Source organism: Oncorhynchus mykiss, chromosome 1 (genome assembly GCF_057628025.1).
Source record: "Oncorhynchus mykiss isolate SJ-2025 chromosome 1, ASM5762802v1, whole genome shotgun sequence".
Taxonomy (NCBI): Eukaryota; Metazoa; Chordata; class Actinopteri; order Salmoniformes; family Salmonidae; genus Oncorhynchus; species Oncorhynchus mykiss.
The window spans coordinates 51,095,802-52,249,234 of NC_143022.1; the positions used below are offsets into that span (position 1 = coordinate 51,095,802).

The following is a 1,153,433-nucleotide window of genomic DNA, read 5'->3' on the forward strand; positions in this document are numbered from 1 at the left end:
CCCCAGGAGAGGAGGGGCCGGTTCTGTGGCGGAGCTGCTGTTCCACCCGTGTGAAATAGAGTTTTTCGTCACATTAGCCTGCTAGCGACACTGGGTGTGCTAGCTATGTTGGCAACTGAATCGCACACACGTGCGCTCACAAGTACCCCGGTTACGTTCTAAATGGTATGTCGTTAACACCTGTGGGAGTGTTGACTGTTATGTCCTGTATGCCAGTATGAACCAAACAGGACTAATCATAGCAAAAATCTTTATTAGGTTGTAAGAGCGTGAGGAGAAAATATCATAAAGTGCTTTTCACTGAGCAAGAAACAAAAAGGAAAGCAAATGGCAAATGATTGAGAAGACAATATTATTATACAAAAAAAGACAGCAGGAAAGAAAGGAGGACGCAGGTCATTAGACACCACAGTAGAAAGAAAAGTACTTTCTCATTTCGTTGGTCCTCAAGAGTCGTCGTAATTTGAAGACGTTCTGTCGATCGCATAGATATGACATCACCTGCCTTCACATTTCAGTGATGTTTTCCATAAAAGTGTCACTTGTGAAAACCTGCGTTCCCCATGGGTACTCCAGGACTGTGTTGGAGAGAATCAGTCAGCCACTTGGCATAGTCAGATACTTATCCGCCTGTAACAACAATGAAGAGCTGCTTCTAGCGGAAAAGAAACACTGCAAACAAAGCATCATTTCTTGTAAGGTTATAGCTATTATACTGCTGCTTCGAGTTGGATGTCTGTAATCAGTCGTACATTCTAGAGAGAAAGCAACAGGCCGAATGATACGAGAACAACCCAAGGTAGTTACAGTGCCTTGCGAAAGTATTCGGCCCCCTTGAACTTTGCGACCTTTTGCCACATTTCAGGCTTCAAACATAAAGATATAAAACTGTATTTTTTTGTGAAGAATCAACAACAAGTGGGACACAATCATGAAGTGGAACGACATTTATTGGATATTTCAAACTTTTTTAACAAATCAAAAACTGAAAAATTGGGCGTCCAAAATTATTCAGCCCCTTTACTTTCAGTGCAGCAAACTCTCTCCAGAAGTTCAGTGAGGATCTCTGAATGATCCAATGTTGACCTAAATGACTAATGATGATAAATACAATCCACCTGTGTGTAATCAAGTCTCCGTATAAATGCACCTGCACTGTGATAGTCTCAGAGGTCCGTTAAAAGCGTAGAGAGCATCATGAAGAACAAGGAACACACCAGGCAGGTCCGAGATACTGTTGTGAAGAAGTTTAATGCCAGATTTGGATACAAAAAGATTTCCCAAGCTTTAAACATCCCAAGGAGCACTGTGCAAGCGATAATATTGAAATGGAAGGAGTATCAGACCACTGTAAATCTACCAAGACCTGGCCGTCCCTCTAAACTTTCAGCTCATACAAGGAGAAGACTGATCAGAGATGCAGCCAAGAGGCCCATGATCACTCTGGATGAACTGCAGAGATCTACAGCTGAGGTGGGAGACTCTGTCCATAGGACAACAATCAGTCGTATATTGCACAAATCTGGCCTTTATGGAAGAGTGGCAAGAAGAAAGCCATTTCTTAAAGATATCCATAAAAATTGTCGTTTAAAGTTTGCCACAAGCCACCTGGGAGACACACCAAACATGTGGAAGAAGGTGCTCTGGTCAGATGAAACCAAAATTGAACTTTTTGGCAACAATGCAAAACGTTATGTTTGGCGTAAAAGCAACACAGCCCATTACCCTGAACACACCATCCCCACTGTCAAACATGGTGGTGGCAGCATCATGGTTTGGGCCTGCTTTTCTTCAGCAGGGACAGGGAAGATGGTTAAAATTGATGGGAAGATGGATGGAGCCAAATACAGGACCATTCTGGAAGAACCTGATGGAGTCTGCAAAAGACCTGAGACTGGGACGGAGATTTGTCTTCCAACAAGACAATGATCCAAAACATAAAGCAAAATATACAATGGAATGGTTCAAAAATAAACATATCCAGGTGTTATCCAGACCTGTTATCCAAGTCAAAGTCCAGACCTGAATCCAATCGAGAATCTGTGTAAAGAACTGAAAACTGCTGTTCACAAATGCTCTCCATCCAACCTCACTGAGCTCGAGCTGTTTTGCAAGGAGGAATGGGAAAAAATGTCAGTCTCTCGATGTGCAAAACTGATAGAGACATACCCCAAGCGACTTACAGCTGTATTCGCTACAAAGTATTAACTTAAGGGGGCTGAATAATTTTGCACGCCCAATTTTTCAGTTTTTGATTTGTTAAAAAAGTTTGAAATATCCAATAAATGTCGTTCCACTTCATGATTGTGTCCCACTTGTTGTTGATTCTTCACAAAAAAATACAGTTTTATATCTTTATGTTTGAAGCCTGAAATGTGGCAAAAGGTCGCAAAGTTCAAGGGGGCCAAATACTTTCGCAAGGCACTGTATTTTGGTAGTAGACCGAGTCGTGAATCCAAAGCTGATTTACACTCGGATGAATAAGTGACTGAAAAAAAAAAGAAAGTGTGCTGAAACAAGACTTCAACAAAATGTATCTCAATAAAACTAGAGTAGTTTCATTGAGATGCAGTAGAACAAAACAGTTGCATGTCAAGTGAGAAACAGACAATATTGAGGTTATTCCCAACTGTTATTCAGATGATCGGTTGCTGTCTTGAGCGGAAATAAGCAGAGTGAAAACTAAAATTAGCTGAGTTCAGGACTGGGGTTGGTTGTCATCAGGAGCAGAGTTGATCTGAGCAAGAATCAGTTGCAGACTGAACCACCTTGTTTGAGGTCAAGGGAAATGACCATTGTTCGCATTCTAGACCAGACTTGAATAATTTTGTCATCAGGTTGAGCTGCTCTGGGCCATATAGTCTTCTCTAGGTCATGGTCTTCTTCTTGCACTCGACAGAGCAGAAGAGCATGCCCTGTATGGCCATGAAGCGCTCTCCAATGAGACACTTAGCACAGCAGGAGCACTGGAAGCACTGGGGCTCAGCGTGCCAGTAGAACTCCCCGTAGGAGACGCGCTGGGCCTCGGGCTCCACTGGGTTCTGACAGGCTGTACATACCTGTAGAGTGAGGAGAGAATGTGTTTAAATCACACACACATATTCAACGTAGACAAGAGTATGTAGCAGAGAGTTGTATCTCATGTATACAATATACATTGTACACATTTAATACAGGATATCATATCACACACACACACACACACACACACAATAGCCACAGCACTGCACAACGCCCTATCCCACCTGGAGAAGAGGAATACCTATTTGAGAATGCTGTTAGTCGACAACAGCTCGACTTTCAACACCATGGTGAGCCCAAGCTTATTACTAAGTTCAAGGCCCTGGGACTGAACCCCTCCCTGTGCAACTGGGTCCTAGACACAGAGGGTAGGCGACAACACCTACACCACGCTGATCCTCAACACAGGGGCCCACAGAGGTGTGCGCTTAGCCCCTTCCTGTACTCTCTGTTCACCCATGACTGTGTGGCTACGCACCAACTCCATCATCAAGCTGGCCTGATCACCAACAACGGTGAGACAGCCTACAGTGCCGGGGTGCCGGGGAAATAACCTCTCTCTCAATGTCAAAAACAAAGGAGCTGAATGGGACAACAGGAGACAGCATAGAGAGCACAAGCCCATCCACATCGATGGTGCCGCAGTGGAGGGGGTCAAACGCTTCAAGTTCCTTGGTGTTCACATCACCAAGGACCTGAAATAGTCCCACCACACCGACACCCAAGGTGAAGAAGGGCCAACAGCGCCTCTTCAACATCAGGAGGCTGAAGAAATTCAGCATGGCCCCCCGAGACCTTCACAAACTTTTACAGATGCACCATTGAGAGCATTCTGCTCGGACTGCATCCCCGCCTGGTAAGGCAACTGTACCACCCGCAACTGCATGGCTCTCCAGAGTTTGGTGCGGTCAGCCCAACGCATCACCGGGGGCACACTTCATAGGAAGGCCAAGAAGATGATCAAGGACCACCGAGCCATGGCCTGTTCCCCCTGCTACCATCTAGCAGACGGAGATAGTACAGGTGTAACAAAGCCGAGACAGAGAGACTGAAAAACAGCTTCTATTTCCAGGCTAACAGACTGTTGGTCAGCCATCACTAGCTGGCCAACGGCTGGTACTCTGCCTAGCACCTTAGACACTGTCCCTAGCCAGCTACCGCCAGGCAGCTTAGAGACTGCTGCCGCATGTATATAGAGACATAGAATACTGTTCATTTTAACAGTTTACAGACTATTTACCCACTTTATATGCAAATACTGTATTCTAGTCATGGCTTATCCTATACAGTATAACTACTGCTGTATACCTTTTCTATTCATATACTGTCCATGCTGTCAATACACACCATATACAGTTGAATTCGGAAGTTTACATACACCTTAGTCAAATACATTTAAACTCAGTTTTTTACAATTCCTGACATTTAATCCTAGTAAACATTCCCTGTCATAGGTCAGTTAGGATCACCACTTTGTTTAAAGACATGTCAGAATAATAGAGAATTATTTATTTCAGCTTTTATTTCTTTCATCACATTCCCAGTGGGTCAAGTAGTATTTGGTAGCATTGCCTTTAAATTGTTTAACTTACCCAAAACTTTTGACCCATTCCTTCTAACAGAGCTGGTGTAACTGAGTCAGGTTTGCAGGCCTCCTTGCTAGCACACGCATTTTCATTGCTGCCCACAAATTTTCTATAGGATTGAGGTCAGGGCTTTGTGATGGCCACTCCAATACCCTGACTTTGTTGTCCTTAATCAATTTTGCCACAACTTTGGAAGTATGCTTGGGGTCATTGTCCATTTGGAAGACCCATTTGCGACCAAGCTTTAACTTCCTGACTGATGTCTTGAGATGTTGTTTCAATATATCCAGATAATTTTCCTTCCTCATGTTGCCATCTATTTTGTGAAGTGCACCAGGCCCTCCTGCAGCAAAGAACCCCCACAACAGTATGCTGCCACCCCCAACCATCTCGGTTGGGATGGTGTTCTTTGGCTTGCAAGCATCCCCCTGTTTCCTCCAAACATGGCCATTTTTGTTTCATCAGACCAGAGAACATTTTTCCATTTCTCCCAATTTGCAGTTGCAAACCATAGTCTGGCTTTTTTATGGTGGTTTTGGAGCAGTGGCTTCTTCCTTGCTGAGCGGCCTTTCAGGTTATGTCGATATAGGACTCGTTTTTACTGTGAATAGAGATACCTTTGCACACGTTTCCTCCAGCATCTTCACATAGTCCTTTGCTGCTGTTCTGGAATTGACTTGCTCGTCTCCTTCATGAGCGGTATGACGGCTGCATGGTCCCATGGTGTTGATACTTGCGTACAGTTTTTTATACAGGTGAACATGGTACCTTCAAGCATTTGGAAATTGCTGCCAAGGATCAACCAGACATGTGGAGGTCTACATCTTGGCTGATTTCTTTTGATTTTCCCATGATATCAAACAAAGAGGTACTGAGTTTGAAGGTAGGCCTTGAAATATATCCACAGGTACATCTCCAATTGACTCAACTGATGTAAATTAGCCTATCAGAAGCTTCTACAGCCATGACATAATTTTCTTACATTTTCCGAGCTGTTTAAGGGCACAGATAACTTAGTGTATGTAAACTTCTGACCCACTGAAATTGTGATACAGTGAATTATAAGTGAAATAATCTGTCTGTAAACAATTGTTGGAAAAATGAATTGTGTCATGCACAAAGTAGATGTCCTAACCAACTTGCAAAAACTATAGATCGTTAACAAGATTACAACAATAATTTTTGGAGTGGTTGAAAAACAAGTTAATGACTCCAGCCTAAGTGTATGTAAACATCCAATTTCAACTGTATATCCGCCTGTAAATCACACACACACACAGCAGAAAAAGAAAGGTCCCCTTTTCAGGACCCTGTCTTTCAAAGACAATTCATAAATTTCCAAATAACTTCACAGATCTTCATTGTAAAGGGTTTAAACACCGTTTCCCATGCTTGTCCAATGAACCATAAACAATTAATGAACAAACAACTGTGGAACGGTTGTTAAGACACTAACAGCTTTGGTCTGAGACGGTGTGTCACAGCATCTTCGGACTGAGCTTGTTGTCATTGGAGGCAATCTCAACACTGTGCATTTCAGGGAAGACATCCTCCTCCCTCATGTGGTACCCTTCCTGCAGGCTCATCCTGACATGACCCTCCAGCATGATAATGCCACCAGCCATACTGCTCGTTCTGTGCATGATTTCCTGCAAGACAGGCATGTAAGTGTTCTGCCATGGCCAGCGAAGAGCCCGGATCTCAATCCCATTAAGCATGTCTGGGACCTGCTGGATCGGATGGTGAGGGCTAGGGCCATTCCCCCCAGAAATGTCCGGGAACTTGCAGGTGCCTTGGTGGAAGAGTGGGGTAACATCTCACAGCAAGAACTGGCAAATCTGGTGCAGTCTACGAGGAGGAGATGCACTGCAGTACTTAATGCAGCTGGTGGCCACACCAGATACTGACTGTTACTTTTGATTTTGACCCCCCCTTTGTTCAGGGGCACATTATTCCATTTCTGTTGTTCAGTTTATGTCTCAGTTGTTGAATCTTGTTATGTTCATACAAATATTTACACATGTTAAGTTTGCTGAAAATAAATGCAGTTGACTGAGGACGTTTATTTTTTTGCACAGACAGACAGACGGACAGACGGACGGACGGACGGACGGACGGACGGACAGACATTTTGGACACACCTACTCATTCAAAGGTTTTTCTTTATTTTTACTATTTTCCACATTGTAGAATAATAGTGAAGACATCAAAACTATGAAATTACACATATTTTGGTTAGACGCAGAGTAGGTGAATGGATGATCTGCATGTGTGGTTCTCACCATGAAGCATGGAGGATAAGGTGTGATGGTGTGGGGGTGCTTTGCCGGTGATACTGTCAGTGATTTATTTAGAATTCAAGGCACACTTAACCAGCATGGCTACCACAGCATTCTGCAGCGATACGCCATCCCATCTGGTTTGCAGTTAGTGGGACTATCATTTGTTTTTCAACAGGACAATGACCCAAAACACACCTCCAGGCTGTGTAATGACTATTTGACCAAGAAAACGAGTGATGGATTGCTGCATCAGATGACCTGGCCTCCACAATCACCCGACCTCAACCCAATTGAGATGGTTTGGGATGAGTTGGACCGCAGAGTGAAGGACAAGCAGCCAACAAGTGCTCAGCATTTGTCGGAACTCCTTCAAGACTGTTGGAAAAGCATTCCTCATGAAGCTGGTTGAGAGAATGCCAAGAGTGTGCATAGCTGTCTTCAAGGCAAAGGGTGGCTACTTTGAAGAATATATATATATATATATATATATATATATATATATATTTTTTGATTTGGTTAACACTTTTTTGGTTATGACATGATTCCATATGTGCTATATCATAGTTTTGATGTCTTCTACAATGCAGAAAATAGTAAAAATAAAGAAAAACCCAGGAATGGGTAGGTGTGTCCAAACTTTTGACTGGTACTGTATATATTTCACATATCCTGAGTATACCAACAATTAGGAACACCTTCCAGGCTTATCTCAAGGATTGAACATCCTTCTTTAACCTATCCCCTCCCATTCATCTACACTGATTGAAGTGTATTTAACAATTTACACCAATAAGGGATCATAACTTTCACCCTGAGTCACCTGGTTAGTCTATGTCATGGAAAGAGCATGTCTTCTTAATGTTTTGTATACTCTGTGTATATATTTATTCTCTGGATTCTGACATTGCTCGTTCTGATATTTTTCTACTCTTTGGATTATGTGTGTATTGTTATTGTATTGCTAGATATTACTACACTGTTGGAGCTAGAAACATAAGGTCTTCGCTGCATCTGCGATATTGTCTGCAAATCTGTGTGCGCGATCAATAAACTTTCATTTGATTTGACACACACTCTCCCTCTCTGTCCTTACTACTGCGTGGCTCTTCATGTAGCAGGGCTTGCAGACAGGCTTGTTGTTCTCCATAACATAGGTCTCTCCAGCCAGAACACAGTCACAGTCGAAGCAGCAGAAGTGTTTCAGGTGCCAGTTCTGGTCCTCGGCCTGTGTGTACTCATTACTGAAGATCAGCTGTAGAGACACACACACATCATGATACAGTTAATTCAACACATCGAAGCGCAATAAAGAAAACCAGAGAAATAGATTAGGGGAGAGCAAAGCAGGTTGAGCCATTTCTTTACATTCAGCATCACTCCGTGAAGGGAAATATAGTATTCTTTCAAACAAAGATATCTACATATATTTCAGGATGTTGTGTATCCCTGGAAATGAATCGGAATTCATGTAAACATTTAAAGTTTTGAAAACATAGCTTTTCCCGAAAAATGGGGTATGGGTTAGGTTAAGCCGCCTACACATTTCTGTACGGAATTAATTACCACTGCCTTTTTAAAACCACGTCAATCTTTATTTCCCAAACACAATTCAACAGAATCAAAATAGTTTGTCTTTTAATCATTTTAAGTATCTTTTATCACAGGCTTAACCCCTAACAAAGACTTTGTACTTTTTAAAAACACTTTTAACATAGACCAGGCCCTGTTATTACATCATATGCCAGCGATAATGCCGGTGAAGAAAACACTTAAATTTGCTCAACATGGTATTGGCTCAACCATTGGCTCAGCATACCCAAAGATAAACATTTTGACTATATTAGCCCATACAGCTACAAGGATGCACATTCACGCTAGGTTTAGAACCACATACTGAAGTTTATAGAGACGCCAATTGATGTATAGTACAATCTTTAAATGATCTACATTGGTTTAGATACAAGGATCATGCAACCTCAAACAATCCATTCATTTGACTTGGTGAAAATTTGTTTTCTTGTTTATTTTACCTAACTTGCTTACCATTTTTTCCATGTGGTTTCTAAATTCACAGACTCCATCAAACGATGACCTCTTCCTAAATATGTGGTCAAATTATGCATTTTGTGTATTGTTTCCTAGAAACAACGGTGGCTCAACTTACCACTTTGGTTCAATTACCCCACTCTTCCCTACAGTACATCTATTTTTGTTAGCGTTGCAGTTTTTTCCTCTCTACACACCTGAATCTACATAAAGTGTGTGAATAACAATCTTACTCTCCTGTTGACCTCTCTTCCTTTAACACCCCCATCTTCCCCATCCCTCCTCGCCTTGTCACACCTTCCCCCTTCTCACCGTCTCCGTAGTGACATCCGAGTGCAGCTGTCCCTTCGTCCCTCACCCCTCTTCTCCCTGCCTCCCCCCTCACCTCTCTCTTCCCCCTCAAATCCCTCACCTCGTCACAGCCTCCACAGCGGGGCTTCTCGCTGTCTCCGTAGTGGCGTCCGCAGTAGAGCTGTCCCTTCTTCCAGAAGTAGATCATGTCCACCAGGAGCTCTGAGCAGGTGCAGCACACGAAGCAGGCCGGGTGCCACAGCTTGTCGTAGCCAGCACGCTCTGCGTACACCGCAGGCTCGCCCTGACGCATGGGCAGTTGGCACTGGTGGCACGACTGGAGGACGGGCAGGGGGGGGGGGGGGGGTAAGAGGAACAGAGGGGAGGAAGGAGAGAGTGGGAAGGAAGGAGGAGAGGGAAGGAGAGGAGATAAAAAAAGGAGGAAGGAAGGGAGGCGACCTTCATTAGCAATGCCCTCACAAAAACAATGGCTCTGTAGCATAGACCCATCCTATTATTTTATGCCATTATACAATTAAATCATAGTCATTGTTATCATTAGGCTAAGACACTGCCTGACAACGCCCAAAAATCAAAATGTTCATTCAGTTTGAATAACTAATTGCATATGGGGAGAGACTGGTAAAGACAGACAGGGGTTTGCATGAGCCAAATCTCTGTTAGATGGAAAAATGGTACATTTAAACCACGATAAACAAATCACCATGCAAAAGTGTACAAAACTTTCCGGCAAAAAGGGATTGATATTTTTACTCCTGGCTCCATCTTGTGGCCTGTTGAATTTACGTTCTATATCTAAAATACCAGATACGATTCTCTGCTGGGAATTAAGCCTGTCGCATTCTTCCCAGTAGAAACGGTTAGCGTATATATTATGACGGGATTCTTCCATGAAGTGTTTGTTGTGATTCAATGGGAGACAACTATTTTTCATGCACATTTTTTCACTTGAGAAATACTTCACCAAACATAGATGTAAAATTGCGTAACTAAGACCTCCTTGGCAAAAAATGTAAAAAATAAATTACAGATTTCTTGATTGATCTTAGATTCATTTGGACTATTTTGAGGAAGTGCATACCGGCTCTTTGATTTAGTCCACTCCCTCATTCCACCATCATAGATTTAAAAGCATTGGATGGGGGAAAACAATCGTAGAAATTACCCCTCATTTATCAAATGGCTCGGGGGAGGGGCAGGGGGTAGGGCTGGGAGGTCTGGCCAAAATATCATATGACCATAGTGTTTACATTTTTGACGGTATGACAGTATTTGACGTTTTTGAATTATAAAAGTTCTAAAAGCTTTATGTAGTTCATTTCCCTAAGGTGACTACACAGAGTACCAGTCAAAAGTTTGGACACACCTACTCATTCAAGAGGTCCTCTTTATTTTTTAACATTGTAGAATAATGGTGAAGACATCAAAACTATGAAATAACACATATGGAATCACGTAGTAACCAAAAAAAGTGTTAGACAAATAAAAAAAAACATGTAATATTTTAGATTCTTCAAAGAAGCCACCCTTTGCCTTGATGACAACTGTGCACACTCTTGGCATTCTCTCAACCAGCTTCACCTGGAATGCTTTTCCAACAGTCTTGAAGGAATTCCCGACATATGCTGAGCACTTGTTGGCTGCTTCTCCTTCACTCTGCGGTCCAACTCATCCCAAACCATCTCAATTGGGTTGAGTTCAGGTGATTGTGGAGGTTAGGTCATCTGATGCAGCACTCCATCACTCTTATTTGTGGTCAAATAGCCATTACACAGCCTGGAGGTGTGTTGGGTCATTGTTCTGTTGAAAAATAAATGATAGTCCCACTGAGCGCAAACCAGATGGGATGGCGTATCGCGGCAGAATGCTGTGGTAGCCATACTGGTTAAGTGTGCCTTGAATTCTAAATAAATCACTGACAGTTTCACCAGCAAAGCACCCCCACACCATCACACCTCCTCCCTGCTTCACGGTGGGAACTACACATGCAGAGATGATCCGTCTGCATTTAAAAAATACACTGCAGTTGGAACCAAATTACAGATTTGCACTGGTCTAATGTCGATTTCTCGTGTTTCTTGGCCAAAGCAAGTCCCTTCTTATTATTGGTGTCCTTCAATAGGGGTTTCTTTGCAGCAATTCGACCATGAAGGCCTGATAAACGCAGTCTCCTCTGAACAGTTAATGTTGAGATGTGTCTGTTACTTGAACTCCGTGAAGCATTTATTTGGGCTGCAATTTCTGAGCCTGGTAACTCTAATGAACTTATCCTCTGCAGCAGAGGTAATTCTGGGTCTTTCTTTCCTGTGGTGGTACTCATGAGAGCCATTTTCATCATAGTGCTTGATGGTTTTTGTGACAGCACTTGAACAAGATTTCAAAGTTATTGACATTTTCCGCATTGACTGACCTTCATGTCTTAAAGTAATGATGGACTGTCATTTCTCTTTGCTTAATTGAGCTGTTCTTGCCATAATAGCAAATAGGGTTATCTTCTGTATACCACCCCTACCTTGTCACAACACATCTCAAACGCATGAAGAAAGAAATTCCACAAATTAACTTTTAAGAGAAATGCATTCCAGGTGACTACCTCATGAAGCTGGTTGAGAGAATGCCAAGAGTGTGCAAAGCTGTCATTAAGGCAAAGGGTGGCTACTTTGAAGAATCTCAAATATATTTTGATTTGTTTAACACTTTTTTGGTTACAACATTTTATATTTATTTATCCGTTATTTTACCAGGTAAGTTGACTGAGAACACGTCCTCATTTGCAGCAACGACCTGGGGAATAGTTACAGGGGAGAGGAGGGGGATTAACGAGCCAATTGTAAAATGTGTTATTTCATAGTTTTGATGACTTGAACAAAAATACAAAAATTACAAGTTTAGAGACACCTACTCATTCGTCTGGTACTGTACATTAATAATGATTTACTAACAACATGCTGATTTAGGACTACCCATATGGAAAAGTTATATATTGCAATATATACAACAAAAGTATGCGGAGACCTGCTTGTCGGACGTCTCATTCCCAAAAATGGAGTTGGTCCCTTTTGTTGATCTAACAGCCTTCAGTCTTCTGGGAAGGCTTTCCACTAAATGTTGGAACACTGCTGCGGGGACTTGCTACCAATCAGCCACAAGAGTATTAGAGGGGTCAGGCAATGATGTTGGACGATTAGGCCTGGCTCGCAGTCAGCGTTCCAATTCATCCCAAAGGTGTTTGATGGGGTTGAGGTCAGTGCTCTGTGCAGGCCAGTCAAGTTCTTCCACACTGATTTCGACAACAAATGTTGTATGGACCTCGCTTTGTGCACAGGGCCATTGTTATGCTGAAACATGAAAGGGCCTTCCCAAATCTAGAATGTCATTGTATGCTGCAGCGTTAAGATTTCCCTCCACTGGAACTAAGGGGCCTAGCCCAAACCATGAAAAACAACCCCAGACAATTATTCCTCCTCCGCCAAACTTTACAGTTGGCAATATGCATACGTGCAGGTAGCGTTCTCTTGGCATCTGTCAAACCCAGAATTGACTGCCGCATCGTGAAGCGTGATTCATCGCTCCAGAGAATGCGTTTCCGCTGCTCCAAAGTCCAATGGCGGCGAGCTTTACATCACTCCAGCTGAAGCTTGGCGTTGTGATCTTAGACTTGCGTACGGTTGCTTGGCCATGGAAACCCAAACCCATTTCCCGACGAACAGTTCTTGTGCTGACGTTGCTTCCAGAGGCAGTTAGGAACTCAGTAGTGAGTGGTGCATCCAAGGTCAGACCATTTTTACTCACTTCAGCGATCCCATTCTGTGAGCTTGTGTGGCCTACTACTTTGCAGCTGAGCCGTTGTTGCTCTTAGATGTTTCCACTTCTTTTTGGTTTTTGCCCTAGCACTACACAGCTGATTCAAATAATCAAAGCTCGATTATGAGTTAGTTATTTGAATCAACTGTGTAGTGCTAACTCATCATCGAGCTTTGATTATTTGAATCAGCTGTGTAGTGCTTTGGCAAAAAGTTTGGGGAAACCCTGATCTAAACCACACAAAAGTGCTCTTGCCATTGTAGTGGAACTGTTGGCCTGGTTGCATGGCTGCCCTCCAGACGTTTTTTTAGGACTGTAACGTTTGAGCCAAAACATGAATCTGCAAAACATGAATAATTCAGTCAAATGTTGTAAAAGACTAAGACGTATTGTAACATAATATATCCTCTGTATTTAAAAGTCATACTAGCTAATGCATTGACTTGTATTTAAAAATATACCTTCTCAGTATTTATCTTAATCTCATGTACTATGTTTCAACAAAAATTCCTTTAAATAGCTAAATGAACCTTAAACCAGTAGTCATCTCAATACTGAGCCAGCTAACGATAAGGATAGCGTTAGTGTATAGAGTTAAAACAAAAAAAATATAACTCTGTAATATATAACACTTGGATGGGGAGATGTCAGGGCCTAGACCATACAAACGAGTGGAAATCAAACTACAGTATTACCTCAGAGGAGCTAAAGCTAAATCAATAAATTCAAAACGGAATATTATCTGCCGCCATTTTTTCTTATGTTATTCTATAGGCTAGCCTTGTTATTCTATGGGCTAGCAACCACAAACCGTCATCTCTATGTCAAGATCGCTAACAGTTTTCCCTCAATCAATTTACAGATTTAAACTTTACAATTTCAACATAAAAAGGTAACGCTCACTCAGATAACCATTTTGACTAACATTTTCAGTAGACAATGTGCTTGTGTACACTACATACCTGTTTAAGAGAACAAATTTAAAAAAGAGTAGGAGAAACAGTAAAAGTTGTCACAGGCGTCTTCTTCAAGTGTTGTCGAGGGGAGTGGAGACGCAAATCGCTATGCTCCTCTCACCCCCTGCTGGTGGCAACAGGCAAAACAATTCCCAATGGAAATCCTTGGGAGGACTCAGCCCAAAATAATAGTGGATTACAACAATATACAGTCATTGATTACAACAATATCTAAACCACGTGTGATGAACACAATGTGATTCCATAACCTTATGGGTAGCCACAACTATAGTGAATGAAAATAAACATTATTTCTTCTAGGTTTCTGTGCGTTTTCAAAACGTGTACATCAGAAACTATAAACCTACAATAGTCTACACCATCTCAAACTAATCTCAAAATGAGGTGGCAACATTTACAGTATATACAAAGATACGACATATTAGTCACAAGGTTGCCTAACACTACAGTCATTCACAATTCTCTCTCACACTTACGTATTGTCCACAGGGACCAGCCTGGTGAGATCCAGGGGCTCCCGGAGTGCCCATTGACCCAGCGGTAGTGGTGGCAGCAGTACCCATGTCTTCTGGTGCACCCTTTCCAGCCCCAGGGTAACCCCCAGCCCCCGTCCCAGGCTGAACTGGTCCTGCTGGCCCAAGTGCACCCCCAGCCCCGGGTCTAGTCCGAAGACCAGGACCTACAGGCCCAAAGGCTCCCCCAGCTGTTGCCATCCCTGGGTGTTCTGCCATCCCTGGTCGTCCTTGTCCTGGTCCTCCCTGGCCTGGTGCTCCCATGCCTGGTGCTCCCATGCCTGGTGCTCCCATGCCTGGTGCTCCCATGCCTGGTGCTCTCTCCTGACCCAGACCCTGTCCCATCATCTCCTCGGGCAGCTTGATGTCTCCCACTCCCAGGGCCTCGTCCTTGTACTTGCGGACGAACTGCTGCATCTGTTTCACCTCTGCGGGGGTAAGCTCGTGGCACTTGGCCGGGTCCTGGTCATGCTCCGGTAGCTGCACTGCCATCTGTTGCCGGCGGTAGGCTGCACCCTCTGTGCCCGCTATGGGACGCCTCTCTGGGGGCAGGAGCTCAATGTAGCGGACAGCCTGATGAGGGCAAAGTGGAGAGGAGAGAGAGAGGATATCAGGACTTTGTAAAGAAGGGAGGAGAAGAGAAAGGGAGGGGAAGACAGGAGAAAATAGGGAGAGAGACAGGAGAAGAGAGGGAGAGAGACAGGAGAAGAGAGAGGGAGGGGAAGACAGGAGAAAATAGGGAGAGAGACAGGAGAAGAGACAATGAGAGGAGTGGCAGAAAGGACATAAAAAAGGAGGAAGGAAGAGTCATAGGCACAAATTGAGAGAGTGAAAACAAAAATTATAGAGATACAGAGAAAGAGGCAGAAAGGAACAGACTAAAATTAAACCGTGTTAATGAGCTGATGTAGTTAAGGGAGAATTGGGGAGAGGCTGCAAGCTATTAGAGGACAACTTACAACCTCTCCCTAAAGAACACTTATTTGCTTGTTGAGGGATACGAAGAGATCATGAGCACTGGTGGCACAGAACTTCAAGTCAGTGACCTCTAGTGGACAATATCTTCCATTACAACACACCAATGCCTTGTTTAGTGAACTGAACCAGACCAACTACAGACCCAAAAGTCTATTGCGACCTCAAGATTGTAATCATATTTCATTGTACAGCACATTATGATGACTTTGCTTCTGGAATGAATAGCATCATGCCAAGGGACCAGCACCAGATTATTTCAGATTCAGACCTGTGTTCAATACTCTTGGGATTCCTAGGTATTTTAAATCCTATGATACAGTAGTTATACCCTTACCATATACTGTTTGACCCCTGGTGGTGCCCACTCGTAGGTGACAGACTTCACAGCATCCTTCCTGACTGGCACGACATTGACTGACACAGCATTAGGTCTGATTGCCCCTGGTTTGGACATGGTAGTGGGCCCAGCACCGGCCCCAGCACTGGCCCCATAACCGGCACCAGCACCAGACCCAGGTACGGCCCCAGCCCCACCCTCAGCACCATAGCCAGCATTGGCTGGCACAGTGTGGGGACTGTATGGTACAGAGGTGGCTGACATGGGGCTGGGGGAGATGGAGAAGGTGACCTGGTTGCCCTTGTATGTGGGGGCGCCGTCTGTCTTGAGCTTGGCGACGAGACCCGTGTACTTGGTGTCCTCAAACAGCTTACCAACCTTCCGGTCATCCTCAGAGTTCATCTGAACATCGTGGTCCATCAGGCCACACTTACAGTTCCGGCAGATTTTTCTGTGGAGGGGAAAGTCAATAAGGAAAGGGAATGGGTTAGGTTAGAAAATATTTTTGGTTGTGCCTAAGCACTCTCAAATGTATAGGTTTCCTTTATGATCATCAGACCAGGAAAAACAGTAGGCCCTTTAGCAGCGTTTTCCAAACTTGGTCCTCAGGACAATGATAATCCCTCCATAAAAGCTTTGAAGATCATAGACAAATTCAGCTCCATCTCAAGTTATAAAATACATCTAACCAAATCTGCCCTACTGCTTCTCAAGACCCTGATAGAGGACTCCATCTCTAATTATGGAATCCCAATCGTTTCCCATTTTATATATATTGGAATAGATATCCTTCCTGAGACAAAACTATTGCCAGAAACTTTAACAGAACGCTCAAATCAATTCAACACAACCTCAGTAGATGGACTAATATCCCAGTTGCTTTAACTGACAGAATATTTGTCGTCAAAAGGAATATATTGCCACAGCTGAATTTCTGCTTCCTTTGTCTCCCCCTTCTGGCTACAGGGATAAAATCCATAGTGCGGTTTCAAAAAGTATATGGCAAGGTAACGCGAGACCGGATAAAATTAACAAACTTGCAAAGGGAAAGACATAGGACACTCTGTACCAAACTTTAAATGATATTACCAGGCATTAGCATTTCATCCCATACTACATTGGTTTAGACATGATACCATTAAACAATTCTCAGCCCCCTGGCTGAGTAGAGAGAGAAATATGGTGTCTCCCATTTCCCTGGAAGAGGTAGTCTTCACTGATGTATCCCTTAAACAACGAAAATTACACTTTGGTCCTATTATTGCTCACACTATTTCTATTTGGCACAAAATTGAAAAACAATGTAAATGGGAATCAAAATGGCATGCCCATATTCCATAACACATTTCGATCTGGAGGGCTGGCTGCCTTTTAGATGGAGACATGTTGGCTGGGTGGGAGGTCCACTTCTTTGTTTTCATTTCGTGTTGATATTGAATGTATTATCACTTAAAGATGCACTATGCAGAAATCGTGCCGCCATTTCCTGGTTGCTAAAATTCTAATAGTTAATAGAGACCTAATTTCAGTTTGTGTGACAAAACAAGCAAGTATAGTGTATAGCATCATTTGTATCAACTAAACCGCTGTGAAATATATTTCCCACAAGCAAAAATATTGTATTTTCAGCTGTTTGAAGCTGGTGTACAAAACCAAAAGTAAAAATACATAAAAATGAAAACATAAGAACGGGAAGCATAGAAATAGTGCACATAGAACAGATCTACTGTTTCTTAGACTTGCTTTCAATGAAAATGACAGATCGAAAACTCACATTTCTATGTGAATTTGGTCGGATCGCCCAAGAAGTTACATATTGCAGCTTTAAGCTCAGTATGTATTTCTTACATTTAATGTATTTGGTAGCAGCCTACATGTTTTCTAAACCTATACTTTGAAATGGATAGTGTACCTGTAACCCCCCCAAACAAAAAAATAAAAAAACTAATAAATCACATTGCATAACACAGAATAGCTTTCCAGTTCCGTTCTTATTGCCACAGACATGTCTGATCATGACCAAGAAAAGAAGACCCTTCCCATTGGACACATCAAGTCATTTCAATGTGGAAATTTGGGTAATATTTGGTTGAGGCATTGATCAATGAGATTTCAACCCTTATTCACCCACTCAAAAAGACACCCAGAAGTTTGTTGAATTCCCAAAATGTCATCACCATGCTCCAACAATCGAAAAGCACAATCAAATTCCAATGGAAAAACAATGTCTGACTATGTGTTATTGCGCATTCAAAAGAAAAGAGGCAAACTCTAGGAGCGCCGACGCAATAGCGGTCTTCATCAACCATTTAAAAGCACAACAAAGTTCACATGGGAATACAATGTCAGATATTTTGCATTTATACAAGAAACTTAATGTCTTGTCACTGCGCTTCTTTCTTGATATGCCACACCCGTCAGGTGGATGGATTATCTTGGCAAAGGAGAAATGCTCACAAACAGGGATGTATTTTGTGAACAACAAAATTTGAAAGAAATAAGCCTTTGTGATTAGGGAACATTTCTCTGGGATCTTTTATTTCAGCTCATGAAACATTGGACCAAGACTTTACATGTTGCGTTTATATTTTTGTTCAGTGTACATAGTGCAAGTGATTAATGCTGTTTGAGATTCTGCAGATTATTATAGCAAATGTGAAGTTCTCCCACAGACCTGTTAACTTTGCATGCTATCTTGAACATTTACGCTTTCTATGATTACATAAGACATTTGTAGTTACAGTAACATCTACGGCTGTGTATCTTTAAACACTGATTGTTTAAAGCAAAACTACCAAAACTATTGCTGATGGTGAACCTGAGTAATCAAAATAAAATCTATTTTAAGCCCTGTATAGCCAGATGAGAGGTGTGTTTCCGTTAGCTTATTTTTATTCCGGTAAAACACAATTTTCAACAATGCATAAAGTAGATAACAATAACCTAGCAAGTTACACAGGCTTCCATCAACGAATAAAGCCTAATATTGTTCAAGCCATTTGTCAAATCCTGACCATAGAAAGCCTCTATTTTCCATGGTGGAGTAGGTCAGGGTGTGACTGGGGGGTGTTCTAGTTTATTATTTTTTATGTGTAGTCTAGTTTTTGTATTTCTATGTTGGCCTGGTATGGTTCCCAATCAGGGGCAGCTGTCTATTGTTGTCTCTGATTGGGGATCATATTTAGGCAGGCTTTTCCCACTTGCTGTTCGTAGGATCTTGTTTTTGTATAGTTGCCTTGAGCACTGCAATACTGCACGTTTTGTTATATTCTTTGTTGTTTTGGTTGTAAGTTTCACTATTAAATATAATGTGGAACTCTACGCACGCTGCGCCTTGGTCCACTCACTTCAACGAATGTGACAACATTTTCGCATTTGAATGCTGAAGGTGCCGTGCAGATGTGCAAGATCAGGAACAGGCCGCCTTCCTCGCGTTGGTCAGCGCATGAAGCTGGGAACAGTGTGCCGTTTGGGGATGTTCGACATGCAAAATGCTTTGTAGATCAATGACTGTCAACACAGTTACATGCTTAGTTCCACACTGAAGGAGAGGACACATCAGTTGTCACAAAAGATGAGTTTTTTCTGGAAGATTGGGAAGAAAAAAAATTGTGGCAATTCGTAACGTTTGAATCGATTTTCTGACCAATGCTACATTTGGATCAGTTTGGGGTCCGCAGACCATGTTAAAAGATTTGAATCGGGGACCAATGTAACCTCAAATGTGGCCATGGATGTGTTACTCATTTAATGGTTGAATAAATACTGTTACATTAGTTTGTAAGTTTGTAAGATAACTTTAGGCTATGTATTGTATTACAAAAGTGTCAATGCTATCAAATGTCAACCAAAAATCTAAGTTAAAGAATAGAGCTAAATCAAATCAAACTTTAAATGCACTTTAAATAAAGTCTGATTTGATTTAGTCATATTCTTTATTTTTGTTGAGATGGAGACGTGAATCCAACATATCAATCATTCATTTGTAGACAAACTGGAATTAAAGCCAGACTAAGTCAGTGGCACAGATGGAACTATCCAAGCAGAAGTAACATCTCCTTCAAATTCAATATCACTAAATGTCCTTACATTTGAAATCAACCAGAGCTTGAACCTTAGGCCTATTATTGTATAGTGCATTTCAATTTTGATTTGATTATAGGCCTAGTCCTATTCTTTAACTTTGATTTTTGGTTGAGTTGGAGACATTAATAATTAATATGTTTGAGTCACTTGAAGATTATATTTGAAATCAACCAACGTTTGTATTCTCAATTTTTTGTTGAGCCCTGGGTTGATTTGAAACAATAGCTGTTGATGACTTCGCAAATGCTATGTAGACCTAAATATCAGCATTGATGATATATGACTTATAAAGTATGGTCACATTTCATTTGCTGTGTTAAACATATAATTTGGAATGACTTCAATAGCAACTGTAAATCTATTTACTTAATAAGAAATATCTCAATCATTCTCATGATAGCACATTGGTAGGTAGTCAGTGACAAATATCAAAGCTAAGCTGGGCTTGGTTAAAACCCTGGATGGGAGACCAAATGGATAGCTGTAGATAGTTGAATGTTCCAGTAGGATGTGCTAGTCAGCCTATGCATTTTTTATGATAGTGGATATAATGTTGAAGATCTGACGTTGTTTCAAATGGGTTATAATAATGACAACACAATCCTGTGTTGAAATTTAACCCTCAAAACAACTGTTTTTGCAAATTCTATGCATTATTCACGTAGATTTCACATCACAATACATTGATAAATTAAATTGAAACAATGTTGATTCAACCAGTTTGTGCCCAGTGGTCTGTGTGGCGGTTAGGTGTTGCCATAGCGACCGACCACTGTAGTAGGCATGAGGGCACCTGTTGTGATGTCTTCAGGAAAGCTAGCCGGGTGTGGATAATTGTCTGGGTAAACGGGAAACAGGAATGCTGGCTTAATTGGCGAGAGGGGACAGTGGGGGACACAACTATTTTAATGAGTCATTGGTCCAGATAATGACTGCATCGTAAGGTTGGAATCAGACAGGAAGTCAAAGGAATGTAGGCCACTTCAGTTCTACAGTAATCCAAACATAAAAGAGGACGGGAAACTGTACTAAACAACAAGGATCGGTGCTACATGCTTTGGGGGGCCTGTGGCTTTCCCTGTTGTGTAACAAAGAGAAAGTAAGCGTTGTTTTTTGCCAAATTGGGTCTGGTTCATATTGAATTTAATATATTGAAAAGTAAGAAAAAAACATTTTTGCATGTGCACCAAAAAACATGCAAAAAATGTTTTTACTTACTTTCCTCCTGTGTTGACCATGCTGGGTCAACAGAGTAGAGAGCAGTACAAACCTCCAGAAGTGCAGCTCGAACCCCTCGCATTTGTCCTTGCATTTCAGGCACGCGGCTCCGGCACCAATCTCGTGGCCCAGGGTCATCTGCCAACAGACATAGCACATCAATGAGATTAACATACTTATACTGTATAGGGAAATTATTTCATACAGTAGAAAGTTTCAGGCCAGGGTTTGATACACTATATATACATAAAAGTATGTGGACACCCCTTCAAATTAGTGGATTCCGATATTTCAGCCACACCCGTTGTGGACGGATGTATAAAATCGAGCACGCAGCCATGAAATCCCCATAGACAAACATTGGCAGCAGAATGGACATACTGAAGAGCTCAGTGACTTTCAACGTGGCACCGTCATAGGATGCCACCTTCCCAACAAGTAAGTTTACAAAAGTTTTGCCCTGCTAGAGCTGCCCCAGTCAACTGTAAGTGCTGTTATTGTGGAGTGGAAATGTCTAGGAGCAACAACGTCTCAGCCGCGAAGTGGTAGGCCACACAAGCTCACAGAACGGGACGATCATGACCTCGGTTGCAACACTCACTACAGAGTTCCAAATAACTGTTTATCAGGAGCTTCATGAAATGGGTTCCCATGGCCGAGCAGCCTCAAACAGCCTAAGTTCATCATGCGCAATGCCAAGCGTTGGCTGGAGTGGTGTAAAGCTTGGCACCATTGGACTCTGGAGCAGTGGAAAAGGGTTTTCTGGAGTGATGAATCACACTTCACCATCTGGCAGTCCGATGGACTAATCTGGGTTGGAGGATGCCAGGACAACGCTACCTGCCCCAATGCATAGTGCCAACTGTAAAGTTTGGTAGAGGAGGAGGAATAATGTGCTGTTTTTCATGGTTCGGTCTAGGCCCTTTTGTTCCAGTGAAGGGAAATCTTAACACTACATCATACAATGACATTCTAGACTATTCTGTGCTTCTAATTTTGTGGCAACAGTTTGGGAAGGCACTTCCCTGTTTCAGCATGACAATGCCCCTGTGCACGAAGTGAGGTCCATACAGAAATGATTTGTCGAGATCGGTGTGGAAGAACTTCAATGGCCTGCAAAGAGCCCTGACCGAATGCTGACCGTGAGCCTACAGTGGTTGCTCCACTAAAAGTTTTGCGATTATGCTGCGGGACGGTAATTTGTGGTTTAGTACAGTACCCTGCGTCACTACTTCATTGCTCCAGCACAGAGCAACACTAAGGGGCATTGCACTAATACTGGCGCTGACTAGGGAAATGTTCCCGCTGTTCTTAGTGCCAGTCTGCACGTTCAAACTATAACAATGTAACTAATAATGGCGTGAAAAATGTCCCTTAGATTAAATATTAAAGCACTACACCGCTCACTAAAGGCGTCAAGTTATACTTTAACGAAAAATGACATGAAAAGCACACATTTGTAAATCCCAAACTCTAAAAGTAATTGGAAAGGTAGATACAAATTTTGTGACATTGTGGTTACAATAAAGAATGTAAACAAGATGTAAATAAGATGCTATGTTTTATTTACAGTAGTGATCGACAGCTGGTGGAATTTTGAAAACAGGTTTTCAAACAATTGTAGCCAGATTAGTAGCATAATCAAAGTGAGGACAATCGGCGATATACTTATGGCCCATTGTAAGTTGAAAGTCACTCCTTTCCAGTACTCCTCACCCCGCCCCAAACTCTACCCTTAACACAGTTACCATTCAAAAACGAGCTGTTTATCTAAAAAAAAAAAATATGACATAGTGACCAAAGAGAACAGACTAAATGAACATCATTTTTAATCAAGCCAGCTTCTTTCTATAGTGCTACAATTCCAGGGTTAGGACCATAACCACGGGAGGACTTGAAAATGAGCCAGAGCTGAATGAGACAAAACTAAAAAGGCATTTTGGTTTCAGTGCATTTTCTTTAAAAAAAATGTATATAGCCTATCAATGTGTAGGCATATTGTTTAATAAAATCCATACTTAAAAGGTTAAATAAAACAAATACAAATAATCGTGTACTAAAAACATGAATGTATTGTTGCAGAGCATACAACCATGCCAACAAACATACGTGGAGATCGGTGGACAAAGGGCTGGACAAAGGTCCACACAGAAAAAAAACGTGGTTGGGGGCTCAGGTACCATTCTGATCATCTGATGAAGGTGCACATGGATCAGATTCAAACTTTCAAGACCGACAGAGTCCCTGAAGGCAGATCAGCAGAAAGAGAAACATTATCTGAGGGCAGAGATACGGGTGACAGCTGATGCATTGGTCCAGAACCAGGCGGAGAATGACACGTTGAAGAGGGCCAGGCACACCTGTGAGCTCTGGAACTCCACCTCTGACAGGCAGAGTCAACATACCTGGCGGGTTCATCAGGTCGTCGGTTCACCCTGACATTTCCATTCCTCTTCTGACAACAGAACTTGACCAACTGCTCAACAGGCACAGCAAGGGCCGTCCGGACCGTTATGTTCTTCTGCTGTTCCAAGGATGTGTAACCGAAGCGAGATACCACGAGTGGGCACAGAATACCAACTGAGATGGGTTACCATTAATACTGTGTCTCAGAAGTGTCTGTCCGTGACTGATACAACCCGAAAAAGCCTTAAAGACAGAATTAATGAGTACTTGAGGTCACAGAGAAAGTCTGGACATGGCCTGCTCTCCCTTATGTAAGGAATTAGGCACTTTCCCATGTTTACCTGTCAGACTGCACAGTAGCCTAACAAACAAATGCAAATGGCTTATATCTTCAAAATGCTTTGAATGCTTTATTATCCAAATGTAAAAGCATATACTGTACAGTACTGTATTTCTTCATCAGCATCTGTATGCTTTTGTTAATAAAATACTGTTAAAATACTCTTTCAAAATGCAGATGTTGATTTAGTTATGGATCCATAACGAATTACTATGGGAATAAATATCACTGAATTACAGAAATATTGGAACAAAGTTGTCTAATGAAGGTAAACAAATTGTTGCTTACTGGAAAATACTCTTTCAAACACACGGTCACATTGTACAGCGCCATTATGGCTATTAGCTGGACAATATAATTGCCTAAGAGGGTAGGGGGAGAATTCTATCGTCAAATGTATTTCTTAGTTAGGTTGGCTGTATCACAACCGGCCGTGATTGGTTGCAATTTCAGTTTAATCCACCAGAAAAGACTAAACAAATAATAGGACAAAAATTGATATTTTTATTATTATTATTATTATTATGTATCACACCCGACCGTGATTGGGATTCCCATAGGGCGGCGCACAACTGGCCCAGCGTTTCTCTCCCTCTAACAACAGAAATAAATGTTTTGACCTTTACAAATTCTATATCGACCTTTATTCATATTACAAATCGCTCACTTTTTTTTTATTTTTTAAACGAAATAACCTCCAAAATATCATTATATATTATCAAGTTGATGGCACGGTCATATAGCCCGGCACCTACATAAAGCTGAGTGACTCATGGATTTAGATCAAAATAAATAAGTACCAACATTCTTTCTGATAGTATTTAATAAAGACATTTTGATGATATCCTGACCTTGACACCATGTACAGTATTATAATATCCCATTATGGGCTGTTAGAAGGACAATATACCTTTACCAACACCTCTCTGTATTTTGATACTTTGTGGATGGGGCCTCCCGATTGGCAAAACAGTCTAAGACACTGCATCGCAGTAGGCCTACCGTAGGTGACATGAGTCTCACTAATGTTGAGTAATGTTCGGTTAAAAGTGGTGTAGATTTTATTTATTTAAAGAGCATTTTAGCAACTTTTCGCGCTGCTCTGAGACAAGCATGGGAACTGGTCTTGATACAGTGCCTTGCGAAAGTATTCGGCCCCCTTGAACTTTGCGACCTTTTGCCACATTTCAGGCTTCAAACATAAAGATATAAAACTGTATTTTTTTGTGAAGAATCAACAACAAGTGGGACACAATCATGAAGTGGAACAACATTTATTGGATATTTCAAACTTTTTTAACAAATCAAAAACGGAAAAATTGGGCGTGCAAAATTATTCAGCCCCTTTACTTTCAGTGCAGCAAACTCTCTCCAGAAGTTCAGTGAGGATCTCTGAATGATCCAATGTTGACCTAAATGACTAATGATGATAAATACAATCCACCTGTGTGTAATCAAGTCTCCGTATAAATGCACCTGCACTGTGATAGTCTCAGAGGTCCGTTAAAAGCGCAGAGAGCATCATGAAGAACAAGAAACACACCAGGCAGGTCCGAGATACTGTTGTGAAGAAGTTTAAAGCCGGATTTGGATACAAAAAGATTTCCCAAGCTTTAAACATCCCAAGGAGCACTGTGCAAGCGATAATATTGAAATGGAAGGAGTATCAGACCACTGCAAATCTACCAAGACCTGGCCGTCCCTCTAAACTTTCAGCTCATACAAGGAGAAGACTGATCAGAGATGCAGCCAAGAGGCCCATGATCACTCTGGATGAACTGCAGAGATCTACAGCTGAAGTGGGAGACTCTGTCCATAGGACAACAATCAGTCGTATATTGCACAAATCTGGCCTTTATGGAAGAGTGGCAAGAAGAAAGCCATTTCTTAAAGATATCCATAAAAAGTGTAGTTTAAAGTTTGCCACAAGCCACCTGGGAGACACACCAAACATGTGGAAGGTGGTGCTCTGGTCAGATGAAACCAAAATTGAACTTTTTAGCAACAATGCAAAACGTTATGTTTGGCGTAAAAGCAACACAGCTCATCACCCTGAACACACCATCTCCACTGTCAAACATGGTGGTGGCAGCATCATGGTTTGGGCCTGCTTTTCTTCAGCAGGGACAGGGAATATGGTTAAAATGGATGGGAAGATGGATGGAGCCAGATACAGGACCATTCTGGAAGAAAACCTGATGGAGTCTGCAAAAGACCTGAGACTGGGACGGAGATTTGTCTTCCAACAAGACAATGATCCAAAACATAAAGCAAAATCTACAATGGAATGGTTCAAAAATAAACATATCCAGGTGTTAGAATGGCCAAGTCAAAGTCCAGACCTGAATCCAATCGAGAATCTGTGGAAAGAACTGAAAACTGCTGTTCACAAATGCTCTCCATCCAACCTCACTGAGCTCGAGCTATTTTGCAAGGAGGAATGGGAAAAAATGTCAGTCTCTCGATGTGCAAAACTGATAGAGACATACCCCAAGCGACTTACAGCTGTAATCACAGCAAAAGGTGGCGCTACAAAGTATTAACTTAAGGGGGCTGAATAATTTTGCACGCCCAATTTTTCAGTTTTTGATTTGTTAAAAAAGTTTGAAATATCCAATAAATGTCGTTCCACTTCATGATTGTGTCCCACTTGTTGTTGATTCTTCACAAAAAAATACAGTTTTATATCTTTATGTTTGAAGCCTGAAATGTGGCAAAAGGTCGCAAAGTTCAAGGGGGCCGAATACTTTCGCAAGGCACTGTAAATCAATGAGATTTTTATTTTCACAGAATCGCCATTTGGGTTTTGTCTAGACTACAATTATACAATTAGGGTGTGGAAATGTTATGCTATTAGTACTGTAGCCTACTCCCGACCGTCACGTTGTACCGCTCCATATTTCCATTCCATCCTAACGGAAACCCTGAGGGTTTTTCATTTTTCTTGGAATAGAAACATAATATTAATCAAATTAATTAAGCCACTATTGAAGGTTATCAAATGCTTCTCAAAGATTCCCTCTGGTGGTCAAACTAGCACTAACTGGCTTTAATGGTTACAATGGCTGACACTTAAATAACGTGCCATAGAATTCTGCGGCACTATGCAAGCTGTATTGCAGTACGCTGCAGCTTTTGAAGGACGAACCACTGTAATCGCCCAACATCAGTGTCTGACCTCACTAATGCTCTTGTGGCTGAAATGAAGAAAGTCAACGAGGTGTCCACATACTTTTGGTCATGTAGTGTATTTACTGTAGTTCCTATGGTGGAGTCAGTACTTACTTAGGTCTAGTTGTTTTGGAGTGGCCTCTTCAAATACCCTAGTTAGCCAAATCTACAATGTTTTGTTAAGCTGGGTGTACACTACACAATTTTGGCCCCGATTTAGCTGTCCCAGACAGGTTTTTTTAGATCAGAGTCAAAATCCCCATGTCGTTTCCTCAGGGCGTGTGGCCGTCACCAGCATTTGTTAAATGTGAGCGGGTCAGAGATGCAATCTACCGATCCCGTCTTTGAGCAGTCCCAGACGTTCCAATATTTTCAAACATGTTTGATTTTATTGGCAGTGTGAGATGTGCAATGAAACATTTTGAGAAAGGTGATCAACAAAAGCCAATGAGAGCTCACCAGAGAAGAAGCCAGTGAGATGACGTGGTTTCGCATCACCCGGAATGTGTAGACGATCGAGCAGGAGCAATGACTACTGCTAGTATGCGTTTGTACTTGCCTTTCACCAAAGCCAAAGTGTCAAATCGTTACAGCTCTGAATTTCACAAGCAATGTTATTCAACACAAAATGTTGGCTAGATATTTAAACTCTTTATGGCAGGTGTGAATGTCTTCATGAAAACGTCTATGAGGCTGCTTTTTTCTAGCTACGTTAACAATCTAATCACATCATTGTTTTCACGAGACAGCGTGGTGGTATGGAGAATCCTAGTAGCGGGTGACACACCGTCTCTGCCACATTGTTTAGTGGGCATACCATTATGTTGGCAAGACAAACAACTACAGGAAAGATGGTTGTTTAATGCGAGAGGCTCAGAGATGTTAGGATTTTGAAAGTCGTGCCGTGTACAATCGGCATTACAGTACAGCTTGACATTTGCGTATAAACATGCCTAACAGAGATGTGAGAGGGAAAACAATATTTTACTAAATTCAAATGCACAATCTGATGTCCCATTAATCCCTAATCTCCTCCTCGGATATATTCCAGATTTCACGCTTCCAGCAACATAATTATATAGAGTTATTTTCTCAACCATCTGCATACATTCTCTTCTTCTGATTCCTTTACTTCAGTGCCTATTTTGGTCAAATATAAAAGCAGCTCTAAAGTTCTGTCTTGCCACCTTTTCGAATCAAACCAGACTCACTATACTAGGTCTGCATCTCAAAATGGCACCATACTCCCTATATAGTGTACAACTTTTGACCAGGGCCCACAGGGAATAGAGTGCCATTTGGGATGCACACTGAGGCTAATTCCAGAGTTTGTAGTCACAGCCCATACTGTGGCACTCTTTCCTCCCTCCCATTCGCATCATTCAGTCCTGCCTCACTTCTCAGACGTACTTCAAACACCAGTGTTGTCCGTCTTGCCCTGTCAAGGCTGTCCGCGCCCTTATATGGTCAATTATTCCACGATGCTGAGAGCCCCTCAGGACTCCAGCACACACTGCTGTTTGGAGAAGCTGTTTTTTGGCTTAGGAGGAGCACTCAGGGAATGTGCAGCCGGCCTGTACACGGAGGAACGCAAAACTAAAGCCAGACTAGAGCATGACTCAGTAAATAATATTTACGTTAACTATCAACTCCCTCTTCTTCACTTACCAACATTAGACGTGTTTCCAACTATATCTGTCTAGGTTTATAACGAATGGGGAGAATAGTCAGAGATGGTTTTCAATGTAACGGCTTTGGTCTAGATATTGGTCTGAGCCAGCCATGAGTCTCTCCAAAGTGTCCAGCTCATTGTTTCTGTATTCCACAGAATATCCAGCTGACGGTTCATCACTTCTGAAAATATAAATATTTGTGAATTGTTTCCTTAAACCACTTGGGAACACCATAGAATCCTTGCCATTTTGGGGTGGGTTGAGTCAGTGGCCATTTGTTTTGAAAAACTCCATCTCATGTGCACTTCAGAAATACTGCTGACCAAACAACAGTGCTAAGTGCCTGCTCAGTTGAACTAAAGGGTAACAAAAAAAATTCACGGACCTCAAAAGTGGTCTCCTGGTGTGGTTTAACACATTTTGTTATTTTTCTATTAAAGTGTTACTTTGAGAGCGAAAACCTGTGAATTTATTACTCAGCTGGCAATCTCATTTATCTATTTCAATAGTAGGCCTACTATTAGTCTACTTGCACAGTACAACTTGCAGTACAGCTTGGGCTGATCTGCAGGTGAAAGACCAATTTGAGATGGATCATTTTAGGTCATTCAAAGTGTGTGTCACTCTTTTTCATATACTTCACACAGGGCAACTTTCCTTCGCCCGGCGGGCCATTTGGGAAATGTTGGGCAAAATTTGAGTATGCCCACTTCTCCAGGCACTCAATTGAAGTTAAGGTTAGGTTTAAGGGTTAAGGTTAGGGACATGCCAAGGAACCTGGATTGCACTAACTGAGGCCAATCCCTTTGTGCAAGAGCTTGAACCTTGATGACAGCTGACAGACAGGGGCTGTCTGGAATCATAAAGCCCCCCTACACACTCCCCGCACCAGACTTGACAGCAGAAATTAATCCCCTTGGGTGGAGAAGAGCTCTGTTTGTCTTAACGACAGTTATCATAGTCGTGTTATTAAAATGAGGATGCATGTGAGTTACTCAGTGTGTGGATGTTGGTCTATTTCGTGTAAAAAATAAGCTGCATTGTTCTCTAATGGAGATTGTGGTATCGCTGCTGAATGAAAGCGAGTGGAAGACAGTAATTGGCATTCCGAGTCTTTTCGGTGAACCGGTTTATTTGGCTCCGTTCACTTAAGAGTCGGGTCATTTGGTTCCCAAACTGCTCTTCGATCAAAATGTTTAACAATCGACCTAGAACCATGATTTTTTTTTTATAACAACCTAGAACCAATTTCCAATGTAAATACAAAAAGTAAGCTACCATTATGTCAGATCATGAAATATGTGTTCAAATAAATGTTTACCTGGTCAAATTATTAGCTCACCTGCAAAAAAAAAAAAAAAAGTGTTTATTTTTAAGCAAGGAATGTAGGGCTCTCCCCACTAAGTATTGTTTCCGTAGTGAGGATTCAAGCTCTTAGAGAATTCGTTTGTAATTTATCTGCAGATAATCGTTGTTTTGAACGCAAAAAGCAGTAGTAGCGGTATGCAAATCAGGCAGCCAAATGAACGGCTCTTTCACCGATACAAAAGATCCGTTCAAAAAGAGCCGTTCGTTCGCGAACGACCCATCACTAGTGTGAGACAGGACGGAACGTCTGTCCTCCTTCAAACATGAAAATATTGTGAAAAAGGTACTCTACCAACGAAGCGAAAAATGTCAATGCATATTAAGACAACCCCGGGTTTGTTATTTTTGTATTTCATGACTAAAACAAAGATGTGAAAGGTTATATAGCTCATACTAATCTATTTTTTTAAGTATCAAAAGCAGTCTGCAGCTGGCTACACATTGACAGGACTAGGCAGGCACCTTCCTTGCTGACTTTACTACCTGGTAGGATAGACCTTTTAGGGCGTTGCCATGTCTCATCTGGAACTATACAAGCATGAAAATGTACCTTCTTTATTTCCTTTTCTACCTCCATTTTCAATTCCCCTCCGTATGTTGTTTGAGTCCCGCCGTAACTTGCAAATAAACACCAAAAACTTGGATTGACTTTACGTTGACACCAATCTTTAGAAACAAAACCGAGAGTTGATCGATTTTACTCGCCCATCACTTCTTCAAGCACCGCTGTCCCGTTCATTGCATTGGGAAAGATTCGTATAATCTGGCCCGGGTAGGCGTTTTTGCACCGGGTGAAAATTGATCACGTTCCTTTTGGAACAGGGCTGCAGTTGCAACCTGGTCTCATATAATTTCGTATTATTCTGTACATAACTCCGAATCACTCCATTTAGTATGATATGTTACGTTTGGTATGGTTAAATACAGCTCATTAGGAAGGTATTCAGACCACTTCCCTTTCCCACATTTTGTTACGTTACAGCCTTATTCAAAAATGAATTAAATAACAATACTCATCAATCTACACACAAAAACTATGTTTTTGCTAAATAGTTACATAAGTATTCAAACTCTTATCTATGAGACTCAGAATTGAGCTCAGGTTCATCCTGTTTCCGTTGATCATGCTTGAGAAGTTTCTACAACTTGATTGGAGTCCAGCTGTGGTAAATTCAATTGATTGGACATGATTCGGAACAGACCTGTCAATATAAAGGTCCCACAGTTGACAGTGCATGTCAGAGAAAAAACCAAGCCATGAGGTCGAAGGAATTGTCTGTAGAGCGCCGAGGCAGGATTGTGTCGAGGCACAGATATGGGGAAGGGTACCAAAAAATGTCTGCAGAATTGAAGGTCACCAAGAACACAGTGGCCTCCATCATTCTTAAGTGGAATAAGTTTGGAACCACCAAGACTCTTCCTAGAGCTGGCCGCCTGGCCAAACTGAGCAATCGGGGGAGAAGGGCCTTGGTCAGGGAGAGGACCAAGAACCCGATGGTCACTCTGACAGAGCTTCCTCTGTGGAGATGGGAGAACATTCCAGAAGGACAACCATCTCTGCAGCACTCCACCTATCAGTCCTTTGTTGTAGAATGGCCAGATGGAAGCCACTCCTAAATAAAATAAACATGACAGCCCGCTTGGAGTTTGCGAAAAGGCACCTAAAGGACTCTCAGACCATGAGAAACAAGATTCTCTGGTCTGATAAACAAGATTTAACTCTTTGGCCTGAATGCCAAGCGTCACATCTGGAGGAAACCTGGCACCATGTTTTTCAGTGGCAGGGACTGAGAGACTAGTCAGGATCGAGGGAAAGAAGAACTGCGCAAAGTACAGAGAGATCCTTGATGAAAACCTGTTCCAGAGCGCTTAGGACCTCAGACTGGGGTGAAGGTTCACCTTCCAGCAGAATAATGACCTGAAGCACACAGCCAATGCAAGAATTGAATGTCCTTGATTGGCGACGCCAGAGCCCGTACTTGAACCCTATCGAACATCTCTGGAGAGACCTGAAAATAGCTATGCAGCGACGCTACATATCCAACCTGACAGCGTTTGAGGATCTGCAGAGAAGAATAGAAGAAACTCCCCAAATACAGGCGTGCCAAGCTTTTTGTGTACGACCCAAGAACACCCGAGGCTGTAAATGCTGCCAAAGGTGCTATAACAAAGTACTGAGTAAAGGGTCTGAAAACTTATGTAAATGTGATATTTCCATTATTTCCAATAAGACTAATGTAACTAAATGTGGAAAGTCAATGGGTTTGAGTACTTCCCGACTGCACTGTAAGACCGATGGTTACTTGGCAAAAAAAAAAGATGGTGGTTTGTCAGGGTGGGTAGCTGGATGGGCATAACGCAAACATCTAAAAACACAAAGGTTGTGAGTTTGAATGTCGTCATGGGCAACTATCATTTTACCTAATTAGCAACAATGGACTACTTTTTAGCTACTTTGCAACTATTTAACATGTTAGCTAACCCTTCCTCTAACCTTAACCCTTTACCCTAACTCCTTACCCTAACCCCTAGCCCAGCTAACGTTAGAAAGCTAGATAACATTAGCCACCTAGCTAGAATGTGGCACATCATAAACATTTAGCAAATTCTTAACTTATTGTACGTTTTGAAAAATCTTAACATATAATACAATTTGTAACATACCATACGAAAAGAGTGGACATCCACAAATTAATACATACCATATGAAATGTAACATCATACTATTGAGTGTCTCAAATTTCAGTACAAAATAATACTAAATGCTCTGAGACCAGGTTGGCCTCCCAGGTGTGAGCCAGGTTCCCAGTTCAAATCCCGCTGCAAAGTTTGTTTAAAACAAGTGACACAATTAGTGGTGGAAAAAGTACCTAATTGTTATACTTGAGTAAAAGTAAAGATATTTTAATAGAAAATGACTCAAGTGAAAGTCACCCAGTAAAATACCACTTGAGTAAAAGTCTAAAAGTATTTGGTTTGAAATATACTTGTCATGATCGGTGTATAAATAATTAGACCAAGGCGCAGCGTGAGTAGAGTTCCACATTTTAATGATATTAGAACTTCCAAAAACAAGGCTATAACGGTCATGACACACATTGGCACTCAAACAAAGCAATATCCCACATCGCAGGTGGGGAAAAAGGACAAACTAAGTATGATCCCCAATTAGAGGCAACGATTATCAGCTGCCTCCAATTGGGAACCATACCCACACACCAACATAGAAACACAATATCTAGAACCCCCCCCCCCCTAGTCATGCCCTGACCAAAAACACCATAGAGAACCCCGAGGGCTCTCTATGGTCAGGTCGTGACAGTATTTAAGTATCAAAAGCAAATGTAATTGATCAAATGTACTTAACTAACAAAAGTAAAAGTATAAATAATTTCTAATTCCTTATATTAAGCAAACTAGACGTCACCATTTTCTTGTTTTTTAAATTTACAGATAGGCAGGGGCACACACTCCAACACATAATTTACAAATTAAGCATTTGTGTTTAGTAATTCTGCCAGATCAAAGGCAGTAGGATGACCAGGGATGTCTTGATAAGTGCATGAATTGGACCATTGTTCTGTCCTGCGAAGCATTCAAAATGTAACAAGTACTTTTAGGTGTCAGGGAAAATGTATGGAGTATATAGTACATTATTTTCTTTAGGAATGTAGTGAAGTAAAAGTAGTCAAAAATAAAAATAGTAAAATACAGATGCCAAACAAAACTACTTAATTAGTACTTGAAAGTATTTTTACTTTAGTACTTTGCACAATTAAGCAGGTGGAGTAATGAGTATGATTCTGTTTTCACATGCAAAAGTGAATATTGATAAAAATGCTTAATCTGCCTTCCTAATGAAAACTAGTTTGAAAATTAAATTAAATATTTTTTATGGAAACAAAATGTATGTTTCTGGACGATGCACCATGCTGCCTTGTTGACAAAATGACTGAGCGGTTCAGATTAGCCAACTGTTCGATTTGAGAAGTGCAGTTCTCCCTCACCACTCAGACCAGTGCAACACGGTTCAGCGTAATCAAATCTGCCCACTGTTACTATGAAATTCTTATTTACTATGACAGCCTACCCCAGCCAAACCCTAACCCTGATGACGCTGGGCCAATTGTGCGCCACCCTATGGGATTCCCAATCATGGCTGGTTGTGATATAGCCTTGAATCAAACTAGGGTCTGTAGTGATGCCTCCAGCACTGAGATGCAGTGCCTTAGGACTCTGCACCACTCGGGAGCCTACAGTTCCCCAACTCTGGATCAATAGGAATTGAGTGAGCAACCAATAAAGTACCGGACAGCCAATCACCATTTAGCAAAGGGGGCCTCCTCAAAAATGAAAATAAAATGAATGAACCTGTAAATTACAGTACACCGTTTAACATTGAGAACATTGCAATATTTTTTGTTGGCTGTGGCTGCATTATCTATGAGTTTCTGGTGTGGTGAAGCAAATATTATAGGCAGTTTTTTTGTGTGTTTACAGTCAATTTACATATGTTGAATCAAATGTCCTTTTATAGGCTTATATAAAAAGACAAAAAGATTAGACAATAAATATTGACGATAATATTCATATTTTGTATGGGATATCATCATATGCCAGAAAGAGGAGCAGCAAATTCTTGGCATATCAAATTGATTAAATGTATCTGTCATGTGCAACACATTTCACGTTTGTTATGGAGATGAACAATATGTCTGACACACAGCTGATTCATAGAGCCTCTTGGTCTGATTGGGTGAGTCTTGATGCAGTCATGTACAGCTGTATTTACTATATGTCCTCCGTTCCCTATCTAAAGCCCACACATACTGCAACTTGTTTTTATTATCATGCAGATGCAGGAAGCGTGTCGTAATAATGTGGTTCGAGACTTCCTGCCTGTGCATCTGCTTCGCTGTCCTTTTCAAGGGAAGCATTGGGTGTTTCACAAAACTTGTGACCTTGTGTGACTGTGTTACAGACAAACAGTAAGCGGGTAACTGTATCAAAAAACAGTTAACAGTAATCACCATTTGAGGATTATTAAGCTTATGACTTTGGTGAGTGAATTCAGTGATACATGTAGAATGTTGCAAATAGAGCAAACACAACATAGTAAAGTTTTGTGTTCTGTGCTGTAGATATGTGGTAGTAGAGTAGGGGCCTGAGAGCACCTTTTGCCTTTTGCTTGGGGAGCCATAATAAATACAAATACGACATAGAGTTGCAAATTCAGTTCTCTATTCTTCAAGACAGACTGTATATACTTTTATATCTGGAAAAAAATAACATTTTTCTTTACTCTGTCATTGTTGTTATCAGCTTGATTGCATAAGACAAACTGCTGTCACCCTTTTTTATAACATGCACCATGTAGACTGGAAGTACATACCAATTTAATTTCAAGTTACCTGGGGCCTCATTTATAACTGTTGCGTAAATGTCACTCTAAATATCTGCGTGCGCTATTTCTGAAGAGACTGCGCACTTACAAAAATATTGAGATTTATAAACTTAGCGTACGCCATACATACCCATGTGTCCCCTGTATAAATCAGATCCGTCCTGAAACTGTGCGAGTGTGAACGAGCATTAAAACTCACCCTGAGAAACACCCATCATTCACTTTTTACGGTGACAATAATGCCCTTATCTGCTGTATACTTTGGATGCATTCAAATTAGGCCGAGGCAGTGTTCTAAAGGAAATAGCAATAGCGAACCTGATCAAATGTCTTTGTAGGTGATGGCAGAATGTTAAACTTTTGCAGTGACATTTGCCGGAGGCCTAGGCTATCTGACAGACAAAATGTTTATTTAAAAAAGACAACAACAATTGCAAATTGCTGTGGACCTGTAAAAATACAGTTTGACTTTAAAGAGGGCTTTACTTTTTCTCGAACATATGCTGCACTGCCTGAATTCTGAAACATTGTCTACTTACAGTGATAGCCATACACTCTTCAATGCAAAAGGTAATATGTCTGTTCACCTAACTAGGAATGGCACAGTTTAGATCACACAAGATCAAGCACACACAAAGTAAATGTCCTGTTTTTTAAAATGTTTTCATGGACAAGCTATTAGTCAATTATTGATGAGAAGAGCTGGAAACACATCAGATGGCTTGTTACATCTGCTCCTGCCACGCCCTCGACTTCTCATCTTGTGTCTCCCTAACCCTCTACTTCTCATCTTGTGTCTCCCTAACCTACTGCCACTCCCCCATTGCTCTCTCTCTGTGTGTGCATGTGATTGTGTGAGTGGAGACAGGTGTGCTGGAGGCAGAGCAGATCCCCACCAGCTGCAACCTGTTCCACAATCAAGCACTCTACAAATCCTCAGCCCTGCCACTTCCACGCTGCCAGTTTGTAGCCTCTGCTCATTCCGTCCGCACTGATTCTGGTCCCTGTCTCCAGTCCCTTGTCTCGTCAGTCCTGCTTCCCTGCCCTGGACCCCGCTCTACTGCTTCCTTGGATTCTGCTCCAGACCTGCTTACCCTGCCGCTACACTTTTGTTTCAGTTCCTGGTTCCCTGCTACACGCCCGAGCTTCCTCTGGCCTGCACCACATTCCCCTCCCACACACTTTTCAATAAATACCCTAGTTACCTTATCCCGGTCTCCTCGTCTGGGTCTGCACTTGGGTACACCTGCTCCGCCCAGCGTAACAGTATGAACTGGCCGTAGATATGAACGCAGCAGACTTAGATCCTCTCCACCAGAACCCTCGCTGGCCAAGGCGCCCTGCTCGAGCAACATGACCAAGCCATGAAAACCCTTCTGGAGCACGTCAAGGAGTTTCATGGAGACTTTCTAACCTGCAGAGCCGAACCTTCGCCCAGAGCTTTCAACCAGCCCCTAGTGCTTGTCCTCCGCCCCGTGAGCCGTTTGTTCTGGCTCCCGACCGTTATGATAGTAACCTCGGAGCTTGCAGAACTTTTTTGGTACAATGTTCACTAGTATTCAAGTAACAGCCCTACTCTTATGCTAGCGAACGAGCCAAGATTTCCTTCCTGATTGCAGCGCTTTCCTGGGCCACAGTGTTTTGGAAGAAACAGTCCCCCATCTGCTTCTCCTACTCAATCTTCACAGAGGAGATTAAGAGAGTCTTCGACCACCCTGTCTGTGGTAAGGATGCAGCAAAATGACTCCTGTCCCTCCATCATGGCTCCCATAGTGTCGCTGAAATTGCGATCGAGTTTCGCAACCTCGCCGCTAAGAGCAACTGGAATGAGGAGGCTTTTCAGGGAGCATTCCAAAACGCTCTCACTGAGACCATCTAGGATTAGTTGGTGTGCAGGGATGAGCCTGATGGACTCGATGAGTTCATCTCTCTCGCCATCCTCATCGACGACCGTCTCCATGAGCGTTGGAGGGAGAGGGCAGGTAAGGTTGTATGCCCCATAACAACATCTGCTTCCTTGTCTTGTTCTCCTTCCCCGACTGCCTCCCTTCAAGTCTCTTCCTGAACCTGAACCCATGCAGCTCGACTGGGCCTATCTCTCTCCAGAGGAAAGTCATCAGTGAATCAGCACTGCCTATACTGTGGCCATGTTGGTCACTTTGTCTCCACTTGTTCCCTGCGTCCAGCAAAAGAGGTGGCTCAGCAGCAGTGGGGGATATACTGTGGATCCAAATCGCCTGCCCATCTCCCCCCAGACTCCTGCTTGACGGCAACCTCGTGTGGCAGAGCTCTCATCAACTTGGGCGCCGACGAGTGTTTCCTGGACTGTGGTGTCATTACCCAGTTGGTCCTGGACACTTTTCCACTCGATTCACCCCTCGATGCCAACGATCAGCTCCTCGCCCGTGTCTATTAGAGAACCGTCCCTGTCGTCCTGCGTCTCTCTGGTAACCACCAGGAAATAATCAGTTTCCTCATAATCGACTGCCCTCCCTCTCACCTGGTTCTTGGCCATCCATAGTTAAAGCTGCACAACCCACAGATCGACTGGACTGCCGTAAAGGTAACCACTTGGTGTTAATTTCCCTCAGATTGTCTACATTCTGCCCTTGCCCCTGCCTTGTCCCTTGCCCCTGCCTTGTCAGTTCCTCTCAAGTATCACGATCTAGCTCCTGTGTTCAGCAAGCCCCACGCCCTGTCTCTGCCGCCTGATAGGCAGTACGACTGCGCCACTGTCCTCCAGCCTGGAGCTCCTCTCCCCCGTAGCCAGTTGTATAACCTCTCTCGCACCTAGCACGAGGCTATGGAGGGGTACATCCAGGATTCCCTGGCCGCAGGACTTATTTGGCCTTCTTCCTCTCCACCAGTGGGTGCTGTTTTTTTCTTTGTGAATAAAAATGATGGGTCACTGAGGCCGTGCATAGACTTCCGCGGGCTGAAATATATCACAGTGAAGAACAAATGTCCCTTGCCATTCATTCATTCTGCTTTTGCCCGTGTTCACCAAACTCGACCTCCGGAATGCCTACCACCTTGTCCTTATCAGAGAGGGGGACGCGTGGAAAACTGCGATCCACCCACCACTTGGCCACTTTGAGTATTTGGTCATGCTTTTTGGTCTTACTAACGCCCCTGCTGTTTTCCAGAACCTAGTCGATGATGGGCTGAGGCATTTGACTGGACGCTTAGTTTTTGTCTATTTGGATGACATTAAAAAAATTTAAGGACCCTGAGGCTCACCAGCAACACATTCTCCAACAGCTTTGGGAGAATAAGCTTTTTGTTAAAGCTGAGAAATCTGAGTTTCATGCTTCCTCTGTCTTTCCTGGGTTATATTATTGCACGTTACGTATGTATCCCGCCAAAGTCATGGCAGTCACAGAGTTGGCTGCACCCTATAACCTGAAGCAGCTACAGTGTTTCCTGGGGTTTGCCAGTTTTTTTACAGATGTTTAATCCGCAACTACAGCCATCTGGCAGCACCTCTCACCACTCTCACCTCCACTCTGTTCCACTGGACCCCTGAGACTGAGGCAGTATTCCTGGAACTCAAGTGCCGCTTCACTTCCGGTCCTCACTCAGCCAGACTCAGAACTCAAGTTCTCCGTGGAGGTGGACGCCTCCGACACCAGGGTAGGTGCTGTTCTGTCTCAACATTCCCCCTCTGATCAGAAACTCCACCCATGTGCATTCTTTTCTCGTAAGCTCTCACCTGCAGAGAAAAATGTTGACATCGGAAACCGGAAACTCTTGGCAGTTAAGCTGGCTCTTGAGGAATGGTTTAACTGGCTGGGTGGTTTTGCAGAAATGTGGATCAAATTTAGCTCAAACACAGGCCAAATCAAAACTTTGCCTACTATGTAAGATGTTTGTTATTGAGTGAAAACAATGTATAAAATTAACTTCTTGACTTTCTGGGCTGTGAATCGATAATGTCATCGGCCAACAAATAACACATCCTTGTCATCTGTGGAGTTTTCACTTTCACCACATATCAACGTTGTTCAAGATTCATATAGTTTTCACTTCTCCACACTAACGGACCATGAGTCGCAGCCATCTTGAAATGGGCTCGTGGGAGTTACCTGCCCTTTTATGGCCGCATGCCCAGCTCATTTAATCCCTACCATTGAGTCGCTGAGTTGTCATAATGATTTAGCAAATGTACATCATCTAGGGCACATATGTCAGAGTCAAGGCCCGCGGGCCACATCCGGCCCGCAAGAAGGTTTTTTACGGCCCCTGGGATGATCTTGATTTATTATTAGAACCGGCCCGCAGCAAGCCGGCAGCCCGCAGATCTTTTACACGCACCAATACTACATTTCCCACAATGCAAAGGTGACGCACCGAGCAGTAGGCTGCTTCATTTCAATATTTATTGGCACAGCAGTCGTCAGCATCACAGTAAAATTAACTTTCAGATACCCATCAAAAATGGCAAAACGGAAGGTGGATACTGAGAACCGGGGGTTTCAAACAAGGTGGGAGTCGGAGTATATGTTCACGAAGGTAGCTGGAAAACCTGTGTGTCTTCTGTGTGGAGAAAGTGTGGCGGTACTGAAAGAGTATAATCTGAGACGACATTATGAAACGAAACACGCGGACAAAAACAAGAATATGGACATGGAACAAAGGCTACAAAAGGCAGAGGAATTAAAACGAGGCCTCAAATCTCGACAGGCTCTGTTCAAAAAAGCCAAATCACAAGGCCAGGCTGCTGTCAAGGCCAGTTTTATTTTGGCAGAAGAGATCGCTAAATCAGCCCGGCCATTTACGGAGGGGGATTTCATCAAAAACTGCATGATTAAAGTTTGTGACGAAGTTTGCCCAGAAAAAAGGCAACTCTTTTTAAATGTGAGTCTGAGCAGAAACACCATTGCCGAGAGAGTAGACCAGTTGTCCATCAATCTAAAAGAGCAGCTTGTGAAAAAGGGAAAAGATTTTATTGCATATTCCTTGGCTGTGGATGAGAGCACCGACATTTCTGACATTGCCCAGTTGTCAATTTTCATCCGCGGAGTGGACTCCAACCTAAGCGTGACAGAGGAGTTTTTGGCTTTACGTCCTATGCATGGCACAACTACGGGGCATGATTTGTATGAAGAGGTGTCAAGATGTGTAAATGAGATGGAGCTGCCTTGGGAAAAACTCGTGGGTTTGACAACCGACGGAGCACCTGCGATGTGTGGACACAGGAGCGGACTGGTGGCGAAGATACGGGAAAAGATGCAAGAGGAAAACGCGACAGGTGAGCTGACAGCTTATCATTGTATCATACACCAGGAAGCGTTGTGCGGTAAAGCCTTGAAAATGGAGCATGTAATGAGCATCATCACGCGCACAGTTAACTTTATCAGAGCCAAAGGTTTGAATCACCGCCAGTTCAAGGCATTTCTGACGGAGTTAGAAACGGAGCATGGTGATTTGCCTTATCACACAGAGGTGCGATGGCTAAGCCAGGGAAAGGTGCTTCAAAGATGTTTCGAGCTTCGTGAGGAGATTTGTCTGTTCTTGGACAGCAAAGGGAAAGACACAACACAACTCCGAGACGAAATGTTTCTGTGTGAAATGGCTTTTCTGTGTGACATTACGAGTCATCTGAATGCAATAAACTTGCAGCTGCAGGGTCGGGATCGTGTCATCTCTGATATGTACAGTACAGTGAAGGCATTTAAAACCAAACTGACTCTGTGGGAGACGCAGATGCGGAAAGAAAATTTGAGCCACTTTCCCAGCTGCCAGACCATGAAAGAGAAGCTCTCTACCAGTGCGTTCCCGAGCACACAGTTGGCTGATAAAATAGGTATGCTTGCCGCTGACTTTCGACGCCGATTTGCTGACTTTGAAGCACAAAAAAGCAGGTTGGAACTGCTCGGTAACCCATTTGCTGTTGACGTGGAAAGCTCACCACCAAACCTCCAAATGGAGTTGATTGACCTCCAATGCAATGATGCACTGAGGGCAAAATATGCGGCAGTGGGTGCTGCGGAGTTCGCCCGTTTCCTCCCCGGCACAATGCCCCAGCTGCGCATCCAGGCTGCTCAAACGTTGTCTATGTTTGGCAGCACATACCTGTGTGAACAACTGTTTTCTTTGATGAACCTGAACAAAACATCACACAGAAGTCGACTTACTGCTGAACACCTCCACTCAATTCTGAGGATTTCTTCAGCTCAGAGCCTTACCCCGAACATTGATGAACTTGTGGAAAAGATGGGACACCACCAAGTATCACCCTCAACCTCAAACAAGTGAACATTACTGTGCAATCACATATTTAGAGTTTTTACTCAGTTCAAGTTTAAAAGTTAAAATTTTATATTTGTTTTCACTGCATGTTACTTCTCCTTAAACAAAGTGTTGTTTTTGATTAATAGATTTTTGCACTTTATTTTTTTGTATTTCAATCCAATTATATTTTAAAAATATTTCAGTTGAGTGGATGATAGAAAATTGCTATTATTGTTTTTTCTTTGAAGTAAATTTAGCCCACTTTTGCTAAAATAGAAAATATAGTCTACTGATGGTGCCTTGAATACCGGTTTCTTTCATTTAATGTTCATGTTATGGGGATATTTATATAAAGGAAATTTGTCTTTTGTGTCTGTTGAAAATTAAAGATTACTGACAGAGCCATAAGAAAATATTGCTTTATTTATCTGATCATATTGTAATATATTTGTTAGGTTTTCAGTAGGTTCAATTAGGTTCACTAGACTATATGCGTCATTTAAAAATTTTTCAATGAACATTCGAACAGTCCGGCCCTCGTCTTGTAGCTGATTTTTTTATTTGGCCCTCCGTCCATTTGACTTTGACACCCCTGATCTAGGGGCACCGGAAAACACAATGTAAGTAACCTAATTTATGTCCCTCTTACTTCCCTGAATGCCTCTGCTGATCCTACAGCTATTGTATGCAGTAATCATGTGCCTATAAAACAGAGTTATACTGTTAGCACTTAGACATTGTGCCCTAGCAGGAAGTCCACCGTGTGCAGCTCACCCTGAACACACATAAATAACCGGAGCATGTCTACCTCTGTTTTTATTGCTTTACTGGGAGGCTAAGCAATCAGACATCACAGAAAAGTGCTAAAAAAATAGCCCATGTTAACATATGTAGCTTAATTAAGAAACAAGCTTCATTAAATCAATAATTTGCTAGTAACGGATGACATTCCTATTCTGACAATCTCTAAAACTCACTTAGATTATACCTTTGATGATACAATGGTAACAATACATGGTTACAAGATCTACAGAAAAGCTAAATGTGGAGGTGTGGCCGTTTTTATATTCAGAACCACATTCCCGTAAAGCTTAGAGAGGATCTCATGTTAATACTGCTGAAGTAATAGGGCTGCTGCTATAGACCACCAGGGGCTAAATGTCAGTAAATGGATAACGTGTGAAATGCTTGATAATGTATGCGATATCAACAGAGAGGTATATTTTCTGGGTGATTTAAATATTGACTGGCTTTCATCATGCTGCCCACTCAAGAGGAAGCTTCAAACTGTAACTAGTGCCTGCAACCTGGTTCAGGTTATCAATCAATCTACCAGGATAGTCCAAGAGGTAAAGAGTGGCAGACAGGCTCGATGTCATGGCAGGCAGAAGGGTCAGGCAGGCGGGTACGGAGTCCAGAAAAACAGGCAAGGGTCAAAACCAGGAAGAATAGAAAACAGGAGCACAGTAAAAACCACGCTGGTTGACTTGAAAACATACAAGACGAACTGGCACAGGGATAAATACACTGGGGAAAATAAGCGACACCTGGAGGGGGTGGAGACAATCACAAGAACATGTGAAACAGATCAGAGTGTGATGCCTGTCTGGTGGATAGGTTATCTTGGCAATAGAGAAATGCTCACTAACAGGGATGTAAACTAATTTGTGCACAACATCTGAGAGAAATGTTTTTTGTGCATATAGAACACTTCTGGGATCTTTCATATCAGCTCATGAAACATCAGACCAACACTTTTTAGCCCTGCATATCTCCTTTTAAAGACATTCATGTCAGAGATTATTTGCAGTTTCTCTAACAATCTAACTAATTCAAACCAACATACGTGTACATTAAACCAGGTGAAATGATCCAATGGGTTTATTACACCATTACCCCTCTAAACCACATGCCCAGGGTAACCTTGCTGAACCTCTTTAGACATGTGTTAGGCCACAAACCTTGAAGACAGAGAAACACCAAAACTGCTTTAGAAGCCACATCACTCCCTAGACATATTTGTCAGGTCCATATTGCCCACACCCACAGGGGACTTCTTTTCATTTTGAAGACATTTTAAAACAACATGTTTTTGCGTTTTCTTATGTTACTAAAGTCCTTTATTTTTGAGACACAAAGTTCAAATATGTTTTTTCATATACAGTTTGTACCTCTCCACGAGAGATTACTTCAACCATTACAACCTTTCTCTCTGCTTCATTTTGACATTACCTAAAGAGCTTGGCAAAGTGTTAAAGATGAAATAGACAAAATCAGGTATAACAGTTGACATTTATTGATCTCTTTCTGCCCTGGAAAGAACCATGGTAGACTTAATGGTACCTATAGGCTTTTCCTATATATGTACAACAGTACAATGACAGAGTGTCCTGTAGGTTGTCGTGGTGACCCATCTAGTTGGTGTTGTCCTTGGTATGCTCCATGATGGCCATCAGAGCCAGCCAAGTCTCCTTGGCAGTAGGAAGGATCTGATTAGCTGGCGGGATGAAACCATAGCAACCGGTGTCTCTTAGCTCAAAGGTGTAGGAGTACTTGATGCCCTGGTTGTAGGTCCAATCAATGGTACCACCACTAGCCGGATCTGGAATTGACCGGAAAAAAAGGAAATGTCCTGGTCAAGGCTCTACAGTGGTGATTATCATGTCATACACCTGGAGATATTCCATCTCAGACAGATCCTTCAGAAGAGTGAGCTGGGCCTCATCCCTCGCAGTGATACGAAGGACCCGGTCCCTACAAAGACAGGAGAACCACTCAGCTTTCAACAACTATGCTTGGAGTTGAGAAAGAGAGAAAAAAGTGACCCAACAAAGACTGTGGCTAAATGCCTGCTTACAGCATCACTTACAGTTTTTGTCAACATTAACCATAAGCTTTGCTTCCTCTTTAAAGTTGCTTCCTCTTTAAATCATTGAAGATATTGTCTGTCCTTTCCCCCCATGAGTAGTCATTTCTAATGATTCAGTTGAAGTGAGGATGGAAAAGTAAGAAACCCTGACTGTCGTTCAGTCAAAAGAAGCAACTCATGTCTCCAGAATCAAATCAAATCAAATGTATTTATATAGCCCTTCTTACATCAGCTGATATCTCAAAATGCTGTACATAAACCCAGCCTAAAACCCCAAACAGCAAGCAATGCAGGTGTAGAAGCACGGTGGCTAGGAAAAACTCCCTAGAAAGGCCAAAACCTAGGAAGAAACCTAGAGAGGAAACAGGCTATGAGAGGTGGCCCGGTCCTCTTCTGGCTGTGCCAGGTGGAGATTATAACAGAACATGGCCAAGATGTTCAAATGTTCATAAATGACCAGCATGGTCAAATAATAATAATCACAGTAGTTGTCGAGGGTGCAGCAAGTCAGCAACTCAGGAGTAAATGTCAGTTGGCTTTTCATAGCCGATCATTAAGAGTATCTCTACCACTCCTGTTGTCTCTAGAGAGTTGAAAACAGCAGGTCTGGGACAGGTAGCACGTCAGGTGAACAGCTCAAGATTCCATAGCCGCTGGCAGAAGAATCACGGGGGCAAGCATGACATATGGCATTATTACCCTTCCTATGGTTCCTCAATCTTTACATAGCAACTATTGGTGATATATTAAACATGACACCAAATAGAATTGGGCAGTTTTACAAACAATTTGTGCCATTGGTGTGTCCACTCACCCCTCAAAAGTCTCCTTGACGAAAACGGCCACAAACAGCGCAGTCAAAATGAGCAGCCCCTTCATCGTGTAGGCCACCAACTGCTAACAGTCAGTATCTGGATAACGTGTGAAATGCTTGACAATGTATGTGATATCAACAGAGAGATTTATCTTCTGGGTGATTTAAATATTGACTGACTTTCATCATGCTGCCCACTCAAGAGGAAGCTTCAAACTGTAACTAGTGCCTGCAACCTGGTTCAGGTAATCAATCAACCTACCAGGGTAGCTACAAACAGCACAGAAATGAAATCATCAACATGTATTGATCACATCTTTACTAATATTGATCACACCTTTACTAATGCTGCAGACAGGAGCTTGAAAGCAGTATCCAAATCCATTAGATGTAGTGATGACGATATAGTAGTCATATCTAGGAAAACCAAAGATCCAAAGGCTGGGCCTAATTAAACAACAGGTGCAGACTAACAGTGAAATGCTTACTTACGTGTCATTTTCCATCAAAGCAGAGTTAAAGATGAGGTAAAAAGAAATAGTAACACTAGGAATAAATACACAGTGAATAACTAATAAAAATACACATTTAAAATAATATGGCTATATACAGGGAGTACCTGTAACGAGTCGATGTGCAGGGGTACGAAGTTGAAGTCGGAAGTTTACATACACCTTAGTCAAATACATATTATCTCAGTTTTTCACAATTCCTGACATTTATTCCTAGTACACATTCCCTGTTTTAGGTCAGTTAGGATCACCACTTTATTGTAAGAATGTGAAATGTCAGAATAATCGTAGAGTGATTTCTTTCATCACATTTCCAGTGGGTTAGAGGTTTACATACACTCAATTAGTATTTGTTAGCATTGCTTTTAAATTGTTTAACTTGGGTCAAACATTTTGGGTAGCCTTCCACAAGCTTCCCACAATAAGTTGGGTGAATTTTGGCCTACTCCTCCTGACAGAGCTGGTGTAACCGAGTCAGGTTTGTAGGCCTCCTTGCAAGCACACGCTGTTTCAGTTCTGCCCACATATTTTCTATAGGATTGAGATCAGGGTTTTGTGATGGCCACTCCAATACCCTGACTTTCTGTCCTTAACCATTTTGCCACAACTTTGGAAGTATGTTTGGGGTCAATGTCCAATTTGAAGACCCATTAGCGACCAAGCTTTAACTTCCTGACTGATGTCTTCAAATGTTACTTCAAAATATCCACATATTTTTCCGACCTAATGATGCCATCTATTTTGTGATGTGCACCAGTCCCTCCTGCAGCAAAGCACACCCACAATATGATGCTGCCACCCCCGTGCTTCACGGTTGCGATGGTGTTCTTCGGCTTGCAAGCCTCCTCCTTTTTCCTCTGAACATAAAGATAGTCATTATGTCCCCATGTGCAGTTGCAAAACGTAGTCTGGCTTTTTTATGGCCTTTTAGTAGCAGTGGGTTCTTCCTTGCTGAGCGGCCTTTCCGCTTATGTCGATATAGGACACGTTTTACTGTGGATATAAATACTTTTGAAGCTGTTTCCTTCAGCATATTCACAATGTCCTTTGCTGTTGTTCTGGGATTGATTTGCACTTTTCACACCAAAGTACGTTCATCTCTAGGAGACAGAACGCGTCTCCTTCCTGAGTGGTATGGAAACTGCGTGGTCGCATGGTGTTTATACTTGCCTTTGTACAGATGAACGTGGTACCTTCAGGTGTTTAGAAATTACTCCCAAGGATGAACCAGACTTGTGGAGGTCTACAATTGTTTTTCTGGGGTCTTGGCTGATTTCTTTTGATTTTCCCATGATGTCAAGCAACGAGACACTGAGTTTGAAGGTGGGCCTTGAAATACATCCACAGGTACACCTCCAATTGACTCAAATGATGTCAATTAGCCTATCAGAAGCTTCTAAAGCCATGACATCATTTCTGGAATTTTCCAAGCTGTTTAAAGGCACAGTCAATTTAGTGTATGTAAACTTCTGACCCACTGGAATTGTGATACAGTGAATTTTAAGTGAAATGATCTGTCTGTAAACAATTGTTGGAAAAATTACTTGTGTCATGCACAAAGTAGATGTCCTAACCTTCTTGCCAAAACTATTGTTAGTTTAAAAAGACATTTGTGGAGTGGTTGAAAAATGTGTTTTAATGACTCCAACCTAAGTGTATGTAAACTTCCGACTTCAACTGAAGGTATGTACAACACATATAGGTAAGGGTAAAGTGACTAGGCAACAGGCTAGATAATAGTTGCAGCAGTGTGTGTGTGTGTGTGTGTGTGTGTGTGTGTGTGTGTGTGTGTGTGTGTGTGTGTGTGTGTGTGTGTGTGTGTGTGTGTGTGTGTGTGTGTGTGTGTGTATGTATATGTGTGTCCACACACATCCAGCTGGCATAGAAGAGAGGAGAGGAACATGCAGATCAACTCAAAGAAAAACAAGGGAAAGAGAAAATGGACTGAACATTTATTATGAGATGAGGAATAAGTGAACTCAATGACTTACATCGAAATGCATTTACATATTCTTTACCCCTTTACACTTGTGTGTATAAGGTCGTAGTTGTGGAATTGTTAAGTTAGATTACTCATTGGTTATTACTGCATTGTCGGAACTAGAAGCACAAGCATTTCGCTACACTCACATTAACATCTGCTAACCATGTGTATGTGACAAATAAAATGGCAATAGAGAAATGCTCACTAACAGGGATGTAAACTAATTTGTGCACAACATCTGAGAGAAATGTTTTTTGTGCATATAGAACACTTCTGGGATCTTTCATATCAGCTCATGAAACATCAGACCAACACTTTTTAGCCCTGCATATCTCCTTTTAAAGACATTCATGTCAGAGATTATTTGCAGTTTCTCTAACAATCTAACTAATTCAAACCAACATACGTGTACATTAAACCAGGTGAAATGATCCAATGGGTTTATTACACCATTACCCCTCTAAACCACATGCCCAGGGTAACCTTGCTGAACCTCTTTAGACATGTGTTAGGCCACAAACCTTGAAGACAGAGAAACACCAAAACTGCTTTAGAAGCCACATCACTCCCTAGACATATTTGTCAGGTCCATATTGCCCACACCCACAGGGGACTTCTTTTCATTTTGAAGACATTTTAAAACAACATGTTTTTGCGTTTTCTTATGTTACTAAAGTCCTTTATTTTTGAGACACAAAGTTCAAATATGTTTTTTCATATACAGTTTGTACCTCTCCACGAGAGATTACTTCAACCATTACAACCTTTCTCTCTGCTTCATTTTGACATTACCTAAAGAGCTTGGCAAAGTGTTAAAGATGAAATAGACAAAATCAGGTATAACAGTTGACATTTATTGATCTCTTTCTGCCCTGGAAAGAACCATGGTAGACTTAATGGTACCTATAGGCTTTTCCTATATATGTACAACAGTACAATGACAGAGTGTCCTGTAGGTTGTCGTGGTGACCCATCTAGTTGGTGTTGTCCTTGGTATGCTCCATGATGGCCATCAGAGCCAGCCAAGTCTCCTTGGCAGTAGGAAGGATCTGATTAGCTGGCGGGATGAAACCATAGCAACCGGTGTCTCTTAGCTCAAAGGTGTAGGAGTACTTGATGCCCTGGTTGTAGGTCCAATCAATGGTACCACCACTAGCCGGATCTGGAATTGACCGGAAAAAAAGGAAATGTCCTGGTCAAGGCTCTACAGTGGTGATTATCATGTCATACACCTGGAGATATTCCATCTCAGACAGATCCTTCAGAAGAGTGAGCTGGGCCTCATCCCTCGCAGTGATACGAAGGACCCGGTCCCTACAAAGACAGGAGAACCACTCAGCTTTCAACAACTATGCTTGGAGTTGAGAAAGAGAGAAAAAAGTGACCCAACAAAGACTGTGGCTAAATGCCTGCTTACAGCATCACTTACAGTTTTTGTCAACATTAACCATAAGCTTTGCTTCCTCTTTAAAGTTGCTTCCTCTTTAAATCATTGAAGATATTGTCTGTCCTTTCCCCCCATGAGTAGTCATTTCTAATGATTCAGTTGAAGTGAGGATGGAAAAGTAAGAAACCCTGACTGTCGTTCAGTCAAAAGAAGCAACTCATGTCTCCAGAATCAAATCAAATCAAATGTATTTATATAGCCCTTCTTACATCAGCTGATATCTCAAAATGCTGTACATAAACCCAGCCTAAAACCCCAAACAGCAAGCAATGCAGGTGTAGAAGCACGGTGGCTAGGAAAAACTCCCTAGAAAGGCCAAAACCTAGGAAGAAACCTAGAGAGGAAACAGGCTATGAGAGGTGGCCCGGTCCTCTTCTGGCTGTGCCAGGTGGAGATTATAACAGAACATGGCCAAGATGTTCAAATGTTCATAAATGACCAGCATGGTCAAATAATAATAATCACAGTAGTTGTCGAGGGTGCAGCAAGTCAGCAACTCAGGAGTAAATGTCAGTTGGCTTTTCATAGCCGATCATTAAGAGTATCTCTACCACTCCTGTTGTCTCTAGAGAGTTGAAAACAGCAGGTCTGGGACAGGTAGCACGTCAGGTGAACAGCTCAAGATTCCATAGCCGCTGGCAGAAGAATCACGGGGGCAAGCATGACATATGGCATTATTACCCTTCCTATGGTTCCTCAATCTTTACATAGCAACTATTGGTGATATATTAAACATGACACCAAATAGAATTGGGCAGTTTTACAAACAATTTGTGCCATTGGTGTGTCCACTCACCCCTCAAAAGTCTCCTTGACGAAAACGGCCACAAACAGCGCAGTCAAAATGAGCAGCCCCTTCATCGTGTAGGCCACCAACTGCTAACAGTCAGTATCTGGATAACGTGTGAAATGCTTGACAATGTATGTGATATCAACAGAGAGATTTATCTTCTGGGTGATTTAAATATTGACTGACTTTCATCATGCTGCCCACTCAAGAGGAAGCTTCAAACTGTAACTAGTGCCTGCAACCTGGTTCAGGTAATCAATCAACCTACCAGGGTAGCTACAAACAGCACAGAAATGAAATCATCAACATGTATTGATCACATCTTTACTAATATTGATCACACCTTTACTAATGCTGCAGACAGGAGCTTGAAAGCAGTATCCAAATCCATTAGATGTAGTGATGACGATATAGTAGTCATATCTAGGAAAACCAAAGATCCAAAGGCTGGGCCTAATTAAACAACAGGTGCAGACTAACAGTGAAATGCTTACTTACGTGTCATTTTCCATCAAAGCAGAGTTAAAGATGAGGTAAAAAGAAATAGTAACACTAGGAATAAATACACAGTGAATAACTAATAAAAATACACATTTAAAATAATATGGCTATATACAGGGAGTACCTGTAACGAGTCGATGTGCAGGGGTACGAAGTTGAAGTCGGAAGTTTACATACACCTTAGTCAAATACATATTATCTCAGTTTTTCACAATTCCTGACATTTATTCCTAGTACACATTCCCTGTTTTAGGTCAGTTAGGATCACCACTTTATTGTAAGAATGTGAAATGTCAGAATAATCGTAGAGTGATTTCTTTCATCACATTTCCAGTGGGTTAGAGGTTTACATACACTCAATTAGTATTTGTTAGCATTGCTTTTAAATTGTTTAACTTGGGTCAAACATTTTGGGTAGCCTTCCACAAGCTTCCCACAATAAGTTGGGTGAATTTTGGCCTACTCCTCCTGACAGAGCTGGTGTAACCGAGTCAGGTTTGTAGGCCTCCTGCCCACATATTTTCTATAGGATTGAGATCAGGGTTTTGTGATGGCCACTCCAATACCCTGACTTTCTGTCCTTAACCATTTTGCCACAACTTTGGAAGTATGTTTGGGGTCAATGTCCAATTTGAAGACCCATTAGCGACCAAGCTTTAACTTCCTGACTGATGTCTTCAAATGTTACTTCAAAATATCCACATATTTTTCCGACCTAATGATGCCATCTATTTTGTGATGTGCACCAGTCCCTCCTGCAGCAAAGCACACCCACAATATGATGCTGCCACCCCCGTGCTTCACGGTTGCGATGGTGTTCTTCGGCTTGCAAGCCTCCTCCTTTTTCCTCTGAACATAAAGATAGTCATTATGTCCCCATGTGCAGTTGCAAAACGTAGTCTGGCTTTTTTATGGCCTTTTAGTAGCAGTGGGTTCTTCCTTGCTGAGCGGCCTTTCCGCTTATGTCGATATAGGACACGTTTTACTGTGGATATAAATACTTTTGAAGCTGTTTCCTTCAGCATATTCACAATGTCCTTTGCTGTTGTTCTGGGATTGATTTGCACTTTTCACACCAAAGTACGTTCATCTCTAGGAGACAGAACGCGTCTCCTTCCTGAGTGGTATGGAAACTGCGTGGTCGCATGGTGTTTATACTTGCCTTTGTACAGATGAACGTGGTACCTTCAGGTGTTTAGAAATTACTCCCAAGGATGAACCAGACTTGTGGAGGTCTACAATTGTTTTTCTGGGGTCTTGGCTGATTTCTTTTGATTTTCCCATGATGTCAAGCAACGAGACACTGAGTTTGAAGGTGGGCCTTGAAATACATCCACAGGTACACCTCCAATTGACTCAAATGATGTCAATTAGCCTATCAGAAGCTTCTAAAGCCATGACATCATTTCTGGAATTTTCCAAGCTGTTTAAAGGCACAGTCAATTTAGTGTATGTAAACTTCTGACCCACTGGAATTGTGATACAGTGAATTTTAAGTGAAATGATCTGTCTGTAAACAATTGTTGGAAAAATTACTTGTGTCATGCACAAAGTAGATGTCCTAACCTTCTTGCCAAAACTATTGTTAGTTTAAAAAGACATTTGTGGAGTGGTTGAAAAATGTGTTTTAATGACTCCAACCTAAGTGTATGTAAACTTCCGACTTCAACTGAAGGTATGTACAACACATATAGGTAAGGGTAAAGTGACTAGGCAACAGGCTAGATAATAGTTGCAGCAGTGTGTGTGTGTGTGTGTGTGTGTGTGTGTGTGTGTGTGTGTGTGTGTGTGTGTGTGTGTGTGTGTGTGTGTGTGTGTGTGTGTGTGTGTGTGTGTGTATGTATATGTGTGTCCACACACATCCAGCTGGCATAGAAGAGAGGAGAGGAACATGCAGATCAACTCAAAGAAAAACAAGGGAAAGAGAAAATGGACTGAACATTTATTATGAGATGAGGAATAAGTGAACTCAATGACTTACATCGAAATGCATTTACATATTCTTTACCCCTTTACACTTGTGTGTATAAGGTCGTAGTTGTGGAATTGTTAAGTTAGATTACTCATTGGTTATTACTGCATTGTCGGAACTAGAAGCACAAGCATTTCGCTACACTCACATTAACATCTGCTAACCATGTGTATGTGACAAATAAAATTTGATTAGATTTGTTTTGGTTGATTGTGTTTATATACTGAACAAAAATATAAATGCAACATGCAACAATTTTCAAGATTTTACTGAGTTACAGTTCCTATAAGATAATCAGTCAATTTAAATAAATTAGGCCCAAATCTATGGATTTCACATGACTGGAAAGGCACAGCCTTGGAGGGCATAAGCCCACCCACTTGGGAGCCAGGTCCAGCCAATCAGAATGAGTTTTTCCCCACAAAAGGGCTTTATTACAGACAGAAATACTCTTGTTTCATCAGCTGTCCGGGTGGCTGGTTTCAGATGATCCTGCAGATGAAGAAGCCGGAAAAGGAAGTCCTTGGCTGTTGTGGTCTGCGGTTGTGAGGGCAGTTAGACATACTGCAAAATTCTCTAAAACGACTTTGGAGGTGGCTTATGGTAGAGAAATTAACATTAAATGATCTGCCAACAGCTTTGGTGGTCATTAGTCTAGTCAGCATATACATTTGACACTCCCTCAAAACTTGAGATATCAGTGGCATTGTGCTGTGTTATTGTCCCCAGCACAAGGTGCACCTGATCTGGCTGTTTAATCATCTTCTTGATATGCCACCCCTATAAGGGCACAAGGTTAGACCCAGATGCAGACACAGGAGGCAGATGGTTAGAGTCTTTGTTTATTAATGTCCAAAAGGAGTATGAAAGAGAAAGGTCGTGGACAGGCAAAAGGTCAAAACCAGATTCTTGGTCCAAGAGGTGAAGAGTGGCAGACAGGCTCGATGTCATGGCAGGCAGAAGGGTCAGGCAGGCGGGTACGGAGTCCAGAGAAACGGGCAAGGGTCAAAACCAGGAAGACTAGAAAAAAAATAATAGAAAACAGGAGCATGGTAAAAACCACGCTGGTTGACTTGAAAACATACAAGACGAACTGGCACAGGGATAAATACACTGGGGAAAATAAGCGACACCTGGAGGGGGTGGAGACAATCAAAAGAACAGGTGAAACAGATCAGAGCGTGACGCCTGTCTGGTGGATAGGTTATCTTGGCAATAGAGAAATGCTCACTAACAGGGATGTAAACTAATTTGTGCACAACATTTGAGAGAAATATGTTTTTTTGTGCATATAGAACACTTCTGGGATCTTTCATATCAGCTCATGAAACATCAGACCAACACTTTTTAGCCCTGCATATCTCCTTTTAAAGACATTCATGTCAGAGATTATTTGCAGTTTCTCTAACAATCTAACTAATTCAAACCAACATACGTGTACATTAAACCAGGTGAAATGATCCAATGGGTTTATCACACCCATTACCCCTCTAAACCACATGCCCAGGGTAACCTTGCTGAACCTCTTTAGACATGTGTTAGGCCACAAACCTTGAAGACAGAGAAACACCAAAACTGCTTTAGAAGCCACATCACTCCCTAGACATATTTGTCAGGTCCATATTGCCCACACCCACAGGGGACTTCTTTTCATTTTGAAGACATTTTAAAACAACATGTTTTTTTCTTATGTTACTAAAGTCCTTTATTTTTGACACACAAGTTCAAATATGTTTTTTCATATACAGTTTGTACCTCTCCACGAGAGATTACTCCAACCATTACAACCTTTATCTCTGCTTCATTTTGCCATCACCTAAAGAGCTTGGCAAAGTGTTAAAAATGAAATAGACAAAATCAGGTATAACAGTTGACATTTATTGATCTCTTTCTGGCCTGGAAATAACCATGGTAGACTTAATGGTACATCTAGGCTTTTCCTATATATGTACAACAGTACAATGACAGTGTCCTGTTGGTTGTCGTGGTGACCCATCTAGTTGGTGTTGTCCTTGGTATGCTCCATGATGGCCATCAGAGCCAGCCAAGTCTCCTTGGCAGTAGGAAGGATCTGATTAGCTGGCAGGATGAAACCATAGCGACCGGTGTCTCTCAGCTCAAAGGTGTAGGAGTACTTGATGCCCTGGTTGTAGGTCCAATCAATGGTACCACCACTAGCCTGATCTGGAATTGACAAGAAAAAAGGGAATTGACAATAGTTAATGTCACAGAGTATATAACAGCATTGTTTATATTATTCAGATGGAGTGTGCTCATGTTGATAGACCGTGGTGGACTAGAGTGTACTGGAATGGCACGCGATGGGATCCATTTAAAGCAATTAATAGGTTAAGCCAGTGTTTGACACTTACAGATGGTGTTGATTATGCTGCCGTATCTGTAGGAGGTTCCGTACAGGGAAGCCAGATCAGTGATAGCCTTCCTGGCCAGGTTGTGCTGTGGGCAGATAATAAAAGTAACCTAACTAGTACCCTGTTGGAGCCTCAATTCCCCTGGTGAGGCCACATGTAGTGGAGAATGCAGGCAGGGTGCCGCCTATAGGCACGGATGCCACAAGTTGTTACCAAACATGTCAAAGACAACTAGTTGATGGATGCTGAACTCACCAGTTCGCTCTCGTCCTTGCAGGGGGTCCTGGTGTAACCATAGGGATAGAGGAGCATCTGGGAATAGGAATGGATGGACACGAAAGCCTGCAGGTTGCCATGAGACTTGACAAAGTCCACGATGGACTTGACCTCAGACTCAGAGTGAGCCTTGGGTCCACGGTAAGTCTCAGAGCAGGGGCTGTCACTGGCACCGGGACCTACCAAAGATAACAGAGGAGATAGACAAAAGGACAAAAGTATAAAAGAGATTAGTGCCAGACTAAAAAATAACAATGCACATTTTCCACAGTAAAATACTGTCTCACCAGGTGCAAGGAGATACCTCTTTATTTGACAAAAAAATGTAGATTTGGTCTCTTATTGAGTTTGTGACATCTGAATCTTTTGTATTTGAGTGAACATTTAAGTGAACTGGAAAATATACCTCCAAAACCAGCATCCCAGTTTCTGTTGGGGTCAGTTCCAATGCAGGAAGAGCCAGGGTTGGGCTTCCTGGTCTTACGCCACATACGGTTCTGTGGAACATGAAAGGTTGATGAAGTCAGAGAGAAGTCAAATGACAAAACAGGATACAACACTGAGATTTGTGAAAATTAGATTTGATAGTTGATATTTGGTACAGATGTAAGATCTTAATTTGATCACCCTGCAGCAGGAGAACTTTTAAAATGTGCAGTGTATTTGAGGTTTGAAAAGACTTCTGAAGTTTAATTTCCACTTTGACATTTCAGATTTGATTTGCAACAAATGTATCGACCCTTACAAAATTGTCCATTAATTATAATCCACATTATAATTCAAATGTCCTGTTGCTACAGGATTATTTTCATGCTGTAGCAAACTGGCTCACATATGTACAAGAGATTCAGATCACACACACACGTGTAACATGGAGTTAATAATCAAAGAGGTGGAGCTATATAACGTGATGTAAACGCAATGTAACATTTAGTAATCATAGCGATCAAGTACGGAACATTAACCTAAAATGTACCGTAAATGACAAATTTTCTGTTGTGAGCGACTCACGCTAGTGTGGGTGTAGTAGTAGCCATCAGGGTTGGTCACAATCTCCAGGAAGATGTCCATCTTGTCCAGGATGGCGGTGAGGGCGGCGTCACGTCCGTAGTCGGTCACAATCTGGACATGGAAACAGAAAGATGATATCATAAATCTTACATGATGACTGCCCATACATAGTGAGTAATAGTGGGAATGATACAGTGGTTTGGTGAACAGATGCGTAGATGAAGAGAGGGGAAAGGTTTAAAGACTGTCAGTGAGTTAGCGCTGATGCACCTTCTTTGCGAACCAGGTGCCGCTAGCCTGTGTCACCCATTCCCTGGAGTGGATTCCAGTGTCAAGCCAGATACCAGGTTTGTTGGTTCCACCAGTGCTAAACTAGAAAATAGAGAAGGGGGGGGGGGGGGGGATGTAATGAACATCTACCGTAATTCTCAAATACTGTAAACTTGAGACATTTTACATACAACCAAGCACTTAATTAACATGTACCAAAAAATGGTCCAGGATCAGGATCAGGCAAAAACTAGGCTTGTATGTCTCTATTAGATTTATATTTCACGTGTAAAGAGTACTCGTTAGTTATATGACAAGGCCCACTGTGGTCAGGAACTTACCTTGAGCACATTCAGGGGGCGTCCCTGGTAGCTCTGGCCAATCACAATCTTGCTAACCAGGTTGGGATTCTCAGCCACCAGCATGTCCTGGAAAGCGTAGATCTGGAGAGAGAGAAAGAGAGATGTTACAGTCAACTCAAACAATATTCTAGGTATCATGTCAGACCATGTCACTGTCATGTCACTCTTATGTGGATCTTATGATAACAGTCTAAAAGTGTCTGCCTGAATGTGTGCTGCTCTGAGTGGTCATGCGAAATGGGCTGTCCCATTTCTCCTTGCCGCTTGCGTTTCGGGACACAGAACTTACGTCGGCTATGGTGTGGTAGTTGGAGTAGTCGTAGTCATCACTGGTTCTGGGGGCAGTGGCGCGGGCGGAACTCAGCATCTGCTCCTTCTCCTCATCCAGCATAACCTGTGGGCAAAAGGGAGGTCAAAAGTCACGACAAGGCTTATTCAACCATCGTATTTATTTACTGAAAGTCACGACATGGATTTACACATTTCAAGATCAGCCAAGACGAAGTAAGACGGAAGTAATCACCCTGACCTCAGTCACTTTCTCCCTGACACAGAAAGCAGTCCTACCTGCAGGTCCTTGATCATGATGAAGTACTCAATGTCCTCGGTCTCCAGGAAGGCCTTGACAGTCTGCAGGCTGGTGAAGGGAACTCTGATGTCCACAGAAGTGGGGAGGTCAGTGGTTTCCATCCACACATCCAACTGGGACAGAGAAGAGGAATGGCACTTTAGGTCAACAAACCAACACAATGGGCCGGTCTCCCAGACACAGATTAAGCCTAGTCCTGGACTAAAATGTTTGCCGATATAAGTGTTTTGAGCAGTTATAGTGAAAGGGAAATGGCCTGGTCAAGGCTCTACAGTGGTGATTATCATGTCACATACCTGGAGATATTCCATCTCAGACAGATCCTTCAGAAGAGTGAGCTGGACCTCATCTCTCGCAGTGATACGAAGGACCTGGTCCCTACAAAGACAGGAGAACCATTCAGCTTTCAACAACTATGCTTGGAGTTGAGAAAGGGAGAGAAAAAAGTGACCCAACAAAGACTGTGGCTAAATGCCTGCTTACAGCATCACTTACAGTTTTTGTCACCATTAACCATAAGCTTTGCTTCCTCTTTAAATCATTGAAGATATTATCTTTCCGTTCCCCCCATGAGTAGTCATTTCTAACGATTCAGTTGAAGTGAAGATTGAAAAGTAATAAAGTCTGACTGTCGTTCAGTCTAAAGAAGCATCTCATGTCTCCAGAATCACAGGGGCAAGCATGACATATGGCATTATTACCCTTCCTATGGTTCCTCAATCTTTACATAGCAACTACTGGTGATATATCCAATATGACATCAAATAGAAATTGGACAGTTTTACAAAAATGAGTACCATTGGTGTGTCCACTCACCCCTCAAAAGTCTCCTTGCCGAAAACGGCCACAAACAGCGCAGTCAAAATGAGCAGCCCCTTCATCGTTGCCTATGGAGTAGAGCCACAGGCAGTAGCCTCCACCTTTTATGCTACACGCCAGATCACATGACCAAACCACGACCTTGCTTAAGGGCACTTACGTGTTATGCCTGCTGCTTTGCTTCCCACGCTACCTCTGAGATATTTGGAAGTACCAGACGGCTGGTTTCTGCACCTTTTGCATCAGTTCTGCCAGCAGTTTTATGCATTTATACATGTCTTTATGAATAAATCTGAAACAAACATATATACACTGTAGTTTCAGGGCCGGTTCCAGACATAAGCAACATAAGCGATCACTTAGGGCCAATGACTCCCCCCCCCAAAAAATGTATATATACAGTGAGCTCCAAAAGTATTGGGAGAGTGACAACTGTTTTATTTATTTTGGCTCTGTACTCCAGATACAATGACAATGTGGTTTAAAGTGCACTGTCAGCTTTCATTTTAAGGTATTTTCATCCATATCATGTGAACAGTTTAGAAATTGCAGCACTTTTTATACATAGTCTCCACATTTTAGGGGAGCAAAAGTTTTGGGACAAATTTCCTTCTACTTAAGTTTTTTTTACTAGGCAAGTCAGTTAAAAACAAATTCTTATTTACATTGACAGCCTACCCCAGCGACACTGGGCCAATTGTGTGCCACCCTATAGGACTCCCAATCACAGCCAGTTGTAATGCAGTGTAACGACGTTCGTCTGTACGCGAGGCGGACCAAAGCGCAGCGTGGTTGTTTTGATTCATGTTTTAATAAATAACTTCACATGAACAAACTAACAAAAACAAGAAATGTGACAACGCAAAACAGTCCTATCCTGTGACAACAAACACAGTGACAGGAACAATCACCCACAAACACACAGTGAAACCCAGGCTACCTAAGTATGATTCTCAATCAGAGACAACTAATGACACCTGCCTCTGATTGAGAACCATACTAGGCCGAAAACATAGAAATGCCCCAAAACATAGAAAAACAAACAGACTGCCCACCCAACTCACGCCCTGACCATACTAAATAAATACAAAACAACGGAAAATCAAGGTCAGAACGTGACAGTACCCCCCCCCAAAGGTGCGGACTCCGGCCGCAAAACCTTGACCTATAGGGGAGGGTCTGGGTGGGCGTCTGTCCGCGGTGGCGGCTCTGGCGCGGGACGCGGACTCCACTTCATCATTGTCTTAGTCCGCCTTATTGTCCGCCTCCGTGGCTTTCTCACCATGGCCACCCCTCTCAATGACCCCACTGGACAGAGGGGCAGCTCGGGACAGAGGTGAAGCAGCTGCTCGGGACAGAGGGGCGGCAGCTGCTCGGGACAGAGGGGCAGCTGCTCGGGACAGAGGGGCGGCAGCAGCTTGGGACAGAGGGGCGATAGCAGCTCGGGACAGAGGGGCGGCAGCTGCACTGGACAGAGGGGCAGCTGCTCGGGCGGCCCCTGGCTGACTGGCGGCACTGGCGGCCCCTGGCTTACTGGCGGCACTGGCGGCCCCTGGCTTACTGGCGGTCCTTGGCTGACTGGCGACACTGGCGGCCCCTGGCTGACTGGCGGCACTGGCGGCCCCTGGCTGACTGGCGGCACTGGCGGCCCCTGGCTGACTGGCGGCACTGGCGGCCCCTGGCGGCACTGGCGGCCCCTGGCTGACTGGCGGCCCCTCGCTGATGGGCGGCACTGGTGGCCCCTGGCTGACTGGCGGCACTGGCGGCCCCTGGCGGCCCCTGGCTGACTGGCGGCCCCTCACTGACGGGCGGCACTGGTGGCCCCTGGCAGACGGGCGGCACTGGCGGCTCCTGGCAGACGGGCGGCACTGGCGGCTCCTGGCAGACGGGCGGCACTGGCGGCTCCTGGCAGACGGGCGGCACTGGCGGCGCTGGGCAGACGGGCGGCACTGGGCAGACGGGCGGCACTGGCGGCGCTGGGCAGACGGGCGGCACTGGCGGCGCTGGGCAGACGGGCGGCACTGGCGGCTCCTGGCAGACGGGCGGCACTGGCGGCGCTGGGCAGACGGGCGGCACTGGCGGCGCTGGGCAGACGGGCGGCACTGGCGGCGCTGAAGAGGAGGAAGGCTCTGGAAGCGCCGGACTGAGTAGCTCTCGTAGCGCCGAACAGGCGGGAGACTCCGGCAGCGCTGGAGAGGAGGAAGCCCTTGTAAGGATGGGCCGGAGAGACAGCCTGGTACAGCTGCCACCGGAGGCTGGTGCGTGGAGGTGGTGACGGATAGACCGGGCCGTGCAGGCGCACTGGAGCTCTTGAGCACCGAGCCTGCCCAACCTTACCCGGTTGAATGGTCCCGGTCGCCCTGCCAGTGCGGCGAGGTGGAATAGCCCGCACTGGGCTATGCAGGCGAACCGGGGACACCATGCGCAAGGCTGGTGCCATGTAAGCCGGCCCAAGGAGACGCACTGGAGACCAGATGCGTAGAGCCGGCTTCATGGCACTTGCCTCGATGCCCACTCTAGCCCGGCCGATACGCGGAGCTGGAATGTACCGCACCGGGCTGTGCACCCGCACTGGGGACACCGTGCGCTCCACAGCATAACACGGTGCCTGCCCGGTCTCTCTAGCCCGCCGGTAACCACAGGAAGTTGGCTCAGGTCTCCTACCTGGCGTAGCCATACTCCCTGTTAGCCCCCCCCCCAATAAATTTTTCCGGCTGCCTCTGCTCTCCTAGCTGCCTCCACCTGTACCCATGGGAGGCGATCCTTTCCCGCCAGGATCTCCTCCCATGTGTAGCAACCCTTGCCGTCCAACACATCGTCCCAAGTCCATTCCTCCTTGTGCCGCTGTTGCCCGTTACCACGCCGCTTGGTCCTTGGTTGGTGGGTGATTCTGTAACGACGTTCGTCTGTACGCGAGGCGGACCAAAGCGCAGCGTGGTTGTTTTGATTCATGTTTTAATAAATAACTTCACATGAACAAACTAACAAAAACAAGAAATGTGACAACGCAAAACAGTCCTATCCTGTGACAACAAACACAGTGACAGGAACAATCACCCACAAACACACAGTGAAACCCAGGCTACCTAAGTATGATTATCAATCAGAGACAACTAATGACACCTGCCTCTGATTGAGAACCATACTAGGCCGAAAACATAGAAATGCCCCAAAACATAGAAAAACAAACATAGACTGCCCACCCAACTCACGCCCTGACCATACTAAATAAATACAAAACAACGGAAAATCAAGGTCAGAACGTGACATGCAGCCTGGATTTGAACCAGGAACTGCTGTGACCTCTCTTACACTGAGATGCAGTGCCTTAGGTCGCTGCGCCACTCGGGAGCCAAACTGTGTACAGTATGTGTATTCATGTGTAGTATAAAGTAAAGTATGTGGGCCCATATTCATAGGACACAATGACCACAACAAGCTTGTGACTCCACAAACTTGTTGGATGCATTTTCTGTTTGTTTTTTGTTGTGTTTCAGATTATGTTGTGCCCAATACAAATGTATAATAAATAATGTATTGTGTCATTTTGAAGTCACTTTTATTGTAAATAAGAATAGAATATGTTTCTGAACACTTCTTCATTAATGTGGATGCTAACATGATTACCGATAATCCTGAATGAATCGTGAATAATGAGTGAGAAAGTTAGACACAGAAATATCATAACCCCCCAGGACAATACTAACCTCCCCTTTTATTTTTTTGTAATGGTGAACTTTAGCAAGTCTTCGATGCATGATATTTGTGTGTCTGTAATGAGAAGGGCAGGGCTTTAAGTTGATACTGCTGCTCTGATTGACACTGTCTCCGTCCCGATCACCTCTGAGCTCATGTTTCGGTCTGATCATATAAAATAACTCACCAACAGTAACTTTTGAACCCTTCAAGCTAGAGACACCAAACAAACTTTAACATGTTAAGGCTATACTAACGTCAAGTTCTTGAACATTTTTAGCAATTGTAAGTATACACATACATTTGCAAACATTTGCATAAAATAACTCAACAACAATAACTCTTGAACCGTTCAAGCTAGATATACCAAGCCAACTTTCAAATGTTCAGGTTATCCCAATTTCAAATTGTTTCAAACTTTTATAAACTATAGCAAAACAACTATTGTACAAAATACTAGGAACATCTTCCTAATATTGAGTTGCCCACACTTTAACTCTCAGAACAGCTTCAATTCATCGGGGCATGAACTCTATAAGGCGTCAAAAGCGTTCCACAGGGATTCTGGCTTATGTTGACTCCAGTGCTTCCCATAGTTGTGTCATGTTGGCTGGATGTCCTTTGGGTGGTGAACCATTTTTGATACACACGGGAAACTGTTGAGTGTGAAAAACCCAGCAGCTTTGCAGTTCTTGACGCACTCAAACAGGTGTGCTTGGGACCTACCACCATACCCCGTTCAAAGGCACTTAAATATTCTGTCTTGCCCATTCACCCACTGAACGGCACATATAAACAATCCATGTATTAGTTGTCTTAATTGAGGCTTGTTAAATCCACTTCAAATGTTACAGCTGTTTAAGTAACCGCATGAACAAAACGTTCTCTAACTTTATAAACAACTGACATTTGGACCACTTTCCCAACAAGTCAGACAAAAAGTTAGATTGTATGACATCTTCATCTACTTCTCTATTATTCAAATCTGAAGTTGGAAAAAAAATATGTCCTACCGATCAAACGTTACAGCTGTTTTATTAACTTCTTATGGCTGCAGAGGCAGTATTGAGTAGCTTGGATGAAAGGTTCCCAGAGGTGCCCAGAGTAAACGGCCTGCTCCTCAATCCCAGTTGCTAATATATGCATATTATTAGTAGTATTAGATAGAAACCACTCTGAAGTTGTTTCTAAAACTGTTTGAATGATGTCTGTGAGTTTAACAGAACTCATATGGTAGGCAAAAACCTGAGAAGAAATCCAAACAGGAAGTGGGAAATCTGAGGTTGGTCAATTTTCAACCCAGCCCCGATTGAATACACAGTGGGATATTGGTTATGTTGCACTTCCTAAGGCTTCCACTAGATGTCAACCGTCTTTAGAAACTTGTTTGAGGATTCTACTATGTAGTGGGGGCTCATAAGGGCTGTGCCAGGTGTCTCATAAGGGCTGAGCCAGGTGTCTAGCAGATTGCCACAGGCTCTGAGGCGCGGTCACGAGAGAGTTAGCTCTCGTTCCATTGCTTTTCTACAGACATAGGAATTCTCCGGTTGGAACATTATTGACGTTTTATGTTAAAAACAACCTAAAGATTGATTCCATACATCGTTTGACATGTTTCTACAGACAGTAACAGAACTTTTTGACATTTTGTCTGCAACTAGGGAACGCGCTTCATGACTTTGGATTTGTTTACCAAACGTGCTAACAAAAGTAGCTCTTTGGACATAAATGATGAACATCATCGAACTAAATCAAACATTTAATGTGGAACTGGGATTCCTGGGAGTGCATTCTGATGAAGATCATCAAAGGTAAGTGAATATTTATAATGCTATTTCTGACTTCTGTTGACTCCACAACATGGCGGGTATCTGCATGGCTTGTTTTGGCGCTGTACTCAGTTTATTGCATGGTGTGCTTTTTACGTAAAGCTTTTTTGATATCTGACACAGCCGTTGCATTAACCTCTTAGAGCTCTAGGGGCGCTATTTCATTTTTGGATAAAAAACGTTCCCGTTTTAAGCGCGATATTTTGTCACGAAAAGATGCTCGACTATGCATATTCTGACAGTTTTGGAAAGAAAACACTCTGAAGTTTCAGAATCTGCAAAGATTTTGTCTGTAAGTGCCCCAGAACTCATTCTACAGGCGAAACCAAGATGATGCATCACCCAGGAATTAGCAGAATTTCTGAAGCTCTGTTTTCCATTCTCTCCTTATATGGCTGTGATTGCGCAAGGAATGAGCCTACACTTTCTGTCGTTCGCCCAAGGTCTTAGCAGCATTGTGACGTATTTGTAGGCATATCATTGGAAGATTGGCCATAAGAGACTACATTTTCCAGAGGTCCGCCCGGTGTCCTTTGTCTAAATTTGTGCGTAATCTTCAGGTGCAGGCATTTTCTCCTGGGAGTCAGGAGAGAAAGCATGTTTCCAAGAACGATGTATCAATGAAGAGATATGTGAAAAACACCTTGAGGATTGATTCTAAACAACGTTTGCCATGTTTTCAGTCGATATTATGGAGTTAATTTGGAAAAAAGTTTGCGTTTTGAGGACTGAATTTATGGATTTTTTTTGGTAGCCAAATGTGATGTATAAAACGGAGCTATTTCTAATACACAAGGAATCTTTTTGGAAAAACTGAGCATCTGCTATCTAACTGAGAGTATCCTCATTGAAAACATCAGAAGTTCTTCAAAGGTAAATGATTTTATTTGAAGGCTTTTATGTTTTTGTTAATGTTGCGTGCTGGATGCTAACGCTAATGCTAACGCTAAATGCTAACGCGAAATGCTAACTCTAGCTAGCTACTTTTACACAAATGATTGTTTTCCTATGGTTGAGAAGCATATTTTGAAAATCTGAGATGACAGTGTTGTTTACAAAAGGCTAAGCTTGAGAGATGGCATATTTATTTCATTTCATTTGCGATTTTCATAAATAGTTAACGTTGTGTTATGCTAATGAGCTTGCTGATAGATTTACACAATCCTGGATACAGGGGTTTTTTCATAGCTAAACGTGACGCAGAAAACGGAGCGATTTGTCCTAAACAAATAATCTTTCAGGAAAAACTGAACATTTGCTATCTGAGAGTCTCCTCATTGAAAACATCTGAAGTTCTTCAAAGGTAAATGATTTTTTTGAATGCTTTTCTGTTTTTTTGTGTAAATGTTGCCAGCTGAATGCTAATGCTAAATGCTACGTTAGCCATCAATACTGTTACACAAATGCTTGTTTTGCAATGGTTGAGAAGCATATTTTGAAAATCTGAGATGACAGTGTTGTTAACAAAAGGCTAAGCTTGAGAGCTAGCATATTTATTTCATTTCATTTGCGATTTTCATGAATAGTTAACGTTGCGTTATGGTAATGAGCTTGAGTCTGTATTCACGAACCCGGATCCAGGATGGGGAGATCAGAAAGGTTAAGGGGAAGTATATCTTTAATTCCATGTATAACACTTGTATTTCATCAACATTTATGATGAGTATTTCTGTAAATGGATGTGGTTCTCTGCAAAATCACCAGATGTTTTGGAAGCAAAACATTACTGAACATAACGCGCCAATGTAAACTGAGATTTTTTAACAACAAGTTTATCTTTAAAATGGTGTATAATACTTGTATGTTTGAGGAATTTTAATTATGAGATTTCTGTTGTTTGGATTTGGCGCCCTGCACTTTCACTGGCTGTTGTCAAATCGATCCCGTTAACGGGATTTCAGCCGTAAGTAGTTTTAAGATATTAATACATTAACATGTGTGACATGAATTATCAACAGAATTGAGTAGCCAGCCAGGGGTTGGAACCGATTCAGGGAACAGAACCAAAAACCTGGAAAATAACATATTTCAAAGGAACAGAATCAGAACCGCAAATGAAAGTTATCTTTACTGTTCCGGAATATAACCGTTATTTTAAAAGCATGGGTACCGGTTAATAACGCTCTTTCTTTCCAGTTCCACAAAAGAAAACGCAACAAAGCGCCAATGCAAAGTGCTCACTCTGCCTGGCTGCCAGCTGAAAACCTGCCCCTCCCCCAAAGCATAGTCTATGGATTTGGCTAGTTTAGCTGCAACCGTTGCTAACAGGTGTATAAAATCGAGCACACAGCCATGCAATCTCCATAGACAAAAACATTGGCAGTAGAATGGCCACCTAGGATGCAACAAGTCAGTTCGTCAAATTTCTTCCCTGCTAGAGCTGCCCCGGTCAAATGTAAGTGCTGTTATTGTGAAGTGGAAATTTCTAGGAGCAACAATGGCTCAGCCACAAAGTGATAAGCCACACACGATCACTGGTCCGATGGACAAATCTAGGTTTGGCAGATGCCAGGAGAACGCCATCTGCCCAAATGCATAGTGCCAACTGTAAAGTTTGGTGGAAATGGACTAATGGTCTGAGGCTGTTTTTCATGGTTCGGGCTAAGCCCCTTAGTTCCAGTGAAGGGAAATCTTAACTCTACAGCACACAATGACATTCTAGACGATTCTTGCTTCCAACTTTGTGGCAACAGTTTGGGGAAGGCCTTTTCCTGTTTCAGCATGACAATGCCCCCGTGCACAAAGCGAGGTCCATTCAGAAAGGGTTTGTCGAGATCCGTGTGGAAGAATTTGACTGGTCTGCACAGAGTTCTGACCTCAACCCCATTGAAAATCTCTGGGATGAATTGGAACGCCAACTGCGAGCCAGGCCTAATTGTCCAACATCAGTGCTTGACTTCACTAATGCTCTTGTGGCTGAATGGAAGCAAGTCCCTGCAGAAATGTTACAACAACTAGTGGAAAGCCTTCCTAGAAGAGTGCGGGCTGTTATAGCTGCAAAGGGGGGACCAACTCTATATTAATGCCCATGATTTTGGAATGAGATATTCGACGAACAGGTGTCCATATACTTTTGGTCATGTAGTGAATTTTAAATTGTATGTCAAAACTAAAGGACTTTAGTAACATCACAAAATGCAAAAACATGTTGTTTTAAAATGTCTTCCAAATGAAAAGAAGTGCCCTGTGGGTGTGGGAAATATTAACATGGCAAATATTTCTAGGGAGTGATATGGCTTCTAAAGCAGTTTTGGTGTCTCTCTGTCTCCAAGGCTTTTGGCTTGACCTGGTTGAATGCACAGGTATGGTGATTTGAACGAGTTAGATTGTTAGATAAACTGCAAATAATCTCTGACAGATGAACGTCTTTAATGGAGACATATAGGACATGTGGGGCATGTAAAAATATAAACACAACAAAACACAATCATTCTTAAACAATACATAACAAAATTATGTTTGATGTAAGTCATTGATTTCACTTATTCCTTGTCTCTAATTTTTCAAATGTGAGTACCGTAATAGTCAAAAGGACTCTGAGTCAGTCCTCAAAAAGGGTTGCGACAACCCTTGGGGGCATATCTTTTACAGTACAGAATACAAACACAGGCAAACTAAGCAAATGGAACAGTAAGGGAAAAAACAGAAAATCTGGTCCATTCTCATTGTCCTTCTCGGTATCTGCTCCAGAAATACTCACCATTAGAGTTACATCAGAGTTGGTGTGGGAAACAGAACAGCAGGAGAAAACACCTGAAGAAGAAAACATCAACTTACTGTAACTAACCAAGGTCAAAGGTGGTGGGCAAGGTGTGTGGCTACACTCTTATTAATTACGATGAAAGGGGCTGCTCATCTTGACTATGCTGTTTGTGGACGTTATCGACAAGGAGACATTTGAGGCGTGAGTGATCATCATCAAGTACGGAAAATAAAGCACTTTGTGACAACTGCGGATGTAAGGGCTTTGATTGATTGATGAAATTATTATCACTTGTTTGCTACAGCAGTGGTAGCTGAGAAAAGGGTAATGACATATGGTGTTGATGGTCACCCTTTCTCTTTTTAGGTTTCCCCCATCTCTTTATTACAATTATTAGGGATGATGACATCATCGTTGTAATATCTGTACAGGCACCAGGTGCTTCAGATCACTTTGAAGGATGAGCTCCAGCACTCTCTCCTGAAGGACCTGGCTGAGATTAAAGATCTCCAGGTGGGGCATAATAACAGTGATCATAATATGATTATTATTCTTCTTATACAGATGTCGGATCTTAATTTGACCTGTATTGTCGCAGCAAAATAATCCTGCAGCAACAGAATGTCAATGTTTAGTCCATAATGTTGCTTGATCGGTGGCTAGGTTATTAGCTGGTCAAAACGAAGCTGCATGAAAAGTGGAATGCTGTTAATATATATCTGTATGTTCGTGCATGATTTCAGTGAATTTCTGTAAATCACTTAGCTCATCTGCAGCACATGAAAATGATCAGCAACAGAAAAGTGATCAAATGAAGATCTGTAAATAGGAATTTTAGAGGAAAACAATCAGAACAGAATTATCACAGCAGATCCCTTCTCATACTGTATAATGTACGATCAGTCCATTTTATCTTTCCCATGTGTTGATTTGTGAGTTCATCTACATGTTCCTCTCCTCTCTTCTTTCCCAGCCGGATGTGTGTGGATGGATCCCACTGACCTCTCCACTCCTGTGGACATCAGAGTGCCCGTCACCAGCCTGCAGACCTACAAGACCTTCCTGAGGACCGAGGACATCTCTTACTCTGTCACAGTAAAGATGGACAACTTTCTGAGCTGGGGAGGAAAGAGAGCTCATCTGCGTTTCTTACGCCATTCTTTAGTCATTGTTATTCTTCAAAAAGTAATAACTGTACAGACTATGACGCCACCAAAGTTATCCTCCTGACAATCGAATTATTCTTGAAAGAACCAAGGAGAGCGATCAGTGATATGAAACCTTTTGCCCCTTTTATCTTAGGTTATGTTGGATGAGGAGTGGAGCAGATGCTGAGTGCTTATGCCGCTGAGCCCAGAATACTGATTACTACACCAAATACCAGGTCAGTACCCAGTAACACAGCCGGGAAAGCCTCAGCATCTATTATAACATCTATCATAACATTGTCATAAGATTGCAAAATAAAACTGTCATAGGACTGCATAATAACTTTGCAGAAACTATCTCTCTTGCAACTGACTCTATGCACACACACTGGACTCTACCCATACACACATACTTACATTGACACCCCAACACACATACACACACACACTTTCACACTCATCACTTACGCTGCTGCAACTATTATCTATCCTGTTGCCTAGTCACTTTACCCGTACTTATATGTACAGTACATAGCTACCTCAATGACCTCGTACCCCTGCACATTGACTCGATACTCGTACTCCCTGTATATAACCATCTTATTTTCTATTCCCTGTATATAGCCATGTTATTTTTATTTGTTATTCACTGTGTATTTACTCCTAGTGCCACTATTTCTATTTTTCATGATTTATTTTATTTTATCTTTAACTCTGCGTAGTTGGAAAATGACCAGTAAATAAGCATTTCACTGTTAGTCTACACATGTTGTCTACGAAGCATGTGGCAAACAGCATTTAATTTAATTTGATAACTCTGTCATAAGACTGCATAATAACACTGTCATAAGATTGAATACCAACACTGTAATAACAATGTTATTAGGCCTGTGTTAAAACTCCAGTCCTCAGAGCTCTTTGATTCTAATGTGAGATTCTCTTACTAGCTCTATCGCAATAGATCTACAGTTTCCAGGACATGATGGCTAAGAACCCCAACCTGGTGAGCAAGATCGTGATTGGCCAGAGCTTTGAGGGCTGCCCTCTGAATGTACTCGAAGTCATGTCAGTTCTAAAATACTTTTTTGTGGTGTTTGAAGATCACCAGGATTTTATTTGCATCTGTATTAATGTAAATACTCCACTTCTGTCTCTCATAGTTCAGCACTGAAGGTACCAACCGTCCTGGCATATTGATCATAACTGGAATCCACTCCAGAGAATGGGTCACTCAGGTTAGCAGCACCTGGTTCGCCAAGAGGTGATTAACTTCTAGTCTCTTTCCTACCAGTCAGAGCCCCTGTTTTGAATTTCTCCACATGCTCATGAGTCACAATGCAAACTCCAGTTTGCTGCTAGGAATATAAAAAATACTATAATGAAGGCAACAAGGTCATTACAGTCTATTTGCTATGATAACATATTACTATTGTTATTGTTATTAAGGGAGTTAAGTCTCTTTGTAGTAAGGCAATTCCAGTTCTGAATACCCACAGGGACGTTCCGACACCCACAGATTGCCGCATTGATGTAAAAAGTGAGATGGTGCCCTCATGAGGCCAGGTTCTCTCTATTCAGTATGATAATGTGCATAAATCTTTCTGTTCAATGACCAACAGATTGTGACAGACTACATGCGTTTATTAGCCTACAAGAATCGCCTACAAAATTACGTTTGTGATAGGCCTTCAATTGAAAGGTTTAACTTGTTATAGCTTACAGTTCACAATAAAAGGAAAAAATACATTTAATCACTGAAATAAAATTAGGAGATGGTAAACTTTCAGGATGACACTTCGTTTAATCTTCGAAGTGTTGGCTAATGGTTTACTGAAAGATAAGGAAGCGATCCAATTTTCACGACCTAATTCTTTTGATAAGGCAAAGCAAAACATATTGATTTAAAAGCATCCTCGAGAAGGAGCGCTTGAGAGGGAGAACCATGCGTAATGGATGGATTTGGCGGATGGGTAGCAAAATAAATAATTGCATTGCGGTGATCAACTTGCTGTGGCAGTTTTCTAGCCTCATGCAGTAGGATCAGTAACAATAATAAACTACCTTAATATTCTGAGCAGGTTGATGCAGACCGATTAGGCTACTTCAAACACTTCAAGCTACCAGGAGTCAAAAGCCACCTGGGCAAACAATGGCTGAGGTGCACACAGATTATTTGGACAATAATATTGTGTGGAATCATTTTTATTAGGTTGAATTAAGTTTAACTAATGTCTAATTGTGTGGTCTTTGGTAGACAAAAGTGTCACAATACACAGCGGCATATTATTCAATTAGGGCATTTGAAGCCGAGCATAGATCTTCACGCCTTGTACAAACCTGGCCTGATATTGCAAAGAAGATTTGTCTGGCCCTTTTGGAGATTTAGATAATTAAACAGTATTTTAGGGACTGCAGATTACCGGCCTGTAGCTGTTTTTACACATCAGTAATCTGTGTTCTCTTTTGGTGAATTCACCATTGTGCATGCCCTCCTCACAGTCTGTTAAATAACAGCCAAAAGCTGTTTTAAGGGGTTTGTAGTGAGTCTCAGCCTCCTGGCAGAGGCAACCAGGTCTTTGGCTAAAATGTCCTGGTACTTGTGGCACATTAAATGTTTTTCAACCGGTGATTATCAAGCAAATAACTGCAGGTCTCACAGTAATTGACCGTTAATTAACATAAACACGTAGCAACTCCCGGCTTCCAGGCATAGCCTACCAGCCACTGATGAAGACCTTCGAACATCTACATTTTAAGTCTAAAAATCCATGTAATATAGCCGACACATCACAATAAATCCATTATTTATTTTAGACCGGTCTAAAGAAACGTGATACGGAGAAAATGTAATCTATTTCAGAAGAACAGAATAGCATACTCTGAGTTTTCATTATGTTAGGCTCTGATCTGGCTATGCCATATGGCTGTAGGCTACACTAGTTCATTTAGCAGACAAGATTTGCTTATAATTCTGTGGGTCTAATCCTGAATGCTGATTGGTTAAAACCGCATTCCGGCTGGTGTCTTTTCCACAATTTACCACCGGCTAACTCTATGACATTAAAATGCCTATTTACTGTGTTCCATCTGACTGTGCAATCCACTGTCTGGTGGAAGCCATAGGAATTGCAATCTTGGAGCTGGAATTACATGGAACCTTGGAGCTAAAAAAAAATACATTCCGGTTGGTATTTCTTTGAATTTTTGCCTGCCATATTAATTGTGTTATAGTCTCATACATTATTTTAACATTTCTACAAACCTCAAAGTATTTTCTATCCAATGCTACCAATATATGCATATCCTGGCATCTGGGCCTGTGCAACAGGCAATTTACTTTGGGCACTTCAGTCAGGCAGTAATTCAGTAAAATAGACCCTAGCCCTAAGAATTAAACACTTTTCCCGAGGTAATTATCATGCCAGCCAGGTAGGCTATACTCATGTTGTAAAGAAAAACAATGTGCTTAATTGTAGGAAAGTTAAGAAAAAAATATATTAGGCCTAGAAAACGGATGGGATCCCTCTCTTTTTAATAGTGGCCATCACTCTGTTTTCTCACGCAATTGCATAGCCTTTTGAAATGTTGCGCAACATGAGCTCATGGGCTCTCATTAAGTGTTTGATTTGATTTTGGATGACATTTGCATTCATGTCAGAGTGTTTAGAGAGACAATAGAGTGCTGAGTACCAGGCAGTTAGCAAGTTTGGTAGGCTACTAATGACCATCAGAAGCATCAGAGCTTGGAGAAGCCTAGTTACCGTGACCCTTGGAACTTGACTGCTGATGTGGCGGTAATATGGTCACCATAACAGCCCTGTTCATGATGCCTGAAGCAAAATAGGCCCACAACATCAAAGATCCACCACCATTTTTTACCGTAGGTATGAGTTACTTTTTTGCATATGCTTCTGTTTTTCAACGCCAAACCCACCACTGGTGTACGTGGCCAAAGAGCTCTATTTTCATGTAATTTGACCATAGCACTCGTTCCAATCCAAGTGCAAATGCCGTTTATCATACTCCAGGAGGTCCTATGGTCAGATGACATGAAAATAGAGCTCTTTGGCCGTAAGATGCCGTATGGAGGAATGGTCTAAGATCCCTCCCAATGTGTTCTCCAATCTCATACAACATTTTAGAAAAAGGCTGCGTTGTTATCCTTGCAAAGGGTAGGGTGCTGGAGTACTGAAAATAGGGGTATCAATAATGTTTAACCTTATCTTTTTATTTTTTTGGATTACTTGTTAACCAAATCTCTTTCTGTGAGAAACCATTTTTGAGCATGCAATATAGCTCAGTATTTGTATTATTTAATTTATATGGTATTTTTTTGCTCAACTTTTATCAAGGGTGTCAATACTTATGGACCTGACTGTACCTCTATGATACTGTCATGTGAATGTCTGCTAAACAAAGTTGTACTGTATGTCTGTCTGGCAAATATATGCAGTATCTAGCTCAAGCAAGTGATGATACCTACGTACAAGTCGACAAGAGTTCACTAACAATCACCTCTGTGAAAATGACCAATAGAAATGAGACCTAATTCGGTCATTTGTTGTGTAGTTCAATTAACTTTTTCAAGCGCTGACATTAAAAAGGCTCAACAAAATCACCAGTTCGCATCAGAATATACATTGTGCGTTTTATTTAACATTCAATTTCCACAAACTAATTGAGATCAGCCAGTTTAATCGAGGTAGAATACTGACAAAGTTAATCTATTCATGGTCAGGAGCTTTGAGTTGAAATGAAAGAATTCTTGTTTATGGTTCCAGCACTTCACACACATGCCAGACGTCAGCCTCAGAAAGGTTTTGCACCCATCAAAAGCCCACGTTTTACGTTAAATTAACTTTTTTAATATATTATCTTCATCTCAAGAACAGCCACCAATGATACCTTTAGACAACATTCTTCAAACGTGTAGGTCACACACTTCGTCATAAAGCACAAATATTACTTCACATTTTCACATGTATCGGACATACCAAGGTGCTCCTTTCTGAGTACCATGACTACCATCTCAGAATGCCCTCCTAAACCCCTATGATGATGCTTCATATTTCACCACTTGTACAGACCATCACAGTCGTGATAGCCAACACACCCAAACATGCAATGCATTTGAGACACTCACCTCATATAACACTACAATATTCTAAACAAGAAAAGGCAGTTCCCTTAGACAGAGAATCATATACATCTGTAGTTATATCATATAAAAATGTGCATATTATTTTACAAGTTAAAATGATGTGCTTCGTGCCAATCTGTTTAGATAATTTCAATATGTATATGTGTGTACAATTATTCAATGTGTATAATACATTATCCCATATTGTCACGCCTGCTCCCGCTCTTCCCCCCTGGCGCTCGAGGGCGCCGGGCTCCCCAGCATTATGCACACCTGCTTCCTTCGTTATGCGTATCAGCGATCATTTGGACTCACCTGGATTCAATCACCTGTGTTATTTCCATCCCTCTATCTGTCTGTCCCATAGCTCTGTTCCCTGCTTCCGCATTAATGCTCGTATGATGTTTTGTTACCCATGTGATGACGCTGTTCCTGTCTTGTTCCTTGTCTGTTCCTCATAAAAAGTTTGACTCCCCGTACCTGCTTCTCGACTCCAGCGTCGGTCCTTACACAAATAGTATTCAAATAATATTTTCAAATAATATTTAGGTCATCATTGGTGGTTATTTTGAAGAGCGTATCAGACTATCTTTAGGACCCTGGTATCAAGTGATATGAGGCTAAATGAGGAAGCTACATAACAGTAAATAATGGATAGAATGGCTGATCACTAAAAACAAATGACAGGCATCACATGCAGAGAGTGAACTAGCCACAAGTCATTTTAAGAAAGCAGCAAATACGAGTAAATAATAATTCAGTGCAAACTGCAAAGCAAATCAATCAATTCCTACTTCACGTTCCCGCATGACATCTTCCACATTCACTGTGCGATGATGAGATCTGGCTAAACTTGGAATATTGTTAATTATCAGGTATCCTATTGAAATATTGAGTGCTATAGTCTAAGCCTAGGGTCTACACCAGAAGTTAATGGTTACCTGTAGGAGGAATGTATGGTGGAGACAATTAAGCTCGGAATGTAATGAGTAAAGTAAGGGTAATCACATGTGGCATGCCCTGATAAGGATGGAGAGATGTGGTTTAGTGAGGAAGGGGGTCGAGGTCAGGTCATATTAAGGGAGAAGGAACATTTTATTGCCAGTGCCACTTAACTTCCTGCCTAGCAATAAAGATGTAATGTTTAGAGAGAAGGAGACTCCACCCAAATTGAGATATGTATACAGTTGAAGTCGGAAGTTTACATACACTTAGGTTGGAGTCATTAAAACTCGATTTTCAACCACTCCACAAATTTCTTGTTAACAAACTATAGTTTTGGTAAGTCGGTTAGGACATCTACTTTGTGCCCGACACAAGTAATTTTTCCCACAATTGTTTACAGACCGATTATTTCATTTATAATTCACTGTATCACAATTCCAGTGGGTCAGACGTTTACATACACTGAGTTGACTGTGACTTTAAACAGCTTGGAATATTCCAGAAAATGATGTCATGGCTTTAGAAGCTTCTGTTAGGCTAATTGACATAGTTTGAGTCAATTGGAGGTGTACCTGTGGATGTATTTCAAGGCCTACCTTCAAACTCAATGCCTTTTTGCTTGACATAATGGGAAAATCAAAAGAAATCAGCCAAGACCTCAGAAAATAAATTTACTTCCACCAGTCTGGTTCATCCTTGTGAGCAATTTCCAAACACTTGATGGTACCACGTTCATCTGTACAAACAATAGTACGCAAGTATAAACATCATGGGACGCATCCATCGTACCGCTCAGGAAGCAGACGCATTCTGTCTCCTAGAGATGAACGTACTTTGGTGCGAAAAGTGCAAATCAATCCCAAAATAACAGCAAAGGACCATGTGAACATGCTGGAGGAAACAGGTACAGGTATCTATATCCACAGTAAAAGGAGTCCTATCTCGACATAACCTGAAAGGCCGCTAAGCAAGGAAGAGGCCACTGCTCCAAAACAGCCATAAAATAGCCAGACTACGGTTTGCAACTGCACATGGGGACAAGATTGTACTTTTTGGAGAAATGTCCTCTGGTCTGATGAAACAAAAAAAGAACTGTTTGGCCCTAATGATCGTCGTTATGTTTGAAAGAAAAAGGGGGAGGCTTGCAAGCCAAAGAACACCATCGGAACCGTGAAGCACGATGGTGGCAGCATTATGTTGTGGCCGTGCTTTGCTGAAGGAGGGACTAGTGCACTTCAAAAAATTGATGGCATCATGAGGTAGGGCAATTATGTGGATATATTGAAGCAACATCTCAAGACATCAGTCAGGAAGATTAAGCTTGGTCGCAAAACGTGGCAAATGGGTCTTCCAAATGGACAATGACCCTAAGCATGCTTCCAAAGTTGTGGCAAAATGGCTTAAGGACAACAAAGTCAAGTTATTGGAGTGGCCATCACAAAGCCCTGACCTCAACCCTATAGAACATTTGTGGGCAGAACTGAAAAAGCAGTTGCCAGCAAGGAGGCCTACAAACCTGACTCAGTTACACCAGCTCTGTCAGGAAGAATGGGCCAAAATTCACCCAACTTATTGTGGGAAGCTACCTGAAACATTTGACCCAAGTTAAACAATTTAAAGGCAATGCTACCAAATACTAATTGAGTGTATGCAAACTTCTGACCTGCTGGGAATGTGATGAAATAAATAAAAGCTGAAATAAATAATTCTCTCTACTATTATTCTGACATTTCACGTTCTTATAATAAAGTGGTGATCCTAACTGACCTAAGACAGGGAATTTTTACTTGGATAAAATTTCAGGAATTGTGGAAAAACTGAGTTTAAATGTATTTGGCTAAGGTGTATGTAAACTTCTGACTTCAACTGTATACTACCACTTGTGAAAATGTGTTTGTCTGTTCAACTCTTCGATCCTTTGGGTGAATAAGCTTGGTTGGAGCTTTCATAGTGTCCATCAATTTCTTACTCTGATATTTAGAATCTAACAGCGACAAAGTCAAATCAACTAAAAAACAACTGATTGGTAGAAATTACATTAAAATCGACCTGCAAAAAAGCCATTCTACAGCAAAGCCTTTTACTGGCCCAACGGCAATGGACAAGGGTGAACAACTCTGTCCTTGGGGGGCCGAACTAGACCTGGGAGACTAGGTATGTGCACTGGGCTACTAAGGGCATTGTGTTGACGATCAATCAATCAATCAATGAGCAGGATTTGGGCCCTTGAAGACAGGAGTTGAGTATCCCTGGCATTAAGGGGTAGGTGGTTCCACCTTTCACAAAGCGGTACAGGGGCCATGGTAATGAAATAGGTTGACTTTAATGGAGTTGGGGGGTGAATAAGGCTGAGGGTTATCTCCATGGTCGGCTGCTCTGGGATCTGTCACTTTTAGAGCCGGCCAGGAATGATTCCTGTCGACTCGTCCGAGCACTGGATGCTTTGGAGTGGGCACTGCTGGTGGACATGCGGCTGCTGAATCGGCCTTTGAAAGAAAGAAACACACAATCTCACATCAATGATAAGTAACGTGCAGGATCCCTGCTCTGTTTGTTCTACATGTTATTTCCATCTACTGGTAAGTTGTTAGTTACTACACAATGCAACAGAAGGGCTAATTCTCCCCAGTTTTATCAACTTTTCTATATCCATCTACTCTCATCCTCATCATACACAATGATGTTCTTACCCAAGCCATTTTTCTGCACACGATTAGGGTTAAGGGATCCCATTAATTACATTACAGTGAGGCAAAAAAAATGATGATCAAACATGTCTGTGGATATTTTACTAGGGTATAGAATTCAGAGTTGATGTGAGTCAGGAAATAATACTATGATGTTAGTTGTTTCAGTGGAAGGATACATAATCCACGTCGTCAGTGAAAAATACTGTCCGCTGCAACTGTGATAAAGCCGGTATGTGTACAAGTGTATATTTTGCAGTTGTGAAATTATTTTGATGCGATATGAAAGTAAATTACTTTATGTTTATTCAATCCTATCACAATTGAGAATCTATGGAGTATTTGGATGTTTTGCCTGCCAGAGCCAGTTTACCTCTAAAAATAACATAAGGTCCTTGGACATAGCTAGCTATAGCTAACTGGTGCAACATCAACAGCCAGCAAGAACGAAATCCCTGGCATAGTTAACGTTACACACTCAGCAGAGGGTTTTTTACTAACGTTAGTGCTCAACAGAAACACGACTGACTTGGCAGTGTGACATCCAGCCTTGCCACCTGGGCTGTTAGGTAATTATATGTGTTATACATGAGCTGTTTAGATAGCTACATTTAAAACTCGATACTTTGAAGTAGCTAATCATGTTATATTTACCTCCATGTTGCCGATTCTCTTGGTCGACATGTTTTCAAATAGAACCAGAAGTTTAACCAACTTGGCGATATTGATCCAAGGGCAACCATTGCCCAATCAATGAAGCTGTTTTAACAATGTCGGTTTCATAGTTTGATGAAGTTGCTTAGCAGCAGACAACGATTCACGCTAGATATCCCTCTAGTGGCGTGGGGGCTGTGCTTTGGCAAAGTGGGTGGGGTTATATCCTTTGTGTTTGGCCCTGTCCGGGGGTATCATCGGATGGGGCCACAGTGTCTCCTGACCCCTCCTGTTTCAGCCTCCAGTATTTATGCTGCAGTAGTTTATGTGTCGGGGGGCTAGGGTCAGTTTGTTATATCTGGAGTACTTCGCCTGTCTTATCCGGTGTCCTGTGTGAATTTAAGTATGCTCTCTCTAATTCTCTCTTTCTTTCTCTCTCTCGGAGGACCTGAGCTCTAGGACCATGCCTCAGGACTACCTGGCATGATGACTCCTTGCTGTCCCCATTCCACCTGGCCGTGCTGCTGCTCCAGTTTCAACTGTTCTGCCTGCGGATATGGAATCCTGACCTGTTCACCGGAGGTGCTACCTGTCCCATACCTATTATTTGACCATGCTGGTCATCTATGAACATTTGAACATCTTGGCCATGTTCTGTTATAATCTCCACCCGGCACAGCCAGAAGAGGACTGGCTCCACGCAGCCTGGTTCCTCTCTAGGTTTCTTCCTAGGTTTTGGCCTTTCTGGGGAGTTTTTCCTAGCCAACGTGCTTCAACACCTGCATTGCTTGCTGTTTGGGGTTTTAGGCTGGGTTTCTGTAGAGCACTTTGAGATATCAGCTGATGTACGCAGGGCTATATAAATACATTTGATTTGATTAGCTTAACTTATCCCTATAGAATGCCGTTTGGGTTTTTGTGTGTCAAAAAAGATAGACGTCAATAACACTATTTAGCTTTTTATTTGACCAGCCAAATAACACAATTATATTATAGAATGTTTTGTGTGCTGAATTTGCACGTGCAAGCCAAGCGCCACCATTACCATCACTGTCAAAGCTGTACAATAATACCGCGTTGGTAGGGGTGAAATGGTACGCACTGTGAACCGAAAAATACATTAGTCATATACACTGCTCAAAAAAATAAAGGGAACACTAAAATAACACATCCTAGATCTGAATGAATGAAATATTCTTATTAAATACTTTTTTCTTTACATAGTTGAATGTGCTGACAACAAAATCACACAAAAATGATCAATGGAAATCAAATTTATCAACCCATGGAGGTCTGGATTTGGAGTCATATTCAAAATTAAAGTGGAAAACCACACTACAGGCGTGTGGCCTCCACGTGCCTGTATGACCTCCCTACAATGCCTGGGCATGCTCCTGATGAGGTGGCTGATGGTCTCCTGAGGGATCTCCTCCCAGACCTAGACTAAAGCATCCGCCAACTCCTGGACAGTCTGTGGTGCAACGTGGCGTTGGTGGATGGAGCGAGACATGATGTCCCAGATGTGCTCAATTGGATTCAGGTCTGGGGAACGGGCGGGCCAGTCCATAGCATCAATGCCTTCCTCTTGCAGGAACTGCTGACACACTCCAGCCACATGAGGTCTAGCATTGTCTTGCATTAGGAGGAACCCAGGGCCAACCGCACCAGCATATGGTCTCACAAGGTGTCTGAGGATCTCATCTCGGTACCTAATGGCAGTCAGGCTACCTCTGGCGAGCACATGGAGGGCTGTGCGGCACCCCAAAGAAATGCCACCCCACACCATGACTGACCCACCGCCAAACCGGTCATGCTGGAGGATGTTGCAGGCAGCAGAACGTTCTCCACGGCGTCTCCAGACTCTGTCACGTCTGTCACATGTGCTCAGTGTGAACCTGCTTTCATCTGTGAAGAGCACAGGGCGCCAGTGGTGAATTTGCCGATCTTGGTGTTCTCTGGCAAATGCCAAACGTCCTGCACGGTGTTGGGCTGTAAGCACAACCCCCACCTGTGGACGTCGGGACCTCATACCACCCTCATGGAGTCTGTTTCTGACCGTTTGAGCAGACACATGCACATTTGTGGCTTGCTGGAGGTCATTTTGCAGGGCTCTGGCAGTGCTCCTCCTGCTCCTCCTTGCACAAAGGCGGAGGTAGCGGTCCTGCTGCTGGGTTGTTGCCCTTCTACGGCCTCCTCCACGTCTCCTGATGTACTGGCCTGTCTCCTGGTAGCGCCTCCATGCTCTGGACACTACGCTGACAGACACAGCAAACCTTCTTGTGACAGCTCGCATTGATTTTCCATCCTGGATGAGCTGCACTACCTGAGCCACTTGTGTGGGTTGTAGACTCCGTCTCATGCTACCACTAGAGTGAAAGCACCGGCAGCATTCAAAAGTGACCAAAACATCAGCCAGGAAGCATAGGAACTGAGAAGTGGTCTGTGGTCACCACCTGCAGAACCACTCCTTATTGGGGGTGTCTTGCTAATTGCCTATAATTTCCACCTGTTGTCTATTCCATTTGCACAACAGCATGTGAAATTTATTGTCAATCAGTGTTGCTTCCTAAGTGGACAGTTTGATTTCCCAGAAGTGTGATTGACTTGGAGTTACATTGTGTTGTTTAAGTGTTCCCTTTATTTTTTGAGCAGTGTAGTATAGCTAAGAAAATATATATAAATTGTATTAAATAAACCGATGGCGTATAAATTATCGTGGGAAAAATATCCACATAGTAATAAAGTTGCCTTTAAAAATAAAAAGTTGTTTAGTCTCGTAGCTGTATGCAGCTCCGCTCATTAGTTATTTCACTCCAGCGAGAACAGAGCTGAGAGACTATCGTCCGAGGCAATTCGCTTTTTGAAGGAATTAGCAGTTAGCTAAATGTAAAGGAGCAACATGGCATGCATTGGCGAGCAAGAATTAGTAGCCTCCCCAGTATCATCTGGCGTCTGGGAACATTTTGGTTTCCCTTTAAACTATAATAATGGGGATTTCCAATGAGTGGTGGAGAAAACTTATGCAACATGTAGGCTCTGCTCATTGACGATAGCCTATTCGAGTGGCAATATGAGTAACTTGACTACCTCATTTGCGCCGATTGTTAGATTTGCGTCAATTCGAATCTGGTATCAGGATAAATATGACAATGAGTCACCGATTGTATACTATGTATTTTTTATTAGCTAAGCAATAAGTGGTAAATGCAATTTTCGTATATACGGGCTCTCTGTCCCACCTCGCAGGGCAAAACAGAGAACTGACTTGTTCTTGACAAAGATATTATAAATATACCCTGACAGAAAAAGTTCCTGCTTCCGAGCCGGCCTGTCAGAGTAGAGACTGGGCGTGGTTTAGACTCACCCAGCCTATCGTTGATTGTTGTCGTACGAGCTGGTACCAGCCCCCGGGCGCTCCAGTTGATGTAACTTGCTGTGTCGAGTATCTATGCGCTCATTCCCTAGATACCGTTATCACATATCTGGTTTCTGTTATTGTTAAGTTTGAGTTCTAACAAAAACAGTCCGTGGTTTGCTACACTACGTTCTGTATGTGTCCGTTTTTATGTTATTCTGTATTTTTCCATCACGAGAAAGGCCCATGGCCCTGAAACTGTTAACAATGTTTCAAGTCAGCTATTTTGCATAACACCTACATACATCCACACAAGCCAACAGCAGATAATATTCAATCACATATATGGTAACGGGCTATAGTGCATAACACAGAATCCTCATACGATATCACCCCAAAGTGCCAACTAGGCGAAAAAATGAAATGGCAACCACTTCTCCCCACAGCCTTCAGGCAACAATAAGCGGCTGACTCCGGTAGGGCTAAAGAAATCAACACAGCGATAGAAGAATTCATAGTGGCAATATGAGACCCTTCTCTGTGGTAGAGAATGGGGGGGTTCAGAAACATGTTTAAAGTGGTCGAGCCGCGCTTCACTATACCTTCCCGTACACATTTTTCCCAGACATTAATACCTGCCTTATACAAAATAACAACTTGAGAGCAAGTTGTCGGAAACGCGGTCTGTCGCTCTAACAGACAGTAGGATGTCTAGAGCTACTTAGAGCTACCTTACTGTAGAGGCTCATTTCTTTACGGCAGAGTGGGAGATAAAAAGCCATGTCCTTCAAACACGTCCCCTTGAGAGGAGTCACACCAGTGTAAACTTGGGGTAAGAGCTAAGGGAAGTAGTTGCAGTGTGGAAGTTGTGTAACGTAACGATTCCTGTGACCACTGACAATGCTAGAAATATTTTAAATGCAGTTGCACTAGCTGGATTGGGTCCACAGATAGGATGCATTGCTCACATCATTAATCAAGCATCTCAAAAAGCAATGTCAGTGAATCCAATCTCTCACCTAGCAAAGACCAGGAAGGTGGTATCCTTCTTTCATAAAAGCACAACTGCTGCACATGTTTTCAAGACAAAACAGGAGATGCTGGAGCTGCCAAACCACAAACTAATCCAAGACGTCCCTACTAGATGGAATTCAATCCATGACATGAGCAGAACGTTGCGGTGTATTCTGCACTGACTGATCAAGCTATGAGGAAGAAGGTCAAAGGTATTGTGACGTTGTCTGAAAATGACATAAGACTACCAGAGGAAGTTATCACAGTGTGCAAACCTCTCAAAACAGTCACAACACTGATATGCACTGTGCATTCCATCAAATCAAATTTATTTATATAGCCCTTCGTACATCAGCTGATATCTCAAAGTGCTGTACAGAAACCCAGCCTAAAACCCCAAACAGCAAGCAATGCAGGTGTAGAAGCACGGTGGCTAGGAAAAACTCCCTAGAAAGGCCAAAACCTAGGAAGAAACCTAGAGAGGAACCAGGCTATGTGGGGTGGCCAGTTCTCTTCTGGCTGTGCCGGGTGGAGATTATAACAGAACATGGCCAAGGTGTTCAAATGTTCATAAATGACCAGCATGGTCAAATAATAATAAGGCAGAACTGTTGAAACTGGAGCAGCAGCACGGTCAGGTGGACTGGGGACAGCAAGGAGTCATCATGTCAGGTAGTCCTGGGGCATGGTCCTAGGGCTCAGGTCCTCCGAGAGAGAGAAAGAAAGAGAGAAGGAGAGAATTAGAGAATGCACACATAGATTCACACAGGACACCGATTAGGACAGGAGAAGTACTCCAGACATAACAAACTGACCCTAGCCCCCCGACACATAAACTACTGCAGCATAAATACTGGAGGCTGAGACAGGAGGGGTCAGGAGAAACTGTGGCCCCATCCGAGGACACCCCCGGACAGGGCCAAACAGGAAGGATATAACCACACCCACTTTGCCAAAGCACAGCCCCCACACCACTAGAGGGATATCTTCAACCACCAACTTACCATCCTGAGACAAGGCTGAGTATAGCCCACAAAGATGTCCGCCATGGCACAACCCAAGGGGGGGGGGGGGGGGGCGCCAACCCAGACAGGATGACCACATCAGTGAATCAACCCACTCAGGTGACGCATCCCTTCCAGGGACGGCATGAGAGAGCCCCAGTAAGTCAGTGACTCAGCCCCTGTAATAGGGTTAGAGGCAGAGAATCCCAGTGGAAAGAGGGGAACCGGCCAGGCAGAGACAGCAAGGGTGGTTCGTTGCTCCAGAGCCTTTCCGTTCACCTTCCCACTCCTGGGCCAGACTACACTCAATCATATGACCCACTGAATAGATGAGTCTTCAGTAAAGACTTAAAGGTTGAGACCGAGTTTGCGTCTCTGACATGGGTAGGCAGACCGTTCCATAAAAATGGAGCTCTATTGGAGAAAGCCCTGCCTCCAGCTGTTTGCTTAGAAATTCTAGGGACAATTTCCATGGTCCTGCCTATGAAAACAATGATCCTGAAATCAATGGTGGCATTTGATGAAGATGAACCTGCAGTAAGGGATGTCAAGACGGCTATCAGAGTTAACCTGGAGCCTAGATATGCTGACCCTGGTGTCCAAGACTTCTTACACAAGAGCACTGCTTTGGACTCCCGGTTCAAGTCCCTGCTGCACCTGGCTGCTGCTGCTCGTCTGAGAGTCTACAATGAACTCACAGCAGAGATCGTGACCAATGTCATATATATATATGTAAACATTCAGACACATAGCTCATATATTATACAGCGCCAAGCCAAACCGCCTGACTCAAGTCATCTTACGTACCCTTGCTAAAACAGGAACTAGCTCACACAGCCAGCAATAAAACTACCCCCTACTAGTCGGGTGCCAAGAGCAAAGGACTTTTGCTGTGCACCAATGGGGCCCGCTCTGGCTAGAGCAAGGCCCGCCTCCAACCCTTTGTGACCAGTCAGAAGACCAAAACGAAAAGACTCCACCTACTTTATTCTATGTATAAAAATGAATGTAACCTTTGTATAAGGCCTCTTTTTCACCTGACTCCTAGCCGAGTTATATGAACTAGATCCGTGCACGTAAAACTGCGGGACAAGATATCTTTGACTCATTAAAACTGTCTTTTGTTACAACTGAAATCCACTCTGTCCAGCGTCCGTGATTTGGTCTCAACTCTCCAGTATTTAAACACTAACACCAATATACAACAGGTATTGTATTTATTTTGTTAATGTGACATTTATTATTTTATTAATTAGTGTTTTATCAATTCATTATAAAGTCATACTTGTAATTGTCATAATAGTGTCTGATATATATTTCTAACAACAAATCATATTTTTAAAGCCGCTTCAGAGAAAGGATTTTTCACCTAATTGAATTCTGCAGGGTCAAGCCACAGATACCACAGGAGCCAACCCCTCTCCAGAGACTGCAGACGACAGGGGTTCTCCTCCAGAAAATAAGTCTGTCATGGCTGAACTTTTTGGGGATTTGTTCATGACCCAGGAAAAGGGAACCAAGTCAAAGGTCAAGGTCATAGAGGAGTAGGTGACCTCATACAGGGAAGTGGACTGTATTCCCCTGGATGCTGATCCACTTACATGGTGGAAGACCAAAGAGTTAATAAACCTTCATGTTGCCATGTTAGCAAAGCGATACCTGGCTGTGCCTGGGACCTCTGTCCCTAGCGAGAGGGTATTCTCCACAGAGGCTGACATTGTCACAGCAAGCCGATCTGTGCTCACTGCAGATAATGTGGATAGACTAATCTTCTTAAAGAAAACCTTGAAAATCTGATAGAAATGTTTAATGGTCTTATTTTGTTTAAGGCATTGCTATGTGACTTAATTTTGATATATGCTTCTGGACTATGCACTCTTGTTTTAGTTCTGTTTCAAATTACTATTTTATTTCATGTTGTAAGGCTGGCACTGCTTGTTTTTGATGTCCCTTTGTTTCCATATGCTCCTGGGAATTCAAGCTACCCATGTTTACTATTATAATAAATGGAACATGTATTATTTGAAATAAGATCAGGATGAAACAAGCAGGATCAAAAATGTTTGCAAATATCAATGACAATTTCAATATTCTTAGCAATGATTTAGGAATCCATGTGTGTAAATATTAGCTAGGCAGCCACTTGTTAACCTATTTATATCGAACTTCAGTTCATGAAAATAACTAGCTAGCCAGTTGCTTAACCCTTTGCCCAAAGCTAAAGTTATAAGCAGCCAGCTAGTTTCATCTGACTAGTGAGGCTTGACCGGACTGAGTTATGTGTTGTGAAGCTAACCACATTACAGATTAGCCACGGTAGTGGAATTTGTGGTTTGCATTCAAAATAAAAGTCCCTCTTTGAAAGTGAAGCATAAGGCCATATTTAGAGTATATAATGTCAGACAAGGTTGGAGTGTTGGAATGTGGAGCAAAGAAATGGGGTATCAGTCTACTCGGTGACACCCACAGAATACAACTGTGAAAAGTTGTGTTCTAACACATCCACAGTGTGATTTCAACATATATTTGTTAAATGAACAAATTATTGCATTTGGTTGAATTTATATGACAACATTCCAACCTCATTTAGAATGATCTATTCCATTATGGCATGATTCCACTATTTGTATTAATTTGTATAACTTTCATTGAGATACTTTTATTTTGAAAGCAAACAGCAAATTCCACTATTGTGGCTAATCCTTATTGTGGCGGGCTTCACATAGGTTGGTCCGACCATCAATAATCAAATAAAAACCGTCTTATAAATAAGGGGTATTTTAGATGATGACTATAACTGCTGAAACATACTGTATGTTGTTTTGCTATGTTTTTGGGGAAGAACATTGCTTGCATCCATCGGCAAGCAAGCTTATTTTGTTTTACTAGCACTGTCCCAGAGTTTGGGGAAGTTTGTCTGCGCTCACCTGGCAGCGGCAGGTGCGAGAGACAAAACTTTACCAGCATCATAGCATACATATCGGTGAATCGCTGTAACGTGAAATACAAGTGATAGTCTAATGAATCGATGTGTAATAACTACGTAAACATTTTATGAACGCGTTTCATTATTATGTGGCGTGAATTCATATTCAGGTACTGATTGGTCAACAAACTTATTTGACGTGTCAGATAGTGTTATTTGACGCATCTTCTTTGACACCTAAAGACCCAAAAGGCCTTCTAAAGACGTGCTTTCTATTTTGGGACACCACAGTGTTGCCGACTTAGCGACTTTGTCGCTATATTTAGCGACTATTAAGACCCCTCTAGCGACACATTTTCAAAAAATTGACAAGCAACAAATCTAGCGACTTTTTCTGGTGTTATTGGAGACTCTGAGGTGAAAACACGTCTTGTTCTTACTCTTCTCAATGAGCAGCGGGTGCTGCCGTGGGCCCCACCCCTGTCCCAAAGCACTCACAGGGGGCCCAGTCCTTGCGCAGAAGTCCCTCCCAGCTGCAGTCAGAGCAGATGTTCACCCCTCCTCCTCCAGACTGCAAAGGAATCGCGCATGCGGGAGGCCGCCGCTGGCTGATCCCACCTTGGCTTACAATCAGGGCGGGATGTAAATGTAAAATATTCTTTGTCTAAAATAAATCACTGCATTTGACTCACACAGCCTCAGTCACTTACCTTACACTCACCTTGTCCACTGTATGTGTTCCTCTCTGTGACATAAGCTAAACATCTAGCTGGCTAGCTCATCATGTCTCAGTCTAAACTGTACACTCAAAAATACAGAAAGCAGTGGGAATCAAACCCTGAATTCAAAGGCTGGTTGAAGCAGTTTATTGGAGATGATACATGTGGCAAACGGCTTGTATTGTAAGGCTGATTTCTACGCCAAACTTAGTGATGTAAAAAAATAAATGACAACTCAAAAACATACTCAAAAGGCAAAAGCCTTATAACAGTTCCACCCAAAACAAGCTGCCATTTATGGTTAAAAAAAAATTACTCTGCAAAAAAGGCTGAGGCCACCATGGCATTAGCTATCTCTGAACACTGTTCCATGCTGACATGTGATCACATTGGAGAAGCATGTAGAGCTGCTTTCTCAGACTCCACGGCTGCTACCCACTTCAAAATGCACAGGACAAAGTGCACATAAATGATTAATGGTGTTCTAGCCCCATACTTTCTGAAAAAGTTGGTCGCAGATGTGGGTGACCAGCGTTTCAGCCTCCTCCTCGATGAGTCCACAGATGTAAGTGTTTCTAAGTACCTGGGGCTTGTGATAAGGTACTTTAGTGACACCAAGCGGACAATTGTATCAACATTTCTGGGGCTTGTTGAGTTGGAGGGAGGAGATGACAAATCCCATGCTGTTGTGGGTTTCCTCAAGAAGTGTTGTCTTGAAAAAGAGAAACTCCTGGGGATAGGGACTGACAATGCCTCTGTTATGACAGGGATTAACAATGGGGTCCATGAAGTGCTGAAGGAGGAGTATGGCCTCAAATATCTGGTTCTTATTCGCTGTGTAAGTCATGCTTCCAAACACACCATCCCCCGTAGTGTGGAGTACTTGGTACTAGAGACTTATAACAGGTGTTCAGTGTCTCCAAAGCACAGGGAGACAAGGCCATATATGAGACCATCAACTGGGGGGAGAAACCTTTACAGATATCCAAGGTGTGTGAAACCTGTGGTTTCACGCATTTTGGACCAGTGGGAGGAGCTTAGGCTACATTTCTCAGTCACCAAGTCCAGTGAACACTGCTACATGGCTGAGGTTTTATACTCCATGTACAGTGATCCTCAAAACTTATTGTATCTGACTTTTTTTAAGTCAGTGCTGGGTGAGGTACAGTTGGCCATCAAGGCTTTTGAGGGAGAGCAAGTAGATCCTCTTAAAACTTCTTATGGCTGCAGGGGCAGTATTGAGTAGCTTGGATGAAAGGTGCCCAGAGTAAACAACTTGCTCCTCAGTCTCAGTTGCTAATATATGCATATTATTATTAGTATTGGATAGAAAACACTCTGAAGTTTCTAAAACTGTTTGAATGATGTCTGTGAGTATAACATAACTCATATGGCAGGGAAAAACCTGAGAAGAAATCCAAACAGGAAGTGAGAAATCTGAGGTTGGTCGATTTTCAACTGAGGCCCTATTGAATTCACATTGGGATATGAATGAAATTGCCCTTCCTAGGGCTTCCACTAGATGTCAACTGTCTTTAGAAACTTGAATGAGGCTTCTACTGTGTTGTTGGACTGAATAAGAGCTGAATGAGTCAGGTTACTGGCAGAGAGCCATTTCCTGGTCACACGCATTCCACATCATATCGACTTGCGTTCCGTTGCTCCTGTAGACACAAAGGAATTCTCTGTTTGTAACTTTATTGAATATTTAGGATAAAAACATCCTAATGATTGATTCTATACTTAGTTTGAAATGTTTCTTCGACCTGTAATATAACTTTTAGAATTTTTTGTCCGAAGTAATGCACGTGCGTTTGGATACGTGTACCTAACGCTAACAAAAGTAGCTACTTGGACATAAATAACGGACATTATCGAACAAATCAAGCATTTATTGTGGAACTGCGATTCCTGGGAGTGGATTCTGATGAAGATCATCAATGGTAAGGGAATATTTATCATGTAATTTCTGGTTTCTGTTGACTCCAACATGGCAGCTAATTTGATAATTTTCTGAGCGCCGTCTCAGATTATTGCATGGTTTGCTTTTTCCGTAAAGTTTTTTTGAAATCTGACACAGCGGTTGCATTAAGGAGATGTATATCTATAATACCATGTGTATAACTTGCATTATCATCTACATTTATGATGAGTATTTCTGTTGAATCGATGTGGCTATGCAAAATCACTGGATGTTTTTGGAACTTGTGAATGTAACGCACCAATGTAAACTCAGATTTTTTTTATATAAATATGAACTTTATCAAACAAAACATACATGTATTGTGTAACATGAAGTCCTATGAGTGTCATCTGATGAAGATCATCAAAGGTTAGTGATTCATTTTATCTCTATTTGTGCTTTTTGTGACTCCTTTTTGTCTGGAAAAATGGCTGTGTTTTTCTGTGGCTTGGTGGTGACCTAACATAATCGTTTGTGGTGCTTTCCCTGTAAAGCATATTTGAAATCGGACACTGTGCTGGGATTAACAACAAGATTACCTTTAAAATGGTATAAGATACATGTATGTTTGAGGAATTTTAATTATGAGATTTCTGTTGTTTTGCGCCCTGCAATTTCACTGGCTGTTGTCATATCATCCCGTTAACGGGATTGCAGCCCTAAGAAGTTTTAAGCTACTTGACAGCTTGGTTAGCCTGATCAAGTCTGTGAGCAGCAGGGTGCTGAATCCACTGGCAAATGTTGATGTACTCAAAGGGCCAATAGATGGATACATCAGTCCCAAACCGTACCTTGGTTACCTTTTTGAGTCAAATGCAGCTGAGCTCCACCTTGCGCCTGAGGATGAAAACAATGTCCGAAAGCGGTGTGTAGCCTCACCATCTCCCTCACTAATGAGTTGAGGGTGAGACTGCCTGACAACATCAAAGCATTGCAGTACATGTCCGTTTTCAATGTGGAGGAAACTCTAAAGCACAATAAGAGCCCTGGAGAAATAGAAAAAATAACCAAGCTCCTTGCCTACTCCCCTGCAGAGTTAGACAAGATTGTCCAGCAATTGCGTGCCATCCATCTTAGTAAATGGAATGAGACAAAAAACACACTGGGCTTCTGGAGTGAAATTTGGAAATTCAGGGATGCAGCTGATTCAGGAACTTGCCATGGCTGCTGTGTCTGTGTTTTCCTTGCCACACTCGAATGCTGAAGTCGGAGAGTATTCAGTAAGATGAGTGTGGTAAAAAGCAAACTTAGAAATCGGATGTCCTTGCAGACCCTTAACTACATCCTGTACATTCGATATGGTCTTGAAGCTGTCAGGTGAGGCTTGCCATGAGCACCAGCTGCCTGATAATGTTTTGCAGCTTTTTGGCACATCAGCTACTTACTCATTTAAGTCAGCTCCCTCAGTTGCTGAAGCTGCCATAGACAGCCTTGACCAAAATGACGATGACCCACTCTCTCTGTGAGCCAGCACAGCCTGTGTGTGTGTGGAGGGGGGTATGGAAAAAACAAACAATTAACCTGAATTAGGGCCAGACTTGTTACCATAATTTTCTCACATTGCCATTGACAGTTTTTTCTATTCTCTCTTTTTTGGTCCATTTAGATTGTTAATGTAGATTGTATATGTCACATTCTGACATTAGTTATTTTGTTATGTCTTTGTTTTAGTATGGTCTGGGCGTGAGTTGGGTGGGTTGTCTATGTTAGTTTGTCTATGATTTGGTATTTCTGTGTTTGGCCTGGTATGGTTCTCAATCAGAGGCAGCTGTCAATCGTTGTCCCTGATTGAGAACCATACTTAAGGTAGCCTGTTTTTCACCCTTGAGTTATGGGTGATTGTTTTCTGTTTTGTGTCTACACCAGACAGGAATGTTTCATTTCGTTCATTCTCCTTTGTTATTTTGTTTAGTGTTCTCGTGATAATAAATTATCAGCATGGACACTTACCACGCTGTGCATTGGTCCTCACCTTCTTCCACCAACAACGGCCATTACAGAATCAACCACCACCAAAGGACCAAGCAGCGTGGTAACGGGCAGCAGCAGCAGCAGCAGCGATCTCCAGACTCCTGGACATGGGAGGAGATCTTGGATGGGGGGTGTACTGTCACGTTCCTTACTGAGGAGTTGGCAACACTGCACCCACACAACACAACTATGAAGAGTTCATGCAAATATTTGCAAGACAGATAATCTAATCCGCTAATCTTTCAAAAAGCTAATGCACTGCAAGTGTAAGGATTATCGAAGTCAATGCATTAAATTAATCTGTTATAGTAAATGTTCAGTTTACTTTGGGATTATATCAGTGACTCGAGCTTTAGCTAAAGCTTGACTGCCCTCCCATAAGCATGCTTGCTAACCTTAGCTAGCTAAATTAGCTGAAAGGTAGCTAATAGGATTTAACTAGCTAGCTAACTTGTAACATTAGATAGCCAATATTATCATGTCATCAGACAGTGTAGCTTATCAAATGTATTTATTATTTGAAGAAAGTTGCTTGGAATAGTTAATTTAGCAGTTAGTAACAAAACACTGATTGATTCGCTGTAGCGTAGTGCATAGCTAATTTAGTGACAAGTGAAACCACATTCAAAAGTAGTTTCCCAAAAGCATGCAAAACTGAAACTAACAAACTAGTTAGCTAACACAATTTAGTGATATGGCATGCAATGTTTTTGCATACTTGGCAACTTTGACATGACCCTTTGGTGAACTATCATTGTAGGAGGACCACCATACTTGAGCAATACTTCAAAGGCCTCAAAAATGCTGTCACCAGTGGAGACTTCAATCCCAACCACAACCAAAACACACCACAAATTCAAATGTTTGTTTCTGCTCTGTTGCCCTTATTTAATTGTTGGGTTCAGTACCATCCTGTGAAGTTCATAGGAGCACATTACATTTTGGTGTCAAATGAAAGCTAAGACTAAGAAATGTAGGCATATTTACATTTGTTAAGCATTTTCCATCCTCAAAATTGGGAATAAGCAAAGGCTTTGATTTCTGGTCAAACAGATGTAAAAGGGGGTTTAAAAAACATCTACCAAAACAATTCTTTATAAGGTATTAAAAATATATTAAAAGACAATAACACAATAATTGTCAAGGTTTTCTTCCGTCGAAGGAGAGGACCAAAATGCAGCGTGGTTATTATTAAACATCTTTAATAAAGATGATAAAAAAACAATAAATGTAACGTGAAAAACCAAAACAGCCTTATCTGGTGGAAACAAAGACAGGAACATTCACCCACGAAACACTCAAAGAATATGGCTGCCTAAATATGGTTCCCAATCAGAGACGACGATAAACACCTGCCTCTGATTGAGAACCACTCCAGGCAACCACAGACTTTTCTAGACAACTATACTACACCACAATCCCATAACCTACAAAAAAACCCTAGACAAAACACACCACATAAATAACCCATGTCACACCCTGGCCTGACCAAAATAATAAAGAAAACACAAAATACTAAGACCAGGGCGTGACAATAATGTTGAAGTTAAGACCCTTGCCAACTAATATCAACATTGATATTTAATTTTGCAGAAATTACTTGCCTTCTGTAAGTTAAATAAATACTGCCCTAGTGTCATTCTGTTGCAAAAACGCCACATATCTTTAAGATATTTTCCAATTTCTCTCCCTCATGAGGAGAGAGGATAATGAAAGTGCACAGAAGTAACACATAAAGGTAGACCTACCAATTAGTTATAGTGTTTTTACTGATAACAATTTTGTTGATGATTTACAGTGCCTTGCGAAAGTATTCGGCCCCCTTGAACTTTGCGACCTTTTGCCACATTTCAGGCTTCAAACATAAAGATATAAAACTGTATTTTTTTGTGAAGAATCAACAACAAGTGGGACACAATCATGAAGTGGAACGACATTTATTGGATATTTCAAACTTTTTTAACAAATCAAAAACTGAAAAATTGGGCGTGCAAAATTATTCAGCCCCTTTACTTTCAGTGCAGCAAACTCTCTCCAGAAGTTCAGTGAGGATCTCTGAATGATCCAATGTTGACCTAAATGACTAATGAGGATAAATACAATCCACCTGTGTGTAATCAAGTCTCCGTATAAATGCACCTGCACTGTGATAGTCTCAGAGGTCCGTTAAAAGCGCAGAGAGCATCATGAAGAACAAGGAACACACCAGGCAGGTCCGAGATACTGTTGTGAAGAAGTTTAAAGCCGGATTTGGATACAAAAATATTTCCCAAGCTTTAAACATCCCAAGGAGCACTGTGCAAGCGATAATATTGAAATGGAAGGAGTATCAGACCACTGCAAATCTACCAAGACCTGGCCGTCCCTCTAAACTTTCAGCTCATACAAGGAGAAGACTGATCAGAGATGCAGCCAAGAGGCCCATGATCACTCTGGATGAACTGCAGAGATCTACAGCTGAGGTGGGAGACTCTATCCATAGGACAACAATCAGTCGTATATTGCACAAATCTGGCCTTTATGGAAGAGTGGCAAGAAGAAAGCCATTTCTTAAAGATATCCATAAAAAGTGTTGTTTAAAGTTTGCCACAAGCCACCTGGGAGACACACCAAACATGTGGAAGAAGGTGCTCTGGTCAGATGAAACCAAAATTGAACTTTTTGGCAACAATGCAAAACGTTATGTTTGGCGTAAAAGCAACACAGCTGAACACACCATCCCCACTGTCAAACATGGTGGTGGCAGCATCATGGTTTGGGCCTGCTTTTCTTCAGCAGGGACAGGGAAGATGGTTAAAATTGATGGGAAGATGGATGGAGCCAAATACAGGACCATTCTGGAAGAACCTGATGGAGTCTGCAAAAGACCTGAGACTGGGACGAAGATTTGTCTTCCAACAAGACAAGGATCCAAAACATAAAGCAAAATCTACAATGGAATGGTTCAAAAATAAACATATCCATGTGTTAGAATGGCCAAGTCAAAGTCCAGACCTGAATCCAATCGAGAATCTGTGGAAAGAACTGAAAACTGCTGTTCACAAATGCTCTCCATCCAACCTCACTGAGCTCGAGCTGTTTTGCAAGGAGGAATGGGAAAAAATGTCAGTCTCTCGATGTGCAAAACTGATAGAGACATACCCCAAGCGACTTACAGCTGTAATCGCAGCAAAAGGTGGCGCTACAAAGTATTAACTTAAGGGGGCTGAATAATTTTGCACGTCCAATTTTTCAGTTTTTGATTTGTTAAAAAAGTTTGAAATATCCAATAAATGTCGTTCCACTTCATGATTGTGTCCCACTTGTTGTTGATTCTTCACAAACAAATACAGTTTTATATCTTTATGTTTGAAGCCTGAAATGTGGCAAAAGGTCTGTATTCAGTGTATTCAGTGATTAAAATGCATCATTCTCTTACGAATACTGTAACTGCATTTGAATTGGATAAAATGTGAAATGATAGTAGTAGTCACAAACTACAGTTGGGTCACCTGCTACTGTCCTCCCTTCTATTGTCATTATGTTCAGTTGATGATTGTGAAAACAGTCTGGACAACCCCTCTCTCTGTCTCTCTCCCTGTCGCTCTTCTCTCTACAGTTAAATGGAAAGAAAGGGAACGGGAAAGGGGGATACCTAGTCAGATATACAGCTGAATGCATTCAACTGAAATATGTCTTCTGCATTTAACCCAACCCCTCTGAATCAAAGAGGTGTGGGTAATCGACATCCACATCATCAGTGCCCGAGGAACAGTGCTTTGCTCAGAGGCAGAATGGCAGATTTTTTACCTTGTCAGCTCAGGGATTCGATCCAGCAACCTTTCAAGAGAGGGGGTTCATGGACAATGTTCCCCCAGGACTGTTGCTCAGAAAAAATACCAGCCTGAGTGTGCATGTTTGTGGTTTCAATCCTGCACTAGCATTAGCGAAAAAACTGGGCATTTTTGGAATAAGCTAGTTAGCATTGGTTTGCAAAACTACCTCTAACTTCCTTACATTAATTCTGTCATCTGTAACCTGTGTTGTAGCCCCACTGGGATATGAATTAGTAACCTTGTGGTCTCTAACGGTTTTGTCATTCAGGTTTTCACCTGATGGCCATCTGATTGCCTCTTGAGACGACCGCACAGTGTGACTGTGGGACACCTCCAGCAAACATGGCATCAACTGCTTCAGACTATGAAGAGTAAGAAAGAACCTCCCTTAACTTCTTTTAAATAGTTCTTGGTCATTTTCTGGGTGTATTTGATTTAGGCTCAATGTACGGACAAACAAACTGCTCCAGCATTACCAAGGTAACAAGCTTTTAGAAGGCTTAATTCTACTGAATGACAGCCTGCTTGCCAGATCTGTTTTTGTTTTAGCCAACAATGAGTTTACCGTATTAGAAACACCAGTATTAGAGAGCCTAGGTCTGATTTCTGCACACCTCAACCTCTGTCTATGGTATCAGTCCACAGCGCAGGGATCAATTGCTTTTCATTCCACCCATTGGGAGCTACAGTGCCATATTAAATGTATTTATTTTCTCACCCATATATACACAATACCACATAATGACAAAGTGAAAACATGTTTTTAGACATTTTTGCAAATTTATTGAAAAAGAAATACAGAAATATATTATTGACATAAGTATTCACACCCCAGAGTCAATACATTTTAGATTCACCTTTGGCAGCTTTCTGAGTAAGTCTCTAAAAAAAATAAAAAAAAATTGACCATTACTGACCTATGGCCATTCATTACTGTGGTAAAACTACACTGAGAACAAAGTGGAGATTCAGTCTATAAGCACTACAACATTACATGTATCACAGTAACAACAAGGCAAATTACCTGTTTTCCCTTCCGAAAGTACGGACAATGGATGCAACCATGTAATGGCTTAGGTTGGGTTGCACTAGCTGTCCAGCTTCTCTCATAGTCCTCCCATGTATGAGCACATGATGAACTAGGGTGGCACGGATTTCATCTGAGATTACTTTACTTGTCTTTGTTGTTGTTGTCATCCTCGTCCTTGTCCTCATCCTCATCCTCTCTGTTGTCTTGCAACTTTGGCATTGTTAGAATCCATTGTTCCAAAGCACATGGACATACCTCCAAGCCCTATTTATTGATCCTGCAACTCTGATTGGTGTGTTAACAATTTTGAGGTGTGTGTGTTTGCACCTAGAGAAAGGTGTGCTCTTTGAGGTTAGGTTGTGATGACTTTAATTAATTATATTGAGAGCATGTGTTTGCTGAATTCATATATCGTGCATTTAATTGTTTATTTGGCCACTTTTGTGTAAGGTTTTGCAGAAAGAGTTTTGAATATTGAAAGATGTGTGGAAACAGGTGAATAGTGTTTGTGGTTATGGGAAATGTGTGTGTGTTTTTGGGAGTGTGTAAGGGTATGGATTTTTGTGCTACAGGAACCAGTTTTTGTGTTTAAGCAAATGAGAAAAACTGTAATATGTTCATGTCGGTAGAGGTAAAGTGACTATGCATAGATAATAAACAGAGAGTAGCCACAACGTAAAAATGCGTGAGGGGGGTAAATTCAAATTGTCCGGATAGCCATTTGGGTAGCTGTTCAGGAGTCTTATGGCTTTGGGGTAGAAGCTCTTAAGAAGCCTTTTTGGACCTAGACATGGAGCTACTATACTGCTTGCCGTGCTGTAGCAGAGAGAACAGTCTATGACTAGGGTGGCTGGAATCTTTGGCCATTTTTATGTCCTTCCTCTGACACCGCCTGGTATTGCGGTCCTGGATGGCAGAAAGCTTGGCCCCAGTTATGTATTGGGCTGTACGCACTACCCTCTGTGGTGCCTTGCGATCGGAGGCCGAGCAGTTGCCATTCCAGGCGTTGATGCTCTCGATGGTGGAGCTGTAGAACTTTGAGGATCTGTCTGAGGAACCATGCCAAATCTTTTCAGTCTCTGGAGGGGGAATAGGCGTTGTCATGCCCTCTTCACGACTGCCTTGGTGTGCTTGGACCATGACAGTTTGTTGGTGATGTGGACACCAATGAACTTGAAGCTCTCATTCTGCTCCACTACAGCCCCATAGATGAGAATGGGGGCGTGCTCGACCATTATTTTCCTGTAGTCCACGATCATCTCCTTTGTCTTGATCACATTGAGGGAGCGCTTGAGATCCTGGCATAACACGGCTAGGACTCTGACCCCCTCCCTATAGGCTGTCTCATCATTATCGGTGATCAGGCCTACCACTTTTGTGTCGTCTGTAAACTTAATGATGGTGTTGGAGTCGTGCTTGGCCATGCAGTCATGGGTGAACAGGGAGTACAGGAGGGGACTGAGTATGCACCCTGGACGGGCCCCCGTGTTGAGGTTCAGCATCTCAGATGTGTTGTACCTACCCTTACCACCTGGGTGTGGCCCGTCAGGAAATCCAGGATCCAGTTCCAGAGGGATGTGTTTAGTCCCAGGGTCCTTAGCTTAGTGCTGAGCTTTGAGGGCACTATGGTGTTGAATGCTGATCTGTAGTCTTCTTTCGTCTAGGTGGGAAAGGGCAGTGGAGTGCAATAGAAATCGTGTCATTTGTGGATCTAGTGGACCTAGGGTTTCTGGGATAATGGTGATAATGTGAGCCATGACCAGCTTTTCAAAGCACTTCATGACTACAGACGTGAGTGCTACGGGTCGGTAGTCATTTAGGCAGGTTATCTTGGTGTTCTTGGTTACAGGGACTATTGTGGTCTGCTTGAAACATGTTGGTATTACAGACTCGGTAAGGGACAGATTGAAAATGTCAGTGAAGACACTTGCCAGTTGGTCAGCGTATGCTCAGAATACACATCTTGATAATCTGTCTGGCCCTGCGGCCTTGTGAATGTTGACCTGTTTAAAGGTCTTACTCACATCAACTACGTATAGCGTGATGACACAGTCGTCCAGAACAGCTGGTGCTCTCATGCATGCTTCAGTGTTGCTTGCCTTGAAGCATGCATAGAAGTAATTTAGCTCATCTGATAGGCTTGTGTCACTGGGCAGCTCACAGCTGTGCTTCCCTTTGTAGTCCGTAAATGTTTGAAAGCCCTGCCACATCCAAGAAGCGTCGTAGCCAATGTAGTAGGATTCAATCTTAGTCCTGTATTAATGCTTTGCCTGTTTGATGGTTCGTTGGAGGGCATAGCAGGATTTCTTGTAAGTCTCCGGGTTATAGTCCCGCTCCCTGAAAGCGGCAGCTCTACCCTTTAGATTAGTGCGGCTGTTGTCTGTAATCCATGGCTTCTGGTTGGGGTATGTACGTACGGTCACTGTGGTGATGCCATCATCGATGCACTTAATGATGAAGCCAGTGACTGATGTGGTGTACTCCTCAATGCCATCGGAAGAATCCCGGAACATATTCCAATCTGTGCCAGCAAAACAGTCCTGTAGCTTAGCATCTGCGTCATCTGACCACTTCCGTATTGAGCGGGTCACTGGTACTTCCTGCTTTAGTTGTTGCTTGTAAGCAGGAATCAGGAGTATAGCGTTATGATTTGTCAAATGGAGGGCAAATGGAGGGCGAGGGAGAGCTTTGTACGCATATCTGTGTGTGGAGTTAAGGTGGTCTAGAGGTTTTTTTTCCTCTGGTTGCACATGTAATTTTCCCTGCATTTAAAGTCCCCGGCCACTAGGAGCGTCACCTCTGGATTATCATTTTATTGTTTGCTGATGGCCTTCTACAGTTCGTTGAGTACCGTCGGTAACAGCATCGGTTTGTGGTGGTAAATAGACAGCTTCAAAAAATATAGATGAAAAATCTCTTGGTAAATAGTATAGTCTACACCTTATCATGAGATACTCTACCTTAGGTGAGCAAAACCTCAAGTCTTCATTTATATTAGATTTCGTGCACCGGCTGTTATTGACAGGCCACCACTCACCGGAGGCAGCTGTTCTATTTTGCCGATGCACGGAAAATTCAGCCAGCTCCATGTTATCCATGTTGTTGTTCAGCCACGACTTGGTGAAACATAAGATATTACAGTTTTTAATGTCCCGTTGGTCGGATAGTCTTGATCGGAGCTCATCCAGTTTATTATCCAATGATTTAACGTTAGCAAATAGGACTGATGGTAGAGGCGGGTTACCAACTCGCCGTCGGATTCCTACAACCCCTATAACTCCATCTCTTCTTCATGTGAATAACAGGGATTTGGGCCTTGTCCGTTGTCTGAAGTAAATCCTTCGCGTCCAACTCTTTAAAGAAAAAATCTTTGTCCAGTACGAGGGGAGTAATTGCTGTTCTGATATCCAGAAGCTATTTTTGGTCATAAGAGACGGTGGCAGAAACATAATGTACAAAATAAGTTACAAAAAACGTGAAAAAACACACACAATAGCAAAATTGGTTTGGAGCCCGTTAAACGGCAGCTATCTCCTCCGACGCCATTATAGGATGTCATGTGCCTTTTGCTGAAGAGTGGCTTCCATCTGGCAACTCTACCATAAAGGCCTGCTTGGTGGAGTGCTGCAGAGATGGTTGTCCTTCTGGAAGGTTCTCCCATCTCCACAGAGGAACTCTCCCTGACAAAGGCGCTTCTCTCCCGATTGCTCAGTTTGGCGCGCGGCCAGCTCTCAGCAGAGTCTTGATGGTTCCAAACTTCTTTCTTTAAAGAATGATGGAGCCCACTGTTCTACAATGCTGCAGGAATGTTTTGGTACCCTTCCCTAGATCTGTGCCTTGACAAAATCCTGTCTCAGAGCTCTACGGACAATTCCTCCGACCTAATTGCTTGGTTTTTGCTCTGACATGCACTGTCAACTGTGGGACCTTATATAGACAGGTGTGTGCCTTTCCAAATCATGTACAATCTGCCGTTTCCAGCTATAATAGTAATTTACAACATTAACAATGTCTACACTGTATTTCTGATCAATTTGATGTTATTTTAATGAGGAAAAAAATGTCATTTTCTTTCAAAAACAAGGCTATTTCTAAGTGACCCCGCACTTTTGAACTATAGTGTATGTAAGACTTGTAATAAGCAAACAACATCATGGCTCCTATTGTCAAGGTAAAAAGCATTTGCCTGTAAATGCATACACAATGCATTACACTCAGTTGGCTATTGTATTCATAATGCTTTATACCTTTGTGTGACCCTTGCTCTTCTCCCTCCCCACAGAGCCAGACCTTCTACACAGCCAGGGTAAGACCACCTCTACCCATCAGCACTCACAGCCAATTAACATATTAATTTGTCTGCTACATCAGGCTAAAACTGAGCTTGGTCGTGTTAGGTAGGCATAAAATGATAGAAAGCGGTCCGAAACTTGGAGGTGCTACATTTTTGCTACATTTTGCTACTTTGTGCCCTAATGAATATGTCTCTGGATTTACCCCCGAGCCCATTGACCACAGTATAGTCCATGTAATGATGTGCTGTTTGAGATTCACTGGTAGATTTCCAAGTGGCGCAGCGGTCTAAGGCACTTCATCTCAGTGCTGGAGGTGTCACTACAGACCCTTGTTTGATTCCAGGCTGTATCACAACCGGCCGTGATTGGGAGTCCCATAAGGCGGCACACAATTGGCCCAGCGCCGTCCGGGTTAGGGTTTGGCCGGGGTAGGCCATCATTGTAAATAAGAATTTGTTTTTAACTGACTTGCCTAGTTAAATAAAGGTTAAATAAATGATGGGCAACAGGGCAAACATTCACATGTAACATGTAAAGTCCACCAGGTGGCGACACATGCCTGTGTTTAAATGTATTATTGTGGCTACAGCGTTGTAAAGACACTGGGAAAATCTCAATTGCACACTCCTAGTGTCCTCTCTCCTCATCTCCTTCTCAAAACCCATTGGAGGAGAAGGTCAGAGGGGAGGGATCTCTGGCTTTCTCATCCAATCGGTTTCAAGAAGGAGATGAGAGAGGACACTAGGAGTGTGCAATTGAGATCTTCCCTGTGTGTTTTTTACATGTCGGTGCAAAGACCCACATGCACTCAATGGAGGTCACAATGACAGAGAGGTATTCTCCACTGACAAACAGCAACACTGTACTGTTTACAGTTTTGCCCCCATCCCCCTTGAGATTGATGGCTCAGCTGAATCATTCAAATTCCTGGGGACCATCTTCTCCCTCAAACTCAAGTGGAAAGAAGACAACGCAACACACACACACACACACACACACACACACACACACACACACACACACACATTATGTTAGCTAAATGAGGCTTGCATTGAATGAGTCTACTAGGGTGGTTCAGCCCAGTCCAGGATGCCCCTGGTCCTGCCCTGTCAGATCCCATTACCGGGGAGGCCAACAAGATATCCCGGAGGTTTGCTCATCCCTTTATCACCAACTCCACACAGTACTTCCCTTCCTGCCTTGGGTTAGTGCTTCCTCATAGTGCTTCGTTACCAAACGTAGGAAGGAGTGAGAGAGGGAGGGATGGAGGGAGAGAGATACAGAGGGGGCTGCATTTTGACTGGAGGGGGTCTTTTTCCACTGACAGTTGCTGACATCATCCCCTCTGATTGTGTCATTATTTCAGGGCAATTCCCTCTGTATCTTTGTAGTTGTGTGAGTGTATTATTTATATGTTATAGGCTGTTTGTGCATATGCATGGGTTAGTGTATGTTGGAGACTTTTGTGTAGGAGTGTGTGTGCATGCATGTGTGCATATGTATGCTTTTATAAATGTGTGTGACGGGGTATAGTACACCAATGAGGCTACATGCCGATATCATATGTTTGCGTGCGTCAATTAGTGTGTTAATGGATTGTGTGCAAGCATGTATGTGGTTGTTTCCCTGTGTACATTAACCGTAACACATCCAAGCCTTTTGATGTGTTGTCATTGGGTGAGAAGACAGTGATGCACTTTGTCAGTGTTTTCCACAAGTACGTAGAGTAGCCAGCCAAATAGAAAAAGTAGCTAGCCAGGCTCCCCCTGGCCCCCCTCGGGGGTTAATTTTTTGGGGCCGAAGGAGCTCTATTTTGACCTCTGGTACATTCTAATGCCTTGACTCCATCTGAACTACACAGCGAAATGATTGAACACTTTATTGAGTTTACCTCCCAGTTTGGACAAATGAGAAGTGGTATTGTGTAGAAAGACTTAACTTTTTTACAATTTAAATGACAGAACATTTATGAATTCCGTGAATTGTTAGTTGTTTTTTGGTGTAGTTAACCTTCAATTCAAGTGTGCACCTAGCAAAAGTCTATGGTGTTTTTGTACCGCACATGTGAAATGTAGAGTTTGCAAAACAAAATACCCACTGGATTGATGAAAATAATCATGATATCATTCTGCCAGGTAAGCATAGGCTACTTTGTAGTTAATAACATTTAATTGAGAATGTTTTTGGGAAAGCCTTTCCATCTATTAGTAGACTGTTTTCATTAGCATCATTGTGGTAGACGTGCTGCACACACAGACAAGGGGCGTTCTTGTTGCCTCTTCAGACAGTTGCAGGGAATACAAATCACTGATGCATTCTGTAAATGTCTTATGATAAACCTGGGCAAATGAATACATTTCGTTGTTTCTCTACTAAGGCGAATACATTTTTTATATTTTTGAATTCCGTTTGAATGTTTCCATGAGGGCCCTAATTATCATATTTGGACCAGAATGAGGCTCTCCGCTACCTATTCTTCATGCAGTGCTTCTACACCTGCATTGCTTGCTGTTTGGGGTTTTAGGCTGGGTTTCTGTACAGCACTTTGAGATATCAGCTGATGTACGAAGGGCTATATAAATAAATTTGATTTGATTGCTCACCATTTTCTATCGCGTGATTTCATAATTTACCTGCAGGTAATCGCCAAAAAGCCTAGGCCTACCAGTAGCTTATGCAAATTAGGGAGCCAAATGAACAGCACTCACAAAAATACAATTCAGTTGACTACCCTCACTAGGCAAAAAACTGTTGTGACATGTGTAATGGAAACGGCAGATATAGGAGATATTTCTAAAGATCAACAACATTTTTGCCTGTTCGACAGGTGGAATTTTATTTTGTTGAATTTTCATTATTGTGACAAATGATGGTGTTGGTGTTTTTCAAATAAATTATGGTGTTTTTCAAATAAGTGATGATTGCTAAATACTTTTAAAGGAATGCGGGGCTCGTGATTTAGGCTAATCACGTAATTATAAGTGCAAATTTACATTTAATTCTAAATGCTAAAGAAGTAGTTCTTGCAAAATCTTTTTTTTTAAACAACAAGTTATGTTTCTTTACAGGGCAATAATTGTCCTGACTTTTAAGAATAGGCAGGCGACAAGCTTAGGTCCAAAGTAAGCCCATAGAAATGTATTGGGCATATTTTTGAACAATTTTGGAGAGAGGGAAACCTCTTGCTTTACCTCTTCCTCTCTGCTGTCATCTGCTGTCAACCTGTCATCGCTCGCTTTGTGACTGACAGGTACCTATCCTATCAATAGATTTCTAGAAGATAAATAGTTAATTCTAGCAGGAGAGGGCTTGACAGACTAACGAATTGAAACGTTTAAATGAAAAGTAACCTAGTTAATATGTGGTGGAAAATGTAGCCGGCTGAAAATGTGTGTCTCGCGCTCTCTCTCTCTCTCGCATTATCCATTGTGCACAGCGGTGTGCTAGCAGCATTAGCAGGGCTCAGTGGTTCTGAATAGGGAGTTAGCAGCAGAGGCTATGTCATCACTCCACTGGAGCCTGCCTGCCTGAGCTAGCTAGATGGAGGGGGGATGCCCGCACCCTTCATACATTTTGTCTTACCCATTCACCCTCTGAATGGTGTAACAGTACAAATTTAGACCGTCCCCTCGCCCATACCCGGGCGCGAACTAGGGACCTTCTGCACACATCAACAACTGACGCCTACGAAGCGTCGTTACCCATCGATCCACAAAAGCCGCGGCCCTTGCAGAGCAAGGGGAACTACTACTTCAAGGTCTCAGAGCAAGTGACGTCACTGATTGAAACGCTATTTAGCGCCCACGCTAACTAAGCTAGCCGTTTCACATCCGTTACACTCACCCCCCTTTTGACCTTCCTCCTTTTTCCGCAGCAACCAGTAATCCGGGTCAACAGCATCAATGTAACAGTACAAATTTAGACCGTCCCCTCGCCCATACCCGGGCGCGAACTAGGGACCTTCTGCACACATCAACAGTCACCCTCGAAGCATCGTTACCCATCGCTCCACAAAAGCCGCGGCCCTTGCAGAGCAAGGGGAACTACTACTTCAAGGTCTCAGAGCAAGTGACGTCACTGATTGAAACGCTATTTAGCGCCCACGCTAACTAAACTAGCCGTTTCACATCTGTTACAATGGCACACACACAATCCATGCCTCAATTATCTCAAGGCCTAAAAATGATTTAACCTGTCTCCTCCCCTTCATCTACACTGATAAGTGACATCAATAAGGGATCCTACCTTTCACCTGGATAGTTGTCATGTTCCTAATGTTTTGTACACTCAGTGTATACAGTTGAACAGAAACACACAATGGTTTGAACACTTGTCCAAAGTGTACACTAGATAAGGAGGAGAACTGTAGCCTAAATACTAACAAGGGTAGGAGTGTATTATACTCCCACTTTTCACCTCTGCAGATTTGTGCTGACAGGGAAAGGGGATACCGAGTCAGTTGCACAACTGAATGCATTCAACTGAAATGTGTCTTCCACAGTTAATCAGAGAGGTGCAGGGGCCTTAATCGACAGGGCCTAGTTGTTGTTGGGGGTAACTGCCTTGCTCAAGGGTAGAGCGACATGTTTTCCCACCTCGCCGGCTCGGGGATTCAAACCAGTGACATTTCAGTTTATTGGCCCAATGCTCTTAACCGCTAGGCTACCTGCCACTAGGCTACTTGCAGAGACAGGATAGACGGCGACGGCGACAGCAGCGAAGGGAGAGGGTTAGAATGTCAAGGCTGCGTGTCTATGTATAGCTGCTGTGACGGGTCTATTACAGGTATTGGGGACAGCTCAAAGGCAAACGGGGCATTCATGTTTTCCTACTGCTCTGCTGTATCCCTGCCTGACTGTCTGTCATCTCACTCTGCCTGCCCCTCCTCTCTCTCGAGTGGAGTGGCTGAGAGGCATGAAAGGGAATGTACATCCGTGAGTGTCAAACCAAGTGCACTGAATTGAAATCACATCAAATGAAAACTACATGAAGTAGGCTGAAATTAGTCCATAGCAAATAGCAATGTGGTGTGTTGACCAGACTAGACCAGTTCAAACCTATCCACATGCGTTTGTCTCATCCTACACTGTGTGTGTGTGTGTGTGTAGAAGAACCTGCCAGTGCCAGAGCTTCCTTCCTTTGCTGTAGGAAAAAGGAAAGTACAGGATATTGGATGGCCCGGAGGTGTGGATACCAGATTTAAGTGCTGGGGAAAGAAGGACACGAGTTACAAGAAATGACGGAAGTGGCTAAAGATAGACACACACATACACAGCCCCCGGGGGAACAAGGTTCACTTACCACCAGGAGAGAGGAGAGCTCTTAGAGATGTCCTCCTAACTGTGTAAGAGTGAACACTACGCACAAAGAAATGGCACCCTATTCCCTATATAGTGCACTACTATAGACCCTGGTCAAAAGAATTGTGCATTAAATAGTGAATAGGGTGATTTGGCACACACTAGAGCTGTCAGAGATTTCCTCCTAACCGCCTGGGAGTGAACACAACGCTTAAAAAAAAAGACTCAATGTATTTCCCATGCAATTTGAATGCTATTATGCCATGACTGCCTTGAAAATGTATTTATCTCAGTTGATTATCTACCTAGATATTCATTCATTGATCATACCTCCTTTTGAGTACATAAAGGCCTGCAAAGGGTCCTTTATGCATTTATGTGATGGACTGTTTGTGGAGGTGGGGTTCCTGTAACTGAGATGCTTACGCAACATTTCCGTCTGGCGACAGAGGAGACGAAATGTAAAACGTCGCAAGACACTGTATACGTCCCCTGATCCTCTCTTTATCGTCCCTCATTCTCCCAGCAGCAGCCCTCGCCGCAGTCGCCACAGCGTTGGCATCATGTGGGTGGCCAAACATGATCTCACTCATCAAAGATATACGAGGGGGCAAGCCTTATCACTAATTCGGTAGGGTTCTCTCAGTCTCTCCTCCCCTCCCTCCGCCTCTTCCTCTCTCAGTTCAACTCAATTCAAGGGGCTTTATTGGCATGGGAAACATATGCTTACATTGCCAAAGCAAGTGAGATGGATAAACAAAAGTGAAATAAACAATAAGGAGTGAACAGTAAATATTACACTCACACAAGTTCCAAAAGAATTGAAACATTTCAAATGTCATTATGTCTATATACGGGTGTTGTAATGATGTGCAAATAGTTAAAGTACAAAAGAGAAAATAAATAAACATAAATATTGGTTGTATTTACAATGGTGTTTGATCTTTACTGGTTGACCTTTTCTTGTGGCAACAGGTCACAAATCTTACTGCTGTGATTGTACAGTGTGGTATTTCATCCAATAGAAAATGAAAATGGAGTTAATCGAAATGATCAAAATCGGATTTGTTTTTCAGATTCTTTGTGGGTCTGTGTAATCTGAGGGAAATGTGTGTCTCTATGGTCATACATTTGGCAGGAGGTTAGGAAGTGCAACTGTTTCCACCTCATTTTGTGGGCAGTGTGCCTACGTCAACCTTTCTCAATAGCAAGGCTATGCTCACTGAGTGTCCATAGCTTTCCTTAATTTTGGGTCAGTCACAGTGGACAAGTATTTTGTCACTGTGTACTACTCTCTGTTTAGGGCCAAATAGTATTCTAGTTTGCTGTTTTTTTGTTAATTATTTCCGATGTGACAAGTAATTATCTTTTTGTTTTCTCCTGATTTGGTTTAGTCTAATTGTGTTGCTGTCCAGAGGCTCTGTCGGGTGTGTTTGTGTTTGTGAACATAGGCCCCAGATCAGCTTGCTTAATTGACTCTTTTCCAGCTTCATCCCTCTGTAGGTAATGGCTTTGTTATGGAAGGTTTGGGAATCGCTTCCTTTTAGGTGGTTGTAGAATTTAATGTCTCTTTTCTGGATTTTGATCGGCCTCATTCTGCTCTACATGCATTATTTGGTGTTTTACGTTGTACACAGGATATTTTTGCAGAATTCTGCATGCAGTCTCAATTTTGTGTTTGTCCCATTTTGTGAATTCTTAGTTGGTGAGCGGACCCCAAACCTCACAACCATAAAGGGCAATGGGTTCTATAACTGATTTGAGTATTTTTCAACAGATCTTAATGGATATGTCAAATTTTACATTCCCTTTGATGCCATAGAAGACCCTTCTTGCCTTGTCTCTCAGATCATTCACAGCTTTGTTAAAGTTACCTGTGGCGCTGATGTTTAGGCTGAGGTACACTACCGTTCAAAAGTTTGGGGTCATTTACAAATATCCTTGTTTTTGAAAGAAAAACTATTTTTGGTCCATTAAAATAACATCAAATTGATCGGAAATACAGTGTAGACATTGTTAATGTTGTAAATGACTATTGTACGGAAATGGCAGATTTGCTGGAAATGGCAGATTTGTTTATGGAATATCTACATAGGCGTACAGAGGTTCATTATCAGCAACCATCACTCCTGTGCTCCAATGACATGTTGTGTTAGCTAACCCAAGTGTATGATTTTAAAAGGCGAATTTATCATTAGAAAACCCTTTTACAATTATGTTAGCAGAGCTGAAAACCGTTGTTCTGATTAAAGAAGCAATAAAACTGGCCTTCTTTGGACTAGTTGAGTATCTGGAGCATCATCATTTGTGGTTTGATTACAGGCTCAAAATGGCCAGAAACAAATACCTTTCTTCTGAAACGTATCAGTCTATTCTTCTTCTGAGAAATGAAGGCTATTCCATGTTAGAAATTGCCAATAAACTGAAGATCTGGTACAATGCTGTGTCCTACTCCCTTCACAGAACAGCGCAAAGTGGCTCTAACCATAATAGAAAGAGGAGTGGGAGAAACAACTGAGAAAGAGGACAAGTACATTAGAGTGTCTAGTTTGAGAAACAGATGCCTCACAAGTCCTCAACTGGCAGCCTCAGGTGGATCAGGACAATATTTAGCCCCCTGAACAGCTTTCACAAGTGCTGCAGAGGCTGCTGTGCAGGGGAGGTGCTCCCTTCTTTGAATGTGTGGGGTTACAAGTGCCTGTCCCAGCTGTTTCAGGAACAACCTCCTCTTGTTCCACTTATCAGGCATCCAGGTAAGGTTGATCTTGTTTCATATCACTAAGGCATTGTATGAGGACACATCAATGATGTTATGGAAGATGACCAGGGGCCAGGATGCAGTCATCCTCCTGGAGCTGTAAGTTCCAATCACCTTGTCCAGGTTGTCCTCACCTCCTTTGTTGTGGTTGTAGTCCAGGATGATGGCTGGCTTCCTGTCCTCTCGAGCACTGATCTCAGCCTTTTTGTGCAGTGTGCTCAGGAGGACCACATTCTTGTTCCTCTTTGGGAGATAAGAAACTAGAGTGGTGGTGGGGGTGAAGGCAAACTTTGATGAGAAGGCCTCTCTCCCCCTTGTTGCGATGAGTGCATGGGGGAGCTCAGACTTGTTATTTCTAACTGTGCCAACTATGGTGATCTTCCTCTTCAGGAGCTGCTGGCTGAGTTCAATCAGTTGCACACATAATCTCAGTGTGTGTGTGTGTGTGTGTGTTTGTGTGTGTGTGTGTGTGTGTGTGTGTGTGTGTGTGTGGGGGGGGGGGGATTTTTGTGATGTGTGAATGATTTTATAACTGCCCGGTCGAAAATGATCCTAAGGCAATCTTTGTACCCTGGTGGTGTACACCTTTCATGGAAATATGAACAAAGGCAATGTTTCAGTTTTTTCTAATGTTGGGGTCACTCTAGAAAAAGTAATTGAATTTCAAGTTGAGAAAATATAATTTCTGAGGTTTTCTCTGCTGTTAAACATAGTGGCATGTCATTTTTGACCCTTAAGACAACACAAGGGTTAATCAACTTCTTGATATGCTACCTGTCAGGTGGATGGATTATCTTGGCAAAGAAGAAATGCTCACTAACAGGGAGATTGTCACGTTGGTATGAAGAGATTCGGGAGACAGGCGGAGGAATGCGTAATAGGGCTTTTTTATTAAGCCCAAATTATGGCGTGACGTGTAAAGGCAAGGGGACGAAGACCAAACCAACACGTAACAAAACACAGGGTAGAAACCCAAAACAAAAGAGCGAGGAGTACCTCGAATAAATAACACAAGCGCACAATGATTAACACACGGGACAAGACCCTTAATGATCTGCGCAATCCACAATGACACGAAAGCCAAAACACACAGCACAGGTGCTCACACGCACCAACGGACATAGTAACAATATATTACCTTTACAATAATCGACAGCACCATGATGAACATAGGGTACATACAGTATATACAATCAGTGGGAATAGGGGCCAGGTGTGTGCAATGAAAGTTCCAGAGGGATCTGTGACAGAGGTAAACACATTTCTGCACACATTTTGAGAGAAGTAAGTTTTTTGTGCATATGGAACATTTCTAGGATCTCTTATTTCAGCTCATGAAACATGGGACCAATAATTTACATGTTGCATTCGTATTTCTGTTCAGTGTACATATAAAGTGGGTGAAACAATATGTAAACATTATTAAAGTGACCAGTGTTCAATGACTCTATGTACATAGGGCAGCAGTGTCTAAGGTGCAGGGTAGAGTACCGGTTGGTAGCCTGCTAGAACAGTGACTAAGGTTCAGGGCAGGGTACTGGGCGTAGGCCGGATAATGGTGACTGTTTAACAGTCTGTTGCCGGGATATAGAAGCTGTTTCCTCCTCGCTCTCTCTCTCTGCTGCTCTCTCAAGGATACAGGCTGTGTCCGGGCGGGGGGGGGGGGGGGGGGGCTCTGCTGAAATATGCTATGCTGACAGTAAGTCGACACAGGAGGGCTAAATATAGCCCCAAAGGGCTATTACAGGTATGCTATCGGCCGGGGACACCTCAAAGGCAATTGATCCCCCTCTTTGTTTTTTTACACACCCTCTCTCGGGTTGATTCTTATCTCTCACTACTCGGGTTAGACGATTTGAAAATAACTGGCGTCAGGACAGGAGTTGTAATAATTGATACATTTGAATGATGATACAGATTATATTGATTGTGAGGCTTTCCATGTAATGGAACCTGCTCACTGGCGTAGTGTTGCCATTCCCTATCGTTACTCTCTGAAGCACTGGCTGAAACCTCTTCTTTTCATTCCTTTTCCATCTCTTCTTTTTGTAATAATGTCTATAGCAGGATGAGAGAGCCTGCTTACAGCAGTCGTTCGTTGACTTCATGACCTTCTGTGAATAAAGTGCATCGTAAAGCAACACTGCCACAATGTATAGTCTGTGTGCTATTTGATTGTGTGTCTCTTTGTGCGTCACGTCTATGGACAGTAGCTCTGTGATTGTCCATGTATTCATCCAGCCACCTCTTAGCTGGCATTCGTAAATAATAATCCGTAAATGGCATCCGTATAGCTGGCATCCGTAAATAACACCAGGGCAAGGTCATATCACCGTGACCCCTCTCCTCAAAAAGAGAAGCACACCAAAAACTCAGGTTAGATTACCCATTTATTCCAACACTGCAGTTCACCGGTGGTTGGGATTTTCTTTTGCAAAGTATTTGTCCATTTCATTTGGTCAATGTTTTAATGCTGTTCTACAGTGCGGAACACCATAGGATAAAAGCCACCAATGCGCTGATTTCACATCCATCCAATTTATTCCTCTGTGAAAGCAGACTAGCTACTGTGCTATTTGTGAACAGCCAGTGTGGAGGTAGAGAAGCAGGGAGAGGATGTGGCCGGGTGAAGTGCGTGGGTAGATCAAACATAGCATCACTCTGCCATCGGCTCAAAGTGGGCTTTTTCCTGCATGGGGGGAAAACAGGCCAAGGTCAATGGGAATTGGGTTGCAGCGGTGTGTTTAATGCTTTTGGATAGAGGGAAATTGTTTTTGATTTCATTTTGTGGGTTTTGGGGTTGAAATTGGTTGTCTGTTGTTGTTTTGAAATGTGTATGTACAGTGGGGAGAACAAGTATTTGATACACTGCCGATTTTGCAGATTTTCCTACTTACAAAGCATGTAGAGGTCTGTTATTTTTATCGTAGGTACACTTCAACTGTGAGAGACGGAATCTAAAACAAAAATCCAGAAAATCACATGGTATGATTTTTAAGTAATTAATTTGCATTTTATTGCATGACATAAGTATTTGATACATCAGAAAAGCAGAACTTAGTATTTGGTACAGAAACCGTTGTTTGCAATTACAGAGATCATACGTTTCCTGTAGTTCTTGACCAGGTTTGCACACACTGCAGCAGGGACCTCCATACAGACCTTCTCCAGATCCTTCAGGTTTCGGGGCTGTCGCTGGGCAATACGGACTTTCAGCTCCCCCTAAAGATTTTCTATTGGGTTCAGGTCTGGAGACTGGCTAGGCTCCACCTCAGTCTTGGCCCACTTAGTTGGCGCCTCTGGAGCGGAGACCCTCGCAGCGGGCCCCGGACTGAAGAATCCTCGTAGAGGGCGCCACTGGACTGAGGGGCGCCTCTGGACTGAGGGGCTGCGGCTCTGGCAGCGCCGGACAGGCGGGAGGCCCTGGCAGCGCCGGGAGGCCCTGGCAGCGCCGGACAGGCGGGAGGCCCTGGCAGCGCCGGACAGGCGGGAGGCCCTGGCAGCTCCGGACAGGCGGGAGGCCCTGGCAGCTCCGGACAGGCGGGAGCACCTGGAGGGAGGAGACAGAGAGACAGCCTGGTGCGTGGGGCTGCCACCGGAAGCCTGGTGCGTGGGGCTGCTACCGGAGGTCTGGTGCGTAGTTAAAGCACCTAATACACAGGGCCGTGGAGGCGCACTGGCGGTCTCGAGCGCAGAGCTGGCCCCACCCGTTCTGGCTGGATGCCAGCTTCTCCCCGGCAAATGCGGGACGCTGGCACCGAGCATACCGGCCTGTGAATACTCCGCCTCGGTACTGTGCGCATCACTGGCCTGACCAGTCCCATGCTCGCCACGGTAAGCACGGGGAGTTGTCTCAGGTCTGCTTCCTGACTCTGCCACACTCCCCGTGTTCCCCCCCCCCAAAATAAATTTGGGGCTGCCTCTCGGGCTTCCTTGCCAGCCGTGTTCCCACATACCGCTTGTTCCTCTCTCTGGCTGCCTTTGCGCTCCTAGCTGCCTCCACCTGTTCCCATGGAAGGCGATCCCTTCCCGCCAGGATCTCCTCCCATGTGTAGACTCCCTTGCCATTCAGAACGTCCTCCCATGTCCAGGAGTCCACCTTACCATACTGCTTGGTCCGTTGGTGGTGGGAAGTTCTGTCACGGCTGGCTGAAGGACTGGACCAAGGTGCTGCATGTTAAGCATACAATTTTACTTTATTTAAAAATGACGCCGACAAAACTAAGAACACAAAACCAACCGTGAAGCTTTGGGCTATGTGCCGTGAACAACTACAAAGTTAACTTCCCACCAAACAGGTGGGGGAAAAGGGTACCTAAGTATGGTTCTCAATCAGAGACAACGATAGACAGCTGTCCCTGATTGAGAACCATACCAGGCCAATAGAAATACAAAACATAGAAAAAAGGACATGGAATGCCCACCCTAGTCACAACCTGGCCTAACCAAAATAGAGAATAAAAAGCCTCTCTATGGCCAGGGCGTGACAGCGTGACTGTGCGTGTTGTGTTTGTGCGCCTGAGGTGATTTTATCTAAATCCATTTCATGCAGAAACAGGAATAGAGTGGAATATCAAATATTTAAATCTACACCAAGTGGACAAAACTTCAAGAACACCGTCCTAAAAATATATTTATACTATTGAGTTCATGAGAAGGCCTTGTTGATGATGGGCCATGTTGACTCCAATGCTTCCCACAGTTGTGTCTAGTTGTCTGGATGTCCTTTGGGTGGTGGACCATTCTTGATACACACAGGAAACTGTTGAGTGTGAAAAACCCAGCAGTGTTGCAGTTCTTGACACAAACCGATGCGCCTGGCACCTACTACCATACCCTGTTCAAAGGCACTTAAATATTTTGTCTGGCCTCATTCACTCTCATAATATCACACACACAATCCATGTCTCAAAGCTTGTTACAAAGCTTAAAAATGGTTCTTTAACCTGTCTCCTCCCCTTCATCTACACTTACTGGAGTGGAGTTCACAAGTGACATCAATAAGCTTTCACCTGGATTCACCTGATCGGTCTATTTCATGTTTTTATTATGTTTTGTGCACTCAATGTATATCCACATCTACTTTCCTCACTAGTTTGTGTGTCTGTCATGTAGACCTACAGGTAACCGCCAAAATAAAGGAAACACTTGAGTAAATGAGGGATACAAAGTACATGTATCTGTGCAACTGTGTGTGTGTGTGCTTGAGAAAGAGAAGAGGATTACTGGTAAAGTGATAGGAAAACAAATTAGATTCCTATGAGGTGAGAAGGCCAGGGAGTCACAGGCTCCATCCGTTCCATCCGGAGGTATGGCCGAAACCTGACACTGATGCAGGTCCCAAGTTAAGCTCCCATCAGAGGGTTGAGGGGCAGCCAGCCCATGGCCCACCTGTTAGGAAGTCATTAATCTCTCTGTTCCACATTCACCCACCCACTTACTCAGCCAAGAGACAACCACCCTCCCCTCCTCCACCTGGCCCGCTCAACAGTGTTTGGCGTGTTTCATTGTTTGAAACACGCCAAACATACCTCTGTCTCTCCATTTTCTCTTGTTGCTTTTCTGCTTTTCACAATCTTGTTGGCCTCAATTCCTCTCGCTTCTTTACCCACTGCTCCCTGCTTTGTCCTGTGTTGTCCACGTCTTCCCACACCATAAGGTCTGAAAAGATCTACTGTTTCTATGGTGACTGCTGCCTTGATTCTACTACTGTATGCCAGGTTGCTGTATGATGCTCAGAAGCTCAGACTAGGTCCTATCCAGACTAAATAAGCAGTGTCTGACAGAGGATCCTCTAAGCTGAACTAGGCCTTATACATTACACAACATTCACTGTCTATATAAACCTGACCTCAGACCCTACAGGCTGTGTGCTTACTTATCACCTTCATAGGATATGAACTTGAACCATATTCCAATTAACTAGCCTATCACCTCATTCATAGGATACCTTTCCTAGCCTCATGCTAAACTTCATCCCATTTTTATAAGGGTATGACCTTTAACCTCTAACCTGACTGATTGAAATCTGAACTCTTACCTCAGTCATAGGATATGAATATAATGGAAAGATCACTTCACCTTCAAAGGCATGATAAAATCTCCATTGTTTTCCAATGGTGTTCTTATTGTTCTTTCTGACCTCTTGGAGTGGTCTGAGGTGAGCCTTTGAGACAAGTAGTCTGAGTCTGCATGGTGAGGCGACAGGAGAGGAAGCTAGGGGCCATGCAATGAGCGATTGAGTGAAAGAGCACTTCACAAGCCAGGCTCCACATTCCTCATTCCTCCCAGTCCCCACCTGTTTGATCCTGATCTCCTGGTGGCTAACGCTAACATGCTACACCTGTGACGTCCCTCTCAGAGACCCTCCAAACCCCTCAGCACTCAGAAGATCTAGGTCAGATCATCCATCCTCATACTATTTCCAGTAAGACTTGGAGGATTTGGTTCTGGGTGTGAGATCGTGACGAAGAGTGGTTGTTATCGTGGTATTTCTACTGGACTATTGACTCTTTTCTTTTCTTTATCTTCTAAAGGCATGTCTGAGACTTTTTGGCTGAAAGTATGAGGTTTCTGCCCCCAACGTTTTTATTTTTCTCAGAGAAGAAAGGTATTTTTCATACTAATGGCTTGTCCCCTTTGTTTTTGCATTTTTATTCGTCCTTTCTTCTGCTCAAGAATTGGCATCAAAGACGCTTAGGCCCCTAAGTGTTGGTTGCTGCGGGGTGGCTTTGAGCCCAGAATGTGTGGGAATCTAGGAAAGGTTGGCTTGCTTGGACTACTGGAGCATGGTCTGAGAGGGTTATTAGCTGGACTAGCCTAGCTAAGCGCTCCCATTGTTTTTCATTGGGGGCAATTAGCAATTAGTGCTAGGCTTACAAAATGAGTAGTGGGTTCCCACATGTGCTTTACAGTCTGTTTGGTATTAGCTCAAGGGCTAAAGCAGATTATGAGGCATTTGTTAGGTAATTTAACTTGGCTCAATTCAAATCCTGCATAGCGACTGCTTGGCAACTTCCGGTGTATTGATGCTTTTCTAAATATTTAGTCAATGTTCTTAGCAGAATTATTATACATATTTTTTTATTTTGTATATTATTATTATTTGATTTAACCATCAAAATACTTTTGGCCCCAAAAGTTTTTGTTTTGCCTAGAGAAGAAAGCCATTTTTCATACTAATGGCTTGTCCTTTTGTTTTTTGTCTTTTCATTCAATCTTTGTTGCAGTGAATGTGTGAATTTTTTTTTTTATTATTTTTTTTTTTTACTCGTCTACCTATCAAAGGCAAAATGAATGAATGAGGACTAGTCTAGACCAGATTCTGAGTGTTTCCTCTGTTTTGTTTGAAAGCTTTCAGCATGGTTTCTCACAGAGCTTTCTAGAATGTTTATATGTGATAGTGCATTTAAGAGCAAACATGATGTATTGGGTCACCTTTTGTACAATCCACCATTCCACAATCCACCATTCCATTTCATATCCAATGTTTAGATGCTGCATGGGCTCAAATATAATGTGCGGTGCACTGCGCCGTCCCATCAGGATATCCTTCCTGACTTGGCTAGTTAAATAAACCTTAAATAAAATTTTAAAAATTAAAGAATAATTTGACAGATAGCCTCCCCCCGAAGACCCAAGCTCTGCTTGACACCTTGGTTGGTGGGCAGAATCATAAAAAACATCTCTGCAGTTTGTTTTGAGATTTAGTCTACAGTGACGTGTTTTGTGAGAGGAAAAAAACTACAGTAAACATTCAAAAGATTCTTTCATTGAAGGATCCTCACAGAATGCCCATCATCCTGAACTTCTCTACTTTGACGCTCCATAGTTTTACCTCACCTATGTATTGTTGGCTGAGAGTTGTTGTCGTACACCAAACGTCCATAGTGAGCAAAGCACAAAGCTCCCTCCCTCTCTTTGTCCCCCCTCCCTTTTTCTCTCCCTCATTCCCTCCCTCCTATTGTTTACTCTAGCACAGGTTGGCTGTTGTTCTATGTTATGATGTAAAACCTGTGAGTCACACCTAAGCTTAACTGGCTGTCCAGATAACCCGTGACGATTAACCTCTCTCTGTCCTACACATACACGCTACACGCACACACACACTTAAACCTCCATATGGCCACCTACCTACCCTATGTTCTGTTCCTGTTCTTCCTCTCCTTCCGTCTATCCTTGTAACTGTCTAGTTGTGTCTCCATCTTGACAGTTGAGTGTGAGAGGGTATTAACCTACTGTACTGCTGTCTAATTGTTATACACTCCCCTACGCATTTGGACAGTAATGAAACATTTTGAAATTTGGCTCGATACTCCAGTATTTATGGTCATATGACACAAAAATAGAGGTATTTGGCCACACACACCAGCGGTGGGTTTGGCCTTCGAATGTACAGTACAATGTGTATCCAGAAAATTATGCATACTGTAAAATATGGATGGTGAATATTTGATGTTATGGGGCTACTTTGCTTCCATTGGTCCTGGGGCCCTTGGCATCATGAACTTTACCAAGTACAAGGACATTTTTGCTAAAAGTTGGTTGCCTCTGCCAGAAAGGAGGATGTGACTTGGCCATGAGGAGATCTTCCAACAAGAGTGTAACTCAAAGCACATACCAAAGAAATGGTTAAAGGCCAAATGCAGATGTTTTTATCTCAATATCAAATCATCTCTGGGTAACAATTAAGTACCTTACTATGATTGTTTTCAATAAAATGGTCAAAAAGAAACAAAAATAGCTTCTTAGCAAATACCAAGAATTATGCTAGGACTGTCTGGGTGGTCTGGCTCGGGAGAGGAAATCTGAAAACGACCTGTTATTGGAGATTTGGAACTCTATTTCTTATTGGTCTATTAATGCATTTAACGCCAGGTGAGATCACCCGGCACACCAAAACACCATCCCACCAAAACAGGTTGAAATTTCTGGCATTCTTTTCAAACAGCTCTTACACTAAAAGTGCATTACCATAATTTTCACAGTATTATTCCTATCAAATTTTATTGGTCACATACACATGGTTAGCAGATGTTAATAATGCGAGTGTAGCGAATTGGCTTGTGATTCTAGTGCCGACAGTGCAGTAATATATATATATATATTTTTTTCCCCTTTTTCTCCCCAATTTCGTAGTAGCTACTATCTTGTCTCATCGCTACAACTCCCGTACGGGCTCGGGAGAGACGAAGGTTGAAAGTCATGCGTCCTCCGATACACAACCCAACCAGCCGCACTGCTTCTTAACACAGAGCGCATCCAACCCGGAAGCCAGCCGCACCAATGTGTCGGAGGCTACACCGTGCACCTGGCAACCTTGGTTAGCGCGCACTGCGCCCGGCCCGCCACAGGAGTCGCTGGTGCGCGATGAGACAAGGACATCCCTACCGACCAAGCCCTCCCTAACCTGCATCGCCCCACGGACCTCCCGGTCGCGGCCGGTTACGACAGAGCCTGGGCCCAATTTTTCAGTTTTTGATTTGTTAAAAAAGTTTGAAATATCCAATAAATGTCGTTCCACTTCATGATTGTGTCCCACTTGTTGTTGATTCTTCACAAAAAAATACAGTTTTATATCTTTATGTTTGAAGCCTGAAATGTGGCAAAAGGTCGCAAAGTTCAAGGGGGCCGAATACTTTCGCAAGGCACTGTATATAATAAGCAATCTAACAATTCCCCAACAACTACCTAATACACACAAATCTAAATGGGTGAATGAGAATATGTACATATAAATATATGGATGAGCGATGGCCGAGCGGCATAGGCAAGGTGCAATAGATTGTATTAAATACAGTATATACATATGATATGAGAAATGTAAGACATGTAAACATTATTAAAGTGATCTAGTGATCCATTACTAGTGATCCATTTATTAAAGTGGCCAGTGATTGGGTCTCAATGTTGCTGTTTAGCAGTCTGATGGCCTTGAGATAGAAGCTGTTTTTCAGTCTCTCGGTCCCAGCTTTGATTCACCTGTACTGACTTTGCCTTCAGGATATTAACGGTGTGAACAGGCAGTGGCTCGGGTGGTTGTTGTCCTTGATTATCTTTTTGGCCTTCCTGTGACATCGGGTGATGTAGGTGTCATGGAGGTCAGGTAGTTTTCCCCCGGTGATGCGTTGTGCAGACCGCACCACCCTCTGGAGAGCCTTGCGGTTGAGGGCAGTGCAGTGTGATACAGCCTGACAGGATGCTATCGATTGTGCATCTGTAAAAGTTTGTCAGGGTTTTGGCTGACAAGCCACATTTCTTCAGCCTCCTGAGGTTGAAGAGGCGCAATACTTCACCACACTGTCTGTGTGGGTGGACCATTTCAGTTTGTCAGTGATGTACACTGCTGTCCCTTCAATGTGGATAGGGGGGTGCTCCCTCTGCTGTTTCCTGAAGTCCACGATCATCTCCTTTGTTTTGTTGACGTTGAGAGAGAAATTGTTTTTCTGACACCACACTCCGAGTGCCCTCACCTATACAGGTAACTGACAAAATAAAATAAACACTTGAGTAAATGAGTTATATAAAGTATATTGAAAGAAGGTGGTTCCACACAGGTGTGGTTCATTAGCTCTTCCTAAGCAAATAACATTGCATCATGCTTAGGGTTATGTATAAAAATGCTGGGCAGGCCCATTTGCCCATTATTTAAGCTACCATGGCTGCCCCCATTGGATGACAATGCCCTCCTCCACAGGGCACGAATGTCACTGAATGGTTTGATGAGCATGAAGACGATGGTAACAGTATGCCATGGCCATCTCAGTCACTAGATCTCAACCCTATTGAAAACATATGGGGCGGGGCCTAAGACACCGTTTTCCACCACCATCAACAAAACAACAATGATGGAATTTCTCGTGGAAGTATTGTGTCGCGTCCCTCCATGGAGTTCCAGACACATTTATAATTTATCAAGGGATCCAATAATTCTGGACCCTGCTGTATCTATTCTCCCCATTTGAAGATATGCACTACCATTCAAAAGTTTGGGGTCACTTAGAAATGTCCTTGTTTTTGAAAGAAAAGCACATTTTTTGTACATTAAAATAACAGCAAGGGTCCTCCCGGGCATCGCAGTGCTAGCTGTGCCACCAGAGACCCTGGGTTCGAGCCCAGGCTCTGTCGCAGCCGACCGGGAAGTCCATGGGGCGACTCACAATTGGCCTAGCGTCGTCCGGGTTAGGGAGGGTTTGGCTGTTAGGGATATCCTTGTCTCATCGCGCACTAGAGACTCCTGTGGCGGGCCAGGCGCAGTGCACACTGACCAGGTCGCTAGGTGCACTGTGTTTCCTCCAACACACTGGTGCGGCTGGCTTCCGGGTTGGATGTACGCTGTGTTAAGAAGCAGTGCGGCTTGGTTGGGTTGTGTTTCAGAGGACGCATGGCTCTCGACCTTCGTCTCTCCCGAGCCCGTACGTACGGGAGTTGTAGCGATGAGACAAGATAGTGACTACTAACAATTGGATACCACGAAAAAGAGGGTAAAATTAAAAAAAAAAAAATTACATCAAATGTATCAGACATACAGTGTAGACATTGTTTATGTTGTGAATGACAATTGTAGCTGGTAACGGCAGATTTTTTAATGGAATATCTACATAAGTGTACCAGTTTTATTGCTTGACAACAGTTTTCAGCTGTGCTAACATACTCATTTTTTAATGGAATATTTACATAGGCGTACAGAGGCCCATTATCAGCAACCATCAATCCTGTGTTCCAATGGCACGTTCTGTTAGCTAATCCAAGTTTATCTTAAAAGGCTAATTGATCATTAGAAAATCATTTTGTAATTATTTTAGCCCATCTGAAAACTGTTGTTCTGATTAAAGAAGCAATAAAACTGGCCTTCTTTAGACTAGTTGAGTATCTGTAGCATCGGTGTTTGTGAGTTTGAATACAGGCTCAAAATGGCCAGAAACAAAGAATTTTCTTCTGAAACTCGCCAGTCTCTTCTTGTTCTGAGAAATGAAGGCTATTCCATGCCAGAAATTGCCAAGAAACTGAAGATCTGGTACAACGCTGTGTACTACACCCTTCACAGAACAGTGCAAACTTGCTCTAACCAGAATAGAAAGAGGAGTGGGAGGCCCCGGTGCACAACTGAGCAAGAGGACAAGTATATTAGTTTGAGAAACAGATGCCTGACAAGTCCTCAACTGGTAGCATTAAATCATACCTGCAAAACACCAGTCTCAACGTCAACAGTGAAGAGGCGACTCCAGGACACTGGCCTTCTAGACAGAGTTGCAAAGAAAAAGCAATATCTCAGACCTGCCAATAAAAATAAAAGATTAAGATGGGCAAAAGAATAGACCCTGGACAGAGGAAGTGTGCCTAGAAGGCCAGCATCCCGGAGTCGCCTCTTCACTATTGACATTGAGACTGGTGTTTTGCAGGTATTATTTAATGCTACCAGTTGAGGACTTGTCAGGCGTCTGTTTCTCAAACTAATATAGTTGTCCTCTTGCTCAGTTGTGCACCGGGGCCTTGGTGGTAATGGTGAGAGGTTAGCATGCTTTGTAGCCTCTGTAACGTTTACACTCGTAATTATTTATGATTCATTCATAATTTTTCTTAATCACGACACTGTCAGGATTGATTTAGAAGTCTTCATTAAACCAATCCAAAACACAACCAAAACAAACTGCAAATGCATCCAACAAGTTGGTATAGCCACACGATTGATTTAGTCATTGCGTGCTAGGAATATGGGACCAAATACTAAACTTGTGACTACTTTCGTGGGGGGCGACTAGATGTATAAAGTACTTTAATTTCTAAATGGCAAGTCAGATAGGTAGGAAAATACCCTCAAATAAAAGGTGACATTCTATACTCCCTCATGCGAAACATCTCAAATCCAAAATGCTGGAGTATACAGTAGAGCCACATAAAAATGTTTGCATCACTGTTTACATGCACTGGTCAGCTGTTTGTTCACCCGCACCTGCCCTCAATTAATAATCCATCTGCAACCCTAACACAACTATGTGATAAAGTGAAAATCTGAGGCCCGCACCCGAACCTAACCCGCTAATATAGGAAATTCGCTGTAGACTACAGTCAAAGAATTATTTAGAGATTATTTAGGCAGAATTATTTATTTTTTGTATCTTTTTGCCTGATTTTAGATATGTTTTTACGTATAATTTCTGATGTTTTGGTAGGCGATTTGTCTGTCAACTTGTCTATAATTAGATACATGCAGCTTCTCCATTGTCATTATGTTGCCCTCTGAGACTAAATAAACCCTTGCTCAGCAGAATTTAAAAAGTCGCTAGAATGAATACAATCTCGTTGACATCTGTAACGTTTTCTCTGTTGTCTCTGCTTCCTTCACGGCTGTAAGATTATTTGGGACTGGGGTGAAAATGCAACAACTCCCCAAAACAAGAACATTTCCAAATTAAATCAGTTTGACCAGAGGTAAGGAAATAGAAATCTGTGAAAACAACCCAAAATGTTTCTGATAAGATTTCAGTTCGGCTTGGGTGCATATTGTATGTGGTTAAAATACTATCAGCTTTTATGATGCTGATAATGATAGCACCTCTACAGATGGTATCTAACTGCGCATTCACATTCTCTCAAGATTCTGAAAGTTGTTCCAGAGTAACATTTTTGCCTATTTTGCCTATATATCATTTTACTGCAAGAAATGCTTAATTCGGCAGGAGTTAATATGAATGATATATGAGAGTTTATAGACCTACAGTCAGTGTCCAGATTTCAGTTTTCATTTAACCCATCTGAACAGTAGGCTACTGTTCCCCTGACGGACCATAGGCCTATTTAAATTTGTAGAGCGCCTCACAATCATCATACATAATATAGCCGGCACTGCTATCAACCCCTTTTGGCACTTCACCAAATCTTTCCCGAACATTCATTTTCTGGCCCTCCCTTCTCTTTATTTTGAACTTTCCATTTCAAAGCTTTTCTCTTGTTGAATTAAACTCAGACATTGTCCTCAACCCATAACCATTCAGTCACTGTTACATCAGGTTAGTGTTACAGGACAGCCTGACAAACTTACTATTAAGGACGATTCAACTCACTAAAAACCTCTTAATGAATGATGATAGTAGTCAGAGCATTTTATTTTGCCTTAGGCACTATTACAATACAGAATATGGCCATATAGTTTGTGTGATTTCAACTGGATTTTACAAAAAAAAACTTTGTTTACCGGTCCGGTCGGGTATGTTTTTGGGTATAGCCTCTCAAAAGCCTGAGTCTGACCCACTCTTTCCTCTCTCTGGCTTTGTCCCCCTACTACCTCAGTGACCTGGGCCTCTTGTGACAGCCCGGCCCTATTTGAACACTTTAAGTTGCACTAGCTTAAATGAAAGGAAGTTACCCATTTAGGTCTATTTCTACCCTTTTATAATTTAAAACTCCACTTTGCCTCTGTGGAGAATTGGTGGTAAAGGCCTACTTCAAAGGCCTGAATTCTGAATAGACAACGTGATACTTGTTAGAGTTCCTCACTCTGGTCCTTGTGATGCTTTTCCAGGGTTATTTAGGAAATGGTGTGTGTGAGGTCAATCAGTTAGAAAGGCCCGGACAACAAAACACTGTGATGTGATGTCCCCGACTCTGCCGTAGATCAATTGGATTAAAGCTCCCCAAATCAAATTACCTTCAGTTTTTCCTTCTTTTTTTGTTGTTGACTGGGGCAAAACAAATTACAGGATCAAAATCCTGGACACAGGCCTACACTGTGTGAAGACAATGCTACAGGGTTTAACAGGCCCAAAGAACCAAAGAAGCCTTTCTTTAGTGTTGGAAAGTATGCAATTCCTCCTTCTCACCCCCCACTGACAATGCAATGAGACATGTGTGCATGCACATGTTGTTCCACCTGGTTAGGGTCAGAATGGAGGGACTGAAGGTGGCTGGAGGTGAGCTCTGGTTTAGGTCGACCCTTGACCTTGTGGAGGTGGCTGAATGGCTGGGTGGACAGGAGTCAGGACACTGAAGGCTCTGTTTGTTTCCGTTTTATGAGCCTCTCTTTAACTGGGCCTCCTCCAACTCTCTGGATCATTCCTCTCTCTCTGCTGCTTTTGTTCAGTGCTTCTTCACTTCTTTAATTTCCCCCTGCTCCTTTCATCTTTCATCTTTCATCCTTCGTCTCCCAGTCCTCTTCTCTTTATAATTTCCTATCTTCTCTCAGCTCTCTCTGTCTCCTTGACTATCCCTTTCTCACTCATCACTTCCCTCTTCCATCTTCCAATCCTCTCCTATGTCCCCTTTCCTCTCAACATCCTCTCCTCTCTTCTTTCCTTTCAACCTTCTCTTGTCTCCTCTTCCTTGTTGACCTTACTTGACCCCTATGTCGGTGACTGGGTGTACACAGCACGTGATGGCTCGTGCATATATGTACGTACTTATGTGTGTTGTGTGTGTGCATGTTCATGTCGGTGTGTGTGTGCTGGCTTGTGGTCTCCTGGTGACATATGTGTGTGTGTGTTTGAGTCAGACATTCTTGCTGAGGTTTTCCCCACATTCCTCGGATGTCTCGCCATTTCAGCACCGCCTCCTCTCTTCCTGTTTCTTTCTGGTGGGCCGCTAACACTCACCGATATTTACGAGGGTCTCGGGATACCTCGGGATACCTCGGGATACCTCGGGATACCCCCCCCCCCCAGCTTCTCATCTGTAGTTATTGATGCTTCCTCTCCGGAGAGGGGTTTCAAAGAGGGGAGATACAGCATATCCCCCCTAAATGTGCTGCCCTGTTCAGCTTGTGGAACTCGATGTGAGAGTTGTGAATGGAGAAATGGGCTGATTAGGGATTTGGTGTATTTGGATTAATCCACTTTGGTCACAATGAGGAATAACTGTAGTTTCCTTTGTTTAATGAAACACATGTGTTGAACCACAGTATGTGAGCTTATTAATACACAGGTGGGGCCTTGATTAAGACAGATTGAGAATTAAACAGAATAATTCAACATTACCACACATTATTTACTGGATTTTTACAATGCATTACTTACAGGAATTTAGAAAGGTATTTAAAAGATTTTATTAACAAAAGGTAAACAAATATGTTTTCTTTAGAGTATTTTTTTGTGGGGGGGGGCAGGTTTACAGCTAATTTCCTAAAATTCTACACATTTAGCCTTGGGGTGGGGAGAAAGTTTGGCAGTTTTAAAAGCTAATCTCCTGCAATTCTACCCATTTTGCCATGACTTATGCCATGTTATTATGATATCTGAGTGAGAGTGACTAACAAAACCAACGTGGCCCCCTGGAGGTCAGGGCCCCTGAGCACATACCCTGCGTGCCCGGTCGGTAATTCAGCCACGTTCAAGTTTAGAGAGATGGCTAGACTAACTAGACACATTTTTTTCATTCGACATTTGTTTTAGTTGTATAATTATTATTCGGCCCTCGTGTCCTCATATGTAGCTACGGCTCTGCATAGTGCCTTTTAAACCCCACTCCCATACACACACTCACACTTTTCTTCCCATGTTCCACTGACACAGCCTTTCCTCACTATTTATCCTGCACGCATGCAGTACACGCCATTCACATGCATGTGCACATGCACACACAAAACCCCAAACATAGAATTATATATAAAACACTTACAATAGAACTATAGTATCTCTATGACCCCAAAACCTTCCCACCAGAATACAGACTGTTTGTCTCCTGTATGGGGCACTGTGGGGTCTCTAATTTGCAGAGGACAAAGGCCACCTGTGGCTGCCGGGGCCTCCTCTCTCCTCGGTCCCCCACCCCCCAGCCGACTCTCTAAAGACCATGACCCACTCACCCCCAACTGTTCCACCTGTCAATCACATCACTGGAGCCCGAACTGGAGCAACCTCTAGTGTTGCAGCTGCCTGTTGTACACATGCACACACTTACATGCGTACACACACACACACACACACATCCATGGCACTTCTATCAGTAAGTCAGTCACTTGCATAATTTTGCAGCATTGTCGGATTGTCAAGGCTGTCCATTTCCAGCAACCATAAAAGTTATCCTCACCCCATGTATGCTCTGCCTCCTGCTCCTAACCCTACATTATACAGGCCTATTGTGTACCTATTGCGTAAGTGCAACGTCACATCAACACATGACCCATGACCAGAGTGTTATGACTGATAACAGTCTAGATCTGACTCAGAACTTAGAACAAACTTGTGGACTGACTGGTTGAACTCAAGTGCTCAATGCTTTTGCTGGCCACTCTGATGAAAATATTCATTGACATTTATAGTCAAGTTCATTGATGTTCCTAGTACAGTATTTAGATCAAATGACTAATTGTGTTCATTAAAAGGAGTTAAATTAACCTTGTGTCGCAAATTATAATTTTAGTTAATTGGCAGCAGATTGTGTTTGTGATTTAAATGTGCATCAAAATGTGAATTATGCATGTATTTATTTGTAATGGGCTTTAAAATGGGCTAATCTAATGCAAAGCCACAATGATGCTCATTCACTTCCTAACCGTGAGAGGATTGCATGGCAATGGTGCCCACTTCACTTCAGCCTTGGGTAGAAAGGTTGCTGGAAATCCTTTGGAGCTAATATGAGAGTGATTAGCTAGACCTATCATTGCAAGGTAGCCTTTCTCTTCCTGGAAAGGAGGACAACTCAAAGGACTGTGTCGGTTACCAGTAATCAATTGGGGCACTCTGTTCACAACATTGACATCAACAAACTGCTCGCCCACACGGCGTCATACACATGGTCTGCGGTTGTGAGGCCGGATGGACGTACTGCTAAATTCTCTAAAACGACGTTAGAGGCAGCTTATGTTAATTTCTCTAACAATAAATTCTCTGGTAGCAGCTCTGTTGGACATTCCTGCAGTCAGCCTGCCAAATGCACGCTCCCTCAAAACTTGAGACATCTGTGGCATTGTGTTGTGTGACAAAATGTTAGAGTGGCCTTTTATTGCCCCTAGTACAAGGTTCTTCTTGATATGGCTTCTTGATATGCCAGAACTGTCAGGTGGATGTATTATCTTGGCAAAGGAGAAATGCTCACTAACAGGGAGGTAAACAAATTTCTATGTAGCATTTGAGAGAAATACGCTTTTTATGCGTATGGGACATTTCTGGGATCTTTTCTTACAGCTTATGAAACAGGGGACAAACACTTTACATGTTGCGTTTATATGTTAGATACATGCCAATTTATCTTGAACGCTTATTCTTTTAATCCACAGTTATCACATTGGGATGAAAACAGGGCAGTCTGTTTGCGTTCCTGGTTTCTATTAGAAAAGAGTAGGCCGTAAATTGTGCCGCACATAAACCATGCTAATCTTTGGCTTCGTTTTATGAAAACAACACAAGCTAAGTTAATAACTTCCCTATTTTCCCCTCGGTGACATTTAGTCACAGTTGGCCTTCTATGTGGTTCAACTTTCTCTGACTATCTGGATCTGCCAGACAGGCAGTGAGAAGTTGATATACAGTAGGTTACTAAGAGACAAACTGATAACAACAATTTGAACGCACAAGGTTAAGGTGGAAAAATAGAAGTAGAAAAGGGAAGGAAAGTAGCAGAGGGAGACAGAGAGCGTGTGTGTGCAAACAGAGGAAGCATAAGTGCTGAAGGCAGCACAATATGTGGAAGAGCTGAAGAAAGAGAACGGGGAACAGAAAGTTACAGAAATAAACAAAAAAAAAGAGAAGAATGACTCTCAGTCCATTACTGAAAGCATCCAAAGAGAGCCGTGTGATGAGGATCATGCCAAGTATAGAAAAGACCAAAGTGTGTGTGTGTATAGGGAAGGGCGGAAGCACAAAATACATTGTGCAGCCCAAGGGCAACAGGTGTGGGGGTTAAACAAAGATGAATTGATAAACAATGGGGACTTACTGTCCTGCAAAACATGGGTTAGGCCTGCATTAACGGTGTCGTCTAAAATAAATATACTTGTGTGTGCATCCCAGCTAGCACAGTGGATCTGGGCCGATTCCGGCTGAGAGTCAGGGCCCTCGGCTGATAGTCAGACTCGGCTGACATCATGTGGCCAGAATCTGGGCCGCCTTTCGGCAGTATTACTTATGGCTGGGATGAGGGGACTGAGCTCGGGGCGATTCCGGTGTGAGTTATCTGGCTCAAATGTATTACTTGGGGCTCGGGCCGATTGTGGCTACTCTGGCAGACGATTACACAGGCTGCTTTATGTAATTAACATTTCACTATTTATTTATTTTTCCATAGTTTCTCATTGCTTCTGTGATCAAAAAATGAAATTAACACACAAATGGCCCAGCATTGTCCCGATTAGGGGAGGGTTTGGCCGGCCGGGATGACCTTGTCCCATTGCGCTGTAGCGACTCCTGTGGCGGGCCAGGCGCATGCACGCTGACGCGGTCGTCAGGTGTACAGTGTTTCCTCTGACACAATGGTGCAGCTGGCTTCTGGGTTAATCGTGCATTGTGTCAAGAAGCAGTGCGGCTTGGTGGGGTTGTGTTTAGAAGGCTCTCCCGAAGATGTACGGGAGTTCCAGCGAAGGGACAATTGGATATGACAAAAAGGTGGTTAAAAAAAAGTGTTATTTTAACTAGGCAAGCCAATTCTTATTTTCAATTTGGCCTACCCCGGCCAAACCCGGACGACGCTGGGCCAATTGTGCCCTGCCCAATGGGACACCCAATCACAGCCAGATGTGATGCAGGCTGGATTCAAACCAGGTACTGCAATGATGCCTCCTGCAGTGAGATGCAGTGTCTTAGACCACTGCTCCACTCGGGAGCCCCATAAATGTATAAAGTTATAAAAACAATTGTGGATGGGTATAATTTGTATGTATACAATGTATAATAGTAACATTTAAAATGACTAAATTGGGGAAATTTGTATACATTTATTTAAAATTGCATCGGGCCTCTTCTGGGGGGATTCTGGTAAGATGCCAGCAAAGTCGGCTGAATTCTGGAAGACGGAAATGCCCCGATGTACTTGGGCCGATTCTGGGCAGTCATTCATTTTGAATCCGGGCCGCATCAACACCCGCATCCGAGCCGATTTAATCAGTTCTGGCCCCCCGGAAGAGGGCCACTTCTGGGCCGATTCCTCATTGCTAGCTGGGATGTGTGTCCTGTGCGTATTTGCAGTACATTGGTGCGTCTGTGTGCTTATCAGCATCTGTTAGATGGAGTTGTGCATGTACGTGCCTGAGTGTGTATGTGTGTCTGTGTTTGTTTGTGTGTGCTGTGTGTGCCTGTGTGTAGACAGTGGAACCGTTACAACACTTGCTGGGTGTAGGATCCAGGGTGTTTGTTCTCTAGGTGTTTGCAGAGTGGAATATCGCTCTGTACAGGATACAATGTTCTCCTACTCCATCAGCCCTTAACCTCTTAAAATGTCAGGCTTCTCTCTGTCTTTCTTTCTCTCTCTATCTATATATATACACATATATATACAGTACAAGTCAAAAGTTTGGACACATACTCATTCAAGGGTTTTTCTTTATTTGTACTATTTTCTACATTGTAGAATAATAGTGAAGACATCGAAACTATGAAATAACACATGAAATCACGTAGTAACCAAAAAAGTGTTACGCAAATCAAAATACATTTTATATTTTCAAAGTCTTCAAAGTAACCACCCTTTGCCTTGATGACAGCTTTGCACACTCTTGGCATTCTCTCAACCAATGCTTTTCCAACAGTCTTGAAGGAGTTATCACATATGCCGAGCACTTGTTAGTTGCTTTTCCTTCACTCTAGATTCCAACTTATCCCAAACCATCTCAATAGGGGTGAGGTCGGGTGATTGTGGAGGTCAGGTCATCTGATGCAACACTCCATCACTCTCCTTCTTGGTCAAATAGCCCTTACACTGCCTTGAGGTGTGTTGGATCATTGTCCTGTGAATGCTGTGGTAGCCAAGCTGGTTAAGTGTGCCTCGAATTCTAAATGAATCACCAACAGCGTCACCAGCAAAGCACCCTCATACCATCACACCTCCTCTTCCATGCTTCACAGTGGGAACCATACATGCAGAGATCATCCATTCTTACTCTTACTACACCTACTCTGTGCCTCACAAAGACACAGCGGTTGGAACCATAAATCGCAAATGTGGACTCATCAGACCAAATGACAGATTTCCACTGGTCTAATGTACATTGCTCGTGTTTCTTGGCCCAAGCAAGTCTATTCTTCTTATTTCTGTCCTTTACTAGTGGTTTCTTTGCAGCAACTCAAATATGAATTCCTTATTCACTCAGTCTCCTCTGAACAGTTGATGTTGAGATGTGTCTGTTACTTGAACTCTGAAGCTTTTATTTGGGCTGCAATTTCTGAGGCTGGTAACTCTAATGAACGTATCCTCTGCAGCAGAGGTAACTCTTTCCTTTCATGTGGCAGTCGTCATGAGAGCCATTTTCATCATAGCGCTAGATGGTTTTTGCGACTGCACTTGAAGAAATGTTCAAAGTTCTTTGCATTGTTTTAGCTGTTCTTGCCATAATAAGTGACACGTTTCAGGAAACTAGGCGTATGTCGCAAGTCACAACTTCACAGGAGAGCATTTGAAAGTTATTTACATTTTTTATCAAAATGCAGAAATGCCAACTGGAACATGTGAACTTTCATGTGAACTTTCATATAACAATACAATTGTTATACTATGAGCCTTGTTGATTAAGCCACAGAAAAATACAGTAACCTTCCTACTAGCCATGATTGGCTGAGATAATGATTCGGCTGGACATGCCGAGAGTGGAGTTCGGATTGGTCTGCCATGTAGAAGGCTTCTGTCTATTTGAGCTGGTCAGTCTGTGTTGATAATCCTGTCGAACGCTGCTGTATCGTGTAGTGGAGCTGCATAAGTGTTGCTCTCCACTTTCTTGAGGATTGAGTTTTGAAATCAGTGGAATTAGAGTATGATAGCTAAAGAGATGGAGACAACACCTGTCTCCGGATTACATCTTCAAACTAAGGGTAACCGTGGCATGGTATCCGTGACAGGGGAGCAAGAGACATGCATGATGATGTACGGTATATGGGTAAGATAGTCCAGCTAGCTACATTTTCAGATATTACAAGTTTCTAATTTTGACAGAAAGTGGTTTAATTTGAAGATAAAGTGTACTGTTAACTAGCTAGCTAACATTAGCTGGCTGGCTCCCTAGCTAACGTTACGTTATTATTCGTAATCCAGAACCGTTTGCTTTGCTAGTTAGAGCCTAATGTTAGCTAGCTAACATTGAACCTGGTTGGTTAGCTCCCAGCAGATTCATGCAGGGTAGTAACGACATGATTTGGCACTATGTTCATTGTTGTTTAACGTTCATTGATGTTTAATGGCTGGCTCATTAGCTAAAGTTACGTGACGTGTGTGATCTTACACGTTGTTTACCTAGCTAGGTTCATTGTTTACCTAGCCAGCTAGCTACATGTCTTATGCTAAAGTGTACCCATTGAATATGGCCGGTGTCAGTAAACGTCGGCAAAAAAGCATAATGAAATTCAAATGCATTCCAGGTGACTACCTCATAAGCTGGTTGAGAGAATGCCAAAAGTGTGAGAAGCTGTAATCGAGGCAAACGGTGGCTAAAATATATTTTGATTTGTCTAACACATTTTTGTTAATACTTTATTCCATGTGTTATTTCATAGTTTTGACGTCTTCACTATTATTCCACAATGTAGAAAATAGCAAAAATAAAGAAAAACCCTTGAATGAGTAGGTGTGTCCAAACTTTTATATCATTTCATTATGTACTGTGTATATATCCTCTCTTTCTATCTCTCACTTTCTCCCTCTCTCTTTCTGTACCCTGCTCTCTCTATCTCTCACCACACAACCCCTGGTTGTTGAGATGGAACAGGTTGAACCATCACGTACTCTAAATGTCAGGCAAATGATGGCACTGTAAAGAAGTTTGAATTGCATGTTGTAAGAAATTATTGTATGGTTTGACATTGACTTAATGGCACAATTGGGTCATGTTACTTATCACACACATTTGATAGCGCTTCATGTATTATCTTTCTTATATGTGTATCAAAATACAGTACCACTTGATACATTGTAATGTGTGCCCTTATCACTATCATGCTAGGTTATAATAATGCATGGCAGGCTGGAACGATGAAGTGCCTGTGGTGTTATTAGTGTTAATGATTGACCACTGGCCAAGCAAAATGTAGTTTACCAAAGTTAAATTAGGAAGGCTGGTCTGAATGCTTGCTTTAACTTGATCCAGTAAGCATAATATAATTCACATTGTGTCCTTTTCTACAGTCATATTTTGAATGTAATACAAATGTATCCTCATCAACATAGCATCTTGTTTCTTCTCGTCTTTCCTGTTAGCCATGTTTGGAATGTCATTCACCAATTTACTGTATAGCCTATAAGCACGGCACAATAATGCACATTCCTCACACTTGCGTTTAACCTATGGGTTCACTTTTGCAATTATAACCTTCCTATCTCTCTACCAATGGGCATACATCTTGGGATGCATTTATATGTCAACTTACCCTCGTTCTCTCACTTGCTGTATTTCAGCAACAGTTTTTCGACAACCATCCAGCACCAGAGGGTTTCGATGAATGCATCCCGCATAGGGCTACCTGCCATCACATCATCTGGCCATTCCCCAACACCTTTAACTAAATGTAATATTGCATTCTGTCTTTGTTGTTCATTCAGTTTAGCCTGTACTCGATTGAGCAACAGATAACAGGAAGGAAGTACTGTATTGGGCTGTAGGAACTGTGTTACTGTGTTCATCACTAGTAGCCTAAACCAACACCATCTCACCAAAAACACTGACATTTTTTGAGAATTAAAATCACAACAAAAAAATGGCAAGAGGTCAGGTTGCAAACCTGAGTCCAGATTTAGGCTGTCTTCATGTATTTCCTGTTTATTATGCTAAAATCTAGCAGCAAGATGCACGAGTTATAGCATGCTTCTAAGTGGCTATTATTGCTTATGTAGAGGGTCATAGCAAGTGTTGCCGGATTAACATGATCACTTTACTTGGAAGCTCCTTGATATTGAATGCAGCATTATGCGAACTAACAGCAGATGGCTCTTTGACTACAGTATTTCTAAATGTTTTATGTCAGATTCACAGCAGAGTGTATCCTCAAAAGTGGGTTTAGTCATCTTGCTGTGTGTGTGTGTATTTGTATTTATTATCCAAGGCAGCAGCTACTCTTTCTGGGGTCCAGCAAAATTAAGGCAGTTTATACAATTAAAAAAATCTTACAATACATTCACAAATTGCATAACACACTGTGTGCCCTCAGGCCCCTATTCCACCACTACCACAAATCTACAGTACAAAATCTGTGCCTATGTTTGTCCCCACTGTTCCATAAGGTGTATTGTTATCTGTTTTTCTAATCAAATTTTACTGCTTGCATCAGTTACTTGATGTGGAATAGAGTTCCATGTAGTCATGGCTCTATGTAGTGCTGTGCGCCTCCCCATAGTCTGTTCTGGACTTGCGGAATGTGAAAAGACCTCTTCTGGCACATGTTGTGGGGTATGCATGTGTGTTCAAGCTGTGCGCCAGTAGTTCAAACAGACAGCTCGGTGCATTCAACATGTCAATACCTCTCATAAATACAAGTATAGATGAAGTCAATCTCTCCTCCACTTTGAGCCAGGAGAGATTTCTATGCATATTACTAATATTAGCTATCTGTGTACCTTCAAGGGCCAGCAGTGCTGCTCTGTTCTGAGCCAATTGCAAGTTTTTGTGGCACCTTACCACACAACTGAACAGTAATCCAGGTGCGACAAAACTAGAGCATGTAGGACCTGTCTTGGTGATAGTGCTGTTAAGAAGGTAGATCAGCGCTTTATTATGGACAGACTTAGCTAAAGTTGTATCAATATGTTTTTACCATGACAGTTTACAATCCAGGGTTACTCCAAGCAGTTTAGACACCTCAACTTGCTCAATTTCCACATGATGTATAACAAGATTTAGATGAGCTTTAGGGTTTAGTGAATGATTTGCCCCAAATACAATGCTTTTAGTTTTAGAAATACTTAGGACTAACTTATTCCTTGCCACCCACTCTGAAACTAACTGGAGCTCTTTGTTAAGTGTTTCAGTCATTTCAGTTGCTGTAGTTAGCTGACGTGTATAGGGTTGAGTCATCCACAGACATAGACACACTGGCTTTACTCAAAGCCAGTGGCATGTCATTAGTATAGATTTTAAAAAGTAAGGGGCCTAGTTAGCTGCCCTGGGGAATTCCTGATTCTACCTGGATTATGTTGGAGAAGCTTCCATTAAAGAACACCCTCTGTGTTCTGTTAGACAGGTAACTCTTTATCCACAATATAACAGGGGTGTAAAGCCATAACACATGCAGTTGAAGTCGGAAGTTTACATATACCTTAACCAAATACATTTAAACTTTGCTGACATTTAATCCTAGTAAAGATTCCCTGTCTTATGTCAATTAGGATCACCACTTTACTTAAAAATGTGAAATGTCAGAATAATAGTAGAGAGAATTATTTATTTCAGATTTTAGTTCTTTCATCACATTCCCAGTGGGTCAGAAGTTCACATACACTCAATTAGTATTTGGTAGCATTGCCTTTAAATTGTTTAACTTGGGTCAAACGTTTTGGGTAACCTTCCACAAGCTTCCCACAATAAGTTGGGTGAATTTTGGCCCATTCCCCTGACAGAGCTGGTGGAACTGAGTCAGGTTTGGAGGCCTCCTTACTCGCACACGCTTTTTCAGTTCTGCCCAGAAATGTTCTATAGGATTGAGGTCAGGGCTTTGTGATGGCCACTCCAATCCTTTGACTTTGTTGTCCTTAAGCCATTTTGCCACAATTTTGGAAGTATGGTTGGGGTCATTGTCTATTTCGAAGACCCATTTGCGACCAAGCTTTAACTTCCTGACTGATGTCTTGAGATATTGCTTCAATATATCCACATCATTTTCCTCCCTCATGATGCCATCTATTTTGTGAAGTGCACCAGCCCCTCCTGCAGCAAAGCACCCCCAAAACATGATGCTGCCACCCCCGTGCTTCACGGTTGGAATGGTGTTCTTCAGCTTGCAAGCCTCCCCCTTTTTCCTCCAAACATAACGATGGTAATTATGGCCGAACAGTTCTATTTTTGTTTCATCAGACCAGAGGACATTTCTCCAAAAAGTACGATCTTTGTCTCCATGTGCAATTGCAAACGGTAGTTTGGTTTTATAATGGTGGTTTTGGAGCAATGGCTTCTTCCTTGTTGAGTGGCCTTTCAGGTTATGTCGATATGGGACTCGTTTTACTGTGGATATAGATAATGTTGTACCTGTTTCCTCCAGCATCTTCACAAGGTACTTTGCTGTTGTTCTGGGATTGATATGCACTTTTCGCACCATCTCTAGGAGCCAGAACGCGTCTCCTTCCTGAGCGGTATGACGGCTGCGTGGTCCCATGGTGTTTATACTTGCACACTATTGTTTGTACAGATGAACATAGTACCTTCAGGCATTTGGAAATTGCTCCTAAGGATGAACCAGACTTGTGGAGGTCTACAAATGTTTTCTGGGGTCTTGGTAAAAAAAATATTGTTTGTTAATGTCTGAACGTACCACGTACAAAAGTTTAAACACCATGGGTTCCTGCAGACGTCATACAGCTCAGGAAGAACATACCGCTCAGGACTGTATTTCTGATCAATTTAATGTTATTGAAATGGACAAGAAATGTGCTTTTCTTTAAAAAAACAAGGACATTTCTAAGTGACCCCAAACTTTTGAATGGTAGTGTATATGTAGCAGAAAAGCTGTAAAAGAAAACTAAAAGATATTTGTCTTCTGAAGAGGGGGTGGGGTGGGGTGGTGGAGGGGTAAAAATAAATAAAAACAATCATAACAATTGAAATAAAAAAAGAGAGCAGCCACTGACAAGGAGAATGAGTCATATCTTTCTCTCTCTCCGCCTCCCTCCCTCTGTCACTTTCTTTCTCCCTCTCTAGTCTCTCTAGTACTCCGTTTGAGCTCTTCTAAGCAATAGACAGATACACTCACAGAGCGAGACACGTCTTTGTTAGTGTGTGTGTGAGAGCGTTTGTGTAAGCGTGTGTGTGCATTTTAGTGTGTGTGTGAAAAAGAGAAACACCTCAGCCATGACAATATTCCTGGCGTGCTTGGATGCGAGCGGTGTTGGCAGCCTGCAGGAGGCTTAACCTCCACTTCCGTTTATGATGACTCATCATTGGTGTGAAGCGGTTATGTAAGAAAGACAAGGAGGCTGGGATAGTATCCTCTGGGTCCCACCTACACACGCAGTCACACCAAAACACCTAGGATGCACTTTAAATGGCACCCTGGTCAAAAGTAGTGCACTAGTGAATAGGGTGCCATTTGAGACACAAGCCCATTTAACCTCAGTCGACTCACCAGGATAGCAATAACAATATCAACAACCACATGACCACAATAACAACAACGATTCCAATTGAACCCATCCAAAAAATGTGGCTACTGAATGAATTAATTGTCAATAGAGTTGAAACAAGCTGATTTATTGTCCCGACTGCTGCTGTTTTATGTGGCAGAGGCCTTTCTCTTTTACCCCCCTTTACCTCTGTTGTCAACAGCACGTCAACAAAAACAACAACAATAACAGAAACAAATTAATAAGCTACCCATCTGTTGAGGGCTGTTTGACATATGGCACTCCATGTCCTGCCTTTTTTAATATATTTAACCTGGGCCTTTGTCACCAACTCTGTAAACAACAACGTACAGTGCCTTCGGAAAGTATTCAGACCCCTTGACTTTTTGACAAAGCAAAAAACTGGTTTTTATCATTTTTTGCTAGTTTATGAGAAATATGACATTGACATAAGTATTTGGACACTTCAACGGTACTTTGTTGAAGCACCTTTGGCAGCAATTACAGCCTTGAGTCTTCTTGGGTATGACGCTATATGCTTGGCATACCTATATTTGGGGATTTTCTCCTATTCTTCTCTGCAGCTCCTCTCAAGGTCTGTCAGGTTGGATGGGGAGCGTTGCTGCACAGCTATTTTCAGGTCTCTCCAGAGATGTTCAAGACAGGGGTCTGGCTGGGCCACTCAAGGACATCCAGAGACTTGTCCCGAAGCAGGCGCTGCATTTTCTTGGCTTTGTGCTTAGGGTTGTTTTCCTGTTGGAAGGTGAATCTTTGCCCCAGTCTGAGGTCCTGAGCACTCTAGAGCAGGTTTTCATTAAGGATCTTTGCACGCTTTGCTCCGCTCATCTTTGCCTCGATCCTGACTAGTCTCCCAGTCCCTGCCCCTGAAAAACATCCTCACAGCATGATGCTGCCACCACGCTTCACCGTAGGGATGATGTCAGGTATCCTCCAGACGTGACACTTGGCATTCAGGCCAAATAGTTCATTCTTCATTTCATCCGACCAGATAATCTTGTTTCTTATGGTCTGAGAGTTTTTAGGTGCCTTTTGGCAAACTCCAAGAGGGCTGTCATGTACCTTTTACTGAGGAGTGGCTTCCGTCTGGCCACTCTACCATAAAGGCCTGATTGGTGGAGTGTTGCAGAGATGGTTGTCCTACTGGAAGGTTCTCCCATCTTCACAGAGGAACTCAAGAGGTCTGTCATAGTGATCATCGGGTTCTTGGTTACCTCCCTGACCAAGGCCCTTCTCACCCGATTGCTCAGTTTGGCCGGGCTGCCAGCTCTAGAAAGAGTCTTGGTGTCACATCTGCTCCTGCCACACCCTCTAGTGCTCATCCAGTGTCTCCTTGACCTGCCGCCACTCCTCCAGTGCTCTCTTCCTCTTCCTCTCCCTCTGTGTGTGTGTGTGTGTGTGTGTGTGTGTGTGTGATTGTGTGTGTGTGTGTGATTGTGTGTGTGATTGTGTGTGTGTGTGTGTGTGCGTGTGTGTGTGTGATTGTGTGGGCGGAGACAGGTGTGCTGGAGTCAGAGCAGATCCCCACCAGTTGCAACCTGTTCTCTAATCAAGACCTCTACAAATACTCAGTCCTGCCACTTCCACACTGCCAGATCGTAATCTCTGCCCAGTCAGCCAATGTTTCTAGCCGTCTGTTCCTGTTCTCGTGTTGCACCTGTTTTCCCTTGCCTGACGTAGTCCCCCCCCCCCCACACCGCTACAGTTCTGCCCGCTCTGACTCTGGTCTGTCTCCAGTCCGACTTCTTGTCAGCCTGCTACTCTGTCCTGGATTCCCCACTCTACGCTCCCTTGGATTCCCCTCCAGACCTGTTTACCCTGTCCCCACACCTCTCACTCCAGCCTCAGCCTCCGCACCTGATTTCCAGCAACCCGCCCGAGCTTCCCCTGACCTGCACTCAATCTTCCCAGTGTTTCAATAAATACCTTGGTTACCTCATCCCAGTCTCCTCGTTTGAGTCTGCTCTTGGGTTCATCTGTTCTGCTCCACGTGACACTTGGTGGTTTCAAACTACTTCCATTGAAGAATGATGGAGGCCACTGTGTTCTTGGGGACCTTCAATGATGCAGATATTTTTCAGTACCCTTCCCCAGATCTGTGCCTCGACACAATCATGTCTCTGAGCTCTACGGACAGTTTCTTCGACCTCATGGCTTGGTTTTTCCTCTGACATGCACTGTCAACTGTGGGACCTTATATAGACAGATGTGTGCCTTTCCAAATCATGTCCAATCAATTCAATTTACCACAGGTGGACGCCAATCAAGTTGTAGAAACATCTCAAGGATGATCAATGGAAACAGGATGCACCTGAGCTCAATTTTGAGTCTCATAGCAAAGGGTCTGAATAAATAAGGTATTTCTGTTTTTTATTCTTTCTAAATTGTCATTATGGGCTATTGTGTGTAGATTGCTGATAATTTTAATTTATTTACTCTATTTTAGATTAAGGCTGTAATGTAACAAAATGTGGAAAAAGTCAAGGGGTCTGAATACTTTCCGAAGGCACTGTACATGTCAACAATAGATAGCAGCATCAATAACAACAATAGTTACAAATTAACCTAAACAAGTAGCATAGCTATTAAGTAATACATCATACAGAATTCTTAGTCCCAGTTGCAGCAAGCCCTTTCCTCTTGAACCCTGCCCAGACCAATGGTTGCCAACTAAATATAAACATCAACAATAACAACGGTTACAATTCAACGCAAATGACTTGTTCTGTAATGAAGAGCTGTGAAGAGCACTGGGTTGCCACAGCTATTAAGCAGTGATCAAGTACACGTCAGAACTTGTCCGCTAGAGTGATCCATTCATACCTCTTAGAGCTCTTAAAGAGAGAATTAATGGAGGGGTTGGTTATGACGTTGGAAAGCGTAGAGCAGCGGAATAATAGTCGCTATATTCCCCTGTTAGCACTAACTGTTAAGGTTCTATTGTCAAACCAACGATGCTTCAAATGCTAAACAACATAACGGTCTGTATTGGTTGATCTCAGGACAGATAAATATTATGCTATTACACACTATAAATGACAACAGCTGAACAATTAGCATATATCACGTTATAGCAATCTCCATTTTGTCTGTGCAATCTTGCTACATGAATGTTCTATTAACATTGATATTTGTTTGTGTTAATGTTGCATGTCACTCTCTGTAGTACTGTTTATTGCCTCAGTAAAACATACAGTTGAAGTCGGAAGTTTACATACACTCAGGTTGGAATCATTAAAACTAGTTTTTCAACCACTTCACACCTTTTTTGTTAACAAACTATTGTATTGGCAAGTTGGTTAGGACAATACTTTGTGCATGAAACAAGTAATTTTTCCAACAATTGTTTACATATAAATGATTTAACTTATAATTCACTGTATCACAGAAGTTTACATACACTAAGTTGACTGTGTATGAAAATGATGTCATGGCTTTAGATGTTTCTGATAGGCTAATTGACAGAATTTGAGTCAATTGGAGGTGTACCTGTGGATGTATTTCAAGGCCTACCTTCAAACTCACTGCCTCGTTGCTTGACATCATGGGGAAAAAATTAGACAAGACCTCAGAAAAAATAGACCTCCACAAATCTCCTTCATCCTTGGGAGCAATTTCCAAATGCCTGCAGGAAACAGGTACAAAAGTATCTATTTCCACAGTAAAACGAGTCCTATATCGACATAACCTGAAAGGCCACTCAGCAAGGAAGACGCCACTGCTCCAAAACCACCTTATAAAAGCAACTGCACATGGGGACAAAGATCGTACTTTTTGGAGAAAGGTCCTCTGGTCTGATGAAACAAAAATAGAATTGTTTGGCGATAATGACCATCGTTATGTTTGGAGGAAAAAGGAGGAGGCTTGCAAGCCGAAGCACGTGGGTGGCATCATCATATTGTGTGGGTGGCATCATCATATTGTGGGGGTGCTTTGCTTCAGGAGGGACTGGTGCACTTCACAAAATAGATAGCATCATGAGGTAAGATAATTATGTGGATATATTGAAGCAACATCTCAAGACATCAGTCAGGAAGTTAAAGCTTGGTCGCAAATGTGTTTTCCAAATGGACAATGACCAATGTTGTGGCAAAATGGCTTAAAGACAACAAAGTCGAGGGATTGGAGTGGCCATCACAAAGCCCTGACCTCAACCCCATAGAACATTTGTGGGCAGAACTGAAAAAGTGAGTGCGAGCAAGGAGGCCTACAAACCTGACTCAGTTACATCAAAATTCACCTAACTTATTGTGGGAAGCTTGTGTAAGGCTATTCGAAACGTTTGACCTAAGTTAAACAATTTAAAGGCAATGCTACCAAGCCAAACATAATGATTCACATTTTGAGTAGGCTATACCAGCCTCTCTTTTCAGTCAGTTAACATGTTACTGGACTGGTCCATAGCTTTGGCAGCTTCTCCTGGTTCCACACCTCCACAGTGTTTCTCAGTTCTTAGTTTGGGCTGTAGTGTCTGTTCTCTGCTGGTGATGAGTCATCAATGTTCTCTCAGTAGGACTGGTTGACAGACGCTGTCTCATTCCACATCCCTCCGTCCTCCAGAACTGGGTCAGAATGCCTGGGTTTTCACTTCTCCTCGCCTCTCCCCTCTCTGTGTTTGTCTGAATCTCTTCTGTCATAATTCCCCATGTCTCTCTCCTTCTTTCCTTCTCTCATTCCTTACCTATTCATGTCGCCGCTCCTTTTCATGAATACTGTATCTCTCTTTCTTCACTGTTGGCCACTTTTCCTCGGGTTCAGAGTTCCCTTCACATACAATAGCAGTAGTGGCATTTTGACATGTCAGATTTTTGGTAGCCTATAGGGCAGTTTCTATTTATTTATATATATATATATATATCATTTTTTTTTACATTATTTGCATTATGAAATAATAATAATTTAAATGATTAGAGCTTTTTAATGGAAATTCCAAATCCCAAAATATTGCCACTGTCCACTGTCTCTGTCATTTCCACATAGAAAAATAGCTAATTACTATTAAATAATACAATATTTTAGTTGTACATATTACTTAGTTTTATTTTATTACTTTATCATTTTTCATTCCTTAAAGTCATCATCTCATCTCTGCTCAGGCAGTTTCAGCCGGCCAGCCAGCCAGCCAGCCATCCAACCGTCTGACATTATATCTGTTCTCCCCATACAGTACTGTCTTTAGTCATCCTATTTAGCTAGACTAGCCTGCCTACAGCAAGTATGCTGCAGAGCTGTATGACTAAATCATACTTTTACAAACTCTCTATCCCTTTCTCTCTTAATTGTGTTGTGTAGGCTACATTCCTCTCTCATGCAGCATTGTATGCAGTCTGTGTTTGTATCGTCTGTGTGTATCTAACCTAATGTGGCAGGCGTAAAAGTACATCCATCTGTGTCCGAGCCGGGAAAGAACAGGAACAAGGGATTATGGTTATTGTAGTTTCTTTGCTGAACAAGGTTGAATATTTGCTTAATGAAAACTGCAACTCCCTTCAGCCCAGCGTCCCATAGACAAGCATTTCACTACACTCCCATTAACATCTGCTAACCATGTGTATGTGACCAATAAAATTTGATTTTTCTGAGTTCATTACTAAATTTCTCTCATGAATGATTTGATTTCTCTCGAGAGAAACGGTGCATAGGGCTTACAAAAAAAAAAAAACTAAATGGAATTCAAGTAATTGAAATAACATCAGTCAATAAATTATTTAATAACCAGATTTTTTAAAACTTTGGTTAATCGCTCAGCATTAATAGGAGAGAGTCTGTGTTTTTGTATGTGTGTGTGTGCTCTAGCGTGTGTGTGTGTGTGTGTGTGTGTGCTTGCATGTGTCCGTGCGATGGAGTTAGCAGTCCACCTGTCATTGAACCTTGACGGCTCAGAGTCAGTGCTGTTCCCATTCTCCCTCCGTGCTGCCTCCTTCAGCCCGGTCACAATCACAACATGACATAACCACTTAGTCACGCAGCACAGAACAGTAGAGCTGCTTATAAAATATAGTACTGTTCTTTTTATTTTATGGCATCTGTGGAACAGGATATTTAAGCCCATGTGTGGGTGGAGACGTTGCAGAGGTATGAGACGAGAGGGAGGAAATGAGGGAGGGAGTGAGAGACAGAGAGAGAGAAAATAGGAATAAAGAGGAAGGGGCCACTTCCTCAAAGCCACATGACCCACCTCCTCTTTCAAAACAAGCTTTTTAACAGAATAATGAACTCCATAGAGCACAAAGGTACTATCCAGTTGGATCAGATCTGCTAGAGATGTTTTATGTTGGGTGGTGGTGTGGTTTTACGTGAGCGAGGGGGATTGGGATAGGAAGAGAGAGAGAGACACTTTATACTGTATATGTATATGTGAGAAATGAAAGCATTTGCACATGCACACACGAGCGGCTCAGTTTGTGTGTGCACACATGAATATGTGTGGCAGAGGATGAGGGCAATGGGTAGCCTAGCTGTACTGTAAAACAATCCCTTTATACACTCCGCTGCCCAGTCTATTAATAATTAGAGCCCAACAATAAATAGAGCTCTAGAGCTTGCAATGCCTCACCTGTCACCTAACTTCCAGTAAAAGGTCAAAGGTGACGGGACAGCTGTGGTTTGTCCCACACAGGAAATGGCCTACTTTATCAGGACACTGTATTTTGATGTCACACCAGCAGCCGGCCAGCCAGAACTCTTGACTGTAACGGAAAATGGCACCCTATTCCCTATATAGTTAATTACTTTTGATCAGAGCCCTATGTACACTGGTCAAAAGTAGTGTACTACATAGGGAATAGTGGGTAATTTGGGATGCAGACAATTAGGCTATTCCCCTTTGGGTGACCACATCCTTGTTATGCTGTTTAAATAACAATCCACTAACAATAGCACAAGAGAAACTGAGGGGGATTTCTGCATTACAAGTCTGTTGTGGTGTTAGCTAACATTTAACATTTGTACTGGATCACATATGTTATATATGTGGTCCTGTATGGCTCAGTTGGTAGAGCATGGGGCTTTCAGTGCCAGGGTCGTGGATTTGATTCCTGGGTCCACCCACACATACAATGTATGCACGCATGACTGTATATCACTTTGGATAAAAGTGTCTGCTAAATGGCATATGTTAGGCCTATTAGTATATTATATAGCAAGTTCCGTTAGTTAATGAAGGATATGTTAGGCACTAATATCAACAAAGCAAGCTGAGCAACCTAGTTATACTGTGGAGTAGAGAGTTGCATTTCTGCATTTTATCATGCTGCGGGGGAGGACCGGGCAGTCAGACAGACAATATTGGGATGAAAATATTTGTAATACTCCAGATTATTTTGAACAGTTGTGTTTCTGTTTTGTATATGTGTCACGTTCTGACCTTAGTTCCTTTGTTTTGTCTTTTGTTTTAGTATGGTCAGGGCGTGAGTTGGGTGGGTTGTCTATGTTATCTGTGCTTGGCCTGGTATGGTTCTCAATCAGAGGTAGCTGTCGATCATTGTCCCTGATTGAGAACCATATTTAGGTAGCCTGTTTTCGATTGTGTTTTGTGGGTGGTTATTTTCAGTCTTTGTGTGTCTGCACCAGGCAGAACTGTTTCGGTTGTTGCTTTGTTTTTTGTTATTCAGTGTTCAGTTTTTTTCATTAAATAAGATGAACACTTACCACGCTGTGCTTTGGTCCTCACCTTCTTCCCAAGACAGCTGTGACAATATGTTATCTATTGTATTAAAAACAAATCTTTGTTACAATATTAACAAACTCTAATAGCATAATTCTACTTCAGTTTCAGTAGTCTAGCTCTCTTCTCTTGTTTTGGGCATTGCGAGATCCAATGTGCTTGTGTGGTCTCGATTAAATAGCCTGTAGGCAATATGCATGGGCTTAGAAGCATGCATTCCAAGCAGTCTTTCCATGGAAATTAACTTCCTGTATATGTATGATAGGCTGTAGTTTAGGATCCGACAGTGACTGGACATAATATTTATGTATGCCTGTATATTGTCCCGCTACATTATTATTTCGAATGGTTGTCTTTCAGTTTTGTCGGCAACTCGTTTGTATTTAAAGCACCTCTGTCGCAATATTCACAAACCCTAATAGCCTAGTTCGTGCTGATTTACTTTCAGTAGCCTACCTTTCTGCTATTTTGTTGGGTGTGCATTCAGGATGTCTTTAACGCCGATTTTGTGCATTTATCAAAATCCTATCAGGGAGCCTGATTTCATATGTGTCCTGTAAACAAGTTTATTAGGGAAATATTTATTCTTGTAAACGTTTAAACCAAACTATTATATTCATTTGACTATTCACAATAATCATATTATTGTGTGCATGTTGTGCTGGCCATGTTGCCATTGTTCGGTTTGTAACACCAACCACACTACATGATAAAGGCAAACAAATTCTGAACTCTGACAAACGTTTATGACCCCTAACAGGCTGACTACACCACTCGCGTCCTGTGCGCGAGCAGTGCAAAATAAATGTAGAAATCTATATTATTCAATTATTTCACCCACACTGCTTGGACGTGCCAACTAGCATCTGCGTTGCCAAGGGCTAAAATAGAAGTCAGTTCTATATATCTGACGCAGATCGCACTGCAAGTCCTGCCTCTCCCATCTCCTCATGGGTTTATAGAAGCAGGTACCCACGTACCATCTCCTCATTGGTTATACCCACGTGGGTGACTGAATGACGAACGAGGTCAGTGGCGGTAATGCACCTAATTTATGAAAGTTGCCAATCTCAATCTGAAGTCAAGAGAAGAAAAGCCTAGAAGGAGGAGAGATGACTAGAAACAATTTAGTTGACAGTTTTATGTGTGGATGAATTGTCGGATTAGAGGACCTTGTGCATTTCTGGTAAAATAACAACTCAATGTTTCTATCCCAGGACAAATTAGCTAGCAACATCAAGCTAGCTAAATAGGACAAATTGGCTAGCAAGTGCAAGCTAGCTAGCTAAATTGCCATAAGTGTTTAATGCTTTTTGACCTGTCCCCAAATTAATGTAATTGGTTCAGAGTTTGTTTTGATATTTTAACCTGTGTGTAGTGATTGCGTTTGGTGTGGGGGGGGGGGGGGGGGAATACATTTATACACGATGGGGCACATGCGCGCAGCCGGTTTGAGTTCCGTGTAAGAATTGGTCCATGACCTGGACATTTTGTCGGGGACTGAAAAATTGTGACATAAGACTAAAATCGTACAGTGTGCATTGGCCTTGAACAAGGCAGTTAACCCACTGTTCCTAGGCCGTCAATGAAAATAAGAATTTGCTCTTAAATTACTTGCCTAGTTAAATAAAGATAAAATAAAGTGTGTGGGAGAGATTGGTGCGGTTTGGTTTGGTTTCCTTTCTTTCTCCCCCCTGCAGCCTGTTGGAAGGAATGATCCCTCTTTAATGTGCAGAAAGCCAGAGAGCACGTGCTGCTAATATGAACCATTATCTTGGGCTGACACACACACTCTGACTCAACTTTATCTTAACTCTATTAGCCTGGCACTGCAGCATCCCTCCAGTTGGTAGCTATCAGAACTGTTTTCAAATAGTATTTGAAATTATTGAACATACTTTAGCTGGGTTTGATTGAGCTTTTCTGTTGCAATGGATCCAATAGAAAAGTCCCAAAATGGCTAACCCTGCCCTGGCACTACATGTACAGTATGTTAAAGAAAACGCTAAAGTATTTTAAATGCATCAAATAGTATTTGAACCCAGGTGCTCAGCGCTACGAACACCCCCCACACCCCTCTGCTTTGATCTCCATAAGACTAGTAAAAGGAAGATGCTCCAAATGATTTGTAGTTTGTGTGTGCGTCTGTGTGTTCAGAAACTGGGTGGGGGTCAGGGGAGCTTATGCCTCCTTTGATTCCAATAAGGATTTCCTTGTACTCTTAGACTGAATAATGCAATTACATTACATGGCATCTTGTGACAAGGAAATGTTCTCGTATAGAGGGTTTAACTCTCTGGGGTTTAGTGAAAACATCTACCCCTATGATGGCTACATTGAAGTCACCATTGAGTTTGCAGCTGAAGTGGTGAGTGTCCAGAAGCCTTTAAACACACTTGCCATAGTGTGCCCGGAGCCCCCATCACACGATGACTCTTGCATACTCTTGGGAACATACTCTCTGTGCTGGGGAAGCTGTGTGAGAAGTTAGACTGTGCAACACAAGAGAGTGTGCCTCATCAGAGCTCCAACGACCTAAAGGCCTCACCTCTGTGAGGCCCTTGACTTTGCCTCCTCTGGATGAAGCAGAGATCGAAGTTTGTAAGGAATTTACCCAGGCAGCAAGACCTCACACTGTCCTGGTCGAGCCCTTTGGGAAGAGTGCAATGGCTAGTCAAGTAATAGTGACCAGTGGCATCCATACTGTGCCTTCCCAGGGAAGCAGCTGCGTCACTTTAAAAAAAAGAGGTTATGCAGCCTGTAAATTGTGGGAACTGCATTCTGTTGAAAGCGTGCCCCACATTTACAAAGTCACAGACCCTCCTACTCCCTTCATCATGACCTGTTTGACTTTGGTGACTCTCCTATACCATCTACATTTATACATTTTAGTTGTTTAGCCTCTTAGTGTGGCGATCCCGCTAGCAGGATCAAATTCGACAAAAATCTGATGAAATCAGAGTGCGCCAAATTCAAAATACAAAATCGGAATATTAAACATTCATGAAAATACAAGTGTCATACAGGATTCTTTAGCTTAGAATCTTGGTAATCGAACTGCGTTGTCAGATTTCAAAAAGGCTTTACAGCGAAAGCATAGCATTCGATTGTCTGAGGACAGTGCATCACATTAGCATATTTTACAAACCAGCACAGAATTCACGAAATAACAAATAGCGATGAAATAAATCACTTACTTTTGAAGATCTTCCTCTGATTGCAATCCTAAGGGTCCCAGCTACACAATGAATGGTCGTTTTGTTGGATAAAGTCCTTCTTTATATCCCAAAAACGCAGTTTAGTTGGCACCATTGAGTTCAATAATCCAGTCCTTCAACATGTATTCAAAGGATTCCAAAAAGTTACCAGCAAAGTTCGTCCAAACAAGTCAAACAATGTTTTTTTATTAATCCTCAGGTTATCTAATATCTAAATAAACGATAATATTTCAGACAGAGATTACTATGTTCAATAGCAAAGGAAATGAACAAAGAGCGCGCCCACGTTTACACACGCAAAAATACTACTTTTGCCCTAGAGCTCAACTTGGAAAGACTACAAATACTTATTAATTAAAAAAACAAGCCTAAAACCTTTTATAAAGGCTGTTGACATCTACTGGAAGCCATAAGAACTGCAATCCGGGAGGAGGAAATTAGATCTTTCAATAGCATTGCATTGGAAGTCATTCAGAGCTCCAAATGTTTTACTCACAGACATTATTTTAACAGTTTTAGAAACTTAAGAGTGTTTTCTATGCAATTCTACCAATTATATGCAAATCCTAGCTTCTGGGCCTGAGTAACAGGCAGTTTACTTTGGGCAGGTCAGACAGGTGTACATTCAGGAAACTAGCCTTACTCGCAGAGGTTAACAGACACTCTTACATGAGCAATTAGGTTAAATGCCTTGCTCAAGGGCACATCAACATATTTCCCCCTAGTCAGCTTAGGGATTCAAACCAGTGACATTTTGGTTTCTGGTCCAACACCCTTAAAGTGGCAAGTAGCCTAGAGGTTATCTGATTGTAAAGAGCACCTGAGAAGATGACAGTCTTGCAGAATCGCTCCTGCAGATGTAGAGGATGTCCAAAAACACCTTTGATATCTGCTGGAGGCAGGAATCATCTATGACTCTCATAGCCCCTATGAATCCCCCATAGCCGTGGTGAGGAAGAAGAGTGGCCAAATTGGATTATGCTATTGACTATTGCACCCTGAACAGACGGATCATCCCCGACCAGTACACTGTCCCCAGAATAGATTATGTGTTGGACTGCTTATCTGGAAGCAAATAGTTTTCAGTGTTGGACCTCCGAAGTGGCTATAATCAAATCCCCATGAGCAAGGCGGACAAAGAAAAAACAGCATTCATCAGTTTAATAGGATGCCACAAGGAGTTCCTGGAGCCCCGGCAACATTCCAGCGCTGCATGGAAAAGGCAGTGCGCGACATGAATCTTCAGGAGGTGCTTGTATACCTCGATGACCTGCGGGAGGACCCGTGAAGAGCACGAGGAGAGGCTGGAGTCCTGTAGGTTGAAGCTCTCGGTGGACGAGTGCAAGTTCTGCAAGACATCTGTGGAATACCTTGGCACATCATGTTTGACAAAGGCATTGCAACTGACCCCTCCACATGGACTTGTTTAACTTCACTAGAGTAGGGGGCAGGTAGGGGGCAGCATTTAGAATTTTGGATGAAAAGCGTGATTTTCCATCGAAAGCATATCCACCATACAAAGACTTAGCACCCAGTTCATGATCTCTGTGACTTCCTCTACATGTGGCCAGTCTTTAAGCATTGTTTCAGGCTTTCACTCTGAAAAATGAGGGAGATACAGCACTTTCAATCAGTGGCCAGTGGAAATTTCCATTCATCAGCCATGTGCCCTGATCGTGAACGCGCCTTTCTTGTTTCTCCTTTCCTATTGACAAAGCTTTTGTCCGGTTGAAATATTATTGATTATTTATGACAAAAATAACCGGAGGATTGACTTTAAATATCGTTTGGCATGTTTCTACTAACTTTTATTGTACTTTTTAAAAACTTTTTGTCCTGGAATTAGTGCACGCACCTTCTGACAATACGTGCATACAGAGGGACATTATCGAACAAAACGAACATGTATTGTCTAACAGGGAGACCTGGGAGTGCCACCAGATGAAGATCATCAAAGGTAAGTGATTAATTTTAATGCTATTTCTGACTTTTTGACACCTCTCCTTGTTTGGAAAATGGCTGTATGGCTTTCTGTGGCTAGGATCTAACCTAAGATAATCGCAAAGTGTGCATTCGCTGTAAAGCATTTTTGCAATCTGACTCAGCGGTTGCATTAACCTCTAGTGACACCCCAGCCCGTAAACGGGACCGTTGTCATCATCTGACACTAATTAGCATGACGCAACAGACATAAATATTCCTAGGAAATATTCCTATTCATGAAAATCACAAGTGAAATATATTGAGACACAGCGTAGCGTTTTGTTAATCACCCTGTCATCTCAGATTTTCAAAATATGCTTTACAGCCAAAGCTAGACAAGCATTTGTGTAAGTTTATCGATAGCCTAGCATAGCATTTTGTCCAGCTAGAAGCAGGTAACTTGGTCATGGAAATCAGAAAAGCAATCAAATTAAATAATTGACCTTTGATGAGCTTCGGATGTTTTCACTCACGAGACTCCCAGTTAGATAGCAAATGTTCCTTTTTTCCAAAAATATTATTTTTGTAGGCGAAATAGCTCCGTTTGTTCTTCACGTTTGGCTGAGAAATCGCCCGGAAATTGCAGTCACGAAAACGGCAAAAAATATTCCAAATTAGCTCCATAATATCGACAGAAACATGGCAAACATTGTTTATAATCAATCCTCAAGGTGTTTTTCAAATATCTATTTGATAATATATCAACCGGGAATGGTGGCTTCTTAGTAGGAGAGAGAGAAACAATGGCCGCATTTGTCCTTTACGCACCAAACACTATGAGAGACTTCAGCTGACTACTGACGCAATGTTGACGTTCAGGCTCATTTTTCAAAATAAAAGCCTGAAACTATGTATTGTGACACTAGACACATTAGGGAAGCTATAGAAAAAGTAATCTGGTTGAAAGCCCATTCACTGCTTCATAGGGACGCATAGGAACACAGAGCCTTCTAAATAAGAGTCCCTTCCTGTTTGGATTTTTCTCAGGTTTTCGCCTGCAACATCAGTTCTGTTATACTCACAGACAATATTTTTACAGTTTGAAAATACTGCCCCCTAGTCACAAAAGGTTATCTTGTTATGGCACCCCTCCCATTCATCTGAAAAAAAAATATTATTTAAAAATATATAACTTTCACACATTAACTGTTATGGTGAGTGAATGAGGACCCAAAAGCGAACTAACTTAAACAGAGCTTCTTTAATAACCAAACATAGGTAGGCTCAGATAGACCGGCAGATTCCGACAGGACAGGACAAGATTACAGCAAACATGACGATAGTCTGGCTCAGGCATGAAACACAACAAACAAGAATCCGACAAGGACAGGAACAAAAACAGAGAGAGATATAGGGACCTAATCAGAGGGAAAAAGGGAACAGGTGGGAAACGGGGTGAATGGGTAGTTAGAGGAGACAAGGAACAGCTGGGGGAAAGCGGGGGAGAAAAGGTAACCTAACAACGACCAGCAGAGGGAGACAGGGTGAAGGGAAAGGACAGAGACAAGACACAACATGACAGTACATGACAGTACCCCCCCACTCACCGAGCGCCTCCTGGCGCACTCGAGGAGGAAACCTGGCGGCAACGGAGGAAATCCTCGATCAGCGCACGGTCCAGCACGTCCCGAGAGGGAACCCAACTCCTCTCCTCAGGACCGTACCCCTCCCAATCTACGAGGTACTGGTGACCACGGCCCCGAGGACGCATGTCCAAAATTCTACGGACCCTGTAGATGGGTGCGCCCTCGACAAGGATGGGGGGGGGGGGGGGGAAGACGAGCGGGGGCGCGAAGGACGGGCTTGATGCAGGAGACATGGAAGACCGGGTGGACGCGACAAAGGTATCGCGGAAGAAGAAGTCGAACTGCGACAGGATTAATGACCCGAGAAATACGGAACGGACCAATGAACCGCGGGGTCAACTTGCGAGAAGCCGTCTTAAGGGGAAGGTTCTGAGTGGAGAGCCAAACTCTCTGACCGCGACAATATCTAGGACTCTTAGTTCTACGCTTATTAGCAGCCCTCACAGTCTGCGTCCTATAACGGCAAAGTGCAGACCTGACCCTCTTCCAGGTGCGCTCGCAACGTTGGACAAAAGCCTGAGCGGAGGGGACGCTGGACTCGGCGAACTGAGATGAGAACAGCGGAGGCTGGTACCCGAGGCTACTCTGAAAAGGAGATAGCCCGGTCGCAGACGAAGGAAGCGAGTTGTGGGCGTATTCTGCCCAGGGGAGCTGTTCTGACCAAGACGCAGGGTTACGAAAAGAAAGACTGCGTAAGATGCGACCAATAGTCTGATTGGCCCGTTCTGCTTGACCGTTAGACTGGGGGTGAAAGCCGGAAGAGAGACTGACGGAAGCCCCAATCAAACGGCAAAACTCCCTCCAAAATTGAGACGTGAATTGCGGACCTCTGTCCGAAACGACGTCTGACGGAAGGCCATGAATTCTGAAAACATTCTCGATGATGATTTGTGCCGTCTCTTTAGCAGAAGGAAGCTTAGCAAGGGGAATGAAATGAGCCGCCTTAGAGAACCTATCGACAACCGTAAGAATAACAGTCTTCCCCGCTGACGAAGGCAGTCCGGTGACAAAATCTAAGGCGATGTGAGACCACGGTCGAGAGGGAATAGGAAGCGGCCTGAGACGGCCGGCAGGAGGAGAGTTACCGGACTTAGTCTGCGCGCAGACCGAACAAGCAGCCACGAAACGACGCGTGTCATGCTCCCGGGTGGGCCACCAAAAACGCTGGCGAATGGAAGCAAGCGTACCCCGAACGCCAGGGTGGCCGGCTAACTTGGCAGAGTGAGCCCACTGAAGAACGGCCAGACGAGTAGGAACGGGAACGAAAAGAAGGTTCCTAGGACAAGCGCGCGGCGACGGAGTGTGAGTGAGCGCTTGTTTTACCTGCCTCTCAATTCCCCAGACAGTCAACCCGACAACACGCCCCTCAGGGAGAATCCCCTCGGGGTCAGTGGAGGCTACTGAAGAACTGAAGAGACGAGACAAAGCATCAGGCTTGGTGTTCTTAGAGCCCGGACGATAAGAAATCACGAACTCGAAACGAGCGAAAAACAGCGCCCAACGCGCCTGACGCGCATTAAGTCGTTTGGCAGAACGGATGTACTCAAGGTTCCTATGGTCAGTCCAAACGACAAAAGGAACGGTCGCCCCCTCCAACCACTGTCGCCATTCGCCTAGGGCTAACCGGATGGCGAGCAGTTCGTGGTTACCCACATCATAGTTACGTTCCGACGGCGACAGGCGATGAGAAAAATACGCGCATGGGTGGACCTTGTCGTCAGAGAGGGAGCGCTGAGAAAGGATGGCTCCCACGCCCACCTCTGACGCGTCAACCTCGACAACGAACTGTCTAGAGACGTCAGGTGTAACAAGGATAGGAGCGGATGTAAAACGATTCTTGAGGAGATCAAAAGCTCCCAGGGCGGAAACGGACCACTTAAAGCACGTCTTGACAGAAGTAAGGGCTGTGAGAGGAGCTGCCACCTGACCGAAATTACGGATGAAACGACGATAGAAGTTCGCGAAGCCGAGAAAGCGCTGCAGCTCGACGCGTGACTTAGGGACGGGCCAATCAATGACAGCTTGGACCTTAGCGGGATCCATCTTAATGCCTTCAGCGGAAATAACAGAACCGAGAAATGTGACGGAGGAGGCATGAAAAGTGCACTTCTCAGCCTTCACAAAAAGACAATTCTCTAAAAGGCGCTGGAGGACACGTCGAACGTGCTGAACATGAATCTGGAGTGACGGTGAAAAAATCAGGATATCGTCAAGGTAAACGAAAACAAAGATGTTCAGCATGTCTCTCAGGACATCATTGACTAATGCCTGAAAGACAGCTGGAGCGTTAGCGAGGCCGAAAGGAAGAACCCGGTATTCAAAGTGCCCTAACGGAGTGTTAAACGCCGTCTTCCACTCGTCCCCCTCCCTGATGCGCACGAGATGGTAAGCGTTACGAAGGTCCAACTTAGTGAAAAACCTGGCTCCCTGCAGGATCTCGAAGGCTGAAGACATAAGAGGAAGCGGATAACGATTCTTCACTGTTATGTCATTCAGCCCTCGATAATCTATGCAGGGGCGCAGAGACCCGTCCTTCTTCTTGACAAAAAAAACCCCCGCTCCGGCGGGAGAGGAGGAGGGGACTATGGTACCGGCGTCAAGAGCTACAGACAAATAATCTTCGAGAGCCTTACGTTCGGGAGCCGACAGAGAGTATAGTCTACCCCGGGGGGGGGGGGGTGGTTCCCGGAAGGAGATCAATACTACAATCATACGACCGGTGTGGAGGAAGAGAGGTGGCCCTGGACCGACTGAACACCGTGCGCAGATCGTGATATTCCTCCGGCACCCCTGTCAAATCACCAGGCTCCTCCTGTGAAGAAGAGACAGAGGAAACAGGAGGGATAGCAGACATTAAACATTTCACATGACAAGAGACGTTCCAGGAGAGGATAGAATTACTAGACCAATTAATGGAAGGATTATGACAAACTAGCCAGGGATGGCCCAAAACAACAGGTGTAAAAGGTGAACGAAAAATTAAAAAAGAAATGGTTTCACTATGATTACCAGAAACAGTGAGGGTTAAAGGTAGCGTCTCACGCTGAATCCTGGGGAGAGGACTACCATCCAGGGCGAACAAGGCCGTGGGCTCCTTTAACTGTCTGAGAGGAATGTCATGTTCCCGAGCCCAGGTCTCGTCCATAAAACAGCCCTCCGCCCCAGAGTCTATTAAGGCACTGCAGGAAGCTGACGAACCGGTCCAGCGTAGATGGACCGACAAGGTAGTGCAGGATCTTGAAGGAGAGACAGGAGTAGTAGCGCTCACCAGTAGCCCTCCGCTTACTGACGAGCTCTGGCCTTTTACTGGACATGAAGTGACAAAATGACCAGCGGAACCGCAATAGAGACAGAGGCGGTTGGTGATTCTCCGTTCCCTCTCCTTAGTCGAGATGCGGATACCTCCCAGCTGCATGGGCTCAGCACCCGAGCCGGCAGAGGAAGATGGTAGTGATGCGGAGAGGGAGGCGACGGAGAGCGCAAGCTCCTTTCCACGAGCTCGGTGACGAAGATCAACCCGTCGCTCAATGCGAATAGCGAGTTCAATCAAGGAATCCACGCTGGAAGGAACCTCCCGGGAGAGAATCTCATCCTTTACCTCTGCGCGGAATCCCTCCAGAAGACGAGCGAGCAAGGCCGGCTCGTTCCAGCCACTGGAGACAGCAAGAGTGCGAAACTCAATAGAGTAGTCTGTTATGGATCGATTGCCTTGACATAGGGAAGACAGGGCCCTGGAAGCCTCCTCCCCAAAAACAGATCGATCAAAAACCCGTATCATCTCCTCCTTAAAGTCTTGATACTGGTTAGTACACTCAGACCTTGCCTCCCAGATTGCCGTGCCCCACTCACGAGCCCGTCCAATAAGGAGAGATATGACGTAGGCGACACGAGCAGTGCTCCTGGAGTAAGTGTTGGGCTGGAGAGAAAACACAATATCACACTGGGTGAGGAACGAGCGGCATTCAGTGGGCTCCCCAGAGTAACACGGCGGGTTATTGATTCTGGGCTCCGGAGATTCGAAAGCCCTGGAAGTGGCCGGTGGATCGAGGCGGAGATGGTGAACCTGTTCTGTGAGGTTGGAGACTTGGGTGGCCAGGGTCTCAACGGCATGTCGAGCAGCAGACACTTCCTGCTCGTGTCTGCCTAGCATCGCTCCCTGGATCCCGACGGCTGAGTGGAGAGGATCCGAAGTCGCTGGGTCCATTCTTGGTCGGATTCTTCTGTTATGGTGAGTGAATGAGGACCCAAAAGCGAACTAACTTAAACAGAGCTTCTTTAATAACCAAACATAGGTAGGCTCAGATAGACCGGCAGATTCCGACAGGACAGGACAAGGTTACAGCAAACATGACGATAGTCTGGCTCAGGCATGAAACACAACAAACAAGAATCCGACAAGGACAGGAACAAAAACAGAGAGAGATATAGGGACCTAATCAGAGGGAAAAAGGGAACAGGTGGGAAACGGGGTGAATGGGTAGTTAGAGGAGACAAGGAACAGCTGGGGGAAAGCGGGGGAGAAAAGGTAACCTAACAACGACCAGCAGAGGGAGACAGGGTGAAGGGAAAGGACAGAGACAAGACACAACATGACAGTACATGACATTAACAAGTCCAATACAGCAAATGAAAGATAGACATCTTGTTAATCTACCCATCGTGTCTGATTTTAAAAATGTTTTAGAGCGAAAACACAGCATATATTTATGTTAGATGACCACCAAATTCAAAAACACACACAGCCATTTTTCACAGTCACAAAAGCAGAAATATAGATAAAATGAATCACCAACCGTTGATTATCTCCATCAGATGACACTCATAGGACATCATGTTATACATGTATTGTGTGTTTTGTTCGATAATGCGCATATATATATATATATATATATATATATATATATATATATATATATATATATATATACAGTATATATATAAAACTCTCAGTTTACATTGGTGCGTTACGTGCAGTAATGTTTTGATTCCAAAACATCCGGTGATTTTGCAGAAATACTCACAACACACATTGATAAAAGATGCAAGTGTTATTCACAGAGTTAAAGATAAACGTATCCTCTATGCAACCGCTGTGTCATATTTCAAAAAAACTTTACGGAAAAAGAATAATCTGAGAATGGCGCTCAGAACCCAAAGAAATAGCCGCCATTTTGGCGTCAACAGAAGCTACAAAAAAATCTAAATCTTCACTTACCTTTGAATATCTTCATCAGAAGGCAGTTCCAGGAATCCCAGTTCGACAATAAATGACTGATTTGATCCAAAAAGCCCATCATTTAGCCACTTGTTGTTAGCTTGTTCAGCCCAGCATTCAATCCACGACTGCGTGGCCACGCACGCCTCCAACTCAATCATCAAGTTTGCAGACGACACAACAGTGGTAGGCTTGATTACCAACAACGACGAGACGGCCTACAGGGAGGAGGTGAGGGCCCTCGGAGTGTGGTGTCAGGAAAATAACCTCACACTCAACGTCAACAAAACTAAGGAGATGATTGTGGACTTCAGGAAACAGCAGAGGGAACACCCCCCTATCCACATCGATGGAACAGTAGTGGAGAGGGTAGCAAGTTTTAAGTTCCTCTGCGTACACATCACAGACAAACTGAATTGGTCCACTCACACAGACAGCATCGTGAAGAAGGCGCATCAGCGCCTCTTCAACCTCAGGAGGCTGAAGAAATTCGGTTTGTCACCAAAAGCACTCACAAACTTCTACAGATGCACAAAATTACCTGGTACGGCAACTGCTCCGCCCACAACCGTAAGGCTCTCCAGAGGGTAGTGAGGTCTGCACAACGCATCACCGGGGGCAAACTACCTGCCCTCCAGGACACCTACACCACCCGATGTTACAGGAAGGCCATAAAGATCATCAAGGACATCAACCACCCGAGCCACTGCCTGTTCACCCCGCTATCATCCAGAAGGCGAGGTCAGTACAGGTGCATCAAAGCTGGGACCGAGAGACTGAAAAACAGCTTCTATCTCAAGGCCATCAGACTGTTAAACAGCCACCACTAACATTGAGTGGCTGCTGCCAACACACTGACACTGACACTGACACTGACTCAACTCCAGCCACTTTAATAATGGGAATTGATGGGAAATGATGTAAATATATCACTAGCCACTTTAAACAATGCTACCTTATATAATGTTACTTTCCCTACATTATTCATCTCATGTGTATACGTATATACTGTACTCTATATCCTCGACTGTATCCTTATGTAATACATGTATCACTAGCCACTTTAACTATGCCACTTTGTTTACATACTCACCTCATGTATATACTGTACTCGATACCATCTACTGTATCCTGCCTATGCTGCTCTGTACCATCACTCATTCATATATCCTTATGTACATATTCTTTATCCCCTTACACTGTGTATAAGACAGTAGTTTTGGAATTGTTAGTTAGATTACTTGTTGGTTATTACTGCATTGTCGGAACTAGAAGCACAAGCATTTCGCTACACTCGCATTAACATCTGCTAACCATGTGTATGTGACAAATAAAATTTGATTTGATTTGATCCTCAAAAAGCACAAGCAATTCCTCCAGACAAAAATTCAAAAAGTTCTGTTACAGGTCGTAGAAACAAGTCAAATGATGCATGCAATCCATATTTAGGATGTTTTAAACATTAATCAGCAATAAGGTTCAAACCGGAGAATTTAATTGTCTGAAGAAACGCATTGGAACGCAAGAACACTCTCTCGTGACTGTGCGCAAAGGCTTTCTGCCAGACCACCCACTCAAAGAGCTATTATGAGCCCCTCCTTTATAGTAGAATCATACAACCAGAATCTAAAGACGGTGACATCTTGTGGAAGCCCTAGGAAGTGCATGCTCATCCATATCTAAGATGGACATCAAATGGCACTGTTTTCAAAATTGAGTTCTCACTTCCTGTTTGGATTTCTTCTCAGGTTTTTGTCTGCCACATGAGTTATGTTATACTCCCAGACAGAATTCAAACAGTTTTAGAAACTTCAGAGTGTTTTCTATCCACCAGTATTAATAATATGCATATATTCCAATCTGGGAAAGAGAAGGAGGCAGTTTACTCTGGGTACGCCTTTCATCCAAAAGTGAAAATGCTGCCCCCTAGCCCCAACAGGATTTATCAAACAAAACATACATGTATTGTTTAACATGAAGTCCTATGAGTGCCATCTGATGAAGATCATCAAATGTTAGTGATTAATTTGATCTTTATTTCTGCTTTTTGTGACTAGGTACTGACCTAACATAATTGTTTGGTATGCTTTCGCAGTAAAGCCTATTTGAAATCGGACACTGTGGTTGGATTTAAAATACGTTTATCTTTAAAATGGTGTATAATACTTGTATGTTTGAGGAATTTTAATTATGGGATATCTGTTGTTTTGAATTTGGCGCCCTGCAATTTCACTGGCTGTTGTCGAGGTGGGACTCTGGTACCAGAGAGGTTAACCAACCTCAAGACCCTTCAGTTTTTCCTGGGGATCTGTGGCTATTACAGACGGTTTGTTGAAGGCTACTCCTACATTGTGCTTTCTCTTCACGAGCTAACAAAAGGCTGCACTCCAAAGAGAAAGCACAGTTGACCAGTCAAACACCCTCCCAGAGTTACCACCTACTTCAAGGACTGTGAGAAGTTTGAAGATCGCTGGATTCACAGTGTGAAGAGGCCTTCTGAAACATCCTGAACACACTCACAGCCTCTCCTGTGTTGGCCTTTGCAGATCCAAGCTGCAGATTTACGGCAGCTTAATTGGCCTGAGAGCAGTGCTCAATCAATAATATGAAGCGGAGACCTGTAGCCTTTCCCAGCAGGAGTTTGTCACACAGTGAGAAGAAATACCCTGTACACAAACTCGCATTAAAGTGGGCTGTGGCAGACAAATTACACTACTATCTGTACGGGGTGCAGTTCCTTGTCTGCACCGACAACAACCTTCATACCTACATCCAGACCACTGCCAAGATGGATGCTACAGGACAGAGATGGATGGAGGCTTTGGCAAAGTATGATTTCAAGCTCCAGAACCGTCCCGGTCATGTCAACATTGATGCAGATGAACTGTCCAGATGACCTCACCCCAGCAGCAATCAAGAAGACGACTGGATTGAATGGAACCTTTTCACAGTTGCACAACTGAATGCATTAAACCGAAATGTGTTTTCCACATTTAACCCAGAGGTGCGAGGGGGGGGGGGGGGGCTGCCTTAACCTTTTCACACGTACCAGCAAACGGGTATGACCATTCTACAGTGGTCCCTGCAGCGTATGCTCAAACCGGTGCGATTAGAACTCTTATTTAAAACGTCCAGTTTCAATTGACGCAACAATCAGCATTTGAGCTGGCCACACTGTCTTTTTACAGAAACATTTTGCACAAAGTAATGTTCAGAATGTGACCAGTTTATTTTTGGATGCAATGTTCAGACATTCACAGAACTAGCGACAGCATAACACAATCATCCAAACTGGAAAATGTAGGCTACATTTGTCCTAGCGCTAACTGAGGAAATATTGACGTAACACAAGCTGTCATATTTTTATAACTCTCAGCTGACAGAAACTAAAATATGAATTAGCAATTACTATTTATAATTAATCACATCATGGGTGAGCTCACCATTGATCGCAATAATTGAGTGAAACACTTTCTAGAAATCGAAAGTAATCCGACAATGGGTAGTTTGTGCACGCCGACATATTTTTTACCCCGCATCAACCAAAGATAATAAGAGGAGACTAGATGAGTTTGGTCTGTTTATAGTATGCATGTTGAAGGGGGTGTGTCCTCTACGATAATTCACTTCCCTTCATTCACTTCCAGAAGTTTACCCGAACATCTTTGGTCTGACAGACACCCAGAATGCATTGTATAATGTCAACAACATGGCACCACACATAGCAAATAGCTTAGCATTAGCTAATTATAATCAGTACAAACTAAAAAAAGTATTTTACACACCATTACAATCTATGCAATCCTCGGAATGCATTATTTGTCACCAGAACTTGAAAATATGTGAATAAAAGTGTAAATACATTGTGCTCCGTACATACATACATACAGTTGAAGTCGGAAGTTTACATACACCTTAGCCAAATACATTTAAACTCAGTTTTTCACAATTCCTGACATTTAATCCCAGTAAAGATTCCCTGTCTTAGGTCAGTTATGATCACCACTTTATTTTAAGAATGTGAAATGTCAGAACAATAGTAGAGTGATTTTATTTAAGCTTTTATTTCTTTCATCACATTTCCAGTGGGTCAGAAGTTGACATACAATCAATTCATATTTGGTATCAGAGCCTTTAAATTGTTTAACTTGGGTCAAACGTTTCGGGTAGCCTTCCACAAGCTTCCCACAATAAGTTGGGTGAATTTTGACCGATTCCTTTTGACAGAGCGGGTATAACTGAATCAGGTTGTAGGCCTACATGCTCGCACATGCTTTTTCCGTTCTGCCCACACATCTTCTATGGGATTGAGGTCGGGGCTTTGTGATGGCCACTCCAATTCCTTGACTTTGCTGTCCTTAAGCCATTTCTCCACAACTTTGGAAGTATGTTGGGGTCATTGTCCATTTGGAAGACCCATTTGTGACCAAGCTTTAACTTCCTGACTGATGTCTTGAGATGTTGCTTCATGATGCCATCTATTTTGTAAAGTGCACCAGTCCCTCCTGCAGCCCCACAACATGATGCTGCCACTCCCGTGCTTCAAGGTTGGGATGGTGATATTCGGCTTGCAAGCCTCCCACTTTTTCCTTCACACATAACAATGGTTATTATGGCCAAACAGTTCCATTTTTCTTTTATCAGACCAGAGGACCTTTCTCCAAAAAGTACGATCTTTGTCCCCATGTGCAGTTGCAAACCGTAGTCTATCTTTTTTTTGGTGGTTTTGGAGCAGTGGTTTCTTCCTTGCTGAGAAGCCTTTCAGGTTATGTAGATATAGGACTCGGTTTACTGTGGATGTAGATAAAGCCTTTTTCCTCCAGCATCTTCACAAGGTAATTTGCTGTTGTTCTGGGATTGATATGCACTTTTCGCACCAAAGTACGTTCATCTCTAGGAGACAGAATGCGTCTCCTTCCTGAGCGGTATGATGGCTGCGTGGTCCCATGGTGTTTATACTTGCATACTATTGTTTGTACAAATGAGCGTGGTACCTTCAGGCGTTTGGAAATTGCTCCCAAGGATGAACCAGACTTGTGGAGGTCTACAATTTTTATCTGAGATCTTGGCTGATTTCGTTTGATTTTCCCATGATGTCAAGCAAAGAGGGACTGAGTTTGAAGGTATGCCTTGAAATACATCCATAGATACACCTCTAATTGACTCAAATGATGTCAATTAGCCTATCAGAAGCTTCTAAAGCCATGACATCATTTTCTGGAATTTTCCAAGCTGTTTAAAAGGCACAGTCAACTTAGTGTTTGTAAAACTCTGACCCGCTGGAATTGTAATATAGTGAATTATGATTGAAATAATCTGTCTGTCAACAATTGTTGGAAAAATTACTTTTGGCATGCACAAAGTAGATGTCCTACCCGACTTGCCAAATCTATCGTTAGTTAACAAGAAATTTGTGGTGTGGTTGAAAAACGATTTTCAATGACTCCAACCTAAGTGTATGTAAACGTCTGACTTCAAATTTACATAAACTCAGCAAAAAAGAGAAACATGCCTTTTTCATGACCCTGTCTTTCAAAGATAATTTGTCAAAATCTTCATTGTAAAGGGTTTAAACGCTGTTTCCCATGCCTGTTCAATGAACCATAAACAATTAATGAACATGCACCTGTGGAACGGTAATTAAGACACAATCAGCTTACGGAGATGGACAGAGGCAATTAAAGTCACATTTATGAAAACTTAGGACACTAAAGAGGCCGTTTTACTGACTCTGAAAAACACCAAAAGAAAGATGCCCAAAGTCCCTGCTCATCTGTGTGAACGCGCCTTAGGAATGCTGCAAGGAGGCATGAGGACTACAGATGTGACCAGGGCAATAAATTACAATGTCCGTACTGTGAGACGCCTAAGACAGCGCTACAGGGAGACAGGACAGACAACTGATCGTCCTCACAGTGGCAGACCACGTTTAAGAACACCTGCACAGGATCAGTACATCCGAACATCACACCTGCAGGACAGGTACAGGATGGCAACAACAACAACTGCCAGGAATGAACAATCCCTCCATCAGTGTTCAGACTGACCGCAATACGCTGAGAGATGCTGGATTGAGGGCAAGTAGGCCTGTTGTAAGGCAGGTCCTCACCAGACATCACCGGCAACAATGTAACCTATGGGCACAAACCCACCGTCGCTGGACCAGACAGGACTTGCGGAAGACACTAACCACTAGATCAGCAGCTTTAGTGAACATCACCACTGTGCCTCGCCTAGTTTTGGTGTGTCTAGACTTACCTTCTCTGGAGAATGACACAAGGAACATCCTCGTAGTGACAGTTCACTTCACTTGCTACGCCCAAGCTTATGTCACCAAAGTCCAGAAAGCCAGCACTATGTCCAGGGTGCTATGGGAGAAGTTATTTATCCATTATGGCAGGTCCACAGCTGGTCCTCAGCTGGCTGGAGTGAATAAGTCAAGTACATCGCCATACCATCCTCAAGGGAACCCACAGTCAGAGAGATTAATTCGCACATTGCTCAATGATCTTGGAACTTTTTGATCCAAACAAAAATCCACATGGAGTCAACAGTTGGGGAACCTTATCCATGCCTACAACTGCACCCAAACAACTCTACTGGATTCTCCCCTTACTACCTGATGTTCGGGAGGGAGGCTACACTGCCCATTGAGCTGTGACCAAGACTACCTGAAGTACAACTCCTAGTTAAGGGAACAGCTAAAGGAAGCCTATCAACTAGCCTCAACAACAGCTTTGAACATGTCCTTGTACAGAACTTGGGAGTCCCAGAAAAGCAAAAATAGCCAACAGGCGGAAACCCGAACCTCATGTGATAGCGCAAAGGCTGCCTGGACTGCCCATGTATCAAGTATAGCCAGAGAGAGGAGGACCTACAAGGAAGCTACACTGAGACCACGTACTTCCCATTGGCCAGCTGACTGGTGAAGATGACAGTTTCTGCACCGGCATCTGATGAAGATGAGGAGACAGTTCTGGACCTCACTATAGGAGAGGACAAATTGAGCGAACGGAGGAGGAAATGGGATTTTCTGAACCTCCAGTGTTGGATTTTGTGAACACAGTTGTCCCTGGAGCAAGTGCCAGTACACAAGCTCCTTTCTCGGAGCAAGTTGAATGTGAATAAGTTCCTGAAATGGCAGCATAAGCTGAAGTGACCTCGGAAGGACAATTCAATGGCCCTAGTGTGCAACCGTCTCTAGCTCCATGCCCTAGCTCTAAAGAGTTCAGAAATCCTGCTAGCCCTTGGCCCTAGTTCAGATGAGTTTTTAGTCACTGTTCCCTTAGAGAAGAGACAGACTAAGCCAGTGGTTAGACTCACTTATGACCAGCTAGGAATACTTCAATACACTTAGCTGTCAGTCATACACTGAGGAGTCTCAGTCTTTTTCACATTTCACCTCATTATGGAGTGTTTCTGAGTTTTTTTGGTTTGAGGGTGTTGTTTGTATATGCCTGTTTTTTTTTGCTGTTGCATGGTGTTAAGAGAGCTTCTAGCTCAATGTGTGTTGTGTCTAATTCATTGTGATGCCTAATATTATATGATATGTATAACATGCCGGGACATCAAGTTTTCCTATTGAAGGGTGAATGTAACCCCCTGTAAAGACTTGGCTTATTTTATTATGTGTGGCAATGCTAATGTCCATGTTATGGAACTGCCGTCGTCCCCGTACAGAACTGTCCAGGTCTACGTATGTCAAGAACAGTACCTTCAGAAAGTATTCATCCCTATCCCCATTCATTCCAGATTTGCTACAGCCTGAATTCAAAATGGATAAAAAATAAAATAAAAAAATAGAGCATTTTTACACAATACGCCATAATGACAAAGTGAAAACACGTTTTAGAAATTTTCACACATTTATTTGAAAATGAAAAAATATATTTTGTGACGTGACTAACATCAGATTGATCAGAAATACAGTGTAGACATTGTTAATGTTGTAAATGACTATTGTAACTGGAAATGGCTGATTTTTTTAATGGAACATCTACATAGGCGTTCCAATGGCATGCTGTGTTAGCTAATCCACGTTTGACCATGGTTTGTTTTCACTTGGCCTATTTAGCATAGCTCTGTTCTGCACTGTTCTATAACTCAGATGTGATTTTGTCAATGCAATAAAAACATTTAAAAAGCAGTGTTTATTATATTACTTTGTAATATTGTTTTATTGCCATATCCTAATATTGTGTTCTAATTACTAATAATTTGTCTTTATTCTGTACTTTCAGAAACCACACACACACAAACAGTATTTGCCAATATCATAATGGGAACTGGAGCTGGATGTCTTTGGAGCTGAAGACTGAGGCCAGCTTTTGTATGCTGGAGTACACTCTTAACAGTTTTACTGGATGAAACCACAGCAAGAAAACACATTGGCCAATATGTAATAGTCGTCTATTTTTTGCAGCATTGGTGGTGGTTGGTTGAACAAACATAGGTTTTGTTCTCCAGTATTCTCTTAGGGAGTGCTTCTTTACTATTCCCATGAGGACTGTCACCGGAAAGGTATACATTTCACTAATTGTGGTCGTCACCCATTTAGCGAGTTTCCCCCTCACTCCTGGCTCTCTCTTGTCCTGTAGCTCCAAGGCATAGCGATTGGTCTCGTCTACTATGTCTCCCACCAGCTCCTCTGTCAGAAACAACTTGAAGCACTCTGCCTCAGATGGAAATGGCAAGAGGCTTTGCACTCCAGACTGGGACTCATCGAAGCAAACAGCAGGGCCAGGAGGGGTGAAATGGCTGGCGGCCTTCCAGCTACCACAGACCTCCTGTACTTCATCCACTGTCGGTCTGCCTCCATCACCACCAGCATCTTCAAAGGGACCTGGGACTTCATCAGTGGACAAGAGGTCCTCAGATTCAGGGTTCTCAATGGCTACAAGGTTAGGGGGCAGCTCCTCACTGTCACTATCACTGTCAGAATCTGATTCTTGACTTTCATACTCATTGTCAGAATTTAAAATAATCTCCAGAATTTCCGCATCCATGAGTTGTCTCCTTTTGAAAGACATTGCTAATGCTACAGCTTAGCTCATTAGCTACATACATAAACCACAACACTGAATGGCTCAGAGTGGGAGTGATAGGATACATGACTGATTGCCGGCATGCTCTACTTGTATCAATAAACCACCATCAGAAAACATTTTGCGTGGTAATTATTTATATATTTACTGTTTTATTCACGTTTTCAAGTACTGGTGACAAAACATGCATTCTGATTATTGAATAGATTGTAACGGACACATATTGTGTGTAAAATACAAAAATGCTTATTGAAATTCTCAATAATAGTGGATTTATCAGTGGTGACAGTGTTTCCTAGCCTCAGTGCATTGAGCAGCTGGGAGGAGGTGCTCTTATTCTCCATGGACTTTACAGTGTCCCAGAACTTTTTTGAGTTTGTGCTACAGGATGCAAATTTCTGTTTGAAAAAGCTAGCCTTAGCTTTCCTAACTGCATTGTGTAAATCTGCTGCCAAACATACCCTCGTAAAACTGACCATCCTACCGATCCACGACTTCGGTGATGTCATCTATAAAATAGCCTCCAATACTCTACTCAACAAACTGGATGCAGTCTATCACAGTGCCATCCGTTTTGTCACCAAAGCCCCATACACTACCCACCATTGCGACCTGTACGCTCTCGTTGGTTGGCCCTCGCTTCATACTCGTCACCAAATCCACTGGCTACAGGTTATCTACAAGTCTCTGCTAGGTAAAGCCCCGCCTTATCTCAGCTCACTGGTCACCATAGCAGCACCCACTCGTAACACGCGCTCCAGCAGGTATATCTCACTGGTCACCCCCAAAGCCAATTCCTCCTTTGGTCATCTTTCCTTCCAGTTCTCTGCTGCCAATGACTGGAACGAAAATAATCTCTGGAGCTGGAGACCCACATCTCCCTCACTAGCTTTAAGCACCAGCTGTCAGAGCAGTTTACAGATCACTGCACCTGTACATAGCCCATCGGTAAACATCCCATCTATCTACCTACCTCATCCCCATACTGGTATTTATTTATTTTGCTCTTTTGCACCCCAGTATCTCCACCTGCAAATTCATCTTCTGCCGATCTATCATTCAAGTGTTTAATTGCTATTTGTAATTACTTCGCCACCATGGCCTATTTATTTCCTTAACTTACTTCATTTGCACTCACTGTATATATACTTTGTGTCTTCTTTTGTTCTACTGTATTATTGACTGTATGTTTTGTTTATTCCATGTGTAACTCTGTGTTGTTGTATGTGTCGAATTGCTACGCTTTATCTTGGCCAGGTCGCAGTTGCAAATGAGAACTTGTTCTCAGCTAGCCTACCTGCTAAATAAAGGTGACATTTTTTTATTTAAATGTAAGATGTTGAGGAAGGCACTTTTAAAGAATAACCAGGTATCCTCTACTGACGGGATGAGGTCAATATCCTTCCAGGATACCTGGGCCAGGTCGATTAGAAAGGCCTGCTCGCTGAAGTGTTTTAGGGAGCGTTTGACAGTGATGAGGGGTGGTCATTTTCCCGCAGGACATTACGGATGCATGCAATGAGGCAGTGATCACTGAGATCTTGTTTGAAAACAGCAGAGGTGTATTTGGAGGGCAGGTTGGTTAGGATGATATCTATGAGGGTGCCCATGTTTACGGATTTGGGGTTGTAGCTGGTAGGTTCATTGATAATTTGTGTGAGATTGAAAGCATCAAGCTTAGATTGTATGATTGCCAGAGTGTTAAGCATGTCCCAGTTTAGGTCACCTAGCAGCACAAGCTCTGAGGATAGATGGGGGGCAAACAATTCACATATGGTGTCCAGGGCACAGCTGCGGGTTAGAGGGTGATCTATAGCAAGCGGCAACGGTGAGAAACTTGTTTCTGGAAAGGTTGGATTTTTAAAAGTAGAAGCTCGAATTGTTTGGGTACAGACGTGGATAGTAAGACAGAACTCTGCAGGTTATCTCTGCAGTAGATTGCAACTACGCCCCCTTTGGAAGTTCTACCATGGCGCAAAATGTTATAGTTAGGGATGGAAATTTCTGGGTTTTTGGTGGTCTTCCTAAGCCAGGATTCAGACACAGCTAAGACATCCGGGTTGGCAGAGTGTTTTATTCACTGCTTTAGCACAAATTTAGGGAGGAGGCTTCTAATGTTAAAATGCATGAAACCAAGGCTTTTACGGTTACAGGAGCCAACAAATGAGAGCAACTGGGGAATAGGAGTGTAGCTAGGCACTGCAGGTCCTGGATTAACCTCTACATCACCAGAGGAACATATGAAGAGTAGGATAAGGGTACGGCTAAAGGCTATAAGAACTGGTCGTCTACTACGTTTGGAACAGAGAGTAAAAGGAGCAGGTTTCTGGGCGCGATAGAATAGATTCAAGGCATAATGTACAGACAAAGGTATGGTAGGATGTGAGTACATTGGAGGTAAACCTAGGAATTGAGTGATGATGAGATAGATATTGTCTCTAGAAAGATTTAAACCAGTCATCGCATAAGTAGGAGGTGGAACTAATTGGTTGGTTAAGGCATATTGAGCATGGCTAGAGGCTCTACAGTGAAATAAAACAATAGTCACTAACCAGAACAGTAATGGACAAAGCATATTGACATTAGGGAGAGGCATGCGTAGCCGAGTGATCATAAGGGTCCAGTGAATGGTTGGGCCGGCTGGAGACACGGCGATTCAGACAGCTAGCAGGCCAGGGCTAGCATGCTATCAGAAGGGCCATAGAGGGACATCGCGATGGAAGAAAGTCTGTTTTAGCCTCCTCGTGCGTTTCTGTCGATAGACCAGCCGTGATGGATTAGTAGGGTTCCGTGTAGCAGAGGGGTCCAGTCCAATTGGCAAATGGATCTATTCAGCTAACAGTCCAATATGCTCTAGACAGCTAGCGGGCCGTGACAAGCAGGCTAGCAGATGGGCATTCATGGGACGTCGCGACGAAGTGGCCTGTTGGAAAAAAAACCTCGGACAGATTACGTCGGTAGTCCAGTTGTGATGGATAAGCAGGGCTTCGTGTGGTAAAAGGGGCCCAGCCTGATTTGGCAAAATAGGAATAGTGGCACGAGAAATTGGCCATTAACTAACAGTCCGACAGCTAGCGGGCCGCGGCTAGCAGGCTAGCAGATGGGCATTCAGGGGACGTCGCGACGTAGGAGCCAGTTGAGTAACCCCCTCGAGCAGATTACATCAGTAGTCCAGTTGTGAAGAATCGGCGGGGTTCCGTACCCTGTACCGGCAGTCAAAGGGGTCTAGGAGTGGCTGATGAACATCTTCAGCTAGCCGGGAGATGGGCCTAGCATGGGCTAGCTCCAGGTTAATTGGTGCTTGCTTCGGGATAGAGACATCAGCTAGGAGTAGTCACACGGATTGCAGCTAGCTAGCTGCGATGATCCAAGTGAGAAGGTTCAGAGCTTGCGGTAGGAATCCTGGGATATGGAGAGAAAATAGGTCCGGTATGCTCTGGTTTGAATTGCGTTGTACAGACTAGCGAGAGCTTTCCGAGCTAAAGGTAGCTAATGACCACTAGCAGTGGTTAGCTGACTACTAGCTAGTTAGCTGGCTGCTGTTGGGGGATTCCGATTCAGAGGTAAAGACAAAATACTTTAGAAAAAAGCAGATCCACACCACATTGGGTGAGGCAGGTTGCAGGAGAGTATTTTGAAGCTGAGGTTTAGAAAAAAAAAAAAAAAAAGATACGAAGAAAAATATCTAAAAAGATATATACAGTGGGGAGAACAAGAATTTGATACACTGCCGGTTTTGCAGGTTTTCCTACTTACAAAGCATGTAGAGGTCTGTCATTTTTATCATAGGTACACTTCAACTGTGAGAGACGGAATCTAAAACAATAATCCAGAAAATCATATTGTATGATTTTTAAATAATTAATTAGCATTTTCTTGCATGACATAAGTATTTGATACATCAGAAAAGCAGAACTTAATATTTGGTACAGAAACCGTTGTTTGCAATTACAGAGATTATACGTTTCCTGTAGTTCTTGACCAGGTTTGCACACAATGCAGCAGGGATTTTGTCCCACTCCTCCATACAGACCTTCTCCAGATCCTTCAAGTTTCTGGGCTGTTGCTGGGCATTACGGACTTTCAGCTCCCTCCAAAGATTTTGTATTGGGTTTAGGTCTGGAGACTGGCTAGGCCACTCCAGGACCTTGAGATGCTTCTTACGGAGCCACTCCTTAGTTACCCTGGCTGTGTGTTTCGTGTCGTTGTCATGCTGGAAGACCAACCCATGACCCATCTTCAATGCTCTTACTGAGGGAAGGAGGTTGTTGGCCAAGATCTTGCGATACATGCCCCCATCCATCCTCCCCTCAATACGGTGTAGTCGTCCTGTCCCCTTTGCAGAAAATAATCCCCAAAGAATGATGTTTCCACCTCCATGCTTCATGGTTGGGATGGTGTTCTTGGGGTTGTACTCATCCTTCTTCTTCCTCCAAACACGGCGAGTGGAGTTTAGACCAAAAAGCTCTATTTTTGTCTCATCAGACCACATGACCTTCTCCCATTCCTCCTCTGGATCATCCAGATGGTCAGCGGCAAACTTCAGAGGTGCCTGGACATGTGCTGGCTTCAGCAGGGGGACCTTGCGTGTACTGCAGGATTGTAATCCATGACGGCGTAGTGTGTTACTAATGGTTTTCTTTGAGACTGTGGTCCCAGCTCAGGTCATTGACCAGGTCCTGCTGTGTAGTTCTGGGCTGATCCCTCACCTTCCTCATGATCATTGATGCCCCACGAGGTGAGATCTTGCATGGAGCCCCAGACCGAGGGTGATTGACCGTCATCTTGAACTTCTTCCATTTTCTAATAATCGCACCAACAGTTGTTGCCTTCTCACCAAGCTGCTTGCCTATTGTCCTGTAGCCCATTCCAGCCTTGTGCAGGTCTACAATTTTATCCCTGATGTCCTTACACAGCTCTTTGGTCTTGGCCATTGTGGAGAGGTTGGAGTGTGTTTGATTGAGTGTGTGGACAGGTTTCTTTTATGCAGGTAACGAGTTCAAACAGGTGCAGTTAATACAGGTATTGAGTGCAGAACAGGAGGGCTTCTTAAAGAAAAACGAACAGGTCTGTGAGAGCCGGAATTCTTACTGGTTGGTAGGTGATCAAATACTTACAGTATGTCATGCAATTAAATGCAAATTAATTACTTAAAAATCATACAATGTGATTTTCTGGATTTTTGTTTTAGATTCCATGTGTACCCATTGTAAAAAATTACATACCTCTACATGCTTTGTAAGTAGGAAAACCTGCAAAATTGGCAATGTATCAAATACTTGTTCTCCCCACTGTACATGGGACGACAAGACGAAGGACAAAGACGTCTGATTGCTACGCCATCTTGGAAACATATCAACATCAAATGGTTATAATCACATCATAATGCTAATAAATGTTTTAATGAAAACTTAAATCATCTCATGATTAGATTTAGAATAGTGCTCTTGTACTGTCTTTTTACAGGGTCTGCATCCTGGGCCCATAGGCAAAATGACCATCACCAAGCCCACCCAAAAGCGCATGGCAGAAGGAGGGATTAGGTGAGTATTCCCTAATAGCCAGTATAGTAGGTAGTTGCTGGTCATGTCCTATTACACTTTGACTATATAAAATTATTTAATTTCAAATTGTTTCAAGTACATTGTTTAGATTGGCTAACCACAGCGGCTGCTTTGCAGAAGTAAACTCTACAGCGCCCTTCTTGGAATGCTCCATGACCTCTCAGTTCTCCAGATAGAAGAGGCATACAAGAACTTTGACCCTCTATCTGCTGCTTTTAGTCGACTCCCACTTTGGAAAGGTACAGGTGGGGAGCCTCCTGTCTTAACAGCTGCCTCCAATCACAACGCAACACATAATTCACCATAAGGTGACACCACCATTCCCTTCACTGCCCCTGGATGGCTACAGACTGGAGAGCAACTTTCAAGGCTGCACATTTGTGCTCAGTGAAGAAGACCAGATTCACATTGTCTCTTCAGGTGAGAGAGACACAGTGGTGTTCTCACTAATTAGAGAGAAAGGGGATGTCACGACTCCCACCGAAGGTGGCTCCCCTGCCTGTTCGGGCGGCGCTCGGCGGTCGTCGTCGCCGGTCTACTAGCCGCCACCGATCCCCTCTTCCTTTTCTGTTTGTTTGGTCTTATGGGTTGCACCTGTCTTATTTTGTTTCTTGATTTATGTCTATTTAAGCCTTTTAGGCCAGCCTATTTTTGTGCAGGATTGTTTTTCTGTTAGTCAGGTTGTGTGTGTTGTGTTCCTGCCCGTTTGTGCCCTGTGTTGGGTTGGGCTATTTTTTGTTGATTTTTCGCCTGTTGTTTTGGGCGCTCGTTTTGGGAATCGTAATAAAGTCGGTTTCCCCAGTATCCTCTGCTCTCTGCATTTGACTCTGCACCCATCAATCCAGGCGTTTGTGACAGGTGATTGGTACTACATATGTGTACATGCAAAAGTTCTTAGGCAGGAACCCAGACCTGACTCCTTCCAACAAGCCATCTCTCTTTTTTTTCCCTTTCTTCTCTTTCCTCTTGTAATGCTGCAAGTTGGAAAGCAATCAGACATTAAAGCTGCAATATGTCACTTTTTGGGGCAACCGGACCAAATTCACATAGAAATGTGTGTTACAGATATGTAATTATCTTTGAAGCAAGTCTAAGAAACAGTATATCTGTTCTATGTGCACTATTTCGATGCTTCACGTTCTTAAGTTTAGTTCAGTCTTTTACTTTTGGTTTTGTACACCAGCTTCAAACAGCTGAAAATACAATACTTTTGGTTATGGAAAATAATTTTCACAGCAGTTTAGATGGTACAATGATTCTCAACTATTAGAATTTTAGCAACCAGGAAATGGCAGAGCAATTTCTGCATAGTGCATATTTCAGAGGCAGGAAACTTAAGACGCGTCCATTTGCCGATCACTGTACTACACACACACACACACAGACACACACACAAACATTGTGCTCTTTTGTCATGTCATATGGAATGGTGAGACATGGCTCATTGCCACGGCAACCAAGGCCCTCGGTGGTGTTCTTGGGGATGTGTTCTTGGGGATGACGCTAGAAGCTTGGCACACAAATATTTGGGGGAGTTTCTCCCATTCTTCTCTGTCAGGTTGGGTGTCAGGATCTCTCTGTACATCGTTCATATTTCCCTCTATCCTGACTAGTCTCCCATTCCCTGCTGCTGAAAAACATCCCCACAACATGATGCTGCAACCACCATGCTCCACAGTATGGATGGTGCCAGGTTTCCTCCAGACGTGACACTCCAGACGTGACGCCAAAGAGTTCAATCCTGGTTTCATCAGACCAGAAAATCTTGTTTCTCATGGTCTGAGAGTCTTTAGGTGCCTTTTGGCAAACTCCAAGCGGACTGTCATGTGCCTTTTTCTGAGGAGTGCTGCAGAGATGGTTGTCCATCTGGAAGCTTCTCCCATCTCCCCAGAGGAACTCTGGAGATCTGTGTCCATCGGGTTCTTGGTCACCTCCCTGACCAAGGCCCTTCTCCTATAACCAGCTCTAGGAAGAGTCTTGGCAGTTCCAAACTTCTTCCATATTAGAATGATGGAGGCAACTGTGTTCTTGGGGACCTTCAATGCTGCAGACATTTTTTGTTTCCCGTTCCCAGATCTGTACCTCAACAAAATCCTGTCTCGGAGCTCTACGGAAAATTGTTTCGACCTCATGGCTTGGTTTTTGCTCTGACATGTACTGTCAACTGTGGGACATCTTATAGACAGATGTGTGCCTTTCAAAATAATTTCCAATATTGAATTTACAACAGGTTGACTCAAATCAAGTTATAGAAACATCTCAAAGAGGATCAATGGAAACAGGATGCACCTGAGCTCAATTTCGAGTCTCATAGCAAAGGGTCTGAATACTTATGTAAATAAGGTATTTCAATGTTTCATTTTTTATAAATGTGTAAACATTTCAAAAACTTTTCACTTTGTCATTATGGGGTATTGTGTGTAGATCAAATCAAATTTTATTTGTCACACACACATGGTTAGCAGATGTTAATGCGAGTGTAGCGAAATGCTTGTGCTTCTAATTCCGACCATGCAGTAATATCTAACAAGTAATCTAAGATAACAATTTCACATCAACTACCTTATACACACAGGTGTAAAGGAATGAATAAGAATATGTACATAAAAATATATGAATGGCGATGGCCGAACGGCATAGGCAAGATGCAGTAGATGGTATTGAGTACAATATATACATATGAGATGAGTAATGTAAACATTGTATAAAGTTGCATTGTTTAAAGTGGCTAGTGATACATTTTGCATTATTAAAGTGGAAAGAGATGAGTCAGTATGTTGGCAGCAGCCATTCAATGTTAGTGATAGCTGTTTAACAAATCAAATCAAATTTATTTATATAGCCCTTCGTACATCAGCTGATATCTCAAAGTGCTGTACAGAAACCCAGCCTAAAACCCCAAACAGCAAGCAATGCAGGTGTAGAAGCACGGTGGCTAGGAAAAACTCCCTAGAAAGGCCAAAACCTAGGAAGAAACCTAGAGAGGAACCAGGCTATGTGGGGTGGCCAGTCCTCTTCTGGCTGTGCCGGGTGGAGATTGTAACAGAACATGGCCAAGATGTTCAAATGTTCATAAATGACCAGCATGGTCAAATAATAATAATCAGAGGCAGAACAGTTGAAACTGGAGCAGCAGCACGGCCAGGTGGACTGGGGAGTCATCATGTCAGGTAGTCCTGAGGCATGGTCCTAGTGCTCAGGTCCTCCAAGAGAGAGAAAGAGAGAATTAGAGAGAGCATACTTAAATTCACACAGGACACCGGATAGGACAGGAGAAGTACTCCAGATATAACAAACTGACCCTAGCCCCCCGACACATAAACTACTGCAGCATGAGACAGGAGGGGTCAGGAGACACTGTGCCTCCATCCGAGGACACCCCCGGACAGGGCCAAACAGGAAGGATATAACCCCACCCACTTTCCCAAAAGTGGCCATTAACAGTCTGATGGCCTTGGGATAGAAGCTGTTTTTCAGTCTCTCGGTCCCCGCTTTGATGCACCTGTACTGACCTCGCCTTCTGGATGATAGCGGGGTGAACAGCTAGTGGCTTGGGTGGTTGTTGTCCTTGTTGTCTTTTTGGCCTTCCTGTGACATCAGGTGCCGTAGGTGTCCTGGAGGGCAGGTAGTTTGCCCCCGGTGATGCGTTGTGCAGACCTCACTACCCTCTGGAGCCTTGCGGTTTTGGGCGGAGCAGTTGCCGTACCAGGCGGTGATACAGCTCGACAGGATGCTCTCGATTATGCATCTGTAAAAGTGTGTGAGTGTTTTTGGTGACAAGCCAACTTTCTTCAGCCTCCTGAGAATGAAGAGGGGCTGCTGCGCCATTCTTCACCACACTGTCTGTGTGGGTGGACCATTTCAGTTTGTCCATGATGTGTACGCCGAGGAACTTAAAACTTTCCACCTTCTCCACTACTGTCCCGTCATGGGGATAGGGGGGCTGCTCCCTCTGCTGTTTCCTGAAGTCCACGATCATCTCCTTTGTTTTTTTGACATTGAGTGTGAGGTTACTTTCCTGACACCACTCTCTGAGGGCCCTCACCGCCTCCCTGTAGGCCGTGTCGTTGTTGTTTGTAATCAAGCCTACCACTGTAGTGTCGCCTGCAAATTTGATGATTGAGTTGGAGGCGTGCATGGCCACGCAGTCATGGGTGAACAGGGAGTACAGGAGAGGGCTGAGAATGCACACTTGTGGGGCCCCAGTGTTGAGCTGTAGTCGATGAACAGCATTCTCACATAGGTATTCCTCTTGTCCAGATGGGTTAGGACAGTGTGCAGTGTGATTGCGATTGCGTCGTCTGTGGACCTACTGGGGCGGTAAGCAAATTGGAGTGGGTCTAGGTGTCAGGTAGGGTGGAGGTGATATGGTCCTTGACTAGTCTCTCAAAGTACTTCATGATGACGGAAGTGAGTGCTACGGGGCAATAGTCATTTAGCTCAGTTACCTTCGCTTTCTTGGGAACAGGAACAATGGTGGCCCTCTTGAAGCATGTGGAAACAGCAGACTGGTATAGGGATTGATTGAATATGTCCGTAAACACACCAGCCAGCTGGTCTGCGCATGCTCTGAGGACGCGGCTGGGGATGTCATCTGGACCAACAGCCTTGCGAGGGTTAACACGTTTAAATGATTTACTCAGGTTGGCTGCAGTGAAGGAGAGCCCGCAGGTTTTGGTAGCCGGGCTGTGTCAGTGGCACTGTGTTTTCCTCAAAGCGAGCAAAGAAGTTGTTTCGTTTTTCTGGGAGCAAGACATCGTGGTCTGCGACGGGGCTGGTTTTCCTTTTGTAGTCCGTGCCACATACCTTTGTAGACCCTGCCATATGCCTCTCGTGTCTGAGCCGTTGAATTGTGACTCTACTTTGTTTCTATACTGAGGCTTACCTTGTTTGATTGCCTTGCGGAGGGAATAGCTACACTGTTAGAATTCGGTCATGTTTCCGGTCACCTTGCCCTCATTAAAAGCTTTGCGCGAATGCTGCCATTAATCCACGGTTTCTGGTTGGAGAATGTTTTAATAGACGCTGTGGGTACAACATCACCAATGCACTTGCTAATAAACTCGCTCACCGAATCAGCGTATTCATCAATGTTATTGTTCGACGCAATGCAGAACATATCCCAGTCCACGTGATCTAAGCAATCTTGAAGCGTGGAATACGATTGTTCGGACCAGCGTTGAACAGACCTGAGCATGGGCGCTTCCCGTTTTATTTTCTGTCTATAGGCTGGGAGCAACAAAATGGAGTCGTGTTCAGATTTTCCGAAAGGAGGGCAGAGGAGGGTTTTATATGTATCGAAAAGTTAGAATAACAATGATCCAGGGTTTTGCCAGCCCGGGTTGCGCATTCGATATGCTGAAAAAATTTAGGGAGCCTTGTTTTCAGATTAGCCTTGTTAAAATCCCCAGCTACAATGAATGCAGCCTCAGGATATGTGGTTTCCAGTTTACATAGTCAAATTTAGTTATTTCAGGGCCGACGATGTGTCACTCATTTTATCATTACCACAGTATATTAATATAATCATATTTCAATAGCGTTTTTATATCATTCTTGTTAAATTCTGTTTTTCAGTTCACTTAGTGATTCGATTGTGTATTTGTCTCTTTAGTTAGGAAACGTTAGCTACCAGTACCTAGCTAACGTTGGTGCTAACGACATTAACGTTGTAAGTAGGTGCGGCATCTTTATTGAAAGTTAGGAAATTACGAAGATTTAATTGAACCTTCTAGTGGGCTTTGACGTCTGATGAATGGAGCAGTACCTTTGCCATTCCAGTGGAATAACTTCCATGTCCGAGAGATCCTCATGTCACTGATGGAAGCATCAACTCCATCTTGACTGTGGCTTGCCTTCTCAAAAAACTACCAGTGTGAGCCTTTTATGAAGGCATGGGCCAAGGAGCAATGAGCTTCTACTGCAATGCGTCTTTCCTTTCTTTGCTGTGACCATCCACATTGTCTAACACCCTGTAGTCCATGTATTGATAATAAACACCACTACTTAAACTCCAAACACAAAATGTGTAATGAACACAGGGGGGGACAGAGAGCTGGTTTCAAGCGCAGGGCGCAGCAGGTGTTTATTGCAAAGGACCACAGGAGGCAGGTAGCTGGGTCCAGGGGCAGGCAGAAGGTCAAACACAGGGGGTCAAAAAGGGCAACAGTACAGGCAGGGAGAAGGCTAGTAACGTAATCTGGGAAATCAGGCAATGGGTAGATAACAGGAAATCCGATAGGCTAAAGTACAGACAGGCAATAGGCAAAGGCATCGTTAGTGAGGCAGGAAAAAAGTATCATACACAGGAGGAGTAAATCATGGGAAACCCAGAACTCTGAAACCGTGTGTCACAAAACAAACAATACCTCACAGTGATGGGGTGCAAAGAACTGAACTAAATAGTGTGTAATAATGACATACAGGTGTGTGAACAGGTGATTAGAAATCAGATGATTGGGATCTGGAGATTGAGCTGCGTTCAGGGGATCCATGTGTTTGAGGGTGTGAGTTGGAAGCAGACGTCACAAAATGTTGTGAAGAGTTTTTTTTACAGTGACAAGAGAACAGAAAATGTTTACTGAATCATTAATTATGATCCCAGTCTCTTTGATCTAAGGACAGTGCACAGGAAACAAGGCTAGAATCGATTCCTCCATGCATTACGCCAGGAATGTGTGACCCCCCTCCCTCCACACTCACCTCCTCCTTCCTCTTCTCTTGTCTACTTCCTTCTTTCTTTCTTCTCTCAGTTTCTCCTCTCCCAGCCCCCTTTGCACCCGGTGCCCCCTTCACCCCTTGGCTTAGCAGGAAGCTGTGTACATGTGTCTGTGTATGTGGATTACCTTTGTACAGTGAGTTGGAGCACAGGGACACATCTTGTCTGTGCCTTTGTTTGTGTAGTACTGATCTGAAATCAGTGTGTTGGAGCAACATGGTAGATTTAGTTGATATGTTTCTGTCTCCATGATCCTGGATAGTCTTTAACAAAGTGAGTGAGTAAGGAGTCCATGTGTGTCTGTGAGTAACAGTTGTGCTACAGAGAGTGATTCTCCACTTATGCGCAGAGATGGGGAAATACATTTAATAATAAATGAATATAGTACATACAGTTGAAGTCGGAAGTTTACCAAGTACATTTAAACTTGGTTTTTCACAAATCCTGACATTTAATCCCAGTAAAAATACCCCGTCTAGGTCAGTTAGGATCACCACTTTATTTTAAGAATGTGAAATGTCACAATAATAGTAGAGAGAATGAATTTTTTCAGCTTTTATATCTTTCATCACATTCCCAGTGGGTCAGAAGTTTACATACACTCAATTAATATTTGGTATCATTGCCTTTAAATGGTTTAACTTGGGTCAAATGTTTTGAGTAGCCTTCCACAAGCTTCCCACAATAAGTTGGGTGAATTTTGGCCCATTCTTCCTGACAGAGCTGGTGTAACTGAGTCAGGTTTGTAGGCCTCCTTGCTGGCACACACTTTTTCAGTTCTGCCCACAAATGTTCTATAGGATTGAGGTCAGGGCTTTGTGATGGCCACTCCAATTCCTTGATTTGCTGTCCTTAAGCCAGTTTGGCACAATTTTGGAAGTATGCTTGGGGTCATTGTCCATTTGGAAAACCCATTTGTGACCAAGCTTTAACTTCCTGACTGATGTCTTCAGATGTTGCTTCAATATATGTACATAATTTTCCTACCCCATGATGCTATCTATTTTGTGAAGTGCACCAGTCCCTCCTGCAGCAAAGCACCCCCACAACGTGATGCTGCCACCCCCGTGCTTCACGGTTGGGATGGTGTTCTTCGGGTTGCAAGCCTCCCCCTTTTTCCTCCAAACATAATGGTGGTCATTGTCGCCAAATAGTTATATTTTTGTTTCATCAGACCAGAGGACATTTGTCCAAAAAGTATGATCTTTGTCCCCATGTGCAGTTGCAAACCGTAGTCTGTTTTTTTATGTCCCCATGTGCAGTGGCTTCTTTCTTGCTGAGCGGCCTTTCAGGTTATGCCGATATCGGACTCGTTTTACTGTGGATATAGATACTTTTGTACCTGTTTCCTCCAGCATCTTCACATGTTCCTTTGATGTTGTTCTGGGATTGATAGTCACTTTTTCATCAAAGTACGTTCATATCTAGGAGATAGAACGCGTCTCCTTCCAGAGCGGTATGACGACTACGTGGTCCCATGGTGTTTATACTTGCGTACTATTGTTTGTGCAGATGAACATGTTACCTTCAGGCATTTGGAAATTGCTCCCAAGGATGAACCAGACTTGTGGAGGTCTATTTTTTTCTGAGGTCTTGGCTGATTTCTTTTGATTTTCCCATGATGTCAAGCAAAGTGGCACTGAGTTTGAAGGTAAGCCTTGGAATACATCCACAGGTACACCTTCAATGACTCACATTATGTCAATTAGCCTATCAGAAGCTTCTAAAGTCATTTTCTGGAATTTTCCAAGCTGTTTAAAGGCACAGTCAACTAAGTTTATGTAAACGTCTGACCCACTGGAATTGTGATACAGTGAATTTTAAGTGAAATAATCTGTCTGTGAACAATTGTTGGAAAAATTACTTGTTTCATGCACAAAGTAGATGTCCTAACCGACTTGCCAAAACTATTGCAAACTATTACAGACTACAAAGGGAAGCACAGCCGAGAGCTGCCCAGTGACACGAGCCTACCAGACGAGCTAAATTAATTCCATGCTTGCTTTCGAGGCAAGTAACACTGAAAAGTACATGAGAGCACCAGCTTTTCTGGACGACTGTGTGATCACGCTTTCCGCAGCCGATATGTGTAAGACCTTTAAACAGGTCAACATTCACAAGGCCGTAGGGCCAAACTGATTACCAGGACGTGTACTCCGAGCATGCCCTGACCAACTGGCAAGTCTCTTCACTGACATTTTTCATCCTCTCCCTGTTTGTAATACCAACATGATTCAAGCAGACCACCACAGTCCCTGTGCCCAGGAACACTACAGTAACATGCCTAAAGGACTACCGACCCGTAGCACTCACGTCTGTAGCCAGGAAGCGCTTTGAAAGGCTGGTCATGGCTCACATCAACACCATTATCCCAGAAACCCTAGACCCACTCCAGTTTGCATACTGCCCCAACAGATCCACAGGTGATGCAATCTCTATTGTACTCCACACTGCCCTTTCACACCTATGTGAGAAGGCTATTCATTGACTATAGCTCAGCGTTTAACCCCATAGTGCCCTCAAAGCTCATCACTAAGCTAAGGACCCTGGGACTAAACACCTCCCTCTGCAACTGGATCCTAGACTTCCTGACGGGCTGCCCCCAGATGGTAAGGGTAGGTAACAACACATCTGCCACGCTGATCCTTAACATGGGGGCCCCTTAGGGGTGTGTGCTCAGTCCCCTCCTGTACTCCCTGTTCACTCATGACTGCACGGCCAGGCACGACTCCAACACTATCATTAAGTTTACAGATGACACAACAGTGGTAGTAGGCCTGATCACCAACAACGACGAGACAGCATATAGGGAGGAGGTCAGAGACCTGGTCGTATGTTGCCAAGACAACATCCTCTCCCTCAACATGAGCAAGACTAAGGAGATGATTGTGGAAAAGGAAAAGGAGGACTAAGCACGCTCCCATTCTCATGGAAGGGGCTGTAGTGGAGCAGGTTGAGAGCTTCAAGTTCCTTGGTGTCCACATCACCAACAAACTAATATCATCCAAGCACACCAAAACAGTCGTGAGGAGGGCACAATAAAACCTATTCCCCCTCAGGAGACTAAAAAGATTGTCATGGGTCCTCAGATCTACAGCTGCACCATCAAGAGCATCCTGACTGGTTGCATCACTGCCTGCTATGGCAACTGCCCTGCCTCCGACAGGAAGGCACTCCAGAGGGTAGTGCGTATGGCCCAGTACATCACTGGGGCCAAGCTTCCTGCCGTCCAGGACCTCTATATCAGGAGGTGTCAGTGGAAGGCCCTAAAAATGTTCAGACTCCAGCCACCCTAGTCATAGACTGTTCTCTCTGCTACCGCAGTGCCAAGTCTAGGTCCAAGAGGCTTCTAAAACAAATTCTACCTCCAAGCCATAAGACTACTGGACATCTAATTAAATGGCTACCCAGACTATTTGCATTTGCCACACCCTATTTTACACTGCTGCTACTCTCTGTTATTATCTATGCATACGCCACTTTAATAACTCTACCCACATGTATATATTACCTCAATTACCTCGACTAACTGGTGCTCCTGCACATTGACTCTGTACCGGTACCCCCTGTTTTCTTAAAACTGCATTGTTGGTTAAGGGCACGTAAGTAAGCATTTCACTGTAATTTCTCCACCTGTTGTATTCGGCGCATGTGACAAATGAAATTTGATAAGTAGCCTATGTGTATGCAAAAATAAAACATTTCCTTATTCAGTTCCACACTCACGACCCCCCATTTCCTTCTTACTGCCCTAGCTTTGTTGTTTGAAAGTTTGCTGATCCAATCAGATGGCCGAGTGTGCGTTTCACTAGCCAATCTGTTTTTTTGCAAGTGCAATGTTGTCAAAACGTTACAAAACCTGTCTAGATAATTGCAAGTAATCGATCTCAAATCAAAGTCGAGTCCCAAGTCTTGATGCTCCAAGTCAAGTGTCAAGTTATGTTATTTCCTATCAAGTCAAGTCTCAAGTCATCACATTTCTGACTCAAGTCCAAGTCATGTGACTCGAGTCCACACCTCTGAAGAAAAGTAAAGCAGAAAAATTTAATAGTAGGCTTCTTCGGTGATGTCCTCAGCATCTATTTTCTGTGCTAGCTAACATTACATCTGGAAAATGACAATCAAATGTACATATTTTCTTTAATATTCTGTGTTGTCTGTATTATTTTTTAGAAGTGAGACATGTTAAAAATGCTTTATGAATGGGAAAATAGAAATGACAGTACATAGAATTGCATAGAATTCATACATGAACCATTAATGTTTGTGTTGTAGATCAGTGTGACCAACTTAATTGTGATGTGGAGGAGGGCTGTTAATGGATTACGGAAGAGTTATGATATCGAATAAAAGCACATTTTATTTGTCACATGCGCCGAAAACAACAGGTGTAAACCTTACCGTGAAATGCTTACTTCCAACCCCATAACCAACATTGCAGTTCAATAAATAGAGTTACGAAGGTGAAAAAGTCAATAAAAATCAAATAAAAAATGAACACAAGAAATTGCATAACAATAACGAGGCTTATGGTCATGAACTTCATGATTTAATCAGTAGAATGTACCCTGAGGATTCAACCCTGTGGGAATCTTTATGCACCATTGACTTCAGTGAGAAGAAGAATCAGAAGGTAAGTCACGGTGGCAGAAATGGGGCTGGTACAGGCTATATCAGCAAAACATTTTCAAAAAAGGCTTTGGCCTTTTGGCTTATTCACTAACATTGGTATGACAAGCACACTTGAGAACAGCCCTAATGATGGCACTATGCTGCCATTGTAATGATGCATCTATTTAAGATACCTAAATATGAGCTCTTGCATAACATGACATGAATGCGGTTTTGATATGCTATGAAATACAGTGGCTTCAGGAAGTATTCATACCCCTTGACTTTTTTCACATTTTGTTGTGTTACTGTCTAAATTAAAAATGTATTACAATTAGATGTTGTGTTTATTTCTATTTTATTTTGCCTTCATTTAACTGGCCAGTTGAGAACAAGTTCTCATTTACAACTGAGACCTGGCCAAGATAAAGCAAACCAGTGCGACACACAACACAGAGTTACAGAGTCACTGTTCAACACACAATACCCCGTAATGTCAAAGTGGATTTTTAAAAAAATGTTTACAAATGAATTAAAAAGCTGAAATGTCTTAAGTCAATAAGTATTCAACCCTTTTGTAAAGGCAAGCCTAAATAAGTTCAGCAGTAAAAATGTGCTAAAGTCACATAATACATTGCATGGATTCACTTTTTGTGCAATAACATGTTTAAACGTGTCATTCATTAGTTAGGGTTAGGTTTAATATGACATTTTAAGAAGTGATATTGTGGAAATGGGCAAGGTTTAGCCGTAATTATGACTTTGTGTATGTGGCGTCCAGGGGGAATGTTTTTGCTAGCAAATGACAGCCTTTCGTGGTGTGCTTATCAATGCACAACCACAAGCACCTTTTGTACAACTCCTATCGATTAAAATTATTATATTAAAAGTCATACAAAAGTGTGGGAAGTTTAAATTGCATTATGTCATTAAATGTGTAATGTGATATATTTTAACGAATATTTTTTAACACAAAAAACGTCTGATTTAAAAAAAATATTGAATCAGTCGTCTTCCTCAAATGAAGGGGATGATGACGTAATCTTTGCAATCTTTGGAATCTGATTTAATTGGTGCTCAACTTGTGGTTCAGCCATTTCATTCAGGGTAATTGGAGATAGCCGTGAGTTAGCCTGCCCAGGAGCTGGTAAGTTCTGAGGGATTTGTTGCCATAAAAATGTACTGGTTATCCCGAGTTTAACTCATAGTTGACCAGGGTAAGAAAACCAATATGTCATTTTTGTGAACTATCCCTTTAACAATGGGGGGGGGGGTTCTTAAAAAATGGTAGGAACAGCACCCTCTAGGGATCAGAACCTGGTAATATCAGGATGCAAGATGGGACATAAACCCAACAACTGCAATGTCACATTTCTCTGAACAAGGGGAAAAAAACATCACAAAATTCACTGAGAATACATTACATTCACTGAGAATACATAGGATGAAGAAACAATACTCCAAGCTGCAGCTCTATACTACTTGTCAAACACAGAGAACTAATACTGTATACTCATTGTTGGGGTGGGATTGGCTTGGGGTGGGGGTGGCTTTTGACCATTTCTTTGGATTCCTCTTGTGTAACTCATTGTTCTAAAAAAAGGTTTGGTCCAAATCGGACAATGGGTATTATATTTATTTAATATGATATAAATCCTATGAATTAAATTGCCCAATTTGGGTACAATCAATTAGGTTAATTTCTCAGAGATTAAATTATCTTTCAACAAAATAATGTTGTAGGAATGATACTCTTATCTTTTTCTAACAACAAATGACTTCAGAACAATCTGAGATGATGGGTGTCGAAATCCTCTTGTGCTTTTTGAGGTGGAACGACCCACAGATGCTATTGTTGACCATTAGAATGCATGTTACAAGGATGTGTGTGTATGTTAGCAACAGAGTGACAGGGGCATGCAGGTAGAGTTTACTGGGCAGGGTGTGTGTGTGTGTGTGTGTGTGTGTGTGTGTGTGTCGGTGTCACAAGCCAGGCGGAAGGGATCACTTGAGCAGTGCTTCTGCCTTGAGGGTACACATGGTAAAGCCGTTCCCTCGCAGACACAGGGTACACTGCAGGTGGGTACACTACAATGGCTGCCAGTCCATCCATTATGCCAACATTGACTTGAACTTGGGACGCAAGTTCTATTCATTTTATTTATATGGCAGCACATGTTGTCAGGAGCGGAGGACAGGAGAAAATGTGTGTAAAAAAAGTGTTTCTATTGGAAAGGTTATGATGGAGATTGCTGTCATTTGTCATCATAGCCCTACGACACACGCACACACACATAGTGACACCTGTTCAAATAGGGAGAAGGGACAGGTTAAATGCGACATACCTGCATTCTGTTAGTTTACATTTAGTTCCAATTAGTTGTACATTGTGTAGCTCGACCTGTCCAGCACAGAAACATACAGTACAGTAGACAGAAGGTGCATCCCAAATATGCCCGTTCACTTATCCTTTCCCCTATATCCACCACTAATATAGAAGCTGAGATGTGTAGCTCCTAGCTAAGTAAGCAAAATAATGCTTATCTATCCTGTATCTCAGTCGTTTAGAGAAGAAAATGAGCGAAGGAAGGAAGGTTGTTGGATGCAGAGTTTTTTGACAGTGACTGCCTGGTGTAGACAGGACCCACAAAGAATTGTGACACCTCTGCTCCACAGACAAGGCCAGGGTTCAGGCACTCCATGGCCTGTTTTTCCAGGGCTTTGTGTGTTGAAAGCCCATCTCCGATGCAGGGAGGGAGGGAATGAGGGGTAAGAGAGAGAGAGGGGAAGAAAATGGACTTCCCAGAGAAAGGTTCAAAGGGACTCTGCTCTGGCATGATTGGTTTGTTGTCATTTGATCCCTGAGTTGTTTTTCCTGTTCTTTTCTCCTCTTTGAGAAAGAGAGACATGAACATGAAGCCATAGCTGGCCCCTTTCACAATCTAGCCTTTTTCCTCTTTATCAGGTTGTATGAACCATTCCGAGGGGCTGTGTTCAAGCCTTAGCTTACTAAAGTATACATTACATACATGTAGACCCCTTACTATTACTGGTACTGTAGATGATCCAGGTGAAAGCTATAATCCCTTATTGAGGCATTCTCCGACCATGTTCTCTTGAGTACGTTACCTAAAACTAATATTATGCAAGCTAGATATATATTTTTGTGGATAGCTACCAATACTGGATAGCTAGCTAGCCATTTAGCCCTATTGACTTACTATGGACTTACCCATTCACTGAACAGTCTTCCAGCCAGGACAACAATGGCAATAGAGATGAAACAAGATATACACAAAGCAACCGTTTTACTTCATAGCTATCAGTTAGCTATATGTGCATGGTAATGTAGCTAACCAGATAGATTAACATGAAAAAATTACTTTAAACCAATATTATGCAATACAGATGTAAATTCTTTGTGGGTAGCTAGCTAACTAACACTACTAGTAGCTATCCCTATTGACTTATTATGTGCTTGTGATCTATGGTACATAGGCAGCTATACATGCCAAAATTAACACAGCATGTATTATTAACATATCAAGATAAAATATTGTAGTCAGGCAACATATGAGATGTGAATAGGCAACATTTCCTTCTGAAGTCAGAGTGTATTTTCTCTCACTTCAGCTCAAATAATGGCCGCCATTGATTTTAATACATTTTGTGTAATTTTTTACATGGTTGCATCATATTTCTTTGCATACTTTCCATTGTACGTATTTTGAAGCATGCATTGAAGTAAGCATCAAACGGAGTAGGCATTCGAGAAGTGCCCTCCGTGCTCTGTTTCGCATACTTTGATTTAGACACTCCAATTTGTGTGCTCGGGGCATGGTAGTATGCATTTTGAGAAACACCCATGGATTGTGTACAGTATGTGTGCCATTGAGGGCAAGACAAAAATGTAAGTGCCTTTGAACAGGGTATGGTAGTAGGTGCCAGGCACACCTATTTGCGTCAAGAACTGCAACCCTGCTGGGTTTTTCACACTCAACAGTTTCCCGTGTGTATCAAGAATGGTCCACCAACCAAAGGAGTGGGCAAAATGGGGGTGCAACTGAATATTTGGAAGATGTTCCTAATGTTTTGTACACTCAGTGTATATAATACTCCACTCGTGAGGTGTGGAGAAGCCCTATGCAAAATAAACATGTCTACTCCAGGACTAACTCCCTGTCAAAGAGACTCATTAGAGGGTTTGGCAGGAGGCCCTCGGCCAATGGGAGGTCAAGGGTGAAGGGCTGAGGTCTTAGGGGGAGTGAGAGCGAAGTTACAGACATGAAGATACAACTTGAACCAAACCAAAATGCATGAATGCATATCCAACACAGCTGTTTGGTCGGGAAAAACGCATTTCTATGTTTATTGGTTGAAGGATAGTCTTTGCAATTTTTCTGATGGACAGCACAACACAAGTTTCTCCCCCAATACACTCCTCTATTTGAAATCCATTGGGGTGCTGTGTCTTTTACACATATATTTGTCTGATTGGAAGCTATCCTTACACTCCTCAGTAACCAACAATGTAAATGTTAACTCTCTTGCAATTGCATTCAGTACCTTTAGCCATCTCTCTACAGGTGCTACAGAGAGAATACTCCAAGAACCTATGGAGACTTCTGATCTCTCCAGAGCACAGAGAAGTTAACTCAGCTGATGGTAATATACTTTATGCACTATTTAAACCTCCTTTGCTATGGCTGTCTGTCTGTAAATGACATAGTGTATTATCCAGGGTCACTGGTTGAATTGGATTTACTGTACTCACTCAAAAACTCTTGTTATCTCCTCCCTCTAAACGTCTCCCAGACAAACTCCACCCCCTATCCCCTGATGAGTCTGCTGGGGGATGGTCTTGTAGAGCAGCACATGAAAAAAACCTGCCACTCTGTTGTTAGCCATCAGAAGATAGTTCTGGAAGGATGCAACTATCAAGACTTTTCAATGGCCAAATTTGGGGGGTGATCACCAAACACAAGTTCTGTAAAAAACTACTCATGTTCATTTTTTAAAAGTTGTTACAAAACAATAGATTTTTCATAGACTGTTCTTCACATTTTTTTTACGAACTGCTATGGTTGTCACACCCTGATCTGTTTCACCTGTGTTTATGATTGTCTCCACCCACTCCAGGTGTCACCCATCTTCCCCATTATCCCCTGTGTTCTCTGTTTGTCTGTTGCCAGTTGATTTTGTTTCAAGCCTACCAGCATTTTCCCCTCTGTTCCTGTCTCTCGATTCTTTCTGTTTTCTAGTTTTCCCGGTTTTGACCTTTTCTGCCTGCCCTGACCCTGAGCCTGCCTGCTGTCCTGTACCTTTGCCCCACTGATCTGGATTACTTACCCCTGCCTGCCCTTGACCTGTCTTTTGCCTGCTCCGGTTGGATTAATAAACTGTTGTTAATTTGACATTGTCTGCATCTGCATCTGGGAGGCAGCCTACCACGGTGGTAACCCCACAGCCCCGCAGTAACTCAGCTGTTAGCAGCGCCGTCTCATCAGTCACTTCACCTTCTCCAGGGGCCCTTTCTTACCTCTCCCGGAATAATTCAATGGAGAGCCGAGCACCTATCAGGCGTTTCTAGCTCAGTGTGTCCTCGTCTTCGAGCATCAACCCTCCTCCTTCCCCTCGGATCGCTGCAAGATAACCTACCTACTCACACTGATGTCTGTGAGGGCTCTCGCCTGGGCTACTGCTGTATGGGAACAACAGCTGGCCATATGCGTTAGTCTGGGGGGGTTTGTGGGAGACGTGAAGAAGGTTTTCGATGCCCAGTTCTCAGGGAGAGAAGCTGCCTGGAAAGTAATCCAGCTTCGGCAGGACTCCCGCAGTGTGGCAGACTTTGCGGTGGATTTCCACACATTGGCAGCGGAGAGTGCTTGGAACCAGGAAGCACTGTTCGATATGTTCCTGCATGGCGTCTCAGAAGAGGTCAAGGACGAGCTTGCTGCTCGGGAGTCACCTACGGATCTCTATTCCCTCATCGCGTTGACCATCGGTATTGATGGACGATTAGGGGAATGATGGAGGGAGAGGACATTCGATTCGCTCCCACGTCCAGGGATTCCACCTTGCCACCGAATCATCCCAGAAGTTATTGACGGTCCTGTTACCGAGAGAACAGGACCGTCCCCCGAGAGTCACCGAAGATGGCCTAGTCATCGCTTCCCAAGCCTATGCAACTAGGCAGAACTGGGTTGTCACCAGCGCAACGGCAAAACAAAGAGTTGTCTGTATTGCGGGACTCTAAGTAATTTTGTGTCCTCTTGTCCCTTAACTTCTTGGTGACAGGGGGCAGTATTTTCACGTCCGGATGAAATGCATGCCCAAATTCAACTGCCTGCTACTCATCCCCAGAAGATAAGATATGCATATTATTAGTAGATTTGGATAGAAAACACTCGGAAGTTTCTAAACCTGTTTGAATCATGTCTGTGAGTATAACAGAACTTATTTAGCAGGCAAAACCCCGAGGACAAACCATTCAGATTACTTTTTTTGAGGTCACTCTCTTTTCAATGGGTTTTCATTGGGAATCAGATTTCTAAGGGACCTTCTTGCAGTTCCTATCGCTTCCACCGGATGTCAACAGTCTTTGGAAATTGGTTGAGGTTATTCCTTTGTGTAATGAACACGTACGGCCATCTTGAACGAGGGTCACTTGAAGTGTACTGTTAGATAGAGGCACGTGACCAGAAAGCATGCTACAGTTTGTTTTCTTCCTGTATTGAACACAGATCATCCCGTCTTCAATTTTATCGATTATTCACGTTAAAAAATACCTATTATTACAAAAGTAATACAAAGTAATACCTATTGTATTACAAAAGTAGTTTGAAATGTTTCGGCAAAGTTTACAGGTAACTTTTGAGATATTTTGTAGTCACGTTGCGCAAGTTGGAACCGGTGTTTTTCTGGATCATTGGACATTTTGAATATATAGACATAATTAATTGAACAAAAGGACCATTTGTGATGTTTATGGAACATATTGGAGTGCCAACAAAAGAAGCTCGTCAAAGGTAAGGCATGAATTTTATTTTTATTTCTGCGTTTTGTGTCGCGCCTGCAGGATTGAAATATGATTTCTCTCTTTGTTTACGGAGGTGCTATCCTCAGATAATAGCACCGTTTGCTTTTGCCGAAAAGCCTTTTTGAAATCTGACATGTTGGCTGCATCACAAATATCCCAGAGAGGTTAAGAAAGACCAGGCTCACCGGTAGGAGTGAGTTCTCCGGTGGGCCATATGGAGAATTTTTCTGCTTCCTTTGCTTGCACCCTTTTTCATGCCATTCTGCTGTGGGAAACCAGTCTAAATCTCTCCAGGTCCTCATTGACTATGGGGCCGATGAGAGCTTTTTGGATGCTACCCTGGCTTACGAGTTGAACATCCTCACTCAGCCACTCTCCATTCCCATGGACGTTAGAGCGCCAGACGGGTGCTCTTTATGCCGGGTCACTCATAATACCACTCCCATCATCCTTCAGGTGTCAGGGAATCACAGCGAGACTATACAAATTCTGCTCATCAAGTCACCTTAGATTCCTGTGGTTTTGGGATTCTCCTGGCTCCTGCAACACAATCCCCTCATCTACTGGTCTATGGATGCCATCATTGGCAGGAGTCTATTCTGCCACGCCCATTGTCTGAAATCAGCGCAACCTGGTGCCCCGGACCTTTCCGCCATCCCCGCAGAGTACCAGGACCACTACTTCGCTTCTGCCGCCCTGACCCTATGACTGCGGGATTGACCTTCTCCCTAGCACCACGCCGCCACAGGAACTTCTGTACTCTCTTTCAGGATCAGAGACCAAGGCTATGGAGACTAACATTGTGGACTCCCTAGGTGCAGGATTTATCCTTCCCTTTTTCTTTCCCGCTAGCGCAGGGTTCTTCTTCATGGAGAAAAAGGACAAGACCCTGCGCCCATGCATTGACTACCGGGGACTCAATGACATTACTGTTACAAACTGTTAACCGCTACCACTAATGTCCTCAGCCTTCGAGTTGTTCCAGGGGGCCACTGTGTTTTCCAAGCTGGGTCTACGGAATGCCTACCACCTGGTGTGGATACGAGAGGGGAACGATTGGAAGACCGCCTTCGACATGGCCAGCGGCCACTACGAGTATCTGGTCATGCCTTTTGGCCTCACCAACGCCCCTGCTGTGTTCCAAGCTCTGGTAAATGATGTTCTCTGCAGCATGTTGAACCGTTTCGTCTTCGTCTACATTGATGACATCCTCGTCTTCTCCCGGCCCCCCAAGAACACGTGCTCCACTTCTGGCAGGTTTTTCAACACCTTCTGGAGAATCAGCTGTTTGTGAAGGCAGAGAAGTGCAAGTTCCATCGTTCCCCTATCCCCTTTCTGGGTTACACCGGGAAGGTCAGAGAGGTGGTGGATTGGCCTCAGCCTGCGTCGAGGGTGCAGCTGCAACATTTCATGGGGTTTGCCAACTTTTATCACTGCTTTATCCGGGGCTACAGCACCCTGGCTTCCCCCCTATCTTTACTCACCTCTACCAAGGTTCCGCTCACGTGGTCCTCTGCAGCTGACCGGTGGTTCCGGCACCTCAAACACCACTGCGCCTATCTTGGTGCTTGCTTCGGATGTCGGAGTGGGGGATGTCCTGTCACAACGTTCTGCCCTGGACCTTAAGCTGCATCCCTGCACATCCCTTCCCACCTCATGCCTGGTGATGGCACACAGCTGGGGTATAGGGAAACAGGTCTGGGAGGTGCAGCAATGGCAACACTGCCATCCTGACTTTGGTCAACAGGTTTTCCAAAGCCGCCATTCATTCCTCTCCCCAAAACTACCCTCGGCCAAGGAGACCATGGACTGCCCGTGAACATGGTCTTCGACCGGGGTTCTCAGTTCTCGTCCTGGTTCTGGAAGGCGTTCTTCACCCTCATTGGGTCGTTGAACAGCCTGACTTTTGGGTTCCACCGCCAGTCGGAGCAAGCCAACCAGGACCTCGAGACTCTATGCTACCTGGTCTTCACCAACCACACCACCTGGAGTCAGCAGTTTCTGTGGGTGGAATATGCCCACAACACCCTTCCCTGCTCTGCCACGGGCCTATCTCCATTTGAGTGTTCCCTGGTGTATCAGCCCCCGCTCTTCCCCGAGCGGGAAGAAGAGGTCGGCATACCTTCTGGCCAGATGTTTGTCCGCCACTGTCGTCGTACGTAGGATATGGCAGACATACGTCCCCTTTGGAGAGATTGGGTACCCCTAGTAAACTGGAAAAAAAATATGTCAAAAATTGCTAATATATGCAAATAAAAATTATTATTGGATAGAAAACACTCTAAAGATTCTAAAACCGTTGGAATTATGTCTGTAAGTATAGCAGAACTCACAGGGCAGGCATTCTTCCAAACTAGTTTTTGTGGCCATGAAAGTTGGAGCAACTTTGACGTCATGGCCCCCACCCTTCCCAACCAGTTATGATTCTGGGGACACTTTCTATCTCTTCCACCTAGATGTCCTCTTTCATTAGAGCTTTGAATCGTTCAAATCCCGCGAGAATTGACCCTATGGGAGTGAAATTAGTGCGTGCCACGAGAGAATAGGCTGTGCGTATGGGCGCGAATTGGTCCCAGCCATTCCTTTGTTCCAGCACTCAAGAGAAGGGCAGACGATGGCCGATTGAATTGAAGTTTTGTTTTGTTTTTTGTCTAAAACATCATAAAGCTTGCTTCTGCACTTAGTTTGACCTGTTTAGTCGACATATAATGTGTAATTTTGAAGTTTTGATGCGCAACTTTTCCGGACCAGAGGACGTTTTGGGTGCATTTCAGCTGATGTTATTAGCAGTAGCTAATACAAAGACGCAAGACTTGAAACCAAACGATGTATTGGGTAAGTATGAAGCCTTCCAGAACATTCTGAACGAAGACCATCGAAGGTAAGGGAATATTTATGCTTAAATCTGTGTTTCTGTTGACTCCAACATTACGTGGAAATGTAGCTTGGAACTGAGCGCTGTCTCAGCATATGGAATAGTGTGCGATTTCTGTAACGTTAAAAATAAATCTAACACAGCGGTTGCATAAAGAAGCAGTGTATCTTTCTAACTATATGTAGAACATGTATATTTAGTCAAAGTTTATGATGTCTATTTACGTTATCTTGCCGCGCTACATAGATTTCCTGCGGGCATTTTTGAGTCATTTCTGAAGGTGAACTCACTGTAAATGGACATTTATGGATATAAATGGCATATTATTGAAAAAAAAAAAAATGTACTGTGTAATATGTCATATTACTGTCATCTGATGAAGATTTTCAAAAGGTTAGTGAGCGATTTATTTTTTAATCCTGCGTTTGTTGATTGCATGTTTTGGCTATTGAAATGAGCTGTGTCTGGTGGTGGTTTTACATATATATGTGCTATGTTTTCGCCGTAAAACATTTTAGAAATCTGACTTGCTGGCTAGATGAACAAGGTGTTTATCTTTCATTTGAGCTATTGGACTTGTTAATGTGTGGAGGTTAAATATTTTTAAGAATATTTTTGCGTTCCATGCGCCACCGTTTCAGCTGAACGTGGGAGGGTTGATCCCCAATTGGGAACCAGTATCGTAGACAGGTTAAGGAGAGCCCGGTCGGCCCCTCAAGACCACCTCCAGGTATTGACAACAAGCAGATTGACAACAAGCATATTCCCAGTATCGTCTCGTGCAGAAGGTATGGCTATCCATCGAGATCTGCCCCTCCTTGTGGAATCCCGCAAACTCTCCCCCGGTTTAATGGCCCTTTTGCCATCTCCAAAATTATTGGCCCCTCTGCTGTTTATTTTTTTGTTGCCCCATACCCATCGTATACATGCCACCTTTCATGTGTCCAGGGTTAAATCCATGTCTCACAGCCCGTTGTCTCCTGTTTCCAGGCCCACCCCTCTCCCACGTCTCAACGACAACCGACCACCGACCAGCGTACATAGTGAGACGCCTCCTGAAGGTTCGACCTCAGGGCAAGGGATTCCAGTACCTGTGTTACTGGGAGGGTTATGGCCCGGAGGAGAGGTGCTGGGTCTCCGCTAGGGACATCCTGGACCCAGGCCTTATTACTGAGTTCCAGAATCGGAACCCCGCTCAACCAGGTATGCGCTCAGGTAGGACACCAGATGTCGTCCCTAGATGGGTGGGTACTGTCACGCCCTGATCTGTTTCACCTGTTCTTGTGCTTGTCTTCATCCCCTCCAGGTGTCCCTCATTTTCCCCATTATCCCTTGTGTGTTTTCTTTCTGTCTGTTGCCAGTTCATCTTGTTTGTTCAAGCTTACCAGCCTTTTGTCTCCTGTTTTTCCCTAGTTTCTCTTTTTCTCGTCCTCCTGTTTTTTGACCTTTGCCTGTCCTGACCCTGTACCCGCCCTCCTGACCACTGCCTGTCTCTGACCCTGAGCTTGCCTGCCATCCTGTACCTTTGCTCCACCTCTGGATTACTGACCCCTGCCTGCCTTGACCTGTCATTTGCCTGCCCCTGTGATTACAATTAACATTGTTACTTCACACAGTCTGCACTCAAGGCTGTAATCACTGCCAAAGTTGCTTCAACCAAGTACTTAGTAAAGGGTCTGAATCATTAGGTAAATTTGATATTTCCATTTAAAAAATATATATATTAGCAAAAAAAATACAAATACCCATCAATCTACACACAATACAAAATAATGACAAAGCAAAAACAGATTTTTATAATCAATTTTAGAATAAGGCTGTAACCTAACAAAATGTTGAAAAAGTCAATGGACCTGAATAATTTCACTGCATATAAGACAGTATATCCAAGACAAGCCTGAAGAATAGGACAAATAGACAAATTCCTTTAAGTCCATTCTTGTGTCTGTAGCAGTTTGTATGAATGAGTGGTTAAAATAAGGAGACACTTGCTGTAATGTCGGGTAAGGTACCAATGAAGGCCCCAGTATTCAGTCAGGCAGCTGGAAGCGTCACCATCCAGGCCCATGTCACAGCATGCAGAGGCCTGATGGGGAGATGACAATAAATACCTGATATACCTTTCATCACCAAAGCCATGTTAACATTTACTGCATGTTGCTGAACAATCCAGCCATTTTGTTAGTGCCATTGATATAAATGGGCAATTCACATACATCACCCAGTTCATACGCATTGACTGTAGAGTCCTGTGGTAGTCTGGAAACATTCTGCCTTCTAGTGATCTTACTCCCTCTCCAGCTGAAATGCAATAACAACAAAAACATGACTAACAATAAGCCCTTTCAGTCAGTAGTATGGCTAGCTTGGCTAATTCAAACTCATGCACAAGCCTATTCAGACACATTATACCAAAGCAATACAGCCTATTTTCAGGAGGAGCATATTTCTTTCCATCCTTTTCAGTCACCAATTAATCAATAAACAGGCAGTGTAACAAAGTAGTTTGACAAAATTGTTCAAAATTCAGTAGCAAGTCTTTAAAATATAGCTAGCAAATATGTAGTTTTTATTTCCTAGAAAACTAACAGCAGTTTCAATTCAGCCACATGTTGACAGCTAACTAATGGCATTTATGTTGACTTCATCAATCAGATGGTTAACTAGCAAATATATTTGTTTTCCCCTCGCATCTAAACCTGGCTAAAGAAGCCAGCCAGTTGATAGTAAAGCTAGGATGAATGTCAGAAGCCAGCTAGCTAGCGAACATTAGTTGCTTTTAGTTTCATCTGAAATGTACCATTATATTTCACATTTAAACAAACTACTGTAATATGTCTTCACCCAAAGAAATCACTGTACACGTAAAATATATGATTCTTCTTCTATGATATCATGGCGGTTCGCAAACAATCGTTTAAGTGCATGCCGCCACCTACTGTGCTGGAATGTACAATCAATCATAATTTGCCCAATTCTGTACTACCATGAAAATAAAATTCAAAACCAAATAAAATTCAAAACCAAATAAATCCCTAACTTATTCCACACCCTCCACCAAAAGCCCTTCCCCAACCCCAATAAACTTTATCTATATCATGCTGAAACACTACACCCAGCATGTCAACAATCATTTCATTCCAATAGTAACATCTGTTACCCCCAGTATCTCTTTTGCAGTTTCCACAATAACCTTCAACTTGGCATTTCTGCTTTTTACATGCCGAGTCGTTTTTATAACCTACCTCTTTCTCTACGGTATTAGTTAGTCGGATACAGTCTAGGTGAGGCACTGTGGTCTCATCAAACACTATCACCATTTTCCACTCCAAGACATCACTACTCTACGCTTCCTACCTTTACCCTCTTTATACTTTCTTTACTAGACGCTCAACTGCTTTCTGTATCATGATCTCTCTTCTTCCTGTATTACCACTAACAGCCATTCTGGCCCTTGAAAAATAGATGATTACCTTCAAGTAGATAGTTTTATTCTAGTACTTCATTCTAAGTAACATTAATAACATTACTTTGAAGAAATGTCTTCTCTTCAAGCTACTTGATTTGATTGATGGAACAATCCAGCCAATAGCTGCAGCAATAGGCGGCTGTGGTTTTGGCTGATTGTTCAGGAGCAAAAGATCCTGCCACCAAAGCTGCTCAAACCAGTTGTTTTACTTGCAAATCTCTTTCTACATACTTACAAACCGTTCTACAAGGTTATGAATCTCTTGACAGCAGTGGTTGATGACGTGGCAGGTGGCAGAGTGGTAGACACAGCATGAATTAATCATAAAAATTGAGGATTAGCTGATAACTGCGGAACAAACTTTCTGAATAATATAGAGACCCTTGAACAATTTATTTTTTGATATGCTCAAAAATAATCAGATACATCGAAGCAAACAAGAGAAGACCGCTCCTCGAGCTCTGCGAGCGGAACTGAAGGGAAGCCACCATTTAAAAATATAAATTTAACATTGGAAGGGGACGTTTTTATAACTATGTCTCCAGAAGATAGAGTATTGCTTACAAGCATGAGCAAGCTGTTAAAAAAGCTGGATCTATTGCCTGGGCTACTGGGGGAGGTTGAGGCCATAAAAACAGGAATTGATTACAGTAATAAAATTATGGAAGAAATACAAGCGGAAAATAAGATATTGAGAACTACCGTAGACTCCCTAAAAGACAATATAAGTCAAATGACTTGATCTAAAGAGCAGATGTATGAAAAATAATATTGTTATAATGGGAATAAAGGGGAATGAAAACAAAAACCATCAGTCAACGGAGGAAAAAGTCAAGTTGTTCATGAAACGTAATCTCAAAATGACGGACAAACAGGTGGAAACAACTGATTTTCAATGGCTTCACCGTTTCGGTGGCAGAGCAGAGGGAAGGCCCCGTCCGATTGTAGATATGCTAACTAAAAATTGCCTTGTTACAACAGGGTAGGGAATTGAAGAACACCTCATTCTCTATTAATGAACAGTTATTAATGAACCGTTTCCCCAAGAATTAGTGGAGAGACGGTGTGCCCTGTATCCCACTTTCAAAAGGGTCTGAGCAGAGAAGCAGAATCTTTGTCTCGTAGTCGATAAATTGTGTGTAAACAACCAAATGTTCAAGTACTTGAAGATTACAAAGTGGCGGAGAGTGATTGCTACCTCTGAAGAAGTAGTCACCGCTACACATTTGCACCGCATTACATAGTACAATTATGGATTCATTTGTAAAAAATAAATAAAATAATTAATGATGGACACTTAAGTTGAATTTTTTATTTATTCATGCAGTATGGAACCGTGGACTTAAAATAAGGTTGGACTTATGGTAATGCAAAATGGGATTGATGATTTTATTTAAAAAAATATTTAGGCATTATGGAACTTTCGAATATATGGAATTAAAATCAAGTTTTGATTTCGGGGAAGCCGAAGATGGTTAAGGATGAACTTTTTTTAAATTTCTGATTGTTTATCTGTTTAATTTGAAAATTGCACAGGTAGTACATTGGAAATACCATTTTTTTTTGTTTTTGTTTGATACGATATGGCCTAATTGTAGAGGTCAGGTATATTATGAGTTAAAAGCTGTAATAAACTCAGCAACAAAAAAACGTCCTCTCACTGTCAACTGCGTTAACATGTGTAAATATTTGTATGAACATAACAAGATTCAACAACTGAGACATAAACTGAACAAGTTCCACAGACATGTGACTAACTGAAATGGAATAATGTGTCCCTGAAAAAAGGAGGGGTTAAAATCAAAGTAACAGTCAGTATCTGATGTGGCCACCAACTGCATTAAGTACTGCAGTGCATCTCCTCCTCATGGACTGCACCAGATTTGCCAGTTCTTGCTGTGAGATGTTACCCCACTCTTCCACCAAGGCACATGCAAGTTCCCGGCCATTTCTGGGGGGAATGGCCCTAGCCCTCACTCTCCAATTCAACAGGTCCCAGACTTGCTCAATGGGATTGAGATCCGGGCTCTTCGCTGACCATGACAGAACACTGACATTCCTGTCTTGCAGGAAATCATGCACAGAACAAGCAGTATGGCTGGTGGCATTGTCATGCTGGAGGGTCATTTCAGGATGAGCCTGCAGGAAGGGTACCACATGAGGGAGGAGGATGTCTTCCCTGTGACACACAGCGTTGAGATTGCCTGCAATGACAAGTCCGATGATGCTGTGACACACCGCCCCAGACCATGACGGAACCTCCACCTCAAAATTGACCCCGCTCCAGAGTACAGGCCTCGGTGTAACGCTCATTTCTTCGACGATAAACGAGAATCCAACCATCACCCCTGGTGAGACAAATTCGTGACTCGTCGAAATCCGTGACTCGTCGAAAAGCACTTTTTGCCAGTTCCTGTCTGGTCCAGCGACGGTGGGTTTGTGCCCATAGGCAACGTTGTTGATGGTGATGTTTGGTGAGGACCTGCCTTACAACAGGCCTATAAGTCCTTAGTCCAGCCTCTCTCAGCCTTTTGCGGACAGTCTGTGCACTGATGGAGGGATTGTGTGTTCCTGGTGTAACTCGGGCAGTTGTTGTTGCCATCCTGTACCTGTCCCGCAGGTGTGATGTTCGGATGTACCGATCCTTTGCAGGTGTTGTTACACTTGGTCTGCCACTGCGAGGACGATCAGCTGTCCTCCCTGTCTCCCTGTAGCACTGTCTAAGGCCTCTCACAGTATGGACATAGCAATTTATTGCCTTGGCCACATCTTCAGTCCTCATGCCTCCTTGAAACATTCCTAAGGCATGTTCACGCAGATGAGCCGGGACCCTGGGCATCTTTCTTTGGGAGTTTTTCAGAGTCATTCGAAAGGCCTCTTTTAGTGTCCTACGTTTTCATAACTGTGACCTTAATTGCCTACCGTCTGTAAACTGCACCTTTCCTTTCCACAGGTGCATGGTTCATTGAACTAGCATGGGAAACCGTGCTTATCTATGAAAGACAGGGTCCTGAAAAAGGGACGTTTCTTTTTTTGCTTTGTTTTGGTCATTTCCTCTTAATTTTTTTTGAAACAATTGGATCCAATAAACTGAGCAGGCTGGGCGGACATGCAAAGAGTCAACAGCCCGGTAGTACTCCTAGTGCTCAGTTCCAGAGAGAGAGAGAGAGAGAGAGAGACTTTCTCACTTCATTTAAAAAAACTCACCCCCCTAGAAGCTAGGGGGCACTATTTTTATTTTTGGAAAAATAATGTTCCCAAAGTAAACTGCCTATTTTTCAGGACCAGATGCTAGAATATGCATATAATTGGCAGCTTATGAAAACACTCTAAAGTTTCCAAAACTGTAAAAAATATTGTCTGTGAGTATAACAGAACTGATATTGCAGGCGAAATCGTGAGAAAAATCCAATCAGGAAGTGACTCTTATTTTGAAACCCCTGTCTTTCTATGCATCCCTATTGCCGATTGAAAGGGACATCAACCAGATTCCTTTTTATGTGGCTTCCCTAATGTGTCTACAGCCTTTAGACGTAGTTTCAGGCCTTTATTTTGAAGAATGAGCGTAAACGTTCTCATTGCGTAAGTGGTCAGTTGTTGGCTCTCAGTGTGATTTTTGCGTTAAACAGAGAGGTAGCCATTTTTCCTCAAGGGTCCTAGTGAAAAGCCAACTGTCCCGGTTGATATATTATCGAATAGATATTTGAAAAACACCTTGAGAATTGACACCAATCATCAAGGAACCCACCAGGTACAACCCTAAATCTGTAAACAAGGGCACCCTCATAGATGTCATTCTGACCAACTGGCCCTCCAAATACACCTCCGCTGTCTTCAACCAGGATCTCAGCGATCACTGCCTCATTGCCTGTATCCGCTACGGAGCCGCAGTCAAACGACCACCCCTCATCACTGTCAAACGCTCCCTAAAACACTTCTGTGAGCAGGCCTTTCTAATCGACCTGGCCCGGGTATCCTGGAAGGACATTGACCTCATCCCGTCAGTTGAGGATGCCTGGTCATTCTTTAAAAGTAACTTCCTCACCATTTTAGATAAGCATGCTCCGTTCAAAAAAATGCAGAACTAAGAACAGATATAGCCCTTGGTTCACTCCAGACCTGACTGCCCTCGACCAGCACAAAAACATCCTGCGGCGGACTGCAATAGCATTGAATAGTCCCCGCGATATGCAACTGTTCAGGGAAGTCAGGAACCAATACTCGCAGTAAGTCAGGAAAGCTAAGGCCAGCTTCTTCAGGCAGAAATTTGCATCTTGTAGCTCCAACTCCAAAAAGTTCTGGGACACTGAAGTCCATGGAGAACAAGAGCACCTCCTACCAGCTGCCCACTGCACTGAGGCTAGGTAACACGGTCACCACCGATAAATCCATGATTATCGAAAACTTCAACAAGCATTTCTCAACGGCTGGCCATGCCTTCCGCCTGGCTACTCCAACCTCGGCCAACAGCTCCGCCCCCGGAGCCTCTCTTTTATATCGTCTGAGATCCCCAAGGATTGGAAAGCTGCCGCAGCCCTCTTCAAAAGTCGAGACACCCTGGACCAAAACTGTTACAGACCTATATCCATCCTGCCCTGCCTATCTTAGGTCTTCGAAAGCCAAGTCAACAAACAGATCACTGACCATCTCGAATCCTACCGTACCTTCTCCGCTGTGCAATCTGGTTTCCGAGCCGGTCACGGGTGCACCTCAGCCACGCTCAAGGTACTAAACGATATCATAACCGCCATCGATAAAAGACAGTACTGTGCAGCCGTCTTCATCGACCTTGCCAAGGCTTTCGACTCTGTCAATCACCATATTCTTATCGGCAGACTCAGTAGCCTCGGTTTTTCTGATGACTGCCTTGCCTGGTTCACCAACTACTTTGCAGACAGAGTTCAGTGTGTCAAATCGGAGGGCATGCTGTCCGGTCCTCTGGCAGTCTCTATGGAGGTGCCACAGGGTTCAATTCTTGGGCCGACTCTTTTCTCTGTATATATCAATGATGTTGCTCTTGCTGCGGGCGATTCCCTGATCCACCTCTACGCAGACGACACCATTCTATATACTTCCGGCCCGTCCTTGGACACTGTGCTATCTAACCTCCAAACGAGCTTCAATGCCATACAACACTCCTTCCGTGGCCTCCAACTGCTCTTAAACGCTAGTAAAACCAAATGCTTTTCAACCGTTCGCTGCCTGCACCCGCACACCTCACTAGCATCACCACCCTGGATGGTTCCGACCTTGAATATGTGGACATCTATAAGTACCTAGGTGTCTGGCTAGACTGTAAACTCTCCTTCCAGACTCATATCAAACATCTCCAATCGAAAATCAAATCTAGAGTTGGCTTTCTATTCCGCAACAAAGCCTCCTTCACTTACGCTGCCAAACTTACCCTAGTAAAACTGACTATCCTACCGATCCTCGACTTCGGCGATGTCATCTACAAAATTGCTTCCAACACTCTACTCAGCAAACTGGATGCAGTTTATCACAGTGCCATCCGTTTTGTCACTAAAGCACGTTATACCACCCACCACTGCGACCTGTATGCTCTAGTCGGCTGGCCCTCGCTACATATTGGTCGCCAGACCCACTGGCTCCAGGTCATCTACAAGTCCATGCTAGGTAAAGCTCCGCCTTATGTCAGTTCACTGGTCACGATGGCAACACCCACCCGTAACACACGCTCCAGCAGGTGTATCTCACTGATCATCCCTAAAGCCAACACCTCATTTGGCTGCCTTTCGTTCCAGTTCTCTGCTGCCTGTGACTGGAACGAATTGCAAAATCGCTGAAGTTGGAGACTTTTATCTCCCTCACCAACTTCAAACATCTGCTATCTGAGCAGCTAACCGATCGCTGCAGCTGTACATAGTCCATCGGTAAATAGCCCACCCATTTTTACCTACCTCATCCCCATACTGTTTTTATTTATTTTATTTTCTGCTCTTTTGCACACCAATATCTCTACCTGTACATGACCATCTGATCATTTATCACTCCAGTGTTAATCTGCAAAATTGTAATTATTCGCCTACCTCCTCATGCCTTTTGCACACAATGTATATAGACTCTCCTTTTTTCTACTGTATTATTGACTTGTTAATTGTTTACTCCATATGTAACTCTGTGTTGTCTGTTCACATTGTTATGCTTTATCTTGGCCAGGTCGCAGTTGCAAATGAGAACTTGTTCTCAACTAGCCTACCTGGTTAAATAAACGTGAAATAATTTTTTTTTTTTTTTTAAATAAAAATAAAAAATTATAAAAAACGTTTGCCATGTTTCTGTCGATATTATGGATGTAATTTGAAATTTTTGTCTGCGTTGTCGTGACCGCTATTTCCGGTGGATTCCTAGGCATAATGCATCATACTAACGGAGGTATTTGGATTAAAAAAATATCTTTATGGAACAAAAGGAACATTTGCTGTCTAACTGGGAGTCTCGTGAGTGAAAACATCCGAAGCTCATCAAAGGTAACCGATTTAATTTGATTGCTTTTCTGATTTTCATGACCAAGTTACCTGCCGCTAGGTGTACATGATGTTTTGTTGGTATATCGATAAACTTACACAAACGCTTGTATTGTTTTCGCTGTAAAGCATGATTTCAAAATCTGAGACGACAGGGTGATTAACAAAAGGCTAAGCTGTGTTTCGCTATATTTCACTTGTGATTTCATAAATATGAATATTTTCTAGTAAGATTATTTGACCGTTGCGCTATACTATTTAGCGTAGTTGATGACAACTGGGGGGGGGGGTTCCAAGAGGCATTAAACTGGTGCACACAGAAAATACATGAATCACAGTTTCTTTCATTACACAGAAAGGACACCCCTGCCCTATTCCTGGTTCAACCTGTGCCAACCAGCTGTTAGTGGCCAGGGTTCCATGAAGAACCCTCCACTGGTCCTCTGACCTCTTTGGTACTGGGGGTTTGTAGAGCCCACTCCATCTAATACCCACCATACTCTCCGCCCCACATACCCCCTGCCACTGATGTGCCATCAGTTGCCTCTGCAGGGTGGCTGACTGAACCGATCTCAAAGGGATGGCTGGGTTGTCGAAGATAGGCTCCTCCCACACCCACAGCCCAGGCTCCACAACCCCTTCTCGTGTGGGCCTTAGCAGCTGCCTGGCCCTCAGCACTGCAGAGTAAAAATCTGAGAGACCTGCTGTACTCAGCCTCTCCAGCTTCATGAGGAACGGCTGCTGGTCCAACCCTAATCTGCCAGCTCTCCTCAGCAGCGCCCATGCTGATGCCCTCCAGCCAACATCAGTATGGTACAGCAGTCTCTGCACCGCCTTTAGCCGGAAAGCAGCCATCCTGCTCTCCAGTTCCACCAGGCCCTGTCCTTCTTCGTGGATGGTCATGTACAACACTGCCGCCCTCAGCCAGTGATGGCCCGACCAGAAAAAGTCCACCAGCTTGCGTTGCAGTGTGTGCGAGCAGACCGGCGAGGAGGTTGAGGACAGCCAGTTTATGCCACAGGGAAGATGCCACCAGGTTGTTGATTATCATCACCCTCCCTCTATATGACACTTGGGACAGGAGCCACCTCCACCTGGCCAGTCTTGACACCACTGCCTGTGACAGCCCCACCCAGTTCTTCCTTACCCACGTCTCCGAGCCCAGGTACACCCTCAACAATTTAAGCCCTTCACAACTCCACTGCAAACCCCCTGGAAGCAGAGGGGCCCTATCCCCCCATGCCCCACATAAGAGCTTTGCTCTTGCCCCAGTTCACCTTAGCTGAAGAAGCTCCCTCATACACCTTCAGACTAGTCTCTAGTGCCTGCATATCCTGACCATCACAGAAACACCATCTGCATATGCTGACACTGCTATGCCTGTCATCACATCCATGCCTGTCTAGCACACTCCCTGCAGTTTCCTGAGTAGCAGTCCCAAAAAAGGCTCAATGTGTGTATAACTGCCCAGATAGAGGGCGTCCTTGTCTAATGCCCCGTTTCACCCAGACTGGCCTACTGAGCTCCCCTCCCACCTTGACCATACATGACACCCCAGCATACAACAGCTTCACACAGGTTAAGAAACTCTTCCCAAACACAAACACAGACATCACATTAAACAGATACTCATGGTCCACTCTATCAAAAGCCTTCTCTTGATCTAAAGAGACCAGTCCAAAGTTCACATTAGAACCTCTCGACAAGTCCAACATGTCCCTGATTAAGAACAAGTTGTCAGTGATTGAGCATCCCGGTACACAATATGTTTGGTCCTTATGTACTATCGAGTCCAAATGGGACTTCAGTCTGTTAGAGAGGACCTTGGCAAATATTTTGTAGTCCACACAGAGTAATGCCACAGGCCTCCAGTTCTTAAGTTCACACAAGTCCCCTTTTTTGGGCAGGAGAGTCAGAGCTGCCTGACGGCAGCTCATCGGCAACTCTCCTACCCCGACGCATTCACGCAACACGCAAAAGAAGTCCTGTCCAATTATGCCCCAGAATCTTTTATAAAAGTCCTGCGAACAAGACCTGAGCACACATAGGATCACACCCTTCTGCCCTATACAACTCAGTATAAAACTCCACAGTCCGCACCCGCATCTCCCCCACCACAGAGGTCACCCGCCCATCAGACAGCCGTAGACAATGCATACCCTTGGCTTCACCGCTCTGTCTTTCCTAACCAAAGAAGAAGGAGCTGGGAGCATCCATCTCCTTGAGCATGGAGAACCTAGCTCTTACAAGTGCTCCCTTTGCTTTAACCTGGAAGAAGTCTGGAGGCCTACATTGCCTTGCCCCTCCATCTCACTAATACAACGCTCTAGTTCCCCCAATACTCTCCTAGCCTCTGAGGATGACAGAGCTGTGTACTGTTGACAGAAAAGCAGAATTTGGACTTTCCCCACATCCCACCATTGACTCAGAGACTCATACTCCTCTCTTCGCTGCCCCCACCTATCCCAAAAGGTCTGGAAACCTAAGCAAAAAGTTGCATCTTGTAAGAGCTTTACATTGAACTTCCAATAGGATACCTGCCGGGGCCCTGGTGAAATAGACAGCCGACCATGGTTATGTGGTGATCCGAAAACCCCACCAGGAAAATAGTAGTGCCCAACAGCCTATTGCTCCGATTCCTAGACATGTAAAACCGATCAAGTCGGGCTGCACTCACCCTAGCCCCAAAAACCTTCACCCATGTATACTGTCTTGAGTTGGGATGTTTAGTTTTCCAAACATCCACTAGGCCGAGCTGATTAATGATGTCCCTTAACATTCCCACTGACACTGAATGAGGCTCTTCCCCATTTCTGTATTTTGTAAAATCCATTGTACAGTTCCAGTCCCCTCCGACCACCAGCATCTCCTCAGGCACTACCTGTGAGAGTTCCTGTCTAAGACTCCCAAATAGAACACCCCTCTCTCTCCCTGTATTAGGCGCATACACATTTGTAAAGACAAACCGCATGTTGTTAATTTCTGCTTTTACAACAAGCAGCCTCCTTTGAGGAGCACATTTTTACAGACAGGCCTGGTGCAAAAAGGACTGCCACCCCTGCACTAAGATTTGTCCCATGGCTCAACACACTTTCCCCTTTCCACCAGAGCCCCCAATCGACTTCATTCAACACAACACTATGTGTCTCCTGCAGAAACAACACCTGTACTTTTTTTGTTTTATTTATTCACCCAACACACCCCTCTTTCCCGCATCTCTGGCGCCATTTATACCCGAAGAGTCTCCATAAGAAGTGGGAGAAAAGCCAGCAAAAAAAGAGACCAATAGCAAAGCTCAAAAAGCCCCAGTGTCAGAAAGAAAATATACATCTAAACAGTGTCTGAAGGTAAACCTTTACGCACCGTTGTGACCCACTTCCTCAACCTAAACTGTTTCCTGGGTGAGAGGACACCATGCCCCTCATTTTTCATAGCATGTTGTATTGATCTTACAAACTTTCTCGGATCAGAAAAAAAAAGCCTAAAGATGAACTTTTTTTCCCCTCGGTCTCATTCAGGAACCTTGTCAGTTCTCTCAATGTGTACTTTGACCCTTCTGCTTGACTGGCTGTCAGCTCCAAGCCCATTGAAGAGGAGTCTGAAAAAAATAACTCCTCATCCTCTTCCTCACACTCACTGTCCTCCTCATCTCTATCTCCAATCCTGACCACCTGCCCTTCCTCTCTGGTCAGGGCATCCCCCACAGCAACAGGCAACGTTTCCATGGTGCCTTTAACCACACCCTCCTCATCCACTAGCATAACCTGACTAGACCTAGCCTCATCCTCCCGCACCAGGCCCAGGCATGCTGCATTGGTGGTGAAAACTAACTTCAGGGAGCCAAAGACACTGATGTCCAGCGGCAGCATCACATGGTTGGTGTGTGATGGCAGCAACATCACCTCCATCATCATGAATCTCGACCACCAGTTGTCACTAAGACCCCGCTCTAAGTTGACGGTCCTTTTGGCGGTCCTTTATGACTGTCCTGCTGAGAGGGAAGGCATGTTCGGCCATCCACAGGATATAGAATAGCAGCTGGGCCTCCTCATCTGGGGTGATTGCAAGGTTTGGATGAGGGGCATTGGCATATATATAATTTATTTGTAGTCCTGGAGAGTGGTGTGAGGTATACCGAACACACGAGCCACCTCCCTCAAGCTCCTCTCTACCTTCCCCTCCGTGACATCAGCCTGTAGCTGTTCGGGAGTGTAGCGGCGCCGTCTCTTGGGCTCTTGTTGGGCCTTTCCCTTTTCAAAATTAAATGAAATGAGATTTTTTTTGTGTGTGTTCATGCAACATCCTTTATTAACATAGTTCAAAGGAAATGGATTCACAAATGTGGATAACATTTCCGTGTAATCCAACATAACGTTATTGCATATGTCATGGAAAGAGCAGGTGTTCATAACTTTTTGCACACTCAGTGAATAAGTTAGGATGGAGTGAGAGGACAGGTGAGTTGGTGTTACAACTGTTGTTATTTGTATTTGTATATTAATATTGTTTATTTAAACATATTTATTTATTTATAAAGACAATCAATGGTGAGTGTAAGTTAATTACTCGTGAGTTCATCAATACAGTAGTTCATTCAATCAATGGTACATTTTTTGCATCATTACTGTGAGCCATCATGACACTCAAAAGCCACGACAGCCGCAGTTTACTTGTGAAGCTAACGTTAGCGGAGCCCTAAACCCCTCTTTAAACAGGTATGTAATGAGACTTTATATAAACTCTTTCTAGTGTTATATTTACATTTTAGAGGTGATAAGTTGGACAAATTGGGTGAAAAAAGCTGTTTCCCCACACAACATATCTCCCCCTTTCACTATCACTCCATAGCCTTCGCTACCCGGCAAAGCTATATTACCTACTTAAATCATGCAGAGACAGGCAGCGTGGCGGCCTCGTCTTGGATTTGGTTGGAAAGGGGAGAAATTCTGCTGTACAATGGTATTCATATTTCAGTTGACCTGGAAGTATTATGTTTTTTTGGGCACTAAAATAAGGTAAATTGTACGGAACTGCACAATGTACAAAAGTGCGTTAGTTACCGTTACATTATCATGCATGATGGACGCTTCTCCCTGTCAGGAATGCCATATCACTGTTGCCCTTAGTTTGAAAATGTAATCCGGAGACAGGTGTTTTCTCCATCTCTTTAGCTATCATACTCTAATTCCACTGATTTCAAAACTCAACCCTCCAGAAGTGAAGAGCAACAAGTATGCAGCTCCACTACACGATACATGTAAAAAAAAAAAAGCTGCGTTCGACAGGATTACCAACACAGACTGACGAGCTCATATAGACAGAAACCTTCAATATGACAGACCAGTCCAAACTCCTCTCTCGGCATGTCCAGCCCACTCATTATCTCAGCCAATCATGGCTAGTGGGAAGGTTGCTGACTTTTTCTGTGGCTTAACCAACAAGGCTCGTAAATTAACAATTGCATTCATATTTACAGATGGCATACACATTTGTTGTTAAGGCACATGAAAGTTCACATGTTCGAGAAGACATTTCTGCCAAAAAACGCATCGTGTTTAAAAAAAGATGTATATTCAAACGGCTCTCCTGTGAAGTCGTGACTTGCGACATACGCCTAGTTTCCTGAATCGGGTCACAAATATAGATGAGGTTGGGTGGAAAAAGGACTGGGAGGGAGAAATATATTTTTGTCATGGGACAAGAAACTCAAAAGGGGTGACTATACTAATTAATAAAAATGTTAATCCGATTGTGAAAACTGTGCAAATAGATCCTCAAGGAAGATGGATTCTTTTAAATATGCTATTGGACCAAAAACAGATCTGACTAATTAATCTATATGGGACAAATAATGATGATCAACACTCAAAAATAGATTTTATAATCTATTGAGCTCATAAGCAACAAATTAATGTATTATTATGTTGGTAGAATATATGGGGGCTGAAAAACCCTGACCTGGTAAGATGAACTTGGAGAAGGCGCAATCAAGCTAGCCGTCTTGATTACTTCCTAGTCTCGTTCATGCTGGCATCAAAAGTTTTTTTTTAAGTATTAATTGGAGACCGAATGTGATCGGACCACCATCAGATTTGCCTCCATTTACCTCTTACATAATTTCCACGTGGATGGGGATATTGGAAATGTAATAAATGTTTTCTTAACTAAGACAAAAACATTCAAAATTGACTTTTTTCTGCACAACATAAGTACAGCATATCCGCTTATTGTATGGCACACCTTTTAAATGTAATTTTAGAGGCCATTTAAGGCAATACTCATCATTTAAACAAAGGCAGATTAGGTCAAAAGAGATTAGACTAATAAAGAAATTAGAGGATAACAGAGCAGGCAGATGGTAATGGAAACTGTACTGTACTATAGAGGCACGAAATGGTTATAGGAAAAACAAAAATAATTGGAGGTACTAATTGAAGAACAATCAAGTGTTATGTATTTCAAAAAAGGTGAATTGTGAAAACTTGAGGAAAATCCAACTAGGAAGTGCCTCTTATTTTGAAAGCTCCCTGTTCCATTGCATGCCTTTCCTCCATTTAAAGGGATATCAACCAGATTCATTCTGAAAAATGAGCGAGATTGATCACATCGCGTCAGTGGATGGCTGAGTGCCAGCAGAGTTTTGCAAGCACCAACAGCTTGGTGCAGACATTTTCTCTCTCTCTCCTATTGAAAAAGCTACGGTCCGGTTGAAATATTATCGAGGATTGATTATAAAAAATGTTTGACATGTTGCTACGAACTTTACGGATACTATTTGGAATTTTTGTCTGCCCCGTCGTGACCGCTCGAGCCTGTGGATTACTGAACATAATGCGCCAACCAAATGGAGGTATTTTGGATATAAAAAATAATCTTTATGGAACAAAAGGAACATTTATTGTGTAACTGGGAGTCTCGTGAGTGCAAACATCCGAAGATCGTCAAAAGAAAGCGATTCATTTTATTGCTTTTCTGACTTTCGTGACCAATCTACTTTTCTGCTAGCTGTTTGTAATTTTTTGTCTGCTGAGAGAGATATACTTACATAAACACTTGGTTTGCTTTAGCTGTAAAGCTTTTTTTAAATCTGACACGCCAGGTGGATTAACCTGTCTAGGATTGGGGTTTCGCTGGGTTCTGCTAGCGGAACCCCTCAGCAACAGCCAGTGAAAGTGCAGGGCGCCAAATTCAAAACAACAAAAATCTCATAATTAAAATTCCTCAAGCATACAAGTATTTTACACCATTTTAAAGATACAATTCTCGTTAATCCAGCCACAGTGTCTGATTTCAAAAAGGATTTACAGCGAAAGCACCACAAACGATTATGTTAGGTCACCACCAAGCCACAGAAAAACACAGCCATTTTTCCAGCCAAAGAGATGAGTCACAAAAAGCAGAAATAGAGATCAAATTAATCACTAACCTTTGATGATCTTCATGTTACACAATACATGTATGTTTTGTTTGATAAAGTTCATATTTATATTTTAAAAAATCTGAGTTTACATTGGCACGTTACGTTCAGTAGTTCTAAAACATGCGGTGATTGTGCAGATCCCCACATGAAATTACAGAAATACTCATAATAAACATACAACTATCATACATGGAACGTTAGAGAACCTTCTCCTTAATGCAACCGCTGTGTCAGATTTCAAAAAATCTTTACGGAAAAAGCAAACCATGCAATAATCTGAGTACAGTCTTTAGACAACAAAGCAGCCAAAAAGATACCCGCCATATTGGGTAGTCAACATTACTCAGAAATAGCATTTCAAATATTCACTTACCGAAGATGATCTTCATCAGAATGCACTCTCAGGAATCCCAGTTCCACCATAAATGTTTGATTTGTTCGATAATGTCCATCAGTTATGTCCAAATATCTTCTTTTGTTAGGGTGTTTGGTGAACAAATCCAAAAGCGTGTTCAGGTCGCGCCGAACGTGAGACAAAAAGTTCCGTTACAGCCCGTAGAAACATGCCAAATTAAGTATGGATCAATCTTTAGGATGCTTTTAACATAAAACTTAATTAATATTCCAACCGGACAATTTCTTTGTCTGTACAAATGAAGTGGAACGTAGCTACCTTTCACGTGAGCGCGCCAGATGGAGGCTGTGGCACTCTGCCAGACCACTCACTCAAAGAGCTCTTATGAGCCCCTCCTTTAGAGTATAATCCTCAAAACAGTTTCTTAATACTGTTGACATCCAGTGGAAGCCTTGGGAAGTGAAACATAACTAATATCCCACTGTATCTTCAATGGGGGCTGAGTTGAAAAACTACAAACCTCAGATTTCCCACTTCCGGGTTGGATTTTTTCTCAGGTTTTTGCCTGCCATATGAGTTCTGTTATACTCACATCATTCAAACAGTTTTAGAAACTTCAGAGTGTTTTTTATCCAAATTTACTTATTATATGCATTTTCTAGCTTTTACAGCTGAGTAGCAGGCAGCTTAATTTGGGCACATTTTTAATCCCAGCTACCCAATACTGCCCCCTACCCCAAATAAGTTAACAACAAGCTGTGTTTTGCTATATTGCACTTGTGATTTTTAGTAATTTAATTTGAATTTGGCGCTCTGCAATTCAGCGGATGTTGACAAATGATCCCATTAATGGGATGGGTGCACCAAGAAGTTAAGGCAATTAAATACTTTCAATCTGGAAAAACATCAAGGCTTGATGACATACCAGAATAGGTATATCAGACCTTTTTTGATGTACTCAAAGATCCATTATCAACATGTTTTAATTATGCCTATTAAAATGGTAGACTTTCAGGTACTCAACAAGGTTTGATTTCATTACTGCTAAAACAGTACCCAGGTGGTTAGTATAAAGATCCAGTCCACTTAAAACCGGAGGCCTCTTACACTTTAATGTTTTGATGCGAAATTCCTAGCAAAATTCATAGAACATATCCATATCCAATCTACCTACCTCATCCCTATATTGTTTTTATTTACTTTTTTTCTCTTTTGCACACCAGTATTTCTACTTGCTCATCATCACCTGCACATCTATCACTCCAGTGTTAATTTTCTAAATTGTAATTACTTCGTTACTATGGCCTATTTATTGCCTTTCCTCCTCACGACATTTGCACACACCGTAAATATACTTTTTTCTATTGTGTTATTGACATATGTGTAACGTTCTTCGTCGGGCGAAAGAGAGGAGGACCAAAATGCAGCGTGATGATTATCCATTTTAATAGAATACTTGAACAACGAACAAAAAACAATAAACCAACAAAATGAACGAAGACGAAACAGTCCTGTAACGTGAACGTAAACACAGGAACACTGGAAACAGGAACAATCACCCACACCCCACAATACAAAACAGGCTACCTAAATATGGTTCCCAATCAGAGACAACGACTAACACCTGCCTCTGATTGAGAACCATATCAGGCCAAACACATCGAAACAGACAAACTAGACATACAACATAGAATGCCCACTCATATCACATGCTGACCAACCAAAACATAGAAACAAACAACGCAAACTATGGTCAGAGTGTGACAGTATGTTTGTTTATTCCATGTGTAACTGTGTTTGTGTCGCACTGCTTTGCTTTATCTTGGCCAGGTCGCAGTTGTAAATGAGAATTTGTTCTCAACTGACCTACCTGGTTAAATAAAGGTAAAATAAAAAAATAAACATAATAAAAAAGGTTTTTACCAGATATTGTTCATTCTGATCAGACAGATTTTTATGTGGATGATATTTTGGAGATAATTTACGACAATAACTAGAAACAATTGAACATGATGAAACATTAAAGATACCAGGCCTGGTCTTCATAGCAGATTTTGAAAAGGTTTTGATAATGTACGACTAGAATTTATATATAAATTCTGGATTACTTACCTTTTGGTAAATCTCTTATACAATGGGTTAAAGTTATGTACAGCATCCCCAGATGTAAAATAGTAAATAATGGTTACTTCTCAGAAAGTATTGAGCTTATAAGAGGAGTAAAAGAAGGCTGTGCATTGTCTCCATATCTATTTATTATGGCCATTGAAATGCTAGCTATTAAAATGAAATCCATCAAGAAGATCAAGGGGTTAGAAATCCAGGGGATAAAAACAAAAGCGTCAATGTATGACTCTAGTCCACAATCTGGATCCTGCATAGTCACATTGAAGATCTTGATCCCTTTTCTAGCCTCTCTGGATTAACACCTAATTATGACAAATGTACCATATTACGTATTGAATCATTAAAGTACACAGTATTTATACTTCCTTGTAGTTGATCAATTAAATTGGGTGAATGAGGAAGTAGACGTACTTGCTATTCACATCTAATATAAATACATTTACCACAATCAATTTCAATAGAAAGTTTGCCAAAATAGATAGTATATTTATGGAAAAAGCACCTTGATTAACTCTTTGGTCCTATCACAGTTTATTTACTTACTAATGGCACTGCCTACTTCAGATGACACATTTTTTAAATCATATGAGCAAAGAATTTGGAATGCTGAGCCAGACAAAATTTTAACGTGCCGATTTATATCATGAATATGAGTTTAGGGGGCTAAAATTATTAAATGTTGAAGCTTAAAACCTCTCACTAAAAGCTTTACTCATGCATCAGTTATACTTAAACCCAAAATGGTTCACCAGTAGATTATTAAGAAAGGATCATCCTTTGTTCGAAATTGGCCTTTTTACCTTTATACAGATTACAACTTCTCATTTCCGACTAGTTGAATTTTTTTTGTTGTTGTTGAAGCTGGTTACAATTTCAGTGTTTTCCTCCAGAAAATATATTAATCAAATCAAATTTATTTTATATAGCCCTTCGTACATCAGCTGATATCTCAAAGTGCTGTACAGAAACCCAGCCTAAAACCCCAAACAGCAAGCAATGCAGGTGAAGAAGCACGGTGGCTAGGAAAAACTCCCTAGAAAGGCCAAAACCTAGGAAGAAACCTAGAGAGGAACCAGGCTATGTGGGGTGGCCAGTCCTCTTCTGGCTGTGCCGGGTGGAGATTATAACAAAACATGGTCAAGATGTTCAAATGTTCATAAATTACCAGCATGGTCGAATAATAATAAGGCAGAATAGTTGAAACTGGAGCAGCAGCACAGTCAGGTGGACTGGGGACAGCAAAGAGTCTGTAAGGGCGTTCGTCTGTAGGAGGAAGAGAAGCGGACCAAAGCGCAGCGTGGTGGTTATTCATGTTTTAATAAATCGCTACACATGAACAAACTAACAAAAACAAGAAATGTGAAAACGCAAAACAGTCCTATCCTGTGACAACAAACACAGTGACAGGAACAATCACCCACCAACACACAGTGAAACCCAGGCTACCTAAGTATGATTCTCAATCAGAGACAACTAATGACACCTGCCTCTGATTGAGAACCATACTAGGCCGAAAACATAGAAATGCCCCAAAACATAGAAAAACAAACATAGACTGCCCACCCAACTCACGCCCTGACCATACTAAATAAATACAAAACAACAGAAATAGAGGTCAGAACGTGACAGAGTCATCATGTCAGGTATTCCTGGGGCATGGTCCTAGGGCTCAGGTCCTCCGAGAGAGAGAAAGAAAGAGAGAATTAGAGAGAGCATATGTGGGATGGCCAGTCCTCTTCTGGCTGTGCCGGGTGGAGATTATAACAGAACATGGCCAAGATGTTCAAATGTTCATAAATGATCAGCATGGTTGAATAATAATAAGGCAGAACAGTTGAAACTGGAGCAGCAGCACAGCCAGGTGGACTGGGGACAGCAAGGAGTCATCATGTCAGGTAGTCCTGGGGCATGGTCCTAGGGTTCAGGTCCTCCGAGAGAGAGAAAGAGAGAAGGAGAGAATTAGAGAACGCACACTTAGATTCACACAGGACACCGAATAGGACAGGAGAAGTACTCCAGATATAACAAACTGACCCTAGCCCCCCGACACAAACTACTGCAGCATAAATACTGGAGGCTGAGACAGGAGGGGTCAGGAGACACTGTGGCCCACTCCGAGGACACCCCCGGACAGGGCCAAACAGGAAGGATATAACCCCACCCACTTTGCCAAAGCACAGCCCCCACACCACTAGAGGGATATCTTCAACCACCAACATACCATCCTGAGACAAGGCTGAGTATAGCCCACAAAGACCTCCGCCACGGCACAACTTAAGGGGGGGGGGGGGGGGCGCCAACCCAGACAGGATGACCACATCAGTGACTCAACCCACTCAGGTGACGCACCCCCTCCAGGGACGGCATGAGAGAGCCCCAGTAAAGCCAGTGACTCAGCCCCTGTAAAGCCAGTGACTCAGCCCCTGTAATAGGGTTAGAGGCAGAGAATCCCAGTGGAAAGAGGGGAACCGGCCAGGCAGAGACAGCAAGGGTGGTTCGTTGCTCCAGAGCCTTTCCGTTCACCCTCCCACTCCTGGGCCAGACTACACTCAATCATATGACCCACTGAAGAGATGAGTCTTCAGTAGAGACTTAAAGGTTGAGACCGAGTTTGCGTCTCTGACATGGGTAGGCAGACCGTTCCATAAAAATGGAGCTCTATAGGAGAAAGCCCTGCCTCCAGCTGTTTGCTTAAAAATTCTAGGGACAATTAGGAGGCCTGCGTCTTGTGACCGTAGCGTACGTGTAGGTATGTACGGCAGGACCAAATCACAGAGATAGATAGGAGCAAGCCCATGTAATGCTTTGTAGGTTAGCAGTAAAACCTTGAAATCAGCCCTTGCTTTGACAGGAAGCCAGTGTAGAGAGGCTAGCACTGGAGTAATATGATCAAATTTTTTGGTTCTAGTCAGGATTCTAGCAGCCGTATTTAGCACTAACTGAAGTTTATTTAGTGCTTTATCCGGGTAGCCGGAGAGTAGAGCATTGCAGTAGTCTAACCTGGAAGTGACAAAAGCATGGATTAATTTTTCTGCATCATTTTTGGACAGAAAGTTCCTGATTTTTGCAATGTTACGTAGATGGAAAAAAGCTGTCCTTGAAATGGTCTTGATATGTTCTTCAAAAGAGAGATCAGGGTCCAGAGTAACGCCGAGGTCCTTCACAGTTTTATTTGAGACGACTGTACAACCATTAAGATTAATTGTCAGATTCAACAGAAGATCTCTTTGTTTCTTGGGACCTAGAACAAGCATCTCTGTTTTGTCCGAGTTTAAAAGTAGAAAGTTTGCAGCCATCCACTTCCTTATGTCTGAAACACATTCTTCTAGCAAGGGCAATTTTGGGGCTTCACCATGTTTAATTGAAATGTACAGCTGTGTGTCATCCGCATAGCAGTGAAAGTTAACATTATGTTTTCGAATAACATCCCCAAGAGGTAAAATATATAGTGAAAACAATAGTGGTCCTAAAACGGAACCTTGAGGAACACCGAAATTTACAGTTGATTTGTCAGAGGACAGACCATTCACAGAGACAAACTGATATCTTTCCGACAGATAAGATCTAAACCAGGCCAGAACTTGTCCGTGTAGACCAATTTGGGTTTCCAATCTCTCCAAAAGAATGTGGTGATCGATGGTATCAAAAGCAGCACTAAGGTCTAGGAGCACGAGGACAGATGCAGAGCCTCGGTCCGATGCCATTAAAATGTCATTTACCACCTTCACAAGTGCCGTCTCAGTGCTATGATGGGGTCTAAAACCAGACTGAAGCATTTCGTATACATTGTTTGTCTTCAGGAAGGCAGTGAGTTGTTGCGCAACAGCCTTTTCTAAAATTTTTGAGAGGAATGGAAGATTCGATATAGGCCGATAGTTTTTTATATTTTCTGGGTCAAGGTTTGGCTTTTTCAAGAGAGGCTTTATTACTGCCACTTTTAGTGAGTTTGGTACACATCCGGTGGATAGAGAGCCGTTTATTATGTTCAACATAGGAGGGCCAAGCACAGGAAGCAGCTCTTTCAGTAGTTTAGTTGGAATAGGGTCCAGTATGCAGCTTGAAGGTTTAGAGGCCATGATTATTTTCATCATTGTGTCAAGAGATATAGTACTAAAACACTTGAGTGTCTCTCTTGATCCTAGGTCCTGGCAGAGTTGTGCAGACTCAGGACAACTGAGCTTTGAAGGAATACGCAGATTTAAGGAAGAGTCCGTAATTTGCTTTCTAATAATCATAATCTTTTCCTCAAAGAAGTTCATGAATTTATCACTGCTAAAGTGAAAGTCATCCTCTCTTGGGGAATGCTGCTTTTTAGTTAGCTTTGCGACAGTATCAAAAAGGAATTTCGGATTGTTCTTATTTTCCTCAATTAAGTTAGAAAAATAGGATGATCGAGCAGCAGTAAGGGCTCTTCGGTACTGCACAGTACTGTCTTTCCAAGCTAGTCGGAAGACTTCCAGTTTGGTGTGGCGCCATTTCCGTTCCAATTTTCTGGAAGCTTGCTTCAGAGCTCGGGTATTTTCTGTGTACCAGGGAGCTAGTTTCTTATGAGAAATGTTTTTAGTTTTTAGGGGTGCAACTGCATCTAGGGTATTGCGCAAGGTTAAGTTGAGTTCCTCAGTTAGGTGGTTAACTGATTTTTGTCCTCTTGCGTCCTTGGGTAGACAGATATTACAACAAATGATATGGTTAAACTCAAATTGACTGATACTTTATGGAGAAAATTGTTATGTTTATTAATGATATTATGATTAGAAGTTATGTCACATGCGCAGCTATGGGAATATCTGCTCAGCGTTACCACATGAATGGAGGAGGCAAGTGGAAAATGGAGAAGGTAAGGAACTTGTTTTCCTGTAATATATTAAAGATGCAAATTGGCTGAAATGATTTGGCATACAGTGCCTTGCGAAAGTATTCAGCCCCCTTGAACTTTGCGACCTTTTGCCACATTTCAGGCTTCAAACATAAAGATATAAAACTGTATTTTTTTGTGAAGAATCAACAACAAGTGGGACACAATCATTAAGTGGAACGACATTTATTGGATATTTCAAACTTTTTTAACATATCAAAAACTGAAAAATTGGGCGTGCAAAATTATTCAGCCCCCTTAAGTTAATACTTTGTAGCGCCACCTTTTGCTGCGATTACAGCTGTAAGTCGCTTGGGGTATGTCTCTATCAGTTTTGCACATCGAGAGACTGAAATCTTTTCCCATTCCTCCTTGCAAAACAGCTCGAGCTCAGTGAGGTTGGATGGAGAGCATTTGTGAACAGCAGTTTTGAGTTCTTTCCACAGATTCTCGATTGGATTCAGGTCTGGACTTTGACTTGGCCATTCTAACACCTGGATATGTTTATTTTTGAACCATTCCATTGTAGATTTTGCTTAATGTTTTGGATCATTGTCTTGTTGGAAGACAAATCTCCGTCCCAGTCTCAGGTCTTTTGCAGACTCCATCAGGTTCTCTTCCAGAATGGTCCTGTATTTGGCTCCATCCATCTTCCCATCAATTTTAACCATCTTCCCTGTCCCTGCTGAAGAAAAGCAGGCCCAAACCATGATGCTGCCACCGCCATGTTTGACAGTGGGGATGGTGTGTTCAGCTGTGTTGCTTTTACGCCAAACATAACGTTTTGCATTGTTGCCAAAAAGTTACATTTTGGTTTCATCTGACCAGAGCACCTTCTTCCACATGTTTGGTGTGTCTCCCAGGTGGCTTGTGGCAAAGTTTTTATGGATATCTTTAAGAAATGGCTTTCTTCTTGCCACTCTTCCATAAAGGCCAGATTTGTGCAATATACGACTGATTGTTGTCCTATGGACAGAGTCTCCCACCTCAGCTGTAGATCTCTGCAGTTCATCCAGAGTGATCATGGGCCTCTTGGCTGCATCTCTGATCAGTCTTCTCCTTGTATGAGCTGAAAGTTTAGAGGGACGGCCAGGTCTTGGCAGATTTGCAGTGGTCTGATACTCCTTCCATTTCAATATTATCGCTTGCACAGTGCTCCTTGGGATGTTTAAAGCTTGGGAAATCTTTTTGTATCCAAATCCGGCTTTAAACTTCTTCACAACAGTATCTCAGACCTGCCTGTTGTGTTCCTTGTTCTTCATGATGCTCTCTGCGCTTTTGACAGACCTCTGAGACTATCACAGTGCAGGTGCATTTATACGGAGACTTGATTACACACAGGTGGATTGTATTTATCATCATTAGTCAGATTAGAAATATTAGAAATATCCAATAAATGTCGTTCCACTTCATGATTGTGTCCCACTTGTTGTTGATTCTTCACAAAAAAATACAGTTTTTTATCTTTATGTTTGAAGACTGATATGTGGCAAAAGGTCGCAAAGTTCAAGGGGGCCGAATACTTTCGCAAGGCACTGTAAATAGAATAATATCCCAGTTTCATTTGAGGACAAAAACGTTGACAGCTGCGCAATACAGGTTTGCAAGACATTTTCGATGTTCCAATTCCATGACATATGGTGTTCGAACTGGTACAAAAAACAACACTAGATTCAACACTTTGAGTTTTATAATTTAAATTATTATACTAAATTCTTGCCACCAAGAGAATGTTATATATATATATGAGGCATACAACAATCTCAGCTCTGTAGATTTTGCTGTGAAGAGACAATAACTAGATAATTTATTCTCTTATTTCCCCTATGTAGCTTGTTTCTGGTCACAGGTTCAGGAATAGTTATAATAATCACAACATTCACTTAGAATTAACCTTACAAATAGCAGCGTTGGGCGATTTGGAAAGCCATAGTCAGTCAATAAATAATATAATAATACTTGTAGGAAACAATTTCATCTTTAGCTCACAATCTGTGGATACTATACGATTAGAAAGGTTAAAAATGTGTGTAAAACATCACAGCACAATTGAAAAATATGTGGCACATGGGAACCAACCAAGGGTGGTCATGGTGATAGCTGGGATGTGCTGAGAGTGGTTGAGGGGTGGGATTAAAGAGTTTATGTTTGGTAATGTATTATTGTTATTTGATTGCTTTATATAAAAGTAACATGTACATAAAATGTAAGCAATATGTATATGTCAAATGTCTATATAAAATGTATGTACTGTACATGTAGCAAAAATCTTTAAAAAAACAAAAAATACATGTGTTCCTTTGAAGAAGGGGGGTGGTGGATAAGTTCATAATAATACCCAAATAACAGTGACAGAACTCTGAGTGTGGGCAGATAAAAACATCTGCAAGTGTATATTTTATTCACAGCAAAATATTCATAGTTGTACATTGATTTTATGAAAGTATGCTTACAAACTTATTGAATGACTTCAAATGCCAAGTTACAAGTTTGCGACTGTTGTTACATTTTACACACATCATGATACAATGAATTAAATTACACATTTGTGAGATGTACTTGCAACCTCAAATCTCAATGTGTGATCACAAAATTCAAAATACAAACTCACAGGGTTCTGTCTTCATTATTATCCCATACCAGATGGGATAAGGCAGTATGCAGTGCATTGGCAATTGCGTCATCCGTGGATCTGTTGGGACGCTGTGCAAATTGTAGTAGGTCTAGGGTGTTGGGTAAGGTGATATGATCCTTAACTAGCCTCTCAAAGCACTTCATAATGACAGAAGTGAGTGCTACGAGGCGATAGTCATTTAGTTCAGTTTCCTTCGCTTTCTTGGGTACAGTAACAATGGTGGACATCTTGAAGCAAGTGGGGACAACAGACTGGGATAGGGAGAGATTGAATATCTGTAAACACTCCAGCCAGCTGGTCTGCACATGCTCTGAGGACATGGCTAGGTATAACATCTGATGCCTTCAGCCTTGTGAAGGTTAACACGCTTCAGTGTCAGAGCTCACAGTCCTCATGAGCAGCTGTAGCTCACATCAGCAGCACTGTATTTTCCTCGAAGTGGGCCAAGAAAGGGTTTAGCTTGTCTGGGAGCAAGACGTGGCTTACTGCAGAATTTCCTGTTTAAGTTTCTGCCTATAGGAAGGGAGAAGCAGAATGGAGGCGTGATCTGATTTGCCAAATGGAGGGTGGAGGAGGGCCTTGTAGCTGTCCTGGAGGGGGGAGTAGCAATGGTCAACAGTTCTCGATGAACGAGTAGCGCTAAAGCGATAAAACATTGGTTGCGTTTTCCTCAGATTTGTTTTAATAAAGGCCCCAGCTACAATAAATGTTGCCTCAGCATATGTGGTTTCCAGCTTGCACAAAGTCCAGTGTACTTCCTTGAAAGCCGTTGCGGTGTCGGCTTGAGGGGGAATATACACGGATACACGGCCGTGACAATGACTGAAGAGAATTCTCTCAGGAGGTAATGCGGTCAGCATTTGACTATTGAGGCTTCTGTAACTGTCAAGCCTTGTAGAGGGCCATTTGCTCCAGCTGGAACTGAAAAATAATATGTTATTTAGTTCGTCCAAAGTGGCACCCTATTCCCTTTGGGTCATGGTCAAAAATAGAACACTATAGGGAATAGGTTGCCATTTTGGACACAACCATTCTAAAGGTTGCCTTTCTGTCTTACAGGGAAAGTAAGGTAATATCCTTAGTTTTTGAATTGTGGAATTACCTTGAACAGTACAAGAAAGATACTTATTTAGGCCCACTGAAACTATAGGGGTTGTTTGAGTCCGTAGGAAGAAGCCAATGTTAGGTATGTTCAGAACAGCATTATTTATCTTGTAATCCGGTCACGGATTAGGAAGTGGGAGGAAGATGTGCTTTTGGCACATCTATGTCAGGCATTTTAAACAGTGTCATAGTGCCAGGGTACACACTAAATATAATGGATGCAGTTTTGTAGCACATGCTTATAGTGAACACGTTTGTTGGGAGAAAATATAGAATTCGGTCCAAATTAGTTTAATGTTTTTGTTTTCTTTGACAGTTGGATCACAAATTTCTTATGACTTGTGATAGCATAGTATGTGTAAACGTGTATTGTTTTGCAATAATGTAGCATATTATTTACTGATATATTATTCAACCGTGCCACCCTTTATTGGTCTGGGTGACTATCATAACAACTCTTACTATGGTCAAATTCAGCACTTTTCCCCAGTTCCCAGAAACCCCCCCACCCGCCATAACAAACCTTTTTCTCATGTAGCCTTTTCTCTTCCGTCCTCATGGCTAGCAGGCTATCTGTGTTTTTTCCGGTTTCCATTTGGTGGAAAAGGGAAAACTCCATCCCCGGCCACATGATAAGGAAGAGGTTGACTTCCCACCTTCCTGGCATGCTACTGGTCCAGGGCCGTGGCCATGCTCCATAGGTCAACTCTGGTGGACCACACATCCATTCTGTCTTTCTAATACACTACATTACCTGTTTAGGAAATCTTTTCTCTCTGTATTTTTCTCACTCTCTACCCCTTTATCACTCTGCTTGTTTTCTCACTGTTTACATTACTCTCATTTAGCAGACACTCTTATCCAGAGCAACTTACTGGATAAATTAGAGTTAAGTGCCTTGCTCAAGGGCACATTGACTGATTTTTCACCTAGTCAGCTCGGGGAGTCGAACCAGCGACCTTTCGGTTACTGGACCAATGCTCCTGGTTGCTTTGTCAGTGTAAATACTGGAACAACTCCATTCCCTGATTGTGTCCAGTATACCTTACATTGGAGAGGGTCTGCTGGCCTGGAAATGAGGATACCAACTCAATGATCCAAGTGGGAGAAAGAGAGAGGGTGAAGAGGAGGGAATCGCTCCATCTTTCAATCCATTTTGACAGTGAATTGAAAGAGAAAAGGATAAACAACCAACTGCCAGACTGAATGGCTGCATAGAGTTTGAACAAGTCTTGTTTTTGACACTATAATGTGTGTGCGTGTGTGTGTGTGTATCAGTGGTTTGTGTATGTCTGGGTGTGCCTGCTATCCTGCATGTGTGTGCGTTCTTGTGTGTGTGCGTGTGCGCACACTCGTCTGTGTGTTTGTTAGCCTCTGCTGAGGAGGTGGCAGCTGGGGACTCAAACTTCCGGGAAGAGCCAGCTGGGTGGTGGGTGGCAGGCAGCTCCAGCTGGCACCTCCTGTTCTGCCCCCCTCAACACTCCTTCCCAACACAAACCATCTCACTCAGATCTCCACATCTCTCGACTGTGTCCCCAAATCACAGATGTAGACCGTGCAACTAATGTTTGGCCATCTATGACATATTGTAGGGTCCTTTTAGTTTGGGGTGTTTCTAACAGTTAAGATCACTGAGCATACTGCTAAAATAAGATTAGAGAGAGAGGTAGTGGTAACCTAGTTAAGGTTCTCACAGCTCCTGATGTTAACACTTTACCGGTTCTTGTGTGTGTAGACTCAAGCAGAATGAGCAGTGACAGCTTGGGAACCTAAATGACCTTCACGTGATTTGGTGACTGTGTTAGTCAACTCTCACTTAATCATTCACTCTCTCTCTGTCTGTCTCCCCCTCTCTGTCTCTCTCTCCCTCTTTCCTACTCATTCTCTCAATCTCCTCATAGCCATGTGTCTCATCTGTCATGTCTGGCTCCAGACTTCTTGGCTAATGGTTTTTTCCTAAGCCCCAATCTCAACCCCACTCTCAACCCACTCTTCTCTCAGTCTGTCCTTCTGTCCCCGACTGGCCCTTACTCCTCTGAGTGGGGCCAGGCAGGGTCAGCATGAGTCCAGATGGAATACCACAGATAGTCCTAACAGACCAGGTAGACATTTATATGGTTCTCAGTTATGCTATTTCTGTCTTTGATCTGGCAATATAATTTGTCAATTTTAGAAGGAAAAAACAGGTGGTTAGGAATCATACATAATACCACAGAAAAATATTGTAAACACAAATGACTGATAAGCACTAATAACTAAGCATTACAAATCACCACACAGTTGGTACAGTCTTTGAATTGGAGTGTCTACTACACTATGTCTGTTCCTACTGTAGGCCAGAGATACTCATTTTATTTACTCATTTAATTCATTACCCGCACCACCACCCCTCAGTCATTGCCCTCTCCAGGTCAGCTCAAATCAAATCAAATGCATTTATAAAGCCCTTTTTTACATCAGCAGATGTCACAATGTGCTTATACAGAAACCCAGCCTAAAACTCCAAACGGCAAGCAATGCAGATGTAGAAGCACTGTGGCTAGGACAAACTCCATAGAAAGGCAAGAACCTAGGAAGAGACCTAGAGAGGAACCAGGCTCTGAGGGGTGGCCAGTCCTCTTCTGGCTGTGCCGGGTGGAGATTGTAAGAGTACATGGTCGTTAAGCTCAGAACGTTTTGAAGATGTTCAAATGTTCATAAATGACCAACAGGGTCAAATAATATTCACAGTGGTTGTAGAGGGTGCAAAATGTCAGCAATGTCAGTTGGCTTTTCATAGCAGAGCATTCAGAGGTCAAGACAGCAGGTACGGTAGAGAGGGGGGGGGGGGGGGGGGTTGAAAACATCAGGTCTGGAACAAGGTAGCACATCTGGTGAACAGGTCAGCCACAGGCGGAGCAGCAGCACAAGATTGTATGTCTGGTTAACAGGTCAGGGTTCCATAGCCACAGGCAAAACTGGATCAGCAGCACGACCAGGTGGACTGGGGACAGCTAGGAGTCATCAGGCCAGGTAGTCCGGAGGCATGGTCCTAGGGCCCAGGTCCTCTGAGAGAGTTGGGGAAATTAAGTTCACACAGGACACCAGATAAGACAGGAGAATGAATCCAGATAGGACAGACTGACCTATCTGAATCCATTACTATTTTATACATTGTAGAAAAATAGTAAACAAAACAAAACTATGAAATAATACATATGGAATCATGTAGGTACCAAAAAACTGTTAAAACCTCTTTTGGCTAGGGGGCAGTATTTTGACGTCCGGATGAAAAGCGGGCCAAAATAAACTGCCTGTTACTCAGGCCCAGAAGCTAGGATATGCATATAATTGGTATATTTGGATAGAAAACACTCTAAAGTTTCTAAAACTGTTAAAAGTATGCCTGTGAGTATAACTGAACTGGTATGGCAGGTGATACCCCGAGGACAAACCCCCCTCCCCCAAAAAATATTCAGCCTTCCACTGTTTCCAATGGCTTTCATGTCTATTGTGAGGCCGAAACCTCCCAGATTGCAGTTCCTAGGGCTTCCACTAGATGTCAGTCTTTAGAAAGAGTTTCAGACTTGTTTTTGGAAAAATTAGCTAGAATTTGTAGTGGCTCCCATTTTGGCTGTAGTGTTTTCATGTGCGTGGATGAGAGCGCGTTCTTTGTTGTTTATCTCCGGTAAAGACAATAATGATTCTCCGTCTTAACTTATTATAAACTTATAAATGATCAAATTTACGTTTATTGGTAAGGTTTGGGATTCATTTTGTATGCATTTTGAAGGAGGGAAACCGGTGGATTATTGAATGAAGCGCGCCAGCTAAACTGAGTTTTTGGGGATATAAAGAAGGACTTTATCGAACAAAAGGACCATTTGTAATGTACCTGGGACCTTTTGGAGTACCAACAGAAGAAGATCTTCTATCCAAATCTAACAATTATATGCATATCTTAAGGCATTTATTATATCGCTATTTCTGACTTTGGTGGAGCACCTGCCTGGTTGAAATATGTTTTTCATGCTTTTGTATGCGGGGCGCTGTCCTCAGATAATCGCATGGTGTGCTTTCGCCGTAAAGCCTTTTTGAAATCTGACACAGCGGCTGGATTAACAAAAAGTTAAGCATTATTTTGATGTATAACACTTGTATTTTCATGAATGTTAAATATTTATATTTCTGTCATTTGAATTTCGCGCTCTGCAATTTCATCGGATGTTGTCGAGGTGGGTCGCTAGCGGAACGCCTGCGCTAGATAGGTTAAACAAATCAATATTTTAGATTATATGTTCTTCAAAGGGGTCACCCTTTGCCTTGATGACAGCTTTGCACACTCTTGGAATTCTCTCAACCAGCTTCATGTGGTAGTCACTTGGAATACATTTCAATTAACAGGTGTGCCTTGTTAAAAGTTAATTTATGACATTTCTTTCCTTCTTAATGCGATTGTGTTGTGACAAGGTAAGAGTGGTATACAGAAGACAGACCTATTTGGTAAAAGACCAAGACCGTATTATGGCAAGAACAGCTCAAATAAGCAAAGAGAAACTACAGTCCATCATTACTTTAATACATGAAGGTCAGTCAATACTGAAAAGTTCATGAACTTTGAAGTGAAGTTTCTTCAAGTGCAGTCGCAAAAACCATCAAGAACTATGATGAAACTCCTTCTCATGAGGACCCAGAGTTACCTCTGCTGCAGGGGATAAGGTCATTAGAGTTACTAGCCTCAGAAATTGCAGCCCAAATAAATGCCTCACAGAGATCAACTAACAGACACATTTCAACATCAACTGTTCAGAGGAGGCCGCCTTCATGTTTGAATTGCTGCAAAGAAACCATTACTAAAGGACACCAATAATAAGAAGAGACTTTCTTCGACCAAGAAACATGAGCAATGGACATTAGACCGGTGGAAATCTGTCCTTTGGTCTGATGAGTCCAAATTGGAGATTTTTGGTTCCAACTGCCGTGTCTTTGTGAGACTCAGAGTAGGTGAACGGATGATCTCCGCATGTGTGATTCCCACCGTGAAACATGAAGGAGAAGGTGTGGGGGTGCTTTGCTATTGACACTGTCAGTGATTTATTTAGAATTCAAGGCAAGCTTTAGCAGCATAGCTACAACAACATTCTGCAGCGATACGCCATCCTATCTGGTTTGCACTTAGCGGGACTATCATTAGTTTTTCAACAGGAAAATGACCCAACACACCTCCAGGCTGTCCGGGCTATTTAACCAAGAAGGAGAGTGATGGGGTGCTGCAACAGATGACCTGGCCTCCACAATTACCCAACCTTAACACAATTGAGATGGTTTGGGATGAGTTGGATCGCAGAGTGAAGGAAAAGCAGCCAACAAATGCTCAGCATATGTGGGAACTCCTGCTGTAAAAGCATTCCAGGTTGAGCTGTTTTTTTTGGTTACGACATGATTCCATATGTGTTATTTCATACTTATGATGTCTTCACTACTATTCTATAATGTAGAAAATAGTAAAAACCTTTGAATGATTAGGTGTGTCCAAACTTTTGACTGGTACTGTACATATATATATATATATATATATATATATTAAATATGTATATACAGTATATACAGCTCTGGAAGAAATTAAGAGACCACTGCAAAATGATCAGTTTTACTATATATATATGTACTGTATGTGTTTGGGTAAAATTAACATTTTTGGTTTATTCTAGATACTACTGACAACATTGCTTCCAAATTCCAAACAAAAATATTGCCATTTAGAGCATTTATTTGCAGAAAATGACAAAAAAGATGCCTGGAGGTGTGTTGGGTCATTTTCCTGTTGAAAAACTAATGATAGTCCCGCTAAGTGCAAACCAGATAGGATGGTGTATAGTTTTACTATATATATGTACTGTATGTGTTTGGGTAAAATTAACATTTTTGGTTTATTCTAGATACTACTGACAACATTGCTTCCAAATTCCAAACAAAAATATTGTAATTTAAAGCATTTATTTGCAGAAAATGACAAAAAAGATGCAGTGTCGTCACACCTCGAATAATGCAAAATAAATAAGTTAATATTCATTTTTAAACAACACAATAAGAATATTTTAACTTAGGAAGAGTTCAGAAATCAATATTTGGTGGAATAATAAGATGCAGTGTTGTCAGACCTCGAATAATGCAAAATATATAAGTTAATATTCATTTTTAAACAACACAATAAGAATATTTTAACTTAGGAAGAGTTCAGAAATCAATATTTGGTGGAATAACCCTGATTTTCAATCACAGCTTTCATGTGTCTTGGCATGCTCTCCACCAGTCTTTCACATTGATGTCGGGTGATTTTATGACACTCCTGGTGCAAAAATGAAAGCGGCTCAGCTTTGTTTGATGGCTTGTGACCATCCATCTTCCTCTTGATCACATTCCAGAGGTTTTCAATGGGGTTCAGGTCTGGAGATTGGGCTGGACATGACAGGGTCTTGATCTGGTGGTCCATCCACACCTTGATTGACCTGGCTGTGTGGTATGGAGCATTGTCCTGCTGGAAAAACCAATCCTCAGATTTGGGGAACAATGTCAGAGCAGAAAGAAGGAAGCAAGTTTTCGTCCAGGACAACTTTGTATGTGGCTTGATTCATGCATCCTTCACAAAGACAAATCTGCCCGACTCCAGCCTTGCTGAAGCACCCCCAGATCAACACTGATCCGCCACCAAATTTCACAGTGGGTGCTAGACATTGTGACTTGTAGGCCTCTCCAGGTCTCACACCCACTGTGAAATTTGGTGGAGGATTAGTGATGATCTTGGGGTGTTTCAGCAAGGTTGGAATCGGGCAGATTTTTTGTTATTTTGACCAGTTTTCATTTTCTGCAAATAAATGCTCTAAATGACATTTTTTTTATTTGGAATTTGGAATAAATGTTGTCAGTAGTTTATAGAATAAAGCAAACATTTTCATTTTACCCAAACACATTTTGCAGTGGTCTCTTAATGTTTTCCAGAGCTTATGTTTGACCAATCATAAGTGGTATTTTATTTTTACCACAAGTGGGGTGCTGCCCTTCAACGCCCTAATGGGTGGGCCACCGCTGCTTCTATCCTCTTGTCAGACTCCTCCATCCCTGGCATTTCTAATTGCTTTGATAGTTAGCATCTTTCCCAGTCACTTCATACAACTTACCAGCCAATAGGAAATCACCTGTGGTCGACCAAAGTGATACTTTAAAAGTGATATTTATTGTCTGTCACAATTTATTTTTGTTTAAACAAGGAGAGAACATATTGTAATAGGCACCTGTAAAATGGTAAGCTTAGGTAACTGTGCTTTTTGGGAAAGGGCAAGTGTGTGTGTACATGTGCGCATGCTAGTTTTACTATACTTATGAGTACCGGAAGTACTCACAAGAATAGTAAACCAAAGGGGTTAGGAGTTAGGTTTAGGGTTAGGGAAAATAGGATTTTGAATGTAAATCAATTGTTGATCCCCAAAAAGTCCTCACAAGTATAGTAAATATAGTATAGTGTGTGTGTGCAAGTGTGAATGCAGGCGTGAAGCTCCAGTTCCTCCACACAGACGCTGTGACTCAAGTCTAATCCCGAGAGGTGTGTGCGTATGTGTGTGTGTGTGAGGGAAGCCCCAGTTCCTCCACACACAGGCTGTGCCTCAAGTTTAATCCACAGAGGTGTGTGCGTGCGTGTATCTGTGTGTATGGGAAGCCACAGTTCCTCCACGCTGTGTCTCAATTCTAATCCACAGAAGTTCCAACAAAGCACTGGCCTAGAGAACACAACAAGCGCTCTGGATTTACCCGCCTCTCTCCATCCCTCCCTCCTCCCTACACCTCTCTTTAATCCTCACCAGATGCTCTCCTGTCCAAACCCCAAATTGCCCCCCCCCTGACCTCTCCTCCTCTCTCTTCCCCACCGCCCACCCTTCCTGCCTCTCCTTCCCTGTCCACCTCCCGCAATCCCTACATCTCTGTAATCAGACAGATCCTCAGCCCGTAGGGAGGATTTTGAACCTGGCATCTCGCAATGTTGTTTTAGCTAGGCCCATCTGTAGAGCCATCCTAGGCCCATCTGTCAGCTAGTCTATCCCAAACTGGAGTGAGGGAGGGAGGAGGGAGAAAGGGAAAGATGACAGATGAATAAAAGTGAGGATGAGAGCCTGTAGCCGTGCATATGCTCAGCAAAAAAAGAAACGTCCCTTTTTCAGGACCCTGTCTTTCAAAGATAATTCGTAAAAATCTAAATAACTTCACAGATCTTCATTGTAAGGGGTTTAAACACTGTTTCCAATGCTTGTTCAATGAACCATAAACAATGAATGAACATACACCTGTGGAACGGTCTTTAAGACATTAACAGCTTACAGACGGTAGGCAATTAAGGTCACAGTTAAGAAAATTTAGGACAGAAAAGAGGCCTTTCTACTGACTCTGAAAAACACCAAAAGAAAGATGCCCGGGGTTCCTGCTCACCTGTGTGAACGTACCTTAGGCATGCTGCAAGGAGGCATGAGGACTGCAGATGTGGCCAGGGCAATAAATGACAATGTCTGTACTGTGAAACGACTAAGACAGTGCTACAGGGAGACAGGGCGGACAGCTGATCGTGCTCACAGTGGCAGCCCACATTTAAGAATACCTGCACAGGATCGGTATATCCGAACATCACACTTGCGGGCCAGGTACAGGATGACAACAACAACTGCCTGAGTTACACAAGGAATGCACAATCTCTCCATCAGTGCTCAGACTGTCTGCAATAGGCTAAGAGAGGCTGGACTGAGGGCTTATAAGCCTGCTGTAAGGCAGGCCTCACCAGACATCGCCGGCAACAACATTGCCAATGGGCACAAACCCACCGTCGCTGGACCAGACAGGACTGGCAAAAATGGCTCTTCGCTGACAAGTTTTGTTTCACCAGGGGTGATGGTCAGATTCTCGTTTATCGTCGAAGGAATGTGTTACACCGAGGCCTGTACTCTGGAGTGGGATCGATTTGGAGGTGGAGGGTCTGGGGCAGTGTTTCACAGCATCATTGGGCTGAGCTTGTTGTTATTGCAGGAAATCTCAAAGCTGTGCATTACAGGGAAGACATCCTGCTCCCTCATGTGGTATCCTTCTTGCAGGCTCATCCTGACATGACCCTCCAGCATGATAATGCCACCAGCCATACTGCTCTTTTGTGCATGATTTCCTGCAAGACAGGAATGTCAGTGTTCTGCTATGGCCAGCGAAGAGCCCGGATCTCAATCCCATTGAGCAAGTATGGGAACTGTTGGATCAGAGGGTGAGGGCTAGGGACATTCCCCCCAGAAATGTCCGGGAACTTGCAGGTGCCTTGGTGGAAGAGTGGGGTAACATCTCACAGCAAGAACTGGCAAATCTGGTGCAGTCCATGAGGAGGAGATGCACTGCAGTACTTAATGTAACTGGAGGCCACACCAGATTCTGGTGTTGATTTTGACCCCCCCTTTGTTCAGGGACACATTATTCCATTTATGTTAGTCAAATGTCTGTAGAACTTGTTCAGTTTATGTCTCAGTTCCTGTTATGTTCATACAAATATTTACACATGTTAAGTTTGCTGAAAATAAACGCAGTTGACATGGAGAGGACGTTTCTTTTTGCCCTGACCACATCTGCAGTCCCCATGTCTCCTTGCAGCATGCCTAAGGCACGTTCACACCGATGAGTAGGAACCCTGGGCATCTTTCTTTTGATGTTTTTCAGAGTCAGTAGAAAGGCCTCTTTACTGTCCTAACTGTTCATAACTTTATCCTGGTACCTCAGGAACTGGACTAGGAAGGGTCCTGGCTTTTGATCGGGGGATGGGATAGGGGCGAGTGACCTATGTGCCCATTTGATAACCAGGGGCTCAGAAAAATGTTAGGGAGTGGATAATGGCAGCAGAGAAATCAATGGGGGCCGTCCCCTCACAGCCCTCACGGTGGACGAAAATTCTAAGGTTGTTTCGCCTGCTGTAGTTTTCCAAATGGTTGACCTTAATCATCAGGTATTCATTGTTTTTGTGCAGTTTCTGTTATTCCGTCCCCATGCTCTCTAGCGTGTCCTCAGCAGTGCTGATGCGCTCTTCAGCCTCTTCAATTTGTGACCCTATCATGTTGATAGATGTTGTCAAACCTGAGGTGAAGTTGTTGATTTCAGCCAGCTGTGCTGAGATATCAAGGTGCCATCTTGGGTTTCTGAGGAGGCCATGGTCAGAGGTTCTTTGTCTGTCATTTCTTAGTCTTGTTGTGGTGCTTCCCTTGCTTTTTTTTGTCTCATAGGTATATCACCACTCTACAGTGTTGTTATCAGTATGGGTGAAGTTTTAGGATATATAAAGATTTCTCGGGAGCTCTCGGTCATGCTTCTTCCATGTGACCCCCTATTTTCCTTCTTTGAATGTCATTCTATTTCCAAGCCACTATAATGCACTTTAGATTACATGTTCATCAGCACTCATTGACAATGTATTAAGTAGAATGCTCATTTGGGGATCAGTCCAAACAATGTTGTGACAAAACATGCAATAATGACAAACCTCCTGGCATTGACAACTTAGATGGAAAGCTACTGAGGATGGTAGCTGGCTCTATCGCCACTCCTATGTGTCATACTGTATCTGAGTCTTGAGGAACATGTTTGGCCTGAGGCCTGGAGTTAAATAACCTGTTATGGATGATGCGAATTTTCGCATCTTTTTGTTAAAAATCGCAAAAATCGTAAATGAGAACTTATTCTACACTGGCCTACCTGGTGAAATAAAAAAAAATAAAAAAACACAAATGCTTTGTTTGTAAATTATGTCTGACTGTTGAAGTGTGACCCTGGCTATCCGTAAATTAAAAACACAAGAAAATTGACATATTGAATTTTAAATGATTTATATTTTAACGATTACATTTACTTTTGATACTGAGGAATATTTAAAAACAAATACTTTTAGAGTTTTACTCAAGCAGTATTTTACTGGGTGACTCATTTTCTTTTAAGGTATCTTTACTTTTACTCAAGTATGACAATTGGGTACTTTTTCCACCACTAGTGTCGACCCCTAGACAGAATTTTCATGTGGGATGAGGAAATCACCTCACAAACCTCTAAACTCAGCAAGAAAATAAAGATCCTCTCACTGTCAACTGCGTTTATTTTCAGCAAACTTAACATGTGTAAATATTTGTATGAACATAACAAGATTCAACAATTGAGACAAACTGAACAAGTTCCACAGACATGTGACTAACAGAAATGGAATAATGTGTCGCTGAACAAAGGGAGGGTCAAAAACAACAGCAACACTCAGTATATGGTGTGGCCACCAACTCCATTAACTACTGCAGTGCATCTCCTCCTCATGGACTGCACCAGATTTGCCAGTTCTTGCTGTGAGATGTTCCCAAACTCTTCCACCGGGCACCTGCAAGTTCCCGGACATTTCTGGGGAGAATGGCCCTACCCCTCACCCTCCAATCCAACAGATCAGATCCCAGACATGCTCAATAGGATTGAGATCCGGGCTCTTCGCTGGCCATGGCAAAACACTGACATTCCTGTCTTGCAGGAAATCATGCACAGAAGAGCAGTATGGCTGGTGGCATTGTTGTGCTGGAGGGTCATGTCAGGATGAGCCTGCAGGAAGGGTACCACATGAGGGAGGAGGATGTCTTCCCTGTAACGCACAGCTTTGAGATTTCCTGCAATGACAACAAGCTCAGCCCAATGATGCTGTGAAACACCGCCCCAGACCATGACGGACCCTCCACCTCCAAATCGATCCCACTCCAGAGTACAGGCATCGGTGTCACGCTCATTCCTTCGACGATAAACGAGAATCCGACCATCATCCCTGGTGAAACAAAACCGTGACTTGTCAATGAAGAGCACTTTTTGCCAGTCCTGTCTGGTCCAGCGACGGTGGGTTTGTGCCCATAGGCGACGTTGTTGCAGGTGATGTCTGGTGAGGACCTGCCTTATAACTGGCCTACAAGCCCTCAGTCCAACCTCTCTCCGCCTATTGCGGACAGTCTGAGCACTGATTGAGGGATTGTGCATTCCTTGTGTAACACGGGCAGTTGTTGTTGCTATCCTGTACCTGTCCCGCAGGTGTGATGTTTGGATGTACCGATCCTGTGCAGGTGTTGTTACACGTGGTTTGCCACTGCAAGGATGATCAGCTGTCCACCCTGTCTCCCTGTAGCGCTGTCTTAGGTGTCTCGCAGTACGGACATTGCAATTTATTGCCCTGGCCACATCTGCAGTCCTCATGCCACCTTGCAGCATGCCTAATTCATGTTCATGCAGATGAGCAGGGACCCTTTGGCATGTTTCTTTTGGTGTTTTTCAGAGTCAGTGGAAAGATCTCTTTAGTGTCCTAAGTTTTCATAACTGTGACCTTAATTGCCTACCATCCATAAACTGTTAATGTCTTAACGACCACTCCACAGATGCATGTTCATGTTAATTGTTTATGGTTCATTGACCAAGCATGGTAAACAGTGTTTATACCCTTTACAATGAAGATATATAAAGTTATTTGGATTTTTACAAATTATCTTTGAAAGACAGGGTCCTGAAAAAGGGACATTTATTTTTTTGCAGAGTTTAGTTCCTAATGATTATCCCTTGGTTTGACTTGGATTGGGGTTTGAATTCCATACATCATCAAGATCGTGTACATAATCGGGACCTCTTGTTCCCCACATCACAGATCTTTCATTGGACTAGAAATCAATCAATGATAGTGAATGGGAACCCGCCCACTAGGGGTGTTTGTTTAGAAACTGTTTCCCTCATCAATACTCTGAGTCAGAATATCCCCTGCTTTGAATAAACTGATTGAAAAGTTGTCTACTCTCTACATACTATCACAGTTTATTATGAAATAGACACAAATTCTAAATTCGTGACAGGCACACGAAAAAGTCCTATTTTTGTGTGTGTATTGCACAATTATTATCATACCATTTTTTTTTCCTTCATAACACATTCGTGTACATTGCACAAATTCTATTTTGTTGTGGCTAACGTTAGCTAGGCGGCTAACATTAGTTAGGCTAAGGGTTAAGGTTATGGGTTAAGGTTAGGGATAGGTTTAGGGCTTAAGGTTAGGGCTAGAGATATGAATATGCTAGCTAAGTAGTTAAAGGGTTCGTTTTAGGAGATAGGTTAAAGGTTAGGTTTAGCTAACATGCTAAGTATTTTCAAATCAGCTAATATGCTAAAGTTATATATGATTTGAACACACATCCCTTGGGTTGCTAGATAATCACATTATATGCCAACCCATCCTCCCTGACCAACCTCCCTCGTTTCTACCTTAAGTAACCTACTCTCTTTATCTGTGATTAAAATGCACTGTAATTAAAATTGTGTACTGCACACACAAAAAAAACTTTGTGTGCCTGTCACATATTTCCAAATAAGCAATTTGTGTCTATTGCACAATAATCTGTCATACTGGGTTGCTAATATACGCATTATAAATACTGTACAATATGCCCTTATTGGCTTTCTGATCACGCTTCATGATACTCAGTCATTTCTACCCTTATTTAAACTGCATCTATGTAAATTATTTAAATGGCCTGTTGGAGTAAAATTACATTTTCAATCAACTGCGTAGATCCCTACTGTAGTCATTTTGTAGTTGCCTTGTTTTGTTTAATCTAGCTGCGCTCTCTTTACATTTTGAACTGTTAATCATGAAGACATTTAGTTGATGTCGCCTGAGGTGTTGTCAGCCTGTCATACAGAGAATGTGTTGTCTCATTGAGTGCCTTAGTCAACCAAACAATCAGTTTGGGACTGCAGCATTCTGTAGTGACTATGTCATAATCAGGTGCCAGGAAGTCAGGAAGCAGATTTTCACATACAAACAATGTTTCATTACACTTTTATGTTTTATATTATTTGGATTATTGAGCAAATTGATGCTCTGTTTCTTACACAGTGCACAAAGAAAACACAAATACACACAGAAACCACACATATCTTTGGCGATACATTTGATCCAAGAACGACGAAGCACAGTGGAGGTTACCTCACCACCACACAGACATGACTGCATCTACTCTAGGATATGCCTTATTTATCTTGGTGTGTGGATGTGTGCACGCACATACACGTGTGCGTGTATTAGAAAGGCATGGTACACAGCCGCAAATGATGATCTAGATAGACAGATCAATAAACAGCATCATTGCAAAGCTTTAAAATGAAACATACAGATACAGTAATACAGAAAATTCCTATCCGGGCTGTCTGGAGAGATCTTAGCTATAGTTACAGTGGACTAGTGACTTTGGTGCAGTCGGGTGAGGACTGTGACGTTTGTACTAAGGCAGGCTGAGCCCCTCTGCTCTCTCTCTCTGAAGCGCTTAAGTAGCTTTAGGGCCAGGGAGATCCTTTAAGATGCTGCTGCCGTGGACGAGACCCACTGGTAGCTGGCCCTACTGGCGGCCGTCGCAGATGGTATGGATGAATGGCGGGATGATGGGAGGGAGGTGAGGGCGGTATGCCAGGGCACTACGGGGGCAAGCTGGCACGCCTGTCTCACTCCACCAAAGCCCTGACATCACTCATCCCGGTGGTACAGAAGAACACAGAGCAGCATAGAGAATTAGGGATGTTTGGCTGGGAATGGAAATAAGGGTGTATGGGCTTGTGGTGAGGGTGGCAGGTTGTGTGTGTGGGGGGGGGGGGGTATTTGAATCTTTCTTTTATATTTTACAGAAACAACTTGGTCAAATGTGTGTGTGCAGTGTGCATTACTGCATTGTCAGAACTAGAAGCACAAGCATTTCGCTACACTCGCATTAACATCTGCTAACCATGTGTATATGGTAAATACATTTGAATATCATACGTGTGTCATCTTGACAGGATGTCCTGTGAGTTGGTGCATGTGAAGACTGGGTTAATAGGTTAAAGAATAAGAGTCATTGTCACCAAGCTGATGGTCAAAAAGTAACTTATTTTATCATATGGTTGTTTTCACAATGCTTCCCACAAATTCACAACAGATGGCTGGTGGCAATATGTAATAGGACTAACTTTATACAATTGTCAGATTCTCTCCAACTGGTAAGTTTCCTGTCATACTCCAGTTTTCAGTCAAAATTACCACATACAATGCCTGTAATGCCCAGAGATGTTTGTATACTTTTAAACAGCGATCAGTGAGCAACATGTGGTAGACATGTGCTGCTTGTGAATGGAGTGTGTTTCTAAACTAGCGCTGCTCCATCAGAATAACAGTCAGTGCTTTACTGTCCAACACTTATAGGACCTTATACTAGACAATGATAAGAATTTTTATACTGTATAAATTTATATATTACTGAATTCAAGGTAATCAGTGGACCACTCTTTATGGAATAGAAATGAATAGGCTTTTTTTTTTTGGAAGTCCTTGGTGGAAGTAGCCCATTGATCTAACCAATGCGTCTCTGTCACACAAGCCTTTATCAGTCCGGAATAGGAACGGCTGTCACGGCATTCAGAGGAAGACGGTGAGGACCAAGGTGCACGTGTTCATCTTTATTAGCTTAACTTTTTATGGCTGCAGGAGCAGTATTGAGTAGCTTGGATGAAAAGGTGCCCATTGTAAACGGCCAACTCCTCAGTCTCAGTTGCTAATATATGCATATTATTAGTAGTATTGGATAGAAAACACTCTAACGTTTCCAAAACTGTCAAAATATTGTCTGAGTATAACAGAACTGATATTGCAGGCGAAACCCTGAGGAAAATCAGAATAGGAAGTGGCTTCTATTTTGAAAACTCCATGTTCCATTATTTTGAAAAATGAGCCAGAACGATAACATCACGTCAAGTGGTCACGAGTTTTGCTCGCGCAACAGACTTTGGATAGGTATTGCTTTTCCCTCTCCTACTGTGAAAGACATTTGCGGTTGATATATTATCGATTATATATTTTAAAAACAACCTGAGGCTTGATTATAAAAAACGTTTGACATGTTTCTGTGGACATTATGGAAACTATTTGGAATTTATCTGCGTTGTCGTGACCGCTCTTTCCTGTGGATTTCTGAACATAACGCGACAAACAATCTGAGGTGTTTTGGATCTAAAAATAATCTTTATGAAACAAAGGGAACATTTGTTGTGTAACTGGGAGTCTCGTGAGTGAAAACAGTCCGAAGATCATCAAAGGTAAACAATTAATTTGATTGCTTTTCTGATTTTCGTGACCGAGCTACCTGATGCTAAGTGTACTTAATGTTTTATTGTGCGATCGATTAACTTACACAAACGCTTGGATGTCTTTCGCTGTAAAGCATAATTTCAAAATCTGACACGACAGGTGGATTAACAAAAGGCTAAGCTGTGTTTTCCTATATTGCACTTGTGATTTCATGAATATAAATATTTATAGTAATATTTATTGTATTCAGCAGTTATCCCGACACTTATCCCGATATCGGGATTGCAGCCATAACAAGTTATTAACTGACTGAACACTGAATAAAAAATAACAAAAGAATAGCCGAAACAGTTCTGCAAGGTGCAACCAACACTAAACAGAAAATAACCACCCACAACTAACAGTGGGAAAACAGGCTACCTAAGTATGGTTCTCAATCAGAGACAACGAAAGACAGCTGTCCCTGATTGAGAACCATACCCGGCCAAAATATAGAAATACAAAACCTAGACATACAAACATAGAATGCCCACCCACATCACAAAGCAATCTACGGTCAGGGCGTGACAACGGCATGATGTTGCCTTTGTGCAACCCAGACAAAGACTTGAACTATATGAAGTAAACACTGAGCCATACAATAACAATGTGAAGTCATACAGTCACACAAAGGTGTTATGAACTAAATAAAGCCACATATAACAGCCACATCCCTTCTTTGGAGCTGTCAAATGCAGCTTAATATATGGAAAAAACACTTCACCAATAACACTTTACAGAGTTATACAAGGAAGTTAGAAACAAAGAAAACAACACATGATTGTTACCACACCTCAGACGAAGGTCACTACTGACCGAAAGCTTAGCAAATTGGCTTAGCATCTGTAGACATTCTATGTTACCACAACTCACCCAGCTTTGAGATTACAGTCTGTTAATTTCCCTCCCATAGCTTCTGAGGGGGTCAAAGGTTATTCTCATAGTAATTGTTTCAAGAGGACGTAATGATGGTAGAACTGCTTATCCTGGACCTGTTCCAAGGAGCCAGAGAGGAGAACAATGACGACCGTGGGTGGTGACCTGTGCTGGGGTCTGGGCCATATCTCTGCCTGGGTGGTCTGGGTGTCTCTGGTATGCTGTGTGTAGGTCTGCTGTAAATCCAACCACCCCTCCTGCCTGAAATAGTCTGTGACCTTCATATAGGTCTATAGACGATCCCCTTGGGTGCTTCAATAGAAATAACTCCAGTAGTCAAATTAACTTAAATATGAGTCTCTTGTTACACAGTCAAACCTGACTCATTTACAGTGCTTTTTTTACGACTATCTATCTAACAAATGGCATGGTGAAATAGTACTGACACAGTACAAATATATAAATCACTTTGTTTTTTTGAGGTTCATAATACCTGGTAGTTTCCCCACCGTAAAAAGTGCTACAAGTATCAAGTTTGAGGCCAGTTAAAAGAAAATAGTTTTTCCAATGTGTAAGATGTGATGTAAATGTGATAATAATATGTGAATTCTGTGAAAGGAAGGAGGGTAGGTGGTGCTGTTAGATGTTTGTATCTGAAGTTTGCATTTTTGCCCTATTGAGCAATACAATACATGTTATTTTTTTGTAACATTTTAATGTACTTTTTTTTTTTTTTTAGACAACAAACAAAGACAAAAACTTAATGTTTGCATACATTTCAACAAACATGAATGACATCACACTTGCTCAGACTCATATGTTCCCACAGTATCCGCACCCAATGTTGTTTCTATAAAGTCCAAAAGTTATGGGCAGAGTTGGAATGCTGGCTGTCAGAAGTTTTACATTGTAAGTTTACTTTTAATCTGTTTATCTGCATATATCAAGATGTGGCATATGGGGGTGCGGTAAGAGATACCCAATTGGGTTGGAGAATATGATTTTAGTCACCTATATTGAAGAAGCTACTACTTAAATACTGGAAGTCAAGCTATACTCCAATGTTAATAAGAGACTGGAAGAATCAAATGCTTTATTATTTAAATATTGAAAAAGATCTTTCTGCAGACAGAAGCAACATAACACAATTTAAAAAGTAATATGGGTTAGACTCTTACAAGTACTGTGTTAGAAATGAGCAAAATCATGTTTTGGACTTCAAACGCATTCCAGAGGTTTTACATAATTTTTTCTGGAAGTAGCACTCACAAGCCAAAGTGGGTGTCTGATAATTGTGCACTATTTGGTACAACGTCATCCATTTCGTTTGATATGTTATGTCTTTCAAAAATGATGTACAACGAATTCCAATAACAAATCTAAACTACTTAAATGTGAAGATGCCCAAAGCTTCTGCGATGGTGTTCAAATGTCGGCTAAGTTTTTTTTTGTTCTCCTTAAAATGATCATGAGTGGGAGAGGGAAAGGAAGGGTAAGATATTTTTTATTTACTAGTTGAATCAAAAAGCTCTGAAAATATAAACTGAATTCTGAAAATGGTATCTGCTGCTATTAGTTACCAAGTTATAATGCTGTTACGTCCGTCGTTCGAATGAGACCAAGGTGCAGCGTAGTAGGCGTACATTTTCTTTAATATATTAAATGTTCACAAAAAAAACAATAAACAACTCAACGAACGACAAGCTTAGGAGTGCAACCCATGCAACAAACAAAGACAAGATCCCACAACAGAAAGTGGGAAAAAGGGCTGCCTAAGTATGATCCCCAATCAGAGACAACGATAGACAGCTGCCTCTGATTGGGAACCATAATTGGCCAAAACAAAGAAATAGACAACAACATAGAATGCCCACCCCAAATCACACCCTGACCTAACCAAATAGAGAAATAAAACGTCTCTCTTAGGTCAGGGCTTGACAAATGCTAACTGTACATTAACTGCATTTGCTGCTGATTATTGTACCTGCTGCTATTTGGTATTAGATTTTCTTTTATTTCTATATAATATGTGATTTTTTGTTGTTATAAGTATTGCATAAACTTTTTTTTTTTGGGGGGGGGGGGGGTATTTCTGTTTTCTCTGTTTTCTCACTGAAAAGGGTTTCTTATTCTCTTGGCCTTTGTCGCAGCTTTTAAACTGAATACTAAACCATCTTTTGATTTCTGAATGTGTTGGCTATGGGGACTCGAGATGTGGCTGCGGTATTAATGTCATGTAAGTCAGGATTTTTAGTTTTAACATATTGGTTGTTATAGTTTTGAATTATTATACTTATGGATAAAGCCTTAGCAGTCATGCTGATTTTGTTCCCAATGATCAGTGCTTTAGTTTATTATGTTGCTGTCCAGTGGTTCTGATTTTTTGTTGCACCCGACTGTCCACATTTGAATATTTAAAAAGTTTTGGAGTGTGTACTGGGCTATGTAATTGAATTGATATATATGTTACAGCACTTTGGTTTCACCAGTAAATATGTTGAAATGGAACCAAATCATCTGTTTCTGTCTTCAGACATTTTTATATAATATGTAGAATGTGATAGTTGGCCTATAACCAGTATAACCCCTTACTATTCTGTTCAGACTTTAGAGAAATTAATCAATTTGGAAGGAGCTATTATCAAGCTGGTTAATGTGATGCATATCTGTTGAATTTGGAAAAATCAACCTGTACTCGGCCCACCCCACCTACTCAGCCAATCAGGAGCCGCTACTGTGTTGCGGCCATGGCATACTGCATACTTTTTACTAAACTGTACGTGCATTTTAAGTATGTAGTGCGCTAGTATTGGTATTCCGACACAGCCACTTTGTCCTAAAGAAAGCAGAAGTGGTCATAGTAAAGTGTCTTGTGTCGAGTTGCTTGTGTCAAGAAATCTAAATCCGGTAGTCGGGACACTCGGCTTAGTATGATATGCTACATTTGGTATGGTTACATAAGACATAAGGTTACTTAATGCAAAAACGGAAGTAGGGTGGTTTAGCAACCCAAAGGTTGTGTGTTTGAACAACTTTAGTTGATTAGCAACTTTGCAACTACTTTGGGTTAGTATGTTAGCTAACCCTAATCTTAACCCTTTAACCTAACTCCTAACCCAATGTTACATATATTCATATTAATTCATAAACATACAGTGTCATATGGAATGGATGATGGACATCCACAAATTAATACATACCATACAACACAGAACAAATCCCAGATTTTCTTTTACTTAAGGTCCTTTGTAGCTCAGTTGGTAGAGCATGGTGCTTGTAATGCCAGGGTAGTGGGTTTGATTCCCGTGACCACCCATACGTGAAACGTATGCACATATCACTAAGTCGCTTTGGATAAAATCATCTGCTAATTGACATTTACTCTGTCATGTCTACCCCTGAGTCCAGGCTGGTTAAGCAGATTTTGATACGCTGCTGAAATTGACCGCCAATGTCCCTACACACGCACACACATGCACTGTCACACACATACCAACACAAACACACAGTCTTTCCTCCATGTTTGAGCTTGCCGTAGTGAAGGATGTGGTGAGGCGGAGGCCTCAGCAGCGTGGCGTTTAGGTCTGCCGATTTGGCCAGACTCTCATAACATTACAGTGCAATTACAGGGTTCCCTGCACGGCAAAGTCAGACAGCAACCATCTAACAACCACCTAACAACCATATAATGGCCCTCATCCTGCTCTCATCTAATCAAGGGCTCTGCTCCGGGGGTCATTACCCACGATGATCTAGGGCCACCCGGGCCCCCGTCTCGCTCAATGTTTACTAAATTCCTCCCATACTTCACCCACTCCGGGAGCTGTGGAGAGGGAGAGGGAGGGAGAGGGGGGTGAAAACAGCTGTTGAGGAGTGAAGGAGTTCATGTCGGAGATTGTACAAAATGTGTGTCTTGATTAATTTCCTGGCATGCGTTAGCTGCTTCGATAGACAGAGGGGCCGCCATGGATGTTCTAGTGGAAAGCCCGCAGCGCCGGAATGTGCCATTTACAGACTTCATCATGAGGATATGTTGTTAATTTGAGAAAGCCCAATTGTTTGTTTTTAAAAAGTGGAGGCCCATTTGTTATAAGGAGCTGTTAATAGAGAGAGGTCAGAGGTGAAGTAAATGGAGTTGCAAGAATATTTCGATAAATACACCACGCAGAGGACGAGAGGTCAATAGGGTACTAACAATCAACGGAAACTGTTTTTTTTCTGTAACAGGGGATTAATGAGCAATGGGTCAGATACATGGAAGGAATTTGTCTATATATTGAGTCTGAAATAGGAAAATGGTTATTTGGCCATTGGCCCATTTTTATTGCAAGGAATTCCAATTTGAAGTCTAATCTAATTTTACAGGCTAGGGCTGGGTTATAAAGTACGTCCTGTCCCTTTGTTCTGTGGAGAGAATCACAGGAGAGGATTACAGAAGATAATCACTCTGGAGAGAATCACTGAGGACAGGGGAGCATGAACATCTACCATCTACCTCCCAACATGATTTGTTCTCTTTGAATAAACCTATTTTCCTCCCCCTGATTTGCTTAGGGGTCTGTGTTATTGAAGAATAACATCAACTGCTTGTTGTAATTCTTGTGGCGACGTTGGTGTTTAATGACATCTGAATGGGTGACACAATGCACCTTCGTGTGTGTGAAACACTGACTAGACACACCCTAATGTGATGATAGTCTGGAAAACTGGACAGTGCTTTCCATATCACAAACAATGAGACTATTGCACAACAATACTGGGTGGGTTAGAAACAGTTAACAGCACAGTGAGAATAGTGATGTGTGTTTGTGTACACATTGGATGAGTATAGTTAGCATTTGCTTCCCTGAGAGCGGAAAGGACACATCATACCATAACATGGGTAAACAACTCAATTGCCTCACTACACACCCTTTAACTTCTTGTAATGGGCCCGAAAAGGAAGTACAATGGGGCTTAAGGAACTACTGTTTCCCAAAATTACACTGTCATACATTCTCTCTCTCTCTCACACACACACACACGTCAGCCCTATGGTTCGCTCCTCTATGTTGCAGATCTCACTTCTTGTTTTCTCCTGTTTGTTTACGGCTGCTCTCGGGGGCAACCTTTCAGCGTAACATTGCTTCCTGTTTTCATTAGGCCAGTGAGAGAGAGAGAGAGCACTTGGTAGGAATGTGTTTCCCTCTGCAGTGCCCTGCTGGCCCAAAAACACTTATTTTAACTTTCCATTAACTGCTGTACTACAGTATGCAGGCACACACACCGACACACACACACCCCTTGCCAAGTGGTTCTTTGTTTACTAAACTCTTAGAAAAAAGGGTTCCAATCTCTTTGCACAATAATAAAATACTGGGGATAGGAAGGATATCAAAACAGCCAGCCTTATAAGAACAGGTGTCCATGCCAAAGTAAGTATTAGTCCATTTTGTATGTCATAACACACCCTCTGTGGAAAGGGTTATACATGGAACCCAAAAGGGTTTGTCGAAGGGTTCTCCTATGGGGACAGCTGAAGAACCATTTTAGGTTCTAGATAGCACCTTTTTTCTACAAGTGCCAAGAGTTCAAGTGTTATGACATACAAAATGGACTAATACTTACTTTGGCATGGACACCTGTTCTTATAAGGCTGGCTGTTTTGATATCCTTCCTATCCCCAGTATTTTATTATTGTGCAAAAAGATAGCCCGAACAGGGAAATGTGGACCAAACATTTCATTACATAAGTACTTAGTCTGGTGTCAGACCTATCAAGCACTGTAATTACCATGTAACATGCACTTACCACCAGGGGTTGAAACCAAAATTATTTTCCAATCTTTTCGTTCTGAACAGAACCGTTATATATATTTTTTCCGTTCCACTGTTCCGACCAGCAAAATAAAGTTCCGAACAGGTTCAAACCCGTTTTTTATAGTTCTTTTCTGTTCCGTTTTAAACCTCTGAAATCATTTAGCTCAACATTAAATTACTTCACCAATCAGTGTGGATAGTGTAGCTTGCTATGGAGCAGGTAAGCTATTTAATTTAAGGGACATTTCAAACTTTTTCAACTTCATATTTATCTCCAGTACCAGCCCAACATCAATATGTGAAAATGGCACATTTCTATGTTTTGTAGTAAAAAATATGGATGAAGATACAGTACCATAAAATATTCACACCCCTTGATTTTTTTCTCATTTTGTTGTGTTACAGTCTGAAATGTTGTGTCACTGGCCTGCACACAGTACCCCATATTGTCAAAGGGCAATTATGTTTAGACATTTTTACAAATGAATTAAAAATGAAAAGTTGAAATGTCTTCAGTCAATAAATATTCAACGCCTTTTTTATTGCAAGCTTAGATAGGTTCAGAAGTAAAAATGTGCTTAACAAGTCACATAATAAGTTGCATGGACCCTGTATGCAATAATATTGTTTAACATGATTTTTGAATGACTACCTCATCTCTATACCACACACAAACAATTATCTGTAAGGTCCCTCAGTCGAGCAGTGAATTTCTAACACAGATTCAAACACAAAGACCAGGGAGGTTTTCCCAATACCTAGCAAAGAAGGCATTGAATATCCCTTTGAGCAGGGCTCTCCAACCCTGTTCCTAAAGAGCTACCGTCCAATATACGTTTGCTCCAACCCTAATCTAGCACAGCTGATTCTAATAATTAGCTGGTTGATAAGATGAATCCGGTTAGTTACAACTGGGGTTGGAGCGAAAACCTACAGGAGGGTAGCTCTCCAGCAACAGAGTTGGTGTCACGCCCTGACCTTAGAGAGCCTTTTTATTTCTCTATTTGATTAGGTCAGGGTGTGATTTGGGTGGGCATTCTAGTTTTCTATTTCTTTGTTGGCCGGGTAGGGTTCCCAATCAGAGGCAGCTGTCTATCGTTGTCTCTGATTGGGAGTCATACTTAGGCAGCCTGTTTTCCTCCCTAGTTTGTGGAATCTTTTCTTTGGACAGTTGCTGTTTAGTGCAACAGAGCTTTACGGTCGTGTATATTTAGTTTTTCAATTAATAAAGTACGATGAACACTTTCCACGCTGCACTTTGGTCTCACTCATTCAACATCGTACGTAACAGTTGGAGAATCCTGCCTTTGATCATGGAGAAGTTATTCATTACACTTTGGATGATGTATCAATACACCCAGAAACTACAAAGATACAGGCATCCTTCCTAACTCAGTTGCCGGAGAGGAAGGAAACCGCTCAGGGATTTCACCATGAGGCTAACAGTGATTTTAATGGCTGTCATAGGAGAATATTGAGGATGGATTAACAACATTGCAGTTACTTCTACACCTGCATTACTTGCTGTTTGGGGTTTTAGGCTGGGTTTCTGTATAGCACTTTTATATATCAGCTGATGTAAGAAGGGCTATATAAATACATTTGATTTGATTTTGATTTGATTGCAGTTACTCCACAATACTAACCGAAAATACAGAGTGGAAAGAAGGAAGCCTGAACAGAATAAAATATTCCAAAACAAGCATCATGTGTGCAATAAGGTACTTAAAGTAAAACAGCACAAAAAAATGATTAAAGGGGAACTCTCTGCTAGACACTATTTGGGGTGTTTTTCTGGTCTCCCTACATAATTATGAGCGATGAGAAGTGTTTCAGACATAATTATTCACCATAGCAGTAATTTTGAAATGTTCGAGTTCAACCAATGATGTCATCGGTTGAATGCACCTGCTGTCTGATCGAAAAATGTATGGAGTAATTTTTTGTAGCAATTATTGTGGAATTTGTGTTTTGCCGATTGCATTATGATGCTAGCAGCGAGGAGATCTGGTTGTCCTTGTTCAATAGAGCCAATTAAGTTCCCACCCTCGACAGTAAAATGGGTGCAGTACTCGTTTCTACAGGTTCACGGAGCTATGTTACCATGCACTGTCTATCCGAGATTGCTAAATAATTACAATGGATGCTTCTGATGACTCCTCATTCCACGAAGAGCTGGACGCCGAAACAGTTTATCTTATCTTTACATAGGGGCATACAGCCTTATTCATTTGAGCAAGAACACACTGCAGAGGAGTTGAAACAGTGAGAACGAGAATTGCGAGACCAGCAAGCAGCGACGTGGAGCCACAGTCAGTCTCCGACTAGTGGTGCCTATGCGGGTGCTATCCAGCCATGCCCACAGAAGAGGAACGTCTGTGCTGCAACGAATTCGATCTTGGACAGTTCTTCCTGGAGAGGATCACTGCAGACACCATGGATTGTGTGTGTGTGTGACAAACCATCAGTTCTAAAACACATATGGATAGAGGGGTACTGGAGACGTTCTTCAGAACCTCCAAGATCAACTGGCGGTGGCAGCCGAGACCAACTTGTCATTTGCAGGAGTGCAAATGACAAGTTGTTTTGCTGTCGGTAGCTAGCTATTAATATAAACTATTTTTTACACGAGCCAGTGTTGTTCAATACAGTGTCATTTTGTGATTGATTCGGCCCTAATGTGGCTTAGTACCACTACAAGTCAAGCTAGTCACGTTGAGCTAGCTAACGTTGTTTGCTATAGCCAAGAAGTACTGTAGCCTAACGTTATAGCTAACCTAGCTAGCCGAAGTGTATCTCATTAGGAGTAAAGCTGGAGAAACGTTTTGATGATGATGAGTAAAGGAATGGCTTTATGACTGATTACCTAGTCTTTGAGTGACTATACCTGTGTGTTGTAGCTAACTGAATAACGTGTAATAGTCGGCATCGTGCTGCTACAGTAGGAATACACACAGTACACACCGATAGCCCATGAAAGTCTAACAGCATTTTTGTCATTCTCTTACAGACAATACCGCTTCATTGCCTACAAATTATGTGGGGAGTTTGTTCTACGTGGGGAGAAGCTAGGCAATACCCTTGCTTGCGTGTGTTATTGGGGTTATTCAAGCAATTTATCCCTCACACGATGGACAGTATGTTGGATGAAAAGAAATTGATGACTCAAGAGGAGATGGGAGATTGTTGTCATGGAACCTTTCACGTTGTATCAAAGTGACTATGAACACCACACTACACCCCCAAACACACCATATGAGAGTATTCCCTTTGTTGAACGGTAGTATTTATTGTAGGCGTTAGTAGTAGGTATATTCTTCTTCTACTGTGTATACACTCTGTATACAAAACATTAACACCTTTTCTTTCCATGACAGACTGACCAGGTGAATCCAGGTGAAAGATATGAACCCTTATTGATGTCACTTGTTAAATCCACTTCAAATCAGTGTAGATGAAGGGGAGGAGACGGGTTAAATAAGGATTTTTAAGCATTGAGACAATTGAGACATGGATTGTGCATGTGTGCCATTCAGAGGGTGAATGGCCAAGACACCAAATGTAAGTGCCTTTGAACGTGGTATGGTAGTAGGCGCCAGACGCACCTGTTTGTGTCAAGAACTGAGATGCTGCTGGATTTTAAGCTCATCCGTTTCCTGTGTGTATCAAGAATGATCCACCACCCAAAGGACATCCAGCCAATTTGGGAAGCATTGAAGTCAACATGGGCCGCATTGAAGTCAACGTGGGCCAGCATCCCTGTGGAACGCTTGTCACCTTGTAGAGTCCATGCCCCTTCAAATTAAGGTTGTTCTGAGGGCAAAAAATAAATATTACTGTTTAAACAGTAAGATTGTAGCTAGTTACTTCCAAATAATTTTCATGAATATCACAATGAATTGATCCAGAAGTTGAAGTCAACACTTTATTGCTTTCTGATGAAGCTGGAATCATTTAGTCACTTGTCAAATCAAAAATCTGATCAAATCATTAGAACACTTGTAAGAAATATTATATAAAACATTAACATCAAACTCCATTATATACATAAACAAGAGGTAGAAATATCTATACCGCAGTGTAGTTGTGAGCATGCTAGGTATTCTACAGTATATTATACTACAACTTCAATCTAACTGAATATGGATGTTGTGTTGGCTGAATGCTCCAGGCAGGGTCCTGAATATTCTTCAGCTGATGAACCTTGTGTTGGGCAATGGCAGCTGGTCTAGCAGAACTTCATGACCTCCATGACATTGAACTCGGACACTTTGGCTCTTGCCAGCTGTGTGCAGTCTTTTCCTCTTCTGAGTCTGATGATGTTGAGCTTGAGCTTGTTCCGGCTTGAAAGCCTTCATCCAATGGGTCTACAGGATCTGTACTACTAAAGTTGGTGTCAGTGTCATCATTAGGAGCAGCAGTTGTAGCCCATTTATAGGGTTTTTATTCTGAAAGGCCCCGTTCATCATCTCATTCATGAATCCACTGTCACGCCCTGGCCATAGAGATGCTTTTATTCTCTATTTTGGTTAGGCCAGGGTGTGACTAGGGTGGGAATTCTATGTTCATTTTCTATGTTTTGTATTTCTTTGTTGTTTGGCCTGTGGTTCTCAATCAGAGGCAGCTGTCTATCGTTGTCTCTGATTGACAAACAAACTTAGGTAGCTTTTTCCCACTGGGTTTTTGTGGGTAGTTTTCTGTTTTTGTGTCTGCACCAGACAAAACTTTTTCAGTTTCATGTCGTTCTCTTTGTTGTTTTTGTCATTCAGTGTTCTGTTCTGTTAAATAATCATGAACACTTACTACGCTGCGCTTTGGTCCACTTCTTCCAACAGCCGTTACATCCACAAATAAAATGTGGGAACATTTCATACTATGCATCTTAGAAACAATAACAACAATTTTACTTTGGTAGTCTTAGCAAATGTTGAATGGGCACATTTTTCATTTTGTGTAGGATTTGTTAAATGGCCAAATTGTAATGCTAGTAGAAATGAAACACACCAGGCCAAAGGCTTCTTCGACTCAGTGAGGCGGAGGATGATGAAGACTAGACCCATAGCTAACTCCTAACCCCAGTTTAATTCAGGCTAGAGTCTGAGGTCGATCTCAGCTCGGAAGCTTCACGATAAAAATCTAGATTTTTCTTTTATTCTCTGATGAAAGATTAATTTAGTTCTGGATAACTGTTGTTTGGCCATTAAATTGACTTTAGAAATATTAACAATATTTATGCCCAAACCCACCTTTTCCCTTGCAACTTTCTGAGTGCATATTTTTTTACACTCCCATTCCTCTACCCACTCTCACATTTACTCCTCCTTTAAAATGTCTGATTCAATTTGTTTGATTCTAGGGTTTTGGCAGATAAGGCGTAGGGTGGCCTGGTTGTGCAATCTATATTTTAATTCCTTTGTCCATTCTTTGGAAAAGGTGGCTAAATACCTCACCCCTTTCATCCCGCACTTGTTTTTTCCCCCTCTCTATTTATTCCCCCTCTCTCTATTCATTTTTTACTGGTGAGTTTTTGCAAGACGGGGGGTTCCGCTGCCTCACTCCACAAGTGAACTTTAGCTGCAATTCTCCAGGCACACATGCATTGTGAAACACAGATGGAAAAATAAATTAGTACTTTTTTCAGCACAAACAATTCTGTGCCTGCCTCTCCCTCTCCCACGCAGGGCTCAGCCTCTGTGAGTGGCGATACAGTTGCTCCAGGATGTGATTGAATGTGTTTTTCCTCTGTGATTGTAAAAGTGATGAGGTGTTTCATTGGTTTAAAGTTTAGTAATGAACTCCCTCAGCAGATTTCTGTGAGGCTTTAGTGTGGTGGTAATGAATATTCCATCATGCAAAATGCTTCATTCTTTTACACTTCAGTCAGACTTGCCTGCTCAGCTGTCATGTACACTTATCATGGCTAATATCTTGATTTGAAATTATCGTCAGTGTGATACCCATTTTGTGAGAGGGTTTGGCAGAGTTTCTAGAGGAAAATGTGTCCACTTCTGCCCTTGAAATGTACTACAAAGATTCTGTATTATATTACGCTCCATGTTCTAGTTGATGGATAGAAATAGGACCAGCTACCTATTTGATTCACTCTATATATTTTTCTCCTCTTCACCTCGTGTTGAGATTAGCCCAACAGTGCTAACAGCTAACAGGTCAGTGAACGGCAGGGATCCACTGAGCACAGCTAACCCTCCTGGAGAGAACAGAGTGGACATAGGCAAGAGAGATAGAGCTCGTCCACAGAGAAGGGAAGTTCTTCAGAGGAAAGATAAATGCATTTTTCCTCCAGGCCCTAACAACATTCTATAACATGCGCCTGGGTTCTACACAAGCATTTGGGAATCAGACACAGAAGATCAGAGGAAGGTTTTCAGAGCCTGTGGCTATCCTCCATACTATCCAACCACCTTTAAACCTCAATCCGCTTCCGCAATTCAATGGAGCTGCCCATGTCATAGCTTATGGTCAAGATCATATTTTTAAAGTTGATAGATGGATGAAGACCTGCTTTGGTTTAAAAAATGCTTGGGGGCCAAAAGCGTAGGCAGAACTTCAGGGCATTTGAAGTAGAGACACGTCCATTCAATAAATACGATTCACATCAATGTGTACTGATATAGCTACATTTAGATTTAGCAAACGTGACTTATGCTGGTGCTGTGCTTGATGTTGATGCTGCTGCAGATGTTGATGGAATTGTACTGTAAATAGAACACATAGGCCAGTCACGTTATCCTCTGCAGTAGTTAGTTAGCTAGCTATTGGTTAGATAGGTTACATTAGCTCGCAAAGTTACAAATCACATCGCCAGATAACAGCTGGCTAATTACATTGATTTACATAGGAATGTCTATTCAGCGTATTATGAAAGCTATCTAGCTAGATGTTGGTTTAGATAAATATAGTTCGCTAGATAGTTACGTTAGCTACAGTGCCTTCAGAAAGTATTAATACCCCTTGACTTACTCCAATAGTTACAGCCATAATTAAAAATGTATTAAATAAAAAATATTCTCACCCATCTACACACAAAACCCCATAATAATGAAGTGAAAACATGTTTTTAGAAATGTTTAGAAATGTTTTGAAAACAAAATACAGAAATATCTCATTTGCGTAAGTATTCACACCTCTGAGTTAATACTTTTAGATGTACCTTTGACAATGATTACAGCTGTGAGTCTTTCTGGGTAAGTCTCTGAGACCTTTCCACATCTGAATTGTGCAACATTTGCACATTATTATTTAAAAAATGTTCAAGTAGATTTAATTCAAAACTGTAACTCGGCCACTAAGGAACATTTCCTTTCTTCTACCGGTGTGTCAAATTGGATGACCTGTTGTCCGGACCTCTGGCAGTCTCTATGGGGGCGCCACAGGGTTCAATTCTCGGGCCAACTCTCTTCTCTGTATACATCAATGATGTCGCTCTTGCTGCTGGGGATTCTCTGATCCACCTCTACGCAGACGATACCATTCTGTATACTTCTGGCCCTTGGACACTGTGTTAACTAACCTCCAGACGAGTTTCAATGCCATACAACTCTCCTTCCAAGGCCTCCAACTGCTCTTAAATGCAAGTAAAACTAAATGCATGCTCCTCAACCGATCACAGCCCGCACCTGCCCACCCGTCCAGCATCACTACATCACTACTGGACGGTTCTGACTTAGACAACTACAAATACCTAGGTGTCTGGTTAGACTGTAAACTCTCCTTCCAGACTCACATTAAGCATCTCCAATCCAACATTACATCTAGAATCGGCTTCCTATATCGCAACAAAGCATCCTTCACGCATGCTACCAAACATACCCTCGTAAAGCTGACCAATCCTCGACTTTGGCGATGTTATTTATAAAATAGCCTCCAACACTATACTCAACAAATTGGATGCAGTCTATCACAGTGCCATCCATTTTGTCACCAAAGCCCCATATACTACCTACCACTGTGACCTGTACGCTCTTGTTGGCTTGCCCTCGCTTCATACTCGTCGCCAAACCCACTGGCTCCAGGTCATCTACAAGTCTCTACTAGGTAAAGCCCCACCTTATCTCAGCTCACTGGTCACCATAGCAGCACCCACTTGTAGCACGCGCTCCAGCAGGTATATCTCACTGGTCACCCCGAAAGCCAATTCCCCCTTTGGCCGCCTTTCCTTCCAGTTATCTGCTGCCAATGACTGGAACGAACTGCAAAAATCACTGAAGCTGGAGACTCATATCTCCCTCACTAGCTAGCACCAACTGTCAGAGCAGCTCACAGATCACTGCACCTGTACATAGCCCATCTGTAAACAGCCCATCCAACTACCTCATCCCCATACTGTATTTATTTATTTATCTTGCTCCTTTGCACCCCAGTACCTCTACTTGCACATTCATCTTCTGCACATCTACCATTCCAGTGTTTAATTGCTATATTGTAATTTACTTTGCCACCATGGCCTATTTATTGCCTGGTAAGTCCTTATCTTACCTCGTTTGCACTCACTGCATATAGACTTTTTCTTTTTTTCTACTGCATTATTGACTGTATTTTTTTTCCATGTGTGTCGAATTGCCATGCTTTATCTTTGCCAGGTTGCAGTTGTAAATGAGAACTTGTTTTCAACTAGCCTACCTGGTTCAATAAAAGTGAAATAAATGAAAATATATTATTGGTAAGGAACTCCAGTACAGATTTGACCTTGTGTACTAGGTTATTGTCCGGTTGAAAGATGAACTAATCTCCCAGTATCTGGTGGAAAGCAGACTGAACCAGGTTTTCCTCTAGGATTTTGCATGTAGTAAGCTCCATTACATTTCTTTTTTTCCCCTGACAAACTCCTCAGTCCTTAACATACCCATATCATGATGCACCCACCACTATGCTTAAAAATATAGAGAGTGGTACTCATTAATGTGTTGTATTGGATTTGCCCCAAATATAACACTTTGTACTCAGGACAAAAAGTGAATTGCTTTACCAAATTTGTTACCCTCTGTAGTGCCTTGGGGTCAGAGGCCCCATACCAGACAGTGATGCAACCAAGCTCTCGATGGTGCAGCTGTATAACTTTGAGGATCTGAGGACCCATGCCAAATCATTTCAGTCTCCTGAGGGGGAATAGGTTTTGTCGTGCCCTCTTCACGACTGTCTTGTTGTGCTTGGACCATTCTAGTTTGTTGGTGATGTGGACGCCATGGAACTTGAAGCTCTCAACCTGCTCCACTACAGCCCTGTCAAAGAGAATGGGGGCGTGCTCGGTCCTCCTTTTCCTGTAGTCCACAATAATTTCCTTTGTCTTGATCACATTGAGGGAGAGGCTGTTGTCCTGGCACCACACGGCCAGGTCTCGTCGTTGTCAGTGATCAGACCTACCACTGTTTAGTCATCGGCCAACTTAATGATGGTGTTGGAGTTGTGCCTGGCCATACAGTCGTGGGTGAACAGGGACTACAGGAGGGGACTGAGCATGCACCCCTAAGGGGCTCCCCGTGTTGAGGTTCAGCATGGCGGATGTGTTGTTACCTTCCTGGGGCGGTCCGTCAGTAAGTCCAGGATCCAGTTGCAGAGGGAGGTGTTTAGTCCCAGGGTCCTTAGCTTATTGATGAGCTTTGAGGGTACTATGGTCTTGAACACTGAGCTGTAGTCAATGAACAGCATTCTCACATAGGTGTTCCTTTAGTGTAGGTCGGAAAGTGCAGTGTAATAGAGATTGCACTGTGGATCTGTGAGGGCAGTATGCAAATTGAAGTGGGTCTTGGGTTTCTGGGATAATGGTGTTGATGTGAGCCATTACCAGCCTTTCAAAGCACTTCTTGGCTACAAGAAGAATCGTGTCTGTGAGTATAACAGAACTTATGTAGCAGACGAAACCCAGAGGAAAAACCATTCAGATTGATTCAGATCACTCTCTATTCAATGGGTTTTCATTGGGAATCCCGATTTCTAAGGGACCTTCTTGCAGTTCCTACCGCTTCCACTGGATGTCACCAGTCTGTAAAAATTGGTTGAGGTTTTTGCTTTGTGTAATGAAGAAGTAGCCCTGTTCAAAACGAGGGTCACTTGAAGTGTACTGTTAGATACAGTAGAGGCGCGTGACCAGAAAGGTAGCGTCAGGTTGTTTTCTTCCTGTATTGAAAACAGATCATCGAGTCTTCAATTGTATCGATTATTTACTTAAAAAAATATCTAAAGTTGTATTACAAAAGTAGTTTGAAATGTTTTGGCAAAGTTTACAGGTAACTTTTGAGATATTTTGTAGCCACGTTGCGCAAGTTGGAACAGGTGATTTTCTGGATCAAACGCGCCAAATAAATTGACATTTTGGATATATATCGATGGAATTAATCGAACAAAAGGACCATTTGTGATGTTTATGGGACATATTGGAGTGCCAACAAAAGAAGCTCGTCAAAGGTAAGGCATGATTTATATTTTTATTTCTGCGTTTTGTGTCGCGCCTGCAGGGTTGAAATATGTTCTCTCTCTTTGTTTACGGAGGTGCTACCCTCAGAAAATAGCATTGTTTGCTTTCGCCAAAAAGCCTTTTTGAAATCTGACATGTTGGCTGGATTCACAACACGTGTAGCTTTAATTTGGTGTCTTACGTGTGATTTCATGAAAGTTAGATTTTTATAGTAATGTATTTGTATTTGGCACTCAGCATTTTCACTGGCTTTTGGCCAGGTGGGACGCTAGAGTCCCACATATCCCAGAGAGTTTAACCTCTTGGTGTTAGGGGGCAGTATTTTAATTTTTGGGAAAAAACGTTCAAGTTTTAAATGGGATATTTTGTCAGGAAAAGATGCTAGAATATGCATATAATTGACAGATTTGGATAGAAAACACTCTAACGTTTCCAAAACTGTAAAGATATTGTCTGTGAGTATAACAGAACTGATGTTGCAGGCGAAAGCCTGAGAAAAATCTAATCCAGAAGTGCCCCAGGTTTTGAAAGCGCTGCATTCCAATGACTCCCTATATGGCTGTGAATGTACCATCAACGAGCTTACGCTTTCTACGTATTCCCCAAGGTGTCTACAGCATTGTGACGTAGTTTAACGCATTTCTGTTGAAGAATATCCGTATGGGGGCACATTGCGTAAGTGGTCACATGGTGGCTCCGAGAGAGATTATCGCGTAAAGTGCAGAGGTAGCCATTACTCCAATCGGTCCTAGAGAAAAAGGAATTGTCCCGACGGATATATTATCGAATAGATATTAGAAAAACACCTTGGGGATGGATTCTAAACAACATTATGGAGCTAATTTGGAATATTTTTCGGCTTTGTGGTGACCGCAATTTCTGGGCGATTTCTCAGCCAAACGTGAAGAACAAACGGAGCTATTTCGCCTACAAAAATAATATTTTGGGGAAAAGTGGACCTGGGAGTCTCGTGAGTGAAAACATCCGAAGTTCATCAAAGGTAAACGATTTAATTTGATTGCTTTTCTGATTTCCGTGACAAGTTTGCCTGCTGCTAGCAAGGCATAAACTTACACAAATGCTTGTCTAGCATTGGCTGTAAAGCATATTTTGAAAATCTGAGATGACAGGGTGATTAACAAAAGGCTAAGCTGTGTTCCAATATATTTAACTTGTGATTTTCATGAATAGGAAGATTTTCTAGGAAGATTTATGTCCGTTGCGTTATGCTAATTAGTGTCAGATGATGATAACGGTCCCGTTCACGGGCTGGGTGTCACTACAGGTTAACTACATGACCAAGGAACTTGAGTTCTGGCGAACAGAAATGAAACCTGAAGCCTTTAGTGTGTCGAAGATGAACTGTCTGTCTTGCAGATGATCAGCTACAGAAGAGGAGTAGATTATGATGTCATCCAGATACACAAGACAACTTCTTTCCCTCGGATCTCCCAGGACAGTCTCCTTCAACCTTTGGAATGTTGCTGGAGCATTCTTCAAACCAAAATGCATGACTTTGAAGGAGTACAAACCAGCAGGGGTGACGAATGCAGTCTTGTCCTGACTGGTGGGGTCCATTGCACCTGCCAATATCCGCTGTTCAGATCCAGATTACTGAAGATTGATGCTCCTGCCAGAGATTCCATTGATGTTCGGAAGAGGGTAGGCATCACTTTATGTTATGGCATTCAGCTTCCTGTAGTCTACACAGAATCAAAATACAGCATCTTTCTTTGGAATCGGGACAACCGGAAAAAGAGGGTTCCACAACTCCATTATCCATTGAGAATTGCCAGTTTGGCAGAGGGATAGCCTGTAGGAACACTGCTTAAATGGGGTCTTCATGCCGGGTATAGATTTTGTGTTTGAAGACGGTTGTACGGCCGGGTGTAAGAGTACAGACCTCACTGTTCATCTCCAACATCTGGGAGAGCTGCCACCTCTCGTCATCTGACATACATGCCTGTTCTATGTAGAAATCAGCATCAGGTTTGCTTTTGCTCTCGAATAGAAGGGTACGGCTGTATTAACCTATTAACTGCTAACGGAACCCCTCGACAACATTCCTCTGAAAAGGCAGCATGCAAAATTCAAAAATATTTTTTTGAAATATGTAACTTTCACACATTAACTAGTCCAATACAGCAAATGAAAGATAAACATCTTGTTAATCTACCCATCGTGTCCGATTTCAAAAATGCTTTACTGCGAAAGCACAACATATGATTATGTTAGGTCATAGCCAAGTCAAAAAAACACATCGATTTTTCCAGCCGAAGATAGGAGTCACAAAAAGCAGAAATATAGATTAAATTAATCACTAACCTTTGATGATCTTCATCAGATGACACTCATAGGACATCATGTTACACAATACATGTATGTTTTGTTCGATAATGTGCATATTTATATCCCAAAATCTTTACATTGGCGCCTTACGTGCAGTAATGTTTTGATTCCAAAACATCCGATGATTTTTCAGAAATACTCATAATAAACATTGAAGATAAAATATACAAGTGTTATTCACAGAATTAAAGATAGATTTCTCCTTAATGCACCCACTGTGTCAGATTTCAAAAATAATTGACGGAAAAAGCATAATCTGAGAACGGCGCTCAGAGCCCAAAACAGCCAGAGAAATATCCGCCATTTTGGAGTCACCAGAAGTTGAAATAACACCATAAATATTCACTTACCTTTGATGATCTTCATCAGAAGGCACTCCCAAGAATCCCAGTTCAACAATAAATGACTGATTGGTTCCATAAAGTCCATAATTTATGTCCAAATAGCCACTTGTTGTTAGCATGTTCAGCCCACTAATTCATCTTCATGAGGCGCAAGCACTTCGTCCAAACAAAAACTTGAAAAGTTCCCTTACAGTCCTTTAGAAACATGTCAAACGATGTATGGAATCAATCGTTAGGATGTTTTTAACATAAAACATCAATAATGTTCCAACCGGAGAATTCCTATGTCTGAAGAAAAGCACTGGAACGAGAGGTAACTCTGTCGGGAGCATGCGTCATGAGACCAAGGCACTCTGCCAGGCCACTGACTCAAAGAGGTCTCATGAGCCCCTCCTTAATAGTAGATTCCACATTCAAGTTTCTACAGATGGTTGACATCTAGTGGAAGCTGTTGGAAGTGCAACTTGACTCCATAGACACTGTGTATTAGGTGAGCCAAGCTTTGAAAAACTGCAAACCTCAGATGTCCCACTTCCTGGTTGGATTTTTCTCAGGTTTTCGCCTGCCATATGAGTTCTGTTATACTCACAGACATAATTCAAACAGTTTTAGAAACTTCTGACTTTTTTCTATCCAATACTAATAATAATATGCATATATTAGCATCTGGGACAGAGTAGCCACCACGTCTGTCTCGATTATTGGGCTTCTGTCCTTTCTGAGCTTTTTCTGAATCCTGACGCTGGCCATAGAGGGGGCAACAACCTGGAGGATGTTGGACTTTACATCTCCCGCACATCACTGGACTTTTGTAATTTTGGACCAGGATGAGGGAACTTGAAACTTTGCATTTTCCCTTGAACATCTTGTTTCAGAGAATCTTGCAAGTATTTCTGTCGATTTTCCTCCATTTGACGGGGGAGCCAACCTCAGCTGCACATCTTTCTGATGAGCCTCCGAGTTTGCGAATGGTATTCTCCTGCATTGTCAAACTATGGTTGGTGTGTGTCCATTATTGTTCCATTTGTCCAGTGAGCCCAGAGACACCTCTCACAGTCTGTCTGGGCAGGGTAACAGGAAGAGGTTGAGGGAGGGTAATGGTGGTGAAGTTATAGGTGAACCAGAAGCATGGGGATAAGGGCCAGTGCTCTCCAACTCATTACACAATCGAGTCCTTCCGCAACGACAGAATCACGGTCATAATTTCCATTACGTGTGTCCACAGCGCCAATTCTGTAGAGGCTTTGTTAGAGAGGGGTAAAGATAAAGATATTGTTCAGGCGCCAGGCAGGTATTATAGTTTTTCTTGATTGCTTAAACAGAAAAACTGGTTCCTGTTGTACAAAAAAACATATCCTTACGTAATTCCCAAAAACACACACACACCCCCACACTTCCCATAACCGTAAACACTATTCACCTGTTTAAATATTTAAAACGCTTTCTGCAAAGACTTACATAAGTGGCCAAGCAAACACATTCTCTCACATTCTCTATAATTAACTTCATTCATCACAACCTAACTCAAAGAGCACACCTTTATCTAGGTGCAAACAATATGCCTCAAAATTCTTAACACACCAATCAGAATTACAGGATCAATAAATAGGGCCTGGAGGCATGTCCATGTGCTTTGAAACAATGGATCCTAACAATGCCGAAGTTGCGAGACAACGGAGAGGAAGAGGACGAGGATAAGGATGAGGATAACAACAACAAAGACAAGTAATCTCAAATGAAATCCGTGCCACCCTAGTTCATCATGTGCCCATACATGGGAGGACTATGAGAGAATCTGGACAGCTAGTGCAAACCAACCTAAGCCGTTACACGGTTGCATCCATTTTCTATACTTTCAGAAGGGAAAACAGGTGATTTGCCTTGTTACTGTGACAAATGTAAGTTGTTGTGCATACAGACTGACTCTCCATAGTAATGGATGACCATATGTCAGTAATGGTCAAATAAAAATTTTGCAGAACTGAGAGGCAGCCTTTGGAGGTAAACGGAGACATCTCACAGCTGAGCAAGAGACTGCCCTGGTGAATATGGTGATTGCCAATAATGCCATCCGTTAGAGGGAAATTTAAACCCAAATAGTTGAAGACCAGGTAGTCTTCCAAGGAATTGACAGCATCAGCATTTCCACCATTGACCGGATCGATCAGAAGAACCGCATACGGACGAAGCAGCTGTACCATGTACCTTTTTGAAAGGAATTCAGACAGAGGTAAGGAGCAGTAATTACAGTATGTAGAGTATGGCCCATCTCTCCAGAATATCAATGCAGTACTGTATAGTAATGTGTTACAGTAACTGCATTGCACAATCTTTTACAAGTGTAAAGGAATGAATAAGAATATGTACATATAAATATATACATGAGCGATGGCCAAACGGCATAGGCAAGATGCAGTAGATGGTATAGAGTATATATGAGATAAGTAATGTAGGGTATGTAAACATTATATCAAGTGGCACTGTTTAAAGTGACTAGTGATACATTTATTACATCCATTTTTTTTATTATTATAGTGGCTAGAGATTTGAGTCAGTATGTTGGCAGCAGCCACTCAATGTCAGTGATGGCTGTTTAACAGTCTGATGGCCTTGAAATAAGCTGTTTTCAGTCTCTCTGTCGCAGCTTTGATGCACCTGCACTGACATCGCCTTCTGGATGATAGCAGGATAAACAGGCAGTGGCTCGGGTGGTTGTTGTTCTTGATGATCTTTTTGGCCTTCCTGTGACATCGGGTGGTGTAGGTATCCTGGAGAGCAGGTAGTTTGCCCCCGGTGATGCGTTGTGCAGACCGCACTACCCTCTGGAGAGCCTTGCGGTTGTGGTCGGAGCAGTTGCCGTACCAGGTGGTGATACAGCCCAAAAGGATGCTCTCGATTGTGCATCTGTAAAAGTTTGTGAGTGTTTTTGGGGACAAGCCAAATTTCTTCAGCCTCCTGAGGTTGAAGAGGCGCTGTTGTGCCTTCCTCACCACGCTGTCTGTGTGGGTGGACCATTTCAGTTTGTCTGTGATGTGTACGCAGAGGAACTTCCAATTTCTCCACTACTGTCTCATCGATGTGGATAGGGGGCTGCTCCCTCTGCTGTTTCCTGAAGTCCATGATGATCTCCTTTGTTTTAGTTGACGTTGAGTGTGAGGTTATTTTCCTGACACCACACTCTGAGGGCCCTCACCTCCTCCCTGTAGGCCATCTCGTCGTTGTTGGTAATCAAGCCAACCACTGAAGTGTTGTCTGTAAACTTGATGATTGAGTTGGAGGTATGCATGGCCACGCAGTCATGGGTGAACAGGGAGTACAGGAGAGGGCTGAGAACGCACCCGTGTTGGGCCCTGGTGTTGAGCATCAGCGGGGTGGAGATGTTGTTTCCTACCCTCAACACCTGGTGGTGGCCCATCAGAAAGTCCAGGACCCAGTTGCACAGGACGGGGTTAAGACCCAGGGTCTCGAGGGTACTATGGTGTTAAACGCTGAGCTGTAGTCGAGTGTACACGATTATAATCGAAGAGCAGAGAATTATCTTGGTAGATAATGTGGTCGGCCTTTGAATGTAAAGAATTCTAGGTCAGGTGAACAAAAGGATTTGAGTTCCTCGATAATCATAAGGCATACACCCCCGCCCTTCTTCTTATCAAAGAGATGCTTTTTTTCTGTCGGCGCGATGCGTGAAGAAACCAGGTGGCTGTACCAACTCTAACGTATCCCAAGTGAGCTATGTTTCCGTGAAACAAGAGAATGTTCCAATCTCTGATGTCTCTCTGGAAGGCAATCCTTGCTCGGATTTCGTCTACCTTGTTGTCAAGAGACTGGGCATTGGCTAGTAGTATACTCTGGAGCGGTGGGCGATGTGCCCGTCAACGGAGCCTGACCAGAAGACCGCTCCATTTGCCCCTTCTGCAGTGCCATTGTTTTGGGTCGCCTACTGGGATCCGATCCATTGTGGTGGACCAAACAGAGGATCCGCTTCGGGAAAGTCGTATTCCCGGTCGTAATGTTAACGTTGCTCTTGTATGTAATAAGACATAACAGTGTAAGAAATAATACATAAAAAAACAAAATACTGCATAGTTTCCTAAGAACGCGAAGCAAGGCGGCCATCTCTGTCGGCACTGGATTTCTGGCACAATAGAGGTTTTGTGTGTTGTCTGAGGGCAAAGTTTGAATTGGGACCCAGAAGTTAGATGTTTAGATTTTAGAAAATGGTGAGTTGTTCCAGGAATTGTGTCTAAGCAATTGAGAAAAACAGTACCCCTGCGAAAGGAAAAGACTAGGATAGATCGAGTACCTCTACCAGACACACACCCACACACACATCAGCAGAAGAGACTGCCTAGAGTGTAGCCTGTTTGCCAGATAGCCAGTGAAGAGAAACGATAATACATAACTTACAAAACACACGTCACAGCACAGGGGTAACCCAAACAATAATATCTCATACAATAATAATGGCAGAGCAATTTAATTGCAACTTCATAGAATCAATTGACAAGAAAGAACCCAGTCATCAACATTAGAGGTTTTGCAATCATCTGGATTACCTCCCAGGGGAGCAGTGCAAGGGATATGAATTTGTGTGCCCAAAAATCTTCTCGCCCAGATGTAAATAGTCACACACGAAATCAATACAGTTCAAACAACAGACAAGAACTCACACAAATTTCCTTTAACTAAAATGTCACACCAAATACAATTGGCAGGGGACTGATAGTCCAACGACACTGAACATCAAAAGGAGCACAGAGAGAAAAAAGAAAGTCTGCTGCAGTGAAAAGCACTAGAGCAATTGAGGGAAAATGAGAGCGAGAGAGAGAGGTGGGGGTGGTCTTAGCTGTTGACTTCAGGCTTGCAGTTGCACTGTCTGTCCGTCTGATACACCTGGTTTGTTGGTTTGTTTTTCAAAGCTTCGCAACAATGTTGCTACTAGTCCATGCGAACAATGACAGGAGCGGTCCCAAAAGATTACAACCACGACCTAGAACAGTAATACTGCCGATCGACTTAAACACTTTACAATTGATCATGCTAAAATAGTGTTCTGCAGAGTTGCACACACTGTCAAACTGCCACGCCAACTGAGCGCTCCACACAGAGAGCCAGAATAACTATCTTTATTTCCTCCTTCCTGACTGCTGATGCACTCTTAAAATGGCAGGGCACGTTGAAGGCTCCGTGCAGGATTTCGCCACATACTCCTCAATGCCATCGGATGAAACATATTCCAGTCTGTGCCAGCAAAACAGTCCTGTAGCTTAGCATCTGCGTCACCACTTCCGTAGTGAGTGGTACTGGTACTTTCTGCTTTATTTATTGATTGTAAGCAAAAATCAGGAGGATATAATTTTTTGGGCTAGAGGGCAGTATTTTCACGTCCGGATGAAAAGCATGCCCAGAGTAAACTGACTGTTACTCAGGCCCAGAAGCTAGGTTATGCATATCATTAGTAGATTTGGATGGAAATCACTCTGCAGTTTCTAAATATGTTTGAATGATGTCTGTGAGTATAACAGAACTCATATGGCAGGCGAAAACCTGAGAAAAATCCAACCAGGAAATGGGAAATCTGAGATTTGTAGTTTTTCAAGTGATTGCCTATCCAATATAGTGTAAATTTGGTCAGATTGCACTTCTTAAGGCTTCCACTAGATGTCAACAGTCATTAGAAAGTTGTTTCAGGCTTCTATTGTGAAAGGGGAGCGAATAAGACCATTCCAATTAGGTGGTCAGGCTGAAAGCCTTTAGCTAAGTCTCACGCACAACCGTGAGCGCGAGATCCCTTTCCTTTCTAATGACAAAGGAATATTATTGAAGATGATTGATTATATACATCATTTGACATGTTTCTACGAACTGTAATGGAACTTTTTTGACTTTTCGTCTTGACTTTGTGCTCGCACCTTGTGCATTTGGATTGGTGAACTAAACGTGCAAACAAAAGTAGGTATTTGGACATAAATTATGGGACTTTATCGAACAAAATAAACAATTATTGTGGAACTGGCATTCCTGGGAGGGCATTCCGATGAAGATCATCAAAGGTAAGTGAATATTTATAACGCTATTTCTGACTTTTGTTGACTCCACAACATGGCAGTATGGCTTGTTTTGGTGGCTGAGCGCTGTACTCAGATTTTCGCAGGGTATGCTTTCGTCGTAAAGCTTTTTTGAAATCTGACACAGCGTTTGCATTAAGGAGAAGTTTGTCTTTAAAACTATGTGTAACACTTATATCTTTCATCAATGTTTATGATGAGTATTTCTGTAAATTGATGTGGCTCTTGGCAAAACATTACTGAACATAACGCGCCAATGTAAACTGAGATGTTTGGATATAAATATGAACTTTATCGAATAAAACATACATGTATTGTGTAACATGAAGTCCTATGAGTGCCATCTGATGAAGATCATCAAAGGTTAGTGATTCATTTTATCTCCTTTTCTGCTTTTTGTGACTCCTCTCTTTGGCTGGAAAATGGCTGTATATTTTTTGTGACTAGGCGCTGACCTAAAAATCATTTGGTATGCTTTCGCCGTAAAGCCTTTTTGAAATCGGACAAGGGGTTGGATAAACAAGACATTTATCTTTAAAATGGTGTATAATACTTGTATGTTTGAGAAATTTTAATTATGAGATTCCTGTTGTTTAAATTTGGCGCCCTGCACTTTCACTGGCTGTTGCAATATCGATCCCGTTAGTGGGATCTAAGCCATAAGAAGTTATTCATTTAGATTTTGCGCACCAGCTATTATTGACAAATAGACTGCCACTCCTTGTCTTACCAGACACAGCTGTTCTGTCTTGCGGAAAACCCAGCTAACTGTATATTGTCCATTCTGTGGAAACATAAGATATTACCGTTTTTAATGTCCCGTTGGTAGGATAGTCTTGAACGGAGCTCATCCAGTTTATTTTCCAATAGGACGGATGGTAGAGGCAGGTTACCCACATGCCGACAAATTCTCACAAGGCACCCGGACCTTATCCATAATGGGGATTTGGGCCTGGTCTGATATCTGCAGTAAATCCTTTGCGTCTGACTCATTAAAGAAAAAATCTCCATCCAGTTCGAGGTGAGTTATCGCTGTTCTGATATCCAGAAGCTCTTTTCGGTCAAAACAGACCGTGGCAGAAACATTATGTACAAAATAAGTTACAAACAACACAAAATAGCAAAACTGGTTAGCCCGGTGCTATTCTTCATTATCTCAGGCTCCAACTGGAGTATAATATGCTGCTCATTTGTGTACATGGAAGCATTTAGAAAAAGTTGCCCTCTTCACCTTGCTTGGGTTAAAGCTGAAATTGATGGTTGTCACGGAAGTGAGTGCATGTTACATTGTGTGTTTGTGATCCCAGTGTGGGTTGACTACATCAGATAACATAATTGTTGTGGTAACAGGAGAAAGACGGTGGTTCTTATCACCCAGTGACAGTCGTCTGTTAGGTCTCTGTGTTGTGTCTTTTCTGGGATGTCTGGAACTTTCTCTCCGTTGGTGGCCGACGTAGGGAACTTACAGGAAGTTGAATATTGTGAACCGGCCATAGAAAGTTAAGCTGCTACCCTGTTCAGCCTACACACATGCACACTCAATCTCTCTCTCCCTCAAGCTCTCTCACACACATGCACACAAGCACGCACACACTCCCTCCCCAACCCCATCTGTAGTGCCGTGGCTCCAGTCCAGACCTCACGACTGCTGGATACAGGGAGCTTTTGTGAACGGACAAAGGATTTCCCAGTTAGACAACAAGCACCCAGTGGCTGAGAAACAAGGAGGGCAAGTAGATTAACAGTAGAGCGAGGGAGGGAGGGAGGATGGTGGAGAGGGGAGGGAGGGAGATGAATGGAGAAAGGGAAGGAGAAAGGGAAGAGAACGAGAGAGAGAAATCAGTATTGGAGAGATTGAAAGATGGACGGTATAGAGAAAGAGGAAAGGGAGAGATGTGGGATGGGGTAAAGGGGGAAGGGGCCATTTGTTCCTGAAAAGAAACAGCTTGGCTCCATTCAGCCAGAACATGGGGCTATTTAAATGTGACAGGCAGAAGGGTTAAAGGTCTGTTGGTGGTGCTGCTCCACGTTTCATATAACTACACAGACTCACCTCAGCCTAAGAGGATCCTGTGTGTGTGCGTGGGATATCCCTAAGCACTAAAAAAATATCAAGCTCATTATGTCACCCGAGTAAAATTCAGTAAACACAATCAACAGTGGCATCACTATTGTCCTAACTTCATTGTAAAACTTTTCCTTGTAAATGTACAACATTATACTGACACCACAAGGGGCAGATTAATACTGTAATTTTGCTTTACAGTACTATTTGCTTACTGTAAAGACACATTAGAGCATCCTTGCTGTAAATTTACAGGAATGCTGTAATGTACCACGATAATGCTGTACATTTTGTGAAATTCTACCTGAAATCTAAATGTAAGAAAAACAATAATTTTATAGATAAAATAAATGTATTCAAATTGATAATAACATTAACAACAGAAGTGACAACAGAAGTAACAAGAAGTTAACACATATGGTACCAGTCAAAAGTTTGGACACACCTACTAATTCAATGTTTTTTTCTTTATTTTTACTATTTTCTACATGGTAGAAAAATAGTGAAGACATCAAAGGTAGTGGTGGCTATTCAGCAGCCTGATGGTCTGGGGTTAGATTTTATTTGCCAGTCTTCCTGTTTGTACAGCATGTTAGAGTAATGTTTACAGGAGGCTTCCGAATTACAGTTAATAACAGTATTTTCCAGTGCAATCTACAACATTAACGCTGTAAAACATGTGTTTTACTGTTGAAATGACAGAAAAGTCTTAGTGTTGGCATGTTAGGTTTCCTTATGACAGTGTTATGAAGGCTTCATAACACATGTGTCAGACACAAAGCCTGCAGGCTGAATCCGGACCATGACACATTTCCATCTGGGTTGTCAATTCGTTTCGGCCATCTTCCGTACTGTCCGCGATGAGCTGCACTACAAGTCACAGCAAGCACTGCCGTCATTAGGCCTTCATTGTAAATAGGAATTTGTTCTTATCTGACTTTCCTAGTTAAATAAAGGTTAAATACAAATAAATGAAATTAAACTGCCAAACTGCTGAACGCAGTGAATTGCCACACACCCCCCCTCCCTGCCCCAGCCCCACACCCAGATATGATACATGGCACTGACCAAATCTTCTACCATATCCAATGTTTAAACGTGTTGTAGGCTAAATGTCTATGCCAAGTTTCGGTACCAATGAGTAATTGCTGTAGCCTACATATAACGTAATCTTGCTTGTCAAAAAGTTTGCTTTAAATAAATGCGGCCTGGTGAGATTGCGTTCCTGAACGCAACATCAATTGCACTGCTTTTCCTGTGTACGGTTTACAGCGTGCAGAGGAGGGAAAGTGTACAGACACAGTCCACAGTCCTAGCTAGGCTACTAAAATGTTGCAGTCTGGCTTTGGTATTTAAAGCTTGTCAATAAATAACCAAAATACAAAACCTGCAACAAAACGCCATGCAAATGCAGGCCTATTACAGCAACATTTGAGCAATAGCCTAGGCTTGCTACTCAATTAACCTCTAATGACTCCCCATCCCGCATGAGGGAGCGTAATCATTGACTGACACTAATTACTATAACGCAACGGACATAGATATTCCTAGAAAATATTCCAATTCATGAAAATCACAAGTGAAATATATTGAGACACAGCTTAGCCTTTTGTTAATCACCCTGTCATCTCAGATTTTCAAAATATGCTTTACAGCCAAATCTAGACAAGCATTTGTGTAAGTTTATCGATAGCCTATCATAGCATTTTGTCCAGCTAGCAGCAGGTAACTTGGTCACGGAAATCAGAAAAGCAATCAAAGTAAATAGTTTACCTTTGATGAGCTTCGGATGTTTTAACTCACGAGACTCCCAGTTAGATAGCCAATGTTCCTTTTTTCCAAAAATATTATTTTTGTAGGCGAAATAGCTCCGTTTGTTCTTCACGTTTGCCTGAGAAATCGCCCGGAAAATGCAGTCACGAAAACGGCGAAAAATATTCCAAATTAGCTCCACAATATCAACAGAAACATGGCAAACGTTGTTTATAATCAATCCTCAAGGTGTTTTTCAAATATCTATTCGATAATATATCCACCGGGACAATTGGTTTTTCAGTAGGACCGATTGGAGTAATGGCTACCTCTGTATTTTACGCGAGAATCACTCTGGGAGCCACCAGTTGCGCAATGTAGCCGCTTACGGGTATTCTTCAACATAAATGCGTAAAACTACTTCACAATGCTGTAGACACCTTGGGGAATATGGAGAAAAAGTAATCTGGTTGATAGCCCATTCACTGCTCAATAGGGACGCATTGGAACACAGCGCTTTCAAAACATGAGGCACTTCCGGATTGGATTTTTCTCAGGCTTTCGTCAGCAATATCAGTTCTGTTATACTCACAGACAATATTTTTTACAGTTTTGGAAACTTTAGAGTGTTTTCTATCCTAAACTGTCAATTAGATGCATATTCTAGCATCTTGTCCTGACAAAATATCCCGTTTACTACGGGAACGTTATTTTTCCAAAAATGAAAATAATGCCCCCTAGTCACAAGGTTTTAAAGACATTTTGAGTGCGCCATACAGCAATGCTGTATTAAACCGCACTGGTGATCCATGCAGTACCACAAAATGAAAAACATGTTTTAAGTTTAAATGTTACAACCCACCTAGCTAAGTTGTTGTTATTTGGAGTTATTAAATCATTTTTGATTAGAATACTATCTATCTGCAAGCATAGCAACAAAGGCTGGATACATATTATTTATCTCTTCTTTTGTTTTAATATGTTAAAATGCTATATTTTGCATCCTATCTACATCAGTGGACATTACAAAGGGCCATATTTTTTCTATTAGAACAATGGCCAGTTTGCAGTTGTATGCAAGTTTTTTTTGTAAAAACAAACATCGAACCAGGATGTCTGTAGTGACTCCTCTAGCACTGAGATGCAGTGCCTTAGACCAGTGTTTTTTCAATGTCACTCTGTGCCCTGATTGAGTTTGACATCCCTGCTTCATAACAACTTTAACTTAAAACAGCCTTAAGATTTCACAAGATAAACATTACTCTCTTATGTGGTACTGTTTTGTGACATCATGCAAGGCAGTTCAGATTACTGAGGTGTGAGAGAGGACATAACAGAATCTAGTGATAGGCCAACCAATATGGCTGATGAGAGAGAGAGATGATTTTAACAATAAAACGTAAACTGATCCTAGACAAAGCTCTGAAACCCAATTATTTGTGTAGCAAAAGGACAACGATATAATAACGACAGGCACCATAGCATTTAACCCATGCACTTCTGTTTCAGAAAACCATAGCATACAGTTGAAGTCGGAAGTTTACATACACTTAGGTTGGAGTCATTAACTAATTTTTCAACCATTCCACAAATGTCTTGTTAACAAACTATAGTTTTGGCCAGTCGGTTAGGACATCTACTTTGTGCATGACACAAGTAATTTTTCCAACAATTGTTTACAGACAAATCTGTAATTCACTGTATCACAGTTCCAGTGGGTCAGAAGTTTACATACACTAAGTTGACGGTGCCTTTAAACAGCTTGGAAAATTCCAGAAAATTATGTCATGGCTTGAGAAGCTTCTGATAGGCTAATTTACATTATTTGAGTCAATTGTAGGTGTACCTGTGGATGTATTTAAAGGCCCACCTTCAAACTCAGTTCCTCTTTGCTTGACAACATGGGAAAATCAAAAGAAAAATTGTAGACCTCCAAGTCTGGCACATCCTTGGGAGCAATTTCCAAATGCCTGAAGGTACCACATTCATCTGTACAAACAATAGTATGCAAGTATAAACACCATGAGACCAGGAAGGAGACGCACTCTGTCTCATAGAGATGAACGTACTTTGGTGCAAAAAGTGCAAATCAATCCAAGAACAACAGCAAAGGACCTTGTGAAGATGCTGGCGGAAACAGATACAAAAGCGAGTCCTATCTCGACATAACCTGAAAGGCCGCTCAGCAGGGAATAATCCACTGCTCCAAAACCGCCACGAAAAAGCCAGAATACGGTTTGCAACAACACATGGGGACAACAATCTTACTTTTTGGATAAATGTCCTCTGGTCTGATGAAAAAAAATAGAACTGTTTGGCCACAATAACCATCGTTATGTTTGGAGGAAAAATGGGGATGCTTGCATATGCTGAAGAACACCATCCTAACCGTGAAGCACAGGGGTGGCAGCATTATGTTGTGGGGGTGCTTTGCTGCAGGAGGGACTGGTGCACTTCACAATATACATGGCATCATGGGGTAGGAAAATGATGTGCATATATTTAAGAAATATCTCAAGACATCAGTCAGGAAGTTAAAGCTTGGTCGCAAATGGGTCTTCCTTATGGACAATGACCCTAAGCATACTTCCAAAGTTGTGGCAAAACGGTTTAAGGACAACAAAGTCAAGGTAATGGAGTGGCCATCACAAAGCCCTGACCTCATCCTAAAGAAAATTTGTGAAAAAGCATGTGAGAGCAAGGAGGCCTACAAATCTGACTCAGTTACACCAGCTCTGTCGGGAGGAATGGGCCAAAATTCACCCAACTTATTGTGGGAAGCTTGTGGAAGGCTACCCGAAACGTTTGACCCAAGTTAAACAATTTAAAGGCAATGCTACCAAATACAAATTGAGTGTATATAAACTTCTGACCCACGTGGAATGTGATGAAAGAAATAAAAGCTGAAATAAGTCATTCTCTTTTTTATTATTTTGACATTTCACATTCTTAAAATAAAGGGGTGGTCCTAACTGACCTAAGACGAGGAATTTATTGTCAGTATTTGTGAAAAACTGAGTTTAAATGTATTTGGCTAAGGCGCATGTAAACTTCCGAGTTCAACTGTATTTAATCCTCTCTGTATCATAGGCCTATAGCCTACTGTAGGTGAACGTTTGTATGGACATTGGAAACTTGTCCACGTTTGATTTTACACATTCATTGTGCACATCTTTTCCACCCAATGAATTGGAATCTTAACATAATTTACAAACCATGTTAAATTGCAATATATCCATGTATTAATTAAATTATTTAAAATGTCATGGAATCATAAACATGTTTCATTTAATTGACAAATACAACAATGAAAAACGGATTAATTTAGACAGAGGTTCCAAAACGTTCAAAAAAGCAATAATGTGTCCCATACGCAAATAGGCTGCCTCTCTACAACTCTGCCTCACCGTGCACATATCTTGTTATAGCGCAACTTTGACATTAAGAAATCTGAGGACAAGGTAGGATCCCCCTCTACGCAATAAGTAATAGCCCTCTCCTTCCTTCCCCTGCAGTGCCGCTTCTGTTTGTTTGCACTCACTTGATCCCGAGCGGAAATTCCTTTCCGTTTTTGTGAATGACAAACTTATTAACAATTCATCAACACAGTTTCTTCCATCCGGCCCCGTTTCCAGGGTAATGACTGCTCGGCGCCCTCTGATTGGCTGGCGGATATAATGTATCCATTGAAACGCCTCGCGTTTGTAACCATTCACTAGCTTGGCGCTGCGGAAAGCACATCATCAACGAACCAGCCTCGACAACAACAAAAGAGGCTTATTCACAACGAGAAGGTTGGGAATAGACGACAGAATAATAAATTGATTATTGGAAATTGGTGACAAATGCTTTGAAACTGTCCTGCAGTCAATCCGTTTAAGTTAGATTTTTACAGAATAATAATATTTTCTACAGCAAAAGCCTGAGTTATATAATACGAAGACAACGTCAGTGCTGACTAGTGAGTCATTGATAAATACATGGACATTCTTCCAGCCGCTACATGAATGAATGCTAGTGTATAGGCAATCTGCAGTAGGATATCTAAGAAATTCGTGTTTTGCTGATTTTCGGGAGAAATGAAATAGCCGATATCCGTTTTCATTTCTGCAGTTATTCCAGAATATATTTTTTTATCGACCAGTGTGCGCTGCCATTTCCTCAATGCTCCAGTCGTCATAACGTTGACGGCTTTTTTGCTGTAGCCTACAGGGACCAACCACATAATTTTCCTGCAGTGAAGTGAACATATTTGTTTTGCTAAATGCTTGACAAGCCCAAGCCCGCTCAGTTCGAATCGGTAATGGCAATCAGCAAGACCGTGGAGTGGCTGCAAAAGCAGCTCCAGACGCGCAAAGACTGCCTATTGGTAATGGACTGCAGAGCGCTGGAGCTATACGAGTCCTCGCACGTCGAAACGGCGATTAACGTGGCCATCCCAAGCCTGATGCTCCGGCGGCTGAAGAAGGGCAATCTTCCCATCAAGTGCCTGCTCTCAAACGGCGAGGATCGGGAGAGATTTGCGCGGCGGTGCAAGACGGACACTATCGTGCTGTATGACGAGTACAGCAGGGAATGGAACGAAAATGTGGACGGGGGCTCCGTCCTGGGCTTGCTCCTGAAGAAGATGAAAGACGAGGGCTACAAGGCGTTTTACCTTGAAGGTGAGTGTTGTTGTTTTTTCCAGAAGCGCACATTTTCTACTAAAATGTTGGCCTAATTCGGTAAATACATTAACAACGAATAAGTGAATATTTGGATGCATTTGCAGCTAAAAACGTATATGATAATGCAAATATATTAGGTCATCACATTGTGTAGCCTCTGCCTGTTATATCAATGGATTTGTCTAACAATATTATTTCCTTCATCTTACAGGTGGTTTCAATAAATTCCAAGCCGAGTTCCCAGCCCTGTGCGAGACCAATCTTGATGGCTCTTTCAATAGCAGTTCTCCCACTGCCCAGGTGCTCGGCCTCGGGGGTCTGCGGATAAGCTCCGACTCATCCGACATCGAGTCCGACATCGACAGGGACCCAAGCAGCGCCACAGACTCAGATGGCAGTCCCCTGTCCAACCCCCAGCCCTCCTTCCCAGTGGAGATCCTCCCGCACCTCTACCTGGGCTGCGCCAAGGATTCCACCAACTTAGACATTCTAGAAGAGTTCGGCATCAAGTACATTCTGAATGTGACTCCGAACCTGCCCAACATGTTCGAGAACGCCGGGGAATTCAAGTACAAGCAGATCCCCATCTCTGATCACTGGAGCCAAAATCTGTCACAGTTCTTCCCGGAAGCCATTAGCTTCATAGGTAAACGCAATAGCTTACATTCAAGAACATGGATAGCTCTCCTATTCTAATTTACGCACAGGGTTAATAAATAAAACAGGTCTATTTTATAGTTGTTGTACATGTACGCTTATATTGGCCTAACAAGTGAAAACCATGGGCTCACAGTACAGGAACTGAAACGTATTAATAAGATATCTTATCACCAGGAAGTTATTTAGTTGTTATTGTGCAATTTGGATTATAGGTGTCCTAGAGTACTTTCTTATCAGTCAGAGGGAACCAGATTTAGTCCATTGTGCCAAGCAGATACATTTTATTCTAGTTCTATGCCCCATAACAATTAACTACTCCCAAATTACAATTATTAAACTTCAATGGAACACTTCCTGTGTCTGCTTTTTTGGTCTGCTGCCGGGGCCTAGCTTACCTCAGGCTTGTGTAATTGTAGTACAAAGGCCTGTGTGGAAATTGGAGAGGGGTAGAACGAGCGGAGGGAGGGGGTAATTTGAGCACAACAGGAAGGAAGCGGCCATTGAAAGTAATCTAGGACAGCCCAGCGATGTGTTCCCTTCACAAAGAGGGCCATTTACAGGCTCTGTTGACATCCTGTTAGCCCTGACAGGGTGCCCTCATAACTCCTACGTTTATACGCCCTAATGGCACCATTATCAAGTAACTCGGGCAGCCTGATAGAGCGTTAATTGTCAATTTCCAAGTCGTGGTACTCCAGGCCAAATTAAAGAATGTCTGCTCTGTTTATGCTCAGAGTACCACAACGGTTTGTTGATGGATGTGTCTGGGCCTGAGACTGTTATGATCATTTCAGACTTCCGCCGCTTAACCGTGGAACTGGTTTAGTCAGTGTTGACCACAGGCACTGTTTTATCTGGTTGCCCTTCCACAGCCTAAGTTTATTTTTCAGTATCCAAATGTTCAGAGCAATTGTTTTTGTATCGCTGTGTTTTCTCAGAATACACATGATGCATATCTGACTAAAGTCTATAACATGTTCCTCCTCTTTTTTCCCCTCCTTCTCAGATGAGGCTCGCAGTCAGAAATGCGGCGTCCTGGTCCACTGTCTGGCCGGCATCAGCCGTTCGGTGACAGTCACTGTGGCGTACCTCATGCAGAAGCTCAACCTGTCCATGAACGACGCCTACGACATTGTCAAGATGAAGAAGTCCAACATCTCGCCCAACTTCAACTTCATGGGCCAACTCCTGGACTTTGAGCGCACCCTGGGCCTGAAGAGCCCCTGCGATAACCGGGTGGTGGCCCCCACACAACCACTGTACTTCACCACCCCCACCAACCACAACGTCTTCCAGCTGGACCCTCTGGAGTCCACGTGAGGCAGCGCCATTGTCGCCCCCTACTGGCTTGGAGATTTAATGAAACCTGAAACGCTGCAATGTTTCTCTACTTTATTTCCGTCACCTGTTGTGACATGATGACATCCTGCCGTTATTGACACAGTTGGCTTGAGGTTACCAGCTGCCAAGAATGGCTGCTGAAGGGGCACGTGGTCGGTCTGCCAAACGGCTCAGAAGCAGCTGCTCCAAAAACAGGGACAGAGAAAGAAAGAATGAAAGAGAGAAGATGGGGAAGAGAGAGAAAAAGAAAGCACATTAACTTTCTAGAACCCTATATTAATTTTGGACTGGACTAGGTTTTTGCCTCAATTTTTTTTCTGTAAACACGTTGAAAGAGAAGTAAAGTGATCTGGTGGTCAATTGTACGTTTAATTTCACGATGAAAGGCTGGTGTGCCAAAGAGACATGATTGTTCTATCTGAACATGCATGTATATATGACTATAAATACCTTTTTGTTTTTTGGGCTAGCACATGCACCTCCAATACTTTTGTTTTGGGTGCATATTACATGTCTTCTGTGAAGATTTGCCTGTTTAGGGTAAAACACCCCCGGTTAAGACGCCACAGTATATTGAACACAATTTTACATGTGTGGAGTCATTTGAATCATTTATACATGTGTATATTTCTTAATATAAAAGACAAAGTATAGCCTTGCTCTAGTATACCCTTTGCAACAAGTGGGTGCTGAATATTTTTTTTTGTGTTCATCTTCTACTTTATTTAAGCAAACCAACTGTTTATTGATCAGTATGTTTAAGTTTATTATGCCAACAAAAAAAAATGTAGTGTGGTTTTCCAAGAATCGTTAATAAATGTATATGTGTAATATATTTCATATATTTGCTTTATATATGAATTCAGCCTGACAGGCCATTTTTGCACCCACCCTCACACAAATCAGAGTCACATTGGTTGTATGCCTTAGTTCTGGACATAGATGTGTTCTTGTGCATTAACCCTCAAAGGACTTTGCCCAAACTATGCTTTCACCACCTATCACAATTCTACCAAATTGAGCCACAGCAAAATGACTGTTAAAAATAATTTTACAACAAATCACTGAAACTGTCTGTCGGTGCATGGCTATGTTAAGAAACTTGATTTGTTATTCAGTTAAGTAAGGTAGAAATAGCTTTATGGAAGCCAACTTAAGATTGCTACGCTCTGTTTATGTTGATGTTTAGTGGGGAACAATGGGGGTTAACATAAGTTCATTCTTATCTGTGGTCAAGGCTTTTCAAAGTCTGGGAGATGTTGACAAAGCAGTAGGCCTTGCTCACCTTGCCTCTGTGAAATTTAGTTTTTTTGTTGGTTGAGAAGAAAATCCTGATTATGGGATGATTTTGTTGTCCCTCCCTTCTGAGAGAAGGCCTGTCTATGGGGGAAGAAAGACATTTTGGTTTCAACACCCACCACTCCTCGAGTCGACACTCCTCTCTTACGAATGTAAAGAAATGATAAGTTATTAATAAATTCATATTTTGTCTACTTCTACCAATGTCTTTTTTTCATTGCTCAACAGTTTGTTGATGTTTTTTTACACAGTGTCCACACGTTGACTTGATGTACTTTAAGTGGACTCTCCAACTCCTCGGTTCCACTTTAACCATCGCACATTGTGTGTGTGTGTGCATGTGACAATCATCAGCCAGATGACACAGAAGGAGCCATTCACAAACAAATGGGTGTTCTTTAACCACATAGGTTGATGCAGCTCTCAAACACAGCAATTATCCAATACAAATAACACTTAACACATTGTCACACCACCAGTGTTGTATAACATGATGTGTCTCATTGGCACATTATGTTCCTTTGGGAACTTGTCCAAAATGTTACTAAACTTGTGCTGTACATAATTAGAAGTACACACAGTGATTCCGGTCACACTAACAGATTGCATGACTGATTGACTGAATCTCTGAAGGACTGGTTTTTCTAGGTTGGGACACACACACACACACACACACACACACACACACACACACACAGTCCCTGAGGCACTTCCTGAAGGTGATTGCCTTTGTTTGAGCAAAGCAGCCCGTCAAAGGGAACTTAAAGTCCTTAAACATAGTGTTCCCTGACACTGTGGATGGTGTGGTGCGTACTTGTTAAGACCTGGAGAGCATTGAGAGACAATCCTCACGGCTAAACAGGAGATCATGTTCACACTCAATGCTAACAGCTGTTCACACATTTAAATAATGCCATGTCGGTGAAGTGACTGTGACACATGTACATGTGTCACACGCATATATTAGTACATATAGGCTATTGGAGTGTGTTAGTGTGTTAATGCTTTGGTGTGACGTAAAAGCAGGACTATCTATAGGCCTACAGTACATGCAACTCCGTAGATTAGCCAATTGTTTTCAGATGGTGGACCTAGGATTTCCACATGCTATGACACAAAGAGACATAATTAAAGGGCTTCACAAAAAAGTGTTTACTTCATACCATGACAAACCAAACACATTCAAAATATAACTGCGAGCACCAATGAACTGGGTTCACAGGTTGACAGAAAGGACACAAGATCAGTTGGATAACAAAGCACTCTCTATCATCTAGGAACTACAGTAGCTTATGTGCTAACGTGCATTTATTACGTACAGTGCAGCCATATTTAAATGCAGCAACAAGTTAAAAAAATATACATAAAGACGATTGCAGATGATTCTGAGCATTATCACTGCACATGCAAAGAATGAGTTGTTAATAGTTTACTTGTTTTTTGAGAGATTAATACCAGTGGGGTTCATCTTATGAATGTCCATGATTGCGATGACAAGTTTCAAGTTGATAGACCACTGTGCAGTGGATTTACGGTGGTTTAGAATATCACGTAAAATCGGATTTTGATTTGTCAATAACTTAGCCATCTTCTTTTAGACTAAGTTATTATGATGCACCATGGACCTACGTTACAAAGTTGGTGTCATTTCGTTCTATGGTTCATGAGAAGAATATTTTGAATGTATTTTTAGCATATGTGCTAATTCGTATTATTTAGCAGTGAACCTCTAATAAATTATCAATAGTACTTTGGAACCAACAGCCAACACTGTGCCAGAGAGAATATAGTGCAGACACCGTACCAGAGAGACTATACTATATTTAGTATCCCCCTGATGTAATGTTGGGTTGGACTGTTGATTGACAGCTGGGGGAATGTGTGGTACGCCAGGCTCTCTGGGCCTCATGCTGGCTCTTCCTGTCCACTGGCCTGGCCTTTGCTGTTTTAATGCCCCGTATTACAGGGCACAGGAAACTACCTCTCTATATTTAGAAGGGCATGGGGATGTGGAGAGGGACTGGCAACCTCACACTCACTCTCACGGAGGCACCTCTTTTGGGACATGACAGACCATACAGGGCACTGGAGGGGTGGGGTGAAGGTAGTTATGTATGTGTTTGTGGAAAAGAGAAAGCTTTTGTATGTAGACAAAATGGTGTGTAGACAGAGTTACTTCAAAACAATTGTAACATATTGTTTGTCTATAATGGGTGCATTTTTGGCAATTGTTTATAACCAGGGGTCAACATAGTTGTTCTGGAGCTGTGCTCAATAGTCTCACATTCATTTCAATACAAACTCACATACGTTGTTTGACATTATCCACACAAACTCTGTTTGATCCCAGCTGCTCTTGTAGCTAAATGTCTGACTAAAGTCAAGTAGTTGAGTCAGACCAAAAGCTAGCTGGCTCCTGACAGCTCTTGGTTGTCCATTGACTTCCTGTGAACAGCCCCTAGATCAGATCAGTGAAGGCAGGAGCCAGCTGGCTGTGACTTGAAGGGGGCACGCCACACAGGCATTCCATTCCTCAGCTGATATGAGTGGCCTGTCATTCAGAGCTCTGGGAGAGCTATGCTATTGATGCGGGTCGTCATAACCCCTGTTGGAACATGGCCATATTTTGTGGGCAGGACATTTGAAAACATCTTATTTTTTAACCATGACAGTGGTTTTGGATATCAATGTGTGATATAATGTGTGATATATGATTGTGAAATATAGTGCCTTGAGAAAGTATTCACACCCCTTGACTTATTCCACATTTAGCTGTGTTTCAGTCTGAATTCAAAATGCATTAAATATATTTTTTCTCACCCATCTACACAAAATAGCCCATAATGACAAAGTGAATACAAATGTATTGAAAATGAAATACAGAAATATCTCATTTACATAACCATTCACCCCTCCTGTGACAATACTGTGTAGAAGCACCTTTGGCAGTGATTACAGCTTTGAGTCTTTCTGGGTAAGTCTCTTCCACACCTGAATTGTGCAACATTTTTACTAATATTATTAAAAAAATATTCAAGCCCTGTCAAATTGATTGTTGATCATTGCTGGCACACAGAGTGCTGGAAATCCATAACTACTTAAATGGCCATGACAGTCATTCTGACCATTTGATATTTCAATTGTATAAACAATAATACCTCAGGAAACCAAATGCAAATCAGTCAGAAAATATTGATTGATGCAGAAGTGCATAGACTGTAAATTCTAAAATAAGATAATAGTGTATTTTCTGGAGACAACAGTTTCCCGTCCAGCTGGCCCATCCAAACACGCCTACACTATATTTGAACTAATTTCACACATAAAATAACAATAATAATAGATGTGACTGAAAGTCATGATGAAAATGACAACAGTCTGATGGGTGACATTATTATCAATTGTCGAATAGAGAATAAAGAGACTGATTACCTGTGCAGCTTGCATTGACAGTGTGCATTAACAAAGAAACTAGGAGCTTACCAAATAGCACTTATTCCATATCATCCTGCAGAGGTCAATGCAGGTCAGATGTTTTGATTGCTATACGCTATCGGAAAGAGCAGATTCCACGGTTTCTAATGAACCAACTATGAAACAACAAATATAACTTTTCTAGAATAACCATGGCTCCATGCATTCCTCATGTGAGTAGGCAACTGGTGACTATCAGCAATAGCAATTTGGGATATTTCATTATGTTCTTACTGTAAAATATGTGTGTTCTATTGTGGTAGGGCAGGGCCTGTGATGTCTGCTAAACAAACAAGTTGATTTCATTGGCATGGCGCAGCCATAGACTTGGCTACTAAGCACAGATACAGTGGGGCAAAAAAGTAGTTAGTCAGCCACCAATTGTGCAAGTTCTCCCACTTAAAAATATGAGAGAGGCCTGTAATTTCCATCATAGGCACACTTCAACTATGACAGACAAAATGAGAATTGTTTTTCTCCAGAAAATCACATTGTAGGATTTTTTATGAATTTATTTGCAAATTATGGTGGAAAATAAGTATTTGGTCACCTACAAACAAGCAAGATTTCTGGCTCTCACAGACCTGTAACTTCTTCTTTAAGAGGCTCCTCTGTCCTCCACTCGTTACCTGTATTAATGGAACCTGTTGGAACTTGTTATCAGTATAAAAGACCTGTCCACAACCTCAAACAGTAACACTCCAAACTCCACTATGGCCAAGAACAAAGAGCTGTCAAAGGATACCAGAAACAAAATTGTAGACCTGCACCAGGCTGGGAAGACTAAATATGCAATAGGTAAGCAGCTTGGTTTGAAGAAATCAACTGTGGGAGCAATTATTAGGAAATGGAAGACATACAAGACCATTGATAATCTCCCTCAATCTGGGGGCTCCACGCAAGATCTCACCCCGTGGGGTCAAAATGATCACAAGAACGGTGAGCAAAAATCCCAGAACCACACGGGGGGACCTAGTGAATGACCTGCAGAGAGCTGGGACCAAAGTAACAAAGCCTATCAGTAACACACCACGCCGCCAGGGACTCAAATCCTGCAGTGCCAGACATGTCCCCCTGCTTAAGACAGTACATGTCCAGGCCTGTCTGAAGTTTGCGAGAGAGCATTTGGATGATCCAGAAGGAGATTGGGAGAATGTCATATGGTCAGATGAAACCAAAATATAACTTTTTGGTAAAAACTCAACTCGTCATGTTTGGAGGACAAAGAATGCTGAGTTGCATTCAAAGAACACCATACGTGGGGTGGAAACATCATGCTTTGGGGCTGTTTTTCTGCAAAGGTACCAGGACGACTGATCCGTGTAAAGGAAATAATGAATGGGGCCATGTATCGTGAGATTTTGGGTGAAAACCTCCTTCCATCAGCAAGGGCATTGAAGATGAAACGTGGCTGGGTCTTTCAGCATGACAATGATCACAAACACACCGCCCGGGCAACGAAGGAGTGGCTTCGTAAGAAGCCTTTTAAGGTCCTGGAGTGGCCTAGCCAGTCTCCAGATCTCAACCCCATAGAAAATCTTTGGAGGGAGTTGAAAGTCCATGTTGCCCAGCAACAGCCCCAAAACATCACTACTCTAGAGGAGATCTGCATGGAGGAATGGGCCAAAATACCAGCAACAGTGTTTGAAAACCTTGTGAAGACTTACAGAAAACGTTTGACCTCTGTCACTGCCAACAAAGGGTATATAACAAAGTATTGAGATAAACTTTTGTTATTGACCAAATACTTATTTTCCACCATAATTTGCAAATAAATTCATTAAAAATCCTACAATGTGATTTTCTGGAAAAAAAAATCTCATTTTGTGTCATAGTTGAAGTGTACCTATGATGAAAATTACAGGCCTCTCATCTTTTTAAGTGGGAGAACTTGCACAATTGGTGGCTGACTAAATACTTTTTTGCCCCACTGTAAATACAACTCAAAACATGCTATTCTGTTTGTTTTAAATAAATTGCCTTGTATCATGTTTTTATATGACCTTCCAAAACAAAATATTAATGCATTTATTTGTGATTGTGTTTATTAACACTAGAACGGCAGAGAGCATCATAATGACACAAAACGAAGTGAAATGTTGAATAACTCTGCCATTTTTAAATGTCACGCCTGCTCCCGCGGCAGGCTGCCTTTCATTACGCACACCTGTCACCATCATTATGCGCATCAGCGCTCCTTGGACTCACCTAGTCTCCTTCACGCTGTTTGTTCCTCGTGTCAGCATTATTGTCGTGATGTCATTTTGTTCCCCCTGTCCAGACGCTGTCTGTGTTTTGTTTGATGTCCATTTTCCATTAAATGTTCACCCCCGTACTTGCTTCTCGTCTCCGGCATCGGCCCTTACATGTCCCCCTTATCCTTGACTTTTCCTAGTCGTTGTTCAAATCTTAATGTCACAAACAGAACTGGAGTTATAACCAGTTTCAGGAGGGCATGTCATTTTTGGATTGATTTATCTGGGCCTGCTCTGCTCCTTCTTCAATTTGAATGTTCCATGCTCAGTTGACAATCACCCCGATAATTGCCTCGAAACTAAACCTAAACTAATTCCAATACAATATATAATAACAACAGATTAAATAACTGAAGTATAGTTTGATGGAGGACAAAAAGGGGAGAATGGGTGAGTTGATGAGTGAACTATGCATAATTATGCCTTCTAAAAAAATGCTGGGTTAAAATTGACCCAATTTTGGTCATTTCTATAACCCAGTGCTGGGTTACTATAGTACATACTGTACCCAGCACTGTTTCGTTGTGTGAATGACACGACATGCTGGGTTACTTGATTTAACCCCCCCAAAAATGTTATTTTGACCCAGCAGTTGGGTTGTTTTTTACTCTTTTGCTGGGTTATTGTTACTCATGTATTCACGTATGTCACGAATCCCGCCGAAGATGGTTCCTCTTCCTGTTCGTTCGGCGGTCGTCGTTGCCGGCCTACTAGCTGCAACCGATCCCCTTTTCTGTTTCTGGTTTGGGTTTTGTTTTGGGCTATTTAAACCCGGTAGGACCCCCTGCTTTTGTGCGGGCTTGTTTTTCTGTTCATGGTGTGTGGATTTGCGTGGATTCCTTGTTTCGTCCTGTTTGTTGGACTTGGTATTTTATGCGCCCTTATGTTTGGCGTGACCGTTACTCTGTTCCTGGAATAAAGACCCACATTTGAACTAACCCTGCTCTTTGCGCCTGACTCCTCCACCCACTACTCCTAGAAGCCGTGTCAGAAGCCTGCACCACGACATGGAGTCAGCAGGAGCAGCGATCACCCCTCTTCCATCGGATAGGTTCGGCAATGGACCAAATGATAGGGAGGATGGAGCGATGGGAGAGGAGTGGTCTCCTGACATCAACCCCAGCTCCCCCACAGACGACGCAACCCACTCCTCCTCCGGTGGTGTCCGGTCCCAGCGCGTTGCTTCTCGCGCCCCCGAGGGAGTACGATGGAGCGGCGGCTGGGTGCCAGGGATTTTTGCTCCAGCTCTACCTGGCTACCGTTTGTCCGACTCCCTCTGGTGAAGAGAGTGGGAGCCTCCTCGTCTCCTGCTTGATGGGTAGAGCCCTGGAATGGGCCAACGCAGTCTGGAACGGCCCAGACTCTGCTCGGGACCACTACCCGGAGTTCACCCGCTGTTTTCGGGCCGTGTTCGACCACCCTCCTGAGGGCCTAGCGGCGGGTCGCTTGTTTGATTGCCTTGAGGAGTGAACAGCTACACTGTTTATAGTCAGCCATATTCCCAGACCTATTTCCATGGTTAAATGTGGTGGTTCGTGCTTTCAGTTTTGCGCAAATTCCACCATTCATTCACGGTTTTTAATAGTCACAGTGAGTAAAACATCTCCAATGCACTTCCTTAAAAACTCACTCACCGAGTCAGCGTACAGATCGATGTTGTTCTCTGAGGGTGACCGGAACATATCCCAGTCCGCGTGATCAAAACAATCTTGAAGCGTGGATTCTAATTGGTCAGACCAGCATTGAATGGTTCTAGTCACTGGTACTTCTTGTTTGAGTTTCTGCCTATAAGACGGTAGGAACAAAATGACGTTGTGGTTGGATTTTCCAAGGGGAGGGCTTTGTATGGATAGCGGAAATTAGATTAGCAGTGATCGAGTGTACTACCCCCGTGCGTAGTGCAATCATAATGCTGATAGAATTTAGGTAGCCTTGTTCTCAAATTAGCTTTTTTTAAATCCCCAGCTACAATAAATGCAGCCTCAGGATATATGGTTTCCAGTTTACATAGAGTCTAGTGAAGTTCCTTGAGGGGGAATGTACACAGCTGTGATGATAACTGACGAGAATTCTCTTGGGAGGTAATATGCCCGCCATTTTTGTTGTAAGGAATTCTCGGTCGGCTGAGCAGAAGGACTTGAGTTTCTGTATGTTGTTATGATTATACCATGATTTGTTAATCATGAAGCATACACCCCCGCCCTTCCTCTTCCCTGAGAGGTTTTTATCTCTGTCGTGGCGATGCAATGAGAAGCCTGGTGGCTGAACCGATTCCGACATCCTATCCCAAGAGAGACATGTTTCCATGAAACAGAGAATGTTACAATCTCTGATGTCTCTCTGGAAGGCAACCCTTGTTCAAATTTTGTCTACCTTGTTGTCAAGAGACTGGACACAGAGTAATATACTCAGGAGCGGTGGGAAATGTGCACGTCTACGCAGCCTGACCAAGAGGCCGCTTCGTCTGCCCCTCCTGCGCCGCTGTTGTTTTGGGTCTGCTTCTGGGATTAACAACAGTCAAGACACTCTTGCACAAGCCCGCTCATGCACAAACACAAATTGTGGACTTTCATATTGCTCAGAACATGCTATACTCTGATACAGTCTATTGATATGTGAAGGAAGTTGAGTCCAGACACTGTGCGTGATTTGCAGCAGGGGTGGGAAGAGTGCTGAAAAATCCTACTCAAGTAGAAGTACATTTAAATTGAATTAAGTTACTTTAAAAATAAAAACAATGACCATGACAATTAACAAATTTTACTAAGATTAATTGAATGTTACACGTGATTTCTTTCCATGCATTGATTGAAAATGAAGGGGAAAATAATGTACAGTAGGAACTGTATTTCATGAGTTGGAACAAGGCACATCTTTATGTAGTAACAACTGAGGAATTTTCAAAAATATACTACTAAAATGTTAAAATAAATTAAAAATCAGAGGTTAAGAGTATTGAAATATCCTACTCAAGTAGAGGAACTTTTACTTGAATGACATTTTACTCAAGTAGAAGTAAAATTAAAATAGCACTCACAGTCTTCCATCAGAATTAGACGTTCATCCATGTTCGCAAACTTTACATTTTGAAGTTGTTCCAAACGTCAAATTTGAAAGTGTTTAAGGTTAAGTTTAGGCATTACCTCCTGAATGATTAAGGTAAGGGTTAAGGTTTTAAAACTTTCTCTCTCTGGATTTGAACATGGAACCAGAGGCAGATGCTTAAGGCCAAGTGCCATCCCTGTCCACAATGCCCTAGCAAAACCGAAACCTACTTTCAGGTAAAAGCTCTCACTGGTGCCTCCCAACGTCCTCACACATGGGTGAACGTTGAATACTGACTTGTATCACGGGTGGCCTGCCTGGTAAAATGACTGACTGAAAAATACAAAAAAAATATAAAAGTACTTGGAAAAGCTAATCAATTACAGTACAGAGAGTATTTGCAATTAGTTACTTCCCACCTCTAGTTTACAGTATTACATATTAAATAGTGTTCAATACTCCACATATACACTTAAGCTACAATAAGACCACAATAATAAGTCTCATCAATGCTTGGGCGGGCAGTCTTCTTTCCAACTCATACACTGGTGGTGGGAGAAACCACACATGTTGTCTTTAGTATCTGGGAGACAAAGAAATAAGAAGGTTTTAGGAAACAGTCAAAATGGATAAATGAAGATAAACATTTGAGACACTACTTTCATTTCAATATGTAGCTACCTGCACTAGGTACACTGGTGGTGGGAGAAACACAGTGCAGCCTCAAGTACAGTCTATTCGGAAAGTATTCAGACCCCTTGACTTTTTTGACATTTTGTTGTTACAGCCTTTGATTAAATAGTTTTCTCCCCCTCAATCTACACATAATAGTCCATAATGACAAAGCAAAATACGCTTTTAGAAATATTTTTTTTAATAAATAAATAAGCTAAATATGACATTTACGCAAGTATTCAGACCGTTACTCAGTTCTTGGTTGAAGCACCTTTGGCAGTGATTACAGCCTTGAGTCATTTTGGGTATGACGCTACATGCTTGGCACACCTGTATTTGGGGAGTTTTTCCCATTCTTCTCTGCATATCCTGTCAGGCTGGATGGGGAGAGATGCTGCACAGCTATTTTCAGGTCTCTCCAAAGATGTTCGATCGAGTTCATGTCCAGGCTCTGGCTGGCCACTCAAGGACAATCAGAGACTTATCCCAAAGCCACTCCTGCATTGTCTTGGCTGTGTATTTAGGGTAGTTGTCCTGTTGGAAGGTGAACTTTCGTACAATTTGAGGTCCTGAGTGCTCTGGAACAGGTTTTCATCAAGTATCTCTATGTACCTTGCTCTCTTCATCTTTCCCTCAAACCTGACTAGTCTCCCAGTCCCTGCCTCTGAAAAACATCCCCACAGCATGATGCTGCCACTACCATGCTTCACCGTAGGGATGGTGCCAGGTTTCCTGCAGATGATTGGCATTCAGGCCAAAGAGTTCAATCTTAGTTTCATCAGACCAGAGTCTTGTTTCTCATGGTGCGAGAGTCCTTTCAGTGACTTTTGGCAAACTCCTAGCATGCTGTTATGTGCCTTTTACTGAGGAGTGGTTTCGGTCTGGCTAGTCTACCATAAAGGCCTGATTGGTGGAGTGCTGCAGAGATGGTTGTCCTTCTGGAAGGTTCTTCCATCTCCACAGACGAACTCTGGAGCTCAGTCAGAGTGATCATCGGGTTCTTGGTCACCTCCCTGACCAAGGCCCTTCTCCCCCGATTACTCAGTTTCGCCAGGTGGCCAGCTCTGGGAAGAGCTCTTGGTGGTTCCAAACTTCTTCCATTTAATAACGATGGAGACCACTGTGTTCTTCGGGACCTTCAATGCTGCAGACATTTTTGGTAGCCTTCCTCAAATCTGTGCCTTGACACAATGCTGTCTTGGAGCTCTACAGACAATTCCTTCGACCTCATGGCTTGGTTTCTGCTGTGATATGCACTGTCAAATGTGGGACCTTATATTGACAGGTGTGTGCCTTTCCAAATCATGTCCAATCAATTGAATTTACCACAGGTGGACTCCAATCAAGTTGTAGAAACATCTTAAGGATGAGCAATGGAAACAGGATGCACCTGAGCTCAATTTCGAGTCTCACAGCATAGGGTATGAATACTTATGTAAATAAGGTTCTGTTTTTTATTTGTAATAAATGTGCACAAATTTTGAAAAAACTGTTTTTGGTTCATCATTAAGGGGGGGATGTATATTTAAGAATATTTTGTATTTATTTAATCAATTTTAGAATAAAAGCTGTAACGAAACAAAATGTAGAAAAATTCAAGGGTCTGAATTATTTCTGAATGCACTGTATATGGGGACAAAGACATAGCGTTAACACACTAAGTGGAGAGTCAAAATGCTAGCTAGCTAACACATAGAAACAGGCTAAAAAACATACAGTATTTTAACCACAATAAAAGCATGAGTTAGAACCTTGCAAACTAGCTACAACAATGTTAAATTATTTAGAGACAGGGAATAGTCCTAGTTAGCTTAATAAAATCTACAGGTCTAGCTAGCTATACCGGGTGAGAAACCTAGTTTGAGCTAGCTAGCTATGTTAGCTAATTAAGCTAAGTTATCTAGCTAGCTACCTGACGTGAAAGGCAATGCACCACACAGTAACATTAAAGTTAGGCTCACAGAAGACACACTTTTTATAGCCACTGCTAACAAGATCTAAAATTGTCACTGACTGAGATAATTATGATAGCAAGGTCTATTTAACCTCATGTTAGCTAGCTTTTTACTCACCAGTTCTATGTCAGCCACAAAGCCTTGCCCATTGGTCTGTTGAAAAGTAATTCCATTCAGCGCTGGCTCCACTGTGGTAGACTTGCTACAGCTGCAACAATCCTCATTCAGGAGCTTGACATATAATTTTGATTGATGTGACCCAGTACCTGCAACCCAGCAAATGGGTCATCCAAACAACCCAGAATTTGTGTTGAGTGTGTAATCATCCATTTTGAATGAAGAACAGGGCTGGTCATTCTATTGTATTAATCTATTCTAAATAAAATCTCAAAACGGTGTGCCCTCTATCAGTCCACCAAATCCAAGCAGTTTTATTAGTCTACTCCAGGCCTACTTGGAGAAGGCTACACAGTGAGAGCGTGCATCATTTACAATGGCAAGACCAAGTCGAATGGAATGCACATGCTGCATTAGTGTTGCTACAAGATCTGAACGAAAACAACTCAGATGGCAGGGAAGAAATTAATCATGAAACCTCTGACAACTAATATTCTGATTCATGCTGAATGGCTTTCCATATCTGGGAAAGGATCCATATCGGTCAGCAGGTGAGCGAGTTTCGGCTAATGTTTCGGATCAGATAACACGGCTGTACTAGCTGAAAGGAGGAACTTGCCGCTGGCCTGTTGCTGTGTTGAACAGCATGCTTGACTTGGCTACTATCAACGCACACGTGTTGTTCAAGCAATGAATGAACAACACCCATGAGCAGGAGAGACTTCATCATGAGTCTGGCACACGGGCTACGTGAGAGACATGAGGCTCAAGGCACCAGCAAAGAACTCGGACACCTGTTTCAGATGCAAGCAACTTGTTTGTGGGATAAAGTTTTTTTTTTTTTTTTTACCTAGGCTAGTCAGTTAAGAACAAATTCTTGTTTACAATGACAGCCTAGGAACAGTGGGTTAACTGCCTTGTTCAGGGGTAGAATGACAGATTTGTACCTTGTTAGCTCGGGGATTCGATCTAGTAACCATATAGACACATTCATAATAATACCAATATTGCTTTGGTGCTGATTTTCACTATTCACAAGTGGACCTAGCGCCGATACCAATGTTTATGCTCACAGATATTTTCTTCATTGACAGCGTGTCTTGTGGTTGGGTATTTTTATTTGTTTTGTCAATATAAAAATAAGGTTGTATTGTGTGTCAACGCACATGATTTTTGTTTCATAGTTGTAACAAAGCCATTCCATATACTTTACACTTGAAATTCTGTGTTTTTGGTGTTTTTTTTACATAGCCTAAAGTAACATATACTAATGAAAATGTTATTATGTTCATTCAAATCTTTACATTTCTTATTCTAATGTTGACTAACGCCTTCATAAACACAACCAATGACATTGGCACTAAGGGGGGGTCCTATGAGGCCAAGTTGTTCTATTGAAATTGGTTTATTAGACTGGTAGCTATTGGAGGCCTGGCTATTCTACTGCTAAATATGCATTTGTCATGGTGCTTTGAGGATGAAATGCTACGAAAGTTTTTGTCTTTAATGATATTTTTCTGAAAGTACTGCTAGAGTGTAAAATACACATATTTAGGACAAGTCAGAGACAGGTGGGTTCAAGGTTTTTATTGAAAATAAGTTATTGAAATTACGACATTGAAAATGTGAGACTGACCATCTTGGCGGTTCTGGTGCTCGACACCCATTTCCAGGTCTTGCCTTGTGCTTCATCTGTAAATTGGGAGGTGCCTGAACAAAAGTGAGCCTAGAGGGGTGTGAACTGGAGGTCTCTGAGGTACCTGAATCACCTTAATAATAAAGAATTGCATTCATTATCATTGCTCTTGGGTGCTGTCAAAGTGCATTATAATAAAGGTACTTGCAGAGGTTGCTTGCAGAGGTTGCACACATGAATCTACATCAATTTAGACGACTGGAGACTAGCAGAATATTGTTTAATACCTCACAAATGATCGAAATGACAGGCTACTTTGGACACCGAGAATCTGAGATCAATAAAAAATTACCTTGTCTTGAATCCATCAATGTCCTAGGCCGAGGTGTGTGGAGACACACATATTGTACAATATGAGGATGAATATAGTCCTAAAAAACTTTACAGTTTCACTGATTCACCCAATGATGCGTAGCTCACTCACTGGCAATGGCCAAAAGCCTACCTCTCTCTTGTTTTACTTTCTAAAACATTGATTTTCGCTCAATAGGCTTATTGGAAAAATGATAACATATTTGGTAGCCTGCAGACAGATTAGCCTTCTCTTTTCTGCTTTCCGACCTGTTTTTTTTCCCCGAGAATGTATTTGAAATATTTTGAAAGGCCTGTTTTGGCTGCATTCTGTTCACTGGCAGATTTTCTGCACGTTCCTGACTGTAAGCATGCCTTGTGATTGGGCTACACTCACCATAAATAATGAGGTGCAATGCTATCAGAGTAGAGGAAGGGAGCGAGATCATAGAAAATTTATCAAATTTTAGTTCTGTGAGAGATACAGGTGCAAGCTTCTCAACACAGCAATGTCTACCATGTTACACAAACCAAATTAACTGCGGCCCAACATGATTCAACTCTTAGAGTATCAGGCACATTTTTTAAGGGACATAAAATTACACAGGAGGCAACTTTAATGAACTCTGATTGCTTATTATTTTTTACGTTGCAACAGTGAAAATAATGTTTAATGTCATGAGAGGTACAGGAACCTGGAAAATGTGTTCCAGAGCGAAATAATGCAAAACTGAGAGGTACAGGATCCTGTTCCAGCAGGATCTGACTCAAATTAAGCACTGTTCTTGCCATAGATTTTCAAGTTCAATTAAAGTCAACACTAACTCGGCCACTCAGGAACATTCACTGTCTTCTCGGTAAGCAACTATTTGTATTTGGTCTTATGTTTTAGGTTATTGTCCCGCTGAAATCTGAATTAATCTCCCAGTGTCTGGTGGAAAGTAGACGGAACCCAGTTTTACTTCTGGATTTTGCCTGTGCTTAGCTTCGTTCTTTTTCTTTTTATTCTGAAAAACTCCCCAACACTTTGTATTCAGGACAAAAATTAAGTTGCGTTGCCACATTTTCTGCAGTACTACCTTAGTGCCTTGTTGCAAACAGGATGCATGTTTTGGAAAATGTTTATTCTTTGAACTCTATCAATTAGATTATTGTTGTGGAGTAACTACAATGCTGTTGATCCATTCTCAGTTGTTTTCTCCTATCACAGCCATTAAACTATGTAACTGTTTTAAAATCACCATTAGCCTCATGGTGAAATCCCAAGGAGGTTTCCTTCCTCTCCAGCAATTGAGTTAGGAAGGACGCCTGTATCTTTGTAGTGACTGGGTGTGTTGATACAACATCCATATTCTAATTAATGACTTCACCATGCTCAAATGGATATTCAATGTTTGCTTTTTAAAAATCCATCTACCAATAGGTGCCCTTCTTTGCGAGGCATTGGTAAACCTCCCTGGTCTTTGTTGTTGAATCTGTGTTCGAAATTCACTACTCAACTTACAAATAATTGTGTATGGGGTACAGAGATGAGGTAGTTATTGAAAAATCATGTTAAACACTATTATTGTACCAAGTGTTAGTCCATGCAACTTAGCATGTGACTTGCTAAGCACATTTTAATTTCTGAAGTAATTTAGGCTTCCCATAACAAAAGGGTTGAATACTTATTGACTCAAGACAAAATAATTCCACTTTGACTTCATGGGGTATTGTGTGTAGGAAATTTATTCCATTTTATGTAGGATTCAACACAACAAAATGTAGAAAAAGTAAAAAGTCATGTGAATACTTTCTGAAGGCACTGTATATTAAAGTGACACTACGTGAACGTTTATTTTGTCACAGGCAGAGTTACAGTCTTGCTTCATGTGTCTGTCCACATTCCTTTAGACTATGGATCGTTGGTCTTTTGGACCTGTTCTTTGTTCCAGTGTGGGATCACAGGAGAGCAGAACCTGATATTGTAACATCTGACAGTCAGGTTCTTTAACACCTCAACATTCCGATGATCTGGATCCGTAAATGGATGCTTCCTGACCTGAGTACTATTGCCCCAGTTCCCAATGTCCCCTTGCCTTGTGGCCCTCCCTTCTATTTTAAATAGTCTTTAAGCAGTGAAAATAAACCCAACAGGCCATTGTTTATGAAGCATGTGACAAATAAAATTAGATTTGATTAATTGGTTCATGTCCCTGTCTCCCTCCATTGATAGTAAACCAATAGCTACCTACACCCCACAACCCCTCGTACCCCTGTCCCCCCATTGCCACAGCACTCCAGAAATGTCCTGTTCTAGTGCAGATCATGTTCCCCATCGGATGCCTCTGCACATATGCACACACAGACACACATGCACACATACTGCCCTTGCATGCATTCCATGCTCTCTTGTCCACTGCGCGCTCTCTCTCTCTCTCTCTCTCGCCAACAACACACACACCTCCCTTGTGTATGAATCCCCTTCTAATAGTGTCCTTGACCCACTCCAGGGCTTGTTATCATGTAATGAGGTGGTGGTGATATGAAAAAGGGTAAGGGAGGAGGTGGTGGGGTGACACACAAGCACATTTGTGGAACACCGCATTCATTTAGGTGTGTGTGTAATGGTGGTTGTGTCTGTGTCTTGGGACAGAGGTAAATGTCTCCTAATTGAGCTGCAGAAAGACTGCTAATTAAAAAGGCTTGCAGTGGTTTTTCATTTCCCCTTTAATCTGCAGCGCAGTGGGAACCTATTTATTCCTTTATTAAGTCATCTATTAATTAATTCATGCATGTATGCCATTTAGCAGACACTTTCATCCAAAGCGACTCACAATCCCATGGCACACATCTTTTAACTGTAACCTCATATAAATATTTTGGAATTGTAATTGATGACGGCCTCTCTTTTAAATTGCATATTCAACAACTTACAAAAAAATTGAAGCTGAAATTGGGATTTTATTTTAGGAATAAGGCCTGTTTTTCTTTTGAAGCCAGAAGGAGGCTGCAAAAAAATTGAGAAACCCTTACGCACCACTGCATTTTGTATACCAGGGTTGGCTGGCCTTCTCGAGTCACTCGTAGGCTCAGTCACTGGTGTACTTTTATTTACGAAGCCATTTGGGGTTTATTACCTTTTTATTTGGGCATTTTTATTGTTCAGAAATGTGGTGGGTAGTCTCTTCGCTGGACTTTATCCTGCTAACGGTTCCAAATGTTCGAACTGAATTTGGTAAAAGGGATTTTATGTCCTTCGTCTTGGAACACCTTACAAAATACTTTTAAACTGGAAGAACTTGTCCCGATTGGTATTTTTAAATCACTGATGAATGATTTTGAGACTGATTCCCTGACCTGTCAATGTTTTTAATTTGCTGTTTTATGATACTCTTGTGAATTCTATGGTTTTTACTAGATTGTTTGTCTGTAATTTTTGTAATGACTTGGTGCTGCCAATCTTGGCCAGGACGCTCTTGAAAAAGAGATTTCAAATCTCAATGAGCCCTTCCTGGTTAAATGAATGTTTAATTAAATCAAAAAATAAAACAATTGTTTACTTAACCAGCAACAACCAGATGAAACCAAACCTACAGACAGAGTCAATGACAGTCAGGAGGACTGCTAAGATTATCAGTCTGACAAAAGACCTTATAGGGACTTGTGTTCCACCTCTCAGCTCTCTCATCATGGCCTAACCAGACATAGAGGGCTGTGGCTGTTGAGTAAAGATACTTTTTTATGGGTACTGAGAGGGCTGCTATGATACTCAGCTATCAGCGCCTCTCCTATCTTGCTCTCCTCCCCTCCCCTTCTCTTTCCAGAACCACCCACATAGAAAGATAGCTTGCCGGGCTAGCCAGCACTCACCACCACCGCCGGAACTAATAATCTCCTTCCCTCTGTGTGAGCCTGGTTTTCACTCTGTCTCTGTCTGACCCTCTAGCTTGCTATCTTTCTCTGTCTGTTATGTAATTCTGTCTGTCTCTCTCTTCTCCCTCTCTCTCTCTTATTATCTCTTCCTCTCTCTGTGTGTGTGTGTGTGTGTGCACACCTCTCTTTCTCTGTCTGTATGTCAGTCTTTCTCTCTCTTTATTACATAAAAGAGCTGAATGTAATATGGAGAGGGAACACTTTCAATACTCTGTCAAAGCAATGTGTGCATATGTGTGTGTTCCTTTAACGTACAGCCTCTGAGTGACACTGTTAAAACCATCACATGCTCTGTTGACTGACCCCTGACCCCACTTACGCCCTCTGTAGAACTGTGGAATGCTGGGGTGGAATATCTCTAGAGTACTACGGGGGAGTGAGGTCAGAATGAACAGCTTTGTTTTGGAACTCAGTGTTTTGTTGGTTGTTGCTCTCCATGGCCACTGGTTCGGACTTGTTGTTGTGGAATACACTGGTTTCTCTATTACAGCCCTGCAGCCCACTCACTTTTCACAGCACGGCAGAATTTTTTTTTGTCAGAAGGGCCCTGTTGACTGTAATTGTCGGTTCTTTACAGCTTTAGCGAAAATTGTTATTCACCAATTTTGTCTATTTTTACCGATAACTGGGGGCATGGGGAATTGACTTGTAACTTTCCTGAGAAGTTTACTGACTCAAAATGTATGTCAGGTTGCGTTGGGAATATGGAAATACAATGTTTAATGCCTAGTATTCACTGCCATGATAGTGTTTTCTGAGCCTCTGGTGCAGAGAGATGTCACCAGTCTGAGAGATGAACAGACCCTGTCTGTCTCAGGGGTTGCTCTTATGATAGAAATACATACACCTGTGAAAAGATAATGTCACACTTGCTCCACAGAAGGAGGTAATATCTGGTATTGGTATTTAACCTACCTAAGGGTGTGTCTTCAACACCCTTCTTTCCTTTCAGATCTGCTTTCATGAAGGAAAGAATATGGAGGAAATGGAGGCTGTACCTGGGATGACATGTCTTATTTTCGGTTCAAATAAACCCTCGAAACATCTTGACAACCTTGGATCGACATCGGAATACCTGAGACTCTATGCAGCATCCTTGAGCTGCCTGGGATGCCATTTCTTTTACATGGAGAGAGGCGGGGGCAGAGAAAGAGAGAGATGGAGGAAGAAGCAGGTAAAGAGAAAGCGAGGTAGAGATGGTTGACAGAAGGCAAGTTCCTGTGTCTCTATATAGCCCAAGTGGAGGGCTTAGCTGAACAGGAGTATACACAACACTGTGGAGAGAAAGATATGAGAAAACATCACAGTCAAGTGGAGCCCACACACCCTTCAATAGATCTTGTGTTTGACCAGACTATAAATCACTAATGTATTTCCACGCTAATGGAACTTCACGCTCTCCATCTTTCTTTTTATCTTTTCACTCCATCTACCCCTTTGTCTCTATAGTCTCCCCATTTATCTTTCCCCACTTTCTATCTCTTATTATGATGTTTTGATTTTCTCTCTCGTCATCTTCTGTCAGCCCACTCCAGGCCGTTGGCACATACTGAACAGGAAATTAGTGGTTAGGGCAGTCAGACTCAGGCTCGCCACCCACCTGCCCAATACATCCGCTCCATGGGTGAGTAATGCTATTCACACAACACTGCTAAATCATGCTACTTCAGGGAACAACCATACACAGAGTGTGAGTGGGGGAGAGAGGGGGTCTGAAAGGAAGACGAGAGAGGCATTGATGTGTTAGCATGACTATGTGCAGAGTTTTATACATCTTTTTCTAAAAAGGTTTCTGGGTTTGGTGAGCGCTGACTTTCACCCCAAACCTGGTTTAGAGGAGAGTCTAAATGGGTGAGATGCCAGGACATCCCTGCTCAACTTTTTCATTGTCCTCAAAAAGCCTGTCACTAATAATCCTTATTTAGAGAGAATAATTAAATTCGGGGCATAACCATAACCCTCTACCCTCCCTTTTTTTTGTCTGCCTTCATAACAAGCAGTAGCTGTTTGATTCAACACAATGCGCAGTTGCTATGCCAACAGCGACCTAAACAAACAAACATCCAATCCGAGCGACAGTCAGCCCGGCGGACGTTTGGAAAGCAACAAACAGAAAAAGAGAAAGCTGTGGCACGACCAGACCTCGAGAATGAATGAGCTCTCACTCTGCCTGTGAATGAGTGGCGCCAGCTAAGCAGTGCAGGGAGGCAGAACCCAATTGGCATAGGATTTCCAGGAAAAGTTGCCTACTGTCAAGGAAGGAGACTACTGCAATGCTGCGTCCCCCCAACATTTACACGTTTGTCTGTCTGTTTTCCTATCTTGCCTGCCTGTCTCTGTGTGTGTCTGTGTGTCTCTATCACCCATTAGCAATATTTTCTCTGTGTTTTTGATGAATACGTAACGTGCACACCAGGGTTTTGATGGGGGGGGGGGGGGGGGGGGGGGGAATCCATTTTCCCTGATTCATATCTGCTCTGAAGTTACACACAGTAACAGCCCTCCCTTCCACCTTTCCATATCCTCACATGATTAACGCCGGAGGCTGCCTAACCTAGCAGCGTTCCCTCTGTAAGGCGAGAAGTGAGGAGAGGTAGCAGTGTTATAGGAAGTCTATTAATGAACAGTGAGGCAACTCTGGATGCTGGATTTAGAAGAGGATGATAAGGACTGGGGGCCTAGCAGAGCTGATAGAGCCTTGTAAATATTTTAGTGTCTATAATGTAATGTTTTCTCACTTTCTCCGTAGAGCTGCAGCTGAGAACAGACGGCCTGGCCTCTCATCTCTATCGCACTTTTACTCTCTCTGTATAGGTGTGGAGTCAGGCGCAGAGAGCAAAAGGATGCGGGAAAAACACACTTTAATGTCCAGAAATAAATCACAGGAACAAATAATGTGAAAAATAAAGGACAGCAAGAACCCGAAAAGCAAACACAAACCACTCGAACAAATACATACGAACAAGCCCGCACAAACAGAAGCGGGCTGAACTAACTTATATAACCCCACCCAAATAACCAAACAAGAGAAACCAATTAGACAAAAACAAACGAACACAGAACAAAGGATCGGTGGCAGCTAGTAGACTGGCGACGACGACCACCGAGCGCCACCCGAACAAGAAGGGGAGTCACCTTCGGTAATATTCGTGACAGTACCCCCCCCCCCTGACGCGCAGCTGCCGCAGCGCGCCGACGCCGGCCTCGGGGTCGACCCGGGGGACGAGGCGCTGGGCGATCCGGATGGAGGCGATGGAACTCTCTCAACATAGATGGATACAGAATATCCCCCACCGGGACCCAGAACCTCTCCTCCGGACCGTACCCCTCCCAGTCAACGAGGTACTGCAAGCCCCTCACCCGGCGTCTCGAGTCCAGAATAGCTCGTATCGTGTACGCCGGGGACCCCTCGATGTCCAGAGGGGGCGGAGGGACCTCCGGAACCTCACCTTCCTGCATGGGACCAGCTACCACCGGCCTGAGAAGAGACACATGAAACGAGGGGTTAATGCGATAATACGAAGGAAGTAATAATCGATAACAAACCTCGTTTATTCTCCTCAGGACTTTAAATGGCCCTACACACTGCGGACCCAGCTTCCGGCAGGGCAAGCGGAGGGGCAGGTTTCGGGTCGAGAGCCAGACTCTGTCCCCTGGTGCAAACACGGGGGCCTCACTGCGGTGACGGTCAGCAGGTCTCCCTTGAGCACTGCACCCACTCCTCCACCGCAGGAGCCTCAGTCTGGCTCTGATGCCATGGTGCCAGGACCGGCTGGTACCCCAACACACACTCAAATGGTGACATGTATCTCGCCCACTCCCCTGGCCGGTCCTGGCAATAGGACTGCAGAAACCTACCCACCTCCTGGTTCACTCTCTCCACCTGCCCATTACTCTCCGGGTGATACCCTGAGGTGAGGCTGACCGAGACCCCCAGACGTTCCATAAATGCCCTTCACACACGGGAGGTAAACTGGGGACCCCGATCAGAAACTATATCCTCGGGCACCTCGTAGTGCCGGAAGACATGGGTGAAAAGGGCTTCCGCAGTCTGCAGGGCCGTAGGGAGACCGGGCAATGGGATAAGACGACAGGACTTAGAGAACCGATCCACAACGACCAGGATCGTTGTGTTCCCCTGAGAGGGGGGAAGGTCAGTAAGAAAATCCACCGATAGATGGGTCCACGGCCGTTGTGGAACGGGGAGGGGTTGTAATTTCCCTCGTGGCAGGTGCCTAGGAGCCTTACTCTGGGCGCACACCGAACAGGAGGAGACATAGAATCGCACATCCCTCACCAAGGTGGGCCACCAGTACTTCCTCCTAAGACCTCGCACTGTCTTAGAGATACCTGAGGAACCCGACGAGGGTAGACTATGAGCCCATCGAATCAATTGATCACGAACAGCGAGCGGCACGTACCTACGACCCTCCGGACACTGTGGAGGCGCAGGTTCCTCCCTTAGCGCCCGCTTGATGTCCGCGTCCATCTCCCATACTACTTGTGCTACCAGCTTAGCCGCCGGAATGATGGGAGAAGGATCGATGGACCGGTCCTCAGTGTCATAGAGTCGGGACAGCGCGTCGGCCTTAGTGTTGAGGGAACCTGGTCGATACGATATAGTAAAACAAAATCTAGTGAAATACATGGCCCACCTTGCCTGACGAGGATTCAGTCTCCTAGCTGATCGGATATACTCCAGGTTACGGTGTTCAGTCCAGATAAGGAAAGGGTGCTTAGCCCCCTCAAGCCAGTGTCTCCACACCTTCAGGGCCTTAACCATAGCCAACAATTCCCTGTCCCCCACATCATAATTCCGCTCCGCCGGCCCGAGCTTCTTCGAAAAAAAGGCACAGGGGCGGAGCTTCGGTGGCACACCCGAGCGCTATGAGAGCACCTCTCCAACCCCAGCCTCGGATGCGTCCACCTCTACTATGAACGCCAAAGAAGGGTCCGGATGCGCCAACACTGGCGCCTCAGTGAACAGCGCCTTCAACCTACGGAAAGCTCCGTCCGCCTCTGCTGACCACTGCAAATGCACCGGCCCCCCCTTCAGCAGTGAGGTAATAGGAGCTGCTACCTGACCAAACCTCCGGTAGTAATTGGCAAACCCTAAAAACCGCTGCACCTCCTTTACCGTGGTCGGAGTCGGCCAATTACGCACGGCCATGACGTGGTCACCCTCCATTACCACCCCCGAGCTGGAAATGCGATAACCCAGGAAGGAAACGGCTCGTTTGGAAAACTCACATTTCTCCGCCTTCACATACAGGTCATGCTCCAGCAGTCGTCCAGTCGACACATGCGCAGTACGTGTAGCGGAGTAGATCAAAATATTGTCAATATACACTACCATACCCTGTCCATGCAGGTCTCTGAGAATCTCATCCACGAAGGATTGAAAGATAGCTGGAGCATTCTTTAACCCGTATGGCATGACGAGGTACTCATAATGGCCAGATGTAGTGCTAAATGCAGTTTTCCACTCATCTCCCTCCCGAATACGCACCAGATTATACGCACTCCTGAGATCCAGTTTCGTGAAGAACTGCGCCCCGTGAAATGATTCCACTGCCGTAGCAATGAGAGGTAGTGGGTAACTAAAACCCACCGTGATGGAATTTAGACCTTGATAATCAATACACTGACGCAAACCACCGTCCTTTTTCTTCAGAAAAAAGAAACTCGAGGAGACGGGTGACATGGAGGGCCGAATGTACCCCTGTCCCAGAGCTTCGGTGACATATGTCTCCATAGCCAACGTCTCCTCCTGGGATAAAGGATACACATGACTCCTGGGGAGTGCAGCGTTTACCTGGAGGTTTATCATGCAATCCCCCTGTCGATGGGGTGGTAATTGGGTCGCCTTCCTTTTACTGAAAGCGATAGCCAAATCGGCATACTCAGCGGGAATGCGCACGGTGGAAACCTGGTCTGGACTTTCCACCGTTGTCGCACCGATGGAAACCCCTACACACCTACCTGAACACTCATCAGACCACCCTTGGAGAGTTCCCTGTTTCCACAAAATCGTAGGATTGTGAATAGCCAGCCAGGGAACCCCCAGCACCACCGGAAACGCAGGTGAATCGATAAGGAACAGACTAATTCGCTCCTTATGATTCCCCTGCGTAATCATCTCCAGAGGAATTGTGGCTTCCCTGACCAGCATTGGCCCACTCCAGGGCTCTACCCGTAAGGCAAGTGACGAGGACACTCACGCTCTCCTCGTCCGAGGGAGCCGGCCGAACGGTGGCCAGGTAGAGGTCCAGTTGAAGTAGGAATCCCTGGCACCCCGCCGCTGCTCCATCGTACTTCCTCGGAGGCGTAATGCGCAGAGCGCTGGAACCAGATCCCGCTGGGGGAGATGGTAGAGTTGCTGGTGGGGGGGGTAGGTGGGGTAGTAGGGAGACCACTCCTCTCCCAACGATCCATCCTCTCCATCATTTGATCCATTGTTGATCCGATGCGATGGAGGATGGACGTGTGATGAAGGACTCTCTCCTCCATCGTGGGAAGAGGGGTGGCCGCTGCTCCTGCTGACTCCATATCAAATGGTGCGGGCTTCTGTAACGCTCAATGAGTGTATAGGTGTGGAGTCAGGCGCAGAGAGCAAAAGGATGCGGGAAAAACACGCTTTAATGTCCAGAAATAAATCACAGGAACAAATAATGTGAAAAAATAAAGGACAGCGAGAACCCGAAAAGCAAACACAAACCACTCAAACAAATACATATGAACAAGCCCGCACAAACAGAAGCGGGCTGAACTAACTTATATAACCCCACCCAAATAACCAAACAAGAAACAGGTGAAACCAATTAGACAAAAACAAACGAACACAGAACAAAGGATCGGTGGCAGCTAGTAGACCGGCGACGACGACCGCTGAGCGCCACCCGAACAAGAAGGGGAGTCACCTTCGGTAAAATTCGTGACACTCTCAGTGGATGAGGGAAAGATTGTACTTCTGAAAGGAAGTGGAGAAAACACCAACCAAAGAGAACTCATGGATGACTTAAGCTCCAAAAGCAGCCTTTCACCCATCCAATGTGCCCTGTTTTTTTTGCACGAGTCTTCTTAGATTCACAGACGGTGGGACGCTGTTCCTCCTACAGAATGGAAACAACTTGGGGATAAAACTTCCCGAGTAACCTTTGAACAACAATGTACTATCACTTTCATCCTAAGAAGTTTTTCCACCAACTTTACCATACTGCCATTTTCCCCCCGCTTTTTTCTTATGTCTGAAAGGTATTGCAGGTACATTTTTATTTACGTGGTAAACTTCTGCCTATGGCTTAGTATGAAACGTAGCCGTAATGCTAAAGGTGACATTGGCACGCACGCTCTTTAACTCTTGATGGTTGCTAGGCAGTGGTAGTTAACCATTCTCCAGCAAGTTCTGAACTTTGCAAGGCACGTCACTTCTCAAATCTCTTCACAAAGCCCACCACTAAGCATGCACTGTTTTCTTAACCACAATTGGACGGATCCATAAAGAATTACAGTGGGAATAAATATCACAAAATTATGAAAATATTGGAATCAAGTACGATAATGCAATTGATGGCATGTATCAAATTGTTTGAAGCAATAGCCTACCCGTGTGTGGTCAACTAGATGATAATTTCAGCACTGTTTTGATTGGGACAGCACCATTGCTCTCGAGTGGTGCAGTGGTCTAAGGCACTGCATCTCAGTGCAAGAGGTGTCACTACAGTCCTTGGTTCAAATCCAGGCTGTATCACATCCGGCTGTGATTGTCCCAAATGGCTGAGCACAATTGGCCCAGCATCATAAGAGTTTGTTCCTGACTGACTTGCCTAGTTACATAAAGGTTACCTAAAAAAATATATATAAATGGCGCTGCTTTGAGACAAGCGTGGGGAATTGTCTTAATCAATCAATGCCAGATTTTTGTTTTCACTGGATATTAGTTAGGCTCAGTGGCGGCACATGGGTAAAATTACTGGGGATTTCATCTTGCTTTGTTGGCTAATTTATTTGAACATTTTGACAGCATGTTAACAAGTGGATTATTTTACTCTTCACTCGCAATCGTTTACTATCCTAGGTCTACTCCTGACCAAAAGCCTTTGACTTCAGTGACTTGTGGAGTGGTGAGTGTGTAACATCACTGGGAAAGCCAGTCAAAAAAAGCTATATTACTTACAACCTGTTGTGATATTTGCTCTATAACTCATTCATTCATACGCCAGCATGATATACAACAATAACAGTGGCGCAATAAATTCAAATACACATGCGTTTGTTTCATCACAAAACCGGAGAGCAACATATGTCCATTGAAGTCCACAAAGCTATTGCATGTCCCGAACAGTTTTATGACCTGCAGCATGGTCAAGCAAGTCAATGTTTCCGACAACTTACTAAACAACTACTGATTTAGAAGCATGGAGATATCGCAAGTCAGCACAAAGACAACAGGCACTGCCTCTGCTCTTCCTGCACCATTTAAACTTTAAACATTTAAACATCATAAAATCAAGAAGGCTGTAGATACTGAACAAAAATGTAAACACAACACGCGACAATTTCATTGATTTTTACCGAGTTACAGTTCAAATGAGGAAATCAGTCAATTGAAATAAATTCATTAGGCCCTAATCTATGGATTTGACATGACTGAGAATACAGATATGCATCTGTTGCTCACAGATGCCTTTAAAAAAAGGGCCTCACAATGGGCCTCAGGGTCTCATTGCTGTATTTTTAATTGTATTGGTCACATACAGTACACATGGTTAGCATATGTTAATGCGAGTGTAGCGAAATGCTTGTGATTCTGGTTATGACAGTGCAGTAATATCTAACAAGCAATCTAACGATTCCCCAACTACCTAATACACACATCTAAAAGGGGTAAATGAGAATATGTACATATAAATATACGGTTGAGCGATGGCTGAGTGGCATAGGCAAGGTGCAATAGATGCTATAAAATACAGTATATACATATGACGTAAGACATGTAAACATTATTCAAGTGGCATTATTTAAAGTGACTAGTGATCCATTTGTTAAAGTGGCCAGTGATTGGGTCTCCATGTAGGCAGCAGCCTCTCTGAGTTAGTGATTGCTGTTTAGTAGTCTGATGGCCTTGAGTTAGAAACTGTTCTTCAGTCTCGGTCCCAGCTTTGATACACCTGTACTGACCTCGCCTTCTGGATAGTAGCGGTGTGAACAGGCAGTGGCTCGAGTGGTTGTCGTCTTTGATGATCTTTTTTGCCTTCCTGTTACATCGGGTACTATAGGTGTCATGTAGGGCAGGTAGTTTGCCCCCAGTGATGCATTGTGCAAACCGCACCACCCTCTGGAGAGCCTTGCAGTTAAGGGCGGAGCAGTTGCCATACAGCCTGACAGGATGCTCTCGATTGTGGATATGTAAAAGTTAGTCAGGGTTTTGGGTGACAAGCCAAATTTCTTCAGCCTCTTGAGGAGGCGCTGTTGTGCCTTCTTCACCACACTGTCTTTATGGGTGGACCATTTCAGTTGGTCGTTGATGTGTACGCCGAGGAACTTAAAACGTTCCACTGCTGTCGCTTCGATGTGGATAGGGGGGTGCTCCCTCTGCTGTTTCCGCCTTTGTTTTGTTGACATTGAGTGAGAGGTTGTTTTCTTGACACCACACTACAAGTGCCCTCACCTCCTCCCTGTAGACTGTCTCGTCGTTGATGGTAATCAAGCGCACTACTGATGTGTTGTCTGCAAACTTGATGATTGAGTTGGAGGCGTGCATGGCCACGCAGTCCTCGGTGAACAGGGAGTACAGGAGGGGGCTGAGCACGCACCCTTGTGGGGCTCCAGTGTTGAGGGTCAGCGAGGTGGAGATGTTGTTTCCTACCTTCATCACCTGGGGGCGGCCCGTCAGAAAGTCCAGGACCCAATTGCACAAGGCTGGTTTGAGGCTGAGGGCCTCCAGCTTGATTATGAGCTTGGAGGGTACTATGGTGTTAAATGCTGAGCTGTAGTCAATGAACGGTATTCCTCTTGTCCAGATGGGATAGGGCTGTGTGCAGTGTGATGGCGATTGCATCATCTGTGGATTATTTTGCTTGATTGCTTATAGGCAACTCCAAAAGATTTTTAAAGGTTGTGAAATATTAACAGGAGGCTCACATGCTTTTGAAACTAGGATTGCTATTATTTATATAGGTATCATGATGAAGATACTCTGTGTAAGACCCTAAAAAAGTGGAGTAAGGGTAGGAAAGAGATGAAGACCTTGGGCTCTGTTTCAAAATTGACTTTTTTTTTTAAATGACAGCGGTTTTGTCTTCCCATGACACATTGTGTGGGAAATTCTGTTTTATTCCATTATATTCTTACATAATAATACACAGAGTGTAAAAACATTAGGAACACCTTCCTAATATTGAGTTGCACCTCCTTATGCCCTCAGAACAGCCTCATTTCATCGGGGCATGGACTACAAGGTGTCGAAGGCATTCCACAGGGAGGCTGGCCCATTTGGACTTAAATGCTTCCCACAGTTGTGTAAAGTTGGCTGGATGTCCTTTGAGTGGTGGACAATTCTTGATACACAAAGAAAACTGTTGAGCGTTAAAAACCCAGCAGCATTACAGTTCTTGACACACTGAACTGAAACCGGTGCACCTACTACCATACCCCGTTCAAAGGGACTTAAATATTTTCACCATCTGAATGGCACACATACATTTGATTTTTTATTTTTATTTAACCTTTATTTAACTAGGCAAGTCAGTTAAGAACAAATTCTTATTTACAATGACGGCCTTCCGGGGAACAGTGGGTTAACTGCCTTGTTCAGGGGCAGAAGGACCTTGTCAGCTCAGGGATCCAGTCAAACAATCCATGTCTCAATTGCACACCACTACTACCCCTTATATAAAAGGCGTATGCAGACAAGAACTTGGTACAAATGGGCCTCTGTAAGGGGGTCATATAAACACTGCCAATTTTTTTATTTATTAGGCAAAATACCGTAAATCCTATGTGAAAGCATTGTAATGTAACAGGGAATGGTCTGACATATGAAACGCTATGCAGCACCAGGATTTGAGTCCCTGTGTGCATCCCAAATGGCAAATAGCATTTCCTACATAGTGCACTACTTTGACCAGACTCATAGTGCACTATATAGAGAATAGGATGCAATTTGAGACAATTTGAGTTCTCTTCGCGAGACTGACACAGAGGTGAAAGCTAAGAACAGGAAGCATCCTGTAATCAATATCCCCATTGTTGAGCACTCACCTCTCTCTCGCTCTTCCGCCACAATCCAGACATGTTAAACTGCTAGTGAATAGATTTAGATTGGTTTTGCATCGTAGAGCTACAACCCTGACAGACTGAGAGGCCTCTCTTGGATAACGTGCGGGTTACATTGACATGAAAGCGAAGCATCGGTTTATTCTTAGAGCTCTCTTTTTGACAGTGATCAGGGATGTCCAGGATAAATATCCAAGCCCGTCTTCGGTGAAGAAATGTTTATGTTCACATGAGGTCGAATCAGGAGATATTGAAATGGGGTTGATGTGAGTGCATATCTTCTAGGTGACACTATCAGATCATATCCAGCAAGAGACAGTAAGTGGGCTGGTCCATCTGTTACTCTAATCAATATTTTACTGACTTAGATTTTCTGTGCTGGATGGATAATCGAAAATCCTGATTGAATTTTATCTCAGGAAAAACATTCGTAAGTGTTTTTCTGTTCAACCACTAAAATACCACCTGTTATTATATTAATAGCGGGGTTAAAAAACATTGCTACAGTCAGTGTCATGGCAACCAACGGACTCCCGAATAGAACGGACAAACAAACTCACTGCTGTGGCAGTAGGCTCTAGGATCTATGCAGGCTGCACAACACAATCTCCCTGGGTATTGCTGTTCTGGCCACCATGAAACACTCGACTTTAGCCATTATTCCCCAATTCCTTCTACACCCTCCCTCCCACTTCCCCTCCTTGGCCTGGCCCTGGAGACTGGAAGTAACGGCTGTGTAGACTCTCCTTCCTCACCCTTCATATACAGTACCTCCCCCCTACCTCTCACCCTACTTTGTGCTGATGTTTACTAATGCTACACTCTGCTTCCTGCTCCCTCCCCTCATGTCCACTGTCACCCCCGGAATGCAGACGGCCCCTGCTAAATTGATCACCAACTGCCCAGTCTATACACATTAAAACCAGTAGATAGCGCTGACATCATCCACGTTTTCCTATGGAAAACTCCCAATGGCGCATGAAGTTGGTCGTATTTGAATTTGAAGCACGCCATATTGCTGAATTGGGTTGAATGGCACCAAAAAATCGCTAAGGTACGTGGTGAAAGATCACGGTGAAAGTGGCTGTAATTACCTTTAGGATCATGGTCAATGTAGTTTTCATCTTGTCTGAGAGGGTCAACCTAAATGTCTACGGAGCCTCTAGTCGTCACTAGTTAACATAGCCACAAAGACCCTGACTATTTCTTCAATTTATCTTCTTGAAATGTGATTTCAAACCTAATTCTGACCTTAAACATCCCATTAATTATATCCTTAATAACACTGCTAACCATATGCCTAGCCTAAAAATAAATTAAGACATTTTAGTTATGAATTTTTACGATATTGTCAATTTTTACTTTGTGGCTGTGCTATATAGTGGCCCTTCTGCCGATCGCAATTTACATATGCTTTCTATGCCAGAGCATGTCTTTTGGCACCGCTAGTTTGCTACACAGTAGCCGACCAGCAGAGCTTGTGACTTCACGCTTCAGATGCGACACTGGGTGCCTGGTCGTGTCATGACACCCGCTCGTCACCCCTTCCACCCTCTCACAATGCAGTGGTGTTAAATTACCTTGACCCTTCATTCAACCCACCCCAAATTGACTCTGAGGAGTGAGCTGGATAGGTTGGCGATGGATAGAGTTCAGTTTCCATAGTTTTTTCTGGTGGGAGAGGTGAAATCGGGGCGGCAGGATAGCCTAGTGGTTAGAGCGTTGGACTAGTAACCAGAAGGTTGTAAGTTCAAACCACTGAGCTGACAATGTACAAATCTGTTGTTCTGCCCCTGAACAAGCACCCACTGGGCTGTCATTGAAAATAAGAATTTGTTCTTAACTGACTTGCCTAGTTAAATAAAGGTAAAATAAAATAATGTGTTAGCTTGCTGTTGCTACTCTATGGTTGGCTGGCCTCAGAGGAGGAAAACTACATTGACCATGATCCTAAAGGTAATTACAGCCATTAGCCTAGTGTTAGCCTGCTGTTGCTTTATGGTGGGCTTTCACATTCAAACCTCCTTCCACCAAGAAGAGAGAACCAGACCTCAAGCTGAGCCTTGAAATTGAATTACTTTTAAGACTTATTACAAATGTAATTTCCTTTCCTTTATTTATTTATTTTGCTCTCCCCACATTGGTTGTGCTCGTTTGGGTCACTGCGGGGGTCTGTGGGAGTCTGTCTCGCTGTGGGGTGCTATTCTCTCACTCCTGCGATTCATTAATGTGACCTTCACTGCACTGCTGTGACAATGGCCTTTTGGAAAAAATATTTATTAGAAACCAATGCCCCTGTTGTGATGTCTTAGAACTGCTACCACTATCCCGAAGAGTCTATTACATTCCTTAAGAGTCTATCGATGAACCCATGTGTCAATCTAAGTAACATAATAAAATAATCCCCATCAAAATATATGTTTTTTGCATGGGCTGCCTCTCAATATAACGCATCCGCATATGTCGGCCTTTCACATCTGCAGTGGAAGGTGGCCGAGCTACAGCGGTGTTTGTCAGACCATGAAACATCCTGAAAAATCGGTATTCTCACAAAAACATCTGTAGCGTCCAAACGGTTTGGCCTACAAAGTATTATGAAAAGGGGAGCCTCTCACGAACAAGATGGTGTTCTCCGTTTTGCTCTACAACCCCCACAAGCCCCACAGGACTCGTCTGATGTCGGTAACGTTGATGTGCCATTGTTTGACTGTAGCGTCCAAACCTTTTTGGTCTACAAACTAACATGACAACACTGTTGAAAGGGGAGACTCTCACGAAAACAATGGTGTTCTATGCTTTCCTCTACAACCCCCACAAGTGTCACAGGACTTGTCTGATGGTAACCCATATACAAATGAATGGAGGTCGTTTTGTGGAAAGAAAAATAAGGGGTTAAATATGTATCCAAAAAAAAGAACATATTTCCTGAGCGTTCTTATATTGCTTTCTTATATATCTTAGATATAGGACTAACAATTCAAAACATTTTTTTAGCCATTTGTGAATGTGTTATTCAATGCGTTTCCACCGGCTATATTTGTAAATTCAACAGCTTACCTTTTTATCAGTTCTATGGGTTGGGTTTGTAATGCCTTTTTCATATGTATTTGGTCAACTTCATCCGTAAGGTTTTACAAATTCAGAGAAAGAGAGAGAGATATATAGGGAGGGATAGAAGCATTGACAACACCTACAGTATTTTAGGGATTCAACAAAGCCCCCTCTAAAATATCCCCCTATACTTACTCCTTTCCCCTGCCTTTCTCTCACACCATCCATCCCTCCCTCCCTTCAGGGCGGGTAACACTGAACTTTGAGGGACAGCTGCATTTTAACATCCCCTGGCGGGGGCAAGGGGTTGGATTGTACCGATGGAGAAAGGGGTGACGAAAGGAAGGAAGGAAGGAAGGAGGAGAAGATAAATTCTTTCCAAATGAGCAGAGGCCAGTTTGTGAGAGAGGTCAGCAGGTCAATGTTGTATCAACCCCCCCCCCCCCCCCCCAACCATTCAGTCGCACACACAGCCACGTCACAAGCCACAAGAACACACTGATGTGTTGGTGCTTGCTTGAGTAAAAACACTCAATGACTACTACTAGGGGCGACCTATAGTGAGTCAGTTTGGGATGGGAACTTGGGTAACAGGAAAGGAGCAACCTTTGAGTCAGAAGGTGGTTGTTTCACTCTCACTAACCCACCATCCGGCTATTGTGATGGTGCTGGAGGAGATGGCTGCCGTTTTACGGGCTCCTAACCAATTGTGCTATTGTGTGTTTTTTTGCGATATTTGTAATTTATTTACTACATTATGTTTCTACCAACGTCTCTTATTACCAAAAATAACTTCTGGATATCAGGACAGCGATTACTCACCTCGTACAGGATAAATATTGTTTCTTCAACGAGTCGGAAGCTAAGGTTTTACTTCAGACACCCCACAAGGCCCAAATCCCCATCCTTCGCATAAAGAAGAGGCAGAGATATCGGGGACGTAGGTCGGGGAGCCTACCATCAGTCCTATTAGCCAATGCGCAATCATTGGATAACAAAATGGATGAGTTCCGATCAAGACTATCCTACAAACGGGACATTAAAAACTGTAATACACAACCGGTCAAAAGTTTTAGAACACCTACCTAGGGTTTTCCTTAATTTTTAAGAAGGTACAAAGGTGACTGACCTTATAAGGCAAGTTGAGATAATGCCAATGGTGTGCAAAAATGTCATCAAGGCAAAGGGTGGCTATTTGAAAAAAATGTATATATTTTATTTGTTTATCAATTGTTTGGTTACCACATGATTCCAAATGTGTTTTTTCATAGTTTTAGATGTCTTCACTATTATTCTACAATGTATAAAATAGTAAATATAAAGAAAAACTTTTGACTGGTAGTGTGTCTTATGTTTCACCGTGTCGTGGCTGAACGACGACATGGATAACATACAGCTGGCTGGGTTTTTGGTCCATCGGCAAGATAGAACAGCTGCCTTCGGTAAGACAAGGGGTGACGGCCTGTGTTTATTTGCAAATAACAGCTGCTGCATGAAATCTAATATAAAGGAAGTGTTGAGGTTTTTCCTCGCCTGAGGTAGAGTATCTCATGTAAGCTGTAGACCACACTATTTACCAAGATATTTTGTATCTATATTTTTCATAGCTGTCTATTTACCACCACAAACCGATGCTGGCGCTGCATAAGGCTATAAGCAAACAAGAAAATGCTCATCCAGAAGCGGAACTCCTAGTGGCCGGGAATGTTAAATGCAGGGAAACTTAAATCCATTTGATCAAATTTCTACCAGCATGCTAAATGTGCAACCAGAGGAAACAAAACTCTAGACCCCCTTTACTCAACACACAGAGACACATACCAAAATCTCCCACGCCCTCCATTTGGCAAATCTGACCATAACTCTATCCTCCTGCTTCCTGCTTGCAAGCAAAAACTAATGCAGGAAGTACCAGTGGCTCGCTCAATAAGGAAGTGGTCAGATGATGCAGATGCTCAGCTACAAGACAATTTTGCTAGCACAGACTGGAATATGTTCCCAGATTCATCCTATGCCATTGAGGAGTACACCACATCAGTCACTGGCTTCATCAATAAGTGCATGGATGACGTTGTCCCCACAGTGACCGTACGTACATACCCCAACCAGAAGCCATGGATTACAGGAAAGATCCGCACTGAGCTAAAGGGTAGAGGTTTTTCTTTCAAGTAGCAGGACTCTAACCCAGACGCATATAAGAAATCCCGCTTTGCACCCCAACGAACCATCAAACAGGCAAAGCATCAATACAGGACTAAGATTGAATTGTACTACACCAGCTCTGATATTCGTCAGATGTGTCAGGGCTTGCAAACTATTATGGACTACCAAGGGAAGTACAGCCACAAGCTGCCCAGTGACACGAGCTAACCAGACGAGCTAAATAACTGCTATGCTCACTTCAAGGCAAGTAACACTGAAGCATGCGTGAGAGCATCAGCTGTTCCGGATGACTGTGTGATTACACTCTCCGTAGCTGATGTGAGTAATAGCTTTAAACAGGTCAACATTCACAAGGCCGCAGGGCCAGACAGATTACCAGGATGTGTACTCAGAGCATGCGCTGACCAACTGGCAAGTGTCTTCACTGACATTTTCAACGTGTCCCTGACCGAGTCTATAATACCAACATGTTTCAAGCAAACCACCATAGTCCCTGTGCCCAAAAACACCAAGGTAACCTGCCTAAATGACCACTGTAGCCATGAAGTGCTTTGAAAGGCTGGTCATGGCTCACATCAACACCATTATCCCAGAAGCCCAAGACCCACTCTAATTTGCATACCACCTCAACAGATCCAAAGATTTCCCTGTTCACCCATGACTGCATGGCCAAGTGCAGAGGGTCGTGAGTACGGCCCAGCCATCCAGGACCTCTATACCAGGCGGTGTCAGAGGAAGGCCCAAATAATTGCTGAAGACTCCAGCCACCCTAGTCATAGACTGTTCTCTCTGCTACAGCATGGCCAGCGGTACATGAACGCCAAGGCTTCTTAACAGCTTCTACCCCCTAGCCATAGGACTCCAGAACAGCTAATCAAATGGCTACCCAGACTATTTGCATTCCCCCCCCCCCCCCCACTCCCATTTTTCGCTGCTGCTATTCTCTGTTTATTATCCATGCATAGTCATTTTACCTCTACCTACATGTACATATTGCCTCAATTAACTCGACTAACCCCGCACATTGACTCTGTACCGGTATCCCCTGTATATAGCCTCGCTACTATTATTTTATTGTTGCTCTTTAATTATTTGTTATTATTATTTACTTCAGTTTATTTTAGTAAACACTTTAACACCTTTTTCTTAAAACTGCATTGTATGGTTAAGACCTGTTGTATTCGGCACACGACAAATATAATTTGATTTGATTTGATTTGCTGCTACTAGGTCTGTCTAAGCTCTAGCAGCAGGCTATCGATCTGCACAAAGGGTTTATGGGGCCCTGGGGCAGGGCGGACCCATGGAGAATGGAGAGAATTCATGAAAGGAGTGAGGGGTAGTAACGGACGAGTACCCCCACCTCTTTTTCAGGGGGAAGATTTCACGCTGTCTGAGAAGGGAAGGAGGGAAGAAGGGCGGGGGGTATTGAAAGGTCTTAAATATTTTTGTGAAGGGGTAATGGAGGAGGTGGACGGGGTGAGGCAGTGGTGGGATTCGTGGGGGACAATGTGGGGCAGTAGTCTTTTTTCCATCACCCCCTCCAAGCCTGTTCCCTAGGGGGGGGCATTGCTTTCTCCTACCTATTTGTCCTTCTGTTTTTATGTGATTGTGGATAATAGATAGAGGGCTAGAGAGCAGGACAAGGGTAGTGAAGTTATGGGGTGATGTGTGTTTAAGCCCAGGAAAGTGGATGTACGGAGGGCTAAATGGAGCAGAATATATTAAATGTATTGTAGTGGCCCACCAGGGCTATCATGTCGGGTGCTCATGGGGAAAGTATGGGAGGAGGAGTTGCCCCTAGTTGCCCCCTCTGATGGGCCAATACGTTTGGATTACAGTCGCTACGGTATTTAAGCCTGGTGTAGTGTTTGTTTTCAGAGTTTAGAATTATGTATTTATTTGTCACTCCACATTGATGCAATAATACACAATACAGATTATTTAAATTTTATAAAAAATTGTGGACCACTCAAATTGATTTATTTAGACACTAAAAACAATCATGTTCAGACATGGAACAGGCGTCATCTATATTACATTACATAATCTATACACGTATGCATAAACACAAAAAATGTAATACTGTAGGTAAAATGACAATTAGGCACTTGTAAAGCAACGTCTCCTTTGGAGTATAAATTGGCAGACTTTGGCCCAGGCATTTACATTATTGATACCTGGTAACATTTCACTCAATTTCTTATTTTCATCTAGACCGTTGATGAAAAAGATCCCTAATGTCGTTGTATACTCTACGGTAAAGATTTTGCAATAGAGCACCAAAATTGCTCGGATAAAGTTGTACGTACATGGCGGTCTAAAAAAGGAATAGTTTGTTACTCTAGGGTTTGTTTATAAGTTGGTATAACTCCCTAAAAGTGCTGATGTAAAAGCATTTCGGTCATTTCTAGAATACACTTTGTCTGTATCAGTGAGCTGATCCATATAGATGCAGTTAAAAATGGCTTTGACATGGCCATTCATTTGGCATGCTCCAAAAAACATAGCCACTGGTGTTGCCATAGAATTTTCCAGCCCATAGTGCCTTGAATAGCAGCATTTGGCATGCATTTATCCACATTGAGGTAAAATCTGCAGGCACGATGTGTGTGTGCGAGCAAACGTGTCTGATTCTGCGTGATTGGGGAACGATGTGGAAAAGTGGGCTGGGCAGCTGTGGAGTGGTCATAAAACGAGGTGGGGGTTAGGGGTCAGGGACTTCCTGCAGGATGTAAGGAGTGAGTTTCCTCTCGACCCCATTCACACTGTTGCTGGTGGAACAATGGGGTCACCACCGTCAGAGGTCACCTTTAATATGACAGAGAGAGTGGGGGAGAGAGAGTGAGTAAGACAGCGAGAGATGGAGGGAGATGAAAAGATAAATGTGTCCGGTCAAGTGCAGTATATGCCACAGAGGGAAAAGGCCACCTTTGAAGCTTTTATCTAAACTTTCCTCAACACATGCACACACCATGCATGCACGCCACACTACACCACGCCACACACAGGTCCAGCAGTCCTGCCCCGAACACCCCAGGGGTGTTTACATGAACCATGCTCAACCTCAGTTCTTATTAAGCGTATCTACTTTATAACTACTCAGACTGGTATAGTCTCTTCCTCTGTTTGCATTCTTGTCTGGATTAGCTGGACAGGAGAAAGCTTTCCCTTGTGTAACACACATGTTCTGGATTCTACACGTTCTACAGATTTTACATATTTTAGAGTCTAGAGTTAGATCGGTGCTACCGTAAAGGTGTCGAGGAAAACAACAGCAAATAATAAGGTTGTCCTTTTGACCGAACAAGCCTATCTGGCATGCTACATTCATTAATAATTGGCTCTATATTTCTACATAACTATTATGTACAATTATATAAATAAAATGAGGATGCTTCAATTGTGCATCAGGAAAGAGGCCCAGAAGAAAAGGTAGCTAGGTGAGGCAGAGAAAATAATCCTAACTAGAACTACACGTAACAAAGAGCACATGCAATCACACCACCAGCCGTTGGGGTCAGACAGAGGTGTACTGGGACCAGAAATTGTCCCTGGCATTTCTAACAAACCTGCCCGTTGATGCTCCAACACCGGCCTATTTTTTCCATCGAAGCCCCCCACACCGGTCAAGTATTTTCCATTAGGTCCCCATTATTAGCTGTGATGATCATTTTGTGATCATTTTGTGCAAACAAAAAAAAAACAAGTTAGACAGCTTCACAGTAAATAAATCAGGAGGTCAGGGTGCTGCTGGCCTGTATGCCCATGGAGACTTTAGGTTCGTGACTTGTAATTTTTCAATTATACACTACACAACCAAAAGTATGTGGACACCTGCTTGTCGAACATCTAATTTATTTAATTTAATTTATATATTTTTTTTTTTCTTCTTCTTTGTACACCAGTATCTGTACTTGCATATTCATCTTCAGCACATCTATCACTCCAGTGTTTAATTGCTAAATTGTAATTATTTCGCCACTATGGCCTATTTATTGCCATACCTCCTTTATCTTACCTCATTTGCACACACTGTATATACAGTGCCTTGCGAAAGTATTCGGCCCCCTTGAACTTTGCGACCTTTTGCCACATTTCAGGCTTCAAACATAAAGATATAAAACTGTATTTTTTTGTGAAGAATCAACAAGTGGGACACAATCATGAAGTGGAACGACATTTATTGGATATTTCAAACTTTTTTAACAAATCAAAAACTGAAAAATTGGGCGTGCAAAATTATTCAGCCCCTTTACTTTCAGTGCAGCAAACTCTCTCCAGAAGTTCAGTGAGGATCTCTGAATGATCCAATGTTGACCTAAATGACTAATGATGATAAATACAATCCACCTGTGTGTAATCAAGTCTCCGTATAATTGCACCTGCACTGTGATAGTCTCAGAGGTCCGTTAAAAGCGCAGAGAGCATCATGAAGAACAAGGAACACACCAGGCAGGTCCGAGATACTGTTGTGAAGAAGTTAAGCCGGATTTGGATACAAAAAGATTTCCCAAGCTTTAAACATCCCAAGGAGCACTGTGCAATCGATAATATTGAAATGGAAGGAGTATCAGACCACTGCAAATCTACCAAGACCTGGCCGTCCCTCTAAACTTTCAGCTCATACAAGGAGAAGACTGATCAGAGATGCAGCCAAGAGGCCCATGATCATTCTGGATGAACTGCAGAGATCTACAGCTGAGGTGGGAGACTCTGTCCATAGGACAACAATCAGTCGGATATTGCACAAATCTGGCCTTTATGAAAGAGTGGCAAGAAGAAAGCCATTTCTTAAAGATATCCATAAAAAGTGTTGTTTAAAGTTTGCCACAAGCCACCTGGGAGACACACCAAACGTGGAAGAAGATGCTCTGGTCAGATGAAACCAAAATTGAACTTTTTGGCAACAATGCAAAACGTTATGTTTGGTGTAAAATCAACACAGCTGAACACACCATCCCCACTGTCAAACATGGTGGTGGCAGCATCATGGATTGGGCCTGCTTTTCTTCAGCAGGGACAGGGAAGATGGTTAAAATTGATGGGAAGATGGATGGAGCCAAATACAGGACCATTCTGGAAGAAAACCTGATGGAGTCTGCAAAAGACCTGAGACTGGGACGGAGATTTGTCTTCCAACAAGACAATGATCCAAAACATAAAGCAAAATCTACAATGGAATGGTTCAAAAATAAACATATCGAGGTGTTAGAATGGCCAAGTCAAAGTCCAGACCTGAATCCAATCGAGAATCTGTGGAAATAACTGAAAACTGCTGTTCACAAATGCTCTCCATCCAACCTCACTGAGCTCGAGCTGTTTTGCAAGGAGGAATGGGAAAAAATGTCAGTCTCTCGATGTGCAAAACTGATAGAGACATACCCCAAGCGACTTACTACAGCTGTAATCGCAGCAAAAGGTGGCGCTACAAAGTATTAACTCAAGGGGGCTGAATAATTTTGCATGCCCAATTTTTCAGTTTTGATTTGTTAAAAAAGTTTGAAATATCCAATAAATGTCGTTCCACTTCATGATTGTGTCCCACTTGTTGTTGATTCTTCACAAAAAAATAGGGTTTTATATCTTTATGTTTGAAGCCTGAAATGTGGCAAAAGGTCGCAAAGTTCAAAGGGGCCGAATACTTTCGCAAGGCACTGTATACTTTTTTCTCTATTGTGTTATTGACTGTATGTTTGTTTATTCCATGTGTAACTCTGTTGTTGTTTGTGTCTTTTTACAAATTTGAGTTTTTCTTCCACGTTGACATTACAGTATTTTTCGCAGATCGTTGACAAAATTATTTTTTTTGATCCCACTTTGTAATACAACAGAATATGGAAAGTCATGGGGTGCAAATAATTTCTGAAGGCACTTTTGGTGTTCTCCTGGTTGGAAATTGACTGGAAAAAGCTGACTATCATCTTTAATCTCGCATTCTAAATGCCTGTGTTCAAGATGAGAACACTTATTGGCAAATCTAAATGCCTAATGTTTACGTTTTTATCAAATTAAATCTAATTTTATTTGTCACCTGCGCCGAATACTGCAGGTGTAGACTTGACCGTGAAACTCTTACTTTACAAGCCCTTTCCCAAAAATGAGTTAGAAAGTAAGAAATATTAGCAAAAAAGTAAATAGTAACACAATAAATAAATAACAATAGCAAGGCTATTTCCAAGGAGTACCAGTACCAAGTTAATGTGCAGGGATACGAGGTAGTTGAGGTAATATGTACATGTACTATGTAGGGGTAAAAGGTCATCTAGATAAATAATAAAACAGAGTAGCAGCAGCGTATGTGAAGAGTGTGAAAGTGTGTCTGTGTATGTATGGCGTCAATATGCATGTATGTGTCTGTTTTTGTGTGTGTAGTGAGTAGGAATGTGGCGGTCATGAAATTTTGTCAGCCAATGATTGCTAGGCAAATTCACTGCCGGACTGTTAATTAACATAATTTAGAATCTCCTGGCTTCCACGCATAGCCTGCAAGCCACTGGTGCAGACCTCCTATGACCATCTACATTTTAAAAAGTCAAATAAATCTATGTAATATATAGCCTATACCACCACTGTCACGCCCTGGTCTTAGTATTCTGTGTTCTCTTTATTATTTTGGTTAGGCCAGGGTATGACATGGGTGATTTATGTGGTTTGTTTTGTCTAGGGGTTTTGTAGTTTATGGGATTGTGTTTAGTTAAGTAGTCTAGGAAAGTCTATGGTTGCCTAGAGTGGTTCTCAATCAGAGGCAGGTGTTTATCGTTGTCTCTGATTGGGAACCATATTTAGGCAGCCATATTCTTTGGGTATTTCGTGGGTGATTGTTCCTGTCTCTGTGTTTGTTGCACCAGATAGGGCTGTTTCGGTTTTTCACGTTTCTTGTTTTGTATATTGTTCATTAAAGATGTATAAAGATAACCACGCTGCATTTTGGTCCTCCTCTCTTTCACCAGAAGAAAACCGCAACAGAATCACCCACCACAACAGGACCAAGCGGCGTGGTGACAGGCAGCGGCAGCCAGGACTATACGACTTGGGAGGAAATAGACAGGTGGGCGGTCGACCCAGGGAGAGTGCCGGAGCCCGCCTGGGATTCGCTGGAACAGTGCGAGGAGGGTTATAGGAGAATGGAGTTGGAGAGACGAGCACAGCGGCGCGGATGGAAGCCCGGGAGTCAGCCCCAAAAATGTATTGGGGGGTGGCACAGGGAGAGTGTGGCAGAGTCAGAAGTCAGACTTGAGCCAACTCCCCCTGTTTATCGTAAGGAGCCAAGGAGGAAACCAGAACCAGAGCAGGTGTTGGAGGTGAGCGAAGCAGAGACTGTGAAGGAGTTAATGGGGAAATTGGAGGAGAGAGTTATGAGGGAGTTGCTGTGTTGGTGCATGAGGCACGGAATTCGCCCGACGGAGCGTGTCGGGGATTTGATGGCACCTGGGTCAGCTCTCCATACTCGTCCTGAGGTGCGTGCTAGTCGGCTGGTGAAGATTGTGCCAGCCTCACGCACCAGGCCTCCTGTGCACCTCCCTAGCCTTGCACGTCCTGTGCCAGCTCAGCGCTACAGTGCGCCTAGCAGTGCTAACCGTGGCGGGTGTGGTACTGGTCAGGCACCGTGTTATGCGGTGGAACGCACGGTGTCCCCAGTACGCGTGCTTAGCCCGGTACGCTACATCTCAGCTCCTCACAACTGCCGGGCTAGGGTGAAGATCCAGCCAGGGCGGTTAGTGCCAGCCCTGCTCTCAAAATCTCCAGTACGCCTTCACGGTCCGGTCCATCCAGTGCCACCTCCACACACCAGCCCTCCAGTGGCAGCTCCCTGCACCAGGCTTCCTGTGCGTGTCCTCGGCCCAGTGCCAGCACCACGCACCAGGCCTACAGTGTGCCTCGCCTGTCCAGTGCTGCCGGAGTCTCCCGCCTGTCCAGTGCTGCCGGAGTCTCCCGCCTGTCCAGTGCTGCCGGAGTCTCCCGCCTGTCATGAGCCGCCGGAGTCTCCCGCCTGTCATGAGCCGCCGGAGTCTCCCGCCTGTCAGCATGGAGCCGCCGGAGTCTCCCGCCTGTCAGCATGGAGCCGCCGGAGTCTCCCGCCTGTCAGCATGGAGCCGCCGGAGTCTCCCGCCTGTCAGCATGGAGCCGCCAGAGTCTCCCGCCTGTCAGCATGGAGCCGCCGGAGTCTCCCGCCTGTCAGCATGGAGCCGCCAGAGTCTCCCGCCTGTCAGCATGGAGACGCCAGAGTCTCCCGCCTGTCAGCATGGAGCCGCCAGAGTCTCCCGCCTGTCAGCATGGAGCCGCCAGAGTCTCCCGCCTGTCAGCATGGAGCCGCCAGAGTCTCCCGCCTGTCAGCATGGAGCCGCCAGAGTCTCCCGCCTGTCAGCATGGAGCCGCCAGAGTCTCCCGCCTGTCAGCATGGAGCCGCCAGAGTCTCCCGCCGGTCAACATGGAGCCGCCAGAGTCTCCCGCCGGTCAGCATGGAGCAGCCATAGCCGCCGGTCGTCCAGGATCCGTCATTCAGCCAGGATCCGCCATTCAGCCAGGATCCGCCATTCAGCCAGGATCCGCCATTCAGCCAGGATCCGCCAGTCGTCCAGGATCCGCCATTCAGCCAGGATCCGCCATTCAGCCAGGATCTGCCAGAGCCGTCAACCTGCCCGAGCTTCCCCTCAGTCCCGAGCTTCCCCTCAGTCCCGAGCTACCCCAGTTCCGAGCTGTCCCTCAGTCCCGAGCTGTCCCTCAGTCCGGAGCTGCCCCTCATTCCAGTGGGGCCCTTTGTTAAGATTAGTAGGCTGAGGTCGACGGCGAGGGTTGCCAATCTAAGGGCGCTAAGGAGGTGGACAAAGGCTATGATGGATGGTGGTCCAGCTCCAGAGCCGCCACCGTGGACAGACGCCCACCCACCCAGACCCTCCCCTATGGGTTTAGGTGTGCGGCCCGGAGTCCGCACCTTTGGGGGGGGGGGGGGGTACTGTCACGCCCTGGTCTTAGTATTCTGTGTTCTCTTTATTATTTTGGTTAGGCCAGGGTGTGACATGGGTGATTTATGTGGTTTGTTTTGTCTAGGGGTTTTGTAGTTTATGGGATTGTGTTTAGTTAAGTAGTCTAGGAAAGTCTATGGTTGCCTAGAGTGGTTCTCAATCAGAGGCAGGTGTTTATCGTTGTCTCTGATTGGGAACCATATTTAGGCAGCCATATTCTTTGGGTATTTCGTGGGTGATTGTTCCTGTCTCTGTGTTTGTTGGACCAGGTAGGGCTGTTTCGGTTTTTCACGTTTCTTGTTTTGTATATTGTTCATTTTTCATTAAAGATAACCACGCTGCATTTTGGTCCTCCTCTCTTTCACCAGAAGAAAACCGTAACAACCACAATATATCCATTATTTATTTTAGACTGGTCTGAAGAAAATATATATTTCAGAAGAACAGAGTATCATTCTCTGAGTTGTCCTGATCTGGCTATGCCATATGGCTGTGGGCCATTAGTTCATATAGCAGACAAGATTTATTAAGAATTCCATGGCATTATTTCATAGTATAAAGACTTCAATTGAACATAGCTCAATAACATTTCTGAAGGAGTTCGTACATGCGGATATTCTGTGTTGAACGGTTAACAAAGAAACACGCAACACTATTTGTAATACAAACCTTGGGCAATATGTTTAGATTTGTAAAACATTTTAAGGCTGCATGATGCGACTCTAATGAGGCATGACCTCTGCTTTGTTTCGTGCACAGGCTGCACAAACTTCATCAGTCTCTCATTCACAATTTGAGAAGCACTTGATAATGCCTCGAATATCCCAGCGGCATCCCCCTTGTGTGGCCATAATGCCCCTTAAGAAATCCATGCCTTTTGCAGCCACTGTCTGTTGTGCCCTTGGGCTGAATATAATAATTAAAATTCCCTTCTCCCGGCTTCCAATCACAGTGCTCCGAAGCACCTCTCATTCACATGGCTCTCTCAGATATCTCAGTTCTTATTAGCCAATGCCCATAAGAACTGAGATATCTGAGAGACCCATGTGAATGAGAGGTGCTTCGGAGCACAGTGATCTCAGGCATCTCAGCTCCTAAATAGGCTACAAGTGAAGACAAACACATCTGGGATGCAACTGCGTGTGACCTTATCGAATTTCGAGGTGCCTATTGAAAATGTTAGAAATCTATCCACATTTACTTTTCGTTGAGTAGGCCTAATGACAGAAAAAGCACTAGCCTATGACAATCTACTATCCACGTAGTACAAAAAGTTTAACTATTCTATTGGTCAACTTGTCCTTCTGTGCGAGAAAGAAGAATTCCAAACATAGTCTGGGACAGTTGTGAGATGAAATAGATCCCAAAATAACACAACCACTTGCATCAAAAAAAATGTTTTTTAAACAATGAGGCTGAAGCAACAGATCAGAAAGTTTAGCTTAAAATTTTGATAAACTATTAGGCTATTTCTTTACATTATAAGCTCTAATGCGCACAGTAACGCTATAAGCATGAATCTTCCAAATGCAATCAATTAGTGGGACAATACCATTCTCAAAAGTGACTGTAAATGTGAATACACATGTAATACTTTATTATAAAGGTGCATTTTTATGGTTAAATTTATCTTACCCCAAACATATTCAATCAATCCCTATACCAGTCTGCTGTTCCCACATGCTTCAAGAGGGCCACCATTGTTCCTGTTCCCAAGAAAGCTAAGGTAACTGAGCTAAACGACTACCGCCCCGTAGCACTCACTTCCGTCATCATGAAGTGCTTTGAGAGACTAGTCAAGGACCATATCACCTCCACCCTACCTGACACCCTAGACCCACTCCAATTTGCTTACCGCCCAAATAGGTCCACAGACGATGCAATCTCAACCACACTGCACACTGCCCTAACCCATCTGGACAAGAGGAATACCTATGTGAGAATGCTGTTCATCGACTACAGCTCGGCATTCAACACCATAGTACCCTCCAAGCTCGTCATCAAGCTCGAGACCCTGGGTCTCGACCCCGCCCTGTGCAACTGGGTACTGGACTTCCTGACGGGCCGCCCCCAGGTGGTGAGGGTAGGCAACAACATCTCCTCCCCGCTGATCCTCAACACTGGGGCCCCACAAGGGTGCGTTCTGAGCCCTCTCCTGTACTCCCTGTTCACCCACGACTGCGTGGCCACGCACACCTCCAAATCAATCATCAAGTTTGCGGACGACACAACAGTGGTAGGCTTGATTACCAACAACGACGAGACGGCCTACAGGGAGGAGGTGAGGGCCCTCGGAGTGTGGTGTCAGGAAAATAACCTCACACTCAACGTCAACAAAACTAAGGAGATGATTGTGGACTTCAGGAAACAGCAGAGGGAACACCCCCCTATCCACATCGATGGAACAGTAGTGGAGAGGGTAGCAAGTTTTAAGTTCCTCGGCATACACATCACAGACAAACTGAATTGGTCCACTCACACAGACAGCATCGTGAAGAAGGCGCAGCAGCGCCTCTTCAACCTCAGGAGGCTGAAGAAATTTGGCTTTTCACCAAAAGCACTTACAAACTTCTACAGATGCACAATCGAGAGCATCCTGGCGGGCTGTATCACCGCCTGGTACGGCAACTGCTCCGCCCTCAACCGTAAGGCTCTCCAGAGGGTAGTGAGGTCTGCACAACACATCACCGGGGGCAAACTACCTGCCCTCCAGGACACCTACACCACCCGATGTTACAGGAAGGCCATAAAGATCATCAAGGACATCAACCACCCGAGCCACTGCCTGTTCACCCTGCTATCATCCAGAAGGCGAGGTCAGTACAGGTGCATCAAAGCTGGGACCGAGAGACTGAAAAACAGCTTCTATCTCAAGGCCATCAGACTGTTAAACAGCCACCACTAACATTGAGTGGCTGCTGACAACACACTGACACTGACTCAACTCCAGCCACTTTAATAATGGGAATTGATGGGAAATGATGTAAATATATCACTAGCCACTTTAAACAATGCTACCTTATATAATGTTACTTACCCTACATTATTCATCTCATATGCATACGTATATACTGTACTCTATATCATCGACTGCATCCTTATGTAATACATGTATCACTAGCCACTTTAACTATGCCACTTTGTTTACATACTCATCTCATATGTATATACTGTACTCGATACCATCTACTGTATCTTGCCTATGCTGCTCTGTACCATCACTCATTCATATATCATTATGTACATATTCTTTATCCCCTTACACTGTGTATAAGACAGTAGTTTTGGAATTGTTAGTTAGATTACTTGTTGGTTATTACTGCATTGTCGGAACTAGAAGCACAAGCATTTCGCTACACTCGCATTAACATCTGCTAACCATGTGTATGTGACAAATAAAATTTGATTTGAACTTGAAACTCACACACCGCCTATGTATGCTAATTAGGATCTACACCGGTTGTAAAAGCAGATTAATGTGCTTAATTTTAAGAAGTTACTTGGCCATTTTAGTTGCGATACAAACCTTATCAAAACACATAGGTCTATGGGCTAGGCTACATGAGGTGTGCAACTATGATTTGAAAAAGTTGCAAAAAAAGGCATGTGCTGTTTCTTGCCTTACTGCACACAAGCTGGGAATCATTCACAAGTGATAGGCTTATATTGTCACCCATCAGACTATTCATATTCTTCTGTAATCTTCTTGTCTTTACATATAAAAAAATGTGTGAAATTAGTTTTGATTTAGAATGGACCATTATCATGCACCTGTCTTAGAACAGGGGCAGGGGAAAATAATACATGTCATCTATGCACTTAAATAGGGAATAGAGGACACCTTCCCATGGTTAATTTTCATTCCAGACAGTTAGGTTATACTCCTGTTGTATAGCGAAGCAGTGTGCTTAATACTAGGAAAGCTGAGAAATAAATATAGTAGGCCTAGCATATAGAAAGTTGATGGGATCCTCCTCTTTTTAACAGAGCCCATCTCAACTCTGTCTCACCAAATTGCATAGCCTATAGAATTGTTGTTAAACATGAGCTCATGGGCTCTCATGAAGTGTTCGATTTGATTTCCGATTACATTTGCATTGATGTCAGTGAGAAGAGGGACAATAGAGTGCTGAGTACCAGGCAGTTAGCAAGTTTGGTAGGCTACTAATGACCATCAGCAGCATCAGAGCTTGGAGAAGCCTAGTTACCGTGACTAAACGGTCACATGGAATTTGACTGTGGTCATAACTCGTGACCGCCGGTGTGGTGGTAATATGGTCACTGTAACAGCCCTACCTATGTAGTGTGTGTGTGTAGTATGTGCAAAGAGCCAGTGTAAGAGAGTCAGTGTAATAAAAGGGGGTCAATGCAAATAGACAGGGTAGCCATTTGATTGACTGTTCAGCAGTCTTATGGCTTGGGGATAAAAGCTGTTCAGGAGCCTTTTGGCCCAAGACTTGGCGTTCCAGGTACCTCTTGCAGTGCGTGCATGCGCTTGCACACATGTTTTAACGAGTGTAATAGCAAAAACCATAGGCAGCTCATGAGTTTAAAATTTGGGGAAGCTTACAATTTATCCTACCCTTTCAACCAATCTGTGTTCCAGTTATGACTATTTTAATATTTCCTTGGAACAGTTTCATTTCAATAATAACATTTCCGTTTTTCAAAATCATTGTCACATGGTTAATCATAAAATTCTGAATTAAAATGACAAAAATCTAAAATTTCTAATTCACCTATGGCGAGAGCACTAGCCTCTGTCATACGGACACATTGATATACTGTGATCCATTGGCGGCTAAAGAAATGAGAGCATAGAACTCAGAGATAGCCTATAGGCCAATGCAGCAGTTGGCCTATAACGTTCATCATCGACTAAGTAAAATACAACAGCCTAAAGCCGACAAATTAAAAACAGTAGAAAATATCCTGATGAAAATTCATTAATTCGTATTCTTCACCTGTCTGACATCCTTTGTATCTGCCTTGACTTGAGCTTAGTGAAATTCAACATTGTATCAAATTATCGCAGGGTCCGGCCGAAGCTGTCGCTAACCAACTTGCAACTTGCATTGTATCAACTAGCTTATTCCGGGCCCTCAATGTTTCCTGCATCATTTAATGACGTTTCCACTGCATATACGATATCGTCAGATCATGATATTTTGTTTTGTGATGATTGAGGCCGGAAGTGTTGGAAAAAATGTTCAAATACTGGAGGAACAATCATTCGCAGTGGATGTAAATAAAAACAGACTTTATTGACTTGTGTGAGGTGAAGAAAAAAATGTGTGGTGTACGTGGTGAGTTAAGACAATCAGAAATGAGACATTGTCAAGTGGGCACTTAATGCACCATATCTTCTCCACAACCCCCACCTCTTCATGATGCAACATTTGAAATTATACTCCAGACACATTATCTTCACACATATTTTTGATTCTTTTCACTGACAGCCACAACTCAAACAGATAGAACTATTGCCACAAGCACTACCCAAATTGCAAGGTTCCCAAACACACGTGTGATTTGAAACAATCCACAGCAATTTTTTTAAAGAAGATAATGAAGCTATGTGGCTAAGTCATGCTCCCTGGTGAGGTATTTTGCATTATTTTATATAGACAGGAGTAATTATTGTAAGGTTCTGTATTTGTTTTCTTAGTCATCCTTGTCTTCTGTTTTGTTGTGTTCTTGAACGTAGCTCTGTCTTTCATTTTTGTTCATTGATTTAAGCCTTTTCCTAGCTTGTTTATGAGAACCAGTTATAGCCTTCAGTCTTGGTTTTGATTCACCTGCCTGTTTGCCTGCCTGTGTATGACCATTGCCTGCCTGTGACCACAATTCCTGCCTTCTGCGTAGGCGAAATAAATACCTTCCGCGCTCTGCACGTTAATCTACACCTTTTTCTCCTTGAGTATTCATTACAATTTTATCATTTTGGAGAAACATCAATTTACTTTACGGCAATCCAGCGTCCTAACACTGCACTATGCACCCGCCTTTTTCTTTTCCAATTCTCAAGAAGCTGAAACCAGAGATCTGTATATGACGAGATGCTCATATCTCCACCCTAACAATGGGAGTCTTTGTCCCAAAAGCGGGAAGGCAGGCGACAAGCTGAGGTCTTCATATTGCTCCCATAGAAATGTATTGGGCTTATACTGGATAGATTCTGGCGAGAGTGAGCCCTCTCGCTTCACCTCTTCCTTTCTGCTGAAGACTTATCACTGGAGAAAGCATCCAAGCAAGCGAAACAGCACCCCTCTATATGTAGCCCGTGTATCTGATGTTGACTGGCCAGAAATCATATGACATGCCATACTCTTTTGGTCCAGACAGCATCAGATACATGGTCTACACATACTGAGACAGAGGGGGGCTGTTTCGCTCGCTCGGATGCTTTAACTGAGATTGATGCCTTTGTCAATTAAATGATCAATATTTGAATATTTTATTTGCATGGGCAAGGAGGTACGGTATGGTGGGTCAGGCCCCCTAAAATCTGCCTATAACGCCGGCCATGGCCTTACGGCACTTGCCATACCACACAGCCAATCAAGATACTCTCAATGATGAAGCTGTTGAACCTTTTGAGGATCTGAGGTCCCATGTAAATTATTTCAGCCTCCTGAGGGGGAAGATGTGTTGTTGTGATCTCTTCATGACTGTCTTGGTGTGTTTGGACATGAAGCTCTCGACCTGCTCCACTACAGCCCTATCGATGGGAATGGGGGGCGAGTTGACGTTTAGGTTATAAACATGTTTTAAAGTTTTCCAGTGTATGAGTCTAGGTGCTTTTTTGAGCTCTCCTATCTGCTGTTCAGGAAATTAAGCAAGCACGGTTTTAGTTGTTTTGTTTGGAACACAGTGCTGCATCTATGCCATCACAATCCAAAAACGGCCCATTATAAATTGCAATCTGGTTCAGGTGGGCATAATTTCAAATCTTGTTCTATTGCCAACATGACTAATTAAGTTAGAATTATTATTATTATTTTTTATCTAGGCAAGTCAGTCAAGAACAAATTCTTATTTACAATGACGGCCTAGGAACAGTGCCTTGTCCAGGGGCAGAGCGACAGATTTTTAACCTTGTCAACTCGGGGATTCGATCTAACAACCTTTCGGTTACTGGCCCAACACTCTAACCACTAAGCTACCTGCCGCCCCATATGCTTTTACAGGCCAATTCAGAGAAGCAGATATACATTTTGGGACACATGGAAAGGATTCATGTGTGCATTCAGTTGCGTGTTCCGTTGCGAATTTTCTACACAATAGACAAACATTCTATTCAGAACAATCCAGGGTATGACGCCATGTCATCTTGTAACTGTACATCAAACATAGTGATCATAAACGTTGAAACTATATATGAGTTTTATAATATAGAAATGTGAAGTGCACATTTGGACTCATGGGTGTTTGACTTGCTTGTATGACATCAATTCGGTATTTATTATAATTTCCAATGTCTCATCTTTCAAAATACATTTAATTTACAGCATTTTCTTCACTCAGACAATTTTTTGTTGTTGCAAAAGTTGCCCAATTAGCAAGAGGGGTGGGGGCTTAATATGTGCGGTTCTCATGTTCAGAACGTCTTTCAGTCAAAACCATACAGTGCTGTGAAGCGCAGAGCCTGAGCTCTGACGTAATGCATAGCATGTTACTGTACAGCCACTGCTTTCCAATTTATAAGCTTATCAGTGCCCAAATCGGAAATGTTTAACCCTCATATTGGTTATGAGTGTAAAGGGTTAACCACTAGGAATAAATGCCTAAACGGTTAACCATAGAGTTGTTTCTGTTTTAATCCTGTAACCAAGCTGAATCCATAATACCTCAAATTTCAAAGGGAAACTGAGATCTTGTGGCAGGACACACATAGACTCTTTCCACCCTCAGATAGGGCGGCCGTGGCGTGGAGTGGTGATAATGAAGTGGCGAGGCTTGGCAGGACCAGATGTGTGTGTGTATGGGTGAGGTTGGGTAATGGTTGAGCGCTGCGGGGGGAAGAGGACATCAAAGAGAAGCTGTTTAATGTGTAGAGAGGCTGCACTGCAAGTGGTCCCAAACAACTTCTTTTTTCTTTCCTTTTTGTGCTTTTTCTTTTCAGTTTAATGGCTAAACTGGAATGTCGGAGGTGTTGTCTACAGTTTAATGAGGGTTTTTTAGTGCTTGCAAGTCCTACAAAACTAACTAGAATGGCCTGGTGTGGCAGGGATGCATTTGGGGTAATTAAAAAAAGACCCTACAGCTTAAAAAATAAAGACTACATGTTCACATAGCAGACATTGGGCCTAGGGCCTTCGTCTATTACAGGCAGGTGCTGAGGTAATGGCCCAGAGAAAGGGAGAAAGAGAGAGAGCGGAGAGAGAGAACAAGAGGCGAGACAGACACACACAGAGAGCAAGAGAGTCACAGAGAGAGCGAGAAAGAGAAAGAGGGAGAGAGACAAAGAAAAATAGAGAGAGGGGAGCGATTGAGACAGAGATAGAAAGTGAAAAGGGGAGAGAGAGAGAGAGAGAACCGTTAGTCCCTCCTGTGTTATTAAAAGGCAGGTTCATTCATGTCAACAGGAACTTCCTGCCTGGCTCGGTTTGATTCATCACAAGGGATACGCCAGGCAAGGCGCCTGCTACCTTAGTAGACTGAGTAACCAGAGAATGCCAGGCTGGGCCAAGGGAGTCTAACCACTCATCCACACCACACAGGATGGAACACACCAAATGTGTAGGGGTTACATAATTTAGCAATGTAGTCTTGGGGCTCTATTTTAACAACCTAATGCAATGGTAAATCTAAGCGCAGGCGGTAGTGTTATAGGTTCCGGGGTGTGACAGAAATATTGTTGCTATTTTCACTATCACAATTATCCGCACACTTGCTGGCATTGGCCCTAGAGGGCTGAGTTTTGATGAATAAACAAGTTGTAGGTGTGTTGAGGCTTGGCCCCTCACTGGCCAATCAGAATGTGCTCTATGACAAAATAGTGTATTTGGTTGCTTCAAGTTGTGTATTCATGGTCTTTTATGTATTGCCTTGGAAACAACTCAAATTCCAATGTTAGTCCGATATAGTTTGCTAAGTGGCTTACAGAAACGAAATAACAAAATGTAGACCTATCTTTGCTAAACACATTAACTTGGACCTATTTGAGGTCCACATTGTGGCTTCAATAGCATTCACACTGATATAGGGGCTAGGCCTACTGTAAATTGCATTATGGCTGAGCATGGACATGCATTGTCAACAAGCAAGATTAAGCACAGCACCCGTCGAAAAACCAGCCATCATGAACCGAACTGAACATAGAAATAGTCACACACAACTAACATGGAGGAAACAGAGGGTTAAATACATTAACATGTAATTGGATAATGAAAACCAGGTGTGTAGAAAATAAATACAAAAACCAAAGACAAATGAAAGATGGATCAGCGATGGCTAGAAGACCGGTGACGTCGAACGCCGCCCCGTACAAGGAGAGGGACCGACCTCGGCGGAAGTCGTGACACTATGTCACACTTTCAGGCACCATAATTTCTCCCCGTGGGCATATAATATTAAAACACAGATTATGGATGGTGTTATGCAAATCCAAACTTTTCACAGTAGCTGGACAATGATCCAATATAAAGATAAAGGGAGAATGTCCACTCTTCGTTAACTGCTCCCATATAGGCCTATGTTTTATGAACATAATCGGAACCATTTTACAGATACCGTCACATTCACACATCTCCAGAAGTTGCATTGCAAGCGCGCCACGGACATTGTCCCCATAATACCAGTAAGGTGAATCATTCTAATACGTTTTGTTGTAAAAAAAATTGCACAAAAAAACAAGCAATTCAGTTGTATATATTTTTGGGGAGGGGATTTTATTCCCGTCCAAATTGGGACCTGCATGCAGCTAAAATAATGTGGGCCTGCCGACAATGTAGATAAAAAGGGAATTTTTTACTCCTCTCAAACTTGATATTTTAATAAAGCTTTGGTGATTATTTCCAAGGGGTATCAGGATCCAAACCCTTAATCGACAGTCTTGACTACTTCACAATTGTATTGGGCAGACAAAAAAAGCCTTAATTTAGAGGAGGGTATTTTTTTAAATCAAATTCAACTAATTAGATTTTAAAAATAGTTTTTTATGTTTCTAAACACGAAGTATACAGGCATCGAAAGCACATTAGGCGACTCTTGTTCCATGCGCCTATGGGAAGTGTGCGTCACGGCTGGATAGGCTGCGTTTCCACTGTCAAGAATAATGAAATAACCAACTTCGTTGCCACTAAAACATCCCTATTTAAAAAAAATGCCAACCTTTATTTAACTAAGCAAGTCAGTTAAGAACAAATTCTTATTTACGATAATAGCCTACCGGGGAACAGTGGATTAACAGATGTTTATGTCATCAACTCAGGGATTCAATCCAGCAACCTTTCGGTTACTGTCCCAACACTCTAACCACTAGGCTACCTGCCACCCTGGGTATACATGCAAAAGTTAAGGAGTGGGGAGTTATTCAGGATAAAAAAGAAACAGAATGAAGTTCAGCACAGGCACAATCCTAGAGAAAAACTTGATTTAGTCTGCTTTCCACCAGACACTGGGAAATAAATTCAAATTTCAGCAGTACAATAACCTAAAACACTCAAGTGTTGGGAAAATTACTCAAACGTCATACTTGAGTAATAGTAAAGATATTTTCTATTAAGGTGACTCAAGAAAAAGTGAAAGCCACCCAGTAAAATACTACTTGAGTAAAAGTCTTAAAGTTTTCAACATTCTTAAGTATCAAAAGTAAATGGAATTGCTAAAATGTACTTAAGTATCAAAAGTAAAAGTAAAAGTATTAATAATTTCAAATTCCTTATAATATGCAAACCAGACAGCACCATTTATTGCTTCATTTTTAATTTATGTATAGCCAGGGGCACGCTACAACACTCTGACATTAATTTATAAAAGACCAACATCTTCCCGGACCCTGGGTTACTAAAAATGTTCCCAATGTGTGCAGCTTCTATAGGTGCCTCTATTCTACTGCTCCATGCCAATGCGCAAATGCGATGATATGCATGCAATGCTTTATTATAAAGTGATTTTTTCCCCCTCATGCGTTCCGGTTCCTCAGAACTCACCAGGTCAATCCATTCTCGTGCTCACTTTTTGGATTTACAAATTTAGCACTGTGCATAGGAAACGCTCCAGTCTGGTTTTAGACCCCATCATAGTACTGACACTCAACTGTTGAAGGTGGTAATTTGCCTTTTAATGCAGCCAGACCAAGGCTTTGCGTCTGTCAGGGCCAGATCAAGGGTCTGCATCTGTCCTCGTGCTCCTAGACCTGCTGCTTTCAACACCATCAATCAACACATTATTTTGGAGAGATTGGAAATCTGGTCTACCCTGACAAGTTATTGCCTGGATTAAATCTAATCTGTCAGTTAATCTCTGTAGATGGTTGGGCCTCTGACAAATCAATGATACGTTTCAGTTTTCCTCAAGGTTCCGTTCTAGGACCACTAGGTTAGCAAAATTTGAAATTGTGTTTTTTACAAAAGTAGTGACTCAGAGCTAGAAAATGGTTTAGCATTTAACCTACATACAGTTAAAGTATGAAGCTTACATACACTTAGGTTGGAGTCATTAAAACTCGTTTTTTTCAACCACTCCACAAATTTCTTGTTAACAAAATATAGTTTTGGCAACTTGGTTAGGACATCTACTTCGTGCATGACACAAGTAATTGTTCCAACAATTGTTTTACAGACAGATTGTTTAACTTATATTTCACAATTCCAGTTGGTCGGAAGTTTACATACACTAAGTTGACTGTGCCTTTAAACAGCTTGGAAAATTCCCAAAAATAATGTCATGGCTTTAGAAGCTTCTGATAGGCTAATTGACATCATTTGAGTCAATTGGAGGTGTACCTGTGGATGTATGTCACGACTTCCGCCAAAGTCGGTCCCTCTCCTTGTTTGGGCTGTGTTCGCTGGTCTACGTCACCGATCGTCTAGCCATCACTGATGCATTTTCCATTGGTTTTGTCTTCCTTCACACCTGGTTCCAATCCCATCAATTACATGTTGTGTATTTAACCCTCTCCCATCATGTCCTTGTCGGAGATTGTTTGTATGTATGTTCATAATTTATGTTTTGGTGCGCAATGGGTTATTGTACCCACTTTTATTTATGTTGTATTTTGGTTTAGTTTATTAAACTACTCCATTTATACCAAGTTTGATTCTCCTGCGCCTGACTTCCCTTCCCATATGTACATAAAAATATATGAATGAGTGATGGTACAGAACGGCATAGGCAAGATGCAGTAGATGGTATCGAGTACAGTATATACATATGAGATGAGTAATGTATGTAGTATGTAAACAAGTATGTAAACATAAGTGGCACCTACACCTACAATGTATTTCAAGGCCTACCCACACACATTGTTACAGAATCTCCGACCACCTATGGAGTCAGCAGGAGAAGCTACCCCGGCCATGGAGGTGGAGGAGCGCGGTAAAGCTTCACCATCTGGCCTCCGCCATGGATCGCGTTGTCCAGACTATGGACCGCTGGGAGAGACGGGGAGTTCTTCCAGCACAACCGGGGTCTCTCTTGAGCGCCCCTTTACCGCCTGAACCCAGTGGGATCCGTCTCTCCATGCCACAGGAGTACGACGGGAGTGCTGCCTACTGCCAGAGTTTCCTCCTCCAACTAAACCTCTATCTGGCCACGGTCCACCCAGCTCCATCGGACCGTGTGAAGGTGTCCGGCCTCACCGGGAAAGCCATGGAGTGGGCCAGCGCTGTGTGGAGAGAGGGAGATCCGACGTTGGACCATTTTGAGGAGTTCACCCGCCACTTATATTTATGTTGTATATTGGTTTTGGAGTTTTTGTTAAGTTTATGAAATGACTCCATTTATACCAAGTTCGATTATCCTGCGCCTGACTTCCCTGCCACCTACACACACGTTGTTACAATGTATTTCAAGGCCTACCTTCAAACTCAGTGGCTTTTTGCTTGATATTATGGGAAAATCAAAAGAAAATCAGCCAAGACCTCTGGTTCAACCTTGGGAGCAATTTCCAAACACCTGAAGGTGCCACGTTCATCTGTACAAACAATAGTACGCAAGTATAAACACCATGGGACCGCGCAGCCGTCGTACTTTGGTGGGAAAAGTGTAAATCAATGCCAGAACAGCAAAGGACCTTGTGAAGATGCTGGAAGATGCTGTTTGGCCATAAAGACCATTGTTATGTTTGGAGGAAAAAAGGGGGAGGCTTGCAAGCCAAAAAACACCATCCCAACCATGAGGCACGGGTGTGGCAGCATCATGTTGTGGGGGTGCTTTGCTGCAGGACGGACTGGTGCACTTCACAAAATAGATGGCATCATGAAGTAGGAAAAATGCTGTGGATATATTGAAGCTACATCTCAAGACATCAGTCAGGAAGTTAAAGCTTGGCCGCAAATGGGTCTTCCAAATGGACAATGACCCCAAGCATACTTCCAAAGTTGTGGCAAAATGGATTAAGGACAACAAAGTCAGGGTATTGGAGTAGCCATCACAAAGCCCTGACCTTAATCCCATAGAATATTTGTGGGCAGAACTGAAAAAGCGTGTGCGAACAAGGAGGCCTACAAACCTGACTCAGTTACAACTTATCTGTCATGAGAAATGGGCCAAAATTCACCAAACTTATTGTGGGAAGCTTGTGGAAGGCTACCCGAAACGTTTGACCCAAATTAAACAATTTAAAGGCAATGCTATGAAATACTAATTGAGTGCATGTAAACTTCTGACCCATTGGGAATGTGATGAAAGAAATAAAAGTTTAAATAAATATTTCTCTCTACTATTATTCTGACATTGCACATTCTTAAAATAACGTGGTGATCCTAACTGACCTAAAACAAGGAATATATGGGAAATTCATTCTGTTTAACAATTTGATAAACTTGTAACACCACTTTTGATAAAATGTCCTTTTGAATGTTTTGGTAGATGTACTGGAGAGCTCTTCTTTGTCTACATCCATTCAGCGTCATTCATTCACTTTAGCCTTAGCCCAAAACAGTCCAAAATAGCATAACTGGTGTATTTTAACACCAATAATCCCATCCGTTTAAAAATGAATATAGTATATGTCAATCTAGTTGCAACTAAATGCAACTTTCTAAACAATGTTTTGATTCTGTTCTACCTTGTTAGCTAGCTAGCTAATGTTAAGTTACTAAACTTAATTTAGGCTAAATTGTATTCATTATTACAGGAAAATAAACTCACAACAAGCTAATCAGAGAAATAGCTAACCAACATTAGGCTATAACTAGCAATGCAAATGGCTCTGAGACATGAATAATAGTACTACACAGATCATACAGGTAACGTTATCTATCGAGCCAGCCAGCTAATATTAGCTAGATAGCTAACAGTACGCTTTAGCTTGCAATGAAAACAATTTTCAGATTTTTTTTTAAATGTATAAAATCTAAAAATGTAGCTATCTTGACGCTTTCCCTCTCTTTCACAGATACCATGGTTGCCCTTAGTTTGAAGATATAATCCGGAGACTAGCGTTTTATACAACAGTTTTCTGTGTGTTCTCTTTTCGACTCCCTGTGCATATTTGCAATCAAACGGCAGAATATTCTTTATCTCCTCAGCTATCATACTCTGCTTCCACCGGGCATTCCACTGATTTCAAAACTCTGTCTTCCAGAAAGTGGAACACTTTTTCAGTTATTTGTGATATCTTAAAAAAACAGCTTTAGAAAGGATTACCTACACATACTGAGCAGCCCTTTGTTATAAACAGAAGCGTGCTACAGTGGTTGCTCCTTTAAAAGTTACGTTATAATGCAGCACACATTTTTTATGCTAATGTAAGTTAGTGCTAGTTTGACCACCAGAGGGCTTCTTTGAGAAGCATCTGGAATTACCAGAGAATTTAAAAACTTTTTTGTAATAACACAGTATATGGGATTGATTTTAAGAAATTAGGCTTGATTAATTTTATGGTGTTTCTATTCCTAGAAAAATGAAAAACGGAACCCTCAGAGTTTCCGTTAGGATGGAATGGAAAATGTGGTGCTGTACAATGTGACGATCGGGAGTAGGCTACAGCACAAGAAGATTGGAGGATTCTAAATTGTTTGCCTTCATCAGACAACTTTGTTCCAATATTTCTGTAAATCAGTTATATTTCTTCCCATAGTAATTCGTTATGACTAAATCAACATCTGCATTTTGAAAGAGTATTTTATCATTATTTTATTAACAAAAGCATAAAGATGCTGATGAAGAAATGCAGAACTGTACAGTATATGCTTTAACATTTGGATAGTTAAGCATTTAAAGCATTTTGAAGATATAATCTACCTGGATTTGTTTTAGGCTGCTGTGTAGAAAACATTAACAATTAAGAAAAATCCTGGAATGAGTAGGTTTGTCCAATCTTTTGACTGGTCCTTGCTTAATTAATTGAGCGTTCTGGCCATACAACGGCAGTCAAGCACCCAACGTTGGCTAGCTTGCTAGCTACCTCCAGACACAAATGAGACCACTCTGACCATTTTACTCGCCCTAGAAGAGCTGGATAGGCAGTTTTCATGTTAACTTATCTAGGGTCTGTGGGACGCTTGTTAATCCAACCGCTGTGTCAGATTTCAAAAAGGCTTTACGGCGAAAGCATACCATGCGATTATCTGAGAACAGCGCCCAGCAGACAAATCATTACAAACGGCTACCAGCCAAGTAGAGGAGTTACAAAAGTCAGTAATAGCGCAAAAATTAATCACTTACCTTTGATGATCTTCATATGGTTGCACTCATAAGACTCCCATTTATTAAATAAATGTTTGTTTTGTTCGATAAAGTCCCTCTTTATATCCAAAAACCTCAGTTTTGTTAGTGTGTTTTGTTCAGTAATCCACAGGCTCAAAGGTAGACAAAAATCTGAAAAGTATCAGTAAAGTTCATAGAAACATGTCAAACGATGTTTATAATCAATCCTCAGTTTGTTTTTAGTCATAATAATCAATAATATTTCAACCGGACAATGGCTTCGTCAATATACAAGGAAAACAAGAAAGAAGTTCTCTCCGTCACATGCAGGAAACAGCTCTGGGGACTTTCCCAGACCAATCATTCAGAGTGGTCTTACTACCTCATTTTTCAGAATACAAGCCTGAAACAATTTCTAAAGACTGTTGACCTCTATTGGAAGCCATAGGAAGTGCATTTTGAGTCCTAAGTCATTGGAATCTGTATAGGCCGTCAATGGAAAACTACAAACCTAAAAAAAAAAGATTTTTCTCAGGTTTTCGCCTGCCATATCAGTTCTGTTATACTGTTATACATTATTTTAACAGTTTTGGAAACGCTAGAGTGTTTTCTATGCAAATCTACCAATTATATGCATATCCTAGCTTTTGGGCCTTAGAAACAGGCAGTTTACTTTGGGCACGCTTTTCATCCGGAGGTGAAAATAGTGCCCCCTACCCTATTGAGGTTAATCAGAGCATTGGTCATTGTAACTGTGCTGCTGGAAACAATTTAATTACGTTTTTTTGCCAACATTTACTGACACCGGCCATATTCAACGGGTGTTGAGTGCTCTGAAATCGGAGTAGATAGCCAGAGCGAATTTACAAAAGCACCCAGATGTCCATTGAGAACGCACAATGACTATACCATTTAGCGAAACTAAAAATGGGAATAATCAAGTCAATAAACGTTGGGTAGTTAGATAACTATAGTTTTTATACAGTCAAGTTTGATGTATAATGCTAACATACAGGTACATACTGCTGTAATGATAAGCTATGTGGTTCATGAGGACAGCAGAGCTAACAAATTGTCAGCCAACATAACGTGTAAGGTAACTTATTTGAAAAGTCATTACTTTATTACATTGAGTAGCAATCTACCACGAGGACGCTCTCTATTTACTGCTTTTGGTGCACAGTCGATAGCGCGCTGGACTTCGGGCAAGAAGGTTGAGGGTTCAAAACCTGCTCCCTGCTTGTTTCATTTGAAGTCATGCACAATTATCCATGTATTATTTGGTTTATATTGCCCATTCATTGTCAGTTACAGACACAGTAGTGCATTGGGACCCAAAAGCATAATCAATGCTCTAACTCCCCTTTGGCTGTTAGGGCAAACCTGGTCTGTGATAGGATGGGGGGTTTTCACACCTAGCTAGGCTATTAGACTATTCTTTAGTAAAGGTTGAATAGTCTATTGTTCAGCTATTAGCCCCCTCCCCAACTTGCAACACATTTTTGTTACTTCCATCTCGTTCCTCGCCCTCTTCCACTTGTCATTCTCCGTCTGAGTGTCTAGCTTTTTTTGAGTGTCAGTTTGGCTACAACCAATACTGATCAGCCTTTCTTTCCGACACAAAGGAAGTCATAGCGGACGCCTACGAAGGACTGTGTGATGACGGCATCTCAGGTAAGCAGCGCTGGGCGTTCTTCCGTCCAACTTCTACATAGCTAGTAGCTAGCTCCTACGATTCAGTGTTGGGTCACAACATTCTACTACTATATTACATACATACCGTAGAATGATAAATCATGCAATTATTATTCTCAAGCTAACCAAAAACATTAGCTATGAACACCTGTTCTTGCCATTTTCAGTTGAATTCATCTAACTTTCTTTCATGGCAACTCAGAAGCAGGCCATGTCCTATTTGTTTCATAGTCGATATATAATCATATTTCATGACAGTGTAACGGTTAGCTTTCTTTTACAGAAGGATGAAAGAACACAATATGTCTGTCAGGGAATGCTATTCTGATATGTCAGATGAAGAGTTAGTCCAGAAAGTCAGGGCCATTAAGGCAAAGATGCCTCATAAGGGCTTTAGAATGGTCAAAGGAAGTCTCCAAGCACTGGGCCATCGTGTACAATGGCGAAGAGTTAGGGAGTCTTTGCAGCGTGTAGATTGTGCAGGTATCATTGCCAGAATGATCCAGCTTTGTTGTATTGCTCGGCAAAGATACTCTGTTCCTGCTCCCCTGTCTCTCGTCCACATTGATACAAATCATACATTGATAAGGTACTAAGATGTATAAATGTCTCCATGAAATCTAAGAAGTTATTTGAACTTTTTTAATCTTACTTATTTGTCGACAAATTTTCAATGATGTATTGGAGTTGTTCTTCATCAACCTTTAGGTTAATAGGTTGAACATTTCACTTCTTATTCCAATGCTTTTTTTCAAGATACAACGTTGTCATCTTTGGCGGTATAGATGGATTTTCAAGGAAGGTCAGTATATTATTTTGTATACATATTGCATATTTCCTGTCACCTAATGAACAACCACAATACCAGTCTGGTGTTAAGCGTAGGCTACCTCTTGTATAGATGTTCTATCTTGACACTGCGGCCAATAACAAAGAAGCAACTGCTTTTGGACACTTTATGGTTGTAGTCGGCGGAAATGGATGGCCTTCAAGGTAAATATTGATATAGTAGAAAGAAAAAAATGATTACTTGTATTATGCATATTGTATACAGTTACTTTCTGTATAAAAACCCTTGACATCTTCTTCATCAAACCTTGTAAGATTGCTTTCTGTGCTGTATTGACGTATCCTGAAAATGACATCTGCTGTTTTAGATTGAACGGTCATATCTCAATTCTTGTTTTCATATCTACAAAAAAATAAACTATTTTCTTTACTTTCAGAGTGTGAGCTGATCAAGGGGTCGAAAATATAGATATTGCCAGATGTATGTTCACTGTCTGAGAAACAGACCGTGGAAGCTTTATTACTGGCAAAAGTGTCCATAACCAGAGGTAATTAAACTGTTCCATTTTCTTTTTCTCCCTTCCTCTCTGCCTGTCTTGTTGTACGTGGAACCTGTCTCACATGCATTAAATAAAATAAATAAACCACATAACCACTCAGCCATTTTCACTGGACTATCAAGCCCCTGTTGCTGTCATGATTTCCCTGGGGGTTAGCCTTGCAATAACCAAGTGGTGAGACACATAGCCCTCTATATTTAAATGTTTCAGGTACACTCAGATAGGTGTCTGCGTCACTTCAGTCAGTAACCACTCACAATAGGCACACACAACTTGCATTTCTATAACCTCGGACCAACTTCACTGTTCATGGAGGGAGACCACAAGACCACAGAGATTAGCCCCCCCCCCCCCCCCCCCCCCCCCAAACCTTTTCTTTCTCTCTGTTAGAATGGAACACTTATGGAGACATGTTTGGAGTGCTGTGACATGTCAGTGCTGCAGAGTTTGGAGGAATAAGGTTACCTTGACCTGTCGAATTCTATCCACATATTCTGTGTGGGATATGTGTTCCTACCTCATCTGCGGGCAGATCTGCAGCATTTCACAGAGAGTTGGAATAATCACCCTTTAAGTACAGTTACGAACCTGACACCTCACCAGCTGTGGCATATCGGAATGCTCCAAATACCTGTGTCTGAGCCAAACTATGCAGAGGTATGTGTCTGTGTGATATGTGAATGGCTTGACAGATCTTCCTTTAAGTTTATCATCACTAACACAGATGTTTGTTTTGAGCATTCCAGATTCAGTAGGTGGAGGACCTTCTTTATCAGGAGGATAATCTGGAAACTGGAAACACTGACAATGGTGTCATTGTTCCTGACATCTACTGAGGGTCTGCTGTGCTGCAACGTCAAGTGAACCCTACCACTGACTCCTCATCTTTTGTTCAGGGCATATACATGCATGCTCTTCAATTAGTTATGAGTCTCCAGCCTTTTTAGGTGCAGTCCTCACACACTTTGTAGGATATTGTTTTAGCCCCGGTGATATTGTTTTAGCCCCTTGATAATGGCAAAAAAAAAAAAACATTTGGAGAAGGGTGAAAGGATAGCAGGCCCAGCTGTCAAAGTGAGAGAGTAGGCTATTCTGGATAGAGCAGGTACTTTTGTGTAGTCTATTTCTTGTGAGGTTTTCTGTCCTCAGATACAGAGAGATGTGAAAGCCTGTCTGCAGATTAATAAGAGGTCCCAAGGAAGAGCAGCAGTTCTCAGTCCTGGTCCTGGGGACTCAAAGGGATGCACAGCTGATTCAAATGATCAAGTCATCATCAAGCTTCAAGTAGTATTTATGTATTCATTTGTGACACTATCCTTGATTATGATCCTGCTAGTGTCACATGCTACACATGCACATGCATCAATCTATCCAATGTTATCATTATTTGTTATCAGGGTTATTATTCTTATATTATACAATAAGTATTATTAAAGAGATGCTTTACATTGAAATACAGATAGAGATGTAGTAATCCCAGAGTTAATGATCCAAGATCAGTTTTGCATTTCACCTCCTGATGATTATGATGACTGACCGCGTTAGAATAAAAAAACAAAGCTTAATCATGCTCTCTCTCTATCCATCTGTCTCTCGTCTGCAGGTATGTTTTGATGTGAGAGAGGAAGCCAGTCCCGTCATCGTCAGATTGAACTTGTATTTATAATATTACAATTATAATGCATAACACCTGGATAAGGAACATTCAATAAAGCATTTAACATTCTCCACTGGTTGAAATGTAGTATCTCATTGGAATACCACACCTATCCTGTGTCCTCAGATTAATGCAGATGAAGGGAATTAGAGATGCATAGGAAGTGTACTGTACAGTTTTCTTTTCTGTATATATGAATTACAAATCAGCCTTTATTTAAATCATGTTTCTAGTCTATTGCATAGTTTCAATGTGTAATCATTGATGTCCCAGGAGCAGGAGTGGTAAACACTGTTGAAGTGTTGAAATTACAAATTCATAACACTAGCTAGCTAACTTGCTTGTAAATTAACTTAATGACAAATAAATATGCACAATCGTTTGTCTCTACATTAACTAACATATTCCTCTCAATTGTAAATGTTTTGCCTGACTCGTTATGACGTTATATTTGCTTCCACTGTAATATTCTGTCAGCCATCTTTGCTGAAGAAAGTTACCAGGGACGGGTGGCTCGCGTCAAATTTGTCATTAGAACCACTCTATATGATTGGTCATATAAAAACCTTGGGACCCAAATGCATAATGAGTGCTCTAACTCCCCCTTACGGTGGCCTGGAGCAATGAAGCCGTGACGCTGAGTACCTCTAAGTCATGCGCTGTAAGCTCGCGACTTTTAAAAACTTATTCAGGATAGGGTCCTTTTTTTCTCAATTTCCTCCTGACTGACGTGGCCAAAGTAAACTGCCTGTTACTCAGGCCCAGAAGCCAGGATATGCATATCATTGATACCATTGGATAGAAAACACTTTGAAGTTTGTAGGAGAAAGTCCAAAGAAAAACCAACCGGACATGTTTTGGAAGCCCATGCTCTTCCAATGGAACGTATAGGGTCATATTGCATTTCCTATGGCTTCCACTAGATGTCAACAGTCTTTGTTCAAGGTTTCAGGCTTGTTTCTTCCAAAATTAGGAAGAATTATGAGTTTTAGTACTGGGACTCAGAGGTGGAAATCAGTCTGCATGCACGATGAAGAGGACGCACACCTGCCAATATCGCTTTCCTATTGAACATACTCCGTGATCTGAGATGACAGTGTTGTTAACAAAAGGCTAAGCTTGTGTTTGAATATATTTATTTCATTTCATTTGCGATTTTCATGAATAGGAAACGTTGCGTTATGGTAATGAGCTTGAGCCTATGATTACGCTCCTGGATACGGGATTGCTCGACGCTAGAGGTTAAGGCACATGAAAGTTCAAGTTCCAGAAGGCATTTATACCAAAAAACACATTTTGATTAAAACAAATACATGTTCAAATGCCTCTCCTGTGAAGTAGTGATGACACTCAGCTGTACATTTCATTGAAACATGGTGGAGCCACAAAACTGCCTACCCTGGAAGCCTGTGTTTCAGACATCAGGAATTTGACGGCAGCAAATATTTTACTTCTAAACTTGGACAAAACAGATATTCTAGTTCTAGGTCCCAAGAAACAAAGCGATCTGCTGTTGGATCTGAAAATGAATCTCGGTGGTTGTACAGTCATCTCAAATAAAACTGTTAAGGACCACGGTATTACTCTGGACCCTGATCTCTCTTTTGATGAACAAATCAAAAATATTTCAAGAGCATTTCTTTTCCATCTTCGGGAACATTTTTTCCTAAAATGATGCAAAAAAGCTAATCCATGTTTTTGTCATTTCAAGATTAGACCACAGCAATGCGCTACCCTCCGGCTACCCGGATAAGCTAGTGCTAGTGCTAAATATAACTAGAACCCCAAAAGTTGATCATATTACTGCAGTGCAGTGCTAGCCTCTCTCTCCTGTTAAGGCTAACGGTTTTACTGCTAACTTACAAAAGCATTACATGGACTTGCTCCAACCTATCTCTCCAATTCGGTCCTGCCGTACATACCTACACGTATACTATGGTCACAAGACTCTGGCCTCCCTATTGTTCCTAGAATGTCTAAGCAAACAGCTGGAGACAGGGCTTTCTCCTATAGAGCTCAATTTTTATGGAATGGTCTGCCGATCCATGTGAGAGACACAGACTCAGTCAACCTTTAAGTCTTTACTGAAGACTCATCTCTTGAGTAGGTTCTATAGTTGAGTGTAGTGTAGCCCCAGGGGTGCGAAGGTGAGCGGTAAAGCACTGGAATGACAAACCACCCTTGCTATCTCTTCCTGTCCAGCTCCCCTCGCTCCAGTGGGATTCTCTGACTCTGAACCTATTATGGGGGCTGAGTTACTGGCTTGCTCATGCTGTCCCTAGGTGAGGTGCATCACATTGTGCCAGGCTTTTTTTGCTATACTCAACTTGAGTGGGTTGAGTCACTGACCTGATTTTCCTGTCCGGTCTTCGTGGGCTGTACTACGCATTGTCTCAGGGTAGTAAGTTAGTGGTCTGTTGATATCCCTGGCAAAGTGGGTGGGGTTATATCCTGCCTGGTTGGCCCTATCCTGGGGTAACTTTGGAATAGAGCTACAGTGTCCCCCAACCACCCCTTTCTCAATCTCCAGTATCTATGTTGCAGTAGTCTATGGCCCGGGAGGCTGTCTTATCTGGTGTACTGTGTGATCTTAGGTATGTTCCCTCTAATTCTCCCATCTCTCTCTCTCTAACCCATATTTACTTCTGAGGTGCTGACCTGTTGCACCATCTATAACCACTGATATTATTATTTGACCCTTCTGGTCATCTATGAACGTTTGAACATCTTGAAGAACGATATGGCCTTACTGGCCATGTACTTGCTGTGTCTCCACCTGACACAGCCAGAAGAGGACTGGCCTTCAGAGTTTGGTTCCGCTGTAGGTTTTTTCCTAGGTTTTTTCCTAGGTCTCCTTTCTAGGGAGTTTTTCCTAGCCACTGTTCCTTTACATCTGCATTGCTTGCTCTTTTGGGTTTTAGGCTGGGTTTCTGTATAAGCACTTTGTGACAACTGCTGATTTGCATTTGATTGACACACACACACTCTCTCTCTCTCTTTTACTGCATGCTGCTGCGCTGGCTGGGCCGGGCGGGCCGTCACGTTGCACAGAGAGCTTCATTATAGGTAACAAACCTGTGACCTCAGTCCCATGACACTGACACATCGCTGTGTACAAAAACACAGGAAGTCAGAGAGCGAGACAGATAGAGGGAGAGAGACAGATAAAAGGTGGGGGAAGATCCTTTTGTCAGTGCAAATATGTTCAAGTTGTCAGTTTACTTTAATCATTTGTGTGTGTATCAGTGTGTTTGGGGATGTGTTATTGCTCATTAGTGCATTTGGCATCATATATGTTTGGGTGATTGTGTGCAAGGGGGTGGTGTTTGTTTGTGTGTGTGTGTTTGTGTCTTTGTATGTAAATATCTGTGTGAGGATGGCTGTGTGTATTTGTTTGTTTGTTTGTGTCAGAAGAGGCCTGGATGCGTGATTGTTGTGTCTGTCGTGGGTTGCTAGTTACTGACATTTAGTCAAGTGTCAATATATGGATCCCCAACAGGAAATCGGAACTCCAGTCAACTCCTACACTCTCTGGATGCAGGTAGCAGCAATTTGCACTCAACAAGATGTACCTCCCTTTCTGTTATCATCCGGCCTTCAGTTTTCCATTACCTATCCTCTTCTGCCTCTCTGACTCACTTCCTCCCTTCCTCCCCTTACTGCCCTCAAAGGATGTCATGGGATGCTGAAAGGAAGCCAAATATAACCACAACAGTTCACATGACCGCTAAACAAATGCTGCCATTCATTCATGCACTCCCAAACAGAAGGCAATAATGGATCATATCATGTAATGTATGTGTGTGTGGCCAATGTCTTGTCTCATCTTACCTTGAACAGGGGTGTCAAATGTACGGCCCGCAACCTCATGATACATTCTAATGAATAAAACCAAATGGAAACTGTAAAATGATAATGGACCTAAATTCATACAGTTAATTGCCTGTGTCCAGTTCGCTCATAATCACCGGAATGAAAGCTAGACAGTCAGGGAGCATCGAAAATTCCCAAAACTATGAATAGAGAACAATATTTTACTCATTTTGACCTCATTGAAGACAGAATGCAGCCCCCGGGACAAAATTAGTTTGACATCCCTGTTGTAGAATCTTCTTATTGAAATGACAGGGTTTTGACAGAAGGTGAAACAGATTTGAATCCGTCCAGTTGACCTCCGATACAGTACATAACTGGTGTATTTTTAGTCACTAGTGAAAGCAACCCGTCTGACCAGTTGCCCGTATATGGCATTGTTCTGTGACTCAGTGCATGCGCCATTGGATCTGGAGGTCAAATGGTTAATGAACGAGCAGAATGATATATTTTTTCCTCATCATACAAGCAATACATTTATTATTATTTGAACCATATTTTTTTCATATTTTTTTTAAAACTCAAGATACGAACGTACACATACTGTAAGAACAAAAATGACATCTCATCTGCCCAGACCCGCATGCTTACACCCCCATCCATAGTGCCTGCATTATTGTTTGCCACTTGGCCTTAAATTGTATCAATTAGTTTTTCTCGGACGCCCATGCTATTTCAATAATAAATCATTTGATTTTTCCATTGTGTTAGTTGATTTCCACGTTTTTAGTATGCGTTTTTTTCAAGATGATTGATGGTCTGACCAATCGGAATCCACGCTTCAAGATTGTTTTGATCACGCGGACTGGGATATGTTCCGTGTAGCCTCCGAGAATAACATTGACGAATACATTGATGCTGTGACTGAGTTTATCAGGAAGTGTATAGGAGATGTTGTACACACTGTGACTATTAAAACCTACCCTAACCAGAAGGCATGGATAGATGGCAGCATTCGAGCAAAACTGAAAACGCAAATTGTCGCGTTTTAACATGGCAAGGTGACTGGGAATATGGCCAAATACAAGCAGTGTAGTTATTTCTTCCATAAGGCAATCAAACAGGCAACACGTCAGTATAGAGACAAAGTGGAGTCACAATTCAATGGCTCCGACAAGACGTACAGTATGTGGCAGGGACTACAGACAATCAGACTACAAAGGGAAAAACCAGCCAAGTCGTGGACACCGACGTCTTGCATAAGGACAAGCTAAACACCTTCTTCGCCCACTTTGAGGATAACACAGTGCCACCGACGTCTGTGGCCGACGTCAATGAGATATTTTAAACGTATTAACTTCTCTAGGGTAGGGGGCAGCATTCAGAATTTTGGATGAAAAGCATGCCCAAATTAAACGGCCTGCTACGCGGGCCCAGAAGATATGATATGCATATAACTGGTAGATTTGGATAGAAAACACTATAAAGTTTCCAAAACTGTTAAAATAGTGTCTGTGAGTATAACAGAACTGATTTGGCAGGCGAAAACATGAGAAAAATCCATTCAGGAAGTAGTTATTTTTTTGGTTTTGTAGTTTTCTTTTCAATGCCATTACAGTATCCATTGACTTTGGACTATTCCTATGCCTTACACTAGATGTAAACAGTCTTTAGAAATTGTTTCAGGCTTGTATTCTGATAAATGAGGGAGTAAGACCAGTCTGAATGAGTTGACCCTTGTCGTGTCACACAGGTTTTTCATGCACGCGACCGAGAGAGTGCATTTCTTGTTTACCTTTTATATTGATGACGTTATTGTCCGGTTGAAATATTATAGATCATTTAGGCTAAAAACAACCTGAGGATTGAATATAAACATCGTTTGACATGTTTCTATGAACTTTACGGATACAATTTGGATGCTTTGTCTGCCTGTTTTGACTGCGTTTGAGCCTGTGGATTACTGAAGAAAACGCGAACAAAACGGAGGTTTTTGGATATAAAGAAACTTTATCGAACAAAATTAACATTTATTGAGTAAATTAATGTGTTCTGAGTGAAGCCATATGATGATCATCAAAGGTAAGGGATTATTTTTCTCTCTTTCTGGCTTATGTAACTCTTCTACTTGACTGGTTACTGTTTGTAATGATTTGTCTGCTGAGCTATGTTCTCAAATAATCGTAAAGTATGATTTCGCCGTAAAGCATTTTTTAAATCTGACACCGTGGTTGGATTCACAAGAAGTTAATATTTAAACCTATGTAAAATATGTTTTGTTTTCAGAATTTTTATAATGAGTATTTCTGTATTTGAATTTGGCGTTCTGCATTCTCACTGGATGTTGGCCAGGTGGGACATCCAACATACCCTAGAGAGATTAACCCTCGCAAGGCTGCCGGCCCAGATGGAACCCCTAGCCGCGTTATCAGAGCATGTGCAGACCAGCTGGCTGGAGTGTTTATGGACATATTCTCTCCCTATCCCAGTCTGCTGTCTGTCCCCACATGCTTCAAGATGTCCACCATTGTTCCTGTACCCAAGAAAGCAAAGGTAACTGAACTAAATTACTATTGCCCCGTTAGCACTCACTTCTGTCATCATGAAGTGCTTTGAGAGTCTAGTTAACGATCATATCACCTCTACCTTACCTGACACCCTAGGCCCACTTCAATTTACCGCACCAATAGATCCACAGATGATGCAATCGCCATCATACTGCACACTGCCCTATTCCATCTGGACGAAAGGAATACCAATGTAAGGAAAATGTTCATTGACTATAGCTCAGCATTCAACACCATAGTACCCGCCAAGTTCATCAAGCTCGAGAACCTGGGTCTGAACCCCGCCCTGTTCAACTGGGTCCTGAATTTCCTGATAGGCCGGAAAGGTAGGAAACAACACCTCCACTTCACTGATCCTTAACACTGGGGCCCTACAAGGATCCATGCTCAGCCCCCTCCTGTACTGCCTGTTCACCCATGACTGCATGGCCACGCACACCTCCAACTCACCCATGACTGCATGGCCATGCACACCTCCAACTCAATTGTCAAGTTTTCACACGACACAACAGCAGTAGGCCTGATTACCAACAATGACGAGACAGCCTACAGGGAGGAGGTGAGGGCCCTGGGAGTGTGGTGCCAGGAAAATAACCTCATACCCAATGTCAACAAAGCAAAGGAGCTGATCATGGACATCAGTAAAAAGCAGAGGAAGCACCCCCTATCCATATGGAGAAGGTGGAAAGCTTCAAGTTCCTCGGTATACACGTCAGTGACAAACTGAAATGGTTCATCACACAGACAGGGTGGTGAAGAAGGCGCAACAGCGCCTCATCAACTTCAGGAGGCTGAAGAAATTTGGCTTGGCACCTAAAACCCTCAAACTTTTACAGATGCAACACTTGGGAGCATCCTATCGGGCTTTATCACTGTCTGGTATGGCATCTGCACCACCCACAACCAAAGGGCTCTCCAGAGGGGGGTGCAGTCTGCCCAACGCATCACTGCGGGCAAACTACCTGCCCTCCAGGACTCCTACAGCACCCGATGTCCAGGAAGGCCAAAAAGATCATCACGGCCTTCAACCACCCGAGCCACTGCCTGTTCATCCCGCTATCATCCAGAAGGCGAGGTCAGTGCAGGTGCGTCAAAGCTGGGACCGAGAGACTGAAAAACAACTTCTATCTCAAGGCCATCAGACTGTTAAACAGCCATCACTAGCACATTAGAGGCTGCTGCCCTGTATACATAGACTTGAAATCATCACCTGCCACTTTAATAATGGAACACTAGTCAATTTAACCCTGGTGCTTGCTGGGAAAAAATTACATCCATTGTGGTATGGGTCAGATTGACCCGCACAGTTTAAACACATTCAAGACAGTCAAAGAATCAAGTAAAATCAGCCAAAACATAGTTTTTCTTGTCAGACCTTTCAGAAAGAAGAAATAAAGAACTTTTGATTTGATTTCAGAAACATATAAAACATATTTCCTTTCTCCAAGTAGCCACTTAGGTGTGATTTGACCCTACTGGTCAAAATGATCCCTTCTGTCTTTCTCTCTACATATTGAACGCAATGTACGTGTGTGCTTTCTGCAGATGTATTTATTGCATTCGACACAAGTGGTGCTGGTTTTACTGTCTTGTCGAGGGGGGGCAGAGCTGGCATCTTTTCCGTTTTTTGCCCTCACCTGTATCCACTGGATCCATCAGAGATCTGCTGCTCTCGCACTGAGAAGGAGAAGCTTGGGAAACGTAATTATAAAAGTGCAACCAGAACCAGTCAAAACAAAATATATCAAAAAACACGTGTTTATCTTGGACGTCTGCGAATATCTATACATATGAAAGCCTTCGGGTCAAAATGACCCACAACATCGTGTTTGTATACAACATCTACAGAGACATTCCACAACACATCAGTGTGTCCATATTTTGAAGTCAATTTCATGACTCTAAAAGAGGAAAATACATTTAATTTCATGGAGAAAAAGAGAGATTAACTAGTATTTTAGACAACTCAAAAGTAGAAATGGGTCAAATTGACTGGAAAACGAAATAGGTTTTTAATCACATATTTTGCCTTACTCATCTCATATGTACAGTATATACTGTATTCGATCCTATTCTACTGTATCTTAGTCTATGCTGCTCTGACATTGATCACCCAAAAATGTATATATTCTTAATTATCTATTCTTTTACTTTAGATGTGTGTATTGTTGTGAAATTGTTAGATATTACTGCATTGTTGGAGCTAGAAACAAAAGCATTTCGCTACTCCAGCAATAACATCTGCTAAACACGTGTATGTGACAAATAACATTTGATTTGATTTGAGAACAGAATCATCCAGCCCATTGGGTATCTCACTACACCCTCATATGCCATGTCTTGAAATATTTTGTTTGTTTTTTAGGGCTCCTGAGTGGCGCAGCGGTCTAAGGCACCACTACAGACCCTGATTCAATTCCAGGCTGTATCACAACTGGCTGTGATTGGGAGTCCCATAAGCCAGCACACAATATGCCCAGCATTGTCTGGGTTATGGTTTGTCTGGGGTAGGCCATCATTGTTCTTAACTGACTTGCCTAGTTAAATAAAACATATTTGGTTTGTTTGTCCTGTTCTATTAATTCCTTCATTCATTCAAAATCAAGTTGATAATAGTCCTGATTTAAGCTATATTTAAACACACCTCATGTGACCACACTAAATTATCTTTAGGTTGATTTCAATCACTACAAATTCGATAAAACCAAATCTGGTATATACAATCAATTAAAGCATTGCCTTGTTGGATTTCCCAGATTAGGAAAATAACAGATGAAAGACCTCATTATTTTGACCCTAAATGCACTTTGAAAAGGAGTCGAAGGCCTAAATCATCATTGGTCATCACTTTAGTTTGATCACAGGTGTCTGTCTGTCTGTCTGTCTGTCTGTCTGTCTGTCTGTCTGTCTGTCTTTATTTATTTACTTGAACTCTGGGGAAGGGGTCATCAACCTATTTGGAGCTTTAGGGCAGAATAGCCCCCTATTTGAAGAGGACCACTTGTGGAACTCCCAACCTGTTATGTTGTTAAGATTCCAGGGCATCCTGTAAACACTGGACTGTGTGTGTGTTTGTTTATGTGTGTGTGTGTGTGTGTATGTGTGTGTGTGTTTATGTGTGTGTGTGTGTGTGTGAGAGAGAGAGAGCGTACGTGCATTTGTCTGTGTGTAGAGGCACTTCAAACCAACTCTCCCCCTCCTCTCACAGGAAGCTCAAAAGGTCACCATGGATAGGGAGCACTCAGCTATCGCACACCTGATAAGCAGCAGATTACCCCTTTGCCCTCATCACCAGGGGTATTGTAGGCTATAATGCAATGCCCTTTGAACCTTTCTAAAAACCTGGCAGCCACACAGTGTGAAGCATTGCTGCCACTCCATCTGGTAATATTAACATTCGCCCTGTGGACTTTGATAAGGGCTGTAGGCTGAAATATATAACCCGGTGATGACAGGATCCCATAAATCTTATCACTCTTTATATCTGGAGGGAGGATGAATCTGTTCTTTTTTTAACCATGCAGTCCATCACTTATGTGTCATCAAACATAATTTCCTGGATCTCATATGAGCTCATTTGTTTGGTGTTGGGTTGAGCATGAATTAACATTACAGCTAGATAATTCATTATTTTCCCCATGAAGAATAAATGAGCGAGGACTTCATTAAAGTTAACCAACCTACTGCATGCTAACATCACCTCCCGAAGATAGAACGTGCAGTACTAGAACAGTCAGGAGGAAGCAGAGGGAGTGAAATATTGATACTGTGAAAATAGGCATGAACTCTTTAACAGTACAGTACATGTGTGGGGGGAAAGAGAGAGTGTCAGAGAGTGAGCGCGCAAGAGAGATAGAGCGTGTGTGTGTGTGTGTGTGCTTAGCTTTATTCACTCATCGGCTATGGTCCGAGACAGATTCTACCCCAAAGCCATAAGACCACTAAATAGTCGAATAATGCTACCCAAACGATCTGCACTGACTCTGCTGCTACTATGTTCTTTATTTTACTCTCATTATTTTCTATCCTAATACCTAGTCACTTTACCCTGCCTTCATTTAAATATCTAACTCAAATACTTTGTACCTCTGCATATTGATCTGGAACTGGTACTCCATGTACTTGTAAATAGCTCCGTTCTTATGTATTTCATTTGATTATTTTTAAATCTGCATTGTCAGGAAGGGCTCATAAGCAAGCATGTCACTGTAAAGTCTACACCAGTTGTATTTGGCGCACGTGACAAATGAAATTAGATTGGACTCCAATTCGATTCACATCAACTAAATGGGATTCATTGACCAGACACCCAATTCACTAAAAACACAAAAATCTAAGAGATAAATGTGTGGAGCCACAGAAACTTGCCTTTTTAAATGGATTTGCTTGAGAGTGCAGTCTTGATACCTTCATTGATATATGTAGTAGGAGACAGTGATAGTGAGGAGGTTATGTTGGAGTGGGGGTCAGACTGAAGGTGATGGCGTGACAGAGGTATGACACCCAGAGGGAGGGAGAAACTCTCATGGGGCAGCATCATAATATTGTTTGTCAGGACTCATTAGCCCCCCATTTACGCAACTCAATCTCACACTCAATTCGTGCCAATATGTACAAAATGTATTTCAGTTGATTTTGTGCTTTTTGCGTGACTTAATTCGTAGGAAAATACACACATTTTTGCACAACTTAATTTATAGAAAAATATTTTTTGGGGCGGGGGTAAAACTTCTGAACAATCTTTTGAAAGTTATTGGAGCAACGCACTTTGGGCAATGCTGTTCGACACTGCCTTTAATAGTGTCCCACGTTTATTTATATATTTTTTTTAAAAACGCATTAACAACCCAATATTGTTAATCAACCAGGTTATTACCGAAATATTTATAATACAATAGTAGCCTCATGTTTTTATTTTATTAATGCCAATGCTGTTTTTCCTGTGCTTGTTTTCACTTAATATTTTGGGATACTGGTGCTGCTGTTGTTAGAAAATAAAAAGTATTTGTCTTTTTTTGTGTGGAATTGATGAAGGTATTTGATTGGGGAACGGGGATACATTTTCATGATGGGAAATTAATTAATCAATAAATGTTGGGAAACCTGTTTGGTTTAAATTCCCCTGGTGCAACTGCATGGTATTTGCAACTATAATGAGTCTGAACTATGATTAATTAAGCCATACCAATGCAGATAAACAGCTTAATGTAAAATAATGAATTATGTTGGCTTACACTTATGGGACTTCCAAGTTCGTTTCATGATGATGATTACGGTCATGCCAATCATGTTATATACTTAGGCTATTGTAACAAGGCATATGCCAGCATTGTAAATCTACTGCCTCTGCCCAGAAGCCTACTAGGCTTTCATGGCAACGGCCGTTAGAATTCACTTTGTCATGTATGAGCCCCGTTTTAAGCTGATATAATTTGTATCATTATTATATGGCTATGAAACCCTTGGTTTCAGACTGATAATTTCTCACTGGAAATCGCCGCTGACATTGAACATAGCTTAGGGTTAGGCTGTTTAATTAGTTTCAGATTCTCCTATACCCCTATTCCCAATATCTTATGCGCCCCGTAGGTCAAAAATAAACCACTTTTAAGATTATATAACTTGTATCATTATTATAGTGCCTGTGGCTTTATTTATGGGGAACAATTTCCGTTTCATAACAGGTAGTGTGCATTTATTTAGAGTCGTGTTGATTAATTATAGCTTTCTTCAGTGGAAATACAGAATGTGTATAAAAGTGTCAAATATACCAAAAGCTAAATCAAGCAGAGATGTACTATTTTACCATGTTAATCATTACTGAAACATGCAAACTACAAACATCTAACCTGTTAAAGAGAATGAATACATGACAACTAGATACAAATAATTCTTGCAAAAGTCAAAAGTGATCTATAACATGAGTAGAAACAAAGTGAGTGTGTGTGTGTATATGTGTGTAAGTGTTTGTGTGCGTGTATTATGGTGTGTATTATAATTTCCCATCATATAAATGTATCCCTATTCCCCAATCAAATACCTTCATCGATACAACATTTGTTTAAAATCAGAGTCTGTCTTTTTTCTCCAATCTAGCAAGCCTAAAATAATTGATATAGCCTTGTATAAAATGGTTTTATACAGGTAATGAGTGGAGTACAGGAGGGCTTCTTAAAGAAAAACTAACAGGTTTGTGAGAGCCGGAATTCTTACTGGTTGGTAGGTGATCAAATGCTTATGTCATGCAAATTTATTACTTAAAAATCATACAATGTGATTTTCTGGATTTTTGTTTTAGATTCCGTCTCTCACAGTTGAAGTGTACCTATGATAAAAAGTACAGACCTCTACATGCTTTGTAAGTAGGAAAACCTGCAAAATCGGCAGTGTTCAAATACTTGTTCGCCCCACTGTATATCACTCGCTAATGTCCAGTCTCTAGATAACAAGGTAGATACGCTCGGGATATGCTGTCGGAGTTGGTACAGCCCCCGGGTTCTTTGTACGTCCCGCTGACAGAAATACAGTAACTTGCAAAAGTATTCATCCCCCTTGGCGTTTTACCTGTTTTGTTGCATTACAAACTGTACTTTAAATGGATTTTATTTGGATTTTATGTCATGGACATACACAAAATAAGCCAAATTGGTGAAGTGAAATGAAAATAATTACTTCATGCAAACAAATGTAAAATGGAAAAGTGGTGCGTGCGTATGTATTCACCCCCTTTGCTATGAAGCCCCTAAATAAGATCTGGTGCAACCAATAAACTTCAGAAGTCACATAAATGGTTAAAAAAGTCCACCTGTGTGCATGATCTGTCAAATGATCTCAGTATACATACACCTGTTCTGAAAGGCCCCAGAGACTGCAACACCACTAATCAACGGGCTCCACCAAGCAAGGAGGCACCATGAAGACCAAGCAGGTCAGGGACACATTTGTGGAGAAGTACAGATCAGGGTTGGATTATAAAAACATATCTGAAACTTTGAACATCCCATGGAGCACCATTAAATCCATTATTAAAAATGTGAAAGAATATGGCACCACAACAAACCTGCCAAGAGAGGGCTGCCCACCAAAACTCACAGACCAGGCAAGGAGGGCATTAATCAGAGAGGCAACAAAGAGACCAAAGATAACCCTGAAGGAGCTGCAAAGCTCTACAGGGGAGATTGGAGTATCTGTCCATAGGACCACTTTAAGCCATACACTCCACGGAGCCGGGCTTTAAGGAAGAGTGGCCAGAAAAAAGCCAAGTGAATAGTTATGCATGCTCAAGTTTTCTGTTTTATTTGTCTTATTTCTTGTTTGTTTCACAATAAAAAAGATATAGCATCTTATAAGTGGTAGGCATGTTGTGTAAATCAAATGATACAAACCTCCAAAAAAATACTATATTTTAATTCCAGGTTGTAAGGCAACGAAATAGGAAAAATACCAAGTGGGGTGAATACTTTCGCCAACTACTGTAAACATCTCACTGGAAAGAAGAAGGGCAGAGGTGTATGTTTCATGATTAATGACTCATGGTGTAATTGTAACATCATAAAGGAACTTCAGCCCTTTTGCTCATCTGACCAAGATTCCTCACAATCAAATGCCGACCGTATTATCTCCCAAAATAATTATTGTCGGTTATTGTCACAGCCATGTATATCCCACCTCAAGCCAATACCAGGATGGCCCTCAAGGAACTTCACTGGACTCTATGAAAATATCATGAGCCTGCATTTATTGTAGCAGTCGAGCTGGCAAGACACTGGACCACTGCTTCTCTAACTTCTGCGATGCATACAAGGCCCTCCCCCGCCCTCCTTTTGGCAAATCTGACCATGACTCCATTTTGCTCCTCCCTTCCTAAACACAGAAACTCAAACAGGGATTATTCAATGCTGGTCTGACCAATCGGAATCCACGCTGCAAGATTGTTTTGGTCACGCGGACTGGGACATGTTCCGGGTAGCCTCAGAGAATAATATTGATTAATACGCTGATTCGGTGAGAAAGTTTATGAGGAAGTGCATAGGAGATGTTGTACACACTGTGACTACTAAAATCTACACTATCCAGAAACCGTGGATAGATGATGGCATTCGTGCAAAACTGAAAGTGCAAACCACTACATTTAACCATGGAAAATGGACTGGGAATATGGCTGAATACGGTGTAGTTATTCTCCTTCACAAGCAATCAAACAAGCGAAATGTCAGTATAGGGACAAAGTGGAGTCGCAATTCAATGGCTCAGACACAAGAGGTATGTGGCAGGGTCTACAGATAATCACGCACTACAAAAAGAAAACCAGCCATGTCACGGACTCCGACGTCTTGCTTCCAGACAAACTAAACACCCTCTTTGCCTGCTTTGAGGATAATACAGTGCCTCCGATGCGACCCGCTTCCAAGGACTGTGGGCTCTCCTCAGTCCTTGGTAGTAAGACATTTAAATGGGTTGACACACAAGGCTGCTGGCCCAGACGGCATCCCTAGCCATGTCCTCAGAGCATGCGCAGACCAGCTGGCTGGAGTGTTTACGGAAATATTGAATCTCTCCCTATCCCAGTCTGCTGTCCCCACATGCTTCAAGATGGCCACCATTGTTCCTGTCCCCAAGAATGCAAAGGTAACTGAGCTAAATGACTATCGCCCCGTGGCACTCTCATCATGAAGTGCTTTGAGAGACTAGTCAAGGATACAACATCTCCACTTCACTGATCCTTAACACTGGGGCCCCACAAGGGTGCGTGCTCAGCCCCCTCCTGTACTCAATGTTCACCCATGGCTGCATGGCCATGCACGCCTCTAACTCAATCATCAAGTTTGCAGACGACACAACAGTAGTAATCAAGCCACCAACAACAAGACAGCCTATAGGGAGGAGGTGAGGGCACTTGGAGTGTGGTGTCAGGAAAACAACCTCTCACTCAACGTCAACAAAACAAAGGAGATGATCGTGGACTTCAGGAAACAGTAGGGGAAGCACCCTCCTACCCACGTCAACAGGACAGCAGTGGAGAAGGTGGAAAGCTGTAAGTTCCTCGGCGTACACATCACAGAAAAACTGAAATGGTCCACCCACACAAACAGTGTGGTGAAGAAGGCGCATCAGCGCCGCTTCAAACTCAGGGGGCTGAAGAAATGTTGCTTGTCACCTAAAACACTCAAAAACTTTTACAGATGCACAATTGACAGCAACCTGTCAGGCTGTATCACCACCTGGTACGGCAACTGCACCGCCCACAACCGCAGGGCTCTCCAGAGGGTGGTGCGGTCCGCACAACGCATCACCGGGAGCAAACTACCTGCCCTACAGGACACCTAAAGGACCTGATGTCATAGGAAGGCCAAAAAAATAATCAAGGACTTCAACCACCCGATCCACTGCCTGTTCACCTCGCTATCATCCAGAAGGCGAGGTCAGTACAGATGCATGAAAGCTGGGAACGAGAGACTGGAAAACATCTTCTATCTCAAGACCATCAGACTGTTAAACAGCCATCACTAGCAGATTAGAGGCTGCTGCACTATCTATATAGACTTGAAAACATCACCGGCCACTTTAATTACAGTTTTGAAAGCATTTCCCGACGTCCTCAGGAGATGGATAGACGTCCAATTTCTGCCTACTTTTTACAATGATACTCTCACTGTTATTTGTCTATGTATTTTGCATATTCACATGGCATGCTCTGTGTTACATACTAATACTAGGCATTTCCGCTTGCAGTTTGTTTTGCATGTTCCTACTGTGGTTCTGCAAGGACCAACAGCCAGTGAAAGCTCAGGTCAATTGAAAGGATACATTTCATGGCTTTTCCAACATAGCCACTTTGGCAGTGTTAGTTGGCAATCTGAGAAAGTGTGTGTTTTTCCCTCTAGTGAATGGAAAGAGTAGTCCATGGATGGAAAAAGACTTAGAGGGATGTAGTGTCCCTGTAATGCTGCTGTGTTTTTTTCTTCCCTTACACTATGGGGACAGAGTGCAGCACAGGATGGTTGGTGGTGCCTTAATTGAGTGGGATGGGCTTGTGGTAATGGCTGGAGCAGAATGGGTGGAATGGTATCAAATACATCAAACACATGATTTCCATGTGTTTGATGCCATTCAATTCGCTCCGTTCCAACCATTTTTATATGAGCCGTCCTACCATCAGCAACTTCCACTGTCATGGAAAGTGTAGGCTTACAACTAATGCATGCCCTACCGCATACTCTCTGGGATGACTTGTGGAGTAGCAAGTTATTTCAGTCTTTCTGTCTACTCAAAAGTTTCTCAACTGGAGTGAGGAGATTGTGGACCCTACCCCACCGGGCATTTTAGTAGATTTTTGAGTTAACTACAAATGTGAATTAATCTTCAAATAAACCAAACCTTTAAAATTAGACAAAAACTCAAATGTGCCGAACACATGGTGCACAATGGGTGCAACGTGATTGCACTGATAAAGTAAGTGGGACAAGAGTTTGATTGTATATTGAATCTTTAAAAGAAAACATGCCTAATTGCCTAACTCTGGGTGCAAAACAGGTTTGGAAACACTCATAAAATTGTATGTATGATGCTCACTCAGCTGGATAAGGGTTAAGTGAATACTTTAAAAACAGAACAGGATCTAGTCTAGTCAATACCAATACTGGGAATAAAACATGTATTTTTATAGAAACAGACATTTTTTCTTATATACTAACAGCTAAAGAAAACGTATTGAAAATGTCATTTTTGTTCAAAACCATTTGAAAGTAATTTCCCTCTAAGTGCTCAAGCAGAAACCTCTGAGAGAGTGCGAGAGAGAGTAGGCTGTTGTGTGTCGTGTCTTAACGCCACATTAATGGCCTTATTTTGATTGTCTCTTTGCAGCTAGTAGCTAAAGCCCTATTCGCACGGGACTAGTATTACTATAAAACGTCGGTTATGTAATTAACAAGTCCCAAACTCCCTGAGAGTTTGCCGAAAAACAGTAGGTATTTAGGGCCGGGAAAATAACTTTCCAGCCAAGTAAAAATTACTGATATGGCAGATTCGGAAGGGACAAAAATTATGGATGTGGTGATTGATGCTCCTACACAGAATTACATTACCTGAGCTCCACCAATTAAACTTATCCTGTCCGAATATGACTTTAAGATATAAAAAAAGATGGTATATAAAGGATGTACTGTACAGTTTGTTTTAAAGAAGATAAAAGATATGGAAAGGATGTAAAAAAATCAGGACACAAAATGTTGAGATTGTTTGAACTACAACCTCCCGTCTATCCCAAACATTGAATGCTATTGTCAGTAATTGAGGAGTGTTGTTAAAATTAATTATATACAAATGGTAGAAGACCATTGTTGCACAGATAGGACTCTTCCAGTATGGAAGATGAACACATCAGCAGCGTGTCAATGGGCTTCTTCCCGAGGAATCCCTTGAATGATATCATCTTCAGGTGCCCATGGCAACATGCATTATTACAGTTTTTCTCGATTGCGTAAACACAAAAAGTGTTCCTGTAGCACAAAAACCTATACCCTTATATCATTAACAAACACACAAACCCAAAACCGTAAACAATATTCACCTGTTTCCACACGTTTCAATATTCAAAACTCTTTCTGCGAAACCTTACACAAAAGTGGCCAAATATATATCATTAATTGCACTATATTTTCATTCAGCAAACACATGCTCTCAATATAATTAACTCAAGTCATCACAACCTAAACTCAAAGAGCACACTTTTCTCCAAGTGCAAACACTAAGCCTCAAAATTCTTAACACACTATTCAGAATTGCAGGATCAATAAATAGGGCCTGGAGGCATGTCCATGTGCTTTGGAACAATTGATCCTAACAATGCCATTGTTGCAAGACAACAGAGAGGAAGAGGACGAGGATAAGGACGAGGATGAGAACAACAACAACAAAGACAAGTAATCTCAGATGAAATCCGTGCCACCCTAGTTCATCATGTGCCCAAACATGGGAGGACTATGAGAGAAGTTGGACAGCTAGTGCAACCCGACCTAAGCTGTTACACGGTTGCATCCATTGTCTGTACTTTCAGAAGGGAAAACAGGTCATTTGCCTTGTTGTTACTGTGGTACATGTAATATTGTAGTGATTATAGACTGAATCTCCACTTTGTTCTCAGTGTAGTTTTACCACAGTAATGAATGACTCTAGGTCAGTAATGATGAAATTTCATTTTTGCAGAACTGAGAGGCCATCCATCTATTTACCAAATTCCAAATTATTTATCTGAAAACCTATTCTAAACATTTTGGTAGCAGTGTTTTGAATTTATCCCTCCAGCGTGTAAAAAGCAGTCATGTAGTCTGTGTTTTTGACATTGTGTGTGTTGTCTGAGGGCACTTGGGACCCAGAAGTTAGATGTTTGTACCGTTGGGTGTGAGTTTTTAAAATGTGTATGAAGATTTGAGAAAATTGTGATTTGTTCCAGGAATTGTGCCTAAGCAATTGTGAAAAACTGTAACCCTGGTTGCCAACATAATGAACTGAAAGGTCAGGCCTGCCAGTTATTCTCTAACTACCATCATAAAAATCATGGATCTTTTATGATCCGGTGCTTTGGTTGAGTGCGGAGGTGCTGAGGCTACATGCTGCGCTGAGCTGGTCCTTGATGAGCTTGATGTTTTATTGAGTAGTGTGTGTGCATGTATACGTGTGTGTGATTGTGTGTCTAGGTGTGAGAGTCTGTGTATTATGTGTGTGTGTGTCTGCAGTGTGTGTGTTCAGAGTGTGTGTGTGTGTTTGTGTGTCATCTCCAGAGTGCTTAGGTGGAGCACAGAGAGCACAAAGAACAAGAGTTGACGTTATTCTGTTGCATCTCTTGTTGTTTTGTTGCTTCAACAATCAGCAGCAAGACTTAGAGATTAGCTTACGTACTGTGTGTGTGTCTGTTGACTCACGTCTCCTATTGTTCTGCAGTTGTAAGACTTGGCAATGAGTACACTCTGTGTGTGTGTGTTGTTGTTGTGTGTTTGTGCGTATATGTGTGTGTGTGTGCTGTTGTTGTTGTCGTGTGTCTGTGCATATGTGTGTGTGTGTGCATATGTGTGTGTGTGTGTGTGCATGTGTATGTGTATGTGTGTGTGTGTGTGTGCATATGTGTGTGTGTGTGTGTGTGTGCATATGCGTGTGTGTGCGTGTGCGTGTGTGTGTGTGTGTGTGTGCGTGCTAATCCTCTGTTGTTGTTTTGCTACTGCTTTTGACTTTAACATGAATTCTCAGACTTAGGTATTTCCCTCTATCATTGTTTCAGCAGCCATTCGAAAGCTAAAACTTAGGATGCCTCTTTTGTTGTCAGCTCAGAAAGGTAACCAAATCAATTGAATGGTTGCTTAGCAGCACAGAGTAATGTTTTTTTTAAATATCAAAGGACCTAATGTCACGCCCTGATCTGTTTCACCTGTCTTGGTGATTGTCTCCTCCCACCCCCAGGTGTCTCCTGTTTTCCCCATTAGTCCCCGGTGTATTTATCCCTGTTTCCTGTCTCTCTGTACCAGTTCGTCTTGTTTTGCCAAGTCAACTAGTGTTTCGCCTAGCTCCAGTGTTCCTCCTAGTCTCTGGTTTTGACTAGCCCTCCTGGTTTTGACCCTTGCCTATCCTGACGCCGACTCCGCCTGCCTGATCACTCTACCTGTTCTGAGCCTGCCTATCCCGTTACAGTTTGGACTCTTACCTGGTTTATGAACTCTCGCCTGTCCCCGACCTGCCTTTTGCCTACCCCTTTTGGTGTAATAAATATCAGAGCTCAACCATCTGGCTCCTGTGTCTGCATTTGGGTCTCGCCTTGTGCCCTTCTACCTGATTTACCAAACAACCGGTAAGTCTTGACATTCCTATGTCCGGACTATACACCAATACCTGCTATTAATATTGACAACAAAATCATTATCCCATTTATGAGGCACCTAATCAATGCAAAATCTGATTAATGTATTTTGAGAGGTTATAGTTGAAGGGTCATTGGCCTGTCATTTATAGTAAATTCGATAGCTGTTGTAGCATTGAAGTGTTGGCTCTGAACATCCCTGCAATATACCAAATACATTAACTGCAAAACCTCTTGCAATGGAAAATAAATCTTTGTTTTGATTGGACAAGTTCAGCGAGTTCAAAAACCTTCCCGTTTTGACACACTTTCTCCCTAATGAACATGACCCTGGATTATCTGGGTCATCATCTTCACAACCCACCTTTCTTTAATATAATCCAATCAACATTAACCAGTTGACAGTTACATTTCAAATTTGTCAAAGGATTCACCCAGGTCAGTTCTTATTCATGAACCATCGAGTCTAACCGGATATCATTGGTTTGACTGATATAACAGCTAGGCTTGGGCCAGCGTTTCCCAAACTCTGTCCTCAGGTTCCCAAGAGGTGCACGTTTTGGTTTTTGACCAAACCCTACACAGCTGATCCAAAGTATCAAAGCTTGGTGATTTTGTTTATTATTTGAATCAGCTGTTTAGTGCTAGGGCAAAAAACTAAATGTACACCCCTTGGTGTTCTGAGGACCGAGTTTGGAAAACTCTGGCTTAGGTTGTGAACAGCTGTCGTGTGCTTCCTATGCTGTTATGTAAACTGGGTGCAAACAGAAGTGATTCCTGGGGGATAGCTAGGCGCCACTGGACCTGACAGGAGGACACTGTGTATAAATCTTCATAATAAATCCTTTCCCTAATGTAAATCTGTCTGTATGAATATTTGTATTTACCTAGACATCATATGAGACAGAAATAATTTCCCAATGGATACAAGGAAGTCATGTTTCTTTCTGTATAGAAAACTGTCAGAATGTCAGTTATATTTGAAATAAACATGTCATAACCTTAAACATCACAAGTTGGTATAAAATTATCTACCTTGACTTCATGCTTATGAGTGTAAAGCAAGTTATATGGTGGGAGTAATGCTGTGTTGGGGGATGGATAAGTGATATGTGGATAAGTAATGGTAAATGTATTACCATGATGGGTAAAGGGGTGTAATATGTTCTCTGACGCAATGGCAAGCTGCCAATACTTCACACCGACCCAACATCAGGGACACCGCCGATGTTGTCAGGCCTTTGGTTTCGTGTGGTGTGAGTTGGGTATTGTGCTGTGGGTGGAGGCTTGATGGGGATGAAGACCATCCACACTAGTCCACATAAAGGACTCCCGCAGAGAGGCATGGCAACACACCTAAAAAGGATTTCAACAAGATTTATGTTGATGGATGGTTGGTTGTCCCCTTCCTTCACCCCAAAGATACGTGGATATAGGATGTGGTTCCAGTTCACATGTGAAACAATCCTCTTCCTTTGACAGAACAGTGGTGAGAGAAGTGTTTTTTTGCAGGAAATAAAGATGTTGTCATTATCTCATTTAGGTTGACATAAGCCTTTAGAATGAGTAGAATGAGCAAACTGTTGTAAATAAGTCATGTTCTGGGTTTGGTTGGCTGTACTTTCGCTATGACTCAGGTTGCATATCAATATTTACTCATCTTCTCATGAATAGTTTACCAGTACTGTGAGGTGATTAATATGTGAGTGTGTGTGTGGTGTGTGTGTATAGCCCTCCCTAAATAGAGAAAAAAATTATGGGTATTTTTGAGGAACTTGTGTGAGGTGGCTTCCTTCCATTCCACAGTCTGAGCTCATTGGTATTGGTGACAAAGGTGTGTCCCTGATAATGTGGTCAATATAACCCAACCACAACTGAAACGCTGTACCAATGATTTATGTACTAGTTTAAACTATTGGTCACATTTTGGGGAAATGTGTCAAGTACAAGCCGTTAAGCAACGTAGCAAATGTTCAAAAATAAAATTATGGTGACAATTTTCCTCTCCAAAAATGAGCATAGCATATCGGTCCACATTATTAAACTGGTATGTTAATTAGCAATAACTAAGCATTACATCACCTCTAGCACAACTGCTGCAGCATAGTGGCTATACAGAAATAGGCTGAAGCATGGGGTTGCCCATCTGTATTTTTGCTAGTCAGTGCTCCCCAACATTTTTCAGTCATGGCCCCCTTTTATCATGAGGGAACATCTTATGATCCCCACCTCCCACTCTGTCTGCCAAATTATAACTTTGCTCTTGTTTTCCTTAGTAGGAGGTTGGTGGGTGGAGCCGGAAGCATCGTCAGCGAAATGGGACACACCTGGGCTCGTGTGTGTCCCGGGGATAAATACACCTTTCCCCCATACATTGAGGAGACTCTCCACGCAGAGAGCTTCTTTGTGTGCGTGTTTGTTTGTTTTGGCACCTCTCAACACTCTCATTATTACCATCTATGCACACATCCACTCACACTACTGAATACACACACCATTGTTACTTGGATATAGTTTACTTTATTTAATAAATATGTTTTATCTTTGCGTTGTCTCCCTCTTTGTTACAGGCTACGAGACGGTTTGTATCAACTGCCTGAGGTTCAGAGAAACAGCAGACTCTGGGGTAAGTTCAATCGCCTTGGGGGGTACGAACGAAGGATCCAATTCAGGAAAGTCTTATTTCTGGTTGAATGGTTTCAAGTAGGCTACAGAATTAGTAGCCTACTAGAAACCACCCAGCAAACAGGGAACATTCCCAGAACATTAGCTAAGATTCCTAGTTCTTCTTCGGCGGAGAAGAGGTATTCGGAGTGGACTGTTAGTCAGACTCGAGACGTGCACACCATCCACCGCTTCCGAGTATATATGATGTTCAGTCCCTGGACAATAAAGTCGACGAGCTCAGGGCGAGGATCTCCTTCCAAAGAGACATCAGGGACTGTAACATTCTGTTTCATAGAATCATGGCTCTCTACAGATATACTATCCTTGTCCATACAGCCAGCTGGGTTTTTAGTACATCGTAGAGATAGGAATAAAGAACTCTCCAGGAAGAAAAATTGAGTATGTTTCATGTTAACTAACTACTCATGGTGTGATTGTGGTAACGTACCGGAACTCAAACCCTTTTGTTCACCCGACCTAGAATAGCTCACAATGAAATGCTAACCACATTACCTCCCGAGAAATGACCTTTGGTCATCATTACAACCTTGTACATTCCCCCTCAAGCCGATACCACTATGGCTCTCAAGGAACTACACTAGACTTTGTGAAAACTGGAAACGCCTCATTTATTGTGGCTGGGGACTTTAACAAAACAAATCTGAGGAAAACACTACTGAAGTTCTGTCAGCACATTGCCTGTAGTACTTACGCTTCAAAATCTCTCAACCATCATTACTCTCCCTTCTGGGATGGCTACAAGGCCCTCTCCTGCTCTCCCTTTGGCAAATCAGATCACGACTCCATTCTCCTCCCTTCCCATAGGCAGAAACCCAAACAGGAAGTGCCAGTGCTAAGGTCTACGCAATGCTGATCTGACCAATCAGAATCCATGGATCAAGATTGTTTTGATCACGCAGACTAGAATATGTTCCTGGTTGCCTCTGAGAATGACATTGACATGAACTCTGAGTTCATCAAGAATTGTACAGGGAATGTTGTTCCCACTGTGACGATTAAAACCTATCCAAACAAAAACCGACAGATGGCAGCATTTGTGAAAAACTGAAAGGGCGAACAAACACATTTAACCATGGAAAGGTGACTGGAAATATGGTCAAACAGTTCAGTTGTGCCCTCCATAAGTCGATCAAACATCAGTACAGAGACAAAGTGGAGTCGCAATTCAATGACTCAGACACGAGACATATGTGGCAGGGACTCCAGAAAATCATGGATTAGAAAAGGGAAACCAGCCAAGTCTGGCTCACGGACAAGCTAAACACCTTCACTTGCTTTGAGGATACCACAGTGCCACCCACGTGGGCTGCTCCCGAGGACTGTGCGCTCTCATTCTCCGTGGCTGATGTAAGATATTCATGTCATCATGAAGTGCTTTGAGAAGCTAGTTAAGGTTCATATCACCTCCACCTTAACCCGACACCCACTGCAATTTGCATACCGCCCAAATAGACACATTGCCATATCCCATCTGGACAAGAGGAATACCTACTGTATGTAAGAATGCTGTTCATTGACTACAGCTCAGCCTTCAACCATAGTATACTTCAAGCTCATCATTAAGGTCGGTGCCCTGGGTCTGAAGCCTGCCCTGTGCAACTGGTCCTGGACTTCCTGATGGGCGCCCCCAGGTGGTGAAGGTAGGCAACAACACCTTCTGTTTAAGTTAGGTTAGTGTTGTAAGAATGAAATAAGTCCGTTTTTATGACATTCATAGCATATTTGTTTTAGGTTTAACATAATATTCCATTGATTCCAATGTACATTTTACCTTGTCTTGGAGGTCCTTTTTGAAAACATTTTGAAAATGTTATTTTCAATTTTTATCACACCATCTTTACCACGGAATTCGGAATACATCCCATTGTTTCTCTCCAGATTTAATGGCAAATTGTATTTGAGGATTGTAGGCGATATAGCGATATGTTAATAATCTACACATGTGGGGTTTGAACGTGCAATGTTTGGGTCCCAAGGCAGGTCTTTTATCATCTGCGCCCCCAGGGAAGCTCTCTCGCATTGTGTTTTTACGGTATATAGCCATGGCAGTATCGTCAATCAGGAATTCCATGCTTCATTTTTAAACATAACTAACCCAGGGAAATACTGGTAACTGGGCTATTCACCATCACTTCCCCCATCCTTTTCATATGCTGTGTAAGCCTGGGCCCATATTTACAAGTTATCCAAGACTATGGAGTGCTGATCAGAGGCTGTGAGCAGAGGGGAGCTGGAGTGGAGTGAGGAGCCGAGTATGCATAATTTGTCTGGAGCATGGAGTGGATGTAAATGTTGGAGCATTGCTCTCGTGTTCCAATTTTGCTCCGGTACTGCTCAGCCACAACTTCTGGCCATGCTCTACCCAGCATTTTTTATTTCCTTCATCTATTTTATTTTAATTAGGTCTATTCTGTTGCATTTATTTAGGCTGCACCACCACTAATGCTCAGAGATGTTGATATGAGTCGACCAAGAAATAGGTCATACAGCCTGTGTAATTGATGGCAAGACAACCAAAGAGCCCAAGCAGCAGCACCGGAGAGGTTTTGGTTTCTATATAGGCTACTGAGAGGAGGAGTCTAAGTTTGTAACAGTGCTTAATTTGTCTATCAACTGTAAAATTGGAGCACAAGGGGTGAGGGGAAAGGATGTTGAGTGGAGGAGCAGTGCGCAAGACCGCTCCATGAGCAATGAGTGGGATATCCAACAGCTCAACTCCGCTCACATACTCTGGTGCTGATCTAGGATCACTTTTTGCTTTTCAGATCATGAAAAATAAGGCAGGAGGACCATATCAAGCGTCTCAAAGTAGGAATAACACCCAGTTTATTAGGTACACCCATCTATTACCGGGTCGGACTCCCCTTTGGCTCCAGAACAGCCTGAATTCTTTGGGCATGGAAACATTGCTCAATTGGTGTCAAGGGACCTAAGGAAAACATTCCATACACCATTACACCACCGATTCCAGCCTGTACTGCTGACACCAGGCACGATTGGGCCATGGACTCATGCTGCTTACGCCAAATCCTGACTCTGCCGTCAGCATGATGAAACAGGAACCGGGATTCATCAGACCATGCAGTGTTTTTCTACTCCTCAATTGTCCAATGTTGGACACTATCGTGTTTGAAAAGCCCAGGAGGCCGGCCATTTCTGAGATACTGGAACTGGCACGCCTGGCACTGACGATCATACCATGCTCAACGTCGCTTAGGTCACTTGTTTTTATATAGCAAGCCATGGCCACATGACACAATGTCAGTAGTTACAAACCATTTTCTTGAACGCCGTGTACCTAATAAACTGGCCACAGTACATTTTAACAATGTTACATTTTAGATTTTGTTGTAGAATTCAAAAATAAATGTTTAAAACATACAATATACTTGCAGTGAAGCCGCTCAATAACTACATCACATTAGTCATCTGACACCCATCCAGAGTGACAGACAGAAGCAACCAGGGTCAACGCCCTACTCAAGAGCACGTCGTCAAATCTCCCACAAGGTCAAAAACGGGGACCCGAACCAGCGATCCATCAGCCCAAGCTCCCAACTGCCAGCCCTCCAAGACCCCCCTCCCCCCCCTCCCCCCCCCCCCCCCCCCCCAGTTCCCTAAGAGCTGCACTCTGATACAAACATTATCAGCACATCTGAAGTTTTTGTTTTGGGAGCCAATCTCTTGTCATATCCCCACAATGTTTCAATAACCTAAATACATGTTTTTAGGAACTTTTAAAGAATATATAAAAATGTATTCTGAGAATGTCCTTGTAACATCAGGTGAATGTTTTTTGCACCCACATTTGTTGGGGGGTAGAATCATCCACACAACTGGACAGTTTTTGTGTTATGAGAACATGTCTTTTGTGATGTCCCCACAATATTCTCAACAGACTGTTCCCACAACCTAATGACACATGCTGGGAACCTTTAAGAACAGGTGAATGTTTTTTGCACCTTAAAATAAAAATTTGTAGAATTCTCAGTTTTTGTGTCTTGGGAACACATCTTTTGTGATGTGTCCCCACATCGTTCTCATCAGACTCTACCCACAACCTAATGAAGCATTCTGGAAACCTTTAAAGAACAGATTAAATGTGTTCTAGAAATGTTCTTGCAACAACAGGCAAAATGTTTTATACAAACATTACCTAGGTGTCTGGTTAGACTGTAAACTCTCCTTCCAGACTCACACTAAGCATCTCCAATCCCAAATTAAATCTAGAATTGGCTTCCTATATCGCAACAAAGCATCCTTCACTCATGCTGCCAAACATACCCTCGTAAAACTGACCATCCTACCGATCCTCGACTTCGGTGATGTCATCTATAAAATTGGAGTGTTTTAATTGCTATATTGTAATGACTTCGCCGCCATGGCCTATTTATTGCCTTATCTTACCCAATTTGCACTCACTGTATATAGACTTTTTGTTTTCTTTTGTTCTGTTGTATTATTGACTATGTTTTGTTTATTCCATGTGTAACACTGTGTTGTATGTGTCGAATTGCTCTGCTTTCTTGAACAGGTCGCAGTTGCAAATGAGAACTTGTTCTCAACTAGCCTACCTTGTTAAATAAATAAATAAAATAAATTATATCATCACCACGACTGAACAGTTTTTGTGTTATGAAAGCATTTTCTGCGACCTTACAAATGTTTTGTGAACCTTCACTGAACCAATTTTGGTTTGCTGGGCAGTTGCTTCAAAGACAATAATAATAATAACAAAGTTGTCTTTAAACTCACAAAATTAAGCCCAACCAGGTCCAATCATAAAATTAGTACTGTATGGTGTAAAGGCACAGAATGTCAGTGGCTATGACCCTGCCTGTCCCCCTGCAAGTTACATGCCTCCATATAGTGCACTACCTTGGCCAGGGGCCATAGGGCACTAGAGAATAGAGAATAGGGTGCCATATGGGATGTAGCTCTAGTCTCCTAACACTCTGAATGGCATACTTCTCCCAGCAGCTCCGGGGTTAGGTGTGAGATGACACCGGAGGTGCAATGAGTTATTCTTAGTCCCCCTGTCAGCGTTCCTGTCATTCTTCTGGCAGGGTCTCTGAGTGGAGCCTCAGCCCGCCTGCCTGTCACTTCGCCAATATGCCTGATTTCTAGTATTGGGGTATGAAAAGCGGGATCGGTGGTGAGAATTCTGCCACTTTACTGTGTGTGGACAACACAGACCCCAAACACTCATATTTCCAGCTATCATAGGATAATTTAAAACAAGCTATGGAAATGTACTGAGGGTTGGGAAACTTTTAATCATTAATATGATTGTGTTGAAAAAGCAAACGCATTTGAGGCATGTGGCAAGTTTTGTTGATGTTAAAGGTAGGCTAACTTAGTCAAATATAAAATGTTGGTGTGCAATTGTTTACTCTTATGGGGTTGCTAATACTAAACTCCCTTAGTGCGTTCGGAAAGTATTCAGACCCCTTGACCTTTTCCAAATTGCGTTAAGTTACAGCCTTATTCTAAAAAGTAGTTTTTTCCCTCATCAATCTACACAAAATACCCCATAATGACAAAGTGGAAACAGGTCTTTTGAAAATGTTGCAAATGTATTAAAAGTAAAAACAGATACCTTATTTACATACACTACCATTCAAACGCTTGGGGTCACTTAGAAATGTTTTTGAAAGAATTTTGAGAAACAGACGTCTCACAAGTCATCAAATGGCAGCTTCATAAAATAGTACCCGCAAAACACCAGTCTCAATGTCAACAGTGAAGAGGCGACTCTGGGATGCTGGCCTTCTAGGCAGAGTTGCAAATAAAAAGCCATATCTCAGACTACCCAATAAAAAGAAAAGATTAAGATGGGCAAAAGAACACAGACAGAGGAACTCTGCCTAGAAGGCAGAATCCTGGAGTGGCCTCTTCACTGTTGATGTTGAGACTGGTGTTTTGCAAGTACTATTTAATGAAGCTGCCAGTTGAGGACTTGACGCGTCTGTTTCTCAAACTAGACACTCTAATGTACTTTTCCTCTTGCTCAGTTGTGTGCCGGGGCTTCCCACTCCTTTCTATTCTGGTTAGAGCCAGTTTGCACTGTTCTGTGAAGGGAGTAGTACACAGCATTGTACGATATCTTCAGTTTCTTGGCAATTTGTCACATAGAATAGCCTTCATTTCTCAGAACAAGAAAAGGCTGACGAGTTTCACAAGAAAGGTCTTTGTTTCTAGCCATTTTCAGCCAGTAATCAAATCCACAAATGCTGATGCTCCAAATATTCAACTAGTCTAAAGAAGGCCAGTTTTATTGCTTCTTTAATTAGGACAACAGTTTTCAGCTGTGCTAACATAATTTCAAAAGGGTTTTCTAATGATAAATTAGTCTTTTAAAATGATGAACTTGGATTAGCGAACACAACGTGTCACTGGAACACATGAGTGATGGTTGCCTATACTGGGCCTCTGTTTTATAGAATATCTACATAGGCGTACAATCTGCCATTTCCAGCTTCAATAGTCATTCACAACATTAACAATGTCAACACTGTACTTCTGATCAATTTTATGTTATTTTAATGGACAAAAAAAGCTTTTCTTTCAAAAACAAGGACATTTCTAAGTGACCCCAAACTTTTGAACGGTAGTGTAAGTCTTCAGGTCCTTTGCTATGAGACTTGACATTTAGCAAAAGTGCATCCTGTTTCCATTGAACATCCTTGAGAAGTCCACCTGTTGTAAAATAAATTGATTGGACATGATTTGATAAGGCACACACCTGTGCTACATAAGGTCCCACAGTTGACAGAGCATGTCAGAACAAAAACCAAGCCATGATGTCGAAGGAATTGTCTGTAGAGCTCTGAGACAGGATTGTGTTGAGGCACAGATCTTGGGAAGGGTACCAAAAAATGTCTGCAGCATTGAAGGTCCTCAAGAACAAAATGGCCTCCATCATTCTTAAATGGAAGAAATTTGGAACCACCAAGACTCTTCCAAGAGATGGCCGCCCGGACAAACTGAGCAATTGGGGGAGAATGGCCTTGGTCAGGGAGATGACCAACAACCTGATGGTCACATTGATAGAGCTCCAGAGTTCCTCTGTGGAGATGGAAGAATCTTCCAGAAGGACAACCCTATCTGCAGCACTCCAACAATCAGGCCTTTCATAGTAGAGTGGCCAGATGGCAGCCACTCATCAGTAAAAGGCACATAAGGCCGCTTGTATTTTGAAAAAAGGCACCAAAGGACTCGGCCCATGAGAAACAAGATTCTCTGGTCTGATGAAACCAAGATTACATTTTTTGACCTGATTGCCAAGCGTCACGTCTGGAGGAAACCTGACACCATCCCTACGGTGAAGCATGGTGGTGGCAGCATTATACTGTGGGGATGTTTTTCAGCAGCAGTGAGACTAGTGGCACAGCTGGCGCTGCAATGCGGTGCCTTGGACCACTGCACCACCCGGGAGGCCCCTTTATAAGGGACAATCAAGTTTGAAATTCAAAAGTGACTAAATTCACTAAGAAATGTGAGTTATAGCTCTGTCATTCTCATTGAAAGCAAGTCTAAGAAGCGTTATATCTGTTCAATGTGTGCTATTTCTATGCTTCCAGCTTAAGTAAAATGTTTGTGTCTTTTACGTTCGGTTTTGCCGAAAATGCTATATTTGTTGATGTTAAAAATATATTTCAAAGATGGTGAAATTATCCTTGACAGATGCTTGTTTTGTCACATGAACTGAAATTTGGGGGAACGATTTCTTCATTTTGCAACTTTAAATTTCCTGCATTGCAGGAATGTTCTCCTGCAACAGGGTGATCAAATTAAGCTCCTCAAATGGAAAAATATTGAACAGAAACAATCTCAAACAGGAGCACAGGAGAGAGAACAAGGAGAAGCCATGGGCGGAGGAAGGAATGCCTTACATGAAAGAAGAGTGGAGAAACACTAGGAGGCACCTTATGAAAGACGTTGCGTGGGGAGGAATACAGGGGGATGAGATGGAGGGGACTTCTGATTCATCCGCTCCCATAGGCAATGTACAGTATTTCGGTCGGATGGAGGATGGAAACAACAAAACCCATCAGCAGGGAAGTTTGGAACGTGAGCAGACCTTCTTCTGATGACGTAGAAAGAGGGTGGGGGGCTCAGAAAGTAGGACACCGGCTCGAAATAGGACAGCCCCATGTAGGCTAGCATTGTACAATATAGTGCAGAAACCCTCGAGGAAATACCCACACCACCCACACACACACTCTCACTTTGACACACACACACTGACAGAGGAGGGCGGAAGCTCTGACATTTGGATTCCCCCATCTTCGCCTGAAAACATAAACAGTGATGAATGAATATCCAGACCGGATATGCTATTCCAGTATAGTATACTGTATGGAGACGCACACACACATCTCGCATGACATCAATGCAACATGATCCAAGCTTTGAGAAGCTAATCTGTGCTAACGATGGTTGTGATATGCTGGAGAAAGAAATACAACCAAGTGAATTGGAGAGTAAGTGTTTTTGTCATTTCTACAGTAACTGTTTGCAGAATATCAGAGCTAGGCTTTTATGGTGTGGCAGTACATTAAATGACACAGACCCACACCATTTAGCAAACACTCTTATCCAGAGAGATTTACAGGAGCAATTAGGGTTAAGTGCTTTGCTCAAGGGCACATCAACAGATTTTCTTTACCTGGTCGGCTTGGGAAATCAAACCACCAAACTTTCAGTTACTGGACCAACACTCTTAACCACTAGGCCACCTGCTGGGTTCATGTACATACAGTACAATGGAGGGCTGATACAATGATAACTCCACAATAATTGTCACGTGAGGAGGCTCCCATTCTGTGTTACCTGACCAAAGCTAGCATCTTTCACCTTATCGTGACCCTGAAGTTTCATGCCAGATCAATGCACTCCTAGGTATCTACTGTAATAATGATGTTTCTCTTCCAATGGTGTTGGGTTGGGTTTGTGGCTGATAAAATGGCTATATTCCCAGGTTTGAACTTTGGAGGAGAGGAGAAGTGGGAGGGTTACAAAACAGTCTCCCTGCTCCTCAGCCGTTATGTAAGACATTAGTTATCATGGAAATAGTAGGCCTCTCTCTCTCTCTCAATAATAGACAAAGGACAAATCAGATCTGGCATTCCTGGTTACAGATGGTTGCTGCCATTGGTTAAGAAGCAGTAAGCAAATGTATGCAAACAATATAATGTAAAAGTCTGTTTGTCAGCCTTTTTTGTGGAAACCTACAATGAGTGTACATAACATTAAGGACACCCTCCTAATATTGAGTTGCACCACCCCCTGCCCTCAGAACAGCCTCAATTATTTGGGGCATGGACTCTACGAGGTGACAAAAGTGTTCTCACGTTGACTCCAATGCTTCCCACAGTTGTATCAAGTTGGCTGGATGTCTTTCGGGAGGTGGTCCATTGATACACATGTGAAACCAGCTAGCATGAAAAACCCAGCAGCGGTGCAGTTCTTGAAACAAAGCAATGTGCCTGGCAGCTCCTACTACAGGTCCCGTGTGGCTCAGTTGGGAGAGCATTCCCACGGGACACAGTATGGGGAAAAAAGTATGAAAATGTATGCACTCACTATTGTAAGTTGCTCTGAATAAGAGCATCTGTGTAAAAATGTACTACCAAACCCTGTTCAAAGGCTCTTAAATAATTTGTCTCGCCCATTCACCCTCTGAATGGCACACATACTGTATACACAATCCTTGTCTCAAGGCTTAAAAATCATTCTTTAATGTGTCTCCTCCCTTTCATCTGCACTGATTGAAGTGGATTTAACAAGTGACATCAAAGGATCATAGCTTTCACCTGGATTCACCTGATCAGTCTGTCATGGAAAGGTGTTCCTAATATTTTGTACACTCAGTGTATATGCTCATCCTGTTTGGAAAACCACTTCGATTAAAATCTGTCAGAAATACTTAACTTGAAAAAAACGCAATCAGGAATAATATTTATTATTAATATATTTTGAATGCATAATAAAAAATGTTATTTATATCAATATAATGATTGATTCTGTGCTTAACTAAATGCCATTATACTGTACACTATCAGTCCAAACATTTAGAACACCAACTCATTCAAGAGTTTTTCTTTATTTTTACTATTTTTTACATTGTAGAATAATTGTGAAGACTTCAAAACTATGAAATTACATATGGAATCATGTAGTAACTAAAAAAGTGTTTTAAACAACTCCTTAGGATTAGGCGTCCCTGTCGAAAACATCTGGTGAAATTGGAGGGTGCGCAATTCAAATAAAAGTCATAATATTAAACATTTATGAACATAAGATTGGTTAAAAGCTTGTTAATCTAACTGCATTGTCCGATTTACAATAGGCTTTACAGCGAAAGCAAACCATGCGATTGTTTGAGGACGGCGCCCCACAACATATTTTTCAATCAGCACAGGCTTCATAACAATAACAAATAGCGATTAAATAATAACTTACTTTTTGAAAATCTTCCTCTGTTTGCAATCCCAAGGGTCCCAGCTACAACATGCATGGTCGTTTTGTTAGATGAAATACTTTTTTATATCCCAAAAAGTCTGTTTAGTTGGTGCCATCAATTTCAGTTATCCACTCATTCAACATGCAGACAAAGGAATCCAAAAGGCTACCGCTAAACTTTGTTAAAACAAGTGAAACTACGTTTCTATTGAATCCTCAGGTACCCTAAAATGTAATTAAACTATAATATTTCATATGGAAAGAAGTATGTTCAATAGAAAAGTAAAATTAGCAAGTACGTGTCCTTTTCGTCACGCGTCAACAGACTGATTTCCAACTGACTCGTACCAAAACTCAAAATTCTTACTCATTTTGGAATAAACAAGCCTGAAACCTTGAACAAAGACTGTTGACATCTAGTGGAAGCCATAGGAATTGCATAGGACCCATAGCTTTCCATTGAAAGAGCATGGGATCTAAAAAAAATATATTGTTGGTTTTCCTTTGGATTTTCAGCCACCATATCAATTGTGTTACAGTATCATACATTATTTGTACATTTCTACAAACTTCAAAGTGTTTTCAATTCAATGGTACCAATTATATGCATATCCTGGCTTCTGGGCCTGAGTAACAGGCAGTTTGCTTTGGGCACATCAGTCAGGCGGAAATTCTGAAAAAAGGACCCTAGCCCTAAGTTAAACAAATCAAAATATATTTTATATCTGAGATTCTTCAAATTGCCACCCTTTGCCTTGACGAAAGATTTGCACACGCTGGAAATTCTCTCAACCAGCTTCATGAGGTAGTCACCTGGAATGCATTTCAAGTAGCAGATGTGCCTTGTTAAAGTTCATTTGTGGAGTTTCTTCAAGTGCAGTCGCAAAAACCATCAAGCGCTATGAAGTAACTGGCTCTCATGAGGAACACCACAAGAATGGAAGACCCAGAGTAACCTCTGCTGCAGAGGATACGTTCATTAGAGTTACCAGCCTCAGATATTGCAGGCCAAATAAATGCTTCACAGAGTTCAAGTAACAGACATCTCAACATCAACTGTTCAGAGGAGACTGTGTGTATCAGGCCTTCATGGTCAAATTGCTGCAAAGAAACCACTACTAAAGGACACCAATAAGAAGAAGAGACACGAGCAATGGACAATCGACCGGTAGAAATGTGTCCTTCGGTATGGAAACCAAATTTGAGATTTTTGGTTCCAACCGCCGAGTCTTTGTGAGACGCGGTATGTGTGAACGGATGATCTCCGCATGTGTATTTCCCATCTTAAAGCATGGAGGAGGAGGTGTTATGGTGTGGGGGTGCATCTCCGGTGACACTGTCTGTGATTGATTGAGAATTCAAGGCACACTTAACCAGCATGGCTACCACAGCATTATGCAGCGCTACCCAATCCTATCTGGTTTGGGCTTAGTGGGACTATCATTTGTTTTTCAACATGACGATGACCCATCACACCTCCAGGATGTGTAAGGGCTATTTTAGCAAGAAGGAGAGTGATGGAGTGCTGCATCAGATGTCCTGGCCTCCACAGTCCCCTGACCTCAACCAAATTGAGATGGTTTGGGATGAGTTGGACCACTGAGTGAAGAAAAAGCAGCCAATAAGTGCCCAGCATATGTGGGAACTACTTCAAGACTGTTGGAAAAGCATTCCAGGTGAAGCTGGTTGAGAAATTGCCAAGAGTTTGTAAAGCTGTCAATGTAAACGCTGGCTATTTGAAGAATCTCAAATATAAAATATATTTTGATTTGTTTGAACACATTTTTGGTTACTACATTAATCCATATGTGTTATTTCAAAGTGTTGTCGTCACTATTATTCTACAATGTAGAAAATTGTAAAATAATGAAAAAACCTTAAATGAGTAAGTGTTCTAAAACGGTTGACGGGTAGTGTACATATATATTGCTATTAGAATTATTTAACCTTTATTTTAACTGGGAGTCAACACTGAGACCGATGGTCTCATTTACAGGTGAGCCCTGTGTACACAATTCACTTTGAGATACAATATACACATTCAAAAGTACACATCCATAAATATATGTTATAATACACAAAAAGCAAAAACACAATCATAAACAACAGAGTGACATCCTATTGTAATGAGTTCTGTAAATTATTCCAGCAGTGTTATGCATATTTTAGTGGTGTTACCCATTTGGGCTACTGTGTTCTACCACGGTACGGCTGTGTTAGTCAAAATGGACGTGGTATTCCTTTGCTGCAGCGCAGTGCACCACTGCTGCTGTAACACAGACAGACACTCTCCTCTCCAGCCTCCTGCCTCCCTCTACCCTTCTCAGCCTGCAGTCTATCACATCATCATCACCATAATCGGTACAGTGTAAGGTGACCACAGTGACTGGCTGTACTGTGATGGATGGAATAAGGCCAGTGCAGACCGCGTATTCCTCCTCTCTCTCTCAAATGAACCTTGTTCATTTGTTCCCTCATTCACGTAACAGGGTGATCTTGATGCCCGCGGGCCGACAGAGGATCTGAATGGATTGAGGAGCTGAATGGGTGGAAATTATGAATGAATCAGCAGCCTTTCTTGCCTCTCTTTGCCCTATCTCCCTCCCTTGCGCACTCTCTCTCTTTACATTTCCCTCCCCCTTCCCTCTTCTTTCCCATCAGCTCAGTGTAGAGCGGTGTATTTGGCTGCCTTGCAGATTATGGGCCATAAAACCCTGATAGTGTGTGTCACAGGGCGACCGGATGTTTCTGGTTGGCTTATGTCATGGCAACAGTAATGACCAACACCCATCCCCCACATATATCCTCTCATCTTTCCTTCCCCCGCCTCCATCACATCATCACAGCAGTGGCACCGCCGGGGGAAGCATTCACACGGTGTCAACTGCATGTCTGTGTATTTATCAGGGAATGGTGCGTTCATTGATGCATTCATTGAAGAAAATGTACCCATGGTGATGAGGAAGGGAGCATTATTTTGTGTAAACACATTGCAAAGGTATATACAAAGAGATGGTCAGAAGATAAAAATGTCTTATGTGTCTGTGAAATATCTTTGAATAGGCTCGTGTTCATTCAGAAAATATCAGCTGAGCGAGAAGTGAGAAAAGGAGGGAGCGAAGGACGAGGGATGTGAGGGAGGGGAGCGATGTAGAGGGCAGAAATAGATTTGTCTCTTCGATGCAATTCAAGTGAATGGGCCCACGTGTTCATTGACGAAAAACCAGACAGGAAAGAGTAAGAGCGACACCAGGAAGACTCAGGATAAACAGAGATCTACATTTCTGAATTGATGTGTTCATACTCTCATTTTAAAAAATCTTCATAGAGAAAGATGGAGAGAGAGATATAGGCTTGCATGTTTGGGGTGATGTGGTTGAATAAGTGGGTGCAATTCCATTTTTCGTTGTAAATGCTTTATTAGGAAAAACACAGGGGTGGAAGATAGAAATGAGAAGAGAGAATGTGTAGAATTATGGGAAAACAGACTTTCATCCTTATCCTCTTTCACCCTCCTTCTTTCCTACGCAATGCATATGGTCTTACAAAATATGGAGCGCTATACATTGTAAGGTGTGTGAAACCGTGGCTATAAATATTATTTATATCACAGCTTTGGTAAATACTTGTGTCTGATTGGCTAGAACGGCATTCTAGAATGGACATTAAACCCAGATAACGAGACAGTACGGTCTACACATGCAGACGGTGCTTGCTACAAAGTTACATAAAGCTAACCCAACAACCACACAAACCGAAATTTTACACAATGTAAGCACAGGTCCAACGAGGAAAAACGTATCTAGCTAGCTAGCATATACAGTGCCTTGCGAAAGTATTCGGCCCCCTTGAACTTTGCGACCTTTTGCCACATTTCAGGCTTCAAACATAAAGATATAAAACTGTATTTTTTTGTGAAGAATCAACAAAAAGTGGGACACAATCATGAAGTGGAACGACATTTATTGGATATTTCAAACCTTTAACAAATCAAAAACTGAAAAATTGGGCGTGCAAAATTATTCAGCCCCCTTAAGTTAATACTTTGTAACGCCACCTTTTGCTGCGATTACAGCTGTAAGTCGCTTGGGGTATGTCTCTATCAGTTTTGCACATCGAGAGACTGACATTTTTTCCCATTCCTCCTTGCAAAACAGCTCGAGCTCAGTGAGGTTGGATGGAGAGCATTTGTGAACAGCAGTTTTCAGTTCTTTCCACAGATTCTCGATTGGATTCAGGTCTGGACTTTGACTTGGCCATTCTAACACCTCGATATGTTTATTTTTGAACCATTCCATTGTAGATTTTGCTTTATGTTTTGGATCATTGTCTTGTTGGAAGACAAATCTCCGTCCCAGTCTCAGGTCTTTTGTAGACTCCATCAGGTTTTCTTCCAGAATGGTCCTGTATTTGGCTCCATCCATCTTCCCATCAATTTTAACCACCTTCCCTGTCCCTGCTGAAGAAAAGCAGGCCCAAACCATGATGCTGCCACCACCATGTTTGACAGTGGGCATGGTGTGTTCAGGGTGATGAGCTGTGTTGCTTTTACGCCAAACATAACGTTTTGCATTGTTGCCAAAAAGTTCAATTTTGGTTTCATCTGACCAGAGCACCTTCTTCCACATGTTTGGTGTGTCTCCCAGGTGGCTTGTGGCAAACTTTAAACTACACTTTTTATGGATATCTTTAAGAAATGGCTTTCTTCTTGCCACTCTTCCATAAAGGCCAGATTTGTGCAATATACGACTGATTGTTGTCCTATGGACAGAGTCTCCCACCTCAGCTGTAGATCTCTGCAGTTCATCCAGAGTGATCATGGGCCTCTTGGCTGCATCTCTGATCAGTCTTCTCCTTGTATGAGCTGAAAGTTTAGAGGGACGGCCAGGTCTTGGTAGATTTGCAGTGGTCTGATACTCCTTCCATTTCAATATTATCGCTTGCACAGTGCTCCTTGGGATGTTTAAAGCTTGGGAAATCTTTTTGTATCCAAATCCGGCTTTAAACTTCTTCACAACAGTATCTCGCACCTGCCTGGTGTGTTCCTTGTTCTTCATGATGCTCTCTGCGCTTTTGACGGCCCTCTGAGACTATCACAGTGCAGGTGCATTTATACGGAGAGTTCATTACACACAGGTGGATTGTATTTATCATCATTAGTCATTTAGGTCAACATTGGATCATTCAGAGATCCTCACTGAACTTCTGGAGAGAGTTTGATGCACTGAAAGTAAAGGGGCTGAATAATTTTGCACGCCCAATTTTTCAGTTTTTGATTTGTTAAAAAAGTTTGAAATATCCAATAAATGTCGTTCCACTTCATGATTGTGTCCCACTTGTTGTTGATTCTTTACAAAAAAATACAGTTTTATATCTTTATGTTTGAAGCCTGAAATGTGGCAAAAGGTCGTAAAGTTCAAGGGGGCCGAATACTTTCGCAAGGCACTGTATTTTGCAAAGTGCACCAGTCCCTCCTGCACAACATTATGCTGCCACCACCGTGCTTAATGGTTGGGATGGTGTTCTTCGGCTTGCAAGTGTCCCCCTTTTTTCTCCAAACATAACGATGGTCATTATGGCCAAACTGTTCTATTTTGTTTCATCAGACCAGAGGACATTTCACCAAAAAGTATTATATTTTTCCCAATGTGCAGTTGTAAACCGTAGTCTGGCTTTTTTATGGCGGTTGTGGAGCAGTGGCTTCTTCCTTACTGAGCAACCTTTCAGGTTATGTTGATATAGGACTCATTTTACTGTGGATATGGATACTTTTGTACCTGTTTCCTCCAGCATCTTCACAAGGTCCTTTGCTGTTGTTCTGGGATTGATTTGCACTTTTCGCACCAAAGTACGTTCATCTCTAGGAGACAGAACGAGTCTCCTTCCTGGGCGGCATGATGGCTGTGTGGTCCATGGTGTTTATACAGATGAATGTGGTACTTTCAGGCGTTTGGAAATTGCTTCCAAGGACGAACCAGACTTGTGGAGGCATTCACATTTTTTTCTGTTGTCTTGGCTGATTTCTTTTGATTTTCCCATGATGTCCAGCGAAGAGGCACTGAGTTTGAAGGTAGGCTTTGAAATACATCCACAGGTACACCTCCAATTGACTAAAATGATGTCAATTAGCCTATCAGAAGATTCTTTAGCCATTCTTCAGCCAATTTTCTGGAATTTTCCAAGCTGTTTAAAAGCACAGTGAGCTATAAGTGAAATAATCAGTCATTACTTGAAAAATGACTTGTGTCATGTAGGTGTCCTGACTTGCCAAAACAATAGTTTGTTAACAAGAATTTTGTGTATGTAAACTTCCGACTTCAGCTGAATGTGGGAACTCCTTCAAGACTGTTGGAAAAGCATTCCAGGTGAAGCTGGTTGAGATAATGCTAAGAGTCTGCAAAGCTGTCATCAAGGCAAAGGGTGGATACTTTGAAGAATCTAAAATAGGATCTGATTTGTTTCATTTTGGTTACTACATGATTCTTTACAGTATGTGTTATTTCATAGTTTTGATGTCTTCATTATTATTCTACAATGTAGAAAATAGTACAAATAAAGAAAACCCTTGAATGAGTAAGTGTGTTCAAACTTTTGACTGGTACTGTATATGTAAAAATGAACAATTGCAAAGCATTCTGATTATTTTTCTAATGAGTCCTGCCCGAAACAATGCACAGTGTGGTATCCAGTTTATTTTGGTGTGTTCATTTTCACATGAACATTTTGGTCATTTAGCAGACACGCTTATCCAGAGTGACTTGCTCAGCTAAGGTCGTTAAGCAACAACAACATATCACAGTCATAGCAAATACAAGGTTTTTGTAACCATTACTGAGAATGTTGTTGATGTACATTAATTTACAAAATACCATAAAAATCAATGTACCTGTATTTAGTCATTATGTTTTGTAATGTTTGTCCATCCCTAGATACATCCACATAGAAAAGCAGAACTACAGGATCCATTAGAGAAATTAATGGAAAGGATTTCTTTATTTCTGTTTTCTTCGTCACATACCCATGGCTAAGAATAGGTAGCTGAAAGTTGATAAGAAAGGGAGAAATAGAGAGACAAAGCACAGTGGTTATTGATTGTGTATGTCTATTGACTGGGCTCTACGGGGAGCAGGAAGCTGATTGACCTGATTTGTTGGAGTGGGCTAATGGAAATACACAAACAAGGATGCACACACACATGCACGCATTTTTGCTGACAAACAAACATCTCGCCACAATATTTCAGATCAGGTGAAATATGTTTTATCTACACAGCAAGGTAACTAAACCAGCGACTGTACAAAGCAACACAGCCATCTATCCCTAACGTATAGATTACATAACTACTCAGTAATGTGCACAGTCTGCAAAGTATGTCTCAGAGCAGGTCTACACAGACTTTCTGCACTATTTTCAGAAAAAGTGTTGTAAATCAGTTGCAGACCATGATGCCTGTAAGGCTGCATGTCCACAGGGGATCTGACATTCAATCACCTGGCCCAGACATACACGCACACCCCCCTGGCTACCAAGCTTCGTTAGCCATGAGATGCTAATAAGCCGTTAACTGCTGCCCAGAGAGCCAGCTCATTTCCTGTGAGCTTGCATGAATGCAGAACCATTAGTGATCTAGTCTTGCCTGTAATGTTCAAATTAATTAGTGGAGGCATCTAAATAAAATAAATACAAAAATGACATACACTGGAGAGTGAAAAAGGAACTCTGTCTATGTAAGTTACATTTGTTTGATATTTACTGGACAGAAATTTTGACTACATGGTTTCATATTCAGGAAATGTACATCTTTCCTACACATACCTTTACTATGCACTTCTTAGTAGTTGGTATTTAGACTTACCTTATTAAAACTTATTTGGGATCGGTGTCCCTTCCACGGGACGGTTGAGCTAACGTTGGCTAATGCGATTATCATGAGGACATAGACATATCTGATATTGGCAGAAAGCTTAAATTCTTGTTAGTCTAACTGCACTGTCCAATTTACAGTAGCTATTACAGTGAAAGAATACTGTTTGAGGAGAGTGCACAATTGTGAACATGAAAAGTTATTAATAAACAAATTGGGAACATTTGGGCAGTCTTGATACAACATTTTGAACAGAAATGCAATGGTTCATTGGATCAGTCTAAAACTTTGCACATACAATGCTGCCATCTGGTGGCACCTGGGGTGGAATAATACATTATGGCCTTTCTCTTGCATTTCAAAGATGGTACAAATTTTCTTCTTGGTATTATCTTTTGTCTATTCTGTCATATTCTCCTACATTCCTTTCACATTTCCATACATTTCAAAGTGTTTCCTTTCAGATGGTACCAAGAATATGCATATCCTTGCTTCAGGGCCTGAGCTACAGGCAGTTAGATTTGAGTATGTCAATTTAGGCGTAAATGAATTATACCTGTGTAGGCTATCTGGGAATTACACTTTAACTTAAATCGCCCAAGGCACAGAATTTTGCTGCGAACAAAGGAAAATGGTTGCTCTCTCTTTGTTAGCTTAGCCTCTAATGAAAGGCTAGCTGTTCTTGTACAAGAATATTAACGTCAATGACAAACAGGGTCCCTTTCAATTTGGGAACTGGGGTTTACTAACCACGTCTCACGTTCAACCCAATCAGCGTTTCTCGCTAGCAATACCGGAACACATGATAAAATAAATATTTGCAGTGTAAAGTCACACTTCTGATGCACAATAGACAGAGAGATAATACTTTGCTTGTCCTAGCTCTAGAAATGAATGCTCGTCGAGATTGTTTGCTCCTGGGTCGCGAGAGACAGAGATATAATACTTTGTTTCGGCAAACAAATATATCTTCAAAATTTTCCGTAATCAGCTGGCACTTACAGTGGGGAGAACAAGTATTTGACACACTGCCGATTTTGCAGGTTTTCCTACTTACAAAGCATGTAGAGGTCTGTAATTTTTATCATAGGTACACTTCAAATGTGAGAGACGGAATCTAAAAAAAAAATCCAGAAAATCATATTGTACAATTTTTAAGTAATTAATTGGCATTTTATTGCATGACATAAGTATTTGATCACCTACCAACCAGTAAGAATTCCGGCTCTCACAGACCTGTTCGTTTTTCTTTAAGAAGCCCTCCTGTTCTCCAATCATTACCTGTATTAACTGCACCTGTTTGAACTCGTTACCTGTATAAAAGACACCTGTCCACACACTCAAACAGACTCCAACCTCTCCACAATGGCCAAGACCAGAGACCTATGTAAGAACATCAGGGACATGTTGACAACATTGAGTTGTTATTAACTCATTAGGAATTTGGGGCATCATGAGGCCCCAGACTGGAGGCCGTCTCTGGAGGCTCCGGACTGGAGGCCGTCTCTGGAGGCTCCGGACTGGAGGCCGTCTCTGGAGGCTCCGGACTGGAGTGGAGAGACACACAGGAGGCCTGGCTCTGGGAGCAGGCACAGGACTCATCAGGCTGGGGAGACATACAGGAGGATTAGTTCTGGGAGCAGGCAGAGGACTCACCAGGCTGGGGAGACATACAGGAGGCTTTGTCCTTGGCTGAGGCACCGAATACACTGGACCGAGGAGGCGCACTGGCAGTCTCAAGCGCAGAACTGGCACAACCCGTTCTGGCTGAATGCCCACTTCCACCCGGAAAATGCGGGACACTGGCACAGAGCACACTGGCCTGTGAATGCTCAACCAAGACACCGTTCGCATCACCCCATAGCACGGTGCCTGACCAGTCACATGCTCGCCACGGTAAGCACGGGGAGTTGGCTCAGGTCTGAATCCTGACTGTCACCCCCCCCCCCCCCCCCCCCCCCCCCAATTGTTTTGGGGGGGATGCCTCTTGGGCTTCCTTGCTAGCTAGCCGTGTTCCCTCATAACGGTGCCGCTCTGCTTTAGCTGCCTCCAGTTCCTGCCTCAGGGTCCCTTACCATCCAGAAGTTCCTTTCACCACGCTGCTTGGTCCTGTCACAGCCGTCAAATGATGTAGACCAAAGCGCAGCGTTGTGAGCGTACATATTCCTTTTTATTAGGATGACACCGACAAAAACAATAAACACAAAAACAACCTTGAAGCTTAAGGGCTATGTGCCACAAACAAAGTTAACTTCCCACACAGAAAGGAGGAGAAAGGGCTGCCTAAGTATGGTTCCCAATCAGAGACAACGATAGACAGCTGTCCCTGATTGAGATCTGTACCCAGCCAAACCATAGAAACACAAAATCATAGAAAACGCAACATAGAATGCCCACACCAAATCACACCCTGACCAAAACAAATAGACATTAAAAGGCGCTCTACGGTCAGGGCGTGACAATTGAAGCTTTACCTGTTTGGGATTTCTTATAAGCTTCCAGGTTAGAGTCCCGCTCCTTGAAAGCAGCAGCTCTAGCCTGTAATCCATGGCTTCTGGTTGGGGTATGTATGTACGGTCACTGTGGAGACGATGTCATCAATGCACTTATTGATAAAGCCAGTGACTGATGTGGTGTACTCCTCAATGCCATCTGAAGAATCCCGGAAAGTATTCCAGTGTGTGCTAACAAAACAGTCCTGTAGCTTAGCATCTGCTTCATCTGACTACTTTTTTATTGACTGAGACACGGGTGTTTCCTGCATTCATTTTTGCATGTAAGCAAGAATCAGGAGGATAGAATTATGCTCAGATTTGCCAAATGGAGAGTGAGGGAGAGCTTTGTACGCTTCTCTGTGTGTGGAGTAAAGGAGGTCCAGAGTTGTTTTACCCTCTGGTTGCACATTTAGTGGGACATTAAATGATACAGCCACAACTCCGTGAAGCATAAGAAATTTGTTTTTAATGTCCCATTGGTAGTTTAATCTTCTGCGAAGGTCATCAATTTTATTTTTGCAAGTTTGCTAGCAGAGCGGAAGGCAGTAGGAGTTTATTTGATTGCCTACGAATTCTCAGAAGGCAGCCCAACCTCCGGCCCCTTTTTCTCCACCTTCTCTTCACGCCAATGACTGGGATCTCGGGCCTGTTCCCTAGAAAGCAGTAGGTCATTCACGTCGAGCTCACCAGACTCGTTAAAGGAAAAAAAGGATTCTGCCAGTTCATGGTGAGTAATCGCTGTTCAGATGTCCAGAAGTTATTTTCGGTCATAAGAGACGGTAGCAGCAACATTATGTACAAAATAAGTAAAAATATAAGTTACAAACAATGCAAAGGAACTAAACAAAAAATGGTTAGGAGCGTCAGCCTTCTTCCCCGGTGCCATCTTTGATGACTGTTTACATGTGTGGGGAGAGCGCATTCCAGAGCCTGTATACTGAGCAGCAGAAGGCCTGCGAACTCATTGTGGAGAGGCAGGATGGGGGAAGACCATGAGACCAGCAGAGGAAGAGCGGAGGGAGTGGGAAGGGGCACAGACAGGGGGGGCAGGTGGGTGCCAGGTTGTGGAAGTCTTTGTAGGTGAGGAGGAGTGTTTTAAAGTTAATATTTGATTTCACAGGGAGCAAGAGTAGATTGATGAAGATTGGTGTTATGTGTTCGGTTGATCTGGTGTGGGTGAGGATTCTGGCAGCAGAGTTCTGGACCAGTGGAAGTCTGTTGGTGAGTTTGGCGGGGATAGCAGGGAGGAGAGTGTTGCAAAAGTCCAAACCGAAGGCAGCTGATGAAGGAGGTGTGAGGGAGGGGAGTGTTCGGTTTAGTGGAGAGGTAGAGCCGGGTGTCATCTGCATAGCAGTGGAAGTGAATTTGTGATGTCGCACAATCTTTTCCAGGGCAGGAGGTATATGATAAAGAGGAGTGGATCCAATACTGACCCCTGGGGGACACCATGTGAGACAGCAGCACACCCTGATCTGTGATGTTTTTAGTTGAAAACTGTTGGCGGTCTTTTATTTTATTTAACTAGGCAAGTTAGTTAAGAACATCATCTTTTTTACAAAGACGGCCTCCTGAGGGGACAGAGGCTGGGATTAAATAAAATAGGACAAAAAACACTTTACGACAAGAGAGACAACACTACATAACACCAAGAGAGTGCAACACAACTATGCCAGACAGAGGAGTGGTGGGAGATGGTATCGAAGGCTGCACTCAGGTCGAGGAGGATTAGGATGGATAGCAGCCCTGAGTGAGCTGCATGGAGAAGATCATTAGTGATTTTGACCAGGGCTGTTTCAGTGCTGTGTTTGGAGTGGAAACCGAACTGGAATGGTTAGTGAAGGTTATTGGAATTGAAATACCAAGAAAATAACATTTTGTCAAGTTCATTAAATTCACTGAGAATGTTCCAAAGCCCAGCAACTATCCTACACTCTGTCAGGTGTGCCAAGCTTGTAGCATCATACCCAAGAAGACTGAAGGCTGTAATCGCTGCTGAAGGTGCTTCATTAAAGTACTGAGTAAAGGGTCTGAATATATGTATTTTAATCTGAATGTTCGATAACATTGTGACCTACTGAATGCAGCTCATCAGTATAGTAAGGATGAATGTTTCCACAAAATGGTTTTAACACTATACTGTATAATTTAATAAACAACTTGTTAGAATATATCATTAATATAGGATAACATTATACAGTATTTTACAACTTCTCCAGGTATTTTATAATCTACATATTTGGTATAAATCTATGTCAATGGCCTGATTAAATTATGAAAAAACTCAATTGTTTTAGGTGTTTATTTTCCTTGAAGATTGGTATATATAGACTGGTTGAGAACCAACAACAATTGCCAGGCAATGACACTGTCTGATAAGGTATGTACTGTTCACCCACACTGTTGGGAAACGTTATGCTTGGGAAATCAGTTGGTTTTAGTTAATGTAAAGCTAATCCTGAGTTTGTGGATCAGCCAAAAAGCAGCCCGCCACTTGGTTTGGTATAAAGCTGAGGGATGGTGCTAGGGAAAGTTTTTTTATTGCACGATCAGTGAGGGCACCATCCGAAGTAAATATGCAAAAATCAGTCACATTTGTATATGTTATTTTCCAAATCACAGACTTGGTTTTACCTACATTAAGTACCAATTCCAGTTCAACAAAGGCTTTCCGCAGGGCAATAAACACAGATTGACCACACTGCCAGAGTTGTGATGATTTTCTTTCAGATGGTCTGTGGCAACTTCATTTACGTAGTAATGATGTTGCAATATTTTAACTACAGTATCATGAGTGTACAGTGTGACATCTTAAGGCTATAAGCAAATAAATGGACAATGCATGTGACCAATGAATGAAAATCATAATCCAATTTCTACACTAGAGAAGTAGAACAGAGTAACTGTATACTGTACAGAGTTATTTTCAGAGAGAGTACAGACCAAGACTGTGGTTTCTTGGAAAGGTTGTGGTGATTGCCAAATGTGAAACATAACAATAAAGTGAAGCAGAAATTAGATTCACCAACCAATAAATGACATTTTAGCCAAAGACAACTTTTGATTAGGAAATGTTTAATGCTCTTATTTGCATCACGTATGATTCAAATGGTGTTAAAGTTTATTCATCACATGCACTGGACACAGGGATGGGTAACGGACGGACACTTTTTGTAGGCCCGCAGCCCTAAAAATTGTCAAAGACCCCGGCCACCTCAGTCATAAGACTGTTCTCTCTGCTGCCGCATGACAAGCGGTACCGGAGCGCCAAGTCTAGGACCAAAAGGCTTCTCAACAGCTTTTACCCCCAAGCCATAAGACTCCTGAACAGGTAATCAAATGGTTACCTGGACTATTTGCATTGTGTGTGTCCCCCGCCCACCGCCACAAGCCCCTCTTTTACACTGTTGCTACTCTGTTTATCATCTATGCATAGTCACTTTAACTATACCTGCATGTACTATTACCTCAATTAGCCCGACTTGACTCCGTACCGGTACTACCCGTATATAGCCTCGCTATTGTTATTTTCACTGTAATTGTACTGTTTTCTTTTTATTTTGTATTTCTTTACTTATCTATTGTTTACCTAATACCTTTTTTTTTTAACTTAAATTGCACTGTTGGTTAGGGCTTGTAAGTAAGCATTTCACCGTAAGGTCTACCTGTTGTATTCGGCGCATGTTAAACTTCGATTTGATTATTGTCATTTTTTTACTCAATCGGGGGTCTCAACGTACTGTTGAGAGTTAGAATATTAGAATACACAAGCTGAAATTTCTAAATTTGGTTGTGCATCAGCAGTCACTCAATTAGCCCATGTCAGCTAAAACATTTTTTTTTTCCATTGGTAAATTAGTCTAGAGTACACAATAAGAATATACAGTAAATACTATGAAATGTGCTTAAGTGGATAATGACTTGGTTGAGCAGCTTAAAATAAATAGTAATAAGTAGTAAAAGCAATGATGACTGTGTGCGCGCGTGTGTGTGTAAGAGAGTGCAAACAGTTCAATGCATGTATGGCATGTGCATGTGGCTGCATACGTGTGTGTGTGTGTGCATGCTTGTGTGTGTGAGCATGTGCCTGTGCGTAGTGTAGTATCATCTCCATGCACATTCATTAATTAAAGGAGAGGGTTTGGTCAGTAGATACAACACACATCCAAGCAGACACATGACAAAAGGGCAGGGGTATATCAACCGAACGGTTTGGAGAGGTTGAGGCATTATACAATAACTCTTTGCCAGTAAGTATACGGTGGTTTCCCTGGCAACGCGACGTGGCCCTTCATGCTTTCCTAAGGGCTAGAGTTTTTCAGAGTTTTCCAATTGAGTGTGTTGAGAGTTTTTAGGGTTCCCTGTGAGCCTCAGCATCCAGCCATCACTGTCTCTGTGCCTACGCACCACCATGCATCTTACCCAGGACCTCAAAGTTGGTGTAAGTGCTGCGTCACACTCTCAAACAGTAACATTTGCCATTCCCTAAAAGTATGAGGACACCCTTTCAAATTAGAGGATCTGGCTATTTCAGCCACAACCGTTGCTGACAGGTGTATACAATCGTGCACACAGACATGCAATCTCCATAGACAAACATTGTCAGTAGAATGGCGCAGATTGAAGAGCTCAGTGACTTTCAACGTGGCACCATCAAAGGATGCCACCTTTCCAACAAGTCAGTTCATCAAATGTCTGCCGTGCGACAGCTGCCCTGGTCAACTGTTTTGTCTTGATGAATGGCCAAAAATCCCAGGGGCTAGATGTGCCAAGCTTATAGAGACATACCCCTAGAGACTTGCAGCTGTAATTGCTGCAAAAGGTGGCTCTACAAAGTAATTACTTTTTTTTGTTTCAGGGGGGGGATTCATTTTTTTGTCTGTTCAACAATAAAACATATTTTACATCTTCAAAGTGGTAGGCATGTTGTGTAAATCAAATGATACAAACCCCCCCAAAATCCATTTGAATTCCAGGTAAGGCAACAAAATAGGAAAAATGCCAAGGGGGATGAATGCTTCGCAAGCCTCTTATTGAGAGTGGTGTAAATAACCTTGTGTAAGGGTTGCGGAACAGGTGGCAGTGAAGTCAGACACGGGAGAGCAGAAATAGGTAATAGCCGGAGCGGTTTAATTTCAAAACCAACAGCAATAAAAAAAATAACCTACATACAAAACCCGACCTGCACCAGTAACAGTGCACAAGCACTTACACACAAGGACATGGGGGGGGGGAACAGAGGGTTAAATACACAACACTTAATGAGGGAAATGGAAACCAGGCGTGTAGGAAAACAAGACAAAACAAATGGAAAATTAAAAGTGGATCGAGGAAGGCTAGAAGACCGGTGACGCCGACCGCCGAACACCGCCTGAACAAGGAGAGGAAACGACTTCGATGGAAGTCGTGATATCTTGTTGATGGTGGGAATGGTTTCTTTCATTATTGATATAGTAGATATTCATCATGATCAATTACACTTGATTGCAATTTACTTTTTGTAAATTCCACCAACTACTGTAGCTGCAGTAAAACAACATGACTGTGTGGAAAGGTTGTAAATATGCTGAAATATCAAGGAAACTGGGATGACTGCACCAATTTTTGTCCGGAGGACTTTTATAGGAAAGTAAAACACTGTGGCATAATACAGCTACTGTATGCAATATTTCCAACGATTACTTTGTTGCTGCATTTTGACCAGATAAATACTATGATGTGAATTAATAACTAATGATCAAAATCCCAAAGATCATAAATGTAAGAAATCAATTAAAACCATGACAGGAGTCTATGGCAGTCTGGAGATAATGTTTTGAATTAAGGCTTGGAATGTTTTCTGATTTTCCTACAACAAGTGGACGGTGAAGTTGGATCAACAGGAAGTGATCGTCTTTTGACATCAGCTTTATCCATAATAGTTTACCCATATATAGTTGTTGAAAATCATAGAACAGTTTTTTTTTTTTTGGAAGGTGGCCATGTAGTAACTGATTGCCAAAATTCTGATAACCTTCCCTAAATTCCCAATTTTCTAGAAATCCTGGTTTGAAGATTCCAGATTCCCTGCTTATTCCCTCCTGATTCTGAGAATCTTTCAACCTGGATTTCTGTAAAACCTAGGAATTTTTGGGAAAGTCATGCAATAATCTTTGCAATCCTGGTTCGGGAAGGAGGTACTAGTGGGGGGGCATATGGTTCTGATTCGGGTTTAGGGGGTCATCATGTTCTGTGTCATGATGTACAGTACACAGCCACATGCAGTGAGAAGCTGGCTTGAATTCGAACATTCCTATCAATGTCTATGGGATTGTGCACATGGTGATCCACATTTAAAGAAAGGTGGAAGGAAGATCCAGTAGATGGCAGCAAAATAATAGCAAATAGCAGCCTGAGCACGTATCACTGAACCAGCTGTGGAATAAGTCAACCTTGTGTGACTTAAACAAGCAAAGACACATGGACTGTGTACATGTGATGATGCATCTGAGGTACTGTTCTCCCATTTGGAACCAGGCTTCCACAGCAAAATAAGCTGAAATGCACTACTTTCATTGCTCTGCCGTCATATTTAGCTTGACATTGAAGTGTTTTACACCTATCTTGGGCCACAAGTAGAACAATTTGACATTCATGCGTGTGATTGACAAATGTTAACAACATCAAAAAACATCCGCCAAGCAAAAACCTGATAAAAAATGAATTTATTAGAATGCTGTAAGTACAGAAATTGTTTGCTCAGTTGGAAATAAATATCCAACTAGTCAGTGACCACTGTGTGGAGTTTGTGACAGCAACTACTGTATGTGAGCTTATTACAGTATTAGACACTTCCTATGATCTATGCAGAATAACCCCTTACCTTCAAACAACTTGTGTGTGTCTTGTCATAGAGTAAAGCAAGTTTGTGAGAGTCTCAGCTTTTGATATACGGGTCATAATAGTTTGTAGCTTAAACTGGTTAATGCGTTTATGGGAAAATAACCATTTTCAGTATTGTCAAACAAACACTGCTATACCTCAGCCCCTGTTAATCACATATACTAATGGTTGGTATCAGTGGATGCAAAATAAACAGCCAAATCCAATGCAACAGCAGTCTTAAACACAGTATTTTTTTGAAAAGGGGTTAGAAGTCCAAAACGCATTCAGAGTGGAGTTTAAGGCTTTTTGTGACAGTTATAGGATTGCTGTACATGTTGCAGCTTGCTAGCCATACCTGCTTTAATTTCACCAATACCTGGTTCTTTTCCAACTCTTTCCAGTGAAAACATTGTATTCATACCACATGTATCATTTACCTCGATGAGAGATTAGGTGTCATGATGAAGATAATTATACGTTAGGAAATGATATAGCTGCCCACATTTTATCATTACTTACAGTAGAAGATGTGTAAAATACACAGGTGTGTTGTAACGGCTTTCTTCCTGGGAAGGAGAGGCGGACCAAAACGCAGTGTGGTTAGAGTTAAACATCTTTAATAAAGACGAATACCGAGAACACTACAAATTTACAAAACAATAAATGTGAAAACCGAAACAGTCCTGTGTGGTGAAACAAACACAGACACGGAAATAATCACCCACAAACCCCAACACAAAACAAGCTACCTAAATATGGTGCCCAATCAGAGACAATGACTAACACCTGCCTCTGATTGAGAACCATATCAGGCCAAACACAGAAACAGACAAACTAGACACACAACATAGAATGCCCACCCAGCTCACGTCCTGATCAACACTAAAAAAAGGAAAACACACAAGAACTATGGTCAGAACGTGACAGTTACAACCCCCCCCCCCCCAAGGTGCGGACTCCGGCCGCAAAACCTGAACCTATAGGGGAGGGTCTGGGTGGGCATCTGTCCGCGGTGGCGGCTCTGGCGCTGGACGTGGACCCCACTCCATCATTGTCTTAGTCCACCTCCTTAGCGTCCTTTGAGGGGCGACCCTCGCCGCCGACCTTGGCCTAGGAACCCTAACAAAGGGCCCCACTGGACTGAGGGGCAGCTCGGGACTGAGGGGCAGCTCGGGACTGAGGGGCAGCTCGGGACTGAGAGGAAGCTCAGGCTGGTTGACGGCTCTGGCAGCTTCTGGCTGACTGGCGCCTCTGGCGGATCCTGGCTGACTGGCGCCTCTGGCGGATCCTGGCTGACTGGCGCCTCTGGCGGATCCTGGCTGACTGGCGCCTCTGGCGGATCCTGGCTGACTGGCGCCTCTGGCGGATCCTGGCTGACTGGCGCCTCTGGCGGATCCTGGCTGACTGGCGCCTCTGGCGGATCCTGGCTGACTGGCGCCTCTGGCGGATCCTGGCTGACTGGCGCCTCTGGCGGATCCTGGCTGACTGGCGGCTCTGGCGGATCCTGGCTGACTGGCGGCTCTGGCGGATCCTGGCGGCTCTGGCGGATCCTGGCTGACTGGCGGCTCTGGCGGATCCTGGCTGACTGGCGGCTCTGGCGGATCCTGGCTGACTGGCGGCTCTGGAGGATCCTGGCTGACTGGCGGCTCTGGCGGCTCCATGCTGACTGGCGGCTCTGGCTGCTCCATGCTGACTGGCGGCTCTGGCGGCTCCATGCTGACTGGCGGCTCTGGTGGCTCCATGCTGACTGGGAGACTCTGGCGGCTCTGGACAGACGGGAGACGCTAGCGGCTCTGGACAGACGGGAGACTCTAGCGGCTCTGGACAGACGGGAGACTCTAGCGGCTCTGGACAGACGGGCAGCTCAAGCGGCGCTGGGCAGACGGGCAGCTCAGGCGGCGCTGGGCAGACTGGAGACTCCGGCAACACTGGAGAGGAGGAAGGTTCTGGCAGCGCTGGACAGAGGAGCTCTGGCGCCTCACAGGCGGGAGACTCCGACAGCACTGGAGAGGAGGAAGGCTCTGGCGCCTCTGGACTGAGGGGCGGAAACTCTGGCAGTGCTGGACAGGCGGGAGACTCCGGCAGTGCTAGAGAGGAGGAAGGCTCTGGCAGCGCTGGACAGAGGAGCTCTGGCGCCTCTGAACTGAGGGGCTGAAACTCTGGTAGCACCGGACAGGTGGGAGCACCTATATTGATGGGACAGAGAGACAGCCTGGTGTGGGGTGCCGGCACTGGTGGTACCGGGCTGGGGACACGCACCTCAGGGTAAGTGCAAGGAACAGGACACATCGGGTTGTGAAGGTGTACTGGCAACCTGGTGTGTATAGCCAGCATCAAATCCTCCGGAACTCCAACACAAGTTTCAGGCTGAGTACAAGGAACTGACACAGGTGGCATCGGACAGCTAACACGCTCCTCAGGGCGAATGCCGTGCATACTATGCTAAACCAACAGCTTTCTCTCTACTCTGTCCAATACCTGCTCAACATTCCCAGACGCACCCCTCAACTTCGCAGACTGCTCTGATTCCATCCATGGCTCCTTACGGTAAACAGGGGGAGTTGGCTCAGGTCTGGCTCCTGACTCTGCCACACTCTCCCTGTGCCCCCCCCCAATACATTTTTGGGGCTGCCTCTTGGGCTTCCAGCCACTCTGCCGAGCTAGCTCCTCATAATGCCGCCTCTCTGCTTTCGCTGCCTCCAGCTCGGCTTTGGGGAGGCAATATTCCCCTGGCTCTGCTCAGGGTCCTTTCCCGTCTAGGATCTCCTCCCAAGTCCATTTTTCCAAATAGTGCAGCCTCTCCCACTGCTGCTGCTGCCGCCTCTGTTGCTTCTCCTGCTGCTGCTTTTGCTGCTGCTGCTGTTGCTCCTACTGCTGCTGCTGCCTCTGTTGCTTCTCCTGCTTCCACCTGCTCCCATGGGAGGTGATCCTTTCCCGCCATGTCCATTCCTCCTTGCGCTGCTCCTGCTGCCGCTGCCTGTCACCACGCCGCTTGGTCCTGTTGTGGTGGGTGGTTCTGTAACGGCTTTCTTCCTGGGAAGGAGAGGCGGACCAAAACGCAGTGTGGTTAGAGTTAAACATCTTTAATAAAGACGAATACCGAGAACACTACAAATTTACAAAACAATAAATGTGAAAACCGAAACAGTCCTGTGTGGTGAAACAAACACAGATACGGAAATAATCACCCACAAACCCTAACACAAAACAAGCTACCTAAATATGGTTCCCAATCAGAGACAATGACTAACACCTGCCTCTGATTGAGAACCATATCAGGCCAAACACACAAACTAGACACACAACATAGAATGCCCACCCAGCTCACGTCCTGACCAACACTAAAACAAGGAAAACACACAAGAACTATGGTCAGAACGTGACATGTGTAGACACAACTAAGGAATACTGAACGTAAGTGTCATCATGTGTGTGTCTCTAGATTGCAATAATATGCACATTAATTACTTAAAAATCATACGGCCAACATGTCAGATTTCAAAAAGGCTTTTCGGCGAAAGCATAAGAAGCTATTATCTGATGATAGCACAACCAGTAAACAAAGAGGGTAGCATATTTCAACCCTGCAGGCGCTACACAAAACGCAGAAATAAAATATAAAACATGCATTACATTCGACGAGCTTCTTTTGTTGGCACTCCAATATGTCCCATAAACATCACAATTGGTCCTTTTGTTCGATTAATTCCGTCCATATATATCCAAATGTCAATTTATAAAGCGCGTTTGATCCAGAAAAAGCTTCCAAAGAACGCAACGTCACTACAAAATATTTCAAAAGTTGCCTATAAACTTTGCCAAAATATTTCAAACTACTTTTGTAATACCACTTTAGGTATTTTTAAACGTTAATAATCAATCAAATTGAAGATGGGTCTATCTGTTGTTCAATACAGGAAGAAAACAAACCAGCGCTACTTTTCACGTCTTGCTCAACTCTCAACAGTGTTACCCAGTTCCTATTTGGCCTACTTCTTCATTGCACAAAGGAATAACAACCAAATTCCAAAGACTGATGACATCCAGTGGAAGCGGTAGGAACTGAAAACCAGTTCCTAAGAATTATCGTTTGTCAACGAGAAACCACTGAACAGACAGAGACCTAAAAAATAAATCTGAACGGTTAGTCCTCTGGGTTTTGCCTGCTACATAAGTTCTGTTATACTCACAGATATGATTTAAACAGTTTTAGAAACTTCAGAGTGTTTTCTATCCAAATCTACGAATATGGATATCTGATATTCTTGGCATGAGTAGCAGGAAGTTGAAATTGGGCACGCTATTTATCCAAAAGTGAAAATTCTTCCCCCTAGCCCCAAGAGGTTATTAACCCCGCTGTCACCCAGAAGGCGATGTCAGTACAGGTGCATCAAAGACTGAAAAATCTCAAGGCCATCAGACTGTTAAATAGACATCACTAGCTGGCATCCACCCAGTACACTGCCCTGAACTTCACGGTTCACTAGCCGGCTACCACCCCGTTACTCATTCCTGCACCTTAGAGGCTGCTGCCCTATGTACATAGACATTTTCACTTTAATAATGTTTAAATTACTGTTTTACCCATTTCATGTGTGCAGTATATAGAGTGGGGCAAAAAAGTATTTAGTCAGCCACCAATTGTGCAAGTTCTCCCACTTAAAAAGATGAGAGAGGCCTGTAATTTTCATCATAAGTACACTTCAACTATGACAGACAAAATGAGGAGAAAAAAAATCACATTGTAGGATTTTTTATGAATTTATTTGCAAATTATGGTAGAAAATAAGTATTTGGTCACCATAATTTGCAAATAAATTCATTAAAAATCCTACAATGTGATTTTCTGGATTTTCTTTCTCATTTTGTCTGTCATAGTTGAAGTGTACCTATGATGAAAATTACAGGCCTCTCTCGTCTTTTTAAGTGGGAGAACTTGCACAATTGGTGGCTGACTACATACTTTTTTGCCCCACTGTATGTGTAGGCGACCAATAAAATTGGATTTGAAGTAAACGCTTTTTCATTTGAAAGAGTGTCTGAGTCAACTGTGCTAAAGAACTTGACAACATTCCTGCCAGATTTCTAAGGGATGCTGCGGAAATGATCACCCCCTGCGTAACTCACATCCTAGTGAACAAAAATTTGCACAGGTCATTCCTCTCTATAGAAAAAGGGAATAAGCTACATCATGGAAACTATGTCTGCCTGTCTCAATCCTGTGTATTTTACCGAAGGTCATAGAAAAGATTATGTTCAAGCAGATTGGCAGTTATATTTCCTTACATAACCTACTATATGAGCTACAATCTGGCTTTAGCAAATCCCATTCCCATCGACACCTGACGACTATATCTAACTGACCACATCAGGAAGGAAGTAGATGGAAGGAGGTTTTGTGGTATGGTTATGTTAGATCTCCAAAAGGCATTTGATACAGCGGATAATGTGATTATGTTAATCAAACTAAAAGCTCCAATTTAGCTGTAAAAAGGGTCAGATCTTATCTGCAAGGAAGAAAACAGATGTTGGATGTGGATGGGACCCTGTCAAACCCAAAACATTGAACTATGAGGTACCCCAAGGGAGTGTGCTGGGGTCACTTTTCTTTCTGTTATACATACAGTTTACATCAAAAGTTTGGACACACCTACTCATTCCACAATTTTTCCTTATTTTTCCTATTTTCTACAATGTAGAATAATAGTGAAGACATAAAAACTATGAAATAACACATATGGAATCATGTAGTAATGAAAAAAGACAAATCAAAAGATATTTTATATTTGAAATTATTCAAAGTAGCCACCCTTTGCCTTAATGACAGCGTGCACACTCTTGGCATTCTCTCAACCAGCTTCATGAGTTAGTTACCTGGAATGCAGTTCAATGAACAGGTGTGCCTTATTAAAAGTTCATTTGTGGAATTTCTTTCCTTCTTAATGCGTTTGAGCCAATCAGTTGTGTTGTGACAATGTATATATAAAATAGCCCTATTTGGTAAAAGACCAAGTATATATTATGGCAAGAACAGTTAAAATAAGCAAAGAAAAATGACAGTCCATCATTACTCTAAGACATGAAGGTCAGTCAACATGGAACATTAAGAACTTTGAAAGTTTCTTCAAGTGTAGTCGCATCAAGCACTGATGAAACTGGCTCTCATGAGGACTGCCAAAGTAAAGGAAGAGCCAGAGTTACCTCTGCTGCAGTGGATCAGTTCATTAGAGTTGTATCCCAAATTAATGCTTCACAGAGTTCAAGTAACAGACACATCTCAACATCAACTGTTCAGAGGAGACTTCATGGTCAAATTGCTGAAAAGAAACCACTACTAAAGGACACCAATAAGAATAACAGACTTGCTTTGGCCAAGAAACATGAGCAATGAACATTAGACAGGTGGAAATCTGTCCTTTGGTCTAGAGTCCAAAATGAATATTTTTGATTCCAAGCATTGTCTTTGTGATGGTGTGGGGATGCTTTGCTGGTGACACTGTCTGTGATTTATTTAAAATTGAAGGCACATTTAACCAGCAAGGCTACCTAAACATTCTGCAGCGATACGCCATCCCATCTGGTTTGTGCTCAGTGGAACTATAATTTGTTTATCAACAGGACAATGACCCAACACACCTCCAGGCTATGTGAGGGCTATTTGACCAAGGAGAGTGATTGAGTGCTGCATCAGATGACCTTGCCTCCAAAATCACCCAACCTCAACCCAATTTGGGATGAGTTGGACTGCAGAGTGAAGTAAAAGCAGGCAACAAATCCTCAGCATATGTGGGAACTCCTTCAAGACTGTTGGAAAAGCATTCCAGGTGAACCTGGTTGAGAGAATGCCAAGAGTGTTCAAAGCTGTCATAACAGCTTCTTCACTATTGATGTCTTCACTATTATTCAACAATGTAGAAAATAGTTCAAATAAAGAAAAACCCTTGAATGAGTAGGTGTGTCCAAACATTTGACTGGTAATGTAAATTATATGAAATCTGCCTGTACATGTGCCCTTTTTCTCTATGCAGATCATTCTGCACCTTTGGTTTCCCACAAAGACAAAAATGTGGTTGAGAAAGCTCGGTTCGGGATAACAATCGGTTCGGTTCGGTTCGGGATAACAATAACTATTCCACTAGAAGGAGTGAAACTGAAGTGGGTGAGAAGAAAATACCCGGGACAGGATATGGTCTGACTTTCGGTGCCTATTGTGTATCATATTGTGATTGTCTTGTATATATTAGGGATTGATTGTTTTATATATTTAGGTTATGTGAGACAAGGGAGATGTACTTGTCCATAGTTGTTTATTAGGTAATGGAACTGTACTAATTAGCTCATTTTATGAAACAAACAATTTGACGGCAAGAAGGTAGAGGCAACAATACATCACACAAAGCAGCCACAACTGTCAGTAAGAGAGTCCATGATTGAGTCTTTAAATGAAGAGATTGAGATAAAACTGTCCAGTTTGAGTGTTTGTTGAGGCTTGTTCCAGTTGCTAGCTGCAGCAAACTGAAAAGAGGAGCGACCCAGGGATGTGTGTGCTTTGGGGACCTTTAACAGAATGTGACTGGCAGAATGGGTTTTGTATGTGGAGGATGAGGGCTGCAGTAGATATCTCAGATTAGGGGAGAGTGAGGCCTAAGAGGGTTTTATAAATAAGCATCAACCAGTGGGTCTTGCGACAGGTATACAGAGATGACCATTTTACAGAGGAGTATAGAGTGCAGTGTTGTGTCCTATAAGGAGCATTGGTGGCAAATCTGATGGCCGAATGGTAAAGGACATCTATCCTCTCGAGAGTGCCCTTACCTGCTGATCTAAAAATTATGTCTTCGTAATCTAGCATGGGTAAGATGGTCATCTGATTCAGGGTTAGTTTGGCAGCTGGGGTGAAAGAGGAGCGATTACGATAAAGGAAACCAATTCTAGATTTAACTTTGGCCTGCAGCTTCGATATGTGCTGAGAGAAGGACAGTGCACCGTCTAGCCATACTCTTAAGTACTTGTATGAGGGGACTACCTCAAGCTCTAAACCCTCAAAGGTAGTAATAACACCTGTGGGAGGAGGGGCATTCTTCTTGCCAAAACAACATGACCTTTGTTTTGTAGGTGCTCAGAACAGGGTTAAGGGTAGAGAAAGCTTGTTGGACACTAAGAAAGCTTTGTTCTAGACCATTTAAGACAAATTCCGGGGAGGGGCCAGCTGAGAGCTGCATATACATGGATGAGAGAGCTTCATACTGCTTGAGCTATGTTGTTGATGTAAATTGAGAAGAGTGTGGGGCCTAGGATCAAGACTTGAGGTACTCCCTTGGTGACAGGCAGTGGCTGAGACAGCAGATTCAGATTTTATACACTGCACTCTTTGAGGTAGTTATCAAACCAGCCCAAAGACCCCTCGGAGACACCAATACTCTTTAGCCAGCCCACAAAAGCTTTGGCCAAGTCAATAAAAATAGCACAATATTGCTTAGAATCAAGGGCAATGGTGACATCATTGAGGACCTTTAAGGTTGCAGTGACACATCCATAACCTGAGTGGGAAACCAGATTGCATACCCGAGAGAATACTATAGACATCAAGAAAGACAGTCAGTTGATTATTGAAAAGTATTTTTCCAACACTTTGATAAACAGGGCAAAATAGAAATAGGCCTATAACAGTTAGGATCAGCTTGATCTCCCCCTAAAAATAAAGGAAGAACCGTTGGCTGCCTTCCAAGCAATGGGAACCTCCACAGAAAGGGGAGAGGTTAAACAGTTAGAGATATGCTAGGCGGTGATAGGCGCAGAAACCTTAAAAATGAAAGGGTCTAAACCATCTGACCCAGATGTTTTTTCGGGGCCAAGTTTAATCTCTTAAAACCTCTTGGGGCTAGGGGCAGAATTTTCACTTTTGGATAAATAGCGTGCCCAATTTCAACTTCAGAACCCCGAGGACTAACTGTTCAGAATTATTATAATTTTTTGGATATTTCTTAGGAACCTGTTTCCAGTTCCTACCGCTTCCACTCGATGTCACCAGTCTTTGGAATTTGGTTGAGGTTATTCCTTTGTGCAATGAAGAAGTAGGCCAACTAGAAACTGGGTACACTTTTGTGAGTTGCGCAAGACGTGAAAAGTGGCGCTGGTTTGTTTTCTTCCTGTATTGAACACAGATTGCCCCGTCTACAATTTGATCGATTATTAACGTTTAAAAATACCTACAGTTGTATTACAAAAGTAGTTTGAAATATTTTGGCAAAGTTTATAGGCAACCTTTGAAATATTTTGTAGTGACGTTGCGTTTTTTGTAAGCTGTTTTTTTCTGGATCAAACGCGCTTTATAAATGGACATTTTGGATATATATGGAAATAATTAATCGAACAAAAGGACCAATTGTGATGTTTATGGGACATATTAGAGTGCCAACAAAAGAAGCTTGTCAAAGGTAATGGATGTTTTATATTTTATTTCAGTGTTTTGTGTAGCGCCTGCAGGGTTGAAATATGCTAACCCCTTTGTTTACTGCTGGTGCTATCATCAGATAATAGCTTCTTATGCTTTCGCCGAAAAGCATTTTTAAAATCTGACATGTTGGCTGGATTCACAACGAGTGTAGCTTTAATTGAGTATCTTACATGTGTGATTTAATGAAAGTTGGAATTTTATTGTATTTTATTTGAATCTGGCGCTCTGCATTTTCCCTGGCAATTGGCCAGTTGAGACATTTGCGTCCCACCTATCCCTAACTAGTTTTAATAAAGTAATTTATAGTACAATATTATGGGGAATGGGAATGAGAGGGCTACTTACACCGTGTTGGAAAGTGATTACAGCAGTGATTGAACGAGGGTATGAGGCATGAGTTCAGTTGATTAGAGGCTTGACCAGTGCAGGACAGGATTTGACTGGGAAGACAACAAACTATAAGACAACACACCATACAGTTAGACAAAAGAGCTAAGAATGAGTTAGTCCAAGCAAGGAGTAAAATCATTGATGTGTATGTGATTGACTACCCACAGTAATGAGAGAACTGATAGGGGTACTCACAGTGTTTGTAGGGGAAACATTCAATGGGCCAGTGGATGAGCGAGCACATGAGACATGGCTTCAGTTCATGTCAGGAGAAAGTTGACAATGGTAGTGGAGTGGAGTAGCCATCACCTCTTAATCAGGGAAAAGGAGGGGACTAAGCTATAATTACAAATTATACTGTGGGTCTCCCATCCTCCTCAATTGTACAAGTAATCAGCCTCCACTGGTGTAGGAGCTATAGAAAGAGGTGATTTTCAGTCTCTCTCTCTCTCTCAGGTTTTAATGCACCATTAAAGTTAGAATCATTGTTTAGCTATTTTATATAGTGTGTGTTTACCAGAGACGGTAATGTGAAGAACAACATGACCTGCACCAAAGTCAGATTAGGATGTAGGCCAGGGACAAGATAAAGTGTATTTTTGCTATTACTTTTTGCTACTACCTTCCCCACTTTTAGTCTTGAAATATTTGGTTGTTTACTACTCTGTGAATCCTTAAAGAGATGGTTCGGGCTAAGGATTTAGAGGGTGTGAACAATGTTGAATGGGTGTAGACAAAGAAGAGCTCTCCAGTAGGTGTACCAAAACATTTACGGGCTATTTTCTCAAAAGCGGGGTTACAAGTTGATCAACTTTCAAAACAGAATTACGTGCATTGTTCCTCAACTGTAGTGTATGATCTACCATTTTCTAGGTTGGATTCTCTACATTTATTCAATGCAAAAAGCAAAAACATGTTGGTACATAGGACCGAATCCAGGTGGTGGATCACATATTTGGCCTGTACAAGAAAAATTAGAAACACAAAGGAAGAACTTGCAAGACTTGCAACATTCGTATGTGTTCTTTGACAGGTACAAAATCTACAGTTCAGAACCGTGAACTTGGAGAGAAAATAATTCCTTGCTGTTTAGAAGCAGGCAGTGCAGATCTCACTAATAGCTCATGCTGATTTAAATGAGCAAATATACAATGGTCTTGAAATCATAATTAGATGCCGTATTCTATTCCAAGTTTGCAAATGGTGAATCTTTTTTTTGGGGGGGGGGGGGGGGGGGGGGATTTCTTCCAAGTTGTGAAAGTACTAGAGCGTCTTTGGAAGACACACACTTTCATTCTATTGGTTTCACTTGCAGTTTCAGGAATGCCAGTCTAATGATCTAGGTTGTCCTTTTTGGCAGGGACTAGGATCTGCATTCCAAATGGCACCCTATACCCTACATAAGTGCTCTACTTTTGACTAGAGCCTGATGGGCCCTCAAATTGTGTGCACTATGTAAGGAATAGGGTACCATTTAGGATGTAGCCTAGATGAAAGCCTCCAATAGGTGTACTGACAGACAAGCCTCATCTACTTACCCTACCTACTTCATGGTGGTAACAGACTGCCGTTTGAAGGTTGTAAATGACTGACTCATACAGTTGCCTTGATGAACAAACTGTTATCCGTCCTCTGATCTGACATGCTGATTGCCATCGTCACAGGTTGTAACAAGTAGGACTATGAGAGTGCCAATGATCTGGGACAACACTGCTACACTCCCAGTCCCAACACTCATTTATTGCAGAGTTGCACAATACAGTACAAGGACAACATTCAAATCGACAATGTAATCATTGTTGGAGGATATTGATATGTTTGGAGGGTATAGTGTTGCGCAGACATTATTATCTTTTTCATACATTTTATTTTTGGCTTGAACCTGAACCAGTTTGGATGTGCATATATTATATATTTTTTATCAGGAGTACATTGCCCCATGATATTGCTCCATCTCACCTGGTTATAGGACGTGGAACCATGGTGCGAGCGGCATCCAGTTTCACGTCAGTCCTGACCATTTAGCCGTACTGATCCGGCTGAGCTAAGCACAGCTGTGAACACTGCAGCAGAAGTGAACTCCTTCCTCTACTACTATTTCATCCGTGTGAGGCTACAATAAGTTGATTTCCCCGGGAAGCTGTGAAGCTACGAACGGAGCTGTAGCCTATTGTATGATTGTGTTTATGAGTCTGTTATTAAAGAATGTGAAACATTGTTGTGTATGTTAACCATTGCCGGATTGTGTTCATGAGTCTATTATTAAATGTGTATGTTTACTGCCTTTCATGATTATATCCAAGATGGTGTAGCAGTGCAGATGTGGTTTGCTGTCCTCTCGTGTACTTTTGTATTTTTCGTCTTTTTTTGTATACATTTTTTTCGACCTTATAACCAGTTAGCCACAAGCCAGGCGCCTCTCCCTGCTAGCAAACAAAATTACTACAACTACAATTACCTCTTTCGCCCGCTGTACCACCAAGACTGGTCCGCCGACTTAACTCCATCCGCGGTGCCCTCAACCGGCCTTTGCCGGACTTCGGCGCAGACGCTTCTGCTTACTCCGTCCTGCTAACTTAAAAAAGCTGTGTCTCCCGCGTGCTAGCATAGTAACGACTACCCCGCGGCTTCCCTGATTGATCTATAGCTGTTCACTGGACCTTATGATCATTTGTCAACATAGCTGATTCCTGCTGGACTGTTCATTAATCACAGTACTCCATTTGGTTTATTTTTTGTTTATCTGTCGGCCCCAAACTCAGGCCCTGTGTGTAGTTAATCGACCCTCTCTGCCCATCTATGTTACCTGTTGTTGTTATCTTACCCGTTGATGCCTTAGCTAGCTCTCCCAATCAACACCTCTGATTGCTTTATGCCTCGCTTTATGTCTCTCGCAAATGTCAATATGCCTTGCACACTGTTGTTTAGGATAGTTATTATTGTCTAAGTTTACTGCGGAGCCCCTAGTCCCACTCAACATGCCTCAGATACCTCCTTTGTCCCTCCTCCCACACGTGATGACCTCACCCAGCATAACTAGCCCGTCCAGAGATGCAACCTCTCTGATCATCACTCAGTGCCTGGGTTTACCTCCACTGTACCCGCAGAGTCCCCAACGCACTAGACGTCCAGTTTTGATAGCCTTTAGCCGTACCCTCATCCTACTCCTCCTCGGGTGATGTGGAGGTTAACCCAGGCACTCTCATTTGTTGACTTCTGTAACCAATGTTAACATCAGAAGCCTCCTCCCTAAATTTGTTTTACTCACTCTGCCAACCCTGATGTCCTTGTCATGTCTGAATCCTCGCTGAGGAAGGCCACCAAAAATTCTGAGATTTCCATCCCAACTACAACATTTTCCATCAAGATAGAACTGCCAAAGGGGGAGGAGTTAGCCTGCAAAGTTCTGTCATACTTTCCAGGTCTATGCCCAAACAGTTTGAGCATCTAATTTAAAAAACGAATCTCTCCAAAAAATAAGTCTCTCACTGATACCGCCTGTTATAGACCCACCTCAGCTCCCAGTTGTGCCCTGGACACCATATGTAAAATGATTGCACCCCATCTATCTTCATTGAACAAAAATATAAATGCAACATGGAGGTCCCATGTTTCATGAGCTGAAATAAAAGATCCCAGAAATGTTCCATATGCACAAAAGGCTTATTTCGCTCAAATTTTGTGCACACAGTTGTTTGCGTCGCTGTTTGTGAGCATTTCTCCTTTGCCAAGATAATCCATCCACCTGATAGGTGTGGCATATCAGAAGCTGATTAAACCGAATGATCATTACACCTTGTGCTGGAGACCAAAGGCCACAACACAATACCACAGATGTCTCAAATTTTGAGGGAGCGTGCAAGTGTCAAGCTGACTGCAGGAATGTCCACCAGAGCTGTTGTCAGAGAATGTAATGTTAGTTTCTCTACCATAAGCTGCCTCCAATGTCTTTTTAGAGAATTTGGCAATGTGTCCAACCGGCCTCACAACCACAGGCCACATGTAACCATACCAGCCCAGGATCTCCACATCCAGCTTCTTCACCTGCGGGATAGTCTGTGACCAGCCACCCAGACAGCTGATGAAACTGAGTTTGCACAACCAAAGAATTTCTGCATCAACAGTCTCAGGAAAGCTCATCTGCATGATCATTGTCCTCACCATGGTCTTGACCTGACTGCAGTTCGGCGTCGTAACCGACTTCAGTGGGAACATGCTCACCTTCGAAGGCCACTGGCATGCTGGAGAAGTGTGTTCTTCACGGGTGAATCCCGGTTTCAACTGTACCGGGCAGATGTATGGTGTCATGTGGGCGTGCAGTTTGCTGATGTCAATGTTGTGAACAGAGTTCCCCATGGTGGTGGTGGGGTTATGGTATGGGCAGGCATAAGCTAATGACAACCAACACAATTGCATTTTATCAATGGCAATTTGAATGCATAGAGATACCGTGACGAGATTCAGAGGTCCATTGTTGTGCCATTCATCCTCCGCCATCACCTCAGCTTGATAATGCACAGGCCCAATGTCGCAATGAACTGTACACAATTCCTGGAAGCTGAACATGTCCCAGTTCTTCCATGGACTGCTCTGGATCAACATGTACTACAGTGTGTTCCAGTTCCCGACAATATCCAGCAACTTTACACCGCCATTGAAGAGGAGTGGGACATTCCACAGGTGACAATCAACATCCTGATCAACTCTATGTCAAGGAGATGTGTTGTGCTGTATGAGGCAAATGGTGGTCACACCAGATACTGTCTGGTTTCTGATCCACGCCCCAGATGCATAGCTGTAGCTGCTGACCTTCTAGGCAGAGTTCCTCTGTCAAGTGAGTGTGTTCTTTTGCCCGTCTGAATCTTTTCTTTTTTATTGGCCAGTCTGAGATATGTTTCTTTGCAACTCTGCCTAGAAGGCTAGCATCCTGGAGTTTCCTTTTCAATTTTGACGTCGAGACAGGTGTTTTGCGGGTACTATTTGATGAAGCTGCCAGTTGAGGACTGTTTCTCAAACGAGACACTCTAATGTACTTGTCCTCTTGCTCAGTTGTGCACCGGGATCTCCCACTCTTCTTTCTATTCTGGTTAGAGCCATTTTGCACTGTTCTTTGAAGGGAGTAATACAAAGCGTTGTACGAGATCTTCAGTTTCTCACATAGAATAGCCTTCATTTCTCAGAACAACAATAGACTGATGAGTTTCAGAAGAAAACTTTGTTTCCGGCCATTTTGAGCCTGTAGTTGAACCCACAAATGCTGATGCTCCAGATGCTCAACTAGTCGAAAGAAGGTCAGTTTTATTGCTTCTTTATCAGAAAAACATTTTTCAGCTGTGCTAACAATTTCAAAATGGCTTTCTAATGATCAATTAGCCTTTTTAAAATGATTAAATTGGATTAGCTATCACAACGTGCCGTTGGAACAGTGGTTGCTAATAATGGGCCTCTGTACACCTATGTACAGTGCCTTGCGAAAGTATTCGGCCCCCTTGAACTTTGCGACCTTTTGCCACATTTCAGGCTTCAAACATGAAGATATAAAACTGTATTTTTTTGTAAAGAATCAACAACAAGTGGGACACAATCATGAAGTGGAACGACATTTATTGGATATTTCAAACTTTTTTAACAAATCAAAAACTGAAAAATTGGGCGTGCATAATTATTCAGCCCCTTTACTTTCAGTGCAGCAAACTCTCTCCAGAAGTTCAGTGAGGATCTCTGAATGATCCAATGTTGACCTAAATGACTAAGGATGATAAATACAATCCACCTGTGTGTAATCAAGTCTCCGTATAAATGCACCTGCACTGTGATAGTCTCAGAGGTCCGTTAAAAGCGCAGAGAGCATCATGAAGAACAAGGAACACACCAGGCAGGTCCGAGATACTGTTGTGAAGAAGTTTAAAGCCGGATTTGGATACAAAAAGATTTCCCAAGCTTTAAACATCCCAATGAGCACTGTGCAAGTGATAATATTGAAATGGAAGGAGTATCAGACCACTGCAAATCTACCAAGACCTGGCCGTCCCTCTAAACTTTCAGCTCATACAAGGAGAAGACTGATCAGAGATGCAGCCAAGAGGCCCATGATCACTCTGGATGAACTGCAGAGATCTACAGCTGAGGTGGGAGACTCTGTCCATAGGACAACAATCAGTCGTATATTGCACAAATCTGGCCTTTATGGAAGAGTGGCAAGAAGAAAGCCATTTCTTAAAGATATCCATAAAAAGTGTTGTTTAAAGTTTGCCACAAGCCACCTGGGAGACACACCAAACATGTGGAAGAAGGTGCTCAGGTCAGATGAAACCAAAATTGAACTTTTTGCAACAATGCAAAACGTTATGTTTGGCGTAAAAGCAACACAGCTGAACACACCATCCCCACTGTCAAACATGGTGGTGGCAGCATCATGGTTTGGGCCTGCTTTTCTTCAGCAGGGACAGGGAAGATGGTTAAAATTGATGGGAAGATGGATGGAGCCAAATACAGGACCATTCTGGAAGAAAACCTGATGGAGTCTGCAAAAGACCTGAGACTGGGACGGAGATTTGTCTTCCAACAAGACAATGATCCAAAACATAAAGCAAAATCTACAATGGAATGGTTCAAAAATAAACATATCCAGGTGTTAGAATGGCCAAGTCAAAGTCCAGACCTGAATCCAATCGAGAATCTGTGGAAAGAACTGAAAACTGCTGTTCACAAATGCTCTCCATCCAACCTCACTGAGCTCGAGCTGTTTTGCAAGGAGGAATGGGAAAAAATGTCAGTCTCTCGATGTGCAAAACTGATAGAGACATACCCCAAGTGACTTACAGCTGTAATCGCAGCAAAAGGTGGCGCTACAAAGTATTAACTTAAGGGGGCTGAATAATTTTGCACGCCCAATTTTTCAGTTTTTGATTTGTTAAAAAAGTTTGAAATATCCAATAAATGTCGTTCCACTTCATGATTGTGTCCCACTTGTTGTTGATTCTTCACAAAAAAATACAGTTTTATATCTTTATGTTTGAAGCCTGAAATGTGGCAAAAGGTCGCAAAGTTCAAGGGGGCCGAATAATTTCGCAAGGCACTGTAGATATTCCATTTAAAGAAGCAGCCATTTCCAGCTACAATAGTAATTTACAACATATACACTGTATTTCTGATCGATTTGATGTTATTTTAATGGACAAAAACGTTGCTTTTCTTTCAAAAACAAGGACATTTCTAAGTGACCCCAAACTTTTGAACTGTAGTGTATTTCACGGTTATTTTGAGATGGTATTACATTACTTTCAAGAGTGAACAATTTTATTATTTATTTTGTAAATTGTGTTAATGTTGTGATGTCATCAATGGGAGCCATACTTTTACTCCTCAGCTTGCTCAAAGAGTGATGAGGAGGGGTATTGTCACGCCCTGACCGTAGAGAGCGTTTTATGTCTCTATTTTGGTTTGGTCAGGGTGTGATTTGGGTGGGCAGTTCTATGATTTTCTATGTGTCACTACTGTTTCTAGGAATATAGGTTAGCATGAATGGGGATAATTTTTTAGCTCAACCGTTAGCTACCGCCCAGCTACCGTTAGCATTGGTTGCGGGAGAGAGTCAGAGAGAGAGAGAGAGAGAGTCAGACAGCGTGAGTTTTCTGACAATTTTTCTCACAGGCATTTTTCACTGTCTTGTCTTCTATCAGGCAAATATATTTGTGTATGAGAGTCCAGACTACATCGGCCGAGCCCGACCACACCGGAACGGCCGACCCTGACCCGCCTAGTTGAATCCTCCGGGAAGACTGTGCAGATCCCACCCGTTTACCCCTCAACGGTTTCACGCCCTCTTGAACTCTCTTTTCAACTTTCCCTTACGGTACTTGTCGACTATAGGTCTCGTGCCGGGATTTAGCCTTATGTGGAGTTTACCACCCGCTTTCCCAAACAATCCGACTCCGAGAAGAACGGACCCCGGTGCGACAGGGGCCATTACCGGCACCGTCCATGGGCTGAGCCTCAATCAGAAGGACTCAGTCCCCCGATCAACATCGGGCAAAGCGGTCTTCTATACCCCACATTTCCCACGCCCGTCGGACGAAGTGTCTGATCAATGTGTCCTGCAATTTACATTAGTTCTCGCAGCTAGCTGTGTTCTTAAAGCTGAGTGATCCACCGCTAAGAGTTGTACTCTTTTGTTTTTTTGTTTTACGTAGAGGCTAGTGGCTAGGCTGGGTAAGGGAGGTTGCCCTCCTTTCCCCCGACCGCCCTTCCCCAGAGCGAGAGGCCACAGTTCACGGAGCAAAAAGGTCAGAGATTGAACGAAAACCATCCGGAAGGGGAGACATTAAACCCCCTCCTGCGCCGGGGCACAGAGTGGTTGGCTGGGTTCCTGGAGCTGTGCGTGGGTCCTGGGTGAGAACCAAGCAGCTTAATGTTGGAGACCGAGGCGGGAAGACCTGGTTCACAGACAATCCTACTTTGATCATTCCCTCCAGTCCTCCCATTCTTAACTGCCTGACTCTCTCTCTCTCTCGTTCTCTCTCCAGTCCTCCCAGACTAAACTGCCCGACTACCAGTCATATCACTACCCTGCAGCTTCCTGTCCTATGGTAGCCTGGGTACCAGTCTGTTTAGCTAACGTTCCACTCCATGCCACTCCCTGTCATGACAATCAAGAAGTGGTATGTAATTCCAAACAGAGTGCATTTCTCCAGGCTATTCAGGCTATGGACTGTTCTGCTCCCCAGATTGTCTATAGTTTAATGTTGCTGATATTGTTCCTTGTCATCTGTTTGTCTGCCTCTTTTCATTGTTAAAGTGTATTGGGAGTGACCCCTGGTAAAATGGAATCTGACTTGACCCCAGGCAGAGCTCAGATGCTGTGTTGGAGCAGGATGTCCCAGAGAGACTCAGACAGTCCAATGGAGGCTTTCCCTGCTGACCTGGTTCCCTCAGCAGATCTGGCACCAGAGACAGGCCCACAGTTGAATAGCAGAGGCTGGCCTTATACTATAGCTAGACTGGTTATGGAGCCAGACAGCCAGGTGAGAGAAGAAAGCGAAGCAGCAGGGTTGAGGTTTTAATGCAAGTGCCTGTTTTCTTTGAATTGTTAATTATTCATTTGGTGGGTTGATAATGGTGAGTGAAGTGAGCAGGAGGAATAAGGGTTTAATGGAGTGAATTTGAACACACTTCTTGAATTGCCTCTTATTAACCCTGGTGTGCAGGATTCATTACCTTATCTTTAACAATAGTCCCTCGCTGTTTTAGCCAGTGTCCATACTTTTGGTGCCCTCAGACCATCTTTAGCTTTTTCATGCTTCTCCACCTATCCTTGATATTGAGCTCACAGGGCGAAATTTTGCAGACACTGTAGAGACGAGGTGCTCAGTGCTGTGGACTTAAGCTGGTTTGCCGAGCTAAGTAATCAGGCTACTCCTTCTGTCCTCAATAGACTGGAGGTCCGAGCCACCTGCTCTGACAGACATAGGTTTACGGCTCTCATGACCAGCCAGTTGGCCATATTTAATGGCACTAGATGATCCCCAGTCACTGTGAGAGGGATTTTACGGAAGTAACCCTGAAAAGTGGGGGATACCAGTTGTGCGTAGCAAGCCACAAAATGAACTATAGCTTCGGGGAGTGCAGAATTTTAATGTCAGAGAAGGAATATACTTAGCTTATACGATTCCATCAGATCAGGCCTCATCTGACTGGCATGACCTCTGAGACCGAGCCGTTCTTTTTCACATCCTGGGGCAAAACGTACGATAATCTCGGGGAGTATGTGGGCCAAATATTTGCAGAGTTTGGCATTGGAAGTAAAAGAGACCTTCGGTACACTTCGACGAAGCATTGCTACAATGAACTTTAATCAAGGATCAGTTACAGACCACGGAGCCATGACCGTCCATATGTGTCACTCCCTGGAAACGCAGGCACGGCACTACCGGTACCATAATTTGCCTCATAACGCCACCCGGGCCCGGTCACTAATTGCGGGATAAATCAATCCTTGATTCACTGATGAATGAAGTACATTTGGTCACGGATGAGAATGTATGGAGGCCTGGGGGTCTGAAGGACCAGGGTGTTTTAGGGTAACAGGTACACCGAAATGAAGTGACAGGCAGAGAGAGAGGGCAGGCAGGCAGGGCAGAGAGAGTAAGCCCAGAGGCATGGAGATCTGGAGACAACTGGTAACCTGTTCAATCACCAGGTGCACGGCTGGACTTAGTCTCTGGAGTGAAAGCTGGACTTTGTCAGTTTTCAGCATAGCTCTGTCATTGAATTACATTGGGTTCCCAGGTACCCATGGTGGGGGTGTGGGGCCCCAATATGGGCTCTACCAACCCCAGTCCAGCCCTGGTGGCTTCAGGATGCCGACGCTCATCAGACCCCAGAAAAGGTGTTGGTCGATATAGACAGCAGGATGGTGGCCATGGAAGTCGGAATCCACAACAACTCACCTGCCGAATCAACTAGCCCTGAGTCATAGTTACTCCCGCCGTTTACTCGCGCTTCATTGAATTTCTTCACTTTGACATGAGGAGCACTGAGCAGAAATCACATTGCATTAACATTAACGCACCTCTGGCCTTCACAATGCTTTGTTTTAATTAAACAGTCGGGTTCCCCTGGTCCGCACCAGTTCTAAGTCAGCTGCTTGGTGCCGGCCAAGGCGACCCGCCGGAGACCCCGTGCAAACGGGGCCAGCAGGCGCCGTAGCTGGGGAGATCCGCGTAGCTGGGGAGATCCGCTGTTGCCAACCGACCCAACCCCTCACCGGTCCGCCTTCGGCCCGCCGGCAGACACCACTCCAATGAACCACTGCATGCATCCCCTTGGCATTCATTTTTGTCCATTTCATGGGGGTCTTCCCTTACCTATTGGGCAAATCGATCACTCTATAGAGAAACTACAAGCTGGCTTATGTGTCTCCCTGTGGAGTTTTCCAAGGCTCCTGCAAGATGGAAGGGGGAACTCTAGAGACGGAGCCCATCACAACCGGCTCTGTGGATTTGAAGCAGAGACTGCTAGATCTAGGGTTGGGAGAGATTAATTAGTTCAGTTACTTATTAACTACAATGATTTGTTCTTGTGACGTGTTTGATCTTATATGTTGTTTACCTAGGTAGTTAGCTACATATCTTAAGCTAAAGTGTACAACACCTGTTGAATATGGCAGGTGTCAGTAAACGTGGGCAAAAAAGCATAATGAAATTGTTGCCAGCAGAGCTGGTTAGGCTGTTTTCATGTTATCCAGAGGTAAACAAATCATTGGCCAGAGCGTCAAGTGTGTGCTCTGAACACAAGGAGATGGATGGGGCTAAAGCTTTATAGGGTGTGAACGATGCTGAATGGGTGTGGACAAAGAGCTCTCTCACTGAAACACTAAAATGCCATATTCTCAAAAGTGAATTTCCAAGTTTATCAACTTTCAAAGCAGAATTACTTTCCCATTGTTCCTCACATGCAGTGTATGATATACCATTTTGTACCTCTGAGTCTCTAATTGTATTCAATGTAAAAAACAGAAATTCTAAATTTGCTACATAAGACCGAATCCAGGTGGTGAGTCACATTTAGAAATATCATTAAGTCTAGACATCTCATTGAGACATATCATTTACACATGTCATTTAGACCTATCATTTAGACATTCCGTTTATTTTAGATATCATTCAGAGAATGTGGTTTGTGGCATGTTTTTATTTTAACTTATTGGGTCATTTCCATCACATCAAGTTGAGATTTGCACGGTAGGTATACGTGAAGACAGGGAGGCGGTGTTCATGATGATCTGTAAATGCATCTCACTGCTCTAAAGTGGAGTTACTAACTTATTGCTGCTATGTAGATAGATGTAAGGTGCGTGCTTAGTTCACTTATGATAGTGTGGAAGATAACTCCAGCAGTGCCGTAGCTGCAGGGTGAAACATTCTGATCCTAAACGCTAGGCCTGTCAGCTCTCTTTGCTTGTTTTGATGTTGACAACTGAGTGACACTTCCCCAGAGGGCAATATTTGACTTCAAAGTGACGTCGTTTTCTGGTTGAATGGGTAAAGCAACATCAGCAAACCAGATGACAAACAGATGACTCAATGAACTGGTAACCAGACTAGAACTAGTTAAATACTTATTTTTCATGACAACATCAAGGGGTCTGATAAATACGTCATTGTGGTTGTTGTCTGGGTAAAATAGCATCAGATTAAAACCAGGTAAATGCCTTTTAAAATCCCTAAGGTTGATGTCCGCGCCCCGCGGAAATCAAATTTGCATAATACAAAAATCCCCATAAGTCTGTTTGGCATTGGATGCGGTTCAATCCATCACTTCAGCCTACAGGATGTTGCACTTCTTCATCAACAGTGAAAGGTGACAGAGCTAGAGAGGTGTTTGTCAGACCATGAGACATCCAGAAAATTGGTCTTCTCACAAAATCGTCTGTACACTCCCGAACGGTTTCGGCCTACAAACTATTATGACCCGTCCATTTTTCTCTACGTCTTGGGACTTGTCTGAAGTGGGTACAGCTTATCTGCCAACCTCTGTCTGTAGTGGTCAAACATTTTGGGCTATAGACTAATATGACTCTCACAAACACATACATGTTTGTTGTTTTGCTCTAGGATGCCCACAGGCCTTACAAGATTCATCTTAATGTCCGCCGGTACCAGCTGTAAAAATGTATGCAAGTATACAATACAGTATATGGAGAGCATTAAGTTCCCAAAATAAGGGTAAAATACATGTAAAAAAAATGTTTTCTGATCTTATATCTCTCAAATATAGGACAGACACTTCAGAACAAACTTCCTTTAGATTTTTTGGAGGGGATGATCTGTTGTTCCATGTAGTGTATCTGTTATTCAATGCTTTGTATGAGCTAACAGAAGTAAGGCCCCCCCCCAAAAAATGTCATTTTGATACTTCAAGGGTTAGCAAAATGATCCTTGGTATGACCTTCTTAAAGAATTCCATTTGGCTTAGTAGAACCCCCTCCCGCATTCCCCCGGCTTAGACTCTTATGGGTTAACGTAAACATGTTCATGAGTGGCCAATGTGGCCAATGCGGTCTTAATCAAAGGCACTTTGCCAAGAACAAGACAAAGTTATTGTATGGGAGATTTAGAGTGGTCACCCACAAAGAGAGAGGCGGGGGTGTACTCTTTAATTTCCCCATTCCCTTTTACAGTGTGAATACTTGGTGAAGAGCCAACTACATAAGTCAAATAAAAATTTTGTCACATGCTTTGTAAAGAACAGATGTAGTAATGCTTACTAACAATGCAACAATGTTGAATAGAACAAAATATTCTTAATGTGTTTGAGCCAATCAGTTGTGTTGTGAGATGGTAGGGGTGGTATCCAGAAGATAGTCAATAGTATGGCAATAACAGCTCAAATAATCAAAGAGAAACAACAATCTAAGACATGAATGTGAGTCAATTTGCAAAATGTCAAGAACTTTGAAAGTTTCTTCAAGTGCAGTCATAACAATCATCAAGCTCTATGATGAAACTGGCTCTCATGAGGACCGCCACAGGAAAAGAAGAGCCAGAGTTACCTCTGCTGCAGAGGATAAGTTCATTCGAGTTAACTGCACCTCAGAAATTGCAGCCCAAATAAATGCTTCAGCGTTCAAGAAACAGACATCTCAACATCAACTGATTAGAGGAGACTGCATGAATCAGGCCTTCATGGTTCAATTGCTGCAAAGAAGCCAATACTAAAGGACACAATAATAAGAAGAGGCTTGCTTGGGCCAAGAAACACGAGCAATCGACATTAGACCAGTGGAAATCTGTCCTTCAATTGGAGATTTTTGGTTCCAACCGCTGTGTCTTTCTGAGATGAAGAGTAGGTGAACGGATGATCTCTGCATGTGTGGTTCCCATCATGAAGCATGGAGGAGGAGGAGGTGTGACGGTGTGGGGCTGCTTTGCTGGTGACACTATCAGTCAATTATTTAGAATTCAAGGCACACTTAACCAGCATGGCTACCCAAGCATTCTGCAGCGATACGCCATCCCATCTGCTTTGCGCTCAGGTCTATAATTTGTTTTTCAACAGGACAATGACCAAACACAACTCCAGGCTGTGTAAGGGCTATTTGACCAAGAAGAAGAGTGATGGAGAGCTGCATCAGATGACCTGGCCTCCACAATCCAATTGAGATGGTTTGGACTGCAGAAAGAAGGAAAAGCAGCCAACAGTGCCCAGCATATGTGGAACTCCTTCAAGACTGTTGGAAAAGCATTCCAGGTGAAGCTGGTTGAGAGAATACCAAGAGTGTGCAAAGATGTCATCAAGGCAAGGGATAGCTACTTTGAAGAATATAAAATATACTTTGATTTGTTTAACAAGTATTTGGTTACTACATGATTCCATGTGTTATTTCATAGTTTTGATGTCATCACTATTATTCTACAATGTAGAAAATAGTAAAAATAAAGAAAAACCCTTGAATGAGTCAGTGTGTCCAAACTTTTGACTGGCACTGAAACATACAGTAAGTATCCTTCAGCACAACGACAACACGATATACAGAAAATAAGGAACTTACTTTGATTGGAAAAGTTTGTGCTAGACTGTGTAAATGTATGCATATTTGATCTGGGGAAAGACTGGGGAGTTGCTTGGGCTCTCGTGTAAGAGAGAAGTTAGTCCTGTTCAGTAAAGCATAAAACCTAAATTGTCCGCAACAGTAAAATGGGCAAAGTCTATGTGAATTAATGAGGAAGCGAAACACACCTCAATTCAAATTGTTGTTAGAAAATAAAACTTGTTAGAAAATAATTTGAAATTGACAAATTGAAATATAGCCTATAGATAATTAGCGCTGGTTAACTTTCCTGTTGTGTAACAATCACATTTTGGAACAGTGAGCTCATTCTGATATCGTGCTGTGACGACCATTACAGATATCACACGTGAAAAGGTTACGCCAGGGATTTCCAACTGAGGGCCGTAATTACTTATCCATAGGCTTGACATGTTTTCATACACTGCAGCTTGAAGTGAATTAGCTCGAGCGTGTCATTGCATGCATCCCAACAAAAGGCTGCCACCCAAGGGAGATTAAGGCTAATCCTGGGTAATAAATATAACTGGGTAATAAATATAACTGAATTTCATAGTGGATTAAAATGAAACCCCATAACATGTTAATTAAATCAAACGCATGTTATATATTTATTTGTGGATACTGACGGTAACTACATAGTTCGATAATAGCACTTAGATGAGTGCAGAACCTGTTCACTAAGGCTGCATCCAAAATGGCACCCTATTCTCTATATAAAGTAGTGCACTATATAGGGAATAGAATGCCATTTGTGGCGTTTTCCCTTACACTATATTCCCTGGCCTTGGGTTTTATCTCTGCAGTCTAATATTGTGACAGCTGTCTGAAGCAGGTCAAGCGTGTTCTTCACAGTAAGAAGGGGCCTCTTCAGACGCGTCAATGCGAATCCTCCTTTCTACTCACAGGGCACTTGAAGTTCCAAGGAAGGGTGGGGATGTCTGTCTGTCGCCAGTCAAGGCAGGGAGGATGGCTGGAATGGAATGAATGGAACAGTATCAAACACAGATGGTCTAGAGGCTCAGTAGTCCCTTTTGCAACTTCATTAGCCACCACTGTCAGGTGCAACAGCAGTGGCCTCCCTGCGACTCGGCAAAGACCCTGAGCATGCAGGAGGAAAAGAGCACTAGGCTAAGTGGGATGTGACTGATTAGTAGCCAGACATGAAGATAAGAGCAGGATGAGCCAACCCTTTTAACAACCACAAGATTCCCACCGTAATGAATTTAGTTGTGACATTATCCAAAGAAGTTCGCCCGCTGTAAATAAAGACACATTTCACAGCGGTTGGGTGCGGGGGGGAGGTGAAGGAGTCAGAGGAGGGATACAGTAAGTTGGATCGTGATGTGCTGTCTAAATGGCGCTGAGATCTGAGGCGGTTGGAGCTTTGTCAGATCAATCAGTAGGGAGTAGAGGTTGCCCATTTATCAGAACTATAGGAGCAGAATTTTACTGGATCGCAGAACTAGTTTCCCAAAGGCTGGAGAGTCTGCCTTCTCGCCTGCTCCAGTAACGCTCCAGCATGCATTTTTAGGCTACTTGTGTGCTGCTTTAGCTACTGTCATGGAGTTCACTAACTATTTTGATTAGGAAACTGATAAAACACACGTGTGCAAAATCAAGGTGTCTTACAAAGATGAGGATAACCAAGAGCAAGAGAGGGAGGGCAGTGATGTAGCGTCCACAACTCAAGAATCATTGTGGAATCTGAAAAGACACGTCTCACAAATGCATGATGGTGAACTATGTGCACATGCTAATGGTAAGGACCAAGATAGCTAGTTAGCTAACTGTGTCATTTTAGCAAAGTTTTTATAAACAATCTGATCTCTTAAAAAATTAATACATTTTTGTTCTATTATCTATACAATAGGCTATCATTGATTTTGGCCTAAGAGGCCTGACATATTACCTCTTTCAATGTGCTCTCCATTTTGATAGCGTTATTTTGTCTAAAAACCTAGAGGCATTCCTGTAGAATAGCCCATCCCTGCCCAGCCTGCCAAGAGTTTAGCGTCCCCAGTGGCTCTGCAAGAGCAGAGAGGGTATTCTCCGCTGCTGGCCTGCTCTCCAGGCATGAGACTGAGCCTAATAAGTTATTTTTCATAATTCTAAGTAAGTCACAGCCCACAGTATATGCACAATTTTTAGACAGCAAGATTTTGTTTAAATGCTAGTGTGTTGCAGGTGCTTCTACACCTGCATTGCTTGCTGTTTGGGGTTTTAGGCTGGGTTTCTGTACAGCACTTTGAGATATCAGCTGATGTACGAAGGGCTATATAAATAAATTTGATTTTGATTTGCACTCAAATGCTTCACAATTGAAATAGGCTAATAATTGAAATAATTCATTTTTGTTCCTTGTTAGGCTACCTGTCTGGCTCCTGACCTACGTATTTAGAGTGTTTTATATGTTGTTTCATACTTGAGTTCCAATTATTTCTAACGGTCGCCCCAGCGTGAGTTTTTTTTTTATATACGTGAGGTTAGAATGTTCTCTCCATTCCAGAATGTGATTGTTACGGAACAGCACATTTAATCTGCACTGCCCTCAAACCAAGGCACGCAGCCTGTTTTTATTTTGTCAATTTCAAATGATTTTCTAACAAGTTTATATTTTCAAAGAACAGAAAGAAACCTAAAATGATTATTTAGCAGACATTACTTGCTTATATTTATGAAGATGATGAGCGATTGGAAAAAACAATCTGTTCTGCTGGCATCACGGCACGACATCGCTCTAATTACAGTCAGAAGACGGTTGAAGAACCTTGCTTGGACTTATGGAAAGGCTCGGTAAGAAATGGTTATACAATTGAAGTTGGAAGTTTACATACACTTAGATTGGAGTCATTAAAACTAGTTTTCAAAAATTCCAAATTTCTTGTTAACAAACTATAGTTTTGGCAAGTCGGTTAGGACATCTACTTTGTGCATGACACAAGTATTTTTTCCAACAATTGTCTACAGACAGATTATTTCACTGTATCACAATTCCAGTAGGTTAGAAATTTACATACACTAAGTTCACTGTGCCTTTAAACAGCTTGGAAAATTCCAAATCAATCCCAGAACAACAGCAAGGGACCTTGTGAAGATGCTGGAGGAAACAGGTACAAAAGTATCTATATCCACAGTAAAACAAGCACTAAATCGACATAACCTGAAAGGCCACTCAGCAAGGAAGAAACCACTGCTTCAAAACCGCCATAAAAAAAGACAGACTATGATTTGCAACTGCACATGCGGACAAACATCATACTTTTTGGAGAAATATCCTCTGATAAGATGAAACAAAAATATTGGCCAAATATATATTTGACCATTGTTATGTTTGGAGGAAAAAGGGTGAGGCTTGCAAGCCAACCGTGAAGCATGGGGGTGCAGCATCATGTTGTGGGGGTGCTTTGCTGCAGGAGGGACTGGTGCACTTCACAAAATAGATGGCATCATGAGGCAGGAAAAATTGTGGATATATTGAAGCAACATCTCAAGACATCAGTCAGGAAGTTAAAGCTTGGTCACAAATGGGTCTTCCAAATGGACAATGACCCCAAGCATACTTCCAAAGTTGTGGCAAAATGGCATAGGGACAACAAAGTCAAGGTATTGGAGTGGCCATCACAAAGCCCTGACCTCAGTCCTATAGAAAATATGTGGGCAGAACTGAAGAAGCGTGTGCAAGCAAGGAGGCCTACAAACCTGACTCAGTTACACCAGCTCTGTCAGGAGGAATGGGCCAAAATTCACCCAATTTATTGTGGGAAACTTGTGGAAGGCTGCGCGAAACGTTTGACCCAAGTTAAACAATTTAATGGCAATGATACACTCAATTAGTATTTGTATGTAAACTTCTGACCCACTGGGAATGTGATGAAAGAAATAAAAGCTGAAATAAATCATTCTCTCTACTATTATTCTGACATTTCACAGTCTTAAAATAAACTGGTAATCCTAACTGACCGAAAACAGGGAATTTTTACTAGGATTAAATGTCAGGAATTGTGAAAAACTGAGTTTAAATGTATTTTGCTAAGATGTATATAAACTTCTGACTTCAACTGTATATCATTTGCTTAAATGATCAGAACATTAACCATGTGTGTTCGCTTGCTTTGTACTGTTCTGTAGTATCGACCCATTTTACATGCATATTTCTATTATTGTACCTAACTTTGGCTGTTAGGCCAAATGTATTTTTTCTTCTCCAAATGCAGACAAAGACCCAAAACACATTGCCGCCCGGGTTTGCATTTCAAATGAGGGTGTAGACTGGGTCAAGACGCCAGCAGAGTAAGTAGACCTTTTATGTGATCAAATAAAAATAAATAAATAAAACACCTACAATACCTTCAGTAGGCCTACAGTATATCTAAACATTTTGTTTTTAGGTCTCCTGATATAAACCCGATCAAACATGTTTGGCATCAACTGAAAACAGTCATCCGTAACTCTGCCAAGCCGAGAAGCAAATATGAACTGGTCAAGGCCATCAAGATGTTTTTGCTAGAGAAATTGATGATGCAACAAATACATTGATCATCTCAGCAAGGTTTTTGCCTGTGGTCGTGAAGCTGGTTGGTAGTGCGACTAAAATTTTGTTTAAATAAACATCCGCATTTGAATGTATTTTTCCCTGTTATTTTATTCTATTAACGAAAGCATAAAGATGTTGCTGAAGAAATACTGTACTGCTGTTTTGAGTTAGAAATGTAACACTTTAGAATACTTCTGCATCGAATACATTGCAAGTTGAGGGATTTTCACAACAGTAGCCGGGCTATAAAAAGTATATTGTCCTGCTAATAGGAAACATTTGTATGATGAGCCACACCTGCTACGGTTGTGAAAAAAAAAACAAGTGTTTGAAAAGCTGTTTTCAAAATGCCTCCAGTTGTCCATCACTACTGTAAATAAAAACACAGCATCTTGTTTCCATTCTTTGTGTCACACACAATTTTATATACCTTTCCAATTACTTTTAGAGTTTCTGATTTGCAAATGTGCGCTTTTATTAGCTTTGTTGTTTTAGTTCGAACGTGCAGACTTATTTTCTTTAAATGATTGTTTTATGTAGGATGCTACATTTGACCAGTTGCAAGTCGGCCTAATAAAGCCTCAGCCTACCTCAGCCAGTTAAGTTATTTTATATAAGTCTAGGCTCTGAAGAAATAGACTCCAATTAAGCCCTCTAGTTGTTTGTGAAGTCAAATTAAAATAAAGATTATTGTTGAAATGAATTGCTCGACTGGTGTAGGTTTACTCCATCTGTTGGTGTGCAACACTTGCAAAACAAGTTACCTATATTTCCGGCACCGGCCACTGTTCACCTCCTATTGATTGCGCTGCGCTTGCCGCCAGCTGTTTTTTTAATTTAACCTTTATTAAACTAGGCAAGTCAGGTAAGAACAAATTCTTATTTACAATGAAGGCCTAACCCGGCCAAACCCGGATGACACTGGGCGAATTGTGCGCTGCCCTATGTCAGTCGGATGTGATACAGCCTGAATTCATACCAGGGACTGTAGAAGAGCCTCTTTAAGTGCCTTAAACCGCTGCGCCACTCAGGAGCCATGACCAATATATATATATATATTTTTTTTTTTTCAGAACATTAACCGTGTGTAGGTAGATGTGGAAAGATAGATACAAATGATTTGTTGCAAGTTGGGGAGAGGGGGTTCACACCTAGCTCGGCTATTAGACAATTCTTTAGTAAAAGGTTGAATATTCTATTGAACAGCTAATAGCCCATCCTGCTACGCTTGTGAAAAACGAAAAATACGTTTTCCCCTTTCCACGTGTTAAAGATTCCTATTGATAAAGTGTTTCTTAATCATGTTTGTAGTCTATTGCATAGTCACAATGTGTAATCATTAATGTCCCAGGAGCAGGAGTGGTAAACACTGTTTAAGTGTATAATTGTTATACATACATGCAGACACAGCATCATTCACAGAATGGAGTTTGATACACCTGGTATTGGATATGACTGGGAAAAAACGTGCTAAATAAGGATTTTCGTAAATGAACTTTATGACAAAACAATATGCACGAATATTTGTCTCTACATTAACTAACAAATGCCTCTCAAATGTAATTTTTTTGCTTGACTTGTTATGACTACATACATTTGCTTCCCCGTAATGTTTTGTCAGCCATCTTTGCTGAAGAAAGTCACCAGGGACAGGTGGCTCATGTCAAATTTGTCATTGGAACCACTCGATATGATTGGTCATATAAAATCCTTGGGACCCAAATGCATAATGAGTGCTCTAACTCTCCTTTGTGGTGGTCTGGAGAAATGAAGCCGTGATGCTGGGTACCTCTAAGTACCTCTCTTTTTAATGAGGATCCACTGTACATAAACAACAACACTGAATGGCTCAGAGTGGGAGTGAGCGCTTATGTGATTGACTGCTGGCACGCACCACTGGTATCAATAAATCACAATCAGAAAATGTTTTGTGTGGTAATTATTTATATATTTACTGTTTTATTCACATGTTTTCAAGTTCTATTGACAAATCATGCATTCAGATTCTTGCATAGACTGTAATGGGCACATATTATGTTTGTAAAATACTTTTTTGAAGGTTGTATTGATTATGATGAGCTAAGCTAATTCCAGCGTGGAGCCATGTTTGTTGACATACAATGCATTCTGGGTGTCACGTAATCGTCTGCCAGACCAAAGATGTTGACAAGAGTAAGGGTTCACTTTTTTTTTTTTTTTTACTTCCGGACGTGAACGGTGGGATGTGAGCAATGGTAGACGACACACCCCCTTCAACATGCACACTATAAACAGACCAAACTCATCTTAACTTCTCTTATTATCTTTGGTTTCTGTGAGAAAACAAATCAGGGCGGCTCGCAGAAACTACCCCTCGTCGCATTACTTTCGATTTCTAGAAAGTGTTTCTCAGTTATTTTGATCTGTGATGTGATCAATTATAATAGTAATTGATATTAACTAATTCATATTGTAGTTTGTCAGCCGAGAGTTATAAAAATATGACCGCTTGTGTTAAGTCAATCTTTTCCTCAGTTAGCGCTAGGACAAATGCAGCCTACATTTTTTCAGTTTGGATGACTGTGTTATGCTGTAGATACTTTGTACGCTACAGAGACCACTGTAGAACGATCACACCCGTGTGTTGGTACATGTGAAAAGGTTAATACAGGGGCTAAACTTTGGTTTTAGAAGTGGGGGGTATGCGGGTCTTCCCCCAGAATTATTTTTGCCATCTAAAGCATTTCTACACAATCCAATATGCTATCTCTATTTAGAAGAAAAAGTAAGCAAAAATGGCCACAGTAATCAAGCTAAGTAAGATGTCATGATTAATAAGACTGAACTAGTTCAAAGGTAATTCAATAATTAATATTGTGTTGCACCTTTAACAGATGTGCCTTTTGTGTAATTTATTTCCTTCGTATTGAGTTTGAACCTATCAGTTATGTTGTGAGAAGGTAGGGGTGGTATATAGAAGAGAGCCATTTTTGGTTAAAGACCAAGTTCATATTATGGCAAGAACAGCTCAAATAAGCAAAGAGAAACTACAGTCCATCATTACTTTAAGACATGAAGGTCAGTCAATGCAGAATATTTCAAGAATGTCACAAAAAACGGTTCTCATGTGGACCGCCACAGGAAAGGAAGACCTAGAGTTAACTCTGCTGCCTGGGAATCATTCATTAGATTTAACTGCACCTCAGAGTTCAAGTAACAGACACATCTCAACATCAACTGTTTAGAGGAGACTGCGTGAATCAGGACTTCATAGTTGAATTGCTACAAAGAAATCACTACCAAAGGACACCAATCATAAGAAGAGACTTGCTTGGGCAAAGAAACATGAGCAATGGACATGAGACCGGTGTAAATCTGTCCTTTTGGTCTGATGAGTCCAAATTGGAGATTTTTGGTTCCAACTGCCGTGTCTTGTGAGATGCAGAGTAGGTGAATGGATGAACGTATCATGTGTGGTTCCCACCGTGAAGCATGGAGGATAAGGTGGGATGGTGTGTGGGGGTGCTTTGCTGGTGACACTCAGTGATTTATTTAGAATTTAAGGCACACTTAACCAGCATGGCTACCAAAACATTCTGCAGCAATACGCCATCCCATCTGGTCTGCGCTTAGAGGGACTATCATTTGTTTTCAACAAGACAATGACGCAACATACCTCCAGGCTGTGTAAGGGTTTTTTGACCAAGAAGGAGAGTGATGGAGTGCTGCATCAGATGACCTGGCCTCCACAATCACCATACCATACCTCCTTCAAGACCGTTGGAAAAAAAGCATTCCAGGTGAAGCTGGTTGTTATAAAATATATTTGTATTTGTTGAAAACGTTTTTGGTTCCTACATGATTCTATATGTGTTATTTCATAGTTTTGATGTATTCACTATTATTCTACAATGTAGAAAATAGGAAAAACCCTTGAATGAGTAGGTGTGTCCAAACTTTTGACTGGTACTGTATATACATTTGTTACTGCTCGACTAAAATAATCTTGGACGACCAACAGCCGAACGACTGAGCATTCTTCAATCATCTACACCTATCTAAAATTTTGGACATGAACAGGACAAAGGACACATGTTAGCACCAGGTGTAAATGGGGCTACTGAGAAACTAATTTGAATTAGCTCAGGTAAGTAGGTTTGTTGTAACTGTTACCAAATAATCACATTAACATATACAGTGGATTGCAAAAGTATTCACCCCATTGGCATTTTCCTATTTTTTTGCCTTACAACTTGGAATTAAAATGTAGTTTGTGGGGGGTTTGTATCATTTGATTTACAGAACATCCCTACCACTTTTAACATGCTATATCTTTTTTATTGCGAAACAAACAAGAAATAAGACCAAAAAACTGAACTTGAGCATGCATAACTATTTACCGCCACAAAGTCAATCATTTGTAGAGTCAACTTTTGCTGCAAGTCTCTTGGAGTATGTATCTACAAGCTTAGCACATCTAGCCACTGGGAATTTTGCCCATTCTACAAGGCAAAACTGCTCCAGCGCCTTCAAGTTGGATGGGGTCCGCAATCTTTAAGTCATACCACAGATTCTCAATTGGATTGAGGCTTTGACTAGGCCATTCCAAGACATTTAAATGTTTCCCCTTAAACCACTCGTGTTGCTTTAGCAGTATGCTTAGGATCATTGTCCTGCTGGAAGGTGAACCTCTGTCTCAGTCTCAAATCTCTGGAAGACTGAAACAGGTTGTGCTGCAGAAGTTTGGTTTATTTTCAGCGTATGTAGTTTATAAAGTATTTAACTCAATCATCGGTGTGACAGTTCTAGGTCGTGGTTGTTATCGTATCTTTCTCTTCCCGCTATTGTTCCAGTGCTTTACCCTGCAACAGACTTTCTATTTTTCAAATGCACTTCCCATTGATGTTCAATAGAGCTGGACTATTATTGCCCTGCCAGAAGTATTTGGGTTAACATTTTAGTTAAAAGGGAGTTTGCTTGCTAATTGTGTATTGTTATATGAGCTGTATTGAGGTGGGGTGTACTAATGACATGTGGCCGAGAAGATTGTGGACATTTTTAAGGCCTTTGTGTCTATGAACATCCCCCACATTCATACCCTCTGCACTCCTCCACTGGAAGATAATACAGATTATTGCAAATCCTCTGTTGATGACTGGGTTCTTTCTTGTATGAAGTTTCTGTTCAATTGCTCTGCCATTATTATTATTATTATTATTATTATTATTATTATTGCATGAGGTATTCTTGGTGGGGTTTCCCCTGTGCTGTGATGTGGGTTTTATAGGGTTTGTGCTCTCTTTTCTCTCCTCTGGCTATCTGGTAAACAGGCTACACTCTAGGCAGTCTCTTCTGCTGATGTGTGTGGGTCTGGTAGTGGTACTCTCTCTATTCTACTCTTTTCCTTTCGGCATGGTTAATACCTGCCTGGCGCCCGAACAAAATCTTTCTTTACCCCTCTCAAATAAATACCGCTACAAGGTTTCCCTCAAGAATTTCCCTTTATTCCTTGATGGCCAAAAAGCTCAATTTTAGTCTCATCTGACCAGAGTACCTTCTTCCATATGTTTGGGGAGTCTCCCACATGCCTTTTGGCAAACACCAAACATGTTTGCTTATTTTCTTCTTTAAGCAATGGCTTTTTTCTGGCCACTCTTCCTTAAAGCCCAGCTCTGTGGAGTGTACGGCTTAAAGTGGTCCTATGGACAGATACTCCAATCTCCGCTGTGGAGCTTGGCAACGCCTTCAGGATTATATTTGGTCTCTTTGGTGCCTCTTGATTAGTGGTGTTGGAGACTCAAGGGATTTTCAGAACAGGTGTATGTATACTGAGATCATGTGACAGATCAAGTGACACTTAAACTTTATTTAACTAATTATGTGACTTCTGAAGGTAATTGGTTGCACCATATCTTATTTAGGGGCTTCATAGCAAAGGGGGGTGAATACATATGCACGCACCACTTTTCCATTATTTTTATTAAATTTTTTTAAACAAGTAATTTTTTTCATTTCACTTCACCAATTTGGACTATTTTGTGTACGTCCATTACATGAAATCCAAATAAAAATCCATTTCAATTACAGGTTGTAATGCAACAAAATAGGAAAAACGGCAAGGGGGATGAATGCTTTTGCAAGGCACTGTACTGCTACGAATATGAGAGTAGGGTGACTCCCCTAGCGGGTCTCAAACCCAGGGCACAGCACCAATGACAAACACCTTAGCACTGTTCCAATAAGGGATAGCTCTAGGTCAGTGTTTCTCAACAAGTACACATTTCCGTCGTACAGTAGAGCTTTTTTTTTACTTGCAAGGTTCACCTTGTCCTGCCCCAAGGGGTCCATGGCCCTGCAGTGCCCCAATACAACACACCCCACTCAGCTTTAGGATCTAAGTGAAACATTGATTATTGGTTTCAGGTGTGTAAGGCCAAAGTGAGAACCCACAGGATGGCAGACCCCCAGATAGGGATTGACTAACTAGGTATCGCTCTTGACGTGGGCATGTTTTCAATACAGACTCCTTTTGTCGTATAGTATTACATAAGGCACCCAGACCTTATGAAAGTTGCACAGTATACCCCTTAATCTTATAATACATCAAATCTAGTGATACAAAACTTGACATTCCTTCCATCTATTGTGGGAGGATAACCAGTTTCATAGCCGTTATAAATGCTAGGTTACACAGTTTGTTCTGATAAGTCTCCAATATCAACATTTACAAGTCAATCTGTAGACATACTGTCACGGTTTTCTGTATGGGAAAGAGAGTCGGACCAAAATGCGGCGTGGCTATTGAGATTCATGTTTAATAAAATAACGTAAACACGAATCAATACAAAAACAATAAACGTAACTTGAAAACCGAAAACAGCCTAATACTGGTGCACATACACACAGACCAAGGACATCAAGACACTAAGGACAATCACCCACAAAACCCAACACCAAACAGGCTACCTAAATATGGTTCCCAATCAGAGACAATGACGAACACCTGCCTCTGATTGAGAACCATATCAGGCCAAACATAGAACTAGACAAACTAGACATGTAACATAGAATGCCCACCCAGCTCACACCCTGACCAACCAAAACATAGAAACATACAAAGCAAACTATGGTCAGGGTGTAACACATACTGAGATAAAAGAACATACTCTTTGCCAGAATTCAAACAGCCTTCACAATTTTTTTATTTTACCTTTATTTAACTATGCAAGTCAGTTAAGAACAAATTCTTATTTTCAATGACAGCCTAGGAACAGTGGGTTAACTGCCTGTTCAGGGGCAGAACGACAGATTTGTACCTTGTCAGCTCAGGGATTCGAACCTGCAACCTTCCAGTTACTAATCCAATGCACTAACCACTGGGCTACTATGCTTCCCTGCCGCCATACCATACCATGGTTTTAAACTGCAGTAATTTATGTCTGAGATTATATGTGACCCGTTTCAGGAATATGTATGTCGCTGGTCACTACTTTACAGGAAAACCATTTGAACTTAAACATATTTCTTTCATAATGCATTTTTTGTTAGAAATGCTTTCTCGAACATGTGGACTTTCATGTGCCGTAAAAACAAGTAAAATGGTTCAATTACAAGCCCAGTTGGTTTAGCCACAAAAAAAGCGAGCAACCTTCCCATTAGCCATGATTGGCGGAGATAATGAGTGGGCTGGAAATCCCGAGAGATAAGTAAGGTTTGGTCTGACATATAGCGTGCTTCTGTCTATTTGAGCTGGTCAGTATGTCTAGGTAATCCTGTCTAATGCAGCTTTTTTTAATGTATTGCTTAGTAAAAACTGCATAAGTCTAATGTTAAGTTAAAGTGTACTTTTAGCTAGCTAACGTAAGCTGGCTGGCTCGCTAGCTAACGTTTTGTGTATGCTCTCCACTTTCTGGAGCACCCGAGTTTTGAAATCAGTGGAATTCAATTATGATAGCTAAGGAGATGGAAAAAACACCTGTCTCCAGATTATATCTTCAAACTAAGGGCAACCATGGAATCCAACAGAAGACGCATCCATCCATGATGTATGCGGGTAAATAGTCTAGCTAGCTACATTTTCAGATATTACATGTTTCAATTTTTTTTTAAGCGGTTTAATTTGAAGTTAAAGTGTACCGTTAGCGAGCAAATGTTAGCTGACTCGCTAGCTCACGTTACTTGCATGATTTTATTTGTATCTCAGAGCCATTTGCTTGACTAGTTAACGTAAACTAACTCACTTCTGTACAAGTACAGTGGGGCAAGAAAGTATTTAGTCAGCCACCAATTGTGCAAGAGGCCTGTAATTTTCATCATAGAAAAAAAATCCAGAAAAATCACATTCTAGGATTTTTAATGAATTTATTTGCAAATTATGGTGGAAAATAAGTATTTGGTCAATAACAAAAGATTATATCAATACTTTGTTATATACCCTTTGTTGGCAATGACAGAGGTCAAACGTTTTCTGTAAGTCTTCACAAGGTTAAGCAAAACATTAAAAAAAGCTGCATTAGACAGGATTACCTAGACATACTGACCAGCTCAAATAGACAGAAGCACGCTATATGTCAGACCAAACCTTACTTATCTCTCGGGAAAATTACAGGCCTCTCTCATCTTTTTAAGTGGGAGAACTTGCACAATTGGTGGCTGACTAAATACTTTTTTGCCCCACTGTATGTGTATGTATATATGTGTATATGTATGCATGCGTGTATGGATATATATAATTACCCCCACAAATATGGGGGATTGGAAATGATGCAGACAATTACATTGGAAGCAACATTCTGTCACGACTTCTGCCGAAGTCGTTGCCTCTCCTTGTTCAGGCTGTGCTCGGCGTTCGACGTCACCGGTCTTCTAGCCATCATTGATCCATTTTTCATTTTCCAGTGGTTTTGTCTTGTCTTCCCACACACCTGTTGCTTATTTAACCCTATGTTTCCCCTCATGTCTTTGTCAGAGATTGTTTTATTGTCAGTGTTGTTTATTGTTGTGTTGGTGCGCGACAGGTCCTCGTACCCATGTTTGTTCATGTCTGTACTTTTAGTGTTATGGAGCATGTTCCGTGGACATTTATTAAAAGACATTTATTAAAAGACTCACATTTTACACTCCATTTTGACTCTCCTGCGCCTGACTTCCCTGCAACCTATACACACACGATGCTGACACATTCTTTCCGCAATATTAAGCTGATCCACCACAAAAAAAAAAAAAAGCTCCTGTACATCGCGCCGGTCCGTACAACTGACCAGATCAACACCATTGTAAAGCACAATTTCTCCCCTTTCCAACAAAATCAATGACGAGACCTTCATGATGCCCATCTCTGCATGATTCAAGAAGGCAATGAGCTCCTTCGGGTCTTTTTAAAATTGGCAGGTGGGGAAGCTAAACCTATTGCGTGATAGTGAGAAGGAGAGATGTCGTGTGGGGAAACTCTTTTTTTCACTCGATCTGTCCAACTTACCACCTTATCGCTTCTAAAATGTAAATAAAACTCTATAAAGAGTTTATATTTTGTGTAGAATTTGAATCGGGTTTTTAGGGCGGTGCTAAAGTGATCTTCATATGTAAACAGCGGCTTTTGAGAGTCATGACGGCTTGCAGTGATGATGCAAAAAATTACTAGGTGTCCCCCCTTACCCTGTCCCTTTCTTGTTTTTAAACTGTGAGAGAAGTGCTACACCTGGTGGAGAGAGGCTGTAAGATAGAATTAGTTGCTTTTTGCGTGCTGTACGTTACGCCATGACACGTCACAATGTAACGTACAGCGTCGGAGTGGCCCGTTTTTTAAAACTTTTCTCCAATACTATAGAGCCAATACAATGTCAATCAATGCTTGAATAGAAACGTAGTTCTCAACACAGTCGCTACAGTCCCATTAGTTGTCACGTTTGCGCACATTTGTACGAAATGGGGTTAGCTTACGTTATAGTCTAATGTTAACTAGCTAACATTGAACCTGGTTGGTTAGCTACCTGCAGATTCATGCAGGGTAGTAATGTCATGAGTTGGGATTTTTGGTTAATTGTTTAACTAGCTAGCTACATGTCTTAACAAAAGACTCTCGCCTGAGTGTGCCAGAGCGCAAAATAACTGATTAATTTACAAACGCTCAACACGTTGAATATGGCCGGTGTCGGTAACATCGGCAAAAAAGTGTAATTCAAGTTAGTCACCAATGCTCTGGATAACATGAAAACAGCCTTACCAGCTCTGCTTGGGGGTGTTCTCTCATTATACATCCTATTATACATTATACATCCTCTCTCCCAAGATGGCATAGCAGTTCAGACGTATTTTTGTCCTCGTCCTGTCGTGTCCCGTATATATATATATATTTACAACTTTTTTTGTCACATACATTTTTAATTTTCCGAAAACTCATCTCAGAACACTCTCCTGCAATCCGTTTCACCAATTTATATTTATATAAAAAAGTATTATTTACCTCAGATCTGTGATCCTCCGAGAGGCTAGCCAGAAATTAGCCAGAAGCTAGCCGGGAGCTAGCCAGAAGCTGGTCCAGAAGCTACTCTGAAGCTGGTTCAGGGGCTAGTTCAGAAGCTAGTTAGCTTATTTACTGGCTAATCGTTGGTACTCAGCTGACCACGGTTTGTGGTCATCGGCTGTCCTTTGGCTCGAGAATCTATCGCCAGTTTTGTACGGCGCGGTGCAGCGCAGCGCGGCTCGGAGCGGAACATATCGGACAAATTTTTCTCTCCATGTCCCTGGATTTTGGCCGCTGGCTCTGGACGTCCATGCCTGGATCTCGCAGCTAGCTAGCTGCTATCCGTGTGACTATCGGCTTTCGTCGATTCCGGAGCTAACATCAATTGTTCCGGAGATAGCCAGGTGAAGAGTTCCATCAATCACTCCTGGGCTGCAGTCACCTATCCGGACCCGTTTTGCTGCCTACGCGGAGCCCCACCGGGCCTTCACGGCTAGACTGCCGACGTTGTCTACCCGAGGGAACTGTCCGGCTGGCTCCTCCGGCGCAACGTTGCCTGGGCGCTCATCTGCGGCCTGCTAGCCGTTGGCTATCTTATCGGCTGCTATCTGAATAGACAATCGGACAATTTTTATTTTATTTTTATTTATTGATTTATTTTTTCTTCTTGGGCCTCTATAACTATATCTATTGTTTTTATTTTTGTTGTTGTTGTGTGATTTGGATTCATCCCTTCTACCACACGGAAACCCACTAATCTACTGACGGAACGCAAGAGTTGGCTAATAACAGACCTCCATCTTATGCTAGCTTGCTCCTATGCTAGCTTGCTACCGATTTAGCTGTCTAAATCGCCGTGACCCCCAACCAACCTCTCCACTCACTGGACCCTTTTGATCACTCGACTGAGCACGCCTCTCCTTCATGTCAATATGCCTTGTCCATCGCTGTTCTGGTTAGTGTTTATTGCCTTATTTCACTGTAGAGCCTCTAGTCCTGCTCAATATACCTTATCCAACCTATTAGTTCCACCACCCACACATGCAATGACATCTCCTGGTTTCAATGATGTTTCTAGGGACAATATCTCTCTCTTCATCACTCAATACCTAGGTTTACCTCCACTGTATTCACATCCTACCTTACCTTTGTCTGTACATTATACCTTGATGCTATTTTATCGCCCCCAGAAACCTCCTTTTACTCTCTGTTCCAGACGTTCTAAACGACCAATTCTTATTGCTTTTAGCCGCACCCTTATTCTACTACTACTCTGTTCATCTGGCGATGTAGAGGTGAATCCAGGCCCTGCAGTGCCTAGCTCCACTCCTATTCCCCAGGAGCTCTCTTTTGACGACTTCTGTAACCGTAATAGCCTTGGTTTCATGCATGTTAACATTAGAAGCCTCCTCCCTAAGTTTGTTCTATTCACTGCTTTAGCACACTCTGCCAACCCGGATGTTCTAGCTGTGTCTGAATCCTGGCTTAGGAAGACCACCAAAAATTCAGACATTTTAATTCCAAACTACAACATTTTCAGACAAGATAGAACTGCCAAAGGGGGCGGTGTTGCAATCTACTGCAAAGATAGCCTGCAGAGTTCTGTCCTACTATCCAGGTCTGTACCCAAACAATTTGAACTTCTACTTTTAAAAATCCACCTCTCTAAAAACAAGTCTCTCACCGTTGCCGCCTGCTATAGACCACCCTCTGCCCCCAGCTGTGCTCTGGACACCATATGTGAACTGATTGCCCCCCATCTATCTTCAGAGCTTGTGCTGCTAGGCAACCTAAATTGGAACATGCTTAACACCCCAGCCATCCTACAATCTAAACTTGATGCCCTCAACCTCACACAAATTATCAATGAACCTACCAGGTACCTCCCCAAAGCCTTAAACATGGGCACCCTCATAGATATCATCCTAACCAACTTGCCCTCTAAATACACCTCTGCTGTTTTCAACCAAGATCTCAGCGATCACTGCCTCATTGCCTGCATCCGTAATGGGTCAGCGGTCAAACGACCTCCACTCATCACTGTAAAACGCTCCCTGAAACACTTCAGCGAACAGGCCTTTCTAATCGACCTGGCCGGGGTATCCTGGAAGGATATTGATCTCATCCCGTCAGTAGAGGATGCCTGGATATTTTTAAAAAATGCCTTCCTAACCATCTTAAATAAACATGCCCCATTCAAGAAATTTAGAACCAGGAATAGATATAGCCCTTGGTTCTCCCCAGACCTGACTGCCCTTAACCAACAAAAAAACATCCTATGGCGTTCTGCATTAGCATCGAACAGCCCCCGTGATATGCAGCTGTTCAGGGAAGCTAGAAACCATTATACACAGGCAGTTAGAAAAGTCAAGGCTAGCTTTTTCAAGCAGAAATTTGTTTCCTGCAACACTAACTCAAAAAAGTTCTGGGACACTGTAAAGTCCATGGAGAATAAGAACCCCTCCTCCCAGCTGCCCACTGCACTGAAGACAGGAAACACTGTCACCACTGATAAATCCACCATAATTGAGAATTTCAATAAGCATTTTTCTACGGCTGGCCATGCTTTCCACCTGGCTACTCCTACCCCGGTCAACAGCACTGCACCCCCCACAACAACTCGCCCAAGCCTTCCCCATTTCTCCTTCTCCCAAATCTGCTCAGCTGATGTTCTGAATGAGCTGCAAAATCTGGACCCCTACAAATCAGCCGGGCTAGACAATCTGGACCCTTTCTTTCTAAAATTATCTGCCAAAATTGTTGCCACCCCTATTACTAGCCTGTTCAACCTCTCTTTCGTGTCGTCTGAGATTCCCAAAGATTGGAAAGCAGCTGCGGTCATCCCCCTCTTCAAAGGGGGTGACACTCTTGACCCAAACTGCTACAGACCTATATCTATCCTACCATGCCTTTCTAAGGTCTTCGAAAGCCAAGTCAACAAACAGATTATCGACCATTTCGAATCTCACCATACCTTCTCTGCTATGCAATCTGGTTTCAGAGCTGGTCATGGGTGCACCTCAGCCACGCTCAAGGTCCTAAATGATATCTTAACCGCCATCGCTAAGAAACATTACTGTGCAGCCGTATTCATTGATCTGGCCAAGGCTTTCGACTCTGTCAATCACCACATCCTCATCGGCAGACTCGACAGCCTTGGTTTCTCAAATGATTGCCTCGCCTGGTTCACCAACTACTTCTCTGATAGAGTTCAGTGTGTCAAATCGGAGGGTCTGCTGTCCGGACCTCTGGCAGTCTCTATGGGGGTGCCACAGGGTTCAATTCTTGGACCGACTCTCTTCTCTGTATACATCAATGAGGTCGCTCTTGCTGCTGGTGAGTCTCTGATCCACCTCTATGCAGACGACACCATTCTGTATACTTCTGGCCCTTCTTTGGATACTGTGTTAACAACCCTCCAGGCAAGCTTCAATGCCATACAACTCTCCTTCCGTGGCCTCCAATTGCTCTTAAATACAAGTAAAACTAAATGCATGCTCTTCAACCGATCGCTACCTGTACCTACCCGCCTGTCCAACATTACTACTCTGGACGGTTCCGACTTAGAATACGTGGACAACTACAAATACTTAGGTGTCTGGTTAGACTGTAAACTCTCCTTCCAGACCCATATCAAACATCTCCAATCAAAAGTTAAATCTAGAATTGGCTTCCTATTTCGCAACAAAGCACCCTTCACTCGTGCTGCCAAACATACCCTTGTAAAACTGACCATCCTACCAATCCTCGACTTTGGCGATGTCATTTACAAAATAGCCTCCAATACCCTACTCAACAAATTGGATGCAGTCTATCACAGTGCAATCCGTTTTGTCACCAAAGCCCCATATACTACCCACCATTGCGACCTGTACGCTCTCGTTGGCTGGCCCTCGCTTCATACTCGTCGCCAAACCCACTGGCTCCATGTCATCTACAAGACCCTGCTAGATAAAGTCCCCCCTTATCTCAGCTCGCTGGTCACCATTGCATCTCCCACCTGTAGCACACGCTCCAGCAGGTATATCTCTCTAGTCACCCCCAAAACCAATTCTTTCTTTGGCCGCCTCTCCTTCCAGTTCTCTGCTGCCAATGACTGGAACGAACTACAAAAATCTCTGAAACTGGAAACACTTATCTCCCTCACTAGCTTTAAGCACCAACTGTCAGAGCAGCTCACAGATTACTGCACCTGTACATAGCCCACCTATAATTTAGCCCAAACAACTACCTCTTTCCTTACTGTATTTTATTTATTTATTTATTTTGCTCCTTTGCACCCCCATTATTTTTATTTCTACTTTGCACATTCTCCCATTGCAAATCTACCATTCCAGTGTTTTACTTGCTATATTGTATCTACTTTGCCACCATGGCCTTTTTGCCTTTACCTCCCTTATCTCACCTCATTTGCTCACATCGTATATAGACTTGTTTATACTGTATTATTGACTGTATGTTTGTTTTACTCCATGTGTATCTCTGTGTCATTGTATGTGTCGAACTGCTTTGCTTTATCTTGGCCAGGTCGCAATTGTAAATGAGAACTTGTTCTCAACTTGCCTACCTGGTTAAATAAAGGTGAAATAAATAAATAAATAAATAAATAAATAATACAATTATGTGTCTGGAAATAGCTAGCCAATGTTAGCCAGTTTGCTTGGGTGCTTGTCTGCTGTTGTGAGGTCAGAACGTTCGGATCAACCCTACTCATCGGCCAGAGCGTCCAGTGTGCACTCTGAACGCTCAGAGAGTGAAGCAATCTGAATTTACTAAAGGACATTCTGACAGCACAGTTGCAGTCACCAACGCTCTGGATAACATGACAGCCTAACCAGCTCTGCTAGGGTGATTACTAACACAGACATAGTGGCGTAGCAGGAATATCTGAATGCTGTGAACCAAGAGGTTGTGGTTCAAATCACAGGTGAGGGCATGTTCAATAATAATTACCATATAAATGAACATGTACTGTATGTCAAAGTGTGTGAAATATGTAAGTTGAAAACACCTTGCCAACAGACAAAAAGTGCTGTGAATTGATCAGGGCCTTGATGTGCTTGGCAACAGTAACGCGTGATGTGTAATGAAACATTTGTTTTATGGCGAATGATTCTTTGGCACCACCAGGCGACCTCCTGAAAACTGATACACAGAAATGTTCTTGCAATGTTCCCATTAAATATGTTTAGAACATAAATATCTTACATTCTGTGAGCATAGCAACCATGTTCTGTGTATGTTTGGTGGGACGTTGATGGAATATTCTTCTAACCCTCAGAGAACTGGACACATGAATGTTCTTGCAATGTCCCATGAAACGTGTCTAGAACATTAATATCTTATAATGTGAGACCATGGCAACTATGTTCTTCTGTGTACATTTGACGTGATGTTGATGGAATATTCTACTAACGCTCAATAAACTGGACACGTGAACCAACTGGGCAAAAACTGACTGAATCGTTATTTCCACATTAATTTCAAAAACAAAAATATGATAATGTTAGGGGCACATTAGGGGTAACAGTACAAAAACATTCTCTCTACCTGGGTCTCTCTGGTTTAATGTGAGCCATTCCTCCCCCTCACCGCCTTATGCTGGAGGCATGTCTGTGTAAAAAAATGTAAAACTATTCTCTGTGTAGCAGCGCACTTTGACATTGCTCGCATGGAAAAATGGAGGAAATGCACTTTTACCCCCAAGTGCTATCCTCACTTGGACTCTCCCCTCAGCACCTTCTCAGGTTCCAGCCAAGGACAAAATTCAGCAAGTTTACACTCCGTCCAGTCTCTTCTGACATCCTTCAAGGCCCCATTTCCCATGCTTTGCGACATTAATTAATCACCTCTGTCTATTGCGCACAAGCAAACACAGTAGAATATAATCACGTGTGCATCTCTTCAAAGCACCACCAGGGAGTGCCATCACTCTAGGTGAGTGATGCAGGGAATAAACCTGATTTTTTTTTCTCCCCATTCTCTCGATGGATTCCTGTCACCCAAACAAGAGCTGGTCATCCCTTAGTTTTCATTTGTTTAACATGGGAACCGGTTTTCTGGGCTCACACTGAAACTCCCTTAACTCACTGGGTTTTTGGGATCTATTGATGGAAACTGGTACTCCCGACTCCATTATGCTTTGATGGTTTTTTCCTTATCCGTTTAAACGCTGCTCTTGGTTCACACAGTTGGCCTTTGCCTACTCTACCTCCCCTTTTCAGGGGATATTTTAGCTTTTGATAGCCCTCCTCTCTAGAGTAGGGCCAAGACAGACCAGGCACATATTTGCTCTACTTCTTAGGATTACATCTGAGTAACCAGTATGTTTACTTCTTCCTTTTAGCTACACCATTTGACAGTTTATGATATTCCGTCAGCTGCTCTCTCATGCAAGCCCTGCTTGGTGACATGTATAGCCTATGCCTGTTGCCACTCACTAAGGGCGTAGTCTAAGAGGATCAAGCATGTTTTGCAAGAAACACTAAGCACATATACCTCGGTCGCATTACGAGTTCTCCCAGTTAACTGGGACACACTCTCTGCCCCCCTTCGGCATTACCGCTCCCTGGGGTGAGCATGACACGTGCACACTAGCGTATTAACAGCCTCTGAGAGCCCACTTTTCATATCTATCTATCCGGATTGACTCCCAGACTGTTTGAAGCGACAACGCTTTTAGGGTTTTTGGAGACTCCATCCCTACATGGTAATAACGCACCACTAGGGGTGGAAGCCCTCGCACACCTAGTCAAGGGTGATGCCCCATGCTTTTTCCTCTGTGTAGCACTCCCCATTCCGATAAGCAGAGTGAGGTAACAGGCTTATCACTTATCTTCGAGCACCTTGATGACCAGGGACGCCGTCGTTGGCAGAGATCCCTCTCCTGATTTTACAACCAGTCCTGGTAGCTACCGTTACACAGGGATCTTATGACCCAGGCGTACGGGGAGATTTTCTACCCTCACCCAGTAGCCATGGCCCGTGAGTGGATTAATCTGAATGTGACAGGCCTGCCACTGAAGATCATTGAGACATCCAGAGGGCCAGTGCCCTTTCTAAACACTGACTATCTGGAAACAAGTGGTGCCTTTTTTGGAAATGTTGTGACCTAAACAGATAATTTAATGCTCTTTATGCTTCATTGCAGGACCTTTTTGAGCAGACGGAAGATCTCTCCTGCCAAGTTCCGTTTAGCCGCTATCTCGACCTGTCATACAGTCTTTGACAGTTTAACAGTAGGGTAACACCCTCTGTTATGTTGTTGATGAAGGGTGCACGTCGCTTATGCACAGTCTCAAGGCCTTTAGCCCCATCTTGGGACCGGTCTATTGTGCTTGAGGCTTCCTGACAGCAGACTCTTGAACCACTGGAAAGCGTGGAGATGTAATACCTCTCCTAAACCGCATTACTGCCAGACACCTGCAAAGGGAGTGAGTGAGCTGCAGGCCCTGTCAGTCCATCAATCGTTCCTATTATTTTCCCTGGGGTTCTCCTATGTAACCTTATTACCCAACCCTGCCTTTAATTATGGTCAGTGGCAACTATGGTTATTTCGCGTTGTTGCTTGTAGTTTTCCACCCACCGCTCTTCCTGTCTAGAGAAGAAGTGCATCTTCACCACTTGTGTCCTGTATGTGCTTTGAGAATTTGCTTGGATAAAGCGAGAGTATTGCTTAAGCGCGACAACACCTCTTCTTTCTTGGGCACATGTCTGCAAGGGGGAGGGGGGGGCGATGTCTTGTAAACGGCTATCCCTTTGGATAGTGGATGCTATTATATTGAAAAGTATAAGCCCAGAAGAACTCAATCCTCCAGAGGCATGGCTACCTCTTGGACTGTTCAAAGGCATCTCCTTACATGATATTTGTGTTAAGGCATGTATGGCCAACCCTCATACATTTGAGGGTTTTACCATCTGGATGTCACTGTGCCTTCTATGGCGCATACTTCCTCATTGACCAAGCCTCTGAGGGCTGATACTGTTGGAACTACCCTGGCTTCAGAAAGCATGTCTGCGACACGGAAGTTGTCATATTGAAAGAAGTATTAGAACTAGACCTTAGTGTTACTTATGTAACCCCGGCTCCAGAAGTGAGATGTCATATAAGCATAAACAATGATTTTACAACGCATGCTTGGCAAAGGGATAAAGTGTGAAGTCTTGCATTGCCAATTCCTTTGTTTTGTATTCATGCCTGCACACAAGTCTGACTTTCGTGTGTGTTTTTGCAGGAAATTGGTGCAAACATCAAAGTTATGCGTATGTTAAGATTCAGTCTTCTCTTACTTCTCCCAGCCTTTCGAAGCTCCCCCCCTCCCCTAAACTGTCTAGTGTGTTTCTTCACCTTGCCCCAATCACTGCCACCTCCATTTCATGGTGGTGCCTGATTGTCCAGATTTTAGAGAAAGCCTGTCAGTACAGCACCTGCCAAGAGTGTGTACACCACCTTCCCGGCAGTCAATGCTGGGTCAGTGCCATGCCCCTGATGATAGTGGAATGGGGAGAAGGTGGGTATGGCAATAATTCCTTCCTCTTGTGACACAAGGTTGGATTAAACCCATATTACTCATACATTGAATTCAGATGTACAGTAAGCCCAATGTTTCACACAAGTAATAACGCAGTCAACATCTCAACCTACGTTGAGGTCCGCAGCCATCACCTCATGTTTCTGCACGATAATGCACAGCACAATGTCGCAGGGATCTGTACACAATTCCTGGAAGCAAAAAATTGCCCAGTTCTTCCATGACCTGCATACTCACGAGACGTGTCACCCATTGAGCATGTTTGGGATGCTCTGGATCAACGTGTATGACAGCGGGTTCCAGTTCCCATCAATGTCCAGAAACTTCACACGGTAATTGAAGAGGAGTGGAACAACATTTCACAGGCCACAATCAACAGCCTGATCAACTCTAGGCGAAGGAGATGTGTCGCGCTGCATGAGGCAAATGGTGGTCACACTAGATACTGATTGGTTTTCTGATCCACGCCCCTAACTTTTTTTAAGGTGTCTGTGACCAACAGATGCATATCTGCATTCCCAGTCGTGTAGGGCGGTCACGAGTCATGACCAAAGTCAAATTCCACGTGACCATTTAGTCACGGTAATTAGGCTTCTCCAAGCTCTGATGCTACTGATGGTCATTAGTTTTCTACCAAACTTGCTAACTGCCGGGTACTGAGCACTCTATTTTCCCTCTAATCACTTTGACATAAATGCAAATGTGATCAAAAATCAAATCAAACACTTCATGAGCCCCTGAGCTTATGTTGCGCAACATTTCTATATGCTATGCAATTGCGTGAGAAAAAAGTGATGGCATCTATTAAAAAGAGGAGGATCCCATTAGCTTTCTATAGGCTAGGCCTACTATATTTATTTCTCACGTAACCTAATATTAAGCACATTGCTTCTCTTTACAACAGGAGTATAGCCTACCTGGCTGGCATGAAAATTAACCGAATGTCCTCCATTTGCTATTTAAGTGCATAGATTACATGTATTTTTTTCCGCTGACCCTGCTTCGAGACATGATAATGGTCTATTCTAAATCAAAACTAATTTCACACTGTCACGTTCGTCGTAAGGATTGGACCAAGGCGCAGCGAGAGTAGAGTTCTACATAATTTTTATAAATCGAAACTCACTGAACAAAACAAACAACCAACCGAAACGTGAAGCTACTGCTGTGAACATAGACAAGATCCCACATCACAAATGAGGAAAATAGCTACCTAAATATGATCCTCAATCAGAGACAACGATAAACAGCTGTCTCTGATTGGGAACCATATCAGGCCAAAATAGACATACAAATCCCCCCTAGACATTCAAAAACTAGAGTACCCACCCTGACCTAACCAAAATATATGGAAAAACAGATATCTAAGGTCAGGGCGCGACAGTACCCCCCCAAAGGTGCAGACTCCCGGCCGCAAACCTGAACCTATAGGGGAGGGTCCGGGTGGGCATCTACCCTCGGTGGCGGCTCCGATTCTGGACGCAGCCCCCCTCCTTACGCTGATCCCTCCGCTTCTGTGGAACCGGACCGTGGATCATCGCCAGAGTCTCTGGACTGCGGCTCGTCGCCGGAGACCCCGGCCTGAGGACCGTCGCCAGAGGCCCCGGACTGGGGACCGTCGCCGGAGGCCCCGGACTGGGGACCGTCGCCGGAGGCCCCGGACTGGGGACCGTCGCCGGAAGCTCTGGACTGCGGAGGCGCACTGGAGGTCTGCTGTGTGGTGTCGGCACTGGTGGTACCGGGCTGGTGACACGCACCTCAGGGCGAGTGCGGAAAGCAGGCACAGGATGTCCTGGACTGTGGAGGCGCACTGGAGGTCAGGAGCGTAGAGCTGGAACATTGCGTCCTGGCTGGATGCTCACTTTAGCTCGATAAGTGCAGGGCGCTGGCACAGGACGCACTGGGCTGTGAAAACGCACTGGGGATACAGAGCGTAAAGCCGGCGCAGGATATCCTGGTCCAAAGAGGTGTACTGGAGACCATGAGCGCTGAACCTGCACAACCAGTCCTGGCTGGAAGCCCACTCTAGTGCGGCAAATGCGTGGAGCTGGAATAGAGCGCACAGGGCTATCAATGCGCACGGGAGACACCGTGCGCATCACTGCATAACACGGTGCCTGACCAGTCACGCTCCCCACGGTATGCACAGGGAGTTGGCTCAGGTCTAAACCCTGACTCTGCCAATCTCCCTGTGTTCCCCCTCCCCAAAACTATTTTGGGGCTGCCTCTCGTGCTTGCCTCGTTGGTATAACTCCTTGTAATGTCGCAGTTCCGCTTTCGCTGCCTCTATTTCCTTCTTCGTACGGCGATGCCTGCGTCCAGGGTCCTGCTCCATCCAGGATCTCCTCCCAAGTCCACTCCTCCTGTACACGCTGCTAGGTCCAATGTTGGTGGGATCTTCTGTCACGTTCGTTGTAATGATTGGACCAAGGCGCAGCATGAGTTGAATTCCACAATTTTAATAAATCGAAACTCACTGACCTAACGAGCTGCTACTGATGTGCACTAAGGCAACTATACATAGACAAGGTCCCACAACACACATTAGGAAAATGGCTACCTAAATATGATCCCCAATCAGCAATAATGATATTTGGGAACCATATCAGGTCAACATAGACATACAAAAACCCCTAGACATACAAAAACTAGAGGACCCACCCTAGTCACACCCTGACCTAACCAAAATATAGAAAAACAGATATCTAAGGTCAGGGCGTGACACACACACATTTTTTTGTATATAGATGATAAGATGAAATCAATATTAGGTGACTATTAGCCTATCACTTGTGAATTTTATATTGTCACTCGTCAATGATGCCCAGCATAAGGCAAGAAACAGCGAATGCATATTTTATTGACTTTTTCAAATTAAATTCGCACACCTCATGTAGCCTAGCCCATAGACCTATATCTTTTGATAAGGTTTGTATCAAAACTAAAATGCCCAAACATCTTCTTAAAATGAAGCACATTCATTTGCTTTACAGCGGGCGTAGAGCCCAACTGGCATACATACACAGCGGGTGAGTTTCAAATTTGGGTAAGATTATTTTCACCATAAAAATGCACCTTCATAATAAAAGCATTACATGCATAATCGCATCTGTGGTCACTTTTGGAATGGTGTTGTCCTGCTAATGGAACATTTGCGCTTGTAGCCTACTGCCGTGTGCACATTGCTGCACTTATAATGTGAAGAAATAGCGTAATAGTTTAGCAATATTTTAAGTGAAACGTTCTCATCTGTTGCGTCAGGCTTATTGCTTAAAACAGTTTTTTTTTATGATAGTGGTTGTATTAATTTGGGATCTCTCTCTTCCCACAACTGTGACAGACTATGTTTGGAATATTTATTTAGCGCACTATGGGGGATAGTAGATTTACATAGGCCAGTGCTTTTGCTGTTCTTTAGGCCTACTCATCTGGTTGGCTGACAAAAAGTAAATGTGGACAGTTCTTCCAAATCTTCAATTTGCGCCTTGGAATTTGATAAGGATACGTGCAGTTGCTTCCCCGATATGTCTGTTTTCACTTGTAGCCTCTGAGAAAGAACCGATCATGTGACAGCGAGCCATGTGAGTGCCCTTCTCTTGAGTGCTGGAACAAAGGAATGGCTGGTACCAATTCGCGCCCCTACGCACAGCCTATTCTCTCGTGGCACGCACTAATTTCACTCCCATAGGGTCAATTCTCGCGGGATTTGAACGATTCAAAGCTCTACTGAAAGAGGACATCTAGCGGAAGAGATAGAACGTGTCCCCAGAATCATAACTGGTTGGGAAGGGTGGGGGCCATGACGTCAAAGTTGCTCCAACTTTCATGGCCACAAAAACTAGTTTGGAAGAATGCCTGCCCTGTGAGTTCTGCTATACTTACAGACATAATTCCAACGGTTTTAGAATCTTTAGAGTGTTTTCTATCTATTTTATTTGCATATATTAGCAATTTTTGACAGATTTTTTTTTCAGTTTACTAGGGGTACCCAATCTCTCCAAAGGGGGCATATGTCTGCCATATCCTTAACAGGTTTTAATTTGGTGTCCCTTAAACAATACATGCAAGTGGCGCATGGATATTTTTTTCAGTTTTCAGTGATCAATTTGTCTTGCGCTTTTCGATGAAACACACGCTCTGTTATAGTTACAGCCGTTATTTAACCCGTTTTAGAAACTTTAGAGTGTTTTCTATCCACACATACTAATCATATGCATATACTATATTCCTGGCATGAGTAGCAGGACGCTGAAATGTTGCGCGATTTTTAACAGAATGTTCGAAAAAGGAGGGGGTAGACGGAAGAGGTTTAAAAATCAAAACACATAGCCCAACATTTGTATCACAACTAAAGTTGCATAAATAACTCTAATTTAAGCAAATAGGAGTACCTGTTTCCAGTGGCAACCCATCATTTGAGCCCCACCAGTGTTTTTGGCGTCTGGTTGCCTGTGCATGTTATTTCAGCATTAAAACGTGTCACATTAGTTAGAAAACAAAGAAATAAAATAAATAATTGAGTTAATAAAGCCGCATACAATCATGGTCTCTTTTTTTGCATAAGGCAGCTCGAAAATGCAGTTGTTTCAGCCTAGCTCAGTGCTTTCTGTGGTGGTGGGGCAGCCAGTGGAAAATACAGAGTGTATCTTTTCCCCTTTAGGAGACTGAAAATATATGGCATGGGTCCCCAGATTCTCAAAAGGTTTTACAGCTGCACCATCGAGAGCATCCGGACCGGTTGAATCACCGCATGGTATGGCAACAGCTCGGCATCTAAATGTAAGGCGCTAGAGGGTAGTGCAAACGGCCCAGTACATCACTAGGGCCAAGCTTTCTGCCATCCAGGACCTAATATAATAGGCGGTGTCAGAGGAAAGCCATTAAACTGCTCGTAACGTCGCCGTTCTGCTTTCGCTGCCTCTATTTCCTCCTTCGTATGGCGATACTCCACAGCCTGTGTCCAGGGTCCTGTGTTACTTTTTATTTCAGCCTACTTGGTAAATATTTTCTTCTTCTTGAACTGCACTGTTGGTTAAGGGCTTTTAAGTAAGTATTTCACGGTAAAGTCTACACTTGTTGTATTCGGCGCATGTGGCAAATAAAGTTTGATTTGTATGGGTTGGTAATGTTCCCTAGTTGCGCCGTCCCACAAAGCGCAAACCAGATGGGATGGCGTATAGCTGCAGAATGCTGTGGAATTCATGCTGTTTAAGTGTGCCTTGAATTCTAAATAAATCACAGTGTTACCAGAAAAACACTCCCACACCATAACACCTCCTCAATGCTATACGGTGGGAAATACACATGCAGAGATCATCCGTTCACCTACACTGCATCTCACAAAGACACAGTGGTACCTCACGATTACCCACACCATAGTTATTTTCCGTGGCATTGAGGTGGTGGCAGAAGAAGGCCCAGGGATGTAGCTTGAGGTCCAGGGCAGACCCCACTCTGACATCAGAAGCATCGGCCTCCACCACGAACTGACGGGAAGGGTGCGGATGAACCAAGGTGGGAGCTGTGGTGAAGCGATGTTTGAGGTCCAGGAACGCTTGGTCAGCAGCTGGAGACCACGTGAACGGAACCTTGGGTGGAGAGTACAGTCGTCGCCGGGGCGGAGTCGTGCTAGGGACTCAGTCATAAGGTCGGTGCGGCAGAAGTGAAGTGGCCCGGGCCTTGCTGAACACCTCCCGGAGGTCCTGGTACTCCACGGGAATGGTGGAGAGGTCCGTGGCACCTTCCGAACCCCCCATGATGAAGTCCCGAGGCAGGTTGTGCTGACTTGGGCAATGGGCGTGGAAGAACGGGCTCCAGTCCATGAAGGCACCAGTAGACCAGTTAATTAAGAGATTGTGTCTGGAATATCCCAATAACATAGGAATAAGAGGGGACTGGATAGCCTCACTGTAGTTCCCTGACACAGCCTATAGAGCTCCCATCCAGCGCTCTAACGTACATGGGAATGGAGTGGGGATGTTCAGCTCGGACGCCAGGGTAGCGACCTAAAAGCTCTCATCGGCCCCAGAGTCAATGAGAACCCGATAAGATTTGGACTGGTCTTCCCACAGCAGAATGGCATGAAAAGGGTTGTGAGCAAGGGACAAGAGGACATAAAATGACCAAGAGTTCCGCAATACAGACAACTCTTCGCATTGATCCTGTATTGCTGTTCTGCTGGGGACAGCCCAGCTCTGCCTAGTGGCATAGGCTCGGCCATCTTCGCAGCCCTCGGGGCAGGTCGGGAAGCCTCAGGTTCTCTCGGCAATGAGACCATCTGGAGCTTCCAGTATGACTTGAAGGCAAGGTGGGATCCTTGGGCGTGTGAGCGAAATCCAATTTCCGCTCCTTCCTTCGTTCCCGTAATCGCCCATCGATACAGATGGTCAAAGCAATGAGGGTATCGAGCTCCGTAGGCAACTCCTGGGATGCAAGCTCATCCTTGACCTCATCAGAGACGCCGTGCAGGAACATATTGAACGGTGCCTCTTGATTCCAGCTTGCTCCGCTACCTGCGTGTGGAAATCCAACACATAATCAGCTACACTGCGGGAGTCCTGCCGAAGCTGGATTAGCTTCCGGGTGGCCTCTCGCCCAGAGAACGGGGCATCAAAAACCTTCCTCACTTCTCCCACAAACCCCTCCAGACTGGCTGTCGTTCCCACACGGCAGTAGCCCAGGTGAGAGCACTCCTGGACATCAGCGTGATGAGGTAGGCTATCTTGGAGCGATCCGAGGGGAAGGAGGAGGGCTGAAGCTCGAAGACGAGGGCACACTAAACTAGGAACGCCCGACAGGTGCTCGGCTCTCCATTGAAGCATTCCGGAGGAGGTAAGCAAGGCTCCCGAGAAGGGGGAGTGACTGATGAGACGGCGCTGCTAGCAACTGAGGAGCTGTTGGGTTACCACCGTGGTAGGCAGCCTCCTAGACAACCCGTGGAATTGCTCCAGAAAACTGACCAACGTTTTGACCCCCTCCACAAGGCCACGAAGCAATTCCTTGTGCCTACCGATGGTGGCTCCCTGGGTGGAGATGGCAATGTGCAGCTGGCCCGGGTCTGCTGGGTCAGTCATGGCCAGTTCGTACTATCATAAATCAAGGTAAGACCCAGATGCAAACATGTCGAATTGACAATGGTTTAATATTCAGACAGGTCAAGGCAGGCGGGGGTCAGTAAACCAGAGGTGGGGCAACAGTACCGGACGGCAGGCAGGATCAGTGTAGGCAGAGGTCAACAATCCAGAGGTGGGGCAAAGGTACAGGTCGGCAGGCAGGCTCAGGGTCAGGTGCAGGTAGAGTTGTCAGGCAGGTTGGCTCAGAGTCAGGACATACAAGGGTCAAAACCAGGAGGGCGAGAATGCGGAAAAGCAGTAGTTGTGAACCAAAACGCTGGTTGACCTGACAAACAAGACGAACTGGCAACGGACCAAGAGAGAACACAGGTATAAATACACAGGGGATAATGGCGAAGATCGGGGACACCTGGAGGGGGAGGAAATGATCACAAGGACAGGTGAAACAGTCAGATCAGATGCTAACTAGACTTCAGGAAATCCTCATTGCACTCGGGATGCGTCATCAATGCCTTAGTTTCAAGGGGAATTCCAATATGACAAGCGGAGTTAGGTGATGTTATTTTCTTTAAACTTCATTGTTTGGAATGCAATAGATCTCAACGATTTGCTCTTTCTAATTTTACCCACAATTCTCAGACATCTCTCCTCCCCTTTTATTGTTCACAAGTCTGCAGTTTTGGATTTAACAGAGGGAATGATGAACACCAACATACAAATGGAATTGAACCAGTGTCTTGAGTACACAGAACTTGATTGGACTTTGCCCTGCTTACCCAATTGATTATACCCAAAAGTTGAATGAGTGTGTTGTAAGCTATAGTGCCCCATTAATGTTAATGCCCACCAGGTGTAGTGTGTATCACATAATCTCAGCATAAACGCTATCTCTCCCTGCAGTGAGACATTAACGTAGTTTACGATCCGTGTTTCCATTTCCTTAGACATAAAATTCTGTTGAAAACACAAATCACTGCTAACCCATCTGGCTCAAATCGGAGGGGTGTGTTCCAAATGGCACCTTATTCCCTTTGTAGTGCACTTCTTTTGATAGGGCTCTGATTATTTTATATGAAGTGCAATACTTTTAGATTGCCATTTGGGATATACCTTCAGTGTTATAGACCTAGCGGTATTGGCATGCACACTGTGGAATAGAACATTTCCACCTAACTATATAAAGTGAGTGGCACAATGTTATCTGGCTTTGATTTCTTGTGCACTTGATGTTTCTACAACTTGATTGGAGTCCACATGTCGTAAATTCAATTGACTGGACATGATTTAGAAAAGCACACACCGATAACAGTGCATGTCAGAACAAAACATTTCTGCAGCATTGAAGGTCCCCAAGAACACAGTGGCCTCCATCATTCTTAAATGTAAGAAGATTGAGACCACCAAGACTGTTCATAGAACTGGCCAAACTGAGCAATCTGGGGAGAAGTTCTTTGGTCAGGTAGGTGACCAAGAACCTGATGGTCACTCTGGCAGAGCTCCAGAGTTCCTCTGTGGAGATGGGAGAACCTTCCAGAAGGACAACCATCTCTGCAGCACTCCACCAATCAGGCCTGTATGGTACAGTGGCCAGACGGAAGCCACCCCCCAGTAAAAGGCACATGCCCGCTTGGATTTAGCCAAAAAGTACCCTCACACCATGAAAAACAAGATTCTCTGGTCTGATGAAACCAAGATTGATCTCTTTGGCCTGATTGGCAAGAGTTACGTCTGGAGGAAACCAGGCACCACTTTATATGAAAGTGGCCAATTTACCTGGCCAATTTTTATTTGATTTATTTAGAAATACGGGGTATTGTGTGTAGAATAATGAGGGGAAATAAACTATTTAATCCATTTTTGAATTCCAAAAGTGCAATAACGATGAGAATTGCCAACACAAACGTCCTTTATTGATATGATTTATATGTTTGGTTGGAGGCCCACCTCTTTCAACAACAATTCTGAGTACTCTGTAGGTTTTCACACTTCCCAGGAACCACCAAGTCTGACAACAGGGAAAGCTCTGGTCCTTGAGCTCAAATGTGTTCTTGCTGTACCCTGTGTTGTGTGGTCACGTGTCCTCGAAGTTGTAGCAGCTCAGCCCATGTTGGTGGTGGCAGTTCAGGGAGTCTTGTGTCATTATTCTCTTTTGGTAGCTCCAATTGAGAGCCCAGTCTTCTCCAACCTGGTCTCAGGAAAATGAATACCAGTGAACACAGCGGTTATCAGGCAGGCTAGGGGCGCACTATTGTTACTGTTGCATCCCACTGGACAACCACTAGCAACTTCTTGGAGCTTCTGAACATTCTGAAATACAAAAAGTGACATATTGCAGCTTTAAGATTTTTTTTAAGCTTCTTCCACAAAAATACTTTTAAACTGCTGAAATAAGTAAGGCACTCACTTTTTCTTAATAAAAAAATGACCAACTAGTTTCCGACTTACAGTTATTAGTGTGGCTTACAACAGCAGCCACACTAGATATTGTAAGAATTATTTCGGACTTATTATTATTATTATTATTATTATTTGGGACTTGCAAAGCAAAAGTCCTGACATTAAATCTTCCTCATACTTCTTTTTATTATTATTATGCAATCAAACTTAAAAATGTGCAGACTGGTCTGGAATAGTATGCCTGCATACAGCCTTTTGCTATTATCTATAATTATTTTTAGGACCCTCCCTTTTTTTCAATTTTCGCCGAAAATGACATCCAGATCTAACTGCCTGTAGCTCAGGACCTGAAGCAAGGATATCCATATTCCTGATACCATTTGAAAGGAAACACTTTAAACTTTGTGGAAATGTGAAATTACTGTAGGAGAATATAGCACATTAGATCTCATTTTCAAAATTCCGCTTTACCCACACTCTGCCCTAACCCATCGGTTTCTAGGATCAATCAAGCAGTCTAGAATGGATTTCCATAGAAATTGTCAGGGAAGTACTCAGAACTAATCTCTGTGGGTGTGGTGTAGCGTTTGGCTAGAGCAAAGCGTTTGGGTAGTCAGGCAAAACATTCCCAAAATGCGACTAGTTTCAGAAAACTAGGCGTATTTCGTGCGTAACTACTTCACAGGACAGGCATCGGCACGTCAACCTTTAAAAAAAAAAAAAACATTTTGTGGTGTAAATGCCTTCTGGAACATGTGAACTTTCATGTGCCTTAATAACAAAATTGTATGCTATCTGTAAATACAAATATGACAGTTAAATACTGATTCTAGTTGGTTTAGACAGGAACATTCCCGCTAGCTATGGTTGGCTGAGATAATGGATGGGCTGGACTTGCCGAGAGATGAGTTTGGATTGGTCTGCCATAGCCCACTTCTGTTTAGTATGTGTAGGTATTCTGTTCTAACGCAGCTTAAAAAAAACAGATATCATGAAGAACTGTGATAATGTTGCTAATGCTCTCCACTCCACTTTCTGGAGGACCAGAGTTTTGAAATCAGTGGAATGCCCGGTGGAAGCAGAGTATGATAGCTAAGGAGATTCAAACATTTGATTGCAAGAGAGTTCAAAAAAGAGAACACACGGCCTCCCAGGTGGCGCTGTGGTCTAAGGCACTGCATCACAGTGCTAGCTGTGCCACCAGAGGCTCTGGGTTCGAGCCCTGACTCTGTCGCAGCAGGCCGCAAACAGAAGGTCCATGGGGCGACACACAATTGGCCTAGCGTCGTCCGGGTTAGGGAGGGTTTGGCCGGTAGGGATATCCTTGTCTCATGTGTACGGTGTTTCCTCTGACACATTGGTGCGGCTGGCTTCCGGGCTGGATGCGCGCTGTGGCTTGGTTGGGTTGTGTTTCGGAGGACTCATGGCTCTCGACCTTCGCCTCTCCTGAGCCTGTACGGGAGTTGTAGCGATGAGACAAGACAGTAACTACCAACAATTGGATAGAGAACACACACAAAGGCTGTTGTATAAAGAACCTGACTCTGAATTAGATTTTCAAACTAAGGGCAATCATGGCATCCGTGACAGAGAGAGAGAAGCGTTCATCCATCTATACGGGTAAGAGAGTCTCGCTGGCTATATTATATGTTTCTAATTTTTTCAGAAAATCATTTTCATTGCAAGATAAAGCATACAGTCGTGGCCAAAAGCTGACACAAATATTAATTTTCACAAAGTCTGCTGGCAATTTGCATATGCTCCAGAATGTTATAAAGAGTGATCAGATGAATTGCAATTAATTGCAAAGTCCCTCTTTGCCATGCAAATTAACTGAATCCCCCAAAAACTTTTCCACTGCATTTCAGCCCTGCCACAAAAGGACCAGCTGACATGTCAGTGATTCTCTCGTTAACACAGGTGTCACACTGTCATGCTGATTGAGTTCGAATAACAGACTGGAAGCTTCAAAAGGAGGGTGGTGCTTGGAATCATTGTTCTTCATCTGTCAACCACAAAAAGGGCATCACAGGCAAGGATATTGCTGCCAGTAAGATTGCACATAAATCAACCATTTATCGGATCATTAAGAACTTCAAGGAGAGCGGTTCAATTATTGCGAAGAAGGCTTCAGGGCACCAAAGAAAGTCCAACAAGCGCCAGGACCATCTGCTAAAGTTGATTCAGCTGCGGGATCAGGGCACCACCAGTACAGAGCTTGCCCAGGAATGGCAGCAGGCAGGCAGTGAGTGCTTCTGCACGCACAGTGAGGCGAAGACTTTTGGAGGATTCGCCTGGTGTCAAGGAGGGCAGCAAAGAAGCCACTTCTCTCCATGAAAAACATCAGGGACAGACTGATATTCTGCAAAAGGTACAGGTATTGGACTGCTGAGGACTGGGGTAAAGTCATTTTCTCTGATGAATCCCCTTTCCGATTGTTTGTGGCATCCGGAAAAAAGCTTGTCCGGAGAAGGCAAGGTGCGCTGCCAACAGTAAAGCATCCTGAGACCATTCATGTGTGGGGTTGCTTCTCAGCCAAGGGAGTGGGCTCACACAATTTTGCCTAAGAACACAGCCATGAATAAAGAATGGTACCAACACATCCTCCGGAAGCAACTTCTCCCAACCTTCCAGGAACAGTTTGGTGAGGATAAATGCCTTTTCCAGCATGATGGAGCACCTTACCGTAAGGCAAAAGTGATAACTAAGTGGCCCAGGGAATAAAACATTGATGTTTGGGGTCCATGGCCAGGAAACTCCCCAGCCCTTAATCCCATTGAGGACTTGTTGTCAATCCTCAAGAGGTGGGTGGACAAACAAAACCGCACAAATTCTGACAAACTCCAAACATTGATTTTGCAATAATGGGCTGCCATCAGTCAGGATGTGGCCCAGAAGTTAATTGACAGAATGCCAGGGCGGATTGCAGTGCTCTTGAAATTTGAAGGGTCAACACTGAAAATATTGACTCTTTGCATCAACTTCATGTAATTGTCAATAAAAGCCTTTGACACTTATGAAATGCTTGTAATTATACTTCAGTATTCCATAGTAACATCTGACAAAAATATCTAAAGACACTGAAGCAGCAAACTTTGTGGAAATTAATGTTTGTGTCATTCTCAAAACTTTTGGCCATGACTGTACTGTTAGTTAGCTAGCTAGCTAACGTTACATGTATGAGCTGTGTAGTAATATTATTAATATCTCAGATCCATTTGCATTGCTAGTTATAGCCTATTGCTAGCTACCTAGCTAACATTGAACCAAGTTGGTTAGCTTTAGCTACCTATAGATTCATGCAGGGTAGTAACATTATAAGTGGGGATAATTGTTTAGCTAGCTACATCGAAACAAAAGACTCCACTATGCAATTAACAGTTTCAGTGTGCCGTTTCCACCTTCTGTATCCTGTGCATCTGACAAATAAACTTAGATTATATTTCATATAGTGTGTGTTCACCAGAAATGGTAATGTGAAGAACAACATGACCTGCACCAAAGTTAGATTAGGATACAGGCCAAGGACTAGATAAAGTGTATTTTACTACTACTTTCACCACTTTTAGTCTTAATCTTTGGTTGTTTACTACACTACCTTACACTGTTTAGCACATGGACCCACATGTGAATCCTTAAAGAGATGGGTGGGGCTAAACCTTGAGTGTGTGATCAATGCTGAATGAGTGTAGACAAATAAAAGCTCTCCAGTAGGTGTACCAAAAAATACTCACAGGCCATTTTATCAAAAGTGGGGTTACAAGTTTATCAACTTTCAAAGCAGAATTACCTTCCCATTGTTCCTTAACTGCACTGTATGATAGACAGAACCATTTTGTAGCTCTGAGTCTCTACTTTTATCCAATCTAAAAAAACACAATTTAAAATGTTGCTACATAGCACCAAATCCAGGTGGTGGGTCACATATGAAATATTTGTCTTCTGCTATTTAAGCCCTGTTTATACTGTACCTGGTGCTAACATGGGTCCTTTTTCCTGATCTTTTCTACATTCTGATTGTGCCCACATTTCCAAAAAACATGTCTACACATGGTATTAAAGTGTGTCTGTTATCCATGCAATGTGTCTGTATTGTGGCCAGATTTCCCATTCCCTTCATTCATGCAAATTATCTCTCTGTCCAGATCTGTCTACACTTGTAAGACGATATCCAGACACAATGCACGCCTGACTACGTCTGGAGGTGAGCAGGATGATCACAATCAGATCAATGTCTTTTGATTGTCTACAACTGTTTAAAAATGTGGGCACTATCAAAATATGGAGAAGTTCATGACAAAGGATGCAAGTTAGAACCAGGTATAAACTGGGCTTTAAATCTGAAATCAGAACATAAATATATTTGATCAAAAGTTACAGCTGTTATTTAATGCGCTGAAAAGTAGCTAGCCAAGGCCAGCTAACAGTTCTCTAATGTCCGTTGCTAAGGATACTCATTTGCAGAAGTGTAATTTATTTTCTCTCTTTTCAACACAGTGTAATTTTTTACAGACAACAACAACCAGAAACAGGGTGTTAACAAAGCTTGAATGAATGAAGGAAAATGTCACGGCTACTTTTGCACCTGACTAACATTATACTGCATAACGCCAACAAGGCAAGGATACTCCTTTATAACAAAACGCACTTTGCTATTGGTAGGGTCCCTCTCCGTTTTGTCGCATTTGGTTGCTGGTGAATATACAGTACATAGTAAATACACCCCAGTGACAAATGGGTTGCACTGAAAGGAACAGAAGTTCACGCGTCCACAAAGCTAAGATTGTTGGATCCTGTATTTTACATTATAGGCATTAGATACAGTGCCTTGCGAAAGTATTCGGCCCCCTTGAACTTGGCGACCTTTTGCCACATTTCAGGCTTCAAACATAAAGATATAAAACTGTATTTTTTTGTGAAGAATCAACAACAAGTGGGACACAATCATGAAGTGGAACGACATTTATTGGATATTTCAAACTTTTTTAACAAATCAAAAACTGAAAAATTGGGCGTGCAAAATTATTCAGCCCCTTTACTTTCAGTGCAGCAAACTCTCTCCAGAAGTTCAGTGAGGATCTCTGAATGATCCAATGTTGACCTAAATGACTACTAATGATAAATACAATCCACCTGTGTGTAATCAAGTCTCCGTATAAATGCACCTGCACTGTGATAGTCTCAGAGGTCCGTTAAAAGCGCAGAGAGCATCATGAAGAACAAGGAACACACCAGGCAGGTCCGAGATACTGTTGTGAAGAAGTTTAAAGCCGGATTTGGATACAAAAAGATTTCCCAAGCTTTAAACATCCCAAGGAGCACTGTGCAAGCGATAATATTGAAATGGAAGGAGTATCAGACCACTGCAAATCTACCAAGACCTGGCCGTCCCTCTAAACTTTCAGCTCATACAAGGAGAAGACTGATCAGAGATGCAGCCAAGAGGCCCATGATCACTCTGGATGAACTGCAGAGATCTACAGCTGAGGTGGGAGACTCTGTCCATAGGACAACAATCAGTCGTATATTGCACAAATCTGGCCTTTATGGAAGAGTGGCAAGAAGAAAGCCATTTCTTAAAGTGTCGTTTAAAGTTTGCCACAAGCCACCTGGGAGACACACCAAACATGTGGAAGAAGGTGCTCTGGTCAGATGAAACCAAAATGTAACTTTTTGGCAACAATGCAAAACGTTATGTTTGGCGTAAAAGCAACACAGCTCATCACACTGAACACACCATCCCCACTGTCAAACATGGTGGTGGCAGCATCATGGTTTGGGCCTGCTTTTCTTCAGCAGGGACAGGGAAGATGGTTAAAATTGATGGGAAGATGGATGGAGCCAAATACAGGACCATTCTGGAAGAAAACCTGATGGAGTCTGCAAAAGACCTGAGACTGGACGGAGATTTGTCTTCCAACAAGACAATGATCCAAAACATAAAGCAAAATCTACAATGGAATGGTTCAAAAATAAACATATCCAGGTGTTAGAATGGCCAAGTCAAAGTCCAGACCTGAATCCAATCGAGAATCTGTGGAAAGAACTGAAAACTGCTGTTCACAAATGCTCTCCATCCAACCTCACTGAGCTTGAGCTGTTTTGCAAGGAGGAATGGGAAAAAATTGCAGTCTCTCGATGTGCAAAACTGATAGAGACATACCCCAAGCGACTTACAGCTGTAATCGCAGCAAAAGGTGGCGCTACAAAGTATTAACTTAAGGGGGCTGAATAATTTTGCACGCCCAATTTTTCCGTTTTTGATTTGTTAAAAAAGTTTGAAATATCCAATAAATGTCGTTCCACTTCATGATTGTGTCCCACTTGTTGTTGATTCTTCACAAAAAAATACAGTTTTATATCTATATGTTTGAAGCCTGAAATGTGGCAAAAGGTCGCAAAGTTCAAGGGGGCCGAATACTTTCGCAAGGCACTGTATATATGATTAAATATTATCTGATGTTGGTTGTGTGAGGTGTCTGCATTTGTGCACTGGAGCATCATTATGAGATTAAACAACTGCTTGCTACTTGCCTGTTTGTGTGTGACAAGAACTGAGTAACATGGTGTGACCTGCATTTTGCAAAACTGTAGGTAACAGCCCAGCAGATGCTTTGTCCTTGTGTTTGAATGTAACAATATTGAGCACATGGTGTGACTTGCTGTATCTTACAAAGTTGTGATAGGGAGGGGTGGTCATCACGAGGTTTAACTGAGATGGAAAAATACTGAACAACACAATAGCAGGAACTGAGCAACTGTTCTAACTAGGCTGGGATACCAGAACAGTAAGGATCTATACATCGACAGAGGGAGAACTCCAAGAAGCGCCAAGAGGCGGGGACCCGCCTGAGCGCCTGCAATAGGCTGGCAAGTTTAAACCACGCCCAGCCTCTACTGTGATAGGCCAACAGACGGGTTGGAACTATGTCTATCACACTGTAAAGAATACTGTTTACATACATCTTGTCAGTTCTCTGTTCTGCTCTGCGTGGTATTACAGTGAGCCCGTATATACGAAAGTTGCATTTGCCATTTATTACTTAGCTAATAAAAAATACATAGTATAAAATCGGTGACTCATTGTTATACATTTTTATTATGATAAATCAATAGGCAAGGACATTTGCTAGCAAGCTATCAATGTTGTCACACCCTGACCATAGTTTGCTTTGTATGTTTCTATGTTTTGGTTGGCCAGGGTTTGATCTGAGTGGGCATTCTATGTTGGATGTCTTGTTTGTCTATTTCTATGTCTGGCTTGATATGGTTCTCAATCAGAGGCAGGTGTTAGTCATTGTCTCTGATTGGGAACCATATTTAGGTAGCCTGGGTTTCACTGTGTGTTTGTGGGGGATTGTTCCTGTCTCTGTGTTTTGCACCAGACAGGGCTGTTTTTTTTTTTTTTTTTGGTTTTCCACGTTTATTGTTTTGTAGTGTTTATTTTTGTTTATTAAACATTAATCAATATAATCACGCTGCGTTTTGGTCCGCCTCTACTTCACCCCAAGAGAACCGTTACAAATGTGTATAATATCTAACAAGGGAAGCGAAAGTAGGGAAAGGAAATGAGACGCTGATGCGTATTCTGACTGAGTGACGGCTAACTTGTCTGCCCGCTGCAAATTTTGAGGACAGGACACACAGACAGTCACAAACACCTCCCCTTTCTGCTCCTAACCTGCAGGGAGATAGGTGTTTTGCCAACATCAACACTTTTTTTTAGTCGGGTTGTCACACCCCTAATAACAACACAGTAGACATATCTGATACGTAGGCTAAAGAGGAAAACTTATTTCAGTTTAATTTGTTGCATGTGAAAACTAAAGTAAAAAAAGTAAAAAGGTTGATATAGTAGTGTATCAAAGAAATCAGACCAATTATCTTACTAAATTTAACTTTGACTATATGTAACTGCTTTGCTTTAAATAGTACAGTAAAATGATTTAAACGTCTTCCACTACCACAAAAAAATATTTAAAATAGCTAAAGCAAGCCACACAACTTTACTTAATGTAAAGTTACCATCTAGTTATTAATGGGACATGCAACAGCAAACATCCCAGTTGCAATCTTCGTGATACTTCTGACTTTTTAGGTGGCATTATGAAGCAAAATTCACAACTTTAAAGAACGTTCTGGAACATTTAACTATTTCTTAGTTTTTAAACTACATTTTTTTGTCTTCTCATTCTAAAGCTCGCCATTGTGACGACATCACTTCCAACATTCACTGTAAACAATGTAACTTTTGTCACAAATCAGATACTTTAACTTTTTGGGATAGTGGTTAGAGGGTATGACATCTTGGAATCGGAACATAAATATATTGTACAGATCTAACAATACAGCTGTTTTAATAACCGCTTCAAAAATGTCATCTCAATTTTAATACACACACCTGACAGGTCTGGCATATCAAAATATACAGGGTACCATACTAATCCACAAATGACCTCTATGTCACGCAGCATAATCGCAAAACTTTTAGTGGAGCAACCACTGTAGGAACATAGACACAATTTAGACATTTGTCATTATTTCCCTTTAACATTAGCTATTAAGCTAGCATTACCTTGTCTGTGACAGTTGGGCACATTGCCTGACGCGATGCATTTGAAACATTGATACATTTAATGTAAGCTAGCCCCAAAATAGCTACATAGATTGGTTCACCAAGTTTGTGAATTAAACAGATTTGAAGTCATTGAATGTCTAATATGAATAGTAGTATACTGACTGGTAATTATTTTCAGCCCATACAGACTTGAACTCTGATCAGTGTGGTACTGGTAGGTTCTGCTGTACAGGTGATTGGCTGTGGGGAACATTCTGAATGTAATGCATTTATGTAATTATTTTAGTGCTAGTGTAATTACAAAGTAAAACATTTAAATATGCAGTGGTCACAAAATAGAAGTTAAGAGAACAACGGCCCATGCCATGTTGTCATGGTAATACTAATGAAGTACGTCATATTCAGACTAGCAGTTTCTTGATTAGAAGTTTTAAACTTGACTGGACTCATAGGTCTGACTCCATACTGCATGCAACTAATGCAGAGTTTGAAAAAGGAGTGAATGCTGGGTCCAAAGTTACAACATTCTATTTAAAAGTTTCAGTTATGAAGTGTGTGTGTGGAAATTACAACATTGTTATTCACATTACTTGAAATTAGAATGCATTTTTATATTAGTACTTTCACACTGTCTGTTCTTCTAAGAGAAGCCTCTGAGGCTTCATGCTGACAGTTGATTTATGATGCCTTGGTGATAAAACCCAAAGACTGCATTCCATTCCATGATTAGTGTCTGTGTGAAATGTTGGCCAGTCTGCCAGTGCCAGGCAAACCCACCCTCCAGTTTATTTCTCCCACATTGCAGATGAACACTGGACTTCATTATTTGAGGGAATTTCTGTGTATACAAGCAGTAAATGACAGAGACAGAAACCTGGTGCAGTGACAATATTGCTGTCTCTTGATTGATAGCACTATGTACCTTTTGTATAATTCTACTCCTGTTGTTTGTCATGAACAATCAGGAGGATGTACTTTGCTATAAAATGCTGTGGCTCAGTTATGCTCGTTGGGTTCTCAACGAATACCGTTGGATGGTCGTTGTCCAGCTTCATTAATTCAATTCCTAAATTGATAATAAAGATGGATTGTTTGAAGAAATATAAAAGTCTATCTCCTTTGAATCAGCAATAGTCAAAAGTTAAAACCTTCTATTTAAAAGTTTCAGATGAAGTGTGAGTGTGTGGTGTGAAAAGCCATGTGTTGAAGTTATTCCTTGATGTGGATGTTCTTTCTCTGTGTTTCCCCCTCAAAAGGAGCTGCATCAGATGTTCCCTCTACACGCAATCGTTACATCTGACCTTCATCATATCACAGCATCATGTATTATGACCTAGGTAGGTTATGACCCATCCCCTGGCCTTCAGTTTGGATCACAATCAGTTCAATGTGGTGTTACTGCAGGTTTTTTTTACGAAAGCCTGATTGAAAAAATATGCACCATATGTATGTCACCCACCAAAGCACACTCAAAGTTCAACACCACTACTCGTTCCCTTAGTAGTTATATATTGATCTGGTTTATTTTGTCTTGAAGTATTTGCCTGTAGTCATAGATACATTTTTTGCATAAACACAACACAAGCTTAAATACAAGCATTCTCTTAGATGTCCAAATACTTTTCCTAAGATCTTTTGCCCTGTCCAGAATCCAATGGAGTGAGTGCACGAGGGAAGATGTTAGAGGTAAAAATTCAGCATAGGGAAGCTGCTGTTCTCAGCTGACGACAAGGGGGTTGCATAAACATTACGCTTTCACCCAAGCCATTGGGTAGTTGTCTTACTTCGACCTCCCATTCCCCAGAAAGGTTCCTCCTGAATGTGGTTGTGGGGCACATTGATGTTGAAGGTGGTGATTCTCCGGAGACTGTCCAGGATGTTGGCGTCCTCAAAGAGACATGCCAGTCTGAAGCGGCGGTTGTAGTAGTGGGTTGGATCTTCGGACTCTGCATACTCCTTGGCCCAGATGGTTGTCACATCACTGCCAGCTACGACAAGAACCTTCAACACATCAGAAATGTTTAGAGTGGATATGTATGACCTGTCCTCATCACATGTTGGCTTGTTGATGAAGGTTGGCGGGTGACATGGAATAGAAGATGCCTGCTTGTGTTCACAGAGAGACACAGCCTGCTATAGGCTTTGGTGTATGTTAAGCCTTGTTCACGTTGACAGTTTGAAGTGACTCTAATCCTGTTTTTTGTATTTCCGATTAGAATCTGTTTTGAACAGTCTGAAAAGCCAAAAGCCAAATAGAATGGTATGTTCCAAGCCACATTTCAAACAGATACAAATCTGATCTGTAAAGGTTTGTGAGGATCTTAGGAACCAAGCCGATTTTCTTCTTCCTCCTGAGGTTGATGTTAATGCTATTGCGCCTTCTTCACCACCCTGTCCGTGTGGGTGGACAATTTCAGTGATCTGTAGGCCGAGGAACTTGAAGCTTTCCACCTTCTCCGCTGCGGTCCCGTCGATGTGGATAGGGGGGTCCCTCTGCTGTTTCCTGAAGTCCACGATCAGCTCCTTAGTTTTGTTGACGTTGAGGAAGCGGTTATTTTTCTGGCACCACTCCACCAGGGCCCTCATCTCCTCGTTGTAGGCTGTCTCGTCATTATTGGTAATCAGGTCTACTACTGTTGTGTCATCTGCAAACTTGATGATTGAGTTAGAGGCGTGCTTGGCCACACAGTCATGGGTGAACAGGGAGTACAGGAAGAGCTGAGCATGCACACTTGTGTGGCCCCTGTGTTGAGGATCAGTGTAGTGGAGGTGTTGTTTCATACCTTCACCACCTGGGGGCGGCCCTTCAGGAAGTCCAGGACCCCGTTGCACACGGCGGGGGTTAGACCCAGGGCCCCGAGATTAATAATGATCTCGGAGGGTACTATGATGTTTAAGGCTGAGCTATAGTCAATGATTAGCATTCTTACTTAGGTAGTCCTCTTTTCCAGATGCAATTGTGACTGCATTTTCTGTGGATCTATTGGGGTAGTAAGCAAATTGAAGTGGGTCTAGGGTGTCAGGTAAGGTAGAGGTGATATGATACTTAACTAGCTTCTCAAAGCACTTCATGAAGACAATTGAGTGCTACCTTTACCTTTGCTTTCTTGGGTACAGGAACATCTTGAAGCAAGTGGGGACAGCAGACTGTGATAGGGAGAGATTGAAAATGTCCGTAAACACTCTAGCCTGCTGGTCTGCGCATGCTCTGAGGACACGGCTAGTGATGCCATCTGGCCTGGCAGCCTTGCAAGGGTAAACACGTTTACATTTTTTACTCACGTCGGCCACGGAGAACGAAAGCCCACAGTCCTTGGGAGCATGCTGAGTCGGTGGCACTGTGTTATCCTCAAAGCGGGAGAAGAAAGTGTTTAGCTTGTCAGGGAGCGGTGTCCGCGTCGTGGCTGGTTTTCCCTTTTCTTCAAGCCCACCTTCCATCACTAGTAATAGTTTCTGTGTCTGGTGCATGTTACACACTTTCCTCTTTGCATTTGAAGACGTCGAAGCTAGACAGGTTGAGGAACAGGTGAACTCCCAACTTTGTCGACAATGTTTCAGACTTCACAGTGGTCCCTCTTTCAATTGCGGGTATGGTTGTCTAACATAAAATATATATATATACAGTGCCTTGCGAAAGTATTCGGCCCCCTTGAACTTTGCGACCTTTTGCCACATTTCAGGCTTCAAACATAAAGATATAAAACTGTATTATTTTGTGAAGAATCAACAACAAGTGGGACACAATCATGAAGTGGAACGACATTTATTGGATATTTCAAACTTTTTTAACAAATCAAAAACTGAAAAATTGGGCGTGCAAAATTATTCAGCCCCCTTAAGTTAATACTTTGTAGCGCCACCTTTTGCTGCTATTACAGCTGTAAGTCGCTTGGGGTATGTCTCTATCAGTTTTGCACATCGAGAGACTGACATTTTTTCCCATTCCTCCTTGCAAAACAGCTCAAGCTCAGTGAGGTTGGATGGAGAGCATTTGTGAACAGCAGTTTTCAGTTCTTTCCACAGATTCTCGATTGGATTCAGGTCTGGACTTTGACTTGGCCATTCTAACACCTGGATATGTTTATTTTTGAACCATTCCATTGTAGATTTTGCTTTATGTTTTGGATCATTGTCTTGTTGGAAGAAAAATCTCCGTCCCAGTCTCAGGTCTTTTGCAGACTCCATCAGGTTTTCTTCCAGAATGGTCCTGTATTTGACTCCATCCATCTTCCCATCAATTTTAACCATCTTCCCTGTCCCTGCTGAAGAAAAGAGGGCCCAAACCATGATGCTGCCACCACCATGTTTGACAGTGGGCATGGTGTGTTCAGGGTGATGAGCTGTGTTGCTTTTACGCCAAACATAACGTTTTGCATTGTTGCCAAAAAGTTACATTTTGTTTTCATCTGACCATCTTCTTCCACATGTTTGGTGTGTCTCCCAGGTGGCTTGTGGCAAACTTTAAACAACACTTTTTATGGATATCTTTAAGAAATGGCTTTCTTCTTGCCACTCTTCCATAAAGGCCAGATTTGTGCAATATACGACTGATTGTTGTCCTATGGACAGAGTCTCCCACCTCAGCTGTAGATCTCTGCAGTTCATCCAGAGTGATCATGGGCCTCTTGGCTGCATCTCTGATCAGTCTTCTCCTTGTATGAGCTGAAAGTTTAGAGGGACGGCCAGGTCTTGGTAGATTTGCAGTGGTCTGATACTCCTTCCATTTCAATATTATCGCTTGCACAGTGCTCCTTGGGATGTTTAAAGCTTGGGAAATGTTTTTGTATCCAAATCCGGCTTTAAACTTCTTCACAACAGTATCCCGGACCTGCCTGGTGTGTTCCTTGTTCTTCATGATGCTCTCTGCGCTTTTAACGGACCTCTGAGACTATCACGGTGCAGGTGCATTTATACGGAGACTTGATTACACACAGGTGGATTGTATTTATCATCATTAGTCATTTAGGTCAACATTGGATTATTCAGAGATCCTCACTGAACTTCTGGAGAGAGTTTGCTGCACTGAAAGTAAAGGGGCTGAATAATGTTGCACGCCCAATTTTTCAGTTTTTGATTTGTTAAAAAAGTTTGAAATATCCAATAAATGTCGTTCCACTTCATGATTGTGTCCCACTTGTTGTTGATTCTTCACAAAAAAATACAGTTTTATATCTTTGTTTGAAGCCTGAAATGTGGCAAAAGGTCGCAAAGTTCAAGGGGGCCGAATACTTTCGCAAGGCACTGTAACTTTACTTTGTGTTCACCACCCTCCACTGACAGTTTCACAACTCCAACAGTAGTGGTAGTCTCCTCTTTCCAACAAGTAAAAGAAATCAGAAAATTAATTATAGTCTAATATATTTAATGGATTGGTCGGGACTATCAGTTCAGTGCACTGAACCGTCCAAATAAATAATCTGTTTTAATCATTACCGGTTAACTGATGTGTGCATCTGATGTGCTTTAATCATCAAAACATTTAACGTTAGTGATTTTTCAAATTATGGTTAATGAGAGAATCTCAAACTTGATGGTGGTATAGGAAGTCAACTGGCTATCTGATGGCACTGGTGATGTCAAGATATTTCATTCTACACAATTTATATATATAAAAAAATATAGGTAGGTAACAGTCATGTTTGGAGTCTTTATGGTAAACTGTTAACACTGATCTATATTTAATGGCTGAGTTGAGGGTTGACATGTGACATTTTAACAATATGCTTATGTTTTTTGGATAAAGGTGAATATTCCCAGTCACTGAACCCTGAAAAGTCTATCCTTGGTACTTACTGATATAATATTTTCACCTTGTGTGTTAGTTAGTCCCTTTACTGTTTTTAAAATGTGCAAATGGTTTTCCCAAATTAAATAATTAAATCACATTGGTTATGGTCTCACTTACTTTTGGCACCTACAGAGATTCAATAATTCTCTCCTTGGTACTCATGCCAAGCAACTTGACCTGGAGGGCAGTAGGATGTATGTGTAACATAGGTGACTGAAGACACTGTAAAAAATCTTAACTTGCAGCAATTGTATTTTCTTAAAAGGTTATCTAAAATATTTTCTTTATCTAATGTTTCTCCTGATGTTTTCATGTAGTATTGAGTTTGTGATCATCTGACAAAAACATTGGACTCATCGATATACAAAGCAGGTTTTTGTTTTCTCACCATCATAATATCTTTATTAGATCATGCTATAGTATATATTTTGGAAAATGCATATGTAGTGGCAGCCTGTAGTGGCCATAGTCTAGGTTTTGAACTTAGGCTGTAGTCAACAGGAACAGGGTTCTAACTAGAGGGAGTACAGCGACGACCGGAAGTTACTTTTTTGGAGTAGGTTAGGAGAATTTACACAGCAGGTTAGGAAAATTAATGTGTCAGGTTAGGAGATTTAGGTTAGGAAAAGTGTTGGTGTTGGCTAAAATACTCTTCTAAACGGCTATGACAAGTCACTTCCGGTCGTAGTTGTACTCCCTCTAGTCACAACCCAGGAACAGGTGTCGCATGCCTATGATGTGTCACAGTAACCACCCAATCTAATTACTTGCTGTTGAAATGTTTGAAGCTGCTGCAGCTTGACAAATATCTCTGTATTGCTAAAGTAAATATCACGTCGCCTAACAAGTATCAAAAACTTAACATAATACAAGCAAAAAATATAGCTATCTAAGTTAAAAACTTCTTAGGGTTGAGATCCAGCAAACGGGATCGATATGACAACAGCCAGTGAAAGTGCAGGGCGCCAAATTCAAAACAACAGAAATCCCATAAATAAATTCCTCAAACATACAAGTATTTCACACCATTTTAAAGCTACACTTCTTGTTATTAATCCCACCACAGTGTCCGATTTCAAATAGGCTTTATGGCGAAAGCACCACAAACGATTATGTTAGGTCAGAGCCAAGTCAGAGAAAAACACAGCCTTTTTTCCAGCCAAAGAGAGTAGTCACAAAAATCAGAAATAGAGATAGAATTAATCACTAACCTTTGATGATCTTCATCAGATGACACTCATAGGACTTCATGTTACACAATACATGTATGTTTTGTTCAATAAAGTTGATATTTATATCAAAAAATCTCAGTATCCATTGGCGCGTTGTTCAGTAGTTCCAAAAACATCCGGTGATTTTGCAGAGAGCCACATCAATTTACAGATATGCTCATCATAAATGTTGATGAAAGTACAAGTGTTACACACAGAACTTTAGATACACTTCTCCTTAATGCAACCGCTGTGTCAGATTTCCATGCAATAATCCGAGTACGGCGCTCAGAGCCCAAACAAGCCAAAAAGATATCCCTCATATTGTGCAGTCAACAGAAGTCAGAAATAGCATTATAAATATTCACCAGAATGCACTCCCAGGAATCCCAGTTCCACAATAAATGTTTGTTTTGTTCGATAATGTCCATTTATGTCCAAATAGCTCCTTTTGTTAGCGCATTTGGTAAACAAATCCAAACTCACGAAGCGCGTTCACTAGGAGCAGACAATGTCAAAACATTCCGTTACAGTCCATAGAAAAATGTCAAACGAAGTATAGAATCAATCTTTAGGATGTTTTTAACATAAATCTTCAATAATGTTCCAACCGGACACTTCCTTTGTCTGTAGAAAAGCAATGGAACAGAGCTCGCTCTCACATGAACGAGCGTCACGAGCGCAAGGCATTCTGCCAGACCTCTGAGTCATTCCCCTCTGATTCGCCCCCACTTCACAGTAAAAGCATCAAACAAGGTTCTAAAGACTGTTGACATCTAGTGGAAGCCTTAGGAAGTGCAACATGACCAATATCCCACTGTATCTTCAATAGAGAATGAGTTGAAAAACGACCAACCTCAGATTTCCCACTTCCTCTTGGCTTTTTGCCTGCTACATGAGTTCCGTTATACTCACAGAAAACAATATGCATATATTATCAACTGGGACTGAGTAGCAGGCAGTTTACTCTGGGCACCTTATTCATCCAAGCTACTCAATACTGCCCCCAGCCATAAGTTTATGACATTTATTTAATGGCGGGGTTAAACAGCTGACAAGAAAAACAAATTCTGCAACGGGAGTAACGTTAGCTAGCCAGCCATTGGTTGAAGCATCTAAAGTAAGCCAGCAGCAAATAAGTGTTAACTAGCTTATTAGTGTCACTTGTCATGAATAAGATGAGAGCACATTATTATAGAAAACATGTTTCCATCTGACAAAGTGGCCATTACAATCTCTTCAGATGTAGCTATCTGGCTGGGTAGCTTGCACTACATATGGGTGTCAGCAGAAAGGTTGGAAACCTCAGAGCCAGCCCAAGACAGCTCTGCCTTTGCAAAGTACATGTCAGCCCCTTGTGGGGCTGTTGTTTTGTGTGTTGAGGCTAGTCTCCCTCCAGCTCAGTCTCAGCTGCCGCCTCTGAGTGGTAGCTCAGAAGAACTACTTCAACATGCTGGAGAAGATCGTACAGAAGGGTGAGAGAAAGAGAGTGGTATGTCCTCATCATGCTGTAACAGTCTGGTCTGTGTACTCAGTGGTCTGTCAGAATATCACATAGTAACCATAGCGTTTTACCACTGAGCCATATCTAGTGTTGGCACTGCTCCCTGGTTGGACAAGTGAAATGCCACATCACACATATTTTTCAACCAGCACAGGCTTCATAAAATCACAAATAGCGATTTAAATAATCACTTACTCTCTGAAAATCGTTTTACCACTGAGCCATATCTAGTGTTGGCACTGCTCCCTGGTTGGACAAGTGAAATGCCACATCAACACATATTTTTCAACCAGCACAGGCTTCATAAAATCACAAATAGCGATTTAAATAATCACTTACTCTCTGAAAATCTTCCTCTGTATGCAATCCCAAGGGTCCCAGCTACAACATGCATGGATGTTTTGTTAGATATAATCCTTTTTTACATCCCAAAAAGTCAGTTTAGTTGGCGCCATCGATTTCAGTAATCCACTCGTTCAACTGTCAACTATGTTTCCATTTAATCCTCAGGTACCCTAAAATGTAATTAAACTATAATATTTCATACGGAAAGAAGTATGTTCAATAGAAAAGTTAAATTAGCGATTGCGCGTCATCATAATTCTTCCTTTGTTTTGGAAGAAACAAGCCTGTTGACATCTAGTGGAAGCCATAGGAATTGCAAAGGACTCATAGCTCTCCATTGAAAGAGCATGGGTTCTCAACAACAACAAAAAATTGTTTGGTTTTTCAGCTACCATGCAAATTGTGTTATTGTCTCATGAATTATTTTAACATTTCTACAAACTTCAAAGAGTTTTCTATCTAATGGTACCAATTATATGCATATGGCTGGCTTCTGGGCCTGAGTAACAGGCCTTGGTCACGTCAGTCAGGCGACAATTCTAAAAAAAGGGCCCTAGCCCTAACCTCTACGGCACATATGTCAGAGTCAAGGCCCGCGGGCCACATCCGGCCCGCAAGAAGGTTTTTTACGGCCCCTGGGATGATCTTGATTTATTATTAGAACCGGCCCGCAGCAAGCCGGCAGCCCGCAGATCTTTTACACGCACCAATACTACATTTCCCACAATGCAAAGGTGACGCACCGAGCAGTAGGCTGCTTCATTTCAATATTTATTGGCACAGCAGTCGTCAGCATCACAGTAAAATTAACTTTCAGATACCCATCAAAAATGGCAAAACGGAAGGTGGATACTGAGAACCGGGGGTTTCAAACAAGGTGGGAGTCGGAGTATATGTTCACGAAGGTAGCTGGAAAACCTGTGTGTCTTCTGTGTGGAGAAAGTGTGGCGGTACTGAAAGAGTATAATCTGAGACGACATTATGAAACGAAACACGCGGACACACACGCGGACGCAACTGTCAAGGCCAGTTTTATTTTGGCAGAAGAGATCGCTAAATCAGCCCGGCCATTTACGGAGGGGGATTTCATCAAAAACTGCATGATTAAAGTTTGTGACGAAGTTTGCCCAGAAAAAAGGCAACTCTTTTTAAATGTGAGTCTGAGCAGAAACACCATTGCCGAGAGAGTAGACCAGTTGTCCATCAATCTAAAAGAGCAGCTTGTGAAAAAGGGAAAAGATTTTATTGCATATTCCTTGGCTGTGGATGAGAGCACCGACATTTCTGACATTGCCCAGTTGTCAATTTTCATCCGCGGAGTGGACTCCAACCTAAGCGTGACAGAGGAGTTTTTGGCTTTACGTCCTATGCATGGCACAACTACGGGGCATGATTTGTATGAAGAGGTGTCAAGATGTGTAAATGAGATGGAGCTGCCTTGGGAAAAACTCGTGGGTTTGACAACCGACGGAGCACCTGCGATGTGTGGACACAGGAGCGGACTGGTGGCGAAGATACGGGAAAAGATGCAAGAGGAAAACGCGACAGGTGAGCTGACAGCTTATCATTGTATCATACACCAGGAAGCGTTGTGCGGTAAAGCCTTGAAAATGGAGCATGTAATGAGCATCATCACGCGCACAGTTAACTTTATCAGAGCCAAAGGTTTGAATCACCGCCAGTTCAAGGCATTTCTGACGGAGTTAGAAACGGAGCATGGTGATTTGCCTTATCACACAGAGGTGCGATGGCTAAGCCAGGGAAAGGTGCTTCAAAGATGTTTCGAGCTTCGTGAGGAGATTTGTCTGTTCTTGGACAGCAAAGGGAAAGACACAACACAACTCCGAGACGAAATGTTTCTGTGTGAAATGGCTTTTCTGTGTGACATTACGAGTCATCTGAATGCAATAAACTTGCAGCTGCAGGGTCGGGATCGTGTCATCTCTGATATGTACAGTACAGTGAAGGCATTTAAAACCAAACTGACTCTGTGGGAGACGCAGATGCGGAAAGAAAATTTGAGCCACTTTCCCAGCTGCCAGACCATGAAAGAGAAGCTCTCTACCAGTGCGTTCCCGAGCACACAGTTGGCTGATAAAATAGGTATGCTTGCCGCTGACTTTCGACGCCGATTTGCTGACTTTGAAGCACAAAAAAGCAGGTTGGAACTGCTCGGTAACCCATTTGCTGTTGACGTGGAAAGCTCACCACCAAACCTCCAAATGGAGTTGATTGACCTCCAATGCAATGATGCACTGAGGGCAAAATATGCGGCAGTGGGTGCTGCGGAGTTCGCCCGTTTCCTCCCCGGCACAATGCCCCAGCTGCGCATCCAGGCTGCTCAAACGTTGTCTATGTTTGGCAGCACATACCTGTGTGAACAACTGTTTTCTTTGATGAACCTGAACAAAACATCACACAGAAGTCGACTTACTGCTGAACACCTCCACTCAATTCTGAGGATTTCTTCAGCTCAGAGCCTTACCCCGAACATTGATGAACTTGTGGAAAAGATGGGACACCACCAAGTATCACCCTCAACCTCAAACAAGTGAACATTACTGTGCAATCACATATTTAGAGTTTTTACTCAGTTCAAGTTTAAAAGTTAAAATTTAATATTTGTTTTCACTGCATGTTACTTCTCCTTAAACAAAGTGTTGTTTTTGATTAATAGATTTTTGCACTTTATTTTTTTGTATTTCAATCCAATTATATTTTAAAAATATTTCAGTTGAGTGGATGATAGAAAATTGCTATTATTGTTTTTTCTTTGAAGTAAATTTAGCCCACTTTTGCTAAAATAGAAAATATAGTCTACTGATGGTGCCTTGAATACCGGTTTCTTTCATTTAATGTTCATGTTATGGGGATATTTATATAAAGGAAATTTGTCTTTTGTGTCTGTTGAAAATTAAAGATTACTGACAGAGCCATAAGAAAATATTGCTTTATTTATCTGATCATATTGTAATATATTTGTTAGGTTTTCAGTAGGTTCAATTAGGTTCACTAGACTATATGCGTCATTTAAAAAATGTTCAATGAACATTCGAACAGTCCGGCCCTCGTCTTGTAGCTGATTTTTTTATTTGGCCCTCCGTCCATTTGACTTTGACACCCCTGCTCTACGGGATTGGTGTCCCTCCAGCTGGACAGTTGAGCTAATGTAGGCTAATGTGATTAGCATGAGGATGTAAGTAACAAAAACAATTGCCAGAACATAGACGTATCTGATATGGGCAGAAAGACTCAATTCTTGTTAAAACCTCTCTAGGGGGTGTGGGACGGTAGCGTCCCACCTGGCCAACATCCAGTGAAATTGCATAGCGTCAAATAAAAAAATAGAAATACTCATTTAAAAATTCATAAAACATACAAGCATTATACATCGGTATAAACATGAACTTCTTGTTAATCCAACCACGGTGTCAGATTTCAAAAAGGCTTTACGGCAAAAGCATACCATGCGATTATCTGAGAACAGCGCCCAGAAGACAAATCATTACAAACAGTAACCAGCCAAGAAGAGGAGTAAAAAAAAGTCAGAAATAGCGATACAATGTATCACTGACCTTTGATGATCTTCATATGGTGGCACTCCCAAGACTCCATGTTATACAATAAATGGTTTTTTTGTTCGATAAAGTCACTCTTTATGTCCAAAAACCTCAGTTTTGTTCAGTAATCCATTGGAAAAAAGCGCTGTCACAGCAGTCAGACGAAAAATAAAAAAAAGTACCATAAATGTTTGTGGAAACATGTCAAACGATGTTCATATTCAATCCTCAGGTTGTTTTTGTCATAAATAATCGATAATATTTCAACCGGATAAAAGCTTTGTCAATAGAAAAACAAGAAAGGCACACTCCCAGTCACATGCAGTCCTCATGTCTGGAAATTTCCACTGTCCCCTCATTTTTTAGAGTAAAAGCCTGAAACAATGCGTAAAGACTGGCCACATGTAGAGGACGCCATAGATATCGTGAACTGGGTCCTAAGTCTTTGTATGGTGGATAGGCTTTCAATGGAAAAACAGGCATTTCAAAATAAAAGCACTTCCTGGATTTTGCCTACCATATCAGTTTTGTTGTACTCAGACATTATTTTAACAGTTTTGGAAACTTTGGAGTGTTTTCTATCCAAATCTACCAATTACATGCATATCCTAGCCTCTGGGCCTGAGTAGCAGGCAGTTTACTTTGGGCATGCTTTTCATCCAAAATTCTGAATGCTGCCCCCTACTAGTGAGGATAATCTAACTGCACTGTCCAATTTACAGTATCTATTACAGTGAAATAATACCATGCAATTGTTTGAGGAGAGTGCACAATTATGAACTTGAAAATGTATAATAAACCAATTAGGTACATTTGGGCAGTCTTGATACAACATTTGGAACAGAAATGCAATGGTTCATTGGATCAGTCTAAGACTTTGCACACACACTGCTGACATCTAGTGGCCAAAATCTAAATTGTGCCTGGGCTGAAATAGTCCATTATGGCTTTTCTCTTGCATTTCAAAGATGATGGTACAAAAATAAAAAAATGCATGTTTTTTTCTTTGTATTATCTTTTACCAGATCTAATGTGTTGTATTCTTCTTTTTTTTAACCCCCTTTTCTCCCCAATTTCGTGGTATCCAATTGTTAGTAATTACTATCTTGTCTCATCGCTACAACTCCCATACGGGCTCGGGAGAGACGAAGGTCGAGAGCCATGCATCCTCCGAAACACAACCCAACCAAGCCGCACTGCTTCTTAACACAGCGCGCATCCAACCCGGAAGCCAGCCACACCAATGTGTCGGAGGAAACACCGTGCACCTGGCTACCTTGGTTAGCGTGCACAGCGCCCGGCCCGCCACAGGAGTCGCTGGTGCGCGATGAGACAAGGATATCCCTACCGGCCAAACCCTCCCTAACCCGGACGACGCTAGGACAATTGTGCGTCGCCCCACGGACCTCCCGGTCGTGGCCGGCTGCGACAGAGTCTGGGCTCGCTACGATGCAGTGCCCTAAACCACTGCGCCACCCGGGAGGCCCATGTGTTGTATTCTCCTACATTAATTTAACATTTCCACAAATGTCAGTGTTTCCTTTCAAATGGTATCAATAATATGCATATCCTTGCTTCAGGTCCTGGGCTACAGGCAGTTAGATTTGGGTATGTCATTTTAGGCGAAAATTTAAAAAAAGGGTTGGATCCTTAAGAGGTGAAAGTAAGCCATGTCAGCTATGCTTTTTAAAAAGAGAGTAAATGAGGGTGAATTAACTGTTTTGCTGCCATACAAGGCTCCGCTGATAGCCAGGTGTAGCAGTGGTAAGGATTCTCTCCATGGTGCTGTAAGCAAAGCTCCACTGTCGGGGTAATTTTAGGTAGGCCCTAAAAGTTTTTGGGCACCGTTTTCACAGTTATAGTGCAATGAATGTATTGTTTAGTGCTGTGTTGAGTAGTGGCTTTGATGGCATGGGTCTACATTTTTTGGGGGAGTTTGCCCCACCAAGATTTACATGGCAATTTCGTCACTGCCAAGGTAGAGTGGAGTGTGTGTGCTTGTGTGGCTGCATGCCATTCAGTTTAGTGCTGATATGCTGTATCATTATTGTCACCATCCCCCTCTCAAGTGTTATATATGGTACAAGGCCCTCACTGTTCACTCTCACTGATGAAAGCCTCTTCTAAAAGGATGAGTATGAACCTAAAATTATTTTTGGGTGACCACAGCTCCTCTCATCCCTAATAATACAGCTAGCATGGTGACAGACAGTGTTCAGTCATCAGATCCTCTCATTGTTGTATTGTGTTGTGTTCTTCTGCAGCCACAGCCATGCAGGCAAAACCTTGACACAACACAGAGGTTATCGACAACCTGGGTCTGCTTTTGATAGCTTCTATACTGAATTGTTAACTCAGGTTCAGAATGGCTACAAGGTTAGGCTTCAGAGAGAGATTGACAATGAGACAAAATTAACCAATGTGTTTAATGTGCTTGCTTGGTGAAACAGTTGGAGCTCGTATCCTTTTGTGTACGTAGAAATACGTGGCTTTAGTGTCACGAGTTAACAGACCGTTTGTATATGAAGGAGAATAAACCTGATAGTTCTATGACAGTTTTGCCATAGTTTCAACATCATACAGTATGTCTGTCTCCCCCCTACCCCAGCAACCGTTCAATGGGATGACGCTGCCTGACCTGCCGCTTGACATAATCAACTGATCAATTAGTTAGGTTAAGTGTTTTCAGTAATTTTTTCACTTCTGTTCACCAGTTTGACCAGTCTTTCACAAAAGAAGTAGAGGCCACAGCATAACAACACGTAGGCCTAACTGATCTTTTAAACCACTTACACAAAATGTTTCCAGACTTTTATAGTTTCAGAACACCTACTCATTCAAGGTTTATCTTTATTTTTACTATCCTCTCAAGCTCTGTCAGGTTGGATGGGGAGTGTCGCTGTGGGACCTAGTATAGTATATAGACAGGTGTGTACCTTTCCAAATCATGTCCAAACAATTGAATTTACCACAGGTGGGCTCCAATCAAGTTGTAGAAACATGTCAAGGATGATCAATGGAAACAAGATGCACCTGAGCTCAATTTCAAGTCTCATAGCAAAGGGTCTGAATAGTTATGTAAATAAACTATTTCTGTTTTTTATTTGCAATGAATTAGGATTTTTTTTTTTTTAACCTGTTTTCACCTTGTCATTATGGGTTATTGTGTGTACATTGATTAAAAAAAATAATCATTTAATTTTCAAATAAGTTTCGTGAAAAATCGCGTCCCATGAAATGATTCCACCGCCATAGCGATGAGAGGTAGTGGGTAACTAAAACCCACAGTGATGGAATTTAGACCTCGATAATCAATACACGGACGCAAACCACCCTCCTTTTTCTTCACGAAAAATAAACTCGAGGAGACGGGTGACATGGAGGGCCGAATGTATCCCTGTCCCAGAGCCTCCGTGACATATGTCTCCATAGCCAACGTCTCCTCCTGAGACAAAGGATACACGTGACTCCTGGGGGGGGGTCTACCTTAACTAATGGAATCCTCAACCTCTGGGCGAGTCCGCGATCTATAAAATTCCCCGCTGCACCTGAATCGACTAGCGCCTTATGCTGGAGAGAGGGGACAAATTTAAGGAAACAGATTAACAAAAACATGTGTCCCACAGGAAGCTCTGGGAGAGTGTGGTGCTGACTCACCTGGGGTGACCGAGGAGTGTTCCGCCTGCCCTCTCGACTCCCAGATGGACTCCTCCAGCGCCGACCGGAAATGTGCCCTCTCCGGCCACAATGGGTACAGGAGGAGCCTCCTCCTCCGGTCTCCCTCGACCCAGCCCCTCCTAGCTCCATCGGGATGGGAGCGGGGGGAGCAGGTGGTGGAACTGACAGGACCCTTTCAGAACGTCCGCGAGCAGCCAGCAGATGGTCTAGCCGGATAGACATGTCAGTCAGCTCATCCAAGCTGAGCGTAGTGTCCCGACAAGCCAGCTCCCTGCGGACGTCCTCTCTTAGGCTACACCTGTAATGGTCTATCAGGGCCCTGTCGTTCCACCCAGCTCCAGCGGCCAAAGTCCGGAAATCCAACGCAAAGTCCTGCGCACTCCTCGTCCCCTGCCGGAGATGGAACAACCTCTCAACTCCAGGTAGTGGCCCCTCGCTGAGTCGGGCCCGTTCCAGACGGCGTTGGCCCACTCCAGGGCCCTACCTGTCAGGCAGGAGACGAGGACACTCACACTCCATCGTACTCCCTCGGAGGCGTGATGCGCATAGCGCTGGCACCGGATCCCGCTGGAGGAGATGGTAGAGTTGCTGGTGGGAGGGTAGGTGGGGTAGTAGGGAGACCACTTCTCTCCCAACAGTCCATCCTCTCCATCATTTGATCCATTGCTGATCCGATGCGATGGAGGATGGACGTATGATGAAGGACTCCCTCCTCCATCGTGGGGAGAGGGGTGGTCGCTGCTCCTGCTGACTCCATCTGGTGGTGCGGTCTTCTGTAACGTCGGGTGAGTGATGAGTGAGAAGTCAAATGCAGAGAGCGAAGTGAACGGGAAAAACACTTTAATGTCCTTCAAAATGTAACAGGTCCAAACATGGGTGAATGCCCTAAAACACTGGCGCTAAACAAACCCAAAACCTAGTTACAAACACTGGACAGTGATAACCCAAAACAAACATGAAATACATCACCAAACCAACAAGCCCGCACAAACACCAGCGGGCAAAACTAACTTAACTAACACCCATCCCAAAACCCCAACAAGGAACAGGTGAAAACAATTAGACAAAAACAAATGAAAAGGAAAAAGGGATCGGTGGCAGCTAATAGACCGGCGACGACGACCGCCGAGCACCACCCGAGCAGGAAGGGGAGCCACCTTCATTGGTATTCGTGACACCTAACTATAACATCTTCCGACAAGATAGAACTGCCAATGGGGGCGGAGTTGCAATATACTGCAGAGATAGCCTGCAGAGTTCTTTCATACTATCCAGGTCTGTGCCCAAACAATTCGAGCTTCTACTTTTAAAAATCCTTTCCAGAAACAAGTCTCTCACCGTTGCTGATTGTTATACACCCACTTCAGCCCCCAGCTGTGCCCTGGACACCATATGTGAATTGATTGCCCCCCATCTATCTTCAGAGTTCGTACTGTTAGGTGACCTAAACTGCGATATGCTTAACGCCCCGGCCGTCCTACAATCCAAGCTAGATGCCCTCAATCTCTCACAAATTATTAAAGAACCAACCAGGTACAACCCTACATCCGTAACCATGGGCACCCTCTTAGATATCAATCTTGACCAACTTGCCCTCTAAATACACCTCTGCTGTCTTCAACCAGGATCTCAGTGATCACTGCCTCATTGCCTGCTTGCGTAATGAGTCCGCGGTCAAACGACCACCCCTCATCACTGTCAAACGCTCTCTAAAACACTTCAGCGAGCAGGCCTTTCTAATCGACCTGGCCCGGGTATCCTGGAAGGATATTGACCTTCCTGGTTGCTCTTTAAAGTGTTTTTCTCACCATCTTAAATAATCATGCCCCATTCAAAAAATGTAGAACTAAGAACATATAGACCTTGGTTCACCTCAGACTTGACTGCCATTGACCAGCACAAAAACATTCTATGCAATTCTGCATTAGCATCGAATTGTCCCCTATGCAACTTTTCAGGGAAGTCAGGTACCAATATAATCAGTCAGTTAGGAAAGCGAAGGCTAGCTTTTTGAAAAATAAATGTGCATCCTGTAGCACTAATTCCAAAACGTTTTGGGACACTGTAAAGTCCATGGAGAATAAGAGCACCACCTCCCAGCTGCCCACTGCACTGAGGCTAGGAAACACTGTCACCACCAATAAATTTACGATAATCGATAATTTCAATAAGCATTTTTCTACAGCTAGCCATGCTTTCCACCTGGCTACCCCTACCCTGCCAACAGCTCAGCACCCCTTGCTGAATTTCTGAGCTGGTCATGGGTGCACCTCAGCCACGCTCAAGGTCCTAAACGATATCATAACCGCCGTCGATGAAAGACAGTACTGTGCAGCCGTCATCAACAACCTGGCCAAGGCTTTCGAATCTGTCAATCACCGCATTTTTATCGGCAGACTCAATAGCCTTGGTTTCTCAAATGACTGTCTCGCCAACTACTTCTCAGATAGAGTTCAGTGTTTCAAATCGGAAGGCCTGTTGTCCAGACCGCTGGCAATCTCTATGGGGGTGCCAAAGGGTTCAATTCTCGGGCCGACTCTTTTCTCTGTATAAATCAATTATGTTGCTTTGCTGCTGGTGATTCTCTGATCCACCTCTACGCATACAACAACATTCTGTATACATTTTGGCCACCTTTCCTTCCAGTTCTCTGCTACCAATGACTGGAACGAATTGCAAAAATCACTGAAGCTGGTGTCTTATATCTCCCTCTCTAACTTTAAGCATCAGCTGTCAGAGCAGCTTGCTAATCTGTAAATAGCACACCCAACTACATCATCCCCATATTGCTATTTATCCTCTTGCTCTTTTGCACCCCAGTATTTCTACTTGCACATCTATCACTCCAGTGTTAATGCTAAATTGCAATTATTTCACCTTTATGGCCTATTTATTGCCTTACCTCCCTACTTTTCTAAATTTACAAACACTGTACATAGTTGTTTCTATTGTGTTGACTGTACGTTTGTTTGTGTAACTCTGTGTTGTTTTTGTCGCACTGCTTTGCTTGATCTTGCCCAGGTCACAGTTGTAAACTCGCCTACCTGGTTAAATAAAGGTGAAATAAAAATAAATAAAAAATATGATCCAAGCCCTCAAAAAGCAAGATCCTGTCCAGTGGCATAAGAGCATCAAGACTTAACCAACCTTTCCCAAACGGAGAAAACCTTCGACATAGAGGATCTTAGACCTGACAATAGACATGGTATAGCCAATGAAATTAATAAATCACGTTTAAATGTAACACTGTCCCTACCACCCATAAACCCAGCACCATCACTTTCCTTTTCACCAGCAGGCCCTGCTCCAACAGTCCAACCTTGGGAATTCTACAGAAAGTGAAAACTCGTAAAGCAGCGGGCCACATCATTCCACACACACAAGGAAAGTTCATCTTCTATAATCCGATCCCTACCGCCATATGCTCCCACCCCAACAATCTACACCAGACCCCCAACTAAACTGGAACTGATTATATCACGTTGTGTCAAATGCTGTTGTATAATGGAATTAATCAGGTAAATGCTATTGCTTGATCCACTGCAGGACTGAGCATTTTCGTTGCAGCACCATCCCAGCCATGGTTCGCCTGTTTAACAGATGAGGATGATCGTTATTTTTCGATTTCGATTTAATATTCAAATTGAATTCTTAGTCAAAATTCAGCATGTTGCTGCCACTTGTACAATGTTCTGTTTAAAAACAGTAAAGAAACCTTGTTTCTTTCTCTAACACACACACACACACACACACACAGGCATTCTACTGTGGAGTCACTTGACAAGGCTGCCAGTGATAACTTTCTCTTCTGTGTCTTTCCATTAATTTTCATACCAGTATTTAGACTCTCTTTGTTTTAGAGACATGGTGTAGTATCCCTACCTGGATGCAATACCATGCTCCCTCTAGCACTCCATAGTTATTACATAATACATCTGTGGGGAAGTCAAATTATTGTTAAAGGTTCATGCCACCCTTTAAATTCTTTCTTGATTTCAATAAACGCTGTTACGTGTCCTACTCGTCAATAAGTATTTTAAAAAGAGCTTTTACTGAAGTGAGAATCTCTCCTGGAAACAGCTTGAAGAAAGGTATGGGCGTGGGAATCACATTATATATATGAATGTTTCTTAGTTCTGATGGGCTGATGCAAACCAAAACAAAGTCACGTGACTACTTAATCGGAAATTCAACTGTAATGTCAGCACAGCAATGGCGCAAGGTAGCATGCAGCCTTGCATGCATGAGCCAGAGTCTAACCCTGAAATGAATGAGGAAGATAATGAGCCAGTGCAAAACCCAAGGGATATGCCGGACATAATACAGTTGTAAGTCTATTTGGAAAACGTTGCAACCCTTAATGTTAATCTGGCTATAGGTAGCTTGGAATCAGTTTAGCTTTATCTCAGTCGAAATTGGTGTTATATGATGATGTAGGACGATATTGCCTGGAATTTTAGAGTCCTTACTAGAGATTATGGACAGTGAGCAACAGAAATGCTGTCTTTCGTCTGATCTTATCTGATCACCAGATCTGATCTGATCTGGTGTACCTGTGGGCATTGTCAGGCAGAGAACATATTCTGCCAGGACATTCCACAGGTTTATGTAGGATACTTTGTAGTTCATCGAGTTCATTGTAGTTCAAAGAGACACTTTATCAGCCTTACCATGCAATATTGCAGCATAACTTATTTCAATATGTTATCAGAAGATGTAGGCATGTGCCTCCAGAAGAACCATGCCATTGCATGGCAGGTCACCCTGGTCTTGTGACAGCATAACTGCGTCAGTGAAGACTGAATAAGCAAGTATAGTGAATGTATTACATCTGTGTAAAATATTTATTTTATGGTAACATGTATCATTTACAAACAGTAATAAACAGGACTAAATACGTAGTGGACGTATTGAATGGAATAAAAGGTTGATGTTATGGTAAAAGTAATCATTTTAGTTTGTGTCACGTTCGTCATAACGAGGAGACCAAGGCGTGGCGTGATATGAATACATTCTTCTTTAATGAAAGCGACCACTGAACAAATTATATAAAACAACCGTGACACTATCTATAACGAGTGATGACATGCAACTAACCATAGACAATAACCCACAAAACCAAAATGGATAATTGGCAACCTAAATAGGATCCCCAATCAGAGACAACGATAAACAGCTGTCTCTGATTAGGAACCAATTCAGGCCACCAAAGACCTACAAATACCTAGACATACAAAAACTCCATAGATATAGAAAAACCCCTAGACAAGACAAAAACACACATATCCCACCCTCGTCACACCCTGACCTGACCAAAATAATACAGAAAACATAGATAACTAAGGTCATGGCATGACAGTTTGTTTGCCTCCTCATGTAACCAAACAGTAATGGACAGGTTTTTCTCATGATGAGTGTATCATAATCATAGAAATACAGAAAACAAAGTATAATGAATCTTTATTTTTCGCAAGTTAGCAGGTGTTACCATATTGACAGATGTTGGGGGGGGGAGATCAGGCTGCCCAAGTTGATCATGGAAGCTGCTGCAGGTACAAGATATCCTTTGGTGTCTGACCAGTCCGAGTGCTGGGAGAGCGATAGGCACTCAGTCCTGTACAGATAGAGAGACAAATTCAAATGTACACTCCTTCATGATGATGAAGAGGAACACATCTCAGTGGAATCTAGTAGTGCAAGACATGCTCAGTGTTGAGAGGGGAGAGATCACACCTGAGGTCAAGAGGGGATGGGACAAGGTCAGTTAATCTAGGAAGTAGCAGTGAAAGACACTCAAAGTAATTGTTTACTACTTTATAATTGATTTACTTGTACACCACAAGTAAATAAATTATAAAGTAGTAAACATTTACTTGGCTTTGCCTTGAAGGCTTTGCCTTGAAGGGCTTTGCCTTGAAGGGTTATGCTGAATACACCCCTTCTTGACCTTTGGAAAGTACAGTCTGTAGGCCGGTTCTCCTAGTTTATGAGTTTGTGAGGCAGATATTGTCTTTCCTCTCTCTGTACTTCCTGTTTTATATTTCTTGTTCCTGACTGCTCCTGGCAGCATGGCCTTTTCTCAATTGCATAATCCTCGAGTCGTCTCTCCTCACCTCCTCAAACCCATTTGATGACAAGGTCAGAAGAGAGGAACCTCTGGCTTTCTTACCCAATGGATTTTGAGAAGGAGATGAGGATTATTCAGTTGAGAATTGGTCCATGAGTCTCTCCATAAAGCTAGGAATCCCTGGGTCCTCCACCGCTGTGGACTCCATACCTGGCAGACCTCACTTCCTCTAGGGCCAGATGAGTGAAGTTGTATGCCAGTGGAGGGAGGGTGTTGACCAGTATGAGCTGCATAGACTTCCTCTCTGGGCTGTACTGGCAGCGTTTGTAGCGGGAGAACGCTGCGCGATACGTCTGAAGACAGGTATCCCAACCACACAAACACAGTCAGCAGCCCCCCCATCAGCCTCGTGTCACAGTTCACGGGGTCGCACACCACGTTGGCGAAGAAAATTAACACCACATGACCACAAACAGGAAGAAAATCAATCCCAGGTCCTTCGAGGCCTTATGCTCATTGCTGATCGACTGCATGGTGCAACCTCTTTTCCGCGAGTCCACCCAGGTCACGACGACCTCTCCTCCTTCCCATCCCGTGTCGTGGCTGAGTGAACGCCTGAAGAGGCCGGGGAACTAACTGGTTCAGGCAGAGGGTAGCATCAGTCTGCAGGGCACTAATGGTGAGGAAGTAGGTGACCACCATGATGGTGAGGAAGATGAAGAAGGCCATGAAGGAGCCCAGAAGGACAATTCCGTCATTTGTCAGCAGACAGCTGCCATCTTTGAACACCTTGGCTTAGGATGGGAATGGGCTTGGAAATACAGTTGAAGTTTACATACACTTAGGTTGGAGTCATTAAAACTCGTTTTCAACCACTCCACAAATTTCTTGGTAACAAACTATAGTTTTGGCAAGTCGGTTAGGACATCTACTTTGTGGATGACGCAAGTCATTTTTCGAACAATTATTTAGAGACAGATTATTTCACTTATCATTCACTGTATCACAATTCCAGTGGGTCAGACGTTTACATACACTAAGTTGACTGTGCCTTTAAACAGATTGGAAAATTCCAGAAAATGACGTCATGGCTTTAGAAGCTTCTGATAGGCTAATTGACATCATTTGAGTCAATTGGAGGTATACCTGTGGATGTATTTCAAGGTCTACCTTCAAACTCAATGCATCTTTGCTTGACATCATGGGAAAATCAAAAGAAATCAACCAAGACCTCAGAAAAACAAAAAGCAAATTATGTGGATATATTGAAACAACATCTCAAGACATCAGTCAGGAAGTTAAAGCTTGGTCGCAAATGGGTCTTCGAAATGGACAATGACCCCAAGCATACTTCCAAAGTTGTGTCAAAATGGCTTAAGGACAACAAAGTCAAGGTATTGGAGTGGCCATCACAAAGCCCTGACCTCAATCCCATAGAAAATTTGTGGGCAGAACTGAAAAAATATGTGCGAGCAAGAAGACCTAGTTACACATGCTCTGTCAGGAGGGATGAGCCAAAATTCACCCAGTTTACTGTGGGGAGCTTGTGGAAGGCAACCCAAAACGTTTGACCCAAATTAAACTATTTAACCTCTAGTGACTCCCCATCATCGACTGACACTAATTAGCATAATGCAACGGACATAAATATTCCTAGAAAATATTCCTATTCATGAAAATCACAAATTAAATATGTTGAGACACAGCTTAGCCTTTTGTTAATCACCCTGTCATCACAGATTTTCAAAATATGCTTTACAGCCAAAGCTAGACAAGCATTTGTGTAAGTTTATCGATAGCCTATCATAGCATTTTGTCCAGCTAGCAGCAGGTAACTTGGTCAAATCAGAAAAGCAATCAAATTAAATCGTTTACCTTTGATGAGCTTCGGATGTTTTCCACTCACGAGACTCCCAGTTAGATAGCCAATGTTCCTTTTTTCCAAAAATATTATTTTTGTAGGCGAAATAGCTCCGTTTGTTCTTCACATTTGGCTGAGAAATCGCCCGGAAATTGCAGTCACGAAAACGCCGAAAAATATTCAAAATTAGCTCCATAATATTGACAGAAACATGGCAAACGTTGTTTATAATCAATCCTCAAGGTGTTTTTCAAATATCCATTCGATAATATATCCCCGGGGACAATTCATTTTTCAGTAGGACCGATTGGAGTAATGGCTACCTCTGTATTTTACACGAGAGTCACTCTGGGAGCCATCAGGTGACCACTTGCGCAATGTAGCCGCTTACGGGTATTCTTCAACATAAATGCGTAAAACTACGTCACAATACTGTAGACACCTTCGGAATACGGAGAAAGAGTAATCTGTTTGATAGCCCATTCACTGCTCAATAGGGATGCATTGGAACGCAGCACTTTCAAAACATGAGGCACTTCCGGATTGGATTTCTCAGGCTTTCGCCTGCAACATCAGTTTTGTTATACTCACAGACAATATTTTTACAGTTTTGGAAACTTTAGAGTGTTTTCTATCCTAAGCTGTCAATTATATGCATATTCTAGCATCTTGTCCTGACAAAATATCCCGTTTACTACGGGAATGTTATTTTTCCAAAAATGAAAATACTGCCCCCTAGTCACAAAAGGTTTTAAAGGCAATGCTACCAAATACTAATTGAGTGTATGTAATCTTCTGACACATTGGGAATGTCTACTATTATTCTGACATTACACATTCTTAGAATCAAGTGGTGATCCTAACTGACCTAAAACAGAAACTGAGTTTAAATATACAGTATGTGGCTAAGGTGTATGTAAACTTCTGACTTCAACTGTACTTACAGAGACAAAGAAAAAAGAGAGAAGTTAGTTTAGTGTGAGGTTTGTTGTTTGTGTGTGTTTGTCTGAGCGGTGCATGTGTACCACTTCTTAATCATCTATATCATAAACAGACGCTTAAACATTGAATGTGCATTAGAAACGAAAATACTTCTGGTGCCTTTGGTGGCAGAGTCTATAGAGACCAGTCTTCACTTTCCCCCTGCATCGCTGAAGTGGGACACATATCCATCGATGGCTTCCTTCTTGTCAGGTCTCGCACTGGGCACACAGGGGTTCTGGGATGGAAAGCTCTTATAGCAGTGTCACAACCCTTCCCAGTCCCAATTCACTCTCAAGCCACCCGTCCCCCTAGCCTTAACTCTTCAGTCAGTGCTTATATGTAAGTTGAGCAATTTAGTGTACGCTCCACCACTACGATACTTAAAGGCTACCTATTCAACGTATTTTGATACAAAGATGTACATTGATAGATTAGGGAGTAGTAATATTTCCTAGTACTGACACAGAACGTGGTTGTTAAAAAGTCTCTCGTCAAGACAATGGTAGAGTATGGTAGAGCAAGTAATCTAGTGACTTGCTGTTGAATTGTATGGTCACCCATAACTTTTTCACTGGGATGGTATGAGGGATCATCTGGATTGGGCAATGTTGTTACAGTCATCAACACTCCTTGACCGCTTGGCCAGTGGAGGTTTGGAAGATCTGTCTTTCACAGGAGTCATGCTAACTAAGCATCTACTGGCATGGTGGTGCCAACTGCCTCATTCTTTTGTGGATATGGTTGCCTGGGAAGTGGTACAGAGGAGATTTTGAAATTACTACAATATTTTGAACATAATTATACTATTATACATTATTATAATTACACTATTATACATTGTGAAAATGCAGATCGTTTTTTAGCGGTAACCCACATCGAGTTGTCCATCCAAGATGGCATAGCAGTTCAGACGTCTTTTGTCCTCGTCTTGTCGTGTCCCGTATATATATATATATATCTCTACATATTTACCATTTCTTTTCACATACCTTTTTATATATATTTTTTTAATTTTCCATAAACTCATCTTCAAAACACTCTCCTGCAACCCGCCTCACCAATTTATATTTATAAAAAAAGTATTATTTACCTCAAATCTGTAATCCTCCAAGAAGCTAATCCAGAAGCTATTTTTTTTACCTTTATTTAACTAGGCAAGTCAGTTAAGAACAAATTCTTATTTTCAATGACGGCCTAGGAACATTGGGTGCTTGTTCAGGGGCAGAACGACAGATTTGTATCTTGTCAGCTTAGGGATTTGAATTTACAACCTTCCGGTTACTAGTCCAACACCCTAACCACTAGGCTACCCTGCTGCCCCCTAATCAGAAGCTAATCAGAAGCTAGTTAGCTTCTTTACTGGCTAATCGTTAGTATTCAGCTAACCACGGTTTGTGGTCATCAGCTATCCTTTAGCTCAAAAATCTATCTACAGTTTTGTACAGCGCAGCGCGGCTCGGAACGGAACATACCGGACCAATTTTTCTCTCCATGTCCCTGGATTTCAACCGCTAACTCTGGACATTCATACCCGGATCTCACAGCTAGCTAGCTGCTATCCGTGTGACTATCGGCTTTCATCGATTCCAGAGCAAACATCAATTATTCCGGAGCTAGCCAGCTGAAGAATTCCATCAATCACTCCTGGGCTACAATCACCTATCTGGACCCGTTTTACTGCCTACGCGGAGCCCCACCGGGCCTTCACAACTGGACTGCCGACGTTATCTACCCGAAGGAGTTATCCGGCTGGCTCCTCCGTCGCGACGTTACCTGAACACCCATCTGCGGCCCGCTAACCGTTAGCTGTCTTATCGGCTGCTATCTGAATAGACAATTTATTTATTTATTTTTATTATTATTATTATTTTTTTCTTGGGCCTCTATAACTATCGTTTTTTTGTTGTTGTGTGATTTGGATTAATCCTCTCTACCACACGGAACCCCACTAATCTACTGACGGAATGCAAGAGGTGGCTAATAACAGACCTCCATCCTATGCTAGCTTGTTACCGATGGCCTGGCTAGCTGTCTAAATCGCCGTGACCCCCAAACAACCTCTCTACTCACTGGACCCTTTTGATCACTCGACTAAGCATGCCTCTCCTTAATGTAAATATGCCTTGTCCATTGCTGTTCTGGTTAGTGTTTATTGGCTTATTTCACTGTAGAGCCTCTAGTCCTGCTCACTATACCCTATCAAACCTATTAGTTCCACCACCCACACATGCAATGACATCTCCTGGTTTCAATTATGTTTCTAGAGACAATATCTCTCTCTTCATCACTCAATACCTAGGTTTACCTCCACTGTATTCACATCCTACCATACCTTTGTCTGTACATTATACCTTGATGCTATTTTATCGCCCCAAGAAACCTCCTTTTACTCTCTGTTCCAGACGTTCTAAACAACCAATTTTTATTGCTTTTAGCCGCACCCTAATTGTACTCCTACTCTGTTCCTCTGGCGATGTAGAAGTGAATCCAGGCCCTGCAGTGCCTAGCTCCACTCCTATTTCCCAGGCGCTCTCTTTTGACAACTTCTGTAACCGTAATAGGCTTGGTTTCATGCATGTTAACATTAGAAGCCTCCTCCCTAAGTTTGTTCTATTCACTGCTTTAGCACACTCTGCCAACCCGGATGTTCAAATTGGATGCAGTCTATCACAGTGCAATCTGTTTTGTCACCAAAGCCCCATATACTACCCACCATTGCGACCTGTACGCTCTCGTTGGCTGGACCTCGCTTCATACTTGTCGCCAAACCCACTGGCTCCATGTCATCTACAAGACCCTGCTAGGTAAAGTCCCCCCTTATCTCAGCTCACTGGTCACCATAGCATTTCCAACCTGTAGCACAAGCTCCAGCAGGTATATCTCTCTAGTCACCCCCAAAACCAATTCTTTCTTTGGCTGCCTCTCCTTCCAGTTCTCTGCTGCCAATGACTGGAACGAACTACAAAAATCTCTGAAACTGGAAACACTTATCTCCCTCACTAGCTTTAAGTACCAACTGTCAGAGCAGCTCACATATTACTGCACCTGTACATAGCCCACCTATAATTTAGCCCAAACAACTACAGTGCCTTGCGAAAGTATTCGGCCCTCTTGAACTTTGCAACCTTTTGCCACATTTCAGGCTTCAAACATAAAGATATAAAACTGTATTTTGTTGTGAAGAATCAACAACAAGTGGGACACAATCATGAAGTGGAATGACATTTATTGGATATTTCAAACTTTTTTAACAAATCAAAAACTGAAAAATTGGGCGTGCAAAATTATTCAGCCCCCTTAAGTTAATACTTTGTAGCGCCACCTTTTGCTGCGATTACAGCTGTAAGTCGCTTGGGGTATGTCTCTATCAGTTTTGCACATCGAGAGACTGACATTTTTTCCCATTCCTCCTTGCAAAACAGCTCGAGCTCAGTGAGGTTGGATGGAGAGCATTTGTGAACAGCAGTTTTCAGTTCTTTCCACAGATTATCGATTGGATTCAGGTCTGGACTTTGACTTGGCCATTCTAACACCTGGATATGTTTATTTTTGAACCATTCCATTATAGATTTTGCTTTATGTTTTGGATCATTGTCTTGTTGGAAGACAAATCTCCGTCCCAGTCTCAGGTCTTTTGCAGACTCCATCAGGTTTTCTTCCAGAATGGTCCTGTATTTGGCTCCATCCATCTTCCCATCAATTTTAACAATCTTCCCTGTCCCTGCTGAAGAAAGGCAGGCCCAAACCATGATGCTGCCACCACCATGTTTGACAGTGGGGATGGTGTGTTCAGCTGTGTTGCTTTTACGCCAAACATAACGTTTTGCATTGTTGCCAAAAAGTTCAATTTTGGTTTCATCTGACCAGAGCACCTTCTTCCACATGTTTGGTGTGTCTCCCAGATGGCTTGTGGCAAACTTTAAACCACACTTTTTATGGATATCTTTAAGAAATGGCTTTCTTCTTGCCACTCTTCCATAAAGGCCAGATTTGTGCAATATACGACTGATTGTTGTCCTATGGACAGAGTCTCCCACCTCAGCTGTAGATCTCTGCAGTTCATCCAGAGTGATCATGGGCCTCTTGGCTGCATCTCTGATCAGTCTTCTCCTTGTATGAGCTGAAAGTTTAGAGGGACGGCCAGGTCTTGGTAGATTTGCAGTGGTCTGATACTCCTTCCATTTCAATATTATCGCTTGCACAGTGCTCCTTGGGATGTTTAAAGCTTGGGAAATCTTTTTGTATCCAAATCCGGCTTTAAACTTCTTCACAACAGTATCTCGGACCTGCCTGGCGTGTTCCTTGTTCTTCATGATGCTCTCTGCGCTTTTAACGGACCTCTGAGACTATCACAGTGCAGGTGCATTTATACGGAGACTTGATTACACACAGGTGGATTGTATTTATCATCATTAGTCATTTAGGTCAACATTGGATCATTCAGAGATCCTCACTGAACTTCTGGAGAGAGTTTGCTGCACTGAGAGTAAAGGGGCTGAATAATTTTGCACGCCCAATTTTTCAGTTTTTGATTTGTTAAAAAAGTTTGAAATATCCAATAAATGTCGTTCCACTTCATGATTGTGTCCCACTTGTTGTTGATTCTCCACAAAAAAATAAAGTTTTATATCTTTATGTTTGAAGCCTGAAATGTGGCAAAAGGTCGCAAAGTTCAAGGGGGCCGAATACTTTCGCAAGGCACTGTACCTCGTTCCCTACTGTATTTAATTAATTTATTTATTTTGCTCCTTTGCACCCCATTATTTTTATTTCTACTTTGCACATTCTTCCATTGCAAATCTACCATTCCAGTGTTTTACTTGCTCTTTGTATTTACTTTGCCACCATGGCCTTTTTTTGCCTTTACCTCCCTTATCTCACCTCATTTGCTCACATCGTATATAGACTTGTTTATACTGTATTATTGACTGTATGTTTGTTTTACTCCATGTGTAACTCTGTGTCGTTGTATGTGTCGAACTGCTTTGCTTTATCTTGTCCAGGTCGCAATTGTAAATGAGAACTTGTTCTCAACTTGCCTACCTGGTTAAATAAAGGTGAAATAAATAAATATAAATAAATAAATTCTGCTGTAGAGTTACCATGGAAAGCTGAGTGCCAAATGTTCTTCCCCTCTGAGTCTTGTGGTTGGTTTGTGAGACCATATCTCGCATTGCCTTTGGTCTCGGTTCCCATTGACAACCCATGTCTCTTGTAGTGGGCAGTGTGGAACACTTTGGTGTAACCTGACACTGCATTTATCACCAATACATTTGCATAATGTATTCATCACAGGCTAAATCCTCACTAACTAGGCCTTATCTCTTGAAGATAGCTTACTCAAACGTTTCCCTCCAACATATCTGTTAGTTGCACACGTGTGCAGGTAGCCAAGAGGATACTTTTCAAGTAGCCTAATCAGATTAAAACATTGTGACTGGTTGTGTTTATGCCACACATAAAAGGGCATACATTTTCAAAGTTAAATTACAAATATTTAGGCTATATTGAAGCTTTAGGTTCTAGGTGCACGACTCTGCATGAGGAATAGCTGCTTGAATCAGAGAGGGGTGCATGTTAAGCTTTCCTGCATAACTGGGCCTGCTGGGAGCATGAGTGGCCACATTATTATAGGAGGACTTGAGAGAATCATGATCCGCAACAGACAGTGCATCTCAGTATCAGGACTTAAAATACAGCCAGACTGGCCTGCTAATGTGCCTTTCTATATGGTTGAGAGTAGACCCACAACTGATACAAATGGAATAAATGTAATGAAATATTCAAATCACAGGGTTTGTTTACAGCCTAGACTTGAAATTTGTATTGACTTGAAAACAATAAAGCAATTATTCATTGCAATGTGGTGTTGTACAGTAGGTTAGTTAAGGTAGGATAATTGTATTGTCTCTAAACAAGATCAATAGGGGAGCTTTAGGGATGTTTTCACATGTGCAAATTGGTGCAGCTTTGAATAATTTTAAGTGTGGTATGATTGCTAGTTAACACATTGCATATCTGTACAAATGATCCACCTACCACTATTGTGTGACACTTTTGATATTCTGTCTTTCCCCTGATTATCTATGCTATTAAAGCATGCCAGTGCATGGGCAGGCATTTTCTGCAAAATGTTAGTTACCAAAATAAGGCTACTGTGGGGCTACCTGGAGTTATAGGCTACAGATAGGAATATTGGTTTGTCTCACACCATAAAGTGGAGTTTACCTCAATATGTTCATTGCTACTGATGAGGACTGTAGGCTATGATGGACGTTGGAGTATGGAAAGCCAAAAGGTTCAAATTGTCTTACCCGGAACACATCTCAACTTCTTGGTGACAGGGGACAGTATTTTCATGTCCGGATGAAATGCATGCCCAAATACAACTGCCTGCTACTCATCCCCAGAAGATAAGATATGCATGCTATTAGTAGATTTGGATAGAAAACACTCTGTGAGTATAACAGAACTTATGTAGCAGGCGAAACCCAGAGGACAAACCATTCAGATTTTTTTTTTTAGAGGTCACTCTCTTTTCAATGGGTTTGCATTGGGAATCCAGATTTCTAAGGGACCTTCTTGCAGTTCCTACCGCTTCCACTGGATGTAACCAGTATTTAGAAATTGGTTGAGGTTTTTCCTTTGTGTAATGAAGAAGTAGCCCTGTTCAAAACGAGGGTCACTTCAAGTGTAATGTTTATTAGAGGCGCGTGACCAGAAAGGTAGCGTCAGTTTGTTTTCTTCCTGTATTGAACACAGATCATCCCGTCTTCAATTTTATCGATTATTTGCTTTACAAAATACCTAAAGTTGTATTACAGAAGTAGTTTGAAATGTGTACAGGTAACATTTGAGATATTTTGTAGTCACGTTGCGCAAGTTGGAACCAGTGTTTTTCTGGATCAAATGCGCCAAATAAATTGACATTTTGGATATATATCGATGGAATTAATCGAAAAAAAGGGCCATTTGTGATGTTTATGGGACATATTGGAGTGCCAACAGAAGAAGCCCGTCAAAGGTAAAGCATGATTTATATTTTTATTTCTGCGTTTTATGTCGCGCCTGCAGGGTTGAAATTTGTTTTCTCTCTTTGTTTACGGAGGTGCTACTCTCAGATAATAGCATCGTTTGCTTTCGCCGAAAAGCCCTTTTGAAATCTGACATGTTGGCTGGATTCACAACAAGTGTAGCTTTAATTTGGTCTTACATGTGTGATTTCATGAAAGTTAGATTTTTATATGAATTTGGTGCTCTGCATTTTCTCTGACTTTTGGCCAGGTGGGAAGCTAGGGTCCCACACATTGCTATTTTCAAGTGTTCTTTACACCTGTCCAGTGAGCATTTACAGGTGATTAGAACTCTTGTTATGGTCATTTTTACAGGTGTCCATTACACCTGTCCAGTGTACATTTATAGGTGATTAGAACGCTTGTTATGGTCATATTTAAACGTACTCTTCACACCTGTCCAGTGTGCATTTACCTGATGTTAATGCTCTAACCCAGAGACTCTGTGTAGAGCGCCACTAAATACACCAAAAGAGGGCTGGGGATGACCCAGGGTGCAGGAGCCGATCCCAAGACAGGTGGGGGCAGATCCCGAGCCCACTACTACCAGGAGGTGCTACTTCATCCAGCCAGCTCCCTGTCCCAAGAAGATGGTGGGAGAGGGCCCTGTGAGGGTGGGGGGGCGAAACCCCGGAGGGGTCCTAACTCCCGCCCAAGGCCTCCTGGGGGACGCAACTACATCCAGCCAACTCCCTGTCTCAGCTATAGAGAGAGATAGTAATGGCGTATTTTTGCAAGCACTATCTCTGCCATTGTTTGTTCAACAGCCTCTGTTTTTTTGGTTGATGATTACCAAAAATAACTTATTTGGTAAATACAGGCTTAGGAAGTGTTTTGTTCAATGAGATAATCTTCATCAGCTAAGCATTTACACTATCGGTCAAACGTTTTAGAACACCTACTCATTCAAGGTTTCTTCTTTATTTTACTATTTTCTACATTGTAGGATAATAGTGACGACATCAAAACTACAAAATAACACATATGGAATCATGTCGTAACCAAAAAAGTGTTAAACAAAACAAATTATACTTTGCATTTGCGATTCTTCAAATAGTTACGCTTTGCCACACTCTTAGAATTCTCTCAACAAGCTTCACCTGGAATGCTTTTCCAACAGTCTTCCCACATATGCTGAGCACTTGTCTGCTTTTCCTTCACTCTGCATCCTGACTCATCCCAGAACATCTCAATTGGGTTGAGGTCAGGGGATTGTGGAGGCCAGGTCATCTGATGCAGCACTCCCCTTCTTGGTAAAAAAAAAATAGCCCTTACACAGTCTGGAGGTGTGTTGGGTCATTGTACTGTTGAAAAACAAATGATAGTCCCAATAAGCCAAAACCAGATGTGATGGCGTATTGCTGCAGAATGCTGTGGTAGCCGTGCTGGTTAAGTGCACCTTGAATTCTAAATAACTCATTGACAGTGTCACCAGCAAAGCACCCCCGCACACCATAACACATCCTCCTCCATGCTTTATGATCAGAAATACACATGCAGAGATCATCTGTTCACCCACACTGCGTCTCACAAAGACACAGCGGTTGGAACCGAAAATGTTAAATTTGGACTCCACAGCATAGGACACATTTCCACCGGTCTAATGTCCATTGCTCGTGTTTCTTGGCCGAAGCAAGTCTTTTTCTTATTGGTGTCCTTTAGTATTTGTTTCTTTGCAGTGCTTCGGTCATGAAGGCCTGATTCACGCAGTCTCCTCTGAACAGTTGATGTTGAAATGTGTCTATTACTTGAACTCTGTGACGCATTTATTTGGACTGCAATTTCTGAGGCTGGTAACTCTAATGAACTTATCCTCTACAGCAGAGGTAACTCTGGGTCTTCCATTCCTGTGGCGGTCCTCATGAGAGCCAGTTTCATCATAGCGCTTGATGGTTTTTGCGACTGCACTTGAAGAAACATTCAAAGTTCTTGACATTTTCTGTATTTACTGACCTTCATGTCTGAAAGTAATGATATACTGTCTTTTCTCTTTGCTTATTTGAGCTGGTGTTGCCATAATATGGACTTGGTATTTTACCAAATAGGGCTATCCTCTGTATACCCCCCGTCCTTGTCACAACATAACTGATGAACCAGTTCTAATGCGTTTGAACTGGTTCAAACGCATTAGGAAGGAAAGACATTCCACAAATTAACTTTTAAGAAGGCACACCTGCTATTTGAAATATTGCATTCCAGGTGACTACCTCATGAAGCTGGGTGAGAGAATGCCAAGAGTGTGCAAAGCTGTCATCAAGGCAAAGGGTGGCTATTCAAATCTAAAACATCTTTTTTTATATTAAACACTTTTTTGGTTTCTACATGATTCCATATTGTGTTATTTCATAGTTTTGATGTCTTCACTTTTATTCAACAATGTAGAAAATAGTAAAAATGTAAGAAAAACCCTTGAACGAGTAGGTGTTCTAAATCTTTTCACCAGTAGTGTATTTATTAAAATAAAGCACATAAAACAAACACAAAGGCTTCATAATTCATAAAGGTCATGTTAAATGACTGGTTTTATCTCATAGAAGAAAACATATAAGATCTTGTAAGTCCGTCTTCAACCTTGACCTAATTTTTGGATGTATTGTCATATTTCTACCATTCTTACATTTACATTTTAGGAATTAAGCAGACACTGGTAATATTTTGCTAAACACATCTCTGGGCCATCTTTTAGCATTTTCCTCACAGTAACACATATTTTTAGCCTTTGTTGATCTTATTAAACCAATATCTATCCTTTATGGCTTTTAACAATCAATTCAGTTCCTCCACACTGAAATGAACTGCGGCCAACTTGAAAATAGGCTGCTTTGACTGATTTTACACTAAATATATGATGACTCTATGTAATATTTCCAATGGGTCGCCATCATCTAGGGTACTCCAAAATATACACAGGTACGACCTTTGACCCCCCCCCAAGGTGGGCCCATGAAGATTTAATTAACATTCCAATTATTTCATACCTCAAGTTATGGTGATTTTTCAGTAGCATATTGTGAAATAATAATGTAATGTAACAGAATCATTAAAAGCTTTGAAGGAACCTGTAACCACACCTGTATAGCATAAGAAAAGCCAATATACAAAGGAAACAGACACACAATGTAATCCAGATGCATGCCTGGATAAGAAATGTTATAATCAACATAATGAATGTACTTATGACTATAGCCTGGTGGGTGCTGATATAATCTATATGATGAATGTATTTGCGACTGCAGCCTTGTAAAGACCCCTATTATATTTTTAGCCAAACTATCATTTGCGACACCAGTATAATCGGTTCAGTGATTTTTGGAGGCGGGAAAAAGTCCTCCTCAAAGATTGTAGTGTTAAATGATTTGTAGAGGCGAGAAAAAGCCCGCCTCAAAAATAACTTAGGGAGGGAAATAGTGGCACTAAGCAAAAAAGAGTTCATCATTAACATAAAGAGAAGTAACTATGTATGTAGGAGTGTGCCGAGGCTGGGAAGACAGTTGATCCATGGACCAGCTTGGCTTGTTACTTTGTAATAAAGTCTATTTTGAATTCACAAGTTCCTGAGAAATATTATTGGACCAATATTTCTACGACACATTTGATACATTTTTTTCCCCTGATAATACAAAATGACATTTTATATCTTCAATGCTATTGACCCAAAAACCAATGACAGTGATAACCATTTATAGGAGGAAGCTAAATGTGGCTATCATACCAAAATAGTCTGTCATGAACTGATCTGTTTCACCTGTCTTTGTGCTTGTCCCCACCCCCCTCCAGGTGTCCCATTATCCCCTGTGTATTTACACCGGTGTTCTCTGTTTGTCTGTTGCCAGTTCGTCTTGTTTGTCAAGTCATCCAGTGCCGTCCTGTGCCTTTGTCCCTACTCTGGATTACCGACCTCTGCCTGACCTGACCCTGAGCTTGCCTGCCGCCCTATGCCTTTGCCACTACTCTGGATTATCGACCCCTGCCTGCCTTGAACTGTCATTCGCCTGCCCCTGTTGCTGTAATCAACAATGTTACTTCAACACAGTCTGCATTTGGGTCTTACCTTAAACGTATGGCGGGTATCTGCATGGCTTGTTTTTGTGTCTGAGCGCCGTACTCAGATTATTGCATAGTTTGCTTTTTCGTTAAAGCTTTTTTGAAATCTGACACAGCGGTTGCATTAAGGAGAAGTATATCCATAATTCTGTGCATAATAGTTGTATATTTTTTATTTAGTATTTCTGTAAATTGATGTGGCTCTCTGAAAATTTACCGGATGTTTTCAAGGCACAACATTACTGACCACAAAGCGCCAATGTAAACTGAGATTTTTGGATATAAATATGAACTTTATGTATTGTGTAACATAAAGTCCTATGAGTGCCATCTGATGAAGATCATCAAAGGTTAGTGATTCATTTTATCTCTATTTCCGCTTTTTGTGACTCCTCTCTTAGGCTGGAAAATGGCTGTGTGTTTTTGTGACTAGGCTCTGACCTAACAATCATATGGTGTGCTTTTGCTGTAAAGCCTTTTTGAAATTGGACAGGATGGGTAGATTAACAAGAAGTGTATCTTTAATTTGGTGTATTGCACTTGTGAATGAATGAAGCGGAACCCCTAGCCGTAAAAAGATTTATTAATGGAAAAAGTTTGGAATCACCAAGACTCTTCCTAGAGCTGGCCGACCAGTCAAATCGGGGGAGAAGGGCTTTGGTCAGGGAGGTGACCGTGTCTGGCCAGATTTTCTCTCTGTGCTTTGGCTCCAATGATAAGTACATTGGTCTTGACTTGATATAGCTGGAGGAAGTTGTGAGTAATCCAAGTATTTAAATACTGTGTGTGATGCTTTATCAACAAAGTAACTATCAGGAATCAAGGTAAGACCCATATGCAGACTGTCAAAGTAACAATGTTTATTGTAACAACAGGGGCAGGCCAAAACAGGTCAATGTAGGCAGAGTACAGTAATCCTGAGGTGGAGCAAAGGTACAGGATGGCAGGCAGGCTCAGGGTCAGACAGAGAGGTCCGGCGGGCGAGTACAGAGTCAAGACAGGCAAAGGTCAAAAACCAGGAGGACGAGAAAAGAGAGGCTGGGCAAAGATAGGCGCTGAGAGGAAAACCGCTGGTAAGCTTGAACAAACAAGACGAACTGGCAACAAACAGACAGAGAACACAGGTATAAATACACAGGGGATAATTGGGAAGATGGGCGACACCTGGAGGGGGGTGGAGACAAGGACAGGGACAATTGAAACAGATCAGGGCGTGACAGTAGCATAACAACGGTTGGACTGTAGAAACCATGACACATATTAATAGGATTTTTGTCCTGAATATGTCCTGAACAAAATATTCAAGCCATTTCACAAAATAAAAATAGGGAATAGGATTTTTTTTATTATTTGTCTGCGATGACAAAGCCCAAGCAGTAGGCTAGACCATGACATACAATACCTTCAGAGAGTATTCACACCCCTTGACTTTTTCCACATTTTGCTATGTTACAGCCTGAATTTAAAATGTACTAGGTTGAGATTTTTTTGTCACTGGCCTACACTCAATAACCCATAATGTCAAAGTGGAATCATTATTTTCGGAATTTTTTACAAATGAATAAAAAATTCAAAGCTCAAATGTCTTGAGTCAGTAAGTATTCAACCCCTTTGCTATGGCGAGTAAAATAAATTGTATTGATTCACTCGGTGGGCAATAATAGTGTTTGACAGGATTTTTGAATGACTATCTCTAAGGTCCCTCAGTCGAGCAGTGAACTTCAAACATCAGATTCAACCACAAAGACCAGGGAGGTTTTTCCAATGGCTCACAAAGAAGGGCACCTATTGGTAGATGGGTATAAATACAAAAAGCAGGCATTGAATATCCTTTTGAGCATGGTGCAGTCATGAATTACACTTTGGTTGGTGTAATGTACCAATACACCCAGTCACTTCAAAGATACAGGCGTACCTCCTAACTCAGGAAAGAAACCACTCAGGGATTTCACCACAAGGCCAATGGTGACTTTAAAACAGTTAGACTTGAATGGCTGTTATAGTAGAAAACTGAGGATGGATCAACAACATTGTAGTTACTCCACAATACTAACCTAAATGACAGAGTGAAAAGGAGGAAGCCTGTACAAAACAAACATATTCCAAAACATACATCCTGTTTGCAACAAGGCACTACAGTAATACTGCAAAAAAATGTGAAAAAGCAATTCACTTTTTGTCCGGAATAAAGTCAAGACTCCTTGCGGCGGACCAGGCACCTGCAGGCTGACTCTGGTCGTCAGTTGAAAACTGTAGTACATTTAAAAAATAATAATTATGACAATAATTTGCAAAAATTTATAAAAACATGTTTCACATTGTCATTATTGGATTTTGAATTCAGGCTGTAACAAAACAACATGTTGAATAAGTCAAAGGGTATAAATACTTTCTGAAGGCAATGTACAGTGCCTTGCAAAAGTATTCGGCCCCCTTGAACTTTGCGACCTTTTGCCACATTTCAGGCTTCAAACATAAAGATATAAAACTGTATTTTTTTGTGAAGAATTAACAATGAGTGGGACACAATCATGAAGTGGAACGACATTTATTGGATATTTCAAACTTTTTTAACAAATCAAAAACTGAAAAATTGGGCGTGCAAAATTATTCAGCCCCCTTAAGTTAATACTTTGTAGCGCCACCTTTTGCTGCGATTATAGCTGTAAGTCGCTTGGGGTATGTCTCTATCAGTTTTGCACATCGAGAGACTGACATTTTTTCCCATTCCTCCTTGCAAAACAGCTCGAGCTCAGTGAGGTTGGATGGAGAGCATTTGTGAACAGCAGTTTTCAGTTCTTTCCACAGATTATCGATTGGATTCAGGTCTGGACTTTGACTTGGCCATTCTAACACCTGGATATGTTTATTTTTGAACCATTCCATTATAGATTTTGCTTTATGTTTTGGATCATTGTCTTGTTGGAAGACAAATCTCCGTCCAGTCTCAGGTCTTTTGCAGACTCCATCAGGTTTTCTTCCAGAATGGTCCTGTATTTGGCTCCATCCATCTTCCCATCAATTTTAACCATCTTCCCTGTCCCTGCTGAAGAAAGGCAGGCCCAAACCATGATGCTGCCACCACCATGTTTGACAGTGGGGATGGTGTGTTCAGCTGTGTTGCTTTTACGCCAAACATAACGTTTTGCATTGTTGCCAAAAAGTTCAATTTTGGTTTCATCTGACCAGAGCACCTTCTTCCACATGTTTGGTGTGTCTCCCAGGTGGCTTGTGGCAAACTTTAAACCACACTTTTTATGGATATCTTTAAGAAATGGCTTTCTTCTTGCCACTCTTCCATAAAGGCCAGATTTGTGCAATATACAACTGATTGTTGTCCTATGGACAGAGTCTCCCACCTCAGCTGTAGATCTCTGCAGTTCATCCAGAGTGATCATGGGCCTCTTGGCTGCATCTCTGATCAGTCTTCTCCTTGTATGAGCTGAAAGTTTAGAGGGACGGCCAGGTCTTGGTAGATTTGCAGTGGTCTGATACTCCTTCCATTTCAATATTATCGCTTGCACAGTGCTCCTTGGGATGTTTAAAGATTGGGAAATCTTTTTGTATCCAAATCCGGCTTTAAACTTCTTCACAACAGTATCTCGGACCTGCCTGGCGTGTTCCTTGTTCTTCATGATGCTCTCTGCGCTTTTAACGGACCTCTGAGACTATCACAGTGCAGGTGCATTTATACGGAGACTTGATTACACACAGGTGGATTGTATTTATCATCATTAGTCATTTAGGTCAACATTGGATCATTCAGAGATCCTCACTGAACTTCTGGAGAGAGTTTGCTGCACTGAAAGTAAAGGGGCTGAATAATTTTGCACGCCCAATTTTTCAGTTTTTGATTTGTTAAAAAAGTTTGAAATATCCAATAAATGTCGTTCCACTTCATGATTGTGTCCCACTTGTTGATTCTTCACAAAAAAATACAGTTTTATATCTTTATGTTTGAAGCCTGAAATGTTTCAAAAGGTCGCAAAGTTCAAGGGGGCCGAATACTTTCGCAAGGCACTGTATTTTATACAATATTTAAAATGTACAGTTGAAGTCGGAAGTGTACATACACCTTAGCCAATTACATTTAAACCTCAGTTTTTCACAATTCCTGACATTTAATCCTTGTAACAATTCCCTGTCTTAGGTCAGTTAGGATCACCACTTTATTTTAAGAATGTGAAATGACAGAATAATAGTAGAGAATTATTTATTTCAGCTTTTATTTCTTTCATCACATTCCCGGTGGGTCAAAAGTTTACCTACACTCAATTAGTATTTGGTAGCATTGCCTTTAAATTGTTTAATTTGGGTCAAACGTTTCGGGTAGCTTTGCACAAGCTTCTCACAATAAGTTGGTTGAATTTTGGCCCATTCCTCTTGACAGAGCTGGTGTAAGGTTTGTAGGCCTCCTTGCTCGCACATGCTTTTTCAGTTCTGGCCACATATTCTCTATGGGTTTGAGGTCAGGGCTTTGTGATGGCCACTCCAATACCTTGACTTTGTAGGTCCTTAACCTCTCTTGGGTAGGGGGCAGTATTTTCACATCCGGATGAAAAGCATGCCCAAAGTAAACTGCCTGGTACTCTGGCCCAGAAGCTAGGATATGCATATAACTGGTAGGTTTGGATGGAACACACTCTAAAGTTTTAAAACTGTTAAAAAGTACGTCTGTGAGTATATCAGAACTGATATGGCAGGCAAAACCCCGAGAACAAACCATCCCCCCCAAAAAAGAATTCAGCCTACCACTGTTTTCAATGGCTGTCACTTTTATTATAAGGCGAAATCCTCTCAGATTGCAGTTCCTAGGGCTTCCAATAGATGTCAACAGTCTTTAGAAAGAGTTTCATGCTGGTTTTTGGAAAAATTTGCCAGAAATTGTGTTTTTTCTAGGTGGCTCCCATTTTGGCTGAAGTGTTTCCCAAGCGCGTGGAAGAGAACGCGTTCTTTGGTATTTTTCTCTGTTAAAGTAAAATAACGATTCTCCGTCTTAAATTGTATTGTTTGTTTACGTATTAGGGTACCTAAGGTTTGATTATAAACGTTGTTTGACTTGTTTGGAAAAGTTTATTAGTAACGTTTGGGATTCATTTTGTATGCATTTTGATGGAGGGAAACTGGTTGGATTTTTGACTGAAGTGCACCAGCTAAACTGAATTTTTATGGATGTAAAGGACATTATCAAACTAAAGGACCATTTGTGATGTATCTGGGACCTTCTGGAGTGCCAACAGAAGAAAATCATCAAAGGCAAGGCATTTTATTATATCGCTATTTCTGACTTTTGTGGGGCACCTGCCTGGTTGAAATATGTTTTTCATGCTTTTGTATGCGGAGCGCTGTCCTCAGAAAATCACATGGTGTGCTTTCGCCATAAAGCCTTTTGAAATCTGACACAGCGGCTGGATTAACAAGAAGTTAAGCTTTATTTTGATGTATTACACTTGTGATTTTATGAAAGTTAAATATTTATAAATCTGTAGTTTGAATTTTGCGCAATTCCGGATGTTGGCCAGGGGGACGCTGCTGTCCCACCTGCCCATAAGAAGTTAAGCCATTTTGCCACAAATTTGGAAGTAAGCTTGGGGTCATTGTCCATTTGGAAGACCCATTTGCGACCAAGCTTTAACTCATGTCTTGAGTTGCTTCACTATATCCACATAATTGTCCCTGCCTCATGATGCCATCTATTTTGTGAAGTGCACCAGTCCCTCCTGCACCAAAGCACCGCCACAACATGATGCTGTAACCCCTGTGCTTCACGGGTGGGATGGTGTTCTTCGGCTTGCAAGTGTCCCCCTTTTTCCTCCAAACATAACGATGGTCATTATGGCCAAACAGTTCTATTTTTGTTTAATCAGACCAGAGGATTGTTCTCCAAAAAGTATGATCTTTGTCCCCATGTGCAGTTGCAAACTGTAGGCTGGCTTTTTTATGGCTGTTTTGTAGCAGTAGCTTCTTCCTTGCTGATCAGCCTTTCAGGTTATGTCTATATAGGACTTGTTTTACTGTGGATATAGATACTTTTGTACCTGCTTCCTCCAGCTTCTTCACAAGGTCCTTTGCTGTTGTTCTGGGATTGATTTGTACGTTCATCTCTAGGAGACAGAATACGTCTCCTTTCTGAGCAGTTTTACTGCTGCGTGGTCCCATGGTGTTTGTACAGATGAACTTGGTAGCTTCAGGTGTTTGGAAATTTCTCCCAATGATGAACCCGACTTGTGGAGGTCTGCAATTTTCTTCTGAGGTCTTGGTTGATTTATTTTGATTTTCCTATGATGTCAAGCAAAAAGGCACTGAGTTTGAAGGTAGGCCTTGAAATACATCCACAGGTACACCTCCAATTGACTCAAATGATGATGTCAATTAGCCTATCAGAAGCTTCTAAAGCCATAACATAATTTTCTGGAATTTTTCAAGCTGTTTAAAAGCACAGTCAACTTAGTATGTGTAAAACTCTGACCCACTATAATTGTGATACAGTGAATTATAAGTTAAATAATCTGTCTGTAAACATTTGTTGGACAAATGACTTGTGTCATGCACAAAGTAGATGTCCTAACCGACTTGCCAAAACTATAGTTTGTTAACAAGAAATTTGTGGAGTGGTTGAAAAACAAGTTTTAATAACTCCAACCTAAGTGTATGTAAACTTCCAATTACAACTATATATACAAACAAATTCTAGTTTACAGTGATGGCCTATTGAACCCATAACCTTGGCTTTGCAAGCACCATGCTTTACCAACTGAGCCACATAGGACCTTTGCTTTATTATCACATGGTACCCTAGATCATAACTACACCAAATAACTACACCACAGAACAAGTCGACCCATTGGAAAAGGTTCATAGAGTCGTCATAGATTTAGTGTAAAATCAGTCACAGCAGCCTACTTTTCAGTTGGCCTCCATTAATTTCATTGTGGAGGAACTGAATTGATTTTTCAATGCAATAAATTAATAAATATTGATGTAAAAGGCCAACATAGGCTGAAAATGTGTGTTACTGTGAGGAAAATACTAAAACATGGCGCAGAGGTGTGAGTTATACGTATTTAGCTAAATTTTACCAGTGTCTGCTAAATTACTAAAATGTAATGATGGTAGTGAGGTATGAGGTTAAGACGGGCTTAGGAGATCTTATACGTTTTGTTCTATGAGATAATATCAGTCATTTAACATGACCTTCGTGAATTATGAAGTCTTTATGTGCTTTTGAAAAAATACATAAATGCATAAAAATTTACAAAATGTGACATTAGCTGATGAAGATGATCTCATTGAACAAAATGTATAACATTTACCAAATAATTTGTTTCTGGGAATTATTTAAAATAAACTACAAAAATGCAATTTATTATGTCTTAGGCTGCTGAACGAACCATGGCGGAGTTAAGCTTGCAAAAATACGGCATTACTCTTTCTCTCTATAGCTGAGACCGGGAACTGTCTGGATGTAGTGGCGCCCCCTGGTGGCCTTAACTGGTGCTCCCCCCACCCTTCCTTGGGTTGCCCCAGCCCATGCAGGGAGCTGGCTGAATGCGTGGTGCCGCCTGGTGGCCATGGGCGAGGGTTAGGACCCCTCCAGGGGTTGCCTCCCCCTCACTGGGCCCTCTCCCCTCATCTCCTTGGGGCAGGGAGCTGACTGGCTGAAGTGGCGCCTCCTGGTGGATGTGGGTGGGGGTCAAAAATGACCATAACAAGTATTTGAAGAAAGCAAGTGAAAATTGAAAATTACAAGTGTTAATGCATGTTCCTGGTAAGACGATTTGAACCTTTTGGCTTTCCATATAGTAGAGCAGCAGACGGGCGGGATCGGTTCCTGTGGGCGGCACTTGAAGCGCGCATAAAAGGTGTTGCCCTGTAAAAAAAAAGCCTTCAACTCACAATAGTCTCCCAGTCCACTTTCATGCGCACGCTATGATGTGTGGATACCATACAACAGAGCTTATTGCAGAAGTTTTATGCGGTTTAATATTTTTTTCCCGGTTTGGATACTACTGACTGGGGCATTGGATATGTGCACACGGGATTATGAAAACCCCTTTCCTCCCCGCAGAAGTAAGATAAAATAGGGTTTCGAATACATTGGATTTACTCCTCTCGTTCCATATGAAGAAGTCAAAAGTAAGTTAACATCGGAACTGAACATTTTCTTACTCACTTTCTTGTTATAGGCTGTCTTATTTTCATGTCATTTTACGCCTGGTGCGGTGCGCGTATTCGAGTGGCAGGTGAGAAAACGAAAGGTGTGAATTGGCCTATTTCTGTCCATAGATTTTGAGAAGTATGCATCAATATGCATGAAGCCCGTTCCTTTAATGGTCAGCGTCTTTGGAAACGTTTGTTAAGTTAAGCACCTCACTCCCCATTTTTCCAATACGGCCAAACAGATAATGCCAACGGTAATTATGTTTGGGTGTCCGAACTGACCAGGCACCTAATCATCCTAGATTTTCTCATATATCGTATCACAGTAACACACGAATGACATTTAGTGGCCTATATTCCTGCACATATCCCATGATGTGTGCAATGAGTGCGCCCATGTTGAATTGTGTGCAATAATGTACAATCTTTTCGCGCGTAGGGCCTAATCGTTTTCCTTTCATGAAATCACGGTAGTTTGTGGTTTAAGGTTATAACCTTAAGTAATAAGCAATGATAAACATACTGTTAGTTCATGACAGTATTTACAGTATTTTGATGTGCCATGCGCTATGCCTATTGGTTTTTGGTTTGGCGGTACTGAAATGAAAGTGTAATACAGGCTATTGGTTTTGGCACACTGCATACACAGCATTGGGAAAGTATTCAGGCCCCTTGACTTTTTCCACATTTTCTTACGTTACAGCCTTATTCTAAAATTGATTAAATGGCTTGTTTTCCTCAATCTACACACAATACCCAATAATGACAAAGAGAAAACAGGTTTTTAGAATTTTTAGCAAATTTATAAAACAACAAAAATAATAAAAGAAAGTACCTTATTTACATAAGTATTCAGACCCTTTGCAATGAGACTCGAAATTGAGCTCAGGTCTATTCTGTTTCCATTGATCATCCTTGATGTTTCTGAATCTTGATTGGAGTCCACCTGTGGTAAATTCAATTGACTGGACATGATTTGGAAAGGCACAGCTGTCTATATAAGGTCCCACAGTTGACAATGCATGTCAGAGCAAAAACCAAGCCATGAGGTCAAAGGAATGGTCTGTAGGGTACCGTAACATTTCTGCCGCATTGACGGTCCCCCAAGAACACAGTGGCCTCCATTATTCTTCAATGGATTAAGTTTTAATAAACCACCAAGACTCTTCCTAGAGCAGGCCGCCCGGCCAAACTGAGCAATCGGGTGAGAAGGGCCTTGGTCAGGGAGGTGACCAAGAACCCAATGGTTACTCTGACAGAGTTCCAGAGTTCCTCTGTGGAGATGGGCGAACCTCCCAGAAGGACAACAATCTCTGCAGCACTCCACCAATCAGGCCTTTATGGTAGAGTGGCCAGACGGGACACACTCCTCAGTAAAGGGCACATGATAGCCCACTTGGAGTTTACCGAAAAGGCACCTAAAGGACTCTCAGACCATGAGAAACAAGATTCTCTTCCCTGATTAAACTAATATTGAACACTTTAGCCTGGCTTGAACCTGATGCACCCCATCCAACCTGGCAGAGCTTGAGAGGATCTGCACAGAAGAATGGGAGAAACTCCCCAAATACAGGTGTTTCAGGTTTGTAGCGTCATACCAAAGAAGAATCGAGGCTGTAATCCCTGCCAAAGAGTCTGAATACTTATGTAAATGTGATATTTCCAGTTTTTTTTATATACATTTGCTAAAGTTTCTAAACCTGTTTTTGCTTTGTCATTATGGGGTATTATGTGTAGATTGATGGAAAGAAAAATATAAACTATTTAATTCATCTTAAAATAAGGCTGTAATGTAATTTTGTTGGGGAAAAAGTCAAGGAGTCTGAATACTTCCCAAATGCTCATCTTTAGAAATGTTTACGTAATTTTTACATCAATGATGGGGAAAATGGTTGTACTTCAGTATTCAACACAGCCTCTCAACATCCTGTTTTTGAAAAGCCTAGCAATATTCAGGTCGTTTATTTATGTAGGCCTACAGTGGGGTCTGAAATTATTGACACCCTTGATAGAGATAATAAAATAATGACCATATAACATAAATAATTCAAATCCTGAGGTGTATTGTGTGCTCGAATTGGGAAATTATTTTATACTATTGCTTCAGAGGAATTTTGTTTAACAAATAATAAAACAATTCTCAAAGGTAGGGGTCAAAATTTACACCCCTAAAGATAAGTTATCAATGAAATAGTGAAGTTTAGTATTTGGTCCCATATTCCTAGCACACAATGACTAAATCAAACTTGTGACTATATAGACTTGTTAGATGCATTTCCAATTAATTTTGGTTGCGTTTCAGATTATTTTGTGCCCAATAGAAATGAATGGTAAATGTATTGTCATTTGAGTCACTTTTTATTATAATTAAGAATATAATCTGTTTCTAAACACTTCTACATTAGTGAAACAACATCTCTTTCTCTGAGCAATTGTATAAAATAATATAATTTACCCTTTTTATTTGCATACAACACAGCTCAGTATTTGAATTATTTATTTTATACAGTCATTATTGCTCATCTTTATCAATGGTGTCAATAATTTCGGACCCCACTGGGTATAGGCTTATGTATGTGTCACGTTCTGACCTTAGTTCCTTTATTATGTCTTTGTGTTAGTTTGGTCAGGGCGTGAGTTGGGGTGGGTAGTCTATGTTCTTTTTTCTATGTAGTATTTGTGTGTTTGGCCTGGTATGGTTCTCAATCAGAGGCAGGTGTCTTTCGTTGTCTCTGATTGAGAATCATACTTAGGTAGCCTGTTTTTCCCATTTTAGTTGTGGGTGATTGTTTTCTGTCTCTGTGTCGTCACCAGACAGAACTGTTTAGTTTTTGTTCGTTCTCCTTGTTATTTTGTGTTCCGTGTTAATAAACATCAACATGGACATGTACCACGCTGCATATTGGTCCGATCCTTCATACTCCTCGTCAGAGGAAGACGAATCGCGTTACAGTATGGCAGTGTATGTATTGTGTGTAATGTACAGTCTCTCTTTTTGTAATTTCAACAGTGAAACAATAGAGTAAAATACTGTTATTAATGTTTTAAAACAATGCTGTAGATTGCACTGCATTCTAGGTCAAATTCAGAAAATTACTGTTATTAACTTTAATTGGAAGCCAGCTGTAACAATGAATCTAAAACACTTTCTTAACAGTAATAGTTTATGCCTAGTCTAGATTAAAATTATCCGTTTCAGGAGCGAGACACATGAAGCTCAGACTATTTTAGTAAATATCTTCTTGAAGCGTCTGTGGTGGAAGAATATTTTCAGCAGTTGCTGGGTAGGTACCTTGACTTGTTTAAGTATCTTTACTGAATTGAATCACTGCATGTTTTCTTAGTTTAGCTAGCTAGCTGAAGTTGACACATGAAATTTTGGTCTGCTCTAAATTGCTCATAAATATCTTGCTGTGTGACCTAGAAAAGCATCACCTCCTAAATGATAATGAAGCGGTATGTTTTCACCATTACTACAGAGAAATGGCATGTTACTAGCAGTTCAAAGGATGTGACCCATATTACTGGCACAATGTTTTTTGGGAGGCTTGACGGGCCACATTTTGCACATAAACCGTGGGCTGTACTCTAAAGCCGCTGCGAATGACCAGTGCACCAGTGTGTATCGAGGTGCCTGCCGACCTAAGGTGCACTGGGCAGCTGTAGCCTGTCATAGTGTCACTGGCGGTAGCTAGTAACATGGACTCCAAAATGCCATGTAATGTTACAGTATTAGTAAACCTATTCACTTTATCAGTAGTATGTAAACATTTGGTGGAAAAGAAAGGAAAATGTGAGTCTGGTAAATAATCTGTGGGATTGTGTAGGCTACAGAAATGTTTTATTAGTTAGCAAGGGTTTGAAGTATGTGTATCTAGCTGTCGATTTTGTTCAATGGCTCCATTGATTTCATAAACTATATTGGATATATGCTGTAAGTTCGAATCAACCCAAGATGATGAACCCTGAAGATGGGACAAAGTGCATGAAAAGGTGGCCCAGAACAGCAGGCTTTTTCTCAACCCCGACATTTCCCCATTGTTCCAAGAGTTTACTGAGTTTGAATTAAGAACTTTAGCGAGGCAAGCACACACACAACACCAGTTTGATATGCCCCTTGTCACCTGTGTTTTTGCCCACAGATGAACTGCCCTGGTGCTCTGCCTCTCATATTCTTTATTTTTATATACTTGTCCTAATTAAGGGTGAGAAGAACTAACAAATCAGAACTGAGGATGATTGTTAGAGCCCCATGAGGAACACCTGATGCTGCGCTGAGTTCTCTCTGGATGCTCTCCTGCCCAAACTATCCCGTTGTGTGGTTCACCTCCTCAGGAACCCCCTTACCCATAGTAGTTGCCCCTGATCATAGATTTAGGATTGTACCCAATCCCAATTTTTAACTCCATCTCTCTTTGTCTCTCTCTCCCCCACAGGCACACAATATCGTTTTTAGATTAGTGATGCTCTTATCTGGTTACATGCGTTAACTGTAACTTCTATGGTCAATTATGTTCATTTGTTTATGTTACCAATATGAATACATTTATTTTATGTTCAAATGTATTGTTTTTCTTACTTTTAGATTTTAGGGAAAATGTCACTGTAAATTTACAGCATTATCCTAGAATGAGAGTTGCCAGATTAATACTGTAATTTTGCTTCACAGCAGAGATGCTATAATATATTTCACAGTAATATTTTCCTTACTGTAAAACATTACAGCATCCATGTAAATTTACAGCAGGGTGGTGTATGTTTTTACAGTAAGGAAAATAGTACTGTGAAATATACAACATCTCTGCTGTAAAACAAAATTACAGTATTAAGCAGGCAACTCTGGTGCCAGGATAATGCAGTAGCTTTACAGGGAATGTTTTTACAGTGTGTTTCTAAGACAGTTTTCTGCTCTGGGACATTAAAGTTGATCCTACCATATCAGGTTTTAATGTCACATGCACAAGTACAGTAAAATGCCTTTGTAAAAAAAAAACCTCAAAACTCAACAATGCAATATTCAATGTATTACAACAACAAAAAACACGAGAAATATGAAATGCACAATTTAAGTAAGCATACTAAATACAGGAAATATTAAAGTCAGTTCCAATAGCATATTTACATTTGCAAGATAATATAAGATAAACAGAGTAGCAGCAGCTTGCATGTGAGTGGGTGTGTAGAGTCAGTATAAATGTGTGAGTGAGCAAATTATGGAGTGTTTGTGTGAGAGTGATGTGTGTAAATACTTAAATAAAAGGTCAAAGATACCAGGTAAATTTGGTCCATGTAGCTATTGTAGCTGTTAGCTATTTATCAGTTGTATTGCTTACGAATAGAAGCTGTTCAAGAGCCTGTTGGTGTCAGACTTGATGCACCGGTACCTCTTGCCATGCGGCAGCAGAGAAAATAGTCTATTTATTTCCGGGCCTTCTTTTCACACCGCCCGTTAGAGGTCCTGGATTCATGGTGTCACCAGCAAACTTGATAATGGTGTTGGAGCCGTGCGTGGCCACACAGTCGTGAGGGAACAGGGAGTACAGGAGGGGACTGCACCAACACCCCTGTTGGGTACTTGTGTTAAGGGTCAGCGTGATGGAGGTGATGTTGCCTTCCCTCACCACCTGGGGTCGGCCTGTCAAAGTCCAGGATCCAGTTGCAGACCCAGAGTCCTTATCCTAACTTTCCTTGTATCCAGACTTGGTATATGAGCCTAACTGAAATCAGGTGTTTCTCACTTTCACCATAGCCTCCAGTGTGAACTTTACTGTAGCCTAATCTTTTAGTCAGTACAACTTTTTTCTCTGATTCAGTTAGTATAATTGAACTTCTCACATCAAGACTTGCATTCCTGTTTCTTATTTACACAGCAACTTCAGCACAGCAACTGACAAATACATTATGCACGCTGTGAAACTTTGCACCCTTTGGTAGGCCTATGATGTACAGTCTATCCAGTGTTCTCAATAACTTGTCTGGTTAAGTTAAAGTATTATATAAATCCTGATCATTCATAGTAACGCAAATGTTCTGCCTGTTCCATGCTGTGTGGAAGCCCTTATTGGCAATGTCCTGCTAAAACGGGTTATATCAATCTAGAGTACTCTATCGCTAGGAACAAAACTTTATTGACTCCAATGAGCCACTCATAGTTTTGACATATGTATGGTAGCTCACAGAAAAGAGGAAACATTCCCCTCTTTCATTTCCCTCTTGCTTATTTTTTATCAAGTCAACTACAGTAATAACATATTTTTTTAAAAATCCCATTGTGCAATAGTCTGCAGCTGCTGCTGAAAAATAAATATAGCTATAAAAGTATAATACGATACAGGATGTGTGAAATGTTTGGCTATCAAGAAAATAATGTGTGAGGTGAGGTGCGTAACTTTGTGCATTGCTTTTTAGAAATGCTCATCGACAGATAAGCTACACATACTGTACCTCCTTGGTGTTTTTTTTTTTATGTCTGCTATTAAACATATCCATGACCACCTTCCTCGAAGGTCCCAAATGCCTCAGTAGTCAAGCTTTCCAAGACCACAATAAGGCTGGGTATATCAGCCTTATGGTGAGCTCCAAGGTCTCCTTAGAAGTTAGGGTCTCAAGGCACCTGTGGAGACACCGGGGGGTGCAGAGAGGGGTCACACACCGACAGCCCTGTTTGTATCTCTGCTTTACGATGTGCATTTTAGCATGATTTCCAGTGAAATGGAAAGCTGCTGAGGCTGTCTGCATCCCAAATTACCCCTATTCCCCATAGGGGGAAAGTAGTGCACTATAAAGGGAATAGTGTGCTATGTCTCCTGTACTCTAGACTCCACATGCCTTAGAATGCTAGAAAAATGGGTCAGACTGGATGGTCTGTAAGCAGCTCAGGTATGCTAAATCAACCTGTGTCCCTGCTGAGACTAACAGCATTGTCAGTCATGACTTTTTACCATACATTCTACCCACAGACTGGTATTAGAGAGGCAAATCACGATCGAGGAATTCTTTGACCAGACTTGAAATACTTGTGAAGCACCGGCACTGAGTGAAATATTTGTTTCCCTTTTGCCTAAAGCAAAAGAAAAGCCTGACTGACCAGCAGCATGTTTGTAGGAGCCTGTAATGCAGGCTGCAATACAGGGGATAGGCTCTAACAATCACCTGTAGGGCTGTACCTTTTGAAATCGGAAGTTTACACACACCTTCGCCAAATACATTTAAACCTCCGTTTTTCACAATTCCTGACATTTAATCCTAGTAAAAATCCTTGTCTAAGGTCAGTTAGGATCACCACTTTATTTTAAGAATGTGAAATGTCCGAATAATAGTAGAGAGAATGATTTATTTCAGCTTTTATTTCTTTCATCACATTCCCAGTGGGTCAGAAGTTTACATACACTCAATTAGTATTTGGTAGAATTTATGGACATGATTAGATAAGTATTCACCCCCCTGAGTCAATAAAGCAATAAGGCCCGGGGGTGGGGGGGTGGGTACAGCTAAGGGCTGTTCTTATGCACGACGCAAAGCAGAGTGCCTGGATACAGCCCTTAGCCGTGGTATATTGGCCATATACCACATACCCCCGAGGTGCTTTGTTGCTATTATAAACAGGTTACCAATGTAATTTGAGCAGTAAAAATAAATGTTTTGTCATACCTATGGTATACTGTCTGAGATACTACGACAATCTTACAATCAGCATTCAGGGCTCGAACCACCCAGTTTATAATACATGTTAGAAACACATTTGACAGTGATTACAGCTGTAAGTCTCTTAATTATTTTAAAATTATTCAAGCTCTGTCAAGGTGTTGGTGATCATGGCTTAACTACAATTTTCTTAATATAGATTTTCAATCAGATTTAAGTCAAAACTAACTTTGCCACTCAGGAGCTTTCACTGTCTTCTTGGTAAGCAACTTCAGTGTAGATTTGGCTTTGTGTTGTAGGTTATTGTCCTGCTGAAAGGTGCATTTCTCTCCCAGTGTATGGTGTAAAGCAAACAAGCAGGTTTTCCTCTAGAATTTTGCCTGTGCTTAGCTCCATCCCACATTTTTTCATCCTGAAAAACTCCCCAGTCTTTGCCAATGTCAAGCATGCCCATACCCTGATGCAGCCACCACCATACTTGAAAATAAGGAGTCAGTTACTCAGTGATGTGTTGGATTTGATCCAATATAAATACTTTCATCAAACAAAACTGTAGTATATACTATAGTAATTAATGTAGTGTTTTTGCAGATTGTAGTATTTTCTGTTGTGTTTTTGCAGACTGTTGTATACTGTAGTATTTACTGTTGTGTGTTGGCAGACATCACTGTAGTATTTGCTAGAGTGGTTTTATTTTCTTTGACATAGAAGTGGAGGCTTTCTCCTTTAGGAAACCTGAAGCAGAAATACAAAAATAGCATATTTTTCATAACCTGTAGGTAGGACTGGGGTCTGATGGATAGTTATTTTCTATAGCCTGTAGGGAACACAATAGATGGTCTATACTTCGCATGTAGGTTTCTCACTTATGGGTGGCACAAATTGTAATATGGGGGAGGGGGATGTGCAATATATTTGTAATTAAATACTCTCGTGAATGTACCAGCCCCCTCATTATCTCAACCAATCATGGCTAGGAAAGATTCTGTACTTTCTCCATGGCTAAACAGCTTAGTGATTTCCAGTGAAGTAGTAATATCTGTCTTCCGCCTCATTTCCATTTGTAGTCGTGTGACCATCAATGAAAATTATGAGCCGAATCCAAACTCAGATGATTGTATTTACACTGCGTTTTCACATTAGACATGCATTGATGTCAACAGTAGATTTGAAATAGAAGTAGGCACATCTAAAGTTAGGGTGTGATTATACAGTGCCTTACGAAAGTATTCGGCCCCCTTGAACTTTGCAACCTTTTGCCACATTTCAGGCTTCAAACATAAAGATATAAAACTGTATTTTTTTGTGAAGAATCAACAACAAGTGGGACACAATCATGAAGTGGAACGACATTTATTGGATATTTCAAACTTTTTTAACAAATCAAAAACTGAAAAATTGGGCGTGCAAAATTATTCAGCCCCTTTACTTTCAGTGCAGCAAACTCTCTCCAGAAGTTCAGTGAGGATCTCTGAATGATCCAATGTTGACCTAAATGACTAATGATGATAAATACAATCCACCTGTGTGTAATCAAGTCTCCGTATAAATGCACCTGCACTGTGATAGTCTCAGAGGTCCGTTAAAAGCGCAGAGAGCATCATGAAGAACAAGGAACACACCAGGCAGGTCCGAGATACTGTTGTGAAGAAGTTTAAAGCCGGATTTGGATACAAAAAGATTTCCCAAGCTTTAAACATCCCAAGGAGCACTGTGCAAGCGATAATATTGAAATGGAAGGAGTATCAGACCACTGCAAATCTACCAAGACCTGGCCGTCCCTCTAAACTTTCAGCTCATACAAGGAGAAGACTGATCATAGATGCAGCCAAGAGGCCCATGATCACTCTGGATGAACTGCAGAGATCTACAGCTGAGGTGGGAGACTCTGTCCATAGGACAACAATCAGTCATATATTGCACAAATCTGACCTTTATGGAAGAGTGGCAAGAAGAAAGCCATTTCTTAAAGATATCCATAAAAAGTGTTGTTTAAAGTTTGCAACAAGCCACCTGGGAGACACACCAAACATGTGGAAGAAGGTGCTCTGGTCAGATGAAACCAAAATGGAACTTTTTGGCAACAATGCAAAACGTTATGTTTGGCGTAAAAGCAACACAGCTCATCACTCTGAACACACCATCCCCACTGTCAAACATGGTGGTGGCAGCATCATGGTTTGGGCCTGCTTTTCTTCAGCAGGGACAGGGAAGATGGTTAAAATTGATGGGAAGATGGATGGAGCCAAATACAAGACCATTCTGGAAGATAACCTGATGGAGTCTGCAAAAGACCTAAGACTGGGACGGAGATTTGTCTTCCAACAAGACAATGATCCAAAACATAAAGCAAAATCTACAATTGAATGGTTCAAAAATAAACATATCCAGGTGTTAGAATGGCCAAGTCAAAGTCCAGACCTGAATCCAATCGAGAATCTGTGGAAAGAACTGAAAACTGCTGTTCACAAATGCTCTCCATCCAACCTCACTGAGCTCGAGCTGTTTTGCAAGGAGGAATGGGAAAAAATTTCAGTCTCTCGATGTGCAAAACTGATAGAGACATACCCCAAGCGACTTACAGCTGTAATCACAGCAAAAGGTGGCGCTACAAAGTATTAACTTAAGGGGGCTGAATAATTTTGCACGCACAATTTTTCAGTTTTTGATTTGTTAAAAAAGTTTGAAATATCCAATAAATGTCGTTCCACTTCATGATTGTGTCCCACTTGTTGTTGATTCTTCACAAAAAAATACAGTTTTATATCTTTATGCTTGAAGCCTGAAATGTGGAAAAAGGTCGCAAAGTTCAAGGGGGCCGAATACTTTCGTAAGGCACTGTACATGTGTATGAGGCAGAGAACAAGCCGTTGGATGTATAGTTAATTATGTTTACTTTTTCCCTGTGGCTGTGGATAAATCCCCCACTGTCTATGACGCTGCTACTGTAATTCATGATATTTGATTTTCAAGGAAATGTTGGAGGGGGTGCCGCGTGTTGGATTTCTAAGTCTAAGTTGTTTTTTAAAGAAAAGCAAAAAAAATGATCTATTAAAATAAAATTGATCAGAAATACAGTGTTGACATTGTTAATGTTGTAAACGACTATTGTTGCTGGAAACAGCTGATTTTTATTTGAATACCTACAGAGGCCCATTGTCAGCAACCATAATTTCTGTGTTCCAGTGGCACGTTGTGTTAGCCAATCCAAGTTCATAATGTTAAAAGGCTAATTGATCATTAGAAAACCCTTTTGCAATTATTTTAGCACAGTTGAAAACTGTGGCGACTCCGCGATGCTGGCCTTCTAGGCAGAATTGCAAAGAAAAAGCCATATCTCAGACTGGACAATAAAAATAAAAAATTAAGATGGGCAAAAGAACACAGACACTGGACAGAGGACTCTGCCTAGAAAGCCAGCATCCCGGAGTCACCTCTTCACTGTTGACCTTGACTGGTGTTTTGCAGGTACTATTTTACCAGAGGTGTGGACTCGAGTCACATGACTTGGACTCGAGTCACAAACATGAGGACTTGCAACTCGACTTTGACTTTAACACCAATGACTCGTGACTTGACTTGGACTTGAGCCTTATGACCTGACCTGACTTGATACCATCCCCAAGCCCAAATATTAAAAACAATGCTATTAAAAAGTGTGCAGCGCATCAACTCTTCATTACAGTTTGAATCGGTCAGCAGCCAATCAAATTGAGCGTGGCAGTGCAGAGGAATGTCAGCAGGTGAATTCAGATGGAGCCCTTGGAAAGATGATACCCAAAAATATTATTTTCGTATATAAAGACGATGCTGTATCAACAAAAAACGGATTATAACTTGCAAAACATGCGGGAAGAAAATTACAGACGGAGGCGCAACAATTTCCAACTTTGTTCGACATTTGAAGCTGCACAAAGAACGGTAAGTCGTGGCTAGTATTGTCGACCGCTATCCATCACACAAGGTTGTGTGTTTGAGTGTGTGTAACTTGTTTGTTTCATGGGTTTCTTTTTGCTGGCTTTTGATGTCTGGAGCCTGTATTATGTGCACTCCTCACTGCTTGCCTAGATTAGACTTGCAGATTGACTCACCACCACGCTGTTTGGAGCTGGAAAATATCAAAATGAGCACATTTGTGGCAGAGTGCCTCCTAGAATGGTGGTGTACTCTTCCTAACCTGCTGATTATGGCGAGTGCTTGAACCCTCTGATTGTGTTTATGCTTCACACAAATCCCACCATCCCTCTCTCTGCTGTAGTCGGCTGTTTTGAGCTTTCTCTATTGATAATGAAGAACGGAGGCTTATTTAATCTGAGGCACCGCATTCAGATACAGTTTTCCACATAGAAATGCAATATATAGATCTGTACTCGATTCTCAATTCCATACGGCAAAGGCTGTTGTAGGTGATATATTTCTATGTGAATTGCCATGTTGGATGGCCTGCAGATACTCTGCTGCTTAATTAATTCATCTAGAGAGAGATCATGGCTACTCATGTATTTCCATGGAAATATAACTTTTATTTGGAAAGTAATAAATATAGATATTTTTAAAAGCATTCATAATTTGCGGGAATGTAAAATACTAACTATTACCCTTGTTAAAAATATGAAATGGTATTACATTTGGTGAAGAGCACATTATGACTTGAGACTTGCCTGTCTTGACTTGGGACATGTAAAACAATGACTTGGTCCCGCCTCTGCTATTTACTGAAGCTGCCAGTTGAGGACTTGTGAGGCGTCTATTTCTCAAACTAGACACTCTGATGTACTTCTCGTCTTGCTCAGTTGTGCACCAGGGCCTCCCACTCCTCTTTCTCTTCTGGTTAGAGCCAGTTTGCCCTGTTCTGTGAAGTAATACACAGCATTGTATGAGATCTTTAGTTTCTTGGCAATTACTCTCATGGAATAGCCTTCATTTCTCAGAACAACAATATACTGACGAGTTTCAGAAACTTTTTGTTTCTGGACATTTTGAGCCTGTAATAGAACCCACAAATGCTGATGCTCCAGATACTCAACTAGTCTAAAGAAGGCCAGTTTTATTGCTTATTTAATCAGAAAAACAGTTTTCATCTGTGCTAACATTGCAAAAGGGTTTTCTAATGATCAATTAGCCTCAACTTGGATTAGCTAACACAACATGCCATTAGAACACAGGAGTGATGTTTGCTGATAATGGGCATCTATACGCCTATGTCGATATACCATAAATAAATCAGCCGTTTCCAGCTACAATAGTCATTTACAACATTAACAATGTCTCCACTGTATTTCTGATCAATTTGATGTTATTTTAATGGACATAAAATGTTGTTGTTTTTTTAAACAAGGACATTTCTGTGTGACCCTAAACTTTTGAACGGTAGTCTATATTTAAAAAGGAATTAGTTTCACCATAAACTTTTTTTTCATCGAAGACCAAATCTTTTAGGCTTCGAGTGAAACACATATATTCTGGTCTTCATTTTGACAGTTGGAAAAGTTATATATTTTGGTCTTTTAGTAGTAAATCTAGTTATTTTGCCCCTAACAGTTAAACTCTACTTTTGAAATTGTGATTAGAGGCACTTTCTAGAAGGTGGGAGGGTTTAGGTATGAAATACTCTCCCTTCTAGATATGCTGGGTGGTACCACCTCAAGGCTTACTATAAAAGCAGGTGACATCAATGGTCTTGGTAAGTGGAGCGTGCCAATATTTTTTGCATGATGCTTCCTTCTCTAGACGACTGACGTTACACAAAATTCAAAAGGCAGTTAGGCACATTTCTGCATATGACCAAATTCAACATTTTTGCTTACCATTTCATACACATCTGTGCTATTCCGAAGGGAAAAAAAAACAGGTACGGTAGGTTATGATGATTATGTGTTTATATTTGTCGCTACATCCATCGTAACAAGAAATAGATGACAACATGTCAATTCAATGTATTTTTTTTCGCAAACTCTACAACTGATTGTTGGCGCAGTCAGCCAAAATAGTTAGCTGATTGTACATTCTTATCCCACAATGGCCACAAATCTTCTTTTTTTCTCCTTCAAAACCTTTATTTACAATATTCATCCCATGCCTAATTCTTAAAAGTGAAAGCATTCCTGTGAGAGGGATCACCCTGGTACTAGTTGTATGTTTTTATACAGTACCCAAGACCAATCTGTGAGTTAATTTGACCAATGGAAAAATATCTACTGCATAAATATTGCAATGCGGGTTGGATTAAATAGAGCCCCTAATCTTCATTCTTCAAGGTGATGATTGCACACCCCAACACAAAAGGTGCAATAAATGTGAGTCTACATTTCAAAGAGAAGTGGCAATAGGTGTCAGGAACTCAGCGCCTCAACACTGTGAGGTAGCTGTCCAGAGCCATTTTTACTCGCCGATGCACATGCTTTTATTATCAGAGGCTGCCAGTAGACTTCTGGTAAGCATGCTCTAGAGAGAAAGTGTTGATCAGGTACAACTACATTTACCCACCCCCACAAAATGAATATTTATGAGCAATATCCCCACCCACAATGTTTTCTAAGGGGTTGTGCAAATGCTGAAATTGGGATTTAGTTACCCTTTAAAACAAGTGTTCTGTTGATGTAACAGGGTTGACAAGGTTTTTTCTCCCTGAAATTATTAAAAAATGACTTTGTGAAAGCAACAAAATAACTATGGCTTTACAATGATGGTGAAAACTTGTATAAATGTTCAAGTTAAATGGGTTAACATATTCCTAGAAGTCAGAGGATGTGACATCTAGGAAGTCAAAATGCTGTATTTTTATTCGTATAAGAAAATCGGATTTATTGAGTTTTCTATGTGGTCTATGTTAAAGGCTACTTCATTTAATATAACAGGCTTTAAAATGCTATATTTGTGCACAATTACTACTTAAAATATCAAAGGGACGCCAAAAGGCACTCATTTCTTGGAATGACCCAGTAGTAGTAGTAGAAGTATTTTATTGATCTGAAGATATACTACTCAATGTGCTCTTTAGTTGCCAACGCAATGTACTTCCAGTACTCAATCTCTTCAGTTGACCACATGGCATTGAGTGAGCCTCTACATTTTAGACAGTATAATCCCCATGGCATCGTATCCATTTGTTTATTTAGTTAACATGGGCCTTTAAGTGCACCTGAGTGGACAGAGGCAGGCAGAATGCAATTTGTAGATGCAGATTTGATTTATACACGTTTTGTGTGAGCGCTGGTCCGCTTTTTGAATCACTGTGGGAATAGGTCAATCGCATTTCCTGTTTTTTATCATAGACTTTACTTTTCCTGATGGTTTTCACTTTTACCCACACTTGTTGGCCTTCTATTTTGGGTTACCATCAGATATGATGAAACCATTATTTTACACAAATGCCAATGATCTAAATCCGCTTACACTGTCATTCTTAGACCAAAATCAGAAATGTTTCAGATTTCCATTACATATGATTTTAACAATACCTGAGAAAACTGCAGAAATGTTTTTGTTTGTTAAGATGGACAAGACACAATAGAAGCCAGAAGCCTACCAAGACCGTGTCATTGTTGTTCCATTCCAGTCAGTAAACAATGCACTGGACCATAAAGCCTTGGTCATAGACCTCAAGTCCACTGAAAAACAATAGTTTGTTTCCTCAGTAATTTATTCCATCTCATATGAGACAACATCTAGGCTTTGAAAACAGATTTTATCTGCAAATGTTTTCCTCCTTTTATAAAACATTTAGTGCACTGGCAGAGATGTTGTATTGTCGTTAGGCCAAAATTATTTAGATAAGATTAGGAACAGGGTCTTCCCTGTGAAAAACTGCTGGCCTAAATTAAAATATGCCATGTGGTACTAATGATATGCATGGCCTTGTGTTTTTGTACAATGAGATTACAGTATGTTGTTGGAGAGGGCTGGAGAGGAAGGCACAGGCCTGGGTATCTGGAGGGCCTGTTGAGTCTATTTGGTTAATGATACCGCAGGATCAAAGTGGCTGTAGAATCAAAGTAGGTTGTAGACAATGAGGACATGGGTAATCATCATCAGGCAGGGCCGGCCCTATTTTGCCATTGGGAGTAGAGCAGATGTTGCAGTTTTAAAGCAAGCTTTCTGCAATTTTACACATTTTGCCATGGAGCGGAGAGAGGTTTAGACATTTTATAACACATTTCATGCAATTCTACTCATTTTGCCATGTTGCAGAGATAAAAATGGGCAGTTTTACAGCTAATTTCCTGCAATTATACACATTTTGCCATGTTAGTGATATCTGAGGAAGAGTGACTAACAAAATCCATGTGGGCCCCCAGGAGGTCAGGGCCCCTGGGCACATGCCCTGCATCGGTATTCGGCCATGATAGCTGGCTAGACTAATTTACCAATCAAAAAATGTTTTGCTGACATGGCTAATTTAATAAATGTCAGTGAATGACATAATGAGAGAAACTGCTGATGCACAACCAAATTTCGAGTCCCTAACTGAGCTAAAAAAAAAAATGGCCGCTTATGTCACCTATGCCTGTAGCTGGCCCTGTCATCAGGCAGTGCAGTGCAGCCAACACAACATACCTCGAGCAGTAATGCACCAAACAAAGCATGAACACAGACCTTTTAAGAACTAGAAAAGTGTGCCTATATTTTAATGTTAGTCTGGAGTTCAATCAAACCTGCACTGCAGAAACCTGGCTTTGTTCTTATTCTACTAAAATGTGCTATGACTTACTGAAGCAAACAAGGAAGCATTCATTTAAGTTCTTTATGAAAATGTGTGTTCGATTTGTTAAAAAATGTAATTTAATCTCCAATTACTATTACTTCCCAATTTACCTTGTTTTCATTTTGATCAAGCACTGGTGTGTCAATTTTAAGTAACACAAATGCAAAAATCCCCTTCAAAATCTGTCAGTTTAAGCTAGAGATGTGTCTTTTTTGCATTGGAGGTTAAAGGTGACAGAGCTAGAGTGGTGTTTGTTAGACCATGAGACATCCGGAAAATCGGTCTTCTCACAAAAATGTCTTTAGCGTCCGACTGTTTTGACCCCTCTATGGAATTATGAGACTCATGAACACGATGGTGTTCTCCGTTTTACTCTACAACGCCCATAAGTGTCACGGGACTCATCTAAAGGTGAACAGTACTGTTATTTTTTATATGGAAGAATTAAGGGAGTTTTATGCATACACAAAAAAAGGTTAAATATGTGTAAAAAAATATATATATATACAGTGGGAAGTACTGTATATATACACTGCCGGTTTTCCTACTTACAAAGGATGTAGAGGTCTGTAATTTTTTATCATAGGTACACTTCAACTGTGAGAGACGGAATCTAAAACAAAAATCCAGAAAACCACATTGTATGATTCTTAAGTAATTAATTTGCATTTTATTGCAACCTGCAAAATCGGCAGTGTATAAAATACTTGTTCTCCCCACTGTATATACTACCCACAAAACACCAGTCTCAACGTCAACAGTGAAGTGGCAACTCCGGGATGCCACTTCACAGTTCCTCCGTCCAGTGTCTGTGTTCTTTTGCCCATCTTAATCTTTTCTTTTTATTGGCCAGTCTGAGAAATGGCTCTTTCTTTGCAACTCTGTATAGAAGGCCAGCATCCCGGAGTCACCTCTTCAATGTTGATGTTGAGACTGGTGTTTTGCGGGTACTATTTAATGAAACTGCCAGTTGAGGACTTGTGAGGTGTCTGTTTCTCTAATGTACTTGTCCTCTTGATCTGTTGTGCACCGGGGCCTCCCACTCCTCTTTCTATTCTGGTCAGAACCAGTTTGCGCTGTTCTGTGAGGGGAGTAGTACACAGTGTTGTACAAGATCTTCAGTTTCTTAGCAATTTCTCACGTGGAATGGCCTTCATTTCTCAGAACAACAATAGACTGACGTTTCAGAAGAAAGTAATTTGTTTCTGGATATTTTGAGCCTGTAATCGAACCCACAAATGCTGATGCTCCAGATACTCAACTAGTCTGAAGAAGGCCAGTTTTAATGCTTCTTTAATCAGAACAACAGATTTCAGCTGTGCTAACATTATTGCAAAAGGGTTTTCGAGTGATCAATTCACCTTTTTAAAATGATAAACTTTGATTAGCTAACACAACGTGCTATTGGAACACAGGAGTGATGTTTGCTGATAATGGGTCTCTGTACGCCTATGTAGATATTCCATTTAAAAAATCAGCCGTTTCCAGCTACAATAGTCATTTACAACATTAATAATGTCTCCATTGTATTTATGATCGTTATTTTAATGGACAAACAAGGACATTTCTAAGTGACCCCAAACTGCGTTCGAAAAGTATTCAGACCCCTTGCCTTTTTCCACATTTTGTTACGTTACAGCCTTATTCTAAAATGGATTGAATGCCTTATTACCTCATCAATCTATACACTATACCCCATAATGACAAAGCTGACACATGTTATTATACATTTTTGCAAATGTATTTAAAATAAACAGATACCTTATTTACATACGTATTCAGACCCTTTGCTATGAGATTTGAAATTGAGATCAGGTGCATCCTGTTTCCATTGATCTTCCTTGAGATGTTTCTACGACTTGACTGGAGTCCACCTGGGGAACATTTTATTGATTGGACATGATTTGGAAAGGCACACACATCTGTCTATGTAAGGTCCCACAGTTGACAGTGCATGTCAGAGCAAAAACCAAGCCATGAGGTCAAAGGAATTGTCTGTAGAGCTCCGAGATAGGATTGTTGAGGCACAGATCTGGGGAAGGGTACCAAAACATTTCTGCAGCATTGACGAATTCAAGAATACAGTGGCCTCCATCATTCTTTAATGGATGAAGTTTAGAGGTGAGGTCCACAAGAACACATTTGCATCCATCATTCTTGACCAATCGGGGGAGACAAGCCTTGGTCCGGGAGGTGACAAATAACCTGATTGTCACTCTGACAGAGCTCCAGAGTCCCTCTGTGGAGATGGGAGAACCTTCCAGAAGGAAAACCATCTCTGCAGCACTCCACCAATCAAGCCTTTATGGTAGAGTAGGCAGACAGAAGCCACTCCTCAGTAAAAGGCACATGACAACCCGCTTGGAGTTTTCCAAAAGGCACTTAAAGACTCTCAGACCATGAGAAACAAGATTCTCTCATCTATGAAACCAAGATCTAACTATTTGGCCTGAATACCAAGCGTCAAGTCTGGAGGAAACCTGGCACCATGCTATGGGAATGTTTTTCAGCGGCAGGGACAGGGAGATTAGTCAGGATCGAGAAGAAGGGAGCAAAGTACAGAGATCCTTGATGAAAATCTGCTCGAGAGCACTCAGGGCCCCAGACTGGGGCAAAAGTTCACCTTCCATCAGCGACCCTAAGCACACAGCCAAGACAACGCAGAAGTGGCTTCGGGACAAGTCTCTGAAGGTCCTTGAGTGGCCCAGCCAGATCCCAGACTTGAACCCGATGGAACATCTCTTAAGAGACCTGAAAATAGCTGTGCAGCGACATTCCCCATCCAACCTGACAAAGCTTGAGAGATCTGCAGAGAAGAATGAGGGAAACTCCCCAAATACAGGTGTGCCAAGCTTGTAGCGTCATACCCAAGAAGACTTGAGGCTTTAATCACTGCCAAATGTGCTTCAACAAAGTACTTAGGTATTCAGACCCCTTACTAAGTAAATGTGATATTTCTGGGGGGGGGGGGGGGGGGTGTTGATACATTTGCAAAACAATTATACCCGTTTTTGCTTTGTCATTATGGGCTATTGTGTGTAGATTGATGAGGGAGAAAACGATTTAATCCATTTTATAAAAAGGCTGCAACGTAAAAATAATTTGGGAAAAAGTCAAGAGGTCTGAATACGTTCCTGATATTGATTTGGAGACCCATTTGCCCTCGGAACAGACCCAATTCTTCCAGGCATGTACTCTACAAGTTGTTGAAACCGCTCCACAGGGATGGTTGCCCATGTTGACTCCAATGCTTGATACACACGGGAAACTGTTGAGATTGAAAAACCTAACAGCGTTGCGGTTCTTGCCACACTCAACCGGTTCGCCAGGTACCTACTACCATACCCCATTCAAAGGCAATTAAATATTTTGTCTTGCCCATTCATGGTGCTGTGCAACAGTCTGATGGCCTGGAGATAGAAGTTGTTTTTCAGTCTTTTGGCTTTGATTCAGCTGTACTGTCTCTTTCCGCTAGATGGTAGGAGAGTGAACAGACCGTGACTTTGGTGTCTGAGGTTCCTTTGACACCAAGTTCGGTAAGTGTCCTGGAGGGCAGGAAGCCTGCCCCCGGTGATGCGTTGGGCTGACCGCACCACCCTGTGGAGAGCCATTTGGTTGACGGCGGTGTAGATTCCGCATCGGGCAGGGATGCAGCCCAACAGAATGCTCTCAATGGTGCATCTATAGACGTTTGAGGGTTTTAGGGGCTTTTTTGTTTAGGCATCTGAGGTTGTAGAGGCGCTGTTGCACCTTCACCATGGTGTCAGTGTGGTGGGACCATTTCAGGTACTCCGCGTTGAGGATAAGAGTGGCGGAGGTGTTGTTGGCTACCCTCACCACTTGAAGTCGGCCCATCAGGTAGTCTAAGACCCAGTTGCAGAGGGAGGGTTTCAGACCCAGGGCCCTGAGCTTAGAGGGGAAATGATAGCTTGATTTACAAACCTGTGTGCATATGTTTATTTTTCAAATCCATATTAGAAAAGTCAAACGGGAAAATGTTATTTTTCTCCTGGTTAGCCTGTTGCCTGCAAAGGTTGTTACATTGTAACTACAAGTAATACAAAATGGCACTTCACTTTACATTAATTTGCTTGCTCCTGGGTAAGTACATTGTCAATATATTTTTATCACTTGTAACAATATTGTAATTACAGAGTGGGTTGGTAAAGTTTGTTACATTTTAAGTACAATGTAACTGAGATGGTTATACCTAGTGCTCTCCTGTCTCCTAATTTTGACCTAGTTAGGGTAGTGTCTGAAAAAGTTGTTACATTGTAACTACATAGTAATTATAAAGGTTATACACTACTTGATTTTAATTTACATTAAGTTTCTTGGTTAATAACAACTATATCATACGTAACTACCTTGTTTTTACATTACACTTGAATCGGTATAGCTTTTGAGTGATAACATAACTTTACCATCTCTAAACTACTGATTTATCATATTTCAGGAATGTCCTCCAGAATATGCAAATTACAGATAAGATCACTTCAACCCAGCAGTTACCGGAAACAAATTCCAATCATATTCAGATGGTGGATCTTAATTTGATAACCCTGTTGTTGCAGTAAATGCGAACTTGTAGCGTATTCAAGGTTTATAAAAATGCTCCTAAAGTCTATAATTAACAATTTAACATGTCAAACTTGATTTGCCCTAAAGGGGCCTTTTTTGCAAGACTTAAGTCATTAATATTGTTCACTGAACTATTATACTGTCTTGATCATTTTTCATTCCAATCTGATTTTTTTTGGGATACAAACAGAATCTCAATTCATGCTGAGTCTCTGAAGTAGACCTCATAACATCCCTCACAAGACCCTGACACCATTGTGTTCTCTCAGTTTATCCAAAGCCAGGTGTCAAAGTCACTGTATGATGCTATTATATCCATTTCCTAATCTTACCAGTGACAGTTTGCCACTGTGTATAGTCCCCAGGCATCTGTTCCACCAGGGCCTGTCATTTTCCTGCCTCACGTGACACTTTTTTAAGACCAAGTGCTACACCAAAAAGTAGTTTGAACTTTTGCTCAATTGTGGTATAGCTAATTGTAAAATAATGACCACAACACCTGGGTTTTATTTCCTTTGTTTGAAGCATAAAGTTCTCCGTCACTGCAACAGATTTTCCTCATATGGATTGTGGAGAGATTGTTTTTGAGATCATTGTAGATCCACAATAACATCTTCAGACAGAAGCATGTCTTTTCAACGAAATATGTATTCTCAAATATTTAATTTTCTCTGTTACCTTGTGTGCACTGAACTGACATGCCTGATTGTGGATTTTTTATTATTTTATTTATTTATTTATTTATTTAACCATGTAGGTAAGTTGAGAACAAATTCTCATTTACAATTGCTACCTGGCCAAGATAAAGCAAAGCAGTTCGACACATACAACAACACAGAGTTACACATGTAGTAAAACAAACATACAGTCAATAATACAGTAGAAAAATAAGTCTACATGCAATGTGAGCAAGTGAGCTGAGATAAGGGAGGTAAAGGCAAAAAAGGCCATGGTGGCAAAGTAAATACAATATAGCAAGTAAAACACTGGAATGGTTGATTTGCAGTGGAAGAATGTGCAAAGTAGAGATCGAAATAAAGGGCTGCAAAGGAGCTAAATAAATACAGTAGGGAAAGAGGTTGTTGTTTGGGCTAAATTATAGATGGGCTATGTACAGGTGCAGTAATCTGTGAGCTGCTCAAAGCTAGTGAGGGAGATAAGTGTTTCTAGTTTCAGAGATTTTTGTAGTTCGTTCCAGTCATTGGCAGCAGAGAACTGGAAGGACAGGCGGCCAAAGGAAGAATTGGTTTTGGGGGTGACCAGAGAGACATATGTGCTACAGGTGGGTGCTGCTATGGTGACCAGCGAGCTGAGATAAGGGGGGACTTTACCTAGCAGGTTAAACCTGGGACTTTACCTTTTGAAAATAGTTTTGTCCTTTGTTAAAAAAAGAGGCATAACAGTTTATTGCTACCACATTTATTTCTCTATTCCTTCATCTGCTTGTGTAACATGGAGTTTCAAGCATGGCTTACGTGTAGCTACTAACAGAGCTCTTAAAGGGGCAATGTCCTTAAAAGGGCAATAACATACTTTGTAATAGAAACAACATGAACATTTTATTATTATTTATATATTCATCTTTATGATAAAATTATGAATAATAACAATCAGGATTTTGTGTCCAATGGGGTAAATGCAGATGTATAAACCCCATGCTTTTGCCTGTGTACATTTTATAGGCACTATGCTTCATCAGTTGGGGTACAGGTGATAATGCTTTTTGCTAATAGCACATCAGTGTAAATAAGTTGGTCTTAAATGCTAGGTCAGGCGTAGCTATGTCCGACTTCGGGATTAGAATTTACACCTGTTGCAACAATCAAAATGAGACTAATGGTTGCTAAGTCTGACATAAGCAATGCACATTCATACCATCCTTGTGGCATTTCTAAACTTTGCGATGCTGTCACTTCGCCCATCACTTTGCAAAGCCCACCACTATGCATGCACGTTTTCTTAACTACAACTGGATGGATCAATAAATAATTACTGGGAGTACGAATATCACTGAATGGCGAAAATATTGGAATAAAGTAGGTATCAAATTGTTGCTTACCGAAACTCCCAAAGTCATCCAACTGTCTTAAATCATTTAAAGCAATAGCCGTGTGTGGTCAACTACACTATATACAAAAGTATGTGGACAACCCTTCAAATTAGTGGATTCGGCTATTTCAGCCACACCCGTTGCTGACAGGTGTATTAAATCGAGCACACAACCATGCATTCTCCATAGACAAACATTGGCAGCAGAATGGCCCAACTGAAGAGCTCAGTGACATTCAACGCGGCACCGTCATAGGATGCTACCTTTCCAAGAATTCAGTTCATACATTTTCTTCCCTACTAGAGCTCCCCCGGTCAACTGTAAGTGCTGTTATTGTGAAGTGGAAACGTCTATGAGCAACAACAGCTCAGCTGCGAAGTGGTAGGCCACATAAGCTCATAGAACGGGACTACTGAGTGCTGAAGCACGTAGCGCATTAAAATCTGCTGTTTTCGGTTGCAACACTCACTACCAAGTTCCAAACTGCTTCTGGAAGCAACGTCAGCACAAGAACTCTTCGTCAGAAGCTTCATGAAATGGGTTTCCATGGCCAGGCAGCCACACATATGCTTAAGATAAGCTTGCGCAATGCCAAGAGTCGGCTGGAGTGGTCTACACTGGACTCTGGAGCAGTGGAAACACATTCTCTGGAATGATGAATCACGCTTCACCATCTGGCGGTCCAACAAACAAATCTGGGTTTGGCAGATGCCAGGAGAACGCTACCTGCTCCAATGCATAGTGCCAACTGTAAATTTTGTGGAGGAGGAATAATGGTCTGGGGAGGTTTTTCATGGTTCGGGCTAGGCCCCTTAGTTCCAGTGGAGGGAGACCTTAATGCTACAGCATACTATGACATTCTAGACGGTTCTGTGCATCCAACTTTATGGCAACAATTTGGGGAAGGCTCTTTTCTGGTTCAGTATAACAATGCCCCCGTGCACAAAGCGAGGTCCATACAGAAATGGTTTGTTGAGATCAGTGTGGAAGAACTTGACTCGTCTGCACAGATCCCTGACCTCAACCCCATCGAACACCTTTGGGATGAATTGGAATGCCGACTGCGAGCCAGGCCTAATCGCCCAACATCAGTGCCCGACTTCACCAATGCTCTTGTGGCTGAATGGAAGCAAGTCCCCACAGCAATGTTCCAACATCTAATGGAAAGCCTTCCCAGACGTGTGGAGGCTGTTGTAGCATAAAAGGGGGGACCAACTCCATATCAATGCCATGATTTTGGAATGAGATGTTTGACGAGCAGGTTTCCACATACTTTTGGTCATTATCATTTCACCACCGTTTTTTGATTGAGACAAGTGTGGGGACTCATCTTGATATGTCAATTTTTTTTCACTGAATCTCTGCTTGGATATTTGGTTACAATTAGCTATATTGAGGTGAGTGCTCATGATCATAATCTTTAGTCTACCTTGTTTAGCACTGGTCAGAAGACTTTGCTACAAGTTGATAATTTTGCTCTTCACACACGTAGTAGCCTTTATCCCAACCAAAAGCCCTTGACTTGTCGGATAATCAATCAATTTGATTTGGTTTTACTGAATCTCCGTCTGTAGCATATATGCGTTTATTTTATCTCTGGCTGGTCTAATAAATAGTGGTGGTAGCTAATCTATCACTGATCAGAAAAGGGCAGAATGCTATAATGTAGAATAAATCAGGTGTATTTTTTTGCTATCGACTCATAGGCAACTCAAAAACTATGTGGAGGTTGTGAAATATGAACACGAGACTCACATCCTTTTGAAAATATAGATTGCTATTATTTTCTGTGCGTATCATGTCGACGATAGTCCCAATTTGAAAACCTACGCCTGCTCTCTACTAGGCGTATAATCTACGCCCAGTCATACCTCTAGACGGGCATACACCAAGGTGTTTTATCTGGGCTATGAGGGGGTAAGGTGTGGGTCGGGTCGGTCTGTTGCATAAGGGAATTTCCATCGAAAAGGACCCATGAGCACCAACATCTGAAGTTCATAGGAGCATGTCAAATGGAAGCTAAGAGTCTATAGTTTTGGGAAATGGCATAGATACATGTTTCACACATTTTCCATGTAAAAAAAGTGCCATAAGTTAAGACTTTGATTTATGGATAAACAGATGGAAAGGGGGTCTGAATATTATAATAATAATAATAATAATAATAATAATAATAAATGCCATTTAGTAGGCGCCTTAATCCAAAGCAATTACAGTCATGTGTGCATACATTTTAGAAAACATCTACCAGAAAGTCTTAAGGTATCAGAAATACATCAAATTATGTTGACGTAAAGACCCCTACCAACTAATGTAAACTTTTATATTTCATTTTGGAAAAATTGTCTACCTACTGTAAGTTTAAGAAATACTGTCTTGTAATTCCGTGACCAAAAACCCACATCTTTAAGATATTTTCTAATTTCTCTCCCTCAGGAGGGAGGATAATGAAAGGTCACTGAAGTAACACGTAAAGGCAGACCTACCAGTTAGTGTTTTTACTGATAACAATTTTGTTTATGAATTATTCAGTGATTAAATCTCAGAATTATGTTACCAATTTGGTAACGGAATTACCCAAAAATCGGTATCAAAAATGAGGAAAATGACATTATTATCCATAATTATACATTACTGTGTAGAACAGATCAGGGACCCAGGGTGTAAATCCACTTCACTTACTGTAGTTCACCATTAACCAAAAGAGATTTTGGGAGCACTTCATTTGAATGGGTCCTTATTACAGTGTAATTACACATGTAATTTCACTAACATGTAGTTAATTATAACTTATCGTTACACTGTAATATCAACATGTAACTGGTGGTAATTGCAGTCTGTTATTACAGAGGTGTAACTAATGCTTGTTACCATGCTTGTTACAAATGGGCAAGTTTCCACTAAATTCACCAATTTAGTCTTTAGTTTCTTCTCAGCTGCATCTGATTCAGTAATGCCTGTCACAAGGTTGTAATCTCTTGTGGACAGATGTGCTGGGTGTCAGAGATTGCAAAGGTTATAGGCTCAATAAACTCTAATTACCTACCCGTGAATGCGCACTATTCAAAATCTCCACTCGTTGTTATTAGCACTTGCCCCAAAAGAGTGTAACATCTGGGTTAACTTGGTTGAGTTTACAGATAGAGGTCAACCTCACTGACTGGGGTCTACCATATGGTTGTCATCCCAGTTTAGAATAAAATGATAACTTGTAATTAATGTGTACGTTACCCGTTATGACAACCTGAACCTCCTTGCCATCCAAGTGAGAGGATAAACCCACAAGTATACCACAGAGTACAGTAATATCTGCATAAGTACAATGCAGTTACACATGATTTAGCTACTTAAAATGAAGTGCATCTTGAATGGTACTTACTTGTAATTCATGTCTACTTATATAGCCTGAAAACCTGGCCCTTATTTTAAAGGCTTCCGGAAGCGTCTTCCAAGTGGGAGGATAAACACTCTAGTACACCAGAGTACATGTAATAACTGTATAAGTACAATGCAATTAATAGGTGTTAGACAGGATTTAGCTTGTTAAAATTGAGGATATCTTGAGGGGTACTTACTTAGAATTATTATGTACCTACAAAGTACGTTACCTTTTCTGACAATCTAATCGTCAGCTTCTGAATGCACCGTCCAAGTAAGAAAATAAACACAGTAATAAACCACGGAGAACATATCTGTAATATCGGAATAAGTACAAGATTGTTGCTGGTTACACAGGATTTAGCTATTTTAAAGTATGTGTAACTTTATAGTGAGCTATGATCAATATCTATATAATTACTTATTTATAACTCATTACCAAGTGAAAATACCTACAAACAAAAGATGAGCTTCTACTTTAGTCAACCTTATTGCAACATGTTAAAATACCTTACATATCTTACGAGATAATACAGATTTGTATTGTTAGATTAACATTTGTATTAATTAGATTAAACAAAGATATAGGCCTATAACACAAAAACAACTATTCTAGTGGTGACTCAAATCTTTAGCCTAAATTATGGTGAGTAGCCTAGATAGCTAGCTAATTTAGAAATATGGGATTGTCTTTTTCTTCCCTTTTTAACATTACAAGTAACAATGGACAACTCTGTCTCTGACCTCATCTGTTCCTTTCTTGTAAGCATTTTCCCACCCTGGAGTCTGAGACCTTGTGGGAATCTGTGGTAGAGAAGATGAATGTATGACAATTTAGCATAGACACTATTCATTACCCCTAGTTATCATCCTCATGATTTCTGTAGTTTATGCACATAGCTAGCTAGTTTTCACGTTATCCAGCTAGCAACAATAGTGTTTGTGTTGACACAAGTAACTAGCTAACAGTGCATTGGGATGGTATCGGAAACATTTTTACATTTAACAAGCATGGTAACAAGCATTTGTTATTACACCCCTGTAATTACAGACTGCAATTATCACCAGTTACATGTTATTACAGTGTACCTGAGGTATTAAACTTAATTACAATACTTGTTACAGTGTATTTACACATGTAATTGCACTGTAATAAGGACCCCTTAAAATAAAGTGTTAGCGAGATTATTTCAAACGCAAGGTGTCATGTCACAGCTGACACCCCATTCTTTCTTCAGACATCGTTGAATCTTAATTCGGCGCAGATATTTAACAGTTAATCGCCTGAGGGAAATTTGACCATAATTCCATTACCAAAGTTTGCAACTGCAACTTTATATCACTAAATTAGTTTTTGTACATTTTTCAGTGGCGATTGTTAAAAGTAGTCCTTGTTCAAAGAGTTTTATGGTTTGTTAAACTTTAAAATCAATTAGGTTTTTTTGGCATACATTTAAAAGTGAAAATACTGGGTCAAAGCGTAATTCCGTTACTGTGGAATTGCCCATAACATGCTCAGACTATCATGGGGGAAAGGGTGACAGGGGCGAGGGAATGCCCCAGGGGCGAGGAAATGCCCCAGGGGTGAGGTGTAGACAGACTGTCACACAGGCCTCCCTGGAACACTACAGGCATTAGTCATTAGACAGTGAAAGGCCTGGTCTGGATACCAAGGCTGCAATTCAGAAGATTGAAGTGGGCCAATTAGATAATAACAAAAGAGAAGCATCCAAGTTAGCTGATGACACCCATATAATGTCAAGCTGTGTCTCGAAAGGACTAGAGCACTAATGGTCTGTCACTGTCTATTTTACGGAGCCTAGTGTTTGAAGACAGACTTCTAAGGGTGAAAATAAAGTTGTGTGGATACGTGCTCTTCTCTTCTCATGCCTAGGATGGTTTTTAAGTGTCAGGTTGCTACCTTTGATCAACTAAGATCAGCCTAAGGGTTAACTTTTGTGGATTATGTCTAATTAAATCATTTATTTCAAAATGCTATATCCACATTTTTATGTTTTTTTCTATAGAAATGCTTGTTTATCATATTTTATTCATAGATTTTAGATGTGTATAAGAATGTGTTTTTTTTTTGCAAAATGCTATATATTCATTGTTTAGCTGGAATTAAGTGTTGGTATCCTGTATATTTTACTGTGATATGTCTTACCCAATTATCTAAAGATGAATGCACTTACAGTAAGTTGCTTTGGATAAGATCATCTACTAAATTACTCAAATGTAAAATGTTGTACATACAAATCTCATATTACTGTATTGTATAATATTTGTCACAAATGTATCATTTGTACTGTTCTCTATAAAACAATTATCAGTGAGTCAGGTGGAAAAGTAGCATTTTGCCCCCCAAAAATACATGATTGTCTCTGTCACGACTTTTACCGAAGTCGGTTCCTCTCTTTGTTTGGAGGTCGACGTCACCGGTCTTCTAGCCATCGCCGATTCATTTTCCATTTGTTTTGTCTTGTTTTCCCACACACCTGGTTTTCATTCCCTCATTACGTGTTGTGTATTTAACCCTCTGTTCCCCCCATGTCTTTGTGTGGTATTGTTTGTTTGGTGCGCGTCTGGTTTTGTACCCAAGTTGTTATTTTCTTGATGCCATTGGTTTTGGAATTAAACTGCTCCCGCTATTACCTAGTTCTGCTCTCCTGCGTTTGACTTCCCTGCCACCAGTTACGCACCCCTTACATTCTCTGAAACGAAGCCATCAAGTGACAGATTTTAAACAAATACAGTACGTCTGTCATTTAACAACCCCATGCCATAATTAGATAGTGAAAAAACACACCAATCTATTTAAGAATGTCTTTAAAACAATAAAAGCTAATATACCAACATTTCTGAAAATGGATACATAGCATTTTGAAATGAAACTCTTCAATTGTAGGCAACAGCTAGTTACGCTAACAGAATATTTATCTGTAGACATTTCTCATGATGTTGTGTGTTTGTCTTTCTTGGTTTTCAGATTTGGATACGCATCTGTGTCCATTTATTGGTGTGCACCACATTTGGAGTTCACTCAAGTGAATTTGGAGATGCTGTAACAGATGACATCACAAGCATTTCACTATTGGTAAGGTCCTCGGAAGTACTTACTACCTCAAGCCACCAAAACTGCAAATTAAAGCTCTTTGGCTAATGCTCTTATTGCATTTAGCTGTCTCGATCCAGTTACTGCCAGTATGTAGTTTTATTCTCAACCAGGGATACTTTCGAAATCAACCATTAGGCTTATGCGTAACATTGTTGCAATGCCAGTTGCACACAATTCATTTGAACTTTATACTTTGATACATTGATCCATTTAGATTCAGTCATTGTTTCCTAATACCACTTATTATTCTAATGGGTATTGTAATGCAGTTGGACTTCCTGCGTTAGCATTAGTGTTGTCACGATACCGGAATTTTTACTTCGATACCGATACCAGGTTTAATATCGCAATACTCGATACCATCATGATACCACGGCAAAACAGGCGTATTAGCCAAAGTCACAGAATGGTTCTTGATCCAGACAGATACATTCTGCTACTACTCCCTTCAATAGTTGGGAATCTTTTGAGTTCAATATCATTACATTTTAAATTTGATGTCAACATGTTTCAGGACCAGCTATGTTTGCATTAATGAATAAATAATACAATTAATTTGGCTTTGTTTTTACCAATCTAACTAAATAACATAATGGGAATAATTTATTTGAATAGTAAATCTTTATTGATAAACTGGGAAATCAAGATGTAGTCTAGGCGGTCTATCCACAATACATATATATATATATATATATATATATATATATATATATATATATATATATATATATATATATATATATATATATATATATATATATATATATATTCAATAGGATATATGCATATTGTACATTCATTGAGTTTTGAGCTTGTTTTCGTTGCTTTCATATGGCTACAGATAACAGACAATCTTTTTCCCTTCCATTTGGGACTTATTTTATTGTACCGATCAACAAAATGTTCATAGAAGTAGCAATCTCTTCTTTTATAAAAGTGCCCGCTGTCTCTTTAAATCCAGTAATGACGTCATTCATGATGAGTCACACGCCCACACAGTCAGTTTAGTTCTGGGGGAAGAGATGTGACAGACGAAGGGGGAAAGTGTCTTTGGGATGGAGATGATTAAGTGAATTACTAAAGTTTTTGGTGACAATTAGCTTTGAAATCATCATATTTTGCATCACAAACAAAGTACTAGGATATTGAATTGATTTCAGCGTCATCTGTAAGCTAGCAAGGAAAGTTAGCCTACAAAGCTGGAAGCTACCGGTATCATCTTGTATGGTAAGGTTTTCTAGCCTGTATGAACATTGTTTTACAATAAGTAATTAACAGTATCAACATTTCAACATGCCTTGTTGCATTATTAAAGTGTGTTAACTTTTGTGCAGCATGAGTGGGGAGCCAACATGTTGCATGAATGGTGCGCTTGTGCTAAGGGGACATCGGCTGCACTGACAGGCAGACTTGATCCTCTCAATCAGTATACGACATGAGACACATTTGAGAAAAGTGACGACAGTAACAGTTTTTCATGCTCTAGTATCAAAAAAGTACAGATGTTTTGATATACTGTGCAACACTAATTTGCATTAATGTAAATCAGTAGTTTGGTAACAAACATTTCTGGTAAAAAGTTTTGATATTGTCTGTTTTTGAACAGAAACAAAATATACCTAAAGATTACAAGATTCCTGTGACATATATTCCAAAAGAAGTGGTAAGATGTTGTTTTCTTCTCAATAGCATGATTACACTATTATTATAACTTCAAATGTTTGTATTTCCTAGAAAATATAATTGATTGTCTGTGATGCCTGACTTTTTTAGAGGGTGGACTATCATTTTTAAATGTCAAAACTGTCCAGTAGCCATGATTCTTATGTCCTGATTATTGCTTTCTTTTTCAGGGTGGAATGTGTTGGGTCACACTAAATGTTTTCCACTTGGAACTCAGTTTACGAGGATTAGCAGACAAGTTTGGAAACATTTCATCCAACAAATATAATATCAGCATATTGATTGAAATGCTGAAAGAGACGCGATATCACATGAAGAACTTGGTACGTTTGGTGCTTTGGTTCTAATACTAATAATGTAACTGCGATAGCTACTATGACAGGTTTATTTTGATGAGGACACATGTTTAAGGCTATTCAAAAATGCACCTTTGAAGTGCATTACTGTACATATAATATTTATGATACCAATATGTCATTACCAATTACAATTATTGCAATAAGCATACCACCCATAGTGCAATGGGTTAGTTGAATGCGTCAACTGCTTCAAAACATTGAAGACTGAATTGGCTAAGGACTTGTTGGATAGAGGCTTTGACTGGGATGACTACCTAGCTGCTTCTAGTGGAGCTGGCCAATAACACATACATTCATGCAATTCTTTCTGGCCCAGAGAAATACAAGAGACTAGAATAAATTAATAAACAAGTTTACAAAAGTTCTTAGCACAAATATCCCAGTGACCACATCAGCTCACATCTGAGTTGTCAGCAATAATGTCTTGTGAGGACTGGGTCATCTGTCAGGTAGATCAGGTATTCACAAAGGGACCTGGGGATCTCTTGTAGTCTCATGAGAGTGAAGAAATATGTTCGTAATGCAGATGTAATAAATTGTTAAAGCATATTACTCATATTAACTTCGCTCATAATCCAATAGGTATAGTTAAGTCCCCCTTGTCCTATATGTCTTAATTTTGGGCTCAAACATCTCTGCCCAGCTGTGTTCTTTGAAATATTTGCCGCATTGCTAAATGAGAGCACCATTGGGAGGGGGAAAGTTAAAGCTAACATACTTATGTTTTTAATTTCACATCATTGAGATTATTTTTTCCTTTTTTTATCCATAGGAGGTGATCACGTCTGATTTTGAGTGCCACTATAGAGACGAGAAATGGCAGACAGGACACTATTTTCAGTTTGTTGAAGATTTTCTAAACACGGCCCGTTCGAATAGAGATTCGCCAGAAGAATGCGATCCACCTCCCTGTCCAACAACAACAAAGGCATCAGAAACTACAATAACAACACAATACCCCACATCAGGTAAATGTTGAAGTGTTTTGTTAAGTGTAAATGTTCTTACATCATTGTTGCATTCGCTCATATTCAGATAGTGGTCAATGCTGATATGGTCATAGGAGTCAGCTCTGTTTTGATCTTGTTAAGTCGTCTAAAATATAATGTGGTGGTTATCATATGCCAGAATTAAAAACAACTATTTGTCTTCTTTGGTGGATGGGCACCAGTACCTCTCCATTAACCCTCCTGCTGTGTTCCTGTCGATTTTGACCGATTTACAAGTTCTCTCTGAAAAATAGTATATAATTTGTTTTGTGGCCTTGCTCACAATTCATTCTGTGGCAGCACAATGACCAAATGATATACTGTATGTGAGGCTCTTGATAATATCTTTGATCATGACACTGGTGAGGAGGAGAGAGTCCTTGTTAAACTTTGACACAAAGTCTGTGATAAATAGCACAATATGTTTCATCTAAGTATTTGTTATTGTCAAACTAATCGATACATTATGCTTTTTTAAACTCATAAACGAGTTGTATGAGCTCAGATCATTGAGTCCTACAGGTCATAAATTGCAAATAGAAGTTCAAAACTTGTAGTGTTCATAAGAATTTAAGTTGATAAAAAGATCTAACACAACATTAGGTGATAATATATGTATTATCTCACAGACATAATTCAAACGGTTTTAGAAACTTCAGTGTTTTCTATCCAAATCTACTAATAATATGCATATATTAGCAACTGGGCCTGAGTAACAGGCAGTTTACTCTGAGCACCTTATTCATCCAAGCTACTCAATACTGCCCCCCGGTCCCAAAGAAGTGAAATAAATAAAAAATATATATTACAATTATTTGCCAGCTTTCAAATACAAATGGTTTGAATGGTCCGATTTCGTATGATTCCTCTGCTTGCACCTTTTCAATAACATTTCTGTCCCTACAGGGAAAGAGCCTCTGAGGTTCCTGCCAGAAGTAGTGGAGAGAAGCCTCCTGTCACTACTTGTAATTCCTATTGCGGCCATTGTGTTTCTGTTTGTGTGGAAGGTGAGCTGTTCTTTGACACTAAGGACCTGCAACTTAAAACCTGACTGTTGGCAATTGTCAATCTCTTTGATTGCAAGTACATTTTTTGGTCTTTGATGGTTGTTTGTCTGTGACTGTGGGTGTTTCTTTCCCAGTAACTAACTGCTACTTTGACTTCTCTTTTGTATTTTTGTTAGGGAATTTTACTTTGTTTGTGTTTGTGGGTTAACATGGGTTTCATTGGTGTTTTAAGGTCCAACGCAGCCTTTTTTAAATATGAAATAATTTCTGGTTAACAATTAAATACGTTTCTGTGATTGTTTTAAATGAAAATAGTAACAAATAAACAAAAATAGCTTTTTAGCAAAGAGTCATTTCTCAAGCAAGAATTTAGCTAGGACTGTCTGGGAGTTGTCTGGGTGGGGAGGGGAAAACTATATGTTGTTGGCAGAGAGGTTTTGGAACTCTTTCTTATCAGTTTATTAACTAATTTAAAGCATGGCGATGTCACCAGGCAGGCCAAAACTACATCCCACCATAACAAGTAGACATTTCAGGTGGTCTTTTCAAACAACTGTCATAAGTTTCACAATTGCACGGTATTATTCCATTCTCAGTGTGGAAATACATATCCAGTACAACACAGGAAATTACGTTTTTGAATGCACTGGGCATTTAACAAAGTACTTACTCTTATCTAACAGGTGAAATCCAGGAGCCACCAACATCAATCAGATGAACTGAAATCAGTGGAAGGAGGCCTCTTCACAGGAACAGAAGAGAGTTTGGCACCTCCACTAGATGACATTTCTGAAAAGTAAAGACATTCACTCATCTGTTTAATTGAATCTATCAATTCACTGATCTTAATATCTGACAGGTTTGCGTGTGCCAAAATAATTGAGTTGTTTTGTGGTGAGGTGAATTTGTATCTAGATATGTCAATATATTTATGCTACATGTTTTGTCCATTACAGGAACCGATTGAACATCATTGAGGCAGTGTAATTGTTCAATCCTTGGAAATTGGTGAGATTTTTCATATCAATGTGACCTCAGAGATGGAAAACCATATTTGGCAACAAAGAGTATGGAACTAGGATAATTATTCTTAACACGCTATATGTAAAGATTAACACTAATTTACTATACATCCACTTCTTTCTCTCTCTCTTAGGTGTACAGAGGAGTCATCTAAGAAAGAGTGAGCAAACATAAAACTACATTTCTTACGGTGAAAGACTTGCTTCTTTCATGTCCAGAAACTGACAGTCTTCTCATACCAGAACCAGATAATGGCACACAAAAATGTGCTGTCTTATCACTCCTGCAATAAGCTGGGAGTTGTTCTTGCGAGAGTATATTAACCTGTCATCTACTATCAAATTTCATCAAATGAAGCTGAAAAGGAGAGTGTGATTCTCATGGAAACATCTGGAGATTCCAATAACTGTTCAAAACACAGTGAACTTCACGGGACAATGTTGATTTCACAAGCACTCCCCCGTTTGCACTTTTTGTAGGTTTGGCTGGAGCATGGACACTGGTTCTACTCAAGAACGCAGCATAGAACAAACACCTATAAATGGCTTTCTTTCATTAGGACTGAAGCATAAATGACTACCTCTAGTCGCCCTGCCCTCACTTTCCTCAACTTCTTCTCAGCAGCATTCCACTCCACTTCCTTCTCCATCTTGGTTTCCATTGGACGTTCCCTGAGAATCTATTTTGAAATGAGTTATCTAGAAATATTCTCAGATTTAACCATCTGTTTTATTTGATGTTTTTGGCTATGTACGTACGGAAGGGATGAGGTTGTGCGATGTATTTATTTATTTGCTTACTCGGAATGCTGACAGCATAATATTGCTGCAGTTGGAGAAAGAAACTGTCAGTGATTCAGCTCATCTATAGAAATACTAAATGAGCAGGAAAAGGTCTACGAGGGTGGTTTATAAAGACTACATAACTCATTATTCTGCAATGCATAAAGCCTCCTTAAACAGCACACTGGAATCTATAAACACATGCGTTATCTATATTAAGACAGCCATAGAATGATGTATGTATGATGGTGTTGTTAATTGCTTATGAATGGATTGTATGAAAGGCTTTTGTTGGAGTTGTAAATGTAAAAAATAATGTGCTACTTTGACTAACTTTCATTTATCCCATTATATACAGTAAAAAATGATTGTCCCTATAGCAATCAATGGTAGATCAAGGGTAAATCTTACATATCCATATTGATTTAGATCAGACATTGAGGATCTGATAACGCAAGGTTTTTCTATGCCCTCAATGCACAAGAAAGAGGTGGTCTAGCCTCAAGTAAACCAGTTTTGCATCAGATTCTGCAATTACATTATAACTCCGTTCTGGTATGTTACAGCCTCACCACCCATAAGGTATATTATGTATGTTGCATGTACACAGCTGTACAGTTTAACAATGTGTTAAAGTGGTTCAAAGCTATGAATTGAAATTGAGCCAAGAAACATTTTTACTTGAACAATATACTTGTCACTCCAGTAACCAAGTACCCTAATGAATTGTGTTCCAAATAACCTTCATTAACCTATACAGAAAGTGAGCAACAAAAAAAAATATTTCTGAGGTAACAATATTACAAAATGTTCTTAACACGCACGTCAAAAGCCAGAATATATCAAAGTTGGTAGAGGACCAGACTCTAAAATTCACCATTGTTTAGAAAAGTGATATGATCTGTGAGGACAGTGTCTAGCAGTTTATCCACTGTCTATCAAATCGTGTGGTACTCTTGTTGTATTCAGCAACTCAGGCTACGATATTGCAGAATAATTATGAAGATTAGTCTGATAAAAGTCGGGTCCGCAGTCATGGCCATCATTCTATTATACCCAAAATGTTTTGTATGACATTTCACCAACTCATCAGGAGACTACTAAGAATTGAGGCAAACCGTTTTAAAAAAAAGCAACATGGAGGGCCTGAGACCAAGAACCCGTCTCATTGATAGGTCCGTCTCATTGATAGGTGTTGGTTGTCTCTGTGACCATGTTGGTTGTCTCTATGGTATAGAAAGTGCTAGAAAGTGTTGTGGACCATACCTAGAGAGTGTTGAATCATTGCCCAACTGGTTGTAATGATCTCACACCAATGGAAACAACTTGTGTTGTCATTGTGGCCCTTATATGTTAACCCATTACCCTAATTTCAATACACAGTTTTGATACTATCCAAACAAATGGACCCTAAGCCTAAGTGTAAACCATATTAAATATCAGGACACAGTCAGAGCAATAACCCTCCTTCATTTGAACACTTATACTCCACAACACCAAGCTCTTATAACGCAATTCTACACTAAATAACATGTGACAGAAAAATGCATTAAACTCCAGTTTAATTTAGAAAATCCTGCCTGCATGTAATGTTTTAGCTGTTGTACTCTTTTTATAGGAAACGGTTCAAATGGTAAAACCTGTTTATTTCACCAAGTGTATTTGGGACATTTTCATCTTGCACTTTTCTGTTAGAAGAGTGTTTTTATCATGCAAAATGGAGTGTAGGTAAAAATAAAATAAAAAACACATTGGTGTTCATAAAGTGACAGATTCAGCATGAGCAGCTGAAAATGCTTGGTGTGAGTAAGTGTTTTCTTTTTCATATCCCCCTTGATACAATAAAAAAACGTAAAAAATTGCCACAACAAAACATTCATGTAAGCTTTTAAAGAGTTAACTTCAGAAGGTTTGCAGATGTTTTACATATTGTATGAATATTGCAATGAGTTGAAACGTGGTTTAAGCTGTGAACAGAAATGTGGTGGAATCACCTATGTTCTTGTCCGTCTTAGAGCCTATGAACACAGAGCTATAGGTCTGCGTCCCAAATAGCACCCTATTCCCTATGTACAGTGCATTCGGAAAGTATTCAGACCCCTTGACTTTTCCACATTTTGTTACATTACAGCCTTATTTTAAAATTGATTAAATAGATTTTTCCCCTTATCAATCGACACACAATACCCCATAATGACAAAGCAAAAACAGATTTTTATACAAAATGCATACAAAAAAAACCAGACATAACATTTATATAAGTATTGACCCTTAACTCAGTACTTTGTTGAAGCACCTTTGGCAGCGATTACAGCCTTGAGTCTTCTTGGGTATGACTCTTCAAGCTTGGCACACCTGGATTTGGCGAGTTTCTCATATTCTTCTCTGCAGATCCTATCAAGCTCTGTCAGGTTGGATGGGGAGCGTCGCTGCACAGCTTTTTTCAGGTCTCTCCAGAGATGTTAGATTGGGTTCAAGTCCGGGTTCCGGCTGGGCCACTCAAGATCATTCAGAGACTTGTCCCAAAGCCACTCCTGTGTTGTCTTGGCTGTGTGCTTAGGGTCGTTGTCCTGTTGGAAGGTGAACTTTCGCCCCTGTCTGAAGTCCTGCGCAATCTGGATTAGGTTTTCATCAAAGATCTCTTGGTACTTGGTACTCGATCCTGACTAGGCTCCCAGTCCCTGCCGCTGAAAAACATCCCCACAGCATGCTGCTGCCACTAATCTTGCTTTCATCAGACCAGATAATCTTGTTTCTCATGGTCAGAGTCCTTTAGGTGCCTTTCAGGCAGCTCCAAGCGGCCTGTCGTGTGCCTTTTACTGAGAAGTGGCTTCCATCTGGCCACTCGACCATAAAGGCCTGAATGGTGGAGTGCTGCAGAGATGGTTGTCCTTCTGGAAGGTTCACCCATCTCCACAGATGAACTCTGGAGCTCTGTCAGAGTGACCATCGGGTTCTTGGTCACCTCCCTGACCAAGGGCCTTCTCCCCCGATTGCTCAGTTTGACTCTAGGAAGAGTCTTGGTGGCTCCAAGCTTCTTCCATTTAAGAATGATGGAGGCCACTGTGTTCTTGGGGACCTTCAATGCTGCAGAAATGTTTTGGTACCCTTCCCCGGATTTGTGCCTCGACACAATCCTATCTCGGCGCTCTATGGACAATTCCTTCGACCCGATTGCTTTGTTTTTGCTCTGACATGCACTGTCAACTGTGAGGCCTTTCTAAATCATGTCCAATCAATTGAATTTACCACAGGTGGACTCCAATCAAGTTGTAGAAACGATGGTCAATGGAAACAGGATGCACCTGAGCTCAATTTCAAGTCTCATAGCAAATATTTAAAAAATGTTCATACATTTGCTAACATTTCTAAAATGCTGTTTTCACTTTGTCATTATGGGGTATTGTGTGTAGATTGTTGGTGGGAGAAAAAAATCTGCTAATTTAGAGTAAGACTGTAATGTAACAAAATGTCAAAGTCAAGGGGTCTGAATACACTGTAGTTCACTATATAGGGAATAGGGTGCTATTTTGGATGTCTTTCCACGGAGCCTCAACAGCCCTGCAGTCCATAGTGAAGAGAGCAAGAGTGAGCAGCATATCACCATGCATCCCACTGCTGGCTTGCCTAAACTAAGCAGAGTTGGTCTTGGATGTGAGACCAGATGCTGCTGGAAGTGGTGGTGGAGAGGCTAGTAGGTGGTCAAATCAAATCAAAGTTTATTTGTCACGTGCGCCGAATACAACAGGTGTAGACCTTACAGTGAAATTCTTACTTACAGGCTCTAACCAATAGTGCAAAAAAGGTGTTAGGTGAACAGTAGGTAAGTAAAGGTACTCTTTCCTCTGGTCTAAAAAATATCTCAATGCCCCAGGGGGGCAGTGATTGGCGACATTTCCCTGTGTAGGTTGCCGTCTTTCGGATGGGATGTTAAATGAGTGTCCTGACTCTCTGTGATTACTAAAGATCCCATGGGACTTATCGTAAGAGTAGAGGTGTTAATCCTGGTGTCCTGGCTAAAGTCCCAATCTGGTCCTCATACCATCATCCCCAGCTTCCAATTGGCTCATTCCTCTCCCTTGTAACCATTCCCCAGGTCGTTGCTCTAAATGAGAATGTGTTCTCAGTCAACTTACCTGGTAAAATAACGGTAAAATTAAAGAGCCTTAAATATGCTATGGTATCAGTTCTGATATGTTCTTTAGCTTATTTTGGTTGAAAATATAGCTGTGCCCTGAACAGTGGTGTTTAGCTTAGTCTCCCACCATCAAAATATAATTCCATATTTCTAATGTTAAAATTTTAATTGAGGAATTCTGTGTCTATGTGTTCCAGGAAGTAAGTCTGGGTGCCAAAAGAAAACGTAATTGTGACCCAGGCGAAAGCTGGGCAACACTCTACTGTTTACTGTATTATTGTATAAATGAAAACAGACATATGATATGATATGAATAAAGTACACTTATCCAAATATGCAGTGTTGCTGAGTTGTATTTGCTGATCATTATATAAAAGTTGATATAAAGAAATGCAGTATACCTTGTAGAGCAAAGGAAATATATATATATATATATATATATATATATATATAGTACCAGTCAAAGGTTTGGACACACCTACTCATTCAAGGGTTTTTCTTTATTTTTACTATTTTCTACATTGTAGAATAATAGTGAAGACATCAAAACTATGAAGTAACACATCTCCCCTGACTTCACTCCTTCTAAAGATGTATTCAAATAAACAACTACTCATTTTATGGGTGGCGCCATCATCTAAATAGCAGCATCTGATCATATCATTGTTATCATCATGAGTAAATAAAGAGCCAACAAACATGTTGAATATGTCAGTGTGAATACAGCATTGTGTTGCTGTGAATATACATACAGTACAGAACTGTAACATTTCTGACAATGACTATCGAAGAAAGGACTGACCTAAACTGCAGCGACTTATCGGCCTCAACTAAGGTAAACCCAAGGGTATGGTCATGGGTCAGGTGGCTGACTAATGGCTAATTTCTTCATCCTCTGAGATCCATATGTCCTGCATGCTTTTTGTCGCACCACAATATTTGATATGGCTGTGAATTCACAATATGTCATAGAGTGCCCTCTGTAATTATTGGGACAGTGAAGCATTTTCCTTCTTTTGGCTCTATACTCAAAGTCATTTGAGTATATTTTCATCAATATCGTTGACAAAAAATGAAAATTAAATCCATTTGAATCTCACTTTAACACAAAAAAGTGGAAAACGTCAAGGGTTGTGAATACTTTCTGAAGGCACTGTAGTTATTTATTAGCCAATGTCAGTCCATGCTATGAAATGGCTACGACCACAACCAACATTGTGTTAGGCCTTTTGTGTACCTTGTAGATATAAGCAGGATATGTACAGGACTGTACATCCTTGTAGCTTTAGCTACTGCTATGAAGCATATATGACTCAGGCATGTGTGGGAAACAGGGCCGTGCACAGACCTTTCAGGAGGCAGGTGTTCAAAATATAATCCGAATGAATTTCTCCAAATTCATAACATACCAAATGCTTTTGTAGCTTTTTCTTTTTGAGCATAGGCATATGTATTTATGTGTTTATACACACACACAACATTGTGGATAGTTAGTATTTGGACATCTATATTGTGTTTTCAGTAATAACTAGTACCGATCATGAGCTTTTTAAACCCAACCGTTTGCTACTCTCGGCCCATCCCACCTATATCCATAGACACCCTTTGATTTTCACGTGTTTTTCAACTGTGCTGTGATGTCTCACATGAACTTTGAACTTCTCTAATCGCAGACTAGCCACAGATTGTACATTAAAGATACAAGATAATTATTATATTGTTGATTGATGGCTTTCCAAATTGCCCAACATTGCTATTTGAAGGGTTGATTTTAAATTAATGTTGTGATTTTTTTGCCATTCCTGAACCTGTGACCAAAAACATCCCACCCAGATCATTTATTCTGATATTGTCTCCATGTAGCTTGTTTTTGGTAAAAAAAAAACTCTGAGCTGAGTATTCTTTGTTTTCTTTATTGTTTTGGTTAGGTCAGGGTGTGACATGGGTGAAGTATGTGTTTTTGAACTGTCTAGGGGTTTTGTAGGTTTATGGGGTTGTTTATCATCTAGGTGTTTATATATGTCTATGGTTGCCTAGATTGGTTCTCAATTAGAGGCAGGTGTTTATCGTTGTCTCTGATTGGGAACCACATTTAGGCAGCCATCTTTGGGTATTTTGTGGGTTACTGTCTATGTCTAGTTGCCTGTGTTTGCAATTTTGTATCATAGCTTCACGGTCGTTTTTGTTATTTTGTATAGTTTGTTAAGTTTTCTTCGTCTTCATTAAAGTATGTATTCATCTTACGCTGCTGCGCCTTGGTCTCCTCCATACAACGAACGTGACACGCTGTTTTTTATGTATCAGTTCATACACCATGTGCCATGGAATTTGTACATCAAACATTTCTTCCAAGCTATTGTGCAACCTTTATGTCACAGCTGGAAACAGTTTTGTCCTCAAATGAAACTGGTAAATTTGTCTAGTAATGCCAATCTTTTTCAGGCAATTTTGGTCCTTAGGATATAGCAGACAAATAAGTTTCCTACATTCACCCCCTTCCACTTGCCTACTCCATTTTCACAGTAATGCTGCAGTAAGATCTGTTTCACCTGTCTTGTGCTTGTCTCCGCCCCCTTCCAGGTGTCACCCATTTACCCCATTATCCCCTGTGCATTTATACCTGTGTCTGTTGCCAGTTTGTCTTGTCTCATCAAGCCTACCAGCGTGTTTTTCCCCATTCACCTGTTCTGTCCAGTGCCTGTTTTTAGTTATTCTGGTTTTGACCATTCTGCATGCCCTGAGCCTGCCTGCCATTCTGTAACTTTCTGACTCTGCCCTGGATTACTGACCTCTGCCTGCCCCTGACCTGTCGTTTGCTTGCCCCCTGTTTTGTCAATAAGCATCTGGGATTCGAACTGTCTGCACCGGTCTTTTCCTGAGTCATGATAGTACAAACGGGCCATGACTGACCCAGCAGACTTGGACCAGCTCCTCAACGCCATCTCCTCCAAAGGAGCCACCATTGGGAAATGCGAGGAGTTACTTTGAGGTCTTTTGGAAGGATTCCAGACCTTGACAGAAAGCCACGACCGTGCTTTCCATACATTGCTGGATCAAGTCCATGGATTGTGTATTAGCCAGCCACTACCGTAACCTCCCAGCCTCTCAGTAACCCCACTGTCAGCAGCACATCCCCCCAGGCATCCCGGCTTGCCGAGAACCCAGCTTACCTCATCCAGAACGCTTTGCTGGAGATTCAGGGACCTGCCGGGGGTTTCTCTCCCAGTGCTCCCTCATCTTTGAGCTATAGCCCTCTTCTTTTCCCACGGACTGCTCGAAGGTAGCGTGTCTTATAACACTAATGCAAAGGAAGGCTCTTGCCAGGGCCACAGTCTAGATGAGTTCATGGCATAGGTGAAGAAAGGGTTTGATTCTCTGTTTTCAAAGAGAAACTGCTCAGAAGCTACTCCGGCTATGGCAAGACTCCCGTAGTGTGGCAGACTATGCAGTCGATTTCCACACGTTGGCCGCCGAGAGTGCCAGGAACCCAGAAGCCCTGTTCGACACATTCCTTCATGGAGGAGGTGAAAGACGAACTCACAGCCCAGTAGCTGCCCATCGATCTCCTCCCTCTCATCGCCTTAACCATCTGGATCGATGGGCGACTACAGAAACGTAGGAGGGAGTGGAGGTCTGTTAGCACTCCCCCTCGCTCGTCCATAGATTCCACTTCGCCTCAGAGGAATCCCGGAAGTCTCTGACCTCTATATTGCTGAGAGAATCCGAGGTTACCCGAGTTCCCTTGGGAATCACTGAGGTCTGCCGACTCGCGTCCTCCGGAGTCTATGCAACTTGGCAGAGCTAGATTGTCTCCTGCCGAACGGTTACACAGACTGAACACCAAGAGCTATCTGTATTGTGGGACTACGGGACATTACATTTCTACCTGCCATGTAAAAAGACACTGCTCATAAGGAGGTATAAGTATGTTGTGGGCATTACGGAGAATGTCCAGTCTCCGGCTTACTCACACTCCTGTCCATGCCATCCTGCTGTGATAACCGGTCCAAATCTCTCTGGGTACCCATTGACTCTGGGGCCGACATTAGTTTTTTGGACGCTACCCTGGTACATTTAGGAGGGGGTATCCGTCCTTCTGCCTCCCCTGCCGGTGCAGGGTTCTTCTTTGTGGAGAAGAAGGGCAAAACCCTGCGGCCGTGTATTGACTACCAGGGCCTGAATGACATCACGGTTAAAAAACGTTACTTGCTTCCACTCATTGCCCCGGCTTTCGAGCCTCACCAGGGGGCTACCATCTTTTCCAAGTTGGAATCTCCGGAACGCCTATCATCTGGTACGGATACTGGAAGGGGACGAGTGGAAGATCGCCTTTAACATGGCTAGCGGGCACTACAAATACCTGGAGATGCCATTTGGACTGACCAACGCTCCTGGTGTGTTCCAGGCCCTGGTTAACGACATTCTCCATGACATGTTGAACCGGTTCGTGTTCATTTACATTGATGACATCCTTAGTTTTTTTCCCGCTCAGCTCAACAACATGTCCAGCAAGTCCTCCAGTATCATCTGGAGAAACAGCTGTTAGTCAAAGCAGAAAAATGCAGATTCCATCGTACCACCATCTCCTTCCTTGGATAAATCATAGCTGCATGCAAGTGGATCCTGGAAAGGTGAGATCGGTGGTGGACTGGCCGAAAACTACCTCCAGAGTGCAGCTGCAATGCTTCCTGGGGTTCGCCAATTTTTACTGACGGTTCATCCGGGGTTACAGCACACTGGCTTCCCCCCTTTCAGCACTCACCTCTCCAAGGTCCTGATCACGTGGTCTCCAGCTGCAGACCGGGCGTTCTTGGACCTCAAGCACCAATTCACTACCGCCCCCATCCTAATCCATCCTCTCCCATCGTGTCAAAAAACCATGGATAACTGAGAACTACTCGTTATGAAGGTAATGTTGGAGAAGTGGAGGCACTGGTTAGAGGGGGCAGAACACCCATTCATAGTATGGACAGATCACAAGAACCTGGAATATCTCCGCACCGCCAAGCACCTCAACTCCAGGCAAGCTCGATGGCCCTGCTATTCACTTGATTCAACTTTACCATCTCCTACCGCCAGGATCCAAGAATGTGAAGCCGGATGCGCTGTCTTGCCTCTATAGCACCTCTGCTACACCATCGGACCCCGAGTCCCTCCTCCCTAGACGGGGGGGCTCGGCTAAACGGATGTTTGTCCCGGACTCTGCCAGTTCCCTGGTTCTGGAAGGGGCTCATTCCTCTCGACTGGCCTGCCATCCTGGCTTCCGTCAGACCCTGGCCTTTGTACGACAACCTTTTTGGTGGCCCACCTTGGTTACTGACATCTCCACGTTCGTCGCCACCAGCACCGTGTTTGCCAAGAATAAAACTCCTTGCAAAGCTCTGGCTTGCCTCCTTCAACCACTTCATGTCCCTAACCGTCCCTGGTCACATCTATCCCTGGACTTCGTCACTGGTCTCCCAACACCACTATCCTTACGGTGATGGACAGGTTTTTTAAGGCAGCCCATTTCCTTCCCCTCCCCAAGCTACTCTCAGCCAAGCAGATGGCCCACCTCATGGTGCACCACATCTTCCAGATCCCTGGACTTCCGGTAAACATGGTCTCCGATCATGGTCCTCAGTTCTCATCCCCATTATGGAAGGCGTTCTGTAGGCTCATTGGGACGTCGGCCAGCCTGTCCTCTGGGTTTCACCCCGAGTCTAACAGCCAGTCAGAGCGAGCCAATCAGGACCTGAGACAACTCTTCATTGCCTCATCTCTGCCAACCCCACCACCTGGAGCCAGCAACTTGTGTGGGTGGAATGCGCCTGCAACACCCTCCCCTGCTCAGCCAATGGTCTCTCGCCTTTTGCGTGTTCGATGGGTTATCAGTCCCCACTCTTTCCTGAGCAAGAGGTCAGCATTGGGCTGGCCATGACATGATCTGGTGGTCCTTCATCCACATCTTGTTTGACCTGGCTGTGTGGCATGGGGCATTGTCCTGCTGGAAAAAAACAATCCTCTGAGTTGGGGAACATTGTCAGAGCAGAAGTAAGCAAGTTTTCTTCCAGGACAACCTTGTAAGTGGCTTGATTCATGCGTCCTTCACAAAGACAAATCTGCCTGAATCCAGCCTTGCTAAAGCACCCCCAGATCGTCACCGATCCTCCATGTGCCTTAATAACAGACTTGTATGCCATCTGTAAATACGAATAAAATTGTTAAATTACGAGCCTTGTTGGTTAATCCACAGAAAAAGCTGGCAAACCTTCCCGCAACCATGATTTGCTGAGATAATGAGTGGGCTGGACATCCCGAAAGAGGAGTTCAGATTGGTCTGCCATAGAAGCTTGTTAGTCTGTGTTGGTAATCCTGTTGAATGCAATTGTTTTAATGTATTGTGTAGTGGCGCTGCATAAGTGTGACTCTCCACTTTCTGGAGGATCAAGTTTTGAAATCAGTGGAATTAGAGTATGATAGCTAAAGAGTTGGAGGAAACAACTGTCTCCGGATTACATCATCAAACTAAGGGCAACCATGGCATGACATTCCTGACAGGGAGACACGTCCGTGCACGATGATGTATACAGGTGAGATAGTCTAACATTAGCTAGTTACATTTTCATATATTGCACGTCTAATTTTGACAGAAAGTGGTTTAATTTCAAGCTAAAGTGTACTGTTACTTAGCTAGCTAATGTTAGCTGTCTGGCTCCCGAGCTGATGTTATTATTTGTTTCCCAGAGCCATTTGCTGTTCTAGTTGGAGCCTAATGTTAGCTAGCTAACATTGAACATGGTTGGTTAGCTTCCCAGCACTGTGGCATTGTTGGCGCTGTTCATTGTTGTTTAAGTAGCTAACATTAACTGGTTGGCTCGTTAGCTAACGTGACATGTGTGAACTTACACTTTGTTTACCTAGTGTTAGCAGTTGATGTTTTTTCTTCAATAACACAAACCCGAAAGCAAATCAGAGGGAGAAAAATATATTTATCTGAACAGGGTAGATGTTCAGTCTCCCCTGTCCTCAACTTTTCTCCACATAACAAAGAAACAGGATGTAATTTATAATCCCCCACCCTAGCCTGGGGTTGACCAATTAGAAGTCCTTGCAGTACAACTGGGCCAATGACCAAAAAACAAGTATCCTGCTCCAGACTCAATATACACAACATAGCACAAGAAGTTCAGGACTGACATTCCACAGATTCTAAATAGCTGTTGAACTGAAAACCAACTCTTATTTACATTGACAATTCCCTATTGACCATTAAACTCAATTTATTTTTTAGTACTCTCGTCCTCTCATCCTGTACGTTGTGTATTTATCTTCAAAATATTCTTATACTTCCCCATTTAAAAAATAAATTGACTTAAAATGTATTTTTAGAAAACAACAAAATAGACATAATAAAAACATCAGTAAGCATTAATTTATTCACAATAAACACTTTGCATTTCTATAAAACACAAAGGGCATATTTTACTCGTTGCAATAAGAAATAGATTTCACAAAAATTTATAGAAAAGGGGTATTAACAGGTGTGATACAACACACCTGAAAGAGCATGGTTCGTTACAGCCCCGAAGACAGTTACCACAGGCACACAATCATGAGGCTTGGTGTGATGATGACCCTTATGATCCCAACCACGTTCTTGTGAACACTACTGACACCCATCTCAAAAAGGACACGGTTGATGAATCTTTTGATATCCCCTATCACGTAACAGTCGGTTTTTAGCAGACAAACATCGGGCAATAGCTCACTTGATAACCTGGATGAGGATAAGAAAAATAACCACAGCTTCACCTATTGGAAGTATCATGCCCACCAAAAATCTTCCCCATGTACAGAATGTGGAAGACAACCACATGACTAAGCCTAAATCATCTGGATCATCTGAATATCATAATCCTGATCTTTTGGATTAGGTTAGTTATTTCATCAGAATTTTCAGGAATGTAAGTACAGCATTCAGCACCAATAACAGCACATGTTACCCCTCTGGCGAACAGAAGATAGTCAAGGGCCAAACAATTTTCCATTGCCACAGTCCGAATGGCAACCATCTCAGCTGTAATTAACTCAAGACTCTCAGCTGTACTATTAGCTAGGATATCCAAAGAGTTAGCCATATTAATAACTTCCCGTGTTATTTTAGAAATACCATAAGAGGGAAAAGCAATCGCAAAGAATCTCTGTTTCTGTAATCACATGTTTATCACGGTGTGAAAAAGGTGAATTCACAGAATATCTTACATGGGGTACAACATATCCCAAATAACACGACCCTCGTCACAACTTTGGTAACCAGGAATAGGCATAGGATCCACAGATAAAGTAAGTCCCATTAGGACCTATCGTAGCATTATTGATGATATTACTGAAGGTTATTGGCATAAAAAGTAGTCATAGTGTTATTACTGAGAGTCAATTCAACAGACATGGGATATTCCGCATGAGTACAAACCCCACAACTACTTTGACTACCGTGGCATAGTGTAAAGAAAGGACCAGAAATGTATTGACATTTGTCCCTCATCCTTCTCTGTGTTAGAAATGGAAACACAATCCACATCCTGTATTAGGAGGAAACTCACAAGGAGAATAATTTCAAACATGTTTCACTTGTCTGCAAGACAATAATATTCAATCTTCTTATTGTCAATGTAATCATTCACCAAGTCCTTTAAAGGTGACCAGCTCTTCCACACTGGTATCAGTCCCACATAGTTAACTATTCTGAAAGTCTGACGGTATTGAGGAATTCTTCTTCCGTTCCGCTGGTTGCACTTCACCGGTGATCTTGTCTCGTTTCAGGTACAGTCAAGGGATATTGCTGCAGCCTCAGACGATAGAGTTTCATAACCTGTAACGAAGGAAACAAACAACTGAAAGTGACATGTCCTGGTTTCAAGAGATATTTCACATAGATTTCCCTAAGTAAGCATGTCCCAATTTTCAGGAAAAAGTTGTACATTTCACCTACAGTTGAAGTCGGAAGTTTTACATACACTTAGATTGGAGTCATTAAAACTTGTTTTTCAACCACTCCACAAATATCTTGTTAAAAAACTATAGTTTTGACAATCGGATAGGACATCTACTTTGTGCATGACACAAGTAATTTTTCCAACAATTGTTTACGGACTGTATCACAATTCCAGTGGGTCAGAAGTTTACATACACTAACTTGACTGTGCCTTTAACATTTTATGGCTGCAGGGGCAGTATTGAGTAGCTTGGATGAAAGGTGCCCAATATCAAACGGCCTGCTCCTCAGTCATAGTTGCTAATATTTGCATATTATTATTAGTATTGGATAGAAAACACTCTGAATGATGTCTGTGAGTTTAAACGGCTTGGAAAATTACAGAAAATGATTTCATGGCTTTAGAAGCTTCTGATAGGCTAATTGACATCATTTGAGTCAATTGGAGGTGTACCTGTGGATGTATTTCAAGGCCTACCTTCAAACTCAGTGCCTCTTTGCTTGACATCACGGGAAAGAAATTAGACAAGACCTCAGAAAAATTATAGACTGGTTCATCCTTGGAAGCAATTTCCAAATGCCTGAAGGTACCACGTTCATCTGTACAAACAATAGTACGCAAGTATAAACACAATGGGATCATGCAGCCGTCATACTTCTCAAGATGGAGACGCGTTCTGTCTCCGAGAGATGAACTTCCTTTGGTGCGTCTTTTAGTTTACCTCCTCCACAGCATCCACTAAAACTCTGCTGCTGAGCCGGAGAGAGCTTCTTACATTTTTTGCATCAGCATTGTGTCATTGGGGCTGTGGTCTTGATTCCATTTTCCCTTAGATGGACCCTGCTTTTCCTGGCCACTTCTCATGAAATACGTTTTCTTTTCAGATATTCTCGTTGCCAGTGACCAGAAATCCCGCAATAATGACATACACCTGGTTTCTTTTTTGCTGAATGAATAATGTTGTTGGTTTCACTCGGAACCTGCACAACTCTGATACCCACGTCTCGTGGATGCTTAAAAGTTTTTGGTCATTCATCCAACTGTTTTGGAGATGCTGTTTTGTGTGATTACTGTCACTAGATGTTTATCTTTACTTCCTTTTACAGCCTGTGTTCGGTTTGGCCTAAGACATTGTTTGTGACTGCTGTCAGAATCTGTCGATGCAAAGCCAGACAGTACTGACCAGATGCTTGAAACCTGATCTGCCTTGCACAATTCAGTTTGAGGATAGATAGAGGGAACAGAGAAGCCACAGGTGGGGGTCACGTCTGACTTTTTCACCCATGCCTCCTCCTCTACTTTGAAATGGTTCTTTATATCAAAAAACAGTGAATTTAAAATCTATTTCATGCTCAAAAAGAGTTGTTCCGCCCTTTTCCAGAGTGGTTTTCTCACTTAACAATGGCATTACATTAATGTCAAAAGTTGTATATTTATTTAACTCTGCCAAAAAACTAACATCCTCTCAATGTCAACTGAGTTTATTTCCAGCAAACTTAACATGTGTAAATATTTGTATGAACATAACAAGATTCAACAACTGAGACAGAAACTGAACAATTTCCACAGACAAGTGACCAACAGAAATTGAATTATGTTTCCCTGAACAAAAGGGGGGTCAAAAGTAACAGTCAGTATCTGGTGTGGCCACCAGCTGCATTAAGTACTGCAGTGCATCTCCTCCTCATGGACTGCACCAGATTTGTCAGTTCTTGCTGTGAGATGTTACCCCACTCGTCCACCATTTATTTGAAAAGGCCAAATTGTATGTGTTATGCTGGGAGGTAGATGTTCAGTCTCCCCTGTCCTCAGCTTTTCTCCAGAGAATAAAGGAACAGGATGTAATTTATAGTCTGGGTTTGACCAATCAGAGGTCCTTGCAGTACAACTGGGCCAATGGCCAAATAAGAAGTATCCTGCTCCAGACTCAATGTACAGAAAGTAGCACACGTAGTTCAGGACTGACATTCCACAGATTCTAAACAGCTGTTGAACTGAAAACCAACTCCTACTTACATTGACAATTCCCTATTGACCAGTAGTTTTCTATTTAGTTTTTAGTACTCTTGTCCTCTCATACTCTGTGTTGTGTATTTATCTTCAAAATATTGTTTAGCAAGCTAGCTATAGAGTGAGTGGAAAAAGGTATTTGTTCCCCTGCTGATTTTGTACGTTTGCCCACTGACAAAGAAATGATCAGTCTATAATTTTAATGGTAGGTTTTATGTTAACAGAGAGACAGAATAACAACAAAAAAATCAAGAAAAACGCATGTCAAAAATGTTATAAATTGATTTGCATTTTAATGAGGGAAATAAGTATTTGACCCGCTCTCAATCAGAAAGATTTCAGGTAACGAGCTGAGATTAGCAGCACACTCTTAAAGGGAGTGCTCCTAATCTCAGTTTGTTACCTGTATAAAAGATACCTGTCCACAGAAGCAATCAATCAGATTCCAAACTCTCCACCACGGCCAAGACCAAAGAGCTCTCCAAGGATGTCAGGGACAGGATTGTAGACCTACACAAGGCTGGAATGGGCTACAAGACCATCGCCAAGCAGCTTGGTGAGAAGGTGACAACAGTTGGTACGATTATTCGCAAATGGAAAAAACACAAAAGAACTGTCAATCTCCCTTTGGCCTGGGGCTCCATGCAAGATCTCACCTCGTGGAGTTGCAATGATCATGAGAACGGGGAGGATCTTGTCAATGATCTCAAGGCAGCTGGGACCATAGTCACCAAGAAAATAATTGGTAACACACATCGCCGTGAAGGACTGAAATCCTGCAGCGCCCGCAAGGTCCCCCTGTTCAAGAAAGCACATATACATGCCTGTCTGAAGTTTGCCAATGGACATCTGAATGATTCAGAGGACAACTGGGTGAAAGTGTTGTGGTCAGATGAGACCAAAATGGAGCTCTTTGGCATCAACTCAACTTGCAGTGTTTGGAGAAGGAGGAATGCTGCCTATGACCCCAAGAACACCATCCCCATTGTCAAACATGGGGGTGTTTTTCTGCTAAGGACAACTTCACCACATCAAATGGACGATGGACGGGGCCATGCACCGTCAAATCTTGGGTGAGAACCTCCTTCCCTCAGCCAGGGCATTGAAAATGGGTTGTGGATGGGTATTCCAGCATGACAATGACCCAAAACACATGGCCAAGGCAACAAAGGAGTGGCTCTAGAAGAAGCACATTAACCTCTCTAGGGTATGTGGGATGCTAGCGTCCCATCTGGCCAACATCCAGTGAGGTTGCAGAGCGCCAAATTCAATTACAGAAATGCTCATTATAAAAATTCAGAAAACAAAACATATTTTACATAGGTTTAAAGATTAACTTCTTGTTAAACCAACCACAGTGTCATATTTATAAAACGCTTTTCGGCGAAAGCACACCTAGCCCAGAACATACCTAGCCCAGAACATAGCCCAGTTGACAAATTATTACAAACAGCAACCAGCCAAGCAGAAGCTTTACAAAACTCAGAAATAGAGAAAATGAATCCCTTACCTTTGATCTTCATATGGTGGCAATCAGAAGACATTCATTTCCTCAATAAATGTTCCTTTCGTACGATGAAGTCTCTTTATATCCAAAAACCTCAGTTTTGTTGGCGCGTTTTCTTCAATAATCCACAGGCTCAAACTCAGTCAAAACAATCAGACAAAAAAAATCCAAATTTTATCCGTAACGTTCATAGAAACATATCAAACGATGTATATATTCAATCCTCAGGTTGTTTTTTAGCCTAAATGATCTATAATATTACAACCGGACAATAACGTTGTCAATATAAAAGGTAAACAAGAAATTCAAATGCGCCTGAAAAAACTCTGCGTCACGTTAGGGTCCACTCGTTCAGACTGGTCTTACTCCCTCATAAGAATACAAGCCTGAAACGATTTCTAAAGACTTGACATCTAGTGGAAGGCATAGGAACTGCAAATGGAGTCCTAAGTCAATGGATACTGTAATGGCATTGAATAGAAAACTACAAAACCAAAATTCCGCCTGCTAAATCAGTTCTGTTATACTCAGACACTATTTGAACAGGTTTTGGAAACTTTAGAGTGTTTTCTATCCAAATCTACCAGTTATATGCATATCATATCTTCTGGGCCCGAGTAGCAGGCCGTTTAAATTGGGCATGCTTTTCATCCAAAATTCCAAATGCTGCCCCCTACTCTAGAGAGGTTAAGGTCCTGGAGTGGCCTAGCCAGTCTCCAGACCTTAATCCCATAGAAAATCTGTGGAGGCAGCTGAAGGTTCGAGTTGCCAAACGTCAGCCTCGAAACCTTAATGACTTGGAGAAGATCTGCAAAGAGGAGTGGGACAAAATCCATCCTGAGATGTGTGCCAACCTGATGGCCAACTACAAGAAACGTCTGACCTCTGTGATTGCCAACAAGGGTTTTGCCACCAAGTACTAAGTCATGTTTTGCAGGGGGGTCAAATACTTATTTCCATCATTAAAATGCAAATCAATTTATAACATTTTTGAAATGCGTTTTTCAGGATTTTTTTGTTATTCTGTCTCTCACTGTTCAAATAAACCTACCATTACAATTATAGACTGATCATTTCTTTGTCAGTGGGCAAACGTACAAAATCAGCAGGGGATCAAATACTTTTTTCCCTCACTGCATGTCTTAAGCTAAAGTGTACTGTTAGCTAGCTAGCTAAAGTTAGCTGGCTGGCTCCCATGCTGACTTTATTTGTTTCCCAGAGCCGGGTGCTGTTCTAGTTAGAGCCTAATGTAAGCTAGCTAACATTGAACATGGTCGGTTAGCTCCCAGCACTGTGGCATTGTTGTTTAACTAGCTAACGTTGGCTGTCTGGCTCATTAGCTAATGTTACGTGATGTGTGTACCACACCCATTGAATGTGTCAGTAAACGTCTGCAAAAAAGCGTAATGAAATTGTTGCCAGAAGAACTGGTTAGGCTGTTTTAATGTTATCCAGAGAGAAACAAATCATCGGCCAGAGCTTCAAGTGTGCACGAAAGTGAGTTTACAAGTTGATCAACTTTCAAAGCAGAATTACTTTCTCATTGATCCTCAAATGCAGTGTATGATATACAATTTTGTAGCTCTGAATCTCTACTTTTATCTAATGTAAAAAAACACAATTTCTAATTTTGCTACATAAGACCGAATCTAGGTGGTGAGTCACATATTTGAGAAGCGTTTGGCTGTACTAGAAAGTGTTAAACCTTTTTTGTAAGAACATAGTATTTGGAATTGATTTTAAGAAATGTAGCTAAATTAATTTGAGTGTTTATATTCCAAGAAAAAACCAAAATTATACATTGACAGACACTGCCTGATTCAGTAACACTGACCAAGGATTAGATGGAGGCAGATGTTATAGGAAAAGCCATGAGAGTATAGCTGAGGGAAAGGTGGGAAGTATCTGGGCAACTACAGTACCTTTTTTATTTAGCGAGAAGAAAATAGGAGAATAAGAAATAGTATAAAAGTTTTGTTAATAAAGTTGGCACTGTACAATGTGACTTAGTACGTTACTAAGTGACAGAGTGAAGACCAAAATAATCCTAACATTTCCACACCCTAATTGTAAGCTAACCAATTCCCAAACAGATACAAAAATCGCATTGATTTATCAAGACCAGTCCCCATGCTTGTCTCAGAGCAGCGGGTAAGCAACAACATGTTCACTTTATTCTTAAAAAGACTCCAGCACAGAGAAGAGAAAGGAGTCCTAAATAATTAAAAAGAGCGATTGAATTCACAAATGCATCTACCGTGGTATTCCATTTCCAGCGAGACTATTCACGCCAATGACTCACTGATGGTTGAAGATGAAGAGCGATCGGCAATCTGGAATCTGCTGGCATCACTGCACAACATCAACATCACTCTAATCACAGTCAGAAGACAGTTGAAGAAACTTGAGCGGACTCGTCATTAAAACAAATTCAGGACATTAACCATGCGTGTTCTCTTGTTTTGTACTGTTCTATAGTTTCGACCCAATGGTTTGTCTGACAAACAAAGACCTTTGCGTGCTGCAAAACCAGTTCGGATTTAAGTATAACTTTTGTATGACTCACGTCTTTAGTGAGAGGTCTAATCAAAATCAAATCACATTTTTATTGGTCACATACACATGGCTGGCAGATGTTATTGCGAGTGTAGCGAAATGCTTGTGCTTCTAGTTCCGTCAGTGCAGCAATATCTAACAAGTATTCTAACAATTCCACAACTGCCTAATACACACAATCTAAGTAAAGGAATGGAATAAAAATATATACATATAAATATATGGATGAGCAATGACCTAGCGGGATAGGCTAAATGGAATAGATGGTATAAAATACAGTATATACATATGAGATGAGTAATGCAAGATATGTAAACATTATTAAAGTGTCATTATTAAAGTGACCGAAGATTTGAAGTCTGTATGTAGGCAGTAGCCTCACTGTGTTAGTGATGGCTGTTCAACAGTCTGATGGCCTTGAGATATAAGCTATTTTTCAGTCTCTCGGTCACAGCTTTGATACACCTGTACTGACCTTGCCTTCTGGATGTTAGCGGGGTGAACAGGCAGTGGCTCGGGTGGTTGTTGTCCTTGATGATCTTTTTGGCCTTCCTGTGACATTGGGTGCTGTAGGTGTCCTGGAGGGAAGGTAGCTTGCCCCCGGTGATGCGTTGTGCCGACCGCACCACCCTCTGGAGAGCCCTGTGGTTATGGGCGGTGTATTTGTCATAGCAGTTTTAATATTGAATCATTTCTGCCCTCCGAATTCATTATATAAATAAGCCCATGTGCACCTTCACCACAGCATGTCGGCTAAAGCAATTGAATTAATTAACAATTGAACGTTTTTAATATTGTGATAGTGAAGAGCAAAATAATCCTAACATTTCCAAATAAAAATCTGATTGATTTATCAAGACCAGTCCCCATGCCATGTCATTCAGTGATATTTATTCCCATGTGCCATGGAATCGGTACAGCAAAAATCTCTTCCCAACTATTTTGCAATCTATATTGCACAGCTCTGAATTTGTTGGTCCTTAAAGAGCAACTGCCTTTAAAAAAGTACCGACTCCCTTTGAAAACAGCATGTGGCATCGAGTGAGTCAGGAACAGTTATTCTAGTGTCAAAATTGACTACAAAGTATAAATAGTATAATTTAGTAATTAAATTTCTCCTCAAAATGAGATTTTTGGAATATCCGTGCATCACAACAGGTAAATTAAGGCTGGGTTTTGATTTAACGATGTACATAGCTGCGGTGATTGCCCTCTATCCAATAGCATAGACAGTGAGACAGACCTGCCCAGCAGCCCGAATTTGTTTACATAAGACAACACGTCACATGTTTATTTATTCGTTAAATGTAAAATTGCACAACTAAAACATCCTCAGCAAAAAGGTCAAACTTATTTTCAAATTTCTTGAGTTATCTTACATTTATTCTGGGGATTTTGAGGACGTGAAATAGGCTACAGTGTCTCATGGGGGGCAGACATCCTTAACCAAATGCGGAATTGGTCAGGAAACACACCTCCAAGACTGAAATCTCGTTTTTTTAAATTAATGAACAACAGAAAAACACGTGCCAATCGACATGTTCAGTAGTTCTTTAAATACTTTTTTAAGCTTAACCGGATTTGTTTATTTTTTGCTTGGTGCAGAGAATCCAAACATATCCACTTGTCATCCAGGCCACTCGAGAAACTGCAGGAATCACTCTCAAATGAGGGGTCTGCTTGCAGCCCATTTTTATAGGCATTCATAATGAATTGCAGATTCTGTTGAGCTCATTAAAGATGATTACGAGATGAGTTTCTCGATTTGTATTTATTTTTGTAACACAACACTATGGGTAAAAATAGACACAAGGAAAGCGTAGTCCCACAAGACCCACTTCAGAGAGGAAGAGCTATGCATGGAGATGTTTGTTTTTTTATCTGTGGAAAAGGGGGAAATAAGGATGTGGAGATAAATGCATTTGCGGAATTTGAATCAATCTTCATGTGATGTTATTTAAAAAGTAACTGTCCGGTGTTTCCAGATTTCTATGAAATATGACCTATAATTAATTAAAATACGAGTGAAATAGTTATTTCCCAAAAAGGATAAGTACGTTAAAAATCAGCTTTTCTGTGTTGGAATGGTGTGGGTGTACCCCAAAAACAGAATGGTGTGGGCATATACCGGTCATAAAAAAAATATGAATACCAGTAGACCACTGATTGGCCATCATCCTCCTCTGAGGAAAGCGCAAGCATTTTTGAAATGGTCTGTTTCAGATACAAGTTTGAGGTGGGATTTTAAGTGGGTTGTTTTTTCTCCAATGTATCTTTTAGAAACAAATACTACAGTATATAGGATGAGCCAATAACATTATGCGTTAACAGAATATAGTATTTTAAAAGTGAGATATTCAAAGGACAGTTACTCTAACGCAACCTTAAATTCTGAATTTGAATCATGGTTGCAAATTCCACATCAACTTGTAGCATGTCATCAAATGCTACAGTTTTAACAGCTTCTCCTTGTAAAAATGTGCACTCTTCCTACTTTATCTTAACGGAGAACCGAATTGCCTTCGTTCATATCTTTATTGATTCTTAAAGAGGTACATAGTCCAATGAGACAGATTTTGCATGCTTCATACAGTGCTTTCAGAAAGTATTCCTCCTTGACTTTAATTATATTTTTGTTTTACATTGCAGCCTTATTCTAAAATGTATTAAATATTATTTTTTTTCTCAGGAATCGACACACAATAATGACAAAGCGAAAACAGGTCTTTATACATTTTTGCAACAAAAAAAAAATACAAATAAAAACTGATACCTTATAAGAATTCAGACTCAAAATTAAGCTCAGTTGCATCCTGTTTCCATTGATCATCCTTGAGATGTTACTACAACTTGGAGTCCACCTGTGGTTAATTCAATTGATTGGACATTATCAGGAAAAACACAAACTTGTCTATATAACGTCCCATAGTTGAAAGTGCATGTCAGAGCAAAAGCCAAGCCATGAGGTCAAAGGAGTTGCCATAGAGCTCCGGGACAAGATTGTGTCAAGGCACAGATCTGGAGAAGGGAGAAGGGTACCAAGACTCTTTCTAGAGCTGGCCGCCTGGCCAAACTGAGCAATCGAGGAAGAAGGACCTTGGTTAGGGAGGTGACCAAGTATCCAATGGTAACTCTGACAGAGCTCCTCTGTGGAGATGGGAGAACCTTCCAGAAAGCCAACCAGCTCTGCAGCACTCCACCAATCAGGCCTTTATGGTAGAGTAGCCAGACGGAAGCCACTCCTCCGTAAAGGGCACATGACAGCTTGTGTGGAGTTTGCCGAAAGGCACCTAAAGAAACAAGATTCTCTGGTCTAAACCAAGATTGAACTCTTTGGCCTGAATGCCAAACGTCATATCTGGAGGAAAGCTGGCACCATCCACAAAATGTGGAAAAAGTCATGGGGTCTGAATACTTTCCGAAGGCACTGTATGTCTTTCTCTTCTGATTTCCCTTCTTTCATATCTCTATTTAGACAGATGAGAGGGACGAATTGTTAGAAGTGGTGGATATTCTTTATACAGATTTAGATTACATTTCTCCCACCCTCTCTCAAATCTGCATGCAGCTCTTACTGTACTGTATATACCAGAATGCTTATTTATCCAACATGAGCACAACGCTCATATACATTTCCCAGTTTCCTTCCTTGACTGTAGACTCCCACTTGGGTTGCTTATTGCTGCCCAGTGCATACATGCGGAGCAGTGGCATAGCTACACTGTTTGTATTCGGTCATGTTTCCGGTCACCTTGCCCTGGTTAAAAGCAGTGGTTCGCGCGATGCTTCGGGAAAGTCGTATTCGTGGTCGAAATGATGGTGAATTGACATTGCTCTTACAGTATATTCAGTAGTTCCTCCCGACTGTATGTAATGAAACCTAAGATTACCTGGGGTACCAATGTAAGAAATAACACGTAAAAAAACTAAATATTGCATAGTTTCCTAGGAACGTGAAGCGAGGCAGCCATCTCTGTCGGGACCGGACCTATTAGGGATAACCAAAGGGTTATGTTGATAGGTGTCATAATTCTGTCCTGCTTGAGCATTCTAAATGTAACGAGTACTTTTGTTCGTCAGGGAAAATGTAAAGAGTAAAAAGTAAATTATTTTATTCAGGAATGTAGTGGAGTAAAAAAATAAAAGCTGTCACAAATATAAAAAGTAAAGTACAGATACTTTTAAGTACTACTTAAGTAGATTTTTGGCTATTTTTCAGTCTCTCGGTCCCGGCTTTGATGCACCTGTACTGACCTCACCTTTTGGATGGTAGCAGGGTGAACAGGCAGTGGCTTGGGTGGTTGTTGTCCTTGATGATTTTTTTGGACTTCCTGTGACATCGGGTGCTGTAGGTGTCCTGGAGGGCATGTAGTTTGCCCCCGGTGATGCGTTGTGCGGACCGCACCACCCTCTGGAGAGCCTTGCATTTGAGGGCGGTGCAGTTGCCGTACCAAGCCGACAGGATGTTCTCAATGGAGCATCTGTAAAAAGTTTGTGGGTTTTAGGTGACAAGCCAAATTTCTTCAGCCTCCCGAGGTTGAAAACGCGCTGTTGCACCTTCTTCACTACACTCTCTGTGTGTGTGGACAATTTCAGTGTGTCTGTGATGTGTATGCCGAGGAACTTAAAACCTTCCACCTTCTCCACTACTGTCCCGTCGATGTGGATAGGGGGGTGCTCCTTCTGCTGTTTCCTGAAGTTCACAATTTGTTTTGTTGACATTGAGTGAGAGGTTGTTTTCCTGACACCACACTCCAAGTGCCCTCACCTCCTCCCTGTAGGCTGACTCGTTGTTGTTGGTAATCATGCCCACTACCGTTGTGTCGTCTGCAAACTTGATGATTGAGCTAAGGACCCTGGGACTTAACACCTCCCTCTGCAACTGGATTCTGGACTTCCTCACGGGCCGTCCCCCGGGGCGGTAAGGGTAGACAATAACATGTCTGCCATGCTGGTGCTCAACATGGGGGCCCCTCAGGGGTGCATGCTTAGTCCCCTCCTGTACTCCTTGTTCACCCATGGCTGAGTGGCCAAGCACGACTCCAACACCATCATTAAGTTTGCCGACGACACAGCGGTGGTAGGCCTGATCACCGACAGCCTATAGGGAGAAGGTCAGAGACCTGGAAGTGTGGTGCCAGGACAACGTGATCAAGACTAAGGAGATGATAGTGGACGGCCGAGCAAGCCCCCATTCTCATCGACAAGGCTGTAGTGGAGCAGGTTGAGAGCTTTAAATTCCTTGGTGTCCACATCACGGTCTAAACACACCAAGACAGTCGTGAAGAAGGTATGACAACACCTATTCCCCCTCAGGAGGCTGAAAAGATTTGGCATGGGTTCTCAGATCCTCAAGAAGTTCTACAGTTGCACCATCGAGAGCATCCTGACTGTTTGCATCACCGCCTGGTATGGCAACTGCTCGGCCTCCGACCGCTACAGATGGTAGTGAGTACAGCTCAGTACATCACTGGGGCCAAGCTTCCTGCAATCCAGGACCTCTATACCAGACAGGAAGGCCCTAAAAATTGTCAAAGAGTCCCGCCACCCTAGTCATAGACTGTTCTCTCTGCTACCGCATGGCAAGCGGAGTTCCAAGTCTGTCCAAAAGGCTTCTTAACAGCTTCTACCCCAAGCCATAAGACTGCTGAACAGCTCATCAAATGGCTACCCAGACTATTTTTTTATGCTTCTGCTACTCAATGATTTATCTATGCATAGTCACTTTACCCCTACCTACATATACATATTATCTTGACTAACCTGTACCCCCGCACATTGACTCGGTTCCGGTGCCCCCTGTGTATATAGCCCAGACTATAAACTTTAGTTGATTTAGTAAATATTTTTATTAAAACTGCAATGTTGGTGAAGGGCGTGTAAAGTAAGCATTTCACGGTATGGTCTACACCTGTTGTATTCGTTGCATGTGACGATTTGATTTGAAGACAACTGGAATAATGGGCCAGCCACTCTTATAACACCTGGGCCAGCACATGTGAAACACCTTCCCACTAATGAGATGGCAACCAGCACAGGTGTAACACAAACTGACTAACAAGGTGACACCAATCAGTGCTCACAACATGCTAATGAGCTATACATGCTAAAGTCCAACCTCAAAACATAAATAGAAAAACCAAAGCCTGTCACACCTTCCTCCTTAAGACAACAATATCTTATATTTTTGTTGGACAAGTTTGCTCACCACCAACAGAAAACAACTTTAATTTTACAACATAATCAACTTAAATGTGTCGCTACTTATGTGTCGCCTACTCCAATATAAACATGGCATCTATTGGCTGTCAACAATTGAATATAAGACAATATACAAACTTGTTTCCCTTTTTTTCTATAGTTGCCTAAAACTCACAAGTTTCGGAAACTTATCACCAATACTGAAAAACATTAAGTCAGAGCAACATAATGGCTAAATACAAAACACAAAAGGTTTTGCCCACCCGAGAGACAATCACAACCAAGTTGTCCTTACCACAGACATGTCTAATTTTCAAGAGGAAACTCTTGCAATATACATAGTAACTTTCCTCTCATGAGTCCTCAGTCATGCTCTAGTACATTTGTCTAATCTGAGAAGAAGCTCTGATATTCTAAAAGCAATGCAATAATCTCGCTTTTTTTTCCTACAGAGACAAGTGTGCCAAAAAGACATCAAGGTTTTCGAGAATCTCAGAGTTACTCAAATATCTAACCAGTACAGGGTGTATTGGGCTTTCCTCGTACTCTTGAGGAAGACTATAGTCAGCAGAGACAGCAGTGGCCACAAGCACATCATCACTACCGGTTTCCACTGACTTCGTCACCCGATCCTAGCAGGTGAAGTATGATTTCAACATGTTGACATGACATAGCCAGGTTATTTTTCCCTGCGCTCCGGTCTGGCGATGATATAATCCAGATTACCATTTTTTTTCCACTATGAGGTAAGTGCCTGAACTGCGAGCCTGCAACGGTGACTCCAGAACGAGCAACGAAACCAAGACTTGGTCACCGACATCGAAAGTGCGGTTTTGGGCTTTCCTATCATACCAAACTTTAATTTTCATTTGCACCCTCTCCAGATTCTCACTGGAAAACTCATAGGCGTGGTGCAATGTGTATCGGAAAAGGCTAACGTGCTTCAACAGACTTGGTCCTGCTTTTAAGATATCGCCCTGCAACGACCTCTCTCTCAGCAAACTCAAAGGACATCTGACATGATGTCCAAACACGAGTTTATTCGGACTAAAAGCGAGAGTTTTCTGAACAACCTCTCGTGCTGCATTCAGCACAAGAGGGACCCCTTCATCACAGTTTTGCTCAAACTCAAAGCAGTAAGCTCTAAACATGGGTTATACTGACTGCACGTGCGGAAGTCCAAACGTTAAAAATAATTTCACTAGGGCTTTTAACAATAGTGGGAGCTTTGATTTTCCTCCGTGGAATGGCCTCAGGGAAACAAGTGGCAACACGTGATGGTTAAGAGAAACTGGTTACCACTCTTGGCTTTGGGCAAACACAGTCCACCCGAACCCAGCTGAAAGGTTTGTCAAAAGCAGGAATATGCTGCAAAGGTGCAACTGATACAGCTTGGTTCACTTTCATTGCAAACACGACAGGATTTACAGTAAGCCACAAAATCCTGTTTCGGACCAGGCCAGAAGAAGTTATGCAAAATACGGTCATACGTTTTGTTGACTCCAAGATCGTCTGCCATACTACCATTGTGAGCCAACCTAAGTATCTCTTTTTGAAGTGTAACTGGAATGACAATTTGAGATACACTGGACCAGTAGTCTTGCCCAGAAGGGCGCGAGAACACCATTTCCTCATTAGAACACTATCTCTTATAAAACCCACACAAACTTCATAAACTCCTCTGGATGTATCTCAGCAAAAAGAGGGGAGGGGGAAACATCTTTACTCTTTTCAGCAATCAGCTGCTTCCTAGACATCGCTCACCTTTGGGGTTTTCAAAGGAGAGGTCATCTCAGGAAGTTTAGCGAAATCAGGATCGCCCACAAACATCTCGGACAGATCGACCATCGTGGAATCACTCTCATTCTCCTCAACACAAGACTTGCTCCCAGCGACTTTCTTAGACCTAGCACGTGTAACGGCACACACTGGAAACACTCTCGGGTACTTTTCCAATAACCCATCAGGTTCTTCTACTCTGGGTTCCTAGCCAAATTGTTTTCCAAAATAAATGAGACCCCCTTCACCTGTAGACTTGGCCTCACTCCAACGACAACGGAACCAGAAATAGGATCAGACTCGAGTTCCACGTTATACAAAGAAACTTCCATGCACCCTTCTCCATGCCTTGTTCGGACACACTGTAACCAGTTGCTGAAGTGTCAGACAAAATATATCCTCCAGAATGAAGGACTGGGCTGCCCCAGTGTCTCGCAGTATGTTCACCGGCTGCTCAACAACATTGCCACTCTGCTTCGACATTAATTAATTAGTCTGACACAAAGGGTTCATACATATCTGATCCAAAAATCTTGTTTCAGAAATACCCCAATCTCAACCATAGACTTGACAGGCTGGAATGCTTCCACAAGAAGAAAGCGATCTCTCTCTCTCTCTCTCTCATTTTTTTGTTTCAACTTGGGACACAGAGATAGCTTGTCCTTTCTCACAGCAGTAATGACAATCAGGCAGATATGAAAAAACAGTTTTCTGCAGATCTCTTTGGGCACTATAGAAATTGACTGAAATATTGCAGTAGGAGGTGATTTCTCTGGATTATTTTTTTGCGTAGGGATAACTACTGTGTGCTTTATTTGTGAACACAAACTCATTTGCAAGAACTGCAGCTTTCTCAAGAGAGATCCTTGTGCTCATAAATGTAGGTCACAACCCCTCCGTGAAGGCAATTCTTGAACTGCTTGAGAAGTATGAGAGTCTTTAATTGCTCAAGGTCCCTGATGTCTTGAGAACCACACCGATTTAAAAAGACATGCTTGTTCTCTTGCGAACTCAACATGGCTTTGTGATTCTGTCTTTTGTCATTTCTGGAACTGTTCTCTGTATGCCTCTAGGACCACCTCGTAAGCCCAAAGGACAGAAGTTTAACAGTATCATAATCTGAACTCTGGTCAAGAGAAAGTGGTGCACACTTTCTGAGCGTTTCCCACAATAACACTTTGGAGGAACACTGACCAAATCCACATTTGTTGCTGACAGGTATATAAAATTGAGTACACAGGCATGCAATCTCCATAGATAAACATTGGCATTAGAATGGCCTGTACTGGGGCGGCAGGTGGCCGAGTGGTTAGAGCGTTGGACTGAAACCGAAAGGTTGAAAGATCGAATCCCTGAGCTGGGATAAACCTGTCGTTCTGCCCCTGAATTTGTTAAGAATTTGTTCTTTACTGACTTGCCTAGTTAAATAAAGATACATTTAAAAAAAAATACAAATAAATAACCTGAAGAGCTTTCAACAAGTCAGTTTGCTAAATTTCTGCCCTGCTAGAGCTGTCCCGGTCAACTGTAAGTGCTGTTAATGTGAAGTGGGAATGTCTAGGAAGCAGCAACGGCTCAGCCACGAAGTGGTAGGCCACACAAGCTCACCGAACGGGACCTCCAAGTGCTGAAGCACGTAGCTCGCTAAAATTGTCAATGTTCCAACATCTAGCGGAAAGCCTTCTCAGAAGAGTTGAGGCTTTTACAGCAGCAAAGGGGGAACTCCATATTAATGCTCATGATTTTGGAGTGAGACATTCGATGAGCAGGTGTCCACATACACTACATGACCAGAAGTATCTGTCGGCCATTTCAGGGATGTGGCAATCCGCTCAAACAGAGTAAAATATACATCCACCTCCTTTTCGTTGAAAGGCGGTACAAGTCAGCTTCGACCAAGTTCCAGTGTGCAGGATGGCCTGACTGGATTCGGAGTGCTTACAGATCTCCCTTTGTAACGCTTCCAGCTCCATATTTTTTTTTTAACAGAATGGCACGCGCACATTCTTGTTTGGCTGCACGCTCATGTTATCTTTCCCTGTGCTCCAACTTTAATTTATGTTGCCCGCATCTCTCCTCACGATCTCTTTCCTTGTGCTCGAGCCCTAATTTCTGTTGTTCAAGCTCAAATTTGTGTTGCTCCAGCTTTGCCCTTAGTGGCACGTCTACAAGATGTACTCGACTACCCGTATCGCCCTTTTCACCAACCTCCACTCCGGGAAGGATTTCCTCCTCCACCAAAGCAGTACCGATGAACTCGGACTACTGCTTTTGCATCGCCAAATGTCACCTTGATGTCATAATGCTTTGAAATGACGAGCAGATTCGCCTTTCTACATTTATACAATATCTCCCATGTAGGGTTTTCCACAAATACTTCCAACAAGTACATGGCTTTATTTTATTAGCCTGTTTGCTTATACAACTTTCAAAATTATTTCACCAATCTTATAACCCCTCAAGGTGGAGGTCAGCGACAAACTACTGAAACGTGTATTTATATCTGGGGACAACAGAGCTTCAGAGTAGATGACTAGAGCGACTACCATACTCATGGGAAACAGTATCCCAGACGAGCCCCAGTTTTTATGTTCTCCAGCAAGAAAACCAAATAATGTCGCTTCAAGAAGGTGGAACTAACAAAGTGTCACTAACAACCAAAACAGTTGGGGTTTAAGGACGGATTCTGAAAGACACTCATGGGGGTGTCCACTAAAAGTTGACGTTTAGAAAAAAAGAAAAGAAAACACAAGAAACACCAAACTTAACGACAGGAAGCAAACTGAAAAGGCAGAGCGAAGCAAAAACAGGGAAAATCAAATAAAGGATTGTTTGTCTAGACCTCAAAATAGGGAGCGCCAACTAAAGACGTTAACCCGCCACATCTCGCAAAAAAAGTGGAGCACTGGGCCAGCCACTCTTAAAAAGCTACTGGGCCAGCACAGGTGAAACACCTTCCCACGAAAAGAGAAGGCAACCATCACAGGTGTAACACATACTGACGAACGAGGTGACACCAATCGGTGCACCCGCACATGCTAACGAGCTAAAGTCCACCCTCAAAACATAAATGGAAAAACCAAACCCTGTAACAGGACATCTTGTAAATTCGGAGGTGTATTGAACACAAACAATAAAATAAATTCTATGACCACTGAAATCATGTGTTCAAGTTACTGAAAATGATACTTACTACAGTGTACCCACAATTTTGTTTTTTTTAAGCACAGTCTAAGATTTCCTGCTGTTCAATGGTCAGTCAATTCATAATATTGATACGTTTAAAAAATAATAGATACATTCCTTATGAACAAGGAACAATTTACCCTATCATTCACCCCTCTCGTCACCACAGATCTATTTTGAGAAGTTTCTGACTAGTCAGGTTTAGATTTTGAGCCATGCTTTTGTGCCCCCACAACTTTTTTAAGTATGTTTTACATTTTGTTTCCTATTCAATGACCCTTGGGTCTTGATGCCCTAGTCAAGAAAACAAACAGCTCAATATAAATCTATGATTAAGGGATAGTTAAATCCACAATTTGGGTTCAATTATTCTTACCTTGAGTTGTGTCTGTAGGCCAGTAGTGACAGTATCCACAATAATCTGTTTACTTTTGCCACAGCCAAGAGTTAGCATGATTAGCATTGTCCCCAAAAAATCTGTATTCCATGGTACCAGTGTTAGCATAGCTGCACTGCAAGCCTAAAGACACAACTCAAGGTAAGAGGAATTTGACCCAAACATACATTTTGGCTGAACTATCCCTTTAACGTGCAAGAAAAATATATATTGTTTTAATAAATCCCCTATGCATTCCGAAACAGTGTCTGTATCCTCATGGTGTGTGCACAGCAGGGTTGTGCTCAAATATTTTTTTTTTGTTGAAATTCAAATTTAATTGGCCACATCACACAGAACATGAAGTTTCATTGAATCTGACAGGTCACTCTTCCAGATACCAAAGAATATTGCTTTTCTCTGGATTTTTTGTAATATACTATTTTTAAGCTTAGTCATTAGAATAGCAATTTATTTCCACCAACCATTTCATTTGTTTGGCTTCTTTGTGAAGGCTTTAGGGTGAACTTGAGGGTTAAACTAATGCATTCTGGAAAATGTACTATTTCTTTTTAAAATCTGTTTTATATACACCCCCAGGAGGAATATGACACTTTTTGTAACCATTTCTGACAAACAAACACATAGATATGGTCATTTTCACATTTTCATACAGTTTTTGAATGTTTGGGAATTACGAACACTAAGGCATTTGTGAAAATTCTACAGCAATATGGAGTGGGAAACAGCCATGCGTTATGAGATTATGGACCGGAGTCTACGCAGACCGGTGAGCCATAACCAATCAGAGCTACGGTAGGCATATATGCAAACAAGCCATTTGCCATTAATCACTTTGAACTGGACTGTGTGTTTACAGGCAGTTGCAACAACGTGACTTTAGATCATTAGAACACATTTGGCAAAAGCCACAAAATACACTTTAATTGATTTCTGCAAATGTGTAGCTAAATGCCACGGGAGTCCTCTTACGTTTGGGAACTTTACAGTCCTATTGATCAAACAACTAAATAAAGGTAGACTATATTTCCCTATATACACATCAACAACAAAAAGATCAACAACTAATGCGATCCAGGGCAAGATGAGCTCAAATCTAACTTTAGATAAACCCTCTAAGTTTTTCAGCTAGTTTGGCCATCAAAATTGCACGGATAGCCTGCTCGCCCTTCTGCAGCTTGCTGCCAATGTCCCAACCAAGCACCCAAGCTAACTGGCTAACGTTGGCTAGCTTGCTAGCTAGCTACTTCCAGACACAAATTAGAGAACACCTCACTGACCATTTTACTCACCCTAGCAAAGCTGGTTAGGTTGTTTACATGTCACTATATCACCAAAGCCCCATATACTACCCACCACTCCATATACCACACACCACTCCATATACCACACACCACTACCAACTTATTGCCTACCTCCCTACTCTTCTACATTTGCACACACTGTACATAGATCTTTCTATTTTTCTTTTATTTTGTGTTATTGACTGTATGTTTGTTTATGTGTAACTATTTGTTGTTTTTGTCGCACTGCTATGCTTTATCTTGGCCAGGTCGCAGCTGTAAATGAGAACTTGTTCTCAACTGGCCTTCCTTTAAAAAGACAAGTATAATGTAAGATGCCAGTTTCAATATGTAACCCAGGGTTTCGCAAACTTTGTCCTGGGCAATCTCACTACATAGCTGACAGGATAAGTGGATGGTACATGTTCTGATGGATGATATATGATATATTACAATACATAGATGGAACTGCAATTACCCTGAGTTGATGGGAGACTTACAGTGCCTTGCGAAAGTATTCGGCCCACTTGAACTTTGCGACCTTTTGCCACATTTCAGGCTTCAAACATAAAGATATAAAACTGTATTTTTTTGTGAAGAATCAACAACAAGTAGGACACAATCATGAAGTGGAACGACATTTATTGGATATTTCAAACTTTTTTAACAAATCAAAAACTGAAAAATTGGGCGTGCAAAATTATTCAGCCACTTTACTTTCAGTGCAGCAAACTCTCTCCAGAAGTTCAGTGAGGATCTCTGAATGATCCAATGTTGACCTAAATGACTAATGATGATAAATACAATCCACCTGTGTGTAATCAAGTCTCCGTATAAATGCACCTGCACTGTGATAGTCTCAGAGGTCCGTTAAAAGCGCAGAGAGCATCATGAAGAACAAGGAACACACCAGGCAGGTCCGAGATACTGTTGTGAAGAAGTTTAAAGCCGGATTTGGATACAAAAAGATTTCCCAAGCTTTAAACATCCCAAGGAGCACTGTGCAAGCGATAATATTGAAATGGAAGGAGTATCAGACCACTACAAATCTACCAAGACCTGGCCGTCCCTCTAAACTTTCAGCTCATACAAGGAGAAGACTGATCAGAGATGCAGCCAAGAGGCCCATGATAACTCTGGATGAACTGCAGAGATCTACAGCTGAGGTGGGAGACTCTGTCCATAGGACAACAATCAGTCGTATATTGCACAAATCTGGCCTTTATGGAAGAGTGGCAAGAAGAAAGCCATTTCTTAAAGATATCCATAAAAAGTGTCGTTTAAAGTTTGCCACAAGCCACCTGGGAGACACACCAAACATGTGGAAGAAGGTGCTCTGGTCAGATGAAACCAAAATTGAACTTTTTGCAACAATGCAAAACGTTATGTTTGGCGTAAAAGCAACACAGCTGAACACACCATCCCCACTGTCAAACATGGTGGTGGCAGCATCATGGTTTTGGCCTGCTTTTCTTCAGCAGGGACAGGGAAGATGGTTAAAATTGATGGGAAGATGGATGGAGCCAAATACAGGACCATTCTGGAAGAAAACCTGATGGAGTCTGCAAAAGACCTTAGACTGGGACGGAGATGTGTCTTCCAACAAGACAATGATCCAAAACATAAAGCAAAATCTACAATGGAATGGTTCAAAAATAAACATATCCAGCTGTTAGAATGGCCAAGTCAAAGTCCAGACCTGAATCCAATCGAGAATCTGTGGAAAGAACTGAAAACTGCTGTTCACAAATGCTCTCCATCCAACCTCACTGAGCTCGAGCTGTTTTGCAAGGAGGAAGGGGAAAAAATTTCAGTCTCTCGATGTGCAAAACTGATAGAGACATACCCCAAGCGACTTACAGCTGTAATCGCAGCAAAAGGTGGCGCTACAAAGTATTAACTTAAGGGGGCTGAATAATTTTGCACGCCCAATTTTTCAGTTTTTGATTTGTTAAAAAAGTTTGAAATATCCAATAAATGTCGTTCCACTTCATGATTGTGTCCCACTTGTTGTTGATTCTTCACAAAAAAATACAGTTTTATATCTTTATGTTTGACACCTGAAATGTGGCAAAAGGTCGCAAAGTTCAAGGGGGCCGAATACTTTCGCAAGGCACTGTAAGTTTTAAAAAGATTTGGAGTATTGAAGGATGGGATGGGATGGAGAATGTCAAGGGAGAGGACAGAATAAGAGAGAGAATGAAAATGACATTTTCGGAGGGCCTTCCACACCGGTGTGTGTGTGTGATTATTTTGACTTGCTTCCACAGATGGCATAGTGACAAAATTGACCACGAAGTGTAAATAGGATAATTTTGGTCAGTCTCATCTAAAACAAAGTTTGGAACATCCGTCCGTCACAATGGGTATTTGAAGGTTGGGTTTTGATGATGTCCATTTGCCCACTATCCAATTGCATAGACAATGAAACAGACCCGCCCAGCAGCTCCAACTTTGTTCACACAACACAACACATTTGCTTACACAAGACAAATCAACGCACATTTTTATACTAGAGATATGCTGCACCAAACCATCATCCCAGGAACCCTAGACCCACTCCAATTTGCATACCGCCCCAACAGATCCACAGATGATGCAATCTCTATTGTAATAACAATAGGGGGGCTATATACAGGTAGCACCGGTTAGTTGAGGTAGTATGCACATGTAGGTAGAGTTAAATAAAGTGACTATGCATAGATGACAACAGAGTGGCAGTGGTGTGGAGGGGGAGGGGGGGGGGGGCAATGTGAATAGTATTTGACTAGATGAATGACCAGCTTTACAAAGCATTTCACGGTTACAGACGTTAGTGCTACGGGTCGGTAGTCATTTAGGCTGGGTTCCTTAGTGTTCTTGGGCACAGGCACTATGGTGGTCTGCTTGAAACATGTTGGTATTACAGACTCAGACAGGGAGAGTTTGAAAATGTCAGTGAAGACACTTGCCAGTTGTTCAGAACATGTGTACATGTTCTGGTATTCCGTCTGGCCCTGCGGCCATGTGAATGTTGACCTGTTTAGAGGTATTACTCACATCGGCTGCGGAGAGTGTGATCACACAGTCGTCCGGAACAGCTCTCATGCATGTTTCAGTGTTACTTGCCTCGAAGCGAGCATGGAAGTTATTTAGCGTGTCACTGAGCAGCTCACTGGGCAGCTCTCGGCTGTGCTTCCCTTTGTAGTGGGTAATAGTTTGCTGCCCCATCCGACGAGCGTGGAGCCGGTGTAGTACGATTCGATCTTAGTTCTATATCGACGATTTAACTGTTTCTTATAGGCTTCCGGGTTAGAGTCCCGCTCCTTGAAAGCGGCGGCTCTACCCTTTAGCTCAGTGTGAATATTGCCTGTAATCCATGGCTTCTGGTTGGGGTATGTACATACAGTCACTGTGGGGATGACGTTATCGATGCACTTATTGATAAAGCCAGTGACTGATGTGGTGAACTCCTCAATGCCACCGGAAGAATCCTGGAACATATTCCAGTCTGTGCTAGCAAAACAGTCCTCTAGTTTAGCATCTGCTTCATCTGACCACTTTTTTTTATAGACCGAGTCACTGGTGCTTCCTGCTTTCATTTTAGCTTGTAAGCAGGAATCAGGAGGATAGAGTTGTGGTCGGATTTATCAAATGGAGGGCGAGGGAGGGCTTAGATTTAAGTTTCCCTGCATTAAAGTCTCCGGCCACTAGGAGTGCTGCCTCTGGGTGAGTGGTTTCCTGTTTGTTTATTTCCTTATACAGCTGTGCGGTCTTAGTGCCAGCATCTGTCTGTGGTGGTAAATAAACAGCCACGAAAAGTATACCTGAAAACTCTCTAGGCAAGTAGTGTGGCCTGCAATTTATTACAATATACTACTTCAGGTGAGCAAAATCTAGAGACTTCCTTAGAGCTGTTGTTTACAAATATGCACAGACCCCCCCCCCCCCCGCCCCCCTCGTGTGTGCTGTTCTATCCTGCTGGTGCAGCGTGTATCCCGCTAGCTGAATATCCATGTCGTCATTCAGCCACGATTCCATGAAACATGGGATATTACAGTTTTTGATGTCCCGTTTGTAGAATATTTGTGATCGTGCCTCGTCTAGTTTATTGTCCAATGATTGCACGTTGGCGAGTAGTACTTACGGTAACGGCAGCTTTCCCACTCGCATTTTCCGGGTCCTGACCAGGCATCCGGCTCTTAGCCACTCGTCGCCTGATCCTCACAAGGCACCCCAATCTCTTTCCGCAAAATCTCTGTTTCTTTCTCCAGTGAATAACGGGAATGTGGGCCTGTTTCTCGTGTTTTTTGGGTATATCCTTCCAGTCTGATTCATTAACGAAAAATTATTAGTCCAATTCGAGGTGAGTAGTCACTGTTCTGATGAAGCTCTTTTCAGTCATAAGAGACAGTAGCAGCAACATTATGTACGAAATAAGTTACAAACAAAATATCACGGTTGGTTAATAAAACGGCAGCCATCCCCTCCGGCGCCATATTCAGATGAATACTCTGATATTCTATATTAAGAGTAATCTATTCAAATATACATCTTGTACATAAAACATAAAATATATATACATCTAAAATATTGTTGCAACAATAGATTCTCTGGACAAACTTATAACGAATGATCAAGGAAAACATCACCTTTATGCAAATATTTAAAGTTATTATTTCATTATAAACTGGGTGGTTCGAGCCCTGAATGCTGATTGTCTGATAGCCGTGACATATCGGACCAATACCACGTATGTCAAAACATTTATTTTTACTGCTCTAATTACATTGATAACCACTTTATAATAGCATTAAGGCACCTTGGGGGTTTGTGATATATGGACAATACACCACAGCAAAGGGCTGTGTCCAGGCACTCCGTGTTGCGTTGTGCATAAGAACAGCTCTTAGCCGTGGTATATTGTCCATATACCACACCCCCTCAGGCCTTATTGATGAATTATACCATGGAATTGTTGAATACTCGTTTCTGATTAGCTTGAAGGGCATTCTAGAGCATACATTATTTTCCTATAACGCATGGTATATCAGCACGGTAGATTTCAATAGCTATACTTAATTCTTACATGTTCTATGTTTGAGCTGCTTTTGAAAGCAAAAGTCGAATTGAAAACATTAGTGGCATTATTGAATTTGATTTTCACAACAGCAAGCTAGGACTGATTGTTTGGTTAGCTAAACAAGCAAATCTGTTTTAGTTACCAAGGCAACTAATGTCAGTACTGTAGCTATCTACACTGAACAAAGGGGGTGCTGAGGAGTATTTCTGACTGTAATAAAGTCATTTGGTGGGGAAAAACTCAATCTGATTGGCTGGGCCTGGCTCTCCAGTGGGTGGGCCTGGCTGCCAAGTGGGTGGTCCTATGCCCTCCAAGGCCACCCATGACTGCACCCCTGCCCAATCATGTGAACTCCATAGACTAGGGCCTAATGACTTTATTTCAATTAACTGATTTCCTTAAATGAAATCGTTGACATTGTTGAATGTTGCGTTTTATATTTTTGTTCAGTATAGTAAACTTGCTAGCTACTTCAGTGGATGTTGAACACATTTCTAGCAGCAAATGTGTTAAATTATAGCAATGGTATAAAAGGGATAATCAATGAGGGGCTCTATGAATTCTCTGGAAAATAATGCAACTCTGTGGAAGGCCAATTCACATTCCACGTTGTAGCCCCTTGTCGATTATCCCTTAAGGGTGACAGCGTTTTAACGACTTTGCAAATATGAAACAAACAGACTCATAATATCAGTACAAAATAAAAAATTCAAAGTTTATGCTACAAAACGTTATAAGAAGTTTTATTTGCCTCAAAATTCCATGACATACACTAAGGCATTCTTGGCGGTCCAAAACATATTTCTATCAGGTTGTTAATCACAGCTGGCCTGGTACATTGTTTGCTGCCTCCATACGAGACACACTGTTTCACTTATAAAGACTCAATATTTTGGGCAAAAATGGACTAATTTAACTTGGGAATGTCTGGGAAAGGCTGGGAAATGGGAAATGGCAATACAATCAAACTAGCAAGGGCAGTGATCACAAGTTAGTCATAACCTGGCTAATGTGCTAGCGTATCTATTGATGTAGCAAGCTAAAAACTAGCTGCTAGGAAGATGTCATGTCATTGCAGAAGTGGATGTGACTGACTTTTTCCTCTTGTATTGTTGTTTGGTAGCTACACAGCTAGAGATGCAGATGTCATTTGGTTAGCTAGCAACAAATGTGAATCGCTTTGCTAGCTAAATATGATGAACGATTGTTATCTAAATAGCATATCTCTTGCGTTCACAAATTCACTCTATCTACTATCTACTCCGATGTCAGAGCACAGTCCTGTCTGAATGTGCTAGAGCACAGAATTACTGATGATTTTATGAATGCCCAACACCCACTGAATATGACCGATGTCAGTAAACGTAGTCAAAAAAAAGTCATAGTTAGTCACGAATGCTCTATAGTATTTTTTATTTTTTATTTCACCTTTATTTAACTAGGTAAGTCAGTTAAGAGCATATTCTTATTTTCAATGACAGCCTAGGAACAGTAGGTTAACTGCCTTGTCGTCACTTTCATTGTTGGAATGAGTAGACCAAGGTGCAGCGTGGTAAGCGTACATCTTAATTTATTTGATGAACACTAAAAATATATATATATATATTATATAAATGAACGTAACGTTCTGCAGGCTACACAGTAACTATACAAAATCAAGATCCCACAAACTAAGGTGGGAAAAAAGGCTGCCTAAGTATGATCCCCAATCAGAGACAACAATAGACAGCTGCCTCTGATTGGGAATCATACCCGGCCAACAAAGAAATAGAAAAACTAGAATGCCCACCCAAATCACACCCCGACCTAACCAAATAGAGAAATAAAAAGGCTCTCTAAGGTCAGGGCGTGACACATGTTCAGGGGCAGAACAACAGATGTTGACCTTGTCAGCTCGGGGATTCAATCTAGCATCCTTTCGGTTACTAGTCCAACGCTCTAACCACTAGGCTACCTGCCGCCCTGAATTACTTAGAGAGCCTGATACTGATGTCACAGATGTGTTAGGAATAAATCCTGCTGAGTATCCAATCTGCTCTGACTTGGAGATGTCTGTAATAAACCACGATTTTGTTTTTATCTTTGATTACGGTCGCAAATTGCACCATGCAGAAATAAAAAAATCCCATAAATAATTGAATTTGCAATGATATCCAGCTAAACAGATTTATAAACCCACTGTAACCCTATATCTAACATATGGAAACAGCTGTAAAACTTGTAATGAGAAGAAAAGAAGCAGCATAGCGTACATTTGCCTCCAAACCATCAGCTTGCCAGCTAGTGCAGTAATAATGACATTATAACATATGTCAAAAAATGGCAACTAAGTGCCCTGGGTGGGACAGATTAACAAACACATTCAAAACTATTAGGAGACTTAAACATGATTAAACCATAACGTCTTCCCATTTTTAACACAATTTACACGAGCAAGCAAGCATAAAGCATATTAACGTTACGACTGATTCAGTAAGGTTATAAAATGTGTAGTGTTGATTTTTTTATATATTCTACCAGTACCATTGTCTTGTTATGGACTGCACATATTTTACAACTTGTTGCCTGTAATTATACAGATTATCATCCCGTGATATCAGAATTGCCATATCCCACATTAGAGTTGATGTGTGTTCTAAAGTTACAGTAGCCTACACAAGTGTGTAGTCTACTACTAGAAAAGTTAGAGCCCACAGAGTCTACACACTGGCTAAAAGTAGATCACATGAAGAGTGAGTGTGTAACGTTAAGTACACAAAAGGCTTGTGGTGTGTAAAGTTAAGAGTGCATAAAGACCACATACATAACAGAGAGCTCTTATGTGGGATCAGCACTATTGCCTATAAGCGGGACACTTGGGACCAGGGATGTGTATTTTGTGATGAACCACATGGTGTGGTTATTTACTTTGTCGCAGTGCTTCAAGAGTAAGTTGAGTGCAACATTTTCAGCTCGATTAAGAGTTTGAATAATCATCTGTCATTACATTGCAAATCCCCTCCTTTACACAATTCTTCCTTTTAGCCACAGATCTTTATCAAGAATGGATCTGCTTATAATTGTATTCCCTTGTGGGAATTCTTCATTATATTTCTTTCACGTAATTACCACTACTCAGAACTTAGTTTTTTAGTTTGGCCTTAATAAGTCTAGAATATTCAAGAGTGTGGTTCGGTGCAGTTGATCTGAGGGGTTTGCGTTTTCTGACATGTTGAAATCTTCTTAGTGGATAGAGGGGCAACAGATTGGGAGAGGGTGTTCTTGATGTGAGGGAAGACAGTAATTTGGCTTGCAGGGGTTACAGGACAGAGATGGACAAAACCCCCTCTTTTAATCATGCAGTGGTGTCGTGCCAATCTCTCTTAAAGCAGATATACCCCATGGGGGTTAGATTAGATCTGTATCTCCACGAAAACTGGTGTCTGTGTTTGGAAATCAGGTCAAAGATAATGGACCTTGTAGCTGATAGCTGTCAATAACATAGACTAGTGTACTGTCACGTTTTGCAAAGAAATATCCAAGCTCATATCTGCCCATAACATAGACCAGTGTACAGTCATATTTTTATATAGAAGCATGGTGAAAATATGACTAGGTGGAAATGGTCAACCTTGGAATTGTCTGTAAATTGGTATATGGTACGCAAGAAACAATCTATGACCTAAATAACTTGTAGAGTTCTCTAGCTAACTAACTGTGTCCATCAGGTGTCAACTAGAATGCAATCTACGCAACAATGCAAAACCTACAGCCAGGCTGGAAGTGTGGGGAGGTCTTTTGCTCCCACACACCTAGGTTGAAGATACCAAGGTCAGGACAGCCATATAATTCCATGCGCAAGCGTTTGAAAATAAACAGATTCATGGGACCAGCTCCGTTGCTTAGTAGAATAGCTGGTCCCTTTGTTTAGAATTCCTCCTTACTTATGCAACGAGTTATGGGATATTATAATCGTCTTGTCTTAGCATTTTATCTTCAACTTAGCCACGCACTGAACTTTTGGAACTCCCTTCCTGACAATCTCAGGGCAGCTCAAACTGTTGGGGCTTTTTAAAGCAGGCATTAAGACTTATCTCTATCAGCTGAGCTACTTTTTCCTCCTAGACTTTGCTTGTTGTTTTTTATGATAGTCTTTTACTTGGTGGAACAGCCTTAATCCAATGTAACTGCAGACAAATGATTTCTGTAGCCATCATTAGGCTTGCTGCACCTTTTTACGAGCAACTTGGCCCACTCTTCAGCAGAAGGACAACGACTCCAAAAACACATAAACACCCAGGAATGGTTCAAGAAGAGATGCTGGCTGTTCTGGAGTGGGCAGCAATGTACAGATCTGAATCCCATCAAAAACCTAGGGCAAGATTTGAAAACAGCAGTTGGTCAAAGGCACCCCTCAAACATTGAAGAATTGGAGCTCATTGATGGCTACAGCTTCTATCGCAAGGCCATGAGACTGTTAATTAACCAGCCATCACTAGCATAGAGAGGCTGCTGCCAACATACAGACTCAAATCTCTGGCCACTTAAATACATGGACTTAATAAAGGTATCACTAGTCACTTTAAATAACTACACTTTAATAATGTTTACATATCCTACATTACTCATCTCATATGTACAGTCGTGGGAATGACCCAAATTTAATTTTCAAAGTCTGCTGCCTCAGTTTGAATGATGGCAATTTGCATATACTCCAGAATGTTATGAAGAGTGATCAAACGAATTGTAATTAATTTTAAAGTGTCAAATGAACTGAATCCCCCCAAAAACATTTCCATTGAATTTCAGCTCTGCCACAAAAGGACCAGCTGAAATCATGTCAGTGATTCTCTCGTTAACACAGGTGTGAGTGTTGATGAGGACTAGGCTGGTGATAACTCTGTCATGCTGATTGAGTTCGAATAACAGACTGAAAGCTTCAAAAGGAGGGTGGTGCTTGGAATCATTGTTCTTCCTCTGTCAACCACGGTTACCTGCAAGGATACACGTGCCGTCATCAATGCTTTGCACAAAAAGGGCTTCACAGGAAAGGATATTGCTGCCAGTAAGATTGCACATAAATCAACCATTTACTGGATCATCAAGAACTTCAAGGAGAGCGGTTCAATTGTTGTGAAGAAGGCTTCAGGTAGCCCAAGAAAGTCCAGCAAGCTCCAGGACAGTTGATTCAGCTGAGGGATCGGGGCACCACCAGTACAGAGCTTGCTAAGAAATGGCAGCAGGCAGGTGTGAGTTCATCTGCACGCACAGTGAGGCAAAGACTTTTGGAGGATGCCCTGGTGTCAAGAAGGGCAGCAAAGAAGCCACTTCTCTCCAGGAAAAACATAAGGGAAAGACTGATATTCTGCAAAAGGTACAGGGATTGGAACTGCTGAGGACTGGGGTAAAGTCATTTTCTCTGATGAATCCTCTTTTCGATTGTTTGGGGCATCTGGAAAAAAGCTTGTCCGGAGAAGACAAGGTAAGCACTACCATCAGTCCTGTGTCATGCCAACAGTAAAGCATCCTGAGACCATTCATGTGTGGGGTTGCTTCTGAGCCAAGGGAGTGGGCTCACTCACAATTTTGCCTAAGAACACAGCCATGAATAAAGAATGGTACCAACACATCCTCCGAGAGCAACTTCTCCCAAACATTCAGGAACAGTTTGATGACGAACAATGCCTTTTCCAGCATGATGGATCACCTTGCCATAAGGCAAACGTGATAACTAAGTGGCTCGGGGAACAAAACATCAATATTTTGGGTCCATGGCCAGGAAACTCCCCAGACCTTAATCCCATTGAGAAAACCCCACAAATTCTGACAAACTCCAAGCATTGATTATGCAAGAATGGGCTGCCATCAGTCAGGATGTGGCCCACAAGTTAATTGACAGCATGCCAGGGCGGATTTGCAGAGGTCTTGAAAAAGAAGGTTCAACACTGCAAATATTGACTCTTCATCAACTTCATGTAATTGTCAATAAAAGCCTTTGACACTTATGAAATGCTTGTAATTATACTTCAGTATTCCATAGTAACATCTGACACAAATATCTAAAGACACTGAGGCAGCAGACTTTGTGAACATTTATATTTGTGTCATTCTCAAGTTTTGGCCACGACTGTATATGCTGTATTCTATACCATCTACTGCATCTTGCCTATTCTGCATGCCATCGCTCAACCATATGTACATATTCTATCCATCCCATACATTTGTGTGTCTTTGTGCGTATAATGTCGTTGTTGTGAATTTGTTAGATTACTTGTTAGATATTACTGCATAGTCGGAACTAGAAGCACAAGCATTTTGCTACACTCGCATTAACATCTGCTAACCATGTGTATGTGACGAATACAATTTGATTTGATTTGAAGAGCATTGGTCTGCAGCAATCTTGACGTTAGATTGTACTAAGTACTAGCTCTGTGTTGCCAATAATTTTGTTTTTAAGTTTCGCCAATAACAAATGGTTCTGCAATGTTGAAAATCCAATAACAAGATGTGGAGAACCTTTTTTGTCAAATATCAATGTATTTAAGGAGAAATAGGGAATTATTTAAGAAACGTGCAAGGGTGCTAATACATTTGGCTGTATATTAAACACATTTTCTTGTTCATCTTTTATTTTATGCATTTTGAGATTCTTCTTTTAAAATAAAAAACGCTTTACAAATGTAAAAAAAAAAATATATTATTTGTGTGCTCACGAACTTCCTGTCCTCAACTCAATGTCCTAAAGAAACAGCCACCCACATTTTCAACTCACTGATCACTGGAACTCCTCACAGAACTAAGTGCTCAGAGCAGGCCCCCGTCATTCCCAAGAGCTTCAATGTTTGAAACCATTGTCCGTGAAAGAGATATCAAAATGGAAGAGGAATTTTCTAGGTCATGGCCGATCAGACAAACAGCAGCCCAGTTAAGGGTCGTCCTCAACTGAGATTTGAGCGAAATCATAGACTTGATCACAGCAAGTGGTGGGTTGCTTCCCATTGACGTTCACATGCAGCATCACTGTGGGGTTCCACTTGACCGAGGAAGCAAACCAACCCTGTGTTTGAGGGAGGGAGTGGAAGGAGAAAGGGAGTGGAAGGAGAAAGGGAGTGGAAGGAGAGAGGGAGTGGCAGAGTTTGAGAGGGAGAGGTTAAAATGGGAGGAGGGAAGAGGGACTGAGCACAAGAGAGAGGAAGGGAGAGAGGGAAAATGAGAGAGCGTGAGAGCACAAAAGAGAGAGAGGGAGAGAGAGACACCCTGGGGAATTACTACAGTACACTCTAATTTCTCCTCCAGATGTTAGTAGCCTATGAGAAACATTCCAGTGTCAAATGAGGGTCTCAGTACTGCACATTTGACCAAGCCAAGCATAAATCTTGTTTCTAACCATAACGTTTGGGCTGAATATTGCCCTAGCCTAGAGCAGTGGTTGTCACACATACAAAGACTTATAGCAGTTCTAAATGGGGCATTTCAACCAGTAGCCTTTGAGAACTTGCCTGCCCCAATTGGCACCCTAACCCCTATGTAAGTGCACTACCTTTGACCATGGCCCATAGGGGGACTATATTGACAATAGGGGGCCATTTGGGACACAACCTTTATTTGGTGTCCTAAACACTTGAACCAAGGAAAGACCTCTGACTTCAAGAACCGCGAATTCCCACAATTGTTCTGCTGCCAAGCACTTTTATTTTTCTGTTTACTGAACAAGGCCAGAGACCACTTGGCTAAATATACACTTTCCCATGCAACACGGGGGAATTAGTCCCCATGGCCAGCACACAGTGCTTTAATTCAAGAACACAGCAACATCAAGCTTCCGCCACACCTCTTTTGTTATTGTTTTGATATTTCCAAAAGGACTCTGTTTACGAGTCATGGGTTTTGTGAGCCAAACAAAGTCAAATCAAATAGGCTAATAAAAAAATGCAATAGGCTTGAGTTTTTCTATTTTAACTCCAGAAAAAGAACATTTTAAAGTTGCCTATTAGGAATAAGTTGGTTAAATAGGTGTTAAATAATCATTATAACTGTGAGACTGAGAGACCGGTTGAACCCGACTAAGCACCTTTACAGACATGAAATGTGTGGCTGTTTTGAATGATGGGACCCAATGGAAACTCATTATAATGAACTCTGTTACTGAAAATATGTCATGATTAAGCTCAACATCAACGTTGTTTCCAAACACATTCAGTTTCCAATACAAAAACATCTCCATCCAAAACCAAAATCTACATTCAAAATAAATTGTTAAAATGGCGGGAAAAGATTGTTAAATATCTTGCACTCATTCAAGCCAAAACCATTGTCTATTATATCCTGAGACATTGATGAAAACATCATGTGATAAATTATGCTTAAACATCTACATTCATTTTCTGTGACCCAGGGGTCAAAACATGTATCTTGTGATTTCAAAAACTAAAGCAGACAATTTCAAATTCAAGTCAATGAACATAACTTGAAATTTAAATAGATCATCCTTTATTGTGATGTCTGAAATTAAATGTTTCCAAATGTTTTTCTTCCTCTGTGTTTATGACCTCAATGCAGCAAAGTAGGTAATGTTTTACAAATAAACGCAGCAAAAAAAGAAACGTCCCTTTTTCAGGACCCTGTCTTTCAAAGATAATTCGTAAAAATCAAAATAACTTCACAGATCTTCATTGTAAAGGGTTTAAACACTGTTTCCCAAGCTTGTTCAATGAACCATAAACAATTAATGAACATGCACCTGTGGAACGGTCATTAAGACACTAACAGCTTAAAGACGCTAGGCAATTAAGGTCACAGTTATGAAAACTTAGGACACTAAAGAGGCCTTTCTACTAAATCTGAAAAACACCAAAAGAAAGATGCCCAGGGTCCCTGCTCATTTGTGTGAACGTGCCTTAGGCATGCTGCAAGGAGGCATGAGGACTGCAGATGTGGCCAGGGCAATAAATTGCAATGTCTGTACTGTGAGATGCCTAAGACAGCACTACAGAGAGGCAGAACTGAGAGAGGCTGGACTGAGGGCTTGTAGGCCTGTTGCAAGGCAGGTCCTCACCAGACATCACCGGCAACAACGTCGCCTATGGGCACAAACCCACCGTCGCTGGACCAGATGGGACTGGTAAAAAGAGCTCTTCACTGACGAGTCGCAGTTTTGTCTCACCAGGGGTGATGGTCGGATTTGCGTTTATCTTCGAAAGAATGAGCGTTACACCAAGGCCTGTACTCTGGAGCGGGATCGATTGGGAGGTGGAGGGTCCGTCATGGTCTGGGGCGGTGTGTCACAACATCATCAGACTGAGCTTGTTGTCATTGCAGGCAATCTCACGCTATGCACTACAGGGAAGACATCCTCCTCCCTCATGTGGTACCCTTCCTGCAGGCTCATCCTGACATGACCCGCATGACAATGCCACCAGTCATACTGCTCGTTCTGTACGTGATTTCCTGCAAGACAAGAATGTCAGTGTTCTGCCATGGCCAGTGAAAAGCCCGGATTTCAATCCCATTGAGCACGTCTGGGACCTGTTGAATCGGAGGGTGAGGGCTAGAGCCACCCCCCCACCAGAAATGTCCGGGAACTTGCAGGTGCCTTGGTGGAAGAGGTGGGGTAACATCTGACAGCAAGAACTGGCAAATCTGGTCCAGTCCATGAAGAGGAGATGCACTTCAGTACTAAATGCAGCTGGTGGCTACACCAGATACGGGCTGTTACTTTTGATTTTGATCCCCCCCCCCCCCCCCTTTTGTTCAGGGACACATTATTCAATTTCTGTTAGTCACATGTTTGTGGAACTTGTTCAGTTTTTGAATCTTATGTTCATACAAATGTTTACACATGAAAGCAAGCGTTGCTTATATTCAGCTTTGCAAAAAAGTTGTGTGCTTTTCAAAAGTTAAGATTCTACTCCCAGGGAACTATAATGTGTTTTTAATTTTCCCAAGAGGCTTACAACAAGCACACACGAAACAGTACAATGTAGAGAGATTGATTGTCTCTCCCATCAACCTCTGTCACCAAGATAATTGAGCAGCCTACATCGCAGCCTACATCGCTCATTTCACTTGAGTTGTGCCGTGATGCTATCATGTATATACTTATACTAGCTGCATTCAAATATATTAATTTACGTGTGCATCACTGGGGAGCAAGTGAACTATGCTTGGGATTTGCAACCACTCACTGAAGGTTGGCCCAGCCCTGTGTATCCCAAATGGCACCCTATGCCCTACATAGGGCTCAGTGCATTACTTTTGACCCCAAGGGCCCGGGTTGAATGGGGTGCCATATGGAAACTCACCAACTAACTTATGTATTTCTGTACAATATCCAGGCTTATAAAGGAAGAGTTTACAGCAAGGGCAGAGGCAAAGGCAGCGTCATTCTGTCTCATGGTGAGCCAAACAAATTGGATCGATTTGGTCTCTAATAACTCTACAAAGTCAGGTTGAAATATTACGTCTCAAAGGAGGACGTACAGTATGTAAGAAAGAGCCACGGCAGACAGCACAGTCTTCCATTATATGTATTATCATAGGTCTGTATCTTATCTGGATGTCGTAGGGGCATGGACTGGCTCAAGAATGTGCAGACCGGCATTTAAAAGCTAATAAGGTAGGATGACAACAAGAGACTCATTGAGCCGATAACTCAATAATGATATAGATGGTCCGCTCACATGAATGTAATCACGTTATAGTGCTGTGATCAAATGTCAGAACGATGACAATCTCTCCCCGGCATCTTCGCATTATTTTAGGCCATCCGGACTGTTGCACCTTTGGCAGTCAGCTATGCACACGCACACTTAGGCTACGTACGGCTGTAAACACACTCTTGTTAACACACACACAGACGTACACATAGATGCACACACATGCACAAGGGAGCACGCCCATGCACAAGGGAGCACACGCATGCATGCACACACATGCACGCATGCACACAAACACTAATGATACATCATCCCATTGCATGCTGGGCTCATTTCCTTTTAAAAGTCTGATCAGAATGTCTGACATTCATACAAATCTGGCCTAGAGGCAGACTTGAAATAACAGTAGAAGATAAGTAAGAGAAAATTCAACAAAGAACCATTACCCATGAAATCACAGTAGAGTAAATATAATGAAATCGTAGAGACCATTAGCCATCTATGAAATCAGAACAGTCTTTTAACCACGTCCTTCAAGCATGCAAACAACTTCCTTCACACGAGGAGAGAAAAGACAATGTTGAAACGGTTACAGGGTGTTTGACTTTCAAAACAAATCTAATGTTATTTGCGACATGCTTCATTAACAAGAGGTGTGGACTAACAGTGGGCTTACTTATGGGCTCTTCCCAACAATGCAGAGACATTTTTCTGATATAAAAAATAATAATGAGGAATAAATAGATAATGAGTAATGATAACTTGGCTATATACACGGGGTACCAGTACTGGGTCTATGTGCAGGACTACGAGGTAATTGAAGTAGATATGTACAGTGGGGCAAAAAAGTATTTAGTCAACCTCCAATTGTGCAAGTTCTCCCATTTAAAAAGATGAGAGGCCTGTAATTTTCATCATAGGTAAACTTCAACTATGACAGACAAAATGAGAAAAAAATCCAGAAAATCACATTGTAGGATTTTTAATGAATTTATTTGCAAATTATGGTGGAAAATAAGTATTTGGTCAATAACAAAAGTTTCTCTCAATACTTTGTTATATACCCTTTGTTGGCAATGACAGAAGTCAAATGTTTTCTGTAAGTCTTCACAAGGTTTTCACACACTGTTGATGGTATTTTGGCCCATTCCTCCAGTGATGTTTCTTACGAAGCCACTCCTTCGTTGCCCGGGCGGTGGGTTTGGGATCATTGTCATGCTGAAAGACCCAGCCACATTTCATCTTCAATCCCTTGCTGATGATAGTCTTTGTTACTTTTGACCCCACGGGGTGAGATCTTGCCTGGAGCCCTAGATCGAGGGAGATTATCAGTGGTCTTGTATGTCTTCCATTTCCTAATAATTGCTCCCACAGTTGATTTCTTCAAACCAAGCTGCTTACCTATTGCAGATTCAGTCTTCCCAGCCTGGTGCAGGTCTACAATTTTGTTTCTGGTGTCCTTTGACAGCTCTTTGTTCTTGGCCATAGTGGAGTTTGCAGTGTGACTGTTTGAGGTTGTGGACCGATGTCTTTTATACTCATAACAAGTTCAAACAGGTGCCATTAATACAGGTAACGAGTGGAGGACAGAGAATTCTCTTAAAGAAGAAGTTACAGGTCTGTGAGAGCCTGAAATCTTGCTTGTTTGTAGGTGACCAAATACTTATTTTCCACCATAATTTTCAAATAAATTCATTAAAAAACCTACAATGTGATTTTCTGGATTATTTTTTTTCTTATTTTGTCTGTCATAGTTGAAGTGTACTATGATGAAAATTACAGGCCTCTCATCTTTTTAAGTGGGAGAACTTGCACAATTGGTGGCTGACTAAATACTTTTTTGCCCCACTGTACAGTACATATATTGTAGGTAGGGATAAAAGGACTATAGGCAACAGGATAGATAATAAACAGCAGCAGCAGCAGCGTACAGTATGTGATAAGTCAAAATAGTTGGTGCAAAAAGGGTCAATGCAGATATTCTGGGTAGCTATTTGGTTAACTATTTAAGAATCTTCTGGTTTGGGGGTAGAAGCTGTTCGGGGTCCTGATGATTCAAGATTTACCCCAGAAACCAGGGCCTGTATTTATGAAAGGTTTCAAAGTATGAGTGCTGATCTAAGATCAGGTCCTCCCTGTCAATACAATGTGTTCTGCAGATCACAGTGATCAGAACAACCTCAATTCGTCGGGTCATGGGCAAGGTGTCGAAAGCGTTCCATAGGGATACTGGCCCATTTTTGACTCCAATGCTTCCCCCGCTTGTGTAGAGTTGGCTGGTTGGTGGAAACAAACCGGTTCTTGACACAATAACTTTTCCCCTGCACCCAAAAGTACTCGTTCCATTTTGATGACAGGAAAATGGTCCAATTCACACACTTCTCAAGAGAATATCCCTGGTCGTCCTTATCTGATCTAGTGGACTCACTAAACACAAATGCTTCATTTGTAAATTATGTCTGAGTGTTGGAGTGTGCTCCTTGCTCTCCGTAAAAAGAAAACAAGAAAATGGCGCTGTCTGGTTTGCTTAATATAGAGAATTTTAAATGATTTATACATTTACTATCGATAAATTCAGTATAATTAAAACCAAATACTTTTAGACTTTTACTCAAGTAGCATTTTAATAGGTGACTTTTACTTTAAATTTGTCATTTTCTATTAAGGTATCTTTACTTTTACTCAAGTATGACAATTGGGTACTCTTTCCACCACTGCAAACTGGTGAACCCAGCACCTACTACCATACCCCGTTAAAAAGGCACTGAAAAATGTTGTCTTGCCCATTCACCCTCTGAATGGCACACATACACAATCGATGTCTCAATTGTCTCAAGGCTTACAAATCCTTCTTTAATCTGTCTCCCCCTTCATCTACACTGATTGAAGTGGATTTAACAAGTGACATCAATAAGGGATCATAGCTTTCACCTGGATTCACCTGGTCAGTCTATGTCATGGAAAGAGCAGATCTTCATAATGGTTTGCACACTCAGTGTATATGTATGTGTGTGTATATATAAACTCAGCAAAAAAAGAAACGTCCTTTCACTGTCAACTGCATTAATTTTCAACAAACTTAACATGTGTAAATATTTGTATGAACATAACAAGATTCAACAACTGAGACATAAACTGAAGTTCCACAGACATGTAACTCGGGCAGTTGTTGTTGCCATCCTGTACCTGTCCCACAGGCGTGATTTTCGGATGTACCGATCCTGTGCAGGTGTTGTTACATGTGGTCTGCCACTGCGAGGACGATCAGCTGTCTGTTCTGTCTCCCTGAGCTCTGTCTTAGGCGTCTCACAGTACAGACATTGCAATTTATTGCCCTGGCCACATCTGCAGTCCTCATGCCTCCTTCCAGCATGCCTAAGGCAAGTTCACACAGATGAGCAGGGATCCTGGGCATCTTTCTTTTGGTGTTTTTCAGTTTTCATAATTGATCTTAATGACCATTCCACAGGTGCATGTTCATTAATTGTTTATAATTCATTGAACAAGCATGGTAAAAAATGTTTAAACCCTTTACAATTTGGATTTTTATGAATTATCTTTGAAAGACAGGGTTGCTGAGTTTATATACAGTACCAGTCAAGTTTTGACACCTACTCATTCCAGTATTCTTCTTAATTTTACTATTTTCTACATTGTATAATAATACTGAAGACATCAAAATGATAAAATAACACATATGGAATCATGTAGTAACCAAAAAAGTGTTAAACAAATCTAAACATATTTTATATTTGAGATTCTTCAAAGTAGTAACCATTGCCTTGATGACAGCTGTGCACAGTCTTGGCATGGTTGAGTCTTCTCAACCAGCTTAATGAGGTAGTCACCTGTAATGCATTTCAATTAACCGTTGGGCCATTATTTTAAGACATGAAGTTTAAAACTTGTGAGTGTATGTATATGTGTGTGTGTGTGTGTGTATATACAGTACCAGTCAAAGGTTTAGACACACCTACTCATTCAAGGGTTTTTCTTTATTCTTTACTATTTTCTACATTGTAGAATAATAGTCATGACACCAAAACTATGAAATAACACATGGAATCATGTAGTAACCAAAAAAGTGTTAAACAAATCAACATGTATATTATACATTCTTCAAAGTAGCCACCCTTTGCCTTGATGACAGCTTTGCACACTCTTGGTATTCTCTCAACCAGTTTCACCTGAAATGCTTTTCCAACAGTCTTGAAGGAGTTCCCACATATGCTGAGCACTTGTTGTCTGCTTCCTTCACTCTGCGGTCCAACTCATCCCAAACCATCTCAATTGGGTTGAGGTCGGGTGATTGTGGAGGCCCGGACTATTTGCATTGTGTGCCCCACCCAACCCCTCTTTTTACACTGCTGCTACTCTCGGTTTATCACATATGCATAGTCACTTTAACTATACATTCATGTACAGTGGGGCAAAAAAGTATTTAGTCAGCCACCAATTGTGCAAGTTCTCCCACTTAAAAAGATGAGAGGCCTGTAATTTATCATAGGTACACTTCAACTATGACAGACAAAATAAGAAAAAAAAATCCAGAAAATCACATTGTAGGTTTTTTAGTTAATTTAATTGAAAATTATGGTGGAAAATAAGTATTTGGTCACCTACAAACAAGCAAGATTTCTGGCTCTCACAGACCTGTAACTACTTATTTAAGAGGCTCTTCTGTCCTCCACTCGTTACCTGAACTAATGGCACTTGTTTGAACTTGTTATCAGTATAAAAGACACCTGTCCACATTCACTAAGTCCCCCCGTGTGGTTCTGGGATTTTTGCTCACCGTTCTTGTGATAATTTTACTCCCGCACATTTGCTAACCTGGCTATCTGCATTGTGTCCCACCACTCGCCAACCCCTCTTTTACACTACTGCTACTCTCTGTTCATCATATGCATAGTCACTTTAACCATATCTACATACTACCTCAATCAGCCTGACTAACCGGTATGTAGCCTCGCTACTTTTATAGCCTCGCTACTATATATAGCCTGTCTTTTTACTGTTCTATTCCTTTACTTACCTATTGTTCACCTAATACCATTTTTGTACTATTGGTTAGAGCCTGTAAGTAAGCATTTCACTGTAAGCTTTTGTACTCGGCGCTCGTGACAAATAAACTTTGATTTTAAGGTCATCTGATACAGCACTCCATCACTCTTCTTCTTGGTCAAATAGCCCTTACACAGCCTGGAGGTGTGGTTGGGGTCATTGTCCTGTTGAAAAACAAATGATAGTCCCACTACGCGCAAACCAGATGGTATGGCGTATTGCTGGTCAAGTGTGCCTTGAGTTCTAAATAAACGACTGACAGTGTCACCAGCAAAGCATCCCCACACCACACCACCTCCTCAGTGCTTCACGGTGGGAACCAGAGATGATCCGTTCACCTACTCTGTCTCACAAAGACACCGTGGTTGGAACCAAAAATCTCAAATTTGTACAGAACAGATTTCCACCGGTCTAATGTCCATTGCTCATGTTTCTTGGTCCAAGCAAGTCTCTTATTATTATTGGTGTCCTTGGAAGTGGTTTCTTTGCAGCAATTTGACCACGAAGGCCTGATTTACACAGTCTCCTTTGAACAGTTGATGTTGAGATATGTCTGTTACTTGAACTGAGGCTGGTAACTCTAATAAACTTATCCTCTGCAGCAGAGGTAACTCTGGATCTTCCTTTTCTGTGGCGGTCCTCATGAGAGCCAGTTTCATCATAGCGCTTGGTGGTTTTTGCGACTGCACTTGAAGAAACTTTACGCATTGACTGACCTTCATGTCTTTAAGTAATGATGGACTGTCATTACTCTTTGCTTAGTCGAGCTGTTCTCGCCAATAATATGGACTTGGTCTTTTACCAAATAGGGCTAACTTCTGTATAGCACCCCTACCTTGTCACAACACAACTGATTGGCTCAAATGCATTAAGATGGAAACAAATTCCACAAATTAACTTTGAACAAGGCACACCTGTTAATTGAAATGAATTCCAGGTGACTACAACGTTTTGGTTACTACATGATTCCATGTGTTATTTTCAAAGTTTTAATGTAGAAAATAGTAAAATAAAGAAAAACCCTTGAATGAGTAGGTGTGTCCAAACTGTTGACTGGTACTGGTACACACACACAGTGAGCTCCAAAAGTATTGGGACAGTGAATTTTTGTTGTTGTTTTGACTTGGTATCATTTCAAATCCAATGTGTTTAAAGTGCAGACTGTTACCTATTTATTTTACAATATTTGTGAATAATGATGTGTGAGAAAGTTGCAGACGGATAAATATCATACTCCCGAAAATGCTAACCACCCCTTTTATTGTAATGGTGAGAGGTTACCATGTCTGGAGGGGGGGGTATGATATATTTGTGCGTCTAACTTCTTCATTTATCCGTAATCATGGCAGCATTCACATTAATGTAGAAGTGTTTAGAAACATATTCTATTCTTATTTACAACAAAAGCAACTCCAAAATGACCCTATTTACTATTCAATTCTATCAGGCAGAAAATAATCTGAAACACAACCATGTATTCAATTACATGTAATCTGACTACAAAAAAGCAAGAATATTGAAATCAGGTTAGATACTTTTGAAAAACTAGATGATTACTTCTTGGATTACTTTTAAATTAAGAAAAGATGTTTGCGGAAAAAAATACATTGATACCTTTATGTTTTCTTAATGAAATTCAATTCAGCATTGAAAAAAGGCACACCACAAGTCCAAGACCTCTATGATAACACACCAAATGCGTTTGATGGATCCTTTTTTGTCTTCTTATGCTCTTAAGGGAAAGGTAATCTAAAAGTAAAAGTTACATAATGGATTACAATCTGACAGGTAACTAGTAACTAATGGATTACATTTAGAAAGTAACCTACCCAACCCTGCCAGGAATGCATTTTATGGAGTGAGTAGGGGGGACAAGACTCAAGAGAAAGTGGGTTTGAAACTGAGCCAAACAGTAAGGATCAAGAGTACAGCGATGTGCTGTATTACCTCACTGCTGCCATCCTAATCAAGTCGGAGTCTGAGCATGTAATCAAGTTTTATCTAACCTTCCTTAATATCTTATAAAATATTGATCTAATTTGATCTTTAATCCTAGTAATCTTTTTGTGTACTTTCCCCTTACCTCCCCCTTATGAAAGCAATGCTTTGATCAGAGGGCAAAGTTGAGCTGATACCATATCATTATTCAATTCTTTCAGATCAATATTAAATGTCTAGGGGCTGGTGCTAGGAGTGAGGGCTAGGAGTAGTTTCTGGACCAGGCCTGTGTAATGTATGGCCGACTTCAGAGAGACTTGCTAGGTGCTGAAGCTCCCTCAGGAATGTTTAGCACACCCAAGAAATAATGTATTACTAGATGCATGCTTAATACACCATAGATTGCACCACCCCTACTACTCAACGACCAAGCCACCCCTTAGCTAGACAAAGTGAAAATTCCCTGGTGCGCCCACTGGTGTAATGTGGCCATCAAAACAAACACCTACCATTTGTAGGACCTCTGACCATACAGTTGAAGTCAGAAGTTGACACACTCAGATTTGAGTCATTTAAAACTCATTTTTGAACTACTCCACACATTTCTTGTTAACAAACAATAGTTTTGGCAAGTCGGTTTGGACATCTACTTTGTGCATGACACAAGTAATTTTTCCAACAATTGTTTACAGACAGATTACTTCATAATTCACTATCACAATTCCAGTGGCTCGGAAGATTACATACACTGAGTTGACTGTGCCTTTAAACAGCTTGGAAAATTACAGAATATTATGTCATGGCTGTAGAAGCTTCTGATAGGCTAATTGACATCATTTGAGTCAATTGGAGGTATACCTGTGGATGTATTTCAAGGCCTACCTTCAAACTCAGTGCCTCTTTGCATGACATCATGGGAAAACCTAAAGAAATCAGCCAAGAACATTGCAGACGTCCACAAGTCTGGTTCATCCTTGGGAGCAATTTCCAAATGCCTGAAGGTACCACGTTCATCTGTACAAACAATAGTATGCAAGTATAAACACCATGGAACCACGCAGCCGTCATACCGGAGACGCGTTCTGTCTCTTGGAGATGAACATACTTTGGTGCGAAAAGTGCAAATCAATCCCAGAACAACAGCAAAGGACCTTGTGAAGATGCTGGAGGAAAGAGGTACAAAAGTATCTATATCCACAGTCCAATTTCGACATAACCTGAAAAGCCGCTCGGCAAGGAAGAAGCCACTGCTCCAATACGCCATAAAAAAGCCAGATTACGGTTTGCAACTGCACATGGGGACAAAGATCGTACTTTTTGGAGAAATGTCCTCTGGTCTGATTAAACAAAAATATAACTGTTTGGCTATAATGACCATCGTTATGTTTGGAGGGAAAGGGGGACGCTTGCAAGCCGAAGAACACCATCCCAACCGTGAAGCACGGAGGTGGCAGCATCATGTTGTGGGGGTGCTTTACTGCCGGAGGGACTGGTGCACTTCACAAAATAGATGACATTATGAGGAAGGGAAATTAGGTGGATATATTGAAGCAACATCTCAACATCAGTCAGGAAGTTAAAGCTTGGTCACAAATGGGTCTTGCAAATGGACAATGACCCCAAGCATACTTCCAAAGTTGTGGAAAAATGGCTTAAGGACAACAAAATCAAGGTTTTGGAGTGGCCATCACAAAGCCCCGACTTCAATCCCATAGAATATTTGTAGGCAGAGCTGAAAAAGAGTGTGCGAGCAAGGTGGCCTACAAACTTGAGTTACACCAGCTCTGTCAGGAGGAATGGGCCAAAATTCACCCAACTTATTGTGGGAAGCTTGTGGAAGGCTACCCGAAACGTTTGACCAAAGTTAAACAATTTAAAGGCTACCAAATACTAATTGAGTGTATGTAAACTTCTGACCCACTGGGAATGTGATGAAAGCAATAAAAGCTGAAATAAATAATTCTCACTACTATTATTCTGACATTTCACATTCTTAAAATAAAGTGTTGATTGTAACGGACATAAGACAGGGAATTTTTACTAAGATAGGAATTGTGAAAAAAAGCAGAGTTTTATTTTTTTAAGTTTTAAGTTTTAAGTATTTTAAGTTTTATTTTTTTGGTCATCATAAAAAAAGCGATTAAAATAAAAATAACTTATCAATTACATTGCAGGTGAAACATATTTGCCCATGACAAAAGTGATAGATATGGTGCTTGAATAGAATTGAAATATCAGGTGGTTATTTTAGTGGCTGATTGATGTGCTCTCTACAAATCTGATACCATTGCAGGTGAGACAGTTCTTTCAAGGCATTTAAATATTCTTGATTGATTATAATTGTAACACTTTCGGAGCACTCGTCTTGCATGATAAAAGATAGCCATGCTAAACAACGTATCATATATTTTAAGTGGCAAACAATAACAGTACTGAGAGCTCACAGTGCATGCAATAAATAAACAAATAAATACTGGACGTATATAAGCATCTGCACATACATAATATCTAGTGTTTTAGGAGCTTAATGATAAGTAAATGCATGATCATTTTGAGACTGCTAGGAGAGTCATGTTTCATATGAGGCCTCAGGCCAACCATCATATCACACTGACAATGTTTCTTAATTGAAGATATCAGCAGATTTCCATTAGGGTAATCGTGACTGACAGTGAGTGCGAACAGATGGACACACCAACTTTCAGTGAGTGCGAAGAGGAAAAAGGAACAGATTGACACTGCACAGTAGAGGTCTGCAACTAATCACCAGGATACAAAACAATCATGGAACACTGAGGGGTAAAATAAGGGGTTAAAGAGAGGCAAAACAGTGGCAGGCAAGTTTTTGTTTCACTTAGCTAATCATAGGTTTCTGACAAGTCACATTATCTCTTTCGTCACGCATCATCAAACAAAAACACTTCCATTCCAGGTAACTCAAACTCAACATTAGAATGACAAGTTGAAAAATTAAAATCAAGATGGCAACAAACAGCATGTTAATTACATAAAGAGAGAGAGAGAAGGAAGACAGACAGAGAGATGGAAAGAAAAAGAGAACAAGGTCAACGTGCTGAGCTGCAGTGGGATAAATAAAAATAAAGAGGAACTGTTATGCACAATAACTGTGCTGTGAAATCCTCCCTCAAAGAGAGAGGAAGCATCTTGTGTAAATGATAAAAAACACATGGCACAGCCTGAGGGAGAACATGGGAGGGAGAGGGGTGAGGAGGAGCATGTGTCACAATCCTCATGCCAAAACTGCCTGGTATTGTTGCAATCAGATGAAGAGTGAAGACTAACAGCAGAAAACAATATATCTGTCTGGTGGTGGGTCAGGTTGCATGTGCGTGGGGGGGGGGGTTGGACAGACATGAACTGAATATGAGACAAACCGCTCCATGGAAGCACTATGAGATAAGTGCTGTGCTATGAGGAGAGTAACACTGACGACGTGGCAAACAGGAAGTAAAGGGTGAGATCAATAAGTGAAAATAGTCAATGGGGTGAAATGTGGTGTAGTATGCTGGCGCAGCAGCTGTAGTAATGGGTTATTTGGAGATGCATACAACGTACAGAGATCCTGTATGCCTGCAGTAGTGTCCATTACGTCATTTCCTTTCATTGTTCGTGATACAATCATTCCTTTTTTAAACACAATAATACCTGGCTACGCACAGAGTGAGTCACACATAAAGAAATCCAGTGATCAACAACTTATCTAGTAAACATACCAAACAAACCAGCATAAATTAGGATATGATAAAATGACATTCAGAAGCAACACACAGGGATATGCATCTGTAGTGGAGATTAAAATAGACTATGACAAATCGCGTTGTGCTATTCCTTTATCGTGCTGTTCAGAGAACAAACAAACCACATTTTCACCTTTAATACTCGCAATGGTGTTAAAATTATGGAACACAGCAGGTAGGGTAGCCCCTAAACATGATAAAACAATCAAAAATGAGTTAAACCATGCATGATGAAGTGGGGAGGGGTTTTGTTTCTTAAAACCAACCGAGTTTGTGGCAGTGTCCGAAATGCCACAAATAATGTACCAAACATTATTATTTTTATTTTACTTAAATAGGCAAGTCAGTTAAGAACAAATTCTTACTTTCAATGACGGCCTAGGAACAGCGGATTAACTGCCTTGTTCAGGGGCAGAACGACAAATTTGTACCTTGTCAGTTCGGGGATTCGATCGTGCAACCTTTCGGTTACAAGTCCAACACTCTAACCACTAGGCTACCTGCCGCCCGATTTAAGGACAACTTACTAATATTGGCACAGGCGCCAGGCGCACCAGTTTGTGTCAAGAACTGCAACGCTGCTGGGTTTTTCATGCTCAACAGTTTCCCGTGTGTATTAAGACAAAAGGAGGGGTGGATCTCAATATTAGTAAGTTGTCCTTAGGTGCCCTACTACCATACCCCGTTCAAAGGCACTTAAATATTTTGTCTTGCCCATTCACCCTCAATTGTCTCAAGGCTTAAAACTTATTGGCACCTCTCTCCTCCCGTTCATTTAGACTGAAATGGATTTAATAAGTGACATCAATAAGGGAGCATACCTTTCAACTGGATTCACCTGGCCAGTCTGTCATGGAAAGAACATGTTCTTAATGTTTTGTATATGTTATTATAGGGTGCAATCTGGGATGCATCACACCTGTGATTCAGGAGCTGTTAGTAGCTCTACAAAAATGTGTCCTGCGCTGTGGTAAATAACAACAAGGTTAATCACCGCATAATATGAAGTCAATCTCCTCCAGTCTCTTCAAGGCGGTTGCCACGTTTCTTCTCTATATCTTTAATCTCTTTTGTGGATTCGCTCTTAGTCCTCAGCTATTTGTCAGCCTGGCTGCCATCCAGATGCTCTGATTGGCTGTCGCCACCACCTCGAAAGCTTTTTGCCGAGGAGGATTTCCGTGCATTCTTCTTATTCCCGGCACCCTCCCCAACCCTATCGCTGTCGGTGGCTCCACTCCCTTCCTCCTCCTTACCCAGCTTCTTTTCCTCCGCCTTGGCTAGCGTAGCCGCGCCCTCTGCTGACGCTGGGCTCAGCGGCTGCCCCGCTGCAGACATGGGGCCGCCGCCTTGCTGTGCGCGATGCCCAGGTGGCGGCGCACGTACTCCTCGTTGGGGCACCAGGCCCAGCGTTTCCTCCAGGCAGCACTCCGCTCTCGGCAGGTCTCGCTCCTCAAAGTAGACCACACGCAGGGTTGTGTGTTCCCCCTTGCACGTTGGTGGGTGTCCATACGGAGGATTCTCTGGAAGCAGATCTTGGCACCCTGGATGTCCTTCTTGTGGTTCATCAGGATGTCTATCCCCCATGAGAATCAAACCGTTAACATGCTCTGGGTGGTGGTGCAGCAGCTCGTCTAATACAGGCAGGGCATCCACCTCCTGTCGAGACTGCGAGTGGAGCAGGGCCGGGTTGAAGAGGACGCGACGGGTGGCCTCCCTCATCCAGTGCTCGGCTGTAGCATTCTCGTCGGCGTCCATGGCAAGCATCCCCAGGTTGAAGTAGCCGTTGGCATCGTCTGGCTCCTCCTGGATGTAGGTCAGGCAACGACGGTTGGCCTCCGGACGGAACCTGGGCTCACCTGGAAAACATACACAGAGAAAAATGCACACCCACATGCACGCACGCACACACACATAATGGTTAGGGCACAATAACAACAACAGTCATTGTTTATTTAGTTGGAGGTAGGTGTGATTTGTTAAACGTGTTCGGATGGCAACATCACTATATTGGTTTGTGGGTAAAGGTGGGGCACGCACACTCAGCAAGTCACAGGTGCAGATTGTACAGCAAAAACTGTATGATAAGATAGGAATGGCATTCAATAAAAATGTCCACACAATTTATACTGCCCAACGTTTCACCATAACATTGTATTACATCTGTCAGTGCTTGCAACTAAAGAGTGTGCCAAGAGTTTTCATTTTTTAACATTTAACTTATTGTATGTGCCCTGTGCCTGTAAACTATGCTGGGTGTACGTGCAGCCGCAACAACCCCGTAGAGTGCCAAGGGACTCTTGCTGGCACCAAGTCAAACTCACACCTACAATTGAATCAACAGTTGGGCCACCTTGAACAGAATGAGAGTAATACCAAAAGAGAGAAAGAGCACAGAGAATACAGGGAGTCAGAACAAAAACATTGGTGGTGAGTGACAGCATTATTAGAACACTGTTATTAACAATAACACCTAAAGCCGAAATTAATCTGTCATTTTACAGCTGCAGCGAACCGTGAGTGATCTGGGCAGAGCCAGGGGAGTGCCGAGACACACACACACACCACGCCACACACACACACACCTAGTGGGTAGGGTTAAGGTGCATTTATAATAATTGTAATAATACTTCTTTTGTCCAATTTCCCAAATCTGAAATTCTTGTCGACCCAACCTACTATCATGGTACATTTGCTCGCACCATGGGGGACCATTAATCACACTGGTATAACTTGTTAGTCTGCAAATGTGAGGAAAATGTTGATGTGTCGCGTGCTGGGACTTTTGTTTAAATTCACCTTCAGGGTTAGAGGGAGCACTGCCCCGGCCTCTTACAAAGAGGATAAGTTACGCTGAAAATGAGCGTGGGTAAAGAGAGCGGCCCAGAAGGAGGGGAAGGGGGTGGAGGAAAAGTCAGCACCAGGAAGAGGAGGAGGGGGAGGGGGGGGAGGAGGCACCAAGGCAGCACCAGGACTGTGAACTTGGCCTTGAACTCACATGGCTGTCTGGGTAAACAATCTAGTCAACAGAGCTACAGTTCCAAAGAAACCAAGCCTCTTTAGTAGAATAATTAAAGATATTAGGTTTGTTAAAATAGAGCCCTAGTACTCTAATGCAATGGTAAATCTAACGCTATAGGTCCGGGGGTGTCAGAAATATTTTTGATATTTTCACAGCCATTATTATGAGCAAAATAGCTGCCGGTGGCATGAAAGGCTTGGGTTTAAATGAATAAATAAGTTGTAGGTGTGACGAGGGCTTGGACACTCACTGGTCCAACAAGGCGTTCCATAGCTTAATACTGCATGCGTTTGTCTCAAGTTCTGTAGGTTATTGAATGTCTTTGCGTTGTCATCAACTCCAATTCGGCTAGGGGCACGAAATAATCTCCTCCTAGTCCATTGTGGAATAATACTACAAGTTTATATAATAGCAACAGTAAAAAAAAAATGTTTTTAAACAGTTATTGCTCAATATGTTTGGAGTCAACATTGTTGTAATTGGCTTCAACGAGTATAGGCCTTTACACATTGCACTGCACCTCAAATAAATAAAAAATACAAGGCTCCTGTAAACTGGATTGTATGTGTGAGTCATGTTCTCAATAAGCAAGATATACTGTAGGCCTACTGTTGATATGGCGTTATAGACGGAATAGCCTACGTTTGGAGGACCGTGTCTTTGGAAATGAGGATGGATACAAGCCTAATGGAGTATGCACTGCAGGTAGGCCTATGTGAATTGTGAATAATGCAAAAGCATGTCGGCAAAAGCCTCACGAGTAGACCATTTGGAAACCTTTTATGCATAGGCTACTTGGCTAATGCATGGCCAGGATAAGAAAGACACCAGATACATTGTTGTGGAACCAAGGGTAGCCTATTAAGGGCTTTGGGTTTTTTTATCAAACAAAAAAGGAACAGAATTTAAATGTTTCTAAATAGGAGTGTCACGGGATTATCTCATCTCTCATTCTATGACGGGCATATAGCCTACATGGAGTTTTTTTTTTAATGCACAACCAAAATAATACCCCTCCCACCTCAGCGCAAACGAGCTCATATAAGGAAGGTAAACTACCAATCCTGAGACTAGGGTTTGAAAATAGAAGAGAGACGGCTTTAACAGGGCGAAATGGCAACCGAGCGTGTGCGTTTGACAATTGGCTTGACGCCAGCCCAAAATAGAGCCCCTTATCTTTTATCTGGTAATGTTTATTAATGACAAGATGAGTGATTCATTGTTGATTGATAATCTACATTTCAAATGGAACTTCCTGATTTAAATAAAGGTTAACTAAACAAAACGACTGCTACGTGCTTTGGCTGAGCCTGGGTTGTATTCAGTAGGAGCGAAACGGAAGCAAACGGGCCGATACAGGAAGTGTCATTCCTGTATGCTTATTTTCGTTTCCATTGCAAAACGTTTTGCTACGATGTGCCCTAATGAATACAACCCTGAGTTTCTCAGCCTCAGTCACATACCGGATTCCTGCATGAGCAGGGCAGAGTTGAAGAGGGACAGTTTGTGGTGTGGGTTGAGCTCCAGGGCGTAGTTGAAGTTCTTCAGGGCAGGGCTCCTTCATCTCGATGTTGACGATGGCCAGGTTGTACCAGAGGTCAGCGTTGGATCTGTCCCGCTCCAGGGCCCGCAGGTAGGCGTCCCGGGCCTCGGATGGCTTGTTCATCTTCAGCAGCAGCTCCCCTCTGGGTTTGTACAGAAAGAAAAGTGAAATCAAGCCAAATCTAAAGCTCACCTTCACAACTGGCTATGAAATAATTATCATAACTCTCATCTTATCAACATCAATTCTCTATTGTTGTTTGTTAAAGGTCCAATGTAGCCGTTTTGATCTCAATATCAAATCATTTCTGGGTAACAATTGTGATTGTTTCCAAAAAGAAACTCTTAGAAAAGAGCAATTTCTCATGCAAGACTTTAGCTAGGACTGTCTGGGAGTGGTCTGAGTGGGGAGGGGGGAAGTTGAAAACTAGCTGTTATTGGCTAGGTTTAGAACTCTCTTTCTTATTGGTCTAACTAATTTCTTACACTAAAATGGAATCATCATAATTTTCATAATTTCACAGTAGTATTACAACCTCAGTGTGGAAATGTATATAAAACACAGGGGAATCATGTTTTTGACCCCACTGGGCCTTCTCCTTTACATACATGCTTTGATGAACACATGGTCACTATGATGTAGAGCAGACTGTACAGTGAATAATTTTTATTTTATTCAACTAGGCAAGTCAGTCAAGAATAAATTCTTATTTACAATGACGTCCTACACCGGCCAAACCCGGACGATGCTGGGCCAATTGTGCCCCGCCCTAAGGGACTCCCAATCACGGCCAGTTGTCATACAGCCTGGATTCAAACCAGGGTGTCTGTAGCGATGCCTCTAGCAATGAGAAGCAGTGTCTTAGACCGTGTCTTAGACTGGCTTTTGATGAACACACTGTCACTGTGATATAGTAGTCTGACCAGCCAACTGTGTTACAGAGCCGATTTAATGACTTTGATGAATGATGTAAACAAAATACCTTATGTTGGTGTAGAATTAGAGCTGTTGCGGTGACCATATATATTACCGCCACACCGGCAGTCATGAGTCAAAGTAATCTCCTTGTATGCTCTCTGGACATGTGTTGGTAGTACCTAACTGGCTAACGACGTCAGGTCGCTAATGGCCTGACACTCAATGCTCTATTGTACCTCTAACCACTCTGACATCAATGCAAATGCGATCAAAGCTCACATCAAACACTTATCAAAACAGTATTATGCCTTTAAAACTCAGCGTTAGTCAAAAATGTTTGACTTCAATGTGATGATCAATATGAAGAAAGAAGTTCAACAACAGGTTGAAACTGAGTGGAAAACTTGGTCATTGTGGATGTTGTTTGAAAGCTAAACAACAAATTGGACAGAATTTCCTAAGGTGATGATTTATTCAAAGCATTTAAGCCGTTGCATGTAGAACAACCCTATGCATATTAGAGCTTATGTATACACATAGGCCTATATATGAGCCCAAGCCCCCCGCCCCCAAAACCTGAATTCAAATAATGATTGTGCCATTATACAATACATAGCCTAATAGCCTACCGCACGGCAGGCTATTACGCATGGCATTAAAAAAAAAGATTTAAGTAATCGCCTTTGAGTGTGGACTGTTATGTATTGTTACTTTCTATCCACGAGTCTGGGAGAGAACATATAGGCTTAGGCAATACAGGGCAGTTTACAGAGTTCGCCTACAATTATAGTGAATTTGATTTTGAATAGCCTAGTATTAGGGCATTTTTAAAATATTTTCATAATTAATAAGCTGACATTACATTTAGCTACATAATATCTCACCACTGTGGGTTTCCATCTCCTCTCTCTCCTTCATTCCTTTCTCAAGCGTGCAGAGATTGGGGCTGTCAACAGTTTAAATCAGCTGTGTCGTGAAAACATGATACTATCCATGTTCCCGAAAATATTTCACTTGGTTTCCCAAATTAAGCACGGGGTAGCTGCAGGAACAGGGTTGAAGAGCCCATAGCATACAGAGTTTGGGCGGAAAATCACCTGTCGCACAGCGAGTGGCTGCATACTCCCCTAACAGTGGTTGATGCGTGAAGTGGAAGTATTCTTATAAACCCAGACATTTCTATATGCAATCCCAGGTGAAAGCAGAGTTTTGATGGTTTCCACTAAAAAGTGGAGGATCCCAGCTGCTACTATAGTTATTTCTCAACTGTTCCACTCTAAAATCGGAGTAGCCGATTTTTGAGTGCATAGGGATGATTCCCCTGCTCCTTTTCCTACCCGTTTGATAATGGAACATTTTCATTTATTTTTTTGGACATATTAGTAAAGACTAAATTGGGAAGTCTGATGGTTGAAAATATGATCTCTTGATTAGAGAACAGTGTGTGTGTAACGGTTTTCTTGATGAGAAGGAGAGTCGGACCAAAATGCGGCGTGTCTATTGCAATCCATGTTTAATGAAGTAACACACTAAACACAAACACTATCAAAACAATAAACTTAACGAAAACCGAAACAGCCTATACTTGTGTAACCTAACACAGAACAATGACATCAGGACACTAAGGACAATCACCCACACCAAACTCAAAGAATATGGCTGCCTAAATATGGTTCCCAATCAGAGACAACGATAAACACCTGCCTCTGATTGAGAACCACTTCAGACAGCCATAGACTTAGCTAGAACACCCCACTAGCTACAATCCCCGTACATACACACCACATACAAAAACCCATGCCACACCCTGGCCTGACCAAATAAATAAAGATAAACACAAAATACTTTGACCAGGGTGTGACAGTGTGTCGCCTGAGGCAAGTCACAGTGCGCAAGCTTTTTTTGTTGCTACTTTTCATATAGTCAATAGCCTTCAGTCGCATCATGCAGCTCATATATGTTTTGATTTCGAAGACATTCTAAGGTTTGTATCATTCACAACAAAATTTGCCAAATAACTCTAAATCTAGCGTATAGGACCTTTTTCAAATGATCACTTTTACACTCAACATAGCCACTTCATATTCGCACTAGCTCCGGAATGGGAAAAATATCCTTTCCATTTTATTCAGCTAAGTTCAATAATATACTTTTTTTTACAATAAAATCACGGCATGGGACTCATAAGCATATCTTGTCTGATAAATGAAGTATTCTTAAGTCTATGGCATGACTCCTATTCGGTTTTTCTGAAATACATTTTCGTCGTATCATGTTTGTTCGGCCATGTCTAAAATTGATTTATTGTGATGGTGTATATTAAATGGCTTATTATACTTTTATAAATGCAGATGTTCCAACGGCACGCATCAGCGGCTTGTAAGTGTGGAGGCCTGGAGATGCTTACCATGTTTATGTTCATTAACGGTCAATTACCATGAGACCGGGAGTCAATTGCATAACAATAACTGTCTGACAAAATGTCATGACCGCCAAGTCCAACATAGAATCTAGAATGACTGCTTATGTATTTGATTCGTTTAAGTCTAATTAGTCATTTACAACCTACGTCAGCAGTCAATGGACCCTTCGCTGAGCTGAATTAATGTAATTGACTGCTTACGTATGTTGTAAATTAATTAATTCAACTTCTGATGGAGTGCCTACTGACGTATATGGTAACCATTCAAATATCAGTATGCTCAAGGTTGTAATTAAACAGTTATGATGTAGATTGTACATCACCCTGGTGGAGGTAGTAAATAGACTTCTGATGAAGGAGGTTAAAAGATAGTCAACAGCCTTGTTCAACATTATTCTGATATGGTGTAAACTAACCACCTTGCCAACTGATGTAGGATGTTAGTAAAGAGGCCTTGCCTGCTGATGTAGGCTTGCTTGAAGTCAGGCCTCATGCTGATGGCCTGTCTAGAGTTGGTATGGATCAGGATTGCCAGGTTAATGTACAACGTTCAGGTGGTTGGGCGCCACACGGGCGGCGTACTTCTTCCCTGGAATGATCTTGAAGGGTAACATAATAAACTAGTCCTTATCTCTAATTTGTTGACGATTGATCAGTAACTGATCCCTGATGCTTGTTCCACATGAAAGAGATTAGATCACACTATATTATATGCTTGCAGTTGTTTTGGTTTGTTATTAACTTCGTTCTGACAGGTTAGGGGTACTGGACACTAGTTTGCCAGGTGAACTATTACGAAACAAGTGTTCTTTTCTTCTCAGGAAGGCCAAGTCTGAATATTTTATGTCTGTTACCACTGATAACCTGAATGACCTTAGAACGTTTTGGAAGACTATTAAGTCTATGTCTGGTAACAGTAATGTTAATGAATTAACGTCATGTGTTTTGAAGGACTCTGTTGCTATATATGACAAAACTGAATTGTTTCAATGTGCACTTTGTATCATCTGGTAGGCTGTTTGATTCAGTGTCCTCTGTCTCTGTACAACCCTGCGTGGATGAACCGTTGAGAGCTGGTCAAAAATTTAGCTTTTTGCCATTCTCAGTGCAGGTGGTACATAAAGTCCTGAAATCCTTAGATCAGAGAAAGCCTGTAGGTCCTGATCTTTTGGATCCCTGCTTTTTCAATCTGGCAGCTGATTTCATAGCTGAACCACTTGAATCTCTGTTCAATCTAACCCTGGAATGTAATGAAATTCCAAAGATCTGGAAATCAGCATTTGTCCTCCAACTCTTTTAAATAATTATAGGCCATTCTCAAAGCTGTCACCCCTGGTGAAAATACTTGAAACCCTTGTAAGTGAACAGCTAAAATAGTTTTTATTTACTAACTCTATTTTATCAATGTACCAATCGGGCTTCAGGAAGAAGCATAGCACAATTACAGCAGCTATGAAGGTTTTAAATGATATCACTGAAGCCATTGACAAAAAACAGCACTGTGTCTCACTTTTTATTGATCTCTCTAAGGCTTTTGATACAGTTGTTCATGCTATACTAAGGCAGAGATTGTCGAGTGTAGGTCTTTCGGAGCATGCAGTTGCATGGTTTGCTAACTATCTGTCTGATAGAACAGTGCACTCAATTTGATGGGCTTTTGTCTGTTTAAATTGTCTGTATTGAATGGTGTGCCCCAAGGCTCTGTACTTGGTCCTCTCTTACTCACTATTTATATAAATGATTTAGACAAGCATGTCCAAAATGCACAACTTAATTTTTATGCTGATGATACTGTTATTTACTGTTGTGACTTGTCTCTTACAAAAGCTTTCCAGAACATGCAAACTGCTTTTTATACTGTTCAACATACCTTGTGTCAATTGAACCTTATCCTCAATACTGACAAAACAAAACTAATGGTGTTTTCTAATGCAAGAAATAGACCTCTGAACCTTTCACTTATCAGGGCAAGGAGATTGAGGTTGTAACCTCCTATAAATATATTGGAATTTTAACTGATGACAGCCTCTCTTTTAAATTGCATATTCAACAATTTACAAAAAATATTGAAGCTGAAATTGGGATTTTATTTTAGGAATAAGGCCTGTTTTTCTTTTGAAGCCAGAAGGAGGCTATATATCCCTAGACTATGGGGATATTTTATATATGAATGCTTCCACTCAGTATTTGAGATTAATTGACACTCTTTACCATGGTACTTTGAGATTTATTTTAACCCTTACGCACCACTGAACTTTGTATATCAGGGTTGGCTGGCCTTCTCTAGTCACTCGTAGGCTCAGTCACTGGTATACTTTTATTTACAAAGCCATTTTGGGTTTACTACCTTTTTTATTTTTGCATTTTTATTGTTCAGAAATGTGGTGGGTACTCTCTTCGTTCGCTGGACTTTATCCTGCTAACTGTTCCAAATGTCCGAACTGAATTTGGTAAAAGGGCTTTTATGTACTCTGCGCCATCGCCTTGGAACACCTTACAAAATACTTTTAAACTGGAAGAACTTGTCCCGATTGGTGTTTTTAAATCACTGATGAAGGATTTTGAGGCTGATTCCCTGACCTGTCAATGTTTTTAATTTGCTGTTTTATACTCTTGTGAATTCAATGGTTTTTACTAGATTACTTGTAGTTTTTCATGTCTGTCTGTCAATTTTTCTTGTAATGACTTGGTGCTGCCTATCTTGGCCAGGGCGCTCTTGAAAAAGAGATTTTAATCTCAATGAGCACTTCCTGGTTAAATAAAATAAATAAAAGAGAACGTAGAGCAGGAGTTCTCAAAGTTGGGTCTAAAAATATATTTTTTTACATTACATTTTTTTAATGAACATTACTAACAGATTAAACACATTTTGGCTGAGGGATCCATGGAATACATTTAAAGGGTGTTAAATAATACAATGTAATAAATGAACAAATATATGTAATTCATTCATTAAAGTGATAATTCAGAATTTTGGCAATGAGCCCATTTATCTTCCTTCATACTGGACACGGACATACAAATGGTATTGCCATGTTCATCTGACTCTGGGGAAATGGATAAAGGACCTCATTGCCAAAATCCCAAAGTATCCATTTACCTCTCTGGGATAGGCCAATTGCTCTCCACTTGGCCAATTGCCAGGGAAAATGCAGAGCACCAGATTCAAATAAAATACTATAAAATTCAAACTTTCATTAAATCACACATGTAATATACCAAATTAAAGCTACACTCGTTGTGAATCCAGCCAACATGATTTCAAAAAGGCTTTTCGGCAAAAGCATAAGAAGCTATTATCTAATGATAGCACAACAGTAAACAAAGAGAGAACTAATATTTCAACCCTGCAGGCGCTACCCAAAACGCAGAAATAAAATATAAATCATGCCTTACCTTTGACAAGCTTCTTTTGTTGGCACCCCAATATGTCCCATAAACATCACAAATGGTCCTTTTGTTCGATTAATTCCGTCCATATATATCCAAAATGTCAATTTATTTGGCGAGTTTGATCCAGAAAAAAACAGCTGTCAATTTGCGCAACGTCACTACAAAATATCTCAAAAGTTACCTGTAAACTTTGCCAAAACATTTCAAACTACTTTTGTAATACAACTTTAGGTATTTTTAAGTGTTAATAATTGATCAAATTGAAGACGGGTCTATCTGTTTTCAATACAGGACAACAACAAACTGACGCTACTTTTCTACTCTTGCCCAACTCTCAGTGTTACACTGTTTCAAGATGGCTGTACTTCTTCATTTCACAAAGGAATAACCTCAACCATTTTACAAAGACTGGTGACATCCAGTGGAAGCGGTAGGAACTGCAAACAATTGCTTTTAAAATCCAGTTCCCCAATGAAATCTCATTGAATAGACAGTGACCTAAAAAACAAAGTGTCCTGAATGGTTAGTCCTCTGGGTTTTGCCTGCTACATAAGTTCTGTTATACTCACAGACATGATTCAAACAGTATTAGAAACTTCAGAGTGTGTTCTATCCAAATCTACTAATTATATGCATATCTTATATTCTTGGCATGAGTAGCAGGAAGCTGAAATTGGGCACGCTATTTATCCAAAAGTGAAAATGCTGCCCCCTATCACAGAGGTTTCTAAAGGAGGTATATGTCATATTTTTGCATTGTAACTTCAGACAATGTCCTTACTATATCTGCAGTAATAGTGTAATGACGATTCACAATATGTTATCCCACCCCAAAAATATTGGGCACACACATAAATGCACTTAAATGGTGCAGCCTTCTTATATTGTCAAAAGGCATCTCTTGTTATCGAATTGACTGGGGCAAGCGTCAAACATATAGAAATAGCCCCCAGTCAATTTGACAACAAAAGATGTTCCTTCCCAGGGCCCATGCACGGCCAGTCATTGTTAAACTCATTGCATGCTATTTCTATCTCACTCGAGTTGTGGGGTCCTTGATTAACTTGCCATCACAAAAGGGCGTCCCCGGGCTACCCATGACGTAGAGAATGTAGTGAGCTTCTGGTACGTTCTTAACTCTGTTATAGCCCCCAACAGAGATCCAAGCCGTCAAGCTGAGCATAACTGTGCATCCGGGTCATGGCACGACTGTTACCCGGGTCAGTGTGCTGCTAACAGCTTAGCTTCCTCCACTGTCCCGACTGCCTGATCCTGGGTTCGAACCAGTGATCCTTTGCTTCGCAACGCACGTGACCTCCCTCCCTTGATGTTGAGCCACCCAAATGGCTCACCCAAATGGTAACAATTGGTAACAAATGGTAACAATTTGATGGCTCCATCCTTGACTTTCCAAGCTAGCTGTGGAGTGAGCTCTTAACTGTTACACTAACATCACTTTTCATGAGATTTTGGATCTTAATTTGAGAGAGAGCATTGCAGGAAATGCAAACTTGTAGTGTATTCAAGGCTTAAAAAGGTTTATTAAGTTTGTAATTTCCACTTTAAAATGTCAGACTTGATTTGCCCTAACGAAAAATGTCCATTAATTATAATTCACAATTCCTGTTGCTGCAGAATTATTTTCCTGCTGTAGCAAACTGGCTCAAATTAAGATCCTACATCTGTACCGACGTTTCAGACATGGCCTTAAAATTACAAAGCAATCAACAGAAGAGACAACAAGTCACTTTCTTAGAGGCCTAATAATGACTGAGCTGGAAAACTAGCATATCAATATAAATTCAAAGCCACCGACAGCCTCTGATGTGGGCAATATGCTTCTGTCATGGCCAACATGAGTGGAATTTTTTCACAGTTGGATTTTCTTGGAAGAAAAAGATCAAATTTGTATATATATCCCACAGTCATACATTTCTATACTAGCCACACATACAGCCAGAGGGAGAGAAGATCTGTTTCTTTTATGTTTTCTAAACCGATTAATCGAATCAGAGTTTACGCAGTTTGTCACACCCTGACCTTAGAGAGCCTTTTTATGTCTCTATTTGGTTTGGTCAGGGTGTGATTTGGGTGGGCATTCTATGTTCTGATTTCTATGTTTTGTGTTTCTATGTTTTGGCCAGGTATGGTTCTCAATCAGGGACAGCTGTCTATCGTTGTCTCTGATTGGGATTCATACTTAGGCAGCCTTTTTCCCTTTTGTTATTGAGGGAGGTTATTTGTTAGTGGCACTATAGCCCTTGTAAGCTTCACAGTCGTGTCTTTGTTTCTTGTTTTGTTGGCGTCATTTATATAAATAAAGTAACGTACGCTCACAACGCTGCGCTTTGGTCCACTTCTTCTTCAGACGGTCGTGACACATTCTTTCAAATACATTATGAGAACATGAGACTGAGGCAGGGACTTCCTCCATCGACAGGCTCACAGAACCGTATAAAACACCCACTAAAGCACCATGCTGTCCGTTTCATGCCATGGGGTTGTCAGTCGTTGGATTCCTGGACAGAAGCGGATCTGGATATAGAGAGTTAACTCGTTTGGGGAAAACCAAATGAATAAGAGGCATGATCAAAATAAGTGTAGTGTATCAAAAGCAATTATCATTGGGCCCCACGCGGAAATCCTGTTCAGTCCCTTCAGCATCGGTCGTCGATACATGATGGCCATAGCCGCTTGCATGTTTCAGCTGAAAAATCTCTTTAAAGCTCAGACAAGGCCTCGCCTGTTCCGTTTCGTGAGGATAAAATTGAAGAAATCAGCCCCGCTGCTTATTCACAAAATCGTCATTTGTTTCGAAGCTGACCCCTCGCATGGGAAGTACAGTCAGGCCCTTCAAATTATTATTATCAAATAGGCCATAGTCCAGAAGTTGTTTTTCTTCTGGAAGTTTGGGGTGGATAAATTGAGGGAACTGTCACTCATAAATGACAAAGAAACACCACATCAACGCTTACCTACAATAATGACCAAAGGGCTTTCACATGCCAGTCATGTTTGTAGGGATTTCAGATGCTATTTCATTAGGTTTTAGGAGATCGGATCACAGAACTCGGTTTGTATTTTATGAACAATAGAATAGTGAGAACTGAGCAGTTACAGAGAGAGACCGACAGCAGAGATGTAATCTAGAGTCTGCAGCGCAACCACTAGGCCAGGCTGAGGCACTGCCATTTCCTTGATTCCTGAGAGAAACCAACTTGGAGGGATTGGGGTAGGAAATTAGGCCGGCCTCCCGTTGACCTCTAAAAACGTAACCTCATCAGAGCTGAGGCGACGGAGCTGCATTTCTAAGCATTAGACAGCTGAGCATTAGCTCAGACTATTAAACTGACTATTAATTAAATGATCAATTAATGCCAAAGGTTTTTACAAAGACAAGTCTTCAGGAGACCTTTAACATTTAAATGATGATCAATGATCTGTCAAGCGTGAAGAAGTGCCCCTTTCGTTGATTATGGTAATTGGAAGCTGCACTTAATTTTGTAGAATATTGGCCTGTTGGAATCTACAACTCCCTACTTACATTGCACAGTTTGGGCATGATCTGATTTATCTGTAGAGAAACTGCGCATCGAGCCCACAAGAAGTGAAAAATAACCGACATTTTGGTTTGGGTAGGAAGTCAGATAAGAGGCATGGCCTTTATTGACCTCCATCATCAATCTCTTCATCATAACAGACTAGAGGTGAATGAGTTGCACTGATTAGCAATAGACAGCTAAGCATGATTTGATGACTATTAAACATTTAAATTCATGTCAAAGAATGGCGCTGGAATGTATAACATCCATTTTACGGACTCCTGGCCCATTCTGCTATTTTGTGGGGGGGGGGGGGGGGGGGGGGTTTGGCGCTAATCTTAACTTTTTTTGTACATAACGTTTCCACCATCGTTTCCTATGACCGAAAAGAGCTTCTGGACATCAGACTAACCTTAATTTGGATGAAGATTTCTACTTCAATGAGTCAGCCGCACAGGACATACTGCTCACCAGGCACTAATCCCTGGCACTCAGAATTGAAAGATGGCGATCGAGGCCGATGTGCAGGTACCCTGATAAAACTACAGCGGAGAGTAAATAATCCGCCTCTACCCTCTGTTCTATTGGGAATGCACATTCACTGGAGAATAGTGCTGAGCAATTAACCAAGAGGGTGGTGTGTGTCCTTGTTAACAACAGCTGGTGCGCAATCTCTAATATTAAGGAAGTGTCAAGGTTCTGCTCGCCTGATGATAAACTGTAGATCAGAGGTACTCAACTCTTACCCTACGAGGTCCGGAGCCTGTATGTTTTCTGTTCTACCTGATAATTAATTCCACAAACCTCGTGACACAGGTCTAAATCAGTCCCCGATTAGAGGTGAACAATGAACAAAATGTAGTGTATCTGGCTTTGAGGTCCAGAGTTGAGTTTGAGGGCTGTAAGACCACACTATTTACCAAAATAGTTTATCTATATTTACCACTACAAACCTATGCTGGCACTAAGACCGCATTTAACAAGCTGTGTAAGGCCATAAGCAAAAAAGAAAAGACTCACCCAGAGGCAGAAGAAATCTCTTACCTCATTTCAACCAGCATGTCACCTGTGCAACGAGAGGCGAAAAAAACTATACACCACCTTTACTCCACACACAGAGACGTATACAAAGCTCTCCCTCCCTCCCTCTTCATTTGGAAAATCTGACCATAACACTATCCTCCTGATTCCTACTTACAAGAAGAAAATAAATCTAACAGGAAGTACCTGTGACGCGTTCAATACTGAAATGTTCTGTTCAAGCAGATGCTAATCTACATTAATGTTTCGCTAGCACAGACTGGGATATGTTCTGGGATTCATCAGATGGCATTGAGGAGTTCACCACATCAGTCACTGGCTTCATTAACTTCGATATAGGGGGCGCTCTTTTAATTTTTGGATGAAAAACGTTCCCGTTTTAAACAAGATATTTTGTTACGAAATGATGCTCGACTATGCATATAATTGACAGCTTTGGAAAGAAAACAGTCTGACGTTTCCAAAACTGCAAAGATATTGTCTGTGAGTGCCACAGAACTGACGTTACAGGCGAAACCCAGATAAAAATCCAACCAGGAAGTGCCCCATTTTTTGAAAGCCCTGCATGCCAATGACTCCTTATATGGCTGTGGAGGAGCTAGGAGTCAGTTTACGTTTTCCACGTTTTCCCCAAGGTGTCTGCAGCATTGTGACGTATTTGTAGGCATATCATTGGAAGATTGACCATAAGAGACTACATCTACCAGGTGGTCGCTTGGTGTCCTCTGTCGCAATTATTGCGTAATCTCCAGCTACAGTATTTTTCCGTTTGCCTTTGATGAGAAACCGACTGCCATGAATGATTTTTCATCGAATAGAATTGTGAAAAACACCTTGAGGATTGATTCTAAACAACGTTTGCCATGTTTCTGTCGATATTATGGAGCTAATTTGGAAAAAAGTTTGGCGTTGTGTTGACTGCATTTTCATTTTTTTTTCTTAGCCAAACGTGATGAACAAAACGGAGCTATTTCTCTTACACAAATAATCTTTTTGGAAAAAATGAACATTTGCTATCTAACTGAGAGTCTCGTCATTAAAAATATCCGAAGTTCTTCAAAGGTAAATCATTTTATTTTAATGCTTTTCTTGTTTTTGTGAAAATGTTGCCTGCTGAATGCTAGGCTTAATGCTATGCTAGGCTATCAATACTCTTACACAAATGCTTGTGTAGCTTTGGTTAAAGCATATTTTGAAAATCTGAGATGACAGTGTTGTTAACAAAAGGCTAAGCTTGTGTTTCAATATATGTATTTAATTTCATTTGTGATTTTCATGAATAGGAAACGTTGCGTTATGGTAATGAGCTTGGGGCTATGATTACGCTCCCGGATACGGGATTGCTCGACGCTAGAGGTTAATAAGTGCAGACAATGACAACGCCCCCACAGTGACTGTACGTACATATCCTAACTAGAAGCCATGGATTACAAGCAACATGCGCACTGAGCTCAAGGCTAGAGCTGCTGCTTTCATGGAGCTGGACACTAACCCGGACGCTGATGAGAAATCGCTATATGCCCTCCGACAAACCATCAAACAGGCAAAACGTCAAGACAGGACTAAGTAGGAATCCTACTATGCCATGTAGTACTCACATCTGTAACCATGAAATACTTTGAACGGCTAGTCATGGCTCACTTACATCAACACCATCATACCAGACTCCGCTCCAACAGATCCACAGATGACGCAGTCTCTATTGCAATCCACACTGCCCTTTCCCACTTGGACAAAACTAACATCGATGTGAGAATATTGTTCATTGACCACAGCTCAGCATTCAACACCATAGTGCCCTCCAAGCTCATCACTAAGCTAAAGACCCTGGGACTGAACACCTCCCTCTGCAACTGGATCATGGACTTCCTGATGCGACGCCCCCAGGTGGTGAGGGTAGGCAACAACACATCCGCCGCGCTGACCCTCAACACGGGGGCCCCTCAGGGGTGCGTGATTAGTCCCCTCCTGTACTCCCTGTTCACGACTCCAACACCATCAATACGTTTCCCGACGACACAATGGTGGTAGGCCTAATCACCAACAACGATGAGACAGCCTATAGGGAGGAGGTCAGAGACCTGGCAGTGTGGTGCCAGGACAACAACTTGTCCCTCAATGTCAGTAAGACAAAGGAGCTGATCATGGACTACAGGAAGCAGGCCCACATTTACATCGAAGGGCTGTAGCGGAGAAGGTCGAGAGTTTCAAGTTCCTTGGTGTCCACATCACTAAGGATCTATCATGGTCCAAACACACCAACACAGTCATGAAGAGGGCAGGGCAATGCCTCTTCCCCCTCAGGAGGCAGAAATGATTTGATATGGGCCCTCAGATCCTCAAAAAGTTCAACAGCTGCACCATTGCGATGGTCATGCGGACGACATACTACATCACGGGGGCCAAGCTCCCTACCATCCAGGACCTTTATACCAGGCGGTGTCAGAGGAAGGACCTAAAGATTGTCAAATACTTCAGTGCCCCAAGTCATAGACTGTTCTCTCTGCTACCACACGGCAAGTGGTGCCGATGCACCAAGTCTGGAACCAACAGGATCCTGAACAGCTTCTACCCCCAAGCCATAAGACCGCCAAATAGTTAAATACTGTAGTTAACCAAATAGCTACCCGGACTATCGGCATTGACCCTTTTTGCACTAACTTTTTTGACTCATCACATATGCTGCTGCTACTGTTTATTATCTGTCACTTTATTCATAGTTATATGTTCATATCTACCTAATTACCTCGTACCCCTGCACATCGACTCGGTATTGGTATCCCTTGTATATTGTGTATCTTATTACGTGTTTTACTTTTCTATTATTTCTCCATTTACTTTCTCTCTGCATTGTTGGGAAAGTCCCGTGAGTAACCAATTCACTGTTAGTTCACACCTTCGAAGCATGTGACCATTTTTTTTTATTTTAGTTGATTTCAAAAAGGTGCTCCTTTATGGTTGTCCTGTTGATCAATGATCTGTCATGTGTAGAGATTAAACCAGGTGCCAGGACATCATTGTAAAAAATACCTTGTTCAAACTTGACTGCCTAGATAAATAAACATTTTTTTTAAGTGTGAATGCAGCTGACAACAAATAGAAAACAACTTAACACAGAGGGATTTTGTCTAAAAGCCTGGCACAATCAACAATGAGACACTATTCTTCCCACTCGCTGCTGTTACCTCCCAGCTACCGATTTCCTCTCGTTGTCATGTCCCTCAAAGGATGATGAAGGTGAACATTATGAAAAACAAACAACTGATGATTCCCCTCTTAAATACACCTGGGGGCTGAGGCGTTGTTGGCATTGTGACATACAGTACCTGTGGCATGAGGGATTTGGCAACCAGGTAGGCTTCCTTGGACTTGTTCAGGTTTTTGTAGGTCCTCCCCACATTCATATGGGCTCCGATGTCATCTGCAGGGACATGCCACATGAGAATGCACATGGGTATGACAACTTGGCAGGGATATCAAGACTGAATGGGGTTTAGGGATTAGTAGTACTGTACATGCCCATGCAGTCAGGTCAGGTGGTGGTTTGGCTGAACAGTATATCTGAATATCACAGTATATCATTTGTACATACTGTACCCGATACCATCTACTGTATCTTGCCTATGCTGCTCTGTACCATCACTCATTCATATATCCTTATGTACATATTCTTTATCCCCTTACACTGTGTACAAGACAGTAGTTTTGGAATTGTTAGTTAGATTACTTGTTATTACTGCATTGTCGGAACTAGAAGCACAAGCATTTCGCTACACTCGCATTAACATCTGCTAACCATGTGTATGTGACAAATAAAATTTGATTTGATTTGATTTGATTTGATTTGAACTGAGCTAATCTGAGGGAGTTTAGAGGAACATTGTATGTGTGCCAATTGCCACCCTATTTCCAATATAGGGCACTACTTTTGGGACGCAACATTTCAATATGACCACGCAATACACAGCACAGCTCTACAATGGTGTAGTGATGGAGAAACAAATCTTTACAGTTAAGTATCACAACATTATTTCGATATTTGACTCATACATACATACATACATACACACACACACACACACACGAAGTCGGAAGTTTACATACACCTTAGCCAAATACATTTAAACTCTGTACCCCACACAGGTCCCTCAGTCAAGCAGTGAATTTCAAAAACATATTCAACCACAAAGACCAGGGAGGTTTTCCAATGAGTCAAAGGGCACCTATAGGTGGATGTATCCATAAATTCAAAAGCAGACATTAGATATCCCTTTGAGCATGGTGAAGTTATTAATTACACTTTGGATGGTGTACTGTATCAATACACCCAATCACTACAAAGACACAGGCATCTTTCCTAACTCAGTTGCCGGAGAGGAAGGAAACCACTCAGCGATTTCACCATGAAGCCAATGGTGACTGTAAAACAGTTACAGAGTTTAATGACTGTAATATGAGAAAACAGAGGATGGATCAACAATATTGTAGTTATACTCCACGATACTAACGTAATTGACAGAGTGAAAAGAAGCAAGCTTGTACAGAATAAAAAAAATATTCCAAAACATCCATCCTGTTTGCAACAAAGCACTAGAGTAAAACTGCAAAAATGTGGCAAACAAATTAACTATATGTCCTGAATACAAAGTGCTATGTTTGTGGCAAATCCAACACAACACATTATTGAGTACTACTCATATTTTCAAGCACGGTGGTGGCTGCATCATGTTATGGGTATGCTTGTCATCGGCAAGGACTAAGGAGTTTTTTTGGGGATAAAAATAAACGGAATAGAGCTAAGCACAGACAAAATCCTAGAGGAAAATCTGGTTGTCTGCTTTCCAACAGACACTGGGAGACAAATTCACCTTTCAGCAGGAAAATAACCTAAAACACAAGGCCAAATATACAATAGAGTTGCTTACCAGGTCGACATTGAATGTTCCTGAGTGGCCTAGTTAGATTTAAGCCAACTTAAGTTAAAACTCTATGGCGAAACTTGAAAATGGCTATCTACCAATGATCAACAACCAACTTGACAGAGCATGAATACTTTTTAAAAGAATGTGCAAATATTGTACAATCCAGGTGTGCAAAGCCTTTAGACTCACAGCTGTAATCGCTGCCAAAGGTGATTCTAACATAGCAAGGCTGTGAATACTTAAGCAAATTAGATATTTTCAATAAATGTGCAAACATTTCTAAAAACATGTTTTCACTATGTCATTATGGGGTATTGTGTGTAGATGGGTGAGGAAAACATATTTAATCAAGTTATAATTCAGGCTGTAACAACAAAATGTGGAATAAATCAAGGGGTATGAATGATTTCTGAATTCACTGTAAGTTGACCTAAGAGTTGTGCAAAGTTGGTAGAAACATATTTAAAATGATTCACAGCTGTAATGGCTGCTTAAGGTCAAGTATTACTCTGGGGTGTGAAGACATAGTGCCGTGAAAAAGTATTTGCCCCCTTACGGACTTTCTCTATTTTCTGTCAAGATGGCACCGGAGAACAAGGCTAACCAATTGTGGATTTATGCGTGTTTTGTTTGCAACTTATTTTTAACTCAACCTGCATGGACAGTGCCTTGCGAAAGTATTCGGCCCCCTTGAACTTTGCGACCTTTTGCCACATTTCAGGCTTCAAACATAAAGATATAAAACTGTATTTTTTTGTGAAGAATCAACAACAAGTGGGACACAATCATGAAGTGGAACAACATTTATTGGATATTTCAAACTTTTTTAACAAATCAAAAACTGAAAAATTGGGCGTGCAAAATTATTCAGCCCCCTTAAGTTAATACTTTGTAGCGCCACCTTTTGCTGCGATTACAGCTGTAAGTCGCTTGGGGTATGTCTCTATCAGTTTTGCACATCGAGAGACTGAAATTTTTTCCCCATTCCTCCTTGCAAAACAGCTCGAGCTCAGTGAGGTTGGATGGAGAGCATTTGTGAACAGCAGTTTTCAGTTCTTTCCACAGATTCTCGATTGGATTCAGGTCTGGACTTTGACTTGGCCATTCTAACACCTGGATATGTTTATTTTTGAACCATTCCATTGTAGATTTTGCTTTATGTTTTGGATCATTGTCTTGTTGGAAGACAAATCTCTGTCCCAGTCTCAGGTCTTTTGCAGACTCCATCAGGTTTTCTTCCAGAATGGTCCTGTATTTGGCTCCATCCATCTTCCCATCAATTTTAACCATCTTCCCTGTCCCTGCTGAAGAAAAGCAGGCCCAAACCATGATGCTGCCACCACTATGTTTGACAGTGGGGATGGTGTGTTCAGCTGTGTTGCTTTTACGCCAAACATAACGTTTTGCATTGTTGCCAAAAAGTTCAATTTTGGTTTCATCTGACCAGAGCACCTTCTTCCACATGTTTGGTGTGTCTCCCAGGTGGCTTGTGGCAAACTTTAAACAACACTTTTTATGGATATCTTTAAGAAATGGCTTTCTTCTTGCCACTCTTCCATAAAGGCCAGATTTGTGCAATATACGACTGATTGTTGTCCTATGGACAGAGTCTCCCACCTCAGCTGTAGATCTCTGCAGTTCATCCAGAGTGATCATGGGCCTCTTGGCTGCATCTCTGATCAGTCTTCTCCTTGTATGAGCTGAAAGTTTAGAGGGACGGCCAGGTCTTGGTAGATTTGCAGTGGTCTGATACTCCTTCCATTTCAATATTATCGCTTGCACAGTGCTCCTTAGGATGTTTAAAGCTTGGAAAATCTTTTTGTATCCGAATCCGGCTTTAAACTTCTTCACAACAGTATCTCGGACCTGCCTGGTGTGTTCCTTGTTCTTCATGATGCTCTCTGCGCTTTTAACGGACCTCTGAGACTATCACAGTGCAGGTGCATTTATACAGAGACTTGATTACACACAGGTGGATTGTATTTATCATCATTAGTCATTTAGGTCAACATTGGATCATTCAGAGATCCTCACTGAACTTCTGGAGAGAGTTTGCTGCACTAAAAGTAAAGGGGCTGAATAATTTTGCACGCCCAATTTTTCAGTTTTTGATTTGTTAAAAAAGTTTGAAATATCCAATAAATGTCGTTCCACTTCATGATTGTGTCCCACTTGTTGTTGATTCTTCACAAAAAAATACAGTTTTATATCTTTATGTTTGAAGCCTGAAATGTGGCAAAAGGTCGCAAAGTTCAAGGGGGCCGAATACTTTCGCAAGGCACTGTACATATTACCTAGATTAACCGGTACCCCACTGTGTATAGTCTCACTATTGTTAATTTACTGCTGCTCTTTAATTACTTGTTACTTTTATTTCTTATTCTTACTCATATTTTTAACTGCATTGTTGACTAGGGGCTTGTAAGTAAGTATTTCACTGTAAGGTCTACCTGTTGTATTCGGCACATGTGACTAATACAATTTGATTTGATTCATGCTTGAAAACCCACAAACGTTGGGAGTTAAAGCAGTTCTGCATGGAAGAGTGGGCCAAAATTTCTCCACGGTGACGTGAGAGACTTAACACCTACAGTAAGTGTTTGGTTGGAGTCATTGCTGCTAAGGGTGACACAACCATCTGAGTGTAGGGTGGCAATTACTTTTTTCACAAAGGGGCATTGGGTGTTGCATAACTTTGTTTATTAAATAAGTATGCAATTGATGTGTTATTTGTTCACTCAGGTTCCCTGAGTTATCTAATATTAGGTTTTGGTTGAAAATCTAATAACATTCAGTAGAAAAAAATATGCAAAAGTAGAAAAAATTAGTCATTCAAATGAGACCAAGATGCAGCGTGAGGTGGGTTACTCATATTCTTTAATGTTAACCAGGAAATACAAGAGAGAGAACCAATGAAACGTACAGCCTTGTAGGGCTCAACAGCAACAATACAAGAACAAGATCCCACAACATAGGTGGGAAAAAGGCTACCAAAGTTTGATTCCCAATCAGAGACAACGACAGACAGCTGCCTCTGATTGGGAACCACACTCGGCCAAACACAAAGAAATACAACAGACAATGCCCACCCAAATCACACCCTGACCAAACCAAATAGAGACATAAAAAGGCTCTAAGGTCAGGGCGTGACAAAGGGGTACAAAAACTTTTTCACAGTACTATACGCAATTAAGGCATCTTTATTATTATTTATTTTTTTATTGGTTGAAAATGTATTTAATTTTTTTTTCACTTTGAAAATATGGAGTATGTTGTGTAGATCAGTAGGTAAAAAAATCTAATTTAATCCAATTTTAAGGCAAGAAAATGTGAAGACTGTGCAAGGGGTGTGTAGACTTTCACTAGCGACTGACTGTACATGTTTCCTGCTCCATGACATGACCTGTATGCACAAGCCATGTTGGTAGAGGACAGGCATATATGGAGGGTTGGTTACATAGTACTATACTTTAGATTAGCCTACCAGTATATGAATTTGCTTCCCTTGCCTGCAGTCACAATTTCTATGAGGACAGACAAATGTTAAGCTCTACAAGTCAACCATGTCACACACTCACACTACGTATGAGTCAGCTCCGTTACACTGTATGTCCTACACATAGTCACACGTGTTGAGTTCCATGAAAGGCGTTGTCACTAAATACTGAGTTCTATGAGAGTCAGCCCGGTCACACATGTTGACTTGCATGACAGTTAATCCCCACTTTAAATTAGACTGTATGGCATTCAGCCCTAATTTGAGATCTATAAATTGGTTGATATAAGGTCAATCACACATGTTAAGTGTGAACATTTCCCTGTGAACATTTAAGCATTGTGTTTTTGTTGTGTAGACACACCAACTGCTCTCTCCACACTCCAACTGACCTGAGGAGTCTGGAACATCTCTACTCAGCCAGCAATAATATCTGGGAGACATGGATTTATTTGAATGGCTTTATGAAAAATAATTCTTGGGTCCGTCCCAAGAGCCATGGACTATATCAAAAATAGTACACTATATAGGGAATAGGGTGCCATATGGGACACAACCCTCATTTCCATGGTCAATGCCACTTCTGTCTGTAGCAGTATAATCGATTTAGTAAAGTTTTGCGTGATTCAATTGAAAACACAGTTGGAGAAGGAGCACAGCCAATACGGCCCGTTTCACACAATACATCAATGTTTGCCACAATAACACCATTGAGCAGACTCAACTATATTATATTGATCAAAATCAATGGTATCTTGTCATCGTTTCATCTTCTACCATAGCTTTGAAGTCCAGCAGACAGTAATTTAATGGGAGGGTGATAAGTCTGTCTTACCTGGTTGGATGTGGGTGTCCTGAAGGAAATATCTCAGAGCTTTTTCGTAATTGTTTTGATTTTCCAGAGCATGGCCAACATTGTTCCATAGCTTGGCATTGTTCTTGTTGACCTGAGGGGAGACGATGCAATCAATAGAAAATAAAAAATAATTACAAGCTCCATTTCTTTGTCTTTCTCAATATAATTACAATATACTGTGTATTTATGTTGTAATTATATTGTATTACAAAGAAGATTGATGAACTCTGTGGCGGTCATTACATTTTGTCAGACAGTTATTGTCATGCAAAACACTGACGGTCTCAAATTATGTCTCTGTAATCTAGCATGGGTAGGATGGTCATCTGAATCAGGGTTAGTTTGGCAGCTGGGGTGAAAGAGGAGCGATTACGATAGAGGAAACCAAGTCTAGATTTAACTTTAAGCCTGCACTTTTGATATGTGCTGAGAGAAGGACAGTGCTCCCAAGTACTAAACCCTCAGAGGTAGTAATAACACCTGTGGGAAGAGGGGCATTCTTCTTACCAAACTACATGACCTTTGTTTTGGAGGTGTTCAGAACAAGGTTAAGGGTAGAGAAAGCTTGTTGGACAATAAGAAAGCTTTGTTGTAGCGTAGATGTAGAGCATTTAACACATATCCGGGGAGGGGCCAGCTGAGTATAAGACTGTATCATCTGCATATAAATGGATGAGAGAGCTTCCTACTGCCTGAGCTATGTTGTTGATGTAAATTGAGAAGAGCATGGGGCCTAGGATTGAGCCTTGGGGTACTCCCTTGGTGACAGGCAGTGGCTTAGACAGCAGATTTTCTGACTTTATACACTGCAATCTTTGAGAGAGGTAGTTAGCAAACCAGGCCAAGGACCCCTCAGAGACACCAATACTCCTTAGGCGGCCCACAAGAATGGAATTGTCTACCGTATCAAAATAGCAGCACAATATTGTGACATCATTGAGGACCTTTAAGGTTGCAGTGACACATCCATAACCTGAGTGGAAACCAGATTGCATACCAGGGAGAACACTTTTCATAAACAGGGCAAAATAGAAATATAACATTTAGGATCAGCTTGATCTCCCCCTTTAAATAAAGGATGAACAGTGGCTGCCTTCCAAGCAATGGGAACCTCCCCAGAAAGGAGCGACAAGTTAAAAAGTTTGGAGATAGGCTTGGCGATGATAGGGGCAGCAACCTTAAAGAATAAAGGGTCTAAACCATCTGACCCAGATGTTTTTTTGAGGTCAAGTTTAAGGAGCTCCTTTAGCACCTCGGACTCAGTGACTGCCTGGAGGGAGAAATGTTGTAGCGTGGCAGGGGGGGAAAAAAGGGAGAAGCATCGGGGATAGTCGCATTAGAAGGGGTGGGAGATAAGGAAATGTTGGGCGGGAAGGGAGGCATGGCTGAGTCAAATAGGAATCCTGACTTAATGAAGTGGTGATTAAAGACCTCAGCCATGTGCTTCTTGTCAGTAACAACCACATAATCAACATTAAGGGACATGGGCAGCTATGAGGAGGAGGGTTATTCTCCAGGTCTTTAGCCGTTTTCCAGAACTTCTTGGGGTTAGACCCACAGAGAAAGAATGGCTCCTTAAAGTAACTAACTTTGGCCTTCCGGATAGCCTGAGTGCACTTATTTCTCATTTGCCTGAACGAGAGCCAGTCAGCGTGTGCCAAGCCTTTCGCCAAATGCAATTCTTGAGGTGAAGTAACTCTGCAAGATCACGGTCAAACCAGAGGCTGAACTTATTTTTAATTCTCATTTTCTTTATGGGGGCGTGTTTGTTAACAATACCATTGAAAATATTAAAGAAGAAGCTCCAAGCGTCTTCGACAGAGGGGATAAAGCTGATTCTATGCCATTTTACAGATTAACACAACATGGGTTGACCTATTACTCTGTTATGCCATAGGCTGTAGGCTTGTTCATTTAGCAGACAAGATATGCTTATAAGTCCCGTGTCATTATTTTATATTATGAAGAATATAATTGAATTTATCTGAATAAAATAGGATATTTTTCCCACTCCGGACCAAATGAGCATGTGAAGTCTATGTTGAGAGTAAAAGTGGTCATTTGAAACAGGTCCTATACACTGCGCTAGATGTATAGTTATTTGGCAACTTTAGTTGTTAATGATACAAACCTTAGAATGTCTTAAATTAAAACATATGGGCTGCATGATGCGACTGAAGGCTATTGATGATTTGAGAAAGTCAGGCGACACACACTGTTCTCTCATCAAGTGATCGTATTATCACCCATCAGACTATTCTCAATGTACTACTATCTTTACTAATATGTTAAAAAGAGATTGTCTGGCCTCCCGGGTGGCGCAGTGGTTAAGGGCGCTGTACTGCAGCGCCAGCTGTGCCATCAGAGTCCCTGGGTTCGCGCCCAGGCTCTGTCGTAACCGGCCGCGACCGGGAGGTCCGTGGGGCGACGCACAATTAACCTAGCGTCGCCCGGGTTAGGGAGGGCTTGGTCGGTAGGGGTGTGGCGGGCTGGGCGCAGCGTACGCTAACCAAAGTGTTTCCTCCGGCGCATTGGTGCGGCTGGCTTCCGGGTTGGATGTGCGCTGTGCTAAGAAGCTTGGTTGGGTTGTGTATCGGAGGACGCATGACTTTCAACCTTCGTCTCTCCCGGGCCTGGGAGTTGTAGCGATGAGACAAGATAGTAGCTACTACAACAAATGGATACCACGAAATTGGGGAGAAAAAGGGGTAAAAAATTTTTTTTTTTTAAAAAGAGTGTCTGCCTATGCACTTCCAATAGCAAATAGCTTTCATGCAGTAGCTTTCATGCATGTTGTTCGTTACTCCGGTTATTTCACAAGCATCAACCACTGTTTGAGGAGCATGCAGCATTGAGCGACAGGTGATTTTCCACCCAAACTGTATCCTCTGGGCTTCCCAACCCTGTACCTGCAGCTACCCAGTGCTTAATTTGGGAAACCAAGTGAAATCTGTTTTGTGAACGTAACATGTTTTCATGACACAACCTTTCATTCAACTGTTGACAGCTCCTCTTTCTGCGCGCTTAAGAAAGGGGAAGACGCACAGTGGTGAGATATTATGTAACTAAATGTAGCCTAATGTGTCACCTTATTAATTATGCAATTATTTAAAAAAAAAAATCCCTATTACTAGGCTATTCAAAATCAAATACAAATTCACTATTGTAGTCTAACTCTGTAAGCTGCCCTGCACAATCAATGAACCAACAGCATTGCCTAGGACTATACGTTCTCTCCCAGAATCATGAATATAAAGAAAGAAAGAAATACAACTGAATGTGTTTAGCTTAAAAAAAATGGTTCAACATTTTTTGGGGGGGAACAACGGACCATAAGAACAATCGGAGAGTTTATTTTAAATGAGGCCAAGTATGAGGAGATCAGGATGGCATACTTTCAGGGCAGAGGAAGTGTGTATTCAGATTTCCAGTCCCAGTTTCTGTTGAAGGTCTTGACTGTGTGTGTGGTGAGGAGCACTCCAATCATCAGCCAGGAAATTTTCTTCATGTGTCTGGTCAATAAAAGGGAAAAAGTAAAAAAGACACATTTTGATTCTGTTAAAAGACTGTAAATCACCCAAATAATACCCCCCAAATTGATAATGCTGTCTAGTTCGTACAATTTTGTTTGAAATTGTGGCTGAAGAGAGACACTGAGGGCTCGTTTCCTGGACACAGATTAAAAGGTCAGTTTTTCTTGTTTTGTATCATATTATACAACAGCTGACGAAACTAACACTGTAAAAGTGTGACAAAATTTGACAGGGGCCATGCAAAATTCTGCATTATCGCGGCCACCGTTTGATCAGTGTTATTTCCAGATAGTTGCTGGAATCTACAAAGGACCTTATAATTAGCCTGTTTGCATGGGCGGGAGTTTCGGCTTGCCTGGTGACACCACCAGGCAGAAAATTAGTTAATACGCTGAATATACCTTCTTTAACGTGTCTCCTTCCCTTCATCTACACTGATTTAAAGTGGATTTTACAAGTAACATCAATTAGGAATCATAGCTTTCACCTGGTCAGTCTATGTCAAGGAAAGAGCAGGTGTTCTTAATGTTTTGTGTACTCAGTGTAGACGAATAACAAAGGTTCCAAACCTTTCTGCCAATAGCATCCCATTCAGACCACTCCCAGACAGTTGCAGCTAAATTCTTGGAAGAGACATTTTTTCCATTTTAATGGACAACTATTACAGTAACTTCATTGTTACCCAGAAATGGTTTGATATTGATATACAGCACAAACGACTGCATTGGGTCTTTAAGCCTAGTCTTGGATAATTGAAAGTGCTTCTTAGTCCAAGACTAAGTTTATTATCAGTTTCCGGTATACCGCCCCTGAGAGTGGTCCATTGTTAAAGTGCTTATTTTATGCTTTGGAGATGTTTAATACCCCATTACACCCTATGGGAGTTTGTGTTGGAAGGTTACTACTCACTCCAAATGGCCCCAGATGCATTTGTGTCATCTTTGGTCATTGTTGTAAAGACAACACAAACAGATCTGGGACCAAGCTAACTACTGTACTACCCACCCTTTGTGGGGGGACAATCCTGAAGCCGTGTGCCACGAGAACACAGAATCCCATACTGGGGACATAGAGCACCCATTCTGCAGTGAACAAAACATTAGGAACACCTTCCTAATATTGAGTTGCACCCCCCTTTGACCTGAGAACAATTCATAGGGGCATGGACTCTACAAGGTGTCAAAAGTGTTCCACAGGGATGCTGGACCATGTTGACTCCAATGTTTCCCACACTTGTGCCAAGATTTCTGGATGTCCTTTGGTTGGTGGACCATTCTTGATACACACGGGAAACTGTTGAGTGTGAAAACCCCAGCAGCGTTGCAGTTGTTGACACACTCAGACCGGTGCGCCTGACACCTACTACCATAGCCCGTTCAAAGGCACTTAAATATTTTGTCTTGCCCATTCATCCTCTGAATGACACATACACGCAATCCATGTTACAATTGTCTCGGGGCTTAAAAATAACAATATAACCTGCCTCCATCTACACTGATTGAAGTGGATTTAACAGGTGGCATAGCATAAGGGATCATAGCTTTCACCTGGTCAGTCTGTTATGGAAAGAGTTTTGAACACTCAAAGATTTAGCTGTTGGGACTCATATACTCAGTACACACACAATATCAGTTGAACACTTTACATTACATGTTAGCATACATACATACAAGGCAAGCTAGAGTTTTCCCAACTATATGCTATAGTTCGTTATAAGTGACCATTTCAGGTTGATCGGAGGACACCAAGACAAGCATGTTAGAAGAGTGACTTATCAGTTCGCACACCATATCAGCAGAGCACTCTCCCTTGCATTACCAGTCAGCATATCTACATGATAGATTAAAGAGATCCCTTTTGTATATTTTTTAGACAGCAGTTCTGAAAGTAGCGCTCCCGAGCCAAAAGTGGTCCCTGAAGATTGAGCACCATGTTACATATGCGCAGATACAGTATGTGCCCCACGGCATTGCTCTCTCCCGCTCTGCTGTGTGTGCCTCTTGCTAGACGTCACTCAAATGGCGAGGGGCTGAAGCTCACTGGTACAACTCAAATTGATATGGGGCCGGCACGCACGGGAGGAAAATGAAGGAGAAATGGCGCAGCACAGCTTCCAGAAAAACAGTCGCCTTCAAACTAGGGATTTCGTGGCTAATTGAGGTAAGACTTATTCTGCTTATCGATGCATGTATGAACTTCATTGACACATCCAGCCCAAAGCGGAAGGATTAACAGATCATTAGTAGTCACCAAAGTTCCCGGAGTACGGCTTTAAGCAAGGTTAAATTTGCCTGGCGTGCATGTCACTCTCACTTCCTTATCTTTTATTTGTTATGAATACAGAATCATTTTCATTGGAAACCTAGGAGATGTTTTAAAGCTTTGCACTGCTTGTGAACTAGGGGGAAAACAATGGGCACAGAGAAACACTTGGCAGGGAATGCAATGCATGTTACTTTAATTGCCTCATGCCCTCAAGAAAGGAAGAAGAAATGTGGTCCTCTGTAGTGCAGTTGGTAGAGCATGGTGCTTGCAACGCCAGGATAGTGGGTTTAGTTCCCGGGACCACCCATATGTAAAATGTATACACGCATGAACGTAAGTCGCTTTGGATAAAAGCATCTGCTAAATGGCATATATAAGAAATGCAAATCAGACATGACATAATGAGTTGTTAGCCGTAGCATTTACTACAAATGCCTAAGCCTAGAGGTACTAGCCTAGAGGAATAGGTGTGCAGTATGCAATTCAATGACTGACTGCCAAGTTCGAAGTTAATGTCACTTGTGAAATGCCTTTCTTGCAAGCTCTTAACCCAACAATGCAGTAATCCAATGACTGAATGTCATATTGAGTTCAGCAGTTTAAAAGTGAGATTGTGTGACTGTGAAATTCAGCAGTGCGTTATGTTAAATGGTTAGCTAACCACAAAATAACCAGGGGTGTCAAACATAATGTCCACAGGCAGTTTGCCTGCCTGCTTTCTGATTTAACGTGGCCCCCATTTGAACTCTCAATAACTAGCTTGACAGAGTATTTTAAAATCAGATTTTAGAAGTACAAAAAGGCAGCAAAATGTGGTTTACAATGAAGCAATAGCTTCAGTGGACTCTGAACTTGTCTAGCTACGAGTTATGAATTTGGAGAGGATTAGGCATATATCAGGATAACCTTGTATTGTAAACTGTAAAAGATCAAACGTTACGTTGTGGTACCATTTCAGGCACAGGCATCTGCCAACCTTGCAGCTTCTGCTCCACGAAAGCAGTGCACAATTTGGCACGCAAGGAATCTTTACTTGGACCTCATGTCTCTCACGCAGCCTGTGTGCCAGACTCATGATGAAGTCTCTTCTGGTCTCATGGGTGTTGTTCATGCACTGCTTGAACAACACGTGTGCGTGTTGTAAAACACAGCAACAGGCCAGCGGCAAGTTCCTCCTTTCAGCTAGTACAGCTGTGCCATCTGATCAGAAACATCACCCGAAACCTGCTCACCCGCTGCCCGATGTGGCTCCTTTCCCAGATATGGAAAGCCATTCAGTATCAATCAGAATAATAATCATCATAGATGTCATGATCTATTTCTTCTCTGCCATCCGAGTCGTTGTTATTCAGATCTTGTAGCAACACTAACACAGCATGTGCATCCATTCGTCTTGGTCCCATTGTAAATTATGCACGCTCACTGTGTAGCTTACTCCAAGTCGGCCTAGAGTAGACTAATGAAACTGCTTGGATTTGGTGGACTGGTTTCGGGTACAACGTTTTGAGATTATAATTAGAATAGATTTAATACAATAGGCCTGAATACAATGGCCGCCCTGTTCTTCATTCACAATTGGTGATTACATAATTATGCATTGTTCATTTCAACTATCGGAGAAGGAGCGGAGCAGGCTGGGGAAGATCATTCAGAAAAGTGACATGCCCTCCTAAAACTGGTTATAACTCCAGTTCTGTTTGCGATATTAAGATTCTAACAATGACAATGTGTTGTATAGACTTATATAGGAAAAGCGAAGGACAAGGGGGACATTACTTTGCCATTGTTAGAGTAATTAAACATTTAAATTCGTTTTGAGACATGTTACACTCCGCCATTCTAGTGTTAATATACACAATCACAAATAAACCCGTTCATATTTTGTTTAGGAAGGTCATAAAAAAAACAATGCAATTTATTTAAAGCGAACAGATTGAGTTGTATTTATCTGAGATTCGTAGCTGCGCCATGCCAATGAAATCAACTTGTTCGTTTAGCAGACATCAGTCCTACCACAGAGTACAGTATATAAATATGAGATGAGTAATGTAGGGTATGTAAACATTATATCAAGTGGCATTGTTTAAAGTGGCTAGTGATACATTTTTACATCAATTTCCATTATTAAAGTGGCTGGAGTTGAGTCAGTATGTTGGCAGCAGCCACTCAATGTTAGTGGTGGCTGTTTAACAGTCTGATGGCCTTGAGATAGAAGCTGTTTTTCAGTGAAGGACATTTCTAAGTGACGCCAAACCTTTGAACGGTAGTGTACAAAATGCCCAAGTGGGGACCTGGATGGTAAGATAAATCAACATAACATTCATGTAAGAAATGTAAAAAATATAGAATGAAAATGTGAAAAAAATCATTATTTTGATTCTATGATTTTTGTTAATTTATTGGTAAGAATGTTCAAGGATGCAGTTTTGAAATGTAATGTTTAAGAAAACTCCTACTGTATTTTGCACTGTTCAGGAAAAACGACTGACTACGTGTCCATAAAACCAGGGTCCAGTCTACTCACTAGAGTCCCTAGAATACAAAACAGGTGAGTAAAAAACAGAGGTCATACGAAGTGTTGCGGGACTTTGATTTTTAAAATATCACAAAAACCCAAACCCATAACCCTTCTACTTTCAGTCCAAAAACCCAAGTCCAAGATGGAAACATAGATTCATTGTGACCAGGGTGAGTTGAAGAAAAGCGCTGTAATCACCATGATAACCATTGATAGGCTATAGGTGTAAGTGGGCTGGTGAACTCTAACCTACGGCATCATGATGTTACTAGAATACTGCCTCAAATAAATACACTGCTCAAAACAATAAAGGGAACACTTAAACAACACAATGTAACTCCAAGTCAATCACACTTCTGTGAAATCAAACTGTCCACTTAGGAAGCAACACTGATTGACAATACATTTCACATGCTGTTGTGCAAATGGAATAGACAACAGGTGGAAATTATAAGCAATTAGCAAGACATCCCCAATAAAGGAGTGGTTCAGCAGGTGGTGACCACAGACCACTTCTCAGTTCCTATGCTTCCTGGCTGATGTTTAGGTCACTTTTGAATGCTGGCAGTGCTTTCACTCTAGTGGTAGCATGAGACGGAGTCTACAACCCACACAAGTGGCTCAGGTAGTGCAGCTCATCCAGGATGGCACATCAATGCGAGCTGTGGCAAGAAGGTTTGCTGTGTCTGTTAGCGTAGTGTCCAGAGCATGGAGGCGCTACCAGGAGACAGGCCAGTACATCAGGAGACGTGGATGAAGCCAACAACCCAGCAGCAGGACCGCTACCTCCGCATTTGTGCAAGGAGGAGCAGGAGGAGCACTGCCAGAGCCCTGCAAAATGACCTCCAGCAGGCCACAAATGTGCATGTGTCTGCTCAAAAGGTTAGAAACAGACTCCATGAGGGTGGTTTGAGGGCCCGACGTCCACAGGTGGGGGTTGTGCTTACAGCCCAACACCGTGCAGGACGTTTGGCATTTGCCAGAGAACACCAAGATTGGCAAATTCGCCACTGGCGCCCTGTGCTCTTCACAGATGAAAGCAGGTTCACACTGAGCACATGTGACAGTCTGGAGACGCCGTGGAGAACGTTCTGCTGCCTGCAACATCCTCCAGCATGAACGTTTTGGCGGTGGGTCAGTCATGGTGTGGGGTGGCATTTATTTGGGGGGCCACACAGCTCTCCATGTGCTCGCCAGAGGTAGCCTGACTGCCATTAGGTACCGAGATGAGATCCTCAGACCCCTTGTGAGACCATATGCTGGTGCGGTTGGCCCTGGGTTCCTCCTAATGCAAGTCAATGCTAGGCCTCGTGGCTGGAGTGTGTCAGCAGTTCCTGCAAAAGGAAGGCATTGATGCTATGGACTGGCCCGCCCGTTCCCGAGACCTGAATCCAAATGAGCACATCTGGAACATCATGTCTCGCTCCATCCACCAACACCACATTGCACCACAGATTGTCCAGGAGTTGGTGGATGCTTTAGTCCAGGTCTGGGAGGAAGATCCCTCAGGAGACCATCCGCCACCTCATCAGGAGCATGTCCAGGCGTTGTAGGGAGGTCATACAGGCACGTGGAGGCCACACACACTACTGAGCCTCATTTTGACTTGTTTTAAGGACATTACATCAAAGTTGGATCAGCCTGTAGTGTGGTTTTCCACTTTAATTTTGAGTGTGACTCCAAATCCAGACCTCCATGGGTTTATAAATTTGATTTCCATTGATAATTTGTGTGATTTTGTTTACATTCAACTATGTAAAGAAAAGTATTTAATAAGAATATTTCATTCATTCAGATCTAGGATGTGTTATTTTAGTGTTCCCTTTATTTTTTGGAGCAATGTATACACACACACACACACACACACACACACACACACACACACACACACACACACACAAACACACATTTTTAATTTATTTTTAATTTAACCTTAATTTTACTAGGCTTGTCAGTTAAGAACAAATTCTTATTTACAATGACGGCCTACACCGGTCAAAACTGGACGATTCTGGGCCAATAGTGCACCGCCCTATGGGAGTCCCAATCATGAACTGTAACCTAGTAAAATCGTTGAAATTGTTGCATGTTGAGTTTATATAATTTATATATTTGTACAGTGTATTTGATTTGTCTAGCCAAAATGCTAGACCTGATGCATGTTAAATAAATAATAAAATTCACCAATTTACACACAATTAAAAACATTCAATATAATTTTGGTAAACTCCTCCAGCATATATTTGGGCTTGTGTTTTAGGTTATTTTCCTGTAGAAAGGTGAATTTGTATCCCAGTGTCTGTTGGAAAGCAGACTGAACCAGATTTTCCTCTAGGATTTTGCCTATTCTGTTTATTTTTATTTAAAAAAAAGGGAGTCCTTGCTGATGACAAGCATACCCATAACATGATGCAGCCACTATCATGCTTGAAAATATGAAGAGTGGTACTTCGTGTTGTGTTGGATTTACCCCAAACATAACACTTTGTGTTCAGGACATTTCTTTTTTCAGTTTTACTTTAGTGCCTTGTTGCAAACAGGATGCATGCTTTGGAATATTTTTTATTTCGTACAGGCTTCCTTCTTTTCACTCTGTCAATTAGGTTAGTATTGTGGAGAAACTACAATGTTGTTAATCCATCCTCTGTTTCTCCTATCAAAGCCATTAAACTCTTAACTGTTTTAAAAAGTCACCATTGGCCTCATGGTGAAATCCCAGAGCGGTTTCCTTCCTCTCCGGCAACGGAGTTAGGAAGGACGCCTGTATCTTTGTCGTGACTTGGTGTATTGATACACCATCCAAAGTGTAATTAATAACTTTACCATGCTCAAAGGGATATTCAATGTACAGTGGGGCAAAAAAGTATTTAGTCAGCCACCAATTGTGCAAGTTCTCCCACTTAAAAAGACGAGAGAGGCCTGTAATTTATCATAGGTACACTTCAACTATGACAGACAAAATGAGAAAAAAAATCCAGAAAATCACATTGTAGGATTTTTTATGAATTTATTTGGTCACCTACAAACAAGCAAGATTTCTGGCTCTCAGAGACCTGTAACTTCTTCTTTAAGAGGCTCCTCTGTCCTCCACTCGTTACCTGTATTAATGGCACCTGTTTGAACTTGTTATCAGTATAAAAGACACCGGTCCACAACCCCAAACAGTCACACTCCAAACTCCACTATGGCCAAGACCTAAGAGCTGTCAAAGGACACCAGAAACAAAATTGCAGACCTGCACCAGGCTGGGAAGACTGAATCTGCGATAGGTAAGCAGCTTGGTTTGAAGAAATCAACTGTGGGAGCAATTATTATGAAATGGAAGACATACAAGACCACTGAATCTCCCTCGATCTGGGGCTCCACGTAAGATCTCACCCCGTGGGGTCAAAATGATCACAAGAACGGGGAGCAAAAATCATGCTGGAAACATCATGCTTTGGAGCTGTTTTTCTGCAAATGGACCAGGACGACTTATCCGTGTAAAGGAAAGAATGAATGGGGCCATGTATCGTGAGATTTTGAGAGAAAACCTCCTTCCATCAGCAAGGGCATTGAAGATTAAACGTGGCTGGGTCTTTCAGCATGACAATGATCCCAAACACACCGCCCGGGCAATGAAGGAGTGGCTTCGTAAGAAGCATTTCAAGGTCCTGGAGTGGCCTAGCCAGTCTCCAGATCTCAACCCCATAGAAAATCTTTGGAGGGAGTTGAAAGCCAAAACATCACTGCTCTAGAGGAGATCTGCATGGAGGAATGGTCCAAAATACCAGCAACAGTGTGTGAAAACCTTGTGAAGACTTACAGAAAACGTTTGACCTCTGTCATTGCCAACAAAGGGTATATAACAAAGTATTGAGAAACTTTTGTTATTGACCAAATACTTATTTTCCACCATAATTTTCAAATAAATTCATAAAAAAATCCTACAGTGTGATTTTCTGGATTTTTTTTTCTCATTTTGTCTGTCATAGTTGAAGTTTACCTATGATGAAAATTACAGGCCTCATCTTTTTAAGTGGGAGAACTTGCACAATTGGTGGCTGACTAAATACTTTTTTGCCCCACTGTATGTGTTTTACCCATGCTCCAATAGGTGTCATTCTTGCCAAAGAATCTGTGTTTGAAATTCACTACTCGACTGAGGGACCTTACAGATCATTTAAGGACATTTTTACTCCTGAACTTATTTAGGCCTGGGGTTGAATACTTATTGACTAAAGACATTTCAGCTTCTCATTTTTAATTAATTTGTAAACTTAAAAAAAAAACATAATTCCACTTTGACATTATGGGGTATTGTGTGTAGGCCAGTGACACAAAATCGCAATTTAAATACATTTTAAACGCATACTGTAACACAAGAAAATGTGGAAAAAGTCAAGTGGTGTGAATACTTTCGGAAAGCATTGTGTAAATACTACAGACCCTAGTGAGTTACCCAAACCCACTTTTACTTCCGCACCTAGAAAAGTTAATCTAAACAAATATGTATTTCATATCACGGGTACAGTATATACATACAGTACCAGTCAAAAGTTTGGACACCTACTCAATCCAGGGTTTTTCTTTATTTAAAATGATTTTCTACATTGTAGAAAAAAGTGAAGACATCAACGGTATGAAATAACACATATGGAAACATGTAGTAACCAAAACACATTCTTTGCTCATTGCAAAATAAGCTTGAAAATCTGGAACATTAGTTGAATATCAATGGAAAAAGTGTTCGAAATCGAACCGTTGGTAGTAGACTACAATCTACAACACCGCTGATAACTAACACTGGCCAACAACACAACAGCTCATTCAAGTTGCACAACTTTTAGGACTAGGGGGTTTCCCCACACCCAGATGAAGCCTATTCCTGGACAAAAAAGCACTTTCAAATTGAGATTCAACTGAAAGTGTGCAGGACTTAAAAGTAGGCTATTAATCTGGTTCTGGAAACCCAGCCTATCATGGAGAACTCAACAGTTCTAATCCCATATTAGGAAAGATTGATTATGAATGTTCTAGTTCCAGACTGCTAAGAATTACTCAGATGTTCCACACTATCATGACGCCTCAAGTGTTGAGATAAATTATAGCCTGGATTCTAACTAAAACTGGCATTTTATGTCATTTGCACTACTGTCAGGACAAACATTCTATATCTAAAGGAAACAACCATAAATGGCAACTCAAGTAGTATTATTTGGAAGATGCTATATAAAGCACAGCAACACTCCGTCAATGTAGCCAAAACAATAATGTTTCCTGTTGGTCTAAAATGAGTAGGCTATGGGGGATTTCTGCAGGGGGGATTAACTAAAATAACTTGTAATAATTGCCAAATCAAATAGGACATACAGTGGGGAGAGCAAGTATTTGATAACCTGCAAAATCGGCAGTGTTTCCTACTTACAAAGCATGTAGAGGTCTGTATTTTTATCATAGGTACACTTCAACTGTGAGAGACGGAATCTAAAACAAAAATCCAGAAAATCACATTGTATTATTTTTAAGTAATTCATTTGCATGACATAAGTATTTGATACATCAGAAAAGCAGAACTTAATATTTGGTACAGAGATCATACGTTTCCTGTAGTTCTTGACCAGGTTTGCACACACTGCAGCAGGGATTTTGGCCCACTCCTCCATACAGACCTTCTCCAGATCCTTCAGGTTTCGGGGCTGTCGCTGGGCAATACAGACTTTCAGCTCCCTCCAAATATGTTCTATTGGGTTCAGGTCAGGAGACTAGCTAGGCCACTCCAGGACCTTGAGATGCTTCTTACGGAGCCACTACGTAGTTTCCCTGGCTGTGTGTTTCGGGTTGTTGTCATGCTGGAAGACCTAGCCACGACCCATCTTCAATGCTCTTACTGAGGGAAGGAGGTTGTTGGCCAAGATCTCGCGATACATGGCCCCATCCATCCTCCCCTCAATACGGTGCAGTCGTCCTGTCCACTTTGCAGAAAAGCATCCCCAAAGAATGATGTTTCCACCTTCATGCTTCACGGTTGGGATGGTGTTCGTGGGGTTGTACTCCTCCTTCTTCCTCCAAACACGCCGAGTGGAGTTGAGACAAAAATAGAGCTTTTTGATCTCATCAGACCACATGACCTTCTCCCATTCCTCCTCTGGATCATCCAGATGGTCATTGGCAAACTTCAGACGGGCCTGGACATGCGCTGGCTTGAGCAGGGGGATCTTGCGTGTGCTGCAGGATTTTAATCCATGGCGCGTAGTGTGTTACTAATGGTTTTCTTTGAGACTGTGGTCCCAGCTCTCTTCAGGCCATTGACCAGGTCCTGCCGTGTAGTTCTGGGCTGATCCCTCACCTTCCTCATGATCATTGAAGAGGTGAGATCTTGCATGGAGCCCCAGACCGAGGGTGATTGACCGTCATCTTGAACTTCTTCCATTTTCTAATAATTGCGCCAACAGTTGTTGCCTTCTCATCAAGCTGCTTGCCTATTGTCCTGTAGCCCATCCCAGCCTTATGGAGGTCTACAATTTTAACCCTGATGTTCTTACACAGCTCTCTGGTCTTGGCCATTGTGGAGAGGTTGGAGTCTGTTCGATTGAGTGTGTGGACAGGTGTCTTTTATACAGGTAACGAGTTCAAACAGGTGCAGTTAATACAGGTAATGAGTGGAGAACAGGAGGACTTCTTAATTAAAGAAAAACAAACAGGTCTGTGAGAGCTGGAATTCTTACTGGTTGGTAGGTGATCAAATACTTATGTCATGCAATAAAATGCAAATTAATTACTTAAATCACACAATGTGATTTTCTGGATTTTTGTTTTAGATTCCGTCTCTCACAGTTGAAGTGTACCTATGATAAAAATTACAGACCTCTACATGCTTTGTAAGTAGGAAAAGCTGCAAAATCGGCAGTGTATCAAATACTTGTTCTCCCCACTGTATGCACGCACCACTTTTCTGTTATTTATTTTATACGTTTTTGAAACAAGTATTTTTTATTTTTTTTCACTTCACCAATTTTGAATATTTTGTGTATGTCCATTGCATGAAATCCAAATAAAAATCCATTTAAATTACAGGTTGTAATGCAACAAAATAGGATGAAGTTCTGGGATTTGTCCCCTGGGAAAGATCGAACAGCGGACATATGGAGAGAGGAGGCGAAACAGAATATTGTGTTGTAGGACAGCTGAGCTGACACGACTCTCAGTTGATACCGTTTCCACAGTAACATGACATGACAAAACGTTGAAACTAAGTTGCAAGCTACTTTCGTAGCAAGGTGTTGTTGAACAAGTTTCTTATGAAACACATTCCAGACACTGGAATCTTGCTATCTTGACATAACTGATTTGACAGAGAAATATCAGCTAGATAGGATAGGCCGCTGCAGCTATCATCAAGCTATGCTAGCTAGCTGTTGTCAGCTTGGCTAAGTACAAGGTCAGTGCAGGAATCGTCAAGAAAATGATGAACACGCTTCAAAGGAGCGTTTTGACAGATGTCACGTCTATGCTAATATGGCAAAACATTTGCTACCTAGCTAACCAACAACTGTAACAATGTATTTGAGAGACGAGCTGATTGTGCAAATGTATTTGTTTTTAAATAAACATTGCAGATGAAATGTAGTTTATATGTTGTCAACAATCGAAGTTAACCCTGTCTGTTTGCCACATAGTTGCGCACACGTCAGTTTTGTTGCTAAACAGTCAACCCATCTTTAGAACTGAATTAGCTGACCATCCTGAGATGGCAAGTCAATCAGGAGGGGAGAAAGTCCTCAACATCAAAACTTTTGTTCTCTCCATAGCAAAACTAGCTTAGCTTACCTCACTGTACTCATTATTGGCCTTGTTTGTGATTGAATGGCAAAGACAAACCCAAGAAACACCAACATCAAACCACACCCCCAAGACAATTGTAGTTTGCCTTCAGTCATAGCCGTTAGCATTTCTTAATGATCATTGATGAAAAATGAGGCCAAATCAGGAAGTGCAGTCGCCCTATAACATTATAAATGATCATTTGTGGTGGTCTTTGTCTCATAGGGAGGGTAAAAGCAACATTGTGAGGAAGTTCACTGACACGTATTGAGTCACAGAGAGAAAACAGTGAGGAGAAAGAAGTCATGGGTCTGTTACACAATATACACTCCTCCCATCCATTTCTCTTCCTCTATCTATGGGCAGGCAGAGGATACAGTAGTAGATTCAGGGCAGGCATCCACACTGCTGAACTTTCCAATGCACAAAATCTGCCAAGCAGGGTCATTCAGAAGAGAACATTAGTTGTGCTGAGCCAGGCTGAGGATACGGAGAAATGCTATCTGTTGGGACAAAATATTAAAACATCCCAGGTCTCTAGTTGTATGTTGGACAGAATTTGAATCGTCTTGAAACAAGGCCAAATCTTTACTTTATAAACACAGCAGGGTTATGTCTTAGGCAGAGGCGAGTGAAACCCAACATCAAGAGGTCATCATTCACTTTACAAGCAGAGTGAGTCAAATGTTTGTCTTCAATATGGGAATTCCACACTGCTGGTTTGAGGTCTTTGGTGTGCCTATAGATATGAGGTTTACAAACAATTTAAGGTCACAACTGGCAAACTTCAGGTCAGACAAAACAAACCATACTAGTGCAGACAAAACAAACAACACAAGCAGAAATATTCCACAACTTTCCGCACCACATAAGAATATCCATGTCAGCTGCCAAACGCACATAGAAAAATAAATGTCATCTGATCTGGCAAAACCACAACTAAAGCACTGACACGTTTAACAAACCACAAACTCTCACTACACTCACCATGAGGACGGTCTGGCGGAGGAGTTTGAGTGGCGCAGGCTGCGATAGGCCAGCAGGCCCAGGAGGCTGTAGAAGGCCAGGGTGGCAAGGTTCCTCAGGTCCAGAGGGCTCTCCACCAGAGGAATGGTCCCCATTGTCCAGTCACAGCACAGCTCTGATGGGTTGAGAAGGAGCCAGGCGTTCACTGGCAGTAGGTTGTTGAAAGTCAGCTGCCTGGCCAGAGTGTGGCTGACTGCCGCAGGGTTGTCAAACCTGGAGAGGGAGGAGAAAGAACGAAAGGGAGAGAGAGAATGGGTGAACAAAAATCCTAATGACAAAAAAATGGGGTTACAGTAGGTGAAGGGGAGAGGGGGTTACAGTAGGTGAAGGGGAGAGGGGGTGAGTCAGGCTCACCGCCCGCTGGTTTGTCAAACCTGGGGAGGCAGGGAGAGAGAAGAGAAGAGAAGAGGAGAGAACCATGGAGAGAACCATGGAGAGAAGGAGAGAACCATGGAGAGAAGGAGAGAACCATGGAGAGAGTCAGAAAGAGAGAACCATGGAGAGAGTCAGAAAGAGAGAACCATGGAGAGAGTCAGAAAGAGAGAACCATGGAGAGAGTCAGAAAGAGGGTGAGTGGATAATTGACAAGTTGGGTTAATAAATCTTGGATGGTAAATGGAAGAGAGCGAAAGAGGGGGAGAGAGAGGGTGAGTGGACAATTAATACAAGTTGGGTTGTCAAACATGGTGAAGGAGGAGGTGATAGAGAAAGACAAATGTCAGGTGAATAAGGAAAGGGAGTAGAGTGGAACAGGCACAAAGAGGGTGAGTGGAGGCATACGCATGACTAGACCAGGAGGGTGTGGACGAGAGGAGTAAATGAGAAGATGTTTTTTTTTTTCTGAGAACCAATTTGTGCCAATTCAGCACTTATTAGCACTCAAGAAACATGCTTGCACAAATACTGTATGCTACCGTCATCTTTGTAGAGCCTCCACTACCTCCTATTTATCCTTTTCCCTTATAACTTTGAATGGACTGGCATTCATGACTCACATTCTTCAGGACCATGAGCATTATATAGTGTGTCACAAATGGCTCCCAATTTCCAATGTAGTGCACTACTTTTCACCAGGGCCCATAGGGCTTTGGTCAAAAGTAGTGCATTATATAGGGAATTGGGTGCCATTTGTGATGGGGCCTCCATGGCTCTGAGGAGCACCATTCAGACGTAATCTGTAAGGGTTAAACCAATTACTGCTAGCTCCCACACATACATATTGTGATTATCCAAATATGCACCATTGTTATGTCTGGGAACTGGTTATTTTTCTGCTAACACTAATTATGCGATACAATCTGGAGACTGCCAGTTGATTAATTGATGAAGAATTTTAATAGAAACTAATCTTTAGGAATGTTATCTGCATGATGCCATCAAATGCCATCAGGTTGTTTATGTCTGTGATTGGAGATTAATAAAAAATGTCATGTTAAAATGTTCCCGAGTTCTTCTGACTCCCTGACCTTGTTTAGGCTAATACCTGGAACCCAAAACAATATTTCACATTCTATTGGGGAATTATAGAATCTGATCATCCAGGACTTAGTTTCTAGATATGTCTGCAACATATCCATCAATGCGGGTTCTATTTCCCAATACTTTTAACAACCGCTGCGCCTCCCTAAAAAAATACCCCAGTCACAGGGCCACAGTGACTAACCTCTCAAGCTGTGAAATACAAGACACATTTCACTGCATAGATGACCAATTACATAGGCTAGGACCCCAACCCCATACATGGTTTAATGTACACTGGACGGTAACCTCTTTGTAACATGTTGTAACCTTTACATTATGCAAGACATGTTTCATGTACAGCCGACCACTGACATAGGATAAGGTCCAATCCCCACGCATATTAACAAATACTGCAAGGATACAATTTATGTCTCTGCATTTGAAGTTTGAAGATAATTGACATCAGGTTATTGTTAGCTTATTGCAATTGCTTGGAGTTTCCGGGTACAGTAGCTAGCTCCTCTCAAATACAAGGAAATAGACCTAACTACTACAAAGCTGGGTGGTTAGCACTTTGTACTCAGTATCCTTTTAAAATACACTGGACAGTTGTAACCGCTTGTAACCATTAGGGAAAAGTGAAAACCAGGCCACGCCTGTTCTATGCTAATGGTCCTCTGGAATGGGGTCCTGGTAACTTTCCCAGATGTGGAGAACAATGTTTTAGCGAATGTCGGCACATTGGCGCCATGACATAGGAATGTTTTCCACCACCACAAAGCACAGCTCAAACCTGTTAGGTCTGTAATTACTATACTCACCAAAAAGATGCCGGTGACATTATGTTCACACTGCAATGCAATTTATTTTGTTTTTAAGACAAATTGCGCAATCAAATGATGGATAATAGATCTGATATAAATGAGTTTGTCCTCTAGCCATGTGTGAATTATGCCCTTGTTCGTGTTCCATTTCCACTTGACTTGTGGCTGTTGGTTTCACCACTAAGAAAGCAGTCATCAGAAGAGCCTGTATGTCTGCTCCATGCTATCACGGGAACTGCAACAACAGCCCTTCAAACCACAAAGAAAATATTTTGCCGCCTTGAAAATGCAGGTCCAATATGTATTTGGTTGCTCAATCGATCTTGTAAACAAGATTTATTTCTCACAGTATCTAGGCCTACACTTTTAAGGGCGAACAATGTTCATTGATTGGGTAACAGAAAATGTACTGTTCCAAGTGGCAGGGCTACAATGAGCAGAACAAAGAATCTAGATTTCCCGGGTCATGGCTTCAATAGAAAAAATAATTGTATGTTGCCACGGAAACACATCCACGGCTCCACCCACCTGGTAAAGACGGGAAGCTGTGATTGGATGACCTGTACCCTGATGATGACCAGCAGCAAGGTGCTGATGATGAGGATTACGAGCTTGAGGAGTGTCTGCAGGACGGCGTAGGGGAAACCATCTTTACCCCTCAGCACCTGGAGCAGCATGGGTAGTGTGTGTGGCGGGGGGGAGAGGAGAGAAAGAGAAATAATTAACTGACTGATCAGTAAAATGGGAATCATGATGGGGTGAGGCCAGTTGTGTACTTTAGCTTTTTCATTCCAGTCTAGTCAACCTCCGGTTGAGAAACACTGATAATTTACAGTGCATTCGGAAAGTATTCAGACCCCTTGACTTTTCCACATTTTGATACGTTACAGCCTTATTCTAAAATGGATTATAGTTTTTGTTCCTATCAATCTACACACAACACCCCATTACGACAAAGCAAAAACAAGATTTTAGAAATTTTAGCAAAAAAAAACAAAAAACTGAAATATCACATTTACATAAGTAATCAGACCCTTTACTCTGTACTTTGTTGAAGCACCTTTGACATAAATTACAGCCTCAAATCTTCTTGGGTATGGCACTACAAGCTTGGCACACCTGTATTTGGGGAGTTTCTCACATTATTCTCTGCAGATCCTCTCAAGCTCTGTCAGGTTGGGTGGGGAGCGTCGCTGCACAGCTATTTTAAGGTCTCTCCAGAGTTGTTAGATCGGGTTCTAGTCCGGGCTCTGGCTGGACCACTCAAGGACATTCAGAGACTTGTCCCAAAGCCACTCCTGCGTTTTCTTGTCTGTGTGCTTAGGCTCATTTTCCTGTTGGAAGGTGAACCTTTGCCAAAGTCTGGGGTCCTAAGCTCTCTGGAGCAGGTTTTCATCAAGGATCTCTCTGTACTTTGCTCCGTTCAGCTTTCAGCATGACGCTGCCACCACCATGCTTCACTGTAGGGATGGTGCCAGGTTTCCTCCACATGTGACGCTTGGCATTCAGGCCAAATATTTCAATCCTGGATTCATCAGACCAGAGAATCTTGTTTCTCATGATCAGAGTCCTTCAGGTGCCTTTTGGCAAACTCCAAGCAGGCTGTCATATGCCATCTACTGAGGAGTGGCTTCTGTCTGGCCACTCTACCACAAAGGCCTGATTGGTGGAGTGCTGCAGAGATGGTTGTCCTTCTGGAAGGTTCACCCAAATCTACAGAGGAACTCTGGAGCTCTGTCAGTGACCATCGGGTTCTTGGTCACCTCCCTGATCACGGCCCTTCTCCACAGATTGCTCAGTTTGGCCGGGCGGCCAACTCTAAGAAGAGTCTTGGTGGTTCCAAACTCCTATTTAAGAATGATGGAGGCCACTGTGTTCTAAGGGACCTTCAATGCTGCAGACATTTTTTGGGACCCTTCCCCAGATCTGTGCCTCGACACAACCCTGTCTCGGAGGTCTACGGACAATTCTTTCGACCTCATGGCTTGGTTTTTTCTCTGACATGCACTGTCAACTGTGGGACCTTGTGTAGACAGGTGTGTGCCTTCTCCAAATCATGTCAAATCAATTGAATTTACAATAGGTGGACTCCAATCAAGTTGTCGAAACATCTCAAGGATGATCAATGGAAACAGGATGCACCTGAGATCAATTGAGTCTCATAGCAAAGGGGTCAGAATAATTATGTAAAGAAGTTTTTTTGTTATACATTTGTAAAAAAAAATCTAAAAACCTGTCTAGCTGTGTCAATCAATTGTGTGTAGATTGAGGAAAAACATGAATTGAATCAATTTCAGAATAAGGCTGTAACGTAACAAAATGTGGAAAAAGTCATGGGTCTGAATACTTTCCGAATGCACTGTATACCCAGATGAATCAAGAATCTTTAATAGTTAGTAAACTTTTTCAAAATGAAGGCCTCTGGCTTTGGCTCTCTGATGGTTGTGTCATGTAACTAATTTGTCTATTTTTGATCAAGGGGAAGGATAGCCGACAAAACAGCTGCTCACCATCATTCCATCTCAAGTACCCCTTTTGTGGTAAAAATGGGAGCCAGCCAGTTAGAATTTTTTTATTTTTTTTATCATAACTCAAATCTATTACTGGGGTTTTGAGTGAGGGCGTGACCGTGCAGTGTGATGGTTGGAGCAACAGCTTGTTGCAGTGTGGAGTGAGGTTACCGGCGCTGGCCCGCGGTGTCTTACCCCTTGTGCAACAAACACCTCATGGCAATGACTGTGATTCCCTGCTCCTTGCATAATGTGGCTGCAGCCACCAAAACCACGGTCACAGCAATGGGCGTCCACACTAGAGAGAAAGTCAAAAAAGGAGAAACATAGAGAATGGGATCTTGCCAGATGTCATAGTCATACGCACAATCATATCCTAATAAAACTTAGGTGCTGGGTTAATTAGTACCCACGAACAGGACAGAAAGACCCAGTATACAGTGTGCAGGGCTTTCCTTTTCATGTTGCCAGAACATCCAAGAACAAAACTAAAAGAGCCTTGGAAACCATTATAAAATCGGTCAGTTGGATTTAGTGGAATTTATAGTGAAATTAGCCACAGTGTGTTCATCTAAAGGCCCCTGGAATTAATCCCCATCAAATCCCATCAAAATAGTAAGTATTAGATGGTGCTTGTAATGAGGAAGATTGGTTGAGATGATACTCTAGGTCAGGGGTAGACAACCCTGTTCCTGGAGGGCCGCAGGTACTGCAGGATTTTGTTCCAACTAGGCACCACACCTGACCAACTGAGCTAATTGATAAGTTCAGTGTGCCTAAATTCAACACACCTGGTCTTCCTGCCCTGTTAAATCAAAAACATGGAGTGCCGCAGGAGCAGGTTTGCCGACCTTTGCTCTAGGTCGAGGCCCTCAGGAGCCGCCCAAAGGGAAGGTTGTTTCACACACACACACACCTGGAAACCATACGTAACAGTTACAAGATTCACAGTGGAAAAGGCACTTAGAAGTCAAGGTACTAAATGAAACGTATACAGTTGAAGTCGGAAGTTTACATACACCTCAGCCAAACGCATATAAACTCAGTTTTTCACGATCCCTGACATTTAATCCTACTAATAGTTTTAGGGCAGTTAGGATTTCCACCTTATTTTAAGAATGTGAAATGTCAGAATAATAGTAGAGAATGATTTATTTCATTTGTCACATTCCCAGTGGTTCATAGGTTTACATACACTCAATTAGTATTTGGTAGCTTTGCCTTTAAATTGTTTAACTTTGGTCAAACTTTTCAGGCAGCCTTCCACAAGCTTCCCACAATAAGTTGGCCCATTCCTCCTGACAGAGCTGATGTAACAGAGTCAGGTTTGTAGGTCTCCTTGCTTGCACATGCTTTTTCAGTTCTGCCCACAAATTTTCTATGGGATTGATGTCAGGGCTTTGTGATGGCCACTCCAATACCTTGACTTTGTTGTCCTTAAGCCATTTTGCAACAACTTTAGAAGTATGCTTGCAGCCATTGTCCATTTGGAAGACCCATTTGCAACAAAGTTTTAACTTCCTAACTAATGTCTTGAGATGTTGCTTCACTCTATCCACATAATTGTCCATCCTCATGATGCCATCTATTTTGTGAAGTGCACCCGTCCCTCCTGCAGCAAAGCACAACATGATGCTGCCACCACCGTGCTTCAGATGTCATTTCTCCAAAAAGTATGATCTTTGTCCCCATGTGCAGTTGCAAATCACAGTCTGGCTTTTTATGGTGGTTTTGGAGCAGTGGCTTCTTCCTTGCTGAGCGGCCTTTCAGGTTATGTCGATATAGGATTAGTTTAACTGTGGATATAGATAATTTTGTACCCGTTTCCGGCAGCATCTTCACAAGGTCCTTTTCTGTTGTTCTGGGATTGATTTGCACCTTTCGCACCAAAGTACGTTCATCTCTAGGAGACAGAACGCGTATCCTTCCTGAGCAGTGTGACGTCTGTAAACAATTCTTGGGAAAATGACTTATGTCATGCACAAAGTAGATAACCGACCGACTTGCCAAAACTATAGTTTGTTAACAAGAAATTTGTGGAGTGGTTGAAAAACTAGTTTTAATGACTCCAACCTAAGTGTATGTAAACTTCCAACTTCAAATGTATTGCATTATTTTATGGCCGGTTAGGCACCTATATGAGACTGTCAAAAGCTACAAACCCTACCACATGGCAAAACAGTCCATTACACCATAGCCTACGTGTCAACAGTTTTATGACAATGCGTGTCAAGTAAAGTGTTACCCAATATTATTAAATTTGCCCAAGTTTGTCATAAGACACGAACAGAATGAATCAGTGATTCAAATTTCCTGCTACAATCTGAGGAAACAACAAGACTGCCCGCCTGTGTGTGTGCATGGGTTTAACACCTTGTGTAGCCGTTAGCAATGTTGCTAATGAAAACAGTCTTTTGGTAGAAGGCAAGGCTTTCCCAAATACCTTCTCAGGTAAATGTTAACTACTAAGTAGCCTATGCTTATCGGTTTTAATAAAACACATTATTTGAAGGACAAACATTGTGGCAATTCCTATCTTGCAGTAAAACTGTAAGACTTTAATCAAGAGAAGACCGGTTAAATATTTAAAAAAGTGTTGCATGTTCTATTACTTCCCCTAATAGTCCTGATCATAAAGACCTAGACAATATCCCAAACTACTAACAATACACTGATTTCATACATTTTCAGTAATTGCAATTGTAAAGTCATGTCACAATACCACTACAAATGTTTGTAAACTCGATAAAGTATTCAATCGTTTTGCTGTGTATTTCAGATGTCAAGGCAGTAGAATGTACCAGAGACCACCAAAACAGAGCTCATTTGGCAAAAGCCCCCCCAAACAGCTACTTCTTCTATTTGGCTGACTACTCTATGTACTTGTGGAAAACACTGGTTATTACTTATGTTTTCGTTCCTTGCATGAAAATTCACTTGACAGATTGACTGTTTGACATAATAAATGCAAATAATTGCAGAAGTGTATGTTCCAGAACTGTTTGAAGAGCCAAGGGACACAACAGATGCAATGAGAGCTTGATGGAAGGTAAAGCCTAAGAATAACAACATAATAATAAACTGCCAAAATAAAGGAAACACCAACATAAAGTGTCTTAATAGGACGTTGGACCACCACGAGCAAAGAACAGCTTCAATACACATTGGCATTGATTCTGCAAGCGTCTGGAAATCTATTGGAGGGATGCAACACCATTCTTCCACAATAAATTCCATAATTTGGTGTTTTGTTGATGGTGGTGGAAATTGCAGTCTCAGGCACCGCTCTGGAATCTCCCATAAGTGTTCAAATGGGTTAAGATCTGGTGTCTGAGATGGCCATGACATATGGTTTACATTGTTTTCATGCTCATCAAACCATTCAGTGACCACTCATGCCCTGTGGATGGGGGCATTGTCATCCTATGGGGGCATAGCCATGGTAGCCAAAATAATGGGCTGCCCAGTATTTTTATATATGACCCTAAGCATGATGGGATGTTAATTGCTTAATTAACGTTGGAAGCACCTTACTTTGTATCCCTTCTTTACTTAAGAGTTTCCATTATTTTGGCAGTTACAATATTGAATTGTATATTTGGCTAAAGGCTATATAAACTAATGACTACATTAACCTCTCTAAAACTGGCCCTACTGAGGCTAAATCACCATGGTAAGATATAGGTGAACATAGCATTCCTAACCTAGCCCATAATGTCTGCTGTGTGGATCGAGCAGTTAACAAGTCGAGCAGTCATTTGAAAGAGTAAGGACATTTCGGCGAGACAACTCAAAGGCGAAATCCATTAACGCCAAGATAATGGAATCCATTGCCCTTGACAATCAACCGTTCTCTGTTGTGGGAGATGTTGGCTTTCGCCGACTGGTCGAGCAACAGCACACTTTTACATGTGTTTTTTAAACTATTTTTCAGATGTTGCCCTACCGGACTTACACAGTAATAGCGTCACTGTTATTATCTTAACGACTGACATTTGGACCAGCGATATCTCCCCATGAGCATGCTGAGTCTGACAGCACAGTGGGTCATCGAGGATTTCGAACTGAGGAAAGTCGTATTGCATGCTCATGAATGTGCTGGTTGTCATACCGCTGCTGCCAATTCAATGGCATTTGAGAACATGTTTGAAACATGGACACACTAGCTAGCTCCATTCGAACAAATGACTTGAGAAATAAGCTCATCAACTGCGCCTGCAGCAGACGTGATACCCCTCTGTCATGGCACTGAAACGCCTGCTCAACAAAACTGGCAGGGATGTAAACAAATGTGCACAAAATTTGAGATAAGCTTCAAGCATATGGAACATTTTGTGCGTATGGAACATTTCTGGGATCTTTTTTTTCAGCTCATGAAACATGGGACAAACACTTTACATGTTGCGTTTACATTTTTGTTCAGTGTAGTATTCTTATTCTAATTCCAAATTCTAACACCACTGATTCTGTCACAATAGTGGAGTAAGCATGCCCATTCTGACTTTGTCAATGCTAAGCTAAACAGTTAGCTAGCAGCTAGTGTGCGATGTTAATGCTGACTAGTTACTATGGAGTGAAGATGGCCCCTTTTCCCGATGAGGTGGATGTTTTTACTGGCTCACATTGGCGATTGAAACAGTTGCCCTTGACAACAGTTTGCCCACACAGGCTGTGAACAAGTGATTCAGTGGCATTCTCTCTTTACTGTGTCACCACCATGCAAGATGCTATGTACAAGGACCGCTACTTTGATGCAGACAAGAAACAGGGTTGACGTGAAATGTTACATACACAGCTGGTCAAGATGGAAACGGACACAGTGATAGAGTGCACAGAGGAAGAGGCCACAGACAGACAGAGCTGAAACTTCACTGCTTGACATGTATGATGCAATCCTGATTGAGAATGAAACAACTGTCACGACTTCGGCCGAAGTTGGTCCCTCTCCTTCTTCGGGCGGTGTTCGGCGGTCGACGTCACCGGCTTTCCAGACACCACCGATCTGTTTCATTTTAGTTTTGTTTTGTCTTGATCATACACACCTGGCTTCTATTGCATTAATTATGTTCCTTATTTAACCCTATGATTTCCCTCTCTGTTGTGCGTTATTGTTTGTCATGTGGGTTCTCGTTGTTCATGCTTGGGATTATTGTATTTGTTCCTTGTTGGAATCTTACTTATTTTGGATGATTACTCAGAACTGTGTCCTGCGCCTGACTGCATTTTTTTCCCATTTTACCAACGTCCTCACAACAACTGTGAAATAATCAAATGGTTTTGATTGTTTTACAGGTAAATACCAACGAAAAAACTTTTTGGTCAGTGTGTGTGAGAGTAACCTTAATTTAACTAGGCAAGTCAGTTAAGAACAAGTTCTTATTTACAATGACGGCCAGCCCCGGCCAAACCCAGACAACGCTGGGCCAATTGTGCGCTGCCCTATGGGACTCCCAAACACGACCAGATACAGCCTGGATTCGCACCAGGGACTGTAGTGACGCCTCCAGAACTAAGATGCAATGCCTTAGACATCTGTGTCCGTGTGTGTGTGTTAACTATTTAACTGTACTAGAATGCTTAAAAGGCAGCTAAAATCTTAAATGTCGGTATCAATTTTTAAAAGTGTAGACTTTACTATGAAATGCTTACTTACAAGCCCTTAACCAACAGTGCAGTTCAAGAAGAGTTAAGAAAGTATTTACCAAGTAGACTAAAATAAAAAGTAACACAATAAGAATAACAATAATGAGGCTATCCACAGTGTGCACCGGTACTGAGTCAGTGTGTGGGTGTACAGGTTAGTTGAGGTAATTTGTAAATGTAGGTGTGGGTGAAGTGACTATGCATAGAAAATAAACACGAGTAGCAGCAGTGTACCGCTTCACGTGTGGTGGCAGAGAAAACAGTCTGACTTGGGTGACTGAAGTCTCTGAAATTGTATGGGCTTTCCTCTGACACGCCTAATGTATAGGTCCTGGATGGCAGAAAGCTTGGCCCCAGTGATGTACTGGGCCATTCGCACTACCCTCTGTAGTGCCTTACGGTCAGATGCCGAGCAGTTTCCATACAAGGCAGTGATGCAACCGGTCAGGATGCTCTCGATGGTGCAGCTGTAGAACCTTTCGAGGATCTGGGGACCCATGCCAAATCTTTTCAGTCTCCTCAGGGGGGAAAGGTTTTATCGTGCCTTCTTCACGACGGTCTTGGTATGTTTGGACCATGATAGTTCCTTGGTCATGTGGACACCAAGGAACTTGAAACTCTTGACCCGCTCCACTACAGCCCCGTTGGAGTGCGTCTAGGGTGTCCGGAAGGATGCTGTTGATGTGAGCCATGACCATCCTTTCAAAGCAATTCATGGCTACCGACGTGAGTGCTACGGGGCGGTAATCATTTAGGCAGGTTTACTTCCATGGGCACAGGGACTATGGTGGTCTGCTTGAAACGTAGGTATTACAGACTCTGTCAGGGAGAGGTTGAAAATGTCAGTGAAGCCATCAGAGACTCTGGGTTCGCGCCCAGGCTCTGTCGTAACCAGCCGCGACCGGGAGGTCTGTGGGGCAACGCACAATTGGCCTAGCGTCGTCCGGGTTAGGGAGGGCTTGGCCGGTAGGTATGTCCTTGTCTCATTGCGCACCAGCGACTCCTGTGGCAGGCCGGGCGCAGTGCGTGCTAACCAAGGTTGCCAGGTGCACAGTGTTTCCTCCGACACATTGGTGCGGCTGGCTTCCGGGTTGGATGCGCGCTGTGTAAAGAAGCAGTGCGGCTTGGTTGGGTTGTGTATCGGAGGACGCATGACTTTCAACCTTCGTCTCTCCCGAGCCCGTACGGGAGTTGTAGCGATGAGACAAGATAGTAGCTACTAAAACAATTGGATACCACGAAATTGGGGAGAAAAAGGGGTAAAATTAAAAAAAAATAAGAAAATGTCAGTGAAGACACTTGACAATTGGTCCGCGCATTCTTTTGAGTACATGTCCTGGTAATCCGTCTGGCCCAGCGGCTTTGTGAATGTTGACCTGTTTTTAAAGGTTTTGTTCATATTGGCTACTGAGAGCGTCATAATAGTCATCCAGAACAGCTGGTGTTCTCGTGCATGCTTCAGTGTTGCTCGCCTCGAAGCGAGCATAAAAAGGCATTTAGGTAGTCTGGTAGGCTTGCGTCACTAGGCAGCTCGCGTCTGGGTTTCCATTTGTAATCTGTAATAGTTTTCAGGCCCTGTCACATCTGACGAGCGTCAGAGCCGGTGTAGTAGGATTCAATCTTAATCCTGTATTGACACTTTGCTTGTTTGATGGTTCGTCTGAGGGCATAGCGGGATGTCTTGTAAGCATCTGGATTAGTCTCCCGCTCCTTGAAAGCGGCAGCTCTAGCCTTTAGCTCGATGCGGATGTTGCCTGTAATCCATGGCTTCTTTTTGGGATATGTACGCACAGTCACTGTGGGGATGACGTCGTTCATGCACTTACTGATGAAGCCGATGACTGAGGTGGTGTACTCCTCAAAGCCATTGGATGAATCCCGGAACATATTCCAGTCTGTGCTAGCAAAAACAGTCCTGTAGTATAGCATCCGTCATCTGATCACTTCCGTATTGAGCGAGTCACTGGTACTTCCTGCTTTAGTTTTTTCTTGGAAGCAGGAATCAGGAAAATATAATTATGGTCAGATTTGCTAAAAGGTAGGGTGGGGGAGAGCTTTCTATGCATCTCTGTGTGTGGAGTAAAGGTGGTGTAGGATTTTTTTTTCTCTGGTTGCACATGTGACATGCTGGTAAAAATTTGGTAAAATAGTAACTAGTAAGATAAGATAGTGACAATGAGTTCATGTTAATTTCCTTGAAATCAGGAGGGGGAAAACCAGGCAGTCACATCCCCATTCATCCCTCTCTTGTGATAACCATCATCGCTCAGAAATCAAACCCCTGAGTCATTATCTACCTTCTGACTTTCCTTCAAATAAGGCATCAACTGTCATTTTCCTCAGCGCAATGCCTTTATCTATTTCTCAACATGACCGCCCGCAGCCTTTAACAAGCTTCTCTTTCCAGTGAATTGATGGAGCTGACCGGACACTCAGAATGCTCAAACCCGTGTGTGTACACAACAAACAGGGGGACAATATTAGTGGAGGGCTACAGTAGACTCACCGATGGAGTGATCGGCTCCTTTAGATCTGGTGTACAGGCCAGGAACGCTGCCAGGAGGAAGATGGAGGACAGGAGCTCCGCTCTTCCTACAACACCAGTCACCTGTCAGAGGAACCAAACATTTTTAAAAAGTCAACATTTCTGGCACAAATATGTTCTTCTTTCATAAATGAATCAAAGAGTTCCACTTTCCCCATGACAGCCATTACCTGGCATAGGCACAAAGTTGAAAGTAAACGGTCAAAGTTAACGTTTCTGGCACAAAGATGTTCCCTCGTCAATCAATCATCCTTTAAAACACTTCCTGCTCAGTCTCTCTGGAGTTCACGCTTCTCAACATGTCTCCCAGGCATGCTTGAAATTGGCTGAAACCTGATTCTCCATGACAAAGGCTAACCTAAACCTACAATATGCACCCAACTGAAAACAACAAGACCGTAAATGAAAAGAATGCCTGTCACCTAGCCTAGAACTAAATCATGGAGGCAGTCAACAGAGGTAACACTGGCGCCTGCCGGCCAGGGGCCACTTATAGAAATATATGAAGGATGATTGCCACCTTATGGTAGTACATGGAACTGCACATGTCCTGTTTTCACAAACGCAGCTGGGGCTGGTAAATCCTGAACCAAGAGGAGAGCAAATCTGTGTCATGTTCAGTAGGGAGAAAAGGTTTTGAAACAAAGTGAGGTATTAACTGAACTTGACCAGTAAGAAATAAGAACCTTACTGAACATGACCCAGGTGAGGTTGACTCACCTAACCTGACCTCTACCACATAGATGTCCTAAGATCAACACATAGACTGATACACAATTGCTAAACACTTGACTGTGACAGTCTTGCCTGACGACTCAAACTTAATTATTCCGCTGCACTATCGTTCACTACACACAGTACTTCAGTCTGAGACTGCAATTACTGAAATGTTTCGTGGTGATGTCAAAACGACAGTGTTGTACACAACCAAGTCATCAGCAATTGGATCATCTCGAACCAATCTGAGTATCAAAGCCAATGACGAATGTTCAAAATGTCGCTTTACCCGTGTGTTTTGGCTCTAGCCCAACCCATCGATTTCTGGGACCAATCAGACGGACTAGAACGTATTTACAGTCTAGAAATCGTAGGGCATGTACTCAGATCCAGATTCAATGCGAAGAATAAACTAACGTCTGTGGGTGTGGTGCAGCATTTGGCCAAAGCAAGGAGTTTGTGTAGCCAGGCAAGTGACAGTCAGCCTCTTAACAACATACGTTGACAGACATCACTGTTATGCAGCATTTTCATCTCTCAACCACTTGCAACTATTGAATCCAATGAAACTATTCAAAGCATGCATCTTTCAGTTCCATCTTTAGGATTACCAATGTCATACAAACAAAGTTCTAGTTGAATATGTTCACTATGAATATGTTCAGGTACCAGACACAGATGCACACAAAAACTCTGAACGACACATTCAGAAAGAAAGCCATTCTAAAGATGCTAAAAGACAGAGGCATGGCACAACAGTCTCTTTGTCCATGTTTATCATAAAGGGGAGCTTCATTGCTCAGTGTATCAAATGAAAAACAAATGATCTGTTGAGAGAGAGATTACAGACCAAGATAACGTGAAGGCCATTGGCCGGGCCAAGGGCTACATTGTGAATTGTGAAATGGGTCCTTCCAAGCGATTGAGAGGCTGCACTCAGCTGAAGGAGAGAGTGAGGGAGCACTAGAGCTGTGTGACATTTCAACTCCCTTTCCCAGAGTGGCAGAATGTTGTCTTTGTTTTACTATTCTGTTTTTGTTTTCAAATCTTCTATTCAGTTTTTCTAAGGCCTGTCTAGTTGCCGGTGCAACTCGGTTGAATGTGGTGAAATACAAGTACAAATTGGGGGTAAGGGGGCAAATAGGCAAGATGAGAGAAGTTGTTGTTGAGGTAGACAGTAATGGCTGAGATTAGTTCAATTTAGTTCATTTCCAAACAATTCAGGCATTGAAAGGGACATTAACCAACTCAATGTCCAACTTGTATTGAATTCCATTCTTTCCATGTCACCAATGCATGCAGGTCTGTTTAACTATTATAGCAGCAATGTTGAACGTTCAAGCTGCTGCACAGACACTATGGGATTGCTAGTCTAGAGCGCCAGGTTTAATTTAACTGGTTAACTATTTATCTGTACATGGAATTGTATTATTTATTTATTTTACTCATGTTTTTCGAATCTTTACAGGAAAATGCCACGGGTACTATCTGATGTGGGGAGACATTTCACTACAGCTAATGTAGAAGGAAAAGCTGTGTACATTTGCAAATACTGTGCCAAATCATATGTGAAGAATGCAACAAAGATGCAGAATCATCTGGCCAAGTGCATAAAGTTCCCTCAGTGCTCACAACAAGCAACCTCTGATAAATGGCCCTCTACTTCTAGTCGAGGTGAAAATTATGAATCAGACACCTTATCGATAGCAACAGCTCATGGTCTTCCTGGAATCATACGTTTTTTTGACTCAGTGGAGGAACGTTGTCACCTCTGATGCTCACAGGCAATGTGTAGTGGAAGAGATCTCTGAATGTTCTTCGCCCAGCATACACCCCTCCAACCAGACATGCTTTATCTACTTATTTATTGGAATCAGAGTTCAACAGAGTTCAAGTGAAGTCAGCAAATCAGCAAAAGCAGACTGTATTGCAGTCATCTCTGATGGGTGGTTGAATGTTCGTGGGCAAGGAATAATTAACTACATCATCTCCACCCCTCAACCATTATTCTACAAGAGCACAAGAGCACAAGGACAACAGACACACCGGTCTCTACATTGCAGATGAGCTGAAGGAAGTCGTCAATGACCTTGGACCACAGAAATTACCTTGGATCACACCCATTGGCTGTGCTGCTCATGCATTGAATCTGCTCCTCAAGGACATCATGGCACTGAAAACAATGGATACACTCTACAAGAGAGCCAAGGAAATGGTAAGGTATGTGAAGGGTCATCAAGTTATAGCAGCAATCTACCTCACCAAGCAAAGTGAGAAGAATAAGAGCACCACATTGAAGCTGCCCAGCAACACCCGTTGGGGTGGTGTTGTCATCATGTTTGACAGACTCCTGGAGGGGAAGGAGTCTCCAAGAAATGGCCATATCAGTCTGCCAATATAGACAATCCTTTCAAGAGGATCCTCCTGGATGATGTATTTTTGGAAAGAGTGGTAAGCAGCCTGAAACTCCTGAAACATATAGAAGTAGCCATTGCACGGATTGAGGGAGACAATGCCATACTGTCTGATGTTCAGATTCTGCTTACAGATGTAAGAGAAGAAATCTGTACTGCCCTGCCCATTTCACTGTTGCTCCAAGCAGAGGAAACTGCAGTTCTGAAATAGATCAAAGAGCGTGAAGACTTCTGCCTGAAGCCCATACACATGTTGGACCCCAAGTATGCTGGCAAGAGCATCCTGTCTGGTGCAGAGATCAACAAGCCTATGGTGTCATTACCACCTTGGCCTGGATGAGGGCAAGGTTTTTGGCAGTCTGGCGAAATACACTTCCAAGCAAGGCCTTTGGGATAGAGATGCAATATGGCAGTCGTGCCTCATATCTCATCAGCCACCTGGTGGAAGGGACTTTGTTAATCTGAGGCTCTTTCCCCTGTTGCCTCCATCACCCTCCAAATCCCACCAACATCACCCACCTCAGAGCGCAACTGGTCCTTGTTTGGGAACACACACACCAAAGCACGCAACAGGCTGACCAATACAAGGGTTGAAAAATTGGTGGCCATCCGGGCAAATGTTTGGCTTTTAGAGCCTGACAACAAGCCATCCTCAACAAGGTTGGAAAGTGACAGTGAATATGAGGCCTGAGAGTCTGATGTTCAAGAGGTGGACATTGAGGAGGTTCAGGGAGAAGACATGGAAGCTTGAGAGGAAGACAACCAAAGATTTAGTTTCTAGACAATCATTTTACAGACGTATGTTGAACACATTTTTGAGAGATGCGATGGATCATTCAATATACTGTAAATACGTTCTAGTCAATTCATAATTAAATCGTTTTTTTTATATTGGAAGGATTTAATCATTTGCTATTACGTCTACTTATGATAAGGTAAATGTTTGTCTCCATATGATATGGCAAATATATACAATGCAAAAAAACATCTACATTTAAATGGTATTAATATTAATTTGCATATTTCCATTAATTCCCATATATTCCTGGTAATTCCCACAGAAATTTTCCAACTGAATATTCCCAAAAATATGCAACCCTAGTGGGCAACATGTACAATCATCCTAAAATGACATGTTGAAACATTTACATATAAACTCAGCAAAAAAAGAAATGTCCTCACTGTCAACTGTGTTTATTTTCAGAACTTAACATAACATAAAAAGATTGACCAACTGAGACAAACTAAACAAGTTGCGCAGACATATGACTAACAGAAATGGAATAACGTGTCCATGAACAAAGGGTCAAAATCAAAAGTAACAGTCAGTATCTGGTGTGGCCACCAGCTGCTGGACTGCACCATATTTGCCAGTTCTGGCTGTGAGATGTTACCCCACTCTTCCACCAAGGCACCTGCAAGTTCCCGGACATTTCTGGAGGGAATGGCCCTAGCCCTCACCCTCCGATCCAACAGGTCCCAGACGTGCTCAATGGGATTGAGATCCGGACTCTCCGCTGGCCATGGCAGAACACTGACATTTCTGTCTAGCAGGAAATCACTCACAGAACGAGCAGCATGGGTGGTGGCATTGTCATGCTGGAGGGTCATGTCAGGATGAGCCTGCAGGAAGGGTACCACATGAGGGAGGAAGATGTCTTCCCTGTAACGCACAGCGTTGAGATAGCCTGTAATGACAACAAGCTCAGATCGATCCCGCTCCAGAGTACAGGCCTCGGTGTAACGCTCTTTCCTTCGACGATAAACGCAAATCCGACCATTACCCCTGGTGAGACAAAACCGCGACTTACAACAGGCCTACAAGCTCTCAGTCCAGCCTCTGGCAGTTGTTGTTACCATCCTGTACCTGTCCCGCAGGTGTGATGTTCAGATGTACAGATCCTGTGCAGGTGTTGTTACACGTGGTCTGCCACTGCGAGGACAATCAGCTGTCCATCCTGTCTCCCTGTACCGCTGTCTTAGGCATCTCACAGTACAGACATTGCAATTTATTGCCCTGGCCACATCTGCAGTCCTCATGCCACCTTGCAGCATGCCTAAGGCATGTTCACGCAGATGAGCAGGGAACCTGGGCATCTTTCTTTTGGTGTTTTTCAGAGTCAGTAGAAAGGCCTCTTTGGTGTCCTAAGTTTTCATAACTGTGACCTTAATGGCCTACCGTCTGTAAGCTGTGTCTTAACGACCATTCCACAGGTGCATGTTCATTCATTGTTTATGGTTCAGTGAACAAGCATGGGAAACAGTGTTTAAACCCTTTACAATGAATAACTGTGAAGTTATTTGGATTTTTACGAATTATCTTTGAAAGATAGTGTCCTGCAAAAGGGACGTTTATTTTTTTGCTGAATTTATTAAAATATTGTATATTGCGCTAATGTGGACAGTTTGTGTTACTACATTATAAGCTTGCATTTTAACCACATAAATTTAATGGATATAGCTTACACATCCTTTTTTACCTCAGACTGGTGATACATAGTCATCAAGGTGATACTGAATAGATTGCTTTAAACAGATTCATATATTTGGTTTGGTACAATTGCTTTTATCATACGCGCCTATCTGTCGAAGGACTCATTTTCATACTCAAATGGCACAGATCATTTGGAGCGCTCTCTGTATAAAAGTCGTACATGGATTTGACAGTCAAGCTATCCCACAAATGAAAGCCAACCTCTGTCGCTATGGTGCAGCGGTCTAAAGGTACTGAATCTCAGTGCTAGAGGCGTCACTACAGACACCATGGTTCTAATCCAGGCTGTATCACAATTGGCCCAGCATAGTCCGGGTTTGGCCGGTGTAGGCAGTCATTGTAAATAAGAATTTGTTCTTAACTGACTTGCCTAGTTAAATAAAAGTTAAATAACAATTTTATTTTAAACATTAGTGCCTTGTAAGAACAAAGCAAATTTAAGCTATTCCTGTGCTTGTAGCCAATCAGAATCCACAGATTTAAACAGAAGCAGCTAAGTTCGTGTCAGAAAGCTCCCTTAGACCACTGTGCCACTCGGGAGCATGGATGGGGTAAGGATTTAGGGATAGTTAATTCAGCTTGTTAGTTCCTAGATCTGTGCCTACACTATGAGCAGACTTAGGGCCTCCATGTGGATGGAATGCACAGCCGCTACCACAGCAAACAGCAGTGTTTCATCTGATCCTAGATCTGTGTTTGCCTACAATACGAGCAAACTTACGGCCTCTGTGTGGATGGGGTGCACTGCAAAAAGCAGGGCCGCCACCAGGCTGGAGGTCTTATCCAGGAAGAGACAACAGATGCGCAGGAAGAACACACACACCACGGCATGTAGCCCTGTGTTGAGCAGGTGGTAGGATGCAGAGCTCACTAAAGAGGTAGTTCAGCCGGAACGTGAGCACGGTCAGGTGCCGGTAGTACTTGTGGCTCCTCTCCTGTGGTATGAAACAAAAATATGGAAGGGAGAATAGTGCTGTTGTGAATATAGGTGATTTTGTTGGAACTTGCAATCAATCTCCTCTGACTATCATTATGACAAGAATCAGAGTTCACAGATATACACCACAGCCATTGATTAATTGAACAAAAATATAAACTCAACAAGCAACAATGTTATTGATTTTACTGCGTTACAATCACCATGCCAATTGTACTCTCCCTCAAAATTTGAGACATCTGTGGCATTGTGTTATGTGACAAAACGGCACATTAGTGGCCTTTTGTCCCTAGTACAAGGTGCACCTGTGTATTGATCCTGCTGTATAATCAGCTTCTTGATATGTCACACCTGTCAGGTGGATGGATTATCTTGGCAATGGAGAAATTCTTATGTTAACAGGGATGTAAACACATTTGTGCACAATATTTTAAAGAAATTAGCTTTTTTTGTGCATATGAAACATTTCTGGGATCTTTTATTTCAGCTCATGAAACATGGGACCAACACTTTACATGTTGTGTTTATATTTTTGTTCAGTGTAAAATACATTTGAACTATTCTCAGCTGACATTCAAATAATACCTTTTCACTTGATCATCTGCATGTTTTTTGCAAGGGGAGCATAAACAAAGTAAGACGTGGTGCATGACATGTCATGTGTAATCTCATGCACCAAACACTTTCCTCCCCAAGCTTGAGGATATTTCATGATAGATTCATCACCTCAGACATGGGCGTGCCCCAGAAGTCATTGAAGAACAGGTTGCAGAGTGGGGTGGCGGGCCACAGGTCCTTATTGTCCAGAATGGCTGAGACATCGTTGAACACACAGCCACAGGATAAGCTGTTCCAGTAGCATCCCAACACCAATCCAGTCAAAATCAAAATCTCATTCCACGACACGACAGCCATCGCTAACCAAAGGCTTCATTGATCACTGTGATGGATGAAGTAACAGCAGGACAGTAGAAATTAGACTTGAGAGGTTATCTTTATTCATTATCATGGTTCACAAAATACAATGTGCCCAGCCCAGATTTGCTATGACTGGCATCATAACAATGTTTGCCTTCAGGTACACTGAGTAGGTCTATTATCAATTCCCAAACAATGCAGAAATATTATATTAGCAAAAAAAATATGACAATTGCATTGAGGATGTCGTATTAAAACTTGAAAGACAACAATGTAGTTAGCTAGCTAGGTAACTATATCAACCGAGAACAAGATCCTGTAGTTGCAGCCACGCTAGCTGGTCACTGTAACTTAAAAAATATTGTCATCCAGCATTGGGGATACGTCAGGATTTTTGCAATTAGTCTTTTTACTTTATCTACTTCCACAGAGTTAGATGAACTTGTGGATACATTTTGTAAATATCTGCGTGCACTAAGAAGGAAGTTAACTAGCGTTAGCGCAATGACTGGAAGTCTATGGGTTTCTGCTAGCTAACAAATATCCATACTCTTACTTCTAGACATTGTGTTAACGCAAGTTAGCATTGGCTAGCGACACTGCCTATAACGTCCTTAACACAGATGCATACAAATGGTATCCAAGAATTCACCCAACTCTGGGGAAGTAGATAAAGTCTCGAAGTATGCCTTTTACAAACACACCAACGTTAACTTAGCTAGATAACTGTTGTTGAAGATAACCTAATCGCCTCTAGCTGGGCTAGCCTCTTGCATTTCCACTTGATTGTTCACGATTCATTGTCGAGTTTATCTACTGCTGATGAAAATAGTTTACAGTAACATGTCCTAACATATAACATTGTTAGAAGAAATTTGAACATTTAGAAACTTACGTTAAAGTATTCGGCGATTGACATTCCAATTTGAACGCTAGCAAGCCAATAAATCCCCAAACTTCCGGGGCAAAGTTTAAGCTAAAAAGGGGCACTGATTTCAGAAACGTGTTGTCCCATATGTACTGACACTATCAAGAAGATGAGAACACACTTTGCTTGATATAAACCATGAACATGTTTGTGTTGAAAATCTCTCTAAGCTATCTAGCTGGCTAAATGACTGGCTAGCCTTTTGCGACGTTGAAACGACTTTATCAGCCATAGTAAATCTATTTACGATTGTTGTCAGTGTTAACTTAGCAACTGGAGCAGGTGTTTGGTCAAATATGTTCTCATTGTTCTATCTGTATGCTTAGCTAAAATACCAAGTAAGCTCGCCAAATACGTTGTGTCAGGTATATGAAAAAAGGTAAGATTCACACGAATATTGATTTAAATGAAAATGTATGCATGTATACGTAATTTCTATACATGTAGAATGCAATGTTTAGTAAGTCTGGAAGGAAGTAGCTAGCAGCAGCTAACAAGCTAAACATGTTGTTATGTGCAATAGTCAGCTAACCTAGTAAACTAGCTAGTTACAACTAAAATGTACATTGCAAGGATAATAGCCACAGCTCTATGTTGTCCCTTTACAGCATTACCCAAGCTTACAATGTGTGTCTGTCCATCTATTTGTTCCCCAGTTCCTGTTACCTAGCTGTAACTACACAATTGTCAAGATGCCTCATCTTGACTGGAGTAGGGTAATTGATTCTGACCTAGAACAAATGCAGGAGAGTGGAGATGCAGATATAATTAACCAAATGTGTCTACATGTAACGTTACAGTACTGTTCCAAAATGCACATACCTGCACCCCAAATCCTCTTCTAATCTGATACTGTATCAATCAAATAGTCCAATCTAGTTTTTCGTTTTGATATGGATGTATGACCATTGAAATGAGTGGTTCTGCTACTGATTTGTCCGTAAACAAACAACCCTGCCTTCTGCCAAAGCATATACTGCATGTGTCTGCATAATGCCTAAACAGACTAATCTTCTTCTGCGCACCTCATTTTCATCCCCCTACCATTTCCCCTGGCCAGGATCAAGCACCTGGCTTGTAGACTAAACAAACGTGTAAGCAATTTTGTTCTCTGCTACTACCAGTGAGACAGGAACATATATAAAAGACCAAGCAGTACTTGTTACTGGATCTCTAGACACTGCTGGTCACAGGGTTTTACTTCATTCTGCACCAAGCATTACTGATGACGTGTTTCTGCCTGATGTTAAATTCACTGTGTGTTTCACTGGACAGCTGGGGTGCCCTGTTTCTCTGCAGGTCAAACAATGGGAGCAGGAGCTGAAAGATGGAAGCCCAGAGAAAATAGTTCAGCTCTTGCGAGTCGCTCGGGGCCTTCTAAAGGTGTCCCATGCTATTATTACCCATTCAGACCCAGAGCCGCATTATTCAAACTCACTACAACTCTTTGATCCATTCACATCGCTGTGCTGAAATGCATTCCTAATATTATTAGATCCAGTGTTAATATCAGTAGAATACATTACATAGTTGCTTTGAAGGATAAGCTCTACACAGTGTGGTTTAAGTAATATAGTAGAGTTTGATTATATTTGCATCACATAGTGTACATGACCTGCGAGTAGCAACAGTGTACAAAAGGGGGGGGTGTCAATGTAAATAGTCCGGTGGCGATTTTATTAATTGTTCAGTCTGTTATAGTCAGTGTCATGTTATTTATTACTGGTGGTACTGACACAGACCCCAAATCTTTATATTTTTCTGTAGTGGAAGAAAGTGGAGGTTACCATGGCATTTGAACTCATTGATAATGTTGGCACAGAAGCATTGTTGTTAATTAAGCGTTAAGTGTATTGTTAGAAATTAATTGCCCACAGTAGATACTTTAACAGTATCTCTTTTGTATCTTACAGAAAATAAGTGGAAGGCAAAGGAATTAAAGTGGGAACAAGAGTTTGAGGTAAGGCTTGGTGTGAATGTGGTCATTAAATGAAATGGTGAATCATTAGAGTCCATTTTCAATCAAAACTGCCGGTTCTGGGTAGCAGTTTTGTTTGAATTGGATCACAGGTTATTTTACCTCATGCTGCTCAGTTTCCTTCAACTGGCTTAGTTTATCTCTCAGCCAATAGTAAAGTCAATCATAGTACTTAACGAGATGAGAGCGTGCTGGCTAATTCTTCTCTGCTTACGCTGCTGTATGTTGTGGTTTTCTCTCTCTGTGTTTTCTGAACAACAAATTTGCCCCGGTCTGTGATTTCTTAAGCACTTTCACATAAGCAAATGGAGACATAATATTGTGTTAGGATCCTGGTAGTTCAAGTGTGTAGATTTATAAGTGTTGTAAACAGATGGAGTCTTAGAGTTTGTTGTCCGCCTGGTTTCCTGTCCAGATGGCTAAGAAGTCAGGCAGTGGCAGGGGGCAGGACATGCGCTTCATGCGGGACGAGATGCGGACACTGGAGGCTCAACTGGACCATAGAGAGAAGGACATCCAACAGTTAAAGAAAGAGACGAGGAATGAGAAGAAAATCAACAAAAGTATCTATATCCACAGTAAAACGAGTCCTATATCGACATAACCTGAAAGGCTACTCAGCAAGGAAGAAGCGACCACTCCAAAACCGAAATGTCTTCTGGTCTGGTGAAACTGAAATAGAACTGTTTGGCCATAATGACCATCGTTATGTTTGGAGGAAAAAGGGGAGGCTTGCAAACCGAAGGACATCCCAACCGTGAAGCATGGGGGTGGCAGCACCATGTTGTGGGGTTGCTTTACTGCAGAAGGGCCTGGTGCACTTCACAAAATAGATGGCCTCATGACAAAGGAAAATTATGTGGATACAGTGCCTTGCGAAAGTATTCGGCCCCCTTGAACTTTGCGACCTTTTGCCACATTTCAGGCTTCAAACATAAAGATATAAAACTGTATTTTTTTGTGAAGAATCAACAACAAGTGGGACACAATCATGAAGTGGAACGACATTTATTGGATATTTCAAACTTTTTTAACAAATCAAAAACTGAAAAATTGGGCGTGCAAAATTATTCAGCCCCTTTACTTTCAGTGCAGCAAACTCTCTCCAGAAGTTCAGTGAGGATCTCTGAATGATCCAATGTTGACCTAAATGACTAATGATGATAAATACAATCCACCTGTGTGTAATCAAGTCTCCGTATAAATGCACCTGCACTGTGATAGTCTCAGAGGTCCGTCAAAAGCGCAGAGAGCATCATGAAGAACAAGGAACACACCAGGCAGGTCCGAGATACTGTTGTGAAGAAGTTTAAAGCCAGATTTGGATACAAAAATATTTCCCAAGCTTTAAACATCCCAAGGAGCACTGTGCAAGCGATAATATTGAAATGGAAGGAGTATCAGACCACTGCAAATCTACCAAGACCTGGCCGTCCCTCTAAACTTTCAGCTCATACACGGAGAAGACTGATCATAGATGCAGCCAAGAGGCCCATGATCACTCTGGATGAACTGCAGAGATCTACAGCTGAGGTGGGAGACTCTGTCCATAGGACAACAATCAGTCGTATATTGCACAAATCTGACCTTTATGGAAGAGTGGCAAGAAGAAAGCCATTTCTTAAAGAAATCCATAAAAAGTGTCGTTTAAAGTTTGCCACAAGCCACCTGGGAGACACACCAAACATGTGGAAGAAGGTGCTCTGGTCAGATGAAACCAAAATTGAACGTTTTGGCAACAATGCAAAACGTTATGTTTGGCGTAAAAGCAACACAGCTCATCACCCTGAACACACCATCCCCACTGTCAAACATGGTGGTGGCAGCATCATGGTTTGGGCCTGCTTTTCTTCAGCAGGGACAGGGAAGATGGTTCAAATTGATGGGAAGATGGATGGAGCCAAATACAGGACCATTCTGGAAGAAAACCTGATGGAGTCTGCAAAAGACCTGAGACTGGGACGGAGATTTGTCTTCCAACAAGACAATGATCCAAAACATAAAGCAAAATCTACAATGGAATGGTTCAAAAATAAACATATCCAGGTGTTAGAATGGCCAAGTCAAAGTCCAAACCTGAATCCAATCGAGAATCTGTAGAAAGAACTGAAAACTGCTGTTCACAAATGCTCTCCATCCAACCTCACTGAGCTCGAGCTGTTTTGCAAGGAGGAATGGGAAAAAATTTCAGTCTCTCGATGTGCAAAACTGATAGAGACATACCCCAAGCGACTTACAGCTGTAATCGCAGCAAAAGGTGGCGCTACAAAGTATTAACTTAAGGGGGCTGAATAATTTTGCACGCCCAATTTTTCAGTTTTTGATTTGTTAAAAAAGTTTGAAATATCCAATAAATGTCGTTCCACTTCATGTTGTTGATTCTTCACAAAAAAATAGTTTTATATATTTATGTTTGAAGCCTGAAATGTGGCAAAAGGTCGCAAAGTTCAAGGGGGCCGAATACTTTCGCAAGGCACTGTATATTGAAGCAACATCTCAAGACATCAGTCAGGAAGTTAAAGCTTGGTCGCAAATGAGTCTTCCAAATGGACAATGATCCCAAGCATACTTCCAAAGTTGTGGCAAAATGGCTTAAGGACATCAAAGTCAAGGCATTGGAGTGGCCATCACAAAGCCCTGACCTCAATCCTATAGAAAATTTGTGTGCAGAGCTGAAAAAGCGTGTGCAAGCATGGAGGCCTACAAACCTGACTCCGTTACACCAGCTCTGTCAGGAGGAATGGGCCAAAATTCACCCAACTTATTGTGGGAAGCTTGTGGAAGGCTACCCGAAACGTTTGACCCAAGTTAAACAATTTAAAGGCAATGCTACCAAATACTAATTGAGTGTATGTAAACGTCTGACCCACTTGGAATGTGATGAAATAAATAAAAGCTCTCTACTATTATTCTGATATTTCACATTATTAAAATAAGATGGTGATCCTAACTGACCTAAGACAGGGAATTTTTACTAGGATTAAATGTCAGGAATTGTGAAAAACTGAATTTAAATGTATTTGGCTAAGGTGTATGTAAACTTCAGACTTCAACTATTTCACACTTTTTTTCAAACAATGTGGTTTTTGTTTAAAGGAAGATAATCTTTGAAATGTGTGTTGAATTACTGTATTTACACCACCTCCATCTGTGATTTCCACTGCAGATTCTCTCCTTCTTTAGTTACTGTTCAATCTGTTCTTTTCTCCTGTCCTTACTTGAACTTCTCTTCCATCACCGACTCGTGACCAGATCATATATGAGCTATGTGTTGTAAGTTACTCAGTCCTCCAGATTTCTTGCCTATTTTGCATACCTCTCTCTGCTTTCTTTTATTCTCCTTGCACAATTTCTCATGTATTTTATAACACAATATTGTTCACAAATCAGAACCTGCTGTGATCTTCTGTGGTTGTCCTTGTATTAACATTGGCTCTGCTCTGCCTGTTCGTCCTACTCGATCCAAACTAATAAAATGTTTTTGAATGTCTTCAAGGCTGTGCAAGAGCGGGACAATCAAATCAAGATGCTGACAGAGCAAGTATACGGGGGAGATGGAGAGAAATGCCCTGCTCATAGAGGAACTCAAGAATCCCCTGAAGAAAGACAGAGGTGCTTGTCAAATTATCTTGTTGTAAAAGCACAGCCATTTAGCACATTAGCATGAGCTCTTTAGTATAAGTGTAGCCATAGACTCTGATGTAGCATTGTTAGCAATGGCTCATAGGTCAACAAAATAAATTCTCCCCCATGCTTGCCATCAGCCATCCAGCAGAGGAAGCTGGACAAGCTAAATGCTAAGCTGCAAGCCACAGAGACAAGAGCACGGGAGGCAGAACGTGTGGCCGAGCTAGCCAAGACAGACGCCAGGGACACCCTAAACCACATGATAATCTACGAGTCTGTAAGTCTGCCCAGCCTGTCCAGTTTCACACACGCCCAGTCGCTTAAGGGTTCTCCAACAAACCCAAGTTCCTATAAACTAATCAAAAACCAATTCTCCCAACCCCTGTGGTTATTCTCATGACTCATGCAACAGATTTTGTTTTCGAAATGTCTGGTCTGTCAAAGCTTGTTTCCTAGATTAAACAAAGTTCGAAAGCCATGGCTGATCTTTCTAGGCTCTCTTTACTGTCCTGCAGGGCACTGATGGTCTGCAGGTGGCCATCGCTGAGATCAAAGAATGTAAGAATCAGATGAGAGTGTGAGACCGCGAGACGGAGGCCATGACCACAGATATCAACCAGCTGGAAATGAGAATCAATGCAGATGTTAAGGAAAGTCTCGGTAAGTCACCAAACTAATTAAATTAAAAAACGTTAAGTCACATTTAAAGTTAATTTCACATTATCTCAACACACTTTACAGAGAGAATTTTGTTATGTAAAATATGAACAAGAAACAAGAAACAACAACAAAGAAATCAAAAACGGAGAGAGAGGAGATATTTCTTAAAGTTAGTGAACGACCTTAGAGGCTAGACAGTTTTGTTGTTGGAGTGGATATCCTTTCATTCAGTGTCTGTTTTTCATCCATCATCCTCTTTCATAAGGTCTGGAGCCCCAAGAGGAAGTGGATCTGACGGAATTCAGAAGAACCGAATCCCTGAAACAGCGGCAGTTCAAAGCAGAGAACCAGGATCTCACCAAAGAGGTAAATGTCTTGAGGTCAATTTGACTGTGTCCCAATTGGCACCCTATTCCCTACATAGTGCACTACCTTTGACCTGAGCCCTATGGACACTGGTCAAAAGTAGTGCATGGTACTATGGGCACTGGTCAAAAGTAGTGCACTATATAGGGAATAGGGTGACATTTGGAACAAAACCTTTAGCTCTGCCAGTGGCCCTGTTTCCTTCATGACCCCTTTTGACCTCACAGATCGAACAACTGGAAGGGGAGACACTTGAACTGAAGAAACAAATCAGAGGAATGGTAAAGGACAAAGGTAAATACCAGAGGTGGGACCAAGTCACCTATCATTCGAGTCACAAGGTCCGAGTTTCAAGTCAAGTCCCATGTAGAACTTGTCAAGTCCAAGTTGTGCATTCTAAGAGCAAGTAGAGTCGAGTCGCAAGTCAAGTAAAAAAAAACATGTATACATGCAATGACTTGTTCAACTACAAATCAATCAATCAAATGTATTTATAGAGCCCTTTTTACATCAGCCAATGTCACAAAGTGCTAAATCTTTGTCTATTTATTGAGTCTACCAGACAGCCCTTTTCATGAGTTTGTCTACAACACATTTTGATTAGCCTATGTAATTGTAAAATAGGGACCTTGTAGCAGTCGTAAGGGCATGAAATCAGCAGAAGGCAAAGCAGGTTGACGTGCCAAAGAGTGTAGATTTATTTACAGGTTTAGTTGATCCAATGGTGAAAGTGCCATATCATACAAAATATACAAGTAGATTTACCAAAGATAAATGGTCAATAGCCCAAAAGGAATAGCCTCTGTATCAGGCTTAACCTGTCCTATCTGAACGGACACAGGCGAGAGGGCAAAACTCTAAAGTGTCCCCTTGAGACACCAAATTGAATCTGTTTAACAGCTCAAACGGGTAGACCTACATAATATAAGCACTTGGCCCCCAGAACCATATAATTACCCAATTGGCAAATACAATCAATAAACTGGTTCTACAATGTAAAAGGCAATTTCCACATCCTTTGTTACATTGGTACATTCGTCTTAATCAGTCTTAATGATATTTCAACACCATGTGTAACAGTATAACTTTAGACCGTCCCCTCGCCCATACCCGGGCGCGAACCAGTGACCCTCTGCACACATCAACAACAGTCACCCACGAAGCATCGTTACCCATCGCTCCACAAAAGCCGCTGCCCTTGCTGAGCAAGGGGAACCACTACTTCAAGGTCTCAGAGCAAGTGACATCACAGATTGAACCGCTATTTAGCGCGCACCACCGCTGCCTAGCTAACCGTTTCACATCCGTTACACATGCATACATGGGAACAGAATGAAAATGACAGGACACAGAACTCCGACATAACCCGGGAAATATGAACAAAGGAAACCATACATTTAATTAAATAAACAGAACTTCTACCTCATGAGTCTTGTGAACATTCATGTGCACAATAAACATCGCGCCCACTCAGAGGGTAAGAAATGGTTGGCTAAATGAACATGTATCGTAGGGCTATGAAACAAATGTTTACATGTTGCAATAAACGGTACGGAGATGGAATGATGAAACGCTAGCAATTATTGTGGTATTAGATGGAATATAGATTTAACACATAGGACATATGCATTTAAACGTGTGAACGCAAGCGCAAACATTTCAGCAAGATAAAAAAAAAGCACTCTCCACTGGACTGAGGTAAAGACAGTTTCAGGTTGGATATTTGCCTGTAGTTTTCCTTACGTCCACCAACAACAGTTGGGGATTGTCAACATAGTGACAAATCCAAATGTTCAAATTTCAATAGCTCTTTAACCATTACTTCTAACACTTTCAAAACTGTTTGTAGCTAACCCGATGGCATAGACATTGCTCACCCTTTTAGTTTGTCCATTTTTGTCTCACATGCTTTTTTTTTACATTAATTTTTCAAAATGTAGAATTTCAATAGCTCCTTGGTCGTGTGACCTGGTAACATCAAACAAGTTTCAGGATGTCCACTCAGTGGCCCTACACATTGCACACCTTTTAGTTTGACCATTTTCATCTCATATGGTTTTACATACATTTTTCAAAATGTAAAATTTCAATAGCACCTTGGTCATGTGACCTAATGTCCGCTGACTACCCTTCTATATTGCACACTCTTGTTTGTGTACTGTAAAATCACGCGGTGTAACGTACATTTTTTCATAGTTTCACATTTGCAATAGCTCCTTGGTCATGTCAATTACACACCTAAGAAGCATGCAGTGGATATACACCCATATTGCATAACCTCTAGTCATGTATCTTCTATATTGTTGTATATTATTATTATTAGTTTGACAATTAGGGAGTTCAGTCCAGTGTTGTTTACCCTTTTCTTTAATATTTATCTACAATAATTGGTAGTTCTAAGTACTTATTTTCCCTGTTTTTTTTTCCCCCCATAGTATTTAACAGCGGTACACAATAGGAGAGAGACAGATAATATCTCCTTTCTTCGTAAATGTCAACCATAAAGGAAAAGGGCAAAGTACGAGAGTCATGCTATTAATTGTCCAAAGCAGGAATGGAGAGTAAGCTAGTGAGGTAGGCTGCAGTGGGTTTGCTGGCCATGACATATACTGAACATGTAACCACAGTAATGGTGGCCAGTAAATCAATTAATAAAAATGTAATATTGACAAATGAAACAAATTGTAGACCTATAATATTTTCCAAGATGTCAACAGACACGTAACTTCAATTAAGTATGAAACATTTCACAGTGTTAACTTTCTCTTTGTCCTGGTTGATGTACATTTCAGAGCCTCTTCAGTGTGGATGGGGTATAGCATACATTTTCAACAACAGACTGTACTTCCAGTTTGTGTTGTTTACTCTGTTGAACTCTTTTGTCTTCATTCCTAGGCACAGCACATGGAACCACCGTTGGCAGGCAAAACATTCAATCAAAACAAAACAATGCGTAACACGTTATAAATAATATCAAATATCAATGCAGAATGACGAATTAGCCATCCATTGTGTTAAAGTGTATAATAAAGTGTCTTACATGCCGTCACTGTTGTCAAAAGATTATAAACATGTTAAATAAAGTTACTAACCCAGTCAGTCTTTGGGCCACAGCATTGCTAAGACCCCACAACTGAAGGTGTCCTGCTGCATGGTGGGAGTTATTTCCCCTCCTTTACAGTTTATGTCCACCTAGTCGTCTTTTCCATGGCAGGATCTTCTCATTTTGAAGTATTCTCTTTTTTTGGTAAAAATAATGGAATTATGATTAGTTATAGGAAAATGAATACACAAGCCAAATGTGTATGCTGTTTTCCTTATCACTATAATCTAGTAGTAATTTATTAGTAGAGGTAATTTCCTTTATGCCCAATTCTACACACAGCCTAAATTATAGGCACTGAACCATTTACAGGACAATAAAGGTAGCATATAGGATCCAACCCTATCACAGAGTGAATAAATGTACAGTATTAGCCAAAAGTTTTGAGAATGACACAAATATTAATTTTCACAAAGTCTGCTGCCTCAGTTTGTATGATGGCAATTTGCATATACTCCAGAATGTTATGAAGAGTGATCCGATGAACTGCAATTATTTGCAAAGTCCCTCTTTGCCATGCAAATGAACTGAATCACCAAAAAACATTTCCACTGCATTTCAGCCCTGCCACAAAAGGACCAGCCTGACATCATGTCAGTGATTCTCTCGTTAACACAGGTGTGAGTGTTGACAAGGACAAGGCTGGAGATCACTCTGTCATGCTGATTGAGTTTGAATAACAGACTGGAAGCTTGAAAAGGAGGGTGGTGCTTGGAATCATTGTTCTTCCTCTGTCAATCATGGTTACCTGCAAGGAAACATGTGCCGTCATCATTGCTTTGTACAAAAAGGGCTTCACAGGCAAGGATATTGCTGCCAGTGTGATAAATCAACCATTTTATCAGATCATCAAGAACTTCAAGGAGAGCGGTTCAATTGTTGTGAAGGCTTCAGGTAGCCCATGAAAGTCCAGCAAGCGCCAAGACAGTCTCCTAAAGTTGATTCAGCTGTGGGATCGGGGCACCACCAGTACAGAGCTTGCTCAGGAATGGCAACAGGCAGGTGTGACTGCATCTGCATGCACAGTGAGGCGAAGACTTTTGGAGGAAGGCCTGGTGTCAAGAAGGGCAGCAAAGAAGCCACTTCTCTCCAGAAAAAACACCAGGGACAGACTGATATTCTGCAAAAGGTACAGGGATTGGACTGCTGAGGACTGGGGTAAAGTAATTTTCTCTGATGAATCCCCTTTCCGATTGTTTGGGGCATCTGGAAAAAAAGCTTGTCTGGAGAAGACAAGGTGAGCGCTACCATCAGTCCTGTGTCATGCCAACAGTAAAGCATCCTGAGACCATTCATGTGTGGGGTTGTTTCTCAGCCAAGGGAGTGGACTCACTCACAATTTTGCCTAAGAACACAGCCATGAATAAAAAATGGTATCAACACATCCTCCGAGAGCAACTTCTCCCAACCATCCAGGAACAGTTTGGTGACGAACAATGCATTTTCCAGCATGATGGAGCACTTTGCCATAAGGCAAAAGTGATAACTAAGTGTCTCGGGGAACAAAACATCGATATTTTGGGTTCATGGCCAGGAAACTCCCCCGACCTTAATCCCATTGAGAATTTATGGTCAATCCTCAAGAGGCGGGTGGACAAACAAAAACCCACAAATTCTGACAAACTCCAAGCATTGATTATGCAAGAATGGGCTGCCATTGTGGGAGCAAGATGTACATATAGTGAGAAACGTAATACTGTACCACAAGAGAAAGATACACTTAGAGTGCATTTGCCATTCTGGTAAAATGCATTGTCTATTGTATAGGACAGGAAACCAAAGTAAGGCCATGAGAGCATAGGACAGCTGGACATACCAAGGTCAGAGGGACATACAATGGAGGGAGTCAGCCAAATGACCAACTGATGGACTATAGACATAGGGCATATATTTTTAGGACATGAAGAGAAGAGACACATAGTCTACTAGTCCTAATAAGGACAAGCTGAACTTAAGGGGCCCATAGGATAAGATGGGCATGTATTATTTTTGGGACATGAAGAGGTCCTGTCACCATTATAAGCAGATATGGCGTTATTGGGCGTGAACAAGCAGGAAGCACAGATTGAAAGATAATGGTGGCAGATGGACTGAGGGAAGTAACTTAATTTGCATGTGGGATGGACTCATATGTTGTATGTGTATAAATCAGAGCCAGTGCTCTGGAAAAGCGTGTGTTCCGCGGACCATCTAGGCTTCTGATATGTTTGTATTAAAAGCCTATATTGAATTCACAAGTTCTTGTAAGTGTTATATTTTGTAACGATCCTCCACGACACCATCAGTCAGGATGTGGCCCAAAAGTTAATTGACAGCATGCCAGGGCGGATTGCAGAAGTCTTGAAAAAGAAGGTTCAACACTGCAAATATTGACTCTTCATAAACTTCATGTAATAAAAGCCTTTGACACTTCTGTAATTATACTTCAGTATTCCTATGTAACATCTGACAAAAATATCTAAAGACACTGAAGCAGCAAACCTTGTGGAAATTAATATTTGTGTCATTCTCAAAAGTTTTGGTCACGACTGTAATTTACACCATCCCAGCAACTGTCTTGGAAATATAACTTTGCTCTGTGCTTCTCCGAGCATGCACTTAGTGCTAGGCTATGGATCATTTGATTGAGACCACACTAAATAGCATATACGCACACTTGATATTGTGTGCCCAGTGGAGAATCAGAGATGAGGCACTCGTCGATATATACAGATGAAGTCGGAAGTTTACATACACTTATGTTGGAGTCATTAAAACTAGTTTTTCAACCACTCCACAAATTTCTTGTTGACAAACTATAGTTTTGTCAAGTCGGTTAGGACATCTACTTTGTGCATGACACAAGTAATTTTTCCAACAATTATTTACAGACAGATTATTTCACTTATAATTCACTGTATCACAATTCCAGTGAGTCAGAAGTTTACATACACTAAGTTGACTGTGCCTCTAAACAGCTTGGAAAATTCCAGAAAATGATATAATGGCTTTAGAAGCTTCTGATAGGCTAATTGACATCATTTGAGTCCATTAGAGGTGTTCCTGTGGATGTATTTCAAGGCCTACCTTCAAACTCTGCTTGACATCATGGGAAAATCAAAATAAATCAGCCAAGACCTCAGAAAAAAATTGTAGACCTCCACAAGTCTGGTTCATCCTTGGGAGCAATTTCCAAACGCCTGAAGGTACCACGTTTATCTGTACAAACAATAGTGTGCAAGTATAAACACCATGGGACCATGCAGCCGTCATACCACTCAGGAAGGAGACGCGTTCTGTCTCTGAGAGATGAATGTACATTGGTGCGAAAAGTGCAAATCAATCCCAGAATAACAGCAAAGGACCTTGTGAAGATGCTGGAGGAAACAGGTACAAAAGTATCTATATCCACAGTAAAACGAGTCCTATATCGACATAACCTGAAAGGCTACTCAGCAAGGAAGAAGCCACTGCTCCAAAACCGCCATAAAAAAGCCAGACTATGGTTTGCAACTGCACATGGGAACAAAGATCGTACTTTTTGGAGAAATGTCCTCTGGTCTGATGAAACAAAAATAAAACTGTTTGGCCATAATGACCATCGTTATGTTTGGAGGAAAAAGGGGGAGGCTTGCAAGTCAAATAACACCATCCCAACCGTGAAACATGGGGGTGGCAGCAGATTTGCTACAGGTGGTACGGGTGCACTTCACAAAATAGATGGCATCATGAGGTATGAAAATTATGTGGATATATTGAAGCGACATCTCAAGACATCAGTCAGGAAGTTAAAGCTTGGTCGCAAATGAGTCTTCCAAAGGGACAATGACCCCAAGCATACTTCCAAAGTTGTGGCAAAATGGCTTAAGGACAACAAAGTCAAGGCATGGAGTGGCCCTCACAAAGCCCTGACCTCAATCCTATAGAAAATATGTGGGCGGAACTGAAAAAGTATGTGCGACCAAGGACGCCTACAAACCTGACTCCGTTACAACAGCTCTGTCAGGAGGAATGGGCCAAAATTCACCCAACTTATTGTGGGGAGCTCGTGGAAGACTACCCGAAACGTTTGCCCCAAGTTAAACAATTTAAAGGCAATGCTACCAAATACTAATTGAGTGTATGTAAACTTCTGACCCACTTGGAATGTGATGAAAGAAATAAAAGCTGAAATAAATAATTCTCTCTACTATTATTCTGACATTTCACATTCTTAAAATAAAGTGGTGATCCTAATTGACCTGAGACAGGGAATTTTTACTAGGATTAATAACTTTTCCTGTTTATAATTGTGTACTCTCCTCAAACCATAGCATGGTATTCTTTCCCTGTAATAGCTACTGTAAATTGGACAGTACAGTTAAAACATCTCTAGGGTAAGTGGGACGCTAGCGCCAAATTCAAAAACAGAAATACTGATTATAAAAATTCAGAAAACATACAAGTGTTATACATAGGTTTAAAGATGAACTTCTTGTGAATCCAACCACGGTGTCAGATTTCAAAAAAGCTTTTACAGCGAAAGCATACCATGCGATTATTTGAGAACATCGCCCAGCAGACAAATCATTAACAACAGTTACCAGCCAAGAAGAAGAGTTACACAAGTCAGAAATATAATAAAATTAATCACTTAACTTTGATGATCTTCATATGGTTGCACTCAGAAGACATTCATTTACTCAATACATTTTCATTTTGTTCGATAAAGTCTCTCTTTATATCCAAAAACCTCAGTTTTGTTTGCGCATTTTCTTCAGTAATCCACAGGCTCAAACGCAGTCACAACAGGCAGACAAAATCCAAATTGTATCCGTAAAGTTCATAGAAACATGTCAAACGATGTTTATATTCAATCCTCCGGTTGTTTTTAGCCTAAATCGATAATACTTCAACCGGACAATAACGTGGTCAATATAAAAGGTAAACAAGAAACGCGAGCTCTCGGGATTGCGCATGAAAAAGCTCTGTGGCACTTTAGGGTCCAGTCATTCAGACTGGTCTTACTCCCTCATTTTTCAGAATAAGCCTGAAACAATTTCTAAAGACGGTTGACATCTAGTGGAAGTCATAGGAACTGCAATTTGAGTCCTAAGTCAATGGATACTGTAATGGCATTGAATAGAAAACTACAAAAAGAATAAGATCCTACTTCCTGGATGGATTTTTCTCAGGTTTTCGCCTGCCAAATCAGTTCTGTTATACTCAGACATTATTCTAACAGTTTTGGAAACCTTAGAGTGTTTTCTATCCAAATCTACCAATTATATGCATATCCTACCTTCTGGGCCTGAGTAGCAGGCAGTTTACTTTGGGCACGCTTTTCATCCGGAGGTGAAAATAGTGCCCCCTACCCTAGAGAAGTTAAATTAACAAGAATTTAAGCTTTATGCCAATATCAGATATGTCTATGTCCTGGGAAATTGTCTTACTTACTTACGACCTCATGCTAATCGCATTAGCCTACATTAGCTCAACCGTCACGTGGAAGGGACACCGACCCGAAGACGTTTTAAGCCCCCCCCCCCCCCCCCCACACACACACAAAGCAATACATTTCAAAGACACTCCTCTCTCCGTCATACTGAGCACCACCTAACCCAAACCCTTACCCTACCCCTTACCCTGAATCAGGTTTGAATCATAACTCCAGTCGCACCCCTTGCCTTAAACCGGGTTCATATCCAAACCCCAACCCTACCCTGCCCATACACTAATACATCCCTTCCTTGAGCCCATCCTTCTCTTGTTTTGTCTGATGTTGTTTTGATTCCTGTTTTTTGGGGGTTTAATTTCTACAATTGTAAAGTAAAAACTTTGGGTTCGTGCTATATAAGTCCCATGTATTATTGTGTAGATCTGAAAGACTTGGATAGGTTTAATCAATATAGTAGTAGCCACAATTCGTCAACTATCCAGTCCTCTCAGATGTTGGGATTAGAGGCTAGGTAATGTTTTGGGACAGGTCATATTTGTCTTCTAGCTAGTCTCTCGTCCCTGACTCCTAACCCTGGTGCAGTTTGATCTCGTGTTCACAGCAAAGGGAGACCGGAGAAGTCTGCTTCCTTTAACTTTTTATGGCTGGGGGGCAGTATTGAGTAGCTTGGATGAATAAGTTGCCCAAAGTAAACCGCCTGCTCCTGTGTGTAATCAAGTCTCCGTATAAATGCACCTGCACTGTGATAGTCTCAGAGGTCCGTTAAAAGCGCAGAGAGCATTATGAAGAACAAGGAACACACCAGGCAGGTCCGAGATACTGTTGTGAAGAAGTTTAAAGCCGGATTTGGATACAAAAAGATTTCCCAAGCTTTAAACATCCCAAGGAGCACTGTGCAAGCGATAATATTGAAATGGAAGGAGTATCAGACCACTGCAAATCTACCAAGACCTGGCCGTCCCTCTAAACTTTCAGCTCATACAAGGAGAAGACTGATCAGAGATGCAGCCAAGAGGCCCATGATCACTCTGGATGAACTGCAGAGATCTACAGCTGAGGTGGGAGACTCTGTCCATAGGACAACAATCAGTCGTATATTGCACAAATCTGGCCTTTATGGAAGAGTGGCAAGAAGAAAGCCATTTTTTAAAGATATCCATAAAAAGTGTCGTTTAAAGTTTGCCACAAGCCACCTGGGAGACACACCAAACATGTGGAAGAAGGTGCTCTGGTCAGGTGAAACCAAAATTGAACTTTTTGGCAACAATGCAAAACGTTATGTTTGGCGTAAAAGCAACACAGCTGAACACACCATCCCCACTGTCAAACATGGTGGTGGCAGCATCATGGTTTGGGCCTGCTTTTCTTCAGCAGGGACAGGGAAGATGGTTAAAATTGATGGAAAGATGGATGGAGCCAAATACAGGACCATTCTGGAAGAAAACCTGATGGAGTCTGCAAAAGACCTGAGACTGGGACGGAGATTTGTCTTCCAACAAGACAATGATCCAAAACATAAAGCAAAATCTACAATGGAATGGTTCAAAAATAAACATATCCAGGTGTTAGAATGGCCAAGTCAAAGTCCAGACCTGAATCCAATCGAGAATCTGTAGAAAGAACTGAAAACTGCTGTTCACAAATGCTCTCCATCCAACCTCACTGAGCTCAAGCTGTTTTGCAAGGAGGAATGGGAAAAAATGTCTGTCTCTCGATGTGCAAAACTGATAGAGACATACCCCAAGCGACTTACAGCTGTAATCGCAGCAAAAGGTGGCGCTACAAAGTATTAACTTAAGGGGGCTGAATAATTTTGCACGCCCAATTTTTCAGTTTTTGATTTGTTAAAAAAGTTTGAAATATCCAATAAATGTCGCTCCACTTCATGATTGTGTCCCACTTGTTGTTGATTCTTCACAAAAAAATACAGTTTTATATCTTTATGTTTGAAGCCTGAAATGTGGCAAAAGGTCGCAAAGTTCAAGGGGGTTGAATACTTTCGCAAGGCACTGTATGAATATTATTGGTATTAGATAGTTGAAATCAAAACAGGAAGTGAGAAATCTGATCTTTGTATGTATTCACCAGAGTCCCCAATGAAATCCCCTGGAGATGATGTTGCACTGCCTAGGGGTTCCACTAGATGTCAACCAATAATATACATTTTAATGAGACTTCTATGGTGTTGTGGGAGTGAATGAGAGCAGAATGTATCAGGTGTCCATCAAGCAGCCATTTTCTGATCACGCTTATTCCTCATGGTGCCCACTTGCGTTCCAGTGCTCATGAAGACAATAAGGAATACTCCATGTGGAACTTTATTGAAGCTATATGTTAAAAACATCCTAATGATTGATTCTGTACTTAGTTTGAAATGTTTCTTCGACCTGTAATATAACTTTTGGAAGTTTCTGTCCGATGTAACGCTGGCCAGAATGAGCGTTTGGATATGTATAACAAACACGCTAACAAAATAAGGTATTTGGACATAAATAACAGATATTATTGAACAAAACAAACATTTATTGTGGACCTGCGATTCCTGGAGTGCTTTCTGATGTAGATCATCAAAAGTAAGGGAATATTTATCATGTAATTTGTTGTTTATGTTGACGCCATCGTTGCGGCTATTGTGATTTTTTTACTTCTGAGCGCCGTCTCAGATTATTGCATGGCTGGCTTATTCCGTAAAAAAAATTGAAATCAGACACAGCGGTTACATTAAGGAGAGGTATAGCTATAATTCCATGTGTATAACTTGTATTATCATCTACATTTATGATGAGTATTTCTGTTGAATGATGTGGCTATGCAAAATCACTGGATGTTTTTGGAACTAGTGAATGTAACGCGCCAATGTAAACTCATATTTTGATAAATACGAACTTTATCAAACAAAACATACATGTATTGTGTAACATGAAGTCCTATTAGTGTCATCTGATGAAGATCATCAAAGGTTAGTGATTAATTTTATCTCTATTTGTGCTTTTTGAAACTCCTCTCTTTGTCTCGAAAAAAAAAATGGCTGTGTTTTTCAGTGGCTATGTGGTGACCAAACATAATCATTTGTGGTGCTTTTGCTGTAAAGCATATTTGAAATTGGACACTGTGATGGAATTTACAACGAGAATAGCTTTAATATGGTATGAGATACATGTACGTTTGAGGAATTTTAATTTTTGATGTTTTCAAAATGGCGCCCTACACTTTGACTGGCTGTTGTCATATCGCTCCCGTTAACGGGAAAGCCATAATAAGTTTGAACTACTATATAAAAAAAGCTTTTTTAATTTAAATCAGTATTTTGCACTGATTAAATGTTTTATTTGTCTGTTCATATTTTATTCATAATTATGATGGGACAAAAACAAGATGTTTGAAGTCAGCCTTTGGATGTACTTGGGTTGCTGCAAGTCATCTCTCTGTCTGAATACTGCAAGCATAGGTTTAAAAAAAAAATTAAGAGAATTTCTTAGCAATTAATAGTTGTATGAAGAGAATGGCTTTACAATGTTGGAGTGTATAAGGACTCTCCCGACAAGGTTGTTAAAAATATAAATATATTTTGAACCTTTTGTATCTATTTTTCAAACATTTATTTTAGTATTGTTTCAGATGAAAAAAATGCCTTTATTATATATGTTAATGTTGTACTTTAATGATTTACATGTGAAATTATCATTACACTATTTGTGAGAAAATGAAAGAATTGTATTTCATGTAAAGGTTTACCCAGTCATTAACCACGCCCATGTTAGCACAGACATTATGACAAAAGGAGAGAATGCCCTTGTTCCCCAATTGTTTATAAAAAGGACTCCTAACTAAATTTACATCAGACCAGCGTGACTGACAGCGTGAGATTAAATGGTTAGAAACTCTCAAACTTTCAACAGAGAAGAAGAACATCTCCACAAGACCAGAAAATGTGGAGACCCTGAAACTCTCTCGAAGAAGACTGCACAGGCACATTCAGCCTGCAGCTGTTTATGCACTGTTAGCCTAGGAAACTCAACCGAAGACAAGAGACAAATAACAATATCCTCTCACCTCTATAGGTATCTCTAGGGTATCTATTATAAACAAACAGAGCGAAGGACAAGGACCGCTGAACACCACGTGGTACACCTCTGGAAGATCCGTTCTGAAAGATACTCCGAGACCAACCTACTACAACTACAAAGGATACATCTGGTGGACAACCAGAGACTTTTACTCTCCACAGACTGATCTGGGGATTTCACCAGAGAGCGACGACAAAGACATACAAGCGTAAATATGTACTTTGCATTTCCAAATCCGAATGAGCTGTTGTTAGGGTGCTAAATATCCACATTTACAATGGTTGAATTCCTCTGTCTCTCCTCCTACCGCTCTTTCGTTCCCCACCCCCTTTCATTGTGTAACCAAGCCGTCATATCGGGTTAGTCCACTAGGGACTTTTCATTGCATCATGTTAGTAACCAATGTATAATCTATCCTGTGTGTGTTTATGTAATTCTGTGTGATTATTTAGTTAATTAGTAAATAAATAATTAAGGCAATTTTTGTATCGCTGATTCATCATGGAGACTAGGGTTGGTGCAGATTTGAAGTCAACGACATTCAGAATGAGACTGAGGTAATAATGATAAATAATGGTTGACTTGAAAACGACATATTTATATCGGTAGAGTTAATTCGGTAAACGGTAACTCACTAAACAAACTTTTTCCGTGGTGCCCCAAGATTGCTAATGAGTTAATTGTTACATGATTAATTTAATCATCGTAATAATTAAACATAGTTAATTGATTTGATGAAATAATCATCATCACATTAATGGTACTAATGTCACGACAACACCTATGTAATCCTCCTAGATTAGAGCACAGGGTTTAGATGCTAGTGGTTGATTTGGGACTGGGCTGTAGGCTAAAATAGAATCAGTCTAAATTCAGCCATCACTCAGAGCTTAGGTTAACCAGGGAAGACTAACACTGACATAGTTCTCTCACCTATTAATAGACACCAATACATAAAACATCTGTGTGAATTCACTTACCTATATAGTACATAACAAATATGACTGAAGCAGTGATATGGGTGTGTGTGGACTATGGCCGCTTCATGAGTTATGACAACTGGAATGATGATGAAAATGTGGTTGAACCATTGACACTGTGTTGATAATCGTCAATATTTGATGGTGATATTAGTGCTGGGGCCTTTCAGGGGAGTGCAAAATGTCACAAAATGTTCACATAGAAATGTATTGTGTAGCACAGATATGTGTAGAACAGATATGGGAATATCTGTCATGTAGAATAGGCTATTGTGTTGGCTCAATTCACTACATTTCTACATGCAGTTTTCAGAAAGTTTCTTTTTTTTAAACTAGGCAAGTCAGTTAAGAACAAATTCTTATTTACAATGACGGCCTAGGAACAGTCAGTTAACTGCCTTGTTCAGGGTCAGAACAACAGATCTTTACCTTGTCAGCTCGGGGATTCGATCTTGCAACCTTGCGGTTACTAGTCCAACGCTCTAACCACTACCTCCCGTCCCTGCCCCTGCTGCCTGGAGGCATGTCCATGTGCTTTGGTACAATGGATCCTAACAATACCAAAGTTGCAAGACAGAGAGGAAGAGGACGACAACAACAAAGACAAGTAATCTCAGATGAAATTTGTTCCACCCTAGTTTATCATGTGCCCAAACATGGGAGGACTATGAGAGAAGTTGGACAGCTAGTGCAACCCAACCTAAGCCGTTACACGGTTGCATCCATTGTCCGTACTTTCAGAAGGGAAAACAGGTCATTTGCCTTGTTGTTACTGTGGTACATGTAATATTGTAGTGCATATAGACTGAATCTCCACTTTGTTCGCAGTGTAGTTTTTACCACGGTAATGGATGACCATAATTTTTGCAGAACTGAGAGGCAGCTGAGCAGGAGACTACCCTGGTGAATATGGGGATTGCCAATAATGCCATCCGTTTGAGGGAATTTCAAACCCAAATAGTTGAAGACCAGGTAGTCTTCCAAGGAATTGACAGCATCAGCATTTCCACCATTGACCGGATCGATCAGAAGAACCACATAAGGACAAAGCAGCTGTACCGTGTGCCTTTTGAAAGGAATGCAAACGATTCCAATATGTTCAGGTAATATGTGCTGTACTGTACAGAATTCTTACAGTATGTAGAGTATGGCCCATCTCTCCAGCATATCAATAAGGTACTGTATAGTAATGTGTTACAGTAACTTCAGTACACAATATTTCATTCCAGTACAGTAGTAAACTAAAATGTGTGTTTTTTTTTATTACTTTTGTAGAGAATCTTTGAGCTGGATGCCATGGCTGACCCACAGGAGTACATCTTCATCGACGAGGCAGGGTTCAACCTAACAAAAAGGCACAAAAGGGGGCGCAAAATCATTGGTCATGATATCATACCGTGCCATCATACAAGTTCCTTGCCAAAAGGGAGGCAACATCACCCTATGTGCTGCAATCGTGGCGTCCTCCCAACGCCATGTCAAAGTGGGTCCATACAACACGGCACAACTCCTTCAATTTCTAGATAATCTGCACAATAACATTCTTCAACAGGAAGGGGAGCCAGGGCAACCAGAGCCCAATATGTTGTCATTTGGGATAACGTGAGTTTTCATCGGGCTGCTCTGGTTTGCTCCTGGTTCAATGACCACCCCAGGTTCACTATTATTATTTTTTGCCAGCATATTCCCCATTTCTGAATCCGTTTGAGGAATTTTTCTCAGCATAGTGGTGAAGAGTGTATGACCGCAACCCCTACGCACAGCAAAACCTCCTGGAGGCAATGGTGTCTGTGAAGTCTCTCCAGGGTTTTCTAAGTCACACAAGGGCATTTTCCCCATGCTGCCTAGCAAGAGCAAACAATGTGTGACGTTGATGAGATATTATGGCCTGACCCAGACCTGAGACGAGATGATGAGAACGCAGATGTTGAGTAACCTGTACATTTGCTGCATTTGGAAATAAAGCTTTTAGAAATTGGGTATTGTACTGTGCATGGACTCTTACTTACATGTTCTGTCAGTGTGACATTTCAAAGGTCAGGTTTTTGACCAAAACAGCACATACAATAGTATTCCCTTATCCAGTAATGTAAGAGGTACTTATTACAGTACTGTTTTGAATTTCTCTCACCAGGGTGTTCCTGAAAGTGTTATCTGGATAGTTAGTGCTGTGATTTTAACACGTTCCAAATTATTTCTCTGAAAACCTATTCTAAACATTTTGGTAGCAGTGTATTGAATTAATCCCTCCAGTGCGTAACAAACAGTCATGTAGTCTATGTTTTTGACAGCTTGTGTGTATTGTCGGAGGGAAAAGTTTGAATTGGGACCCAGAAGTTAGATGTTTAAATCGTTGGGTGTGAGTTTTTACAATTGTGTGTGAATGAGTTGTTCCAGGAATTGTGTCTAAGCAATTGAGAAACTATAATATGGACACAACCTTACATGCCATTCCAGGGTTTAAGGCTCAGCTATACTCGTTAGACCACACAGTTTGTGAATGAGACTATCCACTGTGATGTCTTTCCTTAGGAAGATGAGTTCCAGACCCAGGGCATTGGTGGCGGAGGAACAGAGGCCAGCCAGATGAAGCAGGAAGCTGACCTGGAGAAGCGCACAACTAAGTGTCTCAACTGGAGGGAGAAACAGGCGCTGCCAGACATCTTCAGCGCTAAGGAGGACCTCAAGTCTCAGAAGCAGAACAAAGCAGTGAGCCAGACTCTGACCCCTTCTGCAGCACCCAATGTATCAGCAATCATCCTACTTTTCTCAGGTAGCTGAGATGTGATCAGAATGACAGACAATAGCGCCATCTAGCTGCTAACCAAGCTAATGGTTGTCAGGCCATGGGTAAATTCCTCACTTACTAGTTATTCATTTGATTTGAGTTGACTTACTTCTCCCCAGTGTCGAGCTAATATGAGGAGCTTTTTCCCTGTGCATGAAGGAGTGACCAGAGGGTGAAGATTCTGAAAAACCAAGAACCCAGGAACATAATGGTGAGAAGGTTTAAACTACCATTTGACAGGATCAAATCAAATTTTATTGGTCACATGCAGATGTTATTGCGAGTGGAGCAAAATGCTTGTGGACATTAGCGAGTAATATACTCAGAAGTGGTGGGTGGTGTGTGCGCCTTCGAAGTCTGACCAGAAGACCATTGTTTTGTGTCAGCCTCTGGAATCAGCTCAAATGCCCTGGGAAGTTCGGACAAAGGACCCGCTTCGGGAAAGCCGTATTCCTGGTCGTAGTGCTGGTAAGTTGACGCTGCTCTGATATCTAATAGTTCTTCCTGGCTGTATGTAATAACACTTAAGATTTTCTGGGCTAACAATGTAAGAAATAATACATAAAAAAACAAAATACTGCAAAGTTTCCTAAGGACTAAAAGCGAGGCAGCTCTGTCGGTGCCATTTTGAACATCACTAGGTCAAGTGATGAGGTTTGTACAAAGGTTATTCTACCCCACTCCCCTCTCTCAGGAAGGGGACCCTGTCTTAATCTCCACACGAGAGCCTGGGTTCGAGGATGCTGACAGGAGCTCATCCAGGTAACCAAGCACATAATCAAATTTGGCACTCGTAAGATGCCTTGACCATTTTTTCCATTCCTTTAAATATTTTTCTTTCTCCTGGCATGGGGGGGGGCATCCACAGAGAAGCAGGAAAGACTGCATTACACACGTCGTTCAACACTGACTAGTTACAACCCACTTCAGAATAGCCTCTTGATCTAATGATATATTGCAACAATGTTTTGTTTGTTATCCTTTTCTTTTTATAAAGGGAAAAATGTGAAGTCAACTTTCATCATGCAAAATAAAGCCAAAATTAATCATAATCAGCATGAGAAAATGTAACATTTGAATTAAAATAGTGCAAAGGACAACAAAAATGTGTCAGTGCTCAAGTATTGGACTTTATTGACGGTTAAGCAATATCAGTGCACAATACTCATCACTTGAATACAACATGATCAAAATCCATTGCTTTCTACATACACATGGTTTGTGAGCACATTGGCTAATCTTGTTGGGCAAAGTGAAGATTTTATTTCATGACTTCATTAAGATTTAAGTTCAGTATGGTAAGCTTTTTTTTATTCGCCAATTAAAAGACAGTATAAAATTCACTTAAACATATCGGTATAAACTCAATATGCTGGGGAAAATATATTCCTATACCCCCACCTTTGACAAACTTTACAGGCAAAAGGGATGCGGAGGTAAGAAGTTATCCAATTAATTTAAAAAAAGGTGACTTTTGTTACGTTCTTAGACGTTCACACTAGTAAACCAGATCGAGCTTCATTGGAAGTCCAATACAGGGGTTGTATTGTGTTAGTAGGCCAGGATATTTATATCAACATTTCTGCATTGGGCTGGGCTTTCTTGTATAGGCATTTCTCTAAAAACAAAAAGGATATTCTGTATCCCAACATGAAACACAAAGCCCATCTAAGAGGTAAAAACAAAGGCAACTTTTGAAACGTTACGGCAGCACACCAATGATTAACTTACAGTTTATGTAACAATTAAAGAATGAGTATTGCAACCACTACAGCCTTGCGTGGGAAGAATAGAATTTCCATAAACAAAATGCAACATGCTCCTTTATCAGCAACAGGGCATTCGAAGAGATCTTTGGTTTAAAACAAAGATTTTAGGCAAGATTCAGTTGACTAAGACCATGGACTTACTCTCTAGATTGGACATATTTTGCATGCCCTTTAGGGAAAAGACCCTAAACAGGTGTCAAATAAACATTTTCTTTAAAGGGGATAACAAATCATATCAAATAGTGTTAATGCAATACTTGTCAGTCAGTTATTGTGGCAAAACTAACTCTGTGGTTACAGTAGGAGCAAAACAAGAAAATTACAGATGTGGTTTGAGACAGTCCATAGGCTACATTAAATTCATAATGCAGAAACGGGACAGGGACCCAAAACAAATCAACCATTAAAATAAAGGTGAAAGGCTTCAGTGCCTATACAGAGCTCGATGGTTATCTACTATGCCATGATAACATGCTTGGCTAATTATTGCAGGACATAAGCAGTCTCTAGCAGTGGTTAGTTAAAGGGGAGATTAGGGTGGTAATAGATAGATAGCTGTACTGTATGTCAAGGTATGTTTCTCTACTCTATGGTGCCTGACAGTTCTGGTTTGTTTCTCAGTCAGCCTCTTCTTCTGACTCTTCTTCCTCAGCTGTTTCCAGCCAGGTTAGCCACTGGTTGACCTAACAGGGGAGAGAGGTAGAGGGTTAGCAACTGGTTGACCTAACCAGGGGAGAGTGTTATACAGGGTCATGTTAAATAGGGCAGAATGTTAAGCAGAAATATGTGTTGTTATTGAACAAGTTCGGGTAGGAGGCTACCTCCCTGTTTCACTCAGTTTCCAAATGCTTTCCACATACTGAGCGTAACCCTGTTGTGGTTGCAAGCACAATTGTCATGATTTACTCACAAAAGAATAAAGGACTGGGTACACATGTTTAAGTGTATAATCGACTACAGCTCAGCATTTAACACCATAGTACCCTCAACTCGTCGTCAAGCTCGAGACCCTGGGTCTCGACCCCGCCCTGTGCAACTGGCTACTGGACTTCCTGACGGGCTGCCCCCAGGTGGTGAGAGTAGGTAACAACATCTCCACCCCGCTGATCCTCAAAACTGGGGCCCCACAAGGGTGCGTTCTGTACTCCCTGTTCAACCACGACTGCGTGGCCATGCACGCCTCCAACTCAATCATCAAGTTTGCGGACAGCAAAGGTAGCACCCCCCCTATCTACATCGACGGGACAGTAGTGGAGAGGGTAGTAAGTGTTAAGTTCCTCGGCGTACACATCACGGACAAACTGAATTGGTCTACCCACACAGACAGCGTTGTGAAGAAGGTGCAGCAGTGCCTCTTCAACCTCAGGAGGCTGAAGAAATTCGGCTTGTCACCAAAAGCACTCACAAACTTCTACAGATGCACAATCGAGAGCATCCTGTCGGACTGTATCACCGCCTGGTACGGCAACTGCTCCGCCCAAAACCGTAAGGCTCTCCAGAGGGTAGTGAGGTCTGCACAACGCATCACCGGGGGCAAACTACCTGCCCTCCAGGATACCTACACCACCCAATGTTACAGGAAGGCCATAAAGATCATCAAGGACAACAGCCACTGCCTGTTCACCCTGCTATCATTCAGAAGGCGATGTCAGTACAGGTGCATCAAATCAGGGCCCGAGAGACTGAAAAACAGCTTCTATCTCAAGGCCATCAGACTGTTAAACAGCCACCACTAACATTGAGTGGCAGCTGCCAACATACTGACTCAACTCCAGCCACTTTAATAATGGGAATTGATGTAAAAAAATGTATCACTAGCCACTTTAAACAATGCCACTTAATATAATGTTTACATACCCTACATTACTCATCTCATATGTATATACTGTACTCTATATAATCTACTGCATCTTTCCATCTTTATGTGATACATGTATCACTAGCCACTTTAAACTATGCCACTTTTATGTTTACATACCCTACATTACTCATCTCATATGGATATACTGTACTCGATACCATCTACTGTATCTTGCCTATGCCGTTCTGTACCATCACTCATTCATATATCTTTATGTACATATTCTTTATCCCTTTACACTTGTGTATAAGGTAGTAGTTGTGGAATTGTTAGGTTAGATTACTCGTTGGTTATTACTGTATTGTCGGAACTAGAAGCACAAGCATTTCGCTACACTCGCATTAACATATGCTAACCATGTGTATGTGACAAATAAAATGTGATTTATAAGCTACCAGTTGGTCAACTGACAGATTTCTCAACAAAAAATACCTGGAATAAAGCTTTTCCCTTTCCAGGGAATTCTTGGGTAATATCTTCTTTCCATGCAAGGAAGGCTTCTTCTTCAATGATCTCCATATCGTAGAAGTGGACATAGTAGCGCAGCAGCATACCTGAAATAAACACACACAACACGCAGCAGCAGAGACACAGTTGCAATGAAGTCGACAGAAGAATATCCTACTCGCATGTCCAAAAACGATCAAATAAATTCAAATCTTGATCACTGACAACTAAAGCAAAAGTGAATAGGTTTCCACCAAAATATTAGTTTCAATGACAGCCTGGCAAGTGTAGTGGGGCAGTAAACTACCTCTGGGAAAGTGGCTGGCATGGCAGTGCACCTGCAGGGCGTACAGGGCTGAGACCTGCAGCTGGGGTTGGTCGTGTAGGAACTTCTGCATGACGGGTTTGAAGGCCAGCAGCAGCTGCTTCTCTTGGTCCAGCTGCTCTTTGGAGGGCCCCACCGCCTGCTCCTCTCCACCACTGCCCTCCTCCTCCTCCACACAACACAGCTCCCCTGAGATGTACTGCAAGAAACTGGGAGGAGAGGGGAAGCAACAGTAAGAGCATGGTAAAATGGATACACTAATGAATGCTCCCAAAAGTGTATTTTACACATTCCATTAGTTTGTGTCTTTACCCACCACAGTGTGCATGAAATATTGTGCAAAAATAGACTGAAAGGGCAATTCTGTATTGTGACAAGTACAGTTTAGACTCCACTGTCATATTGGTCTCAAGCCTTGAATGAATACCTTTATTCAACCATAAGCAGTCTAAATAAGATTTCAAACGTAGTCTCCGGGCCTCCGGAGTGGCGCAACGGTCTCAGGCACTGCATCGCTACAGATCCATGGACGACCCCGGGCTGTGAAGCAGCCGACCGAGACCGGGAGACCCATGAGGCGGCGCACAATTGGCCCAGCGTCGTCTGGGTTAGGGAAGGGTTTGGCCAGCAGTAATGTTCTTGTCCCATAGCGCTCTAGCGACTCGTGGCGGAAGGGCGATTGCACACTGATTTCGGCTCACCAGCTGTACGGTGTTTCCTCCGACACATTGGTACGGCTGGCTTACAGTTTAAGCAAGCAGAGTGTCAAGAAGCATTGCTCTCGACCTTCGCCTCTCCCAAAACCGTATGGGAGTTGCAGCAATGGGACAAGACTAAATACCAACTGGATATCACAAAATTGGAGAAAAAGGAGTGACAATTTTTTTTAAACAAAAAGTAGTCTCCATCATGGAGGTTCAGTACCTACCTGGTCATGAGGATGTTGACAAAACCCTTGTCGGTGTGGAGCTTGGGGGAGATGTTGTCTTTGATCCACTTGTAGATGGCCTGCGGTGAGGGGTCTGCCTTGATCTGCAGCAGCAGGTCCTTCTCAAGCTTCAACAGGGGGAACAGGAAGCTCAGGCCCTTACCCTCCAGGATCTCCAACATGCGGTCCTTGTTCTGGTCAATCTCTGGAGGACCAGAACGGACAGACAGGTCAGATTAGCCATAGCATCACTGTCATGGAAGATGAATGTGCTGCAGTCTCTGCTGATACTGTTCAGATATTGTAATCATTAGTCTCTTTCGTTGGTCATCCGTGATATCAAGTGCCTTTAGTCTAATGATTATGAGATGTCATCACATGACAAATTTAAAATCACAGTGAAATCCTTCCATTTCAGTCACTAAAGCACCTTTAGAGGGAGTATGTGGAGAAAGAGGGTTGTCAACCTACCGGGTAGCATCTTTTGCATGTTGACCTTGCTCTGTTGGAAGAGGTCAGTGAGCCACTCCTTGTCCGTGAGCTTGGCAGTCTGCTGCAGACAGAGCAGGAAGAGGGGGAAGTGGGTTCCATTCTCCAGAGGGTGGGCCAGCTCAGACACGCTCACCAGCTCAGATATGAGGGCCAGGGCTGCAAACTGGGCTAGGTAGGATTTCACAAGCGGCACGTCCACCTCGATCTTAGGGCACTGGTCAAGCACATTGAGGAAAGCCTTGGAAGCGAGGATGTAGGGAGAGAGACAAAGTTAGGACAAAGACATTAGTGAGATGAAAACAAAGCTTTACCAAGCGCATCAAAAGTATTTGACATGAATGTCAAAAATATTGCGTGGAAGAGACACATACCTGCATGAAGTTATCCCCGGTAACGAGGCCTTCTGTGCGTAGCGTGTGTATGAGGGTGCTGGCATGCTCCTTATCCTCATCTGACCGGTCCAGCGATACCACAATGATCTTACTCAGCATCTCCGGCAGGAAGTGCTTGGGAGCCTTCATCTCTCTGACACCGTTCACAGCATCATCAATGTTTTTGCTGTTCAGGTATTCCGTTACAACAGTCTCCTAAAGGGGGAGAGTGAAAAGTGAACCTTGTTTAGTGTTGCACGGTGCCAATAATATACATTGTGATAAAGAGTCGTGATACCAGAATTCAGTCACATCGGTACTAAATTGTTGCCTACTGTCATTTTCAGCAGCTCCTCCCTAGCCGGCGGTGGTTTCTTGCTGGTCTTATGAGGTTTCTCATGAATGTGAGGAGGGTTGCTTTTGAGGCCGAGCTGTGGAGACTGGGGGAGAAGTGGGAAGACTAGGTGAACTACATTGGAACAACAAACATGGCAAGCCCTCAAAAGCCCAGTTGGATTCAGAGTTGGGGTCAATTCCATTTTAAGAGGTTAACTGACATTCCAATTTCGTCATTGAACAGCAACGGGAAGAATTTGAATGTCAGTTTTCTTCCAGAATTGAAAATGAATCGACCCCAACCCTGGTTGGGGGTTTTAAAAGGTGAAGTGGGGTGTGCTCTGCTGATCCCTTACCTGTCCCAATGGAGGGGTGTTGGTGCGGGGGGGCTGGGCACTGGGGGGGATCATGGTGGGGATTTGGGGCTGCAGCTTGGGAACCTGGTTCTTATTCAGGAGGAACGACTGAGCTGGTCTCAGGCTGATCTACAACACGAGGAGGGGGGGGGGGTAGCAGAATGGTTAGCATGTTAGAATGGAAACACGTGAACATTTTAATAACAATGTGATACTATGTCAAGTATCACGATACCGTGAAGTATCATCACACCACAGGATTTGCCCCGGCCACCCCTCCCCAGGATGCCTGTTCTTCTCTATACGTTCTGCACATGTGCTGCACAAAAACAGTGTCCCTGATATTCACACCTCTACTCAATACAAGACATTGAATTTAACTTCATACTTTTTACTTTATAATAGAAAAGGCAGGACTTGACATTAACTCTTTTTTTTGCCACTTGTCCCTTGGACAAGTAGGACAGATTTTTTTAGTTGTCCAAAAGATCAAGAGACTTCTAACACCATTTTAATGTCATTGTATGATGCAAGGAACCACTTTACAAAATTAAATGCATCACTATATTTTTTTACCATAGAGAATCAGACAAAAATGTAGCATATAAAATAGTGCAACATTACAATTACAACCAAATACTTATGGCTTAATAAAATTAATTCCCTCCAGGGCTCGAAATTAAGGGCGTCCGGTCGTCCGTGACCATAAAAACAAAGCAAATATGTCCACGGTTCAAAACAGAATCTGGAACAGTTCTGGGACCACTACACATAAAAACATTTTAAAAAGCAAGTGAGGCTGATGCAACAAATCAAACCCTTTAGCTTAAACCGTTCATAAAGTTATATTTCTAAATATTATAAACTCAACAATGCGCTGTGTGTGAGAATGTCCCAAAATGCAATTAGCAGGAAAACACTTCCCAAAAGTGCACAGCACGCCGAGCGGTTATGTGACAGATGAAAATATTTCATAGAAATAAAGTGGAGATCTAAAGATGGGTCAACTAGCATGGGTTACTACTGCAATATGACTATGATTATGCCGTGGGCTGCTGGACAATAAAAGGAACATTGATTCAAAAAACAGTAGAACGTGAGAAATTCTGGTTTCAATGGCATATTTGTTAACTCGAAATGACAAGGTTCCAGTTGAACAAAGTTTACTATACTATATGAACACACTACAAGGTAGCTATTCCACTCATGGCTAGGTCCATCAACAACAAGACTCAGGCGTACTCTTGACTGAGTGATAGCCCCGTAATAACAGAAATATAGGGATACTTAAAACATGAACTTAACAATCTCCCCCTTTTCTTTAAAGACAAATAAAACATAATTAAATGTCTAAGTATTATTCAAGATCCCCATTACAAATGGGTTGTGTGACAGTTTTTAAATTTGTATTACTCAAGCTGCCACTTTCCATTACTGAGAGCCTGTAGGAGCACAAGACCAGATGCTTCTTTTTTAGTCAGACAGTCAGCAAGCTGTTCCTTTGTGGTCGACCACAGAATCCGCTGGATTCTCTGGGCTTGAATAAGTTCCTTGATGCTGTTAAGCTCAAGACAAAGTATTTTCTCTGTGACAGACTTGGTTGACTTCCCAGCATCAACTAATGAGTAGTTGTCAGTGACACAAACTACAGGTAGAAAGTGCCGTTTTGTCTCACCAGTGGTGAGCTCTGAGAACAGAATTGCATGAAAGATAGCATTGTCAATTCCATCCGCAAGAGCAAGGGTTTCTCCAGCAAGTGTGCTTCGGACAACCCTTCTGATCCTTTTTGACTGCCAACAGATAGGTGAGAATCTTTCTCCTTCACCTATTAACACGATTAGATGTCCACCGTGTGCCTCCATCTGTAAGGTTCCCTAGCGAAGCATCACTGAAGACAACTAGTTTCAAAGAGTCATCTTTTCCAACATGCTGAAACTTCAGTCACTTGTTGTGATTTCAGTTTACGAACAACTTTGTTCGCCTCATGAATGGTTTGTACAGTGGCGTGTTTTGTGTTAGATGCCAAGTTGCAACCATCAAACATTACATCAGGTCTACTCGGTCTAGCAACCCATAAAAGGTGTCCTATCTTTGACCTCAATTGATCAGCTTCAATTTCACAGAGGGGAATTCCTTTGTACGGCTTTTGAAGAATCCAGGTGAATGGGTTGAAGATTCTTGATATAGCTCTCCTGTTGCATCAGTATTTTTCCATCAACTGTAATAAACTCTATTCCAACATAACAAAAATGATCATGCCTCTCACGGCCGATCTAGAAAACAGCTTTGAGGTGTGGAATCACAGTTGAAGCAAAGGTCTGTGAGCCACCCCAGATGAAGTCATCAACATGACAGGCAAGTACTCCAGTCACATTGCAGTCTTGATCAAGCCAATAGAAGACTGCAGGATCCACTTGTGACATTTTTCCACCTGTATTCAGCATTGCTGCCTTGACTTTGTTGTACCAGTAGTGATGCATCTGCCAGTCCATACACACACTTTTTTGGTTTCCACAGTGTTCCTTCGCTTTTAGCTTCAGGTGGAGGTCGGATGTGAATGTCCCTTGACAGCTCTGTTCCCTACAAAAATGCAGATTTGATGTCTATGGAATTAAGTTTCAATTTTTTCTGGCAGATCACTGACATCAGCAATCTGAGTGACTGAGGCGCATGTCGGTGAGTCTTTTGGGAGTTCTTTAGCAGCCAGCTCCTCAAAACCTCTAGCCACTAGACGTGCTTTAGGCACTATTCCAGTTAAGGATTATTTTAGGGTACACACCCACCTTGTTGAGACACATTTTTGGCCAAGTCTTTGATTTCCTCAAACACTTCATTTTTCCTCCAATTACTGCACTCATCTAGCTTAGCTGAGTCAAATGACACATCCTTTGTTTCAAGTACATCATCATTTTGAATGTCATTGTTTTTCTAGATTTTCCATTGGTTCAATTCTGATATGATCTACAAGTGACAGGTCTAGACAGCTATTTCAGAGTACTACAAGTTGTACCAGTTCTGGTGTTTTCCTTTGGCTTTTCCTGCTCGTCCAATGACGGTTTCTGTATGTGGAACACCACTTTCTCTGTCCATGTATTTAAGTTTGTCCAGTTTTCAGATTGGAACAACCATGTTCTCTTAATACATGTGGTTGTTGTTGAATGTTTTCCTCATTTGAACACTCAACAGTATTACAGGGGCATGGTTGTAGGTCTCTGTTCCATTTCCTGTGTCAGTTTCAGTGTCCATATCATTGGATGCGACATCTGGTAGGTTTGTGTCTGTTACTGTGTCTGTCATTTTCATTAGGAGACTGATTCTCAGCAACAGCCCCTCTATCTTGTTGATCATTTACTTTCCGCAATCTTGAGTGATGCACCCTGACAATGATGCCTCCGTACCTCAAAAAATATCACACCATCTTGACCAATGACTACTCCCAGTCCTTTCCACTCTTGACAGTCAACTCGTTTGTAGTACACTTTGTTTCCAGTTTCGTACTTCTCATCATCATTATTCCCTGAACTGCTGAGTAACTTCTGAAGTCTGTCAACTGTAGCATGTCCAAACTGTTTGTGAAGCTTGAACAATACTTTGTGTTTTTCTTTTGTTCATGTTCTCTGTGACTTTCAGAATCTCCATGTGCTCTGTCAGTCAGAATCTCATTTTTGCATGGACTCTGTGTGATGTCTGTGTCTAAAATGTTTACACAATAGTGGCCTGAGGTAGTAAGTTCAAGAGTCACTGGTTGTTTAAACATCACTACCTTGTCATTTTTATATCTAGTACAGCCTCTGCCTTCTTGAGGGTAGCTTTGCTACTCTCAAGGATCTGTAGGCACCACCTCTGTTTCAATGTGACACTTTGTCTGACCAATTTTTGCTGGTGTCTTAACTCTCTTGGTAGAATGGACAATTCTCCCATCTCCAAATTTGAAAGTTCTGTTGCTTGGTGTGTCAATCATATTTTGTACTTCTTTCATATTTAGTTCATTGACATAGCTATCAAGCCATTTTGCACCACACACTGTCCGTGTGCATGCAGTATCAATCACAGCAGATCCTAAGGATTCAACTATAAAAATCTCAGTGTCAGAAGCAGATTCATTTGAAAACAGTGTAATGATACACTGCTCTGTGTTTACATTTTCCTCTGTTAGTTTAACTAATTTTTATGAGGACAGCCCTTAACCCAATGGTAAGTGCTTTGACAAATAGCACATTTTGATCTTCCATATTTGTCCAGTGGATTTGTGCCGGGAAATGGCACCCTCTTCTGGTTGTCTTGAGAATGTGACTTGTTGGCGCCTTTTCTCTGCTGCTCAGTGTAATGTGCTGCGTCACTCACTTGCATTCCATCTGCTATTGGCGCGACAGACATTTTTTCACCAAAAATTATTTTAGGTGCCAACTTCATTGATGCAAAAGTCAGCACAGTACAAGCAGTCAAAGCCAACTGTTTCTCCCTACCATCCAGACAGGCAGTATCTAGCAACTTGAAAGATAACACTGCATCCGGGAGAACCATGTCGTACTTGCGCATCCTATTGTACCTCTGTTCGAAATCAATGATGTAGTCAGTCATTGCAACCGAAATATCTCTCGTAACACTGTCAAAGTTTGAATATGCCTCGTAGGCACAGTCTTTCTCTTCTTTAAGAAATATAGAATCCAGTGCTCTGATCAAAGTTCCCATACCGTCATCCTTGTTCAAATCCTCAACGGATATTTCCAGTGCTGTATCTCTCGCTCTTCCTTCGAGCGATAATACCACCGCAAGTGCTTGTTTTTTCTCGTCCAGATTAGTCCAGATTCCAAGTTCATTTTTCCAACTTTCGTACGGCCTCTTCTCGTCGAAGCGAGGTGGCACATTGGTAGCAGAGGATGGTTAATAACTACAATGTTAACTCAAATGACACAACGACAAGGTTACAGTTGAACAAAGTTTAATATACTATATGAACACACTACAAGGTAGCCATTCCACTCAAGGGTAGGTCCATCAACAACAAGACTCCCTGCGCAGGCGCACTCTTGACTGAGTGATAGCCCCGTAATAACAGAAATATAGGGATACTTAAAACAAAAACTTAACATATTACGTGTTAATAAAATAATTCCCTCAACATTTCTATGGTTATATTTTGGCTAGGCTACTTTGAAGGTAAGACATGTCTTCCGGCACCGACAGAGATGGCCGCCTCGCTTTGCGTTCCTAGGAAACTATGCAGTTTTTTGTTTTTTTACGTGTTATTTCTTACATTGGTACCCCAGGTTATCTTAGGTTTCATTACATACAGTCGAGAAGAACTACTGAACATAAGAGCAGCGTCAACTCACCACCAGTACGACCAAGAATATGACTTTTGCAAAGCGGATCCTGTGTTCTGCCTTTCACCCAGGACAACGGAATGGATCCCAGCCGGGGACCCAAAAAAGCGACTTCGTAAAAGGGGGAAACGAAGCGGTCTTCTGGTCAGACTCCGGAGACGGGCACATCGTGCACCACTCCCTAGCATACTTCTCGCCAATGTCCAGTCTCTTGACAACAAGGTTGATGAAATCCGAGCAAGGGTAGCATTCCAGAGGGACATCAGAGACTAACGTTCTTTGCTTCACGGAAACATGGCTCACTGGAGAGACGCTATCGGAGTCGGTGCAGCCAGCTGGTTTCTCCACGCATCGCGCCGACAGAAACAAACATCTTTCTGGTAAGAAGAGGGGCGGGGGCGTATGCTTCATGGTTAACGAGACGTGGTGTGGTTACAACAACATACAGGAACTCAAGTCGTTCTGTTCACCTGACTTAGAATTCCTCACAATCAAATGTCGACCGCATTATCTACCAAGGGAATTCTCTTCGATTATAATCACAGCCGTATATATTACCCCCCAAGCAGACACATCGATGGCTCTGAACGAACTTTATTTGACTCTTTGCAAACTGGAATCCATATATCCTGAGGCTGTATTCATTGTAGCTGGGGATTTTAACAAGGCTAATCTGAAAACAAGATGCCCTAAATTGTATCAGCATATCGATTGCGCAACCAGGGCTGGAAAAACCTTGGATCATTGCTATTCTAACTTCCGCTCCCAGGCAGACTAAATAACTTTTTTGCCCGCTTTGAGGACAATACAGTGCCACTGACACGGCCCGCAACCAAAACATGCGGACTCTCCTTCACTGCAGCCGAGGTGAGTAAAACATTTAAACGTGTTAACCCTCGCAAGGCTGCAGGCCCAGACGGCATCCCCAGCCGCGCCCTCAGAGCATGCGCAGACCAGCTGGCTGGTGTGTTTACGGACATATTCAATCGATCCCTATCCCAGTCTGCTGTTCCCACATGCTTCAAGAGGGCCACCATTGTTCCTGTTCCCAAGAAAGCTAAGGTAACTGAGCTAAATGACTACCGCCCCGTAGCACTCACTTCCGTCATCATGAAGTGCTTTGAGAGACTAGTCAAGGACCATATCACCTCCACCCTACCTGACACCCTAGACCCACTCCAATTTGCTTACCGCCCAAATAGGTCCACAGACGATGCAATCTCAACCACACTGCACACTGCCCTAACCCATCTGGACAAGAGGAATACTTATGTGAGAATGCTGTTCATCGACTACAGCTCAGCATTTAACACCATAGTACCCTCCAAACTCGTCATCAAGCTCGAGACCCTGGGTCTCGACCCCGCCCTGTGCAACTGGGTACTGGACTTCCTGACGGGCCGCCCCCAGGTGGTGAGGGTAGGCAACAACATCTCCACCCCGCTGATCCTCAACACTGGGGCCCCACAAGGGTGCGTTCTGAGCCCTCTCCTGTACTTCCTGTTCACCCACGACTGCGTGGCCACGCACGCCTCCAACTCAATCATCAAGTTTGCGGACGACACAACAGTGGTAGGCTTGATTACCAACAACGACGAGACTGCCTACAGGGAGGAGGTGAGGGCCCTCGGAGTGTGGTGTCAGGAAAATAACCTCACACTCAACGTCAACAAAACTAAGGAGATGATTGTGGACTTCAGGAAACAGCAGAGGGAACACCCCCCTATCCACATCGATGGAACAGTATTGGAGATGGTAGTAAGTTTTAAGTTCCTCGGCGTACACATCACAGACAAACTGAATTGGTCCACCCACACAGACAGCATCGTGAAGAAGGCGCAGCAGCGCCTCTTCAACCTCAGGAGGCTGAAGAAATTCGGCTTGTCACCAAAAGCACTCACAAACTTCTACAGATGCACAATTGAGAGCATCCTGTCGGGCTGTATCACCGCCTGGTACGGCAACTGCACCGCCCACAACCGTAAGGCTCTCCAGAGGGTAGTGAGGTCTGCACAACGCATCACCGGGGGCAAACTACCTGCCCTCCAGGACACCTACACCACCCGATGTCACAGGAAGGCCATAAAGATCATCATGGACAACAACCACCCAAGCCACTGCCTGTTCACCGCGCTATCATCCAGAAGGCGAGGTCAGTACAGGTGCATCAAAGCTGGGACCGAGAGACTGAAAAACAGCTTCAATCTCAAGGCCATCAGACTGTTAAACAGCCACCACTAACATTGAGTGGCTGCTGCCAACACACTGACTCAACTCCAGCCACTTTAATAATGGGAATTGGGGCCTCCCGGGTGGCGCAGTGGTTAAGGGCGCTGTACTGCAGCGCCAGCTGTGCCATCAGAGTCCCTGGGTTCGCGCCCAGGCTCGCGCCCGGGACGTCCGTGGGGCGACGCACAATTGGCCTAGCGTCGTCCGGGTTAGGGAGGGCTTGGTCGGTGGGGATGTCCTTGTCTTATCGCGCACCAGCGACTCCTGTGGCGGGCCGGGCGCAGTGCGCGCTAACCAAGGTTGCCAGGTGCACGGTGTAGCCTCCGACACATTGGTGCGGCTGGCTTACGGGCTGGATGCGCGCTGTGTTAAGAAGCAGAGCGGCTGCTTGGGTTGTGTATCGGAGGACGCATTGCTTTCAACCTTCGTCTCTCCCGAGCCCGTACGGGAGTTGTAGCGATGAGACAAGATAGTAGCTACTACAACAATTGGATACCACAAAATTGGGGAGAAAAAGGGCTAAAAAAATATATATAAATAAAAATAGTAATGGGAATTGATGGGAAATGTCAAATATATCACTAGACACTTTAAACAATGCTACCCAATATAATGTTTACATACTTCTTAACACAGCGCGCATCCAGCCCGTAAGCCAGCCGCACCAATGTGTCGGAGGCTACACCGTGCACCTGGCAACCTTGGTTAGCGCGCACTGCGCCCGGCCCGCCACAGGAGTCGCTGGTGCGCGATAAGACAAGGACATCCCCACCGACCAATTATTCATCTCATATGTATACGTATCTTTATGTAATACATGTATCACTAGTCACTTTGTTTACATACTCATCTCATATGTATATACTGTACTCAATACCATCTACTGTATCTTGCCTATGCCGCTCTGTACCATCACTCATTCATATATCTTTATGTACATATTCTTTATCCCCTTACACTTGTGTCTATAAGGTGGTAGTTTTGGAATTGTTAGCTAGATTACTTGTTGGTTATTACTGCATTGTCGGAACTAGAAGCACAAGCATTTCGCTACACTCGCATTTGCTAACCATGTGTATGTGACAAATACATTTGATTTGATGCTTCATAAAATTACAAACTTAATTGTTTAAAACCTGGACGTTTTATGGTTAAAATGAAGGTTGCACAATATAATTTCCACAAATCTGACAACGTAGACAGATTATTTTCCATATAAAACTGTCTTTTGGAAAAGTGTAAACTACTATTTTCGAAATTAATTATATTTATCAAAAACTCAAACACGGCTTTGACGTCAAGAAAGGAACAGCATGCTGGTGGTTTCGGTGCGTTCTTATTATACCTCAGTGATGAAGGCGAATCAGGCAAGTAGTACTAAAGTGACCAAAGAGTTGTAATGTCATGTTGCAAGCAGATAGCAAGCCAATAAGTGCACCAGGATATGTAAAATTAACTGGCCCACTCAGATCTAGATGGTAGGGGTAAGCCAGCAGGGGTGTAAAAAAATGGGCTATACTAGATTTGTTGCTGATACAGAAATCACAGGATATGGTCTGATGATAAGTTGTCTTGAGGACTTTGTATTACTTGGGTCTTCACCGTCTTTTGTGGACAGTGGCTTCACTCCTGCTGTGCATTCACTCGTGTTCTTCTCGATGTCGCTTTTCCGACATGACTTTGCTCAAATTTGGATTACATTTTTTGGGGGCCCAAAATACTAATGTAAAGCGATATGTCAAATCGAGACTTTTAGTTGGAAGGATGAAACCAATCAGAATGTTTGGTGGGAAAGGTAGTTAGTTGGTGGTTTGGGCTAGAAACTTTAGCTTTTCAGTAATGTAAAGGTGCAAGCATGACTGTCACTGTGCTCCGTTTTTCCTGTATGGCAGTGGCACCCAAGCCTAGTCAGACTGGCTTGACTGTTCTTACCGGCGAAATGAAAAAATACGTATCCGCTTCGCTCGTGCTGAGTGCCGCTCCAATAATTCAACAAATGTAAGAAACCACATCACGGTCTGCAAACCCATGCTCGCCATCACGGCTAGATAACTTCTTAAAACTGATGGGAGATGCACAGAAAGAACAAACGAAAAGAAGCAGCAGAGTATGCTAATGGCTGGTTAGAGGATGTGGCTGGCCGCTCACAGTTGTCAGACATTGGATGAAGCACTCATTCTGATGTGACATATCTGACATCACGCTCTGAACTGTGCTCAGCCCTCAATTTCAATGAGAAACATACAACACTATTTAACGATCATACAAGAAGATCCTTTCACTTCTCTTTTATAGCCCAATGGGTGATACACTGCAGACTTTATCAGGTTATTTTTCAGTGTTTAAAACAACTAATTGACAGAGGTCGGTTCAATTATTTGAATTCCATTTAGTTCCGTTTTTTGTTTGTTTTGTGAGCTCATTGCAAGGTGCACTGCAGTTTCTTTATAGATAAATCAGATCATGCCCGAACTGTGCAATGTAGTACTTGTCCGTTCTGTGTTTCTTTTACGCCTGCTATGTAAGAGAGAAGAATGCGCAATCAAAAGGGGATAAATAGAAAGCAGTTGCTTCGTGAGGTAGGTATTGGTATTCAGCATTCATTAAAGTATTCCTTTTTAAATTTGAAGACATACTAAAATTGTGATTTTGTCAGACAACATAGGTAGCAGCTCTATAGAGATTATACACAATGACCGAAATATTTTATTACATTTATGTGAATAACTAATAAACAGCCATAGGCAGTCACTACCATCATGGGATTTGTATTAATTAGCGCAGTTAATGTTTTTTTATTTGTTTATTATCGAAACCCAAAATTGTGATTATTATTTTTTGTATAGTCAAACAAATCTCAAAAAGCACTAATCGCTCAGACTGGTGGGGAGTGGGTTAATGTACCTCTTCTAGGTTGAGTTGTCCCTTCTTGCTGAAACGTGGAGGCATGTCCTTGTTGGACTGGACCTGCTGTTGCTGGCTCTGGTGGTTCTGGTTCTGGAAATGCTGATTCTGAACCTTTAAAACAGACCAGACAAGAAACATAAATTGGTGGCGCTAGCGGGAAAAGACACATTTCCTTTCCACAAGCAGGAAGAAAGGACAGCTCATCTCTGTTGCACACACATGCTGCAAGTTTACTAAACCATTAATATGGCCAAAATGCTCACGTTATTAAAAATTTAAAATAGCATTGAATCAAATCAAATCCAGTTATTTACCTGGTTGGACTTGATAAAAGGCTTGTTGGCTCCAATTTCAAACGGAGACTGTGGTTGGGGGGAGGTGTTGTGGCCGTTATGTCCGTTGACGTTGAAGAGCGGGTTGGAGCGATGACGTCCCAGAGTGGGAGAGAACCTGTCCTGAATGACCCCCGGGCCCGTCCCTATCCCACCACCTGAGGAGACAGGTTAGAGAGGAGTGAGAATTTACATCTGGCTGTCACATTTTCTCAGTCACAGAGCATGTTTGAAGTAGACTTTATAAGTCAGACTGGGTAGAATCACTGACCTACAAAATCATGTTACATCCCAAATAACTACTCATTTTGTGATAAATGATCCCCTCAAACACGCTGGCAGACAATAAGTGGTTAATGGACGAGACCTAGACAGGCAGATGGACAAACCTACGCCCGTGCCTACCTGGCATTTGTCCAAACATGTCAGCCAATCCCCCGAGAGTCTCCATTTTCATCCTGTTTGGCATAAAAGTGCCTTCCAGGAAGAAGTCCATCCTCATTCCCTGAGCCATGGTCGCTGGGATGAAAACACCCAAATCCTGGGGAGACAAAAACACACTCCAGTGAATAGTGCTCAAAAAGACACAAAAAATACATCCTATTTGTTGCTTCTTGATGTTGTAGTTATATAGCCATGTGCATTCTCTGTCACTCATCACTCTTAGAAACACTGGGCAACTACTGAATAATCATATGCTTCCATTAGTAGATGTGTGAAGGCATTCTCTCTGTTGTGTAATAAGTGAGAGTTGCTTTGGAGAAGAAAAAAAAAGAGACCCGGAGGGGTTGTCAGGAAGCTCCAGTTATAAAATAAAAAGCATAGGGTTGCTGTACCAATAAGCTTGGCCTAAGAAGCCACAGGTAGGGCATCACAGGTTCAAAGATGCTACTTTGACTTAGATGGTGATATACACAGGCTTGTTCTCAATTGGTCTTTCCTCAATTCCTCATGTCCTCTTTCCTCGCCTCCTTCTCAACTGTACTGGATGAGAAGGTCCAAGGTCTCTCCTCCTTTTGAGGATGCGGCAAAGAGAGAGGATGAGATGAACAGGCCATTAATTCCAGTGACTCACTTTCACTGCCTCTTGACGGATCTGGTTTATGGTCTTTGGTCCGTTGTCGATGAAAGCTTTGCGGGGGACCCAGTTGTTGTCTCGCAGCTCTACCGTGTCCTGCAGCAGGAAGCGGATCCTGGCGGGCAATTCCTTGTTGTTCATTAAGGATAACATACGGCCAAAGTACTGGTCCATTAAAGACTGTAGGGCAGAGATAACAGTGGTGTTAGGAGATGGACACATTTCTCACACAGCGGGCGTATTTGGCCAAAGTACTGATACATTTCAAACTGGGGGAGAGATGAACAGTGGTGTCATGACAGAGAAAGAGACAGACATACAGGCCGTAGGGATGACAGCAGACAGACCGCTAGGAACAAGAGAATGTACCTTAGCTTTTTCATGGTCGAGTCTAGGCCCCACTGTTCTCATTATCTGACAGAGGCACTCCAAATCCTCCCCCATATCCTTGAGTTGGACTCTCTTCTTCTTTTCCAAAAGCTAGGAAGAGGGGGATGATGGTATTATACAAGTGGCATATTAGGGACCAGTGCCAGTAGAAAAGTAAAAACTACGAAGAATGTCTAGTTGAGTTCTGCTTTGCAAAGTTGTTTCTTAAGTTGCAAATAATGATAAAAAGGTATACAAAACTAAATCCAAAATAACTACACTGAAATGGTTGAACATACTGTTTTGATGCACTTATGAAGGATAGATTCATGGATGAGGTCGAGTTTGCCAAGTTCCGAGATGAATTTAATGTTGCCAAGCATCTTGATCTTGGCAATGGCACGCTGCTCCTCCTCCTCAGAAGTAAGAGGGTTGTCATGTTTGTCATAGACTGGTAGAAGGAGAACATCAAGTTAGTACAAGTACAATAGGGAGTCAATGAGCGGACTTGTGGTGGGCCTTGTCCCAAAAGAGCCGTGTTGGGGAGTTGTGGTACTCACTTTCAACATTTCTGCTGCGGTTTTCAAATTCATCTTGAAGCTTGGAAATTAGAAGTCTTCTGAAGGTCTGCAAAATCAGGACAACATTTGAGATTGAACATCAGAACCAGTGACATTCTATACAGGCACTTGGGACATAAAGAGAAGACCAGAGTTGGTTCTACACTATTGTACAGCACATACAGATTCCCATACAACTAGACATAACCGTGCAGAAAATAAAAACTTGATGCTTACAGTGCTCTGCTTTTGGGATGTTTGGATCTCGGGCGAAGGGCCATCAAAGTTTGGTGCGTCCTCTGCCAAACGCAGACATAGCTGCGCATAGAGTGAGCTATACTTCGGCTCTTCTAGGGCTTTGTCTACAATCTAGATGGGAGGGAGGAGAGGGGAAAAAATATATTTTCTTTTAATCCATTAAAGCATCAGTTATACATGGAGGATGCCAGGAAATTATAGATTACATTTGCAAAGAGCAGACACGGTTAACAGGAAAATAAATAAGAGGCTTACTTACCAGCAAGATGATTGCTTTAAGGACGAGTTTTGTATCTACGCCCACATTCAGGAGCTCAAGGCATAGCTTGTCAAACTTCTCAGGCGTGAGCTTGTTGAGTATGCTAAAGAGTAAAAGGAGGAGCGGGGAGAGAGAACAGGGACATGTCAACTCATGGGCACATGCATAATCAAGAGGGGTTGGGAAATCAACAAGATTTGCTTGTTAGCCATATAAAGTTGGTGGTTTGCTCTTGTAAACATCTGACAGAGAAGCATGTGCTCATGCAGGCGGCAAGGGCACAGCATAAAACCAAACACATTGAGAACTTTTGAGGAAATAAAGCTTAAACTAATTTGTGGACAAATTGTGTTTCTTGACACTCACCCTCTCACTTTCCTAAAGATTGCATCGTGTCGCTCTTTTTCGTTGCTGGAGTTGGCATCTCGTCTAGTGCTTCGTGAAGGAACCCATTTCGGAGCGCTGTGCCCGGGGGTTTTCCCCAGGAACTCGCTGGAGTAACAGAAAGGAGACTTTGTTGAGCTACGGCACTAAGTGATCATACACCACCAGTACTACATACAGGTGACAGCAAATCACATCTGCAATGCTGGAGAGCAAATACACTGAGGATGACGTTTATCATTCTAGAGAGCATCAATTCCACTCAGATAGAGATCGCATACAAAAAATGCCTTTTAGCTGAAACAGGGTTCCCAGTATGTATTATTTGTGGATCCCTTAGGATGATTTCTGGGAATCATGCCTGTGTGGTAGGCCTACCTGTTGCCGACAGTCTTGGGATAGTGCTGAGGTGCACCCCTACCAACACCTCCCCCCGAAGAAGCACTGTTAGGGTAAACGGAGAACAACTTTGAATATGCAAGAGCAATGCATAGGAATTTTACATGTTTAACTGATTGAAAGAGTTGATCACAGTTTCACACTTTATGTCCTGTAAGTGAGAGTTAAAAAGTGTTGATTGATTTAAGCAACATATGGTTGGTTCCACAAGATTAGTCAATACATTGTCACCCAGAGCCCTATAATTTGCATACAAGACTCTGTTGGCATCTATTCATCTAGGACTATAGCCTACTTCAAGCTAAAGTTACTGTCAAGATGAATCTGGACATACACTGAACAAAAATAAACAACATCCAAACATTTTGAAAGATTTACATTTCATATAAGGACATCAGTTAATTGAAATAAATTAGGCACTAATCTATGGATTTCACATGATTGTGAATATAGATATGCATCTGTGGTCACAGATATATTTAAAAAAATTAAAAGGTAGGGGCGTGGATCAGAAAACCTGTCAGTATCTGGTGACTACCATTTGCCTCTTGCAGCACGACATCTACTTCGCAGAGTTGATCAGGCTGTTGATTGTGGCCTGTGGAATGTTGTCCCACTCCTCTTCAATGGCTGTGCGAAGATGCTGGATATTGGCGGGAACTGTCGTCCACGTTGATCCAGAGCATCCCAAACATGCTCAATGAGTGACATGTCTAGTGAGTATGCAGGCCATGGTAGAACTGGGACATTTTCAGCTTCCAATAATTGTGTACAGATCCTTGTTACATTGGGGCTGTGCATTATCATGCTGAAAAAGTGGTGATGGTGGCAAATGTGCCTCAGGATCCCGTCACGGTCTCTCTGTGCATTCAAATTGCCATCGATAAAATGTAATGGGTTTTTTGTCCGTAGCTTATGACTGCCCATACCATTACCTCACCATGGGGCACTCTGTTCACAACGTTGACATCAGCAAAACGTTGGCCCACACTTCTCCAGAGTGCCAGTGGCCATCGATGGTTAGCTTTTTCCTGCTGAAGTTGGTTACGGTGCTGAACTGCAGTCAGGTAAAATCCTGGTGAGGACAACGAGCACGCAGATGAGCTTCCCTGATACGGTTTCTGAAATTCTTTGGTTGTGCAAACCCACAGTATCATCAGCTGTCCTGGTGGCTGGTCTCAGATGATCCCGCAGGTGAAGAAGCCGGGTGTGGAGGTCCTGGGCTGGCGTGGTTACACGTGGTCAGCAGTTTTGCGGACAGTTTTAAAACGTTGGAGGCAGCTTATGCTAGAGAAATTAACATTCAAGTCTCTGGCAACAGCTTTGGTGGACATTCCTGCAATCAACATGCCAATTGCACGCTCCCTCAAAACATGAGACATCTGTGGCATTGTGTTTGACAAAATGGCACATTGACTGGCCTTTTGTCCCCAGTACAAGGCGCACTTGTGTAATGATCATGCTGTTTAATCCGCTTCTTGATATGACACACCTATCAGGTGGATGGATTATCTTGGCAAAGGATAAATGCTCACCAACAGAGAAGTAAACTAATTTTGGCACAACATTTGAGAGAAATACGCTTTGAGCGTATGGACAATTTCGGGGATCTTTTATTTCAGCTCATGAAACCAACACCTTATATGTTGCGCTTATATTTTTGTTCAGTATAAAAAAAGGCCCATCAGCCATAAAGACATGACAAATCACAATGGACTGACATCGGACCGTGTTACCATCACCATAGTGATATCACCACTGTGGACCAGAACAATGGCAGTTATTCACATTCAACATCTGGAGCATAAAGAGTAACCCACTTTTCCTTGTTTTTGCTGAAGCCATTTGTGTTGCATAATATCCACGGTCTTAATCTTAATGGAAAGCAAGTACATACCTTATTACTAATTATTAAATTAGGCAGATCATATTCTTTGGATAACTCCTGGGAGGGTAAGGAAGTGAGTCCAAATAAATGTTCCCATGTCATAACGATTCATTGCAATATTGACTGTGAAACAACGGTGGAAATTGGGAGAAATTAAGTATTGCCATCGCTGGTTATCCAAAAAGCTCAGGCTCTGGTGCAGAATTAAAAATCAGTACATCTGAAATGGTAGTGGCAGGGGAAAGAGTGACCCCTGAAATCTTTATTGATAAACATTGCTGATTACCATCTCCAAAATATAGAGGAAGAAAAATGTGTCACTGTCTGGTATGACAATGTGCACATTCAGAGTAAGACTACTCATTGCAGCAGTACATTTACCAAACCTAATACTGTAGCTAAAACCCCTTACTAAATCAATGGTGCCTGGTACATTGTTGGTGCTCAGGACATTAAAGTGGCACCCACTCACATACCATTGCACCATTCTTAACAAAGGGCCCATTGAACACAAATATTCTCCATATTTGGCCAAATCACAGTTGATGCTATACTATTTTATGTTATACAGTGTCAGCTTTAGTAATTTTTGGAGCCACGGCTTTCAATGTGGTTTGACTGCATCCTGACCCTAATGCCTCTGGATAACATCAATGTCAAGTGACATGTCCTAGTTTCGTAGATACACTATATACACACACAGAAGTACATGGACACCCCTTCAAATTAGTGGATTTGGCTATTTGTTGCGGACAGGTGTATAAAAATCGAGCACACCGCAAAAGATGGCGCCGAAGAACATGGCTGACGTTTTACATTCTCCCAACCACTTGTGCTATTTTTTTTTTTTTGCGTAACTTATTTTGAACATAATGTTGCTGCTACTGTCACTCATGACCGAAAATAACTTCTGGACATCAGTACAGCGATTACTCACCGCAGACTGGAATAAACTTTTACCTTTAACAAGTCCAACGAGAAGAATGTACTGCTTTCACTGGAAAAGGCCCAGAACAGGACCTGTAATTTGCTTGAAGAAAAGACGCAGGAAAAGGGATGGGGATGGGGCTGCCTTTGAGAATCCGTAGGCGAGCGAGTAAACTCCCACTACTATTCTTTCTTCTTGCTAACGTTCACTTATTGGAAAATATAAAATGATGATCTACGATTAAGATCATCCTACCACCGGGATATTAAAAACTGTAACATCTTAAGTTTCACCGAGACGTGGCTGAAAGACGTTACGGATAATATAGAGCTGGCGGGATTTTCCATGCACCTGTAGAACAGAGAAGCTATGTCTGGTAAGTTGAGGGGTGGGGGTGTGCGTCTATTTGTAAATAACAGCTGGTGCGCAATGTCTAATGTTAAAGAAGTCTCGAGATATTGCTCAGCTGAGGTAGAGTACCCTACGATACGAGCTGTATACCACAATATCTACCAAGAGAGTTCTCATCTATATTATTCGTAGCCATCTATTTACCACTACAGAACGAAGCTGGCACTAAGACCGCTCTCAACCAACTCTGTAAGGTCATATGCAAAGAAGAAAATGCTCACCCAGAAGAGGAGCTCCTAGTGGCTGGGGACTTTAATGCAGGCAAACTTAAATCAGTTTTAACACATTTTTACCAGCATGTCATGTCACATGTGCAACCAGAGAAGAAAAAAAATCCTACACCACCTTTACTCCACACACAGAGATGCATAGAAAGCTCTCCCCCACCCTCCATTTGGCAAATCTAACCACAATTCTATCCTCCTGATTCCTGCTTACAAGCTAAAACAAAAGCAGGAAGTACCAGTGACTCGCTCAATACGGAAGTGGTCAGATGACAGATGCTACACTAAAGGACTACTTTGCTAGCACAGACTGGAATATGTTCCGGGATTCATCCAAAGGCATTGAGGAGTATACCACCTCAGTCATCGGCTTCATCAATAAGTGCATCGACGACGTCGTCCCCACAGTGACCGTACATTCATATCCCAACCAGAAACCATGGATTACAGGCAACATCCGCATCGAGCTAAAGGCTAGAGCTGCCGCTTTCAAGGAGCGGGAGACTAATCCGGATTCTTATTAGAAATACCGCTATGCCCTCAGACAAACCATCAAACAAGCAAAGTGTCAATACAGGATTAGGATTGAATCCCATTACACCGGCTCTGATGCTCATCGGATGTGGCAGGACTTGAAAACTATTACGGATTACAAAGGGAAACCCAGACGCCGAGCTGCCCAGTGACGCAAGCCTACCAGACGAGCTAAATGCATTTTAGTCTCGCTTCAAGGCAAGCAACACTGAAGCATGCACAAGAACACCAGCTGTTCCGGATGACTGTGTGATAACGATCTCGGTAGCCAATTTGAACAAAACCTTTAAAACAGGTCAACATTCACAAAAACGCTGGGTCAGATGGATTACCAGGACATATCCTCAAAGCATGCGCCGACCAACAGTCAAGTGTTTTCACTGACAATTTAAACCTCTCCCTGACCGAGTCAGTAATACCTACATGTTGTTTCAAGCAGACCACCATAGTCCCTGTGCCCAAGAAAGCAAAGGTAACCTGCCTAAATGATTACCGCCCCGTAGCACTCACGTTGGTAGCCATGAAGTGCTTTGAAAGGCTGGTAATGGCTCACATCAACAGCATCCTCCCGGACACCCTAGACCCACTCCAATTCGCATACCGCCCCAACAGATCTACAGATGACACAATCTCAATCCACACTGCCCTTTCCCACCTGGACAAGAGGAACACCTATGTGAGAATGCTGTTCATTGACTACAGCTCAGCGTTCAACACCATAGCACCCACAAAGCTCATCACTAAGCTAAGGACTCTGGGACAAAACACCTCCTTCTGCAATTGGATCCTGGACTTCTTGTCGGGCCGCCCCAGGTGGTAAGAGTAGGCAACAACAAGTCTGCCACGCTGATACTTAACACTGGAGCCCCTCAGGGGTGTGTACTTAGTCCCCTCCTGTACTCCCTGTTCACCAATGACTGTGTGGCCAAACTCCAACACCATCATTAAATTTGCTGAGAACGACGAGACGGCCTATAGGGAGGAGGTCAGAGAACTGGCAGTGTGGTGCCAGGGCAACAATCTCTCCCTCAATGTGAGCAAGACAAAGGTGCTGATCGTGGACGACTAGAAAAGGCGGGCCAAACAGGCCCCCATCAATATCGACAGGGCTGTAGTGGAGCGGGTGAAAAAGTTAAGTTCCTTGGTGTCCACATCACCAATGAACTATCATGGTCCAAACATACCAAGACAGCCGTGAAGAGGGGACGACAAAACCTTTTCCCCCTCAGGAGACTGAAAAGATTTGGCATGGGTCCCCAGATCCTCAAAAGGTTCTACAGCTGCACCATCGAGAGCACCCTGACCGGTTGCATCGTCGCCTGGTATGGTAACTAACGGCATCTTCCCGCAAGGCACTACAGAGGGTAGTGCGTACAGCCCAGTACATCACTGGGCCAAGCTTCCTGCCATCCAGGACTTATATAATAGGCGGTGTCAGAGGAAGGCCCTAAACATTTTCAGCGACCCCAGTCACCCAAGTTATAGTTTTCTCTGCTATCGCAAGGCAAGCGGTACCGGAATGCCAAAGCTAGGACCAAAAGGCTCCTCAACAGCATCTACCCACAAGCCATAAGACTGCTGAACAATTAATAAAATCACCACCGGACTATTTACACCCCCTGTTTGTACACTGCTGCTACTTGTTGTTTATATTATCTATGCATAGTCATTTCACCCCTACCTACATGTATAAATTACCTCAACTAACATGTACCCCCGCACACTGACTCGGTACCGGTACCCCCTGTATATAGCCTCGTTTTTGTGTTACTTTTTGTTACTATTTTTTACTTAAGAAAATATTTGCCAAATAGACTAAACTCTTCTTGAACTGCACTGTTGGTTAAGGGCTTCTAAGTAAGCATTTCACGGTAAGCCCTACACTTGTATTCGTGACGAATAAAGTTTGCAATCTCCATAGATAAACATTGGCAGTATAATGAATGACCTTACTGAAGAGCTCAACGGCTTAATGCGGCACCGTCCCAACGAGTCTGTTCGTCCAATTTCTGCCCTGCTGGAGCTGCCCCGGTCAACTCTAATACCCTGACTACACCGATCGCGTCGCGTGCGTGAGCATTGCAAAATAAATGTAGGAATCTATGCTATTCAATTATTGCGCACACACACTGCACGCGAACGTCTGCGTTGCCAAGGGCTAAAATATAAGTAATTCCTATTGCTGATGCAGATTGCGCTGCAAGTCCTGCCCCTCCCATCTCCTCATTGGTTTACAGAAGCAGGTACCCACATGCCATCTCCTCATTGGTTATACCCACGTGGGTGACAGAGACTATGCTGTTGAATTGCTGTACTATGTTGTAATAGCAACAATATCAGACATTATAAGAAGTCAGGGACCTGATTTTCAGAAAAGCAGCATACTGATCCATGACAGGTGGGGTATGAGGTACAAATGACACAGCAAAGAGGATGCTGCTTGATGAAACCCCAGTGTGTGTGTTTGGAAATGTCCCCTCAATATTTAAAAGGATTCCTATTGGGGGAAGAACATACCTGAAACGAGAAGCACCCCCTACTGCAATCACACTCTCCACTTTGGCGGCTTGACAAAGATGAATCTTTAAAAGAATAATAATAACAGGGAGGGGTGGGGAAAACAGTGCTGTAGGAGAGAAAGATATGGATCATGCATTAGTATCATGAGTTACCAAAAATGATGATGTATTCAACTAAGATAGATTCTAATCCTGACTTTGTCTGGTGCAAAGACTAGGTAGCTAACTTCAATTATACGGAACAAAAAAGATATATAACGCAACAATTTCCTTGATTTTACTGAGTTACAGTTCATATGAGGAAATCTGTCAACTGAAATAAATTCATTTGGCCCTAATCTATGGAATAAAAATGACTGGGAAAAGAGATGTATCTGTTGGTCACAAATAGAAAATTAAAATGGGCCTCAGGATTCGTCACGTTATTTCTATACATTCAAACTGCCATCGATAAAATGCAATTGTGTCCGTTGTCTGTAGCTTATACCTGCCCATACCATAACCCCACTGCCACCATGGGGCACTCTGTAAACAACGTTGACATCTGCAAACCGCTCGCTCGCCCACATGCCATAAAAGCGGTCTGCGGTTGTGAAGTCGGTTGGACATAGTGCCTCATCATCAGCCTCCAGTATTTATGCTGCAGTAGTTTATGTGTCGGGGGGCTAGGGTCAGTTTGTTATATCTGGAGTACTTCTCCTGTCCTATTCGGTGTCCTGTGTGAATCTAAGTGTGCGTTCTCTAATTCTCTCCTTCTCTCTTTCTCTCTCTCGGAGGACCTGAGCCCTAGGACCATGCCCCAGGACTACCTGACATGATGACTCCTTGCTGTCCCCAGTCCACCTGGCTGTGCTGCTGCTCCAGTTTCAACTGTTCTGCCTTATTATTATTCGACCATGCTGATCATTTATGAACATTTGAACATCTTGGCCATGTTCTGTTATAATCTCCACCCGGCACAGCCAGAAGAGGACTGGCCATCCCACATATGCTCTCTCTAATTCTCTCTTTCTTTCTCTCTCTCGGAGGACCTGAGCCCTAGGACCATGCCCCAGGAATACCTGACATGATGACTCCTTGCTGTCCCCAGTCCACCTGACTGTGCTGCTGCTCCAGTTTCAACTATTCTGCCTTATTATTATTCGACCATGCTGGTCATTTATGAACATTTGAACATCTTGACCATGTTTTGTTATAATCTCCACCCGGCACAGCCAGAAGAGGACTGGCCACCCCACATAGCCTGGTTCCTCTCTAGGTTTCTTCCTAGGTTTTGGCCTTTCTAGGGAGTTTTTCCTAGCCACCGTGCTTCTTCACCTGCATTGCTTGCTGTTTGGGGTTTTAGGCTGGGTTTCTGTACAGCACTTTGAGATATCAGCTGATGTACGAAGGGCTATATAAAATAAATTTGATTTGATTTTCTAAAACGACATTGGAGGCGGCTTATGGTAGAGACATCTATGTTCATAATTCTATGGCAGCAGATATGGTGGACATTCCTGCAGTCAGCATGCCAATTGCACACTTCTTCAAAACTTGAGACATCTGTGGCATTGTGTTGTGTGACTAAACTGCACATTTTAGAGTGGCCTTTTCTCCCCAGCACAAGGTGTACTTGTGTAATGATTATGGCGTTTAATCAGCTTCTTGATATGCCACATCTGACATGTGGCTATATTATGTTGAAATATTATAAAATGCTAAATAAAACATGTACTCGCTTTGGTAACGTGATATCAGCAATTTGTGATATAAGCTAGCTAACAATAACTCATGCTACCTCAAACGTTAACTACCCAGCATACATTGAACGTAGCCGCGAGATAGTTAGCTAGTAGGAAGTATTGTGTTCAACTGCTGGTCATGTCATTAATTTGTGGAAAACAAAGATGTTCGTAATGTTTCAATATGTGTCGATAAAACGCCGGTAACCGCATGGCAGCATTAAAACATGACCATGTTATTCCATCACGACGCCATTTTATGCAGTAACAATCAGCTGGCGAGGCTAGCTGGCTTGCATCGGGCAGCCATTTTGGTTAAAATGATGCGAATTTGTAAGGAATTGCAAACTTACCTTCACTAAAAGAACTTCAGTTTTATTGTTTGGGTGGCCACCAAAGAAGAAATGTAAAATCTTGAAAATAAAAGCAAATTTGGAAGCGTGCGAAAGCCAGCGATATCAGGTACGAAAAGTAGCTAGCTAGCTAGACGTATACTGTCTGCTGCTTCGTGCTGGAGAATAATGATGCGTTCAAGACAACTGGGAACTCGGATAGTTCCGACGTCAGTGCGTCCAAAACAACAGAACTCGGAGGGGGAAAAAACAGCTCAAACTCGGGAACTGTGACTTCTTTCTTGAAATATGTTTTGCCGACCACGAAGATCACTGACGTTATGGTTCGACCTTTATTTTTTCGAGTTCCCAGTTGTCGTGAACCGATTGAAGTCAGAAGTCGGAGTTTTCCGAGATCCCAGTTGTTCTGAATGTGACATTAGACTAAAAAGTAGCCTATCTACGACGTCATTCTTGAAATTTCACAATATGCGGTGTCATTTTTAAGAAATGGGGTGTTATTCAATTGTTGTGGAGTGTGCAACTTTTCTCCAGTAAAATTACCCATCAGTCTAAATTTCACGAACAAGCCCGGAAACTTTTATGTCCACAGCTTCTCCCCACACACACCACCTATGTAGAACAACAAATATTTTTGTTAAAACCAAGTCTTTATTCTTCCCTAAGTGGTTAGAAAAATATTTGAAATTGATTTATTTGATAAAGGGAATATATGCTCTTATAGAACATTTTTAGAAACGACTTCCCAATACATGATTCTATATACAGTTGAAGTCGGAAATTTACATCCACCTTAGCCAAATACAATCCTAGTACAAATTCAAAAGAATAGTAAAAATGTGTAGGCCACCTTGCTCGCACTTGCTTTTTCAGTTCGGCCCACAAATGTTCTATTGGATTGAGGTCAGGGCTTCCTGATGGCCACTGCAATACATTGACTTTGTTGTCCTTAAGCCATTTTGCCACAACTTTGGAAGTATGCTTGGGGCCATTGTCCATTTGGAAGACCAAACTGCAACCAAGCTTTAACTTCCTGAATGATGTCTTGAGATGTTGCTTCAATATATCCACATAATTGTCAATCCTCATGGAGCCATCTATTTTTTGAAGTGAAGTCCCTCCTGAAGTAAAGCACCCCCACAACATAATGCTGCCAACCCCGTGCTTCACGGTTGGGATGGTGTTCTTCGGCTTGCAAGCGTTCCCCTTTTTCCTCCAAACGTAACGATGGTCATTATGGCCAAACAGTTCTATTTTTGTTTCATCAGACCAGAGGACATTTCTTCAAAAAGTATGATCTTTGTCCCCATGTGCAGTTGCAAACCATAGTCTGTCTTTTTTTATGGCGGCTTTTGAGGTTATGTCGATATAGGACTTGTTTTACTGTGGATAGAGATACTTTTATACCTGTTTCCTCGAGGATCTTCAAGTTCTTTGCTGTTGTTCTGGGATTGATTTGCACTTTTCGCACCAAAGTATGTTAATCTCTAGGAGACAGAACACGTCTTCTTCCTGAGCGGTATGACGGCTGCGTGGTCCAATGGTGTTTAATACTTGCGCGCTATTGATTGTACAGATGAACGTGGTACCTTCAGGCGTTTGGAAATTGCTCCCAAGGATGAACCAGACGTGTGGAGGTCTACATTTCTTTCCTGAGTTCTTGGCTGATTTCTTTTGATTTCTCCATTATATCAAGCAAAGAGGCACTGAGTTTGAAGGTAGGCCTTGAAATACATCCACAGGTACACCTCCAATTGACTCAAATGATGTCAATTAGCCTATCAGAAGCTTCTAAAGCCATGACATAATTTTCTGGACTTTTCCAAGCTGTTTATAGGCACAGTCAACTTAGTGCATGTAAAGTTCTGACCCACTGGAATTGTGATACAGTGAATTATATGTGAAATAATCCGTCAATAAACAATTGTTGGAAAAACTACTTGTGTCATGCACAAAGTAGATGTCCTAACCAACTTTCCAAAACTATAGTTTGTTAACAAGGAATATGTGGAGTGGTTGAAAAACAAGTTTTAATGACTCCAACCAAAGTCAAGTCAAATCAAATTTTATTGGTCACATACACGTTTAGCAGATATTAATGCGAGTGTAGCAAAACACTTGTGCTTCTAGTTCCGACCATGCAGTAATATATAACAAGTAATGTAACAATTTCACAACAACTACCTTATACACACACACACAAGTGTAAAGGAATGAATAAGAATATGTACATAGAAATATATGGATGAGCGATGGCCGAAAGGCATAGGCAAGATGTAGTAGATGGTATAGAGTACAGTATATACATATGAGTAATGTAGGGTATGTAAACATTATATAAAGTGGCATTGTTTAAAGTGACTAGTGATACATTTATTACATCCAATTTTGAATTATTAAGTGGCTAGAGATTTGAGTCAGTATGTTGGCAGCAGCCACTCAATGTTAGTGATGGCTGTTTCACAGTCTGATGGCCTTGAGATAGAAGCTGTTTTTCAGTCTCTCGGTCCAAGCTTTCATGCACTTGTACTGACCTCGCCTTCTGGATGATAGCAGAGTGAACAGGCAGTGGCTTGGGTGGTTGTTGTGCTTGATGATCTTTATGGCCTTCCTGTGACATCGGGTGGTGTAGGTGTACTGGAGGGCAGGTAGTTTGCCCCCGGTGATGCGTTGTGCAGACCTCACTACCCTCTGGAGAGCCTTACGGTTGTGGGCAGAGCAGTTGACGTGCCAGGCAGTGATACAGTCTGACAGGATGCTCTCGGTTGTGCATCTGTAGAAGTTTGTGAGTGTTTTTGGTGACAAGCCAAATTTCTTCAGCCTCCTGAGGTTGAAGAGGCGCTGTTGGGCCTTCATCATCACGCTGTCTGTGTGGGTGAACCATTTCAGTTTGTCGGTGATGTGTACGCAGAGGACCTTAAAACTTTCCACCTTCTCCACTACTGTCCCATCGATGTGATAGGGGGGTGCTCCCTCTGCTGTTTCCTGAAGTCCACAATCATCTCCTTTCTTTTGTTGACATTGAGTGTGAGGTTATTTTCCTGACACCACACTCCAAGGGCCCTCACCTCCTCCATGTAGGCCGTCTCGTCGTTGTTGGTAATCAAGCCTACCACTGTCGTGTCGTTTGCAAACTTGATTATTGAATTGGAAGCGTGCATGGCCACACAATCATGGGTGAACAGGGAGTACAGGAGAGGGCTGAGAACGCACCCTTGTGGGGCCCCAGTGTTGAGGATCAGCGGGGTGAAGATGTTGTTTCCTACCCTCACCATCTGGGGGCGGCCCGTCAGAAAGTCCAGAACCCAGTTGCACAGGGCTTAATGACGAGCTATGGTGTTAAATGCTGAGCTGTTGTCGATGAACCTGTGGACCTATTGGAGCAGTAAGAAAATTGGAGTGGGTCTAGGGTGTCAGGTGATATGATCTTTGATTAGTCTCTCAATGCACTCCATGATGACGGAAGTGAGTGCTACGGGGCGATAGTCATTTAGCTCGGTTACTTTAGCTTTCTTGGGAACAGGAACAATGGTGGCCCTCTTGAAGCATGTGGGAACAGCAGACTAGGGATTTATTTAAGTTTTTGTAAACTTCCAACTTCAACTTTACAAAGCAATACCTTCAGGACTTAATTAATTACATCTCATTTATGTTTTGGAGAACATTTCAATATAGATGCCCATTTTATATTAGAATGTTGCACCCTGCTGGATAAGAAATGTAATAATACATTAAGGGGACTACTGAAATTGAATGAAAGAAAGCTTGGTTGCTCCCTCACAACTGTTTTATATGAAATAAAGTAAAAAGTTCACTTTATTATATTGCACAAAATATACCCCTGTAATAACGTGTTGTCTAAATTCATGGACTTAGATTACATCTGCCTGTGATTTAAAAAAAGGGGGAAACTATTAGACAAATTTTTATTAGTCTGACTCTTTGAAGTTGTTAATAAGGCCCATGTATTTACAATTAAATATTTAATGTTATTATTGAAATGAGAACAAAGCTACTGAATTAGTCATACATTTTTTTCATTCCCTCTGGTAAATTTTACATCCACAAAAACAAACATTTGAAATCTATCCCCAAATGCAATATATTTGTGCTTATAAAATCTCTAGAATTAGACAATAACAAAAAAAATATGTATTCTTACAACTATATAATAGGTTTATACAATTGTAACCCCTGACCTTATTCAATTTCTTTTGAGGTACTTTAACTTTTGAAACTGCAATTAGCTTGTAGTTATTTTGTTGTTTTTGTTTATTTGCCTTAATTTTATTTTATTTTGTTTCTTAAAACATCCTGTTTTTATTTGTTATTGTATTGTAATTAAAAAAAAAAAAACAATCTTCATTGTTCACGCAATTCATTGCTATGTCTCTTTTAGCAAATCACAACTAAGAAATATTTTGTAGGCGGTACCTAGTCTAGGAACATACATACTCGGTATGTTCATATCTTACAGTCATAGACAGTATCCTTGCTGTAGTTACACAATTAGTGGTTATAAAATAAAGGTAACCGCCCCTTGTGGTTGATTGACGTATCTTTCACTCAGCAGCAGTGCAGGAAAAGGGATTTGAAAAAGTTTATGAAATCTACAAGAAATAGCAGCAGTCCAGTGGTGTAAAATACTTAAGTAAAAATACTTTAAAGTACTACTTAAGTATGTTTTTTTGGTATCTGTACTTTACTATATATATTTTTGACTAATTTTACTTCACTACATTCCTTAAGAATTTGTTTTACTTTTTACTCCATACATTATCCCTAACACCCAAAAGTACTCGTTACATTTTGAATGCTTAGCAGGACAGGAAAACAGTCCATTTTACGCACTTATAAACCAAACATCCCTGGTCATCCCTACTGCCTCTGATCTGGTGGACTCACTTTTTTATTTATTTATTACACCTTTATTTAACCAGGTAGGCCAGTTGAGAACATGTTCTCATTTACAACTGCGACCTGGCCAAGATAAAGCAAAGCAGTGCGACAAAAACAACACAGAGTTACACATAAACAAACATACAGTAGAAAAATCTATGTACAGTGTGTGCAAATGTAGAAGAGTAGGGAGGTAAGGCAATAAATGGGCCATAGAGACAAAATTATTACAATTTAGCATTAACACTGGAGTGATAAATGCGCAGATGATGAATGTGCAAGTAGAGATACTGGGGTGCAAAAAGAGCAAAAATAAATAATAATATGGGGATGAGGTAGTTGGGTGTGCTATTTACAGATTGGCTGTGTACAGGTACAGTGATCGGTAAGCTGCTCTTTCAGCTGATGCTTACAGTTAGAGAGGGAGATTTAAGACTGCAGCTTCAGGGATTTTTTTCAATTTGTTCCTGTCATTGGCAGCAGAGAACTGGAAGGAAAGGCGGCCAAAGGAAGTGTTGGCTTTGGGGATGACGAGTGAAATATACCTGCTGGAGCGCGTGCTATGGGTGGGTGTTGCTATCATGACCAGTGAGCTGAGATAATGCAGAGCTTTACTTAACAAAGACTTACAGATGACCTGGAGCCAGTGGGTTTGGTGACGTATATGTAGTGGGGGCCAGCCATTGAGAGCATACAGGTCACAGTGGTGGGTAGTAAATTGGGCTTTGGTGACAAAACGGATGGCACTGTGATTGACTATATCCAGTTTGCTGAGTAGTGTGTTGGAGGCTATTTTGTAAATGACATTGCCGAAGTCAAGGATCAGTAGGATAGTCAGTTTTACAAGGGTATGTTTGGCAGCATGAGCGAAGGAGGCTTTGTTGCGAAATAGGAAGCCAATTTAATTGTGGATTGGGGATGCTTAATGTGAGTCTGGAAGGAGAGTTTACAATCTAACCAGACACCTAGGTATTTGTAGTTTTCCACATATTAAGTCAGAACCATCCAGAGTAGTGATGCTAGTCGGGCGGGAGGGTGCGGGCAGCAATCGGTTGAAGAGCATGCACTTAGTTTTACTAGCATTTAAAAGCAGTTGGAGGCCACGGAAGCAGTGTTGTATGGCATTGAAGCATGTTTGGAGGTTTGTTAGCACAGTGTCCAAAGGGCCAGATATATACAGAATGGTGTCCTCTGCGTAGAGGTGGATCAGAGAATCACCAGCAGCAAGAGCGACAACATTGATATATACAGAGAAAATAGTCGGCCCGAGAATTTAACCCTGTGGCACCCCCATAGAGACTGTCGGAGGTCCGGACAACAGGCACTCTGATTTGACACACTGAACTCTGAGAAGTAGTTGGTGAACCAGGTGAGGCAGTTATTTGAGAAGCCAAGGCTATTGAGTCTGCCGATAAGAATGCAGTGATTGACAGAGTCAAAAACCAGGTCAATGAAGACGGCTGCACAGTACTGTCTTTTATCGATGGCGGTTATGATTTCATTTAGGACCTTGAGCGTGGCAGAGGTGCACCCATGACCAGCTCGGAAACCAGATTGCATAATGGAGAAGGTGGGATTCGAAATGGTCGGTGATCTGTTTGTTAACTTAACTCGAAGATTTTAGAAAGGCAGGGCAGGATGGATATAGGTCTATAACAGTTTGGGTCTAGAGTGTCTCCACCTTTGAGGAGGGGGATGACCACGGCAGCTTGCCAATCTTTGTGGATCTCAGACGATACGAGAGGTTGAATAGGATAGTAATAGGGGTTGCAACAATTTCGGCAGATAGTTTTAGAAAGAGAGGGTCCAGATTGTCTAGCCCAGCTGATTTGTAGGATCCAGATTTTGCAGCTCTTTCAGAAAATCAGCTGTCTGGATTTGGGTGAAGGATAAGCGGGGGGAGCCTTGGGCAAGTTTCTGCCGGGGGTGCTGAGCAAAACATCTGCCATTCCTTTTTTCTGGCTCATATACAGTTAATGAACTGTGGCTATGGCATTGATGACTATGGGAGAGCCACCCCTTAAAGGACAATTCAGCCACTTGAAGTTATTACACTATTCATATATACTGTATGTACTGTCAGATTTTATGTTTTATAGTGTTTGTTAGTCATACTGCACAATTAGTTTGTCATTTTGAAGCTTATGTATTGCCCTCATCTTCTGCAAACTATGATTGCATTTAGTCTCCCATGATGAAATGCTTCACTTAGTTAGCTGGCTATCATTAGTTTTGCCCAGAAGGGGCTTTTAGCAAAATTGTCTTTTCGTAGCAGGTTTAGAATTTACGCAGCAGGTTAGGAGAGTTAGGTTATGGTTGGGAAAAGGCTTAAAGTTAAACTTATCCTACTCTTGACCAAAAGCATTTGACGTTAAATAGGTTCACTGCCCTTATAAAAAATAGGCTTCTGACAAACAGTTGCGGCAAGCTCATATTTTCACATGAAAATATTTTTGGGGCAAACTTTCGGCAGATTTTCAGCGACTTCTGAATATTTGGCAAAATATCACATGAAATTTGTGGCTAACAATCTACAGTTTGCAGAAACCTCAGGATGAATATTGTAGCGTTTTCAGTGCCGGTTCTTTATATGGCAGGGTAGACACATACAAACACACAATACCAGTCCACGTGAAGGGTTAACACTTTATATACTATCAGGCTTTGGCAACGTTCTTGATATACAAAACCCAAAACAAAGAAAGTAAACACTTCGTCACCAGTGGACGGTCCTAAAAATGTGGTCTTTGGGTGTTCAAGCCTTGTTGAAATCATAATTTAATTATTTAAACCTCCTCCACCATACACTCTGTCTCTCCAATAACCTCCTACTACTTCAAAAATAATGAAAACCCAGGGCATGGATAAGTAGAGGAACTGATTGGTTTCACCTGTCTGCAGTTTGGCTCTGATTTACAAATGGAGACAGGTGTGGCTGTTCTGCTGCAGTCTGGAAGTTTCCTCTGAGTTGTCCGTGGTCCTGCCTCTGGGGAATATTTCACATTGCTGTCTGTGGTCCTGGCTGCCAAAAACAAAGGAACATCGCAGGCATATAACGTCCATCCACAACACAACCCCTGAAACCGCTATAATATGCGAATTAGATCAGGTAGTAACAACATTGAAATGCTGTATCTACATAAACCAAATCATGTATAACTTTAAATGATCTTGCCTCTCACAGAGAAAACTAAACATACTAGGTATACTAAACAACATGCATTCAATGTCTTAATAGATCAAAATAAATCCTTGGACTGGATACTTCCCGAGTTAATTGATTATTTTATTTATGTAGCTACAACATTTACATGAGAGAAACGTGAATGCTATGTTTAAAGGGGCAACTACAGAATTTACATGAGCCAAGTGATAACTGAGCAATAGCCTTCAACCAATAAAAGTTTTAAAGATAATTAACAAAATGTTAATAATTAAAACAACGCAGACTAAATTTATCACAGTACAGAACTATAGCCTTTTTGAGTGAACTTTGAAGATGGTGGCGCTGTGCAAGTCCTTCAGCCAAAGCTTGTTGAATGTATGCACTGGATACTGAAAACAATTAATGAAAACATTTTCTATTTTGGTATCTTAAAAGGTAGACACAGCAGCTAATGAGAGGGTTTGGATTTGGGAAAACAAGGTCAGGTGCTGTGGATCAAGTGAGAGAGACTGTCATTTCTTCAAAAAAATAATCTTTATTCAATATCAATTAATTATTGCAATAATGAGGCTGGTCGACCCCACACCCTTGAGTGTTGAACAGAATAACCTAACATTTGCACAAATGCAGAGTACTGTACAGTTGAAGTCAGAGGTTTACATACACCTTAGACAAATACATTTAAACTCAGTTTTTCAAAATTCCTGACATTTAATCCTAGTAAAAATTCCCTGTCTGAGGTCAGTTAGAGTTACCACTTTATTTTAAGAATGTGAAATGTCAGGATAATAGTAGAGAATTATTTATTTCAGAATTTATTTCATTCATCACATTCCCAGTGGGTCAGAAGTTTAAATTCACTCAATTAGTATTCAGTAGCATTGCCTTTAAATTGTTTAACTTGAGTCAAATGTTTCAGGTAGCCTTCCACAAGCTTCCCACAATAAGTTGGGTGAATTTTGGCCCCTTCCTCCTGACAGAGCTGGTGTAACTGAGTCAGGTTTGTAGGCCTACTTGCTTGCACACGCTTTTTCAGTTCTGTCCACAAATTTTCTATGGGATTGAGGTCAGGGCTTGTGATGGCCACTGACTTTGTTGTCCTTATGCCATTTTGCCACAACTTTGGAAGTATGCATGGGTTCATTGTCCATTTGTAAGACCAATTTGCAACCAAGCTTTAACTTCCTGATGTCTTGAGATGTTGCTTCAATATATCCACATAATTTTATTGCCTCATGATGCCATCTATTTTGTGAAGTACACCAGTTCCTCCTGCAGCAAAGCACCCCCAAATCATGATGCTACCACAGCCATGCTTCACGGTCGGGATGGTGTTCTTCGGCTTGCAAGCATCCCCCTTTTTCCTACAAACATGACGATGGTCATTATGGCCAAACAGTTCTATTTTTGTTTCATCAGACCAGAGGACATTTCTTCAAAAAGTACGATCTTTGTCCACATGTGCAGTTGCAAACCGTAGTCTGGCTTTTTTATGGCGGTTTTGGAGCAGGGGCTTCTTCCTTGCTGAGTGGCCTTTCAGGTTATGTCGATATAGGACTCGTTATACTGTGGATATAGATACTTTTGTACCTGTTTCCTCCAGCATCTTCACAAGGTCCTTTGCTGTTGTTCTGGGATTGATTTGCACTTTTCGCACCAAATTATGTTAATCTCTAGGAGACAGAACATGTCTCCTTCCTGAGCGCTATGACGGCTGCATGGTCCATGGTGTTTAGAAATTGCTCCCAAGGATGAACCAGACTTGTGGACGTCTACAATTTTTTTTCTGAGGTCTTGGCTGATTTCTTTTGATTTTCTCATGATGTCAAGCAAAGAGGCACGAAGTTTGAAGGTAGGCCTTGAAATACATCCACAGGTACACCTCCAATTGACTCAAATTATGTCAATTAGCCTATCAGTGTCACGGCTTTCTTCTGTTGAAGGAGAGGCGGACCAAAACGCAGCATGGTTATTTGGATACATCTTTAATAAAGATGAAAATTGAACAATATACAAAAACAAGAAATGTGACAAACCGAAAACAGCCCTATCTGGTGTAACAAAGACAGGAACAATCACCCACAAAAACCCAACACCAAACAGGCTACCTAAATATGGTTCCCAATCAGAGACAATGATCAGGCCCAAACACAGAAACAACACATCCAACATAGAATGCCCACTCAGATCACACCCTGACCAAACAAAACATAGAAAATACAAAGCAAACTATGGTCAGGGTGTGACAATCAGAAGCTTCTAAAGCCATTCATAATTTTCTGGAATGTTCCAAGCTGCTTAAAGGCACAGTCAACTTAGTGTATGTAAACTTCTAAACCACTGGAATTGTGATACAGTGAATTATAAGTGAAATAATAAGTCTGTTAACAATTGTTGGGAAAACTACTTGTGTCATGCACAAAGTAGATGTCCTAACCGACTTGCCAAAACTATAGTTTGTTAACAATAATTTTGTGGAGAGGTTGAAAAATGAGGTTTAATCTCTCCAACCTAAGTCTTTGTAAACTTCTGGCTTCAACTGTATATACAGTGGGGAGAACAAGTATTTGATACGCTGCCGATTTTGCAGGTTTTCCTACTTACAAAGCATGTAGAGGTCTGTCATTTTTATCATAGGTACACTTCAACAGTGAGAGACGGAATCTAAAACAAAAATCCAGAAAATCACATTGTATGATTTTTAAGTAATGAATTTACATTTTATTGCATGACATAAGTATTTGATACATCAGAAAAGCAGAACTTAATATTTGGTACAGAAACCTTTGTTTGCAATTACAGAGATCATACGTTTCCTGTAGTTCCTGACCAGGTTTGCACTCACTGCAGCAGGGATTTTGGCCCACTCCTTCATACAGACCTTCTCCAGATCCTTCAGGTTTCGGGGCTGTCGCTGGGCGATACAGACTTTCAGCTCCCTTCAAAGATTTTCTATTGGGTTCAGGTCTGGAGACTGGCTAGGCCACTCCAGGACCTTGAGATGCTTGTTACGGAGCCACTACGTAGTTGCCCTGGCTGTGTGTTTCGGGTTGTTGTCATGCTGGAAGACCCCGCCACGACCCATATTCAGTGCTCTTACTGAGGGAAGGAGGTTGTTGGCTAAGATCTCGCGATACATGGCCCCATCCATCCTCCCCCCAATACGGTGAAATCGTCCTGTCCCCTTTGCAGAAAAGAATCCCCCAAGAATGATGTTTCCACCTCCATGCTTCACGGTTGGGATGGTATTCTTGGGGTACAAACTCATCCTTCTTCTTCCTCCAAACACAGCGAGTGGAGTTTAGACCAAAAAGCTCAATTCTTGTCTCATCAGACCACATGACCTTCTCCCATTCCTCCTCTGGATCATCCAGATGATCATTGGCAAACTTCAGATGGGCCTGGACATGCGCTGGCTTGAGCAGGGGGACCTTGCGTGCGATGCAGGATTTTAATCCATGACGGCAAGTGTGTTACTAATGGTTTTCTTTGAGACTGTGGTCCCAGCTCTCTTCAGGTCATTGACCAGGTCCTGCCGTGTAGTTCTGGGCTGATCCCTCACCTTCCTCATGATCATTGATCCCCCACGAGGTGAGTTCTTGCATGGAGCCCCAGACCGAAGGTGATTGACCGTCATCTTGAACTTCTTCCATTTTCTAATAATTGCGCCAACAGTTGTTGCCTTCTCACCAAGCTGCTTGCCTATTGTCCTGTAGCCCATCCCAGCCTTGTGCAGGTCTACAATTTTATCCCTGATGTCCTTACACAGCTCCCTGGTCTTGACCATTGTGGAGAGGTTGGCGTCTGTTTGATTGAGTGTGTGGACAGGTGTCTTTTATACAGGTAACGAGTTCAAACAGGTGCAGTTAATACAGGTAATTAGTGGAGAACAGGAGGGCTTCTTAAAGAAAATCTAACAGGTCTGTGAGAGCCGGAATTCTTACTGGTTGGTAGGTGATCAAATACTTATGTCATGCAATAAAATGCAAATTAATTACTTAAAAGTCATTCAATGTGATTTTCTGGATTTTTGTTTTAGATTCCATCTCTCACAGTTGAAGTGTACCTATGTTCTCCCCACTGTAGCTGACACTAAAAATGCTTAGTCATGGTTGGTTCCACCCACCCCATGTAGATTGGGGCATTATAAGACACTCTGGGTTTATCCTTCCTTTATCTGCACGGGTTGTTGTCTTAACCCCACCCTGACTTAGTTTCCCAGATGCAAGGTTGATTTTGAGACAATGAGGGACTGTTCTACTCCTAAACTATCCCTAGTAAAACACATTCTTTTTTTGTAATGCAGTCTTTAACTAATTTGTCAGCTCAAGCCGTCTCTGGTGACCATATGCCCAGATTAGCTGCAGGGAACTAGAGTGGAAACCATAAAAACAGACACTAGTTGGACAGAAATATCTTACCAATAGTTAAATATTAAGGGTTAACCTGTCACAACTTCCACCGAAGGTGGTTCCTCTCCCTGTTCGATCGGTGTCGCCGGCATACTAGCCATCAACTGTCCCTTTTCTTTTTCCATTAGTTTTGTCTTTGGTTCATTCACAGCTGGTTTCATTTGCTGTAATTTCTGTGTGTATAATTACCCATGTTGCCTGCTTAGATTTGTGCGGGATTATTCGTGTTATGTTGCTTGTTGAGGTTGTGCCTGTTTATTTTCACATTTAATACAGAGTGTGTATAAATTCTAGGAGCGTTGTTTTTCCTCCTTCCGTGAGTAACTGGTTTCTCTTTTGTCAAGAGCGTTTATTTTGGTATTGTACCTGACCTATGTTTTTGTGGACTTGCCTATTAAAAACCGCTACTCGGACATCTCTGCTCTCCTACGCCTACATCTAGACACAATAGCGTAACATAACCATTAATATCAAATAAATCAGGTAAATACGTAATTCTTCTCACATTCCCCTCTCAAGAAACTCAGATTCTTCTATAAAAATTCAAGATTGTTAAGTATACATTAAAACTAACAAAATACATAATTCTGAAGCCTGGCATTTCATCCACAGTAAACAATCTTCCTCTGGGTTGCTGAGCTTAATACCTTCTTTATCAAAACGCAGTCAATTTTCAACATAATAAAAACCATAAAATTAACATCACACACAAGCTTCATTACAATTGATAGGACAGTCATCACGCACAAAGGTAGTGGTCAGCATGATAAAAATATCCACCCGGTGAGAACCCTTCCTACACCAGTGACAGAGACCCCTCTCTGAGCACTTTGTGCACTCAGATAGCTTCAAAGTTCAAACCCATGATCATGTTCTGATTTTGTCAAACAGACTGTCTCACTTGAGCCCCACCACAATGCCTATTATGTCATTTCCATTTGCCAACTAATTTGTCAGCTCAAGCCATGTCTGGTGACTACACGCCCAGATTATCTGCAGGGAACTAGAGTGTAGACCATAAAAACACAGACACTAGTGGAACTGAAATGTGTCATTATTAGTTAAATATTAATGTTAACCATTAATATCAAATAAATACGTAATTCGTCTCTCACAGATGTTACAAAGACGCCTTGATGTTGCTATGCTTCTCACTGAAACTGGTATTCTACATATTTTTCAACAAGGAAACAATGTTTCTGCCTTGTATAAATGCTATATAAACAAATGATGTAGCTAGCACAAACTGGGATTTAGGCCTACTAAATCTACCTTTTAATGTGTTGCCAACTGTTCCTAGAGAGCCACAGTATACAATGTTTTTCTCCAGCTAAGCCTCAACACAATTGAATCAAACTAATCAACTTATTATGATATTAAATCAAGACTGGAGACTTCATAATTAATAGACAGTTGTCTACTAATTGTCTCTTCTTCCTGACTCAGGTGTATAAGGTGTAAGAAAAGTAACAAAGTTATGTATAATATGGCAATTCATATCTTTTTACTAAATTAATTATTGGTCATTTGCAGCTCAAAGCCATGCATGCAAGAAGCCTTGACCTGGTGCACACATTTATCTGGCCTCAATCTGTCTTTTTGCCTTGTAACTGACTGCTTCTAAAAAGAGAGAAGGAACAACACATGATCGCAATGTGCTAGCTACCAGTTTAAAGCAATAGAATAACAAATTAATATATGGGTTACATTTATGAGAATAATACATGCATTTGCCTACCTTATCAATTAATTTATCTCTCAAAAAAGTGTTATGAGGGAGTGCACTACAAACAGGATGTTGATGCATCCTCCTACCAATTCAGCCTCTTCCAACACCACGGGTAGGGGAAGGGTATCCATCTGCAAAAATAAAGTTTTGCCAGATCATATTGTTGCTATCTAGATGTTGTGCTAGCTAACATGCTACTGAACAGTGATACTAGCATATTGACATGCATATTGGTATTAAAAGACAGCAGAGTGTTTAGGAAAATCATTAGTTAGTTAGCTATCACATTAATTGTGCAGAAATATGCTAGCTAAGCACTAGCCAGTCACTAGCGCTGAGAGAGTGAAACTGGTATCAACAAAATGTGTTTCACTCTATCCCATAAAACATGACATTGCTAACTAGACATATATTAGCTACATTTATTAGGAAGTTGAATGAATAAGTTAGACACTCACCGGACAACTTTGGTAGGTAGCTAGCTTGGTTTCCATTTTCCAACAGATTTTTCTAATCCCCCTGATTGGTCGTCAGTCGTTACTGGTCTTGGAAATCATGTGTTCACCAGAAATGGCTTCTGGTAAACTGGCCAAAGGAGGTAGCTCATTTATTTGTTTGTTCATCTATTACTGAACAGAAACATTTAGCATGCAATAATGTGAATAATTCGATTTTCTGGTTTTAAGCATTAAACTTTCAAATAGCTCTTTGTTGACTGTTGTTGGGTGTTATCATCCTCCATCAGCACCAGCCTGTACCCTACCTGCCCTAAGCTCTCTCCTGGCGCCTTACACTAAGTCTGAATTTGTCCTGCTAAGTGATCTAAACTGGGACGTGCCTAAACTACCTGAACAAATTCTAAAGCAATGCGACTCCCTAAATCTTTCTCAGATTATTACCAATCCCACAAGGTATGACTCCAAACACCCAGAAAAGGCTACTCTCCTCTAAGTTATTCTCACAAATAATCGTGATAGGTATCAGTCTGGCGTTTTCTGCAATGACCTTCGTGATCACTGTTTTACAGCCTGTGTTCATAATGGCTGCTCAGTGAAACGACCTGTTCTAATTTGTCATAGATGCTTACTTAAAAACTCGAATGAGCAAGCCTTCCTTTATGAACTGGCCTCTGTCAAGTGGTATAGAATCAGCTTGATCCCCTCTGTTGAATACACTTGGACATTCTTTTTTAGGTTTTCAGTGGTATTGTTAACAAACACACCCCCATAAATAAAATGCTAATTAAAAACAGGTACAGCCCCTGGTTCATCCGTGATTTTGCAGAGTTACACCACCTCAAGAATTGCATTTGGCGAAAGGCTCGGCACACGCTTACTCAGGCTGACTGGCTTTCGTTCAGGAAAATGAGAAATAAGTGCACTCAGGCTTTCCGGAAGGCCAAAGTTAGTTACTTTAAGGAGCCGTTCTCTCTCTGTGGGTCTAACCCCAAGAAGTTCTGGAAAAGGGTTAAAGACCTGGATAATAAACCCTCCTCGTCACAGATGCCCATGTCCCTTAAAGTTGATGATGTGGTTGTTACTGACAAGAAGGCTAAGCTTTTTAATCACCACTTCATTAAGTCATGATTCCTATTTAACTCAGCCATGCCTCCTTGCCTTTCCAACACTTCCTCATCTCCCACCCCTTCTATTGCGACTAGCCCTGATGCACCTCCCTCTTTATCCCCTGCCCCGTTACAAAGTTTCTTCTTAAAGGTTGCTGCCCTTATAATCACAAAACTCATCTTTTACCTTTTTAACCTGTCTCTCATCTCTGGGGAGGTTCCCATTGCTTGGAAGGCAGCCACGGTTTGTCTTTTATTTAAAGGTGGAGATCAAGCTGATCCTAACTGTTATAGGCCTATTTCTATCAAAAGTGTTGTAAAAACTTGTCAATAATCAACTGACAAGCTTTCTTGATGTCTATAGTATTCTCTCTGGTATGCAATCTGGTTTCCTCTCAGGTTATGGATGTGTCACTGCAACCTTAAACATCCTCAATGATGACACCATTGCCCTTGATTCTAAGCAATGCTGTGCTGCTGTTTTTATTGACTTGGTCAACGCTTTTGATACGGTAGACTATTCCATTCTTGTGGGTCGGTTAAGGAGTATTGGTGTCTCTGAGGGGTCTTTGTCCTGGTTTGCTAACTACCTCTCTCAAAGAGTGCAGTGTATAAAATCAGAACATCTGCTGTCTCAACCACTGCCTGTCACCAAGGGTGTACCCCAAGGCTCGATCCAAGACCCAATCCCTCTTAGGCCTCACTCCCCACTATCTGAGATATCTACTGCAGCCCTTATCATCCACATACAACACCCATTCTGCCTGCCACATTCTGTTAAAGGTCCCCAAAGCACACACATCCCTGGTTCGCTCGTCGTTTTTATCCCAGCTCCTGTCCCCACAGGAGGTGTTTTGCCTTTTGGTAAGCCATCAATGTAAATAAGAATTTGTTCATATTAATAAAATGTAGCCTAAATCAAGTGTATTATTTTGCTCTTGACTCATGTTCAGGCTATAGTAGCATCATACAGTGGCTTGCGCAAGTACTCACCCTTTGGCATTTTTCCTATTTTGTTGCCTTACAACCTGGGATTAAAATGTATTTTGGGGGGGTTTGTATCATTTGATTTACACAACATGCCTACCACTTTGAAGGTACAAAATATTTTTTTTCGAAGTCGATACTTTGTAGAGGCATCTTTTGTAGCAATTACAGCTGCAAGTCTCTTGGGGTATGTCTCTATAAGCTTGGCATATCTAGCCACTGGGTTTTTTGCCCATTCTTCAAGGCAAACTGCTCCAGCTCCTTCAAGTTGGGTGGGTTCGGCTGGTGTACAGCAATCTTTAAGTTATACCACAGATTCTCAATTGGATTGAGGTCTGGGCTTTGACTAGGTCATTCCAAGATGTTTACATTTCTGGGCTTTTGCAAGGCAGTGAATAATCTATACACCATCGAGCTGTGAGAGCGTATCCTGTTTTATCTAACGTAACATACTTCAATATAATTGATTCATGTCATTACACAGCGTATAAATCATTCATGCCTTTAAATTAAGCTGCGCTGCCTGTCGTGGTCTTGTAGATTAACATTCTCCCGAGTGCACTCCAGCGTATTCGTATCGCATCTTGGCTTCAAATTTCTCTGGCCCAGTCAATATTGGAATCCTCAGCTGTTGCTGAGAGAGATCCGTCGTAAAAGTTGCGCAGACACGCACACCCACCCAGCCCGAATCAATTCACAGAATTGGGCTCCATTGGGTTCAGGGAGAACTCTAATTTATTATATTAGTCATTTCAGGGATCCTTCTTGAAAACGTCAAATAAACGTTAAATTACACAAAAACCATGTAGGATATCATTAAATACTTCATAATAACAACCCAAATGTTAAAAGTGACAGAGTTGTAGCAATGGGTAGAACCCAGCTAACAACAAACGTTCCCACAACTTTAAAGCACATTCCCTTATTAAGGGTTTCAGTAGTAATACCTAACATTTTCATAGGAATGTATGTTCCAGTGACGTGCAAGGACTGTTTCCAAGAGACCATTCCCTTAATGTCAAACAGAACTTACCTAGAACGTGGTTACCATGTTCTCAGAATATTATTGGCCTGACAGTAGCAGGCTTTGGTTGAAGCTAAGCTATTAAAATGGATTGTCCGGGATTGTCCGTAGAGCTCTGAGACAGGATTGTGTCGAGACACAGAGCTAGGGAACGGTACCAAAAACATTTCTGCAGCATTGAAGGTTCCCAAGAACACAGTGGACCCCATCATTCTTAAATGGAAGACGTTTCTGACCACCTGGAAAAATGTATCAATCGTGGGAGAAAGGCTTGGTCAGGGAGGTGACCAAGAACCTGATGGTCACTCTGACAGAGCTCCAGAGTTCCTCTGTGGAGATAGTTGTCCTTCGAAGGTTTTCTTATCTCTGCAGATCTCCACCAATCAGGCCTTCATGGTACAGTGGAGAGACGGGAACCAATCCTCAGTAAAAGGCACTTCACAGCCCGTTTGGAGTTTGCCAAAAAGGCACGTAAAGGACTCTCAGACCATGAGAAACAAGATTCTCTGGTCTGATGAAACCAAAATTGAACTCTTTGGCCTGAATGCCAAGCGTGACGTCTGGAGAAGCATAGGGGTGGCAGCATCATGCTGTGGGAATATTTTTCAGTGGCAAGGACTGGGAGACTAGTCAGGATTGTGGGAAAGATTATCAGAACAAAGTACAGAGAGATCCTTGATGAAAACCTGCTCCAGAGCACTCAGGATGTCAGACTGGGGCTAAGGTTCACTTTCCAACAGGACAATGACACTAAGCACCCAGCCAAGACAATGCAGGAGTGGCTTCAGGACAAGTCTCTGAATGTCCTTGAGTGGCCCATCCACAGCCCGGACTTGAACCCATTCGAACATCTTTGGAGAGACCTTAAAATAGCTGTGCAGTGACGCTCCTGTAATCGCTGCCAATGGTATTTCAACACTGAGTAAAGTGTAAAAATACTTATGGAAATGTGATATTTCAGTTTATTTTTAATACATTTGCAAAAATAAACAACTTTTGCTCTTTCATTGTGTGTAGATTGATGAGGGACAAAAACAATTTAAAACATTTTAGAATAAGGCTGTAACGTAACAAAATGCAGAAAAAGTCAAGGGATCGGAATACTTTCCGAAAGCACTGTATATAAATGATCTTGCACTTGCTTTCCCACAAGTTAACATGCAGATATATGCAGATGATACAGTCCTGTATGTACACTCAAAATATCGACAACAATTTAACTGGAGCTATGGTACATGTTTCTAAATGGATGACTGATTGTTGCTTGCATTTACTTCCTTAAGAAATCCCATGTTTCTTCCCAACGAGCTGTTCTTGTAAATGGGGAGAATCTGAAAGTTGTGTCTAACTTTAAGTATCCTTTTGGACTCCAACCTGACATTTAAGACACGTGAAGAAGTTTGGATTATAAGAATTGACCTTCCTCTGGAGGCCGCCAAACTATATACGTATGTATGCTATGATCTTCTCACATCTGAGATATTGCCTCACAAGCTTGTCACAAGCAGGAGCAACTATTCTGAAACCAATTGAATCACTCTACAAACACTTCAGATTTTTGATAACAAACCAAACAGTTACCATCATTGTCACATCATTCACAAACATAATTTATTCAGAATTAACAGCTTTAAGCATTATGTAGATGCAAGCCTTGTCTCTAAGATCCTGCATGGTCTTGCCCTTCCACACCATGCTCAAGGAAAGCACCTCCAGGATAAAAAGTGTAGTAACTAGAGGGGATTGCATTGTCCCTTTTCAACACAGTAAATTCAGTAAATTCAGCCTTCTCTGTTAGAGCTACAATATACTGGAATGCAATTCCCATGGAATTGAGAAGCTACACTGATTATTGTAGGTTTAAATTTAAATAGAAAATATGGCTAAAATCTATCCAAACCTGTACACATGAGTTATGTGGTTCCTCATATGTACAGTGCCTTGCGAAAGTATTCGGCCCCCTTGAACTTTGCGACCTTTTGCCACATTTCAGGCTTCAAACATAAAGATATAAAACTGTATTTTTTGTGACGAATCAACAACAAGTGGGACACAATCATGAAGTGGAACGACATTTATTGGATATTTCAAACTTTTTTAACAAATCAAAAACTGAAAAATTGGGCGTGCAAAATTATTATTATTATATGTCCGAACTCATATACTCAACAAAAATATAAACACAACATGTAAAGTGTTGGTCCTGAGCTGAGCATTTCTCCTTTGCCAAGATAATCCATCCACCTGACAGTTGTGGCATATCAAGAAGTTGATTAAACAGCATGATCATTGCACCTTGTGTTGGGGACAATAAAAGGCCACTCTAAAATATACAATTTTGTCATACAACACAATGCCACTGATGTTTCAAGTTGAGGGAATATCCACCAGAGCTGTTGCCAGAAAATTGAATGTCCATTTCTCTACTATAAGCCGCCTCCAACGTAGACCATGTGTAACCAAGCCAGCCCAAGACCTCCACATCCGGCCTTTTCACCTGCAGGATCGTCTGAGACAGCCACCCAGACAGCTGAAGAAACTGTGGGTTTGCACAAGCAAAGACTTTCTTCACAAACTGTCAGAAACCATCTCAGGGAAGCTCATCTGCGTGTTCGTCGTCTTCACCATGATCTTGACCTTACTGCAGTTCGGCGTCGTAACTGACTTCAGTGGGAAAATTCTCACCTTCAATGGCCACTGGCACGCTGGAGAAGTGTGCTCTTCACAGAAGAATCCCAGTTTCAACTGTACCGGGCAGATGGCGTTGTGTGGGCGAGCAGTTTGCTGATGTCAACAGAGTGCCCAATTGTGGTGGTGGGGTTATGGTATGGGTAGGCATAAGCTACGGACAACAAACACTATTGCAATTTGAATGCACAGAGATACCATGACAAGATCTTGAGGCCCATTGTCGTGCCATTCATCCACTATCATCACCTCATGTTGCAGCATGATAATGCACGCCCCCATGTCACAGAGATCTGTACACTATCCCTGGAAGATGAAAATGTCCCAGTTCTTCCATGGCCTGCATACTCACCGATTGAGCATGTTTGGGATGCTTTGGATGGACGTGTATGACAGCGTATTCCAGTTCCTGCCCATATCCAGCAACTTTGCACAGCCATTGAAGTGGAGTGAGACAACATTCCACAGGCCACATTAACAGCCTGATCAACTCTATGTGAAGGAGATGTGTCATGCTGCATGAGGCAAATGATGGTCACACAAGATACTGTCTGGTTTTCTGATCCACGCCCTTACCTTTTTTTTAAGGTATCTGTGACCAACAGATGCATGTCTCTATTCCCAGTCATGTGAAATCCATAGATTAGGGCCTAATGAATTGATTTCAATCGACTGATTTCCGTATATGAACTGTAACCCAATAAAATCTTTGAAATCGATGCATATAGTGTTTATTTTTGTTCTGCGATTTTCTGCAACTATTCATCTGATTTCAGATGTGTGCATCTAAACAGGATTATTAGGGAAATCGTTATTGTTGCAAAGCATGTAAACATTTTAATAAACTATTATCTTAATCTGACTGGCCACAGTGATCGCATTATTGCTACCAACCTTATTATAACAACAAAATATTGTTCTCAAATAGTGTTATTTAACATGATAAATTATAGGAATCAGGGGTTTTGGGTGGATTCCGATTAATCGGTCGACCTCTAGTGGATATTTCCTTTAAGTTTGCTGCTGACACGATGGTGGTAGGCCTGATCACCAACGATGATGAGACAGCTTATAGGAAGGAGGTCAAAGACCCGATCAGTGTTGTGCCAGGACAACAACCTCTCCCTCAACGTCAGCAAAACAAAGGAGCTGTTCATGGCAGGAATTGGAGGGCCGAGCACGCCCCCATTCACATCGACGGGGCTGTAGCTCCAGCTGGTCGCAAGTTTTATGTTCCTCGGTGTCCACATCACTAAGGATCGCATCACATGGTCCACACACACCAACACAGTTGTGATGAAGTCATGACAATGCCTCTTCCCCCTCAGCAGTGTGAAAAGATTTGGCATGGGCCCTCAGATCCTAAAAATTTCTACAGCTGCACCATTGAGAGCATATTGACTTGCTGCATCACCGCTTGGTATGGCAAATGCTTGGCATCCGACCGCAAAACGCTACAGAGGGTAGTGCATACGGCCCTGCCATCCAGGACCTCTATACCAGGAGGTGTCAGAGGAAGGCCCTAAAAATTTTGAAATAGTCCAGCCAGCCAAATCATAGACTGCTCTCTTCGCTACCAACCAGCAAGCGGTACCAATGCACCAAGTCTGGAACCAACAGGACCCTAAACAACTTCTACCCCCAAGCCACAAGACTGCTAAATGGTTAGTAAAAAATAGTTAACCAAATAGTTTACAGTTTATTCTGTCACTTTATTCCTAGTTATATGTAAATATCTACCTCAATTACCTAGTAAGTACCCCTGCACATCGACTTGGTACTGGTATCTAGCTTAACTAGCCAAATTATCGTTACTCACTGTGTATTTCTGATTACTTTTATTATTATGTATTTTACTCTTCTAATATTTCTCCATTTTATTTATCGCTGCATTGTTGGGAAGGGGCCTGTGAGTAAGCATTTCATTCTTAGTCTACACCTGTTGTTTACGAAGCATGTGACAAATACAATCTGAATTGAATTCTGATTATTTCCAGAGATACACAACATCCTCAAATATATGTAGCTATCTTTGTTAGAAAGAATACTATATTTCCGTTGATGGAGTAATGCTGAATGTAAAAAAATGTCTCAACCTACCCCACTTCTCCCTACATAGAATGTTTCCCTAACTAACAGCAAACTGGACACTCAAACATCTGAGGAACATTACGGGTAACATTATAAAAACATTATTTCTCTCCAGAATTGTTAGCTGGGCAAACCCCTGTTTTTAAAGTATAAAGGGCTTACAGGTTTAATTAGCCGAGGACCTTTCTTCAGGGTGACTCATAAATCCATATTGATATTTCTGCCGCATGTGGAAACAGGGCATCGTCCTTATGATGAGCTACTGTAACGCTCGTCGTGGGTGGAAGAAGAGGAGGACCAATGCGCAGCGTGATAAGTGTTCATCTTCTTTAATGAAACAACTGAACACTGGAAAAAATGACAAACGAACAGTCCTGTACGGTGAAGAAAAACACAGAACAGAAAATATTCACCCACAACACACAGGTGGGATAAGGCTACCTAAGTATGATTCTCAATCAGAGACAACGAACGACACCTGCCTGATTGAGAACCATACCAAGCCAAACACATAAACACAACCTAGAAAAACAAACAGACTGCCCACCTCAACTCACGCCCTGACCATACTAACACAAAGAGAAAATAAAGGAAATAAGGTCAGAACGTGACAGCTACAGAGACGCTACTGCAGAAAGGAGGGTATGAAGTGATGATTTGCAACTTTTACTCTCTCCTGTTTACTTTTTCTGGATTTAATAAAGAGGCCTGCTGCCAGGATAGCTGCATTTCTCGTAATGATGATAATCAGTAATCACAGAGTTATTGAATTCATGTTGGACAAGTTTAGAGTCTTGATATATTATTAATAAAAGTGGTATTCAATCAAATCAGATTGTATTTGTCACATGCTTCGTAAACAACAGGTGTAGACTAACAGTGAAATGCTTACTTACATGCTTACTCACAACAATGCAGAGAGAAATAAAATCGAGAAATAATAGAAAAGTAATAATAGGTAATAATAAACATACAATGCGTAATGATAACTTGACTATATACACTGGGTACCAGTACCTGGTCGATGTGCAGGGGTATGAGGTAATTGAGGTAGATATGTGACTAGGCAACAGGATAGATAATAAACAGTAGCAGCAGCATATGTGATAAGTCAAAAAAGTGAGTGCAAAAACGGTAAATGCAAATAGTCCAAGTAGCTATTTGGTTAACTACTTAAACTAGCTTTGGGGTAGAAACTGTTCAGGTTCCTGTTGGTTCCACACTTGGAGCATCGGCATCGTGTACAGAGAGGTAGCAGAGAGAACAGTTTATGACTTGAGTGGCTGGAGTTTTAGGGCCTTCGTCTGACACCGCCTGGTATAGAAGTCCTGGGTGGCCCCAGAGAGCTCGGCCCCAGAGATTTACTGGGTCGACGCACTACGCCTTGTGGTCGGATGCCAAGCAGTTGCCACACCAAGCGGTGATGCAGCCAGTCAAGATGCTCTCAATGGTGCAGCTGTAGAACTTTTTAAGGATATGAGGGCCCATGCCAAAAATGCATTTTTGTGCCCTCTTCACAACTTCACAGCGAGAGCAGCAAATGTTAGGTAGCTGTATTATCTATTAAGCCTTACAAATATGCAACACTGTAATAACATTTATCTTAAAAAATGATTGGACAGCCGCTTTTAGTACTACCAAGTGACTCGTGACTCAAGCATTAAGGACTGACTCAAACACCAGGGACTTGGGACTCGACTTGGACTCAAGGTTATGTGACTTGTCTAGATCACTGCACCTGCCCAAAAGAGAGACTGAAGGAAGTGCTTATTTCAAACTACTGTGTAATTTAAAATGGGGATCAGACTGAGGAATAATTCAATCAAATTCAATTCAAGACTGTGAGTATGTTTAAAAATATATACTGTATATATATATATATTAACCCATCCACCACCCCTCACTTCAGTGGACACCTTTTTTTTAAAAAATTTTACAGCTTTTCTGCAGCATATACATACATTTGACATGTACAATTTATATACACATTTTACATACATGGTACATTGCTTTATATAAATCACATAACCAAACATAAGCTCTTTAATCCCACCCATCAGCCACTCAGCCCATCCCACCCATTGACTGACTATGGCTCTCCAAATCGCTTAACACTGCTATTTGTAAGGTTAATTTTAAGTAAGTGTTGTGACTTTTTAACCATTCCTGAACCTGTGACCAGAAACAAGTTACATAGGGGAATTACCAGAACAAATGGTCTAGGGATTCTGTCTCTTTGCAGCAAAATCGAATGAACTGAGATTGCTGTATGCCCCATATATATAGCATTCTGTTGGTGGCAATGGTACAATAATTAAAATGTCAAAACTTGAAGTGTTGAATCCAGTGCTGTTTTTTGTACCGGTTCATAAACCATGTGCCATGGAATCGGTACATCGAAAACCTCTTCCCATTTATTTTGCAACCTGTATTTTTCTATTTATGCCAATTCCTATCAGCCAATGTATCTCATTAAATAGTACCTGCTAAACAGCAGTCTCAAAGTCAACAGTGAAGAGGCGACTCCAGGATGTTGGCCTTCTAGGAAGAGTTGCAAAGAAAAAGCCACATCTCTGACTGGCCAATAAAAAGAAGATGGGCAAAAGAACACAGACACTGGAGAGAGGAACTCTGCCTAGAAGGCAAGCATCCCGGAGTCACCTCTTCACTGTTGACTTTGAGACTGGTGTTTTGTAGTACTATTTCATGAAGCTGCCAGTTAAGGACTTGTGAGGCATATGTTTCTCAAATTAGACACTAATGTACTTGTCCTCTTGCTCAGTTGTGCACCTGGACCTCCCACTCCTATTTCTATTCTGGTTAGGCCAGTTTGCGCTGTTCTGTGAAGGGAGTAGTACACAGCGTTGTACGAGATCTTCAGTTTCTTGGCAATTTATCGCATAGAATAGACTGACGAGTTTCAGAAGAAAGTTATTTGTTTCTGGACATTTTGAGCCTGTAATCGAATCCACAAATGCTGATGCTCCAGATACTCAACTAGTCTAAAGAAAGCCAGTTTTATTGCTTCTTTAATCAGAACAACAGTTTTGAGCTGTGCTATCATAATTGCAAAAGGGTTTTCTAATGATCAATTAGCTTATCCAAGTTTATCATTTTAAAAGGCAAACACAACGTGCCATTGGAACACAGGAATGATGGTTACTAAAAAAAATCTGCCGTTTCCAGTTACAATGGTAATTTACCACATGAACAATGTCTACACTGCATTTCTAATCAAGTTGATGTTATTTTAATGAACAAAACATGAACATTTCTAAGAGACCCCAAACTTTTGAATGGTGGTGTAATATGGTACACTTGTCATATTTAGGATTTAGTACAGAGAGGTGAGAAAAGTGATCTTCAATGAGACTGTGCAGGGATCCAGATTGCAGATTTAAGAAACAACTTGAGTCATTGGCGTACATTGACACTTTTGTTTTTATCCACAGGATTTCTGATGATGTTCTTGTTGGATCTCATTTTAATAGCTAACATTTCAATGGCCATAATAATAGATATGGAGTCAACGGAAAGTCTTTATTTACTCCTATTAAAAGCTCACTACTTTCTGAGTTGTAACCTTTATTTACTCTTTTACATTTGGGGTTGCTGTAAATAACTTTAACCCATTGTTGAAGAGATTCACTGAAATTAAAGTTCATGCAAGCATTTATACATAAATTCTAGTCATACTGTATCAAACGCCTTTTCCAAATCTGCTATGAAGACCAGGCTTGGTATCTTTGATGTTTCATAATGTTCAATTGTTTCATGTAATTGTCGTATATTATCTCCAATTTATCGTCCATGTAAAAAAAAAAAAAAAAACCTGTCTCATTAGGATGAACAATATCTGTGTCACGTTCTGACCTTTATTTCCTTTGTTTCGTCATTATTTAGTAGGGTCAGGGCGTGAGTTGGGGTGGGCAGTCTGTGTCTGGTTTTCTATGATTTGGGTATTTCTATGTTTCGGCCTAGTATGGTTCTCAATCAGAGGCAGGTGTTATTAGTTGTCTCTGATTGAGAATCATACTTAGGTAGCCTGGGTTTCACTGTGTGTTTGTGGGTGTTTGTTTCCGTGTCTGTTTTTCACCACACGGTACTGTTTTGGGTTTCGTTCATTCCACGTTTATTGTTTATGTATTCAGTTGTTCATGTGTACATCTTCGTATTAAAAGAACCATGGACACTTACCACGCTGCATATTGGTCCTCTGATCCTTTTCGCCTCTCCTCTTCGGAAGAAGAGGAAATCCCTTACAATCTGCAAAAAAACGTTTTTTTCTATGTTTTATGCATTTCTCAAGGATTTTTGCATCACAACATTGACGTGTAAGAAGCCTCCAGTTTTTTTAAATGGACTGGATCTTTATACTTACCACCTGGGTCCTGTTTTAGTAGTGATGAAATCTGAAAGTCAACCATTTTTATAGGAGTAATTAAATCATGCTAATTATGTATCTTTAAGTACATCAAAAAAGGCCTGATATACCTCTACTAGTATACCTACCATCAAGCCCTTGTTGTAACGCCTGCCGTCGGAAGGAGTGGACCAAAGCGCAGCGTGAAAAGTGTTCATGATTTTTTTTATAATAAAAAAACAAACACTCGAACAAAGTAACAAAACGAAAGCGAACAGTTCTGTCCAGGTACCAGAGACTAAACAGAAAATAACTACCTACAAACACAGGTGGGAAAAAGGCTGCCTCTGATTGGGAACCATACTCGGCCAAAACAAAGAAATAGACAACAGAATGCCCACACCAAATAGAGACATAAAACGTCTCTCTACGGTCAGGGCGTGACACTTGTGTTTTTACGAAATGTTCCTCTTCTGTATGTGGGCCTTCACACAGGTCTTTCTGTAAATGTGTTCATTTTACATTATTAATATTATTGGGAAGGAAATCCTTACAGTTTAACATCATTTATTGGAAATGGAGGAGACTGCAAAGATAACATTCTTAAAAGATTTTGCGAATCATGGATGACTCCATTTGTAACGAGTTTCTGTCAATTCTTTTTGGTAGCATTTCTGTGTTGAATATTTATGAAAAATGTGAATTTTTCAACATTTTCCATCCAATTAGTTTTCTTTTTGTAATACATTACACTTGATCGTTCTTGAATAAGTAACTACAATTCGTTTTGTTTTTCCTCTAACCTATTTTGTGTCTCTATGGTAGAGTTATTTTCTTTATTAGTCTAATCTCTTTTGACCTAAACTGCTTTAGTTTTAATGATGAGTATTGTATTGAATACCTCTAAAAGTACATTTAAATGTGTCCCATCCAATGAAGGAATCTGCTGTACCTATGTGCAGAAAAAAAGTCAATTATTCAGTCTTAGTGAAGAACAAATTGTTATCCAATAGGCTTTGATTAACTTTTCAATATCTCCTACAACGTGAAAATTCTGTATGAGTTACAAGGAGGCTAGCTTGATTAAGCCTCCTCCATGTGTATCTCACTAGGTCAGTGTTTTTCAAACTACATATGTCTACTAGTTCTAATGTATTCATGATCTCCTTAAGTGTTTGAGGGTGATATTTTGTAGTGTGATTTCTTTTACGATGCATTGCAGTACTTAAAACCATATTATAACCTCCCACCATAATAATATATTCATTTGTTGCTGGTGAGCTCAATAGATTATTATATATATTTTCAAAGAAGTGTGGATCATCATTATTTGGCCCATATAGATTAATTAGCTAGATCTGTTTTTGGTCCAATAGCATATTTAAAAGAAGCCATCTTCCTTGAGGATCTGTTAGTGTCATAGAGAGGCTTTTATTCTCTATTTTGCTTTAGGCCAGGGTGTGACTTGGGTGGGCATTCTATGTTCCTTTTTCTATGTTTTTGGCCGGGTATGGTTCTCAATCAGGGACAGCTGTCTATCGTTGTCTCTGATTGAGAACCATACTTAGGTAGCTCTTGCCCACATGGGTTTTGTGGGTAGTTGTTTTCAGTTTTGTATCTGTACCAGACAGAACTGTTTCGGTTATTCTTTGTCATTTTCGTATATAGTGTTCAGTTGCTAATAAATAAATAATGAACACGTACCACGCTGCACCTTGGTCCTCACCTTCTTCTTGCCGTGACAGTTAGCACCATTGGCACAATCAAATCAAATGTTTTATTAATTAGTATAATCACCCCTTTTTGAGTTTCTTTGCCCATTACACAAATATATTTCTCCCCCCAGTTCTTTTCCACCCAACCTCATCTATATTTGTTCCTGAAAACGATATTATATTTCTCTTTTAGCCAGGTACAAATGTATCTTTTTTTATGATCTGCTAAACCATTACAGTTGTAGCTGGCTACACTTATTTCCCCACTTACCATAAAGATACCCAAGTTTCAATTATACTTAACACAACCAATGTTTGTAAACGTACCATTAAAAAGCACCGCGATGATTAAGTGCCCATATAGCTGTACAATAATATTTGCACTGTGCATACTGTAGCTGCAACTTTGTAAGCCTCCAATTTTCCTAAAGCACAATCACACCTCATGCTTCACGGTGGGAGCCACACATGTGGAGCTCATCCGTTCACCTACTCTGCGTCTCACAAAGACATGGAGGTTGGAACCAGAATTCTCAAATTTGAACTCGTCAGACGAAAGGACACATTTCCACCTGTCTAATGTCCATCGCTCGTGTTTCTTGGCCTAACCAAGTCTCTTCATATCATTTGTGTCCTTTAAAAGTGGCTTATTTGGCAGAAATTTACGCAGTCTCCTCTGAACAGTTGATGTTGAGATGTGTCTGTTACTTGAACTCTGAAGCATTTATTTGGGCTGCAATTTCTGAGGCTAGTAACTGAACTCATCCTCTGCAGCAGAGGTAACCCTGGGTCTTCCTTTCCTAAGACGGTCCTCATGAGAGCCAGTTTCATCATAGTGCTTGATGGTTTTTGACTGCACTTGAAGAAACATTCAAAGTTATTGAAATTTTCCGCATTGACTGACCTTCATGTCTTAAAGTAATGCTGGACTGTCGTTTCTTTTTGCTAATTTGAGCTGTTCTTGCCCTAATATGGACTTGGTCTTTTACCAATTAGGGCTATCTTCTGGAAACCACCCCTACCTTGTCACAACACAACTGATTAGCTATAACACATTAAGAAAATAAATATGAACTTTTAACAAGGCACACCTGTTAATTGAAATGCATTCCAGGTGACTACCTCATGACGCTGGTAATTGCAATTAGCTAATTCATATTATGGTTTCTGTCAGCCGAGAGTTTGCTAAATATGACCGCTTGTGTTAAGTTACTCTTTCCTCAGTTAGCACTATGACTAGGGCTGTTGCGGTGACCTTATTACCGCCACACCTGCGATCACAAATCATGAATGCAATCAAATTCCACGTGACTGTTTAGTCACGGTAATGTGTTCTCCAAGCTCTGATGCTGCTGATGGTCATTAGTAGCCTACCAGACTTGCTAACTGCCTGGTACTCAGCACCCTATTGTCCCTCTAATCACTCTGACATCAAAAATCTAAATCAAACACTTAATGAGAGCCCATGAGCTCATATTGCGCAACATTTCTATAGGCTATGAAATTATGTGAGAAAAACAAACAAACAGAGGAGAATCCCATCAGCTATGCCTTCTATATTTATTTCTCAACTTTTCCTAAAATTAAGCAAATATTAAGTCATTGCTTATCTTTATAACAGAGTATAGCCTACCTGGCTGGCATGAAAATTAATCACGTGAAAAGCATCCTCCATTTGCTGTTAAAATGCAGACATGACATGCCTCTGTTTCGAGACAGGTGCATAATAATGGTCTATTCTAAATCAAAACGAATTTCACACATATTAGTTAGTATATGTAAAGACAATATTAAATCAATAATAGTCTGAGTGACAATATTATATTATCACTTGTGAATGATACCCAGTTTAAGGCAAGAAACAATGCCATTTTTTAATCATAGTCACACACCCCATGTAGCCTAGCCCATAGGGCTATATGTTTTGATAGGTTTGTATCACAACGAAAGTTTCCAAATAACTTCTTAATTCTCTGGGATTTGTGGGACGCTAGCGTCTAACCTCATTAGAAATTGGCGCGTTATGTTCAGAAATGCATTGTCTCAAACAAACATCCAGTGAAATTGCAGAGAGCCACATCAAATTACAGAAATACTCATAAACATTGATGAAAGATACAAGTGTTACACATAGGATTAAAGATAACCTTGTTAATCCAGCTGCTGTGTCCGATTTCAAAATGGCTTTACAGCGAAAGCACACCATGCGATTATGTTAGGTCAGCGCCTAGCCATAGAAAACCATACAGCCATTTTCCAACCAAGGAGAAGTGTCACAAAAGTCAGAAATAGCTTTAAAATTAATCACTTACCTTTGATGATCTTCATCTGATGGCACTCCCTGTTCTCCATGTTAGACAAATGTTCATTATGTTCGATAAAGTTCATCTTTATGTCAATTTTTGTTTGCGCGTTTAGTCCACTAATCCAAATGCACAAAGCGCGGGCACAAAGTCCAGAGGAAAAGTAAAAAAAGTTCCATTAAAGTTCGTAGAAACATGTCAAACGATGTATTTAATCAATCTTTAGGATGTTATCATAAATCTTCAATAATATTCCAACCGGACGATTCCATGGTCATTAGAAAGGAAATGGAAGGACCGTCGTGCTCACGGCCCGCTCGAGACTGAACTAAAGGATTTCAGCCTGACCACTTGTTGAAACAGCTGTTATTCTCTCCCCTTTCACAATAGAAGCTTGAAACAACTTTCTAAAGACTGTTAACATCTACTGGAAGCCTTAGGAAGTGCAATCTGACCCCATTTACACTGGATATTGGATAGGCAATCACTAGAAAAACTACAAACCTCAGATTTCCCACTTCCTGGTTGGATTTTTCCTCAGGTTTTCGCCTGCCATATGAGTTCTGTTATACTCAGACATCATTCAAACAGTTTTAGAAACTTCAGTGTTTTCTATCCAAATCTACTAATAATATGCATATCCTAGCTTCTGGGCCTGAGTAGCAGGCAGTTTACTTAGGGCATGCTTTTCATCCGAACGTGAAAATACTGCCCCTATCCCAAAGAAGTTAAAATTAAGCACATTAATAAGCTTCACAAGGGATGTAGAGCCTAACTGGTATACATAAGCAGCGCATGAGTTTCACATTTGGGGATGATAATTTTCACCTTAAAAATACATATTTATAATAATAGCATTACATGCATAATCACATTTGTGGTCACTTTTGATGCTAGTGGTTGTATTAATTTGGGATCTATCGCATCCCACAACTGTCCCAGACTATGTTTGGCACTTTATTTCTCGCACAGAATATAATAGGTCAACGTTTGTACTATGGGGGATAGTAGATTGACATAGACTGGTGCTTTTGCTGTTCGTTAGGCCTACTCATCTTGTTGGCTGACAAAAAGTAAATGTTCACAGTTCTTCCAATATCTTATGCATCTCGGAATTGGATAAGAATGCACGCAGTTGCATCCCTGATGTGTCTGTCTTCACCTGCAGCCTGTGGGAAAGATCAGATCAGCTAATGCGGTGTGAGTGAGAAGTGCTTGCAGCAGGCAGCACTCAGGGAGAAGGGCTGCAAAAGGCATGGATTTTTCTAGGATGCATTATGGCCACACAAAGGGGATGCCACCAGGTAATTGCTTCTCAAATTGTGAAGAGCCTGCACAACAAAGCAGAGCTCATGCCTTTCAAGCTACTTTTTCAAATCATCATTAGAGTCACATCATGCAGCCTTACAATGTATAAAACATCTATTCATCTTGTTCTACAAACATATTATATGTTTGTAGAGCAAGTAAAGTCACATTAACAACTCTAAATTAAGCATACAGGACTACCTATTTCTTTGTTAACAGCTCAAAACAGAATAGCCGCATGTGTGCACTCCCTCAAAATCCTGACAAAATGTTGTGATCACCACAGCCCTAGCAACAACTAATGTAGCCTACATTTTCCAGTTTGTATGAGAATTGTGTTATGCTGTTGCTACTTCTGTGAATGTCGGAACATTGCATCCAAAAATAAGCTGCTCTAACCTTGAGGATACCTGCCACCCATGTGAGCAATTATGTGATTTGTGAGACATTGAAAAAAGTATTTTAAAGATAACTAACGTTGTAGTGTAGATCCCAAAGTTGCCTCGGTTGGTATTTGCCCACTTACACTGGGTTCCACTACAGTGTTTCTCAACCTCTGTTGTTCCCTGCTAGTATGATTTAAATTAGTCCCGGACATGACTTGCTGACACTGATTTAGTCAGTACCACAAAGAAACACACATCCTCTTTTCAATGAACATGTTCAAATAAAATAAAATACAATTTCATTGGTGGCGTATACATATTTTCCAAATGTAGCAAAATGCTTATCTTCCTTGCTCCAACAGTGCAGTAATACAAAACATGTTTAAGTTTGTACTCAGCACTGTCAACACTTTTATAAGCCAACAACAAGCAGTGCAGCAGTAACGAATGAGTAGGCTTGCGATGGTGTTATTATTATGCAGTGCAAGTGGAGTTTCCCCATCAGCTGGAAGACAGTGTCCCTTTTTACTTATTTTCCACCATAATTTGCAAATAAATTCATTAAAAATCCTACAATGTGATTTTCTGGATTTTTTTTCTCATTTTGTCTGTCATAGTTGAAGTGTACCTATGATGAAAATGACAGGCCTCTCATCTTTTTAAGTGGGAGAACTTGCACAATTGGTGGCTGACTAAATACTTTTTTGCCCCACTGTATATCCGTAATTACTCTAGCCAGCTGGTCTGCACATGCTCTGAGGACGCGGTTAGAGATCCATCTGGGCCAGCAGCCTTGAGGGGGTTAAAACAATTAAATGTCTTACTGATGTCAGCCACGGAATGAGAGCAGTGGTGGCCCACGTGTGGCCCACGTGTGTTTACCTCAAAGCGGGCAAAGAAGGTGTTTAGCTTGTCCGGGAGCAAGACGTCGGTGTCTGCGACGTGGCTTGTTTTCCCTTTATAACCCGTGATTTTCTGGAGTCCCTGCCACATAACGTCTCGTGTCTGAGCAGTTGAATTGGATATTGTATTGGATATTGTATGGCTGTGGGCTCTTTTTTATACACTTGTCAGCAATGGGTGTGTCTGAAATAGCCGACACCACTCATTTGAAGGGGTGTCCACACACACTCCATCTTTCTTTTCCCCAGAGTTCTATATTCCTGTCTGTGCAATGTACTGAGAACCCAGCTGGCTGTATGGATGGGGACCGTATATCCTGAGAGAGCCATGATTCCATGAAACAGAGTATTTTACAGTCCCTGATATCTCTCGAAGGAGATCCTCGCCCTGAGCTCATCTACTTTATTGTCCATGGACTGAACATTAACAACTAATATACTCTGAAGCAGTGGATGGTATGCACACCTGAGTTGGACTAAAAGTCCACTCCAAATACATCTTCTCCGCCGGCAGCATCTTGCTATAAGTGGAATTGCCTTGGGAGGTATGAACAAATGGTCCAACTCAGGAAAGTTGTATTTCTGGTCGAAATGCAGGTGAGATACCACCGCTCTAATATCCAACATTTATTTCCGCCTTATGTAATAGTGCAAAGGACATTCTTAGCTAATAATGTGAGGAATAACACACACAACAAAGTTGCTTAGGAGCCATAAACAGGGCTACCATCTCTATCAATGCCATCTTGTGAATTCACTTTTTGAGAACATTCCCAATGTCAAACCAGTTGGATACTGTTCCTAGAAAAGTATTATATATATTTTTTTGCGTAACCACGTTTGAACTTTTAGGAAACGTTCTGTTATTGAGTTTTGAAATACCAAGAAAATTAGGTTATTTTGTCAAGTTCCTTAAATATGCTGAGAAGGCAACTATCCTGCATCATTCCCATAATGTGGTGGGAAGGGTGTATGCAAAATAACCATAGGACAATCACACTCTCACCAAGCTCTAACAAACAAGCTGGAATGTGCACCATAAGCAAGTAATCAAGTTAATCCTGCAAGTTTTAAATAACATTCTTTGAATGTTTTGTGAACGGTAAAAATGTTTTCTTGTCTTCATGGAAACATTGAATATTCTGAAAACGGAATTTATATGTTTTTATAGGACATTCTCTGAATGTTACTAAAGTTTTCAGAAATTCCCACAGAATAACTTTGTTGTCTATGCCTGCGACTTAATTTGGTGGCCTAACCATATCGATGTAACCTAGTACAGACAGACACCACCCACACACAGGCCAATCAGAAATTATGTCTGCGTACTGTTTGCAATGTAATCAGACACATTAAACATGTCTGACATGATTATAAATGTGACTGTCAAACCTGGTCCAATCTTTGTGATTGCAGCATCTCATATGGAGATAGGAATCTCCAACCAAGACTCATACAATGTGGGAATGGGTCCTTTTGCAATACAGGAACAAGAGATGAGGAAAACACACACAACACCATCCTTTGATTTATATTCAAATGAGCTGGACACAAGAACATTTGATTTGATCTTCCAAAGGCGTCGTTCTTTCTATGTTATTATTCATCTAGATGGATAAGAGTCGATTCCTCACTTTGCAGTGCAATACATCCACAAAAGAACATCATGCACCAAAATTAACATCTGCTTCATCTAATTCTCTCCTTGAAGGAATTGCTAAGCTAACACAATAACCCATGGCCCTTTAAATAAATCTCTTTCTTATACATTTACACATAAAATACACTTTTTATTTTTTTGCTAAAGACAGACTTAAACATCAAAACTTTCCATAAAAACCACAAGAAAACATTAATAACGTTCAAAGGTTCCGAGAATGTTATTTAAAGGATACATAGAGGTCCATAGTAGCAATAGCACATTGAGCCTACACCATGTAGTGCACTAAATATTGTAACATTTCATCCAATGCATCTCAATTTATCAAGGAGAGATCCATATTTTGCATTTCCTTGTGTTATGTCGCCACAGTACCTAGTATAAGCAAACTTATGGAATAGACTTGGAGCAACCAGAAATGTTTTATTTGTAAGATATGGCACACAAAACAAGATTAGTCAGGCCAAAATTGTAATATATAACCTTTATTTAACCAGGCATGATAACCCACTGTTCCTAGGCTAACTGCGTTTTTCAGGGACAGAACGAAGGATTTTGTACCTTGTCAGCTCTGGGATTTGATCTTGCAACCTTTCGGTTACTAGTCCAATGCTCTAACCACTAGGCTACGCTGCCGCACCGATATTCCATGATAGACGATCAGAGAATTGGCTCTTGTTGGTAATTAGACGCCATGATGGGGTTTTCCTCGGTTGACATCACACTGAATGGTATTCTTCTTTCCTCCTGTGATTAATCATTAGATTTTAAGTGTATGTGTCAGCTGGGAAAAGGTAGGATAGTTCAGATTTCTGTTGTTGACATTCAGGTCGGTGTTCTCGCTCTCTCTCTTGCTCTTTCTCTCTCCAGCAGCTACAGTAGCTCCCTTTTGTAGTTGACAGAACTCTCTCTTGCTCTCCCTCTCAGCTAACACCCCTCAAAAACAAAATGCTTGACAAAATGTGGTGATGGATTTTCCATGTCGAAAATGCCACTTGATATAAACCAAATATAACAGGGGACCATAAGTCAGCTTTGTGACATTTTAGTTCTTATACCTCCAAGTGGGGGCCATGTTTTTTATTTAGAACAGTGATGATTGCCCTTGACATCCTTTGTCAACACCTGATTAAAATGTCACCGTTTTCTGCTCCCCCGTCTCTGTTGGTTCATTCTGCACCTTGCTGTGTCCCGACACAACGCAGCAGCCCTCCAGCGATCTGAGCAGGGACCTGCTTCCAAACACAAATAAGAAATCACAAACTGGTTTGGTTTCCCACCGTGCTACTGCCACAAAGTAGGGAGCAGTGTGGGGGAAATGGAGGGAGAGGAGATGTGAGACTCTCTTGAAAGTCAACTTGGGCATATGCAGTTGGTATTATTTGGCCACAGCAAGCTAAGCATAATGTTTTTGAGTGTATGTGCTGCAGCTCTATTCGGCTCGTTGTGCCATGGCTGTCGCAGCTGGGCACGTAGTTTGTCATTCCGGGGTTTTAGTTGGTCGCCCCCCCGAAAGATCAGCCTGCGGAAGAGTCAAGATTCCATTGACCTACCTCCTGCGGAGAACCCACAAATTCTCATCACAGGTTAAACCATTTTTTAAATTGTATTTAAAAAAATCTCAAATAGCAAATAACACTTTATGGACCATAAGCTATATACACTGCTCAAAAAAATAGAGGGAACACTAAAATAACACATCCTAGATCTGAATGAATGAAATATTCTTATTAAATACTTATTAAATTATTATTATACTCTTTACATAGTTGAATGTGCTGACAACAAAATCACACATTATCAATGGAAATCAAATTTATCAACCCATGGAGGTCTGAATTTGGAGTGACACTCAAAATTAAAGTGGAAAACCACACTACAGGCTGATCCAACTTTGATGTAATGTCCTTAAAACAAGTCAAAATGAGGCTCAGTAGTGTGTGTGGCCTCCACGTGCCTGTATGACCTCCCTACAACGCCTGGGCATGCTCCTGATGAGGTGGCGGATGGTCTCCTGAGGGATCTCCTCCCAGACCTGGACTAAAGCATCTGCCAACTCCTGGACAGTCTGTGGTGCAATGGAGCGAGACATGATGTCCCAGATGTGCTCAATTGGATTCAGGTCTGGGGAACGGGCAGGCCAGTCCATAGCATCAATGCCTTCCTCTTGCAGGAACTGCTGACACACTCCAGCCACATGAAGTCTAGCATTGTCTAGCATTAGGAGGAACCCAGGGTCAACATATGGTCTCACAAGGGGTCTGGGGATCTCATCTCGGTACCTAATGGCAGTCAGGCTACCTCTGGCGAGCACATGGAGAGCTGTGCGGCCCCCCAAAGAAATGCCACCCCACACCATGACTGACCCACCGCCAAACCGGTCATGCTGGAGGATGTTGCAGGCAGCAGAACGTTCTCCACAGCGTCTCCAGACTCTGTCACGTCTGTCACGTGCTCAGTGTGAACCTGCTTTCATCTGTGAAGAGCACAGGGCGCCAGTGGCGAATTTGCCAATCTTGGTGTTCTCTGGCAAATGCCAAACGTCCTGCACGGTGTTGGGCTGTAAGCACAACCCCCACCTGTGGACGTCAGGCCCTCTTACCACCCTCATGGAGTCTGTTTCTGATCGTTTGAGCAGACACATGCACATTTGTGGCCTGCTGGAGGTCATTTTGCAGGGCTCTGGCAGTGCTCCTCCTGCTCCTCCTTGCACAAAGGCGGAGGTAGCGGTCCTGCAGCTGGGTTGTTGCCCACCTATGGCCTCCTCCACGTCTCCTGATGTACTGGCCTGTCTCCTGGTAGCGCCTCCATGCTCTGGACACTACGCTGACAGACACAGCAAACCTTTTTGCCACAGCTCGCATTGATGTGCCATCCTCGATGAGCTGCATTACCTGAGCCACTTGTGTGGGTTGTAGACTCCGTCTCATGCTACCACTAGAGTGAAAGCACCGCCAGCATTCAAAAGTGACCAAAACATCAGCCAGGAAGCATAGGAACTGAGAAGTAGTCTGTGGTCACCACCTGCAGAACCACTCCTTTATTGGGGGTGTCTTTCTAATTGCCTATAATTTCCACCTGTTGTCTATTCCATTTGCACAACAGCATGTGAAATATATTGTCAATCAGTGTTGCTTCCTAAGTGGACAGTTTGATTTCACAGAAGTGTGATTGACTTGGAGTTACATTGTGTTGTTTAAGTGTTCCCTTTATTTTTTTGAGCAGTGTATATGTGTTTGTAATCTCCAACCGACACAGCCAGAATATGACTGGCCACCCCTCAGATCCTGGTTCCTCTCTAGGTTTCTTCCTAGGTTCCTGCTTTTTTTATGGTGTTTTTCCTAGCCACTGTGCTTCTACTGTATATCTGCATAGCTTGCTGTTTGGGGTTTTAGCCTGTGTTTCTGTTTAAGCACTTTGTGACATCTGCTGATGTAAAAAAAATAGCTTTATAAATACATTTGATTTGATGATTGATAGAGGTTGGCCGATTAATTAGGGCCGATTTCAAGTTTTCATAACAATCGGTAATCAGCATTTTTGGACGGTGATTATGGCCAATTACATTGCAATCCACGAGGAGACTGCGTAGCAGGCTGACTCCCTTACGCGAGTGCAGCAAGGAGCCAAGGTAAGTTGCTAGCTAGCATTAAACTTATCTTATGAAAAACAATCAATCCTCACATGATCTCTAGTTAACTACACATGGTTGATGATATTACTAGGTTAACTAGCTTGTCCTGCATTGCATATAATCAAAGCGTTGCCTGTTAATTTTATCATCTAATCACAGCCTACTTTGCCAAACAGGGAATGATTTAAGAAAAGCACAATCGTTGCACGAATGTACCTAACCATAAAATCAATACACAGAAGTATATATTTTTAAACCTGCATATTTAGTTAAAATAAATTCATGTTAGCAGGCAATATTACCTAGTGAAATTGTGTGTCTTCTCTTGTGTTCATTGCACGTAGAGTCAGGGTTTGGGCTGCCTGGCTCATTGCGAACTAATTTGCCAGGATTTTACATAATTATGACATAACATTGAAGGTTGTGCAATGTAACAGCAATATTTAGACTTAGGGTTGCCGCCCGTTTGATAAAATACAGAACGGTTCCGTATTACACTGAAAGAATAAACGTTTTGTTTTCGAAATGATGATTTCTGGATTTGATCATATTAATGACCAATGGCAAGTATTTCTGCGTTTCTTATATTATAATTAAGTCTATGATTTGATAGAGCAGTCTGACTGAGCGGTGGTAGGTGGCAGCAGGCTTGTAAGCATTCATTCTGTCACGAACCGGCTCGAAGCCTGTAACAAAAAGGGAGACAACGTGGCGATAAAGAATAACAAAATATATTTATTAACTGAAGTAAAGTAAATACAATTAGCAATGGTGTGTGCATAGTCAGTTGTGTAAGTGAGTGGTTGCTTGTATACATGTGATAATGAGGGGTGTTGAAAGGAGCCAACGCAAACAAACCAAATAGCCACAAAAATGCCACAACCAAAATCTGTCTGTTTGCATTGAGAGAGTCTCCTCAATGAATGGGGAATAAGTGCATTTATCCTGGGACACACCCGAGCCCAGGTGTGTCCCATTTCACTGACGACCCTCCTGGCTTCGTCCACCGACATCCTATTAAGGAAAACAAGAGCAAAGAGAAAGAATTCGGCAGACAGAGTGGGAGGGTCGTCACAATTCAAACAGCACTTTCCTGAGTTTGCCAGCAGCTCTTAGCAATGCTTGATCACAGAGCTGTTTATGACTTCAAGCCTATCAACACTAAAGTGCTTATTAGATCATCCAATAGTCAAGGAATTTGAAATACAAATGGTATAGAGAGAAATAGTCGACGCGGCATAATTTCTATAACTACGACCTAAAACGTCAAACTTGGAATATTGAAGAACTGGGAATATTGAACCACCCGCTTTCATATGTTCTGAACAAGGAACTTAAACGTTAGCTTTTTTACATGGCACTTTTACTTTCTTCTCCAACACTGTGTTTTTGCTTTATTTAAACATTTATTCCAGATTAAATAGATTTTATTTATGTATTATATTAAGTTAAAATAAGTGTTCATTGAGTATTGTTGTTATTACAAATATATATATAAATAAAATCGTCTGATTAATCGGTATCGGTTTTTTGATCCTCCAATAATTGGTATCGGCGTTGAAAAATCATAATCGGTCGACCTCTAATGTGTATAGAATTTTTTAGATTCACCTGCTTTGCATATACTGTATCTGTTATGTGTAATGGAGCAGTTTTAGCCCTTGCACCAATTATATACTCCTCTTTTAGGGAACATTACAACACCGCACACTTTGGGCTTATCGTCCTTTCTTGGAGTTCTAACCTCACCACACACAATGCAGCAACGTCGTTCAAGCAGTTGACATGTTATTCCCACTCGCCATCACTCACCGCTGTCGTGAAATGGACTCGTGCTAGCCACAAGTTCTGACTGAGCTCAATTGTCATGAAACGCATATTCAGCGATGAGTTTCTCTCTCTTTCATACAAACTTATAACGAGGAGAGCCCACAATGTGTTTTGTGTGGGGAAGTGTTAGTAATATGTGCTTAGTCTCTCATTACAAACAAATTAATAAAACAACACGTCCTGACCAAACGTCTGTCACAGCCGGCTGCGACTGGGAGTCCCATGGGGCGGCGCACAATTGGCCCACTGCCGTCCGGGTTAGGGGAGGGTTTGGCCAGAAGGGATATCCTTGTCCCATCGCGCACTAGCGACTAATGTGGCGGGCCTGGACATAGTCGCCAGGTGTATGGTGTTTCCTCCGATACATCGGTGCGGCTGGCTTCCAGGTTAAGTGGACATTGTGTCAAGAAGCAGTGCGGCTTGGTTGGGTTGTGTTTCAGAGGACGCACAGCTCTCGACCTTTGCCTTTCCCGAGTCCAGGAGTTGCAGCGATGAGACAAGACTGTAAATACCAATTGGATACCACAAAATTGGCGAGAAAAAGAGGTAAAAAAAAATGATCAGGCCTGCTGTACATCTTACTGTAGAAATTATTGTTAAACTCATCTAGCATGGAACTGTTGCTGTTAAAATTCAATATTTTTTATTCTTAACTGGAATAAACCGATTGAAGCAAGATGTTTTTTGAGGCAAACACACTCACAGTTCTGGGTTGCTCATCTACAGCAGGAAGCGGTCTCCTGCCTGACTGAGAAAGCAGTAGATGTTCTGGTCTAATTTGGCACCACATACCTATGTACTTAAAAAACAAGTACAGAAACAGTTTCAAGGCCGAGAATGACCTCAGTGTTGCATTGTCAAAAACAGAGCCCAGAATAGACATGCTCTCATTAGGACTGTGTGTGCGTTTCTGGTATTGTATTTTAACAACAACAGTTCCAACTTAGACTTTCTTTCTACAGTAAGATGTACAGTAGGCCTGACACTATCAAGAAGCCTGTGTGTGTTTTCTGATATTTATCTGGGTGATGTGATCAATCAGTTCAGAATGAAAATGATGTATTGTATTTTTACAGCAACAGTTCCAACCTAGACAGATATGTAAGTGTTTTTAATGGGGAAAATAAATATTTAAAGTGTAAGTCGGAAGTTTACATGCACTTAGGTTGGAGTCATTAAACCTGTTTTTTTCAACCACTCCACAAATTTCTTGTTAACAAACTATAGTTTTGGTAAGTTGGTTAGGACATCTACTTTGTGCATGACACAAGTAATCTTTCCAACAATTGTTTACAGACAGATTATTTCACATAATTCACTATCACAATTCCAGTGGGTCAGAAGTTTACATACATTAAGTTGACTGTGCCTTTAAACAGCTTGGAAAATTCCAGAAAATGATGTCATGGCTTTAGAAGCTTCTGATAGGCTAATTGACATCATTTGAGTCAATTGGAGGTGTACCTGTGAATGTATTTCAAGGCCTACCTTCAAACTCAGTGCCTCTTTGCTTGATATCATGGGAAAAGACCTCAAAACAAATTATAGACCTCCACAAGTCTGGTTCATCCTTGGGAGCAATTTTCAAATGCCTGAAGGTACCACGTTCATTTGTACAAACAATAGTACGCAAGTATAAACACCATGGGACCACGCAGTCGTCATACCGCTCAGGAAGGAGACATGCTCTGTCTCCTAGAGATGAACGTACTTTGGTACAAAAAGTGAAAATTAATCCCAGAACAACAGCAAAGGACCTTGTGAAGATGCTGGAGGAAACAGGTACAAAAATATCTATATCTACAGTTAAACACATCCTATATCGACCTAACCTGAAAGGCCGCTCAGCAAGGATGAAGCCACAGCTCCAAAACCGCCATAAAAAAGCTAGACTACGGTTTGGGGACAAATATCGTACTTTTTGGAGAATTGTCCTCTGATCTGATGAAACAAAAATAGAAATGTTTGGCCTTAATGACCATTGTTATGTTTGGAGGAAAATGGGTGAGGCTTGCAAGCCGAAGAACACCATCCCAACCGTGAAGCACGGGGGTAGCAGCATCATGTTGTGGGGGTGTTTTGCTGCAGGAGGGACTGGTGCACTTCACAAAATAGATGGCATCATGAGGCAGGACAATTGTGTGGATATATTGAAGCAACATCTCAAGACATCAGTCAGGAAATTAAAGCTTTGTCGCAAATTGGTCTTCCAAATGGACAATGAACCCAAGCATACTTCCAAAGTTGTGGCAAAATGGCTTAAGGACAACAAAGTCAAGGTATTGGAGTGACCATCACAAAGCCCTGATCTCAATCCCATAGGAAATGTGTGGTCAGAACTGAAAAACTGTGTGCGAGCAAGGAGGCCTACAAACCTGACTCAATTACACCAGTTCTGTCAGGAGGAATGGGCCGACATTCACCCAACTTATTGTTTGAAGCTTGTGGAAGGCTACCTGAAACGTTTGACCCAAGTTAAGCAATTCAAAGGCAATGCTACCAAATACTAATTGCCTGTATGTAAACTTCTGACCCACTGGGAAATTAATTAAAGCTGAAATAAATCATTTTCTCTACTATTATTCTAACATTTCACATGCTTAAAATAATGTGGTGATCCTAACTGACCTAAGACATGGAATTTTTACTAGGATAAAATGTCAGGAATTGTGAATCTGAGTTTAAATGTATTTGGCTAAGGTGTATGTGAATATTTAATTTCATTGTTATTGTCACGTTGGCATGATGGATCAGGAGGCAGGCGCAGGAATGGGTAATATGGGTTTTTATTACACCAAATTACGGCGTGCCTTGTAAGGGCACTGGGACGAAGACCAAACAAACGTTTACAACACACAGGGTTGAAACCCAAACAAAAGAACGAGGAGTACCTCGAATAAATAACACAAGCGCACAATGATTAAAGACGAGATCATCTGCGCACTCCACAACAGCATGAAAGCCAAAACACACAGCATAGGTACACACACGCACCAACGGACATTGTAACAATAATCGACCGCACCATGGTGAACAAAGGGCACATATATACACATTTTCAAAAGGCACTCGCACATCTGAGCAATCTAATTTGCAGGTGCATGGCAACAGTTGAACAAGATGAAGGATATATACAAATACAATCAGTGGGAATAGGGGCAATGAACGTTTCAGAGGGATCCATGACAGTTATTTGTTTTTGTCTATATTGCATTTGTTTTTGTCATAAGGGCAATGAAATGTACCAATATGTATGTAATGTTGCATATTTTCCTAAGCTTGGGTCCCAAGAAAACACAGAATTTCTAATTTGGTTCCCAGGCTGAAAATGTTAAGAACCCCTGGTCTAGTACATGATACACACATTTTCCCTATACCCATCATGAGGATGCTTCAACCTAGTCCATGAATTAAAGTTTACAGTTGAGGTACACAGGCCGAGAGACATTTGAGTAATAAAAGGTGACAGACAGTGATACATTCAATACCGCCTTGCACACTCTTACCTGCATCTAGCTGAACACGGGTGTAATCATTAGTCCAAACAGTTGCAAACGAAAGTTTCTATTGGATAAGTTCAGGGATGTTTATCAGCATTGTGTTCCCTTTGCTTCCGTTTAAGAAACCTTAACAGAATCCTCTGAATGAATACATCTCTTGATCACCCAAGTAATCAACTAATCATCAAGCTTTGATAATTTGAATCGGCTGTGTAGTGCTAGGGCAAAACCGACATGCGCAACCCTTAGAGGACCGAGTTTGGGAAACTCTGTCCAACATTGTTGTCACCATAGCTACTAGAACTAATGTGTTAATAAACCTGCAACAATCATGCAGTACAATGTACAGCAAGCAGTTTAGCAGTTACAACAAACTAGCTCTCTCTTGCTTCTCCATCATTTTTATTGTCTTTCTCTCTTTCTAAGTCAACTACTCATCACATTTTATGCACTGCATTGCTAGCTAGCTGTAGCTTATGCTTTCAGTAGTATATTAATTCTCTGATCCTTTGATTTGGTGGACAACGTCAGTTCATGCTGCATGAACTCTGATAGGTTGGAGGACGTCCTCGGAAAGTTGTCATAATTACTATGTAAGTCTATGGAATGTGGTGAGGACAATGAGCGTCCTAGGTTATTTATTGAAGTCAATGTACCCAGAGGATGGAAACTAGCTGTTCTCCGGCTACACCATGATGCTACCTCAGAGTACACTGTAGACCTTCATTGCAAAACAGTGTGTTTAATCAATTGTTTCGTGAACTGAATATGTTTATTATGGTTTTATCATCTAAAAAGGATAACTTAAAAAAATGTTTTATGAGATTTGCTGAGGAGCCTCCACTGGTGTGTGAGTGAGAATGAGTGTGTGTATGCAGGGATTGTAAATGTGTGTGTGCAGGAAGGGAGCCCTGATGAGGGAGCCTACAAAGGCCTCTTGCTTTGGCAGCTGATGATTTACTGAGAGAGATAGAGAGAGCCTGCAGCTTCACAGTCAGTGACTCAACTTCATGCTCTGCAGCTAACAACCTCAAATACATAAATGTTAAACTCTCCTGACTGCCTCTAATGAAACAGGTCTTAATTGACTTGTAACAGCATCTCTAGACTAGCACAATTTCTCAGTTCCATATTTTCATTGCAGGGTTACCTCACACATATCTGCTCAGAGAGCTTTTAATTGGCTATAGCTTTGAGACCTCTGGTCTCCTGTCTCATCTTGTCTTCAAGTCAAACATCGTAGATGTGATGTCAAGCTACAACTAATTAAACATGAAAAGAAACCAGTAGAGGGCTCCAAATTACATACGGTAAGAGTCCTAAGCAGAGGGACTACTGAATTTAACTTTCGTGTCAGGCATAAGTTTGCTAAGCATTCACCAGCACTTTCCAAAGTATTGCAGAAGTATACAACAGTACAACAGTGAAATGCTTATTTAAGTAACAATGCAGTTAAGAAAAATAAGTGTTAAGTAACAAATGTAAATGACAAATACAGTAAAATAACAGTGGCGGGGCTATATACAGGGGGTACCGGTACACTGGTTGAGGTAATATGTACATGTAGGTAGAGTTAAAGTGACTATGCATAGATAATTAACAGAGAGTAGCAGCACCGTAAAAGAGGACTATGCAAATAGTCTGGGTAGCCATTTGATTAGCTGTTCAGGAGTCTTATGGCTTGGGGGTAGAAGCTGTTAAGAAGCCTTTTGGACCTAGACTTGGCAATCCGTTACCGCTTGCCGTGCGGTAGCAGAGAGAACAGTCTATGACTAGGGTGGCGGGAGTCTTTGACAATTTTTAGGGCCTTCCTCTGACAACGCCTGGTATAGAGGTCCTGGATGGCAGGAAGCTTGGCCCCAGTGATGTACTGAGGTCGTACGCATTACCCTCTGTAGTGCCTTGTGGTTGGAGGCCGAGCAGTTGCCATACCAGGCAGAACAAGCCCCCATTCTCATTGAACCCGTCAATATGCTCTCGATGGTGCAACTGTAGAAAGGATCTGAGGACCCATACCAAATCTTTTCAGTCTCCTGAAGGGGAATAGGCTTTATTGTGCCCACTTCACGACTGTCTTGGTGTGTTTGGACCATGATAGATTGTTGGTGATGTGGGCATCAAGTAACTTGAAGCTCTCAATTTGCTCCATTACAGCCCCATCAATGAGAATGGGGGCTCGTTCGGTCTTCCTTTTCCTGTAGTTCACAATCATCTCCTTTGTCTTGATCACGTTCAGGGAGAGGTTGTTGTCCTAGCCTCCTCCCTAAAGGCCAGGTCTGGGCAACTCCAGTCCTCGTAGACCTGTTGGGTGTCATACTTTTTCCCCAGCCCCAGCTAGCACACCTGACTCCAATTATCAGCTAATCATGATCTTCAATTAAAAATGGAATTAGTTTAAAGGTGTGTTTGCTAGGGACAGGGGAAAAGTGTGACACCAATCAGGTCCCCAATGACTGGAATTGCCCAGACCTGCTATAGGCTGCCTTATCGTTATTGGTGATCAGGCCTACCACTGTTGTGTCATCTGCAAACTTAATGATGGTGTTGGAGTCTTGCCTGGCCATACAACACTGAAGCATGCACGAGAACATCAGCTGTTTACGCTCTCTGGTGCTGATAGAAGTAAAACCGATTTACCAGAAAGTGTAGCCTTTTTTATTGATTTATTTCACCTTTATTTAACCAGGTAGGCAAGTTGAGAACAAGTTCTCATTTACAATTGCGACACATACAACAACACAGAGTTACACATGGAGTAAAACAAACATACAGTCAATAATACAGTAGAAAAATAAGTCTACATACAATGTGAGCAAGTGAGGTGGGATAAGGGAGGTAAAGGCAAAAAAAAGGCCATGGTGACCAAGTAAAACACTGGAATGGTTGATTTTCAGTGGAAGAATGTGCAAAGTAGAGAGAAATAATGGGGTGCAACGGAGCAAAATAAATAAATAAATAAATAAAAAGGTAGGGAAAGAGGTAGTTGTTTGGGCTAAATTATAGATGGGCTATGTACAGGTGCAGTAATCTGTGAGCTGCTCTGACAGCTGGTGCTTAAAGCTAGTGAGGGAGATAAGTGTTTCCAGTTTCAGAGATTTTTGTAGTTTGTTCCAGTCATTGGCAGCAGAGAACTGGAAGGAAAGGCGGCCAAAGTAAGAATTGGTTTTGGGGGTGACCAGAGAGATATACCTGCTGGAGCGCGTGCTACAGGTGGGTGCTGCTATGGTGACCAGCGAGGTGAGATAAGGGGTGACTTTACCTAGCAGGGTCTTGTAGATGACCTGGAGCCAGTGGGTTTGGCGACGAGTATGAGGGCCAGCCAATGAGAGTGTACAGGTCGCAGTGGTGGGTAGTATATGGGGCTTTGGTGACAAAACGGATGGCACTGTGATAGACTGCATCCAATTTATTGAGTAGGGTATTGGAGGCTATGTTGTAAATGACATCGCCGAAGTCGAGGATTGGTAGGATGGTCAGTTTTACAAGGGTATGTTTGGCAGCATGAGTGAAGGATGCTTTGTTGTGACAAAGGAAACCAATTCTAGATTTAACTTTGGATTGGAGATGGTTGATGTGAGTCTGGAAGGAGAGTTTACAGTCTAACCAGACACCTACGTATTTGTAGTTGTCCACATATTCTAAGTCAGAGCCGTCCAGAGTAGTGATGTTGGACAGACAGCATGCACTGACTGGCAAGTGTCTTCACTGACATTTTCAACTTGTCCCTGTCTGAGTCTGTAATATCAACAGGTTTGAAGCAAACCTCCATAGTCCCTGTGTCCAAGAACACTACGATAACCTCCCTAAATGACTACCGATCCGGAGCACTCAGGTCAGTAGTCAAGTGCTTTGAAAAGCTGGGCATGGCTCACATCAACACCATTATCTCGGAAACCGTAGACCCACTCCAAATTCCATACCGCCCCAACAGATCCACAGATGATGCAATCTCTATTGCACTCCACACTGTCCTTTCCCACATGGACTAAAGGAACAGTATACAGAGGCACCCAGACCTACGTCCCCAATATCTTTGTCTCTTTCTCATGTGAATGATGGGGATTTGGGCCTTGTCGGGCTACACAGGAAATATTACTATTTTCAACGGGACATTACATCTTAGCTCTCAGCATTGAGGGGAACACTGAGTATACAAAAAAACCTTTCCATGACATAGACTGACCCGGTGAATCCAGGTGAAAGCTATGATCCCTTATTGATGTCACTTAAATACACTTCAAGCAGTGTAGATGAAAGGAGCAGACAGGTTAAAGAATGATTTTTAAGCCTTGAGAAAATTGAGACATGGATTGTTTGTGTGCCATTAGAGGGTAAATGTGCAAGACAAAATATTGAAATGCCTTTGAACATGGTATGGGTGCCAGGCGCACCAGTTTGTGTCAAGAACTGTAACGCTGCTGGGTTTTTCACACTCAACAGTTTCCCTCGTCTATCAAGAACGGTCCACCACCCAAAGGACACCCAGCCAACTTGGCACAATTGTGGGAAGCGATGGAGTCAGTATGGGCCAGCATCCTAACATTTTGTCCACTCAGCGTTGCCATTCTAGGATATTGAGTGAAAAGTTATGACCAGCAGTAAAACCTAGTTGAATGTCAAACAGGGTCAGAGATCCAATGGTTAGAGCCTTCGGCCACGGCAGCAGTCTAAGTCTTTGGTTGCCATGCTGTATTGGCCTGGCTACCATTCAACCAACCTCCAGCATTCCTCAATCGATACGGACGGATACAGACTGTAAATAAGCAAGGTCCTCTGGGAAGGAGGCAGAATCACATGATCTCAATCAATACACTGGCCAGCGTATTTCACCTCAGTTAGCACACCCATCCACCATGTTTGTGGTCTGTAATGCAGAATCCCTATACGGGTGTAGTTACTGATATCTTCTCATTAATTTAATGATTAGACAATTAATACTTCATGATGTGTCTTCTACTGCATTAATAATTTACAAACAAGCATTTTGTTTTTGTTCTCTCTGAGGGTTTGAGGAAAATACTTCAAAACGTGTCAATATGATCCTGCAGGCATACAGCAAAAACAACACTGAAAGAGACGAATAAGGGTATGTAAATGTCTGATATTTTAAAAGATGTCAATACGATAAGTCCAGAACGGAAAATGTTATCTTCTGAGAGACAAATCAATAGTGCCAATCTCACACCCAGGAGAGCTTACTGCTCAAGTCTTTATTGATGCTTTTTGAGGCGCCAACACCCTGCCACCCCTCTGCCTCGCCTCGGCTCCCTCTCTGCCCCCAACACACACACACACACACACACACACACACACACACACACACACACACACACACACACACACACACACACACACACACACACACACACACACACACACACGGCTATAGATCGAAGAAAACCTTCAAGACATAATTGGCTGTATATCATTTCCGTGGAGTCTTCTTTGAATTTCAACAAAAAATATATTGTTTTCCTTTGAAACCACCAAACCTTTAAAAACATGTTTTTACATCAATCGAAGCCTGGAGTTTAGCGATAGATGAAATGTGAAATTGGCTTTCTGTTCACTTGGGGCCCGATTCCGACTAAGGAAATGATGCACTTCGAAGTAGTTGGCATTCTCAGACACCTTATCAAGGTACAGTTCCTTCAGAAAGTATTCAGACCCCTTGACTTTTTCCACATTTTGTTACGTTACATTCTTATTAAAACATTAATTAAATAAAAAAATCAGGAGTTTATAAACAATACTCCATAATGACAAAGCAAAAATATGTTCTAGACATTTTCGCCAATGTATTAAAAATAAACGGAAATACATTATTTACATAAGTATTCAGACCCCTTGTTATGAGACTCGAAATTGATTTCAGGTGCATCCTGTTTCCATTGATCATCCGTGAGATGTTTCTGTAATCGCTGCCAAAGGAACTTCAACAAAGTACTGAGTAAACGGTCTGAATATTTATGTAAATGTGATATTTCCATTTTTTATATTTAATACATTTGCAAAAATATCTAAAACTTGTTTTCACTTTGTCATTATGTGGTATTGTGTGTAGATTAATGAGGAAAGAAAATGATTGAATTAATTTTAGAATAACGCTGTAACGTAACAAAATGTGGAAAAAATCAAGGGGTCTGAATACTTTCGAAAGGCACTGTAACAGGCATGGTTCTCTTGTGTGCTGAATAAATATAATTCAACGTCTGACAACCTTGCCACTTCTGGCCAACAGAATTTCTCGTGGACTTTTCATTCAATAGCGTTTTCAGTACATTTATCTTAAGCGATCCCTTTAAATACAGTGCACCTTTTGGTTTTAATTTTGTCGACAGACTCAAAAGAATATATTGAGAGATCAGGTGCAGAATCTTAGGGATCAACTGTTACGGCTTAGTCTGCGCACCGCCCTTAACGATGTAATTAGCATCCATGTTTTTTTTTTTTATATTATCAACTGTTACTAATAATCCTCAGCAACCACCACAGGATGGCGTTTACAGAGGAAGCAATGAAGGTTAACAAAACAATGTATTTAAATGGAATATGAATGTAGTCTACACCAACTGAAGCGGAACTAACACAAAAATGTCAGTTGAAAATGTGTTATTAGGCCTACTGACGGTCGATACCAATAGTGGCATATTTAACATGATTGAAATAGGAAACAGAGAAAGTTTGCATAGCCTATAATTAAGATATTCGAGAGTGCCCATTCCTACAAGTTAAAAGGCCGTACAATTACAATTCTACATAATGTCACAGCATTTCAGCAACTTTACTTTGGGAAAGTTGATGTGTTGATATGCTTCAGTTTGCTGTCATTTTACTGGTTTCACATTTGTCTCAAGCAATTATAAGAAAATACAGCACCAGTCAAAGGTTTGGACACACCTACTCATTCAAAGGTTTTTCTTTATATTTACTATTTTCTGCATTGTGGAATAATAATGAAGACATCACAACTATGAAATAACACATATAGTAACCAAAAAAGTGTTAAACAAATTAGATCCTTCAAAGTAGCCACCCTTTGCCTTGATGACAGCTTTGCATACTCTTGGCATTCTCTCAACCAGCTTTATGAGGAATGCTTTTCCAACAGTCTTGAAGGAGTTAACACATATGTTGAGCGCTTTTCCTTCACCCTGCAGTCCAACTTATCCCAAACCATCTTAATTGGGTTGAGGTCGGGCAATTGTGTATGCCAGGTCATCTCCTTCTTGGTCAAATAGTCTGTTGAAAAACAAATGATAGTGGGACTAAGTGCAAACCAGATTGGATGGTGTATCGCTGCAGAATGTGGTGATAGCCACGCTGGTTAAGTGTGCCTTGAATTCTAAATAAATCACTGTGACAGTGATTCCAGTGTTTCAGTGTCAGTGTTTCCAGCAAAGCAAATAAATTCATAAAAAATCCTACAATGTGATTTTCTGGATTTTTTTTCTTCTCATTTTGTCTGTCATAGTTGAAGTGTACCTATGATGAAAATTACAGGCCTCTCTCATCTTTTTAAGTGGGAGAACTTGCACAATTGGTGGCTGACTAAATTATTTACAATATATTTACAATTTCCTTATCCAAACGGATTACTAATTTACCTAGTTCTTATATACAGTAGTTCTTATCAAGTTGTAAATTACGTATGGTGAATGGTGTTATTTCTATCTGAAAAAATAAAGTAAATGCTTCTTCCACTTGGAACTGGTAGGTTCGCAAAACCTTATCAAGACACACCACCGAAAACGAATAGCAGGTGAGTAGCATGATATTCTCATGCTTAAATTCAAGGTCAGAATACACATGGAGAGAAAAGTGCATGAAAAGGGAATGACACCTACACTTAACACGGTTCGGAAATAAAGCCAAGGCTATTAATTTTGGATTTGACCTCTGTGTGCCTGTGGAACCTCTCAAAACTCTGCCGGTTAATTAAAACAACAATTTAAGACCCATTCGATGGGAAAGAAGAGTGAAGGATGACAGAATATTATACAGCATCTCTGTGGAAAATTTTACAAAAGGGAGCCGGGAATGGACACTGGTGTAATTTGTGTTTAATTATCGTAAGAGAAATTGTGGTAGTAACAATCACTCTTCTTGTGAGGTACAAACGCCCTATTTTTCTTCAATAGCTAATAAATAGATCAGAGACCCCTGTCTTGTTCCTCTTGACAAGTTGAGAGGCTCTGATCTTTGACTACTTGTATTAGAGTTGGATGTGAGTCTCTCCCGATCTGTAGCCTGTACACAGATCTAGCTGTGCTGTCTTGCCAATTCCTATGGTCATTGTCATACACTAGCCTGTCTCTCTGCAGCCAAACTCTGAGTCAGGTTGCCTCCATGAGGCAGGATTTATCTGCAGGGAGAGGTGGATGTTTATCAGACAACCTGGTATTTAACTTTGTAGGACACATTTGTATTGATTGGTCTTTGTAATTTTCTCTGCAGTAGATTGAGCCCCTCTTCACAGGCTGGCTGTGTGCATTAAAACAAACATGCAGAGCTGGGAGCTTCGCTGTCGCTGAGTCATTTGGGCCTTGGAGACCCACTTCACATTATCATTGCAGTGGTTTAGCCTCAATAGACTACCAAAATGGGGGTTTGTTTAGTTGAAGAGACACACATTACATGTTGGCTTATCCAGCAGTGTATAACAAAGCAATAAGGCCCGAGGGGGTGTGGTATATGGCCAATATACCATAGCTAAGGGCTGTTCTTATGCATGACGCAATGCGGAGTGCCTGGATACAGCCCTTAGCCGTGGTATTTTGGCCATATACCAAAAACCCCCGAGGTGCCTTATTGCTATTATGAACTGGTTACAAATGTTTTGTCATACCCGTGGTATATGGTATGATATACCATAGATGTCAGCCAATCAGCATTCAGGACTCGAACCACCCAGTTTATAATTGAAATTGTGGGGCCGGTCTTTCACTAGTATAACCACACATTTATACAAATCTTGTGTTAAAATAACACATTTTTGCTATACCAAAACATGATTCCTTGTATATCTAGTTTCCTTATTCTAGATGAACAAGTAGTTTACACTCAAATTAAAAGGTTATTCAATTCAAGAATGCAGTACAGAAGCTACATTTGGATCAACTCCAAAAAGGAGTAGAGTGGAACTTCCACACGCCAGAAATGGCCATCACGCTCCCTCAAACAAATTTCTCTGACCATCTATGGCCCTGTTTTGTGAGTCAGTGGACCACACTGAGTGCTGCCCCTACTTCACCTGAATTCTCTATTCATGGCCTCTCTCATTCTGTCAGCTTTGAAGTGGCGGTGAGTACCAGTCAGACCCTGAAATACACAAGGCCCCCTTTCAGAATAACGAACACTTAAAATCAGGCTTGTTCTCTGCCTCAGCTAAAAAATAAAGTATAGTTTCAGTGTATAGCTCTGCTGTGACTGAGGTACTCAAAATCAAAGCTGAGGGGGTATCTTAGTGCTTGTAAGAGATATGATAGCTGCACAGCAGATATTGGGGGATAGTGTGGCACACAGTTTGTGTTGCCATGATTTCGTCAGGTCTGGAATGGACATAATTGGAACCTTTGCATAATTGTGCAAAGGCACATGAAGAATGTTTCAGAGTTCTCACAAGATGTGAATGGCACAATCCAATTTATGATAAAGATCTGCCATACACAAAATATAGAATTATCCTTCTCAGTGATATCTTCAGTAATATAGGCGTAACATGACTCGGTATGCAACACAGGATAGAGTTTACTAAACTTGCTTCCCCCATATAAAAAGAGAAATAGTTTGACATCCATTCCACAATTATTATTTTTTTCATATCCATTAAGTCTTAACAAAACACATATTTAAAAGTAAAGTACTTGACAATACATTTTACATGCTGTTGTGCAAATGGAATAGACAACAGGTTGAAATTATAGGCAATTAGCAAGACACCCCCAATAAAGGAGTGGTTATGCAGGTGGTGACCACAGACTACTTCTCAGTTCCTATGCTTCCTGTCTGATGTTTTGGTCACTTTTGAATGCTGGCGGTGCTTTCACTCTAGTGGTAGCATGAGACGGAGTCTACAACCCACACAAGTGGCTCAGGTAGTGCAGCTCATCCAGGATGGCACATCAATGCGAGCTGTGGCAAGAAGGTTTGCTGTGTCTGTCAGCGTAGTGTCCAGAGCATGGAGGCGCTACCAGGAGACAGGCCAGTACATCAGGAGACGTGGAGGAGGCCGTAGGAGGGCAACAACCCAGCAGCAGGACCGCTACCTCCGCCTTTGTGCAAGGAGGAGCAGGAGGAGCACTGCCAGAGCCCTGCAAAATGACCTCCAGCAGGCCACAAATGTGCATGTGTCTGCTCAAATGGTCAGAAACAGACTCCATGAGGGTGGTATGAGGGCCCGACGTCCACAGGTGGGGGTTGTGCTTACAGCCCAACACCGTGCAGGACGTTTGGCATTTGCCAGAGAACACCAAGATTGGCAAATTCGCCACTGGCGCCCTGTGCTCTTCACAGATGAAATAAGGTTCACACTGAGCACATGTGACAGACGTGACAGAGTCTGGAGACGCCGTGGAGAACGTTCTGCTGCCTGCAACATCCTCCAGCATGACCGGTTTGGCGGTGGGTCAGTCAATGGTGTGGAGTGGCATTTCTTTGGGGGGCCACACAGCCCTCCATGTGCTCGCCAGAGGTAGCCTGACTGCCATTAGGTACCGAGATGAGATCCTCAGACCCCTTGTGAGACCATATGCTGGTGCGGTTGGCCCTGGGTTCCTCCTAATGCGAGACCTCGTGGCTGGAGTGTGTCAGCAGTTCCTGCAAGAGGAAGGCATTGATGCTATGGACTGGCCCGCCCGTTCCCCAGACCTGAATCCAATTGAGTACATCTGGGACATCATGTCTCGCTCCATCCACCAACGCCACGTTGCACCGCCACCTCATCAGGAGTATGCCCAGGCATTGTAGGGAGGTCATACAGGCACGTGGAGGCCACACACACTACTGAGCCTCATTTTGAATTGTTTTAAGGACATTACATCAAAGTTGGATAAGCCTGTAGTGTAGTTTTCCACTTCAATTTTGAGTGTGACTCCAAATTCAGACCTCCATGGGTTGATAAATTTGATTTCCATTGATAATTTGTAAAGAAAAAAGTATTTAATAAGAATATGTCATTCATTCAGATCTAGGATGTGTTATTTAAAATATTAAAATTTTTAAGCAGTGTATTTTAAGTGTCATCTTGCTAAAATACTCTATCTGATAGTGTTTGTGTGTGCATGTGTATGTTCAAGCTAAAGGTCACACTGTCACGCGGGACTAGGTGTGTGAGGAAGGAATCAGGCGCAGAGAGTTCCACAGGGAAAAAGTGCACTTTAATCCGGCACAAACAAACAAGCCCACAACACAGGGCGCGGAAATATATGGACCACCCAAAACACAGGGTGCCAGGTCCAGAACACAAACATACCTAACTAACGCACACATGTAACACAAAATGAATCCCGCACAAAACAAGTGCGGGTAAACGTACTTTAAATAAGGAAGCCCATCAAGCACACACAAAATGACACAGGTGCAACTAATAAGACAAAACAAACAGACAACGAAAAAGGGATCGGTGGCGGCTAGTAGGCCGGTGACGATGACCGCCGAGCACCGCACGAACAGTACCCCCCCCCCTCCCTCCTCGCCGGAGGGCGAGGTGCCGGGCGATCCGGGTGGAGGCGGTGGAAGTCTCTCAGGAGAGAAGGACCCAAAATGTCCTCCACCGGTACCCAGCACCTCTCCTCCAGACCGTACCCCTCCCAGTCCACGAGGTACTGTAGGCCCCTCACCCGGCGTCTCGAGTCCAGAATGCCACGTACTGTTTATGCCGGGGACCCCTCGATGCCCAGAGGCGGTGGAGGGACCTCAGGCACCTCACCTTCCCGAAAGGGACCACGTGAGGGTGGTGTCCCGACACGCTAGCTCCCTGCTGACGTCCTCCCTGAGGCTACATCGGAAATGGTCTATCAAAGCCCTGTCGTTCCACCCTGCTCCTGCGGCCAAGGTCCTGAACTCCAGGTTAAAGTCCTGCACGCTCTTCGTCTCCTGTCGCAGGTGGAACAGCCGTTCACCCGCCGCACGCCCCTCTGGTGGGTGATCGAACACAGCTCGGAATCGGTGGGTGAACTCGGGGTAGTGATCCCTCGCCGAGTCTGGGCCATTCCACACTGCGTTTGCACACCCTAGGGCTCGTTTAACTTGGGTCAAACGTCCATGGAGACAGATACTGTTCACAGATAGTCACCACCAGGATTGTTTAACTTGGGTCAAACGTTTCGGGTAGCCTTCCACAAGCTTCCCACAATAAGTTGGGTGAATTTTGCCCATTCCTCTTGACAAAGCTGGTGTTAATGAGTCAGGTTTGTAGGCCTTCTTCCTTGCACACACTTTCTCAGTTTTGCCCACACATTTTCTGTGGGATTGAGGTCAGGGCTTTGGAATGGCCACTCCAATACCTTGACTTTGTTTTCCTTAAGCCATTTTGCCACAACTTTGGAAGTATGCTTGGGGTCATTGTCCATTTGGAAGACCAATTTGCGACCAAACTTTAACTTCCTGACTGATGTCTTGAGATGTTGCTTCAAAATATCCACATAATATCCTGTCTCATGATGCCATCTATTTTGTGAAGTGCACCCTCCTGCAGAAAAGCACCCCCACAACATGATGCTGCCACCCCCGTGCGTCATGGTTGAGATGGTGTTCTTCGACTTGCAAAGGTCCCTCTTTCCCTCCAAACGTAACAGTTGTCAAACAGTTCTATTTTTGTTTCATCAGACCAGAGGACATTTCTCCAAAAAGTACGATCTTTGTCCCCATGTGGAGTTGCAAACCGTAGTTTGTCTTTTTATGGTGGTTTTGGAGCAGTGGCTTATTCCTTGCTGAGCAGCCTTTCAGGTTATGTGGATTTAGATACTTTAGTACCCATGTCCTCCAGCATCTTCACAAGGTCCTTCGCTGTTGTTCTGGGATTGATTTGCTCTTTTCGCACCAAAGTACGTTCACCTCCAGGAGACAGAAAGTGTCTCCTTCCTGATTGGTATGACGGCTGCATGGTCCCATGGTGTTTATACTTGCATTCTATTGTTTGTACAGATGAACGTGGTATCTTCAGGCGTTTGGAAATTGCTCCCAAGGATGAACCAGACTTGTGACGGTCTACAGTTCTTTTTCTGAGGTCTTGGTTGATTTCCCCATGATATCAAGCAAAGAGGCAATGAGTTTGAAGGTAAGCCTTGAAATACATCCACAGGTACACCTCCAATTGACTCAAGTGATGTCAATTAGCTTCTGAAGCCATGACATTTTTGGGAATTTTCCAAGCTGTTTAAAGGCACAGTCAACATAGTGTATGCAAACTTCTGAACCATTGGAATTGTGATACAGTGAAATAATCTGTCTGTAAAAAATTGTTGGAAAAATTACTTGTGTCATGCACAAAGTAGATGTCCTAACCGACTTGCTAAAACTATAGTTCGTTAACAAGAAACGTGTGGAGTGGTTGATCAACGACTTTTAATGACTCCAACCTAAGTGTATGTAATCTTCCAACTTTTAACTAGCCTAAATAGTTCATTAGGACTTGATGGATGTTATTTATATGCTGTAATACATAGACTATTGGCGAAACATCAGCTGAACAGAATGACTCCTGTGAACCAAGTGTTCTCCCTCAGTGTGTTGAAAGATACAGTATATCCTGGGTACACTGAGTCAGAAACAGAATCCTGGTGGTGACTATCTGTGAACAGTGTCTGTCCCCAATGGACAGACCGATACCGGTTGGTTTTGCGGGTGTTTGCTTGAATAATGAATGATTTTTATCAAATGTATATCAGTCTCCTTTTAAATGTAATCAAGCCTGGCTGTACTTGTCTCCCACGGAGGACCTTTCAACATACCTTCCAGGCACTTATTGGGAATTTGCATTTGCAATCGCTTCCCCTTCTTGCTGGCTGCTGTAGCCATTCCACTGATTTGGAGAACGGTTATAAACAAAATACAGTAACCTACAGAAGTTTTGGGACAGCGACAATTTTTTTGTTGTTGTTTTGGCTCTCCAGCACTTTGGATTTGAAATTATACAATGACTATGAGGTTAAAGTGCAGACTGTCAGCTTTAATTTGAGGGTATTTTCATCCATATCGGGTCCCCCCATTTTATGGGACCAAAAGTATTGGGACAAATTCACTTCTGTTTATTAAAGTAGTCTAAAGTTAAGTATTTGGTCACATATTCGTAGCACGCAATGACTACATCAAGGCTGTGACTACAATTTTGTTGGCTGCATTTGCTGCTTGTTTTGCTTCAGATTATTTTGTGCCCAATAGAAATGAAAGGTGAATAATGTATTGTCATTGGAGTCACTTTTATTGTAAATAAGAATAGAATATGTTTGTAAACACTTCTACATTAACGTGGATGCTACCATGATTACAGATCATCCTGAATGAATCGTGAATAATGATGAGTGAGAATACAGACCCACAAATACAGGGTGCCATTTGGTACACAATCTAACTCTGACCCCTCTCATCAGTGTGCTGCAGGGGTTGCATTGCCTCATGATCATCTCAATGGCATCACATCACCTGCACTCTAAACATCTATTATGTCTCATCTGTTCTAATGTGGCTGTGGTCTGACATCATCATTGATAGTTCAGAACAACCTGGTAGCTGAGGCAACATAATGGGTTTGACCTAAGGTAGAAGTTACATAAAAAATTGTGTGCAATGCCTGGATTGTCTCATCCTTCTTTTCAATTCCTTAAACAAGAGATTTCTTGTCGTGTCCATGTGCTTTTGTCTGTGTATCCATGTGTGCGTGTGCCACTATTTCAATTTTGATAGTTTATCTTTATCTTTAACTCTGCATTGTTGAAAAAGGACCCGAAAGTAAGCATTTCACTGTTAATCTACACCTGTTTTTTACGAAGCATGTGACAAACATTTTGATTTGATTGTGTCTGTGTGTGTGTGTGTGTGTGTGTGAGGCGGTCCTGGATATAGGAAAGAAACTTCACTAATAGCCTGCAGAAGGAATCCAGACATTAAAATGGAATTCAACAATATACAAACATGTATTGAACTCAGTAGGAAATCAACTAAATGTATTGAAATATACTCAATGTATACTCAATATACTCAAGTTTATCATATGACACCAGAATGCATCAGTGATTCGTATTTCCTGCAACTTTCTGAAGAGGCACTGAGAATTCCCTGTCTGTGTGTGTGCGGTGCGAGTGTCTACCACTTTGTGTAGCTGATAAAGTCTTCTCAATTCAATGTTAACTACAAAGTAGCCTATGCTTACCTGGCAGAAGGATATTAGTATTTTCATCAATCCAGTGGGTATTTGTTTCGCTCTCTACCACCACAGGTGCGCTACAAAAACACCAAACAACAGACTCTTGCTACAGTAGGTGCACACTGGAACTAAAGGGTAATTACACCCCAAAATTGACTAGAACTAAACAAAAAAATCAGACCTCGAAAGTGGTCTCTTGATGTGGTTTAAGCATTGCTGTGGACTTACAACATCCAATCGAGTTGTTTTTCTATTAATAAAGTGTGATTTTGAAAAACCTGGGAAAACAAAACAGAGAAAACGGAACTTGGAAAAAAATCTAACAGACTTTATAGGGCCCTACCTGTAGTCTCTGCAGGCTCTCTTCCAAGATCTTCTGACCTTGAGCAGGGCTCTTAAAATATGATATGCCCTTACATGCACTGTACCTAGAAGTTGGAGAAATAACGTATAAACCATTCCATAAATCCTATAACTCCTGGGTCATTAATTCTCCTCTTCCTGAGCACTAGCTAGCTTGCGTCATCTGACTTAGACACGTTCAATATCTCCCACAATGGCCAGGAGTTGACACCGCTCTTAATAACATGCCGTCATCCGAACATTGTACTCCCTAAAGCCGTCTCTCTTTGGGAGTATTAGGTTAGAGACTGCCTGAGTGATACGCCACTAATATTTTGTGTTACATGTATATCAGGGGGTAATGAAAAGATGAAGTCTCTTCTGTCAAGCTCCCAGTGTAATGCCTTAACGTTAACACCTCTGCTGTTTAATTTCGTTTCATCCTTTCGTTTTTACCATCCCGTCATGTTCTGAAACAGCAGATCAAAGGCTTAAAGGAGAATTAGTAGTCTTTTTCCTTCTTGATGTAACTTGATAGTACTAATCCAATTAGATGTCCTATCATTACTTTTACTTTTTCACTTATTTCAAGAGGTTTAACCCATCAAATTGTCTTTTGCTAAAAAAAAATGAAGCGGAAAACTGGTGCGTCCATCAATGGAGAGACTAGTGCGACTAGTGTGCTGAATTGTGGGACAGCCAGGCTAGCTTGGTGGGTGCTGCTGGAGAGTTAGTGTGTGACAGGAGTGACACGTGGTGTTTTATGGAGTTCTTCAGGGGCTTTTGGGGGAATCTCGTTCCAAGCACAGCTCCTCAAGGTTTGAATTAGCCTTTTGATCTGCTAATCAATTTGGAGAGGGAGAAGAAATTAACTGTGGATTTTCCACTCTTTCACTCTCAGCCGACAAGCAAATTAATCACTCTTGCTGCATTTCCTTCAATTTCTAGGGAAGAGAAGTTGGTAAAAAAAAAAATAATTATGTAATACTTTTAATACGGGCAGGTCTATTACTGGTTACAGAGCTAGGCCAGAAAATCTGAATATGACAAAGAAATTAATAATTCACAATCCGTGTTGTTGAGTAGTGAACTCCATGTAGTTCAACTAGTCATTTAATTACATTTTGCAGTTGCTTGGTTGTCTTTCAACTAAATTCAAATCTAGGCAGTTTTTTCAGTAGTTAATTACTTTATTGCATTTCAGCAGTTTAGCTTACTACTGCAACTACACATTTGCAAAAAAAATAATACAATTGTATTTGTCACATGCTTTGTAAACAACAGGTGTAGACTGACAGTGACATGGTTAATTCCCAACAATGCAGAGAGAAAAATAATAAAATGAGGAATAAATACACAATGAGTAACGATAATGTGGTTATATACACAGGGTACCAGTCAATGTGAATGGGTACGAGGTAATTGAGGTATACATGTAAATATAGGTAGAGTAAAGTGACTAGGTAACAGGACAGATAATAAACAGTAGCAACAGCATGTGTGATGAGTGGAAAGAAGGTCAATGCAGTTAGTTCAGATAGCTATTTGTTTAATATTTAGTGGTCTTATGGCTTGGGGGTAGAAGCTGTTCAGGTCCTGTTGGTTCCAGACTTCCAGGTACATCTTACTCTGCGGTAACAGAGAGAACAGTCTATGACTTGGGTAGCTGGAGGCTTTAACAGTTGTTAGGGCCTTACTCCAGCACTGCCTGCTATAGAGGTCCTGGATGACACGGAGCTCGGCCTCAATGATGTACTGGGCCGTACGCACTACCCTCTGTAGTGGGTTGCAGTCGGATGCAAAGCAGTTGCCATACTAAACGGTGATGCAGCCAGTCAAGATGGTCTCAATGGTTCAGCTGGATAACTTGTTCAATCTTTTCAGCCTCCTGAGGGGTAAGAAGCGTAATCGTGCCTTCTTCACGACTGTGTTGGTGTGTGTGCACTATGTTAATTCCTTAGTGATGTGGACACAAAATAACTTTCTCACAATCCGCTCCACTACAGCCTTGTAGGTGTGGATGGGGGCGTGCTCAACCCTCCGTTTCCTGTAGTCCACAATCAGCTCCTTTGTCTTGCTGACATTGAGGGAAAGGTTGTTGTCCTGGCACCACACTGCCAGGTCACTGACCTCCTCTCTATAGCCGGTCTCATTGTCATTTGGGGATCAGGCTTACTACCGTCGTGTTGTCAGCAAACTTAATGATGGCGATGGAGTCATGCGCGGCCACACAGTCATGGGTGAACAGGGAGTATAGGAGGAGACTAAGTATGCACTCCTGAGGGACCCCCGTGTTGAAGTTCAGCATGGCAGATGTATAGTCTACCCTCACCACCTGGGGCGGCCCGACAGGAAGTCTAGGATCCAGTTGCAAATGGAGGTGTTCAGTCCCATGGTCCTGAACTTAGTGATGAGCTTGGAGGGCACTTTCTTGTTGAATGCTGAGCTGTACATTCATGGCCAAAAGTTTTGAGAATGACACAAATATTAATTTCCACAAAGTTTGCTGCTTCAGTGTCTTTAGGTATTTTTTGTCAGATGTTACTATGGAATACTGAAGTACAATTACAAGCATTTCACAAGTGTCAAAGGCTTTTATTGACAATTACATTAAGTTGATGCAAAGAGTCAATATTTGCAGTGATGACCCTTCTTTTTCAAGACCTCTGCAATCCGCCCTGGCATGCTGTCAATTAACTTCTGGGCCACATCCTGACTGATGGCAGTCCATTCTTGCATAATCAATGCTTGGAGTTTGTCAGAATTTGTGGGTTTTTGTTTGTCCACCCGCCTCTTGAGGATTGACCATAAGTTCTCAATGGGATTAAGGTCTGGGGAGTTTCCTGGCCGTGGACCCAAAATATTGATGTTCCGAGCCACTTAGTTATCACTTTTTCCTTATGGCAAGGTGCTCCATGATTTAGGTACAATCTTACCAGCAGCAATATCCTTGCCTTTGAAGCCCTTTTTGTGTAAAGCAATGATGATGATATGTGTTTCCTTGCAGGTAACCATGGTTGACAGAGGAAGAACAATGATTCCAAGCACCACCCACCTTTTCAAGCTTCCAGTCTGTTATTCAAACTCAATCAGCATGACAGAGTGATCTCCAGCCTTGTCCTTGTCAACACTCACACCTGTGTTAACGAGAGAATCACTGACATGATGTCAGCTGGTCCTTTTGTGGCAGGGCTGAAATGCAGTGGAAATGTTTTTTGGGGATTCAGTTCATTTGCATGGCAAAGAGGGACTTTGCAATTAATTGCAATTCATCTGATCACTCTTCATAACATTTTGGAGTATATGCAAATTGCCATCATACAAACTGAGGCAGCAGACTTTGTGAATATTCATATGTGTCATTCTCAAAACGTTTGGCCACGACTGTAGTCAATGAACAACATTCTCACATAGGTGTTCCTCTTGTCCAGCTTTGAGAGGGCCGTGTGGAGAGCAATAGTAATTGCATCATCTGTTGGGGCGGTATGCGAATTGGAGTGGGTTCAGGGAGCCTAGGATGATGGTGTGGATGTGAGCCATGACCAGACTTTCAAAGCATTTCATGGATACAGATGTGATTGCTACTGGGAGATCGTCATTTAGACAGGTTACCTTGGTGCTTTTGGGCGCAGGGACTCTGGTGGTCTGCTTGAAACATGTAGGTATTATAGACTGGGTTAGTGAGTGGTTGAAACTATCAGTGAAGACACGCACCATGCTCTGAGTATGCATCCTGGTAGTCATTCTTGCTCCGCAGACTTGTGAATGCTAACCTGTTGTGAAGATCTTGCTCTCATACATTGTTCAGTGTTGCTTGCCTCAAAGCAAGTATAGAAAGAATTTAGCTTATTTGGTCGACCCACGTCACCGGGCAGATCACGGCTGGGTTTCCCTTTATAATCCATGATCGTTTGCAAGCCATACCAAGTTTGACGAGCGTCAGAGCCGGCGTAGTAGTATTTGATCTTAGCCCTGTATTTACCATTTTTCAGTTTGATGGGGCATCGGAGGTCTTAATGGGATTTCATATAAGTGTCCCTTTATCTAAGTGTGGATGGTTGGGATATGTACACCACCGTTCAATAGTTTGAGGTCCTTGTTTTAAAAAGAAAAGCACTTTGTTGTCCATTAAAATAACATAACATTGATCAGAAATACAGTGTAGACATTGTAATGTTGTAAATGACTATTGTAGCTGGAAAAGGCCATTTCTAATGGAATGTCTACATAGGCGTACTGAGGCCCATTATCAGCAACCATCCCTCATGTGTTCTAATGGCACGTTGTGTGAGCTAATCCAAGTTTATCATTTTAAAAGGCAAATTGATCATTAGAAACCCCTTTTGCAAATATGTTAGCACACCTGAAAACTGTTGTTCTGATTAAAGAAGAAATAAAACTGTCCTTATTTAGACTAGTTGAGTATCTGGAGCATAGCATTTGTTGGCTCGATAACAGGCTCAAAATGGCCAGAAACAAAGAACTTTCTTCTGAAACTCGTCAGTCTATTCTTGTTCTGAGAAGTGAAAGCTATTCCATGCGAGAAATTGCCAAGAAACTGAAGATCTCGTGTACTGCTGTGTACTACTCCATACACAGAACAGAGTAAACTGGCTCTAACCAGAATAGAAAGAGGAGTGGGAGGCCCCGGTGCACAACTGAGCAAGAGGACAATTACATAATCGAGTCTCAACTGGCAGCTTCATTAAATAGTACCCGCAAAATACCAGTCTCAACGTCAACAGTGAAGAGGCGACTCTGGGATGTTGGCCTTCTAGGCAGAGTTTCTCTGTCCAGTGTCTATTCTTTTGCCCATCTTAATCTTTTATTTTTATTGGAAAGTCTGAGATGCCTTTTTCTTTGCAACTATGGCTATAAGACCAGCATCACAGAGTCGCCTCTTCACGGTTGATGTTGAGACTGGTGTTTTGCGGGTACTATGATTTGCACATTTATTACAAATAAAAAAACAGAAATACCTTATGTACGTAAGTACACAGACCCTTTGCTATTAGACTCGAATTTGAGCTCAGGTGCCTCCTGTTTCCATTAATCATCATTTATATGTTTCTGCAACCTGATTGGAGTCCACCTGTGTTAAAATAAATTGATTGGACATGATTTGGAAAGGCACAAACCTGGCTATATAAGGTCAAACAGTTGCCAGTGCATGTCAGAGCAACAAAACAAGCCATGAGGTCAAATAAATTGTCTTTAGACCTCAGAGACAGGATTGTGTTGAGGCACAGATCTGGGGAAGGGTACCAAAAAATATCTGCAGCATTGAAGGTCCCCAAGAACACAGTGCCTTCCATCATTCTTAAATGGAAGAAGTTTGGAACCACTAAGACTCTTCCTAGATCTGGCCACCCGGCCAAACTGAGCAATCGGGAGAGAATGGCCTTGGTCAGAACCATCTGGTCAATCTGACAGAGCTCCAGGTAGCTGTGCAGTGACGCTCCCCATCCAACCTGACAGAGCTTGAGAGGATCTGCAGGGAAGAATGGGAGAAACTCCCTGAATACAGGTTTGCCAAGCTTGTAGGGTCATACCCAAGAAGACTTGATGCTGTAATCGCTGCCAAAGGTGCTTCAACAAAGTACTGAGTTAAGGGTCTGAATACTTATGTAAATGTGATATTTCAGCATTGTAAAAAAATAAATTAGCAAACATTTCTGAACCTGATTTTTCTTTGCCATTATGGGGTATTTTGTGTAGATTTGATAAGGGGGGAAAAAAACCATTTTACTGCATTTCGAACCTTGTGGAACGCCACATGTGATTTGTATTTTCACCAATGGTGACAAAACTCTTGACCGGCTATGTAGGTCCTAAACCAATTTAGAACGGGACTGGAGAGGCCAACCCCCCTCTCCAGTCTGACCAGAAGGACATCATGGTCATCAATGTCGAATCCAAGAGTACAGTGAGCTGTTTGGCATCTGTGTTGGCTCTAAGATAATTTACCACTAACACTGGCTTTCTCTGTGCTGTGGTGGGCACAAAAACAACATTGGATTTTTTTTTTTTAAATACATTATTATTATTTATTTTTTTAAGTTGGCACTTAAATTATTTAGCTGTTTGAAAACCAATTAAACCAGAATGTTGCTTAAGAATGGAAAATTGGAGATTGGCTGAAAATCGCTAGCAACTGAAGAATCTAGATTAACTTTCTTCAGAATGGGGTTTCACCATAGCAGTCTTTAGTGCAGTGAAGAAAGTGCCTGTGAACAGGGAGTGATTAACAATAGCTTGCACTTCAGATTTGCAATTAAAACTGTTTTGTAGAAGGTGGTGGGGATAGGATCCAGAAGGCAGGTAGAAGGCTTAAATTGTGATATTTAATTTCCTAAGCATGTATTTGCCTTTGCGTGGTAGGCTAGAGCACAAATCATCAAACTTGTCATCATGTCTTGCTTGCCTGATACCCAGCTAGGGTTGAATGGCGGAACCCGGTTACCGAGAGTCACCGGGATATACCGCCCAAAACCATTCCCTTTTCCCAGGATAAATAACCGCAAGAAACCGGTAAATAGCATGCCGTGAAATGGAACTCTTATGTGCAATGTCTAAATCTGGCTTCTCTACGGCCTCTGCATGATGAATCATCAACGCTGAGGGTGGGGACAGACAGCCCATCTCAGTTTGGAGCGCAGTTCACAATGCACATAGACCTATCATCTCATCATGGTAACTTTTTTGTTCTAATGACATTTGCTGCAGCATAGTCTGTGTTATAGTAATATAAAGACTGAATGCACATCCAATTTACCCATCTACATCTGTCTTTCAGTGGTCACCTTATTTTTTTAATTGATTTATTTCAAATTGCATCCAAAATAGATAATCATGTTCTATGTTGATATATAGCTCTATTCATATATACTGTAGATGTCCTAGCCTACCTCTTTCAGGTAATACATTCAATGCATTCAATATCCTTATATTTAGCTAAATAATTATGGGTTATGCATAATATGTCACGCCCTGATCTGTTTTCACCTGTCCTTGTGATTGTCTCCACCCACTCCAGGTGTCGCTTATTTTCCCAGTGTATTTATCCCTGTGTTCCCTGTCTCTTTGTGCCAGCTCATCTTGTCTGTTTCAAGTCAACCAGTGTGTGTTTTTCTCATGCTCCATATTTTGCTATTCTCTCTTAGTCCTCCTGGTTTTGACCCTTGCCTGTTTTCTGGACTCTGTACCCGCCTGCCGGAACAGTCTGCCTGCCCTTACCTCGAGACTGCCTGCCACTCTGTACCTCATGGACTCTGATCTGGTTTTGACCTTTTGCCTGTCCACAACTATTCTCTTGCCTACCCCTTTTGGAACAAATAAATATCGAACACTCAAACCATCTGCCTCCCGTGTCTGCATCTGGGTCTGGCCCTGAGCCCTTATATAATAAGCTTCTAACTTATGGCCTCTGTTTCTTGCGCAATGCGCACACACCTGTGCATGTGTATTGTGAGAAAAGCTAGACTAGAATAGCTTGCTGGACATTTCTTATAACAATGGACCAGATAATTCAAAACTGGGGTACACGCAATGCCGTCGGGGGTACGGCAAAAAAACATTTGTACATTTTCAAACAGTACCTTTTATATTTTCCAACGGGGCTATACATTTGGGTGAGGTTTTTTTCTCACCTGAGTAGCCTCGTTTCACTGCCAAAAATATCTAGTGTTCAGCGAAATAACAACACAATGTCAAATATAGGTAGCCTAGTCAAATAATTAACATCCAATCGCGGGAAACCTTCACTCTTGCGCAGACATTTAGAAACGAAACATGACAATTCAAAAAATAAGCCACTGGAGTTTTTTGAGCAGTAAGACATATAAAAGCAACAGATACCATTATTAATAAGAAGGAGCTAGAAGCGTCTTATCTGGTGAGCTACCGAGTGGCTAGGACAGGCAAACCCCATACTATTGTGGAAGACTTAATTCTTCCTGCTGCCATGGATATGGCTGGGACAATGCAGAGAAAAAAGGCCCCAAAAACTATACAGACAATTACTTAATTGAACAACACTGTTTCACGATGCATCAGTGACATTGCATTTTGAAACAATTACTGCTTCACAAACAAGCCAGTGAATTCTATGCATTACAGCTGGATGAGTCAACATATGTGGCGGGCCTGGCACAGCTCCTGGTATATGTCCGTTACGTTTATGGGAGGTCAATTAAGGAAGACATCCTCTTCTGCAATCCACTGGAAACCAGGACATGAGAGGATATTTTAAGTACTTGACAGCTTTGGTGGTCAAGGTGTGTTGACATCTGTACTGATGGCGCAAAAGCCATGACAGGGAGACATAGTAGAGCGGTAATGCACGTGCAAGCAGTTGCTCCCGACGCCACTTGGGTACACTGCAGCATCCACCGAGAGGCTCTTGCTGGTAAGGGAACGCCTGACAGCTTGAAAGACGTTTTGGACACTTCAGTGAAAATGGTCAACTTTGTTAAAGCAAGGCCCATGAACTCTTGTGTATTTTTTGCATTATGCAGTGATATGGGCAGTGACAATGTAACGCTTTTACGACGGAAGTGAGCTGGTTATCAAGGGGCAAAGTATTGACACTTTTGTTGTTAAGAGAGACAAGCTTAAAGTTCTCTTTAAAGGGGGTGACTGATGTGCTAAACTCCACAATGCCATTCAGATGAATTACGGAATATATTCCAGTCTGTGCTAGAGAAACAGTGCTGTAGCTTATCATCCACTTTTTTGGACAACTGCTGTATTGAGCACCTAACTGGTACTTCATGTTTGAGTTTTTGCTTGTAAGTAGGAATCAGGAGGATAGAGTTATGGTAGATTTGCCAAATGAGGTTGTCATTTTGTCTAATGACTGGAGTGGGAGGCTAGGGTGCAGAGAAGCAAATGGTAGCGGTTCCAAAGCAAAGCAGAGGGAAAGCAGGGTCAGAGCTCCCGTGTCTATGTTGGGCAATTGAATATTCAATCACTCACCCTAAACACTGCTATGATTTAAAATATGAATTCCTTTACAATTCTGAACTTTTGTAAGAGGTGTGCTACTCAGAACCACTCTAATGTTTAATGTATGTTGCACTTATGGTTTTGGCTTGGGTAGACGGCCTCTGTTTGGCAAGTAGTACTTCCTTTGAAATTTCCATGGTCGGTTACCTCTGAGGTCAAAGTCATCACGACTGAAGTTTGAGTCTCCACAGACCAACTGACAGCTGAGAATCTATTTTAAAATATAGTTTCTGTTTAGTTGAATTTTCCTTTTGTATTAGTTCATGAGTCACAATTGTTGACAGAGCTGTTGGCCTGGACTCAGCAATGCCAATGAATCAACCTTTGGTGAAGAGGACTCATATCATAGGATTGTTCAGGGTTTCGTATCTCAGCCCAGTTCTGCAGCCAACATGTGGTTTTGACCCACTTTCTGCCCTCATCATCAGTCCTGCAGAGGGTTGGTGCAGCTCAGATTAATTTTCCATTAATCACATTTATTCCTTGAATGGTTGTCATTGTTACAGAATTACCTGTTCCATTCTACTGCTTGCCCTCACACATCTGAATATTTCATTATCAGTATGATAATACCTTTAGATATGCCATAGGATATGATTTATATAGGTTGTAGAAGATGTGTATATATTTAGGAAGCTACTCTAAAAATGTAGTTTACTAAGCTAACAAGTACTTTACAATGGAAGAAGATAAGCTACACTAAACCTGCCCTAAAGAAAAATATAGTTTACTTTAAAAAAAGAAAGTAGTTCAATACATCCAAACTACTTCCTGAAAAATTGTCATATGTAAGTCTGAAATGTCATACACTACAAATTGCCAGACAGGTCACTTTGGGGTCATATGTGAACAGAATGTGTAATTCAAACACAAAAACTGTTTTAAGTGAAAATGATTGCCTACTTCACCCATCTCATGTCAAGAAGGCACTGCAGTGGATAGCTTCCGTCTTACCTGACCTGACCAATTAACTTTTTTGCACATAATGTTTCCACTAGAAGTAGGTGTTACGGTGCGTGAATGAGGACCCAAAAGCGAATTAACTTAAACAGAGCTTCTTTAATTACCAAACATAGGTAGGCTCAGACGGACCGGCAGATTCCGACAGGACAAGACAAGGTTACAGCAAACATGACGACAGTCTGGTTCAGGCATGAAACACAACAAACAAGAATCCGACAAAGACAGGAGCAGAAACAGAGAGAGATATAGGGACCTAATCAGAGGGAAAAAGGGAACAGGTGGGAAAAGGGGTGACGAGGTGGTTAGGAGGAGACAAGGCACAGCTGGGGGAAAGAGGGGGAGAAAAGGTAACCTAACAACGACCAGCAGAGGGAGACAGGGTGAAGGGAAAGGACAGAGACAAGACACAACATGACAGTACATGACAGTACCCCCCCACTCACCGAGCGCCTCCTGGCGCACTCGAGGAGGAAACCTGGCGGCAACGGAGGAAATCCTCGATCAGCGCACGGTCCAGCACGTCCCGAGAGGGAACCCAACTCCTCTCCTCAGGACCGTACCCCTCCCAATCTACGAGGTACTGGTGACCACGGCCCCGAGGACGCATGTCCAAAATTCTACGGACCCTGTAGATGGGTGCGCCCTCGACAAGGATGGGGGGGGGGGGGGGAAGACGAGCGGGGGCGCGAAGGACGGGCTTGATGCAGGAGACATGGAAGACCGGGTGGACGCGACGAAGGTATCGCGGAAGAAGAAGTCGAACTGCGACAGGATTAATGACCCGAGAAATACGGAACGGACCAATGAACCGCGGGGTCAACTTGCGAGAAGCCGTCTTAAGGGGAAGGTTCTGAGTGGAGAGCCAAACTCTCTGACCGCGACAATATCTAGGACTCTTAGTTCTACGCTTATTAGCAGCCCTCACAGTCTGCGTCCTATAACGGCAAAGTGCAGACCTGACCCTCTTCCAGGTGCGCTCGCAACGTTGGACAAAAGCCTGAGCGGAGGGGACGCTGGACTCGGCGAACTGAGATGAGAACAGCGGAGGCTGGTACCCGAGGCTACTCTGAAAAGGAGATAGCCCGGTCGCAGACGAAGGAAGCGAGTTGTGGGCGTATTCTGCCCAGGGGAGCTGTTCTGACCAAGACGCAGGGTTGCGAAAAGAAAGACTGCGTAAGATGCGACCAATAGTCTGATTGGCCCGTTCTGCTTGACCGTTAGACTGGGGGTGAAAGCCGGAAGAGAGACTGACGGAAGCCCCAATCAAACGGCAAAACTCCCTCCAAAATTGAGACGTGAATTGCGGACCTCTGTCCGAAACGACGTCTGACGGAAGGCCATGAATTCTGAAAACATTCTCGATGATGATTTGAGCCGTCTCTTTAGCAGAAGGAAGCTTAGCAAGGGGAATGAAATGAGCCGCCTTAGAGAACCTATCGACAACCGTAAGAATAACAGTCTTCCCCGCTGACGAAGGCAGTCCGGTGACAAAATCTAAGGCGATGTGAGACCACGGTCGAGAGGGAATAGGAAGCGGCCTGAGACGGCCGGCAGGAGGAGAGTTACCGGACTTAGTCTGCGCGCAGACCGAACAAGCAGCCACGAAACGACGCGTGTCATGCTCCCGGGTGGGCCACCAAAAACGCTGGCGAATGGAAGCAAGCGTACCCCGAACGCCAGGGTGGCCGGCTAACTTGGAAGAGTGAGCCCACTGAAGGACGGCCAGACGAGTAGGAACGGGAACGAAAAGAAGGTTCCTAGGACAAGCGCGCGGCGACGGAGTGTGAGTGAGCGCTTGCTTTACCTGCCTCTCAATTCCCCAGACAGTCAACCCGACAACACGCCCCTCAGGGAGAATCCCCTCGGGGTCAGTGGAGGCTACTGAAGAACTGAAGAGACGAGACAAAGCATCAGGCTTGGTGTTCTTAGAGCCCGGACGATAAGAAATCACGAACTCGAAACGAGCGAAAAACAGCGCCCAACGCGCCTGACGCGCATTAAGTCGTTTGGCAGAACGGATGTACTCAAGGTTCCTATGGTCAGTCCAAACGACAAAAGGAACGGTCGCCCCCTCCAACCACTGTCGCCATTCGCCTAGGGCTAACCGGATGGCGAGCAGTTCGCGGTTACCCACATCATAGTTACGTTCCGACGGCGACAGGCGATGAGAAAAATACGCGCATGGGTGGACCTTGTCGTCAGAGAGGGAGCGCTGAGAAAGAATGGCTCCCACGCCCACCTCTGACGCGTCAACCTCGACAACGAACTGTCTAGAGACGTCAGGTGTAACAAGGATAGGAGCGGATGTAAAACGATTCTTGAGGAGATCAAAAGCTCCCTGGGCGGAAACGGACCACTTAAAGCACGTCTTGACAGAAGTAAGGGCTGTGAGAGGAGCTGCCACCTGACCGAAATTACGGATGAAACGACGATAGAAGTTCGCGAAGCCGAGAAAGCGCTGCAGCTCGACGCGTGACTTAGGGACGGGCCAATCAATGACAGCTTGGACCTTAGCGGGATCCATCTTAATGCCTTCAGCGGAAATAACAGAACCGAGAAATGTGACGGAGGAGGCATGAAAAGTGCACTTCTCAGCCTTCACAAAAAGACAATTCTCTAAAAGGCGCTGGAGGACACGTCGAACGTGCTGAACATGAATCTGGAGTGACGGTGAAAAAATCAGGATATCGTCAAGGTAAACGAAAACAAAGATGTTCAGCATGTCTCTCAGGACATCATTGACTAATGCCTGAAAGACAGCTGGAGCGTTAGCGAGGCCGAAAGGAAGAACCCGGTATTCAAAGTGCCCTAACGGAGTGTTAAACGCCGTCTTCCACTCGTCCCCCTCCCTGATGCGCACGAGATGGTAAGCGTTACGAAGGTCCAACTTAGTGAAAAACCTGGCTCCCTGCAGGATCTCGAAGGCTGAAGACATAAGAGGAAGCGGATAACGATTCTTCACTGTTATGTCATTCAGCCCTCGATAATCTATGCAGGGGCGCAGAGACCCGTCCTTCTTCTTGACAAAAAAAAACCCCGCTCCGGCGGGAGAGGAGGAGGGGACTATGGTACCGGCGTCAAGAGCTACAGACAAATAATCTTCGAGAGCCTTACGTTCGGGAGCCGACAGAGAGTATAGTCTACCCCGGGGGGGGGGGGGTGGTTCCCGGAAGGAGATCAATACTACAATCATACGACCGGTGTGGAGGAAGAGAGGTGGCCCTGGACCGACTGAACACCGTGCGCAGATCGTGATATTCCTCCGGCACCCCTGTCAAATCACCAGGCTCCTCCTGTGAAGAAGAGACAGAGGAAACAGGAGGGATAGCAGACATTAAACATTTCACATGACAAGAGACGTTCCAGGAGAGGATAGAATTACTAGACCAATTAATGGAAGGATTATGACAAACTAGCCAGGGATGGCCCAAAACAACAGGTGTAAAAGGTGAACGAAAAATTAAAAAAGAAATGGTTTCACTATGATTACCAGAAACAGTGAGGGTTAAAGGTAGCGTCTCACGCTGAATCCTGGGGAGAGGACTACCATCCAGGGCGAACAAGGCCGTGGGCTCCTTTAACTGTCTGAGAGGAATGTCATGTTCCCGAGCCCAGGTCTCGTCCATAAAACAGCCCTCCGCCCCAGAGTCTATTAAGGCACTGCAGGAAGCTGACGAACCGGTCCAGCGTAGATGGACCGACAAGGTAGTGCAGGATCTTGAAGGAGAGACAGGAGTAGTAGCGCTCACCAGTAGCCCTCCGCTTACTGACGAGCTCTGGCCTTTTACTGGACATGAAGTGACAAAATGACCAGCGGAACCGCAATAGAGACAGAGGCGGTTGGTGATTCTCCGTTCCCTCTCCTTAGTCGAGATGCGGATACCTCCCAGCTGCATGGGCTCAGCACCCGAGCCGGCAGAGGAAGATGGTAGTGATGCGGAGAGGGGGGCAACGGAGAACGCGAGCTCCTTTCCACGAGCTCGGTGACGAAGATCAACCCGTCGCTCAATGCGAATAGCGAGTTCAATCAAGGAATCCACGCTGGAAGGAACCTCCCGGGAGAGAATCTCATCCTTTACCTCTGCGCGGAGACCCTCCAGAAAACGAGCGAGCAAAGCCGGCTCGTTCCAGCCACTGGAGGCAGCAAGAGTGCGAAACTCAATAGAGTAGTCTGTTATGGATCGATTACCTTGACATAGGGAAGACAGGGCCCTGGAAGCCTCCTCCCCAAAAACAGATCGATCAAAAACCCGTATCATCTCCTCCTTAAAGTCCTGATACTGGTTAGTACACTCAGCCCTTGCCTCCCAGATTGCCGTGCCCCACTCACGAGCCCGTCCAATAAGGAGAGATATGACGTAGGCGACACGAGCAGTGCTCCTGGAGTAAGTGTTGGGCTGGAGAGAAAACACAATATCACACTGGGTGAGGAACGAGCGGCATTCAGTGGGCTCCCCAGAGTAACACGGCGGGTTATTGATTCTGGGCTCCGGAGATTCGAAAGCCCTGGAAGTGGCCGGTGGATCGAGGCGGAGATGGTGAACCTGTTCTGTGAGGTTGGAGACTTGGGTGGCCAGGGTCTCAACGGCATGTCGAGCAGCAGACACTTCCTGCTCGTGTCTGCCTAGCATCGCTCCCTGGATCCCGACGGCTGAGTGGAGAGGATCCGAAGTCGCTGGGTCCATTCTTGGTCGGATTCTTCTGTTACGGTGCGTGAATGAGGACCCAAAAGCGAATTAACTTAAACAGAGCTTCTTTAATTACCAAACATAGGTAGGCTCAGACGGACCGGCAGATTCCGACAGGACAAGACAAGGTTACAGCAAACATGACGACAGTCTGGTTCAGGCATGAAACACAACAAACAAGAATCCGACAAAGACAGGAGCAGAAACAGAGAGAGATATAGGGACCTAATCAGAGGGAAAAAGGGAACAGGTGGGAAAAGGGGTGACGAGGTGGTTAGGAGGAGACAAGGCACAGCTGGGGGAAAGAGGGGGAGAAAAGGTAACCTAACAACGACCAGCAGAGGGAGACAGGGTGAAGGGAAAGGACAGAGACAAGACACAACATGACAGTAGGCCGATTTAATTAGGGCCGATTTCAAGTTTTCATAACAATCAGTATTTTTGGACGCCGATTTTTATTTTATTTTTTAACGCCTTTATTTTACTAGGCAAGTCCGTTTTAAGAACACATTCTTATTTTCAATGATGGCCTAGGAATGGTGGGTTAACTGCCTTGTTCAGGGGCAGAATGACAGATTTTTACCTTGTCAGCTCGAGGATTCAAACTAGTCCAACGCTCTAACCACCTGCTTTACATTGCACTCCACAAGGAGCCTGCCAGTTACGCAAATGCAGTAAGGAGCCAAGGTAAATTGCTAGCTAACATTAAACTTATCTATAAAAAACAACAAAATCACTAGTTGTCACGGCGGATTTCCTTCTCTTCGTCTGAAGAGGTGTAGCAGGGATCGGACCAAAATGCAGTGTGGTAAGTGTCCATAGTTGTTTTTAATGAAATTAACCGAAACACTACAAAACAATAACCGAAACGTGAATAACCGAAACAGTACCATGTGGTGAAACAAACACAGACACGGAAACAATCACCCACAAAGTACCCACAGAATATGGCTGCCTAAATATGGTTCCCAGTCAGAGACAACGATAGACAGCTGCCTCTAATTGAGAACCAATTTAGGCAACCATAGACCTACAAACTACCTAGAAAGGAAACAGCCCCATAAATATACAAAAAACCTTAGACCAGACAAAACACATAAATCCCCCATGTCACACCCTGACCTAACCAAAATAATAAAGAAAACAAAGATAACTAAGGCCAGGGCGTGACAGTACCCCCCCAAAAGTGCGGACTCCCGGCCGCACACCTAAATCCATAGGGGAGGGTCTGGGTGGGCGTCTGTCCACGGTGGCGACTCTGGCACGGGACGTGGACCCACTCCACCATAGACTTTGTCCGCTTTAGTCTTTTCCTAGGAACAGCGACCCTTGCCGCCGACCTAGGATTGGCAACCCTACTAAAGGGCCCCACTCCACTAAACAAACTCCACCGGACTGAGGGGCTTGTTGACTGTTCTGGCAGCTTCTGGCTGACTGACGGCTCTGGCAGCTCCTGGCTGACTGACGGCTCTGGCGGATCTTGGCTGACTGGCGGCGCTGGCGGATCCTGGCTGAATGGCGGCTCTGGCGGATCCTGGCTGAATGGCGGCTCTGGCGGATCCTGGCTGAATGGCGGCTCTGGCGGATCCTGGCTGACATGGCGGCTCTGGCGGATCCTGGCTGACATGGCGGCTCTGGCGGATCCTGGCTGACATGGCGGCTCTGGCGGATCCTGGCTGACATGGCGGCTCTGGCAGATCCTGGCTGACTGGCGGCTCCTTGCAGACTGGTGGCTCCTTGCAGACGGTCGGCTCCTTGCAGACTGGCGGCTCTGGCGGCTCAGGACAGGCGGGAGACTATGGCGGCTCTGGACAGGCGGGAGACTATGGCGGCTCTGGACAGGCGGGAGACTATGGCGGCTCTGGACAGGCGAGGCACACTGTAGGCCTGGTACATGGTGCCGGCACTGGTGGTACTGGGCCGAGGACATGCACCTCAGGGCGAGTGCGGGGAGGAGGAACAGGGAGTACTGGGCTCTGGACACGCACAGGAAGCCTGGTGCGGGGGGCTGCCACCGGAGGGCTGGTGCGTGTAGGTGGCACTGGATAGACCGGACCGTGCAGGTGCACTGGAGCACCGAGCCTGCCCAACCTTAGCTGTCTCGATGCCCACTCTAGCCCGGCTGATACGATGAGCTGGAATGTACCGCACCGGGCTATGCACCCGCACTGGAGACACCGCGCGCTCCACAGCATAACACGGTGCCTGCCCGGTCCCTCTCGCTCTCCGGTAAGCACAGGAAGTTGGCGCAGGTCTCTTACCTGGCTTCGCCATACTCCCTGTGTGCCACCCCCCAAATACATTTTTGGGGCTGACTCTGGGGCTTCCAGCCCTGCTTCCGTGCTGCCTCTTCAAACCGCCGCCTCTCTGCTTTGGCTGCCTCCAGCTCTGCCTTGGGGTGGCGATATTCCCCCGGCTGCGTCCAGGGTCCATCTCCATCCAGTATCTCCTGTCCAATAGTCCTGATTGTGCTGCTCCTCCTGCCACTGCCTGTCACCACGCTGCTTGGTCCTGTTTTGGGGGGTGATTCTGTAACGGTTTTCTTCCGTTGAAGGAGAGGAGAACCAAAATGCAGCATGGTAAGTGTCCATAGTTGTTTTTAATGAAATTAACCGAAACACTACAAAACAATAAACGAACCGTGAATAACCGAAACAGTACCATGTGGTGAAACAAACACAGACACGGAAACAATCACCCACAAAGTACCCACAGAATATGACTGCCTAAATATGGTTCCCAATCAGAGACAACGATAGACAGCTGCCTCTAATTGAGAACCAATCTAGGCAACCATAGACCTACAAACTACCTAGAAAGGCGACAGCCCCATAAACATACAAAAAAAACTAGACTAGACAAAACACATAAATCCCCCATGTCACACCCTGGCCTAACCAAAATAATAAAGAAAACAAAGACAACGAAGGTCAGGGCCTGACACTAGTTAACTACACATGGTTGATGATATTACTAGTTTATCTAGCGTGTCCTGCGTTGCAAAAAAGGACTGTCGTTGCTCCAACGTGTACCTAACCATAAACATCAATGCCTTTCTTAAATCAAGTAAGTATATATTTTTAAACCTGCATATTTAGTTATTATTGCCTGCTAACATGCATTTCTTTTAACTAGGGAAAATGTGTCACTTCTCTTGCTACAGAGTCAGGGTATAAGCAGCAGTTTGGGCCGGTTGTCTGGTTGCGAACACTATTTCTTCCTAACAAAGACAGCCAACTTCAACAAACGGGGGATGATTTAACAAAAGCGCATTTGCGAAAAAAGCACAATCGTTGCACGACTGCACCTAACCATAAAAATCAATGCCTTTCTTAAAATCAATACACAGATGTGTATATTTTTATTTAGCTAAAAGAAATCCAGGTTAGCAGGCAATATTAACCAGGTGAAATAGTGTCACTTCTCTTGCGTTCATGGCACGCAGGGTCAGGGTATATGCAACAGTTTGGGCCACCTGGCTCGTTGCAAACTTATTTGCCAGAATTTTGCGTAATGACTTCATGACTTCAAGCCTATTAACTCCGAAGATTAGGCGGGTGTAACCGATGTGAAATGACTAGCTAGATAGCGGGGTGCGTGTTAAAATAGCATTTCAAACATCACTCGCTCTGAGACTTAGAGTAGTTGTTCCCCTTGCTCTGCAAGGCGGCTTTTCATGGGTAATGCTGCTTCAAGGGTGGCTGTTGTCGGTGTGTTCCTGGTTTGAGCCTAGGTAGGAGCGAGGAGAGGAACGGAAGCTATACTGTTACACTGGCAATAATAAAGTGCCTATAAGAACATCCAATAGTCAAAGGTATATGAAATACAAATCCTATAATAATTATAACCTAAAACTTTGTACCTGGGAATATCAAAGACTCCTGTTAAAAGGAACCACCAGCTTTCATATGTTCTGAGCAAGGAACTGCTTTTTTACATGGCACATATTGCACTTTTACTTTCTTCTCCAACACTTTGTTTTTACATTATTTAAACCAAATTGAACATGTTTAATTTTTTATTTGAGGCTAAGTAGATTTTATTGATGTATTATATTAAGTTAAAATAAGTGTTCATTCAGTATTGTTGTAGTTGTCATCATTACAAATAAAACAATCGTCCGACTAATCGGTATCGGCTATTTTTGGTCCTCCAATAATCGGTATCGATAAATCATAATCGGCCAACCTCTAGTTTCCACCATTGTTTCCTGTGACCGACATCAGAACAGCGGTCACAAACCTTGATTTGGATGAAGATGTCTGGATGCTATGCTTACCCTGGACCAGACCGTGATCCCCAGGTCTCGAAATGAGTAAGTGATGAAAGAGGCAAGCGAGGCGGTGTCATGATTAAACTATGTTGGCGAGCATGTAGACCACCATTTCTCTCTGTTTTGTTTGGGGAACGTACATACCTAGTGAACTGGAAGAGCTCCGTTCGAGACTATCCTATCAATGAGACCTGAAGAACTGTATATCCGGCAACCTCAAGAAAGCTGTGATGGGTGTGTTGCTGGTGGGTGATCTCTAGTCTGAAAGATGTCTCAAGGTTTTGCTCACCTGAGATAGAATACCTCATACCTATTTAAGGTATTATCATACTGATAATGAAATATTCAGATGTGTGAGGGCAAGCATTAGAATGGAACAGGTAATTATGTCACAATGACATAAAACCATTCAAGGAATAAATGTGATTCATGGGGAATTAATCTGAGCTGCACCAACCCTCTGCAGGACTGATGATGAGAATAGAAAGTGGGTCAAAACCACACGTTTGCTGCAGAACTGGGCTGAGATACAAAACCCAGAACAATCCTATGATATCTGAGTCCTCTTCACCAAAGGTTGATTTAATTAGCATTGCTAAGACCAGGCCATCAGCTCTGTCAAGAATTGTGACTCATATGAACTAATATAAACGGAAAACTCAACTGAACAGAAATGACATTTTAAAATACATTCTGCAGACTATTTACCAAGAGTTTTAATCTATATTTTTTTGTAGCTGTCTATTTACCACCACAAACCGATGCTGGCACTAACACTGCACTCAACTAGCGTTATAGGGCCATAAGCAAACATGAAAATTCACATCCAGAGGAAATGTTTCTTGTGGCCGGTGATTTTAATGCAGGGAAACTGAAATAATTTTTACCAGCATGTCACCTGTGCAACTAGAGGCAACACAACTCTAGATGCACTTTGCTCCACACACAGAAACACATTCAAGGCACTACCTTTGACAAAATCTGACCATAACTGTATCCTCCTGATTCCTGATTACCAGCAAAAACTCAAACAGAAAGGACCAGTGACGCGCTCAATACAGAAGTGGCTCAATGAAAAGGATGCTAAGCTACAGGACTGCTTCACTAGCACAGATTGGAATATGTTCCGGGATTCATCAGATAAAATTGGAGTTGACCACGACAGTCACCGGCGTCATTAATAAGTGCATTGATAACGATGTCCCGACAATGACCGTACATACTGTGTGTGTATGTATATGTGTGTATATATATATATATATATATATATATATATATATATATATATATATATATATATATACACATGTATGTATATACACATGTATGTATGTATATATATATATATATATATATATATATACACATGTATGTATATATATATATGTATGTATGTATATATATACAGTGCCTTGCGAAAGTATTCGGCCCCCTTGAACTTTGCGACCTTTTGCCACATTTCAGGCTTCAAACATAAAGATATAAAACTGTATTTTTTGTGAAGAATCAACAACAAGTGGGACACAATCATGAAGTGGAACAACATTTATTGGATATTTCAAACTTTTTTAACAAATCAAAAACTGAAAAATTGGGCGTGCAAAATTATTCAGCCCCTTTACTTTCAGTGCAGCAAACTCTCTCCAGAAGTTCAGTGAATGATCCAATGTTGACCTAAATGACTAATGATGATAAATACAATCCACCTGTGTGTAATCAAGTCTCCGTATAAATGCACCTGCACTGTGATAGTCTCAGAGGTCCGTTAAAAGCGCAGAGAGCATCATGAAGAACAAGGAACACACCAGGCAGGTCCGAGATACTGTTGTGAAGAAGTTTAAAGCCGGATTTGGATACAAAAAGATTTCCCAAGCTTTAAACATCCCAAGGAGCACTGTGCAAGCGATAATATTGAAATGGAAGGAGTATCAGACCACTGCAAATCTACCAAGACCTGGCCGTCCATCTAAACTTTCAGCTCATACAAGGAGAAGACTGATCAGAGATGCAGCCAAGAGGCCCATGATCACTCTGGATGAACTGCAGAGATCTACAGCTAAGGTGGGAGACTCTGTCCATAGGACAACAATCAGTCGTATATTGCACAAATCTGGCCTTTATGGAAGAGTGGCAAGAAGAAAGCCATTTCTTAAAGATATCCATAAAAAGTGTTGTTTAAAGTTTGCCACAAGCCACCTGGGAGACACACCAAACATGTGGAAGAAGGTGCTCTGGTCAGATTAAACCAAAATTGAACTTTTTGGCAACAATGCAAAACGTTATGTTTGGTGTAAAAGCAACACAGCTGAACACACCATCCCCACTGTCAAACATGGTGGTGGCAGCATCATGGTTTGGGCCTGCTTTTCTTCAGCAGGGACAGGGAAGATGGTTAAAATTGATGGGAAGATGGATGGAGCCAAATACAGGACCATTCTGGAAGAAAACCTGAAGGAGTCTGCAAAAACCTGAGACCGGCACGGAGATTTGTCTTCCAACAAGACAATGATCCAAAACATAAAGCAAAATCTACAATGGAATGGTTCAAAAATAAACATATCCAGGTGTTAGAATGGCCAAGTCAAAGTCCAGACCTGAATCCAATCGAGAATCTGTGGAAAGAACTGAAAACTGCTGTTCACAAATGCTCTCCAGCCAACCTCACTGAGCTCGAGCTGTTTTGCAAGGAGGAATGGGAAAAAATGTCAGTCTCTCGATGTGCAAAACTGATAGAGACATACCCCAAGCAACTTACAGCTGTAATCGCAGCAAAAGGTGGCGCTACAAAGTATTAACTTAAGGGGGCTGAATAATTTTGCACGCCCAATTTTTCAGTTTTTGATTTGTTAAAAAAGTTTGAAATATCCAATAAATGTCGTTCCACTTCATGATTGTGTCCCACTTGTTGTTGATTCTTCACAAAAAAATAGAGTTTTATATCTTTATGTTTGAAGCCTGAAATGTGGCAAAAGGTCGCAAAGTTCAAGGGGGCCGAATACTTTCGCAAGGCACTGTATATATATATATATGTATGTATGTATATACACATGTATGTATGTATATATATATATATATATATATATATATATATATATGTGTGTGTGTATATATATATATATATACATGTGTGTATGTGTATATATATATACATGTGTATATATATACACACACATAGTACCAGTTAAAAGTTTGGACACACCTACTCATTCCAGGGTATTTAATTTTATGTTCTGACCATGGCCTTATCTCCCAGGTGTTTTTTTTGCAATATTACCAAGTTTATGCATGTCCTTATTATATAACTGCTCATTAAAAGCAGTTACTCAAAAGTATGTCTATTAAGGCGGAAATCTACATTTAAGGGGTTGAAATAAGTTGTGCCTGCAAAAAAAATGAACATAGTTCAGCTAGTTTTTTTTTGTACCACGTCTCTGGTGAGCACACGGGATAAATGTAAAATCCTTTCGAAAGAGATACATGTCTGCTAAGATAACAGCGGCTAAAATCTTTACGATGGCATCTATGTTTGATAAGCAAAAACTCAAACGATTGCTGCACCCATTACACCAAATAAAATCAAATTAAAGGCTCTGGATGGTCAATCCGAAGTCTACAGATTAAACTGCGATACGGCCTTTATAGAAGTCAGGGAATTCATCATTATTGCTCTCTGAGGAGCAGAGCTGTTAAGGAAGTAGTCAAGGAAGTGAGTTTGTGTTTATACAGGACCTCCCGACCCCACCTACCATCAACCAGTCATGTCAATGTGGAGCTATACGGAGCCCTTCGCATTGTTAAAAAAATTGGGAGGTGCACAGCATCGCATCTCCTCGATATAGCCTCCGTAGGTTCCCGAAATTGCATCACACCCTCTGTACGGAGCCTCTGGACAGCATTACCGGATCAAGCATAAATCAGCTAATAGTTTGGCCACTTTTACAGCATATTACAAATCTTCAATGTGCTTGCTACAGTGTATACAAGAACCGGAGCACATGACTTGACAAATGTAACCATGTTTTGGAAGGAGAGTGATAACTGGTCCACCCATGTAACATTCAGCCCATAGATGATGCCAAAGCATAAACCTAGATAATCCTGTCTAGCTCCACCTTCATGGTTTAAAGTAATAATGGACTGTCATTTCTCTTACCTCAAATAAGAAGTTCTTGCCGTAATATGGACTTGGTCATTTACCAAATAGGGATATCTTCTGTATACCCCCTTACATTGTCACAACATAACTGATTGGCTCAACGCTTTAACAGGTGCGACGAGCAAACCCGGATCCGGGATCCTATTTATAGCCTCAAGCTCATTACCATAACGCAACGTTAACTATTCATGAAAATCGCAAATGAAATGAAATAAATATGCTAGCTCTCAAGCTTAGCCTTTTGTTAACAACACTGTCATCTCAGATTTTCAACATATGCTTTTCAACCATAGCAAAACAAGCATTTGTGTAACAGTATTGATAGCTAGCGTAGCATTTAGCATATTTTTTAGCGTAGCATTTAGCGTAGCATTTAGCGTAGCATTTAGCGTAGCATTCAGCGTAGCATTCAGCGTGCAACATTTTCACAAAAACAAGAAAAGCATTCAAATAAAATCATTTACCTTTGAAGAACTTCAGATGTTTTCAATGAGGAGACTCCCAGTTAGATAGCAAATGTTCAGTTTTTCCAAAAAGATTCTTTGTGTATTAGAAATCGCTCAGTTTTGTACATCACGTTTGGCTACCAAAAAAACCTGTATCCAGGAGTGTAGTTATCCCCGCAAGCTCATTAGCATAACGCAACGTTAACTATTCATGAAAATCGCAAATGAAATGAAATAAATATGCTAGCTCTGAAGCTTAGCCTTTTGTTAACAACACTGTCATCTCAGATTTTCAAAATATGCTTTTCAACCATAGCAAAACAAGCATTTGTGTAACAGTATTGATAGCTAGCGTAGAATTTAGCGTAGCATTGAGCGGGCAACATTTTCACAAAAACAAGAAAAGCATTCAAATAAAATCATTTACCTTTGAAGAACTTCGGATGTTTTCAATGAGGAGACTCTCAGTTAGATAGCAAATGTTCAGTTTTTCCAAAAAGATTCTTTGTGTATTAGAAATCGCTCCATTTTGTACATGTTTGGCAACCAAAGAAAACCGAAAATTCAGTCATCAAAACGCAGAACTTTTTTCCAAATGAACTCCATAATATGGACTGAAACATGGCAAACGTTGTTTAGAATCAATACTCAAGGTGTTTTTCACATATCTCTTCGATGATATCATTTGTGGATGTCTGGTTTCACCTCTGTATCAAACGGAAAAATACTTGCACCTGGCGTTTGCGCACCAATTTCGATGCAGGACACCAGGCGGACACCTGGCAAATGTAGTCTCTTATGGTCAATCTTCCAATGATATGCCTACAAATACGTCACAATAATGCCGACACCTTGGGGAAACGGCAGAAAGTCTAAGCTCATTCCTTTCGCATTCACAGCCATATAAGGAGACAATGGAAAACAGCGCCTCAGAATTTTTGTTCACTTCCTGTTTGAAGTTTCATCTTGGTTTTGCCTGTAGCATCAGTTCTGGGGCACTCACAGACAATATCTTTGCAGATCTGGAAACGTCAGAGTGTTTTCTTTCCAAAGCTGTCAATTATATGCATAGTCGAGCATCTTTTCGTGACAAAATATTGCGCTTAAAACGGGAACGTTTTTTTATCCAATAATGAAATAGCGCCCCCATAGTTGGGCGCACCTGTTAACATTGAAATGTACTCCAGGTGACAACCTCATGAAGCTGGTTGAGAGAATTCCAAGAGTGTGCAAAGCGTGGCTATTTGAAGAATCTGAAATATAAAATATATTTTGGTTAACACATATGTGTTATTTCGTAGTTTTGATGTCTTCACTATTATTCTACAATGTAGAAAATAGTAAAAAATTAAGAAAAACCCTTGAATGAGTAGGTGCTCTAAAACGTTTGACTGGTAGTGTATAATTCCTAAATGTATTTTATTTTCCAGAGCCTCCTTGGCCTCTGAAAAGCACAGTGTGGACATTATGAAACAAAATTCATTATGACCCTTTATATTAACATACGCAGCCTGGTCGGCTAATAGGATGGTCTAGGGCCCACCACTTACCCCTTACAACAAAGGTACATGTTATTCAATCTGTGAGCTGGAGTTCCACAGGTGTGTAGGCTACATTGTTTTGTCATCAAAACAAATGGCATACATACATTTTATTTAACTAGGCAAGTCAGTTAAGAACAAATTCTTATTTACAATGACGGCCAAATCCGGGCGATGCTGGTCAACATATGGCACTCCCAATCACGGCCAGATGTGATGCAGCCTGGATTCAAACCAGGTACTGCAGTGACACACAGTGTCTTAGACCACTGCGCCACTCGGGAGCCCACATAATGCATCTTAATTCACTATATCATTGTTGTACTGTTTTCGATAGGTCACCAGAATATGCAGAAGATGGACTAGAACAGCCTATTTGCATGGTGGGCCATCCTGGCCTATACCCTGTCTGCCATGATTATCTACAGGGTAGACTATAGGCCTCTGCTTCTAAAGCCAAACACAGTAAGCAATACTAAGTACTCTTAGTATTACTTGCTGCGTTAGGTATCAGATGCAATGGCCCATGGTATAATCTTCATTATTATCACAATCTATTTCATCATTTTGCAAAATAGACTTTGTGATGATACTGGAGATTTCACTTATTAACATTTTTCTAATGCGTAAACACTCTTGAATAATTTTGTTCAAACGTAAATAAAGATACCAGAATGTAATAAAGGGTTGTTGTCATTCTTCATATATTCCCGTCAGTTATTTACATAAACAGATGCACTGCAATTCAACTGATATTGAAACACATGCATTTGTTTAAATAAAATCTATCTCAGATCGAAAACGAGGTTATAATGAAAGTCAAAATCAATGGAAGGGACAGTTGAAGTGGGAAGTTTACATACACTTAGGTTAGAGTCGTTAACTTGTTTTTCAACTACTCCACCAATTTATTGTAAACAAACTATAGTTTTGGCAAGTTAGTTAGGACATCTACTTTGTGCATGACACAGGTTATTTCACTTATAAATCATTGTATCACAATTCCAGTGGGTCAGAAGTTTACAGTGCCTTTAAATAGCTTGGAAAATGTCAGAAAATTATATCATGGCTTTAGAAACATCAGATAGGCTAATTGACATCATTTGAGTCAATAGGAGGTGTACCTGTGGATATATTTCAAGGACTACCTTCAAACTCAGTGCCTCTTTGCTTGACATCAAGTACTGATGGACTGTCATTTCTCATTGTTTATTTGAGCTGTTCTTGCCATAATATGGAGTAGATAATTTACCAAATAGGGCTATCTTCTGTATACCACCCCTACCTTGTTACAAACACAACTGATCGGCTCAAAAGCATTACGAAGGAAATAAAATCCATAAGTTTGCTTTTAACAATTGAAATGCATTCCAGATGACTACCTCATAAAGTTGGCTGAGAGAATGCCAAAAGTGTGCAAAGCTGTCATCAAGGCAAAGGGTGGCTACTTTGAAGAATCTCAAATATAACATACATTTTGATTCCATATGAGTTATTTCATAGTTTTGATGTCTTCATTATTATTCTACAATGTAGAAAATAGTAAAAATGAATGAGTCGATGTGTCCAAACTTTTGACTGGTACTGCATGGATGGATGGATGTCAGGAAGCTTGGCCCCAGTGATGTACTGGGCCGTACGCACTACCCTCTATAGTGCCTTATGGTCAGATGCCGAGCAGATTATTTTTATTTTACTTAACCTTTATTTAACCAGGTAGGCCAGTTGAGAACAAGTTCTCATTTACAACTGCGACCTGGCCAAGATAAAGCAAAGCACTGCGATTAAAAACAACAACAGAGAGTTACATGTGGAATAAACAAATGGACAGTCAATAACACAATAGAAAATCTGTATACAGTGTGTGCAAATTAAGTAAGGAGTTAAGAAATAGGCCATAGTGGCGAAGTAATTACAAATTAGCAATTAACACTGGAGTGACAGATGTGCAGATGAGGATGTGCAAGTAGAAATACTGGTCTGCAAACAAACTGAAAAAAAATAAAAAATTATGGGGAGAAGGTAGGCCATTTGGTTGGATGGGCTATTTATAGATTGGCTGTGTACAGCTGCAGTGATCGGTAAGCTGCTCTGACTGCCGATGCATGAAGTTAGTGAGGGAGATAAAAGTCTCCAACTTCAGTGATTTTTGATCATTGGCAGCAGAGAACTGGAAGGAAAGGCGGCCAAAGGAGGTGTTGGCTTTGGGGATGACCAGTGAAATATACCTGGAGCTTTACCTAGTATATACCTGGATATACCTGGAGCTTTACCTAGTAAAGACTTATAGATGACCGGAAGCCAGTGGGTTTGGTGATGAATATGTTTATTATTTTTTTATTTTCTTTCACCTTTATTTAACCAGGTAGGCAATTTGAGAACAAGTTCTCATTTACATTTGCGACCTGGCCAAGATAAAGCAAAGCAGTTCGACACATACAACGACACAGAGTTACACATGGAGCAAAACAAATATACAGTCAATAATACAGTAGAAACAAGTCTATATACGATGTGAGCAAATGAGGTGAGATAAGGGAGGTAAAGGCAAAAAAAGGCCATGGTGGCAAAGTAAATACAATATAGCAAGTAAAACACTGGAATGGTAAATTTGCAGTGGAAGAATGTGCAAAGTAGAAATAAAAATAATGGGGTGCAAAGGAGCAAAATAAATAAATAAATAAAATAAAATACAGTAGGGAAAGAGGTAGTTGTTTGGGCTAAATTATAGGTGGGCTATGTACAGGTGCAGTAATCTGTGAGCTGCTTTGACAGCTGGTGCTAAAAGCTAGTGAGGGAGATAAGTCTTTCCAGTTTCAGAGATTTTTTGTAGTTCGTTCCAGTCATTGGCAGCAGAGAACTGGAAGGAGAGGCGGCCAAAGAAAGAATTTGTTTTGGGGGTGACCAGAGAGATATACCTGCTGGAGCGCGTGCTACAGGTGGGTGCTGCTATGGTGACCAGCGAGCTGAGATAAGGGGGGACTTTACCTAGCACGAGAGAGTACAGGTCACAATGGTGGGTAGTATAAATGCTTGCTTGTTGGTATTCTCGATTATCGTGGATTTATCGGTGGTGACAGTGTTTTCTAGCATCAGTGCAGTGGGCAGCTGAGAGGAGGTGCTCTTATTCTCCATGGACTTTACAGTGTCCCAAAACTTTTCGGAATTAGTGCTGCAGGATGCAAATTTCTGTTTGAAAAAGCTAGCCTTTGCTTTCCTAACTGACTGTGTATATTGGTTTCTGACTTCTCTGAAAAGTTTCGGAGACTATTTGAAGCTAGTGCAGTGCGTCACAGGATGTTTTTGTGCTGGTCAAGGGCAGTCAAGTCGAATGAACCAAGGGCTATATCTGTTCTTAGTTCTACATTTTTTTGAAAGGGGCATGCTTAAATAATGGGCTAGGTGTCCCGCTAGCGTAACAACTTCCGATGAAACTGGAGGGCCCGCAATTCAAATAAATAATCATACAAATTATGGATATTAAACATTTAGGTAATACAAGTGTCTTATATTGGTTGAAAGCTTCAATTCTTGTTAATCTAACTGCACTTTCCGATTTACAGTAGCCATTACAGCGAAAGCATGCCATGCGATTGTTTGAGGATGGCACCACACGTCAAATATTCACTTTATTAAGGCACATGAAAGTTCACAGGTTCCAGAAGGCATTTCTGCCAAAAAAAAAGAATTGATCACACATTTAATAATAGTAAAAATGCCTCACCTGTGAAGTAATGATGTGCGACATATGCCTAGCTTGTTGAAATGGGTCGCAAATTGTCAATTTGAGCATTTCCTTTGTACAGTCATCAAAGAAAACACAACATAAAAAAGACAAGACACACGCTAAATCAAGTAGGCTATCTTGGTCCATTTTGGATGACTGACGCTGACTGCAACTTGAACAACAATCAACAGGTTAGTTACCATTAGTTAGCGCACAGACTTTGGTAGCTAGCAATCTAGCCGACATTATCGTGGCCTGGAATTATGACATTGCTAAAATATGCAAGTAATTAGTAGGAAACACCTGTGTCATCAAATGTACTTTACAGAGATGGCAAGTGCATAGATTGAAAAGTAAATAATAACTAGCAATGCTACAAAAATACAGTCCTGTCCCTCAATCTTCTCTAGCTAGCTAAAGGTATACTCAATCTAAACTCAATCTGATGACATTACAGTGACGACAACAGGTTTTCCTACAAATTTTTCGCCGCCTTTATGTAACGGATGTGAAATGGCTAGCTTAGTTAGCGGTGCGCGCTAAATAGCGTTTCAATCGGTGACGTCACTTGCGCCCGGGTATGGGTAAGGGGATGGTCTAAAGTTATACTGTTACATTGATGCTGTTGACCCGGATCACTGGTTGCTGCAGAAAAGGAGGAAGGTCAAAAGGGGGGTGAGTGTAACGGATGTGAAACGGCTAGCTTAGTTAGCGGTGCGCGCCAAGTAGCGTTTCAATCGGTGACATCACTTGCTCTGAGACTTTGAAGTAGTAGTTCCCCTTGCTCTGCAAGGGCCGCGGCTTTTGTGGAGCGATGGGTAACGATGCTTCGTGGGTGACTGTTGTTGATGTGTGCAGAGGGTCCCTGGTTCGCGCCCGGGTATGGGCGAGGGGATGGTCTAAAGTTATACTGTTACATTTAGAATTGTAATTGTTTTTCCAAGTCACTGTAATGCACTTTACTACATCTTAATCAGCATATGGCGGCTCAGAGAATGCCTTTGAGTAGCTAGTAGAATGTTAATTCAGGCATCAGTCCTTAAGAGAATGTTCAAAACAATATTGTGACGAAGCATGCAACCCATGAATAGCATGTCCTTTACTTATAATAGAACAATAACTATACTGAACAAAATATAAATGCAACATGTAAAGTGTTGGTCTCATGTTTCTTGAGCTGGAATAAAAGATTCCAGAAATATTTAATATGCACAAAAAGCTTATTTTGCAAAAAGTCGGTGCACAAATTTGTTTACATCCCTGTTAGCGAGCATTTCTCCTTTGCCAAGATAATCCATCCACCTGAAATGTGTGGCATATCAAGAAGATGATTAAACAGCATGATCATTAAACAGGTCCAACTCGTGCTGGAGACAATAAAAGGCCCCTCTAAAATGTGCAGTTTTGACATACAACACAATGCAACAGAAGTTTTCAGGGAGCGTACAATTGGCATGCTGACTTCAGGAATATCCACCAGGGGGGCCTCCTGAGTGGCACAAGGCACTGCATCGCAGTGCTAGCTGTGCCACTAGAGATTCTGGGTTCGAGTCCAGGCTCAGTCGCAAGACTCGTGGGGCGGCACACAATTGGCCCAGTGTCGTCCTGGGTTGGGTTAGGGTTAGGGTTTGGCTGGCAGGGATTGCCTTGTCCCATCGCTCACTAGCGACTCCTGTGGCGGGCCAGGCGTAGTGCACGCTGACATAGTCACCAGGTGTGTGGTGTTTCCTCTGACACATTGGTACGGCTGGCTTCCGGGTTAAGTGAGCATTGTGTCAAGAAGCAGGCTTGGTTGGTTGTGGAAAAAGAATGTCCACCAGAGCTGTTGACAGAGAACTGACTTAATTTCTCTACCATAAACCGGCTCCAATGTAATTTTAGAGAATTTGGTTGTGTTTGGGATCGGCGTGTAATACCCAGCAACTTCGCACAGCCATTGAAGAGGAGTGGGACAACATGCCTGATCTACTCTATGTGAAGGCGATGTGTCGCACTACATGAGGCAAATGGTTATCATACCAGATACTGACTGCTTTTCTGATCCACATTCTTACCTTTTTTAAGGTGAGCAGCAGAAGCATATCTGTATTCCCAGTTATGTGAAATCCATAGATTAGGGTCTAATGCATTTATTTCAATTGACTGATTTCCTTATATGAACTGTAACTAAGTAAAGTAATAAAAAATGGTATATTGCATTTATTTTTGTCCAGTGTATCTAGACACTTATTTCATTAATGGTTGCTTTTGCTGCTGATTTCAAGATTCATGCGATGCTTGGCGGAGCTGCTGGGAAATCCATACATACCTAGCCTGATTTTGCAATGTAGTCCGATACAAAATTTGCTGTGCAGGAGCTTCTCTGACAAGTGATTATGAAAATTAAGTGATTATTCGGATGGTAAACAGTCAAAGGCAGCCATACTGCACAATCTCTTTTGCTTTTGAGCCAGCACCAAAACTTGGATGGAATATGTAAATAAATGATTCAATTTAATTGGTCTATTATAATCAGATGGCAAGGTGACGTTATGCTGCGGTCAAAAATTACGTCCCACCCGAACAGGCAAAAAAATTCAGGCAATTTTTTTTAAACGGCTCTTACACAAAAAGGGCATTATCATAATTTTCACAGTAACAGAATGTTATTTTGACATCATATCAGAAAACGAAGGAAAAACATGCATTTAAATGCGCTGCCCCTTTAAAATACTCCTGCAAATAGATCAGCACTCACTTCAGGGGGCTAGAAGGCTGGAGGGTCATACTGTCACACCCTGATCTGTTTCACCTGTCTTTGTGCTCATCTCCCCTCATTATCCCCTGTGTATTTATACCTGTGTTCTCTGTTGCCAGTTTGTTTTGTCCGTCAAGCATACCAGCGGTTTTCCTCTTGTTCCTGTCTGTTTCTAGTTCCTTTTTTCTAGTTTTGACCGTTCTGCCGATCCTGACCCTGAGCCTGCCTGCCGTCCTCTACCTTGTCCCACCACCCTGGATTATTGACATCTGCCTGCCCTAACCCTGAGACTGCCTGCCATACTGTACCTTTTGGACTCTGATCTGGATTACTGTCATGCCCTTGACCTGCCATTTTGCCAGCCCCATTCTGGTAGTAAACTTTTGTTACTTGGACACTGTCTGCATCTGGGCCTTCCCTTAAACGTGATACATACATAATAATGATAAATTGAGTTTACATACTGTAGCATCATACAGTCCTGTATATAGGAAAAACTGCAGAAAACACTGAAGGCCAGAAACGACTCAGTCAATGAGAGAATTTCTCACCATCTCCACCCTTTATCATACATCCATCCTTTTAGCATTCATTTCTGGGTTCCTCGCCAAAATAATTTATACAAAAAGGAAACCACTGGTGTGTGTAATCATAATCGATGTGTGCATGAATGGTGAAAACATGTGGATGTGATATCCATCGTGATCATGCATACTATCTGCTTATGATGAATGACTAATGATCAGCAATAGGCTGGGACACAAGATGAAACGTTATCCATAGAATAACCCCTACATGATCGGAGCAATGTGTGTGCATGCCAGAAACATGCATCATCTTTTCAGCACTGGGAAGGAAAGACAGAGCAAGATGTGTAGAGAATGTAAATCTCAGGAACGGATGATGAAGCAGATATGCAAAAGTAACAGAGAGATTGCCATTCCTGTGGAATAGAAGGAACCTCTTTCAAGTAGGAATTCACAAGGACACTGGGAGCAGAAGAAAATCATTGAGGAATAAATATTACACTGCCAGTATGGCATGTTTCAGAAAAGCACGCTGTTACAAAGTGAGCTTATAGGCATCTAGTAATAGAGAATATCATCTTCTCAAAATGCAAGAATTGCCAACATAATGATAGAAGCTTATCACAGAAGGAAATTACACAGACACCAGTCTACGTCCATGCCAAGCCAATAAATCATTACATATTCCCACAAAATTAAATAATGCGAGTAGAGCAGGTGTGCCCCTGAGTAGGGCTCAGGGGCACACCTCTCGTATGGCTTACACACTTAGATGAGCAGAGAATGGAGCTCGCAGGTTCACTCGCATCACCAGATTCACATGGATGCCCAAAAATGAGCTCTGCTACAATAAACAAAAGGAATAGGGAGTGAATTTCCTCCTCGGACAATTTGGAGAACATTAATCTTTTCCATTATAAAGTCCCTAAATCTATAGGGCCAGACTAAGTTCATTGGTCCCCGGCACTCTTCTGCATTTTCTAAGAACCGCCAAGCATCTCAAGACAGCAAATTAGCGCTTTAGTTCCCCTAGCGACGGTGCCTGAGAAATTACGGAGCTGGTCCGCTGGAGATGGAAATATTCAAGAAGAGCTCCCCCAGAGCGTCTCATTGCCTGCCAGGGATTATATATGCAGATGATGCCAGATGGCAGAAGGTAGAGGACTTAACGGGTCCAAAAAGTTGGACCCGTTCTGAAATGGACCTGGGGCTTTCGGACCCGATATGTATACATTTTTTAAATATAGAGACTCATTCCGAATGGACCCGAGGACAACTAGACCCATTCCATATATAGACCTGGTATGGATTAAGGAAGCAGCAGAAAAATGCATTTTTATGTTACTTTATAAACCAGAGCTGGTAAAGCGCAAGGGAAAGAAGATAGAGGTGATGCTCTATTCATGGCCAAGCTAGGCTAATTGAGGCTGCATGCGAACAACAAGATCTCCATACAGCATATTAAGTAGCAGTCTACCTGTTGGCTCTTGGTCGTTGTAGCCTACATTTTATAATTCATGCTGCTGCTCTTGTGGTGCGTGTAGCTTGTTGTTGTTGCTGGCCAATCATAAGTCCTGAAAGCTAGGAGATATCTAGGCCAATCAATGGAAGATGGAATGAAAATTACAGAATTAAAAGTTCTCCTAACTTTTGCCACACACGGATGCTTTGACTGTAGCCTATTGCCGCTTTCAGGACTTATGATTGGCCAGCAACAACAAGAAGCTACACGCACCACAAGAGCAGCAGCATGAATTGTACAATGTTCCTATCCCTCTCTACTGCAGCAGTCACATTCGGATCTGTACAGGTCCTTCCAAAACAAGTCAGTTTAAATTACACATACCCAAGACCTGTGACAATAATATCACATCCAACCCAGACCTGTGACATTATTTAGGTCTCGGGTTTTCGGGGGAAAGGTGGATCCGTGAAGCCTCAGGAGGAACCTACAGGTAAAGTAACAGCATGTCTAAGATAAAGTTACACATCTCTAACCCCTGGAAATCATGAAGTGTCTGCTCCAATTCTTTCCTCAGACAGTGCACAGTAACTGTGACAGTATAAGGCGTCGGCAGGAGCCTGAAGACGATGGAAGGCTTCAGTGATGGTCTCTAAGGGAGAGGCCTGTGAAAGTACCTACATCACTCTGAATAACAGTGCATAGGGACACGGACCAGGGCCCGGTTTCTCCAAAGCATCTTTAGGCTAAGTTCATGGTTCTAAGATGAATTTAGCCTAAAGATACTTTAGGGAAACTGGGGCCTGGCATGGAAGTGAGGGTTGGCAGACAAATATATTACTCAACCTTTCTGTGAGTAGATCAACAGAATTAATCTTTTTACCGCTTTATGAATAACATTTGTGATTATTCAGACGCATATGGCAGACAGTCCTGGTCTCCCTGATGCTGTGTTTGTCCCTCACCCCCTACTGAAGGGTGATTCACCAGGCTAATAAAAGGCAGCAGCAGCAGCTGATGAAATCAGTCAGTGCCCCAGCCAGCCAGGAGGCATCGGGCTTGAGAGGCGCATCAATTACCCTGAAGACTCAAACCTCACTTCCTGTTTACAGCAGGGGTTCATTACCCGCTCTGGACACAGTGTCTTCCTCACGAACTGGTTGAGATACTTTTGCCTCAGAAGCCTTTATGCTGAGAAGCATGAGCAGCGGGAATAAGTAAATGGAAAATCAATTCATAGCCTGTTGCAGAAATAGGCAGGGAGTACTTTCTACCTACATCCCAATTATAGCACTACTCACCTCTGGCGGATCCATCTCCTAACTGACACCCCCGTGAAGACATTGATGTTCCAGATGCACTGAAATACATGTCAGAGTAGAGGCCTTACCCTGGATGTGTCCAATGACCCGTTTGTTCCATACTAGTGTTGTGACTGGCACATTCAAACTTTAGCAATACACTTTATAAAGTATAATCATTTCTAAACATTTTCAGTGTTGACCTTTGAATTTTAAATGTACTCTTCTCATTTAAAGCACCACAAAAAATACAAAAATAAATGCATGGCTTCGCTAATCAATACATGAAGAGGCACAGCAATGAATATTTGAAGATTTTCCCAAAAAGTTACTATTTCTAACTGAAAGTCACTTAAGAAAACTTTACCCATGAAAAATAATAGCTTTGAGATACAAAACCACCATTGTGGCTCTCTGACAGCATGTTATAAGAAAAATCTATATGTGCCGACAGTTCAGGCGAAGAAAGTGTTGAAAGAAAGTATCAGTGTTGACGTCTTTGAATGTTGCCACAATAATTGAAAGGAAGCCTCAGAGGACAAAAGAACATCAGATGTTGTTGTTTTTATATAGAAGTTTTTATATAGAAGCTTCAACTTTAAAGTGGCCTTGACAAAATGACAACAGCAGTACTCTCTTTGCCTCTTAAAGATGCTTCTCCCCTTCTAGTGTAAAAAAAAGCTAGTTAAAATACCTGTTAAATTGTGCCAAATGCACAAAAGTTGCACAAAATGGTCTTCAAGCACACCTCCTCCACATACTTAACTGAAAGGAAATAGAGAGCAGTGTGAATACACCCATTTCTTATTTTTAATGTAGAGCTTTTCATGTGGAAGCTATTGAATCAGTCTTAATGAGATTTTTCCCCTCAATTTTGAAGTGCTCTAACAGTGTAATAGAGAGGAATTCAGACTCGAGTTTAATTATTTTAAATCTATTTTACCGTATGATCACTGGAGACAAACCAGTCGTATTTCAGCAAACTGAAAAGCATATCAACAGGACAGATATTTTGGTCTCTTTTCCACAGTGAAGTATAAATAGCTGTCATTATTCCCAAATTTTGCAGGCCTATGGCTTTATAATTTGTGGGGGCTGTAGCCCAGGGGTCTCAAAACAGGTAGATCGCAAGCTACCAGTAAGTTCGTAGCCCACCTATGAGTAGCTCACCAAGCAATTCTGAAAGTACATGTCTTTGTTCATGAACATAAAGTTCCCGGCTACTTTCCAAACAAATCCACATTGACCTCATCCCACCCCTGGTTAGCCACTATTGGTTTTAAAGCCAAATGTAAGACCATACCTGTCAATTACTTTCCAGTAATATTGCCTGTACAGTATGTCTGTTTGGTGCTCATGTTTGTTTACTGTCCTTATGTAGCCAGTTAGCTATGCTAATGAGGATAGAAAAATGACTTTTAATTAAATGTTAACTGCAAAGAAGGCTTACCTGACAGAACTATTTAATTAATATTTGTATCAATAGGGTGGCCATTGTTTTACAAACTTTACCATGACATGTGCTGCAGCAGTAGGCCTAACAGAAACATCACTAGCCCGCAATTATTGTTTTTTTGTAGACCTCAGAAATGGTCATCTGTTGTGATTTATAGCATTGACATGGACTCAAAACATACATTTTCGTTGTTTCTCTATGATTCATTGTAATATTGAGAGTAAACAACTCAAACAAATCCCAAACCAGAAAAACTGAATTCGGGAAAATACTAAAGATAATTTAATGGGGCCTGTCAGGCCAGATACTGTTTATTAACCATTATTTTACCAGGAATATTTATAGAAAACACTTATGTGGTACACCAAGGACATTGGGATGAGTTGCAGGGTAGAGGAGAAGAGAAGAATGTGCCTATTTAAAAGCTATGAAAAAAAATAGTAGCTTGCGACATGTTCCATTTTCTTTAAGTAGCTCTCATGCTAGAAAAGGTTAGAGACCCCTTGCTGTAGCCTATAGAAACCTGTGTGCACTGACAGTAGCACCAAACCAACATAGTTGCCACTATCGGTAGCCAGAGTCAGTAATACCCACACAATAACTGTCACTTTAGTGAAGGGACTGTTAGTTTCCTTCAATTTGTAGCCTACGTCATTCCTTTACATTGTCCGTTTACCTTTCTTTCCTATGTCACAACCGTGTATTTGTATTTCTTATGGATCCCCATTAGCTGCTGCCAAAATGCATGTGTGTGTATAGTGCATATGTTATTATGTGTGTGTTTCACCTGTCTTGTGCTTATCTCCACCCCACTCCAGGTGTCGCCCATTTACCCCATTATCCTTGTGCATTTATACCTGTGTTTTATGTTTGTCTTGTCTCTTCAAGCCTAGCATCATTTTTCCCGTGCTCCTGTTTTCTAGTTCCCCCGGTTTTTGACCATACTGTCTGACCTGAGCCTACCTGCCGTTCTGTACCTTACAGACTGCCTTGGATTACTGTCGTTTGCTTGCCCCCTGTTTCGTAAATAAACATTTGTAATTTCAAACTCTGTATTTGTCACATGCGCCGAATACTTACAAGCCCTTATCCAACAATGCAGTTAAGAAAATACCTAAATAAAGTAAGAGATAAAAATAACAAATAATTAAAGAGCAGCAGTAAATAACCATAACGGGTCTATATACAGGGGGTACCGGTACAGAGTCAATGTGCGTGGGCACCGGGGTCGAGATATTTGAGGTAATTATGTACATGTAGGTAGAGTTATTAAAGTGGCTATGCATAGATAATAATCGAGTATCCGTCCTTCTGCCTCCCCCACCGGCTCAGGGTTTTTCTTTGTGGAGAAGGACAAAACCCTGCGCCCGTGCATCGATTACCTGGTCCTCAATGACATCACAGTTAAGAACTGCTAGCCGCTACCACTCATCGCCTCGGCTTTTGAGCCGCTCCAGGGGGCCACTATCTTCTCTATGTTGGACCTGCAGAACGCCTAGCACCTGGTACGGATACGGGAAGATGACATTCTTAGACCCCGGCGGAAGGAGATGGTGAAATTGAACCGGGTGAACAACAGTGCCCACAGTTGACTGGAGTTGAGACACTTGGTGGAGAGGAGATATTCCAGGTTATTGTGCTTCATCCACACTGATGACGAAAACACTAACGTTTCCAAAACTGTAAAGATATTGTCTGTGAGTATAACAGAACTGATGTTGCAGGCGAAAGCCTGAGAAATCTAATCCGGAAGTGCCCCTGGTTTTGAAAGCGCTGCGTTCCAATGAGTCCCTATTCAGCTGTGAATGTGCCATCAACGAGCTTACGCTTTCTACGTATTCCCCAAGGTGTCTACAGCATTGTGACGTAGTTTTACGCATTTCTGTTGAAGAATAGCCGTAGGCGGCCACATTGCGTAAGTGGTCACATGGTGGCTCCGAGAGAGATTCTCGCGTAAAATACAGAGGTAGCCATTACTCCAATCGGTCCTACTGAAAAACTAATTGTCCCGACGGATATATTATTGAATAGATATTAGTAAAACACCTTGAGGATTGATTATAAACAACGTTTGCCATGTTTCTGTCGCCTACAAAAATACTATTTTGGGAAAAAATGAACTTTGGCTATCTACCTGGGAGTCTCGTGAGTGAAAACATCCGAAGTTCATCAAAGGTATACAATTTAATTTGATTGCTTTTCTGATTTCCGTGACAAGGTTGCCTGCTGCTAGCAAGGCATAATGCTATGCTAGGCTATCGATAAACTTACACAAATGCTTGTCTAGCTTTGGCTGTAAAGCATATTTTGAAAATCTGAGATGACAGGGTAATTAACAAAAGGCTAAGCTGTGTCTCAATATATTTCATTTGTGATTTTCATGAATAGGAATATTTTCTAGGGATATTTATGTCTGTTGCGTTATGCTAATTAGTTTCAGGCGATGATTAAGGTCCCGCATGCGGGTTTGGGAGTCACAAAAGTTACATTCGTGAGCTTTCTTCTCCCACCGTCATAACGCCACGGAAAGGTATTATGATGTGGGGAATCAAGAACTACTATTGGTGAAGATGGCTTTGGAGGAGTGGACACTGGTTAAAGCGGGGGAACTTCCATTCAATGTGGATGAAGCACAAGAACCTGGAATATCTCCTCTCCACCAAGTGTCTCAACTCCAGTCAAGCTCGATGGGCACTGTTGTTCACCCGGTTCAATTTCACCATCTCCTTCCGCCGGAGTCTAAGAATGTTAAGCTGGAGGCACTTTCATGCTGCTATAGCCCCGCATCTACCCCCTCATACCCCGAGACCATCCTTCCTACCTCGTGTCTGGCGGCTACCCTCATCTGGGGAATAGAGAACCAGGTCCGTGAGGATTGCCCAGCTAACCGAATGTTTGTCCCAGACGCTGCCCTGTCCCCGGTCCTGGAAAGGGCTCATTCCTCCAGGCTTGCCTGCCACCCTGGCTCCCGTCGGACCCTGGCCTTTGTGCTACAACGCACAAAGGCCCACCACGGTCCCTGACATCTCTGCGTTCTTTGCCACCTGCACGGTCTGTGATCAGAACAAGACTCCTCGGCAAGCTCCGGCTGGCCTCCTTCAACCACTTAATGTCCCTCACTGTTCCTGCTCACATATATCCCTGGACTTCGTCAATGGTCTCCCTTTGTCTGATGGCAACACCACTATCCTCACGGTGGTGCACAGGTTTTCCAAAGAAGCTCATTTCCTTCCCCTCCCCAAACTACCTTCTGCCAAGGAGAAGGCCCAGTTCATGGTGCAGCACGTCTTCCGGATCCATGGGACTTACTCATCGCCAGTGGCATATCGTTAGTAAATATTTTTAAAAGGAAAGGGCCTAGACAGCTGCCCTAGGGAATTCCTGATTTTACCTGGATTATGTTGGAGAGGCTTCATTAAAGAATCCCCTCTGTTCTGTTGGACTGGTAACTCTTTATCCACAATATATCAGGGGGTGTAAAGCCATAACACATACATTTTTTCCAGCAGCAGACTATGATCGATAATGTCAAAAGCCACGCTGAAGTCTAACAAAACATTTGAATTACTTTTGTTTCCCTCCAGTCCTGAGGTTACACACTTTCTAGTAGGCTTAAATTGAAGATATGGCAAACAGGAGTGGCATTATCGTCCGGTATTATCCTCAGCAATTTTCCATCCAAGTAGTCAGACCCTGGTGGCTTGTCATTGTTGAAAGACAAGGCACGCACGAGGTAAGAAGGATGGTCTCGGGTTCAGAGGGTGTAGAAGCGGGGCTATAGCGGAGTGAAAATACGTCCGGCTTAACATTCTAATATTTTCACCTCTTCCACACTCGTTTTACAGAATTCAAAGTACAATTCATAATTTGGTCAGATATAAACTCAGAAAAAAAAACCTGTCTTTCAAAGATAATTCTGAAAAATTCAAATAGATCTTCACTGGAATGGGTTTAAACACCATGCTTGTTCAATGAACCATAAACAATTAATAAACATGCACCTGTGGAACGGCCATTAAGACACTAACAGCTTACAAATGGTAGCCAATTAAGGTTACAGTTATGAAAACCTAGGACACTAAAAGAGGCCTTTCTACTGACTCTGAAAAACACTTAAAGAAAGATGCCCAGGGTCCCTGCTCACCCGTGTGAACGCGCCTTAAGCATGCTGCAAGGAGTATGAGGACTGCAGATATAGCCAGGGCAATAAATTGCAATGTCCGTACTTTGAAACACATAGCACAGCACTACAGGGAGACAGGACAGACAGCTGATCATCCTCGCAGTGCAGAAAACCTGTAATAACACCTGCATAATATCGGTACATCCGGTCATCACACCAGCGGGACAGGTACAGGATGGCAACAACAACTGCCCGAGTTACACCAGGAAAGCACAATCCCTCCATCAGTGCTCAGTCTGACCGCAATAGGCTGAGAGAGGCTGGACTGAGGGCTTGTAGGCCTGTTGTAAGGCAGGTCCTCACCAGACATCACCGGTAACAACGTCTCTTATGGGCACAAACCCACCGTCGCTGGACCAGACAGGGCTGGCAAAAAGTGCTCTTCACTGATGAGTCACGGATTTGTCTCACCAGGGGTGTTGGTTGGATTTGCGTTTATCGTAGAAGGAATGAGCGTTACACCGAGGCCTGTACTCTGGAGTGGGATTGATTTGGAGGTGTAGGGTCCATAATGGTCTGGGGCGGTGTGTCACAGCATCATCGGACTGAGCTTGTCGTCATTGCAGGTAATCTCAACGCTGTGTGTTACAGGGAAGACATCCTCCTCCCTCATGTGGTACCCTTCCTGCAGGCTCATCCTGACATGACCCTCCAGCATGACAATGCCACCAGCCATACTGCTCGTTCTGTGTGCGATTTCCTGCAAGACAGGAATGTCAGTGTTCTGCCAATGCCAGCGAAGAGCCCGGATCTCAATCCCATTGAGCACGTCTGGGACCTGTTGGATCGGAGGGTGAGGGCTAGGGCCATTCTCCCCAGAAATGGCCGGGATCTTACAAGTGCCTTGGTGGAAGAGTGGGGTAACGTCTCACAGCAAGAACTGGCAAATCTGGTCCATGCAGCTGGTGGCCACACCATATACTCACTGTTACTTTTGATTTTGACCCCCGTTTGTTCAGGGACACATTATTCAATTTCTGTTAGTCACATGTCTGTGGAACTTGTTCAGATGCCTTTTTTCTGTCCACTCTTCCTTAAAGCCCAGGTCTGTGGAGTGTACGGCTTAAAGTGGTCCTATGGACAGATAATACAATCTCCACTGTGGAGCTTTGCAGCTCCTTCAGGGTTATCTTTGGTCTCTTTGTTGCCTCTCTGATTAATGCCCTCCTTGCCTGGTCTGTGAGTTTTGGTGGGCGGCCCTCTCTTGGCAGGTTTGTTGTGGTGCCGTATTCTTTCAATTTTTTAATAATGGGTTTAATGGTGCTCCTTGGGATGTTCAAAATTTCAGATTTTTTTTATAACCCAACCCAAGCTTGGTGGTGCCCCTTGCTTAGCAGTGTTGCAGACTCTGGAGCCTTTCAGAACAGGTGTGAGTGTATATATACTGAGATCATGTGACACTTAGAATGCTCACAGGTGGACTTTATTTCACTAATTATGTGACTTCTGAAGGTTGGTTAGACCAGATCTTATTTAGGGGCTTCATAGCAAAGGGGGTGAATACATATGCACGTAGCACTTTTAAATTTATAATTTTGGGGGATTTTTTTGCAACAAGTTATTTTTTATATTTCACTTCACCAATTTTGACTATTTTGTGTATGTCCATTACATGAAATCCAAATAAATATCCATTGAAATTACAGGTTGTAATGCAACTGTAACGGCTGTCGTCTGTGGAAAAGGAGAGGACCAAAGCGCAGCGTGGTTACTGTTCATCTTTTTAATTAGAAACTGAACACAAAAATACAAAACAACAAAGTGACAACCGAAACAGTTCTATCTGGTGCAGACACACAAAGACTGAAAATAAACACCCACAAACCAACAGTGAAACCCAGGCTACCTAAGTATGATTCTCAATCAGAGACAACTAACGACACCTGCCTCTGACTGAGAACCATACTAGGCCGAAACAGGCACCAAACATTGAAAAACAAACATAGACTGCCCACCCCAACTCACCCCCTGACCATACTAAATAAAGACAAAACAAAGGAAATAAAGATCAGAACGTGACAGTACCCCCCCCAAAGGTGCGGACTCCGGCCGCAACACCTGAACCTATAGGGGAGGGTCTGGGTGGGCGTCTGTCCACGGTGGCGGCTCTGGCTCGGGACGTGGACCCCACTTCACCACAATTTTGACCCGCCTCCTCAACCGCCCCCCTGGCCTCTTATGAGCGGCGACCCTAACCGCCGACCTCCGACTGGGGACCCTAGCCATGGGTCCCAAATGGACGGGTGATTCCAGCAGCGCCGGACGGATGGGAGACTCCGGCAACGCCGAACAGGGGGGAGACTCCGGCAGCGCCGGACAGGCGGGAGACTCCGGCAGCTCCGGAGTGAAGGGCGATTCTGGCATCGCCTGGCTGACTGACGGCTCTGGCAGCTCCTGGCTGGCTGACAGCTCTGGCAGCTCCTGGCTGGCTGGCGGCTCAGGCAGCTCCTGGCTGGCTGGCGGCTCTGGCAGCTCCTGGCTGGCTGGCGGCTCTGGCAGCTCCTTGCTGGCTGGCGGCTCTGGCAGCTCCTGGCTGTCTGGCGGCTCTGGCAGCTCCTGGCTGTCTGGCAGCTCCTGGCTGACTGGCGGCTCTGGCCGCCCAGGACAGACTGGCGTTTCTGGCGGCTCAGGACAGACGGGAGACTCTGGCGGCTCAGGACAGACGGGAGACTCTGGCGGCTCAGGACAGACGGGAGTCTCTGGCGGCTCAGGACAGACGGGAGACTCTGGCGGCTCAGGACAGACGGGAGACTCTGGCGGCTCAGGACAAGCGGGAGACTCTGGCGGCTCAGGACAGGCGGGAGACTCTGGCAGCGCTGGAGAGAAGGAAGGCTCTAGCAGCGCTGGACAGGCAGGAACACCTGTAGGCAGAAGACGGGGAGACAGCCTGGTGCGGGGGGCTGCCACCGGAGGGCTGGTGCGTGGAGGTGGCACTGGGTAGACCGGACCGTGCAGGCGCACTGGAGCTCTTGAGCACCGAGCCTGCCCAACCTTACCTAGTTGAATGCTCCCGGTAGCCAGGCCAGTGCGGCAAGGTGGAATAGCCCGCACTGGGCTTTGCTGGCGAACCGGGGACACCATGCGTAAGGCTGGTGCCATGTACGCCGGCCCGAGGAGACGCACTGGAGACCAGATGCGTAAAGCCGGCTTCATGGCACCTGGCTCGATGCCCACTCTAGCCCGGCCGATACGAGGAGCTGGAATGTACCGCACCGTGTTATGCACACGCACTGGGGAGACTGTGCGCTCCACCGCATAACACGATGCCCTCCCAGTCCCTCTCTCTCTCCGGTAAGAACGGTAAGTTAGCGCAGGTCTCCTACCTGAACTCGCCACACTCCCCTTGTGCCCCCCCCCCAAGACATTTTTGGGGCTGCCTCTCGGGCTTCCTTCCGCGCCGCCGTGCTGACTCCATTCGCCGGTATCCCTCCTCACACTGCTCCAGAGAATCCCAGGCGGGCTCCGGCACTCTCCCTGGGTCGACCGACCACCTGTCTATCTCCTCCCAAGTTGTGACATAGTCCAGATCTCGCTCCCATGTCCAGGAGTCCTGCGACCGCTGCTGCTGCCCGTTACCACGCTTCTTGGTCCTTTTTTGGTGGGTGGTTCTGTAACGGAATTCAGAGGTGGAAGAAGGATAGGACCAAAGCGCAGCGTGGTTACTGTTCATCTTTTTAATTAGAAACTGAACACTTCAAAAATACAAAACAACAGTGACAACCGAAACAGTTCTATCTGGTGCAGACACACAAAGACTGAAAATAAACACCCACAAACAAACAGTGAAACCCAGGCTACCTAAGTAAGATTCTCAATCAGAGACAACTAACAACACCTGCCTCTGATTGAGAACCATACTAGGCCGAAACAGAAACCAAACACAGAAAAACAAACTCACGCCCTGACCACACTAAATAAAGACAAAACAAAGGAAATAAAGGTCAGAACGCAACGGCAACATTGTAGGAAAAATGCCAAGGGGGATGAATACTTTTTCAAGGCACTGTAGCAATAGAACCGGAACCATAGAGGCTCAGGGTAAGTTTGAGGAAAAACAAATAACATTGAGGAACTTATTCAAGAAAGATCTAGTGTAATATATTATAAAAATAAAGCGAACTGGATGGAATATTTAAAAAAAATAATCTTCCACATAGAAATGCTATCAAAAATGATTTACTGATTCACAAAATGATATTTTGAAAGAGGAAGTAAAGTACTTTAATTATATGTTTTCGTTTCAGTCTCCTCCATCTCCACTAACCGAAGCTAATTGTATGGATTTTTTTACCCTATTAATAATGTAAAACTAACACCTGTACAGAAAGACTAATGTGAAGGCCAAATTACAGAGGATTAACGTGTTGATGCAATTAAAGCCTTTAAAGCATAGAATTAAAACGTTTTGTCAGATATAATTCATCCTAATCAGAAAGTTTTTTTTTAAATGGACGATACATTGGAGTTAATATAAGACAAGTACTGGAAACAATTTAACACTGTGAAATATCTGGGAAGCCATGCTTGGTATTCATAGCTGACTTTGAAAAGGCCTTTGATAAAGTACGACTTGAGTTTATATATAAATGCCTGGAATATTTCAATTTGGAGAATCTCTTATGAAATGGGTTAAAGTTATGTATAGTAACCCAAAGTGTAAAATAAAGCAATATGGTATGAGAGGGTGTGGTATATGTCCAATATATGGCTCAGGGATGTTCTTACTCACAATGCATCGTGGAGTGCCTGGCCACAGCCCTTAGTCGTGGTATATTAGCCATATACCACAAACCCCTGAGGTGCCTTATTGCTATTATAAACTGGTTACCAACGTAATTAGTGCAGTAAAACTAAATGTTTTGTCAAACCCGTGGTATACGGTTTGTAATACCATGGCTGTCAGCCAAATAGCATTCAGGGCTGGAACTACACAGTTTATAATAGTAAATAATGGCTACATCGCAGAACGATTTCAACTGTCAAGAGGAGTAAAACAAGGTTGTCCACTATCGGCATATCAATTTATTATTGCCATCAAAAATGTTAAAATCAGATCCAACAATAATATTAAGGGATTAGAAATCCAGGGCTTAAAAACAAAGTTGTCATTGAACTTTCTTTTAAATCCACAAATAGAATCCTTCCATAGTCTCATAGAGGATCTAGATACTTTTTCTAACCTCTCTAGATTAAAACCGAATTATGATATAGTATTGGATCACTAAAAAATATTACTGTGTAGTTTAACAATAAAATGGTCTGACGGGAACGTAGACATAATCGTCATACATATGCCGAAAAAAAGAAATTCAAATCAAATCAAATCAAATTTATTTTATATAGCCCTTCGTACATCAGCTGATATCTCAAAGTGCTGTACAGAAACCCAGCCTAAAACCCCAAACAGCAAGCAATGCAGGTGAAGAAGCACGGTGGCTAGGAAAAACTCCCTAGAAAGGCCAAAACCTAGGAAGAAACCTAGAGAGGAACCAGGCTATGTGGGGTGGCCAGTCCTCTTCTGGCTGTGCCGGGTGGAGATTATAACAAAACATGGTCAAGATGTTCAAATGTTCATAAATGACCAGCATGGTCGAATAATAATAAGGCAGAATAGTTGAAACTGGAGCAGCAGCACAGTCAGGTGGACTGGGGACAGCAAAGAGTTCTCAAAAATTCTCACTCCAATACATTTTTATAGAAAGTTATAAAAAAATAGATCACCCTGATTAAATCTTTAGTCATATCACAGTTGGCCTCTTTGCTTATAGATTTGCCTACACCTAGCGACCTGTATTTACAATTATATGAGCAAAAGATATTCAATTTTATTTGGAATGGCAAGCCAGGCAAAATTAGAAGGGCCTGTATATATAATGAAGTGGAATTCTGAGGGTAGAAATTGTTAAATATTAAAGCATTATACCTCTCACTAAAGGCATCAATCATACAAAAATAGTACTTAAATCCAAACTGGTTCTCTAGCAAATTTGTAAGAATGTCTCACCCCATGTTCAAGAATTACCCTTTTCCCTTTTTTCAAATTACATCTGCTCACTTTCGGATATTTGCAATTAAAATCATCTCCAAAACAAGTCATAGAAAGTTGGTTGCAATTTCATGTTAATCCTCCTGAAAAGACAGAACAAATAATACAACACATATTGTGGTTAAAACCAAATATGATAAAACCCTGTAAAAAAAGGTATAATCTTTGTAAATTAGATCATAAATAGGACTGGATGAGTTTTGTCACACATGCAGCTTACACAGATATATGGAAATGTCTGCTCCACCGAAAATTACAACCAACTAATTGCAGCATTATCTCAAAAATGGAACTGGAAAGGGGAAAAAGTAAGGAACTTGTCTGCCGGTCATTGGAGTGGTTGAATGGAGCTGAAGGGTGGGACTAATAACAACAAGATAACAAATGTGAAACATACGGGTCTGTAAAATAGCACAGTTAAAAATATAATAGAACTCAAACTGGATGGACATCAGAAATAGAGCAAGGCCAGGACTAAAAACAAACAAAATATAACTATTGTAAAATATATTGTGTCCATTAAAAAGTGTATAGTGTATAAGCTGGAAGTAGAAGCCAAAGTGTTATTGATTATTAGTTCACTCCAATTAGGGGAGGGGTGGTAGGGTTTGTGGGGAATAATAAAGGAAAATATATTTAACAATGTTTATATGTATGTGTATGTACAGTTGAACTCGAAAGTTTCCAAATACATTTAAACTCAGTTTTTCACTATTCCTGACATTTAATCCTAGTAAAAATTCCCTTTCTTAGGTCAGGTAGGATCACCATTCAAGCGGTACCGGAGCACCAAGTCTAGGACAAAAAGAATCCTTAACAACTTCTACCCCCAAGCCATAAGACTGCTGAACAATTCATCAAATGGCCAACGGACTATTTACACTGACATCCCCCCACATTTGTTTTGTACACTGCTTCTACTCGTTGTTTATTATCTATGCATAGTCCCTTCACCCCTACCTACATGTACAAATTACGACTAACCTGTACCCGCGCACATTGACCCCTGTATATAGCCTCATTATTGTGATTTTATTGTGTTCATTTCTTATTTGTTACTTAATTTATTTGGTAAATATGTTCTTAACTCTTCTTGAACTGCACTGTTGGTTAAGGGCTTGTAAGTAAGCATTTCACGGTAAGGTCTACACTTGTTGTATTTGGCACATGTGACAAAGTTTTAAAGTAGCTAGCTAGCTAACCTACGTTACAGACATTGACAGTTAGCTAGTTGGCAAAAAATCTACATTTATTTATATTCCGCAACAACCAAATGTAGACAGAAAATGTACATTATATCCTGTGACAACACTTCAGTAAGCTAACATCCTGAGCATAATGGCAAGGCTAACGTAGGCTAGCTAGCTAACGTTATCATAGTCAGAGATATTAGCACAGACAATGACTAGCTAACAAGCTAATGCTCAAGCTAAGATTAGAAAGCTACCTAATTATGACAGAATGACTATCAAATTCATAATTCCTAACATTTGTTATTTAGCGTTTTCACGGTTTTCAGTTAGACAAAACACTGTCAAAATAAAGTTTACTGTTTTCCACTCATCAGTCACTCAGTCGCACTAGAACTAGAATACTTGCAAGTATTCTGATGGACTTGCCGCACTGGTGGTCGGGAGAAAAACCCACTTGCTGGGTCAAATATCCATCGCCCAACCCTAATAACCCAGCACAAATTACCCTGCTGTATTTATAGAAAGCAACCCAACTATTGACCCAATGCCTACAATTCAGCAATTGGGTCATCCAAACATCCCAACATTTTTTGAGTGTAATTTACATCTCAAAGCCATGCATGCAAGAAGCCTTGACCTGTCTGGTGCACATATATTTCTCTGTCCTCAATTGGATTGAAGGCCTCAATCTGTATTTTTGCCTTGTAACTGATTGCTTCTAGAAAGAAAGAAGGAACAACACATGATCAAGATGATCTTGCAACTAGTTTAAAGCAATGAAAGATCTAATTGTTACAAATAATTAATGTATGAGCTACATTTATGAGAATGATACATGCATTTACTGACCTTACCATCCGTGAAGAAATACATTAATTTATCACAAAAAAAGTATTATGAGTGAGTACACCACAAACATGTTCAAGGGTGTTGATGCGTCCTTCTCCCAATTCAGCCTCTTCCAACAACATGGCTAGGGAAAGGGTATCCATCTGCAAAAGTGATGTAAACTTCTGGCAACACGTTGTGGCACACGATTGAGTTTGCATCAACAAATTCACGTTTGTAAGGGAAGTAAATCAAATCAATGATGAGTAAATAGTCTGATTAATTGATAACTAACACAGACATGATGGCGTAGCAGAATGATTGGAATGCTGTGAACCAAGAAGTTGTGAGTTCAAATCCCAGGTTAGGAAATGCAGAAAAATGATTTATGTGTAATTGAACATGCACAATGTAATAATGAATGTCATACTGTGTCAAATAGTAAGTTGAAAACACTATGTTAAAGGCACTGTGTGTGTGTCCCTAAACGTGCCAACAGTCAAAGAGCTGCAAATGGATCAGTGGTTCCCCAATCAGGGCATATATGGGCTTGGTATCAGTAACAAGGTGTAATGAAAAACTTATTTTTTTTAGGGGGGGGGGGGGTTACATTTCCTAAGAACCATCAGGTGACATCCTTGCAACATTCCCATGAAACACGTCTAGAACATTAATATCTTGTATTCTGAGAACATGGCAACCAATTCTGTATATGTTTGGTGGGACGTTGATGGAATATTGTCCTACCTCAAAAAACTGGACACAGGAATGTTCTTGCAACGTTCCAATAAAACGTTTCTAGAACATTACAGTATCTTATATTATGGCAACCATGTTCTGTATATGTTTGGTGGAACGCTGATGGAATATTGTCCTAACCCTCAGAAAATTGGACACAGGAATGTTCCAATAAAACGTGTCTAGAACATTATTTAGGATATTCTGAGAATATGGTATCCACGTTCTGTTTGACATTTAGGGAATGTTCTCCTAACTATAACGCCAAAACATGCTAACATACAGTACGCATTATATTGGTAAATATCCCCTAACAGAAAACTGGACACTCAAACATCTGGGGAACATTACAGCAACTTTATCTCTCCCTAGAATTGTTTGCTGGGTATAGTCTGATATGGGCACTACACAGGGACAACTCATCTCAACATACTGTTAGAGTGAGCAGTCATTACAGAAGGTGGAACCAAGGGCTGTTCCTGTTGTCAGTTTGTGTGTATGTGTCTACTGGAGTTTATCTGTATGAGAGAGCTCCTGTCAATTACCTCAGTCCTTCACAGTTCGCAGCGTTATTCCAGATGATTTCAATCCTGTGGCATCGGCGCAGAAGGCTGATTATCTTCCATTAAAGTGAGAGACACTCCTAATACATACTCCAGGCTCCAGGTGTAGAATCATTATCTTTATACCCGCGGTTACGCTAAAGGTCACACATATTTCTACAGTCACACATGCTACTCCAGCGGGTCACTAAATAGGAGATTAATCTTTCCACTTCATCCTCAGTGACTGAGGCTCCTTTTGTGGAGCACCAGTGAAGTGTGACAATTATAAGCCACTATCTCTCCCATATATCACTTGAAGATGGTTCATTTTTTTCTATGTAATAACATTTCTCAGGGGCGATGGAACCTATTCAACCCAGGGCTTTAATTCCTTTGTCAACAACAATGACAGTGTCAAGATCAGATGGGTAATAGAGAACGGACAGTGTAATGTAATGATCTAGCTCCTCGTTGCCATGACAAATATGATAAACCTAAGGAGGAACAAAAACCTTGTCATGTAGAGGACCAGATTGTGGCTGATCTGAGAAACAGGCAGACTGGTATTCACTCCCAAGACAGGAGAGATGTCACACTGGCTGTTCTTAGCCCAGAGCTATCCTTTCACCTTGGGTTAGAAATAGACCAAGGCTAGCTTCACACAACGTTCAGATAACCCCGAGGTAACCAAAATGAACTTTGCTCATGGCATTTTGGCTACAAGTATTAGGTATACAAAGTATAAAGTGCGAGTGTAGAGCACCATAAAAATATGCTACCAGCAAATCAGTGGAGGCTGCTGAGGGGAGGACGGCTTATAATAAGCTCATAATAATGGCTGGAATGGAGTGTAATTGTCACAAGTGTAGAGAGGAGTAGGCAGGAGGCAGTTTCAGGTTTAGAACTACTGAGTTTGTTAAAGCTCTAGTTATATCAAAGCAGGACGAAACACAAAGTGCAAAATAATAAAGTACTCAGGAAAATGTAGGCGAGATTCCTCTCAGTAAACCAAGCGACAAAGACAAATGACAGAGGAAGTATACATACAGTAAAATAGTGGGGATTGGAACCGGATGTGTGTACTGATGACGAGACATATCCGGAATTTATGAGTTTAGGGCGTTTGCCAGCAGCAGGCTCGGCAGCAGCTAGAAGGCTGGCGATGCCGAACGCCTGAGCTGGACAGGAGGGGGAGCCAAAACGAAGGCTGGTGTGACAGTAATGGCTGAAATGGAGTGAATGGAATGGTATTTAACACATTAAAACCATGTGTTTGATGCCATTCCATTCCAGCCATCATTATGAGTCGTCCTCCCCTCAGCAGGCTCCACTGCAGCAAATTCAAATTAGAAAGATACATGACAATGACATAGAGGCATACAATTGCTTTAATGAGTACTGTTGACAGCAGGCCTCATGTTAATTATCCCTCTCATAAACTTTGAATATGAGTCTGTTGAAAATAACTTCTTTTTTTTTTAAGGGAAAAACAAGTTACAGGGAATCTAACTGAACAAACTCAAAACACAGTTGTGCATCCAGTCCTGTGTGATGTCAATCTCTTCGGTCAAGCAAGAAACAGAATCACCTCAGCCGAGTACTGCGTTATTCCTCACAGATATATGTCTCTGGTTCAAAGCTATTTTTTGTTTGCTTGAATAATATATACATTTTATATTTCAGACTCCTTTTAAATGTAAGCCAGGCTATCTCCTACGGAGGACTTTTCAACATACCTTTCAGGCACTTATTGTCACGTTCTGACCATAGTTCCTTTTTTATGTCTTTGTGTTAGGTTGGTCAGGGCGTGAGTTGGGGTGGGTAGTCTGTTTTTTCTATGTTGTTATATTTCTATGTGTTTGGCCTAGTATGGTTCTCAATCAGAGGCAGGTGTCGTTCGTTGTCTCTGATTGAGAATCATACTTAGGTAGCCTGTTTTCCCCATTTTGGTCGTGGGTGTTTCATTTCTGTTTAGTGTCTGTTCATCTGGCAGAACTGTTTCATTTTCGCTTTGTTGTTATTTTGTGTAGTGTTCAGTTTTTCAATTAAAATATGATGAACACTTACCACGCTGCATTTTGGTCCTCCTCTCCTCTCCTCCTCTCAACGAGAATCGTTACACTTATTGGGAATTTACATTTATAATAGTTGCCTCTTCTCTCTTGCTGCTATAGCCGCTCCACATATTTGGAGAACGGTAATAAAATGTATTTAAAAATGTATATTTCTTATCAATCTACACACAATACCCCATGATGACGATGCAAAAACAGGTTTTTAGAAATGTTTGCTAATTTATTAAAAACAAATAACAGATATACCTTATTTACATAAGAAGACAGACCCTTTGCTATGAGAATCTAAAGTGAGCTCAGGTCCATCCTGTTTCCACAGTCCAACTGTGGTAAATTCAATATATTGGACATGATTTGGAAAGGCACACACCTGTCTATATAAGGCCCCACAGTTGACAGTGCATGTCAGAGCAAAATACAAGCCATTAGGTCAAAAGGAATTGTCCGTAGAGCTCCGAGACAAGAAAAGAAAGAAATGCATCCCCAACAAAGTAAACATGTATCCAAAAGCCATCTTTTTGATGGGGGGCGGGCTACCAATAAATCCCAGAGAAACTGATTTACGCCAGTGCTTTGATCACAGATATGATAGGAGGCTTGGCCCCTGTGATCAAATCAAATCAACGTTTGTCAAGTGCGCTGAATAGAACAGGTTTACTTACAGGCTCTAACCAATGATGCAAAAAAAGGTATTAGGTTAACAATAGGTAAGTAAAGAAATAAAAACAACAGTAAAAAGACAGTGAAAAATAACAGTAGCGAGGCTACACACAGACACCGGTTAGTCAGGCTGATTGAGGTAGTATGTACATAAAGATATGATTAAAGTGACTGTGCATATATGATGAACAGAGTAGCAGTAGCTTAAAACAGGGGTTGGTGGGTGGTGGGACACAATGCAGATAGTCTGGTTAGCCAATTTGCGGTGGCACTGGTTGGTCGGGCCAATTGAGGTAGTATGTACATGAATGTATAGTTAAAGTGACTATGCATATATGATAAACAGAGAGTAGCAGCACCGTAAAAGAGGGGTTGGGGGGGCACACAATGCAAATAGTCCGGGTAGCCATTTGATTACCTGTTCAGGAGTCTTATTGCTTGGGGGTAAAAACTGTTGAGAATACTTTTTGTCCTACACTTGGCACCCATTGCCATGTGGTAGTAGAAAGAACAGTCTATGACTGGGGTGGCTAGGGTCTTTGACAATTTTTAGGGTCTTCCTCTGACACCGCCTGGTGTAGAGGTCCTGGATGGCAGGGAGCTTTGTCCCAGTGATGTACTGGACCGTACGCATTACCCTCTGTAGTGCCTTGCGGTCAGAGGCAGAACAATTGCCGTACCAGGCAGTGATGCAACCAGTCAGGATGCTCTCGATGTTGCAGCTCTAGAACCTTTTGACGATCTGAGGACCCATGCCAAATATTTTTTGTTTCCTGAGGATAGGGGGGATAGGCTTTGTCGTGCTCTCTTCACGACTGTCCGTGTGTGTTTGTACCATTCTAGTTTGTTGGTGATGTGGACACCGAGGAACTTGAAGCTCTCAACCTGCTCCACTATAGCCCCGTCGATGAGAATGGGGGCGTGCTCGGTCCTCATTTTCCTGTACTCCACAATCATCTCCTTAGTCTTGGTTACGTTGAGGGAGAGGTTGTTGAGGTCTCTGACCTCCTCCCTATAGGCTGTCTCATTGTTGTCGGTGATCAGGCCTACCACTGTGGTGACATTGGCTAACTTAATGATGGTTTTGGAGTCGTGCCTGGCCACGCAGTCATGAGTGAACATGGAGTACAGGAGGGGACTGAGAACGCACCCCTGAGGGGCCCCAGTGTTGAGGATCAGCGTGGCAGATGTGTTGTTACCAACCTTACCAACTGGGGGTGACCAGTCAGGAAGTCAAGGGTCAGAGGGACGTGTTTAGTCCCAGGGTCCTTAGCTTAGTGATGAGCTTTGAGGGCACTATGATGTTGAAAGCTGAGCTGTAGTCAATTAACCTCACTAGAGTACGTCCCACCTGGCCAACATCCAGTGAAATTGCAGAGCGCCAAATTCAAAATCAGAAATACTCATTATAAAAATTCATAAAACATACAAGTTTTATACATCGGTTTAAAGATTAACTTCTTGTTAATCCAACCACAGTGTCAGATTTCAAAAATGCTTTACAGCCAGCAGACAAATCACAAACAGTTACCAGCCAAGTACAGGAGTTACACAAGTCAGAAATAGAGAAAATTAATCACTTACCTTTGATAATCTTCATATGGTTGCACTCACAAGACTTCCATGTACTCAAATGTTTGTTTTGTTTGATAAAGTCCATGTTTATATTAAAAAACCTCAGTTTGTTCGAGCGTTTTGTTCAGTAATCCACAGGCTCAAATGCAGTCACAACAGGCAGATGAAAAATCCAGATAGTATCCGTAAAGTTCGTAGAAACATGTCAAACGATGTTTATAATCAATCCTCAGGTTGTTTTTAGCCTAAATAATTGATAATATTTCAACTGGACAATAACGTCGTCAATATAAAAGGTAAACAAGAAAGACGTGCTCTCGGTCTCGCGCATAAAAAATCTCTGGGACACTGAATGCTCCACTCATTCAGAGTGCCCTTACTCCCTAATTTTTCAGAATACAAAAAAAAAACAATTTCTAAAGACTGTTGACATCTAGTGGAAGCCATAGGAAGTGCAATTTGAGTCCTAAGTCAATGGATACTGTAATGGCATTGAATAGAAAACTACAAACATTTAAAAAAATCCCACTTCCAGGATGGATTTTTCTCAGGTTTTCACCTGCCAAATCAGTTTTGTTATACTCATAGACATTATTTTAAAAGTTTTGGAAACATTAGTGATTCTATCCAAATCTACCAATTATATGCATATCCTAGTAGCAGGCAGTTTACTTTGGGCACGCTTTTCATCCGGAGGTGAAAATAGTGCCCCCTACCCTAATGAAGATAATAGAATACTCACATAGGTGTTCATTTTGTCCAGGTGTGAAAGGGCAGTGTGGAGTGCAATAGAGATTGCATCATCTGTGGATCTGTATGCAAATTGGAGTGGGTCTAGGGTTTCTGGGATAATGGTGTTGTGAGCCATGACCAGCTTTTCAAAGCATTTCATCGCTACAGACGTGAGTGCTACGGATCTGTAGTCATTTAGGCACATTACCTTAGTGTTCTTGGGCACCATGATGGTCTGCTTGAAACATGTTGGTATTACAGACTCAGACAGGGAGAGGTTGAAAATGTCAGTGAAGACACTTGCCAGTTGGTCAGTGCATGCTCAGAGTACACGTCCTGGTAATCCGTCTGGCCCTGCGGCCTTGTGAATGTTGACCTGTTTAAAGGTCTTACTCACATCGGCTGCAGAGTGCGTGATCACACAGTTGTATGGAACAGCTGATGCACTCATGCATGTTTCAGTGTTGCTTGCCTCGAAGTGAGCATATAAGTGGTTTAGCTCGTCTGGTAGGCTTGTGTGACTAGGCAGCTCTCGGCTGTGCTTCCCTTTGAAGTCTGCAATAATTTGCAAACCCTGCCACATCCGACGAGTGTTGGAGCCGTTGTAGTGCGATTCGATCTTAGTCCTGTATTGACGCTTTGCCTGTTTGATGGTTCGTCGGAGGGCATAGCGGGATTTATTATAAGCTTCCGGGTTAGAGTCCCGCTCCTTGAAAGCAGCAGCTCTACCCATTAGTTCAGTGCGAATGTTGCCTATAATACGTGTCTTCTGGTTGGGGTATGTACATACAGTCACTGTGGGGAAGACATCCTCAATGCACTTATTGATAAAGCCAGTGACTGATTTTAGCTTGTAATCAGGAATCAGAAGGATAGAATTGTGGTCAGATTTGCCAAATTGTGGTCAGATTTGCCAAATGGAGGGTGAGGGAGAGCTTTGTACGCATCTCTGTGTGGAGTAAAGGTGGTCTAGAATTTGGCATTACAGCATCGGTCTGTGGTGATATGTAGACAGCTATGAAAAATACAGATGAAAACTATCTAGGTCAATTGTGTAGCCTACAGCTTATCATGAGATACTCTACCTCAGGCGAGCAAAACTTTGAGACTTCCTTAGATATTGTGCACCAGCTGTTTACATATATGCATAGGCCCCTGTCCTGTGTTTTACCAGAGGCTGCTGTTCTATCTGCCGATAGTGTATAACCCACCAGCTGTATTTTCTTAATGATGTCGTTCAGCCACGACTCTGTGAAACTTAAGATATTACAGTTTTTAATGTCCCGTTGGTAGGATATACGTGCTTTCAGTTTGTCACATTTATTTTCCATCGATTCAATGTTAGCTAGCAGGACGGAAGGCAAAGGCAGATTAGTCACTCATCGCACCCTGATATTTTTCTGAGAAATCTCAGTTTCCTTCTCCAGCGTATGACTGGGATCTGGGCCTGGTCAAGTGTTTGTAGTATATCCCTCTCGTCCGACTCGTTGAAAAAAAACACTATGTAATCTGAGGTGAGTAATCGCAATTCTGATGTCCAGAAGCTCTTTTCGTCCATAAGAGACGGTAGCAGCAAAATTATGTACAAAACAAGTAAAGAACGCGAAAAAACAAACAAGATAACATGGTTGGTTAAGAGCCAATAAGATGGCAGCCATTCCCTCCGGCGCCATCATCCAGTGTATGAAAGTACTTGAAAGTGATGCGTAGTACTCCATTCAGATTAATTGTTGAGGAGATTGAAAGCACACAGGACTTGACAGTGGAAATACCAGTCTAACAATGACACAAATTGTCTTTGAATTAAGGCTATTGTGCAACTTTTAATAAGTTGGCCTTGAGGCAGGAGGACGAAACGAAGCACACCTTTATGTGATGCTCTCACAGCACACATCTACATTACAACTTCTGATGAATCATTTTTCTATTCATAGCTTTTCTTTAGTTGAGTCTTCCTTACCAGATATCGAATCAGTGAACGGCCTGGATATGGTGGTTTTGATGTGTAATATTCCTTACACACCTTTCCTTTCATATTGCTCACAACTACAAAGTACAACACCTAGGGCTCCATCAGCTGCTGTACAGCAGCGTTTAGATGAGGGTTGGGACACTTGCAGGGCATGCGTACCCCCTTTTGAAAGCCCTTGGATACATTTCCACCTCCCAAAAATATTGTTATTTTAAAACATTTGTTTGGGAGGGGGAACTCAGTCGAGGTCTCAACTTACAGTTGCAGGTTAGAATAGTAGAATACACAAGGTGCAATTTCTAAATGTGGTTGTGCATCAGCAGTTTTTCTCTTATGTCAGTCACTGAAATGAACACGAGGGGAGACAGAGTTGGTTTCAAGTGCAGAGTGCAGCAGATGTTTATTGAAATGGACCACAGGAGGAGGCAGGTAGCTGGGTCCAGGGGCAGGCAGAAGGTCATACACAGGGCAACAGTACAGGCAGAGAAAGGCTAGTAACAAAGTCCGGGAGATCAGGCAATAGGTAGGTAACAGGCTAAAGTACAGGCAGGGAATAGGCAAAAGGCATCGTTAGTGAGGCAGGCAAAAACTATCATACATGGGAGGAGTAAATCACAGGAAACCCAGCGTTCCGAAAGACGTGTGCCACAAAACAAACAATACCTCACAGTGGTGGGGTGCAAAGAACTGAACTAAATAACGTGTGATAATGACCTACAGGTGTGTGAACAGGTGATTAGAATTCAGGTGATTGGGATCTGGAGAGTGAGCTATGTTCAGGAGATCTAGGCGAGTGTGAGAGTGTGAGCTGGAAGCAGAAGTTAAAGTCACTCAATTTGGGGAAGATATGTGCATTCAAACATGTGGGTATGCAGACCTGGGAGCAACTGCGGCCCCTCATCAAAGTTGTCCATCCCTTGTTTAGATGCTGCTGTAAAACCACAAATATATATATATATATATATTTTTTTTTTTTTGGGGGGGGGGGTGAAGGGTTAGATCAGCTTTAATACTGCATATTTTTCTGCATCATTTCCAATCACCCATATATATTGATCGATATATACTCCCATATATATTGATCGATTGACTATGACTTTTCAAATCACCCAGCATGTAACATGGTGAGGTTGGACCCAGGTGCAGAAAAGAGACCAGAGGATGAATCAGTGGTTAACTAGGCCCTTTTTCCTCATTTCCGCCTGAATGACGTGCCCAAAGTAAACTGCCTGTTGCTCAGGCCCTGAAGCCAGGATATGCATATAATTGGTACCATTGGAAAGAAACGACTTTGAAGTTTGTAGAAATGTTAAAATACTGTATGAGAATATAACACAATAGATATGGTAGGAGAAGATCCAAAGAAAAACCAACCTGAATTCTGTTTTTTTTTAGAGACCATCCTCTTAGAAAGGCAAGTAAAAGGTCATATTGAAAATGAGCTCTCTGGATGCAATTCCTATGGCTCCCACATGGTGTCAGCAGTCTATGTTCAAGGTTTCAGGCTTGTAACTTAAAAAGCGAATAAGAAATATTAGTTTTAGTACAGGGACACAGTCTAGGAAATTCGTGTTTGCACGCCATGAAGAAAGGACACACCTGCTAAAATCGGTTTCCTATTTAACATACTTATTTCTGTCAGAAATAAAATAGTTTGATTACATTTTAGGGTATCTGAGGAGTAAATAGAAAGGCATTTTGATTTGTTGAAACAAAGATTAGAGGTAGATTTTCAGATTCCTTTCTCTGCATGTTGAACGAGAGGATTACTTAAATTGATGGCGCCAACTAAACAGACTTTTTGGGATATAAAGAAGGATTTTATCTAACAAAACGACACTACATGTTATAGCTGGGACCCTTTGGATGACAAATCAGAGAAAGATTTTCAAAAAGTAACTGAATATTTCATCACTATTAGTGAATTTATGAAACCTGTGCAGGTTGAACAATATTTTGATGTGGGGCGCCGTCCTCAAACAATCGCTTGGCATATTTTCGCTGTAATAGCTATTGTAAATCGGACAATGCAGTTAGATGAACAATAATTTAAGCTTTCAGCCGACATATGACACTTGTATGTACCTAAATGTTTAATATCCATAGTTCTTATGATTATTTACTTGAATTGAGCGCCCTCCAGTCTCACCGGAAGTTGTCCCGCTAGCGGGATGCCTATCCCTAAGAAGTTTTTAAGGATAAACAAAAATACCTGTCACCAGAGGTCGGCAGAGACCTTCCTAGAGACATTAATGACACTCAGGTGTGTCCTATTACTCGTTATGATTTCCCTGTTAAAAGTGGTGTGTTTTCTGGTTTCCTTTGCAGAAGCTTAAATTGTTTACCATGTGCATTTGTTTTTTGAGTGAGTTTTCGAGACTTAGTGTTCGTTGTTTTTCGAGTGTACTGTGATCCTTTGGCTACCGTTTCTCAGTAAAGTATTTATGTTCATCCTTAACCATTGATTCCTCATCTGGTATCTTCTCTGCACCTGGGTCCAACCTCACCACATCACAGCAAGCTTCTGCCTAAACATGGACCCAGCAGAGATCACCCAGATCAAGAATGTTGTAACCCACCAAGGAGCACTCCTGGGACTTCAGCAAGAACAGCTGCCAAATATCAGAGACCCTCGGGGCACAACCTCAACCAGGAGGCATCCAATGCCCAAGTCTCATCTCCCAGCACTGCAGGCATTGCCATAGTTCCTCCAGAGACCCTGCTCCGGGAATCCAAGATCCCAGCCCCCGAGCGGTATGACGAGCCCCCGGGAGGATGTAAGTGGTTCCTCACTCAGTGCTGTCTGGTGTTCGAGTTACAGTCCTCCTCGTTCGACACCGATCGGGCCATGATCGCCTACATCATCTCTCTACTCTCAGGTAAGGCCTTGGCATGGGCAACGGTGGTATGGGAACAGCAGCCACCATCCTGCAGCTCCATATTAGCCTTCACTACCGTACTGCGGCAAGTCATCGACCACCCAGTTGGTGGACAAGTAGCAGCCAAGCCGACTGTTCAACATCTGCCAAGGGGCCAGACCAGTGGCTGACTTCGCCACTGAGTTCCGCACCCTCGACGCCGAGAGTGGGTGGAATACGGAGGCACTGGTTACCGCTTTCCATGAGGGTTCGTCTAACGTCAGCAAGGACGAACTGGCCTTTTGGGAACAGGGAGAGGACCCCGAGTCCCTGATAACGCTAGCAATCAGAATTGACAACCGCCTCGAGAAAGCGTGAGACAGCGCCTTTTTGACACCACCCAAGAATGCCTGGTTTCTTGAGCACCACAAGCCCCCCGATCCCAGCATTGAGGAGCCCATGCAGCTGGGACACACATTCTGAGACCACAGTAGCGTGACTGGCGCATGCACGAAGGCTGCTGCCTCCACTGTGGAGGTCTCGGCCATCTCCGTGCTACATGCCCAGAGCTGACGGGAAACGTCAGGGCTCACCAGGACAAAGGGAGACCCTGACGAGTTGTGAAGTTACCCCTGACTACCCAGTCACCGTCTGTCACTACCCGCAACTGGGACATCCATCAGCACCAGATTCAAGCCTTCATGGACTCCGGGGCCACAGATAATTTGAATGATCAAGACTTCACCAGAGAATTACAAATCCCCTGCGTGAAATGCCCCCTCACTCTGCAGATTCAAGCCCTCGATGGATGCCCCATTGGCTCCAGCTAGGTGGAATATCAGACCAAGCCCATTCTACTGCAGGTTGGGGTGAATCACTCTTAGTTTTTTTTCAACGATTCGCCATTTTCTAATGATCCGTTGAGAGTGACAACACAATGGCTACTGAGATCTTTTATAGCAAAGATCCACCCCCCTAGTCGACATAACAAACCACAGATATTAGGAACAGTTCACAAACTGAGACTTTATAAATGAGAAAGGAGTATCCCGTAGCCAGATAGCATTCACTATAAATTATTGTTCAGTTTGGTCCCTAAAATGAGGCTCATCCAATGGCATAACTCAATTGTCAACTCTAGATACTCCCATCTCAAGTAAAACCCCTTGTTGACCACACTCCTGGACAAGCTCACTGAGGGGAGTGAGCCTCTAGGTCATACACTATCCCAGGATAAGTGCAACATCAGAGAGGACATACAATGGTTCCAAACACTGCCATACACCTCCCCCAATGCCAAAGGAGGGAGTGACTTGCGCACAGACATTGTGGAGACAAGTAATTGGTTCCCCATTAATCACTCCATCCCTAAACATGGTTTAAGAATAGGTAAAGACACATTCACATATGAAGACCATTTTCTATCCTGTCCTCTCCCCTTTCTGATATTCTGCATAGCACCAAGGACATGGGGCGGCAGGGTAGCCTAGTGGTTAGAGCGTTGGACTAGTAACTGGAAGGTTGCAAGTTCAAACCCCCGAGCTGACAAGGTACAAATCTGTCGTTCTGCCCCTGAACAGGCAGTTAACCCACAGTTCCTAGGCTGTCATTGAAAATAAGAATTTGTTCTTAACTGACTTGCCTGGTTAAATAAAGGTAAAATAAATTAAAAAAAACATGTGACCAGCCTGACCTCTCCCCTCTCTTGGCCCCAAGTGACTGAGCCCCAGCTGAGGGAAGAAGTGCAACTGCCAACACCAGAGTCCAAATAACATGTATATCACATAAGCATATTATGCAGATAAGACATCTTAATTATCTATGTTACCCAACTAATTCTGATTCATCTGCCACAGTATGTTGCATTGAAAGTGGCTAATATTGCATTGATTCGTTCACAATTTCCACAGTAAAGGGAAACGTTGATAGTGTTAATAGGGAAAACTAGAACAAGATCACTTTCTGAGTCAAAATACAAGCTGAGATCTATCACTTAGATTATACATTTTTTATATGACTTAAAAAATGTAAGCCTATGCAACATTGACCAATCAAAAATAGTACTGTAGCAATGAGGTTTGTGCCTTTAGGCCCTGCATATTGGCGTTGCTCTAATTGCCCTGCCAATGTATTTTTGTTCAGGCCACAGGTAATAGATCCGTTGTTGTAAAACTTGTGAGGCACAGCTGAGTGCTCATACATTTAAATCATTTTATTTTATTGTACTGGGATGATGGTGCCTGCATCTGATGGTCAGTCTCAGCAGAGGGAGAGCGCAGCAAACTGAGGATCCACCTATCGACATCCATCCGCTCTCCCTTTCCTCCACTGACACTGACCAAAAAGGGGCACCTTCTTCCAGCTGATGGAGAAACAGTGGCAAGAAAAAGTATGTGAACCCTTTGGAAATACCTGGATTTCTGAATAAATTGGTCATACAATTTGATCTGATGTTCATCTAGGTCACAACAGTAGACAAACACAGTCTGCTTAAACTAATAACACACAAACAAGTATATGTGTTCATGTCTATATTGAACACACCGTGTAAACATTCACAGTGCAGGGTGGGAAAAGTATGTGAACCCTTGGATTTTATAACTGGTTGACACTCCTTTGGCAGCAATAACCTCACCCAAACGTTTTCTGTAGTTGCGGATCAGACCTGCACAACGGTGAGGAGGAACAGATAACCTTACATTCTCCTGTAAAATGTCTTGATAAACTTGGGAATTCATTTTTCCGTCGATGATAGCAAGCTGTCCAGGCCCTGAGGCAGCAAAACAGCCACAAAAATAAGGCTCCCTCCACCATACTTTACAGTTGGGATGAGGTTTTGATGTTGGTGTGCTGTGCGGTCCTTCCAAACAACTCAACTGTAGTTTCATCTGTCCACAGAATAGTTTTCTAGCGCTGTTGAACATCCAGGTGCACCTTTGCAAACTTCAGATGTGCAGCACTGGTGTCCTCCCATGAACACCATTCTTGTTTAGTGTTTTACGTATTGTAGACTCATCAACAGAGATGTTATCATGTTCCAGAGATTTCTGTAAGTCTTTAGCTGACACTCTGGGATTCTTCTTAAACTCATTGAGCATTCTGTGCCGTGCTCTTGCAGTCATCTTTGCAGGACGGCCACTCCTAGGGAGAGTAGCAACAGTGCTGTTGTCACAACTTTTTCCAGCTTTATGCAAGTCAACAATTCTTAATCTTAGGTCTTCTGTGATCTCTTTTGTTCAAGGCATGGTTCACATCAGGCAATGCTTCTTGTGAATAGCAAACTCAAATTTTGCAAGTTTTTTTTTGTGGACGGCAGCTCTAACCAACATCTCGTCTCATTGATTGGACTCCAGGTTAGCTGACTCCTGACTCTAATTATTTTTTGGAGAAGTCATTAGCCTAGGGGTTCAGATACTTTTTCCAACCTACACTGTGAATGTTTAAATTATGTATTCAATATAGACAAGTAAAATACAATAATTTGTGTGTTATTAGTTTAAGCACACTGTTTGTCTATTGTTGTGACTTATATGAATATCAGATACAATTTGATGACCAATTTATGCAGAAATCCAGGTAATTCAAAGGTTTCACATACTTTTTCTTGCCACTGTAGATACACTTTCCTTACTGTTGCACTGCTTGCTGTAGCGCTGAGTGGAAAGGAGGCAAGCTCATTTTATGGCTCATAGAAATGTGTTGAATACAAAGTGTTCAGTGCTGAGTAAGAACATAAACATGAACTCACTCCGAAAAACAGCAGCTCTTCAAACGTTTTGAAATATCACAATATCAATGTTGCTGTAGCTTTCTTTTATACCTGCTACGTTATTGCAGACAATGTCATTTGAGACATCCGATTGGCCAGCGGTAGGCATGTTGTTGACCACAGCTCTAGAAAGTTGAGTGAAATTCAATCTCATGCTTCTCTCTGTGGGCAGATATTTCTACGCTGTAGTCCAGGGGGAGCTGCATGGCAGTCTCGGACTTTGAGGGAACATTGGTTGTCAGCCTCTGTCATCTCCTCTCCCTCCATTCACCCCACACTGCTGCCTACTTTGAGGCCTTAGCTTGATGGCTTGATGATTTCTTAATTGTGTTTGGAGGCAGGTCCCTGCTCAGATCACTGGAGGGCTGCTGTATTGTATCAGGGAATAGCAGGGCGCAGAACGAGCCAGCAGAGAGACGGGAGCAGAAAACGGTGACATGAAAATAAGGAGTCTACACAGGATTCCAAGGGCAAGCATCGCCATAGCACTGTCACCATGGTGCGTTTTAAGTGAAATGTTGAGCATGTAAGACTCCGAATTATGCTCCACTGTTCCATCTCGCAGCACATCAAATGGCACTCGGTAGTTAAAACATGGCCCTCAAGTGCATTCATTTTGAGTGCATTTTAAATTGGGGTGGCATGTAGCCTAGCGGTTAGAGCATTGGTCCAGTAATCAAAAGGTTGCTGGATCAAATCCCTGAGCTAACTAGGTAAATTCTGCCCCTGAACAAGGCAGCTAACCCACTGTTCCCAGGTAGGCTGTCATTGTAAATAAGAATTTGTTCTTAACTGACATGCCTAGTTAAATAAAAAAATGAAATGCGCTGCTGTGCTGAGACAACACTACTCTGTGTGTGTGCAATGACTAAATACAGCTGTTTTTCTCTTTCGGCTCACTTAGGTTCCTTATTACTTTATGGAGGAGAGACAGGAACACCGCTGGGCATAGAAGAGGTAAGAGCCATAGTCATGTAGCATCTCTTTAAACAGGCCCCAGATAGGTAAGGGAGGAAGATAAGACTTGTCTTGACCACAGAGGCAAACAACAGACTGAGAATTGGGTTTGGTAGAAGAAGATGATTGGCCTACAGCCAAGTTGAAGGAATTGGCTGGAACTGTAAGTACAATTTTGTACATTTTAATTTGGGATGCGATTGAAAATCACTTAAAATGCGCTGTTCACAAATTCTTTGTGCGTTGTTTTTTAAATTATTTATTTAATGTGGGACTGAGAAGAAAGCAGCTGGGTCTCTTGGTTCAAGAAGTAAAACTGGCTGCAAGTTACAATTCCTTTCAGACCATGATCATATGTACATTGTTCATGGCTTCAATGATAGTTTGTCCATTAAAAACAGTTTATGAATAAAGTATCGACAATCGGGCACTTCAAAAAGGACTTTAATTTGAAAATGGAATAAAAGTATTTCTCGTGGCAGGGCTCACCAAGAAACACAATCTGCCCACACCTGAAAATTACACTTTTTAATAGCTTTGGATAGCTTAACACTATGGATCCACTGCATTTTGTGCTTAGAAGAAGAAAAACAAACATTACTCCACAATCAATCAGACAGAAGTTTTTACCGGAATCAAAAACATCTTCACCTATCAAGGACACAACACCTACCTCTGTCAATATTCATCTAGGCCTGCATTCACAATTCAGATCATAATGAATAACATTATATGGACAGGGCACGGGGACCTGATCCTCGATCAGCCCTCCTGCTCTGAGACGCTTTTTGAATACGGGCCCAGACCTCCAAGGACATAGCTACAACTCTCTTGAGAGGTTGCTCAGAGCGTGTTGGACCTGGTTCAATGTCTTAGTAACCCATTATGAACATTATGAAACAAAATGGCTTCCAGGTCACATGAAGGGTATTTGGATCTGGTCCAATGTCTATGTAAACCATTCTGCATTATGCTATTCGTCTGAAACAAAATGGCTTCCAAGCCATCCATCATCTCAGAGCTGGGCTGACATTCACTCTGCTCCTGTTCCTCACGGCTGGGCCGTGATTGGTCTATGTTAGGGAACTGAAGAGCCCAAGCACAGAGGTGCTTTCACGCTCGCAGAGCAGTGAAACGTTCAAAACTGTACAACTTGACAGAAACACATTGATTTAGAAATCTACCGAGATGGGATTCATCAACCTTGGGGGCTGGACCATGTGGTGTGCTCCTTGTGAAGGGTTTTTAAGAGAACTCCTGTAGGATGTGAAGTGGATTGGCCTGGGTCGGGAGCAGGGATATACTGCAGTAGGAGAGTGGCTGGTAGTGTGGATGTTAGAAAGGCGGGCCAGGAACTGGAGGGACACACACACTCACACACAGCATCCAAGATCAAATAGAGCCTGGCATGAGGGCTATGGGCCGCTTCCTGTGTTTGAAGTGTGAATGTGTCTCCATGTCATCCACTGTCCCCTTAGCTGGCCAAATTCACAAGAGACATGAATAGCTCAAATTCATATCCCTTTCAACTTCAAAATGTTCTGCCTTCTTTAAAGATAAAAGCAACTCGACTGCATTAGGATTCATCGTTAAGATAAGATTCAGTTCCTCTGAATGTTAGGGGAGCCTTCATTTATATTTTATTTGATTTAACCTTTATTTTATCAGGGTGTCATACTGAGACCAAGGTCTCTTTTACAGATGATCCCTGAATTAAATCAATTCCAGGAAATACACTCATCAAAATATAAATACCAAACGCATGCAGAAACAAAAGAAAAACACAGTCTTAGAAAAAAGTTATTCGGTTCTAAGGCAGCTTTCTGAATTGCCCTAGAGGCACCATAACATCACATTTCAGAACATGTTGAATATTGTTCCACAAATATGGTGCAAGAAAACAACTAAAAGCTGATTTACCGAACTCATTAGAGACCAAAAGAATGTCCAAAGTTAGCCATCCCTGAGACCAGGGGTGGAAACTCACGTTTAAAGTTTAGTAATGCTGCTAGGTACAGTGGGACTTCTTGTAAAAGAGCTTTATAAATGAAAACATAGAAATGTATCATCCTATGTGTCATCAAAGAGGGCCAATTAACTTTCTAGTAGAGAATGCAGTGATGAGTACAAATATTTTGACAAACTGCATCTAACGGCTTCAATAAGGTGGCAGCTGAGTTCTTATAGATGATGTCTCCATAGTCTAGGAACGATAGGAACGTCGACTGAATAATCTGCTTTCAACTATTTAGCAAGTGGCAGGACCTACATCTGTAGAAAAGCACCTTTTTATTCTCAGCTTCTTAACTAACTCATCAATATGCTTTATGTGTAATATATGATATGTGTAAGCAAGGACATGATCAACATGGACACAATCCAAAGTACATATGCTTAAATGATCAGGCTTATTTTTATGCGCTCTAGATAACAATATACAGTATACTTAGTTTTACCTGCATGCAGTACTAATTTCAGGTAAATCAAGTTTTTCTGTAATACAATGAAAGCATACTGTAGTTCAGATAGAGCATGGTCAACCGTGAGGGAAATATAATACACAACAGTATCATCAGCATTCAAGTGCAGGTTACAATTTTTTACATGCAAGTCAATTTTGTTAATGTAAACAATAAAAAGTACAGGATCCAGAATTAACCCCTGCGGGACACCTTTTGTAATATCCAGGAAACCTGATTTAACACCATCAGTAGATTGAGTACATTGAGTTCAATCAGTCAAGTAATTTTTAAACCAGTTACATGCCCCCTGGTCCAGGCCAATTGAGGAAAGCCTCTGAATTAGAAGTGAGTGATCAACAGTATCTGAAGCCTTTGACAGGTCAATGAAGAGGGCAGAATATTGCCTTTTATCCATACAGTTAAGCACATCATTTATAACTAAGGATGCAGCAGATATAATGCTATGATCTGGTCTAAAACCCAACTGTTGTACACTTAGAATACATTTCAAAGATAAGAAAGATCTTAGCTGAGAATGAATCAAGGATCCTAATATTTTAGCTAGGCAAGAAAGTTTAGAAATTTGCTGATAATTATTTAGGTCACAAGGGTCTCCACCTTTGTGAAGGGGGAGTACATGGGCCGGCCGCCTTCCAAACCTTGGCGATAGTAGCAGAAATAATCTTCAGGTTAAAAATACTGAGGGGGCAGAGATCAGGAGGGGGGCAGAGAGCTGCAGCAAAAAATGGATCATGCATACCAGTTTTCTTTTTACATCGATCTTAAGCAATGCATCTAGCTTATCGCAGATAATAGATTGTTGAAATTAAAACAAAAATGCACTACAAGTTGACGGGTTAACCGTCAGCTAGAGGCTGGCAGAGGGAAGAGCAGTCGATTAACTGACCGGGGTCAACGCCAACATTTCTCTCAAATAAAAAGCCTGCCAAGATAAAATGATGATTAAAAGCATCACTTATCCCATTCCACTCAGTTATGAGGCCAGAGCCAGACTGACCTTACTTAGGCAGGGAAGAAGAGGAATTTGTATGCTTCAGTGCATTTACTGTTTTCCAAAATGTCGAAGGATTACCAGCAGAGTCAGACATGGAGCTTAAACAGTAACTTTATTTCGATTTCTTAATCGAGATAGTACATCTGTTTTTCAATTGCATGAAAGATTGCCAGTCCACTACAGAGTCCGTTTTTCTTGCTTTGGCCCAAGCCTGATTTCTCATATAGTTCCGGAGATTGAATCCTTGGTTTTCTATCTTTGTGTCTGAATTGTTTAAAAGGGGCGTGTTTATCTGCCAGAGGAATACATTTTCTAGAGCAATCTCAGGGTCAGGAATACAGGAGACAGTGGCTAAACAGAGTAGAACACATCATGTAAAAAGTTTGAACAGAGGTTAAACCATGGTTAGTAATTGGCTGCTTCGTGTCTCTAATACATACTATGGGACAATGATCACTGAGATCATACGCAAATGCTCCACCAGACAAATATTTATTGGGGTTATTAGTAAGAATTGAATCAATCAATGAAGAGGGAAAAGGGTTTTTCACATTTAGCCATGTGGAGTTTTGAGAACAATTTAGTCAGATTAAAATCATTGCATATTGATCTGGGGATAGTCAATCCTGATTCTAATTCCCTAAAAATGACCGGTTCCAAGGATAGAAAAGGTGTTACACACTCAGATATAGCACCAATAGCATGCGCTATGGCACCAGGGGCAAGGTAAATCATGTAGGAAATATCTATTTTAAGTCTATTCTGCTTTGAGATTGGAATAAAAAATATAATGATCCATATTATAACTAAATATCAATCTGAATTTCATTTGCAAGTATAGCTATCTCGATTGTGTAGAATCAGTAATCACAATATGTACGGAAACCACACATAATACATTGTATACTGTAGTTTTTACTATTCAAACCGCTCAGAGAAATCCCTCAAAATAATAAGATGAGAGGAATCTGTGTTCATGATTCTGCTGCGAATCAATTAAGTGGATAAAACATAAATGATTACTCTTATGGAGTGGCAACTTAATGGCAAAATAGATTTATTGCAATTAAGCTAATGACTTTATTTAATTTACAATGCTGAGCTGCAGACTGAGCATTATACCGCAGCTAACAATGATGTGTTGGCAGGAAACGACTAGGCTGCATAAGGAAACCTGGCAAAACCCTAACTGTTTCTGACATGAGATTTGGTCAGTTGCTAGTCATCTACAGTATGTAGAAAAGGAGACACAAATGCAAACCAGTAATATTACTGTAAGGAGATTAGGATGTTGCATGTCAGTTTGTCTTATATTAAAAGGTCCCCTGTTATCATATATGTGCCATTACAGCCAGCAATATCTGATCTCAGTGGCCATGTGTACACATTTTAGAACCACTTGTGATCTAGTGATATCACTTCCTGAGGTGGACACATTGTAGCTGTTATGCAGCCATGTGTAATCACAACGGGGACACTGGCTAGAACCTCACAATATTCTGCCCCACTGTATCTCAACTGGATGACCAATAAATTAAACAGTGGGCACAAAACAGCAGCTAACTGTAACATTAGTAATGTGAACACACAACTAAATCATAAAAATAGAGCTCTTAGGCCAAGCACACCAGTGGTGGGTTTTGCATTGAAAGAAAGATGGATATGCAGAAAAGAACCCCATACCTACTGTAAAATATGGTGGTGGACCTTTGATGTTATGGGCTTATTTTGATTCCAATGGTCCAAGTAGTCAAGCACACATCAACATTTTGCAATGGCCATCTCAGTCTCCAGACTTGTACCCCATTGAAAACCTGTGGTTTGAATTAAAGAGGACAGTCCATGCAGACAAAGGATATCAAGGACCTGGAAAGATTTTGTATGGTGCAATGGTTTAAGATGTTCTCCAAACTCATAAAACATTTTAGAAAAAAGGCTCAGTGGCGTTATTCTCGCAATGCGAGGTATTGAAAACAGGGGTGCCGATAACTTTGACCCCTAACTTTAAAAAAATGTTTTATTACTTGTTATACAAAATCTCTTTACATGCACTTGTATTAGTATTAAATAATGTAATTTTCACAAAAATGTTTGCATAAAATATAGCCCAGTATTTGTATTATTATTATTATTTTGTATTATTCCTAATCTTAGTCAAGGGTGCCAATACATTTGAACCTGTCTGTATACAGTGCATTCAGGAAAGTATTCAGACCACTTCACTTTTTTCACATTTTATTATGTTACAGCCTCATTCTAAAATTGAGCTCAGGTGCATCCTGTATGCATTGATAATTATTGAGATGTTTCTAGAACTTGATTTGAGCACCTGTGGTAAATTCAGTTAGAAGGAATTGTCCATTGTCATGACTGTCCTGTGAGGATCCAGATGGGTCGGATCAGCTTTGCAGTGGATGATTTTTTGCCAGACCCCCTCATGCCCGCAGAGGGAGGAGAAGGGAACTGGTGGGGGGTTGACAGCTCACACCCCATTGTATAGGAAGGACAGGAACATTTAGCTCTCTCCCTCTCCAGTGTTCACTACAAGAATGTGCCTTTGTTTCAGACATTTTCCTGACGAAACTCTAACCCGTTCTAAAATGAATACTGGAACAATATTTCCAACATAGAACGTGGGGAATGGGCAGAGGTGACCTAAAAGAACACGGATGTCGATTTGGTTGTTATTTTGTGATGTCATTAAAAATGTTATAAAGGATATCCTGTAACTTGAAAAGTATACACACTATTTGTGTGAAGTGTCCATCCGAGGCGTTGTCCATGAAATATGAAAAATTATGAAAGTGTTTTTGTTAAAAGAGGGAGGTGATTTTAGAAACTATAAAAGGAAATTGTTTCTATAACTTTGTACAAATGGTGACCGTCCCCTTGAGTAAGGATTTTGAACAAACTGTATAAAACGATGGGTTAAGAATGAACATATCAAACCAGAAAGACATCGAACTGCAAATCACATTTAAAGTGGTTTAAAATTTGAATCTCAACAAAAGGTAGAGACGATAGTCACCTCCCGGACAATCATTGGTACGGCTGATTAGCTGCCCTAAGTAAAGTATCTAGAAAAGCGAATTTAAGTGGGAACATTCTACTAATCTCTTCAAACCATCATATTCTTCTCATCACCCCATTGGGAACATTTGACACGGCTTGCTAGCCTATCTTCAAAGAACCACCCAACACCCTTTCCAAGAAGGCCTGGTTCCGACAGAAATACACAAGGAACCAATACATTTACATGTAAATACATTCCAAATGGGCGGCGGTTCGTGTGAAAAGTATATGATTACTGTGAGAGTAGTTTCTAAAATATACCAACGTTAAATGTCTCTGTCTCTCTCTCTTTCTCGCCCTCTCCATGTCTTTTGTAACAAGTAGCCATAATGTTGTCAATCCACAAGGGACCTGTTTCTAATGTATTAAGTGTATGTTTATCCTGTGTTACCATTTAGTTAGCTAGTACATAAATAATTTTACCAATTTGTGAAGTACTGAATCATAAGTAAGGCTCAGGTTTTTGCAGAAGCAGGAGGTTACGACTGTTCAGAATGATGATATGATACGAGGTTATGATTAATACATTGACTGTTTACAGATGTGATAGTTAATTCAAGTTTAATTCGGAAGAGGTTAACTCTTTAAAGAACCGCTCTCGTGGTTGTTGAAATCTTATTGAGTTAATTGTTACATGATTCATTTAATTGGGTAACAATTAAACATAGTTGACAGTCATCAGATTAATTAAAGCAGTCACAACATAGCCCCTTGTGAGGAATCTTAGACTAAATTAGGCCTTAGTGCTGAATTCAGTCTACATTAATTGTGTGGCAAATTACGTTATACACCAAAGAGCAGTAGGCAGGATTGTCGTTGAGTGTGTGGTTCCTTTCGACCCAGACAGTAGGGAAAGATTGACTCCGGTGTATTATGCCTGACCAAGGGTCAGTGTGTAGAGTGAATTATTAAGTTTCCAGAGCTAGGGCATAAAATTAAGGATATTTTAGAAAATACATTTGTTTGGCCAAAGCAAAGTATTATCCCTGTCTCTCGCGCTTCAGGAGCGAGTAGACTCAGTGAGTATTACGTTTCCAGAGCTAGGACACAAGGGCCAGCTAATTAAGGACATTTGAGAAGAAAAACATTTTGGGCTGAAGCGAAGAAATATCTCTCTCGCGCTTCAAAAGTGTGAGCAGACACAGTTAATATTTCATTATGTTACCACGGGTTCCGGTAACATTGCTAGTAAGAAAAGTTGATTGGGTTGAACGTGAGACGTCATTTGCAAACCCCCATTTCCGAATTGAAGGAGGCCTTTTTGTGCTTGAAGTACATATTCTAGTACAAGAACGGCTAGCTTTGCATCAGAGGCTAAGCTAACAGAGAGAAGCCTTCTCCTTTGTATACAGCAAATTCCCAGACCTTGGGCGACAGAAGTCGTGCCTTTGCTGGAATCCAGTGACCCCTTGTGGTGAAGAATCGACAGTAATTTTTAAAATCCTGTTTTTTGCCTAATGTGAGGGCAAACGTCTTCTCACATCTGTTCAAACTGGTTACACTTTATGATATCCAACCCATCTCAACTGATTGGATATCGTTGTCTCATTCGATTTAACAAGGAAGTTGAATTACCAAACAAACCTTTTTTACCAGGTTGATCATTTTACCAGGTTGATCATTTGGATAAGCACCAAATTAATTTGTTTCAATGAGACATTTTAAACTCCTTCAATCTTTCAGGTTAATTAAAGTTTAATTCCCAGATAGCCTATACAGGTATGATTTATCATTAACATAGCTAAATTAATAAAATTGCTTTTGCAAGTTCATTGAAGTCCTACTCCCACATAACTGGATCTCAAAGCAAGCAGAGGAAATCTCATCACTGAATCTCTCGCTCCGCACTCTAGACCTCTACCTGCAAGCCATGACACATAAGTATGAGGCCGGATGCAGCAAGTGCCCCAAGTGGACTCTGCTATGCAGCAGAATACCACCCTTACATACCACCTGGAGGAATTCCAGAACAGTCATGCGCTAAAGCGTGACTACCCAACAAAGCAACCAAGCTCACAACCGGAGCTCGGTATACAAAGGAGTGAAGACAACAGAACGTTTCAGACTTTACCTCTCTCGGGTGTCCCTCAGTCTTTTCCTCTTGGCCATTCGGCACAGAGTAATATGGCGCCTCCTCGCCATCAAAGCCAAAGCTTGGCTTCTACTCTTGGCTTTTCGGCCCATAATTCCCCACAGGATCAAGCCAATCCTCTCCGCGCTATTAGCACAGAACGCCTTGACAAGTTCCAGGGAACACCTTGACCCCGTTCCAGGGGAGCCAAACGACACTGAGACGTTCTTAGCAGACTTAGAGGACACCTTGGGTGGCTACCCAAATGCTATGGGTACTGACAGGCTTTACCTGTTGAAGCGAAAGTGGAATAGATACGTGACAATGTTCATCCGTCTACAACAGCAACACGTGCAAAATGACTACGAGAAACTTGCCACGGCTTTGAAAATAGAATTCAGTGGTTCTGTGAATCACAAACACAACAGTTCGCTGGCTAACACTGTCAAACAAGCTTGGAATGAACACCCACAAGCATACTATCATAGGGTTCATTCAGTTTACTTTGGCCTACTCACTGAAATAGGAATGGAAGGGCTTTTACCAGTCAAACAAATGTTCCCATCGAACATGTATTCCCACTTCATTAACTACTTGGCTCCTACAGCCCTAGTTGGTTTGCCAATCTCACAACTCAGGGAGCTTGTGAGCACAGCTTTTGAGGCATCAAAAGTGAGCCGCGCTAAGAGCCCTGACATCCCAGTTTTGAACATTGAACAGGAGCACTCACTCCAGTTAGAGGGTGCGTTATCAGGGATAGGAGAGTTGAGAGATAACCCACAACAACGGTATCTACCACCAAACCAATAACCACTGTGGTAAAGAATGTGGCCAACTACACAGGTACCGCAACAATCAACCTGATCGCTATGTTCCTGTACCCAACCCACACAAAGTGTCAGTGCACAAGCATAACAAAGTGTTCCATGACGCTAAAAACATGAACCAATACTCTAGAAACTCTACTAATAGAAGTACAAGAGTGCCAAAAATTGGAGAAAGAGGAAAAAAATAAGTCACCATAACTAGTCGTGGAATTGCCTGGAGCTCAGGCGAAATAAACATCATTAGTGAGGACGTAAATTATCAATTTAACCCTGCTCTCACTCTAAACCCTATCCAGGACCCGCTTGATCAAGAAACAAGCCCGTCGCGGGCTTTGACTATAGACTCAGAAACAAATGTTGCGTCGCACAAGGCAAACAACATCGCAATAGCCAATTCCACTCAAACTCAGATAAGTCAATCTATTTTAATCATGAACCCAAATGACACATCATACCATTGCGAACAATCACTCCACTTTATAGGGACTCTGAAAGTCGCTACCTGGAAACAGACCTAGAGGACTGCTTAACCCATGATGCGCTAATTGATTCGGGCTCGACAATATCACTCATCTCTCAAACGTTGTTCAATGATCAAAAAATGGCTTTGAACCTAGCTAAACATTAGTTAAAAACGGAACGATGCGACACTAAACTTCGAGCTTTCACTCAGTCTACGTCGTCTCTCACAATGCGACTCATACTGAAAATACACTTCCAAGATGTAGTGCTTCTTCAGCCTGTGTATGTTATCAGCCTCAAAACTGAACACCTGCTACTCTGAGCAGATTTGATGGATCGTTTGATCCCAGTAATGGATTGGATAAAGAACCAAGTATGGTCACAAGTAACCGTGCCCTCTCCACTGACCACGCTGACGCTGGCTGCAACAGTCATCCACAAGGAGTAAATGTCGAACGGACCCCTTTGGGGAAAAAAATGTTTTGACACCTCTTAGTGCAGAATCTGACTCAAGCAGATATTACGATATCTTGTCACATTCAATCAAAAAACCTGATAGACTATTATTTTATTTTGAGCCAGCAGTGTCTGTGAGTGAGCAACTTCCCTCCTCCTTGGAGTCATGCGATACTGTAGCTAAAATTGACTTCTCTTGTCCTTCGGACACTTCCGCAAGCACCGTGGCCATCTCATAAATCAAAGCATCAACGTTCAGAGTGGACACTGCTTCCGATGATACATTTTCTGCTTTGAAGGGGACTGACACCGTTATTATAATTATACCACTGACACGGTGACTCCAACTGGTGAAACACTGCGCTTCGCCGAAATATATCCTTGTCTCACTTCGCAGGCACTGGAACGGTTGCCACGTACGGATGCTGTGGTGAATGACAAGCCACGACAGCCACTGAGCGTTTTGAAGCACAAACACCAGGATATTTAGTTGAAAGGTTACAGCCAATCTACTAACAACACAGCTGCTGACAACTCGTACAAAGGGCACAATCTTTTCATTTCTGCCTCAGACCCCAACAACAACACTGGTGGGGGGTCCCAAGACACAAAAGATTGAATACTAGCCCAGACCCACGATGAGCCTCGTCGATGCCAGTGGGGGGGTCGAGGCTACGTGCAACACTGTACGAGGCCACCGGATCAGGAAACAAATCAAGTTGTAAACGTTTCATCGAGAACAGAGAGAAGTGGACAAGCTCTTCAACGGGGATAACCTTAGAATACATCTTGAAATATCACTGAGGTGTCCCACACTGGACGTTCCGCACTGGTCCTCCTTCCCCAATATTTTTTTAACAATAATCATTCCTTTCCATGCGTAGTCTCTCATCACCCCATTGGGAAACAATTGACATGGCTGGCTTGTCTATCTTCAAAGAACCACCCAATTCCCATTCCAATAATGCTTGGTTCCGACAGAAATACATGAAGAACCAAGACATTTACAAATAAATACATTCATGATATCTTATTATCATTGGGTTTACTTGATAGCTACCTAAACAAATAGCTAGCTAGAACAAAGTGTTAAAAAGATTAAAGGCAATACAAAAAAGTTCTCCAGTAGGCATCTACTGAGGGAGCTAAGAGCTGTGCCTGCCGTCCTGTACCTTTGCCACACCTGTTGTTTGCCTGCCCCTGTTGCTGTAATAAACATTGTTACTTGAACACAGTCTGCATTTGGGTGTTACCAGAAATGTGATACAGCCAATACGTTGACTGTTTATGGATGTGATAGTTGAAGACCTTTAGAGATTAATTCAGGAGATGGTAACTCTTTAAATAACCGCTCTTGTGGTGCCCCAAATCCTAATGAGTTAATTGTTACATGATTAACTTAATCAGGTAACAAACCATTTCTGCAGCATTGAAGGTCCCCAAGAAAAACAGTGGCCGCCAAGAAATTTGGAACCACCAAGACTCTTCCTAGAGCTGGCCGCCCGGCCAAACTGAGCAATCAGATGATCACTCTGAAAGAGCTCCAGAGAACCTTCCAGAAGGATAACCATCTCTGTAGCACTCCACCAATCAGGCCTTTATGGTATAGTGGACAGACATAAACCACTCCTCAGTAAAAAGCACATGACAGCCCGCTTGGAGTTTACCAAAAGGCACCTAAAGGACTATCAGGCCATGAGAAACAAGATTTGGCATGAATGCCAAGCGTCATGTCTGGAGGAAACCTGGTACCATTTCTACAGTAAATCATGGTGGTGGCAGCATCATGCTGTGAAGACGTTTTTCAGCGGCAGGAACTGGGAGACTAGTTAGGATCAAGGGAAAGATGAAAAGAGCAAAGTACAGACAGATCCGTGATGAAAACCTGCTCCAGAGCACTCAGGACCTGGAGCGAAGGTTCACTTTCCAGCAGGACAACGACCCTTAGAACACAGCCAAGAAAATGCAGCCAAGTGGCTTCGGGACAAGTCTCTGAATGTCTTTGAGTAGCCCAGCCAGAGCCCATACATCTCTGGAGAGACCTGAACATCTCTGGAGAGACCTGAAAATAGCTGTGCAGTGACGCTCCCCATCCAACCTGACAGCACTTCAGAGGATCTGCAGAGAAGAATGGGGAGAAACTCCCCAAGCTTGTAGCAAACATACCCTAATAGACATGAGTCTGTAATTTCTGCCAAAGGTTCTTCAACAACGTACTAAGTAAAGGGTTTGAATACTTATGTAAATGTGACATTAGTTTTTTATTTTAATAAATTTGCAACCCTTTCTAAAAACCTGTTTTTGCTTTGTCATTACGGGGTATTGTGTGGATTGACGAGGACCAAAAAAACGATTTAATCAATTTTAGAATAAGGCTGTAACGTAACAAAATGTGGAAAAAGTCAAGGGGTCTGAATACTTTCCAAATGGACTGTATTATAATACTCAAAGCATTTTGAAGCTTTCCTTCATTTTAGACTCAAAGGAAGCACATGGTCCTCTAACATCTTGCAGGCTACTGTGATGTCATTGAAGACAGTAGTTTACCAAATTCAAAGTGTCATTAATAATTATTGCATCATCATTTATCCCATGATGACGTCACTCCGCTCCCCTCTAGCCATATAAAAGGGATCACAATATCCTGAAGACGCAGAGCATCAACCGAGCCACCCTATCCACTGACGCTGCTGCCCCAGGGTGTCCTGGCATTGCAGGAGAGGAGGCCGCAGGAGGCGTTAGATAGGCAGGGTAACCTACCCGACTGAACCACCCCCTCACAGTTCTCTCTCCCTCACAACCCCTGGTAATGTAGAGATGTTAAAGTATGGGCTTTTAACTAAAACTGTTACGACTTTCACTTTTTATGATTAGATGGTTTATATGAGTTTTAGGCAGGATAGTTAATAATATATAAGTATATCGTAATAGACTAATCTGTTAGGGATAGATACAATGATTCAATGTTTTAATTGTATCTGTCCCTAACAAATAAATTAATATATTAAAACGCTGTATTTATTTATAGGTGCAATATGCAGAAATTGCTCTGCCATTTCCTGGTTGATAAAATTATAATTTCAGTTTATGTGACAAAAGCAATCTATAGTGTAAAAGAATCATTGTACCATCTAAACCACTGTGAAATGTCTTTCCAATAAAGAAAAATATTGTATTTTCGGCAGAAATAGTGCATATAGAACAGATCTATCACTTCTTAGACTTGCTTTCAATGAGAATACATATCCATAACTCATCTTTCGATGTGAATTTGGTTGGGACGCCCAAGTTACGTATTGTAGCTTTAAAACATTGACACATTCAATCATCAACAGTCAAGTCACCATTATGGTTTAGTTTGGGGTCATTTGCAGCATAGGCCTACAATAAATTATTGATCCAGCGGTTGGATTCAAACCATTATAAACGGCAATCATTAATTCATAAACATTTACTATAGCTGTAACATTTCACAACATTGACAAACAACTATGAAAGAGAATTAACACAAGAAAATAAATTAGTTTAAAAGTATAACATTTATAAGATAGTTTCAAGATCCAACCATTATAATAAATGTTAAATCAGCTCCACCCAGTGCACAAAACATTAGGAACACCTGCTCATTCTACAACATAAACTGACCGGGTTAATCCAGGTGATAGCTATGATCCCTTATTGATGTCACCTGTTAAATCCACTTTAATCAGTGTAGATAAACGTGAGGAGACAGGTCAATGAAGGATTTTTAAGCCCTGAGATAACTGAGCCATGGATTGTGTAAGTGTGCCATTCAGAGGGTGAATGGGCAAGACAAAATATTTAAGTTGAATGTGGTATGATAGTAGGTGCCAGGTGCACCGGTTCGAGTGTGTCAAGAACTGCAACACTGCTGGTTTTATCACAATAAACAGTTTCCTATGTGTATCAAGAATGGTCCACCAGCCAAAGGACTCCCAGCCATCTTGACACAACTGTGGGACGCATTGGAGTCACATGGGCCAGCATCCCTGTGGAATGCTATCGACACTTTGAGACTGTTTTGAGGGCAAAGGTGGGTGCAACTTGATATTAGGAAGGTGTTCCTAATGTTTTGTATATTCAGTGTATATTTAAGCAATAAGGCACAAGGGGGTGTGGTATATGGCCCATATACCACGGCTAAGGGCTGTTCTTATGGACGACGCAACGCAACGAGTGGACGACGCAACGAGTACCTGGATGCAGCCCTTAGCCGTGGTATATTGACCATATACCACAAACCCCCGAGGTGCCTTATTGCTATTATAAACTGGTTACCAATGTAATTAGAGCAGTAAATTAGAGGAGTATTTCTGTCTGTAAACAAGCCCATGGCTGCGCTCCTGCCCTGTCATGTGAAATCCATAGATTAGGGCATAATACATTTATTTCAATTGACTGATTTCCTTCTATGACCTGTAACTTAGCAAAATCTTCCAAGTATTTGCATGTTGCGCTTATATTTTTGTTAAGTATATTTCTAACTTTTGCAATCAAATGATTTTACTGTGCCCGGTCACACACAGACTTTTATGGTCATACAAGGGGCCAACGGTGGATTCAAAATGAGAAGCCTAACCATTATTTACATGACCCCAGTTGCATTTGCAAACAAATACTATAGTTTTTTCTGTATGAAATCAATAACATGAAAACTTAGGGTGACAGTGAACAATTGAAAGTTGGGCAGTGAGCAAAATAACCATAGACGGGAAGTTGACATTGACTTATTAATAGGCATAAATAAATTGTATTTCTATGGTTGCAGTCCTCAACGATTGAAATGCATTTAATAAAATGTATCAGATCCAATTATTTGCCGCTAGTACAGTACATAGGCCTATTTTGCCTTTATCAAACTTGGCACATAATCAGTTCTGTAAACACCATTAAGGAAAACTCTTCAGTCCGCAGTGCAGTCGACATTGATACCCGTTGGAATTGCTCTATTTGGAACTGTGACTGACAGAATGGGATTGATCTACCTGAATCTGGTGGAGCCGGCAGACTTTTACACAGAGCTCCAGACCCACATAGCTCCTGAGACAATGTAATGCAAATGCATGCTGACAGCATGTCAACCTAACAGACAACCGTAAACACTTAGGTAGGTATTGATCTATTGGTGACACTGGATTTAATAAGCTTTGCGGTTGTCGGCAGAGACACTCTGGATTCAGGCTTTCCCTCTCCACGCTCCTTCTCTAACTAAAATGTGATGAAATCTTGTCTCGGTTGAAAATCTAGTTGGCAGTGAGCATAATCAAAATCGTTCCTATTTTTCAAGGATTCTGTTTCTTCCGAATCGTTCGTCAGGAGAGGGCTAGAGGTGTGCTGCCTGTGTCTCTTTGAAGGGCATTTGGGGGCTACCCAGCTAACAACAAAGGTTCCCACAACTTTAGAGAACGTTCTCTAAACAGTCTCATTAGGTTCTTAACTAGTGTTTTCATAGGAAAGTTCCCATGATGTGCAAGGAATGTTTCCAAGAGACCATTCCCTTAATGTCAAACGTGACTTGTTTCAGAAAACTTCACAGGAGAGCATTTTTTGAGATAAATGCTTTCTGGAACATGTGCACTCTTCATATGCCTTAATAACAAACTTGTATGCCATGTGTAAATATTAATAAAATAGTTATATTACAAGCCTAGTTGGTTTAGCTACAGTCAGCAACCTTCCCTCTAGCCATGATTGGTTGAGATAATGAGTGGGCTGGACATGCCGAGAGATGAGTTTGGATTGGTCTGCCGTGTAGCACACTTCTATCTCTATCAAAAGCTGGTCAGTATGTATAGGTAATCCTTTCTAACGTGGCTTTTTTTCAAGATATCACATAGTAGAACTACATAAGTGTTTCTATCCACTTTCTGGAGGACATAGTTTTGAATTCAGTGGAATTAGAGTCTGATAGCTAAGGAGATGGAGAAAATGATGGCATTTGATTGTAAATATGCAGACGGAGTCAAAAAGAGAACACACAGAAGGCTGTTGTTTAAAACACCTATTTCCAGATTGCATATTCAAACTAAGGGCAACTATGGCATCTGTGACAGAGAGGGAGAAAGCGTCAATCCATATATAAGATAGTCTCGCTCCAGGTTAAATTTACGACACACCCGTAGTATAAACCAGCCTTTAATCTCAAAATCTTTGGTTGTTTAGAACATGGCCTCACATGTGAATCCTTTAGGAGATGAGTGGGGCTAAGGCTTTAGAGGGTGTGAACGATACTGAATCCAAAGAAGAGCTCTCCACTAGGTTTACCAAAACATTCAAGGGCCATTTTCTCAAAAGTGAGGTTACATGTTTATCAACTTTCAAAGCAGAATTACTTCCCATTGTGCCTCAACTGTAGTGTAAAAAACACAATTTCAAATGTTGCTACATAAGACCAGATTGAGCCCTTCGGTCACAAATAGAACTTAGACATAACGTTGTTACCATGTTTTCAGATATTAATGTTCTAGACACATTTTACGGGAATGTAGCAAGAACATTAATGTGTCCAGTTTTCTGTGGGTTAGGAGAATATGCCATCAACGTCCCACTAAACATACACAGAACATGGTTTCAATGTTCTCAGAACATAAATATTAATTTCATAGACACATTTCATGGAAATGTTGCAAGAACATTTATCAGTCCAAAGAAAATGTATTACACATTACATCTTGTTACTGTTGCCGAGTCAATGAAAGCCCTGTTTGGTGATCCACTGATCCATTCATAGTTGGCAAGGTTAGGGATACAAACAGTGCTTTTAACAAAGTGTTAACAAGATTCTCTTGTTTAATGCAACTAAGATTGAACTATTTGGCCTGAAAGCCAAGCGTCACGCCTGGAGGAAACCTGGCACGATCCCTACAGTGAAGCGTGGTGGTGGCAGCATCATGTTCTGGGGATGTCCCTTTAGTGGTGTGGGGGCTGTGCTTTGGCAAAGTGGGTGGGGTTATATCCTTCCTGTTTGGCCCTGTCTGGGGCTATCATCGGATGGGGCCACAGTGTCTCCTGACCCCTCCTGTCTCAGCCTCCAGTATTTATGCTGCAGTAGTTTGTGTCGGGGGGCTAGGGTCAGTTTGTTATATCTGGAGTACTTATCCTGTCTTATCTGGTGTCCTTTGTGAATTTAAATATGCTCTCTCTAATTTTCTCTTTCTCTCTTTCTTTCTCTCTCTCGGAGGACCTGAGCCCTAGGACCATGCCTCAGGACTACCTGGCATGATGACTCCTTGCTGTCCCCAGTCCACCTGGCCATGCTGCTGCTCCAGTTTCAACTGTTCTGCCTGCGGCTATGGAATCCTGACCTGTTCACCGGACGTGCTTCCTGTCCCAGACCGGTTATTTGACCATGCTGGTCATTTATGAACATTTGAACATCTTGGCCATGTTCTGTTATAATCTCCACCCGACACAGCCAGAAGAGGACTGGCCACCCCTCATAGCCTGGTTCCTCTCTAGGTTTCTTCCTAGGTTTTGGGCTTTCTAGGGAGTTTTTCCTAGCCAACGTGCTTCAACACCTGCATTGTTTGTGGTTTTAGGCTGGGTTTCTGTTCAGCACTTTGAGATATCAGCTGATGTACGAAGGGCTATATAAATACATTTTATTTGATTTTATGTTTTTCAGCAGAATGGACTGGGAGAGTAGTCAGGGTCGAGGGAAAGACAAACGGAGCAAAGTACAGAGAGATCCTTGATGAAAATCTGCCCCAGAGCACGGACCACAGACTGGGGTGAAGGTTTACCTTTCAACAGGACAACGACTCTATGCACACAGCCAAGACAACGCAAGGGTGGCTTTGGGACAAGTCTCTAAACGTCCTTGAGTGGCCCAGCCACAGCTCGGACTTGAACCCGATCAAACATCTCTGGAGAGACCTGAAAATAGCTGTGCAGTGATGCTCCCCATCCAAACTGACAGAGCTTGAGAGGATTTGCAGATGAGAATGGGAGAAACTCCCCAAATACAGGTGTGCCAAGGTTGTAGCAAACACACCCAAGATTAATTGAGGCTGTAATTGCTGCCAAAGTTACTTCAACGAAGTACTGAGTAAAGGGTCTAAATAATTATGTACTGTAAATGTTATATTTCGGTTTTTAGTTTTTATACATTTGCAAAAAATTCTAAAAACCTGTTTTTGTTTTGTGTAGATTGATGAGGGGGGGGGGGGGAACATGTAATACATTTAGAATAAGGCTGTAACATCACAAAATGTGGGGTCTGAATACTTTCCGAATTAACTGTACATGATTACGCTGTGCATGTTCATTTCTACAGCAATTATTAATGAACATGTCCTTTGAAATCTTCCTGCTATGACACCATGTTTGTGTATAGTATCAGTTAATCTGACTATTCTCATCATTGATTTGATTAAATTATTTTAGCAATCGAAGGCCTTCTTTATAGTTGCCTATAGTTTGTGGGTCATATTAACCTGTTTTAAAGATATTCCTGAATCATTATAATCAATAAAATATTTAAGTGAATGTACTTTTAACAGAGCGAAGATTTACTTAAAAGTGCATTAACCCTGTTGCTTACACCTATCACGTTGTTTCAGATCTACACAAGTGCCTAGGGAGGACGTTTATGGCAGGGATCATCCACTAGATTCAGCCGCAGGCCACTTTTTTATTGAGTGGATGGTCAGGGGGCCGGAACATAATTACAAATAATTTGTAGACTGCAAATTGACTGGAAGAAGCCCAAACGAATATAATATTTGACTAAAACGTAATTATTTCAAACCTTGTCTACATTTGTATACAATCACATACACTGAGTATATGAAACATTAAAAACACCTGTTCCTTCCATGACATAGACTCACCAGCAGTGGTGGAAAAAGTCTAATTATGGACTCCTGTGTCGTTTTGTGCATCAGCTCATAAACCATGTGCCAAGGAATCGGTACATTTGAAAATCTCTTCCCAATTATTTTGCTATCTGTATGGCACAGCTGTCAATTCTTTGGGCTTTTTTTGTTATTCTTTCTTATTTATCACAATTTTCTTAACCAATTTTGGTCTTTAATGCAGAGCAGACAACTTCCTTACTTTCTCCCCCTTCCAGCTGTCTCTTCCATTTTTGCGGTAAGGCTGCAATTAGTTGGTTGTCATTTTGGATAGTGAAGACATTTCAATATATTTTTGTTAGCTGCATGTGTGAAATAACTTCACCAGTCCTATTTATGATGTAATATACAAAGATTACACCGTTTTTACAAATGTCGTCCTAAAATAATATTTTTATCAAATAGTATATTTGTGTTTAACCGTAGTATGTGTTGTAATATATTATCTGTCTTTTATTGTGGATTAAACTGAAATATCAACCAAATTGCATGTTTTAAAAATAGTGACATTTTGGAAATTATTTCATTTTCAAATAACCAAAAGTGAGAGGTTGTAATCTGAATTAAGGGAAAGGGCCATTCTTGAACATGGGGTGAGACATTCTTACTAACCTGCTAGAGAACCAGTTTGGATTTAAGTATAACTGTTGTATGACTGAAGCCTTTAGTGAGACGTCTAATGCTTTAATATTTAATAATTTTTGCCCCCCGAAATCATATTCATTATATAAATAGGCCAGTTAAATTTTGTCTGGCTTGACGTTTCAAATAAAATGTCATAGTTTTTGCTGATTAAAGAGGACTAAAGGACTAAAGAGTTAATCATTGTGACTTTTACACTAATAAACAGGCATTTTCCTTTCTATGGCAGCAAGATATTATCTATTTTTGCTAACTTTCTATACAAACTTATTGTAGTGAGAACTTCCTTCTTTGGGATATGAATACCGAGTATGTCACTCAATTTGATTTGTAAACTACACAATAATGTAAAAGTTGTATTTTTTAGTGATCCAATACGTAATATAGTAGTACACTTATAATAAATTGGTTATAATCCGAAGAGGTTAGATCAATTATCTAGATGCCTTATGAGGCTGTGGAGGGATACTAATTGTGGATTTTGAAGAAATCATGAATCACTCGTGTACAAAGACAGCCTTTGTTTTAAAGCCCTGGATTTCTAGTCCCTTTATATTATTGATGAATCTGATTTTAATAGCTAACATTTCGATGGCCATAAAAAATAGATATGCCTCTAATGGAAACATGTTTTACTCCTACATGTTAATACTTTCTGAGAAATAGCCATTATTTACTATTTTACACATAAGGTTATTGTACATAACTTAACCCATTTTATAAGACATTCTCCAAAATTGAAATATTCCAGGCTTTTATACACTGCTCAAAAAAATAAAGGGAACACTAAAATAACACATCCTAGATCTGAATGAATTAAATATTCTTATTAAATACTTTTTTCTTTACATAGTTGAATGTGCTGACAACAAAATCACACAAAAATCATCAAAGGAAATCAAATGTATCAACCCATGGAGGTCTGGATTTGGAGTCACACTCAAAATTAAAGTGGAAAACCACACTACAGGCTTTGATGTAATGTCATTAAAACAAGTCAAAAATTAGGCTCAGTAGTGTGTGTGGCCTCCACGTGTCTGTATGACGTCCCTACAACGCCTGGGCATGCTCCTGATGAGGTGGCGGATGGTCTCCTGAGGGATCTCCTCCCAGACCTGGACTAAAGCATCCCAGACCTGGACAATCTGTGGTGCAACGTGGCGTTGGTGGATAGAGCGAGACATGATGTCCCAGATGTGCTCAATTGGATTCAGGTCTGGGGAACGGGCGGGCCAGTCCATAGCATCAATGCCTTCCTCTTGCAGGAACTGCTGACACACTCCAGCCACATGAGGTCTAGCATTGTCTTGCATTAGGAGGAACCCAGGGCCAACCGCACCAGCATATGGTCTCACAAGGGGTCTGAGGATCTCATCTCGGTACCTAATGGCAGTCAGGCTACCTCTGGCGATCACCAAAGATGTGCCACCCCACACCATGACTGACCCACCGCCGAACCGGTCATGCTGGAGGATGTTGCAGGCAGCAGGACGTTCTCCACGGCGTCTCCAGACTCTGTCACGTCTGTCACATGTGCTCAGTGTGAACCTGCTTTCATCTGTGAAGAGCACAGGGCGCCAGTGGCGAATTTGCCAATCTTGGTGTTCTCTGGCAAATGAAAAATGTCCTGCACGGTGTTGGCCTGTAAGCACAACCCCCACCTGTGGACGTCGGGCCCTCATACCACCCTCATGGAGTCTGTTTATGACCGTTTGAGCAGACATATGCACATTTGTGGCCTGCTGGAGGTCATTTTGCAGGGCTCTGGCAGTCCTCCTCCTGCTCCTCCTTGCACAAAGGCGGAGGTAGTTGCCCTCCTACGGCCTCCTCCACGTCTCCTGATGTACTGGCCTGTCTCCTGATGTACTGGCCTGTCTCCTGGTAGCACCCCCATGCTCTGGACACTACTCTGACAGACACAGCAAACCTTCTTGCCACAGCTCGCATTGATGTGTCATCCTGGATGAGCTGCACTACCTGAGCCACTTGTGTGGGTTGTAGACTCCGTCTCATGCTACCACTAGAGTGAAAGCACCGCCAGCATTCAAAAGTGACCAAAACATCAGCCAGGAAGCATAGGAACTGAGAAGTGGTCTGTGGTCCCCACCTGCAGAACCACTCCTTTATTGGGGATGTCTTGCTAATTGCCTATAATTTCTACCTGTTGTCTATTCCATTTGCACAACAGCATGTGAAATGTATTGTCAATCAGTGTTGCTTCCTAAGTGGACCGTTTGATTTCACAGAAGTGTGATTGACCTGGAGTTACATTGTGTTGTTTAAGTGTTCCCTTTATTTTTTTGAGCAGTGTATATCATTTCCAGTCATACTTTATCAAAACCCTTTTAAAAGTCAGAGCTTTGAATACAAGGCCTCGTTTCCGAGTCTCCCAGATAGTGTTCTAATGTTTCCAGTGCTAGTATTATATTATTTCCATTGTATCGTCCATGTAAAAAAACTCTGATTAGGATGTATAATATCTCTTATGTCTCTTATGACCGAAAAGAGCTTCTGGATATAAGAACAGCGATTACTCGCCTTGAACTGGACAAAGATTTTTTTTTAACGAGTCCAACGCGAAGGATACACTGCTTCTCCGAGACCAGGCCCAAATCCTTGTCATTCGCGTGAAGAAAAGACACAAGTACAGGGGACAGAGATCGGGGTGCCATGTGAGAATTTGTTGGCAAGTGGGTAACCCCCTCTACCGTCTGTTCTATTGGCCAATGTGCAATCACTGGAGAATAAACGGGATGAGCTCCGTTGGAGACTATCCTACCAACTGGACATTAAAAACTCTGAACCACCTTTACTCCACACAAAGAGACGCATACAAAGCTCTCCCTTGCCCTCCATTTGTCAAATCTGACAATAATTCTATCCTCCTGATTCCGGCTTACAAGCAAAAACCAAAGCAGGGAGTACCTGACCTGACTCGCTCAATACGGAAGTGGTAAGATGATGCGGATGCTATGCTACAGGAGTGTTTTGCTAGCACAGACTGGAATATGTTCCAGGATTCATCCATTGGCATTGAGGAGTATACCACCACAGTCACCGGCTTCATCAAAAAGTGCATCGACGACGTCATCCCCACAGTGACCGTACATACATTTCCAAACCAGAAGCAACAGATTGCAGGCAACATCTGCACCGAGCTAAAGGCTAGAGCTGCCGCTTTCAAGGAATGGTACACTAATCTAGATGCTTATAAGAAGTCCCGCTACTTCCTCAAATGAACCATCAAACAGGAAAAGCGTCAATACAGGACTAAGTTTGAATCCTACTACGTCGGCTCTGATGCTCGTCAGATGTTGCAGGGCTTGCAAACTATTACAGTCTACAAAGGAGTCAGATCGAGGTTCCTGTGGTTGGCGATTGGTCCCGGCGCCCCGAGGAGGTATGGAACAGCGCGCACACCCATCTCCAGTGTGTCGTCTACCAGCAGAAGGTGCAGGCCAATCGTCAGCGCAGTGTGGCCCCGGTCTTTCACCCCAGTGACAGGGTCTCACTTTCTATGAAGGACCTGCCGCCCCGCCGGAAGCTAAGCCCACGATTTGTGGGGCCGTTCAAAGTCCCGAGTACAGATTACAGCTCCCCGTCCATTACCGTATGTCACCCTCATGTTTCTCTCCTCAGGCCGGTGGCTGTCACACCAGCCTTCACTTTGGCTCCCAATCCTGTCCAGCTCAGGCACTCGGCATTGCCGGCCTTCTAACTTCCGCAGAATCTGTATCGATCCTCAGGCCGGTGACAGCTGGTCCCTTGGCTAGTGCTGGACTACACAACGCACCTCCCCCTCCCTTGGACATTGAGGGGGCCCCGGCGTATTCAGTCCGCAGCCTGTCGGACTCACTGCGTCATGGGGGTCTTCTCCAGTACCTGGTTGACTGGGAGGGGGATGGCCCCGAACTTGTCTCGTCATCATTACACACACCTGGTTCCAATCCCCACTATATCGCTGTATATATCCTTCCTCTGCCATTTGTCTTGGTCAGTCATTGCAAATGTTACTTGTTATCGCCCTGTGCCTTTTTGTTTATGAAGATATATTTTGAGCACAACAGCGTTCGGGTTTCGTCCTGCTTTGATCTATGGTGCTTAAATAAACTCAGTAGTTCTAAACCTGTGACTGCTTCCTGCCTACTCCTCTCTACACCAGTGACAATTTGGCCTTCCCATGAATCTTTCTGTACAACTGTTAGTTTTGCACTTGGAATGACCATTTCTGCAACTTTGTTTATTGACATAATGTCTATAGATTTATCCTCTTTCATGCATTTCTGGAACTTTGGCTTCTAGCTTTATGCCTTTGTATGCAACTTCCACATGTTTTTTCAGGTATGATGTGGTGTTTCTGAACAAAGAGTTCAATGCTGCCATTGTAGTTTACATTTCACTAAAATGTTTTCTTTCCCCTCGATTAATAATGGGAGTATTTCCATAAGGTAAAGGTTAAGAGGGGTAACAACACAACTCCCTTAGCAGGTCTTGAACCCAGGCCACCAGTAGCAATGAGGAACACCCTAAAAACTGTCCCAATAAGGGATATCTCCAGGACATGTGCTTTTTGGGCCAGTATAGTTGGCCCTGTCCAAAAGAAACCCTAACCCCTCCTGCCTAGACACTTCTGTAGATCTGAAACAACTTGAAAGTGTAAGCAATAGGGTGAATGCACTTTGAAATACATATCAGCTCTGTTAACAACTTGCATTGATCAACAGGGAGTACTGGACCCTGGAGGTGCACTGGTGGCCTGGTGCGTGGTGCCGGCACTGGTGGTACCGGGCTGGAGACACGCACCTCAGGGCGAGTGCGGGGAGGAGGAACAGGATGTACTGGGCTGTGGAGGCGTACTGGAGGTCTGGTGCGTGGTGTTGGCACTGGTGGTACTGGATAGAGCGGACCGTGAAGACGCACTGGAGGTCTCGAGCTAATGGCCTGCACAACCCGTCCTGGCTAGATGGTGACTCTAGCCCAGCACGTGCGGGGCGCAGGCACAGGACGCACTGGGCTGTGCAGACATACGGGAGACACAGTGCGCAACGCTGGCGCAGGATATCCTGAACGTTGATGGAATATTATCATAACTCTCAGAAAACTGGACACGAATGTTCTTGCAACGTCCCATAAAATGCTTCTAGAACATTCATTGTGTATATTCTGAGAACATTGTAACCACGTTCTAGATAAGTTCTGCTTGAGATTAAGGAAACGGTCTCCTAACTTTAAGACCAAAACCTGCTAAAAGGGTTCTCAGAAGGTTTTTGCTAACGTAGATCAAATATTCCCCTAACTAATGGAGACTGGACACTCAAACTTTAGGGGTACATTACGGGTAACATTACAGAAATGTTCTCTCTCCCTAAAATTGTTAGCTGAGCAGAGACTAAAATACTGGTGCAATGTTGCTCATACTGTTGCATCTGCAGCCAAGCATATGGAGTACAGCGGTGCCGTGCAGCTTTTCTGCACTGCTTTGCATAGCTTCATGCCCTACTGAGAACGCATTGGCTTTTGAGCACACATGAAACTGCTCTCCTCCTCTCTCTGTTTTTGTCTCTCTCTTTTCCTCTTACTTGCCCTGGCCTTCTCATTTCTTTGATTTCTGTGATTTACAGCATGATGTATTCATGTGCAGCCAGTGCTTGAGCGCTGTTGGAGTCTGGGCTGAGAGTTAATTTGGCTATGAATTATTTATCCCCCTGCTTAATGAACAACCCCCACTTCCAGAAGGCACTGGAACATTACATGTCCCAAAGTGTTGGAATAATTACATTACGTAATGTGATAGCCACTGCCTCAGGCATTGTTCAATACCACCTAAATTGTAGTCTTTGCTTTTTCACTTTGAGTGCCATTATATACATTATGAGAGCATGCAACAGAGCATTGGGGTAGGTGCATCAATTTGTGCACAATTACAGTGATCATGTAATATGGTCACATAGGCTATGGTGTAATGGAATGTTTTGCCTTGTGTGGGTAGGTTTTGTGGGGTTTGACCATATTATTACAGTTTATGTCAGCTGTTATAACTTATTATGACGCTGAGTGTCAAGTAAAGTATAACCAAAAATGTTCAATCTTTTCGACAGGCAATTAAAACCATAAATTGGCATCCTGCGGAACACATGGTTGTGCTAAGGATTGAAAAAGCACTTTTGATACTCTTTCCTGTGGGGAAGGGAAGGTTAATGTGTTCAAATGCAATATGAGAAGAACAAACTGACGAGAGAGAGAGAGAGGAGAGTTAGTGAAGCTATTAAAGGCTGGTGGATATCAACAGTTATTCAAATATAACAACCTTCTGTGGCTTTCATTCCCTCCCGCCACAGATTTACAGTGCTCCATGCTATTCATCAATTTCCCCTGGAATCCATTATTTTGCCTTCTTCCCTCAAGGTTGCGGGTATTGTCGAGTTGAATGGGCCTCAGCCCTGGCAAACAGTTAATTTTAGAAACTCGTTAAAGTCCCTTCTCTCTCTCAGCCCTCAGCGTGGGATTCTTATAGATTTGGCATACCTGTACAGCAGATTTATGCTTCATTTCAAAAGCAATATCTGGAATAAATAATAGGGGTTATAATAATACATCAAATCAAATCAAATTGTATTTGTCACATACACATGGTTGGCAGATGTTAATGCGAGTGTTGCAAAATGCTTGTGCTTCTAGTTCTGACAATGCAGTAATAACCAACGAGTAATCTAACCTAACAATTCCAAAACTACTATCTTATACACACAAGTGTAAAGGGATAAAGAATATGTACATAAAGATATATGAATAAGTGATGGTACAGAACGGCATAGGCAAGATGCAGTAGATGGTATCGAGTACAGTATATACATATGAGATGAGTAATGTAGGGTATGTAAACATTATATTAAGTAGCATTGTTTAAAGTGGCTAGTGATATATTTTTACATCAATTTCCATCAATTTCCATTATTAAAGTGGCTGGAGTTGAGTCAGTGTGTTGGCAGCAGCCACTCAATGTTAGTGGTGGCTGTTTAACAGTCTGATGGCCTTGAGATAGAAGCTGTTTTTCAGTCTCTCGGTCCCTGCTTTGATGCACCTGTACTGACCTCGCCTTCTGGATGATAGCGGGGTGAACAGGCAGTGGCTCGGGTGGTTGTTGTCCTTGATGATCTTTATGGCCTTCCTGTGACATGGGGTGGTGTAGGTGTCCTGGAGGGCAGGTATTTTGCCCCCGGTGATGCGTTGTGCAGACCTCACTACCCTCTGGAGAGCCTTATGGTTGTGGGCGGAGCAGTTGCCGTACCAGGGGCTGATACAGCCCGATAGCATGCTCTCGATTGTGCATCTGTAGATGTATGTTGTTGTGAAATATTATACAAATTCGGAGTGACAGCTTATATTAAAGGGAAACTTCACTGCTAGACACTATTTGGGGTGTTTTTCCAGTCTCCCTACATAATTATTAGTGAGTTCAACCAATGATGTCATTGGTCGATTGAGTCTGCTGTCTGATTTAAAAATGAATGGTGTCATGTTTTGTAGCAATTTTTGTGGCCTTTGTGTTTTGCCAATTGCACGATCATGCGAGTAGATATGGTTGTCCTTGTTCAATAGAGCCATTGGACTTGTCTCAACAATGTTCCTATATGCCAGGACATCGCAGGATATCTAGGCTGACTAATTTTCCCTGGTTTTGTAAAGACTACAGCCTGACTGGATGTCACACCAGCCTTTGCTTTAGCTCCCCCTCCTGTCCAGCTCAGGCGTTCCGCGTTGCCAGCCTTCTAGCTGCTGCCGAGCCTGCTCCTGACAAATGCCCTTCACTCACCAGCCCCAGATTTGTGTCATCATCATCAAACACACCTGGTTCCAATCCCCACTCAATCACTGTATATATACTCCCTCTGTCATGTGTCTTTGTCGGTCATTGTAAATGTTGCTTGTTTTCCTGAGAGGAATCTCTCCTACTATTTCCTGAAAACTTTATTATTTTGCACTTTGGGTTTCGTCCCGCTTTCATATATGGTTCTTTAATAAATTCAGCAGTTCTAAACCTGCAACTGCCTTCTACCTACTCCTCTCTACACTTGTGACAGAATGACCGACCTAAGAGAACAGGAAGCAGCAGGACATCCCGACCTCTCCACTATAGGAGAGAAGCTCCTATACCACGACTGGTGCCTGCAGCACCTCGGGACTGCCATGGGTGAGGTGATCCGGACCGTACGCCAGCTGCAAGCTACACCACCACTTTCCCAGCTCTCTATGGTCGTTCTAGCTACCCCACTACCATCTACATCACGCAGTCCGATCAGCAACGTCCACCTGCCCCTCCCTGAGTGGATTGACATCACCCCAGCTCACTGGGTTTCTCCTGCAGTGTGACCTCCACCTTGCCCGCCATGCCGGGACGGGCTGTTCTCTCCCAACGCACTGGATCACGGCCTAAACTCCGTCCATGCGCCTTCTACTCATGGAAGCTGTCTCCAGCGGAGCTGAAATACGACGTGGGGGATCATGAGCTGCTGGCCGTCAAGAAGGCGCTGAAAACATGGCGGCACTGGCTTAAGGGTGCTCAACGGCAATTTGGATGGACCACCGAAACCTAGAGTATAGAGGCTGAACTCACGTCAACCCAGGTGGGCCATATTCTTCGGCAGGTTTGACTTTACCCTCTCCTACCAGCCGGGATCAAAGAACGTCAAGGCCGATGCGTTGTCCCGGGTTCTTGACACAGAGGATCGGAGGGAGAAAGTGACACCCATTATTCCCCTGTCCCGCATTGTGGCTCCCTCACCTACCCACTGTCCCAAGGGGCGTACTTACATGCACTTTGATGTGGGCACACACTGCACCTGTGTCAGGGCACCGGGGTATAGCCCATACTATCGACTGTCTCTCCGCCAAGTACTGGTGGCCCACCTTGGCCCAGGACATCCGAGTTTACGTCTCCTCCTGCTCAACCTGCGCACAGAACAAGACACCGAGACACCTCCCCTATGGCAAACTCCACCCGCTGACGGTTCCACAACAACCCTGGTCCCATCACTCTGTGGACTTTGTCAAAGACCTTCACCCCTCAGAGGGGCACACAATGATCCTGGTCGTTGTGGACCAGTTTTCCAAAGCCTGTTGTTTGATTCCTCTGTCTGGTCTCCCTACGGCCATGCAGACCGTAGAGGCTCTCTTCTATCATGTTTTCCGGCACTACGGGATCCCGGAGGACATCGTGTCTGACCGTGGTCCTCAGTTCACCTCCCGTGTCTGGAAGGCCTTCATGGAACGACTGGGGGACACGGTCAGCCTCACCTCCGGTACTGTCAGGACCGGCCGGGTGAGTGGGCTACGTTTCTGCCTTGGGCAGAATACGCACAAAACTCCCTCCGTCACTCCTCCACTAAGCTCACACCCTTCAGTGTGTTCCAGGCTATCAGCCAGCCCTGGCACCGGAGTCAGATCGAGGCTCCTGATGTGGACGATTGTTTCCTTCGGCAGAAGGTGCAGGCCTATGGTCACCGCAGTGTGGCCCCAATCTTTCACCCCGGTGACAGGGCCTGGCTTTCTATGAAGGACCTGCCCCTCCGCCTGCTCTGCCGGAAGTTGAGCCTGCAGTTTGCTGGGTCGTTCAAAGTCCTGAGGAGAGTCAATAAGGTGACGTACAGATTACAGCTCCCCGTCCATTACCATATGTCACCCTCATTTCATGTATCTCTCCTCAGGCCTGTCACACCAGCCTTCGCTTTGGCTCCCCCTCCTGTCCAGCTCAGGCACTCGGCATCGCCGGCCTTCTAGCTGCTGGAAAACGCCCTTCACTCATCAACCCCGGAGTTGTCTCGTCTTCATTACACACAGCTGCTTCCAACCCCCACTCAATGCTGTATATAGACCTCTGTCATTTGTCTTTGTCGGTCATTGTAAATGTTGCTTGTTTTCCTGAGGAATGTCTCCTCACTATTTCCTGAGTACTTTATTATTTTGCACTGGGTTTCGTCCCGCTTTTATATTTGGTGCTTTAATAAATTCAGTAGTTCTTAACCTGTGACTACTTCCTGCCTAGTCTTCTCTACACCTGTGACACTGGAGCCATACTTCCTTGTTCCCTCCTTCGAAGGCAGGCTTTTCAAAACTGGTTTACAGGTTCACAGAAGATTGTTACCATGCACTGTCTATCCGAGACTGCTAAATAGTTAACTACAATGGCTGCTTCTGATGATTCCTTTTTCCAAGAAGTGCTGGAACATACAGCCCTATTTATTTGAGCAGGAATAAACTGAAGAGGTGTTGAAACGGCGGGAAAAATAATTGCGAGACCAGCAATCAGCGAACGCAGCTGGACCAGGACTCAGGAGGGTAAAATGACAAATGAGTAAGTTGTTCTTCGGTTTCATGCTAGCTCGCAGTATCAGCTCTCTTTTAACCAATGCAGTTATTTTTAGTTCAGGATCACTTGGTGTTTAGCTAGCTAGTTATTTTGTTTGCTATAACATTAGCTAAAATATACTGTAGTCTAACGTGCTAATTAGACTAGCTAGCCTCAGTGCCTCATGAGAACTGGATAAATGTTTTGATGATGGCGGAGAGTAAAGAGATGATTTGGGTTGATGACTCATTAGTCTTGGAGTAACTCCTATAACATTAGCTAAAATATACTGTAGTCTAACGTGCTAACTAGACTAGCTAGCCTCAGTGCCTCATGAGAACTGGAGAAATGTTTTGATGATGGCGGAGAGTAAAGAGATGATTGGGTGATGATTGGGAGATTTGGGTTGATGACTCATTAGTCTTGGAGTAACTCCGATATACCTGTCTGTTTTAGCAAGCAAATATGTGTCTGTGAGAACTCATATTCTACACCATGGTGCTACAGTAGGAATACAGACAGTACACAATGATTTCCCATGAATGTGTAATAGCGTTTTCATCTTTCTCCCAGACAATACCACTTTGATGCAAAGAAGATGACTCTCAAGAGGAGATGTGAAAGGTACCATAACAACAAACTCCCTTTTTATTAAAGTGACTCATAACACCTCACTGCACTACAGAAACACACCATATGCAAGAATTCCCTCATTTATCATAAGCATTAATAAAATATTTTTTATTCTACTGTACATACAGTTGAAGTCGGAAGTTTACATACACCTTAGCCAAATACATTTAAACTCAGTATTTCACAATTCCTGACATTTAATCCTAGTAAAAATTCCCTGTCAGGTCAGTTAGGATCACCATGTTATTTTAAGAATGTGAAATGTCAGAATAATAGTAGAGAGCTTTTATTTCTTTCATCACATTCCCAGTGGGTCAGAAGTTTACATACACTCAATTAGAATTTGGTAGCATTGCTTTTAAATTGTGTAACTTGGGTCAAACATTTCGGGTTGTCTTCCACAAGCTTCCCAGAATAAGTTGGATGCATTTTGACCCATTCCTCCTGACAGAGCTGGTGTAACTGAGTCAGGTTTGTAGGCCTCTTTGCTCGCACACACTTTTTCAGTTCTGCCCACACATTTTCTATGGGATTGAGGTCAGGGCTTTGTGATGGCCACTCCAATACATTGACTTTGTTGTAGTTAAGCCATTTTGCCACAACTTTGGAAGTATGCTTGGAGTCATTGTCCATTTGGAAGACCAATTTGCGACCAAACTTTAACTTCCTGACAGATGTCTTGAGATGTTGCTTCAATACAGTGGGGCAAAAAAGTATTTAGTCAGCCACCAATTGTGCAAGTTCTCCCACTTAAAAAGATGAAAGAGGCCTGTAATTTTCATCATAGGTACACTTCAAATATGACAGACAAAATTAGAAAAAAAAATCCAGAAAATCACATTGTAGGATTTTTTATGAATTTATTTGCGAATTATGGTGGAAAATAAGTATTTGATCAATAACAAAAGTTTATCTCAATACTTTGTTATATACCCTTTGTTGGCAATGACAAGGTCAAACGTTTTCTGTAAGTCTTCAAGGTTTTCACACACTGTTGCTGGTATTTTGGCCCATTCCTCAATGCAGATCTCCTCTAGAGCAGTGATGTTTTGGGGCTGTTGCTGGGCAACACGGACTTTCAACTCCCTCCAAAGATTTTCTATGGGGTTGAGATCAGGAAATCCAGGACCTTGAAATGCTTTTTACGAAGCCACTCCTTCGTTGCCCGGGCGGTGTGTTTGGGATCATTGTCATGCTGAAACACCCAGCCACGTTTCATCTTCAATGCCCTTGCTGATGGAAGGAGGTTTTCACTCAAAATCTCACGATACATGGCCCCATTCATTCTTTCCTTTACACGGATCAGTCGTCCTGGTCCCGTTGCAGAAAAACAGCCCCAAAGCATGATGTTTCCACCCCCATGCTTCACAGTAGGTATGGTGTTCTTTGGATGCAACTCAGCATTCTTTGTCCTCCAAACACGACGAGTTGAGTTTTTACCAAAAAGTTATATTTTGGTTTCATCTGACCATATGACATTCTCCCAATCTTCTTATGGATCATCCAAATGCTCTCTAGCAAACTTCAGACGGGCCTGGACATGTACTGGCTTAAGCAGTGGGAAATGTCTGGCACTGCAGGATTTGAGTCCCTGGCGGCGTAGTGTGTTACTGATGGTAGGCTTTGTTAATTTGGTCCCAGCTCTCTGCAGGTCATTCACTAGGTCCCCCCGTGTGGTTCTGGGATTTTTGCTCACTGTTCTTGTGATCATTTTGACCCCACGGGGTGAGATCTTGTGTGGAGCCCCAGATCGAGGGAGATTATCAGTGGTCTTGTATGTCTTCCATTTCCTAATAATTGCTCCCACAGTTGATTTCTTCAAACCAAGCTGCTTACCTATTGCAGATTCAATCTTCCCAACCTGGTGCAGGTCTACAATTTTGTTTCTGGTGTCCTTTGACAGCTCTTTGGTCTTGGCCATAGTGGAGTTTGGAGTGTGACTGTTTGAGGTTGTGGACAGGTGTCTTTTATATTGATAACAAGTTCAAACAGGTGCCATTAATACAGGTAACGAGTGGAGGACAGAGGAGCCTCTTAAAGAAGTTACAGGTCTGTGAGAGCCAGAAATGTTGCTTGTTTGTAGGTGACCAAATACTTATTTTCCACCATAATTTGAAAATAAATTCATAAAAAATCATACAATGTGACTTTCTGGATTTTTTTTCTCATTTTCTCTGTCATAGTTGAAGTGTACCTATGATGAAAATTACAGGCCTCTTTCATCTTTTTAAGTGGGAGAACTTGCACAATTGGTGGCTGACTAAATCTTTTTTTGCCCCACTATACGTGCAGTCGGGCTGTCTTCCTTCAGGAATCTGTGTAGAAAATTGCTGCCCCAAATCTCAAGCACTAATCCCAGGACAGAGCTGTGCTGGCTGTGCCAGAGGAACAACTATCAGGTCTTCAGATCTGCCAGAAGCTGTTAAATCAGGCAAGCTGAAGAAGCAAGAGCAGCATCTCCTGCTTGTTTAGAGTGAGCGGTCTGTCTACCAGAAGAGGCTTGCTGACTGCAAGACCATTTCTCTAATGTTCTTTTGTTGTTGTTTGCAGGGGCACTATCCTTGCAGCCAGGTCCCATCTACTTTTTTAACTGCTAGCAAGTGTAGCTTGTTTAGTGTCTGCTGTGAAGGAATACTACAATAACTCAACTATTTGATTAATGAAGGCATGTCATCCAGCAAAGGCAGCAGCGCAGTCATCAACTACATGCACCATTTCAACACCAACTACGGAATTGGGAAACATGTGTGGACCTGAATTGTGACAACTGCAGTGGCCAAAGCAACAACACGTTTGTGCTCTGGTATTGTGCCTGGCAGACCATGCACAAGCTCTACCACAGTATGGACCTTGTCTTCCTGATCACAGGCCACACCAAGTTTACCCCCGACTGGTGCTTCAGCCTCATCAAGCAGAGCTTCAGAAAGAGCAGAATGAACACTTTGTCAGAGATTTCTGGTGTGGTGAAGGACAACAGCTGGTTGGACTGGAGGATGGTACGGTGCTGGTGGAAAGCTATGGCTGGCAACAACACCTGACTCCGTACTTTAGGCCGCTGCCACAGATCAAGCCAAACCAGCACTTTTTGTGAATAGCACTTTTTTCTCAGACCAACAAATACGATGATAGATACTGTACATGCAATGCTTTTACAATAAAGGAAATATTTCCACCTCTACTCTTGTCCACGGTGGTCTGCAAACCCACAACCTTGTGCAGCCCCGTGCTCTATAAAAATGTCTGCGTTGCAATGTAAGGCTTACAGGACGAAGAACAGTTTCTGAAACTGCTTCACTCCCTTAGATAAACAAGCTAGCTAGCGGACCACTTTTCTGCTGCGCTGATGTTGGCTGATCGGATAGCTCCCTCTTGGAACTGAGAGGAAAAATGAATAGATTAACATTCATTTTCCACGTTGGACGACATGGCAACCCCATCAGTTGAGACCAATTCTGTTTCAAAATCCTCTGGCTGAAAGTGCTGGTGAAAAAACACATCCATTTTTATATTTTTCACGCCTCCACAGGGCGGTTCTCCACATCCTGAAATCACGATGAATTGTAAATATTGTGGTTTATTTACAACCAGGCACTGTAGCTGGCCCGTTTTTGAAAGATAAGCAGAGATTTGCATATTTAACTAAGGAGCTTGCGAAAACAAGAGCCAATCAGCCTTCTGCAAACAGTTCTCACGATCAGAGTCTAATTCAGACACACCGCAAGTCATCACTGTTTCCCTACTGCGTGTGTGTGTGTGTGCAATGACTACAGCTGTTTTTCTCTTTAGGCTCACTTAGGTTCCTTACTTCATGGAGGAGAGATACAGGAACAGCGCTGGGCACCGGGTGTTCTTCATTGAAGAGGTAAGAGCCATAGTCATGTAGCATCTCTTTAAACAGGCGACAGAGAGCTAAGTGAGGAAGGTAAGAGAATTGGGTTTGGTAGATGAAGATAGGCCCCCTACGGCCAAGTTGAAGAAATTGGCTGCAACTGGAAGTACGATTTCATACATTTTCATTTGGGATGCGATTGAAAATCACAACAAAAGCATCTCTGTGTGTGTGTACATTCTCATTCAGTAGTAATCCTATAAATCTGTTCACTGGCCACCGTTCCAGTATGAATGTTTTCCTGTTATTTTAGGAGAATGTTTAAGCATTGTGTAATTAACAATGGCTTAACCTCTTCATAAGATCCCTCTACAACCCCCTTTCTCACAGAAAGCCAAAGCCTGAGAAAATCTGAATGGGGATGTGTCAGTCTCTCTTGCTCTATCTAGCCTACTCCACAATGTGAACAAAAATGTTCACAAACACAAACTAGATCTTGTATACGTGATTAGTAGGCCTAGTTAGGGCTAAAAAATAATGTGTTTATTTTGTGAATGTTCACACAAACTAGATATCCTCATAAAATTGAGTGTGTTTCTTTTGTGAAGTACTGTCTTGTGAAATATTTATATCTGTCACGTTCTGACCTTAGTTCCTTTGTTATGTCTTTGTTTTAGTTTGGTCAGGGCGTGAGTTGGGGTGGGTAGTCTCTGTTGAGTTTATGTGTTTGGCCTGGTATGGTTCTCAATCAGAGACAGGTGTCGTTCGTTGTCTCTGATTGAGAATCATACTTAGGTAGCCTGTTTTCCCACTCTTGTTTGTGGGTGGTTATTTTCTGTTTAGTATATGTCACCTTACAGAACTGTTTCGTTTCATTTCATTCTCTTTGTTATTTTGTTTAGTGTTCTGAGTTTAAATAAATATGAACATGGACACTTACAACGCTGCGCATTGGTCCGATCTCTCATACTCCTCGTCAGAGGAGGACGAATCCTGTTACAATATCTATCCTAAAGCTTCTGCGTCTGGATTTTAGAAGAGCGCCACAAAAGAATGTGTATTATCCCTTTATTTGAACTAAGAACTAGGTATTATCCTTTATAGAGAATAGTAGGCCAGGCCTAACCTCTGGCTGCCAATTCAGTAATGCTGTTTTTCTTTCTTTCTTCTTTCCAGAGCAGATCACATTTCCCAGCCAGGCTATGAGGTTTTAATGAGGCAAAAGATCCCTGTTAGCGATGACTTTTTAATTACCGGAAGGGCCACTTTCATCGTCAGCCGAATAATGGTGAGGCCATAAAATCATTTAAAGATGATCTCTAAAGTGCTAGACATTATGTTACTGCAAGAGAGGAGAGACTCAAAATTACATTGTGTCTGGAACATTGATCAAAGTGGGAAAGGGAGAGGAGCCAGGTTTTGTCAGACCCTGAACCATAGTGTCTGCTACTTTAAAGAATACCTTTGCATCAGCAACAAGAGATACATTCATTTGGAATAAAGATTACCTCCACAAGTATGCTTGGTGTGAGTACGTGAGGTGCTGATTGGAAGATAACACTTGGAAGACACCTGGGAAGTGGGTGACAAGTCACCTTTGATTTATGGTGCAACAGAAAGTTGGAGTCTGTGATTTAAAATAGGGTTACCCCTGTTGGTTTAGTTTGTTCCTGTGCCAGACATAATGTTATCAGTCACTATTATTATTTTATAACGGAGCTGAAAATATCCTGCATGCAGTTTGTCTGCACCAGTGTTTAAAGTAGATATTTGAATTTAGTACATGGAATATATAGTTTTCATAGTCTAATTGCAAAGGCCTTCAGTCAATGGTAAACATCCCTCTGTGGCTGCATATTCAAGTATGAAATGACTGAGGCAATGCATGAATATACAGCAAATAATCAATATTGATATGAATAATCAATGAACCGGTGTCATGTTTATTTCATATTGTTTTGATATGTTTTAACAACAAAAAATATATAACATTTGTTTACAGTAATAGGCCTACTGCAACACAATCATTTCTGGAATTACGATCCAAACAAACCTGTGACAAAGTCATTTAGAAAACATTTGTTCAAAGAAACCAAAAATGTATGTAGCTACTACAGATTCACCTTTGAAGCTAGAATCCGTAGTTGTTACATACATTTTTGGACTTATACCCATTTATTGTTGGAGAATATAAATGCCTCATCAGCTTAGTTCAATTGTTGTACCCCATCCGAACCAAAAATATAAGCTTGTTTTACAACAATGTTTGTAAACAATGTTCATGTAAACAAACACTGTATAGCCTCAAACCTTGGTTAAAGTTATTATTTTGATATCATGGATGGTCAGTCTTCACATCCATAGCTCTGTCTATCAATTTGAGAGAGGTTACATTATTCCAGGCCCAGCCCTCATGTTTTCACCAAAACAGGTGGGGTGTCCACTTTGTATTGTTTCAACGAAGGAATCTAGCCTTGATGTGATGAAGATTCCAAACGTTTCCTACAGATTTATATCAAAAGACTGAACAAACAAGAATCTGTATTAGTGAAAACGGTTCCCCATCTTTACTTCCCCCAGTCTAAACCGTGTGGATCTGTCCCAAATGGCTACCTTTTCCCTATATAGGGCACTACTTTTGTTTGAGAGCCCTATGGGTCCTGGTCAAAAGTAGTGCACTACATTGGGAATAGGGTGCCATTTAGGATGCATGCAGCGTATTAAAGCTCACATTGTGATGGCCACCCACGGGACCATTCCTTTGAACATGTTTTCCTAAGAGCTTGTTTCTTGACCTTTTTTTCTTGCATATTTCTCTTCCGTACTCATCCAAAAATTAAATAGGTAGAAAAAAGGAGAGGAAAAAGTAAACAAGCGTGTCTATGTAATGACGTCCAAACAGAGTGCACTGACTACGGTGGTACACTGCAGTATGCCTAATCTGACTACAGGGCTATGCAACACACCTTAAAAAAGAGAACAATCATCCCTGTCACAAACATGTCACATACAACCAGAGGTAATGTAGTGCAGCCATGTACCCATGATGTAGGATGTGAAAGTGGTCCATAAACTGAGATGACACACCAGGGCAGTGTCCCAAATGGAACCATTTTCCCTATAAAGGGCCCTTGTCAAAACAAGTTCACTGTAAAGAGAATATGGTGCCATTTGGGACACAAAGCCTTTCCATGATGCTGGCTGATGCGATGGCTGTGTCTATTTTTGGTCAGGCCCCTGTGATTCATCAGGGACTGTTTGGCGGTCTGATGTGGCAGGATGTGTCATACCACTAATTGTCCGACTGGCTCATGGTGAGTTCTGACCGACCTCTGTGCTCTTGAACAGACCTGACCTGAGACTGATAACACTATGTCTGACACAGGAACAAACTAAACCAAAAGGGGCAAACCTATTTTATATCTGACTCATCTGAGGAGAAAAACATCAACAGTATACAGTAGGTGCAGCTCAGCTAACTGGTTCATACAAGTGCAAAAAAGAGCAGACTTCATAAGGTATAGTGTTTCAGGTATAATGAAGCAGTCTGATTTTCTTAAAATGGAATGAAATCATTACTGCGTGTTTCCATCTGTATAATTAAACATTCCCAAAGCCTTTCATCAAGGTATTCAATGATGGAATGCAAAATGACAAATTGTTGGCACGCAATATACATTTTTGGTGCGATGCATATGCCTACATTTAATAATTACTATTATACAACGGGTGGGTCTAATCCTGGATGCTAATTGGTTAAAACCTCATTTCAGCCGGCGTCATTTCCACGTAACCACCGGCTAAAGCTATGATGTTGAAATGCCTATTTACTCTGTTCCATCTCACGGCGCAATCCACTGTCTCACCAGCCCAGCCAGGCAATTTACAGTATAAACTTGATCTCTGCTATGAAAAGCATCTAAAATGATCTCCCATCTATTTTAGACTAGCATTTGATTTTCAACAGCAGAGATTTGTATACACTTTGCTGTCAGTCTCTCTGACATTTGCAACATTGTTTCCATATTGAAATTCGATCTCCCGCTGTCCCATAGTAATACATGTGCCGGGAGTCGGGACAACTAAGACAGGCAGGCAGCTTTTCTCCGCCAGTCGAAAACATGAATCAGCTGGCATCATTTTATGGATATAAAGTACCAGTCAAAAGTTTGGACACCCCTACAAATAGCACACCTCTAACGTTGTACTGTGCTAATGCAATTATTAAAATCAGTCACACTACTAAATGCTACCAAATGAAACACACTTCATTCATAATACTGTGAATATACAGTTTCACAGACATATTGTTGCATTTTTTTCTGGTTTGTGTGAAATCGTTAAGAATAATATAAAACCAGTCTGCACACCACCAAGGTGAACTGGTTTAGTCTTGACTCTTGGTTGACAGTGTTGGGGGATGGGTAATGTATTGATGCTCGAGTACCAAATCAACACAAATGGATAAAAAAAAAGGAAAGAAGAAGAGGAGAAATGTGCAAAAGAAAAGGGTATGCAGCTATATTTTTTGTTAGCAATAGGGTAATAGTGTAATAATTTGATTATCTTTTTAATCTGTATATATATATATAACACAATTTGTTTCTATTCGTCTTCTTTACTTATTTTTTTATATTTATGAGTCTTATTTTGTATATAGTTTTAAATGTTCTGATTATTTATTTGTATTGTTCCAAATGTCTGAATAAAAATTACAGTTAGTGCAGAATGGCGGTTTTTTTTTTTTTGCCCCCTGCAAAAAACCCTAGGAGCCATACAAGTTAGAACCGCCACTGTGTGGAAGGATGAAATAGTATGAATTAATGAATAAATTTGTCAAAATAACGTTTGTAATGAAAATGTCAATCATTATTTATGTTGGTAACCCGTTGTATAAAAGTGATAATGCCCTCATAGCCAGTGTTTGGAGGATATATTGGCATGGATATATCTACTTCGTCTCGGGCCCATGCCAATATATCCTCCAAACACCAGCTTCTTGGGCATTATCACCTAAATTCATTATCAATTATTTATTAATGCAGATGTTTTAGACATGTGAAAATCATCACATGAAAATCCAATCTGCAGATTCACATATAAAATATCACTTTCACATGTAAAAATCAAATTAGTAGTTTCATATGTGCATTTCACATGAACTTTTTTTTCATTTCTCCATCCCCAACCCTCAGATTTTTACCGAAGCTGTGGCAGGGAGTACACTGTTTCAATTAGGGATTGCCACTTTAAACATCTTTTATATGGTGAAATCCTATAGTGAGTGAGTTACTTTTGTGCCATCAATATCAAGTAAAGAACAATATTCTTAGTTTTGCAAACAAAAATGATGATATTGAAAGCATAACATCAACTTAAAAATATTGATAGCAAAACTAAATAATGCAAGGACATTTTAAAATGCAAGAGCAAATGAATTGTACATGGATGCATAAAAATACACTATATACAGTGCCTTGCGAAAGTATTCGGCCCCCTTGAACTTTGCGACCTTTTGCCACATTTCAGGCTTCAAACATAAAGATATAAAACTGTATTTTTTTGTGAAGAATCAACAACAAGTGGGACACAATCATGAAGTGGAACGACATTTATTGGATATTTCAAACTTTTTTAACAAATCAAAAACTGAAAAATTGGGGCGTGCAAAATTATTCAGCCTCCTTAAGTTAATACTTTGTAGCGCCACCTTTTGCTGCGATTACAGCTGTAAGTCGCTTGGGGTATGTCTCTATCAGTTTTGCACATCGAGAGACTGAAATTTTTTCCCATTCCTCCTTGCAAAACAGCTCGAGCTCAGTGAGGTTGGATGGAGAGCATTTGTGAACAGCAGTTTTCAGTTCTTTCCACAGATTCTCGATTGGATTCAGGTCTGGACTTTGACTTGGCCATTCTAACACCTGGATATGTTTATTTTTGAACCATTCCATTGTAGATTTTGCTTTATGTTTTGGATCATTGTCTTGTTGGAAGACAAATCTCCGTCCCAGTCTCAGGTCTTTTGCAGACTCCATCAGGTTTTCTTCCAGAATGGTCCTGTATTTGGCTCCATCCATCTTCCCATCAATTTCAACCATCTTCCCTGTCCCTGCTGAAGAAAAGCAGGCCCAAACCATGATGCTGCCACCACCATGTTTGACAGTGGGGATGGTGTGTTCAGCTGTGTTGCTTTTACGCCAAACATAACGTTTTGCAATGTTGCCAAAAAGTTCAATTTTGGTTTCATCTGACCAGAGCACCTTCTTCCACATGTTTGGTGTGTCTCCCAGGTGGCTTGTGGCAAACTTTAAACGACACTTTTTATGGATATCTTTAAGAAATGGCTTTCTTCCATAAAGGCCAGATTTGTGCAATATACGACTGATTATTGTCCTATGGACAGAGTCTCCCACCTCAGCTGTAGATCTCTGCAGTTCATCCAGAGTGATCATGGGCCTCTTGGCTGCATCTCTGATCAGTCTTCTCCTTGTATGAGCTGAAAGTTTAGAGGGACGGCCAGGTCTTGGTAGATTTGCAATGGTCTGATACTCCTTCCATTTCAATATTATCGCTTGCACAGTGCTCCTTGGGATGTTTAAAGCTTGGGAAATCTTTGTGTATCCAAATCCGGCTTTAAACTTCTTCACAACAGTATCTCGGACCTGCCTGGTGTGTTCCTTGTTCTTCATGATGCTCTCTGCTCTTTTAACGGACCTCTGAGACTATCACAGTGCAGGTGCATTTATACGGAGACTTGATTACACACAGGTGGATTGTATTTATCATCATTAGTCATTTAGGTCAACATTGGATCATTCAGAGATCCTCACTGAACTTCTGGAGAGAGTTTGCTGCACTGAAAGTAAAGGGGCTGAATAATTTTGCACACCCAATTTTTCAGTTTTTGATTTGTTAAAAAAGTTTGAAATATCCAATAAATGTCGTTCCACTTCATGATTGTGTCCCACTTGTTGTTGATTCTTCACAAAAAAATACAGTTTTATATCTTTATGTTTGAAGCCTGAAATGTGGCAAAAGGTCGCAAAGTTCAAGGGGGCCGAATACTTTCGCAAGGCACTGTATGTGGACACCCCTTAGTAGTGAATTCTGCTATTTCAGCCACTTGTATCCAATCGAGCACACAGCCATACAATCTCCATAGACAAACACTGGAAGTAAAATGGAATTACTGAAGAGCTCAGTGACTTTCAACGTGGCGCCGTCATAGGATGCCACCTTTCCAACAAGTCACTTTGTCAATTGTCTGTCCTTCCAGAGCCTCCCGGTCAACTGTAAGTGTGGTTATTGTGAAGTAGAAACATTTAGGAACAACAACGGCACAACCACAAAGTGGTTGGCCACACAAGCTCACAGAATGGGACCACAGAGTGCTGAAGCGTGTAGTAAAAATCATCTGTCCTCAGTTGCAACACTCACTACAGAGTTCCAAACTACCTCTGGAAGCAACGCTAGCACAATAACTGTTCATCGGGAGCCTCATGAAATGGGTTTCCATTGCCAAGCAGCCGCACACAAGCCTAAGATCACCATGCATAACACCAAGCGTTGGCTGGTGTGGTGTAAAGCTAGCCGCCATTGGCCTCTGGAAACATGTTCTCTGGATGAATCACGCTTCACAATCTGGCAGTCGAATCTGGGTTTGGCAGATACCAGGAGAACACTACCTGCCCCAATGCATTGTGCAAACTGTACATTTTGGTGGAAGCGGAATAATGGTCTGGGGCTGTTTTTCATGGTTTGAGCTAGGCCTCTTTGTTCCAGTGAAGGATTATTATATTTTGTATTTTATCCCCTTTATAAATTACGAACTTGTCTCATGACTGCAACTCCCCAACAGGCTTGGGAAAGGCAAAGGTCAAGTCTCGCTTCCTCCGTAACATGATCAACCAAACCTCGCTCCTTAACACCCACCCACTTAACCCAGAAGCCACCCACACCAACGTGTCAGAGGAAACACTGTTGAACTGACAGTCAGCCTACAAGCGCCCGGCCCAACAGAAGGAGTCGATAGAGCGCGATGAGCCAAGTAAAGCCCCTACGGCCAAAACCTCCCGAAACCAATTGTGCACCACCCTATGGGAATCACGGTCACGGCCGGTTGTGACACAGCATGGGATGGAACCCGGGTCTGTAGTGGTGCCACAGACCGCTGTGCCACTCAGGAGGCCTAAGTGAATGGAAATCTTAACCCTACAGCATACAATGGCATTCTAGACGATTCCATCCTTCAAACTTTGTTCAACTTTCCTTTTTCAGCATGACAATACCCTCGCGCACAAAGCAAGGTCCATACTGTACAGAAATGGTTTGTGGAAGAAATTGACTGGCCTGCACAGAGCCCAGACCTCAACTGCATCGAACACCTTTGGGATTAATTGGAACACCGACTGCAAGCCAGGCCTAATCTCCCAACATCAGTGCCCGACCTTACTAATGCTCTTATGGAAAGCAGGTGGCTGCATACTTTTGGTCATGTAGTGTCGTTTTTAGTGATGATGCTATTAAATAAAACGCCTCACTCTTTCCTACAATTTCCCCTATCTTTGGTTATGTTACCCTAGCCTTTGCTTTCGCTGCCTATTATCCAGCGGTGGAAAAATTACTCAAAAGTCATACTTGAGTAAAAGTAAAGATACCTTAATGGAAAATGACTCAAGTAAAAGTGAGTCACCCAGTAAAATACTTGAGTAAAAATCTAAAAGCATTTGGTTTTAAATATACTTCAATATCAAGCGTAAATGGAATTGCTAAAAGTATTACTAATTTCAAATTCCTTATATTATGCAAACCAGACAGCACAACTTTTAAAAATGTATTTATGGATAGCCAGGGGCACACTACAACACTCTGATATTGATTTACAAACCAAGCATTTGTGTTTAGTGAGTCCACCAGATCAGAGGCAGTAGGGATGACCAGGGATGTTCTCTTGATAAGTGCGTGCATTGGACCATTTTCCTGTCAAACTGTAACAAGTACTTCTGGGTGTCTGAGGAAGAAAAAAAAAAACGACTTGAGTAGTTTAAAGTATTTTTACTTAAGTACTTTACACTCTACTTGTATCCATTTGCAAGTGTTGATACATTTATTCGAGCAACATAGCACCCTGCATCCTACTGCTAGTTTACCAATGAAACCAGAAGTGGTGCAAAAAAATAATTTAGAGTTTGTCAAAAAACGTTTTCGCAAAGGTAGAAACTGTTACAAAGGATGAGATCGTATTACGACATGCTCCTGTCTGAGCGCGCGAAGCGTCACTATAGTCCACACGCCGCCTTCAGTTTATTCGCAGTCGAAGGGAGGAGAGCTAGATAATACGCACCAGTGTATTGTAGTGGTGCTAGTATAGCAGACTATTTGGGTTTCAGACCTTGTATAATTCTCGAATTCCTCCTGAGGGATAGAGAATATTTGGACACTGGGAACACGTCGGCGCACCTAGCCTACGGCAGCAATGAATTCACGCGGTTTCCGGTTCTTCGTCGCTATCTCTGAGCTGAAGAAGACTGTAACAGTATGTATAACGTTAGTAGCTAACTAGAGCAGTCGACTGTTTTCATACCTGGGTTTGCAGAAAAGTAAAGCATGACAACGTCCTCCGCGGGGTAAAACTACGACTGACTATTATGTTATGAGGTGAGTAACCTCTACATGTTTACTATAGCCTACAGTAATTGCTGCATTATTTTCCCGGATTTAGCCATATGTTCCCACGTTGTGGATCCTAACTGTATAGCCTAATTAATTTTAAGAAATTATGTAATAAGCTACCTTGATCCAATTGTCTACACACAATGTACACACAAATAGAGCTAAAAACTTGATTTACTTCATATCCCTGGTTTGTCCTTTCATAGAAAAACTTAAAACTACTGTAAATTCAACTTCAACATGAATTCAAATGGCATTGTACATTTAAACGTTTGTGAATACATACTAGCCTACTGTATACTTCTACTATGCCGTTTCATTAGAAGAAGCAACCTGTAACAATGTTACATCAAAGTACTGCGTTGACAGATGTCAGGTAAAATGTTTTGAGAAACTATGAGAGGAAATTACAGAGAGCACAATGGTAACCGAAAAACAAAATATATTCATCATTGTAGTAAGCATAATAGTTCATAAACTGTCATGGGTTTTCCTAATCTTGTAGAACAGCTCCTGTCCTGGGGTGAGCATGACAGCTCCATGGGTCCACAACCTGGTCTCAGTGCCTTTCGTATTATTCTGGTCGTAAATCCAAGACAATCCATTTAGTACGATACGCTATATATACAAAAGTATGTGGACATCCCCCAAATGAGGGGATTTGGCTTTTTCAGCCACACCCTTTGCTGACAGGTGTATAAATTTGAGCACACAGCCATGCAATCTCCATAGACAAACATTGGCAGTAGAATGAAGAGCTCAGGGACTTTCAATGTGGCATCGTCATAGGATACCGCCTTTCCAACAAGTCAGTTTGTCAAATTTATGCCCTGCTGTTGTTGTGAAGAGGAAACTTATATGAGCAACAACGGCTCAACCTCGAAATGGTAGGCCACACAAGCTCACAGAACGAGAGCCGATTATCTCGGTTGCAACACTCACTACCGAGTTCCAAACTGCCACTGGAAGCAACATCAACACAATAACTGTTCATCGAGACATTAATGAAATTAGTTTCCATGGCCGAGCAGCTGCACACAAGCCTAAGATCACCAAGCACAATGCCAAGCGTGCCACCATTGGACTCTGGAGCAGTCGAAACACCTTCTCTGGAGTGATGAATAACACTTCACCATCTGGCAGTCCTACGGACAATTCTGGGTTTGACGGATGCCAGGAGAATGCTACCTGCCCCAATGCATAGTGCCACCTGTAAAGTTTGTTGGAGGAGGAGTAATGATCTGGGGCTGTTTGTTTTTCATGGTTCGGACCAGGCCCCTTAGTTCCAGTGAAGGGAAATCTAAAGCTACAGCATGCAATGACATTATAGATGATTCTGTGCTTCCAACTTTGTGGCAACAGATTGGGGAAGGCCCTTTCCTGTTTCAGCATGACAATGCCCCTGTGCACAAAGCGAGGTCCATTCAGAAATGGTTTGTTGAGATCGGTGTGGAAGAACTTGCCTGGCCTGCACAGAGCCCTGGCCTCAACTCCTTCGAACACCTTTCGGATGAATTGGAACACCGACTGCGAGCCAGGCCTAATTGCCCAACATCAGTGCGCGACCTCACTAATGCTCTTATTGCTGACTGGAAGCCAGTCCCCACAGCAATGTTCCAACATCTAGTGGAAAGCCTTGCTAGAAGAGTGGAGGCTGTTATAGCAGCAAAGGGGGGACAAACTCCATATTAATACCCATGATTTTTTTATGAGATGTCCGATGAGCAGGTGTCCATATATTTTTGGTCATGTAGTGTATGGTATGTATTAATTTGTGGATGTCCATCATTTCGTATTATATGTTACGAATTGGCAAAATGTATGATATGTTATGAATTCTAGTTAGGTGGCTAACGTTAGCTAGCTGTCTAACGTTAGTTAGTCTTGGGGTTTGGGTTAGGGGTTGTAATTAAGTTTAGGAGTTAGGTTAAAGGGTTAAGGTCAGGGTTAGGGTTAGGAGAAGTGTTAGCTAAAAAGGTTAAGGCCAGGGTTAGGGAAGGGTTAGCTAAAAGGGTTAAGTAACGTCTGTCTTATGTAACCATACCAAATATCATATCAATTCGAGTTTTCCAAATTAACGTTTACTATGTTACCTCTAGTCTATGAGACCAGGCTGGGCTTCAGGGCCTGTGGCCAAACAGCTACTCATTACAGCTACAGACCATAGAGCAGAAGCAGCTATGGTTTCTGTTGGCTGGAGAATGCATGGGGCTCATTATTAGGGGTCACTGTGAGTAGTGTATCATGATACAACTTTGTTACTTAGACATACTGTAAGGTTAATGAAATAATTGTTTTATTCTTTATATATTACAGAAATCAATAAGAGATAATTGAAAACATCCAATACAGCAGTATTACATGTTTTCTAGAATAGTTGTCTCTTAGTGCTGTCTCCTAGCCTGTGATTGATTATTAAGCTCCCACATAAACTGTTTTAGTTAGGTGTAGCGTCAGGCAATGATGAACATGATGCCTCATCACAATTTCAATCAACAGAGCTTCTCACATTTCATGTCAAATCAAATCAAAGCTATTCACAGAAATGTTGCAACACATTTCATATAAAAATATATAGTAAATTTAACACTAAAAGTTGCAGTTTCTCCTCTTTTTATATTAGCATATTTTATGAAGACATTTGTGTTTACAAACAAAAATCAAGACTGAAATTTTGCTCTACATATTCTAATTGTTGACTGTCCCAGTGTCCACAGACATTAGCCAGCTTGTGAGTAATCAAAGCAGCCATCTAGCTGAACTGGGTGGAGCACCAGTTATCCAGTATCTTTCCGTGAAAGGTTAGACAAATTCCATAAATAATTGTCCAGAGAAGTTTCGTTATAATGTATCTTTCCAATGGCATGGCACTGTGATTATCTCAGGGGGATAAGGTCAGTGGGGCCAATTAATATCTAATCAGCCTTGCTTGCAGTGTTTGTGTGGACACCATCAAGCTTACTGTGACAGTAAGGATGTGAGACTATGAGGCATAATCAATGGCAACTGAAGACTGTCTGTGACAGTGAAAGTGTGTTTCTGGTTGCACCTCTTGTTTCTGTGTAGCCAGCAACTGCTGCAAGTGTCCCAAATGGCACCATTTCCCTATATAGTGCACTGCTTCTATTCAAAGGTAGTGCAGCATATAGGGAATATGGTTCCATTTGGGGGACACAGTCTGTGTAAAGAGGCCTTAGAGCCAGCTGATGACAGACTGACTATATGAAGGAATGGACGGTGTCTGTGTGGACTCTGCCATGTTAAGGGGGATAGCTACATTAAGTGAAGCACCGTGGCAAGATGAGCAGCAGAAAGCAAGTCTACATCCCAAATGGCACCATTTTCATTATTTAGTGCACTTCTTTTGTCCAGAACTCTCAAACGTAGTGCACTTTATATAGGGTTTATGGTGCCATTTGGGATCGCAGCCGAAGACTCGTAGTACTTGAGGCATGGATCCAGCTCCCATCTCGGAGGGATCAGAAGTGCTGCTCTGATGGTGCTGGGTGGCCGTCAAATGCTTAGCTAGTTCACTGAGCATCATGCTGATGCAGGAATGAATTTCATGTTTGTAAAAGAGGGAGGAATCGAAAAAGAAACGGCTGTATGTAGGCCCCTCTTCGTATTGCCGCCCATGATTTTGTCTGTCTCGCTTCCAGTGTTTACTCAAGATTTGAGATTTGAGTCTTGAGTGGCGGTGTGGCTAAGCTTCCCAAAGCTGTATCCCTAGATGCAAGATTTTGAATAGACCCCCCCCCCCCCCCCCCCCCCCACACACACACACACACACACTTTTTCATCAAATCGACTTTTCATTAAGGTAGCAATTTTATTCCAATGTATATTTACTGCTGCACATTGCATTTTCTTTGAAAGATTATCCTTTTGAATGAACCTTTCAATTGAAGACCTTATTTTCAAACTTGTTGGCCTCGTGTTCTACCACAAGGTGTAACAAGGTGTGAGTCAACTGGCATTTCCTTTGTTCCCATAAAACGGATGGAAGTAATTTTCTGGGAGGTGCTATAGTGTTGGAGACATCCCATAAAGGGTGCAAGTGTTTATGGCCTCATAAAGTTACTTTTTTTCTGCTGTTTGACATCAAAAGGGTGTTTGTTGATATCGTCTGACAGGCAATTAACAGTGTGCTAGTCCAAGACATTCCAATAGGGAGAATGATAATTAGATGTCCGTTTTGTTATCCACTGTAAATGTGACAGGAGGGCTCATAGTTGTCAAACGGCTGGCACTGGGGAATTAGGACGAAGTCTGCGAGGGAATTGAGAGGCACGTGGATTTTTATTCTGTTCTTCTGATCATTTTACTTTTCATCAGGCAGTCTGAGATTCTGAATATATTTTCATTAAAACAAAAATTGTTGTCCAACATCATTGGTATGCTCAATGGATCATTTTACATCTCGAAAAGTTGACTTTTGACCACTTTCACCCACAATTCCCTAGTTGTAAAGTTCTCATCATGTCCTCCAGAGATCTTGCAGATCATGTGGCTCATGCTTATGGTAAAGACTGCTGCAGTTGATTCAGTCTTATTTTTATGACTGCATAATTCTGTCACAAGAGAATTTAGCTTGAGTGAGAAAAGTCATCTGCATCAGCTGGAACTGTGCACTAGATGAGGAAGAATATTTGGAAAATATCAGGAGTTGAGATAGTAAAATGGTGGCAAAATGTTCTCATTATTTTCTGTTAAAAATGAGTCTATCACCATAGAAGTGTCTTGTTGAACACGGGAGGCATTGCTGCATTTCTGCATTGATCTGAGTGCTATTGTCATGAGCGAAAGTTGTTCTGAAGCTTGTGCTCTTTTACCATTGTTGTAATGTGCTGTGAGTCACGGATGTGTTGTTATTTGTTCTACTGGCATCGTTGATGGCGTAGGGGGTACTGTAAGGAGAGAAGCTTGTTAAAAAAATATTGAGTGTGGAGGGAGAAATGAGAGGCAAGTCAATGAGTGGCAGGGAGGGCAGAAACAGTTAGTGACACTTTGGTGAGGAGTTGGGCTGTGAGATAGGGAGGGGATTGCGAGAGAGGGAGAAAGAGAGATAGCACGGCTACCGATTGCCATTGTTTACAGCAGTTTTTTGAGACAACCTAGATACCACATAACGTTCTGAGAACCAAATATTTCGTAGAGCTTGGTGAGTGTGGTTGTCCTATGGTTATTTTGTATACAGCTTCCCCACAACCTTCTGGAAATGGTGCAGGATAGTTGGTTTGGCTTTGGAACATTCTCAGCACATTTAAAGAACATGACAAAATAACACTATTTTATTGGTATTTCATTACTTTAAAATAACATTTCCTTAAAGTTTCAACATGGTTACATTTAATAAATTATTTTGGTAATGTTCTAGGAACGTTCTCCAACTGGTTTGACATTGGGAATGTTCTCAAATAGTTAAGAAACAACGTTCTTTTGTGGGAATTTTAGTACTTCAGCATAACATTTTCTACATAATGATGTTCTTCAATTGTTCCGAGAATGTTAAGAAACAACATTCTTTTGTAGGAATTTCAGTACTTCAGCATAACGTTTCCTACAGGTTTCCTCATTGTTCTATTTAATGTAATGTTCTTATCATTATGAGAATGTTCCATAAAAACCACAAGAAAACATTAGTAATGTTCAAAGAACTTTCTAAGAATGTTTAAAAAAAACATACATTCTGTTCTCAGCGTCAACAAAACTCTTTATCTTCTATCTTGTTAAGTGTGTTCAGGTTTGTTGGCCACGCTCACTAATTGGCCACACCTGATCTTCTTAATGAGTGCATGCTTCCTTTGAAATGGGGTCTGTTTGAATAGACTAAACTGAACAGCTTTGCATGAGTTTAAAAAAACATGGCAAGTTAGCTCCATCCTGGTGGTGCAGTGGACTAATTCCATGGATAGATAACAGAAGATCATAGATTCAAATCTCTCTGTTGCCGGGCCAAAATAAAAATAATACATGTGTTTGCATGACAAATGCCTAAGCAAAGTAATTTCCATGTGTCCTATCTGTGCTTGGAGTTCAAAACAGTTAATCCAAAGTTATTGAAACGTCCAGTGAAAGTTAAGGGAGTTATCCAAAAACCTCCAAATAACCTTAACATTTCATTGAAAACATTCACACAATTTTGAAAAATTTCTCAGAAAGTTATTTAATTACCTTCAAATAATCTATAATTTCGGTTCTCAGAACTTTAATAAAACCTCCCAGGAAAACTTTCAGGGGACCATAGTAAAAGGTTCTCAGAACCTCCCTGCAATCTAAAAATTAACGTTCCCAGAATATTTCATTTCGGTTCTCAGAACGTTTAAAAAACATTAAATTTTACTGGTCAGGAAACGTATGGCTTTCTTCCCAGAACCAATGAGAAACCTAAAACATAAGATACCACAACTTCCAAGGAACGAAATGTGCTAGCTGGGAATCATCTTCTCTTGTGTGAGTCTTGGAGCTCATTTAAACTGGTGGCAGCATGCAGTACAGAGCAACTCCCTCATGCTTCTCAGACAGACACAGACAGAAGAACAAGCAGAGAAAGATACTTCTTAAACATACAGCAGTACAACAGGCAGGTGAGTGTAGCTGCCTGTAGCTGGGCTATTTCAGGGTTTGCTATGTAAAGCTAGAGTATAATATTTGCTCTCTGCTACTAGCAACTTCGGATGATCACAATCTCTCTTTTCAGCATGCTGTTTTGTGTTGTTGTTAGAGGTAGACCTAGAGGCAAATCTCATGGTCTTTCTATGCCACTCTCTGTGCATCTTTCTCTCTATCTCTCACTGTCACTCTCCCTTCTGCCTCTCTCGGTCTCATTCTTGCTGTCACTGTCTGTCATTTTTGTACCTGCCTCTCTCTTCCTCCCTTTCTCCCATCGCTGCACTCCTCCTTGACAGTGAGTTGTCTCGCCTCGTGTACTCAGGATGTGTGGTCTGGTTGAATTAACCAATTTCAAGTGTGGGGGGAGTCAGTCAGGACCGCTGCATGTGGTTCGCCTGCCGTGTGGTGTGTGCTGTACAGTACACTACATGTGTTGTATTTCTCCTACTTTTGCAGTGTATTGCCACACAGCACTTAATTTCAAGGCTTTCTAACAGTTACTACCTACCCCGCCACATTGGCAGCCTCACAACAAAGCTATGTCTCATTCTAACCATTTAGGGCTGGGCTGTATCCAGATTTTCATACTTTCTATACCATACAGGGGTATACAGTATTACCCAATGTGCACACAAGGGGCACTACCCCCCCCAGCCCCCCGCAATATTTTTTAAATGTAAAAAAAAAATGAATATCATACCGTCTGTATTTTCAAATACCACTGTATACGAAATAAACAGTATATCGCCCAAGCATATATTTGACATGCTGTTAAGCAGGGCTGGGGTCAATTCGTATTTTCTTAATTCAATTCAAAACAATGAATTAGAATGGAACTAGAATTGGCCACACCCCACAGGAAGCAGCATTTGATTTGAATGAAACATGAAAGTCTCATTCATTTGACCATTTTTTCATCAAAAAGATATGACACTTAATGCAAAGAATTAAAATATTAGTTTGATTATAACTCGTAGATTTCCGTCTTTTTCTTTGTCATGAGATTAGATTGTTTCCTTCCATACTGCAGTGTTTGATCTAATGCATTCTAGGAAATGTATTCTGATATTTAAAAACATGACTGGAATTATGAATAATTATGAATTATTATAGACAACCCACAAGATGATCTTTTTGTTTTTGAGTTTTATTAAATTTCACTGAATTGAATTCTATGTCCTTACCCTCATTCAAATTCAATTCAAATTCTGCTGACTGTGGGGTGTGGCCAATTCAAATTTAATTGAAATTCATTCAAATTAAAGAGCAATTTGTTCAATTCAGAATTGACCCCTGCTGTTAAATTTTTTTTTTAAGGAGAAGGTGCATGTCACTCCAAAACCACATGCACAGCTATAGCCTCATGTACAAAATTGCAGCTGCAGGGGGCACACAGTGCCATAGTCTCCTATTGTGACTCATATATAACATTATGGTGTGCTCAAGGTGTCAGTCTACACCCACTGGGCACACGAGTCAATTCAATGTCTATTTAATTTTGGTTCAACATAATTTTATTTAAATGACTTGGAAACAACGTTGATTTAACCAGTGTGTGCCCAGTGGGCAGTTGGGAGTGGAGCTGTCGAGATTACTCATAATTAAACAATGAATGCACTGTTGGCGTGTTTTAATGGCTGGAATGAATGATGTTTTGCTTAGCATTATTGCATACTATTGTCTGTCTGCTCATTGTGATGAACTACCATGCCTGCAGGGGCTGGAAATTGCCAGGGACCTCACGATATGATATTATCACGATACGAAGGTGCCAATATGATATGTATTGCTATTCTCACAATTGTATTAGGGCTTAGGGCTGTCCCTGACAAAAAAATTGAAAATGTGTGTGTTTTAATCAAATTAACTATATGTACTGAGCTTGTCTGATGCTTTAAGTAAACTGTTTGATCAATTGATTAAGACACTGGAGGGAGTCCGATCGCAATTGATTTGATTGTGTCGGGCCTGGCTCAGACTTGCTGCACTGTGTTTAAAATAAAAAAACAGCGAGTGACTGTGTGACTGTTGTCTCTCCTCCTTTCTGCAGCGACCACCATAGAACATATACAGTGTGGATCGCACTGTCTGTGTTGCTGAAGCTGCAACATAATTACAGCCATTTTTGACTGAAAAGTTATGTTACCGAAATCCCTCATTTGTCTAGGAAAAGCATTCCCTATTCTTTCAACCCTTGCTCTGTTTGTGAAAAATGTACAGTATTGTTCACGTGCATGCGATGCATAGGACCTGACCTGTAGCATAGCATATCATAATCACAACAATAAATTGGTTATAACAAACTTTGAACACCGTAACACATGACAGCAAAATGGATGCAGAGGATGTGACAAATAAATTAGAAATGGGGGAATGTTTTGTGGTTGCTCAGCGGGTAACGGGGTCAGATGTGTCAAATAAATCTGACTGTGGAAAATACTGGAGATCAAGATAAATAAGGTAAGGAGAAAGCACTGTGTGCATATTATGTGTGCCAAACAGGTGCTGTTCGATTACAATATAATTTTTCTGAATGTTTGGAACAATGTAAACAACACTAAATAAATAATAAATACCAGAGATGTGTAAAGTCTTTAATACAGCACAGCAAAGATTAAAAACTGCATAATTTGTTTATTCAACGTGGTTGCGTGAGGCTTGGTGCTCACGGAATCAGCAGGTTATTAAACAAACACTCAAAAAACAGGCAACAGAAGCAGGATCTGTCTTATTTCTGTAGAGATATATGGTTTATTTATCAATCCAGGCACATTTAACAGTTAGGCTGTTGATTATACAGTAGACATAAATAAGTTGGTTTCCTCTCTCCTCACTTTTCTTAGACGATTAAGGCAAGGGCTGTTTTCTCTTCTAACTCCGCCGCATTGTTCTCAACACCAATATGCGGGTTAACTTTGCTATTATGCACATAGCAGCATGGTCTAGGAAATGGCGCCAGTTCGACAGCGCACCGATGTGTTTCAGAACCGCGGACAGCGACCACTATCCAACACGGGAGAAAGCGCATTTATTATAAAATAATATAACTTTTATTTGTGTTGCAACATTGTTCATATATAATATAACCATATACAATTTCAGTAGCACATCTTGGACTGTGCCATCCCCACGACCTCCACAATGGATCAGTCCATTCAGACAGGCTCGAATCAGACAGGTGTCTTGTACACCATGAATTGTTAATTACATTTTTTTTTTGCTACTGCTCGACTAAAGAAATCTTGGTCGAGCAAACAATTGACCAGTCGAGCAAACAATTGATGCCTTAATGGTGATTAGATACTGCAATTCTATTGCAAATTTGATGTTCCAAACATTTGTTCGATGCTAATGCAGAACGCCATAGGATGTTTTTGTGTTGGTTAAGGCCAGTCAGGTCTGGAGAGAACTAAGGGCTATATCTGTTCCTGGTTCTAAATTTCTTGAATGGGGCATGCTTATTAAGGAAGGCATTTAAATACAAAAAAACAGGCATCCTCTACTGATGGGATGAAGTCAATATCCTTCCGGGTCGATTAGAAAGGCCTGCTCGCTGAAGTGTTTCAGCAAGATTGTTTTAGAGAGTTGGATTTTTAAAAGTAGAAGTTCAAATTGTTTGGGTACAGACCTGGATAGTAGGACAGAAGTCTGCAGGCTATATCTGCAGTAGATTGCAACATCTCCCCCTTTGGTCGTATCTATCTGAAAATGTTGTAGTTAGGGATGGAGATTTCAATAAAGGTTAAATAAAAATATAATTATATAAGAAGAAAAATACCAGAGTTTTGGCGCAGGTACAGCAGACTAGCGCTACCTAACGCTAACTAGCAAAAAAATTGGTTGCGTTAGTTTGGACACACCTACTCATTCAAGGGTTTTTCTTTATTTTTACTATTTTCTACATTGTAGAATAATAGTGAAGACATCAAAACTATGAAAAAACATATGGAATCAATTTTCTTTTAAACAAATCAAAACATATTTTAGATTCTTCAAAGTAGCCACCCTTTGCCTTGATGACAGATTTGCACACTCTTGGCATTCTCTCAACCAGCTTCACCTGGAATGATTTTCCAACAGTCTTTAAGGAGTTCCCACATATGCTGAGCACTTGTTGGCTGCTTTTCCTTCACTCTGCGGTCCAACTCATCCCAAACCATCTCAATTGGGTTGAGGTCGGATGATTGTGGAGGCCAGGTCGTCTGATGTGTGTGTGGGTCATTGTCCTTTTGAAAATCAAATGAGAGTCCAATTAAGCGCAAACCAGATGGGATGGCTTATCGCTGCAGAATTCTGCGCTAGTCATGCTGCGTGCCTTGAATTCTAAATAAATCACAGACGGTGTCACCAGCAAAGCACACCCACACCATCACACCTCATCCTCCATGCTTCACGGTGGGTACCATGACATGCAGAGATCATCCGTTCACCTACTCTGTGTCTCACAACGACACGGCGGTTGGAATCAAACATCTTAAATTTGGACTCATCAGACCAAAAATACAGATTTCAACCAGCTTAATGTCCAATGCTCGTGCACGTATTTTCTTTATATTGGTGTCCTTTAGTAGTGGTTTCTTTGCAGCAATTCAACCATGAAAGCCTGATTCACGCAGTCTCCTCTGAATAGTTGATGTTGAGATTTGTCTGTTACTTGAACTCTGTGAAAGATTTATTTGGGCTGTAATCTGAGGTGAATTAACTTATCCTCTGCAGCAGAGGTAACTCTGGGTCTTCCTTTCCTGTGGCTGTCCTCATGAGAGCAAGTTTCATCATAGCGCTTGATGGTTTTTGCAACTGCACTTGAAGAAACTTTCAAAGTTCTTGAAATTATCCGGATTAACCTGTTAGATCTCTAGGGGCGCTATTTCATTTTTGGATAAAAAACGTTCCCGTTTTAAGCGCAATATTTTGTCACGAAAAGATGCTTGACTATGCATATTCTTGACAGTTTTGGAAAGAAAACACTCTGAAGTTTCAGAATCTGCAAAGATTTTGTCTGTAAGTGCCCCAGAACTCATTCTACAGGCGAAACCAAGATGATGCATCAACCAGGAATTAGCAGAATTTCTGAAGCTCTGTTTTCCATTGTCTCCTTATATGGCTGTGATTGCGCAAGGAATGAGCCTACACTTTCTGTCGTTCACCCAAGGTCTTAGCAGCATTGTGACGTATTTGTAGGCATATCATTGGAAGATTGACCATAAGAGACTACATTTTCCAAGTGTCCGCCTGGTGTCCTGCGTGGAATTCGGTGCGCAATTGCCAGCTGCTCGTACTTTTCCATTTGATATAGGGGAGAAACCATGTGTCCAAGAACGATGTATCAATGAAGAGATATGTGAAAAACACCTTGATGATTGATTCTAAACAACGTTTGCCATGTTTTCAGTCGATATTATGGAGTTAATTTGGAAAAAAGTTCGCGTTTTGAGGACTGAATTTTCAGATTTTTTTTGGTAGCCAAATGTGATGTATAAAACGGAGCTATTTCTAATACACAAAGAATCTTTTTGGAAAAACTGAGCATCTGCTATCTAACTGAGAGTATCCTAATTGAAAACATCATAAGTTCTTCAAAGGTAAATGATTTTATTTGAAGGCTTTTATGTTTTTGTTGAAATGTTGCGTGCTGGATGCTAACGCTAATGCTAACGCTAATGCTAACGCTAAATGCTAACGCTAAATGCTAACGCTAAATGCTAACGCTAAATGCTAACGCTAGCTAGCTACTTTTACACAAATGATTGTTTTCCTATGGTTGAGAAGCATATTTTGAAAATCTGAGATGACAGTGTTGTTTACAAAAGGCTAAGCTTGAGAGATGGCATATTTATTTCATTTCATTTGCGATTTTCATGAATAGTTAACGTTGTGTTATGCTAATGAGCTTGCTGATAGATTTACACAATCCTGGATACAGGGGTTTTTTCATAGCTAAACGTGACGCAGAAAACGGAGCGATTTGTCCTAAACAAATAATCTTTCAGGAAAAACTGAACATTTGCTATCTGAGAGTCTCCTCATTGAAAACATCTGAAGTTCTTCAAAGGTAAATGATTTTATTTGAATGCTTTTCTGTTTTTTTGTGTAAATGTTGCCAGCTGAATGCTAATGCTAAATGCTACGTTAGCCATCAATACTGTTACACAAATGCTTGTTTTGCAATGGTTGAGAAGCATATTTTGAAAATCTGAGATGACAGTGTTGTTAACAAAAGGCTAAGCTTGAGAGCTAGCATATTTATTTCATTTCATTTGCGATTTTCATGAATAGTTAACGTTGCGTTATGGTAATGAGCTTGAGTCTGTATTCACGATCCCGGATCCGGGATGGGGAGATCAGAAAGGTTAACTGACCTTTATGTCTTAAAGTAATGATGGACTGTCTTTTATTTTTGCTTATTTGAGCTGTTCTTGCCATAATATGGACATGGTATTTTACCAAATAGGGTTATCTTCTGTATACCACCCCTACCTTGTCACAACACCACTGATTGGCTCCAACACTAAGAAGGAAAGAAATTCCACAAATTACACTTTTAACAAGGCATACCTGTTAATTGAAATGCATTCCAGGTGACTACCTCATGAAGCTGGTTGAGAGAATGCCAAGAGTGTGCAAAGCTGTCATCAAGGCAGAGGTTGGCTACTTTGAAAAATATCATATCAAATATATATTGATTTGTTGGACACTTTTCTTTTGGTTACTACATGATTCCATATGTGGTATTTCTTCACAATTATTCTACAATGTAGAAAATAGTAAAATAAAGAAAAACCCTTGAATGAGTAGGTGTGTCCAAACATTTGATTGGTGTGTGTGTTTGTATGTGTATGCTAAGAGGTGTAATGGCTCAGAATGGGACTAAGTGAAGCGTATGGGTGTCTGCCAAGGACTGGATGAACAGCTGATCTGCTTGGAGGTGCAGGAGATTTATGACCCACCAGAACAAAGCGGTGTCTGCCGTGGAACTATAAACCATAAATCACACAGAACTGGGTCAGACCAGGTCAGCAGCTCCTCTCATCTGTGTGTGTGGCTTGTACCTGTGTGTGTGTGTTTTAAGTGTTTTTAATGCTTTCCTCTGAAAATTGATCTCCCTGTCTCTGATGTTTGTTGACATACACTACCGTTCAAAAGTTTGGGGTCACTTAGAAATGTCCTTGTTTTTTAAATATTATTATTTTTGTCCATTAAAATAACAACATAAAATTGATCAGAAATGCAGTGTAGACATTGTTAATTTGTAAATTACTATTTTAGCTGGAAACGGCAGATTTTTTTTATTGGGATAGGTGTACAGAGGCCTGTTATCAGCAACCATAACTCCTGTTTTCCAATGGCACATTGTGTTGGGTTAGCTAATCCAAGTTTATAATTTTAAAAGGCTAATTGATCATTAAAAAAACATTTTGCAATTATGTTAGCACAGCTGAGAACTGTTGTTCTGATTAAAGAAGCAATAAAACTGGCCTTCTTTAGACTAGTTGAGCATCAGCATTTGTGGGTTCGATTACAGGCTCAAAATGTCCAGAAACTTGTCAGCCAATTCTTGTTCTGAGAAATGAAGGCTATTCCATGCAAGAAATTGCCGAGAAACTGAAGATCTCGTACAACGCTGTGTACTACTCCCTTCACATAACAGCGCAAACTGTCTCTAATCAGAATAGAAATAGGAGTGGGAGGCCCCGGTGCACAACTGAGCAAGAGGTGTCTAGTTTGAGAAACCGACGCCTCAAAAGTCCTCAACTGGCAGCTTCATTAAATAGTACCCGCAAAACACCAGTTTCAACGTCAACAGTGGAGGCGACTGCGGGATGCTGGAACACAGGAGTGATTGTTGCTGATAATGGGCCTCTGTACGCTCATGTAGATATTCCATAAAAAATCTGCCGTTTTCAGGTACAGTAGTCATTTACAACATTAACAATGTCTACAATTCTGAACAATTTCATGTTATTTTAATTGTCCAAAAATGTGGTTTTCTTTCAAAAACATTTTTCAGTGACCCCAAACTTTTGAATGGTAGTGTAGATTCCAGTGGTTTCTCGAGTGGCTTCTGTATTTTCCATGGGAAGATTTGAGCTTTTGTGTGTATTACGGACATATACGATGCTGTGTTCCATGTGGATCACAGTGGTTCATGTTCCTTTAATTAATATTGTAACCTTGCTTTCCTGAAGTCTTTGCTCTCTAGATGTATTCTGTGTAATAATTGCAAAATGTTTAGGTGTCAATCAAAGCTGATTATTTATTATCTTGTTCTAAAGCCAAAATGTCACTGGCTTTTTTTATTACCTCAAACTATTTTCTGCTAATTCTATTATTAACCTTCATTCATCCAGCCTTTATCGAGGCTTTCCACTGACATGAAGCATGTATTTTGATATAGACTGTAATATCTTAATGGCAAATTATCTTTTAAGTTTAGTGTAAGGTTGTAATTGAACTAGCAAAGTATTTGCCTGTCTGTGTCTTTCAATGCTATGGTGGTTGGTTTAATACGGTCAATACATCTGCTGTGCCTATGGGGATCAAGGCTAAAGGTGAAACATGGATTTCTTGCTTCTACACCTGCATTGCTTGCTGTTTGGGGTTTTAGGCTGGGTTTCTGTACAGCACTTTGAGATATCAGCTGATGTACGAAGGGCTATATAAATAAATTTGATTTGATTTATGCAAAGGAATTGAGGGCGATCATGCCATTGACATGCTTTCATTTTACTTTAATATACAGAACTAAAAAAATCTAAATCCCTTATTGACTTGTTATACAACATTTCAGAGACACACACGTCAAGGCAAAGTAGCCTAAAATGGGTATCCAGGGCAATTCATTTCTAGAGTTTGTGTAATTTCAGGAACCTATTTCAGTAAGTAATTTAAAAAAAGCTGGGATGAATATAGAGATAAATAATCTGTGTCAGGAATAGGAAGTGGGGAGAGAAAAAGATGGATCTTAATTTAGTTTGTAGTGTTGCTCAAAGAGGCATTGAGTCGCTGCTGGAAATCAAACAATTGCAAATGCCTACCTGTGTTTAGGAATGGAACTTATATTGTCAAATTGATCTCCAATGTCGAGCACATGTGAGATGGCACAGTTGAGCAAAATTAAACATCTTTGAGCAAGCGAACACTGAGTCGAGAGCACAGAGGATTGGTCCCGCAAGCAGAGGATGAGTGCTACAAGAGCACAGACCAGTCGAGAGATCAGAGGATGTGTTCCGCGAGCAGACAAGCCAAACTTGAGAGCTTGCAGGCGTGACTTTGGGCGAGCAGAACATTATTGCTGCAGATCAAAAAGAAAATGTCTGAATCCAAAAATATTGAGCCGTAAGCAAAGAAACATGGTTCAAGCATGTAAAATTTATTTAAGGCATTGTTCTCCAAAAATAATCACATGGCTTTGTCCAGTTTTTTCTCTCTCTAGTCTTTGCACCTTCGGGTTTCAATTATCAATTGTTTTGATTGGATTTCAGGTTGGTGTGGTTGGGCTTAGAGGCAGGTGTTTTTCTAGAAACCTTAGATTGGTCACTTTCACTGGAGTGATGGACGAACGAACAAGTACTTTCCCTTGGCCAGTACAGTGTTGTGTGATTGGTCTGCATGACGTCTTATTTGGTGCATGACGTCAAACAAATGTGCTTCAGAGCCGTCGGCTTAGCTAGCTACATACTCTCATTGGCTAGCTAGCATTCTGTTTTGTAAGATATGTTTGTATATTGTGTTAGATTTGTTGTTTTATAAAAGTAAATAAACATGTTCAGCCAACTAGCCGGCTTGAACAGTAAGCACCAAACGACTTGGGAAAACCAGCTTCAACTTGATATATAAGTTAAATATCTACTAATCCTTTAGTGGACTCTACTTGCTGAACTTAGCTAGATAGCTAATTACTTGTTAGCCAGCAAAGTTTTTCTGTATGACGAAAAGCAAACAGTCAGCTCTAGCTAGGTAACACAATTTTCTTAACTTTTCCACAAAGTGTATGTTATGTGTTTGCTTGCTATGAGGGAGTTAAACCTCAATGCATTAAACACTAGGTCCTGGATATAATTTCATATAGCTAAATATAATTACTCGTGTGGGTACACACATAATAATGACATAACAATGATAACATTGAAATAAAGGAAGGACTACTGGGCTAAATTAAATGAAGGCAGGATCCAATATTTGCGGTATTTATTCCTCCCAAGGGCACTCACAGCATATGGGGATTTTGAATTATATAGAGACATGAAGGGGAAAACCTGCTACATCAATACAATACATAACCAGTGCCAAATAATATAATGTAAACTGAAATGTATCTGATTAACCAGCTAAACGCAGGTTAACATGTCATCATGGTACACACAGAATTCAAAGGAGGACTGAAAACAAAGCAACATCATGCATTCACCAAACATTTAACAGAGGAAAACATATTTGTTTTATCGTAATTATCTGATTGGGAACTACCATTGTCTATCAAATTACATTTGGCATTGGACGTTTTATTGAGTACAGGCAGTAATACAGGAATCAAATCGCATAGGAAGTCTCATCGGATCAGATGTTAGCCATCTGTGGAAAGAGCACAAGTAGAACAAAGATAGAAGTGCAACCAGATAACAAATGTATCATTCAACATAAGATTCCACCTAAAACAATGACACTGTACCGCTTGCCTGATGGTAGGAGGGCAAACAGGAATTTGAAGCTGGGCACATGCTCCACCTCAATGCCATCAATGAGAACTGGGGCGTGGCTGCAGCTTTTAGACTTCCTGTAATCCACAATGAGCTCCTTGGTTTTCTTTGCATTGAGGACCAGGTTGTTGTCGGTGCACCATGCAGCCAGGTGCTTGACCTCCTCTCTGTAGGCTGACTCGTCATTGTCACTGATCAGGCCTACCATGTAGTGTTGCCTGCGAACTTAACGATCGTGTTGGAACCGTGTACAGGAACGCAGTCGTAAGTGAAGAGGGAGTACAGGAGGGGGCTCAGCACACAGCCCTGTGGCACACCGGTGTTCAGGTTCAGGGTTGAGGAGGTGAGGTGACAGACTGGGGTCTGTTGGATAAGAAGTCCAAAGTCCAGTTACAGAGAGAGGGGCTGATCCCTAGGTCATGGAGTTTGGTGACCAGCTTAGAGGGAATGCCCATATTGAATGCTGAGCTAAAGTCTATGAATAGCATTCTCACATAGGTGTTGGTTTTGTCCAGGTGGGTCAGGGCAGAGTGTAAAGCTGTGGAGATGGCGTCCTCTGTAGACCTGTTCGGTCGGTAGGCAAACTGGTGGGGATCCAGTGTTGGAGAGAGGCAGGACTTAAGGTAGGCCAAAAGCAGTCTTTTGTGGGGGTGAGTGCAACAGATCGGAAGTCATTCAGGCTTGATGCGGTCGACTACTTCGGCACTGGCGCAATGGTTAGGCATTAGGGTTATCAGTGTGGTTAAGGTTAGGTTTAAAATCAGGTTTAAAATTGTATGAATTTATGACTTTGTGGCTCTGCCAGCTAGTGACCACTTTGCACAGTTGGCTCTAGTACATAAGTAATCTCCATAAATGCCAACCTGCATCTGTGGAGGGGGTCTTCACTACGTTCTGGCTGTTTTCCAGACAGCGGTAACACTGGAACGTGTCCCAGGCACTGTTGTTGTCAAGGTCACCTCCCTCAGAACCTGTTCTCCTAGTTCTGACAGTGGGGCATCAGCCCAATCTATAGAGAGGACAGAAAGATAAAGAAGATGGAATTTGATTTTGTATGAGTCGATGAGTGTGTATGGGATCTGGACATCTCTGAGTAAAGAGTAGAGGGGCAAGCTCAGTCTAGTCCATCCCTGCCTTGAAACACTGGTCTAGAGAGTACCACATATCTGAGGAGAGAGAGAGAGGGATGTCACAGAACATTGCACTAAATCACACACAGCGAAAGTGTGTGCAAAAAAACCCACGAGCATAACATACAGAGCGTGCACGGACTCAAAGTAGACTCATATACACAAAACGGATATCCTGCACTACACCAGGGTCACGTTAGCTTTCAAAAGTCTGCATTTTCAAAATGTAGACACTCACAAAAATCTGTGTTTTAATACACTGAACCAAAATATAAACGCAACATGTAAAGTGTTGGTCCCATGTTTCATGAGCTGAAAAAAAAGATCACAGACATTTTCCATACGCGCAAAAATTCTCAAAAATGTCCGTCATTTCTCAAAAATGTTTTTACGTTTGCATTCCTGTTAGTGAGCGTTTTTTCTTTACCAAGCTAATCCATCCACCTGACAAGTGTGGCATATCAAGACACTGATTAAACATCATTACACAAGTTCACCTTGTGCTGGGGACAACAAAAGGCCACTCTAAAACCTGCAGTTGGCATGCTGACCACAGGAATGTCCACCAGATAATTGAATGTTAATTTCTCAACCAAATGTTGTTTCAGAGAATTTGTCAGTATGTACAACCGGCCTAACAACCACAGACCATGTGTGGGTGAGCGGTTTGCTGATGTCAACGTTGTGAACAGTGCCCCATGGTGGCGGTGGGGTTATGTTATAGGCAGGCATAAGCTATGAACAATGAACACAAATGCACTTTATCTATGGCAATTTGAATGCCTAGAGATACCGGAATGAGATCCTGAGGCCCGTTGTCGTGCCTTATCATTCGGAAACATAAGGTGATGGCAGTGGATGAATGGCACGACATCGGGCCTCAGGATCTCATTCCGGTATCTCTGTGCATTCAAATTGCCATATATAAAGTGCCCCATGTCACAAGGATCGGTTCACAATTCCTGAAAGTTGAAAATGTCCATTTGCCTGCTTACTCACTAGACATGTCACCCATTGAGCATGTTTGGGATGCTCTGGATTGATGTATACGACAGCGTGTCCAGTTCCCGCCAATATACAGCAACTTCGCACAACCATCAAAGAGGAGTGGGACAACATTCCACAAGCCACAATCAACAGCCAAATCAACTCTGTGCGAAGGTGATGTGTCACACTGCATTAGGCAAATGGTGGTCACACCAGATACTGACTGGTTCACACCAGATACTGACTGATCCACACCCTACCTTTTTTTAAGGCATCATATCTGTATTCACAGTAATGTGAAATCCATAGATAGGGCCTAATTAATTAATTTAATTTGACTGATTTCCTTATATCAACTGTAAGTTAATACAATCTTTGAAATTGTTGCATGTTGGTTTATATTTTTATTCAGTATAGCTGAAACACACTTTTCCAAGCAGCAGCAGCGCTAGCTCCAGCTCAAGTGAAACCGTGGAAGAAAGGAAGTAGACAGGTCAAAATATCCTCAATTTCATGAAACACTTCGGTTTCACCTCAACACCGCCTGAGCCAATGCTCTCAAATAATAGCATGAAACCAGCTCATTTACAACCGCACCTCAATACCAAGCATCTTTCCTGTGTGGGTAAGACAGCAGAGTTTTTCTATTGAAAGCTGTCAGAATTTAAGGGAAGTAATGAGAAATTAAAGAAAGTGACACAGTCAACCAAATAATTCGATGCTTCATTTGCTGTGTTGCTACTTGCGGCTAAGTCAAAAAGCCATTCATAAAGAAGGTTAACCCCGACATTGACTTTATCTTGTCCAGGCAGACCTCTGTATCACTGACTGTTTGTAAGGCTCTGTGATAGGACTGAGTATCAGCAACTACTGCTTCACACCGATGTCAGTTGGCTATCCAGAGGGAAAACACTACAAAGGTGTTTTGAGCTGTGTGCCGAAGTAAGGGATTTTATGTCTGAGCACTCACACTCCTTGTGGATGTGTTCGAGGACACAGACTGTGAAGCCTGCCTTGCCTTTCTTGCTGATGTGTTCAGCAAACTGCACAACCAGAATCTAACTCTGCAAGGTAAAGACACACATCCTAAACATGTATGACAAAGTGTGTGGATTTATGAAGAAGATCAAACTCTGGGGGAGGAAATGTGAAGCTGGGGATATAAGTGGTTTCCTGCAGCAGCACCTACCTTTCTACAGCTGATGTTGTAAGAGCTCCTATGGTGAAAATAGTAAGCTCACATTTATCCGAACTCAACAGTGAGTTACAACTCCTACTTCCATGGCATTGAAAACAAGTCTGCCAAACTTGACTAGGTATATATTTTTTATCCACGATTGACAGTACCAACAACAACACACAGAGGAGTTAGTGCAAAAGGGGTCAATGCAGATAGTCTGGGTAGCTTGGTTGGTTAACTAACTATTTAGCATTCTTGGAGGTAGATGCTGTTCAGGGTCCTGTTGGTTCCAGACTTGCTGCATGGGTGCCGCTTGCCATGCGGTAGCAGAGAGAGCAGTCTGACTTGGGTGGCTGGAGTCTTTAACAATTTTTAGGGCCTCCTCTGATACCGCCTGGTACAGTGCCTTGCAAAAGTATTCGGCCCCCTTAAACTTTGCGACCTTTTGCCACATTTCAGGCTTCAAACATAAAGATATAAAACAGTCTTTTTTTGTGAAGAATCAACAACAAGTGGGACACAATCATGAAGTGGAACGACATTTATTGGATATTTCTAACTTTTTTAACAAATCAAAAACTGAAAAATTGGGTATGCAAAATTATTCAGCCCCTTTACTTTCAGTGCAGCAAACTCTCTCCAGAAGTTCAGTGAGGATCTCTGAATGATCCAATGTTGACCTAAATGACTAATGATGATAAATACAATCCAGCTGTGTGTAATCAAGTCTCCGTATAAATGCACCTGCGCTGTGATAGTCTCAGAGGTCCGTCAAAAGCGCAGAGAGCATCATGAAGAACAAGGAACACACCAGGCAGGTCCGAGATACTGTTGTGAAGAAGTTTAAAGCCGGATTTGGATACAAAAAGATTTCCCAAGCTTTAAACATCCCAAGGAGCACTGTGCAAGCGATAATATTGAAATGGAAGGAGTATCAGACCACTGCAAATCTACCAAGACCTGGCTGTAGAGTTCATACAAGGAGAAGACTGATCAGAGATGCAGCCAAGAGGCCCATGATCACTCTGGATGAACTGCAGAGATCTACAGCTGAGGTGGGAGACTCTGTCCATAGGACAACAATCAGTCGTATATTGCACAAATCTGGCCTTTATGGAAGAGTGGCAAGAAGAAAGCCATTTCTTAAAGATATCCATAAAAAGTGTTGTTTAAAGTTTGCCACAAGCCACCTGGGAGACACACCAAACATGTGGAAGAAGGTGCTCTGGTCAGATGAAACCAAAATGGAACTTTTTGGCAACAATGCAAAACGTTATGTTTGGCGTAAAAGCAACACAGCTGAACACACCATCCCCACTGTCAAACATGGTGGTGGCAGCATCATGGTTTGGGCCTGCTTTTCTTCAGCAGGGACAGGGAAGATGGTTAAAATTGATGGGAAGATGGATGGAGCCAAATACAGGACCATTCTGGAAGAAAACCTGATGGAGTCTGCAAAAGACCTGAGACTGGGATGGAGATTTGTCTTCCAACAAGACAATGATCCAAAACATAAAGCAAAATCTACAATGGAATGGTTCAAAAATAAACATATCCAGGTGTTCGAATGGCCAAGTCAAAGTCCAGACCTGAATCCAATCGAGAATCTGTGGAAAGAACTGAAAACTGCTGTTCACAAATGCTCTCCATCCAACCTCACTGAGCTCGAGCTGTTTTTCAAGGAGGAATGGGAAAAAATGTCAGTCTCTCGATGTGCAAAACTGATAGAGACATACCCCAAGCGACTTACAGCTGTAATCGCAGCAAAAGGTGGCGCTACAAAGTATTAACTTAAGGGGGCTGAATAATTTTGCACGCCCAATTTTTCAGTTTTTGATTTGTTAAAAAAGTTTGAAATATCCAATAAATGTCGTTCCACTTCATGATTGTGTCCCACTTGTTGTTGATTCTTCACAAAAAAATACAGTTTTATATCTTTATGTTTGAAGCCTGAAATGTGGCAAAAGGTCGCAAAGTTCAAGGGGGCCGAATACTTTCGCAAGGCACTGTATAGAGGTCCTGGATGGCAGGGAGCTCGGCCCCAGTGATGTACTGTCATAGTTCTGGTGTGATGTGGAGAAGGAATATCCTAATTTGGGTTTTACATGCACTGAATGAACTGCTGCCCTTTGGATCTTCATACTTCATAACATTTTCATTCATGACCCTTATCAAGACCAAGCACAGGAACAGACTCGACATTGAGAAAAGGCTGATCACTGCTGTTGCCAAACTTCCCCCAAGACTGACAGAGCTTATGAGTGAGAGAGCGAGTCAAGTTTCTCATTGATTGGTGAGTTATAATGTTTCATAAATATAGGTTACATGTATTGGGCAGTGGTGTAAAGTACTTAAGTAAAAATACTTTAAAGTACTACTTGAGTAGTTTTTTGGGGTATCTGTACTTTACTATTGATATTTTTGACAACTTTAAGTTTTATTCCACTACATTCCGAAAGAAAATAATGTACTTTTTACTCCATTAATTTTCCCTGACACCCAAAAGTTCTCGTTACACTTATCAAGAGAACATCCCTGCCCATCCCTTCTGCCTCTGACTTGGCAGACTCACTAAACACAAATGCTTCATTTGTAAATTATGTCTGTGTTGTAGTGTGCCCCTAACTATCTGTAAAAAAAAACTAAAACATTTTGCCATCTGGTTTGCCTAATATAAGGAATTTGAAAAAATTTGTACTTTTACTTTTGATACTATATATTTGAAATTACATTTACTTTTGATACTAAAGTATATTTAAAATGAAATACTTTTAGACTTTAACTCAAGTAGTATTTTACTGGTTGACTTTCACTTTTACTTGTGTCATTTTCTGTTAATGTATCTTGACTTTTTATGACAAGTGGGTACTGTATGTGTATGAAATGTAATCTTTGTTTTTGTATAATTTGTCTTGACTCTTGAAGAAGTGAACAAATCCTATAAAAAAATATTCAACACAAGTATTATTATAGTAGTACATTATAATTATTAACAGTTCAATGACAGACATAAATAAATAATATTGATATTAAACCTAATTTTGTCCAATTTACAACTAATCTAGGAATCACATACTTCAGGCAGGCCAAAGGGTTTTAGAGGTACAGTACCCACTGGTATAGATGTCTGGCTATTGGGCCTATGTTATGAGGCCCTGTTGGTTGCTTGCTTGCTTCAATGCATTGCGAATTTGTCCATCTGTCTTTGTCAAGACTAAACATACAAAAAAAAGTACATATTACTTTGGAAAACATCTATGAATTGTGACTATAGCATCATTCTTACTTTTGCACATCAAGCCACCTTATTCATCTTTTATTTTCACACGTCTTTATAGAAAAACATGTTTGTGCTCTCTTGTGTGTTGAAAAAGGCTCCATAATTCATAGTTTCTTTCAATACTCTAAAAGCAAAAACCCCAGTGAGAGTGAAAAAGCAACAATGACCTTTAACGTTTACACTGTATGAAAAGAGTGTGTACTGAATGGTTAGCTAGCTACTGAATCCAGAGCAGCATTATTCCCCTGGCTGCCTTATGTGGTTGTTTACATGAGGATTATGTACACTTCAGAGTCACTAAGTAGCTGTATGCTGGGTATTTAGTGGTGGCTACCGCATTCAAAATGGCCTTATCAAGTCCCTATAGGGTCAGTTATTATTAGTGGTTTACCGGTATATTCTTGGCTTGTGCTATGGTGTTAGTTATAGCCTGTTTGTAGGTCGCTCTGCTCAAGACTCTGTCTCCCACCCGTGTCATTCTGAGGGAAGCTTTGCATTTCTCCTGTCGATGCCAGCAATTCATCATTGCTAAGCAGCTGTTCCAAGTAAAATGACTGCTATTAAAGCTATAATCAGCTGTTGAAACAATAACAAAGTGTACTTACTGCCCCTGTTTTGTGTGTGGATACTTTGTTTGTTTACATTTACTTTGTTTACAAGCATTGGAGTAAAACAAGCTTTTGGGTTCTGATGGGATACGACAGTTGAACTGAGCTCATGAGGCATTTATTTACAAGTTATATTCTTCAAGAATCAATGGGTACATATCATTAATTTACAAGTCCAAAGATGGATGTAGCAACTGCAGATTGCCACATTAAATTAATTATTATTTTATAATGCACATCATGTTGTTGTTTATGGTTGCTTTTACTGCTCTCTGAATGTGAATGACAGTAAAAATGTAGTGTACATGCTTCAACATATGTCTACTAATTACCGGTTAGCGGATTCATTGTTTCTCAGATGATTCGTGTCTAAAAGGGATGTCTACTCTCTTTGTCTCTCTGACTGAATTCTGCAGTAGATACATTTTCCTTTTGTCACAGTCAGACACTAATATGATCATATTCCACATAAAGTGCCTTCAGAAAGTATTCATACCCCATTACTTATTCTACATTTTGTTGTCAAAGTGGGATTAAAATGGATGTAATTGTACTTTTTTTGTCAACAATATACACAAAATACTCTAATATAATAGTGGAAGAAAATGTCTAACATTTGTCCAAAATAATATGAAAAATAAAACACTAATATCTTGATTAGATAAGTATTCAACCCCCGTGTCAATACATGTTAGAATAACCTTTGAAAGCGATTACAGCTGTGAGTCTTTCTGTGTAAATCTCCAAGAGCTTTCCACACCTGGATTGTGTAACATTTGCCCATTATTCTTTTCAAAATTCTTCAATCTGTCAAATTGGTTGTTGATCATTTCTAGACTGGCATTTTCAGTTCTTGCCATGGATTTTCAATCAGATTTAAGTCAAAACTGTAACTTGGCCACTCAGGAACATTCACTGTCTTCTTGGTAAGCAACTCCAGTTTAGATTTTGCCTTGTGTTTGAGGTTATTGTCCTGCTGAAAGGTGAATTCATCTCCCAGTGTCTTGTGGAAAGCAGACTGAATCAGGTTTCCCCCAGGAGAATGCCTGTTTCTACAGTTGAAGTCGGAAGTTTACATACACTTATGCTGAAGTCATTACATCTCATTTTTTAACCACTCCACAAATTTCTTGTTGACAAACTATAGTTTTGGCAAGTTGGTTAGGACATCTACTTTGTGCATGACACAAGTTGTTTTTCCAAAAGTTGTTTACAGACAGATTATTTCACTTATAATTCACTGTATCACAATTACAGTGGGTCAGGAATTTACATGACTGTGCCTTTAAACAGCTTGGAAAATGGCAGAAAATAATGTCATGCTTTTAGAAGCTTCTGATGGGCTAATTATCATCATTTTAGTCAATCGGAGGTGTATCTGTGGATGTATTTCAAGGCCTACCTTCAAACTCAGTGCCTCTTTGCTTGACATCATGGGAAAGCAAAGGACCATTTGAAGATGCTGGAGGAAACTGGTACAAAAGTATCTATATGCACAGTAAAACAAGTCCTATATCGACTTAACCTGAAAGGCCGCTCAGCAAGGAAGAAGCCACTGCTCCAAAACCGACATATAAAAGTCAGACTACGGTTTGCAACTGCACATGGGGACAAAGATCATACTTTTTGGAGAAATGTCCTCTGGGTGTCCATAATGCCCATCGTTATGTTTGGAGGAAAAATGGGGAGCTTGCAAGCCGAAGAACACCATCCAAACCGTGAAGCACGGGGGTGGCAGCATCATGTTGTGGGGGTGCTTTGCTGCAGGAGGGACTGGTGCACTTCACAAAATAGATGGCTTCATGAGGAAGGGAAATTCTGTGGATATATTGAAGCAATATCTCAAGACATCTGTTAAAGCTTGGTCGCAAATGGGTCTTCCAAATAAATGGACAATGACCCCAAGCATACTTCCAAAGTTGTGACAAAATGGCTTAAGGACAACAAAGTCAAGGTAAAACAAAAAAGCCCTGACCTCAATCCTATAGAACATTTGTGGGCAGAACTGAAAAAGTGTGTGCGAGCAAGGAGGCCTACAAACCTGACTCAGTTATACCAGCTCTGTCAGGAGGAATGGGCCAAAATTCATCCAGCTTATTGTGGGAAGCTTACTGAAGGCTACCCAAAACGTTTGACATAAGTTAAACAATTTAAAGGCATTGCTACCAAATACTAATTGAGTATGTAAACGTCTGACCCACTGGGAATGTGATGAAAGAAATAAAAGCTGAAATAAATCATTCTCTCTACTATTATTCTGACATTTCACATTTTTAAAATAAAGTTGTGATCCTAACTGACCTAAGACAGGGAATTTTTTACTAGGATTAAATGTCGGGAATTGTGAAACTGAGTTTAAATGTATTGGGCTAAGGTTTATGTAAACGTCCGACTTCAACTGTAGATTGAGATGTTGATCAATTAGATTTAAACCAAATATGACCCTATTATCCACATTAAAATGATGTGGTCTGCCAAGTGAGTCGACTGTGGCCACTAGTTCTTCCAATTATACCCCGCTTTGAGTGGCTCTGTTCTTTCTGTGTAGGCTATTTATAAGGCTGTGCTCTTGAGTCTCATACTGTACAGTACCACCTGCTGTATTTTTATTTTGTTAGTGCTGGGGCCTCTCCCTGATACTCTATGGTCTCAGTTTTACCATAACCTTTTAAAGCTTTATAAAGGGCTTAACCAGTTGCATCTCTAGGGGCGCTATTTCATTTTTGGATAAACGTTCCCGTTTTAAGCGCGATATTTTGTCACGAAAAGATGCTCGACTATGCATATTCTTGACAGTTTTGGAAAGAAAACACTCTGAAGTTTCAGAATCTGCAAAGATTTTGTCTGTAAGTGCCCCAGAACTCATTCTACAGGCGAAACCAAGATGATACGTCAAACAGGAAATGAGCAGAATTTCTGAAGCTCTGTTTTCTAATGTCTCCTTATATGGCTGTGAATGCGACAGGAATAAGCTTAGACCTTCTGCCGTTTCCCCAAGATGTCGGCAGCATTGTGACATATTTGTAGGCATATCATTGGAAGATTGGCCATAAGAGACTACATTTTCCAGGGGTCCGCCCGGTGTCCTTTGTCTAAATTTGTGCGTAATCTTCAGGTGCGGGCATTTTCTCCTGGGATTCAGGAGAGAAAGCACACTTCCACGAACGATATATCATCGAAGAGATATGTGAAAAACACCTTGAGGATTGATTCTAAACAACGTTTGCCATGTTTTCAGTCGATATTATGGAGTTAATTTGGAAAAAAGTTCGCGTTTTGAGGACTGAATTTTCGGTTTTTTTTGGTAGCCAAATGTGATGTACAAAACGGAGCTATTTCTAATACACAAATAATCTTTTTGGAAGAACTGAGCATCTGCTATCTAACTGAGAGTCTCCTCATTGAAAACATCAGAAGTTCTTCAAAGGTAAATGATTTTATTTGAAGGCTTTTATGTTTTTGTTGAAATGTTGCGTGCTGGATGCTAATGCTAACGCTAAATGCTACGCTAGCTAGCTACTTTTACACAAATGATTGTTTTCCTATGGTTGAGAAGCATATTTTGAAAATCTGAGATGACAGTGTTGTTTACAAAAGGCTAAGCTTGAGAGATGGCATATTTATTTCATTTTATTTGATTTTCATGAATAGTTAACGTTGCGTTATGGTAATGAGCTTGAGTCTGTATTCACGATCCCGGATCCGGGATGGGGAGATCAGAAAGGTTAATTAACTACATTGTACACTGTAACTTAGATTTTTATGACAAGGCGAGACCCAAATGCAGAAACAGGAGGCAGATGATTGGAATCTTACAATGTTTATTAATCCAAAGGGGTAGGCAAAGGAATGGTTGAGGACAGGCAAAAAGGTCAAAACCAGATCAGAGTCCAGGAGGTGGCAGACAGGCTTGTGGTCAAGGCAGGCAGAATGGTCAGGCAGGCGGATACAAAGTCCAGAAACAGGCAAGGGTCAAAACCGGGAGAATGCAAAAAGCAGGAGAAAGGGAAACCGCTGGTTGACTTGGAAACATACAAGACGAACTGGCACAGAGACACAGGACACAGGGGTAAATACACTGGGGAAAGTAGGCGACACCTGGAGGTGGTGGAGACAATCACAAGGACAGGTGAAATAGATCAGGGCGTGACAAGAGCAGTCTAGTCATTACACTGTGTCAAAACAAAGCTTTACTGTTAGTAGAAACAGTAGACAGGGCATGTTAGACAATATCATGTTTTGTCATTTAATGTTTTTTTTTTTTTTTTTTACATTTTAGTCATTTAGCAGACACTCTTATCCAGAGCGAATTAAATAATAAAAATGGACTAGTCTCCAAATAAGACGATAAATTCACCAATACAAATATTTTTCTAATGAAGTGTAGGCCTAGTAAAACTCACTTTTCTCTAACTAAGCCTTGCAGCCCCACTGTCCTGAATGATGGCTCTATAACCCAGGTTTTATCATGGCTGGTGAGCGCTCAACACTGCAGCTCAGCCTCTGATACAAATTCGCCTCCTCTCAGCCATGTCACTGCCTTGGTCAGAGGTTTGTTTTGTGAGCCTGCATAAGCCTATAATGTACATCTACAGACCACAAAATGCATTTTCATGCCTTTCAATATTGGAGCACCTCCAAATCAAATTACACAATCAACTAGGGCTGGGCGATATGGCCAAAATATTATATCACGGTATTTAATAATAAACGTTCAAAGTTTGCTTTATGAGTAGTGCATGACTCTAGGGTGGCAGCACATACATTCTAAGTGATTTCAATGGGTCTTTCAGCATTCTGATTGTTTTATACTGTTCAATTCAACTTCAACCCTTCAAAAGTCATAATTTTCATCAATTTCTGCATTTGTGATCATTTCCACACTGTCGTGTAGGGCTGCATAATATGGGCAAGTAATCTGGGCCTTATTTTTTACAAAATGTTGCAATTTGACTTGTGATTTGGAGCAAAACACTTGGGTTAACTGTTGGAATCATGGGAATAGAATGTCTATTCCAATTATATAGTTAAAATATAATAGTGGGCACTTTTTATACAGTGTTGTTTTGACATGACAACAAATGAAAATGCCATGGAGGAGTTATTGTGACAGGGTATGAACTAATGTGTTGAACGGTGTTTCCTAGGAGACCCTATAATCTTTGGCTTTAATGAGCATCTTTCCTGTTGATCCTTAGATATGGTAAGTTATGTTACTTTTTCCTTGACTGTAATATTTCATATAGTGGGTATCGCACAGTCTTTACCAGCAAACAATTCACACTTATTAAGGTTTAGGCAAAGACCAGATGCTTTGGAAAATATATTTATCACATCAACTGCTCTAGGAATCTGGTCAGCATCTTTCAAAAAGAGGGTTGTGTCATCTGCAAGTTGATTTATGATAATATCTCTGTCCGCTATTGAGATCCCTTTTAAATCATTAGATTTAACAGAACTTGTAAGAAGTTGGGTTGCAAGCAGGAAGAGGTAAGGCGAAATTGAGCAACCTTGCCTAATTCCTCTTTTCAAATCAAATCTAGGAGAAGTGCCATGCTTTAATTTAATTGAACTGTTCCCATTCATATAAAGAGTTTTAATAGTACTACAAAATAATTCCCCAAAGGAGAGAAATAGAAACTCATGTTCCACTGTATCAAAGGCTTTATAAAAGTCTAAGAAGACAATAAAACGATCTTCGAAGGTTAAATCAGAATAGTCAATAAGGTCTAACACCAGTCGGATATTATTAGATATATGTCTATTCCTCATGAAGCAAGATTGGGTCTCTTCTGTAATTGAGTCCAATACTGTATTCATTTTTTTTGCAAATATGGAGGCTAATATTTTGTAGTCATTATTGAGCAGACAGATTGGACACCAATTATCGAGTAGAAGCAAGTCTTTTTTGGGCTTAGGGATTAATATAATCAGACCTTGAGTCAAACTGGGAGGGAGAGGATTATTTACAATGCTTTCAGAAAAGACCTCCAACAGAAAAGGGGCCAACTGTTGAGAAAAAGTTTTGTAAAACTCAGCAGATATACCATCAGTCCCAGGAGTTCAATCAAATAATTGACTTCTTCAACTATAATAGGGTCATCACACTGTTCCCTCTTAGCCTCCCCAATTGATATCACATCCCCCAGAGAGTCAAAAAAAGTGTTGAGGAAACCTCACAATACTTAGAACTATATATATTTCTGTAGAAGTTGCAGCTGAAGTTAGAGATTAATTTGGGATCATCTGTGATCAGTAAGCGGAGTGGTCGGGATGTTAACAGAAATAGCCTGTTTATCAAAACATTTAGACACCAGCCAAAAATCTACGCGTGATTGTCTGGAGCATGCCTTATTACTCCATCTGAAAGACTTGTCATTAGGAAACTTTATTCTCCAAATATCTATAATATCAAACCTTCCCATAAACTGCCTCAAAGTTATATTTATAGAAGTGGACTTGGGGGCCATCGGAGGCCATCTATCAATTAAATTATTCAGAGAAATATTAAAATCCCTACCTACAACAAGTAAAGCATTGAGGAACTTGGTTAGCCAATGGACAATACGTTTTTTTCTAAAGATTCAAGTAACTAATCATTTTCAAGTTTGGAATTGTAACCATAAATGTTGGTAATAATAATGTTGTTGTACCCACAGTGACTATTAAAACCTTCCCCAACCAGAAACCGTGGATTGATGGCAGCATTCGCGCAAAACTGAATGCGCAAACCACTGCTTTTAATCATGGCAAGGCGACCGGAAACATGACCGAATACGAACAGTGTAGCTATTCCCTCCGCAAGGCAATCAAACAAGCTAAGCGTCAGTATAGAGACAAAGTAGACTCACAATTCAACGGCTCAGACACAAGACGTATGTGGCAGGATCTGCAGTCAATCACGGATTACAAAAAGAAAACCAGCCCCGTCGCGGACACCGATGTCTTGCTCCCAGACAAGCTGAACAACGTCTTTGCTCGCTTTGAGGACAATGCCACTGACACGGCCGGCTACCAAAACCTGCGGGCTCTCCTTCACCACAGCCAACGTAAGTAAAGCATTTACTCGCAAGGCTCGCAAGGCTATCGGCCCAGACTGCATCCCTAGCCGCGTCCTTAGAGCATACGCAGACCAGCTGGCTGGTGTGTTTACGGACATATTCAATCAATCTCTATCCCAGTCTGCTGTTCCCACATGCTTCAAGAGGGCCACCATTGTTCCTGTTACCAAGAAAGCTAAGGTAACTGAGCTAAACAACTATCCGTAGCACTCACTTCCATCATGAAGTGCTTTGAGAGACTAGTCAAGGATCATGTCACCTCCACCCTACCTGACACCTTCGACCCACTCCAATTTGCTTACAGCCCCAATAGGTCCACAGATGACGCAATCGCATTCACACTGCCCTAACCCATCTGGACAAGAGGAATAACTATGTAAGAATGCTGTTCATTGACTACAGCTCAACATTTAACACCATAGTACCCTCCAAACTCGTCATTAAGCTTGAGGCCCTGGGTCTCGACCCTGCCCTGTGCAACTGGGTCCTGGACTTTCTGACGGGCCATCCCCAGGTGGGGAGGGTAGGAAACAACATCTCCACCCTGCTGATTGGGGCCCCACAAGGGTGCGTTCTCAGCCCTCTCCTGTACTCCCTGTTCACCCATGACTGCGTGGGCATGCTCGCCTCCAAATCAATCATCAAGTTTGCAGACGACACTACAGTGGTAGGCTTGATTACCAACAACGACGAGACGGCCTACAGGGAGGAGGTGAGGGCCCTCGGAGTGTGGTGTCAGGAAAATAAACCTCACATTCAACGTCAACAAAACAAAGGAGATGATCGTGGACTTCAGGAAATAGCAGAGGGAGCACCCCCTATCCACATCGACTGGACAGTAGTGGAGAAGGTGGAAAGTTTTAAGTTCCTCGGCATACACATCACAGACAAACTGAAATGGTCCACCCACACAAACAGCATGGTGAAGATTGCGCAACAGCGCCTCTTCAACCTTAGGAGGCTGAAGAACTTTGGCTTGTCACCAAAACCACTCACAAACTTTAACAGATGCACAATCGAGAGCATCCTGTCGGGCTGTATCACCGCCTGGTACGGCAACTGCTCCCCCCACAACCGTAAAGCTCTCCAGAGGGTAGTGAGGTCTGCACAAACCATCACCGGGGGCAAACTACCTGCCCTCCTCAAGGCCATCAGAATGTTAAATAAGCCATCACTTACATTGAGTGGCAGCTGCCAACATATTGATTCAAATCTCTAGCCACTTTAATAATTAAACATTGGATGCAATAAATGTATCACTAGTCACTTTAAACAATGCCACTTCATACAATGTTTAAATACCCTACATTACTCATCTCATATGTATATACTGTGCTCTATACCATCTACTTCATCTTGTCTATGCTTTTTGGCCATCGCTCATCCATATATTTATATGTTCATATTCTTATTAATTCCTTTACCCTTGTGTGTATAAGGTAGTTGTTGTGAAATTGTTAGATATTACTGCACGGTTGGAACTAGAAGCACAAGCATTTTGCTACACTCGCATTAACATCTGCTAACCATGTGTATGTCACCAATAAGATTTGATTTGATTTATGCCTATTTATCAACAGCAAATAATTTGACCGTGTCCTTTGGGGGTTGATACCTTTCTCGTTTAGGTTTTACTTTACTATAACTCTATTTCTAATTGAATTTATTGTAAGGGAAACGAAAACATGCTTGATGTTGCAGTATGCTTTTAGAATAATGCAAAACATATCTTTGACTCTATCCAGCGAAGCAAATGACGCCAGCCCACTGAATGAATGACAAATGGATGGAATGGGCAATAATTGTGCAAGTTAATTCCCAATTTAAATTAGGCCTAACTGAATGATGAGGGTGAAGAGGTTCATTTAGTTTAGAACAGCAATAGTGTAAAGATGAGTTTGTGTTATGCCTATTTATCAGCGTTGGGGCTCATGTTAATTCCGCATGCCTTGCAGGTTGGTACCATTCTCTATTCAGAAAGGGCATGTTCTGCAGTTTCTATTACACTTACCTTTGTAAAGTAACTTTCATGATTCAAGAGTGCAGCTCTATTTCCAAAGGCAGCATTGCTCTGGCTACTAGTAACATAATACACTTAAAATTTAAATGCTATTTATTTATGTAATTCATCCTTAAACAATTGTTCATGCACGGTTGCTTTTCTTTAGGAATACAGCAAATTATTTCATCTGTGCACCTGGCAGGTTATATTATTATTAATATTTTTTCTTTGTCAATTTTTGAATTATTATTCGAATCTACTCGAATCTACAAATAAAGTTGATCAAATCAATTAAACTGTAATGTTTTAATTGTAAAGGAAACTAAAATAGGCTACAGGCCTTTGACTTTGTAGAATTAAAACGAAACATATTCTTGACTCTATCTAAACAAATAACTATTGTTTAAAAACAAATATTGATATATTTCCACAAATATTTATTTATGCAAGTAATCATTTATAATAGTTAATGCACTATTTATCAAGCATTGGTGCGGGTTGATATGCATCTGATGCATATCCTAAATGGGACACCTAGCAACGTCCTCTAGTGGGTACTTATAGTGCCTTAGGAAAGTATTCAGACCCCTTGACTTTTTCCACATTACGTTACAGCCTTATTCTAAATTTGATTAAATATGTTTTTTTTCCCTCAGCAATCTACACACGATACCCCATAATGACAAAGCGAAAACAGGTTTTTAGACATTTTTGCAAATGTATAAAAAATCAAAACACAGATACCTTATTTACATAAGTATTCAGGTCCTTTGCTATGAGACTCGAAATTGAGCTCAGATGCATCCTTGATGTTTCTACAACTTTCTACAACTTGATTGTAGTCCACCTGTGGTGGAGACAGGATTGTGTCGAGGGACAGATATGGGGAAGGGTACCAAAACATTTCTGCAGCATTGAAGATCCCCAAGGACTCAGTGGCCTCCATCATTCATAAATGGAAGGAGTTTGGAACCACCAAGACTCTTCCTAGAGCTGGCCACCCGGCCAAACTGAGCAATCAGGGGAGAAGGGCCTTGGTCAGGGAGATGACCAGGAATTCGATGGTCAATCTGACAGAGCTCTAGAGTTCCTCTGTGGAGATGGGAGAACCTTCATGACAGCCCGCTTGGAGTTTGCCAAAAGGCACCTAAAGACACTCAGACGTACAGAGCAAAGTACAGAGAGATCTTTCACGAAAACCTACTACAGAGCGCTCGGGACCTGACTGGCGCCCAGGTTTACCGTCCAACAGGACAACGACCCTAAGCATACAGCCAAGACAACGCAGGAGTGGCTTCGAGACAAGTCTCTGAATGTCCTTTACTGGCCCAGCCAGAGCCCGGACTTTAACCTGATCGAACATCTCTGGAGAGACCTGAAAATAGTTGTGCAGCAACGCTCCCCATCCAACCTGACAGTACTTGAGAGGATCTGCATAGAAGAGTGGGAGAAACTCCCCAAATACAGGTGTGCCAAGCTTGTAGCGCCATACCCAAGAAGACTCAATGCTGTAATCGCTGCCAAAGTGCTTCAACAAAGTACTTCTGTAAATGTTTTTTATTTTTTTTATCGTTAATGAATTTGCAAAAGTTTCGAAAAACCAATTTTAAAATAAGGCTGTAACGTAACAAAATGTGGAAAAGGTCAAGGGGTCTGAATACTTTCCCGAAGGCACAGTATAGGCTGAATGGCGGTTCTGGTGTTGAGGCTTCCTGGGCGGCCAGCAGCTATCACTAGAGGAGGAGAAGGGGGAGGAAGGTAGTCTATTACTGCTTCTTTAATACTCTGCCAACCAGCAGGATATTAGAAATCAAAGTGAAGAAATACACCACAGTGACAAGAAAGAAATTAAGTCAGGTTTGCTCAGAGACTTCATTTGACTAATGTGTTTATAGCCAGAGTAATGAATCAAGTTAAGGAAACAACAGAATAATTCATGTGAGCTGTTCCTGCTAAATAACAAAGTAAATACGGGGAAAACTGTTTTATTTCCCGTTGGAGTGAGCTGGTAGAGATTTTCTCCTCTCAACTAAATGTAATTAGCTAAAACCAGACATCTTCGGCCAGGAGACCTACTTATTGTTTTGTTCTGCATTGTGTTTATTTTTTTTGTTTTGTTGTTAAGTTTTCTGGGGGTATTTGCTTTAAAATGTTGTTAATTATATTTTAACATAATCAAATAAGAGAGTGGAAGTACTGTAAAGTAAACATGATTTGTAAACTAAACTTCATTCCCTAAATTGAATGACCCCCTCTCAGTATTCATGCTGCTACTCAAAGGGAGTTATTGGGAGAGAGCGTCAAGTTGCTTGCTTGTCATGAACTCAATACTAATGCAAAATCCCTGAATAGATACCATTACACAATATATGAAAAATAGTTCCTAATAGACCTGGGGAATCATGATAGGCACTTTGGAGCAGTTGCATTGACCCACATTACTCCTGGAATAAAAGGCCCTTTCAACATAAACTATCTATTTTTCCACTTAACTTGCTCTTTAGTCCAGAAGTAGGCTTATAAACTTAATCTTGGTCTGTGTACAAATGCCTTTTTGAGTTGCGTCGGGTGATAGTTATTTGGAAATGCTGTCGTCTTGTGCTGTGCCATTAGTTCACAAGGTTAGACTTACATTTAGTTTTCAACAATGGAGATTTGTATAAACCTTGCTGTTTGTCTCTACGACATTTGAAACATTTTGTCAATATACAAATTCAATCTCCAGCTGTCCCATAGTAATACATGTGTCGGGAGTCGGAACAAGATAGTGTTTTATGTAATTGTGTGAGCTAAGTTGTTTATGTTGTTAAATTATGGCCTTCCACGTCGTTCATTATTTTCCATAGAACACATATCCACTTGTTGATTATCCCTTACTTATTTGTTTTGGAGACTGAAGTTGTTTCCCTGAAAGAAACATGGTTGACACGCTCGCTGTTGCCAAGCAACGTAGGTTTGCTCCATTTTAACTTGCCGAGCCACCTTGTTGGATCGGATCCACATACCAGCGGCCTTGGAAAAAGGTCCACCATACACATGTTTGTTTGTAGAGTTTGTTTTAATAGAGAGTCCAATAGAGTTCAGGGCAATTGAAAAGCAATAAAGTCATGCACAGAAACACATTTGTTTTCTATCTGTGAATAAATTCATTACATGTGTTGGCATGTCTTTGTTTTATGATGATGGTGGCGGTGATTTTGTGTGTGCGTGTGTGTGTGTTTATCCAAAACACTGTACTATACATGGAGGAATTGTGATGAATCCACTGAAACATAAAGAATGCATTACACTTTAAAAAAGTTTTTTTACACAGACCATTAAATTCATCAGATTTATTTTTGGTGGTTCATCAAGGAGCCGAGCTGTTGAATATTCATCATGGCCGCTGCCTAGCTCGTGTTCTTAAAATAAGGCTCATTAGCACTCCCAGCCTCTCTCTCTCGCTCTCTCACACAAAAGTTATTCTTCAGAGCTGTTGTCACACTCCGAAGAGAAACACAAACATGTTATTCATCTGAATTCACTGTCTGTACATCAGTGAGCTTCTTCTGTCTTTGTATCTTTTCAACATAGTTATTGTTCGTTGTGCATAGGCTATTGCGTGTTGTGTACCTATTACCATATTTACATGAATAATGAAGATATTTAATTAATTAAAATATATACAGTACCAGTCAAAAGTTTGGACACACCTACTCATTCAAAGATTTGTCTTTATTTTTTACTACTACATTGTAGAATAATAGTGACAACATCAAACCTATGAAATAACACTTATGGAATCATGTTGTAACCAAAAAAGTGTTAAACAAATTCTTCAAAGTACACCCTTTGCCTTGTTGACAGCTTTGCACACTTGGCATTCTCTCAACCAGCTTCACGAGGTAGTTACCTGGAATGCATTTCCAACTACTTGAAGGAGTTCCCACATGCTAAGCACTTGTTGGCTACTTTTGCTTTACTCTGCGGTCCAACTCATCCCAAACCATCTCAATTGGGTTGAGGTCGGTTGATTGTGGAGGCCAGGTTGTTTGATGCAGCAGTCCATCACTCCCCTTCTTGGTCAAATAGCCCTTACACAGCCTGGAGGTGTGTTTTGGGTCATTGTCCTGTTGAAAAACAGATGAAAGTTCCAATAGGCGCAAACCAGATGGGATGGCGTATCGCTGCAGAATGCTGTGGTAGCCATGCTGGTTAAGTGTGCCTTGAATTCTAGCGTCACCAGCAAAACACCCCATACCATCACACCTCCTATTCCGTGCTTCACGGGAGGGGGGGGGGGGGGGGGGGGACCACACATGTGGAGATAATCCATTCACCTACACTGCGTCTCACAAAGACATGGCGGTTGGAACCAACAATCTCACATTTGGACTCATCAGACCAAGGACAGATTTTGACCGGTCTAATGTCGCTGCTCGTGTTTCTTGGTCCAAGTAAGTCTCTTCTTATTATTGGTGTCCTTTAGTAGTGGTTTCTTTCTAGCAACTCAACCATGAAGGCCTGATTTCACGCAGTCTCCTCTGAACAGTTGATATTGAGATGTGTCTGTTAATTGAGCTATGTGAAGCATTTATTTGGGCTGCAATCTGTACTGCAGTTAATTGCCAATTTCTGAGACTGGTAACTGTAATGAACTTATCTTTTGCACCAGCGGTAACTCTGGGTCTCCCTTTCCTGTGGCGGTCCTCATGAGAGCCAGTTTCATCATAGCGCTTGATGGTTTTTGCGACTACACTTGGAGAAACTTTCAAAGTTCTTGACATTTTCCTAATTGACTGATCTTCATGTCTTAAAGTAATGATGGACTGTGAGACATACACTGTGGGATATACGTAGATATGTTTTCAACATTTTATGTAGCCTACATTACATACAAAACATTTTAATATAAATAATTAATGTAAATTATAATATTACTAACATTACATTTTAATGCAATGTACATACTTGAATTGTGTACATATTTATTTTTGGTATGAGGAGTTTAATTGTAGTACTCTGCTCTGCTCACGCCTCCATTCCTGAAATCTTGTGTTCAGCACAGCAGGTAGTTTCACCTCATCACAGACTCTGCATGGAGGGGTCTACCCATGGGCAACCCATTAATGTCCACTTCGTAACGGCCTCCATATTTTATGACCTACTTCATCAAAGTTTCATAGAAGACTTCACTTGGCACTTCAAAGTTTTTAGAGCAAAGTAATGTTCAAATTGAAAGCTTTACCTGCATGTGACTCTTTGCTTTTGGTTGATGGTTGGACAGCCACAGGAAACTATCTTCACTATCTTTACCACTGCCTTAGGCGGAGTTACTGGAGTAGTACTGTACTGTATGTGATTCATCATCATTGATTTGAAGAGAGGGATTTTTCAGTATATAGATGGTCTTTCCATATACTGTACATCAGTGGAGGCTGGTGACCTGAAACATTGAGGAAGATGGGAGACCTATAGGCGCAGAACACACAGATGACAAAGTGTGTTTCAAAAATCGTCAGACTCACCTATTTTAACCTACAGCATTCAATAAAGACATTTATAGTACAATATTATGGGGAATGGAAATGAGAGGGCTACTTACATAGTGTTGGGAAGGGATCACAGCAGTAATTGAATGAGGGTATGAGGCGTGTTCAGGATTTGACTGAGGAGAGAAAAATGACAACACACTACACAGTTAGACGAAAGAGCTAAGAATTAGTCCAAGCAAGGAGTAAAATCATTGATGTGTAATATTGTGATTGTGCATTTAATTCGCTGTACATACGCTAATGAGAGACAATTGATAGGGGCACTCGCAGTGCCAGTGGATGTGTGGATACATGAGACGTGGCTTCAGTTCATGTCAGGAGAGAGTTGACAATGGTAGTGGAGTGGAGTGGTCCTCACCTCTTAATCAGGGAACAGGAGGGGATTTAGCTGTAAACACAAATAGCAGATACATTCCATTACAGCTGTGCCATCGTAGGTTTGAACTACAAGTTTCTTCATGAAGTTAAACTCAAAATTCACAAAGTCAAACACAGAATGCAAATCTCACCCACTTGACACATTAACCTTTCTGATCTCCCCATCCCGGATCCGGGTTCGTGAATACAGACTCAAGCTCATTACCATAACGCAACGTTAACTATTCATGAAAATCGCAAATGAAATGAAATAAATATGCTAGCTCTCAAGCTTAGCCTTTTGTTAACAACACTGTCATCTCAGATTTTCAAAATATGCTTCTCAACCATTGCAAAACAAGCATTTGTGTAACAGTATTGATGGCTAACGTAGCATTTAGCATTAGCATTCAGCTGGCAACATTTACACAAAAAAACAGAAAAGCATTCAAAAAAATAATTTACCTTTGAAGAACTTCAGATGTTTTCAATGAGGAGACTCTCAGATAGCAAATGTTCAGTTTTTCCTGAAAGATTATTTGTTTAGGACAAATCGCTCCGTTTTCTGCGTCACGTTTAGCTATGAAAAAACCCCTGTATCCAGGATTGTGTAAATCTATCAGCAAGCTCATTAGCATAACACAACGATAACTATTTATGAAAATCGCAAATGAAATGAAATAAATATGCCATCTCTCAAGCTTAGCCTTTTGTAAACAACACTGTCATCTCAGATTTTCAAAATATGCTTCTCAACCATAGGAAAACAATAATTTGTGTAAAAGTAGCTAGCTAGAGTTAGCATTTCGCGTTAGCATTTAGCGTTAGCATTAGCGTTAGCATCCAGCACACAACATTAACAAAAACATAAAAGCCTTCAAATAAAATCATTTACCTTTGAAGAACTTCTGATGTTTTCAATGAGGATACTCTCAGTTAGATAGCAGATGCTCAGTTTTTCCAAAAAGATTCCTTGTGTATTAGAAATAGCTCCGTTTTATACATCACATTTGGCTACCAAAAAAAATCCATAAATTCAGTCCTCAAAACGCAAACTTTTTTCCAAATTAACTCCATAATATCGACTGAAAACATGGCAAACGTTGTTTAGAATCAATCATCAAGGTGTTTTTCACATATCTCTTCATTGATACATCGTTCTTGGACACATGCTTTCTCCCCTGAATCAAATGGTAAAGTAGAAGCAGCTGGCAATTGCGCACCGAATTCGACGCAGGACACCAGGCGGACACTTGGAAAATGTAGTCTCTTATGGTCAATCTTCCAATGATATGCCTACAAATACGTCACAATGCTGCTAAGACCTTGGGCGAACGACAGAAAGTGTAGGCTCATTCGTTGCGCAATCACAGCCATATAAGGAGAGAATGGAAAACAGAGCTTCAGAAATTCTGCTAATTCCTGGGTGATGCATCATCTTGGTTTCGCCTGTAGAATGAGTTCTGGGGCATTTACAGACAAAATCTTTGCAGATTCTGAAACTTCAGAGTGTTTTCTTTCCAAAACTGTCAAGAATATGCATAGTCGAGCATCTTTTCGTGACAAAATATCGCGCTTAAAACGGGAACGTTTTTTATCCAAAAATGAAATAGCGCCCCTAGAGCTCTAACAGGTTAAAGTAGCCCAATAAACATTCCTGAATCAAGCCCTGATCATCCACATATCTGACCATAACTGAAAACTCCAAGCAGACTGGTGGTACCATAGGTCCCAGAGTGGTGGGGCTATTTCTACCCCCTGTGGCCTGGAGTTTTATCTGTTAACCTAACCAGGAAAACCCTGGACCCCATAAGTTACGACAGTGATTAATCAGTTGTAAAAAGGTTTTACAAGGGCTATGATGGGACCAGTTTTTCCTAATCGGGTTATATGGTTTAAAAAAACTCCTGGCCCTGGGGGGATGAAAACCCTGTCAAACTGCAGCTACCTTATATTTGTTCATATAAATCATATTTAGACTAGATTAGGAGGGGGATTTCCTCTACCCAGACACAGAGACAGCAACTGATAGACCGTAGAACTCAGTTTGCTTTATGCATGTTTGCAACTTTAGGCTTTATAAAAAAAAATGTACTAACATCAGTCATCACTATTATGTTGATTGGTTAATTCCAGGTAATCATTTTGGATTGAAAACATATAGGCAGCCTAGCCGGCCCAATTTTGAATATAAGCCAAATTTGATCCCATTCACATTTTCTCCTGACACACAAATGGACTATAAATACATACTATTATATACTATTATATACCATTATCAATTAGTTTACCCTGACCAGATGGACTGGGCGAATTGGCAGTATACAGCTGCTCTTATTAGTAGCATACAGTTGATCAGAATGAAAAATAGTATTGTTTCATCCCATACAGCATGTCAGATTTCTAATGTTTAGGTGTAGCCTAGGCTGCTGCAACATTTATTACATTTGTTTTTGCTTGGGTCTGTCCGGAGTGATTACATGTTATCATCTTTGCTAAATAAATACAGGAGGAAAGTGGAAAGCTTGAACGCGTGTGTCAACCTCTCTTTTTAATCTAACTTTCAATGGATGACGCGATGGAATCTATCAAATCATTCTGAATTGATTTCGACATCATAGAAAAGTTCCATATGTTCAGCAAGTAAAGCATCGTAACGTGCAACTACCGCTGCAAGCTCCTTGTAGTTTCCCTTGTTAGCGGAACTTTCTCTCTTAGCATGTCTTCTTAAAGTCAATACTTGCATGCACCAAAACGCAGTGGTGTGGATATGCTGCTTGAGAAAATTTATCTTACTTTCTCGTTGTGTTGCGCAGTTTGAATACACAGATCTTCATCATGATTGATGCGTCTTTTCCCCAGAAGCTTGAATCTGATGTGGGCATTTACAGTGCCTTGCGAAAGTATTTGGCCCCCTTGAACTTTGCGACCTTTTGCCACATTCAGGCTTCAAACATAAAGATATAAAACTGTATTTTTTTGTGAAGAATCAACAACAAGTGGGACACAATCATGAAGTGGAACGACATTTATTGGATATTTCAAACTTTTTTAACAAATCAAAAACTGAAAAATTGGGCGTGCAAAATTATTCAGCCCCCTTAAGTTAATACTTTGTAGCGCCACCTTTTGCTGCGATTACAGCTGTAAGTCGCTTGGGGTATGTCTCTATCAGTTTTGCGCATCGAGAGACTGACATTTTTTCCCATTCCTGATGGCAAAACAGCTCGAGCTCAGTGAGGTTGGATGGAGAGCATTTGTGAACAGCAGTTTTCAGTTCTTTCCACAGATTCTCGATTGGATTCAGGTCTGGACTTTGACTTGGCCATTCTAACACCTGGATATGTTTATTTTTGAACCATTCCATTGTAGATTTTGCTTTATGTTTTGGATCATTGTCTTGTTGGAAGACAAATCTCCGTCCCAGTCTCAGATCTTTTGCAGACTCTATCAGGTTTTCTTCCAGAATGGTCCTGTATTTGGCTCCATCCATCTTCCCATCAATTTTAACCATCTTCCCTGTCCCTGCTGAAGAAAAGCAGGCCCAGACCATGATGCTGCCACCACCATGTTTGACCGTGGGGATGGTGTGTTCAGCTGTGTTGCTTTTACGCCAAACATAACGTTTTGCATTGTTGCCAAAAAGTTCCATTTTGGTTTCATCTGACCAGAGCACCTTCTTCCACATGTTTGGTGTGTCTCCCAGGTGGCTTGTGGCAAACTTTAAACGACACTTTTTATGGATATCTTTAAGAAATGGCTTTCTTCTTGCCACTCTTCCATAAAGGCCAGATTTGTGCAATATATGACTGATTGTTGTCCTATGGACAGAGTCTCCCACCTCAGCTGTAGATCTCTGCAGTTCATCCAGAGTGATCATGGGCCTCTTGGCTGCATCTCTGATCAGTCTTCTCCTTGTATGAGCTGAAAGTTTAGAGGGACGGCCAGGTCTTGGTAGATTTGCAGTGGTCTGATACTCCTTCCATTTCAATATTATCGCTTGCACAGTGCTCCTTGGGATGTTTAAAGCTTGGGAAATCTTTTTGTATCCAAATCCGGCTTTAAACTTCTTCACAACAGTATCTCGGACCTGCCTGGTGTGTTCCTTGTTCTTCATGATGCTCTCTGCGCTTTTAACGGACCTCTGAGACTATCACAGTGCAGATTTATACGGAGACTTGATTACACACAGGTGGATTGTATTTATCATCATTAGTCATTTAGGTCAACATTGGATCATTCAGAGATCCTCACTGAACTTCTGGAGAGAGTTTGCTGCACTGAAAGTAAAGGGGCTGAATAATTTTGCACGCCCAATTCTTCCGTTTTTGAGTTGTTAAAAAAGTTTGAAATATCCAATAAATGTCGTTCCACTTCATGATTGTGTCCCACTTGTTGTTGATTCTTCACAAAAAATACAGTTTTATATCTTTATGTTTGAAGCCTGAAATGTGGCAAAAGGTCGCAAAGTTCAAGGGGGCCGAATACTTTCGCAAGGCACTGTATATGCTCCCTGCTTTTTTTTTCTTCACATTTAGCTGAACAATTTTTGTTCTTCAGGTTACTGTACCCCCCTTTCACCCAAGGCTCAGACTTTCCAAAAAGCAGGCAAGCCAGAAACACAAGCGGCTTGATGAAAGGTTCCCTGTTAACCAGCTATACTTTTGATACCAATTGGTATTGAACTCCCTCACTTTTTCATCCTTCTTCATGAAACTGATCTCAGGCAGAGGTCGATCCTCAGTTTTAGTTTGCACCTTTTTAGTGTACCCCAGAGATTGAAATCGGTTCTTCAATAAAAAGTCAACCGCGTTTTCAGTAGCGTTGGCAGCGAAAACTGCACATTCGAGCTAGTAGTTAGCTAGGTAGCTACTTCTACTTGCTACTGAAGTTAGCAAGGCAAATTAAAATAAATTGCGCTAATTGGACAGTTCTAAGTTCTAAAACCAAGAAAACGATTTATTATCTACCTCTTCCGTCTCCTGTAATTTGAGGAAACTAATTTTATTTGAATAATATCCCAAAAATTCTCAACTATCACTTTTCAATCCCTATCCAAAAATGTCACCAACTCACCAAGCTTATCAACACATAGAACTCCCCCCCCCCAATAATGCTCTGCGGCACAACCCCAATACAACAGATTAGGTTTATTCTCTGATTCTAATCCTATGATTGGATGGACAACATGTCAGTTCATAATGCAAGAGCTTTGATTGGAGGTCGTCCTCCGAAAGTGGTCATAATTACCATGTAGGTCTATGGATGGGGTTGAGGCCTACAAGACTCCTAGCTTTTGTATTGAAGTCAATGCACCCAGAGGAGGACAGAAGCTAGCTGTCTTCCGGCTACACCATGGTGCTTTCCCAGAGAGTGCTGTTGAAGTTACTATAGGCCTTCCTTGCAAAACTGTGTGTTTTAATCAATTATTTGGGGACATAGCCTTTTTAGATAAAACTATACTCTTTTTTTCGTGTTTCACAATTTTTATTTTCATTAAATTTCACTGAGTAGGATGGTCCTCCCCTTCCTCTTCTGAGGAGCCTCCACTGCTCTACATCCAGTTTTACAAGAACAAACAGAATTCCTAACATGCCACATTTTCAGTAGATGAAAGAAAATCATCAATGCCTTTTATGTATAGTTGAAATCAATCAATAAATCAATTAAATTATATTTGTCACGTGCGGCGAATACAACAGGTATAGACTTTGCCGTGAAATGCCATACTTACAAGCCCTTTCCCAAAAATGCAGAGTAAAAGAAAGAAATACAATTTTAAAAATAAATAGTAACATAATACAATAACAATAACGAGCCTATATACAGTAAATATTTTTGCTAGCTAGGGCCATCTACTTTAAGGGCTGCCTGTCTTCCCAATAGCCTACATGGTGTGTGAACTGCTGACTGATCATAATTTGCAGATGTTTGATGACACATCAACCAGGATCAAGAGGCAGGGCAATTTGTGACTTGTTTTAGTAATCAGTGGCAGTATTGGAGGGGGAGTGGTTTCTCCTGTCCTAAACATTCAGCAATTAGTACCGGGACGTGTGCTCTTCACCTCTGCCAGCATTTAACGTTAATACTTCAATCACCCCTGGCTTCTCAGTGGCAGCTGTAAGTGGCGGTCTCGTCGGCAAAACTGAGACCGTCACCAAAACAGACGCTTCTCCTGAGTTGTTCTGCGAAATTGTTCGAGGAAGTAAGAGAGGAAGGCTCCACACCACTCTCTCACTTGAGGATATTACCCAGTTATTTTCTGATGATCTAATGTTGCTCTTTCGTAGTTTTGGCAACTATATGTGTGTTTTTTTTACCTGTTCACTTCGTTCGTCCCGGTGGTGGCACAGCGCTACTCATTTCTCCTAACTGGAGATTTTCTCCTTTCTCCCTCTCTCACCTGTCCATCTGCTCATTTGAATTCCATGCTGTCCACTCAAGCTTAACATTGTTGTCATCTATCGCCCACCAGGTGCCCTTGGAGAGTTCCTTAATGAGCTTGACACCTTGATAAGCTCATTTCCTGATAAGGGCTCACCGCTCTTCGTACTTGGCGACTTCAACCTCCCGACGTCGGCCTTTGATTAACTTTCTCTTTCCCCTCCTTGCCTCTTTTGCCCTCACCCTTTCCAAATCCCCTCCAACTCACAATGCAGGCAATATGCTTGACCTCATCTTTACTAGAGGCTGTTCACATACTAATCTCACTGCAATCCCCTTCCAGGCCTCTGATCACTACTTTGTTTCTTTCTCTGTCTCGTTTTCCTCCAACCCTAGTCATTCAGCCCAGATGGTCATGTGCCATCACAATCTTCGCTCTCTCTCTCCCACTACTCTCTCCTCTTCTATCCTATCATCTCCCGCTTCTCCCTCCTATCTTCTTATTTTGCCTATTCGACCCTACCCTCCTCCCTTGACTCGCACTGTACCCTTTCCACCCGGACGGCTCGGCCCTCCCCTCCTGTTCCGTGACTTATCGCGAGCTTACAGAACAGGTCTGCGAGCAGCTGAACGAAAATGGAGGAAAACTAAACTTCCAGAGGACCTATCATCCTTTCACTCTCTACCTTCTCTTCTTCTGCTGATAGAGCCACTTTATATCACTCTAAATTTCAAGTTTCTGCCTCTAACCCTAGGAAACTCTTTTCCACCTTCTCCTCAACCCACCACCCCCTCCCCCTCCCTCCTCTCTCTCTGTGGACAACTTTGTCAACCACTTTGAAAAGAAGGTTGACAACATCCGCTCCTCATTCATTCAGCCTATTGAGTCCACACATAACTACCCTACGCATTGACCTCTTTCTCCCCTCTCTTTCCAGATGAAATCCTGTGACCAGTGAGGTCTGACCGCCAGAGAACCTGCCCATTTGACCCCATCCCCTCCACCCTTCTCCAGACTATCTCTGGAGACCTTCTCCCATACCTCACTTCCTTCATCAACTCATTCCTGACCACTTGCTGCGTCCCCTCTGACTTCAAAATGGCCCGCGTTGCTCCCCTCCTCAAGAAACCAGCACATGACTCATCTGACGTCAAAAACTATAGACCGGTATCTTTTTATTTTCTTTCCAAAACACTTGAATGTGAATGTGCTGTCTCTGATGATCAACTCTCGTTATCTCTCTCAGAATGATCTTCTTGACCCTAACCAGTCAGGCTTAAAGATGGGTCACTCAACCGAGACTCTTCTCTGTGTTATGGAGGTTCTCTGCACTGCCAAAGCTGACTCTCTCTCTGTTATCATCCTCCTAGATCTATCTGCTGCCATCGATACCGTGAACCATCAGATCCTCCTCTCCACCCTCTCAGGGCTGGGATCTCAGGCTCTGCACACTATTATATTGCATCCAACCTGGCAGACCGCTCCTACCAGGTGATGTGGAGAGGATCTATGTCTGCACCACATACTCTCACTACTGGTGTCCCCCAGAGCTCGGTTATAGGCCCTCTTCTCTCTATACACCAAATCACTCGGCTCCGTCATATCCTCACATGGTCTCTCCTATCATTGCTATGCGGATGACACTCTACTTTTTTCCTTCTCCCCTTCTGACACCCAGGTGGCAACACGCATCTCTGCGTGCCTGGCAGATATCTCAAATTGGATGTCGGCCCACCACCTCAAGCTCAAACATGACAAGATGGAGCTGCTCTTCCTTTCAGTAAGGCCTGCACGCTCAAAGACCTATCCATCACGGTTGACCACTCCACAGTGTCACCCTCCCAGAATGCAAATAACCTTGGCTTGACCCTGGACAACCGTCATTCTCTGCAAACATCACAGCAGTAACTCACTCCTGCAGGTTCAGGCTCTACAACATCCATGGAATATGACCCTGAATAATACAGGAAACGGTGCATGTTGTAATCCAGGGACTTGTCATCTCCCATATGGACTACTGCATCTCACTGTTGGCTGGGCTACCAGCGTGTGCCATCAAACCCCTGTAACTTATCCAGAATGCTGCAGCCTGCCTGGTTTTCAACCTTCCCAAGTCACCCCACTCCTCCACACACTCCTCCACACACCTTCAGGCTATGCTCAAACCCTACACCCCAACCCGAGCACTCTGTTCTGCCACCTGGTCTCTTGGCCACTCTGTCTTGGCACCCCAATGATGGAACCAGCTTCCCCCAGAAGACAGGACAGCAGAGTACCCGACCATCTTCCGAAAGCACTTGGAACTCTACCTGTTCAAAAAGTATATTAACCTTTCTGATCTCCCCATCCCGGATCCGGGATCGTGAATACAGACTCAAGCTCATTACCATAACGCAACGTTAACTATTCATGAAAATCGCAAATGAAATGAAATAAATATGCTAGCTCTCAAGCTTAGCCTTTTGTTAACAACACTGTCATCTCAGATTTTCAAAATATGCTTCTCAACCATTGCAAAACAAGCATTTGTGTAACAGTATTGATGGCTAACGTAGCATTTAGCATTAGCATTCAGCTGGCAACATTTACACAAAAAAACAGAAAAGCATTCAAATACAATCATTTACCTTTGAAGAACTTCAGATGTTTTCAATGAGGAGACTCTCAGATAGCAAATGTTCAGTTTTTCCTGAAAGATTATTTGTTTAGGACAAATCGCTCCGTTTTCTGCGTCACGTTTAGCTATGAAAAAACCCCTGTATCCAGGATTGTGTAAATCTATCAGCAAGCTCATTAGCATAACACAACGTTAACTATTCATGAAAATCGCAAATGAAATGAAATAAATATGCAATCTCTCAAGCTTAGCCTTTTGTAAACAACACTGTCATCTCAGATTTTCAAAATATGCTTCTCAACCATAGGAAAACAATCATTTGTGTAAAAGTAGCTAGCTAGCGTTAGCATTTAGCATTAGCGTTAGCATTAGCGTTAGCATCCAGCACGCAACATTTCAACAAAAACATAAAAGCCTTCAAATAAAATCATTTACCTTTGAAGAACTTCTGATGTTTTCAATGAGGATACTCTCAGTTAGATAGCAGATGCTCAGTTTTTCCAAAAAGATTCTTTGTGTATTAGAAATAGCTTTATACATCACATTTGGCTACCAAAAAAAATCCGAAAATTCAGTCCTCAAAACGCGAACTTTTTTCCAAATTAACTCCATAATATCGACTGAAAACATGGCAAACGTTGTTTAGAATCAATCATCAAGGTGTTTTTCACATATCTCTTCATTGATACATCGTTCTTGGACACATGGTTTCTCCCCTATATCAAATGGAAAAGTACGAGCAGCTGGCAATTGCGCACCGAATTCCACGCAGGACACCAGGCGGACACTTGGAAAATGTAGTCTCTTATGGTCAATCTTCCAATGATATGCCTACAAATACGTCACAATGCTGCTAAGACCTTGGGCGAACGACAGAAAGTGTAGGCTCATTCCTTGCGCAATCACAGCCATATAAGGAGACAATGGAAAACAGAGCTTCAGAAATTCTGCTAATTCCTGGTTGATGCATCATCTTGGTTTTTTTACAGACAAAATCTTTGCAGATTCTGAAACTTCAGAGTGTTTTCTTTCCAAAACTGTCAAGAATATGCATAGTCGAGCATCTTTTCGTGACAAAATATCGCGCTTAAAACGGGAACGTTTTTATCCAAAAATGAAATAGCGCCCCTAGAGATCTAACAGGTTAAATAATCCCCCTCCACACCTTGACCCCCCCAGCCACAACGTGTGTAATAATTTCATAGTGAGTCGTACGAGAGTGCGGTGATATACAATTTTTTAATGGCAGATGCTCGGGAATCCTACAATTTTAGGATGAGTTTCACGTCCTACAGAAGAGATCGGTTGCGTGACGAGCACTGCAAAAGAGTGACTCGATCTGACGTAAGACAATTATTGGCCCTGTCATGCCAGGCCAGCTCAATCTAAAATATTTGAAATAAATGAACACTATTTGAACCCAAGTCATGGACCTGGCCTGCAAACTACTGTTCTGTGAGCAGCTACAGATGGGCCCGTTGCCAGCCGTCTCTTTCTGCGGTCAGGTAGGCAGGCTGCAGTGTGTGCCAGACGACAGTATGTCTGGGGTAATGGGCATGCTGGCCAGCCTCAGATTGCTGCTGGAGCCCGGCTGGGGCTCTGGGACAGGAGATTAGCCCGGTGCCCAGACCTGATATGCAGCTAACGGTTAGGGCCAAGCACTGATAGATAATTGGACAGAGAAGGGAGGGAGGGAGATTGAACCGGTAGAACTGCCTGGATATCCACATTATCTGAGAAGGAGGACACTGATATACAGTATGCATAAATCTTTTGGGAATTTTTTTGGGAGAAAAAACTGGCGCAGCTCTGGCCTTTTAGCCATCTTGGCATTCATCAGAATCAGTTCTCTCACGTTTGGCAGAGGAAGCTAACTAGACTGACTCAAGCGGTGATGTCACATTCAGATGAGGGAAAAGTAAATATTGTTTACATCACAACAGAGTGCTGGTAGAATTCTAAGAGTCAAACTCATGTTTTGTTGGTCCATATTGAAGCGGCTTTCAAAAGAAGGGGATTGGCGTGTGTTAAAATAATTTGGATTGCTGCCCTACACTTCTGTCTGTTGTTGTAAAAATTGTGCTGTGGTCCCCCATACAACAAATAATCTGTCTATCCTTTTCCCCAGCAATATCTTAATTTAATGCCCTCCTGTATTTCTCACTGTCACTCTGTCCTCGTCAGAGTCCTGTGACTTGTGTGGCATGTTTGCGTTATCATCACAACATCCCCGAGTAGGGTCGCCCATAAATCATCATAACACTTCTGAAATAGAATGAGGCCTTATAGGTAACGCAGGGTACATAAAAAGAGAGTTCCCTCAGGGATCTCAGGGGAATGGCTGTTAAATGATGTGGCCTCCTCCAGGACATGCCTCCGCTCATTCACTCCAGACATAACAGCCCCGAGGGAAGAAGGAAATATGCAACGTTGTTGACAAAAGACAAAGAGAGCGAGAACATGAAGAAAGAGAGTTGGAAATACAGAACAAGGGGCTTGACAAACAAGGTTTTCCCCTCAGACCCGGGTTCAAATACTATTTCTGTAACTATAAACACCACCCCACTCATTAATCAGGTATTCTAGGCAGAATAGAGCAAACACTCAAAAATGTCAAATAGTATTTGAACCCAGGTCGGATCCCACATTACCCCATTTGGTATGCTCCTATCCCTCCTATCCCCTGCTCATTAATTATCCATGTGAAGTAATAACATGCCTGATTACTGCCTTAAATGATCTGTACAGCTGAACTGCTATAGACAAAGGCTCTTTTTTCATGGGGAAATTATGAACCCAATGAAAAGCCTGGCAATCATGATGATTGATGGTGTTTGTTTTATTAGTCTAGAGCTTCATCCCTAGTCGGTGTACCGGCAGCAAGGCCCTGAGAGAGTGGAGTGGCGATCAGTGTGATGGGTACAGTGCAGTGTGCACAGTACTCTCTTAACACAAGTCAGCCCAAAAGCACACATTGAGAGTGTACTTGTGCAGTACAGATAATGATAGTTTGTTATGTAAGACTGAAGTATCGCTCTCTGAGGTTTTTGCCTTTGACATAAACCTATGCCTGATAATGCCTGGTTCTTCGTGTTTATTGTTTCTGTTGAACCATTGACATAACCCCTAACCTCTGAAGACTGCACCAAATAAACTCTAAAGAAACTCTGTCAATAAATGTTGAAACTCCTAGAAAAAGCATCAATAACTCCTATACATCCCTTTGTTTCTCTTCTATTCACATACTATTCCTCTGTTCTCTTCTGCTTTACTCTAGTCTACTCTATTGCACTGTTGTGATCTCCAAGCCTAGCCTAGCTCTGTTTGCTGCCGCTGAGACAGATCAGACCTGAACTGCTGATGGGGGTGATTGGGTAGCCTTCTGCTCCCGCTGGTACCTCTCTGCCACCACCGTGCCCCCTCTTGGTGCCACTGCATGGCTCATTGACCTATCACACAGCAACTGGCTGGCTTGGCCCACTGTGAACACAGAGGCTGTGTGCCAAATGGCACCCTATGCCCTACATAGTGCACCAGGGACCTCTGGGCTTTGGTCAAAAGTTGTGCACTATATAGGGAATTTGGGACACATCCGGGGACTCTTCTGGGCTGCCACTTTTCTGCCTCCTGGTATCCAGCTGTGGGGTGATTGAAACAAGAGTGAGCTCTTGTCAGGGAGTCTCGTCACCATGTAATTGAATTCAGCAATGTTTCACAGGGTGCACCAAAGCATATCCCCATGGAAAGAGCTAGGGTACACTCAGCACTTAACTGACAAAGCCATGGCCTCGCACACATGGCACAACAAGCAAACAAACACATGCACACAAGGAACCACAGACACACACGCATACAAACAAGCACAGGTAGTGGTGCTACTGAGTGTATCGCTAACAGATACAAACCCTGACTATAGTAGAACGGGCAATGACTCGTTTGGAGTGCGTTGGAGAAATGTCCTATTAAGATGTTTCAAACAGATATGGCAGTACTTACTTTTAAATGTGCTGGTTTGGCAATTTTCCCAGGACCAATCAACCAGATAAATATTTTCCAATTTGTGCTAAAAAGCTCATTCTTGTGTAAGCTTTGTAAATGTTAGCTAACAAATAGAGGCAAAATCATTTAAGAAGATGTTGTTTAAGGAGCAGTATTGAGGTACGCTTCAATTAAAAAAACCTTAATGAACCAAGATAGTAATGTACTGCACTGTATTGTTTCTTTTTAAAGATAGTTTTTATTTTTTTGGACTGCCTGCCTCTGAGTCACTATCCTAACACACCGGAGGGGTGTACTCAGTGCCTTTCCTAGCCCAGCGGTCGCACACCATGTGAATACTGGCACCCATTGTTTGGTGCCGCAGCTCCGACCTTGGCAGTGGCAGGGGCTCACCAAGCTACAGATGAGATGCTCCAAAATGTAGCTGCCTGCCTGGCTGTGAGTCTTCCACTAATTAGAGAAGTGTACTGAAGTGTAACTTGGTCAATTTATTTTTTACATTCTAACATTCTGTCATGAAGAACACATGTTCAACTTAATAAAAAAAACATGTTTTCTCATCTCAAGAGTTTAAAAAAAAATAGACTGTAGTATGTGCCTATTAAGTGCCAAATAAAGTAACAGGGTTGACGATTTCATCTTAAATCAGCCATAAATCCACATGTGATAGGGGGAATGGGAGCTTGTTGTGTTCAACAGGGAGTGGCAATTGAATGCAAGACTCACAAAAAAAATGAAATTGTTTAAACATTTCTAACTCAGTTTTCCACCACAAAACACCAAAAGGGGGGGGGGGGGCAATGCAAATAGTCTGGGTAGCCATTTGATTAGCTGTTCAGGAGTCTTATGGCTTGGGGGTAGAAGCTGTTTAGAAGCCTCTTGGACCTAGACTTGTTTACATCCCCGTTAGTGACGGCAAGCTCTCTGGTACTTGCCGTGCGGTAGCAGAGAGAACAGTCTATGACTAGGGTGGATGGAGTCTTTGACAATTTTTATGGCCTTCCTCTGACACCGCCTGGTATAGATGTCCTGAATGGCAGGAAGCTTGGCCCCGGTGATGTAGTGGGCTGTACACACTACCCTCTTTGGTGCTTTGTGGTCGGAGGCCGAGCAGCCATTTTTATTTATTTTATTTTACCTTTATTTAACTAGGCAAGTCAGTTAAGAACAAATTCTTATTTTCAATGACGGCCTAGGAACAGTGGGTTAACTGCCTGAGAGAGAGAGAGAGAGAGAGAGAGAAATATATATATACACTGCTCAAAAAAATAAAGGGAATACTTAAACAACACAATGTAACTCCAAGTCAATCACACTTCTGTGAAATCAAACGGTCCACTTAGGAAGCAACACTGATTGACAATAAATGTCACATGCTGTTGTGCAAATGGAATAGACAACAGGTGGAAATTATAGGCAATTAGCAAGACACCCCCAATAAAGGTTATAACCACAGACCACTTCTCAGTTCCTATGCTTCCTGGCTGATGTTTTGGTCACTTTTGAATGCTGGCGGTGCTTTCACTCTAGTGGTAGCATGAGACGGAGTCTACAACCCACACAACGCCACGTTACACCACAGACTGTCCAGGAGTTGGCGGATGCTTTAGTCCAGGTCTAGGAGGAGATCCCTCAGGAGACCATCCGCCACCTCATCAGGAGCATGCCCAGGCGTTGTAGGGAGGTCATACAGGCACGTGGAGGCCACACACACTACTGAGCCTCATTTTGACTTGTTTTAAGGACATTACATCAAAGTTGGATCAGCCTGTAGTGTGGTTTTCCACTTAAATTTTGAGTGTGACTCCAAATCCAGACCTCCATGGGTTGATAAATTTGATTTCAATTGATAATTTTTGTGTGATTTTGTTGTCAGCACATTCAACTATGTAAAGAAAAAGGTATTTAATAAGAATATTTCATTCATTCAGATCTAGGATGTGTTATTTTAGTGTTCCCTTTATTTTTTTGAGCAGTGTATATATACAGTGCCTTGCGAAAGTATTTGGCCCCCTTGAACTTTGCGACCTTTTGCCACATTTCAGGCTTCAAGGCTTTGTGAAGCTTCAGGCTTCAGGCTTTGTGAAGAATCAACAACAAGTGGGACACAATCATGAAGTGGAACGACATTTATTGGATATTTCAAACTTTTTTAACAAATCAAAAACTGAGAAATTGGGCGTGCAAAATTATTCAGCCCCTTTACTTTCAGTGCAGCAAACTCTCTCCAGAAGTTCAGTGAGGATCTCTGAATGATCCAATGTTGACCTAAATGACTAATGATGATAAATACAATCCACCTGTGTGTAATCAAGTCTCCGTATAAATGCACCTGCACTGTGATAGTCTCAGAGGTCCGTTAAAAGCGCAGAGAGCATCATGAAGAACAAGGAACACACCAGGCAGGTCCGAGATACTGTTGTGAAGAAGTTTAAAGTCGGATTTGGATACAAAAAGATTTCCCAAGCTTTAAACATCCCAAGGAGCACTGTGCAAGCGATAATATTGAAATGGAAGGAGTATCAGACCACTGCAAATCTAACAAGACCTGGCCGTCCCTCTAAACTTTCAGTTCATACAAGGAGAAGACTGATCAGAGATGCAGCCAAGAGGCCCATGATCACTCTGGATGAACTGCAGAGATCTACAGCTGAGGTGGGAGACTCTGTCCATAGGACAACAATCAGTCGCATATTGCACAAATCTGGCCTTTATGGAAGAGTGGCAAGAAGAAAGCCATTTCTTAAAGATATCCATAAAAAGTGTCGTTTAAAGTTTGCCACAAGCCACCTGGGAGACACACCAAACATGTGGAAGAAGGTGCTCTGGTCAGATGAAACCAAAATTGAACTTTTTGGCAACAATGCAAAACGTTATGTTTGGCGTAAAAGCAACACAGCTGAACACACCATCCCCACTGTCAAACATGGTGGTGGCAGCATCATGGTTTGGGCCTGCTTTTCTTCAGCAGGGACAGGGAAGATGGTTAAAATTGATGGGAAGATGGATGGAGCCAAATACAGGACCATTCTGGAAGAAAACCTGATGGAGTCTGCAAAAGACCTGAGACTGGGACGGAGATTTGTCTTCCAACAAGACAATGATCCAAAACATAAAGCAAAATCTACAATGGAATGGTTCAAAAATAAACATATCCAAGTGTTCGAATGGCCAAGTCAAAGTCCAGACCTGAATCCAATCGAGAATCTGTGGAAAGAACTGAAAACTGCTGTTCACAAATGCTCTCCATCCAACCTCACTGAGCTCGAGCTGTTTTTCAAGGAGGAATGGGAAAAAATTTCAGTCTCGATGTGCAAAACTGATAGAGACATACCCCAAGCGACTTACAGCTGTAATCGCAGCAAAAGGTGGCGCTAAGTATTAACTTAAGGGGGCTGAATAATTTTGCACGCCCAATTTTTCAGTTTTTGATTTGTTAAAAAAGTTTGAAATATCCAATAAATGTCGTTCCACTTCATGATTGTGTCCCACTTGTTGTTGATTCTTAACAAAAAAATACAGTTTTATATCTTTATGTTTGAAGCCTGAAATGTGGCAAAAGGTCGCAAAGTTCAAGGGGGCCGAATACTTTCGCAAGGCACTGTATATATATATATATATATGTAGTACAGGGCTGTGAAATCCCATGTATATGCGTTGTCAGACTTGTCGAGTTTCTCCACTTGCTGACTTCAGGAAGGCTCTGCCGCTTGGACTTTCAGTGCAGTGCAGCCTCTTCCCTCTTCTCTCGCAGACCTGGGTTCAAATATTATGTCAAATACTTTATCTGGGCTTGATTGAGCATCCATGGCCTAATATAATTGTCCCAAAACTGTAAAACCCACCCATTTGGCACTCTGGCAGGCTAGAGCAAATATTGAAAAGTATTTTAAAGATTTAAAATAATATTTGAACCCAGGTCTGGTATCGTGCATCTCCTACTGTACTGTATTGCACGTAGTGGTTTCACCGAGAGACTGCAGCAGATTAGAGCAGTGTGTCTTTCTTTCCAAACTGCTCTCCAAATTATCCATTGGGACAGAAGAGAGGAGCCCAGTACAGTACATCTGTGGGCACTGGAGAGCACATTTCTGCTCTGTGGATAGTCTGACTCTAAAACATTTATTTTTTTCAAACAGTTTTGAAGAACATCAATAGACAGAAGATGTCGGTTGATGTCAGTTATCTCTTTTCAATAAAAAAAACAAGAGCGAAACACTTTATTATGGTTTAGTTTAAGTTCATTCTTGCTCACAGATAAAACTGAAGAAATGCAGAATTTACATTACTAATAATAGGAAAACACTCATTTAAAGTACATATATCTGTTGTTCCATTATTCATAATATAATTTTAATTAGCTAAGCTTAGCAAAAAAACTGACAGGAAATGGATTTCAAAACACTGTATTGCAGAGGATGGATATGGAGCATTACATTGTATTACAAGAGGTGCTCACATAAAGCATTTACACATCACATTCACAAGTGCCTTTTCAAAATGAAGTGCAATTGAGGGGAGATGGGAGAGCATTTTTTTTTTTTTTTCTGATCATACACTCACTCACCCGACACACCCACACACATACGTCTTTGTAATACACAAGGCAGTAATGGCGAAGATAATTGTCTGAGGAAAGAGATTTACTGTGCATTATTGGTTCACTTCTAAAAGTGGCCAATGTACTGTATTTATCAGTCTCTGTAGCAGACAGCTCTCCCACACAGGTCTTAATAGAGTGTTGTGACCTTCATAATGATATGTGAGAGGAGCTGTGTGAAGTTGAAACACTGTTTGTCCTAAATGGAGTTCTATTCACAATTTGTGGCATTACTTTTGAGCAGGGCCCATAGAACTGTCCCAATTTCATTTGGGACACAACCACTGTCAACCATTCAAATCAAGGCTTTTCTATTCATATTGTCACAAATGCTTTGAAAACAGTTGTGTCAAATCATTGTTGGATTTATGCATCCATCCATTGTAAAGTGAACTGCAATTTTAACTGCCATAACATAAGGAAATTTGGGTTGGCATGCAATGTCTAGATGGGTGAAGGTGGATTGACTGTGGTATGTACCACATTCACATTGGCAATGTAGATGGCATTTAGTGTTGTTTGAAGGAGAGGAAAATTGATGGTTGTGTGAATTGTACTACATTTGTAGGTATTATAGCCTGTTATAGCAATGTATTTCTCAGCCTGTGTAACGTCGGACAATTCCTGAAAGCAACACTCTTAGAAGTGTCTAGAACCCTATTTTTGTTTACTCGAGCCTTTTCTTTGGAAAGAGGCCTCTGAACTACCTACCTGGCCTCCCTCAGTTCTCCTCCTTGCCACCACTGGAGTAGAATAGAATAGAACAGATAGTGGTTCTGTGTAGAATAGATAATAGTACCTTGTGGGTCCTGATCCTGAAGACATGATGAGACATGCTATTATTTGCCTCCTCCATTTTTAATGAGTTATTGCCCTGTGTGAAACAAACAGATGGTGCATTAGCTGTAATAAACCTGAGCTGACTTCAGTGGTTTTGAGTCGGAATACTGAATTAATACAGAGTCGAGCTGTTAAAGCCGTTGCTGTTTTACACTGAGATTTAGAGGTCGAAGATGTGTAATGTGCAACACAGTGCATTCGCTTGGCTGAGTTGGCTCATGCATACCAAAAAAATAACAGATCCCTTTTTTGATAACTTTGGTCAGGTTTTCATTGCCCCAGAGAAGCTGTGAATATCGATGCGGAGAAGTGAAATTTCTGTAAGCTCTGACCCCTTTGTTCGCGGCGCCAGCATTAAAGTTGCTGAGTGAGTGCTTCACATTGAGCTACTCTTTATTGTTGCTCTCAGCAGAAGTGTTGTTCCAACACACACACAACCACAAGCATAGTGCACTCACACACAGTACACACATGGGTGCACATATGCGCACACAATCAGACACAATTTGCACAGTGCGGCTACTACCAGTGCTCCAAACAGTTACTTAAAACATGACAGTTAATGGGGGGATTTTTTTTCTCCAAAAAATGAATTCTAAACTGAAAACTGAAAGCACTCAAATCAAATAAAGCAATGTGCTCTTTGGTAACTAAGGCAGACCGACGTTTGAACAACACTTCCAATAATACCCCTATCTGTTGATACACATTCATTCCCCAGATTTAGCAGCACTGCGTTAAGAAATTATTCAGATTGCTTACCCCTCAGCTGGGGGTTCGGCTGGGGGTTTGGGACAGAGGAGCGGAGCGTGTGGTGTGTCTGATGCTCCATGTCCTACACCCAACCCTCTCTCTCTCTGGAGCCCCAGCAGAAGGTGGCAGCTGTTTGTGGCATGCAGTGTTTGCTGCATTGTTTAGTGGCTGCTCTGTGCTAGGTGTGTTTCAGTGGAGGCTGGTGACTTGGAAAATTGAGTAGTTTTGGAGACCCACGTTATAGGCGCGGGACGCACGGAGACGACAAAGTGTGTTTCAAAAATCGTCAAAGACTAATTATTTTAACAAAGCGTTTAATAAATACATTTATAGTACAATATTATGGGGAATGGGATCAAGAGGGCTACTTACACAGTGTTGGAAAGGGATGAGGTATAAGTTGAGGTGTTCAGAGGCTTGACCAGGACAGGATTTGACTTGGAAGACAAAAACAATAACATAACACACTACACAGTTAGACAAAAGAGCTAAGAATTAGTTAGTCCATGCAAGGAGTACAGTAATGAGAAAAATTTGATAGGGGTACTCACAGTGCTTGGAAGGAAAACATTTGTATGTAAACACAAATAGCAGATACATTCCATTAAAGTTGTGCCATCGTAGGTTTGGACAACAAGTTTCTCTATGAAGTTAAATTCATAATGTCAAACACAGACTGCTCATCTCGCCCACTTGACACATCAAAGTAGCCCAAGAAACATTCCGTGAATAAAGCCCTGATCATCCACATACCTGACCATAACTGACAACTGCAAGCAGACTGGTGGCACAGTAGGTCCCAAAGTGGTGGGGCAATTTTTACCCCCTGGGGCCTGGAGTTTGCCTTATATGTTAAAATAACTAGGAAAATTCTGGATCCTACAAGGTATGACAGTGATTAATCAGTTGTAAAAATGTTTTATAAGGGCTATGATGGGATCAGTTTTTCCTAATCAGGTCACATGGTTTTAAAGAAAACCTGGAAAAAAACTCCTGGCCCTGGGGGGGATTAAAACCCTGTCAAACTGCAGCTACCTTATATGTGTTCATATAAATGATATGTCAATTTGATTAGGAGGGGGATTTCTTTTACCCAGACTGATAGACAATAGGCCTCACAGGGCTGAGCTTGCTTTAACCATGTTTACATCATGCAGGCCTATGCAACTGTAGGCCTTATAAAACATTTAGTCACATCTGTCATCCCTATTTTGTTGATTGATTAATGCCAGTTAATAATTGTGGATTAAAATCATATAGGCAGACCAGCCAGCCCAATTTTAAACTAAATTCACATTTTCTACTGACACACAAATGTACTATAAATACATAATGTTATCAATTAGTTACCCTGACCAGATGGACAGGGCGCATAGGCAGTATGCAGCTGCTCTTATTACTAGCCTACAATTGATCAGACTGAAAAATAGTCTTGTTTTCATCACATACAGCATGTCAGATTTCTCATGTTCAGGTGAACCTAGGCTGCTGCAACATTTATTAAATTTGTTTTTGCTTCTGTCTGCCCGGAGCGATAATGTGTTATCATCTTTGCTAAATAAATACAGGAGGAAAGTGGAAAGCCTACTTGACCGTATGTGAAAAAATGTGCTGTGTCAACCTCTCTCTTTTTATCTAACATTTAATGGATGATGCGGTGGATACTATCAAATCATTCAGAATTGTTTTAGCAGAAAACTGTCTTTTCAGAAAAGACAGTTGAAAGTTCAATATGTTCAGCAAGTGAAGCATCATAATGTGCAATTACCTCTGCAAGCGCCTTGTAGTTGCCCTTGTTGGCGGAACTTCCCCTCTCGTCGTGTCCTCTAAAAGCAAATTCTTGCGTGCCCAAAAAAGTCTCAGACTCTTCTTCTTGAAGGCAAGGTCAGCAATACAGGCGGCTTGATGAAAGGCTCCCTGTTAACCTCTCTAGGGTAGGGTGCAGCATTCGGAATTTTGGATGAAAAGCATGCCCAAATTAAACCGCCTGCTACTCTGGCCCAGAAGATATGATATGCATATAACTGGTAGATTTGGATAGAAAACACTCTAAAGTTTCCAAAAACTGTTAAAATGGTGTCTGTGAGTATAACAGAACTGATTTGGCAGGTGAAAACCTGAGAAATATCCATTAAGGAAGTTTTTTTTGTTTGTTGGTTTTGTAGTTTTCTATTCAATGCCATTACAGTATCCATTGACCTAGGACTCAATTTGTAGTTCCTAGGGAGTAAGACCAGTCTGAATGAGTGGACCCTTACGTGTCACAGAGCTTTTTCATGCGCAATCCCGAGAGAGTGCATTTCTTGTTTACCTTTTATATTGATGACGTTATTGTCCAGTTGAAATATTATTGATCATTTAGGCTAAAAACAACCTGAGGATTGAATATGAACATTGTTTGACATGTTTCTATGAACTTTACAGATACAATTTTGATTTTTTCGTCTGCCTTTTTTGACTGCTTTTGAGCCTGTGGATTACTGAAGAAAACGCGCGAACAAAACTGAGGTTTTTGGATATAAAGAGACTTTATCGAACAAAAGGAACATTTATTGAGTAAATTAATGTCTTCTGAGTGCCACCATATGAAGATCATCAAAGGTAAGGGATTAATTGTATCTCTATTTCTGAGTTTTATAACGCTTCTGCTTGGCTGGTTACTGTTTGTAATAATTTGTCAACTGGGCTATGTTCTGGGCTGGGTATGTTCTGGGCTAGGTATGCTTTCGCTGAAAAGCATTTTATAAATCTGACACCGTGGTTGGATTAACAAGAAGTTAATCTTTAAACCTATGTAAAATATGTTTTGTTTTCTGAATTTTTATAATGAGCATTTCTGTATTTGAATTTGGCGCTCTGCAATCTCAATGGATGTTGGCCAGATGGGACGCTAGCATTCCACATACCCTAGAGAGGTTAACCAAATTTGTCACATACACATGGTTAGCAGATGTTAATGCGAGTGGAGCGAAATGCTTGTGCTTCTAGTTCTGACCATGCAGTAATATCTAACAAGTAATCTAACAGTTTCACAACAACGACCTTATACACACAAGTGTAAAGGAATGAATAAGAATATGTACATACAAATATATGGAAGAGCGATGGTGAACGGCATAGGCAAGATGCAGTAGATGGTACAGAGCACAGTATATACATATGAGATGAGTAATGTAGGGTATGTAAACATTATATAAAGTGGCATTGTTTAAAGTGGCTAGTGATACATTTATTACATCAACTTTTTAATTATTAAAGTGGCTAGAGATTTGAGTCAGTATGTTGGCAGCAGCCACTCAATGTTGGTGATGGCTGTTTAACAGTCTGATGGCCCTGAGATAGAAGCTGTGATTTGATGCACCTGTACTGACCTCGCCTTCTGGATGATAGCGGGGTGAACAGGCAGTGGCTCGGGTGGTTGTTGTCCTTGATGATATTTTTGGCCTTCCTGTGACATCGGGTGGTGTAGGTGTCCTGGAGGGCAGGTAGTTTGCCCCCGGTGATGCGTGGTGCAGACCTCACTACCATCTGGAGAGCCTTACGTTTGTGGGCGGAGCAGTTACCAGGTGGTGATACAGCCCGACAGGGGAGCCTTGTTTTCAGATTAGCCTTGTTAAAATCCCCAGCTACAATAAATGCAGCCTCAGGATATGTGGTTTCCAAGTTCTTTCAGGGCCGTCAATGTGTCTGCTTGGGGGGGATATACACGACTGTGATTATAATCGAAGAGAATTCTCTTGGTAGATAATGCTGTCGGCATTTGATTGTAAGGAATTCTACGTCAGGTGAACAAAAGGACTTGAGTTCCTGTATGTTGTTATGATCACACCATGTCTCGTTAATCATAAGGCATACCCCCCCCCCCCCGCCCTCCTTCTTACCAGAGAGATGTTTGTTTCTGTCGGCGCGATGCGTGAAAAAAACAGGTGGCTGTACCGACTCTGATAACGTGAGCCATGTTTTCGTGAAACAGAGAACGTTACAATCTCTGATGTCTCTCTGGAAGGCAACCCTTGCTTGTATTTTGTCCATTTACGGAGCCTGACCAGAAGACGGCTCCATCTGCCCCTTCTGCGGCGCCATTGTTTTGGGTCCCCGGCTGGGATCTGATCCATTATCCTGGGTGGTGGACCAAACAGAGGATCCGCTTCGGGAAAGTCGTATTCCTGGTCGTAGTGTTGGTAAGTTGACGTTGCTCTTATATCCAATAGTTCCTCCTGGCTGAATGTAATTAAACTTAACATTTCTTGGAGTAACAATGTAAGAAATAATACATTAAAAAACAAAATACTTCATCGTTTCCTAGGTACGCGAAGCGAGGCAGCCATCACTGTCGGCGCCGGAGCTATAGTTTTTTTTACCAGTTGTTATTGAATGGCTTCACCTTTTCATCCTTCTGGAATGAAACTGATCTCAGGCAGAGGTCGACACTCGCTTTTATTTCGCTCATTTTCCGTGTATCCAGAGAATGAAAGGGGTTCTTCGACAAAAAGTCCACAACATTTTCTGCAGCGTTGGCCATTCTACCATTCTGGCGAAGATAACTGCACACTGATGCTGGGAGATATCTACATACTGAAGTTAGCAAGAAACATTTTAATACATTGCACTAACTGGACTTAAAACAATTTAGAATATACCTTCTCCGTCTCCTGTAATTTGAAAAAACTAATTTGAATTGAATAATTTATAAGGGCACAAGGCGAGACCCAAATGCAGACACAGGAGGCAGATGGTTGAGCTCTGATATTTGTTATAACATAGGTATTAGGCAGGTCTTGGACAGGCGAGAGTTTATTAACCAGGTCAGAGTCCAAACAGTACCAGGCGATAGGCAGTCTCAAGGTCAGGCCAGGCAGGGGTCAGAAACCAGATCTGAGTCCAAAACAGTACAAGGCAGGCTGGTAGTCAGAACAGTCAGAGTGGTTAGAAAGGCGGGTCGGAGTCAGGACTGGCAAGGGTAAAAACCAGGAGGACTAGAAACAGAGACAGGGAAAAAAAGGAGCAAGGAACAGCGCTGGTTGACTTTGCAAACAAGATGAACTGGCACAGAGAGACAGTAAACACAGGGATAATAAGCAACACCTGGAGGGGATGGAGACAATCACAAGGACAGGTGAACCAGATCAGGGTGTGACAAAATCCAATAATGTCACCAAGCTTCTCAACGCATAGAACCCCCATATTTGTCTGGCACAATCCCAGTACAACACTCTAGGTTAATTATTTGATCCTAATTCTTTGACTGGATGGACAACATGGCAGTTCATACTGCAAAAGCTTTGATTGGTTGGAGGACGTCCTCCAGAAGTGGTCATAATTACCATGTATGTCTATGGAAGCGGGTGAGGCCTACGAGCTTCCAAGATTTTGTATTGAAGTCAATGTAGCCAGAGGAGGACAGATGGCTACACCATGGCGCTACTGTAGACCTTCATTGCAAAACAGTTTATTTTAATAAATTACATATTATATGTAGTATAGTTTTATCTAAAAATTATAACTTTTTTAATGTTTCACTATTTTTATTTTTATGAAATTTCACTGAGGAGGATGGTCCTCCCCTAAAGAGTGTCCACTGGTGTGTGTGTGTGTCAGTGTTAGGGCACAGTGATTGTGCTATGTGTGTGGATATGTGAGTGCAAAACAAAGTGGATGGAGCGCAGCTGAGTTCCAGGGGACCTATGTGATAAATCAGCAGCAGGGGATGACATGGAAATAATTGTTCTCATTTTAACTGTGCATTTTTTGTTTACATAGTTACTCTAACAGTTACACTACCCTTGTACATTGACCTAACTCTAGAAGTTAAACTACACGTAATGATGATGCAATGACCTGTTCAGATATCAGCATGCTTCCAGACCTCTGCCCTGTCCACCAGTGGAAGCTCCTCAGAAGAGGAAGGGGAGGACCATCATCAGTGAATTTCATAAAAATAATATTCACATCACCAAATAATTGATTCAATAATAATAATAATTGCAATGACGGTCTACAGTAGCCTCTACAGAACTCTCTGGGGTAGCACCATGGTGTAGCCGGAGGACAGCTAGTTTCCGTCCTCCTCTGGGCACATTGTCTAGGAGGTGCATGGTACTCACCCCCTTCCATAGATTTACACAGTAATTTTGACAACTACCGGAGGACGTCCTCCAACCTATCAGAGCCCTTGCAGTATGAACTGAAATGTTGTTCAACTAATCAAAGGATCAGAGATTGAATCTAGTACTGACAGCATAAGCCTCAGCTTGCTAGCAATGCAGTGCACAACATTTGGTGTGTAGCTGACTCAAAGAGAGAGAAAGACAATAGTTAAACAGTAAAACAACAAATAAATGAAGGAAAGCGACAGAGAGAGAGAGCTATTTCATTGTATTTTTTTTACTTATCTAGCTACAGTACCAGTCAAACGTTTGGATACACCTACTCATTCCAGGGTTTTTATTTATTTTTACTATTTTCTACATTGTAGAATAACAGTACAGATATCAAACTAAATTGCTGTGAATCAGCGATTTAGTTTCTGAAGGATTGGTGCGCAGCACATCCCCAAAGCTCCTTATCTGCAGGGATGGAAACAGCAGAGAATCAAAACGGAGATGCTAATCTCCATAGATAACCAGAGAAATGGAGTAGGGCACACTGTTGTTGCTTGTGTGCTATTCTCATGAAAAACATGAGGTAAAAACAGGCCGACATATCTTTTTTAGGGACTGAACTTGCAATGGGTATCAGGACATTTTACATTCTAATGGGCTGGATGCTGGGTAAACTAACACGTTAGTTATAGTAGCTTTGTTGACTATGACGATAGCTAATATGGTGACAATGTAGGCTGTGTGTAGCTGTGTGTAGCGGTCAGCGGTTTTGGTATGAAGGTTTGGCTTGAAACATTTTTTTTTCCACCTGGTCACAAACAACTGTTGTGTTGTGCACTGAGGTCCACAAGTGAAGGGAATTCCACCGATTCTGTTGAAAAACATTTCTTAAACCGAAGCAAATGGAACGCAACGGGGATAAACGTACCTGAATTTGTCCAATAGAACACTTTAGATCAGCTAGATGTAGTCAAGTGTGCAAGGTGGTTTGAAATTTGTCACTTTTTGTAACCTCTACTTAAATTATTCTCTCGACCTTGTCCACCTATGTTGTAAACTTTAATCTGTTGACTAGGTTGTAGCAACATCATGATGGGTATTGGGAACATTCGAGGATCATGTAGTAGCCTAAACCTATCGATGTTACATTGAGCTGTGTGAATAGAATATTGATGACAGTCATCCAATATGGTATAATAGAAATAAGGCCATGCTCATAAAAAAATGGTCCTCCATAATCTTAAACGACACCGATCGTCACTGCTGTCCACTTGTTTCCAGGCACAAGTCGAGCTCCTGGGTTAGAGAAATCTTAACTAAGGTCGATGTCCACACCCCGCTGAAATCCAATTAGCGTAATACAAATATCCCCATAAAAAATCTGTCCGTTTAAGCTAGAGATATCAATCCACCACATCTGCCTATGTCACACTTCTGCATCTACAGTGAAAGGTGACAGAGCTAGAGAGGTGTTTGTCAGACCATGAGACACAAAATCGTCTGTCGTGTCTGAACGGTTTGACTTAAATAATTGTTGGCTCTATTTTTGTTTCATCAAATAATACATTTTTAAAATATATTTTTTATACTTTAAGGGGTCTTAAAATTCCAAATGAAATAGCTAAATGATCCTTGGTATGACCTTCTTAAAACAATTCCATATAGTTTAGTAGAATCCCATTCCCCCCGCCCCCGTCCCCCGGTTTAGACTGTTTGTGTCAAAAATAAGAAGTTAAAATCACATAATAAAGTAAATATTATACTTCAAGTGGTATTAAAAATCAAATAGCTAAATGATATGATTTGTATGACCTTCTTAAAGCAACTCCATATAGCTTAGTAGAACCACCCCCCCATCCCCCAGCTTATACTGGGCTCAGACTCTGATGGGTTAACAAGCTAAAGAGACTCCCGAGAGGTAGACAGAGAAAGAGAGAGTAAACAGTAGATCACTGCAGTGTTTTAATTTGGGAATGAATTAATACATTGGAGGTGATATCGATGCTGGTGAACCTCACAGCACTTGAGAGATTATTGAGTAATAAAGAGAAAACATTCTTTATGTGCCCCGGGAGCTTCTCTCTCTCTCTGTCTATCCATCTTTCTCTCTCTGTTTCTCCCTCTCTTCCTCTTTCTACCTTTCTCTTTATCCCGCTCTCTCCCTCTCTCGAAGGCAGCAGGAAAAGAGGCAGAAGAACAGAGGTTAAACCTGAACTGCAACAAATGCCTAGACTAGCCCAGCTCAGCACAGCAGCAGTGCCGGTGGTCTAGCGGGGGCCAGTCAACAACACTGGTTGGGGAGTCAAAGGCATGTCTCCACCATCTGCTTCTTTTGACAGAAAGCTGTGAATCAGCAATTTAGTTTCTGAAGGAGTGGGGCGCAGCGCATCCCCAAAGCTCCTTATCTGCAGGAATGGAAACAGCAGAGAATCAAAACTGATATGCTAATCTCCATCGATAACCTGAGAAATGGAGTAGGGCACACTGTTGTTGCTTGTGTGCTATTCTCATGAAAAGCCTGAGGTAAACAGGCCGACATAACTTTTGAGGACTGAACTTGCAGTGGGTATCAGGACATTTTACATTCTAATGGGCTGGGTGCAATTTTTCGCAAGGTTGGACAAGGTTTTATTAATCTAAATTCTTAGCACCATCTGTAAAATGTTTACCTGCAATATTGAATGCAGTAATGTAGTCCGTGTGTGTGTGTTTCCTTGTGCGTGTTTGTATGCGAGTGCAAGTGTGTGTGTGTAGTTGTGTGTGTGAATTAAGGTGAAGCTGCCAACTTGGAAGAGTTTGTGTGAGTGTGTCGTCTGCCACGGTGCTGAGTGATGGCGCTGCAAAATTATCAGCTCTTCATTTCTGGGCTGACACTGTGGGTGAAAGATTTGGAGGTGAGGTGGGGAGCTCTGGATTAAAGATCATATCAAAGCCAGGAATAGGAATAACGATTCAGAAGGAATGATGGGGAAGATAGGGGGTGAAGCTGCAGTTCCTGGAGATGGGGAGAGAGAGAGTACCAAGTTGGCTAGTTGATCAGAGAGTTGCAGGGTGGCAGAGATTGTGATCAACATTGTTGCAACGTGTGTGGTGCTGTATGTGCATCAGAGAAGTTGAATGTATGACTTTTACATCCAAGGACATCGAGAAACACTGCTTTACTTTACTGAGGGGAGTTGCTATTGTTGGGGGTGTAATAACAACAAAACAGCAACTTCTCGTCTTCTAAAAAATGTGAGGGAATTTTTGGAGGGAGTGCATTGTGTTGCATCTTTGGTGCCAAAGAAGAAATCCCTTTCATGTTTTAGAGCTTTACAGGGTTTAGAGAAGGAAGAAATGTGTTGAATAGTCATATCCAAGAATCGCTTAGCAATGAAAAGATTAAGTGCACACATTAATCCAGGAGTCAGAGCAATCATGTAATCCACTCAGTATGCTAATTGCCTGTTATTTTTTAGCAAAGGGGTTTACAGGCCATTAAATGGCACTGAGCAGTTGACAAAGGATAGCCAACATGTTTCACCACCCACACCCTCTCTCTCTCTCTCTCTCAATTCAATTCAATTCAAGGGGCTGTATTGGCATGGGACACATTATGTTAACATTGCCAAAGCAAGTGAAGTAGATAATAAACAAAAGTGAAATAAACAATAAAATGAACAGTAAACATTACACTCACAGAAGTTCCAAAATAATAAAGACATTTCAAATGTCATATTATGTATTTACACAGTGTTGTAACGATGTGCAAATTGTTAAAGAACAAAATGGATAATAAATAAACATAAATATGGGTTGTGTTTACAATGGTGTTTGTTCTTCACTGGTTGCCCTTTTCTGCTGTGATGGCACACTGTGTTATTTCACCAAGTAGATATGGGAGTTTATCAAAATTGGGTTTCGTTTCAAATTCTTTGTGGATCTGTGTAATCTGAGGGAAATATGTGTCTCTAATATGGTCATACATTTGGCAGGAAGTTAGGAAGTGCAGCTCAGTTTCCACCTCATTTTGTTGGCAGTGTACACATAGCCTGTCTTCTCCTGAGAGCCAGGTCTGCCTACGGCGGCCTTTCTCAATAGCAAGGCTATGCTCACTGAGTCTGTACATAGTCAAAGCTTTCTTTAAGTTTGGTTCAGTCACATTGGTCAGGTATTCTGCCACTGTGTACTCTGTTTAGGGCCAAATAGCATTCTTGTTTGCTCTGTTTCTTTGTCAAGTAATCATCTTGTTGTTTTCTCATGACTTGGTTGGGTCTAATTATGTTGCTGTCCTGGGGCTCTGTGGGGTCTGTTTGTGTTTGTGAACAGAGCTTGAGGACCAGCTTGCTTAGGGGACCTTCTCCAGGTTCATCTCTCTGTAGGTGATGGCTTTGTTATGGAAGGTTTGGGAATCGCTTCCTTTTAGGTGGTTGTAGAATTTAACCTTCTCTTTTCTGGATTTTGATAATTAGCGGTATTGACCTAATTCTGCTCTACATGCATTATTTGGTGTTTTACGTTGTACACAGAGGATATTTTTTCTGAATTCTGCATGCAAAGTCTCAATTTGGTGTTCGTCCCATTTTGTGAATTATTGGTTGGTGAACGGACCGCAGACCTCACAACCATAAAGGGCAATGGGTTCTATAACGGATTCAAGTATTTTTTAGCCAGATCCTAGTTGGTATGTCAAATTTTATGTTCCTTTTGATGGCATAGAAGGTCCTTCTTGCCTTGTCTCTCAGATTTTTCACAGCTTTGTGGAAGTTACATGGGGTGCTGATGTTTAGGCCAAGGTGTGTATCATTTATTGTGTGATCTAGGGCAACGGTGTTGTCGTGGAAATTTCCTCTATTTACCAAATCATGGGAGCAAACCACACACACAAGTCAGAGTTAGTTATCAAAGTCCATCTTTAATTATATGAGCTCTATCACAACCCTGTGACTCTCAGATCGATTCAGTGTCTCCCAGTGAATCCTCTGAGAGCCCCCTTACAATGCAACTGAGTTCCTTTAATAGCAAAGACACACATAGTCAGACAGCATAGACATAACTCATCGTTCAGCTTTGTCTCCTTTCCCAAACCCAGAACCATAAACCAATCCTCCATTACAACAGGCATATATCAAATTGTCATTTAGATACAACCCACTCTAAATACAAACTCCTGGACAAACTCACGGAGAGGAGGGTGAGGCTATAGGTTAAGATAGAAACAACATAAGAGGGAGCATAGAATGATTCCAGACACTGCAACCTTCCTTTCCCCACTATGGGAAAGGTAGAGAGTGAAAGATATGTTTACACATGATGACACTTTGACCTCTCCCCTCTCAGCGGCCCAGGCAACTTAGTTTGACATAGAACAGATAACTGCAACCTCACCACAGAATTACACAAAAATACCATTCTGATGAGAATTAACTTACACACATTTGATGAATATAAAACATCTTACATATGTTACCAACAAATTCTGAATCTTCCCTAACAGTGTCTAGATGGAATTTGTATTTGTGGTCCTGGCGACTTGACCTTTTTTGGAACACCATTATTTTGGTCTTACTGAGATTTACTATCGGTGCTCAGGTCTGGCAGAATCTGTGCAGAAAATCTAAATGCTGCTGTAGGCCCTCCTTGGTTGGTGACAGAAGCACCAGATCATCAGCAAACAGTAGACATTTGACCTCAGATTCTAGTAGGGTGAGGCCAGGTGCTGCAGACTGTTCTAGTCCCCTTGCCAATTCATTTATCTATATGTTGAAGAGGGTGGGGCTTAAGCTGCATCCCTGTCTCACCCCACGGCCCTGTGGAAAGAAATGTGTGTGTTTTTTGCCAATTTTAACTGCAGACTTGTTTGTGTACATGGATTTTATAATGACGTATGTTTTTCTCCCAACACCGCTTTCCATCATTTTGTATAGCAGACCCTCATGCCAAATTGAGTTGAAGGCTTTATTGAAATCAACAAAGCATTAGAAGACTTTGCCTTTGTTTTGGTTTGTTTCTTTGTCATTTAGGATGTGCAGGGTAGGTATGTGGTCTGTCGTACGATAATTTGGTAAAAAGCCAATTTGACATTTTCTCAGTACATTGTTTTCACTGAGGAAATGTACAAGTCTGCTGTTAATGATAATGCAGAGGATTTTCCCAAGGTTGCTGTTGACGAGTATCCTATGGTAGTTATTGGGGACAAATTTGTCTCCACTTTTGTGCCTTGGGGTGATCAGTCCTTGGTTCCACATATTGGGTAAAATGCCAGAGCTAAGGATGATGTTATTAAAGAGTTTAAGCCAATTGGAATTTGTTTTCTGTATATTTTATCATTTCATTGAGGATACCATCAACACCACAGGCCTTGTTTGGTTTGTAGAGTTTATATTTTGTGTTGTAGTTCATTCAAGGTAATTGGAGAATCCAGTGGGTTCTGGTAGTCTTTAATAGTTGATTCTAAGAGTTATATTTGATCATGTATACGTTTTTGCTGTTTGTTTGTTGCTATAGAGCTAAAAAGATTGGAGAAGTGGTTTACCCATATATCTCCATTTTGGATAGGTAACTCTTCAGGTTCTTGTTTGTTTAGTGTTTTCCAATTTTCCCAGAAGTGGTTAGAGTCTATGTATTCTTCAATTACATTGAGCTGATTTCTGACGTGCCGTTCCTTTTTTTCCCTTGTGTATTTCTGTATTGTTTTAGTGATTCACCTTAGTGAATGTTTTTGGTTGGACAGGCACACACTCTCTCTCTCTACCACCCTCGCTTTCTCTCTCTCTCTCTCTCTCTCTCTCTCTCTCTCTCTCTCTCTCTCTCTCTCTCTCTCTCTCGCGCTCTCTCTCTCTATTTCTTACACAGATGGAAGCTGCACTATTCTAAGACAATTACAGAATTGGTTTTAAGTAAGTCAGAATCATATAGTTTTGTATCCTATTTCTGGCTCTAAAAGCATGGTAGCACTTATGGTTGACATTTCTCTTTAGAAAGCACTTCAAGGCTTTAAGTACTCTGTAGGTTTCTGTGGAGTGTGGACAGTATTTCCTTCAGTTCTGATATTGTAACATTGGTCCATATCTGACAGCAGCACAAGAAAATAATGAAAAAGAAAGAGAGCCGAGTGCTATTGTGTCTCACACTATCCCCCTTTAAATTTCTTCCACTATCCCACTCTCTCTCATTCAATGTCTTGCTCTCTCTTAATACTACATGTTTATGCCAAAGTAAATAATGAAAGGGAAAGAGAGCCCACAGCCCAGTGGGGCTATTGTTTCAGACTATCCTACCCCCCCCCCCCCCCCTCTCAGTCCTTCTCTCTTCTACTCTCTCTCTTAGTACTCTCTCCTACCTTTCTCTCCGTACACTAGAGGTTTACAAAGTAAGGTGCACTATTCTTAACGCTGCACCACTGCCTGCCCACTAGTATTTGGTCCTCAAGTGGCCTCCCTCAGCAGCAACGTCGACATGATGGATGTAATTTCAAACCAGGTTTCTTGCTATGCTGATAAATCAGCCATGTCAAAACAAGCATCCCGGCATTGTAAGCTGATAACAATAGTAACAGATAATTAGATGATTTGGGCTTTTGCGTCATTTGTGGAGCCAACTGCCAAGGAACAGGCCTGTGACAGATGACTCAAAATGATAATGCTGGCATGAAGCCTAGACTGCAAATGTGCCCATTAATGACCAGCGTGTGTTTTGGAAATGTAGCTAATGAGTGTGGCCATTAAGTACAAATTACATTTATGGCTGTTAGGGCTTAGTTAGGGCTGGGAGAAGTGGCAGAGGTTGGAATACTGAAGGCCACATTTTGGACCCTGGGTGTTACACTTCTTTACTGACTTCTTGGAGGACATCCATGGTCATAAACTAGTTGTCTCTCAAATTCATCAGAAACTTGCATTTTCAATACAGGCCTAGATAGAGAGAGATAAGAGATACTGAAGCTAGCAGCAGCCAATGATTGCATTTGTTGGGTTCTCCTGTGCAAGGAGCTTCCTTCCCTTTGTGATCTCCGTACTGTAATCTAAGAATCAGAATCACCTTTATTCGCCAAATACATTTACACATACCCAGAATTTGCCTTAGTGAGAAGGTGCTGCCAGCAATAGAAAATAAAGCCAACTCCATACTGTGTGATACCCAACCCTGTGTTGGGGCTGATTGTCACAAGTGGACAGAGTGTGTTTAATGGCTTATAACTCAATGTTGGAATAAGATACACTACATGACCAAAAGTTTGTGGACACCTTCTCGTCGAACATCTCATTCCAAAATCATGGGCATTAATATGGAGTTGGTCCCCCTTTGCTGCTATAACAGCCTCCGCTTCTGGGAAGCCTTTCCACTATATATTGGAACATTGCTGTGGGGACTTGCTTCCATTCAGCCACAAACATTAGTGAGGTCGGGCACTGATGTTGGGAGATTAGGCCTGGCTCGCTGTCTGCGTTCCAGTTCATCCCAAAGGTGTTAGATGGGGTTAAGTTCAGGGCTTTGTGCAGGCTAATCAAGTTCTTCCACAACGATCTCGACAAACCATTTATGTGTGTACCTCTCATCGTGCACGGGGGCATTGTCATGCTGAAACAGGAAAGGGACTTCCCTAAACTGTTGCACAAAGTTGGAAGCACAGAATCATCTAGAATGCCTTTATATGCTCTAGCGTAAGATTTCCCTTCACTGGAACTAAGGGGCCTAGCCCAATCCATGAAAAACAGCCCCAGACCATTATTCCTCCTCCACCAAAATGTACATTTGGTCAGGTAGCGTTCTCCTGGCATCTGTCAAACCCAGATTTGTCCGTCGGACTGCCAGATGGTGAATTGTGATTCGTCACTCCAGAGAACGCGTTTCCACTGCTCCAGAGTCCAATGAAGGCGAGCTTAACACCACTCCAGACGATGCTTGGCATTGCGCATGGTGATCTTAGGCTTGTGTGCGACTGCTCGGCCATGGAAACCCATTTCATGAAGCTTCCAACTAACAGTTATTGTCCTGAAGTCCCTTCCAGAGGTACTTTTGAACTCGGTAGTGAGTGTTGATTTTTTTCGCGCTACGCTCATCAGCACTCGCCTGTCACATTCTGTGAGCTTGTGTGGCCTACCACTTCACGGCCTAGACGTTGTTGCTCCTAGACATTTCCACTTCACTATAACAGGACTTGTTGACCGGGGCAGCTCTAGCAGGGCAAAATTTGACGAACTGATTTTTTGGAACGGGCTATTCTTCTACCAATGCTTGTCTATGGAGATTGCATGGCTGTGTGCTCGAATTTATACACCTGTCAGCAACAGGTGCCAAATCCACTAATTTGAAGGGATGTCTACATACTTTTGGCTGTGTAGTGTAAGTCCACATAGACATCATACAGAATACACAACATCGGAACAGTAAACATAAAACATATAACAATGGAGTATAGGCTGATTAAAGTGGGATTATAAACTGGGTGGTTTGTGAAATATGGCCAATATGCCACGGCTAAGGAATGTGTCTAGGCACTCCACGTTGCTTCGTGCGTAAGAACAGCCCTTAGGCGTGGTATATTGGCCATATTTCACAAACCCCCGAGGTGCCTTATTGCGATTTTAAACTGGTTTCTAACGTAATTAGAGCAGTAAAAAATGTTTTTTTTGTCATACAAGAGGTATACTGTCTGATATACCATGGCTGTCAGCCAATCAGTATTCAGGGTTCAAACCACCCAGTTTATAAGTCGACGGAATTGTCCATAGAGCTCCGAGATTGTGTCGAGGCACAGATCTGGGGAAGTGTACAAAACAAGGTTCTCTGGTCTGATGAAACCAAGATTGAACACTTTGGCATGAATGCCAAGTGTTACGTCTGGAGGAAAGTTGGCACCATCCTTACGGTGAAGCATAGTGGTGGCAGCATCATGTGGTGGGGATGTTTTTCAGCGGAAGAGACTGAGAGACAGGTCAGGATCGAGGGTAATATGAAAGGAGCAAAGAGATCCTTGATGAACACCTGCTCCAGAGTGCTCAGGACCTCAGACTGGGGTGAAGGTTCATCTTCCAACAGGACAATGACCCTAAGCACACAGCCATGACAATGCAGAAGTGGCTTCGGGACAAGCCTCTGAATGTCCTTGAGTGGCCCAGCCAGATCAAACATCTCTGGAGAGACCTGAAAATAGCTGTGCAGCGACACTCCCCATCCAACCTGACAGAGTTGAGAAGTTATTCAAAGGAGAATGGGAGAAACTCCCCAAATACAGGTGTGCCAAGCTTGTAGCGTAATACAGAAGAAGTCTCAAGGCTCTAATCTCTGCCAAAGGAGCCTCAACAAAGTACTAAGTAAAGGGTCTGAATAAATATATTTAATTTTGTTTTTATTAATACATTTGCAAAAAATTCTAAAAATCTGTTTTTGCCCTGTCATCGTGGGATATTGTGTGTAGTTGGTGAGGAAAAATAAAATGTTATACATTTTAGAATAAGGCTGTAGCGTAACAAAATGTGCAACATGTGAACGGGTCTGAATACTTTCCGGATGCACTGTACAGTGCACAAACAGTGTTGTGCAAATGCAGTATTGTGCAGATTTGTATTAGAGGTCATTGATGACAAAGTGCAATAATCGGCTCAGTTAAAAGTAAATTAATTCCCATTAGCCCAGTGGTTGGTTGATGAGGGCCACAGCATGGGGTAAGAATGGGGGAAGAAACTGTTCAGGTGGCAGGTGGTTATGGTCATGGTTGACCTAATCCGTCTGCCAGAGGGGAGTACTTGAAAAATGGGATGTCTGGGTTGGGCAGGGTTGGAGTTGATCTTACCTGCACGCTTCCTTGTCCTGACGGCATACAGGTCCTTGATGGAGGGCAGGTGACAGCCGATTAACTTCTCCACAGACCGGAAAAGTCACTGCAGTTTTGACCATGCAGTGGGCAGACGCAGACCAAAACCCAACGCTTTTAGAACAGGTGACTCGCTCCCTCAGGTTCATGCTCTACAACATCCATAGAGTGTGACACTACCTCACACAGGAAGTGGCAGATGTCCTAATCCAGGCACTTGTCATCTCCCTTCTGGACTACTGCAACTCGCTGTTGACTGTGTTCCCCGCTTGTGCAATCATACCCCTGCAACTTATCCAGAACACTGCAGCCCGCCTAGTGTTGAACCCCTTTCATGAAGTAATACTCACACTTGACTCTTTTCCCGCACATGACTCTTTTCCCTCTTATTGCTCTGACTTTGCTTATAGCTACTTTCTTGAGGAAAAATGTAGTTTGCTCATCTATAGCAATAATATTGGGTCAAATGACATTAATTTGACCTGTGATTTATTTTTCATTTCAGCTAATGTAATGTATTAAATGAATAATTTAATTCCAAAACGACATAACAAACTACACTGAACAAAAATATAAACTCAACATGTAAAGTGTTTTTCCCATGTTTCATGTGCTGAAATAAAAAATCCCAGAAATGTTCCATAAGCACAAAAAGCTTATTTTTCTAAAATGTTGTGCACAAATATGTTTACATCCCTGTTAGTGGATGTTAGCATTACTCCTTTGCCAAAATTATCCATCCACCTGGCAGGTGTGGCAAATCAAGAAGCTGATTAAACAGCTTTATCATTACACAGGTGCACCTTGTGCTGGGGACAAGGCATTCTAAAATGTACAGTTTTGTCACACAACACAATGTCACAGATGTCTCAAGTTTTGAGGGATTGTGCAATTGGCATGCTGACTGCAGGAATGTCCACCAGAGCTGTTGCCAGATAAGTTAATGTTAATTTATCTTCCATAAGCATTCTCCAATGTCATTTTAGGGAATTTTGGAGTACTCACAACCGGCCTCACAACTGCAGGCCACGTGTATGACATCGTGTGGGCGAGGAGTTTGCTGAAGTCAGTGTTGAGAACAGAGTGCCCCAAGGTGGCGTTACGGTATAGGCAGACATAAGCTACGGACAACTACCACAATTGCATTTTGTAAATGGTCATTTGAATGCACAGAGATACTGTGATGGGATCCTTTGAAATTGTGGCTTGTTGTGTTTTTATTTTTGTTTTGTATATTCTATACAACATTTGCATGGAATTGTTATTCTAATGGCAAGTCTTCACCCTCTGAATGGCACACATACCCAAATCCATGTCTCAATTGTCTCAAGGCATGAAAATCCTTCTTTAACCAGTTAAATGTAACCAAATGCAATCGAAAATGTAATCTACATAATAAAGTAAATTATATATCATGAGGGTCCATAACAATAACTAGTAATGCTTCATACTCAAAGAAAGGTTAAAATCTTACCTTTTTGGTAAACATAATTATAAATTGCTGAGGTACAAATTTGATAACAATTAAATATTTTTTATGATGTATTTCCTATTCAACAAAACTGTATCAATAAGGCTTGAAATGACTTATATGCTTTCTAAATATACAATTATAAGATTTCACCTTCCTTAAAACTGTAAAATACATATGTATGTTTAGTGTTAGAGAAAATGTGCATATTTTCTAAAGGTCTCTCTTGATCCAAACGTCTGCCCCGATTGCTGTGAATGTCTCACAGAACTTTAGCTTGGCTCCTTGAACCTAATCTCTGAATCTCCTGTTGCGCTACGATGTAACGATTGCAGGCATGTGCTTTGTCTGTGGCTGTGATGTAGGGATCAGCCAGCAGTTGATGGACAGTCGGAAGAGCAAATTAAATGGTAGGAGGGACATCCCAGCTTCAAGTGGTTTCAGATTTCACATCCTACCTCACACATGCTCAGATACTACTGTGTTCATGTGAACCAGGGCTATCGCTCAATACATGCCATTTTGATCGCTGTCATCCACAGATCGATTTATAAGTGAAATTGGTGGTCGGAACCGGTACCAGAACCACGCAGTTCCCCTTAAAAGGGGACCTTACATCTAAGAGGTTTTAACCTGTCTCCTACCGTTCATCTAGAGTGATTGAAGTGGATTTAAAAAGGGACCTGGATTCACATGGTCAGTCTGTCATGGAAAGAGCAAGTGTTCTTAATGTTTTGTACACTCAGTGTATTTAGTCTAATTTGCTGACTTCATTAGCCAGCCAGCAGCAGCCCTGGGTGGAGCATTGCTCTCTGGGAGCTGAAATGTACTTTAATGTGTAGACTAGGGCAATATAGAAACGTAAACAATTTGATTGAGAGTGGTAAATTGTGCAGTATGATTAACAAAAACTATAAAACATATACATTTTTATCAAATCTGATAGTGATGCATATAAATTAAAAGCATCATAACTGGAGTGCTACCTTCCTGTATAACTTTTGGGGGTTCTTGTCTCGAGATTTTAACGTGAGTTTTACACGTGTCAATGTCATGGCAATTCAATTGAGTCCTTCTGCCATCGGAGTCGCAGTTTCTCATTTCTCCAGTTTATGTGCATACGTATGGGTCAAAGGGTTCGTGGAGGACCACCCATTTGTTTTTTATAAATCCCACAGTTTGCTTAGAAAGTGGCGTACGCCTTCTTTTGTGCCTCTGCAACGTTTGTAAATGAGACCCCTGGAGAGGTGGTGCTAGGTCACGATGTGATGCCCTCTGGCTCCAGGAAGGGAAGGCAGGTCCACGGTGTGGGTGGGTGGGGGAAGGGAGGTGGGGCAGTTGTAGGTTGTGTGTGTGTGTGTGTGTGTGGGTGGATGGATGGCAGCTCCCACGGTAGAAAGACCAACCTTTCTCCACCTGCTCACAATGTAAACCAGGATAGAGGATGGGGGAGGGATTAAAGTAAAATAGATAAACACAAGCTAAACTGAAATGGATAGTTAAAGGCCTGTGTATATGCTCTATTGCTCACTGGTCCTGTATATTGAAAGTGGGAAATATATCTTTCCTAAGGGAGAAATAGAAATATTCACATTATTTATCCAGAGAAAAATTGGGGATGGTGATGCTTTTTCAATTTCAGTATTTTTTCAATTTAGTCATGTAATCAATTAAATGTCATATTGCTCAGGGTGTGGAAATTAGTTTCTTATTATAGCTACTCATGTGTGCCTGATGATGCCCATCTTTCCTGATTCTCTGCTGGGCGAGCAATATCAAGTGCTCCTAGAGTGGTCGCAATAAAATTATCAATAGCATATCCAAAAGGCAGGGGTGTCAAACTCATTCCATGGAGGGCCTAGTTTTTTGTTTTTTTTCCTTTCAATTAAGCCCTAGACAACCAGGTGTGGAGAGTTCCTTACTAATTAGTAACCTTAATTAATCAATCAAGTACAAGGGAGGAGCGAAAACACACAGACACTCTGCCCTCAGTGGAGTGAGTTTGACACGTGCTATATATCTAGGCCAGGGGTACTCAACTCTTACCCTATGAGGTCGGGGCCTTCTGTTTTTCTGTTCTACCTGATAATTAATTGCACACATCTGGTATCCCAGGTCTAAATCAGTCCCTGATTAGAGTGGAAGATTTTTTTTTAAATGCAGTGGAACTGGCTTTGAGGTCCAGAGTTGCGTTTGAGGGGCGTAGGGCAATGGCGTCTAACCCTGTTCCTGGAGAGCTACCTTCCTGTATGTTTTTGCTCCAACCCCAGTTGTAACTATCCTGGTTCAGTTTATCAACCAGGAAATTATTAGAATCAGGTGTGCTAGATTAGGGTTGGAGTGAAAAGCTACAGGATGGTAGCTCACCAGGAACAATGTTGGAGAGCCCTGGCCTAGGCTATACGAAGAGCATGCTCGGAGAAGCACAGTGCAAAGTTATTTCTCAAAAAAAATGTACTTTTTTCCCCGAGTTTTGCGCTGCTGGCATATCAAATTTATTTATATAGCCCTTCTTACATCAGCTGATATCTCAAAGTGCTGTACAGAAACCCAGCCTAAAACCACAAACAGCAAGCAATGCAGGTGTAGAAGCACGGTGGCTTGGAAAAACTCCCTAGAAAGGCCAAAACCTAGGAAGAAACCTATGAGGGGTGGCCAGTCCTCTTCTGGCTGTGCCGGGTAGAGATTATAACAGAACATGGCCAAGATATTCAAATGTTCATAAATGACCAGCATGGTCAAATAAGAATAATCACAGTAGTTGTGGAGGGTGCAACAAGTCAGCAACTCAGGAGTAAATGTCAGTTGGCCTTTCATAGCAGATCATTAAGAGTATCTCTACCACTCCTGCTATCTCTAGAGAGTTGAAAACAGCAGGTCTGGGACAGGTAGAACGTCCGGTGAACAGTTCCATAGCTACAGGCATAAGAGTTGAAACTGGAGCAGCAGCACGGCTAGGTGGACTGGGGACAGCAAGGAGTCATCATGCCAGGTAGTCCTGAGTCATGGTCCTAGGGCTCAGGTCCTCCGAGAAAGAGAAAATTAGAGGGAGCATACTTAAATTCACACAGGACACCGGATAAGATAGAAGTACTCCAGATATAACAGACTGACCCTAGCACCTTGACACAAACTACTGCAGCATAATTACTGGAGGCTGAGACAGGAGGGGTCAGGAGACATTGTGGCCCCATCCGATGATACCCCCAGGACAGGGCCAAACCGCAGGATATAACCCCACACACTTTGCCAAAGCACAGCCCCCACACCACTAGAGGGATATCTTCAACCACCAACTTACCATCCTGAGACAAGGCCGAGTATAGCCCACAAAGAACCCAAGGGGGGGCGCCAACCCAGACAGGAAGATCACGTCAGTGACTCAACACACTCAAGTGACGCACCCCTCCTAGGGACGGCATGAAAGAGCACCAGTAAGCCAGTGACTCAGCCTCTGTAATAGGGTTAGAGGCAGAGAAACCCAGTGGAGAGAGGGAAACCAGCCAGGCAGAGACAGCAAGGGCGGTTCGTTGCTCCAGAGACTCTCCGTTCACCTTCATACTCCTGGGCCAGACCACACTCAGTCATATGACCTACTGAAGAGATGAGTCTTCAGTAAAGACTTAAAGGTTGAGACCGAGTCTGCGTCTCTCACATAGGTAGGCAGACCATTCCATAAAAATGGAGCTCTATAGGAGAAAGCCCTGCCTCCAGCTGTTTGCGTAGAAATTGTAGGGACAATTAGGAGGCCTTCGTCTTGTGACCGTAACGTACGTTTAGGTATGTACGGCAGGACCAAATCGGAAAGATAGGCAGGAGCAAGCCCATGTTATGCTTTGTAGGTTAGCAGTAAAACCTTGAAATCAGCTCTGGCCTTAACAGGATGCCAGTGTAGGGAGGCTAGCACTGGAGTAATATGATCTAGTCAGGATTCTAGTAGCCGTATTTAGCACTAACTGAAGTTTATTTAGTGCTTTATCCAGGTAGCCGGAAGGTAAAGCATTACAGTAGTCTAACCTAGAAGTAACAAAAGCATGGATACATTTTTCGGCATCATTTTTGGACAGAAAGTTTCTTATTTTTGCAATGTTACGTAGATGGAAAAAAGCTGTCCTGAAAAAAGCTGAAAGAGTCTTGATATGTTCGTCAAAAGAGAGATCAGGGTCCAGAGTAATGCCGAGGTCCTTCACAGTTTTATTTGAGACGACTGTACAACCATCAAGATTAATTGTCAGATTCAACAGAAGATCTCTTTGTTTCTTCGGACCTCGAACAAGCATCTCTGTTTTGTCCGAGTTTAAAAGTAGAAAGTTTGCAGCCATCCACTTTAATATGTCTGAAATACAAGCTTCTAGCGAGGGCAATTTTGGGGATTCACCATGTTTCATTGAAATATACAGCTGTGTGTCATCCGCAGGGCAGTGAAAGTTAACATTATGTTTTCGTATGACATCCCCAAGAGGTAAAATATATAGTGAAAACAATAGTGGTCTTAAAGCGGAACCTTGAGGAACATCGAAACCATTCACAGAGACAAACTGATATCTTTCTGACAGATAAGATCTAAACCAGGCCAGAACTTGTCCTTGTAGACCAATTTGGGTTTCCAATCTCTCCAAAAGAATGTGGTGATCGATTGTATCAAAAGCAGCACTATGGTCTAGGAGCACGAGGACAGATGCAGATACCTCGGTCTGACACCATTAAAAGGTCATTTTCCACCTTCACAAGTGCAGTCTCCGTGCTATGATTGGGTCTAAAACCAATTTTTCAAAAATGTTTGAGAGGAATGGAAGATTCGATATAGGCCGGTAGTTTTTTTTATATTTTCTGAGTCAAGGTTTGGCTTTTTCAAGAGAGGCTTTATTGCTGCCACTTTTAGTGAGTTTGGTACACATCCGGTGGATAGAGAGCCGTTTATTATGTTCAACATAGAAGGGCCAAGCACAGGAAGCAGCTCTTTCAGTAGTTTAGTTGGAATAGGGTCCAGTATGCAGCTTGAAGGTTTAGAGGCCATGATTATTTTCATCATTGTGTCAAGCAATATAGTACTAAAACACTTAAGTGTCTCTCTTGATCCTAGGTCCTGGCAGAGTTGTGCAGACTCAGGACAACTGAGCTTTGGAGGAATACGCAGATTTAAAGAGGAGTCCGTAATTTGCCATAATAATGATAATGATCTTTTCCTCAAATAAGTTCATGGATTTATTTCTGCTGAAGTGAAATCCATCATCTCTTGGGGAATGCTGCTTTTTAGTTAGCTTTGCGACAGTATCAAAGAGAAATTTCGGATTGTTCTTATTTTCCTCAATTAAGTTGGAAAAATAGTCGAGCAGCAGTGAGGGCTCTTCGATACTTCACGGTACTGTCTTTCCAAGCTAGTCGGAAGACTTCCAGTTTGGTGTGGCGCCATTTCCGTTCCAATTTTCTGGAAGCTTGCTTCAGAGCTCGGTTATTTTCTGTATACCAGGGAGCTAGTTTCTTATGACAAATGTTTTTAGTTTTTAGGGGTGCAACTGCATCTAGGGTATTGCTCAAGGTAAATTGAGTTCCTCAGTTAGGTGGTTAACTAATTTTTGTCCTCTGACGTCCTTGGTTAGGCAGAGGGAGTCTGGCAGGGCATCAAGGAATCTTTGGGTTGTCTGAGAATTTATAGCACGACTTTTGAAGCTCCTTGGTTGGGGTCTGAGCAGTTGCGATTGCAAACGTAATAAAATGGTGGTCCGATAGTCCAGGATTATGAGGAAAAACATTAAGATCCACAACATTTATTCCATGGGACAAAACTAGGTCCAGAGACATGTTGGACAAAACCCACTGAGTCTGTCACTCCTCAACAGGCCAGGCGTGGTCCCTTTTGTGGGTGAGTCCCCAGAAAGAGGGCAAATTATCTACAAATTATACCTTTTGGGAGGGGCAGAAAACAGTTTTCAACCAGCGATTGAGTGGTGAGACTCTGCTGTAGAGCTCATCACTCCCCCTAACTGGGAGGGGGCCAGAGACAATTACTCGATGCCGACATCTTTCTAGCTGATTTACAGGCTGAAGCTATGTTGCGCTTGGTGACCTCTGACTGTTTCATCGTTGGTGCCGACTTGGATAACAATATCTCTGTACTCTCTACACTCGCCAGTTTTAGCTTTAGCCAGCACCATCTTCAGATTAGCCTTAATGTCGGTAGCCCTGCCCCCTGGTAAACAGTGTATGATCGCTGGATGATTCGTTTTAAGGCTTGGCCTCAGACTCCGACTCGCTGCTTAATGGGGAAAACCGGTTGAAAGTTTCTGTCAGATGAATGAGCAACACCGGTTGAGCATTCCTACAGCATTTCCCTCCAGAAGCCATGAGAAAGTTGTCCGGCTGCGTGGGCCGTGCGAGGGGATTTGTACTAATGTTACTATCTGTACTTACTGGTGGCACAGATGCTGTTTCATCCTTTCCTACACTGAAATTACCCTTGCCTAACGATTTCATCTGAAGCTGGGCTTGCAGCACAGCTATTCTCGCTGTAAGGCGATTGTTCTCCTGTATATTATGAGTACAGCGACTGCAATTAGAAGGCATCGTGTTAATGTTACTACTTAGCTTCGGCTGTTGGAAGTCCTGACGAACAATATCCAGATAAAGCGTCCGGAGTGATAAAGTTGAATGAAAAAAAGTTGAGTGAGGGGAAAAACTAAAAATATAAATGGTAAAAAAAAAAATTAAAAAAAAAAACGTAAAGTTGTCAGGTAGCAAAGTAAGGTTGGCAACAAAACGCACAGCAGTGTAAACAGGTCTGCAAGTTGTGACCGGAAATGATCGGCAGTGTAGCCTATAAAACTAGGCTACATTGCATTACACACTGGAATGGATAGGCATTCCCCCCGGCCTGCCCTGCTCTTGGTGCTGTAAATTGTTTTGTGCTGCCTAACCAATGACTGTGCTGTGTACGGTGGCACTTCAGGAGGCGAGTCAATTTGTTAAAAAATGCCATATCTGTGCGTGCGGACTTTGTCTACTGATGTCCTGTTCAGTTTGAAAGGAGAGCGTGAAGATGAGAAGGAGGACCAGAGTAATTTTGGGGGTTATTTTATTCCAGATCCGCATTGTCACTATGACATTCAGAGGCTGCACGACTTCTTTAGCCGAGGAGCAGTGGTTAGTGCTTTTTTTAGGTGAGGGAGCACACAAAAAATCATTAAATGTATGTTGTGCGTCACAACTTCACAGAAGTATTTGAGTTTATTTTGTATCAAAATGTGTGTTTTTGGGAAGAAATGCCTTCTGGAACATGTGAACTTTCATATGCCTTAATAACAAACTTGTAAGGGACTCCCGAGTGACACAGCAGTCTAAGGCAATGCATTGCAGTGCTTGAGACATCACTACAGCCCCAAATTTGATCCCAGGCTGTGTCACAGCTGGCTGTGACTGGGAGACCCATGGGGCGGTGCACAATTGGCCCAGCATCGTCCGGGTTGTGGAAGGGTTTGCTTGTCTCATCGCTCTGTAGCAACTCCTTGTGGCGGGCCGGGCGCCTGCAAGTTGACTGTGTTCGCCAGTTGGACGGTGTTTCCTCCAACACATTGGTGCGGCTGGCTTCCGGGTCAAGTGAGCAGTGTGTCAAGAAGCAGTGCAGCTTGGCAGGGTCATGTTCAAGAGGACTCATGGCTCTCAACCTTCGCCTCTCCCGAGTCCGTAGGGGAGTTGCAGCAATGGGACAAGACTCTAACTACCAATTGGATATCACGAGAAAAAGGGGTAACAGTACAAAAAATACAAATAATGTGTATGACATCTGTAAATACGAATAGACATTTTCAATTACGAGCCTAGTTGGTTTAGCCACGGAAAAAGCCAGGAACCTTCCCGCTAGCTTTGATTGGCTGGGCTGGACATGCCGAGAGATGTGTTTGGGATTGGTATCCCATGTAGTACGCTTCTGTTTATAATATGAGCTGCTCAGTATGTGTAGGTAATCGTTTCTAACGCAGGTTATTTGAACGATATTATGAAAAAATGCAAAAGTTCATGCTCTCCGCTTTCTGGAGGAATGTGTTTTGAAATCAGTGGAATGTCCGGTGGAAGCGGAGTATGATAGCTAAGGAGGTGGAGAATATTCTGGCGTTTGATTGCAAATATGTTGAGTGAGTCGGAAAGAGAACACATAGAAGACTGTTGTATAAAACACCTGTCTCCGGATTATATCTTCAAACTAAGGGCATCCATGACAGAGAGGGAGAAGCGTTCATCCATGTATACTGGTAAGAGAGTCTAGCTAGCTTCATTTTTAGATATTTCACATTTCTAATTTTGTCAGAAAGTCGTTTTCATTGCAGGTTAAAGCGTACTGTTAGCTGGCTAGGTAACGTTAGCTGGATGGCTTGCTAGCTAAAGACTGGTCAATCATAAATTATGTCATCATTTCTCAATCAAAGTTTGTACTGACAGATTGAATATCATTATAGAATAGGTGCATAAAATGCATCTAGAATAGGTGCATAAAATGCATCCTCCAATTGTTGCGTCTGCCCATATGCCCACTCAAGAAAATGTTATATTTTGAATACCCTCAAACACCAAGTTAAGCATTTCTAATTTCATGGCTTCAGTAGGCCATTATCAATTAATGAGAATTTGCATTTAGATCTTCTTAAATGTCTGTTTTGTGAGCAAATCAAAGCAGATGGTGTTTAACAAACTATCTGCATTTCTTGTAGGCCTATTTTGTTTCAATCAAAGGGTTGTTCAATTGCGTCAAACGAGACTGTTTTGAGGACCGCCGTTTTAGCAACCCCCTGGTAGAGTTTTCTGTCTATGGCTGTTCTTCCTATGTTGGATTTGGCCTGCTCAAAGTGGTCACTCCTCCGACCGACGGGCTTCTGCACACATGCCTACAGTTCAGAATTTGTGCCACTGCCATAGAGAAATAATAAAGGGAAGAAACCACCATTTAGAAACCACCTATAGGCTGCCATAGCCTACGTATTTATTTAGCTTGTCATTTTATTGCTTTCATGGAATGTTTGTGTTTATTTGGAATTGATGAGAATACATGATCCATTTTACCATACAGTCCTGTGTAATTATCAAATTCAAAAAAGTGAGGGAGTGCCGCAACAGACTTTTAAACAACATACTAACTCTACATCAGTCAGGAGCAAGCCAAGTTGTCATGTATTGTCATGTTGTGTCTTTCTGTCCTTTCCTTTCACCCTGTCTCCCTCTGCTGGTCGTATTAGGTTACCTTTTCTGCCCCGCTTTCCCCCAGCTGTTCCTTGTCTCCTCTTGACTACCTCGTAACCCCTTCTCCCACCTGTTCCCCTTTTCCCTCTGATTAGTCCCCTATATCTCTCTCTGTTTTTGTTCCTGTCCTTGTCGGATTCTTGTTTGTTGTGTTTCATGCCTGAGCCAGACTATCGTCATGTTTGCTGTAACCTTGTCCTGTCCTGTCGGAATCTGCCGGTCTATCTGAGCCTACCACAGTTTGGTTATTAAAGAAGCTCTGTTTAAGTTAGTTCGCTTTTGGGTCCTCATTCACTCACCGTAACAGAAGAATCCGACCAAGAATGGACCCAGCGACTTCGGATCCTCTCCACTCAGCCGTCGAGATCCAGGGAGCGATGCTAGGCAGACACGAGCAGGAATTGTCTGCTGCTCGACATGCCGTTGAGACCCTGGCCACCCAAGTCTCCAACCTCACAGAACAGGTTCACCATCTCCGCCTCGATCCACCGGCCACTTCCAGGGCTTTCGAATCTCCGGAGCCCAGAATCAATAACCCGCCGTGTTACTCTGGGGAGCCCACTGAATGCCGCTCGTTCCTCACCCAGTGTGATATTGTGTTTTCTCTCCAGCCCAACACTTACTCCAGGAGCACTGCTCGTGTCGCCTACGTCATATCTCTCCTTATTGGACGGGCTCGTGAGTGGGGCACGGCAATCTGGGAGGCAAGGGCTGAGTGTACTAACCAGTATCAGGACTTTAAGGAGGAGATGATACGGGTTTTTGATCGATCTGTTTTTGGGGAGGAGGCTTCCAGGGCCCTGTCTTCCTATGTCAAGGTAATCGATCCATAACAGACTACTCTATTGAGTTTCGCACTCTTGCTGCCTCCAGTGGCTGGAACGAGCCGGCTTTGCTCGCTCGTTTTCTGGAGGGTCTCCGCGCAGAGGTAAAGGATGAGATTCTCTCCCGGGAGGTCCCTTCCAGCGTGGATTCCCTGATTGAACTCGCTATTCGCATTGAGCGACGGGTTGATCTTCGTCACCGAGCTCGTGGAAAGGAGCTCGCGTTCTCCGTTGCCCCCCTCTCCGCATCACTACCATCTTCCTCTGCCGGCTCGGGAGCTGAGCCTATGCAGCTGGGAGGTATCCGTATCTCGACTAAGGAGAGGGAACGGAGAATCACCAACCGCCTCTGTCTCTATTGCGGTTCTGCTGGTCATTTTGTCACTTCATGTCCAGTAAAAGCCAGAGCTCATCAGTAAGCGGAGGGCTACTGGTGAGCGCTACTACTCCTGTCTCTCCTTCAAGATCCTGCACTACCTTGTCGGTCCATCTACGCTGGACCGGTTCGTCAGCTTCCTGCAGTGCCTTAATAGACTCTGGGGCGGAGGGCTGCTTTATGGACGAGACCTGGGCTCGGGAACATGACATTCCTCTCAGACAGTTAAGGGAGTCCACGGCCTTGTTCGCCCTGGATGGTAGTCCTCTCCCCAGGATTCAGCGTGAGACGCTACCTTTAACCCTCACTGTTTCTGGTAATCATAGCGAAACCATTTCTTTTTTGATTTTTCGTTCACCTTTTACACCTGTTGTTTTGGGCCATCCCTGGCTAGTTTGTCATAATCCTTCCATTAATTGGTCTAGTAATTCTATCCTCTCCTGGAATGTCTCTTGTCATGTGAAATGTTTAATGTCTGCTATCCCTCCTGTTTCCTCTGTCTCTTCTTCACAGGAGGAGCCTGGTGATTTGACAGGGGTGCCGGAGGAATATCACGATCTGCGCACGGTGTTCAGTCGGTCCAGGGCCACCTCTCTTCCTCCACACCGGTCGTATGATTGTAGTATTGATCTCCTTCCGGGAACCACTCCCCCCCGGGGTAGACTATACTCTCTGTCGGCTCCCGAACGTAAGGCTCTCGAGGATTATTTGTCTGTAGCTCTTGACGCCGGTACCATAGTCCCCTCCTCCTCTCCCGCCGGAGCGGGGTTTTTTTTTGTCAAGAAGAAGGACGGGTCTCTGCGCCCCTGCATAGATTATCGAGGGCTGAATGACATAACAGTTAAGAATCGTTATCCGCTTCCTCTTATGTCTTCAGCCTTCGAGATCCTGCAGGGAGCCAGGTTTTTCACTAAGTTGGACCTTCGTAACGCTTACCATCTCGTGCGCATCAGGGAGGGGGACGAGTGGAAGACGGCGTTTAACACTCCGTTAGGGCACTTTGAATACCGGGTTCTTCCTTTCGGCCTCGCTAACGCTCCAGCTGTCTTTCAGGCATTAGTCAATGATGTCCTGAGAGACATGCTGAACATCTTTGTTTTCGTTTACCTTGACGATATCCTGATTTTTTCACCGTCACTCCAGATTCATCTTCAGCACGTTCGACGTGTCCTCCAGCGCCTTTTAGAGAATTGTCTTTTTGTGAAGGCTGAGAAGTGCACTTTTCATGCCTCCTCCGTCACATTTCTCGGTTCTGTTATTTCCGCTGAAGGCATTAAGATGGATCCCGCTAAGGTCCAAGCTGTCATTGATTGGCCCGCCCCTAAGTCACGCGTCGAGCTGCAGCGCTTTCTCGGCTTCGCGAACTTCTATCGTCGTTTCATCCGTAATTTCGGTCAGGTGGCAGCTCCTCTCACAGCCCTTACTTCTGTCAAGACGTGCTTTAAGTGGTCCGTGTCCGCCCAGGGAGCTTTTGATCTCCTCAAGAATCGTTTTACATCCGCTCCTATCCTTGTTACACCTGACGTCTCTAGACAGTTCGTTGTCGAGGTTGACGCGTCAGAGGTGGGCGTGGGAGCCATTCTTTCTCAGCGCTCCCTCTCTGACGACAAGGTCCACCCATGCGCGTATTTTTCTCATCGCCTGTCGCCGTCGGAACGTAACTATGATGTGGGAAACCGCGAACTGCTCGCCATCCGGTTAGCCCTAGGCGAATGGCGACAGTGGTTGGAGGGGGCGACCGTTCCTTTTGTCGTTTGGACTGACCATAGGAACCTTGAGTACATCCGTTCTGCCAAACGACTTAATGCGCGTCAGGCGCGTTGGGCGCTGTTTTTCGCTCGTTTCGAGTTCGTGATTTCTTATCGTCCGGGCTCTAAGAACACCAAGCCTGATGCTTTATCTCGTCTCTTCAGTTCTTCAGTAGCCTCCACTGACCCCGAGGGGATTCTCCCTGAGGGGCGTGTTGTCGGGTTGACTGTCTGGGGAATTGAGAGGCAGGTAAAGCAAGCGCTCACTCACACTCCGTCGCCGCGCGCTTGTCCTAGGAACCTTCTTTTCGTTCCCGTTTCTACTCGTCTGGCCGTTCTTCAGTGGGCTCACTCTGCCAAGTTAGCCGGCCACCCTGGCGTTCGGGGTACGCTTGCTTCCATTCGCCAGCGTTTTTGGTGGTCCACCCGGGAGCATGACACGCGTCGTTTCGTGGCTGCTTGTTCGGTCTGCGCGCAGACTAAGTCCGGTAACTCCCCTCCTGCCGGCCGTCTCAGGCCGCTTCCCATTCCCTCTCGACCGTGGTCTCACATCGCCTTAGATTTTGTCACCGGACTGCCTTCGTCAGCGGGGAAGACTGTTATTCTTACGGTTGTCGATAGGTTCTCTAAGGCGGCTCATTTCATTCCCCTTGCTAAGCTTCCTTCTGCTAAAGAGACGGCACAAATCATCATCGAGAATGTTTTCAGAATTCATGGCCTTCCGTCAGACGTCGTTTCGGACAGAGGTCCGCAATTCACGTCTCAATTTTGGAGGGAGTTTTGCCGTTTGATTGGGGCTTCCGTCAGTCTCTCTTCCGGCTTTCACCCCCAGTCTAACGGTCAAGCAGAACGGGCCAATCAGACTATTGGTCGCATCTTACGCAGTCTTTCTTTTCGCAACCCTGCGTCTTGGTCAGAACAGCTCCCCTGGGCAGAATACGCCCACAACTCGCTTCCTTCGTCTGCGACCGGGCTATCTCCTTTTCAGAGTAGCCTCGGGTACCAGCCTCCGCTGTTCTCATCTCAGTTCGCCGAGTCCAGCGTCCCCTCCGCTCAGGCTTTTGTCCAACGTTGCGAGCGCACCTGGAAGAGGGTCAGGTCTGCACTTTGCCGTTATAGGACGCAGACTGTGAGGGCTGCTAATAAGCATAGAACTAAGAGTCCTAGATATTGTCGCGGTCAGAGAGTTTGGCTCTCCACTCAGAACCTTCCCCTTAAGACGGCTTCTCGCAAGTTGACCCCGCGGTTCATTGGTCCGTTCCGTATTTCTCGGGTCATTAATCCTGTCGCAGTTCGACTTCTTCTTCCGCGATACCTTTGTCGCGTCCACCCGGTCTTCCATGTCTCCTGTATTAAGCCCGTTCTTCGCGCCCCCGCTCGTCTTTCCCCCCCCCCCCCCATCCTTGTCGAGGGCGCACCCATCTACAGGGTCCGCAGGATTTTGGACATGCGTCCTCGGGGCCGTGGTCACCAGTACCTCGTTGATTGGGAGGGGTACGGTCCTGAGGAGAGGAGTTGGGTTCCCTCTCGGGACGTGCTGGACCGTGCGCTGATCGAGGATTTCCTCCGTTGCCGCCAGGTTTCCTCCTCGAGTGCGCCAGGAGGCGCTCGGTGAGTGGGGGGGTACTGTCATGTATTGTCATGTTGTGTCTTTCTGTCCTTTCCTTTCACCCTGTCTCCCTCTGCTGGTCGTATTAGGTTACCTTTTCTCCCCCGCTTTCCCCCAGCTGTTCCTTGTCTCCTCTTGACTACCTCGTCACCCCTTCTCCCACCTGTTCCCCTTTTCCCTCTGATTAGTCCCCTATATCTCTCTCTGTTTTTGTTCCTGTCCTTGTCGGATTCTTGTTTGTTGTGTTTCATGCCTGAGCCAGACTATCGTCATGTTTGCTGTAACCTTGTCCTGTCCTGTCGGAATCTGCCGGTCTATCTGAGCCTACCACAGTTTGGTTATTAAAGAAGCTCTGTTTAAGTTAGTTCGCTTTTGGGTCCTCATTCACTCACCGTAACACAAGTAGCCTAAGAAGAGACAAAAATGAATGATTTAGGCTGCATTATTATTTCAAGGCTGTCGCTTGCCATTTAAGAAATTAATTGTGAAGCATTTGTGACAGGCTACAGGATAGCAGAAGCATTTCAATAACACATGAACAACAGCACTTCAACAACATGTATGAAATGTAATTTTTTTAAAAATTGCTTCGACTTAAATAGTAATGAAAAACTAAAAATGCCTTTATTAGGCTATACAGTCATTCTACAGTGCCTTTGACTTTCCTTTTAGAAACACGACTTTGGCCAGTCTTTGGATTGATGATCATGTGGTGAGAGCTATGCATGCCTAGTTTGTTAATTTAGCTAGCAGATGCTCTTATATTCCCATGCCCTAATCAAAGTCAACACACATCTACACTGAACAAATATATAAAGCAACATGTAACAATTTCAAAGACTACTGAGGGACAGTTCATACAAGGAAATCAGTCAATTTAAATTAATTAATTAGGCCCTAATCTATGGATTTCACATGACCGGGAATACTGAAATGCATCTGTTGGTCACAGATATCTTTAAAAAAGTTGGGGTATGGATCAGATAACCAATCAGTATCTGGTGTGATTGTGGCCTGTGGAATGTTGTACCACTCTTCAATGGATGTGCAAAGTTGCTGGATATTGGCAGGAACTGTAACATGCTGTCGTACACGTCGATCCAGAGCATCCAAAACTTGCTCAATGTCTGGTGAGTATGGAGACCATTGAAGAACTGGGCCATTTTCAGCTTCCAGGAATTGTGTACAGATCCTTAAAACATGGGGCCATGCATTATCAAGCTGAAACATGAGATGATGGCGGGGGATGAATGGAACGACAATGGACCTCAGGTTCTCATGACGGTATCTCTGTGCATTGCCACCAATGAAATGCAGTTGTGTTCATTGTCTGTAGTGCATGCCTGACCATACCATAACCCCACAAGCACCATTGGGCACTCTGTTCACCAAGTTGACATCGCCCACTTGACGCCAGTCTGTCATCTGCCCGGTACAGTTGAAACCGGGATTCATCCGGGAAGAGCACACATCTCCAGCGTGCCAATGACCATCGAAGGTTGTGCATTTGCCCAATGAAGCCGTTTATGACGCCGAATTGCAGTCAGGTCAAGACCCTGTTGAGGATGATGTGAACGCAGATGTGTTTCCTTGAGATGGTTTCTGACAGTTTGTACAGTTATTCCTGGGTTGTGCAAACCCACAGTTTCATCAGCTGTCCATTTCAGATGATCCCGCAGGTGAAGAAGACGGATATAGAGGTCCTGGTCTGGCATGGCTACATGTGGTCTGCAGGTGTGAGGCTGAATTGACGTACTGTAAATTCTCTAAAACAACGTCTGAGGCGGATTATGGTAGAGAAATGAACATTGCATTCTCTGGAAACTGCTCTGGTTGACATTCATGCAGTCAGCATGCCAATTGCACACAAAACTTGAGACATATGGGGCATTGCATTGTGTAACAAAACTGCACATTTGAGTGGTCTTTTATTGTCCAAAGCACAAGTTGCACCTGTGTAATAATAATCCCATTTAATCAGCTACTTGATAGGTAGATGGATTATAGTGGCAAAGAAGAAATGCTCACAAAGAAGAATAATGAAATTTGGGCGCAAAATCTGAACGAAATAAGCTTTTTGTGTGTATGGACATTTTTGGGATCTTATATTTTAGCTCAGGACCAACACTTTGCATGTTGTGTTTATATTTTTGTTCAGTGTATTTCGTAACAACAATATCATGGAATGATAGTTACCCAATTAATTTTTTATATATAGTCCTCCTATATAGTCCTACATGATGATATTTGGCTGCTGTGTTAAACAAGGAATGGCTTTGTTACTGGAGTTTACCTCCTCAAAACCACTCCCTTTTCCCAGGATAAATAACTACGATAAACCAGTAAATTATAATACATTATTTATATGTTCAGCATGCCGTGAAATGTAACTGTTAAATTATATGCGATGTCTGGCTTATCTACGGCCTCTGCATGTTTAATCAATGCTCAGGGTGGAGACAGACAGCCCATCTCAGTATGGAGCGCAGTTGACAATGTATGTAGACCTATCATCACTTTTGTTTTTGTGACAGGTAGGCCTACATTTGTTGCAGTATGGCCTATGCTAGAGTAATATAAAAACAGAATGTGCATCTAATTTACCCATCTCTATCTGGCTTTCGTGGGGGTCACCTTGTTTTTTAATTGTAAAGATGTTAATATTTGTAATTGCAGCTGCAGAGTTTTTCCACAGCCTGTCCCTCAAATCTCGTTGCTTGAACTCTCTCTCTCCATCAACTCCATTCAAATTGCATCCAAAATAGATAATCCTGTTGACGTTGACACCAGTCTCAATGTCAACAGTGAAGAGGCGACTCTGGGATGCTGGCCTTCTAGGCAGAGTTGCAAAGAAAAAGCCATATCTCAGACTGGCCAATAAAAATAAAAGATTAAGATGGGCGAAAGAACACAGACACTGGACAGAGGAACTCTGCCTAGAAGGGCAGCATCTTGGAGTCGCCTCTTCACTGTTGACGTTGAGACTGGTGTTTTGCGGGTACTATTTAATGAAGCTGCCAGTTGAGGACTTGTGAGGCATATGCTTCCCAAACTAGACACTCTAATGTACTTGTCCTCTTGCTCAGTTGTGCACCGGGGCCTCCCACTCCTATTTCTATTCTGGTTAGAGCCAGTTTGCATTGTTCTGTGAAGGGAGTAGTACATAGCGTTGTACGAGATCTTCAGTTTCTTGGCAATTTCTCGCATGGAATAGCCTTCATTCCTCAGAACAAGAATAGACTGACGAGTTTCAGAAGAAAGTCCTTTGTTTCTAGCCATTTAGAGTCTGTGATCGAACCAACAAATGCTGATATTCCAGATACTCAACTAGTCTGAAGAAGGCCAGTTTTATTTCTTCTTTAATCAGAACAACAGTTTTCAGTTGTGCTAACACAACTGCAAAAGGGTTTTCTAATGATCAATTAGCATTTTAAAATTATAAACTTGGATTCGCTAACACAACATGCCATTGGCACACAGAAGTGATGGTTGCTGATAATGGGCGTCTGTACGCCTATGTAGATAACCCATAAAAAATCTGCCGTTTCCAGCGACAATAGATTGTTATAACGTCTACACTGTGTTTCTGATCAATTTGATGTCATTTTAATGGACAAAAATGTCTAAGTGACTCCAAACTTTTGAAAGGTAGTGTATAACACTATACAGTGCATTTGAAAAGTATTCAGACCCCTTGACTTTTCCCACATTTTGTTACGTTACAGCCTTATTCTGAAATTGATTCAAATAGTTTTTTTCCCCCATCAATCTACACACAATACCCCATAATGAAAAAGCAAAAACAAATGTTTTTAAATGTTTTATTAGTTGCTAATGTAAAAAAAAAGTGTACATAAGTATTCAGACCCTTCACTCAGTACTTTGTAGAAGCACTTTTGACTGTGATTACAGCCTCAAGTCTTCTCGGATATTACGCTACAGTTATTTTCAGGTCTCAAGAGATGTTTGATCGGGTTCAAGTCCGGGTTCTGGCAAAGTCACCCAAGGACATTAAGAGACTCGTCCCAAAGCCACTCCTGGGTTGTCTTGGTTGTGTGCTGAGGGTCGTTGTCCTGTTGGAAGGTGAATCTTCGCCCCATCTGAGATCCTGAGGTGCCTTTTTTGCAAACTCCAAGCAGGCTGTCAAGTGCCTTTCACTGAGGAGTGGCTTCCATCTGGCCACTGCTGCAGATATTGTTGTCCTTCTGGGAGGTTCTCCTAGCTCTGTCAGAGTGAACATTGGGTTCTTTCTCCCCGGTTTGGCCGGGCGGCCAGCTCTAGGAAGTGTCTTGGTGGTTCCAAACTTATTCTATTTAAGAATGATGAAGGCCTTCAATGCAGCAGACATTTTTGGTGTCCTTCCCCAGATCTGTGCTTCAACACATTCCAGTCTCGGGGCTCTACGGACAATTCCTTCGACCGCTTGGTTTTTGCTTTGACATACACTGTCAACTGTGGGACCTTTATATAGACAGGTGTCTACCTTTCCAAATCATGTACAATCAATTGAATTTACCGCAGGTGGACTCCAAGTTGTAGAAACTTCTCAAGGATGATCAATGGAAACAGGATGCACCTGAGCTCAATTTCGAGTCTCATAGCGAAGGGTCTGAATTCTTATGTAAATACATGTTTTGTGATTATGGGGTATTGTGTGTAGATTGATGAGGGAAACAAAGCAATCTATTCGATTTTACAGTAAAGCTGTAACGTAACAAGATGTGGAAAAAGGGAAGAGGTCTGAATACATTCCAAATGCACTGTATATAGATGTCCTAGCCTACCTCTTTCAGGTAATATGTTCAATGCAGTATTAGCCTTATTTAGCTAAAAATCTTCTAATTCATAGCCTCTGTAAATTGTGCAATACTTATGCTGTGCTCTGCTGGCCTCTCCTTATAAAACACTCCTTTGCTCTTGGAGTTCCATGCAGGAAAAGCTAGCCTAGAATAGCTTGCTGGACATTATTTTTTTTGTTGCAATTCTTATGCCAAAAGCTCTTTCTTTGGTGAATGTTAAATACAGCAGCCAATATAACTCACAGGTAGTTTGAAAGAAAGAATATTCAACATGTGATGGCGGTAGGATATAACCATTCAATCTTCATGAAGAGAAGTGAAAGCCTTCTGCATCTAATTCTAGTCCTATGTTATTCAAGGATGTCATTAGAATGATGAAGACAACAAAACATTTAATTTTATTATATATTTTTTTAAGGGGTTGATCAGCTTTAATATTGTGGAACGATTGTTGCTTCCTGCAATGAAATTGTCTGCATCATTTCCAATCCCCCATATATTTTTTGGGGGTAAATACAGTTGAAGTCGGAAGTTTACAAAAACCTTAGCCAAATACATTTAAACTCAGTTTCACAATTCCTGACATTTAATCCTAGTAAAATGTCCCTGTCTTAGGTCAGTTAGGATCACCACTTTATTTTAAGAATGTGAAATGTCAGAATAGTAGGAGAGAGAAGGATTTATTTCAGCTTTTATTTCTTTCATCACATTTCCAGTGGGTCAGAAGTTTACATACACTCTATTAGTATTTGCTAGCATTGCCTTTAAAGTGTTTAACTTGGGTCAAATGTTTCAGGTAGCCTTCCACAAGCTTCCCACAATAAGTTGGGTGAATTTTGGCCCATTCCTCCTGACAGAGCTGGTGTAACTGAGTCAGATTTGTAGGCCTCCTTGCTCGCACATGCTTTTTCAGTTCTGCCCACAAATGTTCTATGGGATTGAGGTCAGGGCTTTGTGATGGCCACTCCAATATCTTGATTTTGTTGTCCTTAAGCCATTTTTCCACAACTTTGGAAGTATGCTTGGGGTCGTTGTCCGTTTGGAAGACCCATTTGCAACCAAGCTTCAACTTCCTGACTGATGTCTTGAGATGTTGCTTCAATATATCCACATACTTCTCCTACCTCTTGATGCCATCTATTTTGTGAAGTGCACCAGTCCCTACTGCAGAAAAGCACCCTCACAACATGATGCTGCCACCCCAGTGCTTCACAGTTGGGATGGTGTTCTTCGTCTTGCAAGCATCCCCCTTTTTCCTCCAAACATAACGATGGTCATTATTGCCAAACTGTTCTAGTTTTGTTTTATCAGACCAGAGGACATTTCTCCAAAAAGTTGGATCTTTGTCCCCATGTGCAGTTGCAAACCGTAGTCTGGCTAATTTTAATGGTGGTTTTGGAGCAGTGGTTTCTTCCTTGCTGAGCGGCCATTAAGGTTATTTCGATATAGGACTCATTTTACTGTGGACATAGATATTTTTGTACCTGTTTCCTCCAGCATCTTCACAAGGTCCTTTGCTGTTGTTCTGGGATTGATTTGCACTTTTTGCACCAAAGTATGCTTATCTCTAGGAGACAGAACGTGTGGTATGACGGCTGCGTCTTCCCATGGTGTTTATTCTTGTGTACTATTGTACAGATGAACGTGGTACCTTCAGGCGTTTGGAAATTGCTCCCAAGATTGAACCAGACTTGTAGAGGTCTACAATTTCTTTTGATTTTCCCATGATGTCAAGCAAAGAGGCACTTAGTTTGAAGGTAGGCCTTGAAATACATCCATATGTACACCTCCAATTGACTCAAATTATGTAAATTAGCCTATCAGAAGCATCATTTTCTGGAATTTAAAGGCACAGTCATCTTAGGGTATGTAAAAGTCTGACCCACTGGAATTGTGATACAGTGATTTAATCTATCTGTAAACTATTGTTGGAAAAATGACTTGTGTCATGCTCAAAGTAGATGTTCTAATCGACTTACCAAAACTATAGTTTGTTAACAAGAAATTTGTAGAGTGGTTGCGAAACTAGTTTTAATGACTCCAAACTAAGTGTATGTAAACTTCTGACTTCAACTGTATATGCTTTATATTGCTTTTAAATGACACTCCGGTTTTGACAGGAGATTCCAGGTTACCCTGGAGAAAGGGGATTTATTCTCGGGTGGAACATTTGTAAAATACCGGGAAATATTCAACTCTATTATACATTCCAGGGTCCAAAAGGAGAACCCTTTCTTGTTTCCAGGTAGAACCATTTTTGGTAACAGACAGATCCCTCTGTAGAAAGGGTTCTACCTGGAACCAAACATTTTTGACATGCGTTTTTCTGTATTTTTTGTTGTTGTTATTCTGTCTCTCACTGTTCAAATAAACCTACCATTAAAATTATAGACTGATCATTTCTTTGTCAGTGGGCAAACGTACAAAATCAGCAGGGGATCAAATACTTTTTTCCCTCACTGAAGCCTGACTCTTTCTGCCTGTGTTATTACTGTATGGTATAATAATCAGCGGTTAAATTTCTCACTGAGCTAAAGCACAGAGAGAGCTATCTGTCATAGTGTACAGAGAGATCTGTCATGGCGACCAGCTTTGAGCCCCCAAAATTACAAACAAACTAAAGGCAAGGGATTGATAGTTAGTGTTTCTCCCTCCGGCCATAAGCTCTGTGTCCACGTTTGGAGCCAGTGTATCCACAACAACCACCACGTACTAGTGTTTTACTGTGTGTTCACTGAGTCTGTGTGGGTTTTCTTACTACACTGATTTAAACAGCCTAATGTTTTTTTCCATTTTCCAGCCAGGCCCTGACCAGCCTGTCACTTTGATCTGTGAGAGCGAGGAGAGAGCCCTCAGATAATGGCCCATAGGATAAGCAGTAGAAGTAAGTGCATTAGAATGGATTTACTATCTTCTTGACCCCCTCCCTTGTCTCCATACTGTGGTTCATTAAATGTAGGTTTTCAACTATATATGCTGATCAATACTGCATTAACATCTCTAAATCACCTTATTTAACAGACAAGATACAACTAAAAGGAAACAGATTTTCCCTGTAATGTAAGGAATTTGCTGACTGGGAGACAGTAGGATCTCCCGTGCTACTATGATCAGCCATGTGTAGTGGATCATGGTAGAGGAAACGGCTAGAAGTTCCATATATTCCATATATATAGTATTTATGTTTCCTGTAAGATATGTAACACTTTACCTTGACACCTGTCAGAAGGCACATCCCAGTTAGCACATTTGGTTACTTGGAAGTTGTGGGAACGAAGCCATACGTTTCCTATCCGGTAAAACAGAATGTTTAAACATTCTGAGAATGGAATTTAATGTTTATTGTGGGAAGCTTGTGGAAGGCAACCCAAAACATTTGACCCAATGTACATGCAATGCTACCAAATACTAATTGATTGTATGTAAACTTCTGACCCACTGGGAATGTGATGAAAGAAATAAAAGCTGAAATAAATCCTTCTCTCTCCTATTATTCTGACATTTCACATTCTTAAAATACAGTGGTGATCCTACCTGACCTAAGACAGGGAATGTTTACTCGGATTAAATGTCAGGAATTGTGAAAATCTGAGTTTAAATGCATTTGGCTAAGGTGTGTGTAAACTTCCCACTTCAACTGTATAGGACATTTGGAAATGCATTGGCTTAGGCATTAATCATGCACACGTCGTCAGTGAGATTCAAACTTATGATCTTCTGTTCTCAACATTGTGGAGCGAACATCCATATTTTTTTTAGCTAACACAAAGCTGTGTCCTTTTAGTCTATTCAAACAAACCCCATTTCAAAGGAAACAAGCACTAAATTATTGGGCTCGGCCAACACACCTGAATGAACAAAACATTAGGAACACCTTCCCAAAATTGAGTTGCACACACTTTTGCCCTCCGAACAGCCTCAATTCGTCAGGGAATTGACTCTACAAGGTGCCCCACAGTTGTCAAGTTGGCTGGTAGTGGATCTCTACTCTGAATAGTTCATTCCATCTCATCCCACAGATACTCAATTGGATTGAGAGCTGGTTGCTGGGCTGGCCACTGCAGTAAGCTGAATTCGCTGTCATGATCGTGGAGTCCTAGCCTTTTGGCATGGGGCATTATCCTATTGAAATAGTCAATTCACAGATAGAAATACTGCTGCCATGAAGGGATGCACCTAATTGGCAATGATGTTCAGATATCCTGTGGCATTCAAGTGTTGCTCAACGTTTATCAATGGCCCCATGTTTGCGATCAAAACACACCACACACCCCACCCCACACCTGCAATGTTGACACGCATCATGATGGATGCATGTACTCGTGGTTTGCTCTATACCCTAGTCCTCCCATCAGCGTGAAACAGCAGGAACCGGGATTCATCAGACCAGGCATTGTTTTTCCAATTCTCCAGTGTCCAGTGTTTTCATTATTTAGCCCACTGCAACCATAGTTTCTTGTTTATTGCTGGAAGAAGTGGAACTCTGTAAGGGCGTCGGCTGCCATACACCATTCGTGTCAAGGTACAACGAGTTGTGCATCATTTTATGGGTCTTTGGGAACTAATTGTGTACTGAACTGTCAGTTGACTAACTGTAGTCCGTCTGTTGCTTTGCACAATTCGTGTCAGCCTCCTTTGTCCTCTTTTATCAATGACCCATTTTTGACCACTGGCCTGCCATTGGTTGGATGTCCTTTGGGTGGTGGACCATTCTTCATACACAAGAGAAACTGTTCAGTGTGGAAAAACCCAGCAGCGTTGCAGTTCTTGACACACTCAAACCGGTTCGCCTGGCACCTACTACCATTCTCTGTTCAATGGCATCTGCACTGGTTCAAGTGGATTTATCAATAAGGGATCATAGCTTTCACATGGTCAGTCTGTCATGGAAAGAGCAAAACATGACATGTTCCTGATGTTTTTAAATAACATTCTTAGAATGTTAAGGAAACATTAGTAATGTTTTCTTGTGGTTTTTATGGAAAGTTTTCTTAATGTTCTGAGAACATGACTTTAAAATAGAACCATGAGGCAACCTGCAGAAAACGTTACGCTGAAATACTGAAATTCCCACAGAAGAACATGTTTTATAAAGTTTTATTTTACCCACTTTTTCAATTACGATCTTGTCTCATCGCTGCAACTCCCCAACGGGCTTGGTAGAGGCGAAGGTCAAGTCATGCGTCCTCCGAAACATGACCCCACCCTTAAACCACGCTCCTTAACACCCGCCAGCTGCACCAATGTGTCGGTGGAAACATTGTTCAACTGACAACTGTAGTCAGCTTGCTGTTGCCCGGGCCCACCACAAGGAGTTGCTAGAGCGTGAAGAAACAAGTAAAGGGCCAAACCCTCCCCTAACCTGGACAACTCTGGACCAATTGTGCGCCGCCCTATGGGACTCCCGGTCACGGCCATTTGTGACACAGCCTGGAATCGAACCCAGGTCTGTAGTGACGCCTTAGACCGCTGTACCACTCGGGAAGCCACCAAGAAAGTGGTTTAATGTTCTCTGAATTATTTGAGAACATTTCCAACATTTTTATGGAATGTTACCATTTTTGAACTTTTAGGAAACGTGCTGTTAAAGTAATGAAATACCAAGAAAATAATGTTTTTTTGTCAAGTTCATTAAATGTGCTAAGAATGTTCCAAGCCAAGCAACTATCCTGCATTATTCCCAGAATGTTGTGGTGGGGTTGTACGCAAAATAAACATAGGACAACCAAGCTCTAAGAAATATATTGTTCTCAGAACATTATGTGCTAGCTGGGATTATACAAGAAGCTACTCTCCTCTGTTTTTGTGTGTGTGTGTGTGTGTGTGTGTGTGTGTGTGTGTGTGTGTGTGTGTGTGTGTGTGTGTGTGTGTGTGTGTGTGTGTTATTAAATATGTGTGTGTTATTTCTGTCTGTTCGATGTTTGTGTGTGGAGTGTGTGCCCTTGGTGCTTGTGTGCCTGTACGTGTGTGGCACTCTGTGTTTGTGTTGTATATTTGTGTGCCTACTGTATGTATTCTGGGTCTTTGTGTGCCCCGCATGTGTGTGTGTTTGTCATGGGCGTAGCCTGGTGCCTGGCAGCAGTGTGATGTGGGAGGCTGTGAGACAGCTCATGTCATCCTTGCCATCTGAAATCGGGCTGTAAGATGAAGCAGGCGACAGGTATATGTCGTGGGGCCTCTCTCTTTTCTGAGCCAAGGGGAACAAGGGAAGGAGGGATGGAGTGTGTGTGTGGGTATTTATGTGTGTGATGCTAGTAAAATATTAATAAATGAGTGGGGTTTGAAGAGGTCCACTTGACACTTCCATACTCTAGCGTCACCTCTTACTATTCATTACAACACTCGAATGTAGCTTACTGTACTCTTGACATGTATAGTAGCTGTTGGTTGTCTAATTGTTACGTCAAGTGTTTCCTGTAATCTTGACAGTACAACGTTGGTTCGGTTGCCTACAGTTTGTTGTATGTAGTTACAGTATGTTGCCATGACTATAATCATAGCTGTGATGTGTGAAGTAAGAGATGGTAAGTTGTACTACATACAATTCAGTGTACATGGAGTATTCTGTTTAAGGGTGCTTCACCTTCATGATCACAATGCTACCGCCCCCCATCCCCCCCCCAAATTAGATTACACTCTCCAAATGGGGCTGAAGGTCTCAGAACACTTAATCAATTTATATCAGATTAGCTGTGGAATATTCTCTAATGTCAATAACAGAAATGCTGCTATTCTGACAGCAGGGCTCTTTAAATCCGAGCTACTTGCAGTGAAACAGCATTGATTTCTGCCATGCTCTGCATAATTCAGCCATGCTGTTCAGCCTCATAGAGCAATAAAACTATTAGCCTCAGTGGAAAAAGTAAACATGAGAGAGTAAGTTTTTAGAAATCATCACTTCATCCCCTTCTTTCTGCAGTAGCGTCTCTGTAGCTGATCATGAGGACAAGGCCCTATCTCCACATTCTGCAGAAATATCAATATGGATTTAGGAGTCTCCCTGAAGCAAGGTCCTCAGCTAATTAAATCTGTAATCACAGTGGGGGGGTGGTCTGCATGTTGAAATGACGGCCAGTGGAGTTTTATTTAACAAAGAAAAGATAATTGGGTTCAGGGCCTTTCGTTCTCCTCATAAAACACATAGGTTCCTGCTTCCCATCAGGCTGCTGATATCAGTGCTCTGTCTTCCCTTGAGGAACAAGACACCACTGCCAAGGGTACACCAGAGAAGCACTCATTTTGTCTTTAGGGTTTTAAGTCAGTAGTGGGATGGAGAAGGCTTCAGGGGAGCTCCAGACAGAACTGGAATTCTAAAGGAGGATGGAGGGAGATACTCTCTCTAGGACTGCATGTAATCCTTTTAGGGCTGCACGATCAAATTCAGATCAAAATTGTGATATTGAGATGTGTAATATCCATATTGCAAGAGGCTGCAATTTTCTCCTTTCTTTAATACAAGTAAAACTAGACTACGGTACCTCCTCCAATGAGATGCGCTAGACTCCGTTAATTCACTCCCTGCATGCATAAGAGGGTGCTGACCAATCACAAGCGGGCTCTCTCACTCTGCGTGGCATGCACATGCTGGTCATTCACAATTGTCCGGGTGAGGGGAAAAAAGGCTTCACAGTGTTGGAAACATGAGTGTTGCTAGTGCTAACGGGAATGACCTTCCGTCGTATGGCAATATTTCAGCTACAGGCAAACTGATGTCAACCAAATGTGCATAAAGTACTTCGGAGTTGTGGCGACAACAAGAGGCAACACGACACATTTATTCAATCATTTGAAAAAGTACCATCCCCTACTTTACGATGATTGCATGGTGAAATAAGTGCCAAACAGCAGCAAAGACACTCAGCCATAGCCAGCCACCTACGTTAATCAGGTATTGATTGCTGATGTGTTTTCAAGTGTAACGCCCTACTAAAAAACATCCCGCAGAAACAGAGAAATCACTGAGACTATCGCATATCTATCGCATAGCCAAAGACATGATTCATATTTACACTGTCAGCAAAGGCGGCTTCAACAAGATAATTAACAAGCTGGACAGGAGATAAAAGATTCACCCATATTTTTCCCAAGTCACCTTCCCAACTAAACACAATTAAGGGAAGAAGTTGAAACAGAGCTTACACATGTTGATTTATGTGACTACAACATACCTTTTGTCTAGCAGAACAACCGACAGTCATTCGTTTGACAGTACACTTTATTGATGAGGAGTTTCAACTGAATGGTCGGTGCTTGCAGACATAGGCTACATCCCCGGAGATCACGTGGTGACGGGGTGTGGGAAAATATTTGTTTCATTTGGTTTTGTATCCAGTTTGCACAGTATGTATTCATTCCTACGATCTCATTTTAGAAGTGATGTTCTCTACCCTGCCAATTGTGTTAAGTATGTCTGATAGAATTGCCAAGTTTTCACCCAAGTGTTTGAAAATAAGAATTCATATTCGCAAAATCTTCACAAAAAAATTGCATTTAGATATTTTTTGCAAATCGTGCAGCCCTTGCTCCTTTCATATTTGATATCTCGAGTCTTGCTCAGTCTAACAAGGTGCTCCACATTATAGTTCTGCCAGCCACTCTCATATGACCCAGGTACTCTCACGTTCCACTTTGCCCTTCACATACACACTACCTTGGACCCACCCAAACTCTATAATTAAAATGAGTATATTCCAATTTTAAGCATTCGTGCATGCTAGGTGGACTTGCAGCCATATTGGGTGAGCCATTCGGAATGTTTGATTGGTGGCACCATAAAGATGTGTTCAAAGGTTTACTATCTTAGACACAACTTATCATACGGTTCTTTACTTTTTCATGGTCCTTCGAGCCATAAAGGAACAGTACAAACTATCTCAAGACTTCATCAAGATAAGATCCTTATTTGTTATTTTCCATTGGGGTCACATGACAAGAAGAAAGCCTTCATTCTGGAAATGCTATGTTCATCTGTGAGCTGATCTCTAAGGTTGTGCCATCCTCCCTTCCATCCATGTCATTATCTGTCTTACTCACGTTTGTGCCTGTTCCCAGGGCACAACATTTAAAGGGTTCTGACTGGGAGGGAGAGAGAAAAGGCAGGCCAATCACAGTATGTTGGGGTTATCCATGCCCTGTAGCAATTGCCATAGTGACCTGATTTCTTCCTGTTATGTTCCACATTTCCTGGGCCATTCTCTCCAATCCACCTGATCCTGACCACTGCCATTTTTGTTAGGAAAAATAAATATATTACAAAAATCTAAGAATGAAATTCAACTCCCTGATCTTATTTTGTATTTTACTCATAATCCAATTTACATTAATTATAATTATCAGGTCATTTGAGATATGCTTTTTTGAATTACATTGATAATGATATTGCTTCCTGTTTCCAACATCAGCAGAGTGTTTTTGGAGAGCCGTCCTCCTCCCTTTTCCTTGGTCACATTCTGTCACATTTATTACTCAGATTTGAGTTATGGTCTTTTGATTCATCGTCCAGTCACGTTTGTCCGTGTCTTTCATTTCAGCATCTGGGTTTAATTGGTGAGATGTTGTAAAGCCACAGCTGCGCTGCCTGTTAGGACAATAAATTACCCCAATTAGGAGAGAACCAAAGGCTCAGCTGTCTGACCGATGCTGTAGCCACTCTCCTCTCACACCCATAGATAGGGCCTTAGTCACTATGCGCCCTGGTCAAAAGTAGTGCACTATGAAGGGAATATGGTACCATTTGCTAGAATGAGCTAGAATGAGGCTCCATCTACACGGAGCTTATCCCAAACACCTGTGTCCCACTTTGGCCTGCATTTCAACCGCCACCTGCATCATCGGCATCATCTGCATAATCTGCGTCACAAGTTATCTGACCTAAATAACTTGTATGTATGTGTATACATACTGCGTTTATTTTCAGCAAACGTGTGTAAATATTTGTAAATATACGTGTGTAAATATGTGTAAATATTTGTATGAACATAACAAGATTCAACAACTGAGACTTAAACTGAACAATGTGTCCCTGAACAAAGGGCAGTTCAAAATCAAAAGTAACAGTCAGTATCTGGTGTGGCCACCAGCTGCATTAAGTACTGCAGTGCATCTCCTCCTCATGGACTGCATCAGATTTGCCAGTTCTTGCTGTGAGATGTTACCTCACTCTTCCACCAAGGCACCTGCAAGTTCCCAGACATTTCTGGGGGAATGGCCCTAGCCGTCACCCTCCGATCCAACAGGTCCCAGACGTGCTCAATGGGATTGAGATCCAGGCTCTTCGCTGGCCATGGCAGAACACTGACATTCCTGGAGGGTCATGTCAGAATGAGCCTGCAGGAAGGGTACCATATGAGGGAGGATGATGTCTCCTGCAGGAAGGGTACCATATGAGGGAGGAGGATGTCTTCCCTGTAACGCACAGCGTTAAGATTGCCTGCAATGACAACAAGCTCAGTCCGATGATGCTGTGACACACCACCCCAGACCATGACGGACCCTCCACCTCCAAATCGATCCTGCTCCAGAGTACAGGACTCGATGTAACGCTCATTCCTTCAACGATAAACGCGAATCCGACCATCACCGCTGGTGAGACAAAACTGCGACTCGTCAGTGAAGAGCACTTTTTGCCAGCCCTGTCTGGTCCAGCGAAGGTGAGTTTGTGCTCATAGGCGACGTTGTTGCCAGTGATGTCTGGTGAGGACCTGTCTTACAACAGGCCTACAGCTCTCAGTCCAGCCTCTCTCAGCCTATTGCGGACATTCTGAGAACTGATGGAGGGATTGTGCGTTCCTGGTGTAACTCAGGCAGTTGTTGTTGCCATCCTGTACCTGTCCCGCTGTGTGATGTTCGGATGTACTGATCCTGTGCAGGTGTTGTTACACGTGGTCTGCCACTTGCGAGGACGAACAGCTGTCCGTCCTGTCTCCCTGTAGAGCTATTTTAGGTGTCTCACAGTACGGACATTGCAATGTATTGCCCTGGCCACATCTGCAGTCCTCATGCCTCCTTGCAGCATGCCTAAGGCACGTTCACGCAGATGATCAGGGACCTTGGGCGTCTTTCTTTTGGTGTTTTTCAGAGTCAGTAGAAAGGCCTCTTTTGTGTACTAAGATTTCATAACTGTGTATAATTGCCTACCGTCTGTAAGCTGTCAGTGTCTTAACGACCGTTCCACAGGTGCATGTTCATTAATTGTTTATGGTTCATTGAAACAGTGTTTAAACCCTTAACAATGAAGATCTGTGATGTTATTTGGATATTTATTAAATATCTTTGAAAACATCCCTTTCCTGAAAAAGGGACGTTTCTTTTTTTGCTGACTTTATAGATGTTACTGAATGTAGGCTTAAAAGGTACAGAGGTTCCTCAATTAAATGTTTTGAGCTTATGCCACGACACATTTGTGTAGATGGTGGTAAATTGCGTAATTCCGTCATTGCTCCACGCTATCGTTAGAGGGAGTTAGAAGATTGATTATGCTTTAGGTATTGCTTTTGGTTTCTCGCCCTCTTAAAAAAATGTATAAAAACTTTTCTAATACATCAAACTGGCTTTTTTTTAGCACAGTGTGGAAAGACTGATATCCCCTCTATATAAAGTGAGTTTCTGAAACATGGATTCCTTCTTTGCTGATGTGAAGAAAAAAAATAATGACAAAGAGGACCTGAGCTATTTAATTTATTTGTTTTATTTATGAAATTGACTATTTAATTTAGGCAATTACATTTATTTATTTAGGCTTGGCCTATTTAGTAGGCTATTTTGCAGCATAAAGCTATATTTGTCAGCATAAAGCTGAGTGACTCACTCATTTGTGGCTTTGGATCAAAATAAAGAAGTACCAACATTATTTCAGATAGTCTGTAATAAAGAAATGTTTTGACCAAGTTAATCTGCTCATGTTGCATGTGTGTTTTCAATTATTTGTGCCATTGTGGTTACAATGAAGAATGTAAACAAAATAAATAATCAGATTCGTGTTGCAAGCTGTCATTTTTCCTTTGTTTTTTTTTAAACACGACGAAACATACAAATGACAACATCACACAAACATCAACTACATCACACCTGCTCAGACCCAAATGCTCACACCCCCATCTCCAGGTCCTGCATCTCTCTCCACCAACTTCACAATTTTGTTTCTCTCCGTCACCCACACACTTTCACAATAAAGCATTTTCCCTTTCCATTATGTTAACGACGGAGGATTTGTTGATTTCCAGTTTTTAAATATTTGTTTTTTCAAGATTATTGATGAGAAAAGTATCGTTCAGCCCATTGGGTATCTCACAGCACCCTTGTATGCCATGTCTTGAAATATCCAGGCAAGACGGATTAAAAGTACATTTCCATTGTAATTCTTCTGACAGCCAACTTTTAACTCTGCTCATAACTTTTGGACTTTATAACATTCCCAGAATGCATGGATTATTATAACGTAATGAAAAATGAACCTGGTGATCCAATTTAATATTACTGTTGGGCTGCAGGTAGCCGAGTGGTTAGAGCGTTGTTGCTAGGCTTGAATCCCCGAGCTGACAAGGTAAAAAGCTGTCCTTCTGCCCCTGAACAAGGCAGTTAACCCACTATTCTTAGGCCGCCATTGTAAATAACAATTTGTTCTTAACTGACTTGCCTAGTTAAATAAAGGTTCAATTAAAATTTTAAAAAGAAGACCAATGGGTATAAGGCTCGCAGCTGGCTTCACTCTGACACCCCAAATCCATCTGTAGGTGAGGCTTTATCCTTTGGAACCACACAATTACCAGGGGAAGAGTAGGCTGTTCACTTGCCTCCAAGGCGAGCATGGCCTCTTTGAAGTAATAGAGGAAATCAACAAGATCCACAAGTATTTTTTCACAATAGCTAGCCTTATGTTATCTGCAGGTTTGAGCTGGGAACTGTCCCACTCTGTGGTGGATAGCGCCCTCTCCATGAGCACCCACTCTTTATTTATGTAATGGGCTATAACGCTCAAGTATCGTATATTTTCAAAAATTGTCAGTCCACATGTGAAGTGTAATTGTGATGTTGTATTTACCAAAGTTCTCTCAGACCACCTGCCAGCTGAGACTCTGGGACAGAAACATTCACACCGAGCTATTAGACTATCTTTCTGTAAATGAGTGGAGGTGTGAATGTTTCCATTCATTTACAGAAAGATAATCTAATAGCTCGGTTAGGTGTGAACAATTCAACAGTTTGTGCCACATTTTAGACTACCGATGGATGCTGCAGTCAGAGTTGAGTCCTATTGTAAAGTATAGCCTTATGGCCAAAAAGGGCAAACTTGCAATGCATTCGAGGCTTAAGTCCTCTAAAGTTTTACATTTTGAACTCAATATCACAGACCTGATTTACCCTAACAAAAAATGCATCAACCCCTAAAAATATGTCAATTCATTATAATCCATGTAATAATTCAAACAAAATTAGCTGTGTACGCTAAAGTCGATCAGAAAGAATGTGTCTTAAACCCCTTCATTATTGTATAACTTATTCTGAACAAAAGCCATGAAGGAGTGAGTCACTCACCGCTATGCTGAAAAACGTAGCTGTCGGAAAGGTTCTGAAACATAATCATCAGTGCATCATTGAATTGGTGCAGAGCTGTCGTTAAGGCAAAGGGTGGCTACTTTAAAATATGAAACATAAAAAACACTTTTTTTGGTTACTACATGATTCCATGTATTATTTAATAGTGTTGATGTCTTCACTAATTTTCTACATACCAATGCTGAGGCTTTGGAGTAATTTGATCTCGGTCACATATATCCGATTCAACCTCCCCAGGCAACGGCATAAACGACGCAGGATTCAAAGCACCAATCTTATGGAATTGTAGATTTTCGCCCATTTAACTTTAACTCACACTTTGTCCATCTCGCACTCGTAACATGTGTTTTCGTGCTCTTAACTATGGTTGCTACTGCGTGTGGAACATACAGATACACTTTTTGAGATGAGTAATGTAGGGTATGTAAACATTATACACTGCTCAAAAAAATAAAGGGAACACTAAAATAACACATCCTAGATCTGAATGAATGAAATATTCTTATTAAATACTTTTTTCTTTACATAGTTGAATGTGCTGACAACAAAATCACACAAGAATAAATAAATACATTTTCAACCCATTTGGATTTGGAGCCACACTCAAAATTAAAGTGGAAAACCACACTACAGGCTGATCCAACTTTGATGTAATGTCCTTAAAACAAGTCAAAATGAGGCTCAGTAGTGTGTGTGGCCTCCGTGTGCCTGTATGACCTCCCTACAACGCCTGGGCATGCTCCTGATGAGGTGGCGGATGGTCTCCTGAGGGATCTCCTCCCAGACCTGGACTAAAGCATCCGCCAACTCCTGGACAGTCTGTGGTGCAATGAGCGAGACATGATGTCCCAGATGTGCTCAATTGGATTCAGGTCTGGGGAACGGGCGGGCCAGTCCATAGCATCAATGCCTTCCTCTTGCAGGAACTGCTGACACACTCCAGCCACATGAGGTCTAGCATTGTTTTGCATTAGGAGGAACCCAGGGCCAACCGCACCAGTATATGGTCTCACAAGGGGTCTGAGGATCTCATCTCGGTACCTAATGGCAGTCAGGCTACCTCTGGCGAGCACATGGAGGGCTGTGCGGCCCCCCAAAGAAATGCCACCCCACACCATGACTGACCCACCGCCAAACCGGTCATGCTAGAGGATGTTGCAGGCAGCAGAATGTTCTCCACGGCGTCTCCAGACTGTCACGTCTGTCACATGTGCTCAGTGTGAACCTGCTTTCATCTGTGAAGAGCACAGAGCGCCAGTGGCGAATTTGCCAATCTTGGTGTTCTCTGGCAAATGCCAAACGTCCTGCACAGTGTTGGGCTGTAAGCACAACCCCCACCTGTGGACATTGGGCCCTCACCACCCTCATGGAGTCTGTTTCTGACCGTTTGAGCAGACACATGCACTTTTGTGGCCTGCCGGAGGTCATTTTGCAGGGCTCTGGCAGTGCTCCTCCTGCTCCTCCTTGCACAAAGGCGGAGGTAGCGGTCCTGCTGCTGGGTTGTTGCCCTCCTACGGCCTCCTCCACGTCTCCTGATGTACTGGCCTGTCTCATGGTAGTGCCTCCATGCTCTGGACACTACGCTGACAGACACAGCAAACCTTCTTGCCACAGCTCGCATTGATGTGTCATCCTGGATGAGCTGCACTACCTGAGCCACTTGTGTGGGTTGTAGACTCTGTCTCATGCTACCACTAGAGTGAAAGCACCGCCAGCATTCAAAAGTGACCAAAACATCAGCCAGGAAGCATAGGAACTGAGAAGTGGTCTGTGGTTATCACCTGCAGAACCACTCCTTTATTGGGGGTGTCTTGCTAATTGCCTATAATTTCCACCTGTTGTCTATTTCATTTGCACAACAGCATGTGGAATTTATTGTCAATAAGTGTTGCTTCCTAAGTGGACAGTTTGATTTCACAGAAGTGTGATTGACTTGGAGTTACATTGTGTTGTTTAAGTGTTCCCTTTATTTTTTTGAGCAGTCTATAAAGTGGCATTGTTTAAAGTGACCAGTGATACATCCAATTTTCTATTATTAAAGTGGCTAAAGATTTGAGTCAGTATGTTGGCAGCAGCCACTCAATGTTAGTGATGGCTGTTTAACAGTCTGATGGCCTTGAGATAGAAGCTGTTTTTCAGTCTCTCGGTCCCAGCTTTGATGCACCTGTACTGACCTTGCCTTCTGGATGATAGCGGGGTGAACAGGCAGTGGCTCGGGTGGTTGTTGTCCTTTGATAATTTTTTGGGGCCTTCCTGTGATGTAGGTGCCCTGGAGGGTAGATAGTTTGCCCCCGGTGATGCGTTGTGCAGACCTCACAGACCCTCTGGAGAGCCTTACGTTTGTGGTGTCATGACGTTGGCCTGGGGGTGATGGTAGGTTTATGACAGTCATAAATACCTCTTGTCCCCTTTTTCCTCTCTATACCCTACTGAGGTTACATTTGCAAAACCCTTGGTTAACATAGAGATTCTGGGAACATCAGAAGGTGGGGGAAATGACCTATATTCTGGTAATCCGAACAATGGAACATATGTGGTGGTACTTAATGAATATGATGTCAGTTCGGTTGTCATCTGAGACATTCTCATCAATGATCAGATTACATAAATTCTACAGTGGAAAGTCTACACATCAGAGTTATCAGATTCACATGGAATTGTTGTTCAATTTAAATGTTTGAGTATGAAATTATTTGTGATGGGATGAAATGTGATTTTAGCTTCTAAAATGTCAGATTTTGGTTTTCATAAGATAGGTCTCTGCTCTATCAGTGGCCCGCCCCTGTGAGGGGACATGGGCTATAAAACTTTTCAAACATGCCCTCCTCTCCCTTCCTATATTAGCCCTTGACGACAATATAACCTCCTGTTCCGAGGATGTAGGACGACGGTCATATGTCAGAATAGTTCAGATAATAACTACAGAACGAAGCCAACATCAGTGTGAGCTTTAGTTGCGAATGGTATGAACTTTGAACTCTTATTCACTACAGAAGTGATACCTCCTAGCCGTTGAGTTAGCAACAGCAGATGCAACGAGGGTTAGGAAGGAACAGACAGAGTATCCCGTCTATCACCCAATGACGTTACTACAAAGTATCCAATTGACAGCCAAAGACATTCTGCAAAGGACTCGGTTTGGTAACACGGCCTTCCATCTACTACCAACCTACCGAAGCGCAGCTCAGAGTAAATATTTATTGCATTCTCTTTTTCCAAATGGGCGGTAATTTAGAATGCATCAGATACTGTATTTACGATAGCACAGCTTCTCCCTGTGTCCCTCAGTCTTCCCGCTCTTTCACTCAAACCCAGCCCTTTTCCTTTGTGTAGCAAGCTGTCATATCTGTTCCGCCCGCTGGGGACGTTTATGACGTAATTTGTAATCAAGTTATGTAATATGATGTTTGATGTAATTCTGTGTATTTAGTAAATAAATAATTAAACAATTTTGTATGTGATTCAAATTGTTAGCCAGGGTTCGTGCAGATAACCAAGAATGTACAACTTTCACAAATTCCTGCATCTCCTACTAATTTTACTCACATCCAGTTGAGACAATACATTACCAACTGTAGTTAAGAATAACCCAATTTCATAATTTGCTGACGCTGGGTCACACGCATCGCGTCCCGAGGACCAAGCCTGATGTTCAATATCCCTGTGTAGTGAGTGAGTGTTGGCAACATGGCCCTTGGCAAACGCGAGCGTACAATATGATTGTAATCACCAGCATAGTTTTTTATTTGTTGCCTCGTTCTTATCTACTGCCTGCTCCATTTTAACTTACAGGTCTCTGTTTTTCTCTTTTTAAAGTTTTATCCGCTGCTGATAAAATGCCGTGGTTAGGATGCCTGCGTATTGTGGTCTCGACCGTTATCTGATTTCAGTGTTCCACACTACGATTGCATCCATACCCTCTTGGCTGGTTTTTATCGACTGGATAATGTGTACCAATTTTGCCAAATTTGGCTAATTCCCCCCACCATTTATTTGGTTCTTGGTGCTGGTTATATGCCTTTTTTAGTAGCATTTTCCCTTTCTAAACCTCCCTCTCCGAGAGTAACCTGGCATCTAGAAGCCATCTTAGTTATTATTGACTCAGCATCACCCCCCAACGGCGTTAAGTAGTAACAGCTTAGGCTATCAATAATTTGGTCACTACTCCATACACCATTTGGTGCTGTACGATACTGTTGTGTCTGCCAATAAGGCTAATATGTCACGTTTCCCCCCCCCCCCCCCCCAATATGTTATTAACCAATCTTTCTTTATTGCTACTGCTACTATAATCAAATATTTTTTAAACATTCATACACGCACACAGCCTCATGGCCACCGCTTTCACCCTCCTTATGGGTCTGGCCGATAAACCACTACACTAGGGATTTACCCTTCACAGGACCACCCTGTTCGGGATTTACCCTCCACAGGGACTACCCCGTTCGGGATTTACCCTTCCAAGATTTACCCTCCACAGGGACTACCCTGCTAAGGACGTTCATGCTAGCGGAACCCCTAGCCGTAAGAAGATAAGCTGCTAAGACCACTAATGACAGGAACATCTGTTTATTATACCTTAGGGTGAGATCAAACTGTAAAGGTAATTTCCTATTGAGTAGACATACGCAGGATTTACCGTAAATGCAGTCTCCACTAATGCAGGAACATTGCCTTTAAACTTCAATCACGCTATAAAGCTGAACTTTAGCCATACAGATTGAATCTAGCGTTCTGTGACATGAGGAATGATATTAAATATTGCAGTGGCATGGCTTTCCCTTGGTATGTAACTTTACTTCTCACATCCGCCCCAGCAGTGATATTCCAGAACAGAGAAGCTAGAGAAGTTGGTGTCCGTCTCTCTCTGCTACCATTTTAAAGCCATTTTTAAACTAATCCTTGTTATGTTGATGACAGTGGATGCATGTAGCCGTTATGACCAAGCGTCCAAGTACAGTGTTACTGTATACGTTTGTTTGTATGACAACATTGCTCTCTACCACAGGAGCATGCAACCACGGGGCCCAGGCCTTGTTACCCATATGTATTCTGTGTTTATCATTGGGCTTGCCCTACCTCCAGCTGGTCTCTTGCTGAAGGGGATTCCCAGTGAGGTGGACCTCTATGAGAACTGGACATCCCTCCAGGCTCTCACACAGGTTTTGCAGCTCTACAACACACAGACAGGCAGAGCAACACAGGCCTGAGCTTCAGGTTTTACAACACACAGACGTAGTGTAGCGTCCTGGGCTTTAAGCAGAGCAGTGCCCTACACTTGTGGTTTTCACTGCCTATATCTGTCACTGGTATCTGATCTTGTTGTGGAGACTATCTTTATCTGATGCCTGGATCCCCTGACATTTACTGGATGGATGTAGAGTTTAGTAGGGACCATTTCATGTCCTCAGTGATGTGCACATCGAGGAACTTAAAGCTTTTGACCCTCTTCACTGCGGCCCCATCTATGTGGATGGGATGTGCTCGTAGTCCATGATCAGCGTGGCGGAGGTGTTGTTGCCTACCTTGTCCAGGTGGGATAGGGCAATATTCAGCGCAATGGTGATTGCGTTGTCTGTGAATCTGTCATATCACCTCCAGGTAAAGTGGAGATGATATGATCTTTAACTAGCCTGTCATAGGACTTCACAATGACAGGAGTGCTACGGGGCGATGTGTTTAGTTTTAACTGGGAACAAGGCATCGGTGTCCAGATCATGGCTGACTTTCCCTTTATAATCCATGATTGTCTGCCACATGCCTCATGTCTGAGCCGTTGAACTGTGACTCAACTTTTTCCCTCTACCGTCATTTTGCGTCTCTGATTTCCTTACAGAGGTCATAGCTGGTCTGTTTGTACACGTTCATGTTCCCAATCACCTTGCCATGGTTAAATGTGTTTGTTCGTGTTTCAGTTTTTCACAAATGCTGCCATCTATCTATGTTTTTTGGTTTGGATCTAGTTCTAATCGTCACAGTGGGAACAACATCCTCTATGCACTTCCCGAGGAACCTAGTCGCCGAGTCAGTGTATCCTCGCTGGCTGAATGGACGGGGACAATATATCCGGAGAGAGACATGATTACGTTAAACAGTATGTTACAGTCCCTAATGTCTCTCTGGAAGGAGATCCTTTCCCTGAGCTCATCTACTTTATTATTCAGGGACTGAACGTTAACGAGTAATATACTCAGAAGCGGTGGATGGTACGCATGCCGCCTCAGTCTGACTAGGACCCCACTTATTCGTCTTCTTCATTATGGAGCTGCCTCAGTAAGTACAAACAAAGGATCCAGTTCAGGGAAGTCGAATATATGGTCGAAATTCTGCCGAGTGACCGCCAATCTAATATCCAAAAGTTATTTTCGGCTGTAGGTAACATGAGACATTCTAAGTAACTAATGTAAGAAATGACTAAATAAATTAGAAATACTGCAAAGTTGGCTAAGAGTTAGAAACAGACCGACTGTGTATGTCGGCGCCATCTTGTGCGTATGTTTGTGTGTGCATGCCTGTGTGTGCGTGTACGTGCATGCATGCCTCTGTGTGTGTGCATGTGGCTATCATTGGGGTGTGTGTGTGTATATGTGTCTCTTTGTGTGTAAGAAGCAGAGGGAGCGAGAAGCTTAGTTAGCTGTCTGCTTGGCGCTCCACTGCCCTTGTGATGTATGTTTATGACCCATCATGGTGAGCCAATTACAGTGCTTCTGTGTGGGAGAACCACACCATCCCATCTCAACCATCAGTGTCTCTGCACAGCCTCAGAGAGAGACAGTTAGACTAGATAGAGAGCATGAGAGAGAGACAAGTGACAGTTAGACAAGTGACAGACTAGAGAGAGAGCGAGTTCCTTGACACTGTAGCCAGCTTTTTTTCTCTCCTAGGGGGAACTCTGGAAAGGAGAGTAATCTTCAAATGTAAGGCAGAGTACTAGGCAGGAGGCACAGGAGTTGGACGCCAGGGGTGTTGGGGCTTTATTGTTCGCTTTACTGTACATTACAGTCATTTGTACGCAGAAAATGAGGGACTCTCACATGCACACTCATATTTACACACACTTTCTGTGCACCAGACACGCACTCACACATACTCGTTACATACATGCACATTGATGTGCACCTCACATACACGAAGGGTACATAGCGGAACAATGGCACACTGATGGGTTTTATGAATTACGTTCCCGGGGTTGGGCTGACTGTCTCTCTCTCTGTCTTTGTTTTGACAGAAACAACTGAGGAGCATCTGTTAGTGGATCCAGTCCATGTCAACCTTCAGAACTCCTCCCAAAAAGACATCTGACTTCCGCTGAAAGGTACTATAACATTTCATACAACACTCTTATGAGCTTGACTCTGCTAGACCTGGATCGTCATTTGTTTAATTGAATGGCAATACTCTGTAGAACCAAGTGAGCAGCAAAACAGTGAGCAAACGTCTTTTATTATATACTGCTGTTCCCTTTATTTTTCTGCATACTGTACTTCTCCTTACTTCAGAGAAACTACAATACTATATGACATTCAGTGTGACAGAGCGAATTATGCCTGTCGTTGTGATCTGACATTTTAAAAGGTGAACACACGGAGAAAGTTATGTCTCACAGCCGCTCGTTTATATATCCCAATTAGCATTTTCAAATGAGTCATCTCCTTTCCTCCTGACTGGCAGCGGTACAGACACAGAATGTGGTTACCCACTTGGTCATTTTGTGAAAATATATTATTTTCCGTAACTACTATATGTACCCATCTCATTGTTATTCAATTATTAGAGATACACACATCGTTTTTGCACCCACCATACGTCTTGTCCGCAATGGTCATGTCAGGTGAAACGTCACAGGCCTGTGTGCGTTGCCTTGGAGCTAGAGATCCTATCCCAGCTGCCCAAACTGTGCATAGCGACGAGAGCGTCCGTCAAAGACAGCTCACGCTAACCAGCCCTGTCACAATCGTTTTAGTTCACATGGACCTCAGCTCAACTCCACAAGCGGTTTACGTGGGGGAGTGAGTGGTTGTATTAGTGGCCGTTAGTGTTGAGCATCTGGAATATGGTGGTCACTGGACGGTAAAGTCATTGTCTTAGACTAGGCTATGTGCAAATGTTAAAATGCAGGTCTAGTAAAAAAGTTTAAACAGAGACAAAAGGCGATTTTCATATTCTAAATTCTAAATTCAGAGTAAGAGTAGAACACACTCCCTTCGCCCTCTCCCCCTCATGCGGTTGGGCTATATCCAGATTTTCTTACTGTCATAACATTTCTGTACCATAGCGGGGTATACAGCATTACAGAATGTGCACACGAGGAGTGATTCAAAAAACACATACAAGAAAACATGGATCTTGATAAGGTTTGAATTACGGGAACCCGGTTACCGAGATTTACCGCATGAAACCACTCCCTTTTCCCGGGATAAATAGCTGCGAGAATCCGTCAAATTATAATAAATGATTTCTATGAACAGCGTGACGTGAAATGGAACTGTTAAACTATATGCAGTATCTAAATCTGGCTTCTCTACACGCTCAGGGTGGGGACATCTCAGTATTGAGGGCAGTTCACAATGCATGTAGATCTATCATGGCAACTTTTTCTCTTGTGACGGGTAGGCCCTACATTTTCGGGGGGGGGGGTCAATGTAAATAATCTGGGTGGGCATTTGATTAATTGTTCAGCAGTTATATGGCTTGGGGGTAGAAGTTGTTAAGGAGACTTTTGGTCCTAGACTAATCAAATCCAGACATAGGCCTATTAATATGCTTTATATGCTGGGATCACCTCCATTAAAACTGCTGTTTCTCCACAATTGCAAGAATTGTTGTGCATTGACTGCTTGTCAGAATGCTGGTTTCCCTCCCTATGGCACTCGTAACTTGAATGTGTCTCGGTAAATTCTATTCTACTATGGGGTTGTCTGATTTTTCTATTTATTACTCATTTTGTTTGCAGAGAAAAAGTAAAGAAGTTAGGACTTTTCTAGCATCTTCAAAGTGCACCTTGACAGAAATATTTTTTCATGTTTCTTACAGTATTATTTGGGTGTGGTGGGAATGATTTTGCGGTGGTGCAGCGCCACAGTTAAATGACTGCAGCGGAAAACACTGACACACAAAATAACCACAAACAATATGGTCACTCATAAACCAACGGCCACTTTGCATTTAAATTCAATCCAATCCAAATGAGTACTTCCAATTATAATGGTGAAATTATGAAATGGATAATTGCTCCTTCCAAAGCAGAGCAGGTCTGGAGATAGAAGAAAAGACACTGGGTGCCTCTGCAATAGCATCCTATTGACTATATAATGCACTATAAAGAGAATAGGGTGCTATTTTGGGATCCAACCACTGTTCTGTCATCAACACAACAAAGTCACACCTCGCTCCATACATGCACCCTTACATCTGCCTGTCGTGCTGAATAACGCCTGCCACTGCTAAGCAGCAGTCACTGAGGCACTGAGCTGAGTTATTCCTGCTGGAAATCACGGTAATAAGCAGATGATCCCCTTTAGAAATAGCATCTGGTTCTGTTTTTCTAATGGAGGAGCCCCATCACATGCTGTCAGTCCTCGTTCATCAGCAGCTGTTAGCCAAGATACCATACAGTGGAATATGTCTTTCTTTGCTTTTTATGGTGGACTAGCTAGATTTCACCAGTATTATACAGTATGTTAGAGACTCTGAAATAGCTTTACATTGTATACGTTAAGTATGTACTAGTGTATAAGTGTTTGTCTGTATGTTTGTAAGAATGATGACCCATAAACGCCCTCACATTTGATCTTGCAATTATTTTGCCGAAAAAAACAAGTTCAAGTGCTACTGACCCAACTTACTTTCTAAGTGTCACTATTAATCTGTGTTTTAGAGTGTTTCTGTGGTTTGTAGTGATTAGCTACTAAAGAGGATCCCTACTTCTATAAAAGTGGCTTTTTATTTTCGGAAACTCAATTACAGTGTTTGTGAAGCCTTTCACCTTCCAATTAATCCTAACAGTACCAGTGGGATCTGTCTGATTCCAATTACCAGAGCAGCAAAATACAAAATCTCCTCAGCTCTAATCAGCAGGTTGAAGTTTATTGTCATGAATATTGCCCTGGTGGCAGAACTGACAACCTAGATGGGCCAGCTGCAAAGTCCAAATTGGCTATATCATAAAAATGTTAAGCTTTTTGGTCATAATGTTTAGGTTTAGGCATTTGGGTGTGATTAGGGTTAGATTTAAAATAATATTTTATGACTTTGTGGCTGTGCCAGGTAGTGACCACTCATCAGAGCTGCCTCCAGGGCAAGATTCATGACAATAAATGCCAACCTGCCTCTATCTAATCATCGAAAGCCCAAACCACTTCCAGCTCCACAATAGTGCAGCTTCTTCCATAGGGACCTATGTACTTTTTAATGCCTAGCTGTGGCAGGTTCAGAGTGCAGGACAAAGATCAAAGTGAGAGAGTAGACTTAGTGTATCTCTCATCTGTGCTTAAACTGTGTGCTTTCAGCCTAATGTCAGCCTAACACGCACACACGCACAGACATACACACACATACACACACGTTGTGCATTTTCCTATTCCTAGGTTGTTATATTATAGAGGGAGTTGTTTCTACTTGCTATTTGTCACTGCAGTATGGGATGTTTGTTGTTGTGTCAGGAGGCTTGTGCCTGGCTGGAGCTTTAGCTATACTGACCATTCTATTCAGAGTCAGTGGGCTGCAATGGGCCAGAGCGGCTTATCGTAACCGATGGCCTCTGGCAGTTGGCTGCTGGCTTTACCTCCATGGAGCAGGCCAATTGGGCCGAGAGCCTGAAAGGAGTGAACCTATCTGTGGCTCAGAGTGTCCTCAGCCCCCATGCTGAGACAGAGGACCCGAGGGCCAGATTATCCACCCCACTCCAGAAACATGGGGTCAATGTGGGACAGAGGTAGAGACCGAGTCCACTGCTGTACTTAGTTGGGGTCAATGCCATTTCAATTCAGGAAGTAAACTGCAATTCCAATTCCATTTACCTCAATGAGAAAAACGGAATTTGATCTCCAAAGGGCTCAAACTCCCCTAAGTACAGTGCCTTCAGAAAGTATTCACACACCTTGACTTTTTCCACATTTTGTTGTGTTACAAAGTGGGATTAAAATGGATTTAATTGTCCTTTTTTGTCAATGATCTACAAAAATACTGTAATATCGAAGTGGAAGGAAAATTCAAAAAATTCAAACATTTGGAAAACAGGGGCGGCAGGTAGCCTAGTGGTTAGAGCGTTGGACTAGTAACTTGAAGGTTGCAAGATCGAATCCCTGAGCTGACATGGTAAAAATAAGTTGTTCTGCCCCTGAACCAGGCAGTTAACCCACTGTTCCTAGGCCGTCATTGAAAATAAGAATTTGTTCTTAACTGACTTGCCTAGTAAAATAAAGATTAAAAAATAAATAAAGCAATATATGAAAAATAAAATGCTAGTCAATATCAAACACTAATAAAAACCTTGATAAAATAAGTATTCAACCCCCTTAGTCAATACATGATAACCTTTGGCAGTGATTACAGCTGTGAGTCTTTCTGTGTACTGGAAGTCTCCAAGAGCTTTCCACACCTGGATTGTGCAACATTTGCCCATTATTCTTTTCAAATATTTCAAGCTCTGTCAAAATGGTTGTTGATCAAGCAGATTTCAGTCAATACTGAAACTCGGCCACTCAGGGACACTGTCTTCTTGGTAAGCAATTCCAGTGTAGATTTGGCTTTGTGTTTTAGGTTATTGCCCTGCTGAAAGGTGAATTAACCTCCAAGTGTCTGTTGGAAAACAAACTGAGCCAAGTTTTCCTCTAGGATTTTATTTATTTTTTATTCTGAAAAACTCCCCAGTCCTTAATGATTACAAGCATACCCATAACATGTTGCAGCCACCACTATGCTTGAAAATATAAGTGGTACTCAGTATTGTGTTATGTTTGGGGAAAATCCAATACAACACTTTGTAGTCAGGATGAAAAGTGAATTGCTTAGCCAATTTTTTTTTACAGTATTACTTTAGTGCCTTGTTGCAAACAGGATGCATGTTTTTGAATATGTTTATTACTCACAGGCTTCCTTCTTTCCACTCTGTCAATTAGGTTATTATGGTAAAAGTTAGGAAGGATTCCTTTATCTTTGTAGTGACTGGGTGTATTGATACATCCAAAGTGTAATTAATAACTTCACCATGCTCAAAGGGATATTCAATGTCTACTTTTTCATATTTTTTTTACACGTCTACCAATAGGTGCCCTTCTTTGCGAGGCATTGGAAAAGCTCCATTTTTTTGTGGTTGAAACTCGGTATGAAATTCACTGCTCGACTGTGGGGTACAGAGTTGAGGTAGTCATTCAAAAATAATATATAACATTATTGCACATAGAGTGAGTCAATGCAACTTATTATGTGACTTGATAAGCACGTATTTACCACTGAACTTATTTAGGTTTGCCAAAACAAAGGGATTGTATACTTATTAACATAAGACATTTTAGCTTTTCATTTTTTATTTGTTTGTAAACATTTCGAACAACATAATTTCACTTCAACATTATTGGGTATTGTGTGTAAGGCCAGTGACAACATTTTTGTCCATTTTAACTGTAGGCTGTAACACAACAAAATGTGGAAAAAGTCAAGGGGTCTAAATACTTAGGCTCTGTGTGTCTACCTCCCAAGGAATAAATACAACTCTTGTAACACAAAAGCAAGAGGTTTGTAATAAACAAAATAGCTTGCATCATTCAAATAGAGAGTAAAAATGAAGACGAGCAATTAACTACTGCAGAGAGAGGAATGACAAAAAACACATTCATTATGGTGAAATATGGCCACCAAGAGGAGATGAAGGCTCTTGAGTTGTAATGAAATAGGCCCCCTGATATCCATGAATTCACTAATATGGGTCTCATATAACATTTAAATTATGTGCTTTTTCACAACTGGTTTATATTGCAAAAACAAAAAATGTTCCTGGTGGTTTCAAGGTGCCTTCCTAATTGTACAGCTCATTTGGAAAGTATTGAGAACACTTTACTTTTTTCACATTTTGTTACGTTACAGCCTTATTATAACATTAATTTAATCGTTTTTACCCCTCATCAATCTATATACAATACCAAATAATGACAAAGCAAAAACAGATTTAGACATTTTTGCAAATGTATTTAAAATAAAAACTGAAATATCATAAGTATTTTGTTGAATCACCTTTGACAGCGATTACAGCCTTGAGTCTTTTTGGGTATGATGCTACAAGCTTGGCAAACCTGTATTTGATGAGTTTCCCCCCCTTCTCAAGCTCTGTCAGGTTGGATGGGGATCGTCACTGCACAGCTATTTTCAGGTCTCTCCAGAGACCTTCGATCAGGTTTAAGTCTGGGCTCTGTCTGGGCCACTCAAGAACATACACAGGCTTGTCTTGGCTGTGTAGTTAGGGTTGTTGTCCTGTTGGAAGGTGGACCTTCCCCAGTCCGAGGTCCTGAGCGCTCTGGAGCAGGTTTTTATCAAGGATCTCTCTGTACTTTTCTCTGTTCATCTTTCCCTCGATCCTGACTAGTCTCCCAGTTCCTGCCGCTGAAAAACATCCCCACAGCATGATGCTGCCACCACCATGCTTCACTGAAGCGATGGTGCCAGGTTTCCTCCAGACATGACACTTGGCATTCAGGCCAAAGAGTTCTATATTGGTTTCATCAGACCAGAGAATATTGTTTCTCACGGTCTGCGTCCTTAAGTTGCCTTTTGGCAAACTCCAAGCGGGCTGTCATGTGCATTTAACTGAGGAGTGGCTTCCGTCTGGCCACTCTACTATTAAGGGCTAGTTGGTGGAGTGCTACAAAGATGGTTGTCCTTCTGGAAGGTTCCACCATCTCCGCAGAGGAACTCTGAAGCTCTGTCTGAGTGACCATTGGGTTCTTAGTTACCTCCCTGACTAAGGCCCTTCTCCCCCGATTGCTCAGTTTGGCAGGGTGGCCAAATCTAGGAAGAGTCTTGGTGGTTCCAAACGTCTTCCATTTAAGAATGATGGAGGCCACTGTGTTCTTGGGGACCTTCAATGCTGCAGAATTTTTTTGGTACCCTTCCCCAGATCTGTGCCTTGACACATTCCTGTTTCGGAGCACTACGGACAATTCCTTCGACCTCATGGCTTGGATTTTGCTCTGATGTGCACTGTCAACTGTGGGACCTTAAATAGACAGGTGTGTGCCTTTCCAACGCATGTCCAATCAATTGAATTTACCACAGGTGGACCTCAATCAAGTTGTTGAAACAGCTCAAGGATGATCACTGGAAATAGGATGCATCTGAGCTCAATTTCGAGTCTCATAGTTGGGGCGGCAGGTAGCCTAGTGGTTAGAGCATTGGCTGGTAACCAAAAGGTTGATAGATTGAATCCCCGCGCTGACATGGTAAAGATCTGTCGTTCTGCCCCTGAACAAGGCAGTTAACACAGTGTTCCTAGGCCGTCATTGTAAATAAGAATTTGTTCTTAACTGACTTGCCTGGTTAAATAAAAAAATGTTTAATACATTGTGAAAAAAGTGAAGGGGTCTGAATACTTTCCGAATGCACTGCACCTGCAATGGTAAATACGATAATTAAGGCTTTGATGTTCCCCATAAAATCGAATTCTTGGCAATGGAATAATGTATTAAAAATGTTGTAGTTATGTTGGCGCCGTTTTTGAAAGGTGCCGTTTATGTTTTTGTGAAACAGTACCTCACGCTCCAGGTCTTATGAGCTTGTAGGCTTTTCACAATATCAAACTGTATCATGTTTGCCTAGTAAACAGTGGTGTAGTGGAAGGTTAACACAGTTTACTGAAAGTGTGCTGAAAAATGCATTTTAAAAATTGGGAGTGTTACTTTTTTCACCGCGACTGGTGATCAAAGTTTACCCCAGGGGTTGGGACCAAAATATTTCCCCATCTTTTTGTTCTGAACAGAAAATAAAATACATTTGTATTTGTCACATGCGCTGAATACAACAACGTTACCTTGAAATGCTTACCTATGAGCCCCTATGAGCCCTTTCCCAACAATTCAGTTGTTGAGTTAAAAAGTTGGAAATATACTGAACTATAAACACAAGATGTACAGTGTTGGTCCTATGTTTCATAAGCTGAAAATAAGATCCCAGAAATGTTCCACATGCACAAAACGATAATTTCTCACAAATTTGTTTACCTCCCTGTTGATTATCAATTTTCCTTTGCCAAGATAATCGATCCATCTGACAGGTGTGGCATGTCAATATGCTTATTAGACAGCATGATCATTACACAGGTGCACCTTGTGCTGGGGATAATCAAAGGGTACTCTAAAATGTGCAGTTTTATCACACAACACAATGCCACAGATGTTTCAAGTTTTGAAAGAGCATGTTGACTGCGGGAATGTCCACCAGAGCGGTTGGCATAGATTTGAATATTTATTTCTCTACCATTAGCCGCCTACAACGTAATTTTAGAAAATTTGTCAGTACAGCCTCACAACAGCAGACCACATGGAACAAAGCCAGCCCAGGACAGCCACCCGGACTGAGACCAGCCACCCGGACAGCTGATGAAGAAGTTTGCAAAAAGAAAAACAGCTTGCTCGTCGTCCTCACCACGGTCTTGACCTGACTGCAGTTCGGTGTCGTAACCGACTTCAGTGGGCAAATGCTCACCTTCAGTGACCAGTGGCATGCTGGAGAAGTGTGATCTTCACAGATTAATCCCGGGTTTCAGCTGTTATGGGCAGATGACAGACAGCGTGTATGGCGTTGTGTGGTCGAGCGGTTTGCTGATGTCAACGTTGTGAACAGAGTGTCCCATGGTGGTTGTGGGGTTATGCTATGGGGAGGCGTAAGCTACGGACAACGAACACAAATGCATTTTATTGCTGACAATTTGATTGCACAGAGGTACTGTGACAAGAACCTGAGGCCCATTGTCATACCATTCATCCACCATCAACTTCTGTTTCAGCATGTTAATGCACGGCCCCATTTCGCCAGGATATGTACACAATTCCTGGAAGCTGAAAATACTCACCAGACATGTCACCCATTGAGCAATTTTGGATGCTCTGGATCGACAGCGTGTTCCAGTTCCTACCAATATCCAGCAACTTCGCACAGAGGAGTGGGACAACATTCAACAGCCTGATCAACTCTTTGCGAAAGAGATGTTTCAATCTGCGTGAGGCAAATGGTGGTCACACAAGATACTGACTGATTTTCTGATTAACGCCCTTACCTTTTTGGTATGTGACCAAGAGATGCATATCTGTATTCCCAGTCATGTGAAATCCATAGATTATGGCCTAATTACTTTATTTCAATTGACTGATTTCCGTATATGAACTGTAACTCAGTAAAAACTCAGTAAAAGCACAGAGAGACAAAAGATTGAATATGTTTTTTTCTTGGTAAAGTTTGTGGGCATCCATAAATACACACCACTGATACCAAATGGTGATGCAGCCAGTCAAGGTGCTCTCAATGGTGCAGCTGTAGAACTTTTTGAGGATCTGAGGGCCCGTGCCAAATATTTTCAGCCTCCTGAAGGGGAAGAGGCATTGTCGTGCCCTCTTCACGACTGTGTTGGTATGTTTGGACTAGAGGTGCGCCAACATGGCCACACTCGTATTTGTAAACTAATCCATAAATTGACAGTTGATTGTCGAATCGGATTGGATGATACTCGTGATCGGAAAAACTAAGTATTTTAATATCCCTAAATAGATGTTGGCAAAATACCTCACTGCACGTTCTCACTGCTAAAAAGCTGCAGATTTGGAGCAGCTTGCAGAGGTTTGGGTCTGTGTGTGTGTCTGTGTGTCCTCAGCAGGCTGCCAAGTTTGCTGTCACTCAGTCAGAATGCGCATCAGCGTTTGATCTTTTTCCCCTACCAATCCCCCGCTTGTTAAATATTATGCACATTGATAGCTTCATAGAATATTTCCTAGCCATGTGATTTGTCATAGTAGCAGGCAACAGCAATCTAAAGGATCAGAATGAAAACATGCCAGGAAAAGTGATTGTGAAAGTATGAATCGAGTGGACGGAGAAGTACAATTTCACTCTATCCAAGCAGAACAGCAGGATCAACATACAACCCGCCCTTCTCTTTACAGACAGGCAAACTAGACAGTTGAGGTATTTCGACCACGTAGAGTCTCGCACATGACTGACTTAAAGACAGTACAGTACGGTCTTCATACTCGGATCCTAATTGTATCCAGAAAATTCCCCATATCCGTTACGATACTTGTTTTGTCCGGCTACTCGGCACATCCCTAGTTTGGACCATGATAGTTCCTTTGTGGAACTTGAAGCTCTCGACCCGCTCCACTACAGCCCCATTGATGTGAATAGGGGCATGCTTGGCCCTTCGTTTCCTGTATTCCACAATCAGCTTCTTTGTCTTTCTGACATTGAGGGAGAGGTTGTTATCCTGGGATCACACTGCCAGGTCTCTGACCTCCTCCCTATAGACTGTCTCGTCGTCCTCAATCATCAGGCCTACCACCGTCGTGTCATGTTTTGGAGTCTTGTGCTGTCATGCAGTCATGGGTGAACAGGGGATACAGGAGGAGACTAAGCACGCATCCTGAGGGGCCCCCGTGTTGATGTTCTGTGTGGTGGATATGTTGTTGCCTACCCTCACCACCTGGGGGTGGCCTGCAGGATTCAGTTGCAGAGGGAGGTTTTAAGTCCCAGGGTCCTTAGCTTAGTGATGAGCTTGAAAGGGCACTATGCTGTTAAGGACTGAGCTGTAGTCAATGAACAGCATCCTCATGTAGGTATTCCTATTGTCCTGGTGGGAAAGGGCAGTGTGAATTGCAATTGAGATTGTGTCATTTGTGCATCTGTTGGGGCGGTATGCAAATTGGAGTGGGTCCAGGGTGTCTGGGATGATGGTGTTGATGAGAGCCATGATCAGCCTTTCAAGCATTTCATGGTTACAGATGTGGGGGCTACAGGGTGATAACCTGACTAAATGATCTTGGTATTTTTGGGCGTAGGGACTGTTGTGGTCTGCTTGAAACATGTAGGTTATACCGACGGTCAGGGAGAGATTGAAAATGTAATTGAAGACACTTGCCAGCTGGTCAGCACATGCTCTGAGTACACGTCCTGGTTATCCGTCTGGCCCTGCGGCCTTGTGAATGTTATTAACTTGTTTACTAAATAAGCTACGGAGAGCGTGATCACACAGTAGTCCGGAACAGCTCTCATATATGGTTCAGTGTTGCTAGCCTCGAAGCGAGCATAGTAGGCATTTAGCTCATCTGGTAGGCTTGCGTCACAGGGCAGCTCGCGACTGGGTTTCCTTTTGTAATATTTGATCGTTTGCGATCCCTGCCACATCAGACGAGCTTTAGAGCCGTTGTAGTAGGATTTTGTCTTAGTCCTGTATTGATGCTTTCTTGTTTGATGGTTCATCAGAGGGTGTAGCAGGATTTCTTATAAGCGTTCAGATTAGTGTCCCGCTCCTTGAAAGCTGCAGCTCTACTGTTTTAGCTCAGTGTGGATGTTGCTTGTAATCCATGGCTTCTGGTTGGGATATGTATGTACGGTCACAAACAAAAATGTGCTTGTTATCGCATTGTCACTATGGGGTATTGTGTGTAGATTGCTGAGGATTTTATTTATGTTTAATCCATTTTAGAATATGGCTGTAACATTACAAAATGTCGAAACAGACAAGGGGTCTTAATACTTTCCCGAAGGCACTGTATACAGTGCCTTGCGAAAGTATTCGGCCCCCTTGAACTTTGCGACCTTTTGCCACATTTCAGGCTTCAAACATAAAGATATAAAACTGTATTTTTTTGTGAAGAATCAACAACAAGTGGGACACAATCATGAAGTGGAACGACATTTATTGGATATTTCAAACTTTTTTAACAAATCAAAAACTGAAAAATTGGGCGTGCAAAATTATTCAGCCCCCTAAAGTTAATACTTTGTAGCGCCACCTTTGGCTGCGATTACAGCTGTAAGTCGCTAGGGGTATGTCTCTATCAGTTTTGCACATCGAGACACTGACATTTTTTCCCATTCCTCCTTGCAAAACAGCTCGAGCTCAGTGAGGTTGGATGGAGAGTATTTGTGAACAGCAGTTTTCAGTTCTTTCCACAGATTCTCGATTGGATTCAGGTCTGGACTTTGACTTGGCCATTCTAACACCTGGATATGTTTATTTTTGAACCATTCCATTGTAGATTTTGCTTTGTTTTGGATCATTGTCTTGTTGGAAGACAAATCTCCGTCCCAGTCTCAGGTCTTTTGCAGACTCCATCAGGTTTTCTTCCAGAATGGTCCTGTATTTGGCTCCATCCATCTTCCCATCAATTTTAACCATCTTCCCTGTCCCTGCTGAAGAAAAGCAGGCCCAAACCATGATGCTGCCACCACCATGTTTGACAGTGGGGATGGTGTGTTCAGCTGTGTTGCTTTTACGCCAAACATAACGTTTTGCATTGTTGCCAAAAAGTTCAATTTTGGTTTCATCTGACCAGAGCACCTTCCTCCACATGTTTGGTGTGTCTCCCAGGTGGCTTGTGGCAAACTTTAAACAACACTTTTTATGGATATCTTTAAGAAATGGCTTTCTTTTTGCCACTCTTCCATAAAGGCCAGATTTGTGCAATATACGACTGATTGTTGTCCTATGGACAGAGTCTCCTACCTCAGCTGTAGATCTCTGCAGTTCATCCAGAGTGATCATAGGCCTCTTGGCTGCATCTCTGATCAGCTCTCCTTGTATGAGCTGAAAGTTTAGAGGGACGGCCAGGTCTTGGTAGATTTGCAGTGGTCTGATACTCCTTCCATTTCAATATTATCGCTTGCACAGTGCTCCTTGGGATGTTTAAAGCTTGGGAAATCATTTTGTATCCAAATCCGGCTTTAAACTTCTTCACAACAGTATCTTGGACCTGCCTGGTGTGTTCCTTGTTCTTCATGATGCTCTCTGCGCTTTTAACGGACCTCTGAGACTATCACAGTGCAGGTGCATTTATACGGAGACTTGATTACATACAGGTGGATTGTATTTATCATCATTAGTCATTTAGGTCAACATTGGATCATTCAGAGATCCTCACTGAACTTCTGGAGAGAGTTTGCTGCACTGAAAGTAAAGGGGCTGAATAATTTTGCACGCCCAATTTTTCAGTTTTTGATTTGTTAAAAAAGTTTGAAATATCCAATAAATGTCGTTCCACTTCATGATTGTGTCCCACTTGTTGTTGATTCTTCACAAAAAAATACAGTTTTATATCTTTATGTTTGAAGCCTGAAATGTGGCAAAAGGTCGCAAAGTTCAAGGGGGCCGAATACTTTCGCAAGGCACTGTATATGGTCACTGATGATGCACTTATTAGTGAAGCTGATGTGGTAAACTCCTCAATGGCATCGGATGAATTCCGGAACATATTCCAGTCTTTGCTAGTGAAACAGTCCTGTAGCTTAGCATCCACTTCATCGGACCACTTCCGTATTGGGCGCATCACAGGTAATTACTCTTTGAGTTTTTGCTTGTAAGCAGGAATCCGGAGGATATAGTTATGGACTGATTTGCCAAGTGGAGGGTGAGTGAGAGCTTTGCATGAGTATCTGTGTGTGGAGTAAAGGTGATCTATAGTTTTTTTTCACCTCTAGTTACACAGGTGATATGCTGGTAGAACTGAGGTAAGAAGTATTTCATTTTTCCTAAAATCGACAGCTACTAGGAATGTGGTCTTAGTGCCAGCATCGGTGGTAAGTAGACAACTTCGAAAAATATAGATGAAAACTCTCTTGGTAAATAGGTCTACAGCAGTAGTCACCAACCTTTTCTGAGTCGAGATCTACCACTCAGATAAAAAAAAAAGAGAACATGACTTCAAAAACGTATTAAGCCTATGCAACATTTACCAAATAAAAACTGTTCTGTAGAAATGAGGTTTTGTTTAGTAGGCTATAGGCCCAATACATTATCACTGCATATCGGCTATGCTTGAATACACTGCCAATGTTGTTGTTCTCAGACCATTTAGAAATTATATATTTTAAATTAGGTAAATGATCTCACTTGTAATAGACCATGTGTTGTTTTACTTGTGAGGCACAGCTGAGTGGGTATAATAATTAGCTTGTTTTACTGGACTGATGGCCTGCATCTGATTATCAGTCTGTGGGGAGGGAGGGAGCAGCGGTGAGTGAGGTAGCCTCTCACCCAACTTACCGTCCCTCCTCTCTCCCTCCCTCCGCTGAGAAAAGGGGACACAGTTTTCCAGATGGCGAAACTCATGTTGCACTGCATTATTTCTGCCTTCATGCACCAATTAATGTTGTTACTCCTATGAGCAGAGAAAGTTAAGTATTTATGAATATTAAAAAAAAGACACAAGCCACTAAGAACACACAAGAACACTTTGCTATACTCATTCATTGCAGCTGCAATGCTTGTTGTAGCGTAAGTGGAATTAGGGAGAATGCACATTTTATGGCTTATAAAAATGTTGAACAAAGTGTTGACACTGCTGAATACCAACTTACACTCTTTGCTGTGTTCGTTCTCTCTCTCTAGGCACGATTTTAAAAGTTTTTAAATCTCACAGTATCAACTTTGCTGTGCATTCAAGGTTTCTTTTTACATTCTATGACTCAAGGAAACTGATTGGCCAGCAGTAGGCCTATAGGTGTACTTGATTCGCTCTCTGGACCTTCCGGATAGGTTGAGTTGTACTTTCACACATGAAATGTTTCAAAATGGGAAAACTTTGCCTATGGCTGGTGAATCAATGTTATCTACCACCAACAGCTCAAAACAAATTTAAAAAAATCGGAACGCAAGGCTTTATCGTTGGGTTTTTTACAGAAATGTTTGGAGATCGACCAGACTCCCTTAATATTAGAGATTGCGCACTAGCTGTTGTTAATAAAGAGACACACACCATCCCCCCTGAGTTTGCCCGACGCTGTCATTATGTGCTGCCGATGTATAGAAAAACCAGCCAGATTTATATTTTCCATGTCCTTGTTCAGCCACAACTCAGAGAAACGTGTGTCAGGGATTTGGGCCTGGTCCGGGATGAGCTGTATATAAATCGCCTCCAGTTTATTTAAGTAGAAATCTTCATCCAAATCGAGGTTAGTGATCACATATTTTTGGTCACAGAAACATTATGTACCAAAAACGTTAAAATCATTGGGTAAAAACTCAAAGTAGCATAATTTGTCAGGGGCCCATAAAACGGCTGCTATTCCCTCCAGCGCCATTATTATTCTGAACCTGTTTATATTGTTCCTCTTTGTTCCTTTTTAAACCTCTGATATCAATATATCTATTTTTAAATTTAGCTCGATATTAAATTGCTTCGCCAATCAGTGCAGATATTGCAGCTTGCTGTAGAGCGGGCAAGCTATTTACGTGTATTGGAGAGAGAAGTGTAGGGCACAAGATGCAACTGAAATTCTGCAGATGGGGAGAGACGAGAGATGGTGGAGGAGGAGGCTTGACTTGAAGCGCTGGACATCTTGTTGTTATATGACATGCATTATCTGAACTATGCCCACAGAATTATACTTACGGAGGAGCTTCTTCTATGAAGGAACTTTGAATGTCTTTGATCTTCAGAGAGTTGGCTTAACGTTGGACCTGCTAGCTAACATGTTTATGTTTGCAGAGCAACATCAGAATTGAAATAAAAACACATTTGACCTTTTGTGTAGTTAATAAATACAATGTGAAACATGATAACTATAGCATCCTTAACTAGCACACGAAAAGGTTAATCCATTCTTCTTTAATTACAAATCTCTCTCCCTAATTGCTTATAATGTCTGTACCTGCCCCTCCCACTATGTTTGGGAGGGGCAGGTAGCCTATTTACACACAGGCAAAGTTTTGCATAGGCGCTTTGTTGCGGGGACTAAATAAAATGCCCGAAACGTAAAATAACGTTATTAACCGGTTCCCAAGCTTTTACAATTATGGTTCTGTTTCCGTAATAGTATAGATCACTTTCGTTCTCAGTTCTGATTCTGTTCCTCAAACAATTACGTTATTTTCCAGTATTTTCTGTTCTCTGAACCTTTTCCAACCACTGGTTTACCCACCTATTTTTAGACCACTACATCACTGCCAGTAGCATACTTTAACACTACTCTTTCCAGCATGGTTCGGTTCACTAAAATTGGACTGAATTTTTTAATCTACTATTGCCTATTCATAAGCAGCCCAGAGGGCAGAGATCATGAAGCCAAAAATATGGACCACCCGTTTGTGTCACCTCACTCATCAACATCGGTCAGCTTTGAATTTAAAAGACCAACCACTTTTTCCTGCATTGGAATTACAATCCCACATTCACCCAGTTGTAACATCACATTTTCTGGCAGTGCAACAATGTTCTATAAAAACAGGTACAGTAGTTAGACCTAGTATTCAAACTATAGGGGTGCTTCTTCTTCTCATACATTTGTTCAGAAAATGTTCTCATTTCCATTTATACTCTCCATTAAACACTTCTAAACATAACAGCTATTTTTATCCTCATTAAATGTACCAATAGGAGTCTTGGGGAAAAGGAAGCAATGTGACTTTTTAAGAATGAATAAACCTGTCTCATTTGGATGTGTCTAGAATCACAGGCAGCCTCTGGAAGCCCCAGTTTCACATTTTCTTGACAGTGTCTTTGATGATTACTGATTATGTTGCGAATCATCCAACAATGCAGAGAGCGTCAGTGGAGACCAGCTCTACGGATCCTGACTGAGCTTTATTGTCTGGCTCCCCCCCAGCATCGTGGGCCCATCAATGCCTTGGCTTAGCTCTCTCTTATAAGCAGTCGTTATCACATAAATTACACATTCCATTCTCACAACATCAGTAGCATTGAGTACATGTATGGCATGTTTCTCTTTTCTGCTTACATGGACAATTGGTTAGGCTATGGTCAGTGGCTTTTCTGAGCATGCAGGCATTGTAACAGAAACTCAACGGTGTAATTTATTACCTATCTTTGCTCAGTTACCAAAAATGCCTGTTGCTGTTAAAGCGTTTCTCACAATGCAAATACTCTGTACTGCACTTAGATCTTTGTTGGAGTTACAGGCGAAGGATAGTGTTCTCAATTACATTACTGTTTTAAAGGTATTCTGAAATGTCTCCACGTTACACACAATCTGTTTAAATACATTGTCACGTACAGTAGGGCAGCGATCATCAACTAGATTCAGCTGCGGGTCTGTTTTTTTCTTGAGTGGATGGTCAAGGGGCTGGAACATAACTGCAAATTGATTGTAAGAAACCCAAACCGATATAAACATTTCGAACCTTGCTTACATTTGTATATGATCATTTACCTGTTTTTCTCTCTCGTCCTAATATTACTTAATTTCATTCTTTTTACTTTTAGATTTGTGTGTATTGTAGTGAATAGATACTACTGCTCTGTTGGAGCTAGAAACACAAGCATTTCGCTACACCCACAATAACATCTGCTAAATATGTGACAAATAACATTTGATTTGATGTTATGCGTGGGAATAGTTTGAAACAGATTTCCAATAAAATCACCTGAGGGCCTCCAGTTCAGGAGACAACCTGCCCTTGTCTGTTGAAAGTTACAGCAATGGATTTATTGAAGAAATTAGGTTTCCTCCAAGTAATATCATAATACAATACAGGTTGTCTCTATTCTGGTTCCTAAATCAATGCACAGGATGCTACCTGGAACACACTTGTCACATCAATATGAAACGTTGACAGGGAGAACTGTAGACAGCTAGCCTGTGACCCTGTTTTAATGTGTTGCCTCAGGGCCTTTCCTGGGCTGCAATAACATCACTACTTACTCACTGGCATTGGGACCTTAATGATATGGTAGATACTGAGACCAAAAAAAGATAGATACAGAGACAAAGATACAGAGGAAGAAAGGTTTGCAGAACACCAGGGGAATGCAATGAGGCTTCCACATAAGCAAGTTATTCCACACTGTTTATACACACTCCAATTGCACGAAATTTAGCAACCCTCGAAACTCACTGTCATTTGGCCTTGTGTCACATAAGTCATTACAGATGATGATACAGCTCTACTGTTGCTACATGTAGCAATTCAGGTTTAAATGATCTAAATGTGATTGGACTACCTAATTTAGTCTAGATGGCAATGCAGACCGAAGAATCTGTGTGTAGGCTCGTTGCGTAGTTGTCCAGTACTGCATTAGCTTTTTTAATGGTTTGTTGTTTGTGCACTTGAGTCAGACTTCTTTAGGAACACAGGTATGATTTTTTTGGTGTTGTTGCTGGTTTTAATGATGTTGTGCCAACAGACAGGGCAGTGATGGTAAATGAATAACCGTGTAACTGACGGTTACGGATGATGACCTTAATGAAAGTACAAAAACTGTCAAAATGTAGACTTTTCCTCATAGCGGGAGTATTCACTAATGATTATAAGCAATTGTTTTTCTAATTTAGTATGCCTATTAAACTGTCTACATTTCCTCTTTCCAACTGTTGTTTGATGCTCCAGCAGCTAAACCGCTAGAAGCGCGGGGGTGTATAAGCTATGGCACTTGATGTGTGGACTTTCTTTTATACAATGCATGTTTTCATTGCTTGCTAGTAAATAAATAAATTGGTCTTTTTAAAAGGTTGGATGTGTCTGACTATTCATTAATTATTCAACAGCAGTCGACAAGGTTGTTCTGTCTCTGAGGCCTATAATGCGCTAATGTTGTGTCAAATGGACAATGTGCCAATCCTCTCCAACCTGGCATGGTATAATTTGATACGGAATCTTTTCTTAATTTATAGACTAACCAACTCTGATAAATAGGCTATGGACTATTTTAATAATTGTCAATTTCATACTATCGCATAGCTGTCTCTCTCCCCTTCATACTTTCCTCATAAATTCATTATCTTATAGCCTACTTCCAGAAAGCCTAATGTAGGCCTAGGTTTTTTAATACATTTTAAGGAAATATTTGCTCGTGTCTGACAAGCTGGTGATTGACGGGTCCTTTTACGGGGGTGTGTGAGTTCACTAATTATATCTATAGTCCTACAGTGCCTCCATTCACTTATTCCACATTTTGTTGTGTTACAGCCTGAATTCAAAATGGAAAAAAAATATTTGTTTTTCTCACCCATCTACACCAATGGGGGCTCCTCAGAGAAAGGGGAGGACCATCCTCCTCCTTTCATGAAAATAAAATTGTAAAACATTTTAAAAGTGATCCTTTTTAGGAAAAATTATACTAAATATAATCATGTCACCAAATAATTGATTAAAACACACTGTTATGCAATTAAGGTCTACAGTAGCGTCAACAGCACTCTGTAGGGTAGCACCATGGTGTAGCCGGTGGACAGCTGGCTTCCATCCTCCTCTGGGTACATTGTCTTCAATACAAAACCTAGGAGGCTCATGGTTCTTATCCCCTTCCATAGACTTACACAGTAATTATGACAACTTCTGTGGGACATCCTCCAACCTATCAGAGCTCTTGCAGCATGAACTGATATATTGTCCAATCTGTCACACCCTGATCTGTTTCACCTGTATTTGTGATTGTCTCCACCCCCCTCCAGGTGTCGCCCAACTTCCCCATTATCCCCTGTGTATGTATTTATACCTGTGTTCTCTGTTGGTCTGTTGCCAGTTTGTCTTGTTTGTCAAGTCAACCAGCGTTGACTGCACTGTGAGTAGAATATGCATGCAACACCCTTCCCTGCTCTGCCACGGGCCTATCGCCCTTTGAATGTTCCATGGGGTATTAGCCCCCACTCTTCCCCGAGCAGATGTTTATCTGCCGTTGTCATTGTACCTGGAGGAGAGCCCGGTCGGCCCTCCTCAAGACCATCTCCAGGTATCGACGACATGTGAATCACCATCGGACCCCGGCTCCACGGTATCATCTCGGGCAGAAGGTATGGCTTTCCACCCAGGATCTGCCCCTCCGGGTGGAATCCAGCAAACTCTCCCCCAGGTTTATTGGCCAGTTTTCCATCTCTAAAATTATTAGTCGCTCTGCTGTTCGTCTTTTGTTGCCCCGTCCTCATCGGCGACTTCCACCAGCCGGCACCCCGCTCAACCAGGTATGCACCCAGGTAGGACGCCAGGTGACTCCCCTGGGGGAGCACTAACTGCCACTGATCTACACACAATAGCACATAATGACAAAGGTAACTTTTTTTTTTTTTTAATCAAATGTATACTAAATGGAATACAGAAATATCTCATTTACATAAGTATTCACACCCCTACATTGATTACAGTTGTGAGTCTTTCTGATTAAGTCTCTAAGAGCTTTGCACACCTGGATTGTACAATATTTGCACATTATTCTTAAAAAATATATATTCAAGCTCTGTTGGTTGTTGATCATTGCCAGTCAGCCATTTTCATGTCTTGACATATATTTTCAAGCTTATTTAAGTCAACATTGTAACTAGGCCACTCAGGAATATTCATTGTCCTCTTGGTAAGCGCCTTGTGTTTTTGGTTATTGCAGGGATGCAAACTGGTGAGGGCCCAAAAAGGTGACACTTTTTTTTTGCACTGAAACATGCAATTAACTCCTGCTAGGGGGAAATTCAGGTTTTAACTAATTTAACAACAAAGAATTTGATCTACATAAAATAAAAAGTGGGTAATGTGAACTTAACTCTGCTAAAAATGTAAAGAAAGCAATCCAATGTTATTTGTTGACTAGACTTTACTGCAAATGACATTCAAGTTTTGAGAAAAAACAATACCCTAATATTGCAGTTAGCTATGACAGCCTTTATGTTCGAACGCTTGTGACCACACAAGATATGAATTATATCACTTGGGAAATATGGCACTTGGGAAAAAAACATCTCAAAGTAGAAATATTGTAGACATTGATTAAGTGCACAAGGCTATGTGTGTGCAAAAATAACATTCACTGATTATAAAATTGAATAAACCACTCACACACAAGTGCTACTGTCAAGTTCAACACAACAAAAGCAATATCTTTGGGCTACACTGCACATTATTACATTGTACACTTTCTGCCTGTGGACATCTGTTCTACAATGTGCCAGCAGAGTATGATACCCTTTGTAGGCATAATTGGTCTATTTCAGGCAGAGAGTTTACCTGGTATACCCCTTTTTATCCACTGTATTGAAAAGGTGAGAAAACGGGAAGTGTGTGGTGTTCCTTTCAACTCTATAGTGGCATCCAGCTTAAGCCAGGCCCAGCTTCACTTGATCCCTGAATCCAGTTGTTTAACAAGCAATGCTTCATTTTCTCGCATTCTGAAAATTAACCACATACTGTAGAGATAAAACATTAGTTCGCAGATAGTAGTTAGTTCGTTAACTAGTTAACATTTCACACAGATTGCCAGGGTCCAGTAAGCAACTCAAGCGTTGTAACTTGAGGAACGGCAAAGAGTTGTATACCAGTTAATATTATAGCGATTTGGTTAGGTTACTAATGTTAGTTCATTTGATGTTGTAACGTTAGCTGTCTGATTTAAATTAACATGCTAATTTTCACACCATAAACTCAATTATTTGATCAGTTGAGTTGGCTAATGTTGCTCAACATTTCTCTGGCTAGCTAACAGAGAATTTGATCTAGCTAGCAAGATACTTAACAATGCTAACAATACTTGTTCCACCTCACTTTCACCCTCACCTCAAACTTTCCAAATGCCAGTTGTTTTTCAGTTACAGCTCATGAAGTACGCTTCATCACCTTCTCACCTCCGTCGCGGTGGTCAGGCTTCTCTCCTACCTTTTCGTAATCGTTCAAGGGACGCGCTGCTGTCACTGGCAAACTGCCTTTCCATTCTCTACTGTCTTACCAGAGTGCGCACTGATGCTGTAACTAGCAAATTGGTTGTCTTTTCAGTCGTATGCCGCATTCTGTTGTTATGTGAACGATTGGCTGAGCCATGGATACAGCCAGTATTGCTCCAAACACGCATCACTCGTTCGCTTACGGCCAGTAGTGATCCAACCCCCCCCCCCCCCCCCAGATCTACACAAATAACGTAGGTCACCTATTTTGTATTCAAAATTGCGAATTTTGCCGAAAGGTGACTAGTTTTCGTCTCCCAGTGTATGTTGGAAAGCAGACTGAACCTGGTTTTCCTCTAGGATTTTGCCTGTGCTTAGTTCTATTCCCTTTATTTTTATCCCCCAAAAAGCTCCCTAGTCCTTGCCGATGAAAAGCATACCCATAACATGATGCAGCCACAACCATGCTTGAAAATATGAAGAGTGGTACTCAGTGATGTGTTGGATTTGCCCCAGGCATAACACTTTGTATTCAGTTAATTTCTTTGCCACATTTTTTTGCAGTTTTACTTCAGTGCCTTATTGCAGACAGGATGCATGTTTTGGAATATTAATGTGGGTCCTTATAAAATACCAAAATATCTTCACCATGCTCAAATAGTTTTTCAATGTCTGCTCTTTTTTGTATTTTTCACATCTACCAATATGCGTTCTTCTTTGCGAGGCATTGGAAAACCTCCCTGGTCTTTGTGATTGAATCTGTGTAGGAAATACACTGTTCGACTGAAGGACCTTACAGATTATGTATGTGTGGGGTACAGAGATTAGGTAGTCAAAAAAATCTAAAAAATCAGGTTAAACACTATTATTGCACACAGAGTGCAACTTTTAGCTTTTCATTTGTAAGAACATTTTTTAAATGTTATTCAGTTTTCAGTTCGGTGCAGCTAGCGCCTGGAACGAGCTGCAAAAAACACTCAAACTGAACCGTTTTATCTCCATCTCTTCATTCAAAGACTCAGTCATGGACACACTTACTGACGGTTGTGACTGCTTCACGTGATGTATTGTTGTCTCTCCCTTCTTTCCCTATTGTGGTGTAGTCTGTCACCAAACAATGTTTATACCATGTTTTGTTGCTGCCATGTTGTGTTTTCATGTGTTGCTGCCATGCTATGTGGTTGTCTTAAGTCTCTCTTTATGTAGTGTTGCGGTGTCTCTTTTGTCGTGATGTGTGTTTTGTTGTATACTTTTATTTTTAATCCCAGCCCCCGTCCCCGCAGGAGGCCTTTTGCCTTTTGGTAGGCCGTCATTGTAAATAAGAATTTGTTCTTAACTGACATGCCTAGTTAAATAAAGGTTCAAAAAAGTTCTTAACTTTTGGCTATGTTTAGTTCCAGAAACAAGCCTGTTCACTCACCAATACCCTTTTTGGATTCCTGCTGAGGTTACCTGCCTATTAGCAAGTTTAACCACACAACGGGGCTGAAGAATTGGATGAAAGGGGCTTGCAAATAAGCTTGAATGAAACAGAGCCATGAGCAGGTTATCGACTGAAAGAACAAAATTAGAATTGATTTGCTGGGGAAAAGAGGTTAGCTGCCTTCCTTGTGAGCCAGTGACTGCTGCAGTGAATTTGTAATCCAGCAGCCTTTGAGGAAATCTCTGTGGCAGAACTGGCCTCTCATTTATCTTTCAGACAGACCTGCAAAGGAGCAGATTGGAAACTAGACAGACATCAGGCTGTATTAAGATTCAGCCTCTCCTCAATGCCCCCAACAGACAGTTGGGTTGAAGAGAGAGGGATTCTTGTACAAAGCCATGTCTGTGTCCTCCAGTGAATCTAAGGCATATGACCATTACAGGTAAAGAAAATCAAACCAACCCAACTAACTATATGTGCCATCGACAAAATCTGTTTTATTCTCAATAATTTGTTTCGGCTTTGTAGAACCCTTTGACATATCGACTGGGCACATTATGCTTAGTGTTCACACTGAAACACCTCTTCACCACACCATAATGCCACAGCATGGAGTTTGGTCTCACACCACCACCCATTTAGACAAATCTGAGATGTTGGTCTATATTAGGTATATTCAATATAATGCTGGGTTGTTTTGAATGAAAGCCTGGATGCCCCCTGCGATGTTAACAGGACAGCCTAAGTCCTCCAGTAAATTTAAGGGATATGACCACTCCACAGAATAAATTATTTGTTGGTTTTCTAAAGTTATTTAACGGTATGGGAGATACTGAGGCAGAAGGATACTGAGGCAAAAATGGACTAAATCCCTCTATGGGATCTCTGTAGTGAGGCAGCAGGGTGGCGGTAAAACCTAAACTGAAGTGACACTTAGTGGCTGGGCCGACGGTGAGGCAAAATGAGCTTTCCTTCCCGGGGAAAGGGGAATCTTTGAATAGACAGATTGAGGAGGAGGTGGAAAATACTTGTAATTCTTTATGTAACGTGGAGGGGTCAGAAGCGTAGGGTGGCAGCTCTGCCGGGTGAGCTGTGCCGGCGGTTTGTCGTTGTGACACCCTGTCAAGCGTTTTGTGACGGGGTCTCCACGCAAGCAGAGCCAACACAGCAGGGTCCTGGCGGTTGAGCACATTTTCAAGGAACCCAATCATGTTCTCCTCTGGGGGTTATTGTGTCTCGAGAAAATGTTTTGCCTAAAATGGCGATGTACAAACAAGCTTGGTGTTAATCACTTGACAGACTGGAGATTTCACCTGTGCTACTTCTTGGTATTTCTGGAGGTAACACTTTTACTTTTTGGGGAGTTTTTAGTTTAGCTCTTATACCTAAGGCATTCATTACGACTAATATAATCGGAAGTGTGAATTGCACATTTTAGGATTGGAGGTAGTTGGTGCTTAGATACACAAGTTGACAGAAATTATTTTAAACTTCTGTGGTGATTTAGTATTTTTGTTTAACTTCACTGCTTTTTTTCAACACAGTCTGAAAGTTAACAGCTTCCTAATACTGGGATGCTGTGTCTATTCTCTGAAATAACCTGTAATTTTTATAAACATTTGAAGAAATTAAGCCTGCCTCTGCTTGAGCAGGATATATTATCACTTCCCACCAACAATAAAAGTTAATTCAGCTGACCCTCGAAGCAGTCGGAACATAAACAAGATAATTGTGCTTTAGTTAATCGGCCCTGCGTGTTGTTGAAATCCGGTAAACCCTTAAACAGGATGTGTGTGTTTTGTGTTTATCTGATATACTTCTGGCGCACCTGCCTAGCTGCCTTCACTTAGAAACGAGATGATAACAGGCAGGATGTTGTCCTCATTATTTATAAAGCCTTCCATTAGGCTCTGCTCTTGACAGGCAGGATGTGCCTTTAAATTATTCCACTGGCTGGTAGCTTTGCAATGGGACAAAAACACATTTTATATTGCTCAGTAAACACTCACAATTCACACTTCATGTAATTTCTTAATATTTTCGGCTGTACACAGTCAATGTAAGGTGGTTGGTTTATATTCTCGTTATCTGTCGAGGGAGCGTCAACTCCCTATGCTGTAGATATTGCTGACTACATATATAGGTACATCCTCTGGCATGTCGATGTCCTCTGTAGGCTATCCATAGCCAGTATACAAATACAAACTCAAAGAGCACATAGATGAACAGGAGGAGGAGGACCCAATCAAAGATTTTGCATAATTAGGAAGTGAATGAAGGTTTGCAAAATGTCTTAGCTAGGTTCTCCCATCTTTGTGAAATACAGGTTCGCTTATCATGGTCTCGTAGAGAACTCATCAGTGAATTGACACATTAATTTCCCTGTGTCTTAATTCAGCATGTATAGAAAGTGAATGAAGGCTTGCAAAGTGTGTGGGCTGCTTTCTCCCAAAACAGGTTAGCTTATCATGGTTTCGTACAGAACCCATCAGTGAATTGGGACATTAATTCTCCTCTGACTTATTTCTCCTCGGCTCTTCTCTTACACAAATTGATTGCAACTTTTAATGGCTGTTTGGAAACTAAATAGGCGTTTCCATTTGCGTGAAATCGAAGGAGCCATTACAGAAAAGGGCCATGGCTGAGGCATTTAACAGCACAATTAAATTCCAACGGTCTGGTATCTATTGAGCAATTAACCTTTGGTAAACCAATTATTATTTAGCACTTGATGACAAAAGTGAGGTCCTGGAGGAGCCATGTCCTGGTTTAATAGGTGATTCTTATGCAGCAATAAAGGGTGGAAATGTGAGGCCGTTTCAGTCAGCTGGTCTATTAGCGCAGCCTCACTGAAACTGGATCTCTGCCAACCAATGTGCTAGAGTCTCCACTCGTCACTCGCTAGTATTGATTCATTGGAGCTGAACCGCCCATAACACTGCCTGGGATGAAGAAGGAAGAGAAAAATAGAGGAAATTATCAATGGATCTGATGATGAAATAGGAGAAAAGAGAAGCGGCGGTGTCCAGTGCAGTGCTGAGAGTTGAGAGCTAGGTAATAAATGGGAGAGAGGCAATATGGGCACTAGGTCCTCAGACGGTGCACCAGCTAGATGATGGACGTTGCTTACGGGAAGACCTTGAGACCCCAGATGCCAGTGATGTCTGTGAACCAGATGTTCTATTGTCGGGAATCTGGAACCTGGTGTGCCATCCTGTTGCTTAGCGCTCATTCTTGGCAACCGCCGTCAAATTCCGAGAACCCTCTCCATGGTGCATCGTATTTCTTTCTCTTGCTCAGTCATCTGGAATATTGACATGATCTCTGGCCTCAAATAAATGTAAGCTTAATTGAGGGCTTTGTGGTAGTAAATGTATAATGCATTTAACATCATCAGAACACACTTTGTCATCGAAACAACATTGTAAATGCCAATGTTGACTTGTCTTGTTGCTGGAGTGCCGTTTGTCATTGGAGATGTGACTCAAAACTAGCTGAATGATGCCTCCATTCTATTCTCCCTACGGTACATGGAAGACTTCAGCCATACATTTACCTCAGGCTAGTCTCGAGCACTACCATTACCCTTAGGCTGACAGCCCTCTAGCAACGGGAGCAATGGATGGGAATCCAATAATATAATAGATTTGATCCTACATAGAACACAGAATGCAGACAGTTCCCTGTGTTTAATTTCCTCCTCTAGTCTCTGTGATACAAAATAAGGGCTGTGTTAAAGGGTTTCCGTAATGAAAGGATCCAAATAAATAGATCTCTATACACCTAGAAGTGCTCATGGCAAGTCTGGAAATCAGGTTCTGGAGTTATAATCAAGAGCCAACCCAAACACTAACTTTTACTCATTCTTAACTGAGGGAAAGAAAACAGAGAATCCCACCAAATGTAGTGTTAGTTATAACCAGTTTTAAATTAGTAAAATAGTTATAACCAGTTTTAGGAGGGCATGTCATTTTTGTTATAGTTGACCCTCCACCCAACAGTAGGGCCTGCTCCGCTCCTTCTTCCAACAGTTGAAAGTGCAGTGCCCAGCTGATAATCACTCTAATAATTGCCTCGAAACCGTATCTAAACTATACCGTAAACCCAATTTCACACAAATAACAGATTAAATAAATTAAGTAAAGTATGATATGGAGACAGGGGAGTTGATGAGTGAGGGGAAGCAAACGATTCTATTGTATTGATCCATTCTAAATATAATCTTAAAATGGTATGTACCCTATATCAGTCAACAGAATCAAAGCAGTCTTATCAGTCTACTCTGGCCTATTTCAAGTAGGCTACACAGTGAGAGCATGCGTAATTGTACATGCTGAACAGATTTCGATTTCGGGGGAAATATCCACATCAGGCAGCAGGTGAGCTAGTGTCGGAGAATGTGGTGATGAGGCTTGTGGAACCATGCGTTGACAAGGGGAGAAATGTCAACACGGACAATTTCCTCACTTCACTGTCATTGGCGAACAAGTTTCTTTCAAAGAAAACAAGTCTGGCCGGCACCATGAACAAAGTGAAACGAGAACTCCTAACCTTTCTGCAAAATAAGGTACCTGCACAGCCTTTGTATTAATGGTGCTGAAGAATGACAAGATGACGGGAGACAATAAAGAGACTATCATGCAAGACAACCAAACAAAGGCACACTACATGACCAAATGTATGTGGACACCTGCTCGTGATCATTCCAAAATCATGGGCATTAATATGTTGGTCCCCCCTTCGCTGCTATAACAGCTCTTCTGGGGAGGCTTTCCACTAGTGAGGTTGAGTACTGATGTTGGGTCATTAGGCCTGGCTCGCAGTCGGCGTTCCAATTCATCCAAAAGGTGTTTTATGGGGTTGAGGTCAGGGCTCTGTGGGGGTGATTATGGCCATCTATTGTATGTCATTAACATGTTTACATGTCTAGACAATAGTGACCCATCCACTTAGCTACATGTGGCTGTGGAGTGGTTATAGTGTGTCTGGGTAAGCATATTTATATATTTTAATATACAATGCATTTTTCTATATTTTGTGACATGTCCACACGGGCTGACATGTGCCTTATTCTAAAATGGATGATTTTTTTTCTCTCATCAATCTACACACAATACCCCATAATGGCAAAGCAAAAACAGGTTTTTAGAAATGTTTGCTAAAATATAAAATCAAAAACAGAAATATCACATTTACATAAGTATTCAGACCCTTTACTCAGTGCTTTGTTGAAGCACCTTTGGCAGTGATTACAGGCTTGAGTCTTATTGGGTATGATGCTACAAGCTTGGCACACCTGTATTTGGGGAGTTTCTCCCATTCTTCTCTGTGGATCTTCTTAAGATCTGTCAGGTTGGATGGGGAGCGTCACTGGACAGCTATTTTCAGGTCTCTCCAGAGATGTTAGATCAGGTTTAAGTCTGGACTCTGACTGGGCCACATTAATAGACTTGTTCCGAAGCCACTCCTGCATAGTGTTGGCTGTGTGGTTAGGGTCAATATCCTGTTGGAAGGTGCGTTTTCACCCCAGTCTAGGTCCTGAGCGCTCTGGAGCAGGTTTTCATCAATGATCTCTCTGTACTTTGCTCCATTCATCTTTCCCTCGATCCTGACTACTCTGCCGGTTCCTGCCGCTGAAAAATATCCCCACAGCGTGATGCTGCCACCACCATGCTTCACCGTAGGAATGGTATTGGCCAGATGATGAGCGGTGCCTGGTTTCCTCCAGATGTGATGCTTGGCATTCAGACCAAGAGTTCAATATTGGTTTCATCAGACCAGAGAATCTTGTTTCTCATGGTCTGAGAGTTCTTTAGGTTCCTTTTGGTGAACTCCACACGGGCTGACATGTGCCTTTTACTGAGGAGTGGCTTCCGTATGGCCACTCTACCATAAAAGGCCTGATTGTTGAAGTGCTGCAGAGATGGTTGCACTTCTGGAAGGTTCTCCCATCTCCACAGAGGAACTCTGGCGCTCTGTCAGAGTGACCATCGGGTTCTTGGTCGCCACCCTGACCAAGGCCCTTCTCCTCCGATTGTTCAGTTTGGCCGGGCATCCAGCTCAAGGAAGAGTCTTGTCTTCAAGGAAGAGTGGTTCCAAACTTCTTCCATTTAAGAATGATGGAGGCCACTGTGTTCTTGGGGCCCTTCAATGCTGCAGCCATTTTTTTGGTACCCTCTTCCAGATCTATGCCTCTACACAATCCTCTCTCAGAGCTCTACGGACAGTTCCTTTGATCTCATGGCTTGGTTTTTTCTCTGACTTGCACTGTCAACTGTGGGACCTTAAATAGGCAGGTCTGTGCCTTTCCAAATCATGTCCATTGAATTAAATTTACCACAGGTGGACTCCAATTAAGTTCTACAAACATCTGTCATGATCAATGGAAACATGATGCACATGAGCTCGTGTCTCATACCAATGGGTCTGAATACTTATGTAAATAAGGTATCTGTTTTTTATTTTAAATACAGTGCCAGTCAGAACTTGACATGCCTACTCATTCAAGGGTTTTTCTTTATCTTTACTATTGTCTTCATTGTAATATAATCGTGAAGACATAAAAAAATATATATAACATATATGGAATCATGTAGTAAGCAAAAAAAAGTGTTAAAGAAATCAAAATATATTTTAGATTTGAGATTCTTCAAAGTAGCCACCCTTTGCCTTGATGACAGCTTTGCCCACTCTTGGCATTCTCTCAACCAGCTGTAAAGTCCTTAAGAAGGAAAGTAATTCCATAAATTAACTTTTAACAATGCACACCTGTTAATTGAAATGCATTCCAGGTGACTACCTCATGAAGCAGATTGAGAGGATGCCAAGATTGTGCAAAGCTGTCATCAAGGCAAAGGGTGGCTACTTTGAAGAATCTCAAATATTAAATATATTTTGATTTCTTTTACACTTTTTAGGCTGATACAGGATTCCATATGTGTTATTTCATAGTCAATGTCTTCATTATTTCACAATGTAGAAAATAGAGAATAAAAAAAAATGGAATGAGTAGGTGTGTCCATACTTTTGACATGTACTGTACATTTGCGCAAATTTCTAAAAACCTTATTTTGCTTTGTCATTATGGGATATTGTGTGTAGATTGAGGAAATTGTTTTATTTAATCCATTTTCAAATAAGCCTGTAACATAACAAAATGTGGATAAAGTGAAAAGATCTGAATGCATTGAATTTATACAATATTTTTATATGGACGCTTGCTATTTTTGATATTGCAAGTAATCATTTCACTGTACTGTTTGAACCTTCAGTGTCCTGTGCATGGAACAAATAAAGTTAGATTTTAGTTGATATAGTGTGTTTACCAGAGACGGAAATGTGAAGAACAACAGGACCTGGTCAAAGTCAGATTAGGATATAGTCCAAGGACTACATAGTGTATTTTTACCTGGAATTTTTCCTTGTTGCAGGATACTACTTTCCCAACTGTTAGTCTTGAAATGTTTGGTTGTTTACAACATTACCTTACTCACTCGGTTTAGCACATGGCCTCACGTGAAATCATATCAAATTTTATTTGTCACTGCGCCGAATACAACATGAACCATGAATTGCTTACTTTCAAGCCCTTAACTCTATTTCTTGAACTGCATTGTTGGTTAAGAAAATATTTACTAAATAAACTAAAGTTTAAAAAAAAATTGAATCAAAAAAGTAGCACAAGTTTTTACATAACAATAACGAGGCTATATACAGGGGGTACCTGTATATAGTCGATCATTTGTAAAGTGACTATGCACAGCGAGTAGCAGCAGTGTAAAAACAAAGTGGGGGGGGATCAATGTAAATAGTCAGAGTGGCCATTTGATTAATTGTTCAGCGGTCTTATGGCTTGGGGGTAGAAGCTGTTATGGAGCCTTTTGGTCCTAGACTTGGCGCTCAGGTACCACTTGCCGTGCTGTAGCAGAGAAAACAGTCTATGACTTGGGTGACTGGAGTCTGACAATTTTTGGGTTCTTCCTCTGACACCGGCTTGTATATAGGTACTGGATGTCAGGAAGATTGGCCCCAGTGATGTACTGGGTCGTACGCACTACCCTCTGTAGCACCTTACAGTCAGATGCCGAGCAGTTGCCATAACAAGCGGTGATGCAACTGGTCAGGATGCTCTTGATGGTGCAGCTGTAGAACTTGATGTGCCCTCTTCACAACTGTCTTGGTATGTTGGTGATGTGGACACCAAGGAGCTTGAAACTCTCAACCCGCTCCACTTCAGCCCCGTCGATGTTAATGGAGGCCTTTTTCAACCCTCCTTTTCTTATAGTCCACGATCAGCTCCTTTGTCTTGCTCACATTGAGGGGGGGTTGTGATCCTGGCACAACACTGCCAGGTCTCTGATCTCTTCTCTATAGGCTGTCTCATCGTTGTCGGTGATCAGGCCTAGCATCCACTGTGTCATCAGCAAACTTAATGATGGTGTTGGAGTCATGCAATGCTGAATAGGTGTACATAAACATTCAATGGACATTTTTTTCTCAAAAGTGGGGTTACAAGTTTATCAACTTTCAAAGCAGAATTCGGCTCAATGTTGTCTTATGTACAGTATCAGAATTTCAAATTAGATAAAAATAGAAACTAAGAGCCAGAATATGGTATATCATACACTACAGTTGAGGAACAATGGTAAAGTAATTCTGCTTTGAAACTTTTGAGAAAATTTACTGACACTGGCCAAATTCTACAGGTGGGGAAATTTCATACATTTTATATATTTGTCAGGTATTCTGCGCTCTAGCACAGTCAGACGGGAGTGCTCTGAAATCGGAATAGATATCCAGAACAAATTTACCAGCTATGTCTTTCGACAGTTGTTGCAGTTACATCATAAACATTCTATTGAAATAGTTATTTGCATAATGGAGTCTTTTGTTTAGACATGTTGCTAGCTAGCTAAACAATTAAGCATAATCCCAACTCATAACGTTACTACCCTGCATTAATCTGCAGGTAGCTAACCAACCAAGGCTATAACAACCAATGCAAATGGCTCTGAGATATGAATAATATTACTACACAGATCATACACGTAACGTTAGCTAGCCAACTAATGTCAGCTTGCTAATAGTACACTAACTTGAAATGAAAACGACTTTCTGCCTAAATTAGAAATGTTTAATATCTGAAAATGTAGCCAACTAGACTCTTACATGGATGGACGCTTCTCCCTCTCTGTCACTGATGCCATGGTTGCCCTTAGTTTGAAGATGTAATCCGCAGACCGGTGTTTTATACAACAGCCTTCTGTGTGTTTTATTTTGATGCTGTCTGCATATTTGCAATCAAACGCCAGACTTTTCTACATCTCCTTAGCTATCATACTCTAATTCCACCGATTTCCAAACTTGGTCCAGCAGAAAGTGGAGAGTAACACTTATGCAGTTCTGCTACGTGATATATTTTTTTAAGCAGCGTTAGAAAGTATTACCCACACATACTGACCAGCTCATATTATAGACAGAAGCATTCTATATGGCAGACCATTCCGAACTCATCTTTCTGCATGTCCAGCCAATTGTCCAGCCAATCATGGCTACTTAACAAATGTATTCGTATTTACAGATGGCATACAAGTTTGTTATTAAGGCACATGAAAGTTCACGTTCCAGAAGGCATTTCTGCCCAAAAACGCATTTTGATTAAAAAAAAATAAAGTTTACGTTCAAATACGCCAAGTTTCCTGAAATTAGTCACAATTAGTCATTTGTAGCTCTGAGATTCTGCTTTTATCCAATGTAAAAAACTATTTCAAATTTTGGCCCAATATGCCTGGCATATTCCCACATCCAAGGAGCTTTCCATTTTGATTGGGTTATTTTGCCAAAAAACCTTTAGGCCTACCTATAGAAAATAAATGAATAAACAACTCTGCACCTCTGCCCAGCCTGGGAAGATTGGCCAAAAGGGTGTTTAGCATCCCGAGTGGCGAGGATATTTTCAATAATGGCCGGCTCTTCAGGCACCATCGCATGAGCCTGAAGCCACAGACTGGCCAAAATCAATTCTAAAAATCAATTCAAAGGCACTAATAAGTCACTTTTAATTTAATTTAATTCTAAATAAGTCACAGCCTATATGCTCGATGTCCCTGATCGTTTAGAGATGTATTGGACTAAGGTACAGCGTGGTAAGCGTACATACATTTTTTTGATGAACACGGAAAAACCAATAAACTACAACCGAATGTGAAGCTACATGTAGTGCAGAAAGCAACTACACACAAACTAAAGGTGGAAAAAAGGCTGCCTAAGTATGATCCCCAATCAGAGACAACGATAGACAGCTGCCTCTGATTGGGAACCATACCTGGCCAACAAAGAAATAGAAAAACTAGAATGCCCACCCAAATCACACCCTGACCTAACCAAATAGAGAAATAAAAAGGCTCTCTAAGGTCAGGGCGTGACACTCGATTTATACACTATACGGATTTAATACAATTAAATGTTGTTTACATCAAATCAAATTGTATTGGTCACAAACACAAAATGCTTGTGTTCCAACCTCCAACAGTGCAAAAGTATCTAACAATTTACAACAATACACACAAATCTAAAAGTAAAAGAATGGAATTAAGAAATATATACAGTGCCTTGCGAAAGTATTCGGCCCCCTTGAACTTTGCAACCTTTTGCCACATTTCAGGCTTCAAACATAAAGATATAAAACTGTATTTTTTTTGTGAAGAATCAACAACAAGTGGGACACAATCATGAAGTGGAACGACATTTATTGGATATTTCAAACTTTAACAAATCAAAAACTGAAAAATTGGGCGTGCAAAATTATTCAGCCCCCTTAAGTTAATACTTTGTAGAGCCACCTTCTGCTGCGATTACAGCTGTAAGTCGCTTGGGGTATGTCTCTATCAGTTTTGCACATCGAGAGACTGACATTTTTTTCCCATATGCTGTGAGTGCCCTTGGGAGGAATAAATACCGCAAATATTGGATCCTGCCTTCATTTAATTTAGCCCAGTAGTCCTTCCTTTATTTCAATGTTATCATTGTTATGTCATTATTATGTGTGTACCCACATGTTGTTCCCAACAATGGAGTAATTATATTTAGCTATATGAAATTATATCCAGGACCTAGTGTTTAATGCATTGAGGTTTAACTCCCTCATATCAAGCAAACACATAACATACACTTTGTGGAAAAGTTAAGAAAATTGTGTTACCTAGCTAGAGCTGACTGTTTGCTTTTCGTCATACAGACAAACTTTGCTGGCTAACAAGTAATTAGCTATCTTGCTAAGTTCAGCAAGTAGAGTCCACTAAAGGATTAGTAGATATTTAACTTATTTCCCAATTACTTTGCTTATATATCAAGTTGAAGCTGGTTTTCCCAAGTCGTTTGGTGCTTACTGTTCAAGCCGGCTAGTTGGCTGAACATGTTTATTTACTTTTATAAAACAACAAATCTAACACAATATACAAACATATCTTACAAAACAGAATGCTAGCTAGCCAATGAGAGTATGTAGCTAGCTAAGCCGACGGCTCTGAAGCACATTTGTTAAGACGTCATGCAGACCAATCACACAACACTGGACTGGCCAAGGGAAAGTACTTGTTCGTTCGTCCATCACTCCAGTGAAAGTGACCAATCTAAGGTTTCTAGAAAAACACCTGCCTCTAAGCCCAACCACACCAACCTGAAATCCAATCAAAACAATTGATAATTGAAACCCGAAGGTGCAAAGACTTGAGAGAGAGAGAACTGGACAAAGCCATGTGATTATTTTTGGAGAACAATGCCTTAAATACATTTTACATGCTTGAACCATGTTTCTTTGCTTACGGCTCAATATTTTTGGATTCAGACATTTTCTTTTTGATCTGCAGGGTTACAATATTACAGTGCCTTGCGAAAGTATTCGGCCCCCTTGAACTTTGCGACCTTTTGCCACATTTCAGGCTTCAAACATAAAGATATAAAACTGTATTTTTTTGTGAAGAATCAACAACAAGTGGGACACAATCATGAAGTGGAACGACATTTATTGGATATTTCAAACTTTTTTAACAAATCAAAAACTGAAAAATTGGGCGTGCAAAATTATTCAGCCCCCTTAAGTTAATAATTTGTAGAGCCACCTTTTGCTGCGATTACAGCTGTAAGTCGGTCGGAAATGGTAGGTCTGATACTCCTTCCATTTCAATATTATCGCTTGCACAGTGCTCCTTGGGATGTTTAAAGCTTGGGAAATATTTTTGTATCCAAATCCGGCTTTAAACTTCTTCACAACAGTATCTCGGACCTCCCTGGTGTGTTCCTTGTTCTTCATGATGCTCTCTGCGCTTTTAACGGACCTCTGAGACTATCACAGTGCAGGTGCATTTATACGGAGACTTGATTACACACAGGTGGATTGTATTTATCATCATTAGTCATTTAGGTCAACATTGGATCATTCAGAGATCCTCACTGAACTTCTGGAGAGAGTTTGCTGCACTGAAAGTAAAGGGGCTGAATAATTTTGCACGCCCAATTTTTCAGTTTTTGATTTGTTAAAAAAGTTTGAAATATCCAATAAATGTCGTTCCACTTCATGATTGTGTCCCACTTGTTGTTGATTCTTCACAAAAAAATACAGTTTTATGTCTTTATGTTTGAAGCCTGAAATGTGGCAAAAGGCCGCAAAGTTCAAGGGGGCCGAATACTTTCGCAAGGCACTGTAAATATTAAGACAAGCAATGTCGGAGTGGCATTGACTAAAATACAGTAGAATACAGTATATACATAGGAAATGAGAAAATCAGTATGTAAACATTATTAAAGTGACTAGTGTTCAATTAATAAAGTGACCGGTGATTCTATGTCAATAAGTATGTGCTTAAAAAGTCACATAATAAGTTGCATCTGTGTGCAATAATAGTGTTTAACACAATTTTGTTATGACTAGCACATCTCTGTACCCCACACATACAATTATCTGTAGGGTTTCTGTCGAGCAGTGAATTTCAAACACAGATTCAACCACAAAGACCAGGGAGGTTTTCTAATGCCTCTCAAGGAAGGGAACCTATTGGTAAAATAAAAAATAAAAAAAATAAAAAAGCAGACATTGAATATTCCTCCGAGCATACTGAAGGCATTAATTACACTTTGGATGGTGTATCAATACACCCAGTTACTACAAAGATACAGGCCTCCTGTCACGACTCCCACCGAAGGTGTCTCCCCTGCCTGTTCGGGCGGTGCTCAGCGGTCGTGGTCGCCGGTCTACTAGCCACCATCGATCCCTTTTTCCTTTTCTGTTAGTTTAGTCTTATTAGTTGCACCTGTTCCTTTTTGTGTTTCTTGATTTTCGGTCTCTTTAAGCCAGTTAGGCCCGCTTAAGTTTGTGCGGAATTCATTTTCTTCTTTGTCGATTGTGGATGTGTTCTCGTTTTCTCTGGACCTTTTGTCCTGTGTTTGGGCTGGTCAGTGTTATGCACCCTGGATTTGGCGTGGCCGTTTTGTGCCGGAGAATAAATACTACAAATCACCGAACCCTCTGCTCTCTGCGCCTGACTCCTACCCACCACTCCTAGTTACCTGTGACAGAATCCCGCACCTTAAATATGGAGTCAGCAGGAGCAGCCGCACCGCCTCTCCCATTGATGGAGGAGAGAGTGGCCTCCCTACCTCACCTCCAGCGCCTCTTCCACCAGCACCACCTACCCTTCCTTCAGCGTCCAGATCCGGTGCCCTGCGTCTGGCGCTCCCCAGGGAGTACGATGGAACGGCGGCTGGGTGCAAGGGGTTCCTACAACAGCTGGAGCTGTACCTGGCTACGTTCGTCCGACTCCCTCGGGGGAGGAGAGCGTGAGCGTCCTCGTCTCCTGTGGAATGCAGTGTGGAATGGCCCAGACTCGGCGAGGGATCACTACTCCGAGTTCACCCTCCGGTTCCGGGCCGTGTTTGACCTCGCACCAGAGGGCAGAGCGGCGGGTGAACGGCTATTTCACCTGCGACAGGAGACATGGAGCGCACAGGACTTTGCACTGGAGTTCCGGACCTTGGCCGCAGGGGCAGGGTGGAACGACAGGGCCTTGATGGACCACTATCATTGTAGCCTCCGGGAGGACGTCCGCAGGGAGCTAGCTTGTCAGGACACCAACCTCTCCCTCGACGAACTGATCAACATGTCCATCCGACTGGACAACCTGCTGGCTGCCCGCGGGTGTCCAGAACAGGCCCTGTCGATTCCAACTCCAGGCCCTCGTGCTCTAATCCCCATGGAGTTAGGGGGGCCGCATCGAGGCGGACCGGAGGAGGAGGCTCCTCCTGCACCGGGTGTGGTCGGAGAGGACACTGCTGATCGGTGCTGGAGGAGCTCATCTGGGGGTCGGGATGGCAGGCAGAGCACTCCTCATTCACCCCAGGTGAATCAGCACCAGACTCACCCAGAGCTTCCTGTCGGCCATATGTTTTCACTAATTTCTTTTTCAGGTTTTCTCCCTCTCTACAGCATAAGGCGCTAGTCGATTCAGGCACAGCTGGAAACTTTATGGATCATGGGCTCGCGTTAAGGCTATGGATTCCCCTGGTGTCGTTAGACCAACCTTGCCCCGTGCACGCCTTAGATAGTCAACCATTAGGGTCAGGGCTGGTCAGGGAGTCCACGGTAATGCAGGGGAATCATAAGGAGCGGATTAGTTTCTTCCTTATTGATTCACCTGCGTTTCCAGTGGTGCTGGGAATTACCTGGCTGGCTCATCACAATCCGGTGATTTCATGGAGACGGGGCTCTTCGAAGGTGGTCAGAGGAGTGTTCAGGCACAGGAGTATGCATAGGAGTTTCCATCGGTGCGACGACGGTGGAGAGTCCAGACCAGGTTTCCACTGTGCGCATACCCTCTGAATATATGCCGATTTGGCTGTGTTACCACCCCATCAACGAGGGGATTGCGCGATAAACCTCCTGGAAAACGCTGCACTTCCAAGGAGTCACGTGTACCCTTTGTCCCAGGAGGAGACAGTGGCTATGGAGAAATACGTCACTGAATCTCTGGGACAGGGGTACATTCGGCCCTCCACGTCACCCGTCTCCTCAAGCTTCTTTTTTGTGAAGAAGGAGGGAGTTCTGCGTCCGTGCATTGATTATAGAGGTCTAAATTCCATCACGGTGGGGTTTAGTTACTCGCTACCTCTCATCGCCACGGCGGTGAAATCATTTCACGGGGCGTGTTTCTTCACAAAACTGGACCTTAGGAGTGCGTATAATCTGGTGCGTATCCGGGAGGGAGATGAGTGGAATACCGCATTTAGTACCACATCTGTCCATTATGAGTACCTCTTCATGCCGTATGGGTTGAAGAATGCTCCAGCCGTTTTCCAATCTTCTGTAGACGAGATTCTCAGAGACCTGCACGGGCAGAGGGTGGTAGTGTACATCGATGACATACTGATCTATTCTTCCACACGCGCCGTACACGTGCCTCTGGTGCGTAAGGTACTTGGGCGACTGCTGGAGCATGACCTGTATGTCAAGGCTGAGAAATGTGTGTTCTCCAAACAAGCCATTTCCTTCCTGGGTTATCGCATTTCCACCTCTGGGGGGGTGATGGAGTGTGACCGCGTTACAGCCGTGCGTAATTGGCCGACTCCGACCACTGTAAAGGAGGTGCAGCGTTTTTTAGGTTTTGCCAATTACTACCGGAGGTTTATCCCGGGTTTTGGTCAGGTGGTTGCTCCCATTACCTCACTGCTGAAGGGAGGGCCGGCGCGCTTGCGCTGGTCAGCAGAGGCGGGCAGAGCTTTCAGTCGTCTGAAGGAGCTGTTCACCGACGCACCCGTGCTGGCGCATCCAGACCCCTCTTTAGCGTTCATAGTGGAGGTGGACACGTCCGAGGCTGGGGTGGGTGCCGTGCTATCACAGCGCTCGTGCACGCCACCAAAGCTCCGCCCCTGCGCTTTTTTTTCGAAGAAGCTCGGTCTGGCAGAGCGGAACTATGACATGGGGGACCGTGAGTTGTTAGCTGTAGTCAAGGCTCTGAAGGTGTGGAGACATTGGCTTGAGGGGGCTAAGCACTCTTTCCTCATCTGGACTGACCATCGTAATCTCGAGTATATCCGGGCAGCGAGGAGATTGAATCCACGTCAGGCTAGGCGGGCCATGTTCTTTACCCGTTTCACGATTTCATATCGGCCAGGTTCCCAAACTACGAAGGCCGACGCGCGTTCCCGCCTCTATGATACCGAGGACCGGTCCATCGAGCCGACTCCCATCCTCCCAGCTTCATGTCTGGTGGCACCAGTGGTATGGGAGGTGGACGCGGAGATTGAGCAGGCGTCGCGGTTGGAACCTGCACCCCCTCAGTGTCCAGCAGGGGTTCAGTATGTGCAGCTTGGTGTCCATGATAAGCTGATTCGATGGGCCCATACACTACCCTCCTCGGGTCTTCCTGGGATCGAGAGGACAATGCGGGGGAGGTACTGGTGGCCCACGTTGGCTAGGGTCGTAAGGTTTTATGTCTCCTCCTGCTCAGTGTGCGCTCAGAGCAAGGATCCTCAACACCTGCCTAGAGGGAAGTTACAGTCCCTCCCCGTTCCACAACGGCCGTGGTCGCACTTGTCGGTGGACTTTCTCACCGACCTTCCCCCATCTCAGGGAAATACCACAATCCTGGTCGTTGTGGATCGGTTTTCTAAGTCCTGCCGTCTCATCCCGTTTCCCGGTCTCCCTACGGCCCTGCAGACTGCGGAGGCTCTGTTTACCCATGTCTTCCGGCACTACGGGGTGCCTGAGGACATAATTTCTGATCGGGGTCCCCAGTTCACGTCCAGAGTTTGGAGGGCGTTCATGGAACGGCTGGGGGTCTCGGTCAGCCTGACCTCGGGTATCCACCCCTATAGTAATGGGCAGGTGGAGAGAGTAAACCAGGATGTGGGTAGGTTTCTGCGGTCGTATTGCCGGGACCGGCCTGGTGAGTGGGCGAGGTAGGTCCCATGGGCGGAGCTTGCTCAGAACTCCCTTCGCCACTCCTCTACTAACATGTCTCCGTTCCAGTGCGTGTTGGGCTACCAGCCGGTCCTGGCTCCATGGCATCAGAGCCAGACCGAGGCTCCTGCGGTGGAGGAATGGGTGCAGCGCTCAAAGGATGCCTGGAGAGCCGTCCAGGAATCTTTAAAACAGGCTAGTGGACGGCAGAAGAAGAACGAAGAACGCTGACCAGCACTGCAGTGAGGCCCCCGTGTTCCCACCGGGGGACCGGGTCTGGCTCTCGACCCGAAACCTGCCTCTCCACCTGCCCAGCTGGAAGCTGGGGCCGCAGTGTGTAGGGCCATGTAAAGTCCTGAGGAGGATAAACAAGGTGTGTTATAGGTTACAGCTTCCTACTTACTATCGTATTAACCCCTCGTTTCATGTGTCTCTCCTCAGGCTGGTGGTGGCTGGTCCCCTGCAGGAAGGTGAGGTGCCTGAGGACCCGCCACCGACTCTGGACATCGAGGTGTCCCTGGCGTCCTTAGTACGTGCTATTCTGGACTCGAGACGCCGGGTGAGGGGCCTATAGTACCTTGTGGACTGGGAGGGGTACGGTCCGGAGGAGAGGTGCTGGGTACCGGTGGGGGACATTTCCACCGCCTCCACTCGGATCGCCCGGCGCCTCACCCCCGGGTCGCCCTTGAGGCCGGTGGCGGCGCGCTGCGGGAGCCGAGCGTCAGGGGGGGGGGGGGGGGGGGGTACTGTCATGACTCCCACCGAATGTGGCTCCCCTGCCTGTTCGGGCGGTGCTCGGCGGTCGTCGTCACCGGTCTACTAGCCGCCACCAATCCCTTTTTCCTTTTCTGTTAGTTTAGTCTTATTAGTTGCACCTGTTCCTTTTTTGTGTTTCTTGATTTTTAGTCTATTTAAGCCTGTTAGGCCCGCTTAGGTTTGTGCAGGATTCATTTTGTTCTCTGTCAGTTGTGGATGTGTTCTTGTTTTCTCCAGACCGTTTGTCCTGTGTTTGGGCTGGTCAGTGTTATGTACCCTGTATTTGGTGTGACCGTTTTGTGCCGGAGAATAAATACTACAAATCACCGAACCCTCTGCTCTCTGCGCCTGACTCCACCACTCCTAGTAACCTGTGACACCTTCTTAACTGTAACAGACTTTAATGGCTGTGATTGGAGAAAACTGAAGATAGATCAACAGCATTGTAGCTACTCCACAATACTAACCTAATTGACAGAGTGAAAAGAAGGAAGCCTGTACAGAATACAAATATTCTAAAACGTGTGTTGTTTTCAACAAGGCACTAAAGTAATACCACATAAAAATGTGGCAAAGCAATTCACTTTTTGACCTGAATACAAAGTGTTATGTTTGGGGCAAATCCAATGTAAAACATTACGGAGTACCACTCTCAATACTTTCAAATGTAGTGGTGGCTGCATCATGTTATGGGTATGTAATCGCTTGTAATCGTTAAGGACTGGGGAGGTTTCCCGGATAAAAAAAGACATGGATGGCGCTAAGCACAGGCAAAATACTAGAGGAAAACCTGGTTCAGTTTGCTTTCCACCAGACACTGAGAGATTCAATTACTTTTCAGCAGGACAATAACCTAACTGGAGTTGCTTCCCAAGAAGACATATATGGATATTCCTGAGTGGCAGTTACTGTTTTGACTTAAATCTGCTTGAAAATCTATGGCAAGAATTTAAGAATGGTTGTCTAGCAATGATCAATGACCAATTTGACAGAGCTTGAACAATTCTGAAAAATAATAATGGGAAAGCTCTTAGAGTGTCACCTAGAAAGATGGAAGCGCTGCCAAAGGTGCTTCTACAAAGTACTGACTCAGGGGTGTGAATGCTTACGTAAATGAGAGATTTCTGTATTTCATTTTCAATAAATTTGCAAAAATGTCTAAAAATGTTTTCACTTTGTTATTATGGGGTATTTTGAATCCAGGCTGTAACATAACATGTGGGATAAGTCAAGGGGTATGAACACTTTCTAAAGTCACTGTATCACATTCAAATATAGAGGATATGAAAATGACATTCCAGCTAGACAATGGAAATTGCAAAAATTGGTGCATATAGCGTTTATTCTGCTTATGAGAAACTAGTATGTGTTCAGGATCGGATAGAGACAGTGTGAGGTAACTTTCACTCTCCGTGGATCCTCTCTAAATTTAGGACGCGTAGGGCTATATATTAACAAACCTAAATCAATTATATATTTAAGCGCAGGCAGTAGCGCTTAGGTTCTGGGGTGTGTCAGAAATATTTTTGTTATTTTCATTATCATTATTATTGGCGCACTTGCTATTGTTGGCGCTAAGGGGCTGGGTTTTGATGAATAAACAAGTTGTGGGTGTGTCGAGGCTTGGCCCCTCACTGGCCAATCAGAACGTGCTCCATGGGGAAATAAGTTTTAACAGTCTTTTATGTATTGCCTTGGAATCAACTCCAATTCCAATGTTAGTCCGTTATAGTTTGTTAAATGGCTTACAGAAATGTAGACATACCTTTGCTAAATACACTATATATACAAATGTATGTGGACACCCCTGCAAATTAGTGGATTCAGCTATTTTAGCTACACCCATTGCTGACAGCTATATAAAATCGAGCACACAGCCATGCAATCTCCATAGACAAACATTGGCAGTAGAATGACCTTACTAGAGAGTGCAGTGACTCTCAATGTGGAACCGTCAAAGGATGCCACCTTTCCAACAAGTCAGTTTGTCAGCTAGAGCTCCCCCGTTCAAATGTAATTGTTGTTATTGTGAAATAGAAACGTCAAGGAGCAACAACGGCTCAGCCGCAAAGTGGTAGTCCACACAAGCTCACAGAACGGGACCGGCGAGTGCTGAAGCGGGTAGCGTGTAAAAATCGTCTGTCCTTGGTTGCAACACTCACTACCGAGCTCCAAACTGCTTCTGGAAGCTTCATGAAATTGGTTTCCATGGCCGAGCAGCCACACACAATCCTAAGATCATGTGCAATACCAAACATTGGTGGTGTTAAGGTGTTAAGCTTGCCGTCATTGGACTCTGGAGCAGTGGAAAGTGTTCTCTGGAGTGATTAATCACCTTTGACCATCTGGCAATTCGACAGACAAATCTGGGGTTGGCGAATTGTTGTGGCAGAATCAGAATTATTTAGGTAACATTGATAAATAAGATGTTTTATCAATGTTCATAAGTATGCTTATGTGGGTAAAGTTACTTGGGGCCCAGAGAGGGGAGAGGTCAGGTTTGTCTTATCTGTGAATGTGTCTGTAACTATTCCTAAACCATGTGAAGGGATGGTGTGATTAATGGGGAAACAGTTAGTTGGCTCCACAATGTCTGTGTGCCAGTCACTCCTCTCATTAGATCGTGTCCAGGAGGGGTTGTATTTTTGATGGGAGTATCTTGAATTAACAATTGATATATGCCACTGGATGAGGTAAAGTTCTGGTCCTAAGTGGTAACAAGAATGAGATAAGAACTTTGTTTAGCAGACCAAACTGAACAATAATTTATAGCTAATGCTATAAATTATGGGATACTCCTTTTTCAAGTAAAAGGTTATTTGTGTAATGTTCTTAAGATCTGTTATTTGTCATGTGAGTTGAGATGGGTGTGTCTTGGCTATATATTATACTAAGAACTGTTTTGTAAGCACTCTCAGAGAATTAATTTATTAGACACTGAATTGATCTGAGAGTCACAGGGCTATGTTGAAACTCATATATAATTAAAGAGGGGACTTTATAATATTATCTGACTTGTATGTGGTTTGCTCTCTCATGATTTGGTAAGACAGGAAATTTCCACGACAGATTGCCAGGAGAACCCTACCTGTCCCAATGCATAGTGCCAACTCTAAAGTTTGGTGGTCTGAGGCTGTTTTTCATGGTTCGTGCTAGGCCCCTTTGTTCCAGTGAAGGGAAATCTTAACACTACAGCATACAATTAGATTCTAGACGATTCTGTGTTTCCAACTTTTTGGCAACAGTTTAGGGAAAGCCCTTTCCTATTTCAGCATGACAATGATCTTGTGCACAAAGCGAGGTCCATACATAAATGGTTTGTCGAGATTGGTGTTGAAGAACTTGACTGGCCTGCACATAGCCCTGACCTCAACCCCATCAAAAACCTGTGGGATGAATTGGAACGCCATCCACAAGCCAGGCCTAATCGTCCAACATCAGTGCCCGACCGACCTCACTATTGCTCTTGTGGCTGAATGGAAGCAAGTCCCCGCAGCAATGTTCTAACATCTAGTGGAAAGCCTTCCCAGAAGAGTGGAGGCTGTTATAGCAGCAAAGGGGAAACCAACATATTAATGCCCATGAGTTTGAAATGAGATGTTCAACAAGCAGATATCCATATAATTTTGGTCAAGTAGACCATGTTAACTTGAAATAATTTGCAGTCCACATTGTTCTAAGTAATTGCATGGCTTCAATAGCACTCACACTGATATATCAAATCAAATTATATTAGTCAAGTGCAGACTGTGTTGAAGTAACAATGTTAATTACAGCAACAGGGGCAGGCAAACATCAGGTCAAGGCAGGCAGGGGTCGATAATCCAGAGTGGTGGGGCAAAGGTACAGGACGGCAGGCAGGGTCAGGTCAGGCAGAGGTTGGTAATCCAGAGTAGGGGCAATGGTACAGTATGGCAGGCAGGGTCAGGGGCAGGCATGTGGTCTCAAAGTCCGGACAGGCAAGGGTCAAAAGCAGGAGTGCGAGAAAAAGAGAGACTGGGGAAAAGCAAGAGCTGAGAAAAATGCTGGATGACTTGACAAAGAAGAGGAAATGGCAACAGACAAACTGAGAACACAGGTATAAATATACAGGGGATAATGGGGAGGATGGGTGTCATCTGGATGGGGGTGGAGTCATTCACAAGGACAGGTGAAACAGATCAGGGCGTGACAAGGCCTATTATAAATTGCATTATGCTTGAGCATGGACATGCCAAACATTGTCAATAAGAAAGATGAAATAACTTTTGAAAAGGCCTAAAAATCATCTATCGTTTCATGATGGGCATAGACACGTAGCCTACAGTACATCATGGACGGTGGTTTACGCATGTCCTAAATGGGACCTGCTGTCACGCCCTGGCCATAGAGAGGCTTTTATTCTCTATTTTGGTTAGGCCAGGGTGTGACTAGGGTGGGCATTCTCTATGTTACTTTTTCTATGTTTTTGTATTTCTTTGTTTTTGGCCGGGTATGGTTCTCAATCAGGGACAGCTGTCTATCGTTGTCTCTGATTGAGAACCATACTTAGGTAGCTCTTGCCCACATGGGTTTTGTGGGTAGTTGCTTTCTGTTTTTGCGTCTGCACCAGACAGAACTGTTTCGGTTGTTCTCGTTGTTGTTTTGTTAATCAGTGTTCAGTTCCATTAATAAAAGGATGAACATGTACCACGCTGCACCTTGGTCCTCACCTTCTTCATACGACGATCGTTACAGAACTACCCACCACCAAAGAACCAAGCAGCGTGGTAAGGAGGAGCAGCGCTATAAGGAGGAATGGACATGGGAGAACATTATGGACGGCAAGGGATCCTACACATGGGAGGAGATCCTGGCTGGAAGGGATCGCCTCCCATGGGAACAGGTGGTGGCAGCAGGAAAAGGGAGCCAGAGATTTGAGGGAACACGGCTGGCAAGAGGCAGCCCCAAAAATGTATTGGGGAGGAACACAAGCAGATTGGCTGCCAGGGCCGCCCGTCAGTCCGGGGCTGCCAGGGCCGCCCGTCAGTCCGGGGCTGCCAGAGCCGCCCGTCAGTCCGGGGCTGCCAGAGCCGCCCGTCAGTCCGGGGCTGCCAGAGCCGCCCGTCAGTCCGGGGCTGCCAGAGCCGCCCGTCAGTCCGGGGCTGCCAGAGTCGCCCGTCACTCCGGAGCTGCCAGAGCCGCCCGTCACTCCGGAGCTGCCCGTCGCCCGTCACTAAAATAATTCCACCCTGCCCATGTGAGCATAAGCGACCTGATATAAAACAGGTAAATTGCCGAACCTGGCGTTAGTGCAGGAAAATGCCAGTGCAACAGTTTTTACATTACAAAATTGCTAGCTAACGTGCATCAGACACTAGCGGCGCCTTAACGCCAGCTGAAAATGAGAACACAGCGTGTACGATACAGCAGACGCTGGGACTCAGAACAAACGCACCTCAGTGCCAGTGGCGTATTTAGGTATAGGCGACGTAGGCAGCCACCCTGGACGGCACTAGGCGCCCACACAAAAAAAATCAAAATGGTGACATTTGCACATCATGTCAATGATATCATGTCACTGTGTGGGACTGTGGGTCAATTAACCTTGTCGGAGCCTGATTCTAGTTTGTGAGCTAGGCAGGCTACTGCCTGGGAAGGTCTCCCACTCAGAAGTACGAGATGGGGAGGGTGGCGGGGGTAGGTTGACCTCAGGCCTCCCCACTGGAAGCCGGGGTAGGGGGAGCGGGGGAATCTATCAAATAGCCCAGTCTGCACACCACCAAGGTGAATTGGTTTAGTTTTGACTCTTGGTTGACAGTGTTGGGGGATGGGTAATGTATTGATGCTCGAGTGCCAAATCAACACAAATTTGTCTTTGTTACTTCTCTTTGATATGGATTAGTCTTATTTTTGTATATAGTTGTGTATTTATATGGTTTTAAATGTTATGATTATTTATTTGTGTTGTTCCAAATGTCTGAATAAAAAATTACATTTAGTGCAGAAGGGTGCTATTTTTTTGTTTGTTGGCGGGGGTGGGGTGGGGGGGGGGGTGCTGAAGTGGGGGTTCGCCCACGGAGCCATATAAGCTAGAACCACCACTGCTCAGCGCCATGAAAAGGTGCAACCTCACTTTCATGTTTGTCTATTGTTCTTTCCCCGCGTTCTCTCTCCCAATTATCTGGTGAACAAATAGTCGGCCTGTCACATTTCTGGGAAATTTATTGTAAGCTCATTTCTACCTTAATAGTTATGCATTAATGTCAGCGTTTGTGCTGCCTGTAATGGTGGCAAGGTCAAGGCGGCGGTTTACAGATTTCAGAGACAATAGGAAGAAGAATTTCAGAGGAACACCTCAGAGAATCAAGGTGAAATTCAAATTATCCCCACACTTTGCAATTCTCTAAAGAAAATGTAACTACTTTTTCATACCTCTTTCTCTCTTCTCTGACTCTCTTGTACACACACACCACAGACATGATCTTTTTTTGTCTCTATATCCGGTCTTGAGCTTTCGCTCTAAGCTCCATGCAGTCTCAGAGCAGTGGGATTTCTCTCAGCTCTGAACCTCCAGACCATCATTATCGACCACCATCTGCCCGACCTGAGCTTCACATCGGCCCTCTCCCCTCCACTCAGCAGGTCCACATAGACCCTCCTCTCGCCCACCCCCAGATCTTGGCTCGCACATCTCCAACTACTGCCATGTGTTATTGACTGTACGCTTGTTTATTCCATGTGTAACTCTGTGTTGTTGTTTTTGTCGCACTGCTTTGCTTTATCTTGGCCAGATCGCAGTTGTAAATGAGAACTTGTTCTCAACTAGCTTACCTGGTTAAATAAAAAATAAATAGATAAATCTTGGCTCTCCACTGAGTGTCACATTTGGCCATCCCAGGCTACTCTTTATGCCCCATTATCCCTCCATGTGAGTTTTTGCTACATAGACATGTAAGCCTCTCTACCTGAAACACTGGTCACTGACACGTTCAAAGGAGCTTTGTGAACACTGCCCGGTTTTTCGCTGGGAACTGACAGACAGTGGATGTTTCCCATCAGTACAAAAAAAATCACCCGAGGCAAAATATACAGTGCCTTCAGAAAGTATGTATACCCCTTGACTTATTCCACATTTTTCCACAGCCTGAATTCAAAATAGATTAAAAATATATTTTTTCAGACATCTACACACAATATCCCATAATGATGAAGTGAAAACATGTTTTTACAAGTTTTTGCGAATTTATTGAAAATTAAAATATTTAATTTAGGTAAGTATTCACACCCCTGAGTCAATACATATACAGTGCCTTGCGAAAGTATTCGGCCCCCTTGAACTTTGCGACCTTTTGCCACATTTCAGGCTTCAAACATAAAGATATAAAACTGTATTTTTTTGTGAAGAATCAACAACAAGTGGGACACAATCATGAATTGTTTTATTGGATATTTCAAACTTTTTTAACGAATCAAAAACTAAAAAATTGGGCGTGTAAAATTATTCAGCCCCTTTACTTTCAGTGCAGCAAACTCTCTCCAGAAGTTCAGTGAGGATCTCTGAATGATCCAATGTTGACCTAAATGACTAATGATGATAAATACAATCCACCTGTGTGTAATCAAGTCTCCGTATAAATGCACCTGCACTGTGATAGTCTCAGAGGTCCGTTAAAAGCGCAGAGAGCATCATGAAGAACAAGGAACACACCAGGGAGGTCCGAGATACTGTTGTGAAGAAGTTTAAAGCCGGATTTGGATACAAAAATATTTCCCAAGCTTTAAACATCCCAAGGAGCACTGTGCAAGCGATAATATTGAAATGGAAGGAGTATCAGACCACTGCAAATCTACCAAGACCTGGCCGTCCCTCTAAACTTTCAGCTCATACAAGGAGAAGACTGATCAGAGATGCAGCCAAGAGGCCCATGATCACTCTGGATGAACTGCAGAGATCTACAGCTGAGGTGGGAGACTCTGTCCATAGGACAACAATCAGTCATATATTGCACAAATCTGGCCTTTATGGAAGAGTGGTAAGAAGAAAGCCATTTCTTAAAGATATCCATAAAAAGTGTTGTTTAAAGTTTGCCACAAGCCACCTGTGAGACACACCAAACATGTGGAAGAAGGTGCTCTGGTCAGATGAAACCAAAATGTAACTTTTTGGCAACAATGCAAAACGTTATGTTTGGCGTAAAAGCAACACAGCTCATCACCCTGAACGCACCATCCCCACTGTCAAACATGGTGGTGGCAACATCATGGTTTGGGCCTGCTTTTCTTCAGCAGGGACAGGGAAGATGGTTAAAATTGATGGGAAGATGGATGGAGCCAAATACAGGACCATTCTGGAAGAAAACCTGATGGAGTCTGCAAAAGACCTGAGACTGGGACAGAGATTTGTCTTCCAACAAGACAATGATCCAAAACATAAAGCAAAATCTACAATGGAATGGTTCAAAAATAAACATATCCAGGTGTTAGAATGGCCAAGTCAAAGTCCAGACCTGAATCCAATCGAGAATCTGTGGAAAGAATTGAAAACTGCTGTTCACAAATGCTCTCCATCCAACCTCACTGAGCTCGAGCTGTTTTGCAAGGAGGAATGGGGAAAAATGGCTCTGTATACTAGCAATTAGAGCTGTGAGTCTTTCTGGGTAAATCTTTTAAGAGCTTTGCACACCTGGATTGTACAATATTTACACATTACACTTTTTTAATTCTCCAAGCTCTGTCAAATTGTTTGTTGATCATTGCAAGACAAACATTTTCAAGCCGGGTTCAGGTAAAACTGTAACTAGGCCACTCAGGAAAAAACATTCTTAGACTTTTTATGTGTCAGGATACAAGGGCCCCTCGCCTTGACAGATAAACAGGACTTTTGGTCTGGCAAGTTGAAAATTGTCAGGTCCAATCTCTGAGAAATTACAACTGGCAGTCAATGCCAGGTTGTGTGGCTCAGAGGCAGGGTATCAGGCTCTGTGTGGGCATGAATGTTGGGGCCAAGCCCTGACTCGCCATCACGATAGCACGGCACTGATTCATCGGGGCGGACGTCTTTGACTGTCAAAAAGCCAAATTGTCTGATCTGTAGAGAAATGACCAAGTCGTGAAAGATTGACTAAATTAAGCCATCTAAAAACTTACACTCATCTACTTCAGAGGTGAATTTTCAGGAGGGGCAAATGAGTGTAATGCAGGGGTTCCCAAGCTCGGTCCTGGGGCGTTTTTGTTTTTGCCCTAGCACTGCACAGCTGATTCAAATAACCAACCCATCATCAAGATTTGATTATTTTAATCAGCTATGAAGTGCTAGGTTAGGGGGGGGGCAGGACAGAGTTTAGGAAACCCTGGTGTAATTGGTACTACGTATCTGATTGATTGGTCTCGTTAATGTGCCCTACTATTTAACAACAGTGTTATTATTTACTTGTTTGTGCTTCAAGCTTAAGCATTAGCCAGGCGAGCTAATACAAGCCTTCACTGAACTCTATTACACTCAACTATCTTCAGCGGAACATGTAGTAAACATGTCATTTCTTAAGAGACGAGGGATCCTTTTGCTTAGTCTCATGATATGACCAAAGTCTGGCAGTATATTGAAAATGTGGGCTTCAATTACATTGATGGAAAGTAGACATTTCTCTGTTGTTTGCAGCTAATTTACAGCTAACATTTCATGTTCAATCAATTGGGTTCTAGTTTAACTGTAATTTTTGCCTGAATGTGTTTAATGATGTGTGACAACGTGTGCAATGATGTGCCCAATCTGTGATTTAGTGCATTATTATTGAGTGAACATAAGCCACCTCAATAGCCTATTTGCGACCTTACAGTGTATCCGGGAAGTGTTCAGATCCCCTGACTTTTTCAACATTTTGTTACGCTACAGCCTTATTCTAAAATGTATTACATGTATTTTTTCCCTCATGAATCTACACACAATACCCCATGATGACAAAGTGAAAACAGGCTTTTACAAATGTTTGCAAATGTACTAAAAAAGTCCTCAACTGGCAGCTGTATTAAATAGTACCTGCAAAACACCAGTCTCAACGTCAACAGGTAACCGGGTACTTCATTTAGAAATGTAATTTAGAATGTCCTTGTTTTTGAAATAAAAGCACATTTTTTTGCCTATTAAAATAACATAAAATTAATCAGAAATACAGTGTAGATATTGTTAATGTTGTAAATGACTATTGTACCTGGAAACAGCTGATTTTCTTATGGAATATCTACATAGGCGTACAGAGACCCATTATACCTGCAAAACACCAGTCTCAACATCAACAGTGAAGAGGCAACTCCGGGATGCTGGCCTTCTAGGCAGAGTTGCAAAGAAAAAGCTCAGAGTGGCCAATAAAAAGAAAAGATTAAGATGGGAAAAAAAACACAGACACTGGCCTAGAAGGCCAGCATCCCGGAGTCGCCTCTTCACTGTTGATGTTGAGACTGGTGTTTTGGGTCTCTGTACGCCTTTGTAGATATCCCATAAGGAAATCAGCTGTTTCCAGGTACAATAGTCATTTACGACATTAAACAATGTCTACACTGTATTTCTGATCAATTTTATGTTATTTTAATAGACAAAAAAAATTGCTTTTATTTCAAAAACAAGGACATTTCTAAATGACCCCAAACTTTTGAATGGTAGTGTAGGTATTCAGACCCTTTACTTTAACTTGTTGAAGAACCTTTGGCAGTGATTACTGTTTTTGCTTTGTCATTATGCGGTATTGTGTGTGGATTGATGAGGGGGAAAAAAACAATTTCATCCATTTTAAAATAAGTCTAATGTAACAAAATGTGAAAAAGTTTATGGGTCTGAATACTTTCCCGAATGCACTGTAGGTGGTAATATCTCTCTAGGAGCAGATCCGTCGTCAGTATTGTGCAATAATTCTAATGTTAAGGTAAGATTTGAATGAAGAAAGCTGATCAGAGAGCAGCGTAGCTTTTCTTTTGATCCTATCAGTATCGACACATGGTCAAATGACGCACTTAGCAAACATTCTCTCTATGTGCTTGTTTGGAAAACACTCTTAAAAAGTTGGCTCGTAAACAACGATGCATCTGGTACGATCATCATAATGCTTAAGTTACATCGCAACTGGGAAACGAAACCCAGGTTGGTTATTGATGCTCTTTAAAATCAATGTAAAAATGTGGCTGGTTGGGAGACCCTTTCACATAGAGCGGCATTACCCTTGATGTGTCTCAAATTGCACCCTATTCCCAACATAATACACTATATAGGGAATAGGGTGCCATTTGGGACACAACTCTTGAAAGCCAGCCGTTTATATGTGATGAGCTGCATTAACTGCATTCAGGTCTCAGGATGGTGGGATTGTGAGTGAAAAGCCCACGCACTATAATTAAATTCTTTCGGTAGGGTTTGAAAGTCTATAATTCCACCACGAAAACCATATCACCACGAATCACCCATCACCACTGGTATGTTCTGTGTCAAGGCATCGATAAACATAATTCCTTTCCCACACAGTGAGACAATCTTCTATCTATCAGAGAGGCTTTGTGAAAGAATGCATTGGGGAAAAAAATTGATCAATGTCCATTTCTCTCAGCCAGCCTAAAGCCCAAAGCCAAGATTTAAATCTAATTTTAAGTCTGGGGGGGATGTACGCAAAAGAAGAGAATGAATTACAAGAGATGTCAAGGGGAACGTAGCTAAATAATTTAATTACCTAAGTGTAGACTGGCATTTATCTGATTGTGCTAATTAATGGCATAGAGGTCAAGCCAAAAGAAAGTGGGGCTAGTTAATAGCAATGGCCTGTACAGGTAACTGCCAAGATAATGGAAACACTTGAAGCAGGTGCTTCCACACAGGTGTGGTTCCTGAGTTAATTAAGCAATTAACATCCCATCATGCTTAGGGTCATGTATAAAAATGCTGGGCAGGCAATTATTTTGGATAGCATAGCTATGCCTGTATAGGATGACAATGTCCCCATCCACAGTGCATGAGTGGTCACTGAATGGTTTGATGAGCATGAAAACGATGTAAACCAAATGCAGAGGCCGTCTCAGTCATCAGATCTTCACCCAATTGAACACACATGGGATATTCTGGAGTGGTCCCCAAGACAGGGTTTTCCACCACCATCAACAAAACTTCTCATGGAAGAGTGGTGTCGCATTCCTCCAATAGAGTTTCAGATACTTGTAGAATCTATGCCAAGGTGCATTGAAGCTGTTTTGACTTGTGGCGACCCAACGCCCTATGTTGGTGTTTCCTTTGTTTTGGTAGTTTCCTGAAAATCTTGAACGTCGGAAGAGAAAGAGAGTGAGAGAGACGCAGAGACAGGAAGAGAGCGAGAGAGAGGGAGAGGAAAATGCTTTGTGATTAATTTGAGGAATGAAAGCTGATAACAGAATAATCTGTGTTTTTTGTTGAACCAACCTGCATTACCTTTGAGACATCAGTGAAGGATATTTCAAATAAGTTTTGCTGAGGAATATTAAAACATAATGTAACAACCCCTTTTAGGTTGCAAGTATAACACTTTTGGGTTCTACACAGGGTTCTACATGGAACCCAAAAGGATTATCCTATCGGGACAGCCGAATAACTCTTTTGGAACCCTTTTTTTCCTAAGAGTTTTAAAATCTTGCCAGCATGTACAGTATGGCTATTTCACTCTTATGCAGTCATAGTTAACTTCACATATTGCCATTTTACAGTCCATTGCAGTAATTCATATTAAGCATTTAATTAACCCAATTTACTTAACATCAAAATGCCATCTCTTGCCACCCTAGGATTCAATGCATTGCAAGCCAAAAGTGACATCAAAAAACTGAGACAGAAAAGTAAAGTTGTCTTATGTGAGTGCCGCCTCCTCTCCCATATGGTGTATTCCATTCCCTCCTTGAAGAGCCCGCCCATGAGTGTTATTGTCTTCTATTTTAAGAGACTCCCTACTGTGTGATGTGTGGAGTGAAATGGGGGGAGTTAACCAATGCCAGTTCCCAGTAGAGACTGCCCACATAGAGACTTTGACTGATTGACTGATACAAGGGATTTGTTCGTTCTCACAACCAGACCTGGGTTCAAATAATATCTGGAATCTTTCAAATACCTTTTGCGTTTGCTTTAATCTGCCTAGAGTGCCAGATGGGTGGGGTTAGAACTATTTCATTGGTTTGATTGTGCCAGGTAAGCTCAATCAAACACAGATAAAGTATTAGAAATTATTTCAAATAGTATTTTGACCCAGATCTGCTTACTTGTCCTCACAACACAAAAGCCCTCTCTTCTCATTTTGGCTCCCAACCCACAATTCTCTTCCTGCCCCTAAGGCAAGAGCGTCCAACTTCTAAATGCCAACTGCAGTCTGGATTTATCGCAGCTACTTCCCCAGTGAGAAATGTCAGATGGATCATGATTTCGCAGATTTCACAGAGAGAGAGAAGATAAACTATTATCCTAGTTTGATAAGTGGGACATAGTTGTCGGGAAATATACGTTTTTTATAGTTAGATGTTACCATAAACTGTAACTGAAATTCACAACAGTTAGTTTTCAACTTTAGTTGTAATTTTGTTACAATAATGACCTTATTATAGTTATTCAGATAGAGTACTGCAGAGCCCTTGACAGTTCACAGTCTATTCTCCTCTGGTGTAAATCCGATCATTGAGGATTGAAGTGTGAATGGTAACAATAACCGTCCCAAAATCCACTGTATTAGTTTCCTGCTTTTCGTTCGGGATTAGTTTCATAGTTCGAGTCACACAAACAAGAGGAGCGAAAGAGTAGGCCGGGCTAGACTCAGTGCCATATTCACTCATCCTGAACACAAGGAAATAATCGCCCATGCATTTCCAATCTGAGACAGAAATAAAACAGTGACAAGATGGACGCTGCCACAGTCACAACCCAGCAGCATAGAGCTAGGGGGGTACAGTGCCTTGCGAAAGTATTCGGCCCCCTTGAACTTTGCGACCTTTTGCCACATTTCAGGCTTCAAATATAAAGATATAAAACTATTTTTTTTGTGAAGAATCAACAACAAGTGGGACACAATCATGAAGTGGAACGACATTTATTGGATATTTCAAACTTTTTTAACAAATCAAAAACTGAAATTGGGCGTGCAAAATTATTCAGCCCCCTTAAGTTAATACTTTGTAGCGCCACCTTTTGCTGCGATTACAGCTGTAAGTCGCTTGGGGTATGTCTCTATCAGTTTTGCACATCGAGTTTTGCACATTGTTGTCCTATGGACAGAGTCACGCACCTCAGCTGTAGATCTCTGCAGTTCATCCAGAGTGATCATGGGCCTCTTGGCTGCATCTCTGATCAGTCTTCTCCTTGTATGAGCTGAAAGTTTAGAGGGACGGCCAGGTCTTGGTAGATTTGCAGTGGTCTGATACTCCTTACATTTCAATATTATCGCTTGCACAGTGCTCCTTGGGATGTTTAAAGCTTGGGAAATCTTTTTGTGTCCAAATCCGGCTTTAAACTTCTTCACAACAGTATCTCGGACCTGCCTGGTGTGTTCCTTGTTCTTCATGATGCATTTATACGGAGACTTGATTACACACAGGTGGATTGTATTTATCATCATTAGTCATTTAGGTCAACATTGGATCATTCAGAGATCCTCACTGAACTTCTGGAGAGAGTTTGCTGCACTGAAAGTAAAGGGGCTGAATAATTTTGCACGCCCAATTTTTCAGTTTTTGATTTGTTAAAAAAGTTTGAAATATCCAATAAATGTCGTTCCACTTCATGATTGTGTCCCACTTGTTGTTGATTCTTCACAAAAAAATACAGTTTTATATCTTTATATTTGAAGCCTGAAATGTGGCAAAAGGTCGCAAAGTTCAAGGGGGCCGAATACTTTCGCAAGGCACTGTAAATGTGAGCGGACACTCAATGACACTGTATCCACTTTCAGCATCACTGCTACCGTATCAAAAGACATCGAGACTGAATTCTGAGGTGTCTTGAGTTGATGGACATCCATGGCTAAGCAAATCAAATAGATAGCACTGTGGAGAACAACAATATAATCACTTTGGAGGGCTGTGGAAACTCGAGTTGTCTCTGTGTCAAGAGATCATGGTAGTGAGTGGACTGATATAACAGAGTGGTGACACATGATGGCATTGTGTTTGTCTCTTATAGCCTGTTACACAGAGATTTGTGCCATTTGTCATATTTTCTTTTGAGTTATGAGTTGAAGCATAGAGAAGTGGCTTATATTGGATATTTTTAGACTCCCTTTGATGGATTATTAGCCGGACTGTAATGCCTTGGCTCTCATAGAACCCAAATATAAATAAATCACAAAGATGACAGAGAACCAAGAATAAACCAACATTTCTATGAATAGCAATGGTAACATTGAAATAATAAACTCAGCAAAAAAAGAAACGTCACTTTTTCAGGACCCTGTCTTTCAAATATAATTCGTAAAAATCTAACTTCACAGATCTTCATTGTAAAGGGCTTAAACACTGTTTCCCATGCTTGTTCAATGAACCATAAACAATTAATGAACATGCACCTGTGGAACGGTCGTTAAGACACTAACAGCGTACGGATGGTAGGCAATTAAGTTCACAGTTATGAAAACTTAGGACACTAAAGAGGCCTTTCTACTGACTCTGAAAAACACCAAAAGAAAGACCCCCAGGGTCCTTGCTCACCTGCGTGAACGTGCCTTAGGCATGCTGCAAGGAGGCATAAGGACTGCAGATGTGGCCAGGGAAATACATTGCAATGTATGTACTGTGAGACGCCTAAGACAGCGCTACAGGGAGACAATACAGCTGATCGTCCTCGCAGTGGCAGACCACATGTAACAACACCTGCGGGACAGGTACAGGATGGCAACAACAACTGCCTGAGTTACACCAGGAAAGCACAATCCCTCCATCAGTGCTCAGAATGTCCAAAATAGGCTGAGAGAGGCTGGACTGAGGGCTTGTAGGCCTGTCGTAAGGCAGGTCCTCACCAGACATCACCGGCAACAACGTTGCCTATGGGCACAAACCCACCGTCGCTGGACCAGACAGGACTGGCAAAAATTTCCTGCAAGACAGGACTGTCAGTGTTCTGCCATGGCCTGCGAAGAGCCTGGATCTCAATCCCATTGAGCACTTCTGGGACCTGTTGTATTGGAGGGTGAGGTGAGGGCTAAGGCCATTCCCTCAGAAATGTCCGGGAACTTAGTGGAAGAGTGGGGTAACATCTCACATTAAGAACTGCCAAATCTGGTGCAGTCCATGAGGAGGAGATTCACTGCAGCACTTAATGCAGATACGGACTGTTACTTTTGATTTTGAACCCCCCCCCCCCCCCCCCCCCCCCCTTTGTTCAGGGACACATTATTCCATTTCTATTTGTCACATGTCTGTGGAACTTGTTCAGTTTATGTCTCAGTTGTTGAATCTTATGTTCATTCAATGATTTACACGTTAAGTTTTCTGAAAATAAACCCGGTTGACAATTATGTTTTTATATTTGAATGATCATTCTTGTAATATGAAATTCCTCAAATGTATTCTATGTCTCTTAAATTTACTTTATAATGACCTGCTTTTATTTCATTACTTCTTACAGGCAATTTTGACCATGCAGTCTGATTTGTACTATACTTCTTCAATTTTTTTATCAATCTTAAACCTCCCTGGAGAAAAGTTGAATGGAGCCTGAACTGGAGAACTGGCATAGTCTCCTCCTGATTCCATCCATTATGACTTGCACCTGATCAAATGGGCTCAATACCACCTCATCATATCTCCTCTCAGTCCCCTAGTCTCCCCAGGAATAGCAAACCAGCTAGAAGTCCAGGTAGGTTTTGAACAAGATAATAAAACCGAGTCATACCTCTTCCCTCTTTCATTAGCATTGTTTCCACTCCCATGCTCTCTCTGCTAGCACCAGAGATGTCTGAAACCAAAAGATTCAAAATGTGATTACTTCCTGCAAATACCTTGTGGGGAGATGGGCGGTTAGGGGGAATAAAGGTTGGGGGGGGGGATGATAGAAATAATCTGCATTTACAAAATGTTATGCTGTTTTCAAATGAAGTGTGTCCCTCTCTGCCACTGAACCCCATACTGCCCACCTATTCTCAATTGCAGTTGGCTGCAGTGCTTTCGTCACCACTACATCAGGGCATGAATATTTGAAGAGGCCGGTATAAAGCTTGGATAAGTTTAAACTCAACTCACTGGTCCCCGTGCATCTTTAATGAGGTCTGCCCCTCTTGTCCAGAAGCAGGACGGGGTTATAATTGATGGGACGCAGTGTCCGAGAACTAGCAGCCTTCTTCCTTGATTAACACTTTAAGTAAACACAGTCAACCAGGCAGAGATGCCGTCTTTAAACTTCCAGTAAATAACAAGCAGATTTGTTTTCTTCTGAAAGCTTGCCATTTATCGCGTTTCAGGTAAGACCCAAATGCATACTGTGTTGAAGTAACAATGTTTATTACAGCAACAGGGGCAGGCAAACGACAGGTCAGGCAGAGGTCGGTAATCGAGAGTAGGTGCAAAGGTACAGGACGGCAGGCAGGCTCAGGCAGAGTGGTCAGGCAGGCAAGGGTCAAAAGCAGGAGGGCGAGAAAAAGAGACTGGGGAAAAGCAGGCGCTGAGACAAACCGCTGCTGGTTGACTTGACAAACTGGCACAGACAAACAGAGAACACAGGTATAAGTACCCAGGGGATAATGGGTGACACCTGGAGGGGGGTGGAGACAAGCACAAGGACAGGTGAAACAGATCAGGGCGTGACAACCGATTACTCCTCAAAATGTCATCCATCTTGCTACAATTTCCACTAAGGCCTGACATGTTCAGTAGCTCTAGGTTTGACCACATACTTTTCTTTCTCTGCTTCTAAAGGAATGTACCTTTTGGGAATATACTGCACCATAAGCACGCCCATAGGATTCATAACACAATACCCACTTGACACAAACTGGTTGAATCAAAGTTATTGAAATATCATTTGTCAATGTATTGTGACTTGGAATCTTTGTGGAAAATACATTGGATTTGAAAAAAGTAATCAACTGTTATTTGAGGGTGTAATTTCAACCACAGGATTATGTCATCATGGTAACCACATTTTTACATAATAAACCTTGTATAAAATATGTTGAATTTGTACCTTTTAAACAACGTCAGATCTTCATCATTATATCCACTATCAGAAAAAAAACTATGGGCAGTACCTGCTACTGGAGAATTTATTTATCTATAGCTACCCTCTGGTCTTCAATCCAAGTATTTTTCACTGACTATTACCAATGTGCTATTGTGAAAATGATTGTTGAGAGAGCTCTACTTAAAAACTAAATAGATTCACTGTGGCTATCGAAGTCATTCCAAATGGTAGGTTTAACAGAGCAAATGAAATGTGACCATATTTTATCACTAATATATAATCAATGATACTATTTCGGCCTATATAGCATTTGCAAAGTCATCAAAAGCAATTCAACTCATAATTCAACAAAAAATAGCTAATACAATAGGCCTAGCCAAATGTTATGGTAATTAGGGCTCGATTCAATCTGTATCGCTGAAGCATTGGAAATTTCGAGATTGAAATGTAAAGTTAATTTCCGATTGAGCCGACATATGCAGCGTTTACCGTGAATGCAGTCTCCGCTAACGCAGGAATATGGCCCTTAAATTTAAATCACGCTGTAACGCTGAACTTCAGCGATACAGATTGCATCGAGCCCTTATATGATATAGAATTGTGTTTGATTGTCAACACAACCAAATATCAACATTTGAAGGAGATGTAAGTTCTGCTTGGATAGTGACATCTGTACCACAGACTTACACTACATGATTAAAAGAATGTGGACACCTGCTCGTCAAACATCTCATACCAAAATCATGGGCGTTAATATGGAGTTGGTCCCCCCTCTGCTGCTATTATAGCTAATACAGCCTCCACTCTTCTTTCCGCTAGATGTTGGAACATTGCTGCGGGGACTTGCTTCCATTCAGCCACAAGAACATTGAGGTCGGGCACTGATGTTGGGCGATTATGCCTTGCTCGCAGTCGGCATTCCAATTCATCCCAAAGGTGTTCGATGAGGTTGAAGTCAGGGCTCTCTGCATGCCAGTTCTTCCACACCAATCTCGACAAACCATTTCTGCATGGACCTCGCTTTGTGCACCAGGTTATTGTTAGGGCCTTCCCCTAACTGTTGCCACAAAGTTGGAAGCACAGAATGGTTTACAATGTCATTGAATGCTGTAGAGTTAAGATTTCCCTTCACTGGGGGTCTACCCTGGACTATGAAAAACTTCCCCAGTCCATTATTCGTCCCTCACTAAACTTTACAGTTGGCACTATGCATTGGGGTAGGTAACGTTCTCCTGGCATCCCCAAAACCCACATTCGTCCGTCGGACTGCCAGATGGTGAAACGTGATTCATCACTCCAGAGAACGTGTTTCCACTGCTCCAGAGTCCAATGGCGGCAAGCTTTACACCAATCCAGCTGACGCTCCAGCTGACCAATTAGCAATGGGGGCCGACCAATCAGCTGCTTGGGGGATTTCTGGAAGCCATTTCCTCAAATACATACAAATACACAAACCACAACACAGAAACTGGGGAACGTAACAACAAATTATAGTTTTGGAGAATCGGTTAGGACATCTACTTTGTGCATGACACAAGTAATATTTCCAACAATTGTTTACAGACAGATTATTTCACTTTAATAATGCTATTTCATTATTTCACTGTATCACAATTCCAGTGGGTCAGAATTGTACATACACTAGGTTGACTGTGCCTTTAAACAGCTTGGAAAATTCCAGAAAATGATGTCTTGGCTTTAGAAGCTTCTGATTGACATAATTAGAGTCAATTGGAGGTGTACCTGTGGATGTATTTCAAGGCCTACCTTTTTTGAATTCAAAATACAGATCAACAATTTAAATTCTTACATCATACAAAACAGAACGCAAGTATTAACTAGAAAATACTGAAACAAACAAAAAAATAATAATAATAATTCTAGTGCAATTGTAACATGGGGACAAAGATCGTACTTTTTGGAGAAATGTCATCTGGTCTGATGAAACAAAAATAGAACTGTTTGGCCATAATGACCATTGTTGTGTTCGGAGAAAAAAGGGGACTCTTGCAATCCGAAGAACACTATCCCAACCGGGAATCATGGTGGTCGCAGAATGGTCTGGCAAAATGGCTTAAGGACAACAAAGGCAAGGTATTGGAGTTGCCATCACAAAGCCCTGACCTCAATCCTACAGAAAATGTGTGGGCAGAACTGAAAACGTGTGTACGAGCAGGGAGGCCTACAAACCTGACCCAGTTACACCAGCCGTATCTGGAGGAATGGGCCACAATTCACCCAACTTATTGTGGGAAGCTTGTGGAAGGCAACCCGAAACGTTTGACCCAAGTTAAACAATTTAAAGGCAATGCTACCGAATACTAATTGAGTGTATGTAAACTTCTGACCCACTGGAAATGTGATGAAAGAAATAAAAGCTGAAATAAATCATTCTCTCTACTATTATTCTGACATTTCACATTCTTAAAATAAAGTGGTGATCCTAACTGACCTAAGACAGGGAATTTTAATTAGGATTAAATCGGGAATTGTGAAATACTGAGTTGAAATGTATTTGGCTACGGTGTGTGTAAACTTCCGACTTCGACTGTATATCCAAAACTTTGGTTTACTTTAATGTAGCTGTAAGCTAGGTGTTGATAGCCACAGGCTGACTCATTGAGTGCTAATGTAACGTTAGCAGGCTGGTAGGGCTAAGGTTAGCAGGCTAGTAGAGCTAAGGTTAGCAGGCTATTTGACTTGATTTGTAACGAAACATTTATGAAGTATTCACTTGTAAGCTGGCACAAAAAAAATATTATTGCAACGAGCAGTCATGATTGCAAACAAATTTGTTTAATTTGAAGTTATTTCTGTTTTACATTATAGGGAATAGGCTGGCTTGTCGGGTGCTCCATATTACATTAGCCCCCGGAAAAACATTTTCCCACATGACTTTTGCATTCTTCAGAATTCTGATGTAATTTCTCATAAATAGTAAAGTGAGGTCTAACTTTGCATTGGGACTTTTGATGCGTATACTAATTTAAATCCATATGTTACATGTGGTTATGTTATGCTACCTACCCTTTAAATGTTGATATTTGGTTGTGTTGACAACCAAACACAATTCAATATTACTTTTGTCATAAGGTAAATAGCCTAAAGTTAATGCTTTCTTGCGAACCAATGTAACATTCAACCTTATTCTGAGTTATAATAAAAGTTACTCCAAAATGACTAAATACATTATTTAACATTCATTTCTATTAGGCACACAATCATCTGAAACACTACCAAAATGAACTGCAAATGCATCTTACAAATTTGTAGAGTCACAAGCTTGATTTAGTATTCTTTCCCCTTGGCTTTTTTCCTATTTTGTTGCATTACAACCTGTAATTTAAATAGATTTTTATTTGGATTTTATGTCATGGACATACACCAAATTGTCCAAATTGGTGACGTGAAATAAAAAAATAACTTATTTCAAAAAATGAATAAAGCAGACAAGTGGTGCGTGCATATGTATTTACCCCCTTTTCTATGAAGCCCCTAAATAAGATCTGGTGCAACCAATTACCTTCAGAAGTCACCTAATTTGTTAAATAAAGTCCACCTGTGTGCAATCAAAGTGTCACATGACCTGTCACATGATCTCAGTATATATACACCTGTTCTGAAAGGCCCCAGAGTCTGCAACACCACTAAGCAAGGAGCACCACCAAGCAAGTGGCACTATGAAAACCAAGGATCTCGCCAAACAGGTCAGGGACAAAGTTGTGGAGGAGTACAGATCAGGGTTGGGTTATAAAAAACATCCAAAACTTTGAACATCCCACGGAGCACCATTGAATGCATTATTAAAAAATGGAAAGAATTTGGCACCACAACAAAGATGCCAAGAGAGGGTCGCCCACCAAAACTCACAGACCATGCAAGGAGGGCATTAATCAGAGAGGCAACAAAGAGACCAAAGATAACCCCGCAGGAGCTGCAAAGCTCCACATCAGAGATTAGAGTATCTGTCCATAGGATCACTTTAAGCTGTACACTCCACAGAGCTGGACTTTACGGAAGGGTGGCCAGAAAAAAAGCCATTGCTTAAAGAAGAAAATAGGCAAACACGTTTGGTGTTCGCTAAAAGGCATGTGGAAGACTCCCCAAACATACGGAAGAAGGTACTCTGGTCAGATGAGACTAAAATGGAGCTTTTTGGCCATCAAGGAAAACGCTATGTCTGGTGCAAACTCAACACCTCACATCACCCCGAGAACAGCATGTTTTTCATCGGCAGGGACTGGAAAACTGGTCTGAATAGAAGGAATGATGGATGGTTCTAAATACAGGGAACTTATTGAGGGCAACCTGTTTCAGTGTTCCAGAGATTTGAGACTGGGACGGATGTTCACCTTCCAACAGGACAAAGACCCTAAGCATACTGCTAAAGCAACACTCGAGTGGTTTAAGGGGAAAAATGTCTTGGATTGGCCTAGTCAAAGCCCAGACCTCAATCCAATTGAGAATCTGTGGTATGACTTAAAGATTGCTGTACACCAGCGGAACCCATCCAAGCTGGAGCAGTTTTGTCTTGAAGAATGGGCAATAATCCCAGTGGCTAGATGTGCCAAGCTTATAGAGACATACCCCAAGAGACTTGCAGCTGTAATTGCTGCAAGAGGTGGCTCTACAAAGTATTGACTTTGGGGGGGTGAATAGTTATGCATGCTCAAGTTGTTTTTTTGTTTTACAATAAAAAATATTTTTCATCTTCAAAGTGGTATGCATGTTGTGTAAATCAAATGATACAAACCCCCCAACAAATCTATTTTAATTCCAGGTTGTACGGCAACAAAATAGGAAAAATGCCAAGGGGGTGAATACTTTCGCAAGCCACTGTATATGTTTTTATGTACAGTACATTGATGTCACAAACATATCATTTGTACAGTTCTTTATATAAATATTTTGTTATGTCATATTTGACTGTGTAAAACCCATTGGAACTTTTTTTCTCTGAGAGTGAGGCAGACATACTGTATCTCATTTTGCAACAATATGTGGTTAATTGTCTCGCTGAAATTAAACTATTTAGTGATAGTTTCAAACAAATGCCTGTGTCATTTAACAGCCACGATTAGATGGGAACAAAACACACCAGTATCTTTCATAAGTTCTTTAAACAAACAAATTACCAATATTTCTGAAAATGGATATATAGCGTTTTGGAATTAAATTCTTCGTATGTAGATACCTCCTTGTAGATGAGGGCTAGTTTTTCTCCCTCACATAAAACATTGATTGCTAATTTTTTTTAGAAACCAGAATCTGTTCCGTTGCCTGCATGTCATCAAACAAATGAACAATAGTGTTTACCTAATGGCTTTGTTGTAGAACATAACCGCTTTATTAAAATGGCATCTCATTAGCCGCATTGAGCAGCCATTTTACATAAGATTAATTGGCTTTTTTGATTCTGTCTTGCAAATCTATTCATGTTCATCTTTACAGGAAGCTTAGAAATTGTTTGGAAAATGAGGTTTGGCACCTGAGGCAAAAGAGACCAGTGTGCATGGAATATATTTTTTACACCTTTTAAAATGCCTTTGTTGTGGATTTAATAATTAGTATTATTTTCTAGTTAAACTTACTTTTGGGGGGGGGTTGTATTATATTCCCTCTTTTATTGTATTGAGAATCAACATCATACATTTGGGCAAGACAAAAGTGCAACAAGACAAGAGTGAGTGCATGTAGGCTACACTCTATTTGGAGTGTGTAGTGGCTGTGTATATGTACAGTGCCTTCGGAAAGTATTCAGACCCCTTGACTTTTTCCACATTTTGTTAGGTCACAGCCTTCTTCTAAATGTATTAAATACTTTTTTTCCTTCTCAACAATCTACACATAATATCCCAGAATGACATAGCAGAAACAGTTTAAAATAAAAAAATTTTTTAGAATAAGGCTGTAACACAACAAAATGTGGAAAAGGTAAAGGGGTCTGAATCCTTTCCAAATTCAATGTATGTTTCTGTACATATATATATGTTTCTGTATATACTCACCAGTATGACTTCATGTATGAATATTTTTATATTTTTATATATTTTTAAAAATAATAAAATCAGGAAAGCTTTTACTAGCCTCTGCTATTCCACCAGATTCAGGGATTGTTTGGAGCACTTATTGGGATGGCTATAATAGAAAATAGAAGGGGAAAAAACTCATAAAATAGATAGTGATGGATATTTTTAGATCCTATACTCTAGAATATATTATATGTGTATATTGCATCATACTTTTGACCAGAGCCCTATGCACTATATAGGGAATAGGCTTCCATTTGGGAGAGACGCAACCCAGGTTCACAGCCTGCCTGAGGCTGGAACAAAACAAAAAAAGTTGTATTTTATGTGAAGTTTTAAAAAATGAAAGAGTTGGAAACTTTTACCTGAGGCTTGCTGAAATGCTTAAAAGGTAAGAGATTGTCAGCAGCAGAGACTGACAGTATTATATATACCAGCATATTAACATTTCTTACAGAGAATAGTTGCATATCATACATTTACCATTTTAAAATAAAGAAAACGGCACCCTTAATTAGAGTATGTGGTTGTATTTTCATGCGCAACGACATTACATGTCATTAATTACATACGTACTAACTGAAAACATATACCACTTGAAAGTAAAACCACACCCTTGGCTACTGTATGTCGTCACGTTTTTGCATTTGCTTATTTTTAGTCTCTTGTGACTGGGTCATATTTTCATGTGCAATTGCATGACATATCATTACATTCTCTGATTATTGGTGACGTGGCATCACCAAGTATTTAATCAATTCTCTATGGGGTGAGAAAGGGAATCAGACATGGAAAATTAGCCAATGTCATCTGAGTAGAAATGTAGTTAGTCTTTGCTCTGAGCATAAATGTCAATGTAAATCACTCTTTAATTAAAGTGTAATTGCTTGACATGCCGGTTAGTGCCTCATTTGATTTTGTCTGATTATAAGACTAAACATCCATTACTGATTATATTTTTTTTCTTCGTAAAACATGTCATGAAATTAACATCATACTTATTTTTTGGTGATATATCATTTACAGTTGAGTCATTTATATATTTGCAGGCCTTTTTATCCGGAGTGACTTTCAATATCAAAGAAAGAAGAAATATACTAGTAAATATTTAGCATGTTTTTGACAAGTAAGTCAAGTGACTCATGATGGCCACTAATGTCTGAGAGATGACTCAGACTATACTAAACACAGGAGTGTTAGAACGGCACTACCTGAATTGTTGTGAGTAAGACTGGAGACATTATATCTGAAAATAGCCCATTAATGAACACAACACATCTCATAGTACACAGGGAACCAGACAGACAAAGACACCAGACAGACACAAACAAGCATGTGTAAATGTGGAAACATCCTCATTAGCTTGTTGTCATTGTTAGTAACTTGACATTATTAATGGAAGCAGTATTTGCATATACATACAGTGCCTTCGGGAAGTATTCATACCCCTTGACTTGTTCCACATTTTGTTACGTTACAGCCTTAATCTAAAATGGATTACTTTTTAAAATGTTTTATTATTGTCAGCAATCTACACACAATACCCCATAATGACAAAGTGAAAACTGTTTTTTTTAGAAGTGTTTGCAAATGTATAAAATTTAAATGGAAATACCTGATTTATATAAGTATTCAGACCATTTGCAATGAGACTCGAAATTGAGCTCAGGTGCATCTGTTTACATTGATCATCCGTGATGTATCGACAACTTGATTGGAGTCTGCCTGTGGTAAATTCAATTCATTGGACATGATTTGGAAAGGCACACACCTGTATATATAAGGTCCCACAGTTCACAATGCACGCCAGAGCAAAAACCAAGCCATGAGGTTGAAGGAATTGTCCGTAGAGCTCGAGACAGGATTGTATCGACCAAGAACCTGATGGTCACTGTGACAGAGCTCTAATCATATCTTTATGGTAGTGGCCAGGAGAAACAAGATTCTCTAGTCTGATGAAAACCAAGATTGAACTTTTTGGCCTGAATTCCAAGTGTCAGGTCTGGAGGAAATCTGGCAACATCCCTACGGTGAAGAATGGTGGTGGCACCATCATGCTGCGGGGATGTTTTCAGTCGGCCAATTTGCTCCAGAGTGCTCAGGACCTAGACTGTGGCGAAGGTTCACCTTCCAACAGGCCAATGACCTTAAGCACACAGCCAAGACAACAAAGGAGTGGCTTTGGGACAAGTGTGAATGTCCTTGAGTGGCCCAGACAGAGGCCAGACTTGAACTCGATCTAACAATTTTTTTCCACCCCTTAATTGTCCAGGTTTGGTGGTCTCGTGTCCAATGGAGTCGCTTATTCTTGTTTTTAGCTAATAGGAGTGGAACCTGGCATGGTCGCTTGATGCAATAGCCCATCCGTGACAAGAACAGACTAGTTTAATTTGACTCCTTGGAGGACTACCACCTACATGAATGGGCTCCAGACTTCCGGCGCCGACAGAGATGGCCGCCTCGCTTCGCGTTCCTAGGAAACTATGCAGTTTTTTGTTTTTTTACGTGTTATTTCTTACATTAGTACCCCAGGTCATCTTAGGTTTCATTACATACAGTCGAGAAGAACTACTGAATATAAGATCAGCGTCAACTCACCATCAGTACGACCAAGAATATGTTTTTCGCGACGCGGATCCTGTGTTCTGCCTTACAAACAGGACAACGGAGCGGATCCCATGCAGCGACCCAACAAAAACGACTCCGAAAAAGAGGGAAACGAGGCGGTCTTCTGGTCAGACTCCGGAGACGGGCACACCGTGCACCACTCCCTAGCATTCTTCTTGCCAATGTCCAGTCTCTTGACAACAAGGTTGATGAAATCCGAGCAAGGGTAGCATTCCAGAGGGACATCAGAGACTGTAACGTTCTTTGTTTCACGGAAACGTGGCTCACTGGAGAGACGCTATCCGAGGCGTGCAGCCAACGGGTTTCTCCACGCATCGCGCAGACAGAAACAAACATCTTTCTGGTAAGAAGAGGGGCGGGGGCGTATGCCTTATGACTAACGTGACATGGTATGAAGAAAGAAACATACAGGAACTCAAATCCTTCTGTTCACCTGATTTAGAATTCCTCACAATCAAATGTAGACCGCATTATCTACCAAGAGAATTCTCTTCGATTATAATCACAGCCGTATATATCCCCCCCCAAGCAGACACATCGATGGCTCTGAATGAACTTTATTTGACTCTTTGCAAACTGGAAACCATTTATCCGGAGGCTGCATTCATTGTAGCTGGGGATTTTAACAAGGCTAATCTGAAAACAAGACTCCCTAAATTTTATCAGCATATCGATTGCGCAACCAGGGGTGGAAAGACCTTGGATCATTGTTACTCTAACTTCCGCGACGCATATAAGGCCCTGCCGCGCCCCCCTTTCGGAAAAGCTGACCACGACTCCATTTTGTTGATACCTGCCTACAGACAGAAACTAAAACAAGAGGCTCCCACGGTGAGGTCTGTCCAACGCTGGTCCGACCAAGCTGACTCCACACTCCAAGACTGCTTCCATCACGTGGACTGGGACATGTTTCGTATTGCGTCAGACAACAACATTGACGAATACGCTGATTCGGTGTGCGAGTTCATTAGAACGTGCGTTGAAGATGTCGTTCCCATAGCAACGATTAAAACATTCCCTAACCAGAAACCGTGGATTGATGGCAGCATTTGCGTGAAACTGAAAGCGCGAACCACTGCTTTTAATCAGGGCAAGGTGTCTGGTAACATGACCGAATACAAACAGTGCAGCTATTCCCTCCGCAAGGCTATCAAACAGGCTAAGCGTCAGTACAGAGACAAAGTAGAATCTCAATTCAACGGCTCAGACACAAGAGGCATGTGGCAGGGTCTACAGTCAATCACGGACTACAGGAAGAAATCCAGCCCAGTCACGGACCAGGATGTCCTGCTCCCAGGCAGACTAAATAACTTTTTTGCCTGCTTTGAGGACAATACAGTGCCACTGACACGGCCTGCAACGAAAACATGCGGTCTCTCCTTCACTGCAGCCGAGGTGACTAAGACATTTAAACGTGTTAACCCTCGCAAGGCTGCAGGCCCAGACGGCATCCCCAGCCGCGCCCTCAGAGCATGCGCAGACCAGCTGGCCGGTGTGTTTACGGACATATTCAATCAATCCCTATACCAGTCTGCTGTTCTCACATGCTTCAAGAGGGCCACCATTGTTCCTGTTCCCAAGAAAGGTAACTGAGCTAAACGACTACCACCCCGTAGCACTCACTTCCGTCATCATGAAGTGCTTTGAGAGACTAGTCAAGGACCATATCACCTCCACCCTACCTGACACCCTAGACCCACTCCAATTTGCTTACCGTCCAAATAGGTCCACAGACGATGCAATCTCAACCACACTGCACACTGCCCTAACCCATCTGGACAAGAGGAATACCTATGTGAGAATGCTGTTCATCGACTACAGCTCGGCATTCAACACCATAGTACCCTCCAAGCTCGTCATCAAGCTCGAGACCCTGGGTCTCGACCCCGCCCTGTGCAACTGGGTACTGGACTTCCTGACGGGCCGCCCCCAGGTGGTGAGGGTAGGCAACAACATCTCCTCCCCGCTGATCCTCAACACTGGAGCCCCACAAGGGTGCGTTCTGAGCCCTCTCCTGTACTCCCTGTTCACCCACGACTGCGTGGCCACGCACGCCTCCAACTCAATCATCAAGTTTGCAGACGACACAACAGTGGTAGGCTTGATTACCAACAACAACGAGACGGCCTACAGGGAGGAGGTGAGGGCCCTCGGAGTGTGGTGTCAGGAAAATAACCTCACACTCAACGTCAACAAAACTAAGGAGATGATTGTGGACTTCAGGAAACAGCAGAGGGAACACCCCGCTATCCACATCGATGGAACAGTAGTGGAGAGGGTAGCAAGTTTTAAGTTCCTCGGCATACACATCACAGACAAACTGAATTGGTCCACACACACAGACAGCATTGTGAAGAAGGCGCAGCAGCGCCTCTTCAACCTCAGGAGGCTGAAGAAATTCGGCTTGTCACCAAAAGCACTCACAAACTTCTACAGATGCACAATCGAGAGCATCCTGGCGGGCTGTATCACCGCCTGGTACGGCAACTGCTCTGCCCTCAACCGTAAGGCTCTCCAGAGGGTAGTGAGGTCTGCACAACGCATCACCGGGGGCAAACTACCTGCCCTCCAGGACACCTACACCACCCGATGTCACAGGAAGGCCATAAAGATCATCAAGGACATCAACCACCCGAGCCACTGCCTGTTCACCCCGCTATCATCAAGAAGGCGAGGTCAGTACAGGTGCATCAAAGCTGGGACCGAGAGACTGAAAAACAGCTTCTATCTCAAGGCCATCAGACTGTTAAACAGCCACCACTAACATTGAGTGGCTGCTGCCAACACACTGACACTGACTCAACTCCAGCCACTTTAATAATGGGAATTGATGGGAAATGATGTAAATATATCACTAGCCACTTTAAACAATGCTACCTTATATAATGTTACTTACCCTACATTATTCATCTCATATGCATACGTATATACTGTACTCTATATCATCGACTGTATCCTTATGTAATACATGTATCACTAGCCACTTTAACTATGCCACTTTGTTTACATACTCATCTCATATGTATATACTGTACTCGATACCATCTACTGTATCTTGCCTATGCTGCTCTGTACCATCACTCATTCATATATCCTTATGTACATATTCTTTATCCCCTTACACTGTGTACAAGACAGTAGTTTTGGAATTGTTAGTTAGATTACTTGTTATTACTGCATTGTCGGAACTAGAAGCACAAGCATTTCGCTACACTCGCATTAACATCTGCTAACCATGTGTATGTGACAAATAAAATTTGATGATTTAATTTGATTTAGTTGTGCCTTACAAGACGCTGTTCTGCACACCACTCTTGTACTCAGCCTGATAGCTTGCACATTCTTGCCAATCTCCTTCAACCTCATCAACGCCCACAGGACTGCCACTGACTCGCAAAGTTGCTTAGGTCATTCATTTTTCCCTTTCTAACATTCAATCAAACAGTAACTGAATCCCATGATGCATGTGTCCCTGCTTTATATAGAAAGCCATGACCACGTGACTCACTGTCAGTAGGAGCAAACAATTTCCATGAACGGGGTGGTGTACCTAATAAACTGGCAACTGAGTGTATATTTACAGTACCAGTCAAAAGTTTGGACACACCTACTCATTCAGGATTTTTCTTTATTTTTTACTATTACTCTACATTGTACAATAATAGTGAAGACATCAAAACTATAAAATTACACATATGGAATCATGTAGTAACCAAAGAATTGTTGATCAAAATATATTTAGTATGAGATTCTTCAAAGTAGCCACCCTTTGCCTTGATGACAGCTTTGCACACTCTTGGCATTCACTCAACCAGCTTCACCTGGAATGCTTTATCAAAACTCTTGAAGGAGTTCCCACATTTGCTGAGCTGCAATCTGAGTTGAAGTTAACTGTAATGAACTTGTCCTCTGCATTAGAGGTAACTCTGGGTCTTCCTTTCCTGTGGCGGTCTTCATGAGAGACAGTTTCATTATAGTGCATGAAGGTTTTTGCGACAGCACTTGAAGTAACTTTCATAATTCTTGAAATGTTTCGTATTGACTAACGTTCATGTCTTAAAGTAATCATGGACTGTTGTTCTGTTTGATATTTCTGAACTGTTGCCATAATGTGGATGTGCACACCTGTTAATTGAAATGCATTTCAGGTGACTACTTCATGAATCTGGTTGAGAGTGTGCAAAGCTGTCAACAAGGCAAAGAGTGGCTACTTTGAAGAATCTATATTAAATATATTTAGATTTGTTATTATTATTTTGGTACTAAATTATTCCTTTTATGTCTTCACTATTATTCTACAATCTAGAAAATAGTAAAAAATAAAGAAAAACCCTTGAATGAATAGGTGTGTCCAAACAATTGACTGATAGTATATATTCACTACCGTTCAAAAGTTTGGGGTCAATTAGAAATGTCCTTGTTTTTGAATGAAAATCACATTTTTGTTCATTAAAATAACATAAAATTAATCAGAAATACAGTGTAGACATTGTTAATGTTGTAAATGACTGTTGCTGGAAACAGGTGATTTTTAATGGAATATCTACATATGCTACAATGAGTGCGCTGAGAGTCGGGAAGCAAGTACAGGGAGTGAGTGTTTTAATAAATAAACAAAACAATAAACACGAAACACAAACAACGCACCGACATGAAACAGTCATAAAATACCTGAGGAAAGAACCAAGGGGAGTGACAGAAATAGGGAAGATAATCAAGGAGGTGATGGAGTCCAGGTGAGTGTCATGAGGCACTGGTGCGCTTGACGATGGTGACAGGTGTGCCGGATAATCAGCAGCATGATGACCTAGAGGCAGGAGACGTGACATAGGCGTACAGAGGCCCATTAACAGCAATTTTCACTCCTGTGTTCCAATGGCATGTTGTGTTAGCTAATCCAAGTTAATAATTTTTATAGGCTAATTGATAATTAGAAAACCAATTTGCAATTATGTTAGCACAGCTAAGCAATAAAACAGGCCTTCTTTAGACTAGTTGAGTATCTGGAGCATCAGCATTTGTGGGTTCGATTACAGGCTCAAAATGGCCAGAACCAAAGCACTTTCTTCTGAAACTCGTCAGTCTATTCTTGTTCTGAGAAATTAAGGCTTTTCCATGCGAGAAATTACCAAGAAACTGAAGATCTCGTTCAACACTGTACTACTCTCTTCACAGAACAGCGCAAACAGGCTCTAACCAGAATATAAAGAGTGGGGGGGGGGGGGGGGGGGGCGGTGCACAACTGAGCAAGAGTACAAGTACATTAGAGTGTCTAGTTTGAGAAACAGATGCCTCACAAGTCCTCAATTGGCAGCTTCATTAAATAGTATGTGCAAAACACCAGTCTCAACATCAACAGTGAAAAGGTGACTCCGGGATGATGGCCTTCTTGGCAGAGTTGCAAAGAAAATGCCATATCTCAGAATGGCTAATAAAAAGAAAAGATTATGATATGCAAAAGAGCACCGACACCGGACAGAGGAACTCTACACTGTATTTCTGATCAATTTGATGTTATTTTAATGGACAAAAAATATTGTGCTTTTCTTTCAAAAACAGGGACATTTCTAAGTGACCCTTCATCATAGCTGAAGGAATAGTAATATTCCACATGTATCACATATTACTTACTAACAAGAACGTTATCCTCAATGAAATGTAATATGTATGATATGTAATATGTATCACATATTACTTACTAACAAGAACGTTATCCTCAATGAAATGTAATATGTATGATATGTAATATGTATCATATATTACTTATTAACAAGAACGTTATCCTCAATGAAATGCACAATTAAAAAAATGTGGCTCAACTACAATAGTGTTGGATTGCCTGGTCAGGGATATTGGCGCTAAATGTCTTTTTAGTGATCCAGCCTCATCAATTATTAATGCTGAATGAAGACTGGGTGGATGCTGGATGCAGGTTTATGGGATACTCTCCATAAGTCAGTCTAGCTATGGAAGAGATGTACACTATACTGTCTTTCCAAGACGGCTGTCGGAAGGTTCTGCTGTTTAGGATGCTTTAGTCCACTCGGAAGAATGGACATTTTTCACTAAGGTAGGCTACTGGTATCTTACTTTCTTATGTCTACAGTAGTTGTGTAAAGTTGTTTGATATCATGGTTTGTCAGAACATTTTTACAGAAAGAACGGTATTATACTGTATCTTCATTTGTGTTGCGTCTACTTATGTAAAGTTTGATATTATGGCTTGTGAGGACTCAATCGTTTGATGCTTGGTCTTTATGTTTAGTGAGGTGTTTTAGAGTTGTGCTAGTAAAACATAACATTTACATTTTTTGCATTATGTACACAAATTAAAATATACAGTTTAATGGAATGGCACAGTTATTCAGTAACTATCTGCTCCTCACTTGTTCAGTCCTGTCAATTTGTTACAGTACTTTTCCTTCATGTACTAAACCCAATGAAATGAACACTATTCATCTCTGTGGTTGTCTACTTTCCTCATCCCAGAGGCTCATTTCCTAAGAGCACTTCTTCTCTGTGTGTGTGTTCGTTTCTCTCTTCTCAGACTGGTGGGAAACTGGGCCATCTTATTGTCTCTCTCTGGTCTCTCATTTCAACACCACGGAGAGACGGAGCCCTTTGAATAGCCTGACAGTGCCCTGTCCTCCCTGCACTCAATGTGTGAGGAGGAGATAACATGAGAATGCACTATCTTCCACAAGACCCTTGCCCCTTCAGCCATTTTCTCATTTCACAGATTTGACCAGGAGGTGAAGTTGGCTTTTTAAGAGCTTTCAAGGCAAGTCCCCTGTCTACCTCCCAACTCCCTTCTCCCTAACTGACGAAGAGAGAGAGAATTCTCTCTCTTTTTCTATCATCTCCTCATGGCTTTTTTCTCTCGCCCAGAGCAGAAAGATAGAGTGGGTTTGCTGACAGTTGTCTGAGGAGAGGAGAGAATGCACATGGGGCCTCTGGTTCTGGTTTATTGCTCCAGGGTAGCCGCGGCATATGTTGATGACATGTGACGTCATACACAAAGGGCAAGGTGGGAGAATCAGTGTGCAGTAGCAGGGTTGCTCAACATGCAGGTTAGCCATGGGCTGAATGTACTGTAGCCCACCAACGGCGAGGAATTAACAGAGTATTTTGACACTAGATAATTACTTCAGAATATGTTAATTTAACCATGTGGTACTCTAATGCTACGGCATAATTTGTGCCACAGTCTGTTTCTAACAGTATCAAATTGGTCTGACACCAAAGATAGTGTTGTAACAGAAACAGTGTGTGTGCATGTGTGTGACTCCATTTGTGCGTGTGTATGTCTGTGTGTCTAGTACTACATGTCCGGTGTGTTATCTAGTGGAAATGAGCCAGACAAATCGCGGCCCTCCATCTCCAGCTCTCTCCAGTGGGCCTCTGGTCGAGAGCTAATCTGGGTCAGAAAGCTAACTGCTGAGAATGGCCTGAGAGAGGCTCACTCACACATGAATCATTTCTCACGCCTCCTGTCTTCATTATGCTCGCCACTGATGGAACCACAAAGCCTTTCATCTTTCTCTTTGACCCTAAAGGTAAATATCGAGATAACATTCTGGAAGCAGCCTGGCTCCCAATTCATAGTAGCATTCATCGCCCATCGCCCCCATCACAGAGACACTTTGGTGTTGCTCCTTTGTTTGATCAGACCCTGCCCATACAGTGAAACTCATATCCACTTTCAACTGGCCACTGTGATGTGACAAATGTATGTCGACAGATCACTGTTCTCTCTCTCATTGATATCAATGCGGTCAAAATGAGAAAGGCAATCTCCCTATCAAATCCAACATCACAGTGATACAGGCAGTTAATTATCAGTTGTTCAGTTGTCCAGGCTTGGCATGCCTCCATTTGGTGGCCTTGAAAATATATGATACAACCTTTTAGCTCTGTCCCCGGCCAAATAGAAAGAAATGTAAAAAAATACAGACCAATCCAATGTTGAACAACCCTCCTTACGATCGCATTTCAAACATGGCTAGCACCGAGCTATCAGGAGTGCTTGTACTGCAGCCAGAGGACTGCCATTTGTTCCTAGTGTTTGAAGCCTGATTGCTCTGAAGCTAGCATCAATGAGCGACACATGTTCAATATTTTATGAGGAACCTATTCTAGAAGCTAGAACACCTGTGCAAGAACACCTGGTCCTTGCATGAAAAGGTCATGGTGGTAACGAATGGGAATGAATTTTAGGGCTTTGTACGTGGATCCAAATTACGCTGGACTTAGATTAAACATTGTGTCCTTCCTTGGAAATCATAAAAAAAATAGGCAGCAGCACTGTTGAGTTGAGCATCCAAAACACTATGGACTTCTGGCAGACATAGGGAGGCATAGGGATATGCAGGAGGCAGCGGTTTTGTTATTTCCTGTTTCAAGGGGTTGCTGCACTCCACCAGGCCATTATGGGAGAACACCTGGAGCTGCACCACTGCCTCATTGGCTCCCATGAGGCGGTGGTGGCGGCGAAGGCCAGCTTGGACAGCGAGTCAGGGGGGAATACACACACAGTGCGCAAACACACACACAAACAGTGTGTCCAAGGGGAAACACACTCAGACTGTTGACAGCAGTGATAGGCCTGGAGCAGGAGGGGAGTGTGTGTGCATATCTATTTAAACCTTGGCACCGCTGTCCAACCTCTGGAGCTTCACACAGCCAGCCTGCCTGTCGTAACCTGCTACCGGTAGAACACAGCGTCTGGGCCCGGTGACGATGACCAGATCTGATAAGGTGTTGGCAGCTAAGTGAGCACAAAGCCATGTGCAGACGGACTGAGCAGCAAACAAGAGGGTTGCAGAATCATTGGAGCTGTGACTGTAGTTTTAGTATAAGTTAGAATACGAGTTAGTGGAATACAAGTTAGTAGAACAGGAGTTGTGTCCTCTCAGGGTAGGGAACATGATTGACAATGTTGCAGCCTTAACAATTGTAGCCTTGTTGCATTATGAAGTTGCTTTAAACTTTTTCATTTACCGCTCTAAAGAGGGATAAGGTACCAATAGTAATCCTCTTCGGTATGCTGCCTATGTTGATAATTCAGCATCTTTACAAAAGAGGTCTATATCTGACAGTCCATTAAGTCTTTGTAGATGATAGATTCTCATTGTGTGACAAATTACATAAGAATGCAGTAATTGGTAAACTGTTTTACCAATTTTAATTTGTTTAAAAAATAAAAAAAAATCACTTCATAATGAAGGGAGTTATTATTCCTCGCTACATTACAATTTTGTTATCAACAGCAGCCTCCGGTGTTTCCCTCTTGAAAGAAACTGGCTGAAGGCCTGACACAAAGCAACTGCTGAATCCCTGCAAATCTGCAGGCTTAATTGATTATTTGTGCAGAGCTGTACGTCTGTGCAGGATACCCAGGGGAAATAATGTCAAACAGATAACAAGATCAAATGTGGGAGAACTGCTTTTTGCTGCCCATTTTATTCAAATGTATGTTCCCCTTTCTCATTCACAATGAGTTTTCCATTCCGATTTTCCCATTACACGAGGCGCGCCTCGTTTTTTAAATGAAGTGTCGCTAAATTGGAGAGTTTAAAGTGATTTAGACCCGAAAGAAAAGTGTTTGTTAAGGGTTTATTTTTTTTAACTTATGAACAACACATCGAGAGACTCCAAGGTTGTTTCCACACTCCCAGAGGACAACATTTCATTTTAAAATATTCACTTCGTTATTCCATCTTCCTCAGTGCCCTGCTGCCGGTACCCTGTCTACTAAAGGAATGAATGAATTATGTTGATAGTACTGTACACAAACACTTTGAAAAGGTCGCTATTCTTGATTATTTTATTGCCTGAGCTTGTCAAATGCAGGAGATATTTCACTTTTGCTTTGACAGCTTACCAATTCTGTGTCGTGGTATCTTGAATATATAATTGTATTCCAGTGAGGTAAGTTCAGAGGAGTGGAGCCTTGTGGAATGCACATTTTGTTTCACTTCCATAAGTGATAGGTACAGTAGCAGACTTTCATAGGTAGCTATTAAACCATTTCAAACTGATTTGAGTGACCGCTACAGGGTGGCAGTGGTGCGGTTTCTTAGGTTCCATTTACACAGTGGGTCTTTAACAGCACCCACTGAATAAGTCTGATGTGTCCTCCTGCAATGTTACAGCAGGGAGATAGGAGGACTGAGGGAGTGACTGACTGCCAGTAGCCCATTAAAACACACTGGCCCCTACTATCTATATAATTAATTAATTACGTTAGTAAGTAGGCGATAATGTCAGTGTGTTAAAATAAAACACAAATATATATATATATATTGATTAGATAATTATTCAACCCCCTGAGGTTAGAATCACCTTTGGCAGTGATTACAGCTTCAAGTATTTCTGGGTAAGTCTTTTCACACCTGGATTATGCAACATTTGCCAAATTTTCTTTTCAAAATTCTTCAAGCTCTGTTGTTGATCATTGCTAGAAAACCATAGATTTTCAAGCAGATTTAAGTTTAACTGTAACTTGGCTACATTCACTTGGTAAGGAACTCCAGTGTAGATTTGGTCTCATCCTTAATATTAGGGATAGGTGTTCCGAAAGCATAGCATGCGATTATCTGAGGACAGCGCCCAGCAAACAAAACATTACAAACAGTAACCAGCCAAGTAGAGGAGTAACAAAAGTCAGAAATAGCGATAAAATGTATCACTTACCTTTGATGATCTTCATATGGTTGCACTCACAAGACTCCATGTTACACAATAAATGTTTGTTTTGTTCGATAAAGTCCCTCTTTATGTCCAAAAACCTCAGTTTTGTTGGTGTGTTTTGTTCAGTATTCCATTGGCACAAAGCGCGGTCACAGCAAGCAGACGAAAAATCCAAAAAGTACCATAACTTGTTGAGGACATGGCAGATTTACGCCCCCTTTGGAGAAATTGGGTACCCCTAGTAAACTGAAAAAAAAATTGTCAAAAATTGCTAATATATGCATATAATAATTATTATTGGATAGAAAACACTCTAAAGCTTCTAAAACCGTTGGAATTATGTCTAAGTATAGCAGAACTCACAGGGCATGCATTCTTCCAAACTAGTTTTGTGGTCATGAAAGTTGGAGCAACTTTGACGTCATCGCCCCCACCCTTCCCAACCACTTATGGATCTGGGGACACTTTCCATCTCTTCCACTAGATGTCCTCATTCTGTAGAGCGTTTAATCGTTCAAATCGCGCGAGAATTGGCCCTATGGGAGTGATTTGAGTAAGTGCCGCGAGAAAAAACCTGTGCGTTAGGGCGCGAATTGGTCACAGCCATTCCTTTGTTCCAGCACTCCTGGGAAGAGCAAACGATGCCCGGTTGAATTGAAATTTGTTTTGTGTGTTAAAAACATCATAAAGCTTGCTTCTGCACTTAGTTTGACCTGTTTAGTCGACATATAATATGTAATTTTGAAGTTTTGATGCGCAACGTTTCCGGACCAGAGGACATTTTGGGTGCATTTCAGCTGATGTTATTAGCTGTAGCTAATACAAAGACGCAAGACTTGAAACCAAACGATGTATTGGGTAAGTATGAACCCTTCCAGAACATTCTGAACGAAGACCATCGAAGGTAAGGGAATATTTATGCTTAAATCTGTGTTTCTGTTGACTCCAACATTACGGAGAAATGTAGCTTATATCTGAGCGCCGTCTCAGCATATTGAATAGTGTGCGATTTCTGTAACGTTAAAAATAAATGTACCAAAGCGGTTGCATAAAGAAGCAGTGTATCTTTCTAACTATATGTAGAACATGTATATTTAGCCAAAGTTTATGATGTCTATTTACGTTATCTTGCCGAGCTACCTAGATTTCCTGCGGGCATTTTTGAGTAATTTCTGAACATGAGCACATTGTAAATGGACATTTATGGATATATATATGGCATATTATTGAAAAAAAAAAAATGTACTGTGTAACATGTCCTATTACTGTCATCTGATGAAGATTTTCAAAAGGTTAGTGAATGATTTATTTTTTAATCCTGCTTTTATAATTGTATATTTTCTGGGACAAAATGGCTGCCGCTTGTCTTGGTTTCGGTGGTGGTCTAATATAAATATGTGGTGTGTTTTCGCCGTAAAACATTTAAAAACCATAGTGCCCTCCAAACTCATCACTAAGCTAATGACTCTGAGTCTGAACACCTCCCTCTGCAACTGGATCCTGGACTTTCTGATCCAAGGTGGTGAGGGTAGGCAATATCACATCCACCCCGCGGACCTTCAACATGGGGGCCCCTCAGTGATATGTGCTTAGTCTCTTCCTGTACTCCCTTTTCACCCACAACTATGTGGCCCCACACAACATCAGCAAGACAAAGGAGCTGATCGTGGACTACAGGAAACAGGGTCGAACCCACAGCCATTCATATCGACGTGGCTGTAGTGGAGCTGGTCGAGAGCATCAAGTTCCTTGGTGTCCACATTACTAAGGATCTGTCATAGACTGTTCTCTCTGCTACCGCACAGCAAGTGATACCGATACACGAAGTCTGGAACCAACAGGACCCTGAAAAGCTTCTACCCCAAGCCATAAGACTGCTAAATTGTTTGTCTGAGTAGCTATTTGATTAGCTATTTAACTATCTGCATTGACCCTTTTTGCACTAACTTTTTTAAATCGTCACATACTGTATGCTGCTGCTGCTGTTTAATATTTGTAACTTTATTCCTATTTATATATATATACCCCAATTTATCCCGTACCTCTGCACATCGACTCAGTACTGGTATATAAGTTAACATTACTCATTGTGTATTTATTATCACGTGTTTTACTTTTTACTTTTGGGAAGGGCCCATGAGTAAGCATTTCCCTGTTAGTCTACAACTGTTTACGAAGCATGTGACAAATAACATTTTATTTCATTGAATAGGTTCATTGTAGTTAATTACCACATTTCTGCTCTGAACCAAACCCTAGAGATACAGCGCGTTGGGCTCACAAAAAAAGAACGACGGCGGCCGTTTGTTTAATAAGATGTTTAATAACCCCCAAAAATTCAAATACAATCTGTTTATTGCTCAGCACTAATGCACAGTGATAACCCTTGAATCTGTTGTATAAATAAACAACATATCTGACATTGAATTCCCATTTGAACTTTGCTGTGCTGTTGAAAGCGCAGTGATAGATATTAGGGTAGCAAAAATGTGACATTGGTTTTTCATTGGAATTTGGTTTGTTAGATGGTTGACAGCATATTGATAACACATTGGAAATTCAACTCACTTTTGGCTGTCTTTTTCAGTGTGTGAATACACAGTAAGTTGTAATGTCATTGATCAACGTTTCACCCAATCATCCATGTTGAAATGCTGTTGTGTGCCCGGTCGGAAGCACCCATACGTACTGCACAATATAAGGAATAGGGTGCCATTTGGGATGCAGTTAAACAGCCAGTACTGACCCAACCTGCATTATGAGGATACCAACTCCAGCACTCATGTGTGAGAGAGAATACTTTACCACCTAGCCAGCATGAAGCAGAGAAAATAAAATTGCCCAGTTGTGTAATTGTAGTATTCTGTCCGCAGTGGCCCAGGAAACATATATATTTTTCTCTCCCCACTGTCATTTTCTTACTTTCCCTTAATAACATAGTTTTACAAAAAAAAGACTGAAAGAGGCTTCACAATGTTTGCCAGTGTGACATTTAGCTGTAGCTGACAATTTTTTTATATTTTTTTTACCCCCCTTTTTCTCCCCAATTTCGATCTTGTCTCATTGCTGCGACTCCCCAACGGGCTCGGGAGGGAGAGGCAAAGGTCGGGTCATGCGAAACATGACCCGCCAAACCGTGCTTTTCAACAACCATCCACTTAACCTGGAAGCCAGCTGCACTAATGTATCAGAGGAAACAACGTTGACCGACACCCCAAACCCCCCTCCCCTCCCCCCAGCCAAACCCTCCTCTAACCCGGTCGACGCTGGGCCAATTATGCGCTGCCCCTATAGGACCCCCGGTCAGTACCTTAGACCACTGCGCCACTCGGGACGCCACCGTGGCTGTTGGTTTTTGAGAGAGATGAGATTATAAAGGAGCTGTGTTATCAGGTTGTTGTGTGGAGTCCACTGTGCTGCAGAGTTGTGAAAGTCTCAGTCAGCAATGCAGCTTTTCGGCTTATGTCAGTCATCTACACTACAGAGGTACCTGTATTGAGAGATAGGGAGGGAGGGAGGGATTTGAAAGTGACAAGCTTAAAGTGTAGTTTAAGAGAGCTACTTGTTTGGCTCAAGATTATATTTTTTATATTAATAGAACTCTTGGCTACTAACTAATTGATTAGTTAGTGATTAGTTAACAAACTGGATGGCCGGTAGTCTAGCGGTAAGAGTATTGGGCCAGCAACCGTTTTACCAAGCCGACTAGGTGAAAAATCTGTTGATGTGCATCTGGTAAATTATTATTTTACTGTTGGCAGGTGTTTCTTGAGGCTACCGTCATAATTCATATGACTAGGATGAAGGTCCCATCAATTCCTATTATTTTATATTATTTTGTTTAATACCTTTCCTATTTTCTATTTCCCTTTTTATATACCTTCACAGTTGGCTTTTACAGTACATGTGGACATATACCAATGTTGCAATGAAAGGGGAGTTGTCTTTTCAAAAGTTTTCAGCTCTGTAACCCATAATTATGCAAAAGTGCAAAAGCATCAACAGCATACGTATAACCAATACCACTGATGATTGAATAAATAGCCTATAAAGAGACAGGATGTGTGTGTAGATCCAGAACAGAGAGGTATTGACCAGCCCTTTTCCCAGGTGAGGCAGGCTCCCGGTGCTCAATGTGTGTGTGAGTATTGAACTAAGCTTAGAGCTAGTTCGTATTCCATTAAGCATCTTTGGGGCTTTGTAGCAGTGGCAGAAAAGAGTTAGCTGATGCCCAATTGCAGTCTATAAATTATAATTGTCTATTTCTTTGCGTGTTAATCTTTGTATTATCTGATCTATCTCTGGTGGTACTTGTTGTATTCCACTATAATATATTTTATTTGCAAGTACCATGTTATTTTGAAAATAGCATTTTCCCACTATGCACTATGATCAGGAAGAGTGGAACTAATCTGATTGCAGTACAAGGTGATGCTTGAAAGAAAATGATTCATAACCCCTCCACCTGATGGCAGTCTATAGGCCGAGCCCGTCTCATGAACTATATGTTCCATCTCAACTTGTTGCTACACAGCTTGATAATGTACCTTTCCACCTGTGTTTCCCTGCAGATCACAGTGAGAGTGTCTCCATCATGAGGCTGGTGTGGAAGTCCTTGGACAAGATGAGGTGTTTCCGTAAACGCTCCACCATCCCCTTCCTGGGGTTCCTGATCACCTGTCTACTCTTCCTCAATCTGTACATTGAGGATGGGTATGTGCTGGTGAGTCTTTATCTACGGCATCCAGATTAGAACGTTTTGTCTGATAACTGACAAATTCCTAATATGGATGCCATATCATTCACTTAAAGGGGCAATACGCAATTGAAACAGTAACAAAGTGTAACCCCCGTCCCTGTTTTGGTAAAAAGCTGAGGGATGGGGCTGGAGTAATGTAACCACTCTCAAATTCATTGACAGAGATATGGATGCAAGGACTGACCATCCATAAGTATAGTTTTAACCATGTTCTGAGGGTTTATATATATATATATTTTTACTTATACTTGTTTACAAACATTGGCGTAAAAGAGGCTTACATAGTTTAACTGTCGTACCCCATCAGAACCAACAAAGTTAATGATGAGCCATTAGTAGGTTGTTTTCTTTAAGAATCAATGGGTAGATATCATTCATGTATAAGTCCAAAAATGTATGTAGCAACTGCCGAATGCCTCTTTTAAGTCATCCAAACTCAAATATGTGGAGAAACCATCTAAAAACTTGGAATTAAATGGTGCCTGTCTTTCACATATATTTAGAATTGAGAAATGCAGATTTCCACTACTAATGGCATAGAATAGTATCCGCATTAGTCCACTTTTTTAGGTAGGACAACATCTGAATGAATTGTATTTTGGGGTGTACGGGCCTGTTGTACCACCCCCCTCCTCTTAAATCAAACAGCATAATTTTCATCCAAGAGTTTACTCTTGTATTTAACCATGTTGTCCCTTTTTATAGTTTCTTGTTTTCAGAGCCAAAGGATTTATTTCTTATTCATGATTCCATCAAATCTTGGTGATCATAACACATTATCTGTATTTGTTATTTAAATTATGGGGGGGTGCATATTTTCAACGATCTGGTGCTCTCACGAAGTACCATATCCAAGGCAATGTCAATATTAATATCAATGGTCTTAGAAATGTTCCAAGGAGATGAATTGAATTTGCTGCGTTTGTTTGTACAGTAGGTGGGATCAAATCAAATCAAGTCAAAGTTTATTTGTAGACCTCACAGTGAAACGCTTACTTACAGGCCCTGACCAACAGAGATGAGATGAGACTTTGGTTTGTTTTGGCATTCACAATGTGAAGTTGTCTCATCTCATCCGATCTGTCGTCTTTGTTCTGCGTTGCAGGAGGAGGACAAAAGGCAACTGAGAGAAACGTCCATGCATCCTTCAAACTCTGAGAGATATGTTCACACCTTTAGAGAGCTCACAAATTTCTCTGGAACCATAAACGTCACATATCGTTACCTCGCCGGAACCCCTTTGCCTCGAAAGAGTGAGTGTATCATAGGATGTAGCATAGCATGTAGTGTGTAATTCATTGGCTGTCATTGCATATTGTTTTATTAACAATGTCAAATTAGACACGAGAAATACATTGTAAAAACTTGTTTAAATAATTGACTCATACATTCATTAATACAATACATTCATACATTTTTGGGTTCTAAAATGTTTGTATCCCGAAGGCAGTTGTAAAAAAAATTGAAGTCATCTTTTAATGCACAGCGAAACAATATTTATGTTTTCGTTTACAGAATATCTAACCATTGGACTGTCGTCCGTCAAAAGAAAAAGAGGGAATTACCTCATGGAGACGATCAAATCCATTTTCGACCAGTCCAGTTATGAGGAGCTGAAAGAGATTGTGGTGGTGGTTCACCTGGCGGACTTTGACCTGGCCTGGTGTGAAAACCTGGTGCAGGACATCTCCAGGAAGTTTGCCCACCACATCATCGCTGGACATCTCCTGGTGATCCATGCCCCTGAGGAGTACTACCCATCACTGGATGGGCTGAAAAGGAACTACGACGACCCAGAGGACAGGGTGCGCTTCCGCTCCAAGCAGAATGTGGACTACGCCTTCCTCCTCAACTTCTGCACCAACCTCTCAGATTTTTACATGATGCTGGAGGACGATGTGCTCTGCTCAAGGAACTTCCTGACATCCCTGAAGAAGGTGGTCACCTCCAGGGAAGGCTCCTACTGGGTGATGCTGGAATTCTCCAAGCTTGGCTACATAGGGAAGCTCTACCACTCAAGAGACCTTCCGCGCCTGGCCCACTTCCTGCTCATGTTCTACCAGGAGATGCCTTGCGACTGGCTCCTTATTCACTTCCGGGGCCTGTTGGCCCAGAAAGATGTGATCCGCTTCAAGCCCTCTCTGTTCCAGCACATGGGCTACTACTCCTCATATAAGGGAGCAGAGAACAAGTTGAAGGATGATGATTTTGAAGAGGACTCTATTGATATCCCTGACAACCCTCCTGCCAGCCTGTACACAAACATTAATGTATTTGAAAACTATGACGCCACCAAGGCTTATAGCAGTGTGGACGAATACTTTTGGGGGAAACCCCCCTCTACCGGAGACTTCTTTGTCATAGTATTTAACAAATCAACTAAAATAAGCAAAATCAAAATCTTGACAGGAACGGACGATCGTCAGAATGATATCCTGCACCATGGAGCTCTGGAAGTAGGAGAGAAGCTGGTGGGGACAAAGAGAGGAAGGCAGTGTTCTTCCTACATCACGTTAGGGGAGTTTAAAAATGGCAACATTGACGTTCAAGACGTGGACCACAAGATTGCCTTTGCCATTGAGTGTGTTCGTATTGTGGTGACTGCCAGTCAGAAAGAATGGCTGATTATTAGGAGTATAAGCTTGTGGACTACACAACCCCCCAGTCAATGAGAACAACACAAAAACTATCATCATACCATGTAGGCAACAGTTGGTTTACTAATTCATTCGATAATGTATTCATTTATTTACGTATTAATGTATGTCTTTATTGTTGCATGTGTTAATTTATTTAATGATTTATTTTACCCATTTTATTTATTTAATTTTATAGTACATGTATTTATATTTGTATCTACAAATCAATCTAGAGTTTTTATATTTGAAAGTATGCTTTAATGCTTTTTACAATTATGGAAAAATGTTTAATGATTGTCTGACTAACCACTTTTATGGACGTTGAACCGTTTTTATGGATGTGAGATCATGGGAAATATCTGTTGGCTATTGTACTCATGTTGTACATCTTATTATTATTTATATTTCTCAGTGTCTTTCCACATCAAAAGTAGCCTCTGGGTCCTCTGGACTTGAACAGTGGTGATTAAGAAATTACACGCCTGCAGACAATTATAGACTTAGGAACATAGCATTACTCCAAATGTTCTTGCTATCAACAAATAGCCACATTCACCCCTTTCCAAAGTTATCATCATCCTTTACATCTTACCCTACAAGCATTATGACGGTCATTATGTCTGCGAATATCCATTCCATCCCTCCTATTCAGGCTGGCGTGGTGTTAGAGAGTTGGAGCGAGCTCTGCAAATGTATTTCCCTGGCACTGTATGTTCCATCAGAGCCGCTGACAGGAGAACAATGTTTGTTTTCACCCATCTTCTCTAACATCTCAGATTGGAGCACACAGTAAGGAATGGGGTGGAACTGATAGTTGACATTTTTTTTGTCACCACAGCACACTTTTACCGGAGTAACGGTCTGTGTTAGGAGCGCTCTCTGCTCGCTACACCAGCAAACAACAACACCCCTGGAGCTAGGGTCTCAAGTAAATTCACTCTCTTTTCCCAATGATGTGCTCTCAGGCACTAAAGGATCTTCTCTTAGAATGTTTCTGTAATATAGAAACAAATCAACTTTATTTACTCTGTGTGGTAACCGTGGGCCATGGTATACTAAAATCAAATTGTATTTGTCACACGCATCGTAGACAACAGGTGTAGACTACCAATGAAATACTTACTTACTGGTCCATTTCCAACAATGCAGAGTTAAAGACAAGATTTTTTTTAAATAAAAATAGTGACACGAGGAATAAATACACAATGAAATAACAAATACGAATAAAGAGTAAACATAACATGGCTATATACAGGAAGTAGAAGATAACATGGCTATATACAGGAAGTAGAAGATATCATGGCTATATACAGGGAGTACCAGTACCGAGACGATGTTCAGGGATAAAAGGTAATTGAGGTAGCTTCAGAATGTACTGTACTGTACATATACAGTGCCTTCGGAAAGTATTCAGACACCTTGACTTTTTTTCCACCTTTTTTTAGGTTACAGCCTTATTCTAAAATGGAATCAATTGTTTTTTTCCTCAATCTATACACAGTACCCCATAATGACAAAGCAAAAATATGTTTGTAGAAATTTTGGCAAATGTATAAAAATAAAACAGTTTGAAATACTACATTTACATAAGTACCCTTTGCTCAGTACTTTAGATGCTTTTTGGGAAACTCGAAGCGGGCAGTCATGTGCTTTTTAATGAGGAGTGGCTTCCGTCTGGCTACTCTACCATAAAGGCCTGATTGGTAGAGTGCTGAAGTGATGGCTGTCCTTCTGGAAGTTTCTCCCATTCTCCCATCTCGCACTTTAGTGCTCTGTCAGAGTGACCTCCCTGACCAAATCAATTACAATTTTATTGGTCACATACACATATTTAGCAGATGTTATATTGCGGGAATCCCTTCTCCCCCGATTGTTTAGTTTGGCCAGGCAGCCAGCTCTAGGAAGAGTCTTTGTGGTTCCTAACATCTTCAATCTAAGAATGATGGAAGCCACTGTGTACTTGGGGACCTTCAATGCTGCAGAAATGTTTTGGTACCCTTCTCCAGATCTGTGCCTCGACACAGTCCTGTCTCGGAGGAGAATTCCTTCGACCTCAGATGTGTGCCTTTCCAAATCATGTCTAGTCAATTGAATTTCTCACATGTGGACCAATCAAGTTGTAGAAACATCTCAAGGATGATCAATGGAAACAGGATGTACCTGAGCTCAATTTCGAGTCTCATAGCGAATGGTCTGAATACTTATGTAAATATTGTATTTCTGTTTTTTATTTTGAATACACTTGCTAACATTTCTAAGAACCTGTTTTGTCATAATGGGGTATTGTGTGTAGATTGATGAGGATTTGTTTTCATTTAATACATTTTGGAATAAGGCTGTAATGTAAGAACATTTTGAAAAAGTCAATGGTGTTGAATACTTTCCGAAGGCACTGTAAGTAAGGGTAAAGTGACTAGGCAACAGGTAGATTATAGACAGTAGCGTGTGTGGTGTGTGTGTGTGTGTGTGTGTGTGTGTGTGTGTGTTTGTTATGTGTGTGTGTGTGTGTACAGTGCCTTCAGAAAGTATTCATACCCGTTCACTCATCCCACACATTTTGTTGTGTTACAGCCTGAATTCAAAATTAATTAAAATGATTTATTTATCTCACCCACACTGCCCCATATTAACAAAAGGGAAAGCATGTTTTTATCAATTGTAGCAAATGTATTGAAATACAGAAATATCTCATTTACATAAGTATTCACACCCTTGAGTCAATACTTTTTGTAGAAGCACCTTTGGCAGTGTCTCTAAGAACTTTCCACACCTGGATTGTGCAACATTTGTCCATTATCCTTATTTTTTTTAAATCAACCATTTTGCTCTTTATTTAGCCATCTTACAAATAAAACATTATTACTTCATCAAAAATGTGAATAACTCACCACAGGTTAATGAGGAGGGTGTGCTTGAAAGGATGCACATAACTCTGCAATGATGGGTTGTATTGGAGAGAGTCTCAGTCTTAAATCATTTTCCACACACAGTCTGTGCCTGTATTTAGTTTTCATACTAGTAAGGGCCGAGAATCCACTCTCACATAGGTACTTGATTGCAAAGGGCATCAGTGTCTTAACAGCGTGATTTGCCAAGGCAAGGAACTCTGAGCGCAGCCCAATCCAGAAATCTGGCAGTGGCTTCTGATTAAATTCAATTTTCACAGAACCGCTTGTTGCAATTTCGATGAGGCTCTATTGTTCAGATATTGGTAAGTGGCCTGGAGTTAGGGCATGAAAGGGATAACGAATCCAGTTGTTTGTGTCGTCCGTTTCGGGAAAGTACTTGTGCACCCAGCCCACTCGGGTGCTTCGCTATATCACATTTGACATTGTGCGTAAGCTTGAGTGCATTTGCACACAATAAATCATACAATGAGGGAAAGACCTGTGTGTTGTCCTTGTTAATGCAAACAGAAAAGAGCTCCAACTTCTTAACCATAGCCTAAACTTTGTCCCGCACATTGAATAGAGTTGTGGAGAGTCCCTGTAATCCTACATTCAGATCATTCAGGTCGGGAAAAAGCATCACACAGATAGTCCAGCCGTGTGAGAAACTCATCATCCTGCAAGCGTTCAGACAAGTGAAAATGATGGTCGGTAAAGAAAACTTTAAGCTTGTCTCTCAATTCAAGAAAACGTGTCAATACTTGATAACCAGCGCACTTCTGTACGTTGTAAAAGCGTTACATGGTCGCTGCCCATATCATTGCAGAATGCAGAAAATACACGATAGTTCAGTGGCCTTGCTTTAACAAAGTTAACATTTTTCACTGTAGTGGCCAAAACATATTTCAAGCTGTCAGGTATTCCCTTGGTAGCAAGAGCCTCTCGTTGGATACTGCAGTGTACCCAAGTGGTGTCGGGAGCAACTGCTTGTACGCCCGTTACCACTCTACTATGTCTCCCTGTCATGGCTTTTGCGCAGTACAGATACCAAAACATCTTGACCAAAGTCCATTTGATGTCACAAAGCTGTCCAGTACTTTAAAAATATCCTCTCATGTTGTCCTGGTTTCCAGTCGTTTGTAGAAGAGGACGTCTTCCTTAATTGACCCCCCATAAACTTAACAGACGTATACCTAAAGCTGTGCCAGGCCCACCACATCTGTTGACTCATCCAGCTATAACACATATGATTCACTAGCTGGTTTGCAAAGCAGTAATTGTTTCAAAACATCTCCTTCCATGTCACTGATGCATCGTGCAACAGTGTTGTTTGATGGAGGCATTGTCTGTATAGTTTTTTGGGCCTTTCCCCCAGCATTGCCCCAGCCATATCTGTGGCAGCAGGAAGAATTAAGTCCTTCACAATAGTATAGTGTTTGGCTGTCCTAGCCACTCGGTAGCTCACCATATAAGACACTTCTAGCTCCTTCTTATTAATTGTATCTGTTGCTTTTATACATGTCTTACTACTCAAAAGTTGTCTTTATTCTTGCTCCAAAAACTCCCGTGGCTTATTTTTCAAATCATGTTTCGTTTTTAAATGTCTGCGCAAGAGTGAAGGTTTCCTACGAGAGAGTAACGGTTAATGTGATTGGATATTAATTATTTGACTAGGCTAGTTGTACTTGACATTGTGTTGCTATTTGGCTGAAACCTAGATGGTTTAATTGGCAGTGAAACGAGTCTTCTCAGAGGCGAGAAAATAATCTCACCCAAATGTATAGCCCCATTGGAATATATATATATATATTTTAATGTGAATCACATTTTTATTTGGCCTACCCCTGACAGCATTGCACGTACCCCTGGGGGTACGTAGTGAAGGTTTCACTACCCCAGTTTGAGAATACCTGTGATAGAAAGCCTGACCTCTCCCCTCTCTGGACCCCAGGTGACTGAGTCCTATATGAGGGAGGAAGTGCAACTGCCAACACCAGACTCCAAGGGGATATATTCTAATAACAAGAGTTTAACAGTTTTAGAGAGGGGGGGTGAGTGCTTACTCCAACTATGGCAGGGTGGCCACACGCCTCCCTGCGGATGAGCGACGCCGTTTGAGACAGTTGGGGCTCTGTCCCTATTGTGGGGGCAATGTCCCAACTGTGTCTGGTTACATCCCAACACGGAATCCTCGAGAGCAGAAGGACGACCCTGTGATCATCTCTCTCCTGGGTTAGGCTTGAGTTATCCATCATCACTTTCCTCCATACCTTTTTTTGGTATCGATTTCACTCATCTATTGTTTCTACAGCTCTAGTGGATTCCGGTGCATTTTAGAATTTTATTAACCAGGCTCTTGCCCCCTACCTGCGCATCTCCTCATACCCGCTCTCCTCTCTGTTTCCCGTCCAAGCGTTGGATATGCGACCATTCTGCTCCGGCACTATTACGCATGTCACAGGACCACTCACCCTCACGTGGTACTCAAGCACCAGGAAAGCCTTCCCTTCCTCATCACCTACTCACCGATGCACAAAGTCATCCTCGGCCTCCCGTGGCTGCAACTCCATAATCCCATCATCTCCAGGTCAGAGAGGAGGATTACCACCTTGTATGTGGGGTTCAGAGATGAGGTAGTCATTCAAAAATCATGTTGAACACTTGCACACAGTAAGTCCATGCAACTTATTTGAATTGGTAAGCAAATTTTTCCTCCTGAACTTATTTAGGCTTGCCATAACTGTCACATCTGCTCTTGCAACGCCCTCTACTGCTCATCCTGTGTTTCCTTGACCTGTCCCCACTCCCCCAGTACTCTCTTTAGCTTAGTGATTAGCTTTGAGTATACTGTGGTGTTGAACTCTGAGCTTTAGTCAATGAACAGCATTCTCACGCAGGTGTTCCTTCTCTGGAATGCAAAAGAGGTTGCGTCATCTGGTGAGGTGTGCGAATTGGAGTGGGTCCATGGTGTCTGGGACCATGGTGTTGATGTGATACATTTCAAAGCATTTCATGGCTACAGATGTGTGTGCGTCGGGGCGATAGTCATTCAGAAAAGTTACCTTGGTGTTCTTGGGCACAAGGACTATGGTGGCCTGCTTGAAACATGTTGGCATTACAGACTGGCTCAGGGAGAGGTTGAAAATGTCAGTGAAAACACTTGCCAGCTGGTCAACGCATGCTCTGAGTATGGCCTTGTGAATGTTAAACTTTTTAAAGATCTTACTCACATCGGCTATGGAGAGTGTGATCACGTAGTAGTCCGGAACAGATGGTGCTCTCACTCAGGGTTCAGCATTCTTCAGCGATACGCCATCTCATCTGGTTTGTGCTTAGTGGGACCATCATTTGTTTTTCAACTGGACAATGACCCAGAACACACCTCCATGCTGTGTAAAGGCTATTTGACCAAGAAGGAGAGTGATGGAGTGCTGCATCAGATGACCTAGCCTCCACGATCACCGACCTCCACCCAATTGAGATGGTTTGGGATGAGTCGGAACGAAGAGTGAAGCAAAAGCAGCCAACAAGTGCTCAGGATATGTGGGAACTCCTTCAAGACTGTTGGAAAAGCATTCCAGGTGAAGCTGGTTGAGAGAATGCCAAGTGTGTGCAAAGCTGTCATCATGGCAAAGGGTGGCTACTTTCAAGAATCTCAAATCTCAAATATATTTGGATTCGTTTAACACTTTTTTTGGTTACTACATGATTCCATATGTGTTATATCATAGTTTTGATGTCTTCACTATTATTCTACAATGTAGAAAATACAAAAAATAAAGAAAACCCTTAAATGAGTAAATGTGTCAACTTTTGGCTGGTACTGTATGTACAGTCACTGTGGGGACGACGCTGTCAATGTACTTATTCATGAAGCCGGTGGCTGATAGTAAACTAGTAGTAAACTCCTCCGTGCCATCCCATGAATCCTGGAACATACTTCCAGTCTGTGCTAGCAAAACAGTCCTCTAGCTTACTGTGTACTGTGTTTTGGTACAGTACATGCAATGTACTGTATCATAATACCTCTGGCAAGAACTTAAAGCCACAGGCTGTAAGATTTTCAGTATTGACAATTAATAATATATACCTTGTCATTTTGAAGAAAATTACACATACAAAAAATTCTCAAATAAGATATGGACAATAACTTAGCTTATTAAAGCCGAAGAATCACTTTGTCCTCTCCCTTTCCACACGCCTGTGTTCTGTTAGAAATTAAAGCTCTGTGACAAAATATATTTTCATCATCGAGCATCAAAAAATCTGTCAAATCTTAAAACAATGCAATAACGTGATACATTTTGACATTGATCAATGTTCTGCTGAAATACTCAAGGTGCAAGGCAGGGGCACGGTTTGACAGCATATTTATGAAATGCCTTGTTATGTTAAACCCACTGTTCCATGTTGTTCTCCCATTGAGTATTGTTCAGAGTCACAGATTGAGTTTCTCCATTACAGATAGGTACACTAGTGCAGATTGTTTTGGGAAAGCATTTCGTCTATGGCGCTGATCTATTCATAACAAGCTTCTGTGTGCCAAATCACCTTGAAGAACAACATAACATCACCTGTTGAACATGAATTTGTTCTTGTCAAACATTTTATGACAAGAGGCCCCAACCTCTGACGTCTCTTTTTTTTGTGCATATGGAGTCCGCCTGAGACTTGATTAAAAAAAGTCTGTATTTAAGGTAACTTGTGTGTGACATTCACTGTTGATAGATTCTCCTTTTAACAGTGCCAACGAATCAGGTAAATGTTTTGGCTGGTACTGTACTGCCTGTAATAAAACGGCTTTAAGACTGGGACATATGTCATCCTGAAGCAGTGGAATCCCTAGTTTTCCTGTAATCCCTGGGTATATTCCTGGGGTAGAGATTGGGATTCAAAAAATTCCCTGATATAAATCCCAGGAGGTTATTGTACATGGCTATTACTAGAGGGAAAATTGCTGTCCATGTTGAAGAAAGACTTGAGTAAAAAAAACAGCCGTACCACTGCTGATTTATTTGTACATTTACACCTTGGGGGAAAACATAGAAATCCAAATAAATTCGCTCAGCTCAGTGTCAACAAACTACTGTATACAGTTGCTTGCTTGTCTTCAAACAGCAATATCTCGTAACACATTCCTAACATATTTTTATTTTTTATTTCACCTTTTTTTAACCAGGTAGTCAAGTTGAGAACAAGTTACATTTACATTATGTGGTGGCAAATGTACCCCATTAAATCATTTGAGGGTGTTTTTCATATCATTTACAGCAGATTAGTAGCCATGCTACCCAAGATCCTTCTCACTGTTCCCATAACTTAGAAATAACAAGCATAAGCAGTGTATTGATGGAAATTCTGGGTTGTTGGGAAGTTTTGCTGTCTTCCAATGGCGAGTGTACAAAGATGCATGCATCTGAATACCAAGGTTTAAGTGGGTAATCAAATAGTTTGATATTCCAGGATCTATAAACTTGTGGTCCAGCATCTGCAATTGAACTCAACTAACAATGTACTTGGATTGTGACTAGAATCTTACCAGTAATACCTTACTAAAAAACAGGTTCAATCTGACTTGTGCTATTTTGTTCAGTGGAGAGAATGTGTCGAAGTGTTGTTTTGGTGTTGTTTTTTTTCTCCAACATTGTTCGTCAAACAGTACTGTATGTATATTATTGTAAAATGACATATATTTTTTTACATGTATCATTTCAAATGTTGTATTGTGTATATATATATTGTATTTAAAATATATTTAAATTAAACAAAATGAATGCCAATAACTTTGGGGGAATGGCATTGACTTTGGAAAAAGTCTACCACTACTTCCCCTGGTATCAAAATGGGAAACATTCTGTGAGAAATTGCATTGCACAAAATTATGATTAATGACATATTTGTCTGTATCAGTATAGAGCATGCATATGGTATTTGGTAAAAGAGAGATTGAGTGCAAGTAAACCTTGGATCAATATCAGTATGTATTTTAATAATGTCTTTGCCTGAACATGTTACACTATGTTTTAATATAGAAATGTTTACAAATAAATGTTGATCATACAATTTGGCTACCCTTGTCAGAGTGCAAATAAAAAAGATAACTGTTGTGACATTTGCCTATCCTTGAAAATGCCAGAAAGAGCAGGAATGCAACATGTTTGACTCAGATCTCAGAGTAGCCGAGAGCAAAATCCATACTTTATTAATTTCAATATTCATGTGCTTTCTGCCTTTTTATTGCCTTTTTACTGCATGCTCAATGTCTGAACTTTTTAAAACAGTGCTTCATCGTGGTCTTCATTATATGGTCTTTGTATGCCGCACAAGGGAGATGATGTGCATTACACAGTGCTTAAGAGATGAGTCATATACAACAGACATCAAGTAAAAGGATGGTTCAGAAAGTGGGCTGTGCAGTGTGAACTCAAAGCAGTGTCAGTTATGGCCAATATATGAAGTGTAGGAATGTGCATATACATAGATTCAAGTTCCTCTTGATGCTGGTGAACCTTCTGATTCCTCACACTGGGCTGGTTGGCTGGGAACATACTTTTACAGGTCTTTAACTTTCACTTCCAGACACATTCGTCCCAACCTGCCAATCTATTTAAAGAACTGGATCCAAACGGGAGGTGAGTCTACACAGAAGCCAGTATTTCGCGGAAACCATACCTAATGCACATTATACAGACCTGCCGGAGCATCATGCCAAAATCAATACCACATGCAGCTGTAGCCGACACCATCCAAATTGATTCCTGGTTGCCATCATATCACCGGCAGTGTATAAAAAGAAGCACAACACCGCAACATCAGGTGATATGGATTGTGTGGATTTCCTCGTTTGCCTTTCAATGTGTTACACTTCCGCCTCCCGCATCTTTTACAAACTCACCTCTGTAACCATCACAGCGTATGCTAATTCCCCTCACATACAGTACTGAATGTGGTGGAGATGCCCGAGTACGATGCCAATCAAAATGCCATTTGATTCCATTCCAGGATGCAGCGAATTCCAAGAATGAACCATTTCCTGGTTAGATTAGATACCGGCGGAGTATTTTTTGAGTATTTGTTGTACTGATGCACATCATATGCAATTGAATGTGCACATGTAACACAGTGAAGGGTTATATATACCTGAGTAGCATGGTAAAGGCGAAGGTGTGCCAGTATGGAAGAGATGAAAGGAAAATGAAAAGTAAGAGAGCAATGAACAGATAAATGGGTAAATAAGGGCCTTTACAAGCATGTGCCTCAGGGAGAGGAGGAGAGAGGGAGAGGCAGAAGAGGAGAAAACAGGGAACAGACCGGGGGTGATGAATGGCTTATAATAAGCTAGCAAGGAGCCTGTGATTGTGTGTCTGCTGGTGATGGAGGATCCCGAGCTGGGTGTTCGGACGACCACATGCTTATGAAGAGGTGATAATGAGAGCATTGTGGCTTCTGCATCTGCAAGCAGCGATACAGAGAATTGGACCTGGCCTACAACACGGAACAGAGCAGCCTCTAGTCTAGTGTATTTTAAAAACCACTGATCAGGGATCTAAAAGGGGGGATGGAGAGGAAACTATTGTAAAGCAGTGTTCAGGCAACACCCACATCTGGCTGACCCCAAGTCAAAACAATATTCTTCCCATGCCAGATACCAATTTAATAGTTTTAAATACAAATAAGGGGTAAGGGCCAAGATCTAGATAGTTGAGTTTAAATAAATTAACACTATACAGTTGCTGGGTGAATTCAGCATCAACCACTTACTTATTGAATTAACACCCAAACTATCAAACGGTAAATCCTACCAGCAAAAAGAAAACTGCCTCACTCTAGCTCCTCTGTTCTCTGTCATGGCAATTCCTGGGTCTTCGGGAGGAGAGCAGATAAAAGAATGGCGCTTGGGGCGTTGTTGGAGCCTGCTGGTGCCTCAAATTGTGTAGTCCCTATGGCAAGAGGACTTAATCGCTCCCAATTGCTTTGCCTCACAAAGGTGCAAACCTCCCATCTGTCTCTCAGTGTTACTGCACACAAATCTTGCCTAGGTTGAAGGCTTGGTGTGCATCCCAAATGCTACCATATTCCCTACATAGCGCACTTCTTAAAAGTACACTGTATAGGGAATAACGTGCCATCTGGGATGCAGCCTTGGTGATTGGTTCTACCTTTCCTTATAGCAACTCCTTTTTCACAATGAAACACTGTTCCTCTGATTGATTGATTAATCAAAACTATTACTCCCCATGCCTTTCTTCTCGGGAGAGTTGCTTTACTTGTTTCCAATGCAAAGCTCTCATTTCATCCAACAGGTTCTAGTTGTGTCTTGAGGCCTTTTTGTGGAATTTCTTTGAGAGGAACATCAGCAAGAGGGAACAGCTGTCATGGGAACCACCAGCTGTCATGGAACCATTGCCTGTATAGCAATGCTTTCCAACAACATCCTGACAGTCAATTACCTATGGATTACGGTATGTGATCCCGGTTCTCTGAAGGAGATGAGGGAGACATCTCACTTTGGGACATGCCCTCGTGCATGTCATGCACTGAAGCCCTATTCAGTCACACCTGAAAGGCCAATCAGAGCTCTGTGGGTGTACTCTATATAGCACCCATACTGCTCTGGTTTCCTCATTCTAAGAACTGCCTCTTATATGCCATGCAAGAGGGGCAATCTGGTGAGATGTCTCCTTCATAGAACCGGGGTTACATAGCATAACCCATAGCTCTCCTTCAGTCGACTCGGTTCAACATCTCACTTTGGGACTAGCAAAACGCCCCCATTGCCAAGAGCCCATTTCTTGATAAGGTTTTGTTGTGTTACATGGTTGTGTACCTGATCCATCTTACTCAGCTCCAGCCCCGAGGACTGTGTGTGCCAGGGAGGGAGCAGTAACGTCCAGACTATAGAACCTCAGAAAGGTGTGAGGGGAAGGAAAACTAGACGCCTTTCAAATCTCAGAGACAGAGATGCCCCTGAACAGTGCCCATAACATAGCAATCCCTCTAGTGGAATGCGCACAGACACCTAAGGGAGACTGAAATCCCCGACATCTGTACGCCTTGGTAATATCCTCCACTACCCAGTGGGAAAGGCGTTGTTTGGACAAAGCCATACCCCGAGCAGGGTTGGCAAAGAAAACAAACAGTTGGCCTCCTCCTGTCCATGTAGATGCGCAGGGCGCGTACTTGACAAAACATTTTCAGGCGCCGCTGCTCTGAGGAAGAGACCGGCGGAGGCTGGAAGGGAAAGAGATCAGTGGCTTGACGACTATAAGTCATGGTAATGACCTTAGAACAAACAAGGTATTAGGACGTATCATAACCCTGGGGTAGTTGGGGAAAACTGAGTGCATGACGGATGAACCGAGACCGAATGAAGGTTGCTAACGTGCTTGGCCGAGGTCAAGGCAAGCAACAGGGCCGTCTTATAAGACAGAGTCTTAAGGTCCACCATCTCCAGAGGATTCAAAGTGATCACCTGGGAGCGGATCCAGAACCAGTGCCAAGTCCCATGATGGGGCAAGTGGCTTGGAGACCAGACGGAGACACACTCCCTTCATAAAACAACAGACCATAGGGTGAGCCCTGATAGTTGTCTCACCTAGTCCTACATGGCAGGCTGAGATCGCCACCAAGTAGACCTTGCCAGTAAAAAAAGGCATTGCCCTCGTCGGGCAAGTCCTGTAGGAAGGAGAGAACAGCTAGCCTCATATGAACCATCCTGATCGCTTACGTTCTGTTTCACTACACGGATACAGTCTGGCTACGACCAGATTCAAACCGTTTCAGCCTTTCCCTTCCGTCCACCATATGGCTGGACCAATCAGCTTCCTCTGGTTATCTGCGAAGGTGGTTTAGTTGATGACAACAATGAGAAGCGCCTGTAGTCGAAGTCAAAAGATTATAAGACTGTATCCGTGAGATCAGGATGGTTCGTACGAGGCTAGAGAACAGCAGGAAGGGAACACTGGAAGGGGACAAACTTGCGTCTCTCACACCACCTCTCGAACAACCTCCACTTCAGGACGTAAAGACCTCACGTGGAGGAAGCTCAGATGCTCTGAATCATAGCAACTACGTACAGAGGCAAGCCCACCAAGTCCAGGTTGGATATCTCACGGGCCAGGCCCAGAGCTCCAACAGCTTGGGATGAAGGTGGAATATTTCGCTCTGCGCTTGGGATAACAGGTCCCTACGGTAAGAGGACTTAATCGCTCCCAATTGCTTTGCCTCACAAAGGTGCAAATCTCCCATCTGTCTCTCAGTGTTACCGGCACGTTGTGGGAGGCGCCATGGTTCTGCATACAGATGAGGTACTATCTCCGCCAGTGATGGCTTCCCGGGCCAATCAGTATGAGGGATAAACTGATGAGGTATAAACTGTTTGCTCTCACTCTGTCCAGTGCAATCGAAAATTATTTAGACCCCTTGACTTTTTCAACATTTTGTTCAATCAATCTACACACAGTAACCCATAATGACAAAGCTAAAACATTATTATTTTTAATGTTTGTAAAAAAATATATATTATATATCACATTTACATAATTATTCAGACCCCTTTACTCAGTACTTTGACAGACACCCTCGAGTCTTCATGGATAGGACGCTACAAGCTTGGCACACCTGTATTTAGTGTTTCTCCCATTCTTCTCTGCAGATCCTCTGAAGCTCTGTCAGGTTGGATTGTCGCTACACAGCTATTTTCAGGACTCTCCAGAGATGTTCGATTGGGTTCATGTCCGGGCTCTGGCTGGGCCACTCAAGCAAATTCAGGGACTTGTCCACTCCTGCGGTGTCTTGGTTGTGTGCTTAGGGTCATTGTCCTGTTGGAAGGTGAAACTTCACCCAAGTCTGAAGTCATGAGCGCTCTGGAAAGGGTTTTCATCAAGGATCTCTCTGTACTTTGCTCCGTTCATTTTCCCTGTCTCTGAGCTCTATGGACGATTCCTTCAATCTCATGGCTTGGTTTTTGCTCTGACATGGACTGTCAACTGTGGGACCTGATATAAACAGATGTGTGCCTTTACAAATCATGTCCAATTAATTGAATTTACCACAGGTGGACTCCAATCAAGTTGTAGAAACATCTCAATGATGATCAATGGAAACAGGATGCACCTGTATATTTAACTTTCATAAAATCACAAGTGTAATACATCAAAATAAAGCTTAACTTCTTGTTAATCCAGCCACTGTGTCAGATTTTTTTTAAAGCCTTTACGGCAAAAGAACACCATGCGATTATCTGAGGACAATGCCCCGCATACAAAAATATTCAAAACACATTTCAACCAGGCAGGTGCGACATGAAAGTCAGAAATAGCGATATAATAAGTTAATGGAATGGCATCAAACACCTGGAAACCATGTGTTTGAAACCATTCCACTGATTCCGCTCCAGTCATTACCACAAGCCCATTCTCCCCAATTAAGGTGCCACCAACATCTTGTGGTGCCATGACCCGGAAGCCAAACTTTAACAACTCGTGAATGATTTGAGCTACATACCTCAGGCTATGCTCTTTTTGAAAGAAAAAGGTTTACAACATTGCACAGGTCTTATTTTCCCGATTTCGACCCGAGTTTCATAATCACACGGCAACTGTGGAGGAAGCCTAGCGAACCCTCAATGCAACTACACTGAAAATAAATATAAACGCAAAATGTAAAGTCCTGGGCCCATGTTTCATGAGTTGAAATAAAAGATCCCAGAAATGTTGTATACGCACAAAAAGCTTATTTCTCTCAAATTGTGTGCACACATTTGTTTTTTTTTTACATCCCTGTCAGTGAGCATTTCTCCTTTGCCAAGATAATCAATCCACCTGACAGGTGTGGCATATCAAGAAGCTGATTAAACAGCATGATCAGTACACAGGTGCACCTTGTGCTGGGGACAATTAAAGGTCACTCTAAAATGTGCAGTCTTGTCACACAACACAATGCCACAGATGTCTCAAGTTTTGAGGGAGTGTGCAATTGGCATGCTGACTGCAAGAATGTCGAACAGAGCTGATGCCAGAGAATTTAATGTTAATTTCTCTGCCATGAGACACCTCCAACGTGGTTTTACAGAATTTGGCAGTACGTCCAACTGGCCTCACAACCGCAGACCACGTGTATGGCGTTGTGTGGGAGAGCGGATTGCTGATATCAACGTTGTGAACGGAGTTCCCGATGGTGGCAGTGGGGTTATGGTATGGGCAGGCATATGCTACGGACAACGAATACAATTGCCTTTTATTGATGGCAATTTGAATGCACTAAAATCCCATAATGAGATCCTGAGGCCCATTGTGAGGCTCATTTTTGTCAAATCAAATCAAATCAAATGTATTTATATAGCCCTTCGTACATCAGCTGATATCTCAAAGTGCTGTACAGAAACCCAGCCTAAAACCCCAAACAGCAAGCAATGCAGGTGTAGAAGCACGGTGGCTAGGAACAACTCCATAGAAAGGCCAAAACATAGGAAGAAACCTAGAGAGGAACCAGGCTATGTGGGGTGGCCAGTCCTCTTCTGGCTGTGCCGGGTGGAGATTATAACAGAACATGGCCAAGATGTTCAAATGTTCATAAATGACCAGCATGGTCCAATAATAATAAGGCAGAACAGTTGAAACTGGAGCAGCAGCACGGCCAGGTGGACTGGGGACAGCAAGGAGTCATCATGTCAGGTAGTCCTGAGGCATGGTCCTAGGGCTCAGGTCCTCCGAGAGAGAGAAAGAAAGAGAGAAAGAGAGAATTAGAGAGAGCACACTTAAAGGACACCGAATAGGACAGGAGAAGTACTCCAGATATAACAAACTGACCCTAGCCCCCCGACACAAACTACTGCAGCATAAATACTGGAGGCTGAGACAGGAGGGGTCAGGAGACACTGTGGCCCCATCCGAGGACACCCCCGGACAGGGCCAAACAGGAAGGATATAACCCCACCCACTTTGCCAAAGCACAGCCCCCACACCACTAGAGGGATATCTTCAACCACCAACTTACCATCCTGAGACAAGGCTGAGTATAGCCCACAAAGATCTCCGCCACGGCACAACCCAAGGGGGGGGCGCCAACCCAGACAGGATGATCACATCAGTGACTCAACCCACTCAGGTGACGCACCCCTCCCAGGGACGGTATGAGAGAGCCCCAGTAAGCCACCCGTTGGTCCCGGTATCTGTGACCAACGGGTGCATGTCTGTATTCCCAGTCATGTGAAATCCATAGATTAGGGCCTAATGAATGTATTTCTATTGACTGATTTCCTCATATGAACTGTAACTGTTGCATGCTGTGTTTATATTATTGTTCAGCATAGTTAGGGACCTTCAACAAAATGCATGATCACAATATTACATTTCAATAGCTCTTACACCATGTGACTTAGCAAACTCATTTTCAACTGCCCAATATTCCTTGTATACAGAGGCAAATATATACAGTACCAGTCAAAGGTTAGAACACGCTTTAAAAAAATATATTTATATATATATTTATGAAAAAGCACTTAAAAATCAATGGCTCCTAGACACCTCAAACCCACTTAGGTTATTTCAGAGTGTAGGGACACATATTTCACACCCTTTGGTTTTTACCTTAATTAATAATTACATGTTTAACTTAGAATTACAATAGCTACTTAATCACGTAACCATAAACCAACTTTGCATTGTTAGCTTTGCAAGGTAGGGACACACATTGCACACCCTTAGTTTTTTCTCCCATAAAGTGCCTACATAATATTATATCAATATTTGAACATGTAAAATTTGTTTCACATATTTTAGTTTTCTCATAAAATGATTCCTACATTACAAATGTATGCACTCCCAGTCAAAAGTTTGGACACACCTACTCATTTAAGAGTTTTCTTTATTTGTACTATTTTCTACATTGTAGAATAATAGTGAAGACATCAACAGTATAAAAGGACACATATTGAATCATGTAGTAACCAAAAAAATGTTAAACAAAGATTGTTCAAAGTAGCCACCCTTTGCCTTGATGACAGCTTTGCATACATTCTCTCAACCAGCTTCCCTTGTTGGCTGCTTTTCCTTCACTCTGTGGTCCAACTCATCCCAAACCATCTCAATTGGGTTGAGGGTGGGTGATTGTGGAGGCCAGGTCATCTGATGCAGCACTCCATTACTCTCCTTCTTGGTCAAATAGCCCTTACACAGCCTGTTGGATCATTTCCCTGTTGAAAAACAAATGATAGTCCCACTAAGCACAAACCAGATGGGATGGCGTGTAGCTGCATAATGCTGTGGTAGCCATGCTGGTTCAAGTGTGCCTTGAATTCTAAATAAATCACAGACAGTGTCACCAGCAAAGCAACCCCACACCATCACACCTCCTCTCCCATGCTTAACGGTGGGAACCACACATGCGGAGATCATCCGTTCACCTACTCTGTCTCACATAGACACGGCGGTTGGAACCAAAAATATAAAATTTGGACTCATCCGACTAAAGGACAGATTTCACCGGTCAAATGTCCATTGCTCGTGTTTCTTGGCCTAAGCAAGTCTCTTCTTATTATTGGTGTCCTTTAGTAGTGGTTTCTTTGCAGAAATTCGACCATGAAGGCCCATTCGACCATGAGATTCATGCAATCTCCTCTGAACAGTTGATGTTGAAATGTGTCTGTTACTTGAACTCTGTGAAGAATTTGGGCTGCAATTTCTGAGGCTGGTAACTCTAATGGACTTATCCTCTGCAGCAGAGGTAACTCTGTGTCTTCCTTTCCTGTGGCGGTCCTCATGAGAGCCAGTTTCATCATTGCACTTGATGGTTTTTACAACTGCATTTGAAGAAACGTTCAAAGTTCTTGAAATGTTCCAGATTGACAGACCTTCATGTCTTAATGTAATGATGAACTGTTGTTTCTAATTTCTTATTTGAGCTGTTCTTGCCATAATATGGACTTGGTGTTTTACCAAATAGGGCTATCTTCTGTATTCCACCCCTACCTTGTCACAACACAACAGATTCAAAAAACCCTTGAATTGAGTAGGTGTGTCCAAACTTTTTACTGGGCCCCTTGACTTTTTCCACATTTTGTTATGTTACAGCCTTATTTTAAAAGTATTCAGCCATCTACACACAACACCCCACAATGACAAAAAGAAAACAGGTTTTTAGACATTTTTGCAAATTTTCAAAATAAAAAACAGAGATATATTATTTACATAAGTATTTAGACCCTTTGCTATGAGACTTGAAATTGAGCTCAGGTGCATCCTGTCTCCATTGATCATCCTTGAGATGTTGCTACAAATTGATTGGAGTCCACCAGTGGTCAATTCAATAGATGGGACATGATTTGAAAAGGCACACACCTGTCTATATAAGGTCCCACAGTTGAGAGTGCATGTCAGAGCTAAAAACCAGGCCATGAGGTTGAAGGAATTGTGATTGTGTCGAGACACAGATCTGGGGAAGGGTTAAAAAAACATTTCTGCAGCATTGAAGGTCCCCAAGAACACAGTGGCCTCCATCCTTCTTAAATGGAAGACGTTTGGGACCACCAAGACTCTTCCTTGAGCAGGCAGCACGGCCAAACTGAGCAATCGGGGGAGAAGGGCCTTGGTCAGGGAGGTGACCAAGAACCCGATGGTCACTCTGACAGAGCTCTGGAGATCCTCTGTGGAGATGGGAGAACCTTACAAAAGGACAACTATCTCTGCAGCACTTCACCAATCAGGCCTTTATGGTAGAGTGGCCAGACGGAAGCCACTCCTCAGTGAAAGGCACATGACAGCCCTCTTGGAGTTTTCCAAAATGCACCTAAAGACTCTCAGACGATGAGAAACAAGATTCTGAAGGGTCTGAATACTTAAGTAAATGTGATATTTCTCTATATTTTTTTTATTAGCAAAAATGTTTAATAACCTGTTTTTGCTTTGTCATTATGGTGTATTTTGTGTAGGTTGATGCCCGCTCAACCCCATCCCCTCCTCCCGACCATCTCTAAAGCCCTTCTCCCATTCCTCACTTCCCTCATCGACTGATCCCTGACCAATATCTACATCCCCTCTGACTTCAAACTGCCCAAAGTCGTTCCTCTCCTCAAGAATCCAAAACTCGTTCCCAAAAACTTGAGCATGCTGTCTCTGACCAACTCTCTCATTATCTCTCTCAGAGCGATCTTCATGACCTTTACTAGTCAGGCTTCAAAACTGGTCACTCAACCGAGACTGCTCTCCTTTGTGTCACGGGGGCTCTCTGCACTTCCAAAGCTGACTCTCTCTCCTCTGTTATCCTCTTAGATGTATTCGCTACCTTCAACACTGTGAACCATCAGATCCCCCTCTCCACCCTCTCAAGGACTAGGAATCTCAGACTCTGCACACTCTTGGATTGTATCCTACCCTGCAGGGCACTCCTACCAGGTGACATGGAGAAGATCGGTGTCTGCACAACCTACTCTCACTACTGGTGTCCCCCAGGGCTCGGTTCTAGGCCCTCTCCTCTTCTCTATGTACACCAAGTCACTCAGCTCTGTCGTATCCTCACATGGTCTCTCCTATCATTGCTTTGCAGATGACACTTAACTACTTTTCTCCTTCTCCCCTTCTGACACCCAGTTGGCAACACGCATATATGCGTGCCTGGCAATATCTCAGCTTGGATGTCAGCCCACCACCTCAAGCTCAACCTTGACCAGATGGAGCTGCTCTTCCTCGATGTCTTGAGGTAAGGCCTGCCAGCTACAAGACCTCGCCATCATGGTTGACAACTCCACGGTGTCCCCCTCCCAGAGTGAATCGAACCTTGGCACACTCCACTGGCTTCCAGTCGAAGCTTGCATCCACTACCATGGTGCTTGTCTATGGAACAGCAAGAGGAACTGCCCCTCCCTACCTTCAGGCTATGCTCAACTCCTACACCCCAACCCAAGTACTCTGTTCCACCATCTCTGGTCTTTTGGCCCACAGCACCCCCCCTCCCCCCCTGCAACCCTGCATCCTTTCGTAAACTAACACTCACTCTTAATTTCCGCAATCCCCCCCATAATAGCACTGAATTTGTTGATAGCTACTTTAATTCGGAAAAATGTACTTACTATGATGGAGATATGTGTTTGTCCCACCTAGCTATCTTAAGATGAATGCATTAACTGCAAGTTGCTTTGGATAAGAGCGTCTGCTACATAACTAAAATGTAAAATAAATTATGTTAAACTGGAAACCTGACTCGGTCATCTCCCCCTCTGTCCTAACTTACACCTCAAGTCCAGTGGAGGCTGGTGGGGGGAGCTGTACGAGGACGGGCTCATTGTAACGGCTAGAATGGGATAAATGGAAGGTTAAACATGGGGTTTCTATATGGTTGATGTGTTTGATAACGTTCCATTTATTCCATTCCAGCCATTACAATGAGCCTGCCCTCCTATAGCTCATCCCACCAGCCTCCACTGCTCAAGTCAGTAGCTTGACAGCACTATTACCTATTTCTGTCATCCTTCAAAAACTGTTTTGATAAGTCTGGATGTTGATGTTGGCATCAAATACAATTTCTTTGGATCACTAGAAAGAAAAAATATGAATCTATTCCCACCGGTGAAATCAGGGGACACATTTATCATCACAACATTACAAACTTCTGAAGTCTATGGAGTCAGACTAGAAGAGATGAAGCACAATGCCTTTCATATTCAAATTACGGAAGAACTTAGAGAAATATACCACTAGAAATGTAAAATATTAAATTCAACAAAACATTTGACAAACTATGACAAATGACAATTCCAGCAACACGCTGAACACATCACAGGAACTGAATGGTAAGGGTCTATGGTTGAACACTCTTTGGAAAAAATGTGCTATGTAGAATATATAGTCGACTTCTGCTTGTCCCCATAGAGGAACCACATTTGGTGCTAGGTATAAACCTTTGCAAAGGGTTCTACCGAGAAATGTGTAACACTATAAAACAATACGATCAATCAATCACTGTGTGTATGTGCATGTGTAAGAAGAAACAGAGAGATGGAGGAGGATCAGAGGGTGCATGCCTAAGATCACACAGTACACCAGAAAGGACAGAATGACCCTAGCCCCCGGGCACATAGGCTATTGCATAATAGATACTTGGGACTGATTGGGCAACACAGGGCCAATCAGGCAGGATAAACACCACCCACTTTGCCAAAGCTCAACCCCCACAGCATTCAAGGGAAATCAACAGACCACTAACTTAATGCCATGAGAAATGGTTGAGTATAGCCAATGGAGATCTCCCACACTAGCCTTAGAGGGCGCAAAACCGGACAGGAAGATTACGTCAGTGACTCAACCCACCCAAGGGAGTTGAGTATAGTGAACAAAGCCTGGCATGATGTGATGCGCCCTCATATGGACAGCACGGAAGTGTCTTGCCGTTCACCTTCACACCCCTAAGCCACACTACACTCAATCATAGGACCTCCTGAAGAGATGAGTCTTCAGTAAAGACTTAAAGGTTCAGACCCAGTCTGCTTCTCGCACATGAATTGGCAGACCATTCCATAAAAGAGGAGCTCGATAGTAGAAAGCCCTCCTCCAGCTGTTTCCTTTGAAATACAGGGACAATAAGGAGGCCTTCCTCTTGTGACCGTAGCGTACGTGTACGTACATTATTTACGGCAGCAGCAGGAGCAAGTCCATGCAATGCTTTGTAGGTTAACAGTAAAACCTTGAAATCAGCCCTAGCCTTAACAGCAAGCCAGTGTAGAGAGGTTGGCACTGGAGTAATATGATCAAATGTTTTGTTTCCAGTAAAAAAAATCTAGAAAGAAATGGAAGAATCGGGGCTGAGTGGAGGGTAACATAGGTGTTGTCTGTGAGTCTGGTTTTAAATATGTAAATGGAGTGATGGATGTTCCAGGAGTTTCAGAGGAGTGCAGCTGAGCTGAAGGCACTGAAAACAAGGTCTCCAGTGGCCAGGAGTCTGGTGTTGGTGGTGATAAGGAAGCCAGAGTCAGATGAGTAGACTGAGTGACAGGGGATTTAGGTTAGCAGCATGTAAGAGAGGTAAGAAAGCACTAGGACATGGAGAGACTTGTAGGTGAGCAGTGGAGTTGGTGGAAAGTGGATGTGATGGTTTCCCAGATTTTGGTGCAGATGTAGGAACGTTTCGGTTTCCAGTGGTGCGAAATAAAGGATGCTCTTTTAAAAGTTTAACAGCATTCAGACAATGTGCACAATGGTGAGAAGTTCTCCAATGTTCCTCAGTCTTACTTTATGCCATAACATCAGATAAGGTCCCAGAAGGTGAACACTGTCTTTTCTCTTCCCCCTGCCAGTCCATCCGAATGCCTGCAAACAGATTGAGCCATAATGGTAACACCAAAATGGTGTACCCTTCAGGGTGACCACGAAAGCAATTGAATTCGGAACATATTTAAGAGGGTTGACAGAGAGGCTATGGAGATGAGCGTTGCAGTAGTCCAGGTAAGAGGTGACATTCTGACAAACTGTTTAACACAATACTATTCAGAATGCCCAAAACCTGGCAATCCAACTTTGAAGGAAGTGCTATTGTTGTGTGAAACTAAGAACGTTTTCAGAATTTTATTAGGATCCCCATTAGCAAAAATATAAATGTAATATGTAAAGTGTTGGTCCCATGTTTCATGAGCTGAAATAAAAAATTCCAGAAATGAGATTCCAGAAATGTTTCAAAAAAGCTTATTTATTTTGTGCAGAAATTTGTTTGTATCCAAATCAAATCAAATCAAATCAAATCAAATTTTATTTGTCACATACACATGGTTAGCAGATGTTAATGCGAGTGTAGCGAAATGCTTGTGCTTCTAGTTCCGACAATGCAGTAATCACCAACAAGTAATCTAACTAACAATTCCAAAACTACTGTCTTATACACAGAGTAAGGGGATAAAGAATATGTACATAAGGATATATGAATGAGTGATGGTACAGAGCAGCATAGGCAGGATACAGTAGATGGTATCGAGTACAGTATATACATGAGGTGAGTATGTAAACAAAGTGGCATAGTTAAAGTGGCTAGTGATACATGTATTACATAAGGATGCAGTCGATGATAGAGAGTACAGTATATACGTATGCATATGAGATGAATAATGTAGGGTAAGTAACATTATATAAGGTAGCATTATTTATCCCTGTTAGTGAGCATTTTTCCTTTGCCAAGATAATCCATTCACCTAACAGGTGTGGTATATCAAGAAGCTGATTAAACAACATGATCATTACACAGGTGCACCTTGTCCTGGGGACAATAAAAGTCCACAGTTATGTCACACAACACAATGTCATAGATGTCTCAAGTTTGAGGCAGCGTGCAATTGGCATGCTGACAACAGGAATGTCCACCAGAGCTGTTGCCAGATATTTAAATGTTAATTTCTCTACCATAAGCCACCTCCGTCTTTTTTGAGAATTTGGCAGTACGTCCAACCAGCCTCAGAAACCGCAGACAATGTGTAAACATGCCAGCACAGGACCACATCCAGCTTATTCACCTGCGGAATCGTCTGAGACCAGCCACCCAGACAGCTGATGAAACTGAGGAGTATTTCTGTCTGTAATAAAGCCCTTTTGTGGGGAAAAACTCATTCTTATTGGCTGGGCCTGGCTCCACAGTGGGTGGGCCTGGCTCCTAAGTGGGTGGCTGCGCCCCTTCCCAGTCATGTGAAATCCATAGATTAGTGCCTAATGAACTGTAACTCAGTAACATTTTTGAAATTGTTGCTTGATACATTTATTTGGCAGGTCATTGGTAAAAATAGAAAATAGAAGAGGGTCAAGAGAGCTGCACTGTGGTACAACACACTTGACATATTTAACATTAAAGAACCGTCCATTAAAGGAAACACTCTGTGTTGTATTATATAAATTGCTCTGAATCCACTATATGGCAGAGGTTGAATAGCCATAACACATATGTTTTTTTCAACAACAGGTCAATAATATCAAAGGCTGCATTGAAATATAACAGTACAGCTCCCACAATCTTTTTATTGTACATTTTTTTCAACCTATCATCAGTCATTTGTGTCAGTTTAGTACATGCTGAGTGCCCTTCTCTATAAACATTCTGAAAGTCTGTTGTTCATTTGTTTACATATAAATAGCATTGTATTTGTTCGAACACAATGTTTTCCAACAGTTTGCTAAGAGCTGGCCGCAGGTTGATAGGTCAATGATGACTTAAAAAATGGAAGAGTAATATAAAAAAATTATGAGCAGTCAAAATGACTTCTTTAATGATTCTAGTGTTAAATGCTCAGGCTGTTTCTTGGCCTGACATTCAGGCCTAGAACCAGTAAAGCCCGCTTTACCATCCTTGGGTAGCTGAATGACTTTGGATTCCCTCCAGGCCTGATGACAAACAATTTCCTCTAGGCTCAGATGAATAAACAGTATATGACAGAAAGGAGTGGCTATAGAGTCAGCTACTATTCAATGCCAAGAGATTTGTCATTTATTGATTGTTAACAACAATTTTGCCACCTCTCCAAAACTATCTTTTCAAAATTTAAACTTACAATGATTTTCTTTCATTTTGCTTTTTTATGCATGAATACGATTGCTCACTGTTAGTTTTTGGCATTTCCTGACTAAGTTTGCCAATGAAGTAATCATAAACTTTATTGGCAACATCAAATTGTTTTGTGATAAATAAGCCATCTGATGTTGGGAAAGAGCTCTCATGGTAAGAATTTCACTGTACTCTTTTTCACCTTTTGTATACTGTGCACGTGGAAAATAAACGTTGTAACTTGTAGTTTGTGTGTGCGTTTGTTTGTGTGTGTTTGTGAGAGAGAGCATTTTATAAACGGTATGTCTGATGAGCTCCCAGCATGACAGGTGCTACAGCAACACTCCCGTCCAATGACGATGACACGAGAAAAACAATGTCTTGGTGCTTGTAACAACATGCCTCTTCAACTGATCCCTTTAAGTGCACTGGCTATTTCTAGGCCTGACTGCGTTCCAGATATCTGTCACGAAGAATCCCATTGGTTTCTCGCTCAAAGATGTAGGTTATTTTTTAGGGTTAGGGTTGTGGTTGAGGGTTAGGGTTGAAACGGGATGTGGACATGAAGCTAGGGTTAGGGTAAGGGTTAGTGTTGTATGAGGCTAGGGTTAGGGTTGAAACGGGATGTGGACATGAAGCTAGGGTTAGGGTAAGGGTTAGTGTTGTTTGAGGCTAGGGTTAGGGTTGAAACGGGATGTGGACATGAAGCTAGGGTTAGGGTAAGGGTTAGTGTTGTATGAGGCTAGGGTTAGGGTTGAAACGGGATGTGGACATGAAGCTAGGGTTAGGGTAAGGGTTAGTGTTGTATGAGGCTAGGGTTAGGGTTGAAATGGGATGTGGACATGAAGCTAGGGTTAGGGTTGCGGTTGAGGCTAGGGTTAAGGTTGACCCTGGAGGAGGACATGATGCTTGGGTAAGGGTAAGAAAAAGCAGTATTATGGCCTATCCAAAGGTCTAAAATGTAAATCAAGGTTTGATCTCTGCTGACTAGAAGTGGTTCTCCTCTTTCTTCAAACTAGGGCCATTGTTCTAGAGATTATGTTATAATTAGAAAAACTGCATTGTCCACACAATGTGCATATCTTTTCATTGACAGGCAGCAGTGGGTGACAATAAGTAGCACAGACACGGCCCCGTCCCCTCGGCCCTTTTGTGGTGAGTTTGGTAATGGCGCCCATATGAGGGCCTAATTACCGTCTCGGCAGGCCCCGTAACAAAGTCGCTCTTGTTATGCCATCATCCAATTTACACAATCAGATTTCGCAAAAATGGAACTAATCTCATTCCTTCACATGCCATTACCTTGATCTGAGAACCTTGTGCCTGTTCTACAGACAGACAGGATTTGCTGTGTCCCCGTCCAGATGAGAGAATGATTTTCATTTAGTGAGAGAGACTCGACAAACTAAAGAGGCTCCAGCAGGCAGGAAGCGCCCAGACTCACACAGACAAGTCTTCACCTGTCCGTCTGCATTCCGACTCTAAATTTGACCAGATTTGAAGCGGCGTACTTTGGCCAAAACAAAAAGCTACATCTAAACATTACTACTGTAGGCAGCAGGGTTTACTGATGTTGAATTTATTCACATAGCGTAATGTGTCATCTGTTGTGTGGTAGAGTGTTGGGGGGTGTTGATGCTAAGGATACATTTTTTTGAGTAAATCCAACCTTACTGGTTTTGATACTGTAAACTCTTTCACACAAATGTACTGGAAGGGAACACAACTTCTGTGATGGTAGGAATAATACGGTAAGAATTGAAAACAATTTGTTTTCTAAAATCCATTCTATTAATACTTTTAACTTACTCAATCTGTTTTTCTCCCTCTTTCACTGGCTCAACAGCCAAGGTTCAGTTACATTGTGTAATACTGCCATCTGTTGGCATGTGTGCATCCATACTATACAATTTGATGAATAGACATGGTCACTGTATGTCATCTATGTATCTAATGTGTTGACATTTATGTGCAATCATCAACATTTGAGACACTTGTTGCGCCATACTGTGTTTCTGTAATTTGATAGTCACTATGGCTGTGCTTTTTTATTTGACCTATATTCAACTAGGCAAGTCAGTTAAAAAACAAATTCTTATTTTAAATGATGGCAGAACGACATATTTTTACCTTGTCGGTTCGGGGATTTGATCTTGCAACCTTTCCGTTACTAGTCCAACGCTCTAACCACTAGGCAACCTGCCACTTTAGTAATAAGGGAAAGGGGAATATGTAGCAGAACAGGTTTGGGGAAACGTTGACAGTATTGCTGTTGTTTTCTTAGAATTGAAAATTAAATGAATATCTTTTTGTTAGTTCGCTGCATCTGAATGGAGTTTCAAAGATCGTGAGTTGATTGAATTAATACATTTCTCTCTCTGCCCTGGAAGCATAGCCTTCCTCGTTTCGGGATCATACTCTGGAACTATTTCTTAGCCTATGGTTTTGTGAAATTAAGTTTTTATTGTTTAGATTTTTTCTCCTTTTTATGACTGAGAGGCCTGTTGCTATCTCCAACATGCATTACATTCAAAATAAACCACATACCTGTATGACCCACTCCACAGCAGTTTCACTTGCTGGAAACCGGAAGGGCAACATAGACCCTCATTCACTGCCCAGAGATAAATAAAATACAAACCATTTATATTTGTAATACTCGTTTCGTGTGTCACTTATGGGATACACCTAGGGGTGTCATAAGCTTGAGGTATCCAATCACACAGCGTATTTTGGAGACAGACCGGTCGACTGGCAGCTTCATTAAATCGTACCCGCAAAACACCAGTCTCAACGTCAACAGTGAAGAGGTGACTCCGGGATGCTGGCCTCCTAGGCAGAGTTGTAATGAAAAAGCCATATCTTAGACTGGCCTATAAAAAGAAAAGATTAAGACGGGCAAAAGAACACAGACACTGGACAGAGGAACTCTGCCTAGAAGGCCAGCATCCCGGAGTCGCCTCTTCACTGTTGACGTTGAGACTGGTGTTTTGTGGGTACTATTTAATGAAGCTTCCAGTTGAGGACTTGTGAGGCGTCTGTTTCTCAAACTAGAAACTCTAATGTACTTGTCCTCTTGCTCTGTTGTGCACCGGGGCCTCCGACTCCTCTTTCTATTCTGGTTAGAGACAGTTTGTGCTGTTCTGTGAAGGGAGTAGCACACAGCGTTGTGCGAGATCATCAGTTTCTTGGCAATTTCTCACATGGAATAGCCTTCATTCCTCAGAACAAGAATAGACTAATGAGTTTCAGAATAAAGTTATTTGTTTCTGACCCTTTTGAGCCTGTAATCGAACCCACAAATGCCTATGCTCCAGATACTAGTCTAAAGGATAGTTTTATTGCTTCTTTAATCAGAACCACAGTTTTCAGCTGTGCTAACATAATTGCAAAAGGGTTTTCTAATGATCAATTAGCCTTTTAAAATTATAAACTTGGATTCGCTAACACAATGTTGCCATTGGAACACAGGAGTGACGGTTGCTGATAATGGGCCTATGTAGATATTCCATAAAAAATCAGCTATTTCCAGCTACAATAGTCATTTACAACATGTACAATGTCTTCATTGTATTTCGGATCAATTTTATGTTATTTTAATGGACAAACAATTTGCTTTTATTTAAAAAAACAAGGACATTTGTAAGTGACCCCAAACTTTTGAACGGTAATGTAGGTATATTGACGCAACACACTTTCACACTCTTCACATAAGCTGCTGCCACTCTGTTTATTAGCTATCCTGATTGACATTTTACCTCATACCCCTGCAAATTGATTCTGTACCGGTATTCCTTGTATAGTCTTGTCATTGTTATTTTATTGTGTTACAATTCGTTTGTTTATTTTTTATAAATTGTTCTTACTTTTTACCTCTGCATTTTTGGGAAAGGGCGTGTAAGTAGGCATTTCACGGTAAGGTTGTACCTGTTGTATTCGGCGCATGTGACAAATTACATTTTATTTGATTCCCCCCACTCTGGACCGAGTAAGGAAACAAGGATTATCTCTTATCTTGGTAGCCCCTCGATGACCATGGAGGCCCTGGTTAGCAGAGATTATTCTCCTGCTTATGAAAAGGCAACTACATTTACACAGGTATCTTTTGGCCCAGGGGGAACAGGAAGATTTCCCTCCTTCACCAAGTATCTATGATCCTCTGGGACCTGGCCTGGTGGTAGTAGAAATCTGAGTGTGATAGGTTTACCTCATTGAGACTATCCAGAGTGCAAGGGCCCCTTCTATGCTCTCACTGTATGCAAGCAAGTTATGCATTTTTTGAGAAGTGGTGTGAACAAAAACTGTTAAAAACACTTAAGTGCCTTTTCAACCACTATCTCAGCCGGCTTCTGGTCTGTTGTTTCATGTAGGTGACGTATTACGAGTATCCAAGCCTTTTGCCCCGTCCAGGGACCTGTCTATTGTGCTTGAAGCAAATTTCTCAGCAATTTTGAGCCGTTGGAAAGCGTTGAAATATCTCTCCTTCAAGATGGGTTTGCTGATCAGCCTTTACACACACTTGTCAGTCCACCATTTGTGCCTACAGTTTCCTCCGGGGTTATCCAATCCAATTGTCTTGCCTTAGAGCTTACGGCTTTCCACCCGCCACCATTTACTTCTACAGAAGAAGGGTGTCTCCGCCATTTATGTTCAGTACGCGCTTTGTACATATACTTGGATGGAATGAGAGCACGGCGCAAGAGTGACCAACTCTTCCTGAGTGCCCCCCTGCCAGGGTAGGCCACTCTCTAACATATGGCTGTCCCATTGAATAGTGGAGGCTATTATATTGACTTATAATAGCAAGGGTTTTACAGCCCCCTGAGGGCTCATTCCAACAGAGGTATGGCTCTCTCTTGGGCACTGTTCAAAGGCATCTCTTTACAAGAGTTTTGCAAGGTGGTATTTGGGCCACCACCTCATATTTTAATGAGGTTTTACCGACTGGACGCCACTGCACCTTCATTGGTGCATACTGTCCTCAGCGTTGGATCCTCTGAGGGCTGATGCTGTTGAAACTACTCTGGCTTCGGAGCGCATGTCTGCGTTGCGGGAGTTGGCCATATGCCATAAGTGACACATCGAAAGGAATGTTACAGTTACTTTGAGTTACTTGCTTAACCCCGGTTCTATGAGAATACGAGTGAGATGCGTCACCACTTTTCCCTGCTTGCAAGAGCGCAAAGGTGCTCGAGAATGACCAGTCGGCTGGCGAGCGGTTCCTTTTATGGAGGAGAGGGGCTCACCTCATTCACCACTCAACCAGTCTGTCTCCAACAGACGCTGTGGGATTGGATGCTTCAAGCTTGTGACACGCCCCTAGGAGTATCCCATAAGTGACATATCTCACTCGTATTCTCATAGAACCGGGGTTACGCAAGTAACCCAAATGTATCCAGTATGTCATTGCTTTGGAAATATGGAAGGGGATCTCAAGAGCCAATTTACCTAGCCTTACTTTTGATGCACTGATTGTAGGTAGTATATTGCTTTTAACATTAATTAAAGAGGCTATACAGAACATTTGCCTCATGTATTTCACACAGTAGCTATCATCCTGACATTTAATGAAATGAAATTGAAAAACAATTCAGCACCACTTGGAAGTATCTAGATCAGTGTTTCTCAACCTCTGGCTCGTGGGACGTTGCTGACTGGTCCCTGAGATGGTTTAAAGGTGACTTGAAAGGGAACCAGTGATGTAATGCCTGCTCTCATTTTGATGTGTGTTATCATAAACAGCTAGTTTTGAAAAAAGACATCTCAGTGGTTTTGAAATATGTATTGTTTAATCACATTTGAAAATGAAAGAAATGTGTTTGTGCATGTGAACAAAAATGAGAAATACAAAGCCTCTCAAAAGATACACATTTGCTTACTGCTTTTGTTTGCTTTTGTTTACATTAGTCCTTGCTTTATGGAGCAGGCCTAGTATGTTAGTAGAGACCTACGGTGATGGACACAGGATTGAGATATCATCTGTATCGGCAGGACACCGGGGAAACATCAATAATAATGCGACAACAGAGAGCACATATGGTCACATATCCACAGAATATATAGTGTCTTTCTTTCTCTTCCGTGGGGGTGGGTCAGTAAAATGTACTCCGCTTTAATATGTAGGGCCTCCGAGCTTTGGTGTTTTTCACCTGCCTCTTAAAAATATACGGTGATTTCCTTTTGAGCGGGTTGTCCCTGTTTCGATCGCCGTCAAGCACCTGTAAAGAAAGACAGAATAAGCCACTCCTGAGACTCTTCTGTGGTGCATAATGCCATGAAAACAAATGTATTCCTTGTACATTGACCTAAAAAAAACAAACACAATGTATGAAGTGAGCTGATATAAAAGATCCCAGAAATGTTCCATACGCACAAAAAGCTTATTTCTCTCAAAGTTTGTGCATAAGTTTGTTTACATCCCTGTCAGTGAGCATTTCTCCTTTGACAAGATAATCCATCCACCTGACAGGTGTGGCATATCAATAATCTGATTACACAGCATGGTATTTACACAGGTGCACCTTGTGCTGGGGACAATGAAAGGCCACTCTTAAATGTGCAGTTTTGTCACACAACACAATGCCACAGATGTCTCAAGTTTTGAGGGAGGGTGTAATTAGCATGCTGACTGCAGAAATGTCCACCAGAGCTGTGGCCAGATAATTGTATGTTCATTTCTCTACCATAAACCACCTCCAACGTCGTTATAGAGAATTTGGCGGTACGTCCAACTGGCCTCATCAACTGGCCTCACAACTATGTTCAACATTGTGAACATAGTGCCCCATGGTGGCGGTGGGGTTATGGTATGGTCAGGCAAAGCTACGGACACCGAACACAATTGCATCATATCGATGGCAATTTAAATGCACAAAAATACAGTGACAAGACCCTGAGGCCCATAGATTAGGGCCTAATGAATTTATTTAAATTGACTGATTTAGACATATGAACTGTAACTCAGTAAAAATCTTTGAACTTGTTGCATGTTGCGTTTATATTTTTGTTCAGTATATGTTCCATATATAGCACAACATGCAGCTGTGTGTTAGACCGAGATCAATCAGATCCCGCGTTAACCGCTGATGTTTTGGCAGTGTCAGAGGTGTAACTGCGTTGGAGCTGTCAAATCGGTGAGCAGCTGCTCTTGATCATTGTCATGAAACCACACCTGTCCCACTCGCATTAGGTACTAACTAGCGTGGCAAACAGTGCCCCTCTGTCTTTGTATGTGTAGCCCATGTATCTGATGCTGTCTGGCCAAAAAGAGTATGACATGTCACATTATTTTTTTACCAGAATGAGAATGTGGCTATATAGAAATAATATTGAGGTGTCGATTACATCTCACATTCCAGTTTTCAAACTTGTAAACAAGGCTGCATTGGATTTCTCGTAATGTGACACCGTGCAACTAATGGCAATGTACAGTGCCTTGCGAAAGTATTCGGCCCCCTTGAACTTTGCAACCTTTTGCCACATTTCAGGCTTCAAACATAAAGATATAAAACTGTATTTTTTTGTGAAGAATCAACAACAAGTGGGACACAATCATGAAGTGGAATGACATTTATTGGATATTTCAAACTTTTTTAACAAAAAAATTGGGCGTGCAAAATTATTCAGCCCCCTTAAGTTAATACTTTGTAGCGCCACCTTTTGCTGCGATTACAGCTGTAAGTCGCTTGGGGTATGTCTCTATCAGTTTTGCACATCGAGAGACTGACATTTTTTCCCATTACTCCTTGAAAAACAGCTCGAGCTCAGTGAGGTTGGATGGAGAGCATTTGTGAACAGCAGTTTTCTGTTCTTTCCACAGATTCTCGATTGGATTCAGGTCTGGACTTTGACTTGGCCATTCTAACACCTGGATATGTTTATTTTTGAACCATTCCATTGTAGATTTTGCTTTATGTTTTGGATCATTGTCTTGTTGGAAGACAAATCTCCGTCCCAGTCTCAGGTCTTTTGCAGACTACATCAGGTTTTCTTCCAGAATGGTCCTGTATTTGGCTCCATCCATCTTCCCATCAATTTTAACCATCTTCCCTGTCCCTGCTGAAGAAAAGCAGGCCCAAACCATGATGCTGCCACCACCATGTTTGACAGTGGGGATGGTGTGTTCAGCTGTGTTGCTTTTACGCCAAACATAACGTTTTGCATTGTTGCCAAAAAGTTCAATTTTGGTTTCATCTGACCAGAGCACCTTCTTCCACATGTTTGGTGTGTCTCCCAGGTGGCTTGTGGCAAACTTTAAACGACACTTTTTATGGATATCTTTAAGAAATGGCTTTCTTGCTACTCTTCCATAAAGGCCAGATTTGTGCAATATACGACTGATTGTTGTCCTATGGACAGAGTCTCCCATCTCAGCTGTAGATCTCTGCAGTTCATCCAGAGTGATCATGGGCCTCTTGGCTGCATCTCTGATCAGTCTTCTCCTTGTATGAGCTGAAAATTTAGAGGGGCGGCCAGGTCTTGGTAGATTTGCAGTGGCAGTGGCTACCGACGTTAAGGCTAATCTGAAGATGGTGCTGGCTAAAGCTAAAACTGGCGAGTGTAGAGAGTATAGAGATATTGTTATCCACGTCGGCACCAACGATGTTAGGATGAAACAGTCAGAGATCACCAAGCGCAACATAGCTTCTGCGTGTAAATCAGCTAGAAAGATGTGTCGGCATCGAGTAATTGTCTCTGGCCCCCTCCCAGTTAGGGGGAGTGATGAGCTCTACAGCAGAGTCTCACAACTCAATCGCTGGTTGAAAACTGTTTTCTGCCCCTCCCAAAAGATAGAATTTGTAGATAATTGGCCCTCTTTCTGGGACTCACCCACAAACAGGACCAAGCCTGACCTGCTGAGGAGTGACGGACTCCATCCTAGCTGGAGGGGTGCTCTCATTTTATCTACCAACATAGACAGGGCTCTAACTCCTCTAGCTCCACAATGAAATAGGGTGCAGGCCAGGCAGCAGGCTGTTAGCCAGCCTGCCAGCATAGTGGAGTCTGCCACTAGCACAGTCAGTGTAGTCAGCTCAGCTATCACCATTGAGACCGTGTCTGTGCCTCGACCTAGGTTGGGCAAAACTAAACATGGCGGTGTTCGCTTTAGCAATCTCACTAGGATAAAGACCACCTCCATTCCTGTCATTATTGAAAGAGATCATGATACCTCACATCTCAAAATAGGGCTACTTAATGTTAGATCCCTTACTTCAAAGGCAATTATAGTCAATGAACTAATCACTGATCATAATCTTGATGTGATTGGCCTGACTGAAACATGGCTTAAGCCTGATGAATTTACTGTGTTAAATGAGGCCTCACCTCCTGGCTACACTAGTGACCATATCCCCCGTGCATCCCGCAAAGGCGGAGGTGTTGCTAACATTTACGATAGCAAATTTCAATTTACAAAAAAAAAAATGACGTTTTCGTCTTTTGAGCTTCTAGTCATGAAATCTATGCAGCCTACTCAATCACTTTTTATAGCTACTGTTTACAGGCCTCCTGGGCCATATACAGCGTTCCTCACTGAGTTCCCTGAATTCCTATCGGACCTTGTAGTCATAGCGGATAATATTCTAATCTTTGGTGACTTTAATATTCACATGGAAAAGTCCACAGACCCACTCCAAAAGGCTTTCGGAGCCATCATCGACTCAGTGGGTTTTGTCCAACATGTCTCTGGACCCACTCACTGTCACAGTCATACGCTGGACCTAGTTTTGTCCCATGGAATAAATGTTGTGGATCTTAATGTTTTTCCTCATAATCCTGGACTATCGGACCACCATTTTATTACGTTTGCAATTGCAACAAATAATCTGCTCAGACCCCAACCAAGGATCATCAAAAGTCGTGCTATAAATTCACAGACAACACAAAGATTCCTTGATGTCCTTCCAGATTCCCTCTGTCTACCCAAGGACGCCAGAGGACAAAAATCAGTTAACCACCTAACTGAGGAACTCAACTTAACCTTGCGCAATACCCTAGATGCAGTTGCACCCCTAAAAACTAAAAACATTTCTCATAAGAAACTAGCTCCCTGGTACACAGAAAATACCCGAGCTCTGAAGCAAGCTTCCAGAAAATTGGAACGGAAATGGCGACACACCAAACTGGAAGTCTTCCGACTAGCTTGGAAAGACAGTACTGTGCAGTACCGAAGAGCCCTTACTGCTGCTCGATCATCCTATTTTTCTAACTTAATTGAGGAAAATAAGAACAATCCGAAATTCCTTTTTGATACTGTCGCAAAGCTAACTAAAAAGCAGCATTCCCCAAGAGAGGATGACTTTCACTTTAGCAGTGATAAATTCATGAACTTCTTTGAGGAAAAGATTATGATTATTAGAAAGCAAATTACGGACTCTTCCTTAAATCTGCGTATTCCTTCAAAGCTCAGTTGTCCTGAGTCTGCACAACTCTGCCAGGACCTAGGATCAAGAGAGACACTCAAGTGTTTTAGTACTATATCTCTTGACACAATGATGAAAATAATCATGGCCTCTAAACCTTCAAGCTGCATACTGGACCCTATTCCAACTAAACTACTGAAAGAGCTGCTTCCTGTGCTTGGCCCTCCTATGTTGAACATAATAAACGGCTCTCTATCCACCGGATGTGTACCAAACTCACTAAAAGTGGCAGTAATAAAGCCTCTCTTGAAAAAGCCAAACCTTGACCCAGAAAATATAAAAAACTATCGGCCTATATCGAATCTTCCATTCCTCTCAAAAATTTTAGAAAAGGCTGTTGCGCAACAACTCACTGCCTTCCTGAAGACAAACAATGTATACGAAATGCTTCAGTCTGGTTTTAGACCCCATCATAGCACTGAGACGGCACTTGTGAAGGTGGTAAATGACATTTTAATGGCATCGGACCGAGGCTCTGCATCTGTCCTCGTGCTCCTAGACCTTAGTGCTGCTTTTGATACCATCGATCACCACATTCTTTTGGAGAGATTGGAAACCCAAATTGGTCTACACGGACAAGTTCTGGCCTGGTTTAGATCTTATCTGTCGGAAAGATATCAGTTTGTCTCTGTGAATGGTCTGTCCTCTGACAAATCAACTGTAAATTTCGGTGTTCCTCAAGGTTCCGTTTTAGGACCACTATTGTTTTCACTATATATTTTACCTCTTGGGGATGTTATTCGAAAACATAATGTTAACTTTCACTGCTATGCGGATGACACACAGCTGTACATTTCAATTAAACATGGTGAAGCCCCAAAATTGCCCTTGCTAGAAGAATGTGTTTCAGACATAAGGAAGTGGATGGCGGCAAACTTTCTACTTTTAAACTCGGACAAAACAGAGATGCTTGTTCTAGGTCCCAAGAAACAAAGAGATCTTCTGTTGAATCTGACAATTAATCTTAATGGTTGTACAGTCGTCTCAAATAAAACTGTGAAGGACCTCGGCGTTACTCTGGACCCTGATCTCTCTTTTGAAGAACATATCAAGACCATTTCAAGGACAGCTTTTTTCCATCTACGTAACATTGCAAAAATCAGGAACTTTCTGTCCAAAAATGATGCAGAAAAATTAATCCATGCTTTTGTCACTTCCAGGTTAGACTACTGCAATGCTCTACTCTCCGGCTACCCGGATAAAGCACTAAATAAACTTCAGTTAGTGCTAAATACGGCTGCTAGAATCCTGACTAGAACCAAAAAATTTGATCATATTACTCCAGTGCTAGCCTCTCTACACTGGCTTCCTGTCAAAGCAAGGGCTGATTTCAAGGTTTTACTGCTAACCTACAAAGCATTACATGGGCTTGCTCCTATCTATCTCTGTGATTTGGTCCTGCCGTACATACCTACACGTACGCTACGGTCACAAGACGCAGGCCTCCTAATTGTCCCTAGAATTTTTAAGCAAACAGCTGGAGGCAGGGCTTTCTCCTATAGAGCTCCATTTTTATGGAACGGTCTGCCTACCCATGTCAGAGACGCAAACTCGGTCTCAACCTTTAAGTCTCTACTGAAGACTCATCTCTTCAGTGGGTCATATGATTGAGTGTAGTCTGGCCCAGGAGTGGGAGGGTGAACGGAAAGGCTCTGGAGCAACGAACCACCCTTGCTGTCTCTGCCTGGCCGGTTCCCCTCTTTCCACTGGGATTCTCTGCCTCTAACCCTATTACAGGGGCTGAGTCACTGGCTTTACTGGGGCTCTCTCATGCCGTCCCTGGAGGGGGTGCGTCACCTGAGTGGGTTGAGTCACTGATGTGGTCATCCTGTCTGGGTTGGCGCCCCCCCCCCCCCCTTAAGTTGTGCCGTGGCGGAGGTCTTTGTGGGCTATACTCAGCCTTGTCTCAGGATGGTATGTTGGTGGTTGAAGATATCCCTCTAGTGGTGTGGGGGCTGTGCTTTGTCAAAGTGGGTGGGGTTATATCCTTCCTGTTTGGCCCTGTCCGGGGGTGTCCTCGGAGTGGGCCACAGTGTCTCCTGACCCCTCCTGTCTCAGCCTCCAGTATTTATGCTGCAGTAGTTTATGTGTCGGGGGGCTAGGGTCAGTTTGTTATATCTGGAGTACTTCTCCTGTCCTATTCGGTGTCCTGTGTGAATCTAAGTGTGCGTTCTCTAATTCTCTCCTTCTCTCTTTCTCTCTCTCGGAGGACCTGAGCCCTAGGACCATGCCCCAGGAATACCTGACATGATGACTCTTTGCTGTCCCCAGTCCACCTGACTGTGCTGCTGCTCCAGTTTCAACTATTCTGCCTTATTATTATTCGACCATGCTGGTCATTTATGAACATTTGAACATGTTTTGTTATAATCTCCACCCGGCACAGCCAGAAGAGGACTGGCCACCCCACATAGCCTGGTTCCTCTCTAGGTTTCTTCCTAGGTTTTGGCCTTTCTAGGGAGTTTTTCCTAGCCACCGTGCTTCTTCACCTGCATTGCTTGCTGTTTGGGGTTTTAGGCTGGGTTTCTGTACAGCACTTTGAGATATCAGCTGATGTACGAAGGGCTATATAAAATAAATTTGATTGATTGATGGTCTGATACTCCTTCCATTTCAATATTATCGTTTGCACAGTGCTCCTTGGGATGTTTAAAGCTTGGGAAATCTTTTTGTATCCAAATCCGGCTTTAAACTTCTTCACAACAGTATCTCGGACCTGCCTGGTGTGTTCCTTGTTCTTCATGATGCTCTCTGCGCTTTTAACGGACCTCTGAGACTATCACAGTGCAGGTGCATTTATACGGAGACTTGATTACACACAGGTGGATTGTATTTATCATCATTAGTCATTTAGGTCAACATTGGATCATTCAGAGATCCTCACTGAACTTCTGGAGAGAGTTTGCTGCACTGAAAGTAAAGGGGCTGAATAATTTTGCACGCCCAATTCTTCAGTTTTTGATTTGTTAAAAAAGTTTGAAATATCCAATAAATGTCGTTCCACTTCATGATTGTGTCCCACTTGTTGTTGATTTTTCACAAAAAAATACAGTTTTATATCTTTATGTTTGAAGCCTGAAATGTGGAAAAAGGTCGCAAAGTTCAAGGGGGCCGAATACTTTCGCAAGGCACTGTATTTATGCATTAGGTATAAGGACAGGGACCGCTTGTGGATTTGACAACTCTAACGCAGTTCCACCTCCGACACTGTGAAAAACAACTGCTATGTCGATGTTGGCTAAAGCATATCTGTTTAAATAGAGCCCTTAAACAAGTGTTTAGTGTGTTGTTCCATGCATGATAAAGCAAGTACTAATCTGTATATCCAGGCTAAAGAGTCTACCACGATGTGTGAGGAGCTGACAATGTGTATATCAACATGATGGAGACGTTTGAGAAAGAAGATGAGGAGGAGGTGCATTTAATGAGGTGTGTTTACCGTTGTAAGGAGGCTGGCATGGAGGCTGAGTGTGACTGAGGGGTATGTGTGTGGCCCTGTTTTTGTGTGGGTATGAGATGCTTCTCCCTGTAGACCAGAGATGGGCAACTCCAGGCCTCGGGGGCCTGACTGGTGTCACACTTTTTCCCCAGCTAACACACCTGACTCCAACAATCAACTAATCATGATCTTCAGTTTGGAATGCAATTAGTTTAAATCAGCTGTACTTGTTAGGGACGGGGAAAAAGTCGGACACCACTCCGCCTCTGAGGAGGTGCCCATCCCTGCTGTAGACTAAGGGCTTGATACAATCAGATTTGCTTCAGCCAACATCCTCATAGCGGTTGTTTTGGGGGTGTAGGAGGTGGAACTGCGTTAGAGTTTTCAAATCCACAAGTGGCTACCGGCATTATAGCTAAAGCGAACATTGCCATTGGCTGCACTGAGTCGCATTAACAGAAATCCCATGCAGCCTTGTTTACAAGTTCGAACACTGGAATGTGAGATGTAATCTACACCTCGATTCGGAAGATAGAAATCCTCATTATTTCGTTGAATGATTTTTTGATTTCAGCGTCATTATCTCTATCTAGCCTCCACTTTCTCATTCTGAACTTTAACATGAGTGGGGTGGTTGTGACTTCATGAAAATGATAGCAAGAGCAGCTGCTCACCAATTTGACGGTGCCAACGCAGTTCCAACTCCGCCAAAACATCTGCAATGCAGGTGTCTGCTATCGCCGGTTAACGCTTGATCTGATTGACTCTAGGCCCTAGAGTGCTTATCCCTGTGCGTGTTTACTGTGTGTGTGTTTGTGTGACTCACTTGAAATGTATATGACTGCATGACAGATGTTCTATTCAAATGTGAGAATTGCTCTCCGTGCATGAGCATCTGTTTTTGTAGGTATGGGTGTCCCTCACCTCTCGGGGCTGCAGCACTCTGCAGATCTGCAGTAGGTCTAGAAGCTTGTCCAGGGGCTCAGGAAGGGAGGCCAGTCTCTCCCACAGCTCCTCCTCAGTGTTATACTCCTCCTGTTCTCTCCACGACAGGCTATTCATCAGGCTGTTCACCATCCTGCACACATTCACCAGGGACACACGCCAGTAGGGGGCGCCCTGCTTGCTCTGTTTCATCTAGGAGGAGCATATAAATAAATACTAGGACTACAATATACATAAACACTTGCGTGTGTGCATAGGTGTGCTTTGCCTTTGCACTCTCTCATGGATCAGTCAGATCTAACTAGCTTCAATCCTGCTGTATCATAATCTAGTTTGAGTGTGTGGTTTTGGATGGTGTGAGGCTCCTATCGGTGCCCGTTGGGGCCTCTGTGCGTGGGCCGACTCGTTAACACAGCACAGCCCAGACTCCCTCCCGGGTGTCACTGAGTCGTAAGGAACAGAAGATTGGTGCTTCTAAATCATTTTAAATCCCATTATCTTTCCTTTATGGATGGCAAAGGACAACACTTTTATTTTCTGCATCTCCATTGTTGAGTTGTTAGATATTACATATGGATTTGGAGGCCATGGGGGAGAAATGTCAGAGTGGATTATTTTGTACTGAGCAGACTGAGGATAAACCACAGAAAGGACGTCTTAGTCTGTTGGATACTCCTGTGAGTTCCTTACGATATTGACATTTAGAAAACCCTACCAACCTCAAATACAAATTAGCTCTTGTTAACTTCCAAATGAACAGTTTGTTAAGACACTGAGTGTTGAGACGAGAGGTAGGTACACTTTTAATTGTGCAGAAAGGTCACTTCACATTTCGATGTAGCCCCTTCTTTCCCCAGTGTGTTCCCTCTCATTGTCAGTTAATTATTGAGGGACGGAAAATAGTTTTAATGGAGCGGTCCAATAATGCCAGCAACCAGAGTAGAGGGATTAACTGCCGTTTCAAGTAGCCCCTGTCCCCACTTCTATGTTTCTCATGACAGCTCTGGGTGGCGAGATTAGTTACTGGCTAGATTTCTACATCAGACATTTTTAAGACAGTGACTACTGGTATATCCAGAATTTGGAAAAATGGAATTGATCTCACCTAACCAATTGATTTAGTCATCATTCTATGTTCTAATTACATTATTGTCCATTAAGAAAATCAAGTGTCTGTCACGTTCATCAGAACGAGGAGACCAAGGCGCAGCGTGATAATACATTCTTCTTTTAATTAAACAAAGAACACTTAGCGAACGTGAAGCTACAATAACAAGTGCTGACAGGCAACTACACAGACAAAAACCCACAAAACCAAAATGGAAAATGGCAACCTAAATAGGATCCCCAATCAGTGACAACGATAAACAGCTGCCTCTGATTGGGAACAAATTCAGGACACCATAGACCTACATTACCTAGACATACAAAAACCCCATAGACAGGATAAAAACACACAACCACCCTTGTCACACCCTGACCTGACCAAAATAATACATAAAACATAACTAACTAATTACAGGGCGTGACAGTACCCCCCCCCCCCAAAGGTGCGGACTCCCGACCGCAAACCTGAACTTATAGGGGAGGGTCCGGGTGGGCATCTACCCTCGGTGGCGGCTCTGGTTCTGGACGCTGCTCCCCTTCCTTACATTGAGCCCGCTCTTGTAGCACTGACCCGTGGATCATCGCTGGAGGCTCTGGACTGAGAATCCTCACCGTAGGCCCCGGGCTGGGGACCCTCGCTGTGTGGACCATCGCCGGATGTTCTGGACTGGGGACCGTCGCTGGAGGCTCTGGATTGGGTACTGTCGCCGGAAGCTCTGGACTGGGTACTGTCGCCGGACGCTCTGGACTGCTGAGGCACACTGTAGGCCTGGTGCGTGGTGCCGGCACTTGTGGTACCGGGCTGGGGACACACCTCAGTGCGAGTGCGAGGAGCAGGAACAGGGCGTACTGGACTGCCGAGGCACACTGTAGGCCTGGTGCGTGGTGCCAGCACTGGGCTGGTGACACGTACCTCAGGGCGAGTGCGGGGTGGAGGAACAGGATGTACTGGACTGTGGAGGCGCACTGGAGGTCTGGAGTGTAGAGCTGACACAACCTGTCCTGGGTGGATGTTTATTTTCGCCCTGCAAATGCGGGGAGCTGGCACAGGACGCACTGGGCTGTGCAGACTCACCGGAGACACAGTATGCAGAGCCGGCGCAGGATATCCCGGCCCAAAGAAGTATACTGGAGACCAGGAGCGCTGAGCCGGCACCCTCCTTCCTGGCTGGATGCCCATTCTAGCCCGGCCAATGTGAGGAGCTGGAATAGAGCGCACCGGGCTAGAATAGCGCACTGGAGACACGGTGCGCTCTATCGCATAACACGGTGCCTGACCAGTAACACGCTCCCCACAGTAAGCACAAGGAGTTGGCTCAGGTCTCCGACCTGACTGATTCAATCTCCATGTGTGCCTCCCCCAAACAATTATTGGGGCTGCCTCTCGGGCTTTCGTGCTAGCCTTGTACCTTAATATCAGCACCGTTCCTCTATTCTCCGGTATTTCTCCTCGTAGTATTGCCGTTCCGCTTTCGCTGCCTCTATCTCCTCCTTAGGACGGGGGAGCCAGGTCCATTTCCCCATTATGTGCTGTTCCTCCTTTTCACGCTGCTTGGTCCTGGTTTGGTGGGTTATTCTGTCACGTTTGTCAGAACGAGGAGACCAAGGCGCCGCGTGATAAGAATGCATTCTTCTTCTTTTAATTAAACGAAGAACACTTAACAAACTGACAAAATAACAAAACAAACGTGAAGCTACAATAACAAGTGCTGACAGGCAACTACACATACACAATAACTCACAAAACCAAAATGGCAACCTAAATAGGATCCCCAATCGGAGACAACGATAAACAGCTGCCTCTGATTGGGAAACAATTCAGGCCACCATAGACCTACATTACCTAGACATACAAAAACCCTAGACAGGACAAAAACACACATAACCACTCTCGTCACACCCTGACCTGACCAAAATAATACATAAAACACTGTCACGCCCTGACCTTAGTTATCTGTGTCAGCATATGCATATACATGCAGCAGTTATTAATTGACCTGACAGATGCTTCATGAAGTAACAAAACTGTTGTTTCACAGCCTGCAAACAAGTGTCATTGAAACAACAGTCAACCGATTCCAACATTAGGAAACGGATCCCCCACCTAACCATGTATGTTTTTTATCTGTGTGTAAAAGAAAAGGGGAAAAGACAAAGCCACAAGTGTCTACTACAACACTGCCTCTCCGGTGTCTTCTAATCTAGAGCACTCTATCAGTCATCTGGTGACTTACGATTACAATCAGCCCCCCAAGGAACCCTTGGAACATTGTAAGCGATAAATAACAGAGCTTATTTGTCATAGTCATGTCTCAGTGTGTCCCTCTCATCTCCATTCATTTATCAGACAGAGTGGGGAGGAGGGAGTAGGGATTGAGAGAGAGTATGCGTTTGTGTGCGTGTCACGCATGTGTGTGTGCTCATGTGCAAACGTGTGTGCACAAGAATGTGCGTGTCTGTGTGCATGTGTGTGTTTCGGCCGCGCAGGCGCTATGTTGCTGTCAGGACCATCTGAATGGTATTAGCTCAGGTAATCAGTCTCCAGGCTCCACTAGATCCAGTTCTATCTTCTTCATTTCCTCTTGCCTGTCTACGGAGTATCTGGCACGATAAATGGTCATATATAAAAATAAAAATAAAAAGCAATTATGTTATACCTAAATAATTTCATTTTCAACCCTTTATCATTCCTATGCGTGTGTGTATGCATGTGTGAGTTGAAAAGTGATGATGTGATTTTGAAAGCTTTATTGATTGTTCTAGATGGAACATTATGTTAATCTCAAAGACTGTATATCTTAACACTAACCCAGAAACCTGTGAAACTATGAACAAATAGAATCCATGATGAGCCAATTCAATTGAAACAAAAACGAACAAGAGAGAAAGCGGACATATCCAGGCTCCATAAAAGAGCACCTGCACTACAGGGGCACTAACTGTGTGCACGGACGCACACACACACACACACACACACACACACACCTCAGATCTGACAGGTGCACAGAGGAAGCAGCGCAGTACCTTTGAAGTGAAGAGACTGTTCAACAGCTCCTCCTCTATTGCCCGCTGTTCCTGGTCAACATCTGTCAGACACAAAACAAGAGTTATAATACAGGTTTATCGTAGTACAGGTATAAAGGTATTATACAGGTAGGTACATAATAATACAAAAATACAGCTCCAATTCTGAAGTAACCATTTCAGTAAAAACGTGGTTTCTATCGCCTGGGTTTTTCTCGCATAGTCTACAACAGATTTATCCAACTTAATTTATCTGTTTGGTGCCAATTTAGCCCTCATAGACTATTCCTAACGAGCTGCTTTAAAGACTATTAATGTCCTGTTGGAGCCTGATCCATTGTGCCCCATGAAATCTCAGCAAAAGGTACCGTAAAGCTCAAGCAAAAACAGCGCAAAGCCTTGCTAGACTTAATACATTTTTTTTTTTACATTCCATTTTGGAGCGTGTCACAGAGCTCAGATGAAACAAATCTTGCTTAGATGTTTAACTTAATGTTGATTAGATGTTGAACTTGACTCAACTTGATGTTGAATCAAATCCCTTTTGCTCCTTAAGCCAGGGAGTCAAGGCTTTTTGGGGCGCAGCAAGATCGATTCACCCCTTTCCAACACCCCCATCCCACAGCATGCCACGGCACTAAAACCCCCGAGTCACCGAGGCTAAGGCATTGATTCAACAATTAGATGGATACATTGTGCTGTGCTAGAACAGAGGTACGCACACACCCCGTAGCGCTGCAGGTCTACCCTACGAGAACTTTGCACAAGAAATACCTCAGAGCAGTTATGCCTTCTTGATAGGAATATGAGGGTAATCACTGGATGTGAATAGATAAGATAAACACCTGGGTAAACAATGGAGGTAGAGATAAGATAACTAAAGTATGCGTGGTGAAATCCACCTGTTGCAAGAGTAGGTTCCCGATGAGAGTAATTCAGTTAGTCCCTGGTCTCTGAGACCATTTCCTGTTCTTTCAAGGTAAACATCGAACGGAATCAGTTGACAGTGCAACAAAATTAATACCCAGTAAGGGTTGCAAATGAATTAACATCAAAAGGAAAGTATGTGAAAGGATACCCGTGCTTACCTGAACATAACACGCCACACGGCAAACAGAGGAGAAGCACACAAGCCAGCTGTGCCTGCATCTTTGTACAAATCCCACACTCTGAATCCACCCTAGCTAAGCAGGACCCAAGTCCATAGGGTTAAGGGGTCAAATGCAGAAAGCGAGAGAGAAACAGAGAAGTGGGAGGTGGAGTAGGAATGTACTCAGTCTGTTTTGTCCTTGTCTTCTCTTCGTCCTGTCAGTGACAGTGTCTGCCTGTGTCCCCTTGGCTTTAGTGAATGTAAAAGTGAAGAGCAGTGGGCTTCATTCCCTCAGTATATAAGAGGTAGAATGATGTCACAGGACCACTCTCTCACCCCCCCCCCCTCTCTCCCTCTACCCACAAGCCCCTGTCATCGTGACATCAGACATCACCCCCCCCCCCCATCACACATCAAGGTTTTGCGTCATACAACTTTTAGACGTGGTTATTTACATTTATTTATTTATATTGATTACTTTAGAGTGGGTAGCTTGATTGTCTGTAGAGGCGAGTCGTGTGTATGAAGACCCCTGTCTCACTGGGATTCAGGGAACACACACTCAGGGCTCTACAAATACTCTATGAACAAATGTATTTCTTGTTGTTTTGAGTGTAAGTGGTATCTCATCAAGCCTATAGATCTATGTGGTAAAATTAAAGTTGCATCACTCTTTTACCTTGAGACCAAATGCTTTGAAGTAAGTATGGTTAGGGATAAGAACGGGTGTGATATGTCAACCTCAATTCAGTTAAGAAGCACCTAAATTAATAAATATGTAATGATTCTATTGATATATATTTTTTTTAATCATATTTTTTTGTAATAATTATTTTGAATAGATTAACAACTGCTATCAAACCCATAGGCTACTGGTAATCCCAAACACTGATTTATAGTCTAATTGTGCCATAGGCCATACCGTCGCACTCCAGCTAGACAACACTCACAAGCAAATGATGGCCACATGCAGCTTTCATATGCTGCCTACCCAAGCAGGAAAAAAATCTAATTAGACATGCTTAAATATATCTGTGATAAATATACTTAAGTATATATAAAATTATCTAAATAGGAACCATTTTAAATACATTTAATGCAATTAGCATTTAAGTATATTAAATACATTTCAAATCATCTAAATTGGGACACTTTTTTGTACTTTTTTTTTTTTAGTAAACTATATAAAGAGCAAATGAAATATGCAGTGCATTTGGAAAGTATTCAGACCACTTGACTTTTTACACATTTTGTTACGTTACAGCCTTATTCTCCAATGGATTACATTGTTTTTGTCCCACTCATCAATCTACACACTATACCCCATAATGACAATTCAAAAATAGGTTTGTGGAATTTCTAAAAAAAAATATAAACGGAAATATCACATTTACATAAGTATTCAGACCCTTTACTTAGGATTTTGTTGAAGCACCTTTTGGTAGCGATTACAGCCTCGAGTCTTCTTGTGTTTGACTATACAAGCATGGTACACATGTATTTGGGTAGTTTCTATCATTCTTCTCTGCAGATCCTCTCAAGCTCTTTCAGCTTGGATGTGGAGCGTCGCTACACTGCTATTTTCAGGTCTCTCCAGAGATGTTCGATCGGGTTCAAGTCCGGGCTTTCATCAGACCAGATAATCTTGTTTCTCATGGTCTCAGAGGCCTTTAGGTGCCTTTTGGCAAACTCCAAGTGGTCCGTCATGTGGATTTTACTGAGGAGTGGCTTCTGTCTGGCAACTTTACCACAAAGGCCTGATTGGTGGAGTGCTGCAGAGATGGTTGTCCTTCTGGAAGGTTCTCCCATCTCCACAGAGGAACTCTGGAGCTCTGTTAGAGTGACCATCCGGCTGTTGGTCACCTCCCTGACAAAGGCCCTTCCCCCCGATTGCTTAGTTTGGCTGGGCGGCCAGCTCTAGGAAGAGTCTTGGTGTTTCCAAACTTCTTCCATTTAATAATGATGGTGGCCACTGTGTTCTTGGGGACCTTCAATGCTGCAGAAATGTTTTGGTACCCTTCCACTTTTAATTTTATTTATATTAACAATGTGAAATCTCTGAATTATTTATTTCAGCTTTTATTTCTTTCATCATATTCCCAGTGGGTCAGAAGTTTAAATACACTCAATTCGTTTTTGGTAGCATTGCCTTAAAATTGCTTAACTTTGGTAAAACATTTCGGGTAGCCTTCCACAAGCTTCCCACGATAAATTGGGTGAATTTTGGCCCATTCCTCCTGACAGAGCTGTTGTAACTGAGTCAGGTTTGTAGGCCTCCTTGCTTTCACACACTTTTTCAGTTCTGCCCACAAATATTCTATAGGATTGAGGTCAGGGCTTTGTGATGGCCACTCCAATACCTTGACTTTGTAGTCCTTTAGCTATTTTGTGTCACGTTGATCGTAATAATGATGGTCGGACCAAGGCGCAGCATATGTTGAGTTCCACATATTTTAATGAAAGTGAAACTAAGCAATGACAAAAACAATAAACAATAAACTAACCACGAACCGTGACTACAGATAAGCTATGTGCACAAACTCAAAACACATACATTCAAACAATATCCCATAACCCACAGGTGGAAAATACGCAACTTAAGTATGATCCCCAGTTAGAGACAGCGATTACCAGCTGCCTCTAATTGGGAATCATACACAAACAACATAGAAAATAAACCTAGAAACCCACATAGAAATAATAAACTAGACTAAACCTCTAGTCACGTCCTGACCTACTCTACCATAGAAAATATAGGCTTTCTATGGTCAGGACGTGACAGTACCCCCCCCCCCCCCAAAGTTGCGGACTCTGAACGCAAAACCTGAAACAGAAAGGGGGGTTAGGGGGAGGTATCTAGTGTCGGTGGTGGCTCTGGTGCGGGTCAAAGTACCCGCTCATCCCGCGGATCCAGCCATGGACCCAGGCTGAACACTGTGCCTGGACTGGACCTAGGCGCAAGGGAATGCTACCGCCATGGAGCGGGACAGAACGCCATGCATGGACTTGGCACCAACGCAGAAGAAGACTCTGGCCTTGGACCTGGACGCCGTGCTTAGACTGGGCATCGGCGTAGGGGACCGTGGACCGTCTCAGGAGGTTCCGGACCGTGGACCGTCTCAGGAGGTTCTGGACTGTTAAACGTCGCCGGAAGCTCTGGACTAGGAACTGTCGTCGGAGGCTCTGGACTCGGAACTGTCGCTGGAAGCTCTGGACTGGAAACAGTCGCCGGAAGCTCTAGACTGGGGATCGTCGCAGGAAGCCTGGTGCCTGGGTCCAGCACTGGTGGTAACGGGCTGGTGACACGCACCTCAGGGCGAGCGCGAGGAGCAGGCAGACTGGGGAGGCGCACTTCAAGGAGAGTGCGGGGAGCAGGCACAGGACGCACCTGACTGGGAAACCGCACTTGAGGGAGAGTGTGAGGAGCAGGCACACTGGAGACCTGGTGTCTAGCCGCCATCAATTGTTCTGGAACTTTAACACACTTCGCACGGCCGGTGCGAGGAGCTGGCAAAGGACGTACTGGGCTGTGAAGGTGCACTGGAGACCTGGTGTCTACAGCCGGCATCAATTGTTTCCGGAACTTTAACATACTTCTCAGGACAAGTACGGGGAGCTGACTCAGGTGGCACCAAACTGACAACATGTTCCTTAGGGCAAATACCATGCATCCTCCACCACTCAACTCAACAACTCTCCCATTTCTCTCTCCTCCAAATTCTCCCTCTTCTCCCAGACTGGCTCTGTTTCACTCCTCGGCTCCGCCGGCTGCTCCATGTGCCCCCCAAAACATTTTCTTGGGGTCTTCCTCCCCGACTTCGTCGCTGTCCCTCCTTCGCTGCTTCCGCCTGCTTCTTGTCTCCTGCCATTATTTCTTCCCAAGTCCAGGATATTCTCTCCCTGATCTCCTCCAAAGACCAGGATCTACTCCCGAGCACGCTGCTTGGTCCCGTTGTGATGGGATATTCGTATGAAATCGGAGTACACTTTTCATGAGTGTGTTTAAGTGTAATGATAGTGAACATATACACTGAACAAAAATATAAACGCAGCATGTACAGTGTTGGTCCCTTGTTTCGTAAGCTGAAATAAAAGATCCCAGAAATGTTTCATACCCACAAAATCTTATTTCTCTCAAATTTTGTGCACATATTTTTCAACATCCCTGTTAGTGAGCATGTCTCCATTGTAATCTATCCACCTGACAGCTGTGGCATGTCAAGAAGCTGATTAAACATCATGATAATTACACAGGTGCACCTTGTGCTGGGGACAATAAAAGACAACTCTAAAATGTGCAGTTTTGTCACACAATACAATGCCACAGAGGTCTCAAGTTGAGGGAGCTGAAATTGGCAAGCTTACTGAAGGAATGTCCACCAGATGTGTTGCCAGAGTATTGAATGTTAATGTCTCTATCATACGCCACCTACAACGTAGTTTTAGAGAAGTTGGCAGTACATCCAACTAGGCTAACAACCGCAGACCACGTGTATGGCGTTGTGTATGTTGTCTTGTGGACGAGCGGTTTGCTGATGTCAACGTTGTGAACAAAGTGCCCCATGGTGGCGATGTGGTTATGGTATGGGCAGGCATAAGCTACTGACAACAAAAACAATTGCATTTTATCTATGGCAATTTGAATGCTGAAATACCGTGATGAGATCCTGAGGCCCATTGAGAGTCCCATTTTTGACTGATTTCCATATATGAACTGTAACTCAGTAACAATCTTTGAAATTGTTGCATGTGCATTTGTTTTTTTACATCATGGTATACTTAAAAATGTAAAGCAATGAATTTAAAACACTTTTAATAAGTGATAGTATATTTGAGGTATATTTAAAGACTGAAAAAATGAATTCAAAGTACACATTTAATCAGTGCATTGAAGTGTAATTATACTATATTTATATTATATTTAAGATCTTATATTTGAAGTTTATTATTTGAATTGGTAATATTTTTTTGTATACTTTATTATATTTTTAATACACTGTCATTTGGCAAATGCATTTAAATGTACAGTGGGGCAAAAAAGTATTTAGTCAGCCACCAATTGTGCAAGTTCTCCCACTTAAAAAGATGAGAGAGGCCTGTAATTTTCATCGTAGGTACACTTCAACTATGACAGACAAAATGAGAAAAGAAAATCCAGAAAATCACATTGTAGGATTTTTAATTTATTTATTTGCAAATTATGGTGGAAAATAAGTATTTGGTCAATAACAAAAGTTTACCTCAATACTTTGTTATATACCCTTTGTTGGCAATGACAGAGGTAAAAGGTTTTCTGTAAGTCTTCACAAGGTTTTCACACACTGTTGCTGGTATTTTGGCCCATTCCTCCATGCAGATCTCCTCTAGAGCAGTGATGTTTTGGGGCTGTTGCTGGGCCACACGGACTTTCAACTCCCTCCAAAGATTTTCTATGGGGTTGAGATCTGGAGACTGGTTAGGCCACTCCAGGACCTTGAAATGCTTCTTACGAAGCCACTCCTTCGTGCCCGGGTGGTGTGTTTGGGATCATTGTCATGATGAAAGACCCAGCCACGTTTCATCTTCAATGCCCTTGCTGATGGAAGGAGGTTTTCCCTCAAAATCTCATGATACATGGCCCCATTCATTCTTTCCTTTACACGGATCAGTCGTCCTGGTCCCTTTGCAGAAAAACAGCCCCAAAGCACGATGTTTCCACCCCCATGCTTCACAGTAGGTATGGTGTTCTTTGGATGCAACTCAGTATTCTTTGTCCTCCAAACACGACGAGTTGAGTTTTTACCAAAAAGTTAGATTTTGGTTTCATCTGACCATATGACATTCTCCCAATCTTCTTCTGGGTCATCCAAATGCTCTCTAGCAAACTTCAGATGGGCCTGGACATGTACTGGCTTAAGCAGGGGGACACGTCTGGCACTGCAGGATTTGAGTCCCTGGCGGCGTAGTGTGTTACTGATGGTAGGCTTTGTTACTTTGGTCCCAGTTCTCTGCAGGTCATTCACTAGGTCCCCCCGTGTGGTTCTGGGATTTTTGCTCACCGTTCTTGTGATCATTTTGACCCCACGGGGTGAGATCTTGCGTGGAGCCCCAGATCGAGGGAGAATATCAGTGGTCTTGTATGTCTTCATTTCCTAATAATTGCTCCCACCGTTGATTTCTTCAAACCAAGCTGCTTACCTATTGCAGATTCAGTCTTCCCAGCCTGGTGCAGGTCTACAATTTTGTTTCTGGTGTCCTTTGACAGCTCTTTGGTCTTGGCCATAGTGGAGTTTGGAGTGTGACTGTTTGAGGTTGTGGACAGGTGTCTTTTATACTGACAACAGGTTCAAACAGGTGCCATTAATACAGGTAACGAGTGGAGGACAGAGGAGCCTCTTAACGAAGAAGTTACAGGTCTGTGAGAGCCAGAAATCTTGCTTGTTTGTAGGTGACCAAATACTTATTTTCCACCATAATTTGCAAATAAATTCATTAAAAATCCTACAATGTGATTTTCTGGATTTTTTTTCTCGTTTTGTCTGTCATAGTTGAAGTGTACCTATGATGAAAATTACAGGCCTCTCATCTTTTTAAGTGATAGAACTTGCACAATTGGTGGCTGACTAAATACTTTTTGCCCCACTGTATCTGCAGCACTTCCAACACCCCTTCCTGCAGCGTGATGTTTTCTTCCTTGTGATGTGCTCTCCTCAAGTATCACGACTCAGGATATGACCCAAATGCAGGCAAGGGAGGCGGATACTACAGTTCTCAGATTATTTATTAGAAACACGGGACAGGCAAAGGGCAAGTCGAGGGCAGGCAGAGGCTCGTTATCAGGTCAGAGTCAGGCAGGTACAGGAGGGAAGGCAGGCTCTGGGGTTAGAGCAGGCAGAGGTTTTGTAATGAGGTCAGGGTCAGGCAGGTAGAGGATGGCAGGCAAGCAGAATGGGCAAGCAGAATGGTCAGAACCGGGAAAAACTAGGAAACAGAACTAGAGCAACAGGAAGCAGGGAAAGAATGCTGGTAAGACCTAACAAGACAATACGAACTGGCAACAGACAAACACAGGTATAAATACACAGGGGATAATGGGAAGATGGGCAACACCTGGAAGGGGGTGGAGACAAGCACAAAGACAGGTGAAGCAGATCAGGGTGTGACATCAAGGCCAAATAATCAACATGTCTTCTTATTAATTAAATCTATTGTGGTCAGTAACGCAGTATGAGGTTATTTTCAATGGTAGGCCTACTGTTACAACAATATGAAATTTGGTGTCTTTATCACAAAGTCCCCCATTTTGGTGAAATTACCTCAATATGACCAATGTTAAGGTCTTAAGAGTATTGTTATCGTAATGATTGTCTGTATTATCTGTGGGGTTAATTTGGTGGGTAGGTAACCTTAAAAATATATTTTTTAATGATTTTACCCTATTTTCTTCTGACAGGAATTCTGGATTATAATAAAATGGCTGCCATCCAGAATTCCTGGGTAAAATCATTGAAAACAATATAAAAATGGATTGATAAGGTTATCTACCCAATAAATAAACCCCACAGATAATATAGACAATCATTATGATTACAAAATATTATTAAGACCTTGGGTCATATTGAGGTCATTTTGACCATAGTCCAGCGGCTACGTGAAATAAATGTATTATTGTATTATTTGTTATTTGTGATAGAGACCATATTTCACACACAGCTAGGGCATGTCTAAATAAGTATTTTTGGCTATTGTGCCAAAGCAGATTTTGTCCATTACCCCCCTGGTGGTCATTTCCAATATAGCCATTGAAAAATAGGCTAAGATACCCAAGATACGTAACTGGTTGGATAGATGTCACCAGGGGTACTCTGCTCCAATCATAGAGCAAGCAGATGACAGAGACAGTGCAAAAGTTGACTTATTGTGGTTGAACATGGTAAAGTTGGATTTGTGTAGTTCTGCAACAAAAGAGAGACATTATAAGCAGGTTGCATAAAATAAAGGTGTGGATGAATCTATGAAACCAAAATATTTCAAATAATGAAAATAAGTAAATTGCAAGACATCTTAATGTTAAAACAATTGAAATATACATTGAAAATAGGAAACAAAAGTACCCTTAACTTAACAACTGGAAAGAAACTGAGGAATGGCTTGACAGGATTTAAATACAAACTAAGGCCTATTAGGGCAGACCTGATAATTAGTGACAAGTCTGTGGCATTAAGATCATCTCTGTAATATTATACTCCACTCTGAGGGCTTTTGTACAGCCGCCAACCAGCTGCATAGGGCCATATTGGACACGATTCACATTGCCATATCTCCATAAGTAACATACTGTGATACAATGATGTCTTAAAATGTTTGAGAGGGTCTGGAAGACACAATAAAATGGCACCAAAGATGCCATATGTATGCATCCTTTAAAATGTTTATAGAGAAGTGGTGAAAACGTGTGCCAACATACAATTTTTTTTGTAAATATTTTCATGGCTAGCTCCAACTCAAAAAAGTATATGGGTGTTCCCTAAAGTCTACTGATTGTAATGATATATAATATGGATTTCACATGACTGGGAATACAGATGTGCATCTGTTGGTCACATATACCTTTAAAAACGGAGGGAACTGGAACACGGTGTTGTACAAGTCAATCCAGAGCATCCAAAACATGCTCAATGGGTGACACGTCTGGTGAGTATGCATGGAAGAACTGGGACATTTTCAGCTTCAATGAATTGGGTACAGATTCTTGCAACATGGGCTGGAGTGGTTAAACGTGGTCTGTGGGTTGCGAGGCCGGTTGGACATACGCCACATTCTCTAAAACGAGGTGGCTTATGGTAGATAAATTAACATTCAATTCTCTGGCAACCGCTCTGGTGGACATTCCTGCAGTCAGCATGCCAATTGCGCGCTTCCTCAAAACTTGAGATATATTCTGTGGCATTGTGTTGTGTGACAAAATTACACATTTTAGACTGGTCTTTTATTGTCCCCAACACAAGGTGCGCCTGTGTAATTATCATGCTGTTTCAGCTTCTTGATATGTCACACCTGTCAGGTTGATGAATTATCTTAGCATTATTTTGGCAAAGGAGAAATGCTCACTAACAGGGACGTAAACAAATTTGTGCGAAATAAGCTTCTTGTGCATAAGGAACATTTCTGGGATCTTTTATTTTAAATGTAACCTTTATTTAACTAGGGAAGTCAGTTAAGAACAAATTCTTATTTACAATGATGGCCTACTCCTAACCCGGACGAGGCTGTGCTAATTGTGTGCCACCCTATGGAACTCCCAGTCACGGCAGGTTGTGATACAGCCTGGAATTGAACCAGGGTCTGTAGTGACGCCCCTAGCACTGAGATGCAGTGCCTTAAACCGCTGCGCCACTCAGCTCATGAAACATGGAGCCAACACTTTACATGTTGCGTAAACAAATGTGTTCAGTGTATATACGTTCACGCTTACCATAAAGACTTAACAAGATCACCTGGAGGAAGTTCTGTGTTTGTCCCCTAGATTACATTGTCATAGAAAACGCAGAATAGAAAACATATGTATTACAGGCAAAAATCTCTCAGATAAGGTTGTGGTACTATTCTTAAAATTCTACGAGCAGAAACAGAACAGACAAGAGGAAAGTACAAGACAATAGAACTAGACCCCTCCTGTCTCAGCCTCCAGTATTTATGCTGCAGTAGTTTATGTGTCGGGGGGCTAGGGTCAGTTTGTTATATCTGGAGTACTTCTCCTGTCCTATTCGGTGTCCTGTGTGCTTTCTCTAATTCTCTCTCTAGGAGGACCTGAGCCCTAGAACCATGCCCCAGGACTACCTGACATGATGACTCCTTGCTGTCCCCAGTCCACCGGGCCGTGCTGCTGCTCCAGTTTCAACTGTTCTGCCTTATTATTATTCGACCATGCTGGTCATTTATGAACATTTGAACATCTTGGCCATTTCTGTTATAATCTCCACCCGGCACAGCCAGAAGAGGACTGGCCACCCCACATGTGCTCTCTCTAATTCTCTCTTTCTCTCTCTCAGAGGACCTGAGCCCTAGGACCATGCCCCAGGACTACCTGACATGATGACTCCTTGCTGTCCCCAGTCCACCAGGCCGTGCTGCTGCTCCAGTTTCAACTCTTCTGCCTTATTATTATTCGACCATGCTGGTCATTTATGAACATTTGAACATCTTGGCCATGTTCTGTTATAATCTCCACCCGGCACAGCCAGAAGAGGACTGGCCACCCCACATAGCCTGGTTTCTCTCTAGGTTTCTTCCGAGGTTTTGGCCTTTCTAGGGTGTTTTTCCTAGCCACCGTGCTTCTACACCTGCATTGCTTGCTGTTTGGGGTTTTAGGCTGGGTTTCTGTACAGCACTTTGAGATATCAGCTGATGTACGAAGGGCTATATAAATAAATTTGATTTGATTTGATTTGAACTATGAGCAACATTTGGACTGTGGACAACACTAAAATCAAGAGTATTTTCTAACACTCCCTCTATGGGATTTTCTCCGACATGTAACTTACAACGGAAAGGTGTAACTTTTCATTATGTTGTTAAAGGTTGGAGTTAAAGTTACTGCAACACCCACCGTCAGACACAATGCCAGTGCAACAGGAAACAAAGGATTTAGCCTATCCTAAACATTGGACCAAATCAGCTGTCATTTCAACTACATATATTTTGACACATTTTCAGGGTGACTTATAGAGTATTATGTTGAGTGCTACGCAAGTGCGATATGTTACCGGGTACAGTTGCAGAGTCATTGTGCTACAATGGTCAGAGCCCCTTTGAGAATAGCCTCAGTGGGTTTCTAGAAGCGTCTCTACCTCCAATTGGATGTTATTCTAGTAGTGATGCAGTCCAAACTGTCTCTGGCCATAGAGAGGCTTTTACTCTCTATTTTGGGTAGGCCAGGGTGTGACGGGTGGGCATTCTAGTTTCTTTATTTCTATGTTTTCTTTTTTATGCCGGGTATGGTTCTCAATCAGAGACAGCTATCTATCGTTGTCTCTGATTGGTAATCATACTTAGGCAGCCTTTTTTCCTTTGTATTTTGTGGGTAGTTGACTTTGTTAGTGGCACTATAGTCCTAGTAAGCTTCATGGTCGTGGCTTTGTTTCTTGTTTTGTTGGCGACATTTATATAAATAAAGGAAAATGTATGCACACCACGCTGCACCTTGGTCCGGTCATTTCCACGACGACGTCCGTGACACAAACACTCCAATGTGAACAGTCTCACTCTCTGACACGTGTGTCTTCTTGGCCTGTCATAGAGTGTGACAGGGGGGAGGTGTTTGACAGGGGGGGGGCTCTCCTTTTCAATTGGCAATGATGGAATCACTCCTGTCCCATTTTGATGACTTATTTATTCAAAATAGCCATATGAAGCCATAGCATCTCAGAGAGACTTCCCCTCTTTAGCATAGATAATACAATACGTTGCAGACCTTTCACATGCGTGCGCACACACACACACACACTTCCGTGCCCCCAAGATCTTTGGAAAGGAATCAAAATTAGCATGTTCTATGAGAGCCCCAGGCCTATTCTATTTTCCTACTCTAGGTTATTAAAGTCTCAGTCATTGTTGGAGAATACAGGAAGACCAGGGTTGCATCCCAAATGGCACTCTATTCCCTAGGTATGTACCACGTTTGACCAGCGCCCATAGGGGACCATTTTGTACCAGCCCATATTGCTACAGAGCGGCAGGTGGAGAGCCCAGTCTCTGACAAATTCCTTTTACGGGATCTTTCTCTTCAGAAATCAACTAATCAGGATTTGGAAAACAGCACTATAATCCCTGGGCCTTGCATCTCACCCAATAATGTCAATACTTAAATGGCTATTAGCAATGCAGAGTTGTATGTTGTTTGCAGCTGTCAAATACATGAATGAATGGCAATATGTAAGTCATGAAGATAATGATGATGACGATGTGGCGGTCATTTTACATCCATCACAAGTCTTTATAGCTGTTTAACCAGAGCGGTAACTGGTTTGAATACTGAGCAATCTAGAACATACATTTTGACTTCAAGGATCACCACTCAAGGGACTGTACAATATAAATAATGGCAACTAAACTGAACAAGACAGTGTTTTCTAAGGATGTCCACACAATAAATAAAGTTTTAATTGATGCCCTGTCAAATGACAGACTGTGCTGCAGTACATTGTAAGCATGTGAACTGTGAGGCACTACAGCTTCTTTCCTTCACATTTTATTAGTTACCTGTGCCACACCCGATAGCGTGGGAATAGGCAGCTTTGTCACCGAATTCTTGAATAATTAAAAGTCTCTATCTCTCTCTGATCGGTCACTCAACTCTTCCTGTAAATACTACATATGACCTTTGAACCCTGACAGTAATCCAATCAGATGACAAAGAGAGAGAGAGACAGAAAGACAGAGAGAGTCTGTGTAGAGAGGGCACACCTCCGGATTCTGACAAAGAGAGAGACTATGTAGAGGGAAGACCTATGGCCTCTGACTCATCTGAGACCCAGAGAATGGAAGACATGGGCAAACAGAGAATAGGGCATTGCAGGCAGTGAACACAGGGGACTCGCCCAACCCGACCCCAGCCCCATGCAGCCATAGCTCCAGCCCCATTCCCAGGCCTACAGGATGGCTAAAGACAGCCAGTCAATAGTCTATTATTTTTCTCTAAGATAAGGTTAAGAGTGAGGTTGAGGTTATTTCTCTCTAAGATAAGGTTAAGAGTGAGGTTGAGGTTATTTCTCTCTAAGATAAGAGTGCAGGAGACAGGCCTTCCCCCCACCACCGTGCACCTTACTAAAGGTCAACAGTATTTAACATCTCCTCTAATATTTTATTCAGATAGCAGCCCTAGCCCTGGCTGGCTGATTGGGCCGAGCCTGTGCTGAAGATTTGCCTGCATCTCAGTTTGTATAATCTTTTAAAATAGAGACTCCTCGTCACAGAGGATGTGGGGATAGAAACACTTGAAAGACTCACACTGCAGCTGGAACCCCTTACCTTTTCGCTTGTACACTTCAGTTGAATGAAGATACAGCAGGAGTGCTATTTTGGTCTGATTGCAGGATTTCTATACGACAACAAAAAAATACCAAAATGGTATTGAAATAAATATTTATGGTTTGGTGATAGTTATGTGAGAATACGGTAACACTTTCTAATAACTCCAGATAAAATAAAGTATATATAACTGCTTTGTAAATAGTTTATAAAAAATAAATACATAAATAACACAACAAGAAATCAAGAAAATTCAGAACAATCCAATTAACAACACAAATAGCACTAACAGTAATCCAAATGCAATCTATACCAGTGGAGGCTCCTCAGAGGAAGAAGGGGAGACCATCCTGCTCAGTGAATTTCACACAAATAAAAATTGTGAAACATTAAAAAAGGGATCCTTTTTACATACAACTATATTAAATATAGTCACATCACCAAATAACTGATTAAAAAAATATTGTTTTGCAATGAAAGCAAGTAGTGGTGAGTGGGTAAAATCACTGGGGAAACCAAGCCAGGAAAAAAATCCAATCTATGTGCTGTGATTGTTGTTTGCTCTATAACAGTTAATTTGCCTTGCCACTGTGATGTATAGGCGTAAGGCCGAGACAATAACACACAGAATAAATTCAACCACATCTTTGTTTCATCACAAAACCAGAGAGCAACATCAGTTTGGTGAAGTCCACAAAGCATATTAGATCTAACAAACAGTTACATGACCTACAGCATGGTCAAGCAAGTTAATGTTTCCGACATATTCAGACTACTAAACAACTATTGATTCAGGACCACGGAGAGCTGCAGCAAGTCGAAAAGAAAACAGGAGCTGCCTACACTATTCCAACACTATTTCAACTTCAACATTTCAACATCATCAAATCACCTATGCTTAGTCTAATAACTTAAAGATACGAAGAACAATTTAGTCCAATCAATTTGTGTGTGTGTGTGTGTGTGTGTGTGTGTGTGTGCGTGCGTGCAAGTAGTAGTTTACTTAGCGTACGTGTAGAGAAACGCTAATGACATCCTCCTCTCTTTCATGTTGCCGACAGTACACACTTGTAGTTTTTGTTGTCTTAGGTTACCTGGCTAAAATGTTTGCTAGCTAGCCTAACTTCCTTTTATGGGCAACGATATGCCAGGCCAGCTGGTAAACATTAGCCTACTACATCTAGCTAACTACATTGAACTTCCATCCTCTTAGGCCAGGGGCACAATGTATATGAATTTATGGTTGGATCAGAAAGGGACAATTATATGCTTTGTAAATTAATTTTGCTTTTCATGTGAGGTGATTGGCGTGAAGCCAAATCCAAATTGGCTTCCCTTGACACTTTTTTTGGTGTGCCAAGACCATTCACAGTTGAGCTCATTCACTTTAGCTCAACAATGATTGGCTATTATTAAAAAAATAATAATATCAAGCGAAGCTAAATACTCACTGGCTGCCCTTGCATTCAATGCTACGGGCGGCAACAATGTCATACTCTTTTTGACCAGGCAGCATCAGATCGATGGGTTACACATACAGAGAAAGAGGGGCGCTGTTTCATTCGAGCCAATGTTTTCTCCGGTGAGATACACTCGGCTTCTTGCGAATTAAAGGAACATTTGGAAACACATAGAGACTAAACATAAAATAAATTATTTATTTTATTATGTCTCCATTTTTTAGTGAGCCCTGGCTTCTATAGTAGCCTCAACTGCACTCTGCAGGGTAGCAGCCATGGTGTAGCCGGAGGACAGCTATATTTTGTCTTCCTCTTGGTACATTGACTTCAATACAAAACCTAGGAGGTTCTCACCTCCTTCCATAGACTTACACAGTAATTATGAAGACTTCTGGAGGATGTCCTCCAACCTATCAGAGCTCTTTCAGCATTAGCTGACATGTTGTCCATCCAATCAAAGGATCAGATAATGAATCTAGTAATGAAAGCATAAGTTCAAGTTAGCTAGCTAGCACTGAAGTGCATACAATGTGGTGAGTAGTTAACTCAAAGAGAGAGACTATAATTGAACAGCTTGAACAAATGAATTTCTTTAAAAATGAGAGAGATGTTGCTGTATCTTTTTTTTTTCAATTTTACTTACACAAGCTAATGCAGCTGAGCCTACTGAACAACCTGACTCAAAGAGAGAGGAATGATATTTACACTACATGACCAAACGTATGTGGACGTCTACTCGTCGAACATCTCATTCCAAAGTCATTGCATTAATATGGAGTTGATCCTCCCTTTGCTACTATAACAGCCTCCACTCTTCTGAGAAGTTTTTCCACTAGACGTTGGAACATTGCTGCAGGGACTCGCTTCCTTTCAGCCACAAAAGCATTACTGAGGTCGGGCGCTTATGTAGGGCGATTAAGCTTGGCTCGCAGTCGGCATTCCAATTCATCCCAAAGACGTTTGATGGAGTTGTGGTCATGGCTCTGCATGCCAGTCAAATTTTCCACACTGATCTCGACAAACAATTTCTGTATGCACCTCGCTTTGTGCATGGGGCATTGTCACGCTGAAACAGGAAAGGGCCTTCCCCAAATGGTTGCCACGAAGTTGGAAGCACAGAATCATCTAGAATTTCATTTTAAGATGTAGCGTTAAGATTTCCCCTCACTGGAACTAAGGGGCCTTGTCCAAACAATGAAAAACAGCCCCAGACCATTATTCTTCCTCCACCAAACTTTACAGTTGGCACTATGCATTCGGGCAAGTAGCATTCTCATGACATCCACTAAAAACAAGGTTTCAACGGTTAGACTGCCAGATAGTGAAGCGTGATTCATCAGTCCAGAGAACACGTTTCCACTGCTCCAAAGTCCAATGGCGGTGAGTGTTTACACCACTCCATCCGATGCTTGGCAATGTGTGCGGCAGCTCGGCCATGAAACCAATTTCATGAAGCTCCAGACGAACAGTTCTTGTGCTGACTAGGCAGTTGGGAACTCGAGAGTGAGTCTTGCAACCGAGGACAGACGATTTGTACACACTAGACGTTGTTGCTCCTAGACGTTTCCACTTCACAATACAGTTGACCAGGGCAGCTCTAGCTGTGCAGCAATTTAACAAACTGACTTGTTGGAAAGGTGGCATCCTATGATGGTGTCACGTTTAAAGTCACTGACCTCTTCAGTAAGGCCATTCTACTGCCAATGTTTGTCTATGGAGAGTGCATGGCTGTGTGCTCGATTTAATATGCCTGTCAGCAACATGTGTGGCTGAAATAGCCAAATCTACTAATTTGTGTCCACATACTTTTTGTTTATATAATGTGTGTTAGCTAGTTGGCTATAAGGCTTTCTATTATTCCAACTGTTCCAATTCAAGGTAAACTTAAATGTTTTCATATTTTTATTGCCACCGGGGCCCGCAGGTGTAACTGCTAAACTGCTTTTTGTACACTACTGTGTGATTGTACTTATGGATTAGATTGTGGATTTACTATATATATATATAGTGTTAGTTCTAGTAGCTATGTTGACTATGGCGTTAGCTTATATGGTGGCAACAATGTAGGCTGTGTGTAGCAGTTATTTTATGAAGGTTTGGCTTGGAGAGGTTTTTTCACCTGGTTACAGACAGCTGTTGTGTGTACACTGAAGTCCACGGGTGAGAGGAAAATGTGAGAGGAGGAGAGCACGTAGACGTGATGATGAAAGTGAAACTGATGATGAAAGTGAACTGTGTGCAGGTGTATTCATTCCACCAATTATGTTGCAAAATGGTTTCTTAAATGGAATGAAATGGGGATGAACCTACTTGAATTTGTCCAATAGAGACTCTTGTTTTAGTTGCAAAATGTAACCTTTTTCAACGTTTTGGACTAGCCTAATGATTACACCCTAGATCAGCTAGATGCAGGCAAGATTATTAAAGGTGGTATTGAATGTGTCATATTCTGTGTCACCTTGATTACTCCAGCTGGTGTTTCAACCTCATAAACGTTCATATGTAGGTTAGGTTGTAGCAACCTCATAATCGTATGTAGCCTAAACCTGTCAATGTTACATTGAGCAGTGTGAATGGAATATGAATGACAGACCAATACGCTCCAATAGATATAAGGCCATGTTCATGAAAAATAAGAAATTGTCCTCCCTAACCTTAAATGGCATCGACCGTCATACGTAGAGTGTATACACTGGATTAATTTACACAAGATACGTTAAGACTTATATGTACAGCAGTAGATATAGAGAGACTATGCCAAGAATCCAGTATATTAATACATATGCACGTGTGTATAAAACAGGGATCATCAACTAGATTCAGCCATGTGCCGATTTAAAAAATATATATAATTTTAAAAAAAGTGTTATTTTCTTTTGTTCAGAAAACTTTGGGGGACCACCCGTGGGCAAAATTCAGCTTGTGGGCTGCCAGTTGGGGAACTCTTGTTTAACCTCTTAAAATGTGAAGTCCCCATATTTGGGGACCCTATTTTTTTATTTTATTCAAATCAGTCTGGTATGAGAACGGTAGCCTCTATCTGCAAAAGCAGGGTGTGTGCGGAAAGCTGGGTATCTTGGCTGTTGATTGGTGACTTACAATCTATGGTATGACTTACTACCATGTATGGACATACGGAACTTATTAGCAGTGTTGCAAACTTAGCGACTTTGTTGCTATATTTAGCAAGTATTCAGACCCCTCTAATGACACATTTTCAAAAAAGCGACTAGCGACAAATCTAGTGACTTTTTCTGGTGTTATTGGAGACTTTTGGAGACTCTGAAAGCAGGTATCGTTCTTACTCTTCTCAACAAGCAGCGGGTGCTGCCGTGGGCTCCATCCCTATCCCAAAGCACTCACAGGCAGCATTCAAATAAAAAACTAAGTAGAGAGTGTCTCTGCCAGAGTGTCTCTTTTTGGTCACTTTTGCTGGTCCCAAGCCCGGATAAAGGAGGAGGGTTGGAATTGTGACATAAAAAAAATCAACAATCAACAGAAGTAAGTTCATTTGTAGTTTTAAACATATTTAGGGTGTTTTTTACTCACTTTTTGTCTCCTCCACAACGTCATTCCTCTCTCCTACAGCGTCCATCACAATTACATGCACATGGCCATTTATGCAAATGAGCTGATGCCATCATTTAGCGACTTCTAGCGACTTTTAGGACAGTCAACAGCTACTTTCCTTACTGAGAAGTTGGCAACACTGCTTATTAGGGCAGACCGAGCCGATGACCTATTTTTCAAGATGCCTGCTACCTACATTTCGGTTAGTGTTGTGAAGGATAAATGAAATAAACACGGAATACGTCGATACACACCGAAAGCCGGGACTCCACAGATCATGAGGATGTCTTGTTTGTCTGCTTGTGACCTACCGTTATTGATCACCAGCCCGCCCCGAGAGTAATTTTCACATTTTACATAACGTTTTTACCAAACAGCAAACCAAATCTTACAAGGTAACTTAATTAAGCTTTCGATTTGGTCTGTGTTTGAACTATAGCTACATGAGGGGAATCAAATGAATCCTTAGGTTGGTAGGAACAAATCTAACATATTGCCAATGAGCAGGTGTGTGTAAACGTTTGACTGGTACTGTATAGCTGTTGCTTTTATATTGTTTTTGTAAACAGTTCATTTGTATGTGGGACCAATACATTGGATATCTCTAGGCTAAACGTTCAGGCACTTTGGAGAGGTTGAAAAAAAAAAACACTTGGATATCCCTTGTATGACCCCCGACACCAGCACAATGTTTGAGAGAGGTTGGTGTTGTTGAAATGTAGCTTGTTTTTTGGGCACATCCAGTGCGTAAAAACAGTGCAATTGCCACATTTGGACTCATTGAAGAGGTTGAAAGGACACTTGAATTTATCCTGGAGTCCCCATAACACCACCAATGTTTGAATGAGGTTGATATGGTATAAATTGTGTTTTTATTCTGAACAAATAGCATTTAAGGATTGCATATACGTAAAAGCACTGGAATTATCTAATTTACAGACATATGCCACTTTGGAGAGGTTTAGAGACACTTGGAAATGTCCCGTGACAACACCTGACACCACTTACTAAAACATTTGCCCATTTCTAGTCGTTAGGTTGATCAATCCCATTTCTTTCTGATATTGTTCACGTGTTGTGGAAGCCATCTGATGTGTTTCCAGATCTGGTCATCAATAATTCACTTATAGCTCGTCAAGCTTGTCAAATAAAATAAACAAATATTTTTTTTAATGTTTTTTGTTTGGGCTCTTGTGTATACTGAATTCCTACCTATCTAACTCCTATCTCCCAGATGTCTTCTTTCCAAATCATTCTTTCTACGTCTCTGCATGTCAGAATCATGTAATTACACATGAATAGCAGTTATTTTTGGGTATGTCTGTTTAGGCGGAAATCAAAAGTTTGCCATTACATTTAAGAAGATAAACAGAAAGAGCTATTTCTGTATATACCAAGTACAAAACCCATGGCAAAATGGACTGAATTAGCTTCTGGATCAGACCAGGGGTCTCAAAATAGCCTAGAACATATCAATGGTAAAAGAATAAGCAAACAACACAGGATGTTTAAATAACTATATCAAATTATGCTCCCAAATTGGTTGCCATACCCATTCAATATTTGGGGGCATAATCAGTCTCCCATTTTTATTTTATTTTAGAGTTTACTCTCGATTAGTCAGCACCTCTACGAAACATTTTGGGTGTGCGTCAGCTCCTGCCTTTTGAAAATAAATACATCTAACATTGTATTCACACACTGTTGTGGAGCAACTGTTAGAAGGACATGAAGAGTTGTAATGTGAATGTTGTCACCGAATGTGAACTAATCATAAAACAGGGCGATGAAGCCTACACACAACAGCTGGCCTGACCGGCCTATTTTTCTCGAGTAGATTTTGATTCCTTCATTACTACTGATTTGTGATTGAGGTAGAAATGTTAGATGTATGATAGATCAGTCTTTTAACCGCAGACAATTTGCACACATGGCTTTGTTTGACGGGATCTGTACTGGTCCTTTAGGAGGTAGTAAATCTTTAAACATGAGTCGATAGTTCAGCGAAATAATGAATTCAGATATGGACTGCTCTTAATCTCTCCTGGACAGATTCTGCCCATAAATCAAATCATCTGTTGTGATGGGATGGAATGCATAGGATAACGAGCAGCTGTGGGTTCTGGTGTTTGAGTATTCGTCACTAATTATTAGGACGTGCCAGGTTTGGGTGAAGGCGGTGCTTATAAAGAGATGAATTACTTTAAAAGTTGTTTATAAATGTGTGAATAACTAGGTTACAAAAAAGTGCTAAAGTGGAGGTAATGAATTATGAATAAAAAATGTACTAGTCATTATAAATTATTTATTACATGGAGTTATTACAAAGTGCTTCAGATAATCTATAGAAGCAGGATCATTGGGTAGAGAATTATATAAAGGAAACAACCTAAAAACGCCTGTTACTCCTGGCAGACATAGGGCTCTATTCAATATGCATAGCAGAAGTTGAGCTTTACAGTGTGGTTGAAATTTAAAGGCAAAGTTCCCTTGTTAGCGGAGACTGCATTCACGGTAAACGCTGTATATGTCGGCTTACTTGGAAATTACCTTTACATTTATATTGCACAATCTGATACAGATTGAATATCAAATCAAATGTATTTATATAGCCCTTCGTACATCAGCTGATATCTCAAAGTGCTGTACAGAAACCCAGCCTAAAACCCCAAACAGCAAGCAATGCAGGTGTAGAAGCACGGAATAGAGCCCATAGTGTAACCTGTCCACAGTGCATATCTAAACCCTACTGATGATCAACACAGAAAACAGTCCAGATAACCAAACAGGGTAATATTTAAGACCTAAATGAGGCACAAGCAAACACTTTGAGGCTGACAAACTTTTGGGAATGTCTGGACTTCAGGAGTCCCAGGCTGGAGTGTGTTGATAATTGTTTTTAGTGAAACTGGGAAGTCAAAGAGTAGTCCTTTCCTTAAAGTTCACCATCTCTCGTTTACCACCCAACATAGCCAACAATCATTTGCTAAATCACAGGACAAACCCATAATATATTTTAATCAGATCATTGAAATACCTTACATTGGTGGTGCATTAGGGCCAGTGCTCGTTTCTCTTTTCTGAATACTGTACATAACTGACCACTGCATGGGAGGTAGAGACGTTGAGTTGCAGACAGTTGCCCAAAATATTGAGAACAACCCTCTGCATGTACTGATATGACAGGTTCAATTAACAGGTATTTAGAAAAACAATGGCCAATGGGAGCAAGACCAGAGCCGATCCAAAGATACCATTCAAAGGGTGTGTTGTGAAATGATTAATTGTTTGATAGACAATTGTGAGAATTCATACTAAACAGAGAAACAAAGGTTTATATCAACTTGTCAGGAAGCTTCTGAAACAAGGCTTAATCAAATAGCTTTACAGAACAAGGTAGTTCTCCTAAACTGAACAGTATAAGTCGGTTTGGTAGCTCAGCCAGTAGATAAGGCACAATTTACACAGTAGTCAATAGGAATAGCCTATGTCATGGACGTCAATACAAATGGATGTTCAGTGCCTTTGGAAAGTATTCAGACCCCTTGACTTTTTCCAAATTTTCTGACGTTACAGCCTTATTCTAAAATTGGTCAAATAGTTTTTTCCCCACCCATCAATCTACACACAATACCCATAATGGCAAAGCAAAAACAGGTTTTTAATACATTTTTGCTCATTTATAAAGAAAATGAAAAACTCATATCACATTTACATAAGGATCCAGACCCTTTACTCAGTAATTTGTTGAATACCTTTGGCAGTGATTACAGTATCAAGTCTTCTTGGGTATGACACTACAAGCTTGGCACAGCTGTATTTGGGGAGTTAATCCCATTCTTCTCTGCAGATCCTCTCAAAATCTGTCAGGTTGGATGGGGAGTGTTGCTGCACAGCTATTTTCAGGTCTCTCCAGAGATGTTTGATCAGGTTCAAGTCTGGGCTCTGGCTGGGCCACTCAAGGACATTCCGAGACTTGTCCCGAAGCCACGCCTGCGTTGTCTTGGCTTTGTGCTGAGGGTTGTTGTCCTGTTGGAAGGTGAACCTTCCAGTCTGAGGTCCTGATCGCTCTGGAGCAGGTTTTCATCAAAGATCTCTCTGCGTACTCCAGACGTGACACTTGGCATTCAGGCCAAAGAGTTCAATCTTAGTTTCATCAGACCAGATAATCTTGTTTCTCATGGCCTGAGAGTCTAACTCCAAGCAGGCTGCCTTTTACTGAGGAGTGGCTTCTGTCTGGCCACTCTACTGTAAAGTCCTGATTGGTGGAGTTCTGCAGAGATGGTTGTCGAAGGTTCTTGGTCACCTCCCTGACAAAGACCCTTCTCCCCCGATTGCTCAGCTTGTCTGGGCGGCCAGCTCTAGGAGGAGTCGTGGTGAATCCAAACTTATTCCATTTAAGAATGATGGAGGCCACTGTGTTCTTGGGGACCTTCAATGCTGCAGCATTTTTGTTGGTACCCTTCCCCAAATCTGTGTCTCGACACAATCCTGTCTTGGAGCTCTACAGACAATTCCTTCGACCTCATGGCTTGGTTTTTGCTCTGACAAACTGTCAACTGTGGGACCTTTATAAAAACAGTTGTGACTTTCCACATTTATAAAAACAGATGTGACTTTCCAAATCATGTCCAATCAATTGAATTTACCACAGGTTGACTCCGATCAAGTTCTAGAAACATCTCAAGGATGATCAATGGAAACAAGATGCAACTGAGATCAGTTTCAATTTGTGTGTAGATTGCTGAGGAAAATGTTTTATTTAATCCAATTTAGAATAAGGCTGAAAATGTAACAAAGTGTGAAAAAAAGTCTAAGGGGTCTGAATACTTTCCGAAGGCACTGTCGGTATTGTGAAAAGTTAGGCTTTAGCTCCGTTTATTGTATCAGACCATCTTTGAAGGATTTTCTTGCAATTTATCATTGACTGTGCAGATAGACATCTGAGATCCTATCCACACAGGCCCAAGAGGCGGAAAATTGCCCTTGTGGAAGAAAATCTTGCATTAAACCAATGAATGTATCCAGCAATTACCTTGGCAGTGCTTTCTTTGTAAATCCTCATTCTGCATGGCTTTGTAGTTACCACTTAATTCTTTTTTTAAACTCTACCTAGCAGTGTTTGCTTGCTTTACCTGGAAATGGTTGGCGTTTCAAAGTGTTTAATGAATTGTAAAGGCAAGACCAGTGTAGCGACTACAGTTTGAAATATCTGAGATGATTGACAGGTACAATAGTGGCATGGGTCATAGCTTTGTTTTAAAGGGCAAAGTGTAGATTATGGCAGACAGCTTTGAGCTTTGCTGGAGGGCAAATGTCATTGCAGATATTGCTGGGGCCTCAGGATGATCAAATGTCCAAAATCAGAGAGATGTGTTTATGTCTCTGTTGCTCGGTCTTGCCAATTGACAAAATACAGCATAATAGATTGTTTTGGATGCTCAGGTATGAGAGCAACTCAATGTAAAGTGTTACCTAGAGCAACTTAATATACACCACTGTTCAAAAGATTGGGGTCACTTTGAACTGTACTTGTTTTTGAAAGGATTTTTGAAAAATGTATTTTAAAATGACATCGAATTGAAAAGAAATACAGTGTAGACAATGTTGTAAATGACTATTGTAGCTGGAAACAGCAGATTTTTAATGGAATATCTACATACAGTGCCTTGCGAAAGTATTCGGCCCCCTTGAACTTTGCGACCTTTTGCCACATTTCAGGCTTCAAACATAAAGATATAAAACTGTATTTTTTTGTGAAGAATCAACAACAAGTGGGACACAATCATGAAGTGGAACGACATTTATTGGATATTTCAAACTTTTTTAACAAATCAAAAACAGAAAAATTGGGCGTGCAAAATTATTCAGCCCCTTTACTTTCAGTGCAGCAAACTCTCTCCAGAAGTTCAGTGAGGATCTCTGAATGATCCAATGTTGACCTAAATGACTAATGATGATAAATACAATCCACCTGTGTGTAATCAAGTCTCCGTATAAATGCACCTGCACTGTGATAGTCTCAGAGGTCCGTTAAAAGCGCAGAGAGCATCATGAAGAACAAGGAACACACCAGGCAGGTCCGAGATACTGTTGTGAAGAAGTTTAAAGCCGGATTTGGATACAAAAAGATTTCCCAAGCTTTAACCATCCCAAGGAGCACTGTGCAAACGATAATATTGAAATGGAAGGAGTATCAGACCACTGCAAATCTACCAAGACCTGGCCGTCCCTCTAAACTTTCAGCTCATACAAGGAGAAGACTGATCAGAGATGCAGCCAAGAGGCCCATGATCACTCTGGATGAACTGCAGAGATCTACAGCTAGAGGTGGGAGACTCTGTCCATAGGACAACAATCAGTCGTATATTGCACAAATCTGGCCTTTATGGAAGAGTGGCAAGAAGAAAGCCATTTCTTAAAGATATCCATAAAAAGTGTTGTTTAAAGTTTGCCACAAGCCACCTGGGAGACACACCAAACATGTGGAAGAAGGTGCTCTGGTCAGATGAAACCAAAATTGAACTTTTTGGCAACAATGCAAAACGTTATGTTTGGCATAAAAGCAACACAGCTCATCACACTGAACACACCATCCCCACTGTCAAACATGGTGGTGGCAGCATCATGGTTTGGGCCTGCTTTTCTTCAGCAGGGACAGGGAAGATGGTTAAAATTGATGGGAAGATGGATGGAGCCAAATACAGGACCATTCTGGAAGAAAACCTGATGGAGTCTGGAGACCTGAGACTGGGACGGAGATTTGTCTTCCAACAAGACAATGATCCAAAACATAAAGCAAAATCTACAATGGAATGGTTCAAAAATAAACATATCCAGGTGTTAGAATGGCCAAGTCAAAGTCCAGACCTGAATCCAATCGAGAATCTGTGGAAAGAATTGAAAACTGCTGTTCACAAATGCTCTCCATCCAACCTCACTGAGCTCGAGCTGTTTTTCAAGGAGGAATGGGAAAAAATGTCAGTCTCTCGATGTGCAAAACTGATAGAGACATACCCCAAGCGACTTACAGCTGTAATCGCAGCAAAAGGTGGCGCTACAAAGTATTAACTTAAGGGGGCTGAATAATTTTGCACGCCCAATTTTTCAGTTTTTGATTTGTTAAAAAAGTTTGAAATATCCAATAAATGTCGTTCCACTTCATGATTGTGTCCCACTTGTTGATTCTTCACAAAAAAATACAGTTTTATATCTTTATGTTTGAAGCCTGAAATGTGGCAAAAGGTCGCAAAGTTCAAGGGGGCCGAATACTTTCGCAAGGCACTGTACATACATAGAGGCCCATTATGAGCAACACGTTGTTTTAGCTAATCCAAATGTTTGATTTGAAAAGGCTAATTGATCATTAGAAAACCATTTTGCAATTATGTTAGCACAACTGGAAACTTTTGTTCTGATTAAATAAGCAATAAAACTAGCCTTCTTTAGACTAGTTGAGTATCTAGAGCATCAGCATTTGTGGGTTCGATTACAGGTTCAAATGGCCAGAAACAAAGACTATTCTTGTTCGGAGAATTGAAGGCTATTCCATGCGAGAAATTGCCAAGAAACTGAAGATCTGGTACAACACTGTGTACTACCCCTTCACGGAACAGCGCTAACCGTCTCTAATCAGAATAGAAATAGGAGTGGGAGGCCCCGGTGCACAACTGAGCAAGAGGTGTCTAGTTTGAGAAACAGACGCCTCACAAGTCCTAAACTGGCAGCTTAATTAAATAGTACCTGCAAAACACCAGTCAATGTCAACAGTGAAGAGGCGACTCCGGGATGCTGGCCTTCCAGGCAGAGGTCCTCTGTCCAGTGTCTGTGTTCATTTGCCCATCTTAATCTTACATTTTTATTGGCCAGTCTGAGATATTGCTTTTTCTTTGCAACTTTGCCCAGCATCCCAGGGTCACTGCAGACTCTGATTCAATTTCAGGGTGTATCTGTCAGAGTCATGTGTATAGGTGGCAGGGAAGTCAGGTGCAGGAGAATCAAACTGAGTGTAATGGAGTTATTTAACAACAATGAACGAAACATACTCAACACTAAATGTAACAAATAACAAAAATGGGTGCGAGGACCCGCCGCGCACCAATACAAAAATATATACAACACTGAAATACAAACAATCGCTGACAAAGACATGAGGGGAAACAGAGGGTTAAATACACAACAGGTAATGAATGGGATTGAAACCAGGTGTGTAGGAAGACAAGACAAAACCAATGGAAAATGAAAAATGGATCAAGACCGGTGACGTCGACCGCCGAGCACCGCCCGAACAAGGAGAGGCTTCAACTTCGGCAGAAGTCGTGACAGTATCACAGCCAGTCGTGATTGGGAGTTCCATAGGGCGGTGCACATTTGGCCCAGCACCGTCCGGTTCAGGGTTTGGCCTTGGTAGGCCGTCATTTTAAATAATATTTTTTTCTTAACTGACTTGCTTAGTTATATAGAAAATATATAAAAGGAGCCCAGTGACTTTCAACGTGGCACCGTCATAGGATGCCAGTTTTCCAACAAGTCAGTTTATAAAATGTCTGCCCTGCTAGAGCTGTCCTGGTCAACTGTAAGTGCTGATATTGTGAAGTTGCTCCTAGACGTTTCCACAACACCCCAGCAGCGAAGTGGTAGGACACAAAAGCTCACAGAATGGGAAATCTGAGTGCTTAAGTGGGTAATGCGTAAAAATCGTCTGTTCTCGGTTTCAACACTCACTACAAAGTTCCAAACTGCCTCTGGAAGCAAGGTCAGCACAATAACTGCTCATCATGAAATGGGTTTCCATGGCCGAGCAACTGCAACCTAAGATCACTATGCGCAATGCCAAGTGTCGGCCGGGGTGGATTAAAGGTCTCAGCCATTGGACTCTGGAGCAGTGGGAGAAGGCTCTTTCCTGTTTTAGCATGACAATGCTAAACTTTAGCATGACAATGCCCCTGTGCACAAAGAACAAAGCCCCCATACAGAAATAGTTTGTCGAGATTGGTGTGGAAGAACCTGACTGGTCTGCACAGAGCCCTGACCTCAACCCAATCAAACACCTTTGGGATGAACTGGAACCAGTGGAGGCTGGTGACTTGGAGGATGGGAGACCCACGGTATAGGTGCGGAACCCACGGAGATGACAGGGTGTGTTTCTAAAATTGTCAAAGACTAATTGTTTTAACCTAAAGCATTTAATAAAGACAAGTATAGTACAATATTATGGGGAATGGAAATGAGAGGGCTACTTACACTGTGTTGGAAAGGGATCACAGAAGTGATCGTATGAGGCATGAGTTGAGGTGTTCGGAGGCTTGACCAGTATTTGACTGGGAAGACAAAAAACAATAACACTACACAGTTAGACAAAAGAGCTAAGAATGAGTTAGTCCAAGCAAGCAGTAAAATCATTGATGTGTGATAATGTGTATGTGATTGACTCTACATACAGTAATTGTATGTAGAGTATGTAGAGAGAAAATTGATAGGGGTACTCACAGTGCTTGGAGGGGAAACATTCAATGTCAGTGTATGAGCGGGCATATGAGATGGCACATGAGATGTGGCTTCAGTTCATGTCAGGAGAAAGTTGACAATGGTAGTGGAGTGGAGTAGTCATCACCTCTTAATCAAGGAACAAGAGGGGACATACTGTAGCTGTAAATACAAATAGCAGATACATTCCATTACAGCTGCACCATCGTAAGTTTGGACAAGTTTTTCTATGAAGTTAAACTCAGACATCTCAAAATTCATTAAGTCAAACACAGACTGCTCATCTTGCCCACTTTACACATTAAAGTACTGTATCCCAAGAAACGTTAATGAATAAAGCAGTGATCAACCACATACCACATGTAAACTGACAACTGCAAGCAGACTGGTGGCACCATAGGTCCCATCGTTTTCATCCGATACAGCATGTCAGAGTTTTTATGTTTAGGTGTAGCCTAGGCTGCTGCAACATTTATGGCATGAGTTTTTGATTGTGTCTGTCCGGAGTGATTGTGTTTATGCGAAATAAAAATAGGAAAGCCTACCTGAGCGCACGCGAAAAAATGCACTTTATTCTAACCTCTCTTTAATCTAATCTTTAATGGACGATGCGATGGAAGCTATCAAATAATTCCTAATTTTTTTGACATCCTAGAATAGACAGTCGAAAGTTCGATATGTTCAGCAAGTAAAGCATCATAACGTGTCATTACCTCTGCAAGCTCCATGTAGTTGCCCTTGTTAACGCAATTTTCTGTCTCGTCGTGTCCTCTAAAAGCAAATTCTTGCATGCCCTGCTTTTTTTCTTCTTCGTTTAGCTGAACGATCGATGTTCTTTAAAAAAAGCAAGCAAGACCAGCAATACAGTTGGCCTGACGAAAGCCTCCATGTTAACCAGCTATACTTTTGATACCAGTAGGTATTTAAACACCCTCACCTTTTCATCCTACTTCATGAAACTGATCTCAGGCAGAGGTCGACCCTCGCTTTTAATTCACACCTTTTCCATGTACCCCAGAGAATGAAAGGGGTTATTCAATCAAAAAGTCCACAACATTTTCGGCAGTTTTGGCCATTCTACCATTGTGGCGTTGCAAACTGCACACTCGCGCTGTTAGCTAGCTAGCTACTGAAGTGAGTGCAATTTATTTAAATGTGCCTTGCTAACTGGACACAAAAATAAAGATCTAAAACCAATAAAACAATTTATAATATACCTCCTCCGTCTCCTGTAATTCGAAAAAACTAATTTGAATAATATCCCAAAAATACTAAACTATCACTCTTCACTCATAATCTCAATCCAACAATGTCACCAAGTCTCAACACATAGAACCCCCATAATTCTCTGTGGCACAATCCCAATATAACTCACTAGGTTCATTCTCTGATCCTAATTCTCTGATTGGATGGACAACATGTCAGTTCATACTGCAAAAGCTTTCATTGGTTGGAGGACATCCTCACCATGTATGTCTATGGAAGGGGGGTGAGGCCTACGAGCGTCCTAGGTTTTGTATTGAAATCATTGTATCCAGAGGAGGAGGGAAGCTAACTGTCCTCCGGGTACACCATGTTGCTACCCCAGACAGCAGGTGTCCACATACTTTTGGTCATGTAGTGTATATGGAAAGTATTCAGACCCTTTTTCCACATTCTGTTACGTTGCAGCATTATTCAAACAAAAATATTTTTCCTCATCAAAGCATTGTCATTGTAAATAAGAATTTGTTATTAAAAACTTAATTGGGATAGGGGGCAGCATTTTCACTTTTGGATGAAAAGCGTGCCCAGAGTGAAAAAGCGTGCCTGCTACTCAGCGTGCCCAGAGTAAAAAGCATGCCTGCTACTCAGTCCCAGATGCTAATATATGCATATTATTAGTAGTATTGGATAGATATCACTCTGAGGTTTCTAAAACTGTTTCAATGTTGTCTTTGAGTATAACAGAACTCATATGGCAGGCTAAAACCTGAGAAAAAAATCCAAACCGGAAGTGGGAAATCTGAGGTTTGTAGTTGTTCAACTCAGCACCTATTGAAGATACAGTTGGATATTGGTCATCTTCCACTTCCTAAGGTTTCCACTAGATGTCAACAGTCTTTAGAACGTTGTTTCAGGCTTCTACTGTGGAGGGGGGCTGAATGAGAGGGGAATGAGTCAGAGGTCTGGCAGAGAGCCATGTGCTGGTGAAACGCGGGCATGTGAGAGTTGTTGTTTATCAATGTTGAGTATTTCTGTGAATTGATGTGGCTCTGCAAAATCACTGCATGTTTTGGAACTACTGAACATAACACGCCAATGTAAAATGAGATTTTTGGATATAAATATGAACTTTATTGAACAAAACATATATGTATTGTGTAACATGAAGTCCTATGAATGTCATCTGATGAAGATCATCAAAGGTTAGAGATTCATTTTATCTATATTTCTGCTTTTTGTGACTCCTCTCTTTGGCTGGAAAAATGGCTGTGTTCGTTTGTGGCAATCGTTTGTGGAGTCTTTGCTGTAAAGCCTTTTTGAAATCAGACACTGTGGCTGGATTAACGAGAATTGTATCTTTAAAAAGATGCCTAATACTTGTATTTTTGAGAAATTAGATTTATGAAATTTCTGTTGTTTGATTTTGGCCCCCTGCAATTTCACTGGCTGTTGGCGAGGGGTTCCCCGTTCCTGTCATGTACTGTCATGTTGTGTCTTGTCTCTGTCCTTTCCCTTCACCCTGTCTCCCTCTGCTGGTCGTTGTTAGGTTACCTTTTCTCCCCCTCTTTCCCCCAGCTGTGCCTTGTCTCCTCCTAACCACCTCGTCACCCCTTTTCCCACCTGTTCCCTTTTTCCCTCTGATTAGTCCCCTATATCTCTCTCTGTTTTTGTTCCTGTCCTTGTCGGATTCTTGTTTGTTGTGTTTCATGCCTGAACCAGACTGTCGTCATGTTTGCTGTAACCTTGTCTTGTCCTGTCGGAATCTGCCGGTCCGTCTGAGCCTACCTATGTTTGGTAATTAAAGAAGCTCTGTTTAAGTTAATTCGCTTTTGGGTCCTCATTCACGCACCGTAACAGAAGAATCCGACCAAGAATGGAC

General features: G+C 42.2%; 8 protein-coding genes, 4 long non-coding RNA genes and 1 pseudogene across 21 annotated transcripts; 7 read left to right on the forward strand and 6 right to left on the reverse strand.

The window, feature by feature from the left end:
- Window positions 1–236: 236 nt before the first annotated feature.
- LOC110524388 (testin) lies at window positions 237–30,956 on the reverse strand. Its single transcript, XM_036979383.2, has 7 exons — window positions 30,668–30,956; window positions 21,212–21,297; window positions 15,853–16,306; window positions 14,505–15,113; window positions 9,348–9,563; window positions 7,983–8,141; window positions 237–3,059 (listed from the first exon to the last, which is right to left on the reverse strand). Exons 1-7 carry the CDS (start codon window positions 30,692–30,694, stop codon window positions 2,868–2,870), a joined length of 1,743 nt encoding a protein of 580 aa, XP_036835278.2. The 5' UTR covers window positions 30,695–30,956; the 3' UTR covers window positions 237–2,867.
- A 23,548-nt stretch (window positions 30,957–54,504) lies between these two features.
- On the reverse strand, window positions 54,505–58,420 carry cbpa1 (Carboxypeptidase A1). The gene is given in 11 exon segments (NM_001165141.2): window positions 54,505–54,828; window positions 55,017–55,101; window positions 55,272–55,471; window positions 55,699–55,789; window positions 56,304–56,414; window positions 56,574–56,675; window positions 56,915–57,016; window positions 57,225–57,329; window positions 57,503–57,637; window positions 57,821–57,902; window positions 58,341–58,420. Coding segments are annotated over 11 exon segments (1,266 nt in total). The 5' UTR covers window positions 58,406–58,420; the 3' UTR covers window positions 54,505–54,640.
- A 5,594-nt stretch (window positions 58,421–64,014) lies between these two features.
- LOC149985555 (uncharacterized) lies at window positions 64,015–576,861 on the forward strand. 2 transcript variants are annotated; one of them, XR_016495641.1, is made up of 4 exons: window positions 64,015–64,741; window positions 65,110–65,171; window positions 551,999–559,118; window positions 574,431–576,861. It is a non-coding gene; the product is annotated as an uncharacterized LOC149985555 (long non-coding RNA). The 2 variants fall into 2 exon arrangements; XR_016495644.1 differs by lacking the exons at window positions 551,999–559,118; window positions 574,431–576,861 and adding exons at window positions 169,885–169,961; window positions 170,100–170,786.
- On the forward strand, window positions 137,251–164,535 carry LOC149985556 (uncharacterized). Its single transcript, XR_016495645.1, has 2 exons — window positions 137,251–138,063; window positions 163,615–164,535. It is a non-coding gene; the product is annotated as an uncharacterized LOC149985556 (long non-coding RNA).
- LOC110524405 (dual specificity protein phosphatase 6) lies at window positions 269,067–273,722 on the forward strand. Its single transcript, XM_021604008.3, has 3 exons — window positions 269,067–270,219; window positions 270,434–270,868; window positions 271,889–273,722. Exons 1-3 carry the CDS (start codon window positions 269,820–269,822, stop codon window positions 272,200–272,202), a joined length of 1,149 nt encoding a protein of 382 aa, XP_021459683.1. The 5' UTR covers window positions 269,067–269,819; the 3' UTR covers window positions 272,203–273,722.
- kitlg (KIT ligand) lies at window positions 497,413–537,560 on the forward strand. Of its 3 annotated transcripts, XM_021578809.3 has the most exons (9): window positions 497,413–497,747; window positions 527,118–527,225; window positions 528,853–528,909; window positions 529,100–529,252; window positions 530,061–530,256; window positions 531,184–531,284; window positions 531,968–532,080; window positions 532,241–532,292; window positions 532,441–537,560. In XM_021578809.3, the coding sequence occupies exons 1-8, from the start codon at window positions 497,733–497,735 to the stop codon at window positions 532,269–532,271; spliced, it is 774 nt and encodes a 257-aa protein (XP_021434484.3). In that variant the 5' UTR covers window positions 497,413–497,732; the 3' UTR covers window positions 532,272–532,292; window positions 532,441–537,560.
- Window positions 576,862–592,424: 15,563 nt separating the features above from the next.
- On the reverse strand, window positions 592,425–655,379 carry LOC110532387 (protein O-mannosyl-transferase TMTC3-like; annotated as a pseudogene). The gene is made up of 16 exons (XR_016495662.1): window positions 655,239–655,379; window positions 654,152–654,365; window positions 653,210–653,423; window positions 646,825–646,926; window positions 638,880–638,973; window positions 636,694–636,894; window positions 633,851–634,093; window positions 625,141–625,163; window positions 623,530–623,565; window positions 621,259–621,374; window positions 620,131–620,237; window positions 616,715–616,826; window positions 610,788–610,882; window positions 599,944–600,084; window positions 596,066–596,287; window positions 592,425–593,439 (listed from the first exon to the last, which is right to left on the reverse strand). The product of XR_016495662.1 is annotated as a protein O-mannosyl-transferase TMTC3-like (transcript).
- A 111-nt stretch (window positions 655,380–655,490) lies between these two features.
- On the forward strand, window positions 655,491–679,362 carry LOC110524421 (centrosomal protein of 290 kDa-like). 4 transcript variants are annotated; one of them, XM_090233531.1, is made up of 8 exons: window positions 655,491–656,654; window positions 657,185–657,231; window positions 660,746–660,861; window positions 661,014–661,153; window positions 661,392–661,536; window positions 661,802–661,902; window positions 662,130–662,196; window positions 678,001–679,362. In XM_090233531.1, exons 5-8 carry the CDS (start codon window positions 661,476–661,478, stop codon window positions 678,006–678,008), a joined length of 237 nt encoding a protein of 78 aa, XP_090089657.1. In that variant the 5' UTR covers window positions 655,491–656,654; window positions 657,185–657,231; window positions 660,746–660,861; window positions 661,014–661,153; window positions 661,392–661,475; the 3' UTR covers window positions 678,009–679,362. The 4 variants fall into 3 exon arrangements, 2 of the variants coding, with proteins under 2 accessions (XP_090089657.1, XP_090089644.1); XR_005052013.2 differs by lacking the exon at window positions 678,001–679,362 and having other exon boundaries at window positions 662,130–664,948; XM_090233518.1 differs by lacking the exon at window positions 678,001–679,362 and having other exon boundaries at window positions 662,130–664,584.
- A 2-nt stretch (window positions 679,363–679,364) lies between these two features.
- LOC110524413 (eukaryotic translation initiation factor 4 gamma 2) lies at window positions 679,365–708,425 on the reverse strand. Its single transcript, XM_036979394.2, has 21 exons — window positions 707,825–708,425; window positions 705,746–705,854; window positions 699,223–699,288; window positions 698,827–698,952; window positions 698,461–698,563; window positions 698,181–698,312; window positions 697,944–698,010; window positions 697,683–697,834; window positions 697,384–697,494; window positions 697,012–697,194; window positions 696,342–696,477; window positions 695,919–696,094; window positions 695,602–695,715; window positions 685,142–685,270; window positions 684,785–684,889; window positions 684,450–684,665; window positions 684,058–684,316; window positions 683,587–683,791; window positions 682,641–682,867; window positions 682,319–682,440; window positions 679,365–680,708 (listed from the first exon to the last, which is right to left on the reverse strand). Exons 8-21 carry the CDS (start codon window positions 697,764–697,766, stop codon window positions 680,643–680,645), a joined length of 2,133 nt encoding a protein of 710 aa, XP_036835289.2. The 5' UTR covers window positions 697,767–697,834; window positions 697,944–698,010; window positions 698,181–698,312; window positions 698,461–698,563; window positions 698,827–698,952; window positions 699,223–699,288; window positions 705,746–705,854; window positions 707,825–708,425; the 3' UTR covers window positions 679,365–680,642.
- A 167,609-nt stretch (window positions 708,426–876,034) lies between these two features.
- On the forward strand, window positions 876,035–928,125 carry LOC118964841 (uncharacterized). The gene is made up of 4 exons (XR_005052021.2): window positions 876,035–876,452; window positions 923,241–923,470; window positions 923,674–923,794; window positions 923,982–928,125. It is a non-coding gene; the product is annotated as an uncharacterized LOC118964841 (long non-coding RNA).
- LOC149985557 (uncharacterized) lies at window positions 887,292–917,492 on the reverse strand. 3 transcript variants are annotated; one of them, XR_016495674.1, is made up of 4 exons: window positions 916,811–917,492; window positions 916,381–916,442; window positions 915,917–915,946; window positions 915,600–915,671 (listed from the first exon to the last, which is right to left on the reverse strand). It is a non-coding gene; the product is annotated as an uncharacterized LOC149985557 (long non-coding RNA). The 3 variants fall into 3 exon arrangements; XR_016495669.1 differs by having other exon boundaries at window positions 915,795–915,946; XR_016495672.1 differs by lacking the exons at window positions 915,600–915,671; window positions 915,917–915,946 and adding an exon at window positions 887,292–887,305.
- Window positions 928,126–1,075,344: 147,219 nt separating the features above from the next.
- Window positions 1,075,345–1,081,792, forward strand: LOC110524434 (alpha-1,3-mannosyl-glycoprotein 4-beta-N-acetylglucosaminyltransferase C-like). Its single transcript, XM_021604059.3, has 3 exons — window positions 1,075,345–1,075,728; window positions 1,076,870–1,077,017; window positions 1,077,280–1,081,792. Exons 1-3 carry the CDS (start codon window positions 1,075,474–1,075,476, stop codon window positions 1,078,434–1,078,436), a joined length of 1,560 nt encoding a protein of 519 aa, XP_021459734.2. The 5' UTR covers window positions 1,075,345–1,075,473; the 3' UTR covers window positions 1,078,437–1,081,792.
- Window positions 1,081,793–1,108,565: 26,773 nt separating this feature from the next.
- On the reverse strand, window positions 1,108,566–1,123,122 carry LOC110524441 (neurotensin/neuromedin N). The gene is made up of 4 exons (XM_021604073.3): window positions 1,122,823–1,123,122; window positions 1,121,735–1,121,796; window positions 1,117,583–1,117,795; window positions 1,108,566–1,109,016 (listed from the first exon to the last, which is right to left on the reverse strand). The coding sequence occupies exons 1-4, from the start codon at window positions 1,122,881–1,122,883 to the stop codon at window positions 1,108,891–1,108,893; spliced, it is 462 nt and encodes a 153-aa protein (XP_021459748.2). The 5' UTR covers window positions 1,122,884–1,123,122; the 3' UTR covers window positions 1,108,566–1,108,890.
- Window positions 1,123,123–1,153,433: the final 30,311 nt, after the last annotated feature.

Coding starts and splice junctions, on each gene's coding strand:
- LOC110524421 (XM_090233518.1), top strand. CDS start 661,476: ATGACCACAGATATCAACCAGCTGGAAATGAGAATCAATGCAGATGTT. Junction 661,537..661,801: donor AGATGTTAAGGAAAGTCTCG/GTAAGTCACCAA, acceptor CTCTTTCATAAG/GTCTGGAGCCCCAAGAGGAA. Junction 661,903..662,129: donor ACCAGGATCTCACCAAAGAG/GTAAATGTCTTG, acceptor TTGACCTCACAG/ATCGAACAACTGGAAGGGGA.
- LOC110524413 (XM_036979394.2), bottom strand. CDS start 697,766: ATGCTTGGCAACATTAAATTCATCTCGGAACTTGGCAAACTCGACCTC. Junction 684,890..685,141: donor ACACCCCTCCATTGGGACAG/GTAAGGGATCAG, acceptor CTTCTCCCCCAG/TCTCCACAGCTCGGCCTCAA. Junction 680,709..682,318: donor AGGGAAAAGCTTTATTCCAG/GTATTTTTTGTT, acceptor CTCCCCTGTTAG/GTCAACCAGTGGCTAACCTG.
- LOC110524405 (XM_021604008.3), top strand. CDS start 269,820: ATGCTTGACAAGCCCAAGCCCGCTCAGTTCGAATCGGTAATGGCAATC. Junction 270,220..270,433: donor CAAGGCGTTTTACCTTGAAG/GTGAGTGTTGTT, acceptor TTCATCTTACAG/GTGGTTTCAATAAATTCCAA. Junction 270,869..271,888: donor GGAAGCCATTAGCTTCATAG/GTAAACGCAATA, acceptor CCTCCTTCTCAG/ATGAGGCTCGCAGTCAGAAA.
- LOC110524388 (XM_036979383.2), bottom strand. CDS start 30,694: ATGGAGGTAGAAAAGGAAATAAAGAAG. Junction 21,298..30,667: donor TAGAAAAGGAAATAAAGAAG/GTACATTTTCAT, acceptor GTCTGTTGGCAG/ATGACCCTGGGCCACGAGAT. Junction 9,564..14,504: donor CTGGTCCCTGTGGACAATAC/GTAAGTGTGAGA, acceptor CCCGTCCTCCAG/TCGTGCCACCAGTGCCAACT.
- LOC110524441 (XM_021604073.3), bottom strand. CDS start 1,122,883: ATGCAGGCACAGCTGGCTTGTGTGCTTCTCCTCTGTTTGCCGTGTGGC. Junction 1,117,796..1,121,734: donor ACAGTCTCTTCACTTCAAAG/GTACTGCGCTGC, acceptor TGCTCCTCCTAG/ATGAAACAGAGCAAGCAGGG. Junction 1,109,017..1,117,582: donor GAGTGCTGCAGCCCCGAGAG/GTGAGGGACACC, acceptor CTTTCTTTACAG/GTGCTTGACGGCGATCGAAA.
- LOC110524434 (XM_021604059.3), top strand. CDS start 1,075,474: ATGGCAGTCTATAGGCCGAGCCCGTCTCATGAACTATATGTTCCATCT. Junction 1,075,729..1,076,869: donor TTGAGGATGGGTATGTGCTG/GTGAGTCTTTAT, acceptor TCTGCGTTGCAG/GAGGAGGACAAAAGGCAACT. Junction 1,077,018..1,077,279: donor AACCCCTTTGCCTCGAAAGA/GTGAGTGTATCA, acceptor TTTCGTTTACAG/AATATCTAACCATTGGACTG.
- kitlg (XM_021578809.3), top strand. Junction 527,226..528,852: donor TCACAAGCATTTCACTATTG/GTAAGGTCCTCG, acceptor GTTTTTGAACAG/AAACAAAATATACCTAAAGA. Junction 528,910..529,099: donor CATATATTCCAAAAGAAGTG/GTAAGATGTTGT, acceptor TTTCTTTTTCAG/GGTGGAATGTGTTGGGTCAC.